At 45.8% G+C, this 1,153,433-nt stretch overlaps 2 protein-coding genes across 3 annotated transcripts in view; one reads left to right on the forward strand and one right to left on the reverse strand.

Moving 5' to 3' along the window:
- Positions 1–76,610, forward strand: part of PIK3C2G (phosphatidylinositol-4-phosphate 3-kinase catalytic subunit type 2 gamma) — a 2,001,768-nt gene extending 1,925,158 nt beyond the window's left edge. For both annotated transcript variants that reach the window (XM_069228485.1, XM_069228486.1), the window contains exons 30-33: positions 26,215–26,290; positions 43,266–43,360; positions 53,264–53,389; positions 76,013–76,610. In XM_069228485.1, the coding sequence (XP_069084586.1) occupies positions 26,215–26,290; positions 43,266–43,360; positions 53,264–53,389; positions 76,013–76,177 (462 nt within the window). In that variant the 3' untranslated portion in view covers positions 76,178–76,610. The remainder of the gene's footprint in view (positions 1–26,214; positions 26,291–43,265; positions 43,361–53,263; positions 53,390–76,012) is intronic.
- A 70,462-nt stretch (positions 76,611–147,072) lies between these two features.
- On the reverse strand, positions 147,073–628,437 carry PLCZ1 (phospholipase C zeta 1). Its single transcript, XM_069227516.1, has 11 exons — positions 628,238–628,437; positions 505,048–505,192; positions 500,700–500,849; positions 414,793–415,011; positions 407,485–407,493; positions 378,169–378,298; positions 299,555–299,671; positions 204,229–204,401; positions 188,387–188,522; positions 178,912–179,061; positions 147,073–147,176 (listed from the first exon to the last, which is right to left on the reverse strand). Exons 1-11 carry the CDS (start codon positions 628,435–628,437, stop codon positions 147,073–147,075), a joined length of 1,533 nt encoding a protein of 510 aa, XP_069083617.1.
- Between the last annotated feature and the right edge of the window lie 524,996 nt (positions 628,438–1,153,433).

A 1,153,433-nucleotide genomic window follows, 5' to 3' on the forward strand; every position in this document is an offset into this window, starting at 1 on the left:
TTTTCACTAAGTCTGCCACTAAATTTGAGTAAGTTGTGCAAAATGATGTGAGGCCATATTTCATCCAATCCGGACACCAACATTTTTGTGCAAATCTTGACATTGCTGTTGTGGCAAGAAATCGTTCTATACAAGATCTCCTTTGTAGGGTCCCTGTCAGTCATTAATAACAAGATCAGTGTAGAGTCCATGACAGAGTGTGTATTTGATCCAGAAGTCAGGAAGCAATTAAACAGTTTTAAAAGGGGTTCAGTTAGAAAGTCTGTGAGAAAGTGTATTATTTGTTTGGATGGATGGTAGTCTACCCCATGTAATAATGTCACTATTCCTATTAGGTCCAGGAAAGGTTTCAGTAATTAACCCTGAGCTCACCTCCTGGTAGCTCTGACACACAGTAGACAGGCTTAACTAAAGAAAATGCATTAAGCAATTAAAGGCACTAAAACAGTTAAAAAGTCAAAAAGACAAAACAATAAAAATCCCACTCAAATTTATAAAAATAGAGAGTATTTTATTGAACAAAATGAGACCAACACAAGAAAAACACAGTAATAGGAACCATAGAATTTTTTTTTTAGAATTTTAGATAAAAATAGCACAATAGCTAACTGTGGCAAACTGGTCACTCTAGACTCAGACAAGGGTAAGGTTTAGGGCCAATTTGATACAGTACAGGTCTAATCTAGATTGGAAGATTTTCCTTCTGGCTTGGTTTCTGACATGGAATTCAAAGATTCACAGTTGGGCAAGGCAGCAGGCTGTGGCTGAGAATGGGTTTAAAGAGGGTGGATAGCCGCCTGAGAAAGACCAGAGGAAGCCATTGACTTTTGGAAGGAAAGTTCATAGTGTGAGAAATTAAAAATGTATTCTCAAGGAAGCTCCTTAGTTGTGCGAATATTTTTGCTCCCTTTTCCCGTTGAAGTCTTCTACTCTCTGACTTAGTCACTTTTCTTTGGAGCTTGGATGCCTCTGGTGAGGCAAAGCTGCAAACTATAACCAAACGTGGCTCCACAAGGATAGATACCTTCTGAGCAACATCCTGTTGAACCAGAGGTGGAAAACCTCCAACCGGGAGCAACCTGAATCTTCAGCCAAACTCCGACACACTTTTGGATTGACTTTACAGATTCATCATGGTCTCAGCTTTTAGGTTTAGGCAGGAGGAGTACACTCTGATACTTACCTAAGGGCCCAGGACATTAGGGACACCACTCTGAGGTCAGAACTCACTCTAGGAGAAGACATCAGCAGGGTCCCAGGCAGGTTAAGTTGGGACTGATCTGCTGGTAAGAAGGCTTCTTTCAACTCTTGTGTCCCTGTGGCAGCTCTTGTGTCCTTGTGTCCCTGTAGCTTAACAGGAGGGCCAACTGACCTCATCTCTCCTCTGGCCTACCAGACTCTGAACGTATGACATAGGGTGAGCCATTCCTGTCTGTGCAGACAATCCTGCAGTTAAATTCAAGATGGTGCAACCCTTTCCCCCTTTTGCACTGCCTATGTGCCCACCTGGAGTTGTGGCCAGAGTTATAAACAGTCTCCCCCTCCTTGTTCTTTCCAAACTGGTTCTGAAAGCAGCCCTCTACCTACTGGAGCCTGTCTGACTGGGGGGACAGAAGTTAAACAAGTTCCCGGGCACAGCTTAAATGAGCATTCTGCCAGAGGAAACAGAATGCTTCCAGACACCCAGGCTTTTATCTCTGCTTGGAGAGCAGTTTCCACAACTCATTCAGTGCTTGAGCTCTCAGAGGGTTGCTCAGAGAGTTGCAGCTGGAGGCTCATTCAAATTAGCCTCCTGGGGCTTCAGGAAGGGAAATAGTAACCTTTCCCTTAATGTTTATTAAAATCTGACTTTACCAGTGAACTTTTTAATAGCATGCACCCTGTCCTATGGACTATAAGATAGGGATGACTCATTAATATTTGATCATTTATAAAATGTAGTCTTATTTAAAAGGAAGGGTTTTAACTATTGGAGGAATTATTTGGACGGGTTGAATTGCAGTGTTTAAACTGCTACAGGTGGCTACAATAATCTTTCAAGTACTAATCCTAGGTTGGTGTGTCACTAGATGATGATTAAGTATCTTTATAGTCCCTTTTTAGGACATTAATTCTGATCTTGTTTTGATGATTTTTAAGAAGTAACTATAGAGCTACATGTTGATTTGCTAATTTATTAAATAATTCATTTTTATTTTTTTCAATTAGTCAAGTATTGAGAATATACAAATTTAAACTGTATTTTATTACAGCCTTAAAAAAGAGGAGTGATCCTCAAAACACAAGTTGACTGTACTGTGTATCAAATTGATTTCAGCTTTTTAGAGCTGGCATCCTTGATGTGGTCTTCCCTCTCTTTTTTGCCTCTTCTTCCCATGTTTTGGCTGTGTGCTGGACTGTTTTGGTACTCTGGGCACTTTACCACTGCTGACCAATGCTAAAGTGCAAGTGCTTCCTGTGTAAATCGTATGTGTAATTTGCTTTTCCATGATTGGCATATTTTATTAACTAGTAAGTCTCTAGTAGTGTGCACTAGAGGTGACCAGGGCATGTACATCAAATGCTACTAATGGGCCTGCAGCACTAATTGTGCCATCCGCATGTGTAGCCCGTAAACATGGCTCGGACCTGCCACTGCAGTGTCTGTGTGTGCAGTTTTGAACTGACAATTTGACCTGGCAGTTGTACCCACTTGCCAGACTCAAATCTCCCCTTTTTGTACAGGTAAGGCACCCCTAAGTTAGGCCCTACATAGCCCCATGGATAGGATGCAGTGTATGTTAAAGGTGGGACATGTGCTGATGTGTTTTACGTGTCCTAACAGTGAAATACTGCCAAATTCAGATTTCACTGTTGCAAGGCCTATCTCTCTCATAGGTTAACATGGGGCTGCCTTTAAATATCTTTTAAGTGTAGTTTGGTGTCTCTGAACTCACAATTTAAAAATAAATCTTTTGGTAAAGTCAGTTTTTAAATTGTGAGTTTGAAAATGCCATTTTTAGAAAGTAACACAAAAGGACCAAACTGGGGTGGCATGGTGAGCAAATAAATGATGGATTAAACCCAGATCCGTGACTGGGGGTGAATGTTTGATTGGTTCCACATCCGTCCATCATTTGTGTTTGTTTGCTTTTGTTGCCATAAGTGTGCCATCAATGCCCAGACATGGGTCCCGGGATCACTGTGCCACTGGATTCAAGCTAGCCTGGCTGATGAAGGGTGATACCCTGAACCCATCCCAGGATGCTTGTTTCCGGTCCAGGGAGGACCTGGCCTGGCAATTCGGACTTGACTGTTCCCAAGGGGAACAGGGTCAAGACTGATTTTCATATGACTGGGTCGAAACTGGGGTGGCATGGTGAGCAAAATAATTGATGGATTAAACCCAGATCTGTGATTGGGGATGACTGGTTGAATGGTTCCTCATTCATCCATCATCTGTGTTTTTTTACTTTTAGAAAGTGGGCATTTTCTTGCTTAAACCATCCCGTGACTCTGCCTGCTTGTGTATTCCCTGTCTGGGTCAGACTGGGAGTTGGGCTGTTTGTGAATCTTCTCTAGATAGTGACATAAAGGGAGCTGCAGTGTAGTCTGCATATCCTGATGGGCCATCTGGGCTAGATTGTGGCGTGGTCACCCCCTGGTCTGAGTCTGGAGCCATGCCTGTGCAAGGTAGGATCTTGTGAAAAAAAGTGACTTTCCTTTGAAGTTTGCCTACTTCAAAGGCAGAAAAGGGGTATAAGTAGTGGACCCAAAACCCCAAATTTTCAGATTACCTCCGGAACCTAGAGGAATCTCTGCCCAGTAGAAGAGCTGAAGGAAAATTGTTGCCCCTGCCTGTGCTTTGTTGGGCTATTCTGCAGTTGTTCTTTCTGCCTGAGGAAGGGGACAAAGACTGGACTTTGTGGTATATTGCAGCTTGTGAAGAATCTCCAAGGGCTTGGGCTGAGCTTGCCTCCTGTTTTGAAGTCTCAGGGCCATCCAAGACTTACTCTGCCAGCACCTGAACTCTCTGCTGAGACTCCTGCCCTGTCAAGTGGAACCCTATCCACTCCCTGAGCCCTTGAAAGGTGAAGCTGGTAGAACAAGGACATAAGCCCACGCACAGCACAGGAAGCCGTGTGGGGAAAATGTCTACGCACCACCTGCGAGGCAGCTGTAAATCAACACGCCACCTGCTTCATGGCTGATTTCAATGCACCACCTGCATTGCGGCTGGAGAAACCACGCTACACCCTCTTGCAGCTGCTGAAAATAATACAAACCACACGCAGCACGGTTTTCCATCACTGTGCAGCCATATTTCTCACGCATCATCGCTGGGCATCAAAGTCATTGTGAACATTTGCAGATCTGAGGTGCCCTGTCTGGAAATCGACGCATCGCTCTCTTGCTGGAGAGATAAACAATGCATTGCCTACCCAACTGGAGAAGAAACGATGCACAGCCTCAGTTGCGAGTAAGGAATTTGGGCATTGCTGACTTTACAGACTCACGCTCACCTGTGCTGCTTGATTTTTGATGCAAACCAGGTAATTTGTGTAAAAACGTTTCCATTCTTTTCTATGGAGTAAAACTCTTTTCACTTTGAATATTCATATGTTGACTTGTGTATGTTGGCTATTTTTCTGAACTGGTTTGGTTTCCATTTTGTAGTGTTCTCACTGCATTACTCTGTGTGTTGGTACAAATACTTTACACATTGCCTTTGTGATAAGCCTGACTGCTTGTACCAAGCTACAAGGGGGATGAGCAGGAGTTATCTAAGTGTGTATCTCCATTGCCTTGACTAGAGTGAGGGTCCCTACTTGGACAGAGTGCAAACTGATTGCCATCCAGAGATGCCATTTCTAACATTGCTTGTCACAAAACTAAAACAAATCTTCTGGGAAATGTTGTGTGGACTAATTAAATGTATACATTATTAAGATTAAAGGATAAGACTTCCAGTCGTATTCTATTTGATTAGAAATGCACCTGGGTGTTTGGTGCAGGCGGCGAAGGCGACAGACAGAATTTCCTTACCCTGCTCTTTGTGATTGCATGGCAAACAGGAGTATTACCAATTTTGTCATTGTTAGGTGTCAGAGCACATGCACTGTGGCTTGGTTTGCAGAGTCTCAGTCCACAGAGTCATAAAACAGAAGCATCGGTCCACAAAAAATGGGAATGACTACGCAAAAACAAGGCACTTTCTTATGCCCTATGTTTTGGACCTTGACCAGTTACACTGTTTTGTTTGGGAGTGTTTGACATGTAAGATACTGGTCAGTTGTTCTAATATTCTCCAGTAGCTATGTTAAAGAAGCCAGATGACCCAAGGCTGTATTACATAAAGTGAAAATTTAAGACAGTTTTCTGGCAATATTGTAGGCTGACTGGTGGCTAAATAGCTGAACAACTAATGAAATACTATTTTGCCATCGTAGGTTGCTGGTCATGAGAACTTTAAAGCTGTTTGCTGCTTTTGGCATTTCTTGATATATCTAAAGAAAACAACGCACAATTATACAATAACACAATTTTGTGTAAAAAAACAATGGCTTTCTGAGGCTGACCTTTGTTTTAGCTTCATAACGAACTAAAAATGCAATCAAGTAGCATTAAAATTAATGCAGTATTACAGCATACATATTTCCGTGCAACCCACAAGAATTTGCGATAATATGCTGAAGCATACAGGAAATGAGATGACCCTGAGTGACAGCCACATTTCAAGTTAAGCCTTTCTGAAAATATACCTCTTGTCCTTGCTCTGACTGTGAACTGCAAGAAACTATTTCATAAAAAAACAAATAGCATCTTAGGAACATATTAAGACTATAACAACATAGGTCTTAGTATAAAAAGTGGAAGTGGTTGAGATTTACCAAAACAGAATCTAGAAGTGTCTCTTCATTATCTCTTCAGTATCTTGTAAAGCAAACTATAGCCTAGTGTTAGAATTGAATGTCAGGACCTTGACTGCGCACGAAGAATCTCATTTCTCTGTTCTCTCCTCACTTTAACAGTCCTTATTTACATTCCAAAAGAGCCTTCAAAACTGTAAAGACAGCCACTCTCGAACTGCAAACCGATATCGTGTCTAGTCTTAGGATGCATGCCAATTTATCATCTTCAGTGTTTTATCCAGCGTAATTCCAAAGTCCACTCAAGCTGTCAGAGCGGACCAACTCTCAAAGGAAGAGACTAAAGATTGGGACGCAGAAGGTATATTTGAAGTCATTTGAAGATGATAAATAATATAATTAGTACCTCCAACGTCCCAGTTATTTTCTTCATTCGTGATACAGCCACGAAGATTACTCCTGCCATGAGCCACCTTAAAAAATGTAAACTTAAGGCATAGATGTCATACAACATTCATTGATCAGTTTTATTAGTCATGAAATCAGTCCTACAGAAGAAAGGATGAACTTAAGCAAAAGCCTTCTCCTCGTGCACAACAAAAGTAGGCCATTAAAGTGGAAGATCAGGATCCACAATATGAAGCCACCCAAAAAAAAACAGGAATAACAGCTCCCACATTTTCGATGATAAGAGTTGCAATAAATAATGATCATGCATGACACCAGGACATCAATGTTGCCTTTGATGGTTGAATGCTGAATTGGTTTAAGGCCTATGGGAAACTTGAGTTAAAGATGCTAAAACACAACAGAAACAGAGGCATCAAACTGTACTCCTTCAGCTTCCATTCCATCAGACTAATTTGCTTCATACCTGAGCTACAGGATGAAGTACATAAGAGGACAAAGGGCCTCTCCCGCTAAGGAGTACCAAGTGATGTAGAGGCAGAAAAAAGTAATCCTGATAGAAAGTGAATCACCAGCTAATACTCTGTACATGGGATGCAATGTAGGGACTTCAAATAGATGCAAAGGTGTTGTAAATAGGCCAATCCTGCCTGCTCACTAGGCATAAAAGCATAGGGAAAAACATGAGTAGTCTGTTTTGTTGTTCCAAAAACAAACCCACTTCTTAAAGGAGGAACCTCTTATGAATTTCTAACAATACCCTGAAACAGGAAAAAGATTATTATACTCTGCTGATCCATCTGTAAATTATTGGATTGATGACTGATCATCCAAAGCAATATATGTGTCGAAATGTATTTATATGGCAAGCACAGTTGTGGAGCACCAGAGCATAGTACATTTAAGGGGTGTTGGATACTGATAGAGGATCTTTACTTTGAGTGGGGATGCACATTTTAAAATGATACAATTGCACATCATCGTTTTACAATTTGAGACATGGGGAGATTAAGTGATTTGTAAAGAATCATGTGACTTTCACTTAAGTTCTATGGTCAGAGTCAAACTCTAACGCGCATGTTCCAATGTCCTCCCTTGTAAAGAAATTAGACTAAGCCCTTTCATTGGTATAAAAAGTAAGGAATGCCATTGATCGAGGCACAGTCACACACTTGAACCTGGAGTATCCAACCAAATTGCCTCAGAACCAAAAGTCATTTTGACAATTCCTTCCTGTAGGAAATTGGGTTACGGATGGAAGGAGGTAGTACCCTACTCGAGCAGAAACCACAATCCTTGTCAGGATGAATTCATAAGCAAACCATAAACTAACCTGTGCTCAACCCCCAGTAGAATGGAATACATTGGTTAAGCTTAACTTGGAGGCAAGAGATAAAGTATTGGTGCTACAATTCAACCAGTAATAAAACGGAAACGCACCACAAAAGAGATGATACACCAGATTAAAAAATATAGCTATCTTTGATAAATTAAACAAGACCAAAATACCGAAAATCCAATCAGTAGAACTGTACAAGTACATTGTAAAGATTTCAGGAAATTCTTTGCCAAAAGAACAAAGCACCAACGGTGGCTGTCATGTAGCGCTGGACTGGGACAAAGTCATAAGTTCACGCTGACTGCTAAGGAACCTGAGCCAGCTACAATGACCTAGTTAGGCCCGCTGAACAAGGGTACCTTAAATGCTAGTTGTGGAGTATTGCAAGGTCTCATGTTGAGGATGCACTGTGCAGCTGAGTCAATGCATCGGTTCCGTAGAGCTGCAAGTCAGCAGTTTGGATCCTGCTGATAAGGGCTTGTGATGCAAAGTCTGGTGTCAAGGTTTCCCCCCCCCCCACAGGTGAGACGATGCAGTAGTTGCAAGGCTGTGATGCAATAAATTGCATTGTCATCAAAGCTGCCATGGATGAGAGATTTACAATGCAAAGGCCTGCATCGGGTAAGCTTCACACAGCGGCAGTCCTTGCACGGAGCAAAAACTCAGCAGAGGCGAAGTGTCAGTTCTGCTCAGGTTTGTGCTGGGCAACGGAAGAGATGTGTCAGTTATGCTGAATGCACTGATGGACTGACAGAGCACCTTCAGGCCCAATTTCAAGGGTCTAGGACTGGGCTGGCACCATTTAGCATGGTAGGACTCACAGATGGAAGAGTCAAGGTTCAGGGTTCAAAGTTGTTGGAGGCTTCTGTTCCTGTGGCTCAAGTCAGGAGGCTAGCCAACTAGCCCTTGGACACACACTGGGGTCCTCGGGTACAACAGATGCAGATCCAGTCCTTCTCACCCAGGCAAGAGTGCAACAGGTCACCATAGCAGGGCAGCAGTCCTTTAAAACAGAAGTCCAACAGAGTGGCAGTCCTTTCAGGAGCAGTGCAGTCCTTCTCCCTGGTGGAGTATCCACAGGCTCAGAAGTGTACTGAAGAGTTGGTGTCTAAGTTCCACAATTTATAACTGGGCCTTCCTTTAAGTGGGAAAAGCTTCTAGAGGTTTCCCTTTGAAGTTCACAGGCTTCCTGCTGTCCCTTTCCTGGCTCCAGACTAACTATAGGGGGTATGCAATCCTTTGTGTGTAGGCAGGACACAGCATATTCAAGCATAAGTAGGGCTGTGCTCTGCTCCACCCTCCCATCCGGCCAGTAAAGGTCTATCCAAGCACACCTAAGCGCTCTATTGTGTGTGGCTGTTGTGGAAAAAAAAAACAAAGCCTAATTGTCAGCCACACCTAGTCATGTGACCCAGAGACAGGCTGCAGGCACTAAATGGGTAAGGCAGTTGAATGTAATGAGGTAGCTCCAATGTTATCCTATGGGAGACACAGGTCTTGCAGTAGTGAATAACAAATATAAGAGTTTTTCACTACCAGGACATGTTAGACTTAACAGTGCATTCCAACTTTGTAAATATGTTGCACCTTGCCCTCTGGGCTGTTCAGGGCCTAACCTACAGATGAGTATTAAAAAAGGGCCTTGTTAGAAATGAGGTCTTTGGTTGGCAGTCAGGTTACCCCCTGTCCAAGCAAGGACCCTCACTCTAGTCAGGGTAAGTCACACCAAATTATCCTGTGCCCACCCTCTGGTAGCTTGGCACTGAGCAGTCAGGCTTAACTTGGAAGGCAATGTGTAAAGTATGTGTGCAATAAATCATACAACACGGTATAGCATCACAAAAATACCCCACACAGTGTTTAGAAAAATATATAATATTTATCTGGATAAATGCAGGTTAAAACAAATAAAATGCAATAAGTATATGTTGAGATATCACTGTAAAAGTGATATAAAGTGTCTTAAGTCTTTTAAAAGCAATCAAAGTCTCTGTCAAGTACAAAGTACCTGGTTTGTGTGAAAAAGCTCCGCAAAGAACCCCAGGGGAGGCGATGTGTGGAAACAAAGCGGTGTGCGTCGATTTCTCTGGCTACACACGGCGATGCGTCATTTAGTTTTCACGCAGGGACAGTTGTGCTTCGATTTCCGGTGCTCGGTTGTGGATCCTCTTCGGGTTGCGTGGTTTTCAGACACCCTGTGGACGATGCGTGGACCTCCTGTGCTGCCAGGGAGAAGTCATAGGAGCTGCGTCAATGCGGTGGGCAATGCGGCACGGCAGGTGCTGCGTCCATTCCTCTCTGAAGACGGGCTGCGTCTTTCCGGCTCGAGTGTGCGTCGATCCGGTGGGCTGTGCATTGAATTTCCAGTCGCTACGCTGGCCCTGCATCGATCTTCTCGATGCGAAGTCGGGTTGCGTTGTTCCAGTTCATCATGCAGTGAAATGTTTACCGCGGTGCAGGCTGTGCATCGTTTCTGGCAGGCTGTGCGGCCCATTTTGCCGCACAATGAGTCCTTCTTGTAGAGATGAAGTCTTTTTGGTCCTGAGACTTCAGGGAACAGGAGGCAAGCTCTGTTCAAGCCCTTGGAGAGCACTTCTTCACCACAGCCAGAGAGCAGCAAGGCAGCACGGCAACAGCAAGGCAGCAGTCCTTCACAGAAAGCAGACAGGTGAGTCCTTTGAGCAGCCAGACAGGTCTTCTTGGCAGGATGAAGGTTCTGGTTCAAGTTTCTTCTCCAGGAAGTGTCTGAGTTGGTCGGGGCAAAGGCCCTGTTTAAATACCCAAATGTGCCTTTGAAGTGAGAAGACTTCAAAGAGTGGCTTAGAAGTGCACAAGGTCCCCTTTCAGTTCAATCCTGTCTGCCAAGGTCCCAGTAGGGGGTGTGGCAGTCCTTTGTGTGAGGGCAGGCTACTGTCCTTTGACATGCAAGTGTCAGACCCTCCCAACCCAGGAAGACCCATCCAAAATGCTGATGTATGCAAGTGAGGCTGAGTATCCTGTGTTTGGGGTGTGTCTGAGTGAATGCATAAGGGAGCTGTCAACTAAACCCAGCCAGATGTGGATTGTAAGGCACAGAAAGATTTAAGTGCAGAGAAATGCTCACTTTCTAAAAGTGGCATTTCTAAAATAGTAATATTAAATCCAGCTTCACCAGTCAGCAGGATTTTATATCACCATTCTGGCCATACTAAATATGACCTTTCTACTCCTTTCAGATCAGCAGCTACCACTCAATGTATGAGGGCAGCCCCAATGTTAGCTTATGAAGGGAGCAGGCCTCACAGCAGTGTAAAAACAAATGTAGGGAGTTTTACACTACCAGGACATGTAAACTACACAGGAACATGTCATGCCTTTTGCGTACACAGCACCCTGCTCTATGGGTTACCTAGGGCATACCTTGGGGATGTTTTATATGTAGAAAAAGGTGAGTTTTAGGCTTGACAAGTACTTTTAAATGCCAAGTCGAATTGGCAGTGAAACTGCACACACAGGCCTTGCAATGGCAGGCCTGACACAAGGTTAAGGGGCTACTTAAGTGGGTGGCGCAATCAGTGCTGCAGGCCCACTAGTAGCCTATAATATACAGGCCCTGGGCACACATAGCGGACTCTACTAGGGACTTACAAGTAAATTAAATTGTCCAATTGGGTATGATCCAATGTTACCATGTTTAAAGGGAGAGACCATATACATGTTAGCACTGGTTAGCAGTGGTAAAGTGCTCAGAGTCTTAATACCAGCAAAAACACTAACTAAAAAGTGGAGGGAGGCAGCAAAAAGTTAGTGGTGACCACCCTGTGGCTGTCAGGTCTAAGAGGCTGGGCAAAAGGTTTCTTTTTCCAGGTTGAAATGGCAGTTTAGAATTGCACACACATTCTGCAATGGCAGACCTGAGGCATAGTCAATGTGTTACCTAATTGGGAGGCACCATCAGTGCTGCAGGACCACTAGTAGCATTTAATTTACAGGATAGTGAAAATCTAGTACCACTCTACTAGGGACATAAAAGTAAAATAAATATGCAATTGGGTATAAGCCAGTGCTACCATGAGTTAAGAAGTTAGCACATGCGCTTTAGCATTGGTTAGCAGTGATAAGACTTGTGGAGGCACAATGCTTGCAAAAATTAGATCAGCAAAAGTATTGACAGCTCTAACATTTCCTATTACATGAAAGTTCTGCTCTGTATGAAGTGATCCTGTTACTTTAATCTGCAGTCTTCAGTTGAAAAGACTAGTGTAGAAGGGAGGCTGATTAAAGCCATTTTTAAATTCAAGCATACCAGTCCTATAATCATTAACCCTTAATATGCTTTTAAACTATTGAAAAAGGCTAGGGATGATTCAAACATTTGAAAGAACGTTCGGCCAGTCTTCTACTATCACATGCTAGCAAACTCACAGACACCCATTTAGCATTAGTGGTACATGCCTGTGAGAGAACAGGGCTGATTGCAGAGGCCCCATAACTGTTTGCCCCCCTTTTTCCACTTTTTGCTGGTGTTTGCCTGACTCGGATGGTGCCCTGGGGACTGCTAACCAGTACCATGGCCTGTGCTCTGTGTAAAATCAGCATGCAAATTAGACTAATTATAATTGGCTAAGTCAACCTACCTATAAGTCCCTAGTATATGGTAGGGCATTTAGGTTTAGGGACCCTAGCATAGGTAGTGAACCCATAGGTGCACTGCTGAGGTGCCCAGTGTCATTTTAAAGGCAGGCCTGCCTTGCTGGCTGCTTTTAAATTAACGTTACATGCAAATTCGACTTTGGAATTAAAAATAGTTCCAAAGTCTTAAACTACCTTATTTGTACATATAGGTCACCCCTAAGGTGTGCCATATGTGCCCCTAGGGCTGGGTGCTATGTAACTATAAGCAGGGACCTTATAAAATAGTTTTATAAGCCCTGGTGAGGTAAAACAGCCAAAACAAATGTTCCCTCATTGTAGTGAATGGCCTCCATAGGCTAGAATGGGGAGACTTTATTTTAATTTTAAAAATCCCCTTAAGTAACAGATACCAGAAGTTTGGTATCAAATTAATTGTTACAATAAATCCCACAACTTACAGTTGTGGGATTTAATATAACTTGTTCAGGTAAGGAGTTATAAATTTTACACCTGAAAAGTTGCCAACTTCAGCCCTGCAGTGTTTTTGCTGCTGTGCTCTGATTGGCTAGCCTCTGGCAACCTGGCCAGGCTGCCTTGATGAGGTGTGAAGTGGCCTGGCTCCACACAAAGAGATGTGTCTGGGGGAGGAGGTCTCCCCTCAGCAGATGGTGAAGCAGGAAGGGTGAGGGCTGCAAAACTGGTCTTCAAAGGCAGAGAAGGACATTTCGAGCAACCTAGCAACAACCTCACATCCTGCAAACCCAGACAATTAGGTGCCCCCTTGATTAGATTAGGAGAGGGCAGGAGAGGGGTGTGCTTAGGATTTTTAGCCACACCAGTGGGTGGGCTCAGCCAGATGTAACCTCCAAAAATCACTTTCAGCCATGATGGATTTTTGAGGAATGTTGTTCCCTGGGATTGATTTTTACCACACTTCCCAGGAGGTGGTCATCACAGGGGGAAGGGCCCTGCCCCTGATTGGAGAACCAGGACCCCCCTGTTATTTCACCCAGGAGCAAGGATAAAACTGGCAGACCTGCACCCACACCTCAGATCCCTATCAGATTCTAGCAAGGAAGAACTACAGGAGAAGGACTGCCCTGCTGGACCCCTGACCTGCACCTGGGCACTGCACTCTGGAGGACTGCACCAGCTGCACACTGGGGCTTCACCACTAAAAGGACTTTACCTGTCTTCTACTTCTTCAAGAAGGGACTCCCCGTTTGCTACAGGTACAAAGGAGCTGCCCAGAGTCCCCTGCATCAAGTCCTGCAAGCAGAGCCCAGCTGACCAGCGTCCAGTGGCCATTTGAGGATTCTGACCAGGTGCATTCTGGGAATTGTCATCCTGACTCCCAAGGAGCAACTCAGAGCTTCTGGAACCTTGGATCAAGTTGTGGACACTTTAAGGGCACAAAAAGGACCCCTGGAAGAAGATCCAGAAGTTTGGAGATGTTTGGAGCAACTCCATAAATTGAAGAGGTGCATTGTGGGAGTTGTAGTCACAGACCCCAAAAGGGCATACCAGAGCCTCAGAACCCTTGGCTGGTGCTGTGGACCACTTTCCTGAATCAAACACTTCTGAAAGTAAGTGTGACAGTGTTACCTCATGGGTGGCCTGAACTCTGGACTTTGTTCCTTTCCAGTGCAACCTTTTTTAACCATTTGAGCGCTAGTTGCTTATATGCGCTAGAAAGCATTAATTATTTTTAAATTCATATCTCCGGTTCCCCTTATCCGATTGTATTTGTTTTGGTGTCAAAGATAAAAATATAATCTATATTTACAAAATTGAGTTTGGATTACTAAACTGTTTCCTGTTTTTTTTATTTAATTACTGTTTTGTGATATTTGAATGCTTTACGCTTTGCCTCCTAAGTTAAGCCTTGTCGCTCGTTGCCAAGCTACCAAGCTAGGTTTAATTTACTGAGACCTAACTGGACCTAAGTGGAGGTTAGTGGCCTATTGCTAAGTGTAGGTACTTACCTGCCCTTGCCAATAACCCATTTTCCAACATTTTTCTATCTTTCCAACTCAAATTATCTTGTTCCATGTCAAGCCAATTTCAACCACAACACTGCACTGAAGCATTGATTCTGTCAGTCATAGATTACCTGAGAAATGACCTGGACCATGGCCTCAATCTAGCTCTCATACTGTTAGATCTATCTGTGGCCTTTGGCATGATCGACCATAAGATTATTCCGGACCATCTGTGGCTGGCGGGATGTCGAGAGTATGCTTTAAGATGGCTTACCTCTTTTTTGGAGAATAGAACTCAAGCTATGCAGAGCAGGAGATTTGAAGATTGAATGTGGGTTCCACGGGGATCTGACTTATCCCACCTATTTAGTATTCACATCTCACTTATCATTGAGTTTGTGGAAAGAGTGTTATATATCCATTTATGCTGATAATTGTCAGATTATACTTCAACTGGAATCGTCAGAATGTGTACAAAATCATTTAAGAAATAGGATGTGTTTTATTAGCGATTGGATAAAGCAGAATCGCCTTAAATTAAATAAAAACGAAATGGAAATTGTTGTGTTGGGTAAAAAAAACAGTTGTAGACAAATTCCTTTTGGCCTGCTAAAATGGGTGTGCTTTCCTCTCCAAATTCAATGGAAAAATCTTTAGGAGTATGTGTGAATCAGCATCTTTCCTTTTAGCCTGCTGAAATGTGTTTACTTCCCTCTTCAAGACCAGTGGTAAAATGTTTAGGAGTATGTGTGGATCAGCATCTATCTCTTAAACCACACATGAATGTAGCGGTCTCCAAATGTTATTTGAAACGTTATCAGGAAGATGCAGTCATTTCTCACCTTGAATGCCGCAAAGACCATCATGGCAGCCTTGATTGGCGCCAGATTGGATTATGTCAATTGTTAGAAATGGGGTCTTTGGTTGGCAGTAAGGTTACCCCCAGTCCAAGCAAGGACCCTCCCTCTAGTCAGTGTAAAAGAGAATCACCCTCAGCTAACCCCCGCTCATTCTGTTGGTAGCTTGGCACGAACAGGCAGGCTTAACTTCAGAGTGCTAGGTGTAAAGTATTTGTACCAACACACACAGTAACTTAATGAAAACACTACAAAATGACACAACACGGGTTTAGTAAAATAGAGAATATTTATCTAAACAAAACAAGACCAAAACGAAAAAATACACAAGTCAAGTTATCAATAAAAAGGCAGAAAGAGTCTTCATGTAATTTTAAACGGAAAATGTACCTTGGGCACGTCAAAAATAATCCCGCACAGGCGAGTGTGAGTCAAAAAGAGCTTGCGAGGCGTTCATATCACTCACGAGCGATACCTTGCGTTGTTTCTCCTTTAGTCGGGTCGGCGTGCGTTGTTTCTTCCTTTCGCAGGAGAGCGATGCGTCGATCCGATCAGCACTCTCGGGTCCAGGCAGGCCTTGCATCGTTTTTACACGCCCAGCGGTGTTTGTGTCAGAAATCCAGTGCACGATGATCCGAAAACCACACAGCGCTGGTTGCGATCTCACCAGCCTCCGTCAGCGATGCTGCGCACCGATTCTCCATCCGCGTGCGTCAATATTCCGGTCGTGTTTCAGACGAGCGTCGATTTTTTTTAGCCGCAGATCAGAGTCACGTCAATCTTTTCCCCGCACGGCGGTCGGTATGTGGATTTCTCACTCTTGGGCTGCCATCTTATCCTTTCAGGGTCCCAGGAACTGGATGGACAGCACTTGGCAGAGTAGGGGTCTCAGCAGAGGCTCCAGGTGCTGGCAGAGGGAAGTCTTTGCTGTCTCTGAGACTTAAAACAATAGGAGGCAGGCTCTAAATCAAGCCCTTGGAGAGTTCTTCACAAGAAGGAATGCAAAACAAAGTCCAGTTTTTGTCCTCTAGCACAGGCAGAAGCAGCAACTGCAGGATAGCTCCACAAAGCACAGTCACAGGGAGGGCAGCTCTTCTTACTCAGCTCTTTAGCTCCTCACCAGGCAGAGATTCCTCTTGGTTTGCAGACGTGTTCTAAAATCTGTGGTTTTGGGTGCCCTTCTTATACCCATTTTGCCCTTTGCAGTAGGCTTACTTTGAAGACAAGTCTCTCTTGTTTGTGAAATCCTGCCTTGCCCAGGCCAGGCCCCAGACACACACCAGGGGGTTGGAGACTTCATTGTGTGAAGGCAGTCACAGCCCTTTCAGGTGTAAGTGACCACTCCTCCCCTCCCTCCTACCACAGATGGCTCATCAGGAAATGTAGACTACATCCCAGCTCCCTTTGTGTCACTGTCTAGAGAGAGGTGCAAACAGCCCAACTCTCAATCTGACCCAGACAGGGAATCCACAAACAGGCAGAGTCACAGAAATGGTTTAAGCAAGAAAATGCCCACTTTCTAAAAGTGGCATTTTTAAACACACAATCTTAAAATCAACTTTATTAAAATATGTATTTTTAAATTGTCAGCTCAGAGACCCCAAACTCCACATGGCTATCCGCTCCCAAATGGAATCTACACTTTAATTATATTTAAAGGTACCCCCCATGTTAACCTATGAGAGGGACAGGCCTTGCAACAGTGAAAAAGGAATTTAGCAGTATTCCACTGACATATAAACACATTACTATATGTCCTACCTTAACCATACACTGCATCCTGCCCTTGGGGCTACCTAGGGCCTACCTTAGGGGTGTCTTACATGTATGAAAAGGGAAGGTTTAGGCCTAGCAAGTGGGTTCACTTGCCAAGTCAAATTTACAGTTTAAAACTGCACTCACATGCACTGCAGTGGCAGGCCTGAGACATGATTACAGAGCTACTTAGGTGGGTGGCACAACCAGTGCTGCAGGCCCATTAGTAGCATTTGATTTATAGACCCTGGGTACCTCTAGTGCACTTTACTAGGGACTGACTAGAAAATCAAATATGCCAATCATTGATAAACCAATCAACCATACAATTTACACAGAGAGCATATGCACTTTAGCACCGGTTAGCAGTGGTAAAGTGCTCAGAGGTCAAAAGCCAACAGAAACAGGTCAGAAAAAATAGGAGGCAGAAGGCAAAAAGATTGGGGATGACCCTGCAAAAGTGAAAATTCCAACACCAATAGTGTTTATCTTGGCCTTCCTGAAGGTGAGATTAAGAGACTGCATCTGGTTCAGCAGCCAGGTTGGTCTTTAAAACCCCTCACAGAACACTGATCGTCATATATGAATAACCTGCATTGGGTACAACTTAAATAGTGAATTATTTTTAAAATCTGCTGCTTAGGGCCTGATTATGAGTTTGGCAGACCAGGGACCTCCATGGTAATGGCAGCAGTCTGACTGCTGAGGTGTTGGTGGTCCAACCACCACATTACAAAACATGAGTTGCAAGGACGAAAGACTGCCTCGCTCCTGCTCACACCTCTAGCCAATATAGACCACCGTGTTGGCATGATAGGCCGACACAGTGGTGTTGGCAGGATAGGCAAATGTGTCTATCAGACGGCGGACCGACAGTACAACGGCCATCCCAATCACGATGTTGCTTCCCTCTGACGTGACTGTGGCAGTCCAGCCACCACATTTGAATTGGTGGAAATGGAGGGATATAAGGCCAAAACTCATGTCTAGGCAGACTCACCATGGAGCCGATCCTACATGTCCTGCCGTTGCTTGTGCTGCACAAAATCAATGTAATTGTGGACCCAACTGATGGTAAATCAAACACCTACCCGTTTCCTCCAACTCAACAGCAATTCGATCAGCAGTCCACCATTGACCTGGAATGTGGGCTGTGCTCAGTGCTCCAAATATATGTTGTGCCCTGGTTCGGAGTTGTACACAACGTATGTACCAACATAGCCCTATGACACCCCCTTTAGCCATGTCACTGACATTGCATCACCATACTTTACTTAACTTGATTTGTGTACACATCCTAGCTTCAAGGATAGTGGGTATGTGAAGGATATGTGTTCATAACATTGAGTCACACAACAGCAAATCCACATCAATATCACACCTGCAAATTGATGTGACACCCTCACATTATACATATACCATAGCTTGTCATGACAGCACACACACATATTTATGGATGCCATTGAACCCAAACACACCTTTTCTGAAAATCCTTGTAACGGACTCACAAGTATCACCCACATTGCAAGAGAATAGAAGGTAAATGAGATGAGAATAATTTTTGAGACAAACATCCTAAGCACACAATGTAAACAATCGCTGCAGAATAGGTAAGATGGCATCAGGGGGACCCCAGGAAGACTGCTGCCCTGGTACACCTTTTACTTTGCACATGCATCAAAAAACACTATTTTTAAAGGAACTGTGGCCTCATGAATATCCGAAACAACCAATAGCATAACCAAGTGCCATGCCCATGTGGCAAATGTGTAAGTGCCAGTCTAGAAAGCAAATACACCATTCAATTGTTTAAGAAGGTAGCACAATTGAACACTCTCCACATGTTCATGAACAAACCTCTAGGTTGCACAAAGGTGCAATCTACATCAGGGGAAAAAAGTAACCCAGTAGATGTTGGTAGTGGCCAAGCCAATAAGAAATACTTACCATTTGAAACAACACCCAATGCAATGCCACTCAAATTGGATCACATCCATCCATAGAACATTTCCCCTTGTGTTGGGTGACACTAGCACTGGTTCCAAAGTCAGATATTACCAATCTCAGCAAATAGATCATCACTCAGGGTGAAACAAACACAATTGTAGCAATACCTCAGAAATTATACATGAACATCACAAAGGTAGAAGATTAACTTCAGGAACAATGTATAGCAAAGCAAACAACTGAACTTTATTTACAAGTCTCTGAAAATGGTGAAGAGGCCAATGGCCATTGTTTGTTAAAAGGTGTGCTGAGCACACTGATGTGCCCTACAACTAGCTTCATAGTTCACTGTCACAGAAACCTCTACAGAAAGGGGCATTTAGTGGGCATTCCATGCACCTCAGTTAACACCCTTGGGTAGAGCGGAATAGGCTGTTTTGGGTTGGGTTTTGGATAGCTGAGTTTGGTCCTGGGATGGGGTTTGCTTCACTTTGGGAGGGGCTGGCTTCTTCTTGGGTTTAGGTGGGGTATGGTTGGGTCTGGGGGTCAGGTGTCACAGGGGAGGACTTGGACGTGAGAAGGATGGGTTGGGGTGTGGTCGGGGTGCTTTTTACTTTGGGAGGGGGTTAGGATCCACAGGGGCAAGGGCAAGCATAAAACTTTCTGTGGGAAAAATAAGGAAGGTGTTCAGGAAGGATTAGAGGTTGGGAGTTTGAGGAACTGCTTGTGTCAGGTGTGGCTTTGGGTGCTGTTGGTGCTGGTGTGTGTATTTCTAAAGTATGCTTGTGTTTAGTTGGTGTCTGTTGCATGTTTGAGTGTGGGGGGTTTGTGTCTCTTGGGCTGTGATGTGGATGTGATGGGTATGGCAGGAGTGGTGAGTATGTCTGTGGGGGTGGTGTCTGGCGATATGGTGGCTGTGTTTGTGGGTGTTGGGGTGGTGTCTGGGTATATAGTGGATGTAGTGGTTGTGTCTGTGGGTGTTGGGGTGGTGTATGGTGGATAGTGTGGTTGTGTCTGTGGGTGTTGTGGTGGTGTCTGGTTATGCGGTGGATGTGGTTGTGAGTAAGGTAAGTGACTTGAGTGATTGCGTTCTTGTGGTGCTTGTGTTTATGTGTGCTGCTTGTGGCTATTGAGGTGTGTACATACATATGTGTGTGTGCTTTGGACAGGTATGGGAATAGGTAATTTGGATGGGGAAGAAGAAGTTAGTGGGGGAGGATTGTGGGGAAGGCTGCCCTGAGGGAGGAGGCCAGAAAAGATCGCTGTAGGCAAGACATAGCACTGTGAATGCCTTACAGGTAGGCAACTGTCTGTTGGAGCTGGGTGCCCTGCACTTGGATGGTATTCAGAATGGCAGTGATGCTCCTAAGGCGGTCAATAGCTTCCTCTCTCAGGGCAGCAGTAGTAACAGGGAAAGGGGTGAGGTGCCTGGCAGGAAGGAGATTGCTACCTTCTTGGGGGAGCGGGCCTGGCCAACTGGATGGGGAGCAACAGGAAGGGTAGAGATTGAACTGAGGGTGGTGGACAAGGATGGAGCAGGTGCAGGTTCTGAGTGTTCTGCCACCCCTAGGGAGTGTCCACTGAATGTCAATCAGAAGATGATGATGTGGAGCCGGTCTACTCCGTAGCACTCCCCTCACCCTGTAGGCCACTGGGTCCCTCTGTATCTGAAGTATTGTGACTGGAGGTACCGTGACCAGGTGCTTCCCAACTGATGTCAGCACTGTTTCCTCTGCTTGCTGCTGAAATGACAAAGAGAAATAGGGTCAGTACATGTGCCGGAATAGACTTGAACAACAGCTTTGATTATAAAACATGACCATAATGTACAGTAGCTCACAGCCACAGGGTCCTCCAAAGTGCCTTCAACATTTGCAACACTAGATGCATGCATACTACATGAGCTGTAAACATTTGCACACAGGAAAATCAGATTCACGGACAACTTCAGTTGCATGAGTGAAGCTGTCTAATCACAATACCCATGGATCAAGTAGGAGAATTTGTCACCTTGAATGGTTTAGCACCCCTCACTAACCTGTTGGCATCAAATATAATGGCAATTCCAATGACAGTCTCACAGATTCTACCCAAGGTCATGCAATTAGCAAATGTTAATATCACTTCATGATGAAATGATGGGCAAATAATTAGCAAATGTTAATATCACTTCATGATGAAATGATGGGCAAATAATCCAGCCATGTTGTAGTAAGAAGTACAATGGCCCAATGAAGGTAATTTCACAATATGTACATTGTCAAAATAGTGTAATGGCAGTTGTACTAATGTTGCTTTGATAGATAACACATCTTGCACAGAAAGGTACACTGGAGACAATCTGGTCAAAATGTCTGGGAGATTTGTCAACAAATATCCACGGCACAATGAATCAGCTAGGCGTAGGAAAATCACCTGTTTCGATTGGCACCGTGAGAAAACCCTTCCAACATTGCATTACTAAAAGGCAATAGCCCATTGAATATTGTTGTGGCTCAGGGAATCTCCAAGAGCTAAAGTGGGATTTAACATGTTTCTCATTTCTCAATGGGAAGGCACATCACTGTACCTTTATGTATTACAAACACAGATTCCATTGGGTTACTGAGTAAATACACTTGCATGTGGTTCTAACCTTCTTGCATGACACTCCCTGATGCATGTCAACAGTCAAGTAATGAGCTTTCAACAATTGACATGTGCAAAGCCCTTGGCGAGCACTTCTCAGCAAAGTTAGAGGGCAGCAAGGCAGCAGGGCAACAGCAGGCCAGCAGTCCTTATCAGCAAAGCAGTCCACATGAGTCCTTTGGGCAGCCAGGAAGTTCCTCATGACAAGTTGCCGGTTCAGGTCCAGAAGTGTCTTAGTTGGTGGAATCAAGGACCCAGTTTATATACCCAAAAATGCATTTGAAGTGGAGGAGACTTAAAAGAGTGATTTTGAAGTGGACAAGTTCCCTTTTGAGTACAGGTCTGTCTGCCATTGTCCCAGTAGGGAGTTTGGCACTCCATTGTGTGAGGGTAGGCCACTAGCCTTTAAAATGTAAGTGTCAGGCTCTCCACCCTTCCAGCCCAGGAAAACCCATTCAGTATGCAGATGAGTGCACCTGTGACTGAGTATCCTGTGTTTGTGGTTGTCTGGATGAAATGCAAAAGGAGGCTGTCAACTAGCCCAGCCCAGACGTTGATTAGAGACGGGCTGTAAGGCACACACGGTTTTTAAGTGCAGATAAATGCTCACTTTCTAAAAGTAATATAAAATCCAACCTCACCCATAAGCAGGATTTTCTATTACCATTCTGGCCATACCAAATATGACCTGGTTACCCTTTCTGATCAGAATCTATCACTCAAACAGTGTATGAGGGTAGCCATAATGCTATCCTATGAAAGGAGCAGGCGTCACCGTAGTGGAAAACACATTTAGGTGTTTTCCACTACCAGGACATATAAAACCCACATGTAAATGTCCTTTCTTTTACCTACATAGCACACTGTCCTATGGGTTACCTAGGGCCTACCTTATGGGTGACTTATATGTAGAAAAAGGGGAGTTTAAAGCTTGGCAAGTTGAAGTGGTAGTGAAACTGCACACACAGGCTTGCAATGGCAGGTGTGAGACATGGTTAAGGGGATACTTATATGGGTGGCACAATCAGTGTTACAGGCCCACCAGTAGTATTCAATTTAGAGGCCCTGGGCACATGTAGTGCACTCTGCTAGGGACTTATAAGTAAGTCAAATATGCCAATTGGGAATGAACCAATGTTACTATGTTTGAGGGAGAGAGCATATGCACTTTAGCACTGGTTAGCAGTGGTTAAGTGCACAAAGTCCCAAAACCAGCAAAAACAGTGTCAGAAAAGTACAGGGAGGCAGGCAAAAAGTTGAGGGATGACCACCCTAAGGCTGTCAGGTCTAACTTGTGCCCCCGCAGCTAAAAGTGGGGAGAGCTACCCAACCTCTTGGGAGCTCTCATCACTAAGGCAGAAGTATCTGGAGAGAGCATTGGCGTGGTCAGTCCCCGTGCGATACAGGGAAATGGACCACCTCAAGTTTAGGATTTTCACCCCCATCTGCATGAGCCATCTGAGGGGCCTGTGGCCTGTCTGAACCCGGAAATGAGTCCCAAACAGGTAGGGTCTCAGCTTCTTCAGTGCCCAGACCACTCCACCTCTGTTCCTGTGGTAATAACCTTCTGCTAATAAAGGCTACTGGTTGGTCTAGGCCCTCCTCATTCAGCTGTGCTAGAACCACCCCTGTGCCATGCTCTGATGTGTCTGTCTGCACAATGAACTGCCTGGAGTAGTCAGGGACACTGAGCGCGGGTGCCTTGCACATGGCTTCCTTTAGGGAGTCAAAGGCTTTCTGACAAGCTTCTGTCCAATTCAACAAACTAGGTTACTTTTGGAAGTAAGTTTTTTTAAGGGGGCCATTATGGTGCCATAACCCTTAACAAACCTACAGTAGTATCCACTGAGGCCTAAAAAGGGTCTTGCTTCTGTTTGAGTTCTAGGTGGTTGCCAAGCCGTGATTGTCTCAATCTTGGCCAGGAGGGGCTTCACCTTGCCACTACCTACAGGGTGTGTCAAGTACACCACAGAACCCTGCTCAATATGGCACTTACTGGCCTTGATCATCAGGCCTGCCTGTTGCAAGGCCTGGAGCACCTCTTGGAGGAGGAGCAGGTGTTCCAGCTGGAACTGTAGATGGCAATGTTGTCTGTTCAATCCAAAGTGCATCACTCTGAACTGGTAATGTCCCTCAGGAGTAGAAAAAGCAAATCTCTATTTAGTCCCCTCAGTCAAGGTGATCTGCCAGTACCTTGATGTGAGATCAAAAGTACTGAGGAATTTGGCAGCTACTAGCCTGTCTATGAGCTTATCAGCTCGGGCGCTGGGCTGAACATCTGCCTTTGTGACAGAACTGAGACCCCGGTAGTCCACCCAGAACCTAAGTTCTGGATTAGCACGGGGCGTGGCAGCCTTGGGAACCAGCACCACAGGGCTGGACCAGGGACTGCTGGACTTCTCAATCACCCCAAGAGCCAGCATCTTGGTAGCTTCCTCCTGGATGCTGGCCTTCACCCTGTCGGACAACCTGTAAATTTAGTTTTTTACAGAGGACAGTCTCCCGTGTCAATATCATGGACACACAAGTGTGTGAGTCCAGGGATGAGGGAAAACAGGGAGGACTAGTGCTCCAGTAACTGGTAGCAGTTCCCTCTCTGGTCCAGGGTCACAGAGTCAGAGAGATTGACACCCTCCTGTGATCCATCACCTTCCTTGGCAGAGAGGAGGTTGGGGAGAGGTTCACTCTCTTCCTCCACACCCTCATCTGTTGCCAAAAGCATGTTGACCTCACTCCTCCCAAAATGAGGCTTCAGTCTGTTTACATGGAGCACCCTTAGGGGGTTCCTAGGGGACTGGAGGTCCACTAAGTAAGTGGCCTCCCCTTTGCACTCCTTGATCTCAAATGGACCAGTCCAGCGGTCCTGGAGAGCCTTAGGCCCTACTTGCTCCATTACCCAAACTTTGCCAAGCTGAAACTCTACCAGGGTGGCCTTCTGGTCATACCAGCATTTCATGATCTCTTGACTGTCCTCGGTTGCTCTTCTTCCAGAAGCAGAGGGCCAGCATGTAGCTGACCACATTCTGGGAGGGGGGGGGGGGGACGGGGTGTGCCTTGGGAACTTTCTCCCACCCGTCTTTCACAATGTTTAAGGGTTTCCTGACAGGGTTCCCATAGAGAAGCTCAAAGGGATTGAGGGATTGAACCCTACCCCCTTCTGGGGTACCTCTCTGTAAGCAAAGAGAAGGCATGGCAAGAGGACATCCCACTTATGCCTCATGGCCTCTGGGAGGCCTGTGATCTTGCTTTTCAAGGTCTTGTTGAAACTCTCCACAAGACCAGTGGATTGAAGATGATAGGGTATGGTGAACTTGTAGGTCATCCCACATGGACTTCATGTATGCAGACATAAAGTTTGTGCCTCTGTTAGACACAATCTCCTTTGTGAATTCCACATGGGTAAATATTCCCATCGGAGTTCTGGTTACCACCGGTGCAGTCACCTTCCTCAGAAGGATTGCCTCTGGGTAGCGTTTGGCATGGTCCACCAAAACCAGGATCAACCTGTTGCCTAAGGCAGATTTGGGGTCCAATGGACCAATAATGTTGCTGCCCACCTTTTCAAAGGGGGTGCCAATGATGGGGAGTGGGATCGGGGGGCCTTGAGACTTTTCCCTGTCTTTCCACTGACCTGGCAGGTAGGACAGGAACTACAGAATGTATCTGAGGCTGTCCACATTTGAGGCCAATAAAAGTGGTTGACAAGCCTGACAAAGGTCTTGTCTTGCCCTAAATGTCCTGCCAGGGGAATGTCGTGAGCCAGGCCCGATAGGAAGGCCCCGTAACATCATAGTGATGAGACTAGAATAGTCCTCTCTAGTCTGTATCCCAGCTGCACTGAACCAGGAATATTTAGCAAAAAATGTGCATGTGTCATGCACATAACATCACACAGATCTTGATGTGCGTCAGTGTAAGAACTCAAGTTAACTGGATTTACTAGAAAAGGTAATCTCACACCAAGTTTCAGATGGCCAAATTAGCCATCAGTCACCCTTCTACACGAAATAACGTCTTGTCATGAAGCAGGTACTACAGTGTCCCGACCTGATACAAGGAATATATTCACAGACCAATTGAAACTACATTATGGTCATAATATAGAGGGTTGCTATTTTGGTTTTTTTTTCCAAGTAGATGTCTGTTCGGATGAGACTAATATTATACATATTAGACACTAATTTATTGGAAAGAGGTAGAGTAGTCGTGCAAATAACTATTAAATTAGTGGTATTAGATGAAGAAGAGCTGTGTATGATCTGTTCAAGGCCAGGGCAGGTGGCATGCTATACTCTCAGGAGTGCTCTCAGTGCCAGTGTTGTGAAAATGCATTGGTTGATAAATGTGTATGGCAGTATCCATTAAGTGAGATGTAGGATATTAAAGATATTATATATACATTTTTCTATTGTTAGCCACATTCTCTAGCGGAATGTTAAAGTCGGGGTGTGTTGTAATCACATTTGCCTTAATACTAATCTGCCATTTTGAATATAGTTCTATGGTTCCTTATGCCACACTAGTGTGCCCATCACCCTTTCAGATTTTTGCAAACAAATGTCATTTTTTCTCTTAACATAGATCATTTTCTTCCTACTGAGCAGTGTCGAGAGATGTTTGTTACCACATTTTGGTATTCTTCTCGGATACTGGGAGATGATATTGGCATTGTAAATAGTGTTGACATGCCTCAGAGATAATTATTCAAGTACTTAGGGAATTTGTATCTCAACTTGCAGCTGCATTGTTAATGAAATACGGAACAGTTACCCAAGCACTACAGAAAATATATTCTGACATCTGGAATAATGCTATGATTTTTTTTTATATTTTAGAATGAATACATTCTTCAGTTTTTTCTTGATGAATCCAAAGATGAGAAGTTGCAACAGCAATCCTCCTTCGATGCTGGTAGGTACCTTCAGCAGTACTAAAACCCTAGGGCCATGCATATAAAATGCTTGGTGTGTGTTAGACTTTTTATCCTTGGCGTGGTCTCCCTTAACATTTTGCCTCTGTTCCGCAGGTTGTTGATGTGTGCTAGACTCTGATTTTGCTGTTTTTGTTACTCTGGGCACCTTACCACTGCTAACCAGTGCTAAAATGCATGTGCTCCTTTACAAAATGTGTATGTAATTGGCTTAATCAAGATTGGCATATTTGATTTACTAGTAAGTCCCTAGTAAAGTGCACTAGTGGTGCTAGGGCCTGTAAATCAAATGCTACTAGTGGGCCTGCAGCACTGGTTGTGCCCCCCCTATATAAGTAGCTCTGCAATCATGTCTCAGACCTGCCACTGCAGTGTCTGTGTGTGCAGGTTTAACTGTAAATTCAACTTGGCAAGTGTACTTTCCAGGTCTACACCTTCTCTTTTCTTACATGTCAGAAACCCCTAAGGTAGGCCCTAGGTAGCCCCAAGTGCAGGGTGCAGTGTATGGTTAAGGTAGGACATATGGTAATGTGTTTTATATTTCCTACCATTTCCTACCAGTGAAATATTGCTAAATTCGTTTTTCACTGTTGCAAGGCCTGTCCCTCTCATAGGGTAACATGGGGGCTACCTTTAAATCTGATTAAAGTATAGATTCCCTTTGGAAGCGGATGGACATGCAGAGTTTGGGGTCTCTGAGCTCACAATTTAAAAATACATCTTTTAATAAAGTTGATTTTAAGATTGTGTGTTTGAAAATGCCACTTTTAGAAAGTGAACATTTTCTTGCTTATACCATTTCTGTGACTCTGCCTGTTTGTGGATTGTCTGTCTGGGTCAGTTTGACAGTTGGGCTGGTTGCACCTCACACTAGACAGTGACACAAAGGGAGCTGGGGTGTAGTATGCATTTCCTGATGAGCCATCTGTGCTAGGAGGGAGGGGGGAGTGGTCACTCACACCTGAAAGATCTGTGCCTGCCCTTACACAATGCAGTCTCCAACCCCCTGTTGAGTGTCTGGGGCCTGGCCTGGCCTGGGCAAGGCAGGATTTCACATTCAAAAGATACTTTACTCTGAAGTAGGCCTACTTCAAAGGAGAAATTGGGTATAAGAAGAGCACCCCAAACCACAGACTTTAGAACACTTCTGGAAACAAGAGAAACCTCTGCCTGAAGAAGAGCTGAAGAGCTGAGGAGGAAGAGCTGTCCTGTCTGTGACTGTGCTTTGTGGAGCTATCCTGCAGTTGCTGCTTCTGCCAGAGTAAGAGGGCAAAGACTGGACTTTGTGTGCCTTCTATCTTGAGAAGAAATCTCCAAGGGCTTGATTTGGAGCTTGCCTCCTGTTGTTTGAAGTCTTAGGGACAGCAAAGACTTCTCTCTGCCAGCACCTGGAGTCTCCGGAGAGACTCCTACTCTGACAAGAGGTGCCCATCCAGTTCCTGGTACCCTGAAAGGAGAAGCTGGCAGCCTAAGAGGAGGAAATCCACGCGCAGAGCGCCGTGCGGGGAAAAGATTGACGCAACTCTGATCTGCGGCTGAAGAAATGACACACCGCTAGCTCCGCGGCTGAAAATCGATGCTCGCCGGCAATGCAAACGAAGAATCGACGCACGGAGCAGGAGAAACGACGCGCAGCATTGCTGACAGAGGCTGGGAGATCGCAATCAACGATAAGTGGTTTTTGGATCATTGTGCGGCTGGATTTCTGCCGCAAGCGCAACCAATGCAAGGGCTGCCCGGACCCGAGAGTGCTGACTAGATTGATGCATCGCTCTCCTGCGGAGAGAAGGAACGACCCGACGAAAGGAGAAAAAACACAAGGTCCCGCTCATGAGTGGAAACGACGCATCGCAAGCCCTTTTTTACACACACTCGCCCGTGCGGGGTTATTTTTACGCACCCAAGGTACATTTTCACGCTAACAGTGTTAGTGTATGTTTAAAACTATTTAAAGACTCTTTTTGATTTTTAATTGATAACTTGACTTGTGTATTGTGGATTTTTTGTTATTTTGGTCTTGTTTTTTTTAGATTAATATTTCCTTTTTTTCTAAACCTGTGTTGTGTCATTTTGTAATGTTTTCAATAAGTTACTGTGTGTGTTGGTACAAATACTTTACACCGGGCACTCTGACATTAAGCCTACTGCTCTGCCAAGCTACCAAGGGCGGTGAGCAGGGGTTAGCTGAGGGAGATTTCCTTTTACCCTGACTAGAGTGAGGGCCCTTGCTTAAACAGGGGGTAACCTGACTGTCAACCAATGACCCCATTTCTAACAGTGTGGTCTTCTTATGGTGCTACCACTCTAGTTATTGCAAGTAGTCTGATGTTTCCATACCTAAAATTCTTGGGTCTGGAAATACTGGAGCCGAATTTACCAGGTGTGTATCTGTACCTAATCAAACAAGTCTGTAGAGTGGAAGAGGCCGAGACACAGTCCTGCCCCTACGTGCCCGTCCCTTCCAGCACCAGGCGTAGCAGGTAATGCCACTTGCCCCAGACAGCTTGAGGCATGATAAGACCAAAACAAAGAATATCCTTCCATCCTCTTTATGCCTAAACTGACTCCCTGGCTGCAATTTTCCACCTGCTGAGAGCAGGCAGTACATTGAAACAACAAATTCCCTGTAATTGGTGAAAACATAAGCAGAAGGAGCCCATACTTCCTGCTCCTTCATGTTATTTGTAACTGTGCAGGGTTTAACTCTGGAACACTAATAATTCATAGGGAAATTATCCAGTCCATATCTGGTCTCTATTAATGGAACTTGTAATGGGCCAATAGTAATTATTTTAACGAGGAATAAAGCAGTATTTATTTTGGTTATTTTTGGAAATGGAGAAAGGTTCATATGTGTTATATTTACAGCCACAGAGAGGATCAATCAATGTTTAATTAGGTTATTTTTATAAACCTGCAACCTAAAAGTGTGTTTCCAAGCACCATAATATTTATCTCATAATTGTACGTTGATAGATTCTAGCAGGTCAAATTTGCTGCAATTGATGAGAGGAAAAGGCCTGTTAAAGAGGTAAACATGCACAATTTTGGCATGTGGTTCTGTTTGAAGCATTGCTTTAACTCCCATTACAAATATGTGTAGCTTTGTTGGATGAGAGCAATTAAACCCTGATCTGTCTTACTGAAAAAACTGAGCAAGAGTAAAAGAAAACAGTTATAGAATAAGTTAGTTATAGTGGATAAGCCATTGATAACGTGATGTTCTCCCATGTCAGATTTATACATATTCCTGTGAAGAGCTTTAAAGGATGTCAAGGTGTATAATGCCTTATCAAAAAAATTACATAATCAGCCTTTGCGTTTGCTTTTGATTGAGAGTCAGGAGCATGAATGTCCTGATAACTCATTAGATCACAAAAAATGAACTGGTTCAGCAAGCTTTTGATGCAATAGTTCTTCTCTAAGTCAAAAGACTATTGCATTTGGCTTGGTTTACCACACCACGACAATCAATCAATCAATCAATCAGTGAATTTATAAAGCGCTTTGTACCCGACAGGGTTTCGAGGCGCTGGGGAGGGGGGGGCAGTGCTGCTAGCGTTCGAAGAGCCATGTCTTGAGGAGTCTCCTGAAGGTGAGGAGGTCCTGGGTCTGGCGTAGTGAGGTGGGGAGAGAGTTCCAGGTCTTGGCGGCGAGGAAGGAGAAGGATCTGCCGCCAGAGGTCTTGCGCTGGATTCGGGGGACGATGGCGAGGGCGAGGTTGGCAGAGCGGAGTTGACGTGTGGGGACGTAGAAGTTGAGTCTGGTGTTCAGGTAGGTGGGTCCGGTGTTGTGTAGTGCCTTGTGTGCGTGGGTGAGGAGTTTGAAGGTTATCCTTTTTTCCACGGGGAGCCAGTGGAGGTCCTTCAGGTGGGGGGAGAGGTGACATCGGCGGGGTATGTCGAGGACCAGGTGGGCGGATGCGTTCTGGATGCGTTGGAGTCGTTTGATGTCTTTCGTTGGGATGCCAGTGTAGAGTGCGTTGCCGTAGTCAAGTCTGCTACTGACGAGGGCTTGAGTCACCGTCTTCCTGGTTCCTGTTGGAATCCACTTGAAGATCCTGCGGAGCATGCGGAGGGTGTTGAAACAAGAAGAGGAGACGGCGTTGATCTGTTTGGACATGGTGAGAGCAGAGTCGAGGACGAAGCCGAGGTTTCGTGCGTGGCTGGCTGGGGTGGGTGGGGGTCCGAGGGCGGTGGGCCACCAGGAGTCGTTCCAGGCCGAGGGGGTGCGTCCGAGGATGAGGACTTCTGTCTTGTCGGAGTTGAGCTTCAGGCGGCTGTTGCTCATCCACTCGGCAATGGATTTTAGTCCCTCGTGGAGGTTGGTTTTGGCGGTGAGCGGATCTTTGGTCAGGGAGAGGACGAGCTGGGTGTCGTTGGCGTAGGAGATGATGCTAAGGTTGTGTTGACGGGCCAGTTGTGCGAGGGGGGCCATGTAGACGTTGAACAACGTTGGGCTAAGAGAGGAGCCTTGGGGGATGCCGCAGATGAGGTTGGTGGCTTTGGAGCGGAAGGGTGAGAGTCGGACTCTCTGGGTTCTGTCGGAGAGGAAGGATGAGATCCAGTTGAGGGCTTTGTCTTGGATGCCGGCTTCGTGGAGACGGGTTAGCAGGGTGCTGTGGCAGACTGTGTCGAAAGCGGCTGATAGGTCGAGGAGGATGAGGGCTGAGGTTTCGCCGTTGTCCATTTGTTGTCTGATGTCATCTGTGGCGGCGAGGAGTGCGGTCTCAGTGCTGTGGTTTCGTCTGAATCCAGATTGTGAGGGGTCTAGGATGGAGTTGTCTTCTAGGAAGTGGGCGAGCTGTGCGTTGACGATCTTCTCAATGACTTTCGCTGGAAAAGGGAGGAGAGAGATCGGTCGGAAGTTTTTGAGATCGTTGGGCTCAGCCTTGGGTTTCTTGAGGAGGGGTTGGATTTCTGCGTGCTTCCAGCTGTCCGGGAAGGTGGCGGTGTTGAAGGAGAGGTTGATGATCTTGCGGAGTTTGGGGGCGATGGTGGCGTCGGCTTTGTTGAATACGTGATGTGGGCACGGGTCCGTGGGAGAGCCTGAGTGGATGGAATTCATGGTTGTTAGGGTTTCGGCGTCGTCTACTTGGGTCCAGGTGGTGAGGCGGCAGGCGTGGGAGGAGTCGTAGGGGGTGGGGTCTGGCGGAGGTGCGGTGTTGAAGCTGTCATGGATGGCTGCGATTTTCTGGTGGAAGAAGGTGGAGAGATCGTCGCAGAGTTTCTGGGAGGGAGGGACGTCGTTGACGTTGGCGTTAGGGTTGGAGAGTTCCTTCGCGATGCAGAAGAGTTCTTTGCAGTCGTGGGCGTTGTTGAGGCGTTCTGTGAAGTGGGCGCGCTTGACGAGTCGGATCCGTTGGTGGTGTTCATGGTTGGCGTCCTTGAGGGTAGCAAGGTTGTCGGGTGTGCGCTCGAGGATCCATTTCTTCTTGAGTTTCTGGCAGGTGCGTTTGGAGGTGGTCAGTTCGTCTGTGAACCAGGCTGTTTTTTTCTTTTCTTGGTTGGCGGTGGGTTTCTTGAGTGGGGCTAAGGTGTTGGCGCAGTTGAGGATCCAATGATGGAGGTTGATGGCGGCGGTGCTCGGGTCGGTGGGTTCGGGTGGTGGGTATTTGGCGAGTGTGCTGGTTAGTTGGTCTTCGGTGACTTTTCCCCAGCGGCGGTGAGGCGGTAGAGGGATGCGGTGGTGTTCGGTGTTTTTCTTGAAGGTGAAGTGGACGCAGTGATGGTCGGTCCAGTGGAGTTCGGAGGTGTGGCTGAAAGAGATGTGGTTGCTTGAGTTGAAGAGTGGGTCAAGCGTGTGTCCGGCGATGTGGGTGGGAGTGTTGACCAGTTGACGGAGTCCGAGGTTGAGGAGGTTGGTGGTCAGTGATGCGGTGTTGGCGTCGTTGTTGTTTTCCAGGTGGAAGTTTAGATCTCAATACAAAATGTGTTACAGAATGCTCTAGCCATCTGTTCAGTATAGAAAAGAAACCCTACTACAGGGCGGAAGAAGAAACAATGAATTCCAAGGTGGTGCCCTGCACATGAGTGGTACCAGGTAATAAATGGGAATGATTACAGATTGTAAACCACTTGAATACAGTGGTTAATGCAGATTTTACGCAGCCCCGGTGAGGAGAAAATCATGATTTTATTAAGGACAAGGAAACTTAGATGATGAATTCCTTCTTTACTGCCCATCATACATAGCAGCGACAAGAATAGAACTTTAGTATTTAAAAAGAATCCTGTAATCATTCTGGAACATGCGTAATACACAGACCACACACCCATCTCCCTTCTTTTCGTGCTGCAAATTCACTGCTCCATATCTGTATCCTCACTGAACTGACAACCTGAGCTGTTTGAATCTTTTCCTCGTAAGCTGACCTACATCAAACCATAGAATAACTAATTATGTGGTGGGATAATATTAGCCTCGTATCTCCCACCATTGCTGTGAAAATCCGCAATGTATGGCAAGGCATAGAGGCCAATATAATGCATGTTCAGAGCTTTGCCATAACATTTTTCAATCCAAGGACTGTCTTTGAAAAACTAAATATTTTTCACAGCCCCCATCAATGGGTTTAAAATAAAATCTCCTAAAGTAGAGTTGCCTGTCCAATCATCCAACTTTAGAATGACTCTCAAACTGGTTTGCTTGCCATAGCACCCCATACAGAATGTGCTCCAAACTGTTATACATTTACACCAGTCCCTTTGTGTTACTCTTTTATCCATCTCGATAATGTCAGGGAAGGAATTGGACGGTGAGAAGCTTGAAAATATATTAACAACTATGAACCCTCAGTGTTAAACTTGTATTCTCCCAGACATTATACAACACCAAACTTATCATGGCCATGTAGTCTTGGATAAAAATAGTTCTAGACATAGTTGTAGTCCTTTTTGCAATATAAAACAAATCCTGTTCAATTGATATCACCTTGGAGAAAACATTAAAGCTTTATTATCTGCTACTCACCTACAAGATATTACAGAAAGAAGCATTGCTCATGTCAAAGCCACACTTTGCAAACTTAAATTCATAACCTTCCCTCACTTCTGCAGCTCTTTTAGAAGTATATTCATGTCCCATACTAAATGATACCTATTCATAGGAGGACCTCCTGTGTGCACCCTTTTAACCAGTCGCTTTAACAAAGCATTTTTCCAATGGGTAAAAAATCCTCTAAAACTCGAAGTGGCTGATCTGTACAAACTGTGCCATAAAAATACTCCTCCACAAATAAATTTCTAAAGGGAGTGAAATGGGAACTAAATGCCTTTCAGAACACCAGGAAACCATAATTCTCCACACCATATTCATTTGCTGGTGCTGGTGCCCTGGTTTCCTTAAGGAGCCTCAGACGATAATCCTGAAACCTACCAGCCTTCCCTGAAATCATCCACCAATTGTAAATGACTGCTTAACACAAACGTGAAATTCTCTTGTTGCATTCCCTAACAACCATGGATAAGATTGTAATAGCACTGGAATATCCATGAACAACTCTTCCTCATCCGGAAACCCCACCTACATCTGACAAAAAGGTGTTACTAATAATATGCTCACCTCTCTCCTCACCTTTATCAAAATTATCTCAATCATTGTGAATGGGAGGAAAGGTTAAGAAGGACTTCTGTTCCACTTCTGAAGAGAAGCATCCAGTACTTTCACCTTTGGATTTGGCCTTCAATGAAGAGTACGGGTAGTAGAATATTAAGCCTGTTGGCGAATACATCTATGGAGAAAGGACCCCATCTCATCTCTAACTTCCTGAACCTTCCTTTGTCTAACATCCAATTGCCTGTGCAGACAAAAATGAGAAATCTCTCTTGCCAGTTGTGCCAGAGCCCTTAAAGGAGGACCCCCAATCCATTCACCTACCTCACCGCAGATATATTGTCCATCCCCAACAGTATACAACACGTTACATAATCTCTTGTACTCTTGATTGCAAATTACCCTACCAATAATTAAAGATAATTTATGTACATTTCCTTTTTCAAGTCTAACAATGTGCCCCTTTTGTCACTGACCCACAAATCATACCCCAATCCTTTAGACTGGCATCCTTCTTTGTGATTACCTCTAGAACCTTTCCAACAGTAATCATTGTTTAGCCATTACATACCTCCAAATTGCTCAAACGCCAATCCAAATCTTTCCCCACCTTGTGAAATCAGCCTCTGAGAATACTTGAATGCTTTTCTGAGATATTAAGCTTGTAAACTCTGTAATACAGAGAAGCTGGAGAAATTGCCTGAATCAATGCAGGCAACAGGCACAGAAGTTCCTCCTTGGTTGTGTAGTGAACCTGACTACTATTTTTATTCGCTTGATTTCCTATGAATTGTTTTCATCTTCTCTATAGGCAACTTCAGTATACAATCCAAGGACTGTCTCTGAAAACCTAAATATTTTGTCTCATGTGGATTAGGCTCCACTTTACTCATAACAAAACCCAGATTCTCTTTCATGAGAAACGCCAAAACTGTGCCATAACCAAAACATAATTTGGATAAACAAATGGACACCTGTTATCACCAACCAACTCAAAACTGGCCTCGCCATCTTCATGAAACACCTTAAAGTTGAGGGTAGACTGATTGGAAGACATCTAAATCTTCAAATCTTTTTGAACCATTGAAACCTCAGATAATCCTGATACTCTTGACCCAAAGGAACTACTTAGTAAGCATACTTTAAAGTTAGACAGATCTCCTTTCCTCGTTAATTCTCGGAATAGAGAGTCCCTCATCTTAAAATGTCTGTGCTTCACTCAATCATTCTACTTTTGGAGAGTTATTACAGCCTCATACTCTTGTCATTTTTATCTTACAAGAATATGTTGATCAGAAACCCGTTTGAACCATCTTAGGGCAAGTCTATCACCCCATTCTCCTGCAAAACATTGTCCTCCAGATTACACTATCTTTATTTTCTGAATTGAGAAATTGAATGTGCAAATCCCTTAAGTCTATTCAATAACCTTGTGCTATTTCCACAGCCCAAGTACCCTTGTTATCTCTGTCTATCCTTCTACAAACTGAGCAAGTTTGCCACTCAGTTTTATAGGACTAAATTAGGCCTGGGTTAAACATGAATGATGTATTTCACTGGAAAAATGTATTGCAAAATGCATCATTCTTTGAAAAAAATGTTTTACTTGGAACACATGTGAACAACTGACCATGTGATCCTGTTGTTTGCAGGACTTAGTTTAAATGCATCCTTGCACCAAAACCATACTTGAGGAGTCATTTATTGCCAATATATAGGGCAAAATGACAGATTTGCTTTGGACACAATTTTGCTGAACTTTCAATGTATGGGAAATTAACATACAAATGGAATAAATTAATGGTATCTATCTCACTTGATGCACATTTTGACCTTCTGTCCCCATTTGTATTTCCATTCCTGAGTCTTTAATGCTAATGGGAGAAGCATGATGCTGATTGGTGCCCTCCAAAATGTCTATATACCTCTGCAAACAATGCATGAGTTGTCTTGGCCTCAGCTGGGCAAACAATCCTGTATTCTCCCAGCCCTTCCAAAAACTCTGCTAATATCCTTCTGCACCTGCTGGTAGAATTGATGTTGCAAAGTCACAGACCACTAAGGTCAAAGAGAATGTTGCACTAACAAAGTATAAACATTTAATTCCCAAATGGGTCAAATAGCCTCTTATCATCCTCAATTCAACCTTCTTCTCCTCTTTGGCTTCTCATCATCGTGATCTGAAATAGTGTCCAAATCTGAAGAACAGTGTATTTCTACAGCCCCCCCATGTTTTGATAATTTAGCACAAGCACATCCTTTTTCACCCCCTTTCTTGGCTGTTATAGCCTTATCTGCTGCTCCTGTTTAAACTGATGTTGTCTCAATATCAATAGGACCATCAAGCTATTTCATGTACCATGCAATAGACACATCGTACAGGTAAACACTTTCTTTAGTGACTATTTGTCCTACCATCAGAAGCTCCTTTTGTCGTATGACCCTCCAAAGCACCCCTGGCCAAAATTTCTCTTCGTCAACCACTTTACCACAAACATTTGTATCACTTTCCTATGTAGGTGTTATTTTGCTACACATTCATCCAGATGATTACCTAATCAGTTATCCAGGGTAATGAAAGGCTTATCAAAAACCTGTATTTTCTCTTTTAACATCTTTTCCTCAGAGGGATCAGTCATTTTTGCCAAGGCTGTTTATTTTTAATTAATTTCCAGATTAACAGATTATTATTAACACACGATTAATGTGTCCTCTTTGGAGCAATCTGCTATCCTTACAATAGAAATTATTGTTACCTCAGTGTTATCTTGATTATCATCTGCATTTATCTCCCCAAACATGGTTGTCCCAATTCACCTATATTGCCATTGTGATTTTCCTAAAGTTAAAAGATAGCTACTAATACCAAATGAGTTGAATTTGTCAGATGGTGGCACACGTTCTTTCAAAAATGAAGCTTTAATGGGACATGCGCTTCAACTACTGTCTTGCACATGTCCCCCCAACCAAAGGTGCTGCATGCTGAACCAGCATCTTGCGCATGTTCGTCCAAGTAAGGAGATACCATGAGCTAATTGCTTCTAGCTGCTTATCTGTGTTTCCCGCAAGCTAACCATTTACAGCGCCCAACACTGGGTGACAAAGCATGAGGAAAGTGCATAAATAGGACAGCTGAATCTATTGCCTCTATTTTAAAACAGTCACTCGACTCAAACTTCCCTTGGCCACAAAACCAAGGCTCAATGTATTTTACACATAATAATACCCACATTCTGCTTAGTCCAGATGAGACACTCTTATAGCCTTTCTGAATATATATATTATAAGAAATAATTCTGATAACTAAATGTTTCCATAACCAATAGTAAATTAGTCACATCCTTCTTTAAAAATAATTTCCACTTTGAATATTATGTGACATTCATAAATCACCAACCTTCAGGCATAGCACTTTTCTGTGCATAAGCAGCAAAAGAAGGAGAATGGTTGCAGGTTAGGTGTATTTATGTATGTTCCACTGACCTAAATGCAAAAGTTCTATCCTTCTTGTGGCTGTGCATGAAGGGCAATAAAGGAGAAATGCATAGTAATGGTTCTTGTGCCTTTCCATAAAGTCCAGGACATACAAGTTATTTATTTAATGCTGGAATTATCCAAAATGTTTTGTTCAGAAAAAGGCCTCCTGAACTAGGCTACTGCCTCATACTTATGCACCTATGTACACTGTGGACAGTCTGCTTGCCTGCTGGTGTCTTTTGCCAGTTAACTGAAGCACTGGAATGCTGAAGTGGGCTGTAAGCAATCGTATTGTGAAGACTGTAACTGGGTTTACTGGCTACCTGTGATGTGACAGCTAATTGACTCTTCCTAGAAATGGAAAGGCTTAGTATTATCCTGCCCTGAAAAACTATCAACCCCTTCGCTGCCAGGCCTTTTCCCCCTCGGGTAGCAGGCCTTTTTTTGGCTGTTTGGAGCAGTTCGCGCTTAGGCCCTCATAACTTTTTGTCCACATAATCTACTCACGCCAAATTTGTGTCCTTTTTTCCCAACATCCTAGGGATTCTAGAGGTACCCAGAAGGAGACCAATTAGCCAAAATACTGTGAACATTTCGTTTTTTTAATGGGAACAAAAGGCTGCAGAAGAAGGCTTGTGTTTTTTTCCCTGAAAATGGCATCAACAAAGGGTTTGCTCTAGTAAAATCACCAGCTTCCCAGCTGTCAGAAACAGACAGAATTGAATCAGAAAAATACATTTTTCAACAAAATTTTGGCATTTAACTGGGACATACCCCATTGTTACTATTTTTTGTGCTTTTAGCCTCCTTCCAGCTAGTGACAGAAATTGGTGTAAAACCAATGCTGAATCCCGTAAAGCTAAACATTTCCGAAAAGTAGACGCAATTCCAAATTCAGCAAGGGGTCATTTGTGTAGATCCTATAAGGTTTTCCTACAGAAAATAACAGCTGAAATTAAAATATATTGGAAATTGAGCTGAAAAAAACAAAAAATTTTCTCCACGTTTTACTCTGTCACGTTTTCCTGTGATGTCAGATTTGTGAAAGCAATATACCGTTATGTCTGCTGTATCCTTCTGGTTGCAGGGGTACCGAGAGCCAATAAATGAGCTGCACCTTGAAATGGGTTTTCATTCTATACCGGGTATACAGCAATTTATTTGGTGAAATATAAATAGTGAAAAATAGGTATCAAGAAAACCTTTATATTTACGAAATGGGCAAAAGACAAAGGCCCTCATTCTGACCTTGGCGGGCGGCGGAGGCCGCCCGCCAAAGTCCCGCCGTCAGGTTACCGTTCCGCGGTCGAAAGACCGCGGCGGTAATTCTGACTTTCCCGCTGGGCTGGCGGGCGGTCGCCTTCAGACCGCCAGCCAGCCCAGCGGGAAAGAGGCTTCCACGATGAAGCCGGCTCGGAATCGAGCCGGCGGAGTGGAAGCTGTGCGACGGGTGCAGTTGCACCCGTCGCGTATTTCACTGTCTGCGCAGCAGACAGTGAAATACATGTAGGGGCCCTCTTACGGGGGCCCCTGCAATGCCCATGCCAGTGGCATGGGCACTGCAGGGGCCCCCAAGGGCCCCGCGACCCCCCCTACCGCCATCCGGATCTCGGCGGTCCGACCGCCGGGATCTGGATGGCGGTAGGGGGGGTCGGAATCCCCGCGGCGGTGCAGCAAGCTGCGCCGCCGCGGAGGATTCAATGGGGCCGCGGTACACTGGCGGGACCCCGCCAGTGGTGCCGGTCCGACCGCGGCTTTACCGCCGCGGTCGGAATCCCCATTGGAGCACCGCCGGCCTGTCGGCGGTGCTCCCGCGGTCCTCCGCCCTGGCGGTCAAAGACCGCCAGGGTCAGAATGACCACCAAAGTGTTGAGAAGCAGTGGTTATTTGCACATCTCTGAATTCTGGGGTGCCCATACTAGCATGTGAATTACAGGGCATTTCTCAAATAGTCGTCTTTTTTACACACTGTCTTACATTTGGAAAGAAAAAAATGTAGAGAAAGACAAGGGGCAATAAAACTTGTTTTGGTATTCTGGGTTTCCCCAAGTCTCCCGATAAAAATGGTGCCTCACTTGCGTGGGTAGGCCTAATGCTTGCGACAGAAAACGCAACATAGACGCATCACATTTTTTTATTGAAAACTGGAAAATGCCTAGCTGTGGATTTTGATCTCTAACTCAGTCGGCACCAAGGAAACCTACCAAATCTGTGCATTTTTGAAAACTAGACACCTATTGAAATCCAAGATGGTGTGATTTGTGGGGTTCTCACCAGGTTCTGTTACCCAGAATCCTTTGCAAACCTCAAAATTTGGCCCAAAAAAACATGTTTTCCTCACATTTCGGTGACGGAAAGTTCTGGAATCTGAGAGCCACAAATTTCCTTCCACCCAGCATTCCCCCAAGTCTCCTGATAAAAATGGTACCTCACTTGTGTGGGTAGGCCTAGCACCCACAACAGGAAATGCCCCAAAACACAAAGGTGGTCATTCCGACCTAGGCGGGCGGCGGTTGCTGATTCAGATCGCCCGCCGGCCCAGCGGGAAAGCGCCTTCCACAAGGAAGCCGGCTCGGAATCGAGCCGGCGGAGTGGAAGGCGTGCGACGGGTGCAGCAGCACCCGTCGCGCTTTTCAGTGTCTGCATCGCAGACACTGAAAAGCCTAGTTGGGCCCTGTTAGGGGGCCCCTGCAGTGCCCATGCCAAGGTGCATGGGCACTGCAGGGGCCCCCAGGGGCCCCAAGACGCCCGTTCCCGCCGGCCAGGTTCTGGCGGTAAGAACCGCCAGAGCCAGGCCGGCGGGAAGGGGGTCGGAATCCCCATGGCGGCGCAGCATGCTGCGCCGCCATGGAGGATTCCCCAGGGCAGCGGGAAACTGGCGGGAGACCGCCAGTTTTCCCTGTCTGACCGCGGCGTTAGCGCCGCGGTCAGAATGCCCTTAGGGGCACCGCCGGCCTGTCGGCGGTGCTCCCGCGCCCGTTGGCCCTGGCGGATTGTATCCGCCAGGGTCAGAATGAGGGCCAAAGTGTACACATCACATTTTCCCAAATAAAGCAGAGCTGTTTTTGCAAAGTGCCTAGCTGTGGATTTTGGCCTCCAGCTCAGCCGAAACCTAGTGAAACCTACCAAACCTGTGCATTTTTTAAAACTAGACACCTAAGGGAATTCAAGATGGGGTGACTTGTGTGGCTCTCACCAGGTTCTGTTACCCAGAATACTTTGCAAACCTCAAAATTTGGCAAAGAAAACCCCCTTTTTCTCACATTTCGGTGACATAAAGTTCTGGAATCTGAGAGGAGCCACAAATTTCCTTCCACCAAGTGTTTCCCGAAGTCTCCCGATAAATTTTTTATCTCACTTGTGTGGGTAGGCCTAGCGCCTGTGACAGGAAACTCTATCTGGACAAATCAAAATGATCAATTACAAAACTACATGTTTTTGCGGGGGCACCTGCATTTTTGGTCCTGGGCTCAGCAGCCATACAGGAAAAAATACCAAACACAGACATTTCCGAAAACTAGACACCCAAAGAAATCCAGGGAGGTTTGACTTGCGTGGGTCCCCCAGTGTTTTCTTCCTTAGAATCCTCAGCAAACCTCAAATTCACCTAAAAAATCACATTTTTCCCACATTTCTGTGTGAGATCACCTCACAGGACAAATTTCCTACCACCCAACGTTCCCCTCAGTCTCCCGGTAAAAATTATACCTTACTTGTGTAGGTGGGCCAAAAACATGTGGAAATTGAGGGGGAACCAGAGCGGGTCCAAAAGGGCAGTTTGAAAAAACACATTTTTAAGCTGACAAGTGGGGCAGAATTTTTATCAGTATAGATGAGACAATGCTGGTTTGTAGGAATTTTGTGGATTCCTGCAGATTACGGAAGGTTCCATCACAAAAGTTAAGAAAAAATGTGTAATTTCCAGCAAAGTTGGAGGTTTGGCAGGCATTGTGGGTAAGAAAATGGTGCGGGTGCATGTGAAGCACACCACCCTGGACTCACCCAGATGTTTAGTTTTCAGATGTGTCTAGGTCTTGTGGATTTTTCTACATGGCAGCGTCCCAAAGTCCAAAAAGTGCAGCCCTCACCATTCCAAGTTGCACGAATTTGAGAGTTAGCCAAGCTCTCATGGTCCAAATGTAAAACCAAAACCCAAAATATTCAAATGTCCTCTTGCTTGCTGTGGGATAAGATGTTTTACTGTGCGAGGGGAGAGCTGAAAGACTGTTACCTCCTCAGTTGGGGTGGGGGCATAACCATGCCCATACTGGTTGGTAGCCACCACCTCTCTATTTTTTATTTTTTTTTCCTGGCATCTAGTAGACTTTCTGCCCCCCCCCCGGGTGTGAAACAGGGGTAATTGCCCCAACTGCCCACTGATGGGCAGAACAACTTCGGCCCCATTTCTTTTGGGTTGGGGGTATGGCCATACCCCTACCCTCTTATTTTGAAAAAAAATCAACCCTGGTCTCTGGTGGGCTTTCTTCCCCCTTGGGGGCAGATGGCCCTTCCAAAAATAGGCTGATCTGTCCCCAAGAGGGGCAGATATGGCCAGCAGTAATGTGCCCCCATGGGGAGTCACCCTTGCTCAAGGGGCTGCCCCCCAAAAAACACACATACACACACACCAATCACTGGTGCCTAAGTGGTTTCTGCCCCCCGGGGGCAGATCGCCTAATAGAAATAGGCTGATCTGCCCCCAAGGGAAGCAGAAATGGCGTAAAATACATTTGCTCCCCAGGGTAATGACCCTTGCCTATGGCGTCGCTCCCCTTGCGTGAAATTGATGCAAAAAAATAAAAATCCCTGGTGTCTAGTGGTTTCTGCCCCCTTTGGGGGAAGATTGGCCTAATACAAATAGGCTGATCTGCACCCAAGGGGGGCAGAAATGGCCTTGTGTTAATTTTGCCTCCAGGGGAGCGACCCTTGCCTAAGGGGTCGCTCCCCACATATAAAAAAATAAACACAAACATAAAAAAAAAAACCCTGGTGCCTATAGGCCGATTTGCCCCAGGGGCAGAAATGGTTTAAAAATAAAGTGTGATTCCCCTTCCATCCCTGCCCTGGGGGCGCTCCCACCATTAGCCGGTCCACGGATGTAACGGTTAAGTCTTTGGTGCCTCAGCGCCTCAGCCAAGGACGTAACAGTTAGGTCCTTGGCTGCGAAGGGGCTAAAGAATAAATTATCTACATATTTTTAAAAGTTGAACTGTAGTATCATACTCAAAGTGGGAAGTGGTGTGATGGTCAAGCCACAGTGCCTGCATGGCTCAGCAGCTGTTACCAAATGTGAATTTGCCTTACTATTAGTATTTTGAATTGTGACACCATATCTGACACGAGATATCCAGCTTTGTAGAACAGAAATTCGATACAGCACCAAGGCTGACACTGAGTAAGCCTTATGAGCTCTATCAGTGTTTGTAAGAACAAAAATGAAATTCCGATTTGTATCTGAGACAAATTCTAGACTGGGGTGTTTCTAGTCAAGTTTTCAAAGTTGCTTTCAAAAATGTTAATTGTTTTTTTGTGTTTAATCTTTATAGAAATGTATTGCCAGCCCCTTATCCACTTTACTTTTCTTAGACAATTTTAAAACTGTTCTTACACTAGATGTGGAAATTGACATTTAAAAAAAAAAGTTTTGCTCTGTTTTTGCGATGATGTTTCCCTTAGCACTTCACATACATGCACTTTCTCTCGTGAGTGCCTTTTGCTTAGGCCGAGCTACCAAACATGGGCCAACATTTTACTTACTGAAATCTGTTTATATTTGTGGTATTGGTTGTAAGGCAATGCCAATTAGATCAGTTTCTCATAGCTTTATCCATTGGTAAATGTGTAATAATTACGAAAGAGACTAGCCAAAGGTATACAAAAGGCTAATTTGTTTAACCAATCTTAAACCACTCCTGCTTTTTCAAGGCCACACATCGTTTCTGAAGTACCCATGTGTCCAGTTACTTATATCTCATGAAAATCAAAAGCTGACCATTTTGTTGAAACACATAAAGAATATTGTAAGTACTCATTTATTTTAAACATCAGCATGTATGTACATACAAAATAATTGTTATGCAAATTTGAAGGACACTTGGACTCAATCTTCTTACATCAGATTATGAATGCTGAGGATTAAGTTGAATTTATTTTACCAAATGATTTACACTTCCCTGCACTCTATCTCTGTACCGTGTGTCCAATGCTGGTGCAATTACTAGGGGATTAACCTTTATAAATCACCACCCTGTCACAAAATGACAGACAAATCTATTTAATGAGTTTCCATCCAGCCATCAAATTATTATTTTATTTCAAGTCCAAATGTTATGTAACATAAAACAATTAAAATACTCTTTGAGTCAGAACTTATTTTAAGTTTCCATATATCTTTTACTCTTCATAGTTTTCTAAACTTCGATCACATATACAAACATTAGTGTTTGTGATAACCATATAGTGATTTTTTGTAATTCGCTATTTGGTAATCGCAAACACAAATATAGTACAGTGTGTTTAACAGGTTTCGCGATTCCCAGTGGGTCGCAAATAGGTATACCTAATGAATATTATTGAGGTAGGTCTCAGATTGCAATTTATTGGGAATTGCAAAAATCAAAAGTATGGTGGCCTTCTGGGGTCAGTAGACCACCATGTCTGTGATTGCTTTTAAAAAAATAAAGTTTTTTTAAATACAGTCCATTTTCCTCAAAGGAAACTGGGATACATTTCAAACAGAAAAATTAGAAGTTTTCTTCTAATTTTTTAAGAGTGGTCAGTGGCCTATGGGCACACTGCATGCTCTAAAAAATGTTTTTACAAATGGGTTACCACTAAATTGAAGTAGGGGGTAAATTGTGAATGTTTGCAACTGCATTTCGGTTTCAAAACATTCATACATGCCATTGCGATTCGTTATTAGAAAGGGACGCCCTTAACATGCTCTTCCTAAAACTGAATCGCAAACCCAAATTGTGATTCATTAACACAACACCAAATCCCAATTGGTTTTTGTACATTAAAAATGCTCTTTTGCTTTCGTAAACTGCCTGATTCCACGAATGAGAATGTAAAAAAACTTTTTATATCTGGCCATAGTTCTCCTGGTTTCCAGTGGAGTGATCACGCATACTTGTTGGTGATAACACACAACTCATTTGTAAGCAAATACAGTCAAAGCTGACCAAAACTTGAAATTGTGCTGTATTGCAAGTAGGGATAAAGTAATGTGACATTATTATAACAAATGATTTAAAAAAGTCCTGCTGGGGGCGAAGGGTTTAGTCTGGAAATAAGCTGTGCTGAATGAATTTTGTTCTGTGATGGAAATTTAGAAAATTAAGAATAATAAAAGATATTAAAACTGAATAGGCATGTCCACTCAGAGGACTATGGGCCTGAAATATGATAATACTTTGAAGGCTGGGTGCAAACTAACAGTCAGTTGATTTTAATTTATTTAATTTCCGTTGGGTTACTTTGCCTGATGTGCCTATTTGTCAATTCATGTTAAGCTATATGTGTTACATTCTGCAATACACAGAAATGTACTATTGTATCCATTATGGTCTTATCCAGAACTTCGAACAAATTACTAATGGGATGCACATATACACTGAAGAATATTAAGGGGACAATGTGAATACAGTAGGTGTGTACTGCAGATATTTTCCCTATTGATACTAGATGCAAAATATATTTGTTTTGGGGTTTCATATTTGTGAAGATTGGTTGAAAAAGTGAATTACTTGTTTGAGGTTTAAATGCAAAATAAAAAATCAGAAGATGCAATACTATCAGCAGTTGAACTAGGCATTAACCTTTTTGGTGCCAGTCTTCCCCCCCCCCAGTGGTAATTCTTTTTTCAAATATTTACAGCAGTTTGTGCTTAGGCCTTCATAACTCTTTGCCCACATAAAGTATCTATGCCAAATGTATGTACTTTTTTACCAACATCCTGAGGTTTCTAGAGTTACCCAGCCTTTTTGGATTCTCGTGGAGGGAACAATTAGCCAAAATACAGCTACATTTTGTTTTGGGGGGGAAAAAGGGAAAAAAGTGCTGCAGAAAAAAGTGTCTGGATTGTTTCCATGCAAATGGCATCCACAAAGGGTTTCTGGTACTAAAATTACCATCCTCCCAGTTTTCAGTAACAGACAGACTTGAATCAGAAACCCACATTTTTAAACACAGTTTTGGCATTGTACTGGGTCTTAGCCCTTTTTTCCTATATTTTGTGCTTTCAACCTACTTCCAGTTAGTGGTAGCTATCCATTTCTGAAAAGTAGACATCATTCTGAATTCAGAAAGGGGACATTTATGTAGATCCTTAAAGCTTTTCTTATAGAAAGTAACAGTTGAAATAAAAAAAATGTAAATTGAGTTTAAAAAAACTGCTATTTGTGTCTAAGTTTTCATTTGTTACTTCTACCTTTGGCAGAGTTTCAAAACCAGATAGCGATATATCAGTGGGACCCTTCTGGTTGTGTGGATATGTAGGGCTTGTAGGTTCACCAAGACCCTAGTGTCACAGTGTCCTTTCCTCGGGATCTGCACGTTGCTGAACAAAAGGCCCACCTACCACCGTCACCAACTCAGAAAGCTATTATAGCACAGAGTTATGAAGAAGACAGTCAGGGGGAAGGAAATTAGGGTAGGGAACAGCAGGGAGCGAGATCTGAAAAGAAAAGGTTAGAACAAATATCCATTTACTCATTCATAGAAATATAACTCATCAATAGACTCTTGACTCAAATGCGTCTCCGATATCTAATGGAGACCCCTTTTGAAATGAGGGCAAAGCCCCTTCTTTGAATCATGGAACAAGAATAAACTACGACCTCAGAAACAAGAGATGGCAAAAGCTTTGAACTATGATCATACTCAGAATATCAATCCTGTAACATCTGTGCATTCATAACATAAACCTTGATCATGACCTAGAAAATCTCAAAGAATTAAATATGCTTATCACATATCATGCTTTCCAAAAAACAATGAAAACTATGATTTGCTTATCCCAAGAAATACTTTCACATTCACAACTATAAAAGCCGAAAAGTTTTTTCTCGTAGAACCTGAAGAGCTTTACTTATGTGGCCTGAATTACTTTGATTGTTGTACCAAGAACCTTTTACTCCTGTGGATTGAAGCGCTTTAATTGCCGTGCCAAGAGCACTTTTCATCTGTGAACTGAAGCGCTTGAATTGCCATGCCAAGAGCGTTTTACACCCATAGACTGAAGTTATTGAATTGCCGTACCAAGAGTGCTTTACATCTGTGGACTGGAGCGCCTGAATTGTCGTGCCAAGAGCGCTTTACATTTGTGGACTGAAGCACCTGAATTGTCGTGCCAAGAGCACTTTACACTGAAGCGCCTGAATTGCTGTGCCAAAAGCGCTTTACACCTGTGGACTGATGCGCCTGAACTGCTGTGCCAAGAGCGCTTTACATCTGTGGACTGAAGAGCCGTAATTGTCATGCCAAGAGCGCTTTACACCTGTGGACTGAAGCGCCTGAAATGCCGTGCCAAGAGCGCTTTACATCTGTGGACTGAAGAGCCGTAACTGTCATGCCAAGAGCGCTTTACATTTGTGGACTGAAGCGCCTGAATTGTCATGCCAAGAGCGCTTTACATCTGTGTACTGAAAAGCCTTTGATCTTCGCGCCTAGGCCGCTGTAACCTGGAAACTGGAAACGCTTTGCTCGTTGTGCTAAGGGACGCTTTACTTCTGGAAGTAATGACTTCCTCCAAAATTGAAGTCATCAAGGCCTTACCGCTACGAGTACGACCTACTCGTTTTTTAATTCACCATGGAAACAAGGATACTTCGATCGGATACCACTCTGCCATGCAGGAACTCTGCTCTTCTTTGGAGAATCCCCCACAAGGTCTGACTGCATCGAAGTCTTCAAAATAGTGAGCAATGTGCTTGGGTGTGGCTGGGCTTTATAGGCCTGCCACACCCCAAGATGGCTGCTGCCTCTAAAAACATGGGAAGTGTAGTCCCTTCATGGAATAGCACTGATAAGTGCATCTTGTCCACCAATGTCCTGAACCTGCAGCTCTATGAGCTTTGCCACAGGGCAGGCGACAATGATGGCCACCTTTGGAGCAAGAGGGGATGACAAGTGGTGCGCAGAAAGCACCGTATAGCCGCGCAGCAGAGTTTCGGGCGGGACCTGGACCGTGCATGGTCTTATTCCTGACACCTAGGTACCCAGCGCCAATAACTGAGCCACACCTTGTAATAGTTTTTCATTGTGTATTGGGTCACAGAAACTCATTTGGTAAAATATAGAGTGAAAGATAGGTATCAAGGAAACCTATGTATTTCCGAAATTGGCACAAGATATGGAGTTTGGAAGCAGTGGTTATTTGCACATCCCTGAATTTGTCTGTACCCATACTAGCATGTGAATTAGAGGACATTTCTCAAAATTTCTTTCTTACACAATGTCTTACATTTGGAAGGCACAAATGCAGAGAAGGACATTGATAATAACAGTTGTTCTACTATTCTGTGATCCTCTAAGCCTCCAGATAAAAAGGAACCTCACTTGTGTGGGTAGGCCTAGTGCCCGCAACAGGAAACGGGCAAAACGCAAAGTGGATACAGCATATTTTTCCACTAAAAACTAACACTTTTTTGCAATATCCCTAGCTATGGATTTTGGGCTCTAGCTCAGCCGACACCTAGAGAAACCTAGCAAACTTGATTTTTTTTTACATCTAGACACCTAGGGAACTCCAGGATGTGCTGACTTGTGTGGCTCACACCAGGTTTTGTTACCCAGAATCTCTAGCAAACCTCAAAATGTGTCTAGAAAACACATTTTCCTCATATTTTGTGATAGATAATTCTGAAGTCTGAGAGGAGTCTCAAACTTCCTTCCACCCAGCATTTCCCAGAGATTCTGGATAAAAATGGTACCTCACATGTGTGAATAGTCCTAATGCCTGTGTCAGGAAACAACCCAAAAAGCAACGTGGACTCATCACATTTTTCACTTCAAAACAGCCCCTTTTCTGCAATGTGCCTATCTGTGGATTCTGGGCCCTAGCTCAGCTGGCACCTAAGGAAACCCAGCAAACCTGTACATTTTTACAAATTAGATACCCAGGGAAATCCAGGATGGGGTGACTTGTGCGGCTCTCACCAGTTTCTGTTACTCAGAATTCCTTGCAAACTTCAAAATGTGTCTAAAGAAACCCACATTTTTTGCACATTTCTGTGATGGAAAGTTCCCAAATCTGAGGGAAGCCGCAAATTTCTTACCACCTAGTGTTCCCCTCAGTCTGCCAATAAAAATTATACCTCACTTGTGTAGGTAGGCCAAGTGCCTGTGAGAGGGAAGGACCAAACATTTGTAGAAGTTGAGGGGGAACCAAAGCAGGCCCAAAAGGGTACGGTTTTTTTCAAACATTTTTAGGTTCACTCTGCTTTGGGCACCCACACAAGTGGGGTAGACGTTTTATCAGTACAGATGGGACAATGCTGCGTGATAGGAAGTTTGTGGACGTCTGCCTATTTCCACCACAGAAATGTCAGGAAAATGTGTGATTTCAGGTGAAGTTGGAGTAAGCAGGGCATTGTGGGCACGAAAATGTGGGGTGCATGTGAAGCTCACCACCCATGACTCGTCCAGATGTTTAGTTTTCAGAAGTGTCTGGATCTGCGTCTGGTAGGTTTTTCCAGGGGGCAGCATACCGAAATCCAAAAAGTGCAGCCACTCACCATTGCAAGTGAGACTATATTGGGAGTTAGCCAATCTCTCTTGACCATATGTAAAGTCAAAACCCAAGAGAGTCAAATGTCCTCTTGCTAGCCATTGGGATGAGATACCTTAGTTTGCAGAGGGGCAGAAAGACTGGTGCCTCCTTCAGTTGGGGTGGATTCGTGACCATGCCCATGGGTGGGCAGCCCCCCTCTATTTTTTTTAATTCTCTGGCATCCATTGGGCTCTCCGGGTGGTTAGTGTTTATTACCCCTATCTGCTCCACAGAGGGCAGAAAGACTTTGTACCTATTTTTTTGGGATGTGGCATGGCCATGACGCCACTCCTCTTTTTTTAAAATAAATTCTTCGCTTGTGTCTTGTGGGCTTTTTGCTCCCCCCCCCCAGGCAAATTGGAGGTAATAACCCCCATCTGTCTCAAGGGGGAGCAGAAAGACTGTGCAAATTTTTTAGGGAGGGGCGTGGGGCATTGCCATGCCCATGTTGGGCAGGTAGCACCTCTACACTAACAAACAAAATAGTCTCTAGTGGAATCTTGCCCACCTTGGTAATAACCCCCATCTGCCCACCAGAGGGGGCAGAAAGACCATGCTCATTTGTGTTTGAGAGGTGTGGGGTCATTGGCATGCCCATTCTGGGGCAGGCCCCAACCCTTTCTATTAAAAAAAACAAATCCCTGGTGCCTAGTGGGCTTTCTGCCCCCCCCCCCCCCCGGCGGCAGAATGGGGCCTTTTGCCCCATGTATAATTGGTGGGGCCATGGCCTTGGACATTGTGGGCCGACCACATCCCTCTTCTAGAAAAGAGAATATATAAATCCCTGGTGTCTAGTGGGCTTTCTGCCAGCCCATGGTGGGCAGATTGGTCCTAATAACCCTTATCTGACCCCCCCGGGGGAAGGCAGAAAGACTTTTCAATTATTTTTCTGGGGACGATTGGGGGTATTGGCATGCCTATTTGTGGCTGCCCTCACCCCATGTATAAAAAAAAAAATGAATCCCTGGATCCTAGTGGACATTCTACCCCCCTTGGGGGGGTAGGAATACTGAATTTCTTTAAAACAGTTGGGAGAGCAAAATTCCTTGCCCAAGGGGCTGCTCCCCCCTCCCTGGTGTCTAGTGGAGTTGATCCTTGTTTGAGCATCGCACTCCTGCACAATCCCTAAGCAGGCATCCACTGGAGAAGGGTACCTTTAGAAAGGGGAGATTCTTCCTTTTCCAGTGATACCTCTCCCTTCTGCCTAGGTGCTCAGGAGGCTGAAATAGCCCCACGAGCACCTAAGAAGTGAAAGTGAAATGAGCTGATTGAGTCATTTAATGTTCATTTTCAGTGAAGTGACATCAGTGCGCCCTGCATGCTGATCCGCATTTCAGTGAAAACTGAGAAACATCCTGGAGACCTAAGGAAGCATTTCCAAAGCTCCTGAGTTTTTTTTGTTGAGCAGGAACTCCCAGAGGGATTTTCTGCCTTGTGTGCCAGGATGGCTGGGAGCCACACTAAGCACACAGGCAGTGTGTGCGCAGATTGCTCCCAGCAGTCCTGCGCACACAAGGTGTTAATGAAGATTTGTAATCAAACAGAGAATTTTTCCCAGGAGGAGAATGGCAGGCACTATTAACTAATTGTGGATTGTAATTGTACATAAGTGTTAACTGTGAAGTGATTAATCTCATGTACTTAAAGAGTCCTCCTATGTTTCTTCATGCAGTGGACAGAAATACACCCTCTTGCCAATACATCACCACATATATTTGTTTTCATCAGTACGTGCCTCCATAACAACCTGTCAAAATAGGTATAGGAAGTCCACATTAGTGCTCATGCTTACTGTTAACGTAGAATATTAGGACATTCTCACCTCACTAAATGTGCACTTGGGGAAGGATTTTCCCTCAACTTACTCCCAGCATTTGGAGGACATTTCTTAGCAGAAAATGCACCCTCTTGTCCAAAAATGGATACAAGGATGCATTTTGTGCACTAAGAAAATAGTGCTAAGTGCAACAAAACATAAAGAGCAGAGCAAGCATCAACTTGTGCTCTCTAAATGTGCTCTTGCAATAGTATTTCATTTTCCTTTAAATTACTCTTAATTACGTGAGCAAGCGTAATTGTGTTATCATTGACTACATGTCAAAGAATTTCCAAAGTTACTCCAATTACGCCAGCGCAATTGAAATTCCACCCAGGCCTACTAGTGATTTTACTTGCACACCAGATTATGTTAATTGTTATGTTATGTGGATTTGTATAGCGTGCAAAATACCTGTGCGGTTATCCAGATGCTAGAGCTGGTGTGTAGGTGTGAAGCCCCAAAGAGTTAGGCTTCAGCTTCTTGCAGAATTCAAGAAGTGAAGAGGAGGCTCTGATGTGTTGTGGGAGGTCATTCCAGTTTTGGGTGTGATATGATAACATGATGTACTTCCTGTCCTGCTTTTGTGATTGGCTACTGATTTACTCAGCCTGAACTTGCCCATAGGTAGTATACCACAAATGAGACATTTTATAGATTGTTTATGGCCTGGGCAGACTTTTTAATTTCATTTAATGTTTGATGAGGTGGGAACTTGCCCAAGAGCTAAGAGACAGTCCTTCGGTACGGAGGCAAGTTCTATTCCTTTAGCAATCTTACAATCTGTGACGTGCCCAGGAACATAACTTCAAAGAGGCATACCCTGTCACAGACAGATGTAACTAACACTTAGGTTAGCACCTTTCCATTATCCCCCTAGGAAGTAAAGCACCACGGCCAGTGGGAGACGAGCTGCCCCCAGAAAGGACTTTGGGTGACCGGAGAGGGAAGGTTGTTTGGTTACTTAGCCAAACCTCAAGGGTGGAGACAGGAGCTTTGTACAGGAAAGAAAGGATCTATTATGTTGGTTTTGAGAAAGAGGGGCATTGTGGAATTGTTTGTGGCAAAACAAACAGGAAGTACTGCAAAAGTGGGTATGGTCACCCATGGGAACTCTTCCCCATTGGTTAGGTAGGGGCCATGAGTTTCCCATACCAAAAGGATGGCACTTGGCATAAATGTTGCATCCCCAGTACCCTTCTCAGATCACTTCTGGAACTGTGGAATAACAGAACAGGACTGGACCTACAGTCTGTGATCTGAAAAGAACCCTAAAGACTGGATCTGTTCTCCCTCTTGTACACAGGAGCAAAAAGTGTACTTCAAGGGGCATGAGGCTGACCTCCCGTTCAAGCTACAGAGACACAGTAAACTAAAATAGGACTTTTCTGCAACTGCCCCACAGGCCAGTTCCAACTTCACCTGCTTTGGACCCTGCTACAGGCCTCTGCTGGAGGGAGTCTTGACCCCTTCTCCCCCACCAGGCTCTGCCTCCAAGGTCCTGGGTGCTTGGTTGGTGTCAGTGTACTTTTCGTAAAGTTTCCTGAAACCTGGGACTTAGAATCCTGGAATCATTTTGGCTTCAGAGAACTCAGGAGGACTGGGATGGCCAGGACATCCATAACGGTCATCCTTAACTTACACCCAGTGAAACTGAACTAGATACCCTTGGGTGAACACTTTTCTGAGCTATTTTGAACCTTGAACTTTAAAAATACCTTAATATGGTTCTTCTTTTAAGACTTTGGTATTTTTTGTGTCATTCTACTAATTAATATTTACTCTTTTTTTCTTGTGGTTTGAGGTTGTTCCTGTATAGTGTTTTAACCTTATTGTTATTTAACTACTGCATACATAGTTTGCAGAGTGTCTGTAAGATAAGCCTCCATACTCTAGCTGCCAGAGGATTGAGTTCAGCTTAATTTAGTGACTGTAGGGGTTCACCCTGACAAAGCTTGGGGTTATTATTTGAGGTTAGTACGTACCTCATCTCTCAACTAATACCCTAATTTTTAACACATGGACACTGGTGCTGCGTGTGATGATCTTGATGTACCACTTGTATATACACAATGTAGCAAAATAAACATGTCAGTGTAATACAATAAATTAATTTTAAGTGTACTTACACATGCTACAAACACATAATAGGCGGTAGTAATTAGAATATCGTGAACTCTTTATATTATTTGGTTTGTTAGTGCATAATTTATAAGGATTGTTTGCATTTATTTTGAAACTGTCAAATGATTGTTGTGGAACGTTGCCTCATTTTATTCCTAAGCCTGGTACAATTTCCAAATACCAAAACATTTGAAATGCTTATATTCTTAGCACATGCAGGATGGATCTGCACCAAGCGCGCACGTTGAAGTTTATCTTTTACCAGATCCAGATGAAATGAGCAGAAGAAAAACAAAAGCAAAAACAAAAAACAGCAACCCAACATACAATGAAATTGTAAGTATGTCGTTCTCCAAGTGTTCTTTACCCAATGTTCTCTATCATACTGAAGCAAACAACAAACAGTGAAAAGTTGTTGGATGTCTGAAGTAAAAGAGGTACACAAATGTCCATAGAAGGATCAGTACTTGTACGGTTTCTGGGATATGACCAAGGTAACTTTATTTTTAGAGTGCAAGTGCTCTGTGATGCATCAAGATGTCCATGGCAAATATTTATTCTCATAGACTTCTGGGAGATCGTATTTCTAGCGATGAGTCCTTTGTCTCTTTTAAAGTTATGAAATAACATTGTAGGGTATAAACATGATGATTCTTTTAACTCCGGTTGTTTTTCACTAAAGAAAAGTGCTTTGTGCCTTGTTTTTTGTGTTTGAGAAAGCTTTTTTTGAATATTTTAACAAGGAGGACATAGTAGAAGTGTCTGCGGAAGAAGCAAATATTGTACGGGAATGCAGTAGAACAATATACAATATGAGAAATCAAAAAATATGCATTGTATATCTGTAGACATAGAATAGCAATAAGCAGTAACTTTGTAATGTAGCATTTTGCATTTTATATTTAGTAGGGAATAGGAAGGAAAGGAAAAGAAAGAAGAGATAAAATGAAGTAAGAGAAAATGGTAAAAAAAGCATAACCTCACATCAATGGTCTTCAGACTTTTTAATTCCGCGCCACCCCAGTTGCTAAATACAAATCATTGGCCCTCCTCTCAGAAATGTTCACAATTATTTGATAAAAAATGGCAATGTTTAAATATTTCTAGACCTATTTAAACATTGCAGTTAAGTACTGTTAGCTTTTTAAAAATGCCATAACATGTTTCTGCTTAAAACAAATCCCTGTTATCTGTATAATGCTTCTTTTGGCCAGAGCCACTTGAGGCCCCTCAAGGGGATCCAGCCCCCCACCAGTTTGAAGGCCCCTGCCATACATGTAGTGTGTTTGACAGCTTGTATAGAAATAACAAAATTGCAATTATTAATGTAAAATCAGAGATTCATGGAGGCTGTAATGCAAAAGTATTGTCCTGAATCAGATCAGAGTTACTGTTTAACCCTTTTGCTGCCAGACCTTTTGCCCCTCAGGTGCCAGGCCTTTCTATGGCTATTTGGGGGAGTTTGCACTAAGGCCCTCATAACATTTTGTCCACATAAGCTACCCAAGCCAGATTTGCGTCCTTTTTTCCCAACATCCTAGGGATTCTACAGGTACCCAGACTTTGTGGGTTCCCCTGAAGGAGACTAAGAATTTAGCCAAAATACAGCAAAAATTTAGTGTTTTTTTTTAATGGGAAAAAGGGCTGCAGAAGAAGGCTTGTGTTTTACAGGGCATTACACAAATAGATGTCTTTTTTACACACTCTCTTACATTTGAAAGGAAAAATGTAGATAAAGACAAGGGGCAATAATACTTGTTTTTCTGTTCTGTGTTCCCCCCCAGTCTCCCGATAAAAATGATACCTCACTTGTGTAGGTGGGCCAAGTGCCTGTGCAGGGAAGAGCCAAAAAGGGGAAACCGAAGCGGGTCCAAAAGAGCAGTTTAAAAAAAAAAAAAATTAAGCTCACAAGTGGGGCAACATTTGTATCGGTATAGATGAGACAATGCTGGGGGTTAGGAATTTTCTGGATTCCTGAAGATTCCGGAAGGTTCCATCGCAAAAATGTGGAAAAATGTGTGATTTCCAGCAAAATTGGAGGTTTGCAGGGCATTGTGGGTAAGAAAATGGTACTGGGGGCATGTGAGGCACACCACCCTAGACTCACCCAGATGTTTAGTTTTCAGATGTGTCTAGGTCTTGTGGATTTTTCTACATGGCAGCGTCCCAAAGTCCAAAAAGTGAAGCCCTCACCATTCCAATTGAGACCATTTTGAGAGTTAGCCAAACGCTCATGGCCCAAATGTAAAACCAAAACCCCAAATAATCGAATATCCTCCTGCTTGCCGTGGTATAAGATGTTTTAGTGTGCTGGGGCAGAGCTGAAAGACTGTTACCCCCTTCAGTAGGGGTGGGGGCATAACCATGCCTATACTGATTGGTAGCCACCACCACACTTTTTTTTTAAATTCCCTGGAATCTAGTAGACTTTCTGCCCCCCTGGGGTGTGGATCGGGGGTAATTACCCCATCTGCTGACTAGTGGGCAGAACAACTTTGCCCCCATTTATTTGGGGTGGGGGTATGGCCACACCCTTACCCCCTTATTTCAAAAATAAAATCTTCCCTGGTCTCTGGTGGGTTTTCTGACCCCCTTGGGTGCAGATGGGCCTTCAAAAAATAGGCTGATATGGCCAACAGTAATGTGCCCCCATGGGGAGCGACCCTTGCCCAAGGGGCTGCCCTCCCAAACAAAACACACACATACACACACACCAATCCCTGGTGCCTAAGTGGTTTCTGCCCCCCGGGGGCAAATCGGCCTAATAGAAATGGGCCGATCTGCCCCCAAGGGGAGCAGAAATGGGAGCAAGGGGAGCAGAAACGGGAGCTGAAATGCCCTAAAATAAATGTTCCCTCCCAAGGGAGCGACCCTTGTCTAAGGGGTCGCTCCCCTTGAGTGCTATTGGCCCAAACAAAAAAAATCCCCAGAGCCTGGTGGTTTCTGCCCTCCTTGGGGGCAGATCGGCCAAAGACAAATAGGTAGATCTGCCCCCAAGGGGGGCAGAAATGGCCTAAAATAAATCCCCCCCACCCAGAAGAACGACCCCTTCATTACCATTATGTCCTTGGCGCCCAAGGAGTTAAATATGTTTGTTTAGGTTGATGATGACACCAATGGATTTTAAGAATGCAGATGTACATATGTACACCAAAATGTAGAGTTATACATTTGATTTCTTGCAGTTTACAGATTGAAGAAACCATATCTCACACAACATAAAGGTGTGTATGAATATATTTGCTATGTGTTGGTGTTTTGAGGTAAGCAGGGTCTATTTAGGAATCCAGATTCAAAATCACAGTGGTGATGGTGCAGTTGTGCACAGACATTTCCAGATTAGATGTGTTTTGCAGATGTAGTCCTAGTTTTTTGAAATGGAAGAGAGCATATGCTTGGCCCTTACTGAATGGCAGAATTAATTTTGGGGGCCAGTCATTGGTGATTAGGTCTGAGGATACGATAAGACGATTGGTTATCTATGCCTCTTGTGTAAGTGTACGATGTTCAACCAAAGTTTATAGTAAAATAATATTTGGGAACCAGAAATCCCTGAATAGAAGCCAGTCTCCAATTTCCTTATTTTAGGTGATTTGTGACATCTCTCGTAGCCCGTAAAACTGAAATGATGTAGGTGCTTAAACAGAATATGTTATTACAGTTCCATTGTAAGATCAAAATGACTGCTGACAGATCCAGCAGCCATGATAAGAGGCAGGCCACAAAACATCATACAGCTGCAGTTTAAACAAAGCAATGAAGACTAGCTGTTCATTCTTCTGATCTTTTTTTTGAAACACTGATCAGAACAAAGGAGATATTTATGGCAACATGTTTAGTTTTTGAACACTACAGGGCATTATTGGAAAAATATAATTCCTCTGCCTTTTTCTACACATTATAAACCTCTACACCTTTTAATGAGACTTATATGTCTGCACTATACAACCTATTTCATATGAAAGAGAAAGACACCAAGGAATTAGGTCATTTGTGCGAAGGCTGAGGGTGTAGCAATGTATCATAAGGAAACAATATACGTTCTGATGTACATTTCAATGATACTGCAAGTCACCTTGGAGTTCTATGATCTTCAGCCTTGTTCTTGTATGTGGTCAGGGACTTCTTTGGTGACTTGCAATAACCTTATGATGTGTGACATTCTGTACTTTATCCTATAACTAATTATTTTCTTGTGAAAGTAACAAGACACTTTTTTTTAGTTAAATATTCTGTGTTCTGTTGTGAGTGTGTTCTGGAAAGTAGAATTCATTAATAATGTGAAGGAGTCATTATTGTCAGTTTTGGAGCTTTGTAATTTTCTGACTATAATGAGCCATTTGCGATGATCAGTTCATTGATTTATAGAAGAGGGGATATTTGTTGGTGTCACCTACCTCCTCCAGGAGATAGGTTTGGTGCCATTTGATCTGCAATTGTGCCTTTTCCTGCTTAGCCTCTTTCAAAGAATAGGAGAATCAATTATGCACAGGTTATTGGAAATGTAATACATTTGTTTATTAGTTTGGATGCATTAGCATCCACCACTGGTATTCAAGTCAATATCCTATTATATCCAGACAAAGTTTTAAATAACTTAAACCTGAGCTCAACCTCTGATAGCTTTGGCACAGAGCAGACAGAATTAACTTAACAAAAATATGTAAAGCATTAATAAGCACCAAAACAGTTAAAAAGTTGAAATCACAATAAAAATTTAACTTCAATTCATACAAATAAAGAAAAAATAATAAAATACACAAAAATCCAATGAGGCGAACAGGGATACAAAATTTAAAAGATTTAAGTAAAAGTAGCACGGAAAAGTGCCAGTAGTAGTCAATAGTCACAGTAGACTAAGAGCGAGGTGCAGTTTGAAGCAGATGGAACACGGGCAGTATATGCAAATTAGGTTAGGCCCACTAGAACCTGGAAATAGGGAAGCTCAGAAATGTTTCTAAGTCTCAATCTATAAATGGATGTTGATATTTTTCAGAAGGATACCTCTTTTCCACGCAGAAAAACCTAAAATTGTCTGATTCAGTGTGAAGGTCGCTACTTTTCGTGGTCACTCCCCTTGAAGCTCTGGAGCAAAAGATTTCAAAAAGTGGCCAAACTTCTTTTGGTGTCCAAACAACCACAGATGTACGTGTCCAAAGACCTCTGGACCTCAAGTGGAGTACTTAGGGAATTCAGGCTGTCAGGCAGGGACCAACAGCAAAGACCAGTCCTTGTCCAGTTTCCACTTGTCATCATTTTAAGTTCTTGGAGCTGGTCAGGGGATCAGTACTATGATCCTTGGATATCTTTCTGTCCTTGGATTTCAAGTGGAAGGGAGTCCAACTTCCTCAGATCTTTCTCACAGGTCATAGATGCCAATGGTGTTAGGCATAGTTTGGCAGTGTGGTTTAGTTTGCCTGGTATCCTTTGTCAACTCCCATGGTGTCTTGATGGGGTATATCAGGATGCCATATTTATGCCTGGCGCTAGCTAGAGGGTGGGGATGATTTCTGGGCACTCCCTAAACAACAGAGTAATAGTTCCTGGGGACAACACTACCTACTTTTCCAGTAGTGCATGCTTGCTTTACTGAAAACAGGCCCACACTGCTATGTCCGGGGCATTTTTTAAGATGGCAAAAGTCCTTGGGCATGATAAACATGAGATTTGATGGCTGAGGAAGTGTATGGAAGTGTTAAAGGGAAATCACCTGTGTCGTTCCACATCTAACATTGCAATTTAGTTTGAAGTGGGCACTGTATCCACAACAAACCTGTGTGGCAAGTCAAAAGCAGGGTCCTTCAGCAGCTAGATGGAGGATTCTCTCCCTTCCAAGTTCACCTCATATGTTACATGTGGCTCAACAGATGTGACAATGTGGTATCACAGGATGCCCACAGACCTCACTCTGAATGTTCTAAAGAGTTCGGCAAAGGTATCTCTTCCCATGCAGGCTGGCATATTTCATGTTCCTTAGGGGCAGTTCACATCTTTTTCACACTGGTTGTGAACACAGGCTAGTAGCTGGCATGGGCTTATTCTAATTAGCCATATGTAAGTTCAGGAAGGTAACGGGTAAATTTCTAAAAGTTATTCTTAATATGTACTAGAAATCTGGATTTGCTATTGAATTGGATGTTTAGCAACTTTAAACATAGTTGTTTAATTAGTTTTGGTTCCTCCCATTTCTGAGTTAGGATTATTAGTATTTTATTCTGAAATTTTCCTCATATGACAGGTATACAGACCTTCCACTGTGAAAATGGCATTTAAGGCATTGTTACTATGTTATCGTTAGTTTAATTTATAACGTGCACAAATCACACCAAGAGTGGTATCTCAACGCGACGGTAAGACAAAAGGCAGCAGAAGCAGCAAGGAATCAGAACAGAATTGTCGTAAGTGCTTCCCTAACAGCAAGGTGATCAGAACAGGTATGAATATGGAACAGCAGATTGTTTCAATTGAATAGGCTAGGTAAGAAAAAGGCCTGCCTCTCGAGGTGGCCTTTTTTTTTTTTCTTACAAGAGGGAACCTTTAACTGTGCTTTGTCCCTAGATCTAAGAAGCCCGGGAGGACAATAATGCCTTAGCTTTGAAGCTAAGTAGCCAGGTCCTTTGCCAACCAGGGCTTTATGTGTATAGCAGCAAATTTTAGAAATGATTCTTTTCCAAACTGGTAGCCAATATAATGTGCGCAGGGGAGGTGCAGATGTAGCCCCTGATGGAAGATTGCAAATAAGATGGGTTGCGGTGTTCTGTACCACTTGTAACTTTGATAACAGCGTCTCATTTGCCAAACCCAGTAATACTACACTGAAAATGCTCAAGATTCATTAAAAGTAATGTATGTAAAATTGTTCCATGGCTATTGATACCAATTATTTGTTCTCTCAAGTTTAAATGTGTACTAATGGTGATAGTTATGCGAACACCTATTTTTTGTTTATCCAACTTAATCACCCCACTAGGAACCATTGTATTCTACTTTAGTGTAGCTGGTTCTAGATGGTTAATGGGTAGCCCCTGTTCCTTATTATTCATCCTTAAATCTTAGGTTACCCGTTGTATCCCTCAACTTCATTTACCCTTGCTTGTGTTGAATACTTTGATTCACTGTTCCTCATTGATTTTTGCTACTGTCCTCACTACTTTCACACAGGATTATGATGACCTCAACAGTGTCTCATAGGGACTTATGGTTTTATATTTCATTTCAGTATTAATGACCTTCCACATTATATCAAGAAAAAGAAGGTTCTTGTGAGTATATCCTGCTGCAGGATGTGTCTTGTTATATGAGAAGATTAGAACATTACAGACCCATATTGGACAGATTCAAAAAAACTGTGAGGCATATTTATATTCTGTTTGCGCCGAATGTGCGTCAAAAAGTTTGACGCACATTCTGCGCAAACCTTGCCCCATATTTAAACTATGACGCCCAACCCCGCGGACGTCAAAAAACCTCAGTGTGCGTCATTTTTTGGATGCGGGAAACCGCCTTGCGTTAATGACATGCAAGGTAGGCGTTACCGTCCAAAAAATGACTTTAAGGCCTGTGCGCCTTATTTATACACCTGCGTCATTTTGACGCACAGGAGGGGGCGGGCCTTAAAATATGGGCATGGCCATTGGGCAAGGGGGCATGACTCCTGTCTTTGCTAAGACAGGAGTCATTTCAATGGGGTTGTGCGTCAAAAAATGGAGCAAGTCCGGTTTGAGCCATGATTTTTTACTCAAACCTGACTTGCACCATTTTTTGACACACAACCCCCATATCCCCCGCGCCGTCGCTGCCTGGTATGAGTCTTTTTTTTTTTACTCTGACCAGCCTGCAGCGCTGTAAGGAAATGCCTCCTTGGCATGGTTACCCCCTGACTTTTTCCTTTGCTGATGCTAAGTTATAATTTGAAAGTGTGCTGGGACCCTGCTAACCAGGCCCCAGAACCAGTGTTCTTTCCCTAAACTGTACCTTTGTCTCCACAATTGACACAACCTTGGCACTCAGATAAGTCCCTTGTAACTGGTACACCTGGTACCAAGGGCCCTGATGCCAGGCAAGGTCTCTAAGGGCTGCAGCATCTCTTATGCTACCCTAGGGACCCCTCACTCAGCACATACACACTGCTTCACAGCTTGTTTGTGCTGGTGGGGAGAAAATGACTAAGTCGACATGGCACTCTCCTCAGAGTGCCATGCCAACCTCACACTGCCTGTGGCATAGGTAAGTCACCCCTCTAGCAGGCCTTACAGCCCTAAGGCAGGGTGCACTATACCACAGGTGAGGGCATAAGTGCATGAACACTATGCCCCTCCAGTGTCTAAGCAAAACCTTAGACATTGTAAGTGCAGGGTAGACATAAGAGTATATGGTCTGGGAGTTTCTCAAACACGAACTCCACAGCACCATAATGGCTACACTGAAAACTGGGAAGTTTGGTATCAAACTTCTCAGCACAATAAATGCACACTGATGCCAGTGTGCAATTTATTATAAAATACACCCAGAGGGCATCTTAGAGATGCCCCCTGAAAACATACTCGACTTTTGCCAGCCTGCCACACACCAGACATGTTGCTGGCCACATGGGGAGAGTGCCTTTGTCACTCTGTGGCCAGGAACAAAGCCTGTACTGGGTGGAGGTGCTTCTCACCTCCCCCTGCAGGAACTGTAACATCCGGCAGTGAGCCTCAAAGGCTCACCCCCTTTGTTACAGCACCATAGGGCATCCCAGCTAGTGGAGATGCCCGCTACTCCAGCCGCTGCCCCCACTTTCGGCAGCAAGGCTGGAGGAGGTAATTAGAAAAACAAGGAGGAGTCACCTCACAACCAGGATAGCCCCTAAGGTGTCCTGAGCTGAGTTGACTCTTACTTTTAGAAATCCTCCATCTTGTGGATGGAGGATTCCCCCAATAGGATTAGGGATGTGCCCCCCTCCCCACAGGGAGGAGGCACAAAGAGGATGTAGCCACCCTCAAGGACAGTAGCCATTGGATACTGCCCTCCCAGACCTAAACACCCCCCTAAATCCAGTATTTAGGGGCCCCCAGAACCGAGGAAGAAAGATTCCTGCAACCTAAAGAAGAAGAAGGCCTGCTGACCTGAAGCCCTGCAGTGAAGACGGAGACGACAACTGATTTGGCCCCAGCCCCACTGGCCTGTCTCCCTACTTCGACGAAAACTGCAACAGCGACACATCCAACAGGGACTAGCGATCTCTGAGGCCTCAGAGGACTGCCCTGCATCCAAAGGACCAAGAAGCTCCTGAGAACAGTGGCCCTGTACTACAAACTGCAACTTTCTGCAACAAAGAAGCAACTTTAAAGACTCCACATTTCCTGCCGGAAGCGTGAGACTTTCCACTCTGCACCTGACGCCCCCGGCTCGACCTGCGGAAAACAAACACCTCAGGGAGGACTCCCCTGTGACTGCGAGCCCGTGAGTAGCCAGAGTTGATGCCCCTGATCCCCCACAGCGATGCCTGCAGAGGAAATCCAGAGGCTCCCCCTGACCGCGACTGCCTGTAACAAGCGACCCGACGCCTGGAACCAACACTGCACCCGCAGTCCCCAGGACCTGAAGAAACCGAACTCCAGTGCAGGAGCGACCCCCAGGCGACCCTCTGCCTATCCCAGGTGGTGGCTACCCCAAGGAGCCCCCCCTGTGCCTGCCTGCATTGTTGAAGAGATCCCCGGGTCTCAAAACCCGACGCCTGTTTGCACTCTGCACCTGGCCGCCCCTGTGCAGCTAAGGGTGTACTTTCTGTGCCTGCTTCTGTCCCCCCCCCCGGTGCCCTACAACACCCCCCTGGTCTGCCCTCCGAGGACAAGGGTACTTACCTGCTGGCAGACTGGAACCGAGGCACCCCTGTTTCCATTGAAGCCTATGTGTTTTGGGCACCTCTTTGACCTCTGCACCTGACGGGCCCTGAGCTGCTGGTGTGGTAAATTTAGGGTTGCCTTGAACCCCCAACAGTGGGCTACCTTGGACCCTACTTTGAACCCTGCAAGTGTTTTACTTACCTGTGAACTTAACAATTACTTACCTCCCCAGGAAGTGTTGATTTTTGCACTGTCAAGTTTTAAAATAGCTTATTGCCATTTTTGTCAAAACTGTACATGCTATTGTGATTATTCAACGTTCCTAGAATACCTGAGTGAAATACCTTTCATTTGAAGTATTACTTGTAAATCTTGAACTTGTGGTTCTTAAAATAAACTAAGAAAATATATTGTTCTATATAAAAACCTATTGGCCTGGAGTAAGTCTTTGAGTGTGTGTTCCTCATTTATTGTCTGTAAGTGTACAACAAATGCTTAACACTACCCGTCTGATAAGCCTACTGCTCGACCACACTACCACAAAATAGAGCATTAGAATGATCTCTTTTTGCCACTATCTTACCTCTAAGGGGAACCCTTGGACTCTGTGCACACTATTTCTTACTTTGAAATAGTATACACAGAGCCAACTTCCTACAAATGCCTGCTAACGTCAATCCTTAAATAAGGCGCCACATGGCGGGTAGGAATGGCGTTAGCCACCAGTACATTTTTTGACCCAAACCAGCACCGGCGCTGGTTTGCGTCAAAAAGTATAAATATGGGCCTAAATGTCACTGAAAAGCAAGAAAAGGGAATGCTTAGAGACTCACTGAAGGATCATGCTCTTGTGAGTCCATGGAGATTGTTTCATTCAAAAGGTGAGGAATACATATTTGATTTCTGAGTACATAGCATCAGACTTTGGTTTGATTTTTACAGGACCTTCTGCTTCCTTCTTGCAGGTGTCTCAAGTTGTGGCATTCTGGTGGGAGGCATACAAGACCATGCTCCAATGCTATGATAGTTGGACCTAGACCATGTATCAACCCCCCATGAAAACATAGCACTTGAACACTTGAAGAAATAAAGGGGGTCATTCTGACCCCGGCGGTCTAAGACCGCCGGGGCCATGGTCGGCGGGAGCACCGCCGACAGGCCGGCGGTGCCCCGCAGGGCATTCCGACCAGAAGAGGCAAACCGGCGGTCTCCCGCCGGTTTACCGCTGCCCTTAGAATCCCCCATGGCGGCGCAGCTTGCTGCGCCGCCATGGGGGATTCTGACACCCCCTACCGCCATCCTGTTCCTGGCGGTTCGCCCGCCAGGAACAGGATGGCGGTAGGGGGTGCCGCGGGGCCCCTGGGGGCCCCTGCCGTGCCAATGGCCAATGGCATGGGCACGGCAGGGGCCCCCGTAAGAGGGCCCCGAAAAGTATTTCAGTGTCTGCTAAGCAGACACTGAAATACGCGACGGGTGCAACTGCACCCGTCGCACCCCTGCAACTACGCCGGCTCAATTCTGAGCCGGCGTCCTCGTTGCAGGGGCATTTCCTCTGGGCCGGCGGGCGCTCTTTTGGAGAGCGCCCGCCGGCCCAGGGGAAATGTCTGAATGGCCGCCGCGGTCTTTTGACCGCGGTGCGGTCATTCAGCGGCGGTACCCTGGCGGACGGCCTCCGCCATCCGCCAGGGTCAGAATGAGGCCCAAAATGCCTGCAGAAAAGTGAGAACTGGTAATTAACATTGGCCTCTCCTTGGAAGGTGAAAAAAAAGGATCATTATGCTCAGATCAGATACTAGGCAGTAAGGCCCATATTTATACTTTTTGACACAAACCAGCGCTGGCGCTGGTTCACGTGAAAAAATTTACCGCCAGCTAACGCCATTCCTACGCACCATGCTGGCACCTTATTTAAGGATTGACGTTAGCCGGCGCTGCAGGGTGGTCAGAGTTTTTTAAAAAACGACTCAAACCAGGCAGCCTGGCCTAGGGGAAAATGGGGGTTGTGCGTCAAAAATGGTGCAAGTCAGGTTTGAGTAAAAAGTCATGGCTCAAACCGGACTTGCGCCATTTTTTTACGTACAACCCCCACTGAAATGACTCCTGTCTTAGCAAAGACAGGAGTAATGCCCCCTTGCCCAGTGGCCATGCCCAGGGGACATTGGGCACAGTGGCATGTAGGGAGGCCCAAATTAGGCCCCCCTATGCCACTTTAAAAAAAAATAATAATAATAATTACCTCAACTTACCTGTAGTTACCTTGGATGGGTCCCCCCATCCATGGGTGTCCTTCAAGGGTGGGCGAGGGTGGCAGGGGGGGGCCCTGGGGGCAGGGAAGGGCACCTCTGAGACCATGGAATTGAGCTCACAGGTCCCTTAACGCCTGCCCTCACCCAGGCATTAAAAAACGGCACACATGAGGCTGTGGACCTTTTTTTAAGGCCCGCCCCCTTCTGTGCATCAAAATGACGCAGGAGTATAAATAAGGCGCACAGGCCTTAAAGTCATTTTTTGGACGGGAATGGCTACCTTGCATGTCATTAAAACAAGGCTGTTTCCTGCATCCAAAAAATGACGCACACAGAGGTTTTTTGACGTCCGGGCATCATAGTTTAAATATGGGGCAAGGTTTGCACCGAATGTGCATCAAAATGTTTGACGCACATTCGGCGCAAACAATATAAATATGCCCCTAAGGATCTTAGAGGGGCAGTGACAAGAGATACCATTAAATCTCAGAAAAAGGCTAGATAAGATGATGCAGCATGTAAGAAACATCGAAGAGCACCGAAAATGATATCTGAAGAGAATGATGGAAGGACTCCTTAATGAGTTGGATAAGGAAAATATGAGTTCAACTTACTCTTCACTTTGTAGGAGAAAAATGCATTTTATTTTTGTTTATAGTAATTCTGGCAATAAGTGTTGATCGTGGCACCCTCCTTTCTGTAAATAGCAATACTATAACTCACTGCCCCAACTGTTGTCTGTGGAAATGTAATCTCTGGGTGGCAGTAATAATGAAACATGAACCTTGAGGGTGATCAAGGACCATGCTTCTGGGAAGACAACCGGGAAGGATGGCTCTCTCTTCCACAGCATTTGCAGGCTTGAAGGACTGATTCTCATCTCTCAGATGTCAAGAAGCTGATGACCTCCCTCATTCATAAGCATGTTTAGGACCACCTACAGTGCTCAAGCTATCAGCCATTTACTTAATTTTATGTCAAACTTATTTCCAAGGTCCTAGCAGACAGGCTGCATTTGGTCATTCCTCGCAAATTGGCTTTTTACAAGGCCACTCCTCCAGGAACAATACTCACATGCTCTTTTATCTACTGCTGAGAATAAAGCATCAATCAATCAGCGTTTGTAAAGCACAATCACTGATCCGTAAGGTTCTCAAGCCACTCAGGGGGTTTGTCCTCTGAGCTTCAGTCGAAGAGCCATGATTTAAGGTCCTTCCTGAATTGGGGAAGTGATCGTGACTGCCTGAGGTGCAGGGGTAGGGTGTTCCATCTTTATGTCGTGAGGTATGCAAAGGGTTTCCCACCTATCAAGGTCTTTGTATGCGGGTTACGGTGGCTAGTGCTTGTTGTACTGAGCGGGGAGGTCTGGTGGGGGAGTAGAAGGTGATGCGGTGGTTGAGGTAGGTGAGTCTTAGGTGTGGAGGGCCTTGTAAGCGTGGACAAGGAGCTTGAAGTTAATTCTCTTTTTGATAAGGAGCCAGTGGAGGTCTCTTAGGTGATTGGAGATATGTTTGCAGCGGGGAATGTCCGGGATGAGTCTGGCGGAGGCGTTTTGGATGTGCTGTAATTTATTGAGGTTTTTCTGGGTGGTACCAATGTAGAGGGTGTTGCCATAGTTGATTCTGCTGGTTACCACGGTATGGGTTATGGTTTTGCAGCAGTCCTTTGGGATCCATTTGTAGATCTTGCGGAGAAGTCGGATTGCGTGAAAGAAGGCGGATGTGACTGAGTTGACTTGGCGGGTCATGGTGAGCGATGAGTTCAGGATGACACCGAGGTTGCATGTGTGGTTTGTTGGTTTTCGGTGGGGGGACTGCAGAGGGTTGATGGTCGCCAGGAGTCATCCCATGCTGATGTGGATGGTCACAGGATGAGGATCTTGGTCTTGTCAGAGTTGAGCGCTTAAGGCAGCTGTCCTTCACCCAGGCAGTGATGGATTTCATCCCATTGTGGAAATTCTTTTTGGCAGTTGTGGGGTTTTAAGCAGGGAGATGACCAGCTTGGTTTCGTTGGAGTAGGGGACGTGTTCAGTCTGCGGTCCCTGACAATGGATGCGAGCGGGGCCATGTAGACGTTGAAGAGTGTGGGGCTCAGGAAGGAGCCCTGTGGAACTCCGCAGCTAATCGCTGTAGGTTCTGACAGGCAAGGCAGGAATCTGACTTTCTGTGTTTGGCCAGGTAGGAAGGAGCGTATCCATTGTAGGGCCTTTCCATGAACGCTGGCTGCGTGAAACCTGGAGTAGAGGGTGAGGTATGAGACTGTGTCAAAATCGGATGATAGGTCAAGTAGGATGAGGGCTGCTGTATTGCCACAGTGAAGGAGTGAGCGGATGTCATCTGTGGCAGCGAGGAGGGTGGTTTCTTTGCTGTGATTGCTCCTGTAGGGCTGATTGGGAGGTGTCCAGGATGTTGTTGTCCTTGATGTGCTTACAGAGCTGAGAGGTGATGGCGTTTTCAATGACCTTGGCAGGGAAAGGCAGTAGAGAGATGAAGCGGTAATTCTTGAGGTCCAGGGGGTTGACCATGGCTTTCTTCGAGAGTGGGAAGATCTCGGTGTGCTTCCAGTCCTCTGGGAAAGTGGCTGTCTCTATGGAACAGTTAAGGGTATGTCAGAGCTTGGGTGCGATGGATGTGTTGGCCTTGTTGAGAATTTGGCGAGGACAGGAGTCCATAGGGGCTCCAAAGTGGATGCTGCTCATGATCGTGCTGGTTTTGTCTGTAGGGAGGGTGGTCCAGAAGTATAGAGTCTTTGGTGGTTTGATGGGATGAATCTGGGGGGTTGTCGGAGGGCTCGGAGGGTCTTGGAATCCAAAGCTGTCATATATATGTCTTTGATTTTCTGGTGGAAGAAGTTTGCTAGCAGGTCGCAGGTCTTGAGATGGAGGGATGCTTGCTGTTTCTGATTGAGGGTTGGCAAACTCTTTGACCACACAAAGAGCTCTTTGGTGTTGTGAGCGGTGGCCCTGATGCCGACCTGCAAGGTGGCTCTCCTGGTGACGTGGTGGTGGGATTTTGTGGCCACTTTGAAAGGCATGATCATAACAGGAAAATTGTTTTCTACAGGCATTAAGAAAGTGCTTGATCAAATATAATGGGAATGTCAGTTCAAGACTGTGGAAATAGCATGATTAATTACATACCTCAGAGACAAAGTACTATTATTTTATATATATAATGCAGATCACTCAGTTGAATTTCCCAGGTTTTCTAGCTGAATCTTTTCACAGTAAACTGGGGCACACAGAAGGACTTCCCCTATCACCTTCCCTCTTCCTACTTATCCAGTGTAGGAAATGGGTTATTCTAATTTGATCCCCCTTGTATTTGTTGTTTTCTAATTACTTTGTTAACATTTACTCACCAGGTGAGTGGCACAATAGATTCTTTTACAGTAAAGCCTCTGCTGCTCAGCTATGGTAAATGGCTCTCAGCTAGTTACATGTGAACATGTGTGCACACATGTGTAGGCTGAATGTGTGAGATTAGTGCAGCCTGTTATCTGCAGAAAGGAACCATGATGCAGAAGGGGTCCTTAAGGGATAGATCCTGGCCTCATGTAGGCCTTATGATGTGAGTGTGCATTGATAAGATTTGTAGTGCTTACTGAGTCTGTGAAATGTGTGCCACCACACAGTTTTGCTATGGTTAAACATAGAGATGCAGGTCAGGTATGAATCTTAGGGCGAACATGTAACCCATGTTCAGATCCAATGTCACTTTTGAGACAACTGTAAGAATGATCATATTTCCCTGGATCAGCTGAGCCATAATCAGATCACAGGCTTTTGTCCCTCTGACTGGGCCAAGATATTTACCCTGGTGGCCAGCAAGAGGACCAAAGCTCCTCCTCCCCATGCAGTAGAGTCATTTAACAGTGCTTAGACCAGTTCCTGGGAAAGGAAGAAGTGGGAAGGAATTCTTCATCTGTTAAATAACCCTTCACAGTGCACTTGGAATGGGCAAGGATAAGCCCACAGAAATAAAGGAAGATGATCAGACCTCTGAAATAAAACACACAACAGGAGCCCGTTTGACGTTTTGGTGGGAAAGGGACAGGCAGCTGTGTCAATTGGGAGATGTGACAGTTCAAAGAGGAGCTGAGGCTCCCAGGTAGGATCTTTTCATAGACTACTTGAAAGTGCCATCATTATGTGTCCCAGAATGCTACACAGGAGGGCTGGGGCAGGAGTGGAGTGATATGACATCCTAGGACTGTGCAGAGATGTTTAAGTTCAGAACTTTCCATCTCCACTTCCGCACTGGACCTTGAGATGCAATGCTGGAATAATGCCCAGATGGAAGGACGTAGTGCCCTGAAAGTCTGCACGGATGAATTTTGGGACTCTTAAACTTTAGCTTGCACCAGGGACTAGGAACTAGCCACCTTCTACCCCATGAAAAAAAAAGAATTGGAAAAGTGGTCCCTAGGTGTCCTTTGTTCTCCGCAAGGTAAATGCCCAATATTTACAAGTGGGAAAAGTATGAAATAAAAGTTTGCATGTTTCTGTAGTGACTATCTCCCAGAAGCTATTTAACTGGCAGTACTGTTGCTGGATCCAGTCACATTTCAAAGTACAGAATGCAAAATGTAATCTTTAACTTTGACGGGAAACAGCTAGAAAAGTCATTCAAAGTCAATCTTTCACATGTATTTCCAATCCAATTCCTTGGTGAAGTCAGATTTGTATTAAATATGTGGGAAATGTAAATTTTAGAAAGTTATACTTTTCTTGCCCAGTTAGGCTAGTTAGTCTAAGCCTGGGACAGCTATCCTGCCACTGTGCCACTGATAATGATGTATGAAAACTGGTCACACAGCAGAGACAATAGCATGGGTGCGGGTGGTATTTTTCTTCTCCTTGCAGAAAGGGCATTTGGGGTGGGCCCAGGATCTTCATTTACATGAAAGTGACCAAGGTGAGGCCTGTCATTCTCAAGCAAGTGTAAAGTAAGACCTAGAGGAAAGCAAGATTTTGCTCCCCAGACCCACACATGCCAGGCTAGCTCCAACCAATGGGAACAAACCTACCCCAAAGCCATACATAAGAATTGGTAGTAATAGTAACACACATGCACTTCCCACAAGTGTCTAAAAGTAAAGATAGGGTAGTGTGGTGGTGGTACTATGTGACCCAATTGCCTTACTACCACAAGACAAAAAGAAATTGTATCACAAGAATACACAGCATATCAGTATTAGGTAAGGACCACAGCACTCAAACACAAGTATATACAGCAGGTTAAGTATTTTTGTTCTAGTGAGTGTGTCACTTGCTATCTAATTGGATATGGATACTACTCTTCCGGAGTTCTATGGGGCTTTACATGCTCATACTTGGTTATTACTTATAACAACTAGGGATAACTACAATGCATACTGGATTTCCTTCTAGTATGCTACATGTTATCCTGTGGGGTATTTATTTTTCATCCCTGACTAGTTGGGGCACATCTTATACACATCGACTCTTACAATGTGCTTCCTTGTTTTTAATAGAGAAGGGACTTATCATGGTCCTATGAATAACGACACTTAATATATGCAGTTGGAACATTGGAACTTGCCTACCTGTGCAACAATACAGAACAGACAAGTACTGGACCCCAAATTTGAGGGTTGCCTAAACACTTTTCTTTAACACAGGTACTTTTATAAGTACTCCATTTCTCAATATTGCAGACTTGATTTTATCTTTTTTGGCTCAACATGGATCATCCAGTCACAAAGCCCTTACATCTCATTTTCCTATGCAAGATTACTAACCCACTGTTACATCATCTATTCCAGCTTACCCATACTTTACGGATTCTAGTACTTAGGGACATATTGCCCCATACTTTTCGGGAAGATTGACAATAACCAATACTGAGCCCTATTTTACTTGTTCATAACCTCACTTCGGATACTAGTGTACTAGATCACTGTTCTTTTACTTTGGGTATGGTTCTATATGCACCCTTGGCATGCCTTATATGAAAATGTATTTTACTACCTAGTTGTATGATTCACCTGATAGCGGCACTACTTTCTTCCTTATAAACTAGGGATTATTGGCACTGTATAAATATATGCATGGTGCACAACATCACCTCAAAGAAATATATTCCTTTTGCCTTGCACAGCTTTTTTGTCATGTCCATACATTTTAATTGTGTTCTCCTATAAGTATATATATCCATCTTTTTGCAGCCTTGAAAAAGTCACTGTGTGACAAAAAATGTCTTGCCTGTTTTTTGTATTGGATCAACTACAGGCTGCTATTGTATGTATTATAAGCACATAGACTACATGGATTGTACCATAAAAAAGGATTGTGTTTCAAACAGTTCAACAGTAATGAACTGAGTTGTAAGGTACATCCCTTGATATAAATAAACCTATGAGGTTACAAGGAGAAAGTAAAAGACTTCACTCAATCTTATTTTGCATCAAACTTAACCTGTTGTATATGCTTGTGTTTGAATGCTCTACCCCAAAACTATTTTGGAGTGTTCAAGGGAGAGGGGGCTGCTCATTTCCCTGATGACACCTCTGGATAGACACAATGGTTATTTAGAAGAATGGAAGGTTTCCTATCTTGAATTTTAGGAGTAACTTGCACTGTGGGTTTGTTTGCCATAGATCAAACAGGAACAGCTGTAAAAATGGGTAAAGTTATCCTTAGTACTCTTACTCCATTGGCTTGGGAGGGGCCAGGGTTCACCTCTATTGATTGACTACTACAGACATTTTTCCAGAACTCTGGAAGACCAAAAGTCTACCGGGTCCTGCTTGCTGTCCCCCTAAAGGAAAGAACATGCTCTTTCTGTACCCATGACAAAGAAGTGGCTTCCAAGGCTCAGTGGGCTGACCTCCTTTGTTATTACAGAGAAACCCAAAGCTGTAAAACAACCTTTTCCTAAATTATCAGTTGCCCAGTGACTGGTTGGACCTGCACTGGGCCCTCCTCAAGGCCTTTGCTGGATCAAGCCAGAAAGGCATAAGCATCTCCCCCTAAAGTCAGGGAATCTTAGATGAAGAGCTGAGGAAAGGGAAATAGGCTTGTCCACATTGGTTTCAGTGGGTCTTCAGTGACAATGTCTCTAACCTGTGGAGCACTTATTTGGGGCAGTTTGCTGCCTCACCCTGTTGGAAGAAAGGCACTTAAATCTCAGAAATCTCAGTTCCATTGAAAAAGATCTTAAATGACCAAGAAGTATCTGGATGACAGTTGGACTTGGCAGGTAGGAAAAAAACAGCTTTTAACAGGTCCTCACCCAAACGCTATCTGGCTTCGCATCAACTTCATCTGATGCAGCCTTACCCCACTAGAATACTTTTTAAAACTATTTTGTAGACTAAGGCCTTCAATGTGACTTTGGTGGTCTTTTTGTAAGACCGCCGAAGCTGCGGGTGCTGAAAGACCTCCAGTGCTAGCGGTATTAGGACTGCTTCATTAGGACTGATTTTAAAATTCTGGGCAGTCGTGCTGGCGGTTGGCGGTGAAGAGGTGGTTCCACCGCCGGCACAGACACACCAAAAGTACTCTGCACGCTGTATTACGACACGTAATACGGCGTGGCAGTGTACTGATGCGTGCCGGTGGTGGAAGCGACAGGACCCGTCCCCTCCCGGACGACCTCCTTGACGGACAAGGTAAGTGGATCGTTCGACAGGAAGGGGGAGGTGTGTTAGTGTGTATGTGTGTATGAATGTTTGTGGACAGGGTGAGGGGGGGGGTGTGAGTGTTTGTGGATGGGGTGTGAGTGTTTGTGGATGGGGATGGTGTGGTGAGTGTGGGTGTGGGTGTGAGCAAATGAATGCGTGAGTGCAATTGAGCGGATGGAAGGGGTGAGTGCGTGTATGCATGTGCATCTGTATGTATGTGGATGGGGTGCATGTTTGTGTGAGTGAACGGGGAGAGTGGGTGTGTGTGTGTCAGTGGATGGGGAGAGCAGGTGAGTGTGTGTATGCGATGCAGGGGAGGAGTGTTATGTATTTATGTGCTAGTTCGGGGAGGGGGTGTGAATGTATGTTTGCACTGGAGGGGGTAATGGGGCAGTGAATGCATGCGTGAGTGCAGTGTTTGTGTAAGTAGTGTGAATAGGGGTGTATGATGCTAGTGCGTGGGTGAATGGGGGGGTGTTTGTGTGTCTGAGTATGTAGATGCATGTGTGCGGGTATGTAGACATGTGTGCAGGAGTATCCCGGCAACAGGAATGCAGATTCCTGTCACCAGGATACAAGACCACCAGCATTTCTGGCGGTGCGACTGCCAGAAAATGCTGGCGGTCTTCTGCTTCATAATACCACTAGGGGTATTAGAGCGTCCGCCGGGTCAGAGGTGCTCACCTCCAGCTTGGCAGACCACTGAAAAGCGGCGGTACGAGCAGAGTATCAGCAGTCTGGCTTAGGCCAAACAGTCAAACTCTTCTTAAGACCTCCAGACTCGTAATGAGAGCCTAAGTATGAAAGTAAAATGGCATCCCACTTAGTGTATCAGACCTCACAATCAATTGCTGTCAGCCTCAAAGTGCATCTATGTATTTGTTTACCTCAACAATAGACTATCATTGGCTCTTTAAAACTTTTTGGCACTATTTTCACTTAAAACTTTAACAACCTGTATCTCCATTTTCCCTTATTAGATTTTTTTCCATTTTGGTGTCAGTTTGTTTATCATATTTTGCTCTGTTTTTCTAAACTGTTGTGATAATTGTTATTGTTTGTTGTTTTGACTGTCTTGCTGTTTTATTATTGCATAAATATTTTAAACATCGTCCTAAGTGAAACCTATATGCTCTGTGCTGTAACTATCAGGAGGTTGAACTCGGGTTAATTTAGTGACATTGGGTTTCACCTTGTTATGTTAGTGTTAGTATTCATTGAGGTGGCAGACTGCCCACCCCAAAATATTGTACACCTTCTTACATAGGGCATTGGATTAATCAGGTTTACATAATTCACATGTGGACTCAATTGTGGGGTGAGATTTTGCTGTCAGGCCAGGGGGAGCCCATCTTAATAGACAAAAGTTGTTACATTCAGCGCCACATATTACATTAACATAAGGCCATGGTGAGAATTCATTACCCAGAAACACCCAAAGCATTAGCCGTTCTGGCTGGCATGAATGGAGGACACATGCTCATTGGCAAGTTGACACTAGTCTAATGCTCATCATGAATACCTGACACTAATCTTTTCACCTTCAGAAGGCTCAAAAAAGTAAAAAAGAGACTCCAAGGAGGATGACTGCTTCTGGGCAAGCCAGATGACAATTTGTGTGTCATCAGCGTAAATCAATAGTAAACAGCCAAAAGCGAGAATAAATTATTTAGCAGTAGCTGAACATATACATTAAAGCGCAGGGGAGGGACGGGCACCCCTTGAGGGGCATCCAGCATGGAGGAGGTATCTTTACAAAAGAAGATCTCAAGAATCACAGCTCAGTCTCTACCCTCCTTCACCTATTTAAGCCAGTGTCCCAGCAATTTTAGGGGCCCTGATATAATCAAACAAGACGTTATCATTAACCACGTTAAAGGCCACAGAGATGCTGAATGACCACGATCGAGTATGGCTCTAAGTTCTTATGTTGTCAATATTCTAGGAGTTTTAGTGGCTCCTAAGTGAGAAACTGTATTGCCTATCATTAACGATGTTATTTCCACCAAATAGTCCGAATTGTCTAGGAGCTAACTTCTCTTGGTTTTTTGCCAATAAGAGAAACAGAGGCGGTCATTCTGACGCTGGCGGTCAAAGACCGCCAGGGCGGAGGACCGCGGGAGCACCGCCGACAGGCCGGCGGTGCTCCAATGGGGATTCCGACCGCGGCGGTAAAGCCGCGGTCGGACCGGCAACACTGGCGGGCTCCCGCCAGTGTACCGCCGCCCCATTGAATCCTCCAAGGCGGCGCAGCTTGCTGCGCCGCCGAGGGGATTCCGACCCCCCCTACCGCCATCCAGATCCCGGCGGTCCGACCGCCGGGATCCGGATGGCGGTAGGGGGGGGTCGCGGGGCCCCTGGGCAGTGAAATGACAGTGAAATACGCGACGGGTGCAACTGCACCCGTCGCACAGCTTCCACTCCGCCGGCTCGATTCCGAGCCGGCTTCATCGTGGAAGCCTCTTTCCCGCTGGGCTGGCGGGCGGCCTGAAGGCGACCGCCCGCCAGCCCAGCGGGAAAGTCAGAATTACCGCCGCGGTCTTTCGACCGCGGAACGGTAACCTGACGGCGGGACTTTGGCGGGCGGCCTCCGCCGCCCGCCAAGGTCAGAATGAGGGCCAGAGTAATTTGAAACAGAAACAGAGTAGTTGGCAACGTGCTGGATCAAGATTATTTTTCTTCAGAAGTGACAGAAACAGTTTACTTCTTCCAAGTTGAAGGTATCACCTCAGTACTTTAGTAATATGTGTAGTTATCGGCCCTGGTGCTTACTTATGTGAGACATTTCGATTATAAGGTAGTATGCCATATTTCCTATTAACAATGGCAAATGGTCTATTCAAATTATGGGCCTGATTACAACTTTGGAGGACAGTGTTAAACCGTCCCAAAAGTGGCGGATATACCACCTACCGTATTACGAGTCCATTATACTATGGAACTCGTAATACGGTAGGTGGTATATCCGTCACTTTTGGGACGGTTTAACACCGTCCTCCAAAGTTGTAATCTATGGACTCGTAATACGGTAGGTGGTATATCCGCCACTTTTGGGACGGTTTAACACCGTCCTCCAAAGTTGTAATCAGGCCCTATATTTCTTGTTATATTGGGAGTGGTGTTTTAATAAGGTCTGTGTAGTTCCGTAAAACCTTGAGAACATTTTGGCGCTAAAGGTAGTGTATGTTTTTTAATAAATATGTGTGACGTGTCGTTGTTATAATGTTCGTCCTCTATTCCAGATTGAATATTACGGAGTTCTAAAAATTCAAGGTCGCATTCTAAAGCTGATTGTGAAGAGCAAAGGAACGTTCCTGTCAGCCGTTAACATTCACCTGGGCTCTGTGCAGCTCAACGAAGAACGATGGTACCGACTGGGAAAAAACTCTATTGGGGAAAACGCATAGAAAAGACGGTGTTTGTTTCATCACCTGAAGCTTCTCTCAAATACAATGAAATAAGTCATGCATCAATACACCATTGAATTTTAATATACTTGGTAATGCCAGTAGAGCACAAACATAGATTTTCAGACTTCCGCTGGGCTCCTCTATTTATTTCAACAGGATCACCTCATGTGACAATTCTAATGTAGTCAGGAGAAGATTACTTTTCTAATTGATAACCCCATACAGTATTTGCGTTGTTTGTAAATAAATCTAAAATCGGACACATAGGAACAAAGGAAGAGGTAAAAGGTAATATACATTTGCGATATGAAAAATTTGCAAATTTCCTTTAGAAAATATTGTGAAATTCTATTTACATGTTCCTAACTTTACAAGGTTGTCATACGATTTGAAAATGTATTGAGGACGAATAAATATTGCAATAAGTATGCTTACTGGCATCCCTTTTTTCTTTTAAAAATGTGCTATTTTGTGAAAAGAATTTGGCTACAAATAATGTTTTTACAGCCAAATCTCCTTCGAACTTACTAATTGTTGGAAGTTTCAAAGGCAGGCAAATTTGTGCAGAAGTGACAATATTACAATTTCATACACACCACACAAAGGGGCACATTTACAAGCCCCTAGCGCCACCATAGCGTCACCTTTTGTGACACTCCGGTGGCCCTGTGCATTGTACCGTATTTAAAAGGCAGCGCTAAGCCACTTTTTGTGGTTTAACACCACCTTGTAAATATGGCCCCTTCACATGCAGCACTTTGCATGGCAAGGGTGTGCAATGGGTGTTGCTGGGGGAGTTCCACAGCAACACCCATTGCATTTTTATGCTGCCCCAGATTTTTGAGATTTCATAAATCTGAGGCAGTGCCAAAATCTAACACCACCATTGGAGTGGTGTTACTATGGTGTAACGAGGAGAAATGGTTTCATTTCTCCTCATTTTTTGCTCTTTCTATGTGTGTTGCATTATGCAGCACGCATAGAAAGAGCACATCGCCATTGAAGATTGTTTTTGTGCAGCAAGTTATCTCTTCCTGCACAAAAACAATTTAAGGGCAAACCAGCCCTCTGTGCACCATGGAACAAGGGTGGCTGCGTTAGCGCTGAGCAGCTAATTTAGTGCCGGTGCAGGGGAAACACATGGATACGCCATATTCTTGTGAATGTGGCACATCACTGTGTTTAAGTAGTGACATAGGTGGTCATTCTGACCTCGGCGGTAAAAGACGCCTACCGCCGGTCAGAAATCCTCCATAATCCCGCCGCGGTCGCGGAAACCCGCCACGGTCATTCTGACCCGCAGAAGGCACACCTCCGAAAATCCGACAGCCACAACAGACCGCCAGACCAGCGGTCGGCGGAAAAGTGGAGGTGACAAAACCTCCACCGTCACGCCAACAGAAATACGCCCATGCCATTACGACCCACGAATCCACGCGGCGGTCTTTCAAACGCGGTATTCCATTGGCGGGACACACCGCCGCGGTCAGAATACACACAAACGAACAAAACTCAGCCACATTGGCCGATTTGAATACCACACACCTGATACACATACACACACCACTCCCACACACACAATACAATATAAAACACACACCCACATCAACCACAAACCCCTACGACAGAAAATTCTGAAAGAAGGCCAGAGCGAGACACCACCATCCACAAACTAGCAGCCACAGCCACTCAACACCATCACCCACACACTATCCACACACAAAACACACACCACCACACTCAACACACTTAACTACACATACTCCACCCCACACATCATACACACCACCCCATGGCACCCCAAAGACACCCCCGCTTCACAGACGAAGAACTCAGGGTCATGGTGGAGGAAATCGTTCGGGTAGAGCCCCAGCTGTTCGGCACACAGGTCCAATACACCAGCATTGCCCGGAGGACGGAGCTATGGCAGAGGATTGTCGACAGGGTCAACACTGTGGGACAGCACCCCAGAAATCGGGAAGACATCAGGAAGCGATGGAACGACCTACGGGGGAAGGTGCGTTCCATGGTATCCAGGCACAACATCGCCGTGCAGAAGACTGGCGGAGGACCCCCACCTCAACCCCCACAATTTACAACATGGGAGGAGGAAGTCTTGAACATCCTGCATCCTGACGGCCTCGCAGGAGTCGGCGGAGGAATGGATACTGGTAAGTTGAAGCTTCACTACTGCTTCCCCCCCCCCTGCATGCCAAATCATACCCCAACCCTCACCCCCATCCTCGAACCCCACCCTCACCCCCACCACCATCCTCACCCCCACCCTAACCCCCACCACCATCCTCACCCCCACCACCATCCTCACCCCCACCCCCAGCACACCTATTCCCTGCCAATGTCTCACCATCACAACCCACACATCCCAAAACCTAGGCCTGCATGCGTCCACTAAGCATGGACACCCATCACCAAAGCATGCCCAATGCATATACACATCCCCCCCACAAGCCACCCTCACCAAAGCCCCCACACACGAATGCCAGCACTTGGGGACACGGGAACCCACAGATACACCCATATGCCACACATTGAAACTATAACCATACCTCTATACCCCTGCAGGACCCGACCGTCAACACACCGCCGCGGAGGGCCCAGAATTTTCCACACCCCCCACCCAAGAGGCCGTCAGCGATGACAGCAGCTCTGTCGACCTGGATACCGATGACCAGCCCGGACCATCGGGGACCTCTGGACAGTCGGTTCCCCTCACACAAGCCCAGGCCACTACAGACCCAAACCCCTCTGGGAACACCAGCACAGCTCCCACCCAGCGGGCCCATGCCTCTGTCTCCAGGGCGCGTCAATCTGCGGTGTGTCTACCACTACAGGGCACCCAGGATAACCCACCACCCCAACAACAACAGGGACCTGGGGGCAGTGGTAGTGGGCACACCGGCCAGGGGGCAGAGGCCCAGGGAAACAGGGCAACTCGGAGGGCAGCTGTGCGACAGGGGGTGACGGGCCCAGGGAACCCACTCTCCACGAGGCCCTCACCACCATCATGGGAGCATACAACCGCTCCCAGGAGACGATGGCGACGATACTGGCCCGGTTCCAGGAGATCCAGGTACTGCAGGAGGAACACTATCGGGGGTACAGGGACGACATCAGAGCCCTCACCTCCACCCTGGTTACCATGGTAGGGCTGCTGCAGGACCTCGTCAACACCAGGACGGACACTCAACAACACCCAAGGGCCCCTGCCACTAGCCTGGACCAAGAACAGCCAACCACCTCCGCCGGCGCTAGTGGACAGGAGGCCCCCGCACAGCAGCAGCCCACCAGACCCCCACCTCCTGCAGGAGAAGAACCACCCCGCAAGAGGGCCCTGAGATCTCGCAAGAAGACAGAGTAGGATGTCAAGACCCCCGCCAGCAAAGGATACCACCTGATGTCATCCCACTGTCCCACATTGTCACCCTGTCCATCCTTGAACTGCCCATGCTCCATCTCTCCACAGGCCTCTGGACAATGCACCTGTGTGACTGTTACTCTGGACTCTGCCATGGACATTCCTTCACCATAGCCCCCACCCACTTGAAACCACCCATCCCATTTTGAGCACTTAAATAAACACCTATTTTGCACAAAACTATCTGGAGTCTGGCTGTGATTTCAAAATATTGTAATTGACATGACAGTGCAAATATGTCCTTGTACATAGTGAAGTCAACAAACAGCTGCCACAAAGCTGTAGTCCATGGGGAAACGAAGCACAGGACTCGTAGTGGGGACCCCAGATCTGAAATAGGGAGGGAAAAGCCACAACTCAGTCATCATACACTGGGGCAAATAGACAGGCAGCAGAGATGCAGGAGAGTAGTTCACATTTACTAAATTATCTTTGAATTGTTACCTGTGTCCTATTGGAAGTACTGTTCAATGATTCTGTCCCTGTTGTCTGTTTCAGCCCCGTCGTCTTCCTCCTCGTCACTCTCCTCAGGTTCCACCGCTGCCACAACACCACCGTCTCGACCATCCTCCTGCAGGAAAGGCACCTGGCGGCGCAAAGCCAGGTTGTGAAGCATGCAGCAGGCCACGATGATGTGACACACCTTCTTAGGTGAGTACATTAGGGATCCACCTGTCATATGCAGGCACCGAAACCTGGCCTTTAGGAGGCCAAAGGTGCGTTCGATCACCCTCCTAGTACGCCCATGGGCCTCATTGTACCGTTCCTCTGCCCTGGTCCGGGGATTCCTTACTGGGGTCAGTAGCCACGACAGGTTGGGGTACCCAGAGTCCCCCAATAGCCATACACGGTGTCTCTCTAGCTGTTCCATCACGTAAGGGATGCTGCTATTCCTCAGGATGTAGGCGTCATGCACTGACCCTGGGAATTTGGCATTTACATGCGAGATGTACTGGTCAGCCAAACACACCACCTGGATGTTCATTGAATGGTAACTTTTTCTGTTCCTGTACACCTGCTCCCTGTCTCTTGGGGGAACCAAAGCCACATGGGTCCCATCAATGGCACCAATGACGTTGGGAATATGTCCGAGGGTGTAGAAATCACCCTTCACTGTAGCCAATTCGCCCGCCTCAGGGAAAATGATGTAGCTCCTCACGTATTTCATCAGGGCAGACAACACTCTGGATAACACCTTCGAAAACATGGGCTGAGACATCCCAGAAGCAATTCCCACTGTTGTCTGAAATGACCCACTTGCCAAGAAATGGAGTACTGACAGGACCTGCACCAGAGGGGGAATCCCTGTGGGTTGGCGGATGGGGGACATCAGGTCGGGCTCCAGCTGGGCACACAGTTCATGTATAGTGGCACGGTTAAGACGGTAGGTCAGGATAATGTGGCGTTCTTCCATTGTCGACAGGTCCACCAGCGGTCGGTACACGGGAGGATTCATCCGTCTCCTCGCCAAACCCAGCGGACGGTGCCTAGGAAGGACAACATGGAGCACACAGTCAAGCAACCCACAGGTACGTACTCACAGCTAGCACAGTAAACGATTCTCTATGCAGTGAATGGCGTGTCTGAGTGGCTATGCAAGGCCTAGGCCTGTGTGACGCAGTTGAAATTGAGCCATGTGGACCCTCGAAATGGCGGCTGCCTGACCTGTGAAGTGTGACAATGGGATGTGAGGTCAATGCGCTGGCGTGGCACACCGCGGCGGGCGGCGGGCGAAGACCGCGGCGCGAAGCCGCATTGGTTAACATTGAAGCCTATGGGTTTCAGGAGCCAATGGCGAAGGGCGCCGGCGGTGGCGGTACGCACCGCCGCGGTACGCACCGCCGCGGACGTGACCGCCATTTTCTATCTACTTATCCACTTGCGACTTGAACTTTCACAGGAGAGGACCTATACTGCAAGTGTTGCTGTGACCTCGGTCTGGAAGGGACAATGGCTGCTGCGCCTGGGGAAAGGGCCCCTGCCTTCACTGGAGAGGAGTTGGAGAAACTTGTGGATGGGGTCCTCCCCCAGTATGCGCTACTCTACGGTCCTCCAGACCAACAAGTGAGTTTAATTCAATCTGGATTTGGGGCCACTGGCTGGCTTGGGGGCCTGGCGGGGGGCCTGGCGGGGATGGGGGGGCATGTTGGGGCTGGCGGGGGGCCTGGCGGGGATGGGGGGGCATGTTGGGGCTGGCGGGGGGCCTGGCGGGGATGGGGGGCATGTTGGGCCTGGTGGGGGGCATGGCGGGGGGCCTGGCGGGGATGGGGGGGCATGTTGGGGCTGGCGGGGGGCCTGGCGGGGATGGGGGGGCATGTTGGGCCTGGTGGGGGGCATGGCGGGGGGCCTGGCGGGGATGGGGGGGCATGTTGGGGCTGGCGGGGGGCCTGGCGGGGATGGGGGGGCATGTTGGGCCTGGTGGGGGGCATGGCGGGGATGGGGGGCATGTTGGGCCTGGTGAGGGGCATGGCGGGGGGCCTGGCGGGGATGGGGGGGCATGTTGGGGCTGGCGGGGGGCCTGGCGGGGATGGGGGGGCATGTTGGGGCTGGCGGGGGGCCTGGCGGGGATGGGGGGCATGTTGGGCCTGGTGGGGGGCATGGCGGGGGGCCTGGCGGGGATGGGGGGCGTTGGGCCACTGGCAACGAAAATGCAGACAAACTTGAACGTGGTATTTCTCCCTCCCTGTACGTGTCACATAGGTCCGCGCCCATGAGAAGATCGGGATTTGGCGTGCCATCGCCAAGGAAGTCCGGACCCTGGGGGTCCACCATCGACGGGGCACCCACTGCCGCAAGAGGTGGGAGGACATCCGCCGCGGGACCAAGAAGACCGCCGAGTCTCTGCTGGGGATGGCCTCCCAACGTAGGCGGGGTGCCTGCCGTCAACTGACCCCCCTGATGTTCCGGATCCTGGCGGTGGCCTACCCTGATTTGGATGGGCGCGTGAGGGCAGCACAGCAGACACAAGGGGGTGAGTACAAGCATTATCTACTCTGTTGTCGCGCAGTGGAGGTGTCTGGGTGGGGGAGGAGGGCTGTGGGTCCCCCTAGGCCAGGGCGATATCTGTAGGCTGGGCACCCCCGTAAGCCCCTGTGTCCCCAGCCACCACCCTCAGTAGTTTGTCAGTACAGCCATCCCTGGGCCGTGTCATCCATGGGTGCAGTTGTCAACTCTAGGCGTGTAGGGCATGTTCCACGGAATGCGTAGCGGACCCCAAGTGCGCAACTTAGTGCAGGGGGCATCTGTGTCTGTCATGTCCGCTAACTGTACCGGAGATCCATGTACTCAATATCCCTTTATTTCTCTCTCCCCCCCCCTTTTTGTTTGTCTTTCTGTGCTTGTGTGCATCAGCATCATCAGGCGGAGGAGAAGTGGCATCGGGGCAGGAGGGAGCTGCATCTCACATGGCCCAGGAGGGCCATGCCACAGAGTCTGACTGGACCAGTGAGACGGAAGGCGAGGGGAGCTCCACAACGGGGACGACTGGACCCTGCAGCGACACGGACACGTCCTCGGAAGGGAGCTCCCTTGCGGGGGTGGCACCATCCGTGCCCCCCGCCATTACAGGTACAGCCGCCACCCAGCGCACCATCTCCGCCCTCCCAGCAGCCCCTCAGCGTTCGCCCCGTGCCCGCTCTGCCAGGAAGCCGGGCATCTCCTTCGCCCCAGGCACCTCAGGCCCTGCCCCTGTTACCCCCGCTGCCCTCAGTGAGGAGGTCATTGACCTCCTCCGAACGCTCATTGTTGGGCAGACTACCCTTTTGAATGCCATCCAGGGGGTGGAGAGGGAGGTTCATCGCAGCAATGCGTACCTGGAGGGCATTCATTCGGGTCAGGCTGCCCATCAGCGATCGTTCCAGGCTCTGGCCTAAGCCCTGACGGCAGCCATTGTCCCTGTCTCCTGCCTCCCTCTACTAACTCCCTCCTCCCAGTCTCCTGTTCCTCTGCCTGTCCCACCCACACCATCAGACCAGCCTGCACACACCTCAACACCCAAGAGAAGCTCATCCAAACATAAGCACCACAGATCACGCAGACATTCACACACGCAACATTCCGATGCAGACATGCCAACAGTCACTACCACCTCTGTGACCCCCACCTCCTCGTCTCCCTCCTCCCTCCCTGTGACGTCTACACTCACACCTCCATTCACCTCACCATCAGCCAGTGTTTCCATCACCAGCACACCCTCCACTCAAGTCCGCACACGTGCAGTCACCACCCCCACTACCATTTACACGTCCCCTGTGTCCTCTCCCACTGTGTCTGTCACCCCCTCTTCCACACCACACAAACGCAGCCACCCACCCACCCAACAGCCATCCACCTCACGACAGCCTATCCCTCCTGCACCTGCACCCAAAGACAGCAAACGTGACTCACCTACAACCACATCCTCTCCCTCCACTCCCATTCCCACTGTACCTACCACTCTCCATTGTCCCAAGAAACTCTTCCTCGCCACTGCTAACTTCTTTCCTGACCCTGAGCCCCCCCCTCCTTCTCGTCGGGGTAAGAAGAGCACCTCAGCCACCACCAGCCCTGCAGCCCCCTTGACAAGGGTGCAGGGGTATTGGAGCCCACCAGCCCGCATGTCTGGATCTTCGCCCAGCAGCAAGGGGACAGCCAGCCCACCCCCTGGGAAGAGGAGCAGAAGGCGGAAGGGGCGCCGCAGGAGCCCGGCTTCTACATCCCCCCCGGACACCACCCAGACACAGTCACCAGCCACAGCTCCAAAGGGAGGAAAGGGCCACAGACTCCCGACTAAGGAGGGCAAGGGCAGCAAGTCGGAGAGGTCAGGCTGCAGGCCTGCTGCCCAGGAGGAGCCCACCACCCCCATAGCCGCTGCCCAGGGAGGACCCAGCCCAGCTGGCCAGGAGGGCCCCACCACCCACAGCCCAGGTGGGCATTGAAGGAGCACCATCCCCGCTGCCCAGGAGGGCACCACCAGGCAATGAGCAGTTGGCCATAGACCGGCCGCCGTCTCAAGCACCGCTCCGCTGGGCCCCGCCGTCTCAAGCACCGCTGAACTGGGCCCCGCCGTCTCAAGAACCGCTGAACTGGGCCCCGCCGTCTCCAGCACCGCTCCGCTGGGCCCCGCCGTCTCAAGAACCGCTCCGCTGGGCCCCGCCGTCTCAAGCACCGCTGAACTGGGCCCCGCCGTCTCAAGAACCGCTGAACTGGGCCCCGCCGTCTCCAGCACCGCTGAACTGGGCCCCGCCGTCTCAAGCACCGCTCCGCTGGGCCCCGCCGTCTCAAGAACCGCTGAATTGGGCCCCGCCGTCTCAAGAACCGCTGAACTGGGCCCCGCCGTCTCAAGCACCGCTGAACTGGGCCCCGCCGTCTCAAGCACCGCTCCGCTGGGCCCCACCGTCTCAAGAACCGCTCCGCTGGGCCCCGCCGTCTCAAGCACCGCTGAACTGGGCCCCGCCGTCTCCAGCACCGCTGAACTGGGCCCCGCCGTCTCCAGCACCGCTGAACTGGGCCCGCCGTCTCAAGCACCGCTCCGCTGGGCCCCGCCGTCTCAAGAACCGCTCCGCTGGGCCCCGCCGTCTCAAGCACCGCTGAACTGGGCCCCGCCGTCTCAAGAACCGCTGAACTGGGCCCCGCCGTCTCCAGCACCGCTGAACTGGGCCCTGCCGTCTCAAGCACCGCTCCGCTGGGCCCCGCCGTCTCAAGAACCGCTGAAGTGGGCCCCGCCGTCTCAAGAACCGCTGAACTGGGCCCCGCCGTCTCAAGCACCACTGAACTGGGCCCCGCCGTCTCAAGCACCGCTCCGCTGGGCCCCGCCGTCTCAAGAACCGCTCCGCTGGGCCCCGCCGTCTCAAGCACCGCTGAACTGGGCCCCGCCGTCTCAAGAACCGCTGAACTGGGCCCCGCCGTCTCCAGCACCGCTGAACTGGGCCCCGCCGTCTCAAGCACCGCTCCGCTGGGCCCCGCCGTCTCAAGAACCGCTGAACTGGGCCCCGCCGTCTCCAGCACCGCTGAACTGGGCCCCGCCGTCTCAAGCACCGCTCCGCTGGGCCCCGCCGTCTCAAGAACCGCTCGGCTGGGCCCCGCCGTCTCAAGCACCGCTGAACTGGGCCCCGCCGTCTCAAGAACCGCTGAACTGGGCCCTTCAAGGCAAGACCCGCTGAACTGGGCCCTTCAAGGCAAGAAGCGCAGAACTGGGCCCTTCAAGGCAAGAAGCGCTGGCCCTTTGGCAGACGTGGCAGGGCAGGATCTGTCTCGGGCAGGGCTGCAGGATGTCCTCTGGCCAACATGCCTCCTCCAGTGGCAGTGGGGTCTGTTATGGACTGTATGGACTGTGGCTTTGCACTCCCCAGGATGGCCCAGTGGGCAGGCCAACCACTGTATGGACTGTATGGACTGTGGCTTTGCTCTCCCCAGGATGGCCCAGTGGGCAGGCCACCCACTGTATGGACTGTATGGACTGTGGCTTTGCACTCCCCAGGATGGCCCAGTGGGCAGGCCACCCACTGTATGGACTGTATGGACTGTGGCTTTGCACTCCCCAGGATGGCCCAGTGGGCAGGCCACCCACTGTATGGACTGTATGGACTGTGGCTTTGCACTCCCCAGGATGGCCCAGTGGGCAGGCCACCCACTGTATGGACTGTATGGACTGTGGCTTTGCACTCCCCAGGATGGCCCAGTGGGCAGGCCACCCACTGTATGGACTGTATGGACTGTGGCTTTGCACTCCCCAGGATGGCCCAGTGGGCAGGCCACCCACTGTATGGACTGTATGGACTGTGGCTTTGCACTCCCCAGGATGGGCCAGTGGGCAGGCCACCCACTGTATGGACTGTAAGGACTGTGGCTTTGCACTCCCCAGGATGGCCCAGTGGGCAGGCCACCCACTGTATGGACTGTATGGACTGTGGCTTTGCACTCCCCAGGATGGCCCAGTGGGCAGGCCACCCACTGTATGGACTGTGGCTTTGCACTCCCCAGGATGGCCCAGTGGGCAGGCCACCCACTGTATGGACTGTATGGACTGTGGCTTTGCTCTCCCCAGGATGGCCCAGTGGGCAGGCCACCCACTGTATGGACTGTTTGGACTGTGGCTTTGCTCTCCCCAGGATGGGCCAGTGGTCATGGAGTCCCCTCGTGGATCTGGCGTCGTGTACTCAAGTGGCTGAGGTGCCCCCCCTTCCCTTCCCCCTGAGGTGCCTGTCCTATTTTCTTTCTGATGCCCCTGCAGTGTTCTCTCCGTGGAGTTCTTGTCGTGGGACTGGGCCTTGCCCCTTTGCACAGGACCCCTGTGGTCCACGGACAGTGGTTGGACTACATTTAGTAGCTGTATATATTTTGTACATAGTTTATTTATTTATTGGGATTACTGGTGTCCATATTTCAATATATCTGCCCGTTTATGATCTCTTCTTTTGGTCTTTGCATCATTTCGGAGAGGGGGGTTTGTGGGTTGTGACAGTGATCTGTGGGAATGCATTGATGTGTGTGTTGTTGTGGGTATGGGTGGGTGGGTGTGTGCCGGTAATCTTTTCCCTCCCCTGTGTCGTAGGTGCAGTACTCACCGATGTCTTCCGCGCCGCCGGGCGTGCTCCTGGTACAGGAGCAGGTATAGGAGTGCGGTGATGACCTGCAACTCGGGTTCCATACTGCCGGAATCTCGCGTGGAGTGCGTAGAGGTGAGCGTTTTCCCGTTCGTAGTCTGTTTCCGCCGTGTTTTTATCGGCGGTGCTCCCGCCCCGGAAAAGGTGGCGGATTGGTGGGTCGTAATAGGGTGGGCGGTACATTGTCTGCCGCCTGGCTGTTGGCGGGGACCGCCGCGCTGTTTGTCTGTCCCGCCTGTGCGGTCGGAGTGTTAATGCGGCGGGCTGTGTTGGCGGTTCCCGCCAGGGTCAGAATAGCATATTTTGGACCGCCGGCCTGTTGGCGGCTTGGCCGCCGCATTATCACCGACCGCCAGGGTCAGAATGAGGGCCATAGTGCGGTGCTGCCAATTTTGGCTCAGGGGCTGAGCTGCGCCACTTCTTGTAAACATGCACCAAAATCTGAAAAAGAAATAACGCACCTTGATTTATCCTTTGCGACCTTTTCAAAATAAGGGTGTTAGTTTAGAATACTATAAATGTAAGAATTGGCGCAAACAAAAGAAGCAGAATAATAACCTCCCGTACATCACTTGAAGAGTTTTCTAAGACAGCAAGCTTTTAAAAATATAATGAAATTCAAATAAAGGAAATATAGAAAAAGGTGAACGGAATAGCAGAAAACATTGACCATATCTATAATAATTTAATAAATTACTAATTTCCCAGATTAGGTTGAGCAAATGCATTTGCACATATATGTTTGCTTGATAGATTTTGCGAAGTAGTGTACAACATGGCCTGTATAAGATGTGATGCAGAGATTGACAGCAAAACAGTGGCAATTTGAGATTTAGTTTGCATGCCCTGATAGAAAATGAGCAGTATGATTTATATGTGTGATTTCTGCACCTCTCCGCACACGTGTGGTATATCACGTGTATCCTTCACCCAGTTTCCTCCTAATATGCATCAACGAGGTCGCTTCATATCACGCCCAGGAGCATGAAACTTGTCACAGCTTGTGTCACCCAAATGGCAGTGGCCACCTGTGCAACTCATCATCCTGAACTATGCTGTAACAATTCTTAGTGGGTCAATTGCACCATCAGATATTCAATGATACATCATCTTAACATCCCTAGCTCTCTGCACGTGTACGTGTGGCTTAAGGCATTGAGAATGTCTATCTAAGGAAATGTCTCTCTCTCACTGCCTTGTGGCATATGTGTGTACTTGCATATAGGCGTTAAACAATGAATGCTTGTATCTCCTTGAGCATGTATTTGTATATGTGTGGGAGAGCATTAATGGGGTTGTATGCGTACATTCATGGGAGTGTGTAAGTACTTCTGTACATGCTGGCTGATCAATGTGTGGGTATCTGTTGTAAGTATAGCAATATTCTTTCCTCACAAGGCTGTTAAGTTGTATAGAGGATAACATATCAGTGTTTGAATTCAACAGTGAAAAGTGTAGTTGGAGTCTGTCGTGGGACATCTACTTAGTGCAGCAGAGGGCTTCGTGAAATTCCTATGGATACCAGATGCATCGAAGATGATGTGGGAGCACTCCCTTCTTATAAGGATTTCAGCTGTTCATATTGTTAATGCCAAGGTAGTGAATAATTGATGAGCGTCATCAGACACTGGCAGACCCTTCACGAGCGCCATGTGTTTGCGCCTCTGTGTTCAGTGTGTGCTGCTGTACCAACAGTGTAATAAATCACTCTTATTACTGGACATTCAGGTGCATCTGCGGGCAGTATAAAATCACTTTAACCTCGCATGGCTGCCTATTTTTAGTGACGCTCCGCTAATGTTAATATGATGGTCCTACTTAAAATATTCATTGATATGCATTGGAATTAATCAATAATTTGGACCGAAATATTTACATGGTAAGTGAATGCTTGTTTGCCTATGCTGTAGAATGAGATGGTGTGTGTCAGTTCAGATGTTTGGGTGTATCGGTATATATCTCTCTATAAATTCCATTATATTACTCATCCAGCCGCAAACATACAAACAATAGACCTGAAACCTAGTAGTGAGAAAATGCATGTAATTTGCTTTTGTTAATTACATAAATACATCATTTAGCACTATATTTTAGTGCAAAAAATGTCCTCAAGTCAACTTTTGACAGGAGGGAACATTTGCACTAAAATAATAATGCAAACAAACAAAAGCATTGTGGCGACAGCTGCTTGCGTTCTGTCGTTTCTGAACATTCACAGTAAGGTTGTACCGCGCATGGCGCATAATTATACGAAGTAGCGTAATGGTGTTATTTCGGGAATTACACACGTGTAAAGCGAAATTCCCGAAATTACGCGAATTAAGCTACAGTAATTGAAATTTCGTGCAGGCCTACTGAAAACCCATACAAGCAGTGAAGCACAGCTTTCCACAAATACACATATTCATACTGAACAGTGCTGTCCTTGGCAACCATTTCCTTAAACATACTAATGGCGGCCCCCCAGATTCACTCCTGCATGTTTATTTTTGGTCCCTGCTTTCTCCCATCACTCTTTTTTAGTCTTTCTCCTTCTCTTTCTTTTCCCATTTTGTGCTCTCTCGTTTCATCAGGGTCAAAGTCTGATGAGAAAAATAAGTGATGGTACCCAAAAATGAGTGCCAGTTGACCCCACCTGCAACCCCCAGTACATATTAAGCACTGCTCGTGACAGTGGCCTGCTTGCCACTGATGGCCTGATAGATTAAATATTCAAAGTGCTGGAATGTTGACTGATATTTTGTTTCAACTGTCTACTTGTAATTGATAATTGACAAACTTAATATTTTCATGAGTTAGATTCATACGATTGTTAAGCCACTTATGGAATAACAGTGAGATGTTACATCGTTTCTTAAAAGTACATCTTTTTGCATCACAACTTCTAAACACCAGTCCATCAAAATTCTGTTGTAGCATCGATAACCTTTTGCTATTGTAAAAACATTATAACAGCTCATTATTTTTGTGTTAGTCTGTTGTTAAAAATTGGGTCTCTAGTTGGCAGAGATTTAGACTCTGTCCAGTTAGGAACCACAGTCCTAGCCAGGTTAGGTCAGATAAACACCCTAAATTAACTTATGCTCACTCCCTGGTACCTTAGCACAGAGCAGTCCGGTTTAACGTAAGAGGCAATATGTAAAGTATTTGTGTAAAACGTAATTACAGTAACACAGTAAAAGACACCACAAAAAGACACAACATCAGTTTAGAATAGATAATATTTATCTGATTAAAACAAGACCAAAATGACAAAAATCCAATAAGTAGATCCTGAGATATGCAATTTTAAAGATGTAGGTGAAAATACCACAAAGAAGTGCACAGCACCAACAGTGGTTATCTAGTCACACTGGACCAGGAGAAAGTCACAGGTTCAGGGCGGCCCCATGATGCAACACTGGCCGGCAACAGGGACCCATTCGGGACCCCTGAGCACAGTACCTTAAATCCTGGTGCACGGTCTGTGCAGCGTTGCTTTGTGAGGCTTTGCGTTGCTTCACAGCAGTTTCAGAGTGGCATCCTTCCTGGCAGCACAGCGATCCGTCTTCCTGGCAGAGTGTCCTTTGTTTCAGTATAATCTGAGTTGGTGGGGTTTGGGGTCCAGTATTTATACCTTGATGCCCTGGATCTGGAGGGTGCGAAAAACTTCCAGGCCTTCCTTTGAAATGCACAGATGCTGTTCCTCCCCTGTCCTGTCCTGACTCCAAGCTGGCTGGAGTGACAATACAGGGTGGTTACGCCCTATTGTGAGTAGACTGAACAACCCTATTCAGGTATGAGTGAGGCAGTGCGAAGCTCTGCCCCCATTAAGACAGTTAATGACCCATGAAGACCAATTAAGGCCCACCAAGTCACACCTAAACTCCCATTGTGTGTGGCTGTATAGAGGGAATGCACGCAGCCCAACTGTCACCCAACCCAGGCATGTTTTCAGAGACAGGCAGAGGCACAGAATGGATAAAGTAAGAAAATGCCAACTTTCTAAAAGTTGAATTTTCATACTTATAATTTAAAATCCGACTTTACCATAAATTGTGATTTTAAATTGTGAGTCCAGAGACCCAACTCCACATTTCTTTCTTTTCCTATTGGGAGTTACACTTAATTGATGTCTTAAGTTAATCCCAATGTTATCCTACCGGAAAGATGAGCCTTCCCATTGTGAAAAACTAATTTAGCAGTTTTTCGCTACCTGAGCATGTTAAACTAAAAAGTACATGCACAACCTTTTAAATACACTGCACCTTGTCCTTGGGGCTAACAAGGGCTTACCTTAGGGGTGAATTATATGTAATAAAAAGGAAGGTTTTGGCCCGGCAAGGGGGTTCACTTGCCAGGTCAAAAAGGCAGTTTATAGCTGCACACACAGGCCCTGGAGTGTAAGGTCTGAGTCATGTTTAAAGTGCTACAGTAGAAGGTGGCACAATCAGTGCTACAGGCTCACTGGTATCATTTATTTTACAGGCCAAGGGCATATGTAGTAAACTTTACTGGGAACTTACTGTTTTAGAGCCATTTTATCGATGCCTCTGGGCATGTTCTTTTAGCACTTAGGCCTGCTGCTTGTGCCCTTTAGCCTAGTAAAATTTTATTTGATTTAATTTTATCATTTTATAATCGGCCACATTCTTGGTGGTGTTTTATTTTCTTTCCTTTTGCCAAGGAAAACATTACATTTCCTAGTGGAGCATTCTTTCACTCTGTGCTTTCCTCAAGGCTGCAGCAAGATAGGATTCCCATCACAAGTGGTACACTGTGCCTTTAACATTCACAGAAACACACACATTTTTATGTGGGGCCATTTTTTCAAAACATCAGTTGCTTTATTATAAAAACATTTCCCTGTCCCATGCTAATTAAAGGGTGGTTTCAGCCAGATGACCATGACCGCATGTTCTCTGACTTTGTTACAGCTGCTCGCTGAGTCCATCGATTCCATGGCCCACATGGGGATGGTGTCTCTATAGATATCAGGCTTCTTCACTATTGTCATAGTCAGGTATGGGGGATGATGTCTTCCCAGGGGTGCTCTAACATAGTTTAGATAGGAATTGCATTTATTGTGCATAGTGACACTTTTCCTGTGTTTACCTTTTCTTGTAAACATTTTGATTTTAGTATGTTTCATCTTTCTAATTAATGCATTTCATGCCATTTTGTCTAAGATGCAGCTGATTTCATAAATCTTATTGAACCATGTTCTGCCTCTGTGTGTCTTTGCATGTGTGAGACTAAGGTGACAGAAAAAAGGATGAGATTAGATCCACCACGATTTCCCTGAGAAGTCACAATGTCATGCGCCAAGTTGCCACAAATCGTTCTTGCTCCTGGGCAGAGATGAGGTGCTGCTATCTGGCCAAAAAAGGATGAGGCCGACAGTTGTCACATGGTGTGGGACTGGACTCAGTTCCCTACAATTCAGGTGATGCTGTCGCCCAGATTTAGCAGCCTCATTGGTACAATGAGAGCCAACACAACATTACAAGTAAATTAAATATGGCAATGGTGGTTAAACTAATGTTCCCATGTTTAGAGGACATGCACCATAATACTGCTTAGCAGCGGTAAAGTGACTAGAGTCCTAAAACTAACATCACAGGGTCAGAAAACTAGGAGGAAGAAGGCAAAACGATTGGGAATGAACCTGCCGAAAGGGCCATTTCCAACATCTATTTATTGATGTCTTTCTCATGTAATTTGCAAACTTTGAAATGGTACCACATCATGTATGCCAATAACAGTAGATGCAATGAAGTATTCCAACAATGTGTATATGTCTTGAAATGTCCAAATGCCCATAGTGCAAACAATCCTTTATGCAAAATGTTAGAAATCAAATTGATTTGAAGCAGGAATCTTGTGAGATATAACAACAATTCTTTTGCTCAGACCCATGTACGTAACCCATCTTTGCTAGCCTCTTCTTCCTTATAAATCTTGATTCACACGTGTTCCCTATTCACTCTTCCACTACCTCTCTCTCAGACCCATTTCTATTTATCCTACCTTTTTATCTCTCTCCATTTTCATTACTTCAACATTCTCGCTCTTACTCTTTCAGTTCTCATCTCTCGAACCCACCTCTCCCTCTTAGTAACTATTCTCTGTTTACTCTCTCTACATCACCTCTCCCTGTCCTCTGTTATGCATATTTCTACATTACAACTCTGTCACTACATCTTTATATCACTCTTTCTTCATTTCTGTTGCTCCACTTCTCTTTTTTCCGTACTTTACCCCTCTAAACTTTCCTCCTCTCACACCCTTCCTTTTGCCTCTCTACGTTCTTTATCTGAAAGCTGGACATGTGTGCTTCATAGAAGCTTAGTAAGCATAGCGGAATGTCCAGTCTTAACCCTGTTTTATCATGAAGTTGGTGAAAATAAAAGCTAAAATTTAGACTCTTTTATTTCTACTTTTCACCTCTTCTATCCTACCCTTCTCTCTTTATTTCTCTCTATCTCCAAATTTCAGTGTACCTATCACCTCTTAATATACCTCCATAATCTTTTACTGTGTTCTGTTTACTCAGTTTCCTGTCAATATAGCTCTGTCTACTTCCACTTCTCATTACCTGTCTCTCATGACCTCACCTCTCCCACTTTCTATGCCTATCTCTGTATTTCTACCACTATATAAACGTTCCCTATTCCAGGTCATTTTGTCTCATTGCTTAGTTTACTTTACTTTTCTTCTCTGACTGCAAGGTGAAAGAAGTTTGTAAACACTAGTCCCCATGTTAAAAAAATAAGCAGCAGAAGACATAGCCTGACATTAGACCTCAGTCTTTGAAGCCCAACATATGTGACAAGATAAATGCAGAATGTAAAATCCTCTTTATTTATTGCTTGGACTTTCTCTACCCACCAAAATCAGCTCGCCACCCACCAGTGGATCACAACGCACAGTTTGGGAACACTGCCCTAGTCCATTAATCATCCACCAAGTAACAGTTACCATTTTTTCCTACAATGGAGGAGTAGGCTATGTAGACACTATATTCCACTTGAAACAACCGACTTCCAAGCACAAAACAGTGTCCTTTACTAATGGTTGTTTTTTGGCACTGTTGGCTGACAAGTTTGCCCGAGTAGCTTTGAACTTACTGTTTTGCATTCCTCCATTTCTGAAAATTGAAAATATAATTCAATCTGTTGGTCATCATGAAGAATTGAAGTAGCTGAAATGGGTAATAAATTCTAAGTTATTCCGAGAAGGGTGGTGCCTATTATATATTTTCAATACCCAACAATCTTTGAGATGGCACTGAAAGGATGGCATAGTGTTGACCAAGCAGCAGTTAGCTAAAATGTGTGTTGTAGACATGACGTTGTGCAGCAACCAGAAAACAAATGTAAGTCAAAATGTCTAAATGTCAATAAACTATGGAGAAAGAAAACCTTGTACTCTGAACCAAGTAGGTGTATCATACATTGTTATGGCAAAAACCCTCATCAAAGTTATTTATCCTAGGAGCTCAGCTTGCATTTACCTCTTGCACACACCTAATTTTCTCTAGCCTCCTCCTGTTCCTCTCCCACTCCTTCAACTGTACACTCTAAATGCCTGTCATTGTTTTAAAACTAATCACCACAATCTCTCACCCCACATCACCTTACATCTCCATACACAATGGATTGCAAAACCTGGATAACCTTCTCTTGATATTGTAGTGTTGTGAGACTATGGTGGCCATTCTGACCTCGGCGGTAAAAGGCGCCTACCGCCGGTCAGAAATCCTCCATAATTCCGCCGCGGTCGCGGTAACCCGCCACGGTCATTCTGACCCGCAGCAGCCAAACCTCCGAAAATCCGACAGCCACAACAGACCGCCAGACCAGCGGTCGGCGGAAAAGTGGAGGTGACCAAACCTCCACCGTCACGCCAACAGAAATACACCCATGCCATTACGACCCACGAATCCACGCGGCGGTCATTCAAACGCGGTTTTCCATTGGCGGTACACACCGCCGCGGTCAGAATACACACAAACGAACAAAACTCAGCCACATTGGCCGATTTGAATTCCACACACCTGATACACATACACACACCACTCCCACACACACAATACAATATAAAACACACACCCACATCACCCACAAACCCCTACGACAAAAAATTCAGAAAGAAGCACTGAGAGACACATCAGCGATCACAGAATACCATCACACAGAGGCACACTACACCATCACCCACACAATATCCACACACAAAACAACACACACCACCACACTCAACACACTTAACTACACATACTCCACCCCACACATCATACACACCACTCCATGGCACCCCAAAGACAGCCCCGCTTCTCAGACGAAGAACTCAGGGTCATGGTGGAGGAAATCGTTCGGGTAGAGCCCCAGCTCTTCGGCACACAGGTCCAATACACCAGCATTGCCCGGAGGACGGAGCTATGGCAGAGGATTGTCGACAGGGTCAACGCTGTGGGACAGCACCCCAGAAATCGGGAAGACATCAGGAAGCGATGGAACGACCTACGGGGGAAGGTGCGTTCCATGGTATCCAGGCACAACATCGCCGTGCAGAAGACTGGCGGAGGACCCCCACCTCAACCCCCACAATTTACAACATGGGAGGAGGAAGTCTTGAACATCCTGCATCCTGACGGCCTCGCAGGAGTCGGCGGAGGAATGGACACTGGTAAGTTGAAGCTTCACTACTGCTTCCCCCCCACCTGCATGCCAAATCATACCCCAACCCTCACCCCCATCCTCGAACCCCACCCTCACCCCCACCCCCATCCTCACCCCCACCCTCACCCTCACCCCCACCACCATCCTCACCCCCACCACCATCCTCACCCCCACCCCCAGCACACCTATTCCCTGCCAATGTCTCACCATCACAACCCACACATCCCAAAACCTAGGCCTGCATGCGTCCACTAAGCATGGACACCCATCACCAAAGCATGCCCAATGCATATACACATCCCCCCCACAAGCCACCCTCACCAAAGCCCCCACACACGAATGCCAGCACTTGGGGACACGGGAACCCACAGATACACCCATTTGGCACACATTGAAACTATAACCATACCTCTATACCCCTGCAGGACCCGACCGCCAACACACCGCCACGGAGGGCCCAGAATTCTCCACACCCCCCACCCAAGAGGCCGTCAGCGATGACAGCAGCTCTGTCGACCTGGACACCGATGACCAGCCCGGACCATCGGGGACCTCTGGACAGTCGGTTCCCCTCAGACAGCCACAGGCCACTACAGACCCAAACCCCTCTGGGAACACCAGCACAGCTCCCACCCAGCGGGCCCATGCCTCTGTCTCCAGGGCGCGTCAATCTGCGGTGTGTCTACCACTACAGGGCACCCAGGATAACCCACCACCCCAACAACAACAGGGACCTGGGGGCAGTGGTAGTGGGCACACCGGCCAGGGGGCAGAGGCCCAGGGAAACAGGGCAACTCGGAGGGCAGCTGTGCGACAGGGGGGGACGGGCCCAGGAAACCCACTCTCCACGAGGCCCTCACCACCATCATGGGAGCATACAACCGCTCCCAGGAGACGATGGCGACGGTACTGGCCCGGTTCCAGGAGATCCAGGTACTGCAGGAGGAACACTATCGGGGGTACAGGGAGGACATCAGAGCCCTCACCTCCACCCTGGTTACCATGGTCGGGCTGCTGCAGGACCTCATCAACACCAGGACGGACACTCAACAACAACAAAGGGCCCCTGCCACTAGCCTGGACCAAGAACAGCCAACCACCTCCGCCGGCGCTAGTGGTCAGGAGGCCCCCGCACAACAGCAGCCCACCAGACCCCCACCTCCTGCAGGAGAAGAACCACCCCGCAAGAGGGCCCTGACATCTCGCAAGAAGACAGAGTAGGATGTCAAGACCCCCGCCAGCAAAGGATACCACCTGATGTCATCCCACTGTCCCACATTGTCACCCTGTCCATCCTTGAACTGCCCATGCTCCATCTCTCCACAGGCCTCTGGACAATGCACCTGTGTGACTGTTACTCTGGACTCTGCCATGGACATTCCTTCACCATAGCCCCCACCCACTTGAAACCACCCATCCCATTTTGAGCACTGAAATAAACACCCATTTAGCACAAAACTATCTGGAGTCTGGCTGTGATTTAAAAATATTGTAATTGACATGACAGTGCAAATATGTCCTTGTACATAGTGAAGTCAACAAACAGCTGCCACAAAGCTGTAGTCCATGGGGAAACGAAGCACAGGACTCGTAGTGGGGACCCCAGATCTGAAATAGGGAGGGAAAAGCCACAACTCAGTCATCATACACTGGGGCAAATAGACAGGCAGCAGAGATGCAGGAGAGTAGTTCACATTCACTAAATTATGTTTGAATTGTTACCTGTGTCCTATTGGAAGTACTGTTCAATGATTCTGTCCCTGTTGTCTGTTTCAGCCCCGTCGTCTTCCTCCTCGTCACTCTCCACAGGTTCCACAGCAGCCACTACACCACCGTCTCGACCATCCTCCTGCAGGAAAGGCACCTGGCGGCGCAAAGCCAGGTTGTGAAGCATGCAGCAGGCCACGATGATGTGACACACCTTCTTAGGTGAGTACATTAGGGATCCACCTGTCATATGCAGGCACCTAAACCTGGCCTTTAGGAGGCCAAAGGTGCTTTCGATCACCCTCCTAGTACGCCCATGGGCCTCATTGTACCGTTCCTCTGCCCTGGTCCGGGGATTCCTTACTGGGGTCAGTAGCCACGACAGGTTGGGGTACCCAGAGTCCCCCAATAGCCATACACGGTGTCTCTCTAGCTGTTCCATCACGTAAGGGATGCTGCTATTCCTCAGGATGTAGGCGTCATGCACTGACCCAGGGAACTTGGCATTTACATTCGAGATGTACTGGTCAGCCAAACACACCACCTGGATGTTCATGGAATGGTAACTTTTTCTGTTCCTGTACACCTGCTCCCTGTCTCTTGGGGGAACCAAAGCCACATGGGTCCCATCAATGGCACCAATGACGTTGGGAATATGTCCAAGGGCGTAGAAATCACCCTTCACTGTAGCCAATTCGCCCACCTCAGGGAAAATGATGTAGCTCCTCACGTATTTCATCAGGGCAGACAACACTCTGGATAACACCTTCGAAAACATGGGCTGAGACATCCCAGAAGCAATTCCCACTGTTGTCTGAAATGACCCACTTGCCAGGAAATGGAGTACTGACAGGACCTGCACCAGAGGGGGAATCCCTGTGGGTTGGCGGATGGGGGACATCAGGTCGGGCTCCAGCTGGGCACACAGTTCATGTATAGTGGCACGGTCAAGCCGGTAGGTCAGGATAATGTGGCGTTCTTCCATTGTCGACAGGTCCACCAGCGGTCGGTACACGCGAGGATTCATCCGTCTCCTCGCCAAACCCAGCGGACGGTGCCTAGGAAGGACAACATGGAGCACAGAGTCAAGCAACCCACAGGTACGTACTCACAGCTTGCACAGTAAACGATTCTCTATGCAGTGAATGGCGTGTCTGAGTGGCTATGCAAGGCCTAGGCCTGTGTGACGCAGTTGAAATTGAGCCATGTGGACCCTCGAAATGGCGGCTGCCTGACTTGTGAAGTGTGACAATGGGATGTGAGGTCAATGCGCTGGCATGGCACACCGCGGCGGTCGGCGGGCGAAGACCGCGGCGCGAAGTCGCATTGGTTAACATTGAAGCCTATGGGTTTCAGGAGCCAATGGCGAAGGGCGCCGGCGGTGGCGGTACGCCCCGCCGCGGTACGCACCGCCGCGGACGTGACCGCCATTTCCTATCTACTTATCCACTTGCGACTTGAACTTTCACAGGAGAGGACCTATACTGCAAGTGTTGCTGTGACCTCGGTCTGGAAGGGACAATGGCTGCTGCGACTGGGGAAAGGGCCCCTGCCTTCACTGGAGAGGAGTTGGAGAAACTTGTGGATGGGGTCCTCCCCCAGTATGCGCTACTCTACGGTCCTCCAGACCAACAAGTGAGTTTAATTCAATATGGATTTGGGGCCACTGGCTGGCTTGGGGGCCTGGCGGGGGCCTGGCGGGGGGCCTGGCGGGGATGGGGGGCATGTTGGGCCTGGCGGGGGGCCTGGCGGGGATGGGGGGCATGTTGGGCCTGGCGGGGGGCCTGGCGGGGATGGGGGGCATGTTGGGCCTGGCGGGGGGCCTGGCGGGGGGCCTGGCGGGGATGGGGGGCATGTTGGGCCTGGCGGGGGGCCTGGCGGGGGGCCTGGCGGGGATGGGGGGCATGTTGGGCCTGGCGGGGGGCCTGGCGGGGGGCCTGGCGGGGGGCCTGGCGGGGATGGGGGGCGTTGGGCCACTGGCAACGGAAATGCAGACAAACTTGAACGTGGTATTTCTCCCTCCCTGTACGTGTCACATAGGTCCGCGCCCATGAGAAGATCGGGATTTGGCGTGCCATCGCCAAGGAAGTCCGGACCCTGGGGGTCCACCATCGACGGGGCACCCACTGCCGCAAGAGGTGGGAGGACATCCGCCGCGGGACCAAGAAGACCGCCGAGTCTCTGCTGGGGATGGCCTCCCAACGTAGGCGGGGTGCCTGCCGTCAACTGACCCCCCTGATGTTCCGGATCCTGGCGGTGGCCTACCCTGATTTGGATGGGCGCGTGAGGGCAGCACAGCAGACACAAGGGGGTGAGTACAAGCATCATCTACTCTGTTGTCGCACAGTGGAGGTGTCTGGGTGGGGGAGGAGGGCTGTGGGTCCCCCTAGGCCAGGGCGATATCTGTAGGCTGGGCACCCCCGTAAGCCCCTGTGTCCCCAGCCACCACCCTCAGTAGTGTGTCAGTACAGCCATCCCTGGGCCGTGTCATCCATGGGTGCAGTTGTCAACTCTAGGCGTGTAGGGCATGTTCCACGGAATGCGTAGCGGACCCCAAGTGCGCAACTTAGTGCAGGGGGCATCTGTGTCTGTCATGTCCGCTAACTGTACCGGTGATCCATGTACTCAAAATCTCTTTATTTCTCTCTCCCCCCCCCTTTTTGTTTGTCTTTCTGTGCTTGTGTGCATCAGCATCATCAGGCGGAGGAGAAGTGGCATCGGGGCAGGAGGGAGCTGCATCTCACATGGCCCAGGAGGGCCATGCCACAGAGTCTGACTGGACCAGTGAGACGGAGGGCGAGGGGAGCTCCACAACGGGGACGACTGGACCCTGCAGCGACACGGACACGTCCTCGGAAGGGAGCTCCCTTGCGGGGGTGGCACCATCCGTGCCCCCCGCCATTACAGGTACAGCCGCCACCCAGCGCACCATCTCCGCCCTCCCAGCAGCCCCTCAGCGTTCGCCCCGTGCCCGCTCTGCCAGGAAGCCGGGCATCTCCTTCGCCCCAGGCACCTCAGGCCCTGCCCCTGTTACCCCCGCTGCCCTCAGTGAGGAGGTCATTGACCTCCTCCGAACGCTCATTGTTGGGCAGACTACCCTTTTGAATGCCATCCAGGGGGTGGAGAGGGAGGTTCATCGCAGCAATGCGTACCTGGAGGGCATTCATTCGGGTCAGGCTGCCCATCAGCGATCGTTCCAGGCTCTGGCCTCAGCACTGACGGCAGCCATTGTCCCTGTCTCCTGCCTCCCTCTACTAACTCCCTCCTCCCAGTCTCCTGTTCCTCTGCCTGTCCCACCCACACCATCAGACCAGCCTGCACACACCTCAACACCCAAGAGCAGCTCATCCAAACATAAGCACCACAGATCACGCAGACATTCACACAAGCAACATTCCGATGCAGACATGCCAACAGTCACTACCACCTCTGTGACCCCCACCTCCTCGTCTCCCTCCTCCCTCCCTGTGACATCTACACTCACACCTTCATTCACCTCACCATCAGCCAGTGTTTCCATCACCAGCATACCCTCCACTCCAGTCCGCACACGTGCAGTCACCACCCCCACTGCCATTTACACGTCCCCTGTGTCCTCTCCCACTGTGTCTGTCACCCCCTCTTCCACACCACACAAACGCAGCCACCCACCCACCCAACAGCCATCCACCTCACGACAGCCTCCCGCTCCTGCACCTGCACCCAAAGACAGCAAACTTGTCTCGCCTACAACCACATCCTCTCCCTCCACTCCCATACCCACTGTACCTACCACTCTCCATTGTCCCAAGAAAATCTATCTCTCTACTGCTACCTTCTTTCCTGACCCTGAGCCCCCCCCTCCTTCTCGTCGGGGTAAAAAGAGCACCTCAGCCACCACCAGCCCTGCAGCCCCCTTGACAAGGGTGCAGGGGTATTGGAGCCCACCAGCCCGCAGGTCTGGATCTTCGCACAGCAGCAAGGGGACAGCCAGCCCACCCCCTAGGAAGAGGAGCAGAAGGCGGAAGGGCCGCCGCCGGAGCCCGGATTCGATATCCCCCCAGGACACTAGCCAGCCACCGTCAACAGCCACAACTCCAAAGGGAGGAAAGGGCCACAGACTCCCGACTAAGGAGGGCAAGGGCAGCAAGGCGGAGAAGTCAGGCAGCAGGCCTGCTGCCCATGGAGGACCCGTCACAGCTGCCCAGGAGGAGCCCGCAACCCCCATAGCAGCTGCCCCGGGAGGAACCGGCACAGCTGCCCCGGGAGAGCCCACCACCCCCATAGCCGCTGCCCAGGGAGGACCCAGCCCAGCTGGCCAGGAGGGCCCCACCACCCACAGCCCAGGTGGGCATTGAAGGAGCACCATCCCCGCTGCCCAGGAGGGCACCACCAGGCAATGAGCAGTTGGCCATAGAATGGCCGCCGTCTCCAGCACCGCTCCACTGGGGACCGCCATCTCAAGAACCGCTGAACTGGGCCCTTCAAGGCAAGAACCGCTGAACTGGGCCCCGCCGTCTCCAGCACCGCTCCGCTGGGGACCGCCGTCTCAAGAACCGCTGAACTGGGCCCTTCAAGGCAAGAACCGCTGAACTGGGCCCCGCCGTCTCCAGCACCGCTCCGCTGGGGCCCGCCGTCTCAAGAACCGCTGAACTGGGCCCTTCAAGGCAAGAACCGCTGAACTGGGCCCTTCAAGGCAAGAACCGCTGAACTGGGCCCCGCCGTCTCCAGCACCGCTCCGCTGGGGCCCGCCGTCTCAAGAACCGCTGAACTGGGCCCTTCAAGGCAAGAACCGCTGAACTGGGCCCTTCAAGGCAAGAACCGCTGAACTGGGCCCCGCCGTCTCCAGCACCGCTCCGCTGGGGACCGCCGTCTCAAGAACCGCTGAACTGGGCCCTTCAAGGCAAGAACCGCTGAACTGGGCCCTTCAAGGCAAGAACCGCTGAACTGGGCCCTTCAAGGCAAGAACCGCTGAACTGGGCCCCGCCGTCTCCAGCACCGCTCCGCTGGGGACCGCCGTCTCAAGAACCGCTGAACTGGGCCCTTCAAGGCAAGAACCACTGAACTGGGCCCTTCAAGGCAAGAACCGCTGAACTGGGCCCTTCAAGGCAAGAACCGCTGAACTGGGCCCTTCAAGGCAAGAACCGCTGAACTGGGCCCTTCAAGGCAAGAACCGCTGAACTGGGCCCTTCCAGGCAGGAACCGCTGGCCCTTTGGCAGACGTGGCAGGGCAGGATCTGTCTCGGGCAGGGCTGCAGGATGTCCTCTGGCCAACATGCCTCCTCCAGTGGCAGTGGAGTCTGTTATGGACTGCTTGGACTGTGGCTTTGCTCTCCCCAGGATGGCCCAGTGGGCAGGCCACCCACTGTATGGACTGTATGGACTGTGGCTTTGCTCTCCCCAGGATGGCCCAGTGGGCAGGCCACCCACTGTATGGACTGTTTGGACTGTGGCTTTGCTCTCCCCAGGATGGCCCAGTGGGCAGGCCACCCACTGTATGGACTGTTTGGACTGTGGCTTTGCTCTCCCCAGGATGGCCCAGTGGGCAGGCCACCCACTGTATGGACTGTTTGGACTGTGGCTTTGCTCTCCCCAGGAAGGGCCAGTGGTCATGGAGTCCCCTCGTGGATCTGGCGTCGTGTACTCAAGTGGCTGAGGTGCCCCCCCTTCCCTTCCCCCTGAGGTGCCTGTCCTTTTTTCTTTCTGATGCCCCTGCAGTGTTCTCTCCGTGGAGTTCTTGTCGTGGGACTGGGCCTTGCCCATTTGCTCAGGACCCCTGTGGTCCACGGACAGTGGTTGGACTACATTTAGTAGCTGTATATATTTTGTACATAGTTTATTTATTTATTTGGATTACTGCTGTCCATTTTTCAATATATCTGCCCGTTTGAGATCTCTTCTTTTGGTCTCTGCATTATTTCGGAAGGGGGGGGTTTGTGGGTTGTGACAGTGATCTGTGGGAATGCATTGATGTGTGTGTTGTAGTGGGTGTGGGTGGGTGGGTGTGTGCCGGTAATCTTTTCCCTCCCCTGTGTCGTAGGTGCAGTACTCACCGATGTCTTCCGCGCCGCCGGGCGTGCTCCTGGTACAGGAGCAGGTATAGGAGTGCGGGGATGACCTGCAACTCGGGTTCCATAATGCCGGAATCTCGCGTGGTATATGTGGAGGTGAGCGTTTTCCCGTTCGTAGTCTGTTTCCGCCGTGTTTTTATCGGCGGTGCTCCCGCCCCGGAAAAGGTGGCGGATTGGTGGGTCGTGATAGGGTGGGCGGTACATTGTCTGCCGCCTGGCTGTTGGCGGGGACCGCCGCGCTGTTTGTTTGTTCCGCCGTGGCGGGCGGAGTGTTAATGCGGCGGGCTGTGTTGGCGGTTCCCGCCAGGGTCAGAATTGCATATTTTGGACCGCCGGCCTGTTGGCGGGTTGGCCGCCGCTTTATCACCCACCGCCAGGGTCAGAATGAGGGCCTATGTGTGCTATCACGTTGAGATTCTAGGTAGACTCAAAAGAGGAATTACCTAACTTGCTGGGAGGTGGTAAGAGCTCTGTGTGTAGCATGGTCATTTACCTGCTCCCAGACTGGAGTGGAAGCTACAATTGGCAATGAGAAGGGGATACGTGCTCCGAAGAACAGACAGCTGTACCCGAGATTTGCAATGACACAGAAAACTCCTTGTGCATGCCATGTGCAACTAAATCACTGAGAAGCAATTTGAATTCGGAGTGTGTTGAGTCGAAGCCCTGCTCCAGCTCATATATAACCCTCAAAGAAGTGGACAGCCCTGCTAAGGATATTATTTGAACAGCCCACCAGAATCCATTAGTAAGGGTGAAAGAAAAAACAGCGCACAGGGCCATAACACAGAGTCATCATTGATCCACTGTTGTGTAGCCATTTTAGTATAACTCCATACACGTTATTTTAACAAACTAGGCTAGCTGATGTGCACCTTAACCTAAATATATTTTATTCGGCTTCATTTATTATTTTAACAAAAGCCACATTTGCGGTCTTGTTTTATTTCTCTCTATCTAGCTGTTCTTTGCTTAGGTCAGCACAGCGCTCTTAAACAAGACATTTCTTTCACTCTGTGTTTTTCTCAAGGCCACAGTAAGATAGGCTGCCAGTAAACGTGGTAACCCTTTGTCTCTAGTGTTCATAGAAACATACACATCCTTACGTAGGGACATTTTCCCAGAACATCACCTGTTTTATTATAAAAACACTTCTCTGTCCCATTCACGTTAGAGGGAGATTCCAGCCAGATGACCATGACTGTATGCTGATTGCTTTGCTACAGCTGCTTATGTAGACTACAGGCCTCTTGCTCAGGTATGAGGGATCATGTCTTCCCAGGGGAACCTGAAGGGGAGAAAGAGAGCTTAACATGCTGTGCTCTAACATATCCTAGGTAGGAATTATTTGAATGATTCTAGTGACAATATGGTAGCATTATTTTTGTGCTTCACTCTCCTTGTCACAATTTCAGTCCTGTCATGCTTTATCGTCCTGGTTATTGCCGTACATGATTTATTATCTAAGATGCAGTTGCTTCATTAAAACCTTATTGAAACATATACCGACTCAGATTATCCTTGTATATGTGAGACTAATGTAAATGAGAGACGGATGTGACTATAGTTTCCCTGAGGAGTCAATTGTGTCATGCGCTCGGCTGCCCAATCATCCCTGCTCTTGGGTGGAGATGAGGCACTGCTAGTTAGCCGGAGCAAAACCCGGATTAGGCCAACAGGTGTCACCAGTAGTGGGTTCAGACTTTGTCCCCCACAGTGCAAGTGATTCTGCCACCGAAATCCAGTAGTCTCATTCGGATGAAAGTCTATGCGACATGGCGCCACCAACGTTTGGTCAGGCTCTAATTTTCGGGTCCTCCTGAGTATCTGTCTCACTACATACAAAGACACCTCAGTACTATATATGGAGACGTCTGTGGTTTTGAGGATTTTCCTCCTCAGCTAAGTAGGGAGTACCTAACTAACACTGTAGGGTGTTCAAGCTTGAACTATGAAAGGATAGTCCCCATTTGGTGTGCTTATCCATGAAGTAAATGTACCATTCGTTATGGCGAACCTGCAACGGGTAGGAATTGCAGTTAATATGCGACCACCCCTTACAGCACATTTATTGGCACCTGGCCTAACGGCCCAGGGGGATCCAGTTACATTTGATGTTGAGGCTCATCCAGCCTATAGAACAGAATTTTTTTATTCTTGGGTCACATTTCCAGCAGCTGATGGGAACACATACATTTCATCATTATACACCTGCAAATATACCTGCAAAATACAGAGCATATGCATATCTAGAAATACCTCTATCTTATTAAGAACATAATAATTGGCTTGATGGCTCCCTAGCCCATCCAATTTTACATGTTAGGTTAGGTCCTCTAAGTAATTACGGTCCTACCTAGCCTTTATTGGCCACATATGCACCCCACCCTCATGCAGCAACCTTGATGGTATCTGAAGTCCACCGCTTATATGCTGAGCTGACGGTTAGTACAGTTTGTAATGCAAACATTAAATACAAAACCAGCATGTGCTGCTCTGGTGCAACCACATGCAGTATTACCCGGTATTAATCCGGCGGCTGTACATTCGATCATGAGTAACGTACCAGCCAAACGAGAAGAAATTCTGTTTTGGTTAGCTCAAAATATAAATGCACTGGAAGCAGTATTTCCCCATACGGGACCTCAGGATAAGCATAGAGTATTAACTATGTGCTTGCCATTTGGGATGGTTCCCACAATAGATAACTGTAATACTTGGGGCACGGTATTTGCCACGCTCTATACTACTGCACATGGTACACCGACACTCGCCAATTTACCGGAAGTGTTAAAACAAATTCAAGCTGAATATGGGGCTGCCCCAGCCCTGGACTTGGCGATGCAACTAATGGGCAATTTTGTCACGGAATCCTCAATCATATTCAGTAACCTTAAGGGGGAAGCAGTTGCACTAGCAGTGTCATGTGGCTCCGGGATATTCCTCCACAGGATCAAGAACCTGAGCTGCCAAAGATCATCGAACAAGACCTACTCTAGCATTGGTCGAGATAGTCTGGGTCCAGACCAACAAAACCACAATTTCAGGGTAAATCTAATAAAGATTCTACCAAGCAAGCTCCTGAGGGTACTAAGAAATGCTGGAATAAAAAACAACAAACACCTAAAAAAGAAAGGGGAGAATCTCCGCATATGGAGACCCCCAGAATAGATATAATCTCAGAAATAGAGATAATATAAAAAAAACTAACAGATATCAATATAGTGATAAACGCCAATCTCGTTCCTTTCAGGACTCACCGGAAAAATGCAGTGAGAGAGGTGGGCGGTTAGAGCGAAGAACTGTGTATGTGAAATTGAGACAGGAATCACAATGCTCTACAGAAGGTTCTGTTAAAAAAAGAGAAACTTCCCCAACAAAAACACCAATTCAAAAAGAAAAAAAGTGGCAGCAGTTGCAGTTTGACATGCCACTCAGGAAGAGGGCTCTAATGAAGTACAAGTGGGAAATAGCGCTTTTATATAGCGCGGCAAAGGTCACAATATTTCGCCGGAATCTTCAAGAGCATCTGGAGGTGAAAGCAACTGATGACTTCTGAGAAGTTGAAACTGTGGACATGCGTGTAATGTTACAGTTAGAGACATTGAACGCACAATCAATGCAATCTTTTGGGACCACATCGTAAATATATATGATAGTCTACTGACCGAAAGGGATTGGCCACCTGAATTTGTCCGTACTTGCCCATTTGTGGAAGATGTTATCAAACCTTCTTTCTCGCCTCTTGTTCCCAATGAGCTCACAGAATCCTACGCCATCGATTGGGCATTGGCGCAGGCACTCGCGTTATATCGCAATCAAGTAGGGTGGGATAAAGATTCCTCCATCATGTAATTCCTATTAAAAATCAACCACAACCACAGCCCCAGTATCCAGTAAAGCATGATGCTAAAGCACCCGTAAAGGAAATCCTCACACAACTAGAGTACCAGGGCGTAATTGAACCCTATGCCTCACCAATTAATAATCTTTTATTCCATGTAGCTAAACCAGGCCATTCATACAGAATAGTCTTAGAATACAGACATCTAAACAGTCACATACACGCTATACAAAACTCACATAGCACAGCACTCATGAACAACATTGTGCGCAAAAAATACAAAACAACACTGGACACTTCCAATGGTTTCTTCTGCCAAAATATAGCACCTGAGAGTGAGACTTAACACGTTTCAGCGCACTAGGCTCCCAGAAAAACGTCTGTTGTTTACCCCAGGGCTACAAGAATGGTCCAGGACTGTTTGCGGCTCGTTCAACTTCAATATTGAATGACATCGACCCTGAAGCATTGTCCTATGTAGAAGATATATATCTCAATGATGATGAATTACTGCAACATCTAAGACGGATGACCCGCATTGTTGTAGGATTTGTCGAATTTGGCTATAAATTCACTTTAAAAAAACAAAAATAGCCTTCCTTAGTGTCCTGTTTCTGGGATACAAATTATCAAGTGAAGGAAAGAGCCTAGCGCCTCAGTTCTTGGAAAAATGCGCACAGTTACAACCTCCAAATACCATTAAAAAACTTCAATCCCTATTGGGTTTTCTAAATTTTGGCAGAACTTACATTCCAGATTACTCATCACGCATAAAACCCTTATATGACTTAATACGTCCTGACGTGTCCAGTAAATTTTGGACAGTCGAACACACACACATTTTCAGAGCTTTGCAAACAGACATGCTTGCAGCACAACACCTACATACAAGGGACAATAAAAAACATCTGGTCATCAGAGTAATTGCTGGTGCCATTGGTTTCACCTATGTAACATTCAATGAGGATGAGACAGTCCCGATTGCATACAAATCACATTTATATTCAGCAGCAGAACAACGATTTGCTCCCACTGAGGAAATTCTCACTGCTGTTCAGATGGTTGTCATTAAAGAAAGATTACTGGCCCAGGAGAAATGCATTATTGTTGTCTCTCCAAATCCAGCCCTTAAGGCTGTTACAAAAGCCAGCCTTCCAAACGCTAAAGCATTGCATCTACGTTAGATTTGATGGGCGCCTTTGACAGCCACTGATATTGACTACATTTTTCACCCAAAATTACAATCTCAAGAATTATTTCAATATGAACTAGAATACACAGTTTCGGCAAATACACTGCCTATTGATCAATATCAAAGAGTCATGTACACCGATGGCTCAGCACAACCAGCAATAGGCACAAAGCATTAATACTCCGCTGCTTGAGCAGTCGTAAGTGGCTACATGGAGGATAATAAATTCTGTCCCCAGCACACATTCACACAAACCCTAGGGGGTTGCACAGCACAACTAGCAGAGATAAAGGCTCTGGTGATGGCACTGGAACACACAGATCCTGCACAGCTAACACTGATCGCCTGTGATGAGTACTATTGTGTCCAGTCCTTCAATGAATATCTGCATTACTGGCGCCAGAATGGGTTCAGAGATTCTAAAGGCAACACCATCAAACATACACGTCTGTGTGGGAAAGTAGCAGATCTGAAGGAAACGCTACCAAACGTCCATGTTGTACATACACTTGGATACAAGCGTGTTAGAATACACATTGCTGGGAATACACTGGCTAATGAAAGAGCGAAATCAGCAGTAGCTACGGCTGCTGTTGCTGCAGTAACACATTCTGGAACTAACCCGGACGATGACATATGGGCTGCCGTGAAAGGTATCGCACGCCCTATCCAAAAGCATTTCCTGCTAAATATTCCTACCGAATGGGAGGCTTCCTTGACGCTGAAGTAATGATACCAGGTGTGGGAGTTTGAGTAATTCCCAACAAAGACATGAGACCACAGTTGATCAAAGCAGCGCATGAGGGGGTTGCATCTGCCCATGCTGCTGTGGCGGCTACAATATCATTATTGCAAGCACCTTATTGGTGGCCAGGTCTACACAGACAGACCAAGCAGTATGTCCTTTGCTGTGACATCTGCCAACAAATTAAGGGCTCCACCGTTGAACACCCACTGCAGACACCCCTCCTAATTTCCAACAAACCTTTATTATGTGTGTACTTGGACCACTGTGGTCCCCTAACACCGGACAGTGCATACAAATACATTTTAGTCGTTGTTGACTCTTGCTCCAGATTTCTATGGGTGTGGGCACAACACTCAGCTGATGCTCGGACTGTTATTAAAGATTTCCAAGTCTCTATCGGCACATATGCATTTGTGGCTCTCCAATCAGACCAGGGCCCTGCTTTTGCCTCAAGGGCATTCAGGGACGCCATGACTTTGTTAGGGGTCCAACTCCATTACTCGTCTCCAATTCATCCCAAGGGAAGTAGTGTCATGGAGCGACAAAACCATGATTTAAAGCAGTCCTTAACAGCCAGAGTCTTAGGTACGGGTCGTAGTTGGCTTAATCACCTGTATGGAGTCCAGAGAGCACTTAATAACCTGCCTAGAAGGTCCTGGGAGGGGGTCGTACATCATACGAGTGCCTGTATGGAACTTGAATGTATGTTTCGGATCTTGATGGTCCTGGCGTGGAGGCGGCAGAAACACCTTTAGACATAAATAAACATGTCACTGTCTTGCAGGAATTACAACAGTTCAGTGACGACAACACTTCTGCCAGTACTGCCTGCACAGAATTAAGGATCTACCAATAACATCCATCGGCTGGATTCCAAAAGTTTGGGATCTAGTATGTGAAAAAGTTGCTGTGAAAAAGGAGTTTGGTCCTTCTTATCACCGGTCACAGTCTTGGGAATACACAGTACCAGAACTGTCATTCTACCACCATTGGCTGGTGCTAAAGAAAACCGCTCTCTATTGACAATGTCTGTGAGAAAGTAGCCTCTTTCTAGCCTTGTTACCCCCACTTTTGGCCTGTTTGTGAGTGTATGTCAGGATGTTTGTCACTGTTTTCACTGTCTCACTGGGATCCTGATGACTAGGCCCCAGTGCTCATAGTGAAAACACTATGGCCCTCATTCTGACCTTGGCGGTCTTTTCGCGAGACCGGCGAGTTACCGCCACGGTGAAGACCGCCGACCGCGGCGGTATGCCGCTGTGCGCATTCCGACCGCTGGGAGCGTTCCGCCGGGAAACCGCCAGCAGCCACACTGGTGGTCGGCGGAAAAGTGGAGACTGGTCAACCTCCACCGCCACGCCAGCAGAACACCGCCCACAGAATTACGACCCACATATCTGTGTGGCGGTCTTCTGTTGGCGGTGTTCTGTTGGCGGTCACCTCCCCATGGCTCCCGTCGCCTCCCGGAGGACCAACGCACAAGGTAAGTTGACCGTCCGTGAGGGGAGGGGGAGGGGGGATGTTGTGTGATGTGGGCGTGCATGGGGGTGTGCGTGTGAGTGTGTAGAGGGGGTGTGTGAGTGCTTGTATGCGGGCGGGGGTGCTGCTGTGTCTATGGGTAATGTGTGCTGTTCGGCAGGTGCGCATGTCTGCATGTATGTGTGCGGGTATGTGTCCCCGTTGTGTATGTGTGTGTAGGGGGTGTGTATATGTGCATGTTGGGGGTGTGTGCATGTCGGGGTGCATGTATGTGCATGTCGGGGTGGGGGTGGGGAGGGGGTTCGTACCACCTCTGGGGGCTGGCAGGGGGGTGGAGGGTGTGGGGGGAGGACTCGGGTGGGTAGTGGGGGGTGGGGGAGACCCCTTTTCAGTGCCAGGGAAGGAATTCCCTGGCCCCGATAGTGCTTACCGCCATGGTTCGCATGGCGGTTCCCGACCGCCAGAAACTGCGGCGGTAGGCAGGGTCATGATACCGTTGGCGGTCTTGGGACGACCGCCGGGCCGGAGTGCGCAAACTCCAGCCCGGCGGTCATGACCGCCGTGGCGGTCGGAGTGGGGAAGTGGCGGTCGATCGCGGCGGTGACCGCCGCGGTCAGAATGCCATTTTTCTGACCGCCGGTCTGTTCGGGGTCCGACCGCCGCCTCTCCGCCGACGGCCAAGGTCAGAATGAGGGCCTATGTTTTCAGTATGTTTGTTATGTGTCACTGGGACCCTGCTAGTCAGGACCCCAGTGCTCATAAGGTTGTGGCCTATATGTATGTGTCACTGGGACCCTGTCACACAGGGCCCCAGTGCTCATAGGTGTGCATGTATGTGTTCCCTGTGTGGTGCCTAACTGTCTCACCGAGGCTCTGCTAACCAGAACCTCAGTGGTTATGCTCTCTCATTACTTTTAAATTGTCACTAACAGGCTAGTGACCAATTTTACCAATTCACATTAGCTTACTGGAACACCCTTATAATTCCCTAGTATATGGTACTAAGGTACCCAGGGTATTGGGGTTCCAGGAGAACCATATGGGCTGCAGCATTTCTTTTGCCACCCATAGGGAGCTCTGACAATCCTTACACAGGCCTGCCACTGCAGCCTGAGTGAAATAACGTCCACGTTATTTCACAGCCATTTTACACTGCACTTAAGTAACTTATAAGTCACCTATATGTCTAACCTTTACCTGGTAAAGGTTAGGTGCAAAGTTACTTAGTGTGAGGGCACCCTGGCACTAGCCAAGGTGCCCCCACATTGTTCAGAGCCAATTCCCTGAACTTTGTGAGTGCGGGGACACCATTACACGCGTGCACTACATATAGGTCACTACCTATATGTAGCTTCACCATGGTAACTCCGAATATGGCCATGTAACATGTCTATGATCATGGAATTGCCCCCTCTATGCCATCCTAGCATAGTTGGCACAATCCCATGATCCCAGTGGTCTGTAGCACAGACCCTAGTACTGCCAAACTGCCCTTCCTGGGGTTTCACTGCAGCTGCCGCTGCTGCCAACCCCTCAGACAGGCATCTGCCCTCCTGGGGTCCAGCCAGGCCTGGCCCAGGATGGCAGAACAAAGAACTTCCTCTGAGAGAGGGTGTGACACCCTCTCCCTTTGGAAAATGGTGTGAAGGCAGGGGAGGAGTAGCCTCCCCCAGCCTCTGGAAATGCTTTCTTGGGCACAGATGTGCCCAATTCTGCATAAGCCAGTCTACACCGGTTCAGGGACCCCTTAGCCCCTGCTCTGGCGCGAAACTGGACAAAGGAAAGGGGAGTGACCACTCCCCTGACCTGCACCTCCCCTGGGAGGTGTCCAGAGCTCCTCCAGTGTGCTCCAGACCTCTGCCATCTTGGAAACAGAGGTGCTGCTGGCACACTGGGCTGCTCTGAGTGGCCAGTGCCACCAGGTGACGTCAGAGACTCCTGCTGATAGGCCCCTTCAGGTGTTAGTAGCCTATCCTCTCTCCTAGGTAGCCAAACCCTCTTTTCTGGCTATTTAGGGTCTCTGTCTCTGGGGAAACTTTAGATAACGAATGCATGAGCTCAGCCGAGTTCCTCTGCATCTCTCTCTTCACCTTCTGATAAGGAATCGACTGCTGACCGCGCTGGAAGCCTGCAAACCTGCAACATAGTAGCAAAGACGACTACTGCAACTCTGTAATGCTGATCCTGCCGCCTTCTCGACTGTTTTCCTGCTTGTGCATGCTGTGGGGGTAGTCTGCCTCCTCTCTGCACCAGAAGCTCCGAAGAAATCTCCCGTGGGTCGACGGAATCTTCCCCCTGCAACCGCAGGCACCAAAAAGCTGCATTACCGGTCCCTTGGGTCTCCTCTCAGCACGACGAGCGAGGTCCCTCGAATCCAGCGACTCTGTCCAAGTGACCCCCACAGTCCAGTGACTCTTCAGCCCAAGTTTGGTGGAGGTAAGTCCTTGCCTCACCTCGCTGGGCTGCATTGCTGGGAACCGCGACTTTGCAGCTACTCCGGCTCCTGTGCACTTCCGGCGGAAATCCTTTGTGCACAGCCAAGCCTGGGTCCACGGCACTCTAACCTGCATTGCACGACTTTCTAAGTTGGTCTCCGGCGACGTGGGACTCCTTTGTGCAACTTCGGCGAGCACCGTTTCACGCATCCTCGTAGTGCCTGTTTCTGGCACTTCTCCGGGAGCTACCTGCTTCAGTGAGGGCTCTTTGTCTTGCTCGACGTCCCCTCTCTCTTCATGTCCAATTTGCGACCTCCTGGTCCCTCCTGGGCCCCAGCAGCGTCCAAATACGCCAAACGCACGATTTGCAGCTAGCAAGGCTTGTTGGCGTTCTTTCGGCAGGAAAACACTTCTGCACGACTCTCCACGGCGAGAGAATCCATCCACCAAAGGGGAAGTCTCTAGCCCTTTTCGTTCCTGCAGAAACCTCAGCTTCTTCTGTCCAGTAGAAGCTTCTTTGCACCCGCAGCTGGCATTTCCTGGGCATCTGCCCATCTCCGACTTGCTTGTGACTTTTGGACTTGGTCCCCTTGTTCCACAGGTACCCTAGATTGGAAATCCACAGTTGTTGCATTGCTGGTTTGTGTCTTTCCTGCATTATTCCTCTAACACGACTACTTTGTCCTTAGGGGAACTTTAGTGCACTTTGCACTCACTTTTCAGGGTCTTGTGGAGGGTTATTTTTCTAACTCTCACTATTTTCTAATAGTCCCAGCGACCCTCTACAAGGTCACATAGGTTTGGGGTCCATTCGTGGTTCGCATTCCACTTTTGGAGTATATGGTTTGTGTTGCCCCTATCCCTATGTTTCCCCATTGCATCCTATTGTAACTATACATTGTTTGCACTGTTTTCTAAGACTATACTGCATATTTTTGCTATTGTGTATATATATCTTGTGTATATTTCCTATCCTCTCACTGAGGGTACACTCTGAGATACTTTGGCATATTGTCATAAAAATAAAGTACCTTTATTTTTAGTATAACTGTGTATTGTGTTTTCTTATGATATTGTGCATATGACACTAAGTGGTACTGTAGTAGCTTCACACGTCTCCTAGTTCAGCCTAAGCTGCTCTGCTAAGCTACCATTATCTATCAGCCTAAGCTGCTAGACACCCTATACACTAATAAGGGATAACTGGGCCTGGTGCAAGGTGCAAGTACCCCTTGGTACTCACTACAAGCCAGTCCAGCCTCCTACATTGGTTGTGCAGTGGTGGGATAAGTGCTTGAGACTACTTACCACTCTTGTCATTGTACTTTTCATAAGAGAAAAATATACAAAACAAGGTCAGTGTATATACACATAGCCAAAAAGTTTTGCATTTCCTCTTTTCACTCTTTTCTAAGTGCTGAAAAGTACTCCTAAACTTTCAAAAAGTTCTTAAAAGTTTAAAAAGTTTTTTTTCTGTCTTTCCAAAAAGTTCTGAAAACTTTTTTCTCTTTTTCTATCACTTTAACTCTCTCTAAAAATGTCTGGCACAGGCCAAAGTGTTGATCTGTCCAAACTTGCATATGACAACCTTAGCTGGAAAAGAACAAGGAGTCTCTGTATAGAGAGAGGTTTGAGTGTAGGGAAGAATCCTTCCTTGGAACTGTTACTTAACATGCTTAGAGAACAGGATAAGGCCATAGGTGCCTCATCTGTTGAAAAAGTACCTAATAGTTCTCAATCTGATTCAGGGACTCCCCCAGGAAAAGATTCAGGAAAGAAACTTCCTAGCCTGCCCATTACTAGACAATCTAGCATAGATGGTAATGATGATGAGCCACACCATATAAATAGTGTTGTCTCACATCATAGCAAAAGCATTTATTCTCACCATACTGGTAGTAATGTTTCTGTTAACCAAGCTGTTAGGGTGGCTTATGTAAGGGACAGGTCTCCTTCTGTTCATTCCCATCATAGCTCTGTTTCTAGGAATGTCCCTCCCACCAACCCTGATGACAGAATGTTAGAGAGGGAACTCAATAAATTGAGGGTGGAACAAACCAGACTGAAGCTTAAAAAGCAACAGCTGGATTTGGATAGACAGTCTTTTGAATTAGAGAAGGAAAGACAGAAGTTGGGTTTAGATACCCATGGTGGCAGCAGCAGTATTCCCCATAGTCATCCTGCAAAAGAGCATGATTCCAGGAATCTGCACAAGATAGTTCCCCCTTATAAGGAGGGGGATGACATTAACAAGTGGTTTGCTGCACTTGAGAGGGCCTGTGTTGTACAGGATGTCCCTCAAAGGCAGTGGGCTGCTATCCTATGGCTATCATTTAGTGGAAAAGGTAGGGATAGGCTCCTTACTGTGAAAGAAAATGATGCCAATAATTTTACAGTTCTTAAGAATGCACTCCTGGATGGTTATGGCTTAACCACTGAACAGTACAGGATAAAGTTCAGAGAGACCAAAAAGGAGTCTTCACAAGACTGGGTTGATTTCATTGACCATTCAGTGAAGGCCTTGGAGGGGTGGTTACATGGCAGTAAAGTTACTGATTATGAAAGCCTGTATAACACAATCCTGAGAGAGCATATACTTAATAATTGTGTGTCTGATTTGTTGCACCAGTACCTGGTAGACTCTGATCTGACCTCTCCCCAAGAATTGGGAAAGAAGGCAGACAAATGGGTCAGAACAAGGGTGAACAGAAAAGTTCATACAGGGGGTGACAAAGATGGCAATAAGAAGAAAGATGGTGAAAAATCTCAAGATAAGCATGGGGATAAGGGTAAAACCAAAGATCCCACTTCAAATCTTAAACACTCTTCAGAGGGTGGGGATAAAACTATTTCTTCCTCTTCTTCTCAACCCACACACATAAAAAAGCCTTGGTGCTTTGTGTGTAAAAATAGAGGCCATAGGCCAGGGGATAAGTCCTGTCCAGGTAAACCCCCTGAGCCTACCACCACTAATACATCAAGCTCTAGTGCCCCTAGCAGTAGTGGTACTAGTGGTGGGACTGCTGGCAACAGTCAAACAAAGGGTGTAGTTGGGTTCACTTATGGGTCCATCATAGAAACTGGGGTAGTCAGTCCCAAGACAGTTTCTGTCACACCTAGTGGCATTGGACTTGCCACACTGGCTGCTTGTCCCCTTACAATGGATAAGTACAGGCAGACAGTTTCAATAAATGGTGTTGAGGCCTTGGCCTACAGGGACACAGGTGCCAGTTTCACTTTGGTGACTGAAAACCTAGTGCACCCTGATCAACACATCATTGGACAACAGTATAAGATTATTGATGTCCATAACTCCACTAAGTTTCTTCCCTTAGCTATAATTCAGTTTAGTTGGGGTGGAGTTACTGGCCCTAAGCAGGTGGTGGTATCACCTAGCTTACCTGTAGACTGTCTCTTAGGTAATGACCTAGAGGCCTCAGGTTGGGCTGATGTAGAGTTATATGCCCATGCAGCCATGCTGGGCATCCCTGAGGAATTGTTCCCTCTCATTTCTACTGAAATGAAAAAGCAAAGGAGAGAAGGCCTGAAAACTCAGGAACCCTCTCCATCAACAGGTAAAAAGGGTATCACAGTATCCCCTAACCACCCTACCATTCAGGATACCATTCCTGTGGTGGGAGAAACCTCTCCTGGGGTGGCACCTGTTCCAAGGGAATCATCAGTTGGCAAAACTGTACTCCCTGAGGTGGAAGTACCTCTCTGTGGGATAACTAACATTGGTGAGAAAAAGAGCACCATTTTAGTTAACATGGAGCATCCCTCCAACCCTCCCAGAGAAACTTTAGTGCAGAAACTCTGCACTGCCTCACAACACTTAGGACAGCATCCCTGCCCTAGTGTGGAGCTGATAGGACAGCATCCCTGCCCTGCTCCAACCCAAGAGAAACAGCATCCCTGTTCTCTCTTCCAGCCATATGGACAAAGTTTTTGCCCAGCTATGGCTTTTCTGAGACAGCATCCCTGTCTGGCATTTCCATCACTACAAATAGGTTCAGTGGACAATTCCCACTGCTCTAAACTAAAACTTACTGATAGAAACTGAAAATACATCTTCACATTGTTGCTTAGCTAAAAAACTTCAAACAGGGTGGTTTACATCCCCACAGGGAAGTAACCATATAGTGGATGATAAAGGGAGTAACCAGTCTATTGCAGAGCTACTCTCTACTTATCACCACTTAGACAATAAAGTCTCAACTGGCCAAGGTTAACCTTATTGTCCTTCGTTTGGGGGGGGGGGTTGTGTGAGAAAGTAGCCTCTTTCTAGCCTTGTTACCCCCACTTTTGGCCTGTTTGTGAGTGTATGTCAGGATGTTTGTCACTGTTTTCACTGTCTCACTGGGATCCTGATGACTAGGCCCCAGTGCTCATAGTGAAAACACTATGGCCCTCATTCTGACCCTGGCGGTCTTTGACCGCCAGGGCGGAGGACCGCGGGAGCACCGCCGACAAGCCGGCGGTGCTCCAATGGGGATTCCGACCGCGGCGGTAAAGCCGCGGTCGGACCGGCACCACTGGCGGGGTCCCGCCAGTGTACCGCGGCCCCATTGAATCCTCCGCGGCGGCGCAGCTTGCTGCACCGCCGCGGGGATTCTGACCCCCCCTACCGCCATCCAGATCCCGGCGGTCGGACCGCCGAGATCCGGATGGCGGTAGGGGGGGTCGCGGGGCCCCTGGGGGCCCCTGCAGTGCCCATGCCACTGGCATGGGCATTGCAGGGGCCCCCGTAAGAGGGCCCCTACATGTATTTCACTGTCTGCTGCGCAGACAGTGAAATACGCGACGGGTGCAACTGCACCCGTCGCACAGCTTCCACTCCGCCGGCTCGATTCCGAGCCGGCTTCATCGTGGAAGCCTCTTTCCCGCTGGGCTGGCTGGCGGTCTGAAGGAGACCGCCCGCCAGCCCAGCGGGAAAGTCAGAATTACCGCCGCGGTCTTTCGACCGCGGAACGGTAACCTGACGGCGGGACTTTGGCGGGCGGCCTCCGCCGCCCGCCAAGGTCAGAATGAGGGCCTATGTTTTCAGTATGTTTGTTATGTGTCACTGGGACCCTGCTAGTCAGGACCCCAGTGCTCATAAGGTTGTGGCCTATATGTATGTGTCACTGGGACCCTGTCACACAGGGCCCCAGTGCTCATAGGTGTGCATGTATGTGTTCCCTGTGTGGTGCCTAACTGTCTCACCGAGGCTCTGCTAACCAGAACCTCAGTGGTTATGCTCTCTCATTACTTTTAAATTGTCACTAACAGGCTAGTGACCAATTTTACCAATTCACATTGGCTTACTGGAACACCCTTATAATTCCCTAGTATATGGTACTAAGGTACCCAGGGTATTGGGGTTCCAGGAGATCCCTATGGGCTGCAGCATTTCTTTTGCCACCCATAGGGAGCTCTGACAATCCTTACACAGGCCTGCCACTGCAGCCTGAGTGAAATAACGTCCACGTTATTTCACAGCCATTTTACACTGCACTTAAGTAACTTATAAGTCACCTATATGTCTAACCTTTACCTGGTAAAGGTTAGGTGCAAAGTTACTTAGTGTGAGGGCACCCTGGCACTAGCCAAGGTGCCCCCACATTGTTCAGAGCCAATTCCCTGAACTTTGTGAGTGCGGGGACACCATTACACGCGTGCACTACATATAGGTCACTACCTATATGTAGCTTCACCATGGTAACTCCGAATATGGCCATGTAACATGTCTATGATCATGGAATTGCCCCCTCTATGCCATCCTAGCATAGTTGGCACAATCCCATGATCCCAGTGGTCTGTAGCACAGACCCTAGTACTGCCAAACTGCCCTTCCTGGGGTTTCACTGCAGCTGCCGCTGCTGCCAACCCCTCAGACAGGCATCTGCCCTCCTGGGGTCCAGCCAGGCCTGGCCCAGGATGGCAGAACAAAGAACTTCCTCTGAGAGAGGGTGTGACACCCTCTCCCTTTGGAAAATGGTGTGAAGGCAGGGGAGGAGTAGCCTCCCCCAGCCTCTGGAAATGCTTTCTTGGGCACAGATGTGCCCAATTCTGCATAAGCCAGTCTACACCGGTTCAGGGACCCCTTAGCCCCTGCTCTGGCGTGAAACTGGACAAAGGAAAGGGGAGTGACCACTCCCCTGACCTGCACCTCCCCTGGGAGGTGTGCAGAGCTCCTCCAGTGTGCGCCAGACCTCTGCCATCTTGGAAACAGAGGTGCTGCTGGCACACTGGGCTGCTCTGAGTGGCCAGTGCCACCAGGTGACGTCAGAGACTCCTGCTGATAGGCCCCTTCAGGTGTTAGTAGCCTATCCTCTCTCCTAGGTAGCCAAACCCTCTTTTCTGGCTATTTAGGGTCTCTGTCTCTGGGGAAACTTTAGATAATGAATGCATGAGCTCAGCCGAGTTCCTCTGCATCTCTCTCTTCACCTTCTGATAAGGAATCGACTGCTGACAGCGCTGGAAGCCTGCAAACCTGCAACATAGTAGCAACGACGACTACTGCAACTCTGTAACGCTGATCCTGCCGCCTTCTCGACTGTTTTCCTGCTTGTGCATGCTGTGGGGGTAGTCTGCCTCCTCTCTGCACCAGAAGCTCCGAAGAAATCTCCCGTGGGTCGACGGAATCTTCCCCCTGCAACCGCAGGCACCAAAAAGCTGCATTACCGGTCCCTTGGGTCTCCTCTCAGCACGACGAGCGAGGTCCCTCAAATCCAGCGACTCTGTCCAAGTGACCCCCACAGTCCAGTGACTCTTCAGCCCAAGGTTGGTGGAGGTAAGTCCTTGCCTCACCTCGCTGGGCTTCATTGCTGGGAACCGCGACTTTGCAGCTACTCCGGCTCCTGTGCACTTCCGGCGGAAATCCTTTGTGCACAGCCAAGCCTGGGTCCACGGCACTCTAACCTGCATTGCACGACTTTCTAAGTTGGTCTCCGGCGACGTGGGACTCCTTTGTGCAACTTCGGCGAGCACCGTTTCACGCATCCTCGTAGTGCCTGTTTCTGGCACTTTTCCGGGTGCTGCCTGCTTCAGTGAGGGCTCTTTGTCTTGCTCGACGTCCCCTCTCTCTTCAGGTCCAATTTGCGACCTCCTGGTCCCTCCTGGGCCCCAGCAGCATCCAAAAACACCAAACGCACAATTTACAGCTAGCAAGGCTTGTTGGCGTTCTTTCGGCGGGAAAACACTTTTGCACAACTTTCCACGGCGAGTGGGATCCGTCCACCAAAGGGGAAGTCTCTAGCCCTTTTCGTTCCTGCAGAAACCTCAGCTTCTTCTGTCCAGTAGAAGCTTCTTTGCACCCGCAGCTGGCATTTCCTGGGCATCTGCCCATCTCTGACTTGCTTGTGACTTTTGGACTTGGTCCCCTTGTTCCACAGGTACCCTAGATTGGAAATCCACAGTTGTTGCATTGCTGGTTTGTGTCTTTCCTGCATTATTCCTCTAACACGACTACTTTGTCCTTAGGGGAACTTTAGTGCACTTTGCACTCACTTTTCAGGGTCTTGTGGAGGGTTATTTTTCTAACTCTCACTATTTTCTAATAGTCCCAGCGACCCTCTACAAGGTCACATAGGTTTGGGGTCCATTCGTGGTTCGCATTCCACTTTTGGAGTATATGGTTTGTGTTGCCCCTATCCCTATGTTTCCCCATTGCATCCTATTGTAACTATACATTGTTTGCACTGTTTTCTAAGACTATACTGCATATTTTTGCTATTGTGTATATATATCTTGTGTATATTTCCTATCCTCTCACTGAGGGTACACTCTGAGATACTTTGGCATATTGTCATAAAAATAAAGTACCTTTATTTTTAGTATAACTGTGTATTGTGTTTTCTTATGATATTGTGCATATGACACTAAGTGGTACTGTAGTAGCTTCACACGTCTCCTAGTTCAGCCTAAGCTGCTCTGCTAAGCTACCATTATCTATCAGCCTAAGCTGCTAGACACCCTATACACTAATAAGGGATAACTGGGCCTGGTGCAAGGTGCAAGTACCCCTTGGTACTCACTACAAGCCAGTCCAGCCTCCTACAATGTCAAGTTACACAATGTGGCCGATCCTGAACAGCAGACCAAGAGGAGCAGCCAGTATTTCCCGAATCCCTGTCACTGCTGGTCAAGATGTCTCTCTACAAGTTTTGAGCAGCAATGATGACAGCTCTCTGTGCTTGGGGAGGGTAGAAAATGATCTTCCATTATTTCCACTAATATCTGTTACAAAAAACGACATAGAAATTACTGATCGATTTGACACAACTTCAACACAGACGAATGGCATCATTTACTGTGAACCACTACGGGAGACCCCTACCAGTTCTCCTCCTACAAATACAGCTCCAGTTTTTGCATAAACTGCTTCTGGATACTTTGTCGACATCAACAACACTTCCTCAGACTCATTTGTCTCGTCTACAACTGAACTGCCAAAAACACGTAAGCTGCTAAACGGGCTTAAAACAAATTACCTTATCTTCCTATGGAACTATCTGTGGCTTTCCTTGACTGTATTAGCTTTCCTTCTTTGGATTCGCTTTGTCATAACATTCTTTCTATTAATACATGGTCAAGCACAATGCAAAAAGCTAAACGTAGCGATGATCAAGTGCAAGAAACTGACCCGCTATCCACCGTCAAGAAAGAAGACAATGATCCACAACATCCGTTCGAGCGTGATGACCCAAGTGTGAACACACGCCCTATGCTTGCAGAGGGTACAGATCCAAGTGAGCAGAGGCTGCCATCTGAACAGCATATGCTTTCAAAGATGGTAGAAAAGACCACTAAGTACAACACAGCTGTGTTTCTGAAACCACCATCGCCATTCAACACAGCAAAAAAGTGAAATATTGGCACCAGACGGACACAATTGATTGAGACACTCAATAGATTCATAGTATTTAAAGAACCTTGCTGGTAATGGAATAAAAGAAGTGCTGAAAACAATCTCACACACTGAAGCAATATTGTACCGTCATATCAAAGAAGCATTTGGTTCCAAGTTCAATTCAATGCCGAATGTCAACTATGAAAGGTACATTTTCAATCAAGCGAGGCATGCTGGTGAATCAATGGATGAATTTGTTGAAAGACAATGTGTCAAATACTGAAAGTTTAGTGAATTTAGTGATGAAGAAGCGATACGTCTCAGAGTCATTGATGGCTGTCTTTCAGACTCTTTCTGAAGAAACATGTTGAGAAAGAAGCTCAGTCTACAAAAAGTACTAATGGCTGCAAAAGCAGATTGACAAGCTGCTGATATGGAAGCTGGAACAGCCAAGAATGAATCTGTGTTGGCCATGAAAAGCAAGCACAAGTACAAGGTAGATGCATGCAAGCCCACGTTTTCAAAGAAGAATAAGTCGTGTTTCCAATGTAGGTTTTCATTTACCCATGAAGGCAAATGCCCAGCCATGGGACAGACATGCAAAGCCTGTGTGAGAGAAAACCACTTCACAACAGTTTGCAAAGTTATAAAGAAACCTGATATGCCAGAGTAAGAAGAGAAAATGGATGTCAGAAGGTTACGGAAGGTTACAGAAAAATTCTTGCCAGGCCCACAAGGCCAAAAAGTAGCACCAGTTATGGCAAGTAGAAACTAGACAAAGTCAATCACCCAAATCTCATCTTACACAGGTCTCTCAATCTCATTATCAAGCACCACTGATGAAGATGGATATGCCATGATGATGTCACTCAAGGAACCACAGGTGTATGTTGGTTTGGCTGTTTGCAAGGAAGAACTAAAGACAAACGCAAACCATAAAACAAAACAAGTGAATTCATTTGGACGCTTTATCATAGACAGTGGTCCATTGATCAACATAATGCCAGTCAAGAAGTTTAATAGTCTGTCTCCTGTGCCATGCCTCAACATGGTAAACAGAAAGGTATACACGTGGGCTGCCTCCAGACAGTTGCAGAGTCAAGGATCCTTCAGCGCTTCCTTCTCTTGGGATCAGTGCCACTTCCAGCATGTCTGACCTGCCTGGGAGGGCAAATTAGGCAAATTAGGCTGGCGAGAGGAAGCCCCCACACTGCAAAGTTCACATCTCATTGCTGGGGAAATGGGAAGACTCTGGATGCCCCCAGCATTGCCTCATCCCGTCCCCTCTAGGGAGCATAGACCTATGTAATGTGGCTGCGAGTGATGCTCTTCACAGATTCGCAGAGTACTTGGATGCCGACAGAACCACCAGCATGGTCCCATGTAAGATACTATGTTGAGGATCGTGGACCATGGGGACATTACTGATTATTTCATAAATATAGTAGGGGATACCTCTGAAGAGTGCCCGAGGTGGCGCAAGGCTTCTCGTATGCTCGAGGACTAGAGCAAAGAAAAATGACCATATTTACCTTAGTAGGCGCTTGGGTGGTTGCCCCCCCATACAATGGTATTTTCTCATAAATACAATTGTTTTCATTGTGTGCCACAAATTACCTTATGAAATCTTGTGAGATGGCAAGCACACCTGTGCCCTCTTCTGCATACCATAGTGCAGAGGTCTCCAAACTTTTTAATGCCGCGCCCCCCCAGTTGAAAAATAAAAATCATTGGGCCCCCCCTCAGAATTTTTCACAATTATTTTATAAACATGGCAATGTTTAAATATGTCTAAACCTATTTAAACATTGCAGTTAGTACTGTTACCTCTTTAAAACTGCAGTAACATGCTTCTGCTTAAAACAAAGGCCTGTTATCTGTATAATATTTATTTTGGCCAGAGTCTGGGGCCCCCCCTGGGATCACTTGAGGCCCCCCTAGGTGGGCCCGCCCTCCAGTTTGAAGACCTCTGCCATAGTGTATAAGTTGTCTTCACCCCATACGATTGCCTTGATATATAAAACTTTCAGTTGCAAAAACTTATATGAGGTTTCTATTGCTTTAGAGGCTACAACCCGCAAAGTGTGTACATGTGTTTCCTTACGGCATAGAAGCTATAGCTTGCGGAGTATACATGCAGTGATTTATGTATTTATGGTGATATTTGTGTGTTTTTATTAACCAAACTACTACATTCCATAACCTGATGTTAGAATGTATATTGTGTAGGTACTTGCACTGCCAGGTCCTGAGTACTAATATATATATATATCTATCTATCTATCTATATATATATATATATATATATCTACAATATAAGAAACCGTAATTATCTAATTGCGCCAGGACAAAGTCACAAGTTCAGGCCGACTGCAATGGAGCCTTGGCTGGCTAAAGGGACTCAACTAGGCCCACTGAACGAAAGTACCTTAATTACTGGTTGAAAAGGATGAATTGTGCAGCAGAGGTGATGAGCGGTCCGGGTGAGGGGATGCGTCGAACAACACTGGTTCCAGAGAGCTGTGAAGTGCTAGAAGATGTTAGTGTGGATATGTCATGCTGCAGTAGTTCTGATGGGCAAAACAATGTCCTTGTGTGGTGATGCATCACTCAGAGTCGATTCCGATGACTGCAACAGGTGATGCAAAGTCCTTGCATTGGGGAAGTCTGTGCAGCAGAGGCGATGTGTTATTTCTGAGAGCAATGCATCATGGAGCACATGAGATGCTCAGCACAATGGAGGAGATGTGTTGGTTCTGCTGGATACACAGATGGGTTGGCAGAGCACCTTCAGGCCCACATCCAAGGGTCCAGGACTGGAATGGCACTTCTTGGGAGGGCAGGATTTACAGATTTCAGAGTCCCAGTGCTGGGTTCAAAGTTCTATGAAGCCTGTCATGTCCCTAAAGCTTCTCATCAGGAGGCCAGCCAGCTATCCCTTGGGGTAACTCTGGGGTCCTGGGTTCAGAGATGCAGGTCCAGTCCTTCTTACCCAGGCAAGAAGGCAGAATTAATTGGTAGGCCGTGTGTTGCACAATACTTAGCAAACCTTTCCAATAAAGTCTGTAATCCTCTTGAAGTCTTTGGAACCAAAAATTGGCCGCATAAAAAGCGCTAGTTTTTTATGCCAGCTATGCTTGAGGAACCATTCTCTCAATCACTTAAGTAACTAAGATACACATTTAGAAATCGAAGAAAAAGGGTGGAGGCAAGCACACAGCCCTGTTGAACTACATTGCTTATAGCTATTGGCTTGGTCTCCCCCTCATTCGGAGCCCAGCACACTTGGGCATAGTTGTTTGACTATAAATATTCATGTCCAACAACACAGGAGTGGTGCCAATCCCCATCAGGACTTTCCATAACATTCTTTTTGGCACCACAAGGCTGCTCTCAAGTTGACAAAGGCCAAACATAAACTGCCCTTCATGATGTCAATTTCTTTCCACTTGATCGTAAGCAATTTAATGATTTGGGATTGAACCCTTCTTTAAATTGACAAAAAACCACACTCGCCTAAATACGGTTGCTCATTTTATACAAGACCTGTTTACAAAATATTTACCTCTTAGGAAAATTAGTTAATAGTTAGCAAGAGAACTGTGGCAGTCATTGTCAAAAATGAGAAATAATTCAGCTCCATTCCACAATAGAGGAACTGAATTTCTTGAAGCAACGGTGTCCGAGAGGGCATTTATATAGAGAAGCCAAACTGCAGGCTCTGAGCAAAACAGTTCAGCCGGAAGTTTACAGAGGCCAGGGGCCTTCCCTTGTTTCTGTGTAGGTATTGCCTCATGGATATCGTGTTTTTATTAGTTTTGGAATAGCTCAATCAGCTAATGCCAGTCTAAAGACGGTTCCAAGCATCCCTCTGCCCAAAAGCCATTCCCAAAGATCCCTTTATCTGGCATCCCTCCTCTCTTCCTTCTCCACCCCTCTAAAGGACTGTGTCAATTTTAGAAGTAAAAGCGCTAGGATGAAGGTCTGTTGTACAGCTTAGAACATCTGTGCCTTCCTGCTGTGTACATTTCTTTGTATCTAGCCCTTTATTTTTCTCAGGTAATCTTGTAATTTATACATATCAATTGGAAGAGCACCATCTTTTTATTTGCTTCTTTCCATCCATGCCGTGATGGTATGGCCAGAGGTGCCCTATGTATATTTCTACATCCAGTCACTACTGCTTCTTCAACACAGGCTATGTTGTGACTATAAGGGTGGCAGTAGCCTCATTGTTGATGGGCAAAGGCCTTTGTTTCTATACATGTGGGTAAAGAATGCCCTCTGACATTCCCTACTTAAAAATCCATCAAGTCCCCCAAAATTGGTTTTCGTGCCTTCATCATGTGAAGGTGTATGTGGAAGCTATGTTTTAGTGTGTATGGGGTTTAAACAAGGACGAGCACATTGTGGTTCCATTATGACCCTTTGTGCATTAGAAAGGCTGACTTTTTCCAGCCTGACAGTTCTCCTTTGAAGGTCAAATTCTCAGCATGCAGAACTGTGGTGCACCACTTTCCTATTGCTTTGTTCTAAGTAGTATGCCAGAATATCATTAGCAAAAACATAATCAGACAAAAATATTGTGTCTTAGATACTGTTTACAAATATATTGTGCCATTTTGATCACTTGTGGGACTATAGTTTGGTAAACTATAGTTAGGATTCAATATTTCTGTCCTACAGTATTTTGGTAATGACATTCTGGGACCATACTGCAGTCGTGGCTCGTTGGGATTCCTGGGGGTGGGGCGGCACGTGGGGGAGAGGGGGAAATTAATAACATTGAAAAAATAAAAATAAAAAACTTACCTCCGCTCCCATGCTGCTCCTCTGCTGCATGCAGGCAAGGCTCCCAGCCTGCCCTGCGGCCAATCCTGATGCTGCTCTGGCAGACTGGACGCCTGTGCAGGCTCTCTACAGCCCAGCAACATTGTTGCTGGGCTGGAGAGAGCCCTGTGCCCACGTGTGTTTGGCTGGCCTGAGACGGCTGGCCAAACACACATGCGCTCTGAGGGGGGTGCACACTCCCCTCTGCTCGTCATGCCCAATGCCCACCGCTGTCACAAGGAAAGGATGATAAACACAGTTTATTATCCTTTTCTTGTGAAAGGATTAGCAGCGGTTGGGAGGAGCTGCCCCTGCTATACTTCCTTAATTAAACCTACCCATCTCCATCTACCATTATTGTTGCTGGTCTTGCAGGGAATGGTGCAAATTGAGAATTTATTTTTGATCAACAGTCCACAAACCACCAACACTGCTTTGAATTGTGACACCATGTTTCAGCTATTTAAGTATAGCACAGCACCAGGGAACTACTACAGTAAGTTCCCCAAACAAGCCCCCAAATAATGATTCATTTGACACCATGATTCAGCTATTTAAATATGGCACAGTAACAGGGAACTACTACATTAAGTTCACCAAACAACCTCCCCAATAATGTACCATTAATGGGAAGACCAAACTATCAGATATTTCAAAGATCTCTCATCTGTGAGCTAATGTTTGAACACATTCCTCACCATATGATGCTAATATCTTTCTACATGAGTTCACCATTTTCTTTGAGAACGGTCTGAACATTCATGCTCCAACTAAACCACTCAAGTATAAGCCAAACCTTTCAGTACCCTGCTAAATAAATACATTACCAATTATATATACTCTATCCAGAGACAGTAAGGAAAATAGAAGAAACATCTAACCCCTGATGACCTCATCACATTGAAGTCTCTCTGAGCAGCAGTCATATAGCTCATCTTATCAACCAAAGCAAATAACCATTCCAACACACTCAAAAAGCCACTAAGAGAAGCAGAATTCTCTGTAGGGCACTCAAACCCTGTATCAATTCCCTGCATCGCCCTCCTTCCCATATCCCACAGACAACCAGTGGAGTGCCATCAGCCTCTTCTTCAGTGAAAATTATTCCCTAGTCATCCTTCAAATCCCTATTACTCTAATCTTGCCAACATACTCTTTGACCGTCACTTCCTTCAAAAATGATACCTTACCTCATCATTTAACAAAGCTCTCTCTGGGAACTTGTCTGAACCCTACACATCATTGTCAATGCCTTCATCACTCAAGGCATCGTCCCTGAAGCTCTAAAGGCAGACCATATTATGCCATTCATAAAGAAGCCTACACTAGACCCTGATTACCTCACCAAATACAGTTCCATTACTGACTTATCCTTTGTTATCATCGAAACAGCAGCCTATACTGTCCTTCAAGAGTCCATTAATGCTAATCATCTACTGCATAACTACCAATCTTGTTTTAGATTGTTTTGTAACACAGAGACCACTAACTTACACATCATAGACAATGCCCTCCTAATCACAAATGATACTGCTGAAACTCTCAGCTGCCTTTAGCACAGCCAACCAGCCCACCCTCATTCACTCCCTGGAACTCTTGAATGGGATTCACTGGCAATGTACTTCACTAGTTCTCATCTGCGTTCCAAACTGACACCATCATCCACATGGGCACCGCCACACATAAAAAGGCCCCTATCACCTGAGGAGTCCCCCAGGGTTTCTTATGGTAATCCGCCATCTTCAACCTCTACATAGAGTCCCTTGTGGCTCTACTGACAGATAATAGCATAAATGTTCACCAATATGCCAAAGATAGACAACTCAACTGGAAAGTCTCCTTCACTTCATAAAACACCACAAACACTGCGTGCACATCATCCAGACCTGTCAAGTGGTTACATGAACCACAACCAAAACAGAATTCATAGTAAATGCCAAGAACAACAAACGAGAAAGAGTACAAAGTGGCACAATCAGTTGAACCTTAATGGCTTAATACTCAAGCTTCCACTATAGGCCAACTCACTTGAATTCACACTGGACACCAACCTCACCCTCAAGTAACACATTACAAAAAAAAAAAAAGACAAACAGCTTCCTCTTCTAATGAAAGTGAAAACATTTTTTTTCCAGAAAGAGTCTTCAGAACGGCTGTTTGAGCCCTCTTACTCTCTCATCCGGATGGCATTAATGCCCATCTTCAAGGGATCCCAGAAATCACATTCCCCCTCCCAACACCCCTTAAGGGCATCCTACACTTTACAGAGCATCTCATTTAGGCCCTGTAGGAAGATGATCACGTCACCCTAATCCTAATGGAAATCAACAGACTTCCCTTGCAGACACACACCATCTTCAAAACCAGCTACATCATTTTCAAAAACATCATGACCACCACTCGTGCTTATAGTGAAGGCGAGCTCCATTTCTATGCTGGCTCTCAGCGCATGCACAACCAGGACACCATCAGACTGGAGACTAAGATGTGTAAAAATGAAAAAATCAGGCCTTTTCCAGCTAGCTGCCCAAGAAATGGAGCAACATCCTCCTATCTATCAGTAGATCCACATTGCTGCTCCAATTTAGGAAAGTTTGGAAGTCTCTCTTTTTTAAAGAACGGTACAGCACAATGTAAGAGGAATAGCTCACTTATGATGCCAGAATCCAGCTATCTCTCATATCACTATTTGACTGCATGCTTGTCTTTGACCCTTACTGCACTCCACTACCTTTTAGGTTTGTGCCACACAAATGCCACATATGTACACACATACCCACATATATATATAGATGTGTCTGGTCTCAACCAGGGGAAGTTGGATAATCATTACACCCTTTCTTGGCATCTCTGCTGAGAATGGCAGCAAAAATGACAATTAGTGCAAGATATGAGTCCATAAAAGCACATACTTGGGAAAGTAGATGAAAACACAGAGCTAGGTACAAAAGGGATTGAATCTTAAACTACATAACAGAGTCAGCATCCCATTTGACTACCTGCTCAAAACCAATACGGGTTGTGCCAAAGTCAATACAAATGCTAAGTGGGAATTAGAGAGATAATGATTCTACATGGCCTTTAAACACTATACCTTGTTATTATATCATTTTCATACCATGGTTTCCACGTGCTGTAAATAAGTGATACCAATAAAACTGTTTAATGGTAGACAGGCTTGAACTCATGATCAATAGATCATAGCATGCTTCATTGATCACCACTCATCTCACTGAGCCACTTTCAGTGTGTGTAGGGTCAGGAGAAAGTTTAACATATTGTGAGGTTCTAAAGACTGGAAGGAATATTGCTCAGCATGCCTCACAGCTGATCAGACAGAGGCTGAAGTATGTACATGACAACACTAAAATGTGGTTTAAGAGATGTCAGTTCCATGCAGTGCCCTGCAGACACAGTCCACAAGCATTCCACAAACAAAACATGCCTTGTTTTATCTTCAAACAGACTTATACAAGTATGGTACAGGCATAGTGGAATTCATTTACATTTCAATAGGAGGAGGCTGTGACCAGGAATGAAAAACTGCACATGCTGGCTTGGTCTACCAACAATAAGAGAAGGATCATCAAGAAAAGCAATGGAAAGAAAAAGAATGGAGTCTAAGCCTTCAAGTTAGCAGACTGTTAGAATACAGAGGGAGAATAAAATACAGAGCTCTCAGGTAAATATAGAGAAATCAAAGGAGCAAACATGTAAGAAATCTGCCTTTTTCTGCGTGGTCACTCCAGATTTTTCCCATTTTTCTGGGGCCCATTTTTTCTGGCTTTAGAATTCTGTGCATTTTACTCCTGCTGACTAGTAGTTAAGTGTTTGTGCTTCCCCTTTAAACAGTCACCTTAGCTTATCCCAAATTTGCACATTTACTTAGCGTGCAAGTCTCTAGTATATGGTGTAAAAACTTGATGCAAGGCCTGGTAGTTAAATGCTACTTCTGAACTGCATTACTTATTGCATCATCCACTATATTGGCAGTACAAACATGACTACAGACTCCTTTGTTGTATCCTGACTGTTACAATGTAGTACCTGCTATGTGACTTTTAGGAACGAATGGTGTAGCATTTCCTAAACAGCGATTTCTTAATAGCGATTCGAACTCCGTAGGAATCACTATTAGGAAATCTCTATTTTTGTGAACTACATTTTGCATTTCCTAAATAGCGATTTCTTAGACTTGTTAGAACAACACTTTTTGACAGGAAACCCCCCCCCTGCTTAAACATTAGTCAGTCATCACTGTGTAACCCTTGTAGCCCACATGGCTGGGTGTATGGTATTTAAAATTGGGTCTTCTAAAAACATACTAGTACCATGTCTCTACAATGACAAGGCTTAAACCCAATTTTACATATTATACACATGGCCCTGGATGTCATATGTGGGCTGCAGAATGTATTTACACTATCTTACATATAGTTCAAGAGATTATATCAGCCAGAAGCATTACTGTGTTCTTTCTGGGCTGAGTTTAGAGGCACTGCAGCAACACATGGCGATGACAAGTACCTTTGTTATGCAGGAAAACCTGTTTTCATATATGAATAAGTAAGCCATGAAATGTACCTGGTAAGCTTCCAAGACAGAATGTCCAAAAGATATATCACTGTGTAGATTTAGCTACATTTTCCATAGGACAGGGAAATGTGGGATTTAAATATTTAATTCTACGTCTCCACCAAGGCAAATTATAGCAGAGTAGTTTAAAGTTATTACTCACTTTCCAAAAAGTAATTTAATTATAAAATCAGGTTTTTTTATATAATAATTAAAAAAATAAGTTTATGAAAATTTACTTTAGGCTGCCGGAGCCATAACTGGCATAAATACAGTTCTGTCACTCAACACACTTCCACAGTTGGAACACTCATTTTTGGCTGAAGATAATTGCATGCCTTTGACCACAGGAAGGACAGGGTGGTGTTAACTGCTGACCACTTTTAGCTATCTGGGAGTGGACAGAACCAGTTGACAGAACAAAGGACAACACTGACTCTTGTTTTGGTGATGCCAGGGAGGACTTCCTCTATTTATTCTCAGGAACCAAATTGACAGCCAGGCTCTCATTATCATAGACAACAGAACCAGTTTGGACAATGTCAGGTGGGAGGAGAGTTCACCTCAATAGGGAGGTGATTAAGGAATTGAAGACTAAACAGGGGGTTCTGCATAACTTTAAAGTAAGGTAAAGAGGTGGGCTGCAAAAGGAGGAGGGTGGATATGGAAAATAGTTATGATTGGGTGGAAGAATATCTCCAATCACTAGCTAGCAAACAGAATAGATCTGGTACCTCTGGAAAGACCCCACTTGAAGAAGAATGCCTTGAAGAAAGAAGACTCCCAATTCCAGCTGAAAGAAGAGGACTGACTCAAGGACTCACGATTTCAAGAATCTTTTGGTACCCAGGGTGATTGTAGTAAATGTGGGAGGGTCTAGGGGAAGTCGCTGGAAATTGGAGAATACGGATTACTAAAATGGAATGGGTTTAGGGAAATTTAAGGAAGCCTTGGGGGGGACATGCTAATCCCAACCGTGAACCCACAAAGAGTAACACAACTGCAATTTGCAATATACACTTCTAAAGTTGGTACAGCGCTAAAGGTGCCAATTTCAAAATGTGTAAATGTACTCCAAGCAAGCCTTGGAGTTGATAAAGCACCACGCATGGCCAACCACCAGTGGTACAACACACTCTAATATAGATCGATAGAATTATGAAAATATATTAAGATCCATAGGAACTTATGTAAATATATATATCACAATGGCCATAAATTACAAAATCGCACTCCAGGAAATGATTAATTTCAGTACATATATATATATATATATATATATATATGATTTTTTAAATGAATGAAATACCTATCTTTTTAACCATGATTACTCAGTATTAAATATTATCAATGGTATTTTTTTTAAATTATTGATCAAAAAATATTATCTAGACATTTAATTAATACATTGAAATTACTTAATTATTTAATACCCATGTAATTTTTGTAGTTTAATGTGCTGTAAAATTGTATTTCTAGGTTAATAATCACTTTTTTAAATTAATGTGCATTTGTATTATACATACATTTAAAAACATAATACATTTGATAAAAATGCCCCTATAATTTCTCATTGAGAAATCTCCATCTCCACGTCAGAGGTTTCAGCCCCAGTGTCAGAAAAGTATGTTAAGCATAATGTAAAATAAAGCTCTATAGCTACTTGTAGTAACTTTACAGCTAGAAGTATAATCAAATACAATCAAAATAGCCTCCAGATCTTTCTTTAACCAGATGAAACATGTAAGTCTACACCTAAGTGTAAATCTCCACTCAGAAATGATGAACAGCAAACAAGTGGGGAGATACATCTACATGTAATAGGAAATGTGAGTAAATATTCATGTGTCTGGATACCTTTGTAAATCAGGTCCTTTGTTTCTTATTGCTGCATAGCTGGTTATCTACAATAACTAAGTTAGCCAAATACAGTTGGTTTAAGTCTCCATTCTTCCGCTGACTCATCTCTTCACAGGTGAAAAGCCAATCTTACTATTCAACATGTAAGCCTGCACATGTTCCAATGAAAACATTAAATGAAAATTAGACAAGCTAAGGAAGAAGTAATGTTCAGAGTAGCTTTAGCTTCCTCAATGTGATTCTCATTCGTGATTTGGAAGGGAAAGCACTGGTTAAAAGGACGATCCAGTAAATTATGTCACAATACATTCTTAAACTTCACCTGACATAATTAAACAAAGCAACATTCTAAAACGCTTATTGAGAAAGATGTGAGGCTAGGTCAATAGAGCTGTTTTTTCTGTACACTGTATGGCTCTTTTTAGAAGTTGGACCACAGCTCTTCATTAAAAGATGAGAGCAAACAGTGCATGTACCAGATAACAAGCGTTTGAGGATCTCTGTTGGTGTTATGAGAAACAGCTATTTTCTTTTTCGCAATTTGCAATTACAAGAAAAACTATTTGCAGCCCTTAGGGCTGATTCACAAAGGGCTCCCACACTCATGGAGAGACCCCGTTATAATGGAGGGACATCCATACTGCAGTTACTCGTTGTGGAGGTCTCGCCACAAGTGCACCCCATCTCACCTCCACCACGAGTGCCTCGGCCCTTTGTGAATCAGCCCTTAAGTCCTTACCTAGCCTACCATTTGCCATCAAAAAAATAGATGTAGGCGTGAAGCTTTACATGAGAAGTAGTTTCTACTACTTTTTAATTTATGTTATAAGGCCAAGAAATGCTCAAACATTTGACCAAGATTAATTTATGTTTTGTAGAAACATATGTTAATGTGCGGCTAAAGAGGATCAGAATAATTAAGATTATTGAGCCTTTTACTATTTAAAATTAATTGTTATGTTGAGGGTTTATTGTGTAGTTTCTTGAAGATTATTAAGGACTATCCAAGAAGCTGTTCACAAGTTACACTGCATTACTGATACAATAAACCTTTGCACTGTTTTTAGAGCATCATGAAAGTTAACAGCGCCAAGACTGGGCTAGGCATGTGCATTAAGCTTCATTGATGTGCACACATTTAGCTATCAAGCTGCAGTGTGCATGTTGATGCATTTCATTCTGCCTTGCAGTCAGTCTTAGGAGAAAGACAAAACTGCTGGGGTAGGATAGAAGAACTGTGCATGTGATGGGGTTTCAAATCTCACCATCTATTCTCTAGAAGAAAACAACTACTTCAGCTCTGCCAAATAAACAAATTTGAGGTATTCAGGCCAGCAACTTGAGGCGTTACCATGCCCACACTGAAGGGTGGGGTCAAGGGACATCTTGCTACTCACTGTAAGCTTTGTGCACCATTATCAGATTACACAAGAGCCTGGCAGAATAGCTCCCTAAGTTTTCATTCATATTGACCAGAGACTTCCTCAAAGGATCCTGGGGGGTGCCTATACATAAACTGTACAAAATTACATTATTCTTTTGGGCTGGGTGACTACTCAATTAACAGAATAATAACCCCTGACAGGGTGAACCCTTGAAGTCACTAAATTAACCTTTGCTTAACGTCCTGGTAGTTTTGGGTCAGAGCAGAAATGATTACCTTGGGGCAATGTGTGAAGTTTTTGTGCAGCAAGCGGCACCTTCCTACATAAAACAATCCCCATAGTTATATTCTTCTTTATATGTGTCCTTCAGAATGCAACACAGAGAGAAAGAGAGGAACTAACAAAAAGAAATAAAGATATTTCTCCTTGTTACGCCTCACCTAGAGAGGCAAAGTTTTTTTAATGCATTTCCAAGTATAACAGTATTGGTAAATCTAGGACTTTGCCAAATCCATAGGTGGATGCATAGGAACACCTATGCTCTGCCCATGGAATACCTTCCCAGGGCAGAGTAATGTAACACAGCGATTTGCTTTGTGTTGCATTACTCTAGACTTACCATGCCAGGCAAGGCCACACAAGATGGCCTTGCCTGGCTTGATGAATCTGCCTTAAATCAAATCAAATCAAAAACATTTATAAAGCGCGCTACTCACCCGTGAGGGTCTCAAGGCGCTAGGGGGAGGGGTTTACTGCTGCTCGAAGAGCCAGGTCTTGAGTTGCCTCCGGAATGCAAGGTGGTCCTGGGTGGACCTGAGGTTGGTGGGGAGGGAATTCCATGTCTTGGCCGCCAGGTAGGAGAAGGATTTCCCACCTGCCGTGGTGCGGCAGATGCGAGGGACGGCGGCGAGTGCGAGGTTGGCGGAGCGAAGTTGGCGGGTGGACGTGTTGAAGCTGAGGCGATGGTTGAGGTATTCAGGTCCCTTGTTGTGGAGGGCTTTGTGTGCATAGGTGAGGAGCCGGAAGGTGATCCTTTTGTTGACGGGAAGCCAGTGCAGGTGTCTCAGGTGGGCGGAGATGTGGCTGTTGCGGGGTATGTCGAGGACGAGGCGGGCGGAGGTGTTTTGTATTCGCTGCAGATGTTTCTGGAGTTTAGCGGTGGTTCCTGCGTATAGGGTGTTACCGTAGTCCAGGCGGCTCGTGACGAGGGCGTGGGTCACAGTCTTTCTGGTGTTGGCGGGGATCCAACGGAAGATCATTCGGAGCATGCGGAGGGTGAGGAAGCAGGAGGATGACACGGCGTTGACTTGTTTGGTCATGGTGAGAAGAGGGTCCAGGATGAATCCGAGGTTGCGTGCGTGGTCTGACGGGGTTGGTGCGGTGCCAAGGGCGGTGGGCCACCAGGAGCGGACGGGGTGTTTCCGATGATGAGGTCTTCTGTTTTGTCTGAGTTCAGTTTCAGACGGCTGAGTTTCATCCATTCTGCAACGTCTTTCATTCCATCTTGCAGGTTGGCCTTGGCGCTGGTGGGGTCCTTGGTGAGGGAAAGTATCAGCTGAGTGTCGTCGGCGTAGGAGGTGATGTTGATGTTGTGTTTGCGTACGATGTCGGCGAGTGGGCTCATGTAGACATTGAAGAGAGTCGGGCTGAGCGAGGAGCCTTGAGGGACGCCGCAGATGATCTCGGTGGGGTCTGAGCGGAATGGTGGGAGGTAGACTCTTTGGGAGCGGTTGGAGAGGAAGGAGGAGATCCAGTCCAGGGCCTGTCCCTGGATACCGGTGGAGCGGAGGAGGAATATTAGGGTTTGGTGGCAGACGGTGTCAAAGGCAGCCGAGAGGTCGAGGAGGATGAGGGCGACTGTTTCTCCGTTGTCCATCAGAGTTCTGATGTCGTCTGTGACTGAGATGAGGGCGGTTTCTGTGCTGTGATTGGCTCGGAATCCGGACTGAGAGGGGTTGAGTAGGTTGTTGTCTTCAAGGAAGTTGGTAAGTTGCTTGTTGACGGTCTTCTCTATGACTTTGTCAGGGAGGGGGAGGAGCGAGATGGGGCTGAAGTTCTTCAGGTCGCTGGGGTCTGCCGTAGGTTTCTTCAGTAGGGCGTTGACTTCTGCGTGTTTCCAGCTCTCGGGGAAGGTGGCAGAAGCAAACAAGCTGTTGATGATGGTCTGGAGATGCGGGGCGATGATGTCTTCGGCTTTGTTGAAGATGAAGTGTGGGCACTGGAGTGGATGGAGTTCATGGTAGCTTTGGTCTCTTCCGTGCTGATGTGAGTCCAGGCGTTGAGGGTGATGGCTGGGGTTGTAGGTTCTGTGGTGGTTGGCTGGGTCTGGTGTCCGAAGCTGTCGTGTAGGTCGGTGATCTTACGATGGAAGATGGTGGCGAGGGAGTTGCAGAGGTCTTGTGAGGGCGTGATGGCGTTGACGTTGGGATTGGAGAGCTCTTTGACAATGTTGAAGAGTCCTTTGCTGTTGTGAGTGTTCTAGTCCAGTCTGTCTGTGAAGGAAGTTCTTTTGGTGGCGCAGATCAGATGGTGGTGTTCGCGGGTGGCGTTTTTGAGGGCAGACATGTTTTCTCCGGTGTGGTCCTTGCGCTAGGCTTTCTCGAGGGTGCAGCAGTTTTTTTTAGATTCCTTGAGGATGTCTGTGAACCAAAGAGGTTTCCTGGTGTTGGTCTGTCTTGGGAGGCGTCTGAGGGGTGCGAGGTTGTCTGCGCAGTTGGTGATCCAATGCGTGAGGCGGAGGGCTGCGTCGTTGGGGTCGGTGGACAAAGGTGGGTTGGTTGTCGCTGAGAGTGGAGAGAAGCTGTTCCGCGGGGATTTTGTTCCAATGTCTGCGTGGAATGGATTGTGTGCGGAGGTTTCGAGTCTCGCGTCGGAAGGTGAAGTGGACACATCTGTGGTCGGTCCAGTGTATTACGGAGGAGTGGCTGAAGGATACGTGGTTGCTGGCGGAGAAGATGCAGTCGAGCGTGTGTCCGGCGATGTGGGTGGAGGTGTTCACCAGTTGCTTGAGACCGAGGTTGTCGAGGTTGTCGAGCAGGGTGGTGGTGTTGGGGTCGTTATTCTGTTCCAGGTGGAAGTTGAGGTCACCGAGGAGGATGTAGTCCAGCGAGGCAAGGGCGTGCGGGGAGATGAAGTCAGTGATAGAGTCGCTGAAGAGGGCGCGTGGTCCAGGGGGTCTGTAGATGAGAGTTCCTCTGAGGGTGGTCCTGGGGTCGGTGTGGATCTGGAAGTGCAGGTGTTCGGCGGCGAGGGAGGTGTCTTCGGTGGAGGTGGTGACGTTGATGGAGTCCTTGAAGACGATGGCGATTCCTCCACCGACATGGTTGGTGCGGTCTCTCCTGGAGATCTTGTAGCCGTCGGGAATGGCTATGGCGATGTCGGGGGCCGAAGAGGCGTTCATCCAGGTCTCAGTGATGAAGGCGACGTCCGGTGCGGTGGAGTCCAGGAGGTCCCATAGTTCAATGGCGTGCTTGTGGACGGATCGTGCGTTGATCAGGATGCATTTGAGGTGGTTGTTGGCGCGTGGGCTGGCGGGAGGGGTGGTTACGCGGTGGAAGGTGAGTTTGCAGGTGAGGCATGCGAAGGGTCCATGGGTGCGTTCAGGGTTGGCTTGGAAGCAGGTACGGGAGTGCCCCGGGTTGAGGGCGTGGAGGGTGTTGGGGTCGTAGCGGTGCTGAGGGGTTTGGGAGTGCTGGAGGCCAGGGGCCGTGGCGCTGGGCGTGGTCCAGGTACGGATGGGCGCAGACGGGCTTGAAGGCGCGCCAGCGGCGCAGCCGCGTATCGGCTGCCATAAGTGGGAGGAGGGGTCAGCTGGGGGTGGGGGGGGGGGGCGACGAATGGGAGCAGGGGGGGCGGGCCGAGCAGGAGGTGGCGGCGGGAAAGAGGAGGGTGGGGGGGGTCAGGTAGATGGGAGGGGAGAAAAGATAGGGGGGGAATTACAGAGGTGGAGGGGAGACAGGAAGAACAGAAGAGAGAAGAGTCAAGAAGAAGAGGAGAAGAGTCAAGAAGTAGAGGAGAAGAGTCAAGAAGAAGAGGAGAGAAGAGTCAAGAGAGAAGAGAGAAGAGTCAAGAAGAAGAGGAGAAGAGTCAAGAAGAAGAGGAGAAGAGTCAAGAAGTAGAGGAGAAGAGTCAAGAAGAAGAGGAGAGAAGAGTCAAGAGTCAAGAGAGAAGAGTCAGGCAGAAGAGGAGAGACCTGAGAAGCAGAGGGGAAGCGTCCAGAAGATGAGGAGAGGCCACAGAGGAAGAAAAGGAACACGCAGAAAAAATATAGAAGAGGAGAAGAACACGCAGGTCGGGGTGCAGAGGAGAAAGAAGAACACAGATGAAGAACACAGATGAAGAAAGAAGAGAGAACACGCAGCGAGTGGGCTGCAGAAGAGGAGTAGAGAGCGAAGGGAAATGGACAGCAGAGGTGCGGAGAGAGGTTGGAGGAGAGAGCGGAAGGCAGAAGACAGAAGAACAGGAAAAGGAGAGGTGAGTAGCGCGGGGCTGGGCGAGGGGCTGGGCGGGGGGAGTACTTACTGTTTTAGCAGGTCTTGCTGGGAGGTGTCAGGAGCCTGGGCTGGTGGAGCTGCAGCGGCAGGGGGAGCGAACGACCCTCGGGTCAAGGGTTGCTGACTCTGCTGCGCAGCGGCCTCCATAAGAGGGAGGAGGGGTCAGCTAGGGGCGGGAGGGGGTCGATGAATGGGAGCAGGGGGGGCGGGTCCGAGGAGGAGGTGGCGGCAGGAAAGCGGAGGGTGGGGGGGGTCAGGTAGAGGGGAGGGGAGAAAAGATAGGGGAGGGGGGGTTGTAGAGGGGGAGGGGAGTCAGGAAGAACAGAAGAGAGAAGAGTCAAGAAGAAGAGTAAAGAAGAAGAGGAGAGAAGAGTCAAGAGAGAAGAGTCAAGAAGAAGAGGAGAAGAGTCAAGAAGTAGAGGAGAAGAGTCAAGAAGAAGAAGAGTAAAGAAGAAGAGGAGAGAAGAGTCAAGAGAGAAGAGTCAGGCAGAAGAGGAGAGACCTGAGAAGCAGAGGGGAAGCGTCCAGAAGATGAGGAGAGGCCACAGAGGAAGAAAAGGAACATGCAGAAAAAATACAGAAGAGGAGAAGAACACGCAGGTCGGGGTGCATAGGAGAAAGAAGAACACAGATGAAGAAAGAAGAAAGAACACGCAGGTCGGGGTGCAGAGGAGAATAAAGAACACAGATGAAGAAAGAAGAAAAGAACATGCAGGTCAGGGTGCAGAGGAGGAGGAAGAACACAGATGAAGAACACAGATGAAGAAAGAACACGCAGGTCGGGGTGCAGAGGAGAATGAAGAACACAGATGAAGAAAGAAGAAAAGAGCACGCAGGTCGGGGTGCAGAGGAGAAAGAAGAACACAGATGAAGAACACAGATGAAGAAAGAAGAAAGAACACGCAGGTCGGGGTGCAAAGGAGAAAGAAGAACACAGATGAAGAGCAAAGCAGGAAGAGAACGCAGTGAGGAAGAGGAGAAATGAAGAACACAGATGAAGAAAGAAGAAAGAACTTGCAGGTCGGGTGCAGAGGAGAAAGAAGAACACAGATGAAGAACACAGATGAAGAAAGAAGAAAGAACACGCAGGTCGGGGTGCAGAGGAGAATGAAGAACACAGGTGCAGAACACAGATGAAGAAAGAAGAAAATAACATGCAGGTCAGGGTGCAGAGGAGAAAGAAGAACACAGATGAAGAACACAGATGAAGAACACAGATGAAGAACACAGATGAAGAAAGAAGAAAAGAACACGCAGGTTGGGGTGCAGAGGAGAAAGAAGAATACAGATGAAGAAAGAAGAAAAGAACACGCAGGTCGGGTGCAGAGGAGAAAGAAGAACACAGATGAAGAAAGAAGAAAGAACACGCAGGTCGGGGTGCAGAGGGGAATAAAGAACACAGATGAAGGACACAGATGAAGAAAGAAGAAAAGAACACGCAGGTCGGGGTACAGAGGAGAAAGAAGAACACAGATGAAGAAAGAAGAAAAGAACACGCAGGTCGGGGTGCAGAGGAGAAAGAAGAACACAGATGAAGAACACAGATGAAGAAAGAAGAAAGAACACGCAGGTCGGGTGCAGAGGAGAAAGAAGAACACAGATGAAGAGCAAAGCAGGAAGAGAATGCGGTGAAGAAGAGGAGAAATGAAGAACACAGATTAAGAAAGAAGAAAGAACACGCAGGTCGGAGTTCAGAGGAGAAAGAAGAACACAGATGAAGAACACAGATGAAGAAAGAAGAGAGAACACGCAGCGAGTGGGCTGCAGAAGAGGAGCAGAGAGCGATGGGAAATGGACAGCAGAGGTGCGGAGAGAGGTTGGAGGAGAGAGCGGAAGGCAGAAGACAGAAGTACAGGAAAAGGAGAGGTGAGTAGCACGGGGCTGGGCGAGGGGCTGGGCGGGGGGAGTACTTACTGTTTTAGCAGGTCTTGCTGGGTGGTGTCAGGAGCCTGGGCTGGTGGAGCTGCAGCGGCAGGGGGAGCGACCTACCCTCGGGTCAAGGGTCGCTGACTCTGCCGCGCAGCAGCCGCCATAAGAGGGAGTAGGGGGGAGGAGGGGTTAGCTGGGGGTGGGGTGGGAGGGGGGTGATGAATGGGAGCAGGGGGGGGCGGGTCCGAGCAGGAGGTGGCGGCAGAAAAGCGGAGGGTGGGGGGGTCAGGTAGAGGGGAGGGGAGAAAAGATAGGGGAGTGGGGATTTCAGAGGGGGAGGGGAGTCAGGAAGAACAGAAGAGAGAAGAGTCAAGAAGAAGAGTAAAGAAGAAGAGGAGACAAGAGTCAAGAGAGAAGAGTCAAGAAGTAGAGGAGAAGAGTCAAGAAGTAGAGGAGAAGAGTCAAGAAGAAGAAGAGTAAAGAAGAAGAGGAGAGAAGAGTCAAGAGAGAAAAGAGAAGAGTCAGGCAGAAGAGGAGAGACCTGAGAAGCAGAGGGGAAGCGTCCAGAAGATGAGGAGAGGCCACAGAGGAAGAAAAGGAACATGCAGAAAAAATACAGAAGAGGAGAAGAACACGCAGGTCGGGGTGCAGAGGAGAAAGAAGAACACAGATGAAGAACACAGATGAAGAAAGAAGAAAGAACACGAGGGCGGGGTGCAGAGGAGAAAGAAGAACACAGATGAAGAACACAGATGAAGAAAGAAGAAAAGAACACGCAGGTTGGGGTGCAGAGGAGAAAGAAGAACACAGATGAAGAACACAGATGAAGAACACAGATGAAGAAAGAAGAAAGAACACGCAGGTCGGGGTGCAGAGGAGAAAGAAGAACGCAGATGAAGAGCAAAGCAGGAAGAGAACGCGGTGAGGAAGAGGAGAAATGAAGAACACAGATGAAGAAAGAAGAAAGAACACGCAGGTCGGGGTGCAGAGGAGAAAGAAGAACACAGATGAAGAACCCAGACGAAGAAAGAAGAGAGAACACGCAGCGAGTGGGCTGCAGAAGAGGAGCAGAGAGCGAAGGGAAATGGACAGCAGAGGTGCGGAGAGAGGTTGGAGGAGAGAGCGGAAGGCAGAAGACAGAAGTACAGGAAAAGGAGAGGTGAGTAGCGCGGGGCTGGGCGGGGGGCTGGGCGGGGGGAGTACTTACTTTTTTAGCAGGTCTTGCTGGGAGGTGTCGGGAGCCAGGGCTGGTGGAGCTGCAGCGGCAGGGGGAGCGACCTACCCTCGCTTAACAGTTGCATCTCTCCTGCACCATGTTATCAGATAGTGATGCAAATCCTTAGACAAATATGACCCACAGTCTTTCAAGGCCAGGTCAACCACAGGAGTACGCTGCGCCAGGAGTGTTGCCTGGGCTCTCATTATCCGAATGAGGCTGCTCGATTCAGGCAGCAGCATCAGCTGAATTGTGGGGAACTATGTCCAATCCCACACCATGTGATGACTGTCGGCCTAATCGGTTTCCGGCTTACTAGCAGCACCTCATCTCTGCTCAAGAGCAGGGATGATCTGTGGCAACCGACTGCATGACAAGATGACTTCTCAGAGAAATCGTGGTTATCAGATCTCATCCTTTTCTCTCAGTTACAATAGTCTCACACATGCAAAGACAGAGGCAGAAAATGTTTCAAAAGGATTTATTGAAACAGCTGCGTCTTAGATACAATATCATGAACTGCAATGTTTAGAATGATGAAATATGCCAAAAATGAAATAATAATGAGAAAAGTGAAACACACGAAAAGTCCCAGCATACTGTCACTATGCATGTAATATATGTGGTTCCTACTTAAGCTATGTTAGAGCACAGCGTGATAAGCCCTAATCTGCCCTTCAGGACACCCCTGTGAAGAAATCATCCCCCATATCTGAGCAAGGAAGCCTATTGTCTAGAGGGACACCATCCCCATGTAGGCCAGGGAACAGGTAGTCTCAGCAAACAGCTGTAGCAAAGTAAATCAGCATGCAGTGGTGGTCATCTGGCTGGAATCACCCTCTAATGTGCATGGGACAGATGCTGTTTTTATAATAAAACAGCTGATGTTCTGAGAAGATGTCCTCATGTAAGGATGTGTGTGTTTCTGTCAATGTTGGAGCCACAGCATACCAGTTTGTGGGCAACCCTACCTCTCTGCAGCCTTGAGGAAAGCACAGAGTGAAAAGAATGTCTTGCTAAGAAATGCAATGCTTTCCCAGGTGAAAGAACAACTAGATAAATAAAATAAAACAGCACCATGAATGTGGCTGACTCCGAACTAATAAAAATGATGCCGAATAAAATTTAACTAGGCTAATGGGCACAAGCAGCAGTCCTAGTTGCTAAAATAATGTAACCAAATACAGCATTAAAATAGCTATGCAACAGGTATTCGTGGGAGACACTTACAGAATCAAAGGGTGTCAAGGCGGAGACCAACAGCAGAAGTTCTGTCTAGGTCCAGATACCACTTGTCAGCTGGGTACATCCAAGAACATGCCTCTTACAGCTTCTTGTATCCCTGTAGCCGCACAGGAGTTCAGCTGACTGACACATCGAGTTGACTTTGTCCTAATGCAAGTGGTAGAAGGTCCAGTCCTTCAGGTCTCATCTCAGGTCACTGACCGCATGTCCAGTCCTCTTCTAGTCTTCCACAGGCCTAAAAAGTGTTCTGAAGTAGATGTTTCGTGGTGCCACATTTATGTCTGGTAGTACCTGACCATTGAGGTAAAAGGTTCTAAGGCCAAACCCACTCAATTTTTCAGTATTTTCTGTTTACCGTTCTGCAAACAAGCTGTAAATGCTATTTGTAAGAGCATTTTCGAGATGGAAAAGTCTTCATCTATGTTAAACCTGGGTCTTGAGAGCTAGAGGTGCATGTGGGAGTGTGATTACCATTGTCCATCCGCATGGAACACTAAAATCCAGTTTGAAGTAGGCACTCTACCCACAACAAACCCAGAGGCAGAAATGTGGGTGGAAAAATCAGAGTTCTTCAGCCACCAGACAAGGGATATATAAGAATTATCTTGGCATCATATTCTCTGTCTTTCAAGTGTGGTCAAAGCAATACCTGTGCCTCAACAGACCTGTTGAGCAGGATGTGACTGTGTGGAGTCACATGATGCCCACAGATCCCTCTCTGAATATTCTGTAGAGTTCACAGGAGTCATCTCTGCCCATTCAGGGCAGCCTATTGTTTTCTTCTGGGAGGCATTTTACACCTTGTTAAGGTTGAGTGCAGGCTTTGAGACACTTGAGAAATACATGCAATTTAGCCTTCAGGCATCTCAGGCAGGGAAACATTTACTTTTTAAAAGTTACTATTCCTTAACAGTATTTAAATTTAGAATTCACCGTTGACTTGGATGTTAAAACCTATTGAAGTTAGTTTTTTAATTATTTTTCTGTCTTAGTATTTAAATCTGTACTATGATTTTCGAATTAGGACACCTAGGCCTACCACACTGAAAATAGGGTTTAGGCCTTGTCATTGTAGAGACATGATACTCGTATGTTTTTACAAGACCCACTTTTAAATACCATACACCCAGCCATGTGGGATACAAGGGTTACACAGTGATGACTGACTAATGTTTAAGCAGGGGGGGGGGTTCCTGTCAAAAAGTGTTGTTCTAACAAGTCTAAGAAATCGCTATTTAGGAAATGCAAAATGTAGTTCACAAAAATAGAGATTTCCTAATAGTGATTCCTAACGGAGCACGAATCACTATTAAGAAATCGCTCTTTAGGAAATGCTACACCATTCGTTCCTAAAGGCCCATAGGTACGAATGGTTTTGCATTTTCAAATTTCCAAATTTGTGATCTCCAAATAGGGGTCTGAGGTCCCCCTCAATGCACCCTAAAAAGAAATGGTGCACATGTAAAGCGTACAAATGCCCTAGAGACATGTGTGCACTACACAGCACTGTAAAAATTAATTTTGGGTGCATTTTTTTAAATTGCACATGGTAACCATCGACTTGGAGTTGATGGTAATATCATTTCCTAAATGCCCATTTCTCATTTAGAAAATGCTTTATACATGTGCTTAGGAAATCCCTGATTTCGCATTCCTATTTAGCAGATCGCAAAATGCAATTTCTATTTAAAGAAATAGCGATTCCCTATCTGCTTTTGTACATATGGAAAGAGAACTTAGCATTTCTTAATCAACCAAAATTGCATTTCGGTCCATTAAGAAATGGTAAATCCTTTTGTACATAGGGCCCTCAATACGATGTGCTATTTGTGCATTTTAGGCACCATCTACTACAGACTTATAGGGAAGTGATCCAGAACAAACAGGGAATATCAATGCACAACTCATATATTTACCACTGTTTAGTATTCAAAAAGTAGCAGAATTGGGTATGAAACGTGAGGTGGGCGTAACAAAAATATTTTTCCTTTCCTTTATTAATTTGTAGGTTTCTTGCGCTATGTTAATAGTTTTCCTGGCTGTCTGGCATGCTCCTTGCTTCTTGTTTGCCCTGTCGCATGCTTGCCTTCCAACACTTCTCCGAAATAAAGCTGGATAACAGTTTATGCACCTGATTAGCAAATACAAACTAACACCCCAGTTTTCTGCTCTGTGTAATCACACACACATATGTAATGTGTATGTTTCATTGAAGAGCTAATAATGTGAAATTAAAGACAAAAGTCTCTCAGTTACAAAGTGTTGCAATGAGAAAATGCTTTTAAGCACTCTTCATGTTCAGCTTGACTTTGCATTAATTTGTTATTTCAACTCTTTCCATGACCCTGTTCTTTATCACAGTTGCATCCACCATGGCATCGATGCTTTCTGTAAGTACCAGGGCAGATGTGCCTGGACAACTGTTAAGTCATAAAGCAGAATTTGACTGATATGTGAGGCAGGCTCTGACAACCCAAATCCAGCAGCTTTGCAGTAAATATGATAGATGCTTTGGTTGTAGTGATACACAACTTTAATAAATAGTGTACAACTTACAAATCCTATTATGTAAAACCTAAATGGACCGGTATAATTAAGGTTGTTTAATAAGTCAGGATTGTTTTAAACTATGTAGACTTAATATCACAGCAGATGCACAATTGATTGTTTAAATGTGTAAAAAACGTAAATGCCGTCGCCCAAAATATCGGCAGAGTACTGATGCCTGTAACGAATAGGTCTTCACTTAACCTCGTGATCTAAATAGAAAGGAACCAACGCACATCTATAGATCTCTTGGAGGGTGCCTGTTATGAACATTGTCAAATCATTTGTTGGAAAAGATCACTGCACTTTAGGCCTTGAAATGAGTATGATGCGCACTATGTAAATGCCAATACAATGAAGTGTATTACAAGAATGGACCATGCACTTCTCCTAGCTAGAGAGGCATTTACAGAAACATTCAGCTGACCTCCAGGTCTGTTCACTAGAATGAATCTGCTTAGGCTTTGTTCAAATTCATGGACACTTCATTTATACCAGAAGCCTTTGACGCCATTAAACAGTGCATTGGCAGCTGCAGAGAGTAACGGTTTTGCTTTAACTGCTTCCACTGTTTTTGAACCTTATGGAAATCATAGTTAAGTTGTTGGCAGAGGAATGTAACGAGCGTGGTCAAACTTTGACTAAATCTTTCACCATTCTTTTCTTAAGTACCTAGACGTGTGAGCATTGGGGCCACTCAAAAGTCAGCCTTGACAGCAAATCAAAAACTGCATCATTGCACGCTGTTGTTGTGCCAATCTACATAGAACTCTATGATGTGAGCCCAGAAAATGTCCAAGCATTGCACAAACAATTTAGAGAGAGAAAGAACAACACAGACAAAAGAATCATTGCCTTGCTTATTTATCAGGAATAGCGTTCAATGACACTCAAAGTGATGCTCAAGAACAAATGGCGTTCTGAGAACCATACTGCACGTGCACAAACAACGTGGAGGACCTGAGGGCGTCTCCATTCTTCTTAAACAATGGGACTGAGCGATAACCTGGTGAAAGGAGAAGACAGATTGTATTAGAGTAATAATTATGTTTTGCAGTCAGTAGAAAGAAGCAATTCTCTTTCAGCAAGATATGACGATTAGGCTATATTTCCTTCCACTCTGGCCTTTTCCCACTGAGACAAATACTTTTATCAAACTATGAGAGCGTACGTCATCATTTTTATGTGGTTGCTGTATTTAAGCTGTTAAATATCTTTACTGCAAAAAATGTTAAATTTGAGAATTACACCTCAAAGGAGTCTGCCCATCTCAAGGATTGAAATTAATAATAGATCAAAGGTACTTCTGAAACATATTGAATACGTGTATAAAAGGCAGACGTTCATATTAAAGAAAAAATGAGGCATTTTAAATACAAAACTAGTTTTTAAATTTATTAAGTGAAAATATTGTAATAATTATTGCTAGGCAGAGAATCCGTAAACCGTTTCTCAAAATAATTTTCTTTCTTTAAAAACATGATATCTTCCTAACAATTTGAATATTATGGCACATTGAAAACAATTGAAATGGAAACCTACGTCCTGGTAGGCATTGACAACAAAAAAAAAATCAAAGTTACAACCTGATCTTTTTGCTGGAAGATAAGTATCTCTATTTATCATGTGCACCATATTGTTTATTTGTGGTGGAGTACCCAGTCCACTAATGTCTAAACCAGGCCCTTTATGTCTTCATAGCTAATGGTATTTAAATAATTACAGGACCAACTCTCACTTAGTATTTGTTGCCTTGAAGAAACATGCACACTCTGGCACTGATTAGGAGTTGGGCGTAGGAGAATTCCGTGTGTAATTTTGCTCTGCCCAACCCAGGACTGATTTTACTTTTTTAGCCAGCGCACAATTTCTGTTGCTAGATGAAGACCTTCCAGTGCAGCTGGTAGTACAGCTTCACTTCTGTGTTTTAGGTGACTCTAATTTGCACAGTATCCCAAAAAAATGAAAGAAGATCTCTACAAGTCTACATTGGCAGGTAGTTAGAGAATGTAAGAGAGTGTTAGAAAGTGTAAGAGGGTCCGCCCCCTTCTTTGTTAATAATGAAATAACCATTGCGTTCATTTTATGCTAAAAATAAATGTCTTGTCCATAGTGACTGATTGGTAAGTGCTACTAGTTTACTTACAGCGGATGGGACGCTAGCCAAGCTAATCCTCTGCCTAGTTTAAGGGTTGTGCAGTGATCCAGACTTAGTTTTCGTAATGTAATTTTTTTCTGTAAGGAAAGGCCACTTTTTTGTATTTTCTCTCCCCAAATTTTGGACTTATGCTAAAGGTGTATGGACTTTTTGAACACTGAGGATCCTTTGTTAGCACCTGTGTATATGTCCCAACCCCTAAACACAAGTAGAAATGGCTAATTCCTGACTGGAACATGTTATTACCCATAAGTCCCTAATATATGGTACTCTGTATACGCAGGGCCTGTCCGTTAAATGTCACCAGTGGACTGCAGCACTTACCTTGCCACCACTGAAGTGACTGCATCCTAGCTATGGCTTTTTTGAAACTGCACATTCGACCTGGCAAAATAAATATTTTGTCTTGCGTAAACCTTCCTTTTGGTACTTGTAAGTCATCCCTAAGGCAGAACCTAAGTACCCCTAGGGCAGTGGTATTTAAAAAAGTAGGACATGGATACTTGAGTTTTACATAACATGGCAGTGAAAAATTTCCAAAGTTATTGTTCACTGTGGCCAGGCTGGCTCTCCATACAAAAGCACCGGTTAAAATATAACATCGACTAATGAATACATGCTTAATTTCAGTTTGGGAGTAGCAAGACCCATGATTCAAGAATTCATATTATTAGGAATATAAAATCCAATGTGATGCTAAATTAAAATACATGTCAAACAAGATTGCAGTTGGCCTGCACTGATGCCTGGAATTGTTTTCAAAATAACATAATAATTAATTTTATCTTCTGTAAAAAGGATAAAGTCCCTCAGTTACGAAGTGCTGTAATGAGAAAATGCTTTTAAGCACTCTTCATGTTCAACTTGATCTTGCGTTTATTTTGTTATTTCAGCTCTTTCCATTACCCTCTTCTTTATCACACTTGCATCCACCATGGCATCCCTGCTTGTAATCTCAGAAATTCTGTAACTCAAACATTGGTCCTATTTACAACCAGTTGGAAGTGTTAGTGGGTATTGAATTATTGGTGGCCTTCGTTTTAGCTAGGAAAGAGGTTTAAATGTGATAAAAATAGGCGCTGCCAAAGCAAACAGGATCCAGAGTCTTTCAGTTCTTAAAACTTTTGTTACTCTTTTGTTTGAACATTTAGCAGAATAACATAATAGTACCATTTTGCTATAAAGTAAGATTTTGTCTATCTGTTTAGAATAGGCAGAATGGTGCAGTTAGAGTGTAGGTCATTATAACATGTAACTGTATTGTGGAGTATATTGGAGATTGGTGGGGGTGTGTTTAAGTGCTGGGACGTCTGGGAGGAAGCCATAGACTCGCGCGGGCTCTGATTAGTTGTTGTGGGGGCTACTTTTGTTGAATGGAGTCTGAGATCATTAGTAAAATGCTGATTCTCTCAAGATGATAAGACATTTTTTCACTTTCTGAAATTGCATGGTTCTGTACTTTCCTTCAGCCTATACACATATGCCAAGTGTTTTCTCTGATTTTGCATGTCTCTCATTAACAGGCATCAATGTCTTTGATTCTTCAACATTGTTCATTATAACAACAGACATTAACCCAAATATACCTGGGCAACTGGCAATTTTAATGGATTACAAACTCACTATTAGTCTGGAAGTTTGGAATTCACCGAAATTGGTAGACCCATTAATTTTGGTATTAAAAGTAGCATGTATAATACATAGGAAGTGCCAATATTTTGTTTAAATCATCCAGAATATTAAAAACTCTATAGCTTTCAAAGAATGTATTTCTTTGTACTATTAGAAATTAGAATCATATTTACATCTCATTTTGAAATTTAGAGCTACCTTGGCATGAAATATCAAGCTATTCTGTAGTAGCTCAGTAGCCTGTATTTTGACCTTTCTCTGTAACAAAGCACTATTTTTTAAAAAAATAGGGACTGATATTAACATAGCAGTTTGTTGTCTTAAGGGTGGTAGATGGTGACCAGTTAAGACTGCCTGTTAGAGCAGCCTAGTCTTTCCTATATTGTTTTGTCCAGTCAGGCACTCAATGATCTTGCCATCACCTACTTGAAGTTCGATATTGGACGAATGGTACTTAGATGCTTTGAGACTTTGTCTGACATGATCATTGCTGCTGAACATTTCCTGACCACTTCATCAGTTTCAAATAATGATGTTCTGGCACATTTATTTGGAAGGTTTCATATAAGTATGAAAAGGTAAGGTTTGAGGCCAATTGCAATGGAGCATGGATCCAATATGGGGGTCAGGTAGGTCCCTGTAAAAGACTTACTTTTGGATGTAGACATTTTTCAGGAGAAAGGGTGGTCATCAATGGCAGGGAAGGTGAATTCATGTCTGGGTTTGACAATGGTGGGTTACTGACAAGTGGCATCCGAGTACAGTCAGTGCAGGAGAATGTGGCACCCATGCGTCAAAAATTTGATTGGCTTCAGGTTGGTATCACTCTCTATGAAGCCCCTATGTTCGTACTTAAAAGGCTTTCCAGAAGCCAGATCACTTTTAACAGGGCAGACCAGCAAGTTGGATCAAACCGGCTCTCCTGCTGGTTCTTTGGAGAAAATGTTGGCAAAACATTTCTAAGTACTAGATGTTACAGTTCGGGCAGTAGGAGTACAATCTAAAATCAACCAAGGCCTCCAACAATTTCAGGTCAGGACTCATTCAAACAGCAGCCACCAGCAGGTTCAGGGCCGGTCCAGAGAAACAGGGCAGCAGGGCTTTTAAGGAAAGTGGGCTTCTTGCAGCTTTCATATCCTTGTAGCTTAAAAAGAAGTCATCCAACTGATCCTTGGAGGCCATATTTGCCCAGGGGATTAGTAGGTTCAGGCCTAGCCCTGAGGGTCCTTCTAACAAGTCACAGCAGCAGGTGCAGTCCTTTTTGTGTTTTCTGCAGGTCCAGCAGCGTTTCTGAAGACGTAACTTCTGGACGCTTCCTAACCAAAACGGGTAAGCATTCCCAAGGGTTGTCCAATCAACTGTTTTCAGCACTTCTGTGTGTTTTATTGTAAACTATCCCACAGTTCCATCTGTACCTAAAACCAACATGGCAAAATCTTCCTTTCCTTCTGCAGAGCCCACTGTGCCCACTGAGTGTTGTGTCTATGATAATGAGCAAACCCTCCCTTGTGGTCACTCCAATCCAGTTCTGGGATGGGTTCCCCTCCCGCTGGGTTTGGACATAAAATGGGTGTGATGGCAAAAGGGAGGTAGGCCTCAGAGGGAGCTACATCTGCCAGTGGCAGGGTAGGTATCCTTTGGAGCTCAGGAAGGAACTGTGAACAGACCCCAGGACATCCTGCTCAGGGAGGAAAACATCTCTCCACACCCAGCCCTTTGTTCACTCTCTGAGAGCAATTCACATCTCTCCACAGAGGAAGCATCAACATTTGGGTTCACTGAACACTGGCAGAAAGGCACATTTGGCTTAGGCAGGAGAATTACAGCATTCTAAAACTGTCATATTCAAAATAGAAATATAAAAAATGGCTTGACTATTAGTAAGGCTGGATTTTAAATTACTATTGAAGTGAGTGAGTACTTTAATACTTGCAATAGAGCAAACTGAAGTTAACCATTATAAGGTGTTATAATTTAATGTTGTCCTTTCATATGGGAGAGCCAGCTTTGCCTCAGTGAAAAATGACTTTGGAGATTTTTCACTGTAAGGACATGCAAAACATAAAATATACAAGTCTAATTTCTAATTACCAAGCACCTTGCCCTATGGGCATTTTGGGCCTACCAAACGGGTGAGTTACAAATATTAAAAAAGAAGGCTTAGGCATGGCAAGAGGTTTATTTTGCCAGGTCGAATTGGTAGTTTTAAAACTGTACATCCAAGAGGCACAGGCATGCCTTTCGTGGTTGCACAGTATGTGCTGCAGTCCAATACTGACATTCCACTAACTTGCAGGCCCTGGGTACACTTTTATGTCATATGCACTGGGTACTTATAGGCATGTTAAATATGCCAATGAGGTGTGTAGTTAATTGTTAACATAATTTAGCTATAAGAGCACAGGCACTGGGGACTGACATGCAGTGTCCTAATGAGCAGACTGAAAACCCAATGGCATCAGTCCAGAAAAAATGGAAATGCCTGTACTAAATTATGTATTTCCTTACATTATTGGAGTACCTCACATTTACTTAGATTAAACACAATAAAAACAGTGAAAACATAAAAAAACAGCATCCTGGGCTTATATGTATGGCACAGAATACAGTTGACTGGTCAGTACATCAATGAACTAAAGGTGCACACCATGCCAGCAATAAGGTTTTATTTTTCCAAAAACAGTGCCTTGATTTAAGTGTGTTTGGTTAGATAATTAAAGCTAAACACAGTGCAGTTGGTAAAATGAAATCTTTATAAAGCAGTGACTTGATTTAGATGAATTTTCTAAAGTAAATAAAGATAAGACAGAAAGGATAACAAGGCAATAGCAAGAAGTGAGGAATTTGAAGAATGCAAGCCTTCTGATGGACAGTGTTGGGGTGTTCTACATCATAGGGAGATGACTAGAGAAGCAGCATACAGCACACACTCTTTCCTTAAAATATTTGCTTAGGCAACAAAAGATTGGTTTTCTTCTGACCAAACAGGAGCCCTCAGATATTAGACATTCTTCATGCCATCTCAGCAGACCCAGATTCAAGCAGATCAGATTAATCCATTTCCATGGCTTGTGCATATAGATTAGACAAAAAACACAGGCAATGCTCCTCAGATTCGGTTACATGCTCACAGAATGGAGAGTTCTCAGAATTGCTGTAACATGATGCCCATTTAATAGTAATTAATCAGTAAAATACCTAACCTGAATTAAACATAAAGGGATTTGGCATAGAGAGATAAAATATTGTCAATGTAAGACTCAAAATTAATAAAGACTTTAAATTAAAAAAATGTATCTGTTCATCCAACATCCTCTGCCCTTGCTATCCGATGCTCATATGACCAGTATTTCTCTCTTTAGAGCTTTATGGGATTACCATTGATTCCACCTGGATTATACCAAAGATAATTTAGCTTTAGAGTTTATAGGCAATGTTTCATATACCTTAGCCATGGAAGAGCATTCAAACTGGCCATTCCCATTAGCTTTGCTAGTTACAGTCTAAAGGAGGGCAATTGAGCAGTGTGCCAAAACCTCAGCCAGTAGACAAGTGGGTTCAATTTTGATTTATTAGCAGTCCTCTTTATTCTGAGTTCTAAAAAGAGCAGAAGGTTTGGAGTACTGACAAACATGTTAAGAAGGGATCTTCTGTTAAATAGCTAGCCTACTTTATGCCACGTGCCCTAAATCTCTACTTCTTATAGTGCTTCTGCTTGGTCCTTTAGGCAATGTAACTGAATGACAGGAGAAACAGATCTTGAAGTTGATGCTTTATACATTTCACTGATGCCCTGTGTTAAATCTGTAATTCATATTTATTTAAACGAGGGGGCATGAAAGTATATGTGAGATTTTGACTCCTAGTTATTCAAATGTCTTTACTTTTTCTTTATTATTATTCTCTAGCCTCAGGCAACAACTATAAATTCTATAAATGTTAAAGTCATATCAACAACTATATTTTAATACATTTAGTGGCTCATATTAGTCTTAGATATTAACAACTGAGTTTCTACCACTTGTGAAGAGTATGCGTGAGATTATTTACTTGAGTTTTTGAGAGAAGCAAACTCTAACATTAAAGGCATTGAATTGAAAACACCAGGAGAACTTTGGATCCTTCAAATGTTTCCAGGTACTTTAACCACTTAGCTGCTGGGCCTTCCCCCCCCTCCAGAGCTGATCCCTTTTCTGGCTATTTGGGGTAGTTCGCGCCTCGGCCTTCATAACTTTTTGTCCACATAAGCTATCCATGCCAAATTTACGTTCTTTTTCCCCAACATCCTAGAGATTCTAAAGGTATCCAGAGTTTGTGGGTTCCCCTGGAGGAGGCCAAGAAATCAGCCAAAATACAGCTAAAATTTCATTTTTCTCAGAAAAATGAGAAAAAAGGGCAGTTGAAGAAAGCATGTGTTTTTTCCCCCTGAAAATGGCCCAACAAAGGGTTTGTGGTGCTACAATCACCATCTTACCAGCTTTCAGGAACAGGCAGACTTGAATCTGAAAACCACACTTTTCAACACAATTTTGGCATTTTACTGGGACATACCCCATTTTTACTATTTTTTGTGCTTTCAGCCTCCTTCCAGTTAGTGACAAAAATGGGTATGAAACCAATGCTGGATCCCAGACAGCTAAACATTTCATAGAAGTAGACACAATTCAGAATTTAGCAAGGGGTCATTTGTGTAGATCCTTCAAGGTTTTCCTACAGAAAGTAACAGCTAAAATAAAAATATATTGAAATTGAAATGAAAAAAGAGCCATTTCCGGCCACATTTTCTTGTATAACGTTTTGCAGCTATGGCAGATTTTTTAAAGCAATATACTGTTACCTCTGCTTGACTCTTCTGATTGCAGGGATATATAGGTCTTTTAGGTTCATCAAGAACCCTAGGTCCCAAGAGCCAATAAATGAGCTGCACCTTGATATGGGTTTTCATTGTATACCGGTTTTGCAGCAATTAATTTGGTGAAATATAAAGACTGAAAAATAGCTATTGAGGTAACCTTTGTATTCCTGAAATGGGACAAGATTAGGTGTTGAGGAGCAGTGGTTATTTGCACATCTCTGAATTCTGGTGTCCCCATACTGGCATGTGAATTACAGGGCATTTCTCAGATAGACATGTTTTTTGCACACTGTCTTACATTTGAAAGGAAAAAATGTAGAGAAAGATAAGGTGCAATAACACTTATTGTGCTATTCTGTGCTCCTCCAAGTCTCCCGATAAAAATGGTACCTCACTTGTGTGGGTAGTCCAACTTCCTGCAACAGGAAATGCAACATGGACACATCACATTTTTACATTGAAATCTGACATGTTTTTTGGAAAGTGCCGAACTGTGGTCTTTGGCCTCTAGCTCAGCCGGCACATAGGGAAACCTACCGATCCCGTGCATTTTTTAAAACTAGACTCCTATGGAAATCCAGGATGGGGTGACTTGTGGGGCTCTCACCAGGTTCTGTTACCCAGAATCCTTTGCAACCCTCAAAATTTAGCAAATAAAACACTTTTCCCTCCCATTTCAGGGCTGCAAAGTTCGGGAATCTAAGAGCAGCCACAATCTTCCTTACACCCATTATTTCCCTAAGTCTCCCGATAAAAATGGTAACTCACTTGTGTGGGTAAGCATAGTGCCTGCAACAGGAAATACCCCAAAACACAATGTGGACACATCACATTTTTCCAATGAAAACAGGTGTGTTTTTTGCAAAGTGCCTAGCTGTGGATTTTGGCCTCTAGCTTAGCCAGTACCTAGGGGAACCTAGTAAACCTCTATATTTTTAGAAAATAGGCACCTAGGGGAATTCATAATGGGGTGACTTGTGGGGCTCTCACCAGGTTCTGTTACCCAGAATCCATTTCAAACCTCAAAATTTGGAGAAAAAAAACACTTTTCCCTCAGATTTCGGTGCTTTAAAGTTCTGGAATCGGAGAGGATCCACAAACTTCCTTACACCCTGCATTCCCCCAAGTCTCCCGATAGAAATGGTACCTCACTTGTGTGGGTAGGCCTAGTGCCCGCAACAGGAAATGCCCCAAAACACAATGTGGACACATCACATTTTCCCAAAGAAAACAAACCTGTTTTTTGCAAAGTGTCTAGCTGTGGATTTTGGTCTCTAGTTCACCCGGAACCTGGTCCTTACATGAGGGCAACCGTTGACCCTGGGGTGATCCATTCCTGGCGCAGACACTCAACTGGGATAGTTTTTTTTATCAGGACAGGTGGGGAAACACTGGGTGGTGGGACTTTCCCCCTTTATCCCAGCATATTCCTATAGTTTGTTTAACAGAAATGCAAGAAATAAAAAAAGTTTTCTTCAACATTTCATCTTTGCAGGGTATTCTGGGTAAGAAAACTTTGGGGAATCCACACAAGTCTCACCTCTGTGGACTCCCCCGGATGTCTAGTTTCCAGAAATGTCTGGGTTTAGTAGGGTTCCCTATATGGCAGCCGAGCCCAGGACCAAAAACTCAAGTGCCTGCCTAACAAAACCAGGTTATTTTGTGATAGATAATTTTTATGTCTCCACAATACGATATGGGCAGTGGAATCTGGGTCTAAACTAAATTGGGGAGCTCCCAAGAGAGCACTCTCTCTCTCTTCTTGGTGCTGCATGCACCTGCTCTATGGGTTGGGCTAACCCGCTATTGTCCCGCTGCACAGACTGTGCTTGCAAAGGGACAGCAGTACTGTCCTCATCACCTCCCTCATAATCACTGGAAGAGGAATTATCGAATGTGACTCCTCTGACTGAAAAATCACTCCCACAATCGGCCCCATTGTCCTATCCCTCAAATGCTGCCTCAGTGTCTGCTGTCTCAGTCTCTGATCCTACATCAGAGCTGTCCTCTATAACCCAAGTTAGGACTTGAGCAGCAGTCATCCAACAAGATGCCATCTCTGCTACTGGCTAAACTGTTGCTCTAAAACACTAGCCTATGTAGACAGTCACAAAATAGCTGGTGGGTGTGTGTTTATGATACCTGCAACAGTAGAGGTCATCTTACCTTTGCTTCTTCCCTCAATCAGCATGTTCTCTCAAGACACTCAAAAAAATAAAACACACTATTACTTCACCTTGTCACATATCAATCATCAGTCTTTAGCGACTCTAGCGCCCAGTCCAACAATCAATATTGGTTCTTCCACTCCCATTAACACCTCCTCCGATTCCCTCACTACCACCCATCAAAAGTGCATTTAATCTTTTCACAGCCCCCCTCGCACATACATTTCATTTGTATTATAGCGCAGGTAATGGCCTACTTTACTGGCTGGCTTTACTAATCCACTCAGCTATTCACATATAATACAGTTTTGATCCTTGCAGTAGGCATATAAACCTTCTTGGCTACTTTATGTCATCAAAACTGCCACTAGACAAAAGTGAGATCCTTTTCTAGCAGTAACATAATCACAAGAGTTACTTTACTTTTTTTATTGATACCTAAAAGCTACAGTTGAAACGTGTCAGTTGAGGTATGTGCATTGCTTTTAAGACGCAAGCTGCAACTGCAAGACAACTGGTGGCGAATAGATATCTCTCTCTCTCTCTCTATATATATATATATATATATATTTACATAAATATATATATATATATATATATATATATATATATATATATATATATATATATATATATAAAGAGATCACTTTTATATGTGGGTGGTTTTCTTGGGACCCAATCGCAGCCCCCAGGGAAACCACACACACGTTTCAAAAGTGATCTATACATCTATATATATATATATATATATAGATATATCTATCTATACACATATATATAGATAGATATATCTATCTATATAGATAGATATCTCAATATACTTATAAATATAGATCTATATCTTTTTAACAGCTGTATGGACTCCTTTGGGGCCATAGTGACCCCTAGGGAAACCATACAGCTGTTAAAAAAATGTATTACCCCCACAGGGGGTCGCCCTGCTCACAGACGACCCCCCGTCAATTTCATTTTTTATAAAAATGTTTAAAAAAAAAAAACAATTCACCCCTGTGGGGGGGGGGCACAATCGCGCCCTCCCAGGGGTAAACCCACCTTTCAGGAAAAAATCTGTCCCGGGGGGGCCCGTTTTCCTAGGGGGGCAAACCCCCCCAAGTGAAATCCCTGGTGTGTAGTGGGAGTGTCTGGGACCTCGATCGCAGCTGTGCTGCAATCGAGGGCCAATTAACCCGTTCAGAAAGGCCTCGTCGTTTAAAAGGGTTTGGACCTGTTTTCCACACTGGATTAGGTAGTGGCTGCAAGGCTGCTTCCTGCTCTGGTGGGGAAAACAGATAGTGATGTCAACATGCCTCATGGCATGCTGACATCACAATGGGGTGCGTGGGGGGGGAGACACAGAAGATCTTGCGTGTCTTCCGGGCATTTTTTAACCACCTCCCTGGTGTCCACCACTGGCCTTGACCCACACCAGGGAGGTAGCACTGAAGAAGTTGACCATAGATTTCAAGTCTAATTAACCATCGAAAACTGAGTTGTCATACTGCTGAAAAAGTAAGGTTTTTTGGGGGGCAATTCTGCAGCTGTTTACACCTAGGTGTTTAGAATCAGAAGAGTTTGAGAGCTATGAAGATTTTTTCAAAGCTGCAAAGGAATACATTTAGTGCTTGGTATTTGCTAATGACTTAAAAATGTTGAATGATAAAATAGAACAGGAATATATAATTGCTACTGAGTTAGCTATGGAGAATTCACAAAGCAACCAAATTCACATCCTCAAAGTCAGGACCTACTTGGACAACCTATAATTGAAAATAGGGCTGCTGTTGGAATATATTAAGTGGAGATTGCAGTGGTGTAAACATGACAGGAAACAATTAATGGAAGAAAGGCCATAGTTGAGCATGAATTGCTTCATGACAAGAAACATTTAAGACTATACTATTGTATGTCAATGGTCAAGCTGGTGCTGGTAAACGGTTCTTAATGTAAGTTCTTACAGAAATTTATCATGTGTGGTTACAGCACACACTAGGTTATCTGCACACAATACTAAAGGTACTACTCTACATCAACTTTGTATGCTCCCTGTGAAACATGACATAAAACTACAATACCAATCTGTTAAAGCTTGTCATGAAGTGTCAAGGGTGTTAAAAAAGTTAAAACTTTTAATCATCGATGAGGTGAGCATGTCTCACACGTAATGTTTGCCTTTGTACAAGTGAGAATGCAAGAGGTTTTGAGGACGGGTTATGATTTGGAGGAAAACATTTGATTGCTGTTTGAGACCTACATCAATTTACACCTGTGAAAAGACAGCCAGTATTCAAAACAGTGCTCCATGATGAAATTAGGAATTTTTGAGGAAGCATTGGAAATGTGAATATTTGGTTCAACTTAGAATACAAAGATTTAACTAGGAATATGACACGCTTTGGACATTGAATACATAAATATTTTGAAAGAGATTAGGTGTTCTTTCAAAAGAAGGAAGTTGTCTTCTTAAAAAAACTGTTTCCAACTATGAAGCCAGCAGCAGAACTAATATTTACTTTGATAAAAAGAAGATAAACCTATTGTGTGCCTAATGCCTACATTGGAGGAGTGTGTTTTTAAAAAATAAAAATTGCTGGAATTGGAGCAAAAATACATTTTGCAACTGTAGGCAATAGACAAAATGGAAAACCAGAGTGTCACTGTATTACTAAATGAAAACTTCCAAGAAAAAGTAGGTTCATTAGAAAAATATTTTTCATGAACTACACGATTAGAGAAATGTTTGTCTTTGCAAAAACTGTAGAGTGATTTTGTGTCGCAATTTAAATGTTGAGGAAGGTTTGATCAATGGTGCTATTAGTAAAGTTGTTGACTTTATTAGTTTCTTAATGGAAACGAGGTGAAATACCTTGTGATTAAATTTGATTAGATTGACAGCGCAAAGCAAATTAGGTTAATGCACATTTTTTGCTTGTGAAAGATTTATGTGTTTGACAGAAACAGTTCCCAGTTTCTCTAGCATATGCTGTTACTATTCATAAATCACAAGGTTTAAGTTTTGATGCAGCTTTTATTAATGTTCGTAGTACTGTCTTTAAGGAAGGTATGACATATATAGATTTGTCTCAAGTTAGGCTATTGTCTGGTTTGTATCTAGTTGCATTTATTGAGACCAGAGTAAATGCAGATTCCAGTTGCGTTACAGATTGCAACCAATAAAAGAAGTGTTTATGTTCCTCATTTAGGATAATATTGAGTTTGCGAGAAACACTCCATCTGTCCAAAGTTGAAAACTTCAAAGCAATGTATAAGTGGTGTAGCAAAGAAGGAAATTAAAGAGAAGAACTTGTTAAGAAACAAAAATATTGAAAATTATGGAAATACTGTATGTTATATAGTGTCAAACGCCTCTGGTCCCAACAACTATGCTAACATTGTGGTGAACATTTGCATTACCTAGTGTTATAGATGCAATTGAAGAGAAACAACAGAAGGTATTGTGTTTTGCACTGTATAGTTTGCTGAAATGGTTGCATACTGAGGGAATGAAAATACATTCTGTATCAGTAAATCGAGACACTCTAGTTCTATGTAGTGGATCTGGACAGTTTATTCAAAATACTCAAGGCGATGCAGATTCGTTTTTAATGGTGATATTTGGTGTCTTCTAAGAAAAAGGGAAATATATAAATGACTTGTTTGGACTTAGTTACTCATAACATTGTGAAAGTTAAGATTGTTCATACACATCAACTGCAGAAACAGAATTGGAGCAATTTATTTATTTAACGTTACCAGATTTAAAAACTGTGTTTTTTTAAACAATCCTGAAAAAAATACAGCAAGAAGTGGGAAGTATGTTATTTTAATACTACAATGCTGCAGAGCAGATGGTAGTAAATTACATCCTGGGATTACTAACTTTAGAGTAGGACAAGTATCCATCTCTGGTAAAACATACTACTGTCGCCATAATTTTTCATGAAGGAGTTACTATTAGATTTGGCCATTACACTAGTCTATCTAAAAATTGAAATTAGATTGACAGAATGTAATGAAAGGAACCTTAAATCGAATCAAAGATTGCCATGGAAATGACCCAAATCCTATAATTTTTTCCTGAAACAAAATTCTAAGAAAGATTACAGTTCTAAAAGTGGAATACTCAAGTTATTGTAGATGCATTATCAGGAGCTATTGCATCATACAGTGCTACAAAGGTGATGTGTATATAAGGCTCTGTTTTTAATGGTTAACCTTATATATCTAGTAGTACTTTTAATAATGAGATTTTCATTTTCAGCATATGTTTCTTGAGATTAGTAGATCAAATTTAGGTCAAATGATCATTTGAAAAAATTGCAGTGAATGCAATGCACAATATTGATTACTTGCAACAACACATTATACAATAGTGGTTTATTAAAATGGAATTTCTTTACTCAGACCTTTCTGTAGGGTGATGGCTCAGTTGAGTAGATACTTGCAACAGACTGATCTTTCAGGTCACCTTTCTCTAGGGTCAAGACTGATTTTCCCAGTGCTTTGTGGCATAGTGCCATGTCCACTAAGACCTGTGTACTATCTGTTTGCTATAGTGGTATCTGTAAAACTGACTTATCCACTCGAACGTCAGGTAATTAGTTATTAGAGCAGTGAATTTCAGCAGGCAGGACTATTCACAAAAAAACTTGCCCCTTGAAGATAACTGACTGTAGTAGTTATTAGGGTTACAGTGAGCCCTCTGCTGTATGTCTGTCATCCTTGTTATTTCATTATTTTTTTTAAAACATGTTATTAAATATATTAAACTTTACATTGGTAGGTGATATTATGAATATTTTTCAGTTTATCTTGTTTTTTTAAGATCAGGGATGCTTTCTTCCACTTGGTCAGAGATTTTCTTCTGACTCTCCTGTGTCACCATAACTTCCACTTCCTCAATAAAAATATCAATGTATTTCATTGTACAGTTTTCAGCTGCATACCTAGCTGACCTTTTTGAGTTTATCGAACATCCGGGTTTGTTGGAGCCTTTCTGTTTCTCATAATTTATCTCACGGAAAGTTTATCATTGTCTTTATGGCCTTGTATGACATTCCTACTGCTATGTTCCGGTAAGGAAAATATTTTAATTTATGATGTTTGCTGCCCAAATTCAGCAATATGAAAAAGGAAACCCTGACGCACAGTTCAAGACTTTCAAGAGGTTAAACGTTCCACTGATAAACAGAGGGAACATATTAAAGTTTACTGGTTCTAAAATCTAGTTGCTGGGATAATAGATGAAAGAGTTGGGGGCTCAGTCCAACCTCTTCCGGAGCATCATAGGCTTGCACTTGGTTTAGCCATGTCCCAAGCAGCAGAGATGTTAAGTGTACTTTATAGCACTAGCCATAGGTGCAAGGAAAGTCCTCCTCCCCTGCATTCAGGAATTGTGGGACTGGTAGCCTCTGTAGCCGCCAGTGACAGCATTTTCATCCCATACAAGAGTGCCCTTTATAATGCTAGCAGCAGGTGCTGGGACCTTATTCCTCAACTGCTTTAAGGAATTGTCAGACCGGTAGTCCCCTAGACACTAACAGAATCTCCTTCATGTGCAGAGGAGATGTTGAGTGTGCTTCATATTGATGGGTGCAGGGATACTTCTCCTCCTACCCTGCCAATGGGAATTATGGGACTGGTAGTCCCCTAAAATACCACTAACGGGGTCTCCTTCCTAGGTAGTAGAAAAGTTAGGTGTGCTCATAAAGCTAGCTGCAGGGAACCCTCCTCTACTCCTGCCTAATGGAAATCTGGGACTCATAGTGCCCATAGACACCAATAAAATTGTCTTCTACCCACACAGCAGGGATGTTACATGTGCTTTAAAGTGCTAGGTGCCCGGACTCCCCTCCTCCTCCCATGCCTTCAGGAATTGTGGGACTGTATCTTCTTTTTGTTTCCTCTCTGGTAAAAAAAAAACCCTCCCTTGACTCAGACATTGTAGCTAATTTCCAGTCTAGTTCCTTCGTTCCTCTCATCATTAGGATGAATATAGAATTCACTTTTACTGAATATGCCAAAAAGCTATGCTCAATACACTTTTTAAGAACCATTAGAAAAATACAGATTTTTATCACAACATGAAAGGAGCTGGTCTGGAATTCAATCCTGTCAAGAAGTGATGATTGCAATTCCTTCTTGGTGGGAGTACCTACATACTTGATATGGGTGGTGCAAGTTCTGATCAGTTACCAGACTGATCCTAGGCATAAGGAAAACCACCTAATATACGAATGAGTTATCGCCATAATATTGGCTCTGTTAAAAAGCGTTCTTTGCACAAAGCTTTATGCCTGTGTCATAAAACCATCTATAACAGGAAACAAGGATCATATATGGGTTCTCTTTTTCCTTGCACCTTCCTTTGTGACTTTTGAACTCACCATCTGCTTGTTGGGTAAGGTTCCCACCTTCAGGAACTTCAGGATCTGTGACGATTCTTTGTTCTTTGGCGCTGGTTGTAACAGAAGCCTAGGATAGGCTACCAGATGATTTATGCACACAGGGAGGCTTGCTCCTTTCCAGGTGGCAATTCAGAATTTTCTTTTCTGAAGTAACACAGCCCATGACCTACATTGCGGATGTTCATACAACCTTACCTCAAATTCACCTTGATAAGCTTTTTCTTCTTAGACTTGGGGCACTTTCTTGTGGAAATAGCTGTTAGTGCTCTACAAATGCAGTACTTAATTATATCAATTATTGCATGGAGCAGAAATGATTCCCTTCATACCACCAACTAACATAACAATTTCCAGTCTGGTTCAGTTCCCTGGTGGTAGCCTCATTGACAATTGGGTTCATAACCCAGTACCACAAATGGGCATTGTACTGTGACTAGTGTAGATCTTCTGCCCATTTTAAGTCCCATCACCAAAATATATCTTACCTTGTCATCAATTTAGCTGACCATGGGAGTGAAGAGCAAAGAGTTACGGAAAAAGAGTTGTGCCGGTCTTCATTGAGAAATGATATGCAACTGCATATTGCCTGTGCTGAAGATGAAGTTTGTCCTGTTTCCTCAAGTTTTTTTTATCTTGAAGGGCTACTATATTGAATCTCTATTCTCAAAGAAAGTTGCATATTTTGTTTAATTTGTTTGGTACACTAATCCTCTTCAAGTTAGCTACTATGACTTATATATGGATGTTCAAGTTGTATTTGAATTATGCCTCTGATGTCACAACTCTTCATCAATTTTCATTATGAGAGCCCTCCACGTCATTGAACTATTGGTGTGGATTACATACTGTTAATATGCTGCTAATTATGTTTCCCCTGTGACCATGCCATATCTCTAATTATATTTATCATAGTAGGCAAAATGTATTTGGAACAAGTTATCATGTTGGAATGGACTTTATCTCAGGGAACCCCCCCCCCAGACCAAACCCCTGTCAACTTAGCAGAAATTGTACTAACAGAGCCATCAGTCATGGCACTGTTTCACCATAGTGCACACCACCCTCCTCATTTGGGCTGAGAGGTAGGTGTTGGGACGTTGTTTGATCCATGTGTGGCACCATTACGTCTAGCTGCTGCCTCTACTCAATATAGTATGGCAGCTTCCCTCTCTCTGGCGCTGTGCTCTACCTTTAATCCATGAATTTTCTAGATCCCAGCTGATCTCCATGCACTTCACTGGGGAGCCATGGGGTTGCTTCACTTTCTGCTGTGAATGGAATGCCAAACAATTGTCCCACTTTGCCTTTGGTCATGAAGAACTACAGTCTGTTCCTGAACTTGAAGAGGAGGCCAAACAGGTATGTTCATCAAAATTGCATATGTATAGTGTACAATCAGAGTTCTGTAAGAAGACTGACATATTGTCCCTTGATGTTGATAGGGTTCTCAGTTATTGACCCACTCTGTGGGCTCCATCTAAGCAGATCTCTGGATGATGGTATCTTAGTAGCATGGAGAAGTGGCTTACCAAGTATGTCTCAAAATTCACTGATCTGCTTTCTCCTCAAGGCCTCTGGCTTGAATGTTATCTCTTCTAGAGTAATTTTCCAGATCTCAACAATGGGCTCAATTCAGCCTGTTCTTGCAATGTGGTCCAGGCCTCTTTTATGGAGGACTCTATTCAATTTCAATTTCAAGCTTTATTTAAATAAAAATACCATAAAAGTATATCATACACAACAATCTTCAGTTTAAGAAAAAACAATTTAAGAAGAAAAGACACTAATAAGTTCCAATGCAATAAAAGGTGCCTTGTCCATTTTCATGTTATACAACATACACAAGATCTGAGATATACGTTAAAAGTTTAAATATGTGCAAAACAAAATAATTTGATTTAAAAACTTGCACTAGATACAGACCATCGAAAAAAAGTGACGAGAGCCTTACCATCAGTGTTGTGGCTCACTTTCAAAATTCCATGTACAATAAAACATTGGGTTCTTTTTGCAAAAAAATGAAGTTTTCAACATTATCATCTCACTATTAATCACAAGACATAGTAATAAATTTAAAACAAAAATCCTCAAGATCTAAAATCCGGTGGCATGCATTCTCCCACTCTATGTAATAATTTAAAACTTGAAAAATATATGTATCTACACACGTAAAGAGAATGTTTATCAAAAACACAGTAATGGACTTTTAATAAAGGTTATACATTAATGCTTAAAGATTTGGCTATAATATGCCAGATTGCTGCTAAGAACTTTGCCACTGCACATACCACAGTCCCGTGCAGTAGTATTCTGCAAATCCGGAGGGCCGAGTGACGATCCCTAATGCCCAGGGTTTTTCAGAGTGGTCTGATTCAACAAACCATCTTCTTTTTATGTGCAGGAAAATGGAATAAGATGTGGCAAATATTCATTTTGGCCTTTCATCCCATCGGGCAAGAGTCTTTTTGGCTTTTGTTTTGCTTCAATTGAGAAGTAAGATCACATAGAGGTATGGATCCAATTCTAAATCTAATATAAAGTGCATGTGCTGAGGGTAGTATAATCATGTACAAATAATGCTCAAATTCATAATGACACTTAACTGATAAAAATCTGTCGATCGTACTACCAGATGGAGCTGATGCTAGCTCTGCTACTTGAAAACTCGTCCAGTATGCATCCTTCAAAATCTGCATAGCATTCCTTGGAAGGTGCAAGGGGTTTAGCTAATACGAGCCCATCCCAAGTTTAAAAAAAGTTTTTTTTTACATAACTACACCATGCAATTTTTTCACCTTGTGGGGTGCCTAGCAGCATTCTTAGCAATATCCTGGATGGATCTAAAATATCTGTAGACCAGATCCTAATCTAATACTGCAATGGCCTCATAACAGCTATATCTGCAATAGAATGCAAATTCAGGTCCATTTAAATAGGCAACATAGGAGAGTTTGAGGGAATTTTTACATGGGCTTTAAGAAAAAAAATATCCACTCTTTCTAAATCGTGCAGTTTGCCAGGGCCCCCTAGCTCTGAACCACACAGAACTCCCCCTCTAGCTTGACTTATATATTTCCATCGCTGGTGTGATAGAAAAGCTGGGGAATCTGCCGGCAAATTGGGAATCCTCTATTTTGACTCCCAGATAGTTGTAGTCTGAGACTCTCTAGCGAGTTTCACCATCTAGCGATATTGTTACCATCACTTTATGTTTTAAGTCACCCAAAAACAGATATTTGGTTTTGGTGCTATATATTTGTAAACTATACTCCATCAAGAACCCCAGTAATGTCTCAAGGAGCCTAAATAATCCAGAGGCAGTTTGCAATAAAAATAAAGTGTCATCGGCAAACAATAGGCCTGGCATCTTTGCCCCACCCAGTTTAGGGGCATTGATTTCATAATTATATAAATAGGGGATGCAAGCATTTATAAAAGTAAAAAGAATGGGGGCCAACACACAGCCCTGTCTCACGCCTTTCTGTATTGGAAGCTCTCCTGTTAGTTCTCCATCTTATTCTGGCAAAGCTCTCGGAATACTATTCAAGGATCAACCTTAACAGAAGGTCCAGAAATCCTGTTTTACCCAGGATCTCCAATAATTTATGATGAGGGGCTAAGTCAAAAGCTGACTTAAGGTCTACAAAGGCAACAAAAAGTCTCCCAGCATCCAGGTCCACCGTTTTCCACCTAATTGTGAGAAAACAGAAGACCTGATCCGCTTTACTTGTCTTCTGTCTGAAGCCCGCCTACAAATGGCTTAGGGCATCATTTTCCTCTAGCCAATCCCTGAGCCTGCACAAGACTTGATAGGAGAATATTTTCTGCAAATTGTCTATAATAACCCAGGACTGACCTATTCCTTTTTTTTTTAATTGGAACAATTTTTGCACCTTTCCAAGAATGGGGGGGATTGCTGCTTACCAAGATAGTGTTTGACACTCTGTTTATGTAAGGGCTCCAAAGCTTCAGGTCAGTTTTAAAGAGGTCAGACGATATTCCGTCTAGCCCAGACGCCATTCCTGATTTCCGGTCTATGATAGCTATCTCAGTTTCCTTTAAGGTGAACTGTGTAATCACACATGAACATGCAGTATTAATCGCATTTGCACTCTCTATGCCAACTGAAAAAGCAGGCTCCTGTCTGTAAAGTTCATTGAAGTAGAGAGTCCAGTTGTCAGCAGAGATGTGACAGTCAGGTCTGTTGAGAAACCATAGACCAAAACCGCTTTGCTTTATTTTCCTTTGCTGCTGATAACAGTTCCTGCCAAGTTGCCTCCTCCCACAATATCTTACTGGTCTTTATTGCCGCGGCATACTCACGCCTCACCAGGATTATTGTTAATCTGTCTTTTTGTCTTATTGATTCCAAAAGTCTATGCTTGGTCTTTTTACATGTACTATTGAACCATCTATTGTGTTTGCTTACTTCTAAATGTTTGTTTTCCCTGGTAACTCTAAAAAATAACTTTTTTAGAGAAGAAAACAGTTCGGCATGAGTGACCATGATCTGATTAGGTGTGTGTGTGCTAGATGTGAATGCTGATAGTTGGGTGGAGACTAAGTTGTACATTTTAGCCACTAAGGCCCATATTTATAAATTTTTAGCGCTGCATTTGCATCATTTTTTAACGCAAAATCGGTGCAAACTTGCAAAATGCATTTGTATTTTGTAAGTTTGCACCATTTTTGCATCAAAAAGCGGCGCAAATGCAGCGCTAACAAAGTATAAATATGGGCCTTAGTGGCTAAAATGTACAACTTAGTCTCCACCCAACTATCAGCATTCACATCTAGCACACACACACCTAATCAGATCATGGTCACTCATGCCGAACTGTTTTCTTCTCTAAAAAAGTTATTTGGCAACTTGAACTTGTAAAAGTTTCCCAGTTTATGGCACGCTTGTTGTTTGTCACCTCTAAAGGGAGCGTACCCTCCTTGAATGTCTCCTTTGTCAGAAAACCACCTCTCATATGCCAGGAGACTAGGAGAATGGTCACTGTTACATTGCCCTTCCACCCTAAGGTCCTTGCTCTCCTGCCAAATCCTTACATAAATAAGCACATAATCAATGAGGCCACTATAAGACTCTCTAAAAAATGTTGGATTTTCCTGGAGTGTCTGAGGGAAAGCGCCCATTCCTGGCCTTAGACCATGCATTATAAAGTCAAAGACCTAACCGGTGGCCTAGGACGTGACGGAAGAGAAATCGCAGTACTTACCAGCATCTTATGATTCCCAAATACTGATTGCTTTATGTTATATTGCTCCAACGGAATATTGTATAAGCTGCCTATTTATGCAAAATAATCCTCATTGCCTTGAGAAAGCCCTAGGTGGACTCGCCACAAGAGGGCAAAACACCTGTTGGCTGAGCTTTCTTTTGTGCTCATTTCCATCTCTATATCATTTGAGATTAAAGCACTACAATTCATAACTTGGACTATTGTTTCAGAATTCTTTCGATGGCAATTTGACGCTTTAAAAAAGTATAATAAAGTGGGACCTCACCTCTAACAAGTTAGATTACAGATATGGGGGATCGAGGTCCAATCCCTCGAATTGAGCTCCCACAAGAAAAGTAACTATAACCGTGAACTAGCATTTACACAGGAAGCTTAAACTGGACCTTCTTTTGTTCCCACAAAGTCAAAGACCTGCAGGGCCCTAGCACTGAATTTTGACTATTTTCTCAACATAGGAAAAGCTGGAGTTCCCCATATAGAGTCCTCTACCTGCATTAAGTCAGAGAAAAGGGAGTTAGACACTAGGGAAACGTTAAAATCTCTGGTTACAATGACAAAATGTGAGAAAGAAGTTCTGTCACAAGAGCACTCAACAAACTAATAATATTAGTAGTTTGACTAGGGGAGCCTGGTCTGTTATAGATGTTAACACAGAGAAGCAGGGGTCCTTGATGTAACTTAATTGAAGCTGCCAGTATATCAGCTGAATCAACAGAATTCCTTCGCTTCGCCCACCTGGGAGATTTTTATCCACGTAATGAGGCCACCACCTGCTCTCCCAGCAGTAGACGGGCAAGCCTTCTTACAAAATGAGATATACCCCCGGCTGTGGACATTTGAGGTGGCCCATGCTTCCTGGAATAAACAGATGCTAAAGCCATCAGTTTAACAAACCCCACTCAACATTGATCTTATTTAGTATGCCAACTGCATTCCACGTAATTAATGCAGGGTTGAAGGACCCAAATCCCACATGGTTTCTACATGAGACCCTGAAGGTAGAAGTTAGATTTAATCTCCTAGTAGCTTCTGCCATATTTAAATTTTCAACTTGGTCATGCCTCCTAAAAATAAATGATTCCAGGTACACTTTTAATTCCATTTGGGAATTGCCCCCCTCAGGAAGTAGATTGATGTTTGGGGGGGCTGGTGGTGAGCACAGTCAGTCAATGTCTGAGAGACCCTCTGCATTTATTGTTCTCAGTGGTCCCTTCTTTTTGGTTGAGTTTGCACGCTCCCTCCTAGTGTCCATGGAGTACGCTCTCAGAGGTGAAACTAAATCCACAGTTCCCATAGTCCTATATCTCCTTGCCGAAGATGGTAGATGCCCCCTTAGCCGAAGTGCCTTGTTCGGGCCAAGAGATTTTAAAAACAATGTTTGAACCATTTCATAATGGATTACGTGTCTTCAAGGACATCAAACCTTTCACCAACTTAGGACTAGATAACATTAACTCAATAGTGTCCCAGTGCCCTGTCTTCTCTGTATAGCGATTGGCAGAGATAATATCTGAATATATGATGGTGCTACATTGTCTAACATGTCTTATCTAGTGGGTGACTTTATTTTTTACGGACAGGCTATCTTCTTGTGTATTTGGAGGTAATAAAGGGACACACATATATATTGGATAACCACCATGGTAATTGTTAACTGAAGGCTGCCCACTAGTGGAGTTGCATGCGGTTCCCATGCAAGGGCGAAACTGTAGCAAACTGCTGCTATAACTAATGACATTGAAACTGTCCCAGGGTACTCTCGCCCTATCAGCTACCCTAATAGGGCCCTCACTCGGTACGTTCCTCTGCTCTACAGAAGAAGTCAGGTTGTGTTTTGGACCTTCTCTTTGGGTGCTCTTCTTATCCCTTTTCATTGCAATTGGTCGAAGAAGATTAAATACCTCTGTTGTCATTTGTTTTAACTTCTATAACTCTTCTTTTAGACCAATAATAAGACTGACCACTTTCTCTTGAGAGTGCACACCAATAGGCTGGTGGCGAGATGTTTCCAAATTTAAATCAGGAGTACTTATTCCTGGTGAGTGGTCGAGGTATCCCAATAGCAAAAAGTAATGTGTGCAAGTAATTTCGTGCACAATTACACAACTCATTTGAGCACCCACAATTGTTTTTTGTGGGGGGGCTGGTTCTTGTAGGTTTGTCAAGTTCCTCTGGCATTGACAGAACTGTAGGGCCGCCTCTGTTGCAGGCTGTGTCTCCCTTTTTAGACGGTATGGGCTTGAAAAAAAGAAGAGAGAGAGACACTTTTCAGCCTCTGAATGTCTCACCTCTCTTAGTTTAGTTTAGTTTTCAGAATTTGTAAAGCGCATGGCGACCCGAAGGCATCCCAGCGCTAAAAGTAACGAAACACAAGAAGAAGAGAGAGCAGGTATTAGTTACAGAATAAAAAAGTTTTAAGCTTTTTCCTGAAGAGGCGCTCGGAGAATTCAAAACGGAGTTCCGTAGGAAGGGTGTTCCAAAGGTGAGAGGCCCTAGTAGAGAATTACCCCAGGCTCTCTTAAAGCGAGAAACGTGTGCATACCTAAGAGAGGAGGAGCGAAGGCTCCTGGAAGGAGTGTGCAGGAAAATGTGTTTCCTCAGGGAGATGGGGCCTTTGTCCTGTAGGGCCCTATGAACAATACAGAGAGATTTAAACTAGATCCTTTCTCTAACGGGGAGCCAGTGGAGGGTGGAGATGGCCAGTTTAGCGGAGGCGTATTTTGAGGAGTGGGTAAGAAGTCTGGCCGCTGCATTTTGTACTCTTTGCAGCTTCTTTAGAACATAAAGAGGGGAGCTAAGGAACAAAGAGTTTCCGTAGTCCAAACGGGACAGAATTAGGGCTTGAATGAGGATTCTTCTGGCTGTAGGAGGGAAAAGGGTAAGAATCTTTCTAAACATCCGCAAGAGGCCAAAACACGTAGAGGAGATTTTACTGGCTTGGGAATCCATGGTAAGCCGGGGGTCAAGTATCACACCTAGAGTCTTAACCTGGGATTTAGGAGGAGGAAGAGACCTAAAGGCGTCTGAGAGAGAGGGAAGAGGGTGAGCAAGGGGGCAGTTTCCAAGGACCAGGACTTCCGATTTCCCATCGTTAAACTTGAGTTTGGACTTGGTCATCCAATTGGCAATGTCACTCATGCAGCGAGAGAGATTAGTCACTGGAGAGTCCCCGGAACTGGAGAGGGACACCACTAGCTGGGTGTCATCTGCATAGGTTACCAGAGACAGATTGTAAGGGGCAATTACTCTAGCTAAAGGTGACAGATAGACATTAAAAAGAGTGGGGCTGAGGGACGAGCCCTGGGGAACTCCACATGCCAGCGGGTAGAGACCGGAAAAACAGGTACGGTCCAAAACTTGAAAAGATCTGCCTTTGAGGAAGGAGGAGAGCCAGGAAAGAGCAGAACCTCCTACTCCTATATCTGATAATCTTGAACAGAGAAGATCGTCGTCAACAGTGTCAAATGCTGCGCTTAGGTCAAGCAGAATGATAGCTACGTGCGACCCTCGGTCTAAGAGCTGGCGAGCCGACTCAGTTACTGTAAGAAGGGCTGACTCGGTGCTGTGCAAGGCTCTAAAGCCCATTTGGGTGGGATGAAGAAGTTAATTGCTTTCAAGATAACAGGTGAGTTCAGTGTTGACATGTTTCTCAAGGATTTTTGCGGAAATAGGAAGAAGAGCAATAGGTCTAAAGTTTTCTAGTAAGGTAGGGTCAAGTTTGGGTTTTTTCAAAAGGGGTTTAACGATCGCGTGTTTAAATGACAGGGGAACCGATCCCAAAGAAAGTGAAATGTTAAGAATATTGGTGAGAGGAGGGACAATGACATCTGCTACCTGCACAAGAGCAGAGGGAGGAGCGGGGTCTAAGGGAGAGCCAGATTTAATTTTGGACAAAAGATTAGTAGTCATCTCCTCAGTGAGGGGAGGGAGGGAGGTTAGGGAAGCTCCTATAGGTAGGAAGTCTGTAGGGTTGTCAATAGGGAAGTGATTCATTTAGAGAGGGAAACCTGAGTAAATGCTGATGACTTTGTCCTGAAAAAAGGATGCCAGTCAGTCACTGTGGGACACAGAGGCCTCTGTCATCAGGGTAGATCTAGAAGGGGAAGTGAGATTTTTAAAGATTTGAAAGATTTCTTTCTGAGGACATAACGAGCGTTCTATTTTTTCACCATAGAAGGTGGACTGGGCCATTTTAATGTTATGGTGATAAGTTCTAACGGATTGCTTGTATGTCTCTCTGCTGGAGAGACTGTAGCTTTTACGCCACAGTCTCTCAAGTTTTTTACAGTCCTTTCCCCTTCAGCATAGACTCTACTTCTTCAATCAAGGTGTCAATTTTGTTAGTGACACAGTTGGAAAATCTGTAAGAAATTTTAGATTTGCAGATTTTGGATAAAGCTGTGCCCACCACAGAACTTCCTTTTGCTTTACACTTCCCCATCATTTAGCCTGTATTTGGGAGTAGTAATGAGTTTATCAAAGAAGCAGTCAGGATAACCAAAGTCCAATCCTTACCTTATACCCAAGCTTCCTGGCCCAACTCAGCCTCCGTCAGTCTCTGACGGGCACGGATGGGCCCACCTTTGGCCTGTGCTTTGCCTGGCCGCGGCCCGGGTGCGCCCCGCATTGCAGGAAACCCAAAGTACTTTTAAGCGCTTGTTGTGGCTGCTGGTGCTGGTTCTTGGTGCCGCCCCCTGGCCTGAGGGCTTCTGGGACAGCGAGTCCCCGGTGCAAAAGGCCCTGCACTGTGGGAAACCCCAGGTGCTTTTAGGCACTCGTCGGGGCTGCTGGTACTGGTTCTTTGTGCCGGCCCCTGGCCTGAGAGCTTCTGGGACAGTGAGTCCCTGGTGAAAAGCGTCCCGCCCTGCGGGAAACCAAAGGCACTTTTAAGCGTTTTTTGCGTCAAAAAAATTAGCGCCGGCTAACGCCATTCTGAAGCGCCATGCGGGCGCCGTATTTATTGAATGACGTTAGCCGGCGTTAGCCGGCGTTAGCCGGCGGCGCCGTCTGGTGTGCGTTAAAAAAAACGACGTACACCAGGCAGCGCCGGCGTAGGGGGATATGGGGCTTGGGCGTCAAGAAATGGGGCAAGTCAGGTTGAGGCAATTTTTTCGCCTCAACCCGATTTGCGCCATTTTTTTTCACTCCCAACCCCCATTGAAATGACTCCTGTCTTAGCAAAGACAGGAGTCATGCCCCCTTGCCCAATGGCCATGCCCAGGGGACTTTTGTCCCCTGGGCATGGCCATTGGGCATAGTGGCATGTAGGGGGGCACAAATCAGGCCCCCCTATGCCACAAAAAAAACCCAAAAAAAAACTTACCTGAACTTACCTTAATGTCCCTGGGATGGGTCCCTCCAGCCTTGGGTGTCCTCCTGGGGTGGGCAAGGGTGACAGGGGGTGTCCCTGGGGGCATGGGAGGGCACCTCTGGGCTCCTTCAGAGCCCACAGGTCCCTTAACGCCTGCCTTTTACAGGCGCTAAAAAACGACGCAAAAGCGGCCGTACGTCATTTTTTTCGACCCGCCCACTCCCGGGCGTGAAATTTGCCCTGGAGTATAAATCCGACGCACATGCCTCGGAGTCGATTTTTTAGACGGGAACGCCTACCTTGCATATAATTAACGCAAAGTAGGTGTCCACGCTAAAAAATGACGCTAACTCCATGGACTTTGGCTCTAGACGCGTCTAACGCCAAAGTATAAATATGGAGTTAGTTTTGCGTCGGAATTGCGTAAAAAAAAACGACGCAATTCCGGTGCAAACGGAGTATAAATATGCCCCGAAGTGTCTTAAGTCTTTAAAAACAAACAAAGTCTCTTTCAAGCACAAAGTACCTGGTTTGGAGTGGAAAATCTCCACAGAGGGCCACAGAAGAGGAGATGCGTGGAAAAATGGTGTGCGCGTCGGTTACGCCCCTTCATACACGGACTTGCGTCGTTATTTTTCACACGGGGAGACGTGCGTTGTTCTATGGGAGGCAAAATGGTGTGTGCGTCTGTTGCGCCCCTTCACACACGGAGTTGCGTCGTTATTTTTCACTCGGGAAAGACATGCGTTGTTTTCCGGCACGCGGACTGTCTCCTTCTATGGATCGCGGGATTATCAGATGTCACAGGGTCTGTGCGGGGATTCCTCGGCTTGTTATCCAGCTGCGTCTTTCTGGATCGGCGTGCACTGAATTTTTCACCGCGGAACAAGCTTTGCGTCGAAAAGTTCGTCGCAAGAGGAGTCCAAATGAAAAAGAGAAGTCTTTTTGGTCCTGAGACTTCAGGGAACAGGAGGCAAGCTCTATCCAAGCCCTTGGAAAGCACTTTTACAGCCAGACAAGAGTTCAGCAAGGCAGCAGGCCAACAGCAATGCAGCAGTCTTTTGTAGAAAGCAGACAGGTGAGTCCTTTGAGCAGCCAGGCAGTTCTTCTTGGCAGGATGTAGGTTCTGGTTTAGGTTTCTTCTCCAGCAAGTGTCTGATGAGGTAGGGCAGAGGGCCTGTTTTATACTAAATTGTGCCTTTGAAGTGGGGGTGACATCAAAGAGTGGCTAAGAAATGCACCAGGTCCCCTTTCAGTTCAATCCTGTCTGCCAGGGTCCCAGTAGGGGGTGTGTCAGTCCTTTGTGTGAGGGCAGGCCCTCCACCCTCCCAGCCCAGGAAGACCCATTCAAAATGCAGATATATGCAAGTGAGGCTGAGTACCCTGTGTTTGGGGTGTGTCTGAGTGAATTCACAAGGAGCTGTCAACTAAACCTAGCCAGATATAGATTGCAAGGCACAGAAAGATTTAAGTGCAAAGAAATGCTCACTTTCTAAAAGTGTCATTTCTAGAATAGTAATATTAAATCCGACTTCACCAGTCAGCAGGATTTTGTATTACCATTCTGGCCATACTAAATATGACCTTCCTGCTCCTTTCAGATCAGCATCTGCCACTTCAACAATGTATGAGGGCAGTCCCAATGTTAGCCTATGAAGGGAGCAGGCCTCACAGTAGTGTAAAAACGAATTTAGGAGTTTTACACTACCAGGACATATAAACTACACAGGTACATGTCCTGCCTTTTACCCACACAGCACCCTGCTCTAGGGGTACCTAGGGCACACAGGGGTGACTTATATGTAGAAAAAGGGGAGTTATAGGCTTGGCAAGTACTTTTAAATGCCAAGTCGAAGTGGCAGTGAAACTGCACACACAGGCCTTGCAATGGCAGGCCTGAGACAAGGTTAAGGGGCTACTGAAGTGGGTGGCACAACCAGTGCTGCAGGCCCACCAGTAGCATTTAATCTACTGGCCCTAGGCACATATAGTGCACTCTACTAGGGTCTTACAAGTGAATCAAATAGCCAATCATGGATAAACCAATCAACAGTAGAATTTACACAGAGAGCATATGCACTTTAGCACTGGTTAGCAGTGGTAAAGTGCCCAGAGTTCAAAAGCCAACAACAACAGGTCAGAAAAATAGGAGGAAGGAGGCAAAAAGTTTGGGGATGACCCTGTCAAAAAAGCCAGGTCCAACACTACTCAACACCTGCTCACTCATCAAACATGCAACATAGAAATGGGATCTACAGTACAATGAGGCTGTAGACCTGCTCTTTCTCACAGAAACATGGCTAAACCCAACCTCGGCACTGGACATTGCTGCAGTCATCTCACCTCTACAAGATCATCAGGCAAGACTGTCGACACTCACCATCATCTTTAAAGATATCAGCTGCACCACCTACACAGACACCTTCACCAGCTCCAGGGAACACCTTAATAAGAGATACAGATCACAACCAACTGGGCAGAACCCTCATATACAGACCACTAGGACGGTGCACCAAATTTACCAGTGACATTGTGTTCTTGATTGGACACAGAGGAGACCTCAATTTTAACCTAGAAGAATGCAAATACCCAAAATTTACGGCCCTTATTGAAAACATCAGAAATCTTGGCCTCACCCAGCACGTTACTGAACCCAACCATAGTGGCGCACACCTATTGGACCCGATTTTCTTCTCAATCATCAACTTCACAGTCAACAATCCAGATCCCTGGAAGAACCTTAAAAGCTGAATCACTGAATAGGCGGAAACCCTTGCTCTCCTAAAGCACAACCCAAAAGCAAGAGCTCAACCACAGGCCAGCTGGCACACACAGTTGTTCAGGCTGACAAAAACCTACTGCAATCAACTAGAACACAAATGGAGAACAAGCCAACACATTGCAGAAAAATAAGTTAACCCTGGGATGCTACCACCAGCACATATGAAAGTCCAAAGGCACAGCTATTGCAGATTGCATCAATGCCAACACTATTTGCCATCATCAAAGATTTTGCTGTGACCCTTGCTGCCTTCAGCAACATCACCCCCTCACAAGACCTTTGCAACAAGCTCTTGCATTCATCTCCAGCAGAGTCACCTTCATATACAGAAACTTTACATTTCAATTGGACCCAGTCACCATTGCAACTCAATTCCCATCACCCTCTGGCCTACTGTCACCATTGTCAAAATCACTGCTCTCATTATGCCTCATTATGCCACCATCATGCCTCTGTCTGAGAAACCATCCACTGACCCAGCCTTGTTTTCCAACTACAGCCCCATCTTCCTCCTACCATACCCAGCATTGGTCTCAAACTTTACATTTCAATTGGACCCAGTCACCATTGCAACTCAATTCCCATCACCCTCTGGCCTACTGTCACCATTGTCAAAATCACTGCTCTCATTAGGACCATCCACTCAGGGGCTCCATCTGATCCTTGCCCCCACCATGCCTTCACCCAAAGGTTCAACAAAGCACTAACGCCCAAACTCAATGCCTCCATTGACTCAGCCACATTCCCAGAAACTTGAACATATGCCACCATCATCCCTCTGTCTGAGAAACCATCCACTGACCCAGCCTTGTTTTCCAACTACAGACCCATCTTCCTCCTACCATACCCAGCATTGGTCTCAAATAAACTAATCAGCTGACTCTTCTCCAACCACCTCAGCAACCACCAGCTCTTCAACACCAGGCAGATCCAATTCAGGCCCAACCACAGTACAGAAACAGCACTCATTGCTGCAACAGATGACATCCACATGGTTACTCACAGAGGCGATATGACAGCCCTAAATCTACTGGACATCTTTGCAGCATTTAACACAGTCTCATATGTCATCTTCATAATGCACCTGTATATGATTTGCATCCAAGGCCCCCCCTTTATTTGGATCTCCGCTTTCTTAGCAAATAGAACTCATGGTGTCAGCCTGGTACCTTGTTCCTTGGTAGCCCGCAAACCCATCTGCAGAGTGCCTCAACTGTCATTGCTCAGCCCCACCTTCTTCAACGCATACATGATACCTCTGGCTAACATAATCCACACAAATGACAGCACACAACTCATACGGTCACACTAGGACAAGACCTCCAACACAAGAAGCAGGTTGACTGTCTGCATGACCAAAGTTGCTAACTGTATGAAAGCCATCTGTCTCAGGCTCAACACTGGCAAGCCCACCACACCATGGACTCCAGCTAGTGGCCACCTGTACTATGTTCTACTCTGAGAATTCATGCAAAGAAATTTGGAATAATCATCACCAGCAAACTATATATGACTGCACAACTCAACACCGTCACTGCAATCTGCTTCCTCGACCTGAAGATGCTGAGGAAGATGTCCATATAGCTCTCAAGCAACACTAGAAAACTGTCACTCACCCCCTAGTCACCAGCAGGTTGAACTGTGGGAACACACTCTACGTGGAGATCACCAAGCAACTCACTAAAAGACTACAAAAAATCAGACCTCAGCAGACAGACTCATCCTCAACCTCCCACACTGAACTCGTATCACGCCACCCCTTAGGGAGCTCCACTGGCTCCCAATATATATAAACACACTCAATTTAAGCTCCTCACACATGCATTCAAGACACTGAACAACCCAGGCCCTACCTACTTGTGTAGTCCCATCTCCATACATCAACCCCCCCAGGCACCTCTGCTCTGTAGGTGTTCTACTTGCACATATCCCACATACTCACAACACCAGATAAGGAGGGTAGAGTTATTTTACACTAGTCCTAAAGTGTGTAACCACCTTAATTGCCACATCACAAACTCCTCCTCTCTTCTTGAGTTCTAAAAGATGCAGAGCACCTGTTTTTTCAATTAGTCAACCTACCATAGGTAGGGCTAAGCACACACCCCTCTCAGCACAAATATACCCTTGTGGGTGTTAATATGCTTTACAATTTAACATCACAAAACATAAAAAATATTACCTTTATTCATGCTTGTTAAAGCTAATGTATTTTGGCCAATAAATTCATTGACGCTTATTGTTTTCTGACTTTCTACACAGAAACGGACCAATGCCAGTTCTGGAGCATGGATGGTAAAGTTTAAAGGTTGATTCCACTCCGGGTTGAAAGCTGAATAACAAGAAAAAAAGATTAATGTCATACATGAAGAAAAAAAAAATGTCATGCATTAAACTGTATTTTGTAAGACAGGAAATGTATTTCTAAAAGTTGTATTTCTCTCACTGTGGCTTGTGTTCAGTGAGCTAAATCAAAAAAAGAAATATGAGTGCACAGAAAGGACTAGCACTTCTTTTTCATATGTGTTCAAAGTTGCATGTTTCATAAAGTGGAAAATACTGGTGTCTATCAAAATACTAGTTTGTATTTCGATTAGACTGTCAAAATGCCTCCTTAGTTGGAAAATTGAATGGATACACTTTATCAATAATCATACATGCTTTGATACAGAAATCTAATTTCCTGTCAACTGTACATCAAATTTGCAAAATTCACACAACAGCTGCCAGTTCAAGTTCTAAAAGTAATTTAAGCTCCCTTCAGGCTCTTGGAAAACACTCTCTAACTATGCAAGAGAAAATGTGATCTGCTCCTTTGTTAACAAAATATGTTATGACTGTACCTAATTGAAGACATCATGCATTTGTGCACAGCAATTCTTTTCTCAAAACTGGCAATACTCATAAAGACATACATAATTTTGAAAAACTTTGGTGAAAATAATGGAATAAGGATCCGTGGATGGGATTGTGACGGATGGGTGACAGTTGATGGACGGGTTTGTGAGAGCGTAACCCCCATTTGTTAAACTCTAAATCAGGCCCATAGTTTTCTGGGACAATGCTTCTAAAGTGAGATTCACTGTTGAATAGGCTCTTGTATTACCATAAATGATATGATCACAGTAAGCCAGCCAGGAAAAATATAAGTCTTTGCACCTTCTTTTAAACTCACTCTAATTATGCAACAAACTAGAGTATTGTTCTTTTGAAATATGATTTGGTGATTGAATTGATTTATTTCTTGTCAAGTAAGGAATTTACCTAAGATCAGTTGCCAAGGGTACAGTGTAAAATGAAAGTTGCATATCTACTACTCTCTCTCCATTACTTTGCCTGAGACAGGAAGAGGGCAACGGGCATTTAGGGCTAGCAATCCCTAATTGAGTTTTTTTGGAAATCTCAATTAGGAAATCCCTATTCCTAATGTATTAAAACTCTTCTGATTTTCATTACTGAGGATTAAACTCTTTTGAGTTTCATTAGTGTTTTGTAGTGGGTTGCTAATAAACCTACCCCATGAATATTATTGAGGTAGGTTGAAATTTGTGACCCACTCCAATTTGCTGCCATCACAGGGATGGTGGCCTGCAGGGGTCTGCAGACCACCATGTCTGTGATTGGTTTTAAATAAAGCAAACCTTTTTTTAAATGTAGAGTTTTTACTTAAAGGAAAATGGTGTGCATAAAAAATGACAAAAGTATAAGCAGTGGTTCTTTGTACCACTTCCTGCTCCTAACAAAATGTCTCCAACCACTCTCAAAGGCTTGGGGACCCCTTTCCATTTGTGAATGGGATACCACCAACTTTCAATTGGCAGTAAACTGTGAATATTTTGTGACTGCATTTCAGCTGCAAAAGGTTTCTGCATACCATTCCAGTTTGGTATTAGGAAAGGATGCCCTCAACTTGCCCCTTCCACATACAGAAATCGCAAAACCCAAATTGGGATGCGGTAACAAGTTACAGATTCACAATTTGGGCTTTGTACATCACACAAAACATTTTTGCAGTAGGAAACAGTCTGATTTGCAGAATCAGGCCATTTGCAAATGCAAAAATGCTTCGTACATCTAGCCCAAAGTTCTCAGTGAGGGTGCTTTTTATATTGTCTAATTTTTAATTTGAAAAGGGGCCTTCCTTTTCTAATCCGTTGAGACTGATCGAGAAGATCATGGTTGTTTAAAAATCTTAGTGAATCCATAAACAATCATCAGAATAATTGATACTAGCCTTATGGATTTTATTTAAGAGTCCTCCATTTTTCTACAGTATGCACAAGTACAAAGGAAGTCTAAGAGTCAGTAGGTTGAGGCAGCTGCTGGATTGGTGACAAGGGAACACATGATGGTGTGATACCTCTTAATCCCTGAGTATATATACTGGGATTATATTATGAAAATGTTATTCATTTGAAGTAAGCTTGGAAAGATGGTCTTTTGAAACTGGCATAGACATGATTTACAAATATTTAAACAAGTTGAATAAGTAATGGTCAGCACTCACTGACAGGCTCATAACTGTGTGGATTTGCCCTTTTTGTTCAGTTTCATTTTAGTTTCTAGAGGAGTGTATAGTGTATGTAAAGTAGGGTGGCTTTCATCATTGATATTCTAGCTTTCCAATTACTAGTTAACTTTTTATTCCATGGCCTGGAAACTTGGCTCCTCAAAGTTTACAGAAGTGTTTTTCTTTTGAGGACCTTCCAAACACCTACATTACAGTTCAGCATGTCATATTCACAAAAACTTCACTCGATAGCTAGCTGGAGTTCGCTAACATCAATGCTATATATAGATTGATTGTTTTCTATGCACACAATGGACTCCAGTCACATTTTCTACTAAAGTACTTTGAAAAGTGAGATTGACCTGAAAATAATTAAATATTTATAAGTCCAAGTTAAACATGAGTGATGTTAATCAGAATGAAAGGTTGCAGAATAAAATGCAGCAGATATTTCTTGACATTAATAGGGACATTAGCTGATTGATGAAAGTTGTAAAAAAATCCTGTGTAACAAATCGACCTGCTTGTCTACATAAAGTTTGAAACAAAATAGCTCTGCTGGAGAGAACCTACATCTACTTGATGAATTCAGTACATTTTGCAAAAGTCTTTTACATCACCAAAAAGGCCTGTATATCCAAACAGAATTGAAGCAGCAACACTATTGAACCTCTGCAGTCCAACCATCCAAACCAATATCAATTACACAATTGTGATACCCCCTTGAAAACTACTTCTCCTGCTTCACCTCAGACTGCAAAATGTTCATGGTAGAGGATTTATATCCTTTTAGTGTGAACGTTTTTAAAGTCTCATCAGGCCCTATGATGAAAAATATACCCCTCGCTAGGTTAAAAGGGAGCTAGAGTACAACCTGTAGTCCTCAAAGTCATAATCTAGAATTTACATAGCTCAATTTAATTGCTAATTGAATGTCATATGTGTTGGAAAGATTGTGGTCATAGGAATGGGTAAGTCTGAACCGCCTTCCCAAGTGCTTAGCACTGTGATTTTGTTTACAGTAGGTGACATGTGACAATAAATAAGCGCATGGCCACTGCTGTATTACAGTTTACCATATAAATGTATCTTGCTCTTCCACGTTCTCCACTGCTACAAGAAAAGCCAGCCCTTCTGATGACCCACAAAGTTAGTATGCACAGGGCCATGGATTTGAATTAAACCTATTCGGCATGTGAACTGTGTAAGGCAACCTCCTCTAGTTACTGGTTGGTCGTGTGGCAGACAATAGAAATGATACAGAAAAGACCAAAATGATAGCTTAAGCAAAAGGTCAGCCACAAGTATCACTTTTAGCAGGGTCATAAACAAAAGACTGTACCTGTTGAGTAAAGCAAATTATAAACTCATGTATCTCAATGTATACAAAATAACACAGATTCTAACAGTAGTTCATTAATCAGCTTCTTCATAAAAACTGTCTTTCATTTGTGCCTTTGTAAAGACTAAGAATATTGATTTTGTAAAAAACAGGAATGCTAGAATTTTTGAATGATGTCTCAGTGGTGTGAAGAGTACTCTTCTGGATTGCTCATTCAAGCACTCATTCTGGAATTGAAGGCATCTACCTGGTAACTAAAGAAGTAGTCAAAGTATGACACCGTAGTCCCAGTGATTGTGAGTACAGAGCTCTCAGAACACACCAGAATGTGTGGATGCACAGCAACACTCTGAAGGTGAAATCTCACAACTCATGGCTTCCAAGCACATATTGCCCTTCAGCCCACATCCGACTGCTAAGAAGCTTCTCATTCTCTATTCAGCACGGATGCAATGGTAAGGCCCCTCCAGAAGCTCAAGGATGTCTGTGTGTTACGTAAAGAAATGATGAAGTAGAAAAGGTGCATAAATTGAAGATAACATTTCCCAAAAATGCTAACTAGAAGGTTAATTGTTCTGGTAAATGAAAACTGAAAACCGACCTCGATATATTTGAAAGTCACAAACTTTTTTCAGGTTGCCTTTGCGCCATTACCAGTGGAGGTTGAAACGTAATTGTTGATAAGGTTGTCTTTGCACCATAACCAGTGGAGGTTCAACCAGAATTTGTTGGTAAGGACTACAAGCATAAGGATTCAATCAAGATTAATAAAAATCAAGGTGGCTTTTCTGAATATGAGGCAATTTCACTCAAAGTCCCACAGGGTTCACCTGATTAGTTATCACAAATCAGCTGAAAAGTGTGATCTAAAGATAACTGAAACATATGAAAAGGCCATAAATATGGAAGAAAATAATCCTTTTCTTTAGGAACAAATGAAGTGGAACTTCACATATAAGTATATTCCTTTATTTTGACCTGCAAATGACTGTAACTTTGAAAAAACACTTTGTCTGTGCTTTTGTAATTGATTCAAATAATCAAGTTCTCATTGAAATCAAATAATCAATTTGAGGAGAGTAAGGAAAATATCATGGAACAGGGAAAGAATAAAACAATGGAAAGAATGAAACAGGGAAAGAATGAAACAATTACTGTGAGTAGCATTGTAATAGAACATTTCTGCAATTGGCAAATAAGAGGCACAATTATCTTGACAGTAATTACACAAACAGGGCTTCAAGTTTTGATTAGTTTGCTCTAACTGAGGGTCAGAATCAGAAGAATTGGATTGATAAATTATCCCAAAGTTCTCCAAACATGTACATGATAGGGAGTTCATCTAACTGAAATGATTGTACAAGTTGAAAAATTTAACACAAAATATTGCACCACTTTCTTTGCAGTAGGTGATTTAGGAAAATTAAAATAATAAGCCATCTATGCCAAGGTATCCCCTGTGACCATTAACACACAGTATCCTTCTGAAGAGTGAGATCTGTTAATACATATTTGGATATTGATGCCCAGGCTTTAGGAGCTATAGATAACAGTTGCAAATATCGAAAAGACCTAAAATGTAAGGATTTATTATAAGTACAAATTGCACTAGCTAGAACATTTTTCTGAACATCCGAAAAAATGTAGGCAACTGAAAAGATTAGAAGACAAGATAGAAGGTAGTTTTAACTCTTCAATGACCAGAGTTCACTGAATCATGAGACACCCTTATACCATCAGGTTGTAACTCTTTAGCTGAGACCAAAAAAAATTGCAGACTAAATATACTCTATTTTGATGAACTAAGGGTCTTAATATACATTCCACCAAATCTCTAGAAACATATTTGTTCTTTAGCTGGCTTGGGCTTTATTAAAAAAATTACTGCACAATTGCAACCACACGTTGAAACTGAATCACATGCTGATCCTACATATAAGATATATATAAAATGATAAGGAGCATCAGCTATCACATTAATTGACCCAGAAATATATGTGATCATGGAAATACCATTTGTAAACAAAACACTGATCTAGCTTCATGGCTCCTATTATTTTGTAGATTTGTCATGCACTGTAGATTCCAAAGAAAACATGTTCCAACTGTGTGCCTGCAGTCTTCATGGCTAACTGTTTTTTTTCCAGCACTGAATAGTTCTGATCATATATAACAACCAAAATGATACAATATTCGTATCCATCATTCTTCTGTTTTTGTAACAATTTAGCCTCAATTCCTTTTTCAGGGGCATCTGTTTACACAACAAATTTACTACAAGTATCGGGATGACAAAACATTGGTGCTTGGATACACATATATTTAATCTTACTTAAAGTCTTACGTTTTGTAATTTGAATGAAAACCCTTACTCATGCTCTTCTTTTTCAGCACACGAGTGATATCACTAGTTGCCTCTGCAAAAATCTTCAATTAACTAGTGATAGAGGCTTACAAATTCAATGAAAATTTGAACTTCTCTAACATTAGTAGGTGAAGACCATTACAACATTGATGTGACCTACCTTGAATCCATATCCATTAAAAAAAAACTGAGGAAGCCAGTATAACAATCTTGACAACACAAGCATCACAAATGCATGATAATCAAGAGTATTGGAAACCCCAAAAATATAATCCAAACAATGCAAATTGATTCAAACAAGCAGTAAAAAACAGAATCCATGAAGTGCTGGAAAACACGTGGCACATTGTACAACCTAAATGTCATTACACAATTTTCAAAGTGCCCAAACAAGGTGCAGAAAACTGTTTTCTACTCCTTACCTTAAATTTTAGAAAATCATAACTCCAGTTCTACTGATTGGATTGTTGTCATTTTGTTGTCAGATAATGTATTAACACTTACTCTATTTTTATAAATTGATATGGAATTTTCCTTTTATTGTGCTTTCTCTTCATTACTGTTTATGAAACACACAAATACTTTACACTTTGCCTCCAAGTTAAGCCTGACAGCTTTTGTGCCAAATTACCAAAGGGTTAAGCATAGGTTAATTTAGAGGATTTTGTGGTTCAGCCTGACAGGGATTGTGGCTGTGTTAACACCTTACTCAACCAACAGCCCAGTTTCTCAGATAGAGCTCCTTTCTCCAAAGGACAGCAGGGTGTCTTAACAAATCAAAACCTCAAGGAAGTAATTACATGCACAAAACTCTGCCTGCATACTGTGACTCTAACATATATGATCCACCACCAAGACTACACTAGGAGTTTCTCCTCATTCCCCTTCCATGCAAGGGAAATGTGGTGTGCAGAGCTTCACACAACTGGAAAATACTCTCAAAAATATGGGAAGAATGTGTAAGGCAAGGCTGATAAGAATGACTATTAATGATAGGTAGTAATTCAACAAGCAAACAAGGCTACTAGAGGGAAAAAGTGATTGTGCTCCAGTGAGTACCAATACTATGCGGGTCATTACAACCCCAGCGATCAGCGATAATGTGGCGGTAAGTACCACCAACAGGCTGGCGGTACTTACCGCCATATTATGACATTGGCGGGTTGGCTGAAGGCAACCCGCTAATGTACCACTCCGACTGCCATGGCGGTAATGGCCGCCGGGCTGGAGATGTCTATCTCCAGCCCGGCGGCTGCCATTGTGCCGTCTGCGGGTTTATGATCCCGCCTACCGCCATGGTTTTCGTGACGTTCGTAAGGCCATGAAAACCATGGCGGTCGGCCATATCAGTGCTGGGGAATTCCTTCCCTGTCACTGATAAGAGTCTCCTCCCCTTCCTCTCCAGTTACCCCACACCTAAATTCATGCCCCCCTTCACACACACACGCATACACACACCCATTCCCACATGCTTACACGCATGCATACATCCATTCACACACACATCCTCACACACTTTCAAACATACATGCAGACACGCATTCACACATACACACACTCACACGTCCGTACATGCATTCACGCTTTCAACACTCAACACACACCCGCATTCATGCACACACATACATTCACACACACCCACACACACAACACACCCACCTCCCCCTCCCCTGTCCGAGACCCGACATACCTGGATCGAGGGGGTCTTCCGGCAGGAGATGGGATGGGGCGCTGCTACCGCCAGCAGAAGAACCGCCAGGCCATATTATTGGTCATAATATGGCTGGCGGCTGTCTACTGGCGTGGCGCTGCCATCCGCCGGCATGGCCACAGCCAGATTTCCGCCATTGTTGTGTCATCTACAAATTCCATTAAGAAGGGACACAATCTTGACTAATTTCTTATCACTCAATCCTGACCTCCCTGTACTTTGCCAGCTAAATAGACTGGACAGTCAAGACAAAGACAATTATAGCAAGAAAGGATACGATTCAAGCTAAACGGAGCCAAAGCATTTCTGTTTGTTAAACTAACAATAGTATCACATTGAAATATTGTTCAGGTGAAAATTGTCGGTGTACATCAGGGTTACATTTGAAGTCGAAGGGTAATTTAATGTTAAATCACACTCACAAGTTGTATACATATTGTGATTTCATTTACTATTGGATATCCGGCTTTTGCCACTTCCGGTTCCACTTGTTATTGCCACATTAGTTTGATTATTGTTGTTTATACATTTGTGCAACTGTGAAAGTAAATTCACTACACAGTGGCATCATTTAGTCATTTTTGCAAAATTACCAAAAGGTGAGTTTAACTAAAACAGACAGATGAAACCTAATTTTGGAGCAATTTCAAAAATGACAAAATAAATTTTCCATAAAAACATTATGCTTTCATGGAAAAAGTAAATATTTGTTTAAAAAAGACTTGCAGCAAGTAGGGTGAGGACAGTAAGATAAGGGCTAATAAGTGAAAATTGGTGAGTGTAGAGAATGGAGGTAGCATGATGGAAGGAGTTGGGGAGGTTGTTAGGATTTACAAACAACTCTGGGTTGAGTTAAGTGTAAAGAAACACAAACGTTATGAAGGAAGGGTAGAAGGTGAAAAGATAGAAGGATATCAGAGGAAAGAGGCAACCCCCTTTACAAAAAGAAACTTAAAGGATTGGGGGTTGTGAATGGAACCGCTCTACATACACACTAAAGTAACATGAAGCAACAGATTTGTTTTTTCAAGAATTACTTCCACCAGATAGGTTTCGGCAATCTGACTAAAATGATTCTTGAAGTCAAATGAATCAAGAAAGGTTAAAGGGAAAAAAGTTGTCTTAACCATTTCCATCAGACTAGTCCTTTGACAGGAACTCATACAACCCTATACGGTAACTGGTAACTGCTAACATTGGTAAATACTCAAACCAACAGAGCTTTTATTGTTTTGATGAATATATCCATCTTCCACAAAGTTTAGCTGTAAACCTACGTGGTAAAGGTACATGGGCATATCAGTAACCACAGCTGTAGCAAAAAGCCTTGACTTTAGAAGTTTGAATGATAAACATTTCAGCAATATCTTTATAACATTACTGTAACTCTTCACAAGAGGTAATAGCCAGTGATGGGAGCATGTATTCCTGTCACACAATTTAAAACAATAATTATATTCAGAACATTGACAACCTTACTTAATGTTATCAAGAATATTGTTTCCAGTCCTAGACTTTTCAATTACAAATCACTCCCTTCATATGTGATAGTCTGAATAAAACAATGGAAATAAACTAAAAGAAGACTACCCAGGGTCTTTAGGTTGTCATGTGAAGGACAACAACTGGAAACAGTGTCCATGATGACATAGAATAGGGTGGCCTCCTTTCATAAAAAGTATCACAATCACACTAAGTATGTTTTATGAAGCAAGACTTTCTATCTCACCGTTATTTTTTACAATTGAAGTTTGTTGTTTTGCTTCATCTATAGGTATACCGTGGACTTCTACAGTCACAAAGGGGTCTAGTTTGTCACCTTTGATACTCTCATCTGATAGTATTAATTGATTGCCGCAAATTATCTGCAAGAAAACATGGTAAGCAAAGCTATGTTGAAAACAGATTAAATTTGGCCAATGGCTTGTTGTACTGTAAGGAAAAACAAAATTCTATCCAAAACCACTGAAAACACAAACGCAATTCCAGGTTTTCTATACTCAGACCAGGCGTTTTTTTGCCTGCTCTACAATGTCTAGTTAATGTGGTCTCGAGCATGGTCTGTGCTCCTACAGTGATACTGCTCAGTAGTTCTAAGGCATGCTCTGTTTGAAATTCAGTGTCTCACTTAAAAATGCTCATAGAGGAATTATTTAGATATAGTATGTGTACATATGTTCCACTCATCAATTAATGAATAAGAAAACTCCGTACTGTTAAAATCGAATGTATTACTCAATAGAATTCAGGAAGTTATAAAAAAATATACAACAATTCCAACAAATGTCCATTTCATAAACAACAATACTGTATACAACCCCTCTAGATCATAAGATTTAATCCCAACTGTAGATCCAGAAAGTGGTTATAACCCTTCTCATGACACAGTTCTGCACAATAATTGCCTGATTTTCAGTCCCAGTTCAATCAATATCAATTCAGCTTGTCAAATGAGAAGGTAAGGTCGATGTTTCGGCCTGTAGTGGCAGTCAGAGGTCCATCAGACCATCATCAGGACTCGACGTTGTTAGATAATACCTACACATAAGAAAAATTAATTAAAAACAGTATGTGCAATCTATTAAATCACACTATGTGCACCGTCTGTTGAACCCAAAATATCACCATAGCACAGGTGTGGATACTAGTATAAGCCACCACCTATATGACAAAGAAAGTTAAAAAGGTACTTTAAAAACATAGCAAATGTGCACCATAAAGTACACTGTGTCAGTCACCCAACCAGAATAGCTATATTCTGTTACTTACAACAGGTTGCAAAAATAGGCTCTGTAGCAACACACCAGGGGACTCCAACCTACAAGCCTAGAAGCATTTTTAAGTGAGACATTGTCTGTACCCAGTTCCTAGGGGAATACTGGGTTGCCCCTAAGTTTTTTTTCTTTTTGAAATTCAGGCATATGTCTGTACCCCACGAAAATAATTGCTAGGTATGCAATAAAAGCAGTAGTTGGAGGAGGCCTTCTAAGCACCAGTTGCACTGCAGTTATATTTGGGTCTGCTGTGTAGACAGCGTTAGGTATTTGTCAGTCTTGATTAATTAAAAAAGCAAAAAAAGAGTATATACATGAGTTTGTGGGGCTCTGGGCCTATTACTTCCATTCATTGGACAGCTCACCAGTCATTCCCATTTTGCTTCTGCCCACCACAGCATATAACATGGAGCAATGGATAAGCCCTCTTCATCCACTGGTGCTCTCAAACCATGGATGATGGCATTTTGCCCTGTCATCAGTGCATGTCCACCTAAAAATAAGTGCAATTGAGTGCCTGTGCTGGAGGCCAGTACGTTACTTTGCAAACAATGTTTTCTTTTCAATGTTTATTCTTATTTTCTGTCCTTGTGTAATGAAAATATATCTTCATATTACAGTAATCCGCTTCTTTATATAACTATTTTCTTGGTATGTTCAAACAGTACTTCTTCTATGCATATGTTTCTGCTGGAAGCAACACATAATGTTCTATTAAAATATACATAATAAGTAAAATATAAATGTAATTTCAATATGGCTAGCACATGCTTACCATATTTAGATGAAGCATGTTCCCTCTTGTTGACTTTTTTGTAATAAAAATACCTGCTTGTTAATGCCAAGCCTATTGACTTTGCCAGTACTTCTTCACTATCGCCAAATGGTTGTGGGAGTAATGCTTGCGCCTTGTTTAACCACTGGCAATCACTTGGTAATATTCAGACATATTGCTCTTTTGCCATGATGCCACTTCAGTTTGGACCAAGCCATATAGAAGTTTTGAGCCAGCTCCAATGGGTTGTTCCCCATCTCATGATATGCTCCTGTCAAGCTTGGAACCAAGAAGAGCATGACTGAAGAGCCCCGGCTGGGCCAAACCTGTTCTGGGTTGCTGGTGTTTTGGGTCAGAGAAAACCTGTCTTGGTAGTTCGGGCTGAACTATTCCTATTGGAGCAGGATTAATGCTGATTTGCTTATGGCTGGTTCCAATCTGAGGTTGCACCATGGGCAAATAAACAATGGACTGGTATACAGCCCTGACTAATTACCAGTGACTGAGATTAATTCAGGTATCCCACCCACCAGCTGTCACCTGTTCTTGGGCTGTCTTTATTCAAAGCTGCTTTTAACTCAGACAATAGGCTTCTCCTTTAGAAATAATTATGGTGGAGTCTAATCAATTATCATGTGGCACAAGTGACAGCTGCCCTCCACAAGAACAATTTTACGATGGTTAGGTTCTGCCAGTGTGAGGAAATTTCAAAATTGAGGTTTGGCTGGACAATACCCTCACACCATCATTTTTTTTATATATTTTTTCAAGACCTACACACAAAAACAATGTTTTCTTTCAGATGATGCAAAACTCACTGCCTTCGGAAAATGGGTTGCATGTGTCAAGTGCATTTTATCTTTTTCTCAGAGCTTTACCTTTAGAGAAAAACTCATTGTCTCCAGTTCAACCAAACTCAAAATGTTCGTGATGGAGGATACAGATATATTTGTGAGTGTAACTTTGGCAAAGTTCAATTTGTTCTATTATTTGTGGATCCGGTTCTCTGCTTTAAGTTCAGAGAACCCTCAGATCAAAAACAGTAAGCAACGATTGTCTTAAAATTTGATCGCAGCTTTATTGACTATTGTGTCTCAAATATAGTTGCTGTTTATTAAATGAAATATGATTCCACTGCTTCCTGAGAGGCAAAGCTTTAGGGCAATTGGTAAAGGAAATCAACTAGTATCAAATGGACAATAAACGTGATTGACTTGCTGAATGTAAAATTAACTCAGAATGATACTGAGCCCGTGTTAATCCTCACACCGCTTCTTCTTAGATTAGGCCATGGTCCAATCTCCTGGGCCTGGTACAGAAAAATTCCCTGAAACAGCCTCTTTCTCTTGCTCGATTATCAAATCTATGTTAGTTTTGGTTTATTGAGTTTAACCTGTGGGACCTTGATCTCAGCTGCATTTGGGGTACTCCTGTAACTTCATTAGTAGAGAGCATGCACTCCTAAACTGTGCTTGCTGAGAAAGACAAGGCAAAGATTTAATGTTGAGTGATTATCTTTAACAATTTGGGAGAGTACTATTTGATAGCATACTGACTGGGAAGTAGATTTTTATTTTGATGTAGATTTCCCTCTTTCTTTTGATGGTTAAAATGGAAATACTGCCCCCGCATTTGCAACTGCTAGGTGTAGTTAACCAAATGAATACCATTCAGGAAGCTGCTTGTAGATGTGAATGTTTACTTTAAAAAACAACACAGTGCAGTTTCTTATTTGGACCATTACAGATGGTTCAGACATGACACTGGGTATAACATACACTTGTAAAGTGAAGGGAAAATAAAAGAGGCCTTCACCTTCCTTTCTTGTACCAAGTGGGATACTACACTATTTGCAGTTGTTATATGCCTGTGCACATATGCATTTCTATTGTTTTTGATATTTTGGACTTGTTCGAGCCTTTTAAGCCAGACAAAATGATTTGACGGGCATTGCAGTTTTTCCATTATCTGCAGTTACGGCTCCTCTGCTAGGGTGGAGGACCGCCACCAGCAGCAGGAGCTGCACAACTTTTATAGGAAAAACATAATAAACTAATTTTATTATGTTGTTTCTATAAAGGTGGGTGGGCCTTGGGCGTGACGTGGAAGGAGGGCGAGTGCACAGCACTCCCCCTCAGTGCGCAAGTATGTTTGGCTGGCTGTCTCGGGCCGGCCAAACATACATGCGCACTGTGATCTCTTCAGCCCAGCACTGTGTGGCTGGGCTGGAGAAAGCATACACAGGCTCCCAGTCTGCCTAAGAGATCCCTATCTGGGTGCTCCCAGCCAATCCTGACGCTGCTCTGAGTAGCATCAGGATTGGCCGCAGGGCAGGCTGGGAGTCTGTGCCTGCAGCCTGCAGCGACAGAGCAGAGCGGGTGGAACGGCTCGGGAAAAAGGGACGGTTTTTGTTTTTGTTTTTTTGGGGGGGGTCCCCACGACATGCAACCCCGCCCCTTTTTTCTCCCGCAAGCCACAACTGGTTATCTGTATAAATGCGCTATTCCAATGTTCAAGTGCTATAGAGGATATAGGTTCAGTATAAAAGTTACTTTGCCCTTCCCAGTGATGATTCGGATTACTGCACCTTTGGCCTGACAGACTGATGTGTCAAGGGTTTCCACCTGTAGAGGAAAGTGAGTCAGAGCAGATTGGATTTCCTCTGTTTTAACAAATGCCACAATGACTTCTATGTTATTTGGGAGTTAGAAAGTTACTAACTCTTTCACAACACCCAAGATAGTGATTTATAAATTCACGTGGTGTGACTCACAAATGCAGTTTTTGGGTAACCCACCAAATTAACATTTTCAAGTGTTTTATACATAGGCAAATTTACATTGATTTCACATGCTATGTATACCGGGCTTCCCTGAAAGTAGAAGTGTAAATTTCTATTGGTAGATAAGAAAGGATAGGAAGTGGGATTATTGATCATAATGATACAATTTTCCACTAAATGTAAAACCCCTGAACCGTTCTTACTTTAAAGTGGTGAACATAGCAGTTTATGGACAGTACATTAACACACATTTTCAGAAATCACCCAGAAAAGATGTTAAAGTCCCTAAAGTCAGGGTCCCCCCTTAACTCAGCCCCTCCTGACATCATACTGAAATGAGGGAAAACAGTAACCTCTGTGCTGACTGATATGTTCAAATGCTCACTTAGCTCAGGGGCTGTGTCTGGAATATGAAATATGCCATAGTAAAGCCATTATTAAAAGAACCCTCGTCTGACCCTGAAAAATGCAGATATTACTGCCCGCTCTCTCTCTTGCTGTGACCCAGAGCAGTCTTGAAGAAATATGTTAACAATAACCTTTTACTATACTTGGTGTAGGAAGCTGCATTTGTATCTACTATACCAAAATGAGGTACAGTGTGCACAGAGTCCAGGTGTTCCCCAGAGGCTTAAAAGTGGGTAAAATAGATAATACTAATGCTCTCTTCTGTGGTAGTGTGGTGAAGCAATTGGACTTTTCAGAGGGTAGTGCAAAACATTTGTTGTACACACAGTTCAGAATTGAGGCACACACTCAATGACTAACTCACGGCCAATTGTTTTTATACAGCAAAAACATATTTTGTTACTATATCACTAGATCCAGAAGAACTTTGTTGCAGGGAAGCACAGTTGTCAATAGATATCAAGCATATATATCAAATGTACTTTGTTTTTTTTTTCAAATAAAGCAGTTTACAAGTAAGTAACACTTTTCTATTTCAAAAGTTGACACAGTGCAATTTTCCAGTGGAGTCAATAGAGTCCTGGGGCAAACGCGTTACCACAGATAACAGGTAAGTAGATGACTTACAATTACAGTCTTCGGGGTTAGGATGTTCACAGATCAAAGTTTAGGCTGACCTCAAAAGTGCACCACCAGCAACACGGGGCCAGCCAGCTGCAGAGGTCAAAGTTGGTATTGGGTTTGCAATAGAATCCTTTGATGACTAGGGGGACTTGGTATAAAAGAAATTGCAGGTAAATACCCATGGTTCCACGTCACACGCCTGGGGAGTCTAGGTTAGTACCCGGGGATGGGAGGGGCACAGGATCGCACCAAACACACACTCTCAGCAGCACAGGGCGGCTGGGTGCAGGGTGGAAACACAGAGCTGAGCGCCCAATGCTGTTCAAACGGGGGGGACCCTGGGGGTCACATAAGATGCTGCAGGCTGGGTCAAGGGCATTGGTTCTGGGAAACCAAAGGCTGGACAGGCAGAAACGGTGACCGCTGGATGTTGTTGGACTGTGAGTTGGGTTACCCAAGGCCAGGGGTCTGTGGGTGCAGAGGTCTCCTTGGGCATTGAGAATCCTCATTGGATCTGTTGGAGTCAGGGGGATCCTCCGGATTCAGTCTGCAGGCATCGTTGTGTTGGCTAGGAGGGGTCAAGCCAGGGTGGACTCAAGGACAGAATCACCTGGGGACCTTCCCTGGATCAGTGTGATACCTGCTCTCAGGCCATGGGCATTGGGTGCTGAGTGGACAAGGCTCGCAGATCCGGGGCGGTTCTGGAGTCCTTTTGAAGATTTCTCCTGGACAGGGCCGCTGTCCTCTGGAATTCTTAATCCTCTGCTGGGCAGGCAGTCTGGTCCTGCAGGATGCGTTGTCTTTTTGGAGCAGGAAAACAAGCCGGTAGGGCTGGGGCTAAGTAAATTGTCAGCTGGAGTCTTCTCTGTTGGGATCAGCTTAGCAGTCCTTCTTTCTTCTTTCTTTTATTCCTTGAGGTCACTAGGAATCGAGTGAGTGAGGTTCAGGGGAGGCTCTAAATACTAGATTTAGGGGTGTTACAGGTGTCAGAGGGCAGTAGCCAATGGCTACTGTCCCTGACGGTGACTACACCCTCTCTGTGCCCACTCCCATTGGAGAGGAGCGCACATTCCTAGACCAATGGTCCCTAACCTCCAAAACAAAATGGAGGATTCTGCAAGGAGGGGGTCACCTCAGCCCTGGACAATTTTTGGTGGTCCTAGCTGCAGTAGTCACTCCTCCCTGTTATACCTAATTTTCCCACCAGTCTTGCTGCTAAAAGTTGGGCTTGGTCCCGGCGGGAAGGCATCTCCACTAGCTGAAGTGTCCTGGGGCACTGTAACAGAAGGCCTGAACCTTTGAGGCTCACCGCCAAGTGTTACACTTCCTGCAGAGGGGAGGTGTGAAGCACCTCCACCCAGAGCAGGATTTGTTTCATACCCCATAGAGCACAAAGGCTCTCACTCCATGGGGTCAGAAACTTGTCTGTTAGTAGAGGCAGGCACAGACTGCTCAGTCCTGCAATAAAGGGTTGGTTAAAATACAGGGGGCATCTCTAAGATGCACTTGTGTGCATTTTACAATAAATCCAACACTGGCATCAGTGGGGTTTATTGTGCTGAGAAGTTTGATAAAAACTTCCCAGTCTTCAGTAAAGCCATCATAGAGCAGTGGAGTTCATAATGACAAACTACCAACCCATGTACTCGATATGGCCACGCTCCACTTACAATGTCTAAGAATGAACTTAGACACTGGAGCGGCATATTGCTCATGCAGTTGTGCCCTCACCAGTGGCATAGTGCACCCTGCCTTAGGGCTGTAAGGCCTGCTAGAGGGGTGACTTACTTATGCCACAGGCAGTGGATTGTGGGAATGGCCCCCTGTGAGGGATGCCATGTCAGCTTTGCCTTTTTCTCTCCCCCAACACACACAAGCTGCAATTGCAGTGTGCATGTGTTTGGTGAGGGGTCCCTGAGGGTGGCGCAATACAGTCTGAAGGCTTTAGGGACAATCCCTGGTCACAGAGCCCTTGGAACCTCCGACTTAGCTGTGTGTGGGTGTGCCAATTGTGGGAACAATGGTACAGTTTAAGAAAAGAACACTGGTACTGGGGCATGGTTAGCAGAATCCCAGCACACACTCAGCCAAGTTAGCATCAACATGAGGCAAAAGGGGCACTTTCCTACACAACTCCCTCCCAAATGAAATAGGATGAGACTAACCTTTACCAAGAGAGTCTTCGTTGTCTAAGTGGAAAAATCTGGAAAGTTCATCTGCATTGGCATGAGCAGTTCAAGGTCTATGTTACACTGTAAAGTCCATTCCCTGTAGGGAGATGGACCACCTCACAAGTTTAGGGTTCTCACTTTTCATTTGCATTAACCATCTGAGAAGCCTGTGGTCAATCTGAACAATGAAGTGAGTACCAAACATGTATGGTCTCAACTTTTTGAGGGACCAAACCACAACAACTCTCTCTCAATGACACTTCAATGCTGTTCCCTGGGGAGTAACCTCCTGCTAATGAAAACAACAGGCTGATCATGGCCATCATCCTTGGTCTGGAACAGGACTGCTCCTATCCCATGTTCATAGGCATCTGTCTGCACAATGAACTGCTTAGAGTAGTTTGGAGCTTTGAGAACTGGTACTGGTCACATTGCCTCCCTCTGGATTAACAGTCCAGTTTACTTTCTTTGGCATCTTCTTAGAGTTTTAGAGGTCAGTTCTGTGAGGGGGTGTCACAATGGATCAATACCCCTTCACAAACCTCCTGTAATAATTAGTCATGCCAAGGAACGCCCTGACTTGAGTCTGGTTTTTTGGAGCTTCCCAGTTCAGAATTGTCTGTATCTTGGGCTGCAAGGGTTGTACTTGGCCTCCACCTACAAGGTGGCCCAAGAATACAACAGTGCCCTGCCCTGTCTGGCATTTAGATACCTTGATAGTGAGGCCTGCAAAACCTCCCTCAGGTGGACCAGGTGATCCTGCAAAGAGGTGCTAAAGACAGCACTATAATCTCAATATGCTACACTAAAGGACTACAAGCTAGCAAGGAATTGATTCACCAACCTTTGGAAGGTTTCAGGGGCATTCTTTAAACCAAAGAGCATAACACTGAACTGATAATGCCCATCAGGTATGGAGAGTACAGTCTTTTCTTTTGCTCATGGTGCCATGCAAATTTGCCAGCACCCTTAAGCCAAGTCAAAGGTGCTGAGAACACTTGCTGCACCTGATTTGTCTATCACCTTATCCACCCTTAGAATAGGGTGAGCATCTATCTTGGTGACAGAGTTGAGACCTCTGTAGTCTACACAGAACCTTAATTTTTTCTTTGGAACCTGGGGATGAGCTTGGGGACGAAGGCCACTTGGCTAGTCCACGGACTGTCAGATGGTTCAATAACCCCTAAATCCAGCATCTTGTTTACTTCAACTTTGATGAGACTGCTGATAGATCTTGGATTTGACAGGCAAGCTGTCTCCTGTGTTCCCATCATGGGTACACAGGTGTGGCTGACCAGGGGTGAAGGAGAAGAGCTCTGCATACTGCTGCAAGACTTGCCTGCAGTCAGCCTGCTGTTGGGCAGTGAGGGTGTCTGAGAAGACAACTCCATCAACTGACCCATCTTTAGGGTTGTGAGAGGGGAGGTCAGGGAGAGGCTTACTCTCTGCTTCCTGCTCCTCATCAGTAACCATCAGCTTTGTTACAACCGCCCTGTCAATGAAAGGCTTGAGGCAGTTCACAAAGCTCACCCTTTTGTGTGTCCTGCTAGTGCCCAGGTCTACCACGTAGGTGATCTCACTTTTCTTTTTTAGGATAGGAAAGGGCCACTCCACTTGTCCTGAAGTGCCCTGGAAGCCACATAATCCAGAACCTATAACTTCTGCCCTGGTTTAAACTCCACCAGAGCAGCCTTTTGGTCATACATGTTGTGATTCCCTCATCTAGGTCTAGCTCTTGGTGCGTGCCCATTTTACGTTAAATAATAAATGCAGTCAACTGCACTGAATTGTCATTGCTAGGTTTAATCAAGGCTTGTTACCTGTCACTGTTAATGTGCACAGTTGCCATTGCCAAGGCTTGTTTATTCTGCTCCCACAAGACCGGTTTGTAAACACCTGACCCTCTGCACATTTCTAGACGGCTGCTGTCCTGGTTGCTAGGCAACACCATCCAGTTTTTCTGTTTGCCATGTGCTACACATGACTTCTTCCAGAGAGACCATAAATAGCCTTCCACCGGTCAGGAAGTGCTTGGTTTTGTTTCCTGTTTCTGCGGAGCTGAGGTCAAGAGGGTCAGCCAGCTCCTCCAAGCTTCTTCACTGTTACCCGGTAACCAGGGAAAGGACTAAGCTGAGGTCGAGAGCCAGCCCAGCAGAGAATTCCCCAAGGCTTTCTCACTGTTGCCCGGCAACTAGGATCCAGGACTTCTTCCGTTAAAGCTAAGTGACAAAAGAAAAGGCACTCACATTAGTGTGAATGCTTTTGAATGCTTTTGAACTAATCCTTTGTTTATTTAAAAAAGTTAGCCTTTGGTGACTTTCATTTCAGAAAGAGAGACATTCAAGGTTGTTAGCTAGAATGTCTGAAAGATTATTTAGACATGATTAATTTTATTATTACTCTTATTCAATTGCTTTTAGTCTTTAACCTGTGCCCTGTGAAAGAAAGCAACACACCTAAAACCTGTTGTAAGAATAGAACCCTCATTAATGTTTGTGTGCCGTCTGTTACTAACAAAATCACAAATTCCTACAAATCATTTTCAGCGTTGATCCATACTCAGTTAGTGATTGTCACAAAAATAAACATGGGGCAATCATGTTTTGAAAGTTTTCGGAGCTTTATTGTTCAACCAGTGCTTATGCATATTTGCTTAATGGAAGAAAATATTCCTGTTTTGTGTGTTTTAGTTAAGTTACATGTTTAGTGTGTGCAACAACATCAAGAGTGATTACATAACACAATATAGGACAGGGAGAAGTCCCAGGAAATTCCTGCCAGCCCTACCGAGTGGAGAGAAAGGACAAGGAAGCGAGTTGAATGACAAGTGATTACCTGGGGGTCTGAGTGACTACATGAGCATTAGTTGCTTAGTGGGCAGCATGTTACTCATACCTGTTCCTTTCCCATATAGAACCTGACTCCTCAACAACGCAGTGACACTGACCACCTGCACCCTCAAGAATAGGGGCCCGGCTGGACCAGGCAGCAGTGGTAGTATCTCTCTCTCTCTCTCTCTCTCTCTCTCTCTCTTTCTCTCTCTCTCTCTGTCATTCAAACCCCCTCCCTTTGGGGATACCTGCTGGGACTCCCGTGTTAAAACTGACAGTGCTGAGAGGTGTCCTGGGAGGAAGGGGGAACAGTTATTGCCCCTGCAGATTACCTGCTTTTCAGGTGAGTGGTCGATCTCTCACAATACAACTGTTTCTGTTCCAGTCTTCTTGCCCTTTATCTTGGAAGGTAGGGCCATTATTCCAGGCTTCAACACTTCTTGTTTACCTTGTGCTCGGGTCTGTGCTCTAGTCTTCACCCACACCACCTCAGAGATTCCCAGCATGGCTGCATGGGTTCTGCCTCAGCCCAAGCTGTGGACTCCAGATCATTCCCTTGCATACATTCAACTATGATTGCAGAAGACAACACTACTTGTTTCATGCTAGTAACCCCTCCTCATTCTAAGGTTACCATAGCCATGGGAGGGACCTTAGTTACATTGGCATTACAGGTGAATGGATAAGCTTGTCCAGCCAGACACTGTTCTGTGGAAACCAGTTTTTCTGTCAACCCTGGTGACACTGGCACTTGTAGACCTCAGGTTTCTACCTTAGTCCCACTATCAAGGAATGCTATCTGTATTTGTTCATTTTAGGGGGCCAGACAACAAGAGTGGTAACATCTATCCTACCCTCAGAAACTAAAGTAGCTTCCGTGTGAACCCCGATTCTTTCTGGACACATTGTTAATACCACCTGGAGACTTGCTATACTAGTGCTTACAGGTGCAGTACTAGGGGAATTCTTTTTGGGACAGGCCAAGTCTCCAGTTTGGTGTCCATTCTGCCTACAGTTGTGACACCAGGCCTTTTTGGGATCAAAGTTTTTACCCTTGTACCCATAGGAAGACTGTGAAGGGGTTCAGGGCCTACTCTCCCGCTCAGGTTTTTGGGGACCTCTAGAAGACTCTTTACTTTTATTCTTATGTGTCTCACCGCTCTTCCCCTGTGGATGCTTTGTAACCCCTTTCTTTTGATCACCCACAGTGGAAGTCTTGGACACCCTTGTCTTGACCCAATGGTAGGCTTTCTTTCACAATTCTTGGGGAGAAATTGGACCTAGGCCTACCAGATGTTGATGCAACTTGTCATTAAAGCAGTTACTCCAAAGATGTTCTTTCACAAACAAATGATAAAGCCGATCATAGTCATGCACTACATTGCCGGTTATCCAACCATCTAGTGTTTTCACTGAGTAGTCTATAAGATCAACCCAGGACTGTCTCAAGGTTTTGTGAGCCCCCCGAACTAATTTTATACTCCTCAGTGGTGAATCTAAAGCCCTCAATCAGGGTAGCCTTCATGTGGTCATAGAATTCAGTATCTGCACCAGTCAGTGTGAGGAGCTTATCCCTACACTTAAAGTGAACAGTTGCCAAAGGGGAGCTCCCCAGTGAGAGTTTTTCAATCTTCTAGTTCCACAAGCCCTCTCAAAGACTGTGAACCACTTCTTGATGTCATCACCTTCATCATACTTGGGGACAATCCCTTTGGGTATTTTAGAGGTGTCAGAGCACACCTTGTCCCTATTTACTAAGAGTTCAAGCCACCATTAATGGGTGATAATCCCATTTCTGATCTCTCCTGTTTTATAGCAAGGAGCTGTCTCTCCAAAGCTAGTCTTTTGGCCATCCTTTAAAAAAGGAGGTCCCCTTCATTGAAGCTGCTCTCAATGTTCCCAGAGGAACTGGACTCTCCTTTGAGTAGTATCCTTGGAGTCATGGGCATTTGGACCCTGTCCTCCCTAGTTAGGTTAGGAGGGTGGAGTTCATCCTCCTGATCCCTAACTTCTTCTCTGTCTGAGGGGAGGTCTTTCTTCTGTGCTGGGTGCTGGGTGCTTCTTTGCATACTCTGCAAAGAGCTTCTGGATCTGAATCTTGGTAGGGTTGGAACCAGTTTTAATTTTTCTTAAACCACAGAGGGACCTTAACTCCTTCATCTTAAGATGGAAGTAAGGGGTGAGGTCGAGTTCGACCACCATGTCCTCTGAGCTACCCATTTTGTTACTAATGTTGGTGATTACTTTTAGGAACTATGAACTACTTCTAGCTACTTAGCCCTAATTATGGTAACTTTTAAATCTAAAAAGAAAATGCTAAAGGGGACTTAACCAAGGCCCTAGCAGGACTTTTAAAAAGTTTAGAAAAACTGTCAATTCAAATGTCAACTAAATCTAAAGGCAACTTTGGAAATTAGTTGTGTGATCAGATATTGGCAGAGTAGTCCATCACATGCAAAGTCGTAGGCCCCACCGCTGATTCACCAATGTAGGGAGCTGGCTTTGTACTGTATATACAATAACAAAATGAGGGATAATGTGCAAACAGTGCAGGGGTTCCTCAGAGGCTTAACAGAGGCTAAAGTAGATAATACTAATGCTCTCTTTTGTGGTTGTGTAGTTGAGCAGTTAGACTTATCAGAAGGTATTGCAAATCATTTGTTGTACACACAGTTATGAAATGAGGCACACAGTCAATGACTAACTCCAGGTCAATTGTTTTGATATAGCAAAAATAAATGTTGTTACTTTATTACTAGAACCAGAACACAGAGCTGGCTGAGTGCAGAGGTTGAAGTCGGGTTTGCAGTGGAATCCTATGAGGACTGGGGGGACTTGGTAGAAAAGAGGTTGCAGGTAAGTACCCACGGTTTCAGGACACAGGTCTGGGGGGTTTAGGTCAGCACTAGGAGGGCCACAGGATGACACCAAACACACACCCTCAGTGGCACAGGGGCAGCCAGGTGCAGGGTGCAAACACAGACCTTCCGATAAGTCTAAATGCTTTTCAATAGGGGGGGGCTGGGGTCACAAAAGATGCTGCAGGCTGTTTCAAGGTGGCTGGTTCCGGGAAAACAAAATCTGGACAGGCAGGAGAGTCACCCGCAGGATGTTCCTGGGCCATTGGTCGGGATCCCCAAGGCCAGGGACTGTTGGTGCAGGGGTAAGCTTGGGCGTTGGGAGTCCTTGTTGAATCCGGTCAGGGTGGTCCTCCGGATTCAGGCAGCAGGCATAGTTCTGTTGGCCTGAAGGGCTCATCCCAGGGTAGACTTGAGGTCAGAATCACCTGGGGACCTTCTCTGGACTGGTGGGCAACCTGCATTTGGGATGTGGGCATCGGGTGCAGAGTGGACAGGGCCCATGAATCCAAGGAAGTTCTGGAGCCCTTTCAGAGATTTCTTCTGGACAGGGCCACTATCCTCTGGATTTCTTGGTCCTCTGCGGGGCAGACAGTCCTCTGGGGGTTTGTAGAGGTCACTGGTTCTGCAGGAAGTGTCACCTTTTTGGAGCTGGAGTCTTGATGTGCCAGACAGGTCCATAAGGCTGGAGCCTAGTCATTTGTTATTTGGAGTCTTCTCTGCTGGGGTCGGCTTAGCAGTCCTTCCACTTCTAGATGTCATCAGGAATCTGCTGAGTGAGTTTCAGAGGAGCCCCAAATACTAGATTTAGCATGTCTGAAAACATGAACAAAGCCAATAGGTCCCAAAGGTGTGGCGTATTGACTTTGGAAATGATGGATTTTAAAAACAAAATTTACAAAATAGTTGAACATGATTGCATTTCCTAAATGTTAAGTAGAAAGAGATTCTCTCAAACTATTGCCCCTCCAAATGTTCCATTTCATTCCCATGTTTTTTAAAGCTGTTCTTAAAAAAATGTATGCAATGAAGAAGAGACACCTTGCTCCAATTATGAGTTTCATGCTTTCCAATCATGTTTCCCCATTTCCAACAATGTTTAGTCTGTCTGAAAAATTTGTGCTAATGTCGATATTTTCAGAGTAACACGGTTGTTAAAGTGATAACATGTTAATCTAACAAGAGCAGGAAAAGCAACATAGAAAAAGAAAGAGATGAAATAAAAACTAAGACAAGATTTCTGCCCAAAAATTATGTAAAGAAATATTCAGATAATGAAGTGGTCCACAGGGATGTAGGTCCCACATTTATCCCAAAGATGTTCATCTTTGATATTATTCTGGGAATCAGTTTTTTCCACTAGATTGTCAGAAATGTAGATTAGTCAAATCTACGTCAACCAGTTATCTGATATCCCTTACTAGCAACATAGCAAGCGCCAGGAGTCCACCAAGATCAGTCCTTTTGTATTTAGGTAGGTAAGATTGTTTTTCAGAAACCCCAAGTCAATATCAAATGTGTTCGAATAACGTAGGCCAGATTCACAAAGGTATACCCTCGTGGGTGATGGTGCATTGTAGTCCACCATTGTACAAATCTGCATAACAACACAGCATGACATAACAGTTTATGCCAGTGCTGGCACGAGAGCAGGAGGATTGTGCGGTTCATATGTAGATATGGAGTTTTCCAACTCTACCTGCCACACAACCCAGCAACTTTGATTACTGCACTGCATTGCAAAACATCTTTGTAAATATTTTCCTGAATGTAATATGTATATGTATATATGTGTGTGTGTGCGTGTGTGATCGATACAATCTAACAGATATTATATGCTCTCCTTTTTGGTAGCATAATGGACTTGTTATCTACCTATAGTCATCTTTATTATGCCGTCCTGCTTGCTATAGAGGGTTCAGACCTAAATAAATCAGTAAATCTGCAAAGTTTGTGTATCCATTAAAATCTCAATAAAAAGACTAAAAGACACCCAGTGATTTGGTTTCCGACAGTACAATAAACAGCATATTACTAGCTCGGGCAAAGATATGGCAAAGGGAGAAGCCCCAGCATTATCAAGGGCGGCAGTTCTTGCCGATTCGTGTTGGCAAACGACATCAATTTATATTGCATATTGATAGTGGGCGCCCTGCATCGTTTTTGTGAGGCTTCTGCTCCTATGCATCAATTTTCTTTGCTATATGTTGCATTTCAGATTTGCCATTTTACCCGGTCTGTGTGTGTGCTTCGCCACCCAAAAGCAACCTCACTGAAAACGACTGTGCTAATGCTTGACAATCAAAAAAGCTATCTCACGCATGCTTACTTCCGAGAATGTTACATACCATTATCGACAGGATAATGGGATCGAAGTCACAGGGTGGAGCATTTGGGTTAAAATTAGCTTCAGGTTTTCTCAATGACTCTGGTTTTAGGAGGTAGCCACAGCTGCCATTAGTTTTGAATTTTCCTCTTTGGAGATCCATTGCGAGGCCATCTGTCTGAAAGTTCAGAGACACTGGAAGGAAAAACAGAACATGCAGCATTTAGGTTGTAGCAGAATATCATGGAAAGGATTTGCAGATGGATAAGCAGCAAGACTGTGAGGAACAGGTGAGTGAGGAAACGGGAAAAATGAATAAATGGTGAATATTAAAACTGTTCAATGAAATATACACCTGTTTAAGGAGTAGTCTGACCTCTCCTTTTCGAACTCTATGCACCCTACCCTGACTAATCCTGGAGCACGGTAAAAGTTGGCATAACTTCCTGCTCTCAGTCGCCCACTCAATTCATTATTTTTTCATTTTTTCCACTGGTATGTCCCTTGTGATACTCCTACAACCTGCAATGGTGTGTTTCTATTCCCACTTTTACTGCTAAACTTTATTTTTTGTGTGTTTATGTATGTGGGAACTAATGTCCTGTATTTCATAAGCAAAAAATAAGCATTGTGTCAAATGCTTACGTAGCAATAGAACCACAGCACAAAAGGTCATAATGGGTGCATACTGTGTAATAGGTGTTTCGTCTGATACAAAATGTAATCTAAAACCATTTTACAATCAACAGAAATGTCAACTGGGAACTAAAAGATCTAGAACTAATCCTTGCAGACCATCTACTGGTGGAGTAGTAGTATAAGAAAGTGGTGAACACCTACACAAAATCTGTGTACGAAGAGTAGACTGGAAAGGACACTTGAAAGGAGAGCCACCTCAAACTGGTTCTGAAAGTGCAGACAGTCGTTCACATCTGCTGTTTGCTTTTGCTAGGTACCTCGAGAAACTGTCTTTTTGGCTTGGTTTGTGTCAGTCAGTCCTGCAGATGGTCCTACGGACGTTGACAGTTCATCCTCTCTAACGTTTCTTATTTGACTTAGATCATTTGCAACTGAATCTCCATTCTTGGATGGTCTTTGATCAGAGAGTGTATGATATGTTAGGTGGATATACTGATCCCCATTGAGCGAATCTAAATATACTAAAAATTGATTTTTAAGATCAATGTGGGTCGGCTGTGCTCTTGACAATTCTTTATTTTAGAGCCTGACTGAACACTGTTGTAAAAGACCATGCGTATTGTATTGGTATTTGTTAGAAATGGGGTCTTTGGTTGGCAGTCAGGTTACCACCTGCCCAAGCAAGGACCCTCACACTAGTCAGGGTAAAGGAGAATCTCCCTCAGTTAACCCCCGTTCGCCCCCATGGTACCTTGTCACAAACAGGCAGGCTTAACTTCAGAAGCAAGGTGTAAAGTATTTGTACCAACACACACAGTAACTCATTGAAAACACTACAAAAATGACACAACACAGGTTTAGAAAATAGATAATATTTATCTAAATAAAACAAGACCAAAACAACAAAAATCCAACATACGCAAGTCAAGATATGAATTTGAAAAAGAATAATCCTTAGACTAATCCTTAGAAAAGAGTGAGAACGCTGTTTGCACACAAATGTACCTGGGTAGCATAAAAAATGAAGCCACACGGATGAGTATGCATCGAAAAAAAGTCCACCGATGCATCGATTTCTCACTCTCAAGTGAGACCGTGTGTTGTTCCTCCTCCAGTCAGATCGGCATGCATCGTTTCTTCTCTCCTCCAAGAGAATGATGCGTTGATCCATACGAGCACCTCTGATCCAGGCAGGCTTTGCAATGATTTTCCCCACACAGTGATGTTGAGTCGAGATCTGGTTGCACGGGTTCAGGAAACCGCACTGTGTGGGGCCTTGCTTCTTTAACAGCAGCCCCTGTAGGTGTTGTGCATCGTTTCTCCAGCTGCAATGCATCGATCTCCCTGTCGCAATGCAGATGGATTGTCGATTTTAGCCGAGAGGCCAGCGGTGTGTTGTTTTTCAGCCAAGAGACAGGTGGTGCGTCAAGTTTCCCCGCACAGCAGTCTTTGCAAGGATTTCTGTCCTTTCCACCAGCTGCACCTTTTAAGGGTCCAGAGACAGGTTAGGGCACACTAGGCAGGCAGGACTCTCAGCAGAAAGCTCAAGTGCTGGCACATTAGTTGTCCCTGAGACTTCAACAACAGGAGGCAAGCTCAGTTTCAAGTCCTTGGAGATTCTTCACCAGTGGAAAGTCACACAAAAGTCAGTATTTGTCCTCTCTCAGGTAGAAGCAGCTACTGCAGGCCAACCCAGTCACAGGCAAAGGGGCAGTGCTCCTCCTCCAGCTTCTCCAGCTCTTCTCCTTGGCAGAGGTTCCTCTTGGTTCCACAAGTAATCTGAATTTCAGGGGTTTCTTACACCCCTTTGTGCCTTTGAAGTAGGCCTACTTGAAAGAGAAGTCTCTGTTGTTTTCAAGATCCTGCCTTGCCCAGGCCAGGCCCCAGACATACACCAGGGAGTTAGAGACTGCATTGTGTGAGGGCAGGAACAGCCCTTTCAGGTGTAAGTGACCACTTCCCCCCACCCCTCAGCCCTCAGCCCAGATGGCTCATCAGGATGTGAAGGCTACACCCCAGCTCCCTCTGTGTCACTGTCTAGTGGAGAGGTGCAAACTGCCCATCTGTCAAACTGGCACAGACAGGGAATCCATAAACCAGGCAGGCAGAGCCACAGAATGATTTAAGTAAGAAAATCCCTACTTTCTAAAAGTGGCATTTTCAAACACACAATCTAAAAAGCAAATTCACTAAAAGATGTTTTAGAGTGTGAGTTCAGGGACCCTAAACTCCACATTTCTATCTGCTCCCAAAGGAAATCTACACTTTAATCACATTTAAAGGCAGCCCTCCTGTTAAACTATGTGAGAGATAGGCCTTGCAACAGTGAAAAACGAATTTGGCAGTATTTCACTCTCGGGACATGTAAAGCAAAGAAGTACATGTCCCACCTTTAAAATACAGTGCATCCTGCCCAGGGGGCTACCTAGGGCCTACCATAGGGGTGCCTTATATGCATAAAAAGGGAAGGTTTAGACCTGGCAAGTGGGTACACTTGCCAAGTTGAGTTGGCAGTTTAAAACTGCACACACAGACACTGCAGTGGCAGGTCTGAGCCATGTTTACAGGGCTACTAATGTGGGTGGCACAACCAGTGCTACAGGCCCACTAGTACCATTTGATTTACAGGGCCTGGGCACCTCTGGTGCACTTTACTAGGGACCTACTAGTAAATCAAATATGACAATCATGGATAGCCAATCAACAATACAATTTACACAGAGAACATATGCACTTTAGCACTGTTTAGCAGTGGTAAAGTGCCTGGAGTCCTAAAGCCAACAAAAACAGGTCAGAAAAAATAGGAGGAAGGAGGCAAAAAGATTGGGGATGACTCTGCAAAAAGGGCCAAGTCCAACAGTATTTGTTGTTGAAGCAATGTTCATATAAAAAAAACTTTTGTATAACTTATTTTGGGTATGCTTCATTAGAAACATGTCTTATATTTAATTCAATATAAGTTGCATTTTTATACCAACTCACAGAGTCTATGTAAGCGACTCTTTCAGGAGCCTGTTGTTTTACAATTAAGTTTCTACCCAGTCTCCTAGGGACTATTGGGTAGTCGTAGGTAGTTTGGTATGTACTTTTGGACCCTCTTCACTGACTTGTGTGCCCTTGTTGATACTCTCACTTTACACCACTTTACCCCCTTTTCCACTTACTCATTTGTTAGAAGCCCTTATTCCCTCTTCAAAAGTACTCATTTTTACATACACCCTCCTTCCCTTCTCACTTTACTTTCTTTTTCACAAACTTCATATTCACACTTTACCCCCTTTTTAAACCCTTTAGCCCCTCCCCTTCTCCAAGTTTACACTTTTATTTTTTACAAAGTTCGTACTCCCATTCCCCCATTACTCCTTTTTTCAAATTGCTTGCTTCCCCCTCCACTTTAATTCCTTGCTTTCTCCCACTTCTGCATCACTCCCTTTTTCAGACCCTGTGCTACCTTTGGCTTTTCCCCCTATTTTCAAACCCTTTACTCCCCTTTTGGGCCTTACTCCTATTTATTCTCCACACTTTTTAGTTTACACCCTCTACTTCCACTTCTGCTTTACTTGATTTTCCAAACCCCTGATTCCCCCTTAAGCTTACTCTCATTTTTTACAAACATCTTCTTCTCACTTTACTTATTTTTCAAACCCCTTGCTCCCCTTCCTATGTTACTCCTATTTTTTATTACCAATGTCTTATTCCCCCTCCTGCTAAACTTCAGGATTTGCAAACCTCTACTCGTTCTCCCAATGTATTACCTTTTTTAACAAATCCCTTAAGGTTTCCCCTTTGCAATCCATACTCCCCCCACCCTTTCTCCCTTCATACCTCTCTATCATATTGTCCTTTCAAAAAATCATTTACCATTTCAACAGAAACGTATTGTTCTCTAAAATGAAGTTGTGTCTGTCTGTTGTAGTCAATTGGCCATTTTTTATTTCAGACATTAGTCAAAATGACAGATTACCATAACATACCGATGTAGCTGCTAGAACTGGAAGGATGAGGAGCTATTGTGGGTGTAGCAGTAGTGGTTGTCTCTACTTGTCTTCGGCAGGTTCAATGCTATGCAAACTTTAAAGGAGAGGACAAACGAAGCATAACTAGTGCTAAGCAGATGGTAGTTAGAAGAGAAGCTGCAGGATTTTTGAGTGTACAGCGAGGTGATCTGGTTATGATTATTAAACTTTCATGAGTGGTTAACTATAGGTTAACGAGGTAATCAATCTTTTGAATGCAGTGGAGGTGGAAATGAGTACTGTCCGCGTGTATCTGCGACGGAAGACTGCAATTTGGACACAGTGGCCCTTATTTATACTTTTTGACGCAAACCAGCGCCGGTGCTGGTTTGCGTAAAAAATGTTACAGCCGGCTAACGCCATTCCGAAAATGGGGGTTGTGTGTCAAAAAATGGTGCAAGTCAGGTTTGAGGGAAAAATCATGCTTCAAACCTGACTTGCGCCATTTTTTGACGCACAACCCCCATTGAAATGACTCCTGTCTTAGCAAAGACAGGAGTCATGCCCCCTTGCCCAATGGCCATGCCCAGGTGACTTCTGTCCCCTGGGGATGGTCATTGGGCAAGGTGGCATGTAGGGGGGCCCAAATTAGGCCCCCCTATGCCACTTAAGAAACAGAAAAAAAAAATACTTACCTCAACTTACCTGTACTTACCTGGGATGGGTCCCTCCATCCATGGGTGTCCTCCAGGGGTGGGCGAGGGTGGCATGGGGTGTCCCTGGGGGCAGGGAAGGGCACCTCCGGACTCCTTCCCTGGTCTGAGACCAAGGAAGTGAGCCCACAGGTCTCTTAACGCCTGCCCTCACCGAGGCGTTAAAAACAGCGCACATCAGGCTGTGCGCCATTTTTTAAGGCTTCCCCCCTCCTGTGCCTCAAAATGATGCAGGAGTATAAATAAGGCGCAGGCCTTAAAGTAATTTTTGGGAACGCCTAACTTGCATTTCATTAACGCAAGGCAGTTTTCTGCATCCCAAAAATGACACACACGTAGGAATTTTGAAGTCCATGGGCTCGGGCGTCAAAGTTTACATATGGTGGACGGTTTGCGCTGAATGTGCGTCAAAGTTTTTGATGCACATTCAGCGAGAACAGAATATAAATGTGCCCCAGTGTATTTTTCAAGAAGGTTATTGAAAAGGAATGTGAGATTTAGAAGGAAGAAGAGAAGCTCAGACATGAGAGAGAAGGGATACATTGGGGCTATAGAACACAAGACATATGAATGACTGTGTCAATATGCAAATAGAACTTATTCTTGGCATAATTATACCTATAAAGTGTGTTATACAGTATGGAATGATTTGTTTGTCTCGTTATGTGTTAGTCTGCCTTGTCTGATAAATAGCGTCTCTTGTAGACTCAAGTGTAATGTATTTAATCAGTGTCATTGTGCATTATTGGTGTTACTGTTCTCTTGGGCATTTATACTTTTATATGTAACATAACGTGTATTTGTGGATCACTTGGTCACATTTGGGCTATGCTAAACTGAATAACAGAGCCTGTTTTTTTTAAAATTTAGCGAACTGCTCATGTTTGTGCCACGTGGTACCTTTAAACAGGTAAATAGGCAAGCCGGGTGCAAACATGACCTGTGCGCCCTATAAGAATGAATGCCCTGCCCTCAGTGCAGCCATGAACTCGTGCTGCTCTGGGGCAGCAAATTTAGTGAAATCTTTTAATCAGCAACTTCATTTTCAAATGCGCAGGCAGAGATCCTCCTGTGAGTGACTGCACCGCTTGCAAGGGGATGTCTGGAGGGTCCGTGGGGCTGCCCTCATGGGATGCACAGAACGTACGCCAACTTTTTGTGGTGCACCGCTAGAGCATCGCATGAGGGCTTCATTGTCTTTGCGTCTACATCCATAATATGAAGCAGGTGCAGAGGCAAGGAGATTCCTTCATTTTGCATGAGGCTACGCCCCTATTCAAATGCTGGAATGTCTTCTTCAGGTTTTGCTGGCACTAAGAGTGCACCAGCACTATCAATATTACAGAAGAGGCCATAGAAGTGTCTGCGGCTCCCTTCTGTAATACCAAAGTGCCCTGGGGCGCACAAAGTGGGCAGGCACTCACCTGTTACTCTCCCAGGGCACTTCATGTAATGCAGCCCCAGGTGTTATTGTTACCTTAAACAATGGCATTTTTTTAATGACTCTGGAAGGATGAAAGTCTCGATGGAACTGACATTTTTCAAATCAGTAACCTTGAGGGATCAGAGGTTCTTGAAGTGGATGCTTTTTTTTTGTAATACACAATCAGACACAGTTAATGTGACTGATATGGATTGAATACAATATTACCACATACTTTTTCAATAAAATCACAACTTTGCAAAGATGTTTTGCACCTTAGTGTACAATCACAGAAAAAGGTTTGTACCACTTTATTTCTGAAATTGTGTTTTGCTGATATGGACAGAATTTGGTTAAATTTCCTTCTGACCAAATCTGGTTCTAAGGAAATGTTATTGTTTTTTTCCTTGGTGGATGAGTAAAAGAACACTACGGGTGGGAACAATTGCAGTATTTCCCCCCTCAAAATACACATAATTATAGTGAAACCTAAGTGTATTATTCTCAATATATTTCACCATCCAGATGAAATACTTCACACAGATCAGGATGCGAGATGCCAGTGGTAGACTGCAAGAGAATTTCTACTCGCTTTAGTCCCTTAAGGCAAATATTTCTCATGAAAGTGGGACCTCTTAATGGGAATAAGTGAGAACAATAAGTGACACCCGGAAATACGAAACAGTACAAGATTTAGATGGAAACTAAATTAAGGGGTCCCTGAAACAATAGAGAGAGAAAGCCAGGGAATGAAATACATTCTTAATAGAAAATGCCTCTCTCTTTTTTTCAAATGCAAAAGAACTCTACACGTCTAAGTGAGGAATAAGAAAAAAAGAAAAAATCAATAGAAAACTAGATTTTTTTTATTATTAATATTTTTTATATAAGTATCAAAAATAATAATAATTAAAAAATTATAGTTTTCTATTGATTTTTTTTTTCTTATTTCTCACTTAGACGTGTAGAGTTCTTTTGCATTTGAAAAAAAAAAGAGAGGCATTTTCTATTAAGAATAATATTTAGATGGGCCAAAGTTGAAAGCCTGCACTTCGCAAAATGACTGACTACTCTTTTGAAGAAAAGATCTCTCGGAGCACCAAGAACCCGAGTGAGGATGGACCAAGCATTTATTCTACAATTCCTGATTACCTCTACAGCTTTTGTCCTTGAACCAGTTCTTACCTATGAGGTTAGCTGCCAAATCCCAGGACACAAAGGAAAACAGGAAATTATATCTGATCCCATCCACCCTGAGGTGGATACTACAACAGAGCAGCATTTCCCCAGTACTTTGTGTTTTGTTTCCTGCCCTGCGGATGCAAGACAAGGAATGCTGAAGTCTTTGCCAGGCATTGACTTCTTTCATTGTTGGGACTCTTAGTTTCTCTGCTCAGGTTACGTTCTCCTTCCCTACCTACTTGGGAGCTAGGCTGAAGAGGAGTGCTGTAGTGGGTGCCCAGGCAGCATGGTGATTGGTTCATGTGTATGATCTTAGCAGCAAGAGTATGGTTAATGGCTCATTGTGCCTGAAATGTGCTATTTATTGGATCGTTGTGCCTGAAACGTGCTATTTTTTAGTATTGACTACTGGTCTGTTTTGAACCTTCTGCGAGGTTGCCCCCTTGGGATTGACCGTCTTCCATGCATGTGGCTTAATAAAAACCCTAGTAGCTCGCACATCCACTTTACTGATGTGGAAATTGTGTGGTTACTGCTCTAGTTGTTTTAATGTGCTGATGCACATTCATGCTCTTTGACCAGTGTCTCACACATGAGCATGTGAGTTTGGCAGCCTTTCAGTTCCTTCTAAGGAGATCTTCTTATTTATTCCCAATTGGGCTAGGTAGTGAGTGTTGTTTTTGGCTGTCTTATTCCTCAGACTCCACTGTATTTGCTGCTACCATGGGAAAACATATGCTTAAAAAGAGCCATTTATCTCCTCTTTCGAGATCTCCCTCTAATAGGTCAGTGGCTCCTTCTCCACCAAGGAAAAAGGGTAGAGGTTCTCCAGATGAGGACATGATCAGGAGGCTGGTTATGAGACCCTGGTTTCATTGAAGAAAGGGCACAAAGGAATTTGATGATGATGCAGATCAGAAAAGCATCTACTCTGACCTATCGGACTCTGAATTATCTGGTGGTTCATCCTCTCTTTTATATGAGCACGAAAGGGAATATATTTCTAAGGATTTGCTACCAAGTTTATTATCCCATATTCTGGACAACATGGAGTATACCAATAAGGAGGTAGCTGAATCCTCAAAAGATGCAATTCTGCAGTAGTTTAAGAGGCCTGTAAATATGGGAGTACCTATCCATCAGGACATTCTTGATCTAGTTCTGAATGAGTGGAAAGACTCTGACAAGAATAATGTTCCTCGCTTGCTGTCCAGTCTGTATCCATTAGAGAGGATCAAGGAGAGACTTCCAGGCTCAGTACATATGGCTTCTGGGGTGGCTAGCCTTAGTTGTTGATCTTTTATAGCCAAAGACAGCATTTTGAATAGCCCAGCCGACAAGATGGTAGATGCAGCTCTAAAGAAGGTTTATGGTGGTTCTCATTTGGTCCTTCGTAGTGACATTTATGGAGCTTACACTGTTCAGCTTTTGTTACTCAATTTTAAATAAATATTTGAATCCAGGCAAGCAAGTACTCATTGTCCAGAGTTATAAGAGAACATGGAGAAGCAGGTAACATTTGTGTTGGCTACTTTTCTCAATATTGTCAAAGCAGCTGCATTATCATGTCTGTAGCTGTTAGATGGGATCTTTTCTTAAATCAACAAAGTTACAAGATCTCTCCCAGTTACTTAGGTGATCATTCATACTCCAGTGCCTAGGTCACACAAAAAAAGGATGACGTTGAAGGAAGGCATTCTTTCATTGGTTCAGAAGAAGGCCATTATTCCAGTCCCAAAGGAAGAGGAGGAGAAAGGGACATACTCAATTGTGTTTATTGTTCCCAAAGTTCAATGGGGGTTTTCAAATTGTCATAGACTTGAAGACTGTGAGAAATTGAGTTGTTGCTGGACATGGGGTGCAAGCCCTGGTCAAGCAACAGCCACAATCCCTTGCAGGTTGAGCCACAAAAAGTAACTAATTTAACCTATGCTTAACTGTGAGTAGCTTGGCACAAAACGCAGTCAGGCTAAACTTAGAGGCAATGTGTTAAGTATTTATTCAGTACACACACAACAATACCGTGAAAAAACAACACAATAAAAATCTCAAAGCACTTGGTGAAATTATAATAAACTGTTTGACATCAAAACCATCAAAATCCAATTATTAGAATCTGAGTTATGAATTCTTGAAGTTTAAGGTTCAAAATAGGAAGTCCTCCATTTTGGAAAACAGCCACCTGGGCACAGTTAGCACCACAACCAAGAATCCAGGACTGGATGAAAAGCTCTTTAGGGTTCCAGACCCACTCAGACTAAGTCCTGGTGCGGGCTCAAGATGGTGGGACCCTGTGGCTATTAACAGGAGGTCAGGTGAACTAGCCCTTGGAGTTACATCTGAACTCCCAGGTGCAGGCAAAGATTCAGAGCTAGCCTCTTAAGGTTCTAGGCAGGCTCCAGGCAGCAAAGCAGTCCTTCCAGGTTCAGCAGCAGACTTGAAAAATGCAGAGCAGGTCACAGCAGCCGACAGTCCCCTGAGAGTCCTTCCTCAGGTCCAGTTGTGAACTGGGGAGTAGGTTTGAAAGCCCTATTTTAATACCCTTGTACCCTGCTCCTAGAAGTTGGGAGACATTTCCAGAAGGATTCTCTGAAGTTCCAGAGTTTCCTGTCTTGCCTGCCCTTGCTGCTAGCTGGTTGCACTGACAACACAGGGTCACTGAACCTATTGTGTAGCAGCAGAGCTCAGTCTATTCAGGAGTAAGTTGGGTAGTACTTAGCCCCGGCCCCTCAAGTCAGTTAATGACCCATTCTGTCTCTGCTAACCCCACTATTGTGTGACTGTTCAGGGTGAATTTGCAAATTCTCAACTGTCAGTTACACCCAGTCAAGTGGCCTAAGGCAGACTACAGGCACAGAAGGGTAAGGGCAGAAAAATTCCACATTTCTAAAAGTGGCATTTTCAAACTTGTAATGTAACTTGCAATGATAATCCCTACTGTACCATTAAGAAGGGTTTATCATTACAAGTTCATGGACACCAAACATGATTGATCTACCACCTCTGGTTTAGGAATTACAGCTTATTAAAAAAATAAGGAATCCCCAATATGATTGTGTGGGAGGGGTATGCCTCACAGTAGTTAAAAAATAAATTTGAGATTTGTTCACTACTAGGACAGGCAAACTAAAAGGTATATGACCTATCCTTTATTTACACCGTACCCTGCCCTATGGGTTACCTAGGGCCAACCGTAGGGATGATCTATATGTAATAAAAGGGAAGTTTACTGCTTGGCAAGGGGTTGTAAATGTCAAGTTGACATGACAGTGGAATGCTGCCTGAAGGCTGCAATGGCAGGCCTGGGACATGTTTTAAGGTGCTACTTAAGTGGGTGGCACAGTAAATGCTGCAGGCCAACTGGTAGTATTTAATTTACAGGCCATGGGTATATGGTGCACTACTCTACAAGGACTTAATTGCAAATTAAATAAGCCAATCGGGTATGTGCCAATCAAACAATGTTTAGGGGAGTTAGCACTTTAGCATTGGTTAGCAGTGGTAAAGTGGCCAGAGTCCTAAGGCCAACAGAGCAAAAATCTAGGCAAAATGAAGGCGAGCAGGCAAAAAGTTTGAGGGAAGACCATCCTAAGGCTGACCGATATAACAAAGATCTTGAACAAGTTTGTGGAAAATATTCCCTTCAAAATGGAAGCACTTCAGAAAATCATCCCCCTAATAGAAACAAATGCCTTTCTGCCCACTCTCAACTCCGTGGATGCATACCTTCATATTTCATTGTACAAGCCCCATCAGAAGTTGATGTGTTTTTTTGCTTGGGGCAAACAATGGTAATACAGAGCTCTCCAATATGGGCAACGGTTTTCCCCAAGGGTACAGACAAAGGTGCTGGCATCACTGGTGGCCCACCTTCATCTCAAGGGTGTGTCAGTATTCCCATACCTCAATGACTGGTTGGTACAAGCTCTGTCAATGCCGATTGCAGAGGAGCATCTCTCCTTGACCATTGCTACTCTTAACCATCATGGGTTTCTGTTAAATCTTCCAAAGTGCTGAGCTCTTCCTTCTATGGATCTTTAGTTCATTTGAGCATGATTCAAAACTTGACTGAGCAAGGTGTTTCTCCTTAAGGAGAGGATTGTTTCCCTCCACAGTCTGCTGATGGATCTACTTCTCAAGGAGGCCGCCCTCTTCAAATGGATGAAGGTATGGGACCATACGTCAGCATCAGTATTCATGGTACCGTAGGCAAGACCACATCTGAGACCACTTCTGTGCCATCTGCATTGCTATGGAGCCCTGTCAGTCAGGAATATGAGTTATGTAATTCCTGTCTTCTCAGACATCAGGCACACCATGCAGTGGTGAATGAACTTAAATAACCTCTGCAAGCCAGTAGTGATGTGTCCAGACCCTTCAAAGATTTTGGTGAGTTCATTGGGCTGGGGAGCTTTAATGAGAGACTTGACTGTAAAAAACAAAATGATCTGTGACAAATGATCAGAGATCAGGAATTGGTGAGAATTGATGGCAGTCTTCCGAGCCCTCCAGCACTTCCATCAATATCTACACCACTGCAATGTGTTGATGAGGTCAGAAACAGTGACAGTGGCATACATAAACCATCATGGAAGTAGCTGTTGCCTATCCCTGAACGAGTTAGCCTCCAGTCTAGGTCTATGGGCAGAGACCTATCTTCTTTACTTATTAGCAGTGTATATCAAGGGTCTGGAAAATGTGGTGGCAGACTCCTTGAGTCAGGAGTTTCCCCCAACTAAGGACTTGAAACTTACCAAGTCCATTTTCAAGGTCATTTGTAGGACGCTTGGCACTCCCTTTCTGGACTCGTTTGCCTCCAGTAACTGTCTCGTCTTCTGACGTTTTGCTCCAAGTTTCCAGAATGGGAAGCTTGGGGTGTGGATGCACTGACCTTGGGGTGGTTTCAGAGACTCCTCTTTGCCTTACCTCCAATTCCTCTGATTCAAAGACTCCTATGCAAGATTCAGCAGAAGAAGGCTCAAGTGATTGTGGTGGTTAAATACTGGCCCAGAAGAACCTGGTTCCTGCTTCTGAATCAAATGGCATGCGTCCCTCCATGGATCCTCCCTCTTTCTCTCTATCCACTGAGACTTTGCAGCCCTTTACAGCTTATTTATCCTTCCCTTACAGTTTTGAGGTTGAGAGGAGGAGTATAGAAGAACAAGCTTAACTCATATATTTGAAGTAGTGCAAACATCTAGATCTTCTTCTCTTGATGCCTATTCTAAACACTGGAAAGCCTTTGATGTTTGGTGTTCTGCACAATGGTTTTCTTAATTGGAATATTCTGTTTCTTCTATTCTTCAATTTCTATTGGATGGGTTTCAGAAAAATATTTTCTCTACAGTACGGTCACAATGGTATGCCATTAAGGCATTCTATGTGAAAGCTGGCATAGTTAATAATGTGATTTCCTGGGTGACTAGGGTGTTTTACTGCTTTGCTATTCTAAACCACCTCTTCAATCTATGGTCCCTTCTTGGGATCTTTATTTGGTTTTAAAGGCCTTGCAAGATGGCACTTTGAGCCTTTAATCACAGTAGATCCTACATTTCTATTATTTAAGTTTCTTTTATTAGTCACTATTACTTCTGCCCAAAGGTTGAGGGAACCTTCTGCTCTCCTGTTACACACGATTTCTGGGTTACTTTTCTGGATGACATAGTGTTTCTTAGTCCAGAAACTTCTTTACTTCCTAAGGTCCCCTCTAAGTTCCACTCTTCTGTAGAGCTTATTTTTTTCTGCTTTCTTTCCTGATCTCCGTTCTGAAGAAAAACATAGACTGCATTTGTTGGATACTAAGCGTGCTTTCTTGATTTACCTTGACTGAGCCAAGGAATGCAGAGAGTCTAGTTCTCTGTTTGTCACAATTGGCATCACACGGAAAAATAAGAAAGCGTCCAAGACTATTGAATTTACCTATGGGAGATCTAATCCCCCACAACCTCCAGGACTGCAGGGTCACTCCACAAGAGGAGTGGCTGCCTCTTGAGTGGAATTGAAAGGTATAGCATTGGATGAGATTTGCAGAGCTGGGACTTGGGCTTCAGAGCACCCCTTGATGAGACATTATAGGTTGCATGAACTTTTGCATAATCAACAGAATTTGAAATCTGGTATTTCATTACTAACGAGAGATTATCAATAATTATAATAAAAAAAGTTATTTCAAATAGAAGAAGAAAGTTTAGAACCAAAAATCTCTGTGCATGCCTTTAACAATTGATATATTACAAAAAAAACAATTTAAAACATGTATAAAGATTATAAAAACTTACTCATCAGGAGGTGACTTTGCCAAAACAACCAATTCATCAATTTTGGTAATTTGTATTTGAAGCACAAAGTTTTTTTATAACTTGATTTCTAGCTTCCACCACAATCACATTCAAACAAATAATACATGCTTAATATATTGAATCCCACCATTACTAAGACCACAAAAAGTGCAACATGTTTTCTGGAGATTCAGAAAAAACTCTAACTAGGTATGTAGGTTTTTACGATATCCGGGAAGTTCCACCTCGACTCCAGGTAAAGGGATGGTACTATTTATTTTCTCTGAAAGGCAGCACCTTAGTCTTAGCGATATTTATTTTCAGAAAGGTTTCCCCTGTGTATTTAAATAAGTGTCTACATGGGCATACAATAAAAGGTGCACATTTTGAAGAACGATTCGGGGAGGAAAATTCCTAATGACTACGAAGTAAGCAGGTAGACCTGTCAGCCTTCAGGTAGTCTTTCCCCCCAATTGCACACTGTTTCCTTGATCCTCAGGTCAATGTGCTGAAAGTTGATTTGAAATGAATCCCTTTCGTCTTGATGACATTGTTCTCCAAACTGAGGCAGGAGACCGTGCAAAGATCAATACTTCTTTGTGGCCTGCTCGTACCTGACATTGTGAAATCCAGTCATTAGTCTTTTTGTTCATCAGTAACTGTCAATTAGTCTCCTATAATGAACGTAAGATGATAAAATTCCTTAGTGGCAGACCGTGTTGATACAGCTATCGGCCCTTAATACCAGTTTCAAATATCAAAATAGTCTTATCATTGCTCCCTCATGCAAGATGTCCACTGTTCTATCCAAATTTTCATGTCTACTCATTTTGACAAGCAATGGGAATTGGATTCTCTACCCAGCTGCCGGATCAGTCACAGGACATCAACTGTGTTCCTCCGCAATCATGGCCTATGTTATCAGGCCACCTCCATCTGCAGCCCACCACTTTCGCTCCTATCCACACTCAACAGCTCGGTCTCTAGGGCTTTCTGCTGTTGTTCCACATTTAGCACTTGTGGTGGCTCCAGAAAGTGCGGCTGCAGGCCGCCACATCCCTCATTCAAGGAGCTCATTCCCAGGGAATGATTGTGTCATGATCGTTTGGGTCTGTGATGCACACTGCCGTTGGCCTATTGGGGTGCGACCTTCAGTGAGTGGGATCTTCAGGGTGCAGAGGCCAACTCCTCATAGTGGACAAGGGGGTATCTGGGATGCTTTAAAGAGTATTTAGGGAGAACTGAGGCTGTGATTATAAGCCCCCATTGTTGGAGGGCCAGTTCTACCCGACAGCTCTGACGAGGTGCGTCCATGTTCTGATTCCTCCAAGATTATGTTAATTTTGAATAATTTCTATACAAGGAACAGCAGACTCTGGACTGTATCTCTTTTTGCACATCCTCGTTCTTTCCATGTTGTGAGATATCTTGGAACAATGTCTCAGAAGTTCCTTTTCACTGCTACATCTCTAGAAATTATTTTATGGGGTATGGGGCACTCAAAGGGGCACAGAAAAAACTGGTGGTGCTAAACAATGATGGGTAAATATCTGCATGCACTCTATCTATCTATCTATCTATCTATCTATCTATCTATCTATCTATCTATCTATCTATCTATCTATCCATCTATCTATCTCTCTATCTATATATCTATCTTATTTGTGACCAATGTATTTAAGATGATGCTGTGCACAGCAAGCTAAGACATGCCAATGAAGATAGGTCAGCTGCTGTGATCCTTTGCTGGATGAAAGCTGACACTTATCACTGGTGAGAGTGAGGAAACAGTGGGTAGCAAGGGCCACACCTCTGCAATGGCGGAGGAGCGATGCCCCCCTGGCTAACAGCTGGCAGATTAAAAATGAACACCAGCCAAACACACAAGCAAACTTAGATTTCTCCATCCCGGCTGTGTTGAACAGCTTGGCTGGAGAGATTGCAACGACCCAAGAGCAGTGTCTGAGTGGTAGTCCAAGCCGCTCAGACCAATCCTGATACTGCTCTCATGCTTGGTTTAGCATGAGAGCAGCACCAAGATTGTTGGGGAGCCTGTGCTGGTGTCCCAGTGAAAGCTGGGACTCCAGAAGGGGAGCGAGGTGGCAGGAGCTGACGGCGAGAACAGTAAGGCCCATATTTATACTTTTTAGCTCCGCATTTGTGACACTTTTTGACGCAAAAGCGGCACAAACTTACAAAATACAATTGTAAAAGCGGCATTAAAAAAGTGTAAATATGGGCGAAGTGTTTTCAATTTTTTTTAAACTTGTTTCCCCTGTAATCCCCCGTGCCGCCCCTTCCCCCCTTGATATGTGGGGCAGCCGCCACTGGTGGGTAGCTCTTGCGGCTGAGCAAGAGAGCTGAGATGAACGGTTTTTCCGGCAGCCTCCACTGGAGAGGTGTCCTGTGCTCAGACTGACTGGTAAATGGAAGCCCATGGGTCAGCACCTGGAGCCTTTAATTAGTGCAGTCATGAAAGCCATGCTTCTAGACAAAAGGGGCAGTGCACTCTCCCTAAAGAATGATGCCTTTGTGAGCAGACAGACAACAATCCTAACCATTAGAAGAGCACAACAAGTCTAAGAAGGAGCTGCCACATTCTAATATGATTAACATGCTCAGAGAAACCTGAAGTAACGTATACCTGCAGCAAAGGAAAACTGAAAACTTACAAATAATGAAAGGATGCTCTTTGAGATGACCAGATGCTGTGTTTTATAGAACTGACATGAATTTTTATTGCTCTGAGGCACCAAGAGTTGAGCAGTAATGAGGGGTTGTCAGGTGAAATGGCCAGGACCGAAAGGCAATCATATAATGGAGCAGATGAAAAAAGAAATGTTGCCTAAAGCCCTAATGATATGAGTGAAGAGAAGTTCTATACAGTAGTTCAAGGAGGGGCTATGAAGTCACCAGAAGACCCTAAAATTGATATAGTGCTATCAAGCATGCAGGAGCTATTCCATCACATGAGAAAACCTAGCACACATGTTTAACTAAACATGCCTTCCAAGGGGCAGACACAAAAAAGGTCTCTATCTTCTTCAATATAAAGGGAAGTGACAGCACCATTTGTGGACATTCAGGGAAATTAAGTAAGGCCACACAACAGTCTCCTCAGGTGCAGCCACTAACTTCAAATTATGAGTTTGCTCTTGGATAAAGAATTGTTTGAAGTTATAGACCCACAATGAACAAATGATAAATTACTGGAAGCATTGTGAAATCATTCTTCTGCAAAACACAGTGAGATTAGATCTTGTCGCATTAATAGGTTTTTTCAAGTTCAATAGCTTAGCCAGCAAACCCAGGCCAAAGGTCGCCCCAAAGGATTGCCTGTAAACATATATAGCAACTGACATTAAGACTAACGCATCAAACTAAAGTTAAGTTTCCCTTGTCTTATTGGAAAATTGGTCAGTTGCAATTATAAATACGCTCATTATTTTGCATATTTAGGCAAAGAGGAATACATCTTTTTATGTGCTTTAAGAAACATTTATTTAACACTCTTTCATATGGAACAACACTTAAAACAACAGCTGCGTCTAAGTAGCAATTTCAAATACTAATCGCGGGCCACCTGTGAAAAGATTCACAGAATCATCTGTTTGCGGCTAAAAAAATATTTTATGAGACGTAAAAATCCCAAATTGCGATTTGGTAACTTGATACCGAATCACAATTTGGGTTTTGCGATTCGGTATTAAAAAGGGCGTGTTCAGGGCATCCCTTCCAAATATCGAAGCTGAATGGCATGTATGATTGTTTTGTGACCGTGAATGTGGTTACATATCAATCACAGTCAACAACAATTTCAGATTGGTGTTAACCCATTTGCAAAACAGCAAGGGTCCCTATGTGAATGGTAGCAAAAATATCTTTCAGGGCAGGCATACTGCCTTACTCTGCAAAAATGAAAAGAAAACTTTTCATTTTTAATGCATCCCTTTTTCCTCTAATGAAAACAAGCTTGTTAGAAATGGGGTCTCAAGATGGCAGAGGTAATCACGCTTGTCCAAGTACGGCCCGCAATCCTAGTCAGGGTGAGTCACACACAATCCAAATTATCCTGTGCCCACCCTCTGGTAGCTTGGCATTGAGCAGTCATGCTTATCTTAGAAGGCACTGTGTAAAGTATTTGTGCAATAAATCATACAGTAACATAGAGAAAACACCACAAAAATATACCACACAGGTTTAGAAAAATATATAATATTTATCGGATTACATTAAGATCAAACAATAAAGATTCAATAAGCACAAGTTGAGATATCACTTTTGCAAGAATAAAAACAGTCTTGAATCTCACAGAAACAGTTGTTTCTTGTTTGCACAAAGTACCTGGTTTGCATAAAAATTAACACACACGGAGACCGCATCAGGAGGAGATGTGTGGAAAAATAGGGTGTGCGTCGTATTTTCCAGCATGGCACAGACGTTGCGTTGTTTCTTTCCCTGCTGCAAGGAGCTTTGCATTGATTTCTGGCATGCAGTCTTGGTTTCCCATTGCGATGCAGGGATCCTTTTTGACGCCCAGGAATCCTGGGCATGCAGGAAAAAGTCATAGGCATTGCGTCAATCTGTTGGGTGATGCATTGAATTTTCTTTTGCACACAGGCACTGCGTTGATTCTTCACTCTCTAAGTCAGGCTGCCTCTCTCCGGTTCGGCTGTGCACTGATCCGGTAGATTGTACATCAAATTTTTGGCTGCAAGGCAGGTGCTATGTCGATCCTGAACTCGGGCTGCGTTGTTCCGGCTCAGCTATGCCACAATTTCGCAGTCTTAAGATGGCTGTGCATCGTTTCCAGCAGGCTGTGCATTGATTTTCGGCTCACGAAGAGTTTCCTGAAGAAATGAAGTCTTTTTGTTACTGAGAGTTCAGAAAACAGGAGGCAAGCTCAATCAAAGCCCTTGGCAAGCACTTCTCAGCAAAGTCAGAGGGCAGCAGGGTGGCAGGGCAACAGCAGAGCAGCAGTCCTTCTCAGCAAAGCAAGTCCAGATGAGTCCTTTGGGCAGTTAGGCAGTTCCTCTTGACAGGTTGCAGGTTCAGGTCCAGAAGTGTCTGACTTGGTGGGGTGAGGAACCCAGTTTATATAACCAAAATGCCTTTGAAGTGGGGGAGACTTCAGAGAGTGGTTTTGAAGTGCACAAGATCACCTTTCAGTACAGTTCTGTCTGCCAGGGTTCCAGTAGGGGGGTTGACTGTCCATTGTGTTAGGGCAGGCCACTAGATTTGAAATGTAAGTGTCAGGCACTCCACCTTTCCAGCCCAGGAACCCATTCAGTATTCAAATGAGTGCAGGTGTGACTGAGTATCCTTTGTTTGTGGTTGTCTGGGTGAAATGCACAAGGAAGCTGTCAACCAGCCTAGCCCAGACATTGATTGGAGGCAGGCTGTAAAGCACAGGAGGTTTTTAAGTGCAGAGAAATACTCACTTCCTAAAAGTGGCATTTATAAAATAGTAATATAAAATCCAACCTCACCAATAAGCAGGATTTTCTATTACCATTCTGGGCATACTAAATATGACCTAGTTACCCCTTTCTGATCAGAATCTACCACTCAAAAAGTATATGAGGGTAACCCTAATGCTATCCTATGAAAGGAGCAGGCCTCACAGTAGTGGTAAATGGATTCAGGGGTTTTCCACTACCAGGCATGTAAACCACGCATGTACATGTCCTGCCTTTTACCTACACAGCACCCTGCCCTACGGGTTGCCTAGGGCCTACCTTAGGGGTGACTTATATGTAGAAAAAGTGGAGCTTAAGACTTTTAAATACCAAGTTGAAATGGCAGTGAATCTGCAAACGCAGGCCTTGCAATGGCAGGCCTGAGACATGGCTAAGGGGCTACGTGTATGGGTGGCACAATCAGTGATGCAGGCCCACTAGTAGCATTTAATTTACAGGCCCTGGGCACAGGTAGTGCACTTTAATGGGGACTTGCAAGTAAATTAAATATGCCATTTGGGTATGAGCCAATGTTACCATGTTTTAGGGAGAGAGCACATGCACTTTAGCACTGGTTAGCAGTGCTAAAGTGCCCAGAGTCCTAAAGCCAGCAAAAATGATGTCAGAAAAAGAAGAGGCGGAAGGCATAACGTTTGAGGGTGACCCTGCGGAGAGGCCATTTCCAACAGAGCTGCATTTAAAAAAACTGCTTTATTTAAAAAGCAGTCACAGGCATGGTGGTCTGCTGTCCCCATCAGGCCACCATCCCTGTGAGTGCGGCCATTCCCAGTGGGTTCGCAAATTGTCACCTACCTCATGAGGTAGGTCATTTGTGACCCCATTGGGAATCGCAAATAATGCACTTAACACTGTTGTACATTTTCTTTTGTGACTCACAATTTGCGATTCCTAAACAGATCGCAAATTGCGAGTCTCAAGACAAAAGGTCATATATCTGGCCTCTAATGATTTGGAATTTTATCTAAATATATATGGTACAGAGGTAAAGGCAGAGGAAAATCCTGGAGGACTCTAACTGGCAAAAAGATAATCTGGCAGCAAAAAATAACCTATATATTTCAAACATATAAAAAGACAATGAAGGCTATTGTCTCTATTTACAAGTGGTGGAATTTCACCCAGGGTGGTAACTCATAGTGCATTTTTGCCACTCTCCATTACGAGTGACCTAGGGACTTGATTACAAGTATAGGTGGTATTTATCACACATGATAAATAAAGATAAATAGCGACATCACTGGCTACATTATTTATGGAGTGCAATAAATACCACCTATTAAGATTTTTTGGGGAAGTAGGGCCAGATGTAGGTAGGTATAATTTTGCGACTTGCAATTTGCGAGTCATAGCGACTCGCAAATTGCAACTCGCAAAACCAAATACAGAAAGGTGTCTCAGACACCTTCTGTGACTTGGCATGGGGTCGCAAAGACCCACCTCATGAATATTAATGAGGTGGGTCGCAGTTTGCGACCCCATAGCGAGTCCATGCACTCACAGGGATGGTGGCCTGCTGGAGGCAGCAGACCTCCATGTCTGTGACTGCTGTTTTAATAAAGCAGTTTTTTTGTTTGTTTTTGCAGCCCGTTTTCCTTGAAGGAAAACGAGCTGCAAAACAAAAAACTTCCGAAAACCATTTGGTTTCGCTTTTTTCCGAGTAGGCAGTGGTCCATAGTACCACTGCCTGCTCTGAAAAAAAAAAATCGACATTCAGAAAGGGGAAGGGGTCCCATGGGGACCCCTTCCCTTTTGCGAATGAGTTACCACCCAGTTCAAGTGGATGGTAACTGCAAGTTGGTTTGCGACCGAATTCGCGGTCACAAAGCAACTCAGCATGGCGATGTGGTCGCAAATAGGAAGGGAACACCCCTTCCTATTTACGAGTCGCAGCCTCAAATTGCGAGTCGGTACCGACTCGCAATTTGAGGTTGTGCATCGCGTTTGGCCTTTTGCACGTCGCATTTTTCGCAGTTTACGACGTGCAAAAGGCTACCTACATATGGCCCTAAATGCGGATTTTGTGTTCTGTCAAGTTTCAGCCGGCTTGACCTGAGATATTTTACACATCCGTCAATTATCAGAAGTGTTAAATACCTAACAATTTGTAATTCAAACCATTGTGTAAAGGCAGGTTTATTCACAGGTCGATATTTAAAGAGCAAATTGTAATCAGGCCTCTAGTAATTTTGGGCCCAGAACTAATGGGTTTGCAAATTCTGAACCCGGTAATACTGACTCTTCAAACTTCGAACACAGTAAATAATGGCCCTGAAACACCAGACCCTGTGAATTTATAACAGGTCAGAAATATTATTTTTCCTATTGAGACCAGGCATCTCAACTAAACTCCGAGACAGCGTTGGCTCTTTCTAGGATGTTACAAGAAGTACCTACATGTTTGCTTTAATCTTTAATGGCAAAGCAGTTCATAACTACACCCACAGTCATTGGAGCCTCCAGGCCCACTCTTAAAAATAATAGATATGTTGTCTCACTGATAGTGTCAGGAAGCTCCGGTCCTTGATTGTAGAGATAGGACTAGCTACGCTTCTGGGTGGCTGAAGGGTCCTGGGGCCCTGGTTGTACAACGCAAAGCCCTCTGCTACTAATCAGTTGTTTGAATTCCCGACCTCTAATGGGACTTGATTTGCAGTGTCTGGGCCATAAAGGCAAAATGCGCTGAACCAAAGGGCTTTTCTCCTTTTTGCACTTGAAACGCAGAACGAATGATGGAATGATTTGTTTCTATAACTAGGCCCATGCAAACTTTTTGATCACACTCAAAATTAAGTGACAGAAACTATGCAAAATGTTGGAAATTACGCCAAAGTGAAATTTTGCACAATTGTTTTTAGCAGAGGACTGGTTCAAACAGAAAGTGTCTTGGAGGAGGCAGATTCAAACCGAAATGCGTCACTACATCCGTCACCAGGTTACCAGAGAGCTACAATACTTCCTGACTAAACTCAAGGGCACGTAAAACACCGCTGAATTCGTTCTTTCAGGTGACTTCAACACAAACCTCAAACTTTCTAGCACCATTGCTGATTAAATTGAGACTCAAGATCTGACATAGCATTCCGCAGTTAGGCGGCCCATGAAAGAGGTAAAATCCCCAAAAAATCGGAGGAAAGATTTGTACAGCATGTATGTCTATGGATCTGTGGCAATCGAGTTCACCATTGTATCATGTGAATTAGCCAATTTACTTGGCTCCTGCGAAATGGATCTGCACCCAGAAAGTAATCACTGACCTCAAGTAACAGTGTTGCATATCAAACTAACAAATCTTCTCAAAGCTCTCTTTCTTTTGGCCTCTGCAACCTTCTAGGAAGGTAAAGAAAATTAAATTGTCATCTTTCACAGGAGGTAAATGTGTAATTCTGCTAGAATAGGTGGGAAACTATTCGCCTAACTCCTTGCTTGAATGGTATAATGTTATTGATAATCTGCCCACAGTTTAGTCAAACACTACTTGCAAAAAGAGGCATACCTTAGTTAACCCATCCATCACAGGAGATGGGCTCAGCAAATCTACCCTCTTTGAAAAATCAGAAAAGAACCGTTATAGAGCTCTTAATAAAACATTAGGAAACCTGAAACTGATTAAAATATTTCAGATCAGCAAGCAAGAACACAATAAAAAGCAATAGCTGCGTGCACTAGGTGTCCTTTCTAGCAGATAAACAAAGGTTTGCAAGGAGATCACATGCATGGATTGTGATAAACAGCTCTCACCAGCTTGGCAGGCAATCCCAACTGGCAGTTGTCACTCAAAATATCTCAAAATGTAGTTCATGAATCAATGCTTGAGAAGCCTGCTCACTTTGGACCACCATCCTCGATGGCTGAACAAGTCCGCTGACAAATCATGCAAATACTCCAAGTAATCTGCATCAGCCTTACACTACTCGCTGAGAATAGCACCCTGCTACCTCCCATTTTTAATCAACTGGGGATACACGTTGTAGACAAGCTGCCATCAAGTGCTATAATGGGCTCAACATTCATCTTAATATCCAGACAAATACATTCCTGGTCACAGCTTTGAAAAGATGTGCAAGCATTAATAGGGGCCTTCTGTGCCCACTAAACTAGATTATAATCTGAAATGTGCTTCAAAAAGCCTGGTAATACTTATAATAATTATCATCATTTCCATCAACAAAGAACATAACAGAACAGTGCATCTTAAAGGTTTTCTCCTCTGGCACATTGGATCCTTATTTGAAAGTCAATGGTTGTTCTAGCATGAGTTGTTTTTCAACAGTATGCTTTTAGTATGTTTTTAAATGTCTGGATCATTAAACTTCTAATCCTGGTGTTGAAAGGACTGGGAAGCCTTATATTGGAGCCTATTGTGTCCTTCAAGTTTTGATAAAACTGAAAGGTGCACAATAACCTGGTCTACCGGCACCTTGGCACCTATTTGATAGATGGTGTGTTTGACTGAAAATAATATTTCATCTATTGTGTTGTTGGGATGGTTTGAATTCATATGCAGTGTAAATTGTTTTGCATCCTGGCACATTAACACTTTCCTTTAAAGATGGTGGCTTTATTGAATAGAGCATTTTATTTTCTGTATGTTGTAGTCATGTTTTTAAATTCTTATTTTCAACTTGTGTAAATTGATTTGCAAATGTTTTAATTAACTTAGCAATAAAAACATTTGACAGTAGTAATGCACAGAAGCCACAAGATCAAACCAAACGTCTTAAGCTCACCTTAGAGCAAGACTAAGGTGCTTACCAAAATGTATCTATTATAAAATTTGCAGTAGTTTAAGAATTAACTAAGAGATAAGATAAAATCAGATGTGACCAAGAGCCTAGCTCCCAATATTATAAAACTAACGACTACCATAAATACCTTGAGAGAAGTCATACACTCAGCTCAAAATAAAGACAGTTGGAGTGACAGGCAAATTGCAGCACAAGTGGAGCAACAGCAAATGCAAAATGAGATGCTAACATGCCTGGGATATGTCTATATCAGATGTCTGCCAGAGGGGGCAGCACAAGTGGATCTGGATGACATTCTGGAGATCCTGTTTGCGCATCTAAAAATATGAGAACATTGAGACATTAAATTGGAGACAGCCCAAAAGTTGTCCCAATGAGGAAACTAGGAAAGGTCAACAGAACAACAGCCTTATGTTTCAGTCACACAGTTTGAAGGACAAAGTAGAAGTTCTAGGGCATGCGAGAAACAGACACTTGATTACTTACAGGTCTTAAGGCTGCTCCATCTACCAAGACATGGCAACTTTAACCATCCTTAGAAACTAATGCTTTTAGTCGATAGCTGAAGAACTTGAGAAAGCTAAGAGTCATTTTAGCTGGACTTATCCCTTTGGAGTCACCTTTGAAGAAAAAAAAAAACGAAATGTACCACCATACAGATCTAAGTAAAGTGGGGCAAATCTTAGACATTCCAATCAGCATGGATCACCACAATGGACGACTAGCAACAAGAATCCTCTCCCAGAAAATGAGGAACTCATCTCAAAAGAAACATTGTGAAATGCCGAGTGCCCATGGGAGACAAGAGGAGTGCTGACATGCAACACCTTTTGAGGGAAGTGAGCACAGCTCACCAATTATGAACAGGGAGGTGGACCTCTAAAATATGCCTGCAAATGAGGAAAACAAAAGTACATAGATCACCAAGACCACATGAGGATTCATATTAAACTTGACATCTGCCCATGATAAATAATGGGTCACATGACTTACTACAATAAGTCAATGTATACGTGGAAACAGGATCACACAAATAACTGGAGAGCGGGAGAGCCCTTGGAGATATGTAACATCCATCATAGAAACGGAACGCAAATAGCAGTTCTGCAGTGACCTCTCAATAAAAAGGGCGACTCACATTGAATATGAATGTTCTACCCAATATTATTTATTACAAACTAAAATGTGTTATTGTTTCACTCTGTGAACTGTTTTAGGGGAGTGTGAAGAAAGACACACACACAGATTCAATATGTGACTACCTTGAGCTGAAGGCAGCAACCACAGCACAACCATACAATACACTAATTACATTACCACATTGGACTCCATGCAATCTATTAATCCTAATGGTTAAGTTAGTCTATTTAAGTGTTAAAGGTCTGAACTCAGCAAAGAAAAGAGTGAGTGTGTGCTGGAACACTAGATTAGATATAATTACCCTTCATGAAATGCTTGTGACACAATGTGACAAAACTGGTTGTGACACAAACAAGAGTCATGCAGATGTTACGTTACTAGTCACTACCTACATAGCTATTTCTGTACATACATCATTGGTTTTGAATCCTCTGAAGAGGACAAAGACAAGGGGTACAGGTACCTCATAGTATAAGTTACTTAAGCTAATAATAGGACCCCAAATACCAAACAAGATTAAATCTTGTTTGTATTTCTTACTGAACTAATAGGATTCACAAAAGCAACATTATAGTGAGAGGGTCTGGGATCCAGGAAGAGACAGATCAGGGCCTCAAAATCCCAAGTTAACACTTAAACAAAAAGTCAAGAAAATAATTAAGTAAATAGGCCTCCCTGATCCATGGAGCGGGTTATGCACTACTCTAAAGGATTCCACATATATTTCAGATATGCACCACACACACTTCTGAATTGATTGCATACTGGGAAGCAGTATGCTGAAAGAGAAGTTATTCAATGACAACCTACATATTATAATACTAACTGACCATGTCCCAAAAAACATTATTCTCAGGTTGACTCATAATGTAAGCAGGCCAGGGAGATATATTCTACATCCATCAATGCTCAGAGCTACTGCCCTTTGGGCAAATCTCCAAACACAATCAGAAGTGTACTTGTAACTTAATAATTGAGAGGACGTAGGGGCATTTTTCCACTGAGATACATTTAAGGCAGTCATATGGGTGGAATAATTATCCCTAATGATACTGAAAAAATACAGACACTGGAGCAAGATGCTCTAGAAAAAGAGATTAAAGAAGCAGAATCAGACATAGAGAGTATCTCAACCATATCCAAAACACTAACAGTTTTTAAATGTAAACGTAATGGTCACACTACTAATAAGCAGAAAATGATGCTTATTAGGCATGAGGTGAACCAGCTTAGAACTATTCCAATTATTCCATTATATTCTATTTGACAGTGCTTAGTTAGATGTTCTGATTCATCATATTGAATGCTACAAAAAGTTTGAGGAGTATGAGTAGAGTCTTCCAATATGCATATAGAATCTGTGGAATTTCTGTTCCAGTGCTGTTGCCTTTTTGGGAGACCAAATGAAATGTTTCTAGTAGTTTGTGATCTTCGATGAACTGGTTGAGATGGGTTTTAAAGCAGCTTTCCAGAATCATATGAGGTATGAAAGATTAGCTGTATAGATCTCCTGGGTAAGCGCCTGTTTTTTCAAGAGTGGGGTTACGTCTGCTTTGTAGACACTTAGGAACTTTGTTGCAGGCCAGTACAGATGATCAACTGTGTCCACTAAGGGGAGGAGTGGATGATCATCTCTTTGGTTAGGATTGAGGGAATTGGGCCCTTAAAGTGTGAGACAAGGTTTATGTAACTATAATCTTCATTAGTGTGCTTTCTTTCCCTCTTCTGAATTAACCCCAGCAAGCCGTGCACATTTGGGTTGTACAGAGGGATTCATGGCAGCAAAGATTCAATTTTTTTAATGAAATTCAAAAATAATTCAGAAATCTCCACACACCTTTTTTGAGAGGTGTTGGCAGCTGATTTTGATGGACTGATGTGTTGCTTTAAAATGTTGGTGATTCCTCACTTGGCCTACTTGAGCTCTGATGAGAAAAGCTTTTATTTCAAAGACTTTTAAAAAAATGTTTTCCTTTCAACACAAAGAATTGTCAAATTCATGTTTGAATGGTTTTGCCTGAACCTGCATACAACAATAGCACTGCTATTCACAGCAGAATACCCAAAACACACCTTGTTCAAATAAAGGCAATACTCACTGCCACCGCAAGACTTCTCTCAAGAGTCAGACGCTTTGATTGTATTACTCCAGTGCTCACCACTCTTACTGAATTAAATAAATATTGAAGCCTGGTTTACATTCAAATTGATCTGCATTACACTCAAAAGACCGAATTACAAGTCTGCTGGTCACTAGGCCGCCAGGTTCTCAGTGGCGGTCCAGACCACTGTGGCTTTGATGGTCAGACCATAAAATTAAGAGTTTGTTGGTTGGGCCACCAAAAGACCTCCATTTCCACAAGATGAGTGGTACCCATGGGATGACGGTGATTGTGGTTGTAATCAGCCACAGTGGCGCTGAACTCAGCGCCTCTCTGCTGATTACAACCTTGTTCTCCGCCAGCCTTTTTATGGCAGTCTGACTGAGTGCAGGGGGCTACAGGGGCCCATGCCAATGGCATGGGCAGTGCAGGAGTCCCTCTGCCTAGCTCCCTTGAAATGCACACTGTCTGGTGCACCCTGCATGTAGCAGCATTGCAGCCGGCTCAATTATGAGCTGGGAACAATGCTGCTGCACCTTTCCTACCTTGGTTTCCATCAGTCAGCCCAGTGGGAAAGTTGTAACGTGGCTGGTGAGGAGACTGCCAGAACCATGGCGTTCTCCTTGTTGGTAGTTTGGTGGTTCTGGAGACATCTATATTGTTTGTAAATGTTATCAGAAAGCCAAGTGTGAGAAACTGGGCTGTTGGTTGACTGGGGTGTGAGCCCTGGTCAAGCAACAGCCACAGTGCCTTGCAGAGTAATCCTCAAAATGTGACTAAATTAATCTGTGCTTAACCCTGGGCAGCTTGGCATAAAAAGCAGTCAGGCTTAATTTGGAGGCAATGTGTACAGTTTTTGTGCAGCACACAAACAGTAATAGAGTGAAAACACAACACGAGAAGCATCCCATGCCAATTAAAAAGAATAGAGAACATTTTCATAAATTATTTTACACCAAAATCACAGAAATTCAATCAGTAGAACAGCGGCTATGAATTTGTAAAGTGTAAGTTTCAAAATAGCACCATAAAGAGCAAAAGCACTCACTGTGGACATCTGGTCGCACAAGACCAGGTAAAATTCAAAAGTTAAGGCAGAGTTAAAAAAGTGGATTGGGCTCGGTCAGCGCTTACCTTCGGACATCTGGGAGAAAAATGTCTAAGAAGATAGAAGTTCAGTGGGGCAAGTCTACAAGAGTGTCCAAGGAGGAAGTGCCATCTTCAGAAGGCTGTAGAGCGAAGCAGTAATGAAGGTTTTTACCTTCAGACTTAGCCAAAATGGAACTAAAAAATCTCTAGCTGTGCAAAGCAAATGCCATACCCAAAGACAATTCCACGATGTTGGATACCCCTTTGGTGAAAGGCGACTGAAAGGGAGGTTCTGCTGTGAAGAAGAACATAGCAGTAGAAGCCACAAAGTCATTCTGACCGGCGATACACCTCAGGTGGATAGATGAGCAGGTAGGTCCCGGTCTCCTTATGGTTCTCAGAGCACTTTTTGACCCAATTCTGTCTACACTACAACACACTATGAAGGGGTGAGAGGAAAAAAAATTCTGCCCGACCTCCCAACAACTGTATAATCCACACTAGAGGACAGAACAAAGGAATACTGAGTGTGAGAATCCCATAGGGTTATACACTCATATGTAAAAACAGCCCTCACCAACAATTTGTGGCATGCTTCATCATAGGGCCCTGCTAACACACTCCGGCATATGTCCAATACGGAGTGGAGCAGTAAGGGTAGGGGAACATAAAACACATCAGACATAAACAACAAAATTGCACAGAGACTGAAGACGAACAACAGAAAAATGTATAAAACTCTCTCAGGCTGATCACTTATCTAATTTAATCCTGTGTAGCCTGGGCAGGATTAAAGTATGTCAGAGGTGGTGCTACCAGGGACTAACTACCTGTACACCCCAATGTCTGTGAAGGGTCAACATGTTTCGGCCATTTGGATCTGCCAACTAGGGTCATAAGGCCTTCATCAGGACCTTCGTCCTGTCCCGTTATTAATGTGTATCCCTACCTATCCTTTATTCAGTAAATTTTGGTATCCGAGTTTTCTGAGATAATTTCTCATAAGTCTACACACTCTTATCTGTATAAATAAACATAGAAACATATAAAGTGCCAAAATATGTCCTGTTTTTATAAAAAAGTGGGGTATCAAAGTTTTTTAATGATTCTTAGCCACATATCCCTTTTTGTATAGGCAACAATATCTAAGGTGTGTCAGTGGTTCCCTACTGTATATATGTCTGTAAGTGGCTGCCACAGACTATTAAGGCCCACGGTGCTCCCTGGCTCTCTAGCTAAAGTCAGAAAACCACCAATCACAATAAGTAAGGTGAAAATAGTAGATGCTATTGACACTTACCGAGTTTTCATTATTACTCGCTCTTTTTAGTGCCGGTGGGAGCACCACCCTGTAGTCACACACTATATAAAGATGAAAACACAATTATTTATAGCAAAGAAAGTTGCTGTACGAAGAAAAGTCTGGTATGGTCTCTGTGGTGCAAGTATTTCTGCTCAAAATACATTCTCCTTGGAAGAGGGCATCAAACACCCTGTTTCCGTGCCTAATGTAGCCATCCCCATCTTATAAATCTTTTTATAATGCCCGTATTTTTTAAAATGCCCATTTTTTTCACTCCGTCACCCTTCAAAAAGTGCTCGTTCCTTCCTCACTATGAATCTGTGGCTGTATGTACAACCCGCCGGTCCTCCCAGGTTCCGCTGATGTTTGTTTCTCATGTAACTGATTTACCTAATAGATACATTTTTTGTATGCATATAGAAGTCTCAAAACAATCCAAAAGCTGTAAAATCCATCTTTAGAATAAAATAAAAATGTATGTATACCGCCCGCCAGCCCTTCTGGATACTACTCATTTAATCAGAAAAATCCTTTTGCGCCTTCTGAAATGGACGCTACGCCAGTATGCTGAGTCCCCGTATGTCGGGTGAAAAACCACTCCAGCCAAGTTAGCTCAAACACAGACCGCATTCCGATCTCCCCCCGCCCTCTCCTTACTACGTCAAGGGTGAAGTGCTGCCTTTTGTACCGCTCCCCGGATCCATGTAGAAGCAATGTGAGTGGAGAGGGAGCGTAAATAACTCCTTCCGCTTGTCACGTGTTTACCATAGAGTACTGCGAAATTGATCTAGAACGGTACTCTACGCCCTAAGTTTTGGAAAAGGACCATCTATATTATATGATTATTTTGGGATAGGTAGGTTGAAAGTGAAACTAACAACACTAGGATTAAAAGGAATAGATTTAACTTTCATAAATAAATTCATGATCAAATTGATAATGAAAAAATATACAATTGCGAAGGCGAATAAATGTGTTATTTCGACTGGTGGATAAAACAGTACCACACGAGAATATGCCACATAATTTGCCTTATTTGCTGCATATTTAGATAACCTTAATGTATAACTTAAATCAGCCTTCTCCAATTAGTAGCTTGTGAGATATAGGTACCTCTCTGTCTATTAGTAGTTCTTTTGGGTGCAATCGAGCCTCCTAATTTATAAGGTTTTGCTTGGTTGAATTAATTTATGTACACCAAAATTAAAAAGCATGTGGTGGAAACAATACATTTTCAGAATTTATAAGCTCATGTCTGGAGAAAAAAATGTTGAATTTTTGAAAAAATGCACTAATATAATCTTGTCAGATGTGATTACGATTGCAACTCTAATATTATTAGTAGCTTAGCATGATTTTCAGTGCACATAATTAGCTCTTCCTACCAGAAGGTTGAAAAGGATAGATTTAGGTGCTTCGGATCCTTAATATTGAAGACATCAATAGTTATGAATATTCAAGTCAGAATATCACGGGTACTACTATATTGATGATTGGTAAGTATATGCTTTTGTTTTTCTAACAATAGCAAAACATACTTCTTCTGTAATGTTAATATTGTCATATTTAACATTATTTTAGGTACTCTTAAACTGATATTTTTTATTTATTTAATCTGTGAATGTACTTTTGAGCTTTGTAGTAAATACTTTTTATTTTATTTTTAAGGTTTTCTTTTCATTCCCGTTTGCCTGGGTGTTAGGATTTCTCGTTGTTTGGGAGGGTAGTGTTTTAAAATTGGTTTTATGTAGTTTGCAGCTTTTTATATAATGCAAATTTATTTCACTTTCTTTGCTGAACATTTAAATGCTATTCATTAAAATGTATTTGTATTTGGGGTGAAAAGTGGTTTGAGTGGGTAGAGTATTAAAGATTAAAAAAGTTAAAATCTTATTTCTGTTTTACATTTATAATTTATATAACTTACATTTGTTTGTGTTCCTGGGTTTTATGTTTTGTGGATGTATGAAGGTTCAGGGTAGTATATAAGTTTATATTTTGTTTTGAATTTTTAATAAAATGTTTTCATTTTCCGGGGATTTCTAGGCTTTTTGGGTTGGTAGTGTTTTGAAGTTACAGTATTATTTTTGGGGACTCTTATTTATTGTATTGATTTATTTTTTAACAATATTTATACATTTGACATTGTTGGATTTTACAGGGGCTTTGGGTGGGTGGTGTTTTGAAATAATATGAAATATTTTAGTTTTTTATATATTTATTTGTTTATTAAAACCATCACTTAAGTTTAAGATTATTCTTGTTTTTATTTTGTAAGCGGTTTATATTTATAGTTGCTTTAGGTAAGGACTGTTTTTATGTTCCTTTATTTGAATATAAATTACATTCCATTAAAATTGTAATTTAATTATTTATATAAAATTACATTTTTTTAATTAAATGGTATTTTGTTCATGCTTTATTTAAAAAAAAAATAACTATGGAAAATAATTTTAAATAATCAATTTTTATACTTTTGGGGGAGGTTTCACATTTCTTTTACTACAACTGATAGATAATAATTTGAAGTGAAGGGAAATACTTTGTTTTAGTTTGGCTTTTTAAAATAATTTATCTTCTTATAATTTTGTCTTTTAATTTTTTTCTATTTATTATTGTGTGGTTTATCAGATTATGATATGAATGATCAGATTATTTTAAGGAATTTAAATGAACATGAAGAACCTAAAGAAAAAGTACAGTGAAAATTGCGTTCAAGGAAATCTCTCTGATGTCCTAATGTCAACACTACAACAATTCTTCAAATCATTTTCATCAATTATATCATCCTCTCACTACATTTGTTACCATTTGAACTTCAGGGATTAATTTAAGGTTTTGGAGCTTCACTGCCAATGCCATCACAGAATCAGCTTACTGATTTAGTAAATGTCTTCATAGAACCAATTCAAACAATCCCTGTTGTTCATAATAGTTCTATCATACCTAACATCATTCCAAAAACAACTTCCAGTAACAACTTAATTACTACAAAATCTCTGCAAAAGGCAGACAATATAACTCAATATAACTCATGCTCAGGATCCAGAAAGGAAGCCCAGTTTACAGGATTTATCATTCTTAAATACCACAACTGCGAAAAAGTAAGACCCATTCCAACCACGTATTAGCAAAGGATATTGAAAGAAACTAGGCAAACTGAATACAAATCTGTCAAAAATAAAAGAAGCTCCTATTTGGCCACTGGAGAATAGGAAACAGCTTTATGTGGTTCATATTTTGGTAATTAGACTACTTGTTTAAGATGGCAGTACCACCAAGCGTTAAGAGACTGGGTGCAACCCACGTCGCTTTGTAGCTGTTGCCCTAACTCCTGTCTAGCTCATAGTTACTCACCCAAATCTCCAAACCTATTGGGGTGAAAGATGATTTGTGGGTCTGAATTAGAGCTAGGGGGTGGGTTACTCTGTCAAAAATGTGACGAATGTCCCGCCCATCATATTACGATCTCCATAGCCAATTTGCAGATCTTAATATTGCGGACAGGATATCTGTCACGTTTGTGATGGAGTAAATCCCTCTGCCAAACTCTACTTCAGGCCTCCTGACTCCTCAGGGCATGACCCATACATCATTTCGACAACAATTATAATGTAATGCTGTGTCTCAAAGATAGAAGATGGCTCCTGGGCTCGCAACACGAGTTAGCATATCAGGTACTGCACGTAACAGCCTTGGACAAGAAGTACAGATTATATGCAGTAAAACAGCTTATTAAATGTGAGCCTTCACTTCCTAGAATGAGACAGCTGATAAAATATTTAAAAACAATTTCTAAAAAGCAGACTCACTGAATAAAAAATGTATGAATGTTAAAAGGGAAAATGCCGTGACAGTGAATTAAGTGAGGCATGCCCAACCTGGCCTCTAAAAAGATTCTCACTACACCGTCCCTTTGTCAGTTTTGGAGTGCAGATTTTACTATCCCCTAAAATTAATAAAGATAAAAAATATGTAAAACTACACTAAAAATGTACTATAAAAAATGTCCATGTCGACAAGAAAAACAATCCAAAGCAAAAGGGCCAAATTACAAGAAATAGTTTGTTTAAGTAAATAAATTGTACCAAATTAAGTCATTGGAATCCTGGAAACATGAGTTAGCATAACATGTATTGCACGTAACTACCTTGGACAAGAAGTACAGATTATACGTGGTACAACAGCTTATTAAATGTGCAGTGTCACCCTTGCCTTTCTAGAATAAAGCAGCTGATAAAATATGTAAAAACAATTGCTAAAAAGCAGACTCACAACATGAATAAAAAAAAATTGAATGTAAAAAGTGTGCAAGCCGTGAAACTAAGCTAATACGGGGTGACCAACCCAGACTTTAAAAGGTCCTCACAACAGCAGCAGACCTACTCAGTCCTTAATACAAAACCAGCAAAGTACTGGAAAAGAATGCTTGGACAAAAACACTTCTTTTCAGAATACAATTAGCACAGAACCTTCTTTAGAATCCAACCTATTGTACAAGTCATCCAGGGACCCAAAATCACAATTACTCAACCGCATATATCAAGTGGGACACCCCTGGTAAGCTACACCTTGGTCACAGTTTTATTGGGCTCATTGATGTCTGAACAACAATTCAAATTAACAAATAAGACACAAGTTCCAATACAACGTAGTAACAATGAAACTACCAATATTTTAAACTGTAATCTATTTCATTGGACATCTAAGACTATAAGCACAAATGAACAGTCATGATTTACCAGAGCAGCCAGGTCTTGATCAAAACACTCTAAAGAAAAAAAGGAAAATATTGGATGGCGTATCGGAGATTGTGAACACTTTATAACATCCACAGTCAGATTTAATAACCAATGATCGCAGTGTGAAAGTCTTGGCACAGAAAAGAGGGCTGCTTTAGAAACCAAAACTAATACAGGGCATAGGCAATCTGGATTGCAGAAGACATAACATGTAATACAAATGTGCTTTCACACCCCATGCAGTTAACAATTGCCCATCACAACCTTGATATATGGATGCTAGGTAATGTACATCAGGTTGGATCAGCAGATAGTGACAAATCAACTTTTGTCCTAGGTACCATTCAGGAGGACAATTAGCCATCCTAAATAGTACACCATACTCATGATTCTACACAGTTTCAAATACCTTAAGCACATATATTCTGGAGACCTATTAAGCACTTAAGTTTTGATAGATCACACTTGACAGGAGGAATTTGCTTGTTGGGCATCAGGAAATCACTACTCCAATATCTTAACCAAAAATACATTCATATCTGACTGGGAAATCATCTTGAAAGCAGTGGGCTGCAGAATATATCCTCACTTTTTAAAACAAGAGTACATAAATAATAATGTAGCAAATCAGCACTGACTCTTATGTTCCCATTTAAAGCTAGTGACATTATAAACTACAATAAAGTAAATAACCTCACATTATTTTTTCAAACAGACATCAAATTAAAATGCTAGTACAACTACCAACACTTGAAATCATGATTCCAAATCAATCAGTTTTCTTGTTCCTGATAAAACCTGGGCCAAACAGACGGTCACACTATCTCCCTTCAGGTTTGGTTCTGGCATAGCACAGGTCTGGATTGCCAGCTAAAACAAAGTGATGGTAAACGCTGCACCTACCATATTACTTCTTCACAGGAAACTGGGAAAACATTGGATGTTATCTTCCACAATTATGCAAACCAGAATATATTAGCAACATAAGTTCCAAATATTGAGGTCCAGTGGCGGCCTATGGATACTAGTTAAAAACAATGTTGAATTGAACAATTATAGAATCATCTTTAAATCTAAAAACAATGTTCAGATTCACTCACTCAATGTTTATATCTCTTTCAAAAAGGTGAAAGACAGAAAAGAACTCAACCCAGTAATATTTCAAATTTAAACTCTTATCCATTTAGTGTAAAACACAACTATCTCACTAACCAAGGATTTCAATTGACAAATATGATTACACATCTGATCATATTAGCTCAGAACTGAATGCAATATTTGTAGGAACTAATGGCCTGATTATGAGTTTGTCGGGATGGCAGCAGTGGTCCAACCCCTGCAGTGTTGGTGGTCCAACCGCTGTATTACGATACATGCGGTTACATTTAGGAAAGACTGCGGCAGACCCGCACACACCACCAGCAAATCTAGACACCCGCATTGGCGAGATAGGCCAATGGGGCTATCGGAGGGAAAGCCACCAGTCCAACCACTGTCCCAATCACAATGTTGCTTTCTATTGATGTGACTGTGGCGGTCCAACCACCACATGTGAGCGGGGGGGAAACAGAGGGATATAAGGTTGAAACTCACCTGTAGGCAGCGTCACACATCCTCTGCCATCATGGAGTCCATACTACAGGTCCTGCCACTGCATGTGCTGTTCAATAGTGCACAAAATCAATGGCATCATGGACACAACCGACAGTAAGTCAAACACCTACCCAGTTCCTCCAACTCCACAGCAAATTGAAGGGTCGCCATTGAACTGGTATGTGGGGTGTGCTCCGTGGCCCAAATATGTGTCATGTGTCCCAGTTCAGAGTTGGACACATTGTATGTCCCAGTCTCAGCCCCATGGTGCTCCCTTTGGCCAGGGCACTGACACTGCACCGCCACAATCTACAAATCTGGATGTGTGTGCACCTCCCAGTAACAGGAATAGTGATGTGTTCAAAACAGTCTGTCACACAGCAGCAAATCCTCAACACTATCACACCTACAAATTGAAGTGACACCCTCACATGGTTCACATGCCATGGCCTGTCGTGACAGACCATATACATCTGCATTGATGCATCATTGAGCCCACACCCACCTTCCCTAAAAAATTCTTGTAACAAACTCACACATATCACCCACATTGTAAGGGAATGTGAGGTAAATGGGATGCAGATTATTTATCTGACAAACATCCGAAGCACATAATGTAAACAATCCCTGCACAATAGGTATGGTGGCATCACGGTGACCCCAGGAAGGGTGCAGCCCTGGGACACATTTCACTTTGCACATACCTAAAAAAAACATTTGCACATGAACTGTGGCCTAATAAATATCAGAGGCAACCAATAGTATAACCAAGTGTCATGCCCATGTGGCTAATGTGTAGGTGGAAGGCTAGAAAGCAAATATACCAGTAACTGCATGGGTCACACATTTAAATAAAGTAGGTGCAAGGTAGAGACATTAAAATGGACACATAGACACAAGTACAGTCAAATGTATGAGATGATAGAACAATTGAACATTCTTCATATGTGGACAAAAAAACCTCTAGCTTACACACGTTACACAAATGGCCAGGCTACATCAGGGGGAGAAATGTAACCCAATAGATGTTGACATTAGCCAAGCCAATAAGAAATATCATATGAAACAACACCCAATATAATGTCAACCCAATTGCATTACGTCCCAAACATCCATCCATCCATCTAACATTTACCCTTGTCCTGGCTGCACCCAGAAACTGGTTCCAAAGTCAAATCTTACAAACCATATCAAATGGCTCATCAATCAGGGTGAAACAGACAGAACTGTAGTCATATATCACAAATTATTAATGAACATATAAAAGGTAGAAACATAATAGCAGGACCAATGTGTAGCAAAGCAAGCAACTGAACTTTATTTACAGCACTACAAAAATGGAATAAAGGCCAATGGCCAGTCCTTACAAAGTAGTGTGCTGAGCACACTGATGTGACGCACAACTTCCCTCAAAAATCACTGCAACAAGAACCTTCACAGGAAGGGGAATCTACTTGCCATTTCAGGCACCTCAATGATGAACCTTGAGTGGGGTTTTGGATAGGTGGGTTTGGTCTTGGGAGGAGTGGGCTTCACTTTGAGAGGGGGCAGCTTCTTCTCCGGTTTGGGTGGGGTAAGGTTGGGTCCAGTGGGGGGAGAAGTGTCACAGGGGAGGACTTGGACATGGAAGGGATGGTTTGAGTGGCAGGGTCATTTTTGCTTTGGAGGTTCACAGGGGTTAGGGCAAGGCCAAACAGGAAACTTTACTTGGGGAAAAAGAGAGAGTAGCGCGTACAGGAGGGATAAGGGGTTGGGAGGTTGTGGAAGTGCTTGTTACAGCTGTGGAATTTGGTGTGCATGTATCTGAAATATGTTTGTTTTGTTGGTGTCTGTATGTATGTGTGGGCGTTTGCTTCTCTTCATGGGTGTTTACATGGATGTGATAGGTAAGGTGGTAGAGGTGGATATGTCTTTATGGGTGGGGTGGTATCTGAAGGTATGATGTGAGTGGTGGCTGTGTCTGTGGGTATTTGGGTAGTGTCTGGGAATACAGTGGATATGGTGGCTGTGTTTGTGGGTGTTGGGGTGGTGTCAGGGGTATGGTGGATGTGCTACCTGTGTTAGTGGCTATTGGGGTGGTGTCTGTGTTATCGTGAATGTGATGGTGGTTGTGAGTGGATGTTGTGCTGTGGTTGTGGGAGTTGGGGTGGTGGCCGGGTGTATGGTGGATGTGGTGGCTGTATTGTGGGTGTTGGTGTGGTGTCTGTGTTATCGTGAATGTGATGGTGGTTGTGAGTGGGGTGAGTTACTGTTGAGTGGCTGTGTGCTTGTGTGTCATGTGGTGTTTGCGTTTATGTGTGTTGTTTGTTGATGTTGAGGTCTGCGGTTGTGTATGTGTAAGTGTGCTTTGAACAGGTATGGGAATAAGCAAATTGGATGGGGAAGAGGTAGGTGGTGGGGCGAGGATTGTAGAGGTGGAAGGCTGCCCTGAGAAAGGAGGCCAGAGCATGGAAAGACCTCTGTAAGGCAGACTTAGCACTCTGAGTGCCTACCAGGTACGCAACTATCTGTTGGAGCTGGGTGCCCTGCACCTTGATGGCATTTAGAAAGGCAGTCTGACCCACGGAGGTGCTCCTCAGGAGGTCAATAGCCTCCTCACTTAGGGCAGCAGGGTTAACAGGGGCAGGGCCTGAGGTGCCTGGGGTAAAGGAGATGCCCACCCTCCTGGGTGAGCGGGCACGGGAAACATGCTAAGGTGCTGCTGGGAAGGCGGTGCTGGTAGGGGGGTGGGGCTGTACCTGTTGTTGGGGTGGGCACAGGGGAGTCCGCCACCGCCAGGGAGCTTCCATTGGAGGAGGAGTCGCTGTCACTGGTATCTCCTCCTGTCCCCGTCGTGGAGCCCCCCTCGCCCTCTGCCCCACTGGTGCCTTCACCCTCAGTGGATTCGCCCTCATGGGCCATGTGGGATGCAGCTCCCTCCGTCGCTGGTGCCTCTGCTCCTCCGCCAGATGATGTTAATGCACACAAGGACAGGGTGACAAAACAAGAAGGGGGGGATAGACAGAGGATACACACAGTCACTGCCAGCAACACCACTACCATTGGCGTACACAACACACACTGAGCTGCCCTATGAACTGGGCCATGCCCAACCACTCACTAAGGTAGTCACCAGCCCATGGTGTACAATGCCTAATGCCAGCATCTGTACACATGACACCCACAGGACCCTGCCCAGTAGTAATTGGCCACTTGTACCATTGGGTTAGGGGTGCTTCAGAGCCTGCAAACAAGGGACCTACCCTGCCATAATCGCCCTGACCTAGGTGCACCCACAGCCCACATTCCCCACCCGGCTAGTTCCTAAAGCACGCAAAGTCAGCCTTCTGAAACTGTACTCACCCCCTTGTGGCTGCTGTGATGCCCTCAAGCGCCCATCCAACTCCGGACGGATAGGCCACCGCCAGGATGTGCAACATCAGCGGGGTCATGGTGCGACGGGCACCCCTTCCACATTGGGGGGCCAGCCCCAGCTGGGCATCCGCTGTCTTCTTGGTCCAGCGGCGCAGGTCCTCCCATCTCTTGCAACAGTGGGTGCTCCGCCTGTGATAGACCCCCAGGGTCCGCACCTCCTTGGCGATGGCAAGCCAAATACCCTTTTTCTGGTGGGCGTTGACCTAGAGGTAAAAGACAGTGGAAAATGTAATTACTCACCCGTCCAGACCGTCATACTCATTGCAGTGGCCACCTCATACAGCATTCAGGCCAGGACGCCTTAGCACCCCACAACATGTGGCATACATCCACACCACTCCAAACAGGCATTGCCCACGCATCATGCTCACAGTGTACTCACCGTTTGTCTGGAGGACTGTAGAGTAACGTGCACTGGGGGAGGACCCCATCCACCAGTTTCTCCAACTCCTCCGCAGTGAAGGCAGGGGCTCTTTCCTCAGACACTCTAGCCATTGTCGCTTCCTACTCAGGTCTCAGCAGCATGTGCAGTGTGGGTCCTCTCCTGTTGATGGTCAGGTAGCAAGTGAGTGAACAGGTAGAAAATGGTGGTGACGTCCACGGCGGTGCGTACCGTCACCACCGGCGTACATCCCCATTGGCTCCTGGGACCCATTGGACCCAATGATAACCAATGCGGAGTTGCGCTGCGGTAATCGACCGCCTACCACTACTCAGCACAACGCTAGCGCAGTTACCTCATTTCCCTTGTCCCTACCTACAGGTCAGGCAGCCGCCATTTCAGGGGGGCACATGGCATGGCACCTAACTGCATCACAGCACATATTGGCACATATACGGACTATCGAATTCACACACTGCTTCTGTGACATTAATTCAAACACAGTTGTGCTATCTATGTGATAAACGACCTTCTGCTCACCGTTCTCCTCCATAGGCTACAACCACTGAGGCAGATGATGAGATGGCGGCATCCTCCGGTGTGCAGATCCCTGGTGGACCTGTCGACAATGGAGGACAGACACATTATCATCACAAACAGACTTGATCGTGCCACAATCCAAGAATTGTGTGCCCAAAATGGAGCCAGACCTGATGTCAGCTATCCGCCAGCCCACAGGAATACCCCCTCTAGTGCAGGTCCTGTCAGTGCTCCATTTCCTGGCAAGTGGCTCCTTTCAAACAAGAGTGGCCGTGGCATCAGGGATGTCTCAGCCAATATCCTCTTAAACGTGTTGACCAGAGTTGTGTCTGCCCTGCTGAAACACATGTGCAGCTACATCGGCTTCCCCCAGGAGGAGGATTTGGCCACAGTAAAAAGCTGACTTCTATGCCCTGGGACATATCCCCAACATCATTGGTGCCATTGATGGTCAGATGTGGCATTTGCCTCCCTCCGCAGAAATGAACAGGTGTACAGGAATAGAAAAAGTTATCATTCAATGAATGTGCAAATGGTGTATTTGGCGGACTAGTACATCAATACACAATGAGAGAGTGTGTGGGAGAGAGGGGGGGGGAGAAAACACAACCGTAGTCAGCTCCCAAAATAACTGCAAAAACACAAAAAGGAGTACGGGGTTCTTTTATTACAACGAGGGAAGGATCTATGGAGCACCAGTTGTGCAACCAGATTCCTTGTGGTCCTCTATTGGAGGAGGGGTATCAATGTGCTGTGGAACTGCGGAGGGTCTGGAGAACAGGGAGGGTTTCCTTTACAGACTAGGTGGTCTCACACACTATATAGAGTCATGCTTCATCATATGACCACCTAGCCCCACCTAGGTAGAACAATAAAACTGTAAACTTCGTACTTGTATAGCGCACTACTCACCCATTAGGGTCTCAAGGCGCTGTACGCATACCGCTGTGGAACCCCTCCTGGCTTTTTCCTGTAAGGTGCACACTCCGGGGCAACCTCCAAGGGGAAGCGAGGCATCCCAGCGCTGTTGGGGCCGTTGTGGAGATTAAGCAAGCTATTGCCCAGAGTTACAGAGTGGGACCCATGAATTAGATTAGGCACCGATGCGAGAATTATCAGGTCCAAGGAAATTGAGCCCAAGACCCGCCGAGGTGGGAATTGAACCCTGGTCCCGGGCCAGATTTCTGCATCAGGGTCTGCCGCTCTAACCTTTGAGCCACACTTCTCCACAATGCCACCTGGGCGGACTCAACCTCACTGTTAAAGGAACAGGAGGGAGTGCGTAAATTAATTCTGGGTCTGGAAGGGATCCAGCTAATCTAAGGAATAAAAACACCTAAACAGATACCTGTATAAGTATTTAATAAAAGGTTCTGTTTGGTGTGGTTAAAAATGGAGATTGGGACACCTCTGTGAGAACAAGGACTCACAGGGTCACCTATCTAAAAAGTAGAAGCCGACATGTTTCTGCCCTCAATAGTGAGCTCTGGAAAGTCTCGTGGCATTCATCAGGACGAAGGATCCCTACTACTCACACTAGGAGTATGTGAAAAAAATGGTATGGTTAGTGAAAAATTCAAGAAAGGGGCCTACCTTGCCAGGAAACTACCTGGAGGAGGCCCTGTCCACAGCACATTGATACCCCGCCTCCAATAGAGGACCACAAGGAATCTGGTGGCACAACTGGTGTTCCATAGATCCGTCCCTCGTTGTAATAAAAGAACCCTGTACTCTTTTTTGTGTTTTTGGGACTAGTACATCTCCCATGTGAATGCCAAATATCCTGGCTCAGTGCATGACGCCTATATCTTGAGGAATAGCAGCATCCCTTATGTGATGGGCCAGACTCCAACTCCAGAGGCACTGGGTGTGGCTAATAGATGAGCCCAAGGTCCCCACACAGTATAAGTAGGTATCTAGGTATGGGGTTGTCCCTAAGGTTTAGTGTGTGTCTAACAGTTGTCCCTCAATATTTGCAGGTGACTCTGGTTACCCCAACCTCTCATGGCTACTGACTCCAGTGAGGAATCCTAGGACAAGGGCAGAGGAACGTTACAATGAGGCATATGGGTGAACAAGGAGGATTATTGAGAGGACCTTTGGCCTCCTGAAGGCCAGGTTCCGGTGCCTCCATCTGACAGGTGGATCCCTGTATTACTCACCCAAGAAGGTGTGCCAGATCATCGTGGCATGCTGTATGTTGCACAACCTGGCCTTGACACGCCAGATGCCTTTACTGCTGGAGGATGAGCCTGGTGATGGTCTTGTGGCAGCGGTGGAGCCTGTGGACAGTGAGGAAGAGGACGCAGATGAAGAAAATGTGGACAACAGAGCAAACATTATACAGCAGTACTTCCAGTGACACACAAGTAAGAGACTGTAACTCCTCTTCACGTTTCAGTATAATTTTGGACATTGTACATGGCAGCCTCTTACCCTCTGTCTATGTCTAATGCCTGTTCCCTTTGGATTCCCTTTTTTCAGATCTGTGTACCCCATTCTAGCTCCTGCTTTGTGTACTGCTGCCCATCAACTGTCATACATTGGTATAATTCAATGAACATAGACGTTGCAATGCTTTGAGAATGTTGTAAGAATACATCTTTCCAATCATTACACTGACTCCAGTATGGTTTGTATTTCAATGGTGTTTATTTTTTGTTCTAAATAGTATGGGGGTATGTGCGAGGGGCTGGGGTGATGGTGGAGGAAGGTCCATGGTAGAGTCCAGTCTATTTGTCTCACAGGTGCATTGTCCAAGAGGGGCATAGGAAGGGGAGTAATGGCAGTTCAAGGTGGACAGGGTGACAGAGTGGGACAGAGCGTGACAATCAGGAGAGTCTTATTTCCTGGCAGGGGTCTTTGCAATGTTCTCTGTCTTCTGCCTGGATCGCAGGGACCATTTGCGGGGTGGTTCTCCTTCTGCAGTGGGTGGAGTGCTGGTGCCCTGTAGTTTCTGTAGCGGGGCCTCCTGTCTAGTAGCATCGGCGGAGGTGGAAGGCTATTCCTTGGTTTGGCTAGAGTCAGGGGCCCTTTGTTGTGCCACTGCCTCCCTCATTGTCTAGCCCATGTCAGCCAGCACCCCTTCTATGGTGACCAGGATGGTGTAGATTTTTGTGAGGTCCTTGCTGATCCCCAGGTACTGTCCCTCCTGAAGCCGCTGGGTCTCCTGTAACTTGGCCAGTACCGGGCCCATGGTCTCCTGGGAATGGTGGTATGCTACCATGATGTTGGAGAGTGCCTTGTGGATGGTCGGTTTCCTGGGCCTGTCCTCCCCCTGTATCACATCAGTCCTCCCAGCGTCCCTGTTGTCCTGTGCCTCTGTCTCCTGAACCGTGTTCCCACTGCCACTGACCCCAGGTCCCTCATCGTCCTGTGTTAGTGGGGTTGCCTGGGGTCTTGTAGTGGACACACTGCTGATTGACGTGTCCTGGGGAAAGAGGTATGGGCCCGCTGGGTGGGTGATGTGATGGTGTTTCCTGAGGGGGGAGGCTCTGTGGTGGGTTAGGACTGTGGCAGGGGGACCAACTTTCCAGAGGTCCCTGATGGGCCAGGTTGGTCATTCTGATCCAGGCGTGCAGAGCTGCTGTCATCACTGTGGGCCTTTTCTGTGGGGGAACTGGATGTTGGTGGCACCTCCTCTCTGGTGACGTTGGGTAGGGGTCCTGTTGGGATGCAAATGCATTGTTATTGTATCTGTGAGTGCCATCTTGTGCACTGGGTGTGTTTCCCTGTATAATTGTGCTTTCATTGTCGCGTGGCCTTGTGTGATTGTTGATTGTGTGGGCTGGGTGAGTTTCTCTACTGGGCATGCTGTGGTGATGGGTGTCAATGCAGGGCTGTGATGGGTATCCATGCATTGTTTTTGCATGCAGGGCTTGGTATTGGGGTGTATGGGTTGTGATGGTGGGGTATATGTGAGGTGATGGAGTGATGGGAGTGAGTGTAAAGGTGGTATGTGATGGCATGCAGGTAGGGTGAGGGCTATAATGGTAAAGATTTGCCTTACCAGAGTCCAGTCCTCCTGCTACTCCTGCGAGGCCCTCAGGATGCATGATCGCCAAGACTTGCTCCTCCCATGTTATTAGTTGTAGGGAAGGAGGTGGGGGTTCACCGTCAGTCCTCTGTACAGCAATCTGGTGTCTTGAAACCACAGAATGCACCTTCCCCCATAGGTCGTTCCACCTCTTCCTGATGTCATCCCTGGTTCTTGGATGCTGTCCCACGACGTTGACCATGTCGACATTTCTCCGCCATAGCTCCATCTTCCTTGCAATGGACATCTGCTGCACCTGTGATCCGAATAGCTGTGACTCTACCCGGATGATTTCCTCCACCATGACCCTTAGCTCCTCCTCTGAAAACCTGGGGTGTCTTTGGGGTGCCATGGATGTGGTGTGAGTGATATGTGTGAGGTGATGTGTGGGGTGATGTATTGGGGTGTATGCAGTGATGTGCGTGGAAGGTGTATGAGTGATGGTGTTCTGTGCCTCTGATTGAGTGTGTGCTCTTTGCTTGTCTCTCTCTGTGCTTGGTCTCTTTTTTTTTGTTGTAAGGGGTTGTGGGTTGTGGTTGTGTGTTTTATAGTGGTGTGAGTGAGTGAGTGGGTGTGGTGTCTGTATGTGTGTCTGGTGTGTGTATCTTGAATTGTCCAATGTGGTGTAGTTTTGTTAGTGTGTGTGTATTTTGAGCCCAGCGGTGTGTACCGCCAATGATTTACCGCGGTTGAGACACCGTTGCGTTGATTTGTGGGTCGTGATACTGTGGGTGTATTCCTGTTGGCGTGACAGTGTGGGTTTTGTTATTGACAGTTTATCACTGACCTTTGGTCTGGCCGACTTGCATGGGCATCTGTGTTGTGGCAGTATTCTCTGTGTGGGTCATAATACCCATGGTGGATTACTGCTGCGGGCACGGTATCTTGGCGGCCGTCGGCACGGCGGTAAGCAGGATTTACCGCCAGGGTTGTAATGAGGCCCAAAGTGTAGTTTTTGAATAAATAACTGTAAAAAGAGGTAGGAGAATTATCTGGAACTGCAGGCTAAATACCTAAATACAACAGATTTGGGAGCAAAGGTTTGTTAGTATTTTAGGGAAGATACAAAACACACTTCTGCAAAACCGACTTTGCACACTACTACTTGCACCAAGCTTATGCCTGAAATATTTGATATATTGTCCTTAACAAACACTCCATAAATAGGTGCATTTAATGTTCAACCTTTAATAAATCAAGAAAAAAATTAAAGCAACACATAAGGTGCAACTCAACCCCAGTAAAAGTCAGTAACCTGAACAATTTTAAAATTGCTCTGAAAAAGGAAATCAATATGGTTAAAATAAGATATCGAGAACAGATTTGGTCCAATCCACAGGTTACAGTTTAAAAAAAAAACACATGCAAATTTTGGTCCCATATGTGCTTTGTAACTAACTCCCACAACATATTTGACAAACTTGTAAGGAGGCATAAAATACAAAACAGCCGAGTGGTATCTAATTGAGAGATGTCCTGATATTTTGTTTCTCTAACAACTTGTTTGCTCCGGGTCAAAAAGGACTCCTAGTGGCAGCTCTGAAATCTAATACAGCAAATTGGGGCTTACTACTGACCCCAATATTTACCTCAGTGATCCATCCAGGCTGTGTTCTAGCATCATGCAAAGGCTCCATAATTCAGCCGATTTATAAAAGAAACCTGCAAAATCCTCCAAATTTGCTTATTTTCTTATTTGCAATTATTAGATGCAGATGGGCAAATCTTTGTCAAGCACATGCTACACAATCTGCAAAACTGGTCATAACAATCCAATAAAATCACTTACCATAAGACTGGCTTTCACGAAAAGTGCTCTACAATAAATAATATAGTAACCCTAACCATTGTAGCACAGAGATCACGCACAACCGAGAACGATTAATTTTTTGCTTGCTTCATTGATTTCTCTACAGCCTTTGACAAAGTGAACAGTACAAGATTCTACTCTACTAAATCTAACAGGACAGTTACTTAGTGATACCTGGGTCAGGGTAACGGTGTTGAATGGAAGAAGGATGACACAAAAAAATAACACTTATAATACCTTGAAACAAAGTTGCAGCTTGACACCACTACAATTTAGATTATACATTTCAGACCTCCCACAAGTTTTGCTAAACAAGATGGTGATACGCCAGAGCTAGCTAATAACAAAGTTCAATACATGGCCTGTCCAAAAGTATTGTTATCTGTTAGACTTTTCATCCTCGGCGTGGTCTCCCTTAACTTTTTGCCTCTGTTCCCCATGTTGTTGATGTGTGCTGGACTCTGATTTTGCTGTTTTTGTTACTCTGGGCACATTACCACTGCTAAAAAGTGATAAATTGCAAGTGCTACTTTACAAAATGTGTATGTAATTGGTTTATCCATGATTGGCATATTTGATTTATTAGTAAGTCCCTAGTACAGTGCACTAGAGGTGCCCAGGGCCTGTAAATCAAATGCTACTAGTGTGTCTGAAGCACTGGTTGTGCCACCCACATAAGTAGCTCTGTAATCATGTCTCAGACCTGGCACTGCAGTATCTCTGTGTGCAGTGTTACCTGTAAATTCGACTTGGCCAGTGTACCCACTTGCCAGGCCTAAACCTTCCATTTTCTTACATGTAAGGGACCTCTAAGGTAGGCCCTAGGTAGCCCCAAGGGCAGGGAGCAGTGTATGGTTAAGGTAAGACATATAGGTGGTCATTCTGACCCTGGCGGTCTTTGACCGCCAGGGCGGAGGACCGCGGGAGCACCGCCGACAGGCCGGCGGTGCTCCAATGGGGATTCCGACCGCGGCGGTAAAGCCGCGGTCGGACCGGCACCACTGGCGGGGTCCCGCCAGTGTACCGCCGCCCCATTGAATCCTCCGCGGCGGCGCAGCTTGCTGCACCGCCGCGGGGATTCCGACCCCCCCTACCGCCATCCAGATCCCGGCGGTCGGACCGCCGAGATCCGGATGGCGGTAGGGGGGGGGTCGCGGGGCCCCCGTAAGAGGGCCCCTACATGTATTTCACTGTCTGCTGCGCAGACAGTGAAATACGCGACGGGTGCAACTGCACCCGTCGCACAGCTTCCACTCCGCCGGCTCGATTCCGAGCCGGCTTCATCGTGGAAGCCTCTTTCCCGCTGGGCTGGCTGGCGGTCTGAAGGCGACCGCCCGCCAGCCCAGCGGGAAAGTCAGAATTACCGCCGCGGTCTTTCGACCGCGGAACGGTAACCTGACGGCGGGACTTTGGCGGGCGGCCTCCGCCGCCCGCCAAGGTCAGAATGAGGGCCATAGTAAAGTGTTTTATATGTCCTAACAGTGAAATATTGCTAAATTCGTTTTTCACTGTTGCAAGGCCTGTCCCTCTCATAGGTTAACATGGGAGCTACCTTTAAATCTGATTAAAGTGTAGGTTCCCTCTGGGAGCGGATGGACATGTGGAGTTTGGAGTCTCTGAGCTCACAATTTAAAAATACATCTTTTAGTCAATTTGATTTTAAGATAGTGTGTTTGAGAATGCCACTTTTAGAAAGTGAGCATTTTCTTGCTTATACCATTTCTGTGACTCTGCCTGTTTGTGGATTCCCTGTCTGGATCAGTTTGGCAATTGGGCTGGATGCACCTCACACTAGACAGTGACACAAAGGGAGCTACGGTGTATTCTGCATTTCCTGATGAGCCATCTGTGCTGATAGGGAGGGGAGGAGTGGTCACTCACACCTGAAAGGGTTGTGCCTGCCCTCACACAATGCAGTCTCCATCCCCCTGGTGAGTGTCTGGGGCCTGGCCTGGGCAAGGTATGATTTCACATTCAAGAGAGACTTTGCTTTGAAGAAGGCCTACTTCGAAGGAGAAACTGGGTATAAGAAGGGCACCCAAAACCACAGACTTTAGAACACTTCTGGAAACCAAAAGGAACTTCTGCCTGGAGAGCTGAGTTGCCCTGCCTGTGACTGTGCTTTGTGGAGCTATGCTGCAGTTGCTGCTTCTGCCAGAGTAAGAGGGCAAAGACTGGACTTTGTGTGCCTTCTATCTTGTGAAGATCTCCAAGGGCTTGATTTAGAGCTTGCCTCCTGCTGTTTGAAGTCTCAGGGACAGCAAAGACTTCTCTCTGCCAGCATCCGAGGTCTCTGGAGAGACTCCTACTCTGCCAAGTGGTGCCCATCCAGTTCCTGGGACCCTGAAAGGAGAAGCTGGCAGCCTAAGAGGAAGAAATACATGCACTGAACGTCGTGCGGGGAAAAGATCAATGCGACGCTCATCTGCAGCTGAAAAATCGAGGCGCCGCCGGTTTTGAGGCTAAAAATCAATACTCGTCTGCAACGTGACCAAAAAATCAACGCACGGAGCTGGAGAAACGACGCACAGTATCGCTGACAGAGGCTGGGGAGATTGCAACCCGTACTGCGTGGTTTTCGGATCATCGTGCAGCTGGATTTCTGACGCAAACATTGCTGGGCATGTAAAAACAATGCAAGGCCTGCCCTGACCTGAGAGTGCTGACCGGATCGACGCATCGCTCTCCTGCAGAGAGAAGAAACAGTGCACCCGACGAGAGGAGAAACGACGCAAGATCTCGCTCTGCAGAGTTATTTTTGATGCACCCAAGGTACATTTTCACACTAACAGTGTTAGTGTGTGTTTAAAACTACATGAAGTCTCTTTTTGCTTTTTCATTGATAACTTGACTTGCGTATTGTGGATTTTTGTTGTTTTGGTCTTGTTTTGTTTAGATAAATATTCTCTATTTTTCTAAACCTATGTTGTGTCATTTTGTAGTGTTTTCATTAAGTTAAGTGTGTGTTGGTACAAATACTTTACACCTAGCACTCTGAAGTTAAGCCTACTGCTCATGCAAAGCTACCAAGGGGATAAGCAGGGGTTGGCTGAGGGTGATTCTCTTTTAGCCTGACTAAAGTGAGGGTCCTTGCTTGGGCAGGGGGTAACCTGAGTGCCAACCAAAGACTCAATTTCTAACATTATCCTTTCTATAACTCAGTCTGTCTACAACTGACCATAGTGCACACCTCTAACACTGAAAATAACCTCAATATTAACATCACAAAATAAAGGTTACGTCATTTGGATGGCAAATGCCAAAATTAGCTTTGACCTCAGGCATTAACAAAATTGAGCATGTACAACACTAGACATACCTAAGGACCTGAGTCCATATAAGAATCCAGAAAGTGTGACAAATAATGATTTGCAATTTGCAATTTTCTTAAACGACTAAAATAGATTTGTTCGAAATTGGCACAATTTTCACTCCGGCTTCTATCAAATGCATTGGTGTTTTGTGATACAACCTGTTAGAAATGGGGTCTTTGTTTGGCAGTCAGGTTACCCCTGTCCAAGCAAGGACCCTCACTCTAGTCACACACAATCCAAATTATCCTGTGCCCACCTTCTGGTAGCTAGGCACCTAGCTTAACTGAAAAGGCGATGTGTAAAATATTTGTGCAATAAATCATGCAGTAACATAGTAGGACACTACAAATATACACCACACAGTGTTTAGAAAAATATATAATATTTATCTGGTAAGATGCAGGTCAAAACGATTAAGATTCAATAAGTACACGTTGCAACATCACTTAGAAAATGATATAAAGGGTCTTTAGTTCTTAAAATGCAACAAATGTCTCTTGCAAGTACAAAGTACCTGGTTTGCGTTCAAATTCTCTGCAAGGGACCGCAGGGGAGGAGTTGCGTAGAAAACGTGGAGGTGTGTGTTGATTTTTCCGGTGCACACAGAGGGTGCGTCATTGAGTTTTCATGTTGGACAGACTTTGCGTTGATTTCCGGTGCTGAGTCTGGGATCCTCTTCGGGTTGCGGGGTTTTCGGATGCCCCGGGCACAATGCGTTGAAATCCTGGGCATGCAGGACAAAGTCACAGGGGTTGCGTCAATCCGGTGTGCGTTGTGTGGAAATTTCTGCCACACGGCAGGCACTGCATCAATTCCTCTCAGAAAGTAGGGCTATGTCGTTCCAGCTTGCCATTGCATTGATCCAGTGGGCCGTGCATCGAATTTCCGGTCGCAATGCTGGCACTACGTCATTCTCTTCGGGAAATCGGGCTGCATTGATCCGGTCTGGCGTGCCGTGATTTTCTCACCGCAATGCAGGCTGTGTGTCGTTTTTTGCACGGTCTGCTTCGACTTTCGCCGCACAAGGAGTTATTTTGCAGGAATGAAGTATTTTTGGTCCTGAGACTTTAGGGAACAGGGGCAAGCTCTATCCAAGCCCTTAGAGAGCACTTCTCAGCACAACCAGAAGACGGCAGGGCAGCAGAGTAACAGTCCTTTGCAGAACAACAGCCAGGTGAGTCCTATGGGAAGCCAGGCAGTTCTTCTTGGCAGGTTGCAGGTTCTGGCTCAGGGAGTCTGTGGCAATCTTGTCCGAAAGTGTCTGAGTTGGTAGGTTCAGATACCCTGCTTAAATACACAAGTGTGCCTTTTAAGTGGGGGAGACATCAAAGAGTGGCTTAGAAGTGGACAAGGTCCCGTTTCAGTTCCATTCTGTCTGCCAGGGTCCCAGTAGGGGGTGTGGTAGTCCTTTGTGTGAGGGCAGGCTACTGTCCTTCGACATTTAAGTGTCAAGCCCTCCGCCCTCCGCCCTCCCAGGCCAGGAAGACCCATTCAATATGCAGATGTATGCAAGTGTGACTGAGCATCCTGTGTTTGGGGTTGTCTGAGTGAATGCAGAAGAGAGCTGTCAACTAAACCTAGCCAGACGTGGATTGTAAGGCACAGAAGGATTTAAGTGCAGAGAAATGCTCACTTTCTAAAAGTGGCATTTCTAAAATAGTAATATTAAATCCAACTTCACCAGTCAGCAGGATTTTGTATTACCATTCTGGCCATACTAAATATGACCTTGTTACTCCTTTCAGATCAGAGTCTACCATTCAAGCAGTATATGAGGGTAGCCCTAATGTTAGCCTATGAAAGGAGCAGGCCTCACAGTAGTGTAAAAACAAATTTAGGAGTTTTACACTACTAGGACATATAAACTGCACATGCCCTCCTTTTATCTACATAGCACCCTGCCCTATGGGTTACCTTGGGCCTACCTTAGTGGTGACTTACATGTAGAAAAAGGGGAGTTTAAGGTTTGGCAAGTACTTTTAAATGCCAAGTCGAAGTGACAGTGAAACTGCACACACAGGCCTTGCAATGGCAGGCTTGAGGCATGGATAAGAGGCTATTAATGTGGGTGGCACCAGCAGTGTTGCAGGTCCACTGGTAGCATTTGATCTACAGGCCCTGGGCACAGGTAGGGCACTTTACTGGGATCTTATTAGTAGAATAAATAAGCCAATTGGGTATTAACTAACATCACCAAGTTTTAGGGGGAGAGCATATGCACTTTAGCACTTGTTAGCAGTGGTAAAGTGCACAGAGTCCGAAAACCAGCAAAAAGAGTGTCCGAAAAGAGGAGGGAGGCATGCAAAATGTTAGGGGTGACCACCCTAAGGCTGTCAGGTCTAACACAACCTATCTGTTAATAGATTGGGTCTCAAAATACTGATTTGTAGTGGCTCTAAATTCAACCTACCTCATTAATATGCTCGAGGTTTGTCTAAAATTGTGACTCACTGAAATTGATTTGAGTCACAGGCATGGCTGCTTACTGACGTCAGCAAACCTCTATTTCTGTCATTGCTTTTCAATAAAGCAATCTATTTTTTAATGCTTCTAAAAGAAAATACGGATGTCTTTAAAAAAGGAAAAAATACTTTAACAAGCATTTTTAGGAGCAGGCAGTAGTCTCAGGGATCACTGCCTGCTTGTAGAAAATGTTTTTGTCAACATTCACGAAAGGAAATGGGTCCCTTGGGTTACCACCTATTTTGAATTGATGGTAAAATATGAATGTTTTATGACTATTCAATTTGCATAACATGTCATATGCAAGTTAAAGAGTCTGTATTTGGAAGAGATGCTCTTTACATGCCCGTTCCACATACAAATTCTGCATTTATTCTAAAATCCAAATTGTGATTTGGTAACGTGTTATTGAGTTGCAATTTGGGTTTTGCACATTTAGAAAAAGCATATTGTGGATGCAAAGGTTCACATTTGACTTTATATATCAGATCATAGGTGACATAATGGATATTTACCTAACCTGAAACTCCCATACTAAACATTTGCATTGTAAAGCATCCAACAACACTGGAGTAGGAAAACATTTGCAATAAACTACTATGGGGGATTGATCCAACATTAACCAAAGCCAAAACAAAATTAGTTTCAGTTATTCTGAATGGCTCATTGAGCTGATCCTGTAACACAATAGAAAACGCTGAAATATGTCTCAGGAAATTTTTCAATTTAAGAAACTCAGCACAGCAAAATCAACTAAAAGTTAGGCTTTCCTCCTTATAGTCTCCAAATAGTATTAACCAAAATAGTATTTGATCAATTGTCACATGGTTTGGAAAATATCAGACTAATACCTTACGTCACAGCACTAAGCTCCTGACCAACCATAATCTACCGACCTTCAATGCATTTTATACCTTGACCAGGGCTTCTCAGTAGCTGCTAGTAAAAAAAGAAATAAAATAACTCATTGCTTCCTGGACATTGAGACATCAACAAAATACAAAAATAGCAAGGGTATCTCGGGATCATATAATATACACAGATAATCATACATAGACTTAGATATGAACGTTTGAATGAAGAAGTCATGTTTGCGTTTAGACAGTTTGGAAAGAATTAGAACAATACCTGAAGCAGTTTTAGTCTGCTTCTGGGATTCCACACCACAAACTGTTAGATACATTCTAAACTACCTACATTTGGAAAATGAGTTCAGAAATGTAGAATGTAAATGATTTGAATTGTTCACTGAATTTTGTTTTAACAAATCTTTTTTTGAGATATATTTGTTGTGTATTTATTGTATATGACTTTAAGAAAACATAGATAATATAGAATGTATTTGTTCATTCATTTATTATTTGTTCATCTATAACAATGTTTATTCTGGAGCTGGAATAGTGGGTCTCAATACACAGAGTTCTGGGACTCTGGCAGTCTAATATGGTCCCCATTATTTATTAATTTGTAATGGGAATAGTACATATGTAAATGTGATTTCCCCAGAGTACCAAATTTTCCCCAGTGTTGCTTGATTTTCAGTGAGGAAGGGAGAGAGGGATCAACCAAATGTAAAGGTTTTTCCAAATTATAGGTATTTCTGACTTGTATTTAGATGTTTTTATAAATATATTATCTGTACAGACATATATATGTATGTATATGTATATATATATATATATATATATATATGTATGTATATGTATATATATATATATATATATATATATATATATATATATATATATGTCTATATATATATATGTATATAAGCTTTGGTTTAAGGGAAATGCATTTTTCCATTCAATATATCATAAAAAACTGCTGAATGGAGTAACACCAAATTTAGCAGGAAGCTAGAACTTTGTCCACAAATATTGCTTTTTGTGATTTGGTGTAAATTTTTTAGAAATTAAGGTTAAAAAATGTTGGTAACTAAGAGGAAGTCCCCTCTTTTGGTGGAGATTCAACTCTTTGTGTGTAGTCTCATCGTCTTCTCTAGATGAGATCTCATTTTGTCACTGATTTCTGTATGAAGACGTTCAAGGAACAATCACATTGCAAAAATTTCAAGTACACAATGGCGGTCATTACAACATTGGCGGTAAAAGGCGCTTACCGCCGTGCAGAAGACCGCCAACACACTGTGGCGGCCGCAGCATTCGGCCACAGCTATTATGACCCACATCTCGGAATCCGCCAAAAGTCAGACACCCACACAAGTCCGCCACACCAAAGGTCAGTGATAAACTGGCGAAAACAAAACCTCCACCGTTACGCCAACAGATATACGCCCACACTATCACGACACACAAATCCACACGGCGGTCTTTCATCCGCGGTATTCCATTGGCAGTACACACCGCAGCGCTCAAAATACACACACTCTTACAAAACATCCCCACATTGGACAATTCAAAATACACACACCTGAGACACATACACACACCACTCCCACACACCCATTACAATACAAAACACACACCCACATCACCCACAAACCCCCACGACCAAAAATTCAGAAAGAAGACCAGAGAGAGACACCACCAGCAAGAACAACAGCATCCACAGGCACACAACACCATCACCCACACAACTTCCACGCACCTCACACAACACACCACTACATATCACCACACTTATCACCACACACTCCACCCCACACATCACCTACACCACCCCATGGCATGACAAAGACACCCCAGGTTCTCGGAGGAGGAGCTCAGGGTCATGGTGGAGGAAATCGTCCGGGTAGAGCCACAGCTGTTCGGAGCACAGGTGCAGCACACCTCCATAGCTAGGAAGATGGAGCTATGGCGCAGAATAGTGGACAGGGTCAACGCAGTGGGACAGCACCCAAGAAATCGGGAGGACATCAGGAAGAGGTGGAACGACCTAGGGGGGAAGGTCGTTCCGTAGTCTCAAGACACCACCTGGCAGTTCAGCGGACTGGCGGTGGACCCCCACCTCCTCCCTGACAACTAACAACATGGGAGGAGCAGGTCTTGGCGATTCTGCATCCTGAGGGCCTCGCAGGAGTAGGTGGAGGAATTGACTCTTGTAAGTCAAATCTTAACTATTACATCCCCCACCCTACATGCATGCTATCACATACCCCCACCCTCACCCTCACCCCCAGCACCCCAACCCCTCACAAATGTCCCAACATCACAAACCACACATCCCAACACCAAGCCCTGCATGCAACTACAAAGCATGGACACCCATCACCAAAGCATGGCCACTGCACATACCCATACACCCCCCTAAACCACCATCACACAAGCTCCCACACAGGAATGCTAGCACTGGGGTACACGCTCACCAACCCATTGCACACCATTACAAACAGAGATTTAACAGACATCCTTTTATACCTCTGCAGGACCCCTACCCAACGTCACCGGACAGGAGGGTCCACACATGTACACACACACCCAACAGAAGAGGCCCGCAGTGATGACGGCACCTCTGTCCAACTGGATCTAGATGGCCAGCCCGGACCATCGGGGACCTCTGGACAGTTGGTTCCCCTCACACAGGCACAGGCCACCACAGACCTTCCCCCCTCTGGAAACACCAGCACAGAACCCACCCAGCGGGCCCATATCTCCGTCCCCAGGACACGTCAATCAGCTGTGTGTCCACCACTACAGGGGACCCAGGATAACCCACCACCCCAACAACAACAGGGACCTGGGGGCAGTGGTAGTGGGCACACGGTCCAGGGGACGGAGTCACTGGATCACAGGGGAACTGGGAGGGCTGCTGGGCGACAGGGGGCAGACAGGCCAAGGGAACCCACTCTCCACGAGGCCCTCTCCTCCATCATGGGAGCATACCACCACTCCCAGGAGACAATGGCAACGGTACTGGCCAAGTTTCAGGAGACCCAGCGCATGCAGGAGGAACAGTATATGGGCTTGAGGGAGGAACTCAGAACCATCAGCTCCACCCTGGGCACCATCGTAGGGGTGCTGAAGAAAGTACTCAACACCAGGAGGGACACTGTGGCACTACAAGGGCCCCTGACACTAGCATGGACGATGAACTGCCCACCACGCCCGCCACAGGACCACCACACCAGCACCCCACCCCCTGCAGAGGGGGAACCACCCCGCAAACGGTCCCTGAGATCCAGGAACAAGACAGAGAATGATGCAAAGACCCCCACCAAGAAATGAAACACCCTGATTGTCATCCTACTGTCCCACTTTGTCCCCCTGTCCATAATTAAACTGCCCCAGCTCCACTTCCTATGCCCATATGGGCAATGCACCTGTGAGACTAATAGACTGGACTCTGCCATGGACACTCATCCGCCATCACCCCTCACCATTTCACTACCCCCTCCAATATTTAGCATTTAAATAAACACACCTAAAGCACAAAATGATCTGGAGTCTGTCTGTGATTTCGAAATAGTGTATTGCAATTACAGTGATAAAATGTTTTTGAAATAGTAATGTCAACATACCTATGTCACACAGCTCTAGTTCATGAGGAATCTAAGCAGATGTCACACAGTGGGACCCACATCTGTGAAACCGTAAGGGAAAGTGACAACTCAGTGACCATACACTGGGTGAAAACGACAGACAGTAGAGAGGTAGTAGTGTTAAAGTACATGTAGTAGGCAGGATTGTATTTTTACCTGTGTCTCACTGGAAATATTGCTGGATCACTGAGTCCCTGTTGTGCATGTCTTCTACCTCTGCTTCCTCCTCATCACTGTCCACAGGCTCCACAGCTGCAACAACACCGCCATCTGGACCATCCTCTTGCAGAAAAGGCACCTGGCGTCGCAAAGCCAAGTTGTGAAGAATACAGCAGGACACGATGATCTGGCACACCTTCTTTGGTGAGTAGAATAGGGATCCACCTGTCATCTGGAGGCACCAGAACCTGGCCTTCAGGAAGCCGAAGGTCCGCTCGATCACCCTCCTAGTTCGCCCATGGGCCTCATTGTAGAATTCCTCTGCCCTGGTCCTGGGATTCCTCACTGGGGTCAGTAGCCATGACAGGTTGGGGTAACCAGAGTCACCTGCAAATGGTGAGGGGCAACTGTTAGATACACACTAACCTGGAGGGATAACCCTAGACCCAGACAACCATTCCCACTGACTTGCTTCCAGGTGCTCACCTAATAGCCACACACGGTGCCTCTGGAGTTCACCCATCACATGAGGGATGCTGCTATTCCGCAGGATGTAGGCGTCATGCACTGAGCCAGGGAACATGGCATTCACATGGGAGATGTACTGGTCTGCCAAACATACCATCTGTACATTCATAGAATGATAACTCTTCCGGTTTCTGTACACCAGTTCACTCCTGTGGGGGGGGCCAAAGCCACATGTGTCCCATCAATGGCACCTATGATGTTGGGGATATGTCCCTGGGCATAGAAATCACCTTTCACTGTAGGCAAATCTTCCACCTGAGGGAAAATGATGTAGCTCTGCATGTGTTTCAGAAGGGCAGACAACACTCTGGACGATACGTTGGAAAACATAGGCTGGGACATCCCTGATGCCATGGCCACAGTTGTTTGAAAAGAGCCACTTGCAAGGAAATGGAGCACTGACAGCACCTGCACTTGAGGGGGATTCCTGTGGGATGGCGGATTGCTGACAACAGGTCTGGCTCCAACTGAATACATAGTTCCTGGATTGTGGCACGGTCAAGCCTGTAGGTGATTATCCAATGTCGCTCCTCCATTGTCGACAGGTCCACCAACGGTCGGTACACCGGAGGAAGCCGCCATCTCCTCACATGTCCCAGCGGACGGTGCCTATGAAGGACAACAGAAAGCACAGAGTTAAACAAGTCAGAGGTACGTACCCACAGTTTACCCAGAACACCAATCATACACAAAAGGTGGCCTGTATGTGTGTTGAGACTAGGCCTAGGTATGTGTGACGCAGTTGAAAATTAAGCCATGTGGTCCTCTGAAATGACGGCTGCCTGACCTGTAAAGTGGGACAATGAGATGTGAGGTAACTGCGCTGGCGTTGTACACCGTCGCAGTAGGTGGTTGAAGACCGCGGAGCAATGCTGCATTGGTTAACATTGGACCCTATGGGTCCCAGGAGCCAATGACGATGTACGCCGGCGGTGACGGTATGCACCGCCGCAGACGTGATCGCCATTTTCTATCACTTCAATCACTCGATACCTGATCTTCGACAGGAGAGGACCTACACTGCAAGTGCTGTGTGGTCTGGAAGAGACAATGGCTCATGCGTCTGGGGATAGGGCCCCTGCCTTCACATCAGAGGAGTTGGAGAAGCTCGTGGATGGGGTCCTCCCCCAGTACACGCTACTCTACGGTCCTCCAGACAAACAGGTAATTACACAGGGAGCATGTTGTATGGGCTATGCCTGTGTGGAGAGGGCTGGATGTAAGAAGGAAGGGGGCAGAGTGCTGCGTGCATGAAAGACGGTGAATGCATGTGCCACATGGCAAGGGTAGGGATGGGGGCCAATCACTTTGACGGTGCAGTTTGTAATGACTTCTCTTCTTCCCCTGTACATTTCATGTAGGTCAGCGCCCACCAGAAGAATGATATTTGGAGTGCCATCGCCAAGGACGTCCGGACACTGGGGGTCTACCACAGACGGAGCACCCACTGCTGGAAAAGATGGGAGGACATTCGCCGCTGGAGCAAGAAGAAGGCGGAGGCTCAGCTGGGGATGGCCTCCCAACGTGGGAGGGGTGCCCGTCGCACCATGACCCCCCTGATGTTCAGGATCCTGGCAGTGGCCTACCCAGAGTTGGATGGGCGCTTGAGGGCATCACAGCAGACACAAGGGGATGAGTACACTCTCATTCTGCTGACTTTGCGCGCAGTGGAGTTGTCTGGGTGGGGGAGGAGGGCTGTGGGTTTCCCTAGGCCAGGGTGAGTTCCGTAGGCAAGGCCCCTCCGTAAGGCAGGCCATGTGGCACCCCAGCCCACCTCTGTAGAATGCCAAGTACAGCTTTTCATGCCCCTGTGTCATCTATGTGTGCAGATGTCGTCCTTAGCCTTGTAGGACATTTGCCAGGAATTGAACAGTGGAGCCCAAGAGCCTGGCGTAGTGCAGGGGGCTTCTGTTTCTGTCTTGTCCACCAACGGTAGCGGTAATCCATGCACTCAACATGTCTTTCTTCTGTTGTCGTCCCCCTTTTTGTGGTCTCCCTGTTCTTGTGTGCCTTAGCATCATCAGGCGGAGGAGCAGTGGCACTGGAGCACGAGGGAGCTGCATCCCACATGGCCCTGGAGGGCGAGACTACGGACTTGGAATTCACCAGTGGGACGGAAGCGAGGGGAGCTTCACGGCGGGGACAGGAGCTGAGACTAGCAACACTGACAAGTCCTCAGATGGGAACTCCCTTGTGGTGGCGGCAACATCTGTGCCCCCCGCATCTACAGGTACAGCCGCCACCCCCCCTACCAGCACCTCCCTCCCACCAGCCCCTCAGCCTTCGCCCGTACCTGCTCACCCAGGAGGGTGGGCATCACCTTCACCCCAGGCACTTCAGGCCCTGCCTCAGTCACCCCTGCTGCCCTCAGTGAGGAAGCCGTTGACCTCCTCAGGTCCCTCACTGTTGGGCAGTCTACCATTTTAAATGCCATCCAGGGTGTAGAAAGGCAGTTGCAACAAACTAATGCATTCCTGGAGTGCATTCATTCTGGTCAGGCGGCCCTTCACCAAGCGTTTCAAACTCTGGCCTCAGCACTGATGGCAGCCATTGTCCTCATCTCTAGCCTCCCCCCTCCAACGTCCTCCACCCAGACCCAATCCCCTGTACCTCTGCCTATCCCAAGCACACCATCAGACCAGCATGCACGCACGTCAACACACAAGGGAAGCTCAGGCAAACATAAGCATCACACATCCCACAGGCAAGCAACACATACATGCAGACACACCAACATCCACTGCCTCAACTGTGTCCCCCTCCTCCCTCCCAGTCTCGTCCACACTTACACCTGCATGCACTACCTCTACAGCCACTACGTCCCTCACCAGCACACCTACCAGCACACCCCGCTCACGTGCAGTCACCACCACCACTACCATTCACACGTCCCCTGTGTCCTCTCCTAGTGTGTCTGTGACGCCCCCTCCCAAGATACACAAACGCAGGCACACACCCACCCAACAGCCATCCACCTCACGACAGCCTCCAGTGCATGCACCTGCACCCAAAGTCACCAAACGTACACCTCCTACTACCACTACCTCTTCCTCCACTCCCAAGCCCCCTCCAGCTACGGGTCCCAGTGTGTCCAAAAAACTTTTCCTGTCCAGCCTTGACCTTTTTCCCACACCTCCCCCTCCCCGTCCATCTCATAGGTCCCAAACTAGCACCTCAGCCACAACATCTCCGGGACCAGTGGTGCCTGTAGTCACCGGTATGTGGAGTGCACCGGCCACCAGGACAGCCAGTGTGGCACGGAGCCACAGCACAGACAGTCCCCCACCTGTGAAGCATCAGAAGTTGGCCAGTGCCCGCCGGGAGAGGGGGAAGATTTCAGCCACCAAAGCTTCTCCCAGGGGTGCCGTTGGGAGTGTGGAGTCAGCTGTGACACCTTCCAAGGGCCACAAGAAACCCAGCCAGTCCCCCTCCAGAACCAGTGGAGACATCCATCCACTACCTCTGTCCTTCACAGGATGAAGCACTCTGGGCACCAGTCCCCCTCCAGAACCAGTGGAGACTGTCATCCACTACCTCTGTCCTTCACAGGATGAAGCACTCTGGGCACCAGTCCCCCTCCAGAACCAGTGGAGACATCCATCCACTACCTCTGTCCTTCACAGGATGAAGCACTCTGGGCAGAACCAGTGGAGACATCCATCCACTACCTCTGTCCTTCACAGGATGAAGCACTCTGGGCACCAGTCCCCCTCCAGAACCAGTGGAGACATCCATCCACTACCTCTGTCCTTCACAGGATGGAGCACTCTGGGCACCAGTCCCCCTCCAGAACCAGTGGAAACATCCATCCACTACCTCTGTCCTTCACAGGATGAAGCACTCTGGGCACCAGTCCCCCTCCAGAACCAGTGGAGACTGTTATCCACTTGAGAGACTGTGGCTTTGCACTCCCCAGGATGCAGCAGTGGGCAACCCACCCACTGTAGAGACTTGAGAGACTGTGGCTTTGCACTCCCCAGGATGGAACAGTGGGCAACCCACCCACTGTAGAGACTTGAGAGACTGTGGCTTTGCACTCCCCAGGATGGAACAGTGGGCAACCCACCCACTGTAGAGACTTGAGAGACTGTGGCTTTGCACTCCCCAGGATGGAACAGTGGGCATGTGGCCCTCTCGTGGATTTGGTGTCGTGCACTCAAGCGGCTGAGGTGCCCCCCCTTTCCCTCCCCCTGAGGTGCCTGTTTAGTTGCTGTCTGATGCCCCTGCAGTGTTCTCTCCGTCATGGTCTGGGACCGTGTGGTCCCAGTGTTCCACGGACTTTCTTTGTGCAGTACCTGGGCTACTATGCCTGGTATATATATTTTGAACATGGTGTATATATATACTTCTGCCTACTTGTTTGTAATATATTCCAATGGTTACACTCATTTTCTTTGGTCTTTGCATTCTTCCGGGGGGTTGGGGGGTGTAACTGTGATGTATTGATATGCATTAGTGTGTGTGTTGTAGTGGGTGAGGGTGGGGGTAGGGGTGTTGTGTGTGTGTGTCCCTGTTTTTTGCCTCCCCCCTCCCCTGTGTCGTAGGTGCAGTACTCACCGTGGTCTTCACCGCCGGAGTTCGTGCTCCTGGTAGAGGAGCAGGAAGACTATCGCAGGTAGAATTTGGAGTTCTGGTTCCATGGTGTCCTCGTTCCTCGTGGGTTGTGTAGAGGTGAGCGTTTTCCCTTCGAAATTCCTGTTTCCGCCGTGTTTTTATCCGCGGTGAATCCACCCCGGAAAAGGTGGCGGATTGGCCTGTCATAATAGTATGGGCGGTACATTGTCTCCCGTCTGTCTGTTGGCGGTGACCGCCGCGCTGTTTGTTTGTACCGCCGTAGCGGTCGGAGTGTTAAAGTGGCTGTCTTTGTTGGCGGTTTCCGCCACGGACGTAATTGCAATTTTTTTACCGCCGGCCTGTTGGCGATCTTACCGCCGCTTTAACACTGTCCGCCAGGGTAGTAATGACCACCAATGTCACTTAAGACATTACCTCATGGGTAACCAGCTGTAGTGTAGAGTATGCACTAGACAAAACCAAAGGTTAAAGTAGCATTATAGTTAGGTGTGATAAAAATATGTTTTTGTTAAAAAAAACTGAAAAACAAATGTTAAAGTGATGTTATAGGTAGGTGAAAAAAGATTTGTTTTGTTAAAAAAAACTAAATCCTTAGAAATTAACTGAAAAAAAGGTTAAAGTGATGTTATAATTTGGTAACTATCTCAGTGACAACAATAATGTTTTGAACTTAAAAACTCAGAAATCAACCAGTTATAGTTAGCAGAGCTAACCATAATTTGCGCCTCTGCTATGCACTTCTTATGACCTCACATATCACACCACTCATGACATGTTCTGTGACATAATTTACGGCATCACAGATGACATCTCAAATGACACCATTGATGAAATCACTGATGAAATCATCAAATCTTCTTTTGTACACATTACTCTATAATCTAGTATGCATTAGAGGCCTGTAAGTAAGTACAAAATAGCTTGGAATAATATAAAGCATCATTAATGCCACCACAGACACAACTCTCTTAGGTATAGCAAGCATGTGTAATGTGAAAAATTGATCCATACCATACACTTCACACTTAGCCTAGTCCACAATAACATTGAAATATAGACATACGAGAAACCATCATTGCATACTATGGTAAATATCTATAACTACTGTTCAGAGAGAAAATCAAGTTCCTCAAGATACTCAGTGTCTGTTCCAAAATGAATGCCCTACTACAGAGACCTGTTACCTGTATCAAACACCTCACGGTCACTGAACAGATGTTGAGAAATTAAATTGAAATGAGTAGAAAAACAGTGTTTACTCCATGGAGAAAGTTGACTCTGTACCAAACTGTTTGCAGACAGTGAAACTCTCATGACAAATACACCACAGAATATTTAAAATGTATCCACTATAAATAGTGCAACATTAGTCAATAAAATACTATTCACTTCAAACTTGCTTAGATTCATTTAAAACAACTAATGTCCAAAGGTGCTAAAGATTTTACTACCTGAAGCCTTCACACTGTGGTGAAAACATTACAGCTAGCCCATCTTCTGAAGCAAAAGAAGCACATGTATGTAAGTTTGAACCAGGAGCACACAGTAAAAACTGTCTTGCTGAAATAATTCTGTCTAATAACTCAAAGCTGCTTACAATACTTAGGGCCTGATTACAATTTTGGCAGTCTTGGAATAGCCATGGTGATGGTGACATTCACCCCGCCGCAGTGTTGGTGGTCTGACTGCATATTCCAATGCATATTGTTACGTAGATGAAAGATCGGCGCAGTCCTGCCGACATGCCAGTAAATCTAGACTGCTATGTTTGTGAGATAGGCCGATGGGTCTGTCAAAGGGGAGACCACCAGTGCAACCACGAACCAATTATGAGGTGACATTCCGCTGAAGTGAATGTGGTGGTCCAACCACCACATCTGGGCAGGCAGAAAGGGAGGCATATAAGGCTGAAACTCACCTGTACTCAGCTTAACACATCTGGTGCCACCATTTAGCTGATCGTAGATGCACTGCTTCTGCTGCTAGATGATGCCCAAAACAGATGGCGTCATAAAGAAACCAACATCAATAACTCCACAGCAAATTGATGCTCTACAATGGACCTGGTATGGGGTACATTGTCCATGGCCCAAACATATTTTGTGTGCCCCTGTTCCGAACTGTATTCAATGTATGACCCAATCACAGCCCTATGATGCCCTCTTTGGCCAGATCACTGACACTGATCACACACAATCTTCTAAATTTTTAAATGTGTGCACAACCAATATTTAGGGAAATCGATGTGTCAGACAACAGCAACTCACCATCAATATCCCACCTACAAATCTAAGTGACACACTCACATTGCTCACATGCCATGGTCTATTTTGATATACAAGATACATTTGTATAGTTGTGTCATTAAACTGAATCCCACCTCCTCTGCTAAACCTCTTTTAAGGACTTCCACATATCACCCCCATTTCAAGATGCAAGGTAAATGGAATGGGAAATATTAAGTGTGAGAAACAATCATAGGTCACAAATAAAGAATACCTGAAGAATCAGAATGCTTCTACTAGGGGGATCCCTTGAATACTGGTGTTCTAGACCACATACCTTTTTGCACAGCTCTAAAAACCACTAAGTGAAAGTCAAAGTCAAAGTCAAAGTCAAAACTTATTTCATGAGTTGGTACTACTAAGAGGTTTAAAAACAAAAGAAAAACAAGGCAACACAGAAAACAAAATCAAGACAAGACAAAATACAATAAATTGTAAGAATTATTAAGTACAAACTGCAACTTCAAATGATCACCAAAATGGTCAATATAAAGTTAAAAATCTGAAAGCAAAACATTTAATTGGAGAGGGTTATATAGCAATTAAAGAGCCGCTCTTGATGTTCATGCTTTAAATTTCAAAAAGACTGGTTCCAGCCACTTTCTACAGAATAACAGAAGAGATGGACAGACAAATAGAACATGTTTTAAACCTTGAATACTGATTTGACAAAAGTCACAACCTTTCGAAGTGTCATACCATTTTGAAGTTAAAACTTTTAGCAGAAGAATTTCCAATCTTAATAACGTGTAAATGTGCCTTACTCCATGAGGCAAATTCCACGCTAAATAGGGTGTGTTTTTGTTCTAGTGGCAGAATTAATCAGAGCATCAAATCTCCTCTTTTGACTACAACAAGAGTTTAAGCAGACTTAGTGGCTTTTGTGTAAAGAAGAATTCTTTAGACACGTTTTCAACAGGGTAGAATTATATTTAAATCTAAATCTAGATGTTCGAAAGCATACTTAAAAAACAGAGATTTCCCTCTTAACGTAGCACAAAAACCTTTCTATTTAAGGTGCCTTTAGCAAAGAAGAATTGCTTTAAAATAGTCAGTAAGCCCAACTAATCACCCCTACTAAGCCCTGTACAAACAAGCTCTTAATCCCAAACCCTAACCTTAGAGTGGATGTATAGGCTAAGGTGTTACAAGAAATCAAGCATCTTAGAATATGCCTTTGGTTCTATCCAAAAAGCCCAAATATGCTACATCTTTTAGTTCTCCAGCATATTACAGAGTAGCAAGGACCTTAACTTGGTAAACTGCACGCAGATGAGAGAAATGTCACCTATCTACAGCCTTGTAGAATGCTCATAACCCACTAGCTTTGGATAGAGCCTCACCTTCATTATTAGATATGTGCTCAGAATCACTGAGGAAACTGGACAAAATGTTCCCCAGAAAGTGATTAGATTTAACTTCTGAGAACCCAAGTTTGACGTAAAATGTATAATTTACATATTTTTCTCCCAAAAAACATAATACTTGGGATTTTGAGGTATTGTTCTTCAAGGCATGCCCATCAGCATAACTTTATGGGCTGCATGATGATTATTTACGCCTTTGGGAGTCAGATCAAAAACTACAATATCGTCTGCATACATTAAACACATCAAAGGATGCTCTCCGATACTAGGCGCCAAACCATAGCTCTTTAATATGACATTAGAAAGATTATAAATATATAATAAAATAGTAAGGGTGCCAATAAACACCCCTGCTTCAATTCTTTTTTATTGCGATTTCGTAGATAAACCCTAATAGCCACCCATCAATACTTCGCTCCAGGTAGAGGAATACAGGGCTACGATTAAGTGCAACAGACTAGCTGGGATGCCTAGCTCAGATAGCTTCTTCCATAGAGTTAGACGGTCAACCTTATGAAAGGCTGTGGAGAAGTCTATAAAGGCAGCATGAACTGAGGCACCCCTGATCGTTATGTATTTTTCGTTTATTAGCTGCAATGCACAATATTGTGTAGTATACTATGACCTTTCCTGAAACCAGACTTTTCCAGCAGAATTATCAACTTTTTCTTTGCCCAAGTTTTAAGATGTTCTAAGAGGCTTTAAATAAAAAGTTTGTCAATTGCATCCAGTATGGCAATTTGGCCACAGTTAGCAGAAGAGGATCTGTCACCCTTTTTATGTAGAGAAATAATAACACGCCCAGCCCATGAGGGGAGAACTGTCCCTTTAAAATAACAGTGTTCATATACAGGTTGCAGGATCTTTGCCCAAAGAGAGAGCTCTTACTTAGTCACTGAGATTGGAACCTCATCATGACCCATCGCACCAGAAGCTTGTAACGCTTTGATAGAGGACTCAAATTTGTCTACTGAGAAGGGGCCATAAATATCAGCTTCTCTTTTATAACTGAGCAGGATGTCTTTTGCAAGAGAGGTGGTATTGAGATTTTCTGCATTAAGAGAGATAATGTAACCTCTCAACACCACCTCAGCAATGGGAGCTGGATAAGAGATCTTTTTAGCACTGCAGGATTCTGCAATAATGGCCTAATATGTGCAAGAATGTTTCATGGACAAAGCTTATTTCAGGTCAATCAACTTACGTTCAGCATCCTGCTTTTTTAAGCCTTACTTAGACTGCTGCCTTCTTCTCTTTAATAATGATATCAGTCTGCCCTTTTCCTTTGAAAATAAGATAAACTGTAACCTTTTTAACATATTGACTTCCTTATTCAGAAGCAGCACTGGGGGAAAACTCTTTCTTATGAGGGGGCTTGGAGTGCACTAGGTGTTTATCCTTTACAATCTTTCCCACAAAGTCAGAAAAAAGTTAAGGATATTCCTGTTCCGATCATCTAGAGTTGAAATAGCCCTCTCTAATCTTGTTTTAAGTTATTTATTTTAGAAGGGGGCCAATGAGTTCACCCAGTATTCTTATCGAAGTTGGTCCCTAAGCCCTCAAAATTCCAATACTCTACAGAGAAATGGCTTACATTTAATGACAGGACAAGCAGCTTGTTATTGCTTAATGAAGAGTCTGAGATTGTCCGGTCCCTCAACATATTGCACTATAGAATAAGAAGCAACAAAGTAGTCTATAATGGAGCCTCCAAGCGAGGATTGATGAGTGAATTGGGCTTGCAAATCTAAATTGAATCTCCCCTTTAAAATCATATAGACATTCTTTCTCAGAAAGTTTAAAAGAATAAGCCCTCTTTTATCCACTCTGTCATTTGGTGGGAACAGCAAAGGCGGGATGTTACATTAAATTTCCTTCTCTGCATCACAAAATAAATTGATAGTGTGATTAGACCTTTTACAATTTAGGTCACCCACTAGCAAAACTTCACATTCCACTTCATTCTTGTTATTGAATTATATATATTTAAATACATCAGCGACCCTCCACAAGAAACACAACTTTTAGGGCCTGGAAAGATTATAGGGGTCAATAACATTTTTGTATTCCCATTTTAACTTGTTTCTCAAAAGAATAGCAATTCCCCCTTTTGCATGGCCTTTCTTAGAAGGTGAGGCATTGCAGCATAAACCAATAAAGCCCACACATGAGAAGTCAGAGGTGCAAAAGGTTTCAGCATTTAAACTACCTAAAAAGTCAAGTTTTTCTGGACAATTTGCTAATCCTGCTGCATTCCAAGAAACCACTCTCACTTTATTACTAGTGACCAAGTTTTAAAACATGCCTCGGTGCCTATTTAATGCTCCAGCTAACCAACTCCACTTCACTTGCTCGTCCTCCCCAAAGGGGAAGTAGGAGGCAAAAGCATATAACCCAGAGTATTTTACAAATCCCCCTCTATTCACAATAAAGACATTCATATTTTTCAAGTTGCTAGAAGAAGATTCACACAAAGGCATCGGCCAGTGATCAGATCTGAATAAACAAGATGCCTACTTGCTAAAACTGGAATTATATTGATGCCTCTACATTGCAACTGATCACAATTTCATAAAATTAGATTAGCAACAATTTTGGAATGGAACTGGACCCTTGTCTTAACCCCTTCGCTGCCAGGCCTTTTCCCCCTCCTGTGCTGAGCCTTTTTTTAGCTATTTGGAGCAGTTCGCCCTTAGGCCCTCATAACTTTTTGTTCACATAAGCTACCCACGCCAAATTTGCGTCCTTTTTTTCCAACATCCTAGGGATTCTAGAGATACCCAGACTTTGTGGGTTCCCCAGAAGGAGGCCAAGAAATTAGCCAAATAACAGTTAAAATATAGTTTTTTTCAAAAAAATTGGAAAAAGGGGCTGCAGAAGAAGGCTTCTGTTTTTTTCCCTGAAAATGGCATCAACAAAGGGTTTGTGGTGCTAAAATCACCAGCTTCCCAGCTTTCAAGAACAGGCAGACTTGAATCACAAAACCCAATTTTTCAACACAATTTTGGCATTTTACTGGAACATACCCATTTTTACGATTTTTTGTGCTTTCAACCTCCTTCCAGTCAGTGACAGAAATAGGCATGAAACCAATGTTGGATCCCAGAAACCTCAACATTTCTGAAAAGTAGACAACATTCTGAATTCAGCAAGGGGTAATTTGTGTAGATCCTACAAGGGTTTCCTACAGAAAATAACAACTGAAAATGACAAATATTGAAATTGAGGTAAAAAAACATCAATTTTTCTCTACGTTTTACTCTGTAACTTTTTCCTGCAATGTCAGATTTTCGAAAGCAATATACTGTTACGTCTGCTGGACTCCTCTGGATGCGGGGATATATAGGGCCTGTAGGTTCATCAAGAACCCTAGGTACCCAGAGCCAATAAATGAGCTGCACCCTGCAGTGCGTTTTCATTCTATACCAGGTATACAGCAATTCATTTGCTGAAATATAAAGAGTGAAAAATAGCTATCAAGAAAACCTTTGTATTTCCAAAAAGGGCACATAATAAGGTGTTGAGGAGCAGTGGTTATTTGCACATCTCTGAATTCCGGGGTGACCATACTAGCATGTGAATTACAGGGCATTTTTCAAATAGATGTCTTTTTTACACACTCTCTTATATTTGTAAGGAAAAAATGTAGAGAAAGACAAGGGGCAATAACACTTGTTTTGCTAATCTATGTTCCCCCAAGTCTCCCGATAAAAATGATACCTCACTTGTGTGGGTAGGCCTAGCGCCCGCGACAGGAAACACCCCAAAACACAATGTGGACACATCACATTTTTTGAAAGAAAACAGAGGTGTTTTTTGCAAAGTGCCTACCTGTAGATTTTGGCCTCTAGCTCAGCCGGCACCTAGGGAAACCTACCAAACCTGTGCATTTTTTAAAACTAAAGACCTAGGGGAATCCAAGAAGGGGTGACTTGTGGGGCTCTGACCAGGTTCTGTTACCCAGAATCCTTTGCAAACCTCAAACTTTGGCTAAAAAAACACATTTTCCTCAAAGTTTGGTGACAGAAAGTTCTGGAATCAGAGAGGAGCCACAAATGTCCTTCCACCCAGCATTCCCCCAAGTCTCCCGTTAAAAATGATACCTCACTTGTGTGGGTAGGCCTAGCGCCTGCGACAGGATATGCCCCAAAACGCAACGTGGACACATCACATTTTTTGAAAGAAAACAGAGGTGTTTTTTGTAAAGTGCCTACCTTTAGATTTTGGCCTCTAGCTCAGCCGGCACCTAGGGAAACCTACCAAACCTGCGCATTTTTTAAAACTAGAGACCTAGGGGAATCCAAGATGGGGTGACTTGTGGGGCTCTGACCAGGTTCTGTTACCCAGAATCCTTTGTAAACCTCAAAATTTGGCTAAAAAAACACGTTTTCCTCACATTTCGGTGACTGAAAGTTCTGGAATCTGAGAGGAGCCACAAATTTCCTTCGACCCAGCGTTCCCCCAAGTCTCCTGATAAAAATTATACCTCACTTGTGTGGGTAGGCCTAGCGCCCGCAACAGGAAATGGCCCAAAACACAACATGGACACATCACATTTTTTCATAGAAAACAGTGCCTACCTATGGAATTTGGCCTCTAGCTCAGCTGGCCCCAGGGGGGGGGCAGAAATGGCCTAAAATAAATGTGTCTTCCCCCCCAAACCCCCCCTCCCAGGAGCGACCCTTGCCTACGGGCCAAAAAAAAAATCCCCAGTGCCTAGTGGTTTCTGCCCCCTAAAATCGGCCAATCTGCCCCCAAGGGGGGCAGAAATGGTCTAAAATGGTCTAAATACAATTTGCCCCCTAGGGGAATGACCCTTGCCTAATGGGTCGCTCCCCATCTCTAAAAAACAAACAAACAAACAAAAACAAAAACACAAAAAAACAATTTGTCCTGGCGCATAGAGGTTTCTGCCCCCAATAACAATAGGCCGATCTGCCCCCGGGGGGCAGAAATGGCCTAAAATAAATTTCCCCCCCCAACCCCCGCGCGGGAGCGACCCTTGCCTACGGGGTCGCTCCCCCTGCGTGACATTGGTGCCTAGTGGTTTCTGCCCCCTTGGGGGCAGATTGACCTACAATCCGCCAATCTGCCCCCAAGGGGGCAGAAATGGTCTAAATACAATTTGCCCCCCAGGGGAGCGACCCTTGCCTAATGGGTCGCTCCCCATTTCTAAAAAAACAAACAAACAAAAAAAAAACACAAAAAAATAATTTGCCCTGGCGCCTAGAGGTTTCTGCCCCCCCTGGGGGCAGATCGGCCTAATAACAATAGACCGATCTGCCCCCGGGGGGCAGAAATGGCCTAAAATAATCCCCCCCCCCAGGGAACGACCCTTGCCTAAGGGGTCGCTCCCCTTGCGTGAAATTCACGTAAAAAAACAAAACTCCCTGGTGTCTAGTGGTTTCTGCCCCCCTTGGGGGCAGATTGGCCTCATCAAAATAGGCCAATCTGCCCCCAAGGGGGGCAGAAATGTCCTAAATATAATTTGCCCCCTAGGGAGCAAAAAAGTTTTCAATGAGTAAACAGGACTCACTGACTTCTTAAAGTGGGCTGTTTTAGAGAATACTTGGGGCCTACCCGCTTGAGTTTCCTGCTCAAGAGATGAAGATTGTTGGGGAACTTTTACAGACAAAATGCCATCAGATGCAACAGGGAGTGGACCAGTGTCTGAAAGACCTAGTTTTCTCCAGGCTTTTTGTGTGCCAGTTAAGCAATTCTCTCTTGGGCCCAACCCCTCATCCTTTGAGCTCATCAAAACTTTCAACATTACAAATAGAACATCTTGTATATGGTCAGTATTTATGGCCAATGTTTCTAATAAAGCTAGGGCAGAGGATAAAATTATTTTCTTACGCTTAAGACTCTGATATTAACACATACTTATCTGGAAGTTAACAAGACAAGTTCTTAGGTATTTCAAATTCAGGCGTTACAGATGTACAGAGTACCGAAGAAGATTGATCCCTGGGAGTGCTACTAAAGAGACTTAGACCAGAGGCCTGTGTAGCATCCACTGGGGACTTAGGTACAAAGCAGGCTGAAGCACTCCTTAAATTAACATCCACATTGACACCAATATCAGATAAGATAAAATCCTCCATAATAGGGTTGCTTAAAGCCCCAGGGCTGGAAGGTGCACTGTTCTCCATTTCTATGACTGATGGTGAGTTTTTAACAAATGAGACATGATTTGTATCTATTTCTGCAACCACAGGAGAATCAGAAGCCACTCTATTAGTCATCATAGTAGGGAAGTCCTGCTTATCTTTTTGAAAAAAGAAGAAGATGAACCTGGGTCAGGCTACGCCCCTTATTTCTATGTGGATCTGATTTGTTTTTTTTTGCAAGCTCTCATAAGAATGAATCTGCCCACGTGGAGCCTCTGAGCTGTCATGCTGGTGCTTCCTAGTGCCTTCTGACCGACTTCAGGCACAAAGATGTAGGGTGTGACACTGGGACATGCAAGATCACTTTAGAGCTCAATTAGAATATAATATACACCAGGGCCATGCTGGATAGCCATTACTAATACAGAAGTCAATGTTCAGGCAGATTCACAACTGGATGAGAGCACCCCAGCTAGCCAGCAATCCTAGCTGAGACACTTCCACTGGCCAGCTGGTATCACTGGAGGGCTGGCTATCTACAGCACCCCGCGCACATCTCAGCCTCTCAAAATTATTATCTGGTGCTCAAAATTCTTTAATAGTAGTAGTCATTAGTTGTAGAGAAATAATAGCGTGTGGAAGTGTATTGAGGAGGGCAGTCCCTTAGCCATTCATGGAGCACTTCGAACATGTAATTAGACCTTGCAGTCTCCTGAACTTTGTCCTCAAAAAACAACTCCATCTGGAAAGTATGGTTAGAGTGTGGTCAGTGTTTGGAGTTAAGTATGCAATGAGAGTATTGCCCAATCACACTCTTATCCCCCCAGAATATTTGGGCAATAAAACAATAAAGCAGAAATGCAATGTTCATTCAGGACCACCGCCCTACTCATGGCCCACTTATGAAGGCTCCATACAGCATATTACTCCACGGGATCCCCAAGATGCCCATTAGATACTCGTTCTGCCCAAAACTGTGCTGGCCCCAGCTATGGACAAAGGATGAAGGGGAGGCTGCAGAGAAGATCTCCTTATGGCAACTCTCTGCAAACCTCAGCGTATATCCTCGCTCTAGCCACCAGCCTCAGAGAAAGGAGCAGTGAGGGCCGCAGTGTCTATGTCGGTTCTCTCTCATAGCAGTTATAGCTGCAGCTTTCTGCAAGCCTCTGCACTCCTCACCGCTCCTAGCTGCTCCTTCTTGCCCCTCCTCCTCAAGCTCTAACATCTCACGTTGTACGATTCTCACCCCATAGGTCACAATGCAATACCAATGACCTCAAAACCACTATCTGCACAGGACCTATGGCTTGAAGTATATCAAGGACAAACAATAGTATAACTAAGTGCCATACATATGTGAGAAATGTGTAAGTGCAAGTCATGAAAGCAAAGACAGCAGTAATAGCATTTGGTTAAAGTAGATGTAAGATACACACATGAAAATGGACACGTGCATTAAAATGTATACAAAGGTATGTGAAATGAACACCCTCCATGTGTGGACAAACAAATCTCTAGCTTGCACACATAAAACAAATGTCCAACCTACATCATAGGGAGGAAGTGAACCCATTTAATGTTGACATTGGACAAGCCAAGATGAAATAGTTACCATATGAAACACCACCTAATGCAATGTCAACCCCAATATTACATCTCACATATCCATCCATTAAACATTTTCCCTTGTCCTCGGTAACGCCAGCACTGGTTCCAAGGTCAGATCACATCAACCAAATCAAATGGATCACCAATCAGGGTGAAACAAACAACATTGTAGTCATACATCCCAAGTAGCCATCAACATTAAAATGGTAGAAAAGAAATGGCAGGGCTATTGTATAAGAAAACTATCAACTTCTTTTTTATTAAAAAAATAAATAAATAACATGCAGGTAAGGCCAATGACCAGTCCAGTAGTTTAATAGGTGGTCCTGCACACTGCTGTACCACTAAACATGCCTCTCAAAACACTGCCATGGGAGCCCCACCAGGAAGGGGCATCTAGTGGGCAGTCCAGGCTCCTCAAGGATGTCCTTTGGGAGAGGAGGGGTCACTTTTGGGATAGGTAGGTTGGGTTTTGGGAAGGGTGGGCCTGCCTTTGGGAGGGATCTCCCTTTAAGGTTTCTTAGGGGCATTACTGGGTATAGTTGGGGATGGATCTGGTGTCACAGGGGAGGTTGGATGTGGAAGGGATGGGTTGGGTGTGGCTGTGGTCCTTTTGGCTTTGGGAGGGGGGTGGTTTTTACAGGGGTAAGGGCAAACATCAAACGTTCTTTAGGGAAATGGATAGGGAGTCCAGGAGAGATTAGGGGTTGGAAGTTTGAGGAAGTGGAAGTGTCAGATGTGTGTGTGTTGTTGGTTTGGTGTGGGTATTTGCGCTTCTTTGTGGTGTCTGACATGGATTTGCTGGTTATTCTGGGAGTGGGGTATGCTGGAACTGGGGGATGTATCTGTTGGTGTGGGTATGGTGGTAGGGGGTATGGTGGGAGTGTTGGTGTTGCTGTGGTTCTGGGGGTGTGGTCAGGTGGTGGTGGTTGTGAGTGGGGTGAGTGTCTAGTGAGTGGTTGTGTGTTTGAGTGTTTTGTGATGTTTCTGTTTACGCGCGCTGCTTGGGGCTATTGAGATGTGTGTGCATGCTTATGTGTGAGTGTGCTTGGGACAGGCAGGGGAATAGGAAAATTGGATGGGTAAGGGGCTGGTGTTGGGTGGACGTATGGGATGGATGGAAGGCTGCCATGAGGGAGGAGGCCAGATACTGAAAAGATCTCAGTAGGGCAGATATGGAACTGTGAATGCCTTCCAGGTCTGCCACCATCTGTTGCAGATGGCTGCCCTGCACCTGGATGGCATTCCGTAGTGCCATCTGACCCACAGAGATGTTTCTCAGGAGGTCAATAGCATCTTCACTCAGGACAGCATGGGGAACAAAGGCAGGGGATGAGCTGCCTGGAGAAAAGGAGATGGCTGCTCTCTTGGGTGAGTGGTCCTGGCAACTGGGTGGGGAGTAACAGGGAAGGTGGAGATGGTAATGGGGTTGGCAGACAAAGATAGTGTAGTGTTGGAAAATGGGTTATTGGTAGGGCAGGTAGGTACCTACACCTAGCAACAAGCCACAAACCTCCACAAAAGTACAGTTAGGTCTCAGTAAATTAATCCCAGCTCTACCCTTGGTAGCTTGGCATCGAGCGTCAAGGCTTAACTTAGGAGACAAAGTGTAAAGCATTCAAATATCACAAAACAGTAATTAAATAAAACACAGGAAACAGTTTAAAAATCCAAAACCAATTTATAAAAATAGCTTATATTTTTATCTTTAAAATGACACAAAAACGATTAAAATCGGTTCAGGGGAACCGGAGATATGAATTTTTAAAGTATTATTATTTTCTAGCGCTTAGAAACGAAAAGCGCCAATCGGGTCATCTGGTTGCACCAGGACCGGGACAAAGTCAAACTTTCAGGCCGACCGCGATGGAGCCCTGCTCGGCTACAGGTCGCGGGAAGCCTCGGTTAAAAAGTTACCTTCTGACTTAGTCTTTATTTTGAAGTTTTTCTTCACCGGGACGAACCTGCCAGTTGGATCCGACCTCCTGGAGCCCTTGTCCGGATACGCGAAGTCGGTTTCCTCGGTGGTGATTTCTACCTTCGGACTTAGTCGTTTTTTCGAGATGAAAATCCTTCGACCGGGGTAAACCTGGATCTTGATCCGACGTCCGTGGAGCCCTTCTCGGATACGATGGCTGGAAGGTCCCGGTCAACTTTTTACGTTCGGACTTAGTCTTTTTTTCGGATGTTTTTCTTTACCGGGACGAACCACGAAGTCAGGCCGGGTCGCGGTTGAGGCAAGCCGGCTAGAATTTCCGCGTCGGGTCGGTCACTTTATGGAGCTTTTTTCCAAAATTTCTCCAATCTTTTCCAAACTTCTGGGGCTTCACCCAGATGTTCTTTTAAGGTTCTTTTGGGGTCCACAGCTCACCCCAAGGGTCCAGAAGTTCTGTGATGGTCCTTGGGGGTGCGGACTTCAACTCCCAGAATGCACCTGGCGCAAACTCCTTTTTGGCCACTGGACAGTGGTCAGCTGGTCGCTTTCTTCAGGAGTTGGTGCAGGGGACTCTGGTTTAGCAATTTTTCACCTGTAGCAAACAGGGAGTCCCTCCTTGAACCAGTTGAAGCCAGGCAAAGTCCTTCTTGTGGTGAAGCCCAAGTGTGCAGCTGGTGCAGTCCTTCTGAGTGCAGGGTCCAGGTGCAGGCCAGGGGTCCAGCAGGGCAGTCCTTCTTCTTCTTTAGTTCCTTTCTTGTTGAATTCTGGAGGGGATCTGAGGCGTGGGTGCAGGTCTGCCAGTTTTATCCTTGCTCCTGGGTGAAAAGCAGGGGGGCCCTGGTCCTCCAATCAGGGACAGGGTCGTCCCCCTGTGATGACCACTTCCTGGGAAGTGTGGCAAAAATCCATCCCAGAAGGCAACAGTCTCTAAAAATCCAAAATGGATGAATCTGATTTTTAGAGGAGAGATCTGGCTGAGCCCACCCACTGGTGTGGCTAAAAATCATAAACACACCCCTCTCCTGCCCTCTCCTAATCTAATCAAGGGGGCACCTAGCTGTCTGGGGTTGCAGGATGTGGGGGTGTTGCTGGGTGCTCCAGATGTCCTTCTCTGCCTTTGAAGACCAGTTTGGCAGCCCTCCCCCTTCCTGCTTCCCCATCTGCTGAGGGGAGATTCTCTCCCCCAAGCACATTCCTTTGTGTAAAGCCAGGCCACTTCACACCTCATTAAAGTGGCCTGGCAGAAGCTGCTGCAGGCTGGCCAATCAGAGCACAGCAGCAAAAACAATGCAGAGCTGAAATTGGCAACTTTTTAGGTAAAGTCTAAACTTTTTACCTGCACTAGTTATATTAAATCCAACAACTGGAAGTTGTGGGATTTATTATAACAATCAATTTGATACCAAATTCTTGGTATGTAACATTTAAGGAGACTTTAAAATTTAAAATAAAGTCTGCCCATTCTAGCCTATGAAGGCCATTTACTTCAATGAGGGAAAAACGAATTTGGCTGTTTTGACCTCACCAGGGCTTATAAATCTATTTTTATAAAGTCCCTGCTTATAGTTACATGGCACCCAGCCCTAGGGGCACATAGGGCACACCTTAGGGGTGACTTATATGTAAAAATAAGGTAGTTTAAAACTTTGGAAGTACCTTTAATTCCAAAGTCGAATTTGCATATAACTTTAATTTAAAAGTAGCCAGCAAGGCAGGCTTGCTTTTAAAATGACACTGGGCACCTCAGCAATGCACCTAGGTGTGCACCACCTATGCTGTGGTCCCTAAACCTACATGCCCTACCATATACTAGGGACTTATAGGTAGGTTAACTTAGCCAATTATAATTAGCCTAATTTGCATATCCATTTTACACAGAGCACAGGCCCTGGGACTGGTTAGCAGTACCCAGGGCACCATCAGAGTCAGGAAAACACCAGCATAAAGTGGAAAATGGGGGCAAAAAGTTAGGGGGCCTCTGCAATCAGCCCCAGTTTCTCACACAACCCCCCCCCAGCCCACACGCCCAGGAGACTCAGCCCAACCCTGGGAGAGTCTTCCTGGCTTGTTAGGCGAGGAAGACAGTGAAGAAAACTGGCTGTCCCTTTGCAGGGCCTACTCTGCCTTATATCCTCCTGTCAGGGTCACTCCCTCTGGGTAGTGAAGCCATCCCAACAGTAAAAGGACCCAACCCAAACTGAAACTTCCCTCTAGGGGGGTCTTCCTCCTCTCTCTCTGCCAACTTGGGTAGTGAGGTGCCCACCTCCCCTACTCCTAACTTTGCTAGGGCAACACCTAGCTTACCCAAAGAGGTCACCCAACACTTGAGCAACCCCACCATGACCAATAGGGTCAGGGGGCCTACTTTGCTATTGGCCCTGGGGTCTGCCTCCCAGGCCAAGTACAGTGCTGCCAGGATGGCTAGCACCCAGCAGAGGCTACTGACAGCTGTCAGTACCCAGAACCACACCCTAAGCTCTCCACTGACAGGTGGCTGAGCTGCTTTAGGGGCATCTTTAGGGTCCTGGCACCCCTCTTGCTGTCTAGAGTGGGGGGCTACCACCTCCTGTGGCAGACACCCTCCTTCCACTCTCCCTTCTGTCAGTGCAGGGGCAACACCTTGCATCTGGACAGCTGCCTGACCACTCAGGACTTCCTTGGGGTCAGGTGAGGCCTCACCAGTGCCAACTCTGGGCTCCCCCCCTATTGGGGCAGAAGGCCTTTGGCTCCCTGGAACTCTCTTTAAGAGTGGCCTACCCTTCCTTTTCTTCTTTCCTTTTCTTGGGGACCCCTGTCTCCTAACTGTAGGGACTGACTCCCCAGGACTTTGGGTTGGGGGGGCGCCCTGGGCGACCACCCCATCTGTGACCAGACTCACCTCTGGGAGGTCATTGCCCAGGATACAATCTAGGGGAAGGTCAGCACTGACTACCACCCTAATCCAGTCAAGGATACCCTCCCTCTCTAGGGGCACTATGGCTACAGGTTTGGAGGTGACCTCCCCTGTGGCTATCCTGACTTTCTTTGTCTTTCCTGGGACATACATGTCTGGGGTCACTAACCGATCACTCACTACAGTGTGACTGGCACAGGTGTCTCTCAGGCCAGTGGTAGGGATCCCATTCACTTGAATGTGGTGGAAGTGCCTACTCCCACCCTCAGGGATCACCAGCTTACCATCTGGTCCTGTCTCCCAGCACAATGCTAGGAGGACTTCATCATCTGAGGAATCCTCCTCTATGGCTACACTGGACAGCCCAGTGCTAACCACCTTCTTTGGACAGGCTGCATCTCCTCTGAAGTGACCTGTCTGCTGACAGTCAAAGCAAGCCCTACTGTCCAAGAGCTTTTTTAACCCGGGGTCTCCCTGTCTCTGCATGTCAGAGTGGGAGTGGGATTTACTCTCCTCCTTCTTAGGGTTCTGGGGTACAGAGGGAGTCTCTGTGGTGGGCTTACCACCTCCCTCCTTAGGTTTTTGGGGACCTGTCCCCCCCTTCTTGGAGTCTCCCCCCTGGGACTTGACAACCACCCTGGTTCTCAACCACTCATCAGCTGCCTCCCCTAGCTCTCTAGGGTTGGTCAGCTTAGAGTCCACTAGATGCTGGCGTAACCTTTCTTGGATACAATTGGTCAAGATGTGCTCTCTCATGATCAGATTGTATAACCCCTCATAAGTATTTACTTTGTTGCCAATAATCCAGCCCTCTAGTGCCTTTAGTGAGGTGTCCACAAAGTCAACCCAAGACTGGGTACTGACCTTCTGGGTGTCCCTGAACTTCATTCTATATTGCTCTGGGGTCAGACCAAACTTCTTGACTAAGCACCTCTTCATACTAGGGTATGAATCTGCCTCCTCCCCCCTTAAGGTCAGAAGCCTATCCCTCCCTGAGTTGGGGACCAACTCCCACAAAAGGGAACCCCAGTATTGAGGCTTAACCCTTCTCATTTGGAGTGCCCTCTCAAAGGCCCCTAGCCACTTATCTATGTCATCCCCCTCTATATAAGCAGGAACTACCCCCTTGGGTAATCTGGGGCAAACTCCCCCACCCATGGACACCTCAGCTTCTTTATCGCTGCTTCCATCTCTTTTTTCTTTGTATGCCCACTTTTTCTTCTCTAGGGCCAGCTTCTCTGCTTCCAAAGCTATGTAGGCTAGCTGGGCTTCCAGCTCTCTTTCCCTGATGGATGGGTTCTCTCCTCCTGAAAGGACCCTCTTCCTACCACTAGCTTTGGGTCTGCCCCTAGTGACTGTATCCAGTGAGGACCGTTCCTCCTCTTCCTCACTTGGGGTCTGATGCCTTCCCTCCCCTGAGTGGTTAGAGTTAGCATCTTCCTCTTTTTCTTCCTCCTCTGGAGCTTCCTCTGTCTCTACCTCTTGGGCCTCAGCCCATGCTGTCAGGGATTTAATCAGGATTTCCTTCCTGAGATTAGTGGTTGCAGGCAACCCCCTCTCAATACACAACCCCCTAAGCTGGACTACTGTCAGTGTGGGTAGGCTAGCCAGATCAAGCTCCATGGTTCCCTAGTTTTGTGTCAACAAAAACTTTTTGCAAAAATTGGAAACAAGAATTTAGAAAAATTACAAAAATTCAATAATTGAAATTAATCCAAATTAATTTTTTAAAAAAATTAAAATTAAAAATTAAAAACAATTTTTGCACTAGGACAATTTAAAGGATTTTTAATTTGTTTCATCTAAAACTGTAACGTGATATTGAACACAAGTACAGGATCCCGTCGCTGCTTCCAATTATGTTGGAAAATGGGTTATTGGTAGGGCAGGTAGGTACCTACACCTAGCAACAAGCCACAAACCTCCACAAAAGTACAGTTAGGTCTCAGTAAATTAATCCCAGCTCTACCCTTGGTAGCTTGGCATCGAGCGTCAAGGCTTAACTTAGGAGACAAAGTGTAAAGCATTCAAATATCACAAAACAGTAATTAAATAAAACACAGGAAACAGTTTAAAAATCCAAAACCAATTTATAAAAATAGCTTATATTTTTATCTTTAAAATGACACAAAAACGATTAAAATCGGTTCAGGGGAACCGGAGATATGAATTTTTAAAGTATTATTATTTTCTAGCGCTTAGAAACGAAAAGCGCCAATCGGGTCATCTGGTTGCACCAGGACCGGGACAAAGTCAAACTTTCAGGCCGACCGCGATGGAGCCCTGCTCGGCTACAGGTCGCGGGAAGCCTCGGTTAAAAAGTTACCTTCTGACTTAGTCTTTATTTTGAAGTTTTTCTTCACCGGGACGAACCTGCCAGTTGGATCCGACCTCCTGGAGCCCTTGTCCGGATACGCGAAGTCGGTTTCCTCGGTGGTGATTTCTACCTTCGGACTTAGTCGTTTTTTCGAGATGAAAATCCTTCGACCGGGGTAAACCTGGATCTTGATCCGACGTCCGTGGAGCCCTTCTCGGATACGATGGCTGGAAGGTCCCGGTCAACTTTTTACGTTCGGACTTAGTCTTTTTTTCGGATGTTTTTCTTTACCGGGACGAACCACGAAGTCAGGCCGGGTCGCGGTTGAGGCAAGCCGGCTAGAATTTCCGCGTCGGGTCGGTCACTTTATGGAGCTTTTTTCCAAAATTTCTCCAATCTTTTCCAAACTTCTGGGGCTTCACCCAGATGTTCTTTTAAGGTTCTTTTGGGGTCCACAGCTCACCCCAAGGGTCCAGAAGTTCTGTGATGGTCCTTGGGGGTGCGGACTTCAACTCCCAGAATGCACCTGGCGCAAACTCCTTTTTGGCCACTGGACAGTGGTCAGCTGGTCGCTTTCTTCAGGAGTTGGTGCAGGGGACTCTGGTTTAGCAATTTTTCACCTGTAGCAAACAGGGAGTCCCTCCTTGAACCAGTTGAAGCCAGGCAAAGTCCTTCTTGTGGTGAAGCCCAAGTGTGCAGCTGGTGCAGTCCTTCTGAGTGCAGGGTCCAGGTGCAGGCCAGGGGTCCAGCAGGGCAGTCCTTCTTCTTCTTTAGTTCCTTTCTTGTTGAATTCTGGAGGGGATCTGAGGCGTGGGTGCAGGTCTGCCAGTTTTATCCTTGCTCCTGGGTGAAAAGCAGGGGGGCCCTGGTCCTCCAATCAGGGACAGGGTCGTCCCCCTGTGATGACCACTTCCTGGGAAGTGTGGCAAAAATCCATCCCAGAAGGCAACAGTCTCTAAAAATCCAAAATGGATGAATCTGATTTTTAGAGGAGAGATCTGGCTGAGCCCACCCACTGGTGTGGCTAAAAATCATAAACACACCCCTCTCCTGCCCTCTCCTAATCTAATCAAGGGGGCACCTAGCTGTCTGGGGTTGCAGGATGTGGGGGTGTTGCTGGGTGCTCCAGATGTCCTTCTCTGCCTTTGAAGACCAGTTTGGCAGCCCTCCCCCTTCCTGCTTCCCCATCTGCTGAGGGGAGATTCTCTCCCCCAAGCACATTCCTTTGTGTAAAGCCAGGCCACTTCACACCTCATTAAAGTGGCCTGGCAGAAGCTGCTGCAGGCTGGCCAATCAGAGCACAGCAGCAAAAACAATGCAGAGCTGAAATTGGCAACTTTTTAGGTAAAGTCTAAACTTTTTACCTGCACTAGTTATATTAAATCCAACAACTGGAAGTTGTGGGATTTATTATAACAATCAATTTGATACCAAATTCTTGGTATGTAACATTTAAGGAGACTTTAAAATTTAAAATAAAGTCTGCCCATTCTAGCCTATGAAGGCCATTTACTTCAATGAGGGAAAAACGAATTTGGCTGTTTTTACCTCACCAGGGCTTATAAATCTATTTTTATAAAGTCCCTGCTTATAGTTACATGGCACCCAGCCCTAGGGGCACATAGGGCACACCTTAGGGGTGACTTATATGTAAAAATAAGGTAGTTTAAAACTTTGGAAGTACCTTTAATTCCAAAGTCGAATTTGCATATAACTTTAATTTAAAAGTAGCCAGCAAGGCAGGCTTGCTTTTAAAATGACACTGGGCACCTCAGCAATGCACCTAGGTGTGCACCACCTATGCTGTGGTCCCTAAACCTACATGCCCTACCATATACTAGGGACTTATAGGTAGGTTAACTTAGCCAATTATAATTAGCCTAATTTGCATATCCATTTTACACAGAGCACAGGCCCTGGGACTGGTTAGCAGTACCCAGGGCACCATCAGAGTCAGGAAAACACCAGCATAAAGTGGAAAATGGGGGCAAAAAGTTAGGGGGCCTCTGCAATCAGCCCCAGTTTCTCACATGTAGGAACTGGTCTTGCATGTCCCACCACCAGGGAGCATCCACTGGAGCTGGATTTGAACGACGACGATGTAGAGTCGATGTGCAATGTGGCACTCCCCTCACCCCCTGCGCAACTGGGTCCCTCTTTGTCTGTAGAGTCATGACCAGAGTTACTGTAGTCAGCTGCATCACCACAGATATAGGCCCTGTCTCCTCTGCTTGCCTGGGATGCTGCTGAAATAACAAATGCAAATAGGTTTATTGCATGTGCCAGAACACACTTCACCGATAGTACGGATCATAGAAAATTACTGTAATGTACAGTAGACCACAGCCACCAGGTTCACCAAAGTGGCTCCAACATTTGTAAGGCCACATCCATGCATGCTACATGACCTGTAAAGAGTTTCCCACTGTAAAGTCAGAATCACAGACATCTCCAATTGCATTAGTGAAGTAACACATGTTGCACAGAAAAGTACAGTGGAGACAATCTGCTCAAAATGTTTGGGAGATTTGCCAATAAATATCCACAGGACAACGAATCAGCTAGGCCTAGGCAAATCACCAGTTGCGATTGGTACTGGTGAGAACTTCATTCTAACATTGCATAACTAAAAGCCAATAGTCCATTGAATGTTGTTGAAGCTCTGGGAAACTCAATTACCTTAAGACGTGGTTTAATCTGTTTCTCAATGGGAAGGCACATCACTGTACCTTTTTACATTCAAACACAAATTCCAATGTATTGCTGAGCGTGCACGCTCACATATGATTCACATATTTCTGCATCTCACTCCCTGCATGTCAACAGTCAGTTAATTATCATTTTCTAATAAACATGTGCAAATCACTAAGTTTAATAATTATCCCTTATCAGTGGCATAGAAATACACATTGTGAATAAGTACTGCAGGTCTACCTGCCATATCCTTCATTGCTTCAGCAATTGGACATGACAAATGACTTTGAGTAATGGATTAGGGTATGTGTGACCCACCAACCAATGTTGACACACTCCTGTCTGTTGTAATACATGAACTGTATAGCATGCATATACAACTATTTTCCAATTAATTCTTGCTTGCACGCATATGTGATGGAATCAGCCATCATCCCATGAAGACAGGCTCATCATGTGGGAAATAGTAGTGTAAATAATACTACTAAAGTGAAAAGTACACATGCCAACATGTAGGCACACATATTGTTGACAACAGTGATGTTAGCCACCTCATGTAATGTTACATTCTCTACTATCTAAGGGAAGTTATTGCTCAGTGACTGCACCCAAAGTCACAATATGCCATGTCACATGAATGAGGGTCACATGAGACACAGTAGTGAGGTACCAGCACCCATGACACACAGAAGGCAACTGGCCTTTTGGATACAAATGTCACACACATCATCAAACAACATGAGCTGATTGATCACTGTACTCAGCCATGTGTCTGCTCAAGAAAGCATATTAGTAGTGAACCGGACTCTATTGTGCACCTGGTCATTCGAGCAATAGGCAAGCCACATCAGCATGCACCTGACACTAGACCTACACAAACAATAACTCTTCTTGTGTGTTGCACATGCCCCACCTCCAATATTCAGGGGGAGAGGGCTGCTTCTAACACATAAAGGTAACAATGTAACATGTATGAATCTGCCCAGGACTCACCCCCTCATAGCTGCTGTGATTCCCTCCACTGCCCATGAAGCTCCAGGTAGGCCACTATACAGGCCAGTAGGGAGGTCAAAATCCAACTTGCACCAAATCCACATTGGGAGGATAGTCTCACCTAGACCTCAGTGATCCTCTGGGCATCAGTGTCCTCCCACCTTCTCTGAACATTCTACGCTGCATCAGTGAATGACCCCCCAGGGTCAGCACCTTCTGGGCGATGGCTCTCCAAATGGCTTGCTTCTGATGGGCATTGATCTGTATGGATACCACAACTGAATGAAGAAATCATAATTGCTTAATTTAGGATATCTTTTTGATCCACATACATTTTGTAGACACCTAGCACAAGCATTTTTGATTTGTTAAGACACTACATGTGAAAATTACACATGCTGATAAGTACAGGAATATACACACACTGTTGTAGTCATCTGCTGACTATCAACAACCCTGGTCAAGACCTACACTGACTAACCAAGCCCACTAACATAATGTAGCCTAAGGCCAACCAACATGCACAGTAATGTGATCCATATGAAACAAAACACACTATTGTGACCTTATGAAGGGTGATCTACTTGTGCATGACTGTACAGACATCCTTACATTTAGACACATTGACTTGTTGCATACGGTCCATAATGGCTACTACCATAGTAAAGATCACACCCTAAAACTTAGGTCACAATAAAAGGGCTGGCATGGGTTTCACTGAGAGCTTCCTCTCTGTGGACTACAAAATAGATTCTCATACTACATCTGACTGAGTTTGTGTGTTATGTACTGGTATCACAGTACACACCTTTTACCATATTTGGCTAATGCAGTGTTGACATTCAACATAATAAGCTATGTTTGGTCTGCTTGGTTCAGTGTAACAAAGCTAGTGATTTACATGTAATAATTTCTCGACAACTAACCAACTATCTGCACTGTATGTTTATCACTTGTGCAAGAGGCCAGTACACTGAAAACATGACTTAGGGAAAAGTGACAACAGACCTGTGGTATAAATGTCAAATATTGATAATGTGGGTCAGTAGAAAGATGTAGCTCAGTCACCATTCCAAAAGAAGTCAGTGTAAAAGCATCCAGGCCTATTATTGGTTCTGAAGACTCATTTTGGGAACATCCAAGGATCTGTAAAGTCTACATGGGAGTTTACCTGCATCAGTTGCATTGCCACAGTAACTCTGCCCCAGCCTAGGCTATGGCCCCCAATGGGAAAACCTTTGGCAGGGCTTGCTCTCTGCAGGCTTAGCTTACTGAGCCACCATCAACATCACATTTCCATCACTTCCTATATGTGAACTCAAGGTTGTGTGACACTCTGAAGGGGTCAGTGGGGGTTAGCTAGCTCTCAGACAACAGTTTGCCAAGGCCTTATCTGGACTGAGTGATATGTAGGACTGTGCACATTGCTAACATCCTCCTCAACTGCTTCTAACAGCATACATGCACAGCTCATGCAGTAATGCAAACATATCAATTTTCTCATTTACCATCATCTGTCCATCATATAAATCACTGTTACCCTGAAACGTTTACTTGCATAGAGTTGTGAATACAACAGAAGGAGGATCTTGGGCTTATCACACATTATACAACACAATGGTCATCCACAATCCATGACATGTACATCCTATGTATGGACCACAAAATCTAACTACAGTTATCCAAAACAATCTAGGACTCAGATGCACATTGTAGCCTATGGGAAAGGAAAGGACGGTGTTGAACGTAGTCAAATATGTATGTGAGGTAGTTACCTGTTCCACTGATGAGCCTCAGAGCTGACCTTATGGGGGAAGGACCTCATCAACCAGTTTCTCCAGATCCTCCGGAGAGAAGAGAGGGGGCCTTCCACCTTCTTGGCCTGGCATAATTTCTCCCACAGGTGGCACACAGCAGCTAAAAAGGCAGAGTTGTTGATGGTGGCAGTGTCAGGAGACAAATCACTGCATACATGTGGTTCACGCACGCTGTCATCAGCATAGATGGGCACAGCCATTGGTCCTAGACCATCCTAGTCAACAATATTAGCCTATGGCTGGGACTGCCGTGGATGACAGCACCCACCACAACGTAGACTACCTCCAAAGGCAGCAGCTTCCAAAAGAACAAAATACGAGGTCAGGCATCTGCCATTTTAGAGGTTGGATGACTGGTAAATGTGTCACTACCACTACAAATATGTAGTAACATGTAAACTGGTCATAAATGCCATATAACCATGGTTCACTGTACACCGCGGATGACAGTATGGGAATTGTAGCAGGACCTTGGGGATTAGACAATTGAAATGTGAAATGTATGTAATGGTTTTTCAACCATTAATGTTTTGTCACATCACTTTTGTCTTACTCATCATTGATGTTGCTCTGGACACTATGACTGATGCAACTATTTTTTTGATTCCACACATAGGTACCCTGGGAGAGGGAGGAGACAACCTCCAGTGTACCGTCTATTTCCAGACCTTCAGACCATGGAAGAAAGGAATGTAATAAAACTATACAAGATCTATGTCGTCAGTTGAAGCCAGACATCATGGAGTTCACCATTTGACATGGCTAACAGATGTCTTTGAGCAAGTGTGCAATTGCCTCTTGTTTTGAGTTACAGAGAGCGGGCCTCACAGTAGTTGTAGTCATGTCACTTTCAGACTCCCAACACTAGACAAATGGTAAACTCCATGATGAGTGAACATCAGGTGAGACAAATGTTTAGTCTGACATATCTGTTGCCAAACTGCAATTAGGTTGGACCATATATTTGCATATTGACACATATCATGGTTCCTGGGATGATATTTTGATATCAAAACACTTACAAACCCAACATATGGCATGTGATGGAGATTGATACATGTGATGCTATGTGCAACAATACACATTGACAATCTACCGTCTCTGATATTTAAGGTTTGCAGGTTATGAAAGTAGATGAACAACACAATGGCAGAAGCTGAGATGCTAGCATACAGGACACTGAAGTCTTGTGACAGTTTTCGTAGTGTGACTTACCAGACTTCACTCCACCATCTATTCCTGTCAAGCCCTCAGGATGCCGCATGGTCAAGACCGTCTCCTCCCAGGGAAAAAGTTGTGATGGGGCACTGGGAGGAGACCGACCAGTCTTCAGGGACTCCAAGTGTTGCCTGGAGGCCAAAGAGCCACTTTCCTCTTCAGGTCGTTCCACCTCTTACTAATACCGTCCTTTGTGTGCAAAGGTGGTGCCTACATCATTCACTCTGTCGACTATCCTTTGACACATTTCCATTTTCCTACTGAGAAGAGTATATTGGACTTGGGGTCCAAACAATTGTGTCTCTACTCTTATGATTTCATCCACCATGATTTTCAACTCATCCTCTGAAAAACATGGATTTTTGGGAAATGACATGATTGAAATTCAAAGTGGGTGACAGTGACTAACTAAACAAGGCAAGTGATATTGGGGAAAACATTAATACAAGAAGCATGTGAAAGGTGTAAAATGGGGAAGGAAAAAAGTGGTGCTTATGTAACAATAATTAAAAAAGTAGCGTGGTCTCTGTCTTGCTGTGCTGCATTGGAGAGGCAAAGGATCATGGTCTGGAATGGGGTGTGTTTTATAGTGTGATTTGCAGGTGTGTCCACTTGGCCAACGGATGTCAGCTGTGTAGTTTTTTAATCTGTCCAATAGGCACTCTTCTGCTGCTTTGCTGTGAGCATATCGTGATGGCCGACTGCTGTCAGCTAACTGCCGCAAAGGAGCTGCCATGTCAACTGTGTTTTTGTAATAGGCTCGGCAGTCAGCCGCGGCCATGATGGCGACGGAGTACGCACTGCCAACATTGCAGTCCACCATGCCGCTGGTGGGCAGCAAAATGTCAGCGAAGTTCAATCTGCATACATTATAATATGGCAGCCAAGAGACTGCCAGCTTAGTGGTCTTCTTCGGACTACCACTATGGCAGACTTGCGGTCTGACCTCCAAAGTCATAATTGGGCCCTTATTGTCCACTATGATAAATCTTAGCCCTATTAGAAACTTTTTCTGAAAAAACGTGTGTTGAAAGTACTGGATACAAGTCATCAACTGTCATCTGCACAAAGAGTTAGTCTTCAATGCAAAGATTTAGAACATATTTAATATCTCTAAACACCTATGATGTATTAGAAGAATATGCGTTTTGTAAACACACCCATTAGCTGGACACAGGCTGTACAAAATTAGGTAGAAAAGTAACATGGTGGCTACCCGCTACTATAACAACTACAACACATACTCATTAGATGATATCATCAATGATGCCATCAGTTATGTCATTTGACATTTAAACAGTGATATCTTAAATAATGTCAAGAAATATGTCATTTGTGATTTAATATGTGAGGTCCTAAGCCGTGCTCGTTGTGCTAACAATGACTGGTGAATTTCTGTGATTTTTTAGTTCAAAATGTTAATGTTGTCACTGAGATATTCATCTAAGTATAGCGTCACATTAACCTTTGTTTTTTTCAGAGAAAATATTTATATGTGTATATGTCTATCTATCTATCTATCTATCTATCTATCTATCTATCTATCTATCTATCTAGATATCTCTATTCTACATTCCACACTCGTCCACGCTGTTGTACAATGCTGCTGCCTTCCTCAAACCACCACCACCATTTGACACTGCCAAAAAGGAAAACGTTGGCGATAGATGGACTGCATGGCTAGAGACATTTGAAGATTTCATTGCTGCACTTGGAGAGAATGATAAGAGGAGCATTATAAAATAATCTCAAAAATCTTGATGGTGATGGTATGAAAGAAGTCATAAAGAAAATCCAATCCGAGGAACTGATGGAGAAGTCACATACCCTCTGATTAAGAATGCATTGAATCTCAAGTTTTATCCAGTACCAAATGTTGATTATGGTCAATATGTCTTCAGTCAAGAAAGTCATAGAGTTTGCAAAACAACTGATGAATTTGTGGAAAGACTTAGCACACTCGTCAAACTCTGTCAGTTCAATTCATTTATTGATGAAGAAGCCATGAAGCTTAGAGTGATCGATAGATGCTTGTCCGATTCATTCAGACAACGAATGCTGAAAGAAACTCTGAGTTCAGAGCGAATGTTGATGGCTGCCAGAGATGAGGAATGCCGAAATGGAGAGCTGAGGTCCCCAGAGTGTGATAGGCATGGGTATGAAAAGTAATTTGAAACAAAAGACTGAAAGACACAAAGTGATGTTTACAAGCAAAAAAAAGTTGTGCTTCAGGAGTGGATTTGTGTTTCAACACAAAGGAAATGTCCCGCCTTTGGTCACATATGCAAAGGCTGTGGTAAAGAGAACTAGAGTGAAGGAAAAACTAAGTGCGTCATGACTTGAAGAAAAAATGGCTGCCAGGACATTCCAGAAGCAACGTTTGATGCACACCCACAAGGCCAAGCTGTGACATCAGTTGAGGAAAATAGATAATAAACAAAGTCGACCATCATCTAAATCTTTGGCGAGCAATTCTTCAGTCTCAATAACCAGTGAAAGTGAAGAAAGTGATGTTTCCTTGTCAATGCTTACCTCAGAAAAACATGCACATTTCAGACTGGTCACCTGTAAGGGGAAAAGTCAGTCAAAGAAAAGTCAACATGTCAAAATAACAAAATCATGCAAACTCTGGACGAATATTATATTGAATATAAATGAATGCTCAATACCTTTCATTATTGATAGTGCTGCTTCAATAACGTCTGAAGAAAAATGGAGTGAAAAGTCTCAATTATTACAGATTACACTGTCAAAGACCAAAGTGTGCACTTGGGCTGCATCAACCCCCATGAAAAGTAAAGGTTTGTTTATTACAACAGAGACACATAAGACAACAAAGGTACAGCACTGAACCATGTGCTTGAAGGTACAGCGGCATGTGCCTGCTTCATCATTTTCAACACAGCAGCTGACATGGGACAGATTCCAGTGAATTGCAACATGAATGCTCATCACTAAATAGTAAGCCAATTCCCTTAATTTTTCATGGCTTAGGAAAGCTAAAGACTATGAAAGTAAAACTGCATATTTGAGGATGTCTGTCATGTTGCTCAACATAAAAGAGTTGTTTTTCATTTACAAGAAGCTGTTGAAAAGAACTTGAATCATTACTCAAGTATGACATTATTGGGCATTCCACTGGTCCAACACCATGGATTTCTCTCTTTGATGTATCGTCTAAAAAGGATCATGAAGGAGCTTCATGCATATGCGCTGACATGTGCCAGGTAAACAAAGCGACATCCAGGGCTGCACATAGCTGACATGATCATGCAATTAAACGGTGCCAAGAACTTCTCTTGACTTGATATGAATAAAGGTTATCATCAGTTAAAACTAGAAGAAAACTGCAGGTATATTGCAACTTTTCCTACACATGTTGGTTTGTTTAGATACAAGAGACTTAGGGTCTGATTTAAAATTTTGTGGATGGGGATACTCCGTCACAAATGTGACGGATGTCCTGTCTGTTGTACTACCATTCCATTATATCCTAAGGACATCTTAATAGGGCAGGTAGGATAACTATCATGTGTATGATGGAGTAACCCGTCTGCCAAACTCTAAATCAGGCCCTAGGTTTTGGTGTGTCATAAGCCGCAGAACTTTTCCAAGACGTCATACAACGCATCATCCAACCTGTTGTGAATGCATTTAACTATGGGGATAACAAAATGGTCTTTGCAGCTACACAGAAGAAGCACAATAGAGCCCTCACACAAGTGTGTCAATTACTCTGTAATGCAGGTTTGACTTCAAGTGCAGACATGTGTGAGTTAAATAAGACAAAACTGAAATTCTTCAGCCATATTTTTTCTGGTGGGGGTATGACACCTGATCCTGCAATGGTCCAAGCCTTGACAAAGGTTGAACCCCCTGCAAGATGTTTCAATGGTACATTATTTTCTTGGAATGACCAGCTACTGATTACAATACATAAAGGACTTTACCCCTGTCAGTGCTCCATTATGAGAGTTAACAAACTAAAATGTTTATTTTATGTGGTCACAAGAATATGAAACTAGTTTCAAGAGCATCAAACACCCCATCAGAAATGCTACAGAAATGGCATACATCAGTCATAAGCTGCACACCAAGATTGTGGTTGACTCTAGCCCTGTTGGGTCAGGCACTATAAATGCATGGCATAGTGGATGCCCAAATGCAAGATGACATATTGTGGCCTATACTAGTAGAAGTTTGTCTCAAACAGAACACGCTTACTCACAGCCTGAAAACGTACGTTTGTCTGTAGTATGGTCTTGTGAACATTTCCATATATTCCGGCGCAGAAAGTCTCTTATACTGGTAACTGATTATCAAGCTTTGCTGACCCTCTTCACCCATCCAAAAGCCAAGATGCCTCCTCGAAATGAACCATGGAGACTATGATTGCAAGAATACGATTATACAATTGTGCATCAACGAGGAAAGACCAGAATCCTCTGACCACTTTCCAAGAGTGCCTGTTCAAGGGCATGGTACTCCATGTAAAATGGCTGAGGCCTTCATCACTTTCATTGCCAAGTCAAGTACACCAGCTGCTGTACCGTCAGTCCAGACTGTCATTGCTACAAAGCATGATAGCAACCTGCTAAAGTTAAAAAACATAATTACACATTTGTCCTATCAGTGATGATGGTGAATATCAAAAGTAAAAGAATGTAAAAAATGAATTGTCCATTACTCAGGAAGAAGTTATATTTCATGGATCGAGGATACTGATTCCAGAGAGGCTATGACAAAAGGTGATAGAAGTAGCTTACAAAGTACATTGTGTTGTTGTTTTTACAAATACAGCTCTCCAAGTTCGGTTTCCATCCCTTGATAAAAGAGTTGAAAGGGAACTCAAAGCCTGTTGCATATACAACCTCTTGTCCACCAAAATCAATCAATATAGTCTGAACATGTCAGAACTCCCTAAACATGCATGGGAGAGAATCACCATAAGTTTCTTTGGTCCACTTGGTAGTGAACATCATTTAGTGGTGATCATAGTTTAATATTCACATTTTCCTTTATGAAAGAATTCTCATCCAAACACATGAGTGAGTGATCGAAAAACTAGATGTCATCTTTCAACCTAGGGCTTACCAGCTATTGTGACGTCTGACAGTAGTCCACCTTTCAAAAGCAAAGAACTTAAAGAATTTCTAAAGCATCTAGATATAAAGAATCATATAAAGAATCAAGAGATCACTCCCTTATGACCACAGCCTAATGGACTGTTGAGTGGTTTATGAGTACATTAAAGAAAGCAGTGCTGCATGCAACTCTTGAGACACTCAGTCTAAAAACAGTACTGAACTCTAAGAGCTTATCATTCGACACCCCACTTGACCACAGGTGAAAGTCCTATGACTTTGATGTTCAGGAGAGCAATGGCAACCAAGATACCCCAATGGCCCACCCAAAAGAAATTATTAATGAAAACCTGATTCATACTAGGGACTTCAAAAACAGAAAATGAAAGTGCATGCAGACAAGAGACGACATGGGAAAGGTCTCTCATTCCAAAAAGGAGGTTTGGTGATTGTTTGATAGTTACGGAAAAGAACATTTGATGCTCCTTACGGTGCTGAAACATTTCAGGTAGTGTCTACCAATGGACACCAACAACCTGGGAAGTCCCTTAACAGAAATTCTTCTCACTTCACGATTGTGTTTCATCGGTCTTCAACTCGAGATGGAGAAAAAAAGACTGATTTTGAAAACTCAATGATTGCTTACCATCATTGGCAATCTCTGACATTGAAGACAGTCAATCATTTACAGCTTCAAAGTAACCAAATCGGGTTGACGGATAAAAGCGCAAAGAAGATTAATTGAAGATATGTAGTTGTACACGTTTTTTCTGTATATTCAGATATTGGTGCCTGTCTCATGATTTTCTAAAAATTAGCAATTTTTAATTTATCAGAGGGGGAGATGTAATGTCTTGCAGGATTTGAAACAGAACCTTTCTGACTACCCAACAACTACTTATCAGTGTGTGATGTCATTTTTAGAATAGAATGTATGAACGCTTATTTTACAATGTTGTAGTTCAGAGGTATATGTAGAAGAATAAAGATGTGTGATTTACACTTCTGTGTGTGGCTAAATTATTCAGAGGGTACCAAATGAAGGAAGACGTAAAACCCTCATGTGCTCTAAATCTTTCTAAAGAGTGCTAAAATCAATTCATAAATTATATAATATAAAACCAATATAGCAAGTAATGGGTGATATGGTTGTATACATTACATGGTTCAGGTGTCGTAAACCACTCAGCTATTGGACGTGTGGTTTGTAAATGTCAACAGAACACATTTTGTGGTCAAATCGTAGTGGTACAATTGATTTATTTATTTACTTATTTATTAATTTGTTTATTTATTTTGTGATAAGTAGTCAGTGGCACAATCAATTTAGAAAACCTTGACACATAATTCTACTGACCCTAACAATGGTAAAGGTTTGGATAATGATTTGGGGGCTGTTACTCTGATGATGAAACTTGTATTTCACAAAGAACAGTTAACTTTTCATACTACCATTGTATTTTGTGTAATAAAAAACCCAATCTTCTTGCTCTTTCTGCAGGCTTAACCCAAAAGCTCAAGTCGTGCTTTCTGTTTTCTTTGCTTCACCTAATAGACCTGGTGATGGAGCATGTGAGAGGGGTTGGAAGGCAGAATGAAAAAAGCTGAGCACTGCCCCAGTTTGTTCACACCTGGTAGAAGCCTGCAATAACTTATCAAATCATTACTAGAAGTTTCTGGATTCAGATATTAGTTAATTCTGTAGCGTGCTGCAAAAGCTTAGGGTATTATTAAGGATCCTTCGAGTCAAACATAAGTTCTTGCTTTAATCAAGCTGCAGAACTTTGGGCAATTAGGAAAGGTTTCACTTTCAATCTTAGAATGCCAAAGAATTATGAACAGATGGCCTTGAACGTATTTATTGGAAGTGGAAAGAAACAATGAGAAAAAAGCTTTCTTGTGGTGGTGGCGGGGTGGCATAGACGAGGAAGGAGGGGCAAAGGGGGAGAAGGGATTTAACCAGTAGAGTGAGCTTTCCCATACCTGTGCTCTGTCACTGCTGAGGTACTCCATTACCACGAGCGTCCAACAGCAGTATCTTCCAACGGTCCTAGGCTTAAACAGTGTGACTTTTGTCTCTGCCATACTCTGTAAGTGTCATTGATCTCTACCAATTCACAGTAGCTTTAGGCATTCAGAAATGTTGAAGTCGAAGATTCTGTTTGTACGCATAGAATTTCCTTGCCACTGTTACATGATACCGTCAATTCTAAGCTTCTGCGAGCAGTAAATTGTCGGTGCTATGATTTTCAGGGTTTTAATGTTTCTTTTTTGTACCTCAATTTCCACATCAGGGCAAATTAGCCTCAACACAGTCATCTAAATGTTTTATAACATTCAAAATGCATGTCTGTAACTCTTCAAAATACATTTCTAGGATTGTTTTCACTGAATCAAACATGGCATCAGTATCTAGCTGGATGGATACACATAACATCACACAAGAAGTATGTTTTTCAATATTATTGTAAGAGGTATCGATTAATTTTAATTTCAAATGTGTATCCTCTTCTTTTCCGAAAAGCTTATATAACAAATAGGCGAATGCTTGGAACAGTGCACGCAATGAGCGTTTGCAGTGACTGGAAAATGACTATTTCCGATAAATACATTCCAATATCACAACAACTGTGGTGCGCATTGTGTGATTAGAGGCTTGCAACTATCTTGTGTGTCGTCAGAAAATATACCTTCTATCTCTAAAGTTTTGCTACCTTGCGTTATGATTCTCAATTCATGTGCAGCTGAAAATGTATCATGGTAGCCTGCAGTATAGGTTATTGCGTATATTTTGATGACTAATAAAAGTATTTGAATTTCAAAAGTTAGACCCCAGTGAGTAAAAACCAAACGCACATAGAAACACAGCTGCAAACAATAATGAAATAGCCATTGCCAGATTAAAAAGGTGTAAATACTTGCCCATTTGACATCCTACATTCCAGAATGTTTGAGGATTGTAATTGGACGAGTCTACTCGAGTACCTTTCGGGTAGATTCTGGTGAAAAATGAGTTTGTATGTGCAATGAAATCAGGAGCTGAAAAAAGGAACAACATTACTATAGAGTCATGTTTTCAACTGCAGCGCAAAAATAAGAAATATGTTATTAAATAGTGAACAGAAATAACTGTTTAATGAACTATGTTGCTTACATTTTTAGGCAAAAATTACGTTTCACACATTGTTACCAGTGACAGACAAATATAGGAGTGTACTTCGTAATTTATTTTAGTGTTCAGGAGGTGAGGACAGAGAAGGTATGAAAAGTGTAATAAATATTTATTTGCATTTTATTTTCTTATTGCATTTGCCTTCTGACTTCAGACACACCTGTAATAAAAATATATTCCACTTCTCACTTGTAATAGCTTTTTACAAACAAGTAGTGATGACACAGCATTACCTGCTCTTTCTTAAACAAGATAAGGGCTCCCTTACTATCCCTATGTGATGTCAAACCTGCCCACGAAACTAACATCCCAACATATCTCAAACCTGCCCACGAAACTAACATCCCAACATATCTCGTACAGGATACAGTCATTCTTGGATATATATATGGCCCGGTCGAAGGCTCTTGCTGAAACGCGTAGGGCAGGTTTTCCTTGTGCACCTCGCACTTTATATTTATGAAATTAAAAAAAACATTTTCAACAGCAAGTTTATCTGTACCGGTTTATGCTGTCTCTTGGATTTGCCTGGAGGTGAAAGTTGTGTATTGGGGCAGGAATCCCAGGAGAAAATCATATATATATATATATATATATATATATATATATATATATATATACATACATACATACACACATTTCTCAATCGGAATGAAACACGCTCACTCAGGTATGCGGTGACACAGGAATTTACTTCAAAACCAGGCGCATTTTGGATGGCTCTGCCCATTAACTTACATTGAAAAAGAGAAGAGTTTTAGGCAGGATCCAGATAAAATAAAGCCCCTTTGTGCTTAAAAACCTCTGAGGTCTCCTACTTGAATTGGGTCTGTTGACATGTATGGTTGTACTGCCACTTCCTCTTACTTCTGCCCTAAATGGTCTGTTTTATTGTCATAGCCTCTCTTGCCTGGCCTGCATGGTTTTTTTTTTGCCCCCATTTTCCCCTACCCTCCATGGTCCAGTGTAGTCCCACTGCCCCCCCCCGCCTGCCCAGTGTGGTCAACTTGTTGGCTCTTCACCCTCCTCTCTGCCCTCAATTATCCAAGTCTGTGTCCCTAACTTCTGCCTCACCATAGTATTCTAATGAACAACTTGATTGCTAACATTCTAGATTTATTACAAAAGTCTAGCATGCCTGATGTCATCTTGATGTAACCAAAACTGTAATCCCTAAAGCATTTTCTTTAGAAATTATAAAAATTAGAGGGTTTTATTCCCATAGAAATCATAGTTAATACAGTAAAAAAATAAAATGTGGACATACGGTCTGAGTTCTCAAATAAAGCACTTTTAAATTATTCTCTACTTTTATGCTTTTTATCCAGTTGGTCACTTGATTATTTTGTTGAGACTGTAGCATTACGGCCAGAGCTGCAGACTTTGCAGCTGGTGAACCAGGTTTGAGTTTCAGCATCAGCTTGAAATCCTGTGATTTTGGGGAAATCACTTAGGGGGTCATTCGCCGCCCGCCAAAGTTCCCCCGACAGAATACCGCAGCGCGGTCAAAAGACCGGCGCGGTAATTCTGAGTTTCCCGCTGGGCCGGCGGGCGACCGCCAGAAGGCCACCCGCCTGCCCAGCGGGAAACCCCCTTCCACGAGGAGGCGGGCTCCGAATGGAGCCGGCGGAGTGGAAAGGGTGCGACGGGTGCAGTTGCACCCGTCGCGATTTTCAGTGTCTGCTATGCAGACACTGAAAACCTTTGTGGGGCCCTGTTAGGGGGCCCCTGCAGTGCCCATGCCATTGGCATGGGCACTGCAGGGGCCCCCATGGGCCCCACGACACCCGTTCCCGCCAGCAAGGTTCTGGCGGTCAAAACCGCCAGAACCAGGCTGGCGGGAAGGGGGTCGGAATGCGCCGCCATGGAGGATTCCTCAGGCCAGGGGAAAACCGGCGGGAAACCGCCGGTTTCCCTTTTCTGACCGCGGCTTTACCGCCGCGGTCAGAATTGGCCTGGATGCACCGCCAGCCTGTTGGCGGTGCATCCGCGGTCCCCGGCCCTGGCGGTCTATGACCGCCAGGGTCAGAATGACCCCCTTAATCTCCCCATGAATGTGTCCTTGTGCAATGTTGCTGATGCTCATGTAGAACACTCCAATACATATTACGGTCAAGTCTTTGCTATATAAAATACAAAAAAACAACAACAAAATAACCGTTTTGTACACTTCTGTCATTGGGCTATACTTGGGCTACATATGGGTGATATTTGTGCTACATTTGAGTTCTTTTTTCTCTGTTGGCGATCTTAAGAGACTTATTTATAAAGCTCCATATTTTCCTAATTTACTACAGTATCCTAAGTAGAAAATGCTTTCAGTTGTCCACTTTCCATCAAAGTTGCATTCAGGCGTGCCACACTTTTGGCATACATTCAGAATGTTAGCACTCTAGTTGCAGATTAGAACTCTAAAGAGAAGCTGCTGATCACTATGGAGTTTACTGGCAGTCTGCTGCTGGTGTTGAAAGTGCATGTTTCAGTCTGCATGCCAAAGTTTAATGAAATAGAAAATGAAATTTAAGAACTCAGTTAAAGCACGCCTATTTTTTTCTTTCTACAGCACTAATCATACTTTCAATGACAAAATGAACCCCTTCATTTTGTTCCCTTCTGAATTAAATGTTTTAAGTTACATCAGTTTGATTCAATCAAAGGTTTTGTCATAATTAACACTGTCAGCTCTGGTTGTTCTTAAGAACACTCTGGGAGGTTGCAGTAGAACACAAGGAATTTACCTGACAGGCTGCTACTGTTGGAAGTACATGTTTTACTGAGAATGTCAGACTCCATTCTCATATGGTTCAGAAAGATAGTGTGAATGTACAGAAAATATGCTTTCATTTTAGCTTCTGAAGCACCAGAAGGCTTTTTCATAGGGTAAAATCACCTTTGAAAACACCACAATTCCTCAAATTAGTATTGCACCATTAACAAATGATTTATATTTTAACTAAAATTTGTTATCACCCTTTATACGTTCTCTTTTTTGTGACACTCAAAACCTGCCATTCACTACAATGCTTTTCAATGGGGTGCTATCATGTGTTTGGTACCAAGATGGTTGCCAATACTTCCTGGTTAAAGTGCTGACATCTAGTCAGATCTCACCATGAGATCTGTGCTTAGGCTCCGACCAGATATCTATATTTCTATTTTCCTTTAATATCTCAAAAACTATTGAGCAGATTTACAGCAGATAGCAAAACAATCTGTGCACCAAGGTCTAGCTTCCTGTCAAATTTGGTGTAATTCCATTCAGCGGTTCGGACTGTAGTTGAGTCTACAGACCCAGTTGAAAAATGCATTAAACATTTGGGGCCCCCCTTTTCCTCAGCCGCCGCTTGACTCAAGTGCCCCAAAACATTCAATACAGCAGCTGAACTGACAGTCGTTTTAGTTTTGAGTTGAACATTTTTTGAAGATCAGTCAAACTGCATCAAACTTATTGGCAAAACAAAAAACTGTGGAACAGAAATATATAAAAAACATCTGGTCATATCCACCTATTAGGGCTGTTGTGACTAACAGTAGCAGAAAAATGTATTTAACCAAAAAGATGATGGAAACCAATCCTTTGTTACCAAAAGAAAACCCAAATAGAGGTTTCCTGAAGTTCCATCTGGGAGTGCGAGTGTTCTTTTGGTAACAAACGGTTGGTTACCAACATCCTTTTGGAAATATTTATACATATATTCACTAAATATTCCTGGGGTGGCAGAAAGACTCTTTCCCTATTTTGGGGGGTGAGGCATACCCATGTCCATACTATGCAGCCCCCACTGATTCAAATAAAAAAAGTAATCCCTGAATCCCTAATGCCCATTAGGATCTCTGCAGATGTGGTAATTGCTCTCATCTGCCCCGGGGCAGAAAGGCTGCTTGTATTTTTTTGAGGATGAGTGGGGGCATGGCCGAGTCCATGTTGGGCAGCCCCCAACTCTACAAATAAAAAAAAATCCCTAGTGCCTGGTGTTTTTTCTGCTCCAGGGGGCAGATTGGCCTGAAAATAGGCCAATCTGCCACTGGGGGGGGTAAGAAAATGGCCAAAATAATCACCCCATAATGGGGAGTGGCCCTTACCCAAAGGGCCACTCCCCAACTTATATGTTTTTTAAATCCCTGGTGGCTACAAGTAAGGCCAGTCTACCCCCAGGGTGGCAGAAAAAGGCCAGAATGTATTCCCAAATATCTGGAGAAGCCCTTCCCTAACCGGCAAGTTTTCTGGTATTATGTTGGTGTGCAAAGTTGCTGATGATGTTTGCCATTTTGTTGTGGAAGAAGTTGCATAGGTTGTCCCAGAGTTGCTGGGAGGCAGCGATGTTGGTGGCAGGGGCTGAAGGCGAATCGAGAAGATCACCATACAGCTGTTGGAGCTTCCTTTGATGCCAGTACTAGTGCTTTTGCCTTGGTGTCTCTTATTTACTGGCAATAGCGTCTGAGTGCAGCCTTGTAAGTTGTTCTGTCGGTGGTGTTGTGCCTAACTCTGTATTTCCTTTCTAGCTGTTTAAAGTTTTGTTTGGTGTTTCTCAGGTCTTCTGGGTACCAGCTGGCCTTCTTTTGAGATCTACTATGCTTGTTGGGTTCAATGGGTGTGAGCAAGTCTGTGCAGTTCTTGATTCAGTTGTTGATGCCTTTGCCAAGGTTGTCTGTGGGACTAGGTTGATCCATGCTGAGGGCGATGAACCAATCTGCTTCAGTAATTTTGTCCAAGCAGTGGCTTGGAATGCTGAACCTGTTAGGGGTGTTGACTTGAGTTGTGTTGATGTGGAAGTGGACGATGGAGTAGTCGGTTCATATGAATGGTGTGGTGGAACTAAATTTAATGCTGTCACTTGTGGTGAAGATGGGGTCCAATGTGTGTCCTCGTTGTGTGCTGGTTCTGGGATGAGCTGTATAAGTCTGATGTTGCTAAAATTTTCTTGAAGAGATGTGGAGCAGTGGTCATTTCAGATGAAAGTTGAGGTCACCAATGAGAATGTTGGTTTTTAAGTTGATGGTTATTGGAACGACGAAGTTGGTGATGACATCAGTAAAGGTGTCTCATGGTCAGGGTGCTCAATAAGAGAAGATTTAACAATTTATTTCTAAACATAAGCTTTATCAGTCAGTTCTGAAAATACATATTATTTGTCATGAATACAAATGCTTTTCAATTTTGGTATACAAACACAAGCATTTAATTTAGTAGTCTGGGCTGAACACAAGAGAACTACTTACAGGAAGCTGGAGAGCCTCCAGGAGCTCATGAACTACTTGTTGGAGAAGCCTAAACTAAAGGGAATTTTCTGATTATTTTACTACTTTGACTTAAATATCTGTAAATTCTGCACATATTATAGCACGTACTCCAAAGTTAGTAATTAGGTCAGGTGTATGACACACACACACAGCTCTGTATCTAGTCACTTAAAAAACACAGTTGAATTGCAGGAATGGGTGGGAAACATTATCGAAAAACGACTGACATTTGCAAGATATGGTTTAGACTATAATCCATAATTTGTACACAATCTACAGAAACCTTTACTTACACTCAAAATGCAAATCTCATGACCTCTCCCTGAATGTAACAGATTAAATTATAAAATAAATCCACTCACAGGTGGGACTACATATCACATTACTCTCACCACTTTGACAGAAAGGATTATACATTTTCTATCATTTATTGCTTTGAGCATATGTTGTCATTTAATTACAGTTTGCTTTCAGGTGTTGTTTACTGGTATAAATCTTCAGAGGTCATAAGCATTGCATTTAGTCATGGTTTGTATGGCTATTTTGTGAATAATGGATTGTGGTACTAATCATGCCATGCAAATATCAGTGGCCTCACTTTTATTTGAAACCATAACTGCACTTTTTCAGTGTTTTTAAGTGAACTTCTAAGGTTTTTAAAAACAATATGTTAATGTGAGATAACCATAACTTCACTTTAACCTTTTGTTTTACATTGATTGCTTAGGTTTTGTATCATATAAAAATGCAACAGTTGCCTGCGTCCCAACCAGTCATGAGCAACCAGCCCACACTGCTTATGCACTTCACCAGTGCACAGAGGGGGTTGGTCAAAGGAACTGGCCTACAACCAGGGACTGCTCCCAACCCTCCAAGAGTGGTCAAACATCACAGCACACAGCCTTTTCCCCGGCATACCTGTAGTCCGCTGCATACTTGGTCTTAAGGCAGACCAGCGCACACACCCCCACAAAAGGCCAATCACTTCTGCACACAGACTTTGACTATGTGCTGCAGTGGTTGGTCACAGGTGGATAGGTCCTGTGCCCATCTCACAGCATGTGACCACTCCTGCTGTGCAAGAAATCTGACTGTGCCCAGCAACAGTTGGCCACAGAGACCAATCACCCTGTGGGTGGCCAACCAATTTTGTGCAGAGGCCATACCATGCTCCTAACCCGCAGTGTGTGTGTGTGTGTGTAAATGCCCACATATGGCTATTGGCTAAGTGCATTAAATAGCTTTCTCCCATTTTAATACGATTCACAAATCGTACTGGATTTTGAATCCTGGACTCTATGTCCCATGGTGGGTAATGGCCACTCAATCGGACCCCAGTAGATTTAAGGATCTGCAGCCAGGTTTTTAAATCTGAACTGCTAAATGGGAGGAAAAAACTCCCTGGGCTAACACAGTGCATTTATTTAATTTTGATTCACTAATACTAACTTATAACTTGATGGATGATCCACAATTTAACATAACATATATCTCGCATCCTAAGGTAACCTTAACTTGCGCCTTAGTCATGCACTGCTAATTACCTGACATATGACATCACTCATGACATCTTCTATCAGATCATTGATAATATCACTGCAACATTTACAGTGAAATTATTGATGAGGAAACTGGGCATGGCGGAGGCCCAAGTTAAAGTTACCTTAGGGCATGAGTTACAGTTTCCTTAAGATAAGTATAACTATAACTGCTTAATTTCTATGGATTTGTGTGTGTAAAATCTGAACCTAACTATAATGTCCCTGTAACCTTTGTCTTTTTAATGAATTTGTATGTTTTTTTTAACTCTATTTCCTAACTATAAAGTCCCTGTATTGTTTGTTTTTTCAGTGAAAATAAATAAATGTATATATTAGCATATATACATTATATATATATATGTATATATAGTATATATATTTGCAGTTACAATGTATATATATTTATGTATAGCATATGACACACATAACAAGAACAGAAGTTTGTGTTTTTGTTTTAGGTTTTTTCATTTGTATCTATGAGAAAGGAATGTGAGACGTTTAGAAAGTGATTCTATCAGTGGGACAGACATGTCATGACAGTGGGACCAATCTTTTTCTTTGGAGATTAAGGTTATCAGTTGATTGTGCGATTTGATAATTGTGCACTGGGTGTACTCTTCCATACATGTTTGAGCATGTTTAGATAGGAACATGCATTGAGATACGGACAATGGCTGTTTTAAATTTATAGAAGTGATTCAATGCATGAATATATCTGTTCTTTTCAGTTGAGAGTATCATGAATTTGGCTATTATTCAGAACCTCATGTATTATATATATTTTATATTTAACAATCCTGAAGAACTTGGTGGGACATGTGCCGGATGGATGACCTGATTTGGAACTTTGAGATGGTATGTATCATTAACTTTGAGAAAGAGATGGCTTGAATCTGAATAAAGAAAAACAAAAATTATATATATGTATATATATATATATATATATATATATATATATATATATATATATATATATACAAATACAAAAATTGGGAGTGACAGGAAATTTTACCCTGCGGTGTATTCTCAGATGGCTGGTCACACGACCAGCAAAATATGTATGTCCATAGAGATGTTTCAGATTCTGAAAAAGTGCAGTCTCCAGATTGGTTTCCAAAAGAAAAGTCTTCATTCAGATTCAGCCTGAGGAGGGCCCCAGGGAGGTCGGATCAGACTGGTGACTTCGTCCTGCTAAAGAAAATCTTCAGGAAAACGACTAAGTCTGAAGATAACCTTTTGACCGAGGGCTCCATTGCGGTCAGCCTTAAACTTTGACTTTACCCCAGTCGAGGTGCGACCAGATTACAAGATTGGCTTTTTTTGTTTCTAGGCACTAAAAAAACACTAATTCTCTAAACATTCATATCTCTGGTTCCTCTTATCTGATTTTATTTGTTTTGGTGTCAAATTAAAAATAAATTATATTATACTGTAAATTGGTTTTGGATTTTTAAACTGTTTCCTGTGTTTTATTTTATTACTTTTTTGTGATATTTGCATGCTTTAGACACTTTGGGCCTCATTATGAGTTTGGTGGTTTTCAATCCGCCAGACCCACGGTGGCGGTCGGAATGCCGCGGTTGTGGTGGTGCGACTGCCACATTATGACAGTGGCGGAGCCGCCACAGTCTGACCGCCGACACCGCCAGGCTGCCGCCAGCCTGCAGCCCAGTGGTCCCAGCGGTTGTAATCCGCCAGGGCGGCGCTGCGAGCAGCGCTGCCCTGGGGATTACAAGTCCCCATCCGACAGCCTTTCCATGGCAGTTTACACTGCCATGGAAAGGCTGGCGGAATAGGGGTGTCGGGGGCCCCAAGGGCCCTTGCACTGACCATGCACATGGCTGCTTTTCCCGCCACACCACCACATTGCAGCTGGTTCAATTACGAACCGGCTGCAATGTTACGGCCCTGTTTTCCCACTGGGTTGGCAGGCGGAAACACTGTTTCCGCCCGTCGGCCCAGTGGGAAACTCAAAATAGGGCTGGCTGGGTTTAGCCCGCACTGGCGGTATTGTGGCAGTATGAGTTTGGCGGATGGCCTCTGCTGCCTGCCAAACTCATAATGAGGCCCTTTGTCTCCTAAGTTAAGCCTTGTCGCTCTTTGCCAAGCTGGCAAGGGTTGAGCTGGGGTTAATTTATTGAGACCTAACTGAATCTAGTGGGGTTAGTGGCCTATTGCTAAGTGTAGGTACTTACTTGCCCTTGCCAATAATTCACTTTCCAACACTTGATATAAAAAAAAACAGTACATAGTAGGAAATAGAAATAAGTGACAATGGCTTTACATGTAATATTTTGCACAGAAGGATGATTTACAAAATTAATACATTGCCACATCCATTGCAGAGATTTGTAGTTGTTGTCAGTTATCCAAAAAATATTCAATTCCCAGAGTCAGCAATTGAGGTAATGATTTAAAATACATTTTCATTTTGTTACAGCTATGCTAAAATTTATAAGGTAAACTCTAATGAATACTAAACGGGTACTGAAGGAAGCTGGCCTGGTGTGTGGTAGGTACATATGGTACTCACACCTTATACCAGGTCCAGGGTTCCACTATGACTGAAGTATAGGCAGTGTCTAGAAGTCTGGCTCTCTAGAGGTAGCTGTGGATGAGCAGCCAAGGCTTATCTAGGAGACATTCAAAGCTCATGCAATACTACTATAGTCACACAGTACTTACACAAATGAGAGAACCACGCTTTGTTACAAAACTAAAGGTACTTTATTTTAGTGACCCAAGCACCAGAAAGTACTAGATAGGCAATACTCCAATTGGAGGTAAGAAAAGAACACTTAATATGTACACTAGTAACCAACCAGAAATAAGCATAAAAAGCAATAGAAAACAGTACAATAGCAATAGATAATAGGGACCCTAGGGGGAGCCCAAACGATATACTAAAAAAAATAGAATGTCAATGCAGGACCCCCACCCAAGTAAGTGGAATCTGTAGAGGGGAGCTGGAGGAACTAGGAACCCTAAAAGGTAAGTGCCACAGTGCCCCCACATTGACCAGGAAGAAAGGAGTAAGTTACTTTTTTCCCCCCAAATTACCAAAAGGACTAAAAGGAAGAATAATGCATCACCCAGACAAGACTGCAAGAAACCAGCAGTGGGTTCCTTAAGGGGAAGACCTGAAAAGAGGGGGACCTAGTCCAGAAGTTGCAAAAGTGTCCAGTGGTGGCAGGAGCCACTGCCCACCTGTCTGTGTTTACAGTAGTTGGTCGACGGTAGGACGAAGACGGGCAGCAATGCAGCCCTGGAGTTGGTGAAGAGTTTCTGGAGGATGTAGTCGACATCTCACACTGGATGAAAGATTACAGTCTGTCTGTGGTGTGGAAAAACCACAACAAGCCTTGGCAAAGGCAAGAGTTGAAGCAGACAAAACGTGAAGCTGCCAGGGGCCAGCAAGGTCCGGAAGGACTCAATCTACAGATGGGAGTCCCAGGGGACCCTCAGCAAAGCAGAGAGTCCACAGAAGAAGAAGCAGCCCCACAGGAGACACAATGGAAGAGGACCAGGAGTCACAAAGGAACCCACACAGCACAACTGAAGAAGGGTCTCACTCTGCAGAGAAGCACACAGAGGGCTGTACATTGCAGGAAGAGTGCTGGGGGCTGGGGCTACACAGAGCTTGAAGAACCCTTGGGGGAGATGTTAACAAGCCCTGGTAGCTGCAAAAGACATGGTGCATGAGGTACTGTCCTTCGTGGAAGGCAAGGGCTTACCATCACCAAAGTTGGATAGCTGGCAGACAGGACCAAGGGCACCACTCCAGACTACAACCTATGATGCATGATTCTCGCAGCTCAGGATGATGTTGCAGTCGATGCCTGCAAATGCTGTGGATTGACTCCTGCACTCCAAGGGAGATTCCTTCTTCTTTCTATTGCAGACTGAAGACTTGCCATACTCAGAGGATGCACAGCTGGGGAAATGTTGCAGAAGCATGGAAGGAACTGTGGAAACAATGTTGCAAGAAGAGTCTTTGTCGTGGATGCATATTGTCAGTTCCAGGAGGATCCAGTTGCAGTGCCAGTGGCCAGAAGTCAAAGTAAACAAAGCAGAGGAATCCTGCTGGAGTCTTGATCATCGAATCTGAGGTCCCACCCAAGAGGGAGACCCTAATTAGCACCGGGAAGAGGCATTGGTCACCTAGCCTGGTGACCACCTATGGCGAGGGGGCCCTGATGTCACCTGCCTGACCTGGCCACTCAGATGCTCCCAGAGGCCTCTGCCCACCTTGGATTCAAGATGGCAGAATCAAGGGACCCGCTGGAGGAGCTCAGAGCACCACCTCTGGGGTGGTGATGGACAGAGGAGTGGTCACTCTCCTTCTATTGCCCAGTTTCATGCCAGATCAGGGATTAGAGGTACCTGAACTGGCACAGACTGGTTTATGCAACAAGGGCACCAAATGTGCCCTTCAAAGTATACCAGAGGCTTACGGAGGATACCCCCCCCCCCAAGCCATGTAACACTTCTTTCCAAATGAAGAGGGTGTTACCACTCTCTCCCTGAGGAAATCCTCTGTTCTGCCTTTCTGGGCTTGAGCTGTTCAAGCACCAGGAGGGCAGAAACCTGTCTGAAGGGTGGCAGCAGCTTGGGCTGCCCAGAAAACCCCAGAAAGCTGGAAGGAGCAATGCTGGGCTCCTCGAGAGAGCCCCCAGAGTGCATGGAATCATACTTCCTATACTGGCAGCAGTATTGGGTATGATTCTGACATGTTTGATACTAAATGAATATGTGACAGAACAACTAGGTCCTAAACAACTATAGCCTAAACCACTACTGCTAAACAACTAAAAAGTATCTACAACTAAGTACTGAACAACTACTGACTGAACAACAATTGTGCCTTTTGTTTTTTATGGTTTATTAGTTGTTTAGAGTACATATTCTACACAACTAATAAACCATAAAAAACAAAAAGAAAACCTTACCTTAAAATTAGTTATTCATGCACAATTGTTGTTCAGTCAGTAGTTGTTCAGTACTTAGTTGTAGAGATGTTTTAGTTGTTTAGCAGTAGTGGTTTAGGCTATAGTTGTTTGGGACCTAGTTGTTCTGTCACATAGTCGTGGGATCTACTATGCTTGTTATGTTTAATGGGTGTTATATGTTCTAAACACTAATAAACCATAAAACCAAAAAGAAAACCTTACCTTAAAATTAGTTGTTCATGCAATTGTTATTCAGGCACAATTGTTGTTCAGACAGTAGTTGTTCAGTACTTAGTTGTAGAGACTTTTTAGTTGTTTAGCAGTAGTGGTTTAGGCAAGTAGTGGTTTAGACCTCGTTGTTCAGGATGTTTTCCATACTAAACATGCTTAGGTTCAGAGTTACCATTATGTAGCTAGTCATAGGTAGTGTGCTATATCCAGTACATGTGTAAAATGGGGTCCCACACTCACAAAGTCTGCGAAAATTGATCTGGAATTTGTGGGGGTACCTCTGCTCATCCAAAGGTCTCTGAGAAGGTAGAAGTTCAGTGGTGCAAAGGTGCAGGTGGTGTCTGAGGATGAGGCTGGATGAAGTTGCAGCAACAATTCTACATTTGGATTTAGTCCTGGGCAGATAAACAAGCAGTTTGGTTCAACTTGGATTTTTGCTATTTAGGTAAGTTTAGCACCACCACCGAGGATCCAGGACTAGAGGGGCACCACTTGGGGGAAGAGGGGGTTTAGAACTCATTAAGGCTGGGTCCAGGTGTGAGTTCAAGATGGCTGCAGCCTTTTCTGTTGCTGATGCTCTGGTCAAGAGGCCAGTCAACTAGCCATTGAAGTCACTCTGGTAGTCCTGGGTTCAAGCAATGGAACAGGGCTGAAGAAGAAGGGAAAGCCTTGGTGGGTCCCAGACACTCTCTATGCTGCAAAGCAGTCCTTCCCTGTGCAGCAAAGCAGTCTAGTGGTGTGGTGTAAGATAGGACTTTAAAGTAACTCTACAAGGTGTGCTTTCCCACCAACGGTGGACATGGATGAACTTGGTTTAATACACTAGCAATGAATGTGAACAATAAGTTATTCTAGCCTGCAAGACACTATTCAATATGTAATGGACATAGAAGTATTGCTTTTAGGTTATTAACAGTCTCACAAAGGAGTCAGGGGCACTATGGAAACAGCAACAAACGTATTTCTTTCTTCACAGAATCACACACATTGTACAAAGAAGAATGATAATTTATGTTAAAAGTATTATTCCTACAGGAAAAATCTGCTTCTTAGTACATCTAAAACTACTACACAGGACATTGTAAAAACAGCAAAAAGGCACATTATGAATAATTAAAATAGAGTGGACACTTCTAGCATTGAAAAGGCGTTTCACTGAAATATCATTTGACACCTGAAACCCTATATATGTGTATACTATGGGATTATGGAAGGCAAAGCAACTTGCAGTCTAGAGGTTCTTAGGAGAAGAGAGGCACTGTATACCTTCTTGACAACTGTTAGAAATGGGGTCTCTAGTTGGCAGAGGTATGCACCCTTGCCCAAGTAGGGACCACAATCTTAGCCAGGGTAAGTCAAACACAAGCCAAATGATCCTGTGCCCACCCTCTGGTAGCTTGGCACTGAGCCAGCAGGCTTAACTTAGAAGGCAATGTGTAAAGTATTTGTGCAATAAATCATGCAATAACACAATGTAAACACCACAAAAATACACCACACAGGTTTAGAAAAATATAAGATATTTATCTGAAAGAATTAAGGTCAAAACAATCACAATTTGATAAGTACAAGTTGCAATATCACTTTTGCAATGATAAGAGTCTTAAGTCTTTAAAAAGCAACAATTGTCTCATGTGTGCACAAAGTACCTGGTATGCGTCAAACGAAATACACATGGAGACCACAGAGGAGGAGATGCATTGAAAACGAAGGGTGTGGGTCGGATTTCCAAGTGCTCAAAGACAATGTGTCAATTCTTTTCCACACGGCAAGGGCATTGCATAGAATTCTGACCGGCAGGCCAGAATCCTCTTTGCAATGCAGAGTCTTTTGATACCCAAGGACAATGCGTGGAAATCCTGGGCGTATTGGACGAAGTCACAGGTGCTGTGTCGATCCGGTGGGAGATGAGGCAGAGTTTCTTTTGCATTGCAGGTGCTGCATCGATTCGTCCCACAGGAAGTCGGGCTATGTCATTGCGACTCGGTGATGCATCGATCCGGTGGGCTGTGTGTAGAAGTTCCGGCCGGAATGCTGGTGCTGCGTCCTAAAGCCAGCAAAAAGAGTGTCAAAAAAATGGAGGGAGGCAGAAAAAAGTTGGGGGTGACCATCCTAAGGCTCTCAGGTCTAACAACAACAAAAGCTATCTTTATCAGCGGAGACTCAACAACAGTTTTCCATGCGAAGGGCAAACACATGCTGCTGTGGAAGTCAATCAGTTTTTGTCCCGGTACTCAATGTTTATCAGCTTAAGGTGAGATGTAGCATCTAGGAGGTTTGATGTATGCTGGCAATAAGTAATACCCTCTCTGGCAGAATCTCAGGTGATACTCTAGGTGAAGGACCTCTCCTGACAAATGGTCAAGTGGTGGTCCTTACATACTAAAGTTTATCAGAAACTAGAATTTCTGCCAAAAGTTTAAGAATGTCTGACATAGACAATGAGCATTAAGGTATGCATCTTAGATGTTTCCTTATGAACATATAAGGTAAAATGACTTTAATTCAGTCTACACTATTTTGATTATATGTCTGTATGTGTTCTTAATTATCCTTGACATGTAGGAAAGTAGACATTTGGCCCAGACAAATATCGCATTGAAGGTCATATTTCTGTCATTAATTGAATGTCTTGACACTTTCACAGTACAAAGGACGATAAGGTTAGGCAACATCTGTTTTGAATGGCAGACATGACAATGATTCTGCATAACTCAGGAAAGATGGCAACTCCAATTGTGTGAGAGAGGGAAGATGGTGACCTCTTTTAGTCAAGATGGAGTCGGGTCCAACATAAGATGGAGTCGGACCTTAGAGATGTTATGTCATTGGCGTACACAACAGGCCACAACAGCAGGCAGTCCTCTGAGTGTTTTCCACAGATCTAGAAATTGGACTGAAGATTGGTCCTGAGGGTCCTATTTTTTCCCTTTGGATTTCTTGGCGTTCCCTGCCTCCCTTGCCCTGGATCCAAGCTGGCTGCATGAACAATGCAGTGTTGGCAATTTATTTATGTGTAGGCAGGGCACAGCCTATTCAGTTTCAAATGGGGCTGTGTCCAACTTTGCCCCCTCATCTAGGCAGGTGATGGCCCACCCAGAAACACCTAATTCCTCTCTCTGTTGTGTGGCTGTCTAGGAGGAGTAAACAAAGTTGAACTACCCAGGAAGAGGCTGCAGAAACCAAATAGTTGGGGCAGGAAAATATCAACTTTTTAAAAGGACAGTTTGAAAACTAACTTAAATAAAATCATACTTTACCAATAAAGAGAATTTTTAAAAACAGTTTCTCAGATCCCAAATATGAAATGTTGGCCTGTTCGCAATCACAATTTAGCATGTATTAAATTCACAAAGGCATCCCAAAATTATTCTTTGGGATAACTAGGCCTTACAGTAGTGAAAAACAAATTTAGCAGGTTTTCAATGCCAGGACATGTAAAACTTAAAAGTACCTGCACTGCACTGCCATTATGACATATGTTAGAAAAGGGGAGTTTAAGGCATGGCAAGTGGGCATGTTGCCAAGCCGAATTGGCAATTTAAAACTGCATTCAGGCTGCAAGGCAAACCTAGTACATGTTTCTAGGGCTACTTACGTGGGTGGCACAACAAGTGTTGCAAGCCCACAAGTAGCAATTAGCTTACACACTATGGGTGAATGGTGTGCCACTTTACTAGGAACTTATATGTAAATTAAATTTGCCAAAGAGGTGTAAAGCAATCTTACCATATTTAAGGGAGAGCACAAGCCCTTTAGCACTGGTTAGCAGTAGGAAAGTGCACAGGAGTCCTAGAGCCAAAAACAATTAATTTCAGCAAAAACTAGAGGGTGAAGGCAAAAGATATGGGGCTGACCCGGCAGAGAGGGCCAACTCCAACACTTTGGGGGTCATTCTGACGCTGGCGGTAAAATCCGCCAGGGCCAACGACCACGGGAGCACCGCCAACAGGCTGGCGGTGCCCCCTTGGGCATTCTGACCGCGGCAGTACAGCCGCGGTCAGAAACGGAAAACCGGCGGTGTACCGCCGGTTTTCCGCTGCCCTGGGGAATCCTCCATGGCGGCGCAGCTTGCTGCGCCGCCATGGGGATTCCGACCCCCATACCGCCATCCTGTTCCTGGCGGTTTTGGCCGCCAGGCACAGGATGGCAGTATGGGGTGTTGTGGGGCCCCCTAACAGGGCCCCACCAAGATTTTCAGTGTCTGCATAGCAGACACTAAAAATCGTGACGGGTGCAACTGCACCCGTCGCACCCTTTCCACTCCGCCGGCTCCATTCGGAGCCGGCATCCTCGTGGAAGGGGGTTTCCCGCTGGGCTGGCGGGCGGCCTTCTGGCGGTCGCCCGCCAGCCCAGCGGGAAACTCAGGATTACCGCAGCGGTCTTTTGACCGCGCAGCGGTATTCTGACGGCGGTACTGCCCTTTATTTCTTTCTCTTTCCTTATTTCTTACTCTTTCTTTGGTTTTTCTTTATTTTTCTTTCTTTCTTTCTTGCTTTTTCATTCTTTCATTCTTTTCTTTCCTTTTTGTTCTTCCTCTTTTCTTTCCTTCTCGCTTTCTTTTCCTTTCCTTTTCTCATTCTTTCTTTCTCATTCTGTCTGTCTCTTTCCTTCCTTTCTTTCACTGTTCATCTTTATTTCTGTCTTTCTTTTGCCTTCGTTCAAACTTGGCTTCTTTCTATCCTTCTCATTCTTTCTGTCTTTGTTCTTTCTCTTGCCTTCTACTTTTTCAGTTGCTCTTTCATTCTCTTTCCTTCCTTCTCTCTTCTTGTTGCTCTTTCCTTCTCTCTTTCTTTCAGTTTCTTTCCTTCTCTTGCTCTTTCCTTCTCTCGTTCTTTCCGTTTCCTTTCTTCTTTCCTTCTCTTTCTTTCTTCACTCCTTCTTTGTTTCCTTCCTTCTTTCCTTCCCTTTCCTTCTTTCTGACTTTCTTTATTGCTTTCTTTCTTGCCTTTGTTCTTGCCATCGTCTTGCCTTCCTTCTGTCTTACTTTCTTTCTTGCCTTCTTCTTGCCATTTTTCTTGCTTTCCTTCTTTCTTTCTCATCCTTGCCTTCTTTGCCATTTTTCGTGCCTTCCTTCTTTCTTACATTCTTTTTTGCCTTTTTCTTGCCATCTTTCTTACTTTCTTTCCTTTTTTCTTGCCACCTTTCTTGCCTTCCTTCTTTCTTACTTTCTTTCTTGACTTTTTTCTTGCCATCTTTCTTGCCTTCCTTCTTTGTCTGTCTTGCATGTTTTCTTTATATTTTTCTTGTCTTCCTTCTTTCTTACTTTCTTTCTTGCCTTTTATGCTAACTTTTTTGCCTTTTTCTTCCATCTTTCTTACTTGCTTTCATTCTTTCTCTTTCTTGCCTTTTTTTCCTTCTTTCTTGCCTTCTGGCCTTTTTTATGTTTCCTTCCTTCCTTCCATACTTCCTTCCTTCTCTCCCTCCCTGTAGCCAACGCCACACTGATCCACTTTTTACGAATGGGTTAGCCACAGCCTCTTGATTTTACCAAAATTATGTGCCTAACATGTCATAGGTGTTTCAACCAGACATTATCCACGTTTTTCTTCCGATCACTTAAGCAAGGAGCAGTGTAATAGCAAACTTTAGGCATTGGCTGGCTTTACTACGAGTTTTGGAATGCCAACCTTTCACAAGGAACATATCCCCACACAAAGTAGTTCCCTTCAGTGCCAGGGAGTACCACGATAATGTGTGCTTTTGGATACCTGCCTTGTAACAAAGTACTTTTTTTATATTGATAAGGGCCTGGTATACTCCCAGACAATAACGTTTAGCAAAAACCCAGACAAAACAAAAAGGAATTGCAGGAAGGCTGGCAGCCATTACTGAACATTTTAGCTTTGCCAATGCGTGTTTGTTTGTGGATCTTTGAAGTTTAGTATCTTCTTCATACTATGGGCACTTGCATGTATGTTTGTGAAAGGAGCTGTAATACTAGGGCTCAACTGTATTACAACTTTATCGCTGTAGTGTTGGGGCCCTAGGCCCCCATGCTACTAAAAAGAGATGACACGGACACCGTTTCTGTGTGGGTGGAACTGGCCCTGGGCACGTGCGCCCGGCCCTTTTTATTGCCAGGATCACCTGACTGGTGACGCCTGTGTTGGGTGAGTGTGGGTGTATGTGGGAGGCCAGCCCTCAGCAGAGAGGCTGGCCAAACACTAGAACGTGTCCAGCAGGACACTACATTCCTCCAAAACTTTAAGGAACAAAAACAAAGTCCAACCTGCAAGAGAAAAAAACACGGTAACACAACACCACCATCAGTCTCTCGGCCTCGAGAAGGCAGGCCGCAGGATTGCCGGGGGCAGGTGCAGCTGGGAGCACCCGGATCCTTCTGCACGAGTTCATGATTTAACCAGTCACAGCCGGGCACGAACACAGTGTGGAAGAAATCCGGACTCTGACAGTCAGATGGTTGGACAAGTGTCCACTGATGCACCGTGCTTCAGTCCTGTGGGCACTCGTGGCGAGGCTGGTGGTGTTTACAGTTAAATTTGTTCAAATAGGGCGTATCATTCGAATTGGGTGTGTCATTTGAATTTGGTGCATCACCCGAATTGGGTGCATCACAAGCGTTGGTGGAGTCCACTGTGAATCTGCTTGCCAAGACATCCTGGCTTCACGAAGGCCAATCCCTTGAAGACGGATGACATCTGTGATGGCGTGAGGTCTTCCTCTGAAACCTTTGTATGTTCTGACCCTCTGAGGGCAGAGCTGCTTCCAGACCACCTCTCAGTTTTGGATCCTTCACTATGGAACTTCCTCGAGGCCTTTTCGATGGGTTTGCCACAGGATTGGCATGGACTGTGCTGGGCTGCGTGTGGGCCATCTTCCGGCCGCTGCAGGCTCTCCGACAGGAGCCATGGTCAAATCATCCGTGCAACCACAAGAGTGGATGTTCCATGGTCAGGGCGCTTGCCGACATGGATCAGGTGCATGCGGGCTTTCAGACGGTCTCAGGGCAATTGTCTATCACGTCGCCAGGAGGGTGTCTAGTTGGTGTCATGTTAGTTCACTGAAGACAGTCTTGGTGTGCTGTGACCTGTTGGAAGTCTCCATTGCACAGCCCAGTTTGTCTCTTTGACTTCATCAGTGGGGCAATGTCCAGTCCTCTCTCAAGCTTGAGAGGCCCCTTGTCTGGGTTGTCACGGGACTGCTTGTGGTCTGCGCTGGAGCTGCTTGTGTGCCACATAGGGCAGATGCATCACCTCCTAGGAGCCACTGCCTAGTCGCATGCAATTACAGGGATAGATGGGTCTAGGTCACGACTTTGCTCTTGCCACCGAGAGCAGGATACAGACAGGGCGAGCAGTTGGTCATTGGTTGACTGGTTCTTCAGAGCATTAACGCAGAGGTGTAGGACTCCAGTCTGGTTGTTTAATTGCTCCTTTGATGAATACCGTGATGCACATGACAATGATGATGTTTGCCGTTTGGAGACCTGGACGACAAGGGATGTTGCTGGAGTAAGGGTGATTGGAGTAACTTCGTCATAGCGAGTGCAGTCTTTCTTTTGCTCATGTGCAGATGCTAGCAGTGGTACCATCTGCTTCAGGAAGCCGATGACGGGTGGCTTGGATGGTCACCTTTGACGTGTGGGGTAAGTACGCGGTTCGTGCATGGCGTCTTACATTTTGGCACTCCCGCCGAGCTGTCTCTAGTGACGTCACCGCACCCCGGTGGCTGTCTTGTCTGTGGGTGCACTCTTCCTTTGTTGTGTGAGTCCTCCATCTCTCCACCCTGTTGATCTTCCGTTCTTGTTCTTCTGTGGTCGTCAGGTGCTGCAGTGTGACAGGTGATGTCACACAGTCTCCTTTCTTTATTGCAGTGTGACAGGTGATGTCACACAGTCTCCTTTCTTCCTTCTTCATAGCGTGGTGCTACGCCACGATTTCTTCTCCTTTGTTGTGTGGACCTTTAGAAGGTCCTGTCCTGCCCAAGGACTAGGTGTTTCTCAGTGTTGCTGGGTGGCATCGTGCCACTTGGGGTGTGCGACTCTCCTCTTGCCTGTTGTGGGTCACTGCCGACTCCGTCTTGAGGCAGTGTGGGGGAGGACACTCCTTGTTGAGTCTCTGGCCCGTTGCAGGGCAGTGACGGCGGGTCACTTTCTTTTCCGCTTCTTCTTCATTGGAAGACGCAGTGCTTGCGCCTTAAGGCAGTGCCTTCTCGGCACTGGGTCCTGCTTGAAGTCTTTGTGTGCTTTGCAGGGTTGGTCGCTTCTGATGACCTTCTGTGTGATGGGCCAACGGTGGCCGTCTTGTGTTGCAGAAAGGCCGGCTGGCACGGCCTCTTGTCCCGTGCGTTACGTCACGCTCTCAGGTGCTCTCTCCAATTTTGTGGGCGCTTTTCCATGTTGTCACGTTCTCTGGTGCAGCTCTCTGCACATGTGACATAGTCTCTTTTCTTTTCTGGGCGTCCTTTGTTATTGCCTGGCGTGTCCCTTTGTTGTCCTGCGGTGATGTACATCACCGCTGGGGCATGTGGCGTGCTTTCAGCGGTGGTGGCGGACGGCTGGCAGGGGCTGCGCAGTCCATGCGCGTGCTCTCCTCGTGCCTCGCGTGGCACTTGCGTCCATTTTTCGTCGTTGCAGCTTGGCTGGGACAGCTGCAGTCTTGTCCTTCCCTTTTCAGCGTCGTCCGCGTCGCTTCCTTCTTCCTCGCCGTTTCTGTCTTCTGCGCCGTTTCTGTCCACGGGCGCACTCTTGGTGTGGAGCAGTCACTTTCTGAAGGTGCTGCTGTAAACTTGCCTTCATCCAAGCTTGTTTTCCTTTAAAACAGAAATAGGGTGCAGTGCCTCCTTTGGCCACTGGATGTCAGTAGTGTGCTTCTTTCATGCTTGAAAGACACCCTTTTTTCCTTTTGTGCCTGGTTTGTTGGAGACACCGGAGAGGATCCAGGCTGGAGGGGGCTCTGGAGGGGGCTGAAGAAGGTGCAGGTAAGTGTCTTTTCCACTTTTCTGTCTTCTTTTTTTTCCAAAATGTTTTTTTTTTTCTTCTTCTTTTAGCCTCGTTGAAAGAGGCTGTCAGACACCACAAAGTTTTCACTGGGCGGTTTGGGGGCTCCGGGCACTGTTCTCTGTGGGTGTGTGTAAGCACCTCACTTCTTTATTCATTTCTTGGAGGTGGGGGCGTGGCCCTGGGCACCTGGTGCGTGTCTGCACCATGTTGTTTGAAATTACTTTCGGTGCGTGTCTGCACCTTGTGTTTCTCTCGTGTTTTCCTTGTTTTCTTTTTTTTTTTATAATGGTGGTGGGGGGGTGGCCTTTGGCAATTATCTTGTGTTTGGTGCGTGTCCGCACCATATATTTCAAGTTTTCGGTGCGTGTCAGCACCATGTATTTCAAGTATTCGGTGCGTGTCAGCACCATGTATTTCAAGTTTTCGGTGCGTGTCAGCACCATGTATTTCAAGTTTTCGGTGCGTGTGTGCACCGGTGTACTTTCGGTTTCGTTTTTGGCCGCAGCAGCCTTCCTTTGTGCTGCGGGCCGTCTTGCTGACATTTTTGGGGTGGGGGCGGCCCTGGGCATATTTGCTTCGGTGCGCGAGAGCACCATGAGTCAAAAGAAAAGGGGAAAACGGCCCGATCATTTGCTTTATTCTCGGTGTCCGATTGCACCGTGTCCTTCACTCGCGGCCGCAGCCTGGCACACGCTGCGGACCCCATTCTTTTCTTGGGGGTGACTGGCCCCAGCCATAACTTGGCATTTTATTCAGGGGGGGGCGGCCCTAGTCATGTTCCTTTTCATTTTGCTTTGGGTGCAGAGGAGCACCTCTCCACACGGCAGCATTTTCTTTTTCTTCACGGTGCACGACAGCACCGTGAGCGCATTTCAAGCGTGGCCCCAGCAGCCTTCCCACACGCTGTGGTGCGCTTCAATCTACACGGGGGGCATATGTGCGCTTTTAAGCGCGGACTCGCCTGCCTTTCGGCACTCACTTTTTTGCGTCGTCTGTGCAGCTCACACTCCCGATGGCAGCAGGTGTCTACATTTTCACCTCCTTCCTTCCTTTTTTTTTTTTTTTTAGCAGCTTGATGCCCATTTCTGTATACAGCAGCAACCGGTGCACGAGTGGGGCAGTCTCCCTCGTCGCCAATGTAGTGTTGGGGCCGTAGGCCCCCATGCTGCTAAAAAGAGATGACACAGACACCGTTTCTGTGTGGGTGGAACTGGCCCTGGGCACGTGCGCCCGGCCCTTTTTATTGCCAGGATCACCTGACCAGTGACGCCTGTGTTGGGTGAGTGTGGGTGTATGTGGGAGGCCAGCCCTCAGCAGAGAGGCTGGCCAAACACTAGAACGTGTCCAGCAGGACACTACAATCGCTCAATTTATTTCTCTTCAGAGGAACATAACAGAAAGCACATTTTATCTGGATCATTATTTCCCCATACGCCTTTTTTTGAATGTTTCAATAAAACTCGTGTGTGTCTTTTGGTGGGAGGTTCAGCTATGTCACTTGGAACCAGCTTTCCCCCTTAATTTTAGCAACAATTGAGCTTGTGTGCCCTGTAGAAAGAGGAAGAAGTATTTTGAGATGGTGAAGAAGAGTAAGAAATAAACCCTTTACACGGTCATTTTCAAGAGTTGCAGGTCGCAAGTAGTAAATCGGAGGCGCCTGCATACTGGTAGAGAATTTTTAGATATTTCTTCTGTGTTTGACCCACAACTTTAATACATTTGATTAGGACGGTCCTCAATTATTTGAAAGACTTTACATGTAGCAAACTGAGGAAAACCACAAAGTGCAAAGCATACTGTAATGTGCAAAAGAGAGACGCAGCTGTTCAAGGTTCACTCAGAAAAATATTTTCCTGAATGCCATTCGGAGCCCAAACAAGCCTGCTTGTATTGTCGGTTCTCCTTTAATAAGATTCCCTGATATTTGCTGCTGAAGATTATTCTGTATTATAAAGCCCTTCCTCTGCTTTCGTAAACGCTAAAAATGTCTGTCCTATCTTTGTTTTTATTGAACGTTCTCACTGTTAAAGTTATGTCATTTGACACCAATTAATAATGCTAGCAGAGTGAAGTGTCTGTCGTTTAATTGCAAATCATGGCCCTTTAAAAGGTAGGCCCTATGTTTATGTTTTCTTAAGAGAAAAGTTACGCTCAGCATCGTGAATCAAACCTATGTTTTAGCTGCAGAAAGCAACATTGCGCTGCAGAATTCTACACTCGTGGATGCAGATCAGCAAGGCCAGCTCCACATTACTATTCACTGTCCTAAGCTTGCCCCAAAAAAGGGAAGTATATTGAGGGAAATACCAGCTAAGCTGTGGGGGTCCTGAGCCCCGTCTGTCCCGTTTGCGCTGCTCAGTATCCCGGACACTGAGGAAGGTGTTCGGGGGCCAGGGACACATCTCCAGCAGACAGGGAATGCGGCACACAGTACGCCACTAGGAGACCCCGGCAGGCCCGGCTAGGAGACTAGGCGTCCTGCGAACCTCAGGCAAACCGAACCGGAAAGGAGGACAGGTAGGAACCAGGAGGAGTGTGCAGGAGCGCACAGGAGTGTGCAGAGGGTAGGCCAGGCCAGGTCTTGAGCCATGAGCAAGACCCAAGCTGGTGAGCAGTGGGCAGAGTGGATCCAGCAGACCCAGGGTGCCCAGGGGGCAAGTGTAGCACATGGGGGGAAGTGGGGTACAAGGCGGTGAGCTTGCTGCAGGGGTTCACAGGCAGTGAGAAACTCATCTCCTTTTTAGTACTTTCCATCATTACACTCTCATTACACTTCCATCATTACACTCTCAAACCTATCCCACATGCCACTGCCCCGCCCCTTTCACTATCCTCTGCTGGAGGAAGAAGTTCTGGGTGTTACCTTGGGCTGACACCTCCGGCTGAGCGTGGAGGCTGTAAGCATCCTCCGGTAAGTGGGAGCCTGGCTCCCTGTGGACGCGGCCCTACCAGGCCTGGGTGCAGCTTGTAGGGTAGGCTGTTATGTCCTGCTAAGTACTTCTCTGTGCTGTTCAGATGTTCTCGGAAAGAGTAGATTAAGTGACTCTAACATCTATGTTCAGCAATTTTCACAACAATTGGAGCAATTGGAGCAGCATCATCCAACTAAGGCCAATGCTTTCACATCTGCATAGGTCACTCAAAGGAAGAAGACAACAACAACACCAATAACCCTCTCCTTTTGTGTCAGTTGGAAGGTCTCCCATAAGAGGTTTGAGGCGCGTAGGCAGGTGGTCAGGCTACGCAGTGCAAAGAGCCCCTCAAGCATCAAGCACAGGGAGAGTTGCACCTCTAAACATCATGGTCAGGCCTAAGGTAATAAAAAATGACAAAGGGAAAGATGCGTGTGGCGAGACGCTGTAGATGTAAAGGCAGCACAAACAGAAAGGTTCCCCACAAAACCCTACAAAAGATCAGCGCATATTGGAGAACTAAACAGTGCAGGGCATGTCTAAAGCTGCAAGGGGAGGGGAATTTAGGCAATGAGACCCCAAAGATCATGCTAACCACAGCACACTCAAAAGGTAGCTTGATTGCAAAAAAAGTCCATACACAGGTATTTCACATGAAGGAGGGCCAATGCTGGAGACAACACTGAGACAGTCACACTTTAACCAAAGTCTGATAGTATGACGCCACAGAAAGAGCACCCCAGTGTATCAAACAGCCTAGGAAGCATTAGCCTAGAAGACTCTGTAATTGCAGAGATGGTGGAGATGGCAGAGTCAGCTGTGGGTAAAAGCAATTGCCTAATGAACCCGCATAACAAAAACGTGCAAACTGGTGAGGCAGAGGGACAGAAATTATAGTGATCTCATTAACAATGAATGACGCTGGCGTCAGTCCAAAACTTAACAAACAAGACAAGGAGTAGGGCACTAGTTGAAAAATAACCACACAAGAGGAGGAGTAGAGCAGGCAGGGCTGGGGTCAGAATGTGGCCACCAACCCACATAGCCCATTGCCAGTTCACTTAGAATTACCTATGGCTATACCACCGCAATTAAGGCTCAAATTTGTAACAGAGGCAATGGCACATCAACACGAACATGACCTTGTGAACAAGGGGGGCAATCAGATTTGTTCAAACCCACTGGATAGATTCAGAAGGCTCTGACCGATCCACATCAGGCACAACATACACCTGCAAAACCATTAACCAAAGCTGGGGAGTGTGCTCCAACCATGAAGGCAGAACAACAGGGCTTTGAGAGCACTGAGACAATAGGGGATCAGACTCTAAATTATAACTCAGTTGGCGATAGTGCACTGATTCCATCATCACTACTATTCAATTCTTCTTTATTAGCTGTGGTAAAGGCCCTCCCCTGGCAGTCACAAAAGCTAGAAGTCCAGGTGCAGCTCCTATGTATGTTGGCTCAGAGTGTCTTATCATTGGACAAGAAGCTCAAAATCGTGAGTATAAAGATCGACTCTTGGGCAACTCCAACGGCAACGACACCATAGCAGGCACTGCCATTATTGAACAACCCTTATAAACCACTGTAAAATTATGTTTGGACTCAACAAAAAAAGGAGACATTTTCCACAAAATGTCTGCAAGAGGGAACAGTGAATGCAGAAACACTGAACAAAGTCATAACAAAAAAACGTTATCTATGGCAGACCAACATCATCTGATACACTAAGTACGGACAATAATAACACAGCGGGGCAGAACAAGGCCAGTGAAAAGGCTCTACAAGTTGACTTAACAGCATTGAATATGGTGGGGGATAAATGTGGGACACAAGGGGATCAGTCAAATGCTAAGCCAGAAAAACTACTAATGCCCCGGAGACAGGCAACCAGGAAAGTGGGGTGGCAGGGATGTGGATTTTTTTAAAATAATCTACTTGGCCAAGGATCAAAATGCCACTGAGATCTACATGTCCTGCACAACCCACTTGTCCCACCTACTCCCTACATCAATTATAAGGGCTGACAGAGAAACATTTAATATACTTTTATTTTGTTTTATTGAAATCAATAAACAGTTCAGTGCTTTGTAATAATGCTAAAGAAAAACTTGAATAGTAATATTACCCCTACTATCCAAAGGTATAGAGATTGTATAGGAATACAACAATAAATGATCTTGCATGGTAGGCTGCTCTAGACTCATACTGAGAATACTTTAATAGTTATGATAGATGTAGCCTGTGATATCTGCTCATATGCTTTGTACCTCCTGTTAAAAGCCAGAGATCAATAGAACTTCTGGGGACATATTCTTAAAAGCGGGGTCCTTCTATCTTAAGATATATTAGATCTTAGAGAACATCTTGATTTAACCATGTTCTTTGTGAGTTCTTAATGATATTCAATGCAGAAAACACAAATTCAGCTTCTTCTGTAGATAAACTGAATGTGAACATCCTCTCCACAATATTTAATAAATTAGTCAACTTGGAAGGTTTTGTTGCTAGCAGGATGGAGTTTGTAGGCAATACAGGAATGCCTTTGGTCTGAAGGCTTTTCACATTGGTTTTAAGTCCACAAAACTCCTCTACGATTGCCAACCTCTTGTCTGTGGTGAAAAGGGTCTTAAAATGTTGAACGATTGCCTCAATATCAGAGAGCTCATATTTATGAGGTTCCTCTCAACTTTCTGGGAAACGGTGTTTATTCAAATGCCTGAAATCTTTGAACTAGCATGCAATTAAAATTTGCAAAATCTCATCAATGTTCTAAAATGCATTGTCAATAAGCTCACTGTCACTTCAGATTGTTGCTGCTGGTGCGCAGTGTCCTGATCACTTTATTTCCCAGCGATCAGTAGAAATGTTTCCAAACGTAGTTTCTTTGGAGTGGTACAGTTTTTTAAACTGCTGCATACATTCACCCAACTCACTCTTTAGGCCTACTCGGGTCAATGCACGCCTCTCTACGGCAAGTGGAACATGCAATAAAAGCAGTTAATTAGATTGAAAGAATTCTGAAAGCTGAGACACTGGCTTCAGAACATCTCTCAGACTGCAAAGGTTTTTCATAAATATAAAGCTAGTTACAATTGAGAGGTACTTTTTTTGCCTTAGCAGCAGAATCATCACTCCCAGCTGCAACCTGTCCCAGGTGTAGAACCACTGTCTGCAAGTTTTGTAGCATGCTACAAAAGCCCTGGTTTTTTTAGATACCCATCTAACCTGTTTATTATCTGGGGAATGTGTAAAGTTTTCATCAATTATTCTTGACATTTCTTTGGCATCTCTTCACCTCTATATGACTATAACAGTAAAATTTGAAAATCCATTTCAAAGTTTGTTCAAACTGACAAATCGAGAGATTGGATTTTACAGCGTCTAGAATACCAAGCTGAAGCTTTTGAGTTACACAGTCAAGCAATAGAAGAAAAGGAATATATTTCTTTAGGAGTGCAGCAACCCCTCCCTTAGATCCCATCATAACTGCAGCACCATTGAAACAGACAGCTATAAGTGATGAGCCAGGATGTTCTGTAGACCTCATGCCTACTAAATCCAAAGATAAGCTTTTGATTACTTTAACTATACCATCCAGGATACCTTGAACTTATACATGTTCGAGTGGAACAATATCTGCTAATGGAGTGTAGGGTTTTCCACCACTGACTATTCTTACCAGCACAGTTCCCTGTTAAATGATGGCACTATCTGTGATTCCATCAGCAATAATGCAGATGAAGCCAGAATATGTTTGATGTCCTGCAATTTTCCCCTATATTCACATCTGCTTTCTTCATGGCCCTACGTAGGGATGAAAGTTGCTTACCTTGTTTTGCAATTTGGTAGGCATTGTTAAACAAGATGGTCAGTTTCTTTCTTTTTTTCTCCTTTAGTTTTTGCAGTGCTTGCATGATGAGGGGCTGCTCTGTAGGGACACTAGAATTTGAGGTACTCTCTGTAAGAGTCTGAGACTGCAAGGTTGTTTCTTTCTTTTCCTGACTGTACCATGAAACGCATGTCATATGCGCCTTACTAGTTCCATGAGCTCTGATTGGTTCAATGCGCATCTGGTCACATCCACTTAAGTATGCATTTGTACCTGAACCGAAACAGCTGACTGCTACAGTAGGATACTTTTGGCAAATAGTGCAATACATTTGTGTCCTTCTTCCTCCTGACTTTCCTTCAGGGCTAGCCATGGCCAGGATTCCACCCAGAGAGACTGAAAAAACTTGTTTTCTTTTTTCAACCTCATACTTTTGGTTCTCAATTATGTTAGGATTATGTGGGGTGGTACAAGGCCGAACCTCAGTTGGTTCTTTTTGGTTTCCTTCTCCTGGGTTTTTCTACATCAGTACCTTTACTTTTTTTAATCAAAAGTGGAAAAGACTTTGCTGAGACATAATTGCCAGTCAATAGGACAAACTAGTAGACTAGACTTGATTCAGATTTAAACCCACTGTCCAGAAATGTTGAGCTATTTATGACAACAAGCTTTTTACATCAGAGACTACAATCAATTTTGTATATTTTCCTTCCTACACTTTTCCAAAGTCATTGAGAACAAGGGTTGAGGCTGCTTGCTGCAATGAACCTCCATGCTGTGACTATGGTTCATAGTGATTCTGTTTGATGCCAAGTTATGAACACACTGAAGTCTGATGGTACACTGGCTGCACTCTAGACCTAAAAGCCAAGAAAAGATTTACACTAAGAACAAGGATCTGAGCTTTGGGAAAGTTCAAACTTACAAGAAGATTAAAATCTACCATCCATGTAACCATTAAAAAGAAATCCAACGATGACGAATATCCATTCACCCTATTATGACACACACACCAATCCAACAGAATACTGCCACATACACAAATCCACCAGCCCAAAAGTCAGTGGTAAAGTGTCGGTACCAACACCCATACTGTTACGCCCCACTACATCATGACCCATGAATCCCCACGGCGGACATTCAATGGCGGTAAACCATTGGTGGTACACACCGGCGCGCTCAGAGTGGACACCCAAATACTAAATCACACATTATTGGCCAATACCAAAAACATACACCTGACACTCATATACACACCACACCCACCTACCCACAGCACTATATAACACACACCCACATCACCCACAAACCTTTATGAATAATAATTATTGCCACCAGACTGACACCAAGACCACTGCGAAAACTAGACACATACACCACATACACCCATACATCCCTCACGCACCCCACTACACACACCCAACCATAGTACCCAACACTTACACACTTACACACACCATACAACACCCATGCCACCACAAAGGCCCCCTTGTTTAACAGATAAGGAGTTGCGGGTCTTGGTGGAGGAAATAGTCAGGGTAAAGCCACAGCTGTTTGGAGCACAGGTACAGCAAATATCCGTTGCCAGGAAGATGGAGCCATGGCCGAGAATCATGGACAGGGTGAACACTGTGGGACAGCATCCAATAACAAGGGACGATGTCAGGAAGAGGTGGAACAACCTACAAGGGAAGGTATGTTCCATAGCAGCAAGGTGCCAGCTCGCCATACAGGGGACTGGCAGTGGACCCCAACCTCTTCCCTCACAGCTCACAGCATGGGAGGAGCAAATCTTTGAATTACTGCACACTGGAGTTGCCTGAGGACTGGACACTGGTGAGTCAATATTTATTACTTATAAACCCCCATATCTGCATGCCATCTCACACCCTCACCCTCACTCCCATCATTCCACTCCATCCCACACACTGCACCTACACATATGACTAACCCAAATGCCCAGCCCTGCATGCAATACCAATGCATGGACAGCCCTCCCAGCCCTGCATGGACACCCACCACTAAAGCATGCACAGCATCGGGGAACTAACAATCCCACCATACATCAACATACACTAACCAAAGTGGCAGGGCACCAGCAGCGATAGAGGGAAAGCTAGGGATGTACAATATGTCACAGGCATGAAGCATAATACATCACTTACATCCCCGAATGTGGCCCAGCCAATGTCAGCGGAGAGGAGGTGCCATGACAAACCAGACCTCCAACAGAGGATGCCCCCAGTGATGATAGTAACTCTGGACTTCAGGATCTGGATCACCAACCTGGCCCATCAGGGACCACTGGACAGTCAGTCAACCCAGCCCACTCACAGTCCACCACAGTGCCTCCCCCATCAGTATCCAACACCACAGCACCCACCCATCGTCCCCACACCTCTGTCCCTAGGACACATCAATCAGCAGTGTGCGCACCTGTACAGGGACCCCAGTCCACACCTCACACCCAAGACAATCAGGGACCTGTAGTCAGTGGCAGTGGGCACACCGTTCAGGGGACAGAGGCACAGGGGAACAGGGACACTGGAAGGACCGCTGTGTGCCAGGGGGAGGACAGGCACAGGGAACCGACTCTCCAGGAGGCACTCACCAAGATCCTGGGTGCCTACCAACAATCCCAGGACACAATGGGCCAGATCCTTGACAACATGCAGGAGAACAAGCGGCTGAAGGAGGAACACCATCAGGAGATCAGGGAGGACTTGCAGGCCCTCAACACCACCATGGTCTCCACAGCAGGGGTGCTGGGAGACACGGCCAACATCTTGAGGGAATGGACAGCACACCTGCAGGCCCCTACCACTAGCCAGTCTATTGACCAGACCACTGCTTCCACTGCAGCTAGTGGGCAGGAGGCCCTGCCACAGGACCCACAGGCCACCAGCACCCCTCCCCCTGCAGAAGGTGAACCAGCCCGTAAATGTTCCCTGCGACCCAGAAAGAAGCCAGAGACACTTGCCAAGAGCAAGACCACTGTCAGGAAATGAAACTCTCCTGATTGTCCCCCTTGTGTCCCACCCTGTCCCTTGTCCACTTTGAACTGCCTATGCTCCCCTTCCTATAGCCCCTTGGGCACTGGACCTGTGCTACAAACAGATTGGAAGAATACCCTGGACTTTCCTCTACCATCACCCCATTCTATAGCACTTTTCCCCCAATTTTATAGCACAACAGTAAACACCCTTGAACACAACTTGACTGATAGTATTTTATGTGTTGAGAATGTGCATTGAGGGGAACAGTCACATCTGGTGCAAATGATCTGAACACTGTGCTAGCATACAATTAATGACCTGTAACTGTCTGTGGTAATTACATCAGGACACTGTAGTCATATCACCAACATCTGTAAAATGACAAGCCAGAGGTGACAGTAATTTGAGATGCAAATGAAGTGAATGCCATCATGCTACAGTCACACAGATGAAATCAATAGTCAAAGCAATGATCAGTTCCACTGTCTCACTTGTGCGTCATTGGAAGTATTGACGTATAACTGATGTTCTATTGTCCACATCCTCATCCTCTGCCTCCTCATCCTCACTGTCCTCAAAGTCCACTGCTGCCACAGGGGCATCTCCAGTCCCCTGCAGAAAAGGCACATGTCGTGTGAGGGCAAGGTTGTTTAACATGCAGCATGCCACTACAATCTGGCAGACCTTACCGGGTGAGTAGCACGCGGATCCACCTGTCAGATGGAGGCACCTGAACCTGGCCTTCAGGAGGCCGAAGGTCCCTTCAATTATTCTTCTGGTTCACCCATGTGCCTCATTATAATGGTTCTCAGCCCTTGTCCTGGCATTCCTCACACGGGTCAAGAGCCACAATAGGTTTGGGTAGCCAGAGTCACCTGCAAGTATTGAGGGACAAACATAAGCCTAACACAATGCTATGGGGATAACACCTGAAAGCATACACCTACATACAGTGGTTGGGGACTCTGGCTCACCTATTAGCCAAACACTGTGCCTCTGTAGTTGGGCCATCACAATTGGGATGCTGCTATTCCTCATGACAAAGTCGTCATTCACCGACTCAGGATACTTGGCAGTGACGTGGGAGATGTACTGGTCCGCCAGGCACACCTTTGCACATTCATTGAGTGGAAACTCTTCTGATTACTGAACACCTGTTCATTCTGGTGGGGGGAGACAAACACAATATGTGTACAGTCAATCACCCCAATAATATTGGGATATACCTCATTGCATAGAATCCTGCCTTCACAGTGGCCAAATCTTCCACGTGGGGGAAAACAATGTAGCTGCACATGTGTTTCATCAAGGCAGACAAAACCCTGGCCAGCACAATTGAGAACATTGGCAGTGACATTCCTGCAGCCAAGCCCATTGTCACTTGGAAAGAACCAGTTGCCAGGAAATGGAGCACTGATAGCATTTGCACAAGAGGGGGGATCCCAGTGGGATGACGGATGGCTGATATCAGGTCAGACTCCAATTGGGCACACAACTCTGCTATTGTGGCCCTGTCCAGTCTATGGGTGAGTATAACGTGCATGTCCTCCAGTGTAGCCAGGTTCACAAGGGGTCTGTACATGGGGGTTTGTCTCCTCCTCCTATTCATCCGCAGCGGTAGGTATCTAAGGGACACAAGAATGAGTAGGCTGTCACAATTCGAACAATAGAACCACAGATCCTCAGTGTTCATACAGCATTAATGTGATGGGACAGTGGGAATGGCAAAGTATGTGCAATTCTAAGCAATGACGCAGTTATGGTTAATCTAATCGTTGTCCACCACCATGAAATGGTGACGTTGGGCATCATGGCAGAAGGCGGTCTTGCACCACCACGCAATTCCACATTGGCTAATATGGGGCTCTATGGAGTACAGTGGCCAATGGGGATCAGCGCCGGTGGTGACGGTGTGCACTGCCGCGGACGTGACCACCATTTTCTATCTAAATCCTCACTTGTTTCCTGACTTTCCACAGGACAACACCTGCACTGTGTGTGATGCTGTGACCTAGGTCTAGAACCTACATTGGCCCGTGTGACCGGGGAAAGGGCCCCTGCCTTCGGAGCCTGCGGAGGAGTTGTAGTGACTGGTGGATGGGATCCTACCCCAGTATGGACTGCTTTATGGGCCTCCAGACCAACAGGTGATTACACCTTGGGCACGATGCATGTGGGAAGGATGCGTGGAGATGTGTGTGCAAGCATTGTGTCATCAGGGGAAATGTTTGGTGGTAGTGTACATGATAAGTGCCGGACGATGTGTGTTCCAAAGCTGATGGAAACGGAATTGGTGGGCCATATGTGTGACAGGTTGGATTGTATGTGTAATGGTGTCCTCCCGTCTTTATCACCTCTGCAGATCGGTGCCCATCAAAAGAAGGGATTGTGTTGTGCCATCGCCAAGGACGTGCGTACCCTGGGGGTCTGCAGCAGGTGGAGAACCCACTGTCGGAAAAGGTTGGAGAACCTGAGACACTGGGCACAGAAGACCGCGGAGGCTGAGAAAGGGGTGCCTGTCAGAACCTGACCCCCCTGATGGCCCACATTCTGGCGGTGGCCTACAAAGAGCTGGATGGGCACTTGAGGGCATCACAGCAGTACAGCAGCCCCAAGGGGCAGAGTACAGTGGGTGTTACAACAATAATTTGTAGGTGGCATGGGATCCATGTGGTAGGACTGAGTTAGTGGGTGCCCCTTAATGCCAGGACAGACATTGCAGCGTGATCCAGCTCAAGGGTAATGGTTGTATGGCAAATCCAGGTAACCTAGCTAGGTTGCATTCCATGTCAGACATGGCTTAGTGGATCCAAGGAGGGGTGCAGTTGGCGGTGGTTGACCCTCATCTTGCTCTGGCATCTAGCCAATTGAATGCCAGTGCAATGCATAGTGATCAATCCTGATCCCTGTGTGTGACAGTACTGTGTATGCCAGCTGTGGTGTGGGTGCTGTAATTGATCCAGTGCTCCCTTTCTCTCCCTCCCCCCTTTCTCCTTCTGTCATCCTGTTCATGTGCGCATTAGCATCATCTGGCAGAGGAGCAGGGGCACTGGCAATAGAGGGTGCTGCATCCCACAGGACCCAGGAGGCAGAGTCCACTGATGCCCTGGGAACCAGTGGGACAGAGGGTGAAGGGAGCACCACGACGGAGACAGGAGGTGACAACACTGAGTCAGATACCTCCTCTGATGGAAGCTCCTGGTGGTGGCAGAAACCTCTGTGACCACCCCAGCTGCAAATATGGCCGCCACCGCCCGTACCAGTACCGCCCTCCGAGTAGTCCCTCAGCACGTTGCCCGGGCCAGCTCACCAAGGAGGGTGGGCATCTCCTTCGCCCCAGGCACCTTAGACCCTGACCCAGTGAGCCCTGCTGCCGGAGTGAGGAGACTATTGACCTCCTGAGATCCATCTCTGTAGGGCAGTCAACTATTGTGAATGCCATTCAAGGGCTGACATCCTAGATGCAGCAATGCAATGCATTCCTGAAGGGCATCCACAGTAGATTGGAGGCCCAACAGAGATCAATTCAGGCTCTGGCATCCTCCCTGATGGCAGCCATTGTCCCTATTCCTACCGATCCCCCTCCAACTACCACTTCCCAGTCCCAGTCTTCTCAACCCCAACCCATCCCATGCACACATATAGATGAGCATGGACACAAGACATCACACAAGAGTAGCACAGTCAAACAAAAGCACCATACTTCAACCCCCAAGCACTCACGCAAATACTAAACAGTTGCACACACAGCCACATCCACTGCCTCCACTGTCTCCTCCACCTCCCTCAGAGTCATGTCCACACTCACACCTTCATATACCGCTTTAACATCCACCACCAGCATCACCACACCAAGCAGCACACAATCACCTCACTAGCAGACACCTCCACAACATCCAACCATGTGTCCCCTGTGTCATCTCTCACCTTGTCTGTCCCCCTCCTAAAGGACACAAACTCAGGCACTCAGACACCCAACAGCCATCCACCTCACATAAGCACACTGCCCATGCACCTGCACCCATGCCCAGCAGATGTACTCCTCCAACAACCACTCCCTCAACCTCCACTCCTATCCCTCCTCCCTCATCCTGCCCCACTGTCCTTAAGAAGCTTCTCCTTGCCCAACTTGACCTCTTCCCTTCCTCTACTTCCCCCGTCCTGCCTGTAAGAGCAGTGTACCAATGACCCAGCCCAGCACCTCAACCACAGTCCATGGGTACAGTGGAGGTACCTCCTAGTCGTGGAGGCAAGACAATGAAGGATCCCACTCCACCAGCCTGGAAGGGTAAGGATCCCACTCCACCATCCAGGAAGGGGAAGGATCCCACTCCACTAGCCTGGAAGGGTAAGGAACCCTTATATCCTGCCATGAAATTGCAGAAGCCCTCACCTCCTGCCATCAAAGGACAGAAGCCCTCACCTCCTGCCATGAAAGGGCAGATGCTCTCACCTCCTGCCATGAAAGGGCAGAAGCCCTCACCTCCTGCCATGAAAGGAAAGAAGCCCTCACCTCCAGCTGAGACACAGCAGCTCTCTCCTCCAACAGAGGCTGCCCAGGAGGCCCTTTCCCTTGCTGAGACACAGCAGCCCTCACCTCCTGCGGAGGCTGGCAGGGTACCAACACCACCACCAGTGAGCACGGGCCCTCATTCCCTGCTGAGACACACCAGCCCTCACCTCCAGCAGAGACTGCCCAGGAGGCACCTTCACCAACAGAGACGCTGCAGCCCTCACCTCCAGCAGAGGCTGGCAGGGTACCAACACTACCACCACCACCAGTGGTCATGGAGCCCTCACCTCCAGCTGAGACAGCGCAGCCCTCACCTCCAGCAGTAGGCATGTAGTCCACCCTCCAGGGACTGCTGTACAAGGAGCCCCCTCTAGAACCAGTAGGCAAGTCCCCCACCTGAGATACTGTGACCTTGCACTCCCCAGCAAAGGATAAGAGGGATGGAGCCCCATCCAGAACCAGTAGGCAAGTCCCCCACCTGAGAGACTGTGACCTTGCACTCCCCAGCAAATGATAACGGGCATGGAGCCTGCTCCAGAACCAGTGGGCAAGTTCCTGACTTCGGCTGAGGTGCCCCCGCCCCCTTCCCCCTGAGGTGGCTGCCCACTTCCAAAATAATGCCCATGCACAGTTGTGTGCGGATGTTGTCAGGAAACTTAAACTGTACCATGTGGCCATGTGGGCCCTTAATACTTTGGACTGGGCATTGGCCCTTTGTGGAAAACTTTACATATCTCTTTGTTATCCAATTGGTTCATTTGGTGGCTGTTCCCATTCAATACATTCTCATGACTGCCTTATTGTTGTCCTAGAATTATTATGACGTGTGCTGTGTGCCATTGATTTACATCTGCAGCTGGTTGTGTGTCTGGTGTGTTGTGCGTGTGTGTGTGTGTCACTCTCCTTTTCCCCCCTCCCTCTCTTGTGTGCTATGCGACTGTACTCACCGTCATCGTCTTCGTCGGCATTGGTGTTCCAGGTAAAGAATGGAGTAGAAGAGCATCGGGAAGACTTGCAGTTCTGGTTCCATGGCGGTGTTGTTCTTCTCTGTGTCTCTGATGGTGAGTATTTCACCTTCTGTGCAGTGTTTCTGCCAGGTTTTTGATGGTGTTGGTACTGCCCCGGAAATCATAGCAGAATGCAGTGTCATGATATGGTTGGCGGTACCTTGTCTTCCGCCTGGCTGTTGATAGCTACCGCTGTGGTGCGCGGTGTTAACGCTCCAGAGGATGGTGTGGCACATTGGCTGTATATGGGAGTTCTCACCGCCATGGTCCCAATTTGGAGGTAATTACCGCCAGCCTGTTGGTGATATTTCTGCCACTTAATCACTCACAACCAAAGTCATAATGGACACCTATGTGTGATTGACTGCTTAAGAAAGATGAATAAGATGAATAAAGGTAATTAACAGAAAAAAAGAAAGAAAGAAGAAAGAAAAGAAAAAAGATAAAGAATGAAAAAAGGTAAATAAGAAAGAAAATAAAGAGGCAAAAAGGGGAGAAAAGGGAAAGGTATAATGAACAGAATAAAATAAATAAGGGAAAGAAAGAAAGAAGGAGGATGGAAGGAAAGAGGGTACTTAGTATAGAAAATGGAGAAGTACTGCAAAATAAACACCATAACATTTTTTTTTTCTTTGGCAAAGTTTATTAAAGAACCATTGGTGAAACAGTTGAGGAATACCACAAAATAGCAGCAGTCCACTTTAAAGAGAATTTACAACAGTGTTTGAAGGAGATAGGAAATTATAAAGCTGAAATGTACCATGTGCTCACTTATGTCTCATACAATCACATTAGGCAACACTGTTACTAAAAACTCCTTGTGGCTTGTGAAAGAGTAAAATGCAGCTACTCAAAGTCACTTTAACCAGAGGCTTAAATATGCTGACCCACTGCCCCATGCTGGACGCTTGTAGTGGTTTGATGTAAAATGTGAATGACACAACAACAGACCAATAGATAAAAAGAGGTGGCCGAAATCCCCTTTAAGTAAGTATATTATAGTACATAGGGTTTGGAGAATGTTTTATGCAATGCATGCCCTCCAGTGAACATTATGGGGGTCATTCTGACCCCGGCCGGCGGCGGAAGCCGCCGGCCTGGCTGGAACCGCCAGAATACCGCTGCGCGGTCAAAAGACCGCCGCGGCTATTCTGGGCTTCCCGCTGGGCTGGTGGGCGACCGCCAGAAGGCCGCTCGCCAGCCCAGCGGGAAACACCCTTCCATAAGGATGCCGGCTCCGAATGGAGCCGGCGGAGTGGAAGGGGTGCGATGGGTGCAGTTGCACCCGTCGCGATTTTCAGTGTCTGCATGGCAGACACTGAAAATCTTGGTGGGGCCCTGTTACGGGGGCCCCACGACACCCCGTACCGCCATCCTGTGCCTGGCGGCCAAAACCGCCAGGAACAGGATGGCGGTATGGGGGTCGGAATCCCCATGGCGGCGCAGCAAGCTGCGCCGCCATGGAGGATTCCCCAGGGAAGCGGAAAACCGGCGGTACACCGCCAGTTTTCAATTTCTGACCGCGGCTGTACCGCCGCGGTCAGAATGCCCAAGGGAGCACTGCCAGCCTGTTGGCGGTGCTCCCGCGGTCGTTGGCCCTGGCAGATTTTACCGCCAGGGTCAGAATGACCCCCTATATTTCATTCTTTCATTTAAACGTTTTCTACTCACTCAGTTTATTTTTGTTTATTGTGTAATTTATGATAACGTCATGAGATGGTACCAATCCTGCTCTTCCATTTCATTCCATTGTGTGTAACCCTGTAGGTTTGTCTGGCTGATTAAATTGTTGTGAACGAGAACCACAACTCCCATAATGTCCTATTACGTTACATGATATACACATTGTGTTCACCTTGAAATAGAGTCGTTGGCTAACTATACTCACCCTCCTCCGTGTACTGCCACATTTATGATCATCGCCCCACCCAGCTTAATTGATATTAAGGAACACCGCCTACATCACGTAGGTGAGTTCCAAACAAACTGAACTTTGTCTGTGATCATTAAACATTCATGAATAAAATAGGGTAGAGTGGACGGCCATGTTTAAATTGCACTGATTTCAGTACTTGGCAGGGCTATCTCAGGTTATAATATTGTGCACCAGACCCCGGATGGTGCTCAGCTATTGATATAATACTGCTGAGTGCTTTGTCTTTTTCAAATAATTATAAGGTCTGTGGCCAGGCTGTGACTTTATAAGTGCAGCAATATAGCAGCATCAGCTACTTGCCGGGTCGCACAGCAGTGCACAGAAATAGGTGTAATTTCACATATTTGCATGTTTCCCACATCTTCATTACTTCATTTTGCTTGCGAGAAAGTCAGTGGCACTCATACTCGTTGAAAAGTCACTCAGAATTACACTGAAATTATTAAAATGTCACACAAAGCAACCTGAAACCCTAGCAGCTTTGTTAATTCATGTTGCTTTCACTTGTATTTGCATTTTAACCTGTCTTGATTCAGTCTATTCAAGATCAATGGCATGTTACATATTTTATTGTTTGGAACTGTTATAGCACTTTGGAATAATTTTTTTAAATCTATACAATTAAATCTTAAACTATAACAGTGAAAGAGATGAGAGCAAGCACAAAAGGTTAAAAAGAATCATGAACAAAGGTTTAAGTCAATTCTACACTCAAGAAGACACAGCACGGAAGATTTAAGGCCTCGATCCCCAATCGAGGTAGTAAATAACCGCTTACCTCCGGGAGTTGGGGTTATAGCAGACCTGGCTGTGGGCCAGCACAGACGTGCCACCCTAGCTCTGGAGGAGGAGCCCACCTCCACGACAAATACACAAACCCACACCCTGAGTTGAAAGTACCAAAGTAATATTCAAAAGTAGGAGGACCAGAACAAAACGTATTAAGGCATTTCCACAACATGTGAAAAAACACCAGATAAAGCACCCCATTCCATTCCACCACCTCCACCCATATAGCTGTAGTGAATTATGGGTTCTTCAAATAATCATCGTGTGCTGGAGTCCACTGACAGGAGGGTTAGCTTAAAACCAAAAAGGTGAACCAATAAAAAGTAAGGGCTTGTGGTTTGAACATTAAGAAGTGCGGTTTCCAAACCGGATCCCTTCTGGTGATGCCTAGGCATTTATCCTGAGCTCAGCACAAGGCACGTACTGCTGCTAGGGCTTTACAACGAGCTAAGAAAGTTACAAGCCAATGTCTGGAAATCCATAAGGAGGGATTTGAGGAGGAAATTATGAAAAATTGAAGTGAACACCATTCACGAGCTGGCACGGAGGATTTTTAAAAAGCTGTGTTAAACATTATGCTAATTGTATGTGGATTGATTAATTTCTCCCACTCCTTTCTATTCGAATAACCCTTAACAAAAAAATCAGAGCACACACCACCAGATCCCATCCACCAAAGGAATGAAGCCATGAAGAGCTGCGCCATGAAAGAAATGAAGGTGACCCCCAGTTACTGCTGGGGTGATCTCATTAGCATATAACAGAGGAGTGTGGGATACAGTGTGTGTGAGTGCATGTGAGAGGAGATGTGTGTGTGCTGTGCGTGATGACCAGAGAGCTAGTCTTATTGTGTTAAGAGATACGTGCTGTGTGAGCTCATTGCTTGTCATTCTTTTTAATGTGCAGACTATTAAATGGACCACTTTACTTTTCCACCATGCTATTTCACTGCAAAATAGTTCACTAAGGGCAGCCATTCAGGACCATTCTACAAATAGTACATGCAGCTCTCAGAACGTGTGTGGCCCAGGAAGGGCAATGATTCAGGGGTGAAGGGTCCAGTAAATAATGATTTCCAAAGCAAACTAAATTAATTATTTATTTTTAACAGGGCAGTAACCATGCTCAGCACTGAGACAGAGAGGGCAGAAAAAAACACTTCATATTAAACATTTCAGGGCCCCTTCACCACGGGAGAGCTGGTAGTGCATGGGGAAGAGTCTGTCACCCAACAGGATGTTTCTTTATCACCGACGTGCTATTTGTAGAACGGCAATGCCTTGCTGCCCTTAGTGAACCACTACCAGCTCTTCAGTGGTGCACTAACCCTGCAATTTGGTAAAGCTTTGAAGTAGCACAGCAGCCTACACAGCACCAAGAATAAAACTGCTGCACTATACAAACCTTTTGTAGCATAAAACATGTAAGCCAGCACAAACATAAATATGCATTATAATAGCGCTGTATCTGTGCCTACGCTAGTGTGCTTGCTGCCGCCATATCATGAAACTTCGATGCAAACTGATCATGGCCGACCCTCACAAAGGGTGCATCAGTCATCCAATGGGATTGTCGCATGCCTGGCACAAAAGTGGGTTTGAATTCCTCAGCCAATGGAAACGGTACCAATCTTAATGTCAGTGCTCAGTTTTATACTTAAGCCTCATGGCGGCTGCAATCTTCCTCTTGCTGAGACACTGACATTTTACTCCCGCAGCCAATTTCTGGATAGAGCCCAATCATGGGCTGCTAGACAATCAGAGGCCTCCAAAGGTTCCCTGACTTTCTTCCATCATTTCAGATTACCCACAGCTTGTATAATATTTGTGATTTAGGCCGGTGCTAAAAAAAAAAATGGGATCACGACCACGGCGGAAACCGCCAAAACATACAGCCATCTTAATACACCGACCGCCAAGGAGGTAGCAACAAACACAGCGGCGGTCACTGCCAACAGACAGGCGGAAGACAATGTACCTCCCACCCTATCACAACCCGTTTGGAAGGGAAACCACTCACCTCTCGACAAGCAACGAAGAACCAGGATGCCATGGAGCCCGAGCATCAGGTCCTGCCGATGCTGGTCTACCTCCTCATACACAATGAATATCAAAGGTGGTGGCGACGACCACGGTGAGTACTGCACCTAGCACACAGGGGAGGGTGGGAGGAAAAAGAGAGTGACACACACCCACAACACGCAACACCCCCACCCTCTCCTGCAACACTATACACACAAACACATGTACCAACAGTACATTTACACCCCGTTACTCCCTGGAAGAACACAAGGACAAAAAGAATTGATTGAAATCAGTGATATTTTGAAATATGCAGCTATATTAAACGAATATTGTAAAACAGTATATACAAATATTCACAATATGTACAGAAGGCCGTACACTGTCCTTTGCAAATGAGCATGGCCCACTGGGCCATAAATCATGGGCCAAGCCCACTCTTGACTCCAGCCTCAATACGGAGAGAACATTGCAGGGGCATCAGGTCGTAAACACACAGGCACCTCAGGGGGATGGGGAAAGGGGGGGCACCTCAGCCGGAAGATGGTACAACGCCACTGCTCCTAAAGGGGGCTCCACGCCCACTGCTTGGTCCTGGGGAGTGCAAGGCCACAGTCTCTCAAGTGGGTGGTTTGACCACTGCTTGGTCCTGGGGAGTGCAAGGCCACAGTCTCTCAAGTGGGTGGTTTGACCACTGCTTGGTCCTGGGGAGTGCAAGGCCACAGTCTCTCAAGTGGATGCCTTCTTCCACTGGTTCTGGAGGGGGCTTTGTGTCCACTGTGTTTTATTCTGCCAAGGTTTGGGTGAGTGGATGCATATCTCCACTGGTTCTGGAGGGGGCTTTGTGCCCAGTGTGCTTCATCCTGCCATGGATTGGGTGAGTGGATGCATATCTCACTGGTTCTGGAGGGGGCTTGGTGCCCAGTGTGCTTCATCCTGCCAAGGATTGGGTGAGTGGATGCATATCTCCACTGATTCTGGAGGGGGCTTTGTGCCCAGTGATGCAGCACTTGGGGTGAGGCAGTTCACATCCCACCACCTGGGTGTCTGAGGCACGAGATGTGTAGGGAATAGGTTGCATGATACTCCGTGGAGGCAGGGCCAAACTCCATCCTGCAGCAACTAAGGCTGCAAATTCCTGGTAGTGCCTGTGCTGGTGGGAGTGCTTCCAGTGTTGGTGGGAGGCTCCAGTCCGTCTCCTGCAGCCTCGGACTGGTGCCCACTGGGGATGCTGCTGCTGAGAGTTCTTGTGGCAGCGGCAGGGCAGGTGGCGGTGCTGGTGGCGGTGCTTGCGTTGGTGCTTGTGGCAGGGATGCTGGCAATGCTGGCCGTGGTGCAGGTGCTGGTAGTGGTGGAGGGAGGCACCAGCGTGTCTCCTGCAGCCTCGGACGGCTGCCCACTGGGGATGCTGCTGCTGATAGTTGTGACATTGGCAGGGCAGGTGGCGGTGCATGTGGCGATGCTTGCGGCGGTGGTAGTGGCGGTGCTTACCACGGTACAGGTGGGCGGGCTGTTGGTTATGATGGTGGGCACCAGGCCCTCACCTGGAGCCTCCGAGGCCTGAATTGCCTTGCCTTCGCTTTTCTGCCCCTTGCTCACCTTGGCAGATGCTGCTGGGACCTTTGCACTGGCAGCTGGAGTTTTGGAGGAGGCCTTGCTGGGTGGGTTGTGCTCCTTGGCCGTCCTGCATGCTGGCCCCTTCTTCACCTTGGCAGGTGGCGGAATGGGTTGGTCCTTTGTGGGAGACGGTGGCACACTGGCTGCCCTGACGGGTGCCCCCTTTGAACTTCTGGGAGTTGCAGGTACCACAGCGTCCGCCGACTTGGTGGCTGAGGTGCTGGCCTGGGATCTGGACATCCTGGCCCAAGGGGAATGACGGGGGGAGGGGTAGGGAAGAGGTCAATGTTTGCCAGGAACAGTTTTTGAGACACACTGGGATGGGAAGATGGAGAAGGTTTGGGAGTGGAGGAAGAGGGAGTGGTTGTAGGAGGTGTCTGCTGAGTTTGGGTGAAGGTGCATGGGCTGGATGCTGTTGTGAGGTGGATGGCTGTTGGGTGGGTGGGTGCTTGCGTTTGTGTACTTTGGGAGGAGGGGTCACCGACACACTGGGAGAGGACACAGGGGACGTGTGCATGGTTGTGGGGTGGTGACTGCTCGTGAGGGGTGTGTTGTGATGGGCGTGCTGGTGATGGACGTAGTGGATGAGGATGTAGTGCATGGAGGTGTGAGCGGAGACACTACTGGGAGGGAGGTGGAAGACGAGGAGGAGGGAGACACAGTGGAGGCAGTGGAAGTTGGTGTGTTTGCATGGGCATGGTGCTTGTGTGATTGCCTGTGGGATGTGTGGTGCTTATGTTTGCCAGAACTTCCCTTGTGTGTTGACGTGTGTGCATGCTGGTCTGTAGATGTGCTTGTGATAGGCTGGGGTATGAAGGATTGGGACTGGGTGGAGGAAGTTGGAGGGGGATGCTAGAGACAGGGACAATGGCTGCCATCAGTGCTGAGGCCAGAGTCTGAAGGGCCGCCTGACCAGAATGAATGCCCTCCAGGAATGCATTTGTTTGTTGCAGCTGCCTTTCCACACCCTGGATGGCATTCAAAATGGTAGACTGCCCAACAGTGAGGGACCTGAGGAGGTCAATGGCCTCCTCACTGAGGGCAGCAGGGGTGACTGGGGCAGGGCCTGAGGTGCCTGGGGCGAAGGTGATGCCCACCCTCCCAGGTGAGCGGGCACGGGGAAAAGGCTGAGGTGCTGTGAGATGAAGTGTGGTGCTTATGTTTGCCTGAGCCACTTTTGTGTGTTGATTTGGGTGAATGCTGGTCTGAAGGTGTGCTTGGGATAGGCTGAGGTTGAGGGGATTGGGTCTGGGTAGAGGAAGTAGGAGGGGGGAGGCTAGACACAGGGACAAGCGCTGCCATCAATGCTGAGGCCAGAGCCTGAAATGCTCTCTGTTGGGCCGTCACGCCAGAGTGAATGCCCTCCAGGTATGCATTTGTTTGTTGCAAATCCCTCTCGACTCCCTGGATGGTATTCAGAATGGTTGACTGCCCAACAGTGAGGGATCTCAGGAGCTCAATAGCCTCCTCAGTCAGGGCAGCAGGGCTGATTGGAGCAGGGCCTGAGGTGCCTGTGGAGAAGGAGATGCCCACCCTCCTAGGTGAGCGGGCACGGGAGACACGCTGAGGGGCTGCTGGAAGGGCGGTGCTGGTGGGGGGGTGGCGGCTGTACCTGTAGTAGGGGTGGGCACATAGGTGTCCACCACTGCCAGGGAGCTTCCATCTAAGGAGGAGTCACTGTCTGTGGTCTCCCCTACTGTCCTCGTAGTGGTTCTCTCTCTCACCCTCCGTCCCACTAGGGCCTTAACCCTCGGTGGATTCAGCCTCCAGACCCATGTGGGATGCAGCTCCCTCCATCGCCGGTGCCTCTGCTCCTCCGCCAGATGATGCTAATGCACACAAGGACAGGATGACAAAACAAAAAGGGAGGGGAAGAGACAGAGGATACACATGGTCAATGCAGCAACACCACCGTTGGCCTACACTACACACAGGGATCATCCGTATGCACTAGGCCATGCCCAACCATTTACTGAGACAGTCACCAGCCCATGGGGTACAATGCCTAACGCCAGCATCTGCACACCAGATACCCACAGGACCCTGCCCAGTGGTAGATGGAAACTTATACCATTGGTGTAGGAGTGCTTGGGAGCCTGCCCAACAAGGGACCTATCCTGCCATGACCGCCCTTGCCTAGGAGTACCCACAGCCCAAATCCCCTACCCAGCTAACTCATAACGTCTGCAAAGTCAGCTTTCAGAATCTGTATCCACCCCCTTGTGGCTGTTGTGATGCCCTCAGGCACCCATCCAACTCCAGATAGGCCACCGCCAGGATGCGCAACATCAGGGGGGTCTCAGCTGGGCCTCTGCCGTCTTATTGGTCCAGCGGCGCAGGTCCTCCCATCTCTTGCGGCAGTGGGTGCTCCACCTGTGAAAGACCCCCAGGGACCGCACTTCCTTGGCGATGGCACGCCAAATACCCTTCTTCTGGTGGCCGCTGACCTGGAGGTAGAAGACAACAGAAAAGGATATTACTCACCCATCCGTTCCTTCCAAACAGCAGTGGCCATGGCATCAGGGATGTCTCAGCCAATGTTCTCAAACGTGTTGACCAGAGTGTTGTCTGCCCTGCTGAAACACATGCACAGCTACATCGTGTTACCCCAGGTGGAGGATTTGGTCACAGTGAAGGCTGACTTTTATGCCCTGGGACATATCCCCAACATGATTGATGCCATTGATGGTACACATGTAGCATTTGTCCCCCCCCCGGAGAAATGAACGGGTTTACAGGACTAACAAAAGCTATCACTAGATGAATGTGCAGATGGTGAGTTTGGCGGACCAGTACATCTCCCATATGAATGCCAAATATCCTGGCTCTGTGCATGACGCCTTTATATTGAGAAATAGCAACATCCCATATGTGATGGGCCAACTCCAGAGGCACCGGGTGTGGCTAATAGGTGAGCCCAAGGTCCCCACCCAGTATATGTTGGTGTATGGGTATGGGGTTGTCCCTAAGGGTTAGTGTGTGTCTAACAGGTATCCCTCGAATATTTGCAGGTGACTCTGGTTACTCCAACCTCTCATGGCTACTGACCACAGTGAGGAATCCCAGGGCAAGGGCAGAGGAACGTTACAATGAGGCATATCGGCATACAAGGAGGATTATAGAAAGGACCTTCATCCTCCTGAAGGCCAGGTTCTGGTGCCTCCATCTGACAGGTGGATCCCTGTACTACTCACCCAAGAAGGTGTGCCAGATCATCGTGGCATGCTGTATGTTGCACAACCTGGCCTTGAGACGCCAGGTGCCATTTCTGCAGGAGGATGTGCCTGGAGATGGTCTTGTGGCAGCGGTGGAGCCTGTGGACTGTGACGAAGAGGAGGCAGAGGAAGAAGATGTGGACAACAGAACAAACATAATACAGCAGTATTTCCAATGACACACAGGTAAGAGACTGTAACTCCACTTAACATTTCAGTAATCTTTTGGACATTGTACAAGGCAGCCTCTTATCCTATGCCTATGGCCACTGACTGTTCCCTTTGGATCCTCTATTTTCAAATAACTGTGCCCCATTCTGGCTCTTGCTATATGTACTGCTGCCCACAAAAGGTCATCCTGTCATATATTTCACTGTACATATACGTTGCAATGCTTTGATATTGTTGTACTAATAGATTGGTGAATCATTAGACTGACTCCATATTGTTATTTGTTTCAAGGGTGTTTATTTAGGTGCTAATAAGTATAGGGGTATGTGCAAGGGGCTGGGGGTGATGGTGGAGGAAAGTCCATGGTAGAGTCCAGTCTGCTGGTATCACAGGTGCATTGTCCAAGGGGCCATAGAAAGGGGAGCATTGGCAGTTCAAGGTGGACAGGTTAACAGAGTGGGACAGAAAGGTGACTATCAGGAGAGTCCTATTTCCTGGTGAAGGTCTTGGCAATGTTCTCTGTCTTCTGCCTTGATCGCAGGGACCGTTTGCGGGCTGGTTCTCCTTCTGCAGGGGGTGGGGTGCTGGTGGCGTGTTGGTCCTGTGGTGGGGCCTCCTCTCCACTAGCGCGGTCGGAGGTGGAAGGCTGTTCCTTGGTTTGGCTAGTGTCAGGCACCCTTTGTTGTGCCACTGCCTCCCTAATGGTCTTGCCCATGTCAGCCAGCACCCCTGCAATGGTGACCAGGATGGGGTAGATTTTTGTTAGGTCATCCCTCATCCTCAGGTACTTTCCCTCCTGCAGCCACTGAGTCTCCTGCAACTTGGCCAGTATTTGGCCCATGGTCTCCTGGAAATGGTGGTATGCTCCTAGGATGTTAGAGAGTGCCTCATGGAGAGTGGATTCCCTGGGCCTGTCCCCCCCCTGTCCCACAGCAGTCTTCCCAGCTTCCCTGTTGTCCTGTGCCTCTGTCCCCTGAACCGTGTGCCCATTGAACTGACCCCAGGTCCCTGATCATCCTGTGTTTGTGGGGTTGCCTGGGGTCCCTGTAGTGGTGGTCACACTGCTGATTGACGTGTCCTGGGGACAGTGGCATGGGCCCGCTGGGTGGTTGCTGTGCTGGTGTTTCCTGAGGGGAGAGGCTCTGTGGTGGGTTGGGACTGTGGCAGGGGAACCGACTGTCCAGAGGCCCCTGATGGGCCAGGTTGCTCATCCTGATCCAGGCGTGCAGAGCTGCTGTCGTCACTGTGGGCCTCTTCAGGGGAGGGACTCGATGTAGCTGGCACCTCCTCTCCAGTGACGTTGAGTAGGGGGTCCTGTTGGGATACAAATGCATTGTTAATGTATCTGGGTGGGCCATAGTGTGAATGGGTGTGTTTCCATCTCTGATTGTGATTTCCCTGTCGGCTTGCCCTTATGTTCGTGGAGATGTTGTGGGCTGTGTGAGTCTCTCTACTGGGCATGCTGAGGTGATGGGTGTCCATGCAGGTCTGTGATGGGTGTCCATGCATTGGTGTTGCATGTAGGGCTTAGTATTGGGATGGTTTGTGATAGTGGTTTATATGTGAGTTGGTGAAGTGATGGGGGTGAGGGTAGGGGTAGGAGTTTGTGATGGCATGCAGGTAGGGTGGAAGGGCTATAATAGTAAAGATTTGCCTTACCAGAGTCCGGTCTTCCTGCTACTCCTGCGAGGCACTCAGGATGCATGAGTGCCAACACTTGCTCCTCCCATGTTGTTAGTTGTGGGGGAGGAGGTGGGGGTCCACCGCCAGTCCTCTGTACAGCAATCTCATGGATTGATACCACAGAATGCACCTTCCCCCGTAGGTCATTCCACCTCTGCCTGATGTCATCCCTGGTTCTTGTGTGTTGTCCCACGGCATTGACCCTGTCCACGATCCGCCGCCATAACTCCATCTTCCTAGCAATGGACGTCTGCTGCACCTGTGATCCGAATAGCTGTGGCTCTACCCGAATGATTTCCTCCACTATTACCCTTAGTTGCACCTCAGAAAACCTGGGGTGTCTTTGTGGTGCCATGGATGTGGTGTGAGTGATATGTAATAGGATGTGTGGGGTGGTGTGTGGGGTGATGTGTTGTGGTATATGCTGTGATGTGCGTGAATGGTGTATGGGTGAAGGTGGTTTGTGCCTCTGATTGAGTGGGTGCACCTTGCTAGGCTCTCTGTGCTTGGTGTTTTTTTTTTCGCTGTAAGGGGTTGTGGATATTGTGGGTGTGTGTTTTATATTGGTGTGGGTGTGGTGTGTGTATGTGTGTCAGGTGTGTGTAGTTTGAATTGCCCATTGTAGTTTTGTAAGTGTGTGGGTATTTTGAGCGCGGTGGTGTGTACCGCCAATGATTTACCACGGTTGAAAGATCGCATTGTTGATTCATGGGTTGTGATACTGTGGGCATATTCCTGTTGGTGTAACGTTGTGGGTTTTGCTATCGCCAGTTTATCACTGACCTTTGGTCTGGCGGACTTGTGTGGGTGTCTGTATAGTGGCGGATTTCTATGTGTGGGTCATAATACCCGTGGCGGATTACCAACGTGCTCACGGTATGTTGGCAGCCGTCAGCATGGCGGTAGGCAGCATTTACCGCCAGGGTTGTAATGAGGGCCTTAATGTCTACTATTCAGTCAGACAAAATAGACTTTAAGGGCCTCATTATGAACCTTGCGGTCTCATGACCTCCAGGTTTGTGGTGACGGTTGGGCCCCCGCTTACGCAGTGGTCCGAGCACCACATTACGATTGCACCACGGTCAGGCTACCAGCACCACCAGGATTAGTTGTCCCGGTGGTCTAATTGCCCAGGGCAGTGTTGCAAGCAGCGCTGCCCTGGTGATTATGACTTTTCTCCGCCAGCGATTTCATGACAGTTTAACAGCTGTGAAAAGGCTGGCAGAGAACGGGTCTAGAGGGCTCCCTGGCCAACACCGTCACAGTGCGAGAATATTGTGAGGATGCTGGTTCACCCTGAGCATTGGCGCCGGCTCTATTACGAGCCATTGGCAATGCTGTAGGCCATTTCCCGCTGGACCTCCGGGCAGAAACTGAGGTTTCTGCCCGCTGACCCAGCAGGAAAGTCATAATGGGCCCGGTGAGAAGACAGCCACAATGGCGGCAACCTCACCGTCAGGATTCCGTCAGACTGGCTTTTCTATTTGCTTAAATCGTAATGACCCCCTAAATCTTCTTGCTCATCATAAAAATCAACTTGATTCGGGCATTGGGTGATACAATTCCTGCATCCCTGGATGGCCTTAGAAAACATGAAAGATAAGGCTCAGCTTTTACGGTGCCATAAGAAAAAACTAAGAAAGCCATTGAAAAACAGCAGAAGATTGAATCGGCCCACGCATAAGGGTCAGAAAGTAAGTTCAGCTGCACTACAAAGTAAGATAAGCAAGATGCCGACATTGGTTGTAGTACAAAGGGCCTGGAGAACTATCCAATTGCTCAGCTGAAACCACCTTTAAAAAAATTATCTAACCAGTCACATCCGTTTCATCAAGATGTACAAACCAGTCTAAAGGCTGTAGCTCAAACTCATACTATGCCACACATGCACCGAAACCCAAGGCTATGTAAATGAACAATAAATGTACCAATCTGCAACTAAGCACTTAGGGGCATATTTATACTCTGTTTGCGCCGGATTTGCGTCGTTTTTTTTTACGCAAATCCGACGCAAAACTAACTCCATATTTATACTTTGGCGTTAGACGCGTCGAGCGCCAAAGATCTTGGAGTTTGCGTAATTTTTTAGCGTGGACACCTTCCTTGCGTTAATGATATGCAAGGTAGGCGTTCCCTACTAAAAAATTACTCTGAGGCATGTGCGTCGTATTTATACTCCTGGGCAAAAATGACGCCCGGGAGTGGGCGGGTCAAAAAAAATGACATCTACCCTCGTTAGCGTAATTTTTTAACGCCTGCTCAGGGCAGGCGTTAAGGGACCTGTGGCCTCGGAAGGAGCCCAGAGGTGCCCTCCCATGCCCCCAGGGACACCCCCTGCCACCCTTGCCCACCCCAGGAGGACGCCCAAGTATGGAGGGACCCATCCCAGGGAAGTTAAGGTAAGTTCAGGTAAGTATTTTTTTTTTTTTTTTTTGTGGCATAGGGGGGCCTGATTTGTGCCCCCCTACATGCCACTATGCCCAATGACCATGCCCAGGGGACATAAGTCCCCTGGGCGTGGCCATTGGGCAAGGGGGCATGACTCCTTTCTTTGCTAAGACAGGAGTCATTTCAATGGGGGTTGGGAGTCCAAAAAAAAAGGCGCAAATCGGGTTGAGTCACAAATTTTGCCTCAGCCTGACTTGCCCCATTTTTTTACGCCCAACCTCCATATTCCCCTACGCCGGCGCTGCCTGGTGTAAGTAATTTTTTTTGGCGCACACCACTCCGCAGCGCCGGCTAACACCGGCTAACGTCATTGAATAAATACGGCGCCCGCATGGTGCTTCAGAATGGCGTTAGCCGGCGTTACATTTTTTGACGCACAACTGCGTTGGCGCAGTTGTGCGTCGAAAAGTATAAATATGGCCCTTAGTGCCCTGAAGTAGCACATGATCATAAACAATCTCTTAGGACGCCTGTGATGCACTCTGATTGGAGTAGTGAAAAAATTAAGGAGACAGTGGAGCAATTACACACCGACTGGGACCTTAACCTACACCATCCCCAGACACAAAACAGCAAGGAGGAAGAGGGCAGGGATTTAGCACACTTTTTCATATGAAACAGGCCCTAAGGGGCCACCACATAATAGACAGGGCCTGCATCGCCATCAGACCCATATTGATACAGCGGGAAAAGGAAAACAGTCACCCTCAAGGCAAACACTCAGAGATCAAATTCAGAGCAGCTGTTGGCACCTAACGCCCCTGTCTTGATTTTCACCTCAACATTTTGAGACTAGAGGGCCTTGGGACACTTTAAGCAGATGTAACATTATATCGCTTACACACCACACACATCAGCACATCTGCTATCTGTGCAATTCGAAAGCTGTGCCTTGACCAACCACAAAGACTCAATTTTAACAGAATGAGCCGACACTGCAAATGCCATAAACATCATGGCATAAGCCAGGAAACAAAAGGACTGGTGAATCAATCTACTTGCATTGGCCCAGGAAACATATCTGCACATCTTAGCAGAGAGACAGCAAGCCCCAGCTCGACAAAAGAACCCACATAATTCTCCAGGCAAATTAAAAGGCACTTCATTTCAGACCTTTAAGGACATATCAACGCTGGACTATATTTTACTAAACAAGAACTTGCAAAGCAGGTGTAGCATTTCAAGTTCTGCATAGAACAGAAAGTCTTCATCATCTGCTATCGATAGTGGTTAATGTGTGGGCAACGATGCATAGGAAGGAAAAATAATGGACCAACCACTTCCAATCAAATATTGGCCCAATGATCAGAATAATCAAATGAGGCCAAGCTTCTTTGGACAGGTATGCATGTTGGAAATCAGTCTTTACCATTCCTTCCCCAACATACAAACAAGACTCTGTTGTGAAACAATGGGAGGTAATAATAAACATGTTATATGATGCCCTAACATCAAGTAAGCATAGAAAAAAACAAACTACACATACAGGGTGCCAGTGGTCCTAATTTCTCAAAAACAAAGAGTTTACGGAGAGCAAAAGAAATATCGCCTTGCAGAGGCCCATCACAGGAGATGGAAGACATCCCATGCAGAAAGTAAAGGAAAAGCAGCAAAGAAAGCTTATAAAAAACTGATATGACAGATGGAACAAAAACAGCTAGAGATGGATAGGCTACATACATATACTGTGTTACCACCCAGCATGTCCAATTACTCAGGATATGCAGCACTATGTCTAAACGTTGATTTTAATAAAAAGGCCTCAGCTAATACTTCTGAATAAATGGGTGGTTCACCCACCTTTCCAAACTCGCATTTCCCTGCCTCATTTAAAAGTAGGGAGCCTGGGGTTTACATGGGAGGTGCACCAGCTGTCTCTGTCATGGTAAACCCTTGACGTGCGACCCAGTTATGAGATGCACAGTATCTTTAGGGCACAAACTCTGCTTACATAACTACCATTACTGTCTGGTAGCACCTCACCATTACTCTACATACATAAATAGAGTCCCACAAAATTAGAATAATCATGCAGACACTGCATTGTTGTTTAATATTCTACATTGTATTACCTGTTCTTAACACATTTATTGGCTGCTTTAATCAGGTGGCAATGTATGTGGGGATTTCTGTATGGAGTATGGGTCAAGGAATGGGATAAGGGAATAATAGTTCTGTTGGAGGAACCATTAAATGCTCCTTGTCCTTGACAAAGGAAAAAAAAGTTCTGAGACCTGTCTGCTATTGCATCTGAAGCCTGAAGCGATTTTACCACTTGGAATTTTGAGCTACTAAAGTCAGGTTTGGTGTGCCTGAGGGAAGAAAAAACATGTATGGGAATACCGATTGGATCATGATTGGGAAGAGTATCTTACAGATATTCATTGGCTTTAGGCTGAAAGGGGCACCCCTTGAAGGTTTGAGGGTGTGCTGAAGGTTTGAGCCCCTCCACCTTTGCGCTGAGCCTTTGCTAAACTGGTGGTTAAAGTTTGACAGCCCACAAGAGTCTAAGGGCCAGATGTACAAAGCCTTTTACCGGTTGCAAACAGCCCCTCAGGCCATATGTGACTGGCAAAATGCTTTTTGGCATGTACTAACCCTATTTTGTGAGTCAGTAACCTATTACGACATATAAAATAGGATTTGCAACTTGCTATTAGGAAGAGGCATGCCAAGGGCATCCCTTCCTAATAGCGAGTCACACTAGTATGTAGGAATGTTTTGCACCAGGAATGCAATAGCAAAACATTTGCAGATTACCACCAACTTTAAGTTGATGGTAACCCATTTGCAAAAAGGAATGGGTCACAGAGACCCCTCCCCCTTAATTAAAAATGAAAAGAAAACTTTTCAGTTTTCTTTTTATAATGCATTATGAAAAAAAATAGCTTTATTTAACAAGCATTGGCAAAGCCAATAGGTCTCGGCAATCCGAGATATAGACATTGGCAATGTAAATAAATTTGTATAGGGCTCTTGGGCTGTTCCTGTCGATTACAAAAATGCATTAACATTGCCAACGCTCTCAGATAGGCCAATGCTTGTTATGTATGGTAAGGTTATTCAGTTCAGGAATTTAAAAAAAAATTCTCAGACTTGCAGTCCTAAACTTGAAATGTCGGTAACAGGACTACATATCCCAGCATGCAATGAAAAAACTAGCTTGGGTGAGTTACTCCTGCATTGAAAAAGGTAATTTCAGAGCACTAAGCATTGGGTTTGGGAGCTTTCATGTTTGGGGCACAACAGATAATCCACTTCTGAAAGCAGCTCCTCGTTTACAAACTACTGGGAAAATGCCAAAGTGGCAGAATGGTCAGCCAGCACTGTGTTCAAGTTGCACCTATTTGCTGATAATTGAGCATTTTTTTTTTTACATAAAAAAATACAAAGTCCACCGGGGGGAAAAAACTCTACAGGTAAAAGCAGAAGAAAGACACAGAGACAGTAGTTTATCTTGTTTTTGGTATAAATGTATATTTTATTTATTTATATTGGTATTGATTTTATTACATTTTTTTTTAATGATATGTGTATTTATGTATGTTTGTATTAGTTTTGTACCGGTAAGAAATGAGCCTAACTACATAGAGCCATCTCTTACAAAAAATGTGCATAGCAATTCACAACTCAGACAAGGGAAACTTGTGTCTGTTGCTCCTTCTCTGGTCAGGCAGAGGCAAGCACTCATAAGTTCCCAAAATGACACACAGAAAATTGATTAAGCTAAGCTCATAGCACAATGACAAACGGGGACGGAAAAAGGTTAAAGACACACCTCTTCCTTTTAACGACTTCCCACATCACAACATGGTGCCCCCAACGATTGTGTTTAGGCACTAATTTACGGAGTACCATTATGAAGTGACGTCCGTGGTGTTGGGGAAAATCCTCCTCGGCTGAACAGGTAACACCTAATTTTGCCTTCTTTCTCTGATCTTGTTCCAGAAGTGGTAAAACAAGCCTACGCTGTCAATTGAGCTTTAGCCAAGGCACCTGCGTTGTACCGCAATCATGTAGGTTGGGACAAGGATTCTCCTTGCCATGTAATGCCTATCAGGTCTACACCTGAACCTCAGCCACAATATCTTGTTCAACACAAAGCAAAAGCTCCACTGAGGGAGATCCTCGCTCAGCTCGAGTACTAGGAAGTAATTGAGCCTTGTGTCTCTGCAATGAATAACCCGTTATTCCCTGTTTCAAAACCCGACCATTCTTATAGAACAAAATTCACATAGCACAGCACTAATTAGCAACTTATTGTGCAAAAAATACAAAACAAGAAACAAAAGTTGGATATCTCCAATGGGTTCTACTGCCAAAACTTAGTACGCAAAAGACGGGACCTGAGTGCATTCTCATTTGGCTCACAAAAACACTTTTGTTGTTTGCCCCAAGGCTACAAGTACAGCCCAGGGCTGTTCTTAGCCCCTGTAACAAAAATGTTACATGATATTAATCCTGATGCGTTATCTTAGGTGGATGATATCTATCTCACAGATGACGACCTCAACATTCATATTGCGAGGGTTGATCGGATTGTTTTAGGATTCGCAGCCCTTGGCTACAAATTTAATTTTAGGAAAACTAAAATAGCCTTTCTCAACATATTGTTCCTGGGAGACAATCTATCAAATGAGGGGAAGAGCCTAGCCCCACACTTTAAAAAAAAAATTGCTTACCTCCACCCTCCCTAACACTCTCAGGAAAGTACAGTCTTTACTTGTTTTTTTCAATTTTGGCAGATCATACATTCCCGACTACGCACAACGCATCAAGCCACTTTATGACTTAATACGCCCTGATTTTTCCAGCAGACACTGGACAGGTTAACACACACACATCCTTAGGGAGTTGCAACAGGACATACTAGAAGCAAACACTTATATACCTGTGACAACAAAACAACTTTGGTCATCAGAGTAATTGCTGGTACCATACGGTTCACTTATGTGACCTTTAATGAAGGCGAGACTGTGCCCATAGCATGTAAATCACATTTATACTCTGATGCAGAACAACGTTTTGCACCAACAGAAAAAATTCTAGCTGCAGTTCAGATGGCTGTCATTAAGGAGAGGCCACTTGCCCAAGGGAAATGCATTATTGTCACTATCCCGGTGCCAGCTTTAGAGGCAGTCACCAAAGCAATCGTTCCGAACACTAAAGAATTATATCCACACTGGATTCAGTGGGCAACCTCCCTGACTGCCACCGATGTTGATTACATCTTTGATCCAAAACTTAAGACACAAAAATTTCTCCAATACGAACAGGAGTACCCCGCTCCTCTAGATATTTTGGAACTTGACAGATACCATTCTGTCATTTACACTGATGGTTCAGCACAGCCAGCTGTAGGTCCTAAACATCAATACTCAGCCGCTTGTGCAGCTGTAAGCGGAGTGATGAAGGATGGGGTCTTCCACCCTTACAATACCTACACGCAGACACTTGGAACTGCACGGCTCAGCTGGCTGAACCCAAAACCCTTATTTTAGTGCTAGAAGACACAGAGCCAGGACTTTGATTGTCTGTGACTTGTACTGCTTCATCCAGTCCTACAATGATTATCTTAATCATTGGCGATTGAATGAGTTTGCAGACTTCAAAGGGAAGACCATAAAACACAGAACTCTGTGGGGAAGGTTGCCTGATCTTAAGGTTAAGCTACCTTGTGTTCATGTAGTACATACATTGGGCCACCAACGTGTGGGAATACACGTTATTGGCAATACCTTGGCTGATGGAGCAGCTAAATCTGCAAGGAGCTATCCCCAGCTGCTAGCAGGAAGGGCATGGGGCCTGCACTAGCAGGCAGAAAGGACGAGAGTCCTGTTGCTGGGACTCAGTTGGATCCCCCACCACCAATCATTGTGGTTCAGCCATCCGAGGCTGCAGGGGAAGGGCTGGAGCCTCCCCCACCACTGCCAGCACTGCTACCAGCACCACTGTCAGCAGCAGCAGCCCCAGTGGGCAGCTATCCAATGCAGCAGGGTAAGGGCTGGAGTCTCCCCCCACCACTGCCAGCACCGCCAGCAACATTAGCCCCAGTGGGCAGCCGTCCGAGGCTGCAGAGGATGGGCTTGAACTCCCCCCACCACTGCCAGCACCGACACCAGCACCACCACGAGCAGCAGCAGCCCCAGTGGGCAGCCGTCTGTAGCTGCAGGGGAAGGGCTAGAGCCTCCCCCCACAACTTCCAGCACCGCCACCAGCAACATTAGCAACAGTGGGCAGCCGTCTGATGCTGCAGGGGATGGGCTGGAGCCTCCCCCCACCACTGCCAGCTCCACCACTAGCAGCACCACTGCCACCACTGGACAGCCCTCACCGCCGGCAGACAGTGCGTAGTCCTGTGTTCATGGGCTGTTGTGTGGCCTGGCCCATGCAAATCCTGTGGGTCTGACACTCAGGTGAGAAACTGTGACCGTGCACTCCCCAATATCTGCATCACAGGGCATGACGTCCCCTCCAGAACCGGTGGAGAAGCCATCCATTCACCCCATCCTCCCCAGGATGAAGCTCCCTGGGCACAATGCACCCTCCAGAACCAATGGAAGAAATCACCCACTTGAGAGACTGTGGCCTTGCACTCCACAGGACCAAGCTGTGGGCAAATCACCCACATGAGAGACTGTGGCCTTGCATTCTCCAGGATCAAGCTGTGGAAAAATCACCCTCTTGAGAGGCTGTGACCTTGCACTCCCCAGGACCAAGCAGTGGGCAAATCACCCACTTGAGAGACCATGCTTCAGATAGGAAAGTTAGAAAAGTTGCCTTTCACAGTTGCAGAGAATCCTTCAACGGTCTGGTTCCTACATAGCATTATTAATCTGCCCATTTCCACCTTTCCTTTTTTGAAATGCCTGAAACATCTTGCTGTAGGCAGGTACGAGTGACTACGTGATAGCTATATTAAAGAAGAGCATGAGTTCCCCTTTGAATACAAATGTCTCAACTGCGAAACAGAGGTCTTTCTTAGCGGAAGCGAACATGAGACTACTGTAAGTCATTCAATGATCTGCAAGCAGGTGTCCCTTCACGGCCTTTCCAATGTGGGGGTCGCAAACTTGGACTGTTTTATTAAAGGGTACTCTCGTCCCTTTGATTTGACCAGCATTTCATGTACTTTCAAATGGAAGTTATGTGGTGCTGTGCAACCAAAGCTGTTGCATTATATGACCAGGAATTGCCTATGCAATTTCAGTCTCTAAGGACGATACGTGTTGTGGACATGTTTTATTCCTCCCCACACGAGAGTTAAGGTATCAGAAATGCGGCCCCACATTGATACTGCTAATGTAAATTGTGACAAGCTGAGCAGACTAAAGGTGCTACTGTTCCAAATGCAAGTCGGGTTGACATCAGCTAGAGAGATGTATGCTCTCCAGATTGCGAGATCATCAGCAGAGATACAATCTTTACTAAATACCAACTTCCCCAAGCACTTTGGAGAGCTGGTATCCAGAAATGTTAACGCCTCGAGCACTACTGGGATTGTCCACTTCTTTAAGGCTGTTGGGTCTGAATTTGTGTCCATCTTCCAGACTGTCTTCGGAGTCATTCCATCGGCCATCCATTCACTCTTTTCAAGTGTGTTTGGCAGCTTTCCTATAATTTTAGCATTGATAGGTGGAATACTGCTGCTGGTTTAGTTCTTTAATGCTCCGTTGCTAGAGGAATTAGAGCATGATTGGTCATTGTCATTCTCATCACTCCTATTGTGCGTGCAACCAGTCTTTCGCTGCGTATGGTGCCTCTTTGAACACTTGCCTACAGTGTGTCTTGCTGTTACGCTTGTGACACCTGAGGACCAAGCACTGCTGATGACCCCCAATGAGGGTTCATTAATGGTTGTGCCCCTTGAGACTACAGCTGATTCGGGCCACCAATGGTGAACAATCTGGCTCTTTTTGGCACTGTGGAGAGTGCCACTACTGCAGGTGGACCTGCACAAGAGACTACTATACACTATTGCTCCGTGGATCTGTCTGCCTATCCTGTGATCGATCTAACATCTGATGGTGTGGCCTCTTTTTTTAGGTCCTTTCCATTCGATGGCTTCAAAGATGCTGTTCAAGATTATGACTATTGTTAGACTTGGCATCCTTGGCGTGGTCTCCTCTAACATTTTGCCTCTGTTTCTCAGGTTGTTGATGTGTGCTGGACTCTGCTTTTGCTGTTTTTGTTACTCTGGGCACTTTACCACTGCTATCCAGTGCTAACGTGCAAAGGCTCCTATATACAATGTGCATTTAATTGGCTTTCCATGATTGGCATATTTGATTTACTGGTAAGTCCCTAGTACAGTGCACTAGAGGTGTCCAGGGCCTGTGAATCAAATGCTACTAGTGGGCCTGCAGCACTGGTTGTGCCACCCACATTAGTAGCCCTGTAAACATGGCTCAGACCCGCCACTGCTGTTTTAAAGTGCCAATTCCACTTGGCAATTGTACCCACTTGCCAGGCCTAAATCTTCCCTTTTCTTACATGTAAGACACCGCTAAGGTAGGCTAAGGTAGGCCCTACGTAGCCCTATGGGCAGGGTGTAGTGTATGTTTAAGGTAGGACATATACTAATGTGTTTTATATGTCCTGACAGTGAAATACTGCCAAATTCAGTTTTCACTGTGGCAAGGCCTATCTCTCGCATAGGTTAACTTGGGGGCTGCCTTTAAATGTGATTAAAGTGTAGATTCCTTTTGGGAGCAGATCGACATGTGGAATTTGGGGTCTCTGAACTCATAATTTAAAAATAAATCTTTTAGCAAAGTTGGTTTTGAGATTGTGTGTTTGAAAATGTCACTTTTAGAAAGTATACATTTTCCTGCTTAAACCATTCTGTGACTCTGCCTGTTTGTGGATTCCCTGTCTGGGTTAGTTTGACAGTTGGGCTGCTGGCACCTCTCTCTACACATTGACACAAAAGGGAGCTTATGTGTAGCCTGCATTTCCTGATGAGCCACCTGTGATAGGAGGGAGGAAAGGAGTGATCACTTACACCTGAAAGGGCTGTGCCTGCCCTCAAACAATGCAGTCCCCAACCTCCTGGTGTGTGTCTGGGGCCTGGCCTGGGCAAGGCAGGATCTCACAAACAAGAGAGACTTTCCTTTGAAGTAGGCCTGCCTCAAAGGAAGAAATGGGTATAAGAGGGGCACCCAAACCCCTAAAAATTAGATCACTTCTAGAAATCAAGAGGAACCTTTGCCAAATAAAAGAGCTGAGGAGAAGTGCTGCCCTGCCTGTGACTGTGCTTTGTGGAACTACCCTGCTGTTGCTGCTTCTGCCTGTGAATTTGGGACAAAGACTGGACTTTGTTGTGCATTCCTGCTTGTGAAGAAATATCCAAGGACTTGAAACTGAGCTTGCCTCCTGTTGTTGAAGTATCAGGGCCATCAAAGACTTCCCCTGCCACCACCTGGACTCTCAGCTAAGACTCCTGCCCTGCCAAGTGGTGCCCTATCCAGTTCCTGGGCCCTTGAAAGGTTAAGCTGGCAGACCAAGACTGAAAATCGAAGCACAGACGCTGTGCGGGGAAAATTTCGAAGCACCTTCCGAGACGCGGCTAAGAAATGCTTCGCTGCTGGCTTCGCGGCTGAAATCTACACGCCACCTGCATCATACCTGGAGGATCAACGAAACGTGGCCAGTGAAATGATGCGCAACACCTGCTGACAGAGGCTGTTAATATCGCAACCGGACATAGCACGATTTTCTGATACCGTGTGACCAGATTTTTTACGCAAACCTCGCTGGGTGCGGAAAAACAATGGGAAGCCTGCCCGGACCCGAGGTGCCTGTCGAGATCTACACATCACTCTCTTGCAGAGAGGAAAAACGATGCACGCCGACCCGACCAGAGGAGGAACGACTCATGATCTTGCTTCCGAGTGAGAAATCGATGCATAGGTGGCCTTTTCTGATGCACACTTGCCCGTGCGTTTGACGCAACCCAGGTACTTTTTCACGCTAACAGTGTTAAAGGATTTAAGACTCTTTTTGCTTTTTGAATCATACCTTGACTTGTGTATGTTGGATTTTTGTCGTTCAGGTCTTGTTTTGTTTAGATAAATATTATATATTTTTCTAAACCTGTGTTGTGCCATTTTGTTGTGTTTTGACTGAGTTATTATGTGTTTTGGTAGAAATACTTTACTCCTAGACTCTGCAGTTAAGCTTGCCTTCTCGTGCCAAGCTACCCAGGGGTGAGCGGGGTTAGCTAAGTGTGATACTCCTTTACCCTGACTAGAGTGAGGGTCCTTGCTTGGATAGGGGGTAACCTGACTGCCAACCAAAGACCCAATTTCCAACAAGTAGTGTTAGGAAGATTTGATGATTGGCTTATTATATCGAATTCAAAGTTTGCATTTATTGCCCTTACTTTGGCCTGCTGTGCTTGTCATGGTCAACATTATGGGGGTCATTCTGACCCCCGCGGGCGGCGGGCGCCGCCCACCTGGAGGGAGCCGCCATATGGCCGCTCCGCGGTCGAAAGTCCGCGGAGGCCATTCTGGCTTTCCCGCTGGGCTGTCGGGCGACCGCCAGAAGGCCGCCCGCCAGCCCAGCGGGAAACCCCTCCCCACGAGGAAGCCGGCTCCGAATGGAGCCGGCGGAGTGGGTATGTGCGACGGGTGCAGTGGCACCCGTCGTGTATTTCAGTGTCTGCAAAGCAGACACTGAAATACAAAGTGGGGCCCTCTTACGGGGGCCCCTGCAGTGCCCATGCCATTGGCATGGGCACTGCAGGGGCCCCCAGGGGCCCCACGACACCCCTCACCGCCATCCTGTTCCTGGTGGTCGGAGCCGCCAGGAACAGGATGGCGGTGAGGGGGTCGGAATCCCTGCGCCGCCATGGGGGATTCCCAGGGCAGCGGAAAACCGGCGGGAGACCGCCGGTTTTCCTGGTCTGACCGCGGCCCAACCGCCGCGGTCAGAATGCCCTGCGGGGCACCGCCAGCCTGTTGGCGGTGCTCCCGCATCCCCGGCCCCCGGCGGTCAACGGAATGACCCCCTATATCTCTTTGTATGTTATGTAGCTATTTGGTTTTTAACATGTTTTTAAATTTGATTTTTGCCTAGTTTTATGCTTTTTGCTTTTAGTCCAAAGCACGTTTTAGCATTGGGTTCATTCACCTTCAGTGTCTTCAACTTATGGCGTCTTACTCGTTAGGGCAATGAGGAGGGTGTAGTGAATCCTAGTTTGTTTTAATGGGAAAACAGAAGTAAGCTTAGCCTTTGGCTTGCAGACTCGTGCCCCCGTCACCTAATGACTTTTACCCTACTTAGTTTGCTCTGTTTTAGCACATTTATTTAATTATATCTTTTAAGATGGCTGCCTTATTTCTAGTTAGGCCAATGTTTTAGTTTCACGTTATCAATACCACTGCGCTAAGGCATCAATATCAAGCGACAAAGATAAACAAACTGCAGGTGTTCGCATTAGGTACTTTCCCTCTTCACGTCTTCGAGGGAATTGTTTACATAAATTGCCGTCCCAAGTATGTCTTGTTATCTATTGTTTGGGAACAGATCTACGTCGGGGGTCGGAGCAGATCTGTATAAATGCACCGTACTTAGCCATATAGTCAGAGGGATTACGACCAGATGCCATCGCTGCTATCAATGCTGCACGTTGCCTTGATGCTGACCCAGTCTTCGGGGCCCTACGAAGTCTCATTCCAAGGTAACGAGGATTGGGGGCTCTTCTCATGGACATGGCAGTGGCAGATTAGGTCTAACATACCTAACTCTCTTTAAGTTAGAGATTAGGTTCACATTATTAGGGTATTAAGACATATTTCACATCTCATGTCATTTCAGGTCGTTGCAAGATGGTGGGGGTCTTTGTATTAATGACTCTTATCTTTACCATTCTGTTTCTTGCATTGTTCATTATCGTAATCATTAGAGCCCATGCAATTTATCGTAGATTGCAGTTCTGTTAAATAAAATCTATTGAAAACTTTACTGCATCTCCTTCATTGCCTGTGTTTGATTGGCAAGGGTCACTCCCCTGGGGGCAAACTTATCTTTAGGCCATTTCTGCCACAATTGGGGACAGATCCTGCTATTTGTATTAGGCCAATCTGCCCCCAAAGGGGGCAGAAACCACTAGACACCTGGGATTTTTATTTTTTTGCGTCTTTTTCACGCAAGGGTAGTGACCCCTTAGGCAAGGGTCGCTCTCCCAAGGGGGGTGAATTTGTTTTAAGCCATTTCTGCCCCCCTTGGGGGCAGATCGGCCTATTGTAATTAGGCTGAACTGCCCCCAAGGGGGGCAGAAACCACTAGCCACCAAGGTTTTTTTTGTGCCAATTTCACACAAGGTGAGCAACCCCTTAGGCAAGGGTTGTTCACTGGGGAGCAAATTTATTTTAGGCCATTTCTGGTCTGGTCTGGCCGAAGGGCCAGGAACCACTTTGCACCAGGGGTTGGTGTGTGTGTATGTGTGTGTTTTGTTTTGGGGGGCAGCCCCTTTGCCAAGGGTTGCTCCCCATAGGTGCACATTATCGGCCTATGTTTTGAAGGCCCATCTGCTCCCTAGGGGGGCGGAAAGGCCACCAGAGACCTGGGAAGATTTGTTTTTTTGAAAAAAGGTGGGGGTATGGCAATACTCCCACCCCAAATAAATGGGGCCAAAATTGTTCTGCCCACCGGTGGGAAGATGGGGAAATTACCCCCGATCCACTCCTCGGGGGCAGAAAGCTTACTAGATGCCAGGGAACTAAGCCCCCCCCACATTAAAACATCTTATCCCAAGGCAAGCAAGAGGACATTTGATTATTTTGGATTTCAGTTTTACATTTGGGCCATGAGAGCTTGTCTAACTCTCAAATCATCCCACTTGGAATGGTGAGGGCTGCATTTTTTGGACTTTGGGAAGGTGCCATGTAGAAAAATCCACAAGACCTAGACACATCTGAAAACTAAAAATCCAGGTGAGTCCAGGGTGGTGTGCTTCACATGCACCTGCACCATTTTCTTACCCACAATGCCCTGCAAACCCCCAACTTTTCTGGAAATCACACATTTTTCCCACATTTTTTGATGGAACCTTCCGGAATCTCCAGGAATCCACAACATTCATACCACCCAGCATTGTTGCATCTATTCTGATAAAAATTCTGCCCCACATGTCAGCCTAAAAATGTTTTTTTCAATCTGCCCTTTTGGACCCGCCTTGGTTCCCCCTCAATTTCTACATGTTTTTGGCTCTTCCCTGTCACAGGCACTTGGCCCACCTACACAAGTGAGGTATAATTTTTACCGGGAGACTGAGGGGAATGTTGGGTGGTAAGAAATGTGTCCCAGTGCAGTGTTCCCACACAGAAATGTGGGAAAAATGTGATTCTTTAGCTAAATTTGAGGTTTGCTCAGGATTCTGGGTAAGAAAACACTGGGGGATCCACGCAAGTCATACCTACCTGGATTCCCTTGGGTGTCTAGTTTTCAGAAATGTTTAAGTTTGGTAGGTTTCCCTGTATGGCTCCTGAACCCAGGACAAAAAACGCAGGTGCTCCCCTGCAAAAACAAGTAGTTTTGTATTTGATAATTTTGATGTGTCCACATAGTGTTTTGGGGCATTTCATTTCGCGGGCACTAGGCCTACCCACACAAGTGAGGTACCATTTTTATCGGGAGACTTGGGGGAGCACTGGATTTAAGAAAATGTATGGCTCCTCTCAGATTCCAGAACTTTCTGTCACCAAAATATAATGTAAAAGTGTTTTTAGGGCCAAATGTTGAGGTTTCTAAAGGATTCTGGGTAACAGAAACTGGTGAGAGCCCACAAGTCAACCCATCCTGGATTCCCCTAGATGTCCAGTTTTCAAAAATATACAGGTTTGGTAGGCTTCCCTAGGTGCCGGTTGAGATAGAGGCCAAAATCCACAGCTAGGCATTTTGCAAAAAAACAGCTCAGTTTTCTTTGGGAAATGGTGATGTGTCCATGTTGTGTTTCTGGGTATTTCCTGTTGCGGGCACTAGGTCTACCCACACAAGTGAGGTACCATTTTTATCAGGAGACTTGGGGGAATGCTGAGTGGAAGAAAATGTCTGGTTCCTCTCAGATTCCAGAACTTTCTGTCACCGGAATGTGAGGAAAAAGTGTTTTTTGCCAAATTTTGAGGTTTGCAAATGATTCTGTGTAATGGACCCTGGTGAGAGCCCCACAAGTCACCCCATCTTTGATTCCCATAGGTATCTAGTTTTAAAAAATGCACAGGTTTGGTAGGGTTTCTTAGATGCCGGCTGAGCTAGAATCAAAATCCACAGCTAGGCACTTTCCAAAAAACACTTCAGTTTTCAATGTAAAATTGTGATGTGTCTATGGTGCGTTTCCTGTTGCAGGCATTAGGCCTACCAATGCAAATGAGGTACAATTTTTTCGGGAGACTTGGGGAACACAGAATAGCCCCTTGTCTTTCTCTGCTTTTTTTCCTTCCAAATGTAAGACAGTGTGAAAAAAAGACGACTATTTGAGAAATGCTTTGTAATTCACATGCTAGTAAGGGGACCCTGGAGTTCAGAGATGTGCAAATAACCACTGCTTCACAACACCTTATCTTGTGCCCATTTGGGAAATACAAAGGTGTCCTTGATACCTATTTTTCACTCTTTATATTTCACCAATTTAATTGCTGTACACCAGGTATACAAGGAAAACCCATTACAAGGTGCAGCTCCTTTATTGGCAGTGAGAACCTAGGGTTCTTGATAAACCTACAAGCCCTATATACCCGCAACCGGAAGAGTCAAGCAAACATAACAGTACATTGCTTTCACAAATCTGACATCGCAGGAAAAAGTTACAGAGTAAAATGTGGAGAAAAACGTCTGTTTTTTTAACTCAATTTCAATATCTGTTTATTTCTGCTGTTATATTCTGTAGGAAAACCTTGTAGGATCTACACAGGTGGCCCCTTGCTGAATTCAGAATTTTGTCTACTGTTTAGAAATGTTTAGCTCTCCGAGATTGCTTATCTCGTATTGGTTTCATACCCATTTCTGTCACTAACTGGAAGGAGGCTAAAAGCACAAAGAATAGTAAAAATGGGGTATGTCCCATTAAAATGCCAAAATTGTCTTGAAAAATGTGGATTTCGGATTCATGTCTGCCTGTTCCTGAGAGCTGGGAAGATGGTGAATTTAGCACTGCAAACCGTTTGTTGATGCCATTTTCAGGGGGAAAATCACAAGCCTTCTTCTGCAGCACTTTTTTCCCCATTTTGTTAAAAAAAAAAAAAATGTTTAGTTGTATTTTGGCTAATTTCTCGTTCTCGTTCAGGGAAACCCACAAACTCTGGGAACCTCTAGAATCCCTAGGATGTTGGAAAAAGAGGAGGCAAAATTGGCGTGGGTAGCTTATGTGGGCACAAAGTTATGAGGGCCTAAGTGCGAACTGCCCCAAATAGCCATAAAAAAGGCCTGGCACCTAGGGGGAAAAGGCCTGGCAGCAAAGGGGTTAAAGTACATGTATTAAGTCTGGTGCCTGCACTTCATTTATTCTTATTTGGAAAATCAAGGATTTGCTACTAGGGAGACTTTAGAGCAGAGCCCATTGTAAAATCAAATATTCCTGCAACATTAGCCACTTTATTATCAATAATTGCAAATCAATTGATGTCTACCGCGATTTACTACCCCAACTGTAAAGCTTAGAAAGCATTGAAAACTCTTACTCCCTCTGACTAATAGTATGTTTAATGTAGGGCACGCTAATATTTAAAAATCCTTTTTTTATTATTTTTGTTGCTTTTTTACAACCAATCTCAACAGGAAATGTCTTTAAAGAAAGAGAAAAGAATAAAAAAACAGACAAAAGAAAAATAAACCATAAGCAATAAACTGTGCAAAAATAGCAGTAGAGGAGCAGGATAATCATAGTCAGGGATACATTAGTTGTAGAGTTAGAGGCGATAACATAATCAGACATCTCCTTCTAGGTGGTACAGCACCACATAAGAGGTCTCAGATAGAACAAGGGTGGGACGAGCATCAAACTAGTATAGAGAAGTGTATCCATCTCCCAAACATAACCAACCCCCCATAGAACTCCATAGTCCCCTCCGAAGAAAATAAGAATAGGTATGGCCCCGACAGAGGGAAAGCGAGGGGCTAACCAGAGGAGTCACCAGAAGTCAGGCTGGACTCTCTGGTGTCGGAGGCTAAAGCAAGACCAGCAGAAATAAAGTGACCCACTAGTACTCGGCCCTCAGGGTCTATACTTGGACAGGACAGTAAAACAACATCCCATGCAGGCAGTATTCGGATTTTATGGACTCCCCGAGCCTCATTCTGGCATATCTCCTTGTGCTCCCCATCCGCCCACCTCTTCAGTTCAAACCACCAGCAATATATATTGAGTCCTCTGGCGGACTTCATGGTCAGTTGTCCGTGGTCAAGGATCAAGGCCAGATCTGAAAATATCTCCATGACGTTACTAGCTAGTGACTGGTCATGAAGGCACAACAGACATAATGATGGACTCAAAGGAAACTCTCTATACGTGTCCTCCTACCTCACCCAAAGGACCATTGTCCTTTAAGGTAACAGAAGCTGACAGGAACACACCAGATGAAAGAAATCTGCGTCATCAGCAGTGCATTGGGGACACTCCAAGGTTATCACTAGGAACATATCATGTATGCATCTGGTGGTTAGATAGGCCCAATGCAAGTAGAAGAATTGAATACGTTTGAAACCGGCATTATGATATCGTAGGACTCCCGGAGATCCTAGAAAGAGCATAACTCGCCTCCCAGTAAAAAGATCTCTAAGGACATTGCATCCCATACTTGGCTACTCCTGGAGACCTGCTCATCGGTCAGGTTGGCTCCAGTGTCTGATCCCTGGCAGAGGAAGTTCTTGGGTTTACGGAGTCAGAGCATGGGTGTAAAGCACAATCCTGTAGAAGTCCACACTTTGGAAGCGGATGCAGGATTCAACAAGAAACCCAGGAGGCACCCCTAAGATGGAGAGCCAAACTCAGCAGCTCTCACGCCATTCCACAGAGAAGCCTGCCAACTCTCCATCCACAGGAACTGCTCCACTATGTAATATCGTTCCAGGTCAGGCATAGCCAGGCCACCACCAGTACTGGAAGGTGCAACTTCCAGAGGGCTACCAGACATCGTGAGGGGGCCTGGCATAGCAAGAGAAGAAAACCATTTGGTTCCTTAAAGAATTTTTGAGGCAACTTTAATGGACGGGCAGCAAACAAATAAAGAAGATGCAGTAATACTGTCATTTTGGACACTGATACATGACCACATATAGAGTGACCAGTAGGTAACGGTCATGTTGCAACCCAACTAATACACAGCTGAAATTCTTGGCATATAGTAAATCTGAAGAGCAATAGACAGCCACATCCAGATACCTCCTGATATCTCACTGCCACCGAAGTGTTGGAGCCGAAGGGAAGGGGTCACGTGCTGGGGCATCCCACCTCAAGAGATAGATACAGTAATGAGTCAAGTTCACCTCAAGGCCTGAATGGGTAACAAACTCTGACAAGGCTGAGACAGCGCGCAATAAGCCAGAGTCCTGTCCCCTTAGGTACAACAACATATCATCTGCACAAAGAGAAAGTTAAGTACAGCGAGAGGTAATGTTTACAACCTGATAGTGTAACCTCCGGCAGACTGTGCAGGCAAAGGGTTCAATGATTACTGCAAATAGAAGGGGTGAATGTGGGCCACCCTGATGAGCTTCCCATGCTACCGGGAAAGCCTTTGAGGCTAAAGCTCCAGTCCGAATCCTAGCCAAGGGCTTAGTGTAACCTTTAAAGGAGCTAAGTCCACCTAACGAAGTGTAGACCCAGGCCCATTTTGAGCATAGTGATGTAGGGGAACTCCAAGTAGAGCGAGTGAAACGCCTTTTGGATATCCACTGAGGTACTCCTGACAGTCAAAGGCCAGAAACAATTGTTGGATGTTAGGCATGGAGCTGCATGTGGGAATGACGCCCGTTTGGTCCAAGTGGACGAGAGAAAACACATGTGGAAGTAATCGATTAGCAAGAATTTTACTCAAGATCTTAAAGTCTGGTTTGAGCATGGACAGGGGTGGTAAGAGTCAAGGAAAAGTGGGTCCCTACCTTTTTTGGACACTGACACAATGGCAACCTCTCTCAGTTATGACAGAAGCCAGCCACACTGCTGAGAGTCATTAAAAAGTGCCACTAATCTAGGAAAAGATCAGCCGAATAGGCTGCATAGAATTATATCGAGAACCTTTTAAGGCCCGGAACCCTGCCCCTCGCAATATCGTTAATTGCCCTCCTGCTCAGTGATATCCGCACCCAGTTGTTGCACCACTATTGGATCAAGAGACCCCGGAGAAGCATCCGCAATGTAGTCCAGTAGCTCTTACTCACCACTCACCCCATCAGAGTAATATAGGTCACGATAATACTGCAGGAGGATCCCATTGATCTCCTCCTGGGTTCAGATATCTCACCCCAGCATTCTGTCAAACTTATCTTGGTTCACATTAGTCCTAGTTGACGATGTCTTGTAATCAAAGTGGTGAATACGCTCCACCAATGCAAAAAGCTTTTCCATCCAGCACCCGTTTCCTACCATCTGAGGTGCACTCCAGCTCACCCGGGAGACCAACCAACACCTCCTCCTCCTGCTGAATGACCAAGAGGAGCTGGGTGCGCACTCCCACCCTAATAGAGATAGTGTTCCTCAATCACCACTTTCGTAGCTTCCCACTCCATGCTCACCGAAGAGGCTGTTCTGATGTTATCATTCCAGTATTAAAAAATCTGCTCACCCAACCAGCTCCGAAAGGCTGAGTCATCCAGAAGGGTCAGAGAAAAGCACCACATAGGCATGCTGAATATTTAAAGATTCTGCCCAGGCAGACCTCAAAGTCATGTAGTCCAGAACGGTAAAGGTATGCCCGTGATTCTGGGTGGCAAACTTGGCAAACATTTATCAAATCCCAATGGTTGGTTGGACCGCGAATGGGCTGCTGTCGCCAGTCTACCTGCAGGGGTATCATATAGTGATGGGTGTGACCTGTCCAAGTTTAAATCTTCAACGTAATTAAAATCACCTCCCACCACTTGCTAGTGAGGGGCCATGTGGGAAAGTAGGGGCACCAAGCCAGTAGGAAACGAGGACTGATCCACGTTTGGGGCATAAACATTTAACAGGGTGACATCCCTACTATCCAGACTTCCCAACACTAGGACATATCAGCCCTCAGAGTTCACAGTTGCCTCATGTAAGCAGAAGGGGACTCCAGGTCAAATCCATAAGAGTATAAGATAGCAGAGAGCTTGCCATGCCACCAACACCAGAGGGTGGTCCTCGGTCTCCATAAGGTGAGTTCCCTGAAGCAAAGCTATATGGGCCCCCGGTGCTTTATATAAGACAACACATTATAGCACTTAGAGGGTGATGAGAGCACCCTGGACATTCTAGATAAAAAGTTGTATTTGTGTAGCCATGTGTGTGAGCACTGCTAGGCTCTTGTTGCTGAGGCTCTTTCTGCCATCCCAGGCCTCCAGGGACCTCTTCAAAGCCTTCTGGGTCCAGGACAGCCTTGCTGACCCCCACACCACTTTCCCCCCACATTTTTCATTTCCCGCCCTCCTCCCATGCTTCCTGCCTCACATGAGCCCCACCCGACCCACAGAATGAAGGACGCAGCACTGCCTGAATGAGCAGGTCACTTCCAGACCCCTCCAGCTCCCTCACTAGCCAGGCACTGCTAGGCTCTTGTTGCCCAGGCTCCTTATGCCATCCCAGGCCACCATTGACCTCTACAAGGTCTCCTGGGGCCAGGACAGCATTGCTGACACCGCACCACTTTTCTCCTGCATTTTTCATTTTCCACCCTCCTCCCACACTTCTCACCTCACCTGAACCCTGCCCCATGTCCTTGTGCCACAGCCGGACCTTTAACCTGCATCCACTGCCACTTCACCTCCATGCCACGCCAGCCCTGCTGATGGACCCCTACGTGGAACAACTAAGCTGCATACTGATCAATGCCAGATCATTCTGCAAACACGCCACAGAAGTCTGGGACACCATCTCCACCCTTGCACCCGACATTTCCTTCATTACAGAGACCAAGTTCACCCCTGCTTCCACTTTGGATATCGCCACACACAGTGTCTGCAAGATGAAGCACCACTACGGCACCAACAAACACGGAGGCAGCATTGTTTTCATTGACAAAGAATCCATCATCCGCACCAAAAGAGAAGATGAGACAACAACATTCATGGAACACATGAACTTCCAGCTCTGCCCCGAAGAGAACACAACTGTCAAAGGCATACTTGCCTACAGAACCCCAGGACCCGAATCTGGCATCAGCGATGCCATCGCTGAACTAAATACCCCACTCACCACTGAATCTGAACACTACCTCCTTCTGGGAGATCTGAACTTCCACCATGATGACCCCATAGACAACAACTCCATAGACCTCCTTGAAAGTGGTCACAGACCCCATGTACAAGGCAGGGCAAACATTGGACCCCATCTTCACATCCAGCAACAGAACCAGTTACAGCTACACCATGGAGCTCACCTGGTCAAACCACTCCATCGTGCATTTCACCATTGCCAGACCCCAGCACACCACCCCCAACAACCACAATGCCCCCCATCGCAGCTGGACCAAGATCACCTAACACAACTAGGAACACGCCCTCAGCACCACGCTACACAACGACACCACAAACCTTAACCTGGTAATATAGAAATTCAATGCCCGGATCACCTTTGACATGGACCAAGTGGTACCCATCAAATCGGACAGACCGCACAAACCCAATAGACAGGCCAGTTGGTACACCCCAGAACTCAGCACAGTGAAAATTGTATGCAAATAATTGGAAGGAAAGTGGCGGGCCACCAGAAACAACCTAGACTAGGTCACCTTTAAAACGGCCCTCAACAACTACCACCACCAGCTCAAAGCCACCAAGAAGGAGGCCCTGACAGGCCGGATCAAGACCAGCGCCAACCACACCAAAGAACTCTTTGCTATACTCTATGACTTTACCTGTCCACAAGCCACAAAAAACTCCATCCCCTCTCTCAGGAACTTTGCAACGGCCTCACCAGTCACTTTCACAACAAGATTGAGACCACCTACACAAACTTCAACCCTCTTCGTACAGACTGCCCTGAAACCACACCAACCACAGCCGCCATGCACCCGCTCACCCCATTGAGCTGCTCACCACACAGAAAACAACCACCCTCTCGAACTCCAGCCATTCGTGGGCACCCACTACTACCTGCCCTCCCTGACTCTTCAACCTAGCAAGCAACGTAATCATCCTCCGGCTTGCCACCATCCTCATCACCCCCATCACCACAGTCACCATCTCAAAGGCCTGTAAACACACAAATGTAAGACCTCTCATCAAGAATCCATTGGCAGACATCAGCGAACTCCAGATTTACAACCCCATCACTCTGCCTCCATTCCCAGCCAGAGTCCTGAAGAAGGCCATCAACCTCCAACTCACATAGCACCTGGAGAGAAACAACCTGCTGGGCCCATCACAATCTGGATATGGAGCCAACCACAGCACTGACACAGCCCTCATTGATTCTATAGACTATATCCGCACCCAGCTCGACAAAGGAGAATCAGCCACCCTAATCATGATGGACCTCTCTGCAGCCTTCAACACTATCTCCCACTGCACACTCATCCACTGACTGAGACAGATCAGAATCACAGACAACTTGCTCAAATGGATTTTACCCTTTCTCTCAGGGAGCACCCAGAGAGTCTATCTACCTCCATTCACTTTGCCACAAAAGCACATAATCTTTGGCCTCCCACAAGCCTCCTCCCTCAGTCCCACGCTCTTAAACATCTACATGACTCCTCCCACAGACATCGCCAGAAATCAAAACCTCAATATAGATATCTATGCCGACAGCACACAGCTCATCCCCTCGCTCTCAGCATCTCCCCACCACTACAAAAACCAACTTCCACAACTGCATGAAGAGTGTCTCCATCTGGATGAAGAACCAATGCCTGTAGCTCAACTTAGACAAATTGAAGTTCTGATCTTCAGCAGACACACCTCCATCTGGGACGACTTCTGGTGGCCAGCAGAACTCGGCCCCACCGCTACTCCCAAAGATCAGACCTACAACCTTGGTATCAATCTTGACAGCAAACTCTCCAAGAAAAATCAGATCAATCCAGTTACCTCATCCTGCTTCAATACTCCCACCAGCTCTGCAAAGTCTTCAAGTGCCTTCCAGTCAGCACAAGAAAAACAGTAATGCAAGCTCTCATCATAAGCAGACTGGACCATGCCAACACATTGTATGCAGGTACCAACACCATACTCATGAAAAGACTGCAGACAGTCCAGAACTCTGTATCAAGACTGATCTTCAACCTCCCCAAAAGGACTCACATCTCCCAGCACCTCAGAAAACTCCACTGGTTCTCCATCCAGGAAAGATGTCAATTCAAGCTCCTAACCCACACCCATAAGCCCCTCTATGACCTAGAACCCACCTATCTGAACCACTGCCTGAGCTTCCACTGACTGCCCAGAAACCTCTTCCTATGAAGAGCTCACGCAGGTACCATAAAACAGACACTGCTGTACCGGAGGTTGCTCCTTCTTCTACTGCCAAGTTTTGGAAAGCCTTCCCCCTCCACCTGACCTCCTCTCCCTCCCTAACCCGCTTCAGGAAGGGGCTCAAAACCTGACTTTTTGCCTAATGCAGCAGCACAGACCCTGGATAACCAGCTGGGTGACAAGTAGTGCTCTACAAATACAGATTGATTGAAAGGAAAAACCGGAGGCCCCACAAGATTTTGACCCTCCCATAACTATTTAGGCTGCACTGCACCATGCACATAACATTCAAACCCCACATGGATCACTGCTGGCAAGCGAGCCAAAACATAACAAAACACAGAACCACAAATCAAACAAAGCCACCTCCCAACCCACCACTCTTTAAGGACTGAGACATACAACCATCCTGTGCAAACAACACCACAAACAAGCCCTGAAGAGGAACAAACTGTAGGCCAAAGGCCAACTATATTCATAACGGAAAGTTATATGTAGGGAAGGAGCCACCAGTGATATGTGGAAGCAAGACTCCCAAAGAAAATAGCATCAGGAAGGGGTGCTGCATTGAAAGCCCCCCCTCCTCTGCACGGTACCCCCCCTACACCTCTCAAGCAGGTTCAAAGAAAGCAATCAGTAAGGAATAGCCGGCAAACCACCCCATTCCATAGGCATTGCGAAAGAACATGACAGAATAATCAGTATAAGCCCATCAAACCACATACAACTAAGTCATTCACTGAATCCAGAGTGACCCCAGGTAGACTGCCTTCCAGTCCAGGAGTTGTAGAGTCTCAAAGTCTGAGGCAGACGATCGACATTTAGGGAAAGTGGGCCATAGAGAGTTCCCTCCAGAGACCATCATGGCAGCCATCTCAACTGCCGTCAATTATTCCAGAGCCACCTGCTTCTTGGAGGGGCATGTCATCCCCCAACTATGGGAATGTTTGCACTTGGAACACGAGGGATGAGTAGCCCCAGAGGACTCCGGAAGAGCCATGCACTAATCATAGAGTTCAGTCCAGTCCCACGCTCCTTAGTAATCCATGAAAAAATTTACTTTATTCTTGGACTGGACTCACAGGTGAGCAGGAAAGAGCAGGGAGTATAAGAGGCCCAAGTCACAAAGTTTCTGCATTACTGCCAGAAAGGAAGAATTTTCAGTTGGTACCTGGAGAGTAAAATCTGGATACATGGATACCTTGGAATTGTCCACCACTAATAGGCCTTGAGCTTGGGACTGCTCAGAGAAGGTGATCCCAGACTGTCAAATGTAGGAGGTTAGCCACCATAGGCTGAGGTGGGGCACCAGGACGAGGGTCATGAGTCAGCACCCTGTATCCACATTCCAGGACATAGAAACTAGAAAGTCCCTCGGGGCTACAACCTTCTGCAACCAGGACTCAAGAAACACTAATAACGAGTCTCCCTCTGTGTGTTTGGGGAGCCCCACAATGCAGATGTTGTGGCGCATAGCCTGTCCCTCCTGATCATCTAGGTGGGTGGCTAGATGTTTATTCTGGACCTCAAGGGCCTGAATGTGGAGATCCATCAATTGACCTTGTGCTGTCAGTGACTGTACCGTGGTCTCCAGGGCGATGACCCTCACTGAAACCTTGATGAGTCCTCACAAGGCCCAGATCAACAGAGAGGAAGTTGATTTTGCCCTCCAACTGGTCCCCAGAGGAGTCCATCGCAGCCAGGAGTTTGTCAAACTTGTAATCCATGGACAATGTTTCTCCACTGCCAGCTCCCTACTTGATCCCCTGTTGTGAGGCACTCATAGCTACATCATCAGAACTTTGCATGCACCCCATCATGGCACCTCAAATGAGTGTGGGTCCTAAATTGACACCTGACAGAACAGCAGAGTATGTTAGTGTAAAGATGACTCTTCCAGATTTGTATAATTCCATCTTTTTATTTCATGAGTAAATGCACAACACCTCCAGCACAGTTCCTTCTTTCTTCCTCTCTCTCTCTCCACTGGACTACCCCACATTCCATTTGAAGTCACCACCTACCTCATCACATTCTACATTGACACTTCTATAGTACACGGAGTATAAAGCCATCTTCACAGTTAGCCAGTCCATGGGACCCTTGCATTACATCAACGAGGAAGGAGCACAAATCCTGCAAAACCATACGGCTGGGGCCGCAGGTGCAGCAGGGTGCAGCCCTGGTGGGACAAAGGAGGGGGTTGATAGAAAACTGGTAGGGCACATAAGACCTTAAGGCAGAGGAGCAGGTGATGATTGTCAGAATAAGGCCAGGCGCGGTCCATGTCTCGCCCGAAATTCCGCTGTGCAACTCTGCGGTGCTTTATGCGCACCACTGGTCATCCCCGCTTGTTCCAAGAATGGCCATCAGCGTCGTCTGCGCTGTAGTAAAGCTCACGTAGTTGCAGGTTCAGGGCATTGGTGGTCAAAATGCACTTATCAGTGTTATCCTATGAAAGGATTACATTTCCCATGTTTTTAGAGGCAGCGGCCATCTTGGGGTGTGGCAGGCCTATAAAGCCCAGCCACACCCAAGCACGTTGCTCACTATTTTGAAGACTTCGATGCAGCCAGACCTCGTGGAGGTTTCTGGTGTTTCCGTTTACAGATGTAAAGCGCCCTTTTGGCTCAAGTGATTCAAAGCGTTTCAGTTCACAGAGATAACGCACTTAGTGCACATGTAATTCATGTTGTTTCTGTTCATAGGTGTAAAGCGCTCTTTTGGCTCAGTGATTCAAAGCATTTCAGTTCACAGAGATAGCGCACTTTGTGCACATGTAATTCATGGTGTTTTCCATTCACAGATGCAAAACGCTCTTTTGGCTTAGTATTTCAAAGCGTTTCAGTTCACAGAGATAACGCGTTATGTGCACAAGTAGTTCAAGGTGTTTCAGTTCCCAGGTATTAAGTGCTTCAATTCACAGAAGGAAAAGGTTCTTGGCACAACGATCTAAGTGATTTAGATTACTTAAGTAAAAGCGCTTCCTGGTGTTTTTAAGTAAGGCGCTTTAGGTTTTAAGTGGTAAAACTTTTTTGACATTGATTATTATGAATATGAAAGTATTTTGGAGACAAAACTAATCAAAGTTTTCAATGTTCTTTGAATAACTTAAGATATGAAAAACATTTAAGTCTTGGAGATGTTCTAAGTCATGATCAAAGGTTTATGATGTGAATACATAAATGTTACAGGATTGATATTCTGTGTAAAATCATAGTTCAACGTTCTTGCCATCTCTTGAATCTGAGGTCGTGTTTTCACAAGGGGCTTTGCCCGCATTTCAGAAGAGGTCTCCACCTGATATCTCGGAGACACATTTAGTCAAGAGTCTATAAACGATTTACGTTTTCTATGAATGAGTAAATGCATATTGTTCTAACCTTTCCTTTTCAGATCTCTCTCCCTGCTGTTCCCTTCCCTAACTTCCCTTCCCCCGACAGGCTTCACCAAAACTCTGTTCTATAATAGCTTTCTGAGTTGGTGACGCCGGGATGTGGACCTTTTGTTCAGCAACTTGCAGATCCTGAGGAAAGGACCCCGTGACAATGATGTAGTGCTAGGGCCCTTTGGTGAAGCAACCAGGAGGGGGCCCAAGGTCATGGGAACTCACCGCCTGCATCATGGATGAGCCAGAAATCAAGCCCAGAGGCCAAAGTGTGCTGCCCAGTTGAGCAGAATGCTGTGATAATCATCGCTAGGCCTCCTGTGCCCCCCAATATATGCCCAAAACATAAAAACTGAGGGTGAAATCCATGAGCCACAAAGTACTTGTGGCACTTTCTCTCAAACGTCACCCAGTCGCGGTTGTAGGCAAAAGTCGGGCAGTCACCTCAATCAGATCATAGCTGCAATTTTAGTAGGGGCACTGCTGCCACCCTCAGTGCACCAGGAGAGGAGAGAAGGGCAAGGATTACTTCATCACAGGCCAGTAGCTGGCTGCACCAAGAGGTTCTCAAGGTGCGTCACTCCCCAGACAGTGATCGCCAAAACAGGGGTGTCTCCCCAGCAATAGATACCCCTGTGACTTAGTAGGTGGCCACCACCAACAAAGCGGGGGGCCATCTTGTATAAAGGCTCTATTAGTCCGGGAGGGTGTGGTGGCTCCCCAGCATGACCTAATCCTTTTGAGGGTCACAGGTAGGGCACCAAAGTCCTGGATATGTCCAGTCTGCAATCCCAGTGGAGTGAGGACGGTAGCACCTGTCGGACGAGGCCGGGAGGATAGCAGGTGGAGAGGAGCTCCTAAGCCCATGTCCTCATTGCATGGTGGCTGGCTCCATCCTAGCTAATATTTTACAATCCTTTTGCACAACATAAATACTCCAAATAAGCAATAAACTTATGGTCCACAATCCTTGAGCATTCCTTGATTTTTAATCCCCCTTGATAGCCAAGAGTCCTAATATCTGTTTTTATGTATGTTGCCCTGTCAGTCATTTCTCCCTTAAGGGTTTTTATGCTTCACCTTCACAGTACTTATCAAATCTCTTGTAAACAAAAAAAAAATGTAAAACAGGATTGGAGCCCTACAGTTACTTACCATTTGTTCCCTCTGATGTCAATCTTTTTTCCTTGCTTCTTATTGGTCAGACCCTCCTCCTCACCTCAGGTTTCTCCTGGGGCTTCTCCTTGTGTCCCTGCCATGAGCATAGACCAAGTAGAGATTCTTGTCTGCGGCCAGTGTCCTCCCACTGTCTGCAGGCTCCTGCAAGTACTTTTTCTTTCAACTGCACATTTACTCTTTTAGAGAACGTGTCTGCAGTCCCTCTCTGTCACAACGCCCTCCTCTCAATTTCTTCTGTTTTCCAACCCACCTGCCTTTCCCTTGTTGTTTGTTCTGTTGGATTCACCTACCCACCCTCTTCTCGCTGTCGGCTGTTTCCCCACCCACCTGCCCTCCTCTTGTTGTCTGTTCTGTGGCATCCACCAACCCCCTTCCTCCTGCTAATCATTCTGTTTCATCAACCTCCTCAGTTGTCCAGTATGCTTCATCCTCTGTCTGTCTGTTATGTTTATCATCCCACCTGTCCTACTCCTGCTGTCTATTCTGCTTATACATGCTCCTGCCATCTGCCTACTGTCTGTTCTTTTTAACTCATCCCACCTTCTTCTGCTCTCCGTTCGTTTACATCCTCCTCCAGCCCTCATCCCACTGTCCGTTCTTTTGCTGTGTAACATGTTAAGAAAATCATTGACAAACTTAGCAGATCTCGCATAGGTGAAACATATTCGCTTTGGCAGTGCTTGGGAATTGTATTTATTTGATGAAACTCACAAGACCCTTTGCATTGTTCAGCCTTGAGCTCAGTGGATCTATCAAATACCACTTTGGTGCTTGAGAATACCCATTGTGGATTCCTGATGGAGCTCAGTATTATTCAGACATGGCTATTTATGCTCTAGAATGCACATTTCAAGATAAAAACCATGAGATTTTACATAGCAGATATTTTCATTTGTAGTATAGACAACATAAGTACACTTTGAACGACAGCAACGTCCTGACTTTTCACAAACAATACTAGTTATCATTTTCACTACTCCCCTTCCTAAAATGCATATAACTGAACGAAACTATAAGTTTCTTTCTTTACAGAAGCATTTTTTTGTTGAGAAAATGTTATCTCTTTTTGGATTAGTGCAGGTTTAAAAAATGAACAATACATGTTGGCTTTATTATGTTAAAAAATACCTGAATAGTCTGCAAGATTTTTTGCTTTCACTTCTGCAAGTGAAGTGGAGTGATCGAACTTCTGTGTTAATTTAGAATGCTCAAAGTAATAGAATTTTGTAGCTTTTAGGTAAATGACATATTCCGAGAGCTTCGTCATTTCATCTGACAGCATCACCTGTAAAAATAACATAAACTAAATGCAAACTTTTGCACTGGAAACATTAATAAAAATTAACATACTATATCTAAAAAAGAATATTTCAGTTATTCGTTTCATTGTTATTTTTTTAATTTACAGTCTTAAACTTGCTTCTTAATGTGTACCTTGTTGCAGAAATAATGCAACATTGTATACACCACAACATTTGTTATCTATTTTTGTTTCTATTTCAGCTATATTGGTCCAGGATTTCTGTCATGTATTCTTCTGTGAACCAACTATTTACCCTTAGAAATCAGGAACTGATTACAAGACAATAACTGACCTTTCAATTAAAAATTTTGAGCGAAAGCATGCAGTCTGTTGTTTACTTTTAGTATATTTACTTCTGCGGGCTTAAAGCCATTTCATTTGTTTGTTTCAATGTCATTTAAAAATCCTTGCTTCCTAGTGGTCAGTCATGCCTCGTTGTCCCCCCTTTTTCTGTTTGGGAGCAGGGACTGACAACTGTATCATGTTGATATGTTCTTTGGGGGACTTTTTTTCTTGGTTTCCTGCTGCTGTGAGTCAATGTGCTTACAATGCTCAGCTCGGGGGCACAGCACACTTACCCTACTGCTTCGTCCATAGCACTTAAATTACACTCCTCCACGCTGTGATGTTGCTTGTCCTTCCATTTCCCACTGTCGCTTGTTAACTCCTGTGGCACCATGGCCCCTTGCATGGCTCCTTGCTCCGACCCCCTTGCTTTCTTTTGCCTCCCCGCTGCACGCTCATGGCAGTATGTTGTTTCTCCTTTGTTTACTGTTTCTTTGCAATGTCTGTGTGTTTTTAAATGTATTTTTATTTGCAGTTTTATGTAGCACTAACTTGACAGTAAGTATTGAAGCTCGTTATTATTATTTTTTTTGCAGTTTATATAGCACAAACTTGATACAAAGGTATTACAGTGCTTTACATGAGCACCGGTTACATTATACAAGAACACGTTCATTTTCAGTAGCAAGGAGAGATTAAGTGATTTGGATGTTGACCCAGTGTCGAGACTCAAACCATGTTGCCCAGCTCCGAGGTTGGCAGCTCTGGCCATTATGTCACCTCTCCTTTAGGGTTCTTTATCTGGTGCGATTTGGGACAGTCTGAGAATAACTATTTTTTTAATTAGCGCTTGGTAATACAGGTTCTGCTATTTCAGAGCACTGCAAAGCAGGTGCCATTCTTAACAAAATAGCTATAATTCATTTGTGTCAACCTTGCAGAGATGACAAGATGAAAAAGCTATGTCAGGATTGTCATCTGTGACATTCTCATTCTGTCAAGACCTCTGCAGTGGGTACATTAACCAATTCCCGGGAGTGGAGCTTGACACTAGGCAATAGCACATGCTCTTGATAACCTCCAGAGGGTCACCAACTAAGCACATAGGTGACAATTTCAGATTCCTGTGGTTACCAAGTACATAGAAAATCAATGTCAAGAAAATATGTTTCTGACCCTATCAAGTGGCCCCTTTCTCACTCCTGCTTCTACTGGTGTTCCTTTCAGTGCTTCACCAACCCTCTCTGCGCCTATAGGAATATATATTTGTTTATATGGGTGCACACCCCAAGGACTACATCTCAAAGTCAATCATGGACAGTTACAGTAAGGGCTCCATGGGCAGGAAATGTTTTAAACAAGCTGTTGTTTCACAGACTGTGGCTACCAGTACCAGCCCCTGCTTGTACTAATGTAACCCAAATGTGTTGCTGTGACTGAAGTATTTTTTTCTATAAGACAACAAACAGGCAGGATACAGCCCAGACTTGCAGGGCAACCACTGAGTAAATAAGGTCCATATAAATTATTTTTACGTAATTTATCTTATGTGGGTATCGAGAAACTCTGACATGGTTCTGCCCCTTCCTGGAATTCCCCAAATAAATACATTTAAATCATTTTCATAGCCTGGAAAAATGCCAGTGAACCAGCCCAGTAGGAGGCTCACTGGGCACCACTGGCCCACACTGACCCAAGGTCACAGATGTCATACCTCTGGAACCTATCTTGTCGGCCCATCTACCACTGGAGCTGTTTTACCATTCTACACACATTTGAAGCCTCATATTCAGTTACTTTGCCTCTTCTGTTATTCTCTCTGGTATTGCCAATGTTTAATTTTTAAAAGTTTAATGCACAAAAAATATATGGCTGCCCCCTTTTCTTTGCTCATAACTCTTTTGACCCCCTCATTCCCTGGGTTAACTGCCACAAAGGTGCTTCTTTGTGGCTTGTTTGGTGCTATCACAGCCAGTCAGTAGAAATGAGGCAAAAACGCTCTTAAGATGGTGGCCTTGTTGTGTGCTGTCTCCTGCATTGACAGGCCTGGGAGGGTTGCTGTGGTGCCTGGCATACATCCACTATACTCCAAACCAACAAACAAATGTAAAAGACATTGTCATTTACAATGCCAATATCTCTAACTCTCACAAATGCGAGACCTATTGCATTGCAAATGCTTGTTAGTTATTTTGTGGTATTTGTTAACCAGTAAGCTGGCCCCATAGGTTAACTGTACATTGCACTTAGGAAGGAGAAATACAAAGACGATGATGAAGATTAGCAAATGTTTATAAAGGTTATATGGATTTTTCCTTTGTAGCGCTGTACACATTTTGAAAACACATTTCGAAAATTTGCCATAGTTATTGGAGTTGACATAGTACCACCAATAATCAGTGCTAAATGATCACAAGTGTTTGGCCATATGTGGGGCCTGGGGGCAACCTCCTCGGTATCTAGTGATTTCAGCAAGTAGGCAGAGTGAGGGCTCCGTCTTGATGACAGCTGTGGTTGAGCTCCCACACTGCCAAGAGCTCAAAGTTTCCCTTTAGGTATCATTGACCGACTTTTACTAATGTAGAGTCCAGCTTTGTCCCTACATCTTGCAGTCACAGCAAAAATCGTACAATGTCATAGGTTAATTTGCACCTGTTCGCCATTAATTAGGGCAAAGAGATCACAATCTTTGATGATAAACTGGCCGCTTAAGCCTTCTGGAGTCTCCTGGTAGACAGGTGGACTTGTTCTCAGGATCTGGCCTGTAGGTTGCATGTAGGCGGTATAAGACCTTTCTCGCTTCTGCAATAAGGATAGGGCTTTCTGAACATAATTTTAATTGTATGAAAGCATTTTATTCTAACAAAAATATATAAATGGAGAGTAAACACAGGAACTAAGCAATGAAAAATACATAACTTGAACAGTTGAATAAGTAATGAAAGCAGCCAGTTCACTACTACGCACTGCCAGCCCAGATTTGACCGTCGTGCCGATGTTCCCATTTCCACCAGGGATTTCCTGGCTCGATACACCACCAATTAATCCCTGGCGGAAAGCATACGGGTGACATGAATTCTCATTCCTGTCACCTGTATGTGACATGCCAGGCGCCCCTTGCCACAACCCCTACCCCCCCAAGCCCCAGACCCGCCTCCAACCCCAACCCCCACCCCCACCCCAAGCCCTGAAAATCAACCCCATCCCTCCAATCTCCCTGTAGGCCCTCCCGAACCCCCCTCACCATCTCCCACCCCCTACCTCCATACAGGTCCCCTCAACCCCCCTATACACATGCACACATACTCCGACATACACACAAGCATTCATACACACAGACACACATCCCCCCTTCACAAACACACACACAGCCCCATGCACACACTCAATCACTCAACACACACACCCACACCCCCCTTCCCTCATGGGCAGCACTCACCTGTTCTGTGGCTCTGCTCTGGGAGGGAACGGGCTCCTAGAATACTGCTCCGCCAGCATCACTGCACCTCCATACACCGCCACACCTATTACTGCATCATTATAGGCATGGCAGTGTCTCGACTGACATGGCGGTGAGGATGGAGCAGCATCCATCCCCGCCACCGACCGCCAGCATGGTGCACGGCGGCCCTCGGCTCCAGGCATCAGAATATGGTGGGATGCCTGCCGCTGCCACTGGTGGTCTTCTGTCCACATGGTCGGCGGCGAGCTATCCCGCCATGTTCATAATGAGGGCCTCAGTCTTACTTTAATTGTAGAAACCATATAACAGACCTAGAAGCGATTTGAGGCTGACTGCAATGGAGCTCTGGCCAGTTACAAGAAGCAGATTGGCCCCAGTGAAAGTCTGGAAGTCAAAATGTTTAAGAAAGTTTATACATGCCAACTCAGAAAGGGTCTTTTTCACTTTTCTGAAGAAAAATGCTGACATTTCTTTTAAGTCTCAAACAACAAAATCCAGTTGGCACTGGTCAGTTGGGAACTTTAGGAAAAAATGCGTCCTATAGCATTTTGTGTACCATTAACCACAGAAGTCAGCTAACTGACTCTTGGGGTCCATGTCTTTGTACAATGGGGAGCATGCCTAGCCCTTCAGGGCTCCTTTCAGCTCACACATAGCAGGTCAAAGCCTCTTTTGTTCTTCCAAAAAGTAATCTGTCCAGGTACCTTGGGTGCCACATTTATGCTTGGAACTAGGTAGTTGTAGGGGTGACTCATTGGCACTCCCTAACCAATGGGGCAAATGTTCCTGGGGAAATTCCTACCAACCTTTTTACCAGTCCCTGTATATGTTATTGCAAACAGGCCTAAAATGCCATGTGTTAGGGCATTTTCATGATGACAAACGTTTCTGGCCACTCTAAACTTGGACTCTACGAGTGGTCTGTGTGTAGGGGAGTGCACCGTGGTATTCTCAAATGTTTTCCAACATCTAACACTAACATCCAGTTTGAAGTAGGCCCTGCACTAAGACGAAACTAGAAAACAGAAGTCTTATAGGACAAAAGGCAAGGTCCTCAAGCATCCATGCAGGGAATGCACATGAATTGTTCTGGCATCCTGTTCTTTCAAGTGTATCAAAGTGTTACATGTGGCTCACAACAGACATGTCAGGTAGGATGTAAAACTGTGGTTTCAAAACGTATACCCACATACCCATCCTAAAAGCTCTACAGAGATCAGAAAAGTGATCTATGTCCACTGAGCTCAACCCATTATGTAGCTCTTGGAAGACATTTACCACCTTGCTCACACCTCATTTAAGGCTGAGCGTAGGCTGGGAGCTGGCAGAGGCTATTGCTAATTAACCCTCTGAAAGCTCAGGCAGGTAGGTTTCTAAAGGTTGGTAATCTTTATTATTTATTAAAAATTTGACTTCACTATTGATTTGTACTTTTAACAGCTATCACAAATTTGAATTATTTTTTCAGCAGGTACCTTTCCTGACGTAGCAGTATTAGCAGTTTTAATCTGCATTCTGGTTTCCTACATAGAACAGCTAGGCCTCCCACAGTGAAAATATTGTTTTGGATCTTGTCACTGTGGGGACTCAGTAACATTATTTTGTACCCGTGGGGTTTTAAATACCAAACAATCTGTCTTGTAAACTAAAAGGCCTACATAAGGGTCACTTACTAACATTTATAAGGGTGGTCTCTACCTATCAAAAGGGTTATTTTGGCAGATTGAACAGCAGGCCTTGCACTGCAGCAATCAGGCTGCACAGGGTAGGCATGAAGTCATGTTTACACTGCCAATATAGTGAATGGCACAATGTATGCTGTAGTCTACCTTTGTCATTTACCTAACAGGGACTGGACACACTTTCTACACCATACTAGGGACTTAAAGGTACGTTAAATATGGCAACCAAGAATAACCCAATTTGCCTGTTTTTAAAGGTGGAGCCTAGGCACTTCAATGCTAGTTGATAGGGATAAAGTTTGCAGCATTCTAAAACCAGCAAAAACAAGATCCAGCAAAAGGTGAAAACCTGGGGTGACCATGTAGAAAAGGGGGAATTCCTACACTGTTATTTGATCACATGATAAGAACACCAAAACTGCAATCATATCACCAAAACAAGGTAACTTTAAAATCACAGCTCGTCCAGTGTCCCAAGGAGTGGGTGTGCTAGTCATCAGTCTCCTCACCTGACTTATACAGTTAGTATTCTTGGGCAGCCCTCTACTGGTCTCTGGTGAGGGGTAGAGAATGCTACTTGGCAAGGCAACCCAGCAGATCTTTAACATGACATTGCACAAGATAGGCCTGGACCTGTGTTGGTGTAAGTTCTGTATAAACTGGAGTGAATCTCCAGATTACATTCAAAGCACTTGACCCATGTGCTTAAGCCCATTGTCAATCAGTGCCAATGCTTCCTAAAAGTTGAGAATCAGAACCAAAGAGGTTTTGAAGAATTCCCTTCAGAGAAGCTTCTGCAAAGATCAGGCTTTGCCTTGCTTCAAGAATCCACTGTGTGTGTTGATGTCAATGGGAAGCTCGGTAGTTACAATCTTTATAGGCCTGCTGTGGCCTTAAACCTGGAGTATCCGTAGCAGTCAGGACCCAGACACAGAAGAGTTAGGAGCAGGAGATGAGATTGTATATTTTCAGGTTGTATGTTTTCCACACAGTATTCTCCATTCATAGTAAAAATATGTTTGTGATCAACCAAGGGTAAATCAAATAACTGTGGCATCAAAGATGTATGAATTCCATTGTGTGCCTCAATTCATTCCCAAGTTAGTCGTTGTTACTTGTTAGTAGCCTTATTTTCCATTTAGAGGCCAGCACGTATCACTATTGTGTGTTGGCAGTGCACTCCAAAACTATGCCAGTAGCCAGGAACTCTGGAAAGGGATTGAGAAGCACCCTCTCTGATGACTACAGATTAGGGAGACCAACCAAGGGTTTCTGTCTCTTAGGTTACACCAACCATGCCCTTAGATATCTCTATGTCTACCGCATAGGGTGCCTTGAGACTACAGTTTCCTCCTCAAACTTCCAAAAAAGTGAAACATGAAGGGGAACCTTCAAGAGAAAATTGGAGGAGGGGAGCAGCTGTACAAATTATAGGAGACTTTTTCCTTAGTTTTCTCAATGATGCAAAGTTGAGAGAGTATTGCTAGCTTACAGGAAGTGTCCAAAGGATCAGAGTGTTACCCCTTACATCCGGGACCAATCAGCTGAGTCTCCAAGGATCATCCATCAGCCCCATCCTGTTCAATGTTTATACAACACCCCCTCGCAAACCTCATCAGATCCTAAGACATCACCATTATCTCCTATGCCATGGATAACCAATTCTTTCTCTTCCTGACAGACAACCACCACCAGAACTAACTCCACAAACTGAACGACCATGGTAAGAGAGTGGATGAGAGCTCAATTCCAACAAGACAGAAGCACTGGTTTTTGGGAATAAGACCTCCCCGTGGGCCTCAACCTGGAGGCTGTCAGTGCTAGGGCCAACACCAGCACCCACTGACCACACATGAAAATCTATAGATCATCCCAGAGAACAAGTTCAACATGATGGAAGAAGCCAATGCAGTGGGTACCTCTTGCTTCCATATCCTATACATGCTATGAGAGATCTTCAAGTAGCTGCCACAGAACACAAGTCGGACCATCACACAAGCACTCATTTCAACCAGGCTCTACTACATCAATGCACTCTACACTGGAATCTCCAAACAACACTTAAATAGCCTTTAGACCATCCAGAATAACGCCTAATTGATCTCCTGTGCTGCACCCACATCGCACCATACCTCAAAGAGCTTCAGTAGCTCCCCATCAACAAGCACCGACAATTCAAACTCCTCACTCCAAGTCTTACACCACACTGGACCAGGGTACCTGAACAGCTGCAGATGCTTTTACCAGCCTTCCAGACCCATACACTCTGCCTCACACTCACTTACACACACAGCCTGCATTCACAAAAGCAGAGCAGGAGGCCACTCATTCTCTTTCATCAGACCCAAAAAATTGAACAAGCTCCCTCAACACATCAGAGCCTCCTCCTCACTTCTTGAGTTCTGCAAGAGGCGGAAGACCTGGCTCTTCAATTAACTTCACAGGGCTACACACCTGCACAAGTGCCTGGATAACCTCATGGGTGATTAGTGTAACATACAAATCTACATAACATAACAGATGTTATGTGTAATGAAAGCAATTAGAATATGAGATTTGGTATATGGTTCAAGAAACCTTATAGAATTCCTAGAAATTTGAAGGTAAATCGTACAGGGTGCTAAGGACATTTCAGAAAGCATTCTTTTTAATTTCAAATATGTCCAGAAAATATTCTGTCACTAGATTGTAATAATTATTGCAGCTGGACTCTGACTGCCAAGTTTCCTGGTTTACTGCAACTCAGTTGAAGATTTTCTGTACATTGAAAATACATTTTTGATTACATAGCTGTATCATATTTACTTCAATATAAACCATCCATGCATAAAACTATACGCATTTTTTATTTTCTTCTGGAGATTTAAATAGCACAGGCTTTAAGGAGTCGAGATGTTTTCTTTGCAAGTGTACCTTTCACAAAGCTTTTCCTTGCACAAGAACATTATCCAGGAGAAGCACACTAACATTCTGTTTTACAGTGGTAAGATCCAAACATCAAATGTAAAAAAGCTATTAAGTCACGCTTTTTTCAAAATCTTCCTATTCACTTAGCACTGAAGATCACTTTTTACATTTCTCAGATTGTCCTAAGAAAATATGTAAGATGATCTTTGTGGTGTATTTTAGGGGCATCTCAAAAATGTTTTTACTTTCATGAATAGTCTTTTTATATTTTGTAATATATATAAATACTTTATGTGTGTTGTTTCTCATATATATTTTCTATTTTCTAGAAATGTGTTTGTAAGCAATATAACCCACGTGCCTTGTTCCCTAATATTTTTTCCTGGTTTTATTATTATATGTATTTCAACTGTTTTTGCTATGTAATGGTATACACCACGGTTGATTTAAAATTGTTAATTATTTAATTGAATTTGTATGATATATCATATTGTGCAATATTTTTTATGTACGCATGTATAGATGACGCCAGTCGCTGTTTGGTAATGGCTAGTGGTACACATGTGTTTAGACTAAGCACAAGTACGTACTACTACTACTACTACGCGCAGCAATGTGTTATACACCACTAATGTGCACAGACAGGAATATATTTTCTGGCGGGCCCTTTAACAGTGAAATCAAGTTTAATCAAAATACTGTTTTTTTCATATGGAAACATAGGTGGTCATTACAACCCTGGCGGTCGGTGTTAAAGAGGCGGTAAGACCGCCAACAGGCCGGTGGTAAAAAAATTGCAATTACGACCGTGGCGGAAACCGTCAACAAAGACAGCCACTTTAACACTCCGATCGCCCGGGCGGTACAGACAAACAGCTTGGCAGTTACCGCCAACAGACAGGAGGACAAAGTAACGCCCACAGTATCACAACCTACCAATCCGCCACCTTTTACGGGGCAGATTCACCGCGGATAAAAATGTGGCGGAAACAGGATTTCGAAGGGAAAACGCTCACCTCTACACACCCCACGAGGAACAAGGGCACCATGGAGGCGGAACTCCAAATTCTCCCTGCAATAGTCTTCTTGCTCCTTTACCAGGAGTACGAACGCCGGCGGCAAAGACCACGGTGAGTACTGCATCTACGACACAGGGGAGGGGGGAGGGAAAAAACAGACACACACACATGCAACACCCCCACCCCCACTCCCACCCTCACCCACTACAACACACACACTAATACATATTTATACATGACAGTTACACCCCAAAACCCCCCCGGAAGAATGCAAAGACAAAAGAAAATGAGTGTAACCATTGTACTATATGAAAATCAAATAGGCAAAAAATATATATACACCATAAACAAAATATACACCAAGCTTAGCAGTCCAGGTAGTGATCCAATGAAGTCTGTGGAACACTGGGCCCACGCGGTATGGGCGAGGCCCACACAAGATCCCCGACCATGACGGAGAGAACGCTACAGGGGCATCAGAAAGCAAGAAAACAGGTACCTCAGGGGGAGGGAAAGGGGGGGCACCTCAGCCAGTTCCACGAGAGGGCCACATGCCCACTGTTACATCCTGGGGAGTGCAAAGCCACAGTCTCTCAAGTCTCTACAGTGGGTGGGTTGGCCACTGTTCAATCTTGGTGAGTGCAAGGCCACAGTCTCTCAAGTCTCTACAGTGGGTGGGTTGGCCACTGTTCCATCCTGGGGAGTGCAAAGCCACAGTCTCTCAAGTCTATACAGTGGGTGGGTTGCCCATTGTTCAATCCTGGGGAGTGCAAAGCCACAGTCTCTCAAGTCTATACAGTGGGTGGGTTGCCCACTGTTCAATCCTGGTGAGTGCAAAGCCACAGTCTCTCAAGTCTCTACAGTGGGTGGGTTGCCCACTGTTCCATCCTGGGGAGTGCAAAGCCACAGTCTCTCAAGTCTATACAGTGGGTGGGTTGCCCACTGTTCAATCCTGGGGAGTGCAAAGCCACAGTCTCTCAAGTCTATACAGTGAGTGGGTTGCCCACTGTTCCATCCTGGGGAGTGCAAAGCCACAGTCTCTCAAGTCTCTACAGTGGGTGGGTTGCCCACTGTTCCATCCTGGGGAGTGCAAAGCCACAGTCTCTCAAATCTATACAGTGGGTGGGTTGCCCACTGTTCCATCCTGGGGAGTGCAAAGCCATAGTCTCTCAAGTGGATGACAGTCTCCACTGGTTCTGGAGGGGGCATGGTGCCAAGAGTGCTTCATCCTGCTAAGGACAGAGGTAGTAGATGTATCTCTCCACTGGTTCTGGAGTGGGCTCTGTGCCCAGAGTGCTTCATCCTGCTAAGGACAGAGGTAGTGGATGTATCTCTCCACTGGTTCTGGAGGGGGCATGGTGCCCAGAGTGCTTCATCCTGCTAAGGACAGAGGTAGTGGATTTATCTCTCCACTGGTTCTGGAGGGGGCATGGTGCCCAGAGTGCTTCATCCTGCTTGTGACAGACTCAGTAGTGTCAGTGCCCTTGGCGCTCATGGGCCAGCGGTGCTTGAGGCGGCGGTGCCCTGTTCAGCGGTACTTGGAGCGGCGGTGCCCTGTTCAGCGGTGCTTGAGGTGGCGGTGCCCTGTTCAGCGGTGCTTGAGGCGGTGGTGCCCTGTTCAGCGGTGCTTGAGGCGGCGGTGCCCTGTTCAGCAGTGCTTGAGGCAGCGGTGCCCTGTTCAGCGCAGCTTGAGGCGGCGGGCTCCTTTGCAGTGACTCAGCCGCTGGTGGTCCTCTCTGTCCCAGCGGGGCTTGTACTGGCGGTCCTCTCTAGACCAGTGGGGCTTGTGCTGGCAGTCCTCTCTGTCCCAGCGGGCCTTGTGCTGGCGGTCCCCTCTGTCCCAGCGGGGCTTGTGCTGGCAGTCCTCTCTAGCCCAGCGGGGCTTGTGCTGGCGGTCCTCTCTGTCCCAGCGGGGATGATGACGGTGGCCTCCTGGCCAGCGGGGATGATGGCTGTGGCCTCCTGGGCAGCGGGGATGATGGCGATCTCCTCCACGGTGCTGCTCTTCCCAGACTTTCCTGGTTTCTTGTGGCCCTTCCCCACCTTGGAAGGTGTCGCAGCTTACTCCACACTCCCACCGGGACCCCTGGGAGCGGCTTTGGTGGCTGGAGTCTTCCCCCTCTCCCGATGGGCACTGTCCAGCTTTTGATGCTTCACGGGTGGGGGACTGTCCGTGTTGTGGCTCCGGTGTACTCCAGATTCTGGTGACTACAGGAACCACTGGTCCCGGAGATGTTGTGGCTGAGGTGCTAGTTCGGGACCTAGGAGATGGACGGGGTGGGGGAGGTGTGGGAAAGAGGTCAAGGTTGGACAGGAAAAAAGTTTTTGGGAGACACTGGGATGGGTAGCTGGAGGGGGTTTGGGAGTGGAGGAAGAGGTTGTGGTTGTAGGAGGTGTTCGTTTGCTGACTTTGGGTGAAGGTGCATGGGCTGGAGGCTGTCGTGAGGTGGATGGTTGTTCGGTGGGTGTGTGCCTGCGTTTGTGTATCCTGGGAGGTGGCGTCACAGACACACTTTTCATAGAGGACACAGGGGACGTGTGAATGGTAGTGGGGGTGGTGACTACACGTGAACGGGGTGTGGTTGTGGGTGTGCTGGTGATGGCAGTAGTGGCTGTAGATGTAGTGCATGCAGGTTTTAGTGTAGACAAGACTGGGAGGGAGGAGGGAGACGATGAGGAGGGGAACACAGTGGAGGCAGTGGATGTTGATGTGTCTGCATGTGTCTGATGCTTGCGTGAGTGCCTGTGGAATTTGTGGTGCTTATGTTTGCCAGAGCTTCCCTTGTGTGTTGACGTGTGTGCATGCTGGTCTGTATGTGTGCTTGTGATAGGCTGGGGTACAGGTGATTGGGTCTGGGTGGAGGAAGTTCGAGGGGGGAGGCTAGAGACAGGGACATTGGCTGCCATCAGTGCTGAGGCCAGAGTCTGAAAAGCTCACCGAAGGGCCGCCTGACCAGAATGAATGCCCTCCAGGAATGCATTTGTTTGTTGCAACTGCCTTTCTACACCCTGGATGGCATTGAAAATGGTAGACTGCCCAACAGTGAGGGACCTGAGGAGGTCAATGGCCTCCTCACTGAGGGCAGCAGGGGTGACTGTGGCAGGGGCTGAGGTGCCTGGGGCAAAGGTGATGCCCACCCTCCCGGGTGAGCGGGCACGGGGCAAAGGCTGAGGGGCTGCTGGGAGGGCAGTGCTGGTAGGGGGGTGGCGGCTGTACCTGTAGTTTGGGGGGGCAGAGATGTTGCCGCCACCACAAGGGAGCTCCCATCAGAGGATGAGTCCGTGTCGCTGGTCTCAGCTGCTGTCCCCGCCGTGGAGCTCCCCTCACCCTTCCTCCCACTGGTGAAGTCCGAGTCTGTAGTGTCACCCTCCAGGGCCATGTGGGATGCAGCTCCCTCGTGCTCCGTTGCCACTGCTCCTCCGCCTGATGATGCTAATGCATGCAAGAACAGGGAAACCACAAAAAGGGAGGGGGGTGACAGAAGAAAGACATGTTGAGTGAATGCATTACCGCTACCATTGGCGGACACGTCAGACACAGAAGCCCCCTGCACTATGCCGCTCTCTTGGGCTCCACTGTTCAATTCCTGGGAAATGGCCTACTAGGCTATGGACGACATCTGCACACATGGATGACACAGGGGCATGACTAGGCTTACTTGGCACTCTAAAGAGGTGGGGTGGGGTGCCACATGGCCTGCCTTACAGAGGCGCCTTGCCTACGGAACTCGTACTGGCCTAGGGAAACCCACAGCCCACCTCCCCCACCTAGACACCTCCACTGCGCTCAAAGTCAGCAGAATGAGAGTGTACTCACCCCCTTGTGGCTCCTGTGATGCCCTCAAGCGCCCATCCAACTCCGGGAAGGCCACCGCCAGGATCCTGAACATCAGGGGGTCATGGTGCGATGGGCACCCCTCTCATGTTGGGACGCCATCCCCAGATGAGCCTCCACCATCTTCTTGCTCCAGCGGTGAATGTTCTCCCATCTTTTCCGGCAGTGGGTGCTCCGTCTGTGGTAGACCCCCAGGGTCCGGACATCCTTGGCGATGGCACGCCAAATATCTTTTTTCTGGTGGGCGCTGACCTACATGAAATGTACAGGGGAAAAAGAGAAGTTATTACCAACTGCACTGTCAAACTGATTGGCCCCCATCCCTACCCTTGCCATGTGGCACATGCATTCACCATGTTTCATGCACGCAGCACTCTCCCCCCTTCCTTCTTACATCCAGCTCTCTCCACATAGGCATAGCCCATACAACATGCTCCATGTGTACTTACCTGTTTGTCTGGAGGACAGTAAAGTAGCGTATACTGGGGGAGAACCCCATCCACAAGCTTCTCCAACTCCTCCGATGTGAAGGCAGGGACCCTTTCCCCAGACACTCGAGCCATTGTCTCTTCCAGACCGAGGTCACAGCAGCACTTGCAGTGTAGGTCCTCTCCTGTCGAAGATCAGGTATCGAGTTACTGAACAGATAGAAATGCCGGTCACGTCCGCGGCGGTGCCTACCGTCACTGCCGGCGTACATCGTCATTGGCTCCTGGGACCCATAGGGTCCAATGTTAACCAGTGCAGCATTGCGCCGCGGTCTTCGACCGCCTACCGCGACAGTGTACAACGCCAGCGCAGTTCCCTCACATCCCATTGTCCCACTTTACAGGTCAGGCAGCCGCCATTTCAGGGTCCCACATGGCTTAATTTTCAACTGTGTCACACATACCTAGGCCTAGACTCTCCACACATACAGGCCATCTTTTGTGTATGAATGGTGTTCTGTGTAAACTGTGGGTACGTACCTTTGAGTTGTTTGACTCTGTGCTCGTTGTTGTCCTTCATAGGTACCGTCCGCTGGGACATGTGAGGAGATGTACCGTCCGCTGGGACATGTGAGGAGATGGCGGCATCCTCCGGTGTACCGACCATTGTTGGACCTGTCGACAATGGAGGAGCGACATGTGATTATCACATACAGGCTTGACTGTGCCACAATCCAGGAACTGTGTACCCAGTTGGAGCCAGACCTGATGTCAGCAATCCGCCAACCCACAGGAATCCCCCCTCAAGTGCAGGTGCTGTCAGTGCTCCATTTCCTTGCAAGTGGGTCTTTTCAAACAACTTTGGCCATAGCATCAGGGATGTCCCAGCCTATATTTTCCAACGTATTGTCCAGCGTGTTGTCTGCCCTTCTGAAACACATGCGGAGCTACATCGTTTTTCCTCAGGTGGAGGATTTGCCTACAGTGAAAAGTGATTTCTATGCCCTGGGACACATCCCCAACATCATAGGTGCCATTGATGGGACCCATGTGGCTTTGGTTCCCCCCCCACAGGAATGAACAGGTGTACAGAAACCGGAAGAGTTATCATTCGATGAATGTACAGATGGTATGTTTGGCAGACCAGTACATCTCACATGTGAATGCCATGTTCCCTGGCTCAGTGCATGACGCCTACATCCTGCGGAATAGCAGCATCCCTTATGTGATGGGTCAACACCAGAGGCACCACGTGTGGCTATTAGGTGAGCACCTGGAAGCAAGTCAGTGGGAATGGTTGTCTGGGTCTGGGGATGTCCCTCCAGGTTAGTGCGTTTCTAACAGTTGTCCCTCACCATTTGCATGTGACTCTGGTTACCCCAACCTGTCATGGCTACTGACCCCAGTGAGGAATCCCAGGACAAGGGCAGAGGAACACTACAATGAGGCCCATGGGAGAACTGGGAGGGTGATCGAGCGGTCCTTTGGCCTCCTGAAGGCCAGGTTCAGGTGCCTCCATGTGACAGGTGGATCCCTATTCTACTCACCAAAGAAGGTGTGCCAGATCACTGTGGCCTGCTGTATGCTTCACAACTTGACTTTGCGACGACAGGTGCCTTTTCTTCAGGATGATGGTCCAGATGGCGGTGTTGTGGCAGATGTGGAGCCTGTGGACAGTGAAGGTGAGGAAGCAGAGGAAGAAGACATGAACAACAGGGACTCAGTGATCCAGCAATATTTCCAGTGAGACACAGGCAAGGGTACAGACCTGCCTACTACATGTACTTTAACACTACTACCTCTCTACTGTCTGTAGTTTTCACCCAGTGTATGGTCACTGAGTTGTCACTTTCCCTTACGATTTCACAAATGTGGGTCCCACTGTGTGACATCTGCTTAGATTCCTCATGGACTAGAGCTGTGTGACATAGGTATGTTGACATTACAGTTGAAAGAGCATTTTGTCACTGTAATTGTTAATACACTATTTTGAAATCACAGACAGACTCCAGATTGTTTTGTGCTTTAAGTGTGTTTATTTAAGTGCTCAATATTGGAGGGGGTAGTGAAATGATGAGTGGTGGTGGCGGAGAAATGTCCATGGCAGAGTCCAGTCTATTAGTCTCACAGGTGCATTGCCCATATGGGCTTAGGAAGTGGAGCTGGGGCAGTTTAAGTATGGACAGGGTGACAAAGTGGGACAGTGGGATGACAATCACGGTGGTCTCATTTCTTGGCGGGGGTCTTGGTATCGTGCTCTATCTTTGTCCTGGAACTCAGGGACCATTTGTGGGGTGGTTCTCCCTCTGCAGGGGGTGGGGTGCTGGTGTGGTGTTCCTGTGGCGGGGCGTCCTGTCCACTAGCGCTGGCGGAGGTGGCGGGCAGTTTATTGTCCATGCTAGTGTCAGGGGCCCCTTGTAGTGCCACAGTGTCCCTCCTGGTGTTGAGTACTTCCTTCAGCACCCCTACGATGGTGCCCAGGGTGGAGCTGATGGTTCTGAGTTCCTCCCTGAAGCCCATCTACTGTTCCACCTGCAGGCGCTGGGTCTCCTGAAACTTGGCCAGTACCGTTGCCATCGTCTCCTGGGAGTGGTGGTAGGCTCCCATGATGGAGGAGAGGGCCTCGTGGAGAGTGGGGTTCCCTTGGCCTGTCCGCCCCCTGTCGCACAGCAGCCCTCCCAGTTCCCCTGTGTTCCTGGGCCTCCGTCCCCTGGACCGTGTGCCCACTGCCACTGCCCCCGGGTCCCTGTTGTTGTTGGGGTGGTGGGTTATCCTAGGATCCCTGTAGTGGTGGACACACAGCTGATTGACGTGTCCTGGGGACGGAGGTATGGGCCCGCTGGGTGGGTGCTGTGCTGGTGTTTCCAGAGGGGGGAAGGTCTGTGGTGGCCTGTGACTGGGTGAGGGGAACCGACTGTCCCGAGTTCCCCGATGGTCCGGGCTGGTCATCTAGATCCAGTTGGACAGAGCTGCTGTCATCACTGTGGGCCTCTTCTGTTGGTGGTGTGGACATGTGTGGACCCTCTTGTCCGGTGACGTTGGGTAGGGGTCCGGCAGGGGTATAAAAGGATGGTTATTACATCTGTGTGTGTTATGGTGTGCAATGGGTGGGTGACTTTGTACCCCAGTGCTTGCATTCCTGTGTGGGACCTTGTGTGATGATGCATTAGGGGGTTGTATGGGTATGTGCAGTGGGCATTCTTTAGTGATGAGTGTCCATGCTTTGTTGTTGCATGCAGGGCTTGGTGTTGGGATGGGTGGTTTGTAATGTGAGGAGTTGGGGTGCTGGGGGTGAGGGTGAGGGTGGGGGTATGTGCTGGCATGCAGGTAGGGTGGGGGATGTAATAATTAAGATTTGTCTGACCAGAGTTCATTCCTCCACCTACTCCTGCGAGGCCCTCAGGATGCAGAATCGCCAAGACCTGCTCCTCCCATGTTGTTAGTTGTGGGGGAGGAGGTGGGGGTCCGCCGCCAGTCTGCTGAACCGCCTGGTGGTGTCTTGAGACCATGGAACGCACCTTCCCCCGTAGGTCGTTCCACCTCTTCCTGATGTCCTCCTGACTTCTTGGGTGCTGTCCCACTGCGTTGACCCTGTCCACTATTCTTCGTCATAGCTCCATCTTCCTTGCTATTGAGGTGCGCTGCACCTGTGATCCAAATAGCTGTGGCTCTACCCGGACGATTTCCTCCACCATGACCCTGAGCTCCTCCTCTGTGAACCTGGGGTGTCTTTGCCGTGCCATGGGGTGGTGTAGGTGATGTGTGGGGTGGAGTGTGTGGTGATAAGTGTGCTGATATGTAGTGGTGTGTTGTGTGAGGTGTGTGGAAGTTCTGTGGGTGATGGTGTTGTGTGCCTGTGGATCCTGTTGTTCTTGCTGGTGCTGTCTCTCTCTGGCCATCTTTCTGAATTTTTTGTCATAGGGGTTTGTGGGTGATGTGGGTGTGTGTTTTATATTGTAATGGGTGTGTGGGAGTGGTGTGTGTATGTGTATCAGGTGTGTGTATTTCGAATTGTCCAATGTGGCTTTGTTTTGTAAGAGTGTGTGTATTTTGAGCGCAGCTGTGTGTACAGCCAATGGAATACCGCAGTTGAAAGACCGCTGCGTGGATTCTTGTGTCTTGATAGTGTGGGTGTTTTTCTGTTGGCATGACGGTGGAGGTTTTGTTTTCTCCAGTTTATCACTGACCTTTGGTGTGGCGGGCTTGTTTGGGTGTCTGAATTTTGGTGGATTCCGTGCTGTGGGTCATAATAGCTGTGGCGGAATTCCGTGGCCGCGGCGGTGTGTTGGCGGTCTTCTGCACGGCGGTAAGCGGCTTTTACCGCCAATGTTGTAATGAGGGCCAAAGTGCCGGGTCCTCCACAGGTAAGGATCTCCCTATTTGCACTTGCAGTTCTTTGTAGAGAAAGGAGATAGGCATTGAAATATTTATGCATGTGTTGCTGTGTTGTGTAAGTAGAATTTTATGGCAGAGTGGAACTCACAGTGTTTTCAGTTATCTCCATGGAATTCTGCGCAGTAACACTCCGTGACCTCCACCCACCCCCAGTTAAAATATATGTAAGTGATTGTTTATTCTTAAAATGAATTCAAGCATACCCAACAAGGAGATGAAATGCACTGGCAGTAGCTATATTTGTGCTGGGGGAGTTGACCAAAGATCTGCTAACTTATAGAGGCAGACAAGGACATACATTTTAAGTATGCAATCATGAGAGCTCTGTGTACAGCACAAAGAATCATGCAAAAGTTCCAATGTAGCAATCACCAAGAAGTATCAGGAGTTGTGGAGAGAGCTAATAGTATGATGAAAGCAAAATTAACCAAGGTGTGCTTCTCAACATCATTTAAATGGCCAGATCTTCTTGTTCAGCATGAGCACTGTGAACAAGAAGATTTCTTTTAGTGTTCACGAAGTACTCAGGTGGAGAGACATGAGAATCTCTGGTATTCCATCATCTGCTGCTCTTCTGAATATTATTGATGACTTAGGGGATGATTTAAATATAGATGGATGGTCCATTGTTCCACCATGGGAACGGAATAAATTACTCCCTCCCCATGATGGAGGGACTGCCAACCTAAATCATAAATGGCCACCAAGGGGGTGGTCATTTATTAAAACATTGGCAGGAACCACCATCAAGGCGGTTCCTGTCAATGCGTTTTACTCGTTGCTACAGAGTTGCATCAGCAGGACACACCCCTATAGCACAAATTAATTGTTTTTCTTTACAAAAAAAAAAATCTTGTGATGGAATTTTCTTGTTATAAAGAAATAATACAATGCTCCCCTTGCCATGGGAGCATGAACATGTTTTTACTGTTCTTTACTGCTAGGTTTTGCCTGCCGGTATGAAACAGTGAACAATTACTACAGCCCCATCTGTCTAAATTGGGCGTGTGGGCATTTAGCCATTCCTCTAATGGCCGTTACTCCCAGGCTGTATGAGAAGTTTTGTCTCAGTGGAGACAGAATAGTCTCTCTGGTGTGTCTATCTGTGAAGACCTGTCTGCATTTAAATCGTACAGGTGAATCTTCATCACTTTTGCAAATGACTATAAATACTACCAAAATATAAAGCAGCCCCTTAGTCTTGGATTACTGCAAATGTTTGGTTGATGTTGCAAGGTGAAATTTGCAGCACAGGCTAGAGCTGAGGACTTTGGAACTGGGAAAGTAGGTTTGAGTCACAGTGTTGGCACAGTTTTGGCTCAATGTCCCATGATTCTGGGAAAAATCTGTTAATTTCTTTGTGATCACTTAGGCCCTCATAATGACACTGGCGGTAAATCCCACTTACCGACATGCTGACGGTCACCAACATAATGCCACGGTGGCAGATATCCGTTCACCAATCCGACAGAATACAGCCACATACACAAATCTGCCAGACCAGAGGTCAATGATTAAGGGGTAGTCCCAAAACCCATACCGTTGCGCCAACAAAACAACGCCCATCACATTATGACCCACAAATCACCATTGCGGACATTCAACGGCGGTAAACCACTAACGGTACGTACCGCTGCGCTCAAAATGGACACCCGCAAACAAAGAAACACTACATTGGCCAATACCAAAAACACACACCTGACACCCATACACACACCACACCCACTCACACACACCACTATAAAACACACACCCACATTGTTGTGGGTACAACCCCTTATGAACAACAATTGACACCAGGAGACTGAGAAGAAGATCACAGAGACAGCTAGACATTCACACCACTTACACCCATACACCTCTCACGCACTCCACATCACACACTCCACCACATTACCCAACACACCCTCACAAACACACATCACACAACACCCATGGCACCACAAAAGCACCCCTGTTTTACTGAGGAGGATTTAAGGGTCAAGGTGGAGGAAATTGTCAGGTTAGAGCCACAGCTCTTTGGTGCACAGGTACAGCAGATATCCATTGCAAGGAAGATTGAGCTATGGCAGAGACCGGTGACTGGTGTTGGATCCCCACCTCCTCCCCCCTGCTCACAGCATGGGAGGAGCAAGTCTTGTCAATATTGCATCCTGAGGGACTCAGTGGAGTAGCCGGAGGACTGGACACTGGCAAGCCAATATTTACTACTACTCACCCCCATACCTGATGCCATCTCACACCCTCACCCTCACTTCCATCACTTCACCACATCCCACATACTGCACCTACACATATGACTAACCCGAACGCCAAGCCCTGCATGCTATACCAATGCATGGACAGCTCTCCCAGCCCTGCATTAACACCCATTACAAAAGCATGCACAGCATACAGAAACTAGCAATCACACAATACATCATCATACACAAACAAAAGGTGGCAGGGCAAAACCACCAATAGATTGGAAGCCAGGGACGTACAATATGTCACACACATGAAGCATAATACATCACTTACGTCCCCACAGGTACCGCAACCAATGTCAGCAGAGAGGAGGTGCCACGACTATCCAGTCCCCCAACAGAAGATGCCCCCAGTGATGACAGTAACTCTGGACTTTAGGATCTGGATGACCTACCTGGCCCATCAGGCACCTCTGGACAGCCGGTCACCCAAGCCCACTCACAGTCCACCACAGAGCCTCCCCATCAGTATCCAACACCACAGCACCCACTCAGCGTACACACACCTCTGTCCCCAGGACACGTCAATCAGCAGTGTGCCCAACTTTACAGGGACCCTAGTCCACACTTCATACCCAAGACAGTCATGGACCTGAGGTCAGTGACAGTGGGCACACTGTTCAGGGGACACAGGCACCCGCCAACAGGGGCACTAGGAGGCCTGCTGTGTGCCAGGGCAGGACAGGACCAGTGAACCAACTCTCCTGGAGGCACTCTCCGAGATCCTGGGAGCCTACCAACATTCAAAGACATGATGGGCCAGATCCTTGACAACGTGCAGGAGAACAGGTGGCTGCAGGAGGGACAGTATCAGGGAATCAGGGAGGACTTTCAGGCTATTAACACCACCCTGATCTACATAGCAGGGGTGCTGGCAGACATGGCCAACATCATGAAGGAGGCAACAGCACAGCAGCGGACCCCTACCACTAGCCAGTCCATTGACCAGCCATTCACTTCTGCTGCAGCTAGTGGGCAGGAGACCCCGCCACAGGACCCACAGGCAAACAGCACCCCTTCCCCTCCAGAAGGTGAACCACCCCGTAAACATTCCATGCGAACCAGACCGAAGCCAGAGACAGTTGCCAAGACCACCGCCAGGAAATGTGACTCTCCTGATTGTCTCCCTTGTGTCCCACACTGTCACCTTGTCCACTTTGAACTGCCTTTGCTCCCCTTCCTATGGCCACTTGGACACTGCATCTGTGCTACAAACAGACTGGAACAATATACTGGATTTTCCTCCATCATCACCCCATTCCATTGCACTTTCCCCTCAATTTCTTAGCACTACGATAAACACCCTTGAACACAACTTGACTACTAGTGTTTTATGTATTGAAAATTTGCATTTATGGAAACAGTCACGTATAGTGCAAATGAACTGTACACTATGAAAACATAGAAATAAGGACCTGTAGCTGGCTGTAGTCAGCACATCAGTACACAGTTGTTATATCACCAACATCTGTAAAATGACAAGCCATAGGTGACAGTAAGTTGAGATGCAAAGAAAGTTAATGCCATCATGCTACAGCCACACAGAATACACCAAGAGTCATAGGAATGTGCAGTTGCTCTGTCTCACCTGTGTGTAATTGGAAGTATTGGCGGTTAACTGATGTACTTGTGTCCTCATCCTCATCCTCAGCCTCTTCATCCTCACTGTTCTCAGGGTCTACTGCTGCCACAAGGGCATCTCCAGTCTCCTCCTCCTGCAAAACAGGTACATGGCATCTGAGGGCCAGGTTGTGCAACATGCAGCATTCCACTACTATCTGGCAGACCTTCTCGGGTGAGTAGCACAGGGACCACCTGTTAGATGGAGGTACCTGAACCTGGCCTTCAGGAGGCCAAAGGTCCTCTCAATGATCCGTCTGGTTCACCCATGTGCCTCATATAACTTTCCTCAGCCCCTGTCCTGGCATTCCTCACAGGGGTCAGCAGCCCCAATAGGTTTGGGTAGCCAGAGTAACCTGCAAGTATTGAGGGTCCACATTTACCCTCACACAATCCTATGGGGGAACACCTGTAGGTATACACTAACATACAGTGGGTGGGGACCAAGGTTCACTCAACTATTAGCCACACCCTGTGCCTCTGTAGTTGGCCCATCACATTTGGAATGCTGCTATTCCTCAGAACAAAGGCATCATGCACCGACCCAGGATACTTAGCATTGACATGGGAGATGTACTTCTTCCACCAGGCACAGCATCTGCACATTCAGTGAGTGGAAACTCCTACGATTCCTGAACACCTGTTTATTCTGGGAGGGGGGGGACAAATGCAATATGTGCCCCATCAATCGCCCCAATAACAATGGAGATAAGTACCACTGAATAGAATCTGGCCTTCACAGTGGCCAAATCTTCCACCTGGGGGAAAGAAATGTACCTGCACATGTGTTTTACCAGGGCAGATGAGACTCTTGCTAGCACAATTGAGAACACTGGCTGCGACATTCCTGCTGCCAAGCCCACTTTCACTTGGAAAGAACCAGTTGCAAAGAAATGGAGCACTGATTCCACTTGCACAAGAGGGGGATCCCAGTCAGATGATGGTGATGAGATCAGGTCTGGCTCCAATTGGGCACACAGCTCTGTGATTGTGGACCTGGCCTTCACAGTGGCCACAGAACCAGAGCACCCACAGAACCAGAGCCACAGAGCACCATCACCCATACACCATCCACGTACCTCACAGGACACACCCCAACACCTCACCCCACACACCCTCACACACACCACTCACACTACACCCATGGCACCACAAAGACACCCCAGGCTCTCAGAGGAGGATCTAAGGGTCATGGTGGAGGAAGTCATCCGGGTAGAGCCACAGCTATTCGGATCACTGGTGCGGCAGACATCCATCGCTAGGAAGATGGAGCTCTGGCGGAGAATCGTGGACAGGGTGAACGCCGTGGGACAGCACCCCAGAACAAGGGATGACATCAGGAAGAGGTGGAACGACCTACAGGGGAAGGTGCATTCTGTGGTAGCAAGACACCAGATAGCAGTACAGAGGACTGGTGGCGGACCCCCACCTCCTCCCCCACAACTACCAACATGGGAGGAGCAAGTCTTGGCAACACTGCATCCTGAAGGCCTGGCAGGAGTAGCAGGAGTACAGGAATCTGGTAAGTCAAATCTCTATCACTATCACCCCCCTACCTGCATGCCATCACGTACCCCCACCCCTACCCTCACCCCCATCACCCCACCTCCTCACATACACCCCACCATCACAACCCGCCCATCCCAGTACCCAGCACTGAATGCACCACCAATGCATGGACACCACTCACAGCCCTGCGTGGACACCCATCACCACAGCTTGCACACTAGAGAGAATCACCTAGCCCACAAAATAACTATTCACACAAGGCAAAGCTGACAGGGCACTCACAACCATAGAGGCCAACACACCCATGCACAAGATGTGACACGCAGAAACAATAACACTACATTTACATCCCCACAGGTCTCCCACACAACGTCACTGGAGAGGAGGTACCAGCAACATCCAGTCCCCCCCAAGAAGAGGCCCACAGTGAAGACAGCAGCTCTGCTTGCCTGGATCAGGATGACCAACCTGGCCCATCAGGGACCTCCAGACAGACGGTTACCCAGGCACAGTCCCATACCACCACAAAGCCTCCCCCTCAGGCAAACACCACCACAGCACCCACCCAGCAGGCACATACCTCTGCCCCCAGGACACGTCAATCAGCAATGTGTCCACCACTACAGGGACCCCAGGGCACACCACAAACACAGGACGATTAGGTACCTGGGGTCAGTGGCAGTGGGCACACGGTTCAGAGGATAGAGACACAGGACAACAGGGAACCTGGGAGGACTGCTGTGCGATAGGGTGAGGACAGGCCCAGGGAACCGACTTTCCATGAGGCACTCACCAACATCCTGGGAGCATACCACCATTCCCAGGAGACGATGGGCCAGATTCTGGCCAAGTTGCAGGAGACCCAGCAGCTGAAGGAGGGACAATACCAGGGGATTAGGGAGGACCTGAGGGACATCCACACCACCCTCGTCACCATTGCAGGAGTGCTGGCAGACATGGCCAACACCATGAGGGAGGCAGTGGCACACCAAAGGGTCCCTGACACTAGCCAAACCGATGAACAGCCCTCCACCTCCGCTGATGCTAGTGGACAGGAGACCCCGCCACATGAACAACAGGCCACCAGCACCCTACCCCCTGCAGAAGGAGAACCACCTCACAAACAGTCCCTGCGATCCAGCAGAAGCCAGGAAACATTGCCAAGACCCCCGCTAGGAAATAAGACTCTCCTGATTGTCACCTTGTCCACTTGAACTGCCATTGCTCCACTTCCTATGCGCCCTTGGACAATGCACCTGTGATACAAATAGACTGGACTCTTACCTGGACTCTCCTCCACCACCTCCCCAGCCTATAGCAATACCCCATCCACATAGTAGAACATGAATAAACATCCTTGTAAAAAATACAAGTAATGAGTCTGTCAAGTGATTGAACTATGTATTTGTTTAACAATCTGTAGACATTGCAATTCAGCTGTACAGTAATGTATACATAGATATGACCTGCAGTTTGCTGCAGTCACTACACCAGGAGCCAGAGTGGGGCACAGATATCTGTAAATAGACATGTCAAAGGGTACAGTAAGTGGCCATAGTAGTGGGAATATCAGCCTGCCAGTAAAAAATCACAATACAAAACTGCAATGGAAGGTGAAGTTACAGTGGTTTACCTGTGTGTCACTGGAAGTACTGTCGAATGATTGCTGTTCTATTGTCCACATCCTCATCCTCTGACTCATCTTTGTCACTGTCCACAGAGTCCACTGCTGCCACACGCTCATCTCCAGCTTCATACTCGTGCAGAAAAGGCACCTGGCGACGTAAGGCAAGGTTGTGCAACATGCAACATGCCATGATGATCTGGCACACCTTCTTGGGTGAGTAGCATATGGAACCACCGGTTAGATGGCGGCACCAAAACCTGGCTTTCAGGAGGCCAAAGGTTTGCTCTATAATTCTTCTTGTTCACCCATGTGCCTCATTGTAACGTTCCTCTGCCCTTGTCCTGGGATTCCTCACAGGGGTCAGGAGCCATGACGGGTCGGGGGTAACCAGAGTCACCTGCAAATACTGAGGGATACCTGTTAGCCAGACACTAACCCTTAGTGCCAACCCCATACCCATACACCAAAATATGCTGGGTGGGGACCATGGGCTCACCTATTAGCCACACTCTGTGCCTCTGGAGTTTAGCCATCACATATGGGATGCTGTTATTCCTCAGGATAAAGGCATCATGCACAGACCCAGGATACTTTGCATTCATATGGGAGATGTACTACTCTGCCAGGCACACTATCAGCACATTCATAGAGTGAAAGCTCTTTCAATTTCTGAACACCTGTTCATTTTTCCGGGAGGGGTCAAAGGCAATATGTGTACCATCTATTGCCCCAATAATGTTGGGGATGTGTCCCATTGTATAGAAGTCAGCTTTCACTGTGGACAAATCCTCCACCTGGGGGAAAACAATGTAGCTGCGCATGTGTTTCATCAGGGCAGACAACACTCTGATCAGCTCTATTGAGAACATTGGCTGAGACATTCCTGCTGCCAAGCCCACTTTCACTTGGAAGGAGACAGTTGCCAAGAAATGGAGCATAGCTAGGACTTTCTCAAGAGGGGGGATCCCAGTGGGGTGACGGATAGCAGAGATCAGGTCTGGGTCCAATTGGGCACACAGCTTTCCATCTGTTCACTCACTTGCTACGTGACCTTCAACAGGAGAGGACCTACACTGCAAGTGCTGCTGTGACCTATGTCTGGAACCGACCGTGGCTCGTGTCACTGGGGAAAGGGCCCCTGCCTTCACCGCTGTGGAGCTGGAGAGACTGGTTAATGGGGTTCTACCTCAGTACCGAATGCTGTATGGGCCTCGAGACCAACAGGTGAGTACACTGTGAGCACGATGCATGGGGCATGAATGCATGGAGTGCTGTTTGTGAGGGCCTCGTGTAAGGGAGGGTGGTTGAGTGGTGCTGGGCAGCGTGCTGCATGTATGGTGGGCAATGTATGTGCGTAAGGGGATGGGAGGGATATGGTGAGCCATTAGTGTAACAGACTATCTGGCCTGTTACACTTTCTCTATGGTACCCTTTCTCTATGTGTATTTCCTCTGCAGGGCAGCTCCCAACTGTAAAAGGGAATATGGCATGCCATCGCCAAGGATGTGCAGACCCTGGGGGTCTTTGGCAGTTGGAGTACCCACTGTTGCAAATGGTGGGAGGACGTGAGACACTGGGCACGGAAGACGGCAGAGGCCCTGCTGGGGATGGCCTCCCAATGAGGAAGGGGTGCCCGTCGAACCCTGACCCCCCTGATGGTCTGCATACTGGCGGTGGACCATCCGGAGCTGGATGGCCGCTTGAGGGCATCACAGCAGCCACAATGGGGTGAGTACAGTTTCCCAATATACTACTTGAGCGTGGTGGGGTGGTTTCTGGGTGGGGGATGTGCACCTGTTGGTGCCCCTAGGCCAGGCCGGACATTGCAGGGTAGGTTCCATGTTGGGCAGGGGCTGATGAACTCCACCTCCAACCAAGCTAGTGGGCATCCACTACTGGGCAGGGCTCTGTGGGTCTCAGGTATGCTGCAACTGGCGTTAGGTATTACTGTCCATGGCATGGTGATTAGCATTGTCACTGGTAGTGCATTGCATAGTGTGTCGGGCTGTTCGCTGTGTGTTGTGTATGCCAACAGTGGTGTTGTTGCTGCCATTGACCAAGTGTATCCTCTGTCTCTTCCCCCCCTTTTTGTTTTGTCATCCTGTCCTTATGTGCATTAGCATCATCTGGAGGTGGAGCAGAGGCACCGGCGACAGAGGGAGCTTCAGCCCACAGGGCCCATGAGGCCGAATCCACCGACAGTGAGGGCACCAGTGCGACGGAGGGCGAGGGGAGCATCACCGCAGAGACAGGAGGGGACAGTTCTGAAAGTGATACCTCCTCCGATGGAAGCTCCTTAGTGGTGGCGGGCACCTCTGTTGTCACCCCAACTACAGGTACAGCCATCACCTCCATACCAGCACCACCCTCCCAGCAGCCCCTCAGCGAGTTTCTCATGCCCGGTCCCCCAGGACGGTGTGCATTTTCTTCACCACAGGCACCTCAGGCCCTTCCCCAGTTAGCCCTGCTGCCCTGAGTGAGGAAGCTATTGACCTCCTGCTATCCATCTCTGTTGGGCAGTCAACCATAGTGAATGTCATCCAGGGCCTGGCAGGGCATTTGCAACATACAAATGTATTCCTGGAGGGCATTCACTCTGGCGTGGTGGCCCAACAGAGATAATTCGAGGGTCTGGCCTCCTCCCTGATGGCAGCCATTGTTCCTGTCTCTAGCCTCAGCCCTCCAACTTTCTCATCCCAATCCCAGTCCCATTCCCCTGAACCCCAACCTATCCCAAGCACACATTCAGACCAGCATGCACCCAAGACAACACACAGGAGTGGCTCAGGCAAACACAAGCACCACACATCATCCCACAGGCACTCACACAAACACCAGCTAGATGCTGACATAACAAAATTCCCTGCCTCCACTGTGTCTCCCTCCACCTCGTCGTCCGCCTCCCTCCCAGTAGCATCTCCACTCACACCTACATGCACTACATCCTTAACCACTACCACTATCATGCCTATCACTACATGCCCCTCAATTGCAGTCACCAACCCTACATCCATGCACACGTCCCCTGTGTCCTCTCCCACTGTGTCTGTGCCTCCTCCTCCCAAACTACACAAACGCAAGCTCTCAGACACCCAACAGCCATCCACCTCACAACAGCATCCAGCCCATGCACCTGCACCCAAACACAGCAGACACCTCCTACAACCACTCCCTCTTCCTTCACTCCCAAACCTTCACCCTCTTCCCGCCCCAGTGTCCCTAAGAACCTTTTCCTCTCCGCCATTGACCTCTTCCCTATCCCCCCCGTCCTTCACGTCAGGCTAGGGGGGGCAGAACCCAGGCTAGCACCTCAGCCACCCAGTCTATGGCCACTGTATTTTCGGCAGCTACTGCAGGTGTGAGAGGCTCCAAGGAAACACCCATCAGCACTGGCAGTGTGCCTGCACCAGCTGCCAAGGTGAAGGGCAAGGATGTACCACCAGCTGCCAAGGGCAAGGAGGCACCACCAGCTTACAAGGGGAAGAGCAAGGAGGCACCACCAGCTTACAAGGGGAAGGGCAAGGAGGCACCACCAGACAGCAAGGACAAGGACAAGGGCAAGGGCGTGGAGACACCACCAGACGGCAACGGCAAAGGGCCTGCCTCTGCAGGCAGGAGGGACAGGAGGCCTGGTGCTGTGACCGAATCTGAGCCCCCAACACTAACCATGGCGCTTCAGCTGTCCGAGGCTGCAGGGGAAGGGCTGGAGCCTCCCCTCACCACTGCCAGCACCTCCACCAGCACCACTGCCAGCAGCAGCAGCACCGGTGGGCAGCCGTCTGAGGCTGTTGGGGGAGGGCTGGAGCCTCCCCCACCACTGTCTGCACCGCCTTCAGCACCGCCACCTACACCCCCACCTGCACCGCCACCAGAACCACTGCCAGCCGCAGCAGCCCCAGTGGGCAGCTGTCTGAGGCTGCAGGGGAAGGGCTGGAGCCTCTCCCCACCACTTCCTTCACCACCACCAGCACCGCCACCTGCACTGCCACCTGCACCAGCACCATCACCTGCACCGCCACCTGCATCACCACCTGCACCACTGCCAGTAGTAGCAGCCCCAGTGGGCAGATGTCCGAGGCTGTAGGGGAAGGGCTGGAGCCTCCCCACCACTTCCTGCACCAGCACCGCCACCGCCACCTGTACTGCCAGCTGCACCGCCAGCAGGACCATCACCTGCACCGCCACCTGCAACACCACCTGCACCACTGCCAGCAGGAGCAGCCCCAGTGGGCAGCCATCACCGCCGGCAGGAAGTGTGTAGTCCTGCATCCATGGACTGTAATGCATCCTACCCACTGCAAATCGTGTGGGTCTGACACCCAGGAGAGTGACTGTGACATTGCACTCCCCAAGATCTGCTTCTCAGGGCACAAAACCCCCTCCAGAACCAGTGGAAGAAGGCATCCACTCACCCCCTCCTTGCCAGGATGAAGCACACTGGGCAAAAAGCCCCCTTCAGAACCAGTGGAAGAAGGCATCCACTCACCCCCTCCTTGCCAGTATGCGGCACACTGGGCACAAAGCCCTCTCCAGAAGTAGTGGAAGAAGGCATCCACTAGAGAGACTGTGGCCTTGCACTCCCCAGGACCAAGCAGTGGGCAAACCACCCACTAGAGAGACTATGGCTTTGCACTCCCCAGGACCAAGCAGTGGGCAGACCACCCACTTGAGAGACTGTGGCCTTGAACTCCCCAGGACCAAGCAGTGGACAGACCACCCACTTGAGAGACTGTGGCCTTGCACTCCCCAGGACCAAGCAGTGGGCAGGCCACCCACCTGAGAGACTGTGGCGTTACACTCCCCAGGACCAAGCAGTGGGCAGACCACCCACTTGAGAAACTGTGGCCTTGCACTCCCCAGGACCAAGCAGTGGGCAGACCACCCACTCGAGAGATTGCAGCCTTGCACTCCCCAGGATCAAGCAGTGGGCAGACCACCCATTTGAGAGACTGTGGCCTTGCAGTCCCCAGGATCAAGCATTGGGCAGACCACCCAATAGAGACTGTGGCCTTGACCTCCCCAGGACATTGCACAGGGCATGTTTCCCCCTCCAGGACAAGTGGTGTTGTACCATCTTCTGACTGAGGTGCCCCCCCGTTCCCCTGAGGTGCCTGTGCATTTTCGACCTGATGCCCCAGCAGTGTTCTCTCCATGTTGATGCAGGAGTAAGGTGGGGCCTTGGGCTTTGTGATGTGGCCCGTGGCTTTTTTTTTTCCGCCGGCTTGTTTGCGGTATTACTGCCCCTTTATCACCGACCGCCAGGGTTGTAATGAGGGCCTTAGTTCTTTCTGGGCCTTCTTTGAGAGTAGAGTCTATGCAAGTCTGTCTATTTTATTTATACCTATGCTTTCCTTAAATTTTCTTCAGTCGGAGACCTTACATTAGTGCTTCTGCAACAATTATACTTTGAGTATTTTGTAGATGCTAATTCCCAATTAGCTAATGTTGGACCTGGCCCTTTTACAGGGTCATTCCCAAGACTTTTTGCTTTTTGCCTCCTTATTTTTCTGAACCTTGTTGGCTGACTTTTTGACTCTGAGCACTTTTTAACTGCTAACCAGTGCTAAAGTGCATGTGCTCTTCCTTACAAATTTGGTATGATTGGATTATACCTAATTGGCATATTTAATTGACCTATAAGTCCCTTGTAAAGTGGTATCCCTATACCCAGGGCCTGTAAATTAAATGCTACTGGTGAGCCTGCAGCGCTGCTTGCACCACCCAATAAAGTAGCCTGTCAAACCTATCTAAGGCCTGCTAGCACAGAGTCTGTGTGCGCAGTTTCCTGCCACAGGGACGTGGCATCTAAATTTACTTGCCAGGCCCAGAACTCCCCTTTTACTAAATGTAAGTCACCCCTAAGGTGTGCCCTAGCTAGCCCTTTGGGCAGGGTGCCATGTATGTAGGAGGAAGGACATGTGCCATGTTGCGTGGCCTGTCCTGGTAGTGACAAACAGCCTAACTTGGTGCCTCATAGGATTGCATTGGAAATGCCCTGCTTTCTGTGTAAGGGGTATTGTCTGATTTATGAGGGGTAGAGTAGGCATGTTTGGTATGGTTGTGATAGTGGTGAGAAATGCTGCTTACTGGTGTAGGTGTATTTTTTATTACTATCACAGAAAGGCCTCTTCTAGAAAGTGCGCATTTATCTGTGCCTATGACTTTGGGGTTTTGCAGCTTGTCTCCAATCCACGTCTGGGCAGACTGGCAGTTGAGGCTTTGTGCATACTTTTCAGACAGCCTGAACGCAGGGAGGGTGGAGGTGACACAGAGGTGCATCTACATATTTAAAGCCTTCCTGAGAAGGGAGAGGCGGGCACACCTGCATTTGTAAAGGCTGTGCCCTGGCCTCACACAATAGGGTCGTTAACCCCCCACAGATGTTTGGAGCCTGTGCTGAAAGTAGAGAGGGGGCACTCCCAGAAACAGTTGTAACTGGCTGGAACCTCCTCTCCCTACCATTGTAAAACACACTGTAACCCTAGTATAAGTACAGGGGAATTTCCCCACAATTTGAACATTCTTTGAACTTGAAACGGGACACAGAACGCTGATCAATGGACTCACCAGGAAACCACCTTGGACTGCTGCTGCTGTGCTGACCTGTGACCTGCCTGTTCACTAGTAAGAACTGCCACCATCTGCACCCCTTGTGCTGGCCTGTAGCTGGGCCCACCAGCCCTGTGCTCCTTCTTGTCTGGCTTGCTCCCAGGGGCAGGGTGCTGTGGCCCCTGACCCCTGCAAACAATCTCTACAACTTTGACTGAAGCGCTTTCCAAAAGGCGATCTTTTTATTGCTGAGGAAAAATCACCGCCGCAGCCCAGGCTGCAGATTTGGCCTTAGCGCTGTGAAAAGAGCTTTATTTGGAGCCCCAAAATCACCGCCGCAGCTCGGGCTTGTAAACGAGCCATCGCGCTTTCCTAAAGCGCGCTGCCTTCATTTGGAGCCCCAAGGATCACCGCCACAGCACCGAGAAAGCTGTTGGTTAAGGCGTGAGTGTTACGCGCTTACTAGTGCCCCCAGGGCACGAAGAGAACCTTCCTGCTTTCATCCGGAGCAAGCGTGCTCCTATCGGCGCCCCCGGGACGAGGACCGATCCGTGGAGCACCCCCGGGGCACCGACAGGCCCTGCCTTCGGCCAGGACGTCATCAGGAGTCCTCGTCTGTGGGAGTCCCGGAGGACTCTCCTGTGATTGCTGGCCAGGCGGTAGCCTCACCGGAGGCTCGCCTGGACCACCGGCTCCCTGGTTGGCCCCCTCGTGGGCCAGTGACATTTTCTTGGGGGTCTCCCCCCATGTAAGGGCCGATGGCCCGTTTTCAAATCGGAGGGGGTGCCTGGCGCCCCCCTCCTTCCTCAGAGGATTTCCCTGACTCGGGCCCACCTCGTGAGGGCCGGTGGAGGCCTAGCGAGGCCCCCAGTATTCTCGGTCCCCAGAGGTGCCCGTTAACAGGATAGAAGAGGTGCGTGCCGCCCTCTTCTCCTCACCAGGAAATCCAAGGCCCCCGTTTTGCACATAGGAGCGCCGGGAGCCCCATTGTTCGCCTTCTAGGCACTGGGGGTGCCTTCATCCAAACAGGTACTGTTTAAAGGACCAATAATAGTTGCAATCCAAAGTACTTTCTACCAACTTTTATTGATTCATATATTACCTACCTGTGTTTGATGTTTTTACATATGTGCTAATGTTTCTTTTATGAGCATGACAAGCGGATATGTATTTATATGACTTGTGAGATATTCTCTAATGTCCCTTTTGTGGGTATTTAGGAATTGTTCATGACAAGTGCATAGAACTCTTATTGTAATTCCTGACTACTGCTTCTGTTGCAGAATCCTGAGTACTTACGTTTTCTAATGTGAAGACTGCATATTCTTGCAGAGTATTAGTAACTTGTGTAACATTCTGACAACTGCTAAGGTAGCAGGGTATTACTTATGTGTAATGTTGGTCTAATTATGTTTTGTGCAATACAGATTATTTTTACATAGCTCCGTGTTGTGTTTACTTTGTGGTGTACATTTTGCGTCACGCGTGTTTTGCGTTGTGCAAACGCTTTACACATTGCCTCTGGGGTAGGCCTGACTGCTCGTGTCAAGCTACCAAGGGGGTGAGCAGGGGTTATCTTGGATGTGTAACTCCCTTGCCCTGACTAGAGTGGGTAGGTTCTGCCTGGCTGAGGTGCATGCCCTAGCCAACCAGAAACCCCATTTCTAACAGCTAACTTGTTGCTTTTTGCTTTCTGTTATGAATCATATTTTTGAATGAAACCATGACGTTTTAACTTGGAATCTTGTCTTAAACAAGTGTATTTGTTAGCCTTAGGCTAAGTCTTACGAAGACTTGGAAGGTCTTACTTACAAAGACTCAGACAGCCCCAGTCTTGGGCATCGACCCTGTTAATTAGTTAATTAGAGCATCAGCATAGAGAACCTAACATGCTAAAGACAGTGTAAGAAAAACATTATTGCAAAGTACTGCAAAGAGACATATCTACCTTTTTCTTTTTTATTAGATTTTCAGAATATGTGTGAGTTAGGGCCAGATTTATCATTACACTGGTAGCAGAAAATGATTGCAGTTTACAACCAGTATTTTTGCAATCATTATTTAAATTATTTAATTGACCCAAGTACTAATAAATAGCTGTGCACAATTATGAATCATAGTGTGTCACAATCCAACCTACCTGGTCAATATTCATTAGATAGGTTGCAAATTGCAACTCACTTTAGTTGGATGCACTTACAGACGTGGTGGCCTTCAAGGGACAGCAGATCACACTGCCTGTGAATACATTTAAATAAACTATTTTAAAAGCAGCCTATTTCTTAAGCAGATAGAGTGCTGATTTTTAAGTGCTTTTAAAGTGTTTCTCTGACATTTAGCGTACACCTCAAGAAAAACTTTCCACATTTAATCAAGTGGAAGTAGTCTGAAACGGACCCCTCCTTCATGCAAATGAGTTACCACACCAGCTTTGCCGTTGGCAATATTCAATAGCTTGCAAAGGGAATTATGGTTGCAAATCATTGGCACATCTAACATGGATTGGTATTTGGAAGAGACAGCCAAAACAAGCCAATTCGAAATATTGAATTGGTGCCAGTTGCAGATCCAATTTAAGAGTTGCTGCAAAACTTAAACAGCTCATAAAATAGGTTTTGCACATGGCCAAAAATGTTTCTGCAGTTCTAAACTCTCAGTCAGAAAGTTTGTACATCTGACCCTTAATTCCTATAAGTTCTGCAATTATTGGAACTTCAAAGGGATAATTAAAGGGAAGAGTATGTTGTCAAGGTTAAGTTCTGGGATTTTCATGTGTGATTAATCATTGCTCAATACAAATGGAGCGTGCTTCTTCAAGATTCCCTAATGTAGCACACTTAGCTTTACAAGAGAACCCACCAGAGGAACCAACCTCTGACCACCAGCTCTCACGTCATAGCAGTTAGCAATTTGTTGGTTTGAGTATCAGGGCTCGAATCAGGCAAACAATTGGACATTTTCTGCCCACACTACAATTTACCTTCATATTTCTAATAACAATATTCCTTCTCTCCAGTCATCTGGCTACAGGGTTACTATCTCACTACAACTGCAAAGTATGTTTGCCCCTTTGGATTTACAAGCTCCTGAAGCAAGTCATACTCTGATAACATAAGACTTCCTTCATTTCCTGCACTTGATAATGAGCTCAGACCATTGTTGGAACACCAAGCACATTAAGGAATGTCCCCTCCCTCAAATTCTCAAGTAACTCAATCGTACCATCCAACTTCAAAATGTATGGACCTTGAATGCAACTATTTTTCCTTTTGAACCATGCAAATGAGACCTTCGGTTTCTGGCCTACTGCCTTTACCTGCTCTTGATTGTTCATCAAATGCACTGTCATGTTCGCAAACAGCATTATGCCTCAGCATAGCAGGGTCTTTTCTGCATGCTTCTTCACATTACTCCTCTGCCAACATTTTATGGCTTAATCTAACACCAGTGCTGCAAGCCATGAAACCTCCCCTTTCTTTTTTGTTCTATTAGCCATCACATTTTGCTGGACGTTTTTGAACCTCTAGGATAGAAGCTTTTCTTCTGAGAGATAGGTGAATAACAGCAGCACAAGCAGCGCTCAAATAAAGGATTCTGAGTGGATCAATCATCTTACATATTTGTAATGTAAAACCACAGCGGGTGCAGAGAATGCAATGGAAAATCCCACTGAGTAGTACCAAATTTCAACGCTTGGCATCTGATGTCTGTGGGGTGCATGTAACTTTTTGGGGCTCAATGAAAGTTCACTTCTTGCACACATTTCAATCTATACCATGCTAAAGCACTAGTAGTGTGTTTGTACCAAATCCAGCTCACTTACTCAGTGACATTCTGGATATTGGTTCCCCTAATTGCCAATAGCTCTCACTGCAACAATGTTCCACAAGTCGGATTGCCAGCACCAGCTTTGGAGAATTTAAGCACGTCAATATTGGTAGCCAGGAAGTAGAAAGAATGGAGGAAAGTAGTGAAGCAGAACTCATGGCCTTATAACGAGTATCATCTTCAGCATTCCAGGATTTGTTTAGACACAGCTGAATTTGACGGAGCAAGAGATCAGTCAGTAGCTTTGTGATCCCACTGCAGCTTCTGCTGTGGTTACCCAGGCCTAACTGCTGTAATTGTGACACTGCTGTAATGACTGGACTGATAACTTAATTTTGTGCCTCTATCACAATTTGTGAGTTAGGCATTGACCTGGAATACATTCTCCATAATGTTTTCCTTGAGTAAATGTCACTTATGCGCAGAGTAAAAACATTGGCCAGTCTGGACATATTTCTTTGAGGTTGTTCATCTAATGAAAATGATGTGCTGATGTTTTCTTTATAAACTGGATGTGTTTGGGAGATTATATGAAGTGTGATGGATAAGTAGAATAAACATGAACAATAAAGTCCTTGTAGATGTTTCCACTGGCATGGGTGAAACTTGTGTAATTTGCTTTTAATGAACTATATGAAATGTCAGTATAATTAAAGAAAAGTGTGTAAAATTACCAAAATGCAAATCTGTCATTTGCATTTCATGCAAAAAATCATAAAAGCTCAATTGCTGTGATGGCAGCAACATTCTGGTTGTTTGGTTTATCCCTGAATTGTGCCACACAGTGGTGTAAGTATACAATGTGGCACAACGGCATAACTTAGGGAATTTCGCCTGACAAGCATAACACGAAATTCCCAAACATCACACAATTTACACATTTTAAATTTCAATTTTGGTCAGGCTTAGATTTAGACTAGTGTTTTTGAAAGTATGACTTGATGTTAAATACAATCTCAATATATCTTAGGAAAATCAATTTCTCCTTATACTTTTATCAGTTTCTCACATTCAGTCTAGTGAATTTCTCATCTCTGATCAAATATTTCTTCTTACCTTTGACCTTTTTGATACTTTACTAAAGATCCTCGAAATTCTCTGTGATTTAGACTTTACCATTTTTCTTTTCCTTTGACTGCTGTACTTGTCTTGCATATTATCCTTGTTATCATCCATGTTTTCGTCCTCCTCACTACCTTCGCTAGGAGATGAACCACTGTCTACATTGTCTTTGTAGTATACTTTATCTTTTATTAAGATCTTGTTCTTCAGTTTCTGGAAGCATAGATTGTAAATTAGCACAGACTTTTACAAACATGCGTTTCTAGTTTTAAAATACATTTTGGGTTAGTGATAGAATAGAAACTAAGAAATTACATTCCAAAACTGACTTCCACACAAATATTAATGTGTGTATTGTTGCACAGTGTAATATATATATCAAATAAAGTTGGGCTTGCTGACAGAGTAGTGTATAGTGCTTGCATTTGTAGTTGTTTGAAGAGGTTTTAAAATTAATGTTGACACTCTTGAGTGCATTTAAGTCCAAAACCATTGGCCTGATTTATGCATATTTGATTGAAGGGACAGCAGTAACCAATGTTTGCTTCATGCTGTTGCATCACAGGGTGAGAGCAGACCAGATCATATCTACTACGATATTGCACTGTTTCTCTCTCCCCTGCCATGGTGCTCTTTCAGCAGGCTCACACCATGATCGTGTGTGATTTTTGTCATAGGTTTACATAAGAAGGGTACGATTCCAGTACAAAATACTATGATTAGACATGTTTTAAAATGATTCAGTATAGTACAGCATACAGTTAGGAAAGTTTAAAAACAGTGCAATGGCCTCAAGGTTGTGTAAAGTTTTGGTGCAAAGCCCTGTCTACCTTTTTTTAGATATGAGTTTGCATCAAAATCAATGGGTGGCTACATGAGGATGCCCATGCTCCATTGATGCAAAGTACTACAAATTAACGCAAAACACTAATTTGCATTAGTCTGGGGCTACTTTGCAGCGCAAATCAGGATGTATACTCGTTAGTAAATCCCAATCCAGGCCTTGGAGACAGTTTGTGACAGTGCCCGGCTCAAATGCTTGATTTATCTGGCCCCAAGTTTTGAACAACACCTTACCTGAAGCTGGAAATAATCAGACCATATTTCGATTTTTATCAACTTTGACATGTCGGTAATGCTTTAAACACTTTAAAATCAATCCATTCTAATTGCGATACAGTAGCAGGTACAATTCTCAAATTCTCAGCAACTCCGAACATTTTCCAAAAGTTTGTCACTAAAGGTTAAGCCTTCGTGTTGTCATATTAATAGTAATTCTGCATACATTGTTAGCACTTTCAGTTTATCAATGTGATCTATTCATGTGACATTTGTTGTATCTGTTTACTCCTGTATTGCAAATAGAGTAGGTCTTTAATTGAAAGTGATGCAGCGGAGAAATAAATATCTGGATTTTGTTTCAAAGGGATGCCTTTGCAGAGGATAGTTGAAGTAATCAGGTTGCCAGTAACAGGATTACCAGTCAAATCTAGCTTTGAAGTGCAGGAGGAGCACCATTTTACATTCTTTGTAGCTTACATTTCACCACAGAAAGCCCGATAAAATGCACAGTGGAAAACATGCAAGACATTTGGGGATTACCAGGGTATTCCTGCACATTGGAATTAGCAAGTATCAGTAATTTTGGATGTGGGAATATTTCATCGGTTTACATGCTCTACTTTTAATGGCAATCTTGGGTGAAAATATTTGACAAACCAGAGGATAGCTGTATACTTTATCAGACATCAATCAAAGACCGCCCAGTTCCCCTACTTTTTCCAGGCCAGATGGCCTCCCCTTTAATGCACTAAGCATATATATATTATTTGTGGGGGGGGGACACTGGGATGATTAAGGCCCTCATTCTGACCTTGGCGGGCGGCGGAGGCCGCCCGCCAAAGTCCCGCCGTCAGGTTACCGTTCCGCGGTCGAAAGACCGCGGCGGTAATTCTGACTTTCCCGCTGGGCTGGCGGGCGGTCGCCTTCAGACCGCCCGCCAGCCCAGCGGGAAAGAGGCTTCCACGATGAAGCCGGCTCGGAATCGAGCCGGCGGAGTGGAAGCTGTGCGACGGGTGCAGTTGCACCCGTCGCGTATTTCACTGTCTGCACAGCAGACAGTGAAATACATTTAGGGGCCCTCTTACGGGGGCCCCTGCAATGCCCATGCCAGTGGCATGGGCACTGCAGGGGCCCCCAGGGGCCCCGCGACCCCCCCTACCGCCATCCGGATCCCGGCGGTCGGACCGCCGGGATCTGGATGGCGGTAGGGGGGGTCGGAATCCCTGCGGCGGTGCAGCAAGCTGCGCCGCCGTGGAGGATTCAATGGGGCGGCGGTACACTGGCGGGAGCCCGCCAGTGGTGCCGGTCCGACCGCGGCTTTACCGCCGCGGTCGGAATCCCCATTGGAGCACCGCCGGCCTGTCGGCGGTGCTCCCGCGGTCCTCCGCCCTGGCGGTCTTTGACCGCCAGGGTCAGAATGAGGGCCTAAGTATTGTGTTTATGTGGCCGTGTTCAGTGGTACATGGAGTGACTTTCTGGTTTGCCGGAAAAAAGAACTAGGAACCGCATTTTGATTCGAGCAGTTTAGTGTTTTGAAACTCGGTGTTTTGGTCCAGCCCGGTATTTAACCCCTTCGCTGCCAGGCCCTTTCCCCCTCAGGACAGGTCTTTTTTTTGGCTATATGGGGCAGGGCGCACTCAGGCCCTGATACATTTTTGTCCACATAAGCTACCCACGCCAAATTTGTGGGCTTTTTTTCCAACATCCTAGGGATTTTAGAGGTACCCAGATTTTGTGCGTTCCCCTGAAGGAGACCAAGAAATTAGCCAAAATACAGTGAAAAGTTCGTTTTTTTGAAAAAAAATGGAAAAAGGGCTGCAGAAGAAGGCTTGTGGTTTTTCCCCTGAAAATGGCATCAACAAAGGGTTTGCTGTGCTAAAATCACCAGCTTCCCAGCTTTCAGTAACAGGCAGACTTGAATCAGAAAACCCAATTTTTCAACACAACTTTGGCACTTTACTGGGACATACCCTTATTTTTACGATTTTTGTGCTTTCAGCCTTCTTCCAGTCAGTGACAGAAATCGGAGTGAAACTGATGCTGGATCCCCAATACCTAAACATTTCTGAAAAGTAGACAAAATTCTGAATTCAGCAATGGGTAATTTGTGTAGATCCTACAAGGGTTTCGTACAGAAAATAACAACTGAAATAAATAAAAAATTAAATTGAGGTAAAAAAACAGCAATTTTTCTCTATGTTTACTCTGTAACTTTTTCCTGCGATGTCAGATTTTTGAAAACAATATACCGTTACATCTGCTTGACTCTTCTGGTTGCAGGGATATATAAGGCTTGTAGGTTCATCAAGAACCCTAGGTACCCAGAGCCAATAAATGAGCTGCACTTGCAGTGGGTTTTCATTCTATACTGGGTATACAGCAATTCATTTGCTCAAATGTAAAGAGTGAAAAATAGGTATCAAGAAATGAAAAAAATTAGAGAAAGACAAGGGGCAATAACACTTATTTTGCTATTCCATGTTCCCCCAAGTCTCCCAATAAAAATGATACTCACTTGTGTGGGTAGGCCAAGCGCCTGCGACAGGAAATGCCCCAAAACAAAACGTGGACACATCACATTTTCCCAAAGAAAACAGGTGTTTTTTGCAAAGTATCTTCCTGTGGATTTTGGCCTCTAGCTTAACCGGCACCTAGGGAAACGTACCAAACCTATGCATTTTTGAAAAATAGACACCTAGGGCAATCCGAGATGGGGTGACTTGAGTGGATACCCCAATGTTTTCTTACCCAGAATCCTCAGCAAACCTCAAATTTTTAGCTAAAATATCACATTTCTGTGTGGGATCACCGGACCGGGACAAATTTCCAATCACCCCACATTCCTCTCAGCCTCCTGGTAAAAATGATACCTCCCTTGTGTAGGTGGGCCAAGTGCTTGTGACAGGGAAGAGCCAAAAACATGTCGAAACAGAGGGGGAACCAAAGTGGGTCCAAAAGGGCAGTTTGAAAAAAAAAATTTTAGGTCGACAAGTGCAGCAGAATTTTTATCAGTATAGATGCGACAATGCTGGGTGGTAGGAATTTTGTGGATTTCTGCAGATTCCGGAAGGTTCCATCATAAAAATGTGGGAAAAATGCGTGCTTTCCAGCAAAGTTGCAGGTTTGCAGGGTATTGTGGGTAAGGAAATGGTGTGGGGTGCATGTGAAGCACACCACCCAAGAATCAACCATATGTTTAGCTTTCAGATGTGTCTACGTCTTGTGGATTTTTCTACATGGCAGCGTCCCGAAGTAAAAAAAAGTGCAGCCCTCACTATTCCAAGTGAGATGATTTTGAGAGTTACCAAGCTCTCATGGCCCAAATGTAAAACAAAAACCAAAAATAATCAAATGTCCTCTTGCTTGCCATGGGATAAGATGTTTTAGTGTGCGGGGGAGAGCTGAAAGACTGTTAGCCTCTTCAGTTCTGGTGAGGGCATAACCAGGTCCATAATGGTTGGTAGCCACCACCATACTATTTTCTTTTATTTTTTTTTACTCCCTGGCATGTAGTAGACTTTCTGTCCCCCAGGGTGTGGATCGGGGGTAATTGCCTAATCTGCCCACTGGTGGGCAGAACAACTTTGGCCCCATTTATTTGGGGTGGGAGTTATGGCCAACAGTAATGTGCCCCCATGGGGAGCGACCCTTGCGTAAGGGGCTGCCCCCCCAAACAAAACACACACATACAAACACACCAATCCATGGTGTCGAGAGGTCTCTGCCCCCTTTGGGGGCAGATTGGCATACCAAAAATAGGTTGATCTGCCCCCAAGGGGGGCAGAAATGGCTTAAATACAATTTGCCCCCCAGGGGAGGGACCCTTGTCCAAGGGGTCACTCCCCATGCATAAAAACATAAAGTAAATTACAAAATATTTATATATCCCTGGTGTCTAGAGGTTTCTGCCCCCCCCAGGGGCAGATCCGCCTAATTATATTAGGCCAATCTGCCTCCAGGAGGGGCATAAAAGGCCTAAAAATGCCCCCCCCCCCCAGGGAGTGGCCCATGCCAAAGGGCTGCTCCCCTTATGAGATAGTATAAAAAAATAAAAAATCCCTGGTGTCTTATGGTTTCTGCCCCCAGGGGGGACAGAAATGGCCTAAAATAATTTGGTCCCCCGGGGAGCGGCTCTTGCCCAAGGGGCCGCTCCCCTTATGTGCAAGTATGAATAAAAATAAACAATCACTGGTGTCTAGTGGTTTCTGCCCTCGGGGGGGGCAGAAATGGCCTAAAAATAATTCCCCCCCCCATGAGCGGCCCTTGCCTAAGGGGTCGCTCCCCACACATAAAAAAATAAAAATAAACAAAAAAAATTAGTTAAGTAAAAAAGTTAAGATAGGCCGCAGTGTGGACATGCCAAAGGTAAGCCTGTCTGCACCCATCCATGTCCGGGGGGCCAGCCTTTCTGCTTAACTTTAGAGAAGGAAGAATGGCAATAACTTATACCTCAGCAGAACTGCATCACATCAATAGGCAGATGGAAAATAACTATGGGAAAGTATTCCCTCGCTTAGACTTGCCTATTTTCTGCACAAAACATGAGTGGAAAAGAAACCTGACTAAACAACTAGTCTACTCCAGACATAGTGATGGCTCCCCCATGGGAGTACACAATAACCTGTAAAAATAGGGGAGATAAAACTGAGGGAGGAGTTGCTGTTACATTTTAAAAGTATCAGGCTAATTTTATTCCTTTGGACATCACAGGCTGTGAATGCCTCCAGTTCTCGGTGAAGTTTACCTCCACATTCACTTTCTCCATAATGATATTATATTACCCCTCCCCCTCTGGCTTCTTTGCATTTTGTGGCAACTCTTCCAGAGTTACTGGCTCAATGTAGTTTGTGGAAAGCCAACTTCACTCCAGTAGGAGATATTAAATCTATTTATGGGACCAATAGAAAATACCAAAGTAAAAGGATTTTTGGATGATTTGGAAGCTATAAAACTCCAACAAAAGTTTGACTCCCCCAGACGCCTAGTAGACCAAGGCGGTCATTCTGACCTTGGCGGTCAAAGACCGCCAGGGCGGAGGACCGCGGGAGCACCGCCGACAGGCCGGCGGTGCTCCAATGGGGATTCCGACCGCGGCGGTAAAGCCGCGGTCGGACCGGCACCACTGGCGGGCTCCCGCCAGTGTACCGCCGCCCCATTGAATCCTCCAAGGCGGCGCAGCTTGCTGCGCCGCCGAGGGGATTCCGACCCCCCCTACCGCCATCCAGATCCCGGCGGTCCGACCGCCGGGATCCGGATGGCGGTAGGGGGGGTTGCGGGGCCCCTGGGGGCCCCTGCAGTGCCCATGCCACTGGCATGGGCATTGCAGGGGCCCCCGTAAGAGGGCCCCTAAATGTATTTCACTGTCTGCTGTGCAGACAGTGAAATACGCGACGGGTGCAACTGCACCCGTCGCACAGCTTCCACTCCGCCGGCTCGATTCCGAGCCGGCTTCATCGTGGAAGCCTCTTTCCCGCTGGGCTGGCGGGCGGTCTGAAGGCGACCGCCCGCCAGCCCAGCGGGAAAGTCAGAATTACCGCCGCGGTCTTTCGACCGCGGAACGGTAACCTGACGGCGGGACTTTGGCGGGCGGCCTCCGCCGCCCGCCAAGGTCAGAATGAGGGCCCAAGTCTTCAATAATTTCAATAATTTAGTAAAAGATGCCCCAATCCCAATTTTGGGGTTTGATCATTATCTAGTCCCTTTTTGGTTGTCTATTCCAGAGGTGGCAGGAAGAAAACTGTTTATTTCAAGGATCAAGTCTCTCTGGTCCAAATATGATGAGAATGAGTGGCAAGTCACACTCTCTGAGACATTCCCAAAATTCGTGGGTGATTTAGAGGAACGATACAGGACCTTTGAAAATTGGTTATCCAACTCATTAAAAACCAGAATCCCTTCCAAAATTATAAAAGCAAATAGTAGAAGAGGTAGATCCCCATGGTGTACACAAGAATTGACTCTGCTAAAAAAGGAAACAAAGAAAAGGGAAAGAGAATGGAAGAAAGAATACAATGGTGAGAGTAAAACCAAATATAGAACAGCCTTGAAAATATATAAAAGAGCAAAGAAAGCAGCAAGAATTACTCAATTTGAGTTAAAAATAAACAAGGCCTCAAACTCCTCCAGGAAACTATTTAAAATAGTGAAAAATCTGATGTGCCTCCCCAGTAGCGCCATAAGTCACCAGCTATCTGTGGAACAATGTGATTGGTTAGCCTCCTTTTAGTCTAACAAAGTAAACAAAATACTAAGTCATCTACCTCCCATTGCATCAGCGGTCTCACAAGAGGTTACATCTTTAGTAAAAAACTGACAGGGAACTGTTCTTTCAGAATTTCCATTGCTGGCTATTGAGGAGGTAGAAAATAATCATTCCCTACTAACCGGATGCATTCTGCAAACTTTGAAACTTGCAATTATAAAACCTTTATTAGAAAAAACTGATTCTAATTCACAATTGGCGGAAAGCTACAGACCCATCTCCATGCTACCATTTATAAATACGATCTTAGAAATACATGTAAATAAACATCTCTCTTCTTTCATAGAAGACCACGAAATTTTTCACCCTACTCAGACAGGTTTTAGGGCAGGCAGTAGTACTGAGACTGCATTACTAGCAGCAACAGAGGAAGGTCAGGCACTTTTAGATGGAGGCGATGCCAATACTTTGATAATGCCGGATCTAAGTGCCGTATTGATAATGTACCTCCCCTCTCCTCCCTCAGGGAATGGAGGAATCAGGAATTTCAGGGGGTACACCCAGGTGGCTAAAATTATTTCTAGGAGACAGAACATTTTGGGTGGGCAAAGGCCCGCATTTTTTCTTCACTTATCCACTACAGCCGCAGTGCTCATGCTTGAGCCCTCCATTGTTCAATCTACATGTTCGGCCATTAGCAGAAATTGTACAATCCCATGTCCTAGCCCTAGTGTCATATACAGATGACACTCAGATCATCATGGCGCTTACCCCACAGATCAGGTGCGTATCCACACAGCTCAATTCCTGCCTTAAAGATGTCATAGAGTGGATGTCAAGGAGTTGTCTTAAAATTAATGCCAGTTAAACGGAGCTCATGGTATATGGAAACAATAATTTGAGTGGGTGGCAACAAGGATGGCCCAATCAATGGGGATATACCCCCATTCCAGGCCCAGTGATGAAAAACTTAGAGTTTTGGATAGATGACAAATTAACAATGGAAATGCAAGCCAAAAAACTGATGGGTTCTTGTTTTGGGATCATGAAATCCTTCACTCAATCAATCACTTTTTATAAGGTGCAACTACTCACCCGGGAGGGTCTCAATGTGCTGCTGATGAGTCTGGGCCTCATCCTGAAGATGGTGAGTGATGGGCTTTGCCTTAGGTGCGTGGGCAGGTTGTTCCAGCTCGTAGCTGCAAGGTAGGTGAGAGTTCTTCCTCCTGTGGTGTTTTTCCTGATAGTGGATAGCATCTGCTGGGTGGGGCCGAGGGGCCTGGCAGGGTTATGGAATGAGATTCGATCGTTCAGGTAGGCTGATCCGATGTTGTGAAAGGCCTTGTAGGTGTGGGTGAGTATTTTGAAGTTGATTCACTTCTCCACTGGGAGTCAATGGAGGATCCTCAGGTTTTGGAAGATGTGTTCCCGGTGGGGGAGGTTCAGGATGAGCCTGGCGGCGGCGTTTTGGATGATGTGTAGTTTCCTGATGTTCTTTGTTGTGGTGCCAGAGTACACTGCGTTGCTGTAGTCGAGCTTGCTTGTGACTAGGGTGTGGGTGATTATCTTGTGGCAGTCGACCAGGATCTATTTGAAGATTTTGTGAATTGGCAGAGGGTGTGCCAGCAGGAAGAGGTGATTGCGCTTACCTGTCAGGTCATTGATAGGAAGAGTCGAGGATGATTCCTAGGTAGCGGGTGTGGTTATTCGGAGTAGGCGATGGGCTGAGCGATGTGGGCCACAAGGAGTCGTCCCGGGCTGAAGTGGAGTTTCTGAAGATGATGATCTCGGTCTTGCTGAGTTGATCTTGAGGCAGCTCTCCCTCATCCAGGCTGAAACAGCTTCCATTCCGGTGTGAAAGTTCCTCTTAGCTTTTCCGGGTCTTCAGTGAGGGATATAATGAGTTGTGTGTCATCAGAATATAACACGATATTCATTCTGTGCTCTCTGACAATTGCTGCAAGCAGGGCCATGTAGATGTTGAAGAGCATTGGGCTCAGGGAGGATCCCTAAGGGACTCTGCAGCTGACTTCCGTTGGTTTGGATATGAAGGTAGGAGACTGACTCTCTGTGCTCTTCCGGGGACGTTAAAATGGGGTCTAGTGTGTGTCCTGCTGCGTGCGTGGGCACAGTGGTTAGTTGTCTGATGCCGAGGGTGGTGAGATTGTTGAGTAGAGAAATGGTGTTTCAGTCGTTGAGATCCTCAATGTGGAAATTCAAGTTGCCCAAGAGGAGGTAGTCAGTGGACACCAGGGCGTTGTGGGTGCCACGGAGGGAGGAGTTGTGAGTGGAGTGGATCAGGAAGTGTAGGTATTCCATTGTGGTGCAGTGTTCCACCGTGTTGAACGCAGAGTGAGGACTTGTGTACAATGGCCAGACTTCAGCCCGGACGGGCGGGCCGGTTTTTCCTTCGGATGTTGAAGCCATCCAGGATTGCGATGTCTGGTCCGGAGGTAGGGTTGGTCCAAGTCTCTCTTAGGAATGCAATGTGTGGACGGGCAGAGACGATTTGGTCCCAAAGTTCGGTGGTGTGCTCATGGAGGGAGCATATATTCAGAAGGAGGCAGTTGATGAGGTTGTGGCGGGCGTTGATGGTTTCAGGTTTGGGGTGTTCCGGTTGTTTGTTGTGGAAGAAACTGAGGTTGCAGTTCTAGCAGGAAAAAGGTCAATGAGTGTCCTTAGGAGATGCAGTGCAGCAGGTGCTGAGACATCCGGTGTTAAGGCGGAGGAGGGCCTTGGCTTCGTAGTGGAGGGTGGCCAGGGACTGGCTTATTAGAGATTCAGGGTTCCTGGCACTGGGCACGGTCCAGGTGTGGACGGGTGCAGACGGGCTTGCCCCTGGCATGCCTTTAAGGTGGGAGGGTGGGAGAAGCGCTTTGCGGGGGAGGGGCCTCAGGGACAGCAGCAGTGTGGGAGGGAGAGGCGACTAGAAAGACAGAAAAATAATGAGAGGCAGTAAAAAGGAAAGAGAAAAAACAAAGTAAAAACAGAGGTAAAAGGCAGAGGTATAGGAGCAGGAGTAGGGAGAGACAGAGAGAGAGACAGAAGATACTTACTTGTACATGGCCACTAGGCCACCAGAGATGAGGTGCACGCAGGAGCCTGTGGGTGGAGGAGGGCCTAAAACTAAGAGTCAGGCAGGCTCTCAGTTTGATTCAGAGGCAGCAGCACCAGCAGCACCAGCAGGAGGAGCTGGGGACGGCAACAGACACTGAACAGGAAGTCAGTGGAGTCACCCACTCACAGCGCTGCAGTAACCATTAGGAAGGGGGGGAGGTGGGTGTCCAGTCAGCTGTGAGGCAGGGGGCAGGAAAAGTGCTTCACGGGGTAGGGGAGTGGGACCACAGGGGCAGAATCGGCGCGGGAAGGAGAAGGGAACAGAAAGGCAGAAAAATAAGAGAAGAGACAGCAAAAACAAAAGAGAAAAATTAAGTAGAAACAGAGGTAAAAGGCAGAGCTATAAGGGCACTTCGATGGGCAGTATCGTTGCCCCTAGTCTGGCTTGACTTTATGTAGACCACTTTGAGAAACAATTTGTCTTAAATGAAGAGAATCCGTACTATGACCAAATCAGGTTATGGAAACGTTACATTGATGACATCCTCCTGATCTGGACAGGCACAAGAGAAGACGTGACAATGTTTGTGGATTGGTTAAATGCTTTAAATCCTTTTCTGAGATTTACATCAACTATAGGTGACATAGAACTCTCATTCCTGGATCTCCTTATGCCTGAAAAGAAAGGCTTCCTAAAGATGGAAGTCTTCTATAAGCCAACTGACAGGAACAACTTGCTCCAATTCCACAGCTTCTACCACGCTCTCTGAAAGGGAACCTGCCAGTAGGTCAATTTCTCTGCCTACGATGTAACTGCTCAGATCTGGCAGACTACACCAAACACGCCAAAAAACTTGCTAAAAAACTCTGGGCAAAAGGCTACCTGGCCCATCTTACCAGAAGAGCCAAAAAGAGAGCTTGATTCAGTCACAGGGATCTGTTGCTGCAACCATTGGTAGGAGCTGAAAAGGGCAGCATAATATGTGTAACCCATGGGAACACGCATCTGCGAACATCGAAGTACCACTAGATGCCGACGGGATGCAACCCGTTTAACGGAACATTACATTCAGAGCAATCATGATCCTCATGACATGGAGTGGTATGCCATAGACAAACTCAGCAATCCTACTACAAATATGAAACAAAAACTGATATACTATGAACAGAGATGGGTATGGAGGCTGCACACTGACACCATAGGACTCAATGATAATATCCAATGGTCAGCCCTGTAGACCCTCAGTAACACTTTCCTGTCTTTTCCCCTTCTAATCTATACCCCTCTTTCTCCATTTTCTTTCCCTTCTCCCTCCCCTTCCCTCCTTCTCCCCACCTCGCTGACCCCCTTTTTTCTTCCCCCTCCTTCGCCCTCCTCCCCCACCTTTTACTCATCCCTCCCTCTTTTTCACACCCCCCGCCCGCCCTGCTCTTTTTTTCCTACCTTTTGCTTCTTTTCGTTTCACTAGTCTCTTCCCTCCCTTTCTCACATCCCCTGCCCAGCCCCCACTCCCACAACACTACCCCCCACTTTTCGTTCTCTCTCCCCTTCTTTTCTTGTCCTCCTTCCTCTTTTCCCCTCCTCCTCCCCTCCTTCCATTTTTCCTTCCTCGCCTCTATTCTTTCCTTTGAACCCCCTTTTTTTTTTTCTTTTTCCTTCCCTCCCGCTTCCTTCTTTATTTTTTTTCCCCCAGCACATAAGTATTTTGGGTCCTCCATCCCCCGATCTGGGGCAGAACCCATCACCTCCAATTGCTTTAACAGGAACAGCTGTTCTTCTGAGCCCCTGCTCGGGCTCCTGGTTGCTATAGCAACCTTCTGACAAGCGGTCCTCCGACTGTTGGGACTCCATTTCCCAGCAATTGGATGCCCGGGCAGACGCACTGCGTCTCCTGAACTCAATACATCACTTCCTTCCAGCCTGCCCATCTGCGGGGACTCGCGTCCACAGCAGCCGGGTCCTCAGGACGTTTTGCATCAACAACGTTACAGCTGAGGCACACATGAGCACAACTGGCACTAATGAGCCCACCTGGATTCACCATTTAAGTCCTGCCGCGCTCAGGCTCAATTGAACAAGCGGCTGGGACACAGACCATATAGGTGCACAATCAAGTTGCTGCCTTTGGAGTAGTAAGTCTGGGACTCCCTCAGTGGGCCCCCTTTGATTCTCTGATTCTTTTTTGAGATAAGTATCTCTGCATGTTTGTCCAGTAATTGTTTTTCTATTATAAGTGTGTTATTTAGTTACTAACCCTCCTGCAGCAGATTGATATAGTGATATTACACAGCAGTCTTTTTCCCACATAAATAACCACTTCAGAACTACCAGTACTGATTTGGCATACTGCATCCTATAAATTGAGCTTGTTAACAACCTGCTTGCAATTTTTAGCTTTACCTTTCTTAGCCATGTTGTAACCAGTGTCTCCCCCATAGAGTGTGACTACAAGGGGAAACCCCCCACCGTCAGTTCCCAGACCAGAGGCTAACCACCTTGTTTGCGCAGGGTAATACCAACAAATTAGGCTTCCCTTGCCAAAGATCTTAAAACTCTTGCATGTATGTGTGTATTTTCCACGGCGTGATGCTGACACCCTAAGTGTGCTGTGGTTTGGAGTGAAGTGGCACAGATATTTCATGATCTTTGACTTTCATCTCATTTTTCTTTTAGGCAATACCCCTTTAATATTTTCCTTTGAGCACTTCTTACCTTTCTCAACGAGCATTCAGTTATGCTCCCCACCTTTAGGGATCCTTGACCCTGATGAATGCCCCAGACCTCTTTGGCTCTTATTGTGGGCAGAAACATGTTGGTCCCCATCTTTTAGACATCTTGAGTCATCATACTCAAAGGCGTCTCCAACCCCATTTTTACTCTTACCTACAAACACCAATATTACATTTCCCAAGCCAAACAGGTGATTTGTAAGGTAATTTTATCTTTCACTACTCTTACCTGGATCCCTTGTATTATCCAGCAAGATAAAATCTCAGCACTCCTTCTGAAGTTCTTTTAACAATGAGGTTGAGTCCGCCCAGGTAGTATCATCTTATCTGGGTGGGGCTAGGTAGCCATATGATGAAGCATGACACTATAATGTGTGTGGGACAACCTAGTCCGCAAAGGGAACTCCCTCACAGGTCTAGCCACCTGTTACACCCATACATCCACATTCACTAAGGCAATCACTTAACCAGCGTACATTGAACAGGCCAGAAGAGACTTGTTCCCCCCTACACCACCCCACACACTTTGTTTGTCTGCAGGAGTAAGGAGAGTCATGTGGTTTGTAGGAAAGAAACAGATGAATGACAAACACAAGCAGTGTGGGAAGTAGTGGAGTAACTTGAGAAGCAAACAAGCAATGATTCACTTGCAGCCTGGCTAACAGAGAACGTTAGAAATATGGTTTGGCAGGCAATATGTGGGAATGCGCAAAACCTACAAAAAATGTGCTATGCACTGACAATCGGGCTCATGGGCTTTCCAGGGCTTTTCAGATTTTTTTTTTCAACCAGGGAAAGCACTTCCGATAAACTTTGTTGAAGAGGTACCTAGGGACTTTAACGTCCCAAAACACTGAGTACGGCCAAATGATAAAAGGACTCTGATGCAGTTTGAGGAAATTCGACAGTAAACACAATTGCACATATAAAATAAAAGCTTCTACATTGAATACATGGACACCGATCTGCTGTGGCAGATGGTGCTGGCATAATGTAAGTACACTACTTTAAACTGCATTATCAAAAACAGAGAAGTTAAATATGTCCATTTTGGAAACATCAGAATTGACGATAAAGTGTACTGAAATGTCACATTCATTTACAGATTGAAAAAGAAATTACTTTGTAATCTGTAAATGCAGGGCCAGCTTTAGCGCTGGTGGCGCCCTATGCAACAATTTTTTTGGGCACCCCCACCCTATAACCACCTTTTCTGATTCCTTCACTCCCACCCAGAAAATGTGCCCCTTATCTCTCCATAGCCCCTCTCTCACATGCATTTCATTGGTTTTACAGCAATGGCAAATGGTGGCTTTACTAATCCACTCAGCTATCCACATAAAAAACTGATCTATTCTTTACAGCAGGCATGTTGACCCTCTGCGCTACTTTGTGATGAGTCAAAACTGCCACTAGACAAAACTCCCATCTATCTCCCTAGCAGGAACATTAATCACAAGACGTATCTTGAAATTTCAATTACTTCCTGAAGGCTGGACCCACAAGGAACTTTTCATTAGGTGCTCATGAATCACAAGTTTGGTAAGTTATCTCTAAACACAACGCCCCCCCCCACCCCTGAAGTCAGTGCCTCCCCATCCAGGCCAACACCCAGTGAGGATGCACCCATCGCACAGCCCTAAAGGTACATGCAACTTTACCAAAATCTATCACTGACATATAGAGGCTGTAGCTGTGTGAGTGTCATTTGAAGTAGAAAACCTCGTTAACAAGCTTCAGCTGAAATTGTCAAACGCCCTGACCTGGACTAAGCTGGATTTTGTGACCTCTAAATTCACTTTACGAGTTGGACAGATCTGCTGCTTTGCACCAGTCCAAGGTTTTAACTTTGGTCTCAGTCTCTATTTTGTTTCTCTAAATACTCTGCATGGTAAGGCTAGAAGATGTAGCTGTGCAGTATTTCACACAGTATGATATTATGAACTCCTGCTTAACCTACTTTCTGTTCAGCAAAAATCTTAGAGAGGGCTAAACCTAGTTTTTTTGCCTGCCTTGGGTACACCCTGCCTGGGCAAGCCTCAGCACCTTCTCCCTGCCTGAGGTGATGGAAAATAAATGAATGCATATAATTTTTCTTCAACTGCATTCTGGTCACTTTGACAGCCTCCAGATCGTCAGTGCAGGGTTCTAGGCACACAATCTCTCTCCAGCCAGAGCTTTTGCTAGGCCTAGTACACTGTGTTCAGCAAGGCACTCAGTGTCATGAGCAATTCTCCATTTTGTGGCCCTGGAACAGGCATATACTTTTCGCTGTTGGAGTGCCAGCAGGAGTAAGAAGTTTGTGAGTCCTCTTCATCCATCAGGAGTGAGTAGTCAGGACTCTACATTTTTGCAGTAAGGCTTTTTTAGTGTGTAATATTCCCAGGTCTAGGGATCATAGGAGGTGGTGGTGGTAAGGCGCTAGTCTCATCCTGTGCAGTAGCCAGTAATTGGGGAATTTTTCCTGTTACTTTATGAGTTATGTGTATTTGTATAGCTCACTATCACCTGCAAGGGTATCCTGGCGCTGAATAGGAGTGTGTCCCTAGCCCTACCAATGTTAAGCCCTGTCTACCTGGTCAAGGCCATCTTTTTTGCCTTATGCCCACATCCTTTTGTACAACTTGCTCTTAGTTTTGCTGTAAAAATGCCCATAATCCCTAATCTAAAATGACTGACCCCTTCCTCCTTCCGGAAAAGCTGCAGACAAGTCCTAAGTCAAATCACTAATTAGACAAGCGACTCCTCCACTGTTATTGTCAGAACTGTCTCTCTTGTGCTGGTGTTGGAGCCAAAGTGTCTAGTAGGGCTCTGAGACTGACTGGGAGTAGACTCGTCAGACCTTTTTAGAATCAGCAAGTCAAAACAAAAAGTATTGATTCTGTCATTTGTTCAGAAAGCTCTCCTGTAGCTCTCTCAGATGGGTAATCCCTGCCTAATGGCTAGTTGTTGATACCATTCTTCCTCTCTAGGCCCAGAGGGCAGGCTACTGTCCTCTGGCAAGCAAAGCCATCAGTTCAAGCCAGGAATATATATTGGACTTTGGAGGTGTTGTGAGTGTCAGAATTGTTTTTAACCAAGTCTGTGCTCAGACAACCCAAGGAACATCTTTACAATGTTAGATTTCCACTAAAGTTATCAAAATCAGATTTCTCAATTAAATAAAATTTTGGAAATTAAGTGGAAAATAATTTAATTATTGTTCTAGCATATCTCCAGAGTGGAAGAGATGATTTAATTATGCATAGGTTTGTCTTATGGAAAATGTTGCTGAAGGTACAGAGCGGAGAGCTTTTAGGCCTTCAGTCACTGTGAGGGAAGCTATTTCAAATCTATAAATATATATATATATTATACACTGAAGGCGTACAGGGTACATTTTATGGGTGACAGTAATTCCAAAATAGGTTTTACTATATGGCAAAAGCACTTTTATTCAACATGTGTTCATGCAGTGCCTTTATATAGAATCCCATCCAGATCACCAAGACGCTCATGGCAGCCCCATATTTTTGTCATATATGTTGATGGTGTAAATGCTTTAGCTCACATATGTAACTTAACTACCATGCCATAGGTGCATTCTCTGTGCTACTTACTATGATCCTAGAAGAAGGTTAAGCAAATCAATTCAGTGAAATAATTTTACCCATGCTGTTTTCGGGTCAGAGCACATCCAGTGTGGCACTGAATAACAGTGTCATAGTGCATAAAATCTTCATACCAGCAAAAATGGAATCCAGAAAAAGGTGAAAAAACTAGAGTGACAATCCAGAAAAGGTACACTTGCTACACATAATATGTCCAAAAGACCACTTATTTCAAATGTATCTAAGTAAAAAAAACACCTTAATAATCTATCTCTAGTCCAAAGTTATCTTTCTTTACTAAATAAATACATAACCTATAGTCAGCTACTACGAGTACAACACTTTGTATTAAATTAAACAAACTATAAACAATATGAACAATGTGGATATGCACTGATGAAAAAATAAAACATTGCCAAAAAGAATGGAGAACACATCTCTGCAAGAAGCATCAAAACCAAGGGAAATGTGGGTCTAATGAATGGGGTTTTGACCTAACTTAGCAACCCATGATCTTTTGCTTTTTCACCACTGATTTTTGGATATCTTTTGTGAGCTAACCACACTAACTGAAAATTACTCATTGTAAGTTCTGCTAAGATGGTCATACGTGATCACATGGATGTAGTGTCTTGCACGATTTTGAACTGAATCTTTATGGATCCCCGAGGACTCTGTATCAGTGTGTGATTTAATCGCTAGAACAGAATGTATGAGAATTTGCTTTAAAATTTTGGAGTTCTCAGATACACACAGATGAGTAAAAACATGTGATTTACAGCTCTCTGTGAGGCCTAGTCATTCTGCAGGTACCAGGCTGGGAAGGAAGCTACAATGTACAAGTGTGCACCTGTATGCAGGCTGAACGAGTAAGGTAGCTGTCTAACTTAAACCAGCATCTCTGCACAGGTGTCCTGTTGCAGATGGGACCTGTGATATATCACTTCTGGCCTGTGCTGCTTTATAATTTAATTGAACACTAAAAAAGAGGTATCCCATGTCGTTTTAACTATGGTGCGAGTCTGTAGTGCTCCACTGTTAGTTTGTATTTGTAGGAAAATTAATTATTAAATGGGGTGTATAGTAGTCCACTACAAGTAATAAAGCCACTACACTGTTAGGTTCTAGGAGTTTAGTAATTTAAACCTGGGCTCATCCCCTGGAAGCTATGGCACAGAGCAGGCAGGCTTAACTTAGAGAAAATATGTATAGCATTTAATAGTACCAAAAAAGTTAGAAAGTCAAAAACAAAACACAATAAAAACTCCACTCCAATTTATAGGCATTGTGAAAAAGTTATAAAGCAAAATGATGCACACCAACAAAAATCTACTATCTGAATTTCAACTCTCCTTTGGAGCAGATCAGTGAACTTCACTCCAATACTTCACTCCAATCCAGCACAGTGGCGGAACAGAGACCCAATAACTCTAAGGGATCATATATTTTCAAGAACTGAGAAATTAAAGGTAGCAGTCCTTTAGGGTTGTGATCTGGCTCCCATGTGCCCCTTCACCTAGCTATCCCCAACTCCACCGTATGAAATGTGTGGCAAGGCATATTCTAAGGAAATGGAACAGACAGAAACATAATTTGATGTATTGTACATTTTGGATGTATTTTGTGCATGGAGATTTGACAAGTGTATGTCTGGAGTTTTTGAGCCTGGTTTCACAGGACTACCAGGCAATCTAACAAACCCCACACTGTTTTTAAAGTGGATGCAATTTAATTAAACAAAGCATTCCTTAAGAGCATCATAAAGGATCAGCTTAACCACAGCCCCACAAGTGCTACACATTGGGGAAACTACTATTTCTTCACATTTACGAGCAATAAACACCATTATTTTCATAATTAACTCCCATTTGCAAATGTACTTCCAACAAGAGGAATAAACATTAGACCCTAAACACACAACTGGGGTTAGGGGCATTGAAGGGCCTCCTACAATGGATCACTTCAGTTTTAAGCCTTGTCATAACTTTATTGGAACTGGATCACTTTCCACAGAAAGATCAGGTTAGTTCAGTTACAGCTGCTCTGCAAGGAGGAATTAAATGTCCTCCTTCTCAAGTAACAGAAGATCAGTGTGTAAAGTAATGTAGTGCATTGAGCAAGGCTCATTTCCTGCTAGTTCCTCTGACACTAGACACAATATACAGCAGGAGTGGCTCACGGCAAGCAGAAGGGGCAGGGCGGCACACAGGGGGGAATTAAAATAAAATTAATTTTGAAAAACTACTTATCTTAATGCCATGCCTTGCTCTACTCCTCCATATCCTTGCTGGTGGCACAGGCTCCCAGCCTGCCCTGCGGCCAATCCTGACGCTGCTCAGGGCAGCATCAGGATTGGGTGCTTCCAGGCAGACTGGGAGCCTGTGCCGGCTCTCTCCAGCCAGGCAACTGTGTTGCAGGGCTGAAGAGAGCCTACTAGGCATGTGTGTTTGGCCTGTAAAGGCCGGCCAAACATACATGTGCAGTGAGGGGGAGTGCTGGGCACTTTTAAAGGTTTGCCTCCCTAATGGGGGAGCCACCCCTGCTATAGAGCGTGCCTTAGCTCTGGTGTTATTGAGATTTCTGTCCGTCTTTAGTATTTTGCTATTTTTGTAATTTAGCCCTGAAGTTATGTCCTTTTTGTGTGTTCTTGTCTTGATGGTTTCTCCTCTCCTTTCCTTTCTATTTGTAACAGTTGGCGATTCTGAACTGGAGACCATCAGGAAAAGGAATGAACACTGGTGAGCAACTTCTCACCTGCCTCTGTTAGCTATGTTCCACTGGGGCCAGGCATCGCTGCAGTCCAGGTAGTGCTGAGGAAATGTACGGCTGTAGAGTTTGTCTCCTCTGGCCTTCTCCTTCTCTGTAACTCTAGTCAGTCTGGTTTCTTGACGTCCTCTGGTTCAGTTCCTTGCCTCCATTCAGATGCTCTCCCCCGATGCCTCTACCTGTCGGCTGGTCCAATGCTGACTTTGACTCTGACTCCTGCTCCAACACATTGACTTCCCATTTCAGATCCAGTTCCAGAAGAAGGAAGGGAAGTCTATCTTTTTTTTATGGTATTTGTTTTTTGTTCTTGGGTTGTAGTCTTCTTTCAGTTCCTACTCCTGTTTTATCCCTTTAAGGTCATGTCGAGGATGGGTGAAGTCAATCATTTCCCTCTGTGTTTATGTGTGTTTACAGACTGAAAAATTCCTTACTACAGAAAATAATTGGATTTTCTAATGTTTATTGTACTGGAGGAGGAATGTATGGATTGTTATTATTAAGATACCCTGTTCTACTTCACTAGGGGCACAGGAATAAAGCAGAACAGTTCACTATCATATATTTGACTTTTCTATCGGATGTTCATTTTGTTCTGCCGCCTTTTTACAAACCATGTACTAGATTGAACCCTTGCTGGTAATACTGCATGTCCTACTTTTATCTCTATTCACTTATACCTCCTCATTACTATTCAACTTTCTTCTCATTTTTGTAGAGGGCTCTGTTGCTTTGTAGCTACATTTGTGCAACATAAGTCTCCACGCATCAGATATTGTTCTACTTGCTGGATTGAAGGATTCAGGAAAACAATGCTAAATAAAAAAAATTAAAAAAAACATAACACACACTTTAATAGGGTTTTACTGTACTAAAGAGACTCTCAAGAAATAAAACCAGACAGGCCAACATTTTGTAACTCCAGCTTTTAATGTGCTACCTAGTGCTCAACATCCTCACTGCTTTGCAATCCATTTTACTCCCCCAGTCTGTAGTACGCAGTGTTGCACTGGACCCTGCTTCCATATCCTGATGTGTTTTTATGAGCAGCTGCTTTCAGGTTCTAGAGGTATTTCACAATTGGATGAATTGGTCCACTAACTCCAACCTAAAGGCAGAAAGCTGCTTGATTTTATTAGCAAGCATAAATCCCAGGCCACTGCAACTTTTGAAACACAGAACCACTGATAACATTAGCGGTATGAATTAAATTTTCATGACATAAGAATGTACCTAAAATACCCATATCTCTTACGATTATGACTTCACCCTTAATATTATAAAAGCATGAAACAAAGCTATGCATCTACTTAATGCGCTCAAAATTCTCAGTTTAATGATGGGGAGCTGTACGTTTTGTGTTATCCAAGTTATTCTGCAGGACCTTTTCAAAATATATATTTTATGGGCATTTACAAGAGGAGCCCAAAAAGATAGGGAAATCCAGTAGATGATAGCAAATGTTCCTATCATCCAGAATTTTCACATGCCCCTGTGGTATGGGTGGGCCTATTGCTTGTTACTGGAAAGGCCATAAAATACAGCTATATAATGGCACCCAAGTTGCTTTGGAAAGGGCAATTTTTGGGACCAGGGTAACATGTGTGCCCCATTTGGCTGGCACTTTGGGAAACCTCCCCAGGCATTTTTGAGAACTAGAGACCACCGGAAGTCCAGGGTGGTGTGTCCAAAAGTTCTGGGGTTTTCTCGTCTATCTGCTTTTTCCACATCACTGTTTTTTCTAGTATACTTTCAGTTATTTGCTATTGTTTTTTTGCATTGTCCATTTCCTTTTTGGCTGACGGTTGTCTCACTGTTACCAGAAAGCATCTTTCACAGGAAACAGCCATTGCTTATTTATGGTCCTTTAACTGTTGATATTTTTTCAAGCTCTTTCTTACAGATGGTTATTGACCAACCCCTACCACCTCGGCAACTGTAGTTAAAAGTCTGGGGGTGAAAGTTGACAATAAGTTTCACAAGGAAATTCTCTCTGCTATGAGTATGTGCTTTGCCTTACTGCTGACTTTCAAAACATTCTAGATCTCTAGCCATTTGAAGCACAGAAAACAGTTGTACATGCCATGATCACTTTGCACATTGACTACCCTAACACTCTTTTTCTTGGTCTTCCTAAGACCTTGATTAATAGACTTCAGGTGGTACATAATGTGTCAGCACAAGTGATCTTAAAGCTTCCAAGGTGATCATCCATATCAAGTCATCTCAGACAGTTACACTAGCTGCCTGTGCATTTGCGCATCCAGTTTAAATCTTTGACTCTGGTACATTCATTACACAATGAGGCTGGCCTAAAACTTGCAGGAACCTCTCAGAGACTTCTGATCAGCTTCCCTCTCCATCGGCAGACACTCAGTGGATCCATCAAGCCACAAGTGGAGGATGCTCCTTCTTACTCCTGGCAGCCAAGGCTTGGAACAACCTCCCCCTGCACCTCAGGACTGCACAATCACTCCAGTGATTCACAAGAGAACTAAAGACCTTGATGTTTCATGTGATCATCCCTCCATGCAGCAGCATACAGCTCCAGTGCCTTGAGACCCTCACAGGTGATTTTCTGCACTCTACCAAGGTTTGATTGACATAGTTCAGCACTAGTTAAATACCTGGAATCTAGTAAAGTGAGGTGGTTTTGATGAATCTTCATGAAATTTACCAAACATATGTGATGCTCACTTCAGTGTCGGTCTGGAAAGTTTCAGGGTATTCCATCAAACACGGTCGAGAAAAAGGGGGGTCTAAAAATGCTTTTTCCTCTGCATTTTTACATAGGGATTTTGAACAGATTGATTCACTGGACGGAATTACAGCAAATTTGACAGAAAATTAGTTCCTGGTCCAGAAAGCTACCTTTTTGTTATCTGGTGTAAATCCATACAGTAGTTTTTAGGAAATTAAAGAAAAAACTAATTTGTATATAAATAGGGATGCAAAGGCTCTGCAAACTCTCCTGATTTTGTGCTGAGATCTGATTGGCTGCCAACACTTCAGCAAGGAAGTGTTGACAGCCATGTTGGCACTTGGAAAAGGGGCCAGAGTAGGGACACCCTGACCCCTTAGCTCGGATGCTCGGGTTTAGAGCCCAGCCCATCCCCTAGAGCAAAAAAGCATTTTGTAAAACATTCTTACCGGGAGTCACAGCCGATCTGTGGATCCAGTGATATTTTGAAAATAGTAAGCCTGGAATCTTGAGCTTGTTTAAATTAAGCCCCTGGGTGAGCCAGATTTCAGGGGCATTGAAATTTTGACTGCAAGACGGACAACTTCCCCTGCAAGACGGACAACTTTTCCCTGGGGCTAATATCCAGTGCACTGCAGCCACCACCTCTCTGGAGCTACTGTGTAATTAAATGCGGGGGTCTGCCTCGCACCCCCACAGCCCCAGGGACTGACACCTCCCTGAGGATAAATTTAAATAAGATAGGGGCCTAGTTTTTACTCCCGTTCCCCAGGGACCACCACCTCCCTGGGGCTAATTGAAATGTTTGAGGTGACTGCCACCCCCCAGGGCCGGTTCCTGCTATGTCCTGGAGTGTCCTTCCCTTGGACATAGCTGCTTGCTCTTGGTGGGAGCGCTGACATTTGCCACCAAGTCAGAGCAAACACTCCAGTTCTAGCAAGCGAGCGCTGTCAAAAATCTCTTGCTTGTTGGTAGTGGAGGTTATCTCTGTTTCCCAGCCTGTAGAGATGCAGGCAGGGAAACAAAGAAACAATTGCTCTCACAGACAGTTAGCTGCATGTTTAGCAGCTCCCTGTCTGTGAAAGCAATGCCTGCTCCCCCAGAAAGAAGGGAGCAAGCTGGGATTGTTTGAGCCTTCAGGCTCCCCCCATGGACCCCTACAGAGGTAACTGGGTGCCCTGAGGGCACCAGGTGACATGGCCTGGCCCTGGGGTATGTGGTCCCTGGGGCAGAGATCGGCCTTGGAGGGGGTCCATGTGTCCCCCCAACAAATTAAATGTTTAGGCTTGGGCTGGAGATTGACTTGAGGAGGCCATGTGGACCTACAGTCAACTCCCACCAAGGTTGGGTGGTTATAGGCGGTTTGCCACAGGCCTGGTGATGGGCAAGGCCTTCCGTCCAATCCCCTGACACACACAGCCAAAGGCCATGCACAGTGTGGTTGGATTAAAGTATAGTAAAAAAATTACTTTATGTAAAAAAAAACATGGACATTCACTGCAAAAAACTTAAGGGAACATGGACGTTGTAGTTAGGAAATAGAGTTAAAAAAAACATAGAAATTCACTTAAAAAAAACAAAGGTTATAGGGACGTTATAGTTAGGTTCTGAATTTACTCGAAGGAAAAATAAGACAATTCTGCAGTTATTGTTATTTCTAGTAACTATAATTCACGGCCTAAGGTAACTATAACCTGTGCCTTTGTCATGCACTGCTACTTACCTCAAATATTACAGCACCAATGACAACTTTTATAACATCAATAAAAATATCAACAAAATTTTAGCAGTCAACTTATTGGAAAAAAAACTGTCCATGGCAGGAGGCACGAGTTATAGTTACCATAGGCCACGAGTTATAGTCACTTGAACTAACTCTAACTATAAATGCTGAATTTCCCTGGTTTTGAGTAAATTCAGAACCTAACATAACCTTTGGTTTCTTAAGTGAGTATATATATATTCGGCTTGTTTCTTAGCACACCCGATAATTGGTATAGGGTGATGTAATAATGTCCCATTTATAGATATCTATGTGCAACCTATAAGTAACAGATTTGAATCTGGGTAGGTCCACTCAGCTTTTCATCCTTCCAACGTTGATAAGAATTCCTGTGCTATAGGGCCCCACCAAATCTTGTTGGTTTTTCCAATGGTTGCCAAGATGTATGGGTTATGCCTACGGATATCACCAGATCACGCATCCGAAATCTGTTGGCTCGCTGCTTTCAGTGCTGTCTGCTGTCTTTATTTCTAGGCAGCCTATGGATCAGCATTGTTAGATGGTGAAGGTTGGGTTCCTCATTAGAGCAGTAGAGGGGTGAGAAGAGCTGCCATTGTTTTGCCAATGTTTTGGTTGTGATGCTCAGGGCTGGAGGAACATCTTGTTCTCCTGTAAGTCATTGTGTTAATTTATTTGGGATGGTTGTCATGACTAGGCTGTTGCTTTGCAATTAACACTATTGTTAGTTTGCATGTTCGAAGTGAAAAGCCCACCCACCCAGCTCAACCTTCATCATGACATGCTTGAAGAAGCAGAAACTTCTAAATCATAAAATTCAAATATGGAATTGGAGAGACACGAATGAGCAAAAAATCCCTACCATTTTACTGATGAATTACATATAATCTGAGCTGATGCATTCCATCTACCAACCCCTGTTTGGGATAGCATCCAAGAAGACTTCTGTGGCCACTAAATTGAGAAGACTAAGGCCCATATTTATACTTTCTTTAGTGACGCATTTGCACCGCTTTTTGACACAAATGCGGTGCAAACTTACAAAATACAATTGTATTCTGTAAGTTTGCACAGCTTTTGCGTCAAAAAGCGGCGCAAATGCGGTGCTAAAAAAGTATTAACATGGGCCTAAGAGAGCAGCTATGAATTTGATCATGGAGATGGAGACCTCTTGCTGGCCCGTAATTTTAGCACAGAGAAGCGACAGGAATGGTGCGATGAAAGGCCAGTGGGCTAAAGTGACTCTCCCTTGCTAAGCATGGAACAATGCTCTTATGAGCCCCAATATAACAGAGATGACCAGAGCAGCACACTGATGGTGGGATTCCTCCTGGGGAGTGGTAATTTGGGGAAATCCAGATCAAGCATGGCACCCATAGAAGATGTACTACAATCTCTTGCCATAGGAGTATTCAATCGGAAGACTGCCCCCCGAAATAAGAGGCATTGCATTGTAAGACATTTAGCCCTGGCATGAATCTCCAACAGCCTGCATGTTCCTTTCCTAAACACCAGAAATGGGCAAGAGATGCAAGAGAAAGTGCCCAAAACTCCTAGCATTGAACAGTTACTTGACTCGCAAAAGAACCAACTCAAAACAACAAACCCTACCAACTCGAAATTGATACATCTGTCTTTTAATAGGGGATTTCAAGAAGGAAGTGTCTTCACTAGACATATTTTCACCAAATCTCTCTCAGACTATGATCATTTACTCAAAATAGAGTAGACTAATATGAAGCAGCAACAACGGAAGGAATGCATCAGACGGGTGGAGTAGAAATGGTGAAACAGACGGTAAGATGCAAAAGGAATTAGAAAGGAAATATCAGATGCTATCAGACAAAGTTGATGATGGTGACAATAGGTTAACTGTAATAACGTGCATCTCTTAGGCATCCACGACTCAGCATCAGATTCAGAGTCCGAAGAATATCTACAGACTTTAGTTTTTTTATAGGCCCCTGGAGACTCAGCCATTGAATTAGACAAACCCACAGTTTATTTAAATATTATCAAACTAAAGATGCATTGAAGAGAATCTGTTTCTTAAAATACAGATAGACCTACCAATAGGCCCAAAGTCCAATCCATTAGTGTTGAGTGGTTACACAATCACTTTCTCTAGGATGATAGCAAGATTGTAGGCCCGACCCTCATCAATATCCTTTCTGATATGCCTGATTTGTTGAAATAGTTGCCTTGTATTTAGTTGGAGAAGCTTTGACACTCCTTTGTGTTTGGGCCAACTCCACCTCATATAATGATAATAAAGGTGCTGAGCGTCTATTCTCCTGTTATTTAAGCTGAATAAATTGAAAGTCACATATTGTATGTTTGAAACTTTATTGTTTTTTCACATGGTTTTCCACAAATAATGTCTTTGTAGATTGTAATTTCCAAAGGTGTAGGTCGTGAACCTAAGCAGTGCGAGACCACACAATGAGGATGCATCGCACAGTGACAGTTCTGATGCCTGCAAAGCTGCGATGTGAGTCCTGCATCATCATCCAGGATGCCACCATAGAGGGGTTTGTAATGTGAAGTCCTGCATCATTGTCAAGGATGATTTTGCCGAGGGACTTGTGATGCGAAGGACTGCATCAAGAATATATCAAACAGGTACACTTCTGAGGACACTGAGCTGCGATTTGAGGTTTGAAGTTGGGGTGCTTCGTGCTGCAACAGTTCCGAACCCGTGAGAAGAGACGCATTGTGCTGCATACAGTTCTGTTCATAAGATGACAGCTAGTGCCTGCTTCAGGCCCATTTTCAAGGGTCCAAGACTGGGGTGACACACCACTTGGGGTTTAGGACTCAGAGCATACAGTCAAGGTGCTTGGTTCAAGATTATCGAAGCCTTTTCTGTCCATAAGGCTATGGTCAGGAGGTCAGCCAACTAGCCCTTGAAGTCAATCTAGTTGTCCCACGTTCAATATGCATGTCTAGTCCTTTCAGTCAGGTAGCGGTGCAACGGAGTAACAGTCCTTCTTGTGGAGCAGCAAAGCAGTCCTTCTGAGTCTTCCACAGGTTCAGATGTGTGCTGAAGAGTTGACTTTGATGGTCCATTTATATTTGTATGCCCACTTTGAAGTAGGAGAAGTAGGAGAAGGTTCTGGAGGATTCCATCCCCAGAAGTGCTTGGAATTTTCTGTATCCCTGCTGTGGGCCCAGCTTGTTTGGTGCCATAAAAGACTACTATCAAACCCTTTGTGAATGTGCTCAGGCTGAGCCTTTGTGATGTGCAAGTGTGGTATGTAACAGCTCCTCCCAGTCATCAAGTCAGAGATGGCCCATCCTGCAAAACTCTATGGTCCTTTGTCACTCAGCCTGGGAGCAATATACAAAGACCAACTGCCAGCTACACCTAGTCATGCGAAATAGGAAACAGGCTTCATGCACCAAATGTTTAGGGCAAGAAAACGCCAACTTTCTGAAAGTGACATTTTCAGAAGTATGACTCAAAATGCATCTTTATCATTGAAAAGGGTTTCAAATACAATTATTTAGATACCAAACTCGAGATTACGACCTACTCCCAGTTGAAAGGTAGCACCTAATAAACATATGTAAACTCCATATTATCTTATGGGAAAGGCAAGCCTTGATTTTGAGTTCTCACTACTAGGACATTCAAAACTTAAACATGTATGTCCAACTTTTTAAATACACTGCACCCTGCTATTTACCTTACCCTGTTCTAGGGGTGACATATATATATTAAGAAGAAATGTTTAGGTTGTAGCAAAGGGTTTAATTTGTCAGGTTGAAATGGCAATTTACAACTGCACACAAGGGCTGCAATGGTAGGCCTAAGACATGTTTAAAGGGCTACCTAAGTTGGTGGCACAATGAGTGCTCCAGGCCCACTAGTAGCATTTAATTGACAGGCCCATCTAGTACCACTTTACTAGAAGCGTAAAAATAAATTTATTTGACAGTTGGTTGTAAGCCAATGTTATCATATTTAAAGGAGATAGCACTTTAGCACTAGTTAGCATTGATAAGGTATGCAGAGTCCTAAAGCCTGTAAAAAAGGATGCTGGAAGGCAAAATGTTGGATAAACCATGCCTAGGGTGTCAGGTCCAACAGCAAGAGTGTAGTGAATAAGGGACTATGGCAGAAAAGAGGCAGAGGCAGGGAGAAAAGAGACAATAAGTACTGCACCTAAAGCTATAGATGAGGTAAAAGACAACCAAACAAGCAAGTTGGTGCACATCATTTGAGAAATACCAAGGGACAGAGAACCATGATCAGACGCAATTTGTAGTTGGCTCTGTGCTTCTCTTTGTTGCACAGAGCCTTACAACTCTGAGACTGGATGAACAATTGAGCAAGTTGTGTTTTCCAGATATTTTCCTTAGGAACCAATAGCCAAATTGAAAGAACCACTAACTGAGGCAGAGGTCAGAGCTGTAATCAAATTCCTCCCAAACAACAAGGTGCTAGGCCCAGGTGGGTTCTCAAATTACTTTTTATAAGACATGTAATAATTTACTGATACTCCAAGGATGAAATTGTTTAATTCCTTCATTGAATCAATCAGGCTCAGTAACGCCAAATGTCATGAATCAACTCCACCACTGTTCCTAAAAGCCTGGTAAAGAACTGAAGTCCTGTGGTTCATACAGAGTGTGTTGTTGTATAGCACTAACATAATCTTAGCATAGTCTTCATAACAAGGATTACAAATATTTGGCCTGTTTTGGTATCATCCAACCAAGCAGGCTTTAGAATAGACATATAAAAAGGGGACAATATTGGATTGTCCTATAGTACCATGGAAAAAGCTTCCAGGGAAGGGCCCAAATAATCCTCCTCTTGCTTGGCACAGGGAAGACTTTTGACAGAGTTGTTTGTGAATTCTTAAAATAGTTGTTAGCTAAAACAGACCAGGGTCCCAACCTCTACCCATTCATTATTTCCAACTTTATAAGACAGATAAAAGTGAGATCCCTCTACTCAGATTATATTGTTGTGAAAATGAGGACCAGCCAGGGATGCCAGATATCACCCTCAATTTTTGTATTATCCATGGAACTTCTGTTCCAAACACCAATGGCTAATCTTGGCCATTCCCTCCAGAAATGGACTGATATAAATGCTGCTGTTCATCATTGAACTACTCTGTTTCATGACAAACCCTCCGCAACCCTCTCAACCCTATTGAAAGAAGTGAATGAGTTCCACTTGGTGAGTGGCAATAAAATCAATCGTCAAAATTCTAGAGGATTGTAAATATGTGAGATATCCTGAGATACGGACTGAACTGGTCAACTAATGACATACAATATTTAGCCACAATCGACAACATTTATGAGAGCAATTTCCCATCGCTAGTGGATACATTATGCAAGGATTTGCATAGGAGGAGGTAACTTTGAAATATTGTGGTTAGGGAGGATACATTGCGTAAAAGTGAATTTTATGTCTTGCCCATGGTACACACATATGGCCCAATCAATGAAGTTTCCTTGAGGCATCACAAAAAATAAATAGAAGAAGTTTGGCTATTTACTTGTTCAATGAAAACCCCTGAAAAGCTAAGACTGTTTATGTAGATCCAAACGCTCTTGGAGAAGTGGGAGCTCTGAATAATGAAAACTATAAAGCGGTAGTAGAGCTGGCTCCTGCTCTTGTGTAAAGATAAGCCTTGGCACCCACTGGAACAAACACTATACAAAGTATTCTTAAACCACCTTTTATGGTTTGCTTTGAGGACTAATTTGACATAGTGACATCTATTAACCTCCCTAAAAATCAGAAAACTCTCTAAAATAGAGCAAGATATCGAGGAAGGTCTCAAACTATACATTCTCCGTGAACCACATCACAGGGAACTCAGATTATCCAGGTACCCACAAGTATGAGGATCGCTCCATTGTGCCAGGACCACTATAGAATAACTTAATTTATGTCCAGAATTACTCTAATATGTCACGAACGAGCCCAATTGTCCCAGCATTTGCCACAAGGAGATAATGAATGCCTAAAATAGGTAAAGAAGGGGAAGGGAGAAGGTGGGTGATACACCTAATATTAAAGGCCACCATTTTACAATTAAAAAACCTTCTACAAGGAAAGAGCCGCATTCATTCAGACACGCACACATACTCATTTACACAAAAAAATGGCATGCACACATATGCACATGGACCTTACAGTCCCCTCATCACACTGAAAATGTACCTTTGACACTGCAGCTGAGATCCTTTTGGTATTGCCAGATACGATTTAAGACATGAGTAAAGTAAGCAATTGTTCAGGGTTCCACTTTCCAAAGGACCACTGAGAGAGTGAAGTTTACTTTTTGATACGTCTCTCTATTTCTCTAGATCATCGTTTAGCATGTAATTCAATATTATTTGGAATCATGGGGCTTGAATTTTCAGAAAATGTGTAATAAAATTCAAAGTTGTTCTGAACAGGGACATGCTAAATGTTTGTTGCTAGGGACCCCCAAAATCCTTAACAAAATCTTTAACAAAATACTGGAAAGTTTGGCTCTTAGGCCCTGGAATTTCTATGGCAACAGGAAGAGGCAAAAGCTGTCATGTCTGACAGCTCCCACTTGTCCTACCCAGATCCCTGTCTCCTCTGTTAATGGATGAAATTGGCAGGCTGTCTCAGACACTCAGCAGGGGAAGACGATTAAAGGGCACATATTTATACTGTCAAGGCTGGAGCATTCATTGTTGTTCATGTCACTAAGTCATGCACTCAAGAATCAAATATTAGGTAACCAGAGGTTCTGACCTTGGCCTCTTGCTTAAATAGTGAGTCTCTCTCCATCACACGCAGGTGGCCAGTCACCAGTATCAACTATCACCAAATCCCCTTAGGAAACTTGTTTCAGGGACCGTACAAGCTATAGTACCCCTCATGTCACCCTCTTGAACCGTCTTACACTCAGCACCCAGACTTATTCCCTCACACAAGAAATGCAATCAGGTCTAACCACTTCCAGAGATTTCATTGGCTTTTAATGATGGCCAGAATCAAATTAAAAATGTGCTCTTTCGCTTATGAAGCCATTCACCGATTCTAGCCTGTCCATCAAGCCAATTTTCTCAATACGGAGAAGGTGCAAAGGACCTTAGCAGCTTACAATATTCTTTGTAATGAATCTCCAAAATTCAGAACCTATTTAGCCCAAAACCTGCCCTTCTCAGGTGCAGCAACCACCTGCTGGAATTTGCTACTCACAGGACCTCAGACTTAACCCACTCTTTTCACCATAACTTTTTAACAAAACTCTGTCCAGTTTGAAGTGGCATCGTCACCATAGTTTCCTCATATCTTTATTTGTTCAAACCTCCTGTTTTTGCTCACTTTGGGGCAGATTTAAGTCCTCTAGTGCCTCTTTGTGCCACATTAGCATCATTATTTTTAATGCTAATGTGGCTCATGAGGCCAAAATCACAGCACCAAATGTACAAAGTGGCACAATGCATGCATTGCACCACTTTCTAACCCTTTGTACTACATTATGCCTGTGCCAGGCATAATGTATGCAAAGGGGGTATTCCCCCATTAGGGGGGGCCGAAAAAATGGCACAAACAAATCAAAAAGATTTATTTGCGTAATTTGTTTGGCACTTTCAACGCTTGCTCAGTGCAGGCATTAAAAGGAGGCATGCAATTGTTTTCAATGAGCCTCAATAGGGTTTGCAGGATTAGCTTCAACATTTTTTATGCTAATCCTACAAAGCTCTGAACTAGCATAAACATTTTTGACGCTAGTTCTTCTAACTATTGCCATAGTGCACCATGTATTAGATACAGTGCATACATGGTGGTGTTAGGGGAACGCTAAGCTGCGCCAGAAAAGTGGTGCTGCACTGGGTGTAGCGCCACTTTTCTTAAATCAGGCCCTTTGTTTTTTCTGGCCTCAGGGCTCTGTACACCTTACTACTACTAATGTGTACTAACATGGTTGTGCTCTCTCCTTAAAACATTAGCTTATACCCAATTTGCATATTTAATTTACTTGTAAATTCCAAATGAAATGGCACCAGCTGTGCCCAGTGCCTGCAAATTAAACGCTACCAGGGAGCCTGCAGAACTAATTGTGCCACCCACTTAAGTAGTCCTGTAAACATATCTCAGGTCTGCAATTGAGGCCTGTGTGCAATTTTAAACTGCAATGTAGACCTGAAAAACCAAAACTTTTCCCAGGAGCAAACCTTCCTTTGTAATACACATATAAGTCACCCCCATGGACAACCCAGAGGGCATGGTGAAGTGGATTTGAAATGTTGGGCATGTATTTTTAGGTTTTACATGTCCAGGTAGCGAAAAACCGTTAAACTCATTTTTCACTAATGCAAGGCTTACCACTCCCTCAGGATAATATTGGAGTCACTTTATTTCATCTAAGAAGCTGCAACTTCCAAATGGGAACATGTAACCAGTTCATTTTGGTGTCTTTGGAACTGTAATGAAAAATTATCTCTTATGGTGAACTCAGATTTTAAATCACGATTTTGAAAATGACTCTTTTAGAAGGTTGGCACTTTCCTGACTTAGACCTTTATTGCCTGAAGCCTGTTTCTGTGTCACATGACTTCTTGTAGCTGACATTTGTTCTTTGTGTATTCCTCCCAAAGAGCCACACACAGTAGAGAACTTAGTTGTACCTGGATGGGTCATCACATTCCGATCGGAACGCCGAGCTGGGCACAACCCTACTAACACTATAATAGGCTGAGTCCTGCCTCCACACAAACAACTGCATACCCCATTAGTACATGAAAAAAAGGAGGAGGTAATGGACCATAGGGCACCACGCCTATATTCTATTCCAAAGATGAGTCGCAAGAAATACATTTCTATTCATGTGCACTCTCTATAAAGCACCTGGTACCAAGGTGCAACTTTATCCAAAGGACATAATATCATAAGCAATAGAGGTGCACTGCATCAGTGTACATTTACGGAAAAGTCCTTTTCAAATTTTCAATTATGTCCAATGCTTTGCTTTGTTTTTCTTGTTTTAAAAGCACCACACATCAACAGCAATGACAGCCAATGTGTTTCGTCTACAGATTCTGGACTTCTTCAGGGCAAAAAATAGGAACAACATATAATGACAATCACACACATGATAATCCCCAGGGCGATATACTAGGTGCTGTTGCAATGCTGTCATAATAATATAATCTTACATGTAACAATTTCTGGCCTGAAAATATGTATACTAAGTTATGGTGCCCTACAGAGGGGCCACCCACTGCAATGTATGGTCTTCTCTCCATGATTATGTGTGTAACCATAAGAGATGGTCATTTAGTTACCATAGCCTCAATAATTGTAAATCAAATATATATATATATTCATATATATATATAAATATAAAACATGTATGTAACATATTACATATATATGTTAATAATATCTTTTGAAATTTTTATTGTGATTTATGTAATGATGTGTTTCTGTCCTTGCGTAAGTATCATTTTCATTATTGTAGTTGTGTTTTATACAAATGAAGTTTTCTCTCTGTTACTGTCAGTCTTTTTCAAGGAAATGTTTCAGTGCCTTTTCTGTACGAAGTATATACACAAACAATTTGTTGTTGTCATGTGTGGGATTGTTATTAAATGTTGTTCACATTTATTGATTTACGCCCTGAAGAAGTCAATTTGTGTGGATGAAACACTTTGGCTACCATGGCTGTTTACCCCTTGTAGTTAGTCTGGAGCCAGTGTAGGAGAGGCAAGAAACCTGCACTCTTTGAAAGGAGTCCTCGAGAAGCGATCCCCACTTCAAAGGAAGACTCAGGTATAACTATTGGACCCCAGATACCAACTCTTCAGTACACTTCTAGACCTGCGAAACCTCTGCCAGGAAGGACTGTTGTCCTGCTGAAAGGCCTGCCACTCTGCGCTGCTGGACTGATGCCCTGCTGGACTACTTGTTGTTGGCCTGCTTACTTGCTGTACAGCTGCCCTGCTGCCCTTCAGGCTGAAACAGAGGGTTTTGGACCTGTGCCTGAAGCTAGGACTCCCAGAGTGACTCAAGGGCTAGTCTGCTGGCCTCCTGCCCAGAGCCAAAGGGGCATATCCGACTTACAACCACCTGAACCAGCACCCAGATCCAGCAAGCTCCTGACCCTAAAGTCAGGGTGGCCTGGGGGAGGCTGAATTGAAGTTTATGGGCTTTTTGTAACTTTGATCAGGCCTGTTGGAATCAACACCTTGTCGCTCACACACCTGATGATGCAAAGTTAAGTCAACCTGACTCTTTGCTCAACAGCATCAACAACTCACAGGGATTGCCATTGTAAAGCTTTCGGTTGCCCCTCTTGTGACCGCAACAGGATCTCTGCGCTACAGCAATAACCGTCCACAATGCCAGGCCTACTCTTCATAGTACATTGATGACAGTCTGCGAAGCTTATCTGCTGCTTGTCGCTGCCTCCACTGCAAATGGGACTGTTTGCAAAGGACTGAGAAGGTATGTTTTTAGTGGATCTCACCTGATCTCAGGATCCCACCCACGCTTATCACCTACAGCCTGAACTTGTGACTTTCTCCTGGTCTTGCACACGTAGATAGCGGTGGGTGGCACTTTGGGCTTTTTGGTGCTATTTTCATTTAAATCTTTAAAACTTGCATGTTACAAATGGGGTCTCTTGTTGGCAGTCAGTTTACACCCTGTCCAAGTAGGGGACCCTCACTCTAGTCAGGGTAAGGGTTCACACTGCCAAGATAACCCCTGCTCACTCCCTTGGTAGCTTGGCACAAGCAGTCAGGCTTATCTCAGTAGCAATGTGTTAACTATTTGTACCCTGTTGGACCAGGCCCTTTTACAGGGTCATTCCCCAAACTTTTTGCCTTTTTCCTCCTTATTTTTCTGACCCTTGTTGACTGACGTTATGACTCTGAGCACTTTTTCACTGCTAATCAGTGCTAAAGTGCATGTGCTCTCCCTTGTAAACTGAATTTACCTATAGGTCCCTTGTAAAGTGGTATCCCTATGCCCTGGCCCATAAATTAAATTCTACTAGTGGGCTTGCAGCACTGCTTGCGCCACCCACTGAAGTAGCCTTTCAAACTTGTCTCAGGCCTGCTAGTGCAGGGCCTGTATGAGCAGTTTTCTGCCACAGGGACCTGGCATCTAAATTTACTTGCCAGGTCCAGAACTCCGCTTTTACTACATGTCAGTCACCACTTAGGTAGGCCCTAACCAGCCCTGTGGGCAGGGTGCCATGTATGTAGAGGGCAGGACATGTGCCTAGTAATGTGGCCTGTCCTGGTAGTGACAAACAGCTTATTTGGTTTCTCACTGCTGTGAGTGCTGCCTTCTCATACTATTGCATTAGAAATGCCCTGCCTTATGTGTAGGTGGTATTGTCTGATTTTTGAGGGGTAGCATATGCATGTTTGGTATGGTTGTTATGGTAGTGAGAAATGCTGATTACTGGTGTAGGTGAATTGTTTATTACTATTACAGAAATGCTACTTCTAGAAAGTCAGCATTTCTCTGTGCTTATGACTCTGGTGTTTTGCAGCTTGATTCCAATTCACGTCTGGGCAGAGTGACGGTTGGGCTTTGTGCATACTTTTCAGACAGCCTGTACACAGGGAGGTTGGAGGTGTCACAGAGGTGCATCTACATACTGAATAGTCTTCCTGGGCTGGAAGAAGGGAGAGGCGGAGCACACCTGCAATTGTAGAGGCTGTGCCCTGGCCTCACACAATAGGGTCATTTACCCCCAGCTGATGTTTGGAGCCTCTGCTGGAGGAGAGAAGGGGGCACTCCCAGAACCAGTTGTAACTGGTTGGAACCTCCTCTCCACCTTTTTGTAAAGCACACTGTAAACTGAGTATAGGTACAGGGGAATTTCCCCACAATTTAGACTTGAAGAGATTTACTTGGAACTGGACACAGGACGTTGCTGAATAGGAATCACCAGGACCCACCTTGGAGTTCTGCTGCTGTGCTGACCTGTGACCTGCCTGATCACTAGGAGGAACTGCCACCATCTGCATCCCTTGTGCTGGCCTGTTGTTGGGCCTGCTAGCTCTGTGCTTCTCCCCTCTCTTGTCTCCAGGGGCAGGGTGTTGTGGCCCCTAACTCCTGCAACTAACCACAGCACAGGAGTGCTTCACTTTTTCACCTAAAGCTCCTTACAAGTGCTTGTGGGGGGATGTTGCGCACTTTAGAGGAGCACGTTGTGGTGAAGAAGGATCACTGCGCAACCTGGGCGCAGCATGCTGAAAAGCGCTTTCTGATATCCAGAATCACTGCCGCAGCCTGGGTGTGCTGCCCTCATCAAGGGACCCCCGGGGCACTGCAAGGTGAAGATCGGAGCATGTGTGCTCCGGATAGTGAACCTGGGGCAACGAGCGCTGAAGTCAATGCGCCCGGGGCACGAGCAGGCACCTGTTTCTGGTGCATCACTGCTGCTGTCCAGCCCACTGAGGAGAGAGGACCCGTGTCTCCCCAAAGGCAGCCTGACTACAAGGACGTGGTCGCAGGCTGTTGCTCCCCGCCGAGGAAGGGGAGAGGTGCCACATTCAGAGCCCATAAAGTTATTGCAGCCCCCAAGAGGAGCGCAAGGCTGCAACCTTTTCTCCAGTCTCCCTTGCAGGTGAGACAGGAGCCTCACCAGGGGCCCCACTTGTTATACTGGGGCATTGTTGTGGCCCCCCCTTGTTGAAGAGCCAGTGGAGGCCCGGGGACGGTCCCAGGAGGGGCCCGTCATAAAACCGGAGGAGGTGCGTGTCACCCCCCTCCTCCCCCCAATCATCAAAGTGGCCCCAGAGGGAGCGCCGGGGGCCCCTCTTTTGATCTTCCCAGCACTGGAAATGTCATTACATCATAAATCAGGTACTTCAAAAAGGACATACATATTTCTGATGGTCCTGGTTTGGACATTCTTGATTCATGTATTGCCTACCTATTTTTATGATGTGCCATATATGTTTTCTAAATGTTCCTTTTATGGGCTTATATGTGTTTTATGACTTGCCATTGTTTTTTTTAGAATGACTACTGCTAATTCTTGCAGAGAATTAGTAAACTGTGTAACGTTCTGACAACTGCTAAACACACATACTACACCCACTACACAATAGGCACGTCCCCACAAAAGAACCCCCTCTTCACTAATGAGGATTTGCGGGTGATGGTAGATGAACCTGCAAGGGTGGAGCCATAGCTGTTCGGTGCACAGGTCCAGCAGATATCCATTGCCAGGAAGATGGAGCTATGGCAGAGGATAGACAAGGTGAACTCTGTGGGAACCTTTCCACACACAAGGGATGACTTAAGAAAGAGGTGGAACGACCTACAGGGAAAGGTACGGGCAATGGCATCCAGGCACCACATTGCTGTCATGAAGACTGGCGCAGGACCCCCACCTACTCCCCCGCAGTTGACAACATGGGAGGAGAGAGTCTTGGCTATCCTGCATCCAGAGGGCCTCAGAGGAATCACTGGAGGGCTGGACACTGGCAAGTCACCATTACCACCCCATCACCCTGACTCCCTTCACCCACTCCATCCTAATCAGGAAACCACCCCCATAAACATCCTCAACTGTGCATCCCTGAATGCCCTACCCACTGCAAGCGCACCCTTCCAAGCCAACATGCAGACACAACAGCAATGCATGGACAGCATGTAGCACTACCAATCCCACAATCCATCACCATACACAAACTAAAGTTGAAAGAACAACACCCATCCCATAGGGAAAGCCAGAATTGCAGAATATGTAACTGATAAAGACTGTAATAAATGTCATACATGTCCACAAGTACCCCAGCCAATGTCAGAAGCCAGCATGTGCCACGTCAACCCGGGCCTCCACCAGAAGAAGGCTCCAGTGATGACAGCAACTCTGTAAGTCTGGACCTGGATGATCTCCCTGGCCCATCTAAGACCACTGGTCAGTCGAACACCACAGGCTACACCCAGTCCACCACAGGGCACCTCACATCAGACAGCAAAACCACAGTAGCCACCCAACACCCCCAGACCTCTGTCCCGAGGACACGTCAATCAACAGTGTGTCCACCCGTACAGGTACCCGAGTCTACACCCCACAGGCAAGACGAAGAAGGTCCTGGTGGCAGTTTGAGTGGGCATACAGTTCAGTGGACACAGGCACATGGGGCCAGGGCCAGTGAGAGGATAGCTGTGTACCAAGGGGTGGCCCAAACCAGGGAACCCACTGCCCAGGAGGCACTCTCACATGTCCTGGGAGCATACCAGAAACCCCAGGACACGATGGGCCAGGTACTTACCATCTTACAGGAGAACCAGAGGCTGCAGGGAGAACGCTACCAGGAGGTCATGCAGCAGCTGGAGGCCCTAAATGCCAATATGGCATTCATTGCAGGGGTGCTGAGTGACATGGCTAACATCATGCGTGAGTACACAACACACAAGCGGGCCCCTTCCAATAGCCAGTGTACTGGCCAGCCCTCCACATTTGCTGCATCTAGTGGGCAGGGGGACCTGTCACAGGACTCAGAGACCACCAGTACCCCTCCCTCTACAGCAGAAGAACCACTCCACAAACGTTCCCTGCGATCCAGAAAGCCACCAGAGACTGTAGCCAAGACACAAACCACTGCCAGTAAGTGAGCCCCTCCTAAATGTCTCCCTGGTGTGCCACTGAGACACGTTGTTCACTTTGGACTGCCATTGCTCCTTTTCCTATGGCCCCTTGGATACTAGACTGGTGATACAAACCAACTGGGCCACTTCACTGAGGATATTGTCCACCATCACCCCACACTATTACATTATCCCTCCATTTTAGTCATATCAATAAACACACTTAAACACAACTGAGGATCTGTGATGTTATTTCATCAACGTGCAAAACATGATCTTTATCATCCTGTTCAAATGTATAGGAAAATGTAGATCTATCCAATGTACACTCTGCTCAGGGTACACTTTATCGGTGAAAGTGCATGCCACAAGTCACCATCCAGCAGACAGTATGAGAGCAGTCTGTAGGCATTACATGAGTCCATAGTTGTGACCACACCAACATCTGCAAAAAGGGAAGCCATCAGTGACATTCAAATGTGAAGGAAAGGAGGTAGGGCAACAAGAGCCCCTGTAACATTACAGGCTACAAACAACTGGTCACTTCAACTCAGAAATTTGTACAGCAATTGACTATAAACACCATATACTCATTTCAGGCCCTCACACAAGTTACCACAGTATTAGCTATGCCATGTTATCATATGCTAAACCCTCCTCTGGACCACCAAGTCTGGGCCACACTGTCAGGGAAATTGAAGTCAAGGAGCGGGAGTGGAAGTACAATGTAACTCATATAACATTCCCATCAACAAATGCTAAGTACTGTATGGAAAGAGGACACAGTTTGCAGTGGGCATGTATTTGTAAATGCTAATCTACTGATAAATAGTACCAGCAGAATAAGATTGTTCACCATCACAATGACACTAGCACGACTGAACACAGATGGAACAGTGGCAGGTCACATAATGCACACATTTGTGCTATGTACAATACAGCAGCCACACAGCATTTAATTGTAATGGAGGTATGAGCTGAAGTACAGTCTTACCTGAGTGTCATTGGAAGTACTGCTGTATCAGATGTGTCCTGTTGTCCACATCCTCCTCCTCCCCATCCTCATCACTGTATTCAGTGTCCTCTGCTGCCACAGGTGCATTGCCTCTCCCTCCTCCTGCAGAAATGGCACATGGCATCTGAGGGCCAAATTGTGCAGCATGCAGCAGGCCACCACTATCTGGCAGACCTTCCCTGGGGCATAGAGTAGGTATTCACCAGAAATATGGAGGCACCTGAACCTGGCTTTCAGTAACCCAAAAGTCCATTCAATTACTCTTCTGGTCCGACCATGTGCTTCATTGTAATGATTCTCTTCCCCTGTCCTCGGATTCCTCACTGGTGTCAACAGCCAGGATAGGTTTGGGTAGCCGAAGTCACCTGGGAGTAGTGAGAGACTCAAATTACTCGTGTACAATAGCACCGAGGACAACTTTAGGTGTGTAAAAACTACAAGCTCACCTAACAGCCAGACTCTCTTTCTTTGTAGTTGTGCCATCATCTGTGGAACACTGCTGTTCCTTAATACATAGGCATCATGCACAGATCCTTGAAACATGGCAGTAGTGTGGGAAATGTACTGATTTGCAAGGCACACCTGGACATTTATTGAATGGTTATTCTTCCTATTCCTGTACACCTGCTCATTTGTCCTGGGAGGGACCAAGGCAATATTGGTCCCGTCAGTGGCCTCAATCACATGTGGAATGTGTCCCATTTGGTAGAATGCAGCCTTCGCAGTGGGCAAATCATCACTGTGGGGGAATGAGATGTAGCTCCTCATGTGTTTCAGCAAGGCAGCCAATACTCTACTCAGTACAATAGAGAACATTGGCTGTGACATAACTGCAGCCAAGCCCACAGTCGTCTTGAAAGAACCACTGGTCAGGAAGTGGAGCACTGATAGCACCTGTACTGCAGGGGGTATTGCTGTGGCACTACGAATGGCAGGAATGATATTTGGCTCTAATTGTTGACACAGTTCAGTGATTGTGGCCCTGTCCAGTCGATAGGTGAGTATAACATGGCATTCCTCCAGTGTAGCCAAGTCTACTAGGGGTCTGTACACGGGTACATGCCTCCTCCTCTGCAGTGCTTGCTATCTAAATAAACTAAACAACAGAAGTGTGTGACAACAGAAATATTGGACACAAAACAACACACTACACAGAGCAGTATCATCAAAGTCACACAATCGATGATTGAAAGTCACAGTGGTGTTCTCTACATGCAAACAGATTTCTTCAACAATTCATACTATTCATTTGCCATTGTGTCTCACAGATGTAGTCAGAGTTGTGTGTTGTGGTTTTTAGCATCCATATTCCATGTACTGTCAACTACTCACCTAAAAAACAGTGCACTGGTATGAGATCACATTTGAGTACCAGGATCTACAACGAAACCAAAGTATGTGGTGGATTTCAATTGCCTTGGTGTGTACCATAGGCACCTATGACACACATTGAATTGACCGCCATAAGTACTGGCATCAGGAAATGGAAACCGCCTGTCCTGGTCAGGAATAAGGCCAGGCGCGGTCCAGGTCTAGCTCGAAATTCTGCTGCGCAACACTAGTCATCCCCGCTTGTTCCAAGAATGGCCATCAGCGTCGTCTGCCCTGTGGTAAAGCTCACATGGCTGCAGGTTCAGGGCATTGGTGGTCAAGATGCACTTATCAGTGTTATCCTATGAAAGGACTACATTTCCCATGTTTTTAGAGGCAGCGGCCATCTTGGGGTGTGGCAGGCCTATAAAGCCCAGCCACACCCAAGCACGTTGCTCACTATTTTGAAGACTTCAACGCAGCCAGACCTCGTGGAGGTTTCTCTGTAAAAGTCCAGAGTTTCTGAATGGCAGAGTATCGTTTAACCAAAGTCCATGGTGCATCCAAAAACGAGTAGGTTGTACTTGTAGCGGTAAGGCCTTGCTGAATCCAAGTTTGGAGGAAGTTAATACTTCCAAGAGGTAACGTGCTTTGTGCGCACGTGATTCATGGTGTTTCTGTTCATAGATGTAAAGCGCTCTTTTGGCTCAGTGATTCAAAGCGTTTCAGTTCACAGAACTAACACGCTTAGTACACATGTAATTCATGGTGTTTCCGTTCACAGATGTAAAGCGCTGTTTTGGCTCAGTGATTCAAAGTGTTTCAGTTCACAGGGATAACGCGCTTAGTGCACATGTAATTCCTGGTGTTTCCGTTCACAGATGTAAAGCGCTCTTTTGGCTCAGTGATTCAAAGCGTTTCAGTTCACAGAGATAACATGCTTAGTGCACACGTAATTCATGGTGTTTCCGTTCACAGACGTAAAGCGCTCTTTTGGCTCAAGTGATTCAAAGTGTTTCAGTTCCCAGAGATAACGCGTTTAGTGCACATGTAATTCATGGTGTTTCCATTCATAGGTGTAAAGAGCTCTTTTGGCTCAGTGATTCAAACCATTTCAGTTCACAGAGATAACGCACTTTGTGCACATGTAATTCATGGTATTTCCATTCACAGGTGTAAAGAGCTCTTTTGGCTCAGTGATTCAAACCATTTCAGTTCACAGAGATAACGTACCTTGTGCACATGTAATTCATGGTATTTTCCATTCACAGATGTAAAGCACTCTTTTGGCTTAATAATTCAAAGCGTTTCAGTTCACAGAGATAACGCGTTATGTGAACAAGCAATTCAAGGTGTTTCAGTTCCCAGATTTAAAGCGCTTCAGTTAATAGAAGGAAAAGGTTCTTGGCACAATGATCTAAGTGTTTTAGATTACTTAAGTAAAAGCTCTTCATGGTGTTATTAAGTAAGGTGCTTTAGGTTTTAATTAGTAAAACCTTTTTGACATTCATTATTATGAATGTGAAAGTATTTTGGAGATAAAACTAATCAAAGTTTTCATTGTTCTTTGAATAACTTAATATATGAAAAAACATTTAAGTCTTGGAGATTTTCTAAGCCATGATCAAAGGTTTATGACGTGAAAACATAAATGTTACAAGATTGATATTCTGTGTAAAATCATAGTTCAACGTTCTTGCCATCTCTTGAATCTGAGGTCTCCACCTGATATTTCGGAGACACATTTAGTCAAGAGTCTATAAACGATTTACATTTTCTATGAATGAGTAAATGCACATTGTTCTAACCTTTCCTTTTCAGATCTCTCTCCCTGCTGTTCCCTTCCCTAAATTCCCTTCCCCGACTGGCTTCACCATAACTCTGTGCTATAATAGATTTCTGAGTTGGTGACGCCGGGAGGTGGACCTTTTGTTCAGCAACGTGCAGATCCCAAGGAAAGGACCTCGTGACAGTCCTACATGCAGGGACAGGTGGAAGGGAATTCACTCCACCGGCATTTGGCGTCATGGCATGGGTGGTCTGCACTGCCGTGCAACTCCTCATAGGCTGACATGGAATTCTATGGAGCACAGGGGCCAATGGTGACCACCTCATTCTTTAGCCCACTTCAGTGGATTCCTGTCTCTCGCCAAATCAAGACCTCCACTGCGTGTGCTGCTGTATCCTGTATCGGGTTCCCACAATGGCCCGTGCTACAGGGGAGAAGGCCCCAGCCTTCACATCTGAAGAACTTGAGAAACTTGTGAATAGGGTCCTACCCTGGAATGGACAGTTGTATGGTGCTCTGATGTCCACTGCCTAAGTGTTGTGACCTGGCAATTGCCCATTGTGCAGTTACTTTGTTGGCATTGTGTAGTTGTGTCTGTGTCAACAGGAATTCATGGCTCAGTAAGTTCCAGTAGGTGTGCAGATGGCAGTATTTAAGTTAATTTCTGCTGTTGTACCCAGGCAATGGTTTGGTATTGTGGTTGTTACTGCCAGTGTTAGTTCCAGTGAGTCATTATGATGTGTATGCCATATGTGCTGAAATTCCTGTTTTTTACCCTGTGCTCCCTTTCTTTCTCCCACCCTCTCTCCTTTTCTTCTCCTGTACTTGTGTGCATTAGCATCATCTGGCAAAGGAGCAGGGGCACCGTCAAGTGGGGAAGCTTCAGCCCACGGGACCCAGGAGGCTGTGTCAATCTAGACCAAGGGAACCAGTGGGTTGGAGGACGAGGGGAGCACCATGGGGGAGACTGGGGCTCCTACAACTGACTCGGATTCCTCCTCTGATGGAAGCTCCTTGGGGGTGGTGGACACCTTTTGGTCAACCCCAGCTACATCATCTCCCACCACCCCTTATTCCAGCGCTCCCTCGCAGTAGCCCCCCCACCCAGTTGCCCAGTCTCGGCAACTGGAGGGTGGGCGTCTCACCCAGGAGGGTGGGCATCTCCTTCGCTTCAGGCACCTGAGCCCCTGCCCCAGTCAACCCTGCTGCACTCACTGGGGAGGCCATTGACCTCCTGAGATCCATCTCTGTAGGGCAGTCAACTATAGTGTATGCCATCCAGGGGGTGCCATCCCAGATGCAGCAGTGCAATGCCTACCTGGATTGCATTCACGGTGTCTTGGCTGCCCTACAGAGATCGTTTCAGGCTCTGGCCTCCTCTTTGATGTCAGCCAGTGCCCTGGTTCTTCCGTCCCCCTACAACTACCTGTTCCCAGTCCCAAAGCCCTCTCCTCCCACCCATCCCAGGCATACAATCAGACCAGAATGAACCCAAGACAACAGACTGGACTTGCAAAGACAAGCACAGGCACCAAAGATCACACCACGAGCACACACAGCCAACACCCAGGTGCACAAACAACAACAGCCACTAACTCCACTGTCTCCCCTTCCTCCTCCCTCAAAGTCACATCAGCACTCACACCTGCAAGCACTGCATCCTCAGTCCCAGATCCTGCCACCTGTAAAGCCTTGTCAAAAGTCACCACAGCAGACACGCAGACTGGCACCCCATTCACCACACGAGCAGTCACCACCATCACAAGCACATGCAACACACCCACCTCACGTGCAGACACCACCACAACATACATGCACAAAACCTGTTTGTCCTCTCCCACCCTGTCTGCCCCCAAAACACATACATGCTCCCACTCAGACACTCAACAGCCATCCACCTCACACATGCACACTACATGCACCTGCAACCCAGTCCAGCACACCTACTCCTCCTACAACCACCCTCCCTCTACCTCCACTCTCAAACCTCCTCCCACACTCTGCCCCAATGTACCTAAAAAACCTTTCCTTGCCAGCCTTGACTTCTTCCCTACACTTGCCCCACCCTGTGTTATCTGAAATAGGAAGGTCCACCTCCCCCAGCCCAGTACCTCCAGCTCACAGGTGTTTTCAAAGACCAAACCCTACTAAGTGTGCTTCCACTCCAGGACAAAAGGCAGCTGGTCCCTGCCCCCCTCCAGACCCAGTGCCCCCTCCCAACAGAGGTGCAAGAGCCCACTTCCTCCCACACCCAAATCTAAGGACCCCCCTTTCAAGAAGAAGCCCCCCTCCAACCCCACTCCCTGTCCCCTGAGGTACTTTCCTCCTTCATTGATGCCCCTGCCCAGTGGAGTCACTTTGGCTGCCAGGAGTCAAATTGGGCCTCTCACATTGCCCTGTGGAGTGCCAGGGGCACTCTTGGACTGGCGATGGTACTACCGCCATCACCGGCGCCAATGTCATAAGGAGGACTATAGTATTGTCTTTGAAAGACATTCGTTTTTCTCATGCTCTTAAAAACAGGGTGAAACCGTGGAACAATATATTGCAATTTTACTCAGGCTATCAGTCACAAGTAAATTTAGAGATCTCAGATATTAAAACATTAAGAAGACACACCTATTGCATGAACTTATGAAGAACAGATTGAAATGTATTTGTCATCTGAATGCCAACAAGTATTTGATGCCGTAACAAAACTCTATAGTCAAAGCTGTGACTCCAAGTCCTTTTGATCCTGAGGATATGAATATAATTTCAGCAGATGCTAGGTGTTATGGTTTATGAGCAGCCCTGAAACAAGTACATAAAGGGAATAAAAGAGTAGTAGTGTATGCATCACATACTCTCAACAGTGCTGAGAATACTTATTCCACTGTGGAGAAGGAAGCATTGGCATGTTGGTGGGAGGTGCAGCATTTTAGAGTAGATCTGTGGGGTGTGGAGTTTGAGCTGCACACTGAACATAAACCATTGGTTGATTTGATTTCCACTGCAGGGGCTGGAAAAGCTACTCCGCTCAAAGCAAAGTGGTTGTATCATCTGTAAAATTACGCATTCAGAGTCAAGTATGATCCTGGTGCAAATAAAATCATGTTTATCAAGATCACCATTAAATGGTGAAACAGAAAAAATAGGAAGAAGAATGGATGGTAGCAGATGTGGAAGATATGTGTGGAGCCATAAAAGAGGATGAGTGGAAAGAAACCATTTTAAAGGATCCGTTGTTTAGTGGGGTTTAAAGAAGCATTACTCAAGACTAAAAATTGGACATTTATGAAAGCGTTAGTAGGTGTTTACAAATGTATAGAAATAATTATTTGTAGTGGATGACATTATAAGAAGAGACAGACTAGTGGTGCCTAAAGGTGTACTGGATAGATTGTTGAAACTGTTGCATGAAGGACATGGTGGGATGACAGCAATGAACAGGAAGGTGTGAGTACATTTTTGGTGGCCAGGCATGGACATGGAAATAGAAAGATTTGTGAGAAACTGTATTCAATGCATGTATAGTGACAAATCTCCGAGGCAAAGACTAGTCCTGTAGCATGGCTAAAAAGAGCATGGGAAAAGGTGGCCATAGATGTTTGTGGCCTATCTAAATGCTTAGGCACAAGTGAGAGGTACGCAGTGGTGATGATGGATTATATTTTGAAATGACTAGAAGTAGCGTTCATGAGTGATGAAAGGGCAAGGACGGTGATTATATTTTGTGAAGAAATATTTCGTAGAGAGGGTTGCCCAGCAGAGATAGTGTCAGACAATGGTCCGCATCATCCAAGGGGTAATGGTTTGGTGGAGCGCTTGAATCGAGTATTAGGTGATAGCATACAGTTAGCCTTTTCTAATAATTTATGTTGGAGAAGCCAAATCAGATATATGTCATGGAGCTATAGAATGACTCCTCACTCTGCTACTGGCGAAACACCATTCCCATTATTGAAAGGAAGAGTGTCTTGCACAGTATCTGTACCTGCATGGATGTGTAGGACTGAGAATCTAGACTTAGATCATCAAAAGATGAGATTAAAGATGGAACATTACCAAACTGCATATAAACAAAGGAACAATGAAAAAGTAAGCAAGAATAATAGGAAATTTGAAGAAGGTATGTGGTTAAAAGTGTGTGTAGGGGACATTGTGAGAAAGGGTATCTCAAAATTATCTGAACCAAAAGTAATTGTAAAGGTCAAAGGTAACACATTGAAAGTATCTGATGGGAAGTGGTGGAATGTGAGAAGAATAATGAAATGTAATGAAGTGGAAGGAAGATGATGGAGAGAAGTCATGCAAAATGTCTGAAGATGAAGATGTAAACTAACGATTTCAGGATACCCATATTAGGATAAAGCCTAAGAAGTTGCAGGATTAGATATGTACTTGATCTATACTAAGTTAGTGTTTGAGAAATATTATATCAATATTTCAGTATATATATATATATATACTTATATAAATATACATACATATATATATATATATATAATTACAAAATTATGTTTCTGTAAGAAAAGGTGATATTTTATGTCTGGAATTTCATCAGGTCAAGGGAGTGTTTGACAGCGGTATGCTTCCACTTATGGAACCGGAGAGGTGGATGAGGAGAAGGAGTGAAGCTGGCGGTTGCTGAGGATCCCCAACTGGGGCGTCGTTAGATGGTACCTAATAATGAAGTGAAAAACAGCCCTTGAAGAGTGTTGTTCTTCCTAAAACGCTTCAGCTCTTCTCCTAAGCAGAGTCTCCTCTTGATCCAGAAGTGTTTTAAAAGTGTGGGGTTTTGGGTCCAGTACTTATACTAATTTCTGCCTTTGAAGTAGACAAACCTCAAAGGAAATTATTTATAGTGTACAAGACCCTGTCTTTCCTTCCCTGGTCCCAGACACACTCTATGTGATTGGAGACTGCATTGTGTAAGGACAGGCACATCCCTGTTCATGTACAAGTGTCAGCTCCTTCCACCACTCTAGCTCAGGAAGACCCATCAGGATTTGCAGTGCACACCTCATCTCCTTTTGTGTGACTCTCTAGAATGAATTCACAACCAGCCTAACTGTCATCCTGACTCAAGCATCTATTCCACAGCCAGGCAGGAAAAGTGGCATTTTCAAACACACAAGTTACAAACCACCTTCTCTAAAGATGTATTTTAAAATTGTGAGTTCAGAGACCCCAAACTACACATCTCAATCTGTTCCCAAAGGGAAATTACACTTAAGAGATATTTCAAGGTAATCCCCATGTTAACGTATGAGAGACATAGGCTTTGCAATAGTGAAAAACGATTTGGGCAGTATTTCACTAGAAGGACATGTAAAACACTGCCCATGGGGCTACTGGGGGCCTACCTTAATAGTGCATTATGTGTTCTAAAAGGGCAGGTTTGGGCCTGGCAAGTGGGTGCACTTGCAAGGCCAACATGGCAGTTTAAAACTGCACACACAGTCTATCAGGCCTGCAAACTTGAATTTGCTCTAGAACCCACATCTGCCATTTAGTAAAGTGTGCCCCTAAGCAAATCACATTCCCTTGCATGGGCCAATGATTGTTCTTGCCTTTGAAATGTTTACCTGAGCCAATGCTTGTTTTAGAACCTGTGTAGGAATCTGGGGCATGTGTCAACTTGTTGCCTGAGCTTGTGGCATCCTCATGACTCAGACTGGGTGTGGCCAGGTACAGCAGTCTCATGATTCAGACTGGGTGTGGCCAGGTGACTCAGACTGGGTGTGGCCAGGTGCAGCAGGTATTTATAGACACACCAGTCTTGAGACAATTGCTTGCTGTCAGACGTCTTCAAATGCAGAGTGGGATTCTCTCCTCCTCCGTGCTTGTTCTTGGATCGTCTGTTCTACATCTCAGCTTCACGGATGCCCATCCTAGAAAAAAAGAGATCAAGAAGATTAACATCATAAAAGATGGTAAAACTCTGTTCGCACTTGAAAGGGTTCTTACAGGTTACCTGTGATAGTTGATTGCTGGATGTTCAGATGGATAGCGGGCCCTAGAAGGGCATGTTATCAGTGTCCGTTGTTACTAGAAAACTTGCTGTCTGCAAATAATAATGATTATTGTTGTTAGTTTGCAATGACAGTACAGATTTGAGAGCATGTTGGACAATTGTTATTTTAACGATGTAGTATGAACATGTTTGTTATAGTTGAGTTTTATTTAGCATTTTTGTATCTACACCACCTGCACCCTGGTACACTTTATCATTTGTGTTCTTTTTGATACTAACACGCTGCGCTGATTAATCCCTGAATATTTGAGAAATCTAAATACTTAAGAGTTGATTTTCATTCTTTATTCCCTGTGATATGTCTATGATCATGAGTGTGACTGTGTTTTAGAAAGTTTGTTAAGATCCAACCAGCAAGATGTACACTGAATTTCTAGAACACTGAAGGTAGGTCTTCTAGTGGGGTCACATTGACTTGGGAAAAATGTGGGAATACATGTATATAGTATAGAAGGCTAAACATTGTAGCTGGTTGCAAGTTCCATACTGTTTCTTGAAGATCTCTAAAGAGAAGGGAGAGCTATCAAAAGCAGGAAATGGGGCACGGACAGCCACACATAGTATGTGGGAATAGGCAAAGAGTAGTTTTAGTGCATAGGTTACAGGAAAAGTGTTATTTGACTTCATGTTTATTTCATCATAGGAAATATCTGTTCTTAGAAGACCACCGCCAGCCATCCTGATCCTGCCAAGTGACGTCTGTGTTTCTCTCTCTTCGTCATCCATCCCCTTTCCCCGGAACGTTCCAGTGCTGACCACATACAAGTAAGTGGAAGGCAGACAAAATCTAGGTGGACTTGGGAACAAGCAACTTGGGTCAGCATTGTGTCTCTGTGGGACGAACAGGTTAGTGCTTGACACAGACACTGCAATGGCAGGTTTGAGACATATTTACAGGGCTACTCACGTGGGTGGCACAATCAATGCTGCGGGTCCACTAGTAGCATTTGATTTACAGGCCCCGGGCACACATGGCGCACTATACTACGGACTTACTAGTAAATCAAATATGCCAATCATGGATAGCCAATCATTATCAAAATTTACAAAGGAAACACTTGAACTTTAGCACTGATCAGCAGTGGTAAAGTGCCCAGAGTACCAAAACCAGCACAAATGAAATCGAACACAGAGTCAAAAATACAGGAGGCAGAGGCAAAAGGACAAGGGAAAATACACCAAGGATGCCAGGTCTAAAATTCTATATGCCCGAATCTACTGACTATCTTTTTGTTGTTTTGGTCTTGATTTATTTAATACTTTAGGCTCTAGTTTTCTAAAGTGGTGTGAGAGTTTTCTTCTGCTGTATTTTCACTTTATTAATGTTTAAAATGCTGCATGGGGTTTGCTTTTGTCTCACCCTGGCAAGGATTGTGGATGCTGCTTGAGTAGGATTTCACTCCCCTTACCCAGTAAACCAATTTCTCACAGTTCCCTAAGAATAATTACTGTTCATTTGTTCTATTATTCCTATACACCAAGCCGAACTTGCTTCATAACTTTCTTCCGTGTTTTTTAGTATGATTGAAATTGCAATTGAGCACATGTAAAGCAACCTGAAACACAAAGGGTTTAGGCGCTTTGTAGACAAGTTAAAAATGAATGTGTTTCGATAAGCAGGAAAAGTGGAAATTATTAACCATGCTTCCTAGAATGTTAACAGGAGACAGAGAAAGTGAAAGTGAGGGAAGATGAAAACAAGTGCCCGTACAGGTGAGTCTACCCAGGTTTAACTCCCTTACAAAGGTCCTGGTCAAGCCAGGGCTGATCTTGGCATAAATATCAAAATAAATGCAAAGAATATGAAGGTACTCATGTATTATCTGTGTTTGATGAGTTCATTAGCAGCAAAGCGAGTTGCTAAGCAGTGTTACAGCAAGATTGTTGTAGCTCTCATCTATAAAAAATAATTAAAAAATGCTAGTGTGGAGCGTTTTTAGAACCAAAGTGAAAAATATACACTCACCCATACATACATGGACAATTTCATAATCACTTTTTGCATCAATGGAGACTGGAGCTTTAAAAGGAGGAATAAGTCAGTGACTACCATTGTGGGAACAAGTCAGCAACAATTAAACAAATGTAAATAGGTTTGCCAATTCCTAAATAACATTTTGCCTTTCACGTCCGTAAAGCCAAGCACTGGCAAAACCAAAAGTTTCAATTTTTTTTTTATTGAAGAAAGCCCACTCCAGCGGCGGTTGCTGCACATGTCAGGGGAGGGGGAAACACAAAAAATAAAATAATTACTTGCCACCTCACCCCTCTGCTCTCCTGCGGTCCCCATGGACACCCGTACAGGCTCCCCCCCACACAATCCTGGCATTGCTCTCATGCTATGCCGGCATGAGAGCAGCATCAGGATTGGTCTGATTGGCTTAGTCTGCCGCTCAGACAGTGCACTGGGGTCTGTGCAGTTTCTCCAGCCCGGCTGTGCAAAACAGCCAAGTTGAAGAAACCTAAGTGTGCATGTCAGTTTGGACAGCCTAAGACAGCTTGGCAAACTGACACGTTCATTTGGAGCACTCTAATCCTCTTCCCCCACGCCCTTTCGTGGCCTGGCACCACCCCTCCCTGCTCATGTTGCCTGAGCCAGCAGCTAAAGAATAAAACAATAATGAAATATTGTTTTATTTTTCAGCTGCTGTCTCTTAGCCTGTGGGGCGACATCCCTCTGCCATTGAGCCCCTGGCCCATTCCATGATATCTGCAGAAGTCCACACACATATGTTGTGACGATCTTCTTGAAGCATATGCTCATCTATGTTTTGATGCATGCACATGCATACCTCATGATGCTAGTGTGGACATGCATCATGACACATGGTGGCCATTTTCAATTTACATTTCTAGCATGGTTGTCGGCTGTGTTGGAATTATAAATGAAAATGTAAAAGAATGAAAAAGGATGCCAGTAGCCTGGCAGCCAGTTTAAGGCTGGCAGGTCCTCATAAAGAGAAAAAAACATAATTGAGTGAAATTTCGAAAAAAAATAACACAGGGAATAAGGCGAGTGAGGGTGAAGTCAGAAAATTGCCAATGAGGCTGGGTATCAGGACGGAGCAGGATGCGGAGCAATGGGGAGCATGTCGAGATATCAAAAACAGTGCATGGGAGGGTAGTAGAAGGTAAAGAAAGAAGCAGGGGGAGAAAACAACGAAACACATGCACTATCATGGAGTTCTCAAGAGGATATGAAAAGACTCCCCCTCCAAAACTATTCAGTGGAATTAGACAATTATCCACATGGACAAACACAGAAGCAGGAAGGAAAGCCAAAGAATTGAAAAAAGGCAACTGAGATAGACAACAAACTCATCATGAGCTGGTGTCTGACCCAAAGCCCACCATAAGTATATTTTGTATTGAAACCCTAGTGGCTGACATCTGACACTGTCTGTATTTAAAACCTAAAAAACATAATAGCTTTTCTGTACTTGTGATCTAAATGAGGGCTGGATATTTTTTCAGAAAGTATCTGAACAAAGCAATACATTATTTTAGTGGTTAACATTTTAGGCCATATATCAACTTCAATATTAGAGCATTCATTATGAGAGGCCTGGAATAAAGGAGTGGTCGTATAGTACTCTATATCACCAATAGCAGAGCTATCAATAATACTATGGCATCACCCGTTCCCCTGTGGAGCCCCATACGTGGGGGACACAACTTAGAAATGGGTGCTGCTGCATCAATTTCTGTATGTTCTCTCGGACTCCCATTGTATGTATCAGGGACAAAGTCCTCCAGCTCCAGATCTGTTAACATGCAGTACGGTTATACTGCACCTCTTAATGGGGATAGTAAGTAGAGTTACTAGCCCCATCTGGTGTAACAGATCTCTCATCTCATAGTGTGGACGTAAGCATTTGTACTTGCAGCTCTCACATATCACCGTAGATGCATCATCAGCAAAAACAACATTCCTTGTCTCTGGGATCACACCGTGGACATTAAGCAAAATAAAGCGAAGACCCATAACTCCTCACATGTTATTTTTCCATATTCCAAGGGTTATGGTGCTTCTTCTCTTTGGCACTGCATTTACGTGAAACCACTGCATAGCACATGCCATCTATTAATTATCAAAAAACGCTGCAAGGCATATGGCATCTGGGGCCAGATGTAGCAAGGCTTTTGTGCCTCGCAAACAGCGAAAATCGCTGTTTGCGAGGCGCAAAAGCCACATCGTGATGCCAATTCCCATTTTGCGAGTTGGTAACCTGGTTACCGAGTCGCAAAATGGGAATGCGAGTTGCAAATAGGAAGGGGTGTTCCCCTTCCTATTTGCGAGTCGCATGACGATGTAGAATTGCTTTGTGACCGTGAACGCGATCGCAAAGCAATTCGCAGTTACCACCAGTGTCACACTGGTGGTAGCCCATTCGCAAAAGGGAAGGGGTCCCTATGGGACCCCTTCCCCTTTGTGAATGGCTCTGAAAAAATGAAACTGACACGTTTCATTTTTTCGTTTGGAATGCATCTCATTTTCCTTTAAGGAAAACTGCCTGCGTTACAAACAAACAAAAACTGCTTGATTTAAAAGCAGTCACAGACATGGCGGTCTGCTGTCTCCAGCAGGCCACCATCCCTGTGAGTGCTGCGACTGGCAAGGGGGGTCGCAAATTGCGACCCACCTCATTAATATTAATGAAGTGGGCCTTTGCGACCCCTAGCGAGTTGCAAAGCCAGAATTTGCTACATCTGGCCCCTGATGTATTCCCCAAGTTTGCACCCCCTCACAAATCCTCATTGTCATAAAATGCTGAGTTAATGTGACTGTGCATACTGTGCACACTTATGTTCTATGCCAAACTCTTTTATCGTTGGTCAAGTACTGCACTCAGTTCACACATAACGTTAATTGCACCGTTTGCAAAAATACAATTCACTGCACGTAGAAGTAGAATCTAGGATCAGCGAGGTGTTGTATGCCTTTCTAAGCCTATGCAGCGCTATATGATTAACTAATACCCCTGCCTCTGGTTGTATCTACCCCTAAAGCTACAACACATACACCCATGCATCATAAAGCAATATTTCTCCCAGAATAGGCTCTGTTCGCTGTTCAGTTCCTCGTTTTCATAGCATTAAGAGTTTGTTTCTCAAACCTATTATTATCTACCTACTGTTTTGCTTTCTTTTAAACACGTGCGTACCTTGAACCTTTCACAAACTTTTTGAAATAATAAGAAATGTATATAACATAGGTATATAAATAGACAAAATCTCTCTTAAAACAAGTTTTGCTTTAAATCTGGAAGGCAATGTTTGAGACATACAGCAATACTTTATTCGGGTCACAAATCCACGCAGTATTTCTGCTTGTTTTTGTCCACACATAGAGATAATTTAAACTTTTTTTTTAGTCCTGGGGCCCGATCATGAACGTGTGCGGGGGACAACGCTGTAGTGTCCTGCTGGACATGTTCTAGTGTTTTGCCAGCCTCGCTGTTGAGGGCTGGCCTCCCACCTGCACCCCACACCCACCCAGCACAGGCGTCACCGGTCAAGTGACCCTGCTAATAAAAAGGGCCGGGCGCACATGCCCAGGGCCAGTTATACCTACCAAGCAACTGTGTCTGTGTCGTCTCTTTTAGTAGCATGGGGGCCTAAGGCCCCAACACTACATTGGCGACGAGTGGGATCTGCAATCCCATGTGGTTGCAGACATGAACTTGAAACAGCAATCGGTGGAGAGAGGAGAAGTGAGGCAGTCGTAGCCCCAGCCCCACCGGTGTCAATAAGGGGGTGAGTGCTGCCGATCAGAGCTGCAATGCTGCTTTTCCCCCGTGCCCCTGAGGAAAAATGCCCTGAGCCCGCACCCCCCCCCCCAGAGTCGGATAGAGCGCGGCCCGCAGCGTGAGACGTGGCTGCTGGGTCCACGCAGTATATGGGCGGAAGGCGCTGTCACGCGCTGTGAAGAAGAGAAGTGAAAGTGCCAAAATATGGCCGGGGCCGGTCGCCCTCAGGAAAAGAATGCGGTCTGCAGCGTGTCATGCTGCTGCGGCCGCGTATGAAATACATGGTGCGATCGGGCACCAAGAATAAAGAAAATGACCGGGGGCCGTTCCCCCATTTTTCCTTTTAAATTGGCGCTGTCGTGCGCCGTGCGAAGGAGGAGAGCGAAGCTGCCAAATTGTGGCTGGGGCCGGTCTCCTCTTTTCCTTTTAAATAATGGTGCTCTTGCGCACCGAAGAAAATATGCCCAGGGTGGCCCCCTCTCTTCCCTGCAGTAATGAAGGCAAGAGGTGCTCCCACACACCACAAAAGAAGAAAAGAAATGTGTCCAGGGCCGCCCCCACCCCAGAAATGCCGGCAATGCGGCCCGCAGCGTGAGGAATGTTGCTGCGGCCGCGCACCAAACAAAAGCACTGCCGGGCACCATGGAAAAAACGTGGAAAATGCCCAGGGCCATGCCCCCCCCTTCAAGAAATACAGCAAAATGCAGGGAAAGAAGGGGAGAGGTGCTAACACGCACGTAAAACAGTAGAAATGCCATTGGTGCAGACACGCACCAAGCGCAAGTAATTGCCCAGGGCCCCATAATCACATGTGGAGTGAAGCTTTGAGGTGCTGACACGCACCTAGAGAAAAAAAACAGTGCCCGGAGCCCCACTCCCTCTCACTGAAATTCGTGCCCTCTGCATGCGAGGCTGTGAAGCGCTGAAAAAAAAAAACATAAAGAGAAGAGAAAAGTGGGAAAATGAATAAAAAATGTCACTTTCCTGCAGCCCCCACCAACATGACGAAGTCCTCCCGGCAGCATGCCTTCCTCACTGGCATCAGTTTCAGACAACAAGGCCCGGTAACAGGAAAGACTGTCTTCAACCAAGAAAAGAAGTGCACTACTGGCACCCAATGGCCAAAGTTGGTACTGCACCCTATTCCTGGTTTAAAGGAAAACAAGATTGGATGAAGGCAAGTTTACAGCAGCACCTTCAGAAAGTCACTGTCCCAGCCAAGCTGCAACAGTGAGAAATGGACGCAAGTGCCACGTGAGGCACGAGGAGAGCGGGCATGGACTGCGCAGCCCCTGGCGGCCGTCCGCCACCACCGCTGAAAGAAAGCCACATGCCCCAGCAGTGATGGACATCACGACAGGACAAGAAAGGGACATGCCAGGCGTTACCATAGGACGGCCAGAGAAAAAAAAAGAGACTATGTCACATGTGCAGAGAGCTGCGCCAGAGAACGTGACGACATGGAAAAACGCCCGCAAAATTGGAGAGAGCTCCCGAGAGCATGACGTAACGCACAGGACAAGAGGCCGTGCCAGCCGGCCTTACTGCGACACAAGATGGCCACCGTTGGCCCATCACACAGCAGGTCATCAGAAGCGACCAACCCTGCAAAGGACGCCCAGGTTCAAGCAGGACCCAGTGCAGAGAAGGCACTGCCTTGAGGCACAAGCACTGTGCCCACAAGTGAAGAGGAGGCGGAAAAGAAAGGGACTCACCATCACTGCCCGGCAACGGGCCAGAGACTAACCAAGGAGTGTCCTCCCCCACACTGCCTCAAGACGGAGTCAGAGGCAACTCGCAGCAGGCAAGAGGAGAGTCGCACACCCTGAGTGGCACGATGCCACCACTGCAACACGTGGAAGAGCCCCTAGTCCTTTGACAGGACAGGACCTTCGAAAGGTCCACACAAAAGGAAGACAGGTGGCCAGACGCCACAACAAAGGAGAAGAAAGCGTGGCACAGCACCACGCTATGAAGGAAGAAAGGAGATTGTGTGACATCACATGTCATACTGCAACACCTGACGACCACAGAAGAATAAGAGCGGAAGATCAACAGGGTTGAGAGATGGAGGACTCATGCAACAAAGAAAGAGTTCACCCATTGACAAGAAAGCCACCGGGGTGCGGGGACGTCACTGGAGACAGCTCAGCAGGAGTAGCAAATGTAAGACACCATGCGCGAACCGCGTACTTGCCCCACGCTTCACAGTGTGACTGTCCAAGCCACCTGTCACCGGCTGCTTAAAGCAGATGGCATCACAGCTAGCATCTGCAAATGAGAAAAGAAAGACTGCACTACTATGGCAAAGTCACTCCAATCACCCTCACTCCAGCAACATCACTTGTCGTCCAGGTCCCCGAATGGCAAGCACCATCATTGCCATGTGCATCACGGTATCCATCAAAGAAGCAGTTAAACAACCAGACTGGAGTCCTACATCGCTGCTTTAATGCTCTGAAGAACCAGTCAACCAATGACCACCTGCTCACCCTGCCTATGTCCTGCTCTCGGTGGCAAGAGCAAGTCAGGACCTAGACCCATCTCTCCCTCTGATTGCACGAGCGACCAGGGAGTGGCTCCTAGGAGGTCTTGAAGCTGCCCTATGTGGCACACAAGCAGCCCTAGCGCAGACCAAAAGCAGTCCCGTGGCAACCCAGACAAGGGGCCTCTCAAGCTTGAGAGAGGACTGGACATTGCCCCACCGATTAAATCAAGGAGACAAGCAAGGCTGTGCAATGGAGACTCCAACAGGTCACAGCACACCAAGACTGTCCTCAGTGAATTAACACAACACCAGCTAGACATCATCCTGGCAACGTGAGAGACAATTTCCCTAAGACAATCGGAGAGCTCATCTACACCTGGTCCAGGTTGGCAAGTGCCCTGACTACGAACCATCCACCCTTGTGGTTGCACGAGTGATTTGACCGTGGCTCCTGTCAGAGAGCCTGCAACGGCCTGCAGATGGCCCACACGCAGCCCAGCACAGTCCATGCCAATCCCGTGGCAAACCCATCGAAAAGGCCTCGAGGAAGTTCCTGAGTGAAGAATCCACAAACGAGAGGTGGTCTGGAAGCAGCTCTGCCAACAAATTGTCAGGATGTACAAAGGCTTCAGGAGTTTTTTATCAAGAATAGGGAAGCTCGACCAGTAAATACTGGGGGTTCAACAGATTGTGCAGGGAAATCATCCGCTGTTAATGCCACTGCTCCCTCTTCCCTGCAGGGTATCGTGACTGGTAGCAGTATCTCCTATCACTTTCAAACCGAGGAGATTTTGCACATGGAGGAAATGGAACGCACACCCCTACCATTGAGTCCGGAGATAAGGCTGGTCCCTAATATTCCATGCAAAAATCGTTTCGAGCTTCTGTCTGAGGGAAGCGCTGTGATTGAGGTCCACGACCCTCCTACAGCTGCTAGGGCTATTGAAGCTGCCTCTTCCCTGCCTATTACTACTGACATGTGCTCTGATGTGTCTGACAATGCAGCTAAATTGCCCTTAATTCTCCAGAGAGTAGACGAAATTAAGAATCTAGTCTTGCAGCTAACTAAACTGCTACAAGGGAATATGGCCAAACTATCGGGATGCATTTGCCAGAAGACAGAGGCAGAAGGGGCAGGTGGGATTTTGGCAGCTGATTCTGCTACATTTAATACTAAAGCATGTGAGGGGCTAATTAATCACGCCCAGAGAGCTGGATCCCATAGGAGGGTCGCTGAAGGTAGTATACCTTCCTATATTATGAACCCTAGAAATATACTCACAGGGTGCAATAGTATCCCCCTCGGAGGAGACAAGACAAGGAACGGGGAAGATCCTATTGGAAGCCTCTTTGCCCCATTGAACCGTCAGTCTGCTTCAAGGCAAAATCCTACTTCCAATTTACCGATAAATAGGGATAGCCCTCTGTCAACCAATAGGAAGTTATTTGACAACCATCAAATTAAGGATCCAGCTTGCATTTTTCCTTCTCGAAGAACAAATAGTGCTTTAGGCGGGACTCCTAATAGCATTGGTCCCAGACACAGAGCCAACACTCTTTTCCTAAGCAATGTCCCAAAGTTGCCACCCAGGTCTGTTGAGGACCAAGAGTCTAGACTTAATAAGGTTATTTACTGGATACGCAATCGACAGGGTTGCCTTTCAATTATACGTTCGGACATTCAAAAAACAGAAAGATGGAGTCCCCCTGGGTCAAACCTCGATGTAATCATGATTGTGTTCCACGATAAATTCTTGGCAGACCAACTTATTGACTCTGTTGAACGCAAGGGACAACACAAAGAGCTAAAAGGAGGAGGCATCAGGCTGGCCGCTAATTTAATTGACCCAAAACAGACTCCTGTGTTTGTCCCAATTGCTAATACCAATGAGAGAGGCTCTAGGGAAGAAGGCGTCTTTCTGCATCCGGGGCATGTATGACTGTCTGCCCAGGAAGCCGCCTATCAGGATAATCTAGTGGCACCTTCAATAGACAAATTAGAGGAGTACCTTGCTATCGAGTCGAACTATAAGGATGTTCCATCCCCTAAACATGGGGCTGCATTGGGAACTAATGGGTTATCCATTATGACTTGGAATCTTGCGGGCCTTGTTAGGAAATTGGATGATGTGGACTGGGTTGCCTATATAAAGTCACAAGATGTGTGTCTCTTTCAAGAAACTTGGGCCGAGGGCCAACCAAGCATGGATGGGTTTCTTTCATTTAATATCCCTGCACTGCCTTCAGAGAAAGCAACTGGTCGCGCAAAAGGGGGTCTTTTAATCCTTTTAAATTCAAAGCTCCAATGCGACTATAAGGTTTTAGAATTTGATTGTCCCGACTTGATGGGTTTACACATTTCTTTTAATCAAAATTTTAACATAATCTTAATTAATGTTTACGCCCGTTCTGTTGCACGTGGTACAGAATCACACATTTTAACTTTACTCTTTGACTTTTTAGACACGCTACAAACTAATTCCTATTTAATTATTGCAGGGGATGTAAATTGCACTTTCGAACCCTCAGCGTTTCTTAGTGACTTAACTGCGGATGAGGACGAATTATGGGGTATTGCACAATTGGATGGTGATAGTTATCCTCCACGCTCTCGTGTAGCAACTCAGCTTGCTACACTATGCTTAAAGTTTGGCCTAAGGGCCTGTAATGGTCGAACTCCTTCTGATTTAAACCTGGCACCGACATTCCTACGAGGTTCTGTGGCCAGCGTAATTGATTATTTTCTGGTGGATGTGCGTCTTTGGCCATTGCTGCTAGATATGAGGGTAGATTCAAGATGCGAGAGTGATCACTTTCCATTGTTGCTCACCCTTGCTGGGAATATCTTTGGTAGAACCTTGAATATGCAAACATCAATGGCCCCTCCCCCTATTTCAAACAATGCTTATACAAAGGTGAGGTGGCCAAAAGTCATGTCAAACCCCTATATGCTATGTAAGATCTACCAAGTGTTCTTAGATAATCTGTCAGCCTATGAAGACTTCGAACCAGAAGCCATTCCACTTCTTGATATTCACGAAGATATGATGGTTAAACTTCAAAGTGTCTTTTATAAAAAGGTAGCCACGGCAAACCGGCAATATGGGGGTTCACCTAACAGCAGTTGGTTTAACGATGCATGCATGAGGGCTAAGACTGAGTTAAGGAAGGCTATACTGGCCGGGTATACGGGGGCAATCAAACAAGCAAGATTCACGTATAAAAAGATAATCCTACAATCAAAGAAAGCTTGGGAAGATGCTATTTGGCAGGACTTGCTAGATGCTACTAAAACAAACAACAATACGCTTTTTTGGGAACTGCTGACTAAGCACGAGAGAGGGGGTAGGTTTATACAAAGGAACCATATTCAACCTGGTACCTGGGTGGATCATTTCTCTCTCTTGTACGAAGGAACTGCCTCCACTGGGACTGTCGATTGTGAGAAAGTGGGATTATACCCCCCAATTTCACCCAATGCTAACCTTGCCACTTCTCCGTCCAGTGGGAATCTATTTAACTCTGAAAGCTATATTTACTTTTCTCTAGAAGAAACTGCAGACGCCATTAAATCTCTAAAGACAGGTAAAGCCCCAGGCCCTGATAAAATTCCAGGTGACCTTTATAAATCAGAGTTACCCATCTGGACCTGGTATATTAATATGCTGTCAAACAAAATCGCAAAAGGAGGACAGATCCCTGAGACGTGGAAGGGTGCTGAAATTATTCCAATATATAAAAAGGGCAACGTAAATCTTCCAATTAACTACAGACCGGTCAGTTTAATTGACAACCTACAAAAAATTTTTGCAAAACAATTGTTAGTTAGACTGACGAGTTGGGTGACGGAGCAGCAGATCCTATCACCACTTCAGGCAGGGTTCCGCTCTAGAGTTAGCACGGTTGACCAGGCATTTAGGTTGACCGTGCTACACTGGAAATATGTAGTCTTGGCAAAGCAAACACTATATGTCACTTTTGTAGACCTGCGCTCTGCCTTTGACCTGGTACCTAGAGACAAGCTTTGGGGAGTGCTACACAAAAGAGGGGCACCATCTGATATCATTCATTTATTAACACGTATGCATGAAGGCACATACGCTCAAGTAAGATGGGGTAACCAAGGCGAACTGACTAACAAGTTTCCCATTAAAAGAGGTGTTCGTCAGGGATGTGTCCTAGCGCCACTTTTGTTTTCTTTATTCATTAACGAGGTGGTCCAAGAACTCATGACATGCCAGAATGATGCTCCCAGCTTAGGCAATCAGAAAATCCCAATTCTTCTTTTTGCGGATGACTCTCTATTGATCTCAAAGACCCCTATGGGGCTGCAAATTCTTGTGGATAGATTTAAATCATTCTGCTGGAATTTTGGTTTAGAGCTGAACTCGAAAAAAACAAAATTGATGGTGCTTCGCTCTGGCTCTCGTAAGAAGTGTACGATCAGGTTAGATGGAGCTATTTTGGACCAGGTTAGCTCTATCGACTACTTGGGTGTGAGGCTTACAGACTCACTCCTCTGGGACGAACAAGTCGGTAAGAGTGGCGGGCTTTTGCAACATCGGGCAGCATCCATATTACGCCTTTACAGGAATACGATCGATAAAGTTGTGTCTCCAGCAGTAAAGATCTATGTGGCCAAGGCACAGGGTGCTGCTGTTTATGGTGCAGAGATTTGGGGCATGACAGATAGCAGTAGGATAACAAAAATTGAGAATAGCTTTGCACGGGCTCTATGTGCTTGTCCCACTAGCACCCCATTAACCCCCCTTTTTTTAGATCTAGGGCTTAAACGTATAGCCGATTTGATTATCTTACGGCCCCTACTATATTGGGTGAGGCTTTGGGTAGTTCCTGAACTGGCTATATATAAGTCTTCCCTATTAGAATTGTTAAAAACCTCTAACTCCATGTCCATACCATGGATCAAACACGTATCTAGTTGGTTTTGCATGCTAGGACTGAGGAACTTCTGGGAGAATCCCCAGCAACTTGTGAAGCCCCATGTAAAAGTATTGAAGAGAGCTTACTGGTCCCACATATGTAATAATTACATTTCTCAGAAATCAAATGGTCATTTAACTAACTCGTTTATTGACTTTAAATGGTACCCTGAGTTTGAACCATACTTAGATACAATACCTGATTTGTTAGGCAAAAGTTTGTATGCCAGATTTCGATTTGGAACATTACCCCTGAAGGCCTTAACGAGCAGATGGGGACCTAAGTCAAGCTCTGATACCTGTCCTGTATGTGGCATTCCTTCCGAAACAGTAGAACATTTTATGTTTTTTTGTCCCGCCTATTCAATCCCAAGGTTTAAATGGATATATAAAATCTGTAGGGAATTGAATTTAAGGAAATGTTTTTTAGCTTTGCGGATCTTAAAAAGCCACAATTCAAATGTGACAATTTACGCAGTAAGTAAGTTTTTGGCAACAGCATGGCGCATACGCACTTTTTATTTACAATGAGTTGAAATTGTTTTAAGACGGGCAAACATGGATCATTCTTCTTTTTTTAAATTTTTCTATGACATTATGGTTTATATTATTATATTATATTGTATTGTATTGTATTGCTTTGATGGTCTGTTGGCCGAATAAAGCTTATGTGAAACACACACACACAAAGGCTTCAGAGGAGGACTTCACGCCATCACAGATGTCATCCGTCTTCGAGGGATTGGCCTTCATGAAGCCAGGATGTCTCAGCAAGCATATTCACAGCGGACTCCAGCAGCGCTCTTGATGCACCCAATTCGAACAAGTTGAACTGTAAACACCACCAGCCTCGCCAGGAGTACCCACAGGACTGAACCGCAGTGCATCAGTGGACACTTAACCAACCATCTGACTGTCAGAGTCCGGACTTCTTCTGCACAGTGTCCGTGCCCGGCTATACCTGGTTAAATCATGGACTCGTGCAGAAGTATCCGTGTGCTCCCAGATGCACCTGCCCACGGCAATCCTGCGGCCTGTCTTCTCGAGGCCGAGAGACTGATGGTGGTGGTTTTGTTACTGTATTTTATTTTGCAGGTTGGATTTTGTTTTGTTCCTGAAAGTTTTGGAGGAATGTAGTGTCCTGCTGGACACGTTGTAGTGTTTTGCCAGCCTCTCTGTTGAGGGCTGGCCTCCCACCTACACCCCATACCCACCCAACACAGGCGTCACCGGTCAGGTGACCCTGCTAATAAAAAGGGCTGGGCGCACGTGCCCAGGGCCAGTTATACCTACCAAGCAACTGTGTCTGTGTCGTCTCTTTTAGTAGCATTACAAATGCAGAGATGATCACCAGTTTTGATATATTGCATTCTCTAAAACGCACACACTTAAACTGGAAATTCTCCAGTTAGGGCATGAGCTGCAGAAGCAGTGCTTGGAAACAAGGAGCACCAAACACCGCTCTCTAGCTTCTGAGCTATGCCTTCTGCAACCATTTCCCGTATGCAGGTTGCTACTATTGTGTCTAAGATTCTATCGGTGAATACGTTTGTATTTTGGCCTGTAATTGCATACCTTTGGGGTAAGAGGCACGTTTTAATGAGGTGAATTTTAAATTTACAGAAACCCATTAAGTTGCATGCAGTATTTAATTTGTGCCGGTGGGCACCACCTCAGCCATATCTTTCCACCCGGGCTCTTTATGCCTTCCCTTGAGCAGAATTCGAAGTGAGAAAGAAAAACAAGCACTTGCAATGCAATTGGTCTTGCGTTTGCCCAAGTTAGAGCTATTAGCGTTGTAAATTCCTAACTGGACTTTTCTTGCCATGGCAGACATGAGCGCGAGTGCGAATGAGAGACACAAAAGAAAAAAGAAGTCAAAAGTATCAGCAAACGTGAAATTATCCATGTAACAGGGTTGATGTCCAAGGCGGAATCTAAACTGCCCCAAGAAGGGACAAATCTAAAGCATTTACCAATGATAGCAAAGGATTTTTGAAAAGCAAGCCCATGAATGAATGATAGTGATGGGTGTGCAGTGGGCATGGTTAAAAGCCCACAAATAGATTACATGTCAGAGCGCTTGCGTGCTCAACCTAACAATGAGAATCCCACTGTGCTTGAGATTGCCTGCCTATTCTAAAGAAAAGGCCTCACGGTGGGCGAAGGCACAGAAATTGCACCATATTTTAGCCACTAAATCAAATGTGACGGTCATGGCAGGATATGCACATCCAATAGATTTAGGAAGACCGAGCCTTGTTGTGTGCCTGCCCTGCATTTGTTCTTATTCTGCAGTTATCCCCAGCACAGGCTTCAGGGAAAGAATGCCAGCTTCTTACTTCTGCCCGCCCATTAGGGCTGGGGTGAGCGAGGCTTGCTCACCCTGTGTGTGTCTGGCGAGTGGTGTGCTTCTGAAGAACATACAGGAATGCCATTGGTGGCAGTAAGGTGGCAGACGAGTTATAGGATTTTTGTATTTGTACTGTGACAGGAACGCTGGGCAGGCTCTTTGCCCTTGGCACACCCAGGGGCATGATTAGTTCAGGTAGCGTCACTTAGTTTAGGCCCCATTACTTATATTGACAGTCCCTAATTAAGGAAGTAGTAGCTTTGTCAATATATACATTTGGGGTGGTAATAGTGAGCAGAGGTGACGGCACAGGAGATTACAGTTTTATGGGCATTGCAAACTTTACATGAAGTGGGCAGGGAAGATTTGTTGAAGGTGGGTACTGGAGCATCCTTGTGTGGGCACGCAGCACACGGAAAGAGTGTCTTTTGAAGGTGTAGTGATGGCAGTTTTAGCTTGACCCCCTTCCCTGTGATGCTCTAGCCTGAAATATAAAGAAAAACGTTTTACAAACAGGTGGGGAAGAGTAGTAAGCACGTAATGAGGAACAGCGTTCACAGCATTTGGTGAGACAGCAAGGTGCTGCACGGCTGTCTTGGCACAGGAGAGGTTGACTGCGGGAGCATGTCAGTGGTGTGGGAAGGCTTTCAGGAGTGGGAGGTGCGGTGGTGATAAAGTAGCAACAGGGGGAAGGAGCGCTGCTGATACCTGACACGGAAAATCAGTCTTTAGAGGAAAGATTGTCGGCAGCGCTAAACTGAGCCAGTGATGTCCAAATGAGCGGAGGGACGATGAGTGATTTGCTTGGGATAAGATGATATCAAATTTTTCCCAAAGCACTCCCAGGCTTCTATCATAGCTGAGTTGGCGTTTAAGCTTTCTGTCTTTATCAGTTTGGCAGTTAAGCCTACTTCCCCTATTGCTTCTGATGACCATCGTAATAGCTTTAAATCATTGATCCAAAAGTTCCCAGTTGCGTTGGAGCTAGAGAAGACCATGGTGCCAGGTTGGCTGACTTGGGTGGAATGGTTGCCATAACACAGTGCGTGCATACTGCAAGGATGTACAGACGAGGGGTCAGGTCCATGGTGACTTTGGGGCATCAGCATAAAGAGGAGGAGGAGGAACCCATAGTGCAGTGGTTCCCAAACTTTTCCGATCCCCGGCTCCTTTGACCTATTGGCCGTGTTGGCCACGGCTCCCCATTATGTTACTTTTTTTTGGCGGGTGGGGGAACGTAATCCCAGCCTGTACCTGTACCTACACTATTTACAGTTTGACTTCTTTATTCTCTCGTTCAGGTTCCTGAAAACCATTTATTTTAAACGATTTCTTTTCTTTTGTCATAGGGAAATTATTAATGGTACTCTGGCGCCCTCCGCTGGTCACAATAATTAATGCAGGGGGTTTTGTTTCCAAAACCACGGTGAAAAGCTACCGATTAAAAGCACCTCCGAGTGGTTTCCAGACTGTGTGCGGCGCCCCTGGCTAATTTTGACGGCGCACCAAGGAGCCGCGGCGCACAGTTTGGGAACCACTGCCATAGTGGCTCTCCTGACAACGTGGGAGGGATGGAAACTCCATGGAATGGATGATTGGGGAATGGGTGATCGGAAGGTGGCAATTACTAGTGCACAATGTGCATGTTGTGGCATTACATGGTTTGGACAAAGAATTGTTAGACTATGAAGAAGAAGATTTATCCTTGGAGGAAGGGTAGAGGAGGGATGACATGAATTCTGAGGAGAAAGAGTGTCCTATGAAGAAGGTGGGGATTAGTGGGACTAATGAAGGTAGGAGTTTTGGTGTTTTGCAGGGTGAACAAAAAAAGCCAGAGGTGGAAGAAATTAGGGGGGTAGACAGAAGGCTAACAGCAAGTCCGTGGCTAGGAGACCTTTAAAAACAGGTAAAAAGGCAACATTTACAAAAAGACATAAAAACAGGACAGGTAGAGAGGAAAAGCTTCAAACTGGATTGGGATGGGTGGGAGTGGGTTCCTGGCCACCAAGTGGTGCCTCTCAGGTCCTGGACCCTTGGTGTGGTTTATGGGCTCTTTAAATCAAGCTTTTTGGCTCCTTACAACAGTAAACAAGCCCATTTTTACTGGAACCACACCGCATACACAAAAATTCTGTATGAGTTGCCGCCAGCCCGTCTCTTCGCACACCAAGCATTGATGGCCCATGGCGGGCAGCCACTCAAAGCTCCAGCACAACTATTCACAACCCTAAGCCTGCTCCTCGTAACACACATCTACCACCTGTGATGCTTTGCCTGTTCCCTGTGACTCTCTCCAATGCGAATGGGACTTGTACACAAAACTTGAAGAGGTAAACACAGTTAACTGGGTTCTACGACACCCAACTGACAGCTCCTGTGAAGTACATTCAGAGTTTTATAGCAGACTGCCCTATGGCAAGACTGTCCCTCCATCAAAGTGCTGAGTTGGAGGCATATACATCAGTGGAGGAGGTGTCCTTAGCGATGAGTCAATGACAAACAAGGAAGTCCCCAGGCCCAAATGAATTCACAGCGGAATTCTTTCACAAACTTAATAAATGGATGGCCCCCTCCACTTGTGCACAGCCTTCAAGGAGTCATTTAAGACAGGAGAACTCCCTGCAGACATGCACTCCACTACAGTTATCTTGGTCCCTAAGCCAGACAAGCCTAGAGATCGGTGCAAATCTTATCGCCAAATCTCACTGTTAAACTTGGACATTGAAATCCTGGCCATAATACTAGCCAATGGACTAAAAAAGGTCATAACAACTCCGGTGCATCTAGACCAGAATGGCATTGAATCTTTGACAGCTCCACAACAACTTGGCAGTGGTGGATTCTTCCTACAGTGGCCGAGCTATAGTTTCAGTGGACACGAATAAAGCCTTTGATTCAGTAGAGTTCCAATTTCTGTCTGGGGTCCTGGAGAAGATGAGCTTTGACCCCAAGTTCAGGAGACAGGTCAGCTTGCTTTATGATAGGCCCAGTGCAAAAGTGAGTGTTAATGGTTGTGCTTCCCAGGAGTTCAGGCTCTACAGGGCACGAGGCAAGGCTGCCCTCTGTCACCTATGTTGTTTGTACTGTCAATAGAGGGGCTGGCAAACTGTCTATCCAGGACCCTCGATTTTGCCACTTTTCAGAATGGCAGACCCCATCCTCAGCTGTACAGTCCTGGTAGCCCACCCTAGAAGTGTGGCTAGTCTGGGGGCAGGATGATAGCTTTGGCCTCCTCTGGTGACAGCCTACTTGCATATCAGAGTTGGTGAGCACTTTGAAGCTCACAACCTTGATGTGCCACTTAACTAGCTATCCTGCTTGAAAGGGAGGTGATACCTTGCACCCAGGCAGGCCTTTGTTTCTGACTCATGGAAGTTTTCAGACTTCCTTGCAAGGGGGGGTCAGGATCCTGTCTTTGCAGCAACAGTTGCAGGCTGTAAGCTGAGGCACAGGAAAAACTAGGGCAACCAGGTGGGCAATGTCTAAGGTAGCCATCTGGCTGTAGGCTACATTTAATCTAACTTCAGATTTGAGTTAGGTTTAAAGAGACAACATGACATACTTCAGCTGGGCCATACTTGGCTTGCTGACTCTGAGATGCCCAGGTGCTATCCCATGTAATCTTATGGTAGGCTGGCCACTTATAGTAGCCTTTTTTGGAAAAGGCCACAATAGGCACATATAAGTTTACACTGATATGTTCACACATTTTAATGTAATGCACCCTACCTCCTATGATCATGAGTCCTTCTTTGGGAGTGACTGGTATATATTAAAAGCAATGCTTTAAGCTTTCCACACATAGGGAGGGCAAAGTCGAATTGAGCAATTTGCACTGTTCCTGCAGTCTGCAATGGCAGGTCTGCTGTCGTCAGCTTACTTGGGTCTTTCAAGGTGTCACAATCAGTGCTTCAGGCCATGGTGACCCCATTAACACCCATTCCCTGGGTACCACTGGTACCGTATACCAAGGATTTATAAGGGGGAACGAGTCCTTGCCAATGAGAGATACCACACAGTCATCATATTTAGGACGATATCACTGGCAATGGGGCCTGGTTAGCAGGCCCCAGTGTACTTTCAGAGTCATAGCCATCAGCATTGGGGCAAAATCCATTGGATTGACCCTTTAAAAAGGTCCTTTTCCTACACCATTGCTGAAGGAAGGGTCCACATTCCCAGAGACATAGTGCCTGACTTTGAGGTGGGGAATGACATACACAGGTAGTTAAAGGCATACGAAGTCACTGTAGAAATGTACAGGATCACTGAGGAGGCTTGGGGAGCTGAGCTGGCCTTTGGAGACATATACCTAGTGATGGCAGGGATGCCCTACTTGCCCTAAAAAAGGGGGGCAGGGTGAAGTATCCCACCATGAAAGAGACCCTTGTCAAGAGATGTGGATTCACCCAATAAGAATGCAGGTTGAGGTTCAGGGGCAGTCAGAAAGTCCTAGGGGGATGTTGGGGGTTACTTGTGTAAGGTACTGGATGGTTGGGTGAAGGTTAGTGAGGACAACACCAATGAGGGACTGTACGATTTCATTGCCAGAAAGCAAATGTGCAGTCATTGTTTACAGAGCTACACTGACACCGTGTTGATTGCAAACTTACTGACCTCAAGGAGCATGCAAAAGGGGCAGACCTCTAGGTGACTACCAGAGTGTCTGGGAAAGCATTGAGGTGTGATCCTAGGGAAGGTGGATCCCAGTCCCCTATCAGAGTGAGGGAGAGGTACGCAGTGACCAAGATCAGTCCCATTATAGTGTAGGGGAAAGTGTTTCCATGTCTCTACTAAACATAGGGGACGAGGTTTTGGTGGTCAAGTCCCAGGGTGACATATTTCAAGCCCTGTGCTTGGGATGCTTCCAGAGGGGGCACAAGCATGGGAGACATGGTCCAAGAGACCATCCACTGGAAGCTCCACAGTGTCAAGGGAGCTGGGTGGAACAGCCAACAATTTTCTGTGGGTACTGATCCACAGCAGAGGGTATGGAGGTCCAGATGGAGGGGCAGGAGGTGGAAGCAGTCTACCGTCAGAAAACCAGTGGATCAGGAGTTTCCAGATCTTAGGACAGAGCACTCCAGACCCTGATGAGAACAATTTTGATCTGAGCAGGATTCCTGCACTGTCACAGAGACAGAGGGCTGGAGACCTGTGCTACGCAATGTAGGAGGCAAGGGATACTTTGATACCCTTTTTACCTGTTGGCGGAGAGGGATCCTGAGATTTCAAACCTTTTTCTCTCCTTTCCTTTTTCATTTCACCAGAAATGAGAGGAAGCAATTCCTCAGGGATACCGAGCATGGATGCATGGGTATTAAACTCTACCTCAGCCCTACCTGAGGCCTCTGGGTCATTCCCTAATGGACAATCTACAGATAAGCTAGGTGATACCACCACCTGCTTATGGCCAGTAACTCCACCCCAACTAAGTTGAACTACAGCTAAGGGTAGAGACTGAGTGGAGTTATTGACATCAGTAACCTGCTACTTCTGTCCAAGGAGGTGTTGTGCAAGTGACACTAGGTTTTCAGTCACCAAAGTGATACTGGCATCTGTGTCCCTGTAGGCCTGGGCCTCAACACCATTTATTAAGATTGACTGCTTGTCCTTATCCATGTTAAGGGGACAAGCAGCCAATGTAGCAAGGCCAGTGCCACCAGGTGTGACAGAAACTGTCTTGGGACTGTCTACCCCAGTTTCTATTATGGTCCCAAAAGTGAACCCAACTACACCTTTAGTTTGATTATTGCCAGTAGTCTCACCACTATTACCACTACTGCTAGGGACACTAGAGTCTGATGTCTTAGTGGTGGTAGGCTCAGGGGCTGTACCTTTACAGGACTTATCCCCTGGCCAATGGCCTTTATTTCTACAAATATAGCTCCAAGGCTTTTTCTGACTGTGTGAAGAGTTTGAAGAAGATGAAGAGGTTTTATCCCCACCCCCAGAGGAGTGTTTTGGACCTGAAGAAGGATCTTTGTGTTTACTTTTATCCCCATGCTTGTCCCGAGATTTTTCACCATCTTTCCATCCTTGTCACCCCCTGTATGAGCTTTTCTGCTCATCCTTGTTCTGACCCATTTGTCTGACTTCTTTCCTAATTCTTCGGGAGAGGTCAGATCTGAGTCCACAAGATATTGATGCAACAAGTCAGACACAGAGTTATTTAAAATATGCTTTCTCAGAATCAAGTTATAAAGGATTTCATAATCAGTCACCTTACTGCCATGTACCCAACCTTCTAGGGCCCTCACAGAACTGTCCTGTTCCGTGGTTAAGCCTAGACCATCCAAGAGTGCATTTTTAAGAACCTGGTACTTATCTGCATCATCCTCTCTGACAATAAGAAGTCTGTCTCTACCTTTGCCAGAGAAGGATAACCAAAGGATAGCAGCCCACTGTACATGAGGGACCCTCTGAACTTTACAGGCCCTCTCAAGGGCAGCAAACCACTTGTTGATGTCATCACCATCCTTGTAAGGAGGGACAACTTTGTGCAGGTTTCTAGAATCAAATGAAGGTTCCCTAACATTTGTATTTCTAAATTGCTGCTGCCACCATTGGGAACTAACTCCAAACCCTGCCTCTTTTTCTCCACAGCCAGGGATTCTGTGCCTTAGGCTAACTGCTGCTGCATTAGCTTCAGTCTGACCTCCTCTAACCTCAGCTTTCTGAGTTCCCTATCTAGGGACTGGTCCTCAGAGTTGGAATTATGTGAACCCTCTGAAACAGAGGTAACATGAGAGTGTGCAGAGGCAGACATATCTCTAACAGGGGCCACTCTAGTGCCTTGGCCTCTAGGGGTGAAGGGAGCCCTACGTGTGTATGAACCCTTACCACTACCAGGGGGCTTGCTAACAGTTAGGTCTGTGGAAGGACCCTTCCCATGATTGTCATCTTACTCCTCTGACCTTTCCTGATTTGAGTTATTCTTTCCCTCTTTCCCTGTCTGATCTGGACCAGTGCTGAGTGCCTAGTCATCTTGGAGGAGGAGATTGAAGAGGATCTCCTTATTGGGGTTCTTCCCAATCCCTAAACTTCTTTCAATACAGAGACCCCTCAAACTTTTAAAGTTTAGATTCTCATATGTTGTTTTCACAACTCTAGGGGTAGCATCGACAGAAGACATGTTGAAAGAAAAAAGTTTTGGGATAGTGAGTAAAAAGTCAGTAGAATAACAGAGCTAACTTTTTAGAGAAAAGAAGAAAACTTTTCAGAACTTTGTAAAAACTTTTGCAAAGTTTAAAGAACTTTTTAGAAAGTTAGAAAATAGTTTCTAGGTATATTTTATATGCTCTAAGTATTGGAGCAAGCTTTTCTTGTGAAAAGCACATATAACAAAGTGGTAAAGCAATTGCAAGTACTTATCCCACCGCTGCACCACCAATTAAGGAGGCTGGCCTGGTTTTTAGTGGGTACCTTGGGTACTTACACCTTACACAAGGTCCAGTCATCCCTTGTTAGTGAATGTAGTAGTGTTCTGGCAGCTTAGGCTGATAGAGGTAGCTATAGCAGAGCAGCTTAGGCTGAACTAGGAGACATGCAAAGCTCCTGCAATACCACTTATAGTTATACAGTACTTATACACAAGTAAAGACAATACTCAGTGTTACAGAAAATAAAGGTATTTATTTAGGTGACACAGCACCAAAAATATCTTAGAGACAATACTCCTTCTGGAGGTAAGTATTTTACACAATATATACACTAGACACCAAAATTAGACAAGTAAATAGTCATAGAACAATGCAAACAGTAGGAAATCCTATAGAATGCAATGGGAGAAAATAGGTCTAGGGGCGACACAAACCATATACTAAAAAAGTGGAATGTGAATCACGAATTCCCCCCTTGACAAGTGTAGTGAGTGCAGAATCACTGGGAGAGTGAGAATACAGCAAAGGTAAGTAAATTACCCCACCCCAGAGACCAGAAAAGCAGGAGTAAAGTACTACAAGTTTCCTTGGGACACACTATACCTCGTTTTTTGGGATTTGTCAGCAGCCAACCAAGTCTGCAAAGAACAACTGCTGGATTATTGGACCTGAAGACCTTCAAAGGAAGACGACCAAGCCAGAAGTCAAAAGAAGATCCAGGGAGGACAGGAGCCCCTGCCAACCCAGAAGAGGGTGTAAAAGAAGAGTCCCTGATTAGTTGAAGACTGCAGAAATGAACCCTAGGAAGATGCCAGCGGGTTCCTGTATGATGTCAAAGATGTCCCACGGTGTGAAGAGCGTTGCAGATCAGATTTTGTGTTTGAAGGCACCAACAAGCCTTGGCTATGGCAAAAATGTGTTCTTCATCAAAATGGCACTGGATGTACCCAGGAGGGACCTGGGGACTCAGCTCTACATGAGGAGGAAGAGGGAGCCCTCAGCACTTTAGAGAGCCCTCAGGATGCCAGCCAACACCCCCAGAAGCCACAGGATCCAGGTTCAAAGGAGGTGAAAAATGCAGTTGATGCAGCACAACAAAAGAAGGTCCCACGCCTCCGGAGAACAACTCAGCGAGTTGAGCATTGCAGGGTGGAGTGCTGGGGACCTAGTCCAGGCTGTGAATGAAGGAAGAGTGCATAGAGGCCTCAGGAGGTGAAGAAGACACAAAACACAGGGGTACTGTCATTCTTGGGGAAGGCAAGGTCCTACCTACTCCCAATTGCATCAGCAGGACCTCAGGACAGTCTATGTCGATGATGTGCACCCTCTGTGTCCTTTGGAGCACGCTTATCGCCGTGACAGGAGTCATAGGGTACTGGTCGTCACCTTGGAAGGTGCCTGCTTGGAGCAGGGGAGTGACTCAGTCACTCCACAGGAGATTTCTTCGGTCCTCCTGGTGCAAGATGAAGACAGGGAGTCCCCAGTGCATGCACACTGGGGAAACTGTTGCAGTTGCTGACTTGGAGCTGAGGTTGCTGAAGAAAAGTGTCTCTTGTAGACACTTTGTTGCAGTTACAGCATTTCTTGGAGCAGGCTGCAGTTGATCCAAAGTCAGAGGATGCTGAAGTTGTTGCAGAGGATTCCTGAAGGAAACTTGCAAGCAGAATCTGAAGAGAACCCACACGATAGACCCTAAATAGCCCTGAGAAGGGGATTGGCTACCTTATCAGGTATGGACCTATCAGGAGGGGTCTCTGACGCCACCTGCTGGCACTGGCCACTCAGAACCCTCCAGAGTACCCCCACACCTTGCAAAGCAAGATGGCTGAAGTCTGGGACACACTGGCAGAGCTCTGGGCACCACCCCTGGGGTGGTGATGGACAGGGGAGTGGTCGCTCCCCTTTCCTTTGTCCAGTTTCGCGCCAGAGCAGGGCAGAAGGGGTCCTTGAACCGGTGTAGACTGGTTTATGCAAGGAGGGCATCATCTGTGCCCTTCAAAACATTTCCAGAGGCTGGGGAGGCTACCCCTCCCCATCCTGTAACACCTATTTCTAAAGGGAGAGGGAGTAACACCCTGCTCTCAGAGGAAATGCTTTGTTATGCCTTCCTGGGACTGGGCTGCCCAGAACCCTGTCTGTGAGGTGGCAGCAGCTGTAGCTGCAGTGCAAGCCTCAGAGAGCTGGTTTGGAATTACTGGGGGTCCATGGTGGGGCCCCCAGGATGCATGGAATTGGCTCCCCAATACCAGATTTGGCAGGGGCGGGGAAATTCCATGATCTTAGACATGTTACATGGCCATATTCTGAGTTTCCATTGTGAATCTACATATAGATATTGACCTATATGTAGTGCACGCGTGTAATGGCGTCCCCGCATTCACAAAGTCCAGGGAAATGGCCCTGAACTATGTGGGGGCACCTGTGCTAGTGCAAGGGTGCCCTCACACTTAGTAACTTTGCACCTAACCTTCAGCAAGTGAAGGTCAGACATATAGGTGACTTATAAGTTACTTAAGTGCAGTGAAAATGGCTGTGAAATAGTGTGTACACTGTTTCACGCAGGCTGCAGTCCTGTGTAAGGGTTTTTCTTAGCTCCCTATGGGTTGCAAAAGAAATGCTGCAGCCCATATGGATCTCCTGGAACCCCAATCCCCTGGGTATCTAGGCACCATATACTAGGGACTTATAAGGGGGGTCCAGTGTGCCAAATTAAATTGGTAAATGAAGTCACTGGCCTATAGTGACAAATTTAAAAGTGGAGATAGCATAAGCACTCAGGTTCTGATTAGCAGAGCCTTAGAGACACAGTTAGGCACTACATGGGCATACATATTAGGCCACAAACTATGAGTACTGGGGTCCTGGCTAGCAGGATCCCAGTGAGACAGGCAAAACATACTGGCATATACGTTTTTATCTATGAGCACTGGGGTCCTGGCTAGCAGGATCCCAGTGACACAGTAAAAACACACTGACACACACTCACTAACAGGCCAAAAGAGGCTACTTTCCTACACGCAAACCTCTGCATGACACAGAGAAAGAATGTCACCCTTAAGGGGGGAGTTGGTTCTCCCCTTAAAGTCTTGGCTTCTAATGCAAATGTTCAGTCTCATTGTACAGGACGAGGACAGAGGGACTATGCACAGGCTACCACCTTTCGACAGGCTTGGGGAAGAGCGGAGGTGGGTTGCAAAGTATGTGGTGCTACTGCCCACAACCCTGAGAAACCTCAGGGATCAGAGAGTCCTGGATGGCTTGAGGCCTGGCTCTTGACACTGACAGCTGTCAGTGGCCCTTGTTGGTCATTGTCCGTATGGTCAGAGTTCTCCTTGTGCGGAGGAAAGAATGCTGATCAAAGGGGTAGAATGGACCACTTAACTATGTTGGCCATGGGAGTAATGACTACCTAGTGGACTGCATCTGTGAGCAAATTAAGGCTAGGTGCTTCACAGATGGTGTCCGCAGAAGAGGAGAAGGGTTTAGTGGCTCACAAAAGTGTTGACAGGGGGATCCAACTGAACTTAAAAGGGCACAGAACTGACACATGGAACTACAGTTGAAGACCTTTGTGCAAGTTCTATCAGGTATTGATTAGTTTCACCTGGCTTTAGACTGGAGGGTGTTGTGTTGGACCTGGCCCTTTCTTCAGGGTCATCCCCATACTTTTTGCCTTCCTCCTCCTACTGTTTGCTGAATTCCATTGTGTTGACTTTAGGATTCTGTCCACTTTACTACTGCTGATAAGTGCTAAAATGTGTGTGCTCTCTCCTTAAAACATGGTAGAATTGGCTTATACCCAACTGGCATATTTACTTCACCTATCAGCCCCTAGAAAAGTCCCTACCATCTGTACCCAGGACATGTTAATTAAATATTACTAGTGGGCCTGTAGCACTGATTGTGCCACCAACTTAAGTAGGCCTGCCACTGCAGAGCCTGTGTGTGTAGCTTTAAACTGGCATTTCAACCTGGCAAAAATAACCTATTCCCAGCCCCAAACCTTACTTTTTAATACATTCTAATCACCCCCAGGTAGGCCCTGGACAGCCCAGAAGGCAAGGCGGAGTGCATTTATAACATAGTTTTACATGTCCTGTTACTGGAAAATTCTTAAATTTGTTTTTCAATATTCCAAGCCTATCTCTCACATAGAATAACATTGGAGTTGTCTTATTACATTGTATATGTAATTTCCAAAAAGGAAGAGATCACCATTTCATGTTTGGTGTCTTTAAAATCTTAACTTATTGTGAAGTTGGATTTTAAATTGTAATTCTTACAATGCCACTTTTAGAAAGTTGGAATTTTCCTGCCTTAGCCATTTGACATGACTGGGTGTGGGTAAGCTTTGGGCTTTGTGTATTCCTCCTAGACAGCCACACAGTGGAAGCTGAGGAGTGTCTGGATGGGCTATCACTGACAGGATGGGAGGTAGAAGCTAAGCACAGCCAGCCCCGCTTATACTTGAATGGGCTGTGTCCTATCTCCATACAAAGGGCTGCATATCCCCTATAGTTAGTCTGGAGCCAGGCTTTGGATGGTAGGAAATCTGTGCACTTCAAAGGCATGCCTATAAATGCTTCTTCTCACTTCAAAGGTACCACAGTTCATAAAAGAAGGACCTCAGATATCATACCTTAAATACACTTCTGGACTTGTGGCTACTCTGCCAGGAGAAGGACTGCCATGCTGCTACAAAGATTGCTACTCTGCTGGACTGCTTCTCTAAAGAAACTGCTGTCCTGCTGTGCTGATCTTCTGCCTTCAGTCCTCTTGCATAAGGAGGAAGCAATTGACCTGCAACTTCATCTTGAGCCCTGGTTTCCAGGGTGACTCAAATGGCTAACCTGCTGGCCTCTTGATCTGAGCCTCAGGGGCATAAAAGGCTCCCCAACCAGCTGCTTTACTCAACTGCGGTGAGTTCCTGACCCCCACGTGGTACCTCCACGGTCCTGGACCATTGGTGTGGCTTGCCGGCTCTTTAAACCAAGCTTTTGAGTTCTTCACAACTGCAGGGCCTATCTCTGCCATAGGATTCAATTGAAGTTACCTTATTGCATCTTATAAGTGTAATTTCCAAATGGAAAGAGATCAACACTTCATGTTGTGGGTCTCTGGAATACCAAGTTAAAATTCTACCTTATGGTGAAATCAGATTTTAAATTGCAATTCTGACAATGCCACTTTTAGAAAGTTGGCATTTTCCTGCCTTAGGCATTTCATGCCTGCAGCCTATTTCTTTGTTACATGAAAGGGTGTAGGCAACATTTGGGCTTTGTATATTCTTCCTAGACAGCCATACACAATGGAACCTCAAGTGTGATAGGATGGGCCATCACTGGCAGGATGGGAGTTAGGAGCTGGGCACAGTCTCACTTACACTTGAATGAGCTGAGTGCTGTCTCCACACAAAGGACTGCATATCCCCTATAGTTAGTCTGGTGCCAGGACAGGGAAGGCAGGGAATCTGTGTAATTTAAAGCCATGCCTCTAGATTCTTCTCTCGACTTCAAAGGCACAGCTGTGTATAAAAGAAGGATCTCAGACGCCACCACTTAAACAAATTTCTGGACCTGCGGATACTCTGCCAAGAAAAAGAACTGTTGTGCTGCTACAAGGACTGCCACTCTGCTGGATTGCTGCACAAAATGGAACTGCTGCTCTGCTGCTTCCTGCCACCTTGCCTGGAGAGGAAGAACTAGACTTGCAACTTCTTCTTGGACACAGGACCAGAGAGTGACTCAAAGGACTAGAGTGCCCTCATCCTGATCTGAGCCTGAGGGACATAAAAGCCTCCGCAACCAACTCTTGGACCCAGCTGTGGCAAGTTCCTGGCCCCAATGTGCTGCCTCTCAGGTCCTGGACTACTAGTGTGGTTCACCGGCTCTTTAAATCAATCTTTTGGGCCCTTCATAACAGCAAACTGGTGTATTTGCACACGAACTTCACCGCTCGCATTGAAATTCAGTGCGAGCCACCACCAATCCATTTCTTCAGAGAGCGAACATTGATCGCCATGGAGAACCGTCACTGCGAAGCTCCAGCCCGCCCAAATGCAACGCCCAGCCTCCTCTTGTCACCACGCCGATCACAGGATGTGATGCTCTACTTGCTCCCTGTGACCCTCTCCAATGCGAATGGGCCTCTTGGCACAAAATGAGAAGGTACAACTTCAGCAGAACTAATCTGGGACTATATCTGAACTGTGCCCCATTGTGGTTGGCCTGAAATTTTGACTTTGACCTGGTTCTGCACAAATAGATCGCTGTGGTTGGGGCTTTATGCTTTTAGGTGCTATATTGCAGTTTTTTCTTTAGACATTGATACATCTGGTTCTACTGATTTCATTTTTCTCATTTTGATATCGTTTTATTTATTAAACGTGGTGTGGGATTCTTTTTGGGTTGCGTTTGTACTGTTTTACTGTTTAAAGGGTTGCACAAATACTTTACAGATTTCCTGTAATTTAAGCCTGATTGCTCTGTGCCAAGTTGCCAGGGGGTGAGCACAGGTGAATTTGGGGTTTGCTGGTGCATTGCCCTGACTACAATTGTGGTTGCTTCTTGACCAGGATTCATACCTCAGTCATTCAGTTACTCAATTTCTAACAGTGTGCCTTACTTAATATTTACCAATTCTTGTCACAGTGACTTCCACAAATTCACACATTTTGCATTACTATAAAAGTGGTAAAATGAGTATTCAAAAACACTCCTCAGTAAGTTGGAGTGCTCCATTATTAGTGATTATAAAACATATTTACTTCACATCTGACTTACTGATCTTCAATCAGTGAGAAGGAACAGGAATTACTATTTTTGCTTCATCATTTCTTACTAGTACCAGTAATTAGGTACATATTGATATGAATGTATTGCTTCTTTAATCATTGCATAAGTGTGGGCCTAGAAATCTTAAAAGTCTACCCTTTCTGAGTGAGAGATTCAGTGCACTGGGCAATCATTTAAATCATGGCAATCATTCACAACTGAGGAATGGTCAAACAAATCATATTAGCTGCTCAGTAATTCATTCAGAATCAGTGGAAGGTGCATAGCTGTACATTGTTTGCCACAACTAATGCCTATGTTATCATGCTAGCCATGAAACATGGTTGGGCATACGGGGACCCATGTTTAGGTATGTCTAGGCAGCGTTAGCTGTCTGGAGGACCTTATGTTGTCAAATAAAAAATAGTCAATAGGAAATACAGAGAAAGGACTTTGGGTCAATTCCCTTCAGGCATTGATCTCTATCAATTGTTCATGACTTGCCATTGTTTGAAATGGCTGTTGAAAGCCATGGCATTTTGTGTACTCACAATGTTTTTTCATTATTTTCTTGTTTTTGGACAGCTGGGGGTAACACATGAGGTTGCCCACTTATTGCAAAAACAGTTGGTATACTAAAGGAGGACCTAAAGCATGCTATATGTAGCGAAGTAAAGCAGGCATCCACTGCCCACTGTCTTTGCAGCTCATGCACTAACCTGGTGGAATCCTAAGTCTGATATATGTGCTTTAAACAATGCAAGCGCATTAAAAAAAAAACATGTGCTCTGCCTTGCTCATCATAAGCATACATGGACATGACATGTCCCCAGGGGTTATTTACAACCATACATTTGTCAAGAAGTAGGTGCCATTGGAAATAAATTAGAACACTTTGTATTCATTCATGTTTGCACTTGTTACATTTTCCCTTTATTAGAGATGATCTATCAATTGGATTTTGAAATATTGTGATTTAGGAAATTGTAGTGTTTGATTCAATGTTTAAATAATTTGACCTCAACACTTCAGTAATACATATATATATATATATGCATCATATACATGAAGGGACATGGAGCTTTCTCTGGCCTGCCCTCTTTGATGCCTCTGGCACTCCACTTGCTATCATTGACCTGAGACTATCAAGGTGCAGAAAATATACATTTATCCCTCCCAAGTGGCATTTGATTATTTTTCCACTTTGCTGATGCCAGTGGAACATGTTCTCCATCTTCCATTTTTGGACTACTTTCCTCACTTCAATAAATTAGTGATAGGACTTTGTAGTTCATCGGATCCGGCACAGGCCAGATATGGCCAGTTTCCGGTTAGTTGAACAGTGTAAACACCTAAACAGTCACAATCACAGCTGGAGATGTGAATACAACTTGTAGTCTTAACACATCAGGCCAAAGCAATATGGAGCTTCCTATTGGCCAAAGGGATGGTGGCTTTGTAGTCCTTTGTTAGAATCATTCTTTTTATGCTTACGGTTAATATGCTTATTACAAATGAAGTCCTATCAGGAGACATATGTCAAAAGTCAAATTCTGGAATGCAAGTTAAATGGTTGCCTTTTCAACCTTGCCTGTTGTTATGGCTCAATTGATTTCAAGCACTGATGTAGAGATCTCTAAGCAACCTACTTCTACAGGTTGGCAGAGAAGAGAGGAAGCTATTGGATTTGTGTGTAGGGATGAATCCAGGAGGATTCCTAGGCATTGTGATGAATCTTGTCTGCTTCGCTTTCCATTACTTTTCCAGGTGATAGAGGAGGATATGCTGTTGCTTACTGAGTGAAAACATTAAAAAAAGGTACACTTTGATTCTGGCAATTGCCCAAGAAGATGGGTATTCAGTAGATTTGCTGATGTCGCATTTGTATTGCTGGACTAAAAAAGTGCAAACAATAATTTTATGTCTGCTTCTCTCAAAGCTCATGTAATCACAAAAATTAGCAATCAAAGTAGTACTTAGAGAGGCACTTTGGCACCATCCATATGTTGATCTTCTCTGCAGACATTATATTGATGAACTGTTGTGTTACTGTCCCTACGAAGTAGTTCCATTGCTCATAAATAATAGAGACACTGTTAATGAAGATCACTGTGACAAAAACAGCAGCAAACTTGGTATGCTGTAGCCCTGTGACAAATGTATTGGGAAGGCGTTCATACCGTGAATGCATTGGAACTATCCTGCAACTATTGTAGCAAAAGCAAAAAGGAAGGAAGGAGTTTGTTCAAAACTAAACTCCATGACATAAAACATATGAAGGGTACCTATATTGTTCAACTCTTTAGGTGCAGTTGTCTGCCACACTACCTTCCCGGAGCGTGCGTCAGCCATTGGCTGATGCCTTTGGAGGTAAACAAGGGGCCCTCTGGGGCATTTCACCAGAAATAGTCCTTTGTTGCTATTTAACCTCAGGCAGCTCAGGAAGAGTTTCCCGAGCAAAGTCAGTGTTTTGTTTTTGTTTTTTGACGGTAATGACAGTCACGCACAGGGCATCTTTACAGTAAAAGGGAAAGTAAAAGGACCTAATGGGCTCATTTTCTTTTCACCAAATCGGTGCTTGGGGGCATATCACAGCCCCCGAGTACTGATTCTCTTGGGGGAGGGATCATTGGAAAGGGAAGATTCTTCCCTATCCAGTGGTATGACTACCCAGTGGATCACTGCTTGGAGATCACCACAGGAGAGCATGGATCCACCCACTAGGCACCAGGGATGGGTGGATCCCCAATATATTTACATAGAAAAACCTTTGTGGCCCCTCCCAGGTGGTGAATGGGGGTACTTATCCCCTCTCTGCCCCTATGAATCATAAATCCAACTAGACATCAAAGAACTGAGGGCCTCATTTACGAGGCCCTAACGGCACACTGCGCCACCAGAGAACCATTTTTTTTAATGCTCCTGTGGCACAGTGTTCCAGCCCAAATTCACAAGACCACACAAAGCCACCTTGCATGGCTTTTCATGGCCTTGTAAATATGGACCCCTTCCACGCATACCACTGCATGAAAGGGGCATTCCATGAGCGTTGTTTGGGGTGTTCCCATGCAACACCCATAGAACTCAAAGGAATCTGACGCATTCCCAGATTTACAAGTCTGGTAATGCGTCAGATTCCTACTACAGCTCAGGGGTAGCATAAGTATGACGCAACGGGGAGGAATATCTTTATTTCTTCCTGTTTTTTCCTCTTTCTATGTGTGCTGCATTCTGCAGCACACATAGAAAGAGGAAAAAACCTCATCATAAGACCAATATCTTATCATAAGACCATGGCCTGTAGGAGCACCCATTGACCTTGGTTGGATCCCCTCTTGTAACAGGCCCTAGGTCCAGCCACACAAGTAGGATAGTGTTTATATCGGCACAGGTGGGGTAATGCTGGGTGGTAGGAATCTTGTGGATTCCCGCTGATTCCAGAAGTTTCCTTCACAGAAATTTAAGGAAAATGTGTGGATTCACCCTGAAGGTGAAAACACCTCATGGGATCCACACAAGAGATGCCACTCTGGACTTCCTAAGTTGTCAAGCTATCAGAAATGTTCAGGTGACTAAGTGCCGGTTGAGCTAGGGCCCAAAATCAACAGTGACCCACTTTTCAAAATAAGAGTCATTTTTGAGTTGAAAAAGGTGAGGTGTCAGTGCTGCATTATGGACCGTTCCCTGTAGCAGGCACTAGGTCTAGCAACATTTTTACCAGAAGACTTTGGGGAATTCCGGGTTTCAAGGGAGCTTGTCGCTCCCCCGAGATTCCAGAACTGTTCATCACATAAATATGAGGAAAGTGTGTTTTGTCAGAAAAAGTTTAAGGTTTGCAAGGGATTCTGGGTACAACAACCTGGTAAGTGTCATGCAGGTTGCCCCAACTTGGCCTCCCCTATGTGTTTAGTTTTAAAAAATGTAATGGTTTGCTATGATTCCCTAGGTGCTGGCTGAGCTAGGGCCCAAAATCCACAACTACCCCCTTTGCAAAAAAATGGGTCAGTTTTTAAGGGGAAAAAATATGATGTAACCACATTTAATTTATTGCTCTTTCCTGTTGTGGGCGATGGGCCTACCCATACAAGTAAGGCAACATTTGTATCAGAAGACTTAGGAGAATGCTGGGTGAATGGAGGTTTGTGGCACCCTACAGATTCCACAACATTCCAACACAGATATTTGAAGAAAATGTGTTTTTTTAAGTCCAAGTTTGAGGACTGCAAAGAACTCTGGGTAAAACAGCCTGGTGAGAGCCATGAAAGTCACTGCATCCTGGATTTTCTTAGGTGTTTAGTTTTAAAATACGTAGGTTTGCTAGGCTTCCCTAGGTGCCAGCTGAGCTAGGGCCCAAAATCCACAGGTACCCACTTTTAAAAAAACTGTCAGTTTTGAGTTGAAACGTGTGATGTATCCATGTTGCGTTTAGGGCCGTTTTCTGTCGCTGGAACTAGGTCTACCCACACAAGTGAGGTACCATTTTTATCAGGAGACATGTGGGACCATAGAATAGTAGGATCATTGTTATCACCAATTGGATTTCACTTTCTTTGTGCCTTCCAAAGGGTAAGCCAGTGTATAAGAAGAACAATTGAAAATGTCTCTTTAACTCATATGGTAGTATTGGTATCCACAAATTCAGAGATGTATAAATAACCACATCTACTAAACTTCACATCTTGCACCCATTTTAGAAATACATAGGTTTCAAGGTTTCATTAATTCCTATTTTTCACTCTACATATGTCACCATATGAATTAGTCTGTACTCTGTACACAATGAAAAACCAATTAACAGTGTAGCTCAGTTGTTGGGTCTGGGTACCATGGGTTCTTAGGAAGCCTACAACCCTATATATACCTACAACAAAAAGGGCTTAATGGACATAATGGCAGATTGTTTTTTTGAATCAGCCATTGCAAAAAGAAGTTACAGATGAAAACATTGTTGCAAATGGCTGTTTTTTTTCCTACTCAATTTCGGTATTTGTTTATTTCAAAAATTAGTTATTTGTTGGGAATACCATGAGGGCTCTACACATATGACCCCTTAATGAACTTGGAATTTTGTCTACTTTTTAGAAACCTATTGTTTGTCTGGATCACCCATGGGTTTCACACTTGTTTCCACCATAAACAGGAAGTAGGTTGAGAGCACACAAAGTAAGAAAAACGGGATACCTCTATGAAAAATGCCAAAACTTGGTAAAAACATTTTTTTTTATAATTCCACTACGCATGTTCTTGAAAGCTGGGAAGATGGTGACTTTAGCACAGTGGACGGTTCATTTGGTGTAATTTTTAGAAAGAAAACCAGACACTTTTATCCAAATCACTTTTTTTCCTATATTTCCCCTCAAAAATCAAAATGTAGCTATATTTTGCTTATTTTCTCCATTTCCTCCAGGGGAATCCACAAACCCTGGGTACTTTTAGCATTCCCTGGATGTTAGTAAAAAATGACATAACTTTGAAAAAAGTATGGAGTCATAAGCATGAAATACCCCAAATAGTTAAAAAAAAAGGGTTCAGTACTGGGTGGAAGGTCCAGCATCTAAGGGGTTAACACTGAGAGTCCTTCTCACATAGATTTCATGGTCTGGAGGGGATACAGAGGACTAGCTTTCATTGTGTACATCTGTAAATATATGCTGTATATGTAGTTGTGTGTGAACAAAAGTTTTCTTTATGTTTTTAAAAGTGAAAGTACTTGTTGGACATTGATTTATTAACTACTATTTTGTGTGTTGTAGAGTTCTATGATTTTAACCCATGCCACCTCCCTTTGTATGGCTGGAAGTGTTCTGTCTCCCAACCCTGTTGTTCAAGTGTAAACAGGGATAGTTGGTGATCAATTATTATCCAATAGTAAGGTAGGCATAGAGGCTTTGGCCTTGCCCTCTTGTTCATCTTCTTTTTTAATGGATACCAGTTGTGTTAGTCTACCATTGAAGTAGTTATTTTTCGCATAAATGATAGATGCACTGTTAAAACAGACCTCCACTGTATTGCAGTATGGAGTACTATTGCATACTTGCAGATACAGTAGGAGAAGAATCTACATTATGAACACTGTGACGAATACTGTATGAAGCACCTTTACTCAGACAAAGTCATTAAAAAATGTTTCTGCAATGTATAATATGTGACACATGCAAAAAGAAGGAATTTTGCATTGTGAACTATGTGAAAAACATCTTAGGAAGTTGCTTTCCATCACTTGACACTGAGAAATCTTCTCATACTGATCTTTATTTCAGGTGGACCTAGAAGGGTCTCGTGCAAAAAACTTTGCACTATATCTAACAAATAGTATTTCTTACTAAAGGGTACTCCTCCAATACAAAACCTATGCCAGACATCACATTACACCTTTGCACAATGGTGTAAGGGTGTGTGCCTGGAGCAAGGGAAACAAAAGTGCACCAGCTCAGGGGGGAGAGACAGGGCCATAGGCTAGTAGATATGGTGCTGCTCCTGCTTTCCATCTTTAATGCAATGCAGTGCAGCAACTTTGGTTGCTGTGCTGCGTTTCTAATTTTAACAAATCTGTTCCTACATTGACACTTTAAATCCACAGCTTTTTGGCTATTCCAGTGCTTGTTTTACATGCTCTGTTTGGGAATAGTGCCAGCATGATAACATTGTCCAAAACAACGACCCTCATTGAGAATGATTCAAAGGCCTGCATTTCATCAAATATAGTCATAACACAAAATATTTCTGATATTAGGATATCATTATACCTGGATAATACAATAATCCTTACAGACCCATCTGGGTGGGCACACAATGTGTAAACCACTGTTACTTCATTGATTTCTGCATGAGTTAAAATTCTGGAAATGTTAGGGAGGACCAATTGATTGTGGTTTTTTCCTGGAGAATATGTTCCTGGAGATCAATCTGGTGTTATCGCATATTGTTTTACTCTATACAGTGGTACATAAAGTCTCATAATATTATTTTGGGAGGAAATTCCAACTTTCACCAAAGAGTAATAATTAGATCTGAAATGTACATAGTATTTTGGATTAGTTTAATGAGGGATATCACAGATCACACCCATGTTCTTCAAACTTACTAGAACTGCTTTTGAGATTTTCTTCATTTTTATAATCTGTGGAATCAAGGAGACGATTGTTTGCATATCTAAATGCATGCATGCTCATTAAAAACTACCTTTTGGGATAGATTCTTAAACATTCTCAATGAGATATGCCATTGAAGAAATGTGTGCACTACCAACCAAAGAGACTATTTGTCAACTTTGGTGCACTTCCATTTATCTATTTTTGAAGTATGTGATCTCAATAGAGTCCCAAGGGGTGCACTGATGCTGTATGAATAGGAAAAAATGTTATCAGGGCCTTCGAACTCCCACACACTTCCTGTAGCATCCTTCCAAAAAGTGTCAACAAAGATTGAGTGAACACATCAAATACTTAGAATTGGTTGGTGCAAATTGATTTAACTGGGCCTAGAGTTAAAAGTCATTAAAAATCATTAGAAATCATAATATTGTTTTCACTGTAATAAATATTAGGACGCTTACAATGTGCAAGAGCAATAAACAAAACATTTATTTGAATTATACATTTTATAATCGCTATGGCAGCTTTAAAAAGTGATAGGTAAGAGTACATCCACCACTTACCTCTGGGGATGGTAAAGAGTCTTCTTGTTCACCAATAGGTTCAGTAAGTAAGAGGTCACCCAAAATTGTAATGAGATTATTTGCCATCACATCTTTCTGAATAGCACTGCAGTGATTGTCCAAAGACAGTATGAGGGGGTATGGAGATTTCTGTAAAGAAAAGTTCAGAATTGATGATACTACATTTAAAGAAAATCAGAGAACTACAACAACACTGAATCTAAAGTAACTTATATTCACCATACATCTTCAGAGTATTGATTGATTTCACTATTGTAGGAGAGTAGTAGAGACATTTGCCTTTTTCTGTACAACAGATGTTGTGCATATATTTCAGGGACCCAGTCACAAAAGTGTTTTTGAGTATATAAAGTTGTACTCCTTCAGTGCACTTTTGTGCTATTTTACAAACTCAGAAATGCTGTTCACAAAATTCCGGCCAGAGATCTCTGCCTTCACCTGTCATATCTTTTACATGTAACAATCTCTGCAATGAGTGGAGAGAATTTCACTCAAGGAGGTATTTTTGGACTGAATGTGGGAGGGTCAAGAGGGTGTGATCAGAAAAACTACTCAAACATGGATAGAATATAGGGAAATTCAAGGATATGTTTAAGGAATGTGAGTCATTTACTTAGTATATCATAACTATTTCACTCACCGAATGCATGCAGTGGAGACATTGGTTGACCGATTAGGTGATAAGGAACATATGCATACCAATACAACAGCACAATGGAAGGATGAATGTGATAAAACATGGGAAATGAGATAAAGATGTTCTGCCATTATTTCATTTCATCCATGCAGATCATATTATTATTATAATGTAATGAAATAATAGGTTACATATGCTGATACATATGAGGGGAGAAATAAGGTTATAAAGATTCATATTGATCAGACTGAAGACTTACTAGGCCCTGCCATCCATCTCTAGTGTATGTCGAGTCCACATATCAGTCCACTAGTTGGAGCAGAGAAGGATGTGGTGGCAGATGGGAGATGGGCAGACAACACAGGTCCATCAAAGTAAAAGACAAGATTATATTTGTAAGCACATTAGAGGCCTATGGAATAACATTGTTGAGTATACTTTGACTTTGTTCTTATAATAAATATATAAACATTCTTGAGGAATGACAGAAATATGTTTTTAATGTGTTTGTAATAATGATATGAGTGTGATGCACTTGTGTGGGAGGTAATGATACTGGTAAACGCCAGTCTGAGCTTTCACCCTGCCACAGTGGAAGCTATTCCTGGTCCAGATGTTCTATCAATGAACTTAATCTGGAGAATGTATAATTGTAAAATAGATAGCAATAAGTATTATATATATTACATATACACAAAAAATGGGGATGATTCAAGCTGAGTGTGAGTGGGATGCATGCCTATTTTGGGGAGGAGGAGAGTGTGTCATGTGTGGGGAGAAGTAATTTAGTGAATAGGTAGAGGGGTTCAGATTCTTTCCTGGCCTGATTATGGGATTTCCAGGAGGAGGCAGGCCAGGATGAGCATGTAAGGCTGCAAGGTGGAGAGGATATGTTCCTTAAAAGAGGTGAAACAAAAATGGGAACTACGTCAACCTCTAGGAAGAGCCTTTGCCACCGGAATCATGGGGAAAATCTGCTTCACTGGACTCCTGCCAGCCTGCCAATTTTTGGTATTGCATGAGAACCTGTCAATGCGTTGACAAAGTATGACAACATAGCCACTTTCTCCTCTCCACTGATGGAGCATGAATACAGATCATAAGGTTCCCTGAGAGTTTCTTGTCCTCTAGAGTGGGGATGATGAATTTCCAGAGGCTGCAGCAGATCTCAGAACCTGTGTAAATGAGCAAAGGAAAGCCGTCCAAGAAGACTGTAAACTGTCATGTGAGTGATTTAGGCCTGCTGAACATTGCTTCAATATTCTTTTTACTTCTGAGTTTTCCATAGCAGGGGGCAGAAATCTTGAACTCAGATATATTCGCCCATATACGTGATTCAAAAATATGGTGGTAAAGTTACAAGTGATAATTTTACTTTCATAAACTAATTTAAATGATCACTACCTCTCATGCAAGAGGATGGAGACTATTAAAGTGTATAATTGGGCAGAAAACCACCTGGGTAGGAGATCTGTGCTCAGGGATAGGCAGAAATCAACCTGTGCACATATATACACATATAGATTTCCCTGTGTGATCAAGGTCTTTTGTTTGAAAGATGATCTACCACTTTCTTCACTTGTTGAAGTCTATTTCAATCAATCAATCAATCAGTTTTTGTACAGCGTGGCTACTCATCCATGAGGGTCTCAAGGTACTGGAGGGGCTTCATCCAAGAGACACTACTTAAGATTCTTCCTGAAGATGGTGAGTGACCGGCTTTGACTGAGGTGCAGAGGGAGGTTGTTCCAGCTCTTTGCTGCAGAGTAGGTGAAGGATCATCCTCCGACAGTGGTTTTACGGATGTGAGGAATGGTGGCCAGCTGGGCAGAGCAGAGGAATCAGGCGGGGTTGTGGAAGGAGACGCGGTGTTTCAGATAAGCTGGTCCTGTGTTGTGTACGGCCTTGTATGTGTGGGTGAGTAGTTGGATGGTGCTTCGTTTTCCGACCGGGGGACGGCATTTTAAACCTTTTCAACCTTACATGCAGCAGTCAAGTTATAATAATATATATTTTTTTAACTTTACATGCAGCTGCTGCTATACCACATTGTTCTAGTTAAGCATTTTAATTAAAAGTCTTTAACATGTTTATGTGCTCTGTATCTACAGCAGAGATTTAACACAAAGCGCTGCAGTTCATATTAACACATCTCTCTGCACATGCTATCTTCAATTTCTATATTTTATATGTGTATATGTGTCAGCGTATAACTATGCTCATATTGCAACACATTTCAATGGATGGATATAATGACTAATTTGCAATAGTTGTGAAGAGATTTCAGAATTGAAAAACACCAACTGATTTATTCTTGCAGATGGAAATTATCTCACCCTTGATGTATTTGTGTGTGTGTATGTGAGTGTGTTTGTTTGTGTGTGAGTGTATGTGTGTGATAGAAACATATTCCACTTTGGTGCATGCCAACCAGGAAGGACTGGAAGCCTTTTTCTTACACACAGGTTTTCCCCAATGTCTTCAGTTACGGAGATGTGCAATACATACAATGGAGTCGCATACTGTATTTCAATTTAATTGAGAGTCAAACAACCTCTATGACAGTTACCATCATTGTGTCATTGTGTGTTTTCTGTCTGCTGGTGGTAGCATCTTAAGGCTGATTTCAAGATGTCTTTATCTGCTGTGTTTTGAATTGTTTTCCATTTGCATTCCAGGTGCTTGCAGTGGCGTTTCATCAGCCTGAGCTCCTCTGTGTACCAGCTGGCCTCTCGTTGGCTTTTGCCATTGGGTTGGGCGTGGGCAGAGTAAGGTTGTTAGCACATACAGTGATCCATCTGTTGAGGTTTTTATGGCTTTCAGAAAGTTGCTGCTGTGCTCAAGTCAGTGCTTGGAGAGAGCAGAGACCCTCTCCTCTTCTCAGAAGCCTTTCTAGCTGCAGCAGGCAGTTTCAATGGTGGTAGGTCTGTGATGGTGTGATATGGGTATGCTGAAGCTAACTAGAGTGGTCTGACCAGGTCATAGTTGCTGGCATATTGACTGTGATGTTACTGATTGAAGAGGAAATCAATTGGTGTCCGACAGTGTGGGTGGGTTCATTAATGTGCTGGGTGTTACCAAGGTTTCTGAGGTTTTCTAGAAGGGTTGTTCAGTTTGGGCCAATGTAGTTTTCAAGGCCAAAGATGAGGTTTCAGAGGAGGACAAAGGTGCTGACATTGATGACGAGGGGTGCAATGAAGTCCATGATGTTGCTGGTGAAATAGGTGTGGGGTTCTGGTGGTCTGTATCCAAGTGTTTCGCCTGGGAAGCAGTTGGCAATGATGCATATATTGAATGTGAGCAGTTCCACATAGGTGGTGGGGTTAGCCGTGTAAATGGTACAGCTGATGGCATCTTTGAATATGATAGCAACGTCCCCTCTGGGCTTGTGTTGAGAGTCTTCTCTAATGATCTTGTAGCCTGTGAGGATTGGCTGTAGTAGTGTCTACTGCCAAGGTTGGATTTAACCGTGTTTCAGTGAGAAAGAGCAGGTCTTGAGCATAGTCATGCCATTGATTATACACCTCTGTGGTGTGTTTGGTGCACTGAAATGACTTCAAAGCAATCACATTTTAAAATATTATTTACTCTAACTTCATAAAAATACTCAATAATGCTATTAAAAGCTTTGAGAAAGCCATCTGCAAGTACAAGAACAAGCACTTGCTATAATGCTGTAACAATACATACCACAAATGCGCACGTTTTTATCATGAACAGGACATCTTTAAATGAGATCTTGCTTGTCAAAGTGCCACCATGAGTAACAATTGGCTCATTGCCAGGCCCGTCCCAGCAATCAATCTCCACACAGCGACAACCTGCAAGCAACGCACTTTCATTGGAAGAAATAAAGTAAACCATATTTAGTACATGGATATATTTTTCTTTGCTCTTTAGTATGCAGTAGAAATACATTTCCTATCAATGGATATTGGAGTAAAACATAGACACTAATGCAGAGTGAGAATGTTGTCCACAAGGTATTTCATGAATACTGTATTGAAACTATTAAACAATCCTTGTTCTAACTCTTGTGTCCTATTGAAAATACAACATGAACACTATAAGTAAAGTATAATGTAGCCATAGCCATAACAAGAAGAAGTAGAACTCTTATATTCCTTCATCTTTTCCTTTAAGCCTTTTTCGTTAGGGCACAACAGACTGTTGCCAAACAGTGCCGTGCCCACAGCATTGCAGACTGCTTACTGGTAGTACAAACACATCAATTAATATCGTGGCAGCTTTTATCTTTCATAATTAGCATTGACCGGCTTATACTTGTATGCATTTCTTAACAGCGCTAACATTAGAATTAGGCTGCCCTTAGTGTTAGTGGCTGGCCTACTCGTGGAATATATGCTCCTAGTCAAGGATGGATCTCAAAGCCAGTACTCGCCTCCCACCCCCACTGTTTTTTGTTTCTTTTGTTTCTGTGGCAAAGGTGACTATTCATCTAGATAATCCTATATTTTAGCTAAACATCGACCAGGCTCCATTTCCTTTTTGCTTCTTCAAGACTATCGGCCAATCATTTCATCAGAAACATTAATAACAAATCCAATAGGCACATGCCAAAACTATTTTGGAAAGTATGATAAACTTTTGGGAGCAGAAACTCAAATCCCTCAATCATGCTTCAATTAATAATTTAGTAAATTATGACTGAAATATTATTGGGGTTATCTGGCCAGGGATTTAGGGAGTCAGGATTTCTGCAGATGGAAAAAACCTGTCAGCCGAAGTCCTGACGGGTATGTTGCCGCCAGTGCCTCTGCCTCCCCGCTGGCCCCATTACGAGTTTCCTGCTGGGTCTCTGGGTGGAAACAGAGTTCCCGCACACTGACCAAGTGAGAAATGGCCTACAACATTGTTTCTGGCTCGTAATAGAGCAGGCGGCACTGCTGTAGTGCATAGAGCGCACCAGCACCCATCACAAAGTTCACTGTCTGCAAAGGACCCTGCATCCCATCTTTGCCAGCTGTGTCATGGTGGTGCAACCGCCATGAAACTGCTGCTTTCCTGGTGAATTAGGACCACTAGCACAGCCACACAATTGTGTCAAAGAAAAGTGGTGGTGCTGGCAGTCCAACCACGGAGCTACTGCCACGTTTGTAATGTGGCGGTTGGACCGCCACATTGGCGGCGGTCTGGCTGCCAAAGAGACCCTGTCGGTCATTGGACCACCAGGGTCGCAATAAGGCCATTGGTATCCTGTGAGGAATGCAATGTCCATCAACTTTATCCCTAAATCTGAGTCCTATCCTCCATTTTCTTTTCCTTTTCAAGACCATTGTTAAAAATATTCTAACATTTCAAAGCATGTTATACTGTTTGATGCCTGTCCAGAATTAAAGAGGAAGTTTGAGGTGGGATCAAACACCTTGTGCATTTGTAGTCCATCAGGCTATGCATTCTTTGTAAATAAATATTTCAGGGTTGCATTAGGAATGGGGGAAAGGTTTAGTACGGAAAACCAGTGAACAGAAAGGGGGAGACAGGGAAGTCAAAGTTCATGCTGACTGGTGCTATGGTCAACATGGTTGGTTAGAGGCATTTTACTCTGCCTGAATAATGCAGACACAGAATAAACCTTGCCATCTGTCCCTTAGACCTTGTGTTAGCTCATCAGAGAGAATCATTGGGAAATCTCCCATTTGCCAATATTCTATTGCCATTAAACAGTTCTTACCTCATGTATTATATTCAAGAGAAATAACACTTTTACAAAAACATGTCTCCTATAACAATTTTGCTGAAAATTCCTCCAATCACATGCAGCATATAAATCCCAGTCCCAAAATATTATACTAAATAATGATATTCAAATAGACTACATTGACTGCGATGAACTAGTGAGATTAGATTATTTATCAGTAGTAAGGAAAAGTACAATAGTAATGATGCAGTCCTTTCATGAACAAAGATGTGTTTGGTGGTCGAGGCTTACCTTATTGTCCACACTAGATACAATATTCATTAGATGCACCCAAGGGCTGCCCACGGTCGAGAATAGCACTTCAAGGCCTTTTTCTATTCATCATTGAGCCATCCCTTACTGCACCCCTTTCTAATTTTCAATGATAACATTTGAGTTGTAGGTGCCAAGATATCAAATGATAAAACTCATTAAGGGTTTAAGATTACTCATTATTAGTTTCCTTGTCACCAACTGTTATTGACCTGCCTGAACGAACTTGTGAAACTTCCCTTGCTAGTTCATCAGCAAAAATGGAAACACTGGAAAGAGTAGCTGAACTGTCCTTGCGATTGCCACTGGAGACCATGTGTGAACTGTTCATCAAGGAGTAATCAACACTAGACATTCCTGTGTTCTCTCTATCTGTAACAAAACTCTTGGTATCATTGAAAAAGGACAGAAAGCATAAGCTAATCTGACTGGCCACTCCTAAATATAAGCATCAATCGCCTCGCCATCTGTGTCCTGCCTCCTACTGTAAAATCTCTGATGCTGTTTTGTGACTCTTAATGCTAAAATATCTACTATCAATGCCCCCTCTCTGAATCTCAACCTCAGAAATACTTGCCTGTGCAACATCAATTAGTTTAAATCCACCACATATTATGAATTTCATTATGTCATCACATTGACCTTCCTGGCACGCGTTCTCCCCTTATTGTTATCTCATGTTCCAAACAGTAATCCCAATCTTCCTTTACTAATTCTGACAGTTAATTTGATCCCTTTCCCCCATCTGATTGGCATGTATGACATCTGATAGAAGTGGTTGGACTTTAGGGTTCCAGCTACTAAAACTATTACTGCAAAATATCCCTGCCAGTAGCTCCAAACAATTGATGAGTAGAGTAAACTTCACTTCTCTATTATCCATTTTCCACACATGCTTCACAACCACACTGGGCGCCGCAACATAACAGAAATTCATCTGATTCTATTGTCACCCCTATCTGTCTCCAGAGATAGCCTTGTGATTTCAGGCTTCCATATTCCCTATCTAGCTGGAAATGTCCTCCCTTACATCTGCATTCAATATGACTTAATGATGACACCAATGTCCCTTTCAAAGATAATCTCCTTTTCTTCTTTAAGATGATTGATAATGTAAAGGCCCCTGGAAAATAGCTTGGATTGTGGGAGACAATGGCTTTATATTCCTGTCCAAATACATCAAAGGTAAAACTCTTTGATTAATACTTTCCTCAATTCCTTCCTCATGTGGCTTATCTTCTCTGCCAGGAGGCTTAACCTTGAATGGTCTTAGCCGATCACAAGCTCTAGGAATTGTACCTTCCTCACATGCTCTCATACTGACTTCTCCCTGTTTTAAACATATCCACCTCCTTTGAAAGAGACACATTCATTTGCATGTGTTGCATCACTATCTTTTGATCTTGAGCCATTAACAAGATATCATCCAGCTAGACAATTAAACAAATTCCTATTTACCTTGAATAGCTGAGAACTGGCCCTAACACTGAAACAGATGAAAGGCCAAAAAGTAAAGTGCCATCATGTGTTTTATCAGAAAATGACTAAGAATCTGTCATGCTCCTGGTACATTGAGATCATAAAATAAGCATCTTTGAGGTTGAGTCTTACCATTCAGTCTCATGCCCTCAGCAAAATGTCTCTTCACAGATGTATCCCCTCCAACTTGAAGAAGCCTACACATCCTTAAGCCAAAAACTGTCTGTCATAAAGATTCAATTAATGCTATAATGTAGCTAAAATGCTGGATTTGTAGTTTGTAAATTATGCCTAATATGTAATTTTGCTGTAATTTTGTGTGCCTCTAATTGATAGATGCATTACCCATTGATTTAGTTCCCTCAAATTTATAACTGGAATCATAATCAGATCCTGAAAACCTCTCTTCTTCATCACAAGGAACATATTGCTCATATAGGATGCTCCTGTCAAAGAAAATTATTCTACTACTCTGTTTCTGAACCTCTTTCTCCACCAAAACCTTTTCTTCGTTTGAAAATTGTGTCTGATGTATTCTGTTATTCTGATCAGGTTTCACCAGAAACCTTAGAACCAATTACAGTATCTAATAACCAGTAATCCAAAAATATCCTCTTTCTTACAGCCAGATACAATCTCAACCTGCCTCCTACCTTGGATGGGAAACAATTTAAAGGGGTTTTTAAACTCAACTAAACCAATGTTTGAGTTTTGTCCTCTCCCACATGCACCTCTCACTCTGCAACCCAAAAGCCAGTGGCAGCTTGAAGTTCCTTTACATTCACCATCCTCTACAGCATGTCTGTTGCTGCTGATAGGAGAATTGAGGTCTATATTACAAATGACTGCCATAAACACCTCCCATAAAAAACATTCTCATTGCACTGTAAATCGTGAAAGTGGCTGCATATTTCGTGTCTGCAACTTCTCTGCAGCCTAGGTGTCAGAGCATGGTGGTACTTTGCAAGGATATGCAGTTGCTGGGGATCAGAAGACACCATATCAAGGCCGCAATAGTGGTTTGGGAGAGTCTTTAACTTGGGTCTAGCTACTCTCATGTTGCTGGCTGCTGCTCCTTCTTTCTACACATTCAAATGGCAGTCACCTGCCTGAAGGTTTGCAGCTGCCTTTTAGGGTGACTTTGTAGCTAATCCACTTCCATCATGGCTGTTTGCACTGGTTTCTATCTAACTTTCCCAATCCACTATGTTTTCTCTCTTGTTTTGATTGATGTAATTTACTTTTTCTCTTTTTTTAGTATTTAAAGGCCTCAGTCTGTTTGGAGGGTGTTTCTTCCCTTGTTTCCCCACTTTCTCCACTTTCTGATCCTGACTCTTCAATCTTGGGACTTCCTCACCTGGATGCCTGAGTTGTAGTTTTTCCCACTGTGTGAAGATTTTATCAGCAATGAGGATTTTTATGCCTTTAGCTTTTTCCTTCTCAGAAAGTGGCAGCTTTGCGAGGGTGCTTGCCTACCACATTGTGAGAAAACAGGGCTGATTGCAGAGGCCCCCTAACTTTTTGCCCCCATTTTCCACTTTATGCTGGTGTTTTCCTGACTCTGATCGTGCCCTGGGTACTGCTAACCAGTCCCAGGGCCTGTGCTCTGTGTAAAATGGATATGCAAATAAGGCTAATTATAATTGGCTAAGTTAACCTACCTATATGTCCCTAGTATATGGTAGGGCATGTAGGTTTAGGGACCACAGCATAGGTGGTGCACACCTAGGTGCACTGCTGAGGTGCCCAGTGTCATTTTAAAGGCAGGTCTGCCTTGCTGGCTGCTTTTAAATTAAAGTTATATGCAAATTCGACTTTGGAATTAAAAGTAGTTCCAAAGTTTTAAACTACCTTATTTTTACATATAAGTCACCCCTAAGGTGTGCCCTATGTGCCCCTAGGGCTGAGTGCCATGTAACTATAAGCAGGGACTTTATAAAAATAGATTTATAAATCCTGGTGAGGTAAAAACAGCCAAATTTGTTTTTCCCTCATTGAAGTAAATGGCCTTCATAGGCTAGAATGGGGAGACTTTATTTTAAATTTTAAAGTCTCCTTAAATGTTGCATACCAAGAATTTGGTATCAAATTAATTGTTGTAATAAATCCCACAACTTCCAGTTGTTGGATTTAATATAACATGTTCAGGTAAAAAGTTTTAGACTTTACTTAAAAAGTTGCCAATTTCAGCCCTGCATTGTTTTTGCTGCTGTGCTCTGATTGGCCAGCCTGCAGCAGCTTTGCCAAGCTGCCTTGATGAGGTGTGAAGTGAAGTGGAAGGAGAGGGGTGTGTTTATGATTTTTAGCCACACCAGTGGGTGGGCTCAGCCAGATGTAACCTCCAAAAATCTGATTCAGCCATGTTGGATTTTTAGAGAATGTTGCCTTTTGGGATGGATTTTTGCCACACTTCCCAGGAAGTAGTCATCACAGGGGGACGACCCTGTACCTGATTGGAGAACCAGGACCCCCCTGCTTTTCACCCAGGAGCAAGGATAAAACTGGCAGACCTGCCCCCACACCTCAGATCCCTGCCAGATTTCAAGAAGAAAATAACTAAAGGAGAAGGAGGACTGCCCTGCTGGACCCCTGGCCTGCACCTGGAACCTGCACTTAGAAGGACTGCACCAGCTGCACATTGGGCTTCACCACAAGAAGGACTTTGCCTGACTTCAACTGGTTCAAGGAGGGACTCCCTGTTTGCTACAGGTGAAAAATTGCTATCCAGAGTCCCCCTGCACCAACTCCTGAAAAGTGACCAGCTGACCACTGTCCAGTGGCCAAAAAGGAGTTTGCGCCAGGTGCATTCTGGGAGTTGAAGTCTGCACCCCCCAAGGACCATCTCAGAACTTCTGGACCCTTGGGGTGAGCTGTGGACCCCAAAAGAACCTTAAAAGAACATCTGGGTGAAGCCCCAGAAGTTTGGAGAAGATTTGAGAATTTTTGTAAAAAAGCTCCAGAGAGGGACCGACCCGCCGCAGAAATTCTAGCCGGCTTGCCTCAACCGCGACCCGGCCTGACTTGGTGGTTCGTCCCGGTAAAGAAAAATCTCCGAAAAAGAGACTAAGTCCGAAGGTAAAAAGTTGACCGGGACCTCCCAGCCATCGTATCCGAGAAGGGCTCCACGGATGTCGGATCAAGATCCAGGTTTATCCCGGTCGAAGGATTTTCACCTCGAAAAAACGACTAAGTCCGAAGGTAAAAATCGCCACCGAGGAATCCAGCATCGCGTATCCGGACAAGGGCTCCAGGAGGTCGGATTCGACTGGCAGGTTCGTCCCGCTGAAGAAAATCTTCAAAATAAAGACTAAGTCAGAAGGTAACTTTTTAACCGAGGCCTCCCGCGACTTGTAGCTGAGCAGGGCTCCATCGCGGTCGGCATGAAACTTTGACTTTGCCCCGGTCGAGGTGCAACCAGAGGACCCGATTGGCGCTTTTTGTTTCTAAGCTCTAGAAAAATAATAATTCTTTAAAAATTCATATCTCCGGTTCCCTTTATCCGATTTTATTCGTTTTTGTGTCATTTTCAAGATAAAAATATAAACTATTTTTATAAATTGGTTATGGATTTTTAAACTGTTTCCTGTGTTTTATTTAATTACTGTTTTGTGATATTTGAATGCTTTACACTCTGTCTCCTAAGTTAAGCCTTGACGCTCGTTGCCAAGCTACCAAGGGTTGAGCTGGGATTAATTTACTGAGACCTAACTGTACCTAAGTGGAGGTTGGTGGCTTGTTGCTAGGTGTAGGTACCTACCTGCCCTTACCAATAACCCATTTTCCAACATTTTTGGTGGCAGCGGTGGGATCCTGTACTTGTGTTCAGTATCACGTTACAGTTTTAAGTAAAACAAATTAAAAATCCTTTAAATTGTCTTAGTGCAAAAATTGTTTAAAAAAAAAAAAAAAAAACAATTAATTTGGATTAATTTCTATTATTGAATTTTTGTAATTTTTCTAAATTATTGTTTCCAATTTTTGCAAAAAGTTTTGGTTGACACAAAACTAGGGAACCATGGAGCTTGCTCTGGCTAGCCTACCCACACTGACAGTAGTCCAGCTTAGGGGGTTGTGTACTGAAAGAGGGTTGCCTGCAACCACTGATCTCAGGAAGCAAATCCTGATCAAATCCCTGACAGCATGGGCTGAGGCCCAAGAGGTAGACTCAGAGGAAGCTCCAGAGGAGGGAGAAAAAGGGGAGGATGCTAGCTCTAACCACTCAGGGGAGGGAAGGCATCTGAGCCTAAGTGAGGATGAGGAAGAACGGTCCTCAGTAAATACAGTCACTAGGGGCAGACCCAAAGCTAGTGGTGGGAAGGGGGTCCTTTCAGGAGGAGAAAACCCATCCATCAGGGAAAGAGAGCTGGAGGCCCAGCTAGCATACATAGCTTTGGAAGCAGACAAGCTGGCCCTAGAAAAGAAAAAGTGGGCAAAGAAAGAGAAAAGAGATGGTGGCAGTGACAGAGAAGTTGAGGTGTCCATGGGTGGGGGAGTTTGCCCCAGATTACCCAAGGGGGTGGTTCCTGCCTATGTAGAGGGGGATGACATAGATAAGTGGCTGGGGGCCTTTGAGAGGGCCCTCCAGATGAGGAGAGTCAAGCCTCAGTACTGGGGTTCACTTCTTTGGGAGTTAGTTCCCAACTCTGGGAGGGATAGGCTCCTAACCATGAGTGGGGAGGATGCAGACTCATACCCCAGTATGAAGAGTTGCTTGACTAAAAAGTTTGGTCTGACCCCAGAGCAGTATAGGCTCAAGTTTAGGGACACCCAAAAGACAAGCACCCAGTCCTGGGTGGACTTTGTAGACACCTCACTTAAGGCACTAGAGGGCTAGATTATTGGTAACAAAGTAAATACTTATGAGGGGTTATACAATCTGATCATGAGAGAGCACATCTTGACCAATTGTACCCAAGAAAGGTTACGCCAGCATCTAGTGGACTCTAAGCAGACCAACCCTAGAGAGCTAGGGGAGGCAGCTGATGAGTGGTTGAGAACCAGGGTGGTTGTCAAGTCCCAGGGGGGAGACTCCAAGAAGGGGAGGTCAGGTCCCCAAAAACCTAAGGAGGGAGGTGGTAAGCCCACCACAGAGACTCCCTCTGTACCCCAGAACCCTAAGAAGGAGGAGAGTAAATCCCACTCCCACTCTGACAAGCAGAGACAGGGAGACCCAGGGTTAAAAAAGCTCTTGGACAGTAGGGCTTGCTTTGACTGTCAGCAGACAGGTCACTTCAGAGGAGTTGCAGCCTGTCCAAAGAAGGTGGTTAGCACTGGGCTGTCCAGTGTAGCCATGGAGGAGGACTCCTCAGATGATGAAATCCTCCTAGCATTGAGCTGGGAGACAGGACCAGATGGTAAGCTGGTGATCCCTGAGGGTGGAAGTAGGCACTTCCACCCCATTCAGGTGAATGGGATCCCTACCACGGGCCTGAGAGACACCTGTGCCAGTCACACTATAGTGAGTGACCGGTTAGTGACCCCAGACATGTATGTCCCAGGAGAGACAAGGAAAGTCAGGATAGCCACAGGGGAGGTCACCACCAAACCTGTAGCCATAGTGCCCCTAGAGAGGGAGGGTATCCTTGACTGGTTTAGGGTGGTAGTCAGTGCTGACCTCCCCCTAGATTGTATCCTGGGCAATGACCTCCCAGAGGTGGGTCTGGTCCCAGATGGGGCGGTCGCCCAGGGCGCCCCCCCAAACCAAAGTCCTGGGGAGTCAGTCCCTACAGTTAGGAGACAGGGGTCCCCAAGAAAAGGAAAGAAGAAAAAGAAGGGTAGGCCACTCTTAAAGAGAGTTCCAGGGAGCCAAAGGCCTTCTGCCCCAGTAGGGGGGGAGCCCAGAGTTGGCACTGGTGAGGCCTCCCCTGACCCCAAGGAAGTCCTGAGTAGTCAGGCAGCTGTGCAGATGCAGGGTGTTGCCCCTGCACTGACAGAAGGGAGAGTGGAAGGAGGGTGTCTGCCACATGAGGTGGTAGCCCCCCACTTTAGACAGCAAGGGAGGTGCCAGGACCCCACAATTGCCCTTAAAGCAGCTCAGCCACCTGTCAGTGGAGAGCTTAGGGTGTGGTTCTGGGTACTGACAGCTGTCAGTAGCCTCTGCTGGGTGCTAGCCTTTCTGGCAGCACTGTACTTGGCCTGGGAGGCAGACCCCAGGGCCAATAGCAAAGTAGGTCCCCTGACCCTATTGGTCATGGTGGGGTTGCTCAAGTGTTGGGTGACCTCTTTGGGTAAGCTAGGTGTTGCCCTAGCAAAGTTAGGAGTAGGGGAGGTGGGCACCTCACTACCCAAGTTGGCAGAGAGAGAGGAGGAAGACCCCCCTAGAGGGAAGTTTCAGTTTGAGATGGGTCCTTTCACTGTTGGGATGGCTTCACTACCCAGAGGGAGTGACCATGACAGGAGGATGTAAGGCAGAGTAGGCCCTGCAAAATGACAGCCAGTTTTCTTCACTGTCTTCCTCGCCTAACAAGCCAGGAGACTCTCCCAGGGTTGGGCTGAGTCTCCTGGGCTTGTGGGCTGGGGGGGGGGCTTGTGTGAGAAAACAGGGCTGATTGCAGAGGCCCCCTAACTTTTTGCCCCCATTTTCCACTTTATGCTGGTGTTTTCCTGACTCTGATGGTGCCCTGGGTACTGCTAACCAGTCCCAGGGCCTGTGCTCTGTGTTAAATGGATATGCAAATTAGGCTAATTATAATTGGCTAAGTTAACCTACCTATATGTCCCTAGTATATGGTAGGGTATGTAGGTTTAGGGACCACAGCATAGGTGGTGCACACCTAGGTGCACTGCTGAGGTGCCCAGTGTCATTTTAAAGGCAGGCCTGCCTTGCTGGCTGCTTTTAAATTAAAGTTATATGCAAATTCGACTTTGGAATTAAAAGTAGTTCCAAAGTCTTAAACTACCTTATTTTTACATATAAGTCACCCCTAAGGTGTGCCCTATGTGCCCCTAGGGCTGGGTGCCATGTAACTATAAGCAGGGACTTTATAAAAAAAGATTTATAAACCCTGGTGAGGTAAAAACAGCCAAATTTGTTTTTCCCTCATTGAAGGAAATGGCCTTCATAGGCTAGAATGGGGAGACTTTATTTTAAATTTTAAAGTCTCCTTAAATGTTGCATACCACAAATTTGGTATCAAATTAATTGTTGTAATAAATCCCACAACTTCCAGTTGTTGGATTTAATATAACATGTTCAGGTAAAAAGTTTTAGACTTTACTTAAAAAGTTGCCAATTTCAGCCCTGCATTGTTTTTGCTGCTGTGCTCTGATTGGCCAGCCTGCAGCAGCTTTGCCAAGCTGCCTTGATGAGGTGTGAAGTGGCCTGGCTTCACACAAAGGAATGTGCTTGGGGGAGAGAATCTCCCCTCAGCAGATGGTGAGGCAGGAAGGGGGAGGGCTGCCAAACTGGTCTTCAAAGGCAGAGAAGGACATTTGGAGCAACCAGCAACACCCCCACATCCTGCAACCCCAGACAACTAGGTGCCCCCTTGATTAGATTAGGAGAGGGCAGGAGAGGGGTGTGTTTATGATTTTTAGCCACACCAGTGGGTGGGCTCAGCCAGATGTAACCTCCAAAAATCTGATTCAGCCATGTTGGATTTTTAGAGAATGTTGCCTTTTGGGATGGATTTTTGCCACACTTGCCAGGAAGTAGTCATCACAGGGGGACGACCCTGTACCTGATTGGAGAACCAGGACCCCCCTGCTTTTCACCCAGGAGCAAGGATAAAACTGGCAGACCTGCCCCCACACCTCAGATCCCTGCCAGATTTCAAGAAGAAAAGAACTAAAGGAGAAGAAGGACTGCCCTGCTGGACCCCTGGCCTGCACCTGGAACCTTCACTCAGAAGGACAGCACCAGCTGCACACTTGGGCTTCACCATAAGAAGAACTTTGCCTGGCTTCAACTTGTTCAAGGAGGGACTCCCTGTTTGCTACAGGTGAAAAATTGCTATCCAGAGTCCCCCTGCACCAACTCCTGAAAAGTGACCAGCTGACCACTGTCCAGTGGCCAAAAAGGAGTTTGCGCCAGGTGCATTCTGGGAGTTGAAGTCCGCACCCCCCAAGGACCATCTCAGAACTTCTGGACCCTTGGGGTGAGCTGTGGACCCCAAAAGAACCTTAAAAGAACATCTGGGTGAAGCCCAAGAAGTTTGGAGAAGATTTGAGAATTTTTGTAAAAAAGCTCCAGAGAGGGACCGACCCACAGCAGAAATTCTAGCCGGCTTGCCTCAACCGCGACCCGGCCTGACTTGGTGGTTCGTCCCGGTAAAGAAAAATCTCTGAAAAAGAGACTAAGTCCGAAGGTAAAAAGTTGACCGGGACCTCCCAGCCATCGTATCCGAGAAGGGCTCCACGGACGTCGGATCAAGATCCAGGTTTACCCCGGTCGAAGGATTTTCACCTCGAAAAAACGACTAAGTCCGAAGGTAAAAATCTCCACCGAGGAATCCAGCATCGCGTATCCGGACAAGGGCTCCAGGAGGTCGGATTCGACTGGCAGGTTCGTCCCGCTGAAGAAAATCTTCAAAATAAAGACTAAGTCAGAAGGGAACTTTTTAACCGAGGCCTCCCGCGACTTGTAGTCGAGCAGGGCTCCATTGCGGTCGGCCTGAAACTTTGACTTTGCCCCGGTCGAGGTGCAACCAGATGACCCGATTGGCGCTTTTTGTTTCTAAGCGCTAGAAAAATAATAATTCTTTAAAAATTCATATCTCCGGTTCCCTTTATCCGATTTTATTCGTTTGTGTGTCATTTTAAAGATAAAAATATAAACTATTTTTATAAATTGGTTTTGGATTTTTAAACTATTTCCTGTGTTTTATTTAATTACTGTTTTGTGATATTTGAATGCTTTACACTCTGTCTCCTAAGTTAAGCCTTGACGCTCGTTGCCAAGCTACCAAGGGTTGAGCTGGGATTAATTTACTGAGACCTAACTGTACCTAAATGGAGGTTGGTGGCTTGTTGCTAGGTGTAGGTACCTACCTTCCCTTACCAATAACCCATTTTCCAACACACATATTCAAGTGTGTGGGGACCTATTGGCTTCCAGAAATAGTTGCTCTCAACTTGCACACCGCAATGCAGGGATCTGGATTATGCATACACATCCAACCCTAAACAGCAAATTTCCCTAGTTATTTAAGGTAATTATATCCAAACAGAAGACCATGTACTTTTGGCTTTTCCTCAACCACTGACATATCCACCAATTTATCATTTATTCTCATTCGTAATGACTTTCTCCTTCCTGCTGCAACATCCAAGTGCCTCTTCTGTCATAGCAAAGATCTGTGCCACTGACCCAACATCCAATAGTTTGTCCAGACAAATTTTTAAAAACTTCTCAACTCTTTTTTGGGATCTGAGCAAGCTAATATATTTTAACATTTTAGGTTCAGCTCATGTGTAAGGGAATCCTTAATCTTTTTTATTACAGGTATAGAACACTCAGACCTCAAAACATTTATTTCCTCCTGTTCTACAGGCTTTACAAAATTGGAATGCAAATGTGTGGCTACCTAACTCATTCTCCACCGTATCCTGACCTGTATCTCTACACCCTGCAGGTCACTTCATGACCTAAATCATGCTGCCTTCTGACTCTCCCAAGCAAATGATAATATAGATCTTTAGATCTTAAGTATTAAATACTAGAATATCATATAAAATCTCATTAGCTGTATCAGAAAAGAAAGAAGTCTCCCAGAACAGGATCTGTCTTGTCCACCTTCCTCACCCCATGGGTAGATGTCTTAGTCTCAGGTAGGCCACATCTTGTAGAAAAAACTCTCAGCTTTTTTATAGCCTTTTTATAGTATTTTCTGGAGAGGTACCTGCATTGGAGATTAATTCACTGTTTTGTTACACTTAGTGGCATCCTCACCATCAGAATTAGATAAATAAAAAAATTATCATCTTCCTGATTACCTACTTTACCTTGTCTCTTCTCTGATTTACTCCAAAAAATGCTTTGACATCTTGGGTAATTAAATCTCTTATTTCTTCCATGGATAATCTGCTAGTTGAGGGAAGAGGCTATATAATGCTATAATTATAAGATAAGACTCTGCCTATCAACACTCCTACAACATCTGTGAACACCTGTGAACACACCTCAGCACTGAGAGAGAAAAGAAAACAATGTAATCATTAATTTTAACCGTATCAAAAAGGCCGCTACAATCTCCTCCTACTGTTTAAAATTGAATTCTGAGACCAAAACTACATGGTCATTTGTTTTTTCCCAACTATCTTTCAGCTCATTCTAGCTGAAGATATTGACAAAATCATGTACTTCCCATGACACAGAGTTTTCTCACCTTCCTGATAAGTAGCTGAGAACCATGCCAAAATAGCTTTTCTTTCTCTTCAGGGTGAACAGCAACTCACACAACAATACTGATGCATATGAATACTTCATCACTGACTTGTCAAGCTGGTTTTTGCTGACACCCAGTCAAGATCCATGCATGCTCATGTACCCCAACGAATGCTGAGCTGTCAATCTGTCACATTAACTTTTCTCTAAAAAATAAATTTCGATTTATGACCAATCATAACCTTTCAGACTACAAACAAAAAAACACTTATGATCTTTCAAAATAAATACCATATATATTTTGTAGTTAAAGATAATTTCTTTGGTGGCTTTTGTATTTAGTAGCTTATTTTTTGATGAAGGAACTGGAAACTATTGCAGAAACGTTTGAGCAACAAATGGTGGGGATACCCAACGTAACTGTAATGGGCAGAAAAGCTGTAAAAAGTGAATGAGGACACTTCATTACATCATGTACATTACTTCAAAGGCAGAGAAGGACATTTGGAGCAACCAGCAACACCCCCACATCCTGCAACCCCAGACAACTAGGTGCCCCCTTGATTAGATTAGGAGAGGGCAGGAGAGGGGTGTGTTTATGATTTTTAGCCACACCAGTGGGTGGGCTCAGCCAGATGTAACCTCCAAAAATCTGATTCAGCCATGTTGGATTTTTAGAGAATGTTGCCTTTTGGGATGGATTTTTGCCACACTTGCCAGGAAGTAGTCATCACAGGGGGACGACCCTGTACCTGATTGGAGAACCAGGACCCCCCTGCTTTTCACCCAGGAGCAAGGATAAAACTGGCAGACCTGCCCCCACACCTCAGATCCCTGCCAGATTTCAAGAAGAAAAGAACTAAAGGAGAAGAAGGACTGCCCTGCTGGACCCCTGGCCTGCACCTGGAACCTTCACTCAGAAGGACAGCACCAGCTGCACACTTGGGCTTCACCATAAGAAGAACTTTGCCTGGCTTCAACTTGTTCAAGGAGGGACTCCCTGTTTGCTACAGGTGAAAAATTGCTATCCAGAGTCCCCCTGCACCAACTCCTGAAAAGTGACCAGCTGACCACTGTCCAGTGGCCAAAAAGGAGTTTGCGCCAGGTGCATTCTGGGAGTTGAAGTCCGCACCCCCCAAGGACCATCTCAGAACTTCTGGACCCTTGGGGTGAGCTGTGGACCCCAAAAGAACCTTAAAAGAACATCTGGGTGAAGCCCAAGAAGTTTGGAGAAGATTTGAGAATTTTTGTAAAAAAGCTCCAGAGAGGGACCGACCCACAGCAGAAATTCTAGCCGGCTTGCCTCAACCGCGACCCGGCCTGACTTGGTGGTTCGTCCCGGTAAAGAAAAATCTCCGAAAAAGAGACTAAGTCCGAAGGTAAAAAGTTGACCGGGACCTCCCAGCCATCGTATCCGAGAAGGGCTCCACGGACGTCGGATCAAGATCCAGGTTTACCCCGGTCGAAGGATTTTCACCTCGAAAAAACGACTAAGTCCGAAGGTAAAAATCTCCACCGAGGAATCCAGCATCGCGTATCCGGACAAGGGCTCCAGGAGGTCGGATTCGACTGGCAGGTTCGTCCCGCTGAAGAAAATCTTCAAAATAAAGACTAAGTCAGAAGGGAACTTTTTAACCGAGGCCTCCCGCGACTTGTAGTCGAGCAGGGCTCCATTGCGGTCGGCCTGAAACTTTGACTTTGCCCCGGTCGAGGTGCAACCAGATGACCCGATTGGCGCTTTTTGTTTCTAAGCGCTAGAAAAATAATAATTCTTTAAAAATTCATATCTCCGGTTCCCTTTATCCGATTTTATTCGTTTGTGTGTCATTTTAAAGATAAAAATATAAACTATTTTTATAAATTGGTTTTGGATTTTTAAACTATTTCCTGTGTTTTATTTAATTACTGTTTTGTGATATTTGAATGCTTTACACTCTGTCTCCTAAGTTAAGCCTTGACGCTCGTTGCCAAGCTACCAAGGGTTGAGCTGGGATTAATTTACTGAGACCTAACTGTACCTAAATGGAGGTTGGTGGCTTGTTGCTAGGTGTAGGTACCTACCTTCCCTTACCAATAACCCATTTTCCAACACACATATTCAAGTGTGTGGGGACCTATTGGCTTCCAGAAATAGTTGCTCTCAACTTGCACACCGCAATGCAGGGATCTGGATTATGCATACACATCCAACCCTAAACAGCAAATTTCCCTAGTTATTTAAGGTAATTATATCCAAACAGAAGACCATGTACTTTTGGCTTTTCCTCAACCACTGACATATCCACCAATTTATCATTTATTCTCATTCGTAATGACTTTCTCCTTCCTGCTGCAACATCCAAGTGCCTCTTCTGTCATAGCAAAGATCTGTGCCACTGACCCAACATCCAATAGTTTGTCCAGACAAATTTTTAAAAACTTCTCAACTCTTTTTTGGGATCTGAGCAAGCTAATATATTTTAACATTTTAGGTTCAGCTCATGTGTAAGGGAATCCTTAATCTTTTTTATTACAGGTATAGAACACTCAGACCTCAAAACATTTATTTCCTCCTGTTCTACAGGCTTTACAAAATTGGAATGCAAATGTGTGGCTACCTAACTCATTCTCCACCGTATCCTGACCTGTATCTCTACACCCTGCAGGTCACTTCATGACCTAAATCATGCTGCCTTCTGACTCTCCCAAGCAAATGATAATATAGATCTTTAGATCTTAAGTATTAAATACTAGAATATCATATAAAATCTCATTAGCTGTATCAGAAAAGAAAGAAGTCTCCCAGAACAGGATCTGTCTTGTCCACCTTCCTCACCCCATGGGTAGATGTCTTAGTCTCAGGTAGGCCACATCTTGTAGAAAAAACTCTCAGCTTTTTTATAGCCTTTTTATAGTATTTTCTGGAGAGGTACCTGCATTGGAGATTAATTCACTGTTTTGTTACACTTAGTGGCATCCTCACCATCAGAATTAGATAAATAAAAAAATTATCATCTTCCTGATTACCTACTTTACCTTGTCTCTTCTCTGATTTACTCCAAAAAATGCTTTGACATCTTGGGTAATTAAATCTCTTATTTCTTCCATGGATAATCTGCTAGTTGAGGGAAGAGGCTATATAATGCTATAATTATAAGATAAGACTCTGCCTATCAACACTCCTACAACATCTGTGAACACCTGTGAACACACCTCAGCACTGAGAGAGAAAAGAAAACAATGTAATCATTAATTTTAACCGTATCAAAAAGGCCGCTACAATCTCCTCCTACTGTTTAAAATTGAATTCTGAGACAAAAACTACATGGTCATTTGTTTTTTCCCAACTATCTTTCAGCTCATTCTAGCTGAAGATATTGACAAAATCATGTACTTCCCATGACACAGAGTTTTCTCACCTTCCTGATAAGTAGCTGAGAACCATGCCAAAATAGCTTTTCTTTCTCTTCAGGGTGAACAGCAACTCACACAACAATACTGATGCATATGAATACTTCATCACTGACTTGTCAAGCTGGTTTTTGCTGACACCCAGTCAAGATCCATGCATGCTCATGTACCCCAACGAATGCTGAGCTGTCAATCTGTCACATTAACTTTTCTCTAAAAAATAAATTTCGATTTATGACCAATCATAACCTTTCAGACTACAAACAAAAAAACACTTATGATCTTTCAAAATAAATACCATATATATTTTGTAGTTAAAGATAATTTCTTTGGTGGCTTTTGTATTTAGTAGCTTATTTTTTGATGAAGGAACTGGAAACTATTGCAGAAACGTTTGAGCAACAAATGGTGGGGATACCCAACGTAACTGTAATGGGCAGAAAAGCTGTAAAAAGTGAATGAGGACACTTCATTACATCATGTGAGCTAGCTGGAAAGCTTGATAAAAAAAACACGTTTTTGGACTTATTAAAACTGCAACCAACAGTAAAATGTCACTCCCCACGGTGTATCAAAAAATTGTGTTATTCAAATGGATCCCCGTATTATGGGCACAGATTCTTCTTCTACTGTTTAAAATAATAACATCTATTGGGGGGGTTACATTTCTCCCTCCTGGATAGGATCTACTTTTAAGCAAATTTAAGAACAAAGTGAAAAAAAAGATCTGTCTGATCATCCTTTAATTTTTGTCGGTCTCTTCATCTAACCATTAATTCATTTGGTACTTAAAGCCTTAGAAATATTGGCTACCACCAAGTAAGCACCTGGGTTTAGATTTAAGGTAGAAATCAATCAATACATATTTGCACTTTATGACTTAGTCCAGAAATTGATAATGAAGATCTTTTCTTTTTATGTTTTATTGACTTTCAAGTGGCTTTTGACTGTGTTGACCATTGTACACTATGGAAAAAGCCTGAAGAAACTGGTATATCTGATGGGTTGCAAGCAACGGTGTGATGCCCGCATTTTTACCATGTGAAGCACAGACTAAGGTTGATGATGTGTAATTTATATAATACAACAGTATATTTTAAATTCTTACATAAAATTTGTTATTCATATTTATGTCATCAAAATTTAAGAATGAAAAAATGTGAATTGTCATATATAATGAGCAGGGAGATAATGGGCAACAGGCAATCCATTTCGCCAGAGATACAAAACTAAAAGTCTGTGCAAGAGATCTACCAGAATCAAAGAGGTGAAATGAGGTAGCGCAGTCCGGATTTGGGGGACTTTACTATTCCCAAAATGATGAATTCATCAAAGTTGCACCCAGTTGTCCCCTGGACAACGAGGGAAATATCAGATAAGTAGAGAAACAATTGTTAGGTTACAGAAGTTTGGCTGACTGGTGAACTAAATCTTTATTGGATTTAAAGTGTTTGCTAAAAGGCCACACCAGCACGAAAACAGCGAATCCTCTGGAGGTTTCCTATTTTAATAATCACAAATTCCAATGTGAGTGTGTATAAATTCATTATAGAATTGCAAGAGTTAAAAGGAGCAGTTGAGACAGAGATGTTTAAGGCATGGTCAAAGTGGGCAATTGCCTAGCCATCCCACGGCGCCTTCTCTCCTCACCTGTATATTTCTGTATCTCAACCTTCAACATATAACTCCATATTGTTAGGCACCATAAGGTTTAGATTAGCTAAAATCGGTAAATAAAATGCTAAATTGTGCGGAGCAGGGGCCTCAAAATATTTTCCTATAGTTTCATATGAAGGCCACGCACTATTTAAAAAAAAAACCTTTGAAGGAACGGCAAAGAAAATACTTAAAATTTTACTTTCTGTGCTTCTGTCCCCTCCTGATGAAGTGCTACTATTGAAACTGGGACTAAATTCTCTTAATACTATTGTTGAAAATGTAGGTATTAGTTGTATTATGGAAATATTAAATGTAGAAACTCCCACTGAAGCTCAACGCTGCTCTCTAGAATTAGTTGAATCTGAGACATCCTGGAACTTAAGAATGAAAAAGTTAAAGGTTGAATAAATATGATATTTCTAACAGAATTACGGAAAGTATATTTGATACACAGTATTTAGGACGAAGAGCTGTAAAGGAAATCTCAACTCAGATGCCGGTTGAAGAATATTAAGTTTACATAACAAGAAGCAATCTCTGGAGTGCCTTTAGGAGGTGGTTATATACTTTTCACCAGTTGCCCTAGGTTGCTTAGAAGTATTATGTAGATGCTCCGGGGGGAGGGGGGGAGTTACTACAGTTCCTCGTTTCTTTAGTGGGAACAACAAAATGTTGGTGTAGCTATAGAGCGCAAGTTGATCTTGCTAATTTTTGCTTATTTGTCCAGCATTCTTGAATGAATGAACGGAATACCGCAGAAGACTATTGAAAGAGCAATATACACAATGTGTCTGGTGGTTGCTTGCTTTTAGTCTCATGTGATAATCTGCAGGTTGCAGTCAGTGTCAGCAATTATGTTAAATCCTGCTTGAGAATGTAGATTTTAAGGTCCTTGTATATTTTAATTTTTTGTTTTTTTTCTCTGTGTGTTGTATAATTGACCTGAATATTTTAAGACGCTTGACACGTAAATTTGATTTTTTTTTTTTTTCCGTGTAGTATTTAGATGGACACTTTTTTAATAATCATAAATTTACTACTAGTACTACCTATCTGTACTCCACACCATACTGAACTGATCACTTGGTTACAAAAAAATCCAGAATAAACAATGTAACATGGGTTTCTTAGGTAGTAAAAAGTGTGTTATTTACCAACAGATAAACTGCATGCAACGTCCTTATATTATTGGGAAGCTAGCAGGACATTGTCTCATGCACAAACTTGCTTAAAGTTGTATTGATGTCCACCTATGTTCCTTGCTGCAAGATAAGATGAGTAAAAATGCCTCCTTTGTAATTGAGAGAATGAGGACCCCACAGCACTTGACAGTATCTTGATTTTATTAACAGACTGTTAAGTCCTAGGTCATCAGCAAGAACGTAGCTTACTCAGCGACATTCCAGAGGTGTGAATATAAAACGTCCCAAATAAAAAAAGCAGTGTGCCACATGGTGAATGGTTAATAAGGCCAGGATTTAGCATGAACTGTTCCCATGAAAGGCAGGGTCTATAATGGTTTGCAGTAGGTGGGCCTTTGAGGCTGATTTAGAGTTTGGCAGACAAGTATTACGTAGCACTGGCAACAAAGTACCCTTTCTTCCAAACTCAAGGTCTTGCCATCCAATTTCCAGCAAGGTGGACTTCAAATTATGGGCTTCCAGAGTAAAATTTATTTCATCAGTGTAATTCACCCACTAATTGCCCAACAGAGTAGGTGTCGCCAAAGGTAAGCCATTTAACCATCCTCACTATTTATATTATTTTTTTGTTTTTCAACTGTCCATGACTGCCAGGTATACCCAGGTGATGGGGGCGAGTCAAAAAAAAGTCCCCCGTACCATAGCAGAAAAGATTCATGGTGTGGGGTTCGTTAGTGTTTTTTTTATTTTTCAGAAACAAATTCCTGCTTGCGGAGTTTGTTTTTGAAAAATAAAGACTTTGGATAGGTTGATGGCCAGCCACAATGGCGCTGTCTGTAAAGCCTTTCCTACATTGACAGAAACCCACATTATGGTGGATCCTGCCAATGTATAGAGATGTTCGGGAGCTGATGGGCAATGTTAGATGCTAGAATATTAACAAGCTTTTGCCCCATCAACTTTGAGTGTTTGATTATCAGAAGTATGCCTGAAGACCTGAGACTTATGCATCTTTCCAAGCCTGCTACTGCCATTGTTTTAGAGTTCTAAAAAGTGGTCAATTTGCATCCATTCAAAGAGTACTTCTATGGGTGCAAATGTGCTACTTTTGTGTTAAACCAATCATTATTTATATATTTAAATTGAGGACCCCAAAACACAAAAAAGTAATGGTTGAACTCCAAGTGGACAACAAGGAGATTAGGAAAAATAAGACACTGTCTACTTTTCAACAGGAAGCAGAAAATGAGATTAAGGCCCATATTTATGAAAAATGGCGCACAACTGCGCAGTAGTGGGTCATTTCTTTATGCAAGTTAATGCCATTCCGTAATGCCATCCGTGTGCCATATTGATGAAATGATGCATGATGGTGCTAAGAAATGGCTAGCGTCTCAAAAAAAGCTGCTAGCTGGTGAGAGATGGCATTAGGGGAAATGCGGCTAGAGGGTCACAAATGACAGTAGGCTGATTAGCGGCAAAAAATCTGCTGCAAGTCAGCCTAGTGTCATTTTTTGATACACAAGCAGCCAAATAATGACTCCTATCCAAGTATAGACCACCCCAATGCCCACCACAGGGGACCATTGTCCCCAGGGCAAGCCCAACAGACCCAGTGCCAGCCAAAAGGCCGCATGTAAGGGCACCCCCAGTGGCACACCACACACACACATACACTTAGCTGCAACTTGCCTAGGATGGGCTCCCTCCTCCTCTCATGTCCCTGTGGGATAGTGGTGATGATGCTGGGGTTTGGGTTAGGCATCATTGTGCCCATTCCATGTGCCACATTAATGCCTAGTCTGACCAGGCACTAAATAATTATGCTAAAACGGGCTTAGCACCAATATTTAAGCTCACCTCCTAGTTGTCCTAGTTGTGTGACATTTCTGCCTTGGGTGTTAAATATGGTGTTGAGGGCTAGTGACATTTTTAGGATGGGTATGCCTACCTTGCATCTCATTGACACAAGTTGGGTTGGTGCTTCCTAGAAATGGTGCTAACTCCAATCTTTTTATGCCAGATGGGTCTAGCATCAAAATATAAATTAGCACCACTTTAGTGTCAAAATAAATGACGCTGATGGTGGCCGCTGCGCGGTAGGATGAGCAATTCCTCTGACCTGGTCAGTGAACTGCTCTGCCTCCCATAGCTCAACTGGTAAATAGACCCCTCGTTCCTCTGAACTCCTGAGCTTTGTCAGGAGTTCAAGGCCCTCCTCCACCTGCAGGCTTCTGCCTGTGCCTCATCCCTGGTGTCTAGTGGGCGCGCTCTACTCTCCTACTAGGCTGCCCTCTGCCTCTCTCCTCCTTTTGTCCTGCTTTGATCTTTGTGTGCTTTTCTTCCGTGTCTGTCCCTTTTGTGCTTCTGCCTTTCACTTCTGCATACACTCTTTACTTGTTTCTCTCTCCCCTCACTCTGCTCTCTCGCTCTCCCCCTTTCCTTCTGCCACACTACCAAACTCCACTGGACTGACCACCCCTGCATCCACCTCTCCTTCGAGCAACCCACACCATCACCAGCAGCGCATTCCCCACTGCAGTTGGAACAAGGTTACTGAAGCCCAGCTGTCCTCCACCCTCTCCCGGAACCCACCTATCAACACCACCGTCACCGACACAGCAGCCCGCAACCTCAGGTGACTATACCAACACTCCCACCCTGATCAAGAAACCTTCTAACAGACGCACCAACAGAAAGGACTTCTGGCTTACCCCGACCTCCAAGAATCCAAGCAAAAATGCCGAGGACTCGAGAACAAGTGGCGCTAAGAACAGACACCGGACAACAACACAGCCTTCAAGAACGCCATCCACAGATACCACCAACTCATCCAAACCGCCAAAAGAACCGCCTTCAAAGAACGCATTGACAACAACGAGCTCTCTACATCGTCAAGGAACTCTCCAACCCCGGCTCCAACATCAACAACATCCTGCCATCACAAGACCTCTGCGACTCCCTAGCCACCTTCTTCTACCGCAGGATTGCAGACATCCATGACAGCTTCAACACCCAGACCCCCCGTCAACTCCTGACACCATAGACTCACCGGCCCTCAGCCACACCAGCCTCCTGTTCCCCTGCTTTCCTGGACTCTTGTCAATGACAACAACACCATCAAAATCATGAACACCATCCACTCTGGCTCACCATCCAATCCCTGCCCTCACCACATCTTCAGCAAAGCGAGATCTGTCATTGCACCCCCAACTCTGGAAGATCATCAACAGTTCCTTCAAGACGCCACCATCCCAGAGAGCTGGAAAGACACCGAGATCAACGCCCTCCTCGAGAAACCCAAGGCAGACCCAAAGGACCTCAAGAACTTCCGGCCCAACTCCCTGCTCCCCTTCCTGGCAAACAACATCAAGACAATTGTCAACGAACAAGTGACCCGCTTCCTCAAGGAGAACAACACTCTGGACCCATCCCAATCCGGATTCTGCAGCAACCACAGCACCTAAACCGCCCTCATCTCCACCACCGACAATATCAAGACTATACTTGACAACGGCAAAATCACGGCCCTCATCCTCCTGCACCTCTTGGCTGCATTCAACACCATCTGCCACCACACCCTCCGCACACGCCTCAACGATGCAGGGATCTGTGACAGAGCCCTGGACTGGATCACCTCCTTTCTCACCAGCGGAACACAGAGTCCACCTCCCTCCATTCCGCTCTGAAGCCACCAAGATCATCTGCGGCATACCCTAGGGATTGTCTCTCAGCCCGACCCTCTTTCACGTCTACATAGCTCCACTTGCAAACATCGTCCGATCTCACAACCTCAAAATTGTCTCATACGGCGATGACACCCAGCTGATCCTCTCCATCACCAAGGACCCAGCCACCGCCAAAACCAACCTCCACAAATGAATGAAGGCCATTGCCGAATGGATGAAGAACTGCTGCCTAAAACTGAATTCTGAAAAAATGGAGGTCCTTATCCTTGGCTCCACCCCCTCCACCTGGGATGACTCCTGGTGGCCAAGTTCCAGAAATGACTGGGACGCATACAGAACACCTCCGCATGCCTCACCCCGGAAATCCCCCCCCACAACCACATCACAGCCCACCTGACAGAACTGCACTGGTTCCCCGTCAACAAGAGAATCACGTTCAAACTCCTCACCCATGCTCACAAGGCACTGCCCAACACTGGAACAGGACACCTCAACAGACGGCTCTCCTTCTACACCCCGACCCAACAGCTTTGCTCTGCTGACCTTGCCCTCGCCACCGTCCCACGCATCCACAGAACGACTGCCGGTGGCAGATCGTTCTCCCACCTCACCGCCAAGACGTGGAACACTCTTCCCGTTCACCTGCAACACACACAGGACCTACTTACCTTCAGGAGACACCTCAAGACTTGGCTGTTCGAGCAGTAGCAGCTAGCACCCACCCCCCCCTCTGCACCTAGAGACCCTCACGGGTGAGTAGTGGGATTTATAAATCCTTTGATTGATTGACTGATGCAAAGGTGATGCTAACTCTCCTTAGATATGGGCCTACATCGATAATTAATCACATTACTTTATTAAGAAATTATTTAGATCCATTACAAAATGCCTCTATAGCTAATGGAGTGAACACCAGCAACATACAAGCTTCTGTCTTCCATGTATATTGTGTCACAAGGCAGGAAATCAAGACAGGACTGTGCCTCAGGAAAAACTATAAGCATAAATCAAGATAAGTGTCCCACTTCCTCCACCAAGATTCTTCTTATTCCGTTGTATGAATCAAGAGGTCCAGACTATATTCTTAACCATCGCAACATATTAAAACTAACTGACTCAGTTCCAGTGCTGGTCACCTTACGACTGACACCCTTGAATCTGTTAAATTCAAACATAGCCTTACTGTCTCCCCATGAGAAATTACCTAAACTACATGACTCAACAAATATATTGCCGATAAGATTATTGAAAGTGGTCAATATTTTGCAGAATGGGCCATAGAGATAAGGAAATGTAATACTGAAAAATATCCAACATTACTGTTCCCTTGTACAATAAGGAAGAAAAATGAGCAGTTGAGTCCAATCACAAATAGGAACTCAAGGAGAAATACAGCATCACAAAGAGGAGCTGTTGGGCCTCTATTTAATCCAGCAACTTCTTCAGGTCTTATAATCACAAGTACACTGACAAAACCATGCATTTGTGAAAAAATTCCAAAAAGGCAAGTTTTAATGGAAGACTGGGCCTGGCTACCAACAACCGTTACAAAAGGGAAATTAGAGGGCAAAGATTGAAGGATGAGAGTCCCAGTTAAATCAGCACTGCCCGTTAGCATTTGTTTCTGGAATGTTCATGGCCTAACAAGGCTGTTGGATGACCGTGATACAACAGTCTTTTAAAGAATTTTGCAATTTTGAGGTTCCAGGAAACTTGTTCAGAAACTAAGGGCCAGATTACAGCTTCGGCAGAGGGGATTACTCCGTCCCAAATATGACAGATATCCCTCCCACCGAATGACGAGTTCCATAGGATATAATGGAATCCTAATTCGGCGGGCGGGATATCTGTCACATTTGGGCCGGAGTAATCTCCTCCGCCGAAGTCTCAATCAGGCCCAGTGACAGCAATTTTTGGATATAAAGAATTTTAAAACCAAGCCACATGCTCATCTTTGTTTGGCTGTGCATCAGGCCTCCTGAAATCAATTTACAAATCCCATGGCTTCAACGTGTAAAAATTAATGTTCAAATTCCAATTATTCTTTAGAATAATTATTTGAGTACAATGAGAACAATGAAAACAACCCAGCTCGCCACAGTCTGGGAAATAGTCAAAACCCTCACTCGTTGTCGTACAGCAGCAAGCTTAATTATTTCGGACAATGTTACTACTCATATGGTTAATAGAAATACAGATGATATCCATAATAGTGCTTTAATTAAGTCTTGCCATTACCATTTACAAAAAATGGGCCTAATAACACTGAGAGAAAATCCCTCAAACAATTTAATAACTGTGCCAACTTTTAAAAATGCCAAGCTCCACTCAATATTTGATTATACCATCATTTCTACTGAGCTGGTAAATGGTATTAGCGGGTATCATGTAGCCCCACAGGTGGAAAGTGATTATAATCCTCTAATGGTAACATTGGGGCTAAATGCCTATTAACAGCCAGAGTTCAATCATCTCCAGCAAATGCCAACATCAAATAACGTGAAAAGGCTGATGTGGCAGTCAGCAAAACAGCCTGAAATAATGAGTTTTGCAGAAATACAAATAAAATCTATTCCTATTACCTATGATGGAGACCTGGTATCAAGTATGTTAATCTTTAAATGAAGAATTTCCTGCCAGATCTACACAAAGTTTATAATAGGTGGTATTCACACAAGCTTTATTTGTAAAAGAAGGCCCTCATTAGGGTAACAAAAGCTGTTTTCAAACAACTACATCCAGTTCAGAAATTGATATTGAACAATACCGTCAAGGGAAAAACCTAACCTCGGGTAGCAGAAGCCCCTATATAAAATTGGACTCTCGGGTAGAGAAAATATGTAATGAAACTGTTGCTACCCTTTTCAGTGGAATCAGATCCAATAGAGCATCAGGTCCTAATGGTATCCCAATGCTGTTTTTAAACCTAACCCCGAACTGTGGGCTAGAGTGCCTACTCCAGTATTCAATGAGGTCATAGCAACCAGATTGGTCCTGGAATCATGGCTAGGGAGCAATTTTCAGCCTAGTTACAAGAGCCGTCCTCCCAAAAATCCAGCAAAACATTGGCTGATAGCTCTAACCTACATGGAGGCTAAGGCGTTTCCTTCATGTACCCTTAAGGAGAGGGCAGCATCGACTAACATAATTCCAATTTATCAATCGTGTTTCTGAAGGGGCCACTCAACAACCACAAATTTTTGGGCTCTTACTTTGATGGTGGAGAGAGCACTTTATAAAAAGCAAAAATGACATGTCTGCTTTGTTCACCTGAAAGCGACTTTTGACTCTATCCCACGTAGGTTTCTATGGCTAAAGCTAGAGGCATGGGGTGCGCCGTGAAAGCTTCTTGACATGATCACATTGTTATGCACGAATACAAGGGTCCAGGTGAAGTTGGGTGATGGCAGTTGTTTGACCCGCCGATTTGCCACTTTTAGGGGTCTGGAACAAGGCTGTGTGTAAACACCATGTCACTTTAACCTTTTCATGGCTGATCTTCCTTTCGATCTGCATAACGTTAATGTTTATTCCCCGACTTTACAGGTTGTAACATTAAATATTTGCAATACGCCGACAACACCATGCTACTTAGTCACACCACAACAGCTCTACTGCGGCTAATAGATTTGTTTAATAACTATATAACAGCCAATTGTTTAAAGATGAACATAAAGAAAACTAAAATAAGGTCAATTGGCCAATTTAGATCTAGACCTTGTGAGTAGAAAGTATGTGGAACAGTGATTGAATCAGTCTGGTCTTAGAAATACCTAGGTGTGACACACCTACTACTTCAACCTCATGCAAGGGATTTGTTTCTAAGTTAAGACTTGGTAGGTATGTAACAAAGGATGTCGCCCCTAGATGGGTACAACAGTGGCCAACAAATAGCTGCAGATTTTGTGACTTTCCAAAAGAACCTTTAATGCACATAGTCTGTGTCTGCTCTCGTCTACTTCAAGCACAAAGAACTTTGTTGAAACCTTTGTTTATTAAATTTGGTGTGAGAACCTGTTGTCAAGCCATTATACTTTGCTTATCTGGTTTATAAATCCCTTTGATTAGTCGGTTTACCAGGTATTTGCAATTGGTGGACAGTCTGTTGAAACCAGGTTTAAAATAATCACAGACTACCATGGAACTGAGGTACATCTCACTATTTTCAGCGTTATTTATATTCCAAGTATTGGCGCTTCATAGTCCAACTGTTGAAAACAAGTTTAAATTAAAAACATCACAGACTACCATGGAGTAGAGGTCTATTTCACAATTTTTAGTATTTATTATAAAGGAATAAAATGTTACATTTTATTTAGAAGAACCAGATAAACATTATGGTGGTCATTTTGACATTTCCGGTAAAAAAAGCCTACCGCCACGGTGATGGCTGCCAAAATACTGCCACTGCAGCTCCCATCTGTCAGCCATATTATGAGCACTGCTGGACTTCCGCCACAAGAAGGGCGGAAATCTGGTATTGTTCATGATGGCAGTCGGTGGTAAGATGGCGCTGCTACAACCAGCACAGGCATGCCAGGAGAACGCCGCCAGTTAATGATAGAGTGATATTCAAGTACCATTTTAACAACTTAAGAGCAAAAACTGCTTCAATTATTTTTTACTTTGGATCTCTGTGTAACACGCTAGCATGTCCCAGCCACAAGCACTTAGTAAAAAATCATGAAGGCTAATTTGGTGCCCTCATTGGACTTTGGATTGGTAATATTTTGAGGCCTTGATGCAAAATTATTGAACAATTTACAAATTGAAGTGTTCAAATTCATTTTTAAGATCAATTGGCCATGCAGAAATTTGACTGGAGTTCGGCCTACCAAGTCAAGTTCTAGTTAGACAGTCTGCCTTTTGAAAAAGTCCATATATTATGTTTTTATCGAATCCTGGGTACTTAACTAATTTATGTTGGCAAGAACTTGTAAATCAGGATTTTACTAGTGTCTGGAGATCTTATTTAAAAGAATGTCTTCACACTTTTAATCTTCAGCCTTTTGGGCTATTGGATGTAAACAAAGCCTCAATGAAGTCACTTTTAGATCAAGCTGCAAATCATTTATCCTTTACAGTGGATAAAGAGGTCCTAGCGGAAAAAAGCATGCCTGGACAGTTATCAACTTGTTTGAAAAACGTGAGGTTCAGCCTTATCTATGGGCCCATCTTCAACCTCATGTAAGGGATTTGTTTCTGAAGTTAAGACTTAGTAGGTATGTAACAAAGGATGGCGCCCCTAGATGGGTACAACAGTGGGCAACAAATAGCTGCAGATTTTGTGACTTTACAAAAGAATCTTTAATGCACATAGTCTGTGTATGCTCTCGTCTACTTCAAGCACAAAGAACTTTGTTGAAACCTTTGTTTATTAAATTTGGTGTGAGAACATGTTGTCAAGCCATTATAATCTGCTTATCTGGTTTATAAATCCCTTTGATTAGTCGGTTTACTAGGTATTTGCAATTGGTGGACAGTCTGTTGAAACCAGGTTTAAAATAATCACAGACTACCATGGAGCTGAGGTACATCTCACTATTTTCAGTGTTATTTATATTCCAAGTATTGGCGCTTCATAGTCCATCTGTTGAAAACAAGTTTAAATTAAAAAACATCACAGACTACCATGGAGTAGAGGTGTATTTCACAATTTTTAGTATTTATTATAATGGAATAAAATGTTACATTTTATTTAGAAGAACCAGATAAACATTATGGTGGTCATTTTGACATTTCCGGTAAAAAAACGCCTACCGCCGCGGTGATGGTTGCCTAAATACTGCCACCGCAGCTTCCATCAGTCTGCCATATTATGAGCACTACTGGACTTCCGCCACAAGAAGGGTGGAAATCTGGCATTGTTCATGATGGCAGAGGGTGGTAAGGTGGCGCTGCTTCCACCAGCACCGCCATGCCAGGAGAACGCCGCCAGTCGTATTATGACAAGTGATATAGCCTGGCAGTGGTCTGCTGGCAGAGCGCTGCTGGCAGTAGCAGTGCCCCTTACCGTTCCCTGCCGGAAGACCTCCCCGTTCAACCTAAGTCGGGCTTCCGACAGGGGTGTGAGGTGGGAGGGTGGGGGGTGTTGTGTGTGTGTCTGAGTGTGTGCATGAACGTGTGAGTGAGTGTGTGAATGCGTCTGTGTGTGTTGTGTTGTTTGCATGGTTGTATGCGTGTGAGTGAATGCGTGTAAGAATGGTGAAGTGAGTGCGTGTCTGCATGTCAGTGTGATTGTGTGTAAGAATGTGTGCGAGCATGTCTGGATGTATGCATGTATCAATGCGCGTATTGATTCGGTGTATGCATGGGATGTGTCTGCAGGTGTGTGTGTGTATTGGGGGTGTGTGTGAGATGATCGTAGGGGCTGGGAACATGTGTGTGTTTGGATCAGGGCTGGGGGTGGGTGTATTTGAATGTCGGAGGGGGGTAGCTTAGTGTGTGTATGGGGGGTGAGGGGCTTTGGATGGTGGGGCTTGCGGGTGTCAGGTGTGTTGGGGGGCGGGGGAGCCACCTACCGGTGACAGGGAAGGAATTCCCTGTCGCCAGTAGGGCCTACCCACATGGTTTTTGTGGAGTTGCTAACCCCATGAAAACCATGGTGGTAGCCAGGCTCATAATGCCGCCGGCGGTACTGTATGGCCACCGGGCTGGAGATTGATATCTCCGACCCGGCGGCTGATACCGCCATGGCAGTATGAGTGGAGAAGTGGTGGGTTGGCTGCAGCCAACCCGCCATTCTCATAATGTGGTGGTACTACCGCCACATTAACACTCACTGACGGGGTCATAATGACTCCCTATGTGAGGCTGGACATTGGTGGGGGAATTCATAAAGCTAGTAGTATTTATGATGCAGCAAAACATATTAGTTTTATTATGAACAGCCAGATTTCTTTTAGGCATTAATGAACTTACTGTGTGGAATATGTAAACGCTGACCATTGGTTTTTATACCAGTAGGGTTTGTAATTATAGATGCACTTTAAGGCTAATTTGCATCACTTTTGTCCTAATGGCAGGCACTGCTTCGTATGGATCTGATCGTTGAAGCACTTTAGTGTCACTCTGCACAAACTTTGCATAATGATAAATAATGGTTATGGTTTACTTTTTTATTGATGTGTTATATACATTGTAATGATTTTTATTAATCAGATAATAAACTAGTAAAATGGTGACTAGAACCAGCTGGTACATACACTGAACCTTTGATATGTTAGGCTTTGCTGCCTATTGAATGATTCTGAGCTTTTGATGACTCACATACGATTAGCATACTCCCGCTTCAGCACACCTATTTATTTATAGCTATGGCTTCCCTCCTTGCTCTCTAATTACTGAGGACCAGTACTTTGTTATAACCATGAATCTACGTCATGGTGAACTATAACATATGCTACAGGCCGTTGAAAGCACAATTGCTAATATCAAATGAAAATTAATGAATATGCAGACCTGAGTTAGTACTTATTCCAAATGATTACTAAAGAATACTGTTTTGTTTTCTACAAGGAACATCAAGACAGAAAGAAACTGTGGTTCAGAAACTTTACTCCTTCCATATCAGAACGATCATTGTTCCATTAGCAGAAAGATTCACAAACATATTTAAAGTTGACGAAAACACCTTTTTCATCCAAACACATCTGTCATAGATAGCCTTTAGTTGAGTCGTACAGTAATTAGGAGTGTAAAGTCAAAGAAACCTATTAAAAAAAGTTAATGATTATACATATTTATTGACTTATGTTCATATTTACTACCACACCAAGGCTTAAGTCTACACTTTCTTGCTATTCACCATTTCTGAGTGTATGCTTACACCTAGACTTACGTAACTCTACACATTATGGGATGGTGCCTTCTACCACAACATTTGTGAGTAGAAAGTTACTACTAATAACTTTGCCCAGGTAGGTGGAGAGCTCCACATACCCTATGGGAAAGTACACCAAACATTATTAAAGTGTATTATTCTTTATAAAACATTACTAAAATAGTACAATGTAATAAAAAACTAGATGATCCAAATATTTAATTGTAACCTAGAACTAATATTATACATTATTACAGTACATATCTACATCAAATTGATTGTTTATCAAATAAATGATTTATACATTTTGAATAATGGATAACAAATATTTTTAAACAATAATTTTAAAATGTCCCACCCTCAGTAACATTTTTCTTTTTACTGAACGTGCAGGAAATTTCATTAAAATTATGTGTGTATTTAATTCAAATAATTTAAAAAAATGTATTAAAAGTTTACAACTTTAGTTTGTTTTGTTAATTTACTTTATCATTTAAAGTTTTTGGTTCTTGATCTTATTCACTATACTTTGCTTAGTAGCCAAATTTAAAATCAACCACTTTCCACTATGCTGAAAAAAAGGAACCCAAGAACCATAGTTGAAACCCCCTTGGTTTTCAAAGGAATGCAATGGACAAGAGAATGAACTTGCAGACTTTTGTGTTCTGGAAAGTACTCTCTTGAGAGCTGACTACCAGGTTCAGGTGATGAGAGACCTAGTGATTCCATGGCCTGACTATTACAGCATAATTTACATCAGGCTCCCAAAGACGTAAACCCACAAGATATACTACTTTTAAAATCACATAGTCATAATGTGCCTAAAATGGAGGCCATGCAATCTTATAAAATCAAATATATTCCAATGACTTCCAGTGGACAGGAAGAATGATTTTAAAATTGGATTGTACATATACAATACAAGGTAAAAGACCAGGGCAAATACAGAAACTAGCCCTGTCATATATTCAATAGAACACGGCCTTGAGTAATATCGCAACACCCAGTGAAAAATCGTGCAGATGTAACATGTAAATAGGAACCATGATTCTGGAGGCCAAGACTGTGGAATCTCTTAAACTGTAATTGAGGTCAGGATCTAATTTGTAAGGTATGTGGGACCTGCTGGTCAGCGTCTGCTCCTCAGCCTGCTGCTGCTGATGCCTCTGCCATCTGCCTGGGATGAACTGAAAGCCTCCTGACTCTCAGGTCAAGGCCCACCTCCACCCCTAGGCTCGTCCCTGCGCCTCATCCCTGGTGGTCTAGTGGCCATCACAAGTAAGTATTTCTCTGTCCCTCTTTCACTCTTGCTTTTTCTGTCTTTTTCACTAATTTTTCCTCTTCTTTTTCCTTTTTCTTTTCCTTTCTCCTCTCCTTTCCTCTGCCGCCTCCCCCACGAAGATCCTTTTCCCGCCCTCCCAACTGACCTCTCCCCCACCCCCTCCCCTTCTTAATGGTGGCCACACTCAGTGGGCGTGTGGTTGATGTGCCAAAGGCAAGACCATCTGCGTCCGTCCGCACCTAGACTGCGCCCTGTGCCAGGAACCCTGGATCTCCATTAAACCACTCCCTGAACTGCATCCGTTACAACGCCGAGACCCTCCTCCGCCTCAGCACCGGACATCTCAGCAACTGCTGCATCATCTCCCCCTAAGGACACCCATGGACCTTTCACCTGCAGGAACTGCAACTTCAGCACCAGCTTCGACAAGCTGAAGGTACTCTCTGCTTACAGAGATACCAACAGCCTCCACAACCCCATCAACTGCTTGCTGCTGAACATCCGCTCCCTCCACAAGCATGCCACTGAACTCGGGGATTTGATCGACACCACCCGACCAGACATCGCGTTCCTTTCTGGGACCTGGACCAACCCCACCTCGGGACCAGATATTGCCATCGTCATTCCCGACCGAAACAGCATCCTAAGGAGGGACCGGCCCTCCCGGGCGAGCGGAGGGCTCGCCATCATACTAAAGTCCTCACTACGTGTCAAGACAGTCCCAGAAGAACAAAGCACCACCATGGAGCATCTTCACTTCCTGTTGCACTCAAACCACAACTCCTCCATCCACTGCACCCTTGTGTACAGGCCACCCGGCCCAGCTTTCATAGACGATGTTGTAGACACCGCTACCCCCCAAGCGTCAGATGACTTCCTCCTCCTCAGCGACCGGAATTTCCACCTCGACGACCGCGCCGATCCAAACTCCACCGCTTTACTCGACAATCCCACCACCCTCAGCCTCAAACAGTTGGTCTCTGCACCCACACATCGCAGGACACACATTGGCCCCCATCTTCACCTCAAGCAATGGGATCACCATCAAAACCATCTCTATCCCAGACTAGACCCACCACCGATGCATACACTTCACAATCACCACACCCAGCAGCTGCACCCGCACCATCACCCTCCTGGGCCCCCCACAGAAAATGGAACAAAATCACCAATGAGCAATTGACCTCATCACTTGACAAATCCCTCCCTCCTCCCGCCAATGATGCCAGCACAGCAGCGCACAATGTCAACGCATGGATCACCGAATAGCCCCCCTTTGGCTGGCATCGGCCAAACGCATACCTAAAAAAGCCAGCTAGTTCACCACCGAGCATCCCCATCCCATCACAGGATCTCTGTGAAAAACTTGCCACCTTTTTCCACCGCAAGATTCACGACATCTACGACAGCATCCGACTGGGAAATCGTGGCACCAGAACCTGTGACTGAGCCTCCCCCCCAGAACCCACCAAGACTATTCACAGCTGGTCCATGCTCTCCACAGAAGAAACAGTGAGCATCATGAACAGCACCCACTCCGGAGCCCCCACGGATCTCTGCCCGCATCACATATACATCAGAGCCAGCGCATCCATCGCCCTCGAGCTCCGGAACACAATCAACTGCTCCATCAACACTGGCACTTTCCTGAGGACTGAAAACATGCTGGAATATGGCCTCTCTTGAAGAAACCTTCTGCCGACCCATCAGAAGTAAAGAATTTCCATCCCATCACACTGCTACCCTACCCCGTCAAAGTACTGGAGGAAGCAATCAATGTACAGTTACGGAATTTCATCAAGGCCCACAACTCCCTGGGCAGCTCCCAGTCCAGCTTCCGCAGCAACCACAGCACGGAGAAAGCCCCCTGGCAGCCACCGACAACATTTGGTTACTCCTAGACTGTCGAGACCTGAAAAGCTAGATGTCTGCAGGGAGGATGGTATGTTCCCAACCTCCTGGAACACCTCTCGACACTTCCTGGTGGACACAGAAACCCTGGCAGGTGTTCCAAAAGAAAAGGGAGAGTGGAAGAGAAAGAGACAAAACACTGCCACATCTTGCCGGTCCAGCCAGGCACCCTGCGGCTTTGAGGGGTGGGCAGGTCATTGTTGACAGAGTGATAGTAGAGTTTAGTGCACTCCACTTCCTTGAAATGGAATCTCTCTTTCTGATATGGGCATCGGAGCGGTAGAAGAACACTCCAGCACTTTTCTTGGATAATAATAACTGTTGGCACAATTACTAACACTGCATTACCAAAAATCCAAACTGAGTACCATAACAATAAGTTATGCGACACTAGGGCGGACTTCACAGAGATTCCCTGTTGCACACTTCAATTAGAACTGCGGTTGCACTTATCATGCAACTTTCCTGCATGCATAGGGTTAAACGAAAAGGAACAAAAACAATCCAAGAAATACAAATGTCCATTCTGGGATAAAACAGTTAGGGTGGCACAGTTTGGTTTGGCTTCACTCTGTTTGTGAAAAACCCTTCAAAAAGCAAATTCCTCAAACCTGAAACACAGGCATGAATGACACAATTTAAATCCAAGAGTTTTGCTATAGAGAAAGAAGAGTCTCTAAATGCTCTTTTAAAATTGTACTGTCACTTTTTGTAGTACTTGAGCTCAAACAGATATCCTGAAGCACATTTTGGCAAGTAACTACAATAATAATGTAGAATGTTCAGAAATGCATACGTCTCTTCAAGATAAGCACTCTGCCAAAATACGAGGTCTGAAATACACCATCTGTTCTAGGAAAGCGCGGCGCTCAAAGAACAATGCTAGTCACTTAGCTGCAGTCTTTTCGGTGTGCTGGAGGAATGCCTGGTGTCAGCTGGTACAGGAATGAAGAAAAGAATTGCCTCAAAAGTCCTGAATACGAGGATGACAGCAGGGGCTGAACTGCCAAGTCAGATGCTGAGATCAGGAAGCAAAACAAAGCCAAGCAGAGAGGCATGCTTCACTCTTCTATTTATAGCCAATCAGGAAAGCAGTTGAGATGAGTCACCACATCCAATTAGAAGCACATGTGTACACCTGCTCACATTAGCAAACAAGCATTGGTAAAACAAGCATTGATAAAGCCAATTGTGCAACACAGCACATTATGTTTACTTAGAAACATGAAGGTTTAACCAAGAACAGAGATATGATATAACCCTAATACCTGGGGATGCTGACAGATAATGCAGGAGGCACCTTGGGGATTCCTGACACTAGACCACGGCCACACCACAGCGCTCATACTCCTTGACCTCTCAGGAGCTTTCAACACAGTCTCCCACAGCACCCTGCGCACCAGACTCCATGACATAGAAATCCACGGAAGAGCCCTGGAATGGATCCACTCCTTCCTCTCCAGGAGGATGCAGAGGGTCTGTCTCCTACCCTAGATATCCAGACCCACAGGAGTCAACTGCGGAGTCTCCCAAGGATCCTCACTGAGCCCCACACTGTTCAACATATACATGGCACCTCACGCAGCCATCGTCAGAAGCAAATGTATGAACATGGTGTTATATGCCGATCATGCACAACTCATCATTTCCCTCACCAAAGACCTGGACACTGACAAAAGGAACTTCCACTCAGGAATGGAGCCGTCACCACCTGGATGAGAGAAAGCTGCCTGAAGCTTAACTATGATGACACTGAACTTATCGTCTTTGGAAATGCCACCTCAACTTGGGATGACTCCTGGTGGCCCACATCCCTCAGTACACCCCCTGCACACCTGCAACCTAGGCATCGCCCTCAACTCCTCCCTATCCATGACCCACCAGGTAAACTCAGTCGCCTCCTCCTGCTGGCACATACTCTGCAAACTTTGGAAGATCTTCAGATGGATCCCAGCAGAGTGTCGCAGGACAGTCACCCACGCCTTAGTCACAAGCAAGCTTGACTACGGCAATGCCCTCTATGCCGGAACCTCAACTAGAAACAACGAAAGACTACTACTTATCCAGAGCGGCGCCGCCAGACCCATTCTGGACCTCCTACACCAAGAACACATCTCCCAGCACCTGAGGACCCTCCAATGGCTACCGGTCGAGAAGCGAATCACCTTCAAGCCACTCACCCACACCTACAAGGCCATACACAACGGACCAGCCTACATGAACCACCGCGTCTCCTTCCACACCTCCGCCAGATCCCTCCACTCCACTCAGATGGCACTGGCCACCATCTATTGTATCCACAAAACCTCCGCCGGAGGACGATCCTTCACCTACATTGCAGCAAAGAGCTGGAACAACCTCCACTTCAGCACCTCAGACAAAGTCTGTCGCTCACCATCTTCAGGAAGAACCTCAAGATGTGGCTCTTTGGATGTAGCCCCTCTCCCTTCCCCACCCATCACCCTGAGACCCTCACAGGTGAGTAGCTGTACTTTACAAAAACTGATTGATTGATACCTGTGACAACAAACATTTTTATTTCACTTTTAGACCTCTGTTTTTGGATGTTGCAGATGCCTGGCACTCCCTGGTGTTGCCTCACTCACTGTAAGACTCCATGTATGTTGACTTTGTTCTGCAGCTTCTAGTGCCCACCTTTTGAAATAAAATCAGCTGCTGTGGACAGCTGATATAAGGGTCTCAGAGGAGTTTATAAATGAAACATGAAGACACTTGACATCTACGTACATATATCAGTTTGGCAAATCAGGGGCCCCTTTTAAGTTGAGATAGTTCAATTTGATACTGAAAGGAACTTCAGCATTCCTTTTAGGTAAAGTGTATGATAAGTAGTACCGTCCTTTTCTTTTTTTGCACTTAATGTTTAAATTATATAAATTTCATCAGCACAAGTAACAAAAACTAGTCACTGTTTTGATGATGTTTTACTAGCCCAGATCCAAATCCTAGGATACTTTCAACATAGTTGGACTTTTAATAGATTTTTAGGAGCACATTTCCTGGAATGAGACCACCAATGAAATTAACCCTTTGGGCTGCCTGCCTGAGTGATGTTAAATAAGTTCCAAGTGAACACCAGGCCCAGTTTGAGGCCTACGGTGTCTAAGGAGATTAATAATTTGCTGCTGGAGGCTGGTGTGGAATTATGTATTTCCATATCTATAACCATGAACGCACAGTTTATTAATTACCAGAAATCATCAGTTTTAAAAATAGGAAGTTGCAGACTTCTGTCCATAATGCCCAGCAGTAACCCTCTTTTAGGTTTTTGAGGGAAGGGACCTGGCCTGTGTGGGTGGAGACATGCCCAGGGAATGGATGTGCTCAGGCTTTGCAGGGAATCATCATCTTGAATTTTTCCTGGCATGCTGTGCAGTGGTCCAATATTCATTGCTTTGCCTGATTGAGTGTTATATGGAGGACCAGGAATGTTATTGCATCGCTGGACTGGGAGGATATGTCATCAATTGTAGTTGCAGCTACTGTCTCCCCACATCTGTAAAGAACCTGGGCTCCATGCTAGACTAGATCATATCACTGTCTACTGGAACAGGAAAATTTGCTAGTGAGAGATTTTACATCATGTTCAAAACCCATCCACTCATTGTTTGAAAATACAGCATGGGAAGTAAAAGCCTTTATTAACTCTAAGCTAGGTTACTGCTAGGAATGGATGCAATTATTAGCTGCAGTGTAATTATGTAAAGTTACAGCAAAATTATAGGCAATCCTGCTTGGAACGTAATAAGCAATTATGCTGTTTTCTCAGCAAACAATGCTCTCTCACTTTCAAAATAGACCTGAGGATGCATTTTGTGCTAAATGTAACAGAACATAAACAGCAGTAACAGAGCTTGCTAAATTCATTGCTCCTGTGCACCTGCAACAGGAATTTGTGCCAAATTACACATAATTAGGCAAATGGAGGCAATCTTGTAGTTTTTTGTCATTTCTACTTAAAAGAGTAACAGAAAATTATTAAAGTTACTTTGAATACTCTAGTGTAATTAAAATTTCATCAGGCCTAATTACTGCAGCAAGATTTGAATACGTCTTCCAGGGAATATACTTGTAAGACTACAAAGGGCCCAAAATGCTCTTACTAAGGGTAGTATTGGATTCAAATGGTAGAAATCTGTTACAGAAGCAGAACATGCGTTCCATTAGCTGCTTTTCAAAGGAAGGATCAGGTGGAAATTGGCTTGCTTGATGAATGGTGTTATTATCATCAAGGTCATGCCTGCCAGGAATCCCCAAGGTGCCTCCTGCATTATCTGTCAGCATCCCTAGGGATTAGGGTTAAATCATATCTCTGTTCTTGGTTAAACCTTCATGTTTCTAAGTAAACAAAATGTGCTGTGTTACACAATTGGTTTTATCAATGCTTGTTTTACCAATGCTTATTTGTCAATGTGAGCAGGTGTAGACATGTGCTTCTAATTGGATGTGGTGTAGGCATGTGCTTCTAATTGGGTGTGGTGACTCATCCACATGTGAAAACGCAACTGTTTTCCTGATTGGCTGTAAATAGCAGATTGAAGCAAGCCTCCCTGCTTGGCTTTGTTTTGCTTCCTGATCTCAGCATCTGATTTGGCATTCCAGCCCCTGCTGTCATCCTCGTATTCAGGACTTTTGAGGCAATTATTTTCTTCGTTCCTGTACCAGCTAACACCAGGCATTCATCCAGCACTCCGGAAAAGACTGCAGCTAAGTGACTAGTATTTCTCAGGGAGTTTGTTCTTTGAGCACCGCACTTTCCTAGAACAGCTGGAGTATTTCAGACCTCTCTTGAAGAGACAAATGAATTTCTGAACATTCTATATTACTATTGTAGTTACTTGTCTAAATGTCCTTCAAGAAATCTGCTTGAGCTCAAGTACTTTTCTTTCTCTAATAGCATAATTCTGGGATTTCAATTGTGCGATTCATGCCTGTGTTTCAGGTTTGAGGAATTTGCTTTTGATGGGTTTTTCATACACACAGTAAAACCAAGCCAAACTGTGCCACCCTGTTTAAACCCGGAGTGGACATTTGTATTTCTTGGATTGTTTTTGTTCCTTTTAGTTTAACCCTATGCATGCAGGAAAGTTATATGTGATATCATTAATGCCCTTATTTGTCTTTCTTGTGCATGATAAGTGCAACTGCAGTTTTAATTGCAGTGTGCAACAGTGAATCTCTGTGAAACCAGCCCTAGTGTTGCAGTACTTATTGTTATGGTACTCAGTTTGGGTTTTTGGTAATGCAGTGTTAGTAATTGTGCCAACAGATATTATTATCCAAGAAAAGTGCTGGAGCATCCCGGTGTTCTTCTACCGCTCCATTGCCAAATCAGAAAGAGAGATTCCATTTCAAGGAAGTTGAGTGCACTAAATCTGCTATCACTCTGTCAACAACGACCTGCCCCCCCAAAGATACAGGGTGCCTGGTTGGACCGGCAATACGTGGCAGTTTTTTGTGTCTTTCTCTTCCACTCCCCCTTTCCTTTTGGGACACCTGCTGGGGTTTCTGTGTCCACCAGGAAGTGCCGAGAGGTGTTTAAGGAGGTCGGCGGCATACCATCACCCCTGCAGACATCCAGCTTTTCAGGAGAATGGCCCGTCTCGACACTGCCTTCCTTCGAACAATGTTTCCACCATTACTCGCCATTACAGACATTGAGATCAAGCCCTTCTAGCAGTCCTTCCATGGAGAATGAACTCAAGAGGTGGTAGAGTGTTTTATGGTACTGATAAACCAATTTAAGGCAATAACCATGTGCTTCAGATATAAAGTAGCACTTACACCTGTAGTGACTTGCATGATTTAGAACGGAACCTTTCTGGCCCCCCGAGGACTCTATGACTGAAATGGGGTTTTCTCAATTCATCTGTGAACCCACGCATCATAATGATAACATATTTAATGCCATTTTTGCTAAAGAATTTGGGCAAAAGTTTCATTTCTATCCATTCTGTGATTTTGTCTGATCATTATCTAGTCAATTGTGAGCTATGTGGAGCCTTTATATAGTACACACCTCTACTATAGTGTGAAGTAATTGCTAGGATAGAATGTAAAGAAGGCTTGATTGAGAATGATGCGGTTCACAGATACATGCATTGATATAAATACATGATTTAAAGCTCTGTGTGTGGCCTAGTCATTCAGCGGATGCATTCTAAATGCAGTAGTCATATGTTTGCAATAACATTTTAAATTTAAAAAAAGTTTGACCATCATATGTAGTTTTGGTGGAACAATATATGTTCCTAGCAAGTAGGCATAATTAAATTACGTATCAATAAATCCTTTTGGCTTTCGTGCACATCCCAATATCATTGAAACTGATGCAAGGAAAAGGTTTAATTTGCTTTAAATTACTTCATCATTAATAGAAGTGTGCAAAATGAATGTACTTTTTTTCACCTTATTTTGTAAAATTTAGGCACAAAATACAAATCAGTCAATTTGAACTATTGTTTTAAATGAAGTGCATATTCACGTCAATTTTTTGGTGTGAGGAAAAATTTAAACAAGGGAATAGAAAACAACAGGTGCTCAAGTCCAGTTAACCTCATGTTTTTGTGGTAGTGTTTTACTGTGAATGGCACCATTCTCAGTAAATCCTTACCACAAATGACATATATATTTATAGGAGAATTGGCATAGTAGCATATTTTCAGGAATTTCGCATAATCAATGTAATGGAAAATTCCTGAAATCATGCCAATTACAGCGGTATAATTTAAACATGCATAGCTATTAGGTGAAGTAATTTAGATGATGTGAGTTTTTAAAATTCCGAGTGAAGGTAGGAGTGCCTTAAGATGACATCTATATGTAGCACTTCCTAGCTAAAAAAAATATAAGGGGCTGGTGAGCACTGATCCGTAAGGGAATTTGGCTGGGGTTGCCAAAAGGACCCCCCCTTGAGTGGCTTGACACAGCATCGACAACATGTTGCTGGAGCCATTAAATGACTCTGTGTCATTGTCCAATTGAAATGCAAAGTAGAGAAATCCTGTTTTTTAAGGAGGATGAGTAGGCATTTTAGTCACGTTATACAACATTTGGTGATGGTGATGTACTCTTATTAGAAATTCTGGTGAGTTGACAAGTGATTTTATCCAGTGAAAAATATTGACGCTCTGTTGGGATTTGATGCACTATGTGCTCAAGTACTCTTTCCTATCATAAATTGTCCCATAGAAGTTAGATAGGTGTTCCAAAAGTTAAACTGAGAGCACACTACCCCCATAGGTTCCCACTATTTTCCTCAGCCATGAGAGTGAAGTCTGATATTCTGAGTAAATCATACTTTCTTTAGGTGCAGGAGCCTGTCAGCTGATGTTTCAGTGTTCTACTGAAGCTTCCAACAGTGGTCTACTGAACAACTAGAACATTAACAATCTGTAATCATGACAAAGGGATGCCATTCCAAAATGGCATCTTGATGGAATCAAAGTTGTAAAACGTAAAGCATTTCCTTTAGATACTAGTGAAACGAGAGGGCCAATTTTGTCAGAGAATTTATGGTTAGTACGCTCGTAAACTAAAAAGAAGGCACATTTTCTATGAGTTCTCAAATGTATTTCTCAGCCATGAAGAATATCAGTTAATATCCTAGTGAAGAACTGCAGCTTCACCAAAGATTTCAACTAGAGTTCTAACATTCTTTTTTACCACAAAAGTCTGGCACAACAGAACGACCTTGGACCTTTGATGGAATCAAAGCTGTAAAACTCACAACATTTCTTACAGACTAAACTGCAGTGAAAGAACAAAATTAGGGGGTTGTTTCTTTCATAAATATTATGATTAGGGCACTAAAAAGCTAAAATGAGAAAACATTTTCTGAGTTCTCAAAACTCTTCCTCATCAATGCCAGTAAAACATTCTGAAATGCATAGAGAAACATGCAACACCAGCAGCACTGTGTCAGTTAACTCCCTAGTGATCAACTGCAGCTTCACCACAGAGTACTAATGAGCAACTAGTGTAAAAGTGACATAAGTGACGCAACCTGAATACCATCCTGATGGAATCAAAGATGTAAATCTGAAATTAATTTCCTACAGAATATACTGCAGTAATTGAAAAAAATGAGGGGTTTCCTTTTGCCACAGAAATATGGTAAAATAAGGATGCATTTTTATGAGTTCTGAAATATCTTTCTAATCTAAAAGACCCTGACAGGTGGAATCGAATATGCACTTCCAACAACAACAGCATTGGTCTGTCATGAAGACCCTAGTAATTGATAAGCTTTGGTAAAAATGTAATCATGCTGGCATGATTCCGGTGATTTCAGGAATGTCGTGGTACATGAAATTCCAGAAACGACAGCACTTTGTGTAAATACAATGCATTTACAGTAATATTTTACCACAGATGCACAGAAATAATAGAACATGAGCACCAGTTGTTTGCGCTGCTTTGTCTTAAAAGCATACTAACACCACAAATTGACATAAGAATGCATTTCTCACTAAAATATATTGCAAAATTATAGATTTGATTTTGTATAATTGCGCGTAATTACCCATAAGTAAACAAAAGCAAATTATGTGAATTTCTTACAGCCCTAACAACCAACTGCAGCATCAACCACATATTTCTAATAAACAACTAGATTGCTAACACTATGCATTCAGGACAAAAGTAAGGCACTCCTGAACAACGTTTTCTTGGAATAGGAGCTGTTGAATTTGAAGCCTTTCCTGAGGAGCAGGATGAAGTTCATTGAGTTCTTATTGCAGCCATGGAATGGAAGGGTTAAAAATGTAATGGTAGGAATATTTATTTTCCTAATTTGATGTATAATGTTTAATGTAAAAGGCTAAAAACAATTAAAGAGAGAGAGATGTCTATCAGCATCAGTTAGTCACAGCTATTTACTTAGCTTAAAGTGATGATATAGTGAGATGTTGCAATGAGACACAATTTAACTTTGTAGTAACCTGATATACACCACTCAAAGTTTAGTGACTTGTACCCCATCATGCACTGCTTATGACCTTACATGTTATATCACTCATAACATGCTAAATTTAATCATTGATGATGTCACTGATGAATTCTCAGTGATAGCCTTCGGCCAGACACTGCATCCAATTCACATCACGACTTGGAGTCAGTGCCTAAGCTGTGGCAAGGTCCTGCACTAAACCATTTGCTAGTTTCAAACCTCTGCTGAAAACACACAAAAAGGAGTATGGGGTTCTTCTATTGCAACGAGGGGCAGACCTCTGGTGCACCAATTGTGCCCAGGTTCCTCGTGGTCCTCTAATGGAGGAGGGGTATCAGTGTGAGGTGGGACAGCAGTGGGTCTGGAGAATAAGGGGGGAATTTCCTTTACGGACTAGGTGGTCTCACACACTATATAGTGTCATGCTTCATCATATGACCACCCAGCCCCACCCAGGTAGGACAGTGCCACCTGGGTGGACTCAACCTCACTGTTAAAAGAACAGGAGGGAGTGCGTAAATCAGTTTCTAGGTCTGGAAAGATCGGGATCCAGCTAATCTAGGGAATAAAACACCTAAACAGATACTTGTGTGAGTTTATTTATTAGTAGGGTCTGTTTGGTGTGATTAGAAATGGAGATTGGGACACCTCTGTGAGAACAAGGACTATCTAAAGAGTGATAGCCGACATGTTTCTGCCCTCAGTAGTGAGCCTGGGAAGGTCTCGGGGCATTCATCAGGGCAAAGGATCCCTAAGACTCACGCTAGGAGTATAAGAAAACAGTGTCCAGAAGTTAACAGTTCAAGAAAAGGAAACAAAAAAGGGGGGGCCTACCTTACCAAGGAACTACCTGGAGGGGGCCCTATCCCTAGAGGCTAATGGCCTCTGGTATCCAGGAGAGAGAGTGTCCCCTTATAGTCTGACATGCATCAAAGAGGGCGCTCGCTGTGAGCCTATACCGTCCTTTCCCTGGACCTCTACTGCACAGGATTTTCAGCCATACATGAAATACATTTGAAACAGGGCTTAGGGTGTGGCCAGACTCCACATGCACCCCTCCACAACTGTCCGACCACCCAGCATGCACAGACTTTGGACATTTGAAGTGGAGGATTTTGGCAAGGCCTGGTATCACACCGGACCCTGCATCAAACACACAATAGTGGTTGGGCAATGGGCTTGCCATTTGGGCAGGACCTGCATTCACCCCTCTATGACCACCTTACCACCTTACACTTTACTTGATTAGCCTCAGCCCATCAGTTTGACCAAACTGGTAGGTGATGTTAAGTGACAAGCTCTCTGCAAGTAACCTACAACATTGCATCCATCCTTTGGGTGAATTCAAGTAAAAAGAAAATGGCTACCATCAAACTTCTGTCTATGTTGTTTTTATTACTCCTTGTTCATAAATCCTATCGGAAGCCTACAGAACACAATATGAACCATTGGTTAATCTCATTAGTAATTTAAAAAATGTTGCGATTTAAATTTGATCAGTGGTGTCATCAATTAACATGTCATGAGTGATGTAATATATGACATCAGAAGTAGTGCATTGTATTGTATTTTAATAGTATTTATATTGCGCTTACTACCCCTGACAAGGCGTTGAAGCACTTTTCGGCGAGTAGCACGCTACTCCTGAACCCAACAAGAATTAGTGGTGGATTAGTATAGGGAAATATGAGTACAGTTTTAGTATTATTATAAGTGCATTTGAGCCGTGGATATGAGAGTTTGTTAGTTAGATTGACTGGAGTAATGGAGGGGTGGAGGAGGAAAGAATCCAGAATTGTTAATTGGGAGTTTATGGTAATAGGATTTAGGCTTGGGATGAGTATAGAGAGGATGGAGGAGGGAGGAGTCTGTGGAAGGGGTTAGGGAGATCACAGCAGCAGGGTGAGAATAATGAGGGAGAATATAGTAGGGTTGTTTGGGAGATCATGGTAGTGAAGTGAGGTTTGGTGGGTTAGATGTGGAAGCGGAGGGAATAGCTTAGGTAGAGTTATTTAGGAGATGAAAGTATTAGAATGGATTTGGGATGAGACAGAGTGGTAATGGAGGATAGATTGATAGATACATGACATATGGTGATGGGTAGATAAGTGTGATATAAGATGAGAGCAGATGATTGAAATTTTTAAGCTTTTCAGTGATCAAGGATTTTGGAAGCCCACAGATCTCAGTACTGGCTTTTAATAGAAATTAGGTCATTTTCACCCCTTGCTAAATGCTCCTTTAGTAACTATCACTATGTGGGTTCTTAGAAGATTTTTTTTTAGAACTAAGTTAGAGAACTAGTGGACCAGATGCACAAAACCATTTTGAGGTTGCAAACGCTGCAATTTACAAAAACTCAGGGGTTAATACCACAGAATGGCATATGACCATGTCCAAAAGTCCTTTCATGACTTAAAAAACTCTTTCTGTATCATAAAAGGGCTTTTGAAAGTGTACGTAGCACTGCCTGACCTACATTAGCGTGTTGGTGTGCTAGAGCACCCACACAGTAATGCTCTGTGAAAGTAAGTTGAGTAGACCATGTAGCTACTTTGTATATGTCAGCTATTGGAATGTTTCCTAGGGAAGCCAAGGACGCTCATTTCTTTCTAGTACAGTGTGCTCTAGGAGCTACAGGTAAGAGTTAATTTGGCTTCAGCGAAACATGTTTGAATGCACTTGGCTATCCATCTGGCAACACCTGATTTGGATATAGGTTTTCCTTTGAGGTGGTGAAAAAGCAACAAATTGTTGTTTAGTGTCTCTAAAAAAAAATTGTTTCGTAGAACATAAGGGCTCTTTTGACATCTAATGTGTGGAGATCACTCTTCACAATCAATTCTGGTTGAGAGAAAAAACTGTAACTCGACTGATTGAGGTGAAAGTCAGAAACAAATTTTGGTGGAAAGAATAGGTTTGGTGTATTGGACCACCCTGTCTCCTTGGAGATGGAAGAAAGTTAGTTCCAAGGTATATGTCTAAAGCCTGCTAACGCGTTAAAGTAAGGTAATAACAATAAAAAATGACACTTTCCAATAAAGATATTTAATGAGACAGGTATCTTTGGAGTAGGAGTGGGTGCCGAGGATGTTTCAAGGATCCAGCCGGTCTGAGGCTGGATGTGAATTGTCTTTTGTTTGACATCCAGTTGTTCTTGGAGTCTATGGAAAATGGGCTCCACTAATTTGCCAGAATCTATCGAAGAGGTTGGCTTAGAAGATTTTGGGTACGACCCAGTTTTGGTAACGAAAAGCCACTGTGCGTCGAAGCAGTGGACGGCATTGATGATCGGCTTGGTACAGAAGATCGGGTGCGCACAAAAGTGCTTGAGGCCAAAGGCTTTGGTTTGTGTTTTGGTGCCGAGCCGGAGAGTGGGGCATCTGCTCAAGCTACTTAGTGCTAACCATGGCCAGAAGGCAGTGGTGGACCGAGGTCTTTTGTCTGTTTTTCCAGAGGGGCCCAAGTGTTTTTTGGGATGATCAGTGCAGTGTTGAGGGACAGGGCGTACACATGGTTTGCAGAGCCAGAATTTTGAGGTTGACCCAGGGGTCAGAGTCAGAACTGCTCTCAGTGGAGAATGCCTCCTCCTCTTCCGCAATGGCTGCGGGTGTTCTTTGACTTCTTCATAACTGAATCTCCTGATGCTCGTCCTGGACGTTTTGAGCAGACTTGGCTAGTGGTCTCAAAGAGTTTTCTTAGATCAGAGGGAGCGCCAGGCCCACTTCTCTGTGTTATGGAGACAAACACAGGCTACAGACCGGTTGTAAATCTGTCTGTGGATGCTTCATGGAAGGGATTTTGTTTCATCACCAGCGAGGCATTTTCTGGAGAAATTGATGCAGCTGAAGATAACCCTCCAAGAGGCCACAATCCAAGCGAACTGACTCGAGCGAAAAGATATACAATACACAGAGTGAAAAACATGATCTATTGCACAAACCGAAAAGAGCGCTATGATGGTGTTGAACTGGAGCGCAGGTACACAGGTCCGGAACCCGACGGCAGAAAAAAACTCTAACAATGGAGTTGATGCCCATGCGCACTATCACCAATAGGAAAAGTCACTCTACCTTGTGACTCGAAAGACTTATTCGAAGGAAAACAATTTGCACACATCCGGACCTAACACTAGATGGCAGGAGTACAAAGCATGCGTATCTAAGGCTACACATGCCTCAAACACATTACATTAGATGCACAGTAATTGGAATGCTGGGTCCATTTTGGAATGCTTCTTACATCATACTGCCCTCATGTTTCAAAGAAGCATTCTTGAGCTAAAGCGCACCACCACACATTCTTTACTCCCTTGTTTCTGCTCTTAGGGCGGGGACAACTGATGCCAAGATGGTCACAAGTGTTGGGTGCTTCTCAGTGACCACAGTTCCTTCTCCTGCCAGTGCCCCTGGGAACTTTACCAGAGGGGAAAGAGCTAGGACTCCAATAGGACAGAGAACAAATGGGAGGCACTGGATACAATCAAGCCATAGAGGCATGACTGGTGCTGGTTGTTCACAAACATGTCCAAGAAGAAGCCTTGGAAAGAGGACTTTTTCTAGCCAAGCAGTTGAATGTGCAGTCAAGGATCGAGAGGCTGCTGCAGAATTGAATGATGATTCATGAATCAGATACAGAGAAAGTAACTTTTGAACACTGATTTAGGAAACAAAAGGCATTGGTTATTGTTAATGAAAGGCTGTGGAGAGAAAACTTGACAGCTGGATAATTAGAGTCCAAGGGATTAAGTAGGAACAAAGGAAGGCTATTAGCAGACTTCGGTTTGTGAAGCAGCAGTCAAGTTAAGCAGATAAAGTGATGCTGGAGCATTTTTGTTTAGGGCTAATTGAACTGAGGCCAATAGCAAATTGAACAACTCACATCTTGGGAGATTTGTTTGGTCTGAAAGACAAAACTGCATAAAACACACTGATTGCCAAATTTCAAGTGGCACTAAAGGATTGAAGTCAGGTTTTTCCTGCCCCTGTAACCTGCACCTTTCCCTTTGCAGAGGTCTTACACTCGACTGTCTGTCTTTGCCGCACCGCTCATCTGAGAATATCCATTTAAATTCCCTGCGCTTGCTTCATCGGGCTAGAGAAGAGACTGGAAAGCGGCCTCTGCCAGGGTTGTTTCACTTAACAACATTATCACAGAACAAGTAAAGATAGCCAGCTTGCTTGAAGTTGAAACGGTTTCAAAGTATATTAGCAATGAGACTGGGTCATAAATCTATTACAAGGTACACCTGGGCATTGTAGTATCCACAATTAGTAAGGCCTTGAGAAAAATAATTAGGGATCTAGGAAGTTTGAGAGATTTACTCCGCTGTGCCCCTGCAGCCTGCCCACTTTCCTGTTCTCTGGTGATCGTGGCAGCATCAAATTGAGTGTGCTTAATTTTTTTAATTGTTTATTTATTTATTTTGTTTTTTTTTACAAAGTGCACATTGCTGAACGGCCCATCTTTAGGCACAAAATAGAGACAGTGGACTAGCTTGACAGCAAATGTTAATCATACAGTCATTCTTTCACCACATGCCTAAAGATATAATGAATGTGAACAGAAAGGGAATTTCACAGCTTAGGGCCAAATACTGTATTGCTATAACATTTCAGGAAGCTTGAAAGTATGAACACGTTCTGACATTAACACATAGTGAAAGCATTTCCCCCAAAACAGGCCTGAAAGCAGAAATATCCAGTATTGGTTTGCTACAGTAGCCCTGGAGGGTGTAAAAAGAACTGACTGCGTCTTGCTCCCCCGCCCAAGCAGCTGAGGGAAACTAATAGGTTGTTGCAATAGATGCTCGGGTCTCGAGGTGGAATTATATAAAATTAGAGCAGACAGAGATGTATAGATAAATTATATTTTTTGGACCCAGGACATGTACGTGGGTTTAAATCATCATTACTTAAGTGAGCCATGTTGTTTTAGTGACTTGGGTCTACCAGAGCACCGGAAAGCAGTTCCGTTCATGTGTGTGTGCTGGCCATATAGTGCCATTCCTGCAGAGTAGGGCATACAGCAGGCAAGAGTCATCAGCCCACCTGAACTATGTACTTTAGTGGCCCTACAGGAAGGCACTTCATCCCGGCTTCAGAGAGCAGCAGACCCACTGCAGGTGGCAATAGAAAAACGAAAGAAGCCAAAGTCGGCAGAATCCAAAAGCCATTACAGAAGAGGACCCTGCTAGTAAAAACAAGCAGTGATGTTACGAGAGGGGCGATGCAAGAAGTGATGCATGGAGAGTTGTGTGCTCGAGATCTGAAAAGTCTGGCTTTTGTTATACTCTTCAAGGTATCTACAAATATGCCAATAAGAAGAGAAACAAATGTTTGGATCGGTGTGTCCTCTGAGCGGCTACTCCAAGCAACTCTCAACATGGCAACAGTAAAGACAATGCCACACAAACTCGAGCCACAAAGACAACTTTAAATCTTAGCTCTGTCCTGTTTTGCGTGACAATTCGCATTGCAATGGTCAGTGTGAGGAACCAGGAAAGATTTGACCCCCACCTGGGGTCTCCTTCCCAGCGGTGGAGGGACACCCTTTATGTCCTCAGGGTCAATTTAGCAGAGAGTTCACAAATCAGACAGAGTCACCAACTGGAGGAATAAAGAGAAGTTTATTACATGGATTATAGCTTGAGCTAATACAGAGTCCCAGGACAGTCAAGTGACTATCCTACGGAGGCTGCCCCTTCACTCTGGGGCACCCAACCTTATACACACAAAACTGCTTAGTCAGAGGACAACTCCACCCCTATCGTATTCAAGGTCCTCTGCGGTCTTCAGAATATTTCAGGGAGACACTTCTGGTGGGAGAAGGTACAGATGCAGCTGGCAGGAGGTGGCAACGACCTGTACAAACTTGTTCTGGCAGTTACTGATTAAGCATGACTATTCTCGGAACTGTAATTGGAAAAAGTTATATGGCAGCAATAAGCAGATTGCAGCCCAAGGCTGCGAGCACAAGGTCAATCATCAAAGTTCAGGAGGTTTGTCGAGCACATGGCAACATAATAAAGATAAACAGATGCCTAGCAGCTATGGTGTATGATTAACTTTATGTACATTTTCTCAATCCCTCCTTTTGCCATTGTGAGGCAAGTTTGAACGTCATTCAGTGTCTATGTTAATGGACATAAGGTCTTTTATCTCCTGCTAAAGGGACAGCATAGCCGTGTGTTGAGGAGGGCGAACAGGCCAGGGGGCAAGCGATGCGATACAGCAACCGCACAAAGCAGGTAGGCACTGTACACAAAGACAACAGGTGAGGAATACAGCAGCAAGCACAAAAAGGAATATTAGTATCTTCCAGCCCCATTGGGAAATCAAGCCCCAAAACCAGTCGGTCAAGGACCATGTTCCATACTCTTGGTGTATTGTGGAAGCTATCATATGCAACCTTTGAATAGCTTTATACACTGAAGGAGCATTGTCTGGTATATAAATGCAGCAGCTCGATCCGATCAAAGTACAAACTCCACCACGGTCTGCCAAGATAATGTCAAGAACCATTCTGTTTTGAAGAGTAACAAGGCCGTCAGTAGCGAGCTCTTCAGTGATGTTACTCAGAGCTCCTGCTGTTTCATTTATTGTTGCTTCCACAACTCGTGTGAGATGTCTGATATCCCTACTGTTCATCATAAGGCCCCAAAATGAAAGGACTCCTTTAAAGTAGTCCAATGCTTCTTGTGCTGAGGTATCTTCTGCAGATATTACCCCTCTCCGAGTCCTGTGGTGTTGAGGGCCAGCTGTGTAAGTTGGTGGTAGTAACCAAGCAATGTAACACGTGCCGGTCCAGGTGGGTACCAAGGAGGTGTAGGCATTATTACCACAAACAAAATACGAGTTTCGCGATGGTATAATGGTAGGCCAATTAGTTCCATTCAATTATACTGTAGCATTACTGTTACTGGCACCTACACTTCTATTACCACTTTTCTGAAAACAAAGTGGAGCCTTGACCTGTGTTACAAAAAATCTTCGGCAAATCCGGGGTGTAGTATTAAAGGATAAAAAATATATGTCAGTAGACCTATTTCGTCGGTCAGCATATTCTGACTTTCGTCCTTTGTTCCATAAACTCTCGTTCCAGTGGGCCAGCATAACCGGTATAGGTGGGTGACCAATAGTACGGAATTAGTAGCATCCATTGAGGTAGACCAAATGGCTGATAGTTCATACCAGGCGCTGCAGGAGCCATCAAAAGAAAAAGGGAATGCAATATATGGCAACCTTCTTTGCACGGAACTCGGTAGCAATCCACATATCCAACAATTTGTTCTATTTACAGCCAGCTGATGTTGATGTAACATAGATATGAAGGTATTGTTTTCATATTCCTTACGTTGTCCTTCCTCATGGGTTGGTAAGGAAACATGGCTGTGTTCTGGAGGCAGTGGCGTAGTTGGTGAGACCTCTGAGTCAGAATTATGTATTACCCACCCAATGCAGGACAGAAGTACCAAAAATAGCATTGTGATGGTGAGACAGGCGATACATGGGCCTAATAGTCTTTCTAAATTACTTATTTTCTTCTTCTTTTTCCTCTTGTCTTCTTGTATAAAATCCATTTCTCTTTATTGCTTGTCCCACTAGCAGTTCAGTCCAACCTAGGTGCTGCCCGTGACTGGTGGTTGCTTTACTGTGGGGTGATTCCAGCAGTCCTATTGACACACTCTGGTCCGCCCGACAGTCGAAATCACAGCCCTGCAGCTATCGTCAGACTTAATACAGGGGACAAGCAATCAGTTCATTGTTCATTTTCTTATTTTCGTGGGCGGAAATCGTATCTTGTGGACTGTGGTATGGTATGGTCAGGAAACAATTGTTCAGTGTGACCTAAATCTGAGGGAACCTCCTGCAGCACACTGTCGTTCTGTTTTTTATCACTCCGCGTAGTGTTGCTGAAATGGTCCTCAGTCGTCGGTGGTCACCACTTTTTATTTCATCAGAGGGTACGAGTAGGGGTACTTTCTTACAGTGGGATGCATGTATCCAATTCTTAGTTCCCTCTACTTTAACTGCTGTTCAAGTAGCAAGGAGGACCTGTCGCAGACCTTTCCATTGAGGTTTGAGACTCTTTTTCTGCTGGAAATTCTTTGTGAGGACCCAGTCTCCAGGTAGTATCTTGTGGCCTGGATCAGTGGATACAGATGGAAGTGCGTCACGCACCTGTTGGTGAATAGAACGCAAAGAATTAGTGAGTTCATTTAAATAGTCCATCAAAACAGGATGTTCTAATTCTGAGTACTTGTGAGGTTGAGGGACCCCCCCAGACATTTGCTGGCCTACCCATCACTATCTCATGGGGTGATGATGTAAATAGGACTCGATACTCCGTCTTGTAATGAAGATAGAACAAGTTTATTGATAGACGCGACCTAGCGTCCAGCCTCTCCAGAGAAACAGGTTAACTGTCATCTCCGGAATGCTCGGACAGCTCGCGCTAGCGAACGCGCTCAGAATGCAAACACAACATATCCTTTTCCCTTCATATAAATAATGTAACCAAGAAAATAACTGGTAAAAAACTAAAGCTAAAACGGAGAAAAACTAAAACTATTACTTTGAAACACAATCCTTCAAATAATAAAACATTTGTGAAACATAATCATTCCAAAATATAGGCCCTCATTACGAGCCTGGCGGTCTGTGACCGCCAGGCTCGCGGTTGGCGGGAGCACCGCCGACAGCCTGGCGGTGCCCCTTAGGGCATTCTGACCGCGGCGCTTTGGCCGCGGTCAGTGCAGGAAAACCGGCGGTCTCCCGCCGGTTTTCTGCTGCCCGTCAGAATCCTCCAAGGCGGCGCAGCATGCTGCGCCGCCTTGGGGATTCTGACACCCCCTACCGCCATCCTGTTCCTGGCGGTTCGCCCGCCAGGAACAGGATGGCGGTAGGGGGTGTCGCGGGGCCCCCGTAAGAGGGCCCCGCTTGTATTTCACTGTCTGCATAGCAGACAGTGAAATACGCGACGGGTGCAGTAGCACCCGTCGCACCTTCCCACTCCGCCGGCTCGATTACGAGCCGGCTTCATGGTGGGAAGGTCGTTTTCCCCTGGGCTGGCGGGCGGCCTTTTGAAGGCCGCCCGCCAGCCCAGGGGAAAACTCAAAATACCCGCCGCGGTCTTGCGACCGCGGTACGGTATTTTGGCGGCTCCCGCCAGGCGCGCGGTCACCGCGTCCGGCGGGAGTCGTAATGACCCCCATAGTCTTTAAAATAACTAGGACACTTGCGATCCCTCATCAATTGTCCACGAACCACTCCCTTTGTTTGAGAATTCTCTTTGTCTTGCGTTACACTGGTACTTTGTGATTTGCTCTCTCCAGCCTCAGAAGCAGTACCGTGATTCACACCAGAAGTAGTTCCATCTTCATCGGTAATTCCTTCTTCATCACTCCTTCCAGCCTCAGAAGCAGTACCGTGACTCACACCAGAAGTGGTTCCTTCTTCAATGCTCATTCCAGCATCAGAAATAATACTATGATCACTCCAGAAGAGGGAGCTAGAACATTCATCTTCAACTTGACCTGAAACACACTTTCCCCCTTTCTGATACAATGCCACATTTCTCACATTCCACTTCTCTCCTCCTTCAATCTCAACTTTAAATTTTCCCACCTTCTTCACACAAAAAGGACCTCTAAATTTCGAAACACCCGCCCTTACCCTACCTGACTTACTTTGACCCAAGCCCCCACCATTAGTCCGTGTTTATGCTCACAATGCACACCTGTTTTGTCACTACCCCCAGATGCAACCCACTCTTGAAGCCAAGAAGGAATCAATTTTGACCCCATCGGTCTCCCTCTCATCACTCGAAACGGAGTCACACCGGTGACACTATGAATTGTGGAGCGATATGCTCGTACAACATCAATCATCATTTTCTGCACACTACAATGGTTAGCTAAAGCTAACTGTATAGTTCCCTTGATCAATCTATTTACTCTCTCAACAATTCCATTACCCTGTGGATAGTATAAGGACGTCCTAGTGTGTCGCACTCCACAATTCTTTAAAAACAAGCACATCTCATTCGAAGTCAATTGGGTACCATTGTCCGTGATAAGGACCCTGGGTATGCCTTCCTCCATGAAAATATCCTCTAAAACTTTTATAGTTGTGGACGTAGTGACATCACGAACAAACCTAACCACCAACCACCTTGAGTGTACATCCACAACTACAACTGCAAAACGCATCAGAAAAGGAACTTCCCATAACGGACCAATGAAGTCTAAACAAATAGTATGCCAAGGTTTCCCCAGATCTTCAATATGTCCTTCCACCCTTCCAACACCTACCTTCAACCTCTTCTCACTCTCGCTGCATAATCTACACTGTTCCACCCAACCCTTAACTTGTCCATCCAAACCTGGCCACCAAAAATTCTCTTTCAATCTTCTGCTAGTCATCCCGTGACCTAAATGACCCTCATGAGCTAAGGAAAATAATTTAAACCTCAACCCAACCGGTGGAACAAAACGTTCACCCCGCATCAATACGTTGTCCCCACAACACGACAACTCATCCAACACATCCAAAAAAGGCCTGACAGACAGCGGAAGGGTACTCTCCCTTCGAATCCCTAGAGAGACTAGTCTAAAAACGCATTTAAGACAATCATCAACCGCCATCTCATCCTTCCATTCATCCAGTGTAAATGTACCTAAACCCCATTCAACCACATCACAGATAGAAGCCACAGCATCATCAGTATCACAAGACTTTACCGACTGAGGATCCACCTTCTCCCAGTCAAGGGACAACTTGGACAAACAGTCAGCCTGAACATTTTTCCAACCCTGAACATACTCAACACGATACAGATACTCCTGCAGCCTTGCAGATAGTCTGGCCAACCTCGCTGACCCCTTCCCCGCACCACCAGCAGATAATATCCTTAACAAGGGTTTGTGATCACTCCTCAAAGTAAACTCCAACCCCCACAAATACGTTCTGAAATATTCTGAGCCCCAGACAGCCGCTAAAGCCTCACGTTCTATAACAGAATATTTTCGCTCCGTTTGTGTCAGTGTACGAGAAGCAAACGCGACTGTCTTCTCTTGTTTTCCATGTACTTATGATAATATAGCTCCCAACCCGGTGCCACTGGCATCCACAGTGAAAATAGAGCGTAAATTAATATCAAAAGCTGTCAAAATATCTGCAACACAAATCTCATCCTTAATTCGATTAAAACAACTCACTTGTTCATCAGACCAGCAAAACTTACTTCCCTTCCTCAACAACTTCCTTAAGTTCTCAGTCTTGCTTGCAAACTTATTCACGAACTTGGAGTAGTACTCCACCAGTCCTAAAAAAGACCTCAACTGATCTTTGTCAGCTGGTGCAGGTGCGAACTTGATGGCCTCTAAAAGACTCTTCTTCGGTTTAATACTGCCTTTAGCAATAGAATACCCAAGGTAGTCAATTTCCTCAACCAAAAAAATACACTTTTCCTTATTCAAACAGACCCGATTCTCCAATGATCTTGAGTACTTTTCTGAGAGTGACATTGTGCTCATCAATTGTTTCACCCATCACAAGTATATCATCTTGAAAAAATAATACATCCTTGAGACTACCAAACATCTGACCCATCAATCGCTGAAACACACTCGCTGCAGAAGCCAGACCAAAAGGCATACGAGTAAATTGGAAAGTACCTTCTGGAGTGACAAATGCAGTAATATGTTTAGAATCAGGATGAAGTTTAATCTGATGGTAAGCACTCCTCAAATCTAATTTGGAGAAAAACCTACCATTTTTAACAGCAGATAGCAACTCATTTATGTTGGGCAAAGGGTAGGTATCAACCACTATGTTCTGATTCACTGACCTCAAGTCTACACACAATCTGACCTTCACATCAGATTTCCGTGTAATAACAACCGGAGAAATCCATGGAGAGACTTCAATGGGTTCAATGGTTCCCTCAATCAACATGTTATTAATCACTTTCTTGACTTCCTCCCTTACTACAAATGGTATCTTGCGAACTTTATGCTGAACAGGATGAGCATCTTTTCTCAACACTATCCTATGCACATAACCTTTTAAACATCCCAACTTTTTTTTAAATACTCCTCCAGCCCCCTCCAAAATGTCTTCCAAATGTATGTTTTCCACCAACAAAACTTGATTAGGCGCCCTAGAACTGATGACAATATTGAGGTCATATTGATGCATCCAACCTAATATAGGTGGACCCTCAACAGACACATATACTTTCCCCAGAACTTTCCTCCCGCCAAAATGAATTTCCTTCAACATATAACCCAACAAATGAATTTCCCCCCCCTGGTATCCACCCGGGCATATATCTTTCGGTAACAAATCTTCCTTTGTCCAAAAACACCTAAAAAGGCTCTCTGGGATTATAGTGTACAACGAACCAGAGTCCACCATGAGATTTAGTTGAGCTTCCCCAATTACGAAAGAAGCTGTCGGCCTAGAATATCGACGATTACTCCCTCTCACGCTCAAGACAGCATCTTTTCCCACCACAAGTACTCTGTCCCCACAAGGAGATTCACAGCATTCCTCAACTAAATTTATGCTTGATCTAGATTCTTTAGCGCTACTACTACGGTTATTTTCTCTGCACACACAGGCATAATGTCCCCTATGGCCACACTTACGACACTCCTTATTGACAGCAAAACATTTCTTAGAGTCTCCCAAGTGCGAAGTACTACCACACCTAAAGCACTCCCTCCCCTTACTGCCAACAAACATGTATTTTTTTTTATAACTCCAGTTTCAGGCTGCAAAATCGTAGGATCATTTGATAAAGCCATAACTTCCACAGTTTTCTCCTTCCTTTCCAATTACTTAATACAGCGTTTTGATTCCTCCATTACTTTTGCCAAGTCAATCGCTTCCTGTAGCGTGGGATTCTTTGCCGCCCATAACCTCTCCTGAATCTTTTTATCACGGCACTGTACAATGAGTTGATCCCGTATTAGTTCATCTGTCATAGTGCCAAACTTGCACTTAACCGACAATTCCCTCAACCGCGACACCAAATCATCAATAGACTCATGATGATCTTAAGATTGGGTATAAAATTTGTACCTGGCTAGAACTAAATTAGTCTCTTTTGCAAACCTATTCTCCAACCTTTTAATCGCTTCTTTGAAAACATCATCCATAGGTTGGCCATTGGGCCCCATATAAGGAGGAAGGTATTTAAAAATCCTCTGGCCCTCACATCCCAAAGTACTCAAGAGTATAGCTTTTTTTCTTTGCGAAGAATAACCCTGACCATCCAAGGCAACAATATAATTCTCAAGCATTTCGATCCAATCTTCCCAAGGAAGAATTGGCACGCCAGGAACAGGTAGAAATAGAGGTGGAGGAGAAATATTAGAATGAGAAGCCATCACAGCAATGGTCAAATAAATGCTAAACAGGATAAACAGTGTAAAACAGTGAACAAACAAACTGTACAATCAATGTTTCACTTTTTACAAACTGCCCATTAAAGATAAGCAATGTAAAACAGTGAACAAACAAACTGTACAATAAATGTTTCTCTTTTCACAAACAGCCAGTTAAAGTTCCCCCTTTTTTTTTTAGTTTTCTTTTACTTGCAACTTTTAAAGTACTCTTTGTCCAGCCAGCAATCTGAAAGTGGCAGCCTGTCCCTGAAGAATCAATGTAGGCTCCTCCCAATGCCTCCACTTTGAATGAAAGACCCTAAAACTTCCGGGTACCTCCCACGAATCTATTTCCAGCACAAGAGGTCCTTCCGGTTAAAACAAGTTACTGCGCCTGCTCCCTTGGCGCTTATACCAACAAAAGGATCACGTCTGATGCTACGCGTAAATCCGACCACACGAAGCCACTCCGCACTCCCTGGAGAACACCCACAAGTTCGCTCTTCTTGGGCACCTCTCTTCAAGTCGGTTTGTTCTCACCGCGACACGGCAACTCGGCAACTCAATTCAGCTCCGCTCCTCCGTCACTGGCAAGAACAGGTTCAAACACACCCCGGTAAGAGCAGGAACAGGGCTGACCTAGGTCGCGTTAAACCATCCTCGTCGCCAAAATGATGTAAATAGGACTCGATACTCCGTCTTGTAATGAAGATAGAACAAGTTTATTGATAGACGCGACCTAGCGTCCAGCCTCTCCAGAGAAACAGGTTAACTGTCATCTCCGGAATGCTCGGACAGCTCGGGCTAGCGAACGCGCTCAGAATGCAAACCCAACAGGTGACAACCTTGATCTAGAGTGAGGCGTCATCCTGACAGACATTAAAGCCAGGGGCAATGCGTCCAGCCACCGTGTACCGCGTTCTGCGCATATTTTTGACATCTTCAATTTAAGTGTGCCATTATATTTTTCAACTAGTCCTGCTGACTGGAGGTGGTTAGCTGCATGAAACTTCTGGCGGAGGCCCAACCCTTCACACACCCTTTTCATCACCTGCCCTACAAAATGACTCCCATTATCTGACCAGACACACCTTGGGACCCCAAACCATGGGAAGAACTCCTTCAGAAGTACCTTTGCGGTGGTAAGGGCAGTATTATCTTTAGTAAGGTAAGCTTCTACCCACTTACTAAACATACAGACCACAACTAGGACATATTTCAAGTTATTACACCTTTCCATCTCAATATAATCCATTTGTAGTACTTCAAAGGGATACATTGGTGGTGAAAAATGCCCAGCGGGGACTGAGGCACCCTTCCCTATGTTATGTTGTAAACAAATCATGCAGGATTGAACCAGTTGGTCAGCTACTCTTCTGATATTTTTATTAGACCAAACCGGATCAAGCAAATCACAGATGCTTTTCGCACTAACGTGTGCAGGACCATGGGCCATAGTCACTACTGGCAGAACAAATGCATCGGGTAACATCCATCTTTCCCTCTGTGACAGATCTGTCCAGCACAGCGTATTTTCATCTAGCTTGGCCTTCCCTTCTTCCTATTCCTTTCTCTCCTGTTCAGTTGCCTCATCCTGTATCTTCCTGACACTCTCTACCGTGTTCCCAAATATTTCATGGGGACGAACCTTCTCTGTACTATCTACCACATACATGTGTCCTGTCTTTGCATACGCTGTATCTTTTGCTGTTTGATCGGCTAGGGCGTTGCCCTGTCCAGTTTCATCTGTCACTTTTTTGTGTGCACTACACTTCATGATAGCCATTGTTTTGGGCAACGCCAGGGCAGAAAGCAAGTTAGTTATAAGGGTCCCATATAGAATACGTGTCCCATGTGAAGTGAGGAATCCTCGTTCTGCCCACAAGCGACCAAAATTGTGTGCTACGCCAAATGCATTCTGACTGTCCGTGTAAACATTCACATTAAGTCCTTTACTTAACTCACAGGCTCGTGTTAGAGCTATTAATTCTGCGGCCTGAGCAGAGTTATGTGGTATTCTAGCTGTTTCAACTACAGTGGTAGCTGTTGTAACTGCATAGGCTGCAGAGGTAGTGCCATCAGGTAGCTTGATGCATGAGCCATCTACGTATAATATGCCATCAGGGTCTCTCAGTGGAGTGTCCTGTAAGTCCACTCTCCCTTTTGTTTCATCCTCCGTCCGGAGAATGCAGTCATGTATGTCATCATAAGAATCTTCAGTTTTTTCAGTAATTGGCAATAAAGTGGCAGGATTGAGCGTGTTGCACCTTTTTAATGTTATATGACTAGCTAAAAGTGTCAGTTCATAAGCAGTTAATCGTGCATTAGTAAGATGCTGTGTTTTTGTTTTGTTCAATAATGCATCAACAGTGTGTGGGACCAACAGGGTGAGGGGTGAATCCATGACTATCCCGGCCGACTGGCGCACTGCGACTGCTGCAGCGGCTACTGCCCGTAGACAGCTCGGGAGTACACGGGCCACTGGATCCAGTAGGGCCGAAAAATAAGCACAGGGGCGTTGTTTTCCGCCATGCTCTTGGGTTAACACTGATAGTGAACATCCATTTCTCTCTCTCACATATAACTGAAAATCTTTACGATAATCAGGCGTACCCAGTACAGGTGCTGTGCAGAGTGTATTTTTCAATTCATCAAAACCAGACTGAAAATCATCATTCCATTCAATTTTTTCAGGACAATCTTTGTGGGTGAGATGCAAAAACGGTTTTATCAAAAGAGAATAATTAGGAATCCATTGACGACAGAAGGAGGTAATATCTATAAAGGCCCTAACTTCTCTCTGTGTCCTTGGAACCGGTATGTCTCGTATAGCTTGTATTCTCTCAGCCATTAACGTACGTCCCTCCTTAGACAGGAGGTGTCCTAGGTATATAACCTCCTGTCTACAATATTGCAATTTGGAGAGGGAGACCTTATGGTGATGGTGTGCAAGATGTTTCAATAAGGCTACAGTATCTGTTTTACAATTTGGTCTGAAGTGGATGCTATTAAAAGGTCATCCACATATTGAACCAGCGTCGAGGAGCAAGGAAAAACAAGGGCATCTAATTGACCCTTGAGGGCCTGGCTAAAAATGCTAGGCGATTCAGTATAGCCTTGTGGAGCGCAACAGAACCGGAAACTGCGACCACCCAGTGAAAACCCAAAGATGTGTCTACTATCTGGATGAATGGGAATGCTAAAGAATGCATTCTTAAGATCGATAACAGAGAACCAAGTAGCAGAGGCAGGTATCATTGTTAATAATGTCAGAATGTCAGGAACAACAGGGAACTGGGGTATTACAATCTTATTGACCGCCCGTAACTCAATAACAAATCGGAGTCCTGGAGACGCGGTGCCATCAGATAATTTTTTAGGAACAGGAAGGACAGGACTGTTACAATCATTACCACGCGTTTCTTCAATGACACCCAAATCAATCAACTGGGTCACAATATTTTTGAGTTGTTGTTCAATGTGTTGGGATAATTTGTATTGGGGAAGACAAGGCAATTTGGCATTGGCTTTCAAGTGTATGACATACGGTGGTATGTCCAAACATCCAACATCGTCCTTATGTGTGGCCCATAAAATGTCTGGCAAATCTCGAAGTTCGGGTGGAAGTGGTTTTGACACAAATTGTGACGGGGAAATATTGGGACCTAAAGTGACATGCACTCCATCCGGAGAGCAATAAATGGTGGCGTACAATTTCTTTAATAGGTCCAAACCCAATAAATTCTCACTACAGGCCGAAGTAAGAATGAGAGGGGAGCTAATAGTGTAAGGACCTATAGCAACATGGAGCGGCTGCGAGACTAGGTTAGCCACCGGAACACCAGAAAAACCCATAGAGACATTAATATTGCCAGACAGAGGGACCCCTTGGACCTCTTACCATTTAACAGAACTTTTGGTGGACCCAGTGTCTACCAAAAAATCATGTGAAGTACCGTCTAATTGTACCTCAACGTGAGGGCCATTCTGCCTAACAGGAATAGAAACTGGTCCCACCCCCCTCTGTCGAAGGCTGTCCTAGTCAAAGGAGGACCCCTGACCTTCATACGCATCATGGTCATCATTAAAATATTGACGCTGGGATGAAGCATCAAAATAATTCAGGCGGGGGGTACTGTGGGACCGCGGAGGGGCCTGCTGGCGGGGTCTGTCTTCAAGACCAGACCTACTGCGTGGTCTGTTGTCCTGTTGCGGTGGGGGCATGGGGCGGCCTGTGAAGTTGTCCTTATTGGGGCAGTCATTCTTCCAGTGGCCCTCCTGCTTGCAATAGGCGCACTGATTGTAGGAGAGGGAAGAACGGGGAGGGCGTTGGGACTGCCTTCTGTCATTGGGAGGTCCTTGTGACCTTGATCTGGACTGCTGTTGACGAGGGCTGAGGGTAGGCCTGCTGAAATAACACCTTTGTTTTCAACTCCTTCGTTTTTTTTCTCGTTCTTTTCTTGTTCTTCTATCTCCCTGTTCTCATAATATTGGGCCATTGTCAGTATTCCAGTGGCAGTAGAGACCGGCCACATGATTTCACACAATTTCAATTTTACCTTTATGTCTGGTAATAAATTGTCCCAAATTTGTCAACAAAGAGTCTTATCCCCCCTTCAGTAGTCATGTCTTGGCCGCTGTAATCAGAAAAGACACCCTCAAACCTTGTATAAAAGTCTGAAACACCCTCATCCTTTTTCTGTTTACAGGCGGCCAATTTATCCCAATTTATCCTGTGTGGTGCAAGTATGGTCTTCATTTAATCCAAAATACGCAGTGGGAGAGCCAATATAAGTGGATCTGGTTTCACTCCCCCAACCCTGTCTCTTTCTGCTTCTTGCAATTGGTCCCACGTGTCCCCTAGTTCAGCATGGTCGTGCCTCCATACTTTTGACCATACTTCCTGCGGGACTACTGCTGCCATTAACATGTCAATATCGGACAACGTCATAGTACATGATTCAAGAATTTGTTGCAATTCTTTATAATATCCTGCAGGGTTCTTACGGGGGTCAGGTAAGGTGGCTTTTAGGGTATATGTTTCAGATCTTTTCCATGGGGTGTGTACCCACATTTGTTGAAAATGCCCTGCTGTAATAACTTGGCCAGCGGCATCCAACACCGGCTCGTGCCAAACCGGCGGAACCTCTCTCATGGGAAACATGGATGCCTTTACAGAAGGACTACACATCCACAGGCGGTCCCTATATGCAAGGAGAGCAACAACATAATCATGTAGACCAGAACCAAACGGCAGCCCAGTAAAGGTGCGTTTTCGGAGGTCCACCAGTCCCGCGGGAGCTGAGGAACCATCATCCTCATATTCTTGTATTATAATGTTGCACATAAGGGTGGCTGCATGTAACTGAACTAAACTATCCCATTGTTTCATAATGTGGACAATGTCCCTGACCCCATAGTCATTCCAATTAGTCATCCACCTCCATGTCATTTCTTCAATTACATCTTCCTCTTGTGAATTAGAGAACAAATGTCCGCGCAGGGTGCGCTTTTGCGGGGTCATGGGGCGGGGGGTATGTGTGGTGTCTAAACAGGAGTCAGGGGTGGGCCAAACGGGGGCCAGTCAAGGGGTGGGTACAGTCGGGCGGGGTGTATCCTCTATAGGTCTGGTGACAGGAGGGGTGGTGGTGGTTGGCAGAGCACTCGCCTGAGATCCAACCGGGGGTGGCACAATAGGGTCACCTGGTGCAGGTTGAGGATGTAGTGTAGGATATATTGGTGGAGTATATAACGGGGGTTTATCTTACATATCGTTTAAAAGGGGGTCTTCCTCTTGTGGCTTATCCACTACTGTCCTGGAAGGGTAACACTTATCAGTTTGTAAGTGAAGTCTTCGGTCATGTTCTAAAATTTTCTGTTGATGTTCAGCTACGTCAGAGTCATATACCTTTTCAGTCACCGTCCTGGTCTTATGTCTCTATAATTCTTTCTCTGCCTTCCTACGTCTTTGGTCTGCTTCTTTCTGCCAAGTCCGTAGTGAATCAAACATCCCTGGTCTACTTTTTGTCACAAACAAATGTTCCTGTAAATAGTGTAATTTATCTTTATCAAATGTCCCGTGAATAGGCCATTGCAAATCAGAACTACCTTTGGTTCTTTCTCTCCATATATCAGACCAGATAATCGGACCTATGCCATATTTAACATATATATCATGATTCGGAGTCCCGGCCGGAGGAGCGGGGCATGTTTCCTCCAGGCGGGGTCCCTACTGCAAAGACAACAACATAATTTCCTGAAACAACTGAACGCTGGCATTCTTCCAGTATTTAAAAAAAAAAAATTCTTACACCAGTGGTTTGAATACACCAAATGAGTGGCAAACATGCCTTTTGCTTCCTATATACTTAAGTGACAACTGAGGTCAGTCTTACCACTGACGTAAATCTTTGCAAAGAGCGATAGAAACCGTACAATACTCACAGACCTATTTTTAGACAGGAATCTTTCAATTCCTGTCCTTACCTGACACTTCTGTTATAGTCCAACAGTTGGGGACTCCAGTAGTTCACGGAAAACAGAGACCCGAATTCAGACTGCGCCAGGAGAAGTCGAGCCGGCTGGAAGACACACAGTGGAGATACGCAGGTCCACGACAGAGAACAAAGCTCAGAATCTGGTGTGGGGCGCCTCCCTTGGAAATTCAATCGTGAGTCCTCCGTCACCCGGTCGGTCCCCTGGATGCCTGACTCGGGTCCCTGTTCGGGTGCCAACTGAGGAACCAGGAAAGATTTGACCCCCACCCGGGGTCTCCTTCCCAGCGGTGGAGGGACACCCTTTATGTCCTCAGGGTCAATTTAGCAGAGAGTTCACAAATCAGACGAAGTCACCAACTGGAGGAATAAAGAGAAGTTTATTACATGGATTATAGCTCGAGCTAATACAGAGTCCCAGGACAGTCAAGTGACTATCTTACGGAGGCTGCTCCTTCACTCTGGGGCACCCAACCTTATATACACACAAAACTGCTTAGTCAGAGGACAACTCCACCCCTACCATATTCAAGGTCCTCTGCGGTCTTCAGAATATTTCAGAGATACACGTGTGGTGGGAGAAGGTACAGATGCAGCTGGCAGGAGGTGGCAACGACCTGTACAAACTTGTTCTGCCAGTTACTGATTAAGCATGACTATTCTCGGAACTCTAATTGGAAAAAGTAATATGGCAGCGATAAGCAGATTGCAGCCCAAGGCTGCGAGCACAAGGTCAATCATCAAAGTTCAGGAGGTTTGTCGAGCACATGGCAACATAATAAAGATAAACAGATGCCTAGCAGCTATGGTGTATGATTAACTTTATGTACATTTTCTCAAGTGCTTTTGCTGAGAATATACACATAGTAAAAAACAAATGCACTTGTTAAAAGAGACTCAAACAAACCCAACAGGAACCCCTGATCACACATGAAACAAAGACGCTGACAACAGGGGAAGGAAAAAAAAACAAAAAAAACACAAGGTGTATGCGTGTAGGCTCCCATGGCAGAGGCTTTACATACCGAAGTCCTTGTGGTACCGATTACCAGCTTTGGGGCGCCGTACTAGGAAGAATTGACCACTAATAAGCAGGGATTTTTAAAGGACACTGAAACAAACAAATGAAAAGCAGTGGGTGCATTTGTAGCAAAAGGCACTGAGTTATCAGTTGCTTTCCCTGTGAGGCTGAGGGTGGCACTCTGTGAAAGTGCTACATGTTCTTTCTAGCAGATTTTAGCCAGAAATTTTGCCTGCTAACAGTGAGTAATAGCAAGGTAGTGCACTAGCGTCACTCACCCTGAAATTCCTTTGGATGCCTATAGGAGCTAGGGTAATTTCATGAGATGGGTATCAGTTGGCGAAAACGTCATTTCATAGTGTTATTACACATTGTCTACACTTTCTTTTCAGCCTCCTTTGTGATAAATTAAATACATTTTATATGGCTTTCTTTTCAACCTACCTTGTGGTACATTCAATACTTTTTGTGCATTATAGTATGACACTTGGTCCCATGGAAGCAACTGTGTTTTATAAATGTGGGATTTTGATTCAGCAAATGATCATTGTTTTGAGGGCATAGGTTGCAGTTCACAGAGGACGACTAAACTGTGTTTGTATATCATCTTCTACTAATAGTGATTAAACATTTTTAAACCAAATTCTGCTTTGAAATGCTTGGTCCTTTTTGTATTCATGTTGTATATCTAATATCACAATCTGACATTTGTGCCTCACCCAAAGTGGACCCTCAGTGAGTGCTGTCATTTAACATTTTGTTTGGACCAAACTGATTATGCATGGTTCTGCCAAATTTGAAACTGAAGGTTTTTGCTTGTATGGAATTTAGGAGACCAAGCCCCAGATTTATTTTTGGGCAGACAGCCCGTAGGTCCACCAGGGGAATGGAGTAAATTACTCCATTCCTATTGTGGAGAAGCTGCCCACCTAATTCATAAATGGCCGACAAGGATTTTACTGTTCACTACATGGCTGGTTTGGAAGGAAACAGCCCTACAGTATTTTTTTCTTTTAAAAAAGAAAATCCTGAAACAGGATTTTCTTTTTGAAAATAAAAAATATAATGCTTCCATCACCATGGGTGTCTTCTCTCATTGCAGGGGAGCATTATAAGGATTTTACTGGCCCTTACTCCCACATTTCACTTGCAGTAAGAAACAGTACAAAATGGCTACATGTCTGCCCAGCTACATTGGACGAGAAGGTAGCCATTTCTCTGACAGCTCTTACTCACCAGGGCCTTCGAGAAGTCTGGCCACGGTGGAGACAAGAGTAGTCTTCACCATGGTCAAACTGGAGGTCCACTTGCATTTAAGTCAGGCGGGTGAACTTTCATATTAACGGTATGTATACTTTTTTGCAAAGCAGTGTACATACTGCCAATATATAAATTGAGTCCCCAAGTTGGTATTCTAATTTTACTCTAGCATCCAGAGGACCATGTGTGCAATGGCAATATATTCTTTTGCTAGTACCATGGAACACACAATACATTCTATATTAATATTCAATTATATTCACTGCAGGATTGTAGTAAAAAGGATATTCCTCTTCAACAGTTATGTTGGCATACTGTGCCAAGACAGCAGCCTTCCTCTGTTTCTCTTCCTCTGAAATTTCCTTTGGCTTCACCACTATCTGGGCTTGCTTCTCCATCATGTTTGCAATCGCTTGGATCTCTTGCCAGTGGAGCTCACTTTCATGTTGGGGGATCATGTTAAATTTCACTAAGCTACAACTCAACTTGTGTGAGGAAAAATAGGCTCCGCCTATTTAGCCAATCCAGATTTTTCACTTTGGGATCACCCAGTTTTTGGACCTTTACTGTGGATGAGTCTCACCACCTGATTCTCACTCAGGGTAACTTCATGGCAACTGGATCAACGTGTATACCACCAGTGTCTGCCTTTTAAGACACATCACAGCTAGGATAAAGGCCACTGGGCTGGTTACAATTGTGTGCACAAGTGTGCAAGCATCCCAAGTGAGTCTACTGTGACATGCAGTTCTATAATTGTGCACTTGTTGCCTAGTGCTAAAAGGACTCTACAATGTTAGGTATTTACCTGGGTGGACCCTATAATATTAGTGGCATTCATAGATAAGTTCAATAGAATTTACTTGAAAATTCGCAATGTCACTGTGTTATACTTATAGGTGAAATCTCCCTTAAAGTGCTGTTCCACTTCACTCAGGCCTACAATATCAAACTAGGGTGAAACATGCATGCCGACTTTGAATATACAGGCTGCAATAATGTGTACCTCTTGTCCAGAATTGTCCTATTTCTCTGGTTTACTGTCATGTAAATTACTCTGCTCCTAAGTAGAGAAAAGAAAGACCTCCCAAAACAAATCAGTGCTTTTAGAGAATGAAGGGGTGGGGTTGAAAATCTGCGTCTGGTATATATTGCACTGCATCAGGGATGGTATTGGGACAGACCAGGCCAACTGAACACAGGAGAAAGCCCAGACATTTAGATCCAACACAGGAATGACTCCCCCTTAAAAATGTAGTTGGAAGGTATCTGGCAGTGACGTCAGCCAGGGTGAAGCTAAGGCCTTCAGAGCAGCTCTTCTCAGAGAAAACTTCACATCACCATATAGGATTGTCCCATACTGTCACCCAGGACAGTTGAGACAAGGGTAAAGTGTATCTTAAAATTGGCCTGTGGTGCCTGACATTTAGAACTTTGTGCCCTTGTATGTAAACTCCTTTAGAAGGGAGAGAAAGACAGCAAGAGCCTGGACCTTGATGACAGTGACACCAGAAACATGGACAACTAGAAGGACAAGCCATCTAATGCCCCTAATGCACAAAGGACTTTGCCTGCAACAGACTCGCAGGACAATGGTCTCTCCGAGACCACTGGTGTTGGCTCCCTAATTACCCATGAGGACCAGTGGCAGGAAGACTTGGACTCAAATGTTACCCCAGATACCATGTAAGTAGGCCATGGTGTCCATAGAGGGAAAAACAGAGAAGGAGGCTGGTACAGGGAACCAGATTTCTGCAAGGTCTTCCCTTTCAGGCCAGATAACCTGCTGAAAGTGCTCACCACAGGAATAAAATGAGCCCAGAATCATTGAAATCAGCTTACTGGGGCCTCAGTTACGCAGCTTTAAAGAATGTGTCCTTTGACCCCGGCACAAGAAATGGATCACTTGTCTCTTAGTCACACTTTTTAAAAATATCCAGAGTGTTGGCCAAGTCATGGTCGTTGGCCCAACTTTACTTAACCCATTTTTGGGGAGAGAGATGTGTGTGTGATCTCTCTCCTTCAGCCCAGGAGATCCCATCTCCTGGGGTCTGGCTTGATCATGGAGTCCCAGAGGTACCTAACCTCCAGGAAGGCCCCCCATACTTCCCCGCTGCAAGAGCAACAGGCTGCAGGAGAGAAGACCTCTTGCACTCCCTCACCTGCAGGTGAGCAGTGCAGATGGGCAAGACAACCGAAATAAAAATGCCAGTTCCTGGTGGACAGTATGTGTAAGGACCTGGCTGGGTCACGGGGTCTTGGGGCTCCCTTCATGAAAAATGTCCACCCCTGAAAAAAAACAGGCAAAAGAGATGCATGAGGATGTGTGGGTAAACAGAGTGGCCTGGAATCATCAATTAAATATGCAGGCCCCCAGCTGGCCGCACCCCATTCAGCCTCGAAGGGGCTTGTTTGCCTATTTTTCTGGTCCCTCTAGTGTCCCAGTGATAAACAGTTTTAGACCTGGAATCCTTGGTGTGGTTTACCCTGTCTTTTTCCCTCTGCTTTCCTATTTTTGACTGTGTGCTGAATTTCGTTTTTGCTTATTTTTGGTACTCTGGGCACTTTACCACTGCTAACCAGTGATAAAGGGCACAAATTGTGATCATGATTGGTTATCCCAATTGGCATATTTCATTTACTAGTAAGTCCCTAGTAAAATGCATTAGAGGTGCCCAGGGCCTGTAAATCAAATGCTACTAGTGGGCCTCCAACACTGATTATGCCACGCACATGAGTAGCCCTCTAAACATGTCTCAGACCTGCCATTGCAGTGTTGTGTGTATAGTTTTGGACTGCTAATTCAACCTGGCAAGTGCACCCACTTGCCAGGCCCAAATGTTTTATTTACTACACGTATGTCACCCCTACGGTAGGCCCTAGGTAGCCCCCTGGGCAGGGTGCAGTGTTTTAAAAGGTAGGACATATACTGATGTGTTTTTTCATTGTCCTGATTGTGTAATACTGCCAAATTCGATTTTCACTAGTACAAAGCCTATCCCTCTCATAGGTTAACATGGGAGCCACCTTTAAATATCTCTTAAGTGCAGTTTCCCATTGGGAGCAGATAGAGACTGGAGTTTGGGGTTTCTGAAATCACAATTTGAAAATACATCTTTTGGTAAAGCTGTTTTTAGATTGTCTGTTTGAAAATGTCACTTTTAGAAAGTGGGCATTTTTTGCTTAAACATGATGTGCCTCTGTCTGCTTGTGTAATCCACATCTGGGTCAGACTGACAGTTGGGCTGTTGGAGATTTTCCACTAGACAGTGACTCAAAGGGAACTGGGGAGTGTCCTGCATATCATGATGATTCTACTAGACTAAAGTGGGAAGGGAGGAACTGACAATTGCAACTGAAAGGGCTGTGCCTGTCCTCACCCAATGCAGTTTCCAACCCCCTGGTGTGTGTCTGGGGCCAGGCCTAGACAAGGTAGGATTTTGTAAACAACAGAGACTTTCCTTTGAAGATTGCCTACTTCAAAAGCAGACATGAGTATAAGTAGTGGACCCAAAACCCCAGGTTTTCATGTATTTCTGGATCAAGAGGAACCTCTGCCAGGAGAAGGGCTGAAGAGCTGGAGGAGGAGTACTGCCCCTTTGATGTTTGTTCTTTGCTGGGTTGGCCTACAGTTGCTACTTCTGCCTTAAAGAGGACAAAGATTGGACTTTGCTGTGTATCCTGCTTGTGAAGATTCTGCAAGGGCTTGGACTGAGCTTGCCTCTTGTTAAGAAGTCTCAGGGACATTGAAGACTTCATCGGCCAGCACCCGGGCTTTCTTGCTGAGACCCCCTAACTTGCCAAGTGGTGCCACATCCAGTCCCTGGCCCTCTGGAATTGGAAGCTGCCAGAACATGAGTGAAAATCCACGCACCGGAACTGAGAGGCAGCAAAATTTACGCATTGCCTGCACTGCAGCTTAAAAATCAACGCATCACCCGTGAAATCGACACATCTTCGCTCAGCTCAGATTCATCACTGCCATATGTATGGATCATCCACGCATCGTCCCTGGGCATCAAAATCATCACCACCTCATGGACTCGAGGCTGCTGGTCCAGAACCCGGCGCATTGCTTACCTGGTGGAGAAAGATTTGCTGCACGGCTTCACTTGCGAGTAAGGAATCAACACATTGTTTGCTTTTCCGCTGCACGCTCACCTGTGCAGCTTTATTTTGTCACACATAAGAGGTACTTTCCGCTAATACAACACATTCACTGATTTCTATGGATTAAAACTCTTTTTACATTAAAAATTCATATCTTTGCATGTGTATGTTGAATTTTTGTCATTTTGGTCTTGTTTGGTTTAGATAAATAGTGGCTATTATATAACTATGGAGTACTTTTGTGGTGTTTTCACTGTGTTACTGTATGTGTTGGTACAAATACTTTACACATTGCCTTTTAGATAAGCCTGACTCCTGGTGCCAAGCTACCAGGGGGGTGAGCAGTGACCTGTGTATCACCCTTACCCTGAGTAGAGTGAGGGTCCCTACTTTGACAGGGTACAAACTGAGTGCAAACTAGAGACCCCATTTCTGACAGACACAGACAACACTAATGGTTGAAATGGACTGTCAGAAGGGCTGAAGCATTGTTGGAGTCTCCCATGAAATAATTTGTTAAAACCTGCCCTCAGTTTCTGGGGTCATAACAATTATGATCCTCCTGTTGGATTTGGCCCTCTCTGCAGGGTCACCCTCAAACATTTTGTAATCACCCATCCTGTTTCCTGAATTTTGTTTTAGTTGGTGTTACGACTGCTAACCAGTGCTAAAGTGCTTGTTCTCTCGCTCTAAAATATGGTACATTTGGCTTACACCTGATTGCCATATTTTTCTTATAAATCCCTAGTATATGACAAAACAAGGACCTGCAAGTTGAATGCTACAAGTGGGCCTGCAGTACTCACTATGCCACTCACTTAAGTAGCCCTCTGCCACTGTAGCCTGTAGTTCAAAGTTATGCCAGGCCTAAACCTTCCCTTATAATACATATAAGATACCCCTGAGGATGCCCTAAAACCATATATGGCAGGGTGCATTGTATTTAATTACAAAGTGGGCATGTGTTTTTAAGTTTTATATGTCCTGACAGTGAAATACTCCTAAAACTGTTTTTCAATATTGTGAAGCCTTTCTCTTGCGTTGGATAACATTGTGATACCCTATTACATCTAATAATTGCTAACCTTTGATTTGGGAGCAGGTAAGAATGTCACGTGTGGACTCAAATGAATTGTAATTTAAAATACGCCTTAATGGTAATGTTAGGTTTTAAGTCACAATTCTTAAAATGCCACATTCAGAAAGTTGACATTCTATTGAGCTGACCATTTGGTACTGGTGTCCTAGGTCACATGACTGTGAATAGCTTGGAAGTTGGCCTTTGTGAATTCCACCCAGACAGTGAGACAGTGGGGGGCTAGGTGTTGGTAGGTTGGGCCTTCCTGCCAGGGTGATCGGGACAGAGCTGTTCACTGCCTCACATATATTTCAAGGGGCTTATCTCAAAGGGATGTTTACAGCACACACACAATGGAACTTGACAAAAGTCTGTTATCACCCAAGACTACGTAGAGCCTTGGCAGAGGAAGGGAATAACTTTTTAGAACAAGTTGTGGGGTATCCAAGATGTCACCCCCATTTCAAATATTGAACCTCCTGGACTACCTTTTCAATACACTTCTAGACTTGTGGACATTGCAGAAGAAGGACTGCCTTGTTCCCCATAGGACTTACATGCTGCTTCATGCCTTCCTTGCTCCCCAGAGGACTGCCCTGCTAGTACCATAAGACTACCTTGCTGCTTGAAGCCTTCCTTTTCCCCCAAAGACCTGCCCTCCTGCTTTAGACCTGCTCTTCTTTCTGAGAAAGAAGCCTGAATCTGCTCCCTTAATTCCAGGATAACCTGAGTGACTCAAAGGGTCAGTTGGCTGACCTCCTGTTCTTAGTTACAGAGACACAAGCAGCTCTAGACTCCTTCCTTTAACTGTTCAGCTGACCTGCAGCAACTGGACATGCAACTGAACCTGCAAATGGACCTGCCTGGTCCCTCCTGGCCCCTGCTAGAGTGAATTTGTGTTCCCCAAGAGGTGCCTCCCCAGGACCTGGAATCTCTGCTGTGCACTTCTCTCAAAGAAAGTGCACTTCTCAGAAAGAAAAGGAGAAATCCTGAAGTTTTGGGTTCCTCATAACAGGGAACTGGCCTGTTCATGCCAAGACGCTGTCGCCCATGATGACTAGCAACACAAAGTTCAGGTGAACCTGACTTTTCTCTCTACAGTGACCACCAGTGACGACCAGCAACAGGAGATCTGTGCTACGCACTATAGTAACAACAGCCTGCAGTGACTGCCAATGTGAAGCTCAGCAACGTCCATATGTGATGCCTGACCAGATCTACATGCAAAGACCATGTGCAATGCCAGGCCTGATCTTCATCCTACAGTGATGATCGTCCACAATACTATTCATGCCCCTCATGGCTTTCTCTACGTCAAACTGGACTTTTCATACAAGACAATGCGAAGGTATGTTTTTTAGTGAGAATAACCTGGTCCCTTTATCCAGTCAGCCTGAACTTATGACTTTTCACTGCCTAACAGGTGATGATGCTGGTAGTGGATATTGATGTAATGCATGCAGGTGTGAGTATGGATGTAACTGGGAGGGATGTGGAGGAGGAGGAAACAGTGGAGGCTGTGGATGTTGTTGTGTCTGCAACTGTCTGGTGTTTGTGTGAGTGCCTGTGGGATGAAGTGTGATGCTTGTGTTTGCCTGTGCCACTCTTGGGTGTTGTCTTGTGTGAATGCTGGTCTGTCTGTATGCTAGGGATGGGTTGGGGTTGAGGAGAATGGGACCGCGAAGTGGAAGTTGGAGGGGGGACAGTAGAAACATGGACAATGGCTGCCATGAGAGAGGAGGCCAGAGCCTGAATTGATCTCTGTTGGGCCACTAATCCACTGTGAATGCCCCCCAGGAATGCACTACATTGCTCCATCTGGGATGCCAGCCCCTGGATGGCATTCACAATGGTTGACTGCCCTACAGTGATGGATCTCAGGAGGTAAATAGCCTCCTCACTCAGGGCAGCAGGGCTCACTGGGGTGGGCCTGAGGTGCCTAGGGCGAAAGAGATGCCCACCCTCCTGGGTGAGTGGGCACGGGCAACTCGCTGAGGGGCTACTGGGTGGGCATGCTAGTACGGGGGTGGCGGATGCACAAACAGCTGGGGTGGTCACAGAGGTGTTCCTCACCACCAGGGAACTCCCATCGGAGGAGGTATCAGAGTCCGTGTTGTCCCCTCCAGTCTCCGCTATGGTGCTCCCCTCGCCCTATGTCCCTCTGCTTCCCTAAGCGTCGGGAGACTCTGCCTCCAGGGTTCTGAGGGATGCAGCTCCCTCTGTCACCTGTGCCTCTACTCCTCTGCCAGATGATGCTAATGCACATAAGGGGAGGATGACAAAACAAGAAAGGGGGGGAGAGAGACAAAGGGTACACTGGGTCAATGACTGCACCAGCACAACTGTTGGTGTACACAGCACCCTCACACACAGGGAACAGGCCTATGCAATATGCAGTGCACTACCAGTGATATGGCTAGTCACCAAAGCATGGGGAGGAACACACACCGCCAACTGCAGCACACCTGGGACCCACACAGTACTGCCTAGAAGTGAATACTAACAAGGTAGGATACCTATATTTGCCATGCAACCCTTGCCCTTCAGAGGACCTAAGCTGCTATGAATGGCTTGGCCTTAGGGGCATACACTAACACACAACCACCATCCGGATGCCACCCTACCAGCTATAGGTTTGTAATGATACCCACTGTACTCACCCCCTTCTGGCTGCTGTGAGGTCCTCAAGCCCCCATCCAGCACAGGGTAGGCCACCACCAGTATGTAGCGCATCAGGGGGTCCAGGGTCCAATGAGCACCCCTTTCTCATTGGAAGGCCATCTCCAGCTGGGCCTCTGCAGTCCTCCGTGCCTAGCGTCTCAGGTCCTCTGACCGTTTGCGACAGTGTGTGCTCCATCTGCAATAGACCCCCAGGGTCCACACTTCCTTGGCGAGGGCACGCCATAATCCCTTCTTTTGATGGGTGCTGACCTGCAGAGGCAATACATACAGGTGAACTTCATTAAACAAAGAGTCCAGCCTGTCACACACATGGCCCACCATACCCGATCCCATCAACATTGCAAAACACATGGGCCAGCCCACAACATGTACACTGCCAAGAGGAAAGATACACAATGCCTTCACACACAACTCCATGCATTCAAGCCACATGCATCGTGCCCACAGTATACTCACCTGTTGGTCTACAGGCCCATACAGCTGTCCGTACTGGGGTAGGACCCCATCCACCAGTTGCTCCAACTCCTCCGTAGTGAAGGCTGTGGCCCTTTCCCCAGTCACATGGGCCATGGTAGGTTCCAGACACAGGTCACAGCAGCACATGCAGTGTAGGTCCTCTCCTGTGGAAGGTCAGGAAACAAATGAGGAATGTGAAAAAAAATGGCAGTCATGTCTGTGGCGGTGTATGCCATCACTGCCGGCGTACATCCCCATTGGCCACTGTACCCCATAGGGCCCAATATTATCCAATGAGGAATTGTACGGTAGTTCACGACAGCCTACCGCCACGGCACACAGCGTCACAGCGGAATTACCTCACTTCCACCTGTCCCTCCACACGGGACAGGCGGTCGCCATTTCAGGGAGGGGTGAACAGGCTTATCGATAATTTCTGTGTCACAGGATGAAAAACACATACTTTAATATTCCACTGTCCCAAAACATGATTGCACAATGTGGACTGCTGTTGTGGTATAGTTGTTCCAATTGTGACAGCCTACACTTGTGTCCCTTAGATACCTACTGCCTTGGATGAATAGGAGATGGAGACATACCCCCGTGTACAGACCCCTGGTGGACTTGGCTACACTGGAGGACAAGCACATAATACTAACCTATAGACTGGACAGGACCACAATCACAGAGCTGTGTGCCCAGTTGGAGCCTGACCTGATCTCATCTATCCATCATCCGACTGGGATCCCCCCTCTTGTGCAAGTTCTATCAGTGCTCGGTTTCCTAGCAACTGGTTATTTCCAAGTGACAGTGGGCTTGGCAGCAAGAATGTCACAGCCAATCTTCTCAATAGTGCTGGCAAGAGACTTGTCTGCCCTGATAAAACACATTTGCAGCTACATTGCTTTTCCCCAGTGGAAGATTTGACCACTGTGAAGACTTGGTTTTATGCAATGGGACATATCCCCAATATAATTTGGGCGATTGACGGAACACATATTGCGTTTGTCCACCCTCAGAAAAATGAACAGGTGTTGTAGATGGGGTGCCTGGAGGACCAGTACATATCCCACGTCAATGCTAAGTATCCTGGGTCAGTGCGTGATACCTTTGTCCTAAGTAATAGCAGCATCCCAAATGTGATGTCCCAACTACAGAGGCACAGGGTGTGGCTAAAAGGTGAGCCTTGGTCCCCACACAGTGTATGTTCATGTATGCCTATGCTGTTGGCCAAATAGGGTAGTGTGTGGCTAAATGTTGTTCCTCAATATTTCTAGGTGACTCTGGTTACCCAAACCTATCGTGGCTGCTTACCCCTGTGAGGAATGCCAGGACAAGGGCAGAAGAACGTTATAATGAGGCACATGGGTGAACCAGAAGGATAATTAAGAGAATCTTCAACCTCCTGATGGCCAGGTTTAGGTGCCGCATTCTGACAGGTGGATCCCTGTGCTACTCACCCATGAAGGGAGCAATGGCAGCTCAAGGTGGACAAGGTGACAGATGAGGCACAAGGGGGACAATCAGGAGAGTCTCATTTCCTGGCAGTGGTCTTGGCAAGTGTCTCTGGCTTCTGTCTGGTTAGCAGGGGACATTTGCGGAGTGGTTCACCTTCTGCAGGGGGAGGGATGCTGTTGGCCTGTGGGTCCTGTGGTGGGGCCTCCTGCCCACTAGCGGCAGTGGAAGTGGTGGGCTGTTCAGTTGGCTGGCTAGTGGTAGGGGCCTGGTGATGTGCTGTTGCCTCCTTCATGATGCTGGCCATGTCTGCCAGCACCCTGCTATGGAGATCAGGGTGGTGTTGATGGCCTGCAAGACTCCCTGATCCCCTGATACTCTCCCTCCTGCAGCCGCCTGTTCTCCTGCAAGTTGTCTAGGATCTGGCCCATCGTGTCCTGGGAATGTTCATAGGCTCCCAGGATCTCGGAGAGTGCCTCCTGGAGAGTCGGTTCCCTGGTCCTGTCCTCTCCCTGGTGCATAGCAGTCCTCCAAGTGTCCCTGTTGTCGTGTGCCTCTGTCCTCTGAACGATGTGCCCACTGCCACAGACCCCAGGCCCCCAATTGTCTTGGGGGCGAGGTGTGGACTGGGGTCCCTGTACAGGTGAGCACACTGCTGATTGACGTGTCCTATGCACAGAGGTGTGGGTACACTGGGTAGGTGTTGTGGTGTTGGTTCCTGATGGGGGAGGTTCTGTGATGGTCTGTAATTGGCCTTGGGTGACCAACTGTCCAGTGTTCCCAGATGGGGCAGGTAGGTCATCCAGATCCAGAAGTCCAGAGTTACTGTCATCACTGGGGGCCCCTTCTGTTGGAGGACTGGTAGTAGTGGAACCTACTCTCCACTCACATTGGCTGGGGAACCTGTGGGGATGTAAATGATGTATTATGCATCAAGTGTATGACATTTGTACTTCTGTAGCTTCCCCTCTATGGTTGGTGTTACCCTGCCAGCTTTTGCTTGTGTATGGTGATGTATTGTAGGATTGTTAATTTCCCTATGCTTTGCATGCTTTAGTGATGGGTGTCCATGCAGGGCTGGGAGGGCTGTCCATACATTAGTATAGCATGCAGGGCTTGGCAGTGGGATTAGTAAGATTTGTGTGAGGAGTGTGTGGGATGTAGTGGAATGATGGAAGTGAGAATGAGGGTATGAGATGGCATGCAGGTATGGGTGGTGATAAGTGTGAAATATTGACTTACCAGTGTCCAGTCCTCCGGCTACTCCAGCGAGTCCCTCAGGATGCAGTATTGCCACGACTTGATCTTCCCATGCTGTGAGCTGTGGGGGAGGAGGTGAGGGTCCACCGCCAGTCCTCTGTATGGCGAGCTGGTGTCTTGATGCTATGGAACGTACCTTCCCCCGTAGGTTGTTTCACATCTTCCTGATGTCGTCCCTTGTTCTTGGATGCTGCCCCACGGCTTTCACCCTGTCCATGATTCTCCGCCATAGCTCCATCTTCCTTGCAACGGAAATCTGCTGTACCTGTGCTCCAATCAGCTGTGGCTCTACCCTGACAATTTTCTCCACCATAACCCTTAATTCCTCCTCAGTGAAAAGGGGGTGTCTTTGTGGTGCCATGGGTATTGTGTGATGTGGGTTGGTGAGGGTGTGTTGAGTAATGTGGTGGGGTGATGTTGAGTACATGAGGGATTTATGGGTGTAAGTGGTGTGTGTGTGTCGAGTTGTCTCTATGCTCTTCTTCTCCTGGTGGCAATTGGTGTTCGTAAAGGTTGTGGGTAATGTGGGTGTGTGTTTTATAGTAGTGTGTGGATGTGGTGTGTGTATGAGTGTCAAGTATGTGTATTTAGAATTGGCCAATGTTGTGTTGCTTTGAATATGGGTGTCCATTCTGAGTGCGGCGGTATGTTCCACCAATGGTTTACCGCTATTGAATGTCTGCCATGGTGAATTGTGAGTCATAATGTGGTGGGCATTGTTCTGTTGGCGTAATGGTATGGGTTTTGGGACTGCGAGTTTACCACTGACCTTTGGGCTGGCGGATTTGTGTATGTGGCTGTATTCTGTCAGATTGGTATGTGTGTGTGTCATAATATGGTGAACAGTTATTCGTCACCGCAGTGGTAAGTTGGTGGCCGTCAGCTGGATTTACTGTCAATGTCATAATGAGGGCCTATGTGCCAATGGACGAAGATTACTAGCCATCACCACCTTTCCTGAGTATGCCTTGGACTGCTTTGCTTTGCTACCCTGATTGAGTCAAATGGTAAAGAAGGAGGCAATTGTGGCATATTACTTGTGCATGCCTCATATCCTGCACAGCTAATAGCCTAATTTCTTACCTGGCATATTTCAATGTTTTTGGGGGGTTTTAACATTTGAGCACCTAACTATAGTGTTAATTTGATCCATTTTTTTTTTTGCAATTCATTTATCACAAACAAAATATACTTCACCCTCCAAGATTTTGAGAGGTAAACACAATGATATTAAAACTGGAGTTATCTCTCAAGTTCACAGAGTGTGGTGAACATTTTGTTTGTGATTATATATATGTGTGTGTATATATATATATATATATATATATATATATATATCAGCTGTTATTCTGTTATTGTGAGAGTTATTTCAAGTATTTATAACTCGTACCCTAAGGTAACTAAAATTCACGCCCCTGCGATGGACAGTTTTCTCATCAATAATTTTACTGTAAATGCTACACTGATATTATCAGTGATGTAATGAGTGAACTAATATTTGGGGTTAGTAAGTAGTGCATGGCGAGGGCTCATGTCATAGTTACCTTAGGGCATGAGTTATAGTTACTTGAAATAACAGCCAAATTTATATGGTTTTGTGCGTGTAAAACCAGAACCTAACTATAACGTCCCTGTTACCTATGTTTTTTGGGAATTTCTAAGGTTTTTGTTTTATTGTGTTTCCTAACTCTAACATCCCTGTAATCTTTTATTTTTTTTTTAAGTGAATTCTTAGTGTTTTTTAAGGTTAAGTAAAATGCCCATCAAAATGCAGGGTGAGGGTGGAGTTGGACGCAGGGTCGGACCTGGCATTGTGCTGGCCCTCACCCAAGCTTACTGCTCCTGTCTCTCCGCTTCCCTCCTTCCCATCCATTGTCCGAGTCCATTGTCCAAGTCCATACCCCTGATCCCTTATTACAGCCCTGTGTGGCTTTTGTTCTACCACTGCCCTTTCCGCCTTTCCTGAACAGTTAGCTTGCTACCCCAACCACTTCCTCCCTACCCTCTGTTGTCAAGTGCATGCACCAGCTCCCTCTCTCCTGCCACACATGGTCCTATGTGCTGTCACTGTCCTCCAGCTTAGCTTGATGTCCCTACCCACTTCTGCTGCCCTCTGATGCCCAGTTCTATATCCTATCATTGCCCTCCTGCTTAGCGTCTGTGCTTAACTTGCTGTCCCCTACGCTACTTTCTGCGCAGGTACAATGTCTGTGTGCATGCCCCTGCTCTCTCCTTTTTGCCCACCATATTCTATGAATCTACCACTCCCCATCCTATATACTACTAGCGTTCTGTTGACCTGCCCTTGCCTCCTGTCCTGCCTGGTAAAATGTGGTGTTACTGCTCTCCATTTAGCTTGATGCTACTGCCCACTTCTCCTGCCCTTCATTGCCTAATTCCGTGTGCCATCATTGTCCGCCTGCTTAGCCTCTGTGATTAGCTTGCTGCCCCATAATTCTTCCCCCTGCCCTTGGATGTCTGTGTGTGTTCCCCTGCTCCCTCCTGCTTTTGGCCCACCATGTTCCTGACATTGCCCATCCTATCTACTCTGAGTGTTCCGCTCCTGTCTCCTCCTTCCTGCTCTGTCTCGTCTGTTGTCATGTGGCAGCTCTTGGCTTAGTTCCCCTGTACTTTTTGCTTCTTACCTCCTGTTTTTGGACCCTGTGCTGTAATTCATTTTGGCTGGTTTGGCTGCCAAGCAGAGAGTGAAAAGCGTGATGAAGCTAGCCATGGGTGCCCTTGCACTGCCCATGCCAAGTGCATAGGACGTGCAAGGGCCTCCATAGGGCCTCTGACCCTGTCTCTGCCAGCTTTTACATGGCGATGCAGCCGACAGAGAGGGGACTCGTAATCCCCAGGGCAATGCTGCTTGCAGCGCTGCACTGGTGCATTGAGACCACTGGTACTGCCAGGCAGTCGGCCAGTGAAAAAGTGGCGTGCCGGTGGTCCGACTGTGGCACTTTCGCCACGGTCATAATGTGGAGGAGGGACCATCGCATCGTAATGAGGGACTCAGAGACAGATTGTTTTTTTTTCTCCATAAAACCAACATGTTTCTGAGCCTTTCTTTTAACATTTTTCAACCCATTAAAAGCAATCTTAAAAACAACCACAGGAGTGTCTTGCACTCCAGCTGAAGAGCAAAGACCTCATCAGACGTAGTAAGTGCTATATTCATGCAGTAAATGGAGCTCTACCTAGAAGTGGCTTAAAAAATATGGTAACTTCTCCTGGGGTCATGGATTAAATGACTTAGGAGACCTAGCACTTTTTTTAATGATGTTTCGGGTCTGCTGTGCATCCTGCAGCCCTCCACACATACAAAAGTGCCTGGTGATGCACTTACCCTTTCCAGGTACATCACCAAGCTTAAACCACAAGAAGATGTAAATAGCCCTCTCAGGGAATTACACCATGCTCATTCAAGGATCAGTGAATGATGGCACCATTTCTTAGATAACTTTAAAATATATATCTTGTGGGTGTCCCAGTGCCCACATGGGGCACCAGTATGGTTAATTTTATTTTGCCGCAGCCCCATCCGGCTCCCAAGCCGACACACATTGTGTGTATCAGTGGGAGTAAGTATATATTTTTTAAGTAGATGCCTGAATGTACGCATGGGGCACCCACACAGCAAGGGTCATTGGAGGCTATGAGGGGAGAATAAGGACCCCTGTGGCCCCAGCTGGCTACCCTTGAGGGAGCTAGCCACACATTTTTGTACATGGGATTTAGACCTGGAACCCTTGGTGTGGTTCCCCTGACTTTTTGCCTCTGCCTCCTGCATTTTTGACTGTGTGCTGGATTTTTGTTTTTGCTGTGTTTGGTACTCTGGGCACTTTACCACTGCTGATCAGTGTGAAAGTGCAAGGCACCATGCATGCCCAGGGCTTGTAAATTAAATGTTACTAGTGGGCCTGCAGCAATGATTATCCCACCCATGAGTAGCCCTGTAGCCATTGCAGTGTCTGTGCTGTTTTAAATTGCCATGTCAACCGGGCAAGTGCACCCACTTGCCAGTCCCAAAACCTTCCCTTTTAGTACATGTAAGGCACTCCTATTGTAGGCCTAAGGTTGCCCCGTGGGCAGGCTGCAGTGTATTTAAAAGGTAGTGTACTAGTGTGTTTTACATGCCCTGAAATGCTGCCAAGTTTGTTTTTCACTATTGCCTGGGGATTGCCTTGAAATATCTCTTAAGTGTAATTTTCCATTGGGAGGAGATAGAGATGTGGAGTTTGGGGTTTCTGAACTCGCAATTTAAAATGCATCTTTTAGTAAAGTTGTTTTTTTAACTTGTGTATTTGAAAATGCCACTTTTAGAAAGTGGGCATTTTCTTGCTTAACCATTCTGCGGTGTTCATGGCTGTGGGGATACATGTCTGAGTCAGGATGACAGTTGGGCTGGTTGCAAATTCACTCCAGAGAGTCACACAAAGGGAGGGGAGGTGTGCCCTTCATATCTTGCTGGGTCTTGCTGGGCTAGAGTGGTGGGATGAGCTGACACTTGCACCTGAATAGGGCTATTCCTGTCCTTACACAATGCAGTCTCCAACCTCCTAGATTGTGCCTGGGACCACGGCAGGAAAGGCAGGATCTTGTGCACTACAAAGACTTTTGTTTGAAGTCGGCCTACTTCAAAGGCAGAAATGTATTGGACTGCTATCCCCAGGATCAAAAAGAGACTCTGCCAAGGAGAAGAGCTGTGAGGAGGAGTACTACCCCTTTGCTGTGTGTGCTTTGCTGGATTGGCTTGCAGTTGCTACTTCTTCTTTGGAGAGGACAAAGACTGGACTTTGCTGTGTAACATGCTTGAGAAGTTTCTCCAGGGCTTGGGACTGAGCTTGCCTCCAGTTAAGAAGTCTTAGGAACATCAAATACTTCACCTGCCAGCCCCTGGATTCTCTTGCTGAGGACCCTGAATTCAAGAGGAGCCAACTCCAGTTCCTCGGCCCTTGGGAGTAAAGTGTGGCATAGAGCAAGAAAAACCAGGCACACAATGACTGCAGACGACTTCAGAACTGGTGCTGCTGCCCGATGCCACAGCGCTGCCTGCACCCATAGCCGTGGTCACCACTGAAGTGTGTTGACTGTGACTGATACTGCAGGCCCAACGCCGCTGCAGCACCTTTGAAGTCCCACAACATTGTGAGTCCTCAGTGTCATGTCATGTGGAGAAGTGTGGCTCAATGGTTAGAGCGGCAGACCCTGAAGCAGAGATCTGGCTCAAGACCAGGGTTCAAGTCCCGCTTCGGCAGGTCTTGGGCTCAATTCCCCTTGACCAGATAATTCTCGCCTCGGTGCCTAATCTAATTCATGGGTCCCACTCTGCAACTCTGGGCAATAGCTTGCTTAATCTCCACAACGGCCCCAACAGCGCTTGGATGCCTGGCTTCACCCTGGGGGTGCTCAGGAGTGGGCGCCTCACAGGGAAAAGCCAGGAGGGGTTCCATAGCGGTATGAGTACAGCGCCTTGAGACCCTAACGGGTGAGTAGTGCGCTATACAAGTGCTAATTTACATTTACAATTTACATTTTACATGTCACTGAAGTCCGTGACACCTGACTCTGCCACAGCCCCAATGGCCCCATGGTGTGACTGTGACCCCAAGAGGTCACCCCATTTATTCTTGATCCGCTGGACTCATCGACCCTGCCAGATCATGAGGAACTGATGCTTTGCTGCTGATGCTGCCTCACCTCTGTTGTCTCAGTATGGAACCAGTGCCTCATCTCCCCTGTGTAGCAGTAAGGAACCAATACCTCACCTCCTGCATAGCAGTATGAAACTGCCATCACACCGGCTCCAGCGACACCTCACCTCCCGTGCCATGTCTTTCTTTGACTCTGTCTTGCTTCTAAGGTACTGTACCTGGGGTCCTAGCGACTCTGTGATCGGTGCCACACTTCCTTGCAAATGGCATCGGACTGTTGGGAATGACTCCGTCACACCGCTGTGATAGCACCAGTTGGAGCTGTTGTGTCTCTAAACGCTTTATTGGGATATAATCCTTTAAATATATCTTTGCTTGTGTATGTTGGATTTTTGTCATTTTTGGTCTATTTTTCTAAACTAGTATGCTGTCCATTTGTAGTGTTTCAATGTGTTACTGTGTGTGGTAGAAGTACTTAACACATTGCCTCTGAGATAAGCCTGACTGCTTGTGCCAATCTACTAAAGGGGGTGCGCAGGGGTTACCTTAGGTGTGTGATTCCCTTGTCCTACTTGGACAGGGTGAAAACCACTGCCAACTAGCACAATGGATGCCTCAGGCCCCACCCAGGGCAACCACAGTGATATTCTTTTGGGGGTTGGAGGGGGAGCCCCAGGGCACCTGTAGTACCAGCCTGCTCTCTTTGTGGGATCTGGCCATTATTTTTTTTGGTGTGTGCTCTGTTTCCCTCCTAGGGCACTCACAATGTGGGGGGGACTTTGGAGCCCCTGCAGCACCCCAGCCAGCTGACATATTTCAGAACCTTTCTTTTAGTCCTGCCTGGGCGGGAGCAGCATTATTTTACTATTCCTGCTGGGTGGGAATAAAGTTTTGTACTCTGCCCAAGAGAGTGTGGTCAGGGAACCACAGTGTCCTGGAGGTAGTCTCTCAGGTAGGGGTGGGTGAAAAATGTGGCTCCTCTGGTAGAAGTTGCAGACTTTTGTCCACTCCACATTCCACTTGGAGCTCAGCTTCATGGCAGAGCCTTGTTTTTTAGCATGGTGTGCCAATGTTAAGTTGGTGAGCATGAGCGAGAATGTGCAACTCCTAGTGTGATTTTTGGGTGGTAGAATGCCTCCCAATGAGATTTCTCAACACAGGCAATTCACATTGAGAAAGCTGCCACTTGAGTAGAAAATGTACTTGATCGGCAGAAAGAAGCTGCACCTGCTAGTGCAGCGTGTGGTGCATTTGCACTGATTTTACAGGGTGGATCAAGCTCCTGGTACTAAAATTAGGCACAAGCATGCAATGTGCCTTAATTTCATACACTCGCAGAACTCAGCAGAATCTCAATGAGTTCCACCCAGGTTTACTGCCAGGGACACTTTGAAGTATCATGCTCCAAAGGGTGGGATAGCTGGGGTGGATACTGACACAGGAAGGGGACATACAGCCCCCTCCTGTTTTGTAAGAAATGTGCCATGGGAGATGGATCCCTTGGGGACCAACAGTGGCTTGGGGATGGGGGCTGCATGTCCCCAACCCCTTTCATTTACATTCAGCCACAGGGGATGGGGCCCGTGAGCCCAAAAGTGACTTGAGGATTGGGACACACTCACACCCCCTGCCCCAAATATTTTAAAATCATGTTCCCCAGACCCTGGCCCATCCCGGGGGTCTTAGTGATTAGGACAAAAATAACACAGGCAGGTGTTTTCTTTTTTTTTTTGCAGTGATCTGTATAGAGTCCCAAAGGATTATGGCAAAAAAACTTTTTTTTCATGTTGTGGCCAGCCAATCAGACCATCAGTCCAGAGTGGCTGCACTTCTGCAAGAGGTCCAAGGGTAAAAAAGCCCCTTAGATCAACTAGAATCTTCTATTTTTGAGCTTGAGCTTGTGGGACTCTTGTGAGATTCCGTCAAACTCAAACATCCAGATGTTCAAATATTTTTAAACCCTTATTTCTTGAAAACTACTAAATTTATTTACAGCAAATAACAAAAAAATGCTTTCTGGACCAAGATCTAGCTTCCTGACAAACTTGGTGTAATTATTTTCTGCAGTTTTCATTGTATTTAGTTCTGAAAAGGTCTATAGAAAATGCAAGGAGATTTTGTGTTTTGCAATCCCAACCCCCAATTTCTTGGCCTCCACCCGATTGATCAGCCTAAACTGTCTATGAAGAAATTAGACAACAAATTGCATTTTTTGGGGAATGTTTTGTAAAGATTCATCAAATTTTTAGCAACCAAAATAGGCATTTCCTATGAATACGCAGACCTAACTAAAACTACCCAGAGATGACAGATGGTCTCAGAGTAACTATATCTTGTGCCCTAAAGTAACTTTAACTTGCATCCTAGTTTTAGTGGTAAAAGTGGGAAGTACAAAGGAAGTGGCATGAAAATGAGCTATACCTATGACTAAAGGGGGGGAGATTTAAGGAGGGTTTTCAAACATCTACAAATGAGTAAGCATATTCCTATTCACAGAGTGCTCTTTTGAAGTTACTGTAGCCAAATTGGACACAATACAGAAGTAAATGTACTCTAGCTGAGAGCTGCAGCATGTTTGGCGGCACCTTTGGACATTCACAGGCACTGCAACACCCAACAATGGAAAAAAATGGAGTTAGGAATAAACCATAGGAAATAATGGTAAAATAAATTAACAAGTTTCAATTATTTCCTGTTCAGGACCCCAGGAAAAGCGTGGAAGTCACACCGAGATCTCCTCCCACCTGGTAGAGATTTCTAAATATGGTCTTTTCTCCAAAATGCCAAATAAGCCCCCAAGAGTCACAACTCCTTTAAATATAACTGTTCCAAAATGCCTATACAATAAGATTAATATTGTTCTGCTAAGCATGCCAAAGCATTTTTGGCATTGTTGAGCTTTACAAAATGTCGAGACATGTTATGAGAAATCAAACAGGGGTGCTGGAATGACTCATTACAGATTTTAGATAAGTGATAAGTAGATTTGTTGATGTTGAATCCAGAGGCATTAGGATTAATAACCTTTATGCATGCAAAGAGACAATGGTTCTTAGATGATGTTAAAGGATGTAACAGGAAATATACAACATAAGCTGGTGGTTGGGAAATTTAAAAATATTTAGGAAGTATGTAAATAATGAGTTATTTGTGGTTTTGTAGCAGAAGGATGACTTACTCAATGTATAATAGAAGAGAAGTTACCTCATGAGTTTGACTCAAAAGATATCATAGATAATAAATTGGCAACATTGTGGAGAAAACTAACCATATTCAAAAGAATGAGCAATAACATCGGGTGAATATTTACTTTAGGGTTTGGCAGGGAGCCACTAATAGCAGTATTAACAGCATCAATAAGGTTTTGGACCCAGATAGCAAATCACAAAGTCATGTAGGTTATGTATGGTTTTACTTTAACATTATCTGTTAGTTTATGGACTAAAATTACAATTGAGCTTGTGCAGGCATTAACAGCTGACATTACATTACAAGGAGTGTAAATAGCATTAATTAAGGTAAATTAAGTAGTTGATAAACAGCAACATGCCTTTGACCAGAGGCAAAAAGAGCACAATCAACCATTAAAGGCGACCGCTGATGTCAATATTGCCACCATACACCCTCATAGAAGATACAGCAACAGCTTTTGACAGGGCAGGGAGATAAGAATGTGTTTTTTTGGAGAATTAGTGAGATTTATATTTTGAGGAAGAATTCTCTCACAAGAAAATCTCTTTTAAAATGTACCAAGTTGACCACTGTACACTACATTAAGGTATGAATTCTCATGACTCCATAATCTAGTAAAAAAAAATCATTTTGCACACTGCTAGCCTAAGCTTCCATTATGTTTCCTTATGTTTTTTAAAATTCCCCCTTATATTTTAAATACTCGTCTGGTCATTAATCAATTTTTTAATCATTGTACCATTTTGTACAGAATAGCAGGAGCTAACCTGATAATCTGGTACGCTACAAATTTTATAGAAACAAAAAGTAAAATACATATTGATCTTTATTGCCATAGCTAGGCTTGAAAAATTAACTGTAAGCATACACATTTCTACTTCCTAATAAAGTCTTTAAAAATAGACATTTCTCAATTTCTCAAAATATAATTTTGTTATATTTCATCAATCTATAGTCATGTTTACTAAACCTCCATAGCCCCTTCTCCTCAGTTTTGTTTTCTAGGCCTGGGCAGAATTTTGATTACACTAGAGTATTCTGAATAACTTTAGCAATTCTGTCTTTCTCTTTGACACGGAATTACCAAAATTACATGATTACTCCTGCTCAGATTATTAAGAGTAATTTGAGGGCTTGTTATTCATGTACTACTGCATTTAGTGCTGTTTCCTAGAGCAAAAAATAATCTCACATCCATTTTGGATGCAAGGGTGCATTATTTTGTTGACAAAATGGAGCTAAATGCTGGTAATGAATTGGTGGAACATCCTAGCCCAAGAGAACATTTATCGAGCACGATCGATTGATCATGCTTGCTATTTGTGTTCTGTTGCATTTAGCACTATGTTTTGACACAAAATGCATCTTTGTGTCCATTTGGGAGGCGAAGGCACATTTTTGCACGAAGAAATAATTCTATTACTCTACCTGCATACTTCAAAGTAATTCTTCATGTTTACACTACACGGAATTACTGAAGTTACTCCCAGCCCTTGTGTTTTATATCAGTTTCAGATGAAAAACGCAACAATATTGTACCATCTTGCCAGCCATTTAGAGAACTCTTCACTAAACCAATACGAGTAATCATTAAACTTTTGCAAGACCTACTTGTTCATCAATATGTGTGGGTATTATATCCGTATCGTATATTTTAAAATGTATGATGGCCACGATTAGACAAAATGATATGGATTAATTTGTTCGTATCAAGGAAGCATATGGTGGTTCCACATTTACTGCTAATCAAGCTTTCTATATTCCATCTTCCAGACAGTGGTTGTTAAATAATAACCCTCAAATTCTCAGGTATTCCATTCCTATGCCAGTTTGTCCATTATAAGAATACCATAAGTTATCTAGCTGATGTAGTTTCCCATAGCATAGTAAAAATAATTGATTTCAGCATTTTATGGATTGTACTAAGGAAATTCGTAAATGTCAACTGAGTGAAAAAGAACTTGCACTACCTTTCTTTTAATCATAAATAATGTATTGTTGTGATGTGTCATAGAATGCCGTTGTGTCATGTGGAATCCTCTGACACAGCTTGCTGATGTCTCAGCATTCCACATAATACCAACGGACTGAGGTGAACGTCTTCTCTTCCCTCTGTGCCCTTTTTGTACTACTTTTAAAACTTAAAGCTTGTCTCCTAATATTAAAGACTGTTTCACTTCAACGCTTTCGTGGGACTCTTCACTTCATGTATTCTTTCCACAAGTAATGGTAAACGTTTCTAATTATGTCAAGTTTCACATGTAGTTTATTCAGCTTCTTTTCAAACGATATTTCACCATCCAATACCCCCGTTAATTAGCGTCCTATTCTAAATTCTGTGGATAAACGGTGATAAACTGGCGATTTTTCAACCCTTCCAAAGTCGAGATTCACCTGCTCCATTTAGAGGTGAGGGAAGTGCAGGGTTTGCACCAGCACAGTCTCAGCTTGGTTCAAAGGCAATAAACCTTTGAATAGGCTGCCTGTCTGCCTCTAGACCTGTGTAGGGCAAGGCGACCTTCATTAGATTGCCTTGGTTTGCATAGTGGTCCCAGAAATGGAACTCAATTATTGACTCAGACTACCAGGTAGGAATCTCTGTGTGTCTCTGTGCCATTGACTGTTTTAACAAAAAAACACTCCTATCAGTGGTAGTTTTTCAAAAAATAAACAAGAAGGCCAAAAGAGTCAATACAACTATTAATGCCTACTGGACGTTTCCCTCCAGCTCCAGCGTGACAAGCACTGGAATGACTACACTGTAGGAGTAGTGATGTCTAACAAAGGATAAATGAAGCCCCCATTGTTATTGCTCATTAACTTTTAAATAGTGCAGCCAATTTTAATTTGGCAATTCAATATCCAGTAATTAATATAATTCACTCATCTTTATTGGACAAATATCTGGACTCACATTCATTCTTAATTTTTGTTTTCACAAAAAGCCCTATGCCTCCCCTGGCTATTTACAATAAAAAGTTTATTATCTGTATGTAAGGCAAGATACTTTGTAAACAGTTGAACACATGGTATTCTATGTGTCTGTGCATTCTCAATGTCATTGTAAAGGGTTTAATTTAGATGCAAAAGTAGGAATCAGGTTATACTTCATTTTGTGTGCCCCATTCATGTCCAACGACTTTGTGAATACTCTGTTTACTATTATGGCTGCCTTAAAGGAGACTGTGGGCCTGATTATGAGTTTGGCAGACAGTTTTATGCGTCCGCTGAATGGGGTGGTTGCCGCCATAGCGGCTACCTCCCTGCCGGGCCCAGTACGAGTTCCCCATTAGGTCAGCGGGCAGAAACCTTAGTGTCCGCCAGCCGGCCTTGCATGAAATACCCTGCAGCATTGTCTCTGCGTTGCAATCTAGCCGGCGGCAATGCTGTAGGATGCTGGGTGAGCCAGCACCATTACAATGTTCACTGTCTGCAAAGCAGACAGTGAACATTGTGATGGTGCTCGCCAGGGGGACACCTGCACTCCCCTTGCCAAGTGCAGGGGCAGTGAAGGGGCCCCCCTGGGGCCCCCTGGACCCGTCTGTGCCATGCTTGTCATGGTGGTATTACCGCCATGAAATTGCTGGTGAAGAATGAAGTCGTAATCCCCAGGACAGCACTGCTGGGAGCGCTGCCCTGGCAGATGAGGACCGCCACAACTGCCAGACTACTGAGACAACTAATCCTTGCAGTGCTGGTGGTCCAACCGTGGCACGACTGCTGTGGTCATAATGTGGTGCTCGAACTGCCGCATTGGTGGCGGTCCGACCGCCATCACGAGTCTGGTGGTCATTAAAATGCTAAACTCGTAATGAACAGTCTTTTTTGATTTCTGATTGCTGTCTAGAGCTCTGGCAGAATTTCTATATTTTGAATGAAAAAAGGATATTTTAATCATGGTGTACCTGGGCGATTTTCAATCTGTATTGAATGCTGGTCATAGAATTGGTGATGCCTTACACATGCTTACAATGTTGAGTTGCTGAACCATTACGGGCTATTTCTGTTCAATCTATTTGATGTATTTGCCACTGTAACCAAAAAATTCCTAATACAAACTTTTAGGAACTGAATGTGAATTGAAGACAAGGGACCCGATTTAGAGGTTGGTGTCAAGATAATTCCATCACAAACACATTGAAGTACCCTGTCCACCAAAGCCTCTACCTGCCCCGTTCATTATAGACAAGCGGACCTTAAGTTTTCAATTGATGGAGCCCGGTTGGCTCTGTTGATGAAAAACATTCTTCAGTGCCCTAGCAGATGAGAGGTCGTCAGAGGAAGGACATTACACCACACACCCAACTAAAGGTGAATGGTGTAATGTCTTTTTTTCCCTGCCCATCACTGCCAGAAAAATCTTTGTAGTGAGAGAGAGAACGAATGACCCCCTCCACCCTCACCCTGGGAGAAAACTTCCAGGGTGTAAAAGTGATTACTTTGTTGTTTACCTGAAACAAACTTCCACTGTTGGAGTTTGTTTTGGAAAAACAAGAATTTAGTAATTTTTTTTATGAATGGCCATCCACCAAACTTTATGTACATTGTAAGGAATGCTGGGTCAGTGGTTCTTTTCAACATACATAGATGACCACTGGTCCAGCTGGGTCAGGGATCAGCTTTATAATTGATGGATGGTAGATTGTCAAGATGCCAGAAGTAGCTTCTCTGGCACTCTGACAGAGAACTGTTCTTCAAATTCTAAATCAGGCCCAAAATTCGGAACTGGTTTGAGTTCTGCTTGATAATTATTCATAGCAGACAAAAGTAGGCTGCACTTTTTGAACCCTGTTTCTCTCTTATAAGGGGGTTCCCAAAACCCCAGTTCTGTCACCGTAACTCTTTAAGACATTTTAAAGGTCACCAATCATAAACAAGTGACACACAACTGTACTTCAAAGTACTCTTCCTGAATATATCTCCCACCTTGCGCTAAGATTCAAGACAACATCCAGTGTTGAATGACATCCAATTCCCTTGAACACAGTTCCAACAAAATTGAGTTTCTACTCATCTCACCTTACCACTCATTCATCACAGCTTAAAACTGGCTGGACCCCACAAACACTTTGTAATGTAAACCATACTAACATTATGGGGCAGATTTAAGAGCCCCTAGTGTCTCCTAGTCCCCAATTAGTGTTATTATTTTTCAAACTAATGTGGCCAAACAAGACCAAAATCACTACCCCACATTTACAAAGTGGCGCAATGCATGCATTACTTGGTAACTACTTCAGAATGCAATTCTGCACTGCCCACCTCATGCAGTCTTTTTCTCTTTTAAAAGGAAATTGAGGTACCCAGTTTTCACTTGTCACTATTTACCTACCTCCCTCTAATTCTTGCCTCACCAACTAATTTGTTACCTCAACTGTGCTATTAGGACTGTTCTATTGTACAACCTATCCTATGCACAGCTATCTAATATACAGGGACAAACCAATTTGGGTTCTTGATGACTGTATTTAAAATACCTTGATGTCGACATTGGGATACCAGAGGGGTTACTCTGCTTATGTAAACTAATATGTAATTGTGTTTGTCCTTTATTGTTGCTATACAGGATTTGATACCTAACTCCTATTGCAATCTTTGCTCCAATCATATTGTGTGTGCTATACGCAAACGCTGTATAGATAAATAAATAAATGTTTTCTAGTCGCAGTTACAACATTTGTTTTTCTTATAGTTCTCTTTAGCCTCCATTGCCATTCTCACCATCCTGCTGGGTCAACCTGAAAATGTTCACTACTTGGCTATGAATAGACTCATTATCCCACTCATAAGCATTGTAATAATCTATACTTCTAGGAGACTTCTGTTTTTCAAATGTATGCTGGCATACATTCATAAACATGAATTCATCTCTCCACCCTAATGAAGGTAGGGGTGGGTTGCTGGTGCCCTTCCCATGACCCTCTCACTCCAAAGAGCTTGAAAGTGTGCTGTGTAGTTTCTGCCCAACAGCTCCAGGTAATAGCAGCAGAAAACTTCTTATTACTTGTGTTGGCGGGGCCAGAAGCCAATGTTTGTCTCTTCAGGCATGAACTGTTCATTTTGTTTCAAATACTGATGGGCAGAACTTTTTTTTTTTAATTTGGGGTATAGCTAGGCTGCCCACAGTTCTCCTGAATAGTGCTCCATGCTAGAACTTCAAACCCAGTGGCATACCATGTAGCACACTGTTGAACTTTTTCCCTTTTTGCAGGAGTAATCTCCAATCTTTCTGTCTCCTTCCTCCTATTTTTTCTGACCTGTTGTTGTTGGCTTTAGGACTCTGGGCACTTTACCACTGCTAAACAGTGCTAACGTGCATCTGCTATCTGTGTAAAATGTATGTGTAATTGGCTTTCCATAATTGTTATATCTGATTTACTATTAAGTCCCTAGTAAAGTGCACTATAAGTGCCCAGGGCCTGTAAATCAATTGCTACTAGTGGGTCTGCAGCACTGGTTGTGCCACCCACATAAGTAGCCCTGTAAATATGGCTCAGGCCTGCCACTGCAGTGTCTGTGTGTGCGGTTTTAATCTGTCAATTTGAATTGCCAAATGTACCCACTTGCCAGGCCTAAACTCTCCCTTCCCTTTTTATACCTGTAAGCCACCCCTAAGGTAGGCCCTAGGTAGCCCCATGGGCAGGGTGCAGTGTATGTTGAAGGTGGGACATGTACGTATGTGTTTTACATGTCCTGACAGTGAACTACTGCCAAGGGCTATCACTCTCATAGGATAACATGGGGGTTGCCTTCAAATGTTATTAAAGCACAGATTCCCTTTGGGAGCAGAGAAAATGTTGAGTTTGGGGTCTCTGAACTCACAATTTAAAAATACATCTTTTAGTGAAGCTAGTTTTTAGACTGTGTGTTTGAAAATGCCACTTTTAGAAAGTAGGCATTTTATTGCTTAAACCATTCTGTGACTCTGCCTGTTTGTGGATTCCCTTTCAGTTTGACAGTTGGGGTGTTTGCACCTCTCTCTACACAGTGACACAGAGGGAGCTGGGGTGTAGCCTGCATATCCTGATGAGCCATCTGTGCTGAGAGAGAGTGGAGGAGTGGTCACTTACACCTGAAAGGGCTGTGCCTGCCCTCACACAATACATTCTCCAACCCCCTCGTGTGTGTCTGGGGCCTTGCGTGGGCAAGGCAGGATCTTGTAAACAAGAGACTTCTCTTTGAAGTAAGCCTACGTCAAAGGTAGAAAGAGGTATAAGAAGAGCACCCAAAATCCCTGAAAATTAGATCACTTTTGGAATCAAGAGGAACCTCTGCCAAGGAGAAGAGCTGAAGAGCTGAGGAGAAATTCTGGCCCTGTCTGTGCTTTGTTGGGCTATACTGCAGTTTCTGCTTCTACCTGTAAAAGGGGACTAATCCTGGACTTTGTTGTGCATTCCTGCTGAGAAGACTCTCCAAGGGCCTGAATTGAGCTTGCCTCCTGTTTTTGAAGTATCAGGGACATCAAAGACTTCCCCTGCCAGAACCTGGACTCTATGCTGAGACTCCTGCTCTGCCAAGTGGTGCCCTATCCAGTCCCTGGGCCCTTGAGAAGTGAAGCTGGCAGACAAGGATTGAAAATCCACAACCAGAACGCCATGCAGGGAAATGTTTGACGCACCTTCTGTGTCGCGGCTGATAAATGATGTGCCGATGGCTTTGCAGCTGAAATCAACACTCCACCTGCATCGTGGCTGAAAGATCGATGCAACGCGCCTGAAGAAACGACATGCAACACCTGCTACCGGAGGCTGATAATGACGCAAACCCCACGCATTGCGGTTTTCCTACACCGTGTGACCGGATTTTGATGCAACATCGCTGAGCACGGAAAAATCAAGACAAAGCCTGCCTGGACCCGAGATGCCTGTCTGGATCGATGCATCGTTCTCTTACGGGAGAGAAGAAATGACGCACGCCGACCCGACTGGAGGAGGAACGATGCACATTCTCATTTGCAAGTGAGCAATCGATGCATTGCTGGCCTCTTCCGACACACACTTGTCTGTGCGTCTTTATTTTGACGCTACCCAGGTACTTTTGCGCGCTAACAGCGTTCTCACTGTTTTTGAAAGGATTTAAGACTCTTGCTTTTTTAATTCATAGCTTGACTTGTGTATGGTGGATTTTTGGTGTTTTGATCTTGTTTTGTTTCGATAAATGATATCTATTTTTGTAAACCTCTGTTGGGTCATTTTGAGTTTTTTCACTGGGTTACTGTGTGTGTTGGTTCAAATACTTTACACATTGCTTCTGAAGTTAAGCCTGCTTGCTCATGCCACACTACCATGGTGGGGAGCTATGGTTAACTGAGGGTGATTATCCTTTACCCTGACTAGAGTGAGGGTCATTGCTTGGACAGGGGGCAACCTGACTGCAAACCAAAGACCCCATTTCTAAAACACACTACCTGAAAATTTCATAGTGACTGACTTGTAATACGGTCATTCACCATGCAACACAAGATTTATGGTGACTGGTGAATACTAGTGTGAAATAGAGTCTGCCATACAGAAGAGGATAAGGCAGTGTGATCAAGACAAGTGCAGCCAGTAATCATGAGGCAATTTTCAAATGTTTCAATGCTGCTGTGCGTTTGCGTGCTTGTTGTCTGAATGTGACTGTGTTATGTGCATGTGAGTCCCGATATGTTTGCATGTTGAAGTGTATGTCTGAAGCAATGGATATATATTTGCAATTGTGTTATAATGCAGGTCCTTGCTTAATGATGATGATTCCATGCATATCATGGGCAAATGTGTTTTGGGATTGAGAGAAATTGGGTTGTTGATTGACTGGGGTGTGAACAGCAACAGTCACAATCCCTTGCAGGGTGAACCACAAAAAGTCACAGAAGTCACTGAATTCACTTGTGCTTAACCCTCGGTATGCTGTCACAAAAAGCAGATAGACTTAACTGAGAGGCAATGTGCAAAGTAATTATGCAGCGCACAAACACTAATAAAGTGAAAACACATCAGAACAAACATCCCAACCCACTGTAGAAAAATAGAGAGTGTTTCAATGTCATTTGTGATCAAAATGCCAAACATCCAGTTAGTAGAAACAGAGGTATGATTTTTTTATAATGTTTAATATAGTACCTAAAAGATAAGAGCACCAACCATGGATATCTGGTCACCTTTAGCACCACAACCAAGAGTAGACAATGTGTGTATGGAGACCTCTTGGGTGTTCAGGACTCACTCAGGCTGGGTCCAGGAGTGGGTTCAAAATGGTGGGAGCCTGTTATGTCCCTGTGGCTCTGAACAGAAGGTCAGCAAACTAGCCCGTGGAGTCACCTCTGGTAGTCTTAAGTGTAAATCTAGATGCATGCTGAACAGCAGGGCTGGTCTCTTAGGGTTCGAGGCAGGCTCCAGGCAACAGGGCAGGTACAACAGCAGCCTGGCAGAGTTCACAGCCTATCACAGAAGCAGGCAGTCCTATGAGAATCCTTGCACAGGACCAGTAGCGAATTGAAATGTGGGTATTAGAGCCCAATTTTTATACCCTGGTGCCCTGCTCCCAGAACATGGCAGAAGTTTCTCGAAAGGTTCTTTGAAGCACCAGGAGTTTCCTGCCTCTCTTGCCCTGGCTCCAAGCTTGCTGCAGTGACAATACATGGATGTTAGGCCTTATGTATGAAGACTAGGCACTGCCTATTCAGGTGCAAGTGGGGCTGTGCTTAGCTTTGCCCCCTATCAAACCAGCTAATGGCCCATTGAGGTACACCTAATCCCACTATTGCGTCATTGTCTAGGAGAACTTCACAAAGTCTAACTGTAAGCTATACCCAGTCAAGTGTCCTGAGAGAGTCTGCAGACACAAAGGGCTAAGGGTAGGGAAACTCTAAATTTCTTAAACTGGCTATTTCAAAATTGTAATCTGACTTTACTATTAAAAAGGGTTTATCATTATAATTCCACAGGTACCAAACATGACATATCTATCTCCTTTCATTTAGGAATTAAGCTTATAAGAAATTCCCAATGTCATCCCATGGGAGGGGTATGCCTTACAGTAGTGAGCAACACATTTGGAGGCTTTTCTCTACCAGGACATGTACAACTTAAAATTACATGTCCCACATTTTAATTACACAGTAGCCTGCCCCCTGGGCTACGTGGGGCCAACCATAGGGCTGAGTTATATGTAATAAAAAGGGTGTTTAAGGCTTAGAAATGGGTTTAAATGCCACGTCTAGGTGGCAGTGTGGCACTGAATTCAGGCTGCAATGGGATAGCCTGGGGCATGTTTTGGAGGGCTACACAGATGGGCGGCACAATACGTGCTGAAGGCCCACTGGTCGCATTCAATTTGTAGTCCCTGAGTATATGGTATGCCATTCTACAAGGGACTTAAAAGTAAATTAAATATACCAAATGGGTATAAGCCAATGTGACTGTGTTTAGGGAGAGAACACAAGCACTTTTGCACTGGTTAGCAGTGGTGAAGTACACAGAGTACTAAGGTCAACATGCCAAAAAATCCTGCAGAAAGTAAGAAGAGGAAGGCAAAACATTTTGGGTTGATCCTGTAGGGACAGCTATTTCAAACAGGGATGGTGATGCATGGCATGCAAGACTGGATCTATCCATTTGTGGCAGTAGCAGAAGTACTTGAGGAAAATTGCTTTTGAACAATAACAATTAATTTAGTAAAAAGAAAGACCGGCGCTTTAGGACTTTGACTGTTTTCCATGAAGATTGTAAGCTTTTGTGTTGAAAATAAAGTGTACATTAAAAAATTAAGAAAGCATGTTTGAAAGTGAATGTTTGGGTTTTTAGATGATGCACTACATGCAATGCTATTGTACCAAACCCCAACTTTATAAGACCTTCAGATTTGTGCAGTGAGGATTAGGGCATAGGACCTTGCCTTTAACCAAGCCATGCACCCAAAACCTGCCTGGACCCGATTCACGCTGTGCATATTGAACCCAACCCCTTGCAGGATGAAGCCTTGTGCATCCATTACTCTACTATGCATGAACTTGAGCTATGCACAGTTGGGTTAGTTGAAAAGACTGGCTTTCGAACAGGCCCCTCATCCAAAGCTCCATGTTCTTAATCTCAGCTGCACACCGTCTCCAGCCAAGTAGAGTTGTAAGGAGGTGTTTGGCTGCTTGGCCTAGTCCTCACCAGGCCCTCCACTCATATCCAAGACACTGCATGTGTCCAACCCATGTTGAACACGTCTTTCAACAGTGCACAGTGGGTGTTTGGCCTCAGGCCTGACCAAGCACAGCTTATATTTTAAAAATTCAGGAATCCGGAAATCTCTATGAGGATGCCTGAAGTCCAGGCAAGTTCTCTTTGCTGCCTCCAACAAAGGTCAGATGGCAAGAGAATGCTCCCTCTGCCCCCTTATGACCAATTTTTTTCTTCAGGGTGCACATGCACTACATTGGTTAATGGTGACCACATCAACTACTTTCTGCGACAACCAGCCAATTAAAGCACTCAGGTGGTCATTCTGACTTTGGCAGTCTTTACTGAAGTCCTCCGTGTAAACAGCCACCAATAGACCGCCAGTGATGGCGGTCTGAAAACTGCTGCATTACGAGTCAACAATAGAACACCGCCAAAAATGTACGAAAAAAACGGCACAGTCGGCTGAAAATGACGGCATGAAGGAGGTGTCTGCACCACCAGCACAACCACGCCGAGAACATCCCACCCGCCAAATAACGAATCCCAAATCTGCACCACGGTCTCAACACGGCGCTATTCTATTGGACAATACCATTACCCTACACCTGAAACACATACACACACCTGAACACAGCACTACAAAACACACCCCACACATACCCAGAACCCTTTGAACTCAGAAACTTTGTTAGAGTGAGGCAAGAGCACACTGAAAGAAGGCACTGCACCTAGATATTACAGGCACCATCACACTGAACACTCATCACACAACACACCCTTGCACACAAACACCACAAATCACATGCACATCCCATTACCCAAACTCACACCAACAAAGAGCACACCCAGCATCCCTGTACAACACACAGCCCGCACCAACTACCCAACCACCATGGCATCACAAAAAAAAAACAGATGCACAGACAAGGAGCTGAGGGTAATGGTTGACGAAATTGTCAGAGTGGAGCCGCAACTGTTTGGAGCGCTGGTCCAACAGACATCCATTGCCCGGAAAAACGACTTCTGGCAGAGGTTAGTCGTCAGGGTGAATGCTGTGGGGAACTATCCACACACAAGGGAGGACATTAGGAAGAGGTGGAATTACCTATGGGGGAAGGTACAGGCCATGGCTTCCAGGCACCAAATCGCCATCATGAGGATTGGTGGTGGTCCCCCACCACCTCCCCCAGAATTATCATTGTGGGAGGAGAAGGTCTTGGACATCCTAGACCCAGAAGGGCTCACAGGAATTCCTAGTGGACTGGACACTGGTAAATCAACTACACACCCTGGCCAACATGTGCCCGTGCACAGCATGTACCCCCACCACCCTCTTACCCCTCACATCACCCTAACGTGCACAAACCCACCATGGACCCAATGACCAGCCTTGCATGCCATAGTTCCCTACTGACACCATTCCCTCAAAGGTCCACCTAGTGCATGGATACCCCACACTGCAGCAAGTACTACAGCTACCACAATGCACCACTCCCTACCCTTGCATTACTGCTACATCCCCTTCACATCTCTGCACTTGCACATTAAACCATGTCACTCCCCTTCACCAGAAAGTATTTAGAATGCACATCAGTACATGACAATGACAATAGCAAGACAAATATAAACTATTCCCCAAAATAGGACCATTGCAACATTCCACTGATGGAAACACAAGCCGTGGTCTGCCTCCTCCTCAGCATCAGAGTCACCAGCCCCAAACACTGCACCAGCATTAACGTTCCCCTCCTCCAACAGTGGGATGCACCTTCTCATGCAGCATGCAACAAAAAACTTGCAGACTTTCACTAGTCAGTATTGTAGGGCACCACTGGACACATGGAGGCAACGAAATCTAGCTTTCAAGAGGCTGAAAGTCCTCTCAATCACTCGCCTCGTTCGGCCATGTGCCTCATTGTACCTGCTCTCCCCTCCTGTAGTTGGACGTTTAACAGGTGTTAGGAGCCAGGCAGGTTGAGGTATCCGGAGTCACCTGTGTGGAAAAGGGGACATGACTATAGGTAACAATGCTAGGCAGAGTAAAGACTGTAGGGAGGGGTACAAATGTCTGACATGGAGAGCAGTACACATAACTATGAGCCAGGCCCTTTCTCCCTATAGCTGTGACATAAATCCAGGGACACTGCTGTTCCTCAGGACGTAGGAATCATGTACTGATCCTGGGAATTTTGCATTCACATGTGTTATGTACTCGTCTTCAAGACACACCACTTGTAGATTGAGCAAATATGTACTCTTCCGGTTTCTATAGACCTGTTCATTGGCCCTCGGAGCTACCAAGGCGATGTGAGTCCCATCAATGGCCCCTATTACATGTGGGACATTTGATATATTGTAGAAGGCAGCTTTAACTGTGGCCAACTCTGCACATTGTGGGAACCTAATGTACCTGCTCACATGCTTGAGTAGGGCATCCAGCACCTCCTGCAACACCTTACGGAACTTGGGCTGTGACATCCCTGCGGCCAGTCCCACAGTCACCTGTTGATGAGTCAGGATGATGTGGTGCTCTTCCATGGTTTCAAGATCTACGAGTGGCCGGTAAACTTGTGCATTCCTCATCACTCCATTTTGGCAATATCTAGGTAGGGAGACCAACAACAATCTGGGAACCTCTCACAATGTTGTGCACCAAGTATGACATATGAGAATCACAAAGTATTGGTCATGTAAGTTGGCTGTCATGATGTGGGAAGACACATTACTCCATACTCCATTCCTAACCAGACAATGCCACATAATCCCTGTGACAATGGATGTGTATAGGACATGTAAACATACACCTTCCATGTGTTTCATCATACGGATTTGTCAATACTGACAAATGTAGTGACAAGTGTGGTGATGTCACCTGACACTCACTACATATGTGATTATCCTCAAAGTGTAACCGAAATTAATCAATTTGTGACGATATGCAGGTAATGATGCAGTGTGAACCCAGGACAGTCATGTAACATACTAAAATGGCATCTGCCTGTCCTGCGTGCATTGGACAGATGGAAGTAACCACATTCTGCCACTGGCTGTCGTCATGGCGGAAGGCGGTCGGAACTGCTGTGCAACTCCTCATTGGATAACATTGATGTCTACAGGAAACTGGGACCAATGATCACTGCTGCGGTCATAACTGCCGTTTTGTATTGGCCAGCTCACTTGACTCCTGGCATTCATGCAAGGAAGACCTCCACTTTTTGTGCTGCTGTGTCCTGAATCCTGGAGCAATGATGGCATGCATTGCATTGGACAGGGCCCCAGCCTTCACAAGTGAGGAGCTAGAGGAATAAGTGGAAGGGGTCCTACCCCTGTATTGGCAGTTGTACGGTGTTCCAGGTCAATAGGTCAGTACAACATCCTTTGTCCTGCATTTTGGGTGGTGTTTGACGATGAATGTGTGTGAAAATTGAGACATGTTATGACTGATTTAGGGTTTTGCATGCACATGATGTGTGTGGTGTATTAGCAGTAAGCATGGTCAGCGTATGTTGTGTGTCACCAAAGGTTGCAGCTGTATTGGTATCATTTACAGCATGTCCCCCATTTTTGGAAAGTTTCCCATGCAGGTCAACGCCCACCAGAAAAAAGGGTTATGGAGAGCCATTGCCAAGAAAGTGTGGACTTTGGGGATCCATAGCCAGCAGAGCACCCACTGCAGGAAGTGGTGGGAAGACCTGAGACACTGAGCCTGGAAGACCACAGCCCAGCTTGGGACGGCCTCCCAATGTGGAAGCGGTGCCTGTCGGACCCCGACATTCCAATGGCCCACATACTGGCGGTAGCCTACCCAGAGTTGGATAGGTGCTTGAGGGCAGCACAGCAACCACAAGGAAGTAAGTGTAGACTGTTAGGTGACTTCTGCATGGTTGTGTACTGTGACCCTCACTGGACTTGGGATTTACATGGTCAGATGAGATTTAGGGAGTGTACAGTCCTGGTTGTCACAACAATCATGTAGGACTGTGACACATTAGCCATGTAGAGCCATGCAGGAACAGAATTGGTGGCACTGTGACACTCATGCAACTGTACATATGGGTCGCTCAAATGCTCTATCATGTCAATTGCTGCATCCTCCATCTCTGTGTGTACTGTAGTAGTACAAGGTGATCTTATTGGCACTGTATTTGGGTAATGACAGGTATGTTTTGTTAACATTGCAACTGATTCAATTGCAACATCAATGGACCTCTGTACCACATGTACTTCACACATTCCTGTCAGTTAGTGTGTATGCACAGTTCCTCTGAGGTCAGATTTGTTTCATCCTGTAATGAATGACATGTGGTTGGGTATGTTAATGGGTTGAATTGTAGGATCAATCATTTAGCCAGTTGACAGGCATGTAGGAGTTTTCAATCAGCTGCATAGGCTGCAGGGATGAGGTGATCACTGATTAGTTTGGGTATCGCTTGTATGACTCTATTGTTCATGACTGCAAAATGTTCTCTTGTTTCCCCGGCAGGGGCTAGTTTATGCATTGTTTGTACATTGTTTTGTATGGGAAGTGGACGTATGGGTTATTACCATTTGCACCCTTTTGTTTCTCCCACCCTCCTTCTCTCTCTACCTCTGTCTGTGTGTGCATTAGCATCATCTAGTGAAGGAGGAAGGGCACCAGCGAATGGCGATGGAGCAGCCCAGAAGACCCAAGAGGCTGCCACCAGTAAAGCTGAAGGGACCAGTGGGATAGAGGGCGAGGGGAGCACCACGGGGGAGACTGGAGCAACCACCACATCAGATTCTGATTCCTCCTCCTATGGCAGCACCCTGGTGGTGGCAGACCCATCTGGGGCCACTCCAGCACCATTCTTGTCTGCCACCCCCTTACCAGCACCGCCCTCCCTGTAGCTCCCCACCCAGTTGCAAGCGCACGCTCACCCAGGAGGGTGGGCGGCTCCTTCGCAGCAGGCACCTCTGGCATCCCAGATTCAGCAATCCAATGCGTTCCTGGAAGGCATTCAAGGTGCCTTGTCTGGCCTACAGAGATAGTTTCAGGCTCTGGATCCTTGTTGACGGCAGCTAGTGTCCCTTCATCTTCTGTCCCCCCTCCAGCTACTGGTTCCCAATCCACAACCCCTCTCCGTACACCCAACCAGGGCACACCTAGAGACCAGCATGCTAGAGACCAGCATACACCCACTACAACACACAAGGTGTGCAAAGACAGACATAAGCACAACAAACTAACCCACAGTCATGCACAGCACACACAACACACATCTGCATAGACAACAGACTTCCCATACTGCCTCCCTTACAGTCATATCAACACTCATACCTGCCAGCACTGCATCATCACACACTGGTCCTGCTAGTATTTCTGTCATACCCTCAATCACCACAACAGCAGACTCACAGACAACCACCCCACACACCACATCCACACTCACCATAACTATCTTCTCTGCCACCTGCAGCACATCCACCTCACTTGCACACACCACCCCAAAATTCACTCACACATCTCCCTGCATCTCTTCTCCCCTTCTCCTAATGAATGCACACGCACCCACTCACCCACCCAACATTCACCCACCACAGACATGCACACATTGCACACACCAGTATCCACATACAGCAGTTACCGCCATGGTCATCTGCCGGTTCTCCGTTCCGCCCGCCAGGGAAAAGCCGGCGGTATTTTGACCCGGCTGACCGCCATGGATTTCATGTGGTTTGAAACCGCTATGAAATCCATGGCGGTAAGCACTATCAGTGCCAGGGAATTCCTTCCTTGGCACTGATAGGGGTCTCCTCCACCCCAACTCCCTCCCCTACCCCCAACATAACATCACTCATACACACACGACACGCACGCAGGCACCACCAACATACATACACGCACACACACCGACATACATGCCAACATCCACACACACAGTCAGACACGCACACTCACATTCAAACATACACGCACACATCCATACAGACATACCTACAGACATACACGCACTCATTCCCAAACACACAACACCCCCACAAGCATACACGCACTCACACACCCCCTCTACATACACACATGCACACCCCCATGCACGCACACAACACACAACAACCCCCACCCCCTTCCCCTCACGGACGATCGACTTACCTGATCCGACGATCCTCCGGGAGGGAACGGGAGCCATGGGGGCAGCTCCGCCGACACCACACCGCCAACAGAACACCGCCACGGCGAATCACAGGACATGATTCGCTGGGCGGTGTTCTGTTGGCGTGGCGGTGGAGCAACCTCCACTTCCCCGCCGCCCGCCAGTATGGCTGTTGGCGGCTCTCCGTCCGTAAAAGGACGAAGATCTACCAACGGTCATAATAGGCCGAACAGCAAACCGCCACCACTGGCAGTCTTCTGCACGGCGGTCCCTCGGAGGTCTGGGAAAAAGATTGCCGAGGTCAAAATGACCCCTATGTGTCATTGCTACATACACTTTATGGTGTGTGTGTGTGTGTGTGGTGTGTGTATGTGACATGCCTGTCTATGCCTGCACTGAGATGTTTGTGGTCTAGTTGTCGCTGTGTGATTATGGGACGTTGTGTATGGATGTTTATGACTGTGTTGGTGTGCGTTGACCTGTATGTTTGGCACATGTCTGCTTGGCTTTGCATGTGTATTGGGTACTTGGCTTTGATGCATTTTGTGTGTGCCTGTGTTTGTGTGGCCTTGGATGTCTGCGCGGGGAATGTGTGTTATATTTGGGAGTGTATCACTGCCATTTACTCTACTCTGTGCTAGGCGTTCTTACGGTTGTTGTCTTCATCATTTTCGCTGACCCTGAAGGTGTATGGCAAGATACAATGCTAGGAAGACTAGCAGTTTGTTTGCCATAGTGGGTGTCTCCTTTTGTACTTTCTGTTTCCACCAGGGTTTTCATCGTGGCCAGCCCGCCCCAGATATCCTGGAGGTGTGGTGATTCTGAATGTGGTGGGTGGCACATTGGTTTACACCAGCCTGAAGTTGCCTACCGCTGCCGGATGCTGCTCACTGGCCGTGAGAGTACTGGCCGTCAGTTGTATGTGTTGCGTTGGGTTCACCACCTTACTCGTTATATGGCAGTCTGCACCGCCACCCTGGTGGCCATCACAACACCACCACCGGCATGGCGGTCAGGTTACCACCAAACTTGGAATGACCACCTCAGTCTCTATATATAGTTGAGCTCACAATTTACCAATCAACTCAACTCAAAATATAAAAGGAAATCTAGAGTAGGGTAGGCTTTTAATGTTTAACAAATTGCTTGTGACTTATCCCAAAAATGGTCTAGATAGGACTTTTATACTTATCAGGCAAGCAAACCTTTATACTGATACTTGTTTTATAACAGGTGGTGTAGTCTCATCTGCAAAGGCTAATGGTTATACAGGATGTAGCATGTGAAATTTAAATCAGAAGAAAAACTGGAAGGATCGGATCTTCTGTTTGTTAAACATAGCATTTCAGTGTACTATTTCAAGTGTATGAACTTGTATCAGTTAGAACATGGTTATTTTTCATACCTTAACTGGGATATGCTTAACAGGGACATATGTGGGAGTTCTTTCACACTTAAGCACCCTTTGTGACTTTTCCCTTTTTTTGGAAAGACAATTAGACATTACCTTGGGTTTCACATATTTTTACATATTTGCAATTGGCAAACATAGCTAGTTTGTGTGTGGGGTTGTTTGCAAATGGTTGCTATAAAAAATACCTCCCATATTGCTAGAATGTACTGGAGATTCGGTACAATGCTATTCACGCAGTAGATGTGCCTATGGAGAAGCCAAGGAGACATAGGTGGGCACTGCGTCACATGGAGGCATGATTGGTAAATTGGAATATGTAGCTCACTAAGTCTACATAGATTAGTTTTTTACCCTCATACACCACACATGTTAAGCTGAATGTTCAGATATTCGACTTTCCTAGGTTCTTTTCTATTATATTGGCTTGGATGTTACCAAATGAACAATGATTGTTCACTAGGTGTTAGAAATGGGGTTTCTGGTTGGCTAGGGTATGCACCTCAGCCAGGCAGAACTTACCCACTCTAGTCAGGGCAAGGGAGTTACACGTCCAAGATAACCCCTGCTCACCCCCTTGGTAGCTTGGCACGAGCAGTCAGGCTTAACCCGGAGGCAATGCGTAAAGCGTTTGCACAACACACACATACATGTGACGCAATATCCCCACCACAAAGGAAACACAACACCAGATTATATGAAAATACACTGTATTGTACACAACGTAATTATTAGACCAACATCACATAACAGTACTATCCTGCTACCTTAGCAGTTGTCAGAACGTTACACATTAGTTACTCTGCCAACTAGCAGTAGTCACACATAACACACAGGTTACTCAGTATTCTGCAACATAAGCAGTAGTCAGGAAACACGTTATCACATTAGAACACTTGTCATAAGAGTATCATAAAACGCCCATAGTAGGAACATTAGAAAATCTATGGCAAGTTAAGCAAACATATTAGCAAGCATGCCCATAAAAGGAACATGTGCACCCATATGTCAAAGCATCAGGGAACAGGTAGGCAATACATCATAATGAATAAAGTCTGTAGAAAGAACTTTAAATTATCAGCATATTGGTCCATGTTAGACAGTACCTGTTTTGATGAAGCAGGCACCCTCCGTGCCTGAAGAAAAAGAAGAAAGGGGGCCCCAGCGCTCCTCTGCGCAAAATGGGGGCCCCTGACAATGTGGGGAGTGAGGAGGGTAGCACACACCTCCCCTTAACGAAAAACGGGCCCCTCGGGGGACCGTAAACGCTGGGGGCCCCCCCAGGCCTCCACCGGCCCTCTCGAGGGGGGCGCCCCGGTCAGGGAAACCTTTGAGGTGGGGAGGGGGGCGCCACGCACCCCCTCCGGTTGAGAAACGGGCCCCTCCGGGGACCCGCAAACTCCTGGGGTCTCCCGGGGCCTCCGTCGGCCCCTTCACCAAGGGAGACCCCTTTATTGAAAAGCTGGCCCTCGCAGGGGCCCCGAGGGACCTGGGGGTGCAGCGAGCCTCCGATGAGGCTGCTGCCCGTTCCCCCTGGCCACCGAAGCCTTCCGAGGCTTCTCCCGGCGGGAGAGAGGCGTCCTCCTCTCCTCCCGCCGCCTCTATGGCTCTCCGGCCCAAGGCAGGGCCTTCCGGTGCCCCGGGGGGACTCCCAAGAGTAGTCCTCGCCCCGGGGGCACCAACAGGAGCATGCTTGCTCCTTATAATAAAACGTAGGTTTCCTTCGTGCCCTGGGGGCACAGTGCTGAGCGCGGACCTCGCGCTCAGGGCTATTTTCCGAACCCGGCTGCGGCGGTGATTTTCATCGAGCGGTTTTCACAGCGCAACGACAATTAGGCGGCCTGGGCTGCGGCAGTGATTCTACACCACAACAAAAGCGCTGGGGAGGGCGCAAAAGGTCTTCCCTTAAGCCTGGGTTGCGGCGGTGATTTTGCCCAACAACAAAAGCGCTTTAGGGAGGCGCCAAGGTCCTCTTTTACGCCCGGGTTGCGGCGGTGATCTTCTGCAGCATTTATCCACCAGAGCGCTTTTCCCCCAAGCGCTAAGGCAATATCATTGGAAGATCGGTGCAGGGGTCAGGGGCCACAGCACCCTGCCCCTGGGAACAATAAGCAAGGAGAAGGTACAGGGCTGGTGGGCCCAGCTACAGGCCAGCACAAGGGGTGCAGATGGTGGCAGTTCCTCCTAGGGACCAGGCAGGTCACAGGTCAGCACAGCAGCAGCAGTCCATGGCGGTTTCCTGGTGAGTCCATTCATCAGCGTCCTGTGTCCAGTTTCAAGTTCCAAGAATGTTCAAATTGTGGGGAAAATTCCCCTGTACTTATAGTCCTTTTTTACAGTGTTTTACAATGACAGGGAGAGGAGGTTCCAGCCAGTTACAACTGGTTCTGGGAGTGCCCCCTCTCTCCTTTCAGCACAGGCTCCAGACATCAGTGTGGGGTTAACGACCCTATTGTGTGAGACCAGGGCACAGCCTTTACAAATGTAGGTGTGCCCCGCCTCTCCCTTCTCTCAGCCCAGGAAGACTATTCAGTATGTAGATGCACCTCAGTGACACCTCCACCCTCCCTTTGTACAGGCTGTCTGAAAAGTATGCACAAAGCCCCAACTGTCACTCTGCCCAGACGTGGATTGGAGTCAAGCTGCAAAACACCAGAATTATAAGCACAGATAAATGCGCACTTTCTAGAAGTGGCATTTCTGTGATAGTAATAAAAAATACACCCACACCAGTAAGCAGTATTTATTATCACTATCACAACCATACCAAACACGCCTACGCTACCCCTCATAAATCAGACAATACCCTTTACACATAAGGCAGGGCATTTCTAATGCAATCCTATGAGAAGGCAGCACTCACAGCAGTGAGACACCAAGTTAGGCTGTTTGTCACTACCAGGACAGGCCAGGCAATATGGCACATGTCCTGCCTTTCTACATACATGGCACCCTGCCCATAGGGCTAGCTAGGGCGTACTTTAGGGGCGACTTACATGTAGTAAAAGGGGAGTTCTGGGCCTGGCAAGTAAATTTAGATGCCAGGTCCCTGTGGCAGAAAACTGCGCACACAGGCCCTGTGCTAGCAGGCCTGAGACAGGTTTGAAAGTCTACTTCAGTGGGTGGCGCAAGCAGCGCTGCAGGCCCACTAGTAGTATTTAGTTTACAGGCCCTGGGTATAGAGATACCACTGTACAAGGGACTTATAGGTAAATTAAATATGCCAATTAGGTATTAGACAATCATACCAACTTTAGATGGGAGAGCACCTGCACTTTAGCACTGGTCAGCAGTGATAAAGTGCTCAGAGTCCTAGAGCCAACAGCGAGAGGTCAGAAAAACCAGGAGGAAGGAGGCAAAAAGACTAGGGATGACCATGCGTATGGCCAAAAGTCCAACACAACCCCCTACCAGCCAAAATCCAGGGGAGAACAATCAATACCTTGATGTACTTTCCTGATTGGGGCGATAGAACAAGGACCCAGGCCCACAACAGCAGGGGCATGTTCCAGTTCTGCGCCTTCCTGACTCCACTGGGATCTCTCTGTCAATGCGTCCCAGGCAGCCTAGACCAACTCACGGGGATTCTCTAGCGGCCAATGGCCAGAACCAGGCCCCAGGCCATCTAGGAGCCTCTGGTCTCTGAAACCATAAAGAGTGGGGGGCGGTAGCCCCAGGTGCAAAGCAACCTGTCTCCACTCCATTTCTGATCAGTTCAGGGGCTCTACCCTGCCACTGATCCACCAACCTAGGGTCCGCACCCATAGGTTCTACAGGGGCTAGAGGCGAGGCTCTCCTCCCTCTACCCCTCCTTCTAGGATCCCGCCCTCCTCTCCTAGGAGGGGTATCACCAGAATCCACACTTGCCAGGGTGCTGGGTACAGCAGCCCTGCACAACTTTCTCGCCAGCCCAGGATCACTACCTGGCGACTGACCACCCAACCTAGGGACGACACCCTTGGGTTGCACCGGGGTCCGGGGCGGGCTTCCCCCTCCCTGAACCCCATTTCCAGAGTCCTGCGTCTCCCCACCTCGGGAGAAGCCACCAGAAGTTTCACACAGGGGGGTGAGCACACTAACCGCCCCCCCAACCAGGTCAGAGTTTACCCCCTGAACCTGTCTATCTAGTCCAGGGACGACACCCTTAGACTGGACCATTGCCCAGCCAACCAGGACTTCCTTGGGAGCACACCTACCCCCTACCAGATCAGAGCTTACCCCCTGAATCTGGCAATCCAACCCAGAGTCACTACCCTGCGGTTGAACCACTGCCTGGCGCACCAGGACTTCCTTGGGAGCACACGTACTCCCCATCAGGTTAGAGTTTACCCCCTGAACCTGATCATCCAACCCAGAGTCACCACCCTGCGGTTGAATCCTTGCCTGGCGCACCAGGACTTCCTGGGGGGCACACCTACCCCCCACCAGGGAAACACTTTCCCCAAGGGCCACACAAGAGTCTGGCTGGCGCAGGTCTCCTGACCTCTGCCCATCGGACAGAGTCTGGATTCCCCCCAGCCCAGAAATGGTCTCACCAAGGTCATTCCTGGGGGGCTCTGCTCTCAGAGCTGACCCCTGACCCTCCAGGTTCTCCGCTGGGGCCCGCAGCCCCCTCTCAACCCTATGCCTGGATTTCCGCCTCCTCCGCTGTAGAGCGAGACTACCAGACACCAGGACCGGCGGAACGCTATCACCAGCCACCCGCCTAAGTCCTAATGACAAAATGGGATCCTTCTGAACAGCTGGCCCTACGGCACAGGTTAGGCTCACCTCCTGGCGTTCACTCATGGAACCTTCAGGGGCCCGGGACAGTATCTTGGGCACCTTGGGCCTCAGCCCAGCCCCATTCCCTCTCCTCAGAGACGGGACATGGGGTCCCTCACCCATCCCAGTCCACTGGGACCTACCTGGGACACTCCATTCCTTTCCCACCACACCTTGTTGGGAAGCACCTAGACCACTCTCATTAGGAACACCCCCTAATGCCACACCAGACCCTCTGGTACGCAACCAGAAGTCTGCCTCCTTTGCGAGCTCCCTGGGGTCAGAGAGCTCACACACTGACAAGTGTTGGCGTAACTCTGAAAAACAACAACGAAACAGGTGCTCTCTGAGAATCAGATTAAACAGCCCTTCAAAATTGTTTACTGTGCTACCCTTCACCCATCCATCTAGTGCAATGCAGCAATCCTCCACAAACTCCTCCCAAGACTGGTGGGACAGTTTCTTACCACCCCTAAACCTTTTTCTGTATTCCTCAGGGGAAAAACCATACTTCACAATCAGTGCGTTCTTCACAGCGGAGTACCCCTCCCTGTCACTCTCTTCTAGAGTCAGTAGGGCATCCCTCCCCTCCTCAGGAATAAAACTCCCTAGGCCAGTTCCCCAATCCTTCTCAGGGATCCTGCGCTCTACCAGAGCCCTCTCATATTCCTTTAACCACTGACGTATGTCACCCCCCTCTTGGAACCTAGGTACCAGATCTATGGGTATGTGAGGAACATCTTTGCTACAGCACTGTACATTGCTGCCACCACTGGACTCCACCTGCAGCGCTGGTGAGTCCAGAACCTTCAGACTGCACTCTAGAGCGAGTCTTTCTCTGGCAAAGGCCCTCTCTGCCTCTGCCATTCTCTCCTGTACTAAGGCCTTCTCTACCTCAGCCCTTCTCTCCTCAACAGCTAGGCGCGCTAACTGCAACTTCAGGTCCCTCTCTTCCCGCCTATCTCTTAGCTCATCAGGCGTCAAGGAATGAGAGGTAGCCCTGCTTCTTACACTGGACCCAGCAAGGGACTCCCTACAACTGGGGCCTTCCCTGTCAACTGGTGTCCCCAACCGGTCATTCTCACCCTCCTGATCAGTCTCTCTACCACTCTCTAGGGATGAGGTCTGGGAGCCCTCCCATTGGGAACCCTCGCTACACTCAGGATCCTCTGGGTACCCCCTAAGCACACTCCCTCCCTGGGTAAATGTCACAAACCTTTCAAAGAAATTCCGAGATCTCCTGAGGTCCCCTTCTACAGGCAGCCCTCTCTCTCTACAGAACCCCTCTAATTCCCCCTGCGTGTAAAACGGCAGGTCCTCTAAATCAAAGGTAAGCCCCATCTTGAAAAGGTACAAATAACTCAACTCTGACAATCACAATACCCAAGCGTGAGAACTGAAAACAGGAAAAATGACCAAAGAGAGAAAGTTAAGAGAAGCCAAACATGTGATGGTCTAAACGCAATCCTTGTAGTGAAATAATGAGTCACAATGGTATTGTGCAAGCGCAAGTCCCATCCTCACCGCTGACTTCCAATGTTAGAAATGGGGTTTCTGGTTGGCTAGGGTATGCACCTCAGCCAGGCAGAACTTACCCACTCTAGTCAGGGCAAGGGAGTTACACGTCCAAGATAACCCCTGCTCACCCCCTTGGTAGCTTGGCACGAGCAGTCAGGCTTAACCCGGAGGCAATGCGTAAAGCGTTTGCACAACACACACATACATGTGACGCAATATCCCCACCACAAAGGAAACACAACACCAGATTATATGAAAATACACTGTATTGTACACAACGTAATTATTAGACCAACATCACATAACAGTACTATCCTGCTACCTTAGCAGTTGTCAGAACGTTACACATTAGTTACTCTTCAAACTAGCAGTAGTCACACATAACACACAGGTTACTCAGTATTCTGCAACATAAGCAGTAGTCAGGAAACACGTTATCACATTAGAACACTTGTCATAAGAATATCATAAAACGCCCATAGTAGGAACATTAGAAAATCTATTGCAAGTTAAGCAAACATATTAGCAAGTCATGCCCATAAAAGGAACATGTGCACCCATATGTCAAAGCATCAGGGAACAGGTAGGCAATACATCATAATGAATAAAGTCTGTAGAAAGAACTTTAAATTATCAGCATATTGGTCCATGTTAGACAGTACCTGTTTTGATGAAGCAGGCACCCTCCGTGCCTGAAGAAAAAGAAGAAAGGGGGCCCCAGCGCTCCTCTGCGCAAAATGGGGGCCCCTGACAATGTGGGGAGCGAGGAGGGTAGCACACACCTCCCCTTAACGAAAAACGGGCCCCTCGGGGGACCGTAAACGCTGGGGGCCCCCCCAGGCCTCCACCGGCCCTCTTGAGGGGGGCGCCCCGGTCAGGGAAACCTTTGAGGTGGGGAGGGGGGCGCCACGCACCCCCTCCGGTTGAGAAACGGGCCCCTCTGGGGACCCACAAACTCCTGGGGTCTCCCGGGGCCTCCGTCGGCCCCTTCACCAAGGGAGACCCCTTTATTGAAAAGCTGGCCCTCGCAGGGGCCCCGAGGGACCTGGGGGTGCAGCGAGCCTCCTATGAGGCTGCTGCCCGTTCCCCCTGGCCACCGAAGCCTTCCGAGGCTTCTCCCGGCGGGAGAGAGGTGTCCTCCTCTCCTCCCGCCGCCTCTATGGCTCTCCGGCCCAAGGCAGGGCCTTCCGGTGCCCCGGGGGGACTCCCAAGAGTAGTCCTCGCCCCGGGGGCACCAACAGGAGCACGCTTGCTCCTTATAATAAAACGGAGGTTTCCTTCGTGCCCTGGGGGCACAGTGCTGAGCGCGGACCTCGCGCTCAGGGCTATTTTCCGAACCCGGCTGCGGCGGTGATTTTCATCGAGCGCTTTTCACAGCGCGACGACAATTCGGCGGCCTGGGCTGCGGCGGTGATTCTACACCACAACAAAAGCGCTGGGGAGGGCGCAAAAGGTCTTCCCTTAAGCCTGGGTTGCGGCGGTGATTTTGCCCAACAACAAAAGCGCTTTAGGGAGGCGCCAAGGTCCTCTTTTACGCCCGGGTTGCGGCGGTGATCTTCTGCAGCATTTATCCACCAGAGCGCTTTTCCCCCAAGCGCTAAGGCAATATCATTGGAAGATCGGTGCAGGGGTCAGGGGCCACAGCACCCTGCCCCTGGGAACAATAAGCAAGGAGAAGGTACAGGGCTGGTGGGCCCAGCTACAGGCCAGCACAAGGGGTGCAGATGGTGGCAGTTCCTCCTAGGGACCAGGCAGGTCACAGGTCAGCACAGCAGCAGCAGTCCATGGCGGTTTCCTGGTGAGTCCATTCATCAGCGTCCTGTGTCCAGTTTCAAGTTCCAAGAATGTTCAAATTGTGGGGAAAATTCCCCTGTACTTATAGTCCTTTTTTACAGTGTTTTACAATGACAGGGAGAGGAGGTTCCAGCCAGTTACAACTGGTTCTGGGAGTGCCCCCTCTCTCCTTTCAGCACAGGCTCCAGACATCAGTGGGGGGTTAACAACCCTATTGTATGAGACCAGGGCACAGCCTTTACAAATGTAGGTGTGCCCCGCCTCTCCCTTCTCTCAGCCCAGGAAGACTATTCAGTATGTAGATGCACCTCAGTGACACCTCCACCCTCCCTGTGTACAGGCTGTCTGAAAAGTATGCACAAAGCCCCAACTGTCACTCTGCCCAGACGTGGATTGGAGTCAAGCTGCAAAACACCAGAATTATAAGCACAGATAAATGTGCACTTTCTAGAAGTGGCATTTCTGTGATAGTAATAAAAAATACACCCACACCAGTAAGCAGTATTTATTATCACTATCACAACCATACCAAACACGCCTACGCTACCCCTCATAAATCAGACAATACCCTTTACACATAAGGCAGGGCATTTCTAATGCAATCCTATGAGAAGGCAGCACTCACAGCAGTGAGACACCAAGTTAGGCTGTTTGTCACTACCAGGACAGGCCAGGCAATATGGCACATGTCCTGCCTTTCTACATACATGGCACCCTGCCCATAGGGCTAGCTAGGGCGTACTTTAGGGGCGACTTACATGTAGTAAAAGGGGAGTTCTGGGCCTGGCAAGTAAATTTAGATGCCAGGTCCCTGTGGCAGAAAACTGTGCACACAGGCCCTGCGCTAGCAGGCCTGAGACAGGTTTGAAAGTCTACTTCAGTGGGTGGCGCAAGCAGCGCTGCAGGCCCACTAGTAGTATTTAGTTTACAGGCCCTGGGTATAGAGATACCACTGTACAAGGGACTTGTAGGTAAATTAAATATGCCAATTAGGTATAAGCCAATCATACCAACTTTAGATGGGAGAGCACCTGCACTTTAGCACTGGTCAGCAGTGATAAAGTGCTCAGAGTCCTAGAGCCAACAGCGAGAGGTCAGAAAAACCAGGAGGAAGGAGGCAAAAAGACTAGGGATGACCATGCGTATGGCCAAAAGTCCAACACAACCCCCTACCAGCCAAAATCCAGGGGAGAACAATCAATACCTTGATGTACTTTCCTGATTGGGGCGATAGAACAAGGACCCAGGCCCACAACAGCAGGGGCATGTTCCAGTTCTGCGCCTTCCTGACTCCACTGGGATCTATCTGTCAATGCGTCCCAGGCAGCCTAGACCAACTCACGAGGATTCTCTAGCTGCCAATGGCCAGAACCAGGCCCCAGGCCATCTAGGAGCCTCTGGTCTCTGAAACCATAAAGAGTGGGGGGCGGTAGCTCCAGGTGCAAAGCAACCTGTCTCCACTCCATTTCTGATCAGTTCAGGGGCTCTACCCTGCCACTGATCCACCAACCTAGGGTCCGCACCCATAGGTTCTACAGGGGCTAGAGGCGAGGCTCTCCTCCCTCTACCCCTCCTTCTAGGATCCCGCCCTCCTCTCCTAGGAGGGGTATCACCAGAATCCACACTTGCCAGGGTGCTGGGTACAGCAGCCCTGCACAACTTTCTCGCCAGCCCAGGATCACTACCTGGCGACTGACCACCCAACCTAGGGACGACACCCTTGGGTTGCACCGGGGTCCGGGGCGGGCTTCCCCCTCCCTGAACCTCACTTCCAGAGTCCTGCGTCTCCCCACCTCGGGAGAAGCCACCAGAAGTTTCACACAGGGGGGTGAGCACACTAACCGCCCCCCCAACCAGGTCAGAGTTTACCCCCTGAACCTGTCTATCTAGTCCAGGGACGACACCCTTAGACTGGACCATTGCCCAGCCAACCAGGACTTCCTTGGGAGCACACCTACCCCCTACCAGATCAGAGCTTACCCCCTGAATCTGGCAATCGAACCCAGAGTCACTACCCTGCGGTTGAACCACTGCCTGGCGCACCAGGACTTCCTTGGGAGCACACGTACTCCCCATCAGGTCAGAGTTTACCCCCTGAACCTGATCATCCAACCCAGAGTCACCACCCTGCGGTTGAATCCTTGCCTGGCGCACCAGGACTTCCTGGGGGGCACACCTACCCCCCACCAGGGAAACACTTTCCCCAAGGGCCACACAAGAGTCTGGCTGGCGCAGGTCTCCTGACCTCTGCCCATCGGACAGAGTCTGGATTCCCCCCAGCCCAGAAATGGTCTCACCAAGGTCATTCCTGGGGGGCTCTGCTCTCAGAGCTGACCCCTGACCCTCCAGGTTCTCCGCTGGGGCCCGCAGCCCCCTCTCAACCCTATGCCTGGATTTCCGCCTCCTCCGCTGTAGAGCGAGACTACCAGACACCAGGACCGGCGGAACGCTATCACCAGCCACCCGCCTAAGTCCTAATGACAAAATGGGATCCTTCTGAACAGCTGGCCCTACGGCACAGGTTAGGCTCACCTCCTGGCGTTCACTCATGGAGCCTTCAGGGGCCTGGGACAGTATCTTGGGCACCTTGGGCCTCAGCCCAGCCCCATTCCCTCTCCTCAGAGACGGGACATGGGGTCCCTCACCCATCCCAGTCCACTGGGACCTACCTGGGACACTCCATTCCTTTCCCACCACACCTTGTTGGGAAACACCTAGACCACTCTCATTAGGAACACCCCCTAATGCCACACCAGACCCTCTGGTACGCAACCAGAAGTCTGCCTCCTTTGCGAGCTCCCTGGGGTCAGAGAGCTCACACACTGACAAGTGTTGGCGTAACTCTGAAAAACAACAACGAAACAGGTGCTCTCTGAGAATCAGATTAAACAGCCCTTCAAAATTGTTTACTGTGCTACCCTTCACCCATCCATCTAGTGCAATGCAGCAATCCTCCACAAACTCCTCCCAAGACTGGTGGGACAGTTTCTTACCACCCCTAAACCTTTTTCTGTATTCCTCAGGGGAAAAACCGTACTTCACAATCAGTGCGTTCTTCACAGCGGAGTACCCCTCCCTGTCACTCTCTTCTAGAGTCAGTAGGGCATCCCTCCCCTCCTCAGGAATAAAACTCCCTAGGCCAGTTCCCCAATCCTTCTCAGGGATCCTGCGCTCTACCAGAGCCCTCTCATATTCCTTTAACCACTGACGTATGTCACCCCCCTCTTGGAACCTAGGTACCAGATCTATGGGTATGTGAGGAACATCTTTGCTACAGCACTGTACATTGCTGCCACCACTGGACTCCACCTGCAGCGCTGGTGAGTCCAGAACCTTCAGACTGCGCTCTAGAGCGAGTCTTTCTCTGGCAAAGGCCCTCTCTGCCTCTGCCATTCTCTCCTGTACTAAGGCCTTCTCTACCTCAGCCCTTCTCTCCTCAACAGCTAGGCGCGCTAACTGCAACTTCAGGTCCCTCTCTTCCCGCCTATCTCTTAGCTCATCAGGCGTCAAGGAATGAGAGGTAGCCCTGCTTCTTACACTGGACCCAGCAAGGGACTCCCTACCACTGGGGCCTTCCCTGTCAACTGGCGTCCCCAACCGGTCATTCTCACCCTCCTGATCAGTCTCTCTACCACTCTCTAGGGATGAGGTCTGGGAGCCCTCCCATTGGGAACCCTCGCTACACTCAGGATCCTCTGGGTACCCCCTAAGCACACTCCCTCCCTGGGTAAATGTCACAAACCTTTCAAAGAAATTCCGAGATCTCCTGAGGTCCCCTTCTACAGGCAGCCCTCTCTCTCTACAGAACCCCTCTAATTCCCCCTGCGTGTAAAACGGCAGGTCCTCTAAATCAAAGGTAAGCCCCATCTTGAAAAGGTACAAATAACTCAACTCTGACAATCACAATACCCAAGCGTGAGAACTGAAAACAGGAAAAATGACCAAAGAGAGAAAGTTAAGAGAAGCCAAACATGTGATGGTCTAAACGCAATCCTTGTAGTGAAATAATGAGTCACAATGGTATTGTGCAAGCGCAAGTCCTATCCTCACCGCTGACTTCCAATGTTAGAAATGGGGTTTCTGGTTGGCTAGGGTATGCACCTCAGCCAGGCAGAACTTACCCACTCTAGTCAGGGCAAGGGAGTTACACGTCCAAGATAACCCCTGCTCACCCCCTTGGTAGCTTGGCACGAGCATTCAGGCTTAACCCGGAGGCAATGCGTAAAGCGTTTGCACAACACACACATACATGTGAAGCAATATCCCCACCACAAAGGAAACACAACACCAGATTATATGAAAATACACTGTATTGTACACAACGTAATTATTAGACCAACATCACATAACAGTACTATCCTGCTACCTTAGCAGTTGTCAGAACGTTACACATTAGTTACTCTGCAAACTAGCAGTAGTCACACATAACACACAGGTTACTCAGTATTCTGCAACATAAGCAGTAGTCAGGAAACACGTTATCACATTAGAACACTTGTCATGAGAATATCATAAAACGCCCATAGTAGGAACATTAGAAAATCTATGGCAAGTTAAGCAAACATATTAGCAAGTCATGCCCATAAAAGGAACATGTGCACCCATATGTCAAAGCATCAGGGAACAGGTAGGCAATACATCATAATGAATAAAGTCTGTAGAAAGAACTTTAAATTATCAGCATATTGGTCCATGTTAGACAGTACCTGTTTTGATGAAGCAGGCACCCTCCGTGCCTGAAGAAAAAGAAGAAAGGGGGCCCCAGCGCTCCTCTGCGCAAAATGGGGGCCCCTGACAATGTGGGGAGCGAGGAGGGTAGCACACACCTTCCCTTAACGAAAAACGGGCCCCTCGGGGGACCGTAAACGCTGGGGGCCCCCCCAGGCCTCCACCAGCCCTCTCGAGGGGGGCGCCCCGGTCAGGGAAACCTTTGAGGTGGGGAGGGGGGCGCCACGCACCCCCTCCGGTTGAGAAACGGGCCCCTCTGGGGACCCGCAAACTCCTGAGGTCTCCCGGGGCCTCCGTCGGCCCGTTCACCAAGGGAGACCCCTTTATTGAAAAGCTGGCCCTCGCAGGGGCCCCGAGGGACCTGGGGGTGCAGCGAGCCTCCTATGAGGCTGCTGCCCGTTCCCCCTGGCCACCGAAGCCTTCCGAGGCTTCTCCCGGCGGGAGAGAGGCGTCCTCCTCTCCTCCCGCCGCCTCTATGGCTCTCCGGCCCAAGGCAGGGCCTTCCGGTGCCCCGGGGGGACTCCCAAGAGTAGTCCTCGCCCCGGGGGCACCAACAGGAGCACGCTTGCTCCTTATAATAAAACTGAGGTTTCCTTTGTGCCCTGGGGGCACAGTGCTGAGCGCGGACCTCGCACTCAGGGCTATTTTCCGAACCCGGCTGCGGCGGTGATTTTCATCGAGCGCTTTTCACAGCGCGACGACAATTCGGCGCCCTGGGCTGCGGCGGTGATTCTACACCACAACAAAAGCGCTGGGGAGGGCGCAAAAGGTCTTCCCTTAAGCCTGGGTTGCGGCGGTGATTTTGCCCAACAACAAAAGCGCTTTAGGGAGGCGCCAAGGTCCTCTTTTACGCCCGGGTTGCGGCGGTGATCTTCTGCAGCATTTATCCACCAGAGCGCTTTTCCCCCAAGCGCTAAGGCAATATCATTGGAAGATCGGTGCAGGGGTCAGGGGCCACAGCACCCTGCCCCTGGGAACAATAAGCAAGGAGAAGGTACAGGGCTGGTGGGCCCAGCTACAGGCCAGCACAAGGGGTGCAGATGGTGGCAGTTCCTCCTAGGGACCAGGCAGGTCACAGGTCAGCACAGCAGCAGCAGTCCATGGCGGTTTTCTGGTGAGTCCATTCATCAGCGTCCTGTGTCCAGTTTCAAGTTCCAAGAATGTTCAAATTGTGGGGAAAATTCCCCTGTACTTATAGTCCTTTTTTACAGTGTTTTACAATGACAGGGAGAGGAGGTTCCAGCCAGTTACAACTGGTTCTGGGAGTGCCCCCTCTCTCCTTTCAGCACAGGCTCCAGACATCAGTGGGGGGTTAACGACCCTATTGTGTGAGGCCAGGGCACAGCCTTTACAAATGTAGGTGTGCCCCGCCTCTCCCTTCTCTCAGCCCAGGAAGACTATTCAGTAAGTAGATGCACCTCAGTGACACCTCCACCCTCCCTGTGTACAGGCTGTCTGAAAAGTATGCACAAAGCCCCAACTGTCACTCTGCCCAGACGTGGATTGGAGTCAAGCTGCAAAACACCAGAATTATAAGCACAGATAAATGCGCACTTTCTAGAAGTGGCATTTCTGTGATAGTAATAAAAAATACACCCACACCAGTAAGCAGTATTTATTATCACCATCACAACCATACCAAACACGCCTACGCTACCCCTCATAAATCAGACAATACCCTTTACACATAAGGCAGGGCATTTCTAATGCAATCCTATGAGAAGGCAGCACTCACAGCAGTGAGACACCAAGTTAGGCTGTTTGTCACTACCAGGACAGGCCAGGCAATATGGCACATGTCCTGCCTTTCTACATACATGGCACCCTGCCCATAGGGCTAGCTAGGGCGTACTTTAGGGGCGACTTACATGTAGTAAAAGGGGAGTTCTGGGCCTGGCAAGTAAATTTAGATGCCAGGTCCCTGTGGCAGAAAACTGCGCACACAGGCCCTGCGCTAGCAGGCCTGAGACAGGTTTGAAAGTCTACTTCAGTGGGTGGCGCAAGCAGCACTGCAGGCCCACTAGTAGTATTTAGTTTACAGGCCCTGGGTATAGAGATACCACTGTACAAGGGACTTATAGGTAAATTAAATATGCCAATTAGGTATAAGCCAATCATACCAACTTTAGATGGGAGAGCACCTGCACTTTAGCACTGGTCAGCAGTGATACAGTGCTCAGAGTCCTAGAGCCAACAGCGAGAGGTCAGAAAAACCAGGAGGAAGGAGGCAAAAAGACTAGGGATGACCATGCGTATGGCCAAAAGTCCAACACTAGGTAATTATCTCTCCACCTGTAAAAGTATCAGTGTGACTCCAAGGAGTATTTTTCTGAAGGTCTCCCTGTTCGTCAGGGCATATAGATCTCCTACATGGATTCTGCATTGTGACATGTATATGAGAATTCTAGAATCGGGTTTCCTACCAATGAAACCAGCCCTAGTAAGAAGGAAATGCTTGGTGTGGCAGTATGCTGTTGAGGGAGCATAGCACTTATACTCAAAATTAACATGAAATGTTTATGAACTAATGCATAATAATGCCGCATAGAAAATGTATTAATGTATTATTGCTAAAAACGCGCTTGAAATATGCCCACGGGGAGTGGCCACCAATGTATACAATGACTAATGAAGCTGACTAATAATGAAATAATTGATACGTTAAAGTATGATTTTACACTAATATTAAGAGTTATACATAAGGATCTGCTAATAAATCATTAGGCCTTAGTTAGCATGAGCTGAGGCCTAGCTGCCCGGTTTCATATTAAATGTGTTTTTCTAACGTGCAGTGTGCTGACTTGTTAAAGGACATGTACTCGTACGTTTCCAAAGCTAAAAGATGAATGTAACCGTAGTAGATCCGTTCTCATGAAATTCAACTTACTAGAAGAAACATTTTTGCGGAATGCAATACTGTAGACTAGTTACAGGTACAAGGTCGCCTGAACCGGTACAGACAATGGACCTACTGATTGAAGATGCGAGAGGACCACGAGAGTATGAAATCATGCCAGACATTCTGCCCGCCAGAGACGTCAATCATAAGAACCAATAAACTACGTGAGAACTGTTATGGGGTGACAACACTTAATACTAACACTGTAAACCCATTGGATGAAGATAGTGGGGTGCCAACCCTATCCAATCAGGAATTGGGGGACTGTACAACAGAAAAGGGATAAAAACCTTTGACACGAGGGACCATTAGGAGATGCCATTGCGAACTTTGTTATGACACAGACACTTTGTCACTCTGCATAGAGATTTTGTTGTTTGGTTCTTCAAACCATCCTTGCCTTACCTTGCCCGTTATATACTTTTCCTCCTTATGAGGGAAGTGCCCCTTCTTACCCATCTTGCTGAAATTCCATGGCTGATGGCGAATCAACTGATGTCCTGAGGACGAATCCTGAATCTGTATGCTGACCCATTACGGAGGGTAACTATATGATGATGAAATTGTAATTGTCCGATTGCCCGATTGCTAGTTAGATGTTTTCCAAATTAGTGTTACCAAATTGTTTTGCATGAAGCCCAATATGCCATGCCAATGAAATTGTAATTGTCCGATTGCCTTTCCTTTCTAGTTAGATGTTTTCCAAATTAGTGTTACCAAATTGTTTTGCATGAAGCCCAACATGCCAATGCTAATTCGAGGTTAGTTAAGGGGTTCACTGAAGCGGACGCAAATAAATAAATGACTGGTTCAATACTTTGTTGAATAATGCGCTAATGATACTCTGCTAAGGATAACCTATGTTGACGTTGTTCTATGTTCTAATGTTTGTGATCTTTGCTTTGATGAAATCTTATTCTAGTTGCCATATTATGACAATGCTGATGTGTTTCATGATTTTGAGACTAATAAACTTGCTAGTAGAATTGTAATCAATAGGGAATAAACATCACAAAATCATAATAAACGGGTGTGGTTATTCATGACTGAAAGGTCATGGTGGTTTCTGAGTCTAATTGAAGACGTTATTGACTTGTTGATTGACATGTTGATCAGTTATCTCGTCCTAAGGTGTCTTCAATCAGGGTCAAAAGATTAATTGGCCTAAAACGAGTCCCAGAGAGAATAAATTAACTAGATTGGGACGCGTTAAAACTGTCATCTCAATATGGGTCTGGATCCTCCTTTGCCTATTCATCAGATAACACATAAATAGTGAAGGGGGCAAATATATTATTTCTAAGCCCGTGGTACTTTCGTAAGTCTCTTCTAAATTAAATTAATTTGCAAGAAAAGGATTAGGTGAAGTGACTTAAGTAATTGGTTTATTCTCTTAGCTTGATACTGGATCTGGTTACTCTGATATTTTAGGCAAGCATTCTTGAAGAAGCAGAGTGATTTTTCACTCTTAACAAAGGCAAATGACAAGGGCTATATTTTCCTTTAGCTTTTCAGTTTTCAATAATGTTTATACAGTGGTGTTTTAGCCAAAGTAACTTTATTATTATTTGGAAATTTGTTGCTTTTAAAAATGAAAATACAACAAAAGATAATTGGACTGTTTTTGTCCTTTAAATTCAATTTCAAAATGTAAATTACATTGTAAAATATTTCATAATTCTGTAGGGGTTTTTTACTAATTACAAAATTCAGAAAGAATATGAAGAATTAGAATTAGAGGTAATAAACTTTCCAGATAGGTGAAGCATAATTCATTTGAAAGAAGAAAATACAGACTCCTACCTTGCATAAGCACAAAGTTGACTCTTGCCAACCAGCTGGTCACCTGTTAAATAGGTGTTATGTGAGGATGAAATGAAATAATTGTTCATTGGCAAGTTCATATCCTGATAGACCTGGGCGTGTTTTTGCTTAAAAATGTGCATTTCTGGAGAAGTCATCAGTCTCGAAAAGCCTTCCAAATTAAGATGGTCCTCTTTCATGCCTGAAACGTGAGAACATTAATTCTTGTCATAATTCAGATATATAAGTCGATTTTTTCATTTAGCTTTTTACATGTTTAGCACAGTAACAATGTTGTTACTTCTGCAAGAAACAGATAGAGGCCAGTAACTACAGATGCTCACATTCTCCAGCAGCCCAACACTCAATATGTGTACCACATTTTTGGCAAACTATTATGGATCCAATTTTATTGATCAAACTGCATTCAAATACGTTTTACCATCTGATTAGGAACCATTGTCTATTTTTGAGTGATTGATTTCATATTTTTATTTTCACAATAGAAAAAAACTTGCTAATCACATGATATTCACAAAGATTATATTTGGTTAGTTTACACTACCAAAATGTGTACCAAGCCATAATCCATGGCACAGTGCCCAAGGTAGATCGGAGAGTGACGGATTTTCTGGATAGACACATAAGGTAAATTTCCATGCATTTAATTTAAATAGCGCTCAATTTATAATGTTGCCATTGGACAGGTTCTCTCTTGAGAACTGTGTTAAGGAACTGTTGAGAATTGTGTCAGACAACCCGAGGGAGAGGACCTGGGGGCACAAGCATTGGTTTTATGGATCACTGCCTGCTCGCCATAAACACCTTCTTAAAATAGTCCGGTTCCGTTATAGAACACGGGTTGGTTTTTCAAAAGGTTCCACTTGTGGAACTGCAGGGGTAGTGATCTGCTGTTATTTATTAGATATGTATTTTTGTAGTATTTGTATATTGATTGGCCCCTAATAATATAAAACAAAAACAAAAAAGAAAAGTCAGGTCACATATTTGGAAACAATTATGACACAAAGCAAATAATGACATAAAATCAAACCTTTTTTCTGTCACCACTAAAGATAGTGAGAAGAATGAAGGAAGAAAAGAGAGCAGAGAGACAGAAGAACTGGAGGGGTTGCGGAGGCAGAGCACGTGGGGATAGAGAGTGGAAGGAAACACAGAGAAAGGAGGAAGAGGGAAAAGTAGGTGAAAGACCCAGTGAGAAAGGAGAGAGACAGAGAAGTGGGAGAGAGAGGCAGAGGGGAAATAGAAAAAGGATGGAGAGTACAGGAGAGAAAAAAATAGAAGTTTGGTTGCGCAGAGGTGACCAAGGGGAGAGGGCTTGGAGGATGCCTGTAGAGGGGGAGAAGAGATAGATAGAGAGCCATGTGGTGGGAGCTCAGAAAAAAGTGAGTGCCAGAGGGAGAGAAACATTTGGGTTATTGGTTAACACACAAACAATGCAACTTGCCAGTTTTGGCAAATGAATTGAAAAAAATAATTATCTATTTCAGGGCAAAACCTTAGCTCCCTGTGCCTAAAGTAAATATTTACAACCCAAAATATTTGTTTTGCAGACTGCACCGTGCCCACCTTCCTCTTTTACTTTCCGGTTAAAGGTTTTAGCTCCAACATCCCTTTTTTGTGAAAGACCACTCACTATGTATGTTCCACTTCCACACTAACAATGCACCGAACAGCTGCCCTAGCCACATGTCCCTCTTGACCCATCATCCACCCAGGTTTCTGTAACCTTGTCTCTGTTTGACCTCAAAAACTGTGCTCTTCCATGAACAGCACTACATGGCAAGAAATCCCTGCTACAATAAAAATGCTCTTTCAAATGTATTGCTCTAATTATTGAAGCTAGTAATGCACGTGACCTTAAGAATAGTCTGCTCTGAGCTGAACATAAACAAAAAGTACAATGCTCAGAAAGGAAAGACGGAGAGACGCAGTTACCTGCATGGAGAGCAGGGAAGGGAGTGTGGTAAAGCACAAAAGGGCCCACATACAGCCCCCATTTTAGATTGCACATTTTAACTGAGCCTTTCTTTCTGATGGTGAATTTATACTCAGTTTTCCCTCATGTGATAGTGTACTGAGAAAACACTGTATGTGCAGCTAATTCTTTGTAAGCATTGCTGCTGTGCAGTCCGTACACTCCATCCAAGGCAAGACACACAGAAAGTGATGCACTCGTATTATGATTGCTAGTTGGATATCATCGCATCAGCTCTGCACCTCTGACACAGTGTGATATGAACAGTGCTTTTATTCTAAAGGCTGCCTTTGTGCTACATTCAGCAGAAGATCACTTCTGCTGGGAATTTCCTGGAACGCTGTGCACTGTGTAACTCTGACATCCATCTGGGAAGGTGCAATAGCCTGCACTACATCACACCAATAGACGAGCTATTGAAGTGAAGAAATGGAGTCAGGGCTTCCCTTAGAAATTCAATGAGGGCATTATTAGGAGGGACAGCTGGCTTCTTGTTTCCTTCAGCACTGAAAGTTTAGTACATAGTGTGTGAGGTGGAAGTACAATTCTATTATTCATGTGAGGATGTTTCTAGGCAGGGACTTTTCTTTTGTGTGCATGACTACTGCTATGAGAAAGCTGAATGACAACCCTGCAAAACCTCACATTTAATTGAGCCTATGTTGTGGGTGCTCAGGATTAGACACAGCCTCAGTGCTACCAGCCCTCAGAAGCTTTAGTTTATGCAAATTCACAAAAACAGTTGTACTCCTTCGCCCCACCCTGATTAGCAGGGAGAACAGAGAGGTGGAGCTCTAGCACATGCATTTAAAAAACAACATTCCTGTTTTGTCTTTTCCTTTCATTAGATTGTATGTGAAGATTAAACCATACTTACTCATACTTTAATTTTACTTACCCCTGGGTAATGGCTATGTGCATGCACTGGTGTTCTCAGAGCTTACAATGATACTACAGCACATGCAAATGATGAACAACCTTCATGTTCTTCTTAAAAACCCTGCATGAAAACTGAATTTGACTTACAAATTTCGGGCCAGATGTATCATGAAGGCCTTTTGCGATTCTGAAATAGCGATTTTTAAGAAATCGCTATTTCCGACTCGCAAAATGCCATGTATCACATATGCGAATCATTTATAGCGATTTCTTAAAAATCGCAAATGCTATTACCGAATCGCAAATTGCGATACCGGCCCCTTTCGCACCTATGGGCCTCTTGGCCCATATCTGCGAATGTTTTGCATTTCTAAAATTGTGATTTCTTATCCAGCAATCGCAATTTTGGAAATGCAAAACCCCAGGGTGCTTGGGGCCTAAGGCCCCCTCTGCTGCACCGTCAATTTTTTTTTTGGGGACATGTAAGGTGCACACATGCCAAAAGGGCATGTGTGCTTTACATGTACATTTTAAAAATGCTTTAATGCATTTTTAAATTTTGCACATGATTACCACCAGGTTCATCCTGGTGGTAAATAGCAATTCCTAAATGCCCAAATTGCATTTAGGAATGGCTTCATACATGTGCTAAGAAATCGCAAATAAGGATTCCTTATTTGCGATTTCTTATTTAGAGAGTCGCAATTTACGACTCTCTAAACAGGGTCGCAATTTTAAGGAATCGCTATTTTAGCGATTCCTTAAAATTGCATTCAGAATGTCTTTCATATATTCTGAACTGGCTTTTTGCATTTGCAAACGGGCATTCTCAACGTTTGCGAACGCAAAAAACCTTGATACATCTGGCTCTTCAATTCTTGACTCTTTTTTTTAATGATTCTCTCCTACCTTTCCATTTTATGCATGCCTCCTCTCTTTGAGGACAGCCTTCTCTAAGTCACATGCAGGTTTGCATTACTCCCTATTATTGTATCCCTGTAAATTACCCACGCATCATTTTAAGGATCGCAGCTTCTTTTAAAGTCATACCCTTGCAACATAAAAATAACTACTGTCCTGTAGCTCATCTATTCATACCTCAAACCAATGCCTTAATTACCCTTCTTCCACCAATAATCACGCCTAACTTCTCTTAATTTAGTCTACCATATGGAAACTAAAGTAAATACATGGCATGTTTTTGAAGAACACAAGACTAACCCCAATAACAAACAATACCAAAAAAACTAGTAAGTCTAGGTTCTGGAGTAGTGTGATGCCTGGTGTAAAGTGTTCTTAAACCTCAGGAGTAGGAAGTGATATTTAAATGCAATGACAATACAATACAATAAATAATGCTCATATTAAAATTCATTACATAATACTCAGAGGTTGGGCAGTTGATTTTAGTTCATAAAAAGTGCATAATACAGTCTTTATGCTGTTTGATGCTCTCACCTCACACTAGCATAAGACAAAACTGCACTGGGTCATGCCCATCACCCAGTACTCTACCAGTCCATGGATTTAAGCCACTCATCATCAACTGAACAGTCATGGAAAAACCAAAATATCTGCCACTAGCCAATGGAGGACTTTAATTTAGTCCAGCACTGCGGGTCCCAACTAGCTGCACACTATGACTGTTTTTTTACATCTTACAATGGACACAATAGATGGGATCATAGTAACACATTCCATTTAAGCAGCTCTCTTTTCCATGTGTTCCTCCAACCTATGCCTTCTCAGGACCATAATCTTTAAACAGGATATTTCAGTATGGACAACCCAGTGCAGTAACCAGCTCAGAGTAACCAGGCTGCTAATCTGATTAGCTGGTCCCGCGGTGCACCTCATGCTTAGGCTCTCCCATATGTCCTCACTAGGTACCTGCCATGCTGCCAGTAAGGTTAGCAGTCCGGTTTTTTTGAAAGATTTTTGCCACAAAGGCTTCAGCTTGCTGTTATTGTACAACAACTCTTGTGTTATCGAATAAATGCCATTGAATATATGCCGCTTCTTGGTCCATGAACATGGAATGATAAAATTTGTTTGGTTCTAGATGTACACCACGGGTGGAACATTAGTCAGATGGCAACTGTCCTGGTGGGAGCCAATAAATTGCTTTTTGCTCGGAATGTTAACATCAATTCCCAATGGTTTTCTTAGTGTTTTTACATACACAAAGAGATACCAAGTATATATATATAGGATCTTGACTATTACAAAACTGGAGGAACCCAGAAATTCCTCAGTTTCTTGTTTTGTATTGTACCATATTGTATACACCTCTTGCTTCCACAGGTTTGTGCTAAAAAACATTTATTTTTTGTATGTTTGTATGCTACAAATTATCCATTGTCCTTGGACAGCATGTTTATTGAAATGCAATAAAGTAGTTGTCCTGTACTCCTTTTTTATCGAGTTATTTGACTTTACCTGCTTTGATGTGAAAATAAGACTGAAAATAAATATGTATGATTCCCACTGGATTATTGTTGGACAGCTGCACTACAGGCATAGCTCCATTACCAGGCTGGACATTGGTTCTTTCAACTCCTGTGAAACATCAGGTCTGATCATTTAAAACAAAGCCTGCCTGTCACAATCTACAACTATTGTGATACTCTTCAGACCACCCAACTCCACATCACTTCAGACCACATATGATGCACTACACTATATCATCTCACAGAGCACTGTATTGCACACTTCATCACACCTCACTATAGCAAGACATATACCACCACAGCACACTAAAGTGCTTCACACAATTCGTCACATAACCTTAAACCCTAAATTAAACCACATCATTCTTATTCTTAACTAAAACATATCCATGGCCATCAGGCTATTCTACACTCCTCTGCATCGCAACACATTAACTCCATATAACACCAGATACACACTAAGCTACACAACAGAATAATGCAAAAAAATATGATTACCCATAGAACACCACATTAGTAGAACACTCTCCACTGTACCACACAGCACACCATTCTGAATTTCACCATGTCACATCAAAAAGTAGAACATTACAATATCCTAAAACATGTCACACTGATCTAGATCATACGACTCCACTGGGCATAGAAACATACCACACCTTAACACGTGCTACTACACCAAAGCACACCATGTGATGAAATATAAAAAACATCTTATATTACACTACCTGACTGCACATCATGACAGATAATTAAAGACCATGTGGAATCATACAGTATCACATGTACCATGCAGTATCACACCTTCACGTCCCACACCCCACCATCCAATACTAAGTTGCATCATCGCACTATCAAAGTACTACATCACAGTTTACTATATCTTGCGACAACACACAACAGCATATACCACTGCAACATACAACATGCTATAGCACACCACATGACACTGTATTGAACAGGATATCGTGGCCCATGTTACTTCCAGGCAGTCTAGATGTCACAATGCAACTCATACTAAAGCCTACCATGTCTTACTGCAAGATGCCACTTCATCCAAAACGACTTACTGCTCTACTGCAACACATCATCCACAATTACATTATACAACACTACTGCACTTAACATGGTAAAACACCACATCACACTGTTGAATAGAATTGTACATCCTACACAATACCACACTCTACAACACTCCATCCCACATACCATTACCACCCGTTGAAACAAACCATAACTGACCATTTCTAATCATATCATAATATATTCCACAACCTATATACACATTACTCCACTCCTAACCATGGTAGATTACGTTACATATCCAGCACTGCATGATGTCATTGAGTAACATGCTATACCACAGTCTTTCAAACTATCCCTTACGTTTCCACTGTACAAAAAGTACTCTGTACCTCATCTCAAACAGACAGCACCATTGAACATTTAGGCAAATTACATTTTTCCCACTAAACACCACAGTATACCACATGATTGACCCCCATTAACAACATATCACCGGTAGCACAACACTACACTACACCTCATCAAGACATGATGGTCTATTTATAAATTAGCATGTCAGGAGTTCATTGTGACTAACTGCCACGTCAATGTGCTCTGACAGGAACACGAAACGTACATGATCAACAGAAGTAGCCAATTTCCTTTCCCACGGTCTCCCTCAGTTCCACGTCTTAGCTTCCAAAGGTACCTATTTGTTCACTGAAAAGTATGAGTACATTCGAAATTAGATCTCTGTCTTCCCTCTTCGGGTACCACACCAGGCCAAATGAATAAAACATTTTACACACTTGTGTAACTGTGCTGTGACCATACCTTTTCTGACGGTCTGAAATTTTTTTATGAGGGCATAAGCAGTGTCACTGCAAGCACTGTCTTCAAATTGTTCCTTTCGGAGAAATTGAAGCAGTTCTGATGGTGACAGATATTCACCGTCGCTTGAATGTAGCTTAAATAAGTCCTGAAATTCTTTTCTGTAAATGAGAGTTTCGTAGATACTCTGGAAGCCTTTTGTGTTGGTTATTCGACCCCTTGAACGGGATACCTGTTCCACACCCTAAAAAACAATGAATGAAAATGAATTTTAAATTGTTTTCCAAGGGAAACTCGCATTAAGTATTCAGCGCGGCCCAACAAGTTTTATGTCAACTTAATTCACAACATGGACTCTGCACTGCCATGTCATTATCAATTACATGTCATTTACCTGAAGCAGTTTCGAACTCTTAGCGAGATAAATACACATTGAAATACTATACAATAATTTCATATTCTCATGTATGCACATATTCTGAATCTCATTAAGGGTCTCTTAATTTACAGACTTCAACCCTCATTTTACAGTGGTACATTAAATCAGTAACTTTTTAAATAATATATTTAAAACGCAGGTATCACGAACATAGTTGCTCTTCTTACGTACCTATAACAGGACTCTCATAAAAACAGTTTCAAATAAACTAGGAAAGGCAAAGTTGCCGACATTTAGGACACTAACAAATAACATAAAATAAATATTGGCAAAATCAATAGGTATCGACTTTAGGATATGTCAATGCAGACCTACTGGCTATGCCCATGCTGTTCAGCATCGCAAAAAGATAAACAATGGTTATTGTCAATGCAGAAAAGCACTGGCAAAAATAACCACAATGATGTCTGCATGCACATGCGTGGTGATTCATGCGCAGGCATGCAATTTTATGCTATGCATTACCAGTACGATCATGCATGTGTGTGGATGCATCATGATGTTGAGGTCATTACGTTTTTATTTGAATTTCCTAAGGCTAAATGGCAATAACACATGTAGGAAAAGTAAACTAAAAAACATTCACAAAGTGCGCCAAATTACTTTTTTTTTTTCTCCGAAGGAACAGGTTGGTATTACGTTTCAGCTTAACAAGGTGAGTGACCGTGGAGCTAGGAGAATTAAGCACCAACGCTAAGCAGTGGGATAGCAATTGAGCAGGATGGGGAAGGCAGGGGAAGCAACAGATGACCTTGGGAGGAGCAACATAAAGAATGGGGCCTGGTTGGAGGTAAGAGGAGAGAAAGTAGCACATTATGGAAAGAATACGAAAACACGTATATTTCCATGTAGTGCTGGCAGAAAAAGAAAAAAAGTACTTCCCTGATGTGGAGCTATAGAAGCAAACAAGTCACCCAATATAAAAAAATGGTAAACAAGCTATGCGCCGGGGGAGGGACAAAGACATGCAGAGGAATGAAATGTACTGAATAAGATCCTAGCAAGTGAGGTTGACAAGAAAGCCAACCAACTGTAAGCAATTGGATGAACAAAAACCCACTTTAAGTATTAGTATGGACCAATGTACAGTTTCAACAAAAGGTGTGACCTAAAAGTGAGTTTTCTAGCAGAGGCAGGCACCTCCGTCAGTAGCACCCGTTGAGGTTGGTGAAGGTGCGCCCAATGTGTTGGAGTTGTCACAACAACCGGGGAATCCAAAACAACGGGTCTCTTGGTTAGAGGTGTGCAGACTGGAACGGAGTGCCACATTTGCCAGGAGATCTAAAGGGATGGTCCACTTCTCACATAGTGGGGAGGAAGTCACAATTATGTGCTGCACTCAGGCTCCAGCCCACAGTCAGGAATGAGCACTCAATGAATGGTGCGGTGAGCTAGAATTATGCTGCTCACGAGGTCCTTGATGTCCCTGAGACCGCAGGGAAGAATAGGGGGCAAGCCAGCAAGCCCTTGGAGTCACTCTGGGATTAGTCCTTGGCTCTTTTTGTCAGGACAGAGGTCAGCAGGCATCAGGGCAGCTCAGTAAAGTAGGGCAGCAGTTCCTGGGAACAGTCAGGCACAGCAAAGTGGCAGCCCTTTCAGCATGGCAGCCTTTGCTCCAGCAGAGTTTCTTTCAGGTCCAGAAGTGTACTGATTTCAGGGGTCAGAGCCCCAATACGTATACCCAAAAGTGCCCTTGATGTGGGGGATGACTTTGAAGTGCACAGGGCCCTCTTTCAACCCAGCCCTAGCTCCAGGCTGTCAGCATGGAGTGATCAGCCCCTAGTGTGGAGACGGGCACTTTCCTTTTGAAGTGTGTGAGCTCCATTCTACCCTTCCAGACCAGGAAACCTCATCAGTATTGAGATGTAGTGGCATTTCCAAAATAGCAAAATAGTAACTATATATCAAACTTCATTTAAGAGGGTTTATCATTACCATTCCAATAATATGAAACATGATGCATCTACTCCTCTGTGATCGGGAATTACAACTTACAACTATCAAAGAATTCCCAATGGTAACATGTAAGAGGAGCAGACCTCACAGTAGTGAAAAACAACTTTGGGAGTATTTTATTACCAGGACATGTAAAACCTAAAAGTACATGTCCTGCCTTAGACCAACTTGGCACTTTGGCACTTTGGCCTAGGGGCTTCCTATGACCTACCTTAGGGGTAACTTATTTGCAAGGAAAGGTCAAGTCAAAGTGGCAGTGAAACTATGCACACAGGCTCTGCAATGGCAGGCCTGAAACATGTTTACAGGGTTTCTTAAGAGGGTGGCACAGTCAGTGCTGCAGGCCCACTAGTAGCATTTAATTTACAGAACTGGGTATGGTGTATATCACTTTACAAGAGACTTACAAGTAAAGTAAATATGCCAGTTGTAGATACACCAATGTTACCATGTTTAAGAGAGAAGCACATGCACTTTAGAACTGGGTAGCTGTGATAAAATGCTCAAGTCCCAAGGCCAACAAAAAGATACAGCTAAGGATGCCAGGTCTGACAAAAGCAAAACTACCATACAGCAAAAGGCAGAACTTCAGCATTGTCATGCTGAAGGGACAGTAACACTTCTTAATCTATGATACCAGAGCGCAAGGAATCAGAAAACGGTCACTACAGGAATGTTTGAATTATAGATGTGGACCCTCTCATGAGAATCAGAGGTAGGAAACTGGAAAAAGAAAAGAAGTTGCTTTCTTTTTTGCCAGTGCAAAAAACAAATATATTTATTCCATTTTGGGGCGACAGTTCAGTGTGAGATTTCCATGGGGAATGAGAGATTGCTGCACAATACAAGGGGAGAGGGAGCACACTGCCTCTCATCCCAACACAGTTCACCCCATTGCATCCTTGTAAATGCAGTACGCTTACTTCAAAGTTGCTGTTATCTCTAGACGTATTTCTGAGTTTAGACCTCAGTAGAGAGCAGAAGTAGCAGAGAGCAGAGAAAGTCATCTGGCGTTGCTGGTTTGCTGCCCAAGTCTTCACAGGTCACAGTACCACTCCACAGGCACAAAGGTGCATCCCGGGTGAGCTCATCAGCTCATTGACCCTTCTTTGCAATGGACTGGGATGGGTGGTTTTCATAACTCAGATTTGATGAAAATGGCTTGTATTAAACAAGCTCCCACCTTGACCGATTTGTGGAATCTGGGCAAACAGCAAAATGGCACACTCATGACATGCAGACATCACTCATTGTGGCCCCAGGAGTCTTGAAAGTTTAGGCAATTTAAGATAAAAGAGCCCCTTGCTTTATTTTCATCTCTAAAGATAGATTGTGTTCCTAGTTTTTACTTATGATTACATTAAATAAAACCTACAGCTCAAACCTTAATTATTTCAATTGAACTGGGACTTCAGCGCCAGCCTCGACAAGCCGAAGGTACTCCCCACACACAGAGATACCAACATCCTCCACAACCTCATCAACTGCCTGCTCCTGAACATTCGCTCCCTCCACAAACACGCCACCAAACTCTGGGATTTGATCAACACTGCCTGACCAGACATTGCCTTCCTTATCGAGACCTGGATCCACCCCACCTCGGGACCAGATATCACCATTCCCGATGGATACAGGATAAGGAGGGACCAGCATTCCCGACAGAGGTGGAGGACTCGCTATTGTACACAAGTCCCCACTACATGTCAAGGCCATCCCAGAAGAACAATGCATCACCATGGAACACCTTTTCTTTCTGGTCCACTCCAACCACTACTCCTCCATCCGCGGCACCCTCGCTTACAGGCCACGCAGCCCCTGCCCATCATTCATAGATGACGCTGTAGACATCGCTACCCCCATGCCCTGGCATCGGTGAACTGCCTCCTCCTCAGAGACCTGAATTTGCATCGCAATGGACTGTGCTGACCCAAACATCACCACTCTACTCAACAGACTTGCCACTAAAGGCCTCGAACAGCTGGTCTCCACACACATCGCAGGACACACACTGGACCCCATCTTCACCTTAAGCAACTGGATCACCTTTGAGACCATCTCCACCCCAGACCTGACTGACCACTGTTGCATACACTTCACAATCACAGCACCAAACTGCCGCACCTGCACCCACACAACCTCCCACAGAAAATGGAACAAAATCACCAACAAGCAACTCACCTCATCTCTCGCCAAAACCCTCCCTCCAATGACTCCAACACAGCAGCATGCAATCTCAACTCATGGATCACCTAATGCGCCAACACTCTACCTTCACTCCGGCTGACATTGGCCAAACACATACCTCAGAAAGCCAGCTGGTTCATCCCTGAACTCCAAGAATCAAAGCGTACCTGCAGACGTTTAGAGAAAAAATGGAGCAACAGCCAAACCAACGAAGACCTTGCCTCCTTCAGAGCCACCACCGCTGCTCACCGCCGAAACATCAGGAACGCAAGGAAGGACACACTCCGGGATTGCATCAGCTCCTCCACACACAACCTTAAGGAACTCTTCTTATTCATCAATGAGTTCACAAATCCCCCCTCTGAAGCCACCAGCATCCCCACATCACAGACCTCTGCAACAAACATGCCACCTTTTTTCACTACAAGATCCAGGAAATCTACAACAGCTTCCTCCCGGAAAATCCTGGCACTGGAACCTGCCACTGACCCACCTGCCCAGAAACCACCCAGACTATCCACAACTGGGCCACACAATCAGCATCATGAATAGCACCCTCTCAGGAACCCCCACGGACCCCGTCCCCCACACCACATATACATCAGAGCCGGCATGTCCATCGCCGCCGAGCTCCGAAACACGATGAACTGCTCCATCAACACTGCCACCTTCCCTGAAGACTAAAAACATGCCAAAATATGCCCTCTCTTGAAGAAACCATCAGCAGACCCATCAGAACTAAAGAATTTCTGGCCTATCTCGCTACTACTCTATCCTGCCAAAGTACTGGAGAAAGCAATCGATGCACAACTATGGTGCAGTGTTCATACTCCTCAACCTTTCAGCAGCCTTTGACACAGTCTCCCACAGCACTCTACGCACCACACTCCACGAAATAGCAATCCGCAGAAGAGCAGTGGAATGTATCCACGGCTTCCTCTCTGGGAGGACTCAGAGGGTCAGACTCCTGCCCTACACATCCAGACCCACAGGAGTCAACTGCGGAGTCCCCCAAGGATCCTTGCTGAGTCCCACACTGTTCAATGTATACATGGCCCCTCTCACAGCCATCATCAGAAGCCATGGTATGAACATCGTGTCATATGCCGATGACACACAACTCATCATTTCCCTCACCGATGACCCGGAAACGGCCAAAAAGAACTTCCACTTAGGACTGGAAGCTGTCGTCACCTGGATGAGAGAAAGCTGCCTCAAGTTAAACTCCGACAAGACTGACCTCATCATCTCCAGAAACGCTACCTCAGCTTGGGATGACTCCTGGTGGTCCACATCCCTCAACGCCCCCCTTGTACCGACTGAGCACGACCGCAACCTAGGCAGCATCCTCGACTTCTCCTATCCATGACTCACCAGGTAAACTCAGTCACCTCCTCTGGTGGCACACACTCTGCAAACTTCGGGAGATCTTCAGATGGATCCCAGCAGACTGTCGCAGGACAGTCACCCATTCTTTAGTCACAAGCAAGCTTGACTACGTCAACGTCCTCTACGCCGGCACCTCGACTAGAAACATCAAAAAACTACAACTCATCCAGATCGCCGCCGCCACACTGATCCTGGGCCTCCAACACTGAGAACATATCTCCAAACACCTGAGGACACTCCACTGCCTCCCGGTCGAGAAACAAATCACCTTCAAGCTACTCACCCGTACAAGTCCATACACAATGCAGGACCATCCCACCTAAACCACCATGTCTCCTTCCACACCCTGCCAGATCCCTCCGCTCTGCCCAGATGGCCCTGCCCACTACCCCTCGCATTTGTAAAACCAGCACCAGAGGACGATCCTACACCGCAGCAAAGAACCGGAATAGCCTCCCCCTGCACTTCAGACAAAGCCTGTAGCTCACCATCTTCAGGAATAACCTCAAGACGTGGCTCTTCAGATGAGGCTCCTGCCCCCCCTCCGTCCCAGCGCCTTAAAACCCTCTCGGGTGAGTAGCCGCACTTTACAAAAACTAATTGATTAATTGATTGAATTGGATCCCATTGCCTAAAGATCCAGAATCCCCCTAAAGATTCTGAATCTCCTCTAAGAAAATGTCTCTCCTGCCCTATCTAAAATTGAATATAAATATAAACTTGAAACACGGTTTTGTCCAATTCTTCTATCTGTGACCTAGCAAGAGCCACCTCTTTGAAGTGTTTGGAGGACGCTTGAGAACAGGGAATGTTAGTGAGGAGATGAAGGAGTCCTCGTCTGAAGACTACATGGTTACCTCAATAGCCTGTGGCTATAATCACATATCAGTGGGGGGCCATGAGCCCGCACCCCGGGGATCACCACCTCTGCTCCCCTGCAATCCATGAAAGCCTATAAAGGGCTAAAGAAACAAATGAATAGCTCAGTGTGAAGGTCACAGACCTTCACACTGAACGTTGAGGGTTTGAGTCCAGCCGGACTTCTTTACCTCTTTTTTACTATTTTTTATTTTTACTACAAATCAAAGGTAATATTACTCATTTTAATTTAGAAATACAATTTTCTTTTTAATTTGTCCAGAATTATCTCATTCTAAATATGTCATATATCAAAGCCTAAAAGAACTCTCCCTTTGTCCCTCTCACTCTCTTTCTCTATCTCTCTCTCGCTCCCTCTCTCCCTATCACTTTCAATCTTTCTCCCTCTCACACATTCACTCAGACACTTACGCATCCACTCACAGACCCACTCAGACACTCACGCACCCACTCAGTCCCTCATGCACCCACTCACAGCCACAGACAGACCCTCATGCACCTACTCACAGACCCACTCAGACAGTTACGCACCCACTTACAGACCCACTCAGACTGTCACACACCCACTCACAGATCCACTGACACTGTCATGCACCCCCTAACAGAAACGCACACACACTGAGGCACCCACTAAAACACTGATGAACGCACTCTCACACCCAGACCGGCAATTTGACAGCCACTCTCACAACCAGATACACCCTCTCATACCTGTTCTCACACCCAGAGAGCCCACAGCCAACTCCCACCATGCATGGCCAAAAGGACATACACAGCATGGGGTTGGGTGGTTAGGGGGGTGCTGGCCACAGGGTCGGGCTGCAGGCCAGGTTTTGCAGGCAACATGACCTGCGCACAGGTTAAGGCCATGCACAGTGCAAGGTTGAGTGCTTGTAGAGGGTTGGCCTCAGGGCCTGGCTGTGGCCAACAGAGTCCATCCACAGCGGTGGTTGGATTAGCGTGTAGTAATTAAAATTACTATATGTCAAAAAACTATAGAAATGTCCTGAAAAAAACAAAGGTTACAAGCTCATTGCAGTTGGGAAATAGAATTTTTTTTAAACATAGAAATTCACTTAAAAAACCAAGGCCCATATTTATACTTTTTTAGCGCCGCATTTGCGTCGTTTTTGGACGCAAAATCGGCGCAAACTTACAAAATACCATTGTATTTTCTAAGTTTGCGCCGATTTCGCATCAAAAAACGACGCAAATGCGGCGCTAAAAAAGTATAAATATGGCCCCAAAGGTTTAGCACTGCTAATGACCTCACAAACTACAGCACCCATGACATCTTTGATAACATCATTGATAATATCAATGTAATATTTGCAGTAAAATGTGTGATGAAAAGAATTGTGCAATGTGACGGTGCGAGTTATAGTTACCTTGGGGCATGATTTATAGTTACTTGACTATAACTATAAGTGGTTAATTTCTATGGTTTCGTACATTTTGAACGTGAGCCTAACTATGTCTACCCTGTAATCTTTGTTCTTTTAAGTGAATATATATATATCACAGATTTCTATGCCTACTCCTAACCTTAAAGTGGTCAATTTTCCCATAGGTCGAAAAACTGTAGTTAGAGGTTGCATTTAAGGTAACAAACCCCTTGAAATGTTTTTCTTTTTTATTTGAGAGGGACATTATTTTCTCAGTTAAGAAACACTCTTCCGTACTCCCCAATAAATACTGATGTGTTTCTGTGTCTTTTGCACATATTCACATACTTACACATGTCTTTGCTTGCATCAACCGTAGGTGCACAAATTAAGTAGGAATAATGTTGACTCTTTGTGAATACCACCACTACCACTGGGTGCTTATTGCTTCCCCAATGTCCACCTCCTGCCATTTAATTAGGAAAACATTTTCTCCCATCTAGTGGTTAGATTATGGGATTTTACTGCAAAACGACCCTACACGCATCATTACACTAAAATACATTAGCCATGCATTTATAGCGTCCCAAGGACCACCTCGAGGTGCACTCTAGTGGGAGGGAGGCTGGAATGCATTTAAGCAGTGAACGTGCTGTGCCGCTTAGGTGCATGATCAGCTCTGTCCTCAGAACACTGTGGGTGTATTGATTTTACTTATTTTCATTATAAAATTATACACCAATTAGCATGAGTTGTGCACCGGTGCTAGGGAATAATTTACTGACCATTACCAGTTGCTTTGCAAGCTCAGCTTGCCAGCAGTGGGCGGGAAACATCCAGGTTTAAGTCACTGAGAATCAACCCTTGGCCCAAACTTACAGCCAATAGAGTGAGGGCCTGTGTCTGGGAGGAGGAGAGCAAGCAAATGTTTGCTTTCTCGAGACTTGCTACATAAGATTCAGTGCTTAACTTGTACTGGTGCTTTCCGGTGTTCAGCACCAGCACTTATTTTACAGAGCCGGTACAGCAGAGGTGCATATATGTTTTAAAAAATAAATGCAAGTGGCAGACCAGCTCTATTTTTCCAAAAGTTGTGTTCTGAGCTTCTCTCATTCTCACCCCTTTGTCACCACTCCTGTGCCCTGCCTTGGTCTCCTGTTGGATACTTATCATTAGGGACTGGCTTGTGGCTGACCTGGAGTGAGGGAGGCTTGGAAAGTGCAGGCCTAAGACGAACTTGGAAATGAAGTTTTACACTAGCCTCACCTACTGTCATGCTCTTTGTACTGGTAACAGTACAGCAAGGCTCAGCAGTGTTTCTCCCCATCTAGGCTAGCACCAAGGCACCACAGTATCTCTCTCTCCTCTGAAGCTGCCCTGGAGTTGGAAAGTAGAGTGATAAACTCGATGCTGGAATCACCACCCACTGACAAGAGGTAATTGGTCAAGGTAGAGAAGTAAGAGGGCAAGTGAATGTCAGTGAGTGCCACTGTTTTAGAAGGCAAAACCCTGGCAGACAGTCATGGTCTGGAGCAGTATGTGCCCCCAATAAGCACATCCTCACCAGCCATGTTTACAATGTGTGTGTGCATTCATTTAATAATTGCTGATCGAGGGCTGCTTACTTTTGAAAATGAAGTGGAAGCAAGGCACTGAGCCAAAGGCACACACATCAGGATTCTCATCTCCGGCGCTTAATTTTTGCCAGTGGTTGCAGGTGGCGGTCCCTAGAACTCATTTTTACACTGGGACAGAAAGAGAACAAAAGGCAGACAAGGAGTAGAGAGGAAGAAGAGAAACACTGGGAAACATGAACAGAGAGAGAAAGGTGGGATGATAAAGAATCTGTAAGATAAAGGGGCAGGGAGTGACTCGTGATAGCTGATTCAAAGGTCAGCTCAGCATTCAGCAGCATGGGTAACAAGCTTCTTAGAAAACTTTGAGCCCCTGCACTTATTTTATTTTTACAAATTAGACACTGGGAAATACTGATAAACAGACTGTGACAGGCATGTTACACTAATATCGCAAAGTATAGAGGTATCGCCCTCCCCACCAACATTAGACTTTGTAATACAAACACACTAGTTCTTTTTTCCTTTTCAAAAGATTTGCATAATGTAAAAAGTATGCAGTATTGGTGATAAGCAACTTTTCAGTTGCTCAAAATGAACCCGAGCCTCAATACCTGAGTATCTACTACAGCATTTCGTGGATATTCTTGGGTGACCTCCTCCCAGTTGTATTTTCATCCAAGGCACTACCTACTGGTGACCGGTACAGACAAAAATGAGCAGTAGCTTTGTTTTTTACATGACACGCTCGCCATCACTCAGCCCTACAGACTACTACCTCTGGTGCCTGGTCCTGCACAATCCATCGCACTGCACTCTACTATGGAGAGGGTCCTACTGGCAGAGTGCCATTTTCCTCACAGCCTGCAGTTCCAAGGGCCTGCCAAGTCAAAAGATCAGCCATGAATAAGGAAAGAATGAGCTCGCCATCTGATCACATATCTGGATGCATCAGACCCCAGGTTCCCGGCTACTGTGGAGTAAAAACGCACCAGAAGACTTGCTTCTGAAAACATGCAGTGAGTGTTAATAGAGAACTGCAGCAGAAGAAATATGGAGTCAAGAGCAGTGAGTGCTGGTGTAGCAGTGCACCCCAAACGGTGCGAGTTCTTGGCTCAAGAACCATCAGCACTTGGCTTCCAAAGAAGAGCTAAACCAAAGATAGGAAGCAGCACATAGAGGCTGTCTCAAGATGGACAAATCTCTTACTTAAGTTAGCACAGGACAGTCCATCACTGGGTGGGCGATTTCATTTGCTCACCCCACTACATCATTTTATTTCCAATAAAAGCATTTCCTGTCTATAAGAGTGACCCTGGGGCTTTTGAACTGTTTGAGGAGTACTGGTAACTAAATTATTTAAAATGGTATTTTAACATTCCTATTCTTTTAAGTTGGCCAACCTGCTTTGAAAGGAAGAGGTTTTTGTTTTTGCATTTTGCTTGAAACTCTAGTCTCTTAACGGGCACCTTTTTCTCACCCCGTGTCCTTGCATTTCTTTGGTTTTGCAACAGTGTCAAGACATGCTTAGAGTACATTGCTCAAAAGCGGGTCACAATTGATATTAGTACCTTTACAGTGACTTTAGTACTTGCCACTCAAAGTGTCACTCTTTTGGAAGTAGAATGTCATTCATAAGTACACTTAAACCATGGAAATGTCACACATGAGCAATCTGAAAATTTGACTCCTATGTACCTTATCAATCCTAAATAGGGATGGAGACCCTAAATAATTTTTTCAAGACCGTTTTATTGAAGGATTATCAAAACATACAGAGTGGTAAACCAAAAGCTACAGAGACCTAAATTGCACATATCAACAAATGGGATTGAGAACATATCATGAATTGATCAAACAAATCTGAACATGAGGGATAGCTTTGAAAACTATTGTGTACAAATGAACCAATAGCATATTATCAGTTACCAAACTCAAACATCATAACCACTCCAAAAAGTAAAAAGGAAAAAAGAGAAGCAGAAAGGAAGAGGAGAAACACAGAAAGACCAGTAAGAAGAGAAATAAGGCCTAGAGCAAAGACAGGTATGTGATTCCCGGTAAAAAGAAAAGGGAAAGTAAAAAAATGACTTAATCAGATCACTGGTGAGAAGGTAGCAGTGATTATGTGATAAAGGAGTGAGAGAGCTCCACAGTTTCTATGGGGCTAACAGGCACCATGATTTGTGCACAATGAGTAGGCCCACCAAGTATGATAAGAAACCTGATTAAAATCTTTCTAGTCTATGAGTATGACCTTCATAGCTATTGTCAGTAATAGGTCCAGAAAAGCTCAATCTAAATCTGAAAGTAAAAGAATGATAACAAAGGCATAAGGGCCTAAGATTATCATGATGGGATCCATTTCAACAGCAGAGCATTGTATCAGCAGAAAGAAAATGATGACAACCCCATTCCAAAGGAGGAAGGCAAGCAAAGTCAGTAATAGCCATAGATAATACCATGGATGAATCAAACAGTTTTTTAAGCCAATTAAAAAGCGTATGTTCAGCTACTGCAGAAGACACTGAAACATTTGAAAATGAGTCATCGATGTTAGCAAAATAAACAGAATCAGTTCATGCAAATACTGAAGATGGTGCAGGTGAAAGAGAACTGGCAGGACTATCCCTCTGTGGTTCACAGTAAATGATTCCATTCATTTGCATTGAATTTGAATAAAATAAATCAGAATTAGGGACATTCCATGTCGATGATGTGGTGAAGGAAATCAATAAAGATTATTCCCCCTTCCCAAGCCTCAGGAGGTTTCTTCATCATTGTTTAATTGTTGTAGAGGCACATCCTGATTGGCAGTGAAAGGGGTAGAGGAACTACCCAGGAGTCCCCGTGGTCTACTGTGCAAGAATAGCCACACAGTGTAGCTTAACATTGTCAATTGAAATGAAATGGTTTTCTCTAGAACCAGGCAGCGGTGGTAACATGACAGTTCTGTTAGTGTGTATTCCTAGGACTGGAACTGGTGTTCCATATGCTGGACCAAATTCATTTTTACAGCTATTTTTTCATGCACTGTGCCCAACTTTAGGAATCCAGCCACTGGATGTTGTTGGCAAACACCTCATTCTCAAGGTTGCGGCATGTGCAGATGATGTTTCATCACAGAACTGTTGTAATTCCTGCAAGACAGTGACACATTCATTTATTTCAAAAGGTGTTTCTGTCACCCCCGCACAAGAGCCATCAAGATCTGGGACATACATGGGTATCCTGAACAAGACTTTGTATGGAGTATGTCCCCCCAAAGACATTTTGGGCAGATTATTTAATGTTCTCTGGACTCCACACTATGACCTGTACCTAATACTCTTGCTGCTAAGGATTGCTTTACATATCAGTTTTTCTGCTCCACAATTATGTTCCCCTCAGAATAATATGGAGACAAGAAATGCAGTTGAACACCCAACGTCGCCTTGGTGTCCCTGAATGCCCTAGAGGCAAAAGCAGGGCCCTGGTCTGAATGGAATGCTGCAACAGCATATATTTCCAGATGAAGACTTGCAAATCTTTAATAACAATTTGAGCATTAGCCAATCGTGGTTATACCCATATGAATCTGGAACGTGAATCAACAGCAACTAAGATGTATTTGTATGCACCATCAGGTTGTAAGGAACCACAGTGGTCCAGGTACACACACTGAAGTGGTTTGTTGGAAATCAAGAGAGGTGTCTGGGGTGGTTGCTTGACGGTGGACTCTTTAGTTTGCTAACAGATTTCACAACAAAGGACATAATGCTTAGTCTGTTTGTGTGAACCTGGCCACCAACATTTTTGAAGTAATGAAATAGTAGCCACCACACCTCCATGGGCAGAAGCAATCCCCTCATGCTCTTCTTCAATGAGATCTAATCTCTGGCCTTGGTTGAGGATCACATAACTATCCACCCCTGGTATTGTCGCAAATGTAATGTTCTGGGAACTTGATGTGGTAGGATTATTTGTCAGGATATGCCTTTGGTAAGTGTTTGCTGTCAGCCGAAGCCTTCACAGCAGCTAGTGTTTGATCATCCAGTCTCATATGAGAATGAGTAATCTCAGCAAAAGAAGCCATGGCTACTGCTGATTAAGCTGCCTCATTGGCCGAAGTCTTTCTAACAATGTGTACTCCAACACGTTGGTGACTCAATGTATGAACTACATGGGCCTTCAGTAGCTTGTCTTTAAGATCTGCTACCCTCTCCCACACCACTTTGCATTTAATAGTGTTCTCTTTTGAATCTCTGAACCCATTTTGGCACCAATAATGCAAAAATTATTTGAAGGACTAGACACTAGTACAAATCACACACAATCAGTGTAGAAAGTTCAGGAGCTATGTGTTCCAGTGCCCTAATCAGAGCCTTATGCTCTTCAAGTTGTGCAGTGCAATCTCCTAGGACCTGCGTGTAGGTATGTTGAGGAAAGAAAGTATCATTCCACATTACCTTGCTCATGGCTGCACAAGCGGCAGAGTATTGGTGTTAATAACCTACTGCTGGTTGAGCTGAACCATCAGTGTAAATAATGATCCTGTATTCAAGAGGCAAGATATTTGTAGGCATTGGGCATTCATGTTTATATTGAAGTAATTCTTGCATCTGCAGTTTTGGATCAAAAACATAATCAACATCAGTTCAGTGGCCATCAGAGACGTTGCCCGTTGGATCCAACTTGGATATAGTGCTATTGCGTTTGGTACTCTAGCTTTGGTTATAGCCTCAAGGACTGGTATTGAGGTAATGACAGTAATGCATTTCTCCTGGGCAAGTGGCCTCTCTTTTATGACAGCAGTCAGAATGTTTTCAGTGGGAGCATTATGCTGTTCAGCGTTGAAGTACAAATGCCATTTGTATGCTATGGGTAAGGGGTCACCTTTATTGAATGTCACATAGGTGAACCCGTTTGAACCAGGAATTATTTTGATGACCAAGTGTGTTTTGTTGTCACGTGTGTAAGTGTTTAGCTTAAAGCATGTCCTGTTGCAATGCTCTAGGAAAGTGTGTATGTTCAAGTGTCCAAAGTTTGCCTGAAACGTTTGGATGTATTAGGTCAATAAAGAGGTTTTATGCATTGTGCATAATCTGGAATATAAATTCTGTCAAAGTTGAAAAATCCGAGCAAGGACTATAGCATTTTGATGGTGTTGGGTGGTTGTGATTCTGTGTGCTTTTCTAGAAAGTGGAATGTCAGACTCTTTCCCTCATTTGATAACTCGTATCTAAAAAATGGGACACTGGGAAAAGCAATTTTTGTTTTCATAAAATTAAATTTGTAGCCCAATTAATCAAATTCCACAACAATGCAATCCACCCATTTTTTATGTGTTCTGAGGTCGTCATGTGTGAGGTAGATATAATCTACGTAGGACAATGTCTCTTGTCAATATCTTGTAGTATTGATGTTACAAAGGCTGAGAACAATCATGGACTGTTCCTATACCTTTGAAGGAGTCAGCAAAATTGTGTATTGCAAATATGTGAGCATGACTGTTAAGGTGTCTGTAATCTAAGACTACTCTATATGAATGCTTCAGCCTAACTATGGAAAACAAAGGGCTATTCATTGGTAATACACAAGGTTCAATTACTCCCTGACACTCTAGTTGTGAGAGTATTTCTCTCACTGGTTTTTAGACTCTTATTTAATTGGGTATCGTGGTTGACTTGTGGAGTGGACCTTATTCGTATTAGATGGTAGAAGGAATATCTATCCTACACTACATTGTTGCAGTACAGCGCTGGAGCCTGCATCAATGCCCAATCTACAGCAGTTTATTTCAGTGTATCTGGAATGAGGACTGAGAAAGAAGGCAAAATGACCTCTTCCCCTCGTGAAAGATTACGGACAAATTCAGGTGGCCAATCTTTTTTCTGCCAGGAGGATGTCATAACTAAGTGTTAATGCTCCCCAAAATATAACTTTAATAGTATGCTCTATGTCGCCTTCTATTTATATTCTAATTTATAAAATCTGTCAGGTAGGGAGACACAACTGTCTGCAGTTTAGACTTCAGGAAAGTCATTTATTGTCAGCACATCTGAAAGTTCTTGAAAATTCTAGTGAACTATTGTGTCCTCTGCCGCACTGTCTAGCAGAATGACTGCCCACATCGTGTTCTTCAGTAAAGTTCTCAATTTGTGCAGTATTTTTCCCTGAGATGGCTGCAACCTTTTTCTTTTTTGAATTGAGGTTTCTGTTGTGGAAGTTTCTCTTCATTTTTTATTGAAACTTCAGATGAGCATTGTTGGACTTTTTTGCTTATGCAGGGTCATCCCCAATCTTTTTGCCTCCTGCCTCCTATTTTTTCTGACCTGTTGCCGTTGGCTTTTGAACTCTGAGCACTTTACCACTGCTAACCAGTGATAAAGTGCATATGCTCTCTGTGTAAATTGTAATGTTGATTGGTTTAGTCATGATTGGCATATTTGATTTATTAGTAAGTCCCTAGTAAAGTGCACTAGAGGTGCCAGGGCCTGTAAATCAAATGCTACCAGTGGGCCTGCAGCACTGGTTGTGCCACCCACATGAGTACCTCTGTAATCATGTCTCTGACCTGCCACTGCAGTGTCTGTGTGTGCAGATATAACTTTAAATTCGGCTTGGCAAGTGTACCCACTTTCCAGGCCTAAACCTTCCCTTTTCTAACATGTAAGGCACCCCTAAGGTAGGCCCTAGGTAACCCCAAGGGCAGGGTGCAGTGTATGGTTAAGGGTGAACATATAGCAATGTGGTTTATATGTCCTGACAGTAAAATATTGTTAAATTCATTTTTCACTGTTGCAAGGCCTGTCCCTCTCATAGATTAACATGGGGGCTACCTTTAAATCTGATTAAAGTGTAGATTCCCTTTGGGAGCGGATGGACATGTGAAGTTTGGGGTCTCTGAGCTCACAATTTAAAAATACATATTTTAGTAAAGTTGATTTTGAGATTGTGTGTTTGAAAATGCCACTTTTAGAAAGTGAGCATTTTCTTGCTTATACCATTTCTGTGACTCTGCCTGTTTGTGGATTCCCTGTCTGGGTCAGTTTGACAGTTGGGCTGGTTGCACCTCACACTAGACAGTGACACAAAAGGAGCTGGGGTGTAGCCTGCATTTCCTGATGAGCCATCTGTGTTAGGGGGGAGGAGTGGTGACTCACACCTGAAAGGGCTGTGCCTGCCCTCACACAATGCAGTCTCCAACCCCCTGGTGAGTGTCTGGGGCCTGGCCTGGGCAAGGCAGGATTTCACATTCAAAAGAGACTTTACTTTGAAGTAGGCCTACTTCAAAGGAGAAATTGGGTATAAGAAGAGCACCCAAAACCACAGACTTTAGAAACACTTCTGGCACCAAGAGGAACCTCTGCCTGGAGAAGAGCTGAATAGCTGAGGAAGAAGAGCTGCCCTGCCTGTGACTGTGCTTTATTGAGCTATCCTGCAGTTGCTGCTTCTGCCAGAGTAAGAGGGCAAAGACTGGACTTTGAGTGCCTTCCATCTTGAGAAACAATCTCCACGGGCTTGATCTAGAGCTTGCCTCCTGTTGTTTGAAGTCTCAGGGACAGCAAAGACTTCTCTCTGCCAGCACCTGGAGTCTCTGGAGAGACACCTACTCTGCCCTGTGGTGCCAATCCAGTTCCTGGGACCCTGAAAGGAGAAGCTGGCAGCCTAAAGATAAGGAAGTCCACGCACAGGGTGCCGTGCGGGGAAAAGATTGACGGGAATCCAATCTGCGGCTGAAAAAACGGAGCGTCGCCGGCTCCGCAGCTGAGAAACGACACTCGCAGGAAACGCGACCGAAGAATCGACGCATGGAGCAGGAGAAACGACGCGCAGCATCGCTGACGGAGGCTGGGAGATCACAAACTGCGCTGCAGGGTTTTTGGATCATCCTGCGGCTGGATTTCCGACTCCCATACCGCCGTGCGGAGTTATTTTTGACACACACCCGCCCGTGCGGGGTTATTTTTGGATGCGCACCAGGTACATTTTCACGCTAGCAGCGCCAGTGTGTGTTTAAAACCACTTAAAGACTCTTTTTGCATTTTTATTGATAACTTGATTTGTGGATTGTGGATTATTGTCGTTTTGGTCTTGTTTTGTTTAGATAAATATTTCCTATTTTTCTAAAATGGTGTTGTGTCATTTTGTAGTGTTTTCGTTAAGTTACTGTGTGTGTTGGTACAAATACTTTACACCTAGCACTCTAAAGTTAAGCCTACTGCTCTGCCAAGCTACCAAGGGGGTAAGCAGGGGTTAGCTGAGGGTGATTCTCTTTTACCCTGACTAGAGTGAGGGTCCTTGCTTGAACAGGGGGTAACCTGACTGTCAACCAAAGACCCCATTTCTAACATTGGTGATCAGCGGTTGGGACTTGGACTTGTATTTGTACTTGACACACAGTGATTAAGTGTACACTACTATTTTGAGTGCAGACCACTATGTGACCACATACTACTTGTTTGGTGATCTTTTGCTTTTTCTCTTAAAGACTCCTTTTTGTTCTACTTCCATGATTTTGCTGATCCCTTGACTGATTCTTTTTACTTCATTGGGAACTTATTTTCTGCCTTTGCACTTTTGACCATCATGTCTCAATCTGGAGATGCAACAGCTGGAGCTGTGTTTGAAATAGAGAAACTAAAGGAGTATTCAGTTGCTCAATTGAAACAGTTCCTTAAAGATCTTGACTGTCCGACTAAGAGCTCCACCAGGGAGTGGGAGCTGCAAAAGGCACGGAGGGCCTGGGTGACAGTCAAGGAGGCTGGAGGGCACACAGAGGAGGAGGATGTGGGTGGGGAAGTGCAGAGGATACACAGTGGTGAAGTGGAGGTACCTGTTACGCCTGGGGGGAGGGTCCCCAGGAGAGGTAGCATGGTGTCATCCAAGGGTCTGACTTCTGAAGAGTTACAGGACAGACAGGCAGAGAGAGCTCAGCGGTTGAGGTTCAAGGAGCTGAGGATGCAAAGGGAGAAGGATCTGGAAGAAAGGAGGAGGGACTTAGAGATCAAAAGGAGGATTTGGGCTTATGAGCTCAAACTGAAGGAGCTGGAAGTCATAAGGGCTGAGTCCAGCTGGAATGGTGACAGCAACAATTTTATGTCCAGTGCTGCTGAAGAAGTGCACATGCCCAGAGATATGGTGCCCTTCTTGAAGGAGGGAGTTAACACACGCCAGGAGGTTCAGGGGTATGAGGTAGCTTGAGTAATGCACAGGGTCCCTGAGGTGGATTGGGGAACTGGCATGGGGAGTCATATTCCTACTGGTGGTAGAGACACTCTACTGACTCTAGGTGAGAGTGACAGGGAGAGGGGTTTCCCCCAGGTAGAAGTCCTGGTTATGGAGTGTGAAGACATCCCAGAAGAGTGTGGGTTGAGTGTCAGGGACAGTCAGGTACTGTCTCACCAGTCTCAGGAGGGTGATGTGGGGTGCTTTTTCAAAGGAGAGTCACTGGATGGTTGGGTGAAGGGTAGTTTGGTTAATTCATGTGAGGGGCTGTATGATGTAATTGCTGGAGAGCATATGTCTAGTCCTTTTTTTCCAGAGCTACTCCAACACCAGGTGGAGTGTGAGTTCTCTGACCCCAGGGAGCTTACAATGGAGGCAGACTTTTGGGTGAGTACCAGAGAGTCTGAAGAGGCATTTGGGGGTGCTCCTGAGAGGAGTAGTCTAGGTATATCCCAACCAGGTGAGGTAGGGAAGGATTGTAGTGTCCCAGGTAGGTCCCAGTGTAGTGGGATGTGTGAAGGACCCCATGTCCAGTCTCAGAGGAGAGGGAATGGGGTGGGTTGAGGCCCAAGGTGCCCGAGATCCGGTCCCAGGTCCTGGAGGGTTACATGCGGGAACACCAGGAGGGGAGCCTAGTCTGTACTGTAGGGCCATATGTTGAGGGAGACCCCACAGTGTCAGGAGAACTTGGGGGGGGGGGGGGCTGTAGCCAGCATGCCACCAGTTCTGGTGTCTGGTAGTACCACTCCTAGTGAGGGGACGCAGAAGTCTAGACAGAGGGTTGAGAGGGGTTTGCGGACCCCAGTAGAGAACCTGGAGGGTCAGGGGTTAGCTCTGAGAGCAGACCCCCCCAGGAATGACCTTGGTGAGACCATTTCTGGGTTGGGGGAATCCAGACTCTGTCAGATGGGCAGAGGTCAGGAGACCTGCACCAGTCAGACTCTTGTGTGGACCTTGGGGACGGTGTGTCCCTTGAGGGGGATAAGTGTGCCCCCTTAGAGGTCTTGGTGTGCCAGGCAATGGTTAAACCGCAGGGTGGTGACTCTGGGTTGAATGATCAGGTTCAGGGGGTAAACTCTGACCTGATGGGGGGTAGGTGTGCTCCCAAGGAAGTCCTGGTGTGCCAGGCAATGGTTCAACTGCAGGGTGGTGACTCTGGGTTAAATGATCAGGTTCAGGGGGTAAATTCTGACCTGATGGGGGGTAGGTGGGCTCCCAAGGAAGTCCTGGTACGCCAGGCAGTGGTTTAACCGCAGGGTGGTGACTCTGGGTTGGATGACCAGGTTCAGAGGGTAAACTCTGACCTGGTGGGGGGTAGGTATGCCCCCCAGGAAGTCTTGGGTTGCCAGGCGGTGGTCCAGTCTGAGGGTACAGACCCTGGACTGGAAGACCAGGTTCAAGGAAGGGGCTACTGCTATCAGTGCCTCTACCATGTTGTCTTCTGGGGGGGCCACTCCTAGTTGGGGGGTGCAGGGCCCCAGAAGGGAGGGCAGGGGAAGGGAAGCCTCACCCCTGGCCCTAGTCCAACCTGAAGGTACAGAACCCCAGGTTGGAGGACCAGTTGCAGGTTAACATCCCTGCACTGGTGGAAGAATTGTGCAGGACTGCTTCTACAAGCACCTTGACAATTTTGGACTCTGGGGGTGCCGCTCCTGCAGGGAGGGTACAGAGCCCCAGACGGGAGGACCAGGGTCAGGTTGTCGTCCCTGACCTGGTGGAAATGAGAGTGATCAAAGGGTGTCAGGCACCTGGGGCTACCGCCCCCCACTCTCCACAGTCAGAGTGGTTGGAGAGACCTGAGGTCAGGCTCTCATCCCTGACAGTCATCAGAGGTCACTGTGGCTTGCTGTCCTGGTGGACAGAGTTGCCCCTGGGGGTGGACGAGAGTCACACCCCAGGGATGGAGTGGGCAACACCACTGTGTTGGCCCTGGTGGTACTATCTGCCCATTGGGATACATCTGTGAGCAAAGTAAAGTTAGGTGTTGCACAGATGGTATCTGCAGATGTGGAGAAGGGTTCCCCATGGGTTAGCTTAGTGGGCCCTGAGAGTATGGACAGAGGGATCCAACTGGAGTCAGGAAGGCGTAGAACTGGAACATGCCCCTGCTGTTGTGGGCCTGGGTCCTTGTTCTATCGCCCCAATCAGGGAAGTACATCAAGGTATTGATTGTTCTCCCCTGTCTTTAGGCTGGTAGGGGGGAGTGTTGGACTTTTTTGCTTATGCAGGGTCATCCCCAATCTTTTTTCCTCCTGCCTCCTATTTTTTCTGACCTGTTGCCGTTGGCTTTTGAACTCTGAGCACTTTACCACTGCTAACCAGTGCTAAAGTGCATATGCTCTCTGTGTAAATTGTAATGTTGATTGGTTTATTCATGAGTGGCATATTTGATTTATTAGGAAGTCCCTAGTAAGGTGCACTAGAGGTGCCAGGGCCTGTAAATCAAATGCTACTAGTCGGCCTGCAGCATTGGTTGTGCCACCCACATGAGTAACTCTGTAATCATGTCTCAGACCTGCCACTGCAGTGCCTGTGTATGCAGTTTTAACTGTAAAGTTGAGGCCTAAACCTTCCCTTTTCTTACATGTAAGGCACCCCTAAGGTAGGCCCTAGGTAGCCCCAAGGGCAGGGTGCAGTGTATGATTAAGGTAGGATATATAACAATGTGGTTTATATGTCCTGACAGTAAAATATTGTTACATTTGTTTTTCACTGTTGCAAGGCCTGTCCCTCTCATAGGTTAACATGGGGGCTACCTTTAATTCTGATTAAAGTGTAGATTCCCTTTGGGAGCGGATGGACATGTGGAGTTTGGGGTATCTGAGCTCACAATTTAAAAATACATCTTTTAGTAAAGTTGATTTTGAGATTGTGTGTTTGAAAATGCTTTTAGAAAGTGAGCATTTTCTTGCTTATATCATTTCTGTGATTCTGCCTGTTTGTGGATTCCCTGTCTGGGTCAGTTTGACAGTTGGGCTGGTTGCACCTCACACTAGACAGTGACACAAAAGGAGCTGGGGTTTAGTCTGCATTTCCTGATGAGCCATCTGCGCTAGGAGGGAGGGTAGGAGTGGTCACTCACACCTGAAAGGGCTGTGCCTGCCCTCACACAATGCAGTCTCCAACCCCCTGGTGAGTTTCTGGGGCCTGGCCTGGTCAAGGCAGTATTTCACATTCAAAAGAGACTTTACTTTGAAGTAGGCCTACTTCAAAGTAGAAATTGGGTATAAGAAGAGCTCCCAAAACCACAGACTTTAGAAACACTTCTGGAACCAAGAGGAACCTCTGCCTGGAGAAGAGCTGAATAGCTGAGGGAGAAGAGCTGCCCTGCCTGTGACTGTGCTTTATTGAGCTATCCTGCAGTTGCTGCTTCTGCCAGAGTAAGAGGGCAAAGACTGGACTTTGTGTGCCTTCCATCTTGAGAAGAAATCTCCAAGGGCTTGATCTAGAGCTTGTCTCCTGTTGTTTGAAGTCTCAGGGACAGCAAAGACTTCTCTCTGCCAGCACCTGGAGTCTCTGGAGAGACTCCTACTCTGCCCTGTGGTGCCCATCCAGTTCCTGGGACCCTGAAAGGAGAAGCTGGCAGCCTAAAGACAAGGAAATCCAAGCACAGGGCGCCGTGCGGGGAAAAGATTGACACGAATCTGATCTGCAGCTGAAAAAACGACGCGCCGCCGGCTCCGCAGCTGAGAAATGACGCTCGCAGGAAACGCGACTGAAGAATTGACGCACGGAGCTGGAGAAACGACGCGCAGCATCGCTGACAGAGGCTGGGAGATCACAACCTGCGCTGCGGGGATTTTGGATCATCGTGTGGCTGGATTTCCGACTCCCGTACCGCCGTGTGGAGTTATGTTTGACACACACCCGCTCGTGCGTGGTTATATTTGATGCGCACCAGGTACATGTTCACGCTAGCAGCGCTAGTGTGTGTTTAAAACTACTTAAAGACTCTTTTTGCATTTTTATTGATAACTTGACTTGTGTATTGTGGATTTTTGTCGTTTTGGTCTTGTTTTGTTTAGATAAATATTTCCTATTATTCTAAACTGGTGTTGCGTCATTTTGTTATGTTTTCATTAATTTAATGTGTGTGTTGGTACAAATACTTTACATCTAGCACTCTGAAGTTAAGCCTACTGCTCTGCCAAGCAAACAAGGGGTAAGCAGGGGTTAGCTGAGGGTGGTTCTCTTTTACCCTGACTAGAGTGAGGGTCCTTGCTTGAACAGGGGGTAACCTGACTGTCAACCAAAGACCCCATTTCTAACAAGCTTTGTGACTCCTTTTTGGTTTCACGTGCTCATTTCGATGTTTTGACCACCCTCTAATCGCAGTGTCTTAGTCTTGGAAGGTATGAGATTGGCGTGTGTCAGTATAATGATATCTGTCAGACGTTTTTAAAGTTTCTCTATTTCTAAGATTGTAGCATTTCCCAGAGGTGCCTGACTGCGGAGATTCTCCTTTCTTTTTTATTATCTTTATTTTATTTTTGTTTATCCCAGCATTTTTAGAAACCTCTTCTGCTTTGGTATAATTCTTATTGAATTTACCTTGTAACTGTGGTTTACCTGGTATGGCTACCAGACTATCCCTACCTTTTCCAGTATACCTTTCGGCAATAATCTTAGGCACCTAGCATTCTTGTTCGTGTTAGGTAACATCCCAGAGCCATTGGCGTACTGCCAGCGGTACTGCTTCCCCTTTTAAGTAACTTAATATAATTGAGGACACTCTGGCAAAATAGCCCAATAATTGCATCCCCAAGTCTAGGGCTATCCCGTATTTGTCTTGAATCTATTTTAATACTTCTACAAGATTTGCAGTGTCAGTGTACTGTGTGCGGTAGTATGGAATACAGCAAAAACTACACCCTAAGTGGCACAGTTGTCCACTGAGGGAACCGTCCCAAAGGGAATTCTATGTTTATCTTGGGGTCCCATATGGGGAAACACTGCTTCCAAAGCACTTATTTTTTGTGCTGGGCAAAGTTGAATTTCTCCAAGTTTGGGAGGTACCTCACCTATAATTGAATGCAAAGTCACAGGATTTATACCTGATGTAGCCAAATGTGGTTGCGCTGGAGTAGCCTTCGCTTGGGTGGTGTTTAAGGTCCGCATCACAAATTGTATAAAGCGTCTATATATTTTTACTAAATGATTATATAAGCGGTGTAAGTCCACCGCTTGTAAGTTTCCTATATTAGGATGTGGTGTATATATGACAAAATCTGGTGACGTAGGACCTTTGTTACCTAGGACCTAGTCTAACATTCTGTGGAACTGGTAGAAGGGCACTATTAAACCAATTATGGTGTTTTTGAAAGGATAATGGTATTTTCTTAATATGCATATGGTCTGTATTATGCAAGTTTATTTGCTATTGTGTAATGGTGAAATGTGTGTGTGTTCCCATCTGCTGCTGAAAAAGTGACTCAAGAATAGAACATTTCAGCTCTGTATCCTTCCTGTGCCTCTAATACAATTGTGACTTCCCCACCCTCAGCAGTGAGCCCATGATTTAATAACTGTGTTGTGAGAGGGAGTCTCATGTTAGCTGTAATTGCTACTCATTTAGGTTCTGCCATATTAAAAAAAAAAAGTCAGTTCAGAGATAAAAACACCAATTATGGGGAAATCCATAAAGTTAGTGCTTTGCCAATGTTCGTGACACCATGTTGTAGGACTCTCGTCATGGGTACAAGACTGCTGATTGCGGACAGCAGCACCACCGCATGTGAGAGACTGAGTCTTACTCCACACCATCCGGTAGCTTTCATCCTAACCCTTTTGGCTAGCTAGAAACACCTCACCAAAACCTAGAAGTAAAGGTGATTTGTGGCAGCCTGATGCATGACACTGTGACATCTCAGGGAAGATGTGGTAGAACAGATCTTAACCCTTTCTCTCAGTTACATAAGTCACATACACGCAAAGGCAGACAGAAGGAAGGATTTGGTTCAATACATTTATTGAAGCTACTGCGTTCTACTTTAAGAGGCATGAATTGCGATGATTAGAAAGATTAAACACAACACAATTATCATTGTGACGAGTAATGTGAAACAGATAAGAAGTCCCAGTATCCTGTCACACTACTGGATCTAAAATCTCTACCTGCACTACTAATAATCTACATGAGAGCATTAGCAGTGTTAGCCCTAATCTGCCCATACTAGTTTCTGCCAAAAAGCCCCATCCTCACACCTGAATAATAAGCAAGGGGGTTGTCTGTTGGTATACCGGCAGTCCTCCCAAGTGGTTGGAGTGACAAGGTCAAGTTCAGCAGGGCTGTGACGACATGGTACAGCGTGAGATGGTTGCCTGGAATATTCCCCTCCAAACTGGTTTGTGGCAGCTTGTTGTTTTATAACAAAACATGTTGTTCTGAGAAATGCCCTGACATGATAATGTGTCCTTTCTGTGAAGGGTAGACATTGTATTCTTAGACAGGCAATAAATTATCGTGTACAGCCTTGGGAAAGGCATAAGATGAAATGATTTGCAAAAAAACTAATACATTCTGCATGAAATGACAACTGACAGAAATAATAAAACATCACAGCTAAAATGAAACCATGCTAAAATAATAAAAAGGAATACATGAAATGAACTAGGTAAAAGGCACAGGCCGCAGACCAAGAGCTAAAATAACTATGCCCATGCAAAGTGCTAAAATAACCCCTTGACCGTTTCAGTCACTGGTCTGTAGTGGTATTAGGTGCATTACAGTGCCCCACTAGCAGCCGGGAAATATTTTCTCAAGTTGCCCTCTCCTGACCAAGCCCTGGGTACTCACTCCAAGCTGAAATGATATTACAGTCAGTGTTTGGTTCAGGTGTTGTACCTATGACGATGGCAAATCTGCTGTGTGGGGTGATTTGGAGAGTAAAATGAATCTGTCTCACGAGTGGCGTTTTTGCAGCACATGAAAGAATGTAAGTTGGGTTCCTGGGACAAAACAACCCCATAGGTTTGTTCAATGAGTTACATTTGGTGTGCTTGCTCTAGTCAGAAAGGGTCATTGGTGACATGCCAGAGTTCGCACAAGCAACTGGCTGGCCTGCATTGCTGGATAAGGCTGTGCAGGGCTAGGCACAGGTGAAGCCAGCATCTGAACTAATCCATTTAGCAGCTGAGTATGAGTGTCACACTGTATTCTTCTCTGCAGTATGTGTGACTTGTTTGAAAGGTTGACAGGCTGGCTCAGTGAGTTAGTGGTTGTTACCGACATCTTCATTCTTAAGTATGCTGTGAGTTTGAATCCCATCATTTTACGATCTGTACAGTATAGTGGTAAGGCAAAACTGATTATTGTTTAAAATAGAAGTGTGAATCGAAGTGTTATACAGTGCAAAGGGAGCTTCAATAAATGGGTTGCTGACAGAAAAGAGACAACTATATGCCATTTGAATCTTTAACAAGGTAGCATTGTTGAGGGCTAGCTCTGCTATATAACGTGCACCTCTTACACAGGGTTACTTTCATTCTCTTTTTCCAAGGGAGTATCCCTACTGAGAGATATTTCTGCTGCTAAAATGCAAATAATTTGATCAAGGATACTCCCCACTAAATGTTTATCCGCATCCCGGTCATTTTGTCTGCTCATAGTGCCATTTATTTTTTCCGATGAACCTTACACAGTTTAAAGCCAGCCGTTCAGTATGCAGTCAGCCACCTCTTAGAATGAGAATCCTTCTGTCTCTGCTTTCTCAGTCACACCACACAAAAAGGGAAGTGCCACATTTGTCTGTAACAGTGATGGGATAATTCAGCAGCAGTCCAGTCAACTAGACTGAATGTAAGTGAGCAGAAGAAGAAACGTTGCTCTTACCCCAGCACAGATGAGTAGGTCCTACTGAACACATGTTACAGTCCTAACGCTAGACCACGAGTCTCCTAAAAACCCAAACTTGAAATTCTGCAGGGTTTCCACCCTCATAAATGCAATGTCATGAGGCAGCCTTAGGAACCCGTTTACTATGAACTGGAGATATAGATAGACTCTTGGCCCTGGGTAGCTGTCTCTGAGGATTGCCACTGCAGGAGGGGTACCACAAAGATCCGGACAGCGAGAAGGGATTGTTATGTTAGCAACAAAATCACAAGATGCCCGAACTACGTGTGATATCAAAATGTAATTTAATGCACCATACCAATTTTAGACATATCTTCAATATTAATCTGGATCTGGTGGAGCACACACCATCTAAACTCATAGGAGAAGATGCATCATAGCGTCCTGTGTGATGCAGAGGAAAGTGCAAGTATGAGGGAGAATCTATGCCCGGGGTACATTGGAAATGGTCACACTTCCACAAGAATAACATTGTGGGATGTGTGGTAGGGCTGAGGAAAAAAGTACTACACGTTTTATCCGATGATAATTATTATTTTAATTTTGGGGAGTTCAAGGTCATAGGTCTGTAGCATAAATGTTCAGATGCTAAAGCCAGTAAGGAAGCTAGTCTAGGGGAGATGAGTACCAAAGTGTCCAAAGTCGATATACAACTCGTATCATCATCAATTAGTTTAATTTTTGACACATGAAATGATGACATGTTTAATCCTTAAAATTGTGACACAGTCTGCAAACTTAAAGTAAAGCTCAAAATACCTCTACATACACCTCAGCTCTTTCCTCGCCCCCAAACCACCCAATTAAAGTATTGAAATCTTTCATGAGTTCTCTCTCCGAGCCTATGACATTTTTAGCAAATGTTAGTGAAAATTGTGCTTTCAATTGCACCATTTGACCCGCTTTTTTGCATGCTGAAATTCGTGGGAAGCACCATGTTGGGGCCTGGCACCTGTTGCTTTTTGCAAACTAAGCACTTGAACCACATAATCGAGTAATCCCAAAGGCACTGAAGCGCTCTTTAATCAGTCCCTTGGAAAACAGGTCAACGGCAAACTGAAGTGGGTCAATCAAAAAAATCATAAATAAGGCTACGACTTTTACTAAGACTGCACGAGTCATTGTGTATCCTTAGCACTTCTTTAAAGCAGGCAAACTTGCCACTAGCATTTGCAGTTAGCCGGTAGCCTTCTCTCTGCATTCAATATCTGCTGCTTTAACACTCCCTATTGTACGCTGAGTGACATCTTACACATATACGTGTGTGTGTGTGCTGTAATTGCAAAATACAGGAAATCAAAGATACTCTGCGTGCGCCCCTTTCATAATAAATAAAATACGTTTTACCTTGAAAATGGACTCAAAGTGGCTGAAAGAAATCGGAATGTTTAGTTTCTGAAGTATGTTCCAAGCTGTTTCTAAGTCGACCTTCCCACCTCTGAGGGAGGGCCTCATAAATTCAATTAACCACATAAACAAGTATGTTAAGGACCCGTACCAAGAAATAACGTTTAACAAATATGCCATTTACATACCTTTAATATAACTATCTAATGTATCGCAGCATATATTAACATTGTATCAACAGAAACAACAATTCTTATTGGCTTTCTGTTTAAGAAAACATGCAACTTTATATTGAAAGGATATTCGGTGTCCATGTCAGCTCCACCTCTGTTTCTTAGTCCCAAAGCTTCAGCTCAATTCTGCCAATCCCCTGGTGGTGCCATTTTACGCCCTCTTGTCAAACAGAAAAACAGCTTAACATAATGTCCGAACTAAGTGTGATTTCACCCTAGTAGGTCGGAGAAGATGGGAACTCCGATCTGATGACATCACAATCACCAACTCGAAGGGACTTGGCAACAGGAGTTGGCAGCAATTCCATATCATATTAGAATCCCACGAAAGCATGCTATAATTCATAAACTGTTCCAAATGTTGACTGTGCTGGTTGCAATACATCCAGGTTTCTCACGTTTGCTGTAATCTGTCGGCGTCTCTAAATCTACCTCAGTTTCATTAGGTGTAAGCCTAAAGCGCCCAAGAGTCAAAGCACCCTCACAAAGGTGGTACAACTATCGAAAAACTGAAATACTGCTGGTATAGTCTCACATAGTTTCCAGCATGTCACATCATGAATAGTGTTTATTGAGACAGCGTTTCATTGATTTTGTCAGGTCTAACAAAACAATTAGTTTACACATTTGTTGCAGGAATCTCATAAATGAAATAGTTTTTCTGCAAAGAAAGTATCACATGAACACAGGACACTAGAAGAATTTACTGAACACATACGTGCGTTGTTTTTAATCGCAGGCACTGATGATAGGCTCAAAATACATTTTGAGTTTAATTATAACCATAGTTGACAGTTTAGATAAATTTGCTCATGCGAAATGCATCGTTTTTATTTTAGTTATTTATCTACTTGAAATGTGCCATAGAGAGGGTGACTACTGTACATACAGTATCAACTTCCATTGTCTATACCAAAGACTCCTCCCTTTTCTTTGTTAAGCCCTTGGTCATTTCATTTTGCTTTGAATTCAGGAGGGAGAGCACACATACTTTATCTGCAGTTCCTGCAAGCCTTGGACGATTTGAGTTTCTGTGGGAAAAACAAGTAAGTTTAATGCACTTTTTGCAAAAGATTTGGGGGCTCATTTGCAAGAAATGATGAATTGCTGTGTTGCAGTAACGATGAGTCAAAATAATTGAGCTACGGTACCCCAGATTAATACGCACCATGTTTACAATATGGTGCACCATGGAACAATTAACCTCTGTGGCAGAAAAATTGACGCATCCATGTGTGTTTTGTGGTAGGCAAATCTGACGCTACTGCTGCAAAAGTGATGCAGGGCTGACTTGTGGCACGTAAAGTTTTGCAAATCTGCCCTGCGTCACTTTTTTGTAAAACAAAAACTACAAAAAATGACGCATCAGTGTGAAAACAATGGCATACTTCACTGAAGGCAGTCATGGATCATGCATGAGGAGGCAGCAGCAAGGTCAACAACCCAAGCATCAGCCAGGATTTCCAGACAGAGTCACAGGGGAAGAGGAAGTCCAATTTCAGTGAGGAGGAGAATTAGATCTTGATCTCTGAAGTGACGGAGCAGGAAAGAGGCCATTTGGCAGGCCATCACGGAGAAAGTCAAGAGCGTGGGACAAGCAAAAAGGACTGTCACTGACTGCATGAGGTGGTGGGACGATTAAAAGCACCAGACAACAGAGAAACTGGCAAAACACCTGAAGGCAGCACTGTAGACCTGAGTAGGGAGCCGTGCACCCCAGGAGGAGCTCGACGACTTGGAGGAGTGGGTGGCAGCTGTCATGTCAGAAGAGTTGGTGGATGGAGTCCCCGGAAATGCCAGTGCAGCAAACAAGGGACAGCCACAGACACAGGGTAAATATTATCAAGCAGATTGGGAGCAACAAAGCCATGTTTTGCAGTGCAGCTAACTATGGCCCAGCACTCTATTGCGCTGTCTGCAGTGTTATGGACCAGAATCTGGACCATGTCCCATTAAATTACACTAAAATGGCACATTTACTGTCCATTAATATGTCGCACAGCTCAGACAGTCTCTGACATGTTTAACATGTGTGAAGTACATCACCAGTCCATGTAAACCATTGTATACTGGCATGTGGAGTGTAATACATAACATGAGTCAACAGAACCATGGGCCTCATTTATCACTTTTTGATGCAGGGCAGTGCCGCAAGCCTTCTTGCTGTGCTGCCCTGTGACAAAAGAAAAGGGCAGGAATGTGCAGTATCTATAACATATGGACCATCCCTGTCCTTTTCCCTTCGATGAGCACAATAGGCTGCCATGCGCCAATGCAGGCACCCTTGCACAACAGTGCTAGGGTGTCTGCGTTGCAGGGATGATTGTTTTTATGCAGGAAGCTATACCTTCCTGCATAAAAACAATCACAGGAGGCATTTTCCTCTTGCTATGTGTGCTGCATAGTGTAGCACACATGGAGTAAGAAAAAGAGGAATAAAGGTATTTCACCTTGTAGCACCTCCCTTATGCCTTCCCTGGGGAGGCATAGACTTTTGAAACAATCCCAGGTTTCCAAAATGTTGTAAATCTGGGAATGAGTCCAAATCCATAGGTTTTGCGTGGGAACACCCACCGCAATACCCTTGGAATGCCTCTTTGATGCAAAGTAAAACATCTCCACGACTTGCACTGCGTTGCATTTCTCAATATCTACAAGCTCATGAAAAGTCATTCAAACTGGCTTTGTGTGGCCTTGAAGATATGGCTCTGCAGCTTGCCCCACTGGTGTGTCACAAATAGTGAAGTGTAGGCGGCAGAATCTGCATGAACATATGTACCATGGACTGCAACAACATATCATGCATGCACACCTGAACCCTATACAACCTCATGGGAACAATGCAGGCCCACTTGTACCATGAGGCCACTGTCTGACGTGGGGCAGTAAACATGCACTGTAACAGAAGGCAAGGGCATGTGCCGTCAAATGAAAAACAGCTCACCCCAATGTTGAGTCAGATGTGTGGTATGTCAAGTATCAACAAATGGAAACATATCAAGAGCCACATGTAGAGCATTTGTCATAGCAATTTATATCACTCAGCTGCCCTGGTGTGTGTGGTGAGACAACACAGGCGTAATATGACATTGTAGGGACCAACAGAACCCCTGTCTTGTACCAAATCTGTTTGAATCAGGGACAATGCTAGTGATGTACATCTGAGGATCATGTGTGTTGAAATCAAAGATGGTGTTATGCCCTGGTGGACCCAGGGGTGTGCAGTGTATTGTAAGTGCTGGCTGAGTAGTTACAGCTACCACTGTGTCTGAATGGGGCAACATGGCAGAGCAAGGAAGTCAGAATAAAAAATGTGTACTGCAAGATAACAAACCTGTACAAATGCGCTGCTGTGTCTGAAAGTGTCACACTTGTGTTGCAGCTGGAAAGGGATGACATGTAAGACTACATTGGGGTATCACATTCTACATGTGATGTGGTTGTGGGTGAAGATGTAGCATCTGGCAGTAGGGAGTCTGAAGGTAAATTGTCTATTAATGCCACAAATCTCTAATTTGGAGGATGTGAAATAGGGATACGTCAAGAGAAATTCAAAACTAGTCCACCACTACGAAGGGCAGCAGTCAGCAATGGTTGAGGGACTGAGATGAAGTGCCCAGTCATGTATTAAAAATGGGTCGATATATATCTGCCAAAAAAATACTACTATCATGTCGGGTACAGCCTGATTGTTAGACCTGACAACCTTAGGGTGGTCATCCCTAACCTTTTGCCTGCCTCCCTGCCTCCCTCCACTTTTTAGATACTGTTTTGCTGGTTTTAAGACTCTGTGCACTTTACCACTGCTAATCAGTGCTAAAGTGCATATGCTCTCTCCCTTTTAACATATTAACATTGGATCATACCCAATTGGACAATTTAATTTACTTATAAGTCCCTAGAAGAGCGCACTATATGTGCCCAGGGTCTGTAGATTAAATGCTACTAGTGGGCCTGCAGCACTGATTGTGCCACCCACTTAAGTAGCCCCTTAACCTTGTCTCAGGCCTGCCATTGCAAGGCCTGTGTGTGCAGTTTCACTGCCAATTCAACTTGGCAGTTAAAAGTACTTGCCAAGCCTAAAGCTCCCCTTTTTCTACATATAAGACACCCCTAAGTTATGCCCTAGGTAACCCACAGGGGAGCAGGGTGCTGTGTAGGCAAAATGCAGGACATGTACTTATGTAGTTTGCATGACCTTGTAGTGTAAAACTCCTAAATTTGTTTTTACACTGCTGTGAGGCCTGCTTCCTTCATAGGCTAGTATTGGGGCTGCCCTCATACATTGTTTGAGTGGTAACTGCTGATCTGAAAGGAGTAGGAAGGTTTAGTATGGCCAGAATGGTGATATAAAATCCTGCTGACTGGCGAAGTTGGATTTAATATTACTATTTTAGAAATGCCTCTTTTAGAAAGTGAGCATTTATCTGCACTGAAATCTTTCTGTGCCTTACAATCCATGTCTGGTTGTGTTTAGTTGACAGCTCCTTGTGCGTTCACTCAGACACACCTCAAACACAGGATACTCAGCCTCACTTGTATACATCTTCATTTTGAATGGGTCTTCCTGGGCTGGGAGGGTGGAGGGCCTGCCCTCACACAAAGGACTGCCACACCCCCTACTGGGACCCTGGCAGACAGGATTGAACTGAAAGGGGACCTGCCACACTTCTAAGCCACTCTTTGAAGTCTCCCCCACTTCAAAGGCACATTTGGGTATATAAACAGGGCCTCTGCCCCTACCAACTCAGACACTTCCTGGAGAAGAAACTTGAACCAGAACCTGCATCCTGCCAAGAAGAACTGCTGCCTTGCTGTTGCCCTGCTGCTTTGCTGCCCTCTGGCTGTGGTGAAGAAGTGCTCTCCAAGGGCTTGGATAGAGCTTGCCTCCTGTTCCCTGAAGTCTCAGGACCAAAAAGACTTCATCTCTTCAAGAAGGACTCCTTGTGCTGCAAAATTCGACGCACAGCCTGCCAGAAACAACGCACAGCCTGCACAGTGGTGAAAATTTCACCGCACACCAAACCGGAACGACGCAGCCCGACTTCACAGTGAGAAGATCTCCGCAGCACTAGCGTAGCGAACGGGAATTCGACGCACGGCCCACCGAATGGACCCACAGCTGAGCTGGAACGACGCAGCCCGACTTCCAGAGAGGAATCAATGCAGCACCTGCTCTGCGTTAGAAAATTTGACGCAACGCCCACCAGATCGACGCACCTCCTGTGACTTCATCCTGCTAGTGCAGGAAATCCATGCACCGTCTCCGACCAAGCACCAGAAATCGACACACCGCTGTCCCTGTTTGAAAACTAAACGATGCATCGCTGTGTGCTGCCCGAGAAATCGACGCACACCCCTTTATTTCCACGCATCTCCTCCTCTGTGGTTCTTTGCGGAGATTTTTCACGCGAACCAGGTACTTTGTGCTTGAAAGAGACTTTGTTTTGCTTTTAAAAGACATAAGACATTTTATATCACTTTTGAGTGATATCTCAACATATACTTATTGCATTTTAATCGTGTTGACCTGCATTTATCCAGATAAATATTATATATTTTTCTAAACACTGTGTGGTGTATTTTTGTTGTGCTATATTGTGTTAATGTATGATTTATTGCACAAATACTATACACATTGCCTTCTAAGTTAAGTCTGACTGCTCAGTGCCAAGCTACCAGAGGGTGGGCACAGGATAATTTGTATTGTGTGTGACTTACCCTGACTAGAGTGAGGGTCCTTGTTTGGACAGGGGGTAACCTGGCTGCCAACCAAAAACCCAATTTCTAACACTGATCCATAGGCCCTAATAACAGCAGGACATGTCAGTACTCTGGACATGGTCACACATATTGTTGCTAATGTAGGCACATAAGAGTGAATGTAATATCTGGGTTACATCAATGTGTGGCAGTAAGTTGAGTCTCTGGACCTAAATGAGAAGTTGCAGAGGAGGCACGTATAAGTACAAGTAAATTGACCTGTGTCATACTATACAGACACCCACATTTTGTAAACATCAACTGGGGTGAGTGTCTGTGCCAACCTACCTATTGTGACAGTTACCATAGCCTCACGTCTGAGACACAGTGCCCTCTGTATACTTTGATGTTGCCAAAATGGAATGCAATCATTCACTCCAAAGACACAGATATAGGAAATGCACAGGAGCAGTGGGTAGCATGATGGCCACAGGGAATGCAGCCATGCTGGAGATTAATTTCAATCTGAACAGCAGTGGTGTCCACATGTTGAGACACAATCCTCATAGGCATCACAAGAAAGATTGCAAGATACATTGGCAAATGTGGACATGATCTCATCTCATTACTTCATTTCTACAGGATTGGTAGGCCTTGTGAACTGTGTAACTGTGTTACAATATGTGTCATGACAAAAAAGTATGTCAGTTGTTGTATTAAGATTGTATGGATACATCTGAAAGGCAAATTAAGTGCAAATTGGATTCCATACCTCTGAGTAACAGACATCCAATGCCACAATGTTTTGTATACAATTCGAAACTTTAGCAAGTCTGAATGACGTACACATTACTCATGTCATCACCTAATCTAAGACACCATTAACATTCAATCAATCAATCAATCAGTGAATTTATAAATCGTGCTATGTACCCGGCAGGGTTTCGAGGGGACATTGTTCTCTCACACTGCAGAGGATATACCTACAATGCCTGAACATCTGCATATCTGGGATGACACTCTTGATGAGGATGGGAGCCTGCCAACCCTAGATCAAGACACCCTCTTGGAAATCCTAGGCTCCCTCAACACACCATCTCTGGCTGTGGTCACAGTTTTGGGGTAACAGGTAGTCATCTCCTGCCCATATTAAATGTCACATCCGTTTTAAGCAATGCACATTTGATGATGTATAGGGCAGGAGATGGTACATCCGCAAAAGCATCAACAACATAGCTGACACAACATCAGCACATCAAGTTCTGATACAACCATCATGTGTACCTGACTACATTGGGTATTATACTGCAATGCAAAGTGACCTTTTCTTTTGTACATGTCCCTTTGGGCTACTACTGTTGTGTATCAACATGTCAGTAAAAGCTTATTTCAGTTGACTCAAGATTCACCTCAAACATCACATGCAAAACAACATACTTGAACTCAGACATTCTTAACAGCCTACATAAACAATCAAGAGATACTCACTGGTAGCATTAGGATCCCGGAAGGTGGCCACCCACCACTGTTGTAGTTTTCAGGCACGCCTGAAAGACAAGAAATGGTACAATACTTTATGAATGCTAAACATCTACACAGTGTACATATGTGGCACAGCACACTGATGTCACTAATGCCTGGAACCGTCAATACATTAGACATGTGCTAAGTTTGAAGGTCCAGATGATGGATGTGTGTTTCCCATGTTGCAGGGTACTTGTACATTACCTGGTACCTCCCGTATCAGGTACAGTATGACAATACATCCTAAACAGTGCCCAGTGTCTCACATAGCACATATTGTCTAGACCTCACAGCATGCTGTGTTCTTGCACGTTATGCCACTGCGAGCAGACCCCTGTAGCATGTTATTTTTAGTCATTTAGTATCAATACATCCTGCCAAAATATATATCTGAATCTTCCTGGTACACAATATGTGGCTTATTTCCAACCCCCCTGTGGTGCAGTAATGACACTCTAAATTACAGGCAGGTGAAGCATACTGCAGACCCATATCTACAAGTCCACTTCAAAAAAGGCAGTGTTGCTTTTCATGGCTTTGTAGATATGAAGTAAGGCAATGCAGCACAGGTGGCAGCATTGCCTCACACTGCAATAGATAGCTGTGCCAAGGGCATTACAATGGGTGTTCCCATGTGTTGGACTTTTTTCCTTATGCAGGGTCATCCCCAATCTTTTTGCCTCCTGCCTCCTATTTTTCTGAACTGTTGTTGTTGGCTTTAGAACTCTGAGCACCTTACCACTGATAACCAGTGCTAAAGTGCATATGCTCTCTGTATAAATTGCATTGTTGATTAGATTTCCATGAGTGGCATATTTGATTTACTGGTAAGTCCCTAGTACAGTGCACTAGAAGTGCCCAGGGCCTGTAAATCAATTGCTACTTGTGGGCCTACCGCACTGGTTGTGCCACCCGCATTACTAGCTCTGTAAACATGGCTCAGACCTGCCACTGCAATGTCTGTGTGTGCAGTTTTAAACTACCAATTTGAATTGGCAAGTGTACCCACTTGCCAGGCCTAAACCTTCCTTTTTGTCACATGTAAGACACCCCTAAGTTAGGCCCTAGGTAGCCCCATGGACAGGGTGCAGTGTATGTTTAAGGTAGGACATATAATAATTGTTTTATATGTCTTGACAGTGAAATACTTCCAAATTCAGTTTTCACTATTGCAAGGCCCATCTCCCTTACAGGTTAACATGGGACTACCTTTAAAAATTATTAAAGCATAGATTCCATTTGGGAGCAGATAGGCATGTAGAGTTTGAGGTCTTTGAGCTCACAATTTAAAAATACATATTTTAGTAAAGTTGGTTTTCAGATTGTGTGTTTGAAAATGCCACTTTTAGAAAGTGAGCATTTTCTTGCATAAACCATTCTGTGACTCTGACTGTTTGTGGATTCCCTGTCTGGGTCAGTTTGACAGCCGGGCTGTTTGCACCTCTCTCTAGACAGTGACACAATGGGAGCTGGGGTGTAGCCTGCATATCCTGATGAGCCATCTATGCTAGGAGGGAGGAGAGGAGTGGTCATTTACACCTGAAAGGGATGTGCCTCCCCTCACACAATGCCGTCTCCAACCCCCTGTGGTGTCTCTGGGGCCTGGCCTGGGCAAGGCAGGATTTCACAAATAAGAGAGACTTTCCTTTTGAAGTAAGCCTACTTCAAAGGCCAAAATGGGTATAAGAAGGGCACCCAAAACCACAGACTTTAGATCATTTCTGGACATCAAGAGGAACCTCTGCCTGGAGAAGAACTGAAGAGCTGAGGAGTTGAGGAGAAGTGCTGCCCTGCCTGAGACTGTGCTTTGTGGAGATATCCTGCAGTTGCTGCTTCTACCTGTGCAAGAGGACAAAGACTGGACTTTGTGTGCCTTCCTGCTTGCAAAGAAATCTCCAAGAGCTTGTCCTGAGCTTGCCTCCTGTTGTTGAAGTCTCAGGGCCATCAAAGACTTCTCCTGCCAGCACCTGGACTCTCTGCTGAGACTCCTGCCCTGCCAAGCTGTGCCCTTTCCCGTTCCTGTGGCTTTGACAGGTGAAACTGGCAGACTAAGATTGAAAATCCACACACAGACCGCCGTGCAGGGAAAATATCAACGCACCTTCCGAGACGCAGCTGAAAAGCGATGTGCCGGCGGCTTTGCATCACAAATCAATGCTTCACGGGCATCACGGCTGGAAAATCGACGCACGTAGCTGGAAGAAAAACGCGCAACACTCGCTGGCGGAGGCTGTTAACGTCGCAACCCACATTGCGCAGTTCTGCTGATACTGTGCAGCAGGATTTTCAACGCAAACCTTGTTTAGGGTGGAAAAATGATGCAATGCCTGCCTGGACCTGAGTACTTCCCAGATCAACGCATCGCTCCCCTGCGGGGAGGAAAAATGTCACACGCTGATTCGACCGGAGAAGGTAGAAACGCTTTTGCTTTTAAACTTAATAACTTGACTTGTGTATGTTGGATTTTTGTCGTTTTGGTCTTGTTTTGTTTAGATAAATATGTTCTATTTTTCTAAACCTGTGTTGTGTCATTTTGTAGTGTTTTCATTACATTTCTGTGTGTGTTGGTAAAAATACTTTACACCTAGCACTCTGAAGTTAAGCCTGCCTGCTCGTGCTAAGCTACCAAGGGGTTCAGCTGGGGTTAGCTGAAGGTGATTCTCCTTTACCCTGACTAGAGTGAGGGTCCTTGCTTGGACAGAGGGTAACCTGACTGCCAACCAAAGACCCCATTTCTAACACCACGTTATACCAATGATATCTGAGGCATTCAACAAGTTTCGACATGATTGAAACCTGGGAGTGTATCCTAAGCCTAAGCTTCCCCCGGGGAGGCATGAGGGATGTGCAAGGATGCAAAATTACATGTGGCTCATCCCTTTACATATTTTCATGTGTGCTGCAGTACACAACATGCATACAATGTTGACCTCACTTGCATTGATTGCTTTTGTGCATGAAGGTCACTCTTCCTGCACAAGAGAACACATACCTATGATGCTGATAATTTTCCAACCTGGTGTAAGGGTGCCTACCTTGGCACATTGCAGACATTTGTTCTTGTAAAAGAAATAAAAGCTTCAAATCCTATACATTGGGAGCCTTCTTTGGATTTTCTTTAGTTGCAGGGGTGCACAGCTTGAATGCTTGCAGTGCTGCCTTGCAACAAAATCTAGACATATACTCCTCCAGTCTTTTCGTTTGTCATACAAACACAGTTACAAAATCAGGCAATTTTGGAACCTACTAGTAAGTTCACCAACTTTGATCCTAGGATGATCAAGGAGATCCCCCTCTCGGCTAACAATGTCTGCTCAACGATGTTTAAGTTGGCGGTCGCTCCGCTGTATGTTGAATATTTGGCGCATCAGGAACTGGAACTTGGCCCAACACTGCTGTTTTTCTTGAGTAGGGTGTCCCTTGCTGACCTGACCTACAGTGCCTATCGTATTTGGGAAGTAGTGAACTAGCAACCACAGTAGACCCCCAAACTCCTGCCCGGATATGTGTTTGTAAAAGCCCCACCTTAAACCCAGCACAAACAACAAACATTCCCTTCCTCCTACCCCCAACAACTACAAAACCCCTAAAAGGAGAGACACCTGACAATAAAATGAACAATATTGGACAATATACAATTACAAGACACAAATGGCAGTAAATTTAGACAACCCTCTGTAGCAGAGGAATTCTCCGCAAACATGGACATCTAACCAGACATCCAGGAGGAGCAGATGCCAAGACCAAACCAACTGCCGGGAAGTCAACCTCTTCTGATTGTTTTCCCTTGTGTGCCACAGATACACCCTGTTGACTTTTCTGAAACCTAAATCCATTTTCCTATGGTACAAGTACACTGGACTTCTGTTTCCAAATGGCTACCCTGATGATTTCAGCCACAATGACTGAACCATTCACTGTTTGCTTTCTGTTATTTCTGTTTCAATTCACAGGTTCTGTGTAGGTGTCATTTATCAACCCATGTACTATTGTCATGTATGATAACTCTATTATCAATATGTCCTTTTCATGTATACTGTATCACCAGGAGACTCATTACATTGGGATTGTACCTTTAATATAAGCAAAAAGACAGCTGTATTGGACATCTCCACACATTTATCCCTAGATTTGCTAACAACTGATAGAGTAGAACTGCTAGTGACATGAGATTTCCCAGCTTAGTTGCCAAACACTACCATTCCATAGGATAGAGAATTTAGGGACATGTCACTCTTCCTACAAGCCTGGAGCCATACAGATTGGTTTGTTGTATCACCAGGTAAAGCGTATCACATACCCATACCTTATCACACTAATATTAATTTCCCCTGATACAGACAGAAATCAGTATTGCTGTCCCCAGTCCATGGATCTTTCGCTTAGCATGGTCCTGTACCTGTAGGCTTGCCACTCACCTATGTCACTCCACAGATATATGCACATTGGTCTGCAAAGTAGGAACACACTGACAGCTCTGTTCGGGGGGTCACATACAACAGAAACCATTATGATGGAGGAGGCTATGGTGCCACTAGCACCAAACAGGTCTCCTTGGTGGGAAAACACACTTTCATCCCAGCCTCCTGACATTCTGGCCATATTAGTAATGCTCCACAAAGTCATGCCAATCTGTATCTGGTTTCATCCATGTTATCTTTTCATATCTGCCTACAATTCCCATCTGCCTCTGACTCTGTCGGTGACTTGCCAACGATGAAGAGTCAAAGAGAAACTCTGCAAATCTGCGATTGAGAGAGATAAGGGATAGGACATATTTGTAAACAAACATCAATTCTGACAAGTCATTTCGACAAGTGTGACTTTGCCAACAGATCATGGTAAATAGGAGGTGACGTGCGAGCCATCTATTGCAGTTTAAAATATGAACTCTCAAAATCAATGAGACATCACATACCTTTAGTCAGTTGAAATACTGATTGATTAGACCAGCCCTAAAGTTTCCAGCTTCATCTTCATCAGGCTAATCATTACTAGGCAAAACTGCATTTCCAACCACAGGTTCTGCTGGCTCCCCTTCTTCTGGTATGAATGGAATCTGATGTCTCAGGGCAAGGTTGTGGAGCATGTAGCAGTCAACAATTATATGCCATACCTTGTTGGGTGAGTAGAAGAGGACTCCTCCAGATATGTCCAGGCAGTGAAATCTTGCATTCAGGAGCTCAAAAGTCCACAACACGACACATCTGGTCCTTACGTGGACCTCGTTGTAGCAGACTTCCCCTGGTGTCTTTGGGTACCTCACTGTTGTCAACAACCAAGGAAGGTTTGGGTAGCCACAGTCCCCTGTATGGAATAGTTACAACAACACAAACATATATCTTGGACATGCACATTTGTGATAGCATGAGATTAACTTTGCAAACACACATGTGACTCACCAACCAGCCAGGCCGTCTCTGTGAAGAGTTGTGTCATCAGCAGTGGGAAATTGCTGTTCCGCATGATGAAGGAATCATGGACTGATCCTGGAAACTTTGCACAGACTTGTGAAATGTACTGGTCTGCCAAACATACCACTTGGACAGTGATTGAATGGTAGTTTTTCCTATTTCTGTATACCTGTTCATTGGCACTGGGGGAACCAAGGACACATGGGTGCCATCTATACCCCAAAGACATGTGGAATGTGTCCCAAAGCATAATACTCTGCCTTCACATAGGCCATTTCTACACGTTGGGGAAACCTGAGGTAGCTATCCAGGTGTTTAACAATACGGACACTACAGCGTTCAAAACCAGACTGAGAAATCCCTGCAACTCAGGCCACTGTATTCTGAAAGGACCCAGTGGCCAGGAAGAGTAGCACTGACATGACTTGAATGATGGGAGGTATGCTATTGGCATTGCGAATTGCAGTCATCAGATCTGGTTCCAACTGATCACAGAGATCCATGATTGTATGTCTATTCAGGCAACAGATCTGTATTATGGGGGTGATTCTAAGTCTGGCGGGCGGCGGAGGCCGCCCGCCAGACTTCCCCCTCCAAAATACCACTCCGCGGTCGGAAGACCGCTGAGGGTATTCTGGGTTTTGCACTGGGCTGGCGGGCGACCGCCAAAAGGCCGCCCGCCAGCCCAGTGCAAAACTACCTTCCCACGAGGACGCCGGCTCCGAATCGAGCCGGCGGAGTGGAAAGGTGCGACGGGTGCAGTGGCACCCATCGCAAATTTCACTGTCTGCAATGCAGACAGTGAAATTCTTTGTGGGGCCCTCTTACGGGGGCCCCTGCAGTGCCCATGCCATTGGCATGGGCACTGCAGGGGCCCCCAGGGGCCCCACGACAACCCATACCGCCATCCTGTTCCTGGCGGGCGAACCGCCAGGAACAGGATGGCGGTATGGGCTGTCAGAATCCCCATGGCGGCGCAGCGAGCTGCGCCGCCATGGAGGATTCAAATGGGCAGCGGAAAACCGGCGGGAGATCGCCGGTTTTCCACTTCTGACCGCGGTCAAACCGCCGCGGTCAGAATGCCCAGCGGGGCACCGCCAGCCTGTTGGCGGTGTCCCCGTCATTTTAGCCCTGGCGGTCTTGGACCGCCAGGGTTAGAATGACCCCCAATGTGTCTTTCCTCCATGGTGCCCAGGTCTAGTGGGGTGTACACTGAAGGTTGTCTTTCTCTCCTCATGACAGGGTAACTATGTGGTAAAGATTTGGATTGTAGGTGATTTTTTAAATGTACACATAACGAATATGTTCAAATAGAAGTCACACATATCTTCATATGATGTCAGATACAACATATTACATTAGACATACATTATCTTACTGTGCATTCAATGACAGTCCCCTTGGTTCACATCACATAAATCCTCTGATGTAGTATACAAGCATATTTATCTGTGACTGTCAGTGTTTCATAGTCCAACCTAGTTTACTTTGGTGCACATGACCATTAGAACACATTGCTGCCTTTGGCGGACCTGGGCCACTGGCGAATGTCCGGCAGCGTTGACAGTCATGTACGTAGCAGACTTGACTGCCATTTTCTGTTGTAATGATCACTTGACTCCTGACACTGCTGCCGTCAAAGACCCCCACTACCTGAGCTGCTGTGCACTGCCTATGGGAGCTATCAAACCACGTCCTGCAGGTGATAGGGCTTCAGCCTTCACTTCAGAAGAGCTGGACAAGCTTGTGGATGAGGTCCTACCCCTATATGAACAGCTATATGGTTTACCGGACAAGCAAGTGAGTCTAATGATATACCAATGTGTGAAAGGTGGAGTGTATGATGGTGTACATGAAATGTGAGGTAGTGAGTTAGTGAGGGAATAGGCAATCATGTCTGGGTTTATGGAAATGTGTACATGTGCAATGGCAGGTATATAGTAGTGACACATGGTCGATAATGTGTAATCTTACTTCCTTTATAAATAACATAGATTGCAGCATATAGAACAATAATGGTGTCAGAAATGTTCATAGAGACATACCATGCTATGGATAATCATGTGGCCTGGTCATATGTGTCTAGTCAATACCTGGTACTGGTCATGCATGTTGTATGGGAGAGACCATCCCACACATGGGCTGGCTGCAGATGGTAAATTGTGAATGAGTTTGGACTGAGAGGAAGAATATGTTTGCCAACTTACTTTGACAGAAGTGTTCTGACCACTTATGTTTGGATGGTGCATGTGGACATAACTTTCTCCTTTTGTCTGTGTCATCCATGCAGGTCAATGCCCATCAAAAGAAGGGACTCTGGTGTGCCATCACCAAGCAAGTGAGGACACTGGGGGTCTACAGCCGGTGGAGCACCCACTGTAGGAAGTGGTGGGAGGAGCTGAGATGCTGGGCCCTGAAGACTGCGGAGGTCTAGCTGGGATACCCTCCCAATGAGGGAAGGATGCCCGTCGGACCTTGACCCTGCTGATGGCCCACATTTTGGCAGTGGCCTACCCTTAGTTGGATGGGCATTTGAGGGCAGCACAGCAGCCACAGAGGGGTAGGTACTGACTACACACATGTACATCCCTATGCCAGTTCAGTGTATAATGTGTAACTGTTTAAGCAGTGAAAATGTGGTGCGTGCTGAAGGCACATTGTTCCCTAGGTACACCCAGGTGTAAGGTTATAACATTGACATAGAGGTGTGGAGCTTCTAGTGTGTATAGGGACATTAAACTAATGTGAACCATATTGTATTAAAGCATGTGGTGATGCTTATGTGACACTGTCATATGTGTGCCACAATACTCCTCTATATATTACCTGCTGGGTCATCCTTCCCACCTACTGATTCATACTCCAGGCATCCTGTTGGAAATTTGTTCAGGTCTTTGTTCTCTGTCCAAGAAAAGAACAGATGTCAGAGCACTCATGATATCAATTAGAAGTTTACTCAAAAGTCCAATCTTCTTTGTGAATTATAACAAACTCGTGTTTGTCTCAGAGTCCAGTTTTATTCATAATATTTTATTGTCCTCCACAAGAACAGCCAACACGTGTTTCATCCTCTGAGAAGTTTCTCTCTTGAGGACTTCATCAGGGCTTCTTGAAGATACAGAAACGCTGCAGGGTGTATTGGACCGCGCGGCTGTTTCCCGAACCTAAATTTAGATTACATTCCAATCGAGAGATACGGACGGAGACTACCTCGTTATAAGGGTTTTTTTTGGACTGAATATATGGCATTAAGACTTTTCACCTAGTTATTGAGAGTTTCTCAACTTCATAATCCAATGGAAATGAAGCCCTGATGAAGTCCTCAAGAGAGAAACTTCTCAGAGGATGAAACACGTGTTGGCTGTTCTTGTGGAGGACAATAGAATATTATGAATAAAACTGGACTCTGAGACAAACACAAGTTTGTTATAATTCACAAAGAAGATTGGACTTTTGAGTAAACTTCTAATTGATATCATGAGTGCTCTGACATCTGTTCTTTTGCTGTTTTGTTTCCCTTGAGACATTGGAGGACTAAGGAAGATCCTCTTGTCAGGAGCACCGTGCCATGAACGGAATGTGTTTTGACTTTGATGGACGTTCTGTGAGCGCCCTAATCCTATGAATTTCTTCCTAACTGGCACTGTTTTGACTTTGTTCTCTGTCCATTCCTATTGCACTGGATCTAGCTCTATCTGCAACATAGATCTGACAGGTGAGAACTATGCCAATTAATCATGAATTGTGAACTAGATGTGAAGTTCATGTGACGGTATGTTCTCAATCTGAAATTTCACAAGCAATACTTGCTACACTTACTTCGAGGAGTGAGGATGTGTCCCCATTGTTAAGTGAGGAATGTACCTTGGAAAACTTTGATACATAATCAGGTGGACATCCTACATGATGAATACTATGGATGTATTTCAACATTCCTAGTGCAAGTCATGTCATAGAAATGTAAGTTCAGACTTTATGTCCCATGTACATAGCAGTGTGAAGGTAAGAGCTTAGCCAGCTATCACCTTAGCCAATGTATTGTGGGCAAGCTTCATAGGGCAGGACATCTCTTAAATGGTACAATATCACATTTTTGTGCCTAGATCATTAGCAATACTGCCATTTTCAAGATTTCGAATCCAAATTTGGCATACTTACTGTAGCTATTCTGAATCTGTTTAGATCGATTTTAGTATGGCTAAGCTCTATTTCCACTGACTTCATTGGGTTGTTGACATTCATTTGTTGGTGGAATGGTATATGTTATCAGTCAGTTTGCTGCACTTTAGGTGTATGTCTCAATCATGGTCACCTATGAGCCTGTTTCTGTCAGTGTAATTTTAGTCCAAAGATGTTAGGTTACTCATGTCTGAAGTGCTGATAGTCGTGTTGTGATTTGGATAATGTTGATATGAGTTTAATGATCATCAGTAATATTAGAACTGCATGTGGCATTCATACAATTGACATGTGTCCATTGTATTGAAGGTGATGGTATGGTTCCTGGGGCTGACTGTGGGTATATCCTGTGCACTGGGTAGGCCCCTATTGCTGTACTTGACTTTGTTTACTATATGATAATTGCTAAGATGAGTAGGTCCACAAAGTGTGTATCAACCTTAGTAAAAACACTATAGATACATGTGTTGTTGAGATGCATATGATATCTATTATACTCCAACTTTGGATATGCCAAATGGTGTAGGTGCATCTGTGCTTTTTGCATTTGTGAATGTAATAGATACAGTTACAAATTATGAATGTAATTGATAAGCAAAATGCTGTGTTATCATTAGGTAACCTTCATAGGACATGACATATGTTAATGGACTGAGCAAGTGTAGATTTGGAGTATGTATGAATGTGATATCACAGTCAACACTAATTTCCAATGATGGATTATAGTTTCACAGTGATGCTGTGTACTGGGGCACACTTTTAATGTTAGCAATTCATCTTGTGCTGATATGGGGTTTGTTATAGATGTACTGATAGGATGGTGATGTAGTGTTCAGATAGTTGGCTTATGTTGTGTCTGAAATTCTTGTCATATAGGGTAGTAAAATTATGTTGTTGTGACATGATGTTGGCTCAAAATGGTTCCTATCTTGGAGTGTTTTACACATAGATGTGATGTTACCTTTGTCTATGGTGTAGTGTATGTACCTCTCTGTCTGTTTCTCAGCATTGGCAGGTGAAGGAGAGGGGGCACAGCTGAGTGTGGAAGCTGCTGGCCAAGGGGCCCGAAGTCATGATACTACGACAATGAACGATCCAGTGGCCCAAAGGGCGAGGGAAGTGCCACGTGGGAGACAGGATCCTATGTATCATCTTTGGAATCCTCCTTCAGTAGACACTCCCTGGGCCCATCTGGGACCGCCCCAGCACCATCTAAGTCCTCCACCCCCCTTACTACCACTGCGCTCTTTGTAGCTCTCCACCCAGTTAGCCCTGCCCCTCACTCAAGAGGGTAGACACCTCCTTAGCTGCATGCACCTCTGCCCTAGCCCCTGTCAGCCCTGCTGCCCTCAGTGAGGAAACGGTTGACCTCCTGAGGTCCATCTCCGTTGGTCAGTCGACCATCGTGATTGCCATCCAGAGACTGGCAACTCAGATACAACAGAGTAATGCATTTCTGGAGGGCATTAACGGTGCACTGGCTGGCGTACAGAGAGCCTTTCAAGCTCTGGCCTCCACACTGACGGCAGCCAGTCACCCTTTGTCTCCTGTCTCCCTTCTACCTTCCTCTTCCCAAACCCAAACCCAAACCCATCTTCCCCGACCCAGCCACAGCATACAAACAGATAGGCATGTATCCACCTCAACTTCTGAGGTTAGCTCAGACAAACACAAGCACCGCAAGATGCACCACTGGCATGCACACAAGCAACATACACCTGTACACACAGCAACAGTCACTACTTGCCCTGACTTCCCCACCACCCCAGCATCACTGACAGCACACCTGACACACCTGCAGACACTATACCAACATTCACAGATTCAGCCACTACACCAATCCCAACCACAAGCAGCACCACAGTAGACCCTCACACATCCACCCCAGTCACCAAATCCACAGACATCACAACCACTGACACTTCGCAGCACATCCAACATACCTGCAGTCACTACCCCAACAGACACTCACCACCCATCAAGGCATCCCCAGCACCTCCATCCCCCTAAGTCCTGTACACATAAATGCCCTCACTCATCCACCCAACAGACACCCATAAGCAGACCTCCCACACACACGTACCCATGACACCCACACCGACACATCAGGCAACCACTCCCTCACCCTCCACTCCCAAACCCCCTTCTGCAGACTGTCCATGTGTGTCTGAAAATGTGTTCCTTTCATGTTTTGACCTTTTCCCTACTCCTCTCTCCTCCATGAGACCACTAAATGCTCCATTTCCCTCCCCAGGCCCCTCCCTTTCACCTCCAAGGCCTCCTTTCCCCCATGGAAGTACCTATGCCCCTCCCCTGCCAAGAAGTCTACCCTTCCCAAGAGAACACAATCCTCCCCTAAGCCTAGACCTAACCCTCCTCCCAAGCCCAATCCCAAAGGGCCCCCTCCAAAGCCCAATCCTAAAGGACCCCCTCCCAAGCCTAAGCCCAACCCCCCCACCCCTGATAATTTCTGAGGTGCCTGCCTGCCCCCTTAACACCCCCACCCATAGAGGTCACATGGCAGTCAGGAGTCAAGTTCAGAGCACACAGATGCACATCAAGAACATGTTGCACTATTTCTATTTGGTCTGGCCTATGGCCATGAACATTTTCATATTTATTATCACTTTTAATACATAATTGAACCAACCAGTTGTTGGTTTCAGTGTTACATATTTGTCATGCATTTCTTTTCTTAGTGCATATTAGGGAATGGCTGACGTTTGTGTGTGAGTATTTGTGTAAGTGGTGCTTATGCTATCTGTTTTGGCTGGGCAGCATGTGAGATTGTGTGCAGTTCATTTGTCCCCCAGTGATTGGTGTGTGTTCTGTGATGGGCATGTGTATGTTGGGGACATGTTGTCATGGTATTGAGTGGTGTTGATTTTACATGTGTTTGTATCTGAGGGCACAATGCACATATAAAGGCACGCTTGCACCATTGTGCAAGGATGTCTGCTTTGCAGGGATGCTTGTTATTTTCCAGGAAAGGACACTTTCATCCACATAAATAATCAAAGGGGAAGTATTAATCTTTCTATGTGTGTGGCAAAATGCAGCACATGTCGGAAAAGGCAAAACATAGAGGAATTAAGGTATTCATCCTTGTTGCACCTCCATTACACCTCCCCTGGGCCAGCGTAAGCCTTTGATGCATTCCCAGGTTTGGAAACTGTTGTAAATCTGAGAATGTGTCAAATAGCATGAGTGTTACGTGGGAATACTCACCATAATGCCCATGCCATGCCTACCTATTGCAGGGTGAGGCAACACTTTGACTTGAGATACATTGCCTCAGTCCATATTTGCAAGGCCATGAATGGCCACACAGGGTGGCTTCACGTGGCCCTGTAGATATGGCCCTGCAGCGTGTGCAACACGACCATCACTAAATGTAAGGTTTAGGTGGTGTACAGACACTTGTACATTTGCCCCACAGGCTTTGCACACTGTTACCGTGTACACTTCCTCTAGATTGGGATGGTGTGTCTGACAGTCATTGCACATTTGCAACACACATACTGAGTACATGTGCACAATATTGCACATTGCCACCTTTGTTTGTTGTATTTCTGACACACAAATACATTTGGCACAAGTTTTTGATGTACACATATGTTTTTTGACATAATTTTGATCTGTTGTGTTACATACACATGATTACCTAAGTTTATGATTAGCTAGGTTCACAAAGGTGAAATGCGATGTATAGAATATTTACAGTAAATGGGAAATGATGCCCCAGACACGTGTGTTATCTACATTATATATTTGCATATTGACAAACTAAGTTGCTAATGATTTTGCAAATGTCATAAGTTTTCATCACACATGATTTGTCAGAAAAGAAATTGTGGACTTTGCTGTTCCTTCTCTGTGTTCCAACTACAGTTCTGATATTTTCTGCTCTGCCTTCATCATCTGTGTCATACTCCCTCACTGGTTCCTGCACATCCTGGCCCTGGTCCCATGGGACAATAGACATATACTTTGCAGGATACAGCACACCAGTATTATTTTACATACTCTTTGTGAGCAGTACAGCAGCCGGCCCCTGACATATCAAGGCACCTGAAACATGACTTAATGGCCAAATGTCCTTTAAACTATGCCCCTAGTCTTGATTAGCACTCTCTTTCATTTTTGTTGTGCTTGGTCTGTAGGACTGCAAACAAGGACATTACCCACACCTGCAGACCACATCCTTGGACAAAGGTAGATAAGTCAGTAAACAAATAGTGGCTTTGCATGTCTTGTGAGCAGTATAACCGACTTTTGCATTAGAGATGTGTCCTGATTGATCGTACCAGCATGAGTTGCACCCCTCCTACATGTGCACTGTGGGGCTTTTTTACAAGTGACTTGCACCACCAGTGCATCGCTTTTTGTTTGGCACCTGCAGCACACAGTGTGGAGCCATGTGTACATGGCTATGCAAAGTCACTTTCCATGGCTTTTCCTGGATTAATGGTTATGCAGTGAGTCACCGCACCTCAAGTTGGCTTCCTCTGTGTCATGTGGGGCATTTCATGGTTGTTGCCGGGGTTTTCCCACGCAACACCCATGTATCATGAGGCATTCCCAGATTTACAATAAACTATAAACCGTGGGTTGCCTCTGAACCTTGTGCACCCCCAGAGGCAGTGTAATGTGGAAGACTAACTTTATTGCAACTAGTCTTCACCTCTATCTATGTGTGCTGCATTCTACACATAGAAAGATGAGAACATCTCCAATAAATGTTTTTGTGCAGGAAGGTGTCCATTCCTGCACAAAGAGAATTGTGACAACAACGCAGACACCCTTGCACCATGCTACACATGGGCTTGTGTTGGCACTAAGCACTAATTTGTGTGCCTACACATGCATAGAGGACAGGATTGTGCCATATGTCATTGATGCTGTGCATTTCTGCCCTTCATTTTGGATGTAGAGTAGTACAGCAAAACGCCCTGCAGTGCTGCACAACACAAAAAAATTGGAAATGAGGCTCCGTGTGAATTTTCACACACAGATGTGTCCATTGGATAATTCCAGTCCATGGCACCTTGCACATGTGGGAAGGCAGCAATGGCGTAGAATCATTGTTTTGTCTACAGCTGCATTTGTTGTGTGTTGAGGAAGATGAGGTACTGTGGAGTTAAGGATATGATGGCATCGAGGACAGTATCGAGAGAAACGGAGAATGATGGCTGGGAGATGCCAGCTACTATGGCTGTTGGGATCGTGAAAGACCCCAACCCCAACATGTAGAGCACGGCTGATAGAACTGGCATCCTTGGCATAGTCTCCCCTGTCTTTTTTGTCTCTGTTTCCTGTGTTTTAACTGTGTGCTGGTCTTTGTTTTTACTGGTTTTGGTACTCTGGGCACTATACCACTGTTGACCAGTGCTAAAGTGCAAGTGCTCTCTGCCAGTGCTAAAGTGCATGTGCTCTTTGTGTAAACTGTATGTGTAATTGGCTTTTCCATAATTGGCATATTTGATTTACTAGTAAGTCCCTAGTAAAGTGCATCAGAAGTGCCCAGGGCCTTTACATCAAAAGCTACTAGGGGGCTTACAGCACTTATTGTGCCACCGACAAATGTAGCCCTGTAAACATGGCTCAGACCTGCCACTGCATTGTCTGTGTGTGCAGTTTTAAACTGCCAATTTGACCTGGCAATTGTACCCACTTGCCAGGTCAAAACCTTCCCTTTTTGTACATGTAAGGCACCCCTAAGGTAGGCCCTAAGAAGCTACATGGGCAGGATACAGTGTATGTTTGAAGGAAGGACAGGTATTGATGTGTTTTACATGTCCTGACAGTGAAATACTGCCAAATTCAGTTGTCACTGTTGCAAGGCTTATCTCTCTCATAGGTTAATATGCTGGCTGCCTTTAAATATCTTTTAAGTGCCTTTTCCCTTTGGGAGCAGATAGAGATCAGGAGTTTGGGGACTCTGAACTCACAATTTAAAAATACATCTTTTGGCAAAGTAGGTTTTTAGATTGTCAGTTTGAAAATGCCACTTTTAGAAAGCGGGCATTTTCTTACTTACACCATTCTGTGACTCTGCCTGCTTCTATATTCCCTGTCTGTGTCAGACTGACAGTTGGGCAGTTCTTGAATCTCCACCAGACAGTGACACAAAGAGACCTAGGTTGTAGCCCGCATATCCTGATGGGTCATCTGGGATAGAGTGAAGGGAGGAGCTGAAACACCTGACTAGGCTGTGCCTTCCCTCACACAATGCAGTCTTCGCTGTGTTGGCCTGCTGTTGCTGCTTCTGACTGAAAGAGGACAAAGACTGGACTTTGTGGTATATATGCCTGTCTCCAGTGTCTCTGAGGGCTTGGACTGAGCTTGCCTCCTGTTTTGAAGCTTCAGGGCCATCAACGATCTCCTCTGCCAGCTCCTGGACTCTCTTCTGAGACTCCTACCCTGCCAATTGGTGCCCTAGCCAGTCCCTGGGCCCTTGAAAGTTGAAGCTGGTAGAACCAAGGTTTAAATCCATGCACAGAAACCTTGCGTGGAAAAGTTCTATGCACCACCTGCAACACGGCTGTAAAAATGGTGCACCACTTGTATCACGGCTGAAATTGATGCACCACCTGCATCGCGGCTGGGAAATTGACTCATCACCTGCCTCGTGGCTGGAGGAACAATACAATATCATCTTGCAGCTGATGAAATCGACACAAACCCCATGCAGTGCGGATTCTCGTCCTTGTGCGGCAAGGTTTGGTATGCATCGTTGCTGGGCATCAAAATCAATAACAACCTGCCGGACCGCATTGACGCATCCCTCTCTTGCTGGAGAGAAAAACCTATCTGCCTACCCGACCGGAGAAGAAACGACACACAGCTTCACTTGTGAGTAAGGAATCGACGCATCGCTGACTTTTCCAATGCACGCTTGCCAGTGCAGCTTTATTTTTGATGCAAACCAGGTCCTTTGTGTAACATCAACGCATCCATTGTTTTCTATGGAGTTTGACTGTTTTATTTAAAAAAATCATATCTTGACTTGTATAAGTTGGATTTTTGTTGTTTTGGTCTGGTTTGATTTAGATAAATATTGGCTATTTTTCTAAACTGATGTGTTGTCCATTTTGTAGTGTTTTCACTGTATTGCTATGAGTTGGTACACATACTATACACATTGCCTTTGTTATAAGCCTGAATGCTTGTGCCAAGCTACCAAGGGGGTGAGCAGGGGTTATCCTAGGTGTGTATCTCCCTTACCCTGACTGGAGGGAGGATCCCTGCTTGGACAGAGTAACAACTGACTGCCAATCAGAGAGCAGATTTCTAACAACAACCATGAGCTTCATCTGTGACAGGATGCTGTTGACCCTGACAGTTTTTGTTTGGAGTCTAGGTGCTATTTGATGTAGCAATTGGACATTTGATTGCCTCTGTAGCCAGTAGTAGGTGATGACCTCATCTTCCTTGAGGTCAAGGAGGCTGATAAATGCGCTCCCCTCTCCTGCGTAGCCTTTGTGGTGAGGGTGTGGGTGGAGGTTCATGTGGATGGGGCCGCGACAGTTGTGGTCTTCTCCTTGCCACTCCCAGTTGCAAGATGGAGCTCCATGTTGTCCTTGACTTTACCAGACTGTTCTGAGTTCTCCTTATGTTCCACTGCCAATGCGTCATTTCCTATACATGGGTTACAAATGAGCAGGAATTTTGAGGCATTTGTACACTTGCGGGGAAACCCCATCCAATGTGTCACTTTTCATTTTCCTTGTAAATATCCAAACGTTGATTTTGCATTAAAACCTACACAGAAATGCCTATCTTGCACACATTAACACTTATGTGACAAAGCAGGATCAGGTGCAGGAAACTTCTGATGTAGGAGGACTAAAAGTGACACATCAGCCTAGATGCGTCACCATGTAAATATGAAGTACTGACTTGTGCTGCCAATTAATTAAAAAAAATGACCCATTGGTAGTGAAAGCACCTTGTAAATAAGCCCCTGGATGTTTAGGGGAAGGTGGACACTCACATTTTACTTTATTTTAAAAAAAAATCCATTTTGTTTGTTGCTGGATGGACATCGTGGGGATTCACAAATGTGTTTATATAATTTCAGCATTTCCTTCCTGTATTTTGATATCTAGTCAGCTGTAAGCCATTGGTGATGTTTTGTTATGCGATTCCTATGGTTTAAGTAGAACTGTGTATTTGATCAACATAAACGTCGGGGTATAGGAAGTCAGTCCGCATATACCATTGGTGAATGTTGACATAATACCTAGCTAGCTCACAATGCCCTGTCTGGACCCCTAAACACACCAAGGTACCAGATGGATTTTACAACCTCAAGCATGACTACTCAGATTCCCAAGGAAATTGTGGAAACATATCTACTCTTTTGTTGTCACTTAGAGTATCCACGATTAGACACAAGAAAGATGCGAAAATGTCTTTCAGTACATTTATTGCAACAGTCTTATTCTTGCATAAAAAACACCAGCTACCATTATTAGACAAATGAGACAAAGCATAGCAACCAGCATTACAAAGATGTGAAGAGGATAAACAGTTTAACCATAATTTTGAGATTGTTTTGGTACACTCCTATCTATAACTAACTACACTGCTGAGAGCTTAGTCGGAGCACCCTCTGCCAGATTTATTGGGCAAACTTGAACCTTCCATACCTGGGTAAAATGTACTGGGAAGCCAGGAAGCTAGTCTGGTGCAGCACAGTCAATTAGTCCTGTGAAGGGAAGATGATGGATTCAGGATAAGCATGGCAGGTAGGCATGCACTCATTGTCCTGCTTGCATCCTTCTTACCTCCTCATCCACTATTTCCTGAAAGCCATGCATATCTTGTTCTGCTCCCCATGCCTTCCCCCTTGGGAGGCCATGTGCTTGCTCAACAGTTAGTAAGAAAAACAGTGTGTGCTTCAAAGCTGCTTTCTTATGTGTTATGGTGATTTAGGAGCCAATGGACATGTTTGCTAATGTTTCCCTTTTTTATTAAATATTTTCAGTTATTATATTGTGATTGTGGGCTAGTTGTGGTAGTCTATAGTCTACAGTCATTGTCAGAAATTAGTTGTTGGTTATGGTGGGCGAAACTCTACTCAAGCAACTGCCACAATCCTTGTCAGAATGAACCACAAAAAGTCACTAAGTTAACCTGTCCTTATTCCTCTGATAGCTTGGCACAAAATCAGTTAGACTTAACTTAGAGGCAAATACTTATGCACCACATCCAAGGGGATAATTCTGGAGGGCAGTACTTGGAGGGTCAGGACTCACTCAGGCTGGGTCCAGGTCCATGTTTAAGATAATTAGGACCGCTTATGTACATGGGGTTCTGATCAAGAGGCCAGCCAACTAACCCTTGCAGTCACTAGGTAAGTCCTCAGTTCAAGCTGAAAAAAAGGTCTCAAGCAGCAGGACAGTACTCTTGCTGCAGCATGGCTGTCCTCTGATAGTCCGTTGCAGGTCCGGAAGTGAACTGAAGAGTGCATCTGAGGGTCCTAGTTTTATACCTGGTGTCAGCTTTGTATTGTAAGAAACTTCTAGAACAAAGTGTCTGGAATTTCCTGCCTCCTTGTTCGGGTTCTAGGATGACTGGGGGCACAAACTGCAGTGTGAAATTCTTTGTTTTTTATGATGTGGGTGTCTCTGAAGTAGAAGCGGGGCTGTGCACAACTCTAACTCCCATCATTATAGGACAGCCATCATGCCAACACTCAGTTCCTCTATTGAGTAGCTGTTTGGTAGGCATACACATAGGCTAACTGCCGACTACACCTAGGGGCATATTTATACTCCGTTTGCGCCGAATTAGCGTAGTTTTTTTCGACGCAAATTCGGCGCAAAACTAACGCCATATTTATACTTTGGCGCTAGACGCGTCTAGCGCCAAAGTATGAGTAAAGAGCGTCATTTTTTAGCGTGAACGCCTTCCTTGCGTTAATGAGATGCAAGGTAGGCGTTCCCGTCCAAAAAAATGACTGCGCCGCAAATGCGTCGTATTTATACTCCCGGGCAAAAATCACGCCCGGGAGGTGGCGGGTCAAAAAACCCCGCATTTGCGCCACTTTTTAACGCCTGGGTCAGGGCAGGCGTTAAGGGACCTGTGGGCTCAAAATGAGCCCACAGCTGCCCTCCCATGCCCCCAGGGACCCCCCCTGCCACCCTTGCCCACCCCAGGAGAGACACCCAAGGATGGAGGGACCCACCCCAGGGACATTCAGGTAAGTTCAGGTAAGTATAATTTTTTATTTTTTTATTATTTTTTTTGGCATAGGGGGGCCTGATTTGTGCCCCCCTACATGCCACAATGTCCAATGACCATGCCCAGGGGACAGAAGTCCCCTGGGCATGGCCATTGGGCAAGGGGGCATGACTCCTGTCTTTACTAAGACAGGAGTCATGTAAATGGCGTCTGGGCGTCGTTTAAAATGGCGCAAATCGGGTTAAGATGATTTTTTAGCGTCAACCTGACTTGCGCCATTTTTAAGACGCCCTAACGCCATTTTTCCCTACGCCGGCGCTGCCTGGTGTACGTGGTTTTTTTCCACGCACACCAGGCAGCGCCGGTCTGCTTGCGCCGGCTAACGCCATTCAATAAATACGGCGTCCGCATGGCGCTTCAGAATGGCGTTAGCCGGCGCAAAAATTTTTGACGCTAAACTGCGTTAGCGCAGTTTAGCGTCAAAAAGTATAAATACAGGCCCTAGTCCTGTGTCCCAGGAACTGGTCTGCAAGTTGCAGGCTCCAAATGGTTAGGAGAAGAAAATGCTAATTTTTTAAAAGTGGCATATTCAGGATTGTGACTTAAAATCTGACTTTACCCTTACAGAGGGTTTTAAATTACAATACTTTATACACCAAGCATGACATTGATACCTGTTCTTAAAAAGGTTATTCCTTAATGTATTTAATTAAGTAACCAAATGATATCCAATGGGAGACGTAGGCCTCACAATAGTGAAAAACAGATTTGTGTGTTTCTTATTGCCAGGACATGCAAAACTTAAAAGTCCATGTCCAACCTTTTCAATATAATGCACCGTGCCCTCTGTGCTGTTTAGGGCATACTTTAGGGGTAACATATATGTATTACTTTTTGTTTTTTAGGTAATGGCAAGGAATTTATGTTGCCAGGTTGAGCTGGCAGTTAGAAACACAAGCAGGCTGCAATAGTAGGCCTGAGAAATGGTTCAAAGGACTACTTAAGTGGGTGGCATAATAGGTGCTGCAGACCCACTATTAGCATTTAACTATTTGGCCCTGTGTATATGGAATACCACTTAACTAGGGACTTTAAAGCAAATGTAATCTGCCAATCATGTATAATGTAATTTTAATATGTTTTAGGGAGTGTAGAGAGTGAGCAAAAGCACTGGTTAGCATTGCTAAATTGAACAGAGTCCAAAGGCCAACAAAAAGGAATTTAGCAAAACAGGAAGGGTGAAGGCAAAGATTTTGAGGGGTGACCCTGAAAGGGGGGCAAATCCAACATTTATACTATTGCTATTTTAAATTAATAAACCTCACCCTGTCTTACATAAAAGTATGGACACTAGATATTATTTCCCATAATTCTAAATGTGTTCCTTTTTCTGCCACATCTATTGGGCCATGGTTATTTTTATTTTTAATGATTTTTGGCCACCTCCACCTGGCTCCCATAGTGTTCTGATGGCATCCAGAGGGACATCACATATTTATTATTTGTGCAGTGTGCACAGATTTGTATCTAACTAACAACTGGGCAAACAAAACAATGATTTTACACATTGTTATATTATTATTATGATTACTAATATTGCATTGACTAGAAATAACTAATCAATCTTTCTTCTCTTTTATTATTTATTGACTTACATGTATAGAAGTCAAAATAACTGACACAAGAGTCCAGAAACTGCCTCTCTGCTCTCTGCTACATCTCTTGCTGACCAACAGCTAGTGAAGAACACTCTACCTAAGAATCAGGCTCATGCTGAGAAGGAGGGCAGTGGGGTGAAACATTCTGTTATAACGTCTGCCATCAAACACTCTCTCTTTTGCTGCTAAGATAAGCAATGCAACATACCAGCTTCATCCCCTACTGGTTAAGAAGACCTTGGGAGGATCACACCTGGATCCATAGCTGTATCACCATCACCAAAGCCAAAGCAGATGTCACTTAGGTCACTGCAGTCATGACTGATACCAGTAGGTTTGAAATGGAATTGCACAAGCAAACCATATTTTCCCAGAAAATTCAACAGCAATACAAATCTACTCCAACTGATTTCATGACCCAACTATCTTCTCGAAGCACCCCTTCATAGGAAGGTGACTTGGAGGGGACCTCCTGCCATGATAGACAAGGACCTGAAGTATTCCAGACAGCCATCTTTGCTGTGAGGAAGATGAAATAGTGATTGTTCATGTTGAGATTGGCCATGAGGTAGTGCCAATCACTTATATTCAGCATTGTCCTTTAGTATTGGCACCTGCTTCTATCTTCTCAGAAATACAATACCCAGAATCAGCAGCTCCCTAACCTAGTCAAATTCCATGACAGGGAAAAGCATTTCCAGCCTAGTTCCTCTACAACGTCTGGCTTGGTTCATGGAAGCTCCCCACCACCCCAGGTTTGGGACTTTACATTCAGGCTCAATGAGGACTATATTGCTGACTGATCAGTTTGTCACAGACCCGCATGTTGTGGTAAGCCAAGTAGACATTATGCTACTAAGTCCAAATTAGCCCATATAAACACCCAACATCCATCAATGGGGTGATAGCACGTGAAAGGGAGGCTGTTGCTGAAAGAGAAAACCTGAACAGACAGAAGGAGATGCTGATGATGAAGAATATGTTATTAGGAGGAGAGGCAGCCTAAATGTTCATAGTGTATCCTCATTGCAAGTATCAGCCTCAGCTTTTTAAAAGGAAAAGGAGATACCACCTTGATCCAGAAGCGTCCTAGCACCCTAACCCCATGAAGATCACTTGAGTTGGGATCATCACAACAAATAAATATAACCCACTATCAAGGCTATGTTCAGCTAGGATGTATTGTGCCACTAACCCTCAGTCTGGTTGATCTGTGATGGGACACTTGCCAAAATATTAATGGCTAAACTCCTTTATCTTTGTGCCTAGAATTTGTGAAGGACCTATGTACACAATGGAAGGTTCCAAATTAGAGCTATTTTTCAACTGTCACTTTGTTACATCTGAGTCATCAAGAGCTAGAATTGGTTGCTGATGTAATAAATAAGAGCACTGTGCAGCCCATCCATCTCACTACTGACTTGTGGACCAGTTGTTAAGCTGACTGCATATGTATCACTGCACACTGGATCTCCTCAACCACTCAGTTCTCTCAGATAAACCATTCAGATCCACTGCATCACTTTTGTATTGAGGAGGACATGAATGGTTGGTTCACTGCATTGATTAAGAAAATCCTTCTAATTCTTGCATCAGAAGGATTTAAAAAATAATATTGGGACAGTCACAGTAAATGATACCAGTTGGCACAATCAGGCACCAAATGGTTTCCCATTGATTGGTGCTTTGGGGCACATATCTGTCCACCTGATCACCGTTCTAAGCAGAAGAGAAACTGCCGGAAAGATGACAGAGTTCCCCTTCCAGGGATAAATCTTGAGTAGATCCCTGTTTGGGCATGGCAAGTGTTACCTCCTCCACAAAACAAAGAAGCAGTCATACTGCCCACCCTTTTGGGCGATTGGGTGTTTGTATACTAGCCAATAGGTAATGCTGATTTAAAAGACAAGGAGAGTGGGTAATGTTTTCACTGGGAGAAGAGTGGGGACACTGAGTGTTAGGGGTTCTGTTGATCCCTGCAGAACATGGAGCTTTGCCTTCACAGAAATATAAGGAAAATGCATATTTTCACCAAAGTGTGATGTTTGCAGGACTTCTAGGTAGGAAAACATTGTGGGACCCTCACAAGTCTTACCACCCTGAACTACCCTGGATTTGTGGATTTCAGAAATATCTAAATTTGGTAGATTTCCTTGGGTGGCAGCTGAACTCAACCCGAATTGCCACTGCTTTTTTTTTATTTTAACGTTGATAACTTGAGGTCTCCATGTTGCATTTTGAGGCCTATTGTATTGAGTGATAGGCTAACACACACAAGCGGGGTACCATTTTTATTGGCAGAGGTGTGGAAATGCCGGACGGGAGAAATGTTGTGGATGCCTAGGGATTGCATCACTTTCCCTCACAAAGACGTTAGGAAAATGTGTGTTTTCAGCCAAAGTTCTGGTACTAAAACAATATTAGAACCAATCAAATCATGCCACCCTGGACTTTCCTGGCAGCCTAATTTTTAGAATTGTCTAGGTTTGGTTGGTTTCCCTGGGTAGTGTCTGAGACCAGGCCCAAATACCCAGAATTTGCAAAGCAGAAAGTTTGATCTCTTCATGTTGAATTTTGCACGCTGTTGCCTGCAATAGACCCAGCCAAATAAGAAGGCTGTAATTTCAATCAAGAGCGCTATGGGATTATAGAATACTTGAACATTTGTTCTTACCAATTGAATGTTTTTCCATTTTTGGCATTTAAATGTAAGCCAGCATGCTAGAAAGAACACGCTGCGAAATGCCTTCTGAATCGCCTGATAATATAGATAACCCAAATGTGGGCTGTGCAAAATTTGTGTAATTTGCTTTTGCGTCATGATGCACAATTGCAGCAAAATTATGTGAAATTATGTGTAATTATATGAAAGGCAATCCATCATTTGTGTTGTATTTTAGCACAACATGAATCCTCATGTCAATTTTTGGTGCCAAGATACATTTAACCAAGAGGACCATGAACACAGCTGCTCATGTTTTGCTGTTCATCTGCATTTGCAGTAAGGTTTTACCAAGAGTTACTTCAAACTACACCATTCGTGGTCAATTTTGACTGCGAGCAGTGCATAATTTCTCAAAGTGCTGCAATGGCATAATTTGGGGAATTTGAAACAAATATAACAGGAAATTCCCCAAATAAGGCAAATTACTGTGAAGTAATTAAAATTTTGACCAAGCCTACAAATATCCACTAAACTCAATACATTAGGCACATTGAAAAATGCATAGGTTCCCTTCATACAGCCAAATAAGATTTTATGATCTGAACTGCTGAATGGTAGGTACACATTTGTCAGAACCCCTTTCAGAGGGCCAAGCAGTAGTTATGGCTCAACTGTGGGGGTACAGTAAAAAGTGATGTAACAGGGCCTGACATACAACAGGGACCGAGTAACAGAGCCAAGTACTACCGCTTTTAGCATTTGACTGTCACTGATAGATTGAGTCAAGCTATCAAAGTACACACATTAATGGCAATAGGATGATTGTCTAAAAAATATTTCCTTTTATGAAACAAGGAGTATTTTGTTGTGATCGCAAAAAGCATACAATCAACACATTAAATAATCCTCACAGCCTCTTGAGCTGGTGCCCTCTTGCAGGAAACCCCCTAGTCTCTCTGTCACATTTTCTATTGTTTTGTGGAGGCAACTTCTAGATGCGTCTCACTCTAATCCCCATGCAATAAAGTCTATGGCCCTCATTCTGACCCTGGCGGTTTGAAACCGCCAGGGTGGAGGGCAGAGAAGCACCGCCAACAGGCTGGCGGTGCTTCATGGGTAATTCTGACCACGGCGGTAAAGCCGTGGTCAGAAAAGGGCAACCGGCGGTTTCCCGCCTGTTTACCCCTGGCCCAGGGAATCCTCCATGGTGGCGCTGCTTGCAGCGCCGCCATGGGGATTCCGACCCCCTTCCCGCCAGCCTGTTCCTGGCGGTTTACACCGCCAGGAAGAAGCTGGCGGGAACGGGTGTCGTGGGGCCCCTGGGGGCCCCTGCACTGCCCATGCCACTGGCATGGGCAGTGCAGGGCCCCCCTAACAGGGCCCCATAATGATTTTCAATGTCTGCTTTGCAGACACTGAAAATCGCGACGGGTGCAACTGCACCCGTCGCACCCCTGCAAATCCGCCGGCTCCATTCGGAGCCGGCTTCCTCTTTGCAGGGGCTTTCCCGCTGGGCCGGCGGGCGATCTTCTTGAGATCGCCCGCCGGCCCAGCGGGAAAGTTAGAATCACTGCGGCGGTCATTTGACCGCGGTGTGGTGTTTGGGCGGTTTCCGCTCGGCAGGCGGTGCCCGCCGGGGTCGGAATGACCCCCTATGTCTCATAATAACAAACAATGCTAGCAGCATTTAGGTGCTAAATTCATGCAAGTTCCCATCAGGCAAGACGGCTTAAAACAATCTTACCCAGCCTGATGGCAGCCAACAACCCCAGGAGTTCCAGGGTGCTCTGGTCTCCCGACACTAAAAGCCCACAACCTCTTGCCATCATTCCATGATGATGTGCCAGTCTCCTTAGTGCTGTGACTGCATGAGTCAGTGTCTGACTTCCTCACCCGACTCCTGTGGTGAGCTATAAGTATTTCTCCTAGCTTCTTCTGCCAGACGAGCCAGAGTATTAACCCTCCCTTTGCAGCCCCCTTTCTGGTGACATGGCCTTGACTACATTAGGGCCTACAAGGGCTATGGCCTGTACTTCAAGGTGACCCCCTTCCTGGTCACATGGGGGCCCCAACTTTGATGCACACACAGGCAATGAATTGCACTTTCACATTGGCCCCCCTCCAGGTCACACAGAGGACTGCCAACTTTACTGCTCGCATTGGCCAATGGCCTGTACTTCACAGTGACCCTCTTCCTGGTAAACAACTGTGTCAAGGTCAGACGGGCAGCCCATATCCCTACAGTGATCATGACTGATCCAGGCGTTTCACTTCGCTCACCGGATCCCCTCATCAGGATCCCCACTGAGACACACTCCCTCCATTAACTGTTCTCCTCCTCCCAGGGTCCACTGTATTTAGCAGTGCTTGACACTGAAGGCAAGGAGCATCACACAGCAAGGGCACTAGAGGACCTTGGTAATTAGTCCTGGTTCCAGCAGCTAGAAGTCTTAACCATCTTCTTTCTGCTAATGAACCTTACCTTTATAGTCTAGCTCAAGGCAAACTGTGATTTGGGGGAATATTTACTAAGATTTCGCTTTGAGTGCAATTTGACAACAAATCTTTTTTTACAAATTTTCCTTTAAAGCACAAAAATTGTTTTGCATTACAAAATTGCTTGTAAGTAACCAGAGCAGCGCATAGCCCTGCTTTGCATTACTTAACACCAAATCAATCAGTCAATTAATCAAGGATTTATAGAGCACACTAATTACACGTTAGGGTCTCAAGGCGCTGGGGGGGAGCTACTGGTCGTAGAGCCATGTCTTGAGGCGTTTACTGAATGTCAAGAGATCTTGGGTCTGGCGAAGGTGGAGCGGTAGGGAGTTCCAGGTCTTGGTGGCTAGGTGAGAGAAGGATCTTCCTCCGGCGGTGGTGCGGCAGATGCGGGGGATGGAGGCGAGGGCGAGGCTAGCGGAGCGAAGATTGTGGGTGGGGGTGTGGAAGGTGAGTCTGTCGTTGAGGTAGGCTGGGCCTGTGTTGTGGAGGGCCTTGTGTGCATGGATGAGGAGTTTGAAGGTGATCCTCTTTGACACTGGTAGCCAGTAAAGGTCTCTGAGGTGGGGGGGAATGTGGTCACGGCGTGGGATGTCCAGAATGAGGCGGGCGGATGCGTTCTGGATTCTTTGCAGTTTTGTTAGGAGTTTGGTTGTTATTCCTGCATATAGGGCGTTTCCGTAGTCCAATCGGCTGCTGACCAGGGCGTGGGTGACAGTTTTCCTGGTTTCGACGGGAATCCACTTGAAGATTTTGCGGAGCATGCAGAGAGTGTTGTAGCAGGAAAAGGACATGGCATTGACCTGCTGAGTCATGCTGAGTGTGGAGTCCAAGATGAAGCCTAGGTTGTGTGTGTGGGTGGTGGGTGAGGGCGCTGTTCCTAGGGAGGTGGGCCACCAGGAGTCATTCCAAGTTGAGGGGTTGGTGCCAAAGATGAGGATTTCTGTCTTGTCTGTGTTTAACTTGAGGTGGCTTGATTCCATCCAGCTGGCGATGGCGTGAAGTCCATTGTGGAGGTTGTTCTTTGCAGTTGTAGAGTCTTTTGTGAGGGAGAGGATGAGCTGAGTGTCATATGCGTAGGAAACTATGTTGATGTGGTGGGTTCGTGCTATGTTGGCGAGGGGGGCCATGTAAACGTTGAAGAGCGAGGGGCTGAGCGAAGATCCTTGGGGAACGCCACAGATGATTCTGGAAGCTTCTGACAGGAACGGTGGGAGGCGGACTCTCTGGGTTCTGCCTGAGAGAAATGACGAGATCCAGTCGAGAGCCTTGTCGCGGATTCCAGCGTTGTGTAGGCGTGTGCGGAGAGTGTGATGACATACCGTGTTGAAAGCTGCGGAGAGGTCCAGGAGGATGAGTGCTGCTGTTTCTCCTTCGTCGAGCATTGTCCTAATGTCGTCTGTGGCAGCAATGAGTGCAGTCTCAGTGCTGTGGTTTCTGTGGAATCCGGATTGGGAGGTCTCGAGTACCTTGCTGTCTTCCAGGAACCGGGATAGTTGGCTGTTTACAATTTTTTCGATGACCTTGGCTGGGAAGCAGAGGAGGGAGATCGGGCGGTAGTTCTTGGGGTCGTCTGGGTCTGCCTTTGCTTTCTTTAGCAGGGCATTGATTTCTGCATACTTCCATCTTTCTGGGAAGGTGGCTGACTCGAAGGAGCTGTTGATGGTTTTGCAGAGGTGGGGGGAGATGATGATGTTTTCCTTATTGAAGATATGGTGTGGGCAGGGATCGGATGGTGATCCGGAGTGGTTGGAGGCCATGGTGGTGGCGGTGTCCTCTATTTTGATGGGGGTCCAGGTGTGGATGAGGTGGGTGTTGCTTGGAGCGTTGGGTTCTTGGGTGTTTGTAGTCAGCTGGTGGGTCTGGGGTTTGAAGCTATTGTGGATTTCTTCTATCTTTCGACGGAAGTGGGTTGCCAGTGAGTTGCAGAACTCCTGTGATGGCAGGGGTTCGGTGGAGCAGGTCCTGGGGGTGGAGAGCTCATTGACGATGCCGAAGAGCTCTTTACTGTTGTGAGCGTTGGCGTTGATGCTGTTTTTGAAGTGGGTCCTTTTGGTGGTGCGGAACAGTTGGTGATGTTTGCGTAGGGCATCCTTGAAAGCAATGTGGTTGGAGTTGGTAGGGTCAAGGTGCCAGGTTTTTTCCATTCTGCAACATAGCCGATTGGATTCCTGTAGTTCTGGGTGAATCAGCTGGCCTTGATTCTGTGGGAGGTGTTTTTTTTTTTTTGGAGCGGTGCAAGGGTGTTGGCGCAATCTTCTATCCAGCGATGCAGGTTGGTGGTGGATATATGGTGGGGTCTGGGGTCCCAGGGGGTGGGGCCCAGGCGAGAGTGGAGATCAGTTGATCCATTGATATTTTGCTCCAGTTGCGTCAGGGGGTTGTGTGCGGTGGTGGTGAGTGACTGGTTTTTGGTAGGAGAAGTGGATGCAGCGGTGGTCTGTCCAACTGAGTTCGGTGGTGTGTCTGAAAGAGACGTGGTTGCTGGCTGAGAAGATGGGGTCGAGTGTGTGGCCTGCGGAGTGGGTGGGTGTAGTGAGGAGTTGCTTGAGGCCGAAGTTGGCGAGGTTGTCGATTAGGTTGGTGGTGTTGATATCGTTGTTATTTTCTAGGTGGAAGTTTAGGTCACCAAGGAGGATGTAGTCTGTTGAGGCGAGGGCTTGGGAGCTGATGGCATCAGCGATGTCATCACAGAACTGCGGTCTGGGTCCAGGGGTTCTGTAGACCAGTGTTCCTCTGAGTGTGTTGTTGGCGTTGATGTGGATTTTGAAGTGGAGGTGCTCGACGGAGTTGATGGTGTTGTGGGAGTTGTTGGAGACTCTTATGGTGTTTTTGTGGACTAAGGCGATTCCTCCTCCTGGTCTCTTGATTCGGTCTCTTCTGGTGATCTTGTAGTTTTCTGGTATGGCTATGGCTACGTCTGGTTCTGAGGCCGAATTCATCCAGGTTTCGGTGAGGAATGCGACGTTGGGCGAGTATGTGGTCAGGAGGTCCCAGAGTTCAATTGCATGTTTGTGGACAGAGCGGGTGTTCAGTAGGATGCATCTTAGGCGGTTGTCTGTTTTGATTTGGAGTTTGGAGGTTAGGTTGCAGGTGAAATTGCAGGCTTTGCAGGAGAAGTGTCCTTTGGTGCACGTCGGTGTGGACTGGAAACAGATGGAGGAGCGTCGTGGATTAAGGGCGTGGAGTTCGTTGGCAGTGTAAAGGTGTTTGGTGGCACGGGAGGTGTGTTGGCCAGGGGGTCTGGCGCTGGGCGCGGTCTTGGCGCGGACGGGCGCAGATGGGCTTGCCTTTAGAGCGCCTTCGGTGCACCAGTGGCGTGCCCGCTGACCGCGTCTGCCGCGCGTCCACGCTGCGGCAGGCAGAAGAGGGGAGGTGGGAGGGAGTGGCAGCTGGGAGGAGGGAGGGAAACCTCCAATGGGAGTGCAGGGGGCGGGAGCAGCAGGAGTCAGGAGCGGGAAGAGCTCTGAGGAGGAGGGAGGGGGGAGGGGCCTTCTGGGAGAGGAGAAGCCAAGTAGCCCAAACAAGCCAAGACAAGTCCAGACAAGCCCAACCAAGCCCAAAACAGTGGCAGCACTTACCGGAGCAGTGGTGAGGAGGAAGCGACCTGCCTGCAAGGATGCAGGGTCAGAGGTTGCTTCTAACCTCGCGTTGCGGCCGGCATAAGAGGGGAGGTGGGAGGGTGTGGCAGCTGGGAGGAGGGAGGGAAACCTCCTATGGGAGTGCAGGGGGCGGGGCAGCGGAAGTCAGGAACGGGAAGAGCTCTGAGGAGGAGGGAGGGGGGCGGGGCCTTCTGGGAGAGGAGAAAACAAGAAGCCCAAACAAGCCCAGACAAGCCCAAACAAGCCCAAAACAATTGCAGCACTTACCGGAGCAGTGGTGAGGAAGAAGCGACCAGGCTGCAAAGATGCAGGGTCAGAGGCCGCTTCTAACCTCGTGCTGCGGCCGGCATAAGAGGGGAGGTGGGAGGGAGTGGCAGCTTGGAGGAGGGAGGGAAACCTCCAATGGGAGTGCCGGGGGGGCAGCAGGAGTCAGGAGTGGGAAGAGCTCCGAGGAGGAGGGAGGGGGGCAGGCCCTTCTGGGTGAGGAGAAGCCAAGAAGCCCAGACAAGCCCACACAAGTCCAAACAAGCCCAAAACAATGGCAGCACTTACCGGAGCAGTGGTGAGGAGGAAGCGACCTGCCTGCATGGATGCAGGGTCAGAGGTTGCCATCAAAACATTGTGCCTATTGCAATTAGGCACTATCACAGAGAAATGTTTTTATTTCTCCTTTCTTTTCTGACTTTCCATGTGAGCTGCACTGTACAGCACAAATACAAAGTGAGAAAAGTTTTAAAGTTAGTCTAAGCATAGTATTTTGTACTTAAAGGCTGTCCTTCCAGTATATAACCTATGCTAGACTCACAAAGACACCCTTGCACTATGGTGTAAAAGTGTGTGCATGGCACAAAGCAGTAACATTCTGTGCTAGTGCTCAGGAGTGGGAGTGCCATATCTCTGTAATTACGGGGCTCTCCTGCCCTCTCCTTCTCACACAGTACAGTACATCATCTTTAGCTTCTGCTCTGCATTGACATAGTAAATCTGTGGCGTAATGTCTGAGCTTTTGAAATTTGAGTAATGGATGTCATCTCCTTTGAAGTATCTCTCCTCCCCACTGCCCTTTGTCAAAGGGATAGTCTGTCAGTGCAGGTGTGGTGGCCTGATTAAGTGAGCAGACAGACTCTGACCTTTGACGAATGTTTGACAGCAAGGTTTGCCCACCTCAAAATTGCTATGGAGCCTGAGCAAGTCACATAGCAACTACCAAACTGAGGAGTTTTTTTAAATTCATGTTTCTATGCATGGCATGCTTGTAAGAATGTGAACGCTGAGATGGGTAAGATTACCTCAAACTGAGAGAAGACTTTGCGGAGACTTTCACATCCCTAATTACAATACTGAAGAGGGACTAATATATTTTGTCCTGAAGAAAGGCAACTGACCTTTTTGCGCAGCCGAATGGCTAAAATATGTAGACCTACAGATGATAGAGATAATTACAACCCCTAATGGCATCATCTCTTGATTTTGACCTTACCAGGGTACCCTTTTAATAAGACTTATGGTCCTACCAGAGAGTACTACTAACAAAACAAAGGAACAAGAAAAGATGCAAAAAAGTTATATTTTTTTCTTTGATTTTCCAAAAAATGTAAATAAACTTAAGTATTCCTTTGTGCAAGGCACAGACAGATAATCAAGAGTGACACAGCAATTTTGACCTTGTGATGAAAGGTGACAAAGAAACATAACTAATTCAACTTTACAGTCACACACTAACATTAAGATGAGCATTTGCCTGTAAGTGTCATGACCTGTGGTTTAGCTTGGAGTTAGGATTTGCAGCTGTGACTCCCATACTAAATGAACCATGCAAGCAGAATCACGGCAAACACCATTTCCTAGAGGTTTCGATCATTCTATCAAGACTTGCAATGGTGGCTTACATCTTAGATCTATTGAGCAAAAGTTCCTTAAGGTTCAGATCATTCCTTGCTAAGCAGTCATGAATTAGTTGATGCAAACTGAACTGCTGCAAATACCCTGGACTTAGGGCCTGATTTAGATTTTAGAGAACAGGATAATCAGTTGCTGTACGAGTACCTTGTCCTCTGAATTCCCAGCCTGCCTTTCTCCTTTAGGGATGGGTGAAGCATGAGGTTACTATCTGCTGACTCCCAGTGGCTGTTTATTGCCAGAAAAATCTGGAGGTAAGGGCCACAAAAAAAAAGTGGGAACGACAAAAAAAATAATAACCCCTAAACCCTGAAAGAAAACGCTCTCTTACTTTGGAAGTTTGTTTTGAAAAAACAAAGGACATTTTAAAAGTTTGGTGGAAAGCTGTCAAGGTCGATGGTGGTCTTTCAAGACATTTTTTGTACATTGAAAAGAACCAAGCTGAGACCTCAGTTTTGAGTTATTCGCCAAATGTGTAGAGATCTCTGCAACAGGTGCAACATATATATTTTGATAGGAAATGGAAATTGTGGAGTGGCTGGAAAATGGACAATATGTAATCCTAAATTAGTGCAGTTAAGGGAGGGGAAGGAGGAGTTTAATAAGGGTTATGCACATACAAAGACCCACCTAAGGCATAGGTCCACTGCAGTTCAGAAACTACAATTTAAAAGTTGCTACATCAAAAAGGTTTACTCAACAGTATTATATTTCCTTCTGCTCAGCCTTGGAGTAAGTCAAGCTCCACACATGGCTACTCATGGGTACTCACAGGTACTGCTACTTACTTACATAGAAAGTATTGGAGACGGGAACTTAATATGAAACTCATAAGAAATGATAATTAGTCATTATTTTGATGTTTAAATTAAATATACATAAAAACAGTTTATTATTGAAAGGTAACGTGCTGTAACATTTGATGTGATTAATTCCAAGTTGCTAATAATTATTTTGATAAACTTACATTGTTCTTTGACATTGAGATTTAAAAAAAAAGAAATAATAAACTTCACTATTTTTCCCTATTCTTTCCCATTTGGAACACTAAGCTCAAATAGCAGAGATCTCCACCTCTCTGTGAAAAGTTACTAGTAATAGGTAACCTTACACTTTTAAATTCTGCCTTAGATGTGCAGTGGTTCTTCTAGTTCCTTAAAGATTAAAATGACTCCCAAGCCTAACCTTTTATTCCCATGCTTGTCTGTCAATAAAAGGACTAGATAGCATATGCGTGTGGCTTCCATGTATAAAAAAATGGAAACGTGGTACTTCATGATCATGATATATATTTAGAGTTAGACGAACCCAGTTATGGTTACCACAGTACCTAAGGGCTCGGCGATTCCTTTGGAGTTGTGAGTACAATGGGAAAAGAGGTTTTCTTTGGCCCCAATCCTTTATCTCACCTTTCCTGCCTATAACTTACTTTTGGGCAAATGCTACCGTGAACATATGAACTACAGTAACAGTGATTGGGTTTGCCTAATTCTAAATATATATCAAGAGCACTAAGTAGCAGTTTTCCGCATGATATGAGTGAAGCTTATGAGCATGCCCTTAATGGCATGTGAAACTATTAAGGATACGAAGGAGCATGGTGGATGTCTCCACTTAACGGACACAGAGGAATAAATCTCACTAACAGTAGATTATTGAGATTCACACAATTGTTTGGATGATGTGAATGTATGGCATTTTAAGCATGACTTTATGAAACAATATGAAGTGCATATTTGTTTTCTCACAAACAAGTGTTTGCCTTATTATGAGTTTAGCAGTCGAGCACATAGAATACCTCCAGAGGTCCGCAATCATCTCCACGCAGCACAGACTGCCGTGGTCCCCTGGAAGCATAAACAGTCCAGTGGAGACCTATTAGGAGGTTGCACACCGCCAATGTGACCACAGCAGTCCAACCACCACATCTCAGAATGCAGAAATGGATAGTATTCAGGGAGACACTCACCGGCAGTCAGCCATACATGTCCGGAGCCCACATTGAGACATTCCAAAATGTCATGCCGCTGCTCCTGCTTGCTGAAAGACAACGGATTCAACACTGACGTGGATGACAGCAACCATAAGTACAAACACCTACCTGTATCATTGATATCACAAAAAATAGTACCAGTAGCAAACACATAATGGCGGGATGTCACGGGCAGCATCTACACCCAACATACAACACACACATACTCACATACTGCAACACGGACACCCACACAGTCACAACACGCACACTTCAGCCAGCACACACACACTGCATGGCAACACAACACATGTACATGGCTACACAGCACAGGCTCAGTAACACAGAAGGCCCTGCAGCATTCACACACAACAACAAAACAACAGAAGCACAATACCATGCACAATACACACAGAGACAAATAGGCAAAAGACACAAAGCGCACCACCACAACAATAACTGCAAAACTGGGAAAGGAGCATCAGGACCATACATGGAAGGAGGCTTCACAGGGACACATATTACTTTGAAGAGGGCCATCAACAATATACGCACAGGAATTGACACCAATTGGATCTCAGGGACAAGCAATACAAATACCAATTGTCATGCACAGTCACACAATGGGGAAGGGCAAGGCAACAAAGCACACACAACTCACATTCCATGGGACATACCTCTACACCAATCAACTGTGAGGGACACACATTTAAATGGACACATGCACACCAAATGCAAAGCAAAATAGCACAACTCAACACACACCATGTCTGCACTGACCAAACTCAAGAACACACACACCATATGTAGACAATAGCCATACCAGGGGGACAAGGCCTACAACATACATAATCATATCGCACAACACATACCACAACTAACAAAAGACAATACCATGACACCAACATTGCAGCTACACACACACATACCCATTACACAACACACACCCTTCCCTTGGAGAACAACAGCACTGCACACAAACTCATATACTGCAAAAAATGCCACATAGATCAGCAAGTACTAACACACACAACCACAGGCACACAACCAATGTCACTTAGGCAGAACAGAAAGCTAGGTAAGAAAATGTAGGACAAAGGTGTATCCAATAAACCAATAACATGTTGGCTTTATTGATAAATAAAGTCTGTAAACCAAACTCCAAGGCCATAGATGAGTCCAAAACAGAGTATTGGGCCAAAAGGCACATTGTTGGGCCCTACGTAACTCCTGATTGCCATGAAAACTCCACAGGTAGGGGCATCGAGGGGGTAGGCAGGCACCTCAGTGTTGATCTGGGGGAGAGGTAGAGGGGGTTTGAGTTTGGGAGGGAGGATTAGGTTTGGGTTTGGGCTTGGATGAGCCACCCGGGAAGGGATGGGCTTCTTCTTGGTGGGGGAGGGGCATGGGTGCTTGCAGGAGGGGAGGGGGAGACCTTGGAGGTGAAAGGGAAGGCCTTTGAGAGGGAAACAGTCATTTTGGGGGTGGCATGGGGTGAACAGAGGTAAGGTCAAAGTCACAAAGGAAAACTTTTTTAGACACACAGGGACGGTCATCAGAAGGGAGATTAGGATTCGGAGGTTGAGGGAGTGATTGCATGGTGTGTAGGTGTGGATGTCTTGGGTGCATGTTTCTGGGAGGGTTGCTTGTGTGTGTTGGGTGTCTACTGGGTGGATGAGTGAGGGTGTTTATGTGTTTTGGGCTGAGGGGGGTGGTGGTGCAGAGTGATGCCGTAGTGGGAGGGTGGGTGTCTGTTGGGGTTGTGACTGCAGGTATGGTAGATGTGCTGCATATAGGTCTGTCTGTGGTTGTGATATCTGTGGGTGTGGTAAGTGGGGTGGATGTCTGAGGGTCTGCTGGGGTAGTGTCTGCGGGTGGGATGAGTGTGGTGTCTGTATCAGTGACTGTTGATGTGGTGTCTGTAGGTGTGCCAAATGTTGTGTGTGTGATGCTGGGGTTGGGGGGTTGTCAGGGCACGTCATGACTGTTTCTGTGTGTGCGGTGGATGTTTTCTATGCTGGTGTGTCTTGTGGTGCTTGTGTTTATGTGTGATACCCTTGTCTGTTGAGGTGGGTGCATGCAAGTCTGTCTGTGTGCTTTGGGTGGGTCGGGGAAGGGTGGATTTGGACTAGGAAGAGGACGGTGAAGGGGGATGGAAGACAAGGGGTGACTGTCTGCTCAGAGGAGGCCACAGCCTGAAAAGATCTCTGTATGCCAGTCATTGCACTGTGACTGCCCTTGAGGAACTCATTGCTCTGTTGGATTTGGGTTGCCAGTCCATGGATGGCATTCACTACGGCAGAGTGACCCACAGATATAAGCCTCAGGAGATCAATAGCCTCCTCACAGAGGACAGCAGGGTTCCAGTGGCTGGGGCAGAGGTGCTTGCGGCAAAAGAGATGCCCACCCTCTTGAGTGAGCGTACACAGCCAACTGGGTAGGGAGCAACAAGGAGGGTGGTGATAGAACGGGGGTGACGGACAAAGATGATACTGGGGTGGTCCTCGATAGGTCCGCCACTACTAGAAAGTGGCCAAAGGAGGAGGAATCTGATGATTATGAAGAATGTTCGGTCTCCACGTGGCACTTCCCTCACCCTCTGGGCCACTGGGTGCCTTTATGTCGGTGGTGTCATGACAGAAGGTCCCGTGGGCAGATGCTTCTCCACTCAGCATGGCCCGTCTCCTTCAATTGCTGGTGCTGATGCTGCCAAAAGAAAGTGAAGTAGCGTCAGGAAATGGACATGAAAACACTTCAATCACAACTCTGAGAAACACAACATACCATCATGTCAAGTGCCGCCGCAGGAAGTTCCAGCAAAGTGGCACCATCATGTGCCAATACAAAATCATACATGCCATCTAGAATTACAAAGGTAGCACATGAGAAAAAGTGACACCTATCCAAAATGAATTCGAGAGGTAGTAGTTAGGACACTCAGATATGCCCCGCATATGGTGTTGCATGGAACAACAATTAAGTCAGGTCCTAACCATCATGGAGAGATATCTCTTGAATACACACAGGAATGGTCCTGAAAGGCCGGGGACAGCCCCCACCAAGGTCTCACACCCATTTCCATGTTTACTTCTTAGAGTGTTTGTAGTAGACAACTGTACCATGCAGGAAGGATGAACACACACCCTGCAACCCCTAACTGAAGGACACCAAATTGTTGTACAATGAGAAGCTACATCACTATCCACATATCAGATGTGTCAAGCATGGCATCTGTCTATGGATGAATCCTTGAGCCCAAACACATTTGATACAAACATAACTGCTAGTCAATCCATGATGCATCTCAAAAGTCAATGCACAAATCTCAAACAACACACAGGTGCTGATCACCTACAACCAACATTCCACATCAAGGGCACAAATGGTCATGAAGTGGCTCCACACCCTGGCCCTACCTGTCATGTCCATCATGTCTACTGCAGGAACACATGGCAAATTACATACCATGAGGCATGAATGTATCTGTCTGACAACAGATGATGATGACACAGTCCTGTCTGGGCCATCACAGTAAATGGACAACCATTTTAGATGAACCTTTACGCCAACAGAACACCATGGACATATATGTTTGAGTTGCCAGACATCATCAAACTAGCACATGCCCACATCTAATGCGTAGTCCTGTATCCTAGTGGGAATGGAGCACATACAGACCCATAGGCAACTAAAATGTTGGCTTCACTGATGACACATCACCCATGCTAATGCATATTTTCCACTTACCAAGGGAAAGTAGAATATTACAGCTGCCAAGATTTTGCCATGTGAGTCATGTCACATATATGATGGACACCCATGCATGACAGACTTCTGTGAGGCACCAGCACCTAACATGCAATGGAGAAAACTGGCACATGGTTTGCAGATGTCAACCTACGCATATCCACTGACACATAGCAATGGATGGTGAGCCACATCCTACCTACCTTTGGACTATGACATTTAGGAGAAGAGATCTGTTGTTGGGAACTAAAACCCAGAAGAGTAGATATATCAGAAGATTTGTACACTGAACACAGCCGTATGTGCTCTCTGCTGTGCAGATGGACAAAGGGTGCCCCACAGTTTAGTCCCAGGTCCCAGCTCCAAACGATTGATCACACCACTTAGAAACACATGGCCCCTCTACACCAATTTGAACCCAGATGAACTGTGACACATAAGACTTCCCACATTGTAAGGGGTAACTGTAACGGTCTGTCCCTCACTCAATCACCTGGCAGAGGGTCAGGCATTAATTAGCATTGTACTCACCCCCTTGTGGCTGCTGTGCTGCCTTCAAATGCCCATCCAACTCCGGGATGGCCACCGCCAAAATACGGGCCATTAGGGGGCTCATGGTCCTACAGGCACGTCGTCCTCGTTGGGAGGACAGACACACCTGGTATCTGCAGTCTTCTGGGCCCAGTGTCTCAGGTCCTCCCACCTCTTTTGACAGTGGGTGGTTCGCTGGCTGTGGACCTCCAGGATCCACACCTTTTTGGTGATGGATCTCCAAATACCCTGCTTCTGCTGTTCGTTGACCTGCATTGATGCAAAGGACAAGACAGCATATCCACAAGTCTCATTCAAAATGGTCGAGTCACATACCTGTCAGTGCACCAAGTTAAAAAGTTAAATCCTGTCTTGACCATCCTGTCCACCTATTGCACATAGCAGTCTTTGGACACAGGGACCTATCTACACACCTCAGCTTAGGCCCTGCACTGACAAGGTAGGCCAACTGTGACTTTTGTGGGACATGAGCTAGCTATATAACATTGACACAAAGGAACACATGACACAAAGTGGCAAGTTATATGTATACCACCCTGCAAAAAACATACACAAACATCCACTAACTATGAATGTCACCTGATGCATACAGTCCCTACAGGTCACAGCCAGCCTAAATACTGATCCCATCATGCTTGGACCACAATGAAGGGAGTGACATGGTGAGCACACAAAGAGTCAAACCGGTCCATGTGTAGACATTTGCAGATACAGATGCAGGCACCTGCTACTTCAGGGGGTGGGGGTCTGTGTGTCACATCAACATAACAATGCACACTTCAACACATGTTCACAAAACCAAGAGTGCCTTAAGTGAAACCTGGCCATCCATTGTACATGTCCAGCTTCATGCTCAAACCACATAGTCCAATATTATGGCAAATCAGTTAACAACACACTGTTTGCAGATGCGCAAAGTCCAACATGCAGGGAGCATACACAGGACACATCAGAGCTGGATGTAAGAGACAACAGGCCTGTGGGATCAAGGGACCCATCAAGGGCATGTGACACATATTGTCAGAGTTGAAAGAGCACATAATTCACAGATCACCAGCCTGCCCCCAGTGCAATTCCCATATTAATCAGTGGACAGAGGCTCAGTAAGCTGCATATTGGCAGTGGGGTATGATTTAGCAACATCACATGCTGTGCAGGGTAACAAGATGTGGGCACAGTGCCACACTTGCATTGCAAAATTGAATCGATTTTGAATTGAATCGACAGACCAGATTTTGACTTTATCTGTGAGTAACAATAGACAGGCCTTGGTTTCTGTAGGCTAAGCAGACAGACCTACACAAAACACACTATCAGACACATCACATGCACCACAGTCCATCTTGTAGCCAACAGCCAATTGCCATTGGTTGTCTACGTGCAGAGCTGAGGAGTATTGTGAGTCATTACCTGGCTACAGAAGATCAGTACAACAAGGCCAGATGATCACTGTGCAAACACAGAAAGAGCACAAATAGTGATCAACTGACACATACAACATGCACCCACACAACCTGCTGTCATGCAGTCACATGTGACCACACATGATACACATTTTTGGTTAAGAGTTGCCTGGGATTGGCTGTCATGATACCTCACTTAGACCTGTGCATTCAACACAATATAGGTCAGGCAACACCCAATATACACTCACCATATTGTCTCAGGACTTCAAACCTGTCACTTGACATAGATACATGCCCATGAACTCAACAATTGTTGCACACTGTCAGTCTATACGGGGCTTTGAGTATCAAATCTGACTAACTGGGTCTAAGTTTCAGCTGACTAAAGCTAAGATGAGTAGAGATTCAGAGAAAATTGTGCACATGGGGCACTTACCTGCTGCTCTGGTGCACTACAGAGCTGTTCATACAAGGGTAGGACGTCATCCAACAGATTCTCAAGTTCTTCTGGTGAGAAGGCAGGGGCCCTATCACCTGTTGGATGAGGCATGATTGCTCACAGCAGCTCAGGTAGTGGAGGTCTTGCTGGCAGCAGTGTCAGGAGTCAAGTGAGGGATTCAGCTGAAGATGGCTGTCACGTCTGCCACATACGTGACCATCACCATCAGCGGACACTGCTGCTGGCCCAAGACTGCCACAGGCAGCAATAGTATTCAATCGCAAGGTCCACCGCGGAGGTATCTGCCTACCACCATAAAAACTTCCGCCGGCAGTCACGGGCGGTTCCTAATGTCGAGTGACGTAGGTCAGGCACCTGCCATTTTAGAGGCATAAAATGTAATATAACGCAATTTTCGATGCGTCACAAGTTTGAAATATTATGTCCTGGTGAAACTTGAGTGCTGGCCTTGTCCTGTCTTGTTGGTCAATTGTTTCAGAGTAATGATTAGTATCTGATCCAGCACATATGACAACATAATTTGGGGAAAAGCCACCACCATCTCCCCCATGGGCAGTTCAGGATTTTGGGCATTGAATCACAGTCAGAGATGCAAGTTAGATGCACATATTGTTGCTGTCCAGCTAGAGGATGTGTACACATATGTTTAAAAGCAAGGGGGTAATGTGTTACAAAAATGAGACAATGTTAGTCTTGATGAGTGCTGTGTATCATATTTTCAGTGACTCACATGACATGTCACAGTTCATATATGATATGTATAATGTAATATGCAAGGAACAGAATGGGAAATGGTCACAACTTCCTTTTTCCCCCTGGGAAAAGAAGGATCGGATAACCTCTTGTGTACATTGACAAGCAGACTTGCAGTCCATGGAGGAGAGAAACATCATCCAGATTTACTACATGGATAGGCAGACAATCGTGGATCTTTGTTTTCAGTTGGAGACAGATCTGATGCCAGACACCCGTCATCCAAATAGCATACCACCCATTGCACAAGTCATGCCAATGTAGTACTTCCTGGCCACAGGATCCTACCAAAATACAGTGTGCCTAACTGCTGGGATGTCCCAGCCTATGTAAAGTCTGGTTTTGAAGGATGTTCTCTCAGCAATGTTAAAACACCTGGACAGCTACATCAGCTTTCTTCAATGTGAGGATTTTGGCTATATGAAGGACGAGTTCCATGGTTTGGCACACATCTCACATGCTGTGGGAGCCATTGATGGTACCCATGTAGCCTTAGTTCCACCACATGACAATGAACAGGCCTATCGTAACAAAAAGAACTACCATTCCATCAATGCCCAAGTAGTTTGTCTGGTGGACCGCTATATTTCCCAAGTCTGTGATCTTTATCTGGGTTCTGTTCATGATGCCTTCCTCATGAAGAGCAGTGCAATTCCACAGCTGATGAGAGGACTGTACAGAGAGAGGGTCTGGCTGGTTGGTAAGTAACATATGCCATGTGTGTTTGTGTGCTATGTCTGCTGCTAGTGAAACAATGCTTTGGACTCTAGGTAGCACACATGTTGCATTATCTTACAGGGGTCTCTGCATACCAAAACTGTCCCTGGTTGTTGACACCAGTGAGGAACCCACCTATGGCAGAGGAAGTCTGCTTCAACACGACACATAGAAGAACATGCCATGTTGTGGAGCTAGCTTTTGGGCTCCTGAAGGAAAAGTTCTGTGCCATTGACAAGACTTGTGGTGCCCTCCTCTACTCACCTGCAAAAGTGTGTAAGATTGTGATGAAATAGATCCTGTATGACCTGTTAGTGGTTGTTAATGTGTTTCCTCATTGCAGGTCAGTGTGCCTGCACCACAACACTGAAATAGGTTTGTGACATTCCTCCAGGTGCTTGCTCGTTGTTATGGGAAGGGCCTGGGTTTAGGCTCTGTTGTACTGCCCTCTGTCTGTGCCATGGCATATGTAAAGTTAGCAACCCTAGTGTTGGCATGTGATAAGGGTCAAACTGGTGACAAAATCCCAAACTCTCTTTGCCTAATGTACAGGACAAGGTCTTATAGTCCCTTTCTGGTGTGGTCTGATGCACGTTGGTAATTGGATATCTGGCCTGACTTCACATGGCTATTACGTTATTGGCTATGACTGTGCAGACATTCTTCACAGCCTATGTGCAACACAGTACAATAAAATGTTTGATGTTACCAGACACCTGTGGCATTGTGTTGTTAGTTATCCTCAGCATGACACTACCTGAGGTATCTCCCTCCATGCATTGTCTCATAATGTCTAAAGCATGTACATTACATGTGATTAGCATTCAACATTCCAGACAGATAACAAAGACAGGCACTAGGCAGTTTTTGTTAGTAATGGGTGTGTTTATTTCCATTAGAACAAAAATGATTGGTGATACTGAAAAATAAACTATACTTTAGGTGACGTGATTCGTCATGGTGGATGCAATCAATAGAGTAGAGGCCACACCTTTTGGGGTCCAGAGTCCAGTGTCCCACTAGCATGGAATATGGAAAGTGATTAGGGAACAGTCAACTTAGTGAGTCCGGAGCACACAAAGGAGTGACCTCAGGAAGTGGTCAGATGCTGGCAGTGGTTGGTGTCTTGCCACCCACACCTCCTAGATGCTTGGCTGGGTGTCCCTGCTTGTCGTGGGGGCTCAGTAACTACAGGGGCAGGGGTGTCTGAGGCAGGTGCTTTCCTTTGCAGTACCTCCCTTCCAGTGGCTGACATCGATGAAGAGCCTGGTGTGGATGTGCCAAAGGAAGGGGTGTGATGTTGTTGCCTATTTCTGCTCATGGTACTGTTAATGTCCCTCAGCACCCTTCTTAGGGAGGCTATGTTGGAATTGTGAGCTTCCCGCAGTTCCCACATTACACAATTGAAATCCCTCTGTAGCCCCTTGATTTCCTGGAGTTTGTTCAGTACCTGGCCCATCACGCCTTGGGAAAGTTGGTAGGCAGCCAAGACCTGGCTGATGGTATCCTGGGCAGGTCCCTCCCATGCACCATATCTCCATCTGCCTAAACCCTTGGTGCAACCTGCCCTCTTCCACTGGCACCAGGTCCATGATTGTCAGGTTTTGCAGATTGAGACTCAGGAACCTGGACTGGTGGCACAAGATGTAGGTGACTGTTGAAGGGATGCAGGTCTGGGGGCGACTGGCTGCCTACTATGTGGTCAGTCTGAGGCATTTCCCCAGGTTGGCCTGATGGGCCACAACTGTCCTCAATGCCCTGCGGTCCAGGAGTGTTTTATTCACAGAGGGCTTCATCCATGGGGGTAGTGGCAGTTTCCTCTGTGGTGCCGATTATAGCATTCCCAGTTGTAGTGGCAGCACAGCCTGTGGATGTGGAGAGACTATGGGGGTGATTCTGACTATGGCGGACGGCGGAGGCCGTCCGCCATAGTACCGCCGCCAAATGACCGCACCGCGGTCAAAAGACCGCGGCGGCCATTCAGACATTTCCTCTGGGCCGGCGGGCGCTCTCCAAAAGAGCACCCGCCGGCCCAGAGGAAATGCCCCTGCAACGAGGACGCCGGCTCAGAATTGAGCCGGCGTAGTTGCAGGGGTGCGACGGGTGCAGTTGCACCCGTCGCGTATTTCAGTGTCTGCAAGGCAGACACTGAAATACTTAGCGGGGCCCTCTTACGGGGGCCCCTGCCGTGCCCATGCCATTGGCATGGGCACGGCAGGGGCCCCCAGGGGCCCCGCGGCACCCCCTACCGCCATCCTGTTCATGGCGGGTTTCCCGCCATGAACAGGATGGCGGTAGGGGCTGTGAGAATCCTCATGGCGGCGGAGCGCGCTCCGCCGCCATGAAGGATTCCCCCGAGCAGCGGTAAGTCGGCGGGAGCCCGCCGACTTGCCGCTTCTGACCGCGGCTGAACCGCCGCGGTCAGAATGCTTGTGGGAGCACCGCCAGCCTGTTGGCGGTGCTCCCGTGGTCGGTGGCCGCCAGGGTCAGAATGACCCCCTATGTTAGTGTTGGATTGTGAGATCTACCTCCAATAGTTGATAGTGACATTGGGCTAGTGCCATGTTCACATTGTATTTGCTGATTACTCTCATGAGACAGGTACACATATTGTAATTTCTAATGTGCTGACACTTTAGCCACATACCAATTCCTGTTCAGTGACCTAGCCTCAGACTGTCTGAAATTCTTAGCTGTTGAAGGGATGGTAGTAGACTCATGTGTTGCCAGCAGTGCAGGCAGGATATTGTCTGGGCAGAATGTTGTTCATCTTGAAAGCTATTTGTTTGTCATGCAGACATTGGCAGGACCTTGGATGATGTGTAATAGTTGTCATCCTGTGGTCAGTGCATTGTGGAAGTGAGTGCTGCCAATGGCATACAACAGATACATTCTTGGACCTTTGATCTATGTAGGACATTACTAACAGACAATTACAGCTGTCCTCCCTGTCTATGCTATTGTCATCTTGGCATGTCAGCTCTAGATGAATCTGGGTGTGTTGCCACGTCACAGGGTATCCCATGACCTGTATCCTTGCCCCTCCCAGGTGTTTCATGTTCATTGTGGGTTCAGGGACAGTAGCACAGTGGTCTGGTGCTTGGGGTTGCATGTCCTGGACCTGCTTTAACCTATTCTGACATTGATCTTGACACAATTTACAGTTCACATTGTCTGCCTTTTGTGGTGTGTGGACTTACATTACAAGGATACCAGTAGGGAAAATTTATCATATGCAGAGTGATTTGGTAATTGGGTTTGGCAGTCAGAACCTCCAGGCTCCCTGTACTACATGCAGTTTTTCACTTAGAATCTCCCAGGTGTGTACACTGCATGAGTGCCTATTCAGGTAAAGGTATTGTGAGTAAGGGATCCTCCTATGAGTACTAACCATTTCAAACCCAGTATCCCACACACTATAGAGTTTTTCTCCTGTCAGGTAAGTACAGTTGTATGGCTGACAAGATGGGCAATGGTCATGATGGCAGAACACACAGTTGTGGCAGAGTGTAGGGAGAGTCCAAATGCCTCCTAGCCTTAGCAGACATGTCATTGCCTGTACTACCAACACACTATACGTTGTAATCCCCTCAGGTGGGTACAGTTGTATGGCTGACTAGATGGACAATGGTCATGGTAGCAAAGAAAACAGTTGGGCAGAGTGGAGGGAGAGTCCCAGTGCCTCCTGGCTTAGCAGTCCTATTGTTGCCTGTACTACACATACACTATACTTATGTCATCCTCTCTGGTGGGTACACTCCAATGGGGATTTGACAAACACAGTAATTTTGATTCTGCTTCATTTTTTCCCAGGTGAGTCTACTTGACGTTGGAGGCCAGACAGGGATCTATGGAGGGATCTATGGACAGGTGGACACTGGGCTGTTGAGTGGGATGACATAGTAGGTAGCAAGAGGTGATCAGTGAGCATGCATGCCAATATATTTTGGTGTCATATCGTTGTAGTAACTTACTCAACTCCACTCCCTCATGTAGTCCTGCCAAGCCCTTTGGATGCAGGATGGCCAAGAACTTCTCCTTCCATGGTGTCAGTTGCAGGGGAGGAGGTGGGGGACCATGCCAGTCTTCAGGACCGCAACTGGTGCCTGGACGCATGGTACTAACCTTCTCCCTGAGGTTGTTCCATCCCTTTCTGATGTCGTTCCTTGTGGGCGGGTAACCGCCTACAGAGTTCACTCTGTTGACTATCCTTTGCCACATTTCCATTTTCCCAGCGATAGTAGTTTTCTGGACTTGGGCTCCAAATAGTTGTGGCTCTACTCTGATGACTTCATCCACCATGACTCCTAACCCGTCATTCTTTGGTGACCTGGTGGTAGAAATGAACATGAAAAAGAGATTTACTGGTTAGGTGCTTTGTAATGAGGACATGACAGGGAGTAGATGAAGTGTAGAGGTGCAAATATGTATGGCAGGCGTGTGGTGAGGGTGTGGGATATGTGCTTAGTGCAAGTTAGAAGGGTGCCTAATCTATGGTTGTTGTGGTTTTAGTGCAGTGCACTGGTGTGTGTTCAGCATGGAGATGCAAAGGATTGTGGTGTGAGATGGGGTGTGTTTTATTGTGTGGTTTGTCTGTGTGTCGAGTGTGTGGATGTGTGTCTGCTGTGTTGTTTTAAAATCCCACAAATATGGTGCTGTGTATTACTGTAGTGACCGCTGACTGCCACAGTTCCCACCACCATTGGAAGATTGCCATGGTGGAACGCTATGGCGATTTTCGAGTTGTAATACAGTTGGTGGTTGGTTGACGGGTGGTGGGGCCGGTGGTTAGCCTGCCTATTTCCCCCTTCCAGAGTCCTGGTGGGCTCTGATTTTTGGGTGGCTTCGGGTGGGCCTACCTGTGTAACTCGTAATACGGTGGTCTGCATGACTGTGAACATGGTGGTCTATTAGCAGCCACCAACATGGCATTCTGGTGCTCCGACCGCAAAACGCTTAATGAGGCCCATAGTCTCTTTTTTGGAAGTTGAATGACTCCAGCAGGTGCAAATTTAAGGAGACATGTTTTAAAGAGATATATAAGTGGGTGACACAATACAAATGTAAGCCCACTAGTCACATTTAATTCATCAGCCCTGGATATGTGGTATACCGGTTTAGATGGGGCTTAAATGGTATACCACTTTACTAGGGTCTTTTAATTAAATTAAAAATGCCAATCCGTTCTAAGTCAGTGTTACCATGGTTTAGGGAGTGAGTCTAATCACTTTAGTACTGGAAGCAGTGGTAAAGAGCCAAAAGTCATAAGGCCAACAAAAACAATTTCAGCAAAACGGGAGGAGAGAAGGAAAAAAGTCTAAGGGAAGTCCACCCTATTGTGTTCTAAGGCTAACATGTCTAAAAGCAGCTGCAGTAGGGGAAGGAGGTTTCCAAAGGCCATTTCTGTTCTATCACAATAAATGATTGAACTGTTGTTTATGGCCTTCTTGTATTTGTTAGGAGACAGGAAGACCTCTGCACAGAAGAACATAAATAAACAGGCTGAAAGAGAATGACACACAGATCCGAAGGGCTGCTACCACAGGACTGCACTGCTGCTTGAGCTCTTCCTTGCTGCTTGATCCAAGGACTACCAGAGTGACTCAAAGAGCTAGTTGGTTTGCTATTCTATACTACAGTGACATAAAAATCTCCAACAATCTTGAACCCATACCTGGACCACCCGGAAGTGAGTCCTGGACCCATGCAAGTGGCGCTGAAGGAACCGAAACAGCCAAAAAACAACATTTGGACTTCAAAAATGTTCCACCAAAAAGTGCTCTGAGAATCAACAGGAGACCAGGACCTACTCACTTACAAAACCCGCCCAAGGTGCGAAGGATTCCAGGTCAGCTTGACCTTGCAGTAGCTCCTGCTAAATACTTCTCTACAGCAGCAATCCCAGGTCAGAGACTCTTCTTCAGACGGATATCCGGCCTCCTGGAGCTCTCATCACATACTTTCTGGAGCTTCGTACCACTGGAGACTTTTGAATTCCAAAAAAGAGACTAAGCCTGAATGAAGAAGACTTCAAAGCATTCATCCAGCACCTCCCCAACAACAATGCATCCTCCTCTGACACCACTAGCTGCCCTGGCTATTGAAATCTACCTTCTCAAACAATTTTCTTAAAAAATCCTTCTAAGTCCGCAGGTTAGCAGAGGTCAGGCCCAATCCTCATTATGTACATAAACAGCGCTCCATCTCAGTCTGCATAACTTTTGACTTTAACCAGGTCTAGTGTAACTGGATGTCCGTGGTGGACACTTTCACCTTTTAGGAGTCAATTTTTACTAAAAACAATAAAAAATCACAAATCTGGTTCTACTGATTGATCTTTTTGTCATTCTCTTGTCAGATTAATTCTTAAAATGTTTTCTCTTTTTCTAAATTGCTGGGAGATTTTCCTTGTGTTGTGTTTGAAATGTGTTTGAATGTGAACAGTTTGAGTGTTGCATTAATACTTAACACATTGCCTCAAAGTTAAGCCTGACTACTTTTGTAACGAGCTACCAGAGGGTTAAGCAAGGGATACTTTAGTGACTTATGTGGTTCATTGCGGTTTCTACTTGAGAAGAGTTCTCATCTGACTCAACCAAAAACCCAATTTCCTACAAATGGCCTTTGAGGGCTTGCAGTAGGTTTTGAGCAAAGGGCCTGACTTGTGACCAGACAATGCAGCCTAAAACCTGCTGTGCACAACCCTCAACTTTGTGCAGCCAGGGTCGGCTAAAGGGCTTGGACTTTAGCAAGGACCCACATTGAAATGTTCATGAGTGGCTAATCCCCACTGTACACAACATTCAGCCCTGCTCTGTGAGCTCTATCTGCAGGGCCTGTGCCTTGCCCTGCACCCAACTGTTTGTGGGAAGCTAACTCCCACTGTACATAACCTTCAACCATGCACAGTCGGTCTGGCTGCCAGGTCCATGAAGCTTGCTGTGTGTTCACAGTCCATTGTGCAGAAAGCATGAGCTGGGTTTGCGGCCCATGGCCAGAATTTGCAAATCTGGGAAGCTTGTGCTAAAGTCAGCCTTTTAAAAATAAAAAAATACATTTTTTTTTGTGAGATAGCACCTGCAACATTTTTACCGATGTTACAGCCAGACAATGAGAGTTCTTTGTTCCCTTAGACTCAACTTTGTAAAACCAAAATGGTTGACACCAAAAAAATAATCCCACTCCAATAAGATCTGTGAATTAAAGGTTCCAATACCTATAAAAAGTAACCACTTCATGCCCAGACTGAAAATGTTTTTGATGTTCATTTTTCAAAAACTACTAAAAAGATTTATACCAAACCAAAAAAAGGCACTTCCTTAGTAACGTTCTAGATTAATTTTCCATTTGATATAATTTCATTCAAGGATTTGTATTATGTATTGGAGAGCAAAGATTCTTATGGGAGTTAATATGGGAGACACTCCTTTGGCCATCCCACTAAGTGTTCCTTTGTTATGGATTTGCAAGAAACTCAAAATAGCAAGAGTAAGCTAAACGTGGTTAGGGTCTGTCAAATGTTATGCAGATCCACAGAACCAGGACAAAGTTATTACCAAAACTTTTAGCTGATTTATGATTTTTATTTCTAGCACCCTCATCATAGTTGCATAACACCATCAGATTTCCTTCACTGGGTTTGCTTTTTTTTTTTTTTTTTTTTTTTATTTTAATATGTCGGAGGGAGGGGGTTACATGAGAAAAAAAAAGAAGAAGACATAATATATCCGTGCGAAGAAAGTAAAGTAAACAAAACAACGGGAGAAAGAAGACCTTTAAAAAAACCTCAGTTATATATATCACATATCGAAACAATTAGCATTTTTTTTTGTTTAAACTGTGTCTTGATATTCCAACCATCTAGTCAGTGGTGCCCACATTCGTTCTCCTCTATGTCTCTTCTTATGACCCTTTAACTTATAAAGACTTAATTCAGTATTATAGATGGTAAGTAATCTAGAGCGCCAATTCTCAAACGTGGGGGGTTCTTTTTTGAGCCAATCTGTAGCAATACATAAGCGGTATATTGCCATGGACAAAAATAAAAATCGCCTTATTTTATACAGTGCAGGTTCCGTACTTTCAGGTGAGTCCACGACTCCCAATACTACCAGCATAACAGTAACCTGAATATTGCAATGCGTGATCTTCTTAAGGAATATCTCTATCTCATTTAATATTCCCTGCAACATTGGGCATACAAAAAACATATGCATTATCTCAGCTTCAACTTCCCCACATCGATTGCAGCTTCCAGAGGATATCCCCCACTTTTTCAGTTTTGCTGGAGTATAATATAAGTCCATCAGTGTTTTGTAATGCTGGGTTTTCAAATTAGCTGATAGAAATGTTGTCTCAGCCATGGCTAAGGATTGGTCCACCCACTCTCCAGCCACCCCAAATCGTGCAATCCATCTCTCATTCTGTTGTGCCATATCATCTACTTGTAACTCTGTTAGTAACTTATATAACTTGCCAATCTTTGCCCCATTTTTAACAGCCTCAACTACCGGGATCTCCGACAACTGTACTGTAACGCACTTCTGAGACTGTAAAAAATTTCGTATTTGCAAAAATTTTAAAAAATGGGTCTTAGGTAAGCCAAATTGAGACTGCAGATCCGTAAATGATTTATAACCGGATTTACAATACAAGTCTCCGACTTTATTTATTCCCCTAGAACGCCAAAAATCTAGTATGGGATCCCTAAAGATATGATTTGGGATAGCTGAAAATTTCACTGGTGTATAAGCCGTAATCTTTCCCAGTCCCATACTCTGTTTTATCTGAGCCCAAACCTTGAAGGCGGACAAAAAAGGCTTAAATCTTACTTTTTTAAAGTAACTTGGTTCCTCAAATTTTTATAACCAACCACTTGCCTCCCCACCCGCCATCATAGTATAAATAGGGGTTGATTTTACTTCTTCATTACCCTTAAAACTTCCCCTTATAAGTTCATCCATATGTTGAAGGCAACAGGCGTAGTAATACAGTGTAAAATTAGGGACTGACCACCCGCCTCGATCTTTGGGAAGTGTCATATACTTCATTGCCCTTCTCGTTTTAGCATATCCCCATAAAAAATTATTCCCCATCTTTTCCAATCTTTTAAGCCATTTTTTATCAACCTCAAGGGGAATAGCCCGAAATAAATATAGGATTTTTGGCAGAACCATCATTTTCAATACATTGCAACGACCCTCTAGCGATAAGTGCAAATTATGCATTCGGTCTAAATCCCTCTTTATTTTATTTAATAATGGGATAAAATTAATTTCCACCAACCGATTAACCACTGATGTAATCTTCACCCCCAAATACACTGCTTCAGATACCAATCGTCTATCTACTAGTGAAACGTGCCCAGAGCATACTATTTGTGTTTTATCTGAGTTCAGCTTATATCCGGAGTATTTTCCGAACTCTCTTGCCTCTATTTCTATTGCCTTAATAGCTTCCTCCGTGTTGCTTGTCACTATAGCTACATCATCAGCATATGCAAACACCTTATATGTTTCTCCATGATATAATAGAGGTTGAATATTTTTGCATTCTTCTAATCTCAGCAAGAAAGAATCAATATATAGAGCAAAGAGCAAGGGGGAACATGGACACCCTTGTCTAGTCCCCCTAGAGATTAAGATAGTATCTGATTCCAAACCAGCAATGCAAATTCTAGCTTTTGGGGCTACATATAAAGTTTTTATAGCTGTGATATATCCACTCCCTATACCTTTCCAGCGCATGACTTCCCATAGAAACTTCCACGATACACGATCAAATGCCTTCTCGGCATCCAAAAGTAATAATCCTAAATTTGTTTGATATAGTTCTGCAAGATCAAACATGGCTATTATTCTTCTTATATGATCTATTGTATCTCTACCCGGAATAAACCCATGTTGTTGTTTTCTAACCAGCCTGACTATCACATTTGCCAATCTACTGGCCAAAATCTTTGCATAAATCTTTCCATCTACGTTTAACAAAGATATGGGTCTATATGAACTGGGGAACTCTGTTGATTTATCCTTTTTTTTTAGCACTATAATACTTGCACATTCCCACGATAAGGGTGCCTGACCTGCCTGCGCTATACAAAAAATGCTATGCATATCCTTTTTAATGTCTATCAGGAAGGTCTTGTAAAATTCAAGTGGTATTGCATCCGGTCCAGCAGCTTTCCCTGTTGCCAGGGAGCTTACTGCCTCAATTATCTCATCAATACGAATTGGTGCATCTAATGTAATTTGTTCCTCAGAAGAGAGCCTTGTACTCTTTAATCCCCCCAGAAATTCACTAACCTTTTTTTGTAGCTGTTCAGAATACACTATGGGCCTGATTACAACATTGGAGGACGGTGTTAATCCGTCCCAAATGTGACGGATATACCACCTACCGTATTACGAGTCCATTATATCCTATGGAACTCGTAATACGGTGGGCAGGATATCCGTCACATTTCGGACGGATTAACACCGTCCTCCAATGTTGTAATCAGGCCCTATATCTTCACTATACAGCTCCTGATAGTAACCCTTAAAAACCTCTAGAATTCCTTCTAACTCTGTATGTTTCCGCCCATTACCATCAATTATATTCAAAACATTCTGTTTAACTGCCTTTTGTCTGACCCGTCTAGCTAAGACTTTTCCTGTGGATTCACCATATTCATAACACTCCAATCGGTGACTTTGATAGACGGCTGCCACTGTTTTATTCAAGTAAGCATTTATTTTAGCCTTAAGAATCACCATTTGGGTCTGAGTGAGAGTAATGTCTTCTCTACTAGTAATTTTACTAGCTAATTCCCTCTCTTTTGTTATTAATCTTTCTTGAAGTTCTACAATTTCCTTCCCCCTAATTTTCTGTATTCCCAAACTATAGCTAAGAGTTTCACCTCTCACTGCAGCTTTAAATGAATCCCATACCATCCCCGGATCTGCCGTATTCCTATTGATATCAAAAAAGTGGTGAATCCACTCTTTCATATGGGATATATATCCTGGGTCAACCAACAATTTCCTATCAAATGTCCATACACGACGCGGATTAGATGGTCCCTTAATCGTTATGGACAATATTAATGGATTATGATCTGATAAGAATCTGGGTTTGCATTCTATTTCAGCCCCATGGATTAAGTTTTGTGATACGAAAAAATAATCCAACCTTACCAATTTAGCATGTGGGAACGAGTAATAGGTATACCCTGGATCTACAGTTTTAATATTTTCCCAGACATCTCTCAACCCATGTTCCCTTACTAACCTCCTTAGAGCTTTCCATACTTTAGGCTTTCGTCCCTGATATAAACTCTGGGTGTCCATGCTCCTGCTACCTACCTCTAAATGAATATTTAAGTCACCACAAATAATTATTGGTAAGGGCCATCCAACTAGTTCCATATTCAACGTATCCAGAGGCTCAGCCTCGTCCAAAACTGATCCATATATAGTGCAGAGGGTAAATTTAAATGTATTCACGGATAATTCTAAGAGAGCCCACCGCCCATCGTTATTTGCTCGAGATCTACAAACTTGTACATTGTTATTTCTGGCAAGTATCGTCACCCCACGTGTCGAAACCTCCTGTCTGGTACAAACAAGAGGCGTCAACCCAAGCTCTCGTATGAGCTCTCGCTTACTCCATGCAATGTGTGTTTCCTGCAAGCAATATAAATCTGATTTAATTAGTTTAAGACCAGCTGCCACTCTTTTCCTTTTCTGGGGGCTATTTAGACCGCAAATATTCAGTGTACAAATCCTTAATCTATTTGCCATATCACTCAGTTTGATGTACCAAACTCACGTCAATACTTTCTCCCTTAAAGAAACCAACTTGTTGATATTGAATCCTATACATCCTCTTCTTTTGATATGTCTTCATTAAATTGTTCTGAACATTTCTACCTATATTAGTGCCCCCCCCACTCCCCACCACCCCTCTCCCCCCTCTCCCCCGTCTCCCGTCCTCCCACCCCTTGTACCCCAACCCTGCTACCAACCACCCCCACCCCCCTACACCCCTTACCCCTACCCTTACACCCAATTTATGGAGAGTATGGGATCTCACTGTCCCTAATGATGGTAAAGCTTCCGCTCCGACCGTCCCTACCAAGTGCATGATTTTCTTTTTCTTTTTTTTTTCTTTTACCTTTTCTCCCTTTCTTTGTCTTTATCTCTCTCTATCTAACCCTGTTTCAGCCAAAACAATATCTTACCCCCGGCTCGACTTCTCAGGTCTTAACTCCTAACCCTCTCTACTTTACCCCCACCCCTATGTCCCAATCCAGAAAATCTATCTTAGGGAACCGGACCGTTAAGTCCACCCAAAAAAGCCCTTGCTTTCTCCTCTGTCGTGAAGAAGTAAGTCCTATTATCCATTACTACTTTCAGTTTAGCCGGATTTAATAAAAAAACCTGTGCCCCCTTACTTTGAAGTGGCTGAATTAACTGCCGGAGCCTCCACCTTTTTTCAACAGTAATATGGCAATAGTCTGGTCTCACAAAAAACTCACATCCCTTAGCCTTACATCTAGCATTGGGTCGAGCTCGGTCGTATATAGCCTGCCTTGCCTGATAATTAAGCAAAGAGATTAATATTGCTCTAGGTCTACCACTTCCTCCTTCTGAGTTTGGCCCTATTTTGCTAAAAGGAAATCGATGGGCTCTTTGAACCTCTTTGTCCCAGTCCCACTGGTGTAAGTCCGGAAAAGCTTCCTTAAAAAGTGCGACCATAAAGCTATGTATATCTGATCCTTCAAGTCCTTCTGGTACACCCAGGACGCGCAGATTATTCCTCCTCATTCTGTCCTCTAAATCTGTCAATTTCCACTGAGTGTCCTCAAGTTGTTTCTCCATCATTTCTCGAGATGACTGGCGAGCTCCAGCCTCATTCTCCAGACGCGAGATCCGGGTCTCTGCTTCTTCCATCCGTGTAGTAAACTCTGAACATGTCTTAGCTACTCGACGAATTTGGATTTGCATCTTGCGGCAAGCCATTTGAGTCCTACGGCTCTCTAATTTAGATTCCTCTCGATGTTCCATAATGCTTTGATATATGGTTTCCAGTGACACAGGATTAGGCTGTTTTTCACCATTATCATATAGAGTTAAATCATCCTTGGAATACTCCCACTGAAGCCCCTGAAGACCCTTAGTGTCCATTGGGTTAGTGGGGTGCTTACTAGGTCCTACTTGCTCACTTCTCTTCCTCTGTTTTTTCCTAACAGTGGCACTCCTGCCACTCTCCTGTAATTCCTTTCCCAGTGCCAAAGAGGACACCTCAGATTCGAATTCAGAAGAAGTTTTATCCGCCTCCAAATCCAGCTGCTCGTTGCTTGACCAACTTGAATGATCTGATAGTGAGAAAAACTTGTCTCCTTGTATTGTCTCATTATCGCGTAATTCCACTGGCCTCCGCTCCACCTGTAATAATGACCAAGCGCCTTGTGCGCCCTCCCTCTGCTCCCTCTGCTCCATCTGACTCCCGGTAGCTTGTTTTTGTAAAGTTGCCACATCTTCAGCATCACTCTGCCCACCTTCATGCGGGGGGGGCACATCTATAGCCGTCATCTCTTCGTTTACTAGAGGATCAGCCTCCTCCACGGCGGCGGGGGGGGTATCTATGCTCCCCACCAGTATGTCCTTCCCTTTCTCAAAATACCTGTCCAGTGAAGCACTCTTGTTTTTGGGGACAACCTTCTCACCTAAGCCTTGTTTTATATCCGTACCCCCCCCCCTGCCGTGCCGACAGGCTTACTCTTACCGGCTTGCCTCGTCCAGACAAAGTCACATTTTTCACTCCTTTAGGTGGCATTTTTACCTTTTTTTTTTGCTTTTTAATGCAAAATGCGTTATTATAATATACGCCCAGTGTCAAATACTTGTAATAAAATAAAGAAACTCTGACCGTTTTTTGAGTCCACATCGAAAATTGCCCCCAATTGGGACCCGTGAGCACAGACCTGTAGTTGTCTTCAGGTAGGAGCAGGAGCAGTCCTGACCGCATCCCGGGAGAACACTTTGCAATCCTTTTAGCCTCCGTCAGCAAATCCACGTAGTTTTACTTCTCCCAGGAAAAAAAGGCCCCGCAGAAACCAAGAGACAAGTAGCCTAGAACAATCCTCACATAAAAAGCAGTCCTTCAAAAAGCAATGTCACCCGCAATATTTCCCCTGTGCCGCCCCTCCTGAGAGTCCTGGGACAGTCATCCCCCAAAAAAAAGAGGGAGCAGGTGAAGCAACGCGAGTCAGCACAATGTTGCTAAAATGCCGCTACATTGTTTTCCTCTAAGCGCGACTGCCGAAGGAAGCTCCGACCCGCGGGAGAGCTGCCGCAACACTGGGAGGTTTCCTTGGTCGGAGCAGACGCTTCGCGGCTGCGTTACGCGGCCGCCATCTTGCTCTCCGTCTCGGACTCCCTTCACTGGGTTTGCAATGCTAAAATTCTGCTAAATTTTATTTTAGTTCATAAAAGAACACACCAATGAAAAAAGTACATGGACATTTTCCCCCCTTTTATCTTTGTCCCTGACCCCCACTTAATGGATCTGATTAACATTTACCATGCCAAAAGAAGACCAAGTATGATAAGTGCCTATAAATGTTAGTGGTTTTGGCCAACCTCAAATGATGACACAGATATTAACACAGGAAATATTTTTACACCCCTCTTTTAATTGTACCTGCCTTGACAGATATCCACAAATGTAAAGATACCACAAGCTAAACAACTACCAATGTATGTGCAAATTTGTCACATGGCACCACAATGATGGGTAAATCAAAAATACACCTTTCTCATTTCAAGATATCTCTACAAATTACCTTCTACATACCCAGACAGAAATAATGTTTAAACAACAAATTTCTCTAAATCATAGAAATAGATTTACACCAAACCAAACAAAAGCTCTTCTTTTGGTTGGCTTTGCAGTTTTCAAGAAAGCAGGCAAATCTATTTGTGGTTTCTTTAGCATCTGAATCAGTAAAAATGTAGAATAAAAGTCCATTTCATGAGTTTGGATGATGTTACTTAAAACAATGTCTGATAATAGCCCTTATTTAACTGTAAAAATGGAAATTGGACCCAAGACTGTTTATTATTCTATATAAAGTTCCTTATAAGGGAATCAACTACTTTAAAATGTAGACTATTGACTCCTATTGGGGCATAAGAGAAAAGAAATGCAAACAGTGGTAGAAGCAACATTTTGATGAAAGAGATGCAACCAATCCACGATAATCAGATCAAAGTCCATCTATTTAAGCAATCTTTTCCTTTCTTCAACATGGCAGTGTATTTATGCTGAAACAAATCTGCAAAGTTAGATGTCATAAAAAACACCCAGGTAACAAACTGGAAGCTGGGGGACAAGCTGTTTCTGGAGATTTTGTGGCAGGTCAGTTGCTTCAGCATTAAGCAATGAGAGCTTTATTTTTGAATGGTTAATTTTATAAACCCCTCATAGAGGTATATTCTTGAAATGTATCCAAAGCTCATTGAAAATTGGCCTTTTCAGCTTTCAAATATAAGTTGATATCATCTGCTAGAAGTTTTATTTTCACCATCCCCTCTAGTGGTGGAGCTACTGAAGCATTAATGTGAAGCTTAGCTGCCAAAGAATGTAAACAATATTGGAGACATTGGCCAACCCTGACAGGTGCCTTTTTTAATTGTTACTAAGCATATCTTGTTTGAATTAGCCATTAGTCTAGCTTCTGCATCTATATAGTGATTGTGAAGCATTCTTAAAAATTCGCTAGAAAACCAGAATTTTGCCAGAATAAAAAATAATGCGTCCCAAATTCACTAAAGCAAAAGCCTTTGCAGCATCAATCATCAATATAACAACTTTGACTCATTGTTAGAGAAAAGTTTAAAATACTTTTTTGTCCATATGAGGTGATACTAAAAATTGGTTTATGTTTCTTGAGAAGTAACTATTATTGATTCTTGAAAAGAAAGAATAATATTGATTTCCCTCCTAATTTGGTTAAAAATTGTATCAATTTAGGTGCAAATGTTTTTTGGATGCCATCATTCGCACATGATTTTGAATAAGCCATATCATTTCAAGACTTCTCAGCCTCAGCAATAATTATTTTTGCTACTAGGAGCTTCTGTCAAGTTAGGTATTCCAAGTGAACTAAAATATTGCTTGACCTTTACTAGAGCAACATAATTATTTTCTCATAGAGGTCATATTAATGTTGGAAAAAATCTCTGCAATTTCATAATTTTCAGATGTTTGAACTTTAGTGACCAGATTTAAAATCTCACAGATTGCATTACTATTTTTGCTAATTTTAAAAGACCATGGAAGAAGTTCAGCAACGTGCTGACTCTCTTAATATGCTTTCTGCTGATAATTGTTTTGATTACCGATTTGTTCATCAAAGAAAACATCCCTGACATTCTCCGATGCTATAGCAAGTTTGTCTTTTTTCCCCTGATTTCTTCATCTGAAATATAATCTAGAGCCTCAATGGCCAGTGTAGCGATGTCCCTCGGTGCCCGAGATTTGCTTATTGTCGTGCAAGGTGCACCATTTAATTTTGATTTGTAGGCAATCACCTGTCCCTAAACGTAGCTTTTAAAGCTTCCTAGATTACAAATGGGGGGCTGATTACTGATTAATTGGAAAAATGTCCTTAATGAAAACTTCAGTTTCCTCTATCCATATCTAATCTGTCAATATCAATTTAGCAAATCGCCATCTAGACCTCGCCATAGTGTCTAATTTTTTTCAACTGAAACAATGCAGTGATATTAAAAGGCATTGACCCAGATAGCCATGGAGTCCCTACTAATCAATTGTGAAATCCCCAAAAATGTAATTCTGATGCTGCATTAAAATCACCTACAAAAACAAGTAATTTGCAAAAAAGTCCAGTATTGGGCTTTAGCTGTCTCTTTGGGCTAATTTAGGTATCCATTTTTAAATTTGGAATAAAATTAAAATCTCCCTCAAAGATTAGAGGTCCTACAGAATCCATGGAAAGTTCATATAATTGTTTGAGGGGCATCTATTTTGTCCGCTATTTTTTGACAACATTCAGAAAGGCTCCATCTATTAAAAACGTGACTCAACATTAATCTACCCTTACCATTCCTCCTGACATTTACTATATGCCAATTGATAAAAGTTGAAATTTCCACCCCCCTCTTACCACAGCACCTGAAGATGAAAAAAGGCATGAGAGAATCTACCAGGCATTGTGATATTCAGAGTAGTAGGTTTGAATTAAGTTTTTTGAAAAAACAAATCACCTCAGCTCTAAATGACGATAACCAATTCATCATTAATCCATATTTATGCCTATTCAATAGGCCATTTACTTTACACGTGACTACCCTGAATAGTTGCGCCATTATAGTGATTAACCTATAAGAAAAGAAAACCAACAATTTTGTAATGTTGAAACATCTCCTGACGCCCCGTATTTTCAGAGACTAGGAACTCCTGCTCCCTTACCCAGTCTACTATCTTTACTAGTTTCTCCCACCACCCTGCCCATTTGTTTGCTTATTCCCAACCCCAAGTGCCCACTCCACCCCACTCTTGATACCCAGTACCATGTGCATACCCTAGAAGGGGAGAACTACCCGCCTTACTCCCTGGACCACTTATCGCCTTGTCTGGTGCTGTGTTCTTGTACCTAACGTCACCATTCTCCATACTCACTGGGATGGCAAAGGCCATCCCCACCAGAAATCCCACAGTGCAATAACCAACAAACTTATAAGAGGCTGCAAGCTGCTCCCTGCACTAGGGCTTGAGCTGAACCTAAAGCAGAGAGCAGGATGACACAAGTCATAATCCTCACCAACTAAGTCAAAAAGGTCAATAAATACCTAGGGCCTCATTACAACCCTGGCAGTTTTAAGACTGCCTGGGTGGCGGTGGCGGTCAGACCACTGTCAATGTGGTGGTCTGACCGCCTCATTACAACTGTGGCGCTACCGCCAGCACTACCAGTATTCCTTCATAGGAGGGATTGCGGTGCTGGAGGTCTTAATCTGCCAGGGGGTGTTGCAAACAGGCAGTGTTGCTGCTGGTGGCGATGGGCTGCAGGGGACCCCAGGGGGGAGGGCACTGGACTGGCCATGCAGTTGGCATGGGCCGTCCAGGGGCCCCCCTGGCCAGCCATGTTGCAAAGCAGACAGAGAACATTGCGACGGGTGCTGGTGCACCCTACACACTATAGAATTGCCACGGTCTCTATTATGAACTGGCATCAACACCAATTCTGCCCTCTGTCCCAGCATGAAACTCTTAATGGGGCCAACAGGAAGGCGGTCGCACTGGCGCCATCCTCATCATTGGGACTTAAGCGGACGGGCTTTTCCATCTGCCAAAGTCCTAATTGACCCCCTATTGTTCACCCTCTGCCTGACTTTGAACTTTTCATAGTGAGCCCTGGGCCTCTTTTACAGTTAACAAAAATGAAACTGTACCTTTAAAAGGACTGTCAGTTGTGCCTTTTGAGCCAAGGAAGCATAGGCACCCACTGATTTAAACTGTCTCATCAAGCCTTGGAATTCCTTTCGACATCCTGTCACTGAAATCAACATATCTGAATACATATGGAATTGATGGTTCTCTGAAATTTAGAATGACTTTCTCTTAATTGCTGCAGAAAGAATCTGTTCCATAACTTGTTATTTAGCAAAACCTACAAGGATGGTTCATGGGTATTTTGAGTTGGAATCATGTTGCTCAGGAACCCTATGTACTCTCATGAATAATACGTCCTAAGAAAAGACTGGCAAGGTATGTGATTTAGGAAAAGCTTCAACCAACTGAACCAGACTTTTACAGTTCCGTTGGTTCTCGCTTCCATCTGGGATGTCCATGAATCGCAAATTAGACCACCTAGAGTGATGTTCTAAGTCCTCAATTTTATTTATTAAAAAGCTGACACTCTTCTACATACCCAACATATCTGTATTCTGAGACACAAACTTGTCCTCCAAATCTGATATCCCCTGCTTCACCTCATGAAGTTTAATTAGCAGCTTGGCCACACTCTCCTCAATTTTACCCATATTCGAATGCAGAGCTGCAATTTCCCATGATTGGGCCTGATTCAAATCCCTAATTTCTGTCAGGATGGTCTGAAGCAGGTGAATTAATGGCACAGATTGTCCCACTAACCAGCCTGACAGGAACTTAGATCAATTTCCTCTGACTGTGGAGCATCACTAGGCCTCTGCAGCATGGAACCCAAGCCACCTAGGGATGGAACCAGGCCCTGTATCCATATGCTTTTGAGATTGATAGGAAGAGCCATATGGTCTGATGTGACAATTGGGCCTAACCTTGTGAGTTACATATCACCTGCTGCAGCCTGTCCAGAGATTTGTGTGTCCATTTTATAGAGTCTAACTTACTGGCTTGACAAACAGCAGGTAGTCCTTTGATCTTGTCTTGCCATTCTGATTCTCTACCAACCGATTTGACTGGATTGGTAGGCTAGCAGGTCACTCACCCCCTTCTTCCAAGTCAATATGTTTTTGATCTGGCACTACCGAACCCGGCGTGAGCATTTTGAGAAGCCAGATCTTTAAATGAGAAGTTGGGCTCTGGACTTGCTGGACTGTCGCCATTCTACTTGCCACTAGCGAGATCTGAGATCACAAAGGGGATTTTTTGTGCCACTATGTTCATCATTAGTGACTTCTGTGCTGCTAATGCTGGAAGATACCCTTGAATGTTTTAGTCTCATCATATAAGAGAGAGGTGATTTAAAACAAATACAGCATTTATAGCGTGGCAATACCCATATGGACCCCACAGATCACACGCAAACCCAGCAAGGCATCTACCTAGCCTATCTCCTTGGGGCTAATAACCATTCACTTCTGTGCTCACACGTCTTTCCCTCAAACTTTGTGGAAAATTGGAAACTCCAACTGCTTGAGGCAGCTTCAGGGGATATCGATCCCAAAGACAGTTCTATTTGTTATCTTTGTCGATTCACCAGTCCACCATATGGATGAAGCCACACAATTATTAAAGGCAAACAGCTTTCATGAGCCCTCGTCGAAAAACAAAGCAGAGACAAGCAGATCATAGCAAGAGACATCAGAGGAGGACTCTGTCAAAATGCTGATTTACTGCCTGCTGCATCAATCTTTCAATGGCGCACTCTCAAAATCCTTCCAAGCTTGCAGGGCCCCACACGACAGGGGCCATCATCAATTTCACCTCAGTCTTCCTCAGTCTAATCCGCATGCTCGGACGAATACCACCCCAGCGGGTCTGGCATTCTCAGTTCGCAGTTGCAACTGGGCAGTTACAGGTAGGTCTGTGCAGTGTTTCAATAGGAAATTGATTTTTTGTTAAAATCTTTGGCATTGTTTGACAATCTCCACAAAACATTCCAAAAGGTTTCGTATTTTTGCCCAGTTTTTGCATGGAAGGCTTTGAGGTGATCTGTAAAGCGCAGCTAAGGGCAGTCCCAAAACACCAAATAGCATGTATTTTTCATAGACCTTTTAAAGAAGCACTACCACAAAAACTGCTGAATACAATTAAACCAAATGTAGCAGAAACCTAGATCTTGGGCCAGAGAGTGCTGTTTCTGTGATTTGGTGTAAACCCATTCTCTAGTTTTCGTGATATTAAGTACCAAAAATATAGTATATCTAGATAGTTGGGTTCAAGGGACACTTGTGAGAGTTCCACAAACCCAGTTTAAAAAAATAGAGCCTTGTAATTGGACTAGAGGGCTTTTTTTTACCCTTGGACCATCTTACTTCCAAAGGAGCAAGGTTCTGATTGGCTGCTTGCCACCCAAAGAAAAATGTGCAGGCTGATACGACTCCATCTTGTGCCCTGTGTGTGGTGGGTATTACTCGCTGGCTTCATGTCATTCCTTCCCCTGTGGCATCTTTTCATCTTGAGTACCACATAACTCCCCCATTCCAGAAAGCCTGAACCGTTGACCCTTCTGTTCTGTTGCTATGCAATTTTAGTCTAGTTAGCAACTGCAGATATCACGTCTATGTAGGATAGTCACATTTTCACTATGAACCATTGAATTGTGCCATCATGCACTTGAAGTTCCGTTGTACTTGTTATTGTTGCCAGTTACCGTTAGCGCCTGCTGCCTGCTAAGTCTCATGTCTGTTGTATGTAACACATGATTTTTCTGTTTATGTAACACATTATTTCACTCAGGTTCATTGGAAGATTCCACGCTTCCACATGGGACACATGCCTTTCAGGTACAATCTTTGGCTCCAGTATAAATACCCCCTTGAAACCTTCATTGAGGCTTGCCCTCTTACCAGTCCTGAGTAAGCAACGTACCTGCGCTCACCAACTGAGTCACCCAGATCTTCATGTATTCCTGTTCAGCTCAAGGTTCGTCCCTGTACTCAAATCCTGGGTCACCTGCAACTTCAGCATTCTGGCCCTGTGCAAGGCTCGTCCCTCCACTCATATTCTAAGTCACCCAGAACTCCAAGCGATCTAGTCTTCCAAGCCATCCTGATGACTCTTTGATCCTGGAATTTGTGACGCTTCCAGTGTCACCTTTCATAAACAACAATTCTGACTCCTCTTGAGCTTCTTGCAACAAGCCTCCTCCTGTCTTCGGATTTCAGTTAAAGTACTAGACCAGGCTAAGTATTCTTCCTTCAGTTTAGTGCCCACTAATCATTTATAATAGTAGCACACCTGTGTAGGAAAGTACCCTCTTTTTGGCATGTTACCCCCATTTTTGGCCTGTTTGTCAGTGTGTTTGACTGTGTCACTGAGATCCTGCTAACCAGGACCCCAGTGCGTATGCTCTCTCTCCTCTAAATGTTGTCACTGCATATTGGTAACCTAGTATTTCACCCACAATTGGCACACTGTTCACCTCTTATAAGTCCCTAATAAATGGTACCCAGGTAACCAGGGGCATAGGAGTTTCAGGGGATCCGTATGGACTGCAACATTTCTTTTCTTACCCCTAGGGAGCCTTAACAAAGGCTTCTACATCGCTGCCATTGCAGCCTATGTGAAATAGTGCATGCACCCTTTCACTGCCATTTACACTGCACCAGGTCACTTATAAGTCACCTATATGTCAGGCCTTCCAGCCCTGAAGCCTAGGTGCAAAGTACCTGTGTGTGAGGGCACCCCTGCACTAGCAGAGGTGCCCCCACATCATCCAGGACCATTTTCACAGACTGCATGAGTGCGGGGACACCATTTTACACGTGCACTGGAGAAAGGTCAATACCTATGTCCAGCTTCACAATGTTATCTCCAAATATGGTTATGTAAGGTGTCTAACATCTTGGAATAATACTCCAATGCTGAATATAGCTTTGGTTGCATAATTCCATGCACTCTGGAGGCTCCAGAGTGGACCACAAGTACTTCCAGGCAGCCCCTGCTCCTGCCACCTCACAGACAGGTTTCTGCCCTCCTGTTGCTCAATCAGCTCGAGATCAGGAAGGCAGAAACAAAGACTTTCCTTTGGGAGAGGGGTGTTACACCCTCTCACTTTGGAAAAATATGTGTTACAGGCCTGGGAAGGGTAGCCTCCCAGAGCCTCTGGAAATGCTTTGAAGGGCACAGATGCTGCCCTCCTTGCATAATCCAGTTTTCACTGGTTCAGGGACCCTCATTCCCTGCTCTGGCACAAAACTGGACAAAGGAAAGGCGAGTGACTACTCCCCTGTCCACCACCACCAAAGGGGTAGTGCTCAGAGCTCCTCCAGAGGGTCCCTGGGTTCTGCCATCTTGTTTTCAAGATGTTTTCAAGATGGGCAGGGACCCTCCAGTAACTCTACAAAGTGCAACAAAGAAGCAAAGACGACTACTGCAACATTGTATCTTCAGCTCCTGCCAGCAACTGCAACTGTTTCCTGGTTGTGCATCCTCAGAGGACAGCCTGTCTTCAGCCTGCACCAGAAGAGTGAAGGAATTTCCCTCGAAGTGAAGGAGTCTCTTCCCTGTATCGACGTCCGGTGGCTTGGGTATCCTCTCCTGATGAAGTGTATGGATCCAGCATTACAGGTGGTGGACTGAAGTGGTCCCGGCGATCCTGACGTCCAGCTGTCCAACTTTGATGGAGATAAGAGCTTGCCTCCCCACGCAAGACAGTACCCTCTTGCACCTCATGATTTGCAGTTGCCAAGGCTTGTGTGCGAGCTTCCCTGAAGTTCTTCATGCACAGCACAGCTCAAGCCCCCAGCCCTCCTTCCTGCAATGCACAGCTCCCTGAGTGGTTCTCCGGTGGCGTGGGATCCCTTTGTGTCATGCTGCATGGGCCTTCACATGCACCTTCTTTGTCCCCATGCTGTGGGACTCCTGTGCACGCTACCTGGTCTTCTTTGGGCTCTCTGGACTGCTGAGAGCCCCCTCTGTCTACCCCTCCTGGATAGAGTTGACCTGGTTGTAACTGGACCTGGGCAGTGCCATTTACTACTAACCGCAAGCTTTGCATTTACGAAGGCATGTTGGCGGAATCCAGTAACTCAAACCAGACTGCAATCATCTACCCGGCGTGTAACATCATTTGTGCCAACAAGGAACCCACATCTGTCTTCTTAGGTGCAGTATTGACTGTTGTTCTTCACCAGTGGTTCTTTTTTTGCACCTTCATCTGGGTTAGCAGGAGCTCCTGTTCTTCCTGGGCTTCTTGGACTTGGGCCCCTTCTTCCACAGGTTTTCAGGTCCATGAATCCACTGTTGGTGTATTGAAGTCTCTTCTTGTTCTTGCAATATCATATTTTCCTTTTCTTCTGTGTTTCTGTGCGTTCCTGTGATTTACTCCTACTTTCCTGGGCTCTAGGGTGGGTTCTATTACTTACCTTTGGTGTTTTCTTATACTCCTAGTGCCCCTCTACACAATACAGTTGCCTAGGAGGGAAACCAACATTCGCATTCCACTTTTTAGTATATGGTTTATGTTCCCTCAGGCCTATTTCTATCTATTGCGATTTTCACTATTTGCACTGTTTTCTAACTGTCACCAAAATAAATTACTTTGGCCCTTATTACGACCCTGGCGGTGGGTGATGAAGTGTTTGTAATACCGCCAACAGGCTGGCGGTAAGTACCTCCAAATTATGACCATGGTGGTGATATCTCCGATAGACAGCCAATGTACCACACCCACCGCCATGGCGGAAACAACAGTCACCACAGCGGTAGCTGCCTACAGCCAGCCGGAATACAAAGTTCCGTCCACCATGTTAGGACCCTGCACACCGCCACCTTTTCCGGGGCGGTACCAACGCCATCAAAAGCCTGGCCGAAACAGAGCACAAAAGTGAAAAGACTCACGATTGGAGACACAGGGAAGAACTACGCCGCCATGGAACCCAAACTGCATGTTTTCCTGATGATCTTCTACGTTATGCTCCACCTGGAACGCCGGCGAAGACAACAACAGTGAGTACAGCTGCCTAGCAACCAAGGGAGGGTAGGAGGAAAAAGAGAGTGACACACACACACATACACAACACACACCCGACACACACAAACCATACACACAACCAGCTGATTACAAAAACAATTTGACCCCGAAAATCTGCAGAATAATGCAAGGACAACAGGAATTGACGAAAGTGATTGTAATCAGTTCAACAAAAAAAATTATAATCCGATTTGGCCATGAAACAGATATGTACACTTGTATAAAAAAGGGACACTGCCCAGTCCATAGTTCAAAGGGCCCACATGGCCACTGGGCACAGTCCAAGGCCCAACTCGAATCCTACTCAAATCCGGATAGAACACTGCAGAGGTATCAAATAGGCAGGCACCTCAGGGGAGGAAATGGGGGCACCTCAGCAGTATGCTGGAACAAGCTCACTGGTTATGGAGGGGGCAACATGCCCTGTGCTTTGTCCTAGGGAGTGCAAGGCTACAGTCTCTCAAGTGGGTGAATATCCCACTGGTTCTGGAGGGGGCAGCCTGCACAGTAGCCCCTGGAGGGTGGACTCCATGGCATCCGCCGGCGGTGATGGCTGCACTGTGGTGGTGGTTGTGGGAGGCTCCTGGTGAGCCCCTGCACTCTGTGATGGTTGCATGCTGGTGGTGGTTGTGGGAGGCTACTGGTCAGCCCCAGCACTCTGTGATGGCTGCATGCTGGTGGTGTTTGGGGGAGACTCCTGGTCAGCCCCTGCACTCTGTGATGGCTGCATACTGGTGGTGGTTGGGGGAGGCTCCTGGTCGGCCCCTGTACTCTGTGATGGCAGCACATCCATGGCTGGCGGTGAGGGCCCTGTGACAGCTGGTGGTGGTGGTGGTGTTTGCCTGACAGCTTCCGCTGGCACAGAGTGCCTCTTCTCCTCCTGGTCATGGGTTGGGGATCCCTTACCCTTCTTGCAGGGGTGGATGGGCTTTTCCCCCCTCTGCCTGCTGGTGCAGGCTCCTTCCCCCTCTCTTCCTGCTTGTGTAGGCTCCTTCTCCTTCTTCCCAGCTGGTGCAGGCTCATTCCCCTTCCTCACAGCTGGTGCCAGGCTCTTCTCTTTCATTCTAGGTTGTTCTGCCTCCTTCCCCTTCAGTGTGGTTGTTCTGGTATCCCTACCACCACAAGAAGGTGGTGCTACCACTGGCCCTGTGGACTTTTTGGCTGAGGTGCTAGGCTGTGTCCTTGCTACCCTGCCCATACGTGCAGGACAGTGGGAGGGGTAGGGAAGAGGTCAATCTGGGAAAGGAAAAGCTTTTTAGGGACGTTGGGGCAGGAGGAGGGAGGAGTAATGGGAGTGGAGGATAAGGGGGTGGTCATCAGAGGTGTATGTCTGCTGGATTTGGATGCAGGTGTATGGGCTGTATGCTGTTGTGAGGTGGATGGCTGTTGGGTGTCTGAGTGCTTGCGTTTGTGTCCTTTAGGAGGGGGTGGACAGACATGGTGGGAGGGGACACAGGGGACGCGTGCATGGATGATGTGGAGGTGTCTGCCAGTGAGGTGTGTGTTCTGATTGGTGTGGTGATGATGCTGGTAGGATATATTGATGAAGTGCATGCAGGTGTGAGTGTGGACGTAACTGGGTGAGAGGTGGAAGAGGAGGAGGAGGGGGAGACAGTGGAGACAGTGGATGTTGCTGTGTCTGCAACTCAATGGTGCTTGTGTGAGTGCCTGTGGGATGTTTGTGTTTGCCTGTGACACTCTTGGGTGTTGTCAGGTGTGCATGCTCGTCTGTTTGTGTGCTTGGGGTGGGTTGGGGTTGAGGAGTATGGGACTGGGAAGTGGAAGTTGGTGTGGGGACAGTTGAAACAGGGACAATGGCTGCCATCAGAGAGAAGGCCAGAGCCTGAATCAATCTCTGTTGGGCCGCCAATGCACCTTGAATGCCCTCCAGGAATGTATTGCATTGCTGCATCTGGGATGTCAGCCCCTGGATGGCATTCACAATGGTTGAGTGCCCTACAGAGATGGATCTCAGAAGGTCAATAGCCTCATCACTCATGGCAGCAGGGCTCACTGGGGCAGGGCCTGAGGTGCATGGGCCAAATGAGATGCCCACCCTCCTGGGTAAGCGTGCATGGTGAACTCACTGAGGGGCTACTTGAAGGGTGGTGCTGGTATGGGGGCGGCTGTACCTGCAGCTGGGGTTGTCACTGGGGTGTCCGCCACCACCAGGGAGCTCCCATCGGAGGAGGTATCAGAGTCTGTGTTGTCCCTTCCAGTCTCTGCTGTGGAGCTCCTTTTGCCCTCTGTCCTACTTGTTCCCTCAGCGTCTGTGGACTCTGCCTCCAGGGTTCTGTGGGATGCAGCTCCCTCTGTCACCGATGCCTCTGCTCCTCTGCCAGATGATGCTAATGCACATTAGGACAGGATGACAAAACAAGAAAGGGGGGGAGAGAGACAAAGGATACACAGGGTCAATGACTGCACCAAAACCACCATTGGCATACACAGCACCCTCACATACAGGGAAAAGGCCTACACACTAAGCATTGCACTACCAGTGAAATTGCTTGTAACCAAGGCATGAGGAGGGGCACACACCGCCAACTGCAGCACACCTGGGAACCATGATGCCCTGCCCAGAAGTGAATACTAACAAGTTAGACAAGCAGTATTTTCCATTCAACCCTTAGCCTCCAGAGGACCTACGCTGCTATGTCTGGCCTGGCCTAGGGGCACCCACTGACACACAGCCACTACCCGGATACCACCCCACCGGCCGTAAGTTATAATGATAGCCACTGTACTCACCGCCTTGTGGCTGCTGTGATGCCCTCAAGCTCCCATCCAGCTCAGGGTAGGCCACCGCCAGTATGCGGGCCATTAGGGGGGTCAGGGTCCGAGGGGCACCCCTTCCTCGTTAGGAGGCCATCCCCAGCTGGGCCCCTGTGGTCTTTCATGCCCAGTGTCTCAGGTCCTCCCACTGTTTGCGACAGTGGGTGCTCCGCCTGCCATAGACCCTCAGAGTCCGCACCTCCATGGCAATGGCACACCATATTCCCTTCTTTTGATGGGCGCTGACCTGCAGAGGCAATACAGACAGGAGAACACCGTCACACAAATGGCCCAACGTACCCACTGGCATCACCATTGGCACATACATAGCCCAGCACACAACATGTACACTGCCAAGAGGACATCTACCCTCCCCCTTACATAATGCCTTCACACACAACTCCATGCATTCATGCCACATGCATCGTGCCCACAGTGTACTCACCTGTTGGTCAGGAGGCCCATACAGCAGTCCATACTGGGGTAGGACCCCATCCACCAGTCGCTCCAACTCCTCGAAAGTGAAGGCTGGGGCTCTTTCCCCGGACAGACGGGCCATGGTAGGTTCCAGACACAGGTCACATCAGAACATGCAGTGTAGGTCCTCTCCTCTGGAAGGTCAGGAAACAAGTGAGGAATGTGAATGAAAATGAGGGGCACGTCCGCGGTGGTGCATACCATCACCGCCGGCGTAGATCCCCATTGGCCACTGTAACCCATAGGGCCCAATGTGAACCAATGAGGAATTGCACAGCGGTTCACGCCCGCCTACCACCACGGCACACAACATCGGTGGCATTACCTCACTTCCACCTGTCCCTCCACACAGGACAGACGGTCGCCATTTCAGGGGGGTGAACATGCCTTTCGAATATTGCTGTGTCACAGGATAAATAGGCACATACTTTATAAAATACACTGTCCCAAAACATGTTTGCACGATGTGGACTGCTGTTGTGGTGTAGTTGTTCAAATTGTAACAGCCTACTCACTCTTGTGTCCCTTAGATACCTACTGCTGCGGATGAATAGGAGATGGACAGACCCTTGGTGGCTGTGCTACACTGGAGGACAGGTACATTACATTCACCTATAGACTGGACAGGGCCACAATCACAGAGCTGTGTGCCCAGTTGGAATCTCCCCTCTTGTACAGGTTCTATCAGTGCTCCATTTCCTGGAAACTGGTTCTTTCCAAGTGACAGTGGGCTTGGCAGCAGGAATGTCACAACCAATGTTCTCAATCATGCTAGCAAGAGTCTTGTCTGCCCTGATAAACACATGTGCAGCTACATTGCTTTCCTCCAGGTGAAGGATTTGGCCACTGTGAAGGCCGGGTTTTATGCAATGGGACATATCCCCAATACAATTGGAGTGATTAATGGAACACATATCGCATTTGTACCCCCCTTGGCAAAATGAACAGGTGTACAGGAATCGTAAGAGTTTCCACTCCATGAATGTGCAGATGGCGGACAAGTACATCTCTCACGTCAGTGCTAAGTATCCTAGGTCAGTGCATGATGCCGTTGTCTTATGGAAAAGCAGCATCCCTAATGTGATGTCCCAACTAGAGAGGCACAGGGTGTGGCTAATGGATGAGCCCTGGTTCCAAGCCAGTATATTTTGGTGTATGCTTATGCTGTTGGCCATATAGAATAGTGTGTGGCTAAATGTTGTCCATCAATATTTGAAGGTGACTCTGGTTACCCAAACATATCATGGCTGCTGACCCCTGTGAGGAATGTCAGGACAGGGACAGAAGAACATTATAATGAGGAACATGGGCAAAGCAGAAGAATCATTGAAAGGACCTTTGGCCTCCTGAAGGCCAGGTTCAGGTGCCTCCATCTCACGGTGGATCCCTGTGCTATTCACCAAGAAGGTACGCCACATAGTAGTGGCATGCTGCATGTCGCACAACCTGGCCCTCAGATGCCATGTACCTTTTCTGCAGGAGAAGGAGACTGGAGATGCCCCTGTGGCAGCAGTGGACCCTGAGGACAGTGAGGATGAGGAGGCAGAGGATGAGGATGTGGACAACAGAACATTAGTGATACGTCAGTACTTTCAAAGACACACAGGTGAGACAGTGTTACTTCACATTTCTATGACTATTGGTGTATTCTTTGTAGCATTGGCAAGCTGGCTGTTAGAAATAGGGTCTTTGGTTGGCAGTCAGGTTACCCCCTGTCCAAGCAAGGACCCTCACTCTAGTTAGGGTAAGTCAAACACAATCCAAATTATCCTGAGCCCACCCTCAAGGTAGCTTGGCACTGAGCAGTCAGGCTTAACTTAGAAGGCAATGTGTAAAGTATTTGTGCAATAAACCATACAATACCACAATATAACACCACTAAAATACACCACACAATGTTTAGAAAATATATGATATTTATCTGGATAAATGCAGGTGAAAACGATTAAAGATGAAATAAGCAAAATGTATGGATATCACTGAAAGTGATATCAAGTGTCTTAGTGTAAAAATATTACTTGCAAAAGCAATAAAAAGTGTCTTAAGTTCTCCTAGAGACAAAAAGTGTCTCTTGCAGAGCAAAGTACCTGGTTTGCGTTGAAAAATCCTCACAAGGGACCGCAGAGGAGGAGATGCGTGGAAAACGGTGAGTGTGCGTCAGTTTCGCCCCTTCGCACACGGATTTGCGTTGATTTCCAGCACGTGGACTTGGATCCTCTTCAGGTTGCAGGGTTTTCAGATGCCCTGGGGATGATGTGTGGAAATCCTGGGCTTGCGGAGCGAAGTCACAGAGGCTGCATCAATTCAGGTAGGCGATGCATGGAATTTTCTTCCGCACGGGAGGGAGCTGCGTCGATTCCTCTCAGGAAGTCGGGCATCGTCGTTCTGAGTCGGCTTCCATTGATCCAGTAGGGCTGCGGGGTTCCGGACTCCGTGTGCAGTGAAATTTTCACTGCGAGCCGGCTGTGCGTTGTTCTTGGCAGGCGGTGCGTCAAATTTTCACCGTACGGGGATTTCAGCTACAGGAGAGAAGCCTTTTTGGTCCTGAGGCTTCAAGGTTCAGGAGGCAAGCTCTATCCAAGCGCTTGGAGAGCACTTCTGCAGCAAGGCAAGGGAGCAGCAAGACAGCAGTGCAACAGCAAGGCAGCAGTCCTCTTCTGGAAAGCAGTCAGGTGAGTCCTTTAGGCAGCCAGGCAGTTCTTCTTGTCAGGGAGCAGGTTCTGGTTCAGGTTTCTTCTCCAGGATGTGTCTGAGGTGGTAGGGCAGAGGCCCTATTTTTATACCCAAATGTGCCTTTGAAGTGGGGGAGACTTCAAAGAGTGGCTTAGAAGTGCTCCAGGTCCCCTTTCAGTTTAATCCTGAATGCCAGGGTCTCAGTAGGGGGTGTGGCAGTCCTTTGTGTGAGAGCAGGCCCTCCACCCTCCCAGCCCAGTAAGACCCATTCAAAATGTAGATATATGCAAGTGAGGCTGAGTATTTTGTGTTTGGGGTGTGTCTGAGTGAATGCACAGGGAGCTGTCAACTAAACTCAGCCAGACGTAGATTGTAAGGCACATAAAGATTTAAGTGTAGAGAAATGCTCACTTTCTGAAAGAGGCATTTCTAAAATAGTAATATTAAATCCAGCTTCACCAGGCAGCAGGATTTTGTATTACCATACTGTCCATACTAAATATGACCTTCCTACTCCTTTCAGATCAGCAGCTACCACTTACACAATATATGAGGGCAGCCCCAATGTTAGCCTATGAAGGGAGCATGCCTCACAGTAGTGTAAAAACTGATTTAGGGGTTTACACTACCAGGACGTGTAAACTACACAGGAACATGTCCTGCCTTTTACCTACACATCACCCTGCTCTAGGGGTTACCTAGGGCACACCTTAGGGGTGACTTATATGTAGACAAAGGGGAGTTTTAGGCTTGGCAAGTACTTTTAAATGCCAAGTCGAATTGCCAGTGAAACTGCACACACAGGCCTTGCAAGGCTGCCTGGGACAAGGTTAAGGGGCTACTTAAGTTGGTGGCACAATCAGTGCTGCAGGCCCACTAGTAGCTTTTAATCTACAGGCCCTGGGCACATATAGTGCACTCTACTAGGGACTTATAAGTAAATTAAATAGCCCAATTGGGTGTGATCCAATGCTACCATGTTTAAAAGAGAGAGCATATGCATTTTAGTACTGGTTAGCAGTGGTAAAGTGCGCAGAGTCCTAAAGCCAGCAAAAATGAGGTGAGGTCAGAAAAAGAGGAGAAGGGAGGCAAAATGTCTTGGGATGACCCTGCAGAAAGGCCATTTCCACCACAGGCATTACCCACTTCTTCCCACTACTTACTGTTACCCATGGATATTCATTTGACAGAAGTTGGTGATATGACACCATTCTCCTGATGTGATCACAACAGCCAGCTACAGGTCATTAATTCTATGCTCAAATTATTTACAGTTCATTTGCAATGGTTGTAGCTGTTTCAATCAATACAAATTTGCAATACATAAAATACTAGTAGTCAAGATTTATCCAAGGGTGTTTATTATTGTTCTAAAATATAGAAGTGCAATGGAATGGGATGATGATGGGGGAAAGTCCAGGGTATTGTTCCAGTCTGTTTGTAGCACAGGTGCATTGTCCATGGGGACATAGGAAGAGGAGCAATGGCAGTTCAAGGTGGACAAGGTGACTGAGTGGGACACAAGGGGGACAATAGGGAGAGTCTAATTTCCTGGTGGTGGTCTTGGCAAGTGTCTCTGGCTTCTGTCTGATTCACAGGGAATGTTTGTGGGGTGGTTCACCTTTGGCAGGGGGAGGGGTGCTGGTGGCCTATTGGTCCATTGGTGAGGCCTCCTGGCCACTAGTGGCAGTGGATGTGGAGGGCTGTTCGGATGACTGGCTAGTGGCAGGGGCCACTGGTGTGCTGTTGCCTCCTTCATGATGTTGGCCATGTCTGCCAGCACCCCTTATATGGAGATCAGGGTGTTGTTAATGCCTGCAAGACATCCCTGATCCCCTGATACTGTCCCTCCTGCAGCCACCTGTTCTCCTGCACATTGTCTAGGATCTGGGCCATCGTGTCCTGGGAATGTTGGTGGGCCCCCAGGATCTTAGAGAGTCGGTTCTCTGCTCTTGTCCTCCTCCTGGCGCACAGCAGTCCTCCCAGTGTCCCTGTTGGCCTGGGCCTCTGTCCCCTGAATGGTGTGCCCAATGCCACTGACCCCAGATCCCTGATTGTCTTCTGGGCGAGGTGTGGCCTGGGGTCCCTGTACAGGTGGACACACTGCTGATTGACGTGTCCTGGGGATAGAGGTGTGGGTATGCTGGGTGGGTGCTGTGGTGTTGGTTCCTGATGGGGAAGGCTCTGTGGTGGTCTGTGAGTGGGTTTGGGTGACCGGCTGTCCAGTGGTCCCTGATGGGCCAGGTAGATCGCCCGGATCCAGAAGTCCAGAGTTACTGTCATCACTGTGGGCCTCTTCTGTTGGGGGACTAAGTAGTGGTGGCACCTCCTCTCCAGTGACATTGGCTGGGGTACCTGTGGGGATGTAAATGATATATTATGCTTCAAGTGTCTGACATTTGTACTTCTGTCGCTTCCCCTCTATGGTTGTTCCCCTGCCGTTTTTTTCTTGTGAATGTTGGTGTATTGTAGTTCTGTTAGTTTCCCTATGCTGTGCATGCCTTAGTGATGAGTGTCCATGCAGGGCTAGGAGGGGTGTCCATTCATTGGTACAGCATGCAAGGCCTGGCATTGGGATTAGTGAGATGTGATGGTGGAGTGTGTGGGATGTGGTGGAGTGATGGGAGTGAGGGTGAGGGTGTGTGATGGCATGCAGGTATGGGGGGTGATAATTGTTAAAAGTTGACTTACCAGTGTCCAGTCCTCCACCAACTCCGGTGAGTCCCTCAGGATGCAGTATTGCCAGTACCTACTCCTCCCATGCTGTGAGTTGTAGGGGAGGACGTGGGGGTCGACCGCCTGTCTTCTCTATGGCTAGATGGTATCTTGCTGCAATGGAACGTACCTTCCCCCGTAGGTCGTTCCACCTCTTTCTGATATTGTCCCTTGTTCTTGGGTGCTGTCCCACGGCGTTCACCCTGTCCACTATGCTCTGCCATAGCTCCATCTTCCTTGCTATTGATATCTGCTGCACCTGTGCTCCAAACAGCTGTGGCTCTGCCCTGACAATTTCCTCCACCATGACCCTTAACTCCTCCTCAGTGAAATGGGGGTGCCTTTGTGGTGCCACGGGTGTTTTTGTGATGTGTGTTGGTGAGGGTGTGTTGAGTAATGTGGTGGGGTGTGTGATGCCAACAGAACTACGCCCACAATATTATGACCCATGAATCACCCCGGCGGACATTCAACCGCGGTAAGCCATTGGCGGTACATAACACTGTGCTCAAAATACACACACACATTCAAAACAACACCACATTGGACAATTTGAATAACACACACCTGACACCCATACACACACCAAACCCACACACCCACAACACTATAAAACACACACACACATTACCCACAACCCTTTAAGACTACTTACCATTGCCAACTGAGAAAGAGACACACCAAGAGCACCCACAGAACCAGAGCCACAAAACACCATCACCCATACACCATCCACGCACCTCACAGCACACACCACAACAAATCACCCCACACACCCTCTCACACACACCACTCACACGACACCCATGGCACCACAAAGACACCCCAGGTTCTCAGAGGAGGAGCTAAGGGTCATGGTGGAGGAAATCATTTGGGTAGAAGCACAGCTATGCAGATCACAGGTGCAGCAGACATCCATTGCAAGGAAGATGGAGTTATGGCGGAGAATCGTGGACACAGTCAATGCCATGGGACCACATCCCAGAACAGGTGACGACATCAGGAAGAGGTGGAATAACCTACGGGGAAGGTACGTTCTGTGGTTGCAAGACACCAGATAGCTGAACAGAGGACTGGCGGTGGACCCACCTCCTCCCCCACAACTAACAACATGGGAGGAGCAAGTCTTGGCAATACTGCATCCTGATGGCCTGGCTGGAGTAGCAGGAGGACTGGACTCTGGTAAGTCAATTCTCTATTACTATCACCCCCCTACCTGCATGCCATCACATACCCCCACCCCTACCCTCACCCCATCACCCTACCACCTCACATTTACCCCACCATCACAACCCACCCATCCCAATACCCAGCACTGCATGCACCACCAATGCATGGACATCACTCACAGCTCTGCATGGACACCCATCACCACAGCACGCACACTAGAGAGTGTCACCTAGCCCACAAAATAACTACTCACACAAGGCAAAGCTGACAGGGCAGTCACAACCATACAGGGCAACACACCCATGCACAAAATGTCACACGCAGAAACAATAACACTGCATTTACATCCCCAGAGGTCCCACACTCAAAGTCACCGGAGCGGAGGTGCCAGCAACAACCAGTCCCCCCCCAGAAGAGGCCCACAGTGATGACAGCTGCTCTGCTCGCCTGGATCTGGATGACCAACTTGGCCCATTAGGGACCTCCGGACAGTCGGTTACCCAGCCACAGTCCCATACCACCACAGAGCCTCCCCCCTCAGGAAACACCACCACAGCACCCACCCAGCGGGCCGATACCTCTGTACCCAGGACACGTCAATCATCAGTGCGTCCACCACTACAGGGACCCCAGGACACCCCACAAACACAGGACGATCAGGGACCTGGGGTCAGTGGCAGTGGGTACACGGTTCAGGGGACAGAGGCACAGGACAACAGGGAAACTGGGAGGACTGTTGTGCGACAGGGGGAGGACAGGCCCAGGGAACTGACTCTCCACAAGGCACTCACCAACAACCTGGGAGCATACCGCCATGCCCAGGAGACGATGGGCCAGAACTGGCCAAGTTGCAGGAGACCCAGCGGCTGCAGGAGGGACAGTACCTGGGGATCAGGGAGGACCTGAGGGACATCTACACCACCCTGGTCACCATTGCAGGGGTGCTGGCAGACATGGCCAACACCATGAGGGAGGCAGTGGCACACCAACGTGCCCCTGACACTAGCCACACCGATGAACAGCCCTCCACCTCCGCTGATGCTAGTGGACAGGAGGCCCCGCCACAGGACCAACAGGCCACCAGCACCCATCCCCCTGCAGAAGGAGAACCACCCCACAAATGGTCCCTGTGATCCAGGCAGAAGCCAGAGAACATTGCCAAGACCCCACCAGGAAATAAGACTCTCCTGATAGTCACACTTGTGTCCCACTCTGTCACCCTATCCACCATGAACTGCCATTGCTCCAATTCCTATGCCCCCTTGGACAATGCACCTGTGATACAATTAGAATGGACTCTATCCTGGACTCTCCCCCACCATCACCCAAGCCCATTGCACATCCCCATTTAGATTTCAGCAATTAAATAAACACCCTTTGAAAAAATAGAAGTACGTAGTATGTCAAATGATTCAAGCATATATATTCCTTTAACTCTGTAGACATTGCAATTAGACTGTACAGTAATGTATACATATGTATGACCTGTATTGTGCTGCAGTCAATACACCAGGAGCCAAAGTAGGGCACAGATATCTGTGAACAGACATGTCAAAGGGTATAGTAAGTGGCCAGAGTAGTGGGAATAGCAGCCTGCCAGTGGAAATTTACAACACAATACTGCAATGGAAGGTGAAGTTACAGTGTCTTACCAGTGTGTCACTGGAAGTACTGTCGAATGATAGATGTTCTGTTTGTCAAGGCAAGGTTGTGCAACATGCAACATGCCACGATGATCTGGCACACCTTCTTGGGTGAGTAGCACAGGGAACTACCTCTTGGATGGAGGTGCCGAAACCTGGCCTTCAGGAGGCAAAAGGTTTACTCTATAATTCTTCTTGTTCGCCCATGTGACTCATTGTAATGTTCCTCTGCCCTTGTCCTGAGATTCCTTACTGGGGTCAGTAGCCATGAGAGGTTGGGGTAACCAGAGTCACCTGCAAATACCGAGTGATACCTGTTAGCCAGACACTCACCCTTACGGCCAACCTTACACCCATATGCCAACATACACTGGGTGGGGACCATGGGCTCACCTATTAGCCACACCCGATGCCTCTGGAGTTGAGCCATCACATATGGGATGCTGCTGTTCCTCAGGATAAAGGCATCATGCACAGACCCAGCATACTTTGCATTCATATGGGAGATGTACTGGTCCGCCAGGCACACTATCTGAACATTCATTGAGTGAAAGCTTTTTTGATTTCTGAACACCTGTTCATTTCTCCTGGGGGGGGGACAAAGGCAATATGTGTACCATCACTAGCCCTAACAATGTCGGGGATATGTTCTATTGCACAGAAGTCAGCTTTCACTGTGGCCAAATCCTCCACCCGGTGGAAAACGATGTAGCTGCTCGTGTGTTTCATCAGGGCAAACAACACTCTGGTCAGCACGTTTGAGAACATTGGCTGTGACATTCCTGCTGCCAAGGCCACTGTCACTTGGAAGGAGCCAGTTCCCAGGAAATGGGGCACAGATAAGACTTGCACAAGAGGGGGGATCCCAGTGGGCTGACGGAGAGCTGAGATTGGGTCTGGCTCCAATTGGCCACATAGCTCTTGGATTGTGGTCCTATCTAGTCTGTAGGTGAGGATAATGTGCCTGTCCTCCATTGTTGCCAAGTCCACCAGGGGCCTGTACACGAGGGATGTCTCCATCTCCTAATCATCCTCAGCAGTTGTAATCTAGGGGGCAAAACAATGAGCAACTCGTCAGTTTCTGACATTTCCTCAATGTACAATGCATTGCATGTTGTGACAGAAACAGTATGTTGATGTTTAGTCCCAAAATGTGCTTATGTCTGCTGTGACGCAGTTAGGTGCCATGGCCTGCCCCCCCTTAAATGGCGGACGCCTGTCCTGTGTGGATGGACATGTGGAAATGAGGTAATGGCGCTGATATTTTGCACCATCGCGGGAGGCGATCGAGTACCGACGTGCAACTCGTCATTGGTTATCATTGGGCCCTATGGATTGCAGTAGCCAATGGTGATGTACGCCTGCGGTGACGGTATGCACCGCCGCAGATGTGACCGCCATGTTCACTCACTTGCTGACTGACCTTCAACAGGAGAGGACCTACACTGCAAGTGCTGCTGTGACCTGTGTCTCGAACCGACCATGGCTCGAGTCACTGGGGAAGAGGCCCCTGCCTTCACCGCTGTGGAGTTGGAAAGACTGGTGGATGGGGTCCTACCCCAGTACTGAATGCTGTATGGGCCTCCAGATCAACAGGTGAGTACACTGTGAGCATGATGCATGGGGCATGAATGTATGGAGTGCTGTGTGTGAAGGCCTTGTGTAAAGGCCGGTGGTTGAGGGGTCCTGGGCAGCGTGCTGCATGTATGGTTGGCAATGTATGTGCGTAAGGGGATAGGAGGTATATGGTGGCCCATGATTGTAACAGGCCGGACGGTATCACTGATACAATTTTCTAATTTTATTTTTCTGCAGGTCAGCGCCCATCAGAAAAAGGCTATATGGCATGCCATCGCCAAGGATGGCTGGACCCTGGGGGTCTATGGCAGGCGGAGCACCCACTGTCGCAACGGTGGGAGGACCTGAGACGCTGGGCAAGGAAGACGGCGGAGGCCCAGCTGGGGATGGCCTCCCAATGAGGAAGGGGTGCCCGTCGAACCCTGAACCCCCTGATGTTCCGCATACTGGCGGTGGCCTATCCGGAGCTGGATGGGCACTTGATGCAGCCACAAGGGGGTGAGTAGAGTTCCCAATATACTACTTGCGCGTGGAGGGTTGGAGTCTGGTGGGGGATGTGCGCCTGTTGGTGCCCTTGGCCAGGACGGACATTGCAGGGTAGGTTCCATGTTGAGCAGGGGCTGATGCACTCCACCCCAAACCAGCTAGTGGGCATCCACTACTGGGCAGGGCTCTGTGGGTCTTAGGTATGCTGCAACTGGCGTTAGGTGTCCCTATCCATGGGCTGGTGACTAGCATTGTGACTGGTAGTGCATCGCCTAGTACGTAGGGCTGTCCCCTGTGTGTTGTGTATGCAACAGTCGTGTTGTTGCTGGCATTGATCAAGTGTATCTTCTGTCCCTTTCTCCCCCTTTTTATTTTGTCACCCTGTCCTTCTGTGCATTAGCATCATCTGGAGGAGGAGCAGAGGCACCGGCGATGGAGGGAGCTCCATCCTACAGGGCCCAGGAGGCCGAATCCACTGACAGTGAGGGCACCAGTGGGACAGAGGGTGAAGGGAGCACCAAGGCGGAGACTGGAGGGGACAGTTCTGAAAGTGATTCCTCCTCCAATGGAAGCTCCCTGGTGGTGGCGGACACCTCTGTGGCCACCCCAACTACAGGTACAGCCACCACCCCCGTACCAGCCCCGTCCTCCCAGCAGCCCCTCAGCGTGTTTCCTGTGCCCGCTCACACACGAGGGTGGGCATCTCCTTCACCCCAGGCACCTCAGGCAGTGCCCCAGTTAGCCCTGCTGCCCTGAGTGAGGAGGCTATTGATCTTAATCAATACACCCTGTAGACCTCATGCCCTGGAACAAAAATTCATAATGACATGGAGACAACACACAGGTCCCTTTCGTAAGCACAAATTGACCCCAGGGACCCCATCAGCTGCGACTAAACAATTTAATTTGTGGGAGGGCGGGACCCTATCCTCAGGGCTGGCTCATTAACTGTGTCCCAGGGAGCCCAACCCCAGGACACAGCACTGTTCTGCAGCTAGGGAAAGAGATGTAGCCCCATCAGCCTGGAGCACTGAAACTGCTCCTGCTGAGTGGAGATTACTTCTGTTTCCCTCTCCACTCACTTACGGGCAGGGAACAGTGTCCTGGGGTGGGCTTCCTAGAACACAGTTGTTGGACCTGGCTTTTTGACAGGGTCATCCCCAAACTTTTTGCCTCATTCCTCCTATGTTTTCTGACCTGTTGTTGTTGGCTTTTGAACTATGGGCACTTTACCACTACTAACCAGTGCTAAAGTGCATATGCTCTCTGTAAATTGTACTGTTGATTGGTTTATCCATGATTGGCCATTTGATTTACTTGTAAGACCCTAGTAGAGTGCACTATATGTGCCTAGGGCCTGTAGATTAAATGCTACTAGTGGGCCTGCAGCACTGGGTGTGCCACCCACTTAAGTAGCCACTTCACCTTGTCTCAGGCCTGCCATTGCAAGGCCTGTGTGTGCAGTTTCACTGCCACTTTGACTTGGCATTTAAAAGTACTTGCCAAGCCTAAAACTCCACTTTTTCTACATATAAGTCACCCCTAATGTGTGCCCTGGGTAACCCCTAGAGCAGGGTGCTGTGTGGGTAAAAGGCAGGACATGTACCTGTTTAGTTTATATGTCCTGGTAGTGTAAAACTCCTAAATTCGTTTTTACACTACTGTGAGGCCTGCTCCCTTCATAGGCTAACATTGGGCAACAAGCTTGCCTCTGGGGATGTTGAGGGCCCTGCACAGCATGGGGTTGCTTGCCTGTGAGAAGTTGGCTGCAGGGCCTGGCTGCAGGTGAAGGGGCAAGTTATAGTTACCTTAGGGTACAAGTTATAGGGCCAGATGTAGCAATGTTAAATTTTGCGAGTTGCAAATTGCAAGTCAGACCGACTTGCAATTTGCAACTCACAAAATTGTATGCAGAAAGGTGTTTCAGACACCTTCTGCGACTCGCTATGGGGTCGCAAAGACCCACCTCATGAATATTAATGAGGTGGGTCGCATTTTGCGACCCCATAGCGAGTCCCTGCACTCACAGGGATGGTGGCCTGCTGGAGACAGCAGACCTCCATGTCTGTGACTGCTTTTTTTAATAAAGCAGTTTTTTTTTTTTTTTATTGCAGCCCGTTTTCCTTAAAGGAAAACGAGTTGCAATACAAAAAAATAAGGAAACCATTTGGTTTCATTTTTTCAGAGTAGGCAGTGGTCCATTGGACCACTGCCTGCTCTGAAAAAATATTTTTAGGGACATTCACAAAGGGGAAGGGGTCCCATGGGGACCCCTTCCCGTTTGCGAATGAGTTACCACCCACTTCAAGTGGGTGTTAACTACGAATTGCTTTGCGACCGCTTTCGCGGTCACAAAGTAATTCTGCATCGCGGTGCGAGTCGCAAATAGGAAGGGAACACCCCTTCCTATTTGCTAGTCGGATTCACATTTTGCAAGTCGGTACCGACTCGCAAAATGTGAATCAGCATCGCGATGGCCGTTTTGCATGGCGCAAACTGCAATTTTTGCAGTTTGCGACATGCAAAACGGTTCCTACATCTGGCCCATAGTTACTAGGTATAACTATAATTGTTGAATTTAGTGTTTTTGAGTATTTATATTTATTCACATACAATGTCCACAATTGTCCTTTGTAGGTGGCCAGAGAAGAGGATAGACATAACAAGCTAAATCACTGGTTTTCCTGGGAAAGGACTACTATCTGATATTCCACACTTGCTAACCCCAATTCCATTGTTGGTGGTACTTCTCACCATGCATGGCCAGTGCTGTAGTGGTTGTTTATAATTGCGCAGAGTACAGACCTCATCATGATTTTTTCTGTTAGATAGTATCAGAAATTACCAATGCTGCAGTTACAAGTATTTTGAGGTCTAATTTTACTGCAGTGTTGTGTTTTTCAGACCCAGGAATTGTGTATATGAGCATCAACCAGTGTTTGCAGCATTTTTTCTCTTTTGAACAGCGGCAGCTCCTCCGCAATGGTGGAGGAACATTGCCCCACTGGCTCAGAACAGGCAGCTGAAAAATAAAACAATATTATATTATTGTTTTATTTTTCACTACTGGCTGAGCCAGCATACGCAGGATGGGGCGAGTAAGTGCCATGGGAGGGGGGAGATGGAGTGGTGAGAGAGCGTAGTTTAAATATTATATATCTAGATGTGAAATGCTTTCAATTAACAAAGCTGCATTAATAGTTATAAAATATTATTCATTTGAAATGTATTCTAACATACCTATAAACGTGAAGAATTATTGTATGCATAAACTAATGTCGACTGTAAGAAATAATTGCTTGTACCATGATTAATTGAATACGTTAACATCTACGAAGATTGCATTTATTAGAATCCATAAGCCTTAAGTTAGCGTGAGTCGAAAACTAGCTGTGTAACTCTCATATTAAAGCATATTTTTCTGTTTCTTCAGTGTGCTGACTCGCAAAAGGCCATGACCCAGCAATTGTTCTTTTCTACGTTTTGCAACAATGCTAGTTTTTCCCATTCGCATGCTAGCTGCTTTATTATAAAGTTATACACTTTGCAACAAAATATGGACACTTTCAAGGACATTGAACCACGGAAAAGAGAACTCTTGACCCGAAGAGTGTGCCAGAGAATGAAGTAACCCCGGATGTGCCACCTACGAAAAACGTCAATTATGAAGACCAATCAAAATGTTATAATTTATCTCGAGATGACAAATGCATTACTTAATGTATAATTTGATAGGTTACAGATAGTGGGGTAAAGTGACTATCCAATAGAATTTTGGGGGAATGTATTATGAAAAAGGGATAAAAACCCATGAGACAGGAGACTCGAGGGCACTAGATAGGGAATGATATTGATTGCATCCAGAAACTCTGTCACTTTGTTTTTTGACTTGAGACTTAATAAAACCATCCTCACCCTTAGTCGCCCCATTACACTTTCTTCCTTATGAGGGAAGTGTCCCCTGCCCTTAGACTAGATAGACTGACGGCGATCTAACTGATGTCCTGAAGACGAAGAGTGATCCTGTATGCTGACCTATTCCGAGGAGGGTAATTCTGTTGTTGCTATTGAAATTCATTTATTTGCCTTTCTTTCTAGGTACCAACTGCTGTGTATTTTTGATTAGAGACCTTAGTTAGATGTTTTCCAAATTGATGTTCTAAATTGTTTTGCATGAAGCCCAACATGCTGATGCTAATTAGTGGTTAGATGAGGCGTTCACCTTGACTGACGTAACTGACGTGACTGACGTGGTGTTATGCTGGACTAAGACATATATGAGGTTCTATGCATTTTGATTTGTTTACCTTCGTATTACTATCTTACGTTTTTGATCTTTGCATCGTTGAAACCTTATCATAGTTGCCGCATTGTGACTATGCTCTTTTGCTTCTTGGTTGAGATTAATATATCTGCTATTAGATTGTAATCAATAAGGAATAAAATTCACAAAACTTCAATAAGGTGTGGTTATTCATGACTGAAAGGTCATGGTTGCGTTAACGATCTTAACTAATGTCTAAATTGAGATATATTGTGGTGATATATGTTGACAATATTATTGATATATTGCTTGATATATTGATCAGTTACCTCGTCTTACGGTGTCTCATCACTGGGTCCAAAGATTCATCGGCCTAAAACGAGTCCTAAAATGTATAAATTAACATAGAAGGACGCGTTATCAGTTCTGGTAGCAGAGCGACGGTTTGGCCCTTGGGGGCCCTAGGACGGAGTTTCATTGTTTAATTTGTTTTTCTGTGATAATGCAATTCGGAGATATGATGGGTTTCTAAGTTCGCCATGGCTTTCCCGGGATCTCGGAGCCTGCCTAAATGAGTTGGGAATGTTCTCGGCGCCACAGTGTGCGTGGTTAGGGTCTTTGCACTTGCCTAAGCTTATGCATCTTGCAGGTGGTTGTGAAAAATTTGTGTGTATTTAGGCCAAATTAAGTGTTGTTTAGTAGGAGTGGGCGTACTCCACAGTATGAGAGTAGGGAAGTTGGCGTACTTCATGTGAATGTAGCGCTTGTTGCTCTCAATTATCCACGTGGTTGGTTGTCGTGTACGGACCTGTCGAGGTCTAAGACTCCGGAGTATTGAAGACAAATGTGGTTTATGTTGTAATCTGTGCGGTTTAGTAGGTCAATCGGGCGTGGTTGACAAGTCGAGTTTGAGTTATAATGCATGTATGAAACCTTCGATGGAGATTTGACAAATTCTAAAGTGCACTAGAAGGAGTCATTGACAAGTCGAGAGTAGAATTTGCGGGTAGAATTCTGCTTGCGTATGCGGGAACTGAGAAGGAGAGAGTAGCGGCTGAGGCTTCAAGTGAAATCTCTGTAAAGTTCTGGACCGAATGTGTTATAGTAAACCAACAGATTTGTGTTGTCATTTTAAGGTGCTCGCAATAATTTGCATTAGTTTGTGTGAGTTGTAGGGGTCAGTGAAGAGCGGACAAGCCGCAAGACTTTGTCAGCTGCTGTGTGTGTGAGTGTGACGTCAGTGGTGCCGCGCTGAGATAGGTCAGTTGTCGAGAGGGGTCGCGCACGGATTGGCTGCCGTCCGTGAGAGGCAATAGGTTGAGAAAGGGCAGGTGAAGAGTGTCCTGGGAACTAAGCCATTTTTGATTGAATATAAATAAGAGGATCGTAAAAATGAATTTTGTCAAAGCATTCAAGAGCGCTCTAAAGGGAGATGTGTATATTTTTGCAACCGATGAGAGCCCACCCCACCTGAGGGTACTCCGGCTTACACGGTTATGGAAGAAAAAGGTGTCGCACCTTGTTTATGGATGAAACAGTGGTGCAAATTAACAGAAAAAGAAGGGTGTTTAGCATTTCCAGAGCATGGGACGTTTAATCCAAAGGTACTAGAAAATCTGAGGTGGATGTTAAGTACACAGAAGCCACCTCCGAGACCGGCACAATACGAGGCTTTGGCGATTTGGGACTTGATGGCCCTTAAACATAGACAAGAAAGGTTTCAGAGAAGGCTGAAAAGGGCAGAAAAATCATATGCAGAGGCTAGGTGGGACAACGAGAGCAAAATGTGGAGGAGGGGAATCGTAGATGGGTTGAAGTTATTCCCAGCAATAACCCAGGGAGAAGAGACACAGGGAAAGAAAGCCTCCTGTAAAACCGACAAAGATTCAGGCAAAACTAAAGAAAATAAAAGGTCCTGGGAAGAGGAAGATGATTCAGATTATGAGGAATTTATGGATAGATTGTTACATGATCGTCCGCCACCATATGCGGTGAGTGACAATACTCCAAGTACTAGCTTGGATCATGGGAACCAGACGCAGGAAAAGGGAGTTACTGATACAGTACAGACTAGCGATACAGCTTTGATACAGAATGGTGTCAGTGTACCCACTGCACCAGACTTGCCGATACAGTTGCAGCCTCCACCGCAGATAAAGAGAATCTACCCTGATGTTCCAGTTCTTGAGACTACTACAAACTTGATAGTGCCGCCAGACCCGATATACACAAAGCCAAAGTTAATACAGATTGAATCGACTCCGAAGCTAATGTCTCAACCACCACAGTTGATACCAGGGTATAACCCTGTAGCGGGACCACCGTTAGTACCTGTACCGGGTACACTGGAGCAGACCTATGATGTTGAGGCCCCAAGAAGTCTGGGTCCAGGTCAGGCACCTGCCGCTATATTGTTACCCATTACTGTTGGTCCCCCCGTACCTTTGTATGCACAAGGTAAATCAGGGATGTGTGATCAGGGAGTGATGACTCAGGAAGCGATAAGAGGAGGGCCTATGAGAACACCCCAGATAATGGCCCCTGGAGAACAAGTAAATGAGCCACTGAGACCCTTAATGGACCTTAGTCCAGTAGGGGCACCTCTCGAAGCGATGCGTCAAGCAGGGTTGGGAGTTTTAACTCCCCAAACTATGAGTACAAATACCTCACACACCCCAATGATACGTGCAGGGAATATTTCACTGCAGGGTTTTACAGTACAGCAGTTAAATGAGTGGTTAGAGAAAACTTGTACCTCAAAAAAGACTGCAATGACTACCATTGAACCTGAGAAAGAAAAACAAGATGAATACTTGAATTTTGTACGACTAGGGGCAGAAGCTGCCGAGTTAGTGGAAGGAACAATGGGAGCAAATAGGTTGGAATCATACACTGAGGCAGAATTGAGGTACTTATGCCCCAAGATTACCAAAGAGGTAGGCAAAGTACATCAGAGGTTAGCGAATTTGGCAGATAAATATAATATTGATATCGGAAACACTAAGCATTTGAAAAGAAGTTACAGATTAGATTTTGACTCTAAAGATTTTGAACACATGAGATCTGCAGGCATGAAGGCACATCTGAGAGAACTGTTGCAAAGTGCACAAATTTGGGGTGCATTGGAGAAATGGGAAGGCCAATGGGCAAAGAAAAGAGATAAGGGAAAGGGAGACAGTCCAGGGTCCAATGAAGTTAGGACGTCACCTGACCTGGGATCGGTAAAAATCTTACCTATGAGAGAGACAGCTGGTGGTGTTTTAGTATATGTGCCGTGGTCTAGAGGAGATATTTTATCTTTTACAAACGATTATCCTAGATTAAGAGAGAAGCCGATTGAGTGGTATCAACAAACGGACAGGTTCGTGAAACTTGCAAAGTGTCTCTGGGAAGACTTGAATACTTTATTTGAGATCATTGTTCCGCCTGATTTGTGGCTTGAGTGCAAGAGAGGGGTAGATTGGCCAACGAAGGAGCCGGCAAGAGATAAGGTGACTGGAGCACCTTCAGAAGAGGTGATGAAATATTATCGTAAAGTAATTGAGTTCTTGAAACAAAAGGTGTCGCCGAAGGTGACCGATTGGCAGAGAATCGACCGGACCTCTCAAGAGGTTAAGGAGTCAATACATGCTTATTACGAGAGATTATTGAAAGCGTTCAAACATTACAGTGGTACTGAGACTATCGAACCGAAGGACATGAATCACCTTGTGTTTAGATTCGTTGAAGGGTTGAGACCAGAGGTTAGCCAAATGATTAAGAATCATTTGATTTGTTGGCAAGCTAAACCGATTGATGAGGTGTTGCAGTATGCAAAATACTGTACTGATGAGATTGAGTTGAAGCAGAAAAAGTTGAAGGGAAAGGTGATGGTGATGCAGATAAGGGCTGCCCAAGCTGGAATACAGGGAAATGGAGTTCAGCAAATGATACAGCAACAACCGCAAATGAATGGTGTGTTTCAGGCTCAACCAAGAGGCCGAGGTCGAGGGTTTGTGAACCGTGGTTTGGACATGAATAATGTTGTTGTTCAAAATGATGTTCAAGGAGTAAAAAGGATGTCACCATGTCACGCGTGCGGGGGCGTGGGGCACTGGAAATGGGAGTGTCCGAATATGGTGCAGGATGGTGCAGTTCAACAGAGCATTAATGTTGGTACATTACAAAATTCACGAGGTCCAAAAGTGAGACATCAAAACCCGAATTTTCAGAATAATTTGGTACAAATGCAAGGGGTACAGCCCATGCAGCAGATGCAAATGCCGCGTTTTCAGTCAGTACAAATGCAACCAGTACAGCAGCAGATTCCTATGTTGCCTAGACAGCAAATGCAATTACCAATGGCTCCGATGGTACAGCAACAGGTGATGCTTCCTCAGCAGGTCACAGGCCAGGTAACCAATCAAAATAATACTGTGCAACAATTCCCATTACGAGGTGAAAATGGCATGAATGAGGATTGGTCAGATGATAGCTCAGACAGTGAAGAGTGCAGGCTTGCAGCATCTCTAGAGGTGGATCAGAGAGGCCCATACGTAGAGGGAAAAGTAATGGGCTATAAGGTTTCATTTTTGGTCGACACAGGAGCTACACGCTCTACAGTTCGAAGTGCAGAAGTACCGAGATTACCTCTCTCAGGGCGTACTATACGGGTGGTTGGTGTGGCAAATCAGTACCTGACTAATCCGATTAATGATCCGGTGCAGGTTGAAATTGGCAACTTTCAAGGGCTGCATAAATTTGTTGTATGCGATACAAGTCCAGTATCCTTACTAGGAAGGGACTTACTGTGTAAGACAAAATGTTCAATTACCTGTTCCAATGATGGAATCGAGGTACAAACAAACAGTGACGATGAGGGAGATGAGAGTCAATTCATAGAGGAAGGAGGAGAGACAAATGAAGACTACCCTTTGATTACTTTATTCCCAATGCATACTTTGATCGACCTACCTGTTGAACTACAAGGGACCGTGACAGAGAAAGTGTGGGATTTGACTGGGAAAGAAGTAGGATTGATAAAAGGAGTAGAACCAGTCAAGGTTCAGATAAAGCCGAATGCAGTGTTCCCACAAGTATCACAATACCACATGACCCAAGACGTCCTCATTGAGGTGTCACAAATAATTGCAGATTTTCTCAGACAGTGAGTCCTGAAAAAAGTCTTGAGCAGTCCATGTAACTCTCCCATAATGGGTTTAAAGAAGCCCTGTGGAAAAGTTCGAATTGTGCAGGATTTGAGGAAAATAAATGAAATTGTGATAAAATGCTGCCCTGTGGTACCTAACCCAGCGGTAATAATGTTCCAGGTTCCTTGTGATGCTGAATGGTTTACTGTGGTAGGCCTATCACAAGCATTCTTTTCGATACCTCTTCATGAGGACAGCCAATTTTTGTTCAGTTTCAAATTTTTGGACAAGGTGTACAGTTGGTGCAGAATTCCTCAAGGGTTCTCAGAGTCACTATCCATCTTCAATCAAATATTGAAGAAGGACTTGGAACCTCTTGTGCTGCCTTTTAATTCGACTCTTGTGCAGTACATTGATGATTTGCTAATTGCATCCAAAACCAGAGACAGTTGTAAATATGATACCATTGCATTATTGAATCATCTGGGAAAGAATGGACACAAGGTGTCACCCAGAAAGTTACAATACTGTAAAAAAGAAGTGAAATACCTGGGACATTTGATTGAGAAAGGGTCTCGAAGAATATCAAAGGAAAGAATAACAGCTGTTTTGCAGATGAATCCCCCAACAACAAAAAGAGATGTCAGGATGTTTTTGGGAATGGTGGGCTACTGTCGTCAGTGGATACCCAACTTCTCAATCATCTCAAAGCCTTTAATAAAATTGACAGGAAAAGAAGTCAAGGATGAGCCATACACAATAACTTTGACAAAAGAGGAGCTTGAATCATTTGTAGAATTAAAAGAATGCATGTGCAGGGCACCAGCATTGGGAATGCCTGACTATGAGAAACCTTTTCTGTTGTTTTGTCATGAACGTGATGCTTGTTCTTTGTCTGTTTTAACACAGGTCCACAGAGATGCAAATCGTCCTGTAGCATATTTGTCAGCTACCTTGGACCCTGTCACAGCAGCCTTACCGGGTTGTTTGCGGGCAGTTGCAGCAGTTGGTCAAAGCCTTTCACAATGTGAAGGCATAGTCATGGGATACCCTCTGACAGTAATGGTTCGACATTCAGTTGAAATTCTGTTGACACGAACTAAGACACAACACATGACAAATGCACGTCTCACTAGATATGAGACGATTATACTGGGGTCACCAAATGTCACACTAAAGAGATGCACTGTGCTGAACCCGGCAACCTTACTTCCCAATGAAAATACTGAAATCAAAGATGGGGAAGAATTTGAACATGATTGTCTTGAGGTGACTGAACTCTGTATCAAACCTCGCCCAGACATACAGGATACCCTGTTAAAAGAAAACGATTGCATTATGTTTGTTGATGGGTCCTGTCTAAGAGATTCAGCAGGAACATTGAGAGCCGGTTACGCAGTATGTACCATAACTGGCATTGTCGAAGCCTCCTGGCTCGAGAAAGTGTTTTCTGCACAAGTGGCAGAATTAATAGCCCTTACTAAGGCATGCCACGCAGCTGTAAATTTGAAAGTCACTATCTATACTGACAGCAGATATGGATTTGGAATTGTGCATGATTTTGGCCAACTCTGGTCACAGAGGGGTTTCATGACCTCCTCTGGTTCTCCTGTGAAAAACGGTGAACAAATAAGAGATTTGTTACATGCGATTCAGTTACCTCTCGAAGTTGCCGTGGTGAAGTGCAGTGCTCACATCAGATCACAAGATTTTGGCCCTCATTCTGACCCTGGCGGTCTTTGACCGCCAGGGCGGAGGACCGCGGGAGCACCGCCGACAAGCCGGCGGTGCTCCAATGGGGATTCCGACCGCGGCGGTAAAGCCGCGGTCGGACCGGCACCACTGGCGGGGTCCCGCCAGTGTACCGCGGCCCCATTGAATCCTCCGCGGCGGCGCAGCTTGCTGCACCGCCGCGGGGATTCTGACCCCCCCTACCGCCATCCAGATCCCGGCGGTCGGACCGCCGAGATCCGGATGGCGGTAGGGGGGGTCGCGGGGCCCCTGGGGGCCCCTGCAGTGCCCATGCCACTGGCATGGGCATTGCAGGGGCCCCCGTAAGAGGGCCCCTACATGTATTTCACTGTCTGCTGCGCAGACAGTGAAATACGCGACGGGTGCAACTGCACCCGTCGCACAGCTTCCACTCCGCCGGCTCGATTCCGAGCCGGCTTCATCGTGGAAGCCTCTTTCCCGCTGGGCTGGCTGGCGGTCTGAAGGAGACCGCCCGCCAGCCCAGCGGGAAAGTCAGAATTACCGCCGCGGTCTTTCGACCGCGGAACGGTAACCTGACGGCGGGACTTTGGCGGGCGGCCTCCGCCGCCCGCCAAGGTCAGAATGAGGGCCTTTGTGTCTATGGGAAACTGCTATGCAGATCAAGTCGCAAGATTTTGTGCATTGAACTGTATATCGTTTAAAGAGCAGTGGGAATTGTTACCACAAACTGAAAATGACACAAATTTAAGTCTAGCATTACGAGTGGTTGATACCTTAGATGAACTGAAAACATTACAAAGTTGTGCTAGCAAAGAAGAAAAACGTTCCTGGCAGAGAATGCAATGTGTACAAAGAGCAGATGATCTATGGGTTTCAGAAGAGGGAAAATTGGTTCTGCCAAATAGTCTTTTATTACAGTTTGCCCGGCTCTATCATGGCCAGGCACATCTGGGAAGAGATGCCATGATCAGGTCCTTTAAGATTGATTGGTTCAATCCAAAATTCAGACATGCTGCAGAAATCACTTGCCACAGGTGCGTCATCTGTCAACAGATGAATGCTGGAAAAGGAACTGTGGTAACTTTGAGCCACATTAGGAGAGCTGGAGGTCCATTCAACAAAATGCAAATGGGTTTTATCGAAATGCCTGTTTGTGGAGGGTTGAAGTACGTGTTGGTGATTGTGTGTGTTTTCAGTCATTGGATTGAGGCATATCCCACACGTAGGAATGACAGTCTTACAGTTGCAAAACTACTACTCAGGGAGCTGATCCAAGATTCGGGTTTCCGGTTTCTATAGAATCAGATAGGGGGAGACACTTCGACAATGAGGTGATTAAACTTCTGTGTGCCGCACTCAACATTGAACAAAAGCTGCATTGTAGCTATCGCCCTGAAGCATCAGGAGTAGTTGAACAGATGAATGGTACTTTAAAATCAAGAATGGCAAAAATGTGTGCAGCTACAAACATGAAGTGGCCAGACGCCTTACCTCTAGTGCTGATGACTATGAGAAATACCCCAGACAAGAAGACGGGATTATCTCCCCACGAAATTCTCATGGGCAGAGCTATGAGATTACCAGCAGTACCTACAAATGCACTAGTGAATATTACAGATGATATGGTGTTGGATTACTGCAAGGGTTTGGCTGACGTAATTCGCTCTTTTTCTCACCAGGTGGAAGCTAACACCTTGCCACCGATTGGCGATCCAGGTCACTCTCTGCAAGCTGGAGATTGGGTGGTTGTCAAGAAACATGTGAGGAAATCGTGTCTAGAACCACGCTGGAAAGGGCAGTATCAAGTAATATTGACGACTACCACTGCTGTGAAGTGTGCCGGACTTCCCAATTGGATACATGCCAGTCATACGAAAAAGGTAACGTGTCCGGTTGAAGAGGAACTTGAAATTTCTGGCACGGCGACTTCAGAAAGAGAGGTCTCAGGGTCAGAAAACAGTCAAGAAGTAACTGAGACTATCGGAGAGCCCACTGAGAACAGCCTCGTCCCTCAAACTGTCAATGAGTTCGAGAGAGGTGACAGAGTGCCTATCTCAGTCGAGGCAGCAGGAGAACTAAGCCAAGGAGAAGTTCTCCCAGAAGTAGACGAGTACGGGTTAGAGTCTGAACCCAACATAGAACCAGAAGACGAAAGAGAAGGAGAAACTGTAGATACAAATCAAAACGTTTCAGAGTCTCCCGAACCAGTTGCAGGTCCGTCAAGAGGAAACACCATATCACAAGAGGAGGGTGCTGTCCAACGTCCTGAAGGAAAACATCGAACCAAGACACCTAGAGGTGATAATTGGCCAGACAAGTCACATCCTAAAATAAGAGAGGTATCGAATGATACAATAATAGAAGAAAGTGATACTTCACAAGCAGATGATCTGAGTGAAGGAGAACAACAAGGAGAACGACGAATAAAGAGGAAAAGAATTGCGAACAGAAGATATACAGGTCCTGAATGGGCATATGCTACAACCTCTGAATGGCAACAAGAATTCTTAGCATTTTGTTTTGATCGAGAAGTACCAGGCCAGTATTACGGTACCTGAACAAAACTTAAAGAAAGTTTGGCTAAGTTTGAAGATTTTGTAAACTAAAGAAAAAGACTCTAGAAAATTACTGGAAGTGACACTAAACCGGATTTGACTTAAAAGAAACCTGATTGTGACAAGCTGCTAACCGGAATCGACAAAAAAAGGGGTCCTGGAGTGAGTGAAGACGCTGTAATATACGCAAAGAGTTTATCATCAGGTTGATTGTTGATCTGCTATTCTGATTCTATACAAACATGGCTTACAGTAGCAAAGGAAGTAAAGTGTGTGGTTGGTTAGGTCTTAGAATAGGTGTTGTGTGTGCAGTAATGATTGTGGGAGTGATTGTGGGAATGCCATGGAGAGAGAAAGAAACTATTAATGCAACTTCGAAACCTGAAACTACCACTACTAAACTAGCACAGTAGGAGAGATTTGAGCAGGATGCAAGACACATGCATGAGGGAACTAATGCAAAAGGGGAGCTTTCTACTAATGTCTTCTATCGCTTACTAAATGAATATGTGGAAACAATGGATGCGAAAAATTGTTATGTATGTACTAAAATTCCTTCATCTGTGCAGGAGGGAGTTACTTATCATAGCCTCCCTCTTACTTATGGAATTAGTTGCAGCTTGCTATTAACAAGATTCTATAATCAAGAGCATGTGCAATACTTTTATTCAAACTTGGATGTTGTGTTTTCTTTTGTGCCTGTGATAGATTAGCAAAAGAGCATGATATAAAAATAGTTAGAGGATTCTTTGAGCCAACACTTACATTTGGAACTGCTTATGCACATCGCAACAATTTGACTTGCTTATTGTCTCCTGTAGAGAAAAGCTTTTTAGATCACACAGATGATAGACGCAAAGCACTGAAAGAAAGATTAGAAAAAGGATTAGAGAAGCGTACTTATGCAAATGATTATGCTTATACTGCAATCAAAACACAAGGCAAACTAGCTATAGATGCATTACACGACGGTAGGCTCTGTGTATATAGGCCAAAATCTGATCAAGATAATATATTTGTGGGTACGAGTGAATGTAGGCATGTGTTTCTGTTTTAGAGTAAATGGACCTTTATGTTAAATGGACAAGATCCAGCGATCCCTGGAATCTATTATATCTGTGGACTAAATGCATATTACCGTCTCCCTAAGGGATGGTATGGGACATGTTACTTGGGAATAGTATTCCCAAAGATATACCAGATTGATGACTTAAAACAAATACCTAAAACGTCCGAATTGCCACATTCTAGACAAAAACGAGAATCAGTGGCGGCTGTCCTTGGTGATATATTTGGAGCTATAATACCATCAGTAGGGGTTATCTTGAATTCTATGAAAATTCAAAAGTTGTCTACTATAGTGGATAACATGTTGACAAATTTTACAGGAGCCATACTCCTAATGGATACTGAACTTGCTGCAGAAAGAGCTATGACTCGGCTTGCTTTAGACATTCTTTTAGCAAAGAGTGGAGGTGTCTGCAAAATGCTTAATGAGCGTCATTGTTGCTCATTCATACCAGAAAACCGTAAGAAAATTAGAAGCATGCTTACTAACCTTACTAGAGATAGTACAGACTTGAAGGATCTGAAAGAACCTGGTGTTTGGGAGAAATTTGGGAAAGGAATTGCCCGAGTGGGAAGCTGGTTTACCAACATTTGGAATGGGGTACTTGCAAAAATTATGATGGGTCTATTAATTGTTTTGGTTTGTCTATTAGGATTATGGGGGGCATGTAAAATCAATGACAAAGTAAAAAGAAATTGGACTAAAAAAGCCCGACGAAATGAAGAAAGTGAAAGAGAGAAAATGTTCAATGAAATATGGGAAATGTCACATAAAGGGCAAGATGTTGAAATGCGTATTATGCGTAAGGTGAAAAATTAAGATCAAAAAGAAAATTGTGTGATGACGAGCGTCATCAGAGGAGGGACTGAGAGAGCGTAGTTTAAATATTATATATCTAGATGTGAAATGCTTACAATTAACAAAGCTGCATTAATAGTTATAAAATATTATTCATTTGAAATGTATTCTAACATACCTATAAACGTGAAGAATTATTGTATGCATAAACTAATGTCGACTGTAAGAAATAATTGCTTGTACCATGATTAATTGAATACGTTAACATCTACGAAGATTGCATGTATTAGAATCCATAAGCCTTAAGTTAGCGTGAGTCGAAAACTAGCTGTGTAACTCTCATATTAAAGCATATTTTTCTGTTTCTTCAGTGTGCTGACTCGCAAAAGGCCATGACCCAGCAATTGTTCTTTTCTACTTTTTGCAACAATGCTAGTTTTTCCCATTCGCATGCTAGCTGCTTTATTATAAAGTTATACACTTTGCAACAAAATATGGACACTTTCAAGGACATTGAACCACGGAAAAGAGAACTCTTGACCCGAAGAGTGTGCCAGAGAATGAAGTAACCCCAGATGTGCCACCTACGAAAAACGTCAATTATGAAGACCAATCAAAATGTTATAATTTATCTCGAGATGACAAATGCATTACTTAATGTATAATTTGATAGGTTACAGATAGTGGGGTAAAGTGACTATCCAATAGAATTTTGGGGGAATGTATTATGAAAAAGGGATGAAAACCCATGACACAGGAGACTCGAGGGCACTAGGTAGGGAATGATATTGATTGCATCCAGAAACTCTGTCACTTTGTTTGGTGACTTGAGACTTAATAAAACCATCCTCACCCTTAGTCGCCCCATTACACTTTCTTCCTTATGAGGGAAGTGTCCCCTGCCCTTAGACTAGATAGACTGACGGCGATCTAACTGATGTCCTGAAGACGAAGACTGATCCTGTATGCTGACCTATTCCGAGGAGGGTAATTATGCTGCTGCTATTGAAATTCATCTATTTGCCTTTCTTTCTAGGTACCAACTGCTGTGTATTTTTGATTAGAGACCTTAGTTAGATGTTTTCTAAATTGATGTTCTAAATTGTTTTGCATGAAGCCCAACATGCTGATGCTAATTAGTGGCTAGATGAGGCATTCACCTTGACTGACGTAACTGACGTGACTGACGTGGTGTTATGCTGAACTAAGACATATATGAGGTTCTATGCATTTTGATTTGTTTACCTTCGTATTACTATCTTATGTTTGTGATCTTTGCATCGCTGAAACCTTATCATAGTTGCCGCATTGTGACTATGCTCTTTTGCTTCTTGGTTGAGATTAATATATCTGCTATTAGATTGTAATCAATAGGGAATAAAATTCACAAAACTTCAATAAGGTGTGGTTATTCATGACTGAAAGGTCATGGTTGCGTTAACGATATTAACTAATGTCTAAATTGAGATATATTGTGGTGATATATGTTGACAATATTATTGATATATTGCTTGATATATTGATCAGTTACCTCGTCTTACGGTCTCTCACCACTGGGTCCAAAGATTCATCGGCCTAAAACGAGTCCTAAAATGTATAAATTAACATAGAAGGACGCGTTATCAGTTCCGTAGTGGTGTGCACTTACGTGCATAAGTCAGTTTGGCCAGCCGGTCTTGACCGGCCAAACAGACATGCACATTTATGTTTCTCCACCCGAGCTGTATTGCACAGCCGGAATGGCACAAGGAGCCTCTGATGCTGTCCCATGGACTGCTAGGACCAGGAAGCAGAGGAGCGCCAGGCAGCCGGCAGTACCAGGTAAGTGTTTAATTTTTTTGTTATCATTAAAACCCCCCTACATGCTCCACCCCCGCATACCCCCACCCGTTCTCCCTCAGCACCCACTCCATCCACCCTACCACTTTTAATTTGTGTTAGCCAACACTACTTTTGAACCCATTTCACTTCACATATTTCTCCAGGTTTTTCCTGCGTGATAAAACAAACTCAGGAGTGCCGTAGTTACACACACCTCTTAAACTAAATGTGCTACAAACACATTTAAGTGTCCCAATTTATCATAGTTCCTGCAATACTAGTCCAAATGTAAGTTTACTATAGTACATCTGGTGTGGGAAGGCAAATTAATTAATAAGCCTTTCTATTAAATAATGAATTTCTCATTTTTCTAATATGTTCCTATCCCATTGATTTTTTTCTCATTAGTATGATTGCTATTCAGAGCTCAAATAGATAAGAAATGACAAGCACTAAGTGAAGAAGCACCAGGAAAATAAATTGTGCTGGCAAGAGGATTTCAGAATATTGTATGTTTCAGCAAATTATCTTTGCCATCAGCATGTTATACTAAATTGCAGTTGTACGAGAGAGGGAAAGGCTCAAAGCCAATCAGGAGTTTTCTGGAGACATTCTATTGAGGTGAATAGATCGTAAAGAAATAAGCCTTAACAAAGCCAACATGCCTTGCGTTTTGGCTGGCAAAGCAACTCTTTTGTTTTTTCCACTGTTGTTTGTCAATGTTTGTTCACTGTTAGCAAAAAGCGGAAAAAATGATTTTTGCAGATGATTTGCGGAATTGGCCAAAATAGGGTAATAATGTGACAGTTAAATGCACCATCACAGAGAATCACGTAAGCATCATAAAGCTACAGCGGCCCATCATGCAAAACACATCTGCACACATGCAACATAACGAGGCCACCATTTTTTTTATTTACCATTCAAGACGGCAGACATCAATTCTGAAGTGGTAAATTCGTATATAAAACAATATATTCCAAGTGTGAAAAAGGAGTAGCCCTGGAGAGAATTGCAGCTGGCAGGCCCTAGAAAAAAGTTGAAAAACAAATAATGTTAGACCTGGCATTCTTGGCGTGGTCTCCCCTAACTTTTTGCCTCTACTTCCCAGGTTGTTGCTATATGCTGGACTCTGTTTTTGTTACTCTGGGCACCTTACCACTGCTGACCAGTGCTAAAGTGCAAGTTCTCTCTATGTGAAATTGTATGTGTAATTGGCTTTTCCATGATCAGCATCTTTGATTTACTGGTAAAAGGCACAAGGGGTGCGTAGGCCTGTAAATCAAATTCTACTGGTGGGCCTGCAGCTCTGATTGTGCCAACCACATGAGTAGCCCTGTAAACATGTCTCAGACCTGCCATTGCAGTGTCTGTGTCTGTGTCTGTGTGTGCAGTCTTGCATTGCCAATTCGACTTGGTAAGTGTACCCACCTGCCTGGCCCAAATCTTTCATTTTTATACATGTAAGACACCCTTTTTGTTTGGCACCTGCAGCACACAGTGTGGAGCCATGTGTACATGGCTATGCAAAGTCACTTTCCATGGCTTTTCCTGGATTTATGGTTATGCAGTGAGTCACCGCACCTCAAGTTGGATTCCTCTGTGTCATGTGGGGCATTTCATGGTTGTTGCCGGGGGTTTTCCCACGCAACACCCATGTATAATGACGCATTCCCAGATTTACAATAAACTATAATCCGTGGGTTGCCTCTGAACCTTGTGCACCCCCAGAGGCAGCGTAATGTGGAACACTATCTTTATTGCAACTAGTCTTCACCTCTATCTATGTGTGCTGCATTCTACACATAGAAAGATGAGAACATCTCCAATAAATGTTTTTGTGCAGGAAGGTGTCCATTCCTGCACAAAGAGAATTGTGGCAACAACGCAACACCCTTGCACCATGCTACACATGGGCTTGTGTTGGCACTAAGCACTAATTTGTGTGCCTACACATGCATAGAGGACAGGATTGTGCCATATGTCATTGATGCTGTGCATTTCTGCCCTTCATTTTGGATGTAGAGTAGCACAGCAAAACGCCCTGCAGTGCTGCACAACACAAAAAAATTGGAAATGAGGCTCTGTGTGAATTCTCACACACAGATGTGTCCATTGAATAATTCCAGTCCATGGCACCTTGCACATGTGGGAAGGCAGCAATGGCGTAGAATCATTGTTTTGTCTACAGCTGCATTTGTTGTGTGTTGAGGAAGATGAGGTACTGTGGAGTTAAGGATATGATGGCATCCAGGACAGTATCGAGAGAAACGGAGAATGATGGCTGGGAGATGCCAGCTACTATGGCTGTTGGGATCGTGAAAGACCCCAACCCCAACATGTAGAGCACGGCTGATAGAACTGGCATCCTTGGCATAGTCTCCCCTGTCTTTTTTGTCTCTGTTTCCTGTGTTTTAACTGTGTGCTGGTCTTTGTTTTTGCTGGTTTTGGTACTCTGAGCACTATACCACTGTTGACCAGTGCTAAAGTGCAAGTGCTCTCTGCCAGTGCTAAAGTGCATGTGCTCTTTGTGTAAACTGTATGTGTAATTGGCTTTTCCATAATTGGCATATTTGATTTACTAGTAAGTCCCTAGTAAAGTGCATCAGAAGTGCCCAGGGCCTTTACATCAAATGCTACTAGGGGGCTTACACCACTTATTGTGCCACCGACAAATGTAGCCCTGTAAACACGGCTCAGACCTGCCACTGCATTGTCTGTGTGTGCATTTTTAAACTGCCAATTTGACCTGGCAATTGTACCCACTTGCCAGGTCAAAACCTTCCCTTTTTGTACATGTAAGGCACCCCTAAGTTAGGCCCTAGGTAGCCCTATGGGCAGAGTGCAGTGTGTGTTAAAGGTAGGACATGTAGTGATGTGTTTTTACATGTCCTAACAGAGAAATACTGCTAAATTCCATTGCTACTGTTGCAAGGACTATCTCTCTCATAGGCTAACATGTGGGCTGCCTTAAAATATCCTTAAAGTGCAGTTTTCCTTTGAGAGCAGACAGAAATGTGGAGTTTGGGGTCTCTAAACTCACAATTTAAAAGTAGATATTTTAGTGAAGTTGGTTTTTAGATTGTTATTTTGAAAATGCCACTTTTATAAAGTGGGCATTTTCTTGCTTAAACTATTCTGTGAATCTGCCTATTTGTAGATTCCCTGTCTGAGTAAAACTGACAATTAGTTGGGCTGTTTGTGAATCTCCTCTAGATAGTGACACAAAAGGAGCTGGGGTGTACCCTGCATATCCTGATGAGCCACCTGAGCTAGAGTGGAGAGAGGAGTGGTCACTTACACCTGAATGGGCTGTGCCTGCCCTCACACAATGCAGTCTCCAACCCCCTGATGTGTGTCTGGGGCCTGGCCTGGGCAGGAGCCTGTAAACAACAGAGACTTTCCTTTGAAGTTGGACAACTTCAAAGGCAGAAAGGAGTATAAATATTAGACCCAAAACCCTGACTTTAGATTACTTCAAGGATTCAAGAGGAACCTCTGCCATGAGAAGAGCTGAAGAGCTGAGGAGAAGTGCCACCCCTGCCTGTGCTTTGTTGGGCTATCCTGCAGTTGCTGCTTCTGCCTGGGAAAGGGGACAAGGATGGGACTTTGATGTGCATTCATGCTTGAGAGGTATCTCCAAGGGCTTGGACTGAGCTTGTCTCCTGTTTTTGAAGCCCCAGAGACAGCAAAGGTTTCACCACCCAGTCTCCGGGTCTTCCTGTGGTGGATTCTAGCTTGTCAGAGGGTCCCATTCCATTTCCTGGGCCCCTGAGAGTGAATTTCTGGTAAAATACCAGTGAAACGACATCGGACAATGCTGTCTAACTATGTAAGGACGCCGCTGCATGGAAACCATGATGCCGCCTGCACCTGAAGCCGTGAACCTTGCAGAAATGCAACTAGTCTACCGACATCGCAGGCCCTGCGTCACCAATGCCTCTGACATGTCAAGAACTCACAAAATCAGAGTGTTGTAGCATGGACGTTCATGAAACCCGACTCTGTTGCAGGGCCTCCGACTTCACCGCAACCCCGTGAGGTCTCCCCGCTGCATTGTGACTTCGCCAGACTTTGACTTTGCTAGAGGTGCCCAGGGACCAACTCCTCGCAACCAACCCACCTCACCTCGACTGCTTGGCAGCAAGGACCCAACGCCTCTTCGTGACACATCCGTTCCTTCACCTCGTAGCACTAGAACCGATGCCACATTGGATCCAGCTACGCCTTGCTTCCCGACTCTGTGCACTGGCCTGTTTTCCACTCTCTGGCTAAGGTACTGTACCTTGGGGTCCGTGTGACTCTGTAGAAGGTGCATTGTGAAGGTGCATTGTGGGAATCGACTCTGTCACGACTGCACTTTAACATCGGATTGCAGCATTAGTGCTTCCAGGCACTCATTTTGTGTTTTTGATTGCAAACGTCATATTTGTAATGGTGTATTTTGGATTTTTGTTGTATTTGTTCTTGTTTGCTTAGATAAATATTTACTATTTTTCTAAACGTGTGTGGTGTCTATATTGCAGTGTTTTCACTGTATTATTGTATCTGTTGGTACAAATACTTCACATATTGCCTTGGGATAAGCCTGACCATTAGTGCCAAGCTACTAAGGGGGTGAGCAGAGGTTACTTCAAGTGAGTATCTCCCTTGCCCTGACTAGAGTGAGGGTCACTGCTTTGACAGATTGCAAACTGACTGCAAACCAGAGACCCCATTTTTAACAAATAATAATAGGGAATACAAAGACTATTTCTTTCTGAATATGAGCGGAGGAAAGATACAACTCATGGATGCAAAAGGATAACACAGAAGGGATGTTCCAGGAATGAAACAAGAACAAGAAGAGGAAGGGAAGCAGTTAAATAAGAAACATGGAAATGATTGACAAAAAAAATCCAATGGTAAGCATTGTGCTGCTTCAAGCCCACTGTAAGTATTGGTATTGGCCAAACCAGGGAGCATATTTATCTAACGTTCACACAGTGCAAAGCAGCAATTCACCTTCCTATGCTGTGCTGCTTGAAAGGGGAATGTGCTGTACTTAACATCATATGGCACATTCTTCTCATTTCCTTTCACTGGTGCACTTTTGGCTGCCTATTGCCAGTGCTGGCACCCTTGCACAATGAGTTGTACGGAGCATTGTTTTGTGGAAGAAATGACACCTTCCTGCACAAAAAAGGTGCTCAGAGTCATTTCCACTTTCTATATGAGTTGCAGAGGACAAAATGAGGAGAAATAAACATATTTCGCATTGTCACGCCTCACCTAGGGAGGCGTAGCATTTTGAGGCATTCCCTGGTCTACCATTAATCTAGGAATGTGACAAAATCCATGAGTGAATGCATGGAAACACCCACACTTCACCCACGGAATGCCTCCCTGGGGCAGAGTAACGCAAGGCAGTGATTTGTGCTGCCTTATGTTACTTTAGATTTATCGAGCCATGCAGGGCCATGCAAGGTGGTCTTGCATGGTTTGATAACTCTCACTTTGGTTTTGCATTACCCTTGTGCCCCCTTGTGCATCCTTGTGTGGCGCAAGGGCAACTCTCAACTGTAATAATTCTGGCCCCAGGTCTTCAAAACAGACAGCTAAAAAGTGTCTGAAGGCAGCGGTGGCTCCTCTGATATGGCAGAGGAGGGTCACCCACCGCCAGCAGCAGCAGCTGCAAATTGAAATATAAAAACGATAATAAACAATTTTTTTGTTCTTATTTTTCAAGGGGCGGGACTATGGGGGATGACATGGACGGCAGGAGAGTGGTGTGCATGCCCCTCAGTGTGCAAGTGTGCTTTGCCAGCAGTCTCAGGATGGCCAAGCACACATGCGAACTGAGCTCTCTTCAACCCTGCACTGTGTTGCTGGGTTGGAGAGAGCAGGCACAAGCTCCTAGCATCATGAGAGCAGCATTAGGACTGGCCACAAGACAGACTGGGAGCCTGTGGCTGCAGTGAGTGCAGACAGAAGAGCAGCAAAAAAACAGCGTGGCGACGGAGATGAGAGTCAGAATGTGAGCCATGTGCAAATCAGTCTTGGTCCTGCTACATTAGGAATTGTTCATCCCCAGGCCATCTTTAACCCTGTTGTGATCCATTAGTAGGATGCAGGTTGGGTCATATGGCACAGCAAGCATAGGCCCACGTTCTGGAAACACTCATTACACTTAATAGCTAAGGACCTTATTCCAGTCTGTCATCCTCTTTTATGTTTTTTTTTATGTGAATCAATGCGTGTTTGTTGTGCAGATGCAGCAGATTCTTCCCACATCAACATTTTAGATTCTGGAGGGTTTAGGATTATGTGACGAAGAGAAGCCAAACCACGTAATGAGGAACTCTAGTATTCCAGAGTGAAAAAGCGACCCGGAGTGGGTTTCACCAAAATGCCTAGAAACACAATGATAAATAGATCTAGAAACAGAGAGGTTGCTACTCGGGCCAATAGAAATGTGCAACAGTTTTATTTAAAACAGACCTAATGAGAAACATGATATTCGTCTGGAATGTGACTCAAATTCAGCGCATATTTGTGATGTTGAATGCTTGAAATAAGATAGGAATTGACATATTGGAGTGCTGCAGGCTGTCCCAGTAAAGAGTATTGTAATGGAGGGTAACAAGGTGGATACATATAAAAGATTGATAGAGGTATAGGAATTAATTGAAAAAGTGGAGAACTGAATTCAAAAGAATAAAGAACCTGCAGTTTGCAGCACCTTTGAAGTTTTACTCAAGAAAATAGCACCACTTTGAGAATTGTTGCAGGCAAAAGAATCTAAGATTTGACCCACCCCCAAAAGAAAGCATTTTCTAAGCTACCTCCGCAACCATGTTTGAAAGGACTACTGACTCCCTATCACTGTCACTGGACCCGTCAGAGAACCTAAAACCAGTGGCAAAACAACTGACTGCGAGTGCTTTCAGCACGAAAAAAGACTTAGGTGTTTGGGGAAAATACCCCTAGCTTTGTGAAGGTTCAGTAATTAAAGCTTCTATAGAGAAGGAAAAGTTTGGTTGCATTGTCAGCCAGATACATGCAAAGGAGTATCTAACATGCTTGTATACTTTCATTGCAAAAAACCTGCTTTCATAGGAACCCATAAAATATTTCATATTTCATATTTCAAGTGTCTCTTAAGAATATATGCTTCATAACCATAATGACACTCCGAACTACTCTGCAGAGGTTTCCATTATAAAATTCACTAGCAGTATGCGGAAATGCTAAATAACGGTCATCTACATTATGCAGAAAAAAGTCATATTGTATGGTTTATGCTCTATAGTATTTCTTACTACAGTACTTTACTTTGGTCCATGTTATATTGAAAAAAAAATTGTTAACATTTGGAAAATATGTAGCTAATTATGAGGCACGTGCAATAAATACATTATTATGCTGTGTTGAAAATGGCCCTTTCTGCAGGGTCAACCCCATATTTTTTGCCTTCCTCCTCACCTTTTTTCTGCTGAATGCTTTTGGTTAGCTTTAGGACTCTGAACACTTTAACACTGTTAAACAGTGCTAACGTGCATGTGCGTTCTCCTTAGGTTATGGAAACATTGGCATATACCCAAATGACATATTTTATTCATGTATAAGTCCCTAGTAAAAGTGCACTACACGTGCCCAGGACATGTAGATTAAATGCAACTAGTGGACCGCCAGCACTGAATGTGCCACCCAAATAAGTAGCCCTTTAAACATGTCTCAGTCCTCCCACTGCAGAACCAGTATGTGTAGTTTTATACTGCCATGTCGACCACGAAACGTCAATCTTCTACCAAGCCCAAACCTTTATTTTATTAATACATGTAAGTCACCCCTAAGGTAGACCCTAAACAGCCCAAAGGGCAGGGTGCAGTGTATGTAAAAGATTGGTCAAGTACTTTAAGGTTTTACATGTCCTTTTAGTGAAGAACTCTTTAATTTGTTTTTCACTACTGCAAGGCCTATTTCTTCCATAGGATAACATTGGAGTTACCCTATTACACCTTATTAAAATAATTTCCAAATGGTATGAGATAACCCCCAAGTTTGGTGTCTCCAGAATCACAATTAAAAATATTAACTTATGGTGAAGTCAGATTTTAAATTGCATTTCTGAAAATGACCAGTGGCGGCCTGCGGGTCATAAATATGGAGGGGTGCGATGGCCCCCATCTCACCATACTTGCCACTCCCCCACTTAGCAGGAATGGAAGGGCTTCCTTCCTGGTCAGTGGTACGGGATTCCAACCAATCCTGGAGCTGGTCTCATGCTGTTATCAGCATGAGAGCAGCTCCAGGATTGGTGGGAGCAGGCTAACCCAGCGCTCATTTTGAGGCAAGAGCCTGGGACAGCAATCCTCTGGCTGTTTCACAGCCTGGGGATTGTTGTTTCTACACTGCAAATGTTGGGCTGGGGATAGCTAGACAGCTGTCCAACCAGACATGCTCACTGTAAGGGGAAGCAGTCATCCTGCAATTGCAAGATGCTGCCTGGCCCACTGCTCTCACGCTCGCACTGTACACAGCGCGAAGGCAAAATAAAAAAGCATTAATTATGCCATTTTATTTATTTGTTCGCCTGCTGCACTCGCAGCCGGCGGGGCGGTGCTGATCCGATCCTTAGGGGGAAACGCCCCTGAAAATGACACTTTTAGAAAGTTGGCATTTTCTTCAGATTTAGGATTTGTATATTCCTCCTAGACAGCCACACACAATGGGAGCTTAGGTGTGACCTTCTAGGCCTTGATGGCCCATTCTGGGCAGGATGGGAGAGAGTAGTTGGGCACAGCCTCACTTACGTCTGAATAGGCTGTGATCCGTCCACACACAAAGGGCTGCAAACTCCCCCTCACCCCCCCGGTAGTGAGTTTGGAGCTAGGACAGGAATGTAAGGTTCTCTGTGCACTTTAAAGGCATGTCTTTGAAGTGTCTCGCACTTCAAAGACCCGACTGTGTATAAGCACTGGATCTCTGACAACACCACGTCAGTACACTTCTGGACCTGTGGACATTCTTCCAGGAAGTAGGACAGCTGTCCTGCTGTGCTGCTGAAAACCAGCCACTCTAATGGACTGTTGTTTGCTGCACTCCTGCTTTGCTGTGCTCAGCTGTGCCTGCTGCCCTCTTGCCTGAGAGTGAGAAGGACCTGGACCTGAATCACTCCAACCCAGAACAACTGCAAGGGCTAGTGTGCTGGCCTCCTGCTCCTGCACCTGCACCTGGACTTTGCCATCTGTGAGTCTGTCCTGCCAAGTGGTGTCGACTCAGTCCTGAACCAGTGGATCTGACACATCTTCTGCTGCAGGAGCACAATTGATGCATCACTGCTGTTGAGAGGAACTGAACCAATGCATTATGTCTACTGAGTGGGTCGGAAATGAGGCATCCAGACTTGCATTGCTTCTGCACTTCGCATCTTCAAACATCACCTTTGGAACTGACACTGCAGCACTTTCCTCAGTGCAAGGTTCTTGCATCCCTGTTGTCAGCAGCCTCAATGACAATTGGTGAAACTCTGCATCGCAGTCCTGACGTTTATAGGAACCGAAGTATCCTCTCAACTGAAAAACACATCTCAGACACCAGTCTTCACATCGCAAACCCCGCGGCCAGGATCCTCAATGTTGATGCATTAGGAACTTGCACCACAGCGTCATCGCATCTCAGAATTGACACAGCACCACTGCTGAGTGGAGCAGAGCTGACGCATTGCCTGTAGTGCATGGTTCGGAACCAACACAATGCTCCACAACCAGGAATTGAGTTACTTTGGTTCATCGAGTGCAATTGGGTCTCTGTAGCCCGCCCATACTCCATCTTAGTCGGCCTGAAGTTTTGACTCTGTCCCGGTCTGACACAACCAGATATCTCCAGTTGGTGCATATTGCTTCTAAGCACTGCTTTACAGTTTTTCTGTGGTGTTTTCAACTGTGAAATACTATGCACACTGCCATCAAGTTAAGCTTGACGGCTCTGTGCAAGGTACCAGAGGATGAGAATTTGGGGTTTGCATTTGGCTTAACTTGGCAAGAATTGTGGTAGCTGCTTGTGGTCACACCCTAGTCAACCAACAACCCAATTCCCTAGTGTAAAGTCAATAAATACATAATTGCATAATTCTGCTGATCCTAATCATTGTCCATTTTGTAAACAATCTAGTCACAAACAATAAATATTTCTTAAACATTATAATCCTGTCAGTGGCTACTGGTAACTGCAATTCAAGAGAATGGTTTATGTGATTTCACCAACATGTGCAAAATGGTTCTGATGAATTTATGTTGTCAAACCATTGTTGAAAATTATTTATTTTAGAGTGGCTTTCAGCAGGTTGACAAAATCAATCTGCTGAAAGTAATTCTTGAAAAAAGATTTTTGCTTCTAGCTTTTAAGGAGACTCCCCGATAACTTCTGTTGTGTAGACTAAGCTTTTGGTTGAACTCTACAAGGTTTGTTTTCACACCCATGGGTGACACAAATTAACTTAGTTCAATGTACCACACTGGAATGTGAAAGATGGATTATTGTAGTCCCACAGAACTCACCCCAATACATAATTGGAGAGGAGTGAATGCTGGGCTGCTAACTGTCCTTCAAAAGAGATCCAGGGACAACCACATAAAATATTATAACAGCACAAATTAACATTTCTACCATAGTTGAAATGTCATCTAAAAATCAAACACTCTAAAACCTCCTGGAATGTGCTGAACTAGAAGATCATGGGGTAGTATCACTTACATCTAGAGTTTCTTAGGGAGAATGAGCATACTGCATACATACCTGTGTACAGCAATATGCTGTAGTTGTCAAAAGTCAGGGTGGCCATGTTCCCTGAAAAAGGTAAACACATGTCACATCAGCTCTCTCCTCCTGGAATTGGTTTGATCTCAGCTTTTAGTAGAAAATGCAATAGAAGAGCATGTTTGGCAGTAAAGATCTTTCTGGCAGTATCTGGTGTGATAGTCAGGAACGCCTGACCTTTCCTCTCAAGTGGTCAAGTGGCAGCTATACTGTATACTGTATCTTATCTGAGATGGGAAAATCTGACATAGCCATAAGAATGTTGATATAATTTATGTGCACGAAGATGCTAGTCTTAGATGTAGTATTATACACGAATAGGTCAAAACATGTATTCAAACCACACTGTTAATGTTCTCATTCTTCCCTGAACTTAAAATAGAGATAACAGGGCACTTGTCCCAGACTGATGTCACATGAGGTGTCTTATCAATGACATGCGCATCAGTGGTCTTATCTGACTCATTGTCTGAATGACATCCCACTTTCACTGGTTCTTGGAAAGATAAGGACAGACAACCTCTGTGTCAAAGATAGACATGTCAATGAGACTGTAGAAGTAGAGAAAATGGAGTCTTGGCCTGCTCAAGATGGCATTAGACCTTATGGTCATTACGTCACCCCATCCCTTTTTTCACAACTCTCTCCACTGCCTTCCATGTCCCGTGCAATACTCCCTCTCCCACTTTACACCAGGTTTTTTTTAACCCTTTTACTCCTGCTTCCAAAGTACTTACTTTCAATACACCCCTCCTGGCTTTACCTCCATCTTTTACAAACTACTTATCTCCTTTTTACTTCTACAATCTTGTAGCAAAAGGGGTTGCTGTGGCAATACCAGGTGTCAATGCAGGGTTCAGCCAGGTTTCCATGAGGAAAAGTGGGTCAGGGGCATTGTCAGTCAGCAGGTACCAGATCTCTGTGGCATGTTTAGTGAGTGAGCAGGTGTTGAGGAGCATGCATGCAAGTGTGGAGTGTTTGTGGGTGGTTACAGGACTGTGTGAGAGTGAGAGAGTGGGGTGTTGGATTTTTCCATCGAAAATTCAAGAACATCTGAGATAGCTTTGGACCCCAAGACTCTCTGAGCCCTCCAACAACCCTCCAGCTTGAATCTTCTGAATCATTACAGATCCAGCACTGCTGGGCCACCCTCACCACAGGCAAGACCAGCTCCATCATGAGCAACATTCACTCTGGAGCACCTACTGATCCCTGTCCCCACCACATTTTCAACAAAGCCAACTCCTCCATCGCACCAAGCTCTGAACACTCTCAACTGTTCCATGGAGATGGCCATCTTCCCCGAGAACTGGAAGCACGCCGAAATGCACCCTCTTCCAAATCCAGCTGCTGTTTTGCTGCATCTGGCACAACAGGCTGGGCGAGACGGGTATGTTTTATGTAAGCACTGTGGGTTAATGTAAGCCCTATGTATGACGTAGAATTGCACAAGCTTAAAATCGGTATTACTGGCCACCTCTCGAACCAGCGAAAGGGTTCTGTGCCATTCTCCATCTGTGAGGGGGGTCTGTAGTATGTCATCCCAGGCTGCACAGTTATGTGTGAGGTTAGTTTGCCTATCGCTCTTCAGGGCCTTATTTAGGTGGGAGATGATTCCCTGGGATTAGCCGGAATCTAGAAGCAATTGCAGTACTGAGGATTGTCTTGGCTCATCCGGATACGAGGTCCACATCACTCGCACAGGGTGGGACATACTCCAATACTGTAGAAATTGCCATTTATGATCAACTTGATAATGGAGTTCAACCTCTGCTGGTGACATGAAGTCACTGTTAAGGTACAGGTCACCTGCATTATGGCAGCTGCCCTTCATCCACGGAGTAAAGTCCATGTCCTCCCAGAGGCTGCTTAAAGGTAGTATCCGGCCAAGTGAAATGAGTCGAATACATGGGGCATGCCGAAGGACAATGAAAACCACCCTCTCCCAAACTTCTGTCATCTGGTTAACTATCAGAGGTACCTGCTCAGGACAGCCGTTCCCACTCATCAAGAATTGAGGCAACTGTTGTGCTCCAGTGGACCCAGATAGCAAGTCTTTCTCCCAATTGGGACTGTCATTGCACCATAGGGTGGCATATTGTAGTCTCCCTGCAAAGTATATAACCAGGCAGTCAGCATTGTTTCCTCTATTCAAGAAGGACCTTAAGATCTAGCTCTTTGACTGAATCACAGAGGACCAAACCCCCTCAGCGCCTTGAGACCCTTACAGGTGAGTAGTGTGCTTCATAAATTCTGATTGATTGATTGGTGAGTATTAGGTGTGGGTGAGAACATGAACACTAGCAGGAAGCCCAGGAGGATGCTCACTCAGTGATGTGTGGTAAGTCAGAGGCATATGATGGAGCAGCCAGGGTTGACGGTGTAGGGGGTCACAGTATGGTATCATCAGGAGGGTGGAGGACCAGGGTTTCTGGTGCTGGACACAGTCAGGTATGGATGGGGCAGACAGGCTTGCCTTTTTTGTGCCAGTGGTACACCGGCTGCTTACCTGTGCTGTGTGTCCATGCTGTGGCAGTCATTAAGTAGGTCCACAGAGGGAAGAGGAGCGATGTCACTTCCTGTGCAGATGGATGATGGGACATCTATTGATGTCACTTCCTAGGTCTGCTTGGAGGCTGACAAGTTCCTGAAATAAGGCTCTACGCTGCTCCACAACCTCTTCACACTTGGCTGCCACACACAGAGACTGAGTCCAGGCACACCATGATGGTGGAGCAGCCCATTTTCAGACTCAGCTGCTTTCTGCATGACACCCAGGGTGCACAGGTGGAGGCAACACCTGGCCACATTTACATGAAGACCTCTTATCCTCAGGTCATATTTCACTTTTGTAATGCATAGCTCATCCGTTGACTAACGCTTGGTTACCTTATTATGTTTAATAAGTGTTACATTCAGGTTAAGAGCAGATAGAGATCTGCTGTGTACACTCAAAAGAGTTGTAATTTAAAATCATATTTTATGGTAAAGTCAGATTTTAAGCTAGAATTTCAAAAATGCATCTTTTATAAAGTTGTCATTTTTCTGCCGAAACTAACTGTGCCTTTTTGCAATTATCCTAGGTCACATGACTGTGAATGGCTGTTGTGGTATGTGTATTGCTTCCAGTCAGTGAGACAAAAGAAGGCCTAGGTGTGAGGTGAATGGGTCATCTTGACAAGATGTATGGTGAGGAGCTGTTCCCTGCCCTGATTACACTTCAAACAGTTTTACCTACAGCACACAAAAAGAAACCCAACACAAGGCCAGCCTTTGCCTTTGTCACCTCTAGACAGTTTGGAGCCAAACTGAGGGGAAAAGGAAGAACTGACCAGAACCAGTTTTAGGACTGGGCCATGGAATCCCCCACTTAAAGGCTGGCACTGGGGATAAATGTGACATCTTCAGAACCTCTCATCAGTGCACTGATGGTCCTGTGGAAGATTTAGAAGAAGGACAGTTTTGCTGTCGGAGGAAGAGGAACTGCCCTCCTGCCTGAAAAAAGAGCTAGAGCTGCTTGCCCTGAAACCAGGCTACCCAAAGTGACTACAAAGGTCACTTGGTTGATATCCAGTTTGAGGTACACATACTCAAAAAGAATCCAGAGGCCTACCCTCCAACTGCCCAGCTGACCAACACCAACTGGACCTTCCTGGACTGGTCTGAGCCCTGCTGCTGGCCTCTGTTGGTGTGTTCCCTGATCCCCAAGACATGCATCCCAAGAACTGGAACTTTTGCTGGCATCAGAGTGTACACCTCCCAGCCTAACTGAAGGTTAAATCAGATCGGATGCAAAACAATGCAGGGCCCATATAGCAACACAACTTCGAACTGAAGTCTCCACCGCAACTGAGGCAAAACCCTGCAGAGCCTTGCTGTGCAGCTGAAAGTATAATCAGATCCAACACCGAGCGACACAAAGCCTTGCAAAGCAGCACCACGCTGACCTCACATTGGGGACATAAGGTACCATTCCCAGTGGGCCAAAAACTTAAAAAGAAAGCATTTGCCTAGGGTAACCCAATTTGGTAAATCAGGCGAGCCACGATTGAGCCTAGATTATCCAGTTTCTCGTAGTGCAATTCAGCTACTAGATGGGTAACTTTTTCATACATTAAGGCTTAATGGCTTGTCTTTATTTCTTGGAGGATAAGACTAGAACATCCATGATAGGCAGGATTTGCATTGTATATTTGGCAGTTTTACAAAGTGCCAACGTGCTCGTGATCATAAGAGAACTTCACAACAGACACAGACATGTTAAATGTTTTTTTTTCGCACAGGGAGATTTTCCTGGATTTACAGGATAGTGAGCTGACGAAAGAATTCAAGCCTGGCTTGGTATGATGCATGATGGGCAGCTAAAGCCAATAAGCTTCATCACCCCCTGCCAATGCTTGGCTCATTTTGGGCTTGAGTTTCAATCCATGCACAAATGTTGGCAAGTAGGAGGTGGGCATTGTGAGGTAGATGTAAAGGAAGTGCACAGCTGAAACAAGGTAAGAGAATGGAGAAAGAAAAGTTTGAAGAGTAGAGCATGGAGTAGAGATGTAAATGTAAGAGAGTCAGAACCAGTGAAAAAAGTGTTGGAGAAAAGTGAGACACTGATCTAAAAGGAGCTGAACCGGTAAAAAAACAATCGAGGCTGGAGGGAAAGTTCTAAGGCAAAAAGGAGTGCATGGATATAAGAGGCAGCTAGGCAGAACCATCAGGAGAACGTTTAAGTGGAGGGAAGAAATAACATTCACAGTTGAATGGTAAGAGGCCACACAACCAACAGCAGGTAAGAGGCTAAGTGAGAGAGGCAGGAGAAAGGTAGATGTAAGAGGTGAGAGAAGATGTGTACAGCTGGGAGATGAGAGGAGGATGTAATAGGGACAAACATCACTGAGGAAGGTAAAAGACCAGGGGAAAGATGAAATGTAGAGTAGAGGATGGAAGGGAGAGGTGAAGGAGAAGCAGAAAGAGTGAGACAAAGAGGAGACTGGGGAGCGTGAGGTAAAGCAGTAGAGGTGGATGTAAAGGGGAAAGCCAACATAAAAAAGTTAGAAAACTGGAGGAAGAGATGAGAGGAGAAGGGCAGTACATGAATGGGAGATATAGATATAAGGCAGAACCAGCAGGAGAACTTAAGTGAGGGCAAGTATGAGGTAACAATAGGATAGGATATATGAGGGACAAAAATGAGTAATAGCAGGTACAAAGCTAGGGGAGAGATGCATGTAAGTGGGGCATATTCCGCAATATAAGGTTAGAAGCTAGCGACAGATGAGAATAAGAGTAGAGTATGAAGGGGAGAGATGGGTGCAAGACGGGCAGAATTAGTGAGAAAAGATAAGAAGCGCCCAAAAGATGGAAATGGAGAGGTGGATGTTAATAGGTCAAAGGTAGTGCCTGGATAAGAAACATGGATATAGGAGATGCAGAATCAGAAAGAGAACATAAGCAGAGTGGAGCGAGACAGTGGTGGGATATGGATGGAAGAGAACAAAACATCAAGAGATCATAAAAGGTTGGTTGGGAGAGGTGGATCTGAGATGGGCAGAACCAGCAACAGAAAGTTAAAGGCTTGGTAAGAAATTAAAAGTGGCTTGGGTAGGTAGAGGTAAATGTAAGAAGGTTAAAATCAGCAAGAAAAAGTAAGGGGAGAGAAGAAATGAGGAAAAGGACAGGTCTATGTAACTGGAACAAACCCAAAAAGAGAAGATAAAAGGAAAAAGGATAGATCAATTCAGGATGTCAGAACCAGCAGAGAAGATAAACGGCTGGGTGAAGAGTTGAGAGATGGAGAGTAGGTAAGGAGGAAAGCATTGAGGGGAAAAATGGTTCTAACAGTGAATTAGTGAGAGAAGGTACGATGCTTGGGAGAGACGAAAGGTGAAGAGGATATAATGCAGGGGTGAAATAGATATAAAGGTGGGTAAACCAGCAAGAGTAGGTAATAGGCTGGGCATGAGGTAAAGGTAAGTGGGTAGAAAGAACAAAGAAAATTAGATGATGGAAAAGAGGTAAAATGCCTTTGAACCAGTGTGTGCTGCTAAATCCGTTGAGCCTTATAAAGAAGTTTGCAATTCCCTGTGTCTTTTTTTCCATGTAAAAAAACAATTACAAAGTTGTCTTAGTTTTGAGATGAGTGGGCCATCCTTCACATAGGGTTGTGATCTTGAACCAACCTCTGGGTCTACAAAATTCAATATGCTATCTGTGTGTTCTATTACTCCCCTTGACCTCTATTAGTCCTTCTTGCTTTGTTGCTTTGATATACTAGTTGTCTCTTTAGTGACTGGTTCCCAAGGTAGCTTTTGGCTGCCTATTTTTCCCTGGTAACAACTTGTCCCTTTTTAGCCATCTCTTCTGTATGTCTTTAAGTTAGCCCTGCTTGTTGCATTTCTTAAAACAGAGTTTCAGAGTAATTTCTGTACTTAAGTGCTTTTGTGCAGGTGTGTACCAGTCTTTCTTGCTTCTGCCTGATAATATTTCAACCACCCCACATCCGTTAGCAGCTATCACCTGCTCTTATCTTTTACATTTGGTGCTTTCTGTTTGCTACAGCAATTTCTGGTCACTCACCCAATTTGTAAAACCTATTTGTGATTTGGCTTTGATGTACATATATACACCTATATTTGGACATACTTGGGACACTGATTGGTTCACATTGTAAATCAATGTTTATAAAACAAACTCTTTGTTTTTTTAATATTTTGATAGGACTTAGAAGTATTCCTTGTCTTCCAGTGTCCTCATGAGGCCGTTAAACATATAAGCCAAAATGCATCAACAGTTTTTTGAAGATGTTCAATAGAACGGAACTTATTTAGAATAGGGATAGCCAACCAGTTAGGAGGTCATTTGGACCTGGGACCCTTGGCAGAGGTCGGACTACCTTTAGGTGGATTCAGTAACAATAGGACAGATTACAACCACCTCAACATTAACTTTGAAAGTAACAAGGAATTTTGTGTATCCTGGAATGTGGATTGATTTTCTTTGCTTTGCATATTTTATAAGTTATTCAGCTGGTATTCGAGGTGGTATTGCAGCATCAACCACCAATTGTTTCATAAAAAACAGGTTAATTATTTGCTGAATAAATGCATGTCCAGTGACAACTAAAGGGTCATTAGAGCAAAGTAACTGTTGAGTTTATCCCCTTATGTTTCCATAGTTCTTTGTGTCGAACTATCTGACATGTATCTCTTTGTGTTCATCCCCCATACCTGCTGAAAACTACATAAAAATGCCAGAAAATGAACAGTCACGACATCAGTGCCTGTGATGTTACTTCTTGTGATATTACATCTTACAGGGGGCTTGCTTATTCCTATTCTGCGTGGGGTCCACAAATCTTACAACCAGTCCTGGGTGGGCAACTGGGTGCAGCACAGGATGCATTGTTGAATACTCTTGCAAAGGTGCGCCCAGTGAAAACTGATTGGACTAACCCCTCCTGTTTCAAACAAAATGAAGGAAAGGCACCAGCTTAATATTTGAACAGACTGAATGATGTATTTGAAAGGTATTTGGGTGTAGCCTCTCTGAAGGACATGGATCAGTAAGGTGTAGGGTAGAGATTATTAGCAAAAAGTAGGAGTCAGTTAACAACAATTTATATTGGTTGGCAGACAAAAAGGTTAACTGAACTGGTGGCAGTCACCACAAGAGAAAAAGAAAGAACATACTGAATCAAAAATAATGTCTTGGCAATGCAATAGCAAAATATGCAGAGGACATAGTTGGGAGCACAAGGATATGGGAGAATTGGGAAAGAGGATCAAAAGTGCCGGGGTTGTGGGAGCAGGAGCTTCTTGTTTTACTGGTGGATTACTGGTGCATTGGAAACAGGAGTGTCCCAGTACAGCATCAAATGCATCAAGTCTTCTTGAACAGTTTAGTTGACATAACGTTGCCAAAAATCTTTATCCTGATTTTTAGGTCAGCTGAAGATTTATACTCTAATTCCAGGAGATTAGAACGGCCCTAATGTGAATTGTGTCATTGATGGTAAAGATATTACTTGCCTAATTGACAAGTGGTTGTCTCTTGGCTCTGAAAACATCTTAATTCCTCACTTCATCTCTCTCAGGCACAACCATAGACACAGTCGATATTTCCAACCAGCTAGTTCCCCACCATATTACTGATCTCATATCAATTTCTATTAACCATAAGTTTTCATTTTTAGTGAGCCCACCCCCCTCAACAAATTTGTTAGGTAGGAATACTTTGTGTAAGCTCAACTGTAGTGTTTCATACCTTGGAAATGGTGTTTTTAAATACACTTCACCAAGAGAGTAAGGTACTTGTGCTACTAGTGCGAGTTTAAGTTGCCTTGGTGATGTGGGTGACATTGTCCTATCATTTAATTTATTCAAATTGCCCTTGCAGGCACCGTCCATATTATGGTCCAAAGGGGCCGACAATGTGGATTCACCTCCTCAAAGAAACCCATGAAGATGAAGGTCAACCCTTTTAGATCCTGATAAATAATTTGGACATGTATGTTTTTTCCCCTAGCATATACTTTAACCAAATATGTAGCTGATTTATTGACGGCATCTGTTACTACAGATCAGGAGAAGGAGGGCCCAGTCTATCTCCTCTCTGAATCGGTTAAAAAGGGGCAGAAGGCTTCAAAAAAGAAACTGCAGTTCTACCACCCAGAGTAAGATATTTTGGGCAGAAGATGTCTGCTGGTAAGTACCACTAGTCCTCTTAATGAGTTGAAGCCATCTATAAGTCATCATGCCTTGTATTTGTTTTCTCAGGTAGTAACCCTTGTGGTAATGGCTGTGTATTGTAGGAAGAAGATTTGGGGCTATGCTGAAATAGCACAGCCTTTTAAAGCGAATGTTCATAAAGACACCCCTAAACATGTGCAGCACATGCATTTGTGAAAATGCAACACTCATTGACTTCTGCACCTGTTTTACCACTCCCTGATTATTCCACACTTTTTACCTTGTACTATCATGAACATAATGGGTTTATGCTTGGAGTATTGGCACAGATTCTGGGATCAGAAAAAGTCAGAACTTATTACTCTTGTAAGTAAGGAAAGTCTAGATTGCAAGTTCTACTTTCCATGCTCTACTAGCACAGGGCATAGTCATAGGTTTTAAGTTTTAAATTACTTTTAAATATGTTAGGAATGTTCAATTTATTCTATTTTTTAGCAACATGCATTTGTGCTGTTTCCATGATATCATGTGTGTTGTTTTAGATGTGCTGCAAAACAGGTTTGCCCTACAGCAATGTACCATTTATGTGTGTAATATTGTAGAGGGTAAAATAGGCTTGTTTCTGGTACCAAGATTTCACTGCAGCAATGTATTGGGTGGGGTTCTGCAGTGTAACAATAATCCGATATTCCCACTTAGCACAGGTGCATTGAACCAAGTTCATTTGTGTCACCCATGGATGTCAGGAGAGGTCCTTCAGCCAGATAACTGCACAAGATACTGCCGTAGACGGGCTTGATGGCTGCCAGCTCACCAAGAAAATGCTACATCACGCCTGATGCAGAGAAAGAGCTGAGGCCAGGAAAAATGAGTCTGCGACGTAGTGTGTTTCTCTTTTGCATGGAACACTGGCTTCAAACCTCTCTGATAACCACAGCTTTTGCAATCAGCAAGGTATGCAGTGCATTTCTTCTCCCTAGGAAAGTCTATATTGCAAGTTCTACTTTCCATGCTCTACTATCATAGGGCATAGTCATAGGTTTTAGGTTTTAAATGACTTTTAAATATGTTAGAAATGTTCAATTTATTCTATTTTTTAGCAACATGCATTTGTGTTGTTTCCATGATATCATGGCCCTCATTCTGACCCTGGCGGTCTTTGACCGCCAGGGCGGAGGACCGCGGGAGCACCGCCGACAAGCCGGCGGTGCTCCAATGGGGATTCCGACCGCGGCGGTAAAGCCGCGGTCGGACCGGCACCACTGGCGGGGTCCCGCCAGTGTACCGCGGCCCCATTGAATCCTCTGCGGCGGCGCAGCTTGCTGCACCGCCGCGGGGATTCTGACCCCCCCTACCGCCATCCAGATCCCGGCGGTCGGACCGCCGAGATCCGGATGGCGGTAGGGGGGGGTCGCGGGGCCCCTGGGGGCCCCTGCAGTGCCCATGCCACTGGCATGGGCATTGCAGGGGCCCCCGTAAGAGGGCCCCTACATGTATTTCACTGTCTGCTGCGCAGACAGTGAAATACGCGACGGGTGCAACTGCACCCGTCGCACAGCTTCCACTCCGCCGGCTCGATTCCAAGCCGGCTTCATCGTGGAAGCCTCTTTCCCGCTGGGCTGGCTGGCGGTCTGAAGGAGACCGCCCGCCAGCCCAGCGGGAAAGTCAGAATTACCGCCGCGGTCTTTCGACCGCGGAACGGTAACCTGACGGCGGGACTTTGGCGGGCGGCCTCCGCCGCCCGCCAAGGTCAGAATGAGGGCCCATGTGTGTTGTTTTAGATGTGCTGCAAAACAGGTTTGCCCTACAGCAATAAATGCTTTTAATCACTAGGGTCTATTCTTCTCAGTACCATTTATGTGTGTGATATTGTAGAGGGGGAAATAGGCTTGTTTCTGGTACCATGATTGCACTGCAGCAATGTATTGGGTGGGGTTCTGCAGGGCTACAATAACCTGTTATTCCCACTTAGCACAGGTGTATTGAACCAAGTTCATTTGTATCACCCATGGATGGGAAAGCAAACTTTGTAGAACTACGCCAGAGTTGTAGTTTATGAAACACAACTGCAAATTTTGTTGAAGCACATGAAAATATTGGGCCTGATTTTGACTTTGGTGGAGAGGGTACTCAGTTGCAAAGGCAACAATGTATCCTTTCTTCTACAGAGAAGCTTTGCTTGCCCCATTTAGAGTTGGGTGGAACTTCAGTTTGTAGATACAGAACCTACCTCATCTTGGCCTCCTACATACACCTCTGATAGCCTGACTGAGTAACGGCTATTGGAGGGTTGGCCATGTGTCCACCTGCCCTATTTAGAATGAGCACACACATGGGCAGTTTTTGATTTCACATACCACCATACAAAACGTGGCAGTCTGTGAAAGCAAAAACCTTTAAATTACCCCCACGCCATGGCAGTAAACTCACATGGAGAGAGGGGTCATTGTTTTTTTAATTATTAAAAACAGAATCCCACTTTTGGTATTTTAAGTTTGAGGCACATTTAATTCATATTGACAGAGCCATCCATCATACTTTCAATGAATTTACAGGAACCTCTGTGACAGCGGTTCTTGGAAATTCAAGAGATTTCTGCTGGGCTGGGAAACATCTCTAAATTTTGCAAAAGGACTACCCTCACCATGGCAGGAGTAAAGTACTCTGTCATGGCGATGGTGCTTACTCCGTTTGGCAAAGTCTACATCTGGCCCATTGTGTTGAGTTCCCCATTCTGTCTTTGCATTTCTCCTCATCACGACAAGCCAGCACCTCTCCACACCCTGATTGCCTTGACATGAAGTACTGTTGTTGTCTCCTTGCCATTTAAACTTGGTCCATTGTTCTGTTTGAATCCTGCTTCACTAATACCCACCAGTGAGATAGAAGATCCTCATGACTGTGTCCTTGCTACTACCCTCATTAGCAAACCTCATTTTGTTTAAACATATTTGGTACATATATCATTTCTCTTAAATTATAATGGTACACCAGTTGTTGGTAATGATGTGTGCGTTGTATATTGAATTGTGGAGCATTGCCAATTAACAACTGTGAAGTCAACTCAAGTTGAAAAACATATTGCTCTCACCGAGCATGCATCCAAGCCAAAAAAACATTGTTACTGTATACAAAGACTCAAAATATGTTTTTGGAGTTAACGTGACTTAGGGCTCTTAGGGATGCAAATGAAACTCGTGTTAAAAACAGGAAATTCGCTCAAGAGTGTCTAAATGCTTCGCAATTGCCCCTAGAATGTGCCAATACAGAAGATCTCTGAAGTGTGCTGCACAACAGCACCCTCATGACGATGTTTCAAAGGGTATTCCCCCAGATGATTCAGCTGATAAAAATGCCACATTCTCTGTGACTACTATTTTTGCCATGTATGTTATTAAATCTGATTTATATCCTATAATAACATAAAAATATTTGTCTCAATTGCATAAGCAAGACTCTGAAATTAAAAACAGTTTTGGATAAAGCAGTAATGTAACAGAGATCTTGAGGGGTATTGAGACACAGCACTGGGCGTGTGATTGCACTTAAATGTCCACTCCCAAACTTTGCCTTTATAACACGGATCAGCACGTGTTGGTAGGGACAGTATGATACATGTTGCAGCAAACCATTGGTATACACCCTTTTTTTCTTCCATGACGAAGAGGCAGTGTCAATGCTGTGCCATCTGCCTGTCTCACAATGTCAGAAAATGAATTAAGGCACCCCACTGCTCACTCTCCCTGTAGGGTCCCCTTTGTGTACATCCATATATATCTTATCTAGCTGCATCAGTGTGCAGTTTCATCTATGTCCTGTGGTTCTTATGTTCTCAACAAAATGTTCTTATTCTTGTAAAAGACCCCTCACCCAACAACCTAGCTCGTGGCTTCATCATAGGGGTCCCACCCAGGTGCCACCCGTGCGGCCCGCCCCCCTGCTCCCATTCGTCATCCTCCCTCCCGCCTCCCAGCTGACCCCTCCTCCCCCATTCCCTCTTATGGCAGCCGCGCCGCTGGCGCGACAAAGGCAAGCCCATCTGCTCCCGTCCGTGCCTGGACCACGCCCAGCGCCAGAACCCCTGTCCCCCACCGCACACAAAACACCCGACTAAGATACGACGCCGCCTCCCTCAACGCCCTCAACCCTGGACGAACAGCTGCCTGCTACCAAGCCAGCCCTAAACGTACTCATGGACCCTTCACCTGTCAAGCCTGCAAGAACACTTTCCACTGAGCCTGCAGACCTCCCACCGGCCCTCGCACCAATAACCACCTCAAGTGCATCCTCCTCAGCACACGCTCCGTCCACAAGCACGCCATCGAACTATGGGACCTCCTGGACACAACAGCACCAGACGTCGCCTTCATCACAGAAACCTGGATGAACGCCTCGTCGGCTCCTGACATCGCCATAGCCATCCCCGACGGCTACAAGATCGCCCGGAAGGACCGCATCAACCAAACCGGTGGAGGAATCGCCATCATCTACAGGAACTCCATCAACATCACGACTACCACCGAAGACGCCCCCCTCGCCGCCGAACACATACACTTCCAGATCCACACCAATCCCAGAACCACCCTCAGAGGAACTTTCGTCTACAGTCCCCCGGGCCCACGCGCCCAATTCAGCTAAACCATCACCGATTTCATCAGCCCGCACACCCTAGCCTCACCAGACGACATCTTCCTCGGGGACCTGAACTTCCACCTGGAGAAAAACAACGACAACAACACTGCCACCCTGCTCGCCAACCTCGGACTCAAGCAACTGGTGAACACCCCCACCCACACCGCTGGCCACACGCTTGACCCCATCTTCTCCGCCAGCAACCACATATCCTTCAGCCACTCCTCCGAACTACACTGGACCGACCACAGATGCGTCCACTTCACCTTCAAACGGGAGACCCACCACCATCGCACACAACAAATCCCCCGCAGACTCTGGAGCAAAATCTCCACAGAGCAGCTCCTCTCAACACTGAACCAAAACCCACCAGCCATCACCACCGACGCCAACAACGCAGCCCTCAGCCTCACACAATGGATCACCAACTGTGCCGAAAACCTTGCTCCACTTAAAAGCCACCCAAGCGGGACCAGCATCAGGAAACCCCCGTGGTTCACGGACGCCCTCAAAGAATCCAAGAAATCCTGCCGTACCCTCGAAAAAACCTGGCGCAGAGAACGCACCGAAGAAAACATGTCAGCCCTCAAGATCGCCACCCGTGAACACCACCAGCTGATCTGCTCCACCAAAAGGACATCATTCAAAGAGAGACTAGACAACAACACCCACAACAGCAAAGAACTCTTCAACATCATCAAAGAGCTCTCCAACCCCAGCGCCAGCTCCAACGTCATCACGCCCTCACAAGAACTCTGCAACTCCCTCGCTACTTTCTTCCTTCGAAAGATCGCAGACCTACACGACAGCTTCGGACCCCAGACCCGCCGCCCACCACCGAACCAACAGCCCCCACCACTACCCTCAACGCCTGGACCCCCATCAGCTCTGAAGAGACCAGAATCACCATGAGCACCATCCACCCCGGCTCCCCTCGGACCCGTGCCCCCATCACATCTTCAACAAAGCCGACTTCTTGACAGACAGTGTTGGAGGACATGGCGGGCTGCGTCATGGCCGCAGCTCGTTAGACGCGCCTTCTGCCGTTCCAGGGGGGCATGCCACGTACATACAGCAATCGGCTGAATGTGTTTGCCGGCCGCGCTGTTTCTGGGAAACCTGCCGCTGAGGAAAACAGGCGAGGCACCCGGCAGGAGACTCTGGCACTGGGGACGTGCCGCGCTGGAGCTCCGCCAGGCACGGAGAGGCTCGGCAAGGATTCCCCTTCGGGGGAATCCGGGCAGCGCCTGCACTAGCAAGGCTCCTGGGAAGGTGTCCCGGGAGCCAGGTAGCGCGGCTACGCGTGTTTTTTTGGGAAGCCTCAAGATGACAAATAAGGCGGCGGGCAGTGCTGGGGGTACAACCAGTGCCCAAGAACAAGGAAAGAGCCCTTCCCTTCCCCAGTCTTCCGACAGCATCTTGCAGGTAGGGGGGCTGGGGTCAAGGGTGGAGAAAAGGGATAAGGCAACCGACGGAATCCAGGGGAATTCTAAGGGAAAAACTTTGGACCAGCCAAATTATCTATAAAAAAAAAAGAAGAAAGACGGTATTGAGGGGAGATTAAAAACAAAGCACAAATTTGCACCTTCTCTAAAATCCTACTTTAGGGCTAGACAAGAGGATATTGTGTTGGTGCCGGGGCAAGGGAAAATGGACACCTATGTGGTCAAGGGCATTGGAAACGGTGCAGACTCGGGCAAGGGGGTTGAGGATGACTCTCCCTCCCCAGTGGATAATTTAACCCTACGAGAAAAGATACAGGTCGGGCTTGATGTTTCTACGACAAGTCCAGGGGACAATTTGTCCTTCCTCCGACAGGAGGAAGAACTGCTGGTGGAGTCAGTTGTCAGCCCCTCTCGTGACCATGATTTGGCCCCTGACTCAAGATACAGCCCCTCTATGGACGAGGTGATCCTCTCTATTTCGGAGGACATAAAAAAGGGCTTTGCAAGTTCCGAGTGTAACCAAGGGGAAATCAGAGAGGCCTGTGAAGCGTTGGAATTTTTTTTTTAGAATTTGATGGAGAGGATCCAGACATTGGAGGAGACGGTAGGGGGGATGAAGGAGGAGTTGAAACACCATAAAGATGAGATCCAAGGTTTAAATGAAAAAGAGCAAGGATTACAAGTCAGGATTGAGCAATTGGAGAACTACTCATGTAGGAACAATATAAAGTTGTTAAAGGTGCCGGAAGGGGCTGAAGGCGCAAATCTTAAATCATATGTGGTCTCCCTAATTAAGTCTGTTTGCGAGCTGGAAGAGAGTAACGAAGAGATTGAAAAAGACATTCAGCGAGTCCATCGCGATCCCTTTACGAGGCGGCCAAACAGCACTAGACCGAGAAAAATCTTGGTTAATTTTTTAACTTATCATCTAAAGGAGAAAATACTGACTAGCGCATTAAAACAGAAATCATTAAGGATGGAGAATGTGACATTTGAGATTAGATCCGACCTATCTAAAATAACAATGGACAGACAGTGGGAATTGGGAAAAAGGCTGGATGAATTTAAAAAGCTTGGAGTCATGGCGCAGCTGAAATTTCCAGCATTCTTGCGAATAATGCACAATAATAAAATGTACAACATAAGGGAGATAGATAGGGCGGACGAATTGTTAGATGTGATAAGGAAGGAACAGGCCGATCATGTGTAAAAAGTTGTAACAATCTTTGTAATTTTGAGCCCCCCAGGTAGCCAGGGCACGCTTAAATTAGGCCCATGGTGGCTGACATAGTGGGGGGGTTCTCCATGGGAGGGAGTAGGGAGGGAAGGGCACTAGGGTGTTGGTTTTTTGGGTTGAGTATGAAAATAGTTCCTCATTCACCTAGGCGGAGGGCTGGTGGGTCATCTTGGAATGGCTAGAATTGGTAAAGGCCAGGGGGATGGGAACCTTACGATAAAATTCTTATCTTGGAATATTAATGGTTTGAGAACTAAGTCGAGGCGTAACAAAATTTTACAATACTTAAGGGATTCGCCGACACAAAACCTAATTTTGCAGGAGACTCACTTGGCGGCAGATGAGTTTTAAGACCCAAAAATGGGTGCAAATGTGTTTCTGCACCACCCATAATTTTCATACATGGGGAGTAGTTATTTTGGTTAAACAAGGTCTCCAAGCTAGGCCAGAAATTCTTGAAATAAGGGCGGATCAAGCCAGTCATTGGATCATAGCAAGAATTCAGATTGATGGGATAGTTTTGGTATTGGCTGGGTTCTATGGGCCTAACTGCGATGATACCGAACCTTTCAAGAAGGTATTCTCTCAGCTAATTGAATTTTCAGACTTGGTTATTATGGCAGGAGATTTTAATGTGATGTTGGATAACAGACTGGACAGAACCGACTCCTGTAGATCTTTAGATACTCCAAAATCACAACATTTTTTAAAGAGAATGATGAAAGTTCATGGCCTGTGTGATATCTGGCGAAAGAAGGAAGGGGAGGCTAGAGTCTTTTCCTTTTTTAATAAGAAATTTAGCCATGCTTCACGCATTGATTATTTTTTAGTTGATGAAAGGTTGGTGGAGAATGTTGATGGGATCGAATATTTACCGTCACACTTATCAGACCATGCAGCGGTAGTATTGCATTTGACTCTCCCTCAGAGAAGGATGTTTAAGAGATGGACATTGGAGCGTGCGTTATTATTAGATGAGGATGTCGTATCACAATTACGTAGAGAAACAGAGACTTTTCTAAACATTAATATAGGTTCGGCTTCACTATCAGTGGTTTGGGACTCCTTTAAGGCTGCAATACGGGGGGTTGTTAAGAGTATCTCATGTTACAAACATAAAGGGGTTAATTACAACCCTGGCGGTAAAAGGCGCTTACCGCTGACAGAAGGCCGCCAACATCCCGCAGCGGCCGCGGTAAACCGCCACGGTCATTCTGACCCACAACAGGCAAACCATCAAAATACAGACATCCACAAAAGTCCGCCACAGCAAAGGTCAGCGAGAAACTGGCGATGACCAAACCTCCACCATCACGCCAACAGAAATACGCCCACACTATCACGACCCACGAATCAACGCGGCGGTCTTTCAACCGTGGTATTCCATTGGCGGTACACACCGCCGCGCTCAAAATACACACACTCTTACTAAACACAGCCACATTGGACAATTCAAAATACACACACCTGAGACACATACACACACCACACCCACACACCCAATTAAATATAAAACACACACCCACATCACCCACAAACCTCCACTCCTAGAGAATCGGTACCACGCACAGAGAAATAGATATCCGAGCAGCCAGATGCGCATATTACATTCACACAGCAATATTACCACGCACTTCACACAACACACCAATACACATCACCACACTTAGCACCACACAATCCACCCCACACATCAACCACACCACCCCATGGCACCGCAAAGACACCCCAGGTTTTCTGAGGATGAACTCAGGGTCATGGTGGAGGAAATCGTACGGGTAGAGCCACAGCTCTTCGGAACACAGGTGCAGCACACCTCCATTGCCAGGAAGATGGAGCTATGGAGCAGAATAGTCGACAGGGTCAACGCTGTGGGGCAGCACCCAAGAAATAGGGACGACATCAGGAAGCGGTGGAACGACCTACGGGGGAAGGTGCGTTCAATGGTATCCAGGCACAACATCGCGGTTCAGCGGACTGGCGGCGGTCCACCACCTCCTCCCCCAGAATTTACAACATGGGAGGAGCAGGTCTTGGCGATCCTGCATCTTGAGGGCCTCGCAGGAGTATCTGTAGGAATGGACTCTGGTAAGTCTCATCTTCACTACTTCATCCCCCCACCCCACCAGCATGCCAAATCATACCCCCACCCACACCCTCACCCCCATCACACCTACTCCTTGCAAATGTCTCACCATCACAACCCACCCATCCCAACCCCAAGCCCTGCATGCGACCACAAAGCATGGACACCCATCACCAAAGCATGCCCACTGCACATACCCATCTCCCCCCCCAAACCACCGTCACAAAAGCCCCCACACAGGAATGCAACCACTGGGGTACACGGGCACCCACCCATTGCACGCTATGGCACACACAGATGCAATAACCATCCCTTTATACCCCTGCAGGACCCGAACGCCACGTCACCGAGCAGGAGGGTCCACAAATGTCCACTCCACCCCCAGAAGAGGCCCACAGTGATGACAGCACCTCTGTCGACCTGGATCTAGATGATCAGCCCGGCCCATCGGGGACCTCGGGACAGTCGGTTCCCCTCAGACAGCCAAAGGCCACAGCAGACCTTCCCCCTTCTAGGAACACCAGCACAGTACCCACCCAGCGGGCCCTTACCTCTGTCCCCAGGACACGTCAATCAGCAGTGTGTCCACCACTACAGGGCACCCAGGTTAAACCACCACAACAACAACAACAGGGACCTGGGGGCAGTGGTAGTGGGCACACGGTCCATGGGACAGAGGCCCAGGGAAACAGGGGAACTGGGAGGGCTGCTGTGCGACAGGGGGGGACAGGCCCAGGGAACCCACTCTCCACGAGGCCCTCTTCTCCATCATCTCTGGCCAGGTTTCAGGAGATCCAGCTCCTGCAGGAGGAACAGTATTTGGGCTTCAGGGAGGAACTACGAACCATCAGTTCCGCCCTGCGCACCATTGTAGGGGCTCTGAATCTGGTAGTCACCACATTGCGGGACACTGTGGCACCACAAAGGGCCCCTGACACTAGCATGGACCAAGAACTGCCTACCACCTCTGCCGGCGCTAGTGGACAGGAGGCCCCGCCACAGGACCAACAGGCCACCAGCACCCCACCCCCTGCAGAAGGAGAACCACCCCGCAAGCGGGCCCTGAGATCCAGGAAGAAGACAGAGTAAGATGCCAAGACCCCCGCCAGGAAAGGATACCTCCCTGATTGTCATCCCACTGTCCCACATTGTCACCCTGTCCATCCTTAAACTGCCCCTGCTCCACTTTCCACAGGCATTTGGACAATGCACCTGTGATACAAATAGTCTGGACTCTGCCATGGACAATCCTCCACCATCACCCCTCACTGATTTGCAACCACCCACCAATATAGAGCACTGTAATAAACACAGTTATTGCACAAAAAAATCAGGAGTCTGGCTGTGATTTTGAACAAATGTATTACACATTAACATGCCAAAATGCTTATTTACATTGTGATGCCAACATACCAATGTCACACAGCTGTAGTTCATGGGGAAACAAAGCAGATGTCACGCAGTGGGGCCCACATCTCTGAAATCGGAAGGGAAAGTCACAACTCAGTTACCATACACTGGGGGAAAAGGACAGACAGTAGAGAGGTAGTAGTGTTTAAGTATATGTAATATGCCGGTGTGTATTCTTACCTGTGTGTCATTGGAAATACTGCTGTATTACTGTGTTCCTGTTGTCTATGTCGTCTTCTTCGGCTTCCTCGTCTTCACTCTCCACAGGCTCCACAGCTGCTACAACACCACCATCTGGACCATCCTCCTGCAGAAAAGGCACCTGTCGTCGCAAAGCCAGGTTGTGAAGCATACAGCAGGCCACGATGATATGGCACACCTTCTTTGGTGAGTAGAATAGGGATCCACCTGTCATATGGAGGCAGCGGAACCTGGCCTTCAGGAGGCCGAAGGTCCGCTCGATCACCCTCCTAGTTCTCCCATGGGCCTCATTGTAGCGTTCCTCTGCCCTTGTCCTGGGATTCCTCACTGGGGTCAGTAGCCATGACAGGTTGGGGTAACCAGAGTCACCAATTAGCCACACACGTTGCCTCTGGAGTTGACCCATCACGTAAGGGATGCTGCTATTCCGCATGATGTAGGCGTCATGCACTGAGCGAGGGAACTTAGCATTAACATGGGAGATGTACTGGTCTACCAAACATACTATCTGCACATTCATCGAATGATAACTCTTCCTGTTTCTGTACACCTGTTCACTCCTGTGGGGGGGAACCAAAGCCACATGGGTCCCATCAATGGCACCTATGATGTTGGGGATATGTCCAAGGGCATAGAAATCACCCTTCACTGTAGGCAAATCCCCCACCTCAGGGAAAACGATGTAGCTGCGCATGTGTTTCAGCAGGGCAGACAACACTCTGGACAACACCTTGGAAAACATAGGCTGGGACATCCCTGATGATATGGCCACTGTTGTTTGAAATGACCCACTTGCAAGGAAATGGAGCACTGACAGCACCTGCACTAGAGGGGGGATCCCTGTGGGTTGGCGGATTGGTGACATCAGGTCTGGCTCCAGCTGGGCACACAGTTCATGAATAGTGGCTCGGTCAAGCCTGTATGTCAGTATGACATGTCTTTCCTCCATTGTCGACAGGTCCACCAGCGGTCTGTACACGGGAAGATTCCGCCATCTCCTCGCATGTCCCAGCGGATGGTGCCTATGAAGGACAACAGTGAGCACAGAGTCAATCAACCCACAGGTACGTAACCACAGCTTGCACATAACACGATTCTCACTCCATTGAATGCTTTGTATGAGTGTTGATGCAAGGCCTAGGTATGTGTGACGCAGTAAAAAGTAAGGCATGTGGGCCCCTGAAATGGTGGCTGCCTGACCTGTGAAGTGCGACAATGGGATGTGAGGTAAATGCGCTGGCGTGGCACACCGTGGCGGTAGGCGGTCGAAGACCGCGGCGCAAAGCAGCATTGGTTAAAATTGATCCCTATGGGTCTCATGAGCCAATGACGATGTGCGCCGGCGGTCGCGGTACGCACCGCCGCGGTACGCACCACTGCGGGCGTTACTGCCATTTTCTATCTGCTTAATCACTCAATACCTGATCTTCGACAGGAGATGACCTACACTGCAAGTGCTGCTGTGACCTCGGTCTGGAAGAGACAATGGCTCATGCGACTGGGGAAAGGGCCCCTGCCTTCACAGCTCAGGAGTTGGAGAAACTTGTGGATGGGGTCCTCCCCCAGTACGCGCTACTCTACGGTCCTCCAGACCAACAGGTTAGTACTGAGGGAGCATGCTTTATGGGCAATGCCTGTGTTGAGTGGGGTGGATGAAAGATGGTGGGGAGGAGAGCGATTGAGGCATGCATCAAACAACGGTGAGAGCATGTGCCACATGGCAAGGGTAGGGATGGGGGGCCACTCACATTGAATATGCAGAAGGTGATGACTATTTTTCTCCCACTGTACATTTCACATAGGTCAGCGCCCACCAGAAGATCGATATTTGGCGTGCCATCGCCAAGGACATCCGGACCTTGGGGGTCCACCACAGACGGGGCACCCACTGCCGGAAGAGATGGGAGGACATCTGCCGCTGGAGCAGGAAGACAGCGGAGGCTCAGCTGGGGATGGCCTCCCAACGTGGGAGGGGTGCCAGTCGGACTTTGACCCCCCTGATGTCCCGGATCCTGGCGGTGGCCTACCCCGATTTGGATGGGCGCGTGAGGACATCACAGCAGACACAAGGGGGTGAGTACACTCTCATTCTGTTGACTTTGCGCGCAGTGGGGGTGTCTGGGTGGGGGAGGAGGGCTGTGGGTATCCCTAGGCCAGGGTGATTTCTGTAGGCTAGGCCCCTCCGTAAGGCATGGCCCTGTGCCCCCGCCCCCCACCTCTGTGGGGTGCCTAGTACAGCTATTCATGGCCCTGTGTCATCTATGTGTGCAGATGTCGTCCATAGGCTTGTAGGCCATGTCACACGGATTGAATAGTCGACCCCAAGTGCGCAGCGTAGTGCAGGGGGCTTCTGTGTCTGTCCTGTCCGCCAACGGTGTCGCCAATGCATGCACTCAACATGTCTTTATTTCCCCCCCCCCTTTTTTGTGGTCTTCCTGTTCATGTGTGCATTAGCATCATCAGGCGGAGGAGATGTGGCATCAGAGCACGAGGGAGCTGCATCCCACATGGCCATGGAGGGCCATGCAACGGACTCCGAATTCACCAGTGGGACAGAGGGTGAGGGGAGCTCCACAGCGGGGACTCGAGCAGACATCAGTGACACCGACTCGTCCTCTGAAGGGAGCTCCCTTGTGGTGGCGGCAACGTCTGTGCCCCCCGCAACAACAGGTACAGCCGCCACCCACCGCACCAGCACCCCCCTCCCAGCAGCCCCTCAGCGTTTGCCCCGTGCCCGCTGACCCAGGAAGGTGGGCATCTCCTTTGCCCCAGGCACCTCAGGCCCTGCCCCAGTCACCCCTGCTGCCCTCAGTGAGGAGGTCATTGACCTCCTGAGGATGCTCACTGTTGGGCAGTCTACCATTTTGAATGCCATCCAGGGTGTAGAAAGGGAGGTGCACCAGAGTAATGCATACCTGGAGGGCATTCATTCTGGTCAGGCTGCCCTTCAGCGATCGTTCCAGACTCTGGCCTCAGCACTGATGGCAGCCATTGTCTCTGTCTCTAGCCTCCCCCCTCCAACTTCTTCCACCCATACCCTATCACCTGTACCTCTGCCTATCCCAGACACACCATCAGACCAGCCTGCACACACCTCAACACCCAAGGGAAGCTCAGGCAAACATAAGCACCACACATCACACAGGCATTCACCCAAGCAACATCCACATACAGACATACCAACACCCACTGCCTCCACTGTGTCCCCCTCCTCCTCGTCTCCCTCCTCCCTCCCTGTCACGTCTCCACTCACACCTGCATGCACAACATCTTCAGCCACTACGTCCCTCAGCAGCACACACACCAAAACCCCCGCACACGTGCAGTCACCACCCCCACTGCCATTTACACGTCCCCTGTGTCCTCTCCCAGTGTGTCTGTGACCCCCTCTTCCAAGATGCACAAACGCAGGCAGCCACCCACCCAACAGCCATCCACCTCACGACAGCCTCCAGCCCAAGCACCTGCACCCAAAGACACCAAACTTACAACTCCTACAACCACAACCTCTTCCTCCACTCCCATACCCACTACACCTACCTGTCCCACTGCTCCTAAAAAGCTTTTCCTGTCCAAACTCAACCTCTTTCCCCCAACTCCTCCACCCCGTCCATGTCATAGGACTACAATCAGCACCTCAGCCACGACAAAACCGGCCCCTGTCATCACAGTCTACCATGGACTGTGGAGTGCCCCACCCTCCAGGGCAGCCAGTTCGGTACGAAGCCAAGGCACGGGCAGCCCACCCCCGGAGAAACATCCCAAGATAGGCAGTGGCCGGAGCGAGACGACTAAAACCCCTACCATGGCTCCGGCAGGAAGTGTGGAGACAGCTGGCACACAGCCCAAGGTGGGGAAGGGCCACAGGCGATCAGGGAAGGCTGGGAAGGGCAGCACGGCCGACAACACCGCCATCAGCCCAGCTGGCCAGGAGGGCCCCGCCAGCCCCATCCCAGGTGGGCAGGAGGCCACCGACAGGCCCGGCACAGCTGCCCAGGAGGGCCCCGCCAGCCGTAGGACAGATGGGCAGGAGGGCCCCGCCAGCCGTAGGACAGATGGGCAGGAGGGCCCCGCCAGCCACAGGACAGGTGGCAAATGACCTCCCCGCCATGGCCGGATCCGCTGCACTCGGCCCTTCATCTCAAGCACCGCTGCACTGGGCACCGCCGTCTCAAGTACCGCTGCACTGGGCCCTTCATCTCAAGCACCGCTGCACTGGGCACCGCCATCTCAAGTACCGCTGCACTGGGCCCTTCATCTCGAGCACCGCTGCACTGGGCACCGCCGTCTCAAGTACCGCTGCACTGGGCCCTTCATCTCAAGCACCGCTGGCCCATGAGCGGCAGGGGCTGGCCCACATCTGTGTCGGGCAGGGCTGCATGAAGCACTCTGGGCACCAGGCCCCCTCCAGAACCAGTGGAGACTGCTATCCACTTGTGAGACTGTGGCTTTGCACTCCCCAGGATGTAACAGTGGGCAGCCCACCCACTGTCTGGACTTGTGAGACTGTGGCTTTGCACTCCCCAGGATGTAACAGTGGGCAGCCCACCCACTGTCTGGACTTGTGAGACTGTGGCTTTGCACTCCCCAGGATGTAACAGTGGGCAGCCCACCCACTGTCTGGACTTGTGAGACTGTGGCTTTTCACTCCCCAGGATGTAACAGCGGGCAGCCCACCCACTGTCTGGACTTGTGAGACTGTGGCTTTGCACTCCCAAGGATTGAACAGTGGGCATGGAGGCCCCTCGTGGATCTGGCGTTGTGCACTCATCTGGCTGAGGTGCCCCCCCTTCCCTTCCCCCTGAGGTGCCTGTAGTTTTGCTATCTGGTGCCCCTGCAGTGTTCTCTATGTTGGAGTCAGGTATCCTGTGTGGGCTTTGCCCATGTAATTTGGGCCCAGTGGTCCACGAACAATGCCTGCTACAATGCTTGGACTTGTACATTTATGTATATAAGAGTTTTTGATGTGTATATATATTTTTTGGGCAGTAATACAATATATTCCAATGTTTAGAATCATTTCCTTTTGTATTTGCATTCTTCCAGGGGGCTTGGGGGGTGTCACTCTGATGTGTTGCTATGCATTGATGTGTGTGTTGTAGTGGGTGAGGGTGAGGGTGGGTGTGTCGCGTATGTGTGTACCCATAATAATTTCCCCTCCCCCTTCCGCTGTGTCATAGGTGCAGTACTCACCGTTGTCTTCTGCGCCGCCGTTTGTCCTCCTGGTAGAGGAGCAGGAACACTATCGCTGGGAGTATGTGGAGTTCAGGTTCCATGCTGTCCTGATTCCTCGTGGGCTGTATGGAGGTGAGCGTTTTCCCTTCGAAATGGCTGTTTCCACCGTGTTTTTATCGGCGGGGCTACCGCCCCGGAAAAGGTGGCAGATTGGTAGGTTGTGATACAGTGGGCAGTACATTGTCTCCCGCCTGTCTGTTGGCGGTGACCGCCGCGCTGTTTGTTTGTACCGCCGTGGCGGGCAGTGTGTTGATGTGGCGGTCGCTGTTGGCGGTTTCCGCCAGGGTCGGAATTCCATTGTTTTTCCCGCCAGCCTGTTTGCGGTTTGGCCGCCGCTTTAACACCGACCGCCAGGGTTGGAATGACCACCAAAGTGTTTAAGGACGAAATAAGAGTCTTAGAACAGGAAATGTTAATAAAAACCGAAAAATTGGTTGGTAAAGGAGATGGGATTCAGGAGGAGGAGCTAGGAAGAGCGGAGCCGGCCGAGCTAAGAACGCAATTGGCTAATATCCTACAGGCGTGTATTGTTAAAAGATGGGAGGTTAGCAAACTAAAGCATTTTGAATATGGGGAAAGTTTGGGCAAATTGTTAGCCTGGAAAGCCAAATCAGACCAGGTTAGGAATCATATTAAGGAAATAGTGATTGAGGATACAGGTGTAAAATTGACACGTAGTGAGGATATTGAACATGGGTTTCAGGACTTTTATTCATCTTTGTATACGGAACATGTGCAGGGGCGAGAAAAATTGGTGGAGGGCTGGCTAGCTCAAGCTATGTTACCAGAGATTTCGTTACAAAGCCAGGAATTTTTGAATGGCCCCATTACGGTTGGGGAAGTGCGGGCGGCTTTAGCCGGGGGTAAAGAAGGGAAAGCCCCGGGCCCCGATGGCATTCCGGTTGAGGCTTACAAAGTCTTAGGCGATTCAATAATAACGATTTTGATTGAATTGTTTGGCAAAGTTTTCTCTAACGAAATAGATATGCCTCCCTCGTGGAACGATGCAATTATTACGTTGATCCTGAAACCTGGTAAAAACCCGACAAACCGTTCATCTTATAGACCTATCTCATTATTAAATAGCGATTATAAGTTGTTTACCAAAATTATGGCGGACAGATTAAATCGAGTAGTTAATCATTTAATACACTCGGATCAAAAGGGTTTTTCGAAGGGTAGATACCTTCATGAGCTGACATATGTATTGATTGGGGCTATAGATATGGCAGTATCTTTTGACTCCCCTTTGGGGATTATTACTATCGATGCTGCAAAAGCCTTTGATCAAGTAAATTGGGGCTATTTAAAGTTTCTGTTAAAAAGAGCTAAATTGGGAAGCAAGTTTTGCGGGGTGGTAAATCAGATTTATAGGGCTCCAACAGCTAGAATACTCGTAAATGGGAATCTTACTGGACCGATTGTTATTGGCAGGGGCACTAGACAGGGTTGCCCGTTATCTCCAGTATTATTTAATTTATACATGGAGCCTTTTGTGAGGAAGATACGGCAGAATGGGGTGATCTCCCCCTTCTGTTGTCAGGGTTGGGAGAGGAAACTTTTCTTGCATGCCGATGATCTCCTGGTTTTTACCGTCAACCTATCAACTGCATTTCCTGGGATTCTTAGGTTGGCTGAAGAGTTTGGTAAGGTCTCTGGTTACCAAGTGAATGTGGGAAAAACAGAGATTATGGCTTGGAATATGGATTATAAATCAGTGTATTGTAAGAAGGAAATTAGATACTTGGGAATCTTGATACCTCAAAATATGAATCAGTTAGCAGAGATGCACCAGGTAAAATTGTTACTGGAATGTAAGAGCTTATTACAAGGCTGGACCCATCTCCCTTTATCGATTATTGGTAGGGTTAATCTGGTGAAAATGTCTATCCTGCCAAAGTGGAACTTTTTGTTTTCTACCTCTCCACTCCCCATGCAGAAGAAGTATATAGAGAAAATGCAGCGCCATATAAATGATTTTATTTGGAATTCTAAAGGGGTTAGAATTTCTCGGAAGAAGTTGCGTCGGTGTAAGCAAATGGGTAGTTTGGCATTACCAGAACTGCAATATTATGCTTGGGCTTTTCTTTTGAAAAGTTTTAGAGCTTTCCTCCTTGCTTCATACCCTACGACTACGGGTTTAATGTTTAAGACAATGGCTGCTAATATCAAAGGCGCTTCAACTAATTTTATTTTTAAATTCGGGGACCCCAAATTCTTCAAAAAGATAAGGTTGAAAATTATGCAGGGATTGGCAGAATGCTGGTATCAGGTTAGGCAATCAGCAAAACTCACTTATAACCTCAGTGCACCTATCTGGGATTCCCAGGTACCCCAGAATGCTTTCAAGATATTTTAGCGTTACCGATAAGACAAGCTGGTTTAGAGCACTGGGGAGATTTGTTTCTGGAGGGGGTCCTCCTCCCTTGGGAAGAATTGGTGTTGAAAACGAGGGGCACTTTGTCGAGGTGGAAGTTTTTGCAAATAAGAGAATGGGCTAAGGGGATTAAGGAAGGTGTTGGTATGTCCAATCCTTTGAATGAGATTATTCCGTGCCCACTAGCAGGTCCTCATAGAGTGTCAGCCTGGTATTGGGGGATTTTAGAAGGGGTAGAGGGCGAGTTTAAACTTCCCATAGATTTATGGGGAGAATTCTTCCCTGAAGAATCAGTTAAGAGGTGGTGGAAAGAGTCACAAGTATTGCTTCATGGTATTGTTAAACCTGCTGCCTTGAGAAAAAATCACTACTATACGATACATAGAGTTTATATCTCTCCTGAGAAGTTATCCAAAATGAAAGGAGGGCAGGAGGCGAAGTGCTTAAAGTGTGGTTTAACCCAAGCAACAGATATTCATATGTTTTGCCAATGTTTTGATGTTCGGTATTTGTCAGGATACTTCAATTCGATTTCCTCAGAAGCAGAAGATAACTCCTCAGTCCCGACCCGAGCTACTCACAACGAATATTAATCCTTCGTGCTGAGTACCCCGGAGGGGGAAAGGGGAATGGGATGGTAGAGAAACTGCCACAGAGATGATGAACGCCAGTACTCAGTCTGCCTCTTCACATCTAAGATTGGATACAGCACCTGCAAGAGTCACAGTCGCAATTACTAGGGACATACAACATCAGTTTTTCACTTTCTACTCTCAACACTTAATTCTCTTTAATTCTATTATTTCTTCACTCACCCTGAGTTCTCTGTAGCCTTGCTTCTTTCTATAATCTTAAAAAAATGCTTATTACTGATTCTGGAAGAACTTCTCAACCTTTGTTAGAGATTGGTTTTATGTTGCTATATATATATATATAGTTGGTGATAATGCGTTCTTCAAATCAGCTGATGTTATTTAATTTCTCCTGTCTTATTGTGACTTCTGTCAATACTTGTATTTGTAAATGCTTGTTTATTACAGTTAGTTTCTCCTTCCTTACTTCGACATCTGTCGATAACTTGTAGTTGTAAATGCTTGTTTATTTAAGTTTGTTTCTCTTTTAAACTCTATTTTGGTTTATTACCATTGAATTTGTAAATGCTTATTTGTTAACAGTTCGTTTCTCCTTTAAACTTGGCCTTTGTTTATAACCTTGACATTTGTAGATACTTGCTCTTTTAAAGTTCGTTTTTTTCTTTGACTTTAATATCTTAAACAAGAACCTTGTAAACATAAGGTTAATTCGTACATTAACTCTGTAGCCTTGCCGACTTCCACGGGAACGGTCTACTATCAAACTCTTCGAATAAACCTTGACAATATTTATCAGTTTTCTGTAATATAATCTTCAAATGTAATTTTACCTCACAGGAGTTTCTGTTCTGAAGCGCGCTCTCTCTCCACACAGTTGATTCCTGTCAGACCTCAGTTGAAGTGCAAGGCTTCCAGCTGGAGAGCTCGTAACCTAGCAACCAACCGATTGCAAGACTAGAACTGTAACTAACCTTCAGGACTCACAGCGGCCATCTTGGATCTTTTCTTCTTGATTCTTCCTTTGAAATAAGCACAAGATTACTCTGCAAACCTTCTTCCAGTTTGGGCTTTGCTTTCTCCAATGAGGATATCTCTTTGCTTTTCTCATGCACTTCTTTGATTTGACTTGGCAAGTTTGCGTGGTCATGACAGTATTTTTGGGAAAGAGTATGTGGAACAATTTCGAGCATATTGAATCGGGAAATTGAGCCCTCCTTACAGCTAATAATCTTTGGTCAATCTCAGGATCAGCAGGGGCGCTCTGCTCGGGATACAGCTATAGACATGAAGTTTGTATTTTATGCAACATTGCTGTGGAGGTGGGAAATATGCAGAAAATGGATGTCAAAGGCCCCTCCAGACCACGCAGAATGGCTTAGGAATGTGTTTTGTACAGCAGACTTGGATCACAGGACAGGGGGAAAGAATAGGAGGCGGGGGAATTTTTGGGCACCATTATTGAATTGGAAATAGGTTATTGATGTGTATACATTTTTTGAATTTAATGAAGGAATTCGATACGGTTATATGCCATTTGTCCAATGATTACACACCCTGCTCTGAAACCCTTAGGCAATTGGGACAGCCCGGGGTTTGTTTGAGAGGAGAGGGTAACCCCTGTTCGAGAAAATTCCTTCTTGCTTTGTTTTGGTGGATAAGCAAAGGAGGCTTCTCATACAGCCTATGGGGAATGAGGACAAAAAAAAAAAAAAACAAAGCTGACTCCTTCATTGCCCCCTATCTCCGGAACATCATCAACAGCTCGTTCTCATCGGCCACCTTCCCCGAGAGCTGGAAACACGCGGAAGTCAGCGCCCTCCTGAAAAAAACCACGGCTGACCCCAACGACCTGAAGAACTTCCGCCCTATCTCTCTCCTCCCCTTCCCGGCCAAGGTCATCGAGAAGACCGTCAACAAGCAGCTGACCAACTTTCTTGAAGCTAACAACTCGCTCGACCCTTCTCAATCAGGATTTCGAGCCAACCACAGCACGGAAACCGCCCTCATCGCAGTCAACGACGACATCAGAACTCTGATGGACAACGGAGAAACAACCACCCTCATCCTCCTGGACCTCTCGGCTGCCTTCGACACTGTGTGCCATTGCACCCTAATAACCCGCCTCCGCTCCACTGGAATCCTAGGACAGGCCCTTGACTGGATCATCTCGTTCCTCTCTGACAGAACCCAAAGAGTCTACCTCCCGCCCTTCCGCTCAGAACCCACCGAGATCATCTGCGCCGTACCCCAAGGTTTATCGCTCAGCCCAACCCTCTTCAATATCCATATGAGCCCCCTCGCTGACATCGCTCGCAAACACAACATCAACATCATCTCCTACGCCGACGACACCCAGCTGATACTCTCCCTCACTAAAGACCCTACCACCGCCAAAATCAACCTTCAGGAGGGAATGAAAGACGTCACGGAATGGATGAAGCTCAGCCGCCTGAAGCTGAACTCAGACAACACAGAGGTCCTCATCCTCGGACATTCCCCGTCCGCCTGGGACGACTCCTGGTGGCCCACGGCTCTGGGCACCGCACCAACCCCCTCAGACCACGCACGCAACCTCGGATTCATCCTGGACCCCCTCCTCACTATGACCAAGCAAGTCAATGCCGTCTCATCATCATGCTTCCACACCCTTCGCATGCTCCGAAAAATCTTCTGATGGATCCCTGCCGAAACCAGAAAGACTGTTACCCATGCCCTCATCACAAGCCATCTGGACTACGGAAACACCCTATACGCAGGGACCACCGCAAAGCTACAGAAACGTCTTCAACGCATACAGAACGCCTCCGCACGCCTCATCCTCGACATACCGCGCCACAGCCACATATCTGCCCACCTGAAACACCTGCACTGGCTCCCCGTCAAAAGAGGATCACCTTCAGGCTCCTCACCCACGCACACAAAGCTCTCCACAACCTGGGCCCCGAATACCTCAACAGCCGCCTCTCGTTCTACACGCCCACCCATCAGCTTCGCTCAGCCAGCATCGCCCTTGCCACCATCCCACGTATCCACAGAACCACCTCAGGAGGTAAATCCTTCACCTACCTGGCAGCCACAGCATGGAACTCCCACCCCGCTCACCTAAGAACTACCCAGGACCATCTCGCCTTCAGGAAGCGCCTCAAGACATGGCTTTTTGAGCAGCAGTAACCCCCCCCCCCCCAGCGCCTTGAGACCCTCTCGGGTGAGTAGCGCGCTCTATAAATGCATTGATTGATTGATTGATAGCCCCTCCAGGCTGTGCTTCCATGCCATGATTACAGTGGAGTGGGTTAGAAGTTTTTATTGTGTCAGTGCACCCAAATATTGAAATGTACATAAACTTTAAGAAAACAATATGTGATATTAAAATGCATAGAGGGTGCCCTTTATACCAATGTACCTATTTTTTTGCAGGTGCTCTCTTACAAAATTAAAAATTCAAAACAAGCATGATGTAGCTGGAGTTATAATGTATTACTACATCTAATAAAAGGTTGACATGTTGCAGCCATTAATCTCTGTGCCCCAAAAGGTGTTAAAAAAAAAAGGCTTTCTTCAGGACCTTTTTTCTCATCAAGTCACTAAGACTGATGCATCTGTTAGGTTCAGTTTACTCACGGACCCTCCTTTGCAATGGCACTGCTCCACTTGAGAATCTGAAAAAAGGGGTGAAAAAAGAGAAGTAAAAGGAACATAGACAACAGGTAGATCCGTAATGTCATTACTGTCATAAACCAGCTCATTCCACCATCAGACATTCCATTTCAAGCATTTGGAAACTCACTCAAATGTAATTGTCCCAATTTATGGCACTTCCAAATCACCAAACTACATTTAGCCCACTTAGTTTATAGCCCATATATATGCAGGCAAGTGCCTCAAAGCTAATTTTATATCACTAAAATTGTATGTTATTGTTCCTAAGGTGCAGAAACTGTCACATATTCAGCATACGTTGGCAGCATTTTGCTCGTTATTATTCTTAGGGGAATCACTTTCTCTTTGGGATTCATCAATGACCTCAACTGCTTTGCTCCCCAGGCACATTGTGTGCTAATACGACATCTATTTTGAGGGATGGCATTACTCATAACAAAAGAGGAATCACTTCCTCCATTGGATACATACAAATTGTTTGCATGATAGTGCTCATGTACTCTATAGCATGCAAGTGCCCAAGTGGTGCCAGAAAATCAAATTACATACTTGTGCTTCATTTTTGCATCACTTCTTGGAGGTCCCAAAGGGGTGGACCCTGTGGCCACACACTAGAAATAAGCGTACAATATCACATTTTGTGTTATCATCTCCCCTTCTCTGAGGAACTGATGCCAACCCCTCACTGCCCCACTTACATCTTCAAGGGATGTCACCTGCCTTTTGCTTAGTTTCCGTCCCCAAGTACTCTGAAAATTGGAGGAGGAGTTGTTCTTTTCCCTTTATATTCATTCCTCTGTTTGTCAGATGCCATTGTCTTATGGGTGTGTCTGACATGCCATAGCATTATAATCACCTACTCTTGCCAACAGGAGATCTGCCTACTATGTTTTGGAGAGGAGAGTCAAACCACACTGCTTATGCCCTGACATCACTCACACATCTACTGCACGTCCCAGTCACCTTAACAAAGGCATTACATCCAAGTTGTATTGTTTACCCTATTGTTGACTCGTTCTAACAAATTCGGTTATACCTTCTATTACATAGTATGTATATTTTTTGGGCGATGTAACCAGGCCGAAGAACAGTGATTCTAAAAGGACCACAATATTTTGATGTAAATTACATTATTCTAATGGTCATGTTTTATCTTCTGCAAAATGTCTGAAAATCGAGGGGGGCCACAAGGGGGGGAGTGGAAGAGGTGCCAGCTCATTTCATAATATTTTTCCTGATATTTTTCTAATATGCCCTACCATAAAAGGATTCCTTTAGTGTTCTATGTGTTTTCATTTAGGTAGCAATATGATCACTGCTATTATGTATAATGAAAGATGCTATGCTATTCTGATAACCGTAGGTGCAATTTTTCTTGTATGACACTGCTTGTGCTGGGAATGATATATCCTTCTCCAGATCAGAATACTATTTAGTAGGGTATTCATGTCCAAGTTCCACTGAGTACCAAGGGATACTTTCATTCAGTTCCTCCTTGTAGATTGAAAGGCAATAGATCCATCTCTGTTTTTTTTCAAACAGGCTATGTTCCAGATTTTATTTTGGTCCTTTCAGTTGTTCTAGGACCAACCACCGAATGTCATTTGGAGTGTGGCCCATCTCCAGAAAAAGCTCTGCCAATTTTGTAGTGCTCCTCCTGCACCTGATGTTACTGCGGTGTTGACTTTACTTTTCCGCTAGTCACCCCATTGTAACGCAAATTACGTGGGCAAGTTATCAAGTAAATTACATTACTATTGTTACAGTTTGTGTGTCCTCTTATGGTCCAGATTTTACATGGTTCTAGTTCCATTGTTTTAGCTGTGCTTGTAAGATGAAATACACTGCAATTCCAAAAGGTGTCTTGCACCGTAATTCTGGGTAAATTCCAGGTGTCATGTACAGTTCTGAAATTCTTGGGTTATATTGCTTTGGTCGGGTGCTGAAGCAAAACTATCACAACTGTGCAGGATACCTAGGGTTTACCCAGAAATAAGGGGCTTTAAACGTGTGGGAATTGAAGTGTATATCATCTTACAAGCACAGTGTGCCCGGGGAGCTATGCCTTTATAAAGGAGGGTCAGTGAGCAAATGGAACATAACAGATGCATCAGTCTTAGTGAGCTGATGAGAAAATTGGTCCAGAAGAAAGCCAATTTTGACCCCTTTTGGGGCACAGAGTTTAATGGCTGAAACATGTTGACCTTTAATTAGATGTAGGAGTACATTATAACTCCAGTTGCATCACACATGTTTTTAATCTTGTCAGAGAACACCAGTAATAAAATAGGTACATTAGCACGCCCTCCAAGCATTTTTAAAAGCACGTATTTTTTCTTTAAGTTCATGCACATTTCAGAATTCTCTGCTGTAATCAGACGTGGAAGCACGCCGTGGTGGTGCTAAGCACCCGGGGTGTGACCCCAATGATGAAGCATGCCACCAGTAAGGTCAGTGGGTGAGGGGTCTTTTACAAGAATAAGAAAATGCTGTTAGGAACATATGAACTAACTTGTTGGTTTGGTTATGTACCTGAGGAAAACCATACTGAAGCTTCACTGACATGGAGTCTGTAAGTTCTTGCTCATCAAAGACACATCTGTCAAACATTGTGGTCTGGACTCCTAGATCTACTCTCCCCACAGTAAGCAAGTTGCTCCTCCTGTCAACAGTGGTGCTCTTGTTGCTCCTTTAGTGCCTGTGCCTAGTCCCAGGTCTTCTTCCAAAGATGTTGCTGCTGCTGCCCAGCTGCCTACTCATGGATGAAATTCTTCACATTCATCTTCTTTATCAGTTCGATAATCACCATGTGACACTGATACAGCAGCCTTTCATCTCCACTACCTACATCCATGGTGCATCTGACCTGTAGTCAGTGTCACTGCACTGAGCAGCTGATTGATGGTTGGATCCTTCTTGCAGCAGAATGGGAACAGCTGCTGCCATGTTTAGTAAGATAACTCCTGCATTTTGTTGTTTGACAAATATAAACAGGTGATTAATTCTTTCTCGTCTTGGCTTCGCAATCACATGCTAGTTGATATGGAGGCTTTCAATCAGAGTACCACTCAATTATAATGACACTTGCCTTCATCTTTTTCACTGCAAGCATAGATTGCCACAGTATGTTGACATCTACCCTTCTTCTTTCTCAGGCCTTGAGAAGTTTAACAATCCATTGAACTGCAATATACCAGACGTGACTCATCATAAAATAACTGAACAAGGATTTATTTGTGGGCACTGAGAATCCAATGTCTCTAGTGTTTTTATTGAACAAAGGAAATGACAATTACCAGTGGAGTCTTCCTTATAGACTGTTGTTTTAAAAACACCACCCACAATATTATGCATATTTCATTTACAGGTCACAAACCTACCCTCAAACCTACCCTCAGTACCTAGATTGGGTGGGGACTTGTTAACCAAGATACATTGTTTCTGCCATGAGACGCTTTAATAATCACCCTTGGGGCAATGTGCAACTACGAGGTTCTTTTCTGATTCAATTCCCATTTGTGGAATGGCTGGTGCATTAGCTATATTAATGCAAATGCAGAGATTTTAGAAGTAATAGCTAATTCTTCTGCTTAGGCGTTTGTAATTGTCATGCTAAAAATGCTCATAAAATTAGGATGTCTTTTGATTACCTTTTAGCAGTGAAAAGGGAGCCTGTGTCATTGTAGGCACTGAGGGGGTCATTACGACATTGGCGGACATTCACGCTGGGCCAGCGGGCGCAAACCAAGTTTGCACCCGCCGGCCCAGCGGGGATGAGGCCGCAAAATAGGAGCCGGCTCCTAATGGAGCCGGCGGTGTTGCGGCCGTGCGACGGGTGCAGTTGCACCCGTCGCGCTTTTCACTGTCTGCTATTGCTCAGAAAGTACTGAACAGATTTACATCAAATCAAAAGAAGCACTCTTTCTGGATTAAGATCTAGCTTTCTGCCACATTTAGTGTAAATCCATTTAGATGCTTTGGCTGTGGCTGTCTCTAAAATTCCTATGGAAAATATAAGGGGAAAACGTGTTTCAGGGTCACCCTTTTTCTTGATCTGCTTGACGGATCACCCCAAAACTCACCAGGAAGGAGCTGAGGTGAAAACTTTTTTGGGGGGAAAGTCAAACGTCCCCAAGATATAAGCAAACCAAAATACGTATTTTCTATGAAAATACAATCCTAACTCTAATTAGCAACCGCCATTGAGTTATTTTATGTCTACACATGCTCCCTGAAAAAAACAAAGGTTACAGAAACAGTATAGTTAGGAAATAAAATTTTAAAAACCTCAGAAATGCACTAAAAAAACAAAGGTTACTGGGATATTATAGTTAGGTTTAGATTGTTCACACTCAAAACCATGGAAATTCAGCAGCTATGGTTACCCTCATCTCAGGTAACTATAACTCGCGCCCTAAGGTAAACATAACTCGCACCCCCACCATGCACAGTTTCCTCATCAATAATTTTGCTGCGAATATTGCAATGATATTATCAATGATGTCAGAGAAAATGGCATGAGTAATGAAATGTGTGGTAATTAGCAGTGCATGGCAAGGGTACGAGTTCTAGTTACCTTAGGGCATGCATTGTAGTTACTTTTAACTATTTTAACTGACATTTTAACCTAACTATAACTTCACTTTACCCTTTGTTTTTTTCCATGAATTTCTAGTTTTTTTTAAAAAAAGTAAAGTAATATTTGTATTACCATTCACAAAGCCAACCTCCCCCACCCCGGCCACGCACAGCATTTGTCGCATGCTCTTGGGTGTTGGCAGTAGGGCCTGTTCTGCATCCAACCCCACCACAGGCAGACAATGTCCCACCATGCACATCCTTTGGCTTTGCACTGCAGGGGATTGCCAACATTTCACATGGCTCACCATTACACATTAATCACCCAGGCCTTGTGGGCTCTAAAATATTTTTCGAGTGAGGGGCCCTCTGATCACAGCACACGCACGCCGACATCGGTTACCGACTCTCAGGGACCTCGAGAGTACGGGTCAATGGGCTTATCAGGGCCCCTCACTGCTCATTATACTTAGATCCATCGAGTGCTGCCTCCAAGGCTTTAACGTCTTCCCAAACTCAAGAATCCTACGATTAGGAAACACTACCGTTCACTTCTGGAATTAATTCATCCTCTTGGTTATATTTGGATACGTCCCATTTTTTACAATTTTGCCTCCCAACAGGCTTGAAACACATAAAGCCAATGGGAGAAAAAAAACGTAATTGTTAAAGCACCAATCAGAACAGCAGGAGGTATATAATCACTAAGCTTGACTGCGACCAGCCCTCTTTCTTGATGCGAGAAGGCTAGTGAGTACGAGAAAATAACGGGAATTTATAGCTAAAATTATCGCAACTGCTAAAGTCAATGAACAAATATCCTGAATCAGGTCCAGACAGAAACAAAGTGAAGGAGACATCCGGCAGGAAGTAGAGACACTGCAGCGGTAAGGATCCGATTGTCCAGTAGAGACATATGTGTCTGACAGAACCATCCTTCGATCAGGTAGAAGATTGAGCTGGAGTGGAGGTTGCTGCAAGGGAGGGAAAAACAAGACAAAATCAGAAATATCTCCTTGTTGAGGTCGGATAATACTCGCCTCCATGTCTTTAATAAAATTAAGACTTTCCGTCATAATATACTAGGAAAATCTACATTTTATGTCAAGAACGGAGGCTCATATTATGCTGTTTTAAAGCATATTAATCACCACTGACGTAGCAGTATGAACTGGCTTACAATAAAATGTCCTGAAAACATTGTCATTGGACCAGTCATCCGATCTCAGAATGTCCTCTAACCTCGATCCAACCCTAGCTGAATGAGCCCAAAAAACGGAGGTATCTATACCCGCTAAGGACATCACCCAACGAACCCACCTGGCCAGAGTCACTGAAGACACCGGATTATGTGGTTTCCGGAAAGAAATGAGTAGTTGTGGGGAAGAGGACGTTCTGAGATCAGCTGTACGTTCTTCATAACATTTGAGACATTGTCCCACACACAACTTAGGTTGATCCGGGAAATACGGATAAAAAACTGTACATGAGTTAGTCTTGGTACGTTTGTTAATAGAGAACAATATTCCCGTGGGGGCAAACTGTCGAGAAGTAACATCCAGCGCCCTAACATCCGGTAAACGCTTAATGGAAACTAAGCAAAGTAACATGGTAAGTTTTGTTGAAAGCATCTTTAAAGACAAATCAGAATTATCTTGCCGAGACAAAAACAAATTCAAAACCACATTGACATCCCATAACTTTGAATATTTAGGCAGTGGAGGAATGGAAAATGTTACTCCCTTTAACAGATGACAAATTAGAGGGTGTTCACCCACAGGTTTTTCCGTTGACATAGGCGTGATACATAGAAATAGCTGACCTATACAAGTTAATCGTCCTATAGGATTACCTGCACTAGTTTGCCAGCTAAAAAGTTAACTACATAATTTATATCCGTTGAAATTGGATTGAGGTTCCTTCCCATACACCAGCTTGACCAAAGAGACCAAGCGGAAGAGTATGCCTTCCTGGTGCCGGGAGCCCAGGCTTTGTTGATGAAGTCAGCAGCTTCTTCCGAAATTGGGATGGTAGATGAGGAAGGCCTGACACCTTCCAGCCTGAAAGGATGAGTGTTTTGTTGAGTACCAAGGGGTGAGGATTCCCTAAGGAATCCAGCAGAAGGGAAGGAAAAAGAGGAAGAAGGATGGGAAAGTCGATTGCCAATTCTAAGAGAGGGGGTAACCAGATTTGAGACTGCCCAAATGGTACCACCAGGACCACAGTCGCCTTCTGCCGCCTGAGAACTCTGGTGATCATTATAAATGGAAGAAAAGCACAATTGATCATCTGTAACCAGAAAAGCATCAGAGGCCAGTGCTGAAGGATCCGGACGCCAACTGAAAAAGAGAGGTAATTGGGTGTTGAGGTGAGAGGCAAAGAGGTCTATGCCGAAGGGGCCCCATTTGTGGAGCATAGACTGGAAAACCGAGGGCTGAAGTTTCCAACCGCTGTAATCCTTGAGGAAGCGGGAGTGCCAATCCGCCGTTTGATTGAGGAATCCCTGGAGGTACTCCGCTATGAGAGATATCTTGTTGCGCAGGCAATATTGCCAAAGACTTTTTGCTAGGTCGGCTAACGGCTTTGATCTGGTTCCTCCCAGATGGTTTATGTAACGGGCAGCCGAAATAATCCTTGCCAGACATCTCAGCTAAATTTGAGATTTGCGAAGAGTTCCTAAAATCTCCAATTTGATGGAATGCACTTTCTGTTGAGGAAGATGGAGAGTGGAAGAAGAAGAATCTATTTCGAATCCCAGGAATTCTATCCTTTGAGAAGGAATTGTGCTTGACTTTTCTTCATTGACTAGAAAACCCAACTGGGAAAGAAGGGAACAAGTTACTTGTAAATGGGACTGAAGAGTGTTGCAGTTCTGATGTAAGATAAGGATATCGTCCAGATAAATCAGAAGCCTGATGCCTAAAGACCTGAGATACGCTGTTATCAGTTTCATCAGCTTTGTGAAGCACCAGGGTGCTGACGATAGGTCGAACGGAAGGAAGCCATTGAAATTGAAGATATTTGCGGTGACTTGAATGAATGGGAACTGAAAGGTACGCATCCTGAAGATCTAAACGCACCATAAAATCTATGGGGAGAAGAATATCCCTCAAATGAAGAATTGTTTCCATTTTGAAATGCCGATACATGACAAACTGATTGAAGTTTTTCAGATTTATGACTGGTCTGAACTTTTTGTTCTTCTTTTGAACCAAAAAGAGCGAACTGAGAAACCCGGGGGGATCTGGAGACGATATTTGAATGGCCTGCTTTGAAAGGAGAGAACAAACTTTTTCTGACACAAGAAGAGACATCTCTGTTGAGAAACTTAGAGGTGGAGGAAGATAAACCTGGTGAGGTTCTGAATAAAACTCTATTTGGTAACCCTGAACAGTATTTAGAACCCATGGATCGGTAGTCAAGGAGCGCCATTTTTGAATGAAAAAAACAGAGCCGCCCCCCTGTTGGAGGAGGGCCAGAGGCAGGGCTTACTTTGAGTGTTGCTGGATCTGAAACCGCGTTGTCCATGACCCCTGTACCCTCTGCCTCTTTGGGGGTAAAACTGGGGTTTGTAAGGCTGATATCTGTAGTTGGAATAAGAGGAGCCTCTGGATCCCTGAGGATGAATGGACCAGCCGGTAAAGCGGCCCCTGCCTGTACCGGCCCTGGCGAAAACCCGCTGGTTGAACACTTTTTTAATGTTCTGCTGCGCCTTATCGATGGAGGAAAATGTTGAAACAAACTTTCCCAGATTCTTAATAAAGGAATCTCCGAAGAGACGACCTTCAGCTTTTACCCCCGGATCCATGGAGGCCAGATTGGATAACTTAGGATCCAGCTTAAGTAATAATCCTTTCCTTCTCTTATGGGTAATGGGAGCGTTGGCATTACCCAATTGACAAAATGCCTTTTGAGTCCACAGAGAAAGCTCGGAAGGATCAATGTTGGCATTGTCCATTTTTGCTGATTCTGCCAGATCAAGAATCTGGGCCAGAGGCCCCACCAAATCCAGGAGTTTATCCTGGCAGTTTGACCAGGCTTTGTTCACCCCTTTACGGGGGTCTTTGCCAAATTTTGAGAAAAAAGTTAACAAGGGTTGGTCAATAACTGGGGTTGTAGTAATGCTGGAGAAAAGGGAAGGTCTGGGACATTCCGATTTCAATTTGTCTCTCGTCTGTTTGTCCAGGGGAAGCCTTAACCTGGAAGCAATATACTGACCCACGTGTGCACGCAGGGGTCCATTCCGTGGAATTAGGATGGTGGAGGAAGGAAGGGTCAAACATGGAGTTACCCTCCGAATCCAAACTATTTTTGCCGAAAGGGGATCAGTAACCTCCAACTTAGGCTTTTTCGGGGGGGAAGCTTGTGATAACGAGCCCCAAAAGTCTGAATCATCATCCAGATCATCCATGTCACCGACATCATCATCGGTATCCGATATGTGCGATATCACAATCTGTTTTGGCGCTGAAATAATATTTTTTTGTCTTAGACTTGCATTTCCCATAAGTATTCTTAGAATTCCCCTCCTGGGAAGGAGGCTTGGGAGGAATTTCATCCTCAGTCATGGGTGAAGAAACTTCACCAGTCAGAACAGCGCCATCTAATGGTTTTTGCACAGACAAATCCTTGTTTTTTCTTTTTCTGCTATCCCACGCAGACTGGGCCGTAAAGGATTTGTAAACCATATTTTGCACAGAATTCTCAATGTTCTTGGACATTTTATTAATTGTGGCTGAAACAGCCTTAGCCACAGCCTCATTTATAAAGGCTCCAATTTCTTTATTGTCCGACAAATTAGCAAAAGAATCTTTCATCTCCATCATATTAAATTGCAGTAACCAATAAATCAAGTCTGTAAAAATAGAGCAAACCCGAGTTGAACGGGTTAATCTAAAGCCAGGGATTACACGGCCTGCAAACGCGCCCCCAGAGTCGTGGCCGAGTGTCTGAGCAGCCCTGGAAACGAGGACTTGAAGTGTCCGTATCCTAGAAGGATTATCTGAAGCGCGGTAAAGAAAAGGAGCGGTACGCCAAAAGGAGGTGGGAACGCTTGACTAAAGTGCACAGAACTCCGCACAGCAGTGGCAGAGTAAACGGAAGCGGCTCGAGCGGAGCTCGACCGCTTAGAATCACTGAGGCAGCAAAAGCTGCCTCAGATGGGCACGAGCGTGGTACACAGCCAGGCGATAATAAAGCCCTGAAGTAAACACGCGGAAGCGTCAAGCATATTGAAAAACAAATATAAACATGTAAACATAATCAAAAAAGTAAGCGCCGCATTAATACTATACAACAAAACCAATTAAGCACAATAAATAACGCATAAAGGAAGGATGAGAAAGGACGTCACTTATCTTGACTGCGAGCAGCAAGAAAGAGGGCTGGTCGCAGTTATGCTTAGTGATGAAATACCTCCTCCTGTTCTGATTGGTGCTTTAACGATTACGTTTTTTTCTCCCATTGGCTTTATGTGTTTCAAGGCTGTTGGGAGTTGTAGTTCTTGACTGCTGCTGTTGGAATTAAAGCAAGTTAGAGAAGCATAATATGAGCCTCCGTTCTTGACATAAAATTACTTTACCAACTTCCTGGACTCCTTGTTTACATGATTATTTATTATAATTAGAGAAGCCGTCCTACAAAACGATTAGATAACTTAGCTGTGCATCTCACCCTTTCTTGATCTACACTCTTCAGGTAATGCTGCAGCATTGATCCTTATTCCCATCGCAATGCATTCACATCACATGTAAATGCTGAAGTGGCTTTACCACTAAGCTCTTTACAACGTCCAAGTCAATACCAGCGCAGCTAGAGAAGCGATAACTGATAAAATCTAAAAATGTATGACTCAAATTTCCAAGACCACAGCTGGTTATGAATCATGGCATTGGTCATCTCATGTTAAAGAAAAGGACAGAAACACACTTCAAATATAAACACACCAGGAGGATAATTTGAAAACCTGGATAGATCAAGTAAAGCACTGATCCTTCTTGAATGGCTATATTCACAGAATCGGATAAGACTTTCTAACCTAATCCATTGTCCACGTACAGTTCTTAGCCATAAAAGGATAAACCACACTATCACATCTGAGAAAAGCCTACAATCACTATGACACAAGGCTATTGCTACACTCAATATCCACGCTAGCACACTTTTTCAGCAAAAAGTTTGAATATGTTGACTATTTGCTCACACTATAAATAGGCTCATAAATGTAGTCAGCAAACCATGAAAAAACTAACTAGATAATATACCAGCAAACTGAAGAATTGTATGATAATATTTTAGAACTACCTGTTACTTCCCCACAGATCTTCTCAAAGGGGTCCATGATGTTAGGTTTCTGATTCCAAAATCCCACAGGCTATTTTACAAGTAATGTACAATCAAATTTTATAGAGCTCCGTCTAACGTATTGGGGGAAACTGTATGTGTTGGCCATATCTCTGTTGTACTGTCCAGCACTCAAGATGTACCACTAACTATCTAGATAAGCAGTTCTTAATCTTTCGACTGCTGAGGACACCAACTAAAATTGGGGAGCAGCCCATAGTCATTATTGCAATCCAGGAATCCCCAACTTGAACAATTTCCGTGATTGGAACTTCTAAACAATACCCAAACATATAGAAACAAGTATACACTAAACAAATGTTCAAATATTAAAATATTTTGTTTAATTCACAATCAAAAATAGAAAAAGATTTTACATTTTTAAATGTTGTTTTTTTATATGTACCCAAATTATCAACTTGAATTTATCAACTTTATTATTATTATTTAATTTTGTAAACCAGGTGCAAATCCCCTTAAAAGGTCTTGCAAGACCCCAGGGACCTTAAGGCACAGGTTAAAAGCCAAACATCTAGACCCTTCACAATATGTTGACAAATAAAAAAATTCTTGAGACAAGCAGAAACCAGTGTCAATCTCTGCATATCATTATACTATTTTAATTATATCAATTTGTGACGGCGTGCATAATAAAAAAAATTGTACCGTGGGAGACTGTGGGCCTCGAGTGTGGCGGTCTTTTGAACGTCACCAGATCGATGGTTCTAAGACACTAAATTACGAGTTCCCCTGTTGACAGGGGGAGGCAGGGGCAGTATAATAGAGTTAGTGCCTGCCATGCTTCCCTACCCGTTGGTATGACAGAACTGTGCTGATGCACCACATAATGCATGGGACACAGTGCACCCCTGAACATTAAATTTTAGGGGGGCCCACATATGCCCCCGCCTCACCCTCCATGAGGATGTACCGCCTGGGGCCACCCATTTTGGGTCCCTTACCTCCCTGACCGTCAAAGTTTTCATGGTGGTTGGGTCACCATTGAAATCCTGGCAGTCCTGCAGGTCCTAATTGCCATGGCAGCACAAATGCCGGGATCTCCAATATAGGCCACCATGGTCAGGATGCTGCCGTCCTCACCGCACTGACTATGGTGGTTCCGGCGATCCGCTGGCAGTCTTATAGAGGTCGACCGCCAAACCCGTAATCCAGCAGTCCAACCGCCAAAGTTGCAGCAGTCAGACTGCCACTGCTACCATGGTGGTCCACAGACCGTCAAACTCATAATGAGGCCCTTTATTTGCCATTAAGTGATATTCATAAATTTTTAGTAGACTAATTTAAGCAAATACTGCATCAATCCAAGTCATGTGCATTCATTAGGACTTTTCAGCCATATGTTTGGATTATTAAAAATGTGTTCTTAGGCCCCATTAAAAGATATGCAGAGTCAAGTACCTATATTGGTGAAGAACCATCATTCAGCATCAATGATATGCTGCTCTAAAATAGTAAGAGGCAATAACCAAAGATCAAAATGCAAAAAAAGTATATCATTAAACATGTAAAACTGAACTACACACATAACTGCCAAATCAATGTATTTGCTCTCATTAGCGCATTAGCGTCTGCAAAACAGATTGTGAAAAACAAACTTGTTCCTTATTTCATTGTACATTTGGAAGAAAAGCTCAGTTTCTTTTTCCTAAAATGTAGCTGACCATCGTTATTCTTCAGAAAACCTTCATAAATTATGAAAAGTCTAGGATGGGCAAAGGAGATAATAAGGCCTCTAATAGTGTTATTCTCCCAAACATCATAGGGGAACTCACTTGCTGCCTTTGTTCCACTGGTCAAAAGTTATAGTCCTCCTAACGGACATTGTTTGGATGATGGAGACTGGGGTTAATAAGAATGCCATATTTTCTGTGTGTTTTAGTGTACTTTGTCTAGATTTGTCTTCACACTGTGGTGTGTTTTCCTTTTCAGGGTGTAGTCTTTTATAGGACTTGGATGCATTTTCACTTTCTGACTGCTTGTGTGCTAGATTGTTTACTGTTTATTATAGGTGCTTATGAATAGTCTAGTAATCATGCCAAACGTAGCCTATTTTCTGTCTGCATGTGCCTGTTGGTGACTAAGCATGTGGTGGCTCAAGGAGTCCAGGCAATTTTGCCAGATATTGCCCTTTGTTCTTAACCATGTACTTGCCTACTATTTCATTTTTTTGCCTGTGTGAATTAGTTGATTAATTGCTTTGCTTCAGCGTTTAAAAGCATTTTGCAGGGGTGATTGTTGCCTTATGCTGTTTTTTGTCTGGGAATTTTGAGAGATTATTTCAATCTTTTCTCAATGTTTCCATTTTGGTGTGCTGTTAAATTTATTGTTGCTGCTGTAGTGGTGGTGTACTAGACCGAAGGCTACGCCCATTCAAAGTTTGGGTGTATATTTGTGTAATTCTTTCCCTGCGAGTTTTATCGATAGAGGATGGGAAAGGGGCTACAGCTAGTGATGTGGGCTCAGTGTTTGTGTGTCTCATAGGTGGCCATGCTGAGGTTTTTGTTTATGTTCAAAGTATTCAAAGTAGCCTGAGGTCTTTTTACTATGTCTGTTATGGAATGCTTGTTTCAGAACTCAGAGTGGGATGACCTCATAAGGCCCTAGGTGTCAGTTACCTGTAACCTTGGTTGCCAGGGTGTGCTACATATGTGTTCTTTCAATAAAAGTTAGAAGATTTGAACACACATATCGATGACTTAATAATAGTGATGAGAGATCTCAAAACTGTTCACACCCTGTAAGTTACAATATTGAGGGTAGGTGTTCCTGTAGAACAACTGGCTATGGAAGCATTAAGTGATGAAAGGATTCAACAGAATATATTGCAGCTGAAGGTTGATGGACTGAGCTGTAACCGAATTGGGACCATTTGAGGTGACAATCTTGTTTGTTTCCAAAGCGTTTCTGTGTGTGCCGCTTTGTTGAAAATGGTAAATTGCCATGGTGGATGGCGTGCGCATATCTTGTAAGAAGCACAACAGGTGATTGGTATGAGTGAGTGCTGTCTCATATGTGGCGCAGCAGCTCAGTGGCACAAGCACAAGGATGGGTGAATTACCCTTACCAGCGTGTGTCTTCAAATACTTTGCACACTTATTTAGGCAGTCCTTATTAATTTGGTTTTCAGGGAATTATTTGCCACATACAGCCATACTCTGCATGCAAGTTAGGGGTGTGTTGCCAGAAGCTCTATGAGACACCGACTTCCTATGTTACTTCCATTGTTACTTCCATCACTTGCTGAAAAGGGAGACACGCATAATAATGGAAAGAGGACAACATATTTTGCTTACATGCATGGCCAGCAGCATGAACCCAAGTGTAACTGGCTAATGCTACTATAGTCATTATTTTTCCTATCAATATACACTGTCACAACAGTGGCAACTTGTATTATTTTAGTATCTTTTAAGCGTAAGACGTTGGTGTCTACTTTCATTGTTTTCTGGTCTGTTGGAACCAAGCATACACAACCAATGGTTTTGCAAAATCTGGTGAGCATACCATATCTTGTGAAGATTGAAATGAAGCAATTGAAAATGTTTTTAGAGGTTGTGGGAGGCAAAGATTTTCTGGCAAAAGGAAATTAGCCATGGTAAAACATGATTTAGAGGTACAAGAGAGGAAGGTTCTAAAAACATTATCTATTCAGACTGATAACACAAATGAACATGGAGATGCACCTGAAGAGGATGATAATTTGGATGATGAATACAAAGGAGGTATTAGGGCTCTGGGTAAGAAACGTTAGTGCTGTTGTCAAAAGATATTAGACCTGTCAGCCTTTTTGCAGTCTTTCCCCCAACCTTTTGCCTTTCTCTGACACTTTGTATGACTTTATTTCTGCTGGTATTAGGACTCTGAGCACATTACCAATTCTATCCTATGCTAAAGTGCACGTGCTCTCTCCAAGAAACATGGTAATATTGGCTTATCCCAATTGGCATATTTGAATTACTTATAGGTCCCCAGTTAAGTGGCACTATCTGTGTCCTAGACTTCTAAATTAAACACTACTAGTGGGTCAGCAGCACTGGTGGTGCCACCCACTCTAGTAAACCTTTAAACATGTTTGGGCATGTCACTGAAGTGTGGCCCTCTTGGACCCCCTTTAGTTGTCAATTTTACCTTTGTTTTATATTTTATAGTTATCACTTTTAGCAGTGACATTTTACACACTTAGGCTGGCAGGATATTAATCTAAGAATACATGGTACTAGTTGCTTGCTTTAGTTAGCCTTTCCGGACATATAAACAGTACATTCTGTTCAAGGCTAGGAGCAAAGTACAAGATATCCTAGTGCTTGCATTCACTGTTCCGAGACAGCTTCTAACACCTAGACATATCATTGCATCAGGCCTGTGCCTCTAACATTGTGGAGCTTTGATTATATAAATGATGGACTGACCTGGAAGTGGTAGAGCAGCACTCCAGCCGTGACCTACCTAGAATGAATGGTGTGTTCAACATGATGCTCTGCTAGCGCTGATCTTCCAGTTTCCAGAAAGGATTGCCACTCATACTACAGGCTAATTCTTGGCTCAGTTCTCAAGGTATGGGGGCTAAGGATAGCCACATTGATCAGGTAACGGCAGAGGGTACACCCACTATGCTCAAAGTATAGACCTATTGACTTTCCAACAATAATTTGCCATGGTTGGATTGTTTAGCCCCTTCACCCTGTTAGAAATGCTGATAACCTTGCATTGTTTTATCTGGCTAGTCATTGCAGTTCATTCTATCTATCCAAGACTACAATTGTTTCAATGAATGTATAAAAAACCTATCACGTATGTCTCTCGTGTTTCATCTGGGCATGCATGAGTAATACAACAAAAAGATAACAACTGTTTCCACGATTTCCTTGGGAGTCAGAGTGTCATGTTCAGGTTGCCATAATCACCTTCTACCCCGGTGAGATTAAGGGTTCAGGTGAGGCACTTTGAGCTAGCCAGGAATTGGGACACCATTTTTTGATGGTGTGGATGGAGGTAGTCCCCACATTCTGAAGTTTTGTTGTCCTAATATGCAGTCCTATTGTTTTAGTGGGGAACCATATAACATCAAGGTATAGCATCTGTGTACAATTTAATCTGCCTTTTTGTCATAACAAAATGAACCTTTTGCCCTCCCAATCCTTCCCTTTTTATGCATAAAAGTCACCCCTAGCGTACACCCTGGAAATCCCAAATGGCAGGGTGCAGAGTATTGAAAAAGTAGGCACATACTGTTAAGTTTTATATGTCCTGGTAGTGAAAACACCAGTAGTTTTTCCCTACTGCAAGACCTATCTCTCCTAGAGGATAACATGGGAGATGCCTTTTTACATTTTATATAAGTGTAATTTCAAATTGGGAAGAGATAACTGGTTCCTGATTGGTGCCTTTGTAATGACAATTTAAAATCTTAACTTACGGTGAAGTCAGATTTTGAATTGCAATTCCGAAAATGGCACTTTTAGAAAGTTGGCATTTTCTCACCTTCACTCCAGTACCCTTCTGGACATGTGGATATTCTGTCAGAAAGAAGGACTGCTGTGCTGCTGAATGACTGTCACTGTGCTGGAAGTCAGTCTGCTGGACTTCTGCTTAGCTGTGCTGACCTACTGCCTGCTGCCCTCTTGCCTGAGTGAGAAGGAATGGACCTGTGCCTCTTGAACCCCAAACCCATAATAATTCCAAGGGCTAGTTGGCTGATCCCAGCTCCCCCTCCCCCTCTTCCTGGTTAAAAGGTTCCCTTGAGCCATTGAGCGGATGAGCTTTGGAGATATACCTGTGTGCAGGTGAGTGGTACTTGACCTAGGATGAATTTGGCAGCATTTCCAGTAACCCCAGATGACTTTTCTTTGTTCTCTACTCCCAACTGATGAAGGGCTGAACCCAGCCAGAAACATGTGTCTAGAGATATACAGCAATGTCTGCACCAACTTTGGTGAAAAACTACAGATAATTTTGAAGTAAGAGCTAACTATGAACTGCATTTATCAGGATGCAATTACCAGAAATTTGGCAGCATTTCTATCAACCCCCAGATGAATTTTCTTTGTTCTCTACTCTCTACTGATGAAGGGCTCAACACAGAAACACATGTCTAGAGATATACTGCAATGTCTGCACCACATTTGGTAAAAAACTACAGATAATTTTGAAGTAAGCGCTAACTGTGAACTGCATTTACCAGGATGAAAAGGGACGAACTGTGGTGGGATGTGAGGCATTGTGCTCCTGATAACGCGTCCGTCTATGTTAATTTATACACATCGGGACTCGTTTTAGGTCGATGAATCTTTGGACTCAGTGGTGAGACACCGTAAGACGAGACAACTGATCAATACATCAAACCATATGTCAATAATATTGTTAACATATATCACCACAATATATTTCACTTTAGACATTAATAAATCTTCGACGCAACCATGACCTTTCAGTCATGAATAACCACACCTTATTAAAGTTTTGTGAATTTTATTCCCTATTGATTACAATCTAATAGCAAATGTATTAATCTCAAAACCAGGAAGCAAAGAACATTATCACAAAGCGGCGACTATAATAAGTTTTCATCAATGCAAAGATCACAAGAATAAGATAATCATATGAAGATAACAAATCAAAATACATAGAACCTCCTAAAGGTTTTAGTTCAGCATAGCACCATGTCAGTCGCGTCAGTTACGTCAGTTAAGATGAACACCTCGTCTAGCCACTGATTAGCATTAGCATGTTGGGCTTCATGCAAAACAATTTAGAACATCAATTTGGAAAACGTCTAACTAAGGTCTCTAATCAAAACACACAGCGGTTGGGACCTAGAAAGAAAAGGCAAAATAAATGAATTTCCATTAGCAACGGTATAATTACCCTCCTCGGAATAGGTCAGCATACAGGGTCAGTCTTCGTCTTCAGGACATCAGTTAAATCGCCGTCAGTCTATCTAAGCTAAGGGCAGGGGACACTTCCCTCATAAGGAAGAAAGTGTAAAAGGGACTACTAAGGGTGAGGATGGTTTTGTCTAAGTCTCAATCACCAAATAGAGTGACAGAGTTTCTGGATGCAATCGATATCATTCCCTACCTAATGCCGTTTGTTCCTTGTGTCATGAGTTTTTATCCCTTTTTCGAAATACATTCCCCCAAAATCCTATTGGTCAGTCACTATACCCCACTATCTGTAACCTATCAATTGATACATTAAGTAATGCATTTGTCATTCTATGATATTTCTCGTGCTTCTAATTGGTCTTTATAATTGACTTTTTCATAGGTGGCACCTCCGGGGTTACTTCATTTTCTGGCACACACTTCGGGTCAACAGTTCTCTTCTCCGCGATTTAATGTCCTTGAAAGTGTCCATGTTTGTTGCGAAGTCCATAATTTTTATACTAAAGCTACTAGCATGCGGATGAGAAAATTTAGCATTGTTGCAAATAAGTGAAGAAAATAACAATTGCTGGTTCATGGCCTTTTGCAAATCAGTACACTGGAGAAACAGAAAAATACGCTTTAATATGAGAGCTACAGAGCCAGTTTTCGACTCACGCTAACTTAAGGCTTATGAATTCTAATAAATGCAGTCTTCGTACATGTTATTGTTTTCAGTTAATCATAATACAAACAATTATTGCTTACAGTCGACATTAGTTTATGCATGTGAAATATTCTCCACGTTTAAAATACGTTTCAATGAATAATATTATTTATGCAGCATTTGTTAAATATAAGCATTTCACATCTAGAATAGGTAATATTTAAGCTACGCTCTCTCAGTCCCTCCTCTGATGACGCTCGTCATCACACAGTCTTTTGATCTTAATTTTTCACCTTGCGCATAATACGCATTTCAACATCTTGCCCTTTATGTGAACTTTCCCATATTTCATTGAACATTTTCTCTCTTTCACTTTCTTCATTTCTTTTGGTTCTTTTAGTCCAATTTCTTTTTACTTTGTCCTTAATTTTCCATGCTCCCCATAATCCTAATAAACAAATTAAAACAATTAATAGACCCATCATAATTTTTGCAAGTACCCCATTCCAAATGTTGGTAAACCAGCTTCCCACTCGGGCAATTCCTTTTCAAAATTTTTCCCAAACACCAAGTTCTTTGAGATCCTTCAAATCTGTACTATCTCTGGTAAGGTTAGTAAGCATGTTTCTAATTTTCTTACTGTTATCTGGAATAAATGAACAACAATGACGCTCTTTAAGCATTTTACAAACACCTCCATTCTTTGCTAAAAGAATGTCTAAAGCAAGCTGATTTTGAAGAGTCATAGCTCTTTCTGCAGCAAGTTCAGTATCCATCAGGAGTATAGCTCCTGTAAAATTTGTCAGCATGTTATCCACAATAGTAGACAACTTTTGAATTTTCATAGAATTCAAGATAACCCCTACTGATGGGATTATGGCTCCAAATATATCACCAATGACAGCCGCCACTGATTCTCGTTTTTGTCTGGGATGTTGTAATTCAGACGTTTTAGGTATTTGTTTTAAGTCATCAATCTGGTATATCTTTGGAAATACTATTCCCAATTAACATGTCCCATACCATCCCTTAGGAAGACGGTAATATGCATTTAACCCACAGATGTAATAGATTCCAGGAATCGCTAGGTCTTGTCCATTTAACATAAAGGTCTATTTACTCTGAAACAAAAACACATGCCTACATTCACTCGTACACACAAACAAATTGTCTTGATCGTATTTTGGTCTATATATACAGGGCCATATTTATACTTTTCGACGCACAACTGCGCCAACGCAGTTGTGCGTCAAAAAATCTAACGCCGGCTAACGCCATTCTGAAGCGCCATGCGGGCGCCGAATTTATTCAATGACATTAGCCGGTGTTAGCCGGCGGAGCTGCCTGGTGTGCGTCAAATAACGTACACCAGGCAGCGCCGGCCTAGGGGAATATGGAGCTTGGGCGTCAAAAAATGGGGCAAGTCAGGCTGAGGCAAACTTTTCGCCTCAACCCGATTTGCGCCATTTTTTTTTACTCCCAACCCCCATTAAAATGACTCCTGTCTTAGCAAAGACAGGAGTCATGCCCCCTTGCCCAATGGCCATGCCCAGGGGACATGGGCATGGTCATTGGGCATAGTGGCATGAAGGGGGGCACAAATCAGGCCCCCGTATGCCACAATTTTTTTTTTTTTAAAATACTTACCTGAACTTACCTTAAGTTCCCTGGGATGGGTCCCTCCATCCTTGGGCGTCCTCCTGGGGTGGGCAAGGGTGACAGGGGGTGTCCCTGGGGGCATGGGAGGGCACCTCTGGGCTCCTTCCGAGCCCACAGGTCCCTTAACGCCTGCACTGACCAGACGCTAAAAAACGACGCTAAAACGGCTGGACGTCATTTTTTTTGACCCGCCCACTCCTGGGCGTCATTTTTGCCCGGGAGTGTAAATACGGCGCACATGCCTCTGAGTCATTTTTTAGACAGGAACGCCTACCTTGCATATCATTAAAGCAAAGTATGTGTCCACGCTAAAAAATTACGCAAACTCCATGAACTTTGGCGCTAGACGCGTCTAACGCCAGAGTATAAATATGGAGTTCGTTTTGCGTCGAATTTGCGTTAAAAAAAACGACGCAAATCCGGCGCAAACGGAGTATAAATATGCCCCACAGAGTCTACCTACGTGTAATGCATCTATAGCTAATTTGCCTTGTGTTTTAATTGCAGTATAAGCATAATCATTTGCATAAGTACGTTTTTCTAGGCCTTTTTCTAACCTTTCTTTCAGTGCTTTGCATCTATCATCTGTGTGATCTAAAAAGCTTTTCTCTACAGGAGACAATAAGCAAGTCATATTATTGCGATGTGCATAAGCAGTTCCAAATGTAAGTGTTGGCTCAAAGAATCCTCTAACTATTTTAATATCATGCTCTTTAGCTAATTCATTTAGGAATTCAATCACAGGCACAAAAGAAAACACAACATCCAAATTTGAATAAAAGTATTGCACATGCTCTTGATTATAGAATCTTGTTAATAGCAAGCTGCAACTAATTCCATAAGTAAGAGGGAGGCTATGATAAGTGACTCCCTCCTGCACAGACGAAGGAAGTTTAGTACATACATAACAATCTTTCGTATCCAAAGTTTCCACATACTCATTCAACAAGCGATAGAAGACGTTAGTAGAAAGTTCCCCTTTTGCATTAGTTCCCTCATGCATATGTCTTGCGTCTTGCTCAAATCTCTCCCACAGTGATAGTTTAGTAGTTTCAGGTTTCAAAGTTGCATTAATAGTTTCTCTCTCTCTCCATGGCATTCCCAAAATCACTCCAACAATCATTACTGCACATACAACACCTATTATAAGACCTAACCAACCACACACCTTACTTCCTTTGCTACTGTAAGTCATGTTTGTATAGAATCAGAATAGCAGATCAACAATCAACTCTGAGAAGCAAACTCTTTTTGCGTATATTACAGCGTCTTCACTCACGCCAGGACCTTGTCGTCAATTCAGGTTAGCAGCTTATCACAATCAAGTTTCTTTTAAAGTCAAATCCAGGTTTAGTGTCACTTTCCGGTAGTTTCTAAAGACTCTTTCTCTTTTCAGCTTTCACGATTTCAATTTTATCCGAATTTTCCCTTTGAATATCTTCAGGTACCGTAATATTGGCCTGGTATTTCTCGATCAAAGCAGAATGCTAAAAATTCTTGTTGCCATTCAGAGGTTGTAGCATATTCCCATTCAGGACCTGTATATCTTCTGTTTGCTATTCTCTTCCTTTTTAGCCTTCGTTCACCTTGTTGTTTTCCTTCACTCAGATCATCTGCTTGTGAAGTATCACTTTCTTCTATTATTGTCTCGTTTGATACCTCTCTTATTTTAGGATGTGACTTGTCTGGCCAATTATCGCCTCTGTGTGTCTTGGTTCGATGTTTCCTTTCAGGACGTTGGACAGCACCCTCCTCTTGTGATATGGTGTTTTCTCTTGACGGACCTGCAACTGGTTCAGGAGACTCTGACTCGTTTTGATTTGTATCCACAATTTCTCCGTCTCTTTCGTCTTCCTGTTCTATGCTGAGTTCGGGCTCTAAATCGTATTCGTCTACTTCTGGGAGAACCTCTCCTTGACTTAGTTCTCCTGCTGCCTCAACTGAGATAGGCACTCTGTCACCTCTCTTGAACTCATTGACAGTTTGAGGGACAAGGCTGTTCTCAGTGGGCTCTCTGGTAGTCTCAGTTCCTTCTTGACTGATCTCTGACTCTGAGAGTTCTCTTTCTGGAGTTGGTGTACCGGAGACTTCAATTTCCTCTTCAACAGGACTCGTTACCTTTTTTGTGTGACTGGCATGTATCCAATTGGGAACCCCGGCACACTTCACAGCAGTGGTGGTCGTCAATATTACTTGATACGGCCCCTTCCAGCGCGGCTCAAGACACGATTTTCTCACGTGCTTCTTGACAACCACCCAATCTCCAGCTTGCAGAGGGTGTCCTGGTTCGCCAATTGGTGGCAACGTGTTAGCTTCCACCTGATGAGAGAAAGAGCGGATCACGTCAGCCAAACCTTTGCAGTAATCCAACACCATATCATCTGTAATATTCACTAGCGCATTTGCAGGTACCGCTGGAAATCTCATTGCTCTGCCCATGAGGATTTCATGGGGGGACAGTCCCGTTTTCTTATCTGGGGTGTTTCTCATAGACATCAGTACTAAGGGTAAAGCATCTGGCCACTTCATGTTTGTTGCAGCACACATTTTTGCTATTCTTGATTTTAAGGTACCATTCATCTGTTCAACTAGTCCTGATGCTTCAGGGCGATAGCTACAATGCAGCTTTTGTTCAATGTTGAGTGCGGCACACAGAAGTTTAAGCACCTCATTGTCGAAGTGTCTCTCCCTATCTGATTCTATAGAAACCGGATAACCGAACCTTGGTATTAATTCTCTGAGTTGTAGTTTTGCAACTGTAAGACTGTCATTCCTACGTGTGGGATATGCCTCAATCCAATGACTGAAAACACACACAATCACCAACACGTACTTCAATCCTCCACAAACAGGCATTTCGATAAAATCCATTTGCATTTTGTTGAATGGACCTCCAGCTCTCCCAATGTGGCTCAAAGTTACCACAGTTCCTTCTCCAGCATTCATCTGTTGACAGATGACGCACCTGTGGCACGTGATTTCTGCGGCATGTCTGCATTTTGGATTAAACCAATCAATCTTAAAGGATCTGATCATGGCATCTCTTCCTAAATGGGCCTGCCCATGGTATAACCGTGCAAACTGCGACAAAAGACCATTTGGCAGAACCAGTTTTCCCTCTTCTGAAACCCACAGATCATCTGCCCTTTGTAAACACTGCATTTTCTGCCAGGAACGTTTCTCTTCTTTGCTAGCACAACTTTGTAATGTCTTTAGTTCATCTAAGGTATCAACCACTCGTAATGCTAGACTTAAACTCGTGTAGTTTTCAGGTTGTGGTAATAATTCCCAATGCTCCTTAAATGATATACAGTTTAATGCACAAAATCTTGCAACTTGATCTGCATAGCCGTTTCCCATTGACACAAAGTCTTGTGATCTGGTGTGGGCACTGCACTTTACCACAGCAATTTCAAGAGGTAACTGAATCGCATGTAACAAATCTCTTATTTGTTCACCATTTTTCACAGGAGAACCAGAGGAGGTCATGAAACCCCTCTGTGACCAAAGTTGGCCAAAATCATGCACGATTCCAAATCCATATCTGCTGTCAGTATAGATAGTGACTTTCAAATTTACAGCTGCGTGGCATGCTTTTGTAAGAGCTATTAATTCTGCCACCTGTGCAGAAAACACTTTCTCGAGCCAGGAGGCTTCGACAATGCCAGTTATGGTACATACTGCGTAACCGGCTCTCAATGTTCCTGCTGAATCTCTTAGACAGGACCCATCAACAAACATAATGCAATCATTTTCTTTTAACTGGGTGTCCTGTATGTCTGGGCGAGGTTTGGTACAGAGCTCAGTCACCTCAAGACAATCATGCTCAAACTCTTCCCCATCTTTGATTTCTATATTTTCATTGGGAAGTAAGGTTGCCGGGTTCAGCACACTGCATCTCTTTAGTGTGACATTTGGTGACCCCAGTATAATCGTCTCATATTTAGTGAGTTGTGCATTTGTCATGTGTTGTGTCTTCGTTCGTGTCAACAGAATTTCAACGGAATGTGGAACCATTACTGTCAGGGGGTATCCCATGACTATGTCTTCACATTGTGAAAGGCTTTGACCAACTGCTGCAACTGCTCGCAAACAACTCGGTAAGGCTGCTGCGACGAGGTCCAAAGTAGCTGAAAAATATGCTACAGGGCGATTTGCATCTCCGTGGACCTGTGTTAAAACAGACAAAGAACAAGAATCACGTTCATGACAGAACAAGAGAAAAGGTTTTTCATAATCAGGCATTCCTAATGCTGGAGCCCTGCACATGCATTCCTTCAATTCTAGAAATGATTCAACCTCCTCTTTTGTCAAAGTGATTGTGTATGGTTCGTCCTTGACTTCTTTCCCTGTCAATTTTATTAAAGGTTTTGAGATGATCGAGAAGTTGGGTATCCACTGGCGACAGTAGCCCACCATTCCCAAAAACATCCTGACATCTCTTTTTGTTGTTGGGGGATTCATCTGCAAAACAGCTGTTATTCTTTCCTTTGATATTCTTTGGGACCCTTTCTCAATCAGATGTCCCAAGTATTTCACTTCTTTTTGACAGTATTGCAACTTTCTGGGTGACACCTTGTGTCCATTCTTTCCCAGATGATTCAACAATGCAATGGTATCATATTTACAACTGTCTGTGGTTTTAGATGCAATCAGCAAATCGTCAATGTACTGCACAAGAGTCGAATTAAAAGGCAGCACAAGAGGTTCCAAATCCTTTTTTAATATCTGATTGAAGATGGACGGTGACTCAGAAAACCCCTGAGGAATTCTGCACCAACTGTACACCTTATCCAGGAATTTGAAGCTGAACAAAAATTGACTGTCTTCATGAAGAGGTATCGAGAAGAATGCTTGTGATAGGTCTACTACGGTAAACCATTCAGCATCACATGGAACCTGGAACATTATTACTGCTGGGTTAGGTACCACAGGGCAGCATTTTATCACGATTTTGTTTATTTTTCTCAAATCCTGCACAATTCGAACTTTTCCACAGGGCTTCTTCAAACCCATAATGGGAGAGTTGCACGGACTGCTCAAAACTTCTTTCAGGACTCCCTGTCTGAGAAAATATGCAATTATTTGTGATACCTCAATGAGGACATCTTGGGTCATGTGGCATTGTGGCACTTGTGGGAACACTGCATTCGGCTTTATCTGTACCTTGATTGGTTCTACTCCCTTGATTAACCCTACTTCTTTCCCAGTAAAATCCCACACCTTCTCTGTTACAGTTCTTTGTAAATCACAGGTAGGTCGATCAAAGTATGCATTGGGAACAAAGTAATTAAAGGGTAATCTTCCTTAGTCTCTCCTCCTTACTCCATGAATTGACTCTCATCTCCCTCATCGTCACTGTTTGTCTGTACCTCTATTCCATCATTGGAACAGGTAATCAAACATTTTGTTTTACATAGTAAGTCTCTTTCTAGTAAGGATACTGGGCTTGAATCGCATACAACGAATCTATGCAGGCCTTGGAAACTACCAATTTCAACCTGCACTGGATCAGTAATCGGATTAGTCAGATATTGGTTTGCCACACCAACCACTCGTATGGTACGCCCTGAGAGAGGTAATCTCGGTACTTCTGCACTTCGAACTGTAGAGCGTGTAGCTCCTGTGTCGACCAAAAATGAAACCCTATAGCCCATTACTTTTCCCTCTACATATGGGCCTCTCTGATCCACCTCTAAAGATGCTGCAAGCCTGCACTCTTCACTGTCTGAGCTGTCATCTGACCAATCTCCATTCATGTCACTTTCACCTCGCAATGGGAATTGTTGTACAGTGTTGTTTTGGTTGGTTACCTGACCTGTGACCTGCTGAGGAAGCATCACCTGTTGCTGTCCCATCGGAGCCATGGGTAATTGCATTTGCTGTCTAGGCACCATAGGAATCTGCTGCTGCATTGGTTGCACTGATACTGACTGGAAACACAGCATTTGCATCTGCTGCATGGGTTGTACCCCTGGCATTGGTACCAAATTATTCTGAAAATTCGGGTTTTGATGTCTAATTTTTGGACCTCGTGGATTTTGTAATGTACCGACATTAATGCTTTGCTGAACTGCACCATCCTGCACCATATTCGGACAATCCCGTTTCCAATGCCCCATGCCCCCACATGCATGACATGGTGACATCTTTTTCATTCCCGGACCGTCATTTTGAATAATAACATTATTCATGTCCGAACCACGGTTCACAAATCCTCGACCTCTACCTCTCGGCTGTGCCTGAAACACACCATTCATTTGCGGTTGTTGCTGTATTATTTGCTGAACTCCATTCCCCTGTATTCCAGCTTGTGCAGCCCTTATCTGCATCACCATCACTTTCTCCTTCAACTTTTTCTGCTTTAACTCAATCTCATCACTACAGTATTTCGCATACTGCAATACTTCATCAATCGGTTTAGCTTGCCAACAAATCAAATGATTCTTAATCATCTGGCTGACCTCCGGCCTCAGCCCTTTGACGAACCTAAACACAAGATGATTCATGTCCTTCGGTTAGATAGTCTCAGTACCACTGTAATGTTTGAACGCTTTTAATAATCTCTCGTAATACGCATGTATTGACTCTTTAACCTCTTGAGAGGTCCGGTCGATTTTCTGCCAATCGGTCACCTTCGGCGACACCTTTTGTTTCAAAAACTCAATTACTTTATGATAATATTTCATCACCTCTTCTGAAGGTGCTCCAGTCACCTTATCTCTTGCCGGCTCCTTCGTGGGCCAATCTACCCCTCTTTTGCACTCAAGCCACAAATCTGGCGGAACAATGATCTCAAACAAAGTATTCAAGTCTTCCCAAAGACACTTTGCAAGCTTCACAAACCTATCTGTCTGTTGATACCACTCGATCGGTTTTTCTCTTAACCTAGGGTAATCATTCGTAAAGGATAAAATGTCTCCTCTAGTCCATGGCACATGCACTAAAACACCACCAGCTGTCTCTCTCATAGGTAAGATTTTCACTGTACCTAGATTAGGTGTGGTCCCAACTTTATTTGACCCTGGGCTATCTTCTTTTCCCTTATCTCTTTTCTTTGCCCATCGGCCTTCCCATTTCTCTAATGCACCCCAAATCTGTGCACTTTGCAACAGTTCTTTCAGGTGTGCCTTCATGCCTGCAGATCTCATGTGTTCAAAATCTTTAGAGTCAAAATCTAATCTGTAGCTTCTTTTTAAATATTTTGTGTTTCCAATATCGATATTGTATTTGTCTGCCAAATTCACTAATTTCTGATGTATTTTGCTCACCTCTTTGGTAATCTTGGGGCACATGTACCTCAATTCTGCCTCAGTGTATGATTCCAACCTATTTACTCCCATTGTTCCTTCCACTAACTCGCCAGCTTCTGCCCCTAGTCGTACAATATTCAAATATTCATTTTGTTTTTCTTTCTCAGGTTCAACTGTGGTCACTGTAGTCTTCTGTGAGGTGCAAGTTTTCTCTAACCACTCATTTAGCTGTTGTACTGAAAAACTGCAGTAAAATGTTCCCTGCATGTATCATTGGAGAATGTGAGGTATTCGTACTCATAGTTTGGGGAGTCAAGACTCCCAACCCTGCTTGACGCATCACTTCGAGAGATGCTCCTACTGGACTAAGGTCCATCAAGGGTCTCGGTTGTTCATATACTTGTTCTCCCGGGGCCATTATCTGTGGAGTTCTCATAGGCCCTCCTCTTATCGCTTCCTGAGTCATAACTCCCTGTTCACATGTCCCTGTTTTATCCTGTGCATACAACGGCACCGGGGGACCAACAGTAATAGGTAGCGATATAGTGGCAGGTGTCTGACCTGATCCTAAGCTTCTTGGAGCTGCAACACCATAGGTCTGCTCCAGTGTACCCGGTACAGGTACTAACGGTGGTCCTGCTACAGGGTTATACCCAGGTATCAGCTGTGGCGGTTGAGACACTAGCTTCAGAGTCGACTCAATCTGTATTAAACTTGGCTTTGTATATATCGGGTCTGGCGGCACTACCAAGTTCGTGGTAGTCTCAAGCACTGGGACATCAGGGTAAATTCTTTTTATCTGCGGTGGAGGCTGCAACTGTATCGGCAAGTCTGGTGCAGTGGGTACACTGACACCATTCTGTATCGAGGTTGTATCGCTAGTCTGTACCGTATCAGTAACTCCCTTCTCCTGCGTCTGGTTCCCAGGATCCAAGCTAGTACTTGGAGCACTGTCACTCACTGCATACGGTGGTGGACGATCATGTAACAATCTATCCATAAATTCCTCATCATCTGAATCATTTTCCTCTTCCCAGGACCTTTTATTTTCTTTAGTTTTGCCTGAATCTTTGTCGGTTTTGCAGGAGGCTTTCCTTCCCTGTGTCTCTTCACCCTGTGTTATTGCCGGAAATAACTTCAACCCATCTACAATTCCCCGTCTCCACATTTTTTTCTCATTGTCCCATCTAGCTTCTGCATAGGATTTTTCCGCCCTTTTCAGTCTTCTCTGAAACCTTTCTTGTCTATGTTTAATAGACATCAAGTCCCAGATCGCCAAAGCCTCGTATTGTGCCGGTCTCGGAGGTGGTTTCTGCGTACTTAACATCCACCTCAAATTTTCTAACACCTTTGGATTAAATGTCCCATGTTCTGGAAATGCTAGACACCCCTCTTTCTCTGTTAATGTGTGCCATTGTTTCATCCATAAACAAGGTGCAACACCCTTTTCTTCCATAACTGTATAAGCTGGAGTACCAACTTAACAAGAAGGACTGGGAGATTAGACTGGTCCAGTGTACTGTCTCCCTATACGTGAATTAATAGTAAATGTGTACACTGTTCCACGAAAGAGACAAAGAGGGCGAAAAAGAAAGACTGTAGAGCCAATATTGTAGGAGTGCCCTCAAGCATCACAATAGGATACTGGGCATCATCATCGGGCTAACTCCTCGCCAGACCGGCACTGCAATGTCTGACGGGCCACCACGCAAAGGTCGTGGCTCTTCAACCGGAAGGTGATTTAACAGATCAGCTCAAATCCGTAGAATATGCTGACAAAGGAGAAAAGGAGAGAAGAAGATAAAATTGGCTATGAGCACCCGATAGTTAAGTTTAATGTTTATAATGAGGGTCAGGCCAAGATTAAAAACAGGGAGGAGTAAACAGTGAATGATGTCACCTATACTCCTATAAGAAGGGAAGGAAGGAAGAGTCTCACTCCTGCCACTGGGTCGACATGTTTCGCGCCTATTCGGTCAAGGATTGATCCACTGGCGCTTCATCAGGACCATTTACTTGTAACTTCTCCTTCATATATAAAAAAATTTAGTAAAGACCGTAAATGCTGGGAGGTCACTTACAATCTATGGACCATTCGTCACAGTCAGTCTTAATAGAAAGTCGCCCTGTGTAAAGAATAAAACACATATGTAAAACAAAGTGCAATCAATAAACATTCATTAGTGTCAAAATGGTGTGAGTGTGATAGATATCAGCTCCCAAAGGAGAAAAACGTGGAGACAATTGTAAAAATAACATTGACGGCTTACCATCCCATGTGAGGATAAGGCATCATAGGGACGCGTAAACCCTGTAAACACGGTGAGTTCACTAAATAAAAATTATAAAAATGAAATCAAGTGTGACTGAAACATTTAAGGATGGTTGAAGTAATGACAGCACATGATTAACACATTCAGAATAATCAAAGTGAGAGAATTCCATGTCTGGGATATTCATATCTCTCTAACTATGTAATGATGCATGGTCTCATAGTATTCTCTTTAACCATACTGTCAGGTCTGTCACTATCATACACACTCATTTCTCTATCTCTAGCCAAAAATCGAGGAAACATCACAGTGTCAGGACATATGGGTATACAACCCGTCATTCATATTCAAAAGTGGGTGCTAATGGCAACTAATAAATAGTAAGACCAGGTTCAAACTGATAGCAAATAAAAAGCATATTCGAAGAAGCCTCTACAAGCGCTAACCGCTCGTTGTCTAGCCACCTTAGTTTTAAAGAGGGCTGCATACACGCATACGGCGTGTTCGTTGATCACTTACTTGACCCTTGTGTTCCACGGCTGTTCGCCTACCCCGGGACGCGTCCCTGAATGACAGGGAACGCGTGCTCCGGACGCGTTTAAATCGGGTGCGATTAATTAGGACAATTAGTCCTACGAACGTCGCGTCATGTTCGATATCGGAAAAACCGACAAAGGACTAACGCGAAGACTGGTAGTGGCGGCGGCCATCTTGGAACAGGAGCATTTGCATGGTAAAAATAAAGATAAATGCTCACTGTCATGTGTGGGTCAATCTGAATAGTCAAGGATATGTGGTAGGAGGGAAAAAAAAAACAATCCTGTGTGTAATGACATCTAAAAATACAAAATAAACAGTAGCCCCAGTGTCATTAAAAATGGTGTGTCATCCCACCATGTTGTCTATGGTATCGGACATATTAATTTATCTCCACGGAACACTCAAGACAAGGGGGTTAAGGAGATAGAGTCCACCAAGGAATATCGTCATTGAGACCCTCCCTAGCTGTTTTAAGTCGGAAAATCCACTGTTGTTCAATCCTGAACAGATATTTGGGGTCATTCTCATTGTATCTGGGTACTTGTAGGACAGTCCACCACAAATCATTAGGGCCATGTCTTGCTTCTAAGAAATGTGAACTCAATTTGGTTGTAATCCGTGCGCATCTAATATTGCTACGGTGTTCATTAATTCTTAACTTCACTGGTCTTGTTGTCATTCCCACATACTGTAAGTCACACGGGCATGTGATCAAGTATATGCAGTGCCGTGTGTTACAATTGGTGTGTTTAGTCAAACGCCAGTCTCCAAAGTATTTCAACTGAAGACTGTCTATTCGTTTTGTCAAAGGGCATACATTGAAAGAACCGCATGGGTAATGTCCAGAGACTGGTGGAAGATTCCATAGTGTGGACTGCTCTGGAGAAACCTCCTGTCTTTGCGGTCGTGTGTGAATAATCAAGTCCCTAATATTAGAAGATCTCTTAAATGCAAAGAGGGGTCTCGCAATCTGTGATCCCCTGCTCAATAGAATGTGCCACCTTTTATTGATAAGCCTTTTGACAGTATTAGAGAGGAGAGTGTATGTAGATACACAGGTAAGTCGTGTTTGTACATCTTGTCTGGATGGTTCTAAGAGGGCGTCTCTATGGTTGTTTCTAGCTCTTTTGTAGGATGTATTGATAATCTTGGTGGGATAGCGTCGACGTAGGAGTTTGTCTTTCAACTCAAAAGCCTGAATTTCAAATGTCTGTACAGAGGAACAATTCCTACGTAGTCTTAAGAATTGGCCAAAAGGAAGGTTATCGCGTAGAGCCTTCGGATGATGGCTATCATATCTAAGAAGACTGTTTCTGTCAGTGATCTTGTGAAATCAGTCACTAGTTTACCATCCACGTTGTGAATCAAAAGATCCAAAAAAGATACTTGTGTAGAGGAAACATGCGCTGTGAATTTCAGAAAGGGATCCAGAGTGTTGATCCAGCCGGTAAACAAATCAATGTTGGAAACTGTGCCTTGCCAGATGATGAGAATATCATCTATGTAACGACGCCATAATTTGATGTTACTAAAAAAGGGGTTTGTTGCTGGTAGAATGAAGTTCTGTTCAAACTGATACATATATAAACAGGCAAGACTGGGGGCGAAAGTACTGCCCATCGAGGGTCCTCTAATTTGATGGTATAGAGTGTCCTCAAATTGAAAATAGTTTAGTGTCATTTCCAGGGATGCACAATGCATAATAAAATCTATGGGAGTCGAAGAGGCCCAAGGTAGTAAACGGAGGGCAGACTCTACGGCTTCTAAGGTGGCAGCTTGTGGAATATTAGCTGGAGTACCCTCAGGTGGTGTAGGTTCCCCATCGGTTGCAACAATATATACGTCTCCTTTTAAAGCGCTTTTGAATGCCTTGACAAAATTCATTTTTGCAATTCTTTATTTCGTATTTAATCAAAAATGGCTTAGTTCCCAGGACACTCTTCACCTGCCCTTTCTCAACCTATTGCCTCTCACGGACAGCAGCCAATCCGTGCGCGACCCCTCTCGAAATCTGACCTATCTCAGCGCGGCACCACTGACGTCACACTCACACATACTGCAGCTGACAAAGTCTTGCGGCTCGTCCACTCTTCACTGATCCCTTACAACTCATACAAACTAATGCGAATTATTGCGAGCACCTTAAAATAACAACACAAATCTATCGGTTTACTACAGGAAGGGTATCACATTCGCTTCAGAACTTTACAGAGATTTCACTTGAAGCCTCGGCCGCTACTCTCTCCTTCTCAGTTCCCGCATGCGCTAGCAGAATTCGACCTGCAAATCCTACTCTCGACTTGTCAATGACTCCTTCTAGTGCACTTTAGAATTTGTCAAATCTCCATCGAAGGTTTCACACATTCGTCATAACTCAAAACTCAACTTGTCAACCACGCCCGATTGACCTATTAAACCGCACAGATTACAACATAAACCACATTTATCATCATACTCCGGAGTCTTAGACCTCAAAAGGTCCGTACACAACAACCAACCACGTGGATAATTTTGAGCAATAAGTGTTACATTCACATGAAGTACGCTGACTTCCCTACTCTCATACTGTGGAGTACGCCCACTCCTGCTAAACAACACTTAATTTGGCCTAAATACACGCAAATTTTCACAACCACCTGCAAGATGCATAAGCTTAGGTAAGCGCAAAGACCCTAACCACACATACTATGGCACCGAGAACATTCCCAACTCATTTAGACAGGCTCCGAGATCCCGGGAAAGCCATGGCGAACCTAGCAACCCATCATCTCTCCAAATTGCATTATCACAGAAAAACAAATTAAACAATGAAACTCCGTCCTAGGGCCCCCAAGGGCCAAACCGTCGCTCTGCTACCAGAACTGATAACGTGTCCGTCTATGTTAATTTATACACATCGGGACTCGTTTTAGATCGATGAATCTTTGGACCCAGTAGTGAGACACCGTAAGACGAGACAACTGATCAATACATCAAACCATATGTCAATAATATTGTTAACATATATCACCACAATATATTTCACTTTAGACATTAATAAATCTTCGATGCAACAATGACCTTTCAGTCATGAATAACCACACCTTATTGAAGTTTTGTGAATTTTATTCCCTATTGATTACAATCTAATAGCAAATGTATTAATCTCAAAACCAGGAAGCAAAGAACATTATCACAAAGCGGCGACTATAATAAGTTTTCATCAATGCAAAGATCACAAGAATAAGATAATCATATGAAGATAACAAATCAAAATACATAGAACCTCCTAAAGGTTTTAGTTCAGCATAGCACCATGTCAGTCGCGTCAGTTACGTCAGTTAAGATGAACACCTCGCCTAGCCACTGATTAGCATTAGCATGTTGGGCTTCATGCAAAACAATTTAGAACATCAATTTGGAAAACGTCTAACTAAGAACTCTAATCAAAACACACAGCAGTTGGTACCTAGAAAGGAAAGGCAAAATAAATGAATTTCCATTAGCAACGGTATAATTACCCTCCTCGGAATAGGTCAGCATACAGGGTCAGTCTTCATCTTCAGGACATCAGTTAAATCGCCGTCAGTCTATCTAAGCTAAGGGCAGGGGACACTTCCCTCATAAGGAAGAAAGTGTAAAAGGGACTACTAAGGGTGAGGATGGTTTTGTCTAAGTCTCAATCACCAAATAGAGTGACAGAGTTTCTGGATGCAATCGATATCATTCCCTACCTAATGCCGTTTGTTCCTTGTGTCATGAGTTTTTATCCCTTTTTCGAAATACATTCCCCCAAAATCCTATTGGTCAGTCACTACACCCCACTATCTGTAACCTATCAATTTATACATTAAGTAATGCATTTGTCATTCTATGATATTTCTCGTGCTTCTAATTGGTCTTTATAATTGACGTTTTCGTAGGTGGCACCTCCGGGGTTACTTCATTTTCTCGCACACACTTCGGGTCAAGAGTTCTCTTCTCCGCGATTTAATGTCCTTGAAAGTGTCCATGTTTGTTGCGAAGTCCATAATTTTTATACTAAAGCTACTAGCATGCGGATGAGAAAATTTAGCATTGTTGCAAATAAGTGAAGAAAAGAACAATTGCTGGTTCATGGCCTTTTGCAAATCAGTACACTGGAAGAAACAGAAAAATACGCTTTAATATGAGAGCTACAGAGCCAGTTTTCGACTCACGCTAACTTAAGGCTTATGAATTCTAATAAATGCAGTCTTCGTACATGTTAATGTTTTCAGTTAATCATAATACAAACAATTATTGCTTACAGTCGACATTAGTTTATGCATGTGAAATATTCTCCACGTTTAAAATACGTTTCAATGAATAATATTATTAATGCAGCATTTGTTAAATATAAGCATTTCACATCTAGAATAGGTAATATTTAAACTACGCTCTCTCACTCCCACCCCCCCTTCCTGTTTAAAAGGCTCCCTTGAGCGAGTGAGCTGGCAAGCTTTGGAGATGCAACTGTGTGCCTGTGAGTGATACTTGACCTGATAGAAATTTGGCAGCATTTCCAGCAACCCCAGATTAATTTTCTTTGTTGTCTACTCTCTACTGATAAAGGGCTGAACCCAGAAACACGTGTCTAGAGATATACAGCAATGTCTGCAACAAGGTTGGTGAAAAACGACAGATAATTTTTAAGTCAGCGCTAACTGTGAACTGCATTTACCAGGATGCAAAGGGGCAAAATGTGCTGGGATGTGAGGTAGTGTAGTCCCAAACCCCCCTTCCTGTTTAAAAGACTCCCTCGAGCCAGTGAGCTGACGAGCTTTGCAGATTCACCTCTGTGCATGTGAGTGGTACTTGACCTGATAAGAAATTGGGAGCATTTCCAGCAACCCCAGATGAATATTCCTTGTTCTCTACTCTCTACTGATCAAGGGCTGAACCCAGAAACACAAGTTTAGAGACATACATCAATGTCTGCACCAACTTTGGTAAAAAACTACAGATAATTTTGATGATAACGCTAACTGTGAACTTCATTTACCAGGATGCAAAGGGGAAAACTGTGCTGGGATGTGAGGCAGTGTGTCCTAACCCCCCTTCCTCTTTAAAAGGTTAAGAGGCTCTCTTGAGCCAGTGAGCTCACGAGCATTGGAAATGCACCTGTGTGCCTGTGAGTGGTACTTGACTTGAAAGGAATTTGGCAGCATTTTCAGCAACCCCATATGAATTTCCTTTGTTCTCTACTCTCTACTGATAAAGGGCTGAACCCAGAAACACGTGTCTAGAGATATACAGCAATGTCTGCGGCAACATTGGTGAAAAACTACAGATAATTTTGAAGTGAGCGCTAACTGTGAACTGCATTTGTGAGGATGCAAAGGGGCGAACTGTGCTGGGATGTGAGGCAGTGTGCTCCCAAACCCCCCTTCCTGTTTCAAAGGCTCCCTTGAGCCAGTGAACTGACGAGCTTTGGAGATGCACCTGCATGCTTGTGAGTTGTACTTGACCTGAGAGGAATTTCGCAGTATTTCCAGCAACCCCAGATTAATTTTCTTTGTTCTCTACTCTCTACTAATGAAGGACTGAACCCAGAAACATGTGTCTAAAGATACACAGCAATGTATGCACCACCATTGGTGAGAAACTACAGATATTTTTGAAGTAAACGCTAACTGTGAACTGCATTTACCAGGATGAAAAGGGGCGAACTGTGCTGGGATGTGAGGCAGGGTGCTCCCAACCCCTCCTTCATGTTTAAAAGGCTTCCTCGAGCCAGTGAGCTCAAGAGCTTTGGAGATGCACCTGTGTGCATGTGAGTGGTACTTGACCTGAGAGGAATTTGGCAGCATTTCCAGCAACCCCAGGTGATTTTTGTTTGTTCTCTACTCTCTACTAATGAAGGGCTGAACCCAGAAACACGTGTCTAAGGATATACAGCAATGTCTGCACCAATTTTAGTGAAAAAGTACTGATAATTTTGAAGTAAGCACTAACTGTGAACTGCATTTATCAGGATGAAAAGGGGCGAACTGTGCTGGGATGTATAGCAGTGTGCTCCCAAACACCCCTTCCTGCTTAAAAGGCTCCCTTGAGCCAGTGAGCTCATGAGCTTTGGAGATACACCTTTGTGCATGTGAGTGGTACTTGACTTGAAAGGAATTTGGCAGCATTTTCAGCAACCCCATATGAATTTCCTTTGTTCTCTACTCTCTACTGATAAAGGGCTGAACCCAGAAACACGTGTCTAGAGATATACAGCAATGTCTGCGGCAACATTGGTGAAAAACTACAGATAATTTTGAAGTGAGCGCTAACTGTGAACTGCATTTGTGAGGATGCAAAGGGGCGAACTGTGCTGGGATGTGAGGCAGTGTGCTCCCAAACCCCCCTTCCTGTTTCAAAGGCTCCCTTGAGCCAGTGAACTGACGAGCTTTGGAGATGCACCTGCATGCTTGTGAGTTGTACTTGACCTGAGAGGAATTTCGCAGTATTTCCAGCAACCCCAGATTAATTTGTTCTCTACTCTCTACTAATGAAGGGCTGAACCCAGAAACACGTGTCTAAAGATATACAGCAATGTCTGCACCAATTTTAGTGAAAAAGTACCGATAATTTTGAAGTAAGGACTAACTGTGAACTGCATTTACCAGGATGAAAAGGGGCGAACTGTGCTGGGATGTGAAGCAGTGTGCTCCCAAACCCCCCTTCCTGCTTAAAAGGCTCCCTTGAGCCAGTGAGCTGACGAGCTTTGGAGCTGCACCTCTGTGCATGTGAGTGGTGCTTGACCTGAGAGGAATTTGGGAGCATTTCCAGCAACCACAGATGAATATTCCTTGTTCTCTGCTCTCTACTGATGAAGGGCCGAACCCAGAAACACAAATTTAGAGGTATCCAGCAATGTCTGCACCAACTTTGGTGAAAACCTACACATAATTTTGATGAAAGTGCTAACTGTAAAACTTCATTACCAGGATGCAAAGGGGCAAACTGTGCTGGGATGTAAGGCAGTGTGCTCCCAACCCCCATTCCTGTTTGAAAGGTTAAAAGACTCCCTTGAGCCAGTGAGCTGACGAGCTTTGGAGGTGCACATGTGTGCCTGTGAGTGGTACTTGACCTGAGAGGAAATTGACAGTATTTTCACCAACCCCAGATGAGTTTTCTTTGTTCTCTACTCTCTGCTAATGGAGGGCTAAACCCAGAAACACGTGTCTAGAGATATACAGCAATGTCTGCACCGACTTTGGGGAAAAACTACAGATAATTGTGAATACATTTTTTTCTAGCTTACGCGTCAAGAATTTTCAATTCTATTAAGGATATGGAGGCGAGGATTATGCTTTCTCTTTCTTTACTGATGTAAACAGCAGCCAATCAAATACAAGTAACAGAAAAAACTACACATCCCAAGATGCATAACATCCCATCACATGGTCCAGTCACCAATCATGTCCTCTCTCATAAGTCCTTTGAGCTTTGATGTCACTTCCTCTTTCTTTGGTCAAAACAGATAAGTTCAACATGAAAACAAAACTTCTTACGCCATCTTCAAAATCCGGAGTCATGAACATCCTCTCCTACTGGATAATCATCACCTGAAGAGCTCAACACCGGGGAATCAACCCAGGAAAACGTTACACACAAACTTTTCTATGAAGGCATGAATTTCAGGAATTCTTCTGATCAGTACCTGTAAACAATAAACAGGCAGGTAATATCCCAACGGAATTGAAAATGTCTCAATAAACTGATGTTTCTATAATTGACAATAAAATGGGAGGGAGAAATAACAATAGATCATAAATATCCACAATAATTGATATTCAATATGTCATTGTGCTTAAGGGAGGGAGAATCCTCGCCTCTGTGTCCTTAATAGAATTGAAAATTCTTGACGCGTAAGCTAGAACATTTTTTATTCTATGTCAGGACCGGAGGCTCCGATTATGCTAGTTTAAAGCTGTTCCATTACTACAGTAGCTATGTCCAATACTGGTTTGTGATAAAACTTACGAAAAGTATTTTCTGAAGACCAATCTGCTGCCTTCATAATGTCTTCTAACCAGGAACCCAGGGCAAAAGATTTAGAAGCCATAGCCCCTCTAGCAGAATGAGCCCCAAATAGAGAGGTATCAATACCTGCTTCCTTCATCAACCATCTCATCCATCTGGCCAACGTGGCTGAGGTAACCGGTTTAAAAGGTTTTTGCAAAGAAATTAACAATTGACCTTTAGAATCCTGTCGAAATTCTTCTGTGACAACTTCATAATCCTTTAAACATTGGACTACACATAATTTTGAATTTTCAGTATAAACTGGATAAGATACTGACCTGTAATTTGTTTTAGTCCTTCTTGTCACCGAAAAAGTGACTCCATCTGGAAAATAAGCTCTACCAGCTAAATCCAATGCTCTGACGTCTGAAACCCTTTTGCAAGAGATAAGACATAAAAGCATGGTCAGCTTAGCTGAAAGCTGCTTGCTAGATGAAAACCTGTTGGCAGGCCAAGAATCCCCAAATTTAAAAATAATGTTAACATACCATTGTGAGAAACTAGGGCTGATTGCAGAGGCCCCATAACTTTTTGCCCCCATTTTCCACTTTATGCTGGTGTTTTCCTGACTCTGATGGTGCCCTGGGTACTGCTAACCAGTCCCAGGGCCTGTGCTCTGTGTAAAATGGATATGCAAATTAGGCTAATTATAATTGGCTAAGTTAACCTACCTATAAGTCCCTAGTATATGGTAGGGCATGTAGGTTTAGGGACCACAGCATAGGTGGTGCACACCTAGGTGCATTGCTGAGGTGCCCAGTGTCATTTTAAAAGCAAGCCTGCCTTGCTGGCTGCTTTTAAATTAAAGTTATATGCAAATTCGACTTTGGAATTAAAGGTACTTCCAAAGTCTTAAACTACCTTATTTTTACATATAAGTCACCCCTAAGGTGTGCCCTATGTGCCCCTAGGGCTGGGTGCCATGTAACTATAAGCAGGGACTTTATAAAAATAGATTTATAAGCCCTGGTGAGGTAAAAACAGCCAAATTCGTTTTTCCCTCATTGAAGTAAATGGCCTTCATAGGCTAGAATGGTCAGACTTTATTTTAAATTTTAAAGTCTCCTTAAATGTTACATACCAAGAATTTGGTATCAAATTGATTGTTATAATAAATCCCACAACTTCCAGTTGTTGGATTTAATATAACTAGTGCAGGTAAAAAGTTTAGACTTTACCTAAAAAGTTGCCAATTTCAGCTCTGCATTGTTTTTGCTGCTGTGCTCTGATTGGCCAGCCTGCAGCAGCTTCTGCCAGGCTACTTTAATGAGGTGTGAAGTGGCCTGGCTTCACACAAAGGAATGTGCTTGGGGGAGAGAATCTCCCCTCAGCAGATGGTGAGGCAGGAAGGGGGAGGGCTGCCAAACTGGTCTTCAAAGGCAGAGAAGGACATCTGGAGCACCCAGCAACACCCCCACATCCTGCAACCCCAGACAGCTAGGTGCCCCCTTGATTAGATTAGGAGAGGGCAGGAGAGGGGTGTGTTTATGATTTTTAGCCACACCAGTGAGTGGGCTCAGCCAGATCTCTCCTCCAAAAATCAGATTCATCCATTTTGGATTTTTAGAGACTGTTGCCTTCTGGGATGGATTTTTGCCACACTTCCCAGGAAGTGGTCATCACAGGGGGACGACCCTGTCCCTGATTGGAGAACCAGGGCCCCCCTGCTTTTCACCCAGGAGCAAGGATAAAACTGGCAGACCTGCACCCACGCCTCAGATCCCCTCCAGAATTCAACAAGAAAGGAACTAAAGAAGAAGAAGGACTGCCCTGCTGGACCCCTGGCCTGCACCTGGAACCTGCACTCAGGAGGACTGCACCAGCTGCACACTTGGGCTTCACCACAAGAAGGACTTTGCCTGGCTTCAACTGGTTCAAGGAGGGACTCCCTGTTTGCTACAGGTGAAAAATTGCTAAACCAGAGTCCCCTGCACCAACTCCTGAAGAAAGCGACCAGCTGACCACTGTCCAGTGGCCAAAAAGGAGTTTGCGCCAGGTGCATTCTGGGAGTTGAAGTCCGCACTTCCCAAGGACCATCACAGAACTTCTGGACCCTTGGGGTGAGCTGTGGACCCCAAAAGAACCTTAAAAGAACATCTGGGTGAAGCCCCAGAAGTTTGGAAAAGATTTGAGAATTTTTGGAAAAAAGCTCCATAAAGTGACCGACCCGACGTGGAAATTCTAGCCGGCTTGCCTCAACCGCGACCCGGCCTGACTTCGTGGTTCGTCCCGGTAAAGAAAAACATCCAAAAAAGAGACTAAGTCCGAACGTAAAAAGTTGACCGGGACCTTCCAGCCATCGTATCCGAGAAGGGCTCCACGGACGTCGGATCAAGATCCAGGTTTACCCCGGTCGAAGGATTTTCATCTCGAAAAAACGACTAAGTCCGAAGGTAAAAATCACCACCGAGGAAACCGACTTCGCGTATCCGGACAAGGGCTCCAGGAGGTCAGATCCAACTGGCAGGTTCGTCCCGGGGAAGAAAAACATCAAAAAAGAGACTAAGTCAGAAGGTAACTTTTTAACCGAGGCCTCCCGCGACTTGGAGCCGAGCAGGGCTCCATCGCGGTCGGCCTGAAAGTTTGACTTTGCCCCGGTCCTGGTGCAACCAGATGACCCGATTGGCGCTTTTTGTTTCTAAGCGCTAGAAAATAATAATACTTTAAAAATTCATATCTCCGGTTCCCCTGAACCGATTTTAATCGTTTTTGTGTCATTTTAAAGATAAAAATATAAGCTATTTTTATAAATTGGTTTTGGATTTTTAAACTGTTTCCTGTGTTTTATTTAATTACTGTTTTGTGATATTTGAATGCTTTACACTTTGTCTCCTAAGTTAAGCCTTGACGCTCGATGCCAAGCTACCAAGGGTAGAGCTGGGATTAATTTACTGAGACCTAACTGTACCTATGTGGAGGTTAGTGGCTTGTTGCTAGGTGTAGGTACCTACCTGCCCTACCAATAACCCATTTTCCAACATAATTGGTGGCAGCAGTGGGATCCTGTACTTGTGTTCAATATCACGTTACAGTTTTAGATAAAACAAATTAAAAATCCTTTAAATTGTCCTAGTGCAAAAATTATTTTTAATTTTTAATTTTTTTTTTTTTATTAATTTGGATTAATTTCAATTATTGAATTTTTGTAATTTTTCTAAATTCTTGTTACCAATTTTTGCAAAGAGTTTTTGTTGACACAAAACTAGGGAACCATGGAGCTTGATCTGGCTAGCCTACCCACACTGACAGTAGTCCAGCTTAGGGGGTTATGTATTGAAAGAGGGTTGCCTGCAACCATTAATCTCAGGAAGGAAATCCTGATAAAATCCCTGACAGCAGGGGCTGAGGCCCAAGAGGTAGAGACAGAGGAAGCTCCAGAGGAGGAAGAAAAAGGGGAAGATGCTAACTCTAACCTTTCAGGGGAGGGAAGGCATCAGACCCCAAGTGAGGAAGAGGAGGAACGGTCCTCAGTGGATACAGTCACTAGGGGCAGATCCAAAGCTAGTGGTGGGAAGGGGGTCCTTTAAGGAGGAGAGAACCCATCCATCAGAGAAAGAGAGCTGGAGGCCCAGCTAGCATACATAGCTTTGGAAGCAGAGAAGCTGGCCCTAGAAAAGAAAAAGTGGGCATACAAAGAGAAAAGAGATGGAAGCAGCGATAAAGAAGCTGAGGTGTCCATGGGTGGGGGAGTTTGCCCCAGATTACCCAAGGGGGTGGTTCCTGCTTATGTAGAGGGGGATGACATAGATAAGTGGCTGGGGGCCTTTGAGAGGGCACTCCAAATGAGAAGGGTTAGGCCTCAATACTGGGGTTCCCTTTTGTGGGAGTTGGTCCCCAACTCAGGGAGGGATAGGCTTCTGACCTTAAGGGGGGAGGAGGCAGATTCATACCCTAGTATGAAGAGGTGCTTAGCCAAGAAGTTTGGTCTGACCCCAGAGCAATATAGAATGAAGTTCAGGGACACCCAGAAGGTCAGTACCCAGTCTTGGGTTGACTTTGTGGACACCTCACTAAAGGCACTAGAGGGCTGGATTATTGGCAACAAAGTAAATACTTATGAGGGGTTATACAATCCGATCATGAGAGAGCACATCTTGACCAATTGTATCCAAGAAAGGTTACACCAGCATCTAGTGGACTCTAAGCTGACCAACCCTAGAGAGCTAGGGGAGGCAGCTGATGAGTGGTTGAGAACCAGGGTGGTTGTCAAGTCCCAGGGGGGAGACTCCAAGAAGGGGGGGACAGGTCCCCAAAAACCTAAGGAGGGAGGTGGTAAGCCCACCACAGAGACTCCCTCTGTACCCCAGAACCCTAAGAAGGAGGAGAGTAAATCCCACTCCCACTCTGACAAGCAGAGACAGGGAGACTCAGGGTTAAAAAAGCTCTTGGACAGTAGGGCTTGCTTTGACTGTCAGCAGACAGGTCACTTCAGAGGAGATGCAGCCTGTCCAAAGAAGGTGGTTAGCACTGGGCTGTCCAGTGTAGCCATAGAGGAGGATTCCTCAGATGATGAAGTCCTCCTAGCATTGTGCTGGGAGACAGGACCAGATGGTAAGCTGGTGATCCCTGAGGGTGGGAGTAGGCACTTCCACCACATTCAAGTGAATGGGATCCCTACCACTGGCCTGAGAGACACCTGTGCCAGTCACACTATAGTGAGTGACCGGTTAGTGACCCCAGACATGTATGTCCCAGGAAAGACAAAGAAAGTCAGGATAGCCACAGGGGAGGTCACCTCCAAACCTGTAGCCATAGTGCCCCTAGAGAGGGAGGGTATCCTTGACTGGATTAGGGTGGTAGTCAGTGCTGACCTGCCCCTAGATTGTATCCTGGGCAATGACCTCCCAGAGGTGAGTCTGGTCACAGATGGGGTGGTCGCCCAGGGCGCCCCCCCAACCCAAAGTCCTGGGGAGTCAGTCCCTACAGTTAGGAGACAGGGGTCCCCAAGAAAAGGAAAGAAGAAAAGGAAGGGTAGGCCACTCTTAAAGAGAGTTCCAGGGAGCCAAAGGCCTTCTGCCCCAGTAGGGGGGGAGCCCAGAGTTGGCACTGGTGAGGCCTCACCTGACCCCAAGGAAGTCCTGAGTAGTCAGGCAGCTGTCCAGATGCAAGGTGTTGCCCCTGCACTGACAGAAGGGAGAGTGGAAGGAGGGTGTCTGCCACAGGAGGTGGTAGCCCCCCACTCTAGACAGCAAGAGGGGTGCCAGAACCCCAAAGATGCCCCTAAAGCAGCTCAGCCACCTGTCAGTGGAGAGCTTAGGGTGTGGTTCTGGGTACTGACAGCTGTCAGTAGCCTCTGCTGGGTGCTAGCCTTCCTGGCAGCACTGTACTTGGCCTGGGAGGCAGACCCCAGGGCCAATAGCAAAGTAGGACCCCTGACCCTATTGGTCATGGTGGGGTTGCTCAAGTGTTGGGTGACCTCTTTGGGTAAGCTAGGTGTTGCCCTAGCAAAGTTTGGAGTAGGGGAGGTGGGCACCTCACTACCCAAGTTGGCAGAGAGAAAGGAGGAAGACCCCCCTAGAGGAAAGTTTCAGTTTGAGTTGGGTCCTTTTACTGTTGGGATGGCTTCACTACCCAGAGGGAGTGACCCTGACAGGAGGATATAAGGCAGAGTAGGCCCTGCAAAGGGACAGCCAGTTTTCTTCACTGTCTTCCTCGCCTAACAAGCCAGGAAGACTCTCCCAGGGTTGGGCTGAGTCTCCTGGGCGTGTGGGCTGGGGGGGGGTTGTGTGAGAAACTGGGGCTGATTGCAGAGGCCCCATAACTTTTTGCCCCCATTTTCCACTTTATGCTGGTGTTTTCCTGACTCTGATGGTGCCCTGGGTACTGCTAACCAGTCCCAGGGCCTGTGCTCTGTGTAAAATGGATATGCAAATTAGGCTAATTATAATTGGCTAAGTTAACCTACCTATAAGTCCCTAGTATATGGTAGGGCATGTAGGTTTAGGGACCACAGCATAGGTGGTGCACACTTAGGTGCATTGCTGAGGTGCCCAGTGTCATTTTAAAAGCAAGCCTGCCTTGCTGGCTGCTTTTAAATTAAAGTTATATGCAAATTCGACTTTGGAATTAAAGGTACTTCCAAAGTCTTAAACTACCTTATTTTTACATATAAGTCACCTCTAAGGTGTGCCCTATGTGCCCCTAGGGCTGGGTGCCATGTAACTATAAGCAGGGACTTTATAAAAATAGATTTATAAGCCCTGGTGAGGTAAAAACAGCCAAATTCGTTTTTCCCTCATTGAAGTAAATGGCCTTCATAGGCTAGAATGGGCAGACTTTATTTTAAATTTTAAAGTCTCCTTAAATGTTACATACCAAGAATTTGGTATCAAATTGATTGTTATAATAAATCCCACAACTTCCAGTTGTTGGATTTAATATAACTAGTGCAGGTAAAAAGTTTAGACTTTACCTAAAAAGTTGCCAATTTCAGCTCTGCATTGTTTTTGCTGCTGTGCTCTGATTGGCCAGCCTGCAGCAGCTTCTGCCAGGCTACTTTAATGAGGTGTGAAGTGGCCTGGCTTCACACAAAGGAATGTGCTTGGGGGAGAGAATCTCCCCTCAGCAGATGGTGAGGCAGGAAGGGGGAGGGCTGCCAAACTGGTCTTCAAAGGCAGAGAAGGACATCTGGAGCACCCAGCAACACCCCCACATCCTGCAACCCCAGACAGCTAGGTGCCCCCTTGATTAGGAGAGGGCAGGAGAGGGGTGTGTTTATGATTTTTAGCCACACCAGTGGGTGGGCTCAGCCAGATCTCTCCTCCAAAAATCAGATTCATCCATTTTGGATTTTTAGAGACTGTTGCCTTCTGGGATGGATTTTTGCCACACTTCCCAGGAAGTGGTCATCACAGGGGGACGACCCTGTCCCTGATTGGAGAACCAGGGCCCCCCTGCTTTTCACCCAGGAGCAAGGATAAAACTGGCAGACCTGCACCCACGCCTCAGATCCCCTCCAGAATTCAACAAGAAAGGAACTAAAGAAGAAGAAGGACTGCCCTGCTGGACCCCTGGCCTGCACCTGGAACCTGCACTCAGAAGGACTGCACCAGCTGCACACTTGGGCTTCACCACAAGAAGGACTTTGCCTGGCTTCAACTGGTTCAAGGAGGGACTCCCTGTTTGCTACAGGTGAAAAATTGCTAAACCAGAGTCCCCTGCACCAACTCCTGAAGAAAGCAACCAGCTGACCACTGTCCAGTGGCCAAAAAGGAGTTTGCGCCAGGTGCATTCTGGGAGTTGAAGTCCGCACTTCCCAAGGACCATCACAGAACTTCTGGACCCTTGGGGTGAGCTGTGGACCCCAAAAGAACATTAAAAGAACATCTGGGTGAAGCCCCAGAAGTTTGGAAAAGATTTGAGAATTTTTGGAAAAAAGCTCCATAAAGTGACCGACCCGACGCGGAAATTCTAGCCGGCTTGCCTCAACCGCGACCCGGCCTGACTTCGTGGTTCGTCCCGGTAAAGAAAAACATCCAAAAAAGAGACTAAGTCCGAACGTAAAAAGTTGACCGGGACCTTCCAGCCATCGTATCCGAGAAGGGCTCCACGGACGTCGGATCAAGATCCAGGTTTACCCCGGTCGAAGGATTTTCATCTCGAAAAAACGACTAAGTCCGAAGGTAAAAATCACCACCGAGGAAACCGACTTCGCGTATCCGGACAAGGGCTCCAGGAGGTCAGATCCAACTGGCAGGTTCGTCCCGGGGAAGAAAAACATCAAAAAAGAGACTAAGTCAGAAGGTAACTTTTTAACCGAGGCCTCCCGCGACTTGGAGCCGAGCAGGGCTCCATCGCGGTCGGCCTGAAAGTTTGACTTTGCCCCGGTCCTGGTGCAACCAGATGACCCGATTGGCGCTTTTTGTTTCTAAGCGCTAGAAAATAATAATACTTTAAAAATTCATATCTCCGGTTCCCCTGAACCGATTTTAATCGTTTTTGTGTCATTTTAAAGATAAAAATATAAGCTATTTTTATAAATTGGTTTTGGATTTTTAAACTGTTTCCTGTGTTTTATTTAATTACTGTTTTGTGATATTTGAATGCTTTACACTTTGTCTCCTAAGTTAAGCCTTGACGCTCGATGCCAAGCTACCAAGGGTAGAGCTGGGATTAATTTACTGAGACCTAACTGTACCTATGTGGAGGTTAGTGGCTTGTTGCTAGGTGTAGGTACCTACCTGCCCTACCAATAACCCATTTTCCAACAACCATAATACAGATTATTTAGCTTGAGGAGGTTTAGAGAGACGTATGCCCCTCAAAAGTTTGCAAATTAACGGATGTTCTCCAATGGCTTTACCTTCTAAATGAGAGTGTCCTGCTGAAATAGCTGATCTAAAGTTATTGATCGTCCGATAAGCCAAACCAGAACTCGCTAACTCTGCTAAAAAGTTAACAATCATACCAATATGTGCCTCCACTGGATTGGCACCTCTTCCATCACACCAACTAGACTATCTGCGCCAAGCTGAGTCATATCTTTTATGGGTGCTACCGGCCCAGGCCTGCTTAATGTATTCCACAGCTTGTTTCGAAACGTCTGGGGTACTCAATCTTGACCTGAAATTCAAATTCCCTGACGAGACCAGTGGATGTTGAAGGCCCTCCGGACTCAATAGAAGATTCAGACGAGGTGGAATGAGAAGAGGAGAGGCACAAGCTAAATGTAGAGCTATGGGGAACCAAGGTTGTGCTCTCCAAAAGGGCGTCACCAGAACAATCTCTGTCTTTTGTCTCCGAACCTGAGACAAAACCCTGGCAATCATCATGAATGGAGGAAAGGCATAACCCCGAAACTGGGACCAATCCTGAAGAAAGGCATCTGTCTTTAACGCACAAGGGTCTGGATGCCAACTGTAAAAGTTTGATATCTGGCAATTGAGTCGTGAGGCAAACAGATCCACTTCGCAATTGCCCCATTCCCTGACTATCTGCAAAAAAATCAGAGGATCCAATTTCCAGTCGCTGGAATCCGACAGGTATCTGGAGTTCCAGTCTGCTTTGATGTTCTGGTCCCCAGGAAGGTATTCCTCTATGACCACTAGGTGCTGTGTTAGACAAGAATGCCAAAAATCCTTGGCAATCTCTGCCAAAATTCGGGATTTCGTTCCTCCCAATTTGTTGACATACCTCAATGCTGAGATATTGTCCATCCGTAAGAGTATGCAACAATCTGTTTTCTGCGGGGAGAGGCGCTTTATGGCAAAAGATCCCGCCAGAAGTTCCAGGCAAGTGATATGTAGGGTTTGCTCCCATTCTGACCATCTGCCCCCCGTCACTAGGGAGTTGCAGCGTGCTCCCCAACCCCATCTGCTGGCATCGGATTCTATCACCACTTCTGGTTGAGACCCAAAAATCGCCCTGCCATTCCAAGCTTCCATATGATGGAGCCACCACTGAATATCTGATCTTACTTCGGCAGTCAAGGGGATTTGTTCCGAATAACTCAGACCCTTTTGTAGATGTCTGATCTTGAGTCTCTGTAGTGCACGATAATGTAGGGGTGCAGGGAAGATCACCTCAATAGACGAAGCTAGCAAGCCCACTACTCTGGCTATGTTCCTCAATGAGACGGTCTGACTGGTTAGAACCGATCTCAATTCCCTCTTGATGTTGCGGATCTTTTGAGAGGGAAGAAGCAGTTGGCATAGAATAGAATTTATCTGAAACCCCAGGAACTCTATCACCTGAGAGGGTTTCAACAATGACTTCTGCACATTGATAAGGAAACCTAAATCTTGCAGAAGGCTGATGGTCCAATTCAAGTGAGCTAGGAGGACTTGAGGGGATTGGGCCATCAGCAGGATGTCGTTCAGATATATAATCAATCTGACTCCCCTGGCTTCTAGCCATTCCATCACAGATCTCAGAAGCTTCGTGAAGCACCAAGGGGCTGACGAAGACCGAATGGGAGGGCAAGAAACTTCAAACACTGCCCCTTCCAATGGAATTGCAGAAATCTCCTGTGAGGAGGAAAAATTGGAATCGACAGGTAGGTATCCTTTAGATCTAGTCGAACCATCCAATCCCCTTCCAAGAGGATATCTCTTAACATGTGGATGCCCTCCATTTTGATGTGCCTGTATAGGATCCAATGATTGAAATCCTTTAGGTTCAAGACTAAACGGTGACCTCCTCCTTTCTTGTCTACTACGAAAATAGGACTGAGGAAACTGTAAGGATGAGATGAGGCTGACTGGACGGCTCCTTTGTCTTATAGAGCCTGCACCTCTTTGTCTATAAAATTTTGATTTGCTAGGAAAAAACACATCTGTAACGGAGGGGAGAGTTGTTTGGGAGTACTGATAAACTCCAGGCGAAATCCCCTGACCGTTTGGAGAATCCATGGATCTCCGGAGAACCGTTCCCAATTTACCAAGCACAGTGCCACTCTGCCCCCAAGTTTGACCTGAGAGAAATGAATAATGCTCACCTGTGAAACTTGAGTCCTGTATGGCTCCTTGCTGCCCTCTGCGATGGCCTCTGCGGAAGCAAGGACGTCCTCCTCTGGGGTGAGTGGGGTAGAAGGTGGGGTCTTGTTCCACGTACCAACCACCTCTGCCTCTTGGGTAGTAGTGTTGGGGACTATTGTATGTTCCTCGGCCGGGCATAAGTGCCCCGTAACGACCGGCCCTGACAAAAAGGCCTTGTTTAAAAACCTTCTTGAGAGACATTTGGGCTTTGTCTAGCGAAGAAAAGGTAGAGCAGAACTTAGCCAAGTCTTTAATAAAAGATGATCCAAAAAGAAGTCCTTTAGCCGAAGGGCCCGCTTCTGAGGTTGCAAGATTCGACAACTTTGGATCAATTTGCATTAGAACAGATTTTTTGCGTTCTGCAGAAATAGCACAATTAGAGATTCCTAGGAGGCAAATGGATCTTTGGGCCCAACCGATAAGGACATCTGTGTCCACAGGGGATCCTGATTCCTTAGCTACATACGCCATCTCAAGGATCTTGGTCAGAGGTCCGGAAAGATCCAACAGTTTGTCTTGGCAATTACGCCAGGATCGATCCAAACCTTTTTTGGGGTCCTTCGCAAATTTTCTCATGATAGTGACCATGGTAGGGTCTATTTTTGAGCCACTTCGGGTGGAGGCACCCAATTGGAAGCTCTGGGGTGTATGATTTCTGTGGGGTCAAAATCCAAAACCTGGCAAGGAGGGGTCGCTTTTCTAGCCCTTTTACTAGGAATCGGAGGATCCGAGTCATCTGAATCATCAGAAGAGGAGTCTTTATCAGAGGAAGAGGGGGAGAAGGAGGCTTCCTTCTTAGAGCTATAATTATGTTCCCCACTACGTTTCTTACACAGTTTTTCGAATGCGTCAGCATGAATACCACTAACCTCGGCTCTAGATTCCAAGGGCCATATTTATACTTTTTGACGCACAACTGCGCCAACGCAGTTGTGCGTCAAAAATGTTAACGCCGGCTAACGCCATTCCAAAGCGCCATGCGGGTGCCTTATTTATTGAATGACGTTAGCCGGTGCAGCTGACTGGTGTGCGTCAAAAAAAATGACCCACACCAGGCAGCGCCGGAGTAGGGGAAAATGGAGCTTGGGCGTCAAAAAATGGGGCAAGTCAGGTCTGAGGCAAAATATTGGCCTCGACCCGATTTGCGCCATTTTTTTGGACTCCCAACCCCCATTGAAATGACTCCTGTCTTAGCACAGACAGGAGTCATGCCCCCTTGCCCAATGGCCATGCCCAGGGGACTTATGTCCCCTGGGCATGGTCATTGGGCATAGAGGCATGTAGGGGGGCACAAATCAGGCCCCCCTATGCCACAAAAAAAAATATATAAATACTTACCTGAACTTACCTTAAGTGCCCTGGGATGGGTCCCTCCATCCTTGGGCGTCCTCCTGGGGTGGGCAAGGGTGGCAGGGGGTGTCCCTGGGGGCATGGGAGGGCACCTCAGGGCTCCTTCCGAGCCCACAGGTCCCTTAACGCCTGCCCTGACCAGGCGTTAAAAAATTATGCAAAAGCGGCTGGAAGTCATTTTTTAAGGCCCGCCCACTCCCGTGTGTCATTTTTGCACGGGAGTTTAAATAAGGCGCACATGCCTTAGAGTCATTTTTTAGAAGGGAACGCCTACCTTGCATATCATTAACGCAAGGTAGGTGTCCATGCTAAAAAATGACGCAAACTCCAAGATCTTTGGCGTTAGACGGGTCTAACGCCAAAGTATAAACATGGAGTTAGCTTTGCGTCGGATTTGCGTAAAAAAAAACGACGCAAATCCGGCGCAAACAGAGTATAAATATGCCCCCAAATTATTTGTCTTGTCTTTTACTTTTTTAGCTTCCGGTTGCGGTTGTTGTCCTTGCATCCAACCCTGTGACTGAGCGTAATCAAAAAGTTGCCCAGAAAATGGGCCCAATGCTCTCACCAGGGCATCATTTACAGATTGCTGGACCCTGGTATCAAGGGCTTCCACTAGATCCACTTCCAGTTGATTACCCAACTCCTCAGTATAATATTCTGTTTCTTGGTCATCCCACTGAGCCATGACCAGAATGTTAAGGTACAATAACCTTTAAAAGATTATTAGATATTTTTTGATAATGCTGGAATCAATGGGGGAGTGCAAAAACCCCAATTCAGGCAAGTAGTGAAGTGCCCTTAGGTAAAGTGTGGAGGGAGCTGCCTGAAGGCACTCTCGGCAGAAGCCTTGTTTTAATTTTACAACCCAGACAAAATTCTTTGCTGCTGGGCGTCAGGGAGCAAACTGAGATGTTTGGAGGCACCTAGGACACACGCACCGGTATCACACGAGCCGATCGATTCCTAGAAGGGAAAAGGATCGGCTCGTTTAGACGCGTGCACGCGTGTAGGTTAAAAATAGAAAGGAGACTGCAGGGAGAATGCAGCTCCGCTCCCGCTCCACTTCAAAACGGGCAATAAAATCTTGGCAAAATACAAAGCGCATGGGCGCTTCAATACACACACGAGCAGCGCGCTGAATCGCGACGCTTAAGTAATCAATTGTAAAGGTAATTACAGTTATATAAACATACAAAAACATTAGAGAGAACAAAATCGTGTACTTATCTGCTGCGAAGCAGCAAAAAAAGAGGAAGTGACATCAAAGGTCAAAGGACTTATGACAGAGGACATGATTGGTGATTGGACCATGTGATGGGATGTTAGGCATCTTGGGATGTGTAGTTTTTTCTGTTACTTGTATTTGATTTGCTGCTGTTTAAGTCAGTAAAGAAAGAGAAAGCATGATCGGAGCCTCCGGTCCTGACATAGAATTAAGCGCTAACTGTGAACTGCATTTACCAGGATGCAAAGGGGCGAACTGTGCTGGGATGTGGGGCAGTGTGCTCCTAACCCCCCATCCTGTGTAAAAGGCTCCTTTGAGCCAGTGAACTGACAAGCTTTGGAGATGCACCTGTGTGCTTGTGAGTTGTACTTGACCTGATAAGAATTTCGAAGTATTTTCAGCAACCCCAGAAGAATGTTCTTTGTTCTCTGCTCTCTACTAATAAAGGGCTGAACCCAGAAGCACATGTCTAAAGATACACAGCAATTTGTGCTCCAACTTTGGTGAAAAACTACAGATAATTTTGAAGTAAGCGCTAACTGTGAACTGCATTTACCAGGATGAAAAGAGGCAAACTGTGCTGGGATGTGAGGCACTGCGCTCCCAACGCCTCCTTCATGTTTAAAAGGCTCCCTTCAGCCAGTTAGCTCACGAGCTTTGGAGATGCACCTGTGTGCCTGTGGGTGGTACTTGACCTGAGAGCAATTTGGCAGTATTTCCAGCAACCCCAGATGAATTATTTTTGTTCTCTATTCTCTACTAATGAATGGCTGAACCCAGAAACACGTGTCTCAAGATATACAGCTATATCTTGTGAAAAACGTACAGATAGTTTTGAAGTAAGCGCTAACTGAACTGCATTTACCAGGATGAAAAGGGGCGAACTGTGCTGGGATGTGAGGCAGTGTGCTCCCAACCCCCCCTTCCTGTTTAAAAGGCTACCTTGAACCAGTGAGCTGACGAGCTTTGGAGATGCACCTTTGTGCATGTGAGTGGTACTTGACCTGAGAGAAATTTGGCAGCATTTCCAGCAACCCCCAGATTAATTTTCTTTGTTCTGTACTCTACTGATGAAGAGCTGAAACATGTCTAGAGATATACAGCAATGTCTCCACCAACTGTGGTAAAAAACTATGGATAATTTTGAAGTAAGTGCTAATTGTGAACCGCATTTACCAGGATGAAAAGGGGCGAACTGTGCTGGGATGCAAGGCCGGGTGTTCCCAAACCCCCCTTCTTGTTTAAAAGGCTCCCTTGAGCTTTGGAGATGTAACTGTGTGCCTGTGAGTGGTACTTGACCTGAGAGGAATTTGGCAGTATTTCAAGCAACCCAGATGAATTTTCTTTGTTCTCTACTCTCTACTGATAAAGGACTGAACACAGAAACACGTGTCTAGAGATATACAGCAATGTCTGCACCAACTTTGGTAAAAAACGACACATAATTTTTATGAAAGCGCTAACTGTGAACTTCATTTACCAGGATGCAAAGGGGCAAACTGTGCTGGGATGTGAGGCAGTGTGCTCCAAACCCCCCATTCTGGTTTAAAAGGTTAAAAGGCTCCCTTGAGCCAGTGCGCTGACAAGCTTTGGAGGTGCACCTGTGGGCCTGTGAGTGGTACTTGACCTTATAGGAATTTATCAGCATTTCCAGCAACCCCAGATACATTTTTTTAGTTCTCTACTCTCTACTGATGAAGGGCTGAACCCAGAAACATGTGTCGAGAGATATGCAGTAATGTCTGAATTAACTTTAGTGAAACACTACAGATAATTTTGAAGTAAACGCTAACTGTGATCTGCATTTACCAGGATGCAAAGGGGCGAACTGTGCTGGGATGTGAGGCAGTATGCCCCCATCTCCCCCTTGCTATTTGGCCGGCCACCTGACCTGAAGCCTCATGGACTTAACAGGCTTTTAACAACCTTGCATCATAATTTGAAACCATTAAACACTAACCACAATACTGATATAGCAATTAGCAATCTTGATGGCAATCAATACTGGTAGTGAGCATGACCAAATTGAAAACCGGTATAGAAAGTGTACCTTGTTATAAATGTAAATGTTGCATGTATGTTAGTACCAAATAAACAGCAGCTGCCATAGCACGTCCTGTGGAGAAAGCAAAATGTTTGAAATGTAAAAAATTTGGAAATCTTTCGAGAGTGTGCAGGGCTGAAGCAAGTTGTGAAAGAACAAGTGTGAATGTTGGTAGAAGGAGTATCAAACCAGGTAACAAATTAGATGATGTTCAATCATCGGACAATGATGAGGAGGTTGAAATGTTGTAATTAGACAATGTCAACGGAGCATACTGTTCTCCGAAATGTTCAGTATACATAGAAGGGGTAGAAGTGATGATGTAGGATGGTTCATGCTCACCATATACACTGATCGATAGAGACTGTTGCCAAAAAGTGGGAACAGTGAAATTAACTAAAATAGATGTACAACTTGAAGGCTAATATGGTGTGAAATTGCGTATGATAGGCTATTTTACTGGGGAACTGATATGTAAAGGTAGACATGCTGTAAGTAAGGTTTATGTGGTAAACAAAGGCAAAATTGTGCAAGGATGGCGTGAGCTCATAGCTTTAGCAATTATTCTAAATCCTAATCATCCTGTACAAGTGCTTGTGATGGAAACTAATGCTGCTGTTGAGTGGGTTCACACATCCCCAAATTTGTTTAGCAATAATCTCGGATGTATTAGGAAATTCCATCATTGTATTGTGTTAAAGGAAAATGCTCAATCTGTGTTCCACAAAGTAGGAAATGTTCCATTGGCCTTGAGGGGATTGTTGAAGGTAGGGTTCAACAGACTGTGTGCAGCTGAGGTAATAGAATCAACAAAATTATTGGAGTAAGTGAGTTCCATTCAGATTGCTTGTAATGTCTATGGGTCTTAACTGTAATATTTGGGTTGAAAGACATCCTTTGTCTAACATCAATGAGTTGCTCACAAGTGTGAGGGGTGATGAATGGTTTGCTACTTTCAGTATATCCAATGCATATCACCAGATACTTTTGGATCCTGAATCAAGACATTCAATTTAGCCTCTGCAGCTGCAGGTTTCAAATGGACAGGGCAGACACAGTTAGGAAGGTTAGAAAAGGAGTTGTTTTTCCAAGATGATATATTGGTGTGGGGAAAGGACTGGTTAGAGCATGATGAGAACTTGGTTGAAGTATTGATGAGGTTGAAGAAAGCTAATTTGAAAGTGAGGGTTGACAAATGTAGGATCCGCACTACTGAAGTTGAGTATTTAGGACACACTTTTATAGCCAATTGGTGAGACCTATGATGAAGCTGCTTGAAGCTAAAGAAGATGCCCCAAGCCCTACGGACCAGGATTAGCTTTGCTCACTTTTGGGGCTGATGGAACACAACACCAAGTTTGAAGACCATTTCTCTTATCACAGCATTATAGGCTCTTCTGAAGAAATGTGAAAGGTTTGTATGGTCAGTAGAATGTCAAGAGGAGTTTGATGGTATAAAAATATGTAGTGAATGCTATCAAATTGAAGTCTTCAGACGTTATGAGGCACAAGATGCATCCATTATAATCACAGATGGTAGATCACATGGGCTACGTGCTGTCCTGATGCAGTAGTCAGATGGCAGTGTATCAGCAATGACGTCTGCATTGAGAGCTTCATAAGTGGCTGAATCAAGTTATTTGACTATAGGGAAAGATGCCCTGGCTTGGTGGTGGGGTGTGCAGCATTTCAGAACTTAAGTTTAGGGAACACCATTTGATTTAAAATGGACTGTTGGCCCAATATTTATTACTTTTCAGCAAAGGGTGCTAGAAGGGACACTCCACACATAGTCAAGTGGCTGTTCAGACTCTAGAAGTGTACCTTGGAGGTGAAGTATGTACCCAAAATAAAAAATCTGAATGCAGATTGCTGTTGGTAGGAGTGTGGAGGATGCTGATCAATGGTTAGTATCAAAGATAGATCAAACATGTCAAGGGGCTGTTACAGAACAAACATGGAAGGAGGAATGTGCATGTGACAAAGTTTTGCAAGAAGTTGCAGAAAAGTTGTCAGTGGATTGGCACAGATCATGGAATGGACAAAATGATTTGAATCACTACAAACCTGTCTTTTGATGGAGGAGTGTTGAGAAGGGAGGACAGATTAGTGGTGCCAGAGGCCTTACGAAATAGGTTGATGTGCTTTGTTCCAGCAGTTCACGTTGGGTTGTACATGAAATGTACACTGATTTTTAGTAGGCAAGCATGAATAGATTTGTGACATAGATCGATTTGTTAGGGGATGTGTGGAGTGTGCTATAAGCAACAAGTCACATGTTTCCAACAAGACACTTATTGCACCTGCAGAATTTCTAGGACAAGCATAGCAGTAGGTTGGAATGGACATCTGTGGACCATTTACAACAAGTAAGGAGTGTTATTGTGATTTATATTTGTTAGGACATTTTCAAGAGAGAAGGGTGCCCAAGAGAAATAGTGACAAATAATGGCCACAGTTAGTGTTAGGCAAAGTTGAATATTATTTGCATAAACGTTTAAAAAAGCATCACATGACTGCCCTATGTCACCCAAAAAATTGTATGGTGGAGAACTTTAAGAGGTAATTGGTGGAATGTGTACAATGGGAAGAGTGTAAAATCTGGATGAGAATGAGGAATTACATAAGATGTTTTAGAGCAATGCAACAATCTGTGACTGGTGGCACTCCATTTTCTCTTCTGTATGGTAGGATTCCACATACAGTAGTCACTCTAACACAAATGGAAAGAATGACTTGAACTGTGTAGAGTGAACAGTGTCTAAAAGATATAAGGGGTCATTAACAGTTTGGTGGGCGTAAAAGGCCGCTTGCAAAACTCCTGCAGTTAGGTTGCCGCCAGAGCAGCTGCCTTCCTGCAGGCCCCATTAGGAGTTCCCCGCAGGGCCAGTGGGCAGCAATGGTGTTTCTGCCAGCTGCCCCAAGGGGAACAGCCCACAACATTGACGCCAGCTCATAATTGAAATGTTGGGGTGCGTAGGGTGCAACAGCACGTGTCGCAAAAAGTGCGATGGGGCTGTTGATGGGGCTGCCCATGGGGTCCCCTGCACCTCGGTGCCACTGCCATGGAAAAGCCATAGGAGAGGGGTGGTCATAGTCCCCAGGGTGGTGCAGCGCTGCCCTGGCAGATTAGGACCGCCGGCACCACGAGTCCCTCCAGTGGAAGGAAACTGGCAGTGCTGGTGGTCTGACCGTGGCCCAACCACCAGGGTCATAATGTGGCCATCTGACTGCTGCCAAAGTGGGTGGATCACCGCTTTAGTGGCAGTCAGACAGCCTCAACACGGTCAGAATTAGGGCCAAAGTGTATGAATTTCAAATGAAGTAAAGTATCAAACATGATGGAAAGTTTGCTGGAAGAAAACAAAATGCTGTAGCGCTGGAACTTTGGTTCCAGTGAAGGAAGTGAAAAACTATAGTGTTGTACTTGATGATGGAAATAAACGGAATATGCAAAAGGTGGTTGTTTGTAGTGACAAAGAGCTTGAGATGTGGGAAATGTTAAACAAAGTAGAAATTACATATGTGACAGGGAAAGAGGAAATGAGGATACTGTAAAAAGTAAGAATTTGAGGGCTAGTCTTACCAATAGACCCAAAAGATATAATCAATTTTGGTATAAAATTGATAACATGCATGTATAGAATTTCTTGCTGGAAGTTAAGTATAGTGATATGTCAATCTGCATTTCAGTTATTGTATATGTTTTATTGTATTGTATTGTATTGTAATCGTATTTATATAGCGCTTACTACCCCTGACGAGGCGTCGAAGCGCTTTTCGATGAGTAGCACGCTACTCCGGTACCCAACAAGAATTAGTGATGGATTAGTATAATTTAATAAGGAGTACAGTTTTAGTATTATTATGAGTTAATTTGAGTTGCGGATATGAGAGTTTGTTAGTTAGATTGACTGGAGTAATGGAGGGGTGGAGGAGGAAAGAAATCCAGAAGTCTTAATTGGGAGTTTATCCTTCATTTGCTCAATCCAAAGGCTTGAGATGAATAAAAGGGGGGCGGAGGGGAAAGAGGATGTGGAAGGGTTAGGGAGAGCATAGTAGCAGGGTGAGATGAACGCAGGAGAATTTAGTAGGGTTGTGTGGGAGGTCACAGAGGTAGAGTGAGGTTTGGTGAGTTAGATGTGGGGGTGGAGAGATGAGCTTAGGCAGAGATATTTAGGAGATGGAAGTGGTCGAAGGGATTTGGGATGAGTCCGAGTGAGAATGGAGGATAGTTTGATAGAGACATGACATAAGAGCGATGAGTAGATAAGTGTGATAAAAAGAGAGCAGAAATTCATAGAAACATGCCAGGCACAGAAACAACATATACACATATATATATATATTTATACACACACACACACACATGACTATACACACACATCTGCACATACAATACATAATTAGAAACATGGGTAAAAAATACTTAGTCGTCCATCCATCATCCTGGTAAAAAGGCAGGAACTCCCCCACCTACCTCGAGGGTGGACGGGGCGTGGCCCAGCGGGCGGAGCCCACAGGTGCTCCACAAAGAGAGAAACCCTCCACTCTGTGTCTCCAGCAGAGGAAGACAGAAACCGCGCGTCCCAGTCAGACACAGACCACGCTCCAGCACATCATCAGCTCACCTCCAGGAAGGATTCCAGATCCCCTCCGCCATGGGATCTCTGAGCGCACAGCCCCGCCCCATCCCTGCTAAGCCCAAGAGCCAGGGTGGGCCGTCCTTTCCAGAAGGTGAGCTTCAAACCGCGGCATCTGCCGCGTCCACATTGTACACTAGGGTACGTGATGGGCCACGGGGGCAAAACGTCTTCAGCAACCTTGTGTGCCCCCGGCAATGTCATTGCCACTAGTGCGTCCCCGCGGAGATGTCCTCGCGCCCCTGCGCATCAACGACGCACCACGCGAGTCGGCGGCAAACGCAGTGGGGTCGCCTTGGAAAGCTGTCCATCATTCTGGCAAGAGGTGGGAATTCCCCTACCTATTTCGAGGGTTGACGGGGCGTGGCTCAGCGGGCGGAGCTTACAGGTGCTTCATAAAGGGGGAACCTTCTACTCTGTGTCTCCAGGAGAGGAAGATAGAAACCGCGCGTCACAGTCAGATACAGATTACGCTCCAGTACATCATCAGTTCACCTCCAGGAAGGATTCTGGATCTTCCTCTGCTATGGGATCTCTGAGCGCACAGCCTTGCTTTATCTTTGCCAAGCCCGAGAGTTAGGGTGGCTTGTCCTTTCCAGAAGCTGAGCTTCGACTGCGGCACCTGCTACGTTTATATTGGTAAGTGCTTCCTTTGAGGTTTAGTTTCTGTAAAATTAGCATCGTGGCCTACACAACCGGAGTATTTTCTACGAGTATGTCAGTAAGCGTTACCTAGCATGTTTTATATACCCTGTTTATATTGTACAATAGGGGTACGTGATGGGCCACGGGGTAAACGTCTCCAGCAACCTTGTGTGCCTTTGGCAATGTTATTGTTACTAGTGCGTCTTTGTGGAGATGTCCTCGTGCTTCTGCGCATCAACAACACACCACCGGAATCGGCGGTAAAACGCAGTGGGGTCGTTTTGGAAAGCTGTCCGTCATCCTGGCAAGAGGCGGGAATTCCCTACCTACTTCGAGGGTGGACGGGGCGTGGCTCAGCGGGCGGAGCTTACAGGTGCTTCATAAAGGGAGAACCTTCTACTCTGTGCCTCCAGGAGAGGAAGATAGAAACTGCGCGTCACAGTTAGATACAGATTACGCTCTAGTACATCATCAGTTCACCTCCAGGAAGGATTCTGGATCTTTTTTTGCTATGGGATCTCTGAGCGCACAGCCTTGCTTTATCTTTGCCAAGCCCGAGAGTTAGGGTGGCTTGTCCTTTCTAGAAGCTGAGCTTCAACTGGGGCACCTGCTACGTTTATATTGGTAAGTGTTTCCTGTTGAGGTTTAGTTTCTGTAAAAATGAGCATCGTGACCGAACCAACCGGAGTATTTTCTACGAGTATGTCAGTAAGCGTTACCTAGCATGTTTTATACGCCCCGTTTATATTGTACACTAGGGGTACCTGATGGGCCACGGGGTAAACGTCTCCAGCAACCTTGTGTGCCTTTGGAATGTTATTGTTACTAGTGTGTCTCTGTGGGGATGTCCTCGTGCTTCTGTGCATCAACAACGCACCACCGGAATCGGCGGTAAACGCAGTGGGGTCGTTTTGGAAAGCTGTCCGTCATCCTGGTAAAAAGCGGGAATTCCTTTACCTACATTCGAGGGTGGACGGGGCGTGGCTCAGCGGGCGGAGCTTACAGGTGCTTCATAAAGGGAGAACCTTCTACTCTGTGTCTCCAGGAGAGGAAGATAGAACCCGCGCATCACGGTCAGATGCAGATTATGCTCTAGTACATCATCAGTTCACCTCCAGGAAGGATTCTGGATCTTTTTTTGCTATGGGATCTCTGAGCGCACAGCCTTGCTTTATCTTTGCCAAGCCCGAGAGTTAGGGTGGCTTGTCCTTTCCAGAAGCTGAGCTTCAACTGGGGCACCTGCTACGTTTATATTGGTAAGTGTTTCCTGTTGAGGTTTAGTTTCTGTAAAAATGAGCATCGTGACCGAACCAATCGGAGTATTTTCTACGAGTATGTCAGTAAGCGTTACCTAGCATGTTTTATACGCCCCGTTTATATTGTACACTAGGGGTACCTGACGGGCCACGGGGTAAACGTCTCCAGCAACCTTGTGTGCCTTTGGCAATGTTATTGTTACTAGTGTGTCTTTGTGGAGATGTCCTCGTGCTTCTGTGCATCAACAACGCACCACCGGAATCGGCGGTAAACGCAGTGGGGTCGTTTTGGAAAGCTGTCCGTCATCCTGGTAAAAAGCGGGAATTCCTTTACCTACGTTCGAGGGTGGACGGGGCGTGGCTCAGCGGGCGGAGCTTACAGGTGCTTCATAAAGGGAGAACCTTCTACTCTGTGTCTCCAGGAGAGGAAGATAGAACCCGCGCGTCACAGTCAGATACAGATTACGCTCTAGTACATCATCAGTTCACCTCCAGGAAGGATTCTGGATCTTTTTTTGCTATGGGATCTCTGAGCGCACAGCCTTGCTTTATCTTTGCCAAGCCCGAGAGTTAGGGTGGCTTGTCCTTTCCAGAAGCTGAGCTTCAACTGGGGCACCTGCTACATTTATATTGGTAAGTGTTTCCTGTTGACGTTTAGTTTCTGTAAAAATGAGCATCGTGACCGAACCAACCGGAGTATTTTCTACGAGTATGTCAGTAAGCGTTACCTAGCATGTTTTATACGCCCCGTTTATATTGTACACTAGGGGTACCTGATGGGCCACGGGGTAAACGTCTCCAGCAACCTTGTGTGCCATTGGCAATGTTATTGTTACTAGTGTGTCTCTGTGGAGATGTCCTCGTGCTTCTGTGCATCAACAACGCACCACCGGAATCGGCGGTAAACGCAGTGGGGTCGTTTTGGAAAGCTGTCCGTCATCCTGGTAAAAGGCGGGAATTCCTTTACCTACTTCGAGGGTGAACGGGGCGTGGCTCAGCGGGCGGAGCTTACAGGTGCTTCATAAAGGGAGAACCTTCTACTCTGTGCCTCCAGGAGAGGAAGATAGAACCCGCGCGTCACAGTTAGATACAGATTACGCTCCAGTACATCATCAGTTCACCTCCAGGAAGGATTCTGGATCTTTTTTTGCTATGGGATCTCTGAGCGCACAGCCTTGCTTTATCTTTGCCAAGCCCGAGAGTTAGGGTGGCTTGTCCTTTCTAGAAGCTGAGCTTCAACTGGGGCACCTGCTACGTTTATATTGGTAAGTGTTTCCTGTTGAAGGTTTAGTTTCTGTAAAAATGAGCATCGTGACCGAAACCAACCGGAGTATTTTCTACGAGTATGTCAGTAAGCGTTACCTAGCATGTTTTATACGCCCCGTTTATATTGTACACTAGGGGTACCTGATGGGCCACGGGGTAAAACGTCTCCAGCAACCTTGTGTGCCTTTGGCAATGTTATTGTTACTAGTGTGTCTCTGTGGAGATGTCCTCGTGCTTCTGTGCATCAGCAACGCACCACCGGAATCGGCGGTAAACGCAGTGGGGTCGTTTTGGAAGGCTGTCCGTCATCCTGGTAAAAGGCGGGAATTCCTTTACCTACTTCGAGGGTGGACGGGGCATGGCTCAGCGGGCGGAGCTTACAGGTGCTTCATAAAGGGAGAACCTTCTACTCTGTGTCTCCAGGAGAGGGAGATAGAACCTGCGCGTCACAGTCAGATACAGATTACGCTCTAGTACATCATCAGTTCACCTCCAGGAAGGATTCTAGATCTTTTTCTGCTATGGGATCTCTGGGCGCACAGCCTTGCTTTAGTTTCCAAAGAAACTATAAATCAATAGAAATATACATATAATCTGAAAAAAATATTTATCCCCATAGGCATATGCAGTTCATAGTTGTTTGAAAAAGGTGGTTATGAAGGAAAGAGCCAACTCTTGAGTAGTTTCCTGAAAACAAGAAAGTTATCTGTGGCTCTTATAGTTGGGGGTAATGAATTCCATACTTTGGCTGCTTGGACGGAGAAGGATGTACCACCTACAGTCTTTTTCTTGTATGGTGGTGTTCTAAGGCGGGGTGCCAGTCTTGAGCGGAGGGTTCTTTGTTGTATGTATTTGGTAATTTTCTTTCTGATGAAAAGAGGTCCTGTTCCATGTATAGCTTTGTGGGTGATACAAAGCAGCTTGAAAGTGCATCTTCTGGCAACGGGTAGCCAGTGTAGTGCTCTCAAGGCAGGGGAGATGTGGGCTTGCGGCTTTATATGTAGTAGTAGCCTGGCTGCGGAATTCTGGATACGTTGTAGTTTTTTCATAACAGATAGAGATGATCCATGGTAGAGGCTATTGGCATAATCCAGTTTGGATAATACAAGTGAGATAGTAGCTTGCACCTTGTGTGGAAATCCGAGGTGAGGGAAAATGCGTCGTAAAGTCTTTCAGGTGATGAAGCTTGTGCGTGCTAATTTGTCTACTTGGGCATTCAAAGTTAGTTTGGAATCCATGGTGATTCCTAGGTTTTTCACTTCCTTGGATAATTGAGGAGGTGGTCCGAGATCGTCAGGCCAGCCGCACAGAGGGTCATAATGTTTCCAGTCACCACATGTGAGTATTTCAGTTTTGGAGGTATTTAGTTTGAGATGGCTCCAGGTCATCCACTGATCAACGGCTCTGAGGCAACTGAAGATTTGAGAGTTTTCAATGTTTTTGGGGTCTTCTAATTGAAGTAGTATTTGTGTGTCATCTGCATAGTTGTAGCATGTGAGATGGAAATCATTGATCAGTTCTGGTAAAGATATCATGTAGATGTTAAAAAGCAAAGGTGAGATGATTGACCCTTGGGGGACCCCTGTTTTTGTGAGGTAGGGTTCGGATGAGAAGGGGGGTGAGTGGATGATATTTGTTCTTTTTTGGAGATAGGAAGTAATCCAGTCGAGCGCAATCCCTTGTATGCCGGCTTCGTGGAGTCTTTGAGTTAGGGTGTCATGGTCAACTGTATCAAAGGCAGCTGAGAGGTCCAAGAGAAGTAGTGCAGCAACTCCATTTCGGTCAACTGTGTTTTTAAGATCGTCCCAGATTGCCATGAGTGCCGATTCAGTGCTTCTTCCTGGGCGGAATCCAGTTTGGAAGTCTGAAAGTATAGAGTTGTCTTCAATGAATGGTGACATCTGGGCGAATGCTGCTCTTTCTATCAATTTGCCCAGGAAAGGTCCATTTGTGATAGGTCTGTAGTTGTTTGGGTCTTGCGGGTCTAGATTTGTTTTCTTTAATAATGGTCGTATGTATGCCTTTTTCAGGTCTGTAGGAAAAGTTCCTGAAGTTAAAGAGTTGTTGATGATTCTTCTTACAGGTGTGGCAGCGGAAGTAGATAGCAGGATGTTCTTGAAGATCTGTGGTGGGCAAGGGTCAGAAGGGCAACCAGAAGGTCTGCTTGCTTTGACTAAATCCATAAATTCATCCTGGGATATTTGTTTGAAGGACTGTAGAGGTTGGGATGGTTTATTCTTAAAGGGTATTTTAGTAAAGGGGTTGGTGCTGATGGTTTTCTTCTGTTTTAAATAGGAGTCCAGTGTGTCTGCCTTGGTTGTGTAGTGAGTTGCCAATTTGTTTGTGAAATCTTGAGTGGTGGGATGACTTCCTTCCATGCATGTGGGTTTTCGAAATTCATTGAGAATTTTGTAAAATTCCTTGGTTGTAGATTGAGCATTTAGAATTCTGTCTGAGTAGTATCTTTTTTTAGCTTTTTTGATTGATGATTTGTATATCCTGTTAAGTTTGTGTAGCTGCAGTTTGTCTTGACTGTTGTTTGTTTTGAGCCAGGTCCGCTGCAACTTTCTGATTTGTTTTTTAATCTTTTTAAGTTCTGTGTTTCTCCAAGGTGTTGGTTTTCTTTTGTCATGTTTAGTTTTTTTGAGTGGTATTAGGACATCAAAAACTTCCTGTTGCCACTCATAAAGTTTAGGTACAGAATTGATTGTATCTAGATCTGTCTTTGCTGTTAGTTGTGTTTCTAAGTGATCCAAATTGAGTTTTCTCCATGGTCGATAGGTGTATGTATGTAGGTGGTTGTGGGGTGTGTTGATTTGTGGAGTTGTCTGTCGGAAAGTTATCAGATGGTGGTCTGACCAGGTGGTTGGTGTGATGCTATGAATAGTAACAAGTTCAGGCTTAGCAAAAATGACATCTAGGATGTGACCAGCGATGTGTGTGGGATAGTGTACAATCTGATGTAGATTCAATGCGAGTAGGCCAGTGGTGATAGCTTTTGGATGGGGCATATTGGGTTTGTCAAACCAAATGTTTAGATCCCCAAGAATGCATAGATTGGAGTATAGTGTAATAAGGTTTGAGACTATGTCAAGAAAGGCATCTGGGAAAGTGGAGTTGTTAGGTGGAGGTCTGTAAAGGAGGAGAAAGTTACAGGTGGAAGTTGGAGTAGGGTGGCATCTGGTAAGGAGGGCTTCACAACCTTGTATGGAGATGTTGTCTGTTTTACTGAGGGTTATTGCCTGTTTGAATATAATAGCTAGTCCACCTCCTCTCTTGCCTATACGGTTTTGTGTGATGGTTTGATAGCCTGGAGGAAGGGCTTCGTGCAATACTGGTGCCATGTCATCTCTCAACCAGGTTTCCGTAATGAATAGTAAGTCAGGTTGTGTGTCTGTGAGCAGGTCGTAGATGTGGTGCTTGTTTTTTGAGAGTGATCGAGCATTTATGAGCTGGCAGTTTAGATAGGGTGTGTTAGTGGTAGTGTTGTTTTGTTTAGTAGAAGGGTAAGTAGTATAATGTGAGCTTGAAGCAGGAGTGTTGCTAGTTGTGTTGACTGTTTGAGGCTCACAATAGTCTTGCTTTTCAACATAGTGTTCCTCTTCCAGCAGGTTAAGGAGGCATTTTGTTGGGTCTGTGTGTGTGGGTGGTGAACTTGGTGGCTGAGAGAGCCATGAGGAGTGTAGTGTTTTTTGTAGGGTAGTTTTATCATGAAACAAACAAGGGGATGCGAGGTTGCTATGAGTGGCATGTTTTTTATTATGTTTGCGTTTGTTTAGAGTGGAAGGAGTATGGGTTAGGGGTGGGGGAGGAGCATGTGGATCATGATGTAAGGCTCTAAATTGTGCAATGGAGGAGAGGCGAGTGAATGAAGGTTGCTGGGATGGGGTGCTTGTGGTAGGTGTTTGTGAAGAGTGGGGGGGTAGGGGTGGAGATAGGGTGGAATTTGTATCCTGTGTGTAGTCTTGGGGGTGAGAGTGGGTATGATGAAGAGTGTAATGTAAGTTTGTGTTGCTTTGATGTGCTGATGTTTGTGGTTGGTATTGTTTTTGTGGAATAATGAGAGGGGTTATTGGTGTAGTTGTTTTTGGTGAGGGACTTGTATGCGAGTTAGTGCTGCTAAGTGGAATTTGAGTGTTAGATGGGGTGTTGATGTGTTTTGGAGATGAATGTATGAGGTGTATATGAGGTGATGGATGTGTGTCAGGGAGATAAGTATTAGTTGAGATGACTGGAAGAGGTAATATGTGTGGTGGAGTGAAATGTGGGAATTGTATGGTTGTGTGTAATTGGTGAGCAAAGGGGAAGAGTGTGTGTAGATGATGTGTTTGAAGGCAGGGTTTGGGCATTGTTATGAGTTCAGGCGGTCTGTGTGAAGCGAACAGCGGATAGTGTTTTTGGTTGGTATGTGTAGAGAGTGTGTATCTGGGAGACTGAAACTGAGAGAGTTGTATGTTGTAGTTTTGTATTGTGTGGGTGGTGGCAGGTAGTGTTAGTGGGAGGGGATAGAGTAGTGTTTGCTGTGAGTATGAAGGTGTTTGACTGTAATAGTTATGGGGTGTATGTGTATATGTGTTGTATGTAGGGTATTGTGTTGGGTGGTGGGGTAATGCATTATGTCTGTAATCAGTTTGTGATGCATGAATTGGATATCTTTGCGGATAATGTGTTTGCATGTTGAGGGATGTGTTGGGGCAGAAACCATTTCTGGTGGAATGAGAATGGGAATTGGGCAGCATTTCTGGCCCTAGTCCCTACCTGTGCCGAACAGACCCAAACAGACAGCTGCCCTTGTCCTCTCCGCCCGGGCTCAGACGCCCTGAATCCTAGCCTTTTATAGCCCTACTGGCCAATAAGAAGCTGGTCCTAACCCTAGCCAATCCGATTTTTAAACCCTAATTTAGCCAATTAGTGGGAGACCCAGCCCTAATCTCCAGTCACAGCCCTATTTCCTGACCCCCAATCACAGCCCCAGCCCTAGAACCAACAGCCAATCAGAAACCCAGCCCTATCCACCAATCACAGCCCTAGAAACCAACAGCCAATCAGAATCCCAGCCCTATCCACCAATCACAGCCCTAGAAACCAACAGCCAATCAGAATCCCCAGCCCTATCCACCAATCACAGCCCTAGAACCAACAGCCAATCAGAATCCCAGCCCTATCCACCAATCACAGCCCTAGAAACCAACAGCCAATCAGAATCCCAGCCCTATCCACCAATCACAGCCCTAGAAACCAACAGCCAATCAGAATCCCCAGCCCTATCCACCAATCACAGCCCTAGAACCAACAGCCAATCAGAATCCCAGTCCTATCCACCAATCACAGCCCTAGAACCCAACAGCCAATCAGAATCCCCAGCCCTATCCACCAATCACAGCCCTAGAAACCAACAGCCAATCAGAATCCCAGCCCTATCCACCAATCACAGCCCTAGAACCAACAGCCAATCAGAATCCCCAGCCCTATCCACCAATCACAGCCCTAGAAACAAACAGCCAATCAGAATCCCAGCCCTATCCACCAATCACAGCCCTAGAAACAAACAGCCAATCAGAATCCCAGCCCTATCCACCAATCATAAATGCATCCCTGGAGCTAGCAACCAATGAAACACCATCTCCCAAAAGAACCTATCATAACAGCATGTGCAACAACCACGAGGAACCTATATAAGGAGCAAGTTAACTAAAGTCCAGTCCCTGGGGCCTGGGGGGGGGGGGTACTGGTGCTCTATTCAGTATCTCCTTGGATACAGACAGGCTGAATCCACACTTTCAAGCTAGCAGAGTCTACTTTTCAGGTAAGGGGGAGATTGTTTAAGAGACAAACACTGCAATAGTTCTGGGCGCACACTCTAAAAATCGGGCTTTTTAAGGCAAAAAAGACAGGGGGGCAGACAGCTTGTAAGCACAGTTTAAATCACACAAACAGATTAAAAAACAGTCTCCTAAAACCACACTCTGAAAGGTCTATGTAGTCTTTTTTACTAAGAATAGGGGTGAAAAAAAGGGGGGCAGGGGGGGGGAGCCACTAAACTAGCAAGGGAATTCACACAGTCACAGCAAAAAAACGATTTTGAAACAAACACCACTTTAAAAGAGGCCAAGCTGCCTGAAAAACACAGAGAGTCCACAGTAAAACAAACACTGTTTGAACAATTAATACTATTTGACTAGAAAATATCTTTGGGCTCCTTACCTAGGTCTCTTTGCAATCCTTGAACACTGGGCTGTATCAGGACACAGGAGAGAATGCACAGAGGAACACAAAATGGAGGTGCCTGTCTTTGGCCTTCCCTCCACAAACTTAAGGAGCCAGAGCAGGTGGGGGGGGGGCGGGCCTCAGGTGCAGCAGAGACTCAGGGAGCCAATCAGCTAAGTCCAGTCCCTGGGGCCTGGGGGGGGCTACTGGTGCTCTATTCAGTATCTCCTTGGATACAGACAGGCTGAATCCACACTTTCAAGCTAGCAGAGTCTACTTTTCAGGTAAGGGGGAGATTGTTTAAGAGACAAACACTGCAATAGTTCTGGGCGCACACTCTAAAAATCGGGCTTTTTAAGGCAAAAAAGACAGGGGGGCAGACAGCTTGTAAGCACAGTTTAAATCACACAAACAGATTAAAAAACAGTCTCCTAAAACCACACTCTGAAAGGTCTATGTAGTCTTTTTGACTAAGAATAGGGGTGAAAAAAAGGGGGGCAGGGGGGAGCCACTAAACTAGCAAGGGAATTCACACAGTCACAGCAAAAAAACGATTTTGAAACAAACACCACTTTAAAAGAGGCCAAGCTGCCTGAAAAACACAGAGAGTCCACAGTAAAACAAACACTGTTTGAACAATTAATACTATTTGACTAGAAAATATCTTTGGGCTCCTTACCTAGGTCTCTTTGCAATCCTTGAACACTGGGCTGTATCAGGACACAGGAGAGAATGCACAGAGGAACACAAAATGGAGGTGCCTGTCTTTGGCCTTCCCTCCACAAACTTAAGGAGCCAGAGCAGGTGGGGGGGGGGCGGGCCAGAGACTCAGGGAGCCAATCAGCTAAGTCCAGTCCCTGGGGCCTGGGGGGGGCTACTGGTGCTCTATTCAGTATCTCCTTGGATACAGACAGGCTGAATCCACACTTTCAAGCTAGCAGAGTCTACTTTTCAGGTAAGGGGGAGATTGTTTAAGAGACAAACACTGCAATAGTTCTGGGCGCACACTCTAAAAATCGGGCTTTTTAAGGCAAAAAAGACAGGGGGGCAGACAGCTTGTAAGCACAGTTTAAATCACACAAACAGATTAAAAAACAGTCTCCTAAAACCACACTCTGAAAGGTCTATGTAGTCTTTTTGACTAAGAATAGGGGTGAAAAAAAGGGGGGCAGGGGGGGGGGGGAGCCACTAAACTAGCAAGGGAATTCACACAGTCACAGCAAAAAAACGATTTTGAAACAAACACCACTTTAAAAGAGGCCAAGCTGCCTGAAAAACACAGAGAGTCCACAGTAAAACAAACACTGTTTGAACAATTAATACTATTTGACTAGAAAATATCTTTGGGCTCCTTACCTAGGTCTCTTTGCAATCCTTGAACACTGGGCTGTATCAGGACACAGGAGAGAATGCACAGAGGAACACAAAATGGAGGTGCCTGTCTTTGGCCTTCCCTCCACAAACTTAAGGAGCCAGAGCAGGTGGGGGGGGGCGGGCCTCAGGTGCAGCAGAGACTCAGGGAGCCAATCAGCTAAGTCCAGTCCCTGGGGCCTGGGGGGGGCTACTGGTGCTCTATTCAGTATCTCCTTGGATACAGACAGGCTGAATCCACACTTTCAAGCTAGCAGAGTCTACTTTTCAGGTAAGGGGGAGATTGTTTAAGAGACAAACACTGCAATAGTTCTGGGCGCACACTCTAAAAATCGGGCTTTTTAAGGCAAAAAAGACAGGGGGGCAGACAGCTTGTAAGCACAGTTTAAATCACACAAACAGATTAAAAAACAGTCTCCTAAAACCACACTCTGAAAGGTCTATGTAGTCTTTTTGACTAAGAATAGGGGTGAAAAAAAGGGGGGCAGGGGGGAGCCACTAAACTAGCAAGGGAATTCACACAGTCACAGCAAAAAAACGATTTTGAAACAAACACCACTTTAAAAGAGGCCAAGCTGCCTGAAAAACACAGAGAGTCCACAGTAAAACAAACACTGTTTGAACAATTAATACTATTTGACTAGAAAATATCTTTGGGCTCCTTACCTAGGTCTCTTTGCAATCCTTGAACACTGGGCTGTATCAGGACACAGGAGAGAATGCACAGAGGAACACAAAATGGAGGTGCCTGTCTTTGGCCTTCCCTCCACAAACTTAAGGAGCCAGAGCAGGTGGGGGGGGGGGGGGGGCGGGGCCTCAGGTGCAGCAGAGAATCAGAGAGCCAATCAGCTAAGTCCAGTCCCTGGGGCCTGGGGGGGGCTACTGGTGCTCTATTCAGTATCTCCTTGGATACAGACAGGCTGAATCCACACTTTCAAGCTAGCAGAGTCTACTTTTCAGGTAAGGGGGAGATTGTTTAAGAGACAAACACTGCAATAGTTCTGGGCGCACACTCTAAAAATCGGGCTTTTTAAGGCAAAAAAGACAGGGGGGGCAGACAGCTTGTAAGCACAGTTTAAATCACACAAACAGATTAAAAAACAGTCTCCTAAAACCACACTCTGAAAGGTCTATGTAGTCTTTTTTACTAAGAATAGGGGTGAAAAAAAGGGGGGCAGGGGGGGGGAGCCACTGAACTAGCAAGGGAATTCACACAGTCACAGCAAAAAAACGATTTTGAAACAAACACCACTTTAAAAGAGGCCAAGCTGCCTGAAAAACACAGAGAGTCCACAGTAAAACAAACACTGTTTGAACAATTAATACTATTTGACTAGAAAATATCTTTGGGGTCCTTACCTAGGTCTCTTTGCAATCCTTGAACACTGGGCTGTATCAGGACACAGGAGAGAATGCACAGAGGAACACAAAATGGAGGTGCCTGTCTTTGGCCTTCCCTCCACAAACTTAAGGAGCCAGAGCAGGTGGGGGGGGGGGGGGGGCGGGCCTCAGGTGCAGCAGAGACTCAGGGAGCCAATCAGCTAAGTCCAGTCCCTGGGGCCTGGGGGGGGCTACTGGTGCTCTATTCAGTATCTCCTTGGATACAGACAGGCTGAATCCACACTTTCAAGCTAGCAGAGTCTACTTTTCAGGTAAGGGGGAGATTGTTTAAGAGACAAACACTGCAATAGTTCTGGGCGCACACTCTAAAAATCGGGCTTTTTAAGGCAAAAAAGACAGGGGGGCAGACAGCTTGTAAGCACAGTTTAAATCACACAAACAGATTAAAAAACAGTCTCCTAAAACCACACTCTGAAAGGTCTATGTAGTCTTTTTTACTAAGAATAGGGGTGAAAAAAAGGGGGGCAGGGGGGGGGAGCCACTAAACTAGCAAGGGAATTCACACAGTCACAGCAAAAAAACGATTTTGAAACAAACACCACTTTAAAAGAGGCAAAGCTGCCTGAAAAACACAGAGAGTCCACAGTAAAACAAACACTGTTTGAACAATTAATACTATTTGACTAGAAAATATCTTTGGGCTCCTTACCTAGGTCTCTTTGCCATCCTTGAACACTGGGCTGTATCAGGACACAGGAGAGAATGCACAGAGGAACACAAAATGGAGGTGCCTGTCTTTGGCCTTCCCTCCACAAACTTAAGGAGCCAGAGCAGGTGGGGGGGGGCGGGCCTCAGGTGCAGCAGAGACTCAGGGAGCCAATCAGCTAAGTCCAGTCCCTGGGGCCTGGGGGGTGGCTACTGGTGCTCTATTCAGTATCTCCTTGGATACAGACAGGCTGAATCCACACTTTCAAGCTAGCAGAGTCTACTTTTCAGGTAAGGGGGAGATTGTTTAAGAGACAAACACTGCAATAGTTCTGGGCGCACACTCTAAAAATCTGGCTTTTTAAGGCAAAAAAGACAGGGGGGCAGACAGCTTGTAAGCACAGTTTAAATCACACAAACAGATTAAAAAACAGTCTCCTAAAACCACACTCTGAAAGGTCTATGTAGTCTTTTTTACTAAGAATAGGGGTGAAAAAAAGGGGGGCAGGGGAGGGGGGAGCCACTAAACTAGCAAGGGAATTCACACAGTCACAGCAAAAAAACGATTTTGAAACAAACACCACTTTAAAAGAGGCCAAGCTGCCTGAAAAACACAGAGAGTCCACAGTAAAACAAACACTGTTTGAACAATTAATACTATTTGACTAGAAAATATCTTTGGGCTCCTTACCTAGGTCTCTTTGCAATCCTTGAACACTGGGCTGTATCAGGACACAGGAGAGAATGCACAGAGGAACACAAAATGGAGGTGCCTGTCTTTGGCCTTCCCTCCACAAACTTAAGGAGCCAGAGCAGGTGGGGGGGGGGGGCGGGCCTCAGGTGCAGCAGAGACTCAGGGAGCCAATCAGCTAAGTCCAGTCCCTGGGGCCTGGGGGGGGCTACTGGTGCTCTATTCAGTATCTCCTTGGATACAGACAGGCTGAATCCACACTTTCAAGCTAGCAGAGTCTACTTTTCAGGTAAGGGGGAGATTGTTTAAGAGACAAACACTGCAATAGTTCTGGGCGCACACTCTAAAAATCGGGCTTTTTAAGGCAAAAGAGACAGGGGGGCAGACAGCTTGTAAGCACAGTTTAAATCACACAAACAGATTAAAAAACAGTCTCCTAAAACCACACTCTGAAAGGTCTATGTAGTCTTTTTTACTAAGAATAGGGGTGAAAAAAAGGGGGGCAGGGAGCCACTAAACTAGCAAGGGAATTCACCCAGTCACAGCAAAAAAACGATTTTGAAACAAACACCACTTTAAAAGAGGCCAAGCTGCCTGAAAAACACAGAGAGTCCACAGTAAAACAAACACTGTTTGAACAATTAATACTATTTGACTAGAAAATATCTTTGGGCTCCTTACCTAGGTCTCTTTGCAATCCTTGAACACTGGGCTGTATCAGGACACAGGAGAGAATGCACAGAGGAACACAAAATGGAGGTGCCTGTCTTTGGCCTTCCCTCCACAAACTTAAGGAGCCAGAGCAGGTGGGGGGGGGGGGCGGGCCTCAGGTGCAGCAGAGACTCAGGGAGCCAATCAGCTAAGTCCAGTCCCTGGGGCCTGGGGGGGGGCTACTGGTGCTCTATTCAGTATCTCCTTGGATACAGACAGGCTGAATCCACACTTTCAAGCTAGCAGAGTCTACTTTTCAGGTAAGGGGGAGATTGTTTAAGAGACAAACACTGCAATAGTTCTGGGCGCACACTCTAAAAATCGGGCTTTTTAAGGCAAAAAAGACAGGGGGGCAGACAGCTTGTAAGCACAGTTTAAATCACACAAACAGATTAAAAAACAGTCTCCTAAAACCACACTCTGAAATGTCTATGTAGTCTTTTTTACTAAGAATAGGGGTGAAAAAAAGGGGGGCAGGGGGGGGGGGAGCCACTAAACTAGCAAGGGAATTCACACAGTCACAGCAAAAAAACGATTTTGAAACAAACACCACTTTAAAAGAGGCCAAGCTGCCTGAAAAACACAGAGAGTCCACAGTAAAACAAACACTGTTTGAACAATTAATACTATTTGACTAGAAAATATCTTTGGGCTCCTTACCTAGGTCTCTTTGCAATCCTTGAACACTGGGCTGTATCAGGACACAGGAGAGAATGCACAGAGGAACACAAAATGGAGGTGCCTGTCTTTGGCCTTCCCTCCACAAACTTAAGGAGCCAGAGCAGGTGGGGGGGGGGGCGGGCCTCAGGTGCAGCAGAGACTCAGGGAGCCAATCAGCTAAGTCCAGTCCCTGGGGCCTGGGGGGGGCTACTGGTGCTCTATTCAGTATCTCCTTGGATACAGACAGGCTGAATCCACACTTTCAAGCTAGCAGAGTCTACTTTTCAGGTAAGGGGGAGATTGTTTAAGAGACAAACACTGCAATAGTTCTGGGCGCACACTCTAAAAATCGGGCTTTTTAAGGCAAAAAAGACAGGGGGGCAGACAGCTTGTAAGCACAGTTTAAATCACACAAACAGATTAAAAAACAGTCTCCTAAAACCACACTCTGAAAGGTCTATGTAGTCTTTTTTACTAAGAATAGGGGTGAAAAAAAGGGGGGCGGGGGGGGAGCCACTAAACTAGCAAGGGAATTCACACAGTCACACCAAAAAAACGATTTTGAAACAAACACCACTTTAAAAGAGGCCAAGCTGCCTGAAAAACACAGAGAGTCCACAGTAAAACAAACACTGTTTGAACAATTAATACTATTTGACTAGAAAATATCTTTGGGCTCCTTACCTAGGTCTCTTTGCAATCCTTGAACACTGGGCTGTATCAGGACACAGGAGAGAATGCACAGAGGAACACAAAATGGAGGTGCCTGTCTTTGGCCTTCCCTCCACAAACTTAAGGAGCCAGAGCAGGTGGGGGGGGGGCGGGCCTCAGGTGCAGCAGAGACTCAGGGAGCCAATCAGCTAAGTCCAGTCCCTGGGGCCTGGGGGGGGCTACTGGTGCTCTATTCAGTATCTCCTTGGATACAGACAGGCTGAATCCACACTTTCAAGCTAGCAGAGTCTACTTTTCAGGTAAGGGGGAGATTGTTTAAGAGACAAACACTGCAATAGTTCTGGGCGCACACTCTAAAAATCGGGCTTTTTAAGGCAAAAAAGACAGGGGGGCAGACAGCTTGTAAGCACAGTTTAAATCACACAAACAGATTAAAAAACAGTCTCCTAAAACCACACTCTGAAAGGTCTATGTAGTCTTTTTTACTAAGAATAGGGGTGAAAAAAAGGGGGGCGGGGGGGAGCCACTAAACTAGCAAGGGAATTCACACAGTCACACCAAAAAAACGATTTTGAAACAAACACCACTTTAAAAGAGGCCAAGCTGCCTGAAAAACACAGAGAGTCCACAGTAAAACAAACACTGTTTGAACAATTAATACTATTTGACTAGAAAATATCTTTGGGGTCCTTACCTAGGTCTCTTTGCAATCCTTGAACACTGGGCTGTATCAGGACACAGGAGAGAATGCACAGAGGAACACAAAATGGAGGTGCCTGTCTTTGGCCTTCCCTCCACAAACTTAAGGAGCCAGAGCAGGTGGGGGGGGGGCGGGCCTCAGGTGCAGCAGAGACTCAGGGAGCCAATCAGCTAAGTCCAGTCCCTGGGGCCTGGGGGGGGCTACTGGTGCTCTATTCAGTATCTCCTTGGATACAGACAGGCTGAATCCACACTTTCAAGCTAGCAGAGTCTACTTTTCAGGTAAGGGGGAGATTGTTTAAGAGACAAACACTGCAATAGTTCTGGGCGCACACTCTAAAAATCGGGCTTTTTAAGGCAAAAAAGACAGGGGGGCAGACAGCTTGTAAGCACAGTTTAAATCACACAAACAGATTAAAAAACAGTCTCCTAAAACCACACTCTGAAAGGTCTATGTAGTCTTTTTTACTAAGAATAGGGGTGAAAAAAAGGGGGCAGGGGGGGGGGAGCCACTAAACTAGCAAGGGAATTCACACAGTCACAGCAAAAAAACGATTTTGAAACAAACACCACTTTAAATTTAAAAGAGGCCAAGCTGCCTGAAAAACACAGAGAGTCCACAGTAAAACAAACACTGTTTGAACAATTAATACTATTTGACTAGAAAATATCTTTGGGCTCCTTACCTAGGTCTCTTTGCAATCCTTGAACACTGGGCTGTATCAGGACACAGGAGAGAATGCACAGAGGAACACAAAATGGAGGTGCCTGTCTTTGGCCTTCCCTCCACAAACTTAAGGAGCCAGAGCAGGTGGGGGGGGGCGGGCCTCAGGTGCAGCAGAGACTCAGGGAGCCAATCAGCTAAGTCCAGTCCCTGGGGCCTGGGGGGTGCTACTGGTGCTCTATTCAGTATCTCCTTGGATACAGACAGGCTGAATCCACACTTTCAAGCTAGCAGAGTCTACTTTTCAGGTAAGGGGGAGATTGTTTAAGAGACAAACACTGCAATAGTTCTGGGCGCACACTCTAAAAATCGGGCTTTTTAAGGCAAAAAAGACAGGGGGGCAGACAGCTTGTAAGCACAGTTTAAATCACACAAACAGATTAAAAAACAGTCTCCTAAAACCACACTCTGAAAGGTCTATGTAGTCTTTTTTACTAAGAATAGGGGTGAAAAAAAGGGGGGCGGGGGGGGAGCCACTAAACTAGCAAGGGAATTCACACAGTCACAGCAAAAAAACGATTTTGAAACAAACACCACTTTAAAAGAGGCCAAGCTGCCTGAAAAACACAGAGAGTCCACAGTAAAACAAACACTGTTTGAACAATTAATACTATTTGACTAGAAAATATCTTTGGGCTCCTTACCTAGGTCTCTTTGCAATCCTTGAACACTGGGCTGTATCAGGACACAGGAGAGAATGCACAGAGGAACACAAAATGGAGGTTCCTGTCTTTGGCCTTCCCTCCACAAACTTAAGGAGCCAGAGCAGGTGGGGTGGGGGGCGGGCCAGAGACTCAGGGAGCCAATCAGCTAAGTCCAGTCCCTGGGGCCTGGGGGGGGCTACTGGTGCTCTATTCAGTATCTCCTTGGATACAGACAGGCTGAATCCACACTTTCAAGCTAGCAGAGTCTACTTTTCAGGTAAGGGGGAGATTGTTTAAGAGACAAACACTGCAATAGTTCTGGGCGCACACTCTAAAAATCGGGCTTTTTAAGGCAAAAAAGACAGGGGGGCAGACAGCTTGTAAGCACAGTTTAAATCACACAAACAGATTAAAAAACAGTCTCCTAAAACCACACTCTGAAAGGTCTATGTAGTCTTTTTTACTAAGAATAGCGGTGAAAAAAAGGGGGGCAGGGGGGGGGAGCCACTAAACTAGCAAGGGAATTCACACAGTCACAGCAAAAAAACGATTTTGAAACAAACACCACTTTAAAAGAGGCCAAGCTGCCTGAAAAACACAGAGAGTCCACAGTAAACCAAACACTGTTTGAACAATTAATACTATTTGACTAGAAAATATCTTTGGGCCCCTTACCTAGGTCTCTTTGCAATCCTTGAACACTGGGCTGTATCAGGACACAGGAGAGAATGCACAGAGGAACACAAAATGGAGGTGCCTGTCTTTGGCCTTCCCTCCACAAACTTAAGGAGCCAGAGCAGGTGGGGGGGGGCGGGCCTCAGGTGCAGCAGAGACTCAGGGAGCCAATCAGCTAAGTCCAGTCCCTGGGGCCTGGGGGGGGCTACTGGTGCTCTATTCAGTATCTCCTTGGATACAGACAGGCTGAATCCACACTTTCAAGCTAGCAGAGTCTACTTTTCAGGTAAGGGGGAGATTGTTTAAGAGACAAACACTGCAATAGTTCTGGGCGCACACTCTAAAAATCGGGCTTTTTAAGGCAAAAAAGACAGGGGGGCAGACAGCTTGTAAGCACAGTTTAAATCACACAAACAGATTAAAAAACAGTCTCCTAAAACCACACTCTGAAAGGTCTATGTAGTCTTTTTTACTAAGAATAGGGGTGAAAAAAAGGGGGGAAAGGGGGGGAGCCACTAAACTAGCAAGGGAATTCACACAGTCACAGCAAAAAAACGATTTTGAAACAAACACCACTTTAAAAGAGGCCAAGCTGCCTGAAAAACACAGAGAGTCCACAGTAAAACAAACACTGTTTGAACAATTAATACTATTAATACTATTATGCATAATCTTGAATTTTATATTGTCTAAGATGAGGGGATTAGTTAGTTTTTTTTAAATCTTTGTAAGTAGATAGGTAGCTTGAGGTCTTTTGACTATGCCTTTTCTAGAATGTGTGTTTCAGATTGAGATCACCGCATACGTTTCTAGGTGTCAGTTACCAGTTGTCCTGGTTGCCAGGGTATGTTACATATGTCTTCTTCAACAAAACCTAAGAAGATTTGAGCCTGTGTATCTATGACTTAATAGACCATCCACCCTCTGCTTTCCATACAGCCTTCTTTGCAAGTAATGCAATAAAGGCTATTTTGTGGTGCCAGTGTGTGTGCATGTGCGTCATAGTCACCCATTTTGTCTCTGTTCCTGATGCTTCATTCTTTGCCGGCTTTGCAGAGATGGCCATTTTGTGCAGGTAGTGTCTGTGACCAACCACCATTTAATGTACCCAGAATACGTTTCTGATTATTAATTATTTTATTCCACTTTTAGAAGCCCTTTTCTAGGTTAAATGATATTGGGAAAAACTATATTTCATTTTTGATCATCTTTTGTTTTCTCTTGAGACATTTAATTGTGCTTGATTGTGCTTGATTGCAGTAGCCTGTAGTGCACAGCTTTGTATTCCATTTTTGCCTGCCTCATTGCCTCCCTTGGGGACCTGATATTTTTCATAATAATTTATTTGATTTTAGCGTGTCTAATCCTGCCTCCTAGAGGGGCCCAGCAGGCCATAGATGGCCACCAGATATTTCTCTATTCATGTATACATTTTTGCCTGTCCCCTACCTCCTATAGTGGCCACATGGGTACTGGTGAAGGAACACCAGATAGTTTTATATTAACATAATTGATTTTTATAATATTGTTACAATGATAATGGTGATTATTTATGGCACACATTTCATTGACAAGTCTTGCTAAGTCTCATTCTCTTCCTTCCTATTTTTCTTTTGCCTGCAGGTTCATGAGAGGATACTTACTGTCTGTGGCTTATCTGACACCAGAAGCTATAGAGACCTCTGTGAGAAGTGCTTATGCTTGTGCTGCTTATTTATACAATAAGTAAAGAAGATGGTCCTATGCAAGGAGACTCCTGCCAAGAAAATGTCAAGTGAGCAGAAGAAGGCTGTTGCCAGTGCCACCATTGGCATCAAACCCACATCTTTTTTTTCAGGTGAAGCAGCATACCTGTGGTACCGTCCACTGGCCAGGAAGAAGCTAGAAGAATCAACCATGGATCAGCAGCCGGACCCCCACCATCATAACAGAAGCAGATGCCTCTCAGTGTTGCAGTGACTGCAGTCATGGCTGACACCAATAAATCAGAAATTGTCCCAGTAGCAAATGGAACTTTCAAAGAAAAGTCAAAAGCAAGCATGGTCTGCTACACCTGATCATCAGGAGGTAGGAGAAATCATACAGCGACCCTTGACCCTAGGGAAGGTCGCTTCCCCCGCCGCTGCAGCTCCACCTGCCCAGGCTCCAGACACCTCCCAGCAAGACCCGCTAAACCGTAAGTACTCCCCCCGCCCAGCCCCTCGCCCAGCCCCGCGCTACTCACCTCTCTTTCCCTGAACTTCTGTCTTCTGCCTTCCGCTCTTTCCTCCAACCTTTCTCCGCACCTCTGCTGTCCATTTCCCTTCGCTTTCTGCTCCTCCCTCTAGTAGCCATCTTTCTCCGCTCTCTGCTCCTCTTCTGCAGCCCACTTGCTGCGTGTTCTGCTCTTCCTCTGTGTTCTTCATTTCTCCTCTGCCTCACCGCATCTTCTTCCTGCTTTGCTCTCCCTGTGCGCTCTTTGTTTCTCCTCTTCCTCACCGCATTTTCTTCCTTCTTTGCTCTTCCTCTGTGTTCTTCGTTTCTCCTCTTCCTCACCGCATTCTCTTCCTGCTCTGCTCTTCCTCTGTGTTCTTCGTTTCTCCTCTTCCTCACCACATTTTCTTCCTGCTTTGCTCTTCCTCTGTGTTCTTCTCCTCCTCTGCACCACGTCCTGCGTGTTCTTTTCTTCTTCCTTGTTCTTCTGTGCTCTTCCACTCCTCTGCACCTCGTCCTGCGTGTTCTTTTCTTCTTCTGTGTTCTTCTGTGCTCTTCTCCTCCTCTGCACCCCGTCCTGCATGTTCTTTTCTTCTTCTGTACTCTTCTGGGCTCTTCTCCTCCTCTGCACCCCGTCCTGCGTGTTCTTTTCTTCTTCTGTACTCTTCTGGGCTCTTCTCCTCCTCTGCACCCCATCCTGCGTGTTCTTTTCTTCTTCTGTACTCTTCTCTGCGTGTTCCTTTTTCTTTTTCTGTACTCTTCTCTGCGTGTTCCTTTTCTTCTTCTGTGGCCTTCTCCTCATCTTCTGGACTCTTCCCTCCTCTGCTTCTCTGGCCTCTCCTCTTCTTCTGGACTCATCTCTCCTCTGCTTCTCTGCCTCTCCTCTTCTTCTGGACTCGTCTCTCCTCTTCTTCTGTGGTCTCTCCTCTTCTTCTTGACTCTTCTCTCCTCTTCTTCTTGACTCTTCTCTCCTCTTCTTCTGTGGTCTCTCCTCTTCTTCTTGACTCTTCTCTCCTCCTCTTCTGTGGTCTCTCCTCTTCTTCTTGAGGCTTCTCTCCTCCTCTTCTGTGGTCTCTCCTCTTCTTCTTGACTCTTCTCTCCTCCTCTTCTGTGGTCTTCCCTCCTTCCTCTTCTACTCCTCTCTTCTTTTCTTTTCTTCCTGACTCCTCTCCTCCTCTGTATTCCCCCTTTCCCTATCTTTTTTCCCTTCCCCTCTTTCTGAACCCCCGCCCTCTGCTTTCCCGCCTCCACCTCCCGCTCGGCCCCACCCCCCCTGCTCCCATTCGTCACCCCCCCACCTCCTGCCCCCAGCTGACCCCTCCTCCCTCTTATGGCGGCTGCTGGTGCGCCAAAGGCACACCAAAGGCAAGCCCGTCTGAGCCCGTCCGCGCCTGGACCGCGCCCAGCGCCACGACCCCTGGCCCCCAGCACTCCCAAACCCCGCAGCACTGCTACGACCCCACCTCCCTCCACGCTCTCAACCCGGGACGCTCCAGAACCTGCTTCCAAGCCAACCCTAAATGCACCCATGGTCCCTTCGCATGCCTCACCTGCAAACACACCTTCCACCGCGACGGCACCCCGCCCGCCAGCCCAAGCGCCAATAACCACCTCAAATGCATCCTCATCAACGTACGCTCCGTCCACAAGCACGTCATTGAACTATGGGACCTCCTGGACTCCACCGGACGTCGCCTTCATCACTGAGACCTGGATGAACGCCTCCTCGGCCCCCAACATCGCCATAGCCATCCCCGACGGCTACAAGATCACCAGGAGAGACGCGCCAACCAAGTCGGTGGAGGAATCGCCATCGTTTTCAAGGACTCCATCAACGTCACCACCTCCACCGAAGACACCCCCCTCGCCGCCGAACACATGCACTTCCAGATCCACACCGACCCCAGGACCACCCTCAGAGGAACTCTCATCTACAGACCCCCTGGACTACGCGCCCTCTTCAGCTAATCCATCATCGACTTCATCTCCCCGCACGCCCTAGCCTCGCCGGACTATATCCTCCTCGGAGACCTCACCTTCCACCTGGAGCAAAACAACGACCCCAACACCACCACCCTGCTCGACAACCTCGCCAACCTCGGTCTCAAGCAATTGGTGAACACCCCCAACCACATCGCCAGACACACGCTCGACCCCATCTTCTCCGCCAGCAACCACATATCCTTCAGCCACTCCTCCGTAATACACTGGACCGACCACAGATGTGGCCACTTCACCTTCAGACGCAAGACTCTCCACCTCCGCACATAACCCATCCCACGCAGAAATTGGAACAAAATCCCCACAGAACAGCTTCTCTCCACTCTCAGCGACAACCAACCCACCTTCTCCACCGACCCCAACAACGCAGCCCTCAGCCTCACTCATTGGATCACCAACTGCGCAGACAACCTCGCACCCCCCCAGATGCCTCCCAAGACAGACCAGCACCAGGAAACCTCAATGTTTCACAGACACCCTCAAGGATTCCAAAAAAACCTACCCTCGAGAAAGCCTGGCGCAAAGACCACACCGCAGAAAACATTTCTGCCCTCAAAAATGCCACCCGCGAACACCATCAGCTGATCCGCGCCACCAAAAGAACTTCCTTCACAGACAGACTGGACAAGAAAGCCCACAACAGCAAAGAACTCTTCAACATCGTCAAAGAGCTCTCCAATCCTAACGCCAACTCCATCACGCCCTCACAAGACCTCTGCAACTCCCTCGCCACCTTCTTCCATCGTAAGATCCCCGACCTACACGACAGCTTCGGACACCAGACCCAGCCAACCACCACAGAACCTACAACCCCAGCCATCACCCTCAACGCCTGGACTCACATCAGCGCGGAGGAGACCAAAGCTACCATGAACTCCATCCACTCCGGTGCCCCCTCGGGCCCCTGCCCACACTTCATCTTCAACAAAGCCGACGACATCATCGACCCTCATCTCCAGACCATCCTCAACAGCTCGTTTGCTTCTGCCACCTTCCCCGAGAGCTGGAAACACGTGGAAGTCAACGCCCTCCTGAAGAAACCTACGGCGGACCTCAGCGACCTAAAGAACTTCCGCCCCATCTCGCTCCTCCCCTTCCCTGCCAAAGTCGTCGAGAAGACCGTCACCAAGCAACTGACCAATTTCCTTGAAGACAACAACCTACTCGACCCCTCCCAGTCCGGATTCCGAGCCAACCACGGCACAGAAACCGCCCTCATCTCAGTCACAGACGACATCAGAACTCTGATGGACAACGGAGAAACAGTCGCCCTCATCCTCCTCGACCTCTCGGCTGCCTTCGATACCGTCTGCCACTGAACCCTAATATCCCGCCTGCGCTCCACCGGTATCCAAGGACTGGCCCTGGACTGGATCACCTCTTTCCTCTCTAACCACTCCCAAAGAGTCTACCTCCCTCCGTTCCCCTGAGACCCCACCGAGATCATCTGCGGCGTCCCACAAGGCTCCTCGCTCAGCCCGACTCTCTTCGATGTCCGCATGAGCCCCCTCGCCGACTTCGTACGCAAACACAACATCAACATCACCTCCTACGCAGACGACACTCAGCTGATACTTTCCCTCACCAAGGACCCCACTGGCGCCAAGACCAACCTGCAAGATGGAATGAAAGACATCGCAGAATGGATGAAATGCAGCTGTCTGAAAATGAACTAAGAAAAAACGGAAGTCCTCATCCTCGGAAACACCCCGTCCGCCTGGGACGACTCTTGGTGGCCCACGGCCCTAGGCACCTACCTCCTCAGACCACGCACGCAACCTCGGATTCATCCTGGACCCGCTTCTCACCATGACCAAACAAGTCAACGCCGTATCATCTTCCTGCTTCCTCACTCTCCGCATGCTCCGGAAGATCTTCCGCTGGATCTCCGCCTACACCAGAATAACTGTGACCCACGCCCTCGTCACAAGCTGCCTGGACTACGGAAACACCATATACGCAGGAACCACCGCTAAACTTCAGAAACATCTGCAGCGAATACAAAATGCCTCCGCCTGCCTCGTCCAAGACATACCCGCAATAGCCACATCTCCGCCCACCTGAGACACCTGCACTGGCTTCCTGTCAACAAAAGGATCACCTTCCGGCTCCTCAACCACACACACAAAGCCTTCCACAACAAGGGACCTGAATACCTCAACCGTCACCTCAGTTTCTACACGCCCACCCGTCAACTTCGCTCCGCCAACCTCGCACTCGCCGCCGTCCCTCGCATCCGCCGCAGCATGGCAGGTGGGAAATCCTTCTCCTACCTGGCGGCCAAGACATGGAACTCCCTCCCCGCCAACCTCAGGACCACCCAGGACCACCCTGCATTCCAGAGGCGGCTCAAAACCTGGCTCTTCGAGCAGCAGTAACCCCCTTCCCCTAGCGCCTTGAGACCCTCACGGGTGAGTAGCGTGCTTTATAAATGTGTTTGATTTGATTTGATTTGATACAGTTGATCTTGCTGCTGAGCAAGATTTGTTGTGACTGCTTTTATATGTGACTGCTTTTCTATAGAGCACATCAGCTTCAAGATCTTCTGCAAGGAAAAGAAAGTGCACACGCCATTTTATCCAAGCTTCCCATTCTGATGACCTTGACATGGATAGGGAAACTGACTGAGACCTGCCACAAGAGACGAAGGAAACAGATGGCTCCCTAAAGCCTTTTCAGTGAGGAAAATGATGAACTGGTGATTGTTTGTGCGGGGAGTGGTACAGAGCTGGTGCAGATTCTCTCTATTCAACCTGCTCTTAGTAGAGCAGTACCCCCAACACAACTTACCTCTGCATTATCAGGAAACTAATATCTTGCAGTAACCATCACCACCCCACCACAGTCACTGCTTGCCCTACAAAAAGGCCAACACAACTGTCTAGCTCCACCTCAATATGTTCTTCAGCATTAATTCAATAGGAAAGTACTCCTTTCCATTTTCAGAGTTCTTTATACTTAAAGAGTGTTAGACCTGACATGCTTTAGGGTGGTCACCCCTAACTTTTTGCCTGCCTCCCTCCACTTTTTGGACTCTGTTTTTGCTGGCTCTCAGACTCTGCGCACTTTACCCCTGCTAACCAGTGCTAAAGTGCATTTGCTCTCTCCCTTTAAGCATGGAAACTTTGGATCATACCCAATTGGACTAGTAATGTGCACTTTATGTGCCTAGGGCCTGTAGATTAAATGCTACTAGTGGGCCTGCAGCACTGGTTGTACCACCCACTCAAATAGCCCCTTTACCTTGTCCCATGCCTGTCATTGCAAGGCCTGTGTGTGCAGTTTCACTGCCACTTCGACTTGCCATTTAAAAGTACTTGCCAAGCTTCAAGCTCCCCTTTTTCTACACATAAGTCACCTCTAATGTGTGCTCTATGTAACCCCTAGAGCAGGGTGCTGTGTGGGTAAAAGGCAGGACATGTACCTGTGTAGTTACATGTCCTGGTAGTGTAAAACTCCTAAATTAGTTTTTACACTACTGTGAGGCCTGCTCCCTTCATAGGCTAACATTGGGGTTGCCCTCACACATTGTTGAAGTGGCAGCTGCTGATCTGAAGAGAGTAGGAAGGGCATATTTAGTATGGCCAGAATGGTAATACAAAATCCTGCTGACTGGTGAAGTTGGATTTAATATTACTATTTTAGAAATGCCACTTTTAGAAAGTGAGCATTTCTCTGCACTTAATTCTTTCTGTGCCTTACAATCCACGTCTGGCTAGGTTTAGTTGACAGCTCCTGGTGCATTCACTCAGACACACCCCAAACACAGGGTACTCAGCCTCACTTGCATACATCTGCATTTTGAATGGGTCTTCCTGGGCAAGGAGGGTGGAGGGCCTGCTCTGACACAAAGGACTGCCACACCCCCTACTGGGACCCTGGCAGACAGGATTGAACTGAAAGGGGACCTGGTGCACTTCTAAGCCACTCTTTGAAGTTTCCCCCACTTCAAAGGCACATTTGGATAAAAAAACAGTGCCTCTCTCCTACCACTTCAAACACTTGCTGGAGAAGGAACCTGAACCAGAACCTGCATCCTGCCAAGAAGAACTGCCTGGCTGCTCAAAGGACTCATCTGTCTGCTTTCTACAAAGGACTGCTGCCTTGCTGTTGGCCTGCTGCCTTGCTGAGCTCTTGTCTGGCTGCCAAAGTGCTCTCCAAGGGCTTGGATAGAGCTTGCCTCCTGTTCCCTGAAGTCTCAGGACCAAAAAGACTTCTCTTTTTCATTTGGACTCCTCGTGCGCCGAAAAATTCGATGCACAGCTTGCTCTGCAGTGAGAAAATTGCCGCACGGCGATGCTGCCCGACGTAACGCCTACGGGGCGACCGGAACTTTGACACTCGGCCTCGCATGGACAACGCTGGCCGGCTTCAAGAGAGGAAATCGACGCGACGCCTGCTGTGAGAAAGAAATTTCCACGCACAGCCTCCCGTAACGACGCACAGCTGGATAACAAGCCGAGGAATCTACGCACAGACCCTGGGACATCTGGTAATCCCGCAAACCATAGAAGGAGTCGGCCCGTGTGCCGGAAAACAACACACGTCTTCCCCGAGTGAAAAATAACGACGCAAGTCCGTGTGAGAAGGGGCGAAACCGACGCACACACCATTTTTCTTCCCGCAAAACGACGCACGTCTCCCCGCGTGAAAAATAACGACGCAAGTCCGTGTGTGAAGGGGCGAAACCGACGCACACACCATTTTTCCACGCATCTTCTCCTCTCCGACCCTCTGCGGAGATTTTCCACTCCAAACCAGGTACTTTGTGCTTGAAAGAGACTTGTGTTTGCTTTTTAAAGACTTAAGACACTTTATATCACTTTTCAGTGATATTCCTACAAATTCTTATTGCATCTTTTATTGTGTTGATCTACAAATATCCAGATAAATATTCTATATTTTTCTAAACACTGTGTGGTGTATTTTTGTGGTGCTATATGTTGTTATTGTATGATTGATTGCACAAATACTTTACACATTGCCTTCTAAGTTAAGCCTGACTGCTCGTGCCAAGCTAACAGAGGGTGGGCACAGGATAATTTGGATTATGTGTGACTTACCCTGACTAGAGTGAGGGTTCTTGCTTGGACAGAGGGTAACCTGACTGCCAACCAAAAACCCCATTTCTAACAAAGAGCATTTTGCTGATCACTCACTTTGCTGCAGAGCTATGCATCAGTGTAAGCCAGATGGACATTATTGAACTAGGGGCCAACTGGCCCGTCTGAAAAAATCAATATGCAATTGTTTAGGAAGAGCTCATCAAAAAGCTGCCAGTTAGAGAGAAGAACAAAATGAACTGATAGAAGGGGGTGGTGGTAGGGAAGAAGATCTTGTCATGTCATGCTCATAGTTTGCAGTCATTCCCCCAGCAAACTCAGCACTGCACTAGACAGAGGAGTATGCAGTACAGACATTTCTTTTGAAGCAGGTATTGCCATTTAACTGTTGCAATGTTCTCCATGGAGAAATGATATCCCACTGCCAAACTCTCTGAAAAATGTATCAACCCAGAGGTCTCAGAATTGCATTTCTTGCCATGGATAGTGCTGATAAAAAAGTCAAAGCCATAGCTGATGGAAGATAGTTCAGAGTCCTGTGTTAAGTGCATAGGATCAATCTAATTGTACAGGGCTTCCTAAAAAAACAAGCAGTAGTCAACAGCAGACTTCCAAATTTGTACCCATTTCAGTCATTCTTTCAAAACCGGAAAGCATTTGAGGATCACTCAGCATGCTAAAAGAGTCCCTGAGTAGCCTTTGTACAAGAGCGGCCAATTTATTGGATCTCCACCTTCTATATGCTGTAACACCTATTTGAGCAGTAAAGGCCTATCAATGAAAAAATACCAGAAAGAAAAAGGGATGCATTTATTAAAGCCATAATGATGGAGGATGAAAAATGGGTACTAGCGAAGTACCTGATTCAAATGCTAGTGCATTTTTTTATTTTGGCACAGGACATCAGCAAGAAGGACAGTACCATGAGTGAAGGAATCACATTGTTCCACATGCTGCAGGAACATTTGCAAAAAGTGGAACAAACATTTGCCCATGTGAATGAAGAAGCAGCTGCTATGGTCAACAGCTTAATCTGTCACCTAAACACAAATCAAAGGCTGCAAAAAGAGGTTGTGTCCACCAAAGAGATCCTTGATGCCACAATACTGGATTCGCAGTACAAAAAGCCACTTTCATTCCTTTTTCAACAGTGGATGTTTCAGTTTTCAATTTTCAAGTATTTTTTTATTAAGAAAATGAGTGACCTAGAAGATAATCAATTCCAAATTCGAGGCCCAGAATCGAACAGCATGTTGCACTCACAATTGCAGCAGCTCAACTCACCAGTGGTAACACCATTGCCTGCTTCTAAACTTACTACACCAACAGCTCCACCTCCAATATCTGCAATGGTTTGATATATGGATACAGCAGGACTTAAATCAAGTGCCCAAGCACATAAAATACAGAAACAAGAAGTGCTAACAACAATCACACTTGAGAAGATGGTATAGGCCTAGTTAGATGACCCATTGGAGCTGGAGCTGGAACAAAACCCCTTGACCTGTTGACACGAGAAAAAGTAACAGTGGCCAAAACACAGTAGGCTGGAAATAAAGTATCTGACATGTCCTGTAGTTATTGTATCTTTACGGTACTTGGTCAGTATATCTGGGGCAATAGTCATGATCATAAGGGTCAGTTTCTTGTCTCAAAATGTGGAATGAATGATGATGATTCAAATGGATGAGAGAAGTTTCTCTGATACTACAAGTGTAGTGAGTGATCATCCTCTAAAGAATTGCCTTGAATTTGAAGATTAACTCTACTTCCCAAATAAAAAATAAAAGAATCAATAAAACAACTGAAATGTCTGCTCTGAGAACAAAAAACAAGAACATGGGAAATAATATCCTTTTTTAGATTTGGTGTGTTGCTAATATAAATAACCATAAATTGACCAGTGAGTGTGGCACAATAAAAAATCACAGAGAATGCTGCCATTTTGCCTGGTGACTGAGTGGTTAACAGAGACAAAACAAAAAAGTGTTTTTAACCTTAGAGTCAAACATAGGCTTTTTACTTAGCAATCAACAGTATCTAAGATAATAATGGACACCTCCAGAACATTACCTAACATAAAACAAGTTTCCTGCTTCCCACGGCTAACACTTCATTCCCCTGCTAAGTTATAAGTGAAGATGAAAAGGATTGCACCACACAGGTTATGTATATCACTTACATGGTAATAAATAGAAGCATAGCTAGATAAATGGAAACCACACTTGGAATAGGTAACTTGTGTCAATGAATGGCAAATGATAATTCATGTGATGGATGTGATGAGCGCAGGTTAGATAAACTTGGTATTTCATGCTTGATTAGTGTTTTGGTCATTTGCGGGGCAGCATGCCTTAGTTCTTCTGAAACGTCTCTCTTTACCATGACTAAGATCAAAATTAATTTTATTTTCTTGTTCAGTCAGTCTTTTTTCAGTTTAGAAGAATAAATAAAATGTGCAAGTTTCAACAACATGTGGAAAAAAGACCAATGTCTATCTACTTCTATGGGAAAAAGAGGACTTAAAAAGCCTACCCATGTGGATTGGAAAATAAGAGGGGTAAGTTATAATAATGCAGGCTAGTGGCTCAAGTGGGAAAGTATAAATGGTTGTCAACTTGTGGTGGACATGATGATGAAGGGTAGAGCTAAAGTTGTTTACTGTTTGGGAGATCTATCATTCAGGATACTTGCTGCTAGTTGAAAGGAATCTGTGATACTAGATTGGATCTTTTTTAATTATATAATAGCTCATCCTTCACATTCTGACTCCCCCTTTTGCACCATGCTTACCTTGACCCTTACATAGATTGATTTCTCTTTCTCACTCTGCAGTCCTCTTCTGCATAGAGGTAGAACCTCTAATGCTCTCCTGCTCTGTGGTCATTCCCTGCTCCCAAGACAGACAATGATTGAAGAATGCAGTTGCACCACCTGTATACAGCATAATTTTTCCTAACTTATTATAAATCATTTTCAATGGTGTGCATTGCTGCCATTTTGGACTTCAGCCTAGATAGCTATTACTACCTTGGGTGCCTGTTGGCTGCTAAAGACTGAGCAGGTTAACTTAACTATCATGTTCCTTCCATGACATATGTGCTGCACTCATGGCCTTGTGAATACTGTGTTTGCCTCTCAATGGTTTCACCTAATTCCCCTTACCCATCCAATAATCAGTACACTAATTAATTTCACCTAAGTTATGCAATTTATTGTTCTGTTATCTATTTCCACCATCAACAGATCTCAAACTTAGTGGGACAGATGTGGTGCATTCATTGTTAAATTGTTAGGGAGGAGCTTACAAAAAGTTGCTAATTTGCTCACACCACCCTCTTAAAAAGGTCAGAAAGGGAAAGCTAAGAATACATTTCTAAAAATGGTAGGCAAGTACTACAACTGAGGTACCTTAATCAATCACCAAAACATCAAAAAACGCTCTGCCACAATATATACACTGATTCACCTCACCATTGCAAACAAACACACTTATCTCTACCTTCTACTTTGGACTCCTCATGCTATGCCCTAAACTATTGTTCCCACTTGATTTGATGGTACCAATATTTAATTTCCCTATTGTATAATATCCCTATAAAACACTCTTGAAATTAAAAATGGTAGACAAAAATAGGTGGTGTGCACTTTTTTCACATCCTTCGTTCCATGGTGAATCATTCTACCTGACGATTCTACCAAAGATGATGTTCTTCTGAGACTTAAATGTTCATTTTGCTTACTTTAGGATATGACTCCCGCTTTATGCTGTTTATGCTGGTCTTTGTTTGAATTTTCCACTCACTCAGGTTTTGTTTTATTTGCATTTTGATGTGTTATGTTATATTATATTGATTTGCATAGTGCATTACTCACCTGAGAGAGTATCCGGGTGCTTGGGCAGATGTGTAGGTGTGAGGTGCCCAAGATACTTCCTGGAACTCAAGACGTGAGGATGAGGCTCTGATGTGTTGAGGAAGGTTGTTCCATGTCTTGGGTGTGATGTAGGAGAATGAGCGACATCCAATTTTGCTTTTAAGGATGCAGGAAATGTTTGCGAGTGAGGGAGAGGCAGAGTGTAGATGTCTGGTGAGTTATTGAAAGTGGATGTACGTGTTGGAGGATGGGAATCCATCTTTTCTGATTCATCTGCTCCATTCTGATTAAGAATAACATTGTGTTGCCTGTGACATCTTGCCTGTTTGTGCCTGTTATGGCCATCAGCAGTTAGACCCTTTAGAAAAACACACTCATCAATAAAAAGACTTTAGGGAGATGGAAGATTACAAAATTCTGTTTAGGTAAGAGCTGGAAAGAAGGAGTGTTTATAAACATAACATAAACACATCTCTGCTATTCTATTGATCGTTGTAGACAGTACTGACTGATAAGAGGGTGGGTGTTCTCACCTGATGTCATGTCATGAAGGGGAGAGGCAAAGTAAAGCATCCTCAGTTTTCCAAACTGATATCCGGCGGGTGAGCTGGAGGCCTGCATTAGCGGTTACCCTGGAGGTAAGGAAGCTCAAGTCAGGTAATGACCATATTAGAGAGAGAGGATGATAAGTATGGACTCGTGAAGAAGGGTTTGTGGTGCTGAAACCTGTGTGTGACTTATTCTTTACCTCCCTAATAAATTATTTGCAGCAATACTGTGTCAGCTGCATTTTTAATATTTGGTCGAATCACACACTATTGACTGGCAGGTTCCTCTCACCCAACCGTGGCACCATCAGCAGAAGGGTCTGATAATGTTTATTTTTTTGCGACAAAGCAAAAGTCCAAGACGCATTCTAAGTATCTAGTGCTCATGACACCCGAGTTCTTGTCCTGCTCTTATGAACTATTAACTGCTTCAAATGAAGCACTAGATCCTGAGTACACATCTTGGCTTTTTATTCTGTCAATAACTTTGTATACTGCCTGCTGGAAATGTTTACCCACCCTTACACATATATGTATCACACACATATAATAAAACTGTAATCACTTCTGTGATATAAATAATGTCCCTGCAAAGTAGTAAATATATAATAATTTCTTTTTAAACAAAGTTACCTCTCTCTGCCACCTTGATGCTGAGCATGTTGTGTAGGTCCTTTTTATGGTCCAAGATGTCATCCCAGTGGTGAATGAGCTGTTGCTGGGTGTAGGAGACACCAGTACTAGACTGTACCCCTTGCCAGGTGTGCTGCCTTCTGTCAACATGAGGGAGAAGCAGCACTGTGCATAAAACATCAGTACAGTCACCACCTCCTCTGAAATGGTGTTCCTCTAATACCTGTTGGGTTTCAGGCCCCCCACCTCCTGTGGCACACTGCCTTCTTCACCCATGGCTGTAGGTCTGAGGGTCATAAACACAGCGTATAGACAAGAGGGTATATTAAAAAATGAAAGCACAGAGTCACAGAAAATAGACAAAAAAGGTAAAAAGAAAGTTGAAAAGCTGAGCAGCAATGAGATGGATGTGTTTGGTGGATTAGGAAACACTGCAAGAAAGATCAGGCTAGAGTGATTGGCACTTCCTCGAAAGACCGCGGAGGGTATTCTAAGTTTTTCCCTGGGCTGGCGGGCGGTCGCCAAAAGACCGCCCGCCAGCCCAGGGAAAAACTCCCTTCCCACGAGGATGCCGGCTCGTAAACGAGCCGGCGGAGTGGGAAGGTGCGACGGGTGCTGTTGCACCCGTCGTGTATTTCACTGTCTGCCAAGCAGACAGTGAAATACGTGTAGGGGCCCTCTTACGGGGGCCCCTGCAGTGCCCAGGCCAGTGGCATGGGCACTGCAGGGGCCCCCAGGGGCCCCGCGACCCCCCCTACCGCCATCCGGTTCCCGGCGGGCGGACCGCCGGGAACTGGATGGCGGTAGGGGGGGTCGGAATCCCCTCGGCGGCGCAGCTAGCTGCGCCGCCTTGGAGGATTCCAAAGGGCGGCGGTACACTGGCGGGAGACCGCCAGTGTTGCCGGTCCGACCGCGGCTTTACCGCCGCGGTCAGAATGCCCTGCGGGGCACCGCCGGCCTGTCGGCGGTGCTCCCGCCGACCCTGGCCCCGGCGGTCTAAGACCGCCGGGGTCAGAATGACCCCATAGTGTTTTACAGTATTTTTCAATGTTAACTGCATCCTCATGTCATTTTGCATATGATTTTTTAATGTAAGTGGCAAGGAGACTTAATTCTTGTAATTATACATAATTTTGCATAATATTTGTGAACTTTGCATAATTATACTACTAGTAATTACACAAAATGTGCACACCCGTAACCAACACCTGTGCAATTCTGAATAAAGTCTGTGATTTTGAAGGCAGTACTGATGAATTCAATAATTAATTTTTATTTTTATTTCATATAACTCTTAAAATGTGTTCAATTAAATTTTCCTTTTTCATTTTCTTTCAATTTAATTGCACCATTTTAATACTTTGCTTGAAATTCAATTTAAATAGCCTTTGCCTGCCAACCCATGTTTCCTCATACTAATTGCTTTTTAAAGGCTACTTTAACACTCAAAAGCAAAAGTAGTATGACTCAACAAGAATGTTAAACATGTAAGAACAAAAATGTTCTGAAGAAGTCACAAGTCCATGCATTAGTGTTAAATTTCATAACTGTGCAAATTTAAAAATCAAATTCCAACATTTAACCATCATAAAAAATAATGGTAAATTAAGCTGCCCTGAGCTCCATACCACTCCCATTTATTTGTATTACTGCATATGTATTAATTACCCTATATTTTAAACTCAAACTAATACACTAACTTTGCAAAATGTACTTGTTTTAATAGCTTTTTATTCTGATTTGTTTTTGCATTTTCTATTAAACATATAACACTACGACTTAAATAGGTACCTAGCTTATTAGACAATCATATTTCTTCCAAAACATACATCACCATTAATTATTGTTAATGTATTCAAATTATCGAAGAAGAATACACAATTGCAGTTTTTCAAATGTGGGCCTTGCATCTGTTGTGAGAGTCTTCTACCTCAGTTGAATCTGAGGAATAAAATATCTCAAAAAGGTTTAGAATTCTACAATTCATCCATTGTAACATCCCCACTTGTATCTAGATAGCTAGATGTGGGTGTAACAAGTATTATGTAAGTTCTATGAAGGGGATCCCAATGAAAAGGGGAAAGGAAAATTTGCTAGGGATTAGAAAATGTTACTTTAGATAACATTTAGCTGTAAGTATTTCTGAATGTCACATTCAATGGACATTAAAGACTCATTTTGAGTTTGGCGGATGGGAAAGCCCTTCCGCCAAACTCCCGACAGTGTGGCCACTGCCTTCATGGCAACCACACCGCCGGACCTATTAGGAGTTTCCTGCTAGGCCAGAGGGCGGAAACCTCATTTTCCACCTGCCGGCCTAGCAGGAAACAGGCTACAGTATTGTCACCGGCTCATAATCGAGCCAGCCGCAATGCTGTAGCACGCAAAGCAGACAGTGAACATTGTGACCATGCTGGGCAGGGAGGCCCCCTAAACATGTTCTCTGCCAGCCTTTTCATGATGGTGAAACTGCCATTAAAAGGCTGATGGAGAATGAGGTTATAATCGCAGGGGAGCACTGCATGCAGGATTATGAACTCTGCCACCGCCAGGCCATCAGAATCATGGATCCTGGCATTGCTGGCTGAACCCTGGCGGTCGGACCACCATGGTCTTTAAGTGACAGTCGGGCTGACACAGCAGCTGCGGTCCTGACCGGCACCACCATTCTTGGAGTCTGAAGACCGTATCTGTGAGAGATTGGATTGTTTGTTGACTGGGCTGTGAGCCCTGGTCAGGCAGCAACCACAGTTCTCATGAGGGTGAAGAGCAAACCAGCCCTAAATTAACCTGTGCTCAACTCTCTGGTAGCTTGGCACAGAGTAGTCAGACTTAACTTAGAGGCACTGCATAAACAATTTGTGCAACAATTCAAACAATAATAAAATGACAATACTTCAAAAAAGTATTCCACACCAAGTTAGAAAAATAGAATTTATTTAAATATAGAAAAAAAGACCAAAACAACAAAACTCCAATTAGAATACCTGGAGATATTCAATATTGAAGCTTTTGGGTAAAATAGTACCGAAAAGCACAAACCTCCAACTGTGGATATCTGGTTGGGCAGACAGGGACAAAGTCACAAGTTCAGGCTGACCACATATGTGCCTGGGACCTTTGCCCTGGGCATTTTTTTATGGAAGCCCTTACCTCCTGTATTGTGACAGCACCTCCCAATGCCTCCATCTCAAGCTGTGTAAGAGTTGGCAGAACCCCAGAGCTAATAAAGTCTAGGATTTGCTGAGGGGGCTGCGGCAATAGGGGGGCATAGAAAGATGTATAGTTTCTGGTGAACTTACTGTTAATAGCCCCCCTGTGTGTACAATCTTTCACCTGATCCAGATTATATGTCTAGAGTGAACAGGTTCCTCGGAGTAGGGTTGGTCAACCATGCCAGGTGAGTACCCAACATCACGTTCCTCATGGTTACGTATCATATACTCATAGTAGTCAAAACATCAGAGTTTTTCAATGGAAGTTGCCTATTGTTCTTTGGCAAGTAGGAGTTGTTGGTGTTTGTCAGGGATCCGAGGTTGGGCTATTTCCAGATCATGTAGAGCTCATTTGCATGAGTCCAGTTCACCCAGGAGGGTGTGGCGGACTTCTACCACTTATGCAACATATCTACCCCTAATACATGCCTTGAATGCATCCCAGACCCCAAGGGGTGAGGACGCAGTGCCCATATTATCAGTGATGTAGGCATGAGTCGCTACCCCTATGGCTTGCAAGAAGGTGGGGTCTTCCAACACCCCCACGTGAAGGGTCCAGTCAGGGAGCCAAGGGTGCTCCCTGTACCAAGACAGAAGAGCAGTGCTGGGTTATGGTCACAGATTGTTCTGCAGAGGTATTCTATGTTTCTTGCTGCTCTGTGGACCTCTGAAGACCACAAAAAGGGGACAAGGCACATATGTAAGTCGTGGGCACTGGAGTAGAAAGAGTAAACTCTGGCATCGGGGTTTAGACCTCACCAGGAGTCTATGAATGCGCATCTGTGCTGCCAAACTGTGAAATCATGTGACAGACAGTAGACTGGGAAGTCTCACAGGGGAGGATGGGATCTGTTGTGATTTGGGTTAGCTATACAGTTGGAATCTCCTCCTAGTAGTATATTGTGTGTAGCGTAGGGAGCGAGGACCCTGTTGAGGTCCTAAAGGAAGTTCCCCTGATTCCTGATAAGGACATAGAGACACACTATGATCAAGTTGTGACCCACCAAGTTTTCCAAGAGCACCACATACCTCCTGCCAGGGTCACTCAACTCCGTGGACACTTGGAAGGGTACTTCAGGTCAAAGCCATATTAACACCCCTCTAGAGTGAGCTGAGTAGGAGGTTGCATCTCCATCTTCTACAGAGCGCCTCCCTCTCAGCAGTCACCAAATGTGTCTCCTGGACCGGTACTATATGCTCCCCTCTTATGTCAGGTATGCATGTGCTTTGTACCTCTTAGCCATAATATTAAGACGCCTAATGTTCCAGCTGAAAAAGGAGTATTTTAGGGTCGATGCCATGCAATTATGAAATTAGAGTGCTGCAAGTCGACCAGGTAATTCAGCAGTGTCCCAAGGGTAGCCGGGGAGTCTAGCACCACACAGTGGTAGGCCTGCAGGGGGGAAAACAAAACAATCTTCCTAATAAACATAAAACAAAAACCCAACTCCCCAAACCCAGGACAAGAAGCAAACAACTCCCCATCAAAACAGTAATGTAAACCAACAACTCACATGCAAACATGCCTTTCTCTTAACAAGGAGAGGAATGGGGGTGGTACGGCAGTCACAACACCACCCAGGCCCACCTCCCACTACCAGGACTTTGTCAGGACAAACACACTCACTTTTGACCTGGTCAACTAGTATAACCTCAGGGAGCATTCAGTGATTAACAGGGTCTCTTGGGGTGTATTATTAAGCAAGGCATGGGACACCATAAATCACATTACATAATCTTGTCTGATGTGACCGGCATGCTCAGTGGTAGCATTTCTTTGCCTGGGATGGGGAACCATGGCCAGCACTGCTTATTGCTGCCTCATCCTCCACCGTCCTGGTACATTTCCCGCTGCCTTTTTTGGATTCCCTTCCTTGGGGTCTGCAGAGTCCTATATTGTTCCCTGTGGTTTAGTCCCGTCCTTGTTGAGGAAGCAGATTGATCCAGTCCCACAGCAGTTCCGGTGATGTGAACAAATGTGTTCTGTCCTCCCATGTCACTTTGAGCTGTGCGGAAAACAGCATTGCGTACTGCACACTCAAGGCCCTGCGGTTATGGACTCCGCTTGAAGAAGTCAGAAAAGAACATCACTCTCTGGTTTTCCTCAACAATGTCCTCCCATTACTGAGCCCGCTCCAGGATGTGGTCTCCAGCCCGGTAATGCAGCAGTTCAACCACAACTGGTCTGAGAGCAGACCCCAGCAGTGGCAAGCAGGGGGGGACCCAGTGGGCACGTTCAAGTGCAGAGTGTGGAATGAGCCACTCTGGGGCCACTTTATTCAAAAGCCATTGGTCGAGGAAAGCAACCATATACTCCGGAGCACCCTCTGCACACTCTGGCAGGCCCACAATACAGATATTATTCCATCTGGCCCTGTTCTGCTTTCAAGGATTTTAACTTTGCCTTCCACTTGCATTAAGCACTCTTTCAGCAAGGTAATCTCAGGGGAAGTCTCTTCAAGCGTACATTCTATGGCAGATACCCTCTCGTTTAAGTGGTGATGATCATCAATGAGGAGTCAAATATCTTTTGCCACAGTGCCTGTCTTAAGTTTCACGGCCTCCCAGGATGCTGCCATGGCTTGTAGGACAGTATCAAGGGTGATCTCAGAGTGGGCCCCCAATGTTGGTGCAGACCCAGGGATCGGGCCCCCACAGTGGTGATGGTCAAGTCCTGAGAGAAGCCAGTGTTAGTTTTTTTTTCTTAGTGTGCTTCCCCATCCTTAGAGGTTCGTACCACCCCCTCAAGTCCCAGAATCAAGGAGAAATGGTTTGAGTTAGATTAGCCAGTGCCCAAGTGGGTTCAGTGAGTGTCTGTGGGCAGCAGGAATGATAGCCTGCAAGCACGTGGCGAGTGTAGGAGTAAATAATGCCCGCAGCCCTGTTCAGTGGTCAAGAGTCAGGTGGCCCCCCGAGCATGATGTCTCCACTTCAGTGCAATGTCTAGTGCACCTCAGATGGCAATGATAAATGGAGGTAACAACTGCTCCACTGCCATCCGTATACTAGCATCAGCAGTCAATCTCACACTGACCCCGGTAGCTAGGGAGCAGCTACAGCAATGACCAGAGGATTGGCCCAAAGAACAAAAGACTCAGGCTACAAAGACAGAAAGAGGTCTGTAAATAAGGATATTAGTCATTACTTAGAGGATGTTGCTTCAGTATTCAGATTGGTGTGTGGGCGAGTGCTCCACTGGGGGCGTCCCCCAAGGAATCCCCAAGCTGACCAAATCTCACCTAACATTAGTGAGGCCCAGGTGCAGCTGCCTAGCATGCATCAGCAGGGACCTCTCCCCTGCAGCGTAGTCCCAAGAGGTCATAGAGGCGGACTGCATGCCAGAAGCGACAGCCAGGTGGTCTAGTAGAGTGCAAAGTCACAGGCCCCGGTCCACAATCCGCTCTGCTCCTCGGGCAGCCCCAGTAAAGGAGTCAGGGGTATTAGAACACAGCAGGCTGCCACAGCAGGGAAGTGCGGAAAGGGTATGGTCCTGCGCCACTCAAATGGTCAGCAGGCCGCCCCCCTCCTACAGAACAGGTTTGCAGTCCCAGGCAGGTAGTTTTCATACAAGTCAGGCAGAGTACAATGCCAGAGATAGGAGGCTGGCAGAAGGCAGCAATATCGGGCTGCCATGGTTGCACAGTGTCAGGGAAATACGAGCAACAGCAGCTTCACCCCTGGTTGCCGCTACCGCTCTGGAGCCCCAGTCATTCTCATCAGAGCAGGGCATGATGCAACGCTGGAGGCTTCGAGCCGGGCAGCAATCCACTGTGCCTCCGTGTAGCAGGGGAGCCTCCAGTCACTCTGTCACCATTGATCGTCACACACACCGACACCCCTCAGCCTCAGCATCCAGAGTCACCACCCGCCTTCTTCCTAGCTAATGACCTCCGCCCTAGCGGACCGATCTGGAGTGGTCTCAACTGCGGGAAATCAATTCTGCTCACCTCAGTGGTGCCTCAGCGTAGAGAGGTAAGGTGCAATTGTTTCCCTGGCCCAAATAAGTGATACGGCAGAAGGATGGGCCCCAATGGTAGAGTATGGCCATGAGTGCTACAACTCTCAGTCTACTCCATTCGGTATAAAGACTTGTCCCCATCCTGGTGAGCACCTTAAGCCCGATTCCAGGAATGTAGTGGCACCACTTGGCAGAGTAAACTCAAAGATGACAGAGTCCAGGTGCAGATGCAATGTTGTTGGAAGCCTTTTATGTCTCTGAAGCTTCAGATCAGGCAGCCAGGCAGCTAGCCTTTGGAGTCACTATGGGTTCTAGGTTTAGGGTTGAGGAGATGCAGGTCCAGTCCTTCTCATCCAAGCAAGGGGACAGCAGGGCAGCAGGTACTTTGGAGCAGCATTCCAGCAGAGGTCCAGTCCTTCAACAGCACAGCAGTCCTTCCTCCTGGCAGAGTATCCACAGTTTTGGAACTGTAATAAAGTTGGTGTCTGAGGTCCAGTATTTATACCCAGCTGTGCCTTGGAAGAAGTGGGGAGAAGCTCACAGGAGCCCTGTCTTCCTGGCTCCAGACTAACTACAGAGGGTATGCATCCCTTTGTGTGGAGGTAAGACATAGCCCATTCAATTATAAGTGGGCTGGGCACAGCTCCTCCTTCCCATCCTGCCAGTGATGGCCCATCTAGCCACTGCTTGGCTCCTCATTGTTTGTGGCTATCTAGAAGGAATACACAAATCCCAACTGTGAACTACACCTAGTCATGTGACCCCAAGACAGGCTGCAGGCACCAAATGGCTAAAGCAAGAAAATGCCAACTTAATAAAAGTGTTGTTTTCAAATTTGTAATTTAAAATCAGACTCCACCATACGCTAAGGATTTTCAGTACAGTTCCAGAGACCCCAAACATGAACTTGTTTCCTGTTCTCATTTTGCAATTGCACTGATAAAATGTAAGAAGTCGTTCCTGTTCTCATTTTGAAATTACACTGATGAAATGTAAAAAGGTAACTCCAGTGTTATCATGTGAGAGAAGTAGGCCTTGCAGTAGTAAAAAAAATAATTTAAGATTGTTTTCACTACCAGGACATTAAAATTTCAAAGTACATAGCCAACCATTTAAATACACTGCACCCTGTCGAGTGGGCTCTTTAAGGCCTCCCCTAGAGGTGATCTATATGTTTTAAAATGGAAGGGTTGGGCATGGCAAAAGATTTATTTTGCCAGGATGAAATGACAGTATAAAACTGCACACACAGGCTGCAGTGGGAGGCCTGATACATGTTTAAAATGCTACTTAAGTGGGTGGCACAACCAGTGCTGCAGGCCCACTAGTAGAATTTAATTTACAGGCCCTGGGAAGAGGTGGTGCCATTTTACTAGGAACTTACAATTAAATGAAATATGGCAAGTGGGAGTAAGACAATCATAGCATGCTTTAAGGAGAGAGAGCACAAGACCTTTAGCACTGGCTAGCAGTGGTAACATGCACAAAAACCTAAAAGTCAGCAAAATCTGGTTGAGAAAATCGCCGTGTGAAGGCAAAATGTTTGGGAAAGACCCTTGAAAACTGGTCAAATCCAACAGTAACTAAAACATTTAATTGAATGGTGAAGAGGAGACCATGAATGCTGATTAACATAGAACAAAGCTTTTTTGATTAATGTTAACAAGGGCTAGTTACACACCTTTTTATAAATGCCAATGGAATTCATGGTGTGTCATGCATTTTTATTAATGAAATTTAAATTATGGAATTTGTGTGCACATATTTTCGGTGAGTGCCCATTATCAATAGGAGAAGCCTCCATCTAGATCTACCAATTTCAAGTGTGTCGATAGGGCTGTATTCACATTTTGGATGATGACATACAATGCATCACAGTTCCATAACCAAATAATGAATTTGTCTAGAAATTTATTTTTAAGGTAGAGGATCAAATTAAGACACATGGGCCCTTATTATGACTTTGGTGGTCTTTTTGAAGGACTGCCAAAGGCAAAGCTGCCACTAGACCACCAGTGCTGGTGGTCTGCAGACCACCATATTACGACTGCTAGTAGCTTTCTGCTATTCTTTAGGTGGAAAGTCACCAGCAGTCATGCTGGTGGTCGGTGGTGCAGAGGTGGCTCCACTGTGGCCCCGCCCCACCAAAAGGACTCTGCTACTCATATTACGACCTGTTATACGGCCTGGCAGTGTCCTGATGGCGGGGTGCGGCAGGTGGCGGGAGCGCCGAGTCCCGTCCCCTCAGAGAGGAGCACCTTGTCGGATGAGGTAAGGGTGTTCCTCAAGGGTAGGGGGTGGGGTGTGTGAATGGATGTGTGTGTACGTTTGTCATGAATGAGGGGAGGGATGGTGAGTGTTTGTGCATGCGTGCACGTATGTCTGTGTGTAAATGTGATGATGGTGATGTGTGTGTGTGCGTGTGACTGTATGGGTGTTGTGAGTGTGAGTGAGTGAGTGTCAGGGTGTGTGTGTCTGTGGGTGCATGTGGGTGCGTGCGTGTATGCTGGGGTGGGGTGTTAGTATGGGGATCGGGGGTTACTACTGAGAGCAGGGGGTGAGGGGGTTAATATGGGGTACAGGGGAGGGTGTGGGAATGTTGTAGGGGGGGTTGGGGACATCTGTGTAGATGGGGCGGGTGGGGGAGTTGTCTACCAGTGACAGGAATGCAAATTTCTGTTACAGGTAACTTTTCGGCCAGGGATTTCATGGCTGTGCTACCGCCACAAAATCTCTGGGGATGGCGGGGTGCTGCAGGTGGCGGGAGCACCGGGCCCCGTCCCCTCAGAGAGGAGCACCTTGTCGGATGAGGTAAGGGTCCTCCGCAAGGGTAGGGGGTGGGGTGTGTGAATGGATGTGTGTGTACGTGTGTCATGAATGAGGGGAGGGTGGAGAGTGTTTGTGCATGCGTGCATATATGTCTGTGTGTAAATGTGGTGATGGCGATGCGTGTGTGTGTGTGACTGTATGGGTGTTGTGAGTGTGAGTGAGTGAGTGTCAGGGTGTGTGTGTCTGTGGGTGCGTGTGGGTGCATGCGTGTATGCCGGGGGTGGGGTGTTAGCACAGGGATCGGGGGTTACTAATGAGAGCAGGGGGTTACTTTGGGGTATGGGGGAGGGGGTGGGAATGTTGTAAGGGGAGGGGCGTTGGGGACATTTGTGTAGATGGGGCGGGTGGGGAGTCGTCTACCAGTGACAGGAATGCAAATTTCTGTTGCAGGTAGCTTTTCTGCCCGGTTTTTCATGGATGTGCTACCGCCACAAAATGACTGGTGGGAAGGGGACTCGTAATACCGCCAGTGGTCTTTGGTGGACCGCCTGGTCAGAAATGCTTATCTCTGGCCTGGCTGTCCAACCGCCCAGTCGGTAGGAACAAGAAAGTGGCGGTTTAGCACAGGCCAAACCACCAAACTCGTAATCTGGTGGTCTTCACTGCCGGCCCGTCGGCAGTGGGACCGCCAGACACAAAATGAGGGCGATATTCTCCGATTCACAAAAGCATTCCTAAGTACTGAAAGAAACACTGTTACTATTCTGATACATACTCTTCCACACCCTTGTGAATCGGTCCTGATGTTCAAATAGAGCACTGTCCTTTCTATCTGTATAAATTGTATATCACAATTTCCTGAATGTTCAAATGTTAAATGCCTTGGGGCCAATTCACAAAAGCATGTAAGAGTGTATAAATGAGCAATGCTTTACATTCTCCAAAATGCATTTGTGACTAGATGCCCCCAAATAAGGATACATTGCTTCGAGTTGAGTAGAGTCAAAAAACTTTATTCTGCTGCAATTTCAGCCATAAAAGTGCATAAATGTAGTAAAATGTAGTAAAACAAGCTTTTTGACCCTAGGAATTGATACACGTGTAATAAATAGTGAGGTTCCTATAATTTAACTAAAACGTGCGTAGACACTTAAAACACCTTCATAACGTACTTAATTGATACATATTCAATCCAGAAAATTAAATATAAGAACAGCAGAATACATAACATCAGTAAAAACCATTCCATGCATTTACATTTTTAAAATTGTCATGCAACCCCAGCATCGCCTAAGTCTGAAAAATTGGCTCACTATTTCCTGTAAAAATGCCTCGCATAGCTGTTGGTAATATGTTTGTGGCTAAGTCCAATGCTACGCCATATATTAAACCTGCTTGCTCCAGCCCAAGAGGAGCTGGATTAATCAGGGTGCACAGACCTAATCAGGGTGCAAGGACCCCCTCGAGTGAACTGCAGCTCATAAATATGAACCGACATGAAAACAAGTTTCACCTCCCTAAGGTATTGATAAGCTAGAAGACATTTTCTCTGGTTTCTAGCTCTAAGCAAGAGGGCTAAAAATTGTTACATGAATTTAAAATAGAAGACACAAAACAATAATGAAATGGAGCATGGTCTGTCCAGATTGGTAGTTGCAGGGGCATGGCTGAGAGTCAAATTGTGCTGAAAACCTAGCGGAAAACACAGCAAATATTTAGCTGTATCTGCCCTAATCTGGAAAAGTAATTATCGTTGCCACCTCCCTTAAACCAGCCACAAATAACTAAAAAGAGGCTTTTTCCGGGGATAATTACATTTGTCCCTCCTAAGGGCAGCTTTTTCTGTCTTCCAAACAGACAACCATAAAAGGCGGGAGTGTGCAAATTCTGTCACTCAATTACCCTAAACCCAATTCATTGTGAAATGCGAAATATTTGGCGGAAGGGACAAAAGCTTCCTGCAAAAAATGATTTTCTTTTGCTTGGATTGCTGCCACTACCCAAAATTTCTGCTCCATACGAGGACATTGGTACACTCTGGGAGGTATAGATCTTTATTATTGGGCCAAGTGATGTACCTCCTGGAGGGAAAGGGAGGCTAAATAGCGACCCAACAGCATGTGATAACTTCTCCCTACATTGTGTGTGAGTGCTCAAAGTAGTATGCTTCGATACTTGAAGTGCGCAGGCACTTCGGGCCACATGACATTATAAAAGACTTAAAAATGTTGATGATAATTTAAGACAATCCATGGATTGCACAAAAGAGCAGACAAGTCAATTTAGGGACAGCGGCATACGGGCAATTAACACTGCATCATCTGCATACAACAAAGCTAGGAGAGAGGCCCATTTCACTATCGGTACGTCCCTGGTACAAGATGCCAATGCGTGGGTGAGATGGTTTATATATAAAAAAAATAGATAACAGTGGTGCAAGCACACAGTCCTGTAGTGCCCTAGCTTAGTAACGATCTCCTCAGATAATTCCAAATTCTGGCCTTTGTTTTAGCATGCAGAGTGGCAAGCAAGTGAACATGTGCTGCATCCGAACCCATACACAATAGGATTTGCCAGAGCTTTGATCGATTAACACAATCAACAGCCATGGACGAATCCATAGAGGCAATATAGAGTGGATTTTGTTTTGCCACTGTGTACTTCCCTAGAATTACATTTAAATTCAAACACTGTTCTATGGTGCCCACCCGACTCCAAAAACGTACTGGCATTGGTATAAAACTATCTTCTCTTCTATCCATTCCAGCACCTTAATGTAAATTACTCTGCCCAAGATCTTAGCTGGTATGTCAATTTTCAATCAAATCAAGATCAAATGATAACATCAAGGAGATGACCAGTCCCCCTTCTTGAATATTGAAACAATGGTAAAGAGGGCCCACAAAGTTGGTATGTTGCAATGGGTCAAACTATTAAAAACAGTAGCCAACAATGGGGCCCATAAATGCAAATTTAATTTAGACAAGTGTTAGAAATGGGGTCTTTGGTTGACAGTCAGGCTACCCCCTGTTCAAGCAAGGACCCTCACTCTGGTCAGGGTAAAAGAGAATCACCCTCCGCTAACGCCTGCTTACTACCTTGGTAGTTTGTCAGAGCAGTAGGCTTAACTTCAGAGTGATGGGTGTAAAGTATTTCTACCAACACACAGTAACTTAATGAAAACACTACAAAATGACGCAACACAGGTTTAGAAAAATAGGAAATATTTATCTAAACAAAACAAGACCAAAACAACAAGAATCCATAATACACAAGTCAAGTTATCAATAAAAATGCAAAAAGAGTCTTTAAGTAGTTTTAAACACACACTAACACTGTTAGCGTGAAGAAGTATTTTTATTTAAATACATTCGGTCCAAAATAATTTGGACCATTCAGAACGAAAAAAAAAAAGAGAGAAGCACAGTCTTACATAGGTATGTAAAATCCATTAGGATCGCAATAACTCGTCATAATTCATAACAACAGTCATTCAAGATACTATAAAAAATCTAATAATCAACTAGCATATAAAATGCTTCAGTAAAATCCTTACAACTAAGATTAAAATCAGACTTAAAATACGACAATTAGCAATTTTTGGCATGAAAAAACATCTCTGTAGGCTTGTGCGATCACAGTTTACTCCTTCAGAAGTCGCAAGTTCTTGCTAAAATACAGAAAAGGGTGTCGCATATGAGTTAATAAATTCACAATAATGACAAGGTACGTGGCATGTTTTAGAAAATAAAAGATGAAACAAAGGAATAAGAATCTTGTTGAGATCTCCCTCAATAAACAAACAAAGGTTCAGCCTAGAGCTCTAGGGGCCCTTCACAGAAATTAGCCTACGACGAATACACCAAGCCTCCGATAAAAATTTGGTAACTGAGGAGGCAACCAGTGTGGATGTTTCATATTTGCATATTCTGGTGGCATTGGCTCTGTCCAACAATGATAGATTTTTGCAGAGGGGGATGATCCACTTTCCTCTAGGGCTCTTGTATGAGGGGCAGAAGAACAGAATATGCTCGATTGTTTCTTTATAATGAGGGCAAGATATACATCTATCAGTTGAAGGGACGCTGGATGACCAGTGGGCCGTATAATTGTTAATAGGAAGGGAACCATATCTAAGCTGTAGATAAAGGGCACAAGTGTATGGTGGCATGGGGAGGTTCATGAAAGTCTGGGCCGGGGTTCATGTTTGAATTGGAGGAATTCTGTTGCTAGCCTACCCAGCCCGTTTTGGTGCAGTGTATCTTCGTTTACTTTTTCCCAGTATCTTCTTTTAACAAGTTGTCTCGCGTTATTGGGAATCAGTTCCAGTTGTTCCCAGTAATGGGAGAGACCTATTTTAACCCAAGCAGATTTAATCTCCTGCAGCCATTGGATTTTGGTCGGGCCCTGAGAAGTAACTATGAGTTCCCTCACCGCCGCCCTGTATGGTTCGAGTTCGGGGGGTTTCCAAAGGCGGATCCAGTAGGAAAGCGATCTCAGGGCCGCTGTGGTTTTAATGCTGTTTAATCCTAAGTCAAGCCTGAGAGGAATCATTGGGGTACCTACCCCTAACCGGGAAACCTGTCTAAGGAAGTTGTTTTCTTTTGTTTGTGAAATGTCCAGTCTTCTATGTAATCCCCAGAGTTCCGCTCCATACAGGGCCGCCGCACGGATTTGGGCGTTATAGATCTCAGCAATTATAATCAGAGGGGAACTCGGAGCCTTTCTGGACCTACGTACTAGGGCCTCACCTCTTTGACTTAAGATGAGTGCCCCTTTATCAATGGCTGCCTCCCATTTTCCTGTGGTCGATAATCTAATTCCCAGGTAGTCGAACTCTTCCACTTTCTCCAGCGGTATTGAATTCATTTCGATTCTGACACGTGGTCGTTTTCTTAAAGAGCTGTATATCATAAGTTTCGTTTTTTTAGCGTTGACGTCAAGCCCAAAATCCCTACAGAAAACACAAAATTGGTAAACCAAATTTTGGATCCCCATGGGAGATTTAGCTAGCAAGATTGTATCATCCCCGTACAGTAAGCAGGGGATTTTTTTCCCCAGCCAGTTTGGGCGAATCGTTTGTGCAATTCTCCAAATAGCGGATACAGTTATTAATATAGAGCAAAAAAAGGGTAGGAGCCAGAACGCACCCCTGCCGGACACCTCTGTTGATAGCCACAGGATCTGTCAACTCACCCTCCTTGCCGCATCTAATTAGGGCATAGGTATTGTCATGAGGCCGGGTGATAAGACTCAAGAGACCTGAAGGAACCCCCATATTAGAGAGTGTTCACCATAGCATGTTCCTGGGGATCAAATCGAATGCAGCTCTCAGGTCTATGAAGACCGCATACAGATTTCCCCTCCTCCCCCTAAGTCCACATTCTTCCATTTAATTGCCAGGAATCTCAGGACTTGGTCAATAGTGCTCACAGCAGGTCTAAACCCTGCTTGTAGATTAGATAGGGCATTAGATTCAAAGATCCATTCATCAAGGCGGCACAAAAGGTGTTTGGCATACATTTTTTGAAAATTGTCTAGGAGACTGATCGGACGATAATTAGCTGGAATATTGGGACAACCTTTTTTAAAGATGGGGACTATCTCAGCCCCTTTCCATGAGTGAGGGATAGGGGCTCCAGCTGCAATTGCATTGCAGATTCGATAGAGATAAGAAGCCCAAATGTCAGGTCTTGTCTTGTATAAATCGCCCGGAATCTTATCAGGACCTGGAGCCTTTCCCCAATTTAGTGAATCAATAGCGGCACTTGTTTCAGCTAAAGTAAATGTGATCGGGGTAGCGTCTTGAGGTATTGGAGCATCAAGGGACCTAAAGGATACCTCGGGAGGACCTGCATATAATTGGCCAAAATGCTCAACCCAGACTGCAGGGAGAATTCATGCGCCAGGTACAGGGGCGAAGTCTCCACAGTTTTCTGCTATTAATATCCAAAACCAGGAGGTATCTTTTGATTTACCGGTTTCCAGGATAACTGCCCATCTAGCCTCTTCCCAGCTTCTGCGTGCCTTGGTACATTCGTTCTTATAATCTTTTCTGGCTGTTCTTATAGATTCAACTTGGCCTGTTTTTAGAGCTTTCAATAAAGTGAGCTGTGCTTCCCTACATAAATTGTTAAACCACCGTGCCCGGCACTTTTTCTTGGGATTGCTGGTGATCTCTTTTGTAAAAAGGTGTTTTAGGGAATCGAACAATTTACTGTGGGCTGCTAAAAGCCTATCACCCTCATCATCTTCTTTGTAATGAAGCATACACTCCATTTGATTGGCTAGCAGATTGTATATTAATGAAAGATGCTTGGGGGATGTAGTAATAGACTCCCATTTTATATTACGTCTATTATTTGATAAAGCTAGCTGATGGGCATAAGGCTTAGAATGGGGTATCTCAAGTAAAGAGAATAGGCCTGTAGTCGATAAAATCAATGGGTTGTGGACACTCTCTTCATGCTCTTGTACTCTCATATCGACCATATGGCCCCACAATCGGATATCAAGGAGTATATAATCAATCTGGCTTCTAGACCCTCCTCGTTTGAAAGTGGGATGCAGATTTGTGTCAGAGCAGGAGCGACCATTGCAGGCTCGAAGGCCATAAGTTATTGTAATATCAGCCACTAAACGGGCTGTTTTGTTCGATCTCGGCCTTTAATTAGAGACTAGCTGTGGAATCCCCCAATAGGCATCCTCTTCTTGATATAGCTCTTGAACCAGGGGGTTGGGCTCAAATGTGACGTTAAAGTCCCCTCCAATCAGAATAAAGTGAGAGATATTATTTTTAAGTAAACTATCCAATAAAAATAAAGCATTGTGATCTACAGGGGTGCCCTCACTCCTGTTGTAAACATTGATTATTAACAAAGGTTTCTTCTCGGGGATCGTTAACAATAGGGCCTGTAGGTCAGGGCAGCCCGTGTCTATTGCTACAGCTTTACTTCTGAGGGAACTACTTAGCCATATAAGTAGCCCTCCCGAAGGTCTCCCAGAGGGTTACTTCGAGCTGGAACCCAATAACTTCTAAAACCTAATCTATGTTTGGGACCCATCGCCCAAGTTTCTTGGAATAGACATAGTTGATGTTCGTCGATAAATTGACCCCATTCCGGATTTTGCATTTTATTATTCAGCCCTGCTATATTCCAACTAAGAACCTTGGCAAGATCATTGAATTTAATGTGTCTAGCTTCCTTTGGGGGATGTTTCATGCTAGGGATAGTACAGCAGGGAATCGTGCTATTCCCCACTGACATATAGTTGCCTGTATCTGTGTTGTCCTGTGTGATGTACACTTCACAAAGTGCTGGGCCCGATGAAGTCATATCTAGTGAGATATCTAAACAGGAGAGCCCTGGATCCCTAGAAGTGATTGTGGGAGGAGGAGCCCCCTCCTTATTAGCTAAATAAAAAGTATTTTCAGAAGTTCCCCGATTATCAGGGTCCGTCAGAGACGATGGAATTGCTAAAGTGGGAACATTGGGGACAGTATGATTAGTATACTCAGAAACAAGAGTGTTGGAATCCTCTCCTCACGAACCATCACATAGTCAATCTATCTCCGAGAGTGTCAGCGATGGGTGTCTGGGACCAAGATCAGGGCTAGACCGTGTCTCAATATCATGAGAGACTTTACGAAACACTAATGGTTGCCTATTCATGGGTGGCCGTACGGACGGATAGAATGCCTGAAGTCTACACAGAGAGACCATGCCTGCTGAAGGATATGGTCTATCTGTATTTAACGCAAGCTGCCATACAAGAACGGGGAGTTGAAGTTGATGACAATACAGTCCCCTGTACCGATCTTTTCTAAAGAGCCCACCCACCCAACCCTTCTCACCATCAAAATCGAGGATGTCATGGAGAATGCAAACCCCGCGTTAAGATGTAACCAATGGATAACCTTATTTTTGAGCTCAGTAAAAGATTCTGGGGATTTGGTTTTAAGTACAGGCACATTAGAAATAACCAAGACATATGGGCATGACTCCGGAGGGAGTTGCAATGCTCTTATTCCAGTTGGACCAATGGTCTGGGTCCTCTGCAAGGAGCCAGAGAGAACGTGATCACAAGTAGGATTAAAGGTACCAATACTAGGCACTGGGTTTAATGGAAGGGATATCCTTTCCGGAGGATGGACTGGAGCCATCAGCGGAGAAATAATCGAAGTGTTTGGTACTCTGGCGGAACTGGTTGGATCTTGATTTAAAGAGGGAAAGTGGTTCTTGCTCATTAGGGCAGGTCGACTATTAACACTAACCTGCTCATGAGTATGGTAAGAATGGTACGAACGGGGTTGGGTGTCTATAGTGGTAGAGGGTACTGGGTTCTGGGTCTTGAAAACTTCTAGCTTCTCCTCTATTATTTGAAGGCGGGTTGCAATTGGAAGAAGCAACTTAGAGACCTCTTCTCTTATGAGAACCCTAATAGACTCATTTAACTGATCGTCGCTGGTGAAAAGCGAGGAGGATGGATCCATGGCCTTATTAGGGAGCTGAGTTGAATGGAGGGGACTCAAAGTCCTGCTACGTTTGTTTAAAATATCAGGCTCCCTACGTTTCCTTTTGCCCTTGGGATTGGGAACGACGGTGGTTGGGGGCTCACTCTTAGAAAGGTTCCTGGTCGGCGAAATCAGCAATACAGGTGGAATGGAGTCATTTGGCGTTTTACCCTGAGACTTCTGGAGAGTATCTACAGGGGAAGTGGAAAGGGTGGTTGCTATAGGTAGAGATCCTGTGCGCAAGGTGGACTGTATGGAAAAGTCATCGTGGGCTGCAATAATAGCTGGAGAAGATGGAACTGCTAAACTAGCTCTATTTCTTTCCCTAGAGCCCCGATGGCCTTTTGTAAAAAAACATCTAGGGTTTTATTTGATCCAAGCATCTCTTCGACCCCCCCCCCACGCCATCGACCCATCTTTCTTACTGGAATCTTGGGGCCTTGGAGTGAAACCCAAACTATAGGAATGCAAACAAGCCCCTCTTACCACTGCTAGAAACCCCGCACCATGCGATAATTTGTACACTCCCCAACCCCTGCTGCAGATGTCAAGCAAACTGAAGAACCCCCAAAACAAAAAGAAAGGGGGAAGGCCCGGCGCGGCCTCTTATGGGCGCGGACGGGCAAGGGACGGTCCCGCGCGTGTCCCATGGTGCGCAAAGAGTCTAAGAGGGGCTGTCCCTGCCCCAAACACCAAGGACCAGTAAGTGAGGGGGGCCTGGTTCCTGCCCCTACCTCTCAAAAAGTCAGCAAAATCCAATAGGCGCAACCTGGGGCAGTGGGCGCGCAAAGAGTCTTAAAGGCGCTGTCCCCACCCCAAACACCAAGGACCAGTAAGCGAGGGGGGCCTGGTTCCTGCCCCTACCTCTCAAAAAGTCAGCAAAATCCAATAGGCGCAACCCGGAGCAACGGGCGCGCAAATAGTCTTAAAAGGGCTGTCCCCGCCCCAAACACCAAGGACCACTGAGCGAGGGGGGCCTGGTTCCTGCCCCTACCTCGCAACAAGTCAACGAGATCCTCTGTCCACAAAGCTGGCACAGCTGTGGGTCAGAATCCTCACCTTACAGCCCTCCGAAAGTAGGATGTCAGGGGGGTGGCCAAGCCCAGCCTCTGTCAGGTGCTGAAGGGCGCAGGACGGGGCTGCCCTTGGCCCGGGCTTCACCCGGGCACCGCCCGCGCACATCCTGCGAGGCGGGAGCGCAAATCAAGATTTAAAGGGCTCCTGCCCTGTCAGCTTCTGCCGCCTTCCGCCGCCACCCCCAAACGCGCGTCCCGCGAGGCGGGAGCGCAAATCAAGATTTAAAGGGCTCCTGCCCTGTCAGCTTCTGCCACCTTCCGCCGCCGCCCACAAATGCGCGTGAAGCAGTACTTTGGGTTCCTCAAAAATAACCCCTCACGGGAGAGTCCGTGTCAAAAAGGGCTTGCGATGCATTGATTCCACTCACGAGCGGACCTTGCGTCGTTTCTCCTCTCACCGGATCGGGGCGCGTCATTTCTTCTCTCCGCAGGAGAGCGATGCATCGATCCGGTCAGTACTCTCAGGTTCGGGCAGGCCTTGCGTTGTTTTTACATGCCCAGTGGTACTTGAGTTGGAAATCCAGCCGCATGATGTACCGAAAACCATGCAGCGCTGGTTGCGATCTCACCAGCCCCCGGCAGAGATGTTGCGCATCGTTTCTCCTGCTCTGTGCGTCGATTCTCAGCTGCGGAGCCGGCGGAGCGTCATTTCTTCAGCCGCAGATCAGAGTCGCATCAATCTTCTCCCCGCACAGCGCTCTTCATTAAGCTGTGAGAGTACTGCTCCAATACCATGCTCTGAGGTGTCTGTTTGCACAACAAACTCCCTGGAGAAGTCAGGTGCCTTCAGCACAGGTGCTGTGCACATGGCAGCCTTCAGGGCATCAAAGGGAAGCCTCTGTCCAGATCACTTTCCTGGGTTGCTTCTTAGAAGTCAACTCGGTTAAGGGGGTAACAATAGTACCATATCCCTTACCAAACCTCCCGTAATATCCGGTGAGACATAGAAAGGCTCTCACTTCAGTCTGGGTCTTAGGAGGCTCGCAAGCCAGAATTGTATCAATCTTAGGCTGTAAGTGTGCCTCCTGGCCACTCCCCACCTGGTATCCTAAGTACACCACAGAACCCTGCCCTATTTGGCACTTGCTCGCCTTAATAGTGAGGCCTGCCTTCTGCAGGGCCTATAACACTCTCCAGAGGTGTTGAGGTGTTCCTCCCATGTGGAACTAAACACAGCAATGTCATCCAGGTAGGCAGCACTGAACTCACCCAGTCCTGCCAACACCTGGTTGGCCAACCTCTGAAAGGTGTCTGGGGCATTCTTCATCCCAAATAGCATCACTTTAAATTGAAAGTGGCCATCTGGCGTAGAGAATGCTGACCTCTCCTTGGCCCCCTCAATTAAGGCAACCTACCAGTACCCAGATGTTAAATCAAACATACGGAGGTACTTGGCAGCGCCTAACCGGTCAATGAGCTCATCAGCTCGGAGGATGGGGTGTGCGTCAGTCTTGCTGACCGCATTGAGCCCCCGTTCATCAACACAGAACCTGAGTTCTGGAGTGTCACCAGGTGCAGCAGCCTTTGGGACCAATACCACTGGGCTGGCCCAAGGACTGCTGGAGTGCTCAATAACACCTGGGGTAAGCATTGTGGATACCTCATCCTTAATGCATGCCCTGACCCTATCAGTCACCCTGTGAACCTTCTGTTTAATGGGTGTACTGTCCCCAGTGTCCACATCATGTGTGCAAAAGTGTGTGACTCCTGGGATCAGGGAAAACAGTGAGGAAAACTGTCCCAACACATGCATGGCGACAGTCACCTTGCTGATCCTCAGTCAGGGAGGGGGAGAGGATCACTCCCTCCACTGACCCATCTTTTTCTCCTGCAGACAGGAGGTCAGGAAGAGGCTCGCTCTCCTCCTCTACCCATCATCTGTTGCAAGGAGCATTGACAGCTCAGTCCGCTCAAAGTGTGGCTTGAGGCGGTTGACATGCAGGACCTTTAAAAGGTTCCTTGGAGATCGCAAGTCCACAAGGTAGGTGACTTCGGTGTTGCGCTCCGCCACCTCAAATGGCCCAGTCCACTTATCCTGGAGCGCCCTAGGCTCCACTGGTGCCACCACCCACACTTTTCGTCCAGGTTGAAACTCGACCAGAGTGGCATTCTGATCATACCAGTGCTTCATGTCCTCCTGGCTCGCTTCCAGGTTCTCCTGAGCGAAACTCCTGTAGTGGGCAGTCTGGTTTTTCAAAGCCAGCACGTAACTGAATACATCCTGTGGTGGTTTACTAGGAGCCTTCTCCAAAGCTTCCTTCACCAGACTCAAAGGTCCCCTCACAGGGTGGCCATAAATCAGCTCAAAGGGACTAAACCCAAGTCCCTTTTGAGGCACCTCCCTGTAGGTGAACAAAAGGCATGGCAAGAAGATGTCCGACTTCCGCCTCAAGGGCTCTGACAGGCCCATGATCATGCCTTTTAAGGTGCGGTTGAATCTCCCAACCAGACCATTACTTTGGGGGTGGTAAGCGGTGGTGAACTTGTAGGTTACCCCATACCCCTTCCACAGAGACTTCATATACGTGAATATGAAGTTGGTACCCCTATCAGATACCACTTACTTGGGGAACCCCATGTGGGTAAAAACCCCCATCAAAGCACCCACCAAAGGGGAAGTGATTGATCTCAAAGGAATGGCTTCTGGGTACCGGGTGGCATGGTCCACCAAGACCAGGATAAACCTGTTGCCCATGGCAGTCTTGGGATCAGGAGGCCACACAATGTCAATGCCTACCCTCTCAAAGAGAGTACCGACAACAGGCAAAGGCTGGGGGGAGTCTTACATTTCCTCCCACTCTTGCCACTTGCCTGACAAGTCTGACAAGACCTGCAATGTGAATCTGAGTGCCTGCGCATTAGGGGCCAGTAAAAGTGGATGACAAGCCTCTCAAAGGTCTTGTCCTGCCCCAAATGTCCAGCTAAAGGCACATCATGAGCCAACCCCAGTAGGAACGCCCTGAAGCACTGGGGTACCACCAGCACATGGGCTGACCCAGGCTCAGGAACCTTACGCTCGCTATACAGGAGGTCATTCTCCCAATAAATCAGGTGTGATCCTGGCTCCTTGCCAGCCGCCTGGTCTGCAGCCTGCTGCTGCAAACCCTCCAAAGTAGGGCATATATTCTGTGCTGCACAGAATGTTTCCCTGGTGGGCCCCCCTTCCTGCTGCCACTGCGACAGCTCAGGGACCTCCCCCAGTTCAGCCACCTGTTCCCCTGTAGGCCCGGGGCCCCACCCTCAGGCTCCACCTGCTCCCGGATCGGGGGAACTTCTGGAGTCGGTTTCCCGTGCCACTGCCCTTTCTCTTCTTGGTGGTCCCCTGGGCCACTGTTTCAGGCTCCAGGGGCTCTTGATTGCCCTGACGGGCTGACATTGACCGGGTGGATACGCATACCCACCCAGGCAGACCCAGCATCTCCAAGTGAGACCTGTGTTCCACCTCCTTCCAAGGGGAATCCTCCAGGTCATTGCCTAGGAAACAATCAACATGCATGGTTGTACTTACAGCTACCTTCAAGGAACCTGAGACCCCCCCCCCACATTCAAAGGGAACCTGTGCCACTCTGCACGGGCGCTCTGAGTTGTCCACTGCAACTACTTGGTGAGGTACCCGGGGATCTATCCGCTCTTCAGACACCAGCTGATTCCTCACTGTAGTCACACTGGCTCTGGTGTCTCTCAGAGCCTCCACCCTGTGTCCATTGATGGTCACCCACTGCCTGTACTTCTTAGTGTTTTCAGGCACTAGGGTTCTCTGGACCATCTCACTGTCCCCTAGTGAGACAAGGGTCATGTCAGCTGGTTCCCACCCACCTGAAACCAACTCCTCCCCAAGTGCTACACTGGCCAAACCCTGGGACGGCGCACCAGTGGGGGCTGGTGTACTTTTGGGGCATTTGGGGTCCCCCCTCACATGACCCAACACGTCACACGCATAGCACTTACCTGGGGGACCACCTGCCACTGGCTTCCCTTTGGAGAACCATGGCTTCTTTTCACTGGGGGGGGGGGGTTGGGAATCCTTACCCTGGGAATCAGTATGGGGCCCTTTAGAGAACTCCCCCTGTTTACCCTTACCCTCCCTTTCTTCTGAGAGCGACCCTGCCCACCCTTGGCATGGTCTCACCCATACCTCTTCTTGACTGTGGTGCTCTCCCAACGGTCCGCATCCTGTGCATGCTTCTTGGGGTCAGTCAGCTTGCTGTTAATCAGGTGCTGGCGCAGCTCTGGAAAACATAACTGTACAAGTGCTCCCAAGCAATCAGATTGTAAAGCCGCTCATACTTAGTTACCTTACTGCCCTTCACCCAACCATCCAGTGACCTGCAACAAGAATCAACACATTCCAACCATGTTTGGGATTCCTTCTTCTTGTAGGACCTAAACTTATCCTTGTACTGCTCAGGGGTAAGACCATACCTTGTAAGCAGGGCATCTTTCATGCTAGAATAGGTGAGATTCTGAGCATCACCTAAGTCAGTGTATCCCTCCCCTCTACCTCAAAGTGCTTCCACAGACCCGCCCCCCAATGAGCTTCAGGGACCAGATTCATGTGGACAGCAGACTCATACCCCTTGAACCACAAGCATATGTCATCCTCCCTATTGTAATGTTTCATAAGGACTTTCGGCTGCACTGTAGGGTTGCTGCCACCATCTCTACTGGACTAGCTTCTATGATCCATCGCTCTCAAGTTAAGCTTATGAGCCATTGCTAATTTCCTCTCCTCCAGGGTTAGATTCCTCTGCTCCAATTGGTACTCCCTTTCTGCCTGTCTGTCCTGTAAGTCCTCAGGTGTCAGACCCTTGGGTGAGACACTGCTACCTGCCCTGGAGACCTTCTCCCTGGACATAACAGGCCCACCCACAATACCATTGTGTATTGAACACTCTTCCTCCTCCTCCTCATCTCCCTCATCCTCTGTGTGCCTGTGTGCTGTCACCTAGGCCCTCGGTGCCTTTTGCAGCTCCTCCTTCCTTAATGGGACAGTCAAAACCTTTACAGAACTGCTTCAATTGAGCCTTGGTATAACTCTTCAATATCTCAAGGTCAAAGTCATCTCCAACTGATGCATCTCCAGCTTGGGACATGATGAAGATTCAAAAACAAGTGCAAAGTTCCAAAGGCAGAAAAACAAATTCCCAAATGAAGTTCCAAAGAAAGTCAATCAAGGAATCAGCAAAAAAATGGAAGTAGAAAAAAACAGTCCCAAAGAGAAAAAAAATCAAAAGATCATCCAAACAAGTAGTATGTGGTCACGTAGTGGTCTGCTCTCAAAATAGTAGTGTACACTTAATTACTGTATGTCAAGTACAAATACAGGTCCAAATCCCAACCGCTGATCACCAATGTCAGAAATGGGGTGTTTGGTTGACAGTCAGGTTACCCCCTGTTCAAGCAAGGACCCTCACTCTAGTCAGGGTAAAAGAGAATCACCCTCAGCTAACTCCTACTTACCGCCTTGGTAGCTTGGCAGAGCAGTAGGCTTAACTACAGAGTGCTAGGTGTAAAGTATTTGTACCAACACACACAGTAACTTAATGAAAACACTACAAAATGACACAAAACAGGTTTAGAAAAAAATGAAATATTTATCTAAACAAAACAAGACCAAAACGACTAGAATCCACAATACAAAAGTCAAGTTATCTATAAAAAATGCAAAATGAGTCTTTAAGTAGTTTTGAACACACTGACACTGTTAGTGTGAACAAGTACCTTGGGTGCGTCAAAAATAACCCCACACGGGTGAGTGCGCGTCAAAAAGGGCTTGCGATGCGTTGATTCCACTTACGAGCAGGACCTTGTGTCGTTTCTCCTCTTGCCGGGTCGGGCGTGTCGTTTCTTCTCTCCGAAGGAGAGTGATACGTCAATCCGGTCAGCACTCTCAGGTCCGGACAGGCCTTGCATTGTTTTTACACACCAAGCGGTACTTGAGTCGGAAATCCAGCCACATGATGATCCAAAAACCACGCAGCCCGGGTTGCAATCTCATTAGCCTCCGGCAGCGATGCTGCACTTCGTTTCGCCTGTTCCGTGTGTCGATTTTTCGGACGCGTTTATGGTGAGTGTTGATTTTCAGCTGTGGAGCCGGTGGCGTGTCGTTTCTTCAGACGCAGATCGGAGTCACGTCGATCTTTACGGTGCTCTGTGCGTGGATTTCCTTTTCTTACGGCTGCCAGCTTCTCCTTTCAGGGTCCCAGGAACTGGATGGGCACCACAGGGGGAGAGTAGGAGTTTCTCCAGAGACTCCATGTGCTGGCAGGGAGAAGTATTTGGTGTCCCTGAGACTTCAAACAACAGGACTCAAGCTCTAAATCAAGCCCTTGGAGATTTCTTCTCAAGATGAAAGGCACACAAAGTCCAGTTTTTGCCCTCTTACTCTGGCAGAAGCAGCAACTGCAGGATAGCTCCACAAAGCACAGTCACAGGCAGGGCAGCTCTCCTTCCTCATCTCTTCAGTACTTCTCCAGGCAGTGGTTCCTCTTGTTTCTAGAAGTGTTTCTAAAGTCTGTGGTTTTGGGTGCCCTTCTTATACCCAATGTTTCCTTTGAAGTGGGCCTACTTCAAAGTAAAGTCTCTTTAGAATGTGAAATCCTGCCTTGCCCAAGCCAGGCCCAAGACACTCACCAGGGAGTTGGAGGTTGCATTGTGTGAGGGCAGGCACAGCCCTTTCAGGTGCGAGTGACCACTACTTCCCTCCCTCCTAGCACAGATGGCTCATCAGGATATGCAGGCTACACCCCAGCTCCATTTGTGTCACTGTCTAGTGTGAGGTGCAACTAGCCCAACTGTCAAACTGGCCCAGACAGGAAATCCACAAACACTCAGAGTCACAGAAATGGTATAAGCAAGAAAATGCTCACTTTCTAAAAGTGGCATTTTCAAACACACAGGGGGTCATTACAACATTGGCAGTAAAAGCCACTTACCGCCGTGCAGAAGACAGCCAATACACCACCGCGGCGGCGGTAGACCGCCACAGCTATTATGACACATATCACGGAATCCGCCGAAATTCAGACACCCACACAAGTCCGCCACACCAAAGGTCAGCGATAAATATGCGGAAACAAATCCTCCACCTCCACGCCAACAGAAACACGCCCATGCTATTACGACCCACGAATCCACGCGGTGGTCTTTCAACCGCGGTATTCCTTTGGCGGTACACACTGCCGCGCTCAAAATACACAAACATTTACAATACACCGCCACATTGGACAATGCCAAATACACACACCTGATACACATACATACACCACTCCCACACATCCAATACAATATAAAATACACACCCACATCACACACAAACCCCTACGACCACAATTTCTGAGAGAAGGCCAGAGAGAGACAGCACAGAATAGATGACACCATCACACAGAGGCACACTACACCATCACCCACACAACATCCACGCACAAAACACCACATACCACTACACTCACCACACTCATCAACACATACACCACCCTACACATCACACACACCACCCCATGTCACGCCAAAGACACCCCCGCTTCTACGAGGAGGAGCTCAGGGTCATGGTGGAGGAAATCATCAGGGTAGAGCCACAGCTATTTGGCTCACAGGTACAGTACACATCCATAGCCAGGAAGATGGAGCTATGGCAAAGAATAGTCGACAGGGTCAACGCTGTGGGACAGTACCCAAGAAATAGGGAGGACATCAGGAAGAGGTGGAACGACCTACGGGGGAAGGTGCGTTCCACGGTCTCCAGGCACCACATCGCGGTACAGCGGACTGGCGGCGGACCCCCACCTCCTCCCCCACAACTAACAACATGGGAGGAGCAAGTCTTGTCCATCTTGCATCCTGAGGGCCTCGCAGGAGTAGTTGGAGGAACGGACACTGGTAAGTCTAATCTTCACTATCATATCCTCCACCCTACCTGCATGCTATCACAAACACCCACCCTCACACCCTGTTAGGGTTTGTGCACAGAAAAGAGCATGTCCCCTCTCACTGCACTAGTGGGTTCTGTAATAGCTCCCTTTTAAACTTACTATTGAAAGCCTTTCTTGTTATCTCACCTTCCCCCCCCCCTAGGCTTCTGTGTATGTTGTTTAATGTGCTGTTTTGTTTACACATTGGGCCTTGCTTTTACCAAGGCTTCTTTAAAACACTCCTCTCTAGGCCATGTGTTAATTTAACTCATTTGCATAATAACTGAAACTCTGCACACCTTTCAAGAACATGTGCAGCATGTGAGGACCACACCCAGCTCTGCACACCTTTCAAGAACATGTGCAGCATGTGAGGACCACACCCAGCCCTGTCTATAAAAGGCAGCCCCCGAGCCTCGCCCAGTGCTTGTGCTCGTCTACCTCCCGCTTACCTGAGGACAGATCCCTCGGCGCTGGCACTCCTGCTCTCTACAGACTTTCATTGGCTTCAATGGGCGCAGCTGCTGGCTCTTCCTTCTTCCGGTTTCCGGTTCCTCCTTGCCTCAGCCTCTCTCCTACAAGCAACCTGCAAAAGAGAAAGAAGACAAGGTTAGACTGATCAGTATCTCTTGCCAGCAACAAGTAAGTGCAAAACTTTTATTACCTGAAAGAACTTTGACAACAATTTCTGGATTCGTGTATAGACAATTTGAAACAAGATACCTTCCACGAACATTGTGATTCAAACTCTTTGTTACAACAATACTTTGCGGAACTTTGTGAAGCAAACATTTTTTTATGGAACTTTTAAGAATCGAACCGTGGAAACCATTAACAGCAAGGCAAACAGTAAATCAAGGACTTGCACAAATTACATGCTGTATTTTGACGTAAAAGTACAGTATTTGTTTTATAAAAGATTCTGGAAATATGGGAAAAGTGAGTCTGCTATTGGCAATTTAGGCTTTAGTTATATTAAGATGAATGTTTGATATTGATAATTCTGATAACGGTATTTGTTTAATGTTTTAGAAGCTTTAGAGTAATAGAAAGCACATCCCAGAGCAGTAACACATTCCAAACCTGGAAACTAGAGACCAGGATCCAAGAGGTACTTTTAGAAGAAAATTTCTAATAAATAAAGGGATAGTCAGGAACCCAGTTAGGAATAGGATGTACTTATCTGTTCTTTGTTTATGTTTCATTAGGCACCAGTTTCTACTGAAGTCAGAGAGGGCCGCAGATTTGTGCAGCACTTCAACAGTGGAAACGCAAGAACGCTGTTGTCTCTTTATTTTATTTTATCCACTTCCCCCCTTCCCTTGAGCTTCTGTTCTTAGTGCACTGTTTTAAAAACTAGTGTGCTGGAACAAGCAGTTTCAGGGTGGGGTCGGATTGTCTTCAACCTCCATCAGAACTGAACAAGGACTCAGGTGAGCTGGGCTTTGACAGAAGCACAAGCCTTAAATAAATAAAAAAATTTAAAATAAATTCAGTTCTGGTGGACGATGAATATCGGGGAAGAAATAGAGGGCATTGACGTCACGGATATGGCGCAGGCCCTAAATGAGGACTTGGCTCATAATGAATCAGTGTCTGGTATCTTGCAACATATGCAAGAGGAAATAGAGAGATTAAAGATGGAGAATACCTCTTTAAAACAGGATTTAAGCAGGTATAAATTTAGGGTATCTCAGTGGAACACAGCTTTTACGCCTTTGTTTAAAACCTCCTCAGAGACAGGGGCGCCATCAAAACATACAACTTTGCCTCCCCCAGTTGAGGTCACTGTTAATGTTCCTAATGCTGTGCCCTTAGCAGCACCTGAACGTTTTCATGGAGATAGTAACAAATTCCATGTTTTTATCAATCAATGTCAATTACACTTCGTTTGTAAGCCACAACAGTTCCCTACTGATGCTACGAAAGTGGCATTCGTCTTGTCTTATTTAGGTGGCACAGCAGCCAATTGGTCAATTCCTTTCGTGGAGAGAGATGATCCCATCCTCCATAATTGGAATCAATTTAAACGTACCATGACCAGCCTTTTTGCAAAACACACTTTCATGCAGGCAAGTGATAATGAGCTTTTAAATCTTAAACAAGGATTTATTGATCTATCTCACTAGTTTTAATCGTTTACTCACCGAGACACACTGGCCAGAAGAAAAGCGTGTCTCCCTTTTCTATAAAGGTTTGCGAGACGAGTTAAAAGACGCGCTGGCTCATATCGTTGATTTGCCAGAAGACTATTCGGACTTTGTAGATTTAGTTGTGAAATTAGAACATAGACTAGGAGAAAGAAAGGGAGATAAATACAAACTGGAATCACGGTTAACTTTTATTAGACACGAGAAGAAAGACCCAGATAATAAACTTCCTGAACCTGAGCCTATGCAAATAGGGACACTCAGAGGTTCACTCACATCAGAGGAAAAAGAAAGAAGGAGAAAACTTCAATTATGTTTATATTGTGGAAGGGCAGGTCACTTTGCCAGAGAATGTCCAGTAAAGCCTAAAAATCCACGAAAGGGTGCTGTTTCCTCCACCTCCTCAACTGAATCGGGAAACGATTAAGCTCGACAAGGGGAGAGGTTACTTGTTCGAGAAAACATCTTAATCAAACCTCTAATGCTGCAGCCTTCATGGTACCGTACATACCTAGACATTTCATAATTCAGGTCGTTTCAATTGTTACTACCCAAGTGAGGCATTCTCTCCCTGTCCTACTGGACTCAGGCGCGACAGGAAATTTTGTGGATAATAAGTTAGCTGAAAACTTAGGACTTCCTATGTGCCTAAAGCCTTGTCCAGAAGCAGTATGTGCAGTGGATGGGTCAGAATTGACCTCTGGATTAATCACAAAACAAACAAGTCCACTTGTTATGGTCTGTCAGAACGGGCACACAGAGGTGATTAGCTTTGATCTGATAGATACTCCTAATTTTGGTTTGATTCTCGGGGTACCCTGGTTAACAACTCATAACCCAAAAATTGATTGGGTGAATAGAAATGTTACTTTGGATTTCTCTTTCTGTAGAACCAATTGCTATCAAGTAGCAGGTACAGAACAGAGCACAGTATTACACTGTGCTAGTGTTATACAAGATGAACCAAGTCTCCCTCCTGAATATTCTGACTTTAAAGACGTCTTTGATCCAGTAAAGGCTAGTGTGCTGCCCCCACATAGGTCTTATAACTGTCGTATAGATCTTATCCCAGGGGCCCCTTTACCTAATAACAGAGTATATGCTTTGACTGACGAAGAAACCAAATACTTAAGAACCTACCTAGATGACCTACTACAGTCTGGGTTCATCCGTCATTCCACATCTCCGGTGTCATCTCCACTCTTTTTTATCCCGAAGCCGGATAAATCCCTGCGCGCGTGTATCGATTATAGAGGACTAAATAAGGCTACAATAAAGAATAAATATCTCTTCCTCTAATACCTGTGTTGTTGGATCAGTTAAGACATTCTACTGTATACACTAAACTAGATCTGCAGGGAGCTTACCACCTGGTCCGAGTAAAAGAGGGGGATGAGTGGAAGACAGCTTTCAAGACAAAGTTTGGTTTATTTGAGTACACAGTAATGCCCTTTGGGTTATGTAATGCCCCTGCGGCCTTTCAGTTCTTTATAAATGAGGTCCTACATGAATTCCTCGACGTTTGTGTCATAGTATACATAGACGACATCCTCATTTACTCTAAGAACTCAGAAGAACATACCCAACATGTTCGTGCAGTATTATCAAAGTTAAAAGAAAATCATCTTTTTGCTAAGTTAGAAAAGTGTACTTTTAATGTCAGCAAGGTGGACTTTTTAGGATACTGCCTGTCACCTCAAGGAATAACTATGGATGTAAAGAAAATCAGTGCTATTGCTGATTGGCCAGAACCATCCTCTGTAAAAGATATTCAGAAATTTCTGGGTTTCGCCAATTTTTATAGGAGGTTTATTGCACATTTTGCAGACATTGCGGCCCCAATAACTACCTTGTTGCGGAAAGGGCAACGATTTCTTTGGACTGATGAGGCGGCACACGCCTTTCAACTCCTAAAACAAAAGTTCACTTCAGCCCCAATTCTGAAACATCCTGATCCTGACTTGCCTTTTTTTGGTGAAGCGGATGCTTCACAAGTAGCTTTAGGAGGAGTTCTCTCTCAACGAGATGCAGTAGATGGCCAGTTACATCCTATAGCCTTCCATTCCAAAAAGTTATTACCAGCTGAACAAAATTACACTGTGGCTGAAAGGGAACTACTAGCTATCAAAGTAGCCTTTTCAGAATGGAGGCACCATTTAATGGGAGCCAAGTACCCAGTTACAATCTTTTCTGACCATAGGAACCTACAGTTTTTTGGATCACTTAAAGCACTAACACCACGTCAGATGCGCTGGTTAATTTTTTTTAGCACATTTCACTTTGTAATAACCTATAGACCAGGTGCACAACAAATTCAATCTGATGTGTTATCTAGATACGGACATACTTCAGACATGAAACAAGATAAAATAGGAGAACCCATTATTCCTCCCCAAAAGTTTTTGGCACCAGTACAACAGAAGGATTTCATCACAGATCTATATAATGCACACATGCAAATAGCACCTCAGGATTGGTTAAAAGATTCCCATAACACAATACAACGAGGTTTATTGTATCACGACAACATGCTGTTAGTGCCCACCTCTGAATTACAAACACAGGTGATAATTTGGCATCACGCCTCACCGTTGGCAGGTCATCCTGGTTGGGTAAAAACACTGGAAAATGTGCAAAAACACTTTTGGTGGGACATTATAAGAAAGGACATTAAGCAATTTGTCACTACCTGTCCAATTTGTGCAAGACATAAATCTTCTCATAAGGCCCCTGACGGTTTGTTAATACCAATGCCAACACCCAAGCAACCTTGGCACACTATGAGCGTAGACTTTATTGTAGGTTTACCACCTGTAAAATCTTTCACAACAGTGTTGGTTATAGTGGATTTTTTATCTAAAATGGCACATTTTGTACCATTACGGAAATTACCCACGGCGGCAGAATTTGCCGATATTTTTATAAGGGAAATTGTGCGTTTACATGGTTTGCCAAGCAAAGTGGTGTCAGACCGAGGGAGCCAGTTCAACTCTAAATTTTGGAAAAAATTATGTAAAAAACTGAAAATAGATGTGGCATTATCCACTGCTTTCCACCCAGAGACAGATGGACAGACTGAACGACTGAACCAAACCTTACTTCAAACGCTACGTTGTTTATTGGCTGATTATTCTAGTGAATGGTTGGAAACTCTCCCTGTAGCGGAGTTTGTTTATAATAATACTGAGCATTCAGCTCTACTTTGCTCATCATTCTATTTCTTGCAGGGGTATCATCCAAGAGCTATACCCATTTTGTTAGAAGATTCTCTGTTACCTACAGTAACGGATAGACTAACAAGGTTAGGTGACATACAAGACAAAGCCAGGAAACATTTATTAAAGTACAAGGAAAGCATGAAAAGACAAGCAGACAAACACAGATCTGAGGCCCCAATGTATAAAATCGGTGACAAGGTATGGCTCTCCACAAAGAACCTAAACATAGAGGGATCCCAAAAGCTGCAACCACGTTTCATTGGACCCTTTAGTATAACTGCCATAGTAAACCCGGTAACAGTAAAATTAGATTTACCAAAAGAATATCCAGTACATACTACATTCCATGTGTCCTTGCTTAAGCCGTACAATCCAAAAACCCGACCTGAACCACCACCTCCACCCATACCAATTAAGGGAAATCTAGAATATGAAGTGAAAAGCATAAAAGACTCAAAAAGAATTAGTGGACGTCTGTTTTATTTAGTAGAATGGAAAGGATATGATGAATCTGAGAATTCATGGGAACCAGCATCATATGTACATGCCCCACAGCTGATTAGACGGTTTTATTTAAAAAATCCAGGAAAACCCCGTCCTGTAGGAGGGCCTTTGAGGGGGGCAACTGTTAGGGTTTGTGCACAGCAAAGAGCATGTCCCCTCTCACTGCACTAGTGGGTTCTGTAATAGCTCCCTTTTAAACTTACTATTGAAAGCCTTTCTTTTTATCTCACCTTCCCCTCCCCTAGGCTTCTGTGTATGTTGTTTAATGTGCTGTTTTGTTTACACATTGGGCCTTGCTTTTACCAAGGCTTCTTTAAAACACTCCTCTCTAGGCCATGTGTTAATTTAACTCATTTGCATAATAACTGAAACTCTGCACACCTTTCAAGAACATGTGCAGCATGTGAGGACCACACCCAGCTCTTCAAACCACACCCAGCTCTGCACACCTTTCAAGAACATGTGCAGCATGTGAGGACCACACCCAGCCCTGTCTATAAAAGGCAGCCCCCGAGCCTCGCCCAGTGCTTGTGCTCGTCTACCTCCCGCTTACCTGAGGACAGATCCCTCGGCGCTGGCACTCCTGCTCTCTACAGACTTTCATTGGCTTCAATGGGTGCAGCTGCTGGCTCTTCCTTCTTCCGGTTTCCGGTTCCTCCTTGCCTCAGCCTCTCTCCTACAAGCAACCTGCAAAAGAGAAAGAAGACAAGGTTAGACTGATCAGTATCTCTTGCCAGCAACAAGTAAGTGCAAAACTTTTATTACCTGAAAGAACTTTGACAACAATTTCTGGATTCGTGTATAGACAATTTGAAACAAGATACCTTCCACGAACATTGTGATTCAAACTCTTTGTTACAACAATACTTTGCGGAACTTTGTGAAGCAAACATTTTTTTATGGAACTTTTAAGAATCGAACCGTGGAAACCATTAACAGCAAGGCAAACAGTAAATCAAGGACTTGCACAAATTACATGCTGTATTTTGACGTAAAAGTACAGTATTTGTTTTATAAAAGATTCTGGAAATATGGGAAAAGTGAGTCTGCTATTGGCAATTTAGGCTTTAGTTATATTAAGATGAATGTTTGATATTGATAATTCTGATAACGGTATTTGTTTAATGTTTTAGAAGCTTTAGAGTAATAGAAAGCACATCCCAGAGCAGTAACACATTCCAAACCTGGAAACTAGAGACCAGGATCCAAGAGGTACTTTTAGAAGAAAATTTCTAATAAATAAAGGGATAGTCAGGAACCCAGTTAGGAATAGGATGTACTTATCTGTTCTTTGTTTATGTTTCATTAGGCACCAGTTTCTACCGAAGTCAGAGAGGGCCGCAGATTTGTGCAGCACTTCAACAGTGGAAACGCAAGAACGTTGTTGTCTCATTATTTTATTTTATCCACTTCCCCCCTTCCCTTGAGCTTCTGTTCTTAGTGCACTGTTTTAAAAACTAGTGTGCTGGAACAAGCAGTTTCAGGGTGGGGTCGGATTGTCTTCAACCTCCATCAGAACTGAACAAGGACTCAGGTGAGCTGGGCTTTGACACACCCTCCCCTATCACCCTAACTCCTCAATAATCTACCCATAACACCAACCACCCATCCCAACCCCAAGACCTGCATGACATAACTAAGCATGGACACCCATCACTAAAGCATGCCCACAGCACAGACCCACAACACGCCCCAACCATCACCACACAAGCCCCCACACAGGAATGCCTGCACTGGGGTTCACACACACCCAACCATTGCACACCATGAAACACACACATGCAATAATCATGTTCTCATACCCCTGCAGGAACCCGAAGGAACGTCACCACACCAGAGGGTCCAAACAACACCACTCCACCCCCAGAAGAGGCCCACAGTGACGACAGCAGCTCTGCCCTACTGGATCTTGATGACCAGCCCGGACCATCGTGGGCCTCAGGACAGTCGGTTCCCCTTGCCCAGCCACAGCCCAACACCGAACTTCCACCCTCTGGGAACCCCAGCACATCACCCACCCAGCGGGCCCATACCTCCCTACCCAGGACAGGTCAATCAGCGGTGTGTCCACCACTACAGGGCATCCAGGCTAACCCACCACCCCAACAACAACAGGGACCTGGGGGCAGTGGTAGTGGCACACGGTCCAGGGGACGGAGGCACAGGAACACAGGGGAACTGGGAGGGTTGCTGTGCGACAGAGGGAGGACAGGCCAAGGGAACCCACTCTCCACAAGGCCCTATCCTCCATCATGGGGGCATGCCACCACTCCCAGGAGACGATGGCAACGGTCCTGGACAAGTTGCAGGAGACACTGCGTCTGCAGGAGGAGCAGTATTTGAGGTTCAGGGAGGAGCTCAGGACCATCGCCTCCGCCCTGGGCACCATCGTAGGGGTGCTGACGGACATTCAAAAGACCTTGAGGGACACTGTGGCACTCCAAGGGGCCCCTGACACTAGCTAAGACGATTAAATGCCCACCACCTCCGCTGGCGCTAGTGGACAGGACGCCCCGCCACAGGACCACCACACCAGCACCCCACCCCCTGCAGACGGACAACCACCACGAAAGCGGGCCCTGAGATCCAGGAACAGGACAGAGCAAGATGGCAAGACCCCCGTCAGGAAATAAGACTACCCTGATTGTCCCCCCACTGTCCCACTTTGTTACCCTGTCCAGATTGGAACTGCCCCAGCTCCACTCCCAATGGCCAGATGTGCAATGTACCTGTGAGACTAATTGACTGGACTCTGCCATGGACATTCTTCCACCATGACCTCTCCCCATTTCACAACCCCCCTACATTTTTATGCACTTCAATAAACACCCTTGAAACCTTAATAATATTGGAGTCAGTCAATGATTGTTATCTTTGTATTGTCAATTACAGTGTTAAAAAAAGTTACCCATTGGAAGGTCAATATACCAATGTCACACATCACAAGCCTTTCACAGGTGCAAGCTGTTGACACGTAGGGTACCACATTAGTGAAACTGAAATGGAAGAGGACAACTCAGTTAACAAATAGGGAGTGAAATGTAGGTACAGGATAGAGGTAGACGTGTGAAATGTAATATAATGTGAAACATGAAATTGTACTCACCTGTGTCTCATTGAAAATATTGCTGTATGACTGACTCCCTGTTGTCGTTTTCATCTTCCTCAGCTTCCTCCTCATCACTGTCCACAGGCTCCACAGGCTCACCCACTGCAACAACACCGTCATCTGGATCATCCTCCTGCAGAAAAGGCAACTGGCGTCGCAATGCCAAGTTAAGGAGCATGGAGAAGGCGATGATGATGTCGCACACCTTCTTCGGTGAGTAGAATAGGGACCCACCTGTCATATTGAGGCACCTGAACCTGGCCTTGAGGAGGCCGAAGGTCCGCTCGATTACCCTCCTAGTCCGCCCATGGGCCTCATTGTAGCGTTCCTCTGCCCTGGTCCTGGGATTCCTCAATGGGGTCAGTAGCCAGGACAGGTTGGGGTAACCAGAGTCCCCCAATAGCCATACACGGTGCCTCTGGAGTTCACCCATCATATCAGGGATGCTGCTATTCCGCAGGATGTAGGCGTCATGCACTGAGCCAGGGAACATTGCATTTACCTGCGAGATGTACTGGTCTGCCAAACAGACCATCTGGACATTCATCGAATGATAACTCTTCCTGTTCCTGTACACCTGTTCATTCCTGCGGGGGGGACCAGAGCTACATGGGTCCCATCAATGGCACCTATGATGTTGGGGATATGTCCGAGGGCATAGAAGTCACCTTTCTCTGTAGGCAAATCCGCCACCTCAGGGAAAATGATGTATCTCCTTACGTGTTTCAGCAGGGCAGACAACACTCTGGACAAGACGTTGGAAAACATAGGCTGGGACATCCCTGATGCCATGGCCACTGTTGTCTGAAAAGACCCACTTGCAAAGAAATGGAGCACTGACAGCACCTGCACGTCAGGGGGGATTCCAGTTGGATGGCGGATTGGTGACATCAGGTCTGGCTCCAACTGGGTACATAGTTCCAGGATTGTGGCACGGTCAAACCGGTAGGTCACGATGACATGTCGCTCTTCCATTGTCAACAGGTCCACCAGCGGTCGGTACACCGGCGGATTCCGCCATCTTCCAATATGTCCCAACTGACGGTGCCTAAGAAGGACAACAGCGAAAAAACTGTCAGCATTCCTCCAGGTATGTACCCACAGTCATACACAAGACTACACCAGACAATTAACCCATCCGGGAAAGGTTTTGAGTGTAGGCCTCGGTATGTGTGACGCAGTAGTAAATGAAGCCATGTGGGCCCCTGAAATGGCGGCTGCCTGACCTCTAAAATGGGACAATGGAATTGTGGGGTAACTGCGCTGCCGTTGGACACCGTCGCGGTAGGCGGTCGTAGAGCGCGGTGCAATGCTGCATTGGTTAACATTGGACCCTATGGGTCCCAGGAGTCAATGAACAGGTGCTCTGGCGGTGATGATGCGCACCGCCGCGGACGTCACCGCCGTGGACGTCACCACCATTTTCTATCTCTTCAATCACTAGATACCTGACCTTCGACAGGAGAGGACCTACACTGCTAGTGCTGCTGTGACCTCGGTCTGGAAGCGACGATGGCTGCTGCGTCTGGGGAAAGGGCCCCTGCCTTCACTGCACAGGAGTTGGAGAAACTTGTGGATGGGGTCCTCCCCCAGTATACGCTACTCTACGGTCCTCCAGACCAACAGGTTAGTACACAGGGAGCACGTTGTATGGGCTAGGTCTGGGTGGAGAGGGCTGTGTGTATGAGGGAAGGGGGCAGAGTACATAGAACAGTCATGCATGGGGATGAATGGGCCACAGGGATAGAGTTGGGAGGGGGCCAATTACAACGACGGTGCAGTAGGTAATGACTGTTCCTCTTTCCTTGTGCATGACATGTAGGTCAGCGCCCACCAGAAGATGGACATTTGGCGTGCCATCGCCAAGGAAGTCCGGACGCTGGGGGCCCACCATAGACGGGGCACCCACTGCCGGAAGAGATGGGAGGACATTCGCCGCTGCACAAAAGAAGACGGCGGAGGCTCAGCTGGGGATGGCCTCCCAACGTGGGAGGGGTGCCCGTCGCACCATGACCTCCCTGATGTTCCGGATCCTGGCGGTGGCCTACCCGGAGTTGGATGGGCGCTTAAGGACATCACAGCAGACACAAGGGGGTGAGTACAACCTCATCCAATGGACTTTGTGTGCTATGGAGCTGTCTGGGTGGGGGAGGTGGGCTGTGGGTGTCCCTAGGCCAGGGCGAGTTAGGTAGGCAAGGCCCCTCCGTTATGTAGGCCATGTGGCACTCTACCCCAGCAAAAAAAAAAGGCAAATTGATGTATAGTTGCCCCTTTGCCATCCATGTGGGCAGATGTCTACCATTGCCATGTAGGCCATTTCCCAGAAATAGCATGTGCAGAGGGCAGGAGCATGGCGTAATGCAGGGGGCTGCTGCGTTTGTCTTGTCCGCCAACGGTAGCGGTATGCCATGCACTAAAACTCTCTTTCTTCTGTCTCCACCCTTTTTCTGCTCTCCCTGTCCTTCTGTACATCAGCATCATCAGGCGGAGGTACAGTGGCACCGGAGCACGAGGGAGCTGCATCCCACATGGCCATGGAGGGCCACACCACAGACTCTGAATTCACCAGTGGGACGGAGGGCAAGGGGAGCTTCACGTCGGCCACAGGATCACCAAACAGTGAGACGGACTCGTCCGCCGATGGGAGCTCCCCTGTGGTGGCGGCACCATCTGTGCGCCCCACTTCTACAGGTACAGCCGCCACCTCCCCTACCAGCACCGCCCTCCCAGCATCCCCTCAGCGTTTGCCCCGTGCCCGCTCACCCAGGAGGGTGGGCATCAACTTCGCCCCAGGCACCTCAGGCTCTGCCCCTTCACCCCTGCTGCCCTCAGTGAGGAGGTCATTGACCTCCTCAGGTCACTCACTGTTGGGCAGTCTACCATTGTGAATGCCTTCCAGGGTGTAGAACGAGAGTTGAAACACAGTAATGCATTCCCGGAGGGCATTCATTCTGGTCAGGCTGTCCTTCAGCGAATCCTGCAATCTCTGGCCTCAGCACTGATGGCAGCCATTGTCCCTGTGTCCAGCCTCCCCCCTCCAACTTCCTCCACCCAGACCCAATCCCATGTACCCCAGCCCATCCCAAGCACACCTACAGACCAGCATGCACACAAATCAACACCCAAAAGTAGCTCAAGCAAACATAGGCACCACACACACCACAGGCACTCACACAAGCATCACACCCATACAGACACAGCAACATGCACTGTCTCCCCTGTGTCCCCCTCCTCCTCTTCTCCCTCCTCCCTCCCAGTCTCGTCTACACACACACCTGCATGCACCACATCTACAGGCACTAGGGCTCGCACCAGGACACCCAGCACCACAAGCCGCTCACCTGCACTCACCACCTCCACTGCCATATACACGTCCCCTGTGTCCTCTCCCAGTGTGTCTGTGACGCCCCCTCCCAAAGTACACAAACGCCACCAATCACTCACCCAACATACATCCACCTCACGACAGCCTCCAGTACCTGCACCTGCACCCAAAACACCTAAAGTGACACCTCCTACAACCACCTCCTCTTCCTCCACTCCCAGAGCCCCTCCAACTACCCATCCTAGTGTGCGTCAGAAACTGTCCCTATGTCAAATTGACCTTTTTGCCTCCAATTCATCAGTCCCGTCGTAGCGCCTCAGCCAAAAAGCCTCCAGTACCAGTGGTGTGTTTTCCAGGTTTTTGGAGTGCCCCGTCCACCAGGGCAGGCAGTAGGACCCGGAGCCAAGGCACTGTCAGCCCACCCCCTGTAAAGGCTCTGAAATTGGAGAGTGGACGACGGGACCGTGTCAAGACTCCTGGTGGTACAAACAGTGAAATGGGATCCAAGGCAATTGGTGAGTCATCTGTAACTCAAAAGAAGGTGGGGAAGGTCCTGAGGAAGTCTCCCCAACCTGTTGTGAGTGTCACGGCGGAGAAGTGCGCCATCATTTCCGGCGGTCCAGACACAACCGCCAGCACCGTCGTTACTGGTCAGGAGACCACCGCCAGAGTCATAGCCCAGGAGGGCTCAAGTATCGTCACTGGTCCAGCGACCACCGCCAGAGTCATAGCTCAGGAGGGCTCAAGTATCGTCATTGGTCCAGAGACCACCGCCACCGCCAGAGTCATAGCTCAGGAGGGCTCAAGTATCGTCACTGGTCCAGAGACCACCGCCACCGCCAGAGTCATACCTCAGGAGGGCTCAAGTATCATCACTGGTCCAGAGACCACCGCCACCGCCAGAGTCATAGCCCAGGAGGGCTAAAGTATCGTCACTGGTCCAGAGATCACCGCCACCGCCCGAGTCATAGCCCAGGAGGGCTCAAGTATCGTTACTGGTCAGGAGACCACCGCCACCGCCGGAGTCACAGCCCAGGAGGGCTCAAGTATCGTTACTGGTCAGGAGACCACTGCCACCGCCGGAGTCACAGCCCAGGAGGGCTCAAGTATCGTTACTGGTCAGGAGACCACCGCCACCGCCAGAGTCACAGCCCAGGAGGGTCCAGAATCCCACAGCCCCGCTGGGCAGTGATGGAACGTCAAGCCACACACCAACGTCCAGTGTGGAGTTCGTCATGCCACACACCAATGTCCAGTGTGGAGTTCGTCATGCCACACACCAATGTCCAGTGTGGAGTTCGTCATGCCACACACCAATGTCCAGTGTGGAGATCGTCATGCCACACACCAGTGTCCAGTGTGGAGTTCGTCATGCCACACACCAATGTCCAGTGTGGAGATCGTCATGCCACACACCAATATCCGTACCAGAACCGCCATGGCAAAGCACCGCTGAACAAGGCCAAGACCACCATGGTGAAGACCGCTGAACAGGGCAAAGACCGCCATGGCAAAGCACCGCTGAACAGGCCAAAGACTGCCATGGAAAAGCACCACTGAACAAGGCCAAGACCGCCATGGTGAAGACTGCTGAACAGGGCAAAGACCGCCATGGCAAAGCACCGCTGAACAGGCCAAAGACTGCCATGGCAAAGCACCGCTGAACAAGGCCAAGACCGCCATGGTGAAGACCGATGAACAGGGCAAAGACTGTGTGGGTATGAATAGTCCGGCACATCAGGCATCGTTCTCCCATGTGCAGCTGGGACTGTGACAGGACATGTACTTTCACGGGGACTCTCATCCAGTCTGGGCAACAGTCCCACCCAGTACCAGTTGAGCACTGCATCTACTTGCGAAGATGTGTCTTTGCACTCCCCAGGATTGTACAGTGGGCAACCCACCCACTGTAGAGACTTGAGAGACTGTGGCTTTGCACTCCCCAGGATTGGACAGGGGGCAACCCTCCCACTGTAGAGACTTGAGAGACTGTGGCTTTGCACTCCCCAGGATTGTTCACTGGGCAACCCACCCACTGTAGAGACTTGCGAGACTGTGGCTTTGCACTCCCCAGGATGGCACAGTGGGCAAGCCACCCACTGTAGAGACTTGAGAGACTGTGGATTTGCACTCCCCAGGATGGCACAGTGGGCAACCCACCCACTGTAGAGACTTGAGAGACTGTGGCTTTGCACTCCCCAGGATGGCACAGTGGGCAAGCCACCCACTGTAGAGACTTGAGAGACTGTGGCTTTGCACTCCCCAGGATACATCAATGGGCATGGAGCCCCGTCGTGGATCTGGCTTCGCATTCATCTGGCTGAGGTGCCCCCCCTTCCCTTCCCCCTGAGGTGCCTGTAGTATTTCAAACTGATGCCCCGGCAGTGTTCTCTCGGATTTTGGTCAGGTATCTATTGTGGGCGTCGCCCATGCATTTTTGGACTGTTGGTGCACGGACATTGTTGTGTACATATCTGCACTACTTCTTGTATTGTACATTTATTTTTGACAGATTTCGTGATATATATCCGTATATTTTTTAATGAATAGTATATTGGCACAATACAAAGTTTGACCGCTATTCGCTTTGTCATTGCATTCTTCCGGGGGGATTGTGGGTTGTTCATGTGATTTTTGTGAATGCATTGGTGTGTATTTTGTAATATGAGAGGGTGGGGGTGGGGGTGTTTGGTGGGTGTCCCCGTAACTTTTGCCTCCCCCCGTGTCATAGGTGCAGTACTCACTGGTATGTTCTGCGCCTACGTCGCTGTTGGTCGTAGATGAGCAGGAATGCAAGGGCAGGTAAGATTTGTAGTTCCGGGTCCATGGAGTCCTCGTTCTTCGTGGGATGTGTAGAAGGTGAGCGTTTTCCCATTGCAAAAGCTGTTTCCGCCGTGTTTTTATCCATGGTGAATCCGCCCCGGAAAAGGTGGCGGATTGGTGTCTTGTGATAGTGTGGGCGGTGCATTGTCTTCCGCCTGTCTGTTGGCGGTGACCGCCGCGCTGTTTGTCTGTACCGCCATGGCAGGCGATGTGTTAAAGTGGCTGTCTTTGTTGGCGGTTTCCGCCAGGGTCGTAATTCCCTTTTTTTGTCCGCCGGCCTGTTTGGGGTATTACCGCAGCTTTAACACCGTCCGCCAGGGTTGTAATGACCACCACAGTCTTAAAATCAACTTTACTAAAAGATGTATTTTTAAATTGTGAGCTCAGAGACCCCAAACTCCACGTCCATCTGCTCCCAATAGGAATGTACAATTTAATCAGATTTAAAGGTAGCCCCACATGTTGACCTATGAGAGGGACAGGCCTTGCAACACTGAAAACCGAATTTAGCAATATTTCACTGTCAGGACATATAAAACACATTACTATGGGGGTCATTCCGACCCCGGCCGGGGTTGGCGGGAGCACCGCCAACAGGCTGGCGGTGCCCCGCAGGGCATTCTGACCGCGGCGGTTTGGCCGCGGTCAGAACAGGAACCGATGCCCTGAGGAATCCCCCATGGCGGCGCAGCTTGCTGCGCCGCCATGGGGGATTCCGACCCCATCACCGCCATCCTGTTCCTGGCGGTTCCGACCGCCAGGAACAGGATGGCGGTGAGGGGTGTTGTGGGGCCCCTGGGGGCCCCTGCAGTGCCCATGCCAATGGCATGGGCACTGCAGGGGCCCCCGTAAGCGGGCCCCACTTTGAATTTCAGTGTCTGCATTGCAGACACTGAAATTCGCGACGGGTGCAACTGCACCCGTCGCACCCTTCCCACTACGCCGGCTCCATTCGGAGCCGGCGTCCTCGTGGGAAGGGGTTTCCCGCTGGGCTGGCGGGTGGCCTTCTGTCGGTCGCCCGCCAGCCCAGCGGGAAACACAGAATGGCCGCTGCGGTCTTTTGACCGCGGTGCGGTCATTCGGCGTTCCCGCCAGGCGGGCGGCTCCCGCCGCCCGCCGGGGTCTGAATGACCCCCTATGTGTCCTACCTTAACCATACACTGCACCCTGCCCATGGGGCTACCTAGGACCTACCTCAGGGGTGTCTGACATGTAAGAAAAGGGAAGGTTTAGGCCTGGCAAGTGGGTACATCGCCAAGTCGAATTTACAGTTAAAACTGCACACACAGAAACTGCAGTGGCAGGACTGAGACATGATTACAGAGCTACTTATGTGGGTGGCACAACCAGTGCTGCAGGCCCACTAGTAGCATTTGATTTACAGGCCCTGGCATCTCTAGTGCACTTTACTAGGGACTTACTAGTAAACCAAATATGCCAATCATGGATAAAACAATTACATACACATTTTGTAAAGGAGCACTTGCACTTTAGCACTGGTTAGCAGTGGTAAAGTGCCCAGAGTAACAAAAACAGCAAAATCAGAGTCCAGCACACATCAACAACCTGGGGAACTGAGGCAAAAAGTTAAGGGAGACCACGCCAAGGATGAAAAGTCTAACAACAAGTCAATCAGAACGCCATCTGGCCCAGGAGACTTACCATTTGCACTTTGCTGTATGGCAACGGTAACGTCCTGCAACGTTACTTGAATGACAAAGCCCTCCATGTCCCTGGTTGGAGGGTCAGCCATGACATATGCATAAATCTAAGTAAAATGGGACACCTAAGTGTCACAGGGAATGTTGAGGTTGGGTAGTTGCTCCCCACTTTCATCTGGGGGAGACACATGTTAGACTTTTTATCCTTGGTGTGGTCTCCCTTAACTTGTTGCCTTTGTTTCCCAGGTTGTTGATGTGTGCTGGACTCTGGTTTTGCTGTTTGTGTTACTCTGGGCACTTTACCACTGCCAACCAGTGCTAAAGTGCAAGTGCTCCGATACAAAATGTGTATGTAATTAGCTTATCTATGATTGGCATATTTGATTTACTAGTAAGTCCCTAGTAAAATGCACTAGAGGTGCCCAGGGCCTGTAAATCAAATGCTACTAGTGGGCCTGTCAAGATGGGGAAGGACCACAAGCCAAAGGGCACATCACCTCTGGGCAGATCCTACCCATGTTGCAGTATCTATTAATACACCACGAAGTGGAAAGAAGGCGGCGGTGGCGACGACGAAGGTGAGTGCTGCACATAGCACACAGGGGAGGGGAGGACGGAAAAGAAAGTGACACACACACGCAAAACACAACACTCCCACCCACAACACCACACACACATATCCAGTAATATCACAGATACACCCGGTCACCCCCCTGGAGGAACGCAAGGACAAATCGAAATGAGTTTAACTAGTGTAATATTCAAACAATCAGATAGACCAAGAGAACAGCAAATAATATGTATAGACAAATATTTACAGCAAGTACACAAGTCCGTAACACTGTCCCATGAAATGTCCGTGGACCAGTGGTCCCAAAAAGCCTGGCCGAAGCCCACACATGACACCTACCTCAAAATGGAGAGAACACTGCAGGGGCACCTCAGGGGGAAGGGGAGGGTGGGCACCTCAGCCGGATGATGGTACGACTCCACTGCTCCCCGAGGGGGCTCCATGCCCACTGCCTGGTCCTGGGGAGTGCAAAGCCACAGTCTCTCTAGTGGGTGGTTTGCCCACTGCATGGTCCTGGGGAGTGCAAAGCCACAGTCTCTCAAGTCTCTCAAGTGGGTGGTTTGCCCACTGCTTGATCCTGGGGAGTGCAAAGCCACAGTCTCTCAAGTCTTTCAAGTGGGTGGTTTGCCCACTGCTTGGTCCTGGGGAGTGCAAGGCCACAGTTTCTCAAGTGGGTGGGTTGCCCACTGCTTGGTCCTGGGGAGTGCAAAGCCACAGTCTCTCAAGTCTCTCAAATGGGTGGTTTGCCCACTGCTTGCTCCTAGGGAGTGCAAAGCCACAGTCTCTCAAGTCTCTCAAGTGGGTGGTTTGCCCACTGCTTGGTCCTGGGAAGTGCACGGCCACAGTCTCTCAAGTGGATGGGTTTCCCACTGCTTGGTCCTGGGGAGTGCAAAGCCACGGTCTCTCCAGTCTCTCAAGTTGGCGGTTTGCCCACTGCTTGCTCCTGGGGAGTACAAAGCCACAGTTTTTCAAGTCTCTCAAGTGGGTGGTTTGCCCACTGCTTGGTCCTGGGGAGTGCAAGGCCACAGTCTCTCAAGTGGGTGTGTTGCCCACTGCTTGGTCCTTGGGAGTGCAAAGCCACAGTCTCTCAAGACTCTTAAGTGGGTGATTTGCCCACTGCTTGCTCCTGGGGAGTGCAAAGCCACAGTCTCTCAAGTCTCTCAAGTGGGTGGTTTGCCCACTGCTTGGTCCTGGGGAGTGTAAGGCCACAGTCTCCAAGTGGATGGCTTCTCCACTGGTTTTGGAGGGGGCTTTGTGCCCAGAGTGCTTCATCCTGCTAAGGACTGGGTTAGTGGATGCCTTGCTCCACTTGTTCTGAAGGGGGCTTTGTGCCCAGAGTGCTTCATCCTACCAAGGACTGGGTTAGTGGATGCTTTTCTCCACTGGTTCAGGAGGAGGCTTTGTGCCGAGAGCGCTTCATCCTGCCAAGGACTGGGTTAGTGGATGCCTTTCTCCACTGGTTCTGGAGGGGGTTTTGTGCCCAGAGCGCTTTATCCTGCCAAGGTCTGGGGTAGTGGATGCCTTTCTCCACTGGTTGTGGAGGGGGTTTTGTGCCCAGAGTGCTTCACCCTGCCAAGGACTGGGTTAGTGGATGCTTTTCTCCACTGGTTCTGGAGGGGGCTTTGTGCCCAGAGTGCTTCATCCTGCCAAGGACTGGGTTAGTGGATGCCTTTCTCCACTGGTTCTGGAGGGGGCTTTGTGCCCAGAGTGCTTCATCCTGCAAAAGACTGGGTTAGTGGATGCATCTCTCCACTGGTTCTGGAGGGGGCTCACACAATGCAGTCTCCAACCCTCTGGTGAGTGTCTGGGGCCTGGCCTGGGCAAGGAAGGATTTCACAAACAAGAGAGACTTTGCTTTGAAGTAGGCCTACTTCAAAAGGCAAAATGGGTATAAGAAGGGCACCAAAAACCACAGACTTTAGATCACTTCTGGAAACCAAGGGGAACCTCTGCCTGGAGAAGAACTGAAGAGCTGAGGAAGACGAGCTGCCCTGCCTGAGACTGTGCTTTGTGGAGCTATCCTGCAGTTGCTGCTTCTGCCTGTGCTGGAGGACAAAGACTGGACTTTGTGTACCTTCCATCTTGTGAAGAGCTCTCCAAGGGCTTTATTTAGAGCTTGCCTCATGTTGTTTGAAGTCTCAGGGACAGCAAAGACTTCTCTCTGCCAGCTCCTGGAGTCTCTGGAGAGACTCCTACTCTGCCAAGTGGTGCCCATCCAGTTCCTGGAGCCCTGAAAGGAGAAGCTGGAAGCCCAAGAGTGAGAAATCCACGCACTGACTGCCGTTCGGGGAAAAGATTGACCTGACTCCGATCTGCGGCTGAAAAATCGACGCGCCGCTGGCTTCGTGGCTGAAAATCAATGCTCGCCTGCAACGCAACTGGAAGATCGATGCCCGGAGATGGGGAAATGATGTGCAGCATCACTGACGGAGGCTGGTGAGATCGAAACCCGCGCTGCATGGATTTCAGATGATCGTGTGTCTGAATTTCTGACGCAAACACCACTGGGCGTGTAAAAACGACGCAAGGCCTGACGGGACCCGAGAGTGCTGACCTGATCAACGCATTGCTCTCCTGTGGAGAGAAGAAACGACGCACGCCGACCCGACTAAAGGAGAAACGATGCAAGGTTTAGTGAGTGAGTGATATCAATGCATCGCAAGCCCTTTTTGACTCACATGCGCCCATTTTCATGATAACAGCATTAGTGTGTGTTTAAAATTACATGGAGACTCTTTTTGGTTTTTAATTGATAACTTGGCTGATGTATTGTGGATTTTTGTCATTGTGGTCTTGTTTTGTTTAGATTAATATTTTCTATTTGTGTCATTTTGTAGTGTTTTGACTAAGTTAGTGTGTGTGTTGGTACAAATACTTTACACCTAGCACTCTGAAGTTAAGCCTACTGCTTGTGCCAAGCTACCAAGGGGGTAAGCAGGGGTTAGCTGAGGGTGATTCTCTTTTACGTTGGCTAGAGTGAGGGTCCTCACTTGAACAGTGGGTAACCTGACTGCCAACCAAAGTCCCCATTTCTAACAGGGAATATGACAGCTAGTTTGGTACACTTGTTAGAATTTAAAAATCTCAGTCTAGACACTTCTCCCCAAAAAGACTTGCTGTTCTTAGCCTGAACGGTGTGAGCTAATGTGTCCCACTGCTGGTTGATAAGTTCCCTCCTCAGCCCAGAGGTGACTGACTTGTAGTGCTTCTGTAAATTAGCTACTACCCCTGGGTTCTTCTGAGTGGTGTTAAGAGCCTTACACAATTGTCTGTTTACTACCGAATAATCATGATTGAACCAGTGCAGTTCGGCATGCGCTGCTTTACAAGGTTTGAGAAAAGGCATCTTAATCCCATAGCAAAAGGCTTCACAGAGGTGACTACCCTCCCGTTCATCTCATCATCATCCAAATATTTTAGAAGATGCTCCATAATCCCAGCCACAACTCTACCTAGCACATTGGGTGGGTCAGCGAGCTTCCAAGCTAGTCAAATGCCATCAGTAGATACCTTCAGATTGAGTAATCTGGTGTTGACTAAAGGTGTCTCCCTTGATGGCAAGGTCAGCACTGCCCAGAAATGGTTATGGTCACTAAAAGCTGAGTCAATATTGCTATCGCTAGCCAATAAATCCATGAAGTCACGGGAGACAAAGATATAATTGATGAAGCTCTCAAACTACCCCAAAACGTGGTAATCCTGTCACCTGTATCAGTAACATCCAACACACTGTGCAGATCTGCTTCTCCCAGAAAAGTGCTCAACTCCTTCCCTTGTTGATCTGACCCTCCAAACTTTACTGTCTCCTTGCCCCTGGCTTGACCTTGGGAGTTTTGCACAGACGTCTCCTGCCAGGCAGAAATACAATTGCCAGGCCTTCTCCACCCTAGAAGTAGTAAACTCACATAAAACTGGAAATCTAGAATTACGGACACTGTTGAAATCATTGTTATAAAAGTTGATAAAATGCAGAGCCATCGCCAGAACTAAAAGTGCTTACTACCTCTATTTGGCCACCCTACGACAACTTATTCCTCACCATCAGACCCCCTGATAGAACACCATGGAGGGACCATGTGACGTGCACACTGAACCATGTGAACCCATCAAAAGCAATGATATTGACCTCCCAAGTTTCCTGAAATAAAAGAATGTCATAGGTTTCACAAATTCTTGCCATGCTAGATGTTTCACCTTAATATATTGAGGTGGGAACCGACTGGCAGTGACCGCTCCATTGTGAGCACATCGGTGTTTGCACTATGTGCACCCTTAGGGCTAGAATTTGCATTTCCTATTGTAAGCTTGATGTAGAGACTTCAGTAATAATCACAGGTGCTGCCTAAAGCTCTAATCCACAAGCCTAGCTCAGTTGCATTATGAATTCCCTGCTTTTTGCAGCATAAGCAGATTGGTGTTGACACTAGAAATGCTATTTTTTTATCTTGTTTTATAAGCATCTCTGCAAACAATGGATCTTAAAAAATATATTCAGGGAAGCCCACAACAGAATTGAGGGAGGCAAATCAAATCAAAGTAAAGAAGCCCCAGCTGGAGAGATGAAGAGAAAAAAGTGAAGGAAATTGAGAAAGCAAGAGGCACAGAAGGCAGGAGCGAAGAGAGACAGGAAGGACAAATGAAAAGAAGAAACCACTACAATCAGAAATAGCCAAAATTATGAAAGGATAATTAAAAAGGTGAAAGGATTGATGTCAGAGAGGGGTAAAATTATATTTGCATGTGCATTTATTTGTGTTTTTCATGACTTTTTGGTACTTTTTTTGGTTTCCCCTTTACTTCTTTGGTTTTTTCGTTCTTCCTTCGTTCTCCCATTTCTTCCCCTTTTTTTAGCACCCAGCTCCATGGCAGAGCAGGGCAAGAGAGATAGTGGCAGTGCCACTGCGGCTGCTAGCTGCACACCTTGTGGTCGTCCGAGTCTCCGATGTGTGTAGCCCTGCTTCATTTTTTCGGAGGTGGAGGTGGAAGCACTTGTTTTATATGTTCAGTACAACCTCCCCTCCATGCTGGCAGCAGGTGGCAGGGAAGGGAGCGGCTATGCCCTGTGGGAGCATCAACTGCTGTGGGGGAGTGTACACAGGTGTGTGCATTGGCTAACTGAGGTCCAGCCTACCCAGCAGCAGTAAACGCACCACAGGTGCTGCTCATACTCAGAGGTAACTTAAGTTTATGTTACTGTTGGACTTTTGCTTATGCAGGGTCATCCCCAGTCTTTTTTGCCTCCTGCCTCCTATTTTTTTTCTGACCTGTCGCTGTTGGCTTTTGAACTCTGAGCACTTTCCCACTGCTAACCAGTGCTAAAGTGCATATGCTCTCCTGTTTAAATTGTATGTAAGTGGTTTATCCATGATTGGCATATTTGAATTACTAGTAAGTCCCTAGTAAGGTGCACTAGAGGTGCCAGGGCCTGTAAATCAAATGCTACTAGTGGGCCTGCAGCACTGGTTGTGCCACCCACATAAGTAGCTCTGTAATCATGTCTCAGACCTGCCACTGCAGTGTCTGTATGTGTAATTTTACACTGTAAATTCGACTTGGCAAGTGTACCCACTTGCCAGGTCTAAACCTTCCCTTTCCCTACATGTAAGGCACCCCTAAGGTAGGCCCTAGGTAGCCCCAAGGGCAGGGTGCAGTGTATGGATAAGGTAGGACATATAGTAATGTGGTTTATATGTCCTGACAGTGAAATACTGCCAATTTCGTTTTCACTGTTGCAAGGTCTGTCTCTCTCTCATAGGATAATATGGGGGCTACCTTTAAATATGATTAAAGTGTAGATTCCCCTAGAGAGTAGATGGACATGTGGAGTTTGGGATCCCTGAACTCACAATTTAAAAATACATCTTTTAGTAAAGTTGATTTTAAGATTGTGAGTTTGGAAATGCCACTTTTAGAAAGTGAGCATTTTCTTGCTTAAACCATTCTGTGACTCTGCCTTGTTTGTGGATTCCCTGTCTGGGTCAGTTTGACAGTTGGGTTGTTTTTCACCTCACACCAGACAGTGACACAAAGGGAGCTGGGGTGTGATCTGCATTTCCTGATTAGCCATCTCTGCTAGGAGGGAGGGGTGGAGTGGTCACTCTCATCTGAAAGGACTGTGCCTGCCTCTGACAATGCTGTCTCCAGCCCCCTGGTGTGTGTCTGAGGCCTTGCCTGGGCAAGGCAGGATTTCACAAGAAGGTGTGAGTCCCCTTTGAAGAAAGGTGACTTCAAAGACTAAAATGGGTATAAGAAGGGCACCCAAACTTACAAACTTTAGAAACACTTCTGGAATCAAGGGGAACCTCTGCCTGGAGAAGAGCTGATCACTGAGGAACAAGTGCTGCCCTGCCTGTGACTGTGCTTTGTGGAGCTTTCCTGCAGTGCTGCTTCTGCCAGAGTAAGAGGGCAAAGACTGGACTTTGTGTGCCTTCCATCTTGAAGAAGAAATCTCCAAGGGCTTGATGTAGAGCTTGCCTCCTGTTGTTGAAGTCTCAGGGATAGCAAAGACTTCTTCCTGCCAGCACCTGGAGTCTCTGGAGAGACCCCTACTCTGCTCTGTGGTGCCCTTCCAGTTCCTGGGACCCTGAAAGGAGAGGCTGGCAGCCTAAGGACACAAATACACGCACCGAGCGCCGTGCGGAGAAAAGATCGACGCGAATCCGATCGCGGCTGAGAAAACGACGCGACGCCGGCTCCGCAGCTGAGAAACGACGCCGCAGGAAACGCGACCGGAGAATCGACGCCCGGAGCAGGAGAAACGACGCGCAGCATCGCTGACGAAGGCTGAGAGATCGCAACCTGCGCCGCGGGACTTTCGGACCGTCGCGTGGCTGGCTTTTTCGACGCGCATCGCCGTGCCGAGCTGTTTTCGACGCATATAACCGTGCAGGGTTATTTTCGACGCACACCGCCCGTGCGGGGTTATTTTTGACGCAAACCAGGTACATTTACACGCTAGCAGCGCTAGTGTGTTGTTACAACTACATAAAGACTCTTTTTATTTTAAACCTTTAAAAAATCATAACTTGACTTGTGTATGTTGGATTTTTGTCGTTTTGGTCTTGTTTTGTCTAGATAAATATTTCCTATTTTTCTAAACTGGTGTTGTGTCATTTTGTAGTGTTTTCATTAAGTTACTGTGTGTGTTGGTACAAATACTTTACGCCCAGCACTCTGAGGTTAAGCCTACTGCTCTGCCAAGCTACCAAGGGGGTAAGCAGGGGTTAGCTGAGGGTGATTCTCTTTTATCCTAACTAGAGTGAGGGTCCTTGCTTGAACAGGGGGTAACCTGACTGTCAACCAAAGACCCCATTTCTAACATTGGTGACCAGCGGTCGGGATTGGACTTGTGTTTGTACTTGACATACAGTGATTGAGTGTACACTACTGTTTTGATCTCAGACCACTACGTGACCACATACTACTTGTTTGGTGATCTTTTGATTTTTCTCTTAAGGACTCTTTTTATTCTACTTCCATGATTTTGCTGATCCCTTGACTGATTCTTTTTACTTCATTGGGAACTTATTTTCTGCCTTTGGAACTTTGCACTTGTGACCATCATGTCTCAATCTGGAGATGCAACAGCTGGAGCTGTGTTTGAAATGGAGAAACTGAAGGAGTACTCAGTTGCTCAATTGAAACAGTTCCTTAAAGATCTTGACTGTCCCACTGAGAGCTCCACCAGGGAGGGGGAGCTGCAACAGGCACAGAGGGCCGGGGTGACAATCAAGAAGGCTGGAGGGCACACAGAGGAGGAGAATGTGGGTGAGGAAGTGCAGAGGATACACAGTGGTGTAGTGGAGGTACCTGTTACGCCTGGGGGGAGGGTCCCCAGGAGGGGTATCAGGGTGTCGTCTAAGGGTCTGACTCCTAAAGATGTACAGGACAGACAGGCAGAAAGGGTTCGCCGGTTGGAGGCAGAAAAGTTGAGGATACAAAGGGAGTATGACAGGTGGGAAAAGTTGGAAGAAAGGAGGAGGAACTTAGAGATTAAAAAAATGATTTATGCTTACGAGCTTAAATTGAAAGAGCTGGAAGTCATGAGGGCTGAGTCCAGCTGGAATGGTGGCAGCAACAATTGTATATCCAGTGATGCTGCAGAAGTGCACATGCCCAGAGAGGTGGTGCCCTACTTGAAGGAGGGAGTTAACACACGCCAGGAGGTTCAGGGGTATGAGGTAGCTCCAGTGATGCACAGGGTCCCTGAGGTGGATTGGGGAACTGGCATGGGGAGTCATATTCCTACTGGTGGGAGGGACACTCTACTGACTCTAGGTGAGAGTGACAGGGAGAGGGGTTCCCCCCAGGTAGAAGTCCTGGTTATGGAGTATGAAAACATCCCAGAAGAGTGTGGGTTGAGTGTCAGGGACAGTCAGGTACTGTCTCACCAGTCTCAGGAGGGTGATGTGGGGTGCTTTTTCAAAGCAGAGTCACTGGATGGTTGGGTGAAGGGTACTTTGGTTAATTCATGTGAGGGGCTGAGTGATGTAATTGCTGGAGAGCATATGTCTAGTCCTTATTTTCCAGAGCTATGCCAACACCAGGCGGAGTGTGAGTTCTCTGACCCCAGGGAGCTTACAATGGAGGCAGACTTCTGGGTGAGTACCAGAGAGTCTGAAGAGGCATTTGGGGGTGCTCCTGAGAGGAGTGGTCTAGGTAGTTCCCAACCAGGTGAGGTAGGGAAGGATTGTAGTGTCCCAGGTAGGTCCCAGTGTAGTGGGATGGGTGAGGGACCCCATGTCCAGTCTCAGAGGAGAGGGAATGGGGATGGGTTGAGGCCCAAGGTGCCCGAGATCCGGTCCCAGGTCCTGGAGGGTTCCCTGCGGGAACACCAGGAGGGGAGCCTAGCCTGTACCATAGGGCCATCTGTTGAGGGAGACCCCACAGTGTCAGGAGAACTTGGGGGGGCGGCTGTAGCCAGCGTCCCACCAGTTCTGGTGTCTGGCAGTACCACTCCTAGTGAGGGGGTGCAGAAGTCCAGACAGAGGGTTGAGAGGGGGTTGCGGACCCCAGTGGAGAACCTGGAGGGTCAGGGGTCAGCTCTGAGAGCAGAGCCCCCCATGAATGACCTTGGTGAGACCATTTCTGGGTTGGGGGGAATCCAGACTCTGTCAGATGGGCAGAGGTCAGGAGACCTGCGCCAGCCAGACTCTTGTGTGGCCCTTCGGGACAGTGTGTCCCTTGAGGGGGGTAAGTGTGCCCCCCTGGAAGTCCTGGTGTGCCAGGCAGTGGTTCAACCGCAGGGTGGTGACTCTGGGTTGAATAATCAGGTTCAGGGGGTAAACTCTGACCTGATGGGGGGTAAGTGTGCTCCCAAGGAAGTCCTGGTGTGCCAGGCAGTGGTTCAACCGCAGGGTGGTGACCCTGGGTTGGATGACCAGGTTCAGAGGGTAAACTCTGACCTGGTAGGGGGTAGGTATGCCCCCCAGGAAGTCCTGGTTTGCCAGGCAGTGATCCAGTCGGTGGGTACAGACCCTGGATTGGGAGGCCAGGTTAAGGGTGTCCCCCCTGACCTGGAGGAAGGGGCTACTGCTAACAGTGCCCCTACCATGTTGTCTTCTGGGGGGGTCACTCCTAGTTGGGTGGTTCAGGACCCCAGAAGAGAGGGCAGGGGGAGGGAAGCCTCACCCCTGGCCCTGGTCCAACCTGAAGGTACAGACCCCAGGTTGGAGGATCAGTTGCAGGTTAACATCCCTGCACTGATGGAAGAATTGTGCAGGACTGCTTCTACAAGCACCCTGACAGTTTTTGACTCTGGGGGTGCCGCTTCTGCAGGGAGGGTACAGAGCCCCAGAGGGGAGGACCAGGGTCAGGTTGTCATCCCTGACCTGGTGGAAGAGAGAGTGGTCAAAGGGTGCCAGGAACCTGGGGCTACCACCCCCCACTCTCCACAGTCACAGTGGTTAGAGAGGCCTGAGGTCGGGCTCTCATCCCTGACAGTTGTCTGGGGCCACTGTGGCTTGCTGTCCTGGTGGACAGAGTTGCCCCTGGGGGGGGGAGGACGAGAGTCACACCCCGGGGGTGGAGTGGGCAACACCACTGTGTTGGCCCTGGTGGTACTATCTGCCCATTGCAATACATCTGTGAGCAAAGTAAAGTTAGGTGTTGCACAGATGGTGTCTGTAGATGTGGAGAAGGGTTCCCCATGGGTTAGCTTAGTGGGCCCTGAGAGTATGGACAGAGGGATCCAACTGGAGTCAGGAAGGCGTAGAACTGGAACATGCCCCTGCTGTTGTGGGCCTGGGTCCTTGTTCTATCGCCCCAATCAGGGAAGTACATCAAGGTATTGATTGTTCTCCCCTGGCTTTAGGCTGGTAGGGGGTCGTGTTGGACTTTTGCTTATGCAGGGTCATCCCCAGTCTTTTTTGCCTCCTGCCTCCTATTTTTTTTCTGACCTGTCGCTGTTGGCTTTTGAACTCTGAGCACTTTCCCACTGCTAACCAGTGCTAAAGTGCATATGCTCTCCTGTTTAAATTGTATGTAAGTGGTTTATCCATGATTGGCATATTTGAATTACTAGTAAGTCCCTAGTAAGGTGCACTAGAGGTGCCAGGGCCTGTAAATCAAATGCTACTAGTGGGCCTGCAGCACTGGTTGTGCCACCCACATAAGTAGCTCTGTAATCATGTCTCAGACCTGCCACTGCAGTGTCTGTATGTGTAATTTTACACTGTAAATTCGACTTGGCAAGTGTACCCACTTGCCAGGTCTAAACCTTCCCTTTCCCTACATGTAAGGCACCCCTAAGGTAGGCCCTAGGTAGCCCCAAGGGCAGGGTGCAGTGTATGGATAAGGTAGGACATATAGTAATGTGGTTTATATGTCCTGACAGTGAAATACTGCCAATTTCGTTTTCACTGTTGCAAGGTCTGTCTCTCTCTCATAGGATAATATGGGGGCTACCTTTAAATATGATTAAAGTGTAGATTCCCCTAGAGAGTAGATGGACATGTGGAGTTTGGGATCCCTGAACTCACAATTTAAAAATACATCTTTTAGTAAAGTTGATTTTAAGATTGTGAGTTTGGAAATGCCACTTTTAGAAAGTGAGCATTTTCTTGCTTAAACCATTCTGTGACTCTGCCTTGTTTGTGGATTCCCTGTCTGGGTCAGTTTGACAGTTGGGTTGTTTTTCACCTCACACCAGACAGTGACACAAAGGGAGCTGGGGTGTGATCTGCATTTCCTGATTAGCCATCTCTGCTAGGAGGGAGGGGTGGAGTGGTCACTCTCATCTGAAAGGACTGTGCCTGCCTCTGACAATGCTGTCTCCAGCCCCTTGGTGTGTGTCTGAGGCCTTGCCTGGGCAAGGCAGGATTTCACAAGAAGGTGTGAGTCCCCTTTGAAGAAAGGTGACTTCAAAGACTAAAATGGGTATAAGAAGGGCACCCAAACTTACAAACTTTAGAAACACTTCTGGAATCAAGGGGAACCTCTGCCTGGAGAAGAGCTGATCACTGAGGAACAAGTGCTGCCCTGCCTGTGACTGTGCTTTGTGGAGCTTTCCTGCAGTGCTGCTTCTGCCAGAGTAAGAGGGCAAAGACTGGACTTTGTGTGCCTTCCATCTTGAAGAAGAAATCTCCAAGGGCTTGATGTAGAGCTTGCCTCCTGTTGTTGAAGTCTCAGGGATAGCAAAGACTTCTTCCTGCCAGCACCTGGAGTCTCTGGAGAGACCCCTACTCTGCTCTGTGGTGCCCTTCCAGTTCCTGGGACCCTGAAAGGAGAGGCTGGCAGCCTAAGGACACAAATACACGCACCGAGCGCCGTGCGGAGAAAAGATCGACGCGAATCCGATCGCGGCTGAGAAAACGACGCGACGCCGGCTCCGCAGCTGAGAAACGACGCCGCAGGAAACGCGACCGGAGAATCGACGCCCGGAGCAGGAGAAACGACGCGCAGCATCGCTGACGAAGGCTGAGAGATCGCAACCTGCGCCGCGGGACTTTCGGACCGTCGCGTGGCTGGCTTTTTCGACGCGCATCGCCGTGCCGAGCTGTTTTCGACGCATATAACCGTGCAGGGTTATTTTCGACGCACACCGCCCGTGCGGGGTTATTTTTGACGCAAACCAGGTACATTTACACGCTAGCAGCGCTAGTGTGTTGTTACAACTACATAAAGACTCTTTTTATTTTAAACCTTTAAAAAATCATAACTTGACTTGTGTATGTTGGATTTTTGTCGTTTTGGTCTTGTTTTGTCTAGATAAATATTTCCTATTTTTCTAAACTGGTGTTGTGTCATTTTGTAGTGTTTTCATTAAGTTACTCTGTGTGTTGGTAGAAATACTTTACGCCCAGCACTCTGAGGTTAAGCCTACTGCTCTGCCAAGCTACCAAGGGGGTAAGCAGGGGTTAGCTGAGGGTGATTCTCTTTTATCCTAACTAGAGTGAGGGTCCTTGCTTGAACAGGGTGTAACCTGACTGTCAACCAAAGACCCCATTTCTAACATTTACGATGAGTGTTATGTGATCCAGTTTGAACTAGCGAGGTGCACGGTGCTACCTAATATTATTCATCAGTGCTCACTTGGGCTGATTATTTAAGAAGCCATACTTTTCTTTATGTAGCTCATACAGTCCCAATCACAATCTCCCAGTGATGTGTAGTAGGCATCTATGCATAGAAAAGGGAGACTGAGTTGGCCCCCGAAAGGTGGCTGAGAAGCAAAGATTATTCATTGCAATGCATTATTACTTCCAAATGTAGTTTAGGTTTAGGAAGTTTGAAATAGGACTTAGGTTTTTGGAAATTAAGAATGGGTCAACTCAATATTAGCAATGCAATATCATATCACTGTTAACCATCTCTTGCAGGACAATTTAAATGATGGGTACATTTTGCATATCTGTCACTTTTCAGATCATTCACAATGCTCTCTTGATAAAGATGAAGATGACCCATGCTTCCTGTTGCTGCAGGACCTCTTATCTGCCTTTGACACAATCTTACCCTCATCCACACTCTGATACAGTTTGCTGGAAAGAGGTTCTTTCACCCTGTGGCACGAAAAACGTAGACAATGTACCAACATGAGAGAGAGAATACAATGAACTGCACCCTCCTACAACCCACTGAGAATTTCATGAGTAGGATGTACATAAGGAACAATCAATTCTGTGAGACTCACAGGAGTAGTTAGTGAACCAAAAGCTGTCTTGCATGAAAACAAACAAGGTTGCAACAATGATATGTATCAATAAACAGAACAACAGTGATTTAGGACTTTTCTGAATTGGTTTCCCAACCTTTCCCTTGGCTAACTAAGCCAATCTCAGCACCTGAAAGGGCTGTTGTGAGTCTTTATACACACCTGCAGACCTTTTTAGAACAACAGTTCAATTGGGATGTCACACCGCATCACAGCTTCTATATTGTCTTCAGACAGGCAGATGAGCGTTACAGAAGACTCAGGGCCTCATTACGAGTTTGTCGGTTTGAGGATGGCCATGTTGGCGGTAGCAGTTGTACCGCCAACAGGCTGGTGGAGAAGACTGCCAAATTATGACCATGGGAGTATTCCTAACAGAATATAGCCAAAGCACCACTGCCACCGACACTGCAGTCAGACCTCAATGGACAACTGAAGGCACCTGCAGCCCAACAGATACCTTGTTACCCCCGAACAGATTATGAGGCAGCACACCACTAGGGTTACCGCTGCGGTCGCACCACCACTGAAACCCAGGTGGAAACATACTGCATAAAATGAGACACTCACCTTCAGGAAGCCATACTCGTCCGGAGCCACCATGAAACCAGAACTAAATCTCATCCCGCTGCTCCTGCTCGCACAAAGACTACGGAATCTTCACCCCTGACGACAAGAGCAACCGTAAGTACACACACTTACCTGTTACTTTTGTATAATGTCAATGTATACACACTCACACAATATACCATCGGGAAGGGAGTGCGAGGGTGACAACCATATGCTACTACACACTGACATGCAGTCACATACAGTCACACCCACCCACACATACACACTACACACACTACACACACACAAACGCATGTCAAAAACACACAGGCACAGAAACACAGTACAGGCCCAGTTGCACCCAATAACACACAACACCACAACAAATCACAACAACACCACAACCACACCATCATCAATACATTGGCAAACACTCACAATAGATAGTATCCAGGGAGACATCACACATACAACACAACCTACAGCCAGCAGGCAACAAACACACACAATCACACAGCTACACAACTTACAAGTCGAAATACATATCACACACAGCACATGGTATCTTTCATAGCATGCACTCAACACCCACACGCACACTGTCAAAACACACCAAGCCACACAACACAGCAACAAACACGTGACAACACAAACACCACTCAAGAGCATGACAACAAAGTGTTTCAAACAGACACATGCCCATCACACAACACATACCCTACCACTGGGGACAAAAGCACAGCACACAACCTCATATACTGCCCAAATGATACAAGTAGCACAAGCACCATACACACACAAATACTGACACACAACCTATGTCTGAGCATGACAAAGATGTAACCACTAAACCAACAACAGGTTGGTTGCAATATATTAAAAATTATGCAATTTGAAACTCAAATTCCATAGGCCAGTCCTCTCATAATAGTCTGTATGCAAACAGTGCATATATGTTTGCCTCAAATTTGACTTCTGACTGTAACATGTTCTGACATGTAACCACAGGTAGGGGCATCAAGGGGGCAGTCAGGCACCTCAGGAGTTCTCGGGTGGGGGTGGTGAGGGGGGGTTTGGGCTAAGATTTGGGAGGGGGCTTTTGGGGTGTGGCTTGGGAGGGGGACTTAGGTTTAGGCTTAGGGGAAGGTTGGCTTTTCTTTGGGAAGGGTAGAGATCTTGTCAGGGGGAGGGTCATGGGTACTTGCAGGGGGCCAGGGAAGGCCTTGGAGGTGAAAGGGACAGACTTGGGGAGGGAAACAAAATGTTTAGGGGTCTCATACAGGGGAGAGGAGTAGGGAAAAGGGCAAACTCCAAAAGGAAGGCTTTTTTGACACAAAGGGATGGCCATAGCAAAAGGGTTTGGGTGTGGAGGGAGAGGGAGTGGTTGTCAGAGGTGTTGGTGTAGATGTCTTGGGTGCATGTTTGTGCAAGGTATGCTTTTGAGTGCTGGTTGTCTGTTGGGTGGGTGAGTGACGGAGTTTATGTGTCTTGGATGAGGGGGATGGAGGTGCTGGGGATGCTATGCTGGGTGGGTAACTGTCTGTTGGGGTGATGACTGCAGGTATGGTGGAAATGCTGCAAGTAGGAGAGTCAGTGGTTGTGGTGTGTGCAGGTGTGGATGTCTGAGGGTCTGCATGGGTGTTGTCTGTGGGTAGGATAGATGTAGTGGCTGGATCTGTGAATGTTGTTATGGTTTCTGCAGGTGTGTTAGGTGTGCTGTCTGTGATGCTGGGGGTGGTGGGGTGTCAGGGCAGGTTGTGACTGTTGCTGTGAGTGCATCTGAATGTTGCCTGTGTGCGTGCCGGTGGTGTGTTTTGTAGTGCGTCTTGTGGTGCTGATGTCTGTCTGAACTACCCTTGGATGTTGAGGTAGGTACATCCATGTCTGTTTGTGTGCTTTGGCTGGGTCTGGGAAGAGGGGTTTGGGATTGGGAAGAGGAAGGTGGAGGGAGGGACGGTAGACAAAGGGTGACTGACTGCCATCCGGGTGGCGGCCAGAGCCAGAAAGGATCTCTGCAGGCCAGTCAGTACACTACGAATGCCATCCAGGAACACATTACTATGTTGGATTTTAGTTGCAAGTCCCTGGATGGCATTCTTGATGGTCAACTGACCCACAGAGATGGACCTCAGGAGGTCAATAGCCTCCTCACTGAGAGCAGCAGGGCTAACAGGTGCTGGGGCAGAGGTGCCTGCGACAAAGGAGATGCCCACCCTCTTGGGTGAGCGGCCTTGGCCAACTGGGTGGGGAGCTACAGGTAGGGCGGTGGTAGAAAGGGGGTTGGCAGTCAGAGATGGTGCTGGGGTGGTCCCAGATGTGTCTGCCACCACCAGGACACCCACTGGAGAAGGATTCTGAAGATGATGAACTGGACCCTGTCACCTCCGTGTCACTCACCTCACCCTCGCGGCCACTGGGTCCCTCTGTGTCGGTGGTATCATGACTTGAGGTCCGTTGGCCAGCAGCTTCCCCACTCAGCTGTGCCCTCTCTCCTTCACCTGCTAATGCTGATGCTGGAAAACAGAAAGACAGGTAGGGTCACCATATTCTTTTCAAATACTAACATCACACTGTACCCATCAATCACATTACAATCACTTGTACTACACCCCCGATAGAACCAGGTTAGTGCCAATATCATGTCACAACAAAATATTATCTACACCCCTACATTACAACGTCACACACTAGCTAAGCCACCTATTGCATACCTATTATACCATCATATCAGTAGAGCTATCACAATAACCATTCCATGACAAACTGACTTGCCAACATGAATCTGAGTCCCTATCCACAGCAACATAGTCAATTAACAACCAAGCAATGGCAAATAGTGATACCATTCATTTCAACATATCACATGCACAAAATCCACACATACCTACATCATTAGCTGATGTAATGTACCAGGAAAGGAACCAATCATATGCCAAACACCAGACAGCATGTTGCATATAATCATAAGCCATTTCATGTTTCAGAGTCCACAACCTTCACAATTGACATTTGCAAACATGCAATAACTATACCTGCCTTTTCCTCAATTGGAGTATGATAGAGTCTAAACACATGGCACCAACACACGTCCCAGTAGTCATGTAGAAAACAATGAAACATACTTTGTGTAGCTCCACTTCTTAGTCATTCTCCACCTGTAAACAAAGTAATGTACACTTATAGAGGCCAACTTAGCCTACAGAACGTACCCACACACAGCCCCAGGTACCATACCAACACCTTAAATACAAGGTACACCTGTCATGTGCATGAAGGCCACATACAGTACAACTAATCATGATGAGTGGCAACATCAACAGCTCATCATACAAGTGCCAGCATCACTATCCACACTTCAAACATGAGCAATGTATATGAACCTTACAATGCCACACACACTTCTGAGCTTGATAGAGACATATACATTGAGGAAAGCCAAATGACTACACATACCATTCCAACAACGTGAAGATGAAACACTGCATCTACAACCCAATTAAGTCAGTCCAAACAATAGGATTACATACCAAAAACCTTCAAAACATATCCACAAGAGAAAAAGTAAGTATGTTTCACTTGCATCACAATGTTGATATATGGCTGAACCTAACCATGTGCACATGATGTTGGCAAAAACCAGTGTAGATTGTGCCTATTACTAAGATGTTGTGGCCTATATAGCATGCCCACAAGACTTTGACATAGGAAAATGCTGTCTAGCCACTTACCATCCAGTGAACATGTTAATGGTACCAATATTCATAGCTCTCATATCAATCACATGGGTTGCACTAGGAGTCCCGTTATACTCTCATGGTTTAGTACATGCAGCATGTCCATTCTGATAAAACGGCACACATGCCAATGTTTGGTCCTCATTTACTAATGGGGACACCTCCTAACAGGTTTGAGTAAGTGTAGCAAATGTGGCATGTGAAATGTCAGATTGAGATTACAGTCTCACAATAAATTGACACTCATTGGAAACCTCAGGAAGAGTAGGCATGTTCTCAACTTGTCGACTCTATGTTGCACATAGAGATGGATGAAGGGGCATTAGAATGGACAGAGGGCAAATACCAAGAAAGCCTACCTTCAGGATATTGGGAGTATGGATCTATAGGTGGCAAGGAACAAACAGCAGGGCATTAAGAGCAATATAGTGGTATACATATAACACAGTCACATGTGCATCAATCATCATATGCAACTGTACAGAAGAGATGAGATAGGTGAGTAACATGTCCCTATGCACAACACAATGTGCACACCTATGGACCGGTGTTGAGGACTCTACAGCTAGGTGTTCCTACGAGACATTTCACCTTTTGCACTTACCACATTGTCACAGCTCGGAGTCTTTCACATCATATACAGACCATGCAGAGGAATGTAAATGAGTGTAGTCAGTACTCATCCCCTTGTGGCTGCTGAGCTGCCCTCAAATGCCCATCTAACTCAGGGTAGGCCACTTCCAATATGCAAGCCATTAGGGGTGTCAAGGTCCGACAGGCACCCCTTCCTAATTGGGACATGTATGGATGACAAAGACAAGAGGAGAAAGTCATGTACACATGCTCCATCCCAAAACAAGTATGGTGAGCAATCATGTTAGTGCACTTAGCCAAACATACCCTTCCTCACACTTCAAACTGTTTTGCAAGTCACCCTCTGCAGTCAGGCCATGTGTGAAGTCGAGTCAGGCATATAACAGGCATACCTAGTACCAGGTTTTGAGTAGACACATATGACCAGACCACAAGTATGTCCCTAAAATGGTACATCTCTACAACTGTTTGTCACACTAGCATTGATGTAAATGCTGTAATGTACATATATGGATCATGGTACATACATCACACACTACCAATTGTGTATCAGTGGTAACGATCTTTCTATGCACATGTGCACGTAACCATCTACCCGCACATGATAGCTCAATACTTCATTCCTGCACATTTCATCTACATCATCATACACTCTACCTTTCACCAATTGGTATTGCATTGGACTAACCTGCTCCTCTGTGCACCATATAGCTGTTCATACAGGGCTACGACATCCTCCGCGAGCTTGTCCAGCTCTTCTGGACAGAAGGCAGGGGCCCTATCACCTGCAGGACATGGCATGATTGCTTCTAGAGGCAGTACATAGCAGCTCAGATCGTGGAGGTCTTGCTGGCAGCAGTGTCGGGAATCAAGTGAGGTATTGTGCAGAAGATGGCGGTCACATTCATGACATACAGGACCATCACCACTGGTGGAGTTCGCATTGGCCCAAATCCACCAAAACCAGCAATGTGTTCCAATGGCAATTCCCACTACGGTTGTAACCGCCTACCACTGTGACGACATCTGTCGGTGGAATCAAGTCACTCCCTGATGTCCAGTACAGTAGGTCACGCAGCTGCCATTTTAGGGCTCAAATATGTATGATGAAGTTATAAAAGTTACATTATTTACTGAAAACAAATATCTATAACAATGTGTAAAGTGCAGGGTTACTGTTTATGAGTATGAATGTGTATGTCATTAGTAGAGGAGGTGAAATGAGGTACTTTGGGTTATGTAAATGAAACAGTGTTGTCACCATACAACTGACAATCTGAAGATGGTATAGGTGCAACAAATGTGTGCTACATGTCAACAGGGTTGATGTAACGTTCACTGTCAGAGACATGTATCACCATGTAGAGTACATGCAAGGGTTTAGGGGATTTGAATTTGGTACACTTTTATATTTTGTCTCGCTATGTGCTGAATACCACATATGCACTGTTTCATCTGACATGATTTGGATATATGTGTGATGTTGTGATCATACCTATGAAGTATAGATTGAGTCATTCACAGATATTCTGGAGTTGTCCCACATAGTTACCCTGGCACGAGGAAAGCAAGACAACCTCCAGTGTAGAGTTCACTAGCAGACCTGCAGATCATGGAGGCATGACATGTAATCCAAACAAATCGCCTGGATATGCATACAATTATGGATCTATGTCTTCAGTTGAAGCCAGATTTGATGCCTGCCATTCACAATCCCAATAGCATACCTCCCATCATTCAAGTCATGTCAGTTCTGCTTTTCCTGGCCACTGCGTCCCTTCAGAATACTATGGCCTTAACAGCAGGAATGTCATTGTTAAAACACCTGGACAGCGACATCTGATTTCCCCAACGTGAGGATTTGCACCATGTGAAGGAAGACTTCTATGCTTTGGGACACATTCCACATGTGATTGAAGCCATAAATGGCACCCATGTAGCCTTGGTTCCCCCAAGTGCAAATGAACAGGTGTATAGGAACAGGAAAAAATCCTACTCCTTAACCCCTTCGCTGCCAGGCCTTTTCCCCCTCCTGTGCCGAGCATTTTTTTTGGCTATTTGGGGCAGTTTGCGCTTAGGCACTTATAACTTTTTGTCCACATAAGCTAGCCAAGCCAAATTTGCGTCCTTTTTTTCCAACATCCTAGGGATTCTAGAGGTACCCAGACTTTGTGGGTTCCCTTAAAGGAGGCCAAGAAATTAGCCAAAATACTGTGAAAGTTCGTTTTTTTCAAAAACATTGGAAAAAGTGGCTAAGGAAGAAGGATTGTGTTTTTTTCCCTGAAAATGGCATCAACAAAGGGTTTGCAGTGCTAAAATCACCAGCTTCCCAGATTTCAGGAACAGGCAGACTTGAATCAGAAAACCCAATTTTTCAACACAAATTTGGCATTTTACTGGGACATACCCCATTTTTACAATTTTTTGTGCTTTCAGCCTCCTTCCAGTCAGTGACAAAAATGGGTGTGAAACTAATGCTGGATCCCAGAAACCTACACATTTCTGAAAAGTAGACAGAATTCTGAATTCAGCAAGGGGTCATTTGTGTAGATCCTAGAAGGGTTTCTTACAGAAAATAACAACTGAAAAAGAAACATATTGAAATTGAGGTGAAAAAAACATCAATTTTTCGCTACGTTTTACTCTGTAACTTTTTTCTGAAGTGTCAGAATTTTGAAAGCAATATACCGTTACGTCTGCTGTACTCCTCTTGTTGCGGGGATATATAGGGCTTGTAGGTTCATCAAGAAGCCTAGGTACCCAGAGCCAATAAATGAGCTGCACCCTGCAGTGCGTTTTCATTCTATACCGGGTATACAGCAATTCATTTGCTGAAATATAAAGAGTGAAAAATAGCTATCAAGAAAACCTTTGTATTTCCATAAAGGGCACAAGATAAGGTGTTGAGGAGCAGTGGTTATTTGCACATCTCTGAATTCCGGGGTGACCATACTAGCATGTGAATTACAGGGCATTTCTCAAATAGATGTCTTTTTTACACACACTCTTATATTTGGAAGGAAAAAATGTAGAGAAAGACAAGGGGCAATAACACTTGTTTTGCTAATCTATGTTCCCCCAAGTCTCCCGATAAAAATGATACCTCACTTATGTGGGTAGGCCTAGCGCCCGCGACAGGAAAAGCCCCAAAACGCAACGTGGGCACATCACATTTTTTAAAAGAAAACAGAGGTGTTTTTTGCAAAGTGCCTACCTGTAGATTTTGGCCTCTAGCTCAGCCGGCACCTAGGGAAACCTACCAAACCTGTACATTTTTGAAAACTAGAGACCTAGGGGATTCCAAGATGTGGTGACTTGTTGGGCTCTGACCAGGTTCTGTTACCCAGAATCCTTTGCAAACCTCCAACTTTGCCTAAAAAAACACATTTTCCTCAAATTTGGTGACAGAAAGTTCTGGAATCAGAGAGGAGCCACAAATTTCCTTCCACCCAGCGTTCCCCCAAGTCTCCCGATAAAAATGATACCTCACGTGTGTGGGTTTGCCTAGCGCCCGCGACAGAAAATGCCCCAAAACGCAACGTGAATACATCACATTATTTGAAAGAAAACAGAGGTGTTTTTTGCAAAGTGCCTACCTGTAGATTTTGGCCTCTAGCTCAGCCGGCACCTAGGGAAGCCTACCAAACCTGTGCATTTTTTAAAACTAGAGACCTAGGGGAATCCAAGATGGGGTGACTTGTGGGGCTCTGACCAGGTTCTGTTACCCAGAATCCTTTGCAAACCTCAAAATTTGGCTAAAAAAACAAGTTTTTCTCACATTTTGGTGACAGAAAGTTCTGGAATCAGAGAGGAGCCACAAATTTCCTTCCACCCAACGTTCCCCCAAGTCTCCCAATAACAATTATACCTCACTTGTGTGGGTAGGCCTAGCGCCCGTGACAGGAAATGCCCCAAAACACAACGTGAACATATCACATTTTTTAAAAGAAAACAGAGGTGTTTTTTGCAAAGTGCCTACCTGTAGATTTTGGCCTCTAGCTCAGCCGGCACCTAGGGAAACTTACCAAACCTGTGCATTTTTGAAAACTAGAGACCTAGGGGAATCCAAGATGGGGTGACTTGTGGGGCTCTGACGAGGTTCTGTTACCCAGAATCCTTTGCAAACCTCAACATTTGGCTACAAAAACACATTTTCCTCACATTTTGATGACAGAAAGTTCTGGAATCTGAGAGGAGCCACAAATTTCCTTCCACCCAGCGTTCCCCCAAGTCTTCCGATAATAATGATACCTCACTTGTGTGGGTAGGCCTAGTGCCCGCGACAGGAAATGCCCCAAAACACAACGTGAACATATCACATTTTTTAAAAGAAAACAGAGGTGTTTTTTGCAAAGTGCCTACCTGTAGATTTTGGCCTCTAGCTCAGCCGGCACCTAGGGAAGCCTACCAAACCTGTGCATTTGTTAAAACTAGAGACCTAGGGGAATCCAAGATGGGGTGACTTGTGGGGCTCTGACCAGGTTCTGTTACCCAGAATCCTTTGCAAACCTCAAAATGTGGCTAAAAAAACACGTTTTCCTCACATTTCAGTGACAGAAAGTTCTGGAATCTGAGAGGAGCCACAAACTTCCTTCCACCCAGCGTTCCCCCAAGTCTCCCGCTAAAAATGATACCTCACTTGTGTGGGTAGGCCTAGCGCCCGCAACAGGAAATGGGCCAAAACACAACGTAGACACATCAAATTTTTTCATAGAAAACAGTGCCTACCTGTGGATTTTGGCCTCTAGCTCAGCCGGCTGCAGGTGGGGCAGAAATGGCCTAAAATACATTTGTTCCCCACCCCCCCTAAGTCCCCCCCCCCCGGGAGCGACCCTTGCCTACGGGGTCGCTCCCCCAGTGTGACATTGGCGGCAAAAAAAAAATCCTTGGTGCCCAGTGGTTTCTGCCCCCTTGGGGGCAGATTGACCTAAAATCGGCCAATCTGCCCCCAAGGGAGGCAGACATGATCTGAATACAATTTGCCCCCCAGGGGAGCGACCCTTGCCTAATGGGTTGCTCCCCATCTCTAAAAAAACAAACAAACAAACAAAAAACACAAAAAAACAATTTGCCCTGTCGCCTAGAGGTTTCTGCCCCCCCTGGGGGCAGATCAGACTAATAACAATAGGCCAATCTGCCCCCGCGGGGGCAGAAATGGCCTAAAATAAATTTGACCCCCCACCCACCCGACCCCCCGGGAGTGACCCTTGCCTACGGGGTCACTCCCCCTGCGTGACATTGGCGCCAAAAAAAAATCCCCGGTGCCTAGTGGTTTCTGCCCCCTTGGGGACAGATTGACCTAAAATCGGCCAATCTGCCCCCAAGGGGGGCAGAAATGGTCTAAATACAATTTGCCCCCCAGGGGAGTGACCCTTGCCTAATGGGTCGCTCCCCATCTCTAAAAAAACAAACAAAAAAAAAAACACAAAAAAAAAATGTGCCCTGGAGCCTAGAGGTTTCTGCCCCCCCAGGGGGGGCAGAAATGGCCTAAAATAAATTTGCCCCCCCACCCCCTCCTGGGGAGCGACCCTTGCCTACAAGGTCGCTCCACTTGCGTGACGGCGCAAAAAAAAAGATCCCTGGTGCCTAGTGGTTTCTGACCTAAAATCAGCCGATCTGCCCCCAAAGCGGGCAGAAATGGCCTAAATACAATTTTCCCCTCCAGGAGAGCGACCCTTGCCTAAGGGGTCGCTCCCCATCTCTAAAAAATAAAAAAATAAAAAATAAAAATTTGCCCTGGCGCCTAGAGGTTTCTGCCCCCTCTGGGGGCAGATCGGCCTAATACCAATAGGTCGATCTGCCCCCCGGGGGGCAGAAAAGGCCTAAAATAAATTTGCCCCCCCCCCCGGGGAGCGACCCTTGCCTACAAGGTCGCTCCCATTGCGTGATGGCGCAAAAAAAAGATCCCTGGTGCCTAGTGGTTTCTGCCCCCCTTGGGGGCAGATTGACCTAAAATCGGCCGATCTGCCCCCAAAGCGGGCAGAAATGGCCTAAATACAATTTGCCCCTCCAGGGGAGCGACCCTTGTCTAAGGGGTCGCTCCCAATCTCTAAAAAAAAAATTAAAAAAATAAAAAAAAATATTGACCTGGCGCCTAGTGGTTCTGCCCCCCGTGGGGGCAGATCGGCCTAATTAAAATAGGCTGATCTGCCCCCATGGGGGCAGAAATGGCCTAAAACAAATTTGCCCCCCAGGGGAACGACCCTTGCCTAAGGGGTCGCTCCCTTTACGTGAAAAACAAACACCAAAAAAAAAATCCCTGGTGTCTAGTGGTTTCTGCCCACCTTGGGGGCAGATTGGCCTCATAAAAATAGGCCAATCTGCCCCCAAGGGGGGAAGAAATGGCCTAAATATAATTTGCCCCCTAGGGGAGCGACCCTTGCCTAAGGGGTCGCTCCCCACCTCAAAAAACAAAAAAGTAAACAAAAACAAAACAAACAAAAACAATTATCCCTGGTGCCTAGAGGTTTCTGCCTAATAATATGCCGAACTGCCCCCGGGGGGGGCAGAAAAGGCCTTAAAAAAATGCCCCCCCTGGGAGCGACCCTTGCCCAAGGGGTCGCTCCCTCATGCCAATTTCCTTTTTGAAAAAGACATCCCCGTAGGCAAAGGTCGCGTTTAGTGGGCGTTTTGACAAGCGGATTGCTTTACAATCCGGCTGCCAAAATGCAGAGAGAGACTTCAAAGGGAAGGAAATACATTTCCTTCCCTTTGAAGCCTCTCTACCTCCTCCACGTGATCGGAAGAGAAATGCTTTGCTTCAATGAGGCCCACGTAATGACAAGGCGAGTCGTGGAGCAGACTTTTGGGTTTCTGAAGGCAGGATTTTGCAGCATAGACAAATCTGGAGGAGCCATCCTCTACTCACCCTACAAGGTATATCAAATAATTGTTGCCTGCTGCATGGTCCACAACATTGCCCTGAGACATCCGATACCAATCATACCAGATGAGGGGAGCCAGCAGATCCTGTGGGTGGAAATGCAGATTTTCCAAGTGAAGATGAGCATGATGAGGAGGAAGCTGGAGACATCAGGGCAGGTGTCATCAATCAGTACTTCAACTGACTCAAGGTATGTGATGTGATGTTTGTTCTGCCTTCCTACTTATCTCCTATCGGAGCTTACAGAACCTCTCTGGAATGCACTTCTGAGTTTAAAGAAGACCTTTATTGTTGTTAATTCTCCCTCACCCACAAGTTCTTGAGAGACGAAATTAGCAGATTTCAAGCACACGTTTAAAAGTAGTCGAGCAATGAAAGCAAAATATATCACAGTACTTCTCAGCTGCAATGTACACAGCAAATATATAACATAACCGCAAAGCAAAGCAGAAAAGTCAAATTCATCACCGTATGGGCAAGGCGGTAGGGCCTAACTCAGCTTCATCTTTCTGGGGTCTGCAAGTTGATGACTCCGGTCAACTGCGAGAAAGAGATTATCTACCCAAACGGGAGACTGGCAACTGACGTCTAGCTCCAGCCTGAAGTCAAGCAGATTTGAATCTAACTCACTGTAGCTCAGAGTCATCCTTAAAAGCAAACTCAGTGTGAGATCCGAGTAACCTTGGAGAGTGGCTAGTTCTCCTGAGCTCTTCGTTCTTAGACTGGACTGCTAGGTAAACACAAAATCTACGTGCTCTTATCAGCTAAGGTCTGGTGTTAAGAAAACAGCTTGGTCCATCTTGTGGAAAAACATAGCTTGGAAAAATACAGACATCTGCGATGTCTCAACTGCAATGTCTAACCCCACGTTAAAGCCAATAGGCAGCTAACCTAAATATCTAATGTAATGTCTAATATCATGTCAAAGCCAATAGGCAGCTAAACTGAATACAGAATGTAATGTCTAATGCCATGTCAAAGCCAATAGGCAGCTGAGCTGAATACAAAATGTAATGTCTAATATCATGTCAAAGCCAATAGGCGGCTAAGCTGAATACAGGATATAATGGCTAACTCCATGTTAAAGCCAATAGGCAGCTGAGCTGCATACAAAATGTAATGTCTAATATCATATCAAAGCCAATAGGCAGCTGAACTGAACACAAAATGTAATGGCTAATGCCATGTCAAAGCCAATAGGCAGCTGAACTGAATACAAAATGTAATGGCTAATGCCATGTCAAAGCCAATAGGCGGCTAAACTGAATACAGAATGTAATGGCTAACTCCATGTTAAAGCCAATAGGCAGCTAAACTGAACAAAACATATAGGCCCTCATTCGGACCCTGGCGGTCATAGCCCGCCAGGGCCACGGGTGACGGAAGCACCGCCAACAGGCTGGCGGTGCTTCCCTGCCCATTCTGACTGCGGCGGTAAAGCCGCGGTCAGAAAAACGGGTCCAGCGGTTTCCCGCCGGATTTCCCCCAGCTGGGCGAATCCGCCATGGCGGCACTGCAAGCAGCGCCGCCATGGGGATTCTGACCCCCTTCCCGCCAGCCTGTTTCTGGTGGTTTTTACCGCCAGGAACAGGATGGCGGGAACGGGTGTCCTGGGGCCCCTGGGGGCCCCTGCACTGCCCCTGCCATCAGCCTGCTTTTCACTGTCTGCCTAGCAGACAGTGAAAAGCGCGACGGGTGCAACTGCACACGTCGCACACCTGCAACACCGCCAGCTCCATTCGGAACCGGCTTCAATGTTGCAGGCCGCCTTCCCGCTGGGCCGGCGGGAAGGTCGGAATGACCCCAGCGGTCTTTCGACCGCAGGAGCGGCCATATGGCGGTTCCCGCCAGGCGGGCGGCTACCGCCGCCCGCCGCCCGCCGCCCGCCGGGGTCAGAATGACCCCCATAATGTGCTACTGGTGAACACTGAGCAACTAATATGCGCAGTGGTGAAACACAAAGTCATTGGTCAAACACAATTAATAGCATCACAGATGTTACAAAAGAGATTCCATGGGGTATTGTTGAGGTTATGCATGCCATGTAATATTATTTTTACCACCACCAGTGTGGTCTTAAGTGGCTCCAAGCTCCATGGCTCAGATATGCATGCTGAATGTTATTTGGAGTTTTGTACAGAACTGTTATGTACATATTCTATTGTTTAGAAAAAGCACAATCAAAGTGGCATTTCCAGTTATGAATAGACAATGTGATGTTTGTGTTCCCCTCTGGCCTATACCTTATCTTTGCCAATCACATATTTACAGATTGGCTGTTTGGCTCATCATCATTTGGCACTCTCAGATAGTGTCACAAGCGGATGGGATTTGCAGACTGGAATGAGAAGTGGACATGGATTAAACCAGGTACTGTTTAGCATGAAATTTGTACTGTGTAAGTTCTATTACTGGGCTGTCAGGACCGTAGTTTGAAAGAGTCCTTTTCCACAAAAAGACCTGTTTGGTATTGGAGGTGGCTTAAAAGGTGCTGTGTGTGTCCATTTGTGTCTAACACATGTCATAATGTGTTATCAAGAGACTCTACCATCATTATGGTTTGTGTTGTATGTGACCTAACTTGTGCATAGCTGTCAGTGTGTTTCCTCATTGCAGACCACTGTATATGTGTCTGAAGACTGACATAGGTGAGTGTCAAGCCTACATATACCTGACTGTGGTAAGTGGAAGGTTCCATGACTGTGGAGATTAGTACTGACCTCTGTCTGTTTCATGGGTTATGGTCATTTGGGAGGCTAAGGTATGGGTATGTGATAATGTTTTAGCTGATGATACATTGAACCAATCTGTCTTCCTCCTGGGATGGTGATCGCCTGACATGTCCCTAATGTCTGTATTATGTGGGTTGGTAGTGAATGACACCTAAGCTGAAACATTTAGGTCCACAGCATGACGTCACAATGTGCTGATTGCCATTCTCCAAATACATATGTGGAGATTTACAATACATGTCACTTGTGTCATGCCTGTGTTACAATCCAAATACTATATGTATCCTGGTTGTCCAGGACTTGTGTGATGACCATTACAAAGGTATTACACAGGAGAGGAACATTTAGGTGTAATAGCTGTTATACATGACAGTTGTATGTGGTTGATACATTACACTTACACAGGATCTGGTTAAGTGGTATATATTGGGGAGTACACAACACAACAAAATGAGTGAATTGAAACAGAAATATAACAAAGTTAACAGTGAAGGGTTCAGTCATGGTGGATGAAATCATCAGGGTAGCTGCTACACCGTTTGGAAACACAAGTCCAGTGTCCTTGCTCCATAAGAAAATGGAGTCAGAACAGTCAACAGGGCGTATCAGTGATACACAAGGGGAACCCGTCAGGAGAGGTTCACTTCCTGGCAGTGGGTTTAGTCTTGGCATCTGCTCCTCCTGGATGTCTGGGTGGACGTCCATGTTTGCAGGGGGATTCATATGCTAAAGAGAGTGGAGTGTGTGAGACATTCCTTCCCCTGGCAGGACCTCAATTTCACCAGCAGCCACATATGTCAAGGGGCCTGTTGTCTCATGGCTAGTGAAAGAGGCCTAATGTTTTGGTGCCAAACCTACTCAGGGTAGTGCATCTCAGCAGCCCAGCGATGGAAGTCAGGATAGCATTTCGGGCCTGCCACTGCTGCTTGGCTTTCTGATGGTTTTCTCTCTACAGCTGTCTGATCTCCCCCATCATGGTCAGTACCTGGCCCATCATGCCATGGGAATTTTGGTAGGCTCCAAGATTGGGAGATGGTCTCCTGGTCAGTTGTGTCCCTTGGAGCTCCATCCTCCAGCCCAAGACATCCATCCCACGCACCCTACCCCCACGTACCTATGCCTCTGGAACAGTGTGCCCACCCCCACTGGTGGCAGGACCATCATTTTCATGGGTGACATTAGGAGACTCGGGTACCTGTACTGGGGGGCACTCAATGGAAGAGACTGTCCTTGGGACACACGTTTGGGGGAGAATAGTTGCCTGTGATGTAGCTGCAACAGTGCTGGTAGGAGTCATTGTGGGCAGGGTGAGGCTGATATTTGTTGACTGTCCAGGTGTCCTTTATGGGCCAGCTTCGTCCTCAATGTCCAGACATCCAGGGCTGTTTTTCTAACTGGTTCCTTCATCAAGAGCGATAGTGCCTGTCTCTGATGTCCTCTTCATGTTGTGGATGGCAAGGTTACCTGTAGGAGAAGTGGTGTAAGTGATGCAACAAGTGATGTATAAATTAGACAAATAAACATGGTATATGAGATGCACACACTGCCTTTACATGATCCCCTGACATGCCAATGACAGCTGCTACTTAAACTGAGTTAGTGTGATGTGGGACACAGAGATTTGCAATTGCATACAGTATGCTCCATGCTCTTGAAGAAAGTTGGTGTTTAAATGGGTGTAAATACCCTCATATCTTGTCTGAGTGAAGCCATGACAATGTACATGTTAGACCTGGCATCCTTGGTGTGGTCTCCACCTAACTTTTTGCTTCTGCTTCCCAGGTTGTTGCTGTGTGCTGTACTCTGTTTTTGCTGTTGTTGTTACTTTGGGTACTTTACCACTGCTGACCAGTGTGACATTTTATATGTTATTGCTTTTCTTTAATTCGCATATTTGATTTACTAGTACATCCCTAGAAAAGTGCACTAGAGGTGCCTAGGGACTGTAAATCAAATGCTACTAGTGGGCTTGCAGCACTGATTGTGCCACTCACAGGAGACGCCTGTAAACATGTCTCAGACCTGCCACTGCAGTGTCTGTGGGTACAGTTTTTAAACTGCCAATTCGATCTGGCAAGTGTGTCCACTTGCCAGGCCCAAACCTCCCCTTTTAATATATGTAAGGCACCCCCAAGGTAGGCCCTAGGTTGCCCCAGGGGCAGGGTGCAGTGTATGTTAAAGGTGGGACATGTACTGATGTATTTTACATGTACAGTGAAATACTGCTAAATCTGTTTTTCACTGGTGCAAGGCCTATCTTTCTCTGAGGTTAACATTGGGGCTGCTTTTAAATATCCTTAAAGTGCAGTTTCCCTTTGAGAGCAGATAGAATTATGGAGCTTGGGAGTCTTTGAACTCACAATTTAAAAAACCATATTTTAGTGAAGGTGTTTTTTAGATTGTTAGTTTGAAAATGCCACTTTTAGAAAGTGGTCATTTTTTTGCTTTAATAATTCTGTGACTCTGCCTGCTTGTGGATTCCGTGTCTGGGTCAGGCTGACAGTTGGGCTATCTGTCAATCTCCTTTAGACAGTGACACAAAGGGAGCTCGGTGTAGCCTGCATATCCTGATGAGCCATCTGGGCTGGAGTGGAGGGAGGAGTGTTCACTTACACCTCAAAGGGCTGTGCCTACCCTCACACAATGCAGCCTCCAACCCCCTGATGTGTGTCTGGGGCCTGGCCTGCTCAAGGCAGGATCCTGTAAACAACAGAGACTTTCCTTTGAAGTTTGTCTAGTTCAAAGGCAGAAAGGGGTATAAGTAGTAGACCCCAAACCCCAGATGTTCAGATCATATCTAGATTCAAGAGGAACCTCAGCCAGATGAAGAGCTGAAAAGCTGAGGAGAAGTGCTTCCCCTGCATGTGACTGTGCTTTGTTGGGCTATCCTGCAGTTGCTGCTTCTGCCTATGAAAGGGGACACAGACTGGACTACATTCCTGCTTGAGATGAATCCCCAAGGGCTTGGACTGAGCTTGCCTCCTGTTTTGAAGTCTCATAGCCATCAAAGACTTCATCTGCCAGCACCTGGACTCTCTACTGAGATTCCTGGCCTGCCAAGTGATGTCCCATCCACTCCCTGGTCCCTTGAAAGGTGAAGTTGTCAGAACAAGGACTGAAATCCGCGCACAGAACACTGTGCAGGGAATTTTTTGACACACCTCTTGCAGCGCAAGAAAAAAAACGGCGCGCCACTTGCTTCGGGCTAGAATCGATACTCTACCTGCATTGCAGCTGGGAGATTGACACATCTTGGCTGAAGAAATTATTCAACACCTGCTTGCGGCTGCTGATAATGACGCAAACCCCACCCAGCGTGGTTTTCTAACACCGTGCAACATGATTTCTCATGCATCGTAGCTGGGTGTTAATGTCATCATGAACCTGCACGGATCTGAGTTGCCCTGTCTGGAAATCAATGCATTGCTCTACTGCGAGGGATAAAAATGACGCATCGCCTACCTTACAAGAGAAGAAATGATGCACAACCTCACCTGCGAGCAAGGAATTGACGCATTGTTGACTTTTCCGATGCACGCTCGTCTGTGCAGCTTTACTTTTGATGCAAACCAGGTACTTTGTGTAACAACAACGTTTCCACTGTTTGCTATGGATAAGGACTCTTAGGTGGCCATTACAACATTGGTGGTAAAAGCCGCTTACCGCTGTGCAGAAGACCGCCAACACACCGCTGCAGAATTCTGTAACGGTCATTATGACCCACAGCTCAGAATCTGCCAAAATCCAGACACCCACACAAGTCCACCACACCAAAGGTCAGTGATAAACTGGCGATCACAAAACCTCCCCCGTCACGCCAACAGGAACACGCCCACACTATCACGACCCACTAATCCACGCGGCGGTCTTTCAACCACGGTATTCCATTGGCGGTACACACTGCCGCGCTCAAATACAAAACACAACCATATTGGACATTTTGAAATACACATACACACACCACTCCCAAACACCCAATACAATATAAAGCACACACCCACATCACCCACAAACCCTTATGTCAACAATTTGCGACTTAGGGCCAGAGAGAGACACCACCATCTACAAACTAGCATCCACAGGCACTCCACACCATTACTTACATAACATCCATGCACCTCACACAACACACCTCTAAATATCACCCCACACATCACAACACACACCACCCCACACATCACCCACACCACCCCATGGCACTGCAAAGACACCCTAGGTTCTCTGAGGAGGAGCTCAGGGTCATGGTGGAGGAAATCATCCGGGTAGAACCACAGCTATTCGGATCACAGGTGCCGCACACCACCATAGGTAGGAAGATGGAGCTATGGCGAAGAATCGTGGACAGGGTCAACGCAGTGGGACAGTACCCAAGAACTAGGGATGACATCAGGAAGAGGTGGAACGACCTATGGGGGAAGGTGCGTTGTGTAGTCTCAAGACACCACATCGCAGTTCAGAGGACTGGCGGCGGACCCCCACCTCCTCCCCCACAACTAGCAACATGGGAGGAGCAGGTCTTGGCTATACTGCATCCTGAGGGCCTTGCACGAGTAGCAGGAGGAATGGACTCTGGTAAGTCAAATCTTAACTATTACATCCCCCACCCACCTGCAAGCTATCACATAACCCCACCCGTGCCCTCACCCCCATCAATCCAACTCCTCACGTATGTCCCAATATCACAAACCACACATCCCAAACTCAAGCCCTGCATGTAACACCAACGCATGGACACCCATCACCAATGCATGGCCACTACACATACACCCCCCTAAACCATTATCACACAAGGTACTACACAGGAATGCAAGCACTGGGGTACACGGTCACCCACCCATTGCACACCATGGCACACACAGATGCAATAGTCATGACTTTACACCCCGGCAGGACCCCTACCCAACGTCACCGGACAGGAGGGTCCAGATATGTCCACTCCACCCACAGAAGAGGCCCACAGTGATGACAGCAGTTCTGTCCAACTGGATCTAGATGACCAGCCCGGCCCATCTGGGACCTCGGGACAGTCGTTTCCCCTCACACTGGCACAGGCCACTACAGAGCTTGCCACCTCTGGAAACACTAGTGCAGCACCCACCCTGTGGGCCCATACCTCTGTCCCCAGGACACGTCAAGCAGCAGTGTATCCACCACTAAAGGGAACCCAGGCTAACCCACCACCCCAACAACACCAATGACCTGGGGGCAGTGGTAGTGGGCACATGGTTCAGGGGACAGAGGCCCAGGAACACCGGGGAACTGGGAGGGCTGCTGTGCGGCAGGGAGAGGACAGGCCAAGGGAACCCACTCTCCACGAGGCCCTCTCCAACATCATGGGAGCCTGCCACCATTCCCAGGAGACGATGGCAACGTTACTGGCCAAGTTTCAGGAGACCCAGCGGCTGCAGGAGGACCAGTATTTGGGCTTCAGGGAGGAACTCAAATCTATCAATTTCACCCTGGGCACCATTGTAGGGGTGCTGAAGGAACTCGTCAACACCAGGAGGGACACTGTTGCACAACAAGGGGCTCCTGACACTAGCCTGGACGATGCAAAGCAAAACACAAACGCTGTGGGATAGCATAACTGGATGAACGGAATGCGGAACCAATCAAACATTCACCCCGAGTCACAGATCTGGGTTTAATCCATCCATTATTTTGCTCACCATGCCACCCCAGTTTGAACCCAGCCATATGCAAATCAGTCTTGACCCTGTTCCTCATGGGAACAGTCCAGCCTGGACGATGAACTGACCACCACCCCCGCTGGCGCTAGTGGACAGGAGGCACCACCACAGGACCACCACACCAGCACGCCACCCCCTGCAGATGGAGAACCACCCCGCAAACGGTCCCTGAGATCCAGGACAAAGACAGAGAACAATGCCAAGACCCCCACCAAGAAATGAGACCACCCTGATTGTCATCCTTCTGTCCCAGAATAATAGACTGGACTCTGCCATGGACAATCCTCCACCATCACTCCTGACCACTATTGAGCACTTAAATAAACACCCTTAAATCAAAAAACTATCTGGAGTCAGTCTGTGCTTTCGAAAATGTGTATTACACTGGGTGAAAATGACAGACAGATGAGAGGTAGTAGAATTAAATCAGATGTAGCAGGCTGTGTTGTCTTCTTACCTGTGTCTCACTGGAAGTATTGCAGGATCACCGTGTTCCTGTTGTCCATGTCCTCTTCTTCTGCTTCCTCATCTTCACTGTCCACAGGCTCCACAACTGCCACAATACCTCCATCTGGACCATACTCCTGCAGAAAAGGCACCTGTCGTCGCAAAGCCAAGTTGTGAAGCATACAGCAGGCCACAATGATCTAGCACACCTTCTTTGGTGAGTAGAATAGGGAACCACCTGTCATATGGAGGCACCGGAACCTGGCCTTCAGGAGGCCGAAGGTCCTCTCTATAACCCTCCTAGTTCGCCCATGGGCCTCATTGTAGCGTTTCTCTGCCCTTGTCCTGGGATTCCTCACTGGGGTCAGTAGCCATGACAAGTTGGGGTAACCAGAGTCACCTGCAAATGGCGAGGGACAACTGTTAGACACACACTAACTCATAGGCACATCCCCACACCCAGACAAGTATTCACACTGTATTGGGTCCATGTCCTCACCTAATAGCCACACACAGTACCTTTGGAGTTGCCCCATCACATAAGGGATGCTGCTATTTCTCAAAATGTAAGCGTCATGCATTGAGCCAGGGAATTTGGCATTCACATGGGAGATATACTGGTCTGCCAAACACACCATCTGCACATTAATCGAATGATAACTCTTCCAGTTTCTGTACACCTGTTCACTCCTGCAAGGGGGACCAAGGCCACATGTGTCCCATCAATGGCACCTATGATGTTCGGGATATGTCCCAGGGCATAGAAATCACCTTTCACTGTAGGCAAATCCTCCACCTGAGGGAAAACGATGTAGCTCCGCATGTGTTTCAGCAGGGAAGACAACACTCTGGACAACACGTTGGAAAACATAGGCTGGGACATCCCTGATGCAATGGCCACTGTAGTTTGAAATGACCCACTTGCTAGGAAATGGAGTACTGACAGCACCTGCACTTGAGGGGGGATTCCTGTGGGATGGTGGATAGCTGACATCAGGTCTGGCTCCAACTGGGCACACAGTTCCTGGATTGTGGCACAATCAAGTCTGTAGGTGATGATCACATGTCGCTCCTCCATTGTCAACAGGTCCACCAGCGGTCTGTACACCGGAGGATGCCGCCATCTCCCTACATGCCCCAGCGGACGGTGCCTATGGAGGAGAACAGCGAGCAGAGAGTCAACCAACTCTGAGGTACGTAAACACAACTTACTCTGAAATATTAGAAAATCGACATATGCCTGTATGAGTGTTTAGGCAAGGCCTAGATATGTGTGACGCACTCCAAAATAATGGCATGTGGGCCCATGAAATGGCGGCTGCCTGACCTGTAAAGTGGGACAATGGGATATGAGGTAACTGTGCTGGTGTTGTACACCGTCGCGGTCAAAGACCGCGGCGCAATCCTGCGTTGGTTAACATTGGATCCTATGGGTCCCAGGAGCCAATGACGATGTACGCCGGCGGTGACGGTACGCACCGCCGCGGGCGTGACCGCCATTTTCTCTCTGTTCAATCACTTGATACCTCATCTTCGACAGCAGAGGACTTACACTGCAAGTGCTGCTGTGACCTCAGTCTGGAAGAGACAATGGCTCGTGTGTCTGGGGAAAGGGCCCCTGCCCTCAGCACCGAGGAGTTGGAGAAACTCGTGGATGGGGTCCTCCCCCAGTGCATGCTACTCTACGGTCCTCCAGACAAACAGGTAAGTACACTGTGAGCATGCTGTATAGGCAATGCCTGTGTGGAGTGGTGTGGATGAAAGATAGGGGGGGTGAGAATGAGGCGTGCATGAAACGACGGTGAGTGCATGTGCGTCATGGCAAGGGTGGGGATGCGGACTAATTACTGTGACGGTGCGGACGGTAATAACTTCTCTTTTTCCCCTGTACTATTCCTGTAGGTCAGCGCCCACCAGAAGAAGGATGTTTGGCGTGCCATCGCCAAGGATGTCCGGACCCTGGGTGTCTACCACAGACAGAGCACCCACTGCCGGAAAAGATGGGAGGACATTCGTTGCTGGAGCAAGAAGACGGCGGAGGCCCAGCTGGGGATGGCCTCCCAACGTGGGAGGGGTGCCCGTCGCACCATGACCCCCCTGATGTTCAGGATCCTGGCAGTGGCTTACCCGGAGTTGGATGGGCACTTGAGGGCATCACAGCAGCCACAAGGGCGTGAGTACACTCTCATTCTGCTGATTCAGCACGCATTGTAGGTGTCTGGGTGGGGAGGTGGGCTGTGGGTTCCCCTAGGCCAGGGTGAGTTTAGTAGGCAAGGACCCTTCTTAAGGCAGGCCCTGTGGCACCCCACCCCACCAGTGTACAGTGCCAACTACACCTAGTCAGGCTCCTGTGATATCCATTTGTGCAGAAATCGGGCATAGCCTTGTAACCCATGTCCCAGGGATTGAATAGGGAACTCCAAATGTGCGGCATAGTACAGGGGGCTTCTGCGTCTGTAGTGTCCGCCAACGGTAGTGGTAGTGCATGCACTCAACATGTCTTTCTTCTGTCTCCCCCCCTTTTTGTGGTCTCCCTGTTCTTGTGTGCATTAGCATCATCAGGTGGAGGAGCAGTGGGACTGGAGCATGAGGGAGCTGCATCCCACATGGCCCTGGAGGGCGACACTACGGAGTCTGAATTTACCAGTGGGACGGAGGGCGAGGGGAGCTCCACGGCGGGGACAGGAGCTGACAACAGCGATACGGACTCCTCCTCTGATGGAGCTCCCTTGCGGTGGCAGGTCCCTCTGTGTTCCCTGCATCAACAGGTGCCCCCCCTATCAGCACCGCCCTCCCAGCAGCCCCTCAGCGTTTGCCCCATGGCTGCTCCCCCAGGAGGGTGGGTATCTCCTTCGCCCCAGGCAGCTCAGCCCCCGCCCCTGTCACCCCTACTGCCCTCAGTGAGGAAGCCATTGACCTCCTCAGGTCCATCACTGTTGGGCAGTCTACCATTTTGAATACCATCCAGGGTGTAGAGAGGCAGTTGCAACAAACCAATGCATACCTGGAGGGCATTCACTCTTGTCAGGTAGCCCATCAGCGATCTTTTCAGACTCTGGCCTCAGCACTGATGGCAGCCATTGACCCTGTCTCTAGCCTCCCCCCGCCAACTTCCTCCACCCCGACCCAAACCCCTGTACCTCAGCCTATCCCAAGCACACCATCAGACCAGCATGCACACACCTCAACACACAAGGGAAGCTCTGGCAAACATAAGCACCACACATCCCATAGGCACTCACGCAAGCATCACACACATGCAGACACACCAATATCCACTGCCTCCACTGTGTCCCCCTTCTCCTCGTCTCCCTCCTCCCTCCCTGTCTCATCTCCACTCACACCTGCATGCACTACATCATCAGCCACTACGTCCATCACCAGCACACCCACCACCACACCCCGCTCACGTGCAGTCACCACCCCCACTACCATTCACACATCCCCAGTGTCCTCTCCCAGTGTGTCTGTGAGGCCACCTCCCAAGGTACACAAACGCAGCCACACACCCACCCATCAGCCATCCACCTCACGACAGCCTCCAGCCCATGCACCTTCACCCAAAGTCACCAAACGTACACATCCTACAACCACTACCTCTTCCTCCACTCCCAAACCCCCTCCATCTACCCATCCCAGTGTTCCTAAGAAACTTTTCCTGTCCAACCTTGACCTCTTTCCCTCACCTCCCCCACCCCTTCAGTCTCCTAGGGCCCAACTCTCCAGGTCCCAACCCAGCACCTCAGCCACAACTTCTGCTGAACCAGTGGTGCCAGTAGTAACCGGCTTCTGGAGTGCGGCAGGCAGCAGGGCAGCCATTGTGGCAAGGAACCAGAGCACCGACAGTCCCCCACCTGTAAAGCATAAAAAATTGGCCAGTGCCCGGCGGGAGAGGGGAAAGAAATCAGCCACCAAAGCCGCTCCCAGGGGTACAGTTGGGGGTGTGGAGACAGCTGCGCCACCATCCAAGGTGGGGAAGGGGCACAGTAAAACCAGCAAGTCTGGGAAGATCTGCACGGCGGACAAGACCGCCACCAGCCCCGCTGCCCAGGACACCGCCACCAGCAGCACCGCTGCCCAGGACACCGCCGCCAGCAGAACCACTGCCCAGGACACAGCAGCCCTGCTGCCCAGGACACCACCGCCACCAGCCCCGCTGCCCAGGACACCGCCGCCAGCAGCACCGCTGCCCAAGACACCGCCGCCAGCAGCACCACAGGCCAGTGAGCGCCAATGATTCCGATGCTACTGAGGCCGCCACAGGCAGGACAAAGCACTCTGGGCACACAGCCCCCTCCAGAACCAGTGGAGAACAACATCCACTACCCCAGTCCTTGGCAGGATGAAGCACTCTGGGCACAAAGCCCCCTCCAGAACCAGTGGAGTATCACATCCACTACCTCTTTCCTTGGCAGGATGAAGCACTCTGGGCACAAAGCCCCCTCCAGAACCAGTGGAGTATCACATCCACTCACACAGTCCTTGGCATGATGAAGCACTCTGGGCGAAAGCCCCCTCCAGATCCAGTGGAGTATCACATCCACTCACACAGTCCTTGGCAGGATGAAGCACTCTGGGCACAAAGCCCCCTCCAGAACCAGTGGAGAACAGCATCCACTACCCCAGTCCTTGGCAGGATGAAGCACTCAGGGCACAAAGGCCCCTCCAAAACCAGTGGAGTATCACATCCACTACCTCTGTCCGTGGCAGTATGAAGCACTCTGGGCACAAAGCCCCCTCCAGAACCAGTGGAGTATCACATCCACTACCTCTGTCCTTGGCAGGATGAAGCACTCTGGGCACAAAGCCCCCTCCAGAACCAGTGGAGTATCACAAACACTCACACAGTCCTTGGCAGGATAAAGCACTCAGGACACAAAGCCCCATCCAGAAACCAGTGGAGAATGTTATCCACTTGAGAGACTGTGGCTTTGCACTCCCAAGGATTGAACAGTGTGCAAAACACCCACTGTAGAGACTGTGGCTTTGCACTCCCCAGGATACAGCAGTGGGCAAACCACCCACTGTAGAGACTTGAGAGACTGTGGCTTTGCACTCCCCAGGATGCAGCAGTGGGCAAACCACCCACTGTAGAGACTTGAGAGACTGTGGCTTTGCACTCCTCAGGATTGAACAGTGGGCAAACCACCCACTGTAGAGACTTGAGAGACTGTGGCTTTGCACTCCCCAGGTTTGTACAGTGGGCAAACCACCCACTGTAGAGAATTGAGAGACTGTAGCTTTGCACTCCCCAGATATAGCAGTGGGCAAATCACCCACTGTAGAGACTTGAGAGTCTGTGGCTTTGCATTCCCCAGGATTGAACAGTGGGCATGGAGCCCCCTCGTGGATCTGACGTTGTGCACTCATCTGGCTGATTTGCCCCCCACTTCCCTTCCCCCTGAGGTGCCTGTTTTATTTCTATCTGATGCCCCAGCAGTGTTCCCTCCATCTTGTTTGGGTATTGAGTGTGGGCCTCACCCATGCCTTTTGGGCCCAGTGGTCCACAGACTATGATAGTGGAATACTTTGGACTTGGATTATTGGTGTATATATTTGTTTATACTGTAGTGTGAATATCTTAATATATGTATATATTTTGTATTACTGTCTTCATATATATTACAATCATTCAACTCATTTCCTTTTGTCCTTGCATTCTTCCAAGGGGGTTCGGGGGGGCATAACTGTGATGTATCATGATGTATTAGTGTGTGTGTTGTCGTGGGTGAGGGTGGGGGTGGGAGTGTTGCGTGTTGCGTGTGTGTGTATCGCTGTTTTCGCTTCCCCCCTTCCCCTGTGTCGTAGGTGCAGTACTCACTGTGGTCTTCGCCGCCGGCGTTCGTGCTCCTGGTAGAGGAGCAGGAAGATAAAGGCTGGAAGAATCTGTCGTTCCGGTTCCATGGCGTCCTGGTTCCTCGTGGGATGTGTAGAGGTTTTCCCTTCAAAGTCTTGTTTCCGCTGTGTTTTTGTTTGCGGTGTATCCGCCCCGGAAAAGGTGGTGGATTGGTGGCTTGTAATAATGTGGGCTGTACATTGTCTTCCGCCTGTCTGTTGGCGGTTTTACCGCCGCTTTAACACTGACCGCCAGGGTTGTAATGACCACCTTATTCTCCTAAAAAATTCCTATCTAGACTTGTGTATGTTGGATTTTTGTCATTGTGGTCTTGTTTGATTCAGATAAATATTACCTATTTTTGTAAACTGATGTGGTGTCCATTTTATAGTGTTTTCACAGTATTGCTGTGTGTGTTGGTACAAATACTTTACACAACGCTTCTGAGATAAGCCTGACTGTTTTTGCCAAGGTATCAAGGGGTGAACAGGGGTTATCTTGAGTGTGTAACTTCATTGCCCTGACTAGAGTGAGGATCCCTGCTTGGACAGAGGGCAAACTGACTGCCAACTAGGGACCCCATTTCTAACAGTACATTTCTCGACTAGTAAAGTGTATGGCAACATTGAGCCAACTAGAAGCTGGACAATGGTGTCAGAGCTGCCACAAAAATAGGTGTTGCAATTTGACCTGGGCCTCTGTCTGGATGTACCTCAAGTGTGTCCAGTTTGCCATTTAGGTGTCCCTCCTCAGTGAGTATGTGAAATTATTATGAATGTTTTCTCTGAGTCCAGTTTGGTATGGGAAACATCTGTAGCTGTGATTTGCTTGTAATGGTACTGGTAGTAGGCCATTGCATAGCTGTCATTGCCATGAACTGGTAAATGGTGGACCATTCAGGTTGGACTGCTTAGATTGTTAGTTTCACATGCAAGACATTTCAAATTTAGTGCATAGTTCTGGTTTTGTTAATACTGAAACAGTGCCTTCTGGGAGTTGTAGTGCTTTCAGTTCCCAGGACTTCACATGCCCTTCACAAACATTGTGGCCCAAGGTGAGTTTACTTGACATGAGACATGGCAGTGTGGGGTATTTTGAGATTTGGACAGAGGTTGGTGAGTGGTTTGGCCATTGGGGTGGGGAAAGGTGATGAGTGAGCATGCAAGACAAAACTGTTTGTTGACATGAATGTTACTTACCCGACTCCACTCCCCCAGGTATTCCTGTCAGGCCCTCAGGATGCAGGATGTCCAAGACCTTCTCCTCCCATTATGTGAACTTTGGGGGAGGAGGTGGAGCCCACCGCCAGTCCTGCCAGCTGGTACCTGAATGCCAATAAATGAACCTTCTCCCTGAGGTTATTCCACCTGTTCCTGATGTCCTCCCTTGTGCGTGGGTAATTGCCTACTGCATTCAACTTTTCCACTATTGTTTGCCACAACTCAATTTTTCTGGCCTATGCTCCGAATAGATATGACTCTACCCTGACAATTTCATCCACCATGACCATCAACTCATCATCAGTGAAGCGTGGATTTTTTGGGGGAACATGGTAGTGGTGGTAAAGACGGCGAGGTAGTGAAAAAAGGATGAAATATGTTTGTGATGAGGTGTGGGTGCAGTAATATGAGTTGGTGATGGTTGTTGTGTATTGTGTGTTATTTTTAATTGGGTGTTGTGTATGCTGTACAAATATGGGAAGTGTGCTGAGTGTAATATGTAAGAGTGCCTATTGTTTGTTTAGGTAGTTATAATTTATTTGCTAATGTCTGGCTGTGAATGGCATTCTGGTTGTAAATAATTGTTGGTTGTGTAGGGGTGTGTTTTATAGTGCAGTGTGTAGATGTTTCAGGTGTGTGAATGTGTGTCAGGTGTGGGGTATTCAAACTATCCAATGTGGTGTAGTGTTCTGACTGGTGTGAGTTCAGATCGCCGTGGTTCGCACCACCAATGGTTTTCCGCCATGAAAAAACTGCTCTGGTGATTTGTGGATCGTAATTCGATCAGTTGATTTTTGTCGGGCTGTCGGTGCTGGTGGTCTATCTGCCTTTTTTTCTTTCACCAGTGTCCTGGCGGTTTCGGGAAATTGGCTGTTTTTTTGGCAGTCAGAGCTGTATATCTCTTTATACAGCAGCCGGATGACCGTCATCATGGTAGTCTTTTGGCGGCCGCCACCACGGCGGTCTTCCCGTCAGACCGCCAAAGTTGGAATGAGACCCTCAATGTGCCTTTTCTGTAACATTGAGCAAGGAAAGGTACTTACAGCTAAACTTCTTATCTGCATTTCACTCAGCCTGCAAGTTCTTCTCTTTCTAACAATGCTTCAGTACAGCACATATTTATGGTCTGTCTGAAGGTTGTTGAATATTTTAAAATAAACAATTACTGTAGATGCCCCTCCTAGCTATTAATCTACTTATATTCTGTGAAACATTGTTTACTGTTTAGGAACAATAACTGTAAAATCAAGATGTTGGATTAAATGAAACTCAGTGATGAGAAAATCAAAGTATCAGGCTATGTTAAAACAAATATTTAAACAAATTATTGGAGCACGCTGAATTATTACATTGCACTCTAATAAATATTTTACCAACATTGGTAATTGTGCATTTGTATTTACCTATGTAGACCTGAATAAATTAACTTATATAATGCAAAAGGGGGAGACCTAAATGGAAAATATATTAGGATTATATCACACCCAGAATGATAAAGACCCATGCTATGATTATTTATTAAATCGTATAAATTATATGTATCTGCACTGATAATTGAAGGTTGTAATGTCTTATTTCCATTTTACCTCTTGCAGCCTGGTACAAAGAAATACACATTCTCCAATACCAAAGGGATAATAAGCATAAAACACAAAGTTGATTAAAAATGATAATGTAGCTCCTGATTGTCTCCATTAAGTTCACATTGTTATGAGAACACATAGATATTTTTTTAACTTGCAGCACCGATGAAGGCAATACTTAGATTATAATAATGGAGTAGTTGAGACCTAAAATCCTTGAACTTCAATGGAAGTCTGCTGGTTTTCTCCAGATGTAGATGACGATAAGCAGGCAATAGGTGTCTCATAAAATGAGGATGCTGAAACATAGGTGACTATGGTGTCAAGGGTGTCAGTGGTGATACTGAAGACTTTGCAGAACAAACCCAACAGGATGTGGGAAAGAAGAAAATTGTGTTTCAGAGCTTACTGGGTTAGGCACAGGCGATGACGTGATGGCATTAGTACCTAATCAAATATAGCTTCTTTAGTTATGGGCAACTGTTTTGCAGTACAGTATTCGTAATGCACACTGGACCACTGCCTGCCCTTAAAAAAGTTAATGGTAATGAATTTTAATAATTTCCTTTTTCCTTTTTTTGTTTTAGAAACACACTCCAATTTCCGTTAAGGAAAACTGGTCTAATTTAAACAAAAATGGTGCTCTATTTAAATGCAATCAGAGACATGGTGGTTAGCTGACTCGAGTAGGCCACCATCCTTGCGATGGCTATCATTACTAATGGGTCGTAAACTGCAATCTCGCTCTTTATTATTCATGGGGTAGGTCAATTTGTAACACATTAAGAATCGCTAATTTTAATTTAAAACTTTCTTACATTAGAAATTGGGATTTCCAAATTGGAATACAGTAAAAATCCCTATTTGGATATCACAATTCCCAATGTTAGTACATCTGGCCCATATAGTATTCTCTTTCACTTTTGTTAATAGAAGCTTTTACGATGCTTCCTTTAATGAAATTATTTGTCTTTAGGGTAAATTATAGGGGAGAACAGTGGCTGATTTGGTTATGAGTTTCCATGGCATTTTATGCATTGTAATAGTTTGTAGTGCCCAAGTGAATGCTCCTATTTGAGTTGTAAAAAGTTCATATCTTCTTTTAGAAGATGGAGGGCAAAATAAATATTAGTTAAGATTATGGGGGTGATTCTAACCCTGGCGGTCGGTGATAAAGCGGCGGCCAAACCGCCAACAGGTCGGCGGTCCAAAAAATGGAATTCTGACCCTGGCGGGAACCGCCAACACAGCCCGCCACTTTAACACTCCGACCGCCACGGCGGGACCGACAAACAGCGCAGCGGTCACCGCCAACAGCCAGGCGGCAGACAATGTACCGCCCACACTATCACAACTCACCAATCCGCCACCTTTTCCGCGACGGGAGCACCGCCGATAAAAACACGGCGGAAACAGACTACGAACGGGAAAACGCTCACCTCTACGCACTCCACGAGTACGGAGGACAGCATGGAACCCGAATTAAACATCCTACCTGCTCTCGTCTACCTTCTCATCTACCACGAGTGCGAAGTCCGGCGCAGACGACAACGGTGAGTACTGCACCTACGACACACGGGAGGGGGGAGGAGGAAAGGTTACGGGCACACACATATGCGCCCCCCCCCAAGATGTACACACCAATGCAGAGCAACAACTCACAGTGACACCACCCAAACACCCGTAAAAAATACATTGACATAACCAAATTGAGAACAAATATTTATGTACAAAATAGCTTCAGAAAAGTCTTATTCAACCATCAAAAAATATTTCATTAAAAAAAGTATTTACACAGCAGTGGATAACTGAAGCAAGTAGTCCTGCACATCTTACGAATTCATCATGTCAGTGGGCCAAAGTGTAGCGAAACAAGGGCAAAGCCCACACAGGAGACCTGAGTCCTTTGGAGAGAACACTGCAGGGGCATCTGGTGACAAAACTACAGGCACCTCAGGGGGAAGGGAAGGGGTGGGCACCACAGCCACATGAGTCCACGACGCCAGATCCACGAAGGGCCCACCATGGCCACTGACATATCCTGGGGAGTGCAAAGCCACAGTCTCTCAAAGTCTCTACAGTGGGTGGCTTGCCCACTGTGCCATCCTGGGGAGTGCAAAGCCACAGTCCATCAGGTGGATAACAGAGTCCACTGGTCATGGAGGATGCATGGTGGGTACAGTGAACCGTGAACAGTGCTTGACAGGAAGGGCCCAGCGGAGCGGTGCTTGAGACGGCGGGGCCCAGTGGAGCGGTGCTTGACAGGAAGGGCCCAGCGGAGCGGTGCTTGAGACGGCGGGGCCCAGCGGAGCGGTGCTTGACAGGAAGGGCCCAGCGGAGCGGTGCGTGAGACGGCGGGGCCCAGCGGAGCGGTACTTGACAGGAAGGGCCCAGCGGAGCGGTGTGTGAGACGGCGGGGCCCAGCGGAGCGGTGCTTGACAGGAAGGGCCCAGCGGAGCGGTGCTTGAGACGGCGGGGCCCAGCGGAGCGGTGCTTGACAGGAAGGGCCCAGCGGAGCGGTGCTTGAGACGGCGGGGCCCAGCGGAGCGGTGCTTGACAGGAAGGGCCCAGCGGAGCGGTGCGTGAGACGGCGTGGCCCAGCGGAGCGGTGCTTGACAGGAAGGGCCCAGCGGAGCGGTGCGTGAGACGGCGGGGCCCAGCGGAGCGGTGCTTGACAGGAAGGGCCCAGCGGAGCGGTGCTTGAGACGGCGGGGCCCAGCGGAGCGGTGCTTGAGACGGCGGGGCCCAGCGGAGCGGTGCTTGAGATGAAGGGCCCAGCGGAGCGGTGCTTGACAGGAAGGGCCCAGCGGAGCGGTGCTTGAGACGGCGGGGCCCAGCGGAGCGGTGCTTGACAGGAAGGGCCCAGCGGAGCGGTGCGTGAGACGGCGGGGCCCAGCGGAGCGGTGCTTAACAGGAAGGGCCCAGCGGAGCGGTGCTTGAGACGGCGGGGCCCAGCGGAGCGGTGCTTGACAGGAAGGGCCCAGCGGAGCGGTGCGTGAGACGGCGGGGCCCAGCGGAGCGGTGCTTGACAGGAAGGGCCCAGCGGAGCGGTGCTTGAGACGGCGGGGCCCAGCGGAGCGGTGCTTGACAGGAAGGGCCCAGCGGAGCGGTGCTTGAGACGGCGGGCCCTGTTCAGCGGTACTCTTCTGCACGGCGGGGCCCTGTTCAGCGGTGCTCTTCTGCACGTCGGGGCCCTGTTCAGCGGTGCTTGTCTTCATGGCAGGGCCCTGTTCAGCGGTGCTCCTCTGCACGGCGGGGCCCTGTTCAGCGGTGCTCTTCTGCACGGCGGGGCCCTGTTCAGCGGTGCTTGTCTTCATGGCGGGGCCCTGTTCAGCGGTGCTCTTCTGCACTGCGGGGCCCTGTTCAGCGGTGCTCTTCTGCACGGCGGGGCCCTGTTCAGCGGTGCCTGTCTTCATGGCGGGGCCCTGTTCAGCGGTGCTTGTCTTCATGGCGGGGCCCTGTTCAGCGGTGCTCTTCTGCACGGCGGGGCCCTGTTCAGCGGTGCTTGTCTTCATGGCGGGGCCCTGTTCAGCGGTGCTCTTCCAGTCAGTGTAGGGAGTCAGACCTGGCCTTGACAACCTGCTCACTCGCCCTCCGAACGTGCAGTGTCAGGCCCCTTCAGAGACGGAGTCCTGGGCCCTTTGGTGTCGTCCCTTGCAGGCGGGATGGGGCGTGTGGGGCCCTCCTGCTCCGCGCTCCTGCTGGCTGGCCTCTCCGCCCTGCTGCCCTTCCGCTCCTTAGATGGGGCTCTCGGGCCCTTGCCTCCCCTGGCTGTTGTGGCAGGTGAAGTGGCCGGAGTTACCTCCTTGGGGGCAGCCGTCTCAGTCCGCTCACGGCCCCTTCACTTTCCGGTTCCTCTTGCCTGGGGGGGGGGGGCTGGCAGTCCCCTTGCTGCTCAGTGAAGTGTCACTGCCGCCAAAGGGTGGGCTCCATAATCCATGCACCACTTGTACCTTAGCAGCTGGGCTGGTGGTGGCTGAGGTGCCTTTGGGACTTTTCCCAGATGGAGGGGGTGGGTCAGGGGAGGGAAAGAGGTTAAGATTGGAGAGGTAATATTTCTTTGGGCCAAGGTAAAGGGTAGGAGTAGTGGTGATAGAAGTGGAGGAAGAGGATGTGGTTGTAGGAGAGTCAGGTGTGCTGTCCATGGGTGCAGGTGACTGGGACGTAGGCTGTCGTGAGGTGGTTGGCTGTTGCTTGGGTGGCTGCCTGCGTTTATGTGTCTTGGAAGAGGGGGTGACAGACACAGTGGGAGAGGACACAGGGGACGTGTAGATGGCAGTGGTGGTGGTGACTGCACATGTGAGGACTGTAGTGGAGGGTGTGCTGGTGATGGAAGAACTGGCTGATGTTGGTGTGCACGCAGGTTTCAGTGTAGACGTCACAGGGAGGGAGGAGGGAGACGAGGAGGTGGGGGACACAGAGGTGGTAGTGAATGTTGTTATGTCTGCATCTGGGTGTTGCTTGGGTGAATGCTTGTGTGTTCTGTGGTGCTTATGTTTGGATGAGCTGGCCTTGGGTGTTGAGGTGTGTGCAGGCTGGTCTGATGGTGTGGATGGGATAGGCTGAGGAACAGGAGACAGAGAAAGGGTGGAGGCAGTTAGAAGAGGGAGACTGGAGACAGGGACAATGGCTGCCGTCAGTGCTGAGGCCAGAGAAGTGAACGCTCGTTGATGGGCAGCCTGACCCGAATGAATGCCCTCCAGGTAGGCATTGCTCTGTTGCACCTCCCTTTGCACCCCCTGGATGGCATTCAAAAGGGTAGTCTGCCCAACAATGAGCGTCCTCACCAGGTCAATGAGCTCCGCACTGAGGGCAGCAGGGGTAACAGAGGCAGGGGCTGAGGTGCCTGGGGCGAAGGAGACGCGCGCCTTCCTGGGCGAACGGGCATGGAGCGAAGACTGAGGGGCTGCTGGGAGGGCAGTGCTGGTGCGCTGGGTGGCGGCTGTACCTGTTGTTGCGGGGGGCACAGATGTTGCCGCCCCCGCTAGGGAGCTCCCAAACGAGGACGTGTCTGTGTCGCTGGTGTCTCCACCGGCCCCCGTTGTGGTGCTCCCCTCGCCCTCCGGATCACTGGTGCCCTTGGTGTCTGTGTCAGTGCCCACCGGGGCCTGGTGACCTGCAGCTCCCTCGTGCTCCGACGCCAATTCTCCTCCGCCTGATGATGCTAATGCACAAGAAAACAAAGAATAAGGGTGGGGGGAGAAATAAAACAACGTTGAGTGTATGCCTTGTCAATACCCTTGGCGGAGAGGACAGACACAGGTGTCTCGTGCACTAAGCCGCGAACTTGGGGTATACTACTCAGTACTTCTGACTAGGCCAACAGGTCAAGGGACAACAGACGCGCACATGGGTGATGGAGGACCATGGATAGCTGCACTTGGCACCCTACAGAGGTGGGGGGCGGGGCACAGGGCCATGTCTAAGGGAGGGGACTACACTACGGAAAGCGCCCTGGCCTACTGTCACACACAGGCCTCCTCCCCCACCCAGACGCCTCAACTGCGCGTAAGGATAGCAGAATGTGCTGATACTCACCCCCTTGTGTCTGCTGTGCTGTCCTCAAGCGCCCATCCAACTCAGGGTAGGCCACCGCCAGGATCCGGGACATCAGGGGGGTCAGGGTACGACTGGCACCCCTCCTAGGTCGGGAGGCCATCCCCAGCAGTGTCTCTGCGGTCTTACGGGTTCCGCGGCGGATGTCCTCCCACCTCTTCCGACAGTGGGTGCCCCGTCTGGTGTAGACCCCCAGGGCCCGGACTTCCTTGGCGATGGCACGCCAAATATCGATTTTCTGATGGGCGCTCACCTGTTTGACATGTACAGGGTGGGAAAGAGAAAACGTCACATTTCTGCATGTATGGAGTAAATGCCCCCCCTCCCCAACCTTGCCATGTGGCCCATTCTCACATCTGTCGTGCGTTGCACTCCTCATTTTCTCCCCACCCCACCAACTGACAGCCACCCCACTCCACACAGGCATAGACCATTCAAGGAGCACTCAGTGTACTCACCTGTTGGTCTGGAGGACCGTAGAGTTGCGCATACTGGGGGAGGACCCCATCCACAAGTTTCTCCAACTCTTCAGACGTGAAGGCAGGGGCCCTTTCCCCAGTCGCAGCAGCCATTGTCACTTCCAGACCGAGTTCACAGCAGCACTTGCAGTATAGGTCCTCTCCTGTGGATGATCAGGTCTCGAGTGATTAATCAGATAGAAAATGGCGGTCACGCCCGCGGCAGTGCGTACCGCGGCGGTGCGTACCGCGACCGCCGGCGCACATCGTCATTGGCTCCTGAATCCCATAGGGTTCAATGTTAACCAATACGACTTCGTACAGCGGTCTTCGACCGCCTACCGCCACGGTGTGCCACACCAGCACATTGACCTCACATCCCATTGTCCCACTTCACAGGTCAGGCAGCCGCCATTTCAAGGGCCCACATGGCTTAAATTTGACTGCGTCACACAGGCCTAGGCCTTGCATTGCCACACATACACGCCTTTCAATGCATTGCGATTCTTTAACTGTGCAAGCTGTGTGAACGTACCTGTGGTTTGCCTGACTCGGTGCTCCATGTTGTCCTTCCTAGGCACCGTCCGCTGGGACTTCCGAGGAGAAGGATGAATCCTCGCATGTACCGTCCGCTGGTGGACCTGTCGACAATGGAAGAACGCATATAATACTACGCTACAGACTTGACCGTGCCACTATACATGAACTGTGTGCCCAGCTGGAGCCAGCCCTGATGTCCCCCATCCGCCAACCCACAGGCATTCCCCCTCTGGTGCAGGTTCTGTCAGTCCTCCATTTTTTGGCAAGTGGGTCATTCCAGACAACAGTGGCCATGTCATCTGGAATGTCTCAGCCTATGTTTTCCAAGATTTTGTCCAGAGTGTTGTCTGCCCTGATGAAACTCATGCGGAGCTACATCATTTTCCCAGAGGAGGGTGATTTGCCTACAGTGAAGGGTGATTTCTATGCCCTTGGACATATCCCCAACATCATTGGTGCCATTGATGGGACCCATGTGGCTTTGGTGCCCCCAAAGGACGATGAGCAGGTGTACAGAAACAGGAAAAGTTACCATTCGATGAATGTCCAGGTGGTCTGTTTGGCTGACCAGTACATATCCCATGTAAATGCCAAGTTCCCTGGGTCAGTCCATGACGCGTATGTTATGCGAAATAGCAGCATCCCCTATGTGATGGAGCAGCTACAGAGACAAAGTGTGTGGCTAATAGGTGACTCTGGTTACCCCAACCTGCCTTGGCTACTGACCCCAGTGAGGAATCCCCGGACAAGGGCAGAGGAACGGTACAATGAGGCCCATGGGCGAACTAGGAGGATCATAGAAAGGACCTTTGGCCTCCTGAAGGCCAGGTTTAGGTGCCTGCATATGACAGGGGGATCCCTGATGTACTCACCAAAGAAGGTGTGCCATATCATCGTGGCCTGCTGTATGCTTCACAATCTGGCATTGCGACGTCAGGTTCCTTTCCTGCAGGAGGATGGTGCAGATGGTGGTGTTGAAGCAGCTGTGGAGCCTGCGGAGAATGAAGAGGAGGAAGACTCAGAAGACGACACAGACAACAGGGACAGAGTAATAGAACAGTATTTTCAGTAGCACACAGGTAAGAATCACCCATGCCATTTTACATTTCCTGAAAGCCTCCTGCATCTCAACTTTGTCTATTTCCCCCCAGAACTTTAAAACTGATGTTTGATTTTCCGTTCCCTTTTCAGTGCTGTATGACCCACTGCGTGACTTCTGCTTGGTTAGCCCATGGACTAATGCTAAGTGACCTCGGTATGTGTTCAGCACAAAGTTAACAGAACGTAATTGATATGTAATGTGTTATACATTTGTAAATAATACAGGCTGATTGATTTCAGTGCAATGAGTGATTTATTTTTAGTGCAAGATGATGGTACATTCTAGTCAAACGGTGATGGGTGGGGGTGGAGTAATGTCCATGGCGGAGTCCAGTTCTCAGTCTCACAGGTGCATTGTCCATATGCCTGTGGAAGGATGGAGCAGGGGCAGTTCAAGGTTTGACAGGGTGGCAATGTGGGACAGTGGGAGGACTTCAGGGGGTATCTGATGCTGGCGGGGGTCTTGACATCCTACTCTGTCGATTTTTTGGATCTCAGGCTCCTCTTACGGGTGGTTGTTGTTCAGCAGGAGGTGGGGTTCTGGTGGCCTGTCGTTGTGGTGGGGCCTCCTGTCCACTAGCGCCGGCGGAGGTGGTAGGCTGTTCCTGTTCCGGGCTAGTGACAGGGGCCCTGTGTGATGCCACATGGTCCCGAAACGTGTCCTCTATACGGTTGAGGGCCTGGACTATGCTCCCCATAGCGGTAGAGATGTTGGTTAGTTGGTTGCTGAACCCCATGTAGCATTCCTCCTGCTGTGCCTGGATGTCCTGGAACCTGGCCAGTACCGTCGCCATCGTCTCTTGTGAGTGGTGGTAGGCTGCCATGATGGTGGTGAGGGCCTCTTGGAGAGTGGGTTCCCTGGGCCTCTCCTCCCCCCCTGTCGCACAGCAGCCCTCCGAGTTGCCCGGTTTCCCCCGGCCTCTGTCCCCTGGACGGTGTGCCCACTACCACTGCCCCCAGGTCCCTGTTGTTGTTGGGGTGGTGGGTTACCCTGGGTGCCCTGTAGTGGCAGACACACCGCTGATTGACCTGTCCTAGAGACAGAGGCATGGGCCCGCTGGGTGGGAGCTGTGCTGTTGTTCCCAGAGGGGGTTGGGTCTGCAGTGGCCTGTGGTTGCCTGAGGGGAACCGACTGTCCAGAGGTCCCCAATGGTCCGGGCTGGTCATCAGGGTCCAGGTCGACAGAGCTGCTGTCATCACTAGGGGCCTCTTCCGGGGGTGGGATGGACATTTCTGGTCCCTCCTGACCGGTGTGTTGTCGTTCGGGTCCTGCATGGGGTAAGAGAGTATGGTTATTGTTTCTGTGTGTGCAATTGCGTGCGATTTATGGGTGCCCTTGTCCCCCAGTGCTGGCATTCCCTTGGGGGAGGTGTTGTGAGGGTGTTTTGTGGGGGGGGGGGATAGGTATGTGCAGTGGTCATGCTTAGGTGATGGGTGTCCATAGTTTGTGGTGGCATGCAGGGGTTGGTGTTGGGTGGGTTGTGCTGGAGAGACATTCTCAGGGAGGATGTGTGATGGGGGGTTGGGGGTGGGGGTGGTGGTTAGCATGCTGGGGGGGGTGAAGTAGTTGAGCTTGTACTTACCAGAGTCCATTCCTCCGGATACTCCAGCGAGGCCATCAGGATGCAGGATGTTTAGTACCTCTTGCTCCCATGCTGTGAATTCGGGTGGTGTGGGTGGTGGTCCTCCGCCAGTCTTCTGCACTGCGATGTTGTGTCGCGAGACCATCGAGCGCACCTTCCCCCGTAGGTCGTTCCAGCGTTTGCGGATGTCGTCCCTATTTCTGGGATGCTGTCCCACCGCGTTGACCCTGTCCACGATCCGCTGCCATAGCTCCGCCTTCCTGGCTATGGTGGTGTGCTGCACCTGTGAGCTGAAGAGCTGCGGTTCAACTCTTATAATTTCCTCCACCATGACCCGGAGTTCTTGGTCCGAAAAGCGTGGGTGCCTTTGGGGTGCCATGGGGTGGTGTGTATGAGGTGTGGGGTGTTGTATGTGGCGATGTGTGTGTTGGTGTGTGGTGCTTTGTGCTTCTATGTGGTGTGTGTGATGGTGTAGTGTGCCTCGGTGTGATGTAGCTCTCTATTCTGTGATGTTTCTCTCTCTCCTTCGTCTCTGATTTTGGTTAGTAGGGGTTTGTGGGTGATGTGGGTGTGTGTTTTATATTGTATTGGGTGTGTGGGTGTGGTGTGTGTATGTGTTTCAGGTGTGTGCCTTTCACATTGTCCAATGTGGTAGAGTTTTGTAAAGGTGTGTGTATTTTGACCGCGGCGGTGTGTACCGCCAATGGACTACCGCGTTTGAAAGACCGCCGCGTGGATTTGCGGGTCGTAATGGCATGGGCGTATTTCTGTTGGCGTGGCGGTGGAGGTTTGGTCATCTCCAGTTTACCACTGCCCGCTGATGTGGCGGACTGCAGTGGAGGTCGGATTTTTGGAGGTTTTGCAGTTGTGGGTCAGAATGTCCGTAGCGGCTAACCGCGGCCGTGGCGGTATTGTGGTGGCCTTCTGACCGGCGGTAAACGGCTTTTACCGCCGAGGTCAGAATGACCCCCTATATATATACGTTTGGAAAGTGTGTGAAAACCACTGTTGATAGTGTTAAATAAGCTTTGCATTACGTCTCTGTCAGTTTCTCTTAATCTTTCTGCAGTTTCATTTTCAGAGTGTTAGAAATGGGGTCTCTGGTTGGCAGTCAGTTTGCACTCTGTCCAAGCAGGGACCCTCACGCTAGGCAGGGCAATGAAGATAAACATTCAAGAGCTCACCCCCTTGGTAGCTTGGCACAAGCAGTCAGGTTTATCTCAGAAGCAATATGTAAGGTATTTGTACCAACACACACAGTAATACAGTGAAGACACTACAATATGGACCCCACACCCGGTTTAGAAAAATAACATTTACGTTTATCTAAATTAAACATGACCAAAACAACAAAAAGCCAACACACACATGTCAAGATATGAATTTTCAGAAGAATAAGAGTCTTAGGGGGTCATTCTGACTCCCGCCGGCCGCGGTATCAGAGTGTTAGAAATGGGGTCTCTGGTTGGCAGTCAGTTTGCACTCTGTCCAAGCAGGGACCCTCACGCTAGGCAGGGCAATGGAGATAAACATTCAAGAGCTCACCCCCTTGGTAGCTTGGCACAAGCAGTCAGGCTTATCTCAGAAGCAATATGTAAGGTATTTGTACCAACACACACAGTAATACAGTGAAGACACTACAATATGGACCCCACACCAGGTTTAGAAAAATAACATTAACATTTATCTAAATTAAACATGACCAAAACAACAAAAAGCCAACACACACATGTCAAGATATGAATTTTCAGAAGAATAAGAGTCTTAGGGGGTCATTCTGACTCCCGCCGGCCGCGGTATCCGCAGGGCCGGCGGGAGCCGCCAGAATACCGCTGCGCGGTCACAAGACCGCCGCGGGTATTCTGGGTTTCCCGCTGGGCTGGCGGGCGACCGCCAGAAGGCCGCCCGCCAGCCCAGCGGGAAACACCCTTCCACAAGGATGCCGGCTCCGAATGGAGCCGGCGGAGTGGAAGGGGTGCGACGGGTGCAGTTGCACCCGTCGCGATTTTCAGTGTCTGCATGGCAGACACTGAAAATCATGGTGGGGCCCTGTTACGGAGGCCCCTGCAGTGCCCATGCCATTGGCATGGGTACTGCAGGGGCCCCCAGGGGCCCCACGACACCCCATACCGCCATCCTGTTCCTGGCGGCCAATACCGCCAGGAACAGGATGGCAGTATGGGGGTCGGAATCCCCATGGCGGCGATTCCCCAGGGCAGCGGAAAACCGGCGGTACACCGCCGGTTTTCCGTTTCTGACCGCGGCTGTACCGCGGCTGTACCGCCGTGGTCAGAATGCCCTTGGGAGCACCGCCAGCCTGTTGGCGGTGCTCCCGCGGTCCCCGGCCCTGGCGGTCCATGACCGCCAGGGTCGGAATGACCGCCTTATTAGTCCATAGAAAACAACGGAAATGCTGATTTTACCCAAAGAACCTGGTTTGCTTTAAAAAAAAAGCTGCAAAGGTGTGCGCCGGTAAAAGTCAGCGGTGCGTTGATTCCTTACTCACAAGTGAGGCTTTGTGTCATTTTTTTCCCGGTTGGGTAGGTGATGCGTTGTTTTTCTCCCTTGCAAGAGAGTGATGTGGCAATTTCCAGACAGCGCACTTCGTATCTGTACAAGTTCACAATGACTTTGACGGCAAGTGACGATGCATGAGCAATCCGGCTGCACGGTGTTGGAAAACTGTGCTACTTGGGGTTTGTGTCATTATCAGCAGCCGCAAGTGGGTGTTGAGTCATTTCTCCCACTGCACTGCATCGATCTCCCAGATGTGATGCAGGTGGAGCATCGATTTAAGCCATGAAGCGGGGGGTGCATCGTTTTTCAGCTGCGTTGCAGGTAGTGTGCCGAAAATGCCTCCACATGGATTTCAGTCCTTATTCTACAAACTTCACCTTTCAAGGGCCCAGGGACTGGATACAGCACCACTTGGCAGGTGAGGAGTATCGGCAGAGAGTCCAGGTGCTGGCAAAAGTCTTTGATGGCCATGAGAATTCAAAACAGGAGGCAAACTCAGTTCAAGACCTTGGAGATTCTTCTCAAGCAGGAATGCACAACAAAGTCCAGTCTTTGTCCCCTTTCACAGGCAGAAGCAGCAACTGCAGTATAGCCCAACAAAGCACAGTCACAGGCAGGGGCAGCACTTCTCCTTAGTTCTTCAGCTCTTCTCCTTGGCAGAGGTTCCTCTTGAATCCAGAAGTGATCTTGAAGAAATCTAAAGTCTGGGGTTTTGGGTCCACTACTTATACCCCTTTCTGCCTTTGAAGTAGGCGAACCTCAAAGGAAAGTATCTGCTGTTTACAGGATCCTGTTGTGCTCAAGCCAGGCCCCAGACACACACCAGGGGTTTGGAGACTGCATTGTGTGAGGGCAGGCACAGCCCATTCATGTGTAAGTGTCCACTCCTCCCTCCACTCTAGCCCAGCTGGCTTATCAGGATATGCAGGCTACACCCCAGCTCCCTTTGTGTCACTGTCTAGAGGTGATTCAAAAACAGCCCAACTGTCAGCCTGACCCAGACAGGGACTCCACAAGCAGGCAGAGTCACAGAATGGTTAAAGCACAACATGACCACTTCCTAAAAGTGGCATTTTCAAACTAACAATCTAAAAACACCCTCACTAAAATATATATTTTTAAATTGTGAGTTCAAAGGTCTTTGAACTCCATAATTCTAGAGTCAGAGAATGGTTAAAGCAAAAAATGACCACTTCCTAAAAGTGGCATTTTCAAACTAACAATCTAAAAACACCTTCACTAAAATACGTATTTTTAAATTGTGAGTTCAAAGACCCCCAAACTCTATAATTCTATCCGTTCTCAAAGGGAAACTGCACTTTAAATATATTTAAAGGCAGCCCCAATGTTGACCCAGACAGTGAATACACAAGCAAGCAGAGTCAGAAATGGTAAAAATTCACACTTTCCAAAATGTGGCATTTTCAAACTGACAGTTTAAAAACCAATGTCACTAAAATATCTACTTTTAAATTGTGTTCAGAGACACTAAACCCATTATTTCTATCTGGTCCCAAAGGGAAACTACACTTAAAAGTTATTTAAAGGGAGCCCCTATGTTAACCTATCAGAGAGATAAGCCTTGTCTAACACTGTTTGGACATGTAAAACACATCAGTACATGTCCCACCTTTAACATACACTGCACCCTGCCCATGAGGCTACCTAGGGCCTACCTTAGGGGTTCCTTACATATATGAAAAGGGGAGGTTTGGTTGAATTGGCAGTTTAAAAACTGTACCCACAAACATTGCAGTAGCGGGTCTGAGACATGTTTACAGAGCTACTAATGTGGGCGGCACAATCAGTGTTGCAGGCCCTCTAGTAGCATTTGTTTTACAAGCCCTATGCACCTTTAATGCACTGTGCTAGGGACTTACTTGTAAATCAAATATGCCAATCATGGAAAAGCCAGTTACCAGTACAATTTACACATAGAGCATATGCACTTTAGCACTGCCTAGCAGTGGTAAAGTGGCCAGAGTCCTAAAGCCAACAAAAACTGGTCAGAAAAAATAGGAGGAGGGAGGCAAACAGTTTGAGGGTAACCCTGCAAAAAGGGCCAAGTCCAACACAGGGTATGCCTGCTCTGCCTTTATAGCAACATACCCCAAAGTATATACATTTTTAAAAAAAATTTGATGGGCTAAGGCCCTAGAAGACAAACACTTAAATCCATATCCTCATTAAGCTTTGGCAGAAGTTATGTTACAGCACTCAAACTTGAATGAGACAACCATCTATGACATAGTTTCCCAATGCTATACATAGTTACAGTCATTGGAGAAAATATGTAATACCTAGGATTTGGTTTGCTTGTCAAAGGACCAGTAACTCTGGCCAGAAACCTGCACATGCATATACGATTTTCTATTTGCTATAAGGCAATACTATACAAATCAAACAATGTTAAATTGCATGTTTCATTCTGCATCATTTCATTTAAAGATTATCAATAATATTTTCTTTCCATTTCCAACCTGTAATTTATGACAAATTGATTTTTGTAGCTAATGATGGTGTCCTAAAAATCTTAGAAAATACATGTCCATGCCCGTTGTCTCATTCATAAGTGGAATTTCTCTTTAAGTAATACATGCCCTGAATAGGATATCAGTGCCCTTAATCTACCAAAAAGTATTTCTGACACACTTTTTATTAACAGTTTCTTCCATATGACTAACCATGTTTAAAGATCTGTGTAGAATAAAACAAAGATTTAGAATCAAATTTTTTCAGCTTTTGTGGATTCTGGGAATATTAAAATACAGATAAATCAAACCTGTCATCACTATTATAATAAGGAAAGCTTTTCTGCGAATTTCTTGCACTATTTATGGGCAGGGTCCTCTAATGCTACCACTGTATGAATATATATTTCCCTTGGACTTTTAGATTGATGGATATCATGGTGTCCATAGTAATGAAAACAAAACATCCCATACAAATGGTCTTTGTTGAGACAGAGATCTTCGTTGTTCAATGAAGCACACAAACTCAAACCATGTCATTTATGTTTGACAAACTTGAAAATGGATCAGAAATGATTATGTCACCCAGAGAAATGTTTAAATTGGAGGGACTCTGAATTGTCTCTGTCAGACCCATAACTTGCTAAGATATCCTTTCCCAAATAGCACAGGACATGCAGTGATGTTCACATCATGTAATACATCAATTGGCAACTTTCTACCTTTTTAGAAGAGAATGGGTTGCTCCATCCCACTCAGATGGGCTTTAGAACTGGTCACAGCACGGAAACTGCATTAATTGCAGTTATGGAAGAGGCTAGAAAGAGGGTTGACCAGGGTCTTACCACAGTGATTATTATGCTGGACTTGAGCGCAGCTTTTGACACAGTAGAGCACCATGTATTGATCCAGAGAATGAGGGAGCTCGGAATTAAGGAACAGGCACTTGCCTGGTTTACTTCCTTCCTACAGGACAGGTCCTTTCAGGTCCTAGATCGATCGTTCCTATCAAACAAACTACAGTGCAGGTGTGGTGTACCTCAGGGCTCTGCCCTTAGTCCTACACTGTTTAACATTTATATGGCTCCCTTGGCCTCTTTGGTGGAATCATTTGGGTTAGCATTAGTGTCCTATGCTGATGACACCCAACTGGTGGTTTCCTTTTCTGCTAATGAGACCTCAGAAGGAGCCGCTTTCCTTACTTGTATGCAAGCGGTCTCAAGCTGGATGACTCAGAGTAAATTGCAACTAAATGAGGAGAAGACGGAAGTCATGATACTGCGCCCTGAACCAAGGCCTGGAATTTCTCACACCTGTCCTTCGGCACTTAGTGAGTTCCCTCCTCCCAAAAAGTATGTTAAGAGTCTGGGGATCAGTCTGGATCCCCTTCTGACGCTAGACCTGCAGGCTACGAACATATCTACTACTTGCTTTGCCTTACTGAGACTTCTTAGGAAGATTTTTGTTATTCTTCCAGCACTGGCTAGAAGACTCATTGTGCAAGCTGTTATTCTTTCAAGGCTAGACTACGGGAATGGCCTTTTCCTAGGTTCCCCAGTATATGTTAAAAAGAAATTACAAAGAGTTCAAAATGCTGCAGCTCGTTTATTACTGAACATCCCGAGAAGGTCTTCTGTGAAAGCTGTATTGGCCTCCTTGCACTGGTTGCCTGTTGTACAGCGGATCAAATTTAAGGCTTTGCATTATAGAGGACCTATGCTCCTTAGGAACTTGGCCACTTTTTATAGGCCGAATAGAGATTTGAGATCCACTACTCTTGCTTTAGTAACCGTACCAAAAATAAAGAAAGCAAGATGGGGTGAGTCCTCTCTGATGTTTTTAGGAGCCAAATTGTGGAACTCGCTGCCTCTTAATCTTCGGCTGATGGAGCAAGAACTGGAATTGCAAAAGGCCTTGAAAACTTGGTTATTCTAGGTCCAGTTGTTTTTATTCCTTTCTTGCTGCGTATGACTCTCATCCCCTCTGTGGTTAGGGTTTAGTAGCGCTGGGACACCCGAGGGTAGCCATGCGCTCTATAAATTGTGTAACATAACATAACATCATGATAATCTCTGTTGCACTGTGGGAAGAAGAATGCAGTTGTATATCCTGAACCACACAAAACTCAACTGTTTTATGGGGAGTGTAGTTTCTATGTACTTATAGCAAAATTATAATCAACATTATAGCCTATAATTGATAGGCAGGTAGCAATTCAGATGCATGAGATTGGTGAAAACAAGGTATCTGTCATGCAACCAGTAACAAGCAAGAAGCAAGTAACTGGAAGGGTGTTTATTTCTCTTGCTTAAAACCTGAATTAGAGCCATTTTCACATAGTACGATTTCTTGCAGTGGCATCATTTCAATTCATGTGGGTTCTGTTGGTGGTTTTCTGTATAGCACAGTTGCAGAGTTTGCAATTGTTGATACAGCAGTGCCATCAGTCCCCAGAACGGGGTTGAAGATTTCACTTTAGCTGTACTCTTCTTGGGACAGTACCAATACAATAATGAAAAGATGCCTTAGTCTACCCCAAAGGCACGTTGGTGTCAATGTAGGTCTGCTGAACAGAATTGGCCACATAATGCTTTTTGATGTGATCAATCAACACTTTTTTTGTTTTCCTATGCACACAAAAGCAGTATCAACATCATTGTGCAAGTGCCTTTTACCTCGAGAACTGGAACAGTTAATCAGTACAATAATCCAAAAACTTTTGCTTGTCAGAGATCTTTTCCTGAATTAGCTCTTCTTCTCTGGGGAGCCACCCGTCAGCAGCTTTACTGATAGTTGTGCCAAATTCAGAGTTCTTCACATTGGACAATGGTTCTTATTTCTTGAACACTCTGCAATGAAAACCAACAGTGCAAGGGGTAAGGTGATTTGCTTTTTGACTGAAACGTTTCCATGAAAATTTGTTTGTACTTCATAGAGTAATCTGTGTTCGGTATGGCCACCCAATGCACCCTTAGGCAAGTTATTTAGTGGTTTCTGAGCCTTATGCTTGTTATGATACCACAACATTTCTGTAGCTAGTGGTAAACTAGAAGTCTAGGCTTGTTTAAGTGTACATTTGTCTCACTGTACAACACCGTTGGGTTCTCAACAGAACAGGTGCATACATAGCAGTCATACTAGAGCAGATATAGCATCTATAAACTCGTTTGCCGCAATTACAGGACCACTGTATGAATGAAAGGCATGAGCTAATATTGCTACTAGGCACTGAAAGTCATTTATGACCACTGGAACAGTAGTCATTTGTGGACAACCCAAAGAGATCTAGAGCAGGATTCAACCTCAGCCAATATGTACTTATCTTGATGGACACTAGGGCTGTTATCATGACCCTGGCGGTCATGGGGTGGTCTGGCCTCCACATTTTGACCGTGGCAAAAGTGCCACTGTCTGACCGCTGGCACTGCCAGTTTCCCGCCGGTCGACAGCCTGGTGGTGCCGGTGGTATTAATCCGCTTTTGCTTGCCGGTTCCACTGCCATGCAAACATGCATTTGGCATGGGCAGTTCTGGGGCCCATATGCACAGCCCAGATGGCGCAACAGGTGCTGTCACACCTGATGCACTGCAACATTGCTGCCGGCTCGATTCTGGGCCGGCATCAAAGTTGTGGTGAGTTTCCTGCTGGGCCAGTGGGCGGTAACGCTGTATCTGCCTGCTGGCCCAGTGGAACACTCTTAATAAGGGCAGCAGGTGGAAGAAAGGGCTTGCAGTCTTCCGTCCTAAAGAGTTTGGTGGGCAGTGGAAACTCTTAATGAGGCCCAAGATAACTAACCCATGTGGCTGAGCGGTTTCTCAGAGGTGGTAAGGGACCAGGAGCCTCTCTTTCAACAGTTGAATACTATCAGGGTCATTACGACCCTGACAGTCAGCAGTAAAATGGCAACTAGTACTGCCAACAGACTGGCAGTACTTACTGCTATATTATGACATTGGCAAGGTGGCTGAAGCCAACCCACCAATGTACCACTCCGACCTCCACGGTGGTAACAGCTGCCGGGCTGGAGTTATCAATCTATTTGCCCACCGGATTATGACTCCCCTACCGCCATTGTTTTTATGGCTTCCTTACCGCCACAAAAACTATGGTGGCAGGCAACATCAGTGACAGGGTTTTCCTTTCCTGTCACTGATAGGGGTCCCCCCTTCCTCTCCAGTTACCTCCCACCCCCTGCCTCTCTCCAAAGCACCCCCAACCTCCTACATTCCCACCTCCAATCACATCCACACACAAATACACACACCCTTTCCCACAAACATCCACACATGCATACATCCACTCACACACACATGCACCCACTTTCAAACATACACACAGACATGCAGTCACAAAACACAACATACATGCACTCACACCTTCATACATGCACACTCACATCCAGCATGCAACACACACACGCATCCACGCACACACAAAAATACATAAACACCCCCAAACACACACACAACACCCGCCACCCCCTCCCCTGTCGGAGACCCTACTTCCCTGTAGTCAGGCAGGAGACAGGTTGGGGGCAACTGCTGCCACCAGCAGCGTCTGCCAGCAGAACACCGCCAGGCCCTATTATGGGTCATAATACGGCTGGCAGAGGTTTACTGGCGTGGAGCTGCTGGTGGCAGCACCCTCACCTTACCGCCATCCGCCGGCATGGCAGCAGCCGGATTTCCACCATCCTTCTGGCGGAAATCCGTCTGTGGTCATTATAAGGCAGACACTGGTAGCCGCAGCAACAGTCTTTTGGCTGCCCTTGCTGCGGCGGTAGGCAGTTTTTACCACCGTTGTCAAAAGGAGGGCCTATATTTTTTGACAAATATTACATTGCTCCACATATTTTTTGAAGACTTTGATAAATATGACCACCAGTGCAGTTGCAGAAGCAATAATATAGTAGTGCTTATGCTAGAATGAGCAAAAGCTAACCATTCATGAGTTACCCTGACTAAATCTAATCTAGCTGACTCATTAGGAATGTGCCTATCCCTGAACTTAGGAACGAAAACCATAGATACATTGTCTTTTTGTCTTTAGTAATAGTGTAAGAGTACTTAGAGGGGAAACCATGAGGTGGCTTTTCACCTTTCAATGTCACTTGTATTGCCACTGAATGTCTGCATTAATCTGAGTTACAGCTTCTTGAAGGTTTCCACCGCCCACTGTTTTACAGATGAGTCTGCTACACGGTTCTCTTTAGAATGATTTCCTTTACTTTTATAGACTATGGTGTGTGGTGTATGAAATAAAGCTAATGTGTTCTGTAGAACAGCTATCTTTCACCAAAGTTGTTTAATTTATATGAATATAACCTTTACATCTCCGAATCCATTGTAGTGCTGTTGAGGTAAATCTCTGTTGTAGCTCGGTACACAGAATGATGAGTCTGATACAATAAGTATGGGAACTGATGGATCAGCTTTCTGAAGGGTGAATAATAGCACTTGTATTTCTGCTAGTTGGGTGGTGAAGCCACTTAAAACCTTTATGTGTGTACCTAGTGCCTTCAGATTGCCAGCTTTCAAGAGTCGAAACCACAAGGAGGCACTTGCAAAATGGATGTTCTCCTAGGCCAGCCTCGCCCCTAGAACAGTAAACTCTGCGAGCTTCCTGAGAAGCTACGCACATGCACTATGACACATGGTGGTGGACATGTTGTCAATCATCCCAGATATCAGTAAACCCAATCTCCAATGCTTTATTCAGGATTGCCAGGACACAGTGAATTACTCCATCATGTCGGGCCAGGATACTACCGGCTGGCAGGATGTTTACTGTTTATAAACAATAGCCCAGAAATCAAGATATCTGATTCTAAGAAACTATTTTCACTTTTTAAAGATAATAACTAGAACATCAAGGTACTAGTGTCAACTAAAACAAAAATGTAAATAATAAAGTAGAGCCAGATGAATTATTACATTAAAAGAAACAAATATATTAACGACTACGGCATTGCTGCATTCATATTTAATTATGTGCACCTGAATAAATGAACATATATAATACGAAAGGGGGTTACCTGAATGAAAGATATATGAGGGATACAGCAACCCTAGAGTCTCAAATGGATTTATTAACAATGTCCTTCTTAGGTTCTACTCATACTTTTCCAACCAACACCAGGTTGTTCTCATGAAGACCACTAGGTTCTAAATGGTCCCTATTATCTACAGAGTTCTGTGAAGTTTTAAACTGCCCCCTGTCCACTTCAACCACTACATGGAACCCTTTGTAGCTCCGCTCACAGGTAACAGCTTCAAATCTTACCAATATGCTAATGAAATACACCTTTACTTGAAAGTATCCTAGGCTTTAGAAATCCAATACCTCAAACAGTGCCTGTACTTTATTCTGACATGAATGTCCACTGCCTAGACAAAGTAAAACCCTACCAAGATAAAGTTCATGTTATATGCCAAGAATAACAAGCAAATAATTGTACAAACCTGGCTGAATGGCATCAAACTTGAGGGCTTTCGTTCAATACCAAGTCACTTCGATGCAATCTGGACCCAACCTTACCCTTGCTGGAGCAGGGATCTCAGTTCAAATATCGGTTATGAGGTAAGACTTACCAAATCATCAGAGAGAAATCCCTGCTGTTTTATTTGAGCAGGTGGATCTTTGACATTAGTTGAGATGAACCTGATGCTGTTCATCAAATCAAATTATCATCACAATTTCAATAGTATCTTCAGTCAATAATGAGAGTTGGTGGGAGTTTAAAAGTGTCAGTATTCAAATCTTTTTAGAATTACATCCTTATTGAGTCAGCATTTAAATTTATCAATATCAATCATTAGTTTTATCAGTGATCAAAATAAGCACTCAATAAGTCATAATCAATGCATAAAGCATAAAGCACGCTCCACAAAGGAAAGAATCCCTATCCTAAGAATGAGGGTGGTTAGAAAAGGGTCAAGTTAGAACCCATAAAGAGTTCCAGTAATTTACATTTAAACACACTTATTTTCTCTAAAGCCAACATTTTAATTATGCACATTATTGCATTATTTTTCTTAAAATGTAAAACTCTCCTGTACCATCAAGGAACATATTGGCAAAATACAAAGGCAGCCTGGTACCAGCTCTCTTTTTTAAAAAAAAGTGAAACTATTTCTTCCATCACCTTTCATCTTTGGACCTGCAGTTGAAGCTCTCAGGTTCCAGATGGTGGGAACACCCCTCAAAATAGCCTCCCAGTCTCCACACTGGTGACCGGCTTAAAGGGCATCCTACATGGTGCAGCACATCAAAACCATATCGGAACCAGGACTTGAATAAATATGAACACATCACCCTCATCCTGATTGAACTCTATTTTTATTTATTTATTTATTTTATTTATTTTAAGAGTTTTCTATAGCGCTAGCAAGACCGAGAGGGTAACAGAGCGCTTTACAACAGAATAGAAATTAAACATAAGAAACACACATGAGTCAAGAGTCACATTGTAGAATGAGGATACATAGGGGTTCTTATGAATAGAAGGGTGGCGATTCGAGGAAGGAGGGGTGGTGAGTGAGAGACCCTTATTGATGTGAGGGTTGGTTTAGGAGGAATTCTTTCAGTAGCTTCTTGAAGGTCATATGGGAAGAGTTAGATCTGATGTGAATGGGTAAGGAGTTCCATATTCTCGGAGCGTTGTTTGAGAAGGAGCCTGACCGAGTTTTTTGCTTGTTAGGTTTCGGTAGGAGGAGGAGGAGAGAGTTTGTGCTTCTCAGAGATCTGGTTTGACCAGCTTTCACTAGCTTGTTAGCAAGGTATTCAGGTTTCCAAATGTGAAGGGCTTTGTGTGTTAGGCAGGCAGTGCGGAACAGGCAACGGGCCTCAATCGAGAGCCATTTCAGACTCCTCAGGGCTGGGGAGATGTGGTCAAATCTTTTAATTCCCGTCACTAGTCTAGCAGCTGCATGAAGAGTAGACCTCATAGGGGCGAGTCGGGATTTGGCCGTGCCAGTGAGGATGGAGATCTCATAGTCTAGTCTTGAGAGTGCCAGTGCTTGAGTGGCCTGTTTAAGGTCATCCTGGGGAATGAAGGATTTGATTTTGTAAAGAAGTTTAATGCTGAGGAAGGCATTATTAGTGTTTGACTTGATGTGGTCCTGCATGGTCAGGTTGGAGTCCAGAGAGATTCCCAGGAATTTGACCGTGGTAGACGGGGAGAGAGTGCATTTGAGGGCGTCAATAGATTTTAGCCATTCTTGCAGTTGAGGAAGCTGGTTAGATTTCGAGAGGAGGAGTATTTCCATCTTGTCGTGATTGAGTTTGAGATGGTTATGTGAGAGCCAACATAGGGCTTCTTTAAGGGCATTGTTCAGACGGTGGATGTCGTCTAAGGTGGATAGTTCAATATAGAGTTGTGTGTCATCAGCATAGAGGTGGAAGGGGATATTGGCTCGAGTGAGGATAGTGGTAAGAGGGTCCATGTAGATGTTGAAGAGAGTTGGAGAGAGGACAGAACCCTGGGGGACCCCTCTGGTGATAAGGGAGGTGGGTGAGGTCGAGTTGAGAAGTTTTACTTGTTGCGTTCGGTTTTGTAAGAAGGAGGAAAACCAACGGAGGACAGTACCTTCAATGCCTACTCTCTTTTGGAGGAAGTCAAGAAGGAGTTTGTGGTCGACAGTGTCAAAGGCTGCTGTAAGATCAAGGAGAATGAGCAGGCAGGTTCTGTCAGAGTCAAAAGAGATGAGGAGGTCATCCACAATGTTAAGGATGGCTGACTCAGTGCTGCAGCCTTTCCGGAAGCCAGATTGAAGAGGGTTTAGGAGGCTGTTGGAATCGATATGTTGGGTTAATTGTTGGAGAGCACATTTTTCAAGAACTTTAAATCCACTTGCTAATTGCATCATCTACAAAACCAGATGCATCCTTTACAAGCCATCATGGTCAGAACTCTTCTAATTATGCAGACAAGATCACCACCTCTGATGGCTCTCAGCGCACCGGCAGTCAGGATACCATCAAACAGGAAACTAAGAAGTAGAAGAAACAAGGTAGGAGACATTTTTTGTTATGCACCCAGGATTTGGAACCACTTCAAACAGCTCCAATTTAGAAATCAGTGAAAACTCATCTCTTTAAGGAACACTACATTAAAGTGCAGTAATAGTACACTTCTGCTCCCAGAACCCAGCTGCCTCTCCTAAACCTAACCAACTGTCTGCTTGCATTTGACCCTGTACAACACTCTGCTACCTTTTGGGTAGGTTTGCATTTTACAAACACCACCTACGTACTTACATATATTGACAAAGCTTACTATACTTGAATATTTCACAAGTGCTGTTTCAGAAACTATGGGCCTTATTTAGAGTTTAAAGGAGAAAAGACTCCATCACAAACGAGGAGGCTGATCTGTCTGCAGGGTAACCTATTACACTTTTTAATACAGTGAACAGGATCTCCATCTTGTTTTGACGATGTATCCCATCTGCAAACTCTAAACATGGCCTTATGTCCTTATAGAAGTTTATGTGAAAACGGTGCTGTAAAATGCACCATTTGACCTCATGTTTTAAAACATTCTCAGAGGTAGAACCTCTATCCCCAGAACCTCAGTTGAGGAAGTAGGTATTCCCCACAACTTTCAAAGATTACCAACTGCCACTGCAGTATAGTGCCATTGTTCACTGGCTGGTATGCCGTAGTTTGCCTGCATTTGCGTAAAATCCATGAGGCCTTCCCCATTCAAGAAATCCCCTATCCGTTTGCAATTGGCCTCCTCCTGAAGGAGGAAGGCAGTGCCTTGTGCAATGGGTGGGAATGTTGGGTTGCTTCTAATGAATGTGTATGCAGAGATGTGTGTGGGTAGGTGTTTTGCAAATTTAACCCTGTCCCAGGTTCCAACTTTTGCCTGAATGACTTGTGAGATATATACTACTGGGTGATGTTTTATTTTGATTTTTCCTTGTATGAGTCCCTTCGATGGCATGGTCAATAAAGCCCCAGACCTTTCTGTTGAGTGGTCCACCATGTAGCTTAATTGGGCTGCCTGGTGATAGTGGACTAGTTGGGATACTCCCAGACCACTCTCTGCCACAGGGAGTTAGGTCCACCTCCTAGCAAGCTGTGGTTTCCTATCATCCCATATGTATGCTTCTAGGAGTCGTTGAATTTTCTCTAGTGTATGACGGAGTTGTAATGGAAGGGTCTGCATTACATAAAGGATCCTTGATAGAGGGGTCATTTTTATTACAGCTATTCTACCCACCCATGAAATGCCCCCATGCTGGCAATTCCTAAGATCAATGCATGCTGCAGCTAAAAAAAACTTTGTAGTTGTGGTCCACTATTTTTTCCAACGAGGGGAATATTGTGAGGCCAAGGAATGGAACCCATTGTAACACCACAGAAAGGGAAAATTCTCTCTAGCAGGGTCTTCTCAGCATGGGGTATTGTGAGATTGAGTGGTAGTGACTTTTGTATATTGACTTTGAAGCCAATACTTTACCTAATGCCACCAGTTCCTGGAGAAGTTGTGGCACGGACATACAGGGCTGCATGAGTGCAATCATAACATCATTGGCTTAGAGCACGATTCTGTGCTTTTGATGGCCGAAAGGGATGCTTTTGATGTGGATATCTGTCTGAATCTTCTCTGCCTGTGGTCCCATATATAGGGTGAATGGCAGTGGAGACAGGGGGCAGCCCTGCCTCATAACTTCATTTATTGGGAAATCTTGTGAGGTTAGCCAATTGGCTCTCATATGGGCTGTGGGATTGGTGTAACTGCACCACAATCATTTCCGGAATTGCACTCCTAATACCATGTTCACCAGTACTTGTTGGAGGAATGGCAAGTTGACTTGGTCAAATGCCTTTCGGCATCCACCCACATGAGCAATGCCGTGGTCTTGGGCTGAGGTACTTTATCGACTGAATGTGTGTGTGTGAGTGAATGCAACTGTGTGTGTAGTGTTGTTTGCCTGTGTGTGTATGCATGTGTGTGTATGAATGGAAATGTGAATGCGTGTCTGCTTGTCAGTGTGAATGTGTGTACGGATGTGTGCGTGAATGAATGGATGGATGCGTGTATGTATGCGTGTATGTCTGTTTGAATGAGTGTGTGTCTGCGTGTGTGTGTATGGGGGAGGTTGGAAAGGAGGGGGAGCGTGGATGAAGGAGGGGCATCTGGGGAGTGTTGGGGGAAGGTGGCCTGCTATCAGTGACAGATTCCCTGTCACTGATAGGGCCTACTGTCATGGTTTTCGTAGTGTTACGAACGCCACGGAAACCATGGCAGTAGGCAGGGTCATGATACCGCCAGCAGCACAATAGCGGCCACCAGGCTGGAGATTTTTATCTCCAGCCCAGCGGCTGCTACCACCATGTGGTCGGAGTGGTACATTGGTAGGTTGGCTTCAGCTAACCCACCAATGTCATAATGTGGCGGTAAGTACCGCCAGCCTTTTGGCGGTACTACCGCCTCATTATCTCCGACCGCTGGGGTCATAATGACCCCCTTAGGGTTGTTGCCGCAGTTTTGCACTGAAATAAAGCCTGCCTGGTCAGGGTAAGTAAGCACTGGATAAATGGGTTGAGGTGGCTGCAAGAATATCTGTAAAATATTTGACATCTATGTTCAGGAGGCATTTCCACTCCTTGCCACCATACCCGCGCACCCACCATCCACCACCAACCACTAGCATGCATGCTACTCAATACCTGCTCCCCCAACAAAAATTCTACAGAGGTTTGGGGCCTCATACACACACACACACAAGACCCTGCTTTCCTCATTAAAACATGGCTCAATCTGTCATTCACAGGCCCTCACTGCAGGAGCCTCAAATCCCTCCAACTGGACTGCAATAACCACCAAAGACACCAAAGCAATCGTGGCATCTACTCTCTCATGTGCCCCCATGAATCCCTGCCTGCATCACCTCTGCAACCTAAGCAGCAGTATGATAAGCTTGGTAATACAGACCATTTTCAATACATCCATCACCAACACCACATTTCTAGATGCATGGAAACACACAGATGTCACCCCTCTCCTCAAGAAACCATCTCCAGACCCTCATATCCTCAGCAACTATTAACCCATCTCTCTGATTCCCTTCCCCAGGAAAATCATGAGAAAAGCAATTAACAGCCAGCTATTCCACTACATCAAATAACACAAACTCCTTGACTGTTCACAATCAGGATCACAGCAACCATAACAATGAGATGGCCCTCATCACAGCAAGGGGCAACATTCACACGATCATGGACTGAGGATCTGTCATGTTCGACACGGTCGCCCACCACACACTCATAACCTGGCTCCACAATGCAGGAATTCAAGGACCAGCCCACCAATGGATGCACTCATTCCTGACTGGAATAATGCAACAGAATACCTTCCCACCTCACACACAGCTCCAAACCATCCAAATAACATCTCAACCTAATCCGTTCCACCAACATCAAGCCTCACCTCTGGGGACTCCACTGGCACCCTGTCCAGAAATGCACCCTCACCTTCAAAGGGCTGCATCAGAATTGACTCGCCTACCTAAACAGCTCTCTGCACATCCACCAGCCAACTCGGAACATCATATCTATCTCGGTATCACTCGCACACATCCCCTGCATTCACAGAAGTAGGTCAGGAAGCCGTTTATTCTCCTATCTAGCAGCAAAGACCTGGAACACCATCCCGCACAAAATCGGAACAGCCTTCACACTCACCACATTCTACATGAAAACCTGGCTCTTCAACTGATGTCCCTGACCTTCTGCACCTACTCAGCACATAGAGACCCTCACAACTGATTTGTCTGGGCTTAAATAATCCTTTTACATTGCATCACATAAACATTACAGCGTGGGGTCCTTCCCTTGCTTGGAAATCACCTTGATGATCACCTCCCTCATGGAGTCTGTGAGGGAAACAGTTTCCCCAAAGGAGTTGTAAAAGTGGGCCAGAATGAGCACTACATGTGGGTTGAAGGTCTGATAGAATACGGGTGGGGCTCCATCTTGGCCTGCTGCTTGCCTTGTTGAAGGCGGGCTGTGGCTGAGTAAGACTTGCTCTCCCAGATGTCCTGTTCAAGTATGAGTACCTCCCTGTCTGGCATGTGTGTGAGGTGTGCCATGGCTAAGTTAATTGCAGTGCCCTCTAAACTGAGCTCATCTGCTGAGTACAGGGTGGTGTGAAAGCACTCGATTGCTCATGCTATGCCCTTTTGCAGAGACTGATCTGGAGGTCATTGTATTTCAGCTCTCCTGCCTCTATGTGTCTAAACCCTCAGATGGTGCCTGAGCAAATGTCCAGCTTTATTACCTACAGTATAGTATCTTCGATGGTGCTGAGAAGTGCATATTCTGCTTTGTCCATATCTAATGCTTTAAGTTGCTTCCCATCTATCATTAATTGCCTCCTCACTTTCAGAGAAGCTGAGCACATATGGGCCTCTTCTAACTCCGTCACCAGGCTTTCCAAGGTTGAGTGCTCATCCCTTCTAGTTCTCTTAATCTGTACTGCAATCACTATCAAAGATCCTCAGAAGGGTACCTTTGGTGTTTCTCACAAAAGTGCCAGGGATGTGTCTGGGGTGTTGTTGTTTCACATATTTGATTTCTTGTTTGGTGGTATATAACCCGGGACACACAGTGAGAGAGTTATGTGGAGATGGTCTGAAAGCTCTGCTACTACAGTGTCTGAGCATGTGACATGTGCCTGCAGTCGGGTGGAGATCACAAAATAGTCCATACGGGCATAGATCAGATATGAAGCAAAAAAGAAGGTGTAGTCTCTGGTGTTGGGGTTACATGCTCACCACATGTTCTCCAGGGCCGCATCCTGAACCCAACACATGCAATCTGGAGTAAGAGCTCCCATTTGCACCACTCTGTTTACTGTGTGGTCCAGCATGGTACTCAGGACTAGATTAAAGTCACATCTGATCAACTGGTCAGCATCAGAAGAAGATGCAACCAGCTCCAGAGCACCAAGGATGAATTGTTCTTGCCCCTTATTGGGGCACAGAGTAGCCAGTGTAAAAGAGTAGATGTTAATGGAAATTCTTGGTGAAAGGATTCAACCAGGGAGCTCTGCTTGTGTCCAAAGAACCTGGCCATGAAAAGAGGTGGCAAACAGGATCCCCACTCCTGCCTGTTTGCTAGGGCCAGATAAAAGGTATTATCCATTGAACGAACAGGACCGCATGCGCTTCCAGCCTCCCATAAAGAGGAGGGTCTCCTATAGAAGGCATATGTCACATTGTGAGTCTGGGAGCAGGTTTAGGAGAGCCAGCCACATTGCAGGAGTGTTGAGGCCTCAAAGTTGAGGCTTAGTATCTTAACCATCTATTAATTGTGGTGTACTATTACTTTGGTGGGTGACAAAGAAGAGCCTCTAAAAGAACCCTGTGTTAAGCCATCAGGGTCTTGTAGTGAGTGATGTATGGTGCCTCAAAGTCAGCTGATGGGCTGGTGCAATACAAACAACGGGGGATGAACAAGAGTCCATAGCACTCCCTCCATGGAAGTGTTGAAAGTTGTAATCCAGGGATCCAGGTGGAGAAGGGTGGTCGCAGCACAGGTGGGTTGACCTCTACATCCTAACTTCTACTGCCTGTCAAGGTCCCTTGATTTAGGTGGGTCATATGCATGTGGTTCTTGGAACCCAGCCCCTGAGGTGTTAGGATGAGTCATTGTTCTGGGCTATTTCTTACTTCTGGAGCTGGTGGAAAAGTGCTGGTCACCTCTGGTGGTTTCATTGACCGAAGGCTTGTGTGCATGATGTTTGGGTGGGTTTCGCCCCTACTGCCCCCAATGAGGTGAAATGGGGAGATGAGTTTGGTAGCTCATTTGGCCCCTGGGATTCTTCCAGACCCAGGACCTTTCTTGCCTCTTCCATGATTGTGAATCACATGTTTCATTGTTCCATATAAAAATCGGGCAGAGTCGGTGCTCCCACCTGTATTTGACTCCTTTCTCCCACAGGTAGGCTATAGCCTCACTGAGGGAATAGCACTGTGTGCACAGAACAGGTGATAAGTCTTAATAGAACCACACTTTTGTACCTTTGAACACAATTGAAGACTGTTTGCATACTGCCGACATGATGGCATCTTTCTGCTGATTGCAGGTCAATATGTCTTGTTTCCTGCCTGGCACAGGTGATGGTCTCTGAGCCAGGATGATTTCCTTCTTCGCAAGCTCTGACACAATGTGTCTGCAAAGTTGGAGGACGTAGCCTTTCAGACTGCATTGAGAGGGACACCCTTAATTTTGATATTAAAAAGAAGGGATTTTTTTCAAGGTCCACTGCAAGTCTATATTCCAATCCCAGAGCTCTAGGAGTTCCCCTCTGTAGCTTTCAATTTCTTCCTCTCTGGCATCATGGGTTTGTTCCAGTGTGGTGACTCGCTGTCCTATCACCATGACATCCCTTTTAAGTTCTTTGCTATTCACAGTGACTTCTTCCCACAGTGCTGCTATGTATCTGTGGAGAGAGCTGAAGAGAGACTCCATAAAGGCAAGGGTAACCCACCTCCGCCAGTGCGGTATCTTCAGATTGAGTCTCCAGGGAGGAGTGTGGGGTAAGGGAGGTCACCAGAGTGTGGTTAAGCTTTTCACTTTCATGAGCATGTCTTTTAATGTATTGTCTTTCTTGACCATGTGTGACACCATAGAGTAGGCAGAGTTTGATGCATCACGCACGAGAGACCTATCTGTAGGGAATGCAGCCCCTACCCCAGCCTTCACTGGAGTTGTTTGTGAAGGAAGAGTGTGGGGTATAGGTCTCAGGTGTTGTGCGGGGAATGCCATCCTGCTGCTTGGTTAAGCTGGTCTCAGGCTCCTCAGACTACTGCTCACTTGATATTGATCTGCTGTCTGGTGCAACCCAGACACTTGCTGGGTGTCTGGCACTGGGATCTTCTCCCTTCCCCACTAGTGACCTTCATCCACCGCTGGCCAAGCCCCAGCTCAATTATAGCAATGTCCTTGGGAGTAATACACCAACACTCACTGCTCCACAAGTCCCTACAGAAGTCCTGGCAAGTTGGTTGGGACTTGAACTTATGGCTAAATCAACAATCCAAAAACAACAAGGTTATGGATGAAGTGCTCGAATTATTCTCAGCCACTGTCAATTGCTCAGGCCCCATCCCAATCCACCATGTTGCCATGGTGTGAATAATAATTATGGATTGGAATGCGGCCCTGAGTGATTATCAATGGCTGAGATTAACTCAAGCATTCCATCCATCACTGTTTTGTATATGTATTGTGTCACCATAAGTGGGATGGAGATGTCCAGATGTGGGTCCCATGCACACTGTGCCACTGGAACCAAGCTCAATCCGACTGATGAGCCCATAACTAGAGATAACCCGGTCCTGGATTGCTTGTGTTGTGGTTCAGGGAGGACCTGACTTGGCAGTTCAGGCTGGACTGTTACTATTGGAGCAGTATCCAGACTGATTTGCATATTGCTGGACCCAAACTGAGGTGCCATGATGTTAAAAATAATGATGGATTTGAAATCGGCCTGAGTGATTACCAGTGACTGGAAGTAATTCAAGCATTCCATCCATCACTCTTTTGCATACTGGTGTCTACAATACAAACAGAAGTGCCCAGGCCTTCTGAACCTGCTGATGATGGTTGTCTCTTCTGGGCTCTGTGTATACAAGCATGTTAGCAGGCTGGGGTGGGTTAAAGAGGCTTCTATTTGCCTCCCAGTGTGATATTGCATGCAGGCCTCCCTCCGGGGATCATCTCTCTACAGCCAGGTTGTGCTGTAGAGGGTGTCCAGCCACAGGTGCTAGGATGCTCTCCTACTGATGTGGGCACACGACAAGGAGACTGCTGCTGTCTGGGCTTCCCATCCGACATGCTTATAGCCTTTTCATCTCCTCAGTGGCAGCCTCCGGGCAGGTCTGGTTGTCTGCACCTTTGGGCCTCGCAATATCATTGTAATGGTGCTCCTTGCTTCCCCGGAGGATAGAGACATGCATTGGGAATGTTCACTCCTAGTTGGAGGCTCAGGGGAGGCTGCTGTGAAGGCCTCTCACCTGTCATCACCAGTTGGGCCCATCTCCGTTCATCAGTGTAATGCCATTGATGCCTCTGGGCAGGCCAATGAACTGCGCTCAGCAATGTATCTGCCAGCTTGGGTCACAGTGCTTGACATCACGGCACTGACCCATCAGCATTTCTGGCTTCCCAAAAGGCCACCTGTGGTTTCCCTCAGACCTAAGTTTGGCTTTAAAGGAATGTTGTATGGAAATGTGAAGCATTGCAAGTAAATTGCAGGGGAATAGATGTATTTGTGTGGAAGCAAAGAAATGTAGAATAATATTGGTTAAGGTTAAAAGGTCAGGGGACAGTGAACTTTTGGCCATGGAGGGGAATGACTGCCATCTGTGCTGCTGCCAGAGAAAAACACCATAACGTTTTTAGTTATTTATTACACTTTAATTGATTTACAATGGCATGTGTGTGTCACTAAAAATTCGTGCTCAGGCAGCTGGATAAATAAACCAATGATCACAGTAGCATGGAGGGCAAGTGTTTTTTTTGTGGAAGCACACGACTTCTGCCCAATCAAAACATGTACTCCTGTCTCCCAACAGGTGGGTAGAGCCAAAGCCCCTCTCTAGTGTTCCTTATTTATTTTTGTGGAAACAGCTGCACTTTTAAGTCAGACCATAAAAATTATAAAAACCGTAGTTGTCACCAGATGCTGGGGCTATTTAGCTTGCTCAAACATATGTGTTATGTTCAGCTTTACATATAAAGCCAAACATGCACACATGAACAGGCATGTAGTTATGTACTCATACAAGCACACACACAACACACACATGCAGTCACTCCCTCAGTTGCACATACATGCAGACACAAGCACATACCACACCACTACTCCAGTAACAGGATCCATTTCAAATCGGATGATACCACAACACTGTGAAATACGATTTTTAATATTAAAGGTTTCAAACCAAGCTGTGTATCATTGGCTGTACTGCAATTTGCAGATGCTATCATATTACCAGACTATATACCAGCATGAGCCTCCAACAAACAGTAAAATACCTTGACCACATTTTACCATATAAATAAACTCAAAATTAAACCCAATAAAAGGGTTAGCTTTTGCCTGCCACCCGAATTCCTAAATGGCAAATGTGTCTAATGAGCTACATCATATAAATATTTTAGCGTTTAATTTCATACTCAGAGAACACACAGTATCTCTCTACAACCCTTGGAGAACAAAGATACATCACTAAAAATGTTTACTTCTTGCTGATCCATTGATGATGGCACATTTACGGCACAATTCAATGTGATAAAACCAAAATTCATACCAACGCAAACCTATAAATTTGAAATATTTTAGGAAAACTCTGTATGGTTAGATAACACACAAAGGGCCAGATGTATGAAAGCTTTTTGCATTCGCAAACGGTGCGAATGCCCGTTTGCGAATGCAAAAAGCCATTTCAGAATGGATGAAAGACATTCTGAAAGCAATTTTAAGGAATCGCTAAAATAGCGATACCTTAAAATTGCGACCCTGTTTAGAGAGTTTCCTTATTTGCAATTTCTTAGCACATGTAAGAAGCAGTTCCTAAATGCGAATTGGGCATTTAGGAATCGCTATTTACCACCAAATTGAACTTGGTGGTAACCATGCGCAAATTTAAAAAAATGCATTTAAAAGGCATTTTTAAAATGTACATGTAAAGCACACATGCTCCTTTGGCATGTGTGTACCTTACATGTTGCAAAAAATAATTTTGTGGTGCAGCAGAGGGGGCCTTAGGCCCCCAGCACCCTGGGGTTTTGCATTTCCAAAATTGCGATTTCTGGTTAAGAAATCGCAATTTTGGAAATGCAAAAAATTTGCAGATATGGGCCTAGGTGGGAATGGGGCCGGTATCGCAATTTGCGATTCGGTAATAGCATTTGCGACTTTTAAGAAATATCTATTATCGATTCGCAAATGTGATACATTGCATTTTGCAAATCAGAAATAACGATTTCTTAAAAATCGCTATTCCGACTCGCAAAAGGCCTCCTTGGTACATCTGGCCCAAAGTGCTTTTGTCCAGCCTTTCTAGAAGAACTGGTAAGTTGCTTACATTTACAAATGTGTAACAATGCAATGTTTTATTGCTCTAAAGGAAGATTTAGCCTTTATTATGGTAATGTTGCACAAAGCTGTACAATTATTAACAACAACTGAGAATCACATAGAGTTTTTACTGATATCATGAGAAAAGTTAATTAATCTATATTACATTTGTAATGTTAATACTTTGACTCGTTTTAATTACTACCATTAAAATATTCATTTATTCACATATCACACATACTTTCAGCCACACAATGACCAATAGAATAAAGTTTGTTTGTCCCACCTTTTCATGCATAAAGTCATGTAAATATTTCCTATGCTCAATGTCCATCCCTTTCTTAGGAGATGATCATTAGCATTAGGAGTTTGTTTGTAACACAGTGTATCTATATTTTACAGAGCTTATTATCTACAGAAGCAGAGCACTGCTATGCGAACTTCTTACACTCCATTGTTTGCAAACATGTTGATGTGATCTTGGGAAATAGAAGCTGTCTGGTCAGAAAAGAATCAAGAAATGATGAAAAATGTGACGCTACCTACGAGGTTCATGGATGAACTATTTATTAAGTGGGAAGGTAAAGAAAACATGCTTGAGAGGTTTATTTAAAAACTGAACAACATGGACTTTAATATGAAATTAAAATATGACATGAATGCAGAGAAGAACCAGCTTTGGTTACTAGCAATCTGCAAGACCAAACAATGAATCTGCTCAAAATTCATAAAAAAGCAAACACAAGTAATATAATATTCCATGCCATGAGCAGAGATTCAAAAGCCTAAATGTGGAGCATTTCCTATGGGGAAATAACGTAGAGCAAAAAGGAATTGCTAATTAAGTGATGAGTTTGAAGTGGAAGCAACACAAACGCTCAATCGTTTCATATTGAGAAGCTACTAAAAATGTCTTACAAGATGCCATTTTGAAACAAAAATCCCAGAAAGGAAATAAACAAAAGAGGGATAGTGAGGAATGTCTCATTGTACCCCTTGTACCAAAGAAAAATATAAAATGCCTACACTGTTCCAATCATACAAGGTATAATGTAACATTGAAATAAGAAAAGGAATATATATGGAAACTTACATTGGAACATATGACACCTAATGAGACTCTCGTTTTGAAATAGGACACTTTTTCAACCACACACAGTATGTACCTCTGGACCACTGGCACCTCCTTTCTCTGGTTTTATTTTCATCCTATTTCAAAATGGCAGCATTAATAGATGTCGATTTTTTTGATCCAGATTGTCGATGCAGTGTGATGAAATGTAATTATTGACTAGTCCTATTGTATGACTTTTCTTAAACATTGTTAATTATGTTAAGTCATTATGACACGTAATTTTTTGGCTTATCTGGTAGTCAGGTATTGATCTTTTGCTCACTATGTCAACATTAACATACATTAGGACCAATTAGGATGTTATTTCTTACCGTAGTGAACATTAACTTATCAATGTCCAGGCTTCTCTTTATCCTAGGTACCCTGGTATATCTTTTTGGAACATTACTCATTCTGCAACAGTACTCTTTCAATGCACTGCAGTTCTATGCATAACTGCCATTGAAGTTTGGACTTTATAGGATTGTGTATTCACTCAATTACTAAAACTTCACAACAGTGAGTGAGTGTTCTGTATAATTATCTTTGGTTTAATTAGAATAATGTGCTCATTTAGATTATTAAGATATTTTTTCCTACATTTTGAGATAAGTTCTAGCCCTATTAAAAAAGCTGGATACTCCAATTTTCTGTGCCTTTTATGCCTCGTATATAGGCACTTTACATATCTTTCTACAGTTTTCATAAACATCATCTAAGGAGAAGAGGGAGAACAAGGGAACTCGGGAGTAGTTGCTATAACGTGGTGTAGATCTTACTTTTTTCCCTTACTGAATATAAATTAAAGACTTAACTGCTTGTAATTGTGTACACTTATGACTTTTGATTTATGCATTTTTATCAGCATATTCCTATGCAGACTACACATGTTCTCATTCTGAATTTGTTTCATAACCCTCACATTTGGCAGGTATACTAGACATTGAAGGCTGTGGCTATTGTCTTGTTTACCTGCATTTTATTCTCCATATAGGTATTATATTTTTTATTCTGTGATTTAACTATGGAATTTTAAAATCCTGAAAAGACCATTCAATATGTGACCAAAATTTGTTGGATATTGTCTGGTTTTGTGGTCAAGGATGTGAATAAAATCAATAATTTATTTACATCGTTACCTCTCCCTGTAGTTCTACATTCAAATCTACTATGGGACCACCTTGGAGCTCATACCGTTTGGTTCTCAATTCGCTTGGGACAACTAACTACCCCTGATGAAGTCTACATGTATGCACGGGCATAAAGCTAACCTCCAACACATAACCATGTCCTCCAGTGTAATATGACTGTGTCATGTGGGAGCCCTTTGTTATCTTTGAACATTCTTTACCTTTCAGATCTGAACTTCAAGGTACTGCTTTGAGGAAACCAGCCTTTCCAGCACACTGTCTAGAAAATGCATGTATCTTGCAAAGCAGTCACAGTGATCCAGTTCTCAGGGACTGGATATTGTGAAGGTTCTTTTAGTTTCCTTCTTGGTTGCCTGAGGAAAGGGCAACTCTTCTTAGTATCCACGGCTGCACCCTGCACCTAATATACATGAGAAAGGTGACAACATTATTTGTAAAAAGGTTCTAGTTAGGAGGAAAAAGCCAGAAAATCCAATAAAATCCAATAAAAACATTATTTTATTATTTTCAATATTAGTGTTTCTGGATTGAAAATAAAGGATGATTCAGGAGCTGACAAGCAGGGCACTGCCACTATCATTAAATCAGTGCTGAGAAGTGGCCCAAAACAAGGTCTTCCACAACAAAGACTTAAACAAGAATCCTGCTGTTGAAAAAGAAGGCAAAAATCTGAGACAAAATGTTTCAAAGTGAGCGATGAGTGTGATGCATGTTACAAGATATAGTGATGCATCAATCACATCCTTATAAATGAACAATGTAGAAAATTACTTAACAGGACAAAGCATTGACTTCACCTTGATTTGGGAATGTCAGGCAAACAAAGTATTGAGATGGTCACTATCAGCAATTAAACTAGAATTTAGGCTAGTCCAAGTCATTTTTCAGAAATTGAGTAGATACCAGAACTGACCAGCATGGGAAGAAGAATCCCATGTTTGACATCCTTCTTGTCCTCCATGCTTTGCCATTTGTATTTTTTTCCGTAGTACTTCACACAACACCTGAACCCATTCTGTGGCTGATCGTGACCACAAGAACACTGAAGCTGGCTAAGTGCAATAAGGGAAAATGTCTTGTTATGCAACAAAGCAGAGGACCCAAATATAGGCCCTCATTATGCCCCTGGCAATAAATCCCGCTTACCACCACGCTAAAGGCCACATCAAACCCACACCACTATAAAACACACATCCACAGTACCCACAACCCTTTACGAATACAAATCATTGCCACCAGACAGACACCAAGACCAGTGTCTAGAGTCACACACCACTCACACCCATTCACACCTCACGCACTCCACATCACACACCCTAACACATTACCCAACACAACCTCACCAACACATGTCACGTAGCACCCATGGCATCACAAAGGCATCCCCGTATGACTGAGGAGGATTTAAGGGGAATTGTGGAGGAAATCATCATGGTAGAGCCACAGCTATTTGTAGCACAGGTGCAGCAGATATTAATAGCAAGAAAGATGGAGCTATGGCAGAGAATCGTAGGAAGGGTCAATGCCATGGGACAGCACCCCAGAACAAGAGACAACATCAGGAAGAGGAGGAACGACCTACGGGGCAGGTACATTCCATAACAGCAAGACACCAGCTCGCTATCCAGAGGACTTGCGGTGGACTCCCACCTCCTCTCCCACAACTCACAGCATGGGAGGAGCAAGTCTCGGCAATACTGCATCCTGAGGGCCTGGCCGGAGTCGGGGTCCGACTGGACTTTGGTAAGTCATCTTTCAACAATTATCACCCCCTACCTGCATGTCATCACATACCCTCACCCTTACTCCCATCACTCCACTACTTCCCACATACTCAACCATCATATCTCTTCAGTCCCAATGCCAAGCCTTGCATACTGTACCAATGCATGGACACCCCTCCCAGCCCTACATGGACAGTCATCACTAAGGCATGCACAGCATAGAGAACTAACAATCCCACCATACACCAACATACACATGTAAAAGCTGGCAGGGCAACACCAACCATAGAGGGGAAGCCAGGGATGTACAATATGTCATACACATTAACCATAACACATCATTTACATCCCCACAGGTACCCTTGCCAATGTCACTGGAGAGGAGGTGCCAGCACTATCCAGTCCCCCAACAAAAGAGGTCCACAGTGATGACAGTAACACTGGACTTCAGGACCTGTATGATCTACCTGGCCCATCAGGGACCACTGGAAAGCTGGTTACCCAATCCCAGTCACAGACCACCACAGAGCCTCCCAAATCAGAAACCAACATCACAACACCCATCCAGCATCCCCAAACCTCTGTCCCCAGGACATGTCAATCATCAGTGTGCCCAGCTGTACAGGGACCCCAGGCCACAACTCGCACACAAGACAATCAGGGATCTAGGGTCAGTGGCAGTGGGCACACGATTCAGGGGACAGAGGCACAGTGCAACAGGAAAACTGATAGGACCATTGTGTGCTGTTAGCCTATCAAAATTCCCAGGTCACGATGGGCCAGATCCTAGACAACGTGCAGGAGAACAGGTGGCTGCAGAAGGGACAGTATCAGGGGATCAGGGAGGACTTGCAGGCCATCAACAACACCCTGATCTCCATAGCAGGGGGGCTGGTAGACATGGCCAACACTATGATGGAGGTAGTGTCACACCAGCGGGCCCCTGCCCCTAGCCAGTCATCTGAACGGCCTTCCACTTTCGCTGCTGCTAGTGCCCAGGAGGCCCCCCGCAGGACTCACAGGTCACCAGCATCCCTACCCCTGCAGAAGGTGAACCACCACGCAAACGTTCCCTGTGATCCAGACAGAAGCCAGAGGCACTTGCCAAGACCCCACCAGGAAATGAGACTCTCATGATTGTCCCGCTTGTGACCCACTCAGTCACCCTGTCCGCCATGATCTGCCAGTGCTCCTTTTCCTATGTCCCCACGGACTAAGAACCTGTGCTACAAACAGACTGGAACACATCCCTGGACTTTCCTCTATCATCACGCCATCCCATTGCACTTTCCCCTCTATATATTAGCACTATAATAAACACCCTTTGATAAAAATTGATTTCAAGTATGTCATATATTTCAAATATGTATTGAGTGAAACGGGTACAAGCATTGCAAATGACTGTACATAGAATGAGCATAGAATTAATGATCTGTAGCTGGCTGTTCTGATCATATTGTGATTATACCAGGAGTAGTTGTCAAATCACCAACACCTGCAAAATGAATACCCAGAGGGAATCTTAATAGAGCATAGAAGTGGGAAATACCAGCATGACAATGCCACACAGAGAACAACCAAAGTAATTGAAATGTAAAGTTGCACTGTCTCACCTGTGTGTCATTGGAAGTACTGACGGATTACAGATGTTCTGTTGTCCACATCCTCATCCTCTGCCTCCTCATCCTCACTGTCCACAGGGTCCACTTCTGCCACAGGGGCAACTCCAGTCTCCTCCTCCTGCAGAAAAGGGACATGGCATCTGAGGGCCATGTTGTGCAACATCTATCTATCTGTGCCACCACTATCTGGCAGACCTTCTTGGGTGTGGTACACGGGGGTATGTCTCCATCTCCTGTTCATCCGCAGCGGTAGGAATCCAAGGGACAAAAGAGTGAGGAGGCTGTCCCAATCTGAACAATGGAGCCACAACAGTAGTCTGCAATCTGTAATCATGTTATGGGACAGTGTGATTTGTCAAGTATGTGCCTATTTCTCCTGTGAGACAGCATTATTCCATAGGCCTGCCCCCCCCCGAAACGGCATCCTCCTGTCCTGTGTGGAGGGACAGATGGAAGTGAGGTAATGCTACTGACGTTGTGCACCGTGGCGGGAGGAGGTCGGTAAGCGTTGGTAATCGTTGTGCAAATAATTATTGGTTAATATTGGGCCCTATGGGGTACAGTGGCCAATGGGGATCTACGCTGGCAGTGACGGTATGCACTGCCACAGGACGTGACCGCCATTTTCTGATTGCTCACTTGTTTCCTGACCTTACATAGGAGAGGACCTACACTGCATGTGTTGCTGTGACCAGTGTCTGGAACCTACCATGGCCCGATTGACAAGGGAAAGAGCTCCAGCCTTCACTTCAGAGGAATTGGAGAGACTGGTGGATGGGGTCCTACCCCAGAATGGACTGCTGCATGGGCCTCTAGACCAACAGGTGAGTACACTGTGGGCACAATGCATGTGGCATGAATGTATGGAGGGGTACGTGAAGGCATCGTATAAGGGGGGAGGGATGTCCTCTTGGCTGGGTACACATCGAGTGCTGGGCTATGTGTGTGCCAATAGTGATGGAAACGGGTATGGTGGGTCATTCGTGCTACAGGCTGGACTGTTTGGCTAATAGTGTTCTCCTGTCTGTATTGCCTCTGCAAGTCCACGTCCATTAAAAAAAGGGTATATGGCGTGCCATCGCCAAGGAGGTGCAGACCCTGGGGTCTATGGCAGACAGAGCACCCACTGTCGGAAACAGTGGGAGGACCTGAGACGCTGTGCACGAAAGACCGCAGAGGCCCAGCAGGGGATGGCATCCCAATGAGGAAGGGGTGCCCATCGAACCCTGCCCCCCTGACAGCCTGCATATTGGTAGTGGCCTATCCAGAGCTGGATGGGCGCTTAAGGGCATCATAGCAGCCACAAGGGGTTGGGTACAGTGGCCATCATTGGAGGGGTGGTATCCGGGTGGTGGGTGGGTGTCAGTGGGTGAGCCTAGGCCAGGCCAGACATTGCAGCATAGGTCCTCTGGTGGCTAAGGGTCTGAAGGGGAAATACTGCTTACCTAGCTTGTTAGCATCCACTGCTGGTCAGTGCTGCATGGGTCCCAGGTGTGCTGCAGTTGGCGGTATGTGCTCCTCCTCATGCCTTGGTGGCTAGCAATATCACTGGTAGTGCAATGCATAGTGCGTAGGCCTGTTCCCTGTGTGTGAGGGTGCTGTGTACGCCAACTGTGGTGTTGGTGCAGTCATTGACCCAGTGTATCCTTTGTCTCTCTATCTCCCCCTTTCTTGTTTTGTCATCCTGTCCTTATGTGCATTAGCATCATCTGGCGGAGGAGCAGAGGCACCGGCAATGGAGGGAGCTGAATCCCACAGGACCCTGGAGGCGGAGTCCACTGACGCTGAGATCACCAGTGGGATGGAGGGCGAGGAGAGCACCACAGCAGAGACTGGAGGGGACAACACAGACTCTGATACCTTCTGCGATGGGAGCTCCCTGGTGGTGGCGGACACCTCTCTGACCACCCCAGCTACAGCCGCCACCCCCATACCAGTACCGCCCTCCCAGCAGCCCCTCAGTGAGTTGCCTGTGCCCGCTCACCCAGGAGGATGGGCCTCTCCTTCGCCCCAGGTACCTCAGACCCTTCCCCAGTGAGTCCTGCTGCCCTGAGTAAGGAGACTATTGACCTCCTGAGATCCATCTCTGTAGGGCAATCAACCATTGTGAGTGCCTTCAAGGGTCTGGCAGCCCAGATGCAGCAATCTAATGTATTCCTGGAGGGCTTTCACAGTGGATTGCGGCCCAACAGAGATCGGTCCAGGCTCAGGCCTCCTCTCTGATGGCAGCCTTTGTCTCTGTTTCAACTGCCACCCCTCCAACTACCACTTTCCAGTCACATTCTCTTCAACCCCAACCCATCCCAAGCACACAGCCAGATGAGCCTGCACATAGGACAACACCCAAGAGTGTCACAGGCAAACACAAGCACCACACTTCATCCCAGGCATTCACACAAACACCATTCATTTGCAGACACAACAACATCCACTATTTCCACTGCCTCCCCCTCCTCCCATCCAGTTACATCCACACTCACACCTGCATGCACTACATCATCATCCACTACCTGCATCATCACTACACCAATCAGAACACAGCTGCGCAGGAGCCTCCCACTACCACCACCACAGTGCAGCCATTGGAGGGTGCAGGGGCTGAACAGGAGCCTCCTACTACCACCACCATAGTGCAGCCATCACCGCCAGCGGACACCATATGATCCAGCTTCCATGGTCTGCTGTGCCCACTAGAACCAGTGGGCAAGTCACCCACTTCAGAGACTGTGACCAATCACGCCCCAGAACCAAGCAATGAGCAAGTTGCCACCTCAAGAACCAGTGGGCAAGTTACCCACTTGAGAGACTGTGGCCAATCACTCCCCAGGACCAAGCACAGGGCATGTTGCCCCCTCCAGAACCAGTGGGCAAGTCAACCCTCCAGGGACTGTGGCCTTGAACACCCCAGTGTTCTTGTTTCCACATCAGGCTGAGGCCCCCCTCTCTGAGGTGCCTGCCTATTTGCCAACTGATGCCCCTGCAGCGTTCTCTCCGTATTGGTGCAGGGATCGAGTGGGGCCTTGGACTTTGCCCTGTGGCCCCTGTGTACTGTGGACTGGGCAGAGTCCCTTTTTTGTACATATCTGTTGCATATCCACATTGACTTATTCATTTTGATGTTGATCTTATTACAATCACTTTAGTCAATTCCTGTTGTCCTTGCATTATTCAGCCGATTTATGGGGATAAATAGTTTTTCTTGTGCACCTGGTTGTGTGTATGGGGTGTGTGTTGTGCGTGTGTGTATCACCCTCGTTTTCCTTCACCTCTTGTGTGCTAGGCGGCTGTACTCACCATCAGCGTCTTCATCCTGGAGGTGGGTGTGGTACATTGGCTGTCTTTCATGGATATCACCACCATGGTCATAATTTGGAGTTAGTTACTGCCAGCCTGTTGGCGGTTTTACTGCCACTTTATCACCGACCGCTAGGCTCGTAATGAGGGCCATAGTGTCTTCACCAATCTGGATGCAAGACCAAGAGAACATGCTGCCGCCTGTGGTGAGTCTGATCCCCAGATGTAATACAAGTATATTAAGGCTGACTGAGACTACGTTTTAGAACTCTCATAATTTTTAGCCCTCTATGGTCATTATTTTTATTTGACTGCTGAAGACCTGGCCTGCCTTTCTTGTGATACCACTGTTTCTCTCTAAACACTGTGATACTGCCTCAAATGCAATCATCTATCCCAAGCCTTCAGGGATAAGTGACCTTGCCATCTCTTAGATTCTGGTGCAATTCTTTATTTACTCATAATGTTCTGCTTCATTTTGAAATTATACAGCCCATCATATGTATTTACGTTTGTCCCTCCTAAACCAGCACTCCACTGCCTTTATGGAGGAATCTACTCTTCTCAGATGAATACCCCTCAGGAGTATATACTCCTTGTGCTTTGCCTCACCTAGGATAAGAGATGCATCCATCCCCTGAGTAGGCAATCTCCTGAACAACAGTCCTCCAGGATTTCTCTTCTACCTCATGCATAAGTGATGTTAACTGACAAAAGAGAATCAATTTACATGTCACGGCCAACAACATAGCTACAACAAAGCTAGTAAGTAGCGCTATGGCTGAGCCACCACATTGGTGTGTCACTCACCACACATGTTGCTGCCGCCATCTACGCTGTAGCTCTGAAGATTAATAGATCTTTAGCATTGCCCCTTTCTCCTCTAAGACCACTTTTCTGCAAGTTCAGACTACTGAAGTCCTTTAACTCCTCTTAGAAAACCTAAGTAGTGATGGAAAGTGTTATAAATGGGGTCTTTGCTTGGCAGTCAGGTTACCCCCTGTCCAAGGAAGGACCCTCTCTCTAGTCAGGGTAAGTCACACGCAATCCAAATTATCCTGTGCCCACCCTCTGGTAGCTTGGCACTGAGCAGTCAGGCTTAACTTAGAAGACAATGGGGGTGATTCTCACCCTGGCGGGCGGCGGAGGCCGCCCGCCAGAGTACCCCCCTCCAAAATATCGCTCTGCGGTCGCAAGACCGCTGAGGGTATTTTGGGTTTTGCACTGGGCTGGCGGGCGACCGCCAAAAGGCCGCCCGCCAGCCCAGTGCAAAACAGCCTTCCCACTAGGATGCCGGCTCAGAATTGAGCCGGCAGAGTGGGAAGGTGCGACGGGTGCAGTGGCACCCGTCGCGTATTTCAGTGTCTGCATAGCAGACACTGAAATACAAAGTGGGGCCCTCTTACGGGGGCCCCTGCAGTGCCCATGCCATTGGCATGGGCACTGCAGGGGCCCCCAGGGGCCCCGCGGCACCCCCTACCGCCATCCTGTTCCTGGCGGGAGACCTGCCAGGAACAGGATGGCGGTAGGGGGTGTCAGAATCCCCATGGCGGCGGAGCACGCTCCGGCGCCATGGAGGAGTCCTGAGGGCAGCGGAAAACCGGCGGGAGACCGCCGGTTTTCCGCATCTGACCGCGGCCGAACCGCCGCGGTCAGAATGCCCTGCGGGGCACCGCCGGCCTGTCGACGGTGCTCCCGCCGACCCTGGCCCCGGCGGTCTCTGACCGCTGGGGTCAGAATGACCCCCAATGTGTAGAGTATTTATGCAATAAATCATGCAATAACACAGTATAGACACCACAAAAATACACCACATAGGTTTAGAAAGAAATAGAATACGTATCTGAGTAGATTGAGGTCAAAACAATCAAGATTTGATAAGTACAAGTTGAAATATCACTTTTGTAATGATGAGATGAGGTTTAAGTTCTTAAAAGCAACAATGGTCTCTTGCAAGCACAAAGTACCTGGTTTGCATCTACATTATCTGCACGGGACCACAGAGGAGAATATGGGTGGAGAACAGGTGGTGTGCATCGGTTTCTCCAGGTCAATGCTTTTCCATGCAGGAAGGTCTTTGCATCTATCCCCGCCACACAGGCTTGGATCCTCTTCGGTTGCAGGGTATTTGGACGCCCCAGGGAAGATGTGGAGAAATCCTGGGCATGCAGGACGAAGTCACAGGAACTGCATCGATCCAGTGGGCGATGCAGGGAAATTTCTGCTGCACAGCAGGTGCTGTGTTGTTTCCTCTTACAGGAAATTGGGCTGCGTCATTCTGGCTCTGCGATGTGATGATCCATTGGGCCGTGAGTTGAAGTTCCGATAGCAACGCTGGTGCTGTGTCGATCTCCACTTGGGGAGCTGGCCTACATTGTTCCAGTTCACTGATGCAGTCATTTTCTCACCACAGGGCAGGCTGTGCATCTATTCCGGCAGGCTGTGCGTCAATTTTCACTGTACAAGGAGTTCTTTGCAGAGATGAAGTCTTTTTGGCACTGAGACTTCAGGAAACAGGAGGCAAGCTTAACCAAAGCCCTTGTAATGCACTTCCCAGCAGAGTCAGAGGGCAGCAAGGCAGCAGGGTAAGAGCAAGGCAGCAGTCCTTTACAGCAAAGCAGTCAGGTGAGTCTTTTGGGCAGCTAGACAGCTTCTCTTAGCAGGTTGCAGGTTTTGGTTCAGAGGTTCTTTCCTAGTGGGAATCTTGTCAAGAAGGGAGTGACCCCTGACCGATTTTGGCAAGGTGAACACTCCCTGCGGCACCGCCCCCCTCGCGCACCCATTCACCCACGCCTCCCAGCTGCTCCTCCCTCCCCTTCTTAACGGCGGTCGCTGCGCACTGAGGTGAGTGACCCCTGACCAGTTTTGGCCAGGTGAATACTGTTTTTCCCACCCCGCTCTCCCCTCCCGCCGTTGCATCCCTGCGGCCCCCCTAGCGCCCCCATTCGCCCACGACTCACCCCTCCCCTTCTTAATGGCAGTCGCTGCGCGCTGAGTTAAGTGACCCCTAACCGGTTTTGGCCAGGTGAACACTCCCGCATGCACAGCACCACCGAGCCGTGCCTGTGTCTCCCCCACCCCTCACTCGCTGCTCCAAGGGATCGAGGCCCTCCTGGACCCGATCCTCCCTGGTAAGCGCCAGTGTGCTTTTCTATTTTATTTTCGTTTTTCTCTCTTCCTTGTATTCTGTGCTTCTTTATTCGGCGCCTTCCTAATCTCTTTGCCTTTTGACTTTTTTACCTGTTTTTCTTAACTCCTGGTATTTCATCTGTTGCGCCTTTCTAATTCCCCGTTTTCCCACTCCTCTCTCCCCTCCTGCCGCTGCATCCCTGCGGCCCCGCCCCCATTCGCCCACACCTCCCACCTCCTAGCTGCTCCTCCCTCCCTCTCCCCTTCTTAATGGTGGTTGTGCCTCTGGCGCACTGGAGGCACGCCAGAGGCAAGCCCGCCTGCGCTTGGACCGCGCCCAGAGCCAGAACCCCTGGACCCCACAACAGCCATACCGCCAGACTTCGCTACAGCGCCAGCACCCTCCTCGCACTCAACACCAGTCGAGGCACCACCTGCTTCCAGGCCGCCCCAAAATGCACTCACGGACCCTTCTCCTGCCGCACCTGTAGCTTCAAATGCGACAGAGCCGCCAAACATCAAAGAACCGGATCCGACAACCTCCACTGCATACTCCTCAACACCTGCTCCGCACGCCATGCCATCGAGCTCTGGGACCTGCTCAACACCACCACCCCTGACATAGCCTTCCTGACCGAAACCTGGTGGAACGACTCCTCGGTGCTGGATATCGCCATAGACATCCTAGACGGCTACAAGATCTCCTGCAGGGATCGCACCAACGGAATCGGAGGAGGCATAGCCATTGTCCACAAGGCCACTCTCGAAGTCCCCACCCCCCTGGATGACACCCTCAATTCCGCTGAACACCTGCACTTCCAAATCCACACCAACCATAACACCACCCTCATAGGAACGCTCGTCTACAGACCCCCGGACCCAGGGCACTGTTCAGCAACGCTATCGCCGACCTCGCTAGCACCCACGCACTCACCTCCACGGATTTCATCCTCCTTGGGGACCTAAACTTCCACCTTGAGAACAACAACGACGCCAACTCCACCTTCCTGAACGACAACCTCGCCAACCTCGGTCTCAGCGACTTGTTACCGCACCCACCCACGCCGCCGGCCACACCCTAGACCCCATCTTCTCCACTATCGACCACATCGCCTTCAACCACACCACCGAACTCCACTGGACCGACCACCACTGCATCCACTTCACCTTCAAGAAACATACCAAACACCACCACACCGAGCAACCACCCCCTCTACGCTGGAGCAAAATCACGAAGATCAGCTGACCAACGCCCTAACCCAGAGACCGCCCGCCGACCCCACCGACCCTGACAACGCAGCCCACAACCTCAGGCAATGGATCAACAACTGCGCCAACCACCTCGCACCACCCAAAAAATCCTCCAACAACCAAACCAGCAAAAAAGCCACCTGGTTCACCAACGACCTCCAAGCCTCCAACCGCAACTGCTGGAAACTCAAGAAGAAATGGCTCCACGAACGCACACCGGACAGCCACACAGCACTCAAGGATGCCACATGCAGACATCACCAACTCCTCAGGCTGGCCAAGAGATCCTCCTTCAAAACCCGCCTGGAGAACAACGCACATGACAGCAAAGAGCTCTTCAACATCGTGAAGGAACTCTCCTACCCCAGCGCCATCACCAACGACATCCCACCCTCCCAAGAACTGTGCGACGCACTGGCCACCGCTTTCCACCGAAAGATCACCGACATCCACAACAGCTTCAACACCCTGCCCACCCCTACCACGCCAATCTCCTCCTCCATGAACCCCACCCACGCCAACCGACTGTCCTCATTGACCACCGTCGATGACGATGAGACACGCAAGACCATGAACTCCATCCACTCAGGATCACCATCAGACCCGTGCCCACACCACATATACAACAAAGCTGACAGAGCCATTGCACCCCAACTAAGGAAGGTCATAAACATCTCCTTCGAAACAGCGAGATTCCCGGAAAGCTGGAAGCACGACGAAATCAACGCCATTCTCAAAAAACCAAAGGCGGACCCCAATGACCTCAAGAATTTCTGGCCCATCTCCCTGCTCCCTTTTCCAGCGAAGGTCATTGAGAAAATCATTAACACACAACTGACCCCCCACATCAAAGACAACAACATCCTCAAACCCTCCCAGTCCGGATTCAGATGGAACCACAGCACCGAGACCGCCCTTCTCGCCACCACAGACGACATCAGAAGCCAACTCGACAATGGCAAAACATCAGCCCTCATCCTCCTAGACCTGTCAGCCGCCTTCGACACGGTCTGCCACCACACTCTGAAAATCCGCCTCCACGAAGCTGGAATCCAAGGGAAAGCCCTCGACTGGACCACATCCTTGCTCTCCGGCAGAACCCAGAGAGTCCGCCTTCCTCCCTTCCAATCCGAAGCCACCAACATCATCTGCAGCGTACCCCAGGGTTCATCCCTCAGCCCAACGCTGTTCAATATCTACATGGCCCCCCTCGCACAGTGGGCCGCCAACACAACCTCAACATCATCTCCTACGCCGATGACACCCAACTCATCCTCTCCCTCACCAAGGGCCCACACACTGCCAAAACCAACCTTCACAAGGGTATGAAAGCCATCGCCGACTGGATGAGAGGAAGCCGTCTAAAACTGAACTTGGACAAGATGGAGATCCTCATCCTAGGGCCCACCCCCTCTGCCTGGGATGACTCGTGGTGGCCAACCTCGCTGGGTGCCCCACCGACACCAACCAACCAAGCATGTAACCTTGGCTTCATCCTCGACTCTTCCCTCTCCATGTCAAAACCGGTCATCGCCATCTCCTCCTCCTGCTACAACACCCTCCGCATGCTTCGCAGGATCTAAAAGTGGATCCCGACCAAAACAAGAAAAACAGCGACACAGGCCCTCGTCAGCAGCAGGCTTGACTACGGCAACGTACGCTACACAGGCATTCCGTCCAAGCACCTGCAATGCCTCCAACGCATCCAAAACACCTCTACCCGACTAATCCTCAACATACCCCGCCGCAACCACATCACCCCCACCTGAGAAACCTCCACTAGCTCCCCATCAACAAGAGGATCACCTTCAAGCTCCTCACCCACGCACACAAAGCACTCCACAACACCGGGCCAGCCTACCTGAATAGCAGACTCAGCTTCTACACCCCGACCCGACAACTCTGCTCCTCCAACCTCGTCCTCAATACCGTCCCCTGCATCCAACGAATTTCCTTCAGTGGCAGATCCTTCTCCTACCTCGCCGCCAAGACCTGGAACACCCTCCCGACCAACCTCAGAAAGACCCAAGACCTGCTCACCTTCAGAAGACACCTCAAGACCTGGCTCTTCGAGCAGTAGCAGCAGCCGCCCCCAGCGCGTTGAGACCCTTGCGGGTATGTAGTGCGCTCTACAAGTATTATGACTGATTGATTGAAGAAGTGTCTGCATTGGTAGGGTCAGAGACCCGGTTTAAATACCCAAATGTGCCTTTGAAGTGGGGAAGACTTCAAAGAGTGACTTTGAAGTGCACAAGGTCCCCTTTGAGTACAATCCTTTCTGCGAGGGTCCCAGTAGGGGGTTTGGCAGTCCATTGTGTGAGGGGAGGCCACTGTCCTTTCAATGTAACTGCCAGTCCTTCCTCCCTTCCACCCTCCAGCCTTCCAGCCTATGAAGACCCATTCAGGAGTGATGTGATGTGGGCATGGTTGCTGCACCCGAAGGAAGGGAAAATCATGGATGTAAGATTTTATTCCTTCCAGTGCCAGAGGTAGAACAAGTAAGCTGTGAGGTGTCCAAAATTCTATTTCATTTTACTTCTCCTTGCTTTTCCTACTTGGTTCCTCCTCCCCTCTGCCTGGACAGGTCTGCAGGAGACAGGAGGCTGTTGGTAGGAGGTGCAATGGGGGATAGTTCCCGAGAAGTGGTGTCTGCTGCAAGAGCGCTCCTTGAAGAGGGTGTGGCTGTGGTAGATTTGCCATCTCAAGAGACAGTTTGGTCACCTGGGAGTTCCTGGAACTGGGGCCTGGCTGTGGTAGCCTTTCCACCTTCTATTTTTTTTCTTCTTTGTGAGTACTTCCCAGGTGCTCTCTTGTAATATGTGCTGGTACTGGTGCTAATTAAGGGTGTGGGAATCTTCCCTGCCGAAGGGATGACCGCCAAGCACTTGAGAAGGAGCATGTAAAAAGACCAAGTCCGGTAACCCCCTAAGAAATACAGGTGCTCATCATCTAGGTTTAAAACGCATCAATACTATCCTACCATTTCTTCAAAAAGAGTCATCTAAAGATTTGAACATCAACAAAGAAAATGGACCAGTGGTTAACTGTGCTGACACTCGGGGAGAGAATAAGTGTTCTCTGGGAGGGTTCTCTACGAACTACATTGCTCCTCCAGAGAATGGGGTTGGTGCCCTTGGAGGAGGGGACTTCACCCTCACAGATATTCGTGTGGAACTGCATGGTGCTGCTATTGTAGGTAATCCAATTATTGTCTGACTACGCCTTTGCTGGATAGACCTAAAATTAGTCCTTCTGACTTAAGTTTGTTCTGTAGTACCCCCACTGAGCTTTCTCTTTCACCAGCTTTGCCCACTTTGACGCCAGTACCGGGGTCCTCCGAGAACTTACCGAATTGTCCTCCAGATTAATATAATATATTTTCAGAGTCCTTTAAATGCCTAGAGAGAATTTTATCTTCAATCTTGGCACTTTTAGAAAAATCTTTAAATAATTCTGATTATACTCAGGGCATTTTGGCCCTCATTAGAGTCATTGGCGGCTAAAAACCACCTACCGCCGTGGCGACAGCCACCAAAAGACCGTCCCCGCGGCTACCAGCCATTCGCTGTATTATGACCACAGCCAGATTTCTTCCAGATTGATGCGGAAATCCGGCTCTGGCCATGCTGGAGGATGGCGGTAAGGTGGCACTGCTGCCAGCAGCAGCGCCACACCAGTAAACCGCCGCAAACCGTCTTATGAACCATAATACGGCCTGGTGGTGTTCTGCTGGCGTACGCTGCTGGTGGCAGCAGCGGCCTGTCTGGTCTCCTGCCGGAGGACCCCCTGAACACAGGTAAGTGGGTGCTCCGACAGCGGAGGGGCGTGGCGGGTGTTGTGTGTGTGGGGGGGTGTGATTGAATGTTTGTGCGTGTGTGTACGCATGTGTGAGTTCCGTGTTGAATGTGTGTGCATGTATGGAGATGTGAGTGCATGTATGTTGTGTTCTGTGAATGCGTGTCTGCGTGTATGTATGAAAGTGTGTGTGGATGTGTGTGTGAATGGATGCGTGCATGTGTGGATGAATGTGGGATTGGGTGTGTGTATGCCTGTGTGCATGTGTGAGGGGTGTGAATGTAGGGGGGGTTTGAAGAGGAGGGTGGGTGGGGGGAATCTGGGGAGGAGGTTGGGGGTGCGAAAGACCTCTATCAGTGACAGGAAAGGGATTCCCTGTCACTGATAGTGCCTACCGCCATGGTTTTCATGGCAGTAAGGGTGCCATGGAAACCATGGCAGTAAGCGGGGTCATAATCCCGCAGGCGGTACACTGGCAGTCGGTGTGCTTCAGCCAAACCACCAATGTCATAATATGGTGGAAAGTACCGCCAGCCTGTTGTCAGTACTTTCGACCATATGACCGCCGACCGTCAAGATCATAACGAGGGCCTTTATCTTCTATATTGAAAGAAGCGCAAGGAGGTCCAGAGAGGTCCCGAGAGGCGTGGCAAGGGCAGGAGCCCTTTAAATTTCTTATCGCGCTCCCGCCGTCGCGGGAAGCGCAAGGAGGTCCAGAGAGGTCCCGAGAGGCGTGGCAAGGGCAGGAGCCCTTTAAATTTCTTATCGCGCTCCCGCCGTCGCGGGAAGCGCAAGGAGGTCCAGAGAGGTCCCGAGAGGCGTGGCAAGGGCAGGAGCCCTTTAAATTTCTTATCGCGCTCCCGCCGTCGCGGGAAGCGCAAGGAGGTCCAGAGAGGTCCCGAGAGGCGTGGCAAGGGCAGGAGCCCTTTAAATTTCTTATTGCGCTCCCGCCGCCGCGGGACGCGCCCGGGCAAAGCCCGGGCCAAGGGCGGGCCCGTCATTGCCAGGAAGAGGCAGGGCAGGGCCACCCCCCTGATATTCATCTAAAGTTGCATGGACATGCCAATCTACACGTATGGCTGCCTGAAGGTCCTGTGTTGATACTTATTCCTAAATAGGTCCTTTTATAGAGGGCCTTTGGACCGTATTCTCCACCTTTTGTTGCGACGCTCTTTCCATTACCCGATAAATATTGGAGTGGGGCCAGGCTGGGCCCCTGCCTTTTTATACTGGCAAGAGGTCTGCTTATACTTATATTTATAGTGAAAAACATATAGCTATCGTTCTTATATGTGAAGATAATTGTACTAAATATCCCTACCAGCCCTTCTCCTACTCTCCTTTATAATTACATATTGGGGACTGGTTCACAGAGCCAAGGCACTATTTAGGCAGCTTAATCCATGGGAAAACGCAAGGCATCAGAACCCCCAAGGGGAAAGATGAATTCTGTAAAAAAACTTAGGAATGCGGGTGAGAACTGCACAATAGCTGAAATAGACGATCTTATCGAGGAGGTAGAGTCACTACTATGCAGTAGGACCACCATTCGGGAGGGTCCCGATAAAAAGATGACCTCCTATTACACAAAGAAACCCAGACCAGTGGAAGATAAAGCGATAGAGATCGTTTCCCAGCAAGAGGGGGAGGCACCATCTGATGTCAGGATTGATAGCCCTAGGGTTGCTGCAACTAGACCCTTACACCTATGCACCATTGATAATGGTAGGAAGAAGGGCCATATCCAGGAGTGCGAAGTTAGGTGCTCCAATAAATATGCAGTCCTGGCAGAACTCGATAGTAGTAACATACAGAACGCACAAGAGGGGGAACCCGTGGATGAATTACACCCATTTATCCCAACTGTACAGCTAGATAGTGAAAGGACCACTCCTCTCAATTCAGAATCAGGGAACCCTCTAAAAAATAAAACAAGATCTATAGCAGACCTTTATGATCTAATCACCGGATTAATCCAGGAAGTAAGGGATTTGAAACTTGAAGTAAGAACCTTAACAGATATTGTGGAAAAGGAGGGGGGTAGGGGTACCTATAGAGCCCAATGCGAAAGGGAGTCCCCCCCCATATTACTCCATCTACAAGGTAGACCCACATATCCTCAAAATTTGATTACTAATCCTAACCTTACCCCAGCTACAGCTAAGATTGTACAACAACCACAGGGATGCACGATAGGGGTCAATGTGGAACATATTGGTTCACGCAATTCCCAGAGAAGAAATGATAGTAACTTATGCCAAGGAACAGGGAAACCACAAAGAGATCCCCGTTTGGTAAAAGGACCCCAAAAAGGAAATTTGGAACTTACTCTGAACTCCTATCCCCAAGTATCTAATGATTATAACAAAAACACTATATGGAATCCATACTCTGAGGAGGATAGGTTTCCTACTAGGACCAATGTTGTTCATCTGTTAAATGTTCCAAAATTGCCCTTAAACAGCAGAGAAGATGAGGACTCCTTAAAAAACAAGCTTATACATTGGATTAGGGTCAAAAGACACTGTTTATCCATAATTCGATCAGATATTAGGGGGGCAGAAAGAATCCCTGGAGAGAGGGGGCAACTTGACGTTATTGCATTAACACTCAAGGATGGAAGATTAATCAGAGGTTTGATTGACATGGAACAGAGAACCCCCGCCCCTAATTCCAATGCCATGAGGTTTAGCTTGGATCCATTAATTACCAAACTTCGAGTACAAAGGCATAAACACAATTACAATGAGGGACTGCTAAAGAGAAATTATGATTCAAACCTTGAGAGAGTAGATTGACTAATCCAGATAGATCAGGCACAAGTGGAACCCAATGGGGACCCAATAGTAGGGGAGCCCCATGAAGGGAATGATCTTCATGCTATAGGGGCAGGGAGCGCAGTGTAGCTCTTGTATGGTAGGAAAAATTTAACAACTTATCCGAGCCATACTTTCAATGCCACAAGCCTAAACGGAAGGGGTCCTATCACCATGATTTCATGGAATGTAGCTGGCTTAAAAAATAAGCTTATAGACCCCGAATGGCAGGACTATATTGATCGACACCATGTCTGTCTCTTCCAAGAGACGTGGTTTAAAGATCCACCGTACAAAGTAGGATATAAAACCTACTTTATCAGTGCAACTTCAGCTGCCAGAGGGAGACCGTCTGGGGGGTTGGTTAAATGGGCGAAGATCTCACTAAATGTTGAGATACGCATGCAAGCCACTGAGTCGGAGGACATTTTATGGTTGATAATGGGGAAAAAAAATAAGATAATAACCCACTTGTTTAATGTATATATAAGACCTAGAAAGTCAAACGTGGAGTCTCCAGTTATAACTCTACTAGACGACCTGTTCAAAAAAATTCCAGTAGGTGAGACAATTATGATAGGGGGTGACCTTAATTGTAATTATGAACCTATAACTGGATTCGCACATTTAGCAGAAGAGGAAGACCGAATGAGAACAATTCCTTACCTAACAATAGAAAAAAACGTCCCAGGCACAGTGGCCGCATTGCAAATCATGAGCCTTACATTAAACCATGGACTGAGGGCATGCAATGGCAGAGTGGGTGAAGTCGGCCTTAATCTGGTTACTTTCCAGAGAGGCAACTCAACTTCAAAAATAGATTACATTCTGCATAGTATAAATACATGGGAAAGACTAGCGACCTTTAAAATCGATAAAAGAAGGGATAGCGATCACTTCCCGCTAATAATTGAATTCAGGGCACACTTCTTAGATTTGGACTCAAAATATATAGAACATGATAAGGTGGAGTTACAACCCACCCTCAGTAACAACAGAAGGGTTGTAAAATGGCCAGCAATATTAGGCAATCAGGTCACTATGATAAATATTTACAACATATTTTCTGATCTCCTGGAGCCTTCTGCAGAAAATAAACCTAGTGACATTCCTATTACGGCTATCCACCATTCATTGAGCACTATGTTAAGACCTGTCCTGACCAAACAGCTACAGAATAAGCACAAAAAAGAGAAGGCCCAAACCACCCCTAACAGTCCATGGTATACTATCAAATGTAGTGAGAGGAAAAGAGTACTGGTAGAGGCACTAAAGCAAAAAAATCAATTAGCCGTACAGCAGGCAAGGGCCAGTTATAAGAAAACGCTGGCTACTGCCCAACGCAACTGGGAGGACCAAAAATGGCAAGACCTGCTGGTAGCAGCAAAAAGCAATGATGCAAGGACCTTCTGGAAAATAGTTACCCATGGTAGCAAAGAGGGGATATTTACTACAGACCATCACATAGACCCCAAAACATGGGTTAACTATTTTACATATCTTTACTCTGACCCCCCCACCTTCGATTCTTATCCCTCAAGACATAAAACCCCAGTTACTTGGGGTATTTTACCCGAGTTACAGTTTAGTCTGGAGGAGACGGTGATTGCCATTGAAGCAATCAAGCCAGGAAAAGCCCCCGGTCTGGATAAGATTCCGGGGGATATGTTCAAACATAGCATAGAAATCTGGGCACCTTATCTAAACCTTCTAAGTAACACTATAGCAAGGGGAGGCCTAATGCCCGAGACATGGACAGGGGCAGAAATAATCCCAATCCACAAAAAAGGATCCAGGGAAGACCCAGGGAACTATAGACCAATTAGCCTCATAGACGTCACACAAAAAATGAATGCTAGACAGATCCTGAATAGAATCAATACCTGGATAGAAGAGAACAGCATAATGTCTATATACCAAGCAGGCTTTAGACTACTGTAGGAAAGTCCTTTTTTTTTGCCTGATCACCCCCACTCTTTCTGGATAGGTACTGGTGGTTACTGACTCTTGGCTGTGCCCTGGGTACTGCTTACCAGTCCCAGGGCCAGTGCTCTGTGTAAAATGGATATGCAAATTAGGCTAATTATAATTGGCTAAGTTAACCTACCTATAAGTCCCTAGTATATGGTAGGGCATGTAGGTTTAGGGACCACAGCATAGGTGGTGCACACCTAGGTGCACTGCGGAGGTGCCCAGTGTCATTTTAAAAGCAAGCCTGCCTTGCTGGCTGCTTTTAAATTAAAGTTATATGCAAATTCGACTTTGGAATTAAAGGTACTTCCAAAGTCTTAAACTACCTCATTTTTACATATAAGTCACCCCTAAGGTGTGCCCTATGTGCCCCTAGGGCTGGGTGCCATGTAACTATAAGCAGGGACTTTATAAAAATAGATTTATAAGCCCTGGTGAGGTAAAAACAGCCAAATTCGTTTTTCCCTCATTGAAGTAAATGGCCTTCATAGGCTAGAATGGGCAGACTTTATTTTAAATTTTAAAGTCTCCTTAAATGTTACATACCAAGAATTTGGTATCAAATTGATTGTTGTAATAAATCCCACAACTTCCAGTTGGATTTAATATAACTTGTCCAGGTAAAAAGTTTAGACTTTACCTAAAAAGTTGCCAATTTCAGCTCTGCATTGTTTTTGCTGCTGTGCTCTGATTGGCCAGCCTGCAGCAGCTTCTGCCAGGCTGCCTTGATTAGGTGTGAAGTGGCCAGGCTTCACACAAAGGAATGTGCTTGGGGAGAGAATCTCCCCTCAGCAGATGGTGAGGCAGGGAGGGGGAGGGCTGCCAAACTGGTCTTCAAAGGCAGAGAAGGACATTTGCAGCACCCAGCAACACCCCCACATCCTGCAACCCCAGACAATTAGGTGCCCCCTTGATTAGATTAGGAGAGGGCAGGAGAGGGTTGTGTTTATGATTTTTAGCCACACCAGTGGGTGGGCTCAGCCAGATGTAACCTCCAAAAATCAGATTCATCCATGTTGGATTTTTAGAGACTGTTGCCTTCTGGGATGGATTTTTGCCACACTTCCCAGGAAGTGGTCATCACAGGGGGACAACCCTGTCCCTGATTGGAGAACCAGGGCCCCCCTGCTTTTCACCCAGGAGCAAGGATAAAACTGGCAGACCTGCCCCCACACCTCAGATCCCCACCAAATTTCAAGAAGAAGGAACTACAAGGAGAAGAAGGACTGCCCTGCTGGACCCCTGGCCTGCACCTGGACCCTGCACTCAGAAAGACTGCACCAGCTGCACACTTGGGCTTCACCACAAGAAGGACTTTGCCTGGCTTCAACTGGTTCAAGGAGGGACTCCCTATTTGCTACAGGTGAAAAATTGCTATCCAGAGTCCCCTGCACCAACTCCTGAAAAAGTGACCAGCTGACCACTGTCCAGTGGCCAAAAAGGAGTTTGCGCCAGGTGCATTCGGGGAGTTGAAGTCCGCACTTCCCAAGGACCATTACAGAACTTCTGGACCCTTGGGGTGAGCTGTGGACCCCAAAAGAACCTTAAAAGAACATCTGGGTGAAGCCCCAGAAGTTTGGAAAAGATTGGAAAGATTGGAAAGATTGGAAGATTGGAAAGCTCCATAAAGTGACCGACCCGACGCGGAAATTCTAGCCGGCTTGCCTCAACCGCGACCCGGCCTGACTTCGTGGTTCGTCCCGGTAAAGAAAAAAATCCAAAAAAGAGACTAAGTCCGAAGGTAAAAAGTTGACCGGGACCTCCCAGCCATCGTATCCGAGAAGGGCTCCATGGACGCCGGATCAAGATCCAGGTTTACCCCGGTCGAAGGATTTTCATCTCGAAAAAACGACTAAGTTCGAAGGTAAAAATCACCACCGAGGAAACCGACTTCGCGTATCCGGACAAGGGCTCCAGGAGGTCGGATTCAACTGGCAGGTTCGTCCCGGGGAAGAAAAACATCAAAAAAGAGACTAAGTCAGAAGGTAACTTTTTAACCGAGGCCTCCGGCGACTTGTAGCCGAGCAGGGCTCCATCGCGGTCGGCCTGAAAGTTTGACTTTGCCCCGGTCCTGGTGCAACCAGATGACCCGATTGGCGCTTTTTGTTTCTAAGCGCTAGAAAATAATAATACTTTAAAAATTCATATCTCCGGTTCCCCTGAACCGATTTTAATCGTTTTTGTGTCATTTTAAAGATAAAAATATAAGCTATTTTTATAAATTGGTTTTGGATTTTTAAACTGTTTCCTGTGTTTTATTTAATTACTGTTTTGTGATATTTGAATGCTTTACACTTTGTCTCCTAAGTTAAGCCTTGACGCTCGTTGCCAAGCTACCAAGGGTTGAGCTGGGATTAATTTACTGAGACCTAACTGTACCTATGTGGAGGTTAGTGGCTTGTTGCTAGGTGTAGGTACCTACCTGCCCTACCAATAACCCATTTTCCAACATAATTGGAAGCAGCGACGGGATCCTGTACTTGTGTTCAATATCACGTTACAGTTTTAAGTAAAACAAATTAAAAATCCTTTAAATTGTCCTAGTGCAAAAATTGTTTTTAATTTTTATTTTTTTTTATTTTTATTAATTTGGATTAATTTTGATTATTGAATTTTTGTAATTTTTCTAAATTCTTGTTTCCAATTTTTGCAAAAAGTTTTTGTTGACACAAAACTAGGGAACCATGGAGCTTGATCTGGCTAGCCTACCCACACTGACAGTAGTCCAGCTTAGGGGGTTGTGTATTGAAAGAGGGTTGCCTGCAACCACTAATCTCAGGAAGGAAATCCTGATTAAATCCCTGACAGCATGGGCTGAGGCCCAAGAGGTAGAGACAGAGGAAGCTCCAGAGGAGGAAGAAAAAGGGGAAGATGCTAGCTCTAACCTTTCAGGGGAGGGAAGGCATCAGACCCCAAGTGAGGAAGAGGAGGAACGGTCCTCAGTGGATACAGTCACTAGGGGCAGACCCAAAGCTAGTGGTAGGAAGGGGGTCCTTTCAGGAGGAGAGAACCCATCCATCAGAGAAAGAGAGCTGGAAGCCCAGCTAGCCTACATAGCTTTGGAAGCAGATAGGCTTGCCCTAGAAAAGAAAAAGTGGGCAAGCAAAGAAAAAAAAGATGGAGGCAGCGAGAAAGAAACTGAGGTGTCCCTGGGTGGGGGTTATGCCCCCAGATTACCCAAAGGGGTGGTTCCTGCCTATGTAGAGGGGGATGACATAGATAAGTGGCTGGGGGCCTTTGAGAGGGCCCTCCAGATGAGGAAAGTCAAGCCTCAGTACTGGGGTTCACTCCTTTGGGAGTTAGTTCCCAACTCTGGGAGGGATAGGCTCCTAACCATGAGTGGGGAGGATGCAGACTCATACCCCAGTATGAAGAGTTGCTTGACTAAAAAGTTTGGTCTAACCCCAGAGCAGTATAGGCTTAAGTTTAGGGACACCCAAAAGACAAGCACCCAGTCCTGGGTGGACTTTGTGGACATTTCAGTAAAAGCACTGGAGGGCTGGATACAGGGCAACAGGGTAAGTACCTTTGAGGGGCTGTACAATTTGATTATGAGGGAGCACCTTCTAACTAATTGTGTCCAAGAGAGGCTCCGCCAGTATCTAGTAGACTCTAGGTTGACCAACCCCAGAGAGCTGGGGGAGGCAGCAGATGACTGGTTAAGAACTAGGGTTAACCAGAAACCCCCAGGGGGTGATCAGAAAAAAGGAGGACATGGTTCTTCTCAGGGGAAGAACCAGGGGAAAGATGACAAAAACCCCAAAGAGTCCCCAAAAACTTCTCAGGGAGGGGGAGCCCCGAGCCAATTCACTTTTAAAGGGAAAGGGTATCAGGGAAAGAATTATGATCCTGCTAAAGCAGGAAAGTTTCAGGAGCTTGCTAAGGCTGGCAAGTGTTTTGACTGTCATCAGCCAGGACATAAAAGAGGAGATGCTATCTGCTCCAAGAAGCCCCCCCACTGGTGGGCAATCCCAGGGGATTGCTAGTGTAGGGTTGGGGGTGGAAGTTGGCCCAGGGGTGGAATCAGGGTACACTGAGGTCACCTTAGTATCCGTGGGTGGGGTGGACATTGCAACTATGGCCACCTTACCTCCCATCATGGAGAGGTATAGGCAGAGGCCTAAAGTCAATGGGACTGAAGTGGAAGCTCTGAGAGATACAGGAGCCAGTGTGACAATGGTCGCAGAAAAGCTGGTTTCTCCAGAGCAGGTCTTACCTGGTGTCTTCCACCAGGTGACTTATGCAGATATCAGAACCAAACTCCATCCCATGGCTATGGTGAGTCTGGAATGGGGAGGTGTGACTGGCCCTAAAAAAGTAGCTGTAGCTCCTGCCCTCCCAGTAGAGTGTCTACTGGGGAATGATCTTGAAGCATCTGAGTGGTCAGAAGTGGAAAGAAGGGTCCATGCACAGATGCTGGACCTCCCTGAATGGGTGTGTGCTGTGACCAGGTCACAGGCGGCACAACAGGGGAATGCTGGACACTTGGACCCTGGAACAATGGGCCAAGCCTCCAAGAAAAAGAGAAAATGCACTGGGTCTGGCTTGCCAGCCCCAACAAGTACAGAGGGTCAGGAAGAATCCAACCCTGAGGGGGAGGATCTGAACTCTGAGGGAGGGACACCTTCCCTGCCAACTCTGCCTGACTTGGCAGAACTGCAAGGGGCAGGTGGGCCCACCAGAGAAGATTTGTGCCAGGGACAAAGAGAGTGTCCCACTCTTGAGGGCCTGAGGCAGACTGCTGCCAGGCAAGAACAAGGGGATACCAGTGGTACCCACAAGGTTTACTGGGAGGATGGAGTTCTCTACACTGAGGCAAGGGCCCTTAAAGAAGGGGCTACTAGGAGAGTAGTGGTCCCCCAAAAGTATAGAGAATTCCTCCTTACCTTAAGCCATGATATCCCCTTAGCTGGTCATTTGGGACAGACCAAGACCTGGAGCAGGCTGGTCAACCATTTTTATTGGCCCGAAATGTCAGAAAAAGTCAGGGAGTTTTGCAGCTCCTGTGTCACCTGTCAAGCCAGTGGCAAGACAGGGGGCAAGCCAAAGGCTCCCTTGATTCCACTGCCAGTGGTTGGGACTCCCTTTGAGAGGGTGGGGATTGACATTGTTGGTCCCCTAGACCCACCAACTGCTTCAGGTAACAGGTACATTGTGGTGGTAGTGGACCATGCCACCGGGTACCCTGAGGCAATACCCCTCCGGACAGTCACTGCTCCCACAGTGGCTAGGGCCCTACTTGGTGTGTTCACCAGAGTGGGATTCCCAAAGGAGGTGGTCTCAGATAGGGGCACAAACTTTATGTCAGCCTATCTGAAAGCCATGTGGGAGGAGTGTGGTGTTACTTATAAGTTCAGCACACCCTACCATCCACAGACCAATGGTCTGGTGGAAAGATTCAATAAGACCCTGAAGGGCATGATCATGGGTTTGTCTGACAAACTCAGGAGGAGATGGGATGTCCTCCTCCCATGCCTGCTGTTTGCCTACAGGGAGGTGCCACAGAAGGGGGTTGGATTCAGCCCCTTTGAGTTACTGTTTGGGCACCCTGTAAGAGGCCCATTGTGCTTGGTGAGAGAGTCTTGGGAAAAGCCTCTCAAGGAATCCAAGGAGAATGTGCTGGATTATGTACTAGGCCTGCGGTCTCGCATGGCTGAGTATATGAAGAAGGCAAGCAGAAACCTGGAGGCCAGTCAGGAGCTCATGAAGCTCTGGCATGATCAAAAGGCTACCATGCCTGAGTATCACCCAGGACAGCTGGTGTGGGTTTTGGAGCCCATGGCTCCTAGGGCACTACAGGCCAAATGGACTGCGCCCTATCCAATCCTAGAGAAAAAAGGTGAGGTCACCTACTTGGTGGACCTTGGCACCCCCAGGAATCCTCACAGGATCCTACATGTAAACAGGATGAAACCCCACCAGGACAGGGCAGACATGACCATGCTGATGGTCACTGATGAAGGGAAGGAGGAGGAGGGTGAACCCCTGCCAGACCTCCTGTCCTCAAAGGCAAAAGATGGGTCAGTGGAGGGAGTGGTACTCTCTCCCAAATTGACAGATCAGCAACAACAAGACTGTAAGCAAGTCTTGGGACAGTTTGCTAGTCTGTTCTCCCTGACCCCTGGACTCACCAATTGGTGTGTCCATGATGTTGACACTGGTGACAGCTTGCCTGTCAAGAACAAGCTGTACAGGCTGTCTGACCAGGTCAAGGCCAACATCAAAGCTGAAGTGGCTAAGATGTTGGACCTGAAGGTAATTGAGCCCTCTGATAGTCCTTGGTCCAGTCCAGTGGTACTGGTGCCCAAAGCTAATCCCCAAGGTGGGAAGAAGAATTAAGATTCTGTGTGGACTACAGAGGTCTAAATGCAGTCACTAGGACTGATGCTCACCCCATACCTAGAGCTGATGAGCTCATTGACAGGTTGGGGGCTGCCAAATTCCAGAGCACATTTGATCTGACCTCAGGATATTGACAGATTGCCTTAAGTCCAAGAGCTAAGGAGAGGTCAGCATTTTCCACACCAGAGGGCCACTTTCAGTTCAAGGTGATGCCCTTCGGGATGAAAAATGCTCCTGCCACCTTCCAACGGTTGGTGAATAGAGTCCTATCTGGGTTGGAATCTTTTAGTGCAGCTTATCTGGATGATATAGCTGTATTTAGTTCCACCTGGAGGGACCACCTGGTCCACCTGAAGGAAGTGCTTCAGGCCCTGCTTCAAGCAGGCCTGACTATCAAGGCAAGCAAGTGCCAGATAGGGCAAAGTTCTGTTGTGTACCTGGGCCACCTTGTTGGTGGAGGCCATGTACAACCTCTCCAGCCCAAGATCCAGACTATCCTGGATTGGGAGGCTCCAAAAACCCAGACTCAGGTCAGGGCCTTTCTTGGCCTGACTGGGTATTACAGGAGGTTTGTTCAAAATTTTGGGACCATAGTGGCCCCTCTAACTGAGCTTACCTCCAAGAAACAGCCCAAGAAGGTCATTTGGACCCCAGAGTGTCAAAAAGCTTTTGACACCCTAAAACAGGCTATGTGTTCAGCACCAGTGTTACTGGCCCCTGACTATAGCAAGGAATTTGTAGTGCAAACAGATGCTTCAGAGGAAGGGATTGGGGCAGTGTTAGCACAAGTTAATGAAGAGGGCCATGATCACCCAGTTGCCTTCATCAGCAGGCGACCACTCCCCAGAGAGAAAAAATGGAGTGCCATTGAGAGGGAGGCCTTTGCTGTGGTTTGGTCCCTGAAGAAGTTGAGGCCTTACTTGTTTGGCACTCACTTCCGTGTACAAACTGACCACAAACCTCTCAGATGGTTGATGCAGATGAGGGGGGAGAACCCAAAACTGTTAAGGTGGTCCATTTCCCTACAGGGGATGGACTTCACAGTGGAGCACAGACTTGGGACTGCCCATGCCAATGCAGATGGCCTTTCCAGGTTTTTCCACTTAGCTGATGAGGACTACCAGGGTGTAGGTTAGTACCCATCACCTTTCATCTGGGGGGGGGCAGTGTAGGAAAGTCCTTTTTTTTGCCTGATCACCCCCACTCTTTCTGGATAGGTACTGGTGGTTACTGACTCTTGGCTGTGCCCTGGGTACTGCTTACCAGTCCCAGGGCCAGTGCTCTGTGTAAAATGGATATGCAAATTAGGCTAATTATAATTGGCTAAGTTAACCTACCTATAAGTCCCTAGTATATGGTAGGGCATGTAGGTTTAGGGACCACAGCATAGGTGGTGCACACCTAGGTGCACTGCTGAGGTGCCCAGTGTCATTTTAAAAGCAAGCCTGCCTTGCTGGCTGCTTTTAAATTAAAGTTATATGCAAATTCGACTTTGGAATTAAAGGTACTTCCAAAGTCTTAAACTACCTCATTTTTACATATAAGTCACCCCTAAGGTGTGCCCTATGTGCCCCTAGGGCTGGGTGCCATGTAACTATAAGCAGGGACTTTATACAAATAGATTTATAAGCCCTGGTGAGGTAAAAACAGCCAAATTCGTTTTTCCCTCATTGAAGTAAATGGCCTTCATAGGCTAGAATGGGCAGACTTTATTTTAAATTTTAAAGTCTCCTTAAATGTTACATACCAAGAATTTGGTATCAAATTGATTGTTGTAATAAATCCCACAACTTCCAGTTGTTGGATTTAATATAACTTGTCCAGGTAAAAAGTTTAGACTTTACCTAAAAAGTTGCCAATTTCAGCTCTGCATTGTTTTTGCTGCTGTGCTCTGATTGGCCAGCCTGCAGCAGCTTCTGCCAGGCTGCCTTGATTAGGTGTGAATTGGCCAGGCTTCACACAAAGGAATGTGCTTGGGGGAGAGAATCTCCCCTCAGCAGATGGTGAGGCAGGAAGGGGGAGGGCTGCCAAACTGGTCTTCAAAGGCAGAGAAGGACATTTGCAGCACCCAGCAACACCCCCACATCCTGCAACCCCAGACAATTAGGTGCCCCCTTTATTAGATTAGGAGAGGGCAGGAGAGGGGTGTGTTTGTGATTTTTAGCCACACCAGTGGGTGGGCTCAGCCAGATGTAACCTCCAAAAATCAGATTCATCCATGTTGGATTTTTAGAGACTGTTTCCTTCTGGGAAGGATTTTTGCCACACTTCCCAGGAAGTGGTCATCACAGGGGGACGACCCTGTCCCTGATTGGAGAACCAGGGCCCCCCTGCTTTTCACCCAGGAGCAAGGATAAAACTGGCAGACCTGCCCCCACACCTCAGATCCCCACCAAATTTCAAGAAGAAGGAACTACAAGGAGAAGAAGGACTGCCCTGCTGGACCCCTGGCCTGCACCTGGACCCTGCACTCAGAAAGACTGCACCAGCTGCACACTTGGGCTTCACCACAAGAAGGACTTTGCCTGGCTTCAACTGGTTCAAGGAGGGACTCCCTGTTTGCTACAGATGAAAAATTGCTATCCAGAGTCCCCTGCACCAACTCCTGAAAAAGTGACCAGCTGACCACTGTCCAGTGGCCAAAAAGGAGTTTGCGCCAGGTGCATTCTGGGAGTTGAAGTCCGCACTTCCCAAGGACCATCACAGAACTTCTGGACCCTTGGGGTGAGCTGTGGACCCCAAAAGAACCTTAAAAGAACATCTGGGTGAAGCCCCAGAAGTTTGGAAAAGATTGGAGAATTTTTGAAAAAAAAGCTCCATAAAGTGACCGACCCGACGCGGAAATTCTAGCCGGCTTGCCTCAACCGCGACCCAGCCTGACTTCGTGGTTCGTCCCGGTAAAGAAAAACATCCAAAAAAGAGACTAAGTCCGAAGGTAAAAAGTTGACCGGGACCTCCCAGCCATCGTATCCGAGAAGGGCTCCACGGACGTCGGATCAAGATCCAGGTTTACCCCGGTCGAAGGATTTTCATCTCGAAAAAACGACTAAGTCCGAAGGTAAAAATCACCACTGAGGAAACCGACTTCGCGTATCCGGACAAGGGCTCCAGGAGGTCGGATTCAACTGGCAGGTTCGTCCCGGGGAAGAAAAACATCAAAAAAGAGACTAAGTCAGAAGGTAACTTTTTAACCGAGGCCTCCCGCGACTTGTAGCCGAGCAGGGCTCCATCGCGGTCGGCCTGAAAGTTTGACTTTGCCCCGGTCCTGGTGCAACCAGATGACCCGATTGGCGCTTTTTGTTTCTAAGCGCTAGAAAATAATAATACTTTAAAAATTCATATCTCCGGTTCCCCTGAACCGATTTTAATCGTTTTTGTGTCATTTTAAAGATAAAAATATAAGCTATTTTTATAAATTGGTTTGGGATTTTTAAACTGTTTCCTGTGTTTTATTTAATTACTGTTTTGTGATATTTGAATGCTTTACACTTTGTCTCCTAAGTTAAGCCTTGACGCTCGTTGCCAAGCTACCAAGGGTTGAGCTGGGATTAATTTACTGAGACCTAACTGTACCTATGTGGAGGTTAGTGGCTTGTTGCTAGGTGTAGGTACCTACCTGCCCTACCAATAACCCATTTTCCAACAACTACAGACCAGTACAGTCGACCAGGCCTTTAGGCTATTGACAATAATATGGAAATACACTAGACTAAAGAAAGGCCACCTGTATATCGCGTTTGTGGACCTGCGCGCAGCCTTTGATCTGCTGCCGAGAGACTCCTTATGGGCAGCATTAGGAAAACAGGGCATGCCAGGGAACCTCCTGGGCCAGCTGGAGAGGCTACATGAAAATACATTCGCAAAGGTCTGGTGGGGGCCAAAAGGAGAGCTGACAGACCCAATACCTATCAAGAGGGGGGTGAGACAGGGCTGTGTGCTCGCCCCAACACTTTTCTCATTATACATCAATGATCTGGTTCATCATCTGAAACAAAGTAACCACGACTCACCAAGATTGAATGATGATCCAGTCCCCGCCCTCCTTTTTGCAGATGACACCATCCTATTGTCTCAAACTCCAATGGGCCTGCAAACTCTACTAGATAAATTCAGTGAGTATTGCAGCTTGAAGGGGTTAGAAATAAATGCAAACAAGACTAAATACTTAACTGTTAACCCTCACAAAGCGCTCAAGAGAAACATTTGGATTAGAGGGCAGGTACTGGAACGAGTTAAAAATTTCAACTACCTAGGGATACTGCTTGATGCCAAATTGTCATGGGCGCCGCACATCAACAAAGCTGCTATTTCCTTAACTCATAGCTCCATGGCAATTAGTAAAAATTACAAATGTTCAAGGTCGAGCACTGTGTCACCAGTATTTGAGATCTATAGGTGCAAAGCACAGGCCGCTGCTCTGTATGGCGCAGAACTCTGGGGATTCACAAAACTAACTCCATTGGCCACTCAGGAAAATAATTTCATGAGGGGAGTATTGGGCCTCCCTCCATCCACTCCGTTGATTCCCTTAGCCTATGACACTAATATGAAACAAATAGGCAACTTGGCAGCCCTGAGGCCCCTGCTCTACTGGTGCAGACTTTGGACAACCCCTGAACTGATCCAATACAGGCCAGCACTAATTGAGATCATGGGCTTGGACAAGACTATTTCCCTCCCGTGGCTTCATTATATCAGGCAAAGCTTTTACAATTTAGGGCTGAAATTCTATTGGGATGAACCGCATATACTCACAACCCAATCAAAGATCCGACTAAAGCAAGTATTTTGGGACTTCATCTTTAATAGCCCTTTTCATAGCAAGGATTCAGGTAGACTAACCTTAAGTTTTCTGGATTTTAAACCATTACCGAGCACTGAGGAATGGATCGATACCATTCAACCGAGACGAGCAAAAGTTTTATTTATGAAGTATCGATATGGGATTCTCCAGGTCAAGGCTTTTACCGTTAAATGGGGCCTCCTGAATGGGAGTAATCATGAGGCGACCTGCGAGCTATGTAATATGGAGACACCAGAAACGACGGATCATGTCCTTTTAAATTGCATTGCCTACGATAAACTAAGGAAGAAATGGATCCGACCCATCTGCAGGAACGTTGGAATCAGGAACTACAATGAAGCTGCCAGATTCTTGAGATCCAGCTCGACACCATATGTTGTTTTTGGTCTAAGCCGGTTCTTAATAGCAATTTCATTCATCAGAGACAAGGCGGGCCTGAGGTTGTAGGCGCTTTAATTCAGGCAAAACTCCCAAACTTAACCTATGGTCCTGAAATCAATAATTGGGAGTCATCCTCTGCAATTCAATGGCCTTGGGACCCACAATCAGCCAAGGATATATTTAGCCCAGGGGACATTGTCTATGCCCGGGAGGACCGTAGTTACTGGGAGGTTGATTAAGTTACCTAGAATGGTCTTTGTCATTTATGAAACTTGCTCCTGGATTCTGATATTTACCTACTTTTTTCCCAAAAAATCCCGTCTTAGTTAGGCAAACAAGTGCCTGATGGCACGGGAGGTAATTCTTATGGGTCTTACAATTGAAATACTGTAATCGACTTTTATTTACTGTTTTTAAGACCAATATCAGATAACTTGTTTCTAGTAGTTAAGTGAATATTAGCTGCTGCTAGAACAATGTGCCTTTTTGCATTACTTGATCGTATAGGACCTCTAAGTAATATAGGCACACAAGAAAGAAAGGAATCGTTGGGCCCTAGGGATTGTTAAACATCTCTTAAAGATTAGTCAAATAACCCCTCACGTGATGATGGTATCTATATTGCTAAGATTGTAGAGGCAACTTGAACCTACTAGAGGCAAATAATCATTCAAAAGCATATATCCTATTTTCATAATGGTCACTTTTTGAGCTAGTCCATAGTTAATGCTACTACTAGTGAGATAGCAATTTTTAACTGTTTTTTGTATAAAGGTCTATATTTTAGGGGTATTTTATAAAATTGTATAATATTTATATGGTGATTTGCATGATGATGTGTACTGTATGTTTTATAGTGTTTTATTGATTAATTGTTGATTTTTAATAACATTTATACCCATGACTTGCCTATTTGTATTGTATGGCCCTGAGGGAGCCCTGGTCTCGATCTGTTATTAGTGTCTTTTTTTTGTCTTTTTCTTTCTCTTAAAAAGTGTTCTTGTTCCTTTTAGAAATGTAAGAATTTTGCCAGTATGCTTTTATGGTATTGTTTTACCGAAATAAAGCTGAAAATGAAAATGAAAGTTTTGTTAGATCAAAAAAATGTCAAATTAGATACAGATGAGAAAACATCTATGACTGTAAAGGTTAGATCTTCACATCTTGAGGGCCAAGGTTCCGGCATATGTATGTCACCAACTGCCCCTCGGGCATTTAGAGGCTCTTGCACTTAGTCTACTTTTCTTGATCAGGGAACTCAGGTGGTTAAGCCTCAGGTTCTGTTGAAAACTTCAACCTTACAGGATGCCTTGAAGCTGAAGCAAGAAAGTATTGTTTAATTCTTGGAAAAGCTTTTCTCCAGTCCTGCATCTACGAGTAATAGGGCGCAAGTTGTATCTGATTCTGTACCTGTGAAAACTGAGTTAAATCTCTTGGTGGCCCCTTTTCCCATTTTTCTGCCCAAAATTCCTCCTGCCCCTTATCAGCAGAGTTTAATATAAGTTTGGCTCCAAATGAGGTTGCAGAGGGGAAAAGTGGCAAGAGAAAGGGTAAAAAAGGGAGAAATAATGGGAAACGGCGCATTCCAAACAAGAACCCAAAAAAGGTTACGTTTGAGAATGTTGGCCTTGATGGTCCTTTGTGTGAACAGGAAGAGCATGAACTGACTCAGGGGAAGAAGACGCTGAAGGATATGAGATCTGTGGGATCGGTGTCTCCAGCAGAAAACATGGTAGGGGTTGTTAATGTGATAACTCACTTGACTCAATGAAGATTGTCTCAGATTTAAACCCATGTGCTGAAGCTTATTGTAATGAGAATGTGTCTAAAGAATTATCGGATACAGTCTATAATTGTAATAAGGGTGGGGAAGCCACCAGTAGGGTGGAAGTCAGAAAAGGACTTATGATAATCTCAGATTGTCTGGAATTTTCAGCTCCACTTGATCAGGATTTAGTTTCATATCATTCCTTTTTAATCTCTTGTTTTGCTGACATTGAGGAGTTAAAGCAAATTGACAGTAGGGATAGTGTTTGTGTATCCCTAGAGCAGAGGGGAGATGAGTTAGACGAGTCTAAAGTCTGGTTTACCTCTAAAGTTGTAGTGAATTTGATTTTGGATAATTGTGAGAAATTATTACGCAGAGGCATAGACATGTTCTCAGTATGGGACGAAGCAATGCTTTGTAAATTGCAGCAATCTACCCCTGTTCCTCTTGGGATCGATACTCCCTGCTATCAAGTGTTGGGTCTCTCTCCCTCCGCTCTGGGCAAAGTAAAAGTTTCCCTGTCTCATGCTGAAAGAGGGTTGAAATGTATGGAAGAAGTCCCCCTTCTCTATTCAGGCCCCTATCAGTAAAATTGGAGTTGGCTGGCGGCAACTTAAAATAGCACTTGGGTGAAGGGAAAACCGTTATACCCTGGTTACTAACCCTATTCTTACAGTAGTCTCTTGGAACGCTGCAGGACTGGGGAATCACCTGGAAAAATGAGATATGATCCGGTCTTGGAAGGCTGATTTAATTTGTATCCAAGATACTTGGAGGGTTTTGGATCTCCCTTGTTCTGAGTACTTTGTTCTCAGATCAAAGGCCCAGTCCTCTCAGAAAGGGCACGCAGAAGGGGGTGTTGCTATGTTGTTAAGCAATAATTAAAAGCAGGATTTTGTGTTTATGCCAGTTTCTTCAAACCTTTTTCAAATCGTGAGAGTTTTTCTAAGGTCGGAGAATGGTAGAAAATGTCTTTATTAATAGTAAATGCCTATATCCATCCAGAAAAGGATTATCATTTAGTTATATCACAAATGTTTGATTATATCTCTGCTGTCTGCTTTGATTCAAAGGAGTGTACAGATGAGGTACTGATTATGAGAGACTTAAATTGCAAGATCTCTAACCAAACGTTTTCCATCCTTTGTGATCTGGAGAGAGTGAATGCGATGAATATCCCTCCAATTCTATTTCCCTCTAGAATTAAGACAGATAAAAGCGGGTGGATCTTATTGAAAGGACTGAGGAATCTTAGTTGTATCATCTTAAATGGGCTCTTTCGCTCTGATTCCCCTGCAGCCTTCACCCACAAAACCTTACAAAGTAATTCTATTATCGATTATATGATGGCTTCTAATGCCTTCGCCCAATTTGTGTTCGGATATTGTAATTATTGATTCACAGTATAGTGACCATAAGATCCTTAATCTATCGATACAAATTCAGTTACCTTCAATTGAGTCGTGGAGTTTAAAGGGCAAGGATATTAGTTTTAATGGAAAAACTGACAGAATTTATTGGACACCGGCTAAAATCTTATATGTTAAAGATGTCCTTGAATGCTCGGTGAGATCTATCTCTGTTTGGAGTAGGAATCTTTAATCTATTTTACCAAACTCATGACATGTATCACCCAAAGTGATCAGCTCAAATGTATAATACCCCCTCAAAAGAAAGTAAAGTTATTGGTATTATTATTGAATAGAGAGATCAATAAATTGGTAAGGAAAAGATTTGAAGGGGTGCTGAGGGACAGTAATATGAAAATTTCCCTTTTAAAAAGAAGAGGAGCACTTATGAAGAGAAGTGTAAGGAAGGAGGACCAGATGTGGGTTGAATTGAGGAAATCCGCAGTGTCCAAAAATTATTGAATGTTTTGGTCTATTATATCTGACGGGTGTGGTAATCGTAAGTCCTCTTTCGCTCCCCTGACAGCTGAAACAGATTGGAAAGAATTTATACTCTCTCTTTATGTGTAACATCTGGATATTAATCCAAGGGGAGTGGTCCCGTGTTTAAGTAATATCGTAGAAATGAACAGTTTTGATCCCTCCTCTGAATCTGAAATCGAGGGATTCATAACGTCTATGCGGGCATCTGGAGTTATGGGCCCCAGTGAGGTCCTGATGGCAGTAATTAAACAAGAACCTCAGCTCTGAGCAAAAAGTCTTCACCCGGTATTCCACGCTTGCTATTTACAAGGTAAAATTCCAGAGTCTTGGACAGGGAGTATCATAATCCTCCTTTATAAAAAGGGAGACAAAACCTTCCCTATAGATTATCGCCAAATTGCGTTGTTGGATCTTTGCGAAAAGCATATTAGTACACCTAACTTCCTAGGTTGAGGAGAACGCAATCCTCCCTCTGGAGCAGGCAGGCTTTAGAAAGGAGCACAATACTCTGGGCAATATTATTATATTGCAAACTATCAATGAAAAATATGTTCAGCTTAGGGGTGAAGTTGTATATGCTGCTTTTATAGATTTCTCAACGGCCTTTGATAGGGTAGATAGGACAATCCTATGAAAGAAACTGCACAAGATGGGTGTTTCACCAAATTTGTTACGTTTAATTATTGCTCTGTACTCTTACACCTGGTGCAAAGTTCTTTAAGGAGGAGAGCAGGGCATGTCTTTTGAGTTTGCTACAAAAAATGGTTTAAAGTAAGGTTGTCTTTTGGATCCGTTGCTTTTTTCTTTCTATATTATGATTTGCCGGATTTCCTATCGAATTCAGTTGGTTTTGCATCCAAAATTGGAGGCTGACCTATTTCTTGCATGTTATATGCAGAGGATATAGTCAAAATTGATCTCATCCCGAAAGGCTTAAACCAGTGTTTAGCTGCCTTAAATCAGTACACTATGAAGCACCACCTGAAAATCAATATATCTAAATCTCAAGTTGTTTGTTTTCTTGGGAAAAGGTCTGGTAAAAAGATCAATTTCTCCTGGTTCTTGGGTCAACATAAGTTAGAGCGAGTAAAAACGTATTGTTTTCTGGGGCATATTTTATCCCATTCACTCAGAGCCCAAGACCATATTGGAAATAATGTCAGTAAAGCTTTCTCTCAACGCAAGGGCTGTTAGCCTTTTATAATGCAGTTGGCCGGCATCATTTCTTACATCTTTTTACTACCTATCAAGTAAAGATACCAGCAACCCTTCTTTAAGCTATAGAATGTATAAAGATTTCTAAATGGGGTTTTCTTGATAAGGCCGATGGACAGAGTTTAACACACCTTGCCTCCTGTAATAACTCGATTTCCAGGGCTGGCCTTATGCTCAAATTCGGTATTAAGAGTACCTTTGTTCAGAGCCTAGCAGTTGTGTTTCAGAGGGCGTGCTGCCTGGCTCAAAGTTGGGATTCCTCCTTGAGACATTTAGGCCCTCATTATGACCTTGGCGGGTGGCTTCAGCTTCAGTTGCTTCAGCTTCAATTGCACCCGTCGCGCTTTTCACTACGCGGACAGTGAAAAGCTGCACGGGGCCCTGTCAGTGGCATGGGCAGTGCAGGGGCCCTCAGGGGCCCCATGACCCCGCGTATCGCCAGCCTTTTCCTGGCGGTTCAAACCGCCAGGAAAAGGCTGGCTGTCGGGGACTCGTAATCCGCTGCCGTGTCAGATTATCACCGCCGGGGCAAATGTGGCGCTGCACTTCCGCCGCAGTTGTAATGACCTTAAAAGCACCGCCAGCCTGTTGGCGGTGCTTCCGTCAAAACAGCCCTGGTGGTCTTGGACCACCAGGGTTGTAATGACCCCCTTAGTTTTTAGAGACATTTTTAGTAATTTGAGAGAAAGATCTAAGTTTTTTAGAAATATTAATCTTGCAGCACAACTGCTTGATCTTGACCCTGATTTGATTATTTTCCTGCCTTTGATTGCGCTTAAAAAAATCCTGAAAGAGGTGACATGGTCTAAAAGTTTTTCTTTAGATCAGGAATCTAGTTTCCCAAAGAGGACATTAACGACATTGGCTAAATCGGTAACGTTTAAAAACTCTCATCCATACTGAGTTTAGAATCTTCCATATGGGATGATACGTTTTTTTTTCTTGTTGAGACTAGATAGAATGCAACTATGAGAACTCACTTCTAAATGGGATGGGTCTTTGAATATTTGTGATTTAAGTCAATTGGAGGTGCAAGATCTTAAGCATGTTGTGTTTGTCTGCCCCGTTTCAGCAGTTTATAGGAAGATATTGTTGAAACCCCTCTACCAGAATCTTAACACTTACTCTGCCAAAGAGGCTTTGGAAATCTTGTATAACCCGCCAAATGAATTCTTTTGTTATAGGGTTTTTAAATACTTCAAGTCCTTTTTAAATCTTTACTGAATTTTGTTTAGTAAGGTACAGGAGAAATGTAATGATCTTGGCAGGGTAATGACCCAATATGATTCTTATATAATATAAATCATTCTAATGTCATTATTTTGTACGCCTGTTTGACGGGCAGAGGGTGTGCAGTTCATGTAGTCTTTCTATTATATTCATATAGATCTTTTGTATAGGTCTTAATTGTTTTTTATGGTAGCCAAACTAATCTTGGATTTGGGATTAGATTTTATAAGTGATTTCTATTCAGGGAGTAAATGCTTATATGATATGACGTGTATTAGTGAATCCAGTGAATGTAACTTATCTGTAGAGAATGTAATGTTTTATACTGGTTTAAAATTGGAAATTTAGGATTTTTTGCACATTACTTTGTATTGTACTTGCATGTGGACCTCTTTGGAGTTCCAACTCATGATTGAAATAAATTGTGTGAAGAGCCATTCAGTATGCAAATGTGTGCAGGTGTGACTGAGCATCCTGTGTTTGTGGTTGTCTGGGTGAAATGCACAAGTGAGCTGTCAACCAGCCCTCCCAGACGTGGATTGGAAACAGGCTGTAAGGCACAGAAGGATATGAGTGCAGAGAAGTGCTCACTTTCTAAAAGCGGCATTTCTAGAACATCAATTGAAATCCAACTTCACCAATAAGCAGGATTTTCTATTACCATTCTGATCATTCTAAACAGGACCTAGTTACCACTTTCAGATCAGAATCTACCACTCAAACAGTATATGAGGGTAGCCCTAATGCTATCCTATGAAAGGAGCAGGCCTCACAGTAGTGGAAAATGAATTTAGGAGTTTTACACTAGCAGGACATATAAACTACACAGGTGCATGTCCTGCCTTATACCTACATAGCACCCTGCCCTATGGGTTACCCCGGGCCTGCCTCAGGGGTGACTTAGATGTAGAAAAAGGGGAGTTTAAGGCTTGGCAAGTAATTTTAAATGCCAAGTCGAAGTGGCAGTGAAACTGCACACTCAGGGCTTGCAGTGGCAGGCCTGAGGCATGGTTAAGGGCTACTTAGGTGGGTGGCACAACCAGTGCTGTAGGCCCACCAGTAGTATTTAATTTACAGGCCCTGGGCACATGTAGTGCACTTTGCTGGTGACTTACAAGTAAATTAAATATTCCAATTGGGTATGACCTAATGTTACCATGTTTTAGGGAGAGAGCATATGCACTTTAGCACTGATTAGCAGTGGTAACGTGTACAGAGTCCTAAAGCCAGTAAAATTAGGTCAGAAAAAGAGAAGGAGGAAGGAAAAAGGTTTGTGGGTGACCCTGCAGAAAGGCCATTTCCAACACATCCCACTTCCAGCCAGAAGCCATGGTAGGCTAATCAATACTCTGATGGACTTATCTGCTTAAGGTGATAGAACCTGGACAATGGCCTACTACTGCAGGGGTACTTGCCAGTTCTATGCCTTTCTGAACTCAGTGAGGCTACTTTCTGGGGCCACTGAACTTCCCCTCACTTGAGGACCCCATCTGTGAAGCTCTTAACTTTAATTTGCTCACAGATGCATCCCGATAAGCAGACAGTGCCACCATGGTCAACAATGTGATGTGGCCCGTTCCACCCCTTGGGTCTGACTTCTGTCCCCAAGCCAGGGAAAACTCTGTCCACAAGAACAGCAACCAAAAGAGGCCACTGACAGGTGTCCGGTTCAGGAGCCAGGCCCCAGACCATCTACTGCTAAGTGGAGGCTCTAAGCAGGGCCTCTGGGCACGCTTCTCCTCCAGCCTTGAAGCTGGCACGGAGCTCCCAATGGGCTCCTGAGGTTCCTCTGATCTCTGAGGTATCTCATAATGGGGGGCAGTAGCCCTAGGGGTCTTGCACCCCTTCTCCACTCTACCTCCTACCAGTTCAGGGGTGGTACCCTGACACTGGTCAATCAGCCCAGGGTCTGTACCCTCAGGCTTAACAGGGGACAAGGGTGAGTCCTCCCTCACCTTGTCCCTACATCTGGGCTCACGTACCCTCCTCTGCGGGGGTGGTACTGCCAGACAACTGAACTGGCAGGGTGCCCATAGGGGTCACCCCTCTCAGTTCTCCTGACACTGTAGAGCTCCCATCAGGGGACAGTCTCTCAGTGCAGACCAGGTTACTCTGCTTGGGTCCCATGTGGGAACAGTCCAAGCACTGGACAAAGGGCACACTGGGCCTCTGCCCACCCTTACTTTTCCTCCTACCTTTAGAAGGGACATGGGACACTTTTCCTCCCTTACCATTATGGAACCTATCTGGGCCACTGTGTACCTTCCCCCCATTTTGTTGAGGGGAACCTGAACCACTCTCCTTAAGATCACCCTCAAATGCCTTTCCAGACACTCGGGTACTCATCCAAAGGTCTGCCTCCTTTGCAAGCTCCCTGGGGTCAGAGAACTTACAATCAACCAGGTGTTGGCGTGGCCCTGGAAAACAGTGACTGAACATGTGCTCTCTGGCAATCAAATTTTAGAGCCCCTCAAAAGTGTTTACCATACTACCCTTCACCCAACCATCCAGTGCCTTGCAACAGTGTCCAACAAAATCCCCCCAGGTCTGGTGAGGCAGTTTCCTACTGCCCCTGACCCTTAACCTGCACTCCTCTGGAGTGAAGCCATATTTCTTGACAAGGGTCTGCTTCATGGTTGGATACCTCAATCAGTCTCTCCCATCTAGGGCCAGAAGGGCATTCCTCCCATTACCAGATATATGTCTCCATAGGCCAGCCCCCCAATCCTCCTCAGGCATCCTGTGTGTTACTAGAGTGAACTCATATACCTCAACCCACTTGTCCATGTCATCCCCCTCATTTAAGGCAGGCACCAAATCTCTGGGTGGGTTGACTTCTCTGTCAGCACTGGATCTTGCAGTTTTGCTGCCACCACTGGACTCTACTTGCTGTGCTTTTAAGTCCAGTTCCTTCAGACTCGGTTCATGAGCCAACAAGATTTTTCTTTCTGCTAAAGCCCTCTCATCCTCAGCTCTTCTCTCTCTCTTCCAGGGCTTTTTCAGCCTCAGCTTTCTCTCTTCTACAGCCGGTTGAGCTAGCTGCAGCCTCAGGTCCCTCTCAGCCTGTCTGTCTCTCAGTTCCTCAGAGGACAGAGTGCAACAGGAGACATTGCTTCCCACATGTGATCCACTCTCTGTGGGTTACCTTTTCTCCACTGGAGCCACTACTAAGTCATTTATCTCCTCCTCCTCCTCATTATCCTTCTCAGGGCCATTACCCTTTTGGTCCCTTGCTGCCTCCCCTTTCCAGTATGCTTCATCAAAATTCACAAGGGCATTCTGTAGTTCCTGCTGGTGGCCCTCTTTTACATAACCAGGCCCCTTTCTTTGCAGAACTCCCTCACCCTAGCCTTGCTGAAGGATTCAAAGGGGACAAGGTCTGACTCATCGTAGTCTTCTGTGAAGTTGGAATCCATTCCAAATCTGTTAAGGAATCACAGGCACAACACAAAGTTCCAAGTTTAATAGGAGAGGCAGGATTCAAATTTGAAAAAATGACCAATGGAGAGAAAAAAGGAGAAAACTACTCATAATGACCTTTAACTGTGGGTAGGGTGTACATGTAGCTATTGTATGTCACTGCACAAATACAAGTCCCATCCTCACTGCTGATCACCAATGTTAGAAATGGGGTCTTTGGTTGGCAGTCAGGTTATCCCCTGTCCAAGCAAGGACCCTGTCTCTAGTCAGGGTAAGTCGCACACAATCCAAATTATCCTGTGCCCTCCCTCTGGTAGCTTGGCACTGAGCAGTCAAGCTTAACTTAGAAGGCAATGTGTGAAGTATTTGTCCAATAAACATGCAATATCACAGTATAGACACCTCAAAAATACACAACACAGGTTTAGAAAAAATTTGAATATTTTTCTGAGTAGATTAAGGTCAAAACGATCAAGATTTGTTAAGTAAAAGTTGAAATATCACTTTTGTAATGATAAGATGAGGTTTAAGTTCTTAAAAGCAACCATGGTCTCTTTCAAGCACAAAATGCCTGGTTTGCGTCTAAATTATTTGCATGGGACCACAGAGGAGGAGATGCGTGTAAAATAGGGGGGGAAGAGGGGGGGGGGTTTCTCCAGGCGCACACAGATGTGTTGATGCTTTTCCATGCAGGGGGGGGGGGTTTGCATCAATTCCCGGTGTGCAGGCTTGGATCCTCTTCGGGTTGTGGGGTATTTGGACACCCCACGAGATGATGCAGAGAAATCCTGGGCGTGCGGGACAAAGTCACAGGAGCTGCGTTGATCCGGTGGGAGATGTGGGGATATTTCTGCTGCACGGCAGGTGCTACGTCAAATCCTCTCACAGGACGTTGGGCTGCATTGTTCCGGCTTGGAGATACGTCAATCCGGTGGGCCGTACGTCGAAGTTCCAGTTGCAATGCTGGCACTGCGTCGATCTCCACTCGGAGAGCCGGGCTGCATTGTTCTGGTTCGGCAATGAGGTGATTTTCTCACTGCAGGGCAAGCTGTGCGTCGATTACGGCAGGCTTTACGTTGATTTTTGCCGCACAAGTAGTTCTTTGCAGAGATGAAGTCTTTTTAGCCCTGAGACTTCAGGAAACAGGCAGCAAGCTCAATCCAAGCCCTTGGAGAGCACATCTCTGCAGAGCTAGATGGCAGCAAGGCACAGGGCAAGAGCAAGGAAGCAATCCTTTACAACAAAGCAGTCAGGTGAGTCCTTTGGGCAGCCAGGCAGCTTCTCTTAGTAGGTTGCAGGTTCTGGTTCAGAATTTCTTCCCCAGTAGGTATCTTGTCAAGAGGTGTCTTGGTTTATAGGGTCAGAGACCCGGTTTAAATATCCGAATGTGCCTTTGAAGTTGGGGAGAGTTCAAAGAGTGGCTTAGAAGTGCACACGGTCCACTCTCAGTACAATCCTGTTTGCCAGGGTCCCAGTAGGGGGTTTGGCAGTCCATTGTGTGAGGACAGGACACTGTCCTTTCAAATGTAAGTGTCAGGCCCTCCACCCTTCCAGCTCAGGAAGATCCATTCAGCACGTAGATGTGTGCAGGTGTGACTGAGCATCCTGTGTTTGTGGTTGTCTGGGTGAAATGCACAATGGAGATGTCCACCAGCCCAGTCAGACGTGGACTGGAGACAGGCTGTATGGCACAGAAGGATTTGAGTGTAGAGAAATGCTCACTTTCTAAAAGTGGCATTTCTAAAATAGCAGTATTAAATCCAACTTCACCAACAACCAGGATTTTCTATTACCATTCTTGCCATACTAAACATGACCTGGTTAACCTTTTCAGATCAGAATCTACCACTCAAACAGTATATGAGGGTAGCCCTAATGCTATCCTGTGAAAGGAGCAGGCCTCACAGTAGTGGAAAACGAATTTAGGAGTTTTACACTACCAGGACATATAAACTACACAGGTACATGTCCTGTCTTATACCTACATAGAACCCTGCCCTATGGGTTACCTAGGGCCTGCCTTAGGGGTGACTTACATGTTGAAAAAGGGGAGTTTAAGGCTTGGAAAGTACTTTTCAATGGCAAGTCGAAGTGGCAGTAAAAATGCACACGCAGGCCTTGTAGTGGCAGGCCTGAGACATGGTTAAAGGCTACTTAGGTGGGTGGCACAACCAGTGCTGCAGGCCCACTAGTAGTATTTAATTTACAGGCCCTGGGACATGTAGTGCACTTTGCTAGAGCCTTCAAGTAAATTAAATATGCTAATTGGGTATGAACCAATGTCACCATGTTTCGGGAGAGAGCATATGCACTTTAGCACTGATTAGCAGTGGTAAAGTGCGCAGAGTCTTAAAGCCAGCAAAAATGAGGTCAGAAAAAGAGAAGGAGGAATGCAAAAAGTTTGGGGGGTGACTCTCCAGAAAGGCCATTTCCAACAGACAGAATGCTTGCACTAGTTCAACCTCTGGTAAGTACAAGGAGTATAATGGTTTTGCTCACAACACCTTCCAGACAGAAATATGCAAAGTAGACTTAGGGCCTGATTACGATCTTGGGGGAAGGGATACTCTGTCACAAACGTGACGGATATCCTGTCCACCGTATTACAAGTTCCATAGGATATAACGAAGCTTGTAATACGGCAGACGGGATATCGGTCACGTTTGTGATGGAGTATCCCACCTGCCAAGATCATAATCAGGCCCTTACTCTTTACAAAGGTAACAGTCGATCCTAAACTTCTAGGGCCTTTCTACACAGGCACACTGGCAAACCCAGAGTGGTTTTGACTCTGCATTGCCTCCTCAGTGAGGTGCAGCTTGAGTTCTGTGGCACAGTAATCAGGGGGCCCACATCTACACATAGCATTTGCATCAATTCACCACAGTGTAAAAGGTGTGATATCATGTTTGAGGTCATGATCAACTACTAAGAGGGACATTATTATTGCATGATTGCATAGTTCACCATAACTGGTGTTGAGTCAGCAGTTTTTGCAACTGAGTTTTTAGGTAGATTTCATTTGACAAACTATAAATTAATTCAACATGAAATATGGGTTTTGTAGTTATATTATTGTCATATACTGTTGGTCCCCCAAATAGCCTCCAGTAGACCTTGCATCAGAACACCCTTGGTGAAAGGTGTGACAATAGGCATTGGTCACAAACTTGCACCCCTGCACCAAGAACAGGCTGGACACAGGGCTTGACTATGAACTGCACCAGCTTTTTCCATCCCCCAGTACATGCTTTGCTTTGACTTTTGCCATACCAGGCATTTTCTAGGTGCAGCACTTGCGTCCTGGCAATGCCTTGACACCAGACCCTCTACAGGCTGCTAGTCAAGGCTAAAGGCTTTGACATGCAGTACCTGGGTACAGAATGTGGTATATATAGAAATGCCCTGTCCTCCTGTACTCAATTTGAATGGGTCTTGGTGCAGGAAGTGATTGTCAGACAAATGCAAAAACAACAGATGATGGACAGAATGCAGAACAAATCAAACATTTATCCCCAGTCACGAATCTGGGTTCAATCCATCAATTTTTTGCTTCCCATGCCATGCCAGTTTGGACCCAACCATATGCAAAGAAGTCTTGACCCTGTTCTTCATGGAAGAGTCTAGCCCGAACTGCCAGGCCAGGTCATCCATGGACCAAAAACAAGCATCCTGGGACCAGTTTCAGGGTATCATCCTTCATCAGTCAGGTTAGCTTGAATCTAGTGGCATAGCAAGCACTAGACCAACGTCTGGAAATACCCTTCCCATTTAGGGTCACAAATGCAAAAATAACAGATGATAGGCATTCTGGCCTGATTTCTAATACGTTAGGCTGGGTTTTAATCAGAACATGATGCATCCTAAGTGTTGCAGTGGGATGAACTTTCCAATGCAATTGTTTGCAATGGACGTTTCTAAAATGAATGCACTATTTTGCATCAACAGGGCATAGCATGGGTTGTACGTTACCATTCGCAATCAACCATCCAAGGGATTTAACACAAATCACTTTGTGCCAAAAAATTACACCTTCTCGAGCCAGGCCTTCCAATAAAAAGCCTATGCTTGACACCATGCACACACCATTGCACTATGCTACCAAGGTGTGTGCATTGACGTGTGGCAGCCTAATGTACACAAGTGCTAGGGGAGAGAAAAACAGCACCATATCTTCATACATATTGCGCTGTTTTTTTCTCACCCTTTGATGTAGTGCATCACAACACCTTTGGTTGCTTTATTGCGTTGCACCAAAGATTAATAAATGTGCCCCTTATGTGCCCAGTTTCCCAGCCCTTGAAAGCCTTCTGGGCAAATCCTTAAGGCAACATCAAGTCAATCCTGAGCATAGAGCGTGCCTTCGGCAGTGCCCTATACTGAGTCTCCCTGCTCCAAGAATCCACTGGATATGCTCAAACGCCTGGTCTAGCAGTATGTATTCCCACCCTTCTCTTGCTACCACTAGCAACACTGCAGTTCTGAAGTCAAAGGAGACTCGAGCACAGGCACTTTTCTCATTTTACTCATTTTGGAACTTTGCACGTGTATCATAAATCTGGCACACCAGTTCTCATCTGGATATCCAGCCATTTAACACCCTGTGGGCGCGCCTGCGGTTTTTTGGCTGGGATTGTTCACTTAGCCGCAGCAATATCTTTATCCCCATATGACAGCAGTTCGTCATCATTATTAGAATTGAGACACTGATGGGCTCGGATTTTAAACCTAGATGCATTTTCAACCAGTATGCTGTGTTCGGTGTTCTTATGGGATTGGCCAGTATCCACCCTTTATGCACATTTTCCCAGACTCTTTTTTAGACCCATGACAACGTACTGAGCATCGTAATGGGTGCTGCACCAGAAATTGTTACAGGATTGCAGAATTTCACCAATATGCCAGGCCACTACTCTTGCATTTGTAATGGACTTTATGGGACTCTCACCGAGATTTTCAAGTGCTTGCTCTCTAACTGTGGATATAGCAACACTTGTTGATCTCCTAATATTTACAAGGTTACTCTGAATTTCAAGCCATTTCAAGTTAGACAAAGCACATTTAGGGTTAAATTTTCCATCAGGTTTTTCTGTGTATGCGAGTGGTGCTGGAACAATTTTCAGCGTGGGGGTGCTGCCATCAATTTTATATCCCTGAAGTCATAGGGATTGTGATAAATCCAAGTGTTGCGCAAAGAAGATGTGTAGCAAATGTGTTATCCCAATTTAGAGAGAAAGTGGTAAGGGTGTGATATGTAGCTGGTGGTGCATTTTGGAGCACTGGTGAGGAAGAGAACTGTTAATTATCCACTAAATTTGCACGTACATGTCGTTTTTCTGGTAAAACCATAAAGCGCATAATGCATGGAAATCTGGTATCAACAAAGTAAAGTGTCTTCATTTGTTTTGATCCTACTAAAATCTTTATTTCAATCAGTCTTCAGAATTACAAAAAATATGCTTCATTTTTGCTGTCCTAATTGCTGATATAATTTTAAATATGTGTATACTTCATAGTATTAAAGTGTTGTTGTGTGTTAGAAAACAATTGACATCCTACAGCCTTTCCTTTTACTTTATGTCCCACACCAGGACTGCTTTTAAATAAAAACATTTTTTTTTAATTCCAGCCAGTTTTACTTAAAGGAAAATGGGATGTTCCAAAAAAAAAAAAAGAAATGTTTAACTTTAATTTTTTAAGCGGAGGCAGTGCTGCTCTTAAGGAATATTTTGTTAAACATTCTCAAAGGGGACGAATCCCATAGGTACCCCTTCCCATTTCCAAATGGTTACTACAACCTTTCAGTAGTCAATTAAAAATGAATGTTTTGCAACCATAATTCGGTCACAAAACAATACATACAACTGCCATTTGGTATTTGGGAGGGACGCCATAAACAAGCCTCACCCTAATACCGAATCGCAAAACGAAATTTAAAATTGGTAACAAGTTACTGAAGTACAGTTTGGCTTTTGTACACTTCACATGCGGCCGGTTATGGCAACCAAAGTTTTTTTTTTTATGGTGCACTGTCTTTATGAAATAAAGTTTTTGGTGACAGGTGCAAACATCGCTCTCAATTTGAGACGGTGAAGGGTGATGCGGCATTTGTCTACTCTGAGTAGTGTATCACTTTAGATCACCCATCTCCTTGCTTCTTTATTTTTGGCACCAGGTGACTCTCCGCCCACTCTCCTCCATTGATCACTTTCACAGTGCTCTGGCATCAATAACAGGACGTTAACGAACATGCATTGTGAGAATCAGAGTAACGTCAAAAATTCATATTGTAGAATACATTCTCCCTATTGGATGTAGTATTCTACTCTCCAAAGAGCATCTGCGAATGTACCTAATGTACGCTTTGATTTCATGGACACATCAGCCTTAAGTTGTTGCAAAAGCGTATATTATTTTTTTCCCGAGGATGTGAAATATACTTTGTGCGTTAGCCAAAATAAACTGCGGCCCATATTTATACTTTTTGACGCTAAACTGCGCTAACGCAGTTTAGCGTCAAAAACTTTAGCGCCGTCTAACGCCATTCCGAAGCACCATGCGGGCGCCGTATTTATGGAATGGCGTTAGCCGGCGCAAGCAGACCGGCGCTGCCTGGTGTGCGTGGAAAAAAACCACGTAGACCAGGCAGCGCCGGCGTAGGGGGAAAATGGCGCTAGGGCGTCTTAAAATGGCGCAAGTCGGGTTGACGCTTAACCCGATTTGCGCCATTTTTTCGACGCCCAGACGCCATTTAAATGACTCCTGTCTTAGTAAAGACAGGAGTCATGCCCCCTTGCCCAATGGCCATGCCCAGGGGACTTATGTCCCCTGGGCATGGTCATTGGGCATAGTGGCATGTAGGGGGGCACAAATAAGGCCCCCCTATGCCACCCAAAAAAAATTGAAAAATATAAAAAATTATACTTACGTGAACTTACCTGAATGTCCCTGGGGTGGGTCCCTCCATCCTTGGGTGTCCTCCTGGGGTGGGCAGGGGTGGCAGGGGGGGTCCCTGGGGGCAGGGGAGGGCACCTGTGGGCTCATTTTGAGCCCACAGGCCCCTTAACGCCTACCCTGACCCAGGCGTTAAAAAGTGGCGCAAATGCGGGGTTTTTTGACCCGCCACCTCCCGGGCGTGATTTTTGCCCGGGAGTATAAATACGACGCATTTGCGTCGCCGTCATTTTTTTAGACGGGAACGCCTTCCTTGCATCTCATTAACGCAAGGAAGGCGTTCACGCTAAAAAATGACGCTCTTTGCCCATACTTTGGCGCTAGACGCGTCTAACGCCAAAGTATAAATATGGCGTTAGTTTTGCGCCGAATTTGCGTCGAAAAAAACGACGCTAATTCGGCGCAAACGGAGTATAAATACGGGCCTGCATGTTTTCCTTTTGTATGTTCCTAATATTAATGATTAATTCAATGCATGCGTAGTCCATGCGAACATGGAGAATGGTTTGAAAAAAAGAAAAAAGGCATACTTTTTCTGCTTCTGAAAAATGTCAGAAAATCTTTTTCTTCTTGAAAGTGAAGATCTAGAGAAAAAAATCACCACAAAGTGGCTGGGAGGTTTTCAAGTATTTTGTACATTGAGACCAAGCGACTCCAGTCTGACTTGAAGAGTGAAATAAATTGACATGAAAATGAAGTCAAGTGTGAAGTGCATGCTAACAGTCAAAGAGCAGCATGAGTTTTCCATGTAAAGTCTGGATGTGAAAGAATAGCAGCTCCTCTGCCTCAAAAAAGGGACTGCTTGATTGCCCGGTGCTTTTGTGTTGCACATCCTTTTATCAAAAGCAGCAAACTAAGAAGAGGATTTTGTAATTTCAAGAAAAAGGGCAAACCAGCTTTTAAATAGCCCTTTGTCCAGCTGGAAGCCTATAAGTTTAAAAGCCCATTTAACTCAGCAGGAAATTGCACACTGTACCGAGAAATAAAGGCCTGCGAAGAAGTACAATGACAAACTATGTTTGATGATGTCATTCCTTGGGAGCTCGGTTCATTTTATTCGGTACTATAAAGACACCAGACGAAAAAACCTAAGCAATTTACCCCAAAATGCCCGCACAATATATACGGCCAGCGGCAAATAGAGTATGCAATAAAATACATTACAGAAGGTTGCATTCAATAAGCTGAAAGTGCATGTACTGGAGCAGAAGTGAGAAGCTCAGACAGCAATGGACAGTGAAAAGTTTGGTATGTGATACAATATCTTTATTTGGAAATTCTATTGTCGCCCTATATTTTAGTCAGAGATGTGTGTTCCTTATTATATGGCAGAAATTACAACCCAGTCTTGTGTTTAAAGTTTGTCGAGAATAGACGGTTTTTGACAGTGCACAAACCTTTCAGGGCGAACTTGTGCTGTGAGATAATGTCAACTACATCAATTTCTAGTTAAATCAATAAGTAATATGAGTCCTAGAACTAGAATATTGGGAATGCTATAAATAAGACAGTGAGGGCGGTACTAAGAATTGATCGAGATGGCTATTCCCTATGCTCGCTCCAATGCACCCAACTTGACTACAGCTATTTTTGCTCGCGCCGGCTGCCTTCAGGGGAGCCCTCTGGGGCCCGTCATCACTTGCCATTTGAGAACGGCCCCACAACCTGCTGCCAGCGCCTCCTCTGGCCTTTCCTCCTTGCTGATTGGAGCGATCTCCACTGGGTCACATGGTTTGCTTTGTGACATGGCCGCTCTCCCTGATCCGCCCCATCACAGTGGGATCTTTTGACAAGGGGGTCCCCGGTTGTTGGTACTACTGGTTACATGCTGCACTGGCAAGCCATCTGCTTGCTCCCTTTGCTTCTGTGGTGCGGGCTGCCCTATAGGAATCCTTACTCCTCCTGAATGCTCTACTTTAGGTGGGGTCAGCTTCCTTTGTTCCTCAATTCTTATGCTGCATGCTATGTTGAGGGCTCCTGGGTGCTGGTTTGTGTAAGGGTAAGTGCACCCCGCTGCAAGCCACTTGACTACCCCACTCCCACCTGCTTTCCTCATGGGAGCCAGTTTTCCATTTTGGTAGCATTTTTTTGGTTTGGGACCGTTGTCCGATTTCAGCTTCCATTCAGCTGACACATCGCCCCAGGCTTCAGCTATTGGATCTATTGTGGCACATCCATTCATATGGCAGCCTCCCCCCTAGTGCTGCCACCTGCTCATTTCTGCCTTACCTGCTTTCTATAAAGGGGGAGACCTGTTTACTTTACTGGGGGCAATTTTGGACTGGAACACGCATACCTCCATTCTGCCTCTTACCACATAGCCCTTTCCCGGCACTGCTCACACTCCTCGGACCCGCTGACTGCCACTTGACATACAGAGGTGACCCCCACCACATTGCTACCATTCCTGTACTGCAGAGGGATACATCAAAACCCACTACCAAAGCTCTTTCAGCAACTTCTCTTTTCAGAGGCATTAGCTAGCCTATTCCCACCTTTAGAACACTCCCCTCCTCCTGAATGGATGTGATCCTTGCAGAACTGAAATCTATCAAGGTGGAGCTGACCATGTATATAGTAGCCATGGAGCCTAAGAGTTTTGCTTGGATTTTACCTATTTACAATTCCAACTTAGTTGCACCGATGAAATGGTAACAGACCTGTAAGCAAGACCAAGCCCCAGACCTGGGCTCATAACTTTAGAACCTACATGGAGGTTGCTGATCTTGGAAATCCATAACTGGTGTGACAACATCTGTCTTTTCAGGGTACAGGAGCATGGGGAAGGCTCTGATGCAAAGCAATTCCTTATTATCTGGTTGGCATCTTTCTTGGATATCACCTTTGAACCACCCCTGGATTTTCAGAGAGTGCATCAGGTAAAGAAGCGACCACAACCCATTCCGGATAACCCCACCCGTTTATAGCTTCTCTCCTGTGCCATGATCAACTGCACTACATTCTTCAAATGTTCAGCTGCCATGGACCTTATTTCCATGATGGCAGGAGAATCACGGTGGCAGCTGACTACTCCCCCAAGCCACTGTTCTTCAACAGCAGCTGCTGGCTCTATGCCTGCAACTAAACCAAGGGTATACGCTAAGGCTTTCTCGGCCTAGGAATTATGCTTATTACACACCATGATGTCACCTGTAAAAACTCTGATCCTACACTCCAGAAATGGTTCCTAGAGTTGGTTGATGATGATAGAGAAGACTGAGACTACACCTTCTGTTGCCCATGAAGTGCCCTGGCCAGACCCCCACCACCCTTTGGGGCCTCACAGAACTCCCTTTATCCACCTGGGGATCTATACCACCAATTTTCCAACTCCTCTAAATCCCACAGGTCAGTGGCCATTCCCCTGGTAGCAGGGATATATCCTGATTTCTGCTGAAACCTAACAGATACACCCCTGGCACTATCTCTTGACTGCCCAAGGGTGACTCATTTCATGCTCCTTCAGGGATGGACAGAGACCCTGCCTCTCCAAATTGAAAGCTGATACAACATGGGAGCCTCTGACTCATGGATAAGAATCTTTATCATAAAGTGCACTGGCTGTCCAACTTAGCTTATTTCACTGTCAAGGACTTGGTTAGACCGAACTAGCTCCAAACTGGATCACTATCAAATAGGAGCTCTAGAGGTGCCCAGCTACTCCTGGCCTCTGCTACAAGTTCCTAGCCCCTGGCAACTGTGCTGTAAACCCACTGCTGCAGATCACTGTACAAATCTAGGACATAACACATAATTACCACATTGTCCATGCTTACTTCCACTACAATGCTACCATTTCGGATAATAAAGCTCTGCAAACAGACAGCAAAACAGTCTCCTGAATGACCTGGTCTGACAAAGACAATCTCATGGTAGAGCAACTGCTTTGAATTGGAGCCTTCAAATCATTTCCTTCCCTCCGAGAGCTATTTCGCCTCGATGCCAGGCAATGTTGGCAATACCTGAAATTGTTTCACTGTGAATCTAGAGTCCTGCGAGACACTTCCAGAACACTCCTGGAACTGTTATTTATGACTACCTGCACCACTAGAGCTTCTACACAGGAGTGCTATTGGGGGGTGTATAAAACACTGCTTGAAGAGCACCATTCACGACCACTCGGGCTACTCCTCAAAGAAAAATTGTGTGGCTGGCTGGCTGGCTAAGAACTACTCAGAGGATGACTGGGAAAAACTCCTAAATGCCCATGACAGAGGGCTCCAGGAGGCAAGACTGAAATTGTGCTTTTTCGACCTCCTACAGGACTGGCATTGGTCCCTCCACAAACTATTTTGAGTGAACCTTGCTGCGTATCCGCTATGCTGGCACTGTGTGCACTCCCAGAGGGTTATCATGCACCTAGTGTACAGGAGCAGCTCCTATGCTAGGGTGGAGGAGCATTGCCATCCCCACCAGCAGCAACCACTGCAAATCCTTTAACAAGGAAAGGATCATAAGCTAGGTTTATTATCCTTTCCTTGTTAAAGGGGCAGGCATGTGGGATGACAAGCAATGAGGGGAGTGCACTGTGCACTCCCCTCAGTGTGCATGTATGTTTGGCCGGCCGTCTTGGGCATGCCAAACACATATGCGCAGTGTGGTCTCCCCAGCCTGGCACTGTGTTGCCCGGCTGGAGAGAGCAGGCACCTTCCTAATGCTGCTTTGAGCAGCATCAGGATTGGCCACAGGGCAGGCTAGGAGCCTGTACCTGCCTGGCCTGTGGTGAGACGACGGAGGATCAGAATGCAGATACATTTTTTAAATTAATTTTTTAAAATGTTAATAATGTCCCCCAGTCACCCACCACGACCCCCCCACGCACCTCCCCGCCCCCTTTAACTCACCGGTGAGCAACGACTGCCAGTTTACTACAGTGTCCAGGAATACTGGGCCCAAGTGATAAACACCATGAACACATTCAACTTATTGGCTCTACGATTATCCCCAGAACTGATCTTCGTTCACGATACACTGCATATACTGGAAATTACCAGACCCATCAAAGGCTGGATAGAGATGACTCTCTCATGGCTGGGATGGCCACCCTCCATCAATGGACTCAGCAATATATATGCGACAAACTGGATGTGCGACGTGACAGTTGCTTCCTCTCATGTACATATCACCAGCCCCTACAGGACCGACCAGATTCTTTTTGTATATGTCGTTCCCTTTCCTCAAGGACCTGCCCTGACACTTGTTTCTATATGTTTTCACCACACCACTGCTCTCCTCTAACCCCCACGGTGCCTAGGACAAGCTGGATCAGACCAGCTCGCCCTGCAACAGGTCCATGGGGGAGCGCTATCGCTCCCCCCATTTGTCCCCCTCCCACACCTCCAGGTCGGGGAAGGAATGGGAATCGCTTCCCCTTCCACCCCAGACCCCCCCTCGGCAATCTGATGACATCAGCGCACTCAGAGTGCGCATGCATCATTAAATGCGGCTGAGGACGCGCTGGAAGCCATTTGCTTCAAGCGTGAGTTTAGAGAGGACCATCTAAAGGTGGGTGAGTCCTTCTCCTGGTGTTTTTTTGTTTTTTTTTTGTTTTTTAAGTTTCAAAAGTTTTATTAAGAATATATAAGGCGGTACATACAGCATATAAACAAACTGTTTAGCTTTCAAAACATTGTTTTTGTTCGTTTACCACAATTATTTCCATTGTAAACATATATACATGTACTGTCAGGTAAGTAAAAATTCTCAGTTGCATAGTTGAGTTGTGTACCCTTATTTTGAAGAAGAGTGGAAAACAGGTGGGGGGGGTGGTAAGGGGAGGGGGAGCGAGGATAGGGTTGTGTAGGAGGGGTTGGTCTTGGTATAGGGAAGAGACAAAATAGTCATATGAAATGGGGAGGGGGAGAGAAGGGAAAGAAAGAGGGAGAAAGAGGAAGTGTAATCGCGGGGGAATGTAGAATGAAGAGACTCGAGGTAGGCAGGGGGTCTTTGTATCCTGAGACTAGCTTGTTCAGGCCTAAGAGTAGATCGTTCTGTACTTCTCCGTCTGTAGCAAGTTATTATCTAGGGGTAGATAATATGTATGATAGATATGGTAAGGTCGGTTAGAGAGTGTCTACGTCTTATATGAGTTGATTTCTCAGTCCTTGTTTGTGTTAGGAAGCGACTTGTATTACTATGTTGGGTAGTTCAGGGTCTCGGGCATGTGACAAAATTAGAGGCCTGTGGATTGATAGAGAGAGAGAAAAAAGAGAGAGAGAAGAGAGGATAGCGTAGCTAGGGAGAGAGAGAGGGGGCAGTAGGAGATTAAATGTGTTTCCGGAGTCTAGGATTCTCAGAGGGTGATTGGTAATTAATATTCCCTAATCATTGATCATTGAACATTGATCATCCGTTGGTCATCCACCAGCCGCTTCATGGTCTCTTCAAGAATGGGCGTCAGACCTCCTCAAATTGTTCTGCTTGGTCCTGTAGGTTATAGATCACTTGTTCATGGGTAGCCGTTTGATACATGGCCGTCATCCATTCCATGGGTGTGGGGGCAATGCTAGATCTCCAGTGCCGGAGTATGCATATTTTGGCCGTGGCTAGCGCCGTGTGGATTAATCGTTTATGTGCCCGCGATAGGGAGGGATACGGGCGAATGTCATGGAGAATGATAAATGCTGGTGGGGTCGGTTTTGGTATCTGTATGAAGTCCGATAAGGCGAGGCGTACCACGTCCCATAGTGACTGTACCGTGGGGCAGTGGCATAAAATATGAAGTTGGTCGCAATATGGCTCTGTGCATCTCCAACAGTTTGCGTGAGGTATCAACCCTGCCCTGAAGAGTTTAACGGGGGTCCAGTACCATCCCTGAAGGATTTTAAATAGGCAAAATTTCAGGCGTGCTTCACGTACGCCCCTGTCGAGGGCTTCTAGTATGTCTGGCCATTCTTCGTCCGTGTAGGTTATCTCTAGTATGTCCTGCCACTTTAAGCGTAGTCGTTCAAGTAAAGGCTGAGAGTAAAGGTGGTTAGTTAATTCGGCATAGAGGCCAGCCAAGATGCCTTTTTGTCGGCCCCATTTCTGAAGATAGGTGACGATGGGTGAGGTTTTGAGCAGCCACGGGGGGGTTCCTAATGTTCTCCGCATACAGTGTTTGAGCTGTAGATATCGCCACTCCTGGTTACTTTGGATACCGAATTCTTCCTGGAGGGAGGCGAATGTGCGGAAGCTATCTCCATCTATTATGTGAGATATATTGTGGATACCTGCCTCGGACCATTGGGGCCATCTGAGAATAGTCCCTCCTATTTTAATGCTTTTATTCCCTGCTATGGGAGCCTGAGTATGCAGGGAGGGGTGTACTCCTAGTAGTCGATGGGCTCTGCACCACGCTGTGTTTGTAGCCTTGAGGATGGGGTTAGTTAAGGGAACGTGGTCGGCGTATGTTCCTCCCATCTCCGTATACTGTCCATATAGGAGTTTCTCTGTGATCACCCATTGCGGTGGATCGGCTATATCCGGAAGCGTATATATTAGCTGTGAGAGTTGTAGGGCCAGAGAGTATTGTTCTACCGAGGGTAGTCCTAATCCTCCGTAGAGCCGTCGTGCCAGTATTATTGCAGGTTTCAGTCTTGGGCGTGAGGAGCCCCAGACGAAGGCCCTTATGGATGCGTCTATTAATCGGAGTGAGGAAAGAGGTATCTGTAGGGGAAGCATGCCTAACACGTATGTGAAGCGTGGTAAGGTGACCATTCTGACCGCCTGTGTCCTGCCCCACATGGACAGGCCTAGTAGGGACCATTTGGCAAAGTCTTGTTTCATTTTAGATATAAGGGGGTCTATGTTGTCACTGACCATATGTTCTAGACCTCTGTTAATAAACGTTCCTAAATATTTAAGGCGGGTCGGGGTCCATTTGAATTGAAGGCCATGTATCGCTGCCCTCGTCGTTATGCGGGATAATGGTAGTGCCTCACTTTTATCCCAGTTTACCCGATATCCGGATAGGGATGCAAAGTCTTCTATAGTGGAAAGTAGTGCTGGGAGCGAGGTTTCTAGATCGGACATTGTTAACAGAATGTCGTCTGCGTAGAGATATATTTTAGATATGCCCCCGGTGATATGGATCCCTTTTATTTGGTGAGAATTTCGTATGGTGGCAGCTAGGGGTTCCATGGCCAATAAAAATAGAAGTGGCGACAAGGGGCATCCCTGGCGTGTGCCCCTTCCGATAGGGAATGGGTCTGACATGATGCCCCCACAGTTAACCTGTGCTGTGGGGTGGTCATATAATAAACGTACTTTAGAGATAAATTGTTCCCCCAGGCCAAAATGCTTCATGGTTGTGAATAGGTAGGGCCACTCAATGCGGTCGAATGCTTTCTCCGCGTCTAGGGACAGGGCTAGGGCTTCGTCAGGTAATTGTATGGATTCTAACAGTGTATGGCAAAGAGTTCGCATATGATTTCTGGAGGTACGGCCTGGTACAAATCCTACTTGGGTATTGTGAATCAATGATGGTATCACCTTGCGGAGCCGCGCTGCTAGAACACTGGCTAGGAGTTTGACATCCCCATTCAAAAGGGAGATAGGACGGTAACTGCTGCAAAGAAGGGGGTCTCTCCCTGGCTTAGGCAAGATGACAATCGTGGCTTTATTGGATAGAGCGCCCAGGGAGCCTTCTTGACATGCTTCCGTCAGTGCTTCATGTACTGCGGTTATTGCCTCCTCCCCAGCCCATTTATAGAATTCCGCAGGGAATCCGTCCTCTCCTGGTGATTTATGGTAGGGGAGGCTTGTTATAACTTGGGTTATCTCTTCTTTGCTTATGTTACCGTCCAAGAGGGCCCTGCCTGCCTCAGACAGACGGGGTAGATTGGCCGCGGCAAGGAATGTCTCCATTTGTGTTTGATCTGTCGTTGTTTCAGGAGTGTACAAATGTCGGTAGTACTTGGCAAACTCGTTTACAATGTCTTGTGGGCGAGTTAGCACTGCTCCTGAAGAAGATGTTATGGCCGCAATGGCAGAGGCTGCCTCTCTTTGTCGGAGCTGCGCCGCTAGGAGGCGACCTGCTTTTTCCCCTTGTTCGTAATGGCGGCCTCGCAATTTTTGCAGTGCGTATTCCGCCTGAGATGTATAGAGTTCATTATGTGCCATGCGGGCCTGTTCTAAGGCGTGTCGCAGCCTAGGGGATGGTTGGGCGGTATATTGTTTAGTGAGGTCCTGTATCGTGGTCTCTAAGGTGGTTTGGCGGGCTATTCTGTCTTTGTTGGCCAGTGCTGCATCTCGCATCATATTCCCTCTTAGGGTTGCTTTTGCTGCCGCCCATAGGATCCTTTTTGAGGATACAGTGCCTGAATTCTCGGCCATGTATGTGGTTACATGAGCTTTTAATTGTTCCTTCCCTTGTGGAGAGCGATATCTGTGTACAGCCAATCGCCATGGTTTACGACCAGAGAAGGAGAGTCCCACCTGGATCCGGATTAGTATTGGGGAGTGATCTGAGAGCCCGCTTTCTAGGATACAGGTGTCTTGTATATGAGGGATTACAGTGTGTGATACTAAGAAATAATCCAGACGCGATTGGGTGCCATGGACGGTGGATAAGAAAGTATATTCCTTATCTTTCGGGTGTTGTATTCTCCAGCAGTCCACCAGACCGACGTCAGTGGTCAGGTCTGTCAGAAGCGCTCTGTCGTGATTGTTACATACATCGACAGGGCCTGTCCTATCCATTATGGCATCTTGGACAAGATTCCAGTCTCCCCCGATTATGTATCGAGTAGTTCCGATTTCTGTCAGGAGGCGATTTAGCTGTAGAAGGAATGGGCGTTTTGGGCCGGTTGGTGCGTAAACGGATCCCACGCATAAAACAGTGTCCCCTAGTTTTAATTTAGCAAATATATACCTTCCTTCCGTATCATTCCAGGTTTTAATGATGGTGACCGGGAGGGATTTACGCACTAGTATCGCCACTCCACATTTGCGGGGTCCGTTACTTCCAGATTCCTGACTCGTTGGACGGCAGCTGAAGGCAACCCTCCCTACCCAATCCCGTTTAAGTTTACTGGATTCCAGAGTGTCAAGGTGAGTCTCTTGAATCAGAGCTATATCTGTTTTTTTGGATTGAAGATAGGACAGTATCTTTTTCCGCTTAACATAGCTCGCCATGCCGTGTACATTCCAAGAGAGTATGCGTAATGGTTGCGTCGCTTGAGGGTGGGGCTTCGACATATTGGATAATTGTGAGTAAGTAAGCACCCTCGATCCGGGGTTGGTGTTGGTGGGGGGGGGAGGGAGGGTGGGAGATATTGACTTAGTAGTTAGAGTGGGAGTTGTGTTTCGATATGATACGGTGTTTTATTTTATTTTATTTTATACGGGGGTTAGTAGCTGGTGGAGGCCAAGGGAATCCTCTGGAGAAGAAAGAGAAGAGAGAGGAGAGGGTGAAGGAAGAGAGGCAATATAAGTAGGACGAGAGCCAGATGAAGGGGAAATATGAAGGAAAAAGAAGGCAAGGAGAAATGAGAGGGAGAAGGGGGGGGAAGGGATGGATGCGTGTGCTGAAGTTGAGATTGAGAGTATAGCAAGAGAGCGTGCAATTTGGGGGAAGAAGTGGAGAAGGGTAGGGATGAGGGAGGTTAGGAGTCCAACCTCCTTCGTTCGTTAGGTCTGTAAACGGCGGGACTGATTTCTCTCGGAGCTCTCGTGCCGTCGGGCGGTCTCGATCGGGGGGGCGAAGGGGGGAAACAGCAGACAGCCAGTTATCGATATGTCGGTGATAAGGAGGGGTGGGGGGGGGCACACAGCAGTGCTTATGTTTATGTATCGGGAAGTGGGTCAGTTCATCGGTGGTTAGTGGCTAGTGTATTAGTTATATAACTTAGGTGTATATTGGCAGAAGTAATGATCGGTTAATAACTATAGTACCTGAGCGGCGCCGGAGAGGAGGGGGGGGGTGTCGGGTGTTGATGGGGTATGGTGTTTAGGATGTTGTGCCCCATTGTTTTGTTCATAGTTCTCGCATATGCATGGGTACATAAAGATACCAATATACAGTATAATATAATACTTCCTGAGCATTTCTTTTCAACTATAACACTGCCTCGTCTCGTCTCGCCTTACAACTGTTCAATGACATATTAGGTTGATCAACATAACATATCCTGGCATCTTATCACATTATCATGTTAGGAGCCATTATGCCAAACGTCTCTCTATTAATCGTAGGATAGGTAATGAGTGTAGCTGAGCCCCGGGTTACGCGAGGATAGTGCGTATCTCATCCTATTACTAACTCCTTGCCGTGTATTATTACATCATAATACTGACCTACTAAGGTCTTACTTGGTATGTGCCACCATCATAGTCGTTCTGTTGTTAATGATAGTTTAAGATAGTAGTAATGATTAGGATGGGGGTAGGTACGAACATCTGGGGAAAAGAATAGCTAATAGTTTATAATTTACATTGTGATGTTATAATGTGGTGTGGAGTGGCAGTGTAGAATGTCATAATATTTTGCTTTGTTATGCGGTATTATGTTGTATTATGTCCTCGTGTTCTATTTTTTTTGTTTTTTTTCCCCAGTTTCTTATTGTGAATAAGGTAAAGTCAAGTAGTGGGAGCTTTGATATGTTTCAGGTTATATCGTATTGTATGTCCCTGTATTGGAATTAATTTATCTTTACGTGGTCTAGTCCCATCCCTTGGGGTGACAATGGGGGCTAAACGGTTCTAATGTCGGCGCTGGTCGAGTGTGGTGTGTATTAGGAAAGTTTCACATACTTTGTTGTTTACTACCATGAGATATTTTGTAGTGTGTGGAATATAAGGTAAGTTCCATGATAGTTAATTAGTGTTTATTTTTTGTTATCTGTTTAATGCCCCTGTTACCTTGTTACCTTGTTATAGGGTTATAGGGTCGGGACCGGGCCCGTATTCAACATACAGTGAGTTGGTGGGGTCTGATTCCTGTTCTAGTAATCATCATCTGTTGTGTACTGAGGGCAAATAACGATTTACTGGTAGTTTTCCATTATAGGGCCTCGGCTCTAGTCATAAAGAGCATAGATTTTTCATGTATCTGGTTTTAACATTGATTCTAGCAGTCTTAGACAATTACAATAGTAATACACATATGATCTGGAAAGGTATTCATCCTTCCGCGGAGTCTATAGTTGTTATTTTCGACTCTCTGGCGATAGTCCCATAAGTCGTCTTGTCGCGTTACCTTCTCAAGAAGACCCAGTTGTAGGCTTTAAAGGGGAGCGGGATTTGTCTCTTTCCGATAGTTGGGTGTGGGTTACTACTGCGTGTAAAATCTGACCCCTGTCATCATATGATCTAGTTAGTCTCTCCATGTCTCTACCTCTATGACTGGCTCCGGTGTCGTGTAGAGCCGTCTTCACCTTTTCTATTCCCGGGTGGGGGGTTTCGGCCCTATCACTGCCTCCTACAATGTCATGCTCACTGTCTGTGTTGTAAGAGTCCATAGGCTGGGATTGGAAAGAGTCAAGGAAGAGTCTCAATTCGTCGGGGTTATAAAAGTCCTTGGATACTCCATTTTTTGTAACCCACATTCTTGCAGGGTCAAAGAGACCGTATTTCATCTCTAGTTTGCGAAGCCGGGGTCGTAGGGCTAGGAAAGCCTGTCTACGTTCGTTGGTTTCCTTGGAGTAATCGGCGGTTATTCGGATCTCGTGCTGGTCTATTCGGAAAGGGCCGTGGTTGCGTGCTACTTGGAGTATTTGTCGGGTTTGATTATGCCGCAGCAAGCATGCGATGATTGGGCGGGGCCTTGAGGAGTTGTCAGAGCGTTTTGGGCCTATCCTGTGTGCCCTTTGGAATTCTAGCGGCGGGTCAAAGTCCAATGAAATCATTTTTGGAAGAGTGGAGGTCAGAAAAGTCTGCATATCCGAGCCGTCTTCGTTTTCCGGGATCCCAAGTATGCGGATATTGTCTCTCAGGCTCCTGTCCTCCATGTCCGTTAGTTTGCTCCTGAGGTAGATGAAGTCTTGTTCTCGCACCTGAGACGTGTTGATCTGCGTCTCTAGTGATCCCATGCGTTGTTCTAGCCCTGTCACTCTAGATTGAAAGCCGGCAATGTCAGATCGCATGGATTTGGTTTCTAGTGTCAATGAAGTTATAGAGGCGTCCATCCCCTCTATGCGGCGGCTGACGGTGGTGATCTCTTGTAGTATCCTGTCCATAGTCGTGGATTGATCTTTATCAGGCATCGTGGTGGACTCGTTTAAAGGTGGCGATGTTTGAGGGTTTATCTTCGTGGGGGTTAGGCGTTTGTGTTGTAGCGCTTCTGAGAATAATAGTTGTCGTGCAGGCTTGCTGACAGGTTTATGGTTCGGTTTGTTGCCGGGCATCGCCTCAATTGTCTACAGAGTCTGACCACGTGGGGCCCGAGATTCCCTCCGTAGATTCCGATAAGGATATAGATGTTCGGTGGCTTACACTGGTGTCAGTCCACTCCCTTCTTCTGTATCTCTGTTCTCTTGGCTCCCTCTGGCTCTCCTCATCTCCGGTGCCCCTCCAGTCGCTCACCCCTCTCGTCCCCTCGTCTCCACGTGCCTCCCGTCAGTATTAGTTGTCTGGAGGGGGGGGGGGAGAAAGTTTATTATCTCAGCGGGAGGGTTTTTGTTGTCCCTCTGTGATGGAAAAGAGGGGGGAAGTCGTGCCTCTGCCTCCGGCGATGCCATTCTTATTTTGAAGAGATTCGATCCTACCTCTCTTTGGGCTTCCCGTCTCCCTGTGGGGGGGGGAAAAGGTCCACGGGTGTTTGTTGGCGTTGTAGGGAGATGGATGCGGGTCGTCACGGCTCCCGCAGTCCCTGCGGCCTGTTCAGCTTGCTCCCTGCCGCTACGGGCACGCCGTCCCCGGTCTTCCGAAGACGCGACTCCGCCCCTTTTTCCAGGCCTTATCGGCCTGGGGCGAGTCGCGAGTTTCCTGCCTTGCATCCCGCTCCTACGGGGTCCCCGGACATGGTTCCGTGTCGCCGCTGTTGTAGGGGTGGAGGGGCACCGAACCCGGTGTGTTGTCCGGCTGTCTTCTCGCCCCCGTCGCCCCTCCGGGACCGCCTCGGCGCGGAGCTCTCGCTCTAAGCGGCCATCTTGTTTCGTGGCCCGGCCACGCCCCCCTCCTGGTGGGGTTTGGATGGGGAAAAACAGACACAGGGGTAAAGGAAAGAGTTTTTCCTTTCCCCGTGCCTGTTTTGAGTGGATTCCTGCTCCACGATCGTGGGCTAGGCCCACGATCGTGGAGCAGGAATCTACCCACTAGACACCACCAGGGATTGTTTTATGTTTATTTCGGGGATCAATCCCTTGGGCAGGGTTGCTCCCCTAGGGGGGCATATGTATATCCATGTTTCAGCCCTCCCGGGGGCAGATCGGCTGTTTTTTCATACGATCTGCCCCCAGGGGGGTCCAAAACCCACTAGTCTCCAAGGGTAATATTTATTATAATGTTTTAGGGCAGCGACCCCTTAGCCAAGTGTCCCTGCCATGGGGACAATATTTTTGTATATGTTTAGGCCCCACCTGGGGCTAGATCAGCCATGTTTTAGGCCAATCCCACCCCAGGGACGGGTCAAAACCCACTAGGCCCCAGGGAATGCATTGTGTGTGTGTTTTTGTCTTGGGAGCACCCCTTCGGCAAGGGTCGCTCCCTCAAAAGCGGGACATTAGTGTTGCCCATTTCTGCCCCCCTCGGGGGTAGATCGATCTATTTATTGTAAGCCCACCTGCCCCCAAGGGGGGCAGAATCCACTTACTCACCGCGGATCTTGTGTGTGTATTTCATGTGGGGGTGCAGCACCTTTGGCAAGGGTTGCCCCCCCAAAGGGGGCACATTACTAATGGCCATTGCTGCCCCCCCTTGGAGAAAGACCGGCTTATTTTTTTTTTTAGGCCCATCTGCCCCCAAGGGGGGCACAATCCACTTAGGCACCAGGGAAAATTTGCACATTTTTGCTGGGGGGTGTTTGCCAACTAGCAAAGTATTTGTGATTATAACAGTTTATTTCTTCTTTTTGTTCTAGTTCAAAGCTTTTGCTTCCTTTGCTATGGATCCTTGCGGTTTTTGCAGTAGTTGACCTGTGGTTTGCGTAGTTGCATGTTTTAGGTAAGCAAATGCAATTTACTCCAAAGGAGTATTGTTGACATGCATGAATGACATTTGTAGGTGGTGTACTAAATGCAGGATTGTGTGAGAAATTGTCCTTAGATTTGTGCACAATGATATTTGTATTGTCTTATGTCTCATTGGCTTTTCTTTTCTTATTTTTAGTGCAATATCATTGGTGATTGCTGTGTCTGTGCAAAGTAGTTGCGGTGTGCAAGTGAGTGGTATAGTTTTTTTTAGTACATAACTCTTTGTGATAGAGGCACACTTTGTTTATTACTTGTTTTAGACAGTGCTGGTTGTTGTTGGCAATCCATTTGTTGTTAGAAAGGATCATGGCTAGCCGCAGAGTGACTGCTCAGTAGGTTGTTGGCATACTTTTTGAGTTGTCTTCTGACCATGATTATAAGACTGACTCTGCATCTGAGGTAGAGAAGGAAGTGAGAGATTCCGGCAGTGAGTTTTCTGTCGGAGAGGAATCTTCTGATGAGGAGGCCATTCTGAGTGCAGACGAAGGGCCTGTTTTAGAGGAGGACACTGATGTGCCAATAGTGCAGAAGCCTGAGGCTGAAAGGTTTCCCTTTGAAATACCTGAGTCCTGGGTTGCCCCAAACATGGAGCAGCCACAGCTGCCTGCCTTGACTGGTCTCCCAGGGTGTAGAGTAAATACGGAAAACTTTTTGCCTGTCAATTTCTTTGAGTTGTTAATGGACAATGTATTTTTGGAAGAGATTGTTGAGCAGACTAATTTGTATGTGGACCAGTATTTGAGGGACAACACTGCCAGACTTAGGCCTCAGTCTAGAACTACTCAGTGGGTTCCCAAAAATCTGGAAGAGATTAAAAAGTTATTAGGTTTGACTTTTTTGATGGGGTTGATAAGGAAGCCATCACTGGCATCTCATTGGTCTACTAGTCCCTTGATGGCAACGGCTAGATTTCCTACAACCATGACTCATAATCGCTATTTGCTTCTTCTTCGGATGCTGCATTTTGTTGACAATGCTTTAGCCTTGCCACAAGATCACCCTGATTGAGATCGTCTTTTTAACATTAGGCCTGCCCTTGATCATTTTGTAGATCGTTTTAAAACAGGTGTATGTTCCAGGCAAAGAAATGTGTGGACGTGTCTTTGGTCCTGTTCAAGGGGCGTTTGGTTTTTTAAGCAGTACATTCCTAGCAAGAGGGCACCGTATGGAATTAAATTGTATAAGCTGTCATAAAGTAGTACATGGTACATGCATAATTTCCGGGTTTATACTGGTGGGGATTGCAGTATTGGCCCCACCCGGTTGTCCGCCCACTTTTGGAATTAGCGAGAAAATTGTGTGGGAACTTGGTAGATGACTGTTTAACAAAGGTCACCATTTGTACATAGATAATTTCTACACTGGAGTGCAGTTGTTCAAAGAGTTGTTCAGAGTGGACACTGCTGCTTGTGGCACAAGCCGTTCTAACCGGAAAGGCGATCCAAGGGAGCTTGTCTGTAAAAAACTTGTGAGGGGACAGTGCAGTGCCTTGTGGAATGATGAGCTGCTAGCTCTGAAATGTTCAGACAGGAGGGATGTGTACATAACTACCATCCATAATGAGAGTACTTCCCCTGTGACTGTTTGGGGTCAGGTAGCCGAAGTGTGCAAACCTGCGTGCTTTTTGGTCTACAATAAGCACATGGGTGGTGTTGATAGAGTAGATCAGAGGGTGGAACCTTGCACTGCTCTTCATAAGTCTCACGTGTGGTATAAAAAGTTGGCCATATATTTATTTCATTTGGAAACTTTTAATGCTTTTATTGTGGTCAAGGATTGTTCCCCTGAGTCAAGGATGAAATTAGTTAAATTTCAGGAGTCAGCGATAGAGAGCCTTATTGTGGTGGAACAGGCAAGAGTTACTAGAGTAGCAGTGGTGGAGAATGTAGCTAGATTGAAAGATCACCACTTTCCTGATCACATTCCTCCCACTCCCAAAAAATACTTGCCCACTAAGAAATGTAGAGTCTGTGCCTGAAGAGGTATCAGGAGGGAGAGCCGGATGTACTGCCCGGATTGCCTTTCAAAGCCTGGGCTGTGTGTGGCTGGCTGTTTCAGGAGTTACCACACCCAAAAACATTTCTGGAAAATACCGTGAGCGTAAGTGATGGTGGTGTGCATGGAGTGGCGCTTGGCTGTAGGTGTGCGTGGAGTGATGCTTGGCTGGCGGTATGTGTGGAGTGGCACTTGGCTGGCAGTGTGCTTGGGGTGGCGCTCGGCTGGCTGTGGCAATGGGGTGACGCTTGGCTGGCAGTGTGCGTGGAGTGGCGCTTAGCTGGTGGTGTGCGTGGAGTGGCGCTTGGCTGGCGGTGCGCATGGGGTGGCGCTTGGCTGGTGGTGTGCATGGGGTAGTGCTTGGCTGGCGATGTGCATGGAGTGGCGCTTGGCTGGCAGTGTGCATGGAGTGACGCTTGGCTGGCAGGGTGCATGGGGTGGCACTTGGCTGGCGGTGTGCGTGGAGTGGTGCTTGGCTGGTGGTGCCAGCCAAACGGCACTCCACACACTCCCATTAGCTGGTGTGATTGCTGTATCAGGCATGATTGGCCCTTGAGTGGCGCTGTCTGTTGATGCAAGTGTTGTAATGTGCTAGGCCCGTGGCTGGCAGCATGAATGGTCTTGTGCATGTCATGCATGAAAGGTGTGTGAATGGACTGAAAAAGCAGTGGGTGCCTTGTCATGGCTTTACAGCTCACGAGTTGTGAGTCATTGGTTCTGTTTTTTGTCCTTTCAGTTATTAACAGTGCATTTCATTTTTGTGAAATCTCTTGTTAATAAAGTTTGATCTACTGACCCATCACTCACCCTCGTGCCAATACCAACCAGTATGTGTGGTAAAAATGACAAAACCTGCTCCGCTGTAATCAGGCGTCGCAGCACACCTGTGACACTCTAGGTGTCTTGGGTGGGACCCTGAGGATGAAGCATGGCACCAACTTGGTTGGTATGTGGTGGGTCTTATTAACATAACCTAAGTGCATTTCTTTTCACAATTTTTTATGTTTTGAACATCACAGAAGTACGTGGACACATCAAAATCATCTACTACAAAACTATCTGTGTTTGGGGAGGGGCACCTATGTTTTTGGTCCCGGGTGTGGCCCTCATCTAGGGAAACCTACAAAACTCAGACATTTTTTAAAGCTAGACACCCCAAGGAGTCCAGAGAGGTGTAACATTTTCTTACCCAGACTCCTCTGCAAACCTCAAAATTAGCTTAAGCATAGTTTCCTCACTTTTCTTTTCAGGATCACCGCTTTGGCACAAATTTCCTAGCATTCACCTCAGTCTCCCAAGTAAAATGATACCTCACTTGTGTGGGTCCCCAGAGCAGAGTCAGCCTAAAGATGTATAAAAGAAAAGTATGTGCTTATCAACTCCCTGTGCTATCCCCTCAATCTCTACAGGTTTTTGGCCTTTTTCAGTTGTAGGCACCTATACCACCCACACAAGTGAGGTATCATTTTTATCAGGACTCTTGGGGGAACTCTGGGTGGAAGGAAATTTGTGGCTCCTTTCAGGTTCTAGAACTTTCTGAAACCGAAATGTGAGGAAAAAAGTGTTTTTTTGACCAAATTTTGAGGTTTGCAATGGATTCTGGGTAAGAAAGCACTGGGGGATCTACGCAAGTAACACCTCCCTGGACTCCCTCGGGTGTCTAGGTTTCTGAAATGTTTGGGTTTGGTAGGTTTCCCTATATGGCTGCTGAGCCCAGGACCAAAAACACAGGTGCCCCCCGCGAAAATAGGTAGTTTTGAATTTGATAAGTTTGATGTGTCCACATAGTGTTTTTGGGACATTTCCTTTCGCAGGCACTAGACCTACCCACACAAGTGAGGTACCATTTTCATCGGGAGACATGGGGGAAAGCTGGGTGGAAGGAAATTTGTGGCTCCTCTCAGATTCCAGAACTTTCTGTCACCAAAATGGAAGGAAAAAGTGTTTTTTTAGCCAAATGTCGAGGTTTGCAAAGGATTCTGGGTATCAGAACCTGGTGAGAGCCCCACAAGTCACCCCTTCTTAAATTTCCCTCGGTGTCTAGTTTAAAAAAATGCACAGGTTCTGTAGGTTTCACTCGGTGCTGACTGAGCTAGAGGCCAAAATCCACAGCTAGGCACTTTGCAAAAAACAACTCTGTTTTCTTTGGGAAAATGTGAAGTGTCCACGATGTGTTTTGGGGCATTCCCTGTCGTGGGCACTAGGCCTACCCACACAAGTGAGGTATCATTTTTATTGGGAGACGTAGGGGAACACTGGGTGGAAGGAAATTTGTGGGTGGAAGGAAATTTGTGGGTCCTCTCAGACTCCAGAACTTTCTGTCACTGAAATGTGAGGAAAAAGTGTTTTTTTTGCCAATTCTTTTAGGTTTGCAAAGTATTCTGGGTAAAAGAACCAGGTGAGAGCCGCACAAGTTACCCCATCTTGGATTCCATAGGTGTCTGGTTTTAAGAAAATGCACAGGTTTGGTAGGTTTCCCTATGTGCCGGCTGAGCTAGAGGCCAAAATCCACAGCTAGGCACTTTGCAAAAACAGCTCAGTTTTCTTTGGGAAAATGTGATGTGTCCACATTTTATTTTGGGGGGTTTCCTGTCGCAGGCACTAGGCCTAACCACACAAGTGAGATACCATTTTTATCAGGAGACTTGGAGGAACGCTGGGTGGAAGTAAATTTGTGACTCCTCTCAAATTCCAGAACTTTCTGTCACCGAAATGTGAGGAAAAAGTGTTTTTTAACCAAATTTTGAGGTTTGCAATGGGTTCTGGGTAACAGAACCTGGTGAGAGCCCCACAAGTCGCCCCATCTTGGACTCCCCTAGGTGTCTAGTTTTTAAAAATGCACAGGTTTGCAAAGGTGGCGGCTGAGCTAGAGGCCAAAATCCGCAGCGAGGCACTTTGCAAAACACAGCTCTGTTTTGTTTGGGAAAATGTGATGTGTCCACGTTGTGTTTTGGGGCATTTCCTGATGCGGGCCCTAGGCCTACCCACACAAGTGAGGTACAATTTTTATTGGGAGACTTGGGGGAACACTGGGTGGAAGGAAATTTGTGGCTTCTCTCAGATTCCAGAACTTTCTGTCACCGAATTGAGAGGAAAAAGTGTTTTCTTTGCCATATTTTGAGGTTTGCAAAGGATTCTGGGTAACAGATTCTGGTGAGAAACCCACAAGTCACCCAATATTGGATTCTCCTATGTATCTATTTTTCAAAAATCCACAGTTTTGGTAGGTTTCCCTAGGTGCCAACTGTACTAGAGGACAAAATCTGCAGCTAGGCACTTTGCACAAAACAGGTCAGTTTTCTGTGGGAAAATGTGATGTTTCCACTTTGTGTTTTGGGGCATTTCCTGTCACGTGCTCTAAGCCTACCAACACAAGTGAGGTACCATTTTTATCGGAGGCTTGTGGGAACGCTGGGTGGGAGGAAGTTTATGGCTCTTCTCAGGTTACAAAACTTTCTAACACCAAAATGTGAGCAAAACGTGTTTTTTTGCCAAATGTTGAGGTTTGCAAAGGATTCTGGGTAACAGAACCTGGTGAGAAACCCACAAGTCAGCCCACCTTGGGTTTCCCTAGGTATCTAGGTTTCATAATTGCACAGGTTTGGTAGGTTTTTCCAGGTGCCAGCTGAGCTAGAGATCAAAATCCACAGCAAGGCACTTTCCAAAAAACACATCAGTTTTCAATGTAAAAATGTGATGTGCCCATGTTGCATTTCCTGTTGCAGACATTAAGCCTAGCCACACAAGTGAGGTACCATTTTTATCAGGAAACTTGGGGGAACACAGAATAGCAGTACAAGTGTTATTGCCCCTTGTCTTTCTCTGCATTTTTTCCTTCCAAATGTAAGACAGTGTGTAAAAAAGACATCTATTTGAGAAATGCCCTGTAATTCACATGCTAGTATGGGGCCCCCTCAAAGATGTGCAAATAAACACTACTTCTCAACACCTTATCTTTTGCCCATTTTGGAAATACAACCCATTGCCCATTTTGGAAATACAAAGGTTTCCTTGACATCTATTTTTCAGTCTTTACTTTTCACTAAATGAATTGCTGTATACCCGGTATACAATGAAAACCCTTTGCAAGGTGCAGCTCATTTACTGGCTCTGGGTACCTACGGCTCTTGATGAACCTAAAAACCCGTATATCCCCACAACCAGAAGATTCCAGTAGACGTAATTGTATATTGCTTATAAAAATCTGACATTGCAGGAAAAAGTTACAGAGTAAAACGTGGAGAAAAATGACAGTTTCTTTCACCTCAATTTCAATATTTGTTTATTTCAGCTGTTTTTTATGAAGGAAAACCTTGTAGGCTCTACATAAATGACCCCTTGGACAAAATTCAGAATTTTGTCTACTTTTCAGAAATGTTTAGCTCTCCGGGATCCAGCACTGGTTTCATACCCATTTCTGTCACTAACTGGAAGGAGACTAAAAGCACAAAAAATATGAAAAATGGGGTATGGCCCAGTGAAATGGCAAAATTGTGATGAAAAATGTGGTTTTCGGAGTCTGCCTTTTCTTGAAAGCTGGGAAGATGGTGATTTCAGCACCACAAACCATTTGTTGATGCCATTTTCAGGGGAAAAACCACAAGCCTTCTGCAGCCCTGTTTCCCCATTTTTTCTAAAAAACTAAATTTTCGCTGTATTGTGGCTAATTTCTTGGTCTCCTTTAGGGGAACCCACAAACTCTGGGTACCTCTAGAATCTCTAGGATGTGGGGAAAAAAGGATGCACATTTGGAATGGGTAGCTTATGTGGACACAACGTTATGAGGGCCTAAACACAAACTGCCCCAATTAGCCAAAAAAGGCCTGCCACCTGAGGGGGGAAAAGGCCTGGCAGCAAAGGGATTAAGGAGGGGGTTAAGGAAGTACTGTCTTGACCCAAGGCCAGCTTTAAGGCTGGTGATGCCAGGTGCGACAACCTATTTTGGTGCCCCCGTACCTCTTTCTCACATCCACACTATCACTCAGAAAAAATGCCCTTATCTGGTCTGTTCGTTTAACATTAATTACAAGAGTTATCTTGACATTTTATTGCTGTTTGAAAGCTGGGCGTGTAGGGAACACTGCAGCATGTGCTTTTAAATGTAGGGTATTGCTAAACACAGCACCCCCTTGAGGTCAGTGCCCCCCTCCAGGTCAGCGTCCAGTGCGGCCGCACCAGTCGCACCACTGTAAAGCCCACTCTGTCTGAACCCGCCACAACACCACCTCTGAATCGAAGAGCATTGAGACTCACCTTTCAGGTCAGTTATTTTCACGCTATGTATTTCTGGAATGTCCCCCCTTGGCACTTATTATCTAAACGGCCCACATGCACCCGGCCTGGGGCTCATTGCATTAGTTACTCATGCGCCGCTATGTTTTCCCCGTCATTTTGGACTCCACTTTTTCTCACTGTTTAACCTTGACTGTGTTATTTTTGTTTCTCTCTGCTTAGAGTTGGTGGAGGCTCTCTGGTGGCTCTGTCAGTTTAAGCCTGTGACCTAGGAGCCCGTTACCAAATGACCACCAGGCGCTAGTGGCTAGGCCTCTTTGTCCCCACTGAAGGCGAGTGGCAGCTATTCATCATGCAATGCGATATTTCTTAAGTTGTTTTATCTTACCTGTGCTACATGTTGTTAACAGTTCAGTGGTTATGGTTGTTTTACATGCTGTGCATTAGATTCAACACATAATTTAATTGATAGGTCACCTAGAGCAGTGGTTCCCAACCTTTTGACTCCTGAGGACCCCCACTTAATCATTATTGGAAGCTGGGGACCCCCATGCAATTTGTACAATTTGAATTTCAAACATTAAAACAGTAATTAAAAAAAAATACACAAACAAGTACACACTAAACAAATACTCCAATTAGTAAAGATATACGCGGTCATTATGAACATGGCGGTCTGGACCGCCATATAATATTCGTGGCAAAACCGCCACTGGCGTAACTCCACCACTGCCAGGCTTCCACCGCCAGGCAGCCTGGCGATGGTGGAGTTACATATCCGACAGGGCAGCACTGGCCGCCGGATAATGAGGCAACTTCCACCAGCCTTTCTCTGGCGGTTTACCTCGCCAGGGAAAGGCTGGCGGAAGGGTGCCTTGGGGCCCCCCTGAGGGCCCCTGCACTGCACATGCACTTTGCATGGGCAGTGCAGGGGCCCCCGTGCACAGCCCCTTCGCGCATGTCATTACCTGATTTACGGGCAGTGACATGCGTACCGGGTGGTGCTGCACCCGCCGCACTGCTACATTGCCACCGGCTCCATGTGGACCCGTTGGCAATGTCCAGGCCCAGCATTCCACTGGGCCGGCTGGCAGAAACACTGTTTCCACCTGCTGGCCCAGCGGAATGTTCTTTATTGGGCCGGCGGGGTCCTCGACGGGCTGACAGTCAGTGTTTAGACCGCCAGCCCCCGCTGTGTTCATAATGAGGGCCATAATCTTTAAACATATGCAATTTTTAAAAAAATTTAATGGGAAGGTTGGTGCTGCAGATCGGCGACTAACTTTTCAATGTTCGGTTTTATTTAAGAAAGTTGAATCCTCCGGTCAGATTGTATATTTTCAAAGCAATTTCTGGTTTTATTTTTTAGGTACCTTAGATCTGAGAAAGCTTTTTGACATAAATATGTGGTAGGGAAAGGAAGTAAAACCATGAGGGCCTCTCATCTCTCCCTAGCCTCTCTGTCACATATAATTCATTTGTTTTATAACACCTGTCATACCAGTGTAGGGTGTCTGAGCACTTTACAGGGTACTATAAGGTGTAGGATTCACATGTCATCCACACTGGTAGGCGTTTTCGAAGAGTGCTTGGTCTGGAGAAGCACAAACTCAGGAATCATAACACAAGGCAGTGGTTAGCATTGACTTTAATAATAAGAAAGTATTTCTATGCAAGGAAACCTTTTTTAGTAGCATAAAGAAAATGAAAGACTGAGAAAAAAACAACTTTCTAATTTGTGCCATGCAGTTTGCCCGGAGTTTTTTAATGGCAGTTCATAGCTCACTGTGCTAGATTACAATTGTAACTTATGCATTGCACTGTAACAAAAGAATCTGTGACAAAAACAAAAACCCCACTGTGCCATGCATATAAAATGCTGTTCTATGCATAATACACATTCTTTGCAGCAGGCATTTTAACCATCTGTGCTACCTTTGAGTCAAAACTGCCAGGGCACAAAACTCCCATCTCTCTCCAGCAGGTACATTAATCACTAAGTTATCTTCACACGTTTGTTTTTGTTGTAAAGCTGATGGATGTACAAGGAATGTTGCAGTGCTTTTAAAACTGCCAACAAAGGAAGTTATAAATATAAAACACACACGCACCTGTTTGTCAGAGGCCTCAGCAGGAGAAGTGCCATCCTGCCGCCCAGGCCTGTGGACCCCCTTGCTGCACTGCCAGATTTTTGCTTGTGTAGCTCTACGTGTTCATCTCAGATAGACTGTGACTCTTCAAAACTACAAACAGCTGCGATCTACAGAAAATTAAGTTATTTTCTAAAATTAGAGGGGGCAGTTGCACAAACAACAGAATGCAACATCCACATTCACACAGTTAGGTCTGAAAAATTAACGATGCCAACGTCTGATAGTGTAATCTTCACATCCAAGAAAGACGGTATAAGTGATGTCAAGACTCTGGAATTCTCCTATTGTGTGTTTCCAACCCCCCTTCCTGTTTAAAAGACTCCCTTGAGCCAGTGAGCTGATGAGCTTTTGAGAGGATTTTGGCAGCATTTCCAGCAATTGCAGATGAATTTTCTTTGTTCTCTACTCTCTACTGATGAAGGGCTAAACCCAGAAACACGTGTCTAGAGATATACAGCAATGTCTGCATCAACTTTGGTGAAAAACTACAGATAATTTTCAAGTAAGCGCTAACTGTGAACTGCATTTACCAGGATGCAAAGGGGCGAACTGTGCTGGGATGTGAGGCAGTGTGTTCCCAACTCCCGTTCCTGTTTAAAAGGCTGCATTGAGCCAGTGAGCTGACGAGCTTTGGAGATGCACCTGTGTGCCTGTGAGTGGTACTTGACCTGAGAGGATTTTGGCAGCATTTCCAGCAACCGCAGATTAATTTTCTTTGTTCTCTACTCTGTACTGATGAAGGGCTAAACCCAGAAATACGTGTCTAGAGATATACAGCAATGTCTGCACCAACTTTGGTGAAAAACTACAGATAATTTTTAAGTAAGCGCTAACTGTGAACTGCATTTACCAGGATGCAAAGGGGCGAACTGTGCTGGGATGTGAGGCAGTGTGCTCCCAACCCCCTTCCTGTTTAAAAGGCTGCCTTGAGCCGGTGAGCTGACCAGCTTTGGAGATGCACCTGTGTGCTTGTGAGTGGTACTTGACCTGAGAGGATTTTGGCAGCATTTCCACCAACCCCATATGAATTTTTTTGTTCTCTACTCTCTACTGATGAAGGGCTAAACCCAGAAACACGTGTCTAGAGATATACAGCAATGTCTGCACCAACTTTGGTGAAAAACTACAGATCATTTTCAAGTCAAAACTAACTGTGAATTGCATTTACCAGGATGCAAAGGGGCGAACTGTGCTAGGATGTGAGGCAGTGTGCTCCCAACCCCCACTCCTGTTTAAAAGGCTCCCTTGACCCAGTGAGCTGACGAGCTTTGGAGATGCATCTGTGTGCCTGTGAGTGGTACTTGACCTGAGAGGATTTTGGCAGCATTTCCAGCAACCCCAGATTAATTTCTTTGTTATCTACTCTCTACTGATGAAGGGCTAAACCCAGAAACACGTGTCTAGAGATATACAGCAATGTCTGCACCAACTTTGGTGAACAACTACAGATCATTTTCAAGTAAGTGCTAACTGTGAACTGCATTTACCAGGATGCAAAGGGGCGAACTGTGCTGAGATGTGAGGCAGTGTGCTCCCAAACCCCCTTCCTGGTGTGTCCATGATGTTGTCACTGGTGACAGCATACCTGTCAGAAACAAACTGTACAGGTTGTCTGAAGTGGTCATGGCAAGCATAAAGGCTGAGGTAGCCAATATACTCTAGCTAGGGGTAATTGAGTCCTCTGACAGTCCATAGGCCACCCCAATGGTACTGGTATCAAAGCCTAATCCCAAAGGAGAAATAAATAATTGAGTTGGAAACTTTCTGCACAGCTCATCTGCATGATAAAGCTGGGTGCACTTCCATCTAGGAGGAGCAGATGGTCTATCTGAAGGAAGTGCTTCAGGCCCTGCAGCAAGTGGCTTGGCTATCAAGGTAAGCAAATGCCAGATATGGCAAGATTCAGTAGTATATCTGGGTCACATTGTAGGTGGAGACCATGTACAATCTCTCCAGCTCAAGATTCAGACCTTCACTAATTAGAAAGCTCCTAAGACCCAGAGATTGGTCAGGGTCTTTCTTGGCCTCACTTGGCACTACAGATGATTTATGGGGGAACTATAGGGCAATTCTGGTTCCCTTGAGAGAGATTACCTCAGAGAAGCAGCCCAAAAAAGGTAATTTAGAACCCAGAGTGTCAGAAGGACTTTGACACGCTGAAGGAGGCTGTGTGTTCAGCACCAGTCCTACTGTCCCATAACTACAATAAGGAGTTTATTTTTATATCATAGACAGATGCTTCAGAGCAAGGACAAGGGATTGAGGCAATACCTGCACAGGTAAATGAAGAGGGCCAATTTCAATGAGTTGTCTTCATTAGCAGGAGTCTACTACCCAAGAGCAAAGAGCAAAGATATATCAATCACTGCATTTGTAAAGCGCGCTACATACCCGCAAGGGTCTCAAGGCGCTGGGGAGGGGGGGTGCTACTGGTCGAAGAGCCAGGTCTTGAGGAGTCTTCTGAAGGCCAGCAGGTCCTGGGTCTGTCGTAGGATGGTGGGGAGAGTGTTCCAGGTCTTGGCCGCGAGGTAGGAGAAGGATCTGCCGCCGGCGGTGGTTTTTCAGATGCGGGGGACTGTGGCGAGGGCGAGGTTGGCTGAGCGGAGGCTTCGGGTGGGGGTGTGGAAGCAGAGTCGGTTGTTGAGGTAGGTGGGACCGGTGTTGTGCAGTGCTTTGTGTGCGTGGATCAGGAGCTTGAAGGTGATCCTTTTGTTGATGGGGAGCCAGTGCAGGCCTCTCAGGTGGAGTGTGATGTGGCTGCGGCGGGGGACATCGAGGATGAGTCGGGCCGAGGCGTTCTGGATGCGTTGGAGTCGTCTCAGGAGCTTGTTTGTAGTTCCTGAGTAGAGGGCGTTCCCGTAGTCGAGTCTGTTGGTGATGAGGGCCTGGGTAACGGTTTTTCTTGTGTCGAGGGGGATCCGTTTGAAGATCCTGCGGAGCATACGGAGGGTGTTGAAGCAGGACGCGGAGACGGCGTTGACTTGCCTGGTCATGGAGAGAGTGGAGTCGAGGATGACCCCCAGGTTGCGTGCGTGGTCCGTTGGTTCCGGGGCTGTGCCTAGTGACGTGGGCCACCAAGAGTCATCCCAGGCTGATGGGGTGGGTCCGAGAATGAGGACCTCCGTCTTGTCTGAGTTCAGCTTCAGTCTGCTGTCCTTCATCCAGTCGGCTATGGCCTTCATTCCTCGGGGGAGGTTAGCTTTGGCGGTGTCGGGATCTTCGGTGAGGGATATGATCAGTTGGGTGTCGTCGGCATAGGAGATGATGTTGAGGTTGTGTTGTCGTGCGACGTGGGCGAGGGGGGCCATGTAGATATTGAACAGTGTCGGGCTGAGGGAGGATCCCTGTGGGACGCCGCAGATGATCTCAGTGGTTTTGGAGCGGAAGGGTGGGAGGCGGACGCTCTGGGTTCTGCCGGAGAGGAAGGATGTGGTCCAGGCCAGGGCCTTCTCTTGGATACCGGCGTCATGGAGGCGTGCTGATAGGGTGCGGTGGCAGACCGTGTCAAAGGCTGCTGATAGGTCCAGGAGGATGAGGGCAGCTGTTTCTCCTTTGTCCATCAGGGTCCGGATGTCGTCAGTGGCGGCGATGAGGGCGGTCTCGGTGCTGTGGTTACTGCGAAAACCAGATTGGGACGGGTCCAGGATGTTGTTGACTTTGAGGTAGCGGGTCAGCTGTTTGTTGACAATCTTCTCGGTCACTTTTGCCGGGAAAGGGAGCAGGGAGATGGGACGGAAGTTCTTGAGGTCCTTGGGGTCCGCCTTGGGCTTCTTCAGAAGGGCGTTGATCTCGGCGTGCTTCCAGCTTTCTGGGAAGGTTGCTGTCTCGAAGGAACAGTTGATTGTTTTCCGGAGGGGGGGCGCGATGGCTGCGCTGGCTTTATTGAAGACGTGGTGAGGGCAGGGGTCCAATGGGGATCCGGAGTGGATGGAGTTCATGGTTTTGATGGTGTCTTCGTCGCTGATGCTGGACCAGATGGTCAGGCGACTGGTGCGAGTGGTAGTCGCAGGGGTGGTGGACTCGGTGGTGGGTGAGGGGGGGTCGGGGTTGAAGCTGTCGTGGATGTCAGTGATCTTGCGGTGGAAGAAGGTGGCCAGGGAGTCGCACTGGTCTTGAGATGGCGGGATGTCGTTGGTGATGGAGCTGGGGTTGGAGAGTTCTTTCACGATGCTGAAGAGCTCTTTGGTGTTGTGTGCGTTGTTGTCTAGGCGGCCCTTGAAGGCGGTCTTCTTGGCGGTCCTGATGAGTTGGTGATGTCTGCGGGTGGCACTCTTGAGGGCTGTGTGGTTGTCTGGTGTTCGGTCGTGGAGCCATTTCTTCTCCAGCTTCCGACAGGTGTGCTTGGAGATAAGGAGGTCCTCGGTGAACCAGGCGGCTTTCTTGTTGGTGTGGTTGGTTGTAAAGGTCTTGAGAGGGGCGAGGGTGTTGGCGCAGTCGTTGATCCACTGTGTGAGGTTGGTCGCGGCAGTGTCTGGGTCGGTGGGGTCGGTGGGTGGTCTCAGGGCAAGGGCGGTAGTCAGTTGGTCCCCGGTGACCTTGCCCCAGCAGTGTTGTGGTAGCTGTTGGGTGCGGTGGTGTGTGGTGGGTTTTCTGAAGGTGAAGTGGATGCATCTGTGGTCGGTCCAGTGTGGTTCGGTGTTGTGGTTGAAGGAGACGTGGGGGCTTGCGGAGAAGATGGGGTCAAGCGTGTGTCCAGCGGCGTGAGTGGGTGTCGTTACTAGCTGTTTGAGTCCGAGGTTGGCGAGGTTGTCGATCAGGGCGGTGGAGTTGGCGTTGTTGTTGTTCTCGAGGTGGAAGTTCAGGTCCCCGAGGAGGATGTAGTCCGTGGAAGCGAGGGTGTGGGTGCTGATGAGGTCAGCGATGGTGTCACTGAACTGTGGGCGGGGTCCGGGAGGTCTGTAGATGAGAGTTCCTCTGAGGGTGGTGTTGGGGTCGGTGTGGATCTGGAAGTGCATGTGCTCGGCGGTGGTGAGGGTGTCATCGGTGTTTGTTGAGATTTTGATGGAGTCTTTGTGGATGATGGCGATTCCTCCTCCCACTCCGTTGGTGCGGTCTCTGCGGGAGATCTTGTAGCCCTGTGGGATGGCTATGGCAATGTCTGGTGCTGAGGTGGCGTCCAGCAAGGTCTCCGTCAGGAAGGCAACGTCAGGGGCAGTAGAGTCTAGGAGGTCCCAAAGTTCGATGGCGTGCTTGCGAGCGGAGCGGGTGTTGAGGAGGATGCAGCGGAGGTGGTTGGGTTCTCTGGCTGGTGGTGTGGAGGGTTGGATGCTGGTGAATCTGCAGTTCCGGCAGGTGAAAGGCCCCTGGGTGCGTTTCGGGGTGGCCCGGTAGCAGGGGTGGTCTCGTCTGGTGTTGAGTGCGTGGAGGGTGCTTGCGTCGTAGTGCAGTCTGGCGTTGCGGGGGGTGCGGGTTCCAGGGGTTCTGGTGCTGGGTGCGGTGCAGGCGCGGAAGGGCGCAGACGGGCTTGCCTTAGGCGCGCCCGCTTCGCGGCCTCCATATGAGGGCAGAGGGAGGGAGGAGCAGCTGGGAGGTGGGAGCGGGGCGGCCAATGGGAGTGAAGGGGGCGGGGCAGCAGGGGCTCAGCAGCAAGGGAAAAAAACGGGGAAAAACCCACAGGAAAACCCGGGGAAAAAACCGCGGGAAAAAACGTCGGGAGAGGGACAACAGAGCACAGGGGTACAGAAAGCAAAACACAGGGGCACAGAATGGAAAAAACAAGTGGCACAGAAGCACAAGCTCAGGGGAATAGAAAAAAGGGAGCGAGTAGTCAGGCGGCAAAAGTGGCAACGGAGGTTCAACCCACAGGGGGCTGCGTGGCAGATAGGGGGAGCGACCTGCCTGGTGACAGGGTCAAAGGTCGCTATTGAGAAGGAAGCCTTTGCTGTGGTCTGGTCCCTGAAGAAGCTAAGACCATACCTGGACAGTGCTCACTTCCATGTTCACACTAACCACAGACCTCTCAAGTGGCTCATTCAGATGAAAGGGGAGAAACCCCAAATTGTTGATGTGAAGGGGGTGAAATTGACAGTGGAACACAACTCAGGGACTGCCCATAACAATGCAGATGGACCGTCCCAGTTTTTAGAATTAGGTGATAAGGGTTACCAGGGAATAAGTTAATTGCCCATCACCTTTCGCTGGGGGTGGTGGTAATGTAGGAATACAATCACAAGAGCTCTGATCACCCCCATTTACTGACTGATGTTGGTGACTACTGACTCTGGCAGTGCTCTGCACTCTGCTAACCAACCCCAGAGCCATTCCTCTATCCTCTAAATGTGTATGCTGATAGGTAATATTTGAATTGACCAGGATAACAAACCTGTAAGCTCCAAGTAGCTGTTAGACTTGGCATCCGTGGTGTGGTCTCCCCTAACTTTTTTCCTCTGTTTCCCAGGTTGTTGATGTGTGCTGGACTCTGTTTTTACTGTTTTTGTTACCCTGGGCACCATAACACTGTTACCAGTGCTAAATTGCAAGAACAATGTATGGGTAATTGGATTTCCATGATTGGCATATTTGATTTACTGGTAAGTCCCTAGGACAGTGCACTAGAGGTGCTCAGGCCCTGTAAATCAAATGCTACTAGTGGGCCTGCAGCACTAGTTGTGCCACCCACATTAGTAGCCCTGTAAACCTTCCCTTTTCTTACATGTAAGACACCCCTAAGGTAGGCCCTAGGTAGCTCCATGGGCAGGGTGCAGTGTATGTTTAAGGTGGAACATATACTAATGTGTTTTACATGTCCTGACAGTGAAATACTGCCAAATTCGGTTTGCACTGTTGCAAGGCCTATCTCTCTCATAGGTTAACATGGAGACGGTCTTTAAATATTATTAAAGTGCAGGTTCCCTTTGGGAGTAGATGGACATGTGGAGTTTGGGGTCTCTGAACGTTGGTTTTGAGATTGTGTGTTTCAAAATGCCACTTTTAGAAAGTAGGCATTTTTTTGCTTAAACCATTTTGTGACTCTGTCTGTGTTTGGATTCCCTGTCTGGGTCAGTTTGACAGTTGGGCTGTTTGCACCTCTCTCTACACATTGACACTAAGGGAGCTGGGGTGTAGCCTGCATATCCTGATGAGCCATCTGTGCTTGGAGGGATGGATAGAGTGGTCACTCACACCTGTAATGGCTGTGCCTGTCCTCACACAATGAAGTCTCCAACTCCCTGGTGTGTGTCTGGGGCCTGGCCTGGGCAAGGCAGGATCTAAAAAACCAGAGAGACTTTCCTTTGAAGTACGCCTACTTCAAAGGCAGAAAGGTTTATAAGAAGAGGACACACCTTCCGTGACACGGCTCATCAACAACGCGCCACCGGCTTTATGGCTGAAATCAATGCTCCACCTGCATCGCGGCTGGAAGATCGGTGCAACGTGGCTGGGGAAATGATGCGCAACACCCACTAACAGAGGCTGATGACGCAAACCCCAGGCAGCACGGTTTTGTGATACCATGCGACCGGATTTTTAACGCAAATCGATGGGCTGGGAAAAACAACGCAAAGCCTGCCCAGACCCGAGGTGCCTGTCCAGATCGACGCATCGATCTCTCGCAGGAGAGGAGAAACAACCCACACTGACCCGACCAGAGGAGGAACGGCACACGGTCTCGCTTGCGAGTGAGAAATCAACACATCGCTGGCCTTTTCCAATGCACACTCGCCCGTGTGAGGTTATTTTGATGCTACCCAGGTACTTTTGTACACTAACAATGTTCCCATTGTTTTCTAAAGGATTTAAGACTCTTTTTCTTTGAAAATTCATAACTTGACTTGTGTATGTTGGATTTTTGCCATTTTGGTCTTGTTTTGTTTAGATAAATATTCCTTAGTTTTCTAAACCTGTGTTTTGTCATTGTGTAGTGTTTTCACTAAATGACTGTGTGTGTTGGTACAAATACATTACACATTGCTTTTGAAGTTGAGCCTGCCTGCTCATGCCAAGCTACCAGGGGGTTGAGCGGGGGTTAATTCAGGGTGATTTTCCTTTATCTTGAATACAGTGATGGTCCCTACTTGAACAGGGAGCAACCTGACTGCCAACCAAAGACCCCATTTCTAACATTAGTGATCAGCGATTGGAATTGGACTTGTATTTGTACTTTACATACAGTGATTAGGTGTACACTACTGTTTCAGTGCAGACCACTACGTGACCACATACAACTTGTTTTGGCTTTTTCTCTTTTGTATTTTATTTACCTACTTCCATATTTTTGGTGATCCTTGATTGACTTTTTTTAACTTAATTGGGAACTTGTTTTCTGCCTTTGGAACTTTGCACTTTTGTTGACTTTTCATCATGTCCCAATCTGGAGATGCGTCAGTAGGAGCTGCTTTTGACTTAGGGAAACTTAAGAGCTATACAGTGGCTAAGTTGAAGCAGTTGTGCAAAAATATTGCCTGTCCCATTAAGGGCTTCACCATGAAGGAGGAGCTGCAAAAGGCACTGAGGGCCTGGGTGACAGCCAAGGAAGCTGAGCGGCACACAGAGGAGGAGGCAGATGAGTGGGTGGGCCTGTTATGTCCGGGGAGAGGGTCTCCAGGGCAGGTAGCAGTGCCTCATCTAAGGGTCTGACTCCTGAATAGACACGGGACAGACAGGCAGAGAGGGTTCATCAGCTGGAGTTAGAGAAACTTAAAACGGAAATGGAGGAGGGAAGGTTGGCCATAGAGGAGAAAAATATGCTGCTGGCTCATGAGCTCAGTTTAAGGGAGTTGGATCAGAGGGGCCAGTCTAGCAGAGATTGTGGCAGAAATAGCACAGTGCAGCCTGAGAGGAGGGTGCACATTCCTTTTGAAGGATTACAATAGGGAGGATGACATACTGTTGTGGTTTAAGGGGAATGAGTCTGCTCTCCATATGAATCTGGTCCCTGAAGTTCATTGGGGGGCGGGTCTGTGGAAGCACTTTGAGGTAGAGAGAAGGGACACCCTGACATCCTTTGGGGATGCCCAGGGGCTCACTTACCCTATCATGAAGGACGACCTGATCACAAGGTATGGTCTCACCTCTGAGTAGTACAGGAACAAGTTTAGGTCCTATAAGAAGAAGGAATCCCAAACATGGTTGGAATGTGTTGATTCTTTTTGCAGGTCACTGGAAGGTTGGGTGAAGGGCAGTAAGGTAACAACATATGAGGGGCTTTATAATTTAATTGCTTGGGAGCACTTGTACAGTTCATGTTTTTCAGATCTGCGCCAGCACCTAATTGACAGCAAGCTGACTGACCCCAGGAAGCTTACGCAAGTAGTTGACAGCTGGGAGAGCACCAGGTTCCAGAAGAGGTATGGGGGAGACCACACCAAGGTGGGCAAGGTCCCTCTCAGAAGAAAAGGGGGTTAAGGGTAAACAGGGGGAGTCCTCTAAAGGGCCCCAACCTATTTTCCAGAGTAAAGATTCCCAGCCCCCCAGTGAAAAGAAGCCATTTTTCTCCAAAGTGAAACCAGTGGAAGAGTGTCCCCCACTTAAGTGTTATGCATGTGACCAGCTGGGTCATGTGAGGGGAGACCCCAAATGCCCCAAGAGTACAACGGCACCCACTGGTACGCAGTCCCACGGTTTGGCTAGTGTAGCGCTTGTGAAGGAGTTGGTTCCAGGTGGGTGAGAGACAGTTGAGATGACCCTTTTCTCACTAGGGGACAGTGAGATGGTCCAGAGAACCCTAGTGCCTGAGAACACTAAAAAGTACAGGCAGTGGGTGACCATTAATGGACAGAGGGTGGAGATTCTGGGAAACACAGGAGCCATTGTGACTACAGTGAGGAGTCACCTGGTGTCTGAAGAGCAGATAGATCCCTGGGTATTTCACCAAGTAGTTGCAGTGGACAACTCCGACCACCTGTGCGGCATAGCACAGGTTCCCTTTAAATGGGGGAGGGGTTCTCAAGATCCTTGCAGGTAGCTGAGTCCAACCATGCCGGTGGATTATGTGCTTGGCAATGACCTGGAGGATTCCCCTTAGAAGGAGGAGGAACACAGGTCACACTTGGAGATGTTGGGTCCGCCTGGATGGGAATGCATATCCACCAGGTCAGTGGCAGCCCATCAGGGTGGTCAAGAGCCCCTGGAGCCTGAAACAGTGACCCATGGGACAGACAAAAAGAGGAAGGGCAGGAGGCACGGGAAACCGACCCCAGAAGGTCCCATGGAGAAGGCAGAGCCTGAGTGGGACTCTGCACTGAAACAACACTTTCTCTTTTTCTTCTCCCTCCTCTAGGTCTTGTCTGTGTCCTCCTGGCTGGTTCCTCGTTGATTGGGGTCTCCCTAGGTCTCTCGGGGCTTCCTTGACGCTATTGCTGGCAAAAATGGTACAGTTCCATTTTGCGACGTGTTTCCATGTCGTAAAACGGATTGGAGTCATTTTTCCTCCGTTAACTTTATTTTGCCTTAAAAAAAGGCGCAATGGTTAACGTCAGGAAAAATGACTCTAGAACAATTTTAGCGCCACCCACTGTCATAGTATAAATATGTCGACCGTGTGGCGTTAAAAAATGCCTTTAGTGCAGTTTTTCATCAAAAAGTATAAATCAGGGCCCAGGTGTCTCATGCACTTTTCAATATAGTCCGGAGTCTTAGATCTCACTGGAGCCATATACCAACAACCACGTGGACAATTTTTTATGACAAAGTACCACACACGTTAAGTTTGACGACTTCCCTACTCTCACAATTTGGAGTGCACACACTCCTTCTACAACTTCATTTGGAGTACGCAAACTCCCTAAACCCTCACAGACATCACAATTCATCTGCGATTTGCATAAGCTGTGCAAGTGCAAAACCTATTTCATTCACACTGTCACTGGAACGCCGAGATCATTCTCAAACAATCATTGGCAATCTCTGAGGTTCCGGGAAAGTCTTCTAAGTATTTAGGGGTACATTTGCTCTCCACTTTGTATCATCGAATCTGAAAATCCATACGTTCTGCAAATTATTTTCTCTTTATGGGACTAATTATGTACCAGGCCTTTATGATGGGCTCTTAAGGAGACTAACCATCATACTCTGCTACCATCACTGTTACTGCGTCTGACCTTATTTGATTATTTATCATATGTTTATAAGAGGATGTGTTAGAGGTACAGTGGACCTTTTTACTGCACTTAGAGAAGTTCCCACCAAACACTCAGCTCCAGTACAAATCAATACAAATATCAATCAATAACATTAATAATCCTAGGAGTCAGTAATTTCCATGCACCATGACCCCCTTGGTCATGAATAACCACACCTTTATGTAAAAGTTAGAATGTTTATTTCCCTATATTAACAATGCTAATGTCAATTTAATCAAAGTTTGGATCACTACACATTCTAGAGTTACAGTACAAATCAATAGCAAGAATAACTGTGCAAAAGAAATGGCATACATTTAGATTCAGCAAAGAAAAAACATCAACTATTGGTAATATTTAGCAGGCATCAACCAGTGAGTATCTTAACTAACCCTCACAATACATAACCATGAATATAACATACTACTACATTAATCTAAATATAAGCTCAACATTTTACATTAATAAGCTGGTAATAAGTACACTTTGTGCTTATTGATGGCCACTCAAATAGGCACAGTTTCAAACGTGTTTCTTTGTTAACTCATTTTCTATGCAGATTTAACATTCAGAATACATGAATATTCATTAGTAAAATTTTAGCATTAACACCTGTCAGTGCCACCGACACTCATTTTTGGGGAGCAGCACTTATTTTTCAGGAAAATACATCTCCTGAGAGCAAGAGAGGGAAAAAACCTAGAGCTGATAGATGGAAGATGGAAAATCTGTCACAAAGGGACCTGCAAGAGTGAGAAAAAGGGGCAGGTAGTGTCTGGTAGTGGATTAAGGAGTCATGAGGTGGTTTTATGACTGTGCAGCCATAGTATTCAGTGTCCAACATTTAATAGCAGCACCCGCAGGCTTCTGAGCAGAGGTTTAGGCACTGGTACTCATTGTTTTACAAATTAACCACTGCCTTTAGTATTTTCGCACAGTCTATGACTTTGATGCCAACTTTACTGTCAAATTAATTTTTCCTTAAACTATCTTTGATGTGGATATTTGTCTGTGCTGCATACTTTTAGCATGTCCTTTAACTCTTTTTCATGCCAATGGGAGAATTGACCAGGGATTTTGCAGTGTCTATTATGAATAAAAGCTAAAAAACACATGAGGGTTACAGAAGGTTTTATGTGGGACTGAGGACAAAAACCTGCAGAAACTGGTACTGATGTCCGTTTTGTTAACCTGGTTTAAAACTTTTTCACAATCAGTGACATTTTCCGGGATGACAAGACCAACCTGGTGAATTTCCTAGACGGAACCTCTGCCATGTTTTATGTATTTCTCAACTACATGTTGATGCCCCATTTTTCAGAGGCGTTCCCCCATGGTCCTTTGCATGCCTCTATTTTACTTCATTGATGAGTCTACATTTTCTACTTAATCCCCAATCCCACCCTTTCACTTATTTAGAGAAAATACTCTCTTTGCAATGTCAGTGATGCCATTGCCTCTTCTTTTAGTTTCTATAGTTACCTGCAACCCCCTGCCATGCTTCACCCCACCTCTTTTTTATATAGTTATTATGTTTTATCTAACTCTTCATCCTCTGTTCTTCTTTTTGGCCTTTTTTTTTTTTACTTTTCTAGTTTATGCTAGACATAAATAAGACTACCACAACCCATACTACCTTTACCCACCTTTTTTAATAAAAAGATAGTCTTACTGCTCCTTATGGAATTGTAAGATGATTTTAGGATTTTTCTTTCATAGTATATCCAGAATTCAGAACTGCGTCCCGCGTATATTTTGTGTTCCACAGAATTCTTGAGATTTTTATACAAATGGGTTGTCCTCATTTTGGACATTCACAATAATGGAGTTTTATCAGGCTGGTGTTCTCCATTATGGGAAATCATACATTTTTTAAAATTAGGCCCAATGTTCATTGTGGATTAAATGAGGATAACCACACTGCCTTCATTGTCCTCTAGTTATTAGTACAATGACAAGAAAAAGAAAAGAGATACTAATGGCTGATTACTTATCCTCAATCCTCATCACACCTAGGGCCATATGTACGAACACATTTTCCCATAGACACAGAATGGGTAAAACCCTTTGCTACATCAGGCCCCTAGTTCTTTACTTCTCAGTCCAAACATTTACTTGAGTGATTTTTATCTAGGAACTACTGCTGAGTACTTAACAGTAACCATCATTACATCATGTTTTACTCTTCCTCTTCCAAATAATAAGGGTGGAAACTCTTTACAGGAAAGGACAGGAATATAAAATTTCCCTCTTCTTCAAGGTAGTGGTAATTAGAATAATAACAGATAGTATGCTGTGTCACCTCAGGGCATAGTTAACATTGATAGCTTCCTCTAACTTAGGTCAACCGGAGGAGGTACTTCATGCTGCGGTGTAAAGTCCCCAAATGTTTGAACTTATTCACTTGTTAATGTTATGAGGCCGAAGACAAACCGTTCAGGCAGCTTAGGAGCAGAAGGTACACCACACCCTCATTTAGGTTCAATTGTTACACACTGCATGGGACTCACTCGTCTGAAAGCACAAAGAATGGATGATTACATTTTGATAGCATTAATCTGGTTACAATTTTAATCAGTATGACTTGCAGAGATATGGCACCTCGGAACGATCGTTAGTTTGGATCAGAAATCCACATACTCTTGTTGAATAAATAGAAACTCTGCGATCTCATCCAGACTCGTTAAAATGAGAGCATGGTAAAATATAATGTTGTGTTAAGGATTTCGGGACACCGGGCAAGACATATTTTGGGAGTTCTGGAATCAATCAATCAACAATTTATATAGCGCGCTACTCACCCGCAAGGGTCTCAAGGCGCTGGGTGGGGGGGGTGGGGGTCCATTACTGCTCGAAAAGCCAGGTCTTGAGTTGCTTCCTGAAGGAGAGATGGTCCTGGGTCTGCCGTAGGTGGATGGGGAGGGAGTTCCATGTCTTAGCCACCAGGTAGGAGAAGGATCTTCCTCCGGCTGTGGTTCTGCGAATGCGTGGTACGGCAGCGAGGGCGAGGCTGGTCGATCGCAGCTGGCGGGTGGGCGTGTAGAAGGTGAGGCGGTTGTTGAGGTACTTGGGGCCCAGGTCGTGGAGAGCCTTGTGTGCGTGGGTGAGGAGTCTGAACGTGATTCTCTTGTTGACGGGGAGCCAGTGCAGGTCTCTCAGGTGGGCGGAGATGTGGGCATGGCGGGGGATGTCCAAGATGAGTCATGCGGAGGCGTTCTGTATGCGCTGGAGTCCTTTCTGAAGCTTGGCTGTGGTTCCTGCGTAGAGGGCGTTCCCATAGTCCAGTCGGCTGGTGACGAGCGCCTGGGTGACCGTTTTCCTGGTTTCGGTGGGGATCCAATGAAAGATCTTTCGGAGCATGCGCAGGGTGTTGAAACAGGATGACGAGACGGCGTTGACTTGTTTGGTCATCGAGAGGGAGGAGTCCAGGATAAAGCCCAGGTTTCGTGCGTGGTCCGTTGGCTTGGGGGTGGTGCCCAGGGCAGGGGGCCACCAGGAGTCGTCCCAGGCGGAGGGAGATGATCCCAGGATGAGGACTTCCGTCTTGTCTGAGTTCAGTTTCAGACGGCTGTTCTTCATCCACTCGGCGACGTCTTTCATTCCTTCGTGTAGGCTGGCTCTGGCGGTGTCGGGTCGTTGGTGAGGGAGAGGGTCAGCTGGGTGTCATCGGCGTAGGAAATGATGTTGAGGTTGTGTTGGCATGCGATGGCCGCGAGGGGGCTCATGTAGACGTTGAAGAGGGTGGGGCTGAGCGAGGATCCTTGAGGTACGCCGCAGATGATGTTGGTGGCTGCGGACCGGAACGGGGGGAAGCGGACTCTCTGGGTTCTTCCGTCGAGGAACAAGATGATCCATTCCAATGCCTTTTCTTGGATTCCGGTGTTGCTGAGGCGCTGTATCAGTGTGCGGTGGCAGACTGTGTGGAACGCTGCAGAGAGGTCCAGGAGGATGAGGGCAGCTGTTTCCCCATTGTCGAGCAGGGATCTGATGTCGTTGGTGGCTGCGATGAGGGCGGTCTCGGTGCTGTGGTTGGCTCGGAAACCGGACTGTGAGGGGTCGAGGGATCCGTTGGTCTTGAGGAAGGTGACGAGCTGTTTGTTGACGGTCTTCTCGAGGACCTTGGCAGGAAAAGGGAGGAGCGAGATGGGGCGGAAGTTCTTGAGGTCGGTGGGGTCCGCTGTCTGTTTCTTCAGGAGGGCGTTGAGCTCGGCGTGCTTCCAGCTCTCCAGGAAGGTGGCGGTGGTGAAGGAGATGTTGATGATGTCTCGGAGTTGGGAGTGCGATGATGGAGTCGGCCTTGTTGAAGACGTGGTGGGGGCAGGGGTCGGCAGGGGATCTGGAGTGGATGGTGTTCATCGTGCGGGTGGTGTCTTCGGTGCTGACCGGGGTCCAGTTGCAGAGGGTGGTGGTGGGGGACGTTGGTTCGGTGGTTGGGTGCGCGGTCTGTGCGCCGAAGCTGTTGTGTATGTCAGCGATCTTGCGGTGGAAGAATGAGGCGAGTGAATCGCAGAGGTCTTGCGAGGGTGTGATGTCGTTGTTTCCGGCGCTGGGGTTGGAGAGCTCTTTGACGATGCTGAAGAGTTCCTTGCTGTTGTGGGTGTTGTTGTCCAGTCGTTCTTTGAATGTTGCTCTTTTGGTGGTGCGGATCAGCTGGTGGTGTATGCGGGTGGCGTTCTTGAGGGCTGTCATGTTTTCTGTAGTCTGGTCGTGGCGCCAGGCTTTCTCGAGGGTGCGGCAGTTTTTCTTGGATGTTTTGAGTTCGTTGGTGAACCACAAGGCTTTCTTGCTGCCGGGTCTGCTGGGTGGGTTCTTCAGAGGTGCGAGATCGTCGGCACAGTTGGTGAGCCACTTTGTGAAGTTGCGGGCTGCTTCTTTGGGGTCTGTTGCGGTGGCGGGAGGGTTTTGGCTCAATTGGAACAGATTTGATGTTTTTACCACTTTTGCTAATTCAAGCCGACTAAATAACTTGTTAGACTTCAAAAGGGGCACACAAACCATCTGAAATGTATCTTGGCCTGGACCCTAAAAACCCTTAAAATGGCACTGGGAAGAGAGGCTGAGGTAGAGGTAGATAGAGAGGGAGAAACTCTTAGCTGGAGGTAGAGCGGTCAAATCAAGAGAAAGTTCATTTTCCCGGGGGGACACTAGGTAGGTGGGAGCCCGTGCCTCAATACGCTTCAGGCCAAATGGTTTCTAAAGCTGACACATGGCGTGCAGAATTATATGTATTTTTTTCATTTTAGGCAATGATATTTCAGAATGTAGAGGGCAGTTCGTAAACCACGCTGTGCTGTAGAACCTTCAGATGCCCTTCTTATGTAACCATTTACTTCTAAGAAGCCTCTGCAGTTTTTGCCATTTGATCTGCGGTTGGCATGTTTATGCAGCTGGTGTTTAGTGATTTATTTATTTATTCTTATGGGATTAATGAGAATTAGCAGCAGTGTAATAAACGCCAGTGTACTGTTGCACTGCTGCAAGGTCCATCCTTCCACGATTTAATACTAGTCACTTTTTAAACGAGTACGTTGAATGAAGTATTCTGGGATGCAACCAGACTAGGAAAAACACGATATCAACTGCATCAATGTTAACATAGAGGGTTTGAAGATCCAAAACTAAGTTGATTCCATTACGGAGGTCCTGTTTATCAGCCAGGACTCTAAACATGACTTCTTTTAAAAAAAAAATATATATACATCCGGACACACGCAAATGTCACTGTCACTTTTTCTCTTGCTCTGTCTATCCCTTTCTCACTCTCTCTTTCTCTCTGCACTGTATGAGCTTGGATAAATCACTTTATCCCCGTGTCCCAGTTTAGTTTTCTTCACTACAAAAATATGAGAGTTGTAAGAAACAAATGTATATACAGTTCTGGAAGGCGTGTTTTAGTTCTAATGTTGTTTCTTTGATAATACTGAACTTCCCACATTTCAAATGTCTCCTTTCCAGTAGCTAGGAGGATAATCGCCTCAAGTATGTCTTGTCCTAGTTGGAGTGAAGGGGGATCCACGCGGATATTGCAGCCATCTCATTCATAGTTCCAAGCACAGTGCACTAGAGCGTACATGCTAACATGATGACACTGGTTTCATTGTACAAAATTCATTCATACTTTTGTTTTGTCAAATGTAATTCTATCTTTCTGGAGAAAAAACATTCATCTCCCAGTTCATAAAAATGCCAAGCCATGCTCTCCGCCTAACTCTAGACTTGTCATCATCAATAATCTATAGAAGGGAAGGGTATAGAATGCGTCTGTGGAATTATAGAACGGGAAGTAAAGGGATTTATCTAATTGGCACATGCACGGATCAATGGTTTGTGTCCTTTAGCATGCGGTTTTCGGAAAAGAAACCTCTTAGTCTGACTCCGAAAATTGAAAACTGCATCTGATCCTTCAGTAAACATTAGGAAGTTGTTTTAGTTTTAGCAATTGTTTGTTCCTACAATAGAATCTTCAACTTAGTTTTTTAAGGCAGCAGATGCCTTTGCTTCAGAACTTTAGAGAACTTTAAAAAGAAAATAACAAGTCGCTATTTGTATGTGGTAGCCTCATTTTTAGGTCTTGCTACAGACAGCGTCAACCGATTTTTCCTAGAAATTAAAAACATTCCAAGATGGTTAGCAATAACGTACTGGTGGCCATTTTGAAACTGTTAGATCATTGACAGTGTCAATAGAAACAAGCATTGACAAAGCCAAAAGCTTAAAAATTACCTTTAAAGGTGATGGCCTTTCACTTTGCCAATGACTGTAATTTTACCTTTCCATAGATAATACTTGCTGAGGGCCTTATGAAGTTTTTGGTGCATGGTATACTCCATTAAAATGTGATGGATATCCCAGCTGCCGTATTACAAATGCCATAGGCTGTAATGCACTTCTAATATGGTGGACATCCTAGACGTTTGTGATGGAGTATCCCATTCGCTTTCAATTTTGTAGAATATGGACACATGTGTTGTGTATGTATCAAGTTTATCAGGCCATTGTAGTCCTGTAAATCCAAAGGTAGGTTTTAATTGCTGTACACCTTTAAAATTCTCAGCAGTGGTTAGCCACCTTCAAACCTTTCTGTGGAAGGTTGTTAAAATACATTAGGCTCTTGAATTCTTGGCTCCCCTTCATATAGCACGCCTTAAGTCCTACAACAGAAATGGTTTGCACATCTATGATCATCGTTTGTAGTAATCCTTCTAAGCTTGGGTAATTTATAGTGCCTCAGCATAAGTAGTATTAGAGGAGTGAGTCTGTAAAGTAACCTACTACAACATATTGGTAAAGATAAGGAACTAAGTGAGCCTGAAGCAATCCTTAGGCAGGCTGTAACAGGACAAACAAACCTTTACTTAAGACAGTGAGTCATAAACAGCAATACTGTGGTAAACACAATGGACAGCTGACAAAGAGCACCTTAGGAACCATAAAAGCTATTCGGTGGCATAACCCTGTGGTTCAGCAACTATGTAACTCATGTAAGCAGACAACTGAGACGGACAACAGCACAGCATTAACTTTGAGTTATTTAGTGTTTGGTGAAGTGAGAGCACCACTATCAATTAACACTTCTCCTCCACTAAATCTGAGATACGTGCACTCCATTTGGAGGTGGAGGAACCCTTGATTTATGTCTGCCGACCCTCACATAGTCCTACCAACAGAAAATTAGAGTGGGGTGACTGTTATTATATTTTCCTGGCCTGGGCCACCATGCAAGGCAAAGGGATCCCAGATTGGGAAATTATTTAATGGCCCAGAAGTCCAGGCAATATTCCCCCTTTCTCACATGTTAGGGCCATTAGTTTTTAGTTTTCACCAAAAAGCCCATACTTTCGGGAGTGTGGTCTAGAAACCTCTGCTCACCAGGCAAATATTGCACCCACAAAGCAATGTTCAAGCCTTTACTACAAGCCCTACAGCTGCGGCTATAATGAAACCACCCTCAGCCTCCAAGTAACTCATGCAGGCGGGGATCTCTAATTAGGTCAGATAGTCCTCTGCCATGGGAATGGAGGTCATAGCCTCCATTTAGGCTCTAAATGAGCCTGTCCGTATCTTAAGGTGCATTCAATAACACACATTTAAGTACAAAGTTTTTACTTGCAGACTGTATGTGGAAGAGTTGACTATTAAAATGTCTGGGCCTGATAACTTCAGGGGGATGTGAATGAGCACAATTAAACATTTCTTATCGATTGGCCTTTGAGCCAGCCAAGCCTTCTTCTGTGGGTTCAATCAGCCAGACCGATGACAAGATTCACAGGCGACCTCTTCATCTCCCGGTCGATCAGTCTTCTCATTCCGACAGTTCAGATGACTCACCAGGAAGCTCCTGCGTGCTCCTCCTCAACAAACGCCTCCAGCCTGTCAATCCTTAACAGATTCTGGTGGTCATTACAACATTGGCGGTAAAAGGCGCTTACCGCCGTGCAGAAGACCGCCAAAACACCTCCGCGGCCGCGGAATTCCACCACAGCTATTATGACACACATCTCGGAATCCGCCGAAATTCAGACACCCACACAAGTCCGCCACACCAAAGGTCAGTGGTAAACTGGCGAAAACAAAACCTCCACCTCCACACCAACAGAAACCCGCCAATGCTATTATGACCCACGAATCCACGCAGCGGTCTTTCAACCGCGGTATTCCATTGGCGGTACACACCGCCGCGCTCAAAATACCCACACATCTCCAAAACACCGCCACATTGGACAGTTCCAAATACACACACCTGATACACATACAAACACCACTCCCACACACCCAACGCAATATAAAACACACACCCACATCACCCACAAACCCCTACGACCAAAAATAATTCACGAAGGCCAGAGAGACAGCACAGATGAGACAATCCCACCACACAGAGGCACACAACACCATCACCAACACAACATCCACGCACAAAACACCACACACCACTACACATCACCACACTCATCAACACATACACCACCCCACACATCACCCACACCACCCCATGTCACGCCAAAGACACCCCCGCTTTTCCGAGGAGGAGCTCAGGGTCATGGTGGAGGAAATCCTAAGGGTAGAGCCACAGCTATTTGGCTCACAGGTGCAGCACACATCCATAGCCAGGAAGATGGAGCTATGGCGCAGAATAGTCGACAGGGTCAACGCTGTGGGACAGCACCCAAGAAATAGGGAGGACATCAGGAAGAGGTGGAATGACCTACAGGGGAAGGTGTGTTCTGCGGTCTCCCGGCACAACATCGCGGTTCAGCGGACTGGCGGCAGACACCCACCTCCTCCCCCACAACTAACAACATGGGAGGAGCAAGTCTTGACCATCATGCATCCAGAGGGCCTCAGAGGAGTCGGTGGGGGAATAGACACTGGTAAGTCAATTCATAACCTTCATATCCCCCACCCTACCTGCATGCTATCACACACCCCCACCCTCACCCCCTCCCCTATCACTCCAAATCCTCACTGATGTACTCATAACACAAACCACACATCCCAACACCAAGCCCTGTATGACACAACTAAGCATGGACACCCAGCACTAAAGCATGCTTACTGCACATACCCACAACACCCCCCCAACCATCATCACCCAACCCCCACACAGGAATGCTTGCACTGGGGGAGACAGTCACCCACCAATTGCACACCATGACACACACACATGCAATAATCATGTCCTTATGCCCCAGTAGGATCACAAAGGACCGTCACCACCCCGGAGGGTCCAGACAACTCCACTCCACCCACAGAAGAGGCCCACAGTGACAATAGCAGCTCTGCCCTACTGGATCCTGATGACCAGCCCGGACCATCGTGGGCCTCAGGACAGTCGGTTCCCCTTGCACAGGCACAGCCCAACACTGACCTTCCACCCTCTGGTAACACCAGCATAGCACCCACCCAGTGGGCCCAAGCCTCCGTACCCAGGACAGGTCAATCAGCGGTGTGTCCACCACTACACGGAACCCAGGGTAACCCACCACCCCAACAACAACAGGGACCTGGGGGCAGTGGTAGTGGGCACACGGTCCAGGGGACGGAGGCACAGGAACACAGGGGAACTGGGAGGGCTGCTGTGCGACAGGGGGCGGACAGGCCAAGGGAACCCACTCTCCACAAGGCCCTATCCTCCATCATGGGAGCATACCACCACTCCCAGGAGATGATGGCGACGGTCCTGGACAAGTTTCAGGAGACCCTGCGCCTGCAGGAGGACCAGTATTTGGGGTTGAGGGAGGAGCTCAGGACCATCAGCTCCGCCTTGGGCACCATCGTAGGGGTGCTGAAGGACATACAGCAGACCTTGAGGGACACCGTGGCACTCCAAGGTGCCCCTGACATTAGCCAGGACGATGAATTGCCCACCACCTCCGCCGGCGCTAGTGGACAGGACGCCCCGCCACAGGACTACCTCACCAGCACCCCACCCCCTGCAGACGGACAACCACCACGCAAGCGGTCCCTGAGATCCAGGAAAAGGACAGAGCAAGATGGCAAGACCCCCGCCAGGAGATGAGATGACCCTGATTGTCCTCCCACTGTCCCACTTTGTTACCCTGTCCATACTTAAACTGCCCCAGCTCCACTTCCTATGCCCAGATGGGCAGTGCACCTGTGAGACTAATAGACTGGACTCTGCCATGGACATTCCTCCACCATCCCCACTCACAATTTGACAACCCCCCTCCATTTTTGAGCACTTCAATAAACACCCTTGAACCACAAAAAAATCTGGAGTCAGTCTATGATTTGGTAATATGTATTATCAATGACAGTGTCAAAATGTGTTTCTATTTGTAAAGGCAACATACCTATGCCACACATCACAAGTCCTTGAAGGATGCATGCAGATGACACACGTTGGTAACCACACCTGTGAAACCGTAATGGAAAGGAATAACTCAGTTACCAAATAATGCTATGAAATAACACACAGGATAGAGGAAGACGTGTGACAGTGAATGTAATGTAAAAAATGAAAATGTTCTCACCTGTGTGTCACTGGAAATATTGCTGTATGACTGACTCCCTGCTGTCGATGTCTTCTTCCTCAGCTTCCTCCTCATCACTGTCCACAGGCTCCACAGGCTCCACAGCTGCCACAACACCGTCATCTGGACCATCCTCCTGCAGAAAAGGCACCTGGAGTCGCAATGCAAGATTGTGTAGCATGGAGCAGGCGATGATGATCTGGCATACCTTCTTCGGTGAGTAGAATAGGGAACCACCTGTCATGTGGAGGCACCTGAACCTGGCCTTCAGGAGGCCGAAGGTGCGTTCGATCACCCTCCTAGTCCGCCCATGGGCCTCATTGTACCGTTCCTCTGCCCTGGTCCTGGGATTCCTCACTGGGGTCAATAGCCAGGACAGGTTGGGGTAACCAGAGTCTCCTAATAGCCACACATGGTGCCTCTGGAGTTGACCCATCATATCAGGGATGCTGCTATTCCGCAGGATGTAGGCGTCATGCACTGAGCCAGGGAACATAGCATTAACCTGGGAGATGTACTGGTCTGCCAAACAGACAATCTGTACATTCATAGAATGATAACTCTTCCTGTTCCTGTACACCTGTTCACTCCTGTGGGGGGGGACCAGAGCTACATGGGTCCCATCAATAGCACCTATGATGTTGGGGATATGTCCAAGGGCATTGAAGTCACCTTTCACTGTAGCCAAATCTTCAACCTCAGGGAAAATGATGTATCTCCTTATGTGTTTCAGCAGGGCAGACAAAACTCTGGACAGGACGTTGGAAAACATAGGCTGGGACATCCCTGATGCCATGGCCACTGTTGTCTGAAAAGACCCACTTGCAAGGAAATGAAGCACTGACAGCACCTGCACGTCAGGGGGGATTCCAGTGGGATGGAGAATTGGTGACATCAGGTCTGGCTCCAACTGGGTACATAGTTCCTGGATAGTGGCACGGTCAAACCGGTAGGTGACGATGACATGTCGCTCCTCCATTGTCAACAGGCACACCAGCGGTCGGTACACCGGAGGATTCCACCATCTTCTCAAATGTCCTAGCTGACGGTGCATAGGAAGGACAACAGCGACGACCGAGTCAAATTGTAGCAAGGTATGTACCCACAGTTACACAGAAGATGACACCAAACACAAAACCCTTCCTGCATGTGTGTTGAGTGTAGGCCTAGCTATGTGTGACGCTGAAGTAAATGAAGCCATGTGGGCCCCTGAAATGGCGGCTGCCTGACCTCTACACTGGGACAATGGGATTGTGGGGTAACTGCGTTGGCGTTGCACACCATCGCGGTAGGCGGTCGTAGACCGAGGCGCAATGCTGCATTGGTTAACATCGGACCCTATGGGTCCCAGGAGCAATGAACAAGTGCGCCGGCGGTGATGATACGCACCGCTTCAGACGTCACCGCCGTGGACGTCACTTCCATTTTCTACCTGTTCAATCACTAGATACCTGACCTTCGACAGGAGAGGACCTACACTGCAAGTGCTGCTGTGACCTCGGTCTGGAAGCGACGATGGCTGCTGCTTCTGGGGAAAGGGCCCCTGCCTTCACTGCACAGGAGTTGGAAAAACTAGTAGACGGGGTCCTCCCCCAGTACACGCTAGTCTATGGTCCTCGAGACCAACAGGTAAGTACACAGGGAGCACGTTGTATGGGCTAGGCCTGGGTGGAGAGGGCTGATTGTAAGAGGGAAGGGGGCAGAGTTCAGGGAACATGATTGCATGTGCCAAATGGCAAGGGTAGGGAGGGGGGACACTTACATCTACGGTGCAGTTGGTAATGGCTTCTCTTCTTCCCTTGTGCATGTCATGTAGGTCAGCGCCCACCAGAAAAAGGACATTTGGCGTGCTATCGCCAAGGACGTCCGGAGCCTGGGGGCCCACCAGAGACGGGGCACCCACTGCCGGAAGAGATGGGAGGACATTTGCTGCTGCAGCAAGAAGACGGCGGAGGCTCAGCTGGGGATGGCCTCCCAACGTGGGAGGGGTGCCCGTCGCACCATGACCCCCCTGATGTTCCGGATCCTGGTGGTGGCCTACCCTGAGTTGGATGGGCGCTTGAGGGCATCACAGCAGACACAAGGGGGTGAGTACAACCTCATTCTGCAGAGTTTGCGCGCAGTGGAGGGGTCTGGGTGGGGGAGGAGGGCTGTGGGTGTAGCTAGGCCAGGCAGATATACGTAGACTAGGCCCCTCTGTAATGCAGGCCATGTGGCACTCTACCCCACCGCAGTATAGTGCCAAGTACAGGTATAGATGCCCCTGTGACATCCATGTGTGCAGATGTCCACCATAGCCATGTAGGCAGGATCCCAGGAATTGCATCTGCAGAGGCCAGGAGCACGGCGTAGTGCAGGGGGCAGCTGTGTTTGTATTGTCCGCCAACTGTAGCGGTATGCCATGCACTCAACCTGTTTTTCTTCTGTCTCCCCCCGCTTTTTGTGCTTTTCCTGCTCTTTTGTGCATCAGCATCATCAGGCGGAGCACGAGGGAGCTGCATCCCACATGGCCATGGAGGGCCACACCACGGACTCTGAATGCACCAGTGGGACGGAGGGTGAGGGGAGCTTCACGTCGGCCACCGGATCACCAACCAGCGACACGGACTCGTCCGCCGATGGGAGCTCCCTTGTGGTGGTGGCACCTACCAGCACCACCCTCCCAGCAGCCCCTCAGCGTTCGCCCCGTGCCCGCTCACCCAGGAGGGTGGGCATCACCTTCGCCCCAGACACCTCAGGCCCTGCCCCAGTCACCCCTGCTGTCCTCAGTGAGGAGGCCATTGACCTCCTCAGGTCACTCACTGTTGGGCAGTCTACCATTGTGAATGCCATCCAGGGTGTAGAAAGAGAGTTGCAACATGGTAATGTATTCCTGGAGGGCATTCATTCTGATCAGGCTGTCCTTCAGCGAACCCGGCAATCTCTGGCCTCAGCACTGATGGCAGCCATTGTCCCTGTGTCTAGCCTCCCCCCTCCAACCTCCTCCACCCAGACCCAATCCCATGTACCCCAGCCCATCCCAAGCACACCTACAGACCAGCATGCACACACGTCAACACCCAAGGGAAGGTCTGGCAAACATAGGCACCACACAACCCACAGGCACTCAAGCAAGCATCACACACATGCAGACACACCAACAGCCACTGCCTCCACTGTGTCCCCCTCCTCCTCGTCTGCCTCCTCCCTTCCAGTCTCGTCTACACTCTCACCTGCATGCACTACATCTACAGGCACCAGGAATCGCACCAGGACACCCAGCACCACAAGCCGCTCACCTGCATTCACCACTTCCACTCCCATTTACACGTCCCCTGTGTCCTCTCCCAGTGTGTCTGTGACGCCCCCAACCAAAGTACACAAACGCGGGCACCCACACACCCAACATCCATCCACCTCACGACAGCCTCCAGTACCTGCACCTGCACCCAAAACACCTAAAGTGACACCTCCTACAACCACCTTTTCTTCCTCCACTTCCAGACCCCCTCCAACTACCCATCCCAGTGTTCGTCAGAAACTGTCCCTCTGTAAAATGGACCTTTTTGCCCCCACCCCCTCCTCCAATTCATCCGTCCCGTTGTAGCGCCTCAGCCAAAAAGCCTCCAGTACCAGTGGTGCCTGTTCAAGGTGTGTGGAGTGCACCGGCCACTAGGGCAGGCAGTGTGACCCGGAGCCAAGGCACTGGCAGCCCACCCCCTGTAAAGGCTCTGAAATTGGAAGGTGGCCGACGGGACCGTGTGCAGACTCCTGGAGGCAAAACAACTCACAGGTGTTCCAGGGGGATTGCAGAGTCAGCTGTGACTCCTCCAAAGGTGGGGAAGGGCCAGAGGAAGTCTGCACAGCCTTGTGTGAGCATCACAGTGGAGAAGGGCGGCATCCATCCCGCCGGTCGGGACGCCACCGCCAGCAGGGCCCAAGTATCGTCACTGATCAGGAGACCACCGCCGGAGTCAGTGTCCAGGAGGGCCCAAGTATCGTCACTGGTCAGGAGACCACCGCCGGTGTCAGTGTCAGGAGGGCCGCGGCTGCCACGGCCCAGCCGGGTAATGAGGGAACGTCATGACACACACCAATGCCCAGTCCAGGGAACGTCATGCCACACACCAATGCCCAGTCCAGGGAACGTAATGCCACACACCAATGCCCAATCCAGGGAACGTCATGCCACACACCAATGCACAGTTCAGAGACCACCATGGCAAAGCACCGCTGAACAGTCGAGAACCGCCATGGCAAAGCACCGCTGAACAGTCCAGAGACCGCCATGGCAAAGCACCACTGAACAGTCCAGAGACCGCCATGGCAAAGCACAGCTGAACAGTCCAGAGACCGCCATGGCAAAGCACTGCTTAACAGTCGAGAACCGCCATGGCAAAGCACTGCTGAACAGTCCAGAGACCGCCATGGCAAAGCACCGCTGAACAGTCCAGAGACCGCCATGGCAAAGCACCGCTGAACAGTCGAGAACCGCCATGGCAAAGCACCGCTGAACAGTCCAGAGACCGCCATGGCAAAGCACCGCTGAACAGTCCAGAGACCGCCATGGCAAAGCACCGCTGAACAGTCCAGAGACCGCCATGGCAAAGCACCGCTGAACAGTCGAGAACCGCCATGGCAAAGCACCGCTGAACAGTCCAGAGACCGCCATGGCAAAGCACCGCTGAACAGGGCATGCACCGGGGAAGGATGACAAGGCCACCACATCAAGCATCGTTATCCCATGTGCAGCTAGGACAGTGACGGGACAGGAACTGTCACAGGGAGACTAATCCAGTCTGGGCACCATGCCCCCTCCAGAACCATTGGAGACTGTTATCCACTTGAGAGACTGTGGCTTTGCACTCCCCAGGATTGAACAGTGGGCAAGCCACCCACTGTAGAGACTTGAGAGACTGTGGCTTTGCACTCCCCAGGATTGAACAGTGGGCAAGCCACCCACTGTAGAGACTTGAGAGACTGTGGCTTTGCACTCCCCAGGATTGAACAGTGGGCAATCCACCAACTGTAGAGACTTGAGAGACTGTGGCTTTGCACTCCCCAGGATACATCAATGGGCATGGAGCCCCGTCGTGGATCTGGCTTTGCAGTCATCCGGCTGAGGTGCCCCCCCTTCCCTTCCCCCTGAGGTGCCTGTATTATTTCTCTCTGATGCCCTGCAGTGTTCTCTCCGTCTGTGGACAGGTATCTTTTGTGGGCCTCGCCCATGCATGTTTGGACTAGTGATGCACGGACATTGATATGTGCATATCTGCACTACTTGTCGTAATGTACATACATTTGACTGATTTAATGATATATCTGTATATTTTTGAGACATCTATATTGATACATTACAATGTTTGAACTGATTTTGTTTGGTCTTCGCATTCTTCCGTGGGTGGTTGTGTGTTGTTCCTGAGATTTTGTGAATGCATTGGTGTGTGTGTTGTACTATGCGTGGGTGGGGGTGAGGGTGGGGGTGTTTTGTGTGGGTCCCCCTAACTTTTGCCTCCCTCCTCCCCTATGTCGTAGGTGCAGTACTCACCGTTGTCTTCGCCGGCACTGGCGTGGTCTTCGTAGATGAGTAGGAATACAAGGGCTGGTAGGACTTGCAATTCCGGCTCCATGGAGTCCTCCTTCCTCGTGGGATGTGTTCAGGTGAGCGTTTTCCCATTGCAGAAACTGTTTCCGTCGCGTTTTGATCCACGGTGAAACCACCCTGGAAAAGGTGGCGGATTGGCGGGTTGTGATACTGTGGGTGGTACATTATCTTCCGCCTGTCTGTTGGCGGTGACCGCCGCACTGCTTGTCTGTACCGCCGTGGCGGGCGGTATGTTAAAGTGATTGTCTTTGTTGGCGGTTTCGGCCAGGGTCATACTTCCCTTTTTTGGTCCGCCGGCCTGTTTGCGGTATTACCGCACCTTTAACACTGTCCGCCAGGGTTGTAATGACCCCCTCTGTATTTTGAAATGCCTTATGTACATGCACATGAAACATTCAGCTAAAAAAATAACTTGCATCTCCTACTGAGATTACCTACCACCACGGCACATGCCCTAAGAAAACAGTGACTTCACCCAATGGTTGTAATACTGTTTTAAAATGAGGAGTTACACCTTAAAATGAAAATTGCTTTTTAAAACAAATTTCTTCAACCTAAAGGACAGACTGTGTGGTGTTCATGGGCTCACAGCCGTTCAAGGAGATACAAAGCATAGTCCAATAGTCCTGAGAGAATATTGTTACTTTGAATTGGTCAAGGGAACTCTTTTCATTGGTTGGATAGGGGAACTTATTTCAACTATTCAGTGACAATGGAGCCACTCCAATGATGTTGCAAGAGAGTTGCTGAAATGCAGTCTCATTCAGACCTTGCATTGGCCGGAGACATTTTGAAGAGCCGGTCAAAGGAAAGGGGTTGATGATTCCATTCCTCCATACCTCAAAACCAACAGGCCTGTACACGCCATTGATGCGGTACATACTGTTGTCCTCGCTGTCATCTCTGTGCCCGCTCCCGTTCTCCACCGCTCACTCACTGTGCTGCCATCAAGTGCATCCCTCGACGTTTGTATCTCAGAATATCATTAATGAATATAAGGTCTGACAGAATTTTTTTTTTGTTTCCAAAATACCCGTCCCAGGGGGTGTAGAAGTTTTGTTATAAATGAGGTGTCATTTTTTCAGCCATGAATAATCACACAAATATAGTAAGATTTAGGATATTTATTCCCTATTAGTTCCACTCTAGTATCATATTTATTGGTCGCAATATTAATAAGCGCATCAATACCACTATAACCTTGCAACTCAAGTAAGACTTTATCAAAGCATAGGTCATGAACATTAGAACAGTTAACATGAGTCAACTTTAGCAGAGTATCATTAGTACACTATTCAACAAAGCCTGGAGTCGGTCATTTGTCTATTTGCATCCGATAGTAGTGAACTCCTTAACTAACCTCTAATTAGCATCCGCATGTTTGGCTTCATGCAAAACAATTCAGCAACATGAATTTGGAAAACATTGAGCTATGGCCTCTATCTAAAGAGCAGTGGTACCTAGAGAGAAAAGGCAAACAGACAATTACAATTTATCATCAGATAGTTACCCATCCGAATGAGTCAGCATGCAGGATCGGTCTTCGTCCTCAGGACATCAGTCGATTCGCCATCAGCCAGGATAGACAGGTAAGTCTAAGTAGGGCATAGCAAGAAAAGGCTCTTACCTCATAAGGAGGAGAAGTGCATATCAGGCAAGGAACAAGGTGAGGATGGTTTAAGGTATAGGACAAAGTCTCTCAGAATGGCAAAGGGTGATGAAGAATGACGAGGAATTGCAGAGTGATAGATCAGTAATGGCTTCAGGAAGAATGGCTAAGAATGGCTCGATAATGGCTGATTTCTCTCCGGGTCACACCGTTATATAAAAGTTGTCGAACAAGTCTCTAATTTGCCATTGAGCAATATTTGGTGCATCGTTATCTTTGTCCAATAATCCGTCACTCACCTTACTAGAATTTTCACCTATGACAGTTCTCATGCAGTTGATTGGCTCCTGTGATTGACGTCTTCAAAGGGTGGAATGCCAGGTAAGAAAAGTTCCACTTGTCGCTCCAGTCAGTAGTTCCATTGTCTTCTCCTAGTCCAGGCGACCTTGCACCTGTTGCGAATTACACTGTTGCATTCGGCAAGAATGTCTCCTTGAGCAAGTCGGGTCCCATGAGAAAGAATTTACTACGGCTACACACACATATCTCTAGCTTCTGAAAAAGTACAGCTTCGTGTCCTTCAGGAAAGCAGCACATTGCACGTTAGAAAACACAGTTAATATGAGACCAGGCAGCTAGGCCCAGACCCTTGCTTACTAAGGCCTAGTGATTAATTTAGCAAAACCCTAATACATAACTCTTCATGCCAATACAAAATCATACATTAGTACATTTTTAATTCATTATTAGTCAGTTTCATTAATCATCGTATACATTGGTGGTCACTCCCCGTGGGCACATTTCAAACATGTACATTATTTTTCTTCTAAATTAACATATGTTCTATGCGGCTTCGTTACACATTATATTGCAAGCTTTTCATGTTAATATTAATTCTAAAAGTCACACTCCAACACCTGTTTGGGTGACTACATTCGCTTATGAAGATCTGTGCAAAAGTGTTTCTTATAGTGACATAATCTTACATGATTCAATCTTCATGGTATGTGAAATGTGTCAATTTTTTGCCATTTCACATAAAACAGCAATGACTACTGCCCATTGGAAAATGCTTCAAGTACAAGCTCCTGCTGGTTTCTTCCATGGTTTTTGTGTGTGAAGCTTGTATTCATAAAAAACAGTACTCGCATATTGGCATAATGTATTCTATGTAACATTGCAGAATCACGAATAATATGTGGATTACGTTAAAAATATATACATTTTAAAAATGTGCACTCCTGTTTGTACCCTGCTCTCCCAACCAGCCCCAGGTTTTTTCTTGGACATCTGGCCAGGGCTCCACCCCAGCCTCTCGACTGAACAGCCTTTCAGGGAATGTGAGAATGCATCTGCCCTATGATATCACTGACCAGTGTACATTCTGTATGCAGTGGTTTGAGTATTATTATGTATGTGCGATTAAACCAGCTGTGACCCTTTTTGATGTCAAAAGCAAGCAGAATTGTATTTTGGTGCTTAACGGGTTCCTGGATGCTGTCCAACTCAACAGTAATAATGTAATTACCCTTGGAAGAGCAAAACTTTGGGCTAGAACCTCCGACTGTAATGGTTTGTGTTGGTGTGTCTTTCATGCAGCTGTGCAATGCTAGTGCAAAATAGCAGACCATTGCTATATTTAGTTTTCTTTTTCATTGAAAGTATATATCTGCCAACTTTAGGCAGAGGCATGCTTTCTTTTTTTACTTGTATTCTTTTCATTTATATTGCATATACTTGTCAATTTTGTATGTGTTTTTTGGGGATGGGTATATGGGTGAATGCAATACTGTATCAGTAGGAAGAAGAATGGATGCAGTGTGCATGCATGATGCTACCTTACTAAGGCCCATCTTTGACTTTTTTTGCGCCGCATTTGCGTCACTCTTTGACGCTAAAGCGGCACAAACTTACAAAATACAATTATATTTTGTTAGTTTGTGCCTCTTTTGCGTCAAACAATGATGCAAATACGGCGCAAAAAAATATACATATGGGCCTAAGTACCTAAAATCCTTAGTGACAGAAGAGGCAGTTTCAAATATAAACCAGACCTTTTGGCATTGCCATTGCTTTTTATCTATTGTAAAGTTGTGACTAGCCTTTTTCTAATCTGTTGTACACCCTAATGATGGCACATTAAGACTCTAGCCTTAAATTGTTTTATGGCAGGTATAATCATTAGTCATTCAAATACGTTTTGAGTGGAACTGCCTTGAAAGTAAATAATCAGACTAAGTTTTCACTATTTGTATTAAAAGCATTAAAACTTCAATTTATACTTTAATAGTGTTTGTCATAAATGTGTATGCCTTTAAAGTTGATACAAAATTGGATTTATTATTCATTAACCTGGATGATAAATTGATATACTCCAAGATATTCAAAAGCATCAAACCCATGTTCTAGTATGTATTTGAAACTGAAGAGATTAGCTTCTTGGTTTTTCAGGTAATCAGAGATGGCAATAGGTAGGTCAGGCATATTGACTTTGTTATAACATTTAATGACTTACAAAGATAACCTATCTAATCTGACATGACTTTCCCAGTGATCCCTTTACCAGGGGCTTTACAACTTACCCAACATTGCCCTATTCAAGTGCACTTAAACTGGCAACCGTCATGCATACAGTTATAAAATTAGAATTATGTGGAAACATACAGCTTGCCAAACAATCTAAAACCCATCTTGAGAGGGCCTAACAAAAATCATCATAGTGAAAATTCTATGGTTTGTCAGAGTGGGTGACCAATGTCAAAAACCTTGCCTACTACAGTCATTTGTGAGATTACATGTAAAAATGCCTTTGTGTAGCCTGTAACACAATGTGATAACAACAACATGTTTTTCACAACTAATAAGATAGACTAACTGCCTTTGTCATGATGTTTCATAATATGCATACCAGCCGTGTGAACTGCACGTTCCAGTGCAACACACAGGCATTTAGCTTGTCTCCATAACAAACTCAGGCCTACAGTTTTGAGCATAAGCTTTTGTCAAGGCAACCATCAGACAGAAGGTCATAAAACTAGAAAGGTATTCAAAATTACAGTTGGCTAAGTAAAATAGTAAGTCCCAAAGAGGGCCTAAAAAGGATTCTCACAATTGTCACACTGCATGCCGAACACCAAAACTATTGCCTGTAGCAGTAATCTGTGAGAATCCAAACAACACAATGCTTAGCTGTAGACTGTAATATACACCAATAACAATTCAACCTTAAATGCTTATCATCTTTAAACATATGCTTTTCACAATATATACTTCAGGCCTAATACCTTTTTCATAACATTTCGCAATAAACAGATCAAGCCACAACCCAGAGACTGCAATACAAGCAGTCTTTTCAGAAGAAGCACACAAATTCAGCCTTGTACTCAGAGGAACTGATTGGTTGGAGCCTAAGCCCCTCGCTCATTAAGACCCTGAGCACTCTTTTATGTTATTCACATAAGGTCCAGCGACAGCGGCCCTGTCAAGCCAGACTTAAATCCTAAAAATCCACACACATTATTGTAGCCCTAAGCTCTCAAACACAAAACTTCACCCTGAAGTCTAAACTGAACGACTGCCCTCCTCCCATCTCTGATGCTGGCTTACAAAAACAAATGCTGTAGTTATATAGGGGGTCATTCTGACCCTGGTGGTAGACTACCGCCAGGGCCAACGACCGCGGATGCACCGCCAACAGGCTGGCGGTGCATCCATGGGCATTCTGACCGTGGCGGTACAGCCGCGGTCAGAAACGGAAAACCGGCGGTGTCCCGCCGGTTTCCCGCTGCCCTGGGGATCCTCCATGGCGGGATTCCGACCCCCTTACCGCCAGCCTGGTTCTGGCTGTTTTGACCGCCAGAACCTGGCTGGCGGTAACGGGTGTCGTGGGGCCCCTGGGGGCCCCTGCAGTGCCCAATGGCATGGGCACTGCAGGGGCCCCCTAACAGGGCCCCACTAAGATTTTCAGTGTCTGCATAGCAGACACTGAAAATCGCGACGGGTGCCACTGCACCCGTCGCACGCCTTCAACTACGCCGGCTCCATTCGGAGCCGGCTTCCTCGTTGAAGGTGCTTTCCCGCTGGGCTGGCGGGCGGCCTTCTGGCGGTCGCCCGCCAGCCCAGCGGGAAAGCCAGAATGGCCGCTGCGGTCATTTGACCGCGGTGCGGTCATTCGGCGGCTCCCGCCGGCCCTGCAGTTACCGCGGCCGGCGGGAGTCAGAATGACCCCCATAGTTATTAAGACCCTTTAATAGCACTACAACATTACGTGTGCGTTTCTGAAATGTCAAGCTCAGGCAGCTGGCTATATAAAAAAAATGATCACAGCTGTGTTGAGGGTGATTGCTTTTTTTGCAGAAACACGCAACGTCTACCCAATCAAAACATGTACTCATGGCTACCAACATGTGAGCTGAGCCAAATTCCCTCACTTGTTAATCCTTCTTAAAGTCATTTTTTAGATTGAACAATATGATGTGCGGTGACAGCTGCGCTGTCAAGCCAGACCTAAAATTATTATAACAAGGTTCATTTTTGAGTTAACTACAGAATTAGAAGTGTTTTTAGATTTGCCTTAGCAGAACTTGAGCCTTTCAGTGCAAAATAAAGTAGTCTACACACAGAGAGGAGCAAAAAGTCAGCCCGCTGGCCTATCGATTTTAGTTATCATTTATCATGCAATGATGAGCCATCATTCATCAGCAGAAGGCTTCAGTAACTGTGGGTCATGAGCATTTCATAAATCTTTTATTGGAAGGGCAGTCATGTGAGTTCACATTACGAGGGGAGCTTTGTTTTTTTCCCTATTGTACCATGCATGCTGTAAATCTGCAGCTTTTCATGTATTACCTGATTTGGGATTCCTTCACAATATGTTACATCATTTGAGCTTTCATTCTGGGATGCAAGAATACGAGAGTGAAACACCCATAGGAGTGAAAGAGACATATGTTACCTTTGGTCTTCATTCTCAGATTTTCAATGAACAGTCCTTCAAAACTATGTCTAATGTCTGAGTGTTTCACTGTCACTTAAACTGCAAATGATTGTTAGAGACTTTGACAGCCACTCTACAAAAATATAGCATTGCTGTGCCCAAGAAGGCAGTGGCAAAGCTACTTGGTCAAGCCTTTGAGAGCTATTGGCTTCGGTAATGTATTATAGTCATATGGTACAGCCACGTGACAGCTGTAAACCATGGCCAAAATTAATTTAAAAAAAGCTCCATGACATAGCCTTTGAGGCTGCATCATAGCCTTTTTAAAAATAATGTGTAGCCCTATACTCCCCCGAGGCAACATGGAGGGTGGAAGAGGACAATGCTTGTGGGCAGAGGGGACAAGTGAGAGGGATTGGGGGCACATGGTCATGAGAGGGTGGATGGTAGAGCCAGGGGCAAACAGGTGTACTGCAGAAGGTGGGCATGAGGGGCTTGGGAAAGCATATGGACAGCAAAGGGTGTTTGGGTGGGCCTGGGACAAGAAGCTAGACATCAGAGAGTGTTGGTTTGAAAGAGCTTGGAGTAAGCACATGGACAGTGGAGGGTGGTCGGAAGGAGCTAGTGGCAATCCCTCGAACAAAAGAAGGTGGTCAAGAGGAGCTTGCCCAAAGGAAGGGCTAGGGCTAAGCACACGGTCAACATAGGGTGGTCGGAATGGGCAAAGGCAACCACAGAAACTAAAGAGTGAGTAGGAAGTGCTAGAGCAAGTACACAGACAATAGAGGGTCAGAGGGAGGGAGTGGGAGCAAGCAGATGGGCAATGGAGGGCAGGCAGGAGGGACTGGGGCAAGCACACATAAAATGGATAATGGTGGAGAGGGACTTGGGCAGGATAGTGGAAAGGAAAGAAGTACACAAACGAGACAGCTGAAAAACACCCTTAGGGCCAGATGTATGAAGATTCCAGTTAGCGATTCTCAAATTGCGATTTTTAAGAAATCGCAATTTAAGAAATGCAAAAAGCGATGTATCAAATTTGAAATCGCTAATAGCAATTTCTTAAAATTCGCAAAGTCAATTTGCAAGATGCAAATACCGAATCGCAAAAAAAGTTGCAATTCGGTAATTGAAAATCGTAAATAGCTAAACCGGCTAACCGGAACAGCCTGATGACATCACAACCAGGAAGTGAGTCAGCCCATGCTGTTTTTAGGAGCCACGCCTGCAGGAGCAGGGAGAGACACAGCCCAGCACCAGGGAGTCAGCATTGTGAGTAAGCCAGGACCAAACAGCAACATGGCCAATGCTGGAAATGGGAAGGAGAAGGGAGACAGGAAGAGGAAGCTCAAATTCAGTGAGCAAGAATTGTAGGTGCTCATTGAGAAGGCTGTGAGGAACCATGATAGACTATTTGTCAAAAACTCACTCCAAGTACCAGAGAGTGAGAAGCAAAAACTCTGGTCTCACATCCAGACAAAAATATGTGCAGTGGGTGTTGCACAGCGCTCTGTGGAGGAGATACGCAAGTGATGGTACGACTTGCGGTCCCGTGCCAAAGAGAGGGTGGCCAGCAGGCTAAAGGAGGCAAGGAGCACCGGAGGCAGACCATCCAATCAGACACCGTCCACCCCTATGGAAGACCTGGTGGAGTCCACATTGCTTCCAGAAGCTGTCAGTGGTGTTAGTGACATTGACACCTCAGGGACACCCAGCTCCAGCCAGTAATTATGTGCATACGCACATGTGCATGTAGAAATGCCCCTTAAGAAATAGATAATAGCTTGATGCACAGTGAAAAGTAGTCCATGTCACATCTCACATACAACACAAATGTGCCTTATGGGAGTGGTAGTACACAACATTAAGGTGAATACACAACAAAAATAGTAAGATAGTGGTCAGCCAGATAGAGAAACCCCACAAACGACTCATGGTAACACAATTTAATTGTACATTTAAATCAACACTGCGGAAATCTGTGAAAAATGTTAGAACTGACATGCTGCACCATGTCCTTGCAGATGACCCGTTCCATGCTGCTGCAATATCTGAAAAAGTGGGGGAAGCTGACACACAGCCACAGTCTGACTCAATTACCATTGAATCCTACAGTATTGTTCCGACTAGACACAGGGCAAGGGTGTTACCACTGCCAGAGTATAACCTGGACTCAGATAAGATGCCAGAACACGAACCCACGCCATCACCAGAGGCTAGTCCCACAGGAAGACAGCAGACCCAGTGCCAGCGCTAGCGACAATGCCAGTCAACTCCCCTCAGGAGGCACCACAATGCAGGCAGACAGTACACAGATGAAGGAGTAGGCCCATCCATCTTTGGGGGCCTTGAAGCTTCCATGCTGAAGGTGCAGCGCCTGCAATGCAAACAATTGAAGTTACTGCACAGACAGTTTGTGTCTCACAATAGCAATATGGGGTTACTACACAAGCAGTTGGAGGCTCTGATTGAGGGACAGCAAAGAGCAGCTGAATACACCAAGGAGTTGACACAGGCCATTGGGGAACTCTGCACTGAGATACAGCAGGAGCGCATCAGCCAGCACAGGCCAATATTTGGGAAGGTTTGATAGCTTCTGTAGCTTCTGTAGATCCGTTAATCGGCTCGCAAGTCCAATAGCCCTGACATCACGGCTTGCAGTTGCCACACAGGTGGAGGTGGCACATTGCAGTCAGGACATTGCACAGGGATTGTTGCAACTAACCAATGTACTGGATGCAATGCAAACAGCACGCAGTGCCAAAACCAGCGAACTGGGTGTTGTGGACAGTGAGGAGTCCTCTAGCCTCAGCAGTCTGACAGTCCCTGTGATTGATCCGAGGCATCGCAGTGCCAGACACAGTACTGCATGTGAACCTGCTACAAGAGGTGCCAGGGAGGGCACTGAGCACTCAAGTGGTGTGAGTGGACGTAAGAAGTAATGTTGAGGGCTACAGGGGGCTACATAAACATGTAGCAATACAGTTATGCTATGATGCTAATAGTGTGACACTCTTAATGTCTGCCTATTGTGAATAGCTGTGTCCTATTGACACATTGGTTACCTGAAGTGAAGGTAATAAAGATGCTAACTACAGAAATACATTTCATTAAAGTGGAGTTGTCGTTACTTACATCAAAAATGGTTGCCCGTGATGTCATCACGTCTTTGCCCGCCCTCTGCTGCACTGGTCCTGTCTGCTGGTTGAAGGGGTGGTAAGGGATCATCATTATCATCTGAGTCCGGCTCTGTGAGTTCCAATGGTATGCCCTTGGTGGTTGCTATGTTGTGCAAGTCCTGTAGTGCATCTCCACTCTTATGGATGCACCTGTAGCGGCTCTTCAACAGCCCAAAAGTGCGCTCCACCACATTGCCGGTTGCCCTATGTGCAGCATTGTACCTCCTCTCTGCTGGAGTTGCAGGGCTCAGGTAGGGCGTAAGCATATAGGTGTGCACACAGCGTAGGCACTGTATCCTGAGTGCACAGAGTATAAAATGTGTACATGTGATGTCTGACGTCACGCTTACATCAATGCATTATTCTAAACTATCAAATTACCTAGTAGATATCCGTCACCAAACTCCTCAGCTAGCAGTCTTGTGTGTATCCTGCTGTGGCAAAAGATGTATGAGTCATGTGTGCTCCCTGGGTATCTGGCCACAAGCTCGGTAATGATGTAGGAGGCATTGCATAACACCTGTATGTTCACAGAATGATTGTTTTCACGGTTGCAATACATATATTCGCTGGCCGATGGTGGACAGATTGCTGCATGTGTCCCATCAATGGCACCTAGGACATGTGGGAACTGTGCTATCTGGAAGAAATTCATTTTAGTTTGTTGTAATGATGGTGGGGTGTTGGAGTATCTTATGTACAGTTGTATTCTGCTCAGCATGGCATTGAGAAATGCGTTGAAAAATCTAGAGAGAGCACTCTGTGATACCCCTCCAGCTGCTGCTATGACCCCTTGATAGCTCCCTGAGGCTAGTAGGTGCAGGGAGCATAATACCTGCACATGGGTGGGTATGCTATTGGTCCTGTGTGTTGTGCGCTGCAGCATTGTACCTCAGGTATCAGGTCAAGTATCATGGCTGAGCTTAACCTGTACTTCTCATAGATTTTCTCCTCACTCTGGTCAACAAGGGTAATGCACACTCTAAATATTCACTCCTGTCTTCTCTCTCTCCTCAAACCTCCAAGATCCTCATTCTCCTCGCCATGACGTAGACTGCAGCCATTGTGGAAGAGGAGCTGAGGCATTCTGGGCCTCTTATATATAGGATGCACCTTGTTACCACCTGGTTTCAGTTCATGGTAAATTGCATGTGCAAACGGCCAGTCTGCGAATAATCGCAAATTGCGATTTTTTGATGCATCGAATTGCGAATCTGTTTTTGCGTGTCGCAATCTGGGTATTGCAAATAGTGTCACGATTTAGCAGATCGCTATCTGCGATTCGCTAATCGGTGTCGCAATTTGCGTATCGCAAATATCGATTCAGTAATTCAGATCACTATTTGCGATACGCTGTTTGTGACACGCTAATTCATGTCTCATTTGCAATAAACCGCTATTTTTGCAATTCCTTATATTTGCACTGCAAATGCCTTTCATACATCGGAAAAGGCATTTTTGCATTCACAAATGGCCAGTCGCAGCATTTGCAAATGCAAAAACGCTTGATACACCTAGCCCATACTCTCTTGTAGTGCCTAAACAAAACAAAAAAAAGTGGCACCAGTAATGCATTCATGCTGCATGGGAGGGATAAACACATGAAGAGAGAAGAAGCCTACTGAAGATGACAAATAAGAATGAAAGCAAAGGAGAGTGACAAGGATGTGACCAATGGTAAACAAAAGGCAGCCTCTATACCACATGTAAGATAACAAAAGGTCTCACAAGTGACAGTGGATGCACTGTCTTAGGTGATGCCTAAATATAACTTCAAGACAAAGGGCCTGATTTAGAACTTGGCTGGTGGATTACTCTGTCACTACAGTGACATATATCCCCTCCACCAAAATCTAAATCCCATAGAATGTAATGGGATTTAGATGTCAGTGGATAGAATATCTGTCACTGTTATGGCAGAGTAATCCGTCCACCCAGTTCTAAATCAGGCCCTTAGTCGCAAATTTGAAAAAAAGCACCAAGAGTGGAATATTGGGGGCTGGCTAGCCAATCAGATACCATAAATACTGCAACCTTTAACTGGTCATCTTTCAGTCACTGTTTGCTCTACTTAGGTGATAAAGTATTACTAATATTTGCCCAGATAGTTTTAACATGTATACAAATTAAAAAGTAATCAAAATAATGCTGCCATAAATTGTGCTGCATTGCACCACATGATTTGATTTTCCTTGCTGCATAATATAGTCACGTCTGCTGCACAGTGAGGCAACACCAGTGAGGCAGATTCACTGCAGGGGGTGAGGGGTGTATTGCCCTTACCTGCAGTGCAAAGAAGTATTTTAACTGCCCTTCCCTCATTATCGTCCCTGACTGGTGACTGAGGCCCATAATTTCAGAGATGGTAATTAATACACTATTACCCACAGGTGTGGGCAATAATGTTTAGATATAAATACTCTAAATTAATGTATGACAATGAATGGGAATGTCAGAGTAATTATTTAAAAAAATAGTTGCTTATACTCTTCCTCCTTTTCAGGGAACCGGTGTCTCCTTTCCTGGTGCTAGGTGCACTGTCTGCTGTATTTGAAGTTACAGTTTAATGCAGCAGTGTCAGAGGTTTGGGCTCACCTGCGAGCCAGCACAATGGCTGAGTTCAAAGCACAGCATCCTGCAGTCGTCTGGTAAACATTGAGCAAAGGCAGCAGTTCAAATGACAGTAGAGAAGAATTCACTTCTGGTTAATTGTTCTTGTATATTGAGACTTGGACAACTGTATAACATAATGTCAGGCATACAAAATTCAACTGACAAAACAAGACAACATTGCCCAGAACAAAACATCCACACCTGACACAATTACACACACCCCACACACCCACCAACAGCACTATAAAATACACACCCACATCACCCACTATCCTTTGCTAACATGAAAAGACTGCAGTAGCTAGCCACGCACATCACAAAGACAACTTCACACACACACCACACACACCACAACCACCCATTCATCCGTCACACACCACATTACTCAACACTCTCTACACAACACACACACACCACATAACACCCACACAGGCAAGTCTAGACAATCCTGCATCCTGAGGGACTCACTGGAGTTGCTGGAGGACTGGACACTGATAAGTCAACTTTTACTACCTATCAACCCCATACCTGCATGCCACCACCACCCTTCACCCTGACATCCATCACTCCACTCCATCCCACACAGTGCACCACCACAATTAAGAAACCTAAATGCCAAGCCCTGCATGCCTTACCCACTGCATGCAAATCCCTACCAGCCTTGCATGTACACCCACCACCAATGCATGCACAGCATGGAGAACTAACAATCCCACAATACATCACCGTACACAAACAAAGGTGTCAGGGCAGCAACAACAATGTAGGGGAAGCTAGGGATGCAGAATATGTCACAGACATGTAGCATCATACACCACCTGCATCCCCCCAAGTGCCCCAGACAATCTCAGTGGCGAGGAGGTGCCACAGCTACCCAGTCCCCCAACAGAAGATGCCCCCAGTGATTACAGCATCTCTGGATTTCTGGATCTGGATGAACTCCCTGGCCCATCAGGTACCACTGGTCAGTTGGCTACCCGAGCCCACACCCAGTCCACCACAGACCCTCCCCCCTCAGTATCCAATACCACAGCAGCGACCCACCGTCCCCAGACCTCTGTCCCCAGGACACGTCAATCAGCAGTGTATCCACCCGTACAGGGACCCCAGTGCACACCTAACAGGCAAGACAATGAGGGTCATGGGGTCAGTGGCAGTGGGCACACCATTCAGGGTCCACAGGCACAGGGAGCCAGGGACACTCAGAGGACAGCTGTGTGCCATAAAGAGGACAGGCCCAATACCCTACTGCCCAGGAGGCACTCACTAATGTCCTGGGGGCTTACCAACAATCCCAGGACAAGATGGGTCAGGTGATAGACACCATGCAGGAGAACCAGCCACTGCAGGAGGAACACCACCAGGAGATCAAGAAAGAATTGCAGGCCCTGAACACCACCATGGTCTGAGTGATATGGCCAACACCATGGGGGACTACACATCACACCAGCGGGCCCCTTCCACTAGCCAGTCAACTGACCAGCCCTCCACATCTGCTGCAGCTAGTGGACAGGAGGCCCTGCCACAGGACCCAGAGGCCACCAGCACCACTCCCCCTGCAGAAGGTGAACCACCCTACAAAGGTTCCCTGTGACCCAGACAGATGCCAGATACACTTGCCAAGACCAAGACCACCGTCAGGAAATGAGGCCCTCCTGAATGTCCCCCTTGTGTTCCACTGTCTCACCTTGTCCACTTTGAACTGCCATTGCTCCCCTTCCTATGGCCCCTTGGACACTGGACCTGTGCTACAAATAGACTAGACCGGTGATACTCAAAGTACGGCCTGGGGATGACATGCAGCCCTTTTGACCTTTACATGTGGCCCCCAGGGCAGCAGTAGCACTAGGGTGCTGTTTACTCGACTCAACAGGCAATACTTTATTTAAGCATTATTAAAGATAAAGAATGGAAATAAGGAATTTGCCCTGAACAGCTTGACTGCAGGAACACTTTCACTTTTAAAGAAATCTTGCAGCAAATGTCTGCAACTATGATAAGGGTTCTCAAAAATTCAAAAAGTGTATTTCATTTATACGCAGGACCATTTCATTTTACTACATCAGATTGTATCAGTGCATGGAGAATTCTTTTTTTTAAGAACAATAGATTTCAAACATAAAATCAGAAACATTCATTGTTACCCTCACCTTGATACCAATGCCAATAGTGAATTAAGAGCCAAGTCAGTTTTTATCTGCACTCTTTGATTGGCCTGATTTGCTATTATACATGAACAACTTCATAGTTTATTAAATCAAACACAGGAGAAGGGTTCGCACAGCGCACATACTGAAGTCATGCATCTGGAGGTCCTCCTACATACAGTAATGAAGAAAATGAAGGGGACGTGAAATAAAACAATTGCCTAGGATCACACAATTTGGTAAAGTGGGAATGCTGGGATTAATGCCAGGTTTTCTGGTTTCACTTTGAGCGATTCAGCCACTAGATCTATATGCGTTGCTGCCCCCTACACCCACCATAATGCCACAACCCCTCACCATCCAGAGCCCCCACCTACCTTTGATCGCCACGCTGTTAGCATCAGTGCGGCCCTCGGCCCAAACTTTGTGGCCCCTGGGAAAATGTTTGTGAGTACCCATGGACTAGACCAATACCCTGGACTTAACTCTACCATCACCCCATTCCATCGCACTATTCCTTCTATTAATTTCACTACAATACTGTAAACACCCTTGGGCACAACTTGAGTGATAGTGTTTTATGTGATGAAAATATGGAATTATGTTAACAGTTACATCTTGTGCAATTGATATGAACTTTGGTATAGTATGCAAATAATGAGCTGTAGCTCTCTTTATTTTTCACATCAGTGCACAGTTGTAATAACACTAACATCTGCAAACTGAGAAGGCATAGGTGACAGTCAGTTGAGATACAAAGGAAGCGACTGCCATCCTGCTACAATCACACTGAAAACATAAATAATTAGAGGAATGGTCAGTTTCACTGTCTCACCTGTGTGTCACTGGAAGTACTACCGTATTACTGATGTTCTGTTGTCCACATCCTCATCCTCTGCCTCCTCATCCTCACTGTCCTCAGGGTCCACTGCTGCCACAGGGGCATTTCCAGTCTCCTCCTCCTGCAGATAAGGCACATGTCATCTGAGGGCCAGGCGTGCAACATGCAGCATATTATGACTATCTGGCAGACCTTCTCAGGAGAGTAGCACAGGGATCCACCTGTCAGATGGATGCATCTGAACCTGGCCTTCAGGAGGCCAAAGGTAAGTTCTATGATTCACCTGGTTTACCCATGTGCATCATTATACCGATTCTCAGCCACTGTCCTGGCATTCCTCACAGGGGTCAGGAGCCACAACAGGTTTGGGTAGCCAGAGTCACCTGCAAGAATTGAAGGACAAACATTAGCCTTACACAATGATATGGGCGATGACTCCAGAAGGCAAACACTGACACATCTTGGGTGGGGACTCAGGCTCACCCATTAGCCACACACTGTGCCTCTCTAATTGTGCCATCACATTTGAGATGCTGCTATTCCTGAGGACGAAGGCGTCATTCACTGACCAAGGATACTTGGCAGTGACGTGGGAGATGTACTGGTCCACCAGGCACACCATTTGCACATTGAGTGAGTGGAAACTCTTCCGATTCCTGAACACCTGTTCATTGGCCCGGGGAGGACAAATGCAATATGTGTTCCGTCAATCACCCCAATAATATTAGGAATATGTCCCATTGCATAGAATCCAGCCTTCACAGTGACCAAATATTCCACTTGGGGGAAAGTGACGTAGCTGCACATGTGTTTGAGCAAGGCAGACAAAATCCTTGCCAGCATGATTGAGAACATTGGCTGTGACATTCTGTAGGAGGCTGGACTGGCTTGTAGTGAGTACCAAGGGGTACTTGCACCTTGCACCAGGCCCAGTTATCCCTTATTAGTGTATAGGGTGTCTAGCAGCTTAGGTTGATAGATAATGGTAGCTTAGCAGAGCAGCTCAGGCTGAACTAGGAGACGTGTGAAGCTACTACAGTACCACTTAGTGTCATATGCACATTATCATAAGAAAACACAATACACAGTTATACTAAAAATAAAGGTACTTTATTTTTATGACAATATGCCAAAGTATCTTAGAGTGTACCCTCAGTGAGAGGATAGGAAATATACACAAGATATATATACACAATAGCAAAAATATGCAGTATAGTCTTAGAAAACAGTGCAAACAATGTATAGTTACAATAGGATGCAATGGGGAAACATAGGGATAGGGGCAACACAAACCATATACTCCAAAAGTGGAATGCGAACCACGAATGGACCCCAAACCTATGTGACCTTGTAGAGGGTCGCTGGGACTATTAGAAAATAGTGAGAGTTAGAAAAATAACCCTCCCCAAGACCCTGAAAAGTGAGTGCAAAGTGCACTAAAGTTCCCCTAAGGACAAAGAAGTTGTGTTAGAGGAATAATGCAGGAAAGACACAAACCAACAATGCAACAACTGTGGATTTCCAATCTAGGGTACCTGTGGAACAAGGGGACCAAGTCCAAAAGTCACAAGCAAGTCGGAGATGGGCAGATGCCCAGGAAATGCCAGCTGCGGGTGCAAAGAAGCTTCTACTGGACAGAAGAAGCTGAGGTTTCTGCAGGAACGAAAAGGGCTAGAGACTTCCCCTTTGGTGGACGGATCCCTCTCGCCGTGGAGAGTCGTGCAGAAGTGTTTTCCCGCCGAAAGAATGCCAACAAGCCTTGCTAGCTGCAAATCGTGCAGTTAGCGTTTTTGGACGCTGCTGTGGCCCTGGAGGGACCAGGAGGTCGCAAATTGGACCAGGAGAGAGAGAGGATGTCAAGCAAGACAAGGAGCCCTCTCAGCAGCAGGTAGCACCCGCAGAAGTGCCAGAAACAGGCACTACGAGGATGCGTGAAACAGTGCTCACCCGAAGTCGCACAAAGAAGTCCCACGTCGCCGGAGAACAACTTAGGAGGTCGTGCAATGCAGGTTAGAGTGCCGTGGACCCAGGCTGGACTGTGCACAAAGGATTTCCGCCGGAAGTGCAGGGAGGCCGGAGTAGCTGCAAAAGTCGTGGTTCCCAGCAATGCAGTCTAGCGAGGTGAGGCAAGGACTTACCTCCACGAAACTTGGACTGAAGAGTCACTGGACTGTGGGAGCCACTTGGACAGAGTTGCTGGATTCGAGGGACCTCGCTCGTCATGCTGAGAGGAGACCCAAGGGACCGGTAATGCAGCTTTTTGGTGCCTGCGGTTGCAGGGGGAAGATTCCGTCGACCCACGGGAGATTTCTTCGGAGCTTCTGGTGCAGAGAGGAGGCAGACTACCCCCACAGCATGCACAAACAGGAAAACAGTTGAGAAGGCGGCAGGATCAGCGATACAGAGTTGCAGTAGTCGTCTTAGCTACTTTGTTGCAGTTTTGCAAGCTTCCAGCGCGGTCAGCAGTCGATTCCTTATCAGAAGGTGAAGAGAGAGATGCAGAGGAACTCGGCTGAGCTCTTGCATTCGTTCTCTAAAGTTTCCCCAAAGACAGAGACCCTAAATAGCCAGAAAAGAGGGTTTGGCTACCTAGGAGAGAGGATAGGCTAGCAACACCTGAAGGAGCCTATCACAAGGAGTCTCTGACGTCACCTGGTGGCACTGGCCACTCAGAGCAGTCCAGTGTGCCAGCAGCACCTCTGTTTCAAAGATGGCAGAGGTCTGGAGCACACTGGAGGAGCTCTGGACACCTCCCAGGGGAGGTGCAGGTCAGGGGAGTGGTCACTCCCCTTTCCTTTGTCCAGTTTCGCGCCAGAGCAGGGCTAAGGGGTCCCCTGAACCGGTGTAGACTGGCTTATGCAGAATTGGGCACATCTGTGCCCAACAAAGCATTTCCAGAGGCTGGGGGAGGCTGCTCCTCCCCTGCCTTCACACCATTTTCCAAAGGGAGAGGGTGTAACACCCTCTCTCAGAGGAAGTTCTTTGTTCTGCCATCCTGGGCCAGGCCTGGCTGGACCCCAGGAGGGCAGATGCCTGTCTGAGGGGTTGGCAGCAGCAGCAGCTGCAGTGAAACCCCAGGAAGGGCAGTTTGGCAGTACCAGGGTCTGTGCTTCAGAGCACTGGGATCATGGGATTGTGCCAACTATGCCAGGATGGCATAGAGGGGGCAATTCCATGATCATAGACATGTTACATGGCCATATTCGGAGTTACCATTGTGAAGCTACATATAGGTAGTGACCTATATGTAGTGCACGCTTGTAATGGTGTCCCCGCACTCACAAAGTTCAGGGAATTGGCTCTGAACAATGTGGGGGCACCTTGGCTAGTGCCAGGGTGCCCTCACACTAAGAAACTTTGCACCTAACCTTTACCAGGTAAAGGTTAGACATATAGGTGACTTATAAGTTACTTAAGTGCAGTGTAAAATGGCTGTGAAATAAGGTGTGCGTTATTTCACTCAGGCTGCAGTGGCAGGCCTGTGTAAGAATTGTCAGAGCTCCCTATGGGTGGCAAAAGAAATGCTGCAGCCTATAGGGATCTCCTGGAACCCCAATACCCTGGGCACCTCAGTACCATATACTAGGGAATTATAAGGGTGTTCCAGTAAGCCAATGTAAATTGGTAAAATTGGTCACTAGCCTGTTAGTGACAATTTGTACAGAGAGAGCATAACCACTGAGGTTCTGGTTAGCAGAGCCTCAGTGAGACAGTTAGGCACCACACAGGGAACACATACATATAGGCCACAAACTTATGAGCACTGGGGTCCTGACTAGCAGGGTCCCAGTGACACATAACAAACATACTGAAAACATAGGGTTTTCACTATGAGCACCGGGCCCTGGCTAGCAGGATCCCAGTGAGACAATGAAAACACCCTGACATACACTCACAAACAGGCCAAAAGTGGGGGTAACAAGGCTAGAAAGAGGTTACTTTCTCAAACAATCCCCCCCCCCCAAACGAAGGACAATAAGGCTAACCTTGGCCAGTTGAGACTTTATTGTCTAAGTGGTGATAAGTAGAGAGTAGCTCTGCAATAGACTGGTTACTCCCTTTATCATCCACTATATGGTTACTTCCCTGTGGGGATATAAACCACCCTGTTTGAAGTTTTTTAGCTAAGCAACAATGTGAAGATGTATTTTCAGAGTTTCTATCAGTAAGTTTTAGTTTAGAGCAGTGGGAATTGTCCACTGAGCCTATTTGTAGTGATGGAAATGCCAGACAGGGATGCTGTCTCAATAAAGCCATAGCTGGGCAAAAACTGTGTCCATATGGCTGGAAGAGAGAACAGGGATGCTGTTTCTCTTGAGTTGGAGCAGGGCAGGGATGCTGTCCTATGAGCTTCACACTAGGGCAGGGATGCTGTCCTAAGTGTTGTGAGGCAGTGCAGGGTTTCTGCACTAACGTTTCTCTGGGAGGGTTGGAGGGATGCTACATGTTAACTAAAATGGTGCTCTTTTTCTCACCAATGTTAGTTATCCCACAGAGAGGTACTTCCACCTCAGGGAGTACAGTTTTGCCAACTGATGATTCCCTTGGAACAGGTGCCACCCCAGGAGAGGTTTCTCCCACCACAGGAATGGTATCTTGAATGGTAGGGTGGTTAGGGGATACTGTGATACCCTTTTTACCTGTTGATGGAGAGGGATCCTGAGTTTTCAGGCCTTCTCTCCTTTGCTTTTTCATTTCTGTAGAAATGATAGGGAACAATTCCTCTGGGATGCCCAGCATGGCTGCATGGGCATAAAACTCTACATCAGCCCAACCTGAGGCCTCTAGGTCATTACCTAAGAGACAGTCTACAGGTAAACTAGGTGATACCACCACCTGCTTAGGGCCTGTAACTCCACCCCAGCTAAACTGGGGAAGAAACTTAGTGGAGTTATGGACATCAATAATCTTATACTGTTGTCCAATGATGTGTTGATCAGGGTGCACTAGGTTTTCAGTCACCAAAGTGATACTGGCACCTGTGTCCCTGTAGGCCAAGGCCTCAACACCATTTATTGAAACTGTCTGCCTGTACTTATCCATTGTAAGGGGACAAGCAGCCAGTGTGGCAAGGCCAATGCCACTAGGTGTGACAGAAACTGTCTTGGGACTGACTACCCCAGTTTCTATGATGGACCCATAAGTGAACCCAACTACACCCTTTGCTTGACTGTTGCCAGCAGTCCCACCACTAGTACCACTACTGCTAGGGGCACTAGAGCTTGATGTATTAGTGGTGGTAGGCTCAGGGGGTTTACCTGGACAGGACTTATCCCCTGGCCTATGGCCTCTATTTTTACACACAAAGCACCAAGGCTTTTTAAATTGTGTAGGTTGAGAAGAAGAGGAAGAATTTGTTTTATCCCCACCCCCTGAAGAGTGTTTAAAATTTGAAGTGGGATCTTTGGTTTTACCCTTATCCCCATGCTTATCTTGAGATTTTTCACCATCTTTCTTCTTAGTGTTCTCTTTGTCACCCCCTGTATGAACTTTTCTGTTCACCCTTGTTCTGACCCATTTGTCTGCCTTCTTTCCCAATTCTTGGGGAGAGGTCAGATCAGAGTCCACCAAGTACTGGTGCAACAAATCAGACACACAATTATTAAGAATATGCTCTCTCAGGATCAAGTTATACAGGTGTACTGCCATTTGATAAAGTTTGTTTTGACCAATGACTTTGTGTTTCACCACTGCGCATATTAGTTGCTCAATGTTCACCAGTAGCACATGGTATGTTTTGTTCAGTTTAGCCGCCTATGGGCTTTGACATTGCATTAGCCATTACTTTCTGTATTCAGTTGAGCCGCCTATGGGCTTTGACATTGCATTAGCCATTACATTCTGTATTCTGCCTATGGGCTTTGACATGATATTATATATTGCATTTTGTATTCAGCTTAACTGCCTATTGGCTTTGACATGATATTATACATTGCATATTATATCAGCTTAACTGCCTATTGGCTTTGACATGATATTATACATTGCATTTTATATTCAGCTCAGCTGCCTATTGGCTTTGACATGATATTATACATTGCATTTTGTATTCAGCTCAGCTGCCTATGGGCTTTGACATGATATAAGACATTGCATTTTGTATTCAGCTTAGATGCTTATTGGCTTTGACATGACACTAGACATTGCATTTGATATTTAGGTTAGCTGCCCATTGCCTTTAACGTGGAGTTAGACATTGCAGTTGAGAATCCAAGCTGTATTTTTCCAAGCTGTGTTTTTGCACAAGAGAACCAAGATGTTTTTCTCACAGTAGACTAGACATGATAAGAGAGAGTACATGGGTGTTTTTCTCTTCGCTTGAGCTTGGGAACAGGAGTAGTCTTGGAGACCTGGCCAGTCTCCAAAGGGCTTGCTCAGTTTCCCAGGTCTGAGAGGAGGGGGCACACCGTTGTAACAAATGTAACAGGCTGCAGAGGGTCAGATTCGAATCTGTCGGACCTCGTGCTGGAGCTTGGTGCGAGCTGCCAGCAATCCCGTGTGGGTAGATGAATCTCTTTCTCGCGGCTGACAGGGGTCATCAGCTTGCAGACCTTAGAAAGATGAAGCTGTGAATAGTTCCCACACGGTGAAGTATTTGTTTTGCTTTGCATTCAATATCTTATAAATATAACCTGCTGTGTATATTGCAAACTGATATATTTTGTTTGATTAACGCGGACTTGAAAGCTACTAATTCGTCATTCATAAATATTGTGGTTGGGGAAGAATTAACAACAATAAAAGTCTTCTTTGACCTCAGAAGTGCATTTCTGTTGTGTTATGTTAGTGCTTAGAAATTAGATAAGAGGAAAGCACTACAATTGGTACCAGAAGTGGGGTGTCGGTCATTAAGAGGTGATTAAGAGGGTGTTGACGAGTTGGTAGATTTCTAAGTGCACACTTTAAAAGTGTAATTGTTTTTCTGTTGTTTGGAGAATTACAGAAATTGTTTTCTGTTTGGGGAATCACAGTAGCACGGCAGACCATGTCTGAGAATACATGTGTTGATAAACTGCCTGATGGTGCTAAGAAAAACTGTGAATTGTTTTCTGTTTGGGGAATTACAGAAGAAAATGCATGTGTAGCTAAAATGCCTGATGGTGTTTTGAGAAATAATTCCTGTTGTACATATGTAGAAAACGTGTCTTTTGGAAGTAATGATGACAGAAAGGTCTGGATACCTTTATCTGCTTACAGAGAAATGCAGGAGAAATGTAGTAAGTTGGAACATGAAAATAGGAATTTACGTGAGCAAATTAGCCCGACTGAAAGTTATAAAAGGGCTGTTTTTGAAGAATCTTTCTTGTCCCATTCCAGTAATGAGGGGGTTAAGACAGCTCCGAGCTGCACTGAGTTTTCGTGTGAGCCAGGGTTTTTGGCAGCCAAAATGCATTCCTTAACTGATAACACGGACGAGAGAGACCAGAATGTGATTTACGAGTTACCGTTGCAAAATGCACAAGTAAAACGAAGGATTTTAGAGCAAGACACCCCGAGTTTCATTAGCTTGTTTGATTTTTGGAAAAAGAATAGCCCTCATTTGAGTGAAATCCTAACACTTTTGTATATGGTCACTGTGAAAAATAATATGCAGCTGCGCGCTTGTGATTTGGCAAATGAAATAATGCAGACTTTTGGTTTTTGCGCAGTGCAAGAGGAAAATACTTATGTACATGTAAATCAAGAACAAGGAAAGAAAATAGTGCCCCTAGCTAGAATCATACAATGGATCTGGTACTTGCAAGACAGGGCTAGAGTACCACAGGTAAAAGAATTACCGGTGAAATTGTGTGCACCATTTGAATTCGTGTCCACTGAAGATAAAAAGCATGTTTGTTTTACTAAAGATTCATTGACTGAAATGTTGTTTTCTGGCACAGTAGAAGGAACAGCGTTGTATAATGTGTGTCAGATTTTAAAGCAAGAGCTACGTGAGATGTGTCATTTTTATGCTGATTTTTGGTTCATTGCTAATGTTTTAGCACCTAACTGGTTCAATTACCTTGCAGATGTTAATGAGAAAAATTCAGAGAGAGAAGTGTACACCCAGAATTCTGCCTTAGTGGGGATGGCTAAGTGGGTGCCCCAGAAATGTGAACAGCTGAGAGAAAAAGCCACTTACAGGTGGGCAGAGATGAGAGAGATGCACATTCCCCTAGATTTGATAAAAACTGTGCAGCACGCACAAAAGCAATCTGTCATGCAAGCAGTCACAGAGCAGTTGGGGAGAGGAAAGTTACCAGGACAGAAATGGCAAATTGATCAGGTTTTAGGGAAAGTGATTGCTGCAGATTACCAAGGAAAAATCGAAATTATGCTGATACCTAGAAAAGAATCTGATTCATTCATACAAATTGGAGACAGAATGGCCCAAATTGACAAAAATGCAGTGAATGGAGGTTTGGTAAAGAAGGAGTCTGCCCCAGCCCTTCTGACAGTGCAAGAAAAGGGAAGCTGTGGCGCAGCAGATAAAAACCTCAGTGCTGATGTGTGGGCTGAAGCCCCAAGTGATCCTCCAGAACCTGCAGTAAATATAACAAAGGGCCTCAAAAACGTCCTGCTGATTAGAAAACAGGGAAAGGAAGAGGAAGGGTGCAGTTTAAATGAAAAATGTTGTTTGCAAGAAAAGTCATACTTGTTTCTTTTGCAGATCCTACCACGTTTTGCCACTGTCCCTGAGTGTGCTGTGTGGTCCCCCTTCCGGTGTGTGGGCGTGGGGTCGGGGAAGGGACCGAATCCCCAACCTGAACCTGGCTGAGTAAAGTGCCAGCACCATGGATCCATTTTGCGCAAACTGCGCCTTCAGTTCAAGTTCAACTTGTTTGATTGCATTCTTCCACTGGAACTAAGCTGTGTTTTTTTTTTTTTTTCCCTCTCGTATGGAACTCTGACTTTTGCTTACCTTCCAGAAAACCTTTCAGGTGGACCGTGCACCTTTACATGAGCAGAACTCATGCCACATCAAATTGCTAACGCTGTTGAATTAGAGACTCACTCAGAGTATAAAAATTGCCCAGTCTTTTCTATGTAGATGTATCTGATGTGAAAGGTTATGAAATCAATGTGTTAATTCACTTCTATTGCTTTACAGGGATTGCTTTGATCATAATGTTTTTTTTGTTTGTGCTGATGTTTTTTGTTTTTGTTTGAAACAGGAGATATGTGAAACAAAAATTCATTGGTCAAAGGGCAGAATGTACTGCCATTTGATAAAGTTTGTTTTGACCAATGACTTTGTGTTTCACCACTGCGCATATTAGTTGCTCAATGTTCACCAGTAGCACATGGTATGTTTTGTTCAGTTTAGCCGCCTATGGGCTTTGACATTGCATTAGCCATTACTTTCTGTATTCAGTTGAGCCGCCTATGGGCTTTGACATTGCATTAGCCATTACATTCTGTATTCTGCCTATGGGCTTTGACATGATATTATATATTGCATTTTGTATTCAGCTTAACTGCCTATTGACTTTGACATGATATTATACATTGCATATTATATCAGCTTAACTGCCTATTGGCTTTGACATGATATTATACATTGCATTTTATATTCAGCTCAGCTGCCTATTGGCTTTGACATGATATTATACATTGCATTTTGTATTCAGCTCAGCTGCCTATGGGCTTTGACATGATATAAGACATTGCATTTTGTATTCATCTTAGATGCTTATTGGCTTTGACATGACACTAGACATTGCATTTGATATTTAGGTTAGCTGCCCATTGCCTTTAACGTGGAGTTAGACATTGCAGTTGAGAATCCAAGCTGTATTTTTCCAAGCTGTGTTTTTGCACAAGAGAACCAAGATGTTTTTCTCACAGTAGACTAGACATGATAAGAGAGAGTACATGGGTGTTTTTCTCTTCGCTTGAGCTTGGGAACAGGAGTAGTCTTGGAGACCTGGCCAGTCTCCAAAGGGCTTGCTCAGTTTCCCAGGTCTGAGAGGAGGGGGCACACCGTTGTAACAAATGTAACAGGCTGCAGAGGGTCAGATTCGAATCTGCCGGACCTCGTGCTGGAGCTTGGCGCGAGCTGCCAGCAATCCTGTGTGGGTAGATGAATCTCTTTCTCGCGGCTGACAGGGGTCATCAGCTTGCAGACCTTAGAAAGATGAAGCTGTGAATAGTTCCCACACGGTGAAGTATTTGTTTTGCTTTGCATTCAATATCTTATAAATATAACCTGCTGTGTATATTGCAAACTGATATATTTTGTTTGATTAACGCGGACTTGAAAGCTACTAATTCGTCATTCATAAATATTGTGGTTGGGGAAGAATTAACAACAATAAAAGTCTTCTTTGACCTCAGAAGTGCATTTCTGTTGTGTTATGTTAGTGCTTAGAAATTAGATAAGAGGAAAGCACTACAACAGGCTGTCATAATCAGTAACTTTACTGCCATGTAACCACCCCTCCAAGGCCTTCACTGAATGGTCAATGAAATCAACCCAGTCTTGTGAAGACTCCTTTTTGGTCTCTCTGAACTTTATCCTGTACTGTTCAGTGGTTAAGCCATAACCATCCAGGAGTGCATTCTTAAGTACTGTAAAATTATTGGCATCACTCTCTTTCACAGTAAGGAGCCTATCCCTACCTTTTCCACTAAATGATAGCCATAGGATAGCAGCCCACTGCCTTTGAGGGACATCCTGTACAACACAGGCCCTCTCAAGTGCAGCAAACCACTTGTTAATGTCATCCCCCTCCTTATAAGGGGGAACTATCTTGTGCAGATTCCTGGAATCATGCTCTTTTGCAGGATGACTATGGGGAATACTGCTGCTGCCACCATGGGTTTCTAAACCCAACTTCTGTCTTTCCTTCTCTAATTCTAAAGACTGTCTATCCAAATCCAGCTGTTGCTTTTTAAGCTTCAGTCTGGTTTGTTCCACCCTCAACTTATTGAGTTCCCTTTCTAACAATCTGTCATCAGGGTTGGTGGGAGGGACATTTCTAGATACAGAGGTATGACGGGAATGAACAGAAGGAGACCTGTCCCTTACAGAGGGCACCCTAACAGCTTGGCTGACAGTGTAATGTGAGAGCACATCATCTGGATGATGTGACTCCACCTCAGTACCAACTATGCTAGACTGTCTTGTAATGGGGAGGCTAAGAAGTTTCTTTCCTGAACCTTTACCTGGGGGAGTCCCTGGATCAGATTGAGAACCATTAGCTACTTTTTCAACAGATGGGGCACTTTTAGCCTTATCCTGTTCTCTAAGCATATTAAGTAACAGTTCCAAGGAAGGATTCTTCCCTACACTCAAACCTCTCTCTATGCAGAGACTCCTTGCTACTTTCCAGCTAAGGTGATCATATGCAAGTTTGGACAGATCAACATTTTGGCCTGTGCCAGACATTTTTAGAGAGAGTTAAAGTGATAGAAAAAGAGAAAAAAGTTTGTCAGAGCTTTTAGAAAGACAGAGAAAAAAACTTTAAAAACTTTTTAGGACTTTTTAGAAAGTTTAGAAGTACTTTTCAGCACTTAGAAAAGAGTGAAAAGAGGAAATGCAAAACTTTTTGGCTATGTGTATATACACTGACCTTATTTTGTATATTTTTCTCTTATGAAAAGTACAATGACAAGAGTGGTAAGTAGTCTCAAAGCACTTATCCCACTGCTGCACAACCAATGTAGGAGGCTGGACTGGCTTGTAGTGAGTACCAAGGGGTACTTGCACCTTGCACCAGGCCCAGTTATCCCTTATTAGTGTATAGAGTGTCTAGCAGCTTAGGTTGATAGATAATGGTAGCTTAGCAGAGCAGCTCAGGCTGAACTAGGAGACGTGTGAAGCTACTACAGTACCACTTAGTGTCATATGCACAATATCATAAGAAAACACAATACACAGTTATACTAAAAATAAAGGTACTTTATTTTTATGACAATATGCCAAAGTATCTTAGAGTGTACCCTCAGTGAGAGGATAGGAAATATACACAAGATATATATACACAATAGCAAAAATATGCAGTATAGTCTTAGAAAACAGTGCAAACAATGTATAGTTACAATAGGATGCAATGGGGAAACATAGGGATAGGGGCAACACAAACCATATACTCCAAAAGTGGAATGCGAACCACGAATGGACCCCAAACCTATGTGACCTTGTAGAGGGTCGCTGGGACTATTAGAAAATAGTGAGAGTTAGAAAAATAACCCTCCCCAAGACCCTGAAAAGTGAGTGCAAAGTGCACTAAAGTTCCCCTAAGGACAAAGAAGTCGTGTTAGAGGAATAATGCAGGAAAGACACAAACCAACAATGCAACAACTGTGGATTTCCAATCTAGGGTACCTGTGGAACAAGGGGACCAAGTCCAAAAGTCACAAGCAAGTCGGAGATGGGCAGATGCCCAGGAAATGCCAGCTGCGGGTGCAAAGAAGCTTCTACTGGACAGAAGAAGCTGAGGTTTCTGCAGGAACGAAAAGGGCTAGAGACTTCCCCTTTGGTGGACGGATCCCTCTCGCCGTGGAGAGTCGTGCAGAAGTGTTTTCCCGCCGAAAGAATGCCAACAAGCCTTGCTAGCTGCAAATCGTGCAGTTAACGTTTTTGGATGCTGCTGTGGCCCTGGAGGGACCAGGAGGTCGCAAATTGGACCAGGAGAGAGAGAGGACGTCAAGCAAGATAAGGAGCCCTCTCAGCAGCAGGTAGCACCCGCAGAAGTGCCAGAAACAGGCACTACGAGGATGCGTGAAACGGTGCTCACCCGAAGTCGCACAAAGAAGTCCCACGTCGCCAGAGAACAACTTAGGAGGTCGTGCAATGCAGGTTAGAGTGCCGTGGACCCAGGCTGGACTGTGCACAAAGGATTTCCGCCGGAAGTGCACGGAGGCCGGAGTAGCTGCAAAAGTCGCGGTTCCCAGCAATGCAGTCTAGCGAGGTGAGGCAAGGACTTACCTCCACCAAACTTGGACTGAAGAGTCACTGGACTGTGGGAGCCACTTGGACAGAGTTGCTGGATTCGAGGGACCTCGCTCGTCGTGCTGAGAGGAGACCCAAGGGACCGGTAATGCAGCTTTTTGGTGCCTGCGGTTGCAGGGGGAAGATTCCGTCGACCCACGGGAGATTTCGTCGGAGCTTCTGGTGCAGAGAGGAGGCAGACTACCCCCACAGCAAGCACAAACAGGAAAACAGTCGAGAAGGCGGCAGGATCAGCGATACAGAGTTGCAGTAGTCGTCTTAGCTACTTTGTTGCAGTTTTGCAGGCTTCCAGCGCGGTCAGCAGTCGATTCCTTATCAGAAGGTGAAGAGAGAGATGCAGAGGAACTCGGCTGAGCTCTTGCATTCGTTATCTAAAGTTTCCCCAGAGACAGAGACCCTAAATAGCCAGAAAAGAGGGTTTGGCTACCTAGGAGAGAGGATAGGCTAGCAACACCTGAAGGAGCCTATCACAAGGAGTCTCTGACGTCACCTGGTGGCACTGGCCACTCAGAGCAGTCCAGTGTGCCAGCAGCACCTCTGTTTCAAAGATGGCAGAGGTCTGGAGCACACTGGAGGAGCTCTGGACACCTCCCAGGGGAGGTGCAGGTCAGGGGAGTGGTCACTCCCCTTTCCTTTGTCCAGTTTCGCGCCAGAGCAGGGCTAAGGGGTCCCCTGAACCGGTGTAGACTGGCTTATGCAGAATTGGGCACATCTGTGCCCAAAAAAGCATTTCCAGAGGCTGGGGGAGGCTGCTCCTCCCCTGCCTTCACACCATTTTCCAAAGGGAGAGGGTGTAACACCCTCTCTCAGAGGAAGTTCTTTGTTCTGCCATCCTGGGCCAGGCCTGGCTGGACCCCAGGAGGGCAGATGCCTGTCTGAGGGGTTGGCAGCAGCAGCAGCTGCAGTGAAACCCCAGGAAGGGCAGTTTGGAAGTACCAGGGTCTGTGCTACAGACCACTGGGATCATGGGATTGTGCCAACTATGCCAGGATGGCATAGAGGGGGCAATTCCATGATCATAGACATGTTACATGGCCATATTCGGAGTTACCATTGTGAAGCTACATATAGGTAGTGACCTATATGTAGTGCACGCGTGTAATGGTGTCCCCGCACTCACAAAGTTCAGGGAATTGGCTCTGAACAATGTGGGGGCACCTTGGCTAGTGCCAGGGTGCCCTCACACTAAGAAACTTTGCACCTAACCTTTACCAGGTAAAGGTTAGACATATAGGTGACTTATAAGTTACTTAAGTGCAGTGTAAAATGGCTATGAAATAACGTGTGCGTTATTTCACTCAGGCTGCAGTGGCAGGCCTGTGTAAGAATTGTCAGAGCTCCCTATGGGTGGCAAAAGAAATGCTGCAGCCCATAGGGATCTCCTGGAACCCCAATACCCTGGGTACCTCAGTACCATATGCTAGGGAATTATAAGGGTGTTCCAGTAAGCCAATGTAAATTGGTAAAATTGGTCACTAGCCTGTTAGTGACAATTTGTACAGAGAGAGCATAACCACTGAGGTTCTGGTTAGCAGAGCCTCAGTGAGACAGTTAGGCACCACACAGGGAACACATACATATAGGCCACAAACTTATGAGCACTGGGGTCCTGACTAGCAGGGTCCCAGTGACACATAA

The sequence above is a fragment of the Pleurodeles waltl genome, chromosome 4_1 (assembly GCF_031143425.1).
Source record: "Pleurodeles waltl isolate 20211129_DDA chromosome 4_1, aPleWal1.hap1.20221129, whole genome shotgun sequence".
In the NCBI taxonomy this organism is placed as follows: Eukaryota; Metazoa; Chordata; class Amphibia; order Caudata; family Salamandridae; genus Pleurodeles; species Pleurodeles waltl.

What these genes read in the sequence shown, in the direction of transcription:
- PLCZ1 (XM_069227516.1), bottom strand. Translation starts at nt 628,437, where the DNA reads ATGAAAGAGGACCATCTTAATTTGGAAGGCTTTTCGAGACTGATGACT. An exon ending in TAAAAACGTGCGCATTTGTG is followed by an intron (nt 500,850 to 505,047) that starts GTATGTATTGTT and finishes TTTTCTTTACAG; the next exon opens with AAATCTCCATACCCCCTCAT. An exon ending in CCATTATCCTGTCGATAATG is followed by an intron (nt 188,523 to 204,228) that starts GTATGTAACATT and finishes GTTTTCTTGCAG; the next exon opens with ATAATTTGCGGCAATCAATT.